Source organism: Stenella coeruleoalba (genome assembly GCF_951394435.1).
Source record: "Stenella coeruleoalba genome assembly, contig: scaffold_64, whole genome shotgun sequence".
NCBI classification, from domain to species: Eukaryota; Metazoa; Chordata; class Mammalia; order Artiodactyla; family Delphinidae; genus Stenella; species Stenella coeruleoalba.
The window spans coordinates 976160-1918964 of record NW_027646265.1 but is presented as its reverse complement, the minus strand read 5'-3'; the positions used below and the strand labels follow the sequence as shown (position 1 = coordinate 1918964).

At 43.9% G+C, this 942805-nt stretch overlaps 3 long non-coding RNA genes across 5 annotated transcripts; all 3 read right to left on the bottom strand.

Annotated features, from left to right (window-relative positions):
- Positions 1–21111: 21111 nt before the first annotated feature.
- Positions 21112–547931, bottom strand: LOC307181231. The gene is made up of 3 exons (XR_013826185.1): positions 547631–547931; positions 55868–55949; positions 21112–21199 (listed from the first exon to the last, which is right to left on the bottom strand). It is a non-coding gene; the product is annotated as an uncharacterized lncRNA (long non-coding RNA).
- On the bottom strand, positions 354559–444119 carry LOC307181228. Of its 3 annotated transcripts, XR_013826181.1 has the most exons (4): positions 444052–444119; positions 363502–363587; positions 358124–358234; positions 354559–354827 (listed from the first exon to the last, which is right to left on the bottom strand). It is a non-coding gene; the product is annotated as an uncharacterized lncRNA (long non-coding RNA). The 3 variants fall into 3 exon arrangements; XR_013826180.1 differs by lacking the exon at positions 363502–363587 and having other exon boundaries at positions 444048–444119; XR_013826182.1 differs by lacking the exons at positions 363502–363587; positions 444052–444119 and adding an exon at positions 362554–362654.
- On the bottom strand, positions 470897–479743 carry LOC307181229. Its single transcript, XR_013826183.1, has 3 exons — positions 479698–479743; positions 474326–474436; positions 470897–471036 (listed from the first exon to the last, which is right to left on the bottom strand). It is a non-coding gene; the product is annotated as an uncharacterized lncRNA (long non-coding RNA).
- Positions 547932–942805: the final 394874 nt, after the last annotated feature.

Below are 942805 nucleotides of genomic sequence, written 5' to 3'. Positions count from 1 at the left end.
ACTGAAGTAAGGCTGCCAAGAGGACTTGAAAGCGGGGCAGAATTGCAGGAAACCGATTTCAGGAGGTAGACTGGAATTGCATTGAAAGCATAGGAAAAGAGGCAGAACGTCCACAATGATGCACTTGGCCAAAAAGGGCGTATGCGTTTTTTCCTGAATATATTCAGGAAAAAACGCATACGCCCTTTTTGGCCAACCAAGCAAACTTGCAATGGAAATCTGCAGTACAATGAAGTCTCACTTCCCCCCGGTCAAAAGGGCCATCTGAAAAAAGTGTAAAATCCAGAAAGGCAGGACAGGCCATGGAGAACTGGGAGCCTTGTTATGTTGATGGGCGGGATGTAAATTGCCAACAGACACTCGGGAGAAGTGTATGGTGTTTCCTGAAACATCTAAAAAACAAAGCAACAGAGCCAAGGTCACTTCCACTTATGGTCCTATAGCTTAGGGAAATTAAAATCAAAAAGACACAGCCACCCCAAAGTTTGGGACGCCTCTGTTTACAAGAACCTCGTTTACCGCACAAGTTCAATATCACAGAAAGTGAAAAATGGATAAAGAACTTGTGGTACTTACGTACAATGCAGTATCACTCAGCAATGAAATCTATGTCATCAGGCCCGTAGCAGCATAATGAGTGGATTCAGGTACGATGATTATAACTGAAATAAGTCACACAGAAAAAGAAACATCATAAGATATCACTAATACACGGAATGTAAACTTGGCTACACAGGAACTGAATTCCAAAACAGAACAGGGTCTCAAATTTAGAAAACCAACTTATGCTTGCTTAAGGGGAAAGGTGAGTTGGGGTGCTGCATAAAACCAGAGATTGAAATGAGCAAAGATAAAGTTCCGTAAGCCAAATATGGAATAGACAAGAGCTACTCCTTGCTCAACGAAATGGACTCAACACCGCATATTAAACGCCTAAGAATGTACCTGACTAGTAAGTATCTTAAAACCTATGGATTGCTATGTCTCCGAAAGAGAATCAAGCATGTGTACAGGGGCATAAACGCAGCACTGATAGGATTGGAGAGGTTCGGTGAGCAAATGAAGACCCTTTGAAGTCATATTGCATGGTACCCATTCCACGGGTTTCAACTCTCCAGGTTTAAGGTATTCTTCCTTCAGCTAAAACATGCATGTGGAACCTAGAGTATGATCAACCATGTGATCGGGAGACGTGTTCAAATATGTCTCAGTTTTCCTCCCCTGGTACTCGGGTGCAACATTCCAGACGCTTTACTAACACTCTCCCCACTTGGAGAGTCAGCGCCTTTAACCTCCTGTTTGGCCCAGTTTGAAATTTCAGCGGAAGATGAACAGGAATAGGGAGAACCAATGAGAGACTAGCTGGAGGTGTCTGGACGGGCAAATTTAACTCTCATTTCCCACCAGGAAGAGGAAATAACCAAAGGCTCAGCGTGCCGTGCAGGAAACAGATTACGGCCTGAAGCCATCCTGCGGTGTTGCGGCCAGCTCACAAGAAAGCGAGTTGAAGAAAGGAGCTCAGGGTCACTTTAATTCACAAACCTGCAGAGTTATAAATGACAGCTATCGTCCAAAAATATACTGAAGTAAGGCTGCCAAGAGGACTTGAAAGTGGGGCAGAATTGCAGGAACCCGATTTCAGGAGGTAGACTGGAATTGCATTGAAAGCATAGGAAAAGAGGCAGAACGTCCACAAATGATGCACTTGGCCAAAAAGGGCGTATGCGTTTTTTCCTGAATATATTCAGGAAAAAACGCATACGCCCTTTTTGGCCAACCAAGCAAGCTTGCAAAGGAAATCTGCACTACAATGAAGTCTCACTTCCCCCCGGTCAAAAGGGCCATCTGAAAAAAGTGTATAATCCAGAAAGGCAGGACAGGCCATGGAGAACTGGGAGCCTTGTTATGCTGATGGGCGGGATGTAAATTGCCAAGAACCACTTGGGAGAAGTGTATGGTGTTTCCTGAAACATCTAAAAAACAAAGCAACAGAGCCTAGGGCACTTCCGCTTATGGTCCTATAGTTTAGAGAAATTAAAATCAAAAAGACACAGCCACCCCAATGTTTGGGACGCCTCTGTTTACAAGAACCTCGTTTACAGTACAAGTTCAACATCGCAGAAAATGAAAAATGGATAAAGAAGTTGTGGTATTTACTTACAAAGCAATATCACTCAGCAATGAAATCTATGTCATCAGGCCCTTAGCAGACAGTGAGTGGATTCAGGTATGATGATTCTAACTGAAATAAGTCACACAGAAAAAGAAACATCATAAGATATCAGTAATACACGGAATGTAAACTTGGCTACACAGGAACTGAATTACAGAACAGAACAGGGTCTCAAATTTAGAAAACCAACTTATGCTTGCTTAAGGGGAAAGGTGATTTGGCGTGCTGCATAAAACCAGAGATTGAAATGAGCACAGATAAAGTTCCTTAAGCCAAATATGGAAAAGACAAGAGCTACTCCTTGCTCAACGAAATGGACTCAACACCGCATATTAAACGCCTAAGAATGTACCTGACTAGTAAGTACCTTAAAACCTATGGATTGCTATGTCTCCGAAAGAGAATCAAGCATATGTACAGGGGCATAAACGCAGCAGTGATAAGATTGGAGAGGTTCGGTGATCAAATGAAGACCCTTTGAAGTCATATTGCATGGTACCTATTCCACGGGTCTCAACTCTCCAGGTTTAAGGTATTCTTCCTTCAGCTAAAACATGCATGTGGAACCTAGAGTATGATCAACCATGTGATCGGGACACGTGTTCAAATATGTCTCAGTTTTCGTACCCTGGTACTCGGGTGCAACATTCCAGACGCTTTACTAACACTCTCCCCACTTGGAGAGTCAGTGCCTTTAAACTCCTGTTTGGCCCAGTTTGCAATTTCTGCGGAAGATGAACAGGAATAGGGAGAACCAATGAGAGACTAGCTGGAGGTGTCTGGACGGGCAAATTTAACTCTCATTTCCCACCAGGAAGAGGAATTGAGCAAAGGCTCAGCGTGCCGTGCCAGAACCAGATTAGGGCCTGAAGCCATCCTGCGGTGTTGCGGCCAGCTCAAATGATAGTGAGTTGAAGAAAGGAGCTCAGGGGCACTGTAATTCACAAACCTGCAGAGTTATAAATGACAGCTATCGTCCAAAAATATACTGAAGTAAGGCTGCCAAGAGGACTTGAAAGCGGGGCAGAATTGCAGGAAACCGATTTCAGGAGGTAGACTGGAATTGCATTGAAAGCATAGGAAAAGAGGCAGAACATCCACAATGATGCACTTGGCCAAAAAGGGCGTATGCGTTTTTTCCTGAATATATTCAGGAAAAACCGCGTACGCCCTTTTTGGCCAACCAAGCAAGCTTGCAAAGGAAATCTGCACTACAAAGAAGTCTCACTTCCCCCCCCGGTCAAAAGGGCCATCTGAAAAAAGTGTAAAATCCAGAAAGGCAGGACAGGCCATGGAGAACTGGGAGCCTTGTTATGCTGATGGGCGGGATGTAAATTGCCGACAGACACTCCGGAGGAGTGTATGGTGTTTCCTGAAACATCTAAAAAACAAAGCAACAGAGCCTAGGGCACTTCCACTTATGGTCCTATAGCTTAGGGAAATTAAAATAAAAAAGACACAGCCACCCCAAAGTTTGGGACGCCTCTGTTTACAAGAACCTCGTTTACCGTACAAGTACAATATCACAGAAAGTGAAAAATGGATAAAGAACTTGTGGTACTTACGTACAATGCAGTATCACTCAGCAATGAAATCTATGTCATCAGGCCCGTAGCAGCATAATGAGTGGATTCAGGTACGATGATTCTAACTGAAATAAGTCATACAGAAAAAGAAACATCATAAGATATCAGTAATACACGGAATGTAAACTTGGCTACACAGGAACTGAATTCCAAAACAGAACAGGGTCTCAAATTTAGAAAACCAACTTATGCTTGCTTAAGGGGAAAGGTGAGTTGGGGTGCTGCATAAAACCAGAGATTGAAATGAGCACAGATAAAGTTCCTTAAGCCAAATATGGAATAGACAAGAGCTACTCCTTGCTCAACGAAATGGACTCAACACCGCATATTAAACGCCTAAGAATGTACCTGACTAGTAAGTATCTTAAAACCTATGGATTGCTATGTCTCCGAAAGAGAATCAAGCATGTGTACAGGGGCATAAACGCAGCAGTGATAGGATTGGAGATGTTCGGTGAGCAAATGAAGACCCTTTGAAGTCATATTGCATGGTACCCATTCCACGGGTTTCAACTCTCCAGGTTTAAGGTATTCTTCCTTCAGCTAAAACATGCATGTGGAACCTAAAGCATGATCAACCATGTGATCGGGAGACGTGTTCAAATATGTCTCAGTTTTCGTACCCTGGTACTCGGGTGCAACATTCCAGGCGCTTTACTAACACTCTCCCTACTTGGAGAGTCAGTCCCTTTAACCTCCTGTTTGGCCCAGTTTGCAATTGCTGCGGAAGATGAACAGGAATAGCGAGAACCAATGAGAGACTAGCTGGAGGTGTCTGGACGGGCAAATTTAACTCTCATTTCCCACCAGGAAGAGAAATTAACCAAAGGCTCAGCATGCCGTGCCGGAACCAGATTAGGGCCTGAAGCCATCCTGCGGTGTTGCGGCCAGCTCACAAGAAAGCGAGTTGAAGAAAGGAGCTCAGGGGCACTGTAATTCACAAACCTGCAGAGTTATAAATGACAGCTATCGTCCAAAAATAGACTGAAGTAAGGCTGCCAAGAGGACTTGAAAGCGGGGCAGAATTGCAGGAAACCGATTTCAGGAGGTAGACTGGAATTGCATTGAAAGCATAGGAAAAGAGGCAGAACGTCCACAATGATGCACTTGGCCAAAACGGGCGTATGCGTTTTTTCCTGAATATATTCAGGAAAAAACGCATGCGTCCTTTTTGGCCAACCAAGCAAGCTTGCAAAGGAAATCTGCACTACAATGAAGTCTCACTTCCCCCCGGTCAAAAGGACCATCTGAAAAAAGTGTAAAATCCAGAAAGGCAGGACAGTCCATGGAGAACTGGGAGCCTTGTTATGCTGATGGGCGGGATGTAAATTGCACACAGACACTCAGGAGAAGTGTATGGTGTTTCCTGAAACATCTAAAATACAAAGCAACAGAGCCTAGGGCACTTCCACTTATGGTCCTATAGCTTAGGGAAATTAAAATAAAAAAGACACAGCCACCCCAAAGTTTGGGAGGCCTCTGTTTACAAGAACCTCGTTTACCGTACAAGTTCAATATCACAGAAAGTGAAAAATGGATAAAGAAATTGTGGTACTTACGTACAATGCAGTATCACTCAGCAATGAAATCTATGTCATCAGGCCCTTAGCAGCACAATGAGTGGATTCAGGTACGATGATTCTAACTGAAATAAGTCACACAGAAAAAGAAACATCATAAGATATCAGTAATACATGGAATGTAAACTTGGCTACACAGGAACTGAATTACAGAACAGAACAGGGTCTCAAATTTAGAAAACCAACTTATGCTTGCTTAAGGGGAAAGGTGAGTTGGGGAGCTGCATAAAACCAGAGATTGAAATGAGCACAGATAAATTTCCTTAAGCCAAATATGGAATAGACAAGAGCTACTCCTTGCTCAACGAAATGGACTCAACACCCCATATTAAACGCCTAAGAATGTACCTGACTAGTAAGTATCTTAAAACCTATGGATTGCTATGTCTCCAAAAGAGAATCAAGCATGTGTACAGGGGCATAAACGCAGCATTGATAGGATTGGAGAGGTTCGGTGAGCAAATGAAGACCCTTTGAAGTCATATTGCATGGTACCCATTCCACGGGTCTCAACTCTCCAGGTTTAAGGTATTCTTCCTTCAGCTAAATCATGCATGTGGAACCTAGAGTATGATCAACCATGTGATCGGGAGACGTGTTCAAATATGTCTCAGTTTTCGTACCCTGATACTCGGGTGCAACATTCCAGACGCTTTACTAACACTCTCCCCACTTGGAGAGTCAGTCCCTTTAACCTCCTGTTTGGCCCAGTTTGCAATTTCTGCGGAAGATGAACAGGAATAGCGAGAAACAATGAGAGACTAGCTGGAGGTGTCTGGACGTGTAAATTTAACTCTCATTTCCCACCAGGAAGAGGAATTAACCAAAGGCTCAGCGTGCCGTGCCGGGATCAGATTACGGCCTGAAGCCATCCTGCGGTGTTGCGGCCAGCTCACAAGAAAGCGAGTTGAAGAAAGGAGCTCAGGGGCACTGTAATTCACAAACCTGCAGAGTTATAAATGACAGCTATCGTCCAAAAATATACTGAAGTAAGGCTGCCAAGAGGACTTGAAAGCGGGGCAGAATTGCAGGAAACCGATTTCAGGAGGTAGACTGGAATTGCATTGAAAGCATAGGAAAAGAGGCAGAACGTCCACAATGATGCACTTGGCCAAAAAGGGCGTATGCGTTTTTTCCTGAATATATTCAGGAAAAAACGCATACGCCCTTTTTGGCCAACCAAGCAAACTTGCAAAGGAAATCTGCAGTACAATGAAGTCTCACTTCCCCCCGGTCAAAAGGGCCATCTGAAAAAAGTGTAAAATCCAGAAAGGCAGGACAGGCCATGGAGAACTGGGAGCCTTGTTATGTTGATGGGCGGGATGTAAATTGCCAACAGACACTCGGGAGAAGTGTATGGTGTTTCCTGAAACATCTAAAAAACAAAGCAACAGAGCCAAGGTCACTTCCACTTATGGTCCTATAGCTTAGGGAAATTAAAATCAAAAAGACACAGCCACCCCAAAGTTTGGGACGCCTCTGTTTACAAGAACCTCGTTTACCGCACAAGTTCAATATCACAGAAAGTGAAAAATGGATAAAGAACTTGTGGTACTTACGTACAATGCAGTATCACTCAGCAATGAAATCTATGTCATCAGGCCCGTAGCAGCATAATGAGTGGATTCAGGTACGATGATTATAACTGAAATAAGTCACACAGAAAAAGAAACATCATAAGATATCACTAATACACGGAATGTAAACTTGGCTACACAGGAACTGAATTCCAAAACAGAACAGGGTCTCAAATTTAGAAAACCAACTTATGCTTGCTTAAGGGGAAAGGTGAGTTGGGGTGCTGCATAAAACCAGAGATTGAAATGAGCAAAGATAAAGTTCCGTAAGCCAAATATGGAATAGACAAGAGCTACTCCTTGCTCAACGAAATGGACTCAACACCGCATATTAAACGCCTAAGAATGTACCTGACTAGTAAGTATCTTAAAACCTATGGATTGCTATGTCTCCGAAAGAGAATCAAGCATGTGTACAGGGGCATAAACGCAGCACTGATAGGATTGGAGAGGTTCGGTGAGCAAATGAAGACCCTTTGAAGTCATATTGCATGGTACCCATTCCACGGGTTTCAACTCTCCAGGTTTAAGGTATTCTTCCTTCAGCTAAAACATGCATGTGGAACCTAGAGTATGATCAACCATGTGATCGGGAGACGTGTTCAAATATGTCTCAGTTTTCCTCCCCTGGTACTCGGGTGCAACATTCCAGACGCTTTACTAACACTCTCCCCACTTGGAGAGTCAGCGCCTTTAACCTCCTGTTTGGCCCAGTTTGAAATTTCAGCGGAAGATGAACAGGAATAGGGAGAACCAATGAGAGACTAGCTGGAGGTGTCTGGACGGGCAAATTTAACTCTCATTTCCCACCAGGAAGAGGAAATAACCAAAGGCTCAGCGTGCCGTGCAGGAAACAGATTACGGCCTGAAGCCATCCTGCGGTGTTGCGGCCAGCTCACAAGAAAGCGAGTTGAAGAAAGGAGCTCAGGGTCACTTTAATTCACAAACCTGCAGAGTTATAAATGACAGCTATCGTCCAAAAATATACTGAAGTAAGGCTGCCAAGAGGACTTGAAAGTGGGGCAGAATTGCAGGAACCCGATTTCAGGAGGTAGACTGGAATTGCATTGAAAGCATAGGAAAAGAGGCAGAACGTCCACAAATGATGCACTTGGCCAAAAAGGGCGTATGCGTTTTTTCCTGAATATATTCAGGAAAAAACGCATACGCCCTTTTTGGCCAACCAAGCAAGCTTGCAAAGGAAATCTGCACTACAATGAAGTCTCACTTCCCCCCGGTCAAAAGGGCCATCTGAAAAAAGTGTATAATCCAGAAAGGCAGGACAGGCCATGGAGAACTGGGAGCCTTGTTATGCTGATGGGCGGGATGTAAATTGCCAAGAACCACTTGGGAGAAGTGTATGGTGTTTCCTGAAACATCTAAAAAACAAAGCAACAGAGCCTAGGGCACTTCCGCTTATGGTCCTATAGTTTAGAGAAATTAAAATCAAAAAGACACAGCCACCCCAATGTTTGGGACGCCTCTGTTTACAAGAACCTCGTTTACAGTACAAGTTCAACATCGCAGAAAATGAAAAATGGATAAAGAAGTTGTGGTATTTACTTACAAAGCAATATCACTCAGCAATGAAATCTATGTCATCAGGCCCTTAGCAGACAGTGAGTGGATTCAGGTATGATGATTCTAACTGAAATAAGTCACACAGAAAAAGAAACATCATAAGATATCAGTAATACACGGAATGTAAACTTGGCTACACAGGAACTGAATTACAGAACAGAACAGGGTCTCAAATTTAGAAAACCAACTTATGCTTGCTTAAGGGGAAAGGTGATTTGGCGTGCTGCATAAAACCAGAGATTGAAATGAGCACAGATAAAGTTCCTTAAGCCAAATATGGAAAAGACAAGAGCTACTCCTTGCTCAACGAAATGGACTCAACACCGCATATTAAACGCCTAAGAATGTACCTGACTAGTAAGTACCTTAAAACCTATGGATTGCTATGTCTCCGAAAGAGAATCAAGCATATGTACAGGGGCATAAACGCAGCAGTGATAAGATTGGAGAGGTTCGGTGATCAAATGAAGACCCTTTGAAGTCATATTGCATGGTACCTATTCCACGGGTCTCAACTCTCCAGGTTTAAGGTATTCTTCCTTCAGCTAAAACATGCATGTGGAACCTAGAGTATGATCAACCATGTGATCGGGACACGTGTTCAAATATGTCTCAGTTTTCGTACCCTGGTACTCGGGTGCAACATTCCAGACGCTTTACTAACACTCTCCCCACTTGGAGAGTCAGTGCCTTTAAACTCCTGTTTGGCCCAGTTTGCAATTTCTGCGGAAGATGAACAGGAATAGGGAGAACCAATGAGAGACTAGCTGGAGGTGTCTGGACGGGCAAATTTAACTCTCATTTCCCACCAGGAAGAGGAATTGAGCAAAGGCTCAGCGTGCCGTGCCAGAACCAGATTAGGGCCTGAAGCCATCCTGCGGTGTTGCGGCCAGCTCAAATGATAGTGAGTTGAAGAAAGGAGCTCAGGGGCACTGTAATTCACAAACCTGCAGAGTTATAAATGACAGCTATCGTCCAAAAATATACTGAAGTAAGGCTGCCAAGAGGACTTGAAAGCGGGGCAGAATTGCAGGAAACCGATTTCAGGAGGTAGACTGGAATTGCATTGAAAGCATAGGAAAAGAGGCAGAACATCCACAATGATGCACTTGGCCAAAAAGGGCGTATGCGTTTTTTCCTGAATATATTCAGGAAAAACCGCGTACGCCCTTTTTGGCCAACCAAGCAAGCTTGCAAAGGAAATCTGCACTACAAAGAAGTCTCACTTCCCCCCCCGGTCAAAAGGGCCATCTGAAAAAAGTGTAAAATCCAGAAAGGCAGGACAGGCCATGGAGAACTGGGAGCCTTGTTATGCTGATGGGCGGGATGTAAATTGCCGACAGACACTCCGGAGGAGTGTATGGTGTTTCCTGAAACATCTAAAAAACAAAGCAACAGAGCCTAGGGCACTTCCACTTATGGTCCTATAGCTTAGGGAAATTAAAATAAAAAAGACACAGCCACCCCAAAGTTTGGGACGCCTCTGTTTACAAGAACCTCGTTTACCGTACAAGTACAATATCACAGAAAGTGAAAAATGGATAAAGAACTTGTGGTACTTACGTACAATGCAGTATCACTCAGCAATGAAATCTATGTCATCAGGCCCGTAGCAGCATAATGAGTGGATTCAGGTACGATGATTCTAACTGAAATAAGTCATACAGAAAAAGAAACATCATAAGATATCAGTAATACACGGAATGTAAACTTGGCTACACAGGAACTGAATTCCAAAACAGAACAGGGTCTCAAATTTAGAAAACCAACTTATGCTTGCTTAAGGGGAAAGGTGAGTTGGGGTGCTGCATAAAACCAGAGATTGAAATGAGCACAGATAAAGTTCCTTAAGCCAAATATGGAATAGACAAGAGCTACTCCTTGCTCAACGAAATGGACTCAACACCGCATATTAAACGCCTAAGAATGTACCTGACTAGTAAGTATCTTAAAACCTATGGATTGCTATGTCTCCGAAAGAGAATCAAGCATGTGTACAGGGGCATAAACGCAGCAGTGATAGGATTGGAGATGTTCGGTGAGCAAATGAAGACCCTTTGAAGTCATATTGCATGGTACCCATTCCACGGGTTTCAACTCTCCAGGTTTAAGGTATTCTTCCTTCAGCTAAAACATGCATGTGGAACCTAAAGCATGATCAACCATGTGATCGGGAGACGTGTTCAAATATGTCTCAGTTTTCGTACCCTGGTACTCGGGTGCAACATTCCAGGCGCTTTACTAACACTCTCCCTACTTGGAGAGTCAGTCCCTTTAACCTCCTGTTTGGCCCAGTTTGCAATTGCTGCGGAAGATGAACAGGAATAGCGAGAACCAATGAGAGACTAGCTGGAGGTGTCTGGACGGGCAAATTTAACTCTCATTTCCCACCAGGAAGAGAAATTAACCAAAGGCTCAGCATGCCGTGCCGGAACCAGATTAGGGCCTGAAGCCATCCTGCGGTGTTGCGGCCAGCTCACAAGAAAGCGAGTTGAAGAAAGGAGCTCAGGGGCACTGTAATTCACAAACCTGCAGAGTTATAAATGACAGCTATCGTCCAAAAATAGACTGAAGTAAGGCTGCCAAGAGGACTTGAAAGCGGGGCAGAATTGCAGGAAACCGATTTCAGGAGGTAGACTGGAATTGCATTGAAAGCATAGGAAAAGAGGCAGAACGTCCACAATGATGCACTTGGCCAAAACGGGCGTATGCGTTTTTTCCTGAATATATTCAGGAAAAAACGCATGCGCCCTTTTTGGCCAACCAAGCAAGCTTGCAAAGGAAATCTGCACTACAATGAAGTCTCACTTCCCCCCGGTCAAAAGGACCATCTGAAAAAAGTGTAAAATCCAGAAAGGCAGGACAGTCCATGGAGAACTGGGAGCCTTGTTATGCTGATGGGCGGGATGTAAATTGCACACAGACACTCAGGAGAAGTGTATGGTGTTTCCTGAAACATCTAAAATACAAAGCAACAGAGCCTAGGGCACTTCCACTTATGGTCCTATAGCTTAGGGAAATTAAAATAAAAAAGACACAGCCACCCCAAAGTTTGGGAGGCCTCTGTTTACAAGAACCTCGTTTACCGTACAAGTTCAATATCACAGAAAGTGAAAAATGGATAAAGAAATTGTGGTACTTACGTACAATGCAGTATCACTCAGCAATGAAATCTATGTCATCAGGCCCGTAGCAGCATAATGAGTGGATTCAGGTACGATGATTCTAACTGAAATAAGTCACACAGAAAAAGAAACATCATAAGATATCACTAATACACGGAATGTAAACTTGGCTACACAGGAACTGGATTCCAAAACAGAACAGGGTCTCAAATTTAGAAAACCAACTTATGCTTGCTTAAGGGGAAAGGTGAGTTGGGGTGCTGCATAAAACCAGAGATTGAAATGAGCAAAGATAAAGTTCCTTAAGCCAAATATGGAATAGACAAGAGCTACTCCTTGCTCAACGAAATGGACTCAACACCGCATATTAAACGCCTAAGAATGTACCTGACTAGTAAGTATCTTAAAACCTATGGATTGCTATGTCTCCGAAAGAGAATCAAGCATGTGTACAGGGGCATAAACGCAGCAGTGATAGGATTGGAGAGGTTCGGTGAGCAAATGAAAACCCTTTGAAGTCACATTGCATGGTACCAATTCCCGGGTTTTAACTCTGCAGGTTTAAGGTATTCTTCCTTCAGCTAAAACATGCATGTGGAACCTAAAGCATGATCAACCATGTGATCGGGAGACGTGTTCAAATATGTCTCAGTTTTCATACCCTGGTACTCGTGTGCAACATTCCAGACGCTTTACTAACACTCTCCCCACTTGGAGAGTCAGCGCCTTTAACCTCCTGTTTGGCCCAGTTTGCAATTTCTGCGGAAGATGAACAGGAATAGCGAGAACCAATGAGAGGCTAGCTGGAGGTGTCTGGACGGGCAAATTTAACTCTCATTTCCCACCAGGAAGAGGAATTAACCAAAGGCTCAGCGTGCCGTGCTGGAACCAGATTAGGGCCTGAAGCCATCCTGCGGTGTTGCGGCCAGCTCACAAGAAAGCGAGTTGAAGAAAGGAGCTCAGGGGCACTGTAATGCACAAACCTGCAGAGTTATAAATGACAGCTATCGTCCAAAAATAGACTGAAGTAAGGCTGCCAAGAGGACGTGAAAGCGGGGCAGAATTGCAGGAAACCGATTTCAGGAGGTAGGCTGGAATTGCATTGAAAGCATAGGAAAAGAGGCAGAACGTCCACAATGATGCAATTGGCCAAAAAGGGCATATGCGTTTTTTCCTGAATATATTCAGGAAAAAACGCATACGCCCTTTTTGGCCAACCAAGCAAGCTTGCAAAGGAAATCTGCACTACATTGAAGTCTCACTTCCCCCCCGGTCAAAAGGGCCATCTGAAAAAAGTGTAAAATCCAGAAAGGCAGGACAGGCCATGGAGAACTGGGAGCCTTGTTATGCTGATGGGCGGGATGTAAATTGCCAACAGACACTGGGGAGAAGTGTATGGTGTTTCCTGAAACATCTAAAAAACAAAGCAACAGAGCCTAGGGCACTGCCACTTATGGTCCTATAGCTTAGGGAAATTAAAATCAAAAAGACACAGCCACCCCAAAGTTTGGGACGCCTCTGTTTACAAGAACCTCGTTTACCGTACAAGTTCAATATCACAGAAAGTGAAAAATGGATAAAGAACTTGTGGTACTTACGTACAATGCAGTATCACTCAGCAATGAAATCTATGTCATCAGGCCCGTAGCAGCATAATGAGTGGATTCAGGTACGATGATTCTAACTGAAATAAGTCACACAGAAAAAGAAACATCATAAGATATCACTAATACACGGAATGTAAACTTGGCTACACAGGAACTGAATTCCAAAACAGAACAGGGTCTCAAATTTAGAAAACCAACTTATGCTTGCTTAAGGGGAAAGGTGAGTTGGGGTGCTGCATAAAACCAGAGATTGAAATGAGCACAGATAAAGTTCCTTAAGCCAAATATGGAATAGACAAGAGCTACTCCTTGCTCAACGAAATGGACTCAACATCCCATATTAAACGCCTAAGAATGTACCTGACTAGTAAGTATCTTAAAACCTATGGATTGCTATGTCTCCAAAAGAGAATCAAGCGTGTGTACAGGGGCATAAACGCAGCAGTGATAGGATTGGAGAGGATCGGTGAGCAAATGAAGACCTTTGAAGTCATATTGCATGGTACCCATTCCACGGGTTTCAACTCTCCAGGTTTAAGGTATTCTTCCTTCAGCTAAAACATGCATGTGGAACCCAGAGTATGAACAACCGTGTGAACGGGAGACGTGTTCAAATATGTCTCAGTTTTCCTCCCCTGGTACTCGGGTGCAACATTCCAGACGCTTTACTAACACTCTCCCCACTTGGAGAGTCAGCGCCTTTAACCTCCTGTTTGGCCCAGTTTGCAATTTCTGTGGAAGATGAACAGGAATAGCGAGAACCAATGAGAGACTAGCTGGAGGTGTCTGGACGGGCAAATTTCACTCTCATTTCCCACCAGGAAGAGGAAATAACCAAAGGCTCAGCGTGCCGTGCCGGAACCAGATTAGGGCCTGAAGCCATCCTGCGGTGTTGCGGCCAGCTCACAAGAAAGCGAGTTGAAGAAAGGAGCTCAGGGGCACTGTAATTCACAAACCTGCAGAGTTATAAATGACAGCTATCGTCCAAAAATAGACTGAAGTAAGGCTGCCAAGAGGACTTGAAAGCGGGGCAGAATTGCAGGAAACCGATTTCAGGAGGTAGATTGGAATTGCATTGAAAGCATAGGAAAGGGGGCAGAGCGTCCACAATGATGCACTTGGCCAAAAAGGGCGTATGCGTTTTTTCCTGAATATATTCAGGAAAAAACGTATAAGCCCTTTTTGGCCAACCAAGCAAGCTTGCAAAGGAAATCTGCACTACAATGAAGTCTCACTTCCCCCCGGTCAAAAGGGCCATCTGAAAAAAGTGTAAAATCCAGAAAGGCTGGACAGGCCATGGAGAACTGGGAGCCTTGTTATGCTGATGGGCGGGATGTAAATTGCCAACAGACACTAGGGAGAAGTGTATGGTGTTTCCTGAAACATCTAAAAAACAAAGCAACAGAGCCTAGGGCACTTCCACTTATGGTCCTATTGCTTAGGGAAATTAAAATCAAAAAGACACAGCCACCCCAAAGTTTGGGACGCCTCTGTTTACAAGAACCTCGTTTACCGTACAAGTTCAATATCACAGAAAGTGAAAAATGGATAAAGAACTTGTGGTACTTACGTACAATGAAGTATCACTCAGCAATGAAATCTATGTCATCAGGCCCGTAGCAGCATAATGAGTGGATTCAGGTACGATGATTCTAACTGAAATAAGTCACACAGAAAAAGAAACATCATAAGATATCACTAATATACGGAATGTAAACTTGGCTACACAGGAACTGAATTACAGAACAGAACAGGGTCTCAAATTTAGAAAACCAACTTATGCTTAATTAAGGGTAAAGGTGAGTTGGGGTGCTGCATAAAACCAGAGATTGAAATGAGCACAGATAAAGTTCCTTAAGCCAAATATGGAATAGACAAGAGCTATTCCTTGCTCAACAAAATGGACTCAACACCCCATATTAAACGCCTAAGAATGTACCTGACTAGTAAGTATCTTAAAACCTATGGATTACTATGTCTCCAAAAGAGAATCAAGCATGTGTACAGGGGCATAAACGCAGCAGTGATAGGATTGGAGAGGTTCGGTGAGCAAATGAAGACCTTTGAAGTCATATTGCATGGTACCCATTCCACAGGTCTCAACTCTCCAGGTTTAAGGTATTCTTCCTTCACCTAAAACATGCATGTGGAATCCAGAGTACGATGAACCATGGGAACGGGAGACGTGTTCAAATATGTTTCAGTTTTCCTCCCCTGGTACTCGGGTGCAACATTCCAGACGCTTTCCTTACACTCTCCCCCTTGGAGAGTCAGCGCCTTTAACCTCCTGATGGCCCAGTTTGCAATTTCTGTGGAAGATGAACAGGAATAGGGAGAACCAATGAGAGACTAGCTGGAGGTGTCTGGACGGGCAAATTTAACTCTCATTTCCCACCAGGAAGAGGAAATAACCAAAGACTCAGCATGCCATGCCGGAACCAGATTAGGGCCTGAAGCCATCCTGCGGTGTTGCGGCCAGCTCAAAAGAAAGCGAGTTGAAGAAAGGAGCTCAGGGGCACTGTAATTCACAAACCTGCAGAGTTATAAATGACAGCTATCGTCCAAAAATATACTGAAGTAAGGCTGTCAAGAGGACTTGAAAGCGGGGCAGAATTGCAGGAAACCGATTTCAGGAGGTAGACTGGAATTGCATTGAAAGCATAGGAAAAGAGGCAGAACGTCCACAATGATGCACTTGGCCAAAAAGGGCGTATGCGTTTTTTCCTGAATATATTCAGGAAAAAACGCATACGCCCTTTTTGGCCAACCAAGCAAGCTTGCAAAGGAAAGCTGCACTACAATGAAGTCTCACTTCCACCCGGTCAAAAGGGCCATCTGAAAAAAGTATAAAATCCAGAAAGGCACGACAGGCCATGGAGAACTGGGAGCCTTGTTATGCTGATGGGCGGGATGTAAATTGCCAACAGACACTCGGGAGAAGTGTATGGTGTTTCCTGAAACATCTAAAAAACAAAGCAACAGAGCCTAGGGCACTTCCACTTATGGTCCTATAGCTTAGGGAAATTAAAATCAAAAAGACACAGCCACCCCAAAGGTTGGGACAGCTCTGTTTACAAGAACATCATTTACCGTACAAGTTCAATATCACAGAAAGTGAAAAACGGATAAAGAACTTGTGGTACTTACGTACAATGCAGTATCACTCAGCATGAAATCTATGTCATCAGGCTCGTAGCAGCATAATGAGTGGATTCAGGTACGATGATTCTAACTGAAATAAGTCACACAGAAAAAGAAACATCATAAGATATCACTAATACACGGAATGTAAACTTGGCTACACAGGAACTGAATTCCAAAACAGAACAGGGTCTCAAATTTAGAAAACCAACTTATGCTTGCTTAAGGGGAAAGGTGAGTTGGGGTGCTGCATAAAACCAGAGATTGAAATGAGCACAGATAAAGTTCCTTAAGCCAAATATGGAATAGACAAGAGCTACTCCTTGCTCAACGAAATGGACTCAACACCCCATATTAAACGCCTAAGAATGTACCTGACTAGTAAGTATCTTAAAACCTATGGATTGCTATGTCTCCAAAAGAGAATCAAGCGTGTGTACAGGGGCATAAACGCAGCAGTGATAGGATTGGAGAAGATCGGTGAGCAAATGAAGACCCTTTGAAGTCATATTGCATGGTACCCATTCCACAGGTTTCAACTACCCAGGTTAAAGGTACTCTTCCTTCAGCTAAAACATGCATGTGGAACCCAGAGTATGATCAACCGTGTGAACGGGAGACGTGTTCAAATATGTCTCAGTTTTTCTCCCCTGGTACTCAGGTGCAACATTCCAGACGCTTTACTAACACTCTCCCAACTTGGAGAGTCAACGCCTTTAACCTCCTGTTTGGCCCAGTTTGCAATTTCTGGGGAAGATGAACAGGCATAGCGAGAACCAATGAGAGACTAGCTGGAGGTGTCTGGACGGGCAAATTTAACTCTCATTTCCCACCAGGAAGAGGAATTGACCAAAGGCTCAGCGTGCCGTGCCGGAACCAGCTTAGGGCCTGAAGCCATCCTGCGGTGTTGCGGCCAGCTCAAAAGAAAGCGAGTTGAAGAAAGGAGCTCAGGGGCACTGTTATTCACAAACCTGCAGAGTTATAAATGACAGCTATCATCCAAAAATATACTGAAGTAAGGCTGCCAAGAGGACTTGAAAGCGGGGCAGAATTGCAGGAAACCGATTTCAGGAGGTAGACTGGAATTGCATTGAAAGCATAGGAAAAGAGGCAGAACGTCCACAATGATGCACTTGGCCAAAAAGGGCGTATGCGTTTTTTCCTAAATATATTCAGGAAAAAACGCATACGCCCTTTTTGGCCAACCAAGCAAGCTTGCAAGGGAAATCTGCACTACAATGAAGTCTCACTTCCCCCCAGTCAAAAGGGCCATCTGAAAAAAGTGTAAAATCCAGAAAGGCAGGACAGGCCATGGAGAACTGGGAGCCTTGTTATGCTGATGGGCGGGATGTAAATTGCCAACAGACACTCGGGAGAAGTGTATGGTGTTTCCTGAAACATCTAAAAAACAAAGCAACAGAGCCTAGGGCACTTCCACTTATGGTCCTATAGCTTAGGGAAATTAAAATCAAAATGACACAGCCACCCCAAAGTTTGGGACGCCTCTGTTTACAAGAACCTCGTTTACAGTACAAGTTCAACATCGCAGAAAGTGAAAAATGGATAAAGAAGTTGTGGTATTTACTTACAAAGCAATATCACTCAGCAATGAAATCTATGTCATCAGGCCCTTAGCAGCACAATGAGTGGATTCAGGTACGATGATTCTAACTGAAATAAGTCACACAGAAAAAGAAACATCATAAGATATCAGTAATACACGGAATGTAAACTTGGCTACACAGGTACTGAATTACAGAACAGAACAGGGTCTCAAATTTAGAAAACCAACTTATGCTTGCTTAAGGGAAAAGGTGAGTTGGGTTGCTGCATAAAACCAGAGATTGAAATGAGCACAGATAAAGTTCCTTAAGCCAAATATGGAATAGACAAGAGCTACTCCTTGCTCAACGAAATGGACTCAACACCCCATATTAAATGCCTAAGAATGTACCTGACTAGTAAGTATCTTAAAACCTATGGATTGCTATGTCTCCAAAAGAGAATCAAGCATGTGTACAGGGGCATAAACGCAGCAGTGATAGGATTGGAGAGGTTCGGTGAGCAAATGAAGACCCTTTGAAGTCATATTGCATGGTACCCATTCCACGGGTCTCAACTCTCCAGGTTTAAGGTATTCTTCCTTCTGCTAAAACATGCATGTGGAACCCAGAGTATGATCAACCATGTGATTGGGAGACGTGTTCAAATATGTCTCAGTTTTCCTCCCCTGGTACTCGGGTGCAACATTCCAGACGCTTTACTAACACTCTCCCCACTAGGAGAGTCAGCGCCTTTAACTTCCTGTTTGGCCCAGTTTGCAATTGCTGCGGAAGATGAACAGGAATAGGGAGAACAAATGAGAGACTAGCTGGAGGTGTCTGGACAGGCAAATTTAACTCTCATTTCCCACCAGGAAGAGGAAATAACCAAAGGCTCAGCGTGCCATGCCGGAACCAGATTAGGGCCTGAAGCCATCCTGCGGTGTTGCGGCCAGCTCACAAGAAAGCGAGTTGAAGAAAGGAGCTCAGGGCACTGTAATTCACAAACCTGCAGAGTTATAAATGACAGCTATCGTCCAAAAATATACTGAAGTAAGGCTGCCAACAGGACTTGAAAACGGGGTAGAATTGCAGGAAACCGATTTCAGGAGGTAGACTGGAATTGCATTGAAAGCATAGGAAAAGAGGCAGAGCGTCCACAATGATGCACTTGGCCAAAAAGGGCGTATGCGTTTTTTCCTGAATATATTCAGGAAAAAACGCATACGCCCTTTTTGGCTAACCAAGCAAGCTTGCAAAGGAAATCTGCACTACAATGAAGTCTCACTTCCCCCCGGTCAAACGGGCCATCTGAAAAAAGCGTAAAATCCAGAAAGTCAGGACAGGCCATGGAGAACTGGGAGCCTTGTTATGCTGATGGGCGGGATGTAAATTGCCAACAGACACTCGGGAGAAGTGTATGGTGTTTCCTGAAACATCTAAAAAACAAAGCAACAGAGCCTAGGGCACTTCCACTTATGGTCCTTTAGCTTAGGGAAATTAAAATCAAAAAGACACAGGCACCCCAAAGTTTGGGACGCCTCTGTTTACAAGAACTTCGGTTACCGTACAAGTTCAATATCACTGAAAGTGAAAAATGGATAAAGAACTTGTGGTACTTACGTACAATGCAGTATCACTCAGCAATGAAATCTATGTCATCAGGCCCGTAGCAGCATAATGAGTGGATTCAGGTATGATGATTCTAACTGAAATAAGTCACACAGAAAAAGAAACATCATAAGATATCACTAATACACGGAATGTAAACTTGGCTACACAGGAACTGAATTACAGAACAGAACAGGGTCTCAAATTTAGAAAACCAACTTATGCTTGCTTAAGGGGAAAGGTGAGTTGGGGTGCTGCATAAAACCAGAGATCGAAATGAGCACAGATAAAGTTCCTTAAGCCAAATATGGAATAGACAAGAGCTACTCCTTGCTCAACGAAATGGACTCAACACCGCATATTAAACGCCTAAGAATGTACCTGACTAGTAAGTATCTTAAAACCTATGGATTGCTATGTCTCCGAAAGAGAATCAAGCATGTGTACAGGGGCATAAACGCAGCAGTGATAGGATTGGAGAGGTTCGGTGAGCAAATGAAGACCCTTTGAAGTCATATTGCATGGTACCCATTACACGGGTCTCAACTCTCCAGGTTTAAGGTATTCTTCCTTCAGCTAAAATATGCATGTGGAACCCAGAGTATGATCAACCGTGTGAATCGGAGACGTGTTCAAATATGTCTCAGTTTTCCTCTCCTGGTACTCTTGTGCAACATTCCAGATGCTTTACTAACACTCTCCCCACTTGGAGAGTCAGCGCCTTTAACCACCTGTTTGGCCCAGTTTGCAATTTCTGCGGAAGATGAACAGGATTAGGGAGAACCAATGAGACACTAGCTGGAGGTGTCTGGACATGCAAATTTAACTCTCATTTCCCACCAGGAAGAGGAAATAACCAAAGGCTCAGCGTGCCGTGCCGGAACAAGATTAGGGCCTGAAGCCATCCTGCGGTGTTGCGGCCAGCTCACAAGAAAGCGAGTTGAAGAAAGGAACTCAGGGACACTGTAATTCACAAACCTGCAGAGTTATAAATGACAGCTATCGTCCAAAAATATACTGAAGTAAGGCTGCCAAGAGGACCTGAAAGCGGGGCAGAATTGCAGGAAACCGATTTCAGGAGGTAGACTGGAATTGCATTGAAAGCATAGGAAAAGAGGCAGAGCGTCCACAATGATGCACTTGGCCAAAAAGGACGTATGCGTTTGTTCCTGAATATATTCAGGAAAAAACGCATACGCCCTTTTTGGCCAACCAAGCAAGCTTGCAAAGGAAATCTGCACTACAATGAAGTCTCACTTCCCTCCGGTTAAACGGGCCATCTGTAAAAAGCGTAAAATCCAGAAAGGCACGACAGGCCATGGAGAACTGAGAGCCTTGTTATGCTGATGGGCGGGATGTAAATTGCCAACAGACACTCGGGAGAAGTGTATGGTGTTTCCTGAAACATCTAAGAAACAAAGCAACAGAGCCTAGGGCACTTCCACTTATGGTCCTATAGCTTAGGGAAATTAAAATCAAAAAGACACAGCCACCCCAAAGTTTGGGACGCCTCTGTTTACAAGAACCTCGTTTACCGTACAAGTTCACTATCACAGAAAGTGAAAAACGGATAAAGAACTTGTGGTACTTACGTACAATGCAGTATCACTCAGCATGAAATCTATGTCATCAGGCTCGTAGCAGCATAATGAGTGGATTCAGGTACGATGATTCTAACTGAAATAAGTCACACAGAAAAAGAAACATCATAAGATATCACTAATACACGGAATGTAAACTTGGCTACACAGGAACTGAATTCCAAAACAGAACAGGGTCTCAAATTTAGAAAACCAACTTATGCTTGCTTAAGGGGAAAGGTGAGTTGGGGTGCTGCATAAAACCAGAGATTGAAATGAGCACAGATAAAGTTCCTTAAGCCAAATATGGAATAGACAAGAGCTACTCCTTGCTCAACGAAATGGACTCAACACCCCATATTAAACGCCTAAGAATGTACCTGACTAGTAAGTATCTTAAAACCTATGGATTGCTATGTCTCCAAAAGAGAATCAAGCGTGTGTACAGGGGCATGAACGCAGCAGTGATAGGATTGGAGAAGATCGGTGAGCAAATGAAGACCCTTTGAAGTCATATTGCATGGTACCCATTCCACGGGTTTCAACTACCCAGGTTTAAGGTATTCTTCCTTCAGCTAAAACATGCATGTGGAACCCAGAGTATGATCAACCGTGTGAACGGGAGACGTGTTCAAATATGTCTCAGTTTTTCTCCCCTGGTACTCGGGTGCAACATTCCAGACGCTTTACTAACACTCTCCCAACTTGGAGAGTCAACGCCTTTAACCTCCTGTTTGGCCCAGTTTGCAATTTCTGGGGAAGATGAACAGGAATGGCGAGAACCAATGAGAGACTAGCTGGAGGTGTCTGGACGGGCAAATTTAACTCTCATTTCCCACCAGGAAGAGGAATTAACCAAAGGCTCAGTGTGCCGTGCCTGAACCAGATTAGGGCCTGAAACCATCCTGCGGTGTTGCGGCCAGCTCACAAGAAAGCGAGTTGAAGAAAGGAGCTCAGGGACACTGTAATGCACAAACCTGCAGAGTTATAAATGACAGCTATCGTCCAAAAATATACTGAAGTAAGGCTGCCAAGATGACTTGAAAGCAGGGCAGAATTGCAGGAAACCGATTTCAGGAGGTAGACTGGAATTGCATTGAAAGCATAGGAAAAGAGGCAGAACGTCCACAATGATGCACTTGGCCAAAAAGGGCGTATGCGTTTTTTCCTGAATATATTCAGGAAAAAACGCATACGCCCTTTTTGGCCAACCAAGCAAGCTTGCAAAGGAAATCTGCACTACAATGAAGTCTCACTTCCCCCCGGTCAAAATGGCCATCTGAAAAAAGTGTAAAATCCAGAAAGGCAGTACAGGCCATGGAGAACTGGGAGCCTTGTTATGCTGATGGGCGGGATGTAAATAGCCAACAGATATTCTGGAGAAGTGTATGGTGTTTCCTGAAACATCTAAAAAACAAAGCAACAGAGCCTAGGGCACTTCCACTTAAGGTCCTATAGCTTAGGAAAATTAAAATCAAAAAGACACAGCCACCCCAAAGTTTGGGACGCCTCTGTTTACAAGAACCTCGTTTACCGTAAAGTTCAATATCGCAGAAAGTGAAAAATGGTTAAAGAACTTGTGGTACTTACGTACAATGCAGTATCACTCAGCAATGAATTCTATGTAATCAGGCCCGTAGCACCATAATGAGTGGATTCAGGTACGATGATTCTAACTAAAATAAGTCACACAGAAAAAGAAACATCATAAGATATCACTAATACACGGAATGTAAACTTGGCTACCCAGGAACTGAATTCCAAAACAGAACAGGGTCTCAAATTTAGAAAACCAACTTATGCTTGCTTAAGGGGAAAGGTGAGTTGGGGTGCTGCATAAAACCAGAGATTGAAATGAGCACAGATAAAGTTCCTTAAGCCAAATATGGAATAGACAAGAGCTATTCCTTGCTCAACGAAATGGACTCAACACCCCATATTAAACGCCTAAGAATGTACCTGACTAGTAAGTATCTTAAAACCTATGGATTGCTATGTCTCCAAAAGAGAATCAAGCGTGTGTACAGGGACATAAACGCAGCAGTGATAGGATTGGAGAGGTTCACTGAGCAAATGAAGACCTTTGAAGTCATGTTGCATGGTACCCATTCCACGGGTCTCAACTCTCCAGGTTTAAGGTATTCTTCCTTCAGCTAAAACATGCATGTGGAACCCAGAATATGATCAACCATGTGAACGGGAGACGTGTTCAAATATGTCTCAGTTTTCATACCCTGGTACTCGGGTGCAACATTCCAGACGCTTTACTAACACTCTCCCGACTTGGAGAGTCAGTCCCTTTAACCTCCTGTTTGGCCCAGTTTGCAATTTCTGCGGAAGATGAACAGGAATAGGGAGAACCAATGAGAGACTAGCTGGAGGTGTCTGGATGGGCAAATTTAACTCTCATTTCCCAACAGGAAGAGGAATTAACCAAACGCTCAGCGTGCCGTGCCGGAACCAGATTAGGGCCTGAAGCCATCTTGCGGTGTTGCGGCCAGGTCACAAGAAAGCGAGTGGAAGAAAGGAGCTCAGGGGCACTGTAATTCACAAACCTGCAGAGTTATAAATGACAGCTATCGTCCAAAAATATACTGAAGTAAGGCTGCCAAGAGGACTTGAAAGCGGGGCAGAATTGCAGGAAACCGATTTCAGGAGGTAGACTGGAATTGCATTGAAAGCATAGGAAAAGAGGCAGAACGTCCACAATGATGCACTTGGCCAAAAAGGGCGTATGCGTTTTTTCCTGAATATATTCAGGAAAAAACGCATACGCCCTTTTTGGCCAACCAAGCAAGCTTGCAAAGGAAATCTGCACTACAATGAAGTCTCACTTCTCCCCGGTCAAAAGGGCCATCTGAAAAAAGTGTAAAATCCAGAAAGGCAGGACAGGCCATGGAGAACTGGGAGCCTTGTTATGCTGATGGGCGGGATGTAAATTGCCAACAGACACTCGGGAGAAGTGTATGGTGTTTCCTGAAACATCTAAAAAACAAAGCAACAGAGCCTAGGGCACTGCAACTTATGGTCCTATAGCTTAGGGAAATTAAAATCAAAAAGACACAGCCACCCCAAAATTTGGAACGGCTCTGTTTACAAGAACCTCATTTACAGTACAAGTTCAACATCGCAGAAAGTGAAAAATGGATAAAGAAGTTGTGGTATTTACTTACAAAGCAATATCACTCAGCAATGAAATCTGTGTCATCAGGCCCTTAGCAGCACAATGAGTGGATTCAGGTATGATGATTCTAACTGAAGTAAGTCACACAGAAAGAGAAACATCATAAGATATCAGTAATACATGGAATGTAAACTTGGCTACACAGGAACTGAATTACAGAACAGAACAGGGTCTCAAATTTAGAAAACCAACTTATGCTTGCTTAAGGGTAAAGGTGAGTTGGGGTGCTGCATAAAACCAGAGATTGAAATGAGCACAGATAAAGTTCCTTAAGCCAAATATGGAATAGACAAGAGCTACTCCTTGCTCAACGAAATGGACTCAACACCGCATATTAAACGCCTAAGAATGTACCTGACTAGTAAGTATCTTAAAACCTATGGATTGCTATGTCTCCGAAAGAGAATCAAGCATGTGTACAGGGGCATGAACGCAGCAGTGATAGGATTGGAGAGGTTCGGTGAGCAAATGAAGTCCCTTTGAAGTCATATTGCATGGTACCCATTCCACGGGTTTCAACTACCCAGGTTTTAGGTATTCTTCCTTCAGCTAAAACATGCATGTGGAACCCAAGTATGATCAACCATGTGAACGGGAGACGTGTTCAAATATGTCTCAGTTTTCCTCCCCTGGTACTCGGGTGCAACATTCCAGACGCTTTACTAACACTCTCCCAACTTGGAGAGTCAGCGCCTTTAACCTTCTGTTTGGCCCAGTTTGCAATTTCTGCGGAAGATGAACAGGAATAGCGAGAACCAATGAGAGGCTAGCTGGAGGTGTCTGGACGGGCAAATTTAACTCTCATTTCCCAACAGGAAGAGGAAATAACCAAAGGCTCAGCGTGCCGTACCGGAACCAGATTAGGGCCTGAAGCCATCCTGCGGTGTTGCGGCCACCTCAAAAGAAACCGAGTTGAAGAAAGGAGCTCAGGGGCACTATAATTCACAAACCTGCAGAGTTATAAATGACAGCTATCGTCCAAAAATAGACTGAAGTAAGGCTGCCAAGAGGACTTGAAAGCGGGGCAGAATTGCAGGAAACCGATTTCAGGAGGTAGACTGGAATTGCATTGAAAGCATAGGAAAAGAGGCAGAACGTCCACAATGATGCACTTGGCCAAAAAGGGCGTATGCGTTTTTTCCTGAATATATTCAGGAAAAAACGCATACGCCCTTTTTGGCCAACCAAGCAAGCTTGCAAAGGAAATCTGCACTACAATGAAGTCTCACTTCTCCCCGGTCAAAAGGGCCATCTGAAAAAAGTGTAAAATCCAGAAAGGCAGGACAGGCCATGGAGAACTGGGAGCCTTGTTATGCTGATGGGCGGGATGTAAATTGCCAACAGACACTCGGGAGAAGTGTATGGTGTTTCCTGAAACATCTAAAAAACAAAGCAACAGAGCCTAGGGCACTGCAACTTATGGTCCTATAGCTTAGGGAAATTAAAATCAAAAAGACACAGCCACCCCAAAATTTGGAACGGCTCTGTTTACAAGAACCTCGTTTACAGTACAAGTTCAACATCGCAGAAAGTGAAAAATGGATAAAGAAGTTGTGGTATTTACTTACAAAGCAATATCACTCAGCAATGAAATCTGTGTCATCAGGCCCTTAGCAGCACAATGAGTGGATTCAGGTATGATGATTCTAACTGAAGTAAGTCACACAGAAAGAGAAACATCATAAGATATCAGTAATACACGGAATGTAAACTTGGCTACACAGGAACTGAATTACAGAACAGAACAGGGTCTCAAATTTAGAAAACCAACTTATGCTTGCTTAAGGGTAAAGGTGAGTTGGGGTGCTGCATAAAACCAGAGATTGAAATGAGCACAGATAAAGTTCCTTAAGCCAAATATGGAATAGACAAGAGCTACTCCTTGCTCAACGAAATGGACTCAACACCGCATATTAAACGCCTAAGAATGTACCTGACTAGTAAGTATCTTAAAACCTATGGATTGCTATGTCTCCGAAAGAGAATCAAGCATGTGTACAGGGGCATGAACGCAGCAGTGATAGGATTGGAGAGGTTCGGTGAGCAAATGAAGTCCCTTTGAAGTCATATTGCATGGTACCCATTCCACGGGTTTCAACTACCCAGGTTTTAGGTATTCTTCCTTCAGCTAAAACATGCATGTGGAACCCAAGTATGATGAACCATGTGAACGGGAGACGTGTTCAAATATGTCTCAGTTTTCCTCCCCTGGTACTCGGGTGCAACATTCCAGACGCTTTACTAACACTCTCCCCACTTGGAGAGTCAGCGCCTTTAACCTTCTGTTTGGCCCAGTTTGCAATTTCTGCGGAAGATGAACAGGAATAGCGAGAACCAATGAGAGGCTAGCTGGAGGTGTCTGGACGGGCAAATTTAATTCTCATTTCCCAACAGGAAGAGGAAATAACCAAAGGCTCAGCGTGCCGTACCGGAACCAGATTAGGGCCTGAAGCCATCCTGCGGTGTTGCGGCCACCTCAAAAGAAACCGAGTTGAAGAAAGGAGCTCAGGGGCACTATAATTCACAAACCTGCAGAGTTATAAATGACAGCTATCGTCCAAAAATAGACTGAAGTAAGGCTGCCAAGAGGACTTGAAAGCGGGGCAGAATTGCAGGAAACCGATTTCAGGAGGTAGACTGGAATTGCATTGAAAGCATAGGAAAAGAGGCAGAACGTCCACAATGATGCACTTGGCCAAAAAGGGCGTATGCGTTTTTTCCTGAATATATTCAGGAAAAAACGCATACGCCCTTTTTGGCCAACCAAGCAAGCTTGCAAAGGAAATCTGCACTACAATGAAGTCTCACTTCCCCCCGGTCAAAAGGGCCATCTGAAAAAAGTGTAAAATCCAGAAAGGCAGGACAGGCCATGGAGAACTGGGAGCCTTGTTATGCTGATGGGCGGGATGTAAATTGCCAACAACCACTCGGGAGAAGTGTATGGTGTTTCCTGAAACATCTAAAAAACAAAGCAACAGAACCTAGGGCACTTCCACTTATGGTCCTATAGCTTAGGGAAATTAAAATCAAAAAGACACAGCCACCCCAAAGTTTGGAACGGCTCTGTTTACAAGAACCTCGTTTACAGTACAAGTTCAACATCGCAGAAAGTGAAAAATGGATAAAGAAGTTGTGGTATTTACTTACAAAGCAATATCACTCAGCAATGAAATCTGTGTCATCAGGCCCTTAGCAGCACAATGAGTGGATTCAGGTATGATGATTCTAACTGAAATAAGTCACACAGAAAAAGAAACATCATAAGATATCAGTAATACACGGAATGTAAACTTGGCTACACAGGAACTGAATTACAGAACAGAACAGGGTCTCAAATTTAGAAAACCAACTTATTCTTGCTTAAGGGTAAAGGTGAGTTGGGGTGCTGCATAAAACCAGAGATTGAAATGAGCACAGATAAAGTTCCTTAAGCCAAATATGGAATAGACAAGAGCTACTCCTTGCTCAACGAAATGGACTCAACACCCCATATTAAACGCCTAAGAATGTACCTGACTAGTAAGTATCTTAAAACCTATGGATTGCTATGTCTCCGAAAGAGAATCAAGCATGTGTACAGGGGCATAAACGCAGCAGTGATAGGATTGGAGAGGTTCGGTGAGCAAATGAAGACCCTTTGAAGTCATATTGCATGGTACCCATTCCACGGGTTTCAACTACCCAGGTTTTAGGTATTCTTCCTTCAGCTAAAATATGCATGTGGAACCCAGAGTATGATCAACCATGTGAACGGGAGACGTGTTCAAATATGTCTCAGTTTTCCTCCCCTGGTACTCGGGTGCAACATTCCAGACGCTTTACTAACACTCTCCCCACTTGGAGAGTCAGTCCCTTTAACCTCCTGTTTGGCCCAGTTTGCAATTTCTGCGGAAGATGAACAGGAATAGCGAGAACCAATGAGAGGCTAGCTGGAGGTGTCTGGACGGGCAAATTTAACTCTCATTTCCCAACAGGAAGAGGAAATAACCAAAGGCTCAGTGTGCCGTACCGGAACCAGATTAGGGCCTGAAGCCATCCTGCGGTGTTGCGGCCAGGTCACAAGAAAGCAAGTTGAAGAAAGGAGCTCAGGGGCACTGTAATTCACAAACCTGCAGAGTTATAAATGACAGCTATCGTCCAAAAATATGCTGAAGTAAGGCTGCCAAGAGGACTTGAAAGCGGGGCAGAATTGCAGGAAACCGATTTCAGGAGGTAGACTGGAATTGCATTGAAAGCATAGGAAAAGAGGCAGAACGTCCACAATGATGCACTTGGCCAAAAAGGGTGTATGCGTTTTTTCCTGAATATATTCAGGAAAAAACGCATACGCCCTTTTTGGCCAACCAAGCAAGCTTGCAAAGGAAATCTGCACTACAATGAAGTCTCACTTCTCCCCGGTCAAAAGGGCCATCTGAAAAAAGTGTAAAATCCAGAAAGGCAGGACAGGCCATGGAGACCTGGGAGCCTTGTTATGCTGATGGGCGGGATGTAAATTGCCAACAGACACTCGGGAGAAGTGTATGGTGTTTCCTGAAACATCTAAAAAACAAAGCAACAGAGCCTAGGGCACTGCCACTTATGGTCCTATAGCTTAGGGAAATTAAAATCAAAAAGACACAGCTACCCCAAAGTTTGGGACGGCTCTGTTTACAAGAACCTCGTTTACAGTACAAGTTCAACATCGCAGAAAGTGAAAAATGGATAAAGAAGTTGTGGTATTTACTTACAAAGCAATATCACTCAGCAATGAAATCTGTGTCATCAGGCCCTTAGCAGCACAATGAGTGGATTCAGGTATGATGATTCTAACTGAAGTAAGTCACACAGAAAAAGAAACATCATAAGATATCAGTAATACACGGAATGTAAACTTGGCTACACAGGAACTGAATTACAGAACAGAACAGGGTCTCAAATTTAGAAAACCAACTTATGCTTGCTTAAGGGTAAAGGTGAGTTGGGGTGCTGCATAAAACCAGAGATTGAAATGAGCACAGATAAAGTTCCTTAAGTCAAATATGGAATAGACAAGAGCTACTCCTTGCTCAACGAAATGGACTCAACACCGCATATTAAACGCCTAAGAATGTACCTGACTAGTAAGTATCTTAAAACCTATGGATTGCTATGTCTCCGAAAGAGAATCAAGCATGTGAACAGGGGCATAAACGCAGCAGTGATAGGATTGGAGAGGTTCGGTGAGCAAATGAAGACCCTTTGAAGTCATATTGCATGGTACCCATTACACGGGTCTTAACTCTCCAGGTTTAAGGTATTCTTCCTTCAGCTAAAACATGCATGTGGAACCCAAGTATGATCAACCATGTGAACGGGAGACGTGTTCAAATATGTCTCAGTTTTCCTCCCCTGGTACTCGGGTGCAACATTCCAGACGCTTTACTAACACTCTCCCCACTTGGAGAGTCAGCGCCTTTAACCTCCTGTTTGGCCCAGTTTGCAATTTCTGCGGAAGATGAACAGGAATAGCGAGAACCAATGAGAGGCTAGCTGGAGGTGTCTGGACGGGCAAATTTAACTCTCATTTCCCAACAGGAAGAGGAAATAACCAAAGGCTCAGCGTGCCGTACCGGAACCAGATTAGGGCCTGAAGCCATCCTGCGGTGTTGCGGCCACCTCAAAAGAAACCGAGTTGAAGAAAGGAGCTCAGGGGCACTATAATTCACAAACCTGCAGAGTTATAAATGACAGCTATCGTCCAAAAATAGACTGAAGTAAGGCTGCCAAGAGGACTTGAAAGCGGGGCAGAATTGCAGGAAACCGATTTCAGGAGGTAGACTGGAATTGCATTGAAAGCATAGGAAAAGAGGCAGAACGTCCACAATGATGCACTTGGCCAAAAAGGGCGTATGCGTTTTTTCCTGAATATATTCAGGAAAAAACGCATACGCCCTTTTTGGCCAACCAAGCAAGCTTGCAAAGGAAATCTGCACTACAATGAAGTCTCACTTCCCCCCGGTCAAAAGGGCCATCTGAAAAAAGTGTAAAATCCAGAAAGGCAGGACAGGCCATGGAGAACTGGGAGCCTTGTTATGCTGATGGGCGGGATGTAAATTGCCAACAACCACTCGGGAGAAGTGTATGGTGTTTCCTGAAACATCTAAAAAACAAAGCAACAGAACCTAGGGCACTTCCACTTATGGTCCTATAGCTTAGGGAAATTAAAATCAAAAAGACACAGCCACCCCAAAGTTTGGAACGGCTCTGTTTACAAGAACCTCGTTTACAGTACAAGTTCAACATTGCAGAAAGTGAAAAATGGATAAAGAAGTTGTGGTATTTACTTACAAAGCAATATCACTCAGCAATGAAATCTGTGTCATCAGGCCCTTAGCAGCACAATGAGTGGATTCAGGTATGATGATTCTAACTGAAATAAGTCACACAGAAAAAGAAACATCATAAGATATCAGTAATACACGGAATGTAAACTTGGCTACACAGGAACTGAATTACAGAACAGAACAGGGTCTCAAATTTAGAAAACCAACTTATTCTTGCTTAAGGGTAAAGGTGAGTTGGGGTGCTGCATAAAACCAGAGATTGAAATGAGCACAGATAAAGTTCCTTAAGCCAAATATGGAATAGACAAGAGCTACTCCTTGCTCAACGAAATGGACTCAACACCCCATATTAAACGCCTAAGAATGTACCTGACTAGTAAGTATCTTAAAACCTATGGATTGCTATGTCTCCGAAAGAGAATCAAGCATGTGTACAGGGGCATAAACGCAGCAGTGATAGGACTGGAGAGGTTCGTGAGCAAATGAAGACCCTTTGAAGTCATATTGCATGGTACCCATTCCACGGGTTTCAACTACCCAGGTTTAAGGTATTCTTCCTTCAGCTAAAACATGCATGTGGAACCCAGAGTATGATCAACCATGTGATCGGGAGACGTGTTCAAATATGTCTCAGTTTTCGTACCCTGGTACTCGGGTGCAACATTCCAGACGCTTTACTAACACTCTCCCGACTTGGAGAGTCAGTCCCTTTAACCTCCTGTTTGGCCCAGTTTGCAATTTCTACGGATGATGAACAGGAATAGCGAGAAGCAATGAGAGACTAGCTGGAGGTGTCTGGACGGGCAAATTTAACTCTCATTTCCCACCAGGAAGAGGAATTAACCAAAGGCTCAGCGTGCCGTGCCAGAACCAGATTAGGGCCTGAAGCCATCCTGCGGTGTTGTGGCCACCTCAAAAGAAACCGAGTTGAAGAAAGGAGCTCAGGGGCACTGTAATTCACAAACCTGCAGAGTTATAAATGACAGCTATCGTCCAAAAATAGACTGAAGTAAGGCTGCCAAGAGGACTTGAAAGCGGGGCAGAATTGCAGGAAACCGATTTCAGGAGGTAGACTGGAATTGCATTGAAAGCATAGGAAAAGAGGCAGAACGTCCACAATGATGCACTTGGCCAAAAAGGGCGTATGCGTTTTTTCCTGAATATATTCAGGAAAAAAACGCATACGCCCTTTTTGGCCAACCAAGCAAGCTTGCAAAGGAAATCTGCACTACAATGAAGTCTCACTTCCCCCCGGTCAAAAGGGCCATCTGAAAAAAGTGTAAAATCCAGAAAGGCAGGACAGGCCATGGAGAACTGGGAGCCTTGTTATGCTGATGGGCGGGATGTAAATTGCCAACAACCACTCGGGAGAAGTGTATGGTGTTTCCTGAAACATCTAAAAAACAAAGCAACAGAGCCTAGGGCACTTCCACTTATGGTCCTATAGCTTAGGGAATTTAAAATCAAAAAGACACAGCCACCCCAAAGTTTGGAACGGCTCTGTTTACAAGAACCTCGTTTACAGTACAAGTTCAACATCGCAGAAAGTGAAAAATGGATAAAGAAGTTGTGGTATTTACTTACAAAGCAATATCACTCAGCAATGAAATCTGTGTCATCAGGCCCTTAGCAGCACAATGAGTGGATTCAGGTATGATGATTCTAACTGAAATAAGTCACACAGAAAAAGAAATATCATAAGATATCAGTAATACACGGAATGTAAACTTGGCTACACAGGAACTGAATTACAGAACAGAACAGGGTCTCAAATTTAGAAAACCAACTTATTCTTGCTTAAGGGTAAAGGTGAGTTGGGGTGCTGCATAAAACCAGAGATTGAAATGAGCACAGATAAAGTTCCTTAAGCCAAATATGGAATAGACAAGAGCTACTCCTTGCTCAACGAAATGGACTCAACACCGCATATTAAACACCTAAGAATGTACCTGACTAGTAAGTATCTTAAAACCTATGGATTGCTATGTCTCCGAAAGAGAATCAAGCATGTGTACAGGGGCGTAAACGCAGCAGTGATAAGATTGGAAAGGTTCGGTGAGCAAATGAAGACCCTTTGAAGTCATATTGCATGGTACCCATTCCACGGGTTTCAACTACCCAGGTTTTACGTATTCTTCCTTCAGCTAAAACATGCATGTGGAACCCAGAGTATGATCAACCATGTGATCGTGAGACGTGTTCAAATATGTCTCAGTTTTCGTACCCTGGTACTCGGGTGCAACATTCCAGATGCTTTACTAACACTCTCCCGACTTGGAGAGTCAGTCCCTTTAACCTCCTGTTTGGCCCAGTTTCCAATTTCTGCGGAAGATGAACAGGAATAGCGAGAACCAATGAGAGACTAGCTGGAGGTGTCTGGACGGGCAAATTTAACTCTCATTTCCCACCAGGAAGAGGAATTAACCAAAGGCTCAGCGTGCCGTGCCGGAACCAGATTAGGGCCTGAAGCCATCCTGCGGTGTTGCGGCCAGGTCACAAGAAAGCGAGTTGAAGAAAGGAGCTCAGGGGCACTGTAATTCACAAACCTGCAGAGTTATAAATGACAGCTATCGTCCAAAAATATACTGAAGTAAGGCTGCCAAGAGGACTTGAAAGCGGGGCAGAATTGCAGGAAACCGATTTCAGGAGGTAGACTGGAATTGCATTGAAAGCATAGGAAAAGAGGCAGAACGTCCACAATGATGCACTTGGTCAAAAAGGGCGTATGCGTTTTTTCCTGAATATATTCAGGAAAAAACGCATACGCCCTTTTTGGCCAACCAAGCAAGCTTGCAAAGGAAATCTGCAGTACAGTGAAGTCTCATTGCTCCCCGGTCAAAAGGGCCATCTGAAAAAAGTGTAAAATCCAGAAAGGCAGGACAGGCCATGGAGAACTGGGAGCCTTGTTATGCTGATGGGCGGGATGTAAATTGCTAACAGACACTGGGGAGAAGTGTATGGTGTTTCCTGAAACATCTAAAAAACAAAGCAACAGAGCCTAGGGCACTTCCACTTATGGTCCTATAGCTTAGGGAAATTAAAATCAAAAAGACACAGCCACCCCAAAGTTTGGGACGCCTCTGTTTACAAGAACCTCGTTTACCGTACAAGTTCAATATCACAGAAAGTGAAAAATGGATAAAGAACTTGTGGTACTTACGTACAATGCAGTATCACTGAGCAATGAAATCTATGTCATCAGGCCTGTAGCAGCATAATGAGTGGATTCAGGTACGATGATTCTAACTGAAATAAGTCACACAGAAAAAGAAACATCATAAGATATCAGTAATACACAGAATGTAAACTTGGCTACACAGGAACTGAATTACAGAACAGAACAGGTTCTCAAATTTAGAAAACAAACTTATGCTTACTTAAGGGGAAAGGTGAGTTGGGGTGCTGCATAAAACCAGAGATTGAAATGAGCACAGATAAAGTTCCTTAAGCCAAATATGGAATAGACAAGAGCTACTCCTTGCTCAACGAAATGGACTCAACACCCCATATTAAACGCCTAAGAATGTACCTGACTAGTAAGTATCTTAAAACCTATGGATTGCTATGTCTCCAAAAGAGAATCAAGCGTCTGTACAGGGGCATAAACGCAGCAGTGATAGGATTGGAGAGGTTCGGTGAGCAAATGAAGACCCTTTGAAGTCATATTGCATGGTACCCATTCCACGGGTCTCAACTCTCCAGGTTTAAGGTATTCTTCCTTCAGCTAAAACATGCATGTGGAACCCAGAGTATTATCAACCGTGTGATCGGGAGACGTGTTCAAATATGTCTCAGATTTCGTACCCTGGTACTCGGGTGCAACATTCCAGACGCTTTACTAACACTCTCCCCACTTGGAGAGTCAGTCCCTTTAACCTCCTGTTTGGCCCAATTTGCAATTTGTGCGGAAGATGAACAGGAATAGCGAGAACCAATGAGAGACTAGCTGGAGGTGTCTGGACGGGCAAATTTAACTCTCATTTCCCACCAGGAAGAGGAATTAACCAAAGGCTCAGCGTGCCGTGCCGGGACCAGATTAGGGCCTGAAGCCATCCTGCGGTGTTGCGGCCAGCTCACAAGAAAGCGAGTTGAAGAAAGGAGCTCAGGGGCACTGTAATTCACAAACCTGCAGAGTTATAAATGACAGCTATCATCCAAAAATATACTGAAGTAAGGCTGCCAAGAGGACTTGAAAGCGGGGAAGAATTGCAGGAAACAGATTTCAGAAGGTAGACTGGAATTGTATTGAAAGCATAGGAAAAGAGGCAGAACGTCCACAATGATGCACTTGGCCAAAAAGGGCGTATGTGTTTTTTCCTGAATATATTCAGGAAAAAACGCATACGCCCTTTTTGGCCAACCAAGCAAGCTTGCAAAGGAAATCTGCACTACAATGAAGTCTCACTTCCCCCCGGTCAAAAGGGCCATCTGAAAAAAGTGTAAAATCCAGAAAGGCAGGACAGGCCATGGAGAACTGGGAGCCTTATTATGCTGATGGGCGGGATGTGAATTGCCAACAGACACTCTGGAGAAGTGTATGGTGTTTCCTGAAACATCTAAAAAACTAAGCAACATAGCCTAGGGCACTTCCACTTATGATCCTATAGATTAGGGAAATTAAAATCAAAAAGACACAGCCACCCCAAAGTTTGGAATGGCTCTGTTTACAAGAACCTCGTTTACCTTACAAGTTCAACATCGCAGAAAGTGAAAAATGGATAAAGAAGTTGTGGTATTTACTTACAAAGCAATATCACTCAGCAATGAAATCTATGTCATCAGGCCCTTAACAGCACAATGAGTGGATTCAGGTATGATGATTCTAACTGAAAGAAGTCACACAGAAAAAGAAACATCATAAGATATCAGTAATACACGGAATGTAAACTTGGCTACACAGGAACTGAATTACAGAACAAAACAGGGTCTCAAATTTAGAAAACCAACTTATGCTTGCTTAAGGGGAAAGGTGAGTTGGGGTGCTGCATAAAACCAGAGATTGAAATGAGCACACATAAAGTTCCTTAAGCCAAATATGGAATAGACAAGAGCTACTCCTTGCTCAACGAAATGGACTCAACACCCCATATTAAACGCCTAAGAATGTACCTGACTAGTAAGTATCTTAAAACCTATGGATTGCTATGTCTCCGAAAGAGAATCAAGCATGTGTACAGGGGCATAATCGCAGCATTGATAGGATTGGAGAGGTTCGGTGAGCAAATGAAGACCCTTTGAAGTCATATTGCATGGTACCCATTCCACGGGTTTCAACTACCCAGGTTTAAGTTATTCTTCCTTCAGCTAAAACATGCATGTGGAACCCAGAGTATGATCAACCATGTGATCGGGAGACATGTTCAAATATGTCTCAGTTTTCGTACCCTGGTACTCGGGTGCAACATTCCAGACGCTTTACTAACACTCTCCCGACGTGGAGAGTCAGTCCCTTTAACCTCCTGTTTGGCCCAGTTTGCAATTTCTGCGGAAGATGAACAGGAATAGGGAGAACCAATGAGAGACTAGCTGGAGGTGTCTGGATGGGCAAATTTAACTCTCATTTCCCAACAGGAAGAGGAATTAACCAAAGGCTCAGCGTGCCGTGCCGGAACCAGATTAGGGCCTGAAGCCATCCTGCGGTGTTGCGGCCAGGTCACAAGAAAGCGAGTGGAAGAAAGGAGCTCAGGGGCACTGTTATTCACAAACCTGCAGAGTTATAAATGACAGCTATCGTCCAAAAATATACTGAAGTAAGGCTGCCAAGAGGACTTGAAAGCGGGGCAGAATTGCAGGAAACCGATTTCAGGAGGTAGACTGGAATTGCATTGAAAGCATAGGAAAAGAGGCAGAACATCCACAATGATGCACTTGGCCAAAAAGGGCGTATGCGTTTTTTCCTGAATATATTCAGGAAAAAACGCATACGCGCTTTTTGCCCAACCAAGCAAACTTGCAAAGGAAATCTTCACTACAATGAAGTCTCACTTCCCCCCGGTCAAAAGGGCCATCTGAAAAAAGTGTAAAATCCAGAAAGGCAGGACAGGCCATGGAGAACTGGGAGCCTTGTCATGCTGATGGGCGGGATGTAAATTGCCAACAGACACTCGGGAGAAGTGTATGGTGTTTCCTGAAACATCTAAAAAACAAAGCAACAGAGCCTAGGGCACTTCCACTTATGGTCCTATAGCTCAGGGAATTTAAAATCAAAAAGACACAGCTGCCCCAAAGTTTGGGACGCCTCTGTTTACAAGAACCTCGTTTACAGTACAAGTTCAACATCGCAGAAAGTGAAAAATGGATAAAGAAGTTGTGGTATTTACTTACAAAGCAATATCACTCAGCAATGAATTCTATGTAATCAGGCCCGTAGCACCATAATGAGTGGATTCAGGTACGATGATTCTAACTAAAATAAGTCACACAGAAAAAGAAACATCATAAGATATCACTAATACACGGAATGTAAACTTGGCTACCCAGGAACTGAATTCCAAAACAGAACAGGGTCTCAAATTTAGAAAACCAACTTATGCTTGCTTAAGGGGAAAGGTGAGTTGGGGTGCTGCATAAAACCAGAGATTGAAATGAGCACAGATAAAGTTCCTTAAGCCAAATATGGAATAGACAAGAGCTATTCCTTGCTCAACGAAATGGACTCAACACCCCATATTAAACGCCTAAGAATGTACCTGACTAGTAAGTATCTTAAAACCTATGGATTGCTATGTCTCCAAAAGAGAATCAAGCGTGTGTACAGGGACATAAACGCAGCAGTGATAGGATTGGAGAGGTTCACTGAGCAAATGAAGACCTTTGAAGTCATGTTGCATGGTACCCATTCCACGGGTCTCAACTCTCCAGGTTTAAGGTATTCTTCCTTCAGCTAAAACATGCATGTGGAACCCAGAATATGATCAACCATGTGAACGGGAGACGTGTTCAAATATGTCTCAGTTTTCATACCCTGGTACTCGGGTGCAACATTCCAGACGCTTTACTAACACTCTCCCGACTTGGAGAGTCAGTCCCTTTAACCTCCTGTTTGGCCCAGTTTGCAATTTCTGCGGAAGATGAACAGGAATAGGGAGAACCAATGAGAGACTAGCTGGAGGTGTCTGGATGGGCAAATTTAACTCTCATTTCCCAACAGGAAGAGGAATTAACCAAACGCTCAGCGTGCCGTGCCGGAACCAGATTAGGGCCTGAAGCCATCTTGCGGTGTTGCGGCCAGGTCACAAGAAAGCGAGTGGAAGAAAGGAGCTCAGGGGCACTGTAATTCACAAACCTGCAGAGTTATAAATGACAGCTATCGTCCAAAAATATACTGAAGTAAGGCTGCCAAGAGGACTTGAAAGCGGGGCAGAATTGCAGGAAACCGATTTCAGGAGGTAGACTGGAATTGCATTGAAAGCATAGGAAAAGAGGCAGAACGTCCACAATGATGCACTTGGCCAAAAAGGGCGTATGCGTTTTTTCCTGAATATATTCAGGAAAAAACGCATACGCCCTTTTTGGCCAACCAAGCAAGCTTGCAAAGGAAATCTGCACTACAATGAAGTCTCACTTCTCCCCGGTCAAAAGGGCCATCTGAAAAAAGTGTAAAATCCAGAAAGGCAGGACAGGCCATGGAGAACTGGGAGCCTTGTTATGCTGATGGGCGGGATGTAAATTGCCAACAGACACTCGGGAGAAGTGTATGGTGTTTCCTGAAACATCTAAAAAACAAAGCAACAGAGCCTAGGGCACTGCAACTTATGGTCCTATAGCTTAGGGAAATTAAAATCAAAAAGACACAGCCACCCCAAAATTTGGAACGGCTCTGTTTACAAGAACCTCATTTACAGTACAAGTTCAACATCGCAGAAAGTGAAAAATGGATAAAGAAGTTGTGGTATTTACTTACAAAGCAATATCACTCAGCAATGAAATCTGTGTCATCAGGCCCTTAGCAGCACAATGAGTGGATTCAGGTATGATGATTCTAACTGAAGTAAGTCACACAGAAAGAGAAACATCATAAGATATCAGTAATACATGGAATGTAAACTTGGCTACACAGGAACTGAATTACAGAACAGAACAGGGTCTCAAATTTAGAAAACCAACTTATGCTTGCTTAAGGGTAAAGGTGAGTTGGGGTGCTGCATAAAACCAGAGATTGAAATGAGCACAGATAAAGTTCCTTAAGCCAAATATGGAATAGACAAGAGCTACTCCTTGCTCAACGAAATGGACTCAACACCGCATATTAAACGCCTAAGAATGTACCTGACTAGTAAGTATCTTAAAACCTATGGATTGCTATGTCTCCGAAAGAGAATCAAGCATGTGTACAGGGGCATGAACGCAGCAGTGATAGGATTGGAGAGGTTCGGTGAGCAAATGAAGTCCCTTTGAAGTCATATTGCATGGTACCCATTCCACGGGTTTCAACTACCCAGGTTTTAGGTATTCTTCCTTCAGCTAAAACATGCATGTGGAACCCAAGTATGATCAACCATGTGAACGGGAGACGTGTTCAAATATGTCTCAGTTTTCCTCCCCTGGTACTCGGGTGCAACATTCCAGACGCTTTACTAACACTCTCCCAACTTGGAGAGTCAGCGCCTTTAACCTTCTGTTTGGCCCAGTTTGCAATTTCTGCGGAAGATGAACAGGAATAGCGAGAACCAATGAGAGGCTAGCTGGAGGTGTCTGGACGGGCAAATTTAACTCTCATTTCCCAACAGGAAGAGGAAATAACCAAAGGCTCAGCGTGCCGTACCGGAACCAGATTAGGGCCTGAAGCCATCCTGCGGTGTTGCGGCCACCTCAAAAGAAACCGAGTTGAAGAAAGGAGCTCAGGGGCACTATAATTCACAAACCTGCAGAGTTATAAATGACAGCTATCGTCCAAAAATAGACTGAAGTAAGGCTGCCAAGAGGACTTGAAAGCGGGGCAGAATTGCAGGAAACCGATTTCAGGAGGTAGACTGGAATTGCATTGAAAGCATAGGAAAAGAGGCAGAACGTCCACAATGATGCACTTGGCCAAAAAGGGCGTATGCGTTTTTTCCTGAATATATTCAGGAAAAAACGCATACGCCCTTTTTGGCCAACCAAGCAAGCTTGCAAAGGAAATCTGCACTACAATGAAGTCTCACTTCTCCCCGGTCAAAAGGGCCATCTGAAAAAAGTGTAAAATCCAGAAAGGCAGGACAGGCCATGGAGAACTGGGAGCCTTGTTATGCTGATGGGCGGGATGTAAATTGCCAACAGACACTCGGGAGAAGTGTATGGTGTTTCCTGAAACATCTAAAAAACAAAGCAACAGAGCCTAGGGCACTGCAACTTATGGTCCTATAGCTTAGGGAAATTAAAATCAAAAAGACACAGCCACCCCAAAATTTGGAACGGCTCTGTTTACAAGAACCTCGTTTACAGTACAAGTTCAACATCGCAGAAAGTGAAAAATGGATAAAGAAGTTGTGGTATTTACTTACAAAGCAATATCACTCAGCAATGAAATCTGTGTCATCAGGCCCTTAGCAGCACAATGAGTGGATTCAGGTATGATGATTCTAACTGAAGTAAGTCACACAGAAAGAGAAACATCATAAGATATCAGTAATACACGGAATGTAAACTTGGCTACACAGGAACTGAATTACAGAACAGAACAGGGTCTCAAATTTAGAAAACCAACTTATGCTTGCTTAAGGGTAAAGGTGAGTTGGGGTGCTGCATAAAACCAGAGATTGAAATGAGCACAGATAAAGTTCCTTAAGCCAAATATGGAATAGACAAGAGCTACTCCTTGCTCAACGAAATGGACTCAACACCGCATATTAAACGCCTAAGAATGTACCTGACTAGTAAGTATCTTAAAACCTATGGATTGCTATGTCTCCGAAAGAGAATCAAGCATGTGTACAGGGGCATGAACGCAGCAGTGATAGGATTGGAGAGGTTCGGTGAGCAAATGAAGTCCCTTTGAAGTCATATTGCATGGTACCCATTCCACGGGTTTCAACTACCCAGGTTTTAGGTATTCTTCCTTCAGCTAAAACATGCATGTGGAACCCAAGTATGATGAACCATGTGAACGGGAGACGTGTTCAAATATGTCTCAGTTTTCCTCCCCTGGTACTCGGGTGCAACATTCCAGACGCTTTACTAACACTCTCCCCACTTGGAGAGTCAGCGCCTTTAACCTTCTGTTTGGCCCAGTTTGCAATTTCTGCGGAAGATGAACAGGAATAGCGAGAACCAATGAGAGGCTAGCTGGAGGTGTCTGGACGGGCAAATTTAATTCTCATTTCCCAACAGGAAGAGGAAATAACCAAAGGCTCAGCGTGCCGTACCGGAACCAGATTAGGGCCTGAAGCCATCCTGCGGTGTTGCGGCCACCTCAAAAGAAACCGAGTTGAAGAAAGGAGCTCAGGGGCACTATAATTCACAAACCTGCAGAGTTATAAATGACAGCTATCGTCCAAAAATAGACTGAAGTAAGGCTGCCAAGAGGACTTGAAAGCGGGGCAGAATTGCAGGAAACCGATTTCAGGAGGTAGACTGGAATTGCATTGAAAGCATAGGAAAAGAGGCAGAACGTCCACAATGATGCACTTGGCCAAAAAGGGCGTATGCGTTTTTTCCTGAATATATTCAGGAAAAAACGCATACGCCCTTTTTGGCCAACCAAGCAAGCTTGCAAAGGAAATCTGCACTACAATGAAGTCTCACTTCCCCCCGGTCAAAAGGGCCATCTGAAAAAAGTGTAAAATCCAGAAAGGCAGGACAGGCCATGGAGAACTGGGAGCCTTGTTATGCTGATGGGCGGGATGTAAATTGCCAACAACCACTCGGGAGAAGTGTATGGTGTTTCCTGAAACATCTAAAAAACAAAGCAACAGAACCTAGGGCACTTCCACTTATGGTCCTATAGCTTAGGGAAATTAAAATCAAAAAGACACAGCCACCCCAAAGTTTGGAACGGCTCTGTTTACAAGAACCTCGTTTACAGTACAAGTTCAACATCGCAGAAAGTGAAAAATGGATAAAGAAGTTGTGGTATTTACTTACAAAGCAATATCACTCAGCAATGAAATCTGTGTCATCAGGCCCTTAGCAGCACAATGAGTGGATTCAGGTATGATGATTCTAACTGAAATAAGTCACACAGAAAAAGAAACATCATAAGATATCAGTAATACACGGAATGTAAACTTGGCTACACAGGAACTGAATTACAGAACAGAACAGGGTCTCAAATTTAGAAAACCAACTTATTCTTGCTTAAGGGTAAAGGTGAGTTGGGGTGCTGCATAAAACCAGAGATTGAAATGAGCACAGATAAAGTTCCTTAAGCCAAATATGGAATAGACAAGAGCTACTCCTTGCTCAACGAAATGGACTCAACACCCCATATTAAACGCCTAAGAATGTACCTGACTAGTAAGTATCTTAAAACCTATGGATTGCTATGTCTCCGAAAGAGAATCAAGCATGTGTACAGGGGCATAAACGCAGCAGTGATAGGATTGGAGAGGTTCGGTGAGCAAATGAAGACCCTTTGAAGTCATATTGCATGGTACCCATTCCACGGGTTTCAACTACCCAGGTTTTAGGTATTCTTCCTTCAGCTAAAATATGCATGTGGAACCCAGAGTATGATCAACCATGTGAACGGGAGACGTGTTCAAATATGTCTCAGTTTTCCTCCCCTGGTACTCGGGTGCAACATTCCAGACGCTTTACTAACACTCTCCCCACTTGGAGAGTCAGTCCCTTTAACCTCCTGTTTGGCCCAGTTTGCAATTTCTGCGGAAGATGAACAGGAATAGCGAGAACCAATGAGAGGCTAGCTGGAGGTGTCTGGACGGGCAAATTTAACTCTCATTTCCCAACAGGAAGAGGAAATAACCAAAGGCTCAGTGTGCCGTACCGGAACCAGATTAGGGCCTGAAGCCATCCTGCGGTGTTGCGGCCAGGTCACAAGAAAGCGAGTTGAAGAAAGGAGCTCAGGGGCACTGTAATTCACAAACCTGCAGAGTTATAAATGACAGCTATCGTCCAAAAATATGCTGAAGTAAGGCTGCCAAGAGGACTTGAAAGCGGGGCAGAATTGCAGGAAACCGATTTCAGGAGGTAGACTGGAATTGCATTGAAAGCATAGGAAAAGAGGCAGAACGTCCACAATGATGCACTTGGCCAAAAAGGGTGTATGCGTTTTTTCCTGAATATATTCAGGAAAAAACGCATACGCCCTTTTTGGCCAACCAAGCAAGCTTGCAAAGGAAATCTGCACTACAATGAAGTCTCACTTCTCCCCGGTCAAAAGGGCCATCTGAAAAAAGTGTAAAATCCAGAAAGGCAGGACAGGCCATGGAGACCTGGGAGCCTTGTTATGCTGATGGGCGGGATGTAAATTGCCAACAGACACTCGGGAGAAGTGTATGGTGTTTCCTGAAACATCTAAAAAACAAAGCAACAGAGCCTAGGGCACTGCCACTTATGGTCCTATAGCTTAGGGAAATTAAAATCAAAAAGACACAGCTACCCCAAAGTTTGGGACGGCTCTGTTTACAAGAACCTCGTTTACAGTACAAGTTCAACATCGCAGAAAGTGAAAAATGGATAAAGAAGTTGTGGTATTTACTTACAAAGCAATATCACTCAGCAATGAAATCTGTGTCATCAGGCCCTTAGCAGCACAATGAGTGGATTCAGGTATGATGATTCTAACTGAAGTAAGTCACACAGAAAAAGAAACATCATAAGATATCAGTAATACACGGAATGTAAACTTGGCTACACAGGAACTGAATTACAGAACAGAACAGGGTCTCAAATTTAGAAAACCAACTTATGCTTGCTTAAGGGTAAAGGTGAGTTGGGGTGCTGCATAAAACCAGAGATTGAAATGAGCACAGATAAAGTTCCTTAAGTCAAATATGGAATAGACAAGAGCTACTCCTTGCTCAACGAAATGGACTCAACACCGCATATTAAACGCCTAAGAATGTACCTGACTAGTAAGTATCTTAAAACCTATGGATTGCTATGTCTCCGAAAGAGAATCAAGCATGTGAACAGGGGCATAAACGCAGCAGTGATAGGATTGGAGAGGTTCGGTGAGCAAATGAAGACCCTTTGAAGTCATATTGCATGGTACCCATTACACGGGTCTTAACTCTCCAGGTTTAAGGTATTCTTCCTTCAGCTAAAACATGCATGTGGAACCCAAGTATGATCAACCATGTGAACGGGAGACGTGTTCAAATATGTCTCAGTTTTCCTCCCCTGGTACTCGGGTGCAACATTCCAGACGCTTTACTAACACTCTCCCCACTTGGAGAGTCAGCGCCTTTAACCTCCTGTTTGGCCCAGTTTGCAATTTCTGCGGAAGATGAACAGGAATAGCGAGAACCAATGAGAGGCTAGCTGGAGGTGTCTGGACGGGCAAATTTAACTCTCATTTCCCAACAGGAAGAGGAAATAACCAAAGGCTCAGCGTGCCGTACCGGAACCAGATTAGGGCCTGAAGCCATCCTGCGGTGTTGCGGCCACCTCAAAAGAAACCGAGTTGAAGAAAGGAGCTCAGGGGCACTATAATTCACAAACCTGCAGAGTTATAAATGACAGCTATCGTCCAAAAATAGACTGAAGTAAGGCTGCCAAGAGGACTTGAAAGCGGGGCAGAATTGCAGGAAACCGATTTCAGGAGGTAGACTGGAATTGCATTGAAAGCATAGGAAAAGAGGCAGAACGTCCACAATGATGCACTTGGCCAAAAAGGGCGTATGCGTTTTTTCCTGAATATATTCAGGAAAAAACGCATACGCCCTTTTTGGCCAACCAAGCAAGCTTGCAAAGGAAATCTGCACTACAATGAAGTCTCACTTCCCCCCGGTCAAAAGGGCCATCTGAAAAAAGTGTAAAATCCAGAAAGGCAGGACAGGCCATGGAGAACTGGGAGCCTTGTTATGCTGATGGGCGGGATGTAAATTGCCAACAACCACTCGGGAGAAGTGTATGGTGTTTCCTGAAACATCTAAAAAACAAAGCAACAGAACCTAGGGCACTTCCACTTATGGTCCTATAGCTTAGGGAAATTAAAATCAAAAAGACACAGCCACCCCAAAGTTTGGAACGGCTCTGTTTACAAGAACCTCGTTTACAGTACAAGTTCAACATTGCAGAAAGTGAAAAATGGATAAAGAAGTTGTGGTATTTACTTACAAAGCAATATCACTCAGCAATGAAATCTGTGTCATCAGGCCCTTAGCAGCACAATGAGTGGATTCAGGTATGATGATTCTAACTGAAATAAGTCACACAGAAAAAGAAACATCATAAGATATCAGTAATACACGGAATGTAAACTTGGCTACACAGGAACTGAATTACAGAACAGAACAGGGTCTCAAATTTAGAAAACCAACTTATTCTTGCTTAAGGGTAAAGGTGAGTTGGGGTGCTGCATAAAACCAGAGATTGAAATGAGCACAGATAAAGTTCCTTAAGCCAAATATGGAATAGACAAGAGCTACTCCTTGCTCAACGAAATGGACTCAACACCCCATATTAAACGCCTAAGAATGTACCTGACTAGTAAGTATCTTAAAACCTATGGATTGCTATGTCTCCGAAAGAGAATCAAGCATGTGTACAGGGGCATAAACGCAGCAGTGATAGGACTGGAGAGGTTCGTGAGCAAATGAAGACCCTTTGAAGTCATATTGCATGGTACCCATTCCACGGGTTTCAACTACCCAGGTTTAAGGTATTCTTCCTTCAGCTAAAACATGCATGTGGAACCCAGAGTATGATCAACCATGTGATCGGGAGACGTGTTCAAATATGTCTCAGTTTTCGTACCCTGGTACTCGGGTGCAACATTCCAGACGCTTTACTAACACTCTCCCGACTTGGAGAGTCAGTCCCTTTAACCTCCTGTTTGGCCCAGTTTGCAATTTCTACGGATGATGAACAGGAATAGCGAGAAGCAATGAGAGACTAGCTGGAGGTGTCTGGACGGGCAAATTTAACTCTCATTTCCCACCAGGAAGAGGAATTAACCAAAGGCTCAGCGTGCCGTGCCAGAACCAGATTAGGGCCTGAAGCCATCCTGCGGTGTTGTGGCCACCTCAAAAGAAACCGAGTTGAAGAAAGGAGCTCAGGGGCACTGTAATTCACAAACCTGCAGAGTTATAAATGACAGCTATCGTCCAAAAATAGACTGAAGTAAGGCTGCCAAGAGGACTTGAAAGCGGGGCAGAATTGCAGGAAACCGATTTCAGGAGGTAGACTGGAATTGCATTGAAAGCATAGGAAAAGAGGCAGAACGTCCACAATGATGCACTTGGCCAAAAAGGGCGTATGCGTTTTTTCCTGAATATATTCAGGAAAAAAACGCATACGCCCTTTTTGGCCAACCAAGCAAGCTTGCAAAGGAAATCTGCACTACAATGAAGTCTCACTTCCCCCCGGTCAAAAGGGCCATCTGAAAAAAGTGTAAAATCCAGAAAGGCAGGACAGGCCATGGAGAACTGGGAGCCTTGTTATGCTGATGGGCGGGATGTAAATTGCCAACAACCACTCGGGAGAAGTGTATGGTGTTTCCTGAAACATCTAAAAAACAAAGCAACAGAGCCTAGGGCACTTCCACTTATGGTCCTATAGCTTAGGGAATTTAAAATCAAAAAGACACAGCCACCCCAAAGTTTGGAACGGCTCTGTTTACAAGAACCTCGTTTACAGTACAAGTTCAACATCGCAGAAAGTGAAAAATGGATAAAGAAGTTGTGGTATTTACTTACAAAGCAATATCACTCAGCAATGAAATCTGTGTCATCAGGCCCTTAGCAGCACAATGAGTGGATTCAGGTATGATGATTCTAACTGAAATAAGTCACACAGAAAAAGAAACATCATAAGATATCAGTAATACACGGAATGTAAACTTGGCTACACAGGAACTGAATTACAGAACAGAACAGGGTCTCAAATTTAGAAAACCAACTTATTCTTGCTTAAGGGTAAAGGTGAGTTGGGGTGCTGCATAAAACCAGAGATTGAAATGAGCACAGATAAAGTTCCTTAAGCCAAATATGGAATAGACAAGAGCTACTCCTTGCTCAACGAAATGGACTCAACACCCCATATTAAACGCCTAAGAATGTACCTGACTAGTAAGTATCTTAAAACCTATGGATTGCTATGTCTCCGAAAGAGAATCAAGCATGTGTACAGGGGCATAAACGCAGCAGTGATAGGATTGGAGAGGTTCGGTGAGCAAATGAAGACCCTTTGAAGTCATATTGCATGGTACCCATTCCACGGGTTTCAACTACCCAGGTTTTAGGTATTCTTCCTTCAGCTAAAATATGCATGTGGAACCCAGAGTATGATCAACCATGTGAACGGGAGACGTGTTCAAATATGTCTCAGTTTTCCTCCCCTGGTACTCGGGTGCAACATTCCAGACGCTTTACTAACACTCTCCCCACTTGGAGAGTCAGTCCCTTTAACCTCCTGTTTGGCCCAGTTTGCAATTTCTGCGGAAGATGAACAGGAATAGCGAGAACCAATGAGAGGCTAGCTGGAGGTGTCTGGACGGGCAAATTTAACTCTCATTTCCCAACAGGAAGAGGAAATAACCAAAGGCTCAGTGTGCCGTACCGGAACCAGATTAGGGCCTGAAGCCATCCTGCGGTGTTGCGGCCAGGTCACAAGAAAGCGAGTTGAAGAAAGGAGCTCAGGGGCACTGTAATTCACAAACCTGCAGAGTTATAAATGACAGCTATCGTCCAAAAATATGCTGAAGTAAGGCTGCCAAGAGGACTTGAAAGCGGGGCAGAATTGCAGGAAACCGATTTCAGGAGGTAGACTGGAATTGCATTGAAAGCATAGGAAAAGAGGCAGAACGTCCACAATGATGCACTTGGCCAAAAAGGGTGTATGCGTTTTTTCCTGAATATATTCAGGAAAAAACGCATACGCCCTTTTTGGCCAACCAAGCAAGCTTGCAAAGGAAATCTGCACTACAATGAAGTCTCACTTCTCCCCGGTCAAAAGGGCCATCTGAAAAAAGTGTAAAATCCAGAAAGGCAGGACAGGCCATGGAGACCTGGGAGCCTTGTTATGCTGATGGGCGGGATGTAAATTGCCAACAGACACTCGGGAGAAGTGTATGGTGTTTCCTGAAACATCTAAAAAACAAAGCAACAGAGCCTAGGGCACTGCCACTTATGGTCCTATAGCTTAGGGAAATTAAAATCAAAAAGACACAGCTACCCCAAAGTTTGGGACGGCTCTGTTTACAAGAACCTCGTTTACAGTACAAGTTCAACATCGCAGAAAGTGAAAAATGGATAAAGAAGTTGTGGTATTTACTTACAAAGCAATATCACTCAGCAATGAAATCTGTGTCATCAGGCCCTTAGCAGCACAATGAGTGGATTCAGGTATGATGATTCTAACTGAAGTAAGTCACACAGAAAAAGAAACATCATAAGATATCAGTAATACACGGAATGTAAACTTGGCTACACAGGAACTGAATTACAGAACAGAACAGGGTCTCAAATTTAGAAAACCAACTTATGCTTGCTTAAGGGTAAAGGTGAGTTGGGGTGCTGCATAAAACCAGAGATTGAAATGAGCACAGATAAAGTTCCTTAAGTCAAATATGGAATAGACAAGAGCTACTCCTTGCTCAACGAAATGGACTCAACACCGCATATTAAACGCCTAAGAATGTACCTGACTAGTAAGTATCTTAAAACCTATGGATTGCTATGTCTCCGAAAGAGAATCAAGCATGTGAACAGGGGCATAAACGCAGCAGTGATAGGATTGGAGAGGTTCGGTGAGCAAATGAAGACCCTTTGAAGTCATATTGCATGGTACCCATTACACGGGTCTTAACTCTCCAGGTTTAAGGTATTCTTCCTTCAGCTAAAACATGCATGTGGAACCCAAGTATGATCAACCATGTGAACGGGAGACGTGTTCAAATATGTCTCAGTTTTCCTCCCCTGGTACTCGGGTGCAACATTCCAGACGCTTTACTAACACTCTCCCCACTTGGAGAGTCAGCGCCTTTAACCTCCTGTTTGGCCCAGTTTGCAATTTCTGCGGAAGATGAACAGGAATAGCGAGAACCAATGAGAGGCTAGCTGGAGGTGTCTGGACGGGCAAATTTAACTCTCATTTCCCAACAGGAAGAGGAAATAACCAAAGGCTCAGCGTGCCGTACCGGAACCAGATTAGGGCCTGAAGCCATCCTGCGGTGTTGCGGCCACCTCAAAAGAAACCGAGTTGAAGAAAGGAGCTCAGGGGCACTATAATTCACAAACCTGCAGAGTTATAAATGACAGCTATCGTCCAAAAATAGACTGAAGTAAGGCTGCCAAGAGGACTTGAAAGCGGGGCAGAATTGCAGGAAACCGATTTCAGGAGGTAGACTGGAATTGCATTGAAAGCATAGGAAAAGAGGCAGAACGTCCACAATGATGCACTTGGCCAAAAAGGGCGTATGCGTTTTTTCCTGAATATATTCAGGAAAAAACGCATACGCCCTTTTTGGCCAACCAAGCAAGCTTGCAAAGGAAATCTGCACTACAATGAAGTCTCACTTCCCCCCGGTCAAAAGGGCCATCTGAAAAAAGTGTAAAATCCAGAAAGGCAGGACAGGCCATGGAGAACTGGGAGCCTTGTTATGCTGATGGGCGGGATGTAAATTGCCAACAACCACTCGGGAGAAGTGTATGGTGTTTCCTGAAACATCTAAAAAACAAAGCAACAGAACCTAGGGCACTTCCACTTATGGTCCTATAGCTTAGGGAAATTAAAATCAAAAAGACACAGCCACCCCAAAGTTTGGAACGGCTCTGTTTACAAGAACCTCGTTTACAGTACAAGTTCAACATTGCAGAAAGTGAAAAATGGATAAAGAAGTTGTGGTATTTACTTACAAAGCAATATCACTCAGCAATGAAATCTGTGTCATCAGGCCCTTAGCAGCACAATGAGTGGATTCAGGTATGATGATTCTAACTGAAATAAGTCACACAGAAAAAGAAACATCATAAGATATCAGTAATACACGGAATGTAAACTTGGCTACACAGGAACTGAATTACAGAACAGAACAGGGTCTCAAATTTAGAAAACCAACTTATTCTTGCTTAAGGGTAAAGGTGAGTTGGGGTGCTGCATAAAACCAGAGATTGAAATGAGCACAGATAAAGTTCCTTAAGCCAAATATGGAATAGACAAGAGCTACTCCTTGCTCAACGAAATGGACTCAACACCCCATATTAAACGCCTAAGAATGTACCTGACTAGTAAGTATCTTAAAACCTATGGATTGCTATGTCTCCGAAAGAGAATCAAGCATGTGTACAGGGGCATAAACGCAGCAGTGATAGGACTGGAGAGGTTCGTGAGCAAATGAAGACCCTTTGAAGTCATATTGCATGGTACCCATTCCACGGGTTTCAACTACCCAGGTTTAAGGTATTCTTCCTTCAGCTAAAACATGCATGTGGAACCCAGAGTATGATCAACCATGTGATCGGGAGACGTGTTCAAATATGTCTCAGTTTTCGTACCCTGGTACTCGGGTGCAACATTCCAGACGCTTTACTAACACTCTCCCGACTTGGAGAGTCAGTCCCTTTAACCTCCTGTTTGGCCCAGTTTGCAATTTCTACGGATGATGAACAGGAATAGCGAGAAGCAATGAGAGACTAGCTGGAGGTGTCTGGACGGGCAAATTTAACTCTCATTTCCCACCAGGAAGAGGAATTAACCAAAGGCTCAGCGTGCCGTGCCAGAACCAGATTAGGGCCTGAAGCCATCCTGCGGTGTTGTGGCCACCTCAAAAGAAACCGAGTTGAAGAAAGGAGCTCAGGGGCACTGTAATTCACAAACCTGCAGAGTTATAAATGACAGCTATCGTCCAAAAATAGACTGAAGTAAGGCTGCCAAGAGGACTTGAAAGCGGGGCAGAATTGCAGGAAACCGATTTCAGGAGGTAGACTGGAATTGCATTGAAAGCATAGGAAAAGAGGCAGAACGTCCACAATGATGCACTTGGCCAAAAAGGGCGTATGCGTTTTTTCCTGAATATATTCAGGAAAAAAACGCATACGCCCTTTTTGGCCAACCAAGCAAGCTTGCAAAGGAAATCTGCACTACAATGAAGTCTCACTTCCCCCCGGTCAAAAGGGCCATCTGAAAAAAGTGTAAAATCCAGAAAGGCAGGACAGGCCATGGAGAACTGGGAGCCTTGTTATGCTGATGGGCGGGATGTAAATTGCCAACAACCACTCGGGAGAAGTGTATGGTGTTTCCTGAAACATCTAAAAAACAAAGCAACAGAGCCTAGGGCACTTCCACTTATGGTCCTATAGCTTAGGGAATTTAAAATCAAAAAGACACAGCCACCCCAAAGTTTGGAACGGCTCTGTTTACAAGAACCTCGTTTACAGTACAAGTTCAACATCGCAGAAAGTGAAAAATGGATAAAGAAGTTGTGGTATTTACTTACAAAGCAATATCACTCAGCAATGAAATCTGTGTCATCAGGCCCTTAGCAGCACAATGAGTGGATTCAGGTATGATGATTCTAACTGAAATAAGTCACACAGAAAAAGAAATATCATAAGATATCAGTAATACACGGAATGTAAACTTGGCTACACAGGAACTGAATTACAGAACAGAACAGGGTCTCAAATTTAGAAAACCAACTTATTCTTGCTTAAGGGTAAAGGTGAGTTGGGGTGCTGCATAAAACCAGAGATTGAAATGAGCACAGATAAAGTTCCTTAAGCCAAATATGGAATAGACAAGAGCTACTCCTTGCTCAACGAAATGGACTCAACACCGCATATTAAACACCTAAGAATGTACCTGACTAGTAAGTATCTTAAAACCTATGGATTGCTATGTCTCCGAAAGAGAATCAAGCATGTGTACAGGGGCGTAAACGCAGCAGTGATAAGATTGGAAAGGTTCGGTGAGCAAATGAAGACCCTTTGAAGTCATATTGCATGGTACCCATTCCACGGGTTTCAACTACCCAGGTTTTACGTATTCTTCCTTCAGCTAAAACATGCATGTGGAACCCAGAGTATGATCAACCATGTGATCGTGAGACGTGTTCAAATATGTCTCAGTTTTCGTACCCTGGTACTCGGGTGCAACATTCCAGATGCTTTACTAACACTCTCCCGACTTGGAGAGTCAGTCCCTTTAACCTCCTGTTTGGCCCAGTTTCCAATTTCTGCGGAAGATGAACAGGAATAGCGAGAACCAATGAGAGACTAGCTGGAGGTGTCTGGACGGGCAAATTTAACTCTCATTTCCCACCAGGAAGAGGAATTAACCAAAGGCTCAGCGTGCCGTGCCGGAACCAGATTAGGGCCTGAAGCCATCCTGCGGTGTTGCGGCCAGGTCACAAGAAAGCGAGTTGAAGAAAGGAGCTCAGGGGCACTGTAATTCACAAACCTGCAGAGTTATAAATGACAGCTATCGTCCAAAAATATACTGAAGTAAGGCTGCCAAGAGGACTTGAAAGCGGGGCAGAATTGCAGGAAACCGATTTCAGGAGGTAGACTGGAATTGCATTGAAAGCATAGGAAAAGAGGCAGAACGTCCACAATGATGCACTTGGTCAAAAAGGGCGTATGCGTTTTTTCCTGAATATATTCAGGAAAAAACGCATACGCCCTTTTTGGCCAACCAAGCAAGCTTGCAAAGGAAATCTGCAGTACAGTGAAGTCTCATTGCTCCCCGGTCAAAAGGGCCATCTGAAAAAAGTGTAAAATCCAGAAAGGCAGGACAGGCCATGGAGAACTGGGAGCCTTGTTATGCTGATGGGCGGGATGTAAATTGCTAACAGACACTGGGGAGAAGTGTATGGTGTTTCCTGAAACATCTAAAAAACAAAGCAACAGAGCCTAGGGCACTTCCACTTATGGTCCTATAGCTTAGGGAAATTAAAATCAAAAAGACACAGCCACCCCAAAGTTTGGGACGCCTCTGTTTACAAGAACCTCGTTTACCGTACAAGTTCAATATCACAGAAAGTGAAAAATGGATAAAGAACTTGTGGTACTTACGTACAATGCAGTATCACTGAGCAATGAAATCTATGTCATCAGGCCTGTAGCAGCATAATGAGTGGATTCAGGTACGATGATTCTAACTGAAATAAGTCACACAGAAAAAGAAACATCATAAGATATCAGTAATACACAGAATGTAAACTTGGCTACACAGGAACTGAATTACAGAACAGAACAGGTTCTCAAATTTAGAAAACAAACTTATGCTTACTTAAGGGGAAAGGTGAGTTGGGGTGCTGCATAAAACCAGAGATTGAAATGAGCACAGATAAAGTTCCTTAAGCCAAATATGGAATAGACAAGAGCTACTCCTTGCTCAACGAAATGGACTCAACACCCCATATTAAACGCCTAAGAATGTACCTGACTAGTAAGTATCTTAAAACCTATGGATTGCTATGTCTCCAAAAGAGAATCAAGCGTCTGTACAGGGGCATAAACGCAGCAGTGATAGGATTGGAGAGGTTCGGTGAGCAAATGAAGACCCTTTGAAGTCATATTGCATGGTACCCATTCCACGGGTCTCAACTCTCCAGGTTTAAGGTATTCTTCCTTCAGCTAAAACATGCATGTGGAACCCAGAGTATTATCAACCGTGTGATCGGGAGACGTGTTCAAATATGTCTCAGATTTCGTACCCTGGTACTCGGGTGCAACATTCCAGACGCTTTACTAACACTCTCCCCACTTGGAGAGTCAGTCCCTTTAACCTCCTGTTTGGCCCAATTTGCAATTTGTGCGGAAGATGAACAGGAATAGCGAGAACCAATGAGAGACTAGCTGGAGGTGTCTGGACGGGCAAATTTAACTCTCATTTCCCACCAGGAAGAGGAATTAACCAAAGGCTCAGCGTGCCGTGCCGGGACCAGATTAGGGCCTGAAGCCATCCTGCGGTGTTGCGGCCAGCTCACAAGAAAGCGAGTTGAAGAAAGGAGCTCAGGGGCACTGTAATTCACAAACCTGCAGAGTTATAAATGACAGCTATCATCCAAAAATATACTGAAGTAAGGCTGCCAAGAGGACTTGAAAGCGGGGAAGAATTGCAGGAAACAGATTTCAGAAGGTAGACTGGAATTGTATTGAAAGCATAGGAAAAGAGGCAGAACGTCCACAATGATGCACTTGGCCAAAAAGGGCGTATGTGTTTTTTCCTGAATATATTCAGGAAAAAACGCATACGCCCTTTTTGGCCAACCAAGCAAGCTTGCAAAGGAAATCTGCACTACAATGAAGTCTCACTTCCCCCCGGTCAAAAGGGCCATCTGAAAAAAGTGTAAAATCCAGAAAGGCAGGACAGGCCATGGAGAACTGGGAGCCTTATTATGCTGATGGGCGGGATGTGAATTGCCAACAGACACTCTGGAGAAGTGTATGGTGTTTCCTGAAACATCTAAAAAACTAAGCAACATAGCCTAGGGCACTTCCACTTATGATCCTATAGATTAGGGAAATTAAAATCAAAAAGACACAGCCACCCCAAAGTTTGGAATGGCTCTGTTTACAAGAACCTCGTTTACCTTACAAGTTCAACATCGCAGAAAGTGAAAAATGGATAAAGAAGTTGTGGTATTTACTTACAAAGCAATATCACTCAGCAATGAAATCTATGTCATCAGGCCCTTAACAGCACAATGAGTGGATTCAGGTATGATGATTCTAACTGAAAGAAGTCACACAGAAAAAGAAACATCATAAGATATCAGTAATACACGGAATGTAAACTTGGCTACACAGGAACTGAATTACAGAACAAAACAGGGTCTCAAATTTAGAAAACCAACTTATGCTTGCTTAAGGGGAAAGGTGAGTTGGGGTGCTGCATAAAACCAGAGATTGAAATGAGCACACATAAAGTTCCTTAAGCCAAATATGGAATAGACAAGAGCTACTCCTTGCTCAACGAAATGGACTCAACACCCCATATTAAACGCCTAAGAATGTACCTGACTAGTAAGTATCTTAAAACCTATGGATTGCTATGTCTCCGAAAGAGAATCAAGCATGTGTACAGGGGCATAATCGCAGCATTGATAGGATTGGAGAGGTTCGGTGAGCAAATGAAGACCCTTTGAAGTCATATTGCATGGTACCCATTCCACGGGTTTCAACTACCCAGGTTTAAGTTATTCTTCCTTCAGCTAAAACATGCATGTGGAACCCAGAGTATGATCAACCATGTGATCGGGAGACATGTTCAAATATGTCTCAGTTTTCGTACCCTGGTACTCGGGTGCAACATTCCAGACGCTTTACTAACACTCTCCCGACGTGGAGAGTCAGTCCCTTTAACCTCCTGTTTGGCCCAGTTTGCAATTTCTGCGGAAGATGAACAGGAATAGGGAGAACCAATGAGAGACTAGCTGGAGGTGTCTGGATGGGCAAATTTAACTCTCATTTCCCAACAGGAAGAGGAATTAACCAAAGGCTCAGCGTGCCGTGCCGGAACCAGATTAGGGCCTGAAGCCATCCTGCGGTGTTGCGGCCAGGTCACAAGAAAGCGAGTGGAAGAAAGGAGCTCAGGGGCACTGTTATTCACAAACCTGCAGAGTTATAAATGACAGCTATCGTCCAAAAATATACTGAAGTAAGGCTGCCAAGAGGACTTGAAAGCGGGGCAGAATTGCAGGAAACCGATTTCAGGAGGTAGACTGGAATTGCATTGAAAGCATAGGAAAAGAGGCAGAACATCCACAATGATGCACTTGGCCAAAAAGGGCGTATGCGTTTTTTCCTGAATATATTCAGGAAAAAACGCATACGCGCTTTTTGCCCAACCAAGCAAACTTGCAAAGGAAATCTTCACTACAATGAAGTCTCACTTCCCCCCGGTCAAAAGGGCCATCTGAAAAAAGTGTAAAATCCAGAAAGGCAGGACAGGCCATGGAGAACTGGGAGCCTTGTCATGCTGATGGGCGGGATGTAAATTGCCAACAGACACTCGGGAGAAGTGTATGGTGTTTCCTGAAACATCTAAAAAACAAAGCAACAGAGCCTAGGGCACTTCCACTTATGGTCCTATAGCTCAGGGAATTTAAAATCAAAAAGACACAGCTGCCCCAAAGTTTGGGACGCCTCTGTTTACAAGAACCTCGTTTACAGTACAAGTTCAACATCGCAGAAAGTGAAAAATGGATAAAGAAGTTGTGGTATTTACTTACAAAGCAATATCACTCAGCAATGAAATCTATGTCATCAGGCCCTTAGCAGCATAATGAGTGGATTCAGGTATGATGATTCTAACTGAAATAAGTCACACAGAAAAAGAAACATCATAAGTTATCAGTAATACACGGAATGTAAACTTGGCTACACAGGAACTGAATTACAGAACAGAACAGGGTCTCAAATTTAGAAAACCAACTTATGCTTGCTTAAAGGTAAAGGTGAGTTGGGGTGCTGTATAAAACCAGAGATTGAAATGAGCACAGATAAAGTTCCTTAAGCCAAATATGGAATACACAAGAGCTACTCCTTTCTCAACGAAATGGACTCAACACCCCATATTAAACGCCTAAGAATGTACCTGACTAGTAAGTATCTTAAAACCTATGGATTGCTATGTCTCTGAAAGAGAATCAAGCATGTGTACAGGGGCATAAACGCAGCAGTGATAGGATTGGAGAGGTTCGGTGAGCAAATGAAGACCCTTTGAAGTCATATTGCATGATACTCATTCCACGGGTTTCAACAACCCAGGTTTAAGGTATTCTTCCTTCAGCTAAAACATGCATGTGGAACCTAGAGTATGATCAACCATGTGATCGGGAGACGTGTTCAAATATGTCTCAGTTTTCGTACCCTGGTACTCGGGTGCAACATTCCAGACGCTTTACTAACACTCTCCCCACTTGGAGAGTCAGCGTCTTTAACCTCCTGTTTGGCCCAGTTTGCAATTTCTGCGGAAGATGAACAGGAATAGGGACAACCAATGAGAGACTAGCTGGAGGTGTCTGGACGGGCAAATTTAACTCTCATTTCCCACCAGGAAGAGGAATTAACGAAAGGCTCAGCGTGCCGTGCCGGGACCAGATTAGGGCCTGAAGCCATCCTGCGGTGTTGCGGCCAGCTCACAAGAAAGCGAGTTGAAGAAAGGAGCTCAGGGGCACTGTAATTCACAAACCTGCAGAGTTATAAATGACAGCTATCGTCCAAAAATATACTGAAGTAAGGCTGCCAAGAGGACTTGAAAGCGGGGAAGAATTGCAGGAAACAGATTTCAGGAGGTAGACTGGAATTGTATTGAAAGCATAGGAAAAGAGGCAGAACGTCCACAATGATGAACTTGGCCAAAAAGGGCGTATGCGTTTTTTCCTGAATATATTCAGGAAAAAACGCATACGCCCTTTTTGGCCAACCAAGCAAGCTTGCAAAGGAAATCTGCACTACAATGAAGTCTCACTTCCCCCCGGTCAAAAGGGCCATCTGAAAAAAGTGTAAAATCCAGAAAGGCAGGACAGGCCATGGAGAACTGGCAGCGTTGTTATGCTGATGGGCGGGATGTAAATTGCCAACAGACACTCCGGAGAAGTGTATGGTGTTTCCTGAAACATCTAAAAAACTAAGCAACATAGCCTAGGGCACTTCCACTTATGATCCTATAGATTAGGGAAATTAACATCAAAAAGTCACAGCCACCCCAAAGTTTGGAATGGCTCTGTTTACAAGAACCTCGTTTACCGTACAAGTTCAACATCGCAGAAAGTGAAAAATGGATAAAGAAGTTGTGGTATTTACTTACAAAGCAATATCACTCAGCAATGAAATCTATGTCATCAGGCCCTTAACAGCACAATGAGTGGATTCAGGTATGATGATTCTAACTGAAATAAGTCACACAGAAAAAGAAATATCATAAAATATCAGTAATACACGGAATGTAAACTTGGCTACACAGGAACTGAATTACAGAACAGAACAGGGTCTCAAATTTAGAAAACCAACTTATGCTTGCTTAAGGGGAAAGGTGAGTTGGGGTGCTGCATAAAACCAGAGATTGAAATGAGCACACATAAAGTTCCTTAAGCCAAATATGGAATAGACAAGAGCTACTCCTTGCTCAACGAAATGGACTCAACACCGCATATTAAACGTCTAATAATGTACCTGACTAGTAAGTATCTTAAAACCTATGGATTGCTATGTCTCCGAAAGAGAATCAAGCATGTGTACAGGGGCATAATCGCAGCAGTGATAGGATTGGAGAGGTTCGGTGAGCAAATGAAGACCCTTTGAAGTCATATTGCATGGTACCCATTCCACGGGTTTCAACTACCCAGGTTTAAGTTATTCTTCCTTCAGCTAAAACATGCATGTGGAACCCAGAGTATGATCAACCATGTGATCAGGAGACATGTTCAAATATGTCTCAGTTTTCGTACCCTGGTACTCGGGTGCAGCATTCCAGACGCTTTACTAACACTCTCCCGACTTGGAGAGTCAGTCCCTTTAACCTCCTGTTTGGCCCAGTTTGCAATTTCTGCGGAAGATGAACAGGAATAGGGAGAACCAATGAGAAACTAGCTGGAGGTGTTTGGACGGGCAAATTTAACTTTCATTTCCCACCAGGAAGAGGAAATAACCAAAGGCTCAGTGTGCCGTGCCGGAACCAGATTAGGGCCTGAAGCCATCCTGCGGTGTTGCGGCCAGGTCACAAGAAAGCGAGTTGAAGAAAGGAGCTCAGGGGCACTGTAATTCACAAACCTGCAGAGTTATAAATGACAGCTATCGTCCAAAAATATACTGAAGTAAGGCTGCCAAGAGGACTTGAAAGCGGGGCAGAATTGCAGGAAACCGATTTCAGGAGGTAGACTGGAATTGCATTGAAAGCATAGGAAAAGAGGCAGAACGTCCACAATGATGCACTTGGCCAAAAAGGGCGTATGCGTTTTTTCCTGAATATATTCAGGAAAAAACGCATACGCCCTTTTTGGCCAACCAAGCAAGCTTGCAAAGGAAATCTGCACTACAATGAAGTCTAACTTCCACCCTGTCAAAAGGGCCATCTGAAAAAAGTGTAAAATCCAGAAAGGCAGGACAGGCCATGGAGAACTGGGAGCCTTGTTATGCTGATGGGCGGGATGTAAATTGCCAACAGACACTCGGGAGAAGTGTATGGTGTTTCCTGAAACATCTATAAAACAAAGCAACAGAGCCTAGGGCACTTCCACTTATGGTCCTATAGCTTAGGAAAGTAAAATCAAAAAGACACAGCCACCCCAAAGTTTGGAACGGCTCTGTTTACAAGAACCTCGTTTACAGTACAAGTTCAACATCGCAGAATGTGAAAAATGGATAAAGAAGTTGTGGTATTTACTTACAAAGCAATATCACTCAGCAATGAAATCTATGTCATCATGCCCTTAGCAGCACAATGACTGGATTCAGGTATGATGATTCTAACTGAAATAAGTCACACAGAAAAGGAAACATCATAAGATATCAGTAATACACGGAATGTAAACTTGGCTACACAGGAACTGAATTACAGAACAGAACAGGGTCTCAAATTTAGAAAACCAACTTATGCTTGCTTAAGGGGAAAGGTGAGTTGGGGTGCTGCATAAAACCAGAGATTGAAATGAGCACAGATAAAGTTCCTTAAGCCAAATATGGAATAGACAAGAGCTACTCCTTGCTCAACGAAATGGACTCAACACCGCATATTAAACGCCTAAGAATGTACCTGACTAGTAAGTATCTTAAAACCTATGGATTGCTATGTCTCCGAAAGAGAATCAAGCGTGTGTACAGGGGCATAAACGCAGCAGTGATAGGATTGGAGAGGTTCGGTGAGCAAATGAAGACCCTTTGAAGTCATATTGCATGGTACCCATTCCACGGGTTTCAACTACCCAGGTTTAAGGTATTCTTCCTTCAGCTAAAACATGCATGTGGAACCTAGAGTATGATCAACCATGTGATCGGGAGACGTGTTCAAATATGTCTCAGTTTTCGTACCCTGGTACTCAGGTGCAACATTCCAGACGCTTTACTAACACTCTCCCGACTTGGAGAGTCAGTCCCTTTAACCTCCTGTTTGGCCCAGTTTGCAATTTCTGCGGAAGATGAACAGGAATAGGGAGAAACAATGAGAGGCTAGCTGGAGGTGTCTGGATGCCAAATTTAACTCTCATTTCCCACCAGGAAGAGGAAATAACCAAAGGCTCAGCGTGATGTGCCAGAACCAGATTAGGGCCTGAAGCCATCCTGCGGTGTTGCGGCCAAGTCACAAGAAAGCGAGTTGAAGAAAGGAGCTCAGGGGCACTGTAATTCACAAACCTGCAGAGTTATAAATGACAGCTATAGTCCAAAAATATACTGATGTAAGGCTGCCAAGAGAACTTGAAAGCGGGGCAGAATTGCAGGAAACCGATTTCAGGAGGTAGACTGGAATTGCATTGAAAGCATAGGAAAAGAGGCAGAACGTCCACAATGATGCACTTGGCCAAAAAGGGCGTATGCGTTTTTTCCTGAATATATTCAGGAAAAAACGCATACGCCCTTTTTGGCCAACCAAGCAAGCTTGCAAAGGAAATCTGCACTACAATGAAGTCTAACTTCCACCCTGTCAAAAGGGCCATCTGAAAAAAGTGTAAAATCCAGAAAGGCAGGACAGGCCATGGAGAACTGGGAGCCTTGTTATGCTGATGGGCGGGATGTAAATTGCCAACAGACACTCGGGAGAAGTGTATGGTGTTTCCTGAAACATCTATAAAACAAAGCAACAGAGCCTAGGGCACTTCCACTTATGGTCCTATAGCTTAGGAAAGTAAAATCAAAAAGACACAGCCACCCCAAAGTTTGGAACGGCTCTGTTTACAAGAACCTCGTTTACAGTACAAGTTCAACATCGCAGAATGTGAAAAATGGATAAAGAAGTTGTGGTATTTACTTACAAAGCAATATCACTCAGCAATGAAATCTATGTCATCATGCCCTTAGCAGCACAATGACTGGATTCAGGTATGATGATTCTAACTGAAATAAGTCACACAGAAAAGGAAACATCATAAGATATCAGTAATACACGGAATGTAAACTTGGCTACACAGGAACTGAATTACAGAACAGAACAGGGTCTCAAATTTAGAAAACCAACTTATGCTTGCTTAAGGGGAAAGGTGAGTTGGGGTGCTGCATAAAACCAGAGATTGAAATGAGCACAGATAAAGTTCCTTAAGCCAAATATGGAATAGACAAGAGCTACTCCTTGCTCAACGAAATGGACTCAACACCGCATATTAAACGCCTAAGAATGTACCTGACTAGTAAGTATCTTAAAACCTATGGATTGCTATGTCTCCGAAAGAGAATCAAGCGTGTGTACAGGGGCATAAACGCAGCAGTGATAGGATTGGAGAGGTTCGGTGAGCAAATGAAGACCCTTTGAAGTCATATTGCATGGTACCCATTCCACGGGTTTCAACTACCCAGGTTTAAGGTATTCTTCCTTCAGCTAAAACATGCATGTGGAACCTAGAGTATGATCAACCATGTGATCGGGAGACGTGTTCAAATATGTCTCAGTTTTCGTACCCTGGTACTCAGGTGCAACATTCCAGACGCTTTACTAACACTCTCCCGACTTGGAGAGTCAGTCCCTTTAACCTCCTGTTTGGCCCAGTTTGCAATTTCTGCGGAAGATGAACAGGAATAGGGAGAAACAATGAGAGGCTAGCTGGAGGTGTCTGGATGCCAAATTTAACTCTCATTTCCCACCAGGAAGAGGAAATAACCAAAGGCTCAGCGTGATGTGCCAGAACCAGATTAGGGCCTGAAGCCATCCTGCGGTGTTGCGGCCAAGTCACAAGAAAGCGAGTTGAAGAAAGGAGCTCAGGGGCACTGTAATTCACAAACCTGCAGAGTTATAAATGACAGCTATAGTCCAAAAATATACTGATGTAAGGCTGCCAAGAGAACTTGAAAGCGGGGCAGAATTGCAGGAAACCGATTTCAGGAGGTAGACTGGAATTGCATTGAAAGCATAGGAAAAGAGGCAGAACGTCCACAATGATGCACTTGGCCAAAAAGTGCTTATGCGTTTTTTCCTGAATATATTCAGGAAAAAACGCATACGCCCTTTTTGGCCAACCAAGCAAGCTTGCAAAGGAAATCTGCACTACAATGAAGTCTCACTTCCCCCCGGTCAAAAGGGCCATCTGAAAAAAGTGTAAAATCCAGAAAGGCAGGACAGGCCATGGAGAACTGGGAGCCTTGTTATGCTGATGGGCGGGATGTAAATTGCCAACAGACACTCAGGAGAAGTGTATGGTGTTTCCTGAAACATCTAAAAAACAAAGCAACAGAGCCTAGGGCACTTCCACTTATGGTCCTATAGCTTAGGGAAATTAAAATCAAAAAGACACAGCCACCCCAAAGTTTGGGACGCCTCTGTTTACAAGAACCTTGTTTACCGTACAAGTTCAATATTACAGAAAGTGAAAAATGGATAAAGAACTTGTGGTACTTACGTACAATGCAGTATCACTCAGCAATGAAATCTATGTCATCAGGCCCATAGCAGCATAATGAGTGGATTCAGGTACGATGATTCTAACTGAAATAAGTCACACAGAAAAAGAAACATCATAAGATATCACTAATACACGGAATGTAAACTTGGCTACAGAGGAACTGAATTCCAAAACAGAACAGGATCTCAAATTTAGAAAACCAACTTATGCTTGCTTAAGGGTAAAGGTGAGTTGGGGTGCTGCATAAAACCAGAGATTGAAATGAGCACAGATAAAGTTCCTTAAGCCAAATATGGAATAGACAAGAGCTACTCCTTGCTCCACGAAATGGACTCAACACCCCATATTAAACGCCTAAGAATGTACCTGACTAGTAAGTATCTTAAAACCTATGGATTGCTATGTCTCCGAAAAAGAATCAAGCGTGTGTACAGGGGCATAAACGCAGCAGTGATAGGATTGGAGAGGTTTGGTGAGCAAATGAAGACCCTTTGAAATCATATTGCATGGTATCCATTCCACGGGTCTCAACTCTCCAGGTTTAAGGTATTCTTCCTTCAGCTAAAACATGCATGTGGAACCCAGAGTATGATCAACCGTGTGATCGGGAGACGTGTTCAAATATGTCTCAGTTTTCCTCCCCTTGTACTCGGGTGCAACATTCCAGACGCTTTACTAACACTCTCCCCACTTGGAGAGTCAGCGCCTTTAACCTCCTGTTTGGCCCAGTTTGCAATTTCTGCGGAAGATGAACAGGAAGAGCGAGAACCAATGAGAGACTAGCTGGAGGTGTCTGGACGGGCAAATTTAACTCTCATTTCCCACCAGGAAGAGGAAATAACCAAAGGCTCAGCGTGCTGTGCCAGAACCAGATTAGGGCCTGAAGCCATCCTGCGGTGTTGCGGCCAGCTCAAAAGAAAGCGAGTTGAAGAAAGGAGCTCAGGGGCACTGTAATTCACAAACCTGCAGAGTTAGAAATGACAGCTATCGTCCAAAAATACACTGAAGTAAGGCTGCCAAAAGGACTTGAAAGCGGGGCAGAATTGCAGGAAACCGATTTCAGGAGGTAGACTGGAATTGCATTGAAAGCATAGGAAAAGAGGCAGAACGTCCACAATGATGCACTTGGCCAAAAAGGGCGTATGCGTTTTTTCCTGAATATATTCAGGAAAAAACGCATACGCCCTTTTTGGCCAACCAAGCAAGCTTGCAAAGGAAATCTGTACTACAATGAAGTCTCACTTCCCCCCGGTCAAAAGGGCCATCTTAAAAAAGTGTAAAATCCAGAAAGGCAGGAGAGGCCATGGAGAACTGGGAGCCTTGTTATGCTGATGGGCGGGATGTAAGTTGCCAACAGACACTGGGGAGAAGTGTATGGCCTTTCCTGAAACATCTAAAAAACAAAGCAACAGAGCCTAGGGCAATTCCACTTATGGTCCTATAGCTTAGGGAAATTAAAATCAAAAAGACACAGCCACCCCAAAGTTTGGGACGCCTCTGTTTACAAGAACCTCGTTTACCGTACAAGTTCAATATCACAGAAAGTGAAAAATGGATAAAGAACTTGTGGTACTTACGTACAATGCAGTATCACTCAGCAATGAAATCTATGTCATCAGGCCCGTAGCAGCATAATGAGTGGATTCAGGTACGATGATTCTAACTGAAATAAGTCACACAGAAAAAGAAACATCATAAGATATCACTAATACACGGAATGTAAACTTGGCTACACAGGAACTGAATTCGAAAACAGAAAAGGGTCTCAAATTTAGAAAACCAACTTATGCTTGCTTAAGGGGAAAGGTGAGTTGGGGTGCTGCATGAAACCAGAGATTGAAATGAGCACAGATAAAGTTCCTTAAGCCAAATATGGAATAGACAAGAGCTACTCCTTGTTCAATGAAATGGACTCAACACCCCATATTAAACGCCTAAGAATGTACCTGACTAGTAAGTATCTTAAAACCTATGGATTGCTATGTCTCCAAAAGAGAATCAAGCGTGTGTACAGGGACATAAACGCAGCAGTGATAGGATTGGAGAGGTTCGGTGAGCAAATGAAGACCCTTTTAAGTCATATTGCATGGTACCCATTCCACGGGTTTCAACTACCCAGGTTTAAGGTATTCTTCCTTCAGCTAATACATGCATGTGGAACCTAGAGTATGATCAACCATGTGATCGGGAGATGTGTTCAAATATGTCTCAGTTTTCATACCCTGGTACTCGGGTGCAACATTCCAGACGCTTTACTAACACTCTCCCGACTTGGAGAGTCAGTCCCTTTAACCTCCTGTTTGGCCCAGTTTGCAATTTCTGCGGAAGATGAACAGGAATAGCGAGAACCAATGAGAGACTAGCTGGAGGTGTCTGGACGGGCAAATTTAACTCTCATTTCCCACCAGGAAGAGGACTTAACCAAAGGCTCAGCATGCCGTTCCGGAACCAGATTAGGGCCTGAAGCCATCCTGCGGTGTTGCGGCCAGCTCACAAGAAAGCGAGTTGAAGAAAGGAGCTCAGGGGCACTGTAATTCACAAACCTGCAGAGTTATAAATGACAGCTATCGTCCAAAAATATACTGAAGTAAGGCTGCCAAGGGGACTTGAAAGCGGGGAAGAATTGCAGGAAACAGATTTCAGGAGGTAGACTGGAATTGCATTGAAAGCATAGGAAAAGAGGCAGAACGTCCACAATGATGCACTTGGCCAAAAAGGGCGTATGCGTTTTTTCCTGAATATATTCAGGAAAAAACGCATACGCCCTTTTTGGCCAACCAAGCAAGCTTGCAAAGGAAATCTGCACTACAATGAAGTCTCACTTCCCCCCGGTCAAAAGGGCCATCTTAAAAAAGTGTAAAATCCAGAAAGGCAGGACAGGCCATGGAGAACTGGGAGCCTTGTTATGCTGATGGGCGGGATGTAAGTTGCCAACAGACACTGGGGAGAAGTGTATGGCCTTTCCTGAAACATCTAAAAAACAAAGCAACAGAGCCTAGGGCAATTCCACTTATGGTCCTATAGCTTAGGGAAATTAAAATCAAAAAGACACAGCCACCCCAAAGTTTGGGACGCCTCTGTTTACAAGAACCTCGTTTACCGTACAAGTTCAATATCACAGAAAGTGAAAAATGGATAAAGAACTTGTGGTACTTACGTACAATGCAGTATCACTCAGCAATGAAATCTATGTCATCAGGCCCGTAGCAGCATAATGAGTGGATTCAGGTACGATGATTCTAACTGAAATAAGTCACACAGAAAAAGAAACATCATAAGATATCACTAATACACGGAATGTAAACTTGGCTACACAGGAACTGAATTCCAAAACAGAACAGGGTCTCAAATTTAGAAAACCAACTTATGCTTGCTTAAGGGGAAAGGTGAGTTCGGGTGGTGCATAAAACCAGAGATTGAAATGAGCACAGATAAAGTTCCTTAAGCCAAATATGGAATAGACAAGAGCTACTCCTTGCTCAATGAAATGGACTCAACACCGCATATTAAACGCCTAAGAATGTACCTGACTAGTAAGTATCTTAAAACCTATGGATTGCTATGTCTCCAAAAGAGAATCAAGCGTGTGTACAGGGGCATAAACGCAGCAGTGATAGGATTGGAGAGGTTCGGTGAGCAAATGAAGACCCTTTGAAGTCATATTGCATGGTACCCATTCCACGGGTTTCAACTACCCAGGTTTAAGGTACTCTTCCTTCAGCTAAAACATGCATGTGGAACCTAGAGTATGATCAACCATGTGATCGGGAGACGTGTTCAAATATGTCTCAGTTTTCGTACCCTGGTACTCGGTTGCAACATTCCAGACGCTTTACTAACACTCTCCCAACTTGGAGAGTCAGTCCCTTTAACCTCCTGTTTGGCCCAGTTTGCAATTTCTGCGGAAGATGAACAGGAATAGCGAGAACCAATGAGAGACTAGCTGGAGGTGTCTGGACGGGCAAATTTAACTCCCATTTCCCACCAGGAAGAGGAATTAACCAAAGGCTCAGCCTGCCGTGCCGGAACCAGAGTAGGGCCTGATGCCATCCTGCGGTGTTGCGGCCAGCTCACAAGAAAGCGAGTTGAAGAAAGGAGCTCAGGGGCACTGTAATTCACAAACCTGCAGAGTTATAAATGACAGCTATCGTCCAAAAATATACTGAAGTAAGGCTGCCAAGAGGACTTGAAAGCGGGGCAGAATTGCAGGAAACCGATTTCAGGAGGTAGACTGGAATTGCATTGAAAGCATAGGAAAAGAGGCAGAACGTCCACAATGATGCACTTGGCCAAAAAGGGCGTATGCGTTTTTTCCTGAATATATTCAGGAAAAAACGCATACGCCCTTTTTGGCCAACCAAGCAAGCTTGCAAAGGAAATCTGCACTACAATGAAGTCTCACTTCCCCCCGGTCAAAAGGGCCATCTGAAAAAAGTGTAAAATCCAGAAAGGCAGGACAGGCCATGGAGAACTGGGAGCCTTGTTATGCTGATGGGCGGGATGTAAATTGCCAACAGACACTGGGGAGAAGTGTATGGTGTTTCCTGAAACAACTAAAAAACAAAGCAACAGAGCCTAGGGCACTTCCACTTATGGTCCTATAGCTTAGGGAAATTAAAATCAAAAAGACACAGCCACCCCAAAGTTTGGGACGCCTCTGTTTACAAGAACCTCGTTTACAGTACAAGTTCAACATCGCAGAAAGTGAAAAATGGGTAAAGAAGTTGTGGTATTTACTTGCAAAGCAATATCACTCAGCAATGAAATCTATGTCATCAGGCCCTTAGCAGCACAATGAGTGGATTCAGGTATGATGATTCTAACTGAAATAAGTCACACAGAAAAAGAAACATCATAAGATATCAGTAATACACGGAATGTAAACTTGGCTACACAGGAACTGAATTACAGAACAGAAGAGGGTCTCAAATTTAGAAAACCAACTTATGCTTGCTTAAGGGTAAAGGTGAGTTGGGGTGCTGCATAAAACCAGAGATTGAAATGAGCACAGATAAAGTTCCTTAAGCCAAATATGGAATAGACAAGAGCTACTCCTTGCTCAACGAAGTGGACTCAACACCGCATATTAAACGCCTAAGAATGTACCTGACTAGTAAGTATCTTAAAACCTATGGATTGCTATGTCTCCGAAAGAGAATTAAGCATGTGTACAGGGGTATAAACGCAGCAGTGATAGGATTGGAGAGGTTCGGTGAGCAAATGAAGACCCTTTGAAGTCATATTAAACGGTACCCATTACACGGGTCTCAACTCTCCAGGTTTAAGGTATTCTTCCTTCAGCTAAAACATGCATGTGGAACCCAGAGTATGATCAACCGTGTGAACGGGAGACGTGTTAAAATACGTCTCAGTTTTCCTCCCCTGGTACTCGGGTGCAACATTCCAGACGCTTTACTAACACCCTCCCCACTTGGAGAGTCTGCGCCTTTAACCTCCTGTTTGGCCCAGTTTGCAATTCCTGCGGAAGATGAACAGGAATAGGGAGAACCAATGAGAGACTAGCTGGAGGTGTCTGGACGGGCAAATTTAACTCTCATTTCCCACCAGGAAGAGGAAATAACCAAAGGCTCAGCGTGCTGTGCCGGAACCATATTAGGGCCTGAAGCCATCCTGCGGTGTTGCGGCCAGCTCAAAAGAAAGCGAGTTGAAGACAGGGGCTCAGGGGCACTGTAATTCACAAACCTGCAGAGTTATAAATGACAGCTATCGTCCAAAAATAGACTGAAGTAAGGCTGCCAAGAGGACTTGAAAGCGGGGCAGAATTGCAGGAAACCGATTTCAGGAGGTAGACTGGAATTGCATTGAAAGCATAGGAAAAGAGGCAGAACGTCCACAATGATGCACTTGGCCAAAAAGAGCGTATGCATTTTTCCTGAATATATTCAGGAAAAAACGCATACGCCCTTTTTGGCCAACCAAGCAAGCTTGCAAAGGAAATCTGCACTACAATGAAGTCTCACTTCCCCCCGGTCAAAAGGGCCATCTGAAAAAAGTGTAAAATCCAGAAAGGCAGGACAGGCCATGGAGAACTGGGAGCCTTGTTATGCTGATGGGCGGGATGTAAATTGCCAACAGACACTGGGGAGAAGTGTATGGTGTTTCCTGAAACAACTAAAAAACAAAGCAACAGAGCCTAGGGCACTTCCACTTATGGTCCTATAGCTTAGGGAAATTAAAATCAAAAAGACACAGCCACCCCAAAGTTTGGGACGCCTCTGTTTACAAGAACCTCGTTTACAGTACAAGTTCAACATCGCAGAAAGTGAAAAATGGGTAAAGAAGTTGTGGTATTTACTTGCAAAGCAATATCACTCAGCAATGAAATCTATGTCATCAGGCCCTTAGCAGCACAATGAGTGGATTCAGGTATGATGATTCTAACTGAAATAAGTCACACAGAAAAAGAAACATCATAAGATATCAGTAATACACGGAATGTAAACTTGGCTACACAGGAACTGAATTACAGAACAGAAGAGGGTCTCAAATTTAGAAAACCAACTTATGCTTGCTTAAGGGTAAAGGTGAGTTGGGGTGCTGCATAAAACCAGAGATTGAAATGAGCACAGATAAAGTTCCTTAAGCCAAATATGGAATAGACAAGAGCTACTCCTTGCTCAACGAAGTGGACTCAACACCGCATATTAAACGCCTAAGAATGTACCTGACTAGTAAGTATCTTAAAACCTATGGATTGCTATGTCTCCGAAAGAGAATTAAGCATGTGTACAGGGGTATAAACGCAGCAGTGATAGGATTGGAGAGGTTCGGTGAGCAAATGAAGACCCTTTGAAGTCATATTAAACGGTACCCATTACACGGGTCTCAACTCTCCAGGTTTAAGGTATTCTTCCTTCAGCTAAAACATGCATGTGGAACCCAGAGTATGATCAACCGTGTGAACGGGAGACGTGTTAAAATACGTCTCAGTTTTCCTCCCCTGGTACTCGGGTGCAACATTCCAGACGCTTTACTAACACCCTCCCCACTTGGAGAGTCTGCGCCTTTAACCTCCTGTTTGGCCCAGTTTGCAATTCCTGCGGAAGATGAACAGGAATAGGGAGAACCAATGAGAGACTAGCTGGAGGTGTCTGGACGGGCAAATTTAACTCTCATTTCCCACCAGGAAGAGGAAATAACCAAAGGCTCAGCGTGCTGTGCCGGAACCATATTAGGGCCTGAAGCCATCCTGCGGTGTTGCGGCCAGCTCAAAAGAAAGCGAGTTGAAGACAGGGGCTCAGGGGCACTGTAATTCACAAACCTGCAGAGTTATAAATGACAGCTATCGTCCAAAAATAGACTGAAGTAAGGCTGCCAAGAGGACTTGAAAGCGGGGCAGAATTGCAGGAAACCGATTTCAGGAGGTAGACTGGAATTGCATTGAAAGCATAGGAAAAGAGGCAGAACGTCCACAATGATGCACTTGGCCAAAAAGAGCGTATGCATTTTTCCTGAATATATTCAGGAAAAAACGCATACGCCCTTTTTGGCCAACCAAGCAAGCTTGCAAAGGAAATCTGCACTACAATGAAGTCTCACTTCCCCCCGGTAAAAAGAGCCATCTGAAAAAAGTGTAAAATCCAGAAAGGCAGGACAGGCCATGGAGAACTGGGAGCCTTGTTATGCTGATGGGCGGGATGTAAATTGCCAACAGACACTCGGGAGAAGTGTATGGTGTTTCCTGAAACATCTAAGAAACAAAGCAACAGAGCCTAGGGCACTTCCACTTATGGTCCTATAGCTTAGGGAAATTAAAATCAAAAAGACACAGCCACCCGAAAGTTTGGGACGCCTCTGTTTACAAGAACCTCGTTTACCGTACAAGTTCAATATCACAGAAAGTGAAAAATGGATAAAGAACTTGTGGTACTTACGTACAATGCAGTATCACTCAGCAATGAAATCTATGTCATCAGGCCCGTAGCAGCATAATGAGTGGATTCAGGTACGATGATTCTAACTGAAATAAGTCACACAGAAAAAGAAACATCATAAGATATCAGTAATACACGGAATGTAAACTTGGCTACACAGGAACTGAATTACAGTACAGAACAGGGTCTCAAATTTAGAAAACCAACTTATGCTTGCTTAAGGGGAAAGGTGAGTTGGGGTGCTGCATAAAACCAGAGATTGAAATGAGCACAGATAAAGTTCCTTAAGCCAAATATGGAATAGACAAGAGCTACTCCTTGCTCAACGAAATGGACTCAACACCGCATATTAAACGCCTAAGAATGTACCTGACTAGTAAGTATCTTAAAACCTATGGATTGCTATGTCTCCGAAAGAGAATCTAGCATGTGTACAGGGGCATAAACGCAGCAGTGATAGGATTGGAGAGGTTCGGTGAACAAATGAAGACCCTTTGAAGTCATATTGCATGGTACCCATTCCACGGGTTTCCACTACCCAGGTTTAAGGTATTCTTCCTTCAGCTAAAACATGCATGTGGAACCTAGAGTATGATCAACCATGTGATCGGGAGACGTGTTCAAATATGTCTCAGTTTTCATACCCTGGTACTCGGGTGCAACATTCCAGATGCTTTACTAACACTGTACCCACTTGGAGAGTCAGTCCCTTTAACCTCCTGTTTGGCCCAGTTTGCAATTTCTGCGGAAGATGAACAGGAATAGCGAGAACCAATGAGAGACTAGCTGGAGGTGTGTGGACGGGCAAATTTAACTCACATTTCCCACCAGGAAGAGGAATTAACCAAAGGCTCAGCGTGCCGTGCCAGAACCAGATTAGGGCCTGAAGCCATCCTGCAGTGTTGCGGCCAGCTCAAAAGAAAGCGAGTTGAAGAAAGGAGCTCAGGGGCACTGTAATTCACTAACCTGCAGAGTTATAAATGACAGCTATCGTCCAAAAATATACTGAAGTAAGGCTGCCAATAGGACTTGAAAGCGGGGCAGAATTGCAGGAAACTGATTTCAGGAGGTAGACTGGAATTGCATTGAAAGCATAGGAAAAGAGGCAGAACGTCCACAATGATGCGCTTGGCCAAAAAGTGCGTATGCGTTTTTTCCTGAATATATTCAGGAAAAAACGCATACACCCTTTTTGGCCAACCAAGCAAGCTTGCAAAGGAAATCTGCACTACAATGAAGTCTCAATTCCCCTCGGTCAAAAGGGCCATCTGAAAAAAGTGTAAAATCCAGAATGCCAGGACAGGCCATGGAGAACAGGGAGCCTTGTTATGCTGATGGGCGGGATGTAAATTGCCAACAGATACTCGGGAGAAGTGTATGGTGTTTCCTGAAACATCTAAAAAACAAAACAACAGAGCCTAGGGCACTTCCACTTATGGTCCTATAGCTTAGGGAAATTAAAATCAAAAAGACACAGCCACCCCAAAGTTTGGGACGCCTCTGTTTACAAGAACCTCGTTTACCGTACAAGTTCAACATCGCAGAAAGTGAAAAATGGATAAAGAAGTTGTGGTATTTACTTACAAAGCAATATCACTCAGCAATGAAATCTATGTCATCAGGCCCTTAGCAGCACAATGAGTGGATTCAGGTATGATGATTCTAACTGAAATAAGTCACGCAGAAAAAGAAACATCATAAGATATCTGTAATACACGGAATGTAAACTTGGCTACACAGGAACTGAATTACAGAACAGAACAGGGTCTCAAATTTAAAAAACCAACTTATGCTTGCTTAAGGGGAAAGGTGAGTTGGGGTGCTGCATAATACCAGAGATTGAAATGAGCACAGATAAAGTTCCTTAAGCCAAATAGACAAGAGCTACTCCTTGCTCAACGAAATGGACTCAACACCCCATATTAAACGCCTAAGAATGTACCTGACTAGTAAGTATCTTAAAACCTATGGATTGCTATGTCACCGAAAGAGAATCAAGCATGTGTACAGGGGCATAAACGTAGCAGTGATAGATTTGGAGAGGTTCGGTGAGCAAATGAATACCCTTTGAAGACATATTGCATGGTACCCATTCCACGGGTCTCAACTCTCCAGGTTTAAGGTATTCTTCCTTCAGCTAAAACATGCATGTGGAACCCGGAGTATGATCAATCATGTGAACGGGAGACGTGTTCAAATATGTCTCAGTTTTCCTCCCCTGGTACTCGGGTGCAACATTCCAGACGCTTTACTAACACTCTCCCCACTTGGAGAGTCAGCGCCTTTAACCTCCTGTTTGGCCCAGTTTGCAATTTCTGCGGAAGATGAACAGGAATAGGGAGAACCAATGAGAGACTAGCTGGAGGTGTCTGGACGGGCAAATTTAACTCTCATTTCCCACCAGGAAGAGGAATTAACCAAAGGCTCAGCATGCCGTGCCGGAACCAGATTAGGGCCTGAAGCCATCCTGCGGTGTTGCGGCCAGCTCACAAGAAAGCGAGTTGAAGAAAGGAGCTCAGGGGCACTGTAATTCACAAACCTGCAGAGTTATAAATGACAGCTATCGTCCAAAAATATACTGAAGTAAGGCTGCCAAGAGGACTTGAAAGCGGGGCAGAATTGCAGGAAACCGATTTCAGGAGGTAGACTGGAATTGCATTGAAAGCATAGGAAAACAGGCAGAGCGTCCACAATGATGCACTTGGCCAAAAAGGGCGTATGCGTTTTTTCCTGAATATATTCAGGAAAAAACGCATACGCCCTTTTTGGCCAACCAAGCAAGCTTGCAAAGGAAATCTGCACTACAATGAAGTCTCACTTCCCCCCGGTCAAAAGGGCAATCTGAAAAAAGTGTAAAATCCAGAAAGGCAGGACAGGCCATGGAGAACTGGGAGCCTTGTTATGCTGATGGGCGGGATGTAAATTGCCAACAGACACTCGGGAGAAGTGTATGGTGTTTCCTGAAACATCTAAGAAACAAAGCAACAGAGCCTAGGGCACTTCCACTTATGGTCCTATAGCTTAGGGAAATTAAAATCAAAAAGACACAGCCACCCCAAAGTTTGGGACGCCTCTGTTTACAAGAACCTCGTTTACCGTACAAGTTCAATATCACAGAAAGTGAAAAATGGATAAAGAACTTGTGGTACTTACGTACAATGCAGTATCACTCAGCAATGAAATCTATGTCATCAGGCCCGTAGCAGCATAATGAGTGGATTCAGGTACGATGATTCTAACTGAAATAAGTCACACAGAAAAAGAAACATCATAAGATATCAGTAATACACGGAATGTAAACTTGGCTACACAGGAACTGAATAACAGAACAGAACAGGGTCTCAAATTTAGAAAACCAACTTATGCTTGCTTAAGGGGAAAGGTGAGTTGGGGTGCTGCATAAAACCAGAGATTGAAATGAGCACAGATAAAGTTCCTTAAGCCAAATATGGAATAGACAAGAGCTACTCCTTGCTCAACGAAATGGACTCAACACCGCATATTAAACGCCTAAGAATGTACCTGACTAGTAAGTATCTTAAAACCTATGGATTGCTATGTCTCCGAAAGAGAATCTAGCATGTGTACAGGGGCATAAACGCAGCAGTGATAGGATTGGAGAGGTTCGGTGAACAAATGAAGACCCTTTGAAGTCATATTGCATGGTACCCATTCCACGGGTTTCCACTACCCAGGTTTAAGGTATTCTTCCTTCAGCTAAAACATGCATGTGGAACCTAGAGTATGATCAACCATGTGATCGGGAGACGTGTTCAAATATGTCTCAGTTTTCATACCCTGGTATTCGGGTGCAACATTCCAGATGCTTTACTAACACTCTCCCCACTTAAAGAGTCAGCGCCTTTAACCTCCGGTTTGGCCCAATTTGCAATTTCTGCGGAAGATGAACAGGAATAGGGAGAACCAATGAGAGACTAGCTGGAGGTGTCTGGACGGGCAAATTTAACTCTCATTTCCCACCAGGAAGAGGAAATAACCAAAGGCTCAGCGTGCTGTGCCGGAACGATATTAGGGCCTGAAGCCATCCTGCAGTGTTGCGGCCAGATCAAAAGAAAGCGAGTTGAAGACAGGGGCTCAGGGGCACTGTAATTCACAAACCTGCAGAGTTATAAATGACAGCTATCGTCCAAAAATATACTGAAGTAAGGCTGCCAAGAGGACTTGAAAGCGGGGCAGAATTGCAGGAAACCGATTTCAGGAGGTAGACTGGAATTGCATTGAAAGCATAGGAAAAGAGGCAGAACGTCCACAATGATGCACTTGGCCAAAAAGGGCGTATGCGTTTTTTCCTGAATATATTCAGGAAAAAACGCATACGCCCTTTTTGGCCAACCATGCAAGCTTGCAAAGGAAATCTGCACTACAATGAAGTCTAACTTCCACCCAGTCAAAAGGACCATCTGAAAAAAGTGTAAAATCCAGAAAGGCAGGACAGGCCATGGAGAACTGGGAGCCTTGTTATGCTGATGGGTGGGATGTAAATTGCCAACAAACACTCGTGAGAAGTGTACGGTGTTTCCTGAAACATCTAAGAAACAAAGCAACAGAGCCTAGGGCACTTCCACTTATGGTCCTATAGCTTAGGGAAATTAAAATCAAAAAGACACAGCCACCCCAAAGTTTGGGACGCCTCTGTTTACAAGAACCTCGTTTACCGTACAAGTTCAATATCACAGAAAGTGAAAAATGGATAAAGAACTTGTGGTACTTACGTACAATGCAGTATCACTCAGCAATGAAATCTGTGTCATCAGGCCCGTAGCAGCATAATGAGTGGATTCAGGTACGATGATGCTAACTGAAATAAGTCACACAGAAAAAGAAACATCATAAGATATCAGTAATACACGGAATGTAAACTTGGCTACACAGGAACTGAATTCCAAAACAGAACAGGGTCTCAAATTTAGAAAACCAACTTATGCTTGCTTAAGGGGAAAGGTGAGTTGGGGTGCTGCATAAAACCAGAGATTGAAATGAGCACAGATAAAGTTCCTTAAGCCAAATAGACAAGAGCTACTCCTTGCTCGACGACATAAACTCAACACCACATATTAAACGCCTAAGAATGTACCTGACTAGTAAGTATCTTAAAACCTATGGATTGCTATGTCTCCGAAAGAGAATCAAGCATGTGTACAGAGGCATAAACGCAACACTGATAGGATTGGAGAGGTTTGGTGAGCAAATGAAGACCCTTTTAAGTCATATTGCATGGTACCCATTCCACGGGTTTCAACTACCCAGGTTTAAGGTATTCTTCCTTCAGCTAAAACATGCATGTGGAACCTGGAGTATGATCAACTGTGTGAACGGGAGACGTGTTCAAATATGTCTCAGTTTTCCTCCCCTGGTACTCGGGTGCAACATTCCAGACGCTTTACTAACACTCTCCCCACTTGGAGAGTCAGCGCCTTTAACCTCCTGTTTGGCCCAGTTTGCAATTTCTGCGGAAGATGAACAGGAATAGGGAGAACCAATGAGAGACTAGCTGGAGGTGTCGGGACAGGCAAATTTAACTCTCATTTCCCACCAGGAAGAGGAAATAACCAAAGGCTCAGCGTGCCGTGCCGGAACCAGATTAGGGCCTGAAGCCATCCTGCGGTGTTGCGGCCAGCTCAAAAGAAAGCGAGTTGAAGAAAGGAGCTCAGGGGCACTGCAATTCACAAACCTGCAGAGTTATAAATGACAGCTATGGTCCAAAAATATACTGAAGTAAGGCTGCCAAGAGGACTTGAAAGCGGGGCAGAATTGCAGGAAACCGATTTCAGGAGGTAGACTGGAATTGCATTGAAAGCATAGGAAAAGAGGCAGAACGTCCACAATGATGCACTTGGCCAAAAAGGGCGTATGCGTTTTTTCCTGAATATATTCAGGAAAAAACGCATACGCCCTTTTTGGCCAACCAAGCAAGCTTGCAAAGGAAATCTGCACTACAATGAAGTCTCACTTCCCCCCGGTCAAAAGGGCCATCTGAAAAAAGTGTAAAATCCAGAAAGGCAGGACAGGCCATGGAGAACTGGGAGCCTTGTTATGCTGATGGGCGGGATGTAAATTGCCAACAACCACTCGGGAGAAGTGTATGGTGTTTCCTGAAACATCTAAAAAACAAAGCAACAGAACCTAGGGCACTTCCACTTATGGTCCTATAGATTAGGGAAATTAAAATCAAAAAGACACAGCCACCCCAAAGTTTGGGACGCCTCTGTTTACAAGAACCTCGTTTACAGTACAAGTTCAACATCGCAGAAAGTGAAAAATGGATAAAGAAGTTGTGGTATTTACTTACAAAGCAATATCACTCAGCAATGAAATCTATGTCATCAGGCCCTTAGCAGCACAATGAGTGGATTCAGGTATGATGATTCTAACTGAAATAAGTCACACAGAAAAAGAAACATCATAAGATATCAGTAATACACGGAATATAAACTTGGCTACACAGGAACTGAAATACAGAACAAAACAGGGTCTCAAATTTAGAAAACCAACATATGTTTGCTTAAGGGTAAAGGTGAGTTGGGGTGCTGCATAAAACCAGAGATTGAAATGAGCACAGATAAAGTTCCTTAAGCCAAATATGGAATAGACAGGAGCTACTCCTTGCTCAACGAAATGGACTCAACACCCCATATTAAACGCCTAAGAATGTACCTGACTAGTAAGTATCTTAAAACCTATGGATTGCTATGTCTCCGAAAGAGAATCAAGCATGTGTACAGGGGCATAAACGCAGCAGTGATAGGATTGGAGAGGTTCGGTGAGCAAATGAAGACCCTTTGAAGTCATATTGCATGGTACCCATTCCACGGGTCTCAACTCTCCAGGTTTAAGGTATTCTTCCTTCAGCTAAAACATGCATGTGGAACCTAGAGTATGATCAACCATGTGATTGGGAGACGTGTTCAAATATGTCTCAGTTTTCGTACCCTGGTACTCGGGTGCAACATTCCAGACGCTTTACTAACACTCTCCCGACTTGGAGAGTCAGTCCCTTTAACCTCTTGTTTGGCCCAGTTTGCAATTTCTGCGGAAGATGAACAGGAATAGGGAGAACCAATGAGAGACTAGCTGGAGGTGTCTGGACGGGCAAATTTAACTCTCATTTCCCACCAGGAAGAGGAAATAACCAAAGGCTCAGCGTGCCGTGCCGGAACCAGATTAGGGCCTGAAGCCATCCTGCGGTGTTGCGGCCAGGTCACAAGAAAGCGAGTTGAAGAAAGGAGCTCAGGGGCATTGTAATTCACAAACCTGCAGAGTTATAAATGACCGCTATCGTCCAAAAATAGACTGAAGTAAGGCTGCCAAGAGGACTTGAAAGCGGGGCAGAATTGCAGGAAACCGATTTCAGGAGGTAGACTGGAATTGCATTGAAAGCATAGGAAAACAGGCAGAACGTCCACAATGATGTACTTGGCCAAAAAGGGCGTATGCGTTTTTTCCTGAATATATTCAGGAAAAAACGCATACGCACTTTTTGGCCAACCAAGCAAGCTTGCAAAGGAAATCTGCACTACAATGAAGTCTCACTTCTCCCTGGTCAAAAGGGCCATCTGAAAAAAGTGTAAAATCCAGAAAGGCAGGACAGGCCATGGAGAACTGGGAGCCTTGTTATGCTGATGGGCGGGATGTAAATTGCCAACAGACACTCAGGAGAAGCGTATGGTGTTTCCTGAAACATCTAAAAAACAAAGCAACAGAGCGTAGGGCACTTCCACTTATGGCCCTATAGCTTAGGGAAATTAAAATCAAAAAGACACAGCCACCCCAAAGTTTGGGACGCCTCTGTTTACAAGAACCTCGTTTACAGTACAAGTTCAACATCGCAGAAAGTGAAAAATGGATAAAGAAGTTGTGGTATTTACTTACAAAGCAATATCACTCAGCAATGAAATCTATGTCATCAGGCCCTTAGCTGCACAATGAGTGGATTCAGGTATGATGATTCTAACTGAAATAAGTCACACAGAAAAAGAAACATCATAAGATATCAGTAATACACGGAATGTAAACTTGGCTACACAGGAACTGAATTACAGAACAGAACAGGGTCTCAAATTTAGAAAACCAACTTATGCTTGCTTAAGGGTAAAGGTGAGTTGGGGTGCTGCATTAAACCAGAGATTGAAATGAGCACAGATAAAGTTCCTTAAGCCAAATATGGAATAGACCAGAGCTACTCCCTGCTCAACGAAATGGACTCAACACCCCATATTAAACGCCTAAGAATGTACTTGCCTTGTAAGTATCTTAAAACCTACGGATTGCTATGTCTCCAAAAGAGAATCAAGCGTGTGTACAGGGACATAAAGGCAGCAGTGAAAGGATTGGAGAGGTTCGGTGAGCAAATGAAGACCCTTTGAAGTCATATTGCATGGTACCCATTACACGGGTCTCAACTCTCCAGGTTTAAGGTATTCTTCCTTCAGCTAAAACATGCATGTGGAACCCAGAGTATGATCAACCGTGTGAACGGGATACGTGTTGAAATATGTCTCACTTTTCCTCCCCTGGTACTCGGGTGCAACATTCCAGACGCTTTAGTAACACTCTCCCCACTTGGAGAGTCAGCGCCTTTAACCTCCTGTTTGGCCCAGTTTGCAATTTCTGCGGAAGATGAACAGGAATAGGGAGAACCAATGAGAGACTAGCTGGAGGTGTCTGGACGGGCATATTTAACTCTCATTTCCCACCAGGAAGAGGAAATAACCAAAGGCTCAGCGTGCCGTGCCGGAACCAGATTAGGGCCTGAAGCCATCATGCGGTGTTGCGGCCAGCTCAAAAGAGAGCGAGTTGAAGAAAGGAGCTCAGGGGCACTGTAATTCACAAACCTGCAGAGTTATAAATGACAGCTATCGTCCAAAAATATACTGAAGTAAGGCTGCCAAGAGGACTTGAAAGCGGGGCAGAATTGCAGGAAACCGATTTCAGGAGGTAGACTGGAATTGCATTGAAAGCATAGGAAAACAGGCAGAACGTCCACAATGATGCACTTGGCCAAAAAGGGCGTATGCGTTTTTTCCTGAATATATTCAGGAAAAAACGCATACGCCCTTTTTGGCCAACCAAGCAAGCTTGCAAAGGAAATCTGCACTACAATGAAGTCTCACTTCCCCCCGGTCAAAAGGGCCATCTGAAAAATGTGTAAAATCCAGAAATGCAGGACAGGCCATGGAGAACTGGGAGCCTTGTTGTACTGATGGGCGGGATGTAAATTGCCAACAGACACTCGGGAGAAGTGTATGGTGTTTCCTGAAACATCTAAAAAACAAAGCAACAGAGCCTAGGGCACTTCCACTTATGGTCCTATAGCTCAGGGAAATTGAAATCAAAAAGACACAGCCACCCCAAAGTTTGGGACGCCTCTGTTTACAAGAACCTCATTTACCGTACAAGTTCAACATCACAGAAAGTGAAAAATGGATAAAGAACTTGTGGTACTTACGTACAATGCAGTATCACTCAGCAATGAAATCTATGTCATCAGGCCCATAGCAGCATAATGAGTGGATTCAGGTACGATGATTCTAACTGAAATAAGTCACACAGAAAAAGAAACATCATAAGATATCACTAATACACGGAATGTAAACTTGGCTACACAGGAACTGAATTCCAAAACAGAACAGGGTCTCAAATTTAGAAAACCAACCTATGCTTGCTTAAGGAGAAAGGTGAGTTGGGTTGCTGCATAAAACCAGAGATTGAAATGAGCACAGATAAAGTTCCTTAAGCCAAATATGGAATAGACAAGAGCTACTCCTTGCTCAACGAGATGGACTCAACACCCCATATTAAACGCCTAAGAATGTACCTGTCTAGTAAGTATCTTAAAACCTATGGATTGCTATGTCTCCAAAAGAGAATCAAGCATGTGTACAGGGGCATAAATGCAGCAGTGATAGGATTGGAAAGGTTCGGTGAGCAAATGAAGACCCTTTGAAGTCATATTGCATGGTACCCATTCCACGGGTTTCAATTACCCAGGTTTAAGGTATTCTTCCTTCAGCTAAATCATGCATGTGGAACCCAGAGTATGATCAACCGTGTGAACGGGAGACGTGTTCAAATATGTCTCAGTTTTCCTCCCCTGGTACTCGGGTGCAACATTCCAGACGCTTTACAAACTCTCTCCCGACTTGGAGAGTCAGTCCCTTTAACCTCCTCTTTGGCCCAGTTTGCAATTTCTGCGGAAGATGAACAGGAATAGCGAGAACCAATGAGAGACTAGCTGGAGGTGTCTGGACGGGCATATTTAACTCTCATTTCCCACCAGGAAGAGGAAATAACCAAAGGCTCAGCGTGCCGTGCCGGAACCAGATTAGGGCCTGAAGCCATCCTGCGGTGTTGCGGCCAGCTCACAAGAAAGCGAGTTGAAGAAAGGAGCTCGGGTCACTGTAATTCACAAACCTGCAGAGTTATAAATGACAGCTATCGTCCAAAAATACACTGAAGTAAGGCTGCCAAGAAGACTTGAAAGCGGGGCAGAATTGCAGGAAACCGATTTCAGGAGGTAGACTGGAATTGCATTGAAAGCATAGGAAAAGAGGCAGAACGTCCACAATGATGCCCTTGGCCAAAAAGGGCGTATGCGTTTTTTCCTGAATATATTCAGGAAAAAACGCATACGCCCTTTTTGGCCAACCAAGCAAGCTTGCAAAGGAAATCTGCACTACAATGAAGTCTCACTTCCCCCCGGTCAAAAGGGCCATCTGAAAAAAGTGTAAAATCCAGAAAGGCAGGACAGGCCATGGAGAACTGGGAGCCTTGTTATGCTGATGGGCGGGATGTAAATTGCCAACAGACACTCGGGAGAAGTGTATGGTGTTTCCTGAAACATCTAAAAAACAAAGCAACAGAGCCTAGGGCACTTCCACTTATGGTCCTATAGCTTAGGGAAATTAAAATCAAAAAGACACAGCCACCCCAAACTTTGGGACGCCTCTGTTTACAAGACCTCGTTTACCGTACAAGTTCAACATCGCAGAAAGTGAAAAATGGATAAAGAAGTTGTGGTATTTACTTACAAAGCAATATCACTCAGCAATGAAATCTATGTCATCAGGCCCTTAGCAGCACAATGAGTGGATTCAGGTATGATGATTCTAACTGAAATAAGTCACACAGAAAAAGAAACATCATAAGATATCAGTAATACACGGAATGTAAACTTGGCTACACAGGAACTGAATTACAGAACAGAACAGGGTCTCAAATTTAGAAAACCAACTTATGCTTGCTTAAGGGGAAAGGTGGGTTGGGGTGCTGCATAAAACCAGAGATTGAAATGAGCACAGATAAAGTTTCTTAAGCCAACTATGGAATAGACAAGAGCTACTCCTTGCTCAACGAAATGGACTCAACACCGCATATTAAACGCCTAAGAATGTACCTGACTAGTAAGTATCTTAAAACCTATGGATTGCTATGTCTCCGAAAGAGAATCAAGCATGTGTACAGGGGCATAAACGCAGCAGTGATAGGATTGGAGAGGTTCGGTGAGCAAATGAAGACCCTTTGAAGTCATATTGCATGGTACCCATTCCACGGGTCTCAACTCTCCAGGTTTAAGGTATTCTTCCTTCAGCCAAAACATGCATGTGGAACCTAGATTACGATCAACCATGTGATCGGGAGACGTGTTCAAATATGTCTCAGTTTTCCTCCCCTGGTACTCGGGTGCAACATTCCAGACGCTTTACTAACACTCTGCCGACTTGGAGAGTCAGTCCCTTTAACCTCCTGCTTGGCCCAGTTTGCAATTTCTGCGGAAGATGAACAGGAATAGGGAGAACCAATGAGAGACTAGCTGGAGGTGTCTGGACGGGCAAATTTAACTCTCATTTCCCACCAGGAAGAGGAAATAACCAAAGGCTCAGCGTGCCGTGCCGGAACCAGATTAGGGCCTGAAGCCATCCTGCGGTGTTGCGGCCAGGTGACAAGAAAGCGAGTTGAAGAAAGGAGCTCAGGGGCACTGTAATTCACAAACCTGCAGAGTTATAAATGACAGCTATCGTCCAAAAATAGACTGAAGTAAGGCTGCCAAGAGGACTTGAAAGCGGGGCAGAATTGCAGGAAATCGATTTCAGGAGGTAGACTGGAATTGCATTGAAAGCATAGGAAAAGAGGCAGAACGTCCACAATGATGCACTTGGCCAAAAAGGGCGTATGCCTTTTTTCCTAAATATATTCAGGAAAAAACGCATACGCACTTTTTGGCCAACCAAGCAAGCTTGCAAAGGAAATCTGCACTACAATGAAGTCTCACTTCCCCCCGGTCAAAAGGGCCATCTGAAAAAAGTGTAAAATCCAGAAAGGCAGGACAGGCCATGGAGAACTGGGAGCCTTGTTATGCTGATGGGCGGGATGTAAATTGCCAACAGACACTCGGGAGAAGTGTATGGTGTTTCCTGAAACATCTAAATAACAAAGCAACAGAGCCTAGGGCACTTCCACTTATGGTCCTATAGCTTAGAGAAATTAAAATAAAAAAGACACAGCCACCCCAAAGTTTGGGACGCCTCTGTTTACAAGAACCTCGTTTACAGTGCAAGTTCAACATCGCAGAAAGTGAAAAATGGATAAAGAAGTTGTGGTATTTACTTACAAAGCAATATCACTCAGCAATGAAATCTATGTCATCAGGCCCTTAGCAGCACAATGAGTGGATTCAGGTATGATGATTCTAACTGAGATAAGTCACACAGAAATAGAAACATCATAAGATATCAGTAATACACGGAATGTAAACTTGGCTACACAGGAACTGAATTACAGAACAGAACAGGGTCTCAAATTTAGAAAACCAACTTATGCTTGCTTAAGGGGAAAGGTGAGTTGGGGTGCTGCATAAAACCAGAGATTGAAATGAGCACAGATAAAGTTCCTTAAGCCAAATATGGAATAGACAAGAGCTACTCCTTGCTCAACGAAATGGACTCAACACCGCCTATTAAATGCCTAAGAATGTACCTGACTAGTAAGTATCTTAAAACCTATGGATTGCTATGTCTCCGAAAGAGAATCAAGCATGTGTACAGGGGCATAAATGCAGCAGTGATAGGATTGGAGAGGTTCGGTGAGCAAATGAAGACCCTTTGAAGTCATATTGCATGGTACCCATTCCACGGGTTTCAACTACCCAGGTTTAAGGTATTCTTCCTTCAGCTAAAACATGCATGTGGAACCTAGAGTACGATCAACCATGTGATCGGGAGACGTGTTCAAATATGTCTCAGTTTTCGTACCCTGGTACTCGGGTGCAACATTCCAGACGCTTTACTAACACTCTCCCGACTTGGAGAGTCAGTCCCTTTAACCTCCTGCTTGTCCCAGTTTGCTATTTCTGCGGAAGATGAACAGGAATAGGGAGAACCAATGAGAGACTAGCTGGAGGTGTCTGGACGGGCAAATTTAACTCTCATTTCCCACCAGGAAGAGGAAATAACCAAAGGCTCAGCGTGCCGTGCCGGAACCAGAGTAGGGCCTGAAGCCATCCTGCGGTGTTGCGTCCAGCTCAAAAGAAAGCGAGTTGAAGAAAGGAGCTCAGGGGCACTGTAATTCACAAACCTGCAGAGTTATAAATGACAGCTATCGTCCAAAAATAGACTGAAGTAAGGCTGCCAAGAGGACTTGAAAGCGGGCAGAATTGCAGGAAATCGATTTCAGGAGGTAGACTGCAATTGCATTGAAAGCATAGGAAAAGAGGCAGAACGTCCACAATGATGCACTTGGCCAAAAAGGGCGTATGCCTTTTTTCCTAAATATATTCAGGAAAAAACGCATACGCCCTTTTTGGCCAACCAAGCAAGCTTGCAAAGGAAATCTGCACTACAATGAAGTCTCACTTCCCCCCGGTCTAAAGGGCCATCTGAAAAAAGTGTAAAATCCAGAAAGGCAGGACAGGCCATGGAGAACTGGGAGCCTTGTTATGCTGATGGGCGGGATGTAAATTGCCAACAGACACTCGGGAGAAGTGTATGGTGTTTCCTGAAACATCTAAAAAACAAAGCAACAGAGCCAAGGGCACTTCCACTTATGGTCCTATAGCTTAGGGAAATTAAAATCAAAAAGACACAGCCACCCCAAAGTTTGGGACGCCTCTGTTTACAAGAACCTCGTTTACAGTACAAGTTCAACATCGCAGAAAGTGAAAAATGGATAAAGAAGTTGTGGTATTTACTTACAAAGCAATATCACTCAGCAATGAAATCTATGTCATCAGGCCCTTAGCAGCACAATGAGTGGATTCAAGTATGATGATTCTAACTGAGATAAGTCACACAGAAATAGAAACATCATAAGGTATCAGTAATACACGGAATGTAAACTTGGCTACACAGGAACTGAATTGCAGAACAGAACAGGGTCTCAAATTTAGAAAACCAACTTATGCTTGCTTAAGGGGAAAGGTGAGTTGGGGTGCTGCATAAAACCAGAGATTGAAATGAGCACAGATAAAGTTCCTTAAGCCAAATATGGAATAGACAAGAGCTACTCCTTGCTCAACGAAATGGACTCAACACCGCCTATTAAACGCCTAAGAATGTACCTGACTAGTAAGTATCTTAAAACCTATGGATTGCTATGTCTCCGAAAGAGAATCAAGCATGTGTACAGGGGCATAAACGCAGCAGTGATAGGATTGGAGAGGTTCGGTGAGCAAATGAAGACCCTTTGAAGTCATATTGCGTGGTACCCATTCAACGGGTCTGAACTCTCCAGGTTTAAGGTATTCTTCCTGAAGCTAAAACATGCATGTGGAACCCAGAGTATGATCAACCGTGTGAACGGGAGACGTGTTCAAATATGTCTCAGTTTTCCTCCCCTGGTACTCGGGTGCAACATTCCAGACGCTTTACTAACACTCTCCACACTTGGAGAGTCAGTCCCTTTAACCTCCTGTTTGGCCCAGTTTGCAATTACTGCGGAAGATGAACAGGAATAGCGAGAACCAATGAGAGACTAGCTGGAGGTGTCTGGACGGGCAAATTTAACTCTCATTTCCCACCAGGAAGAGGAATTAACCAAAGGCTCAGCATGCCGGGCCGGAACCAGATTAGGGCCTGAAGCCATCCTGCGGTGTTGCGTCCAGCTCAAAACAAAGCGAGTTGAAGAAAGGAGCTCAGGGGCACTGTAATTCACAAACCTGCAGAGTTATAAATGACAGCTATCGTCCAAAAATAGACTGAAGTAAGGCTGCCAAGAGGACTTGAAAGCGGGGCAGAATTGCAGGAAACCGATTTCAGGAGGTAGACTGGAATTGCATTGAAAGCATAGGAAAAGAGGCAGAACGTCCACAATGATGCACTTGGCCAAAAAGGGCGTATGCGTTTTTTCCTGAATATATTCAGGAAAAAACGCATACGCCCTTTTTGGCCAAACAAGCAAGCTTGCAAAGGAAATCTGCACTACAATGAAGTCTCACTTCCCCCCGGTCAAAAGGGACATCTGAAAAAAGTGTAAAATCCAGAAAGGCAGGACAGGCCATGGAGAACTGGGAGCCTTGTTATGCTGATGGGCGGGATGTAAATTGCCAACAGACACTCGGGAGAAGTGTATGGTGTTTCCTGAAACATCTAAAAAACAAAGCAACAGAGCCTAGGGCACTTCCACTTATGGTCCTATAGCTTAGGGAAATTAAAATCAAAAAGACACAGCCACCCCAAAGTTTGGGACGCCTCTGTTTACAAGAACCTCGTTTACCGTACAAGTTCAATATCACAGAAAGTGAAAAATGGATAAAGAACTTGTGGTACTTACGTACAATGCAGTATCACTCAGCAATGAAATCTATGTCATCAGGCCCATAGCAGCATAATGAGTGGATTCAGGTACGATGATTCTAACTGAAATAAGTCACACAGAAAAAGAAACATCATAAGATATCACTAATACACGGAATGTAAACTTGGCTACACAGGAACTGGATTCCAAAACAGAACAGGGTCTCAAATTTAGAACACCAACTTATGCTTGCTTAAGGGGAAAGGTGAGTTGGGGTGCTGCATAAAACCAGAGATTGAAATGAGCACAGATAAAGTTCCTTAAGCCAAATATGGAATAGACAAGAGCTACTCCTTGCTCAACGAAATGGACTCAACACCCCATATTAAACGCCTAAGAATGTATCTGACTAGTAAGTATCTTAAAACCTATGGATTGCTATGTCTCCAAAAGAGAATCTAGCGTGTGTACAGGGCCATAAACGCAGCAGTGATAGGATTGGAGAGGTTCGGTGAGCAAATGAAGACCCTTTGAAGTCATATTGCATGGTACCCATTCCACGGGTTTCAACTACCCAGCTTTAAGGTATTCTTCCTTCAGCTAAAACATGCATGTGGAACCCAGAGTATGATCAACCATGTGAACGGGAGACGTGTTCAAATATGTCTCAGTTTTCCTCCCCTGGTACTCGGGTGCAACATTCCAGACGCTTTACTAACACTCTCCCCACTTGGAGAGTCAGCGCCTTTAACCTCCTGTTTGGCCCAGTTTGCAATTTCTGTGGAAGATGAACAGGAATAGCGAGAACCAATGAGAGACTAGCTGGAGGTGTCTGGACGGGCAAATTTAACTCTCATTTCCCACCAGGAAGAGGAAATAACCAAAGGCTCAGCGTGCCGTACCGGAACCACATTAGGGCCTGAAGCCATTCTGCGGTGTTGCGGCCAGCTCAAAATAAAGGGAGTTAAAGAAAGGAGCTCAGGGGCACTGTAATTCACAAACCTGCAGAGTTATAAATGACAGCTATCGTCCAAAAATAGACTGAAGTAAGGCTGCCAAGAGGACTTGAAAGCCGGGCAGAATTGCAGGAAACCGATTTCAGGAGGTAGACTGGAATTGCATTGAAAGCATAGGAAAAGAGGCAGAACGTCTACAATGATGCAGTTGGCCAAAAAGGGCGTATGCGTTTTTTCCTGAATATATTCAGGAAAAAACGCATACGCCCTTTTTGGCCAACCAAGCAAGCTTGCAAAGGAAATCTGCACTACAATGAAGTCTCACTTCCCCCCGGTCTAAAGGGCCATCTGAAAAAAGTGTAAAATCCAGAAAGGCAGGACAGGCCATGGAGAACTGGGAGCCTTGTTATGCTGATGGGCGGGATGTAAATTGCCAACAGACACTCGGGAGAAGTGTATGGTGTTTCCTGAAACATCTAAAAAAGAAAGCAACAGAGCCAAGGGCACTTCCACTTATGGTCCTATAGCTTAGGGAAATTAAAATCAAAAAGACACAGCCACCCCAAAGTTTGGGACGCCTCTGTTTACAAGAACCTCGTTTACAGTACAAGTTCAACATCGCAGAAAGTGAAAAATGGATAAAGAAGTTGTGGTATTTACTTACAAAGCAATATCACTCAGCAATGAAATCTATGTCATCAGGCCCTTAGCAGCACAATGAGTGGATTCAGGTATGATGATTCTAACTGAGATAAGTCACACAGAAATAGAAACATCATAAGGTATCAGTAATACACGGAATGTAAACTTGGCTACACAGGAACTGAATTACAGAACAGAACAGGGTCTCAAATTTAGAAAACCAACTTATGCTTGCTTAAGGGGAAAGGTGAGTTGGGGTGCTGCATAAAACCAGAGATTGAAATGAGCACAGATAAAGTTCCTTAAGCCAAATATGGAATAGACAAGAGCTACTCCTTGCTCAACGAAATGGACTCAACACCGCCTATTAAACACCTAAGAATGTACCTGACTAGTAAGTATCTTAAAACCTATGGATTGCTATGTCTCCGAAAGAGAATCAAGCATGTGTACAGGGGCATAAACGCAGCAGTGATAGGATTGGAGAGGTTCGGTGAGCAAATGAAGACCCTTTGAAGTCATATTGCGTGGTACCCATTCAACGGGTCTGAACTCTCCAGGTTTAAGGTATTCTTCCTGAAGCTAAAACATGCATGTGGAACCCAGAGTATGATCAACCGTGTGAACGGGAGACGTGTTCAAATATGTCTCAGTTTTCCTCCCCTGGTACTCGGGTGCAACATTCCAGACGCTTTACTAACACTCTCCACACTTGGAGAGTCAGTCCCTTTAACCTCCTGTTTGGCCCAGTTTGCAATTTCTGCGGAAGATGAACAGGAATAGCGAGAACCAATGAGAGACTAGCTGGAGGTGTCTGGACGGGCAAATTTAACTCTCATTTCCCACCAGGAAGAGGAATTAACCAAAGGCTCAGCATGCCGTGCCGGAACCAGATTAGGGCCTGAAGCCATCCTGCGGTGTTGCGTCCAGCTCAAAACAAAGCGAGTTGAAGAAAGGAGCTCAGGGGCACTGTAATTCACAAACCTGCAGAGTTATAAATGACAGCTATCGTCCAAAAATAGACTGAAGTAAGGCTGCCAAGAGGACTTGAAAGCGGGGCAGAATTGCAGGAAACCGATTTCAGGAGGTAGACTGGAATTGCATTGAAAGCATAGGAAAAGAGGCAGAACGTCCACAATGATGCACTTGGCCAAAAAGGGCGTATGCGTTTTTTCCTGAATATATTCAGGAAAATATATTTTTGGCCAACCAAGCAAGCTTGCAAAGGAAATCTGCACTACAATGAAGTCTCACTTCCCCCCGGTCAAAAGGGACATCTGAAAAAAGTGTAAAATCCAGAAAGGCAGGACAGGCCATGGAGAACTGGGAGCCTTGTTATGCTGATGGGCGGGATGTAAATTGCCAACAGACACTCGGGAGAAGTGTATGGTGTTTCCTGAAACATCTGAAAAACAAAGCAACAGAGCCTAGGGCACTTCCACTTATGGTCCTATAGCTTAGGGAAATTAAAATCAAAAAGACACAGCCACCCCAAAGTTTGGGACGCCTCTGTTTACAAGAACCTCGTTTACAGTACAAGTTCAATATCACAGAAAGTGAAAAATGGATAAAGAACTTGTGGTACTTACGTACAATGCAGTATCACTCAGCAATGAAATCTATGTCATCAGGCCCGTAGCAGCATAATGAGTGGATTCAGGTACGATGATTCTAACTGAAATAAGTCACACAGAAAAAGAAACATCATAAGATATCACTAATACACGGAATGTAAACTTGGCTACACAGGAACTGCATTCCAAAACAGAACAGGGTCTCAAATTTAGAACACCAACTTATGCTTGCTTAAGGGGAAAGGTGAGTTGGGGTGCTGCATAAAACCAGAGATTGAAATGAGCACAGATAAAGTTCCTTAAGCCAAATATGGAATAGACAAGAGCTACTCCTTGCTCAACGAAATGGACTCAACACCCCATATTAAACGCCTAAGAATGTATCTGACTAGTAAGTATCTTAAAACCTATGGATTGCTATGTCTCCAAAAGAGAATCAAGCGTGTGTACAGGGGCATAAACGCAGCAGTGATAGGATTGGAGAGGTTCGGTGAGCAAATGAAGACCCTTTGAAGTCATATTGCATGGTACCCATTCCACGGGTTTCAACTACCCAGCTTTAAGGTATTCTTCCTTCAGCTAAAACATGCATGTGGAACCCAGAGTATGATCAACCATGTGAACGGGAGACGTGTTCAAATATGTCTCAGTTTTCCTCCCCTGGTACTCGGGTGCAACATTCCAGACGCTTTACTAACACTCTCCCCACTTGGAGAGTCAGCGCCTTTAACCTCCTGTTTGGCCCAGTTTGCAATTTCTGTGGAAGATGAACAGGAATAGCGAGAACCAATGAGAGACTAGCTGGAGGTGTCTGGACGGGCAAATTTAACTCTCATTTCCCACCAGGAAGAGGAAATAACCAAAGGCTTAGCGTGCCGTGACGGAACCAGATTAGGGCCTGAAGCCATTCTGCGGTGTTGCGGCCAGCTCAAAATAAAGGGAGTTAAAGAAAGGAGCTCAGGGGCACTGTAATTCACAAACCTGCAGAGTTATAAATGACAGCTATCGTCCAAAAATAGACTGAAGTAAGGCTGCCAAGAGGACTTGAAAGCCGGGCAGAATTGCAGGAAACCGATTTCAGGAGGTAGACTGGAATTGCATTGAAAGCATAGGAAAAGAGGCAGAACGTCTACAATGATGCAGGTGGCCAAAAAGGGCGTATGCGTTTTTTCCTGAATATATTCAGGAAAAAACGCATACGCCCTTTTTGGCCAACCAAGCAAGCTTGCAAAGGAAATCTGCACTACAATGAAGTCTCACTTCCCCCCTGTCAAAAGGGCCATCTGAAAAAAGTGTAAAATCCAGAAAGGCAGGACAGGCCATGGAGAACTGGGAGCCTTGTTATGCTGATGGGCGGGATGTAAATTGCCAACAGACACTTGGGAGAAGTGTATGGTGTTTCCTGAAACATCTAAAAAACAAAGCAACAGAGCCTAGGGCACTTCCACTTATGGTCCTATAGCTTAGGGAAATTAAAATCAAAAAGACACAGCCACCCCAAAGTTTGGGACGCCTCTGTTTACAAGAACCTTATTTACCGTACATGTTCAATATCACAGAAAGTGAAAAATGGATAAAGAACTTGTGGTACTTACGTACAATGCAGTATCACTCAGCAATGAAATCTATGTCATCAGGCCCGTAGCAGCATAATGAGTGGATTCAGGTACGATGATTCTAACTGAAATAAGTCACACAGAAAAAGAAACATCATAAGATATCACTAATACACGGAATGTAAACTTGGCTACACAGGAACTGAATTCCAAAACAGAACAGGATCTCAAATTTAGAAAACCAACTTATGCTTGCTTAAGGGGAAAGGTGAGTTGGGGTGCTGCATAAAACCAGAGATTGAAATGAGCACAGATAAAGTTCCTTAAGCCAAATATGGAATAGACAAGAGCTACTCCTTGCTCAACGAAATGGACTCAACACCCCATATTAAACACCTAAGAATGTACCAGACTAGTAAGTATCTTAAAACCTATGGATTGCTATGTCTCCAAAAGAGAATCAAGTGTGTGTACAGGGGCAAAAAAGCAGCAGTGATAGGATTGGAGTGGTTCGTTGAGCAAATGAAGACCCTTTGAAGTCATATTGCATGGTACCCATTCCACGGGTCTCAAATCTCCAGGTTTAAGGTATTCTTCCTTCAGCTAAAACATGCATGTGGAACCCAGAGTATGATCAACCGTGTGAACGGGATACGTGTTCAAATATGTCTCACTTTTCCTCCCCTGGTACTCGGGTGCAACATTCCAGACGCTTTAGTAACACTCTCCCGACTTGGAGAGTCAGCGCCTTTAACCTCCTGTTTGGCCCAGTTTGCAATTTCTGCGGAAGATGAACAGGAATAGGGAGAACCAATGAGAGACTAGCTGGAGGTGTCTGGACGGGCATATTTAACTCTCATTTCCCACCAGGAAGAGGAAATAACCAAAGGCTCAGCGTGCCGTGACGGAACCACATTAGGGCCTGAAGCCATTCTGCGGTGTTGCGGCCAGCTCAAAATAAAGTGAGTTGAAGAAAGGAGCTCAGGGGCACTGTAATTCACAAACCTGCAGAGTTATAAATGACAGCTATCGTCCAAAAATAGACTGAAGTAAGGCTGCCAAGAGGACTTGAAAGCGGGGCAGAATTGCAGGAAACCGATTTCAGGAGGTAGACTGGAATTGCATTGAAAGCATAGGAAAAGAGGCAGAACGTCCACAATGATGCACTTGGCCAAAAAGGGCGTATGCGTTTTTTCCTGAATATATTCAGGAAAAAACGCATACGCACTTTTTGGCCAACCAAGCAAGCTTGCAAAGGAAATCTGCACTACAATGAAGTCTCACTTCCCCCCGGTCAAAAGGGCCATCTGAAAAAAGTGTAAAATCCAGACAGGCAGGACAGGCCATGGAGAACTGGGAGCCTTGTTATGCTGATGGGCGGGATGTAAATTGCCAACAGACACTCGGGAGAAGTGTATGGTGTTTCCTGAAACATCTAAAAAACAAAGCAACAGAGCCTAGGGCACTTCCACTTATGGTCCTAGAGCTTAGGGAAATTAAAATCAAAAAGACACAGCCACCCCAAAGTTTGGGACGCCTCTGTTTACAAGAACGTCGTTTACAGTACAAGTTCAACATCGCAGAAAGTGAAAAATGGATAAAGAAGTTGTGGTATTTACTTACAAAGCAATATCACTCAGCAATGAAATCTATGTCATCAGGCCCTTAACAGCACAATGAGTGGATTCAGGTATGATGATTCTAACTGAAGTAAGTCACACAGAAAAAGAAACATCATAAGATATCAGTAATACACGGAATGTAAACTTGGCTACACAGGAACTGAATGACAGAACAGAACAGTGTCTCAAATTTAGAAAACCAACTTATGCTTGCTACGGGTAAAGGTGAGTTGGGGTGCTGCATAAAACCAGAGATTGAAATGAGCACAGATAAAGTTCCTTAAGCCAAATATGGAATAGACAAGAGCTACTCCTTGCTCAACGAAATGGACTCAACACCCCATATTAAACGCCTAAGAATGTACCTGACTAGTAAGTATCTTAAAACCTATGGATTGCTATGTCTCCGAAAGAGAATCAAGCATGTGTACAGGGGCATAAACGCAGCAGTGATAGGATTGGAGAGGTTCGGTGAGCAAATGAAGACCCTTTGAAGTCATATTGCATGGTACCCATTCCACGGGTTTCAACTACCCAGGTTTAAGGTATTCTTCCTTCAGCTAAAACATGCATGTGGAACCTAGAGTATGATCAACCATGTGATCGGGAGACGTGTTCAAATATGTCTCAGTTTTCGTACCCTGGTACTCGGGTGCAACATTCCAGACGCTTTACTAACACTCTCCCGACTTGGAGAGTCAATCCCTTTAACCTCCTGTTTGGCCCAGTTTGCAATTTCTGCGGAAGATGAACAGGAACAGCGAGAACCAATGAGAGGCTAGCTGGAGGTGTCTGGACGGGCAAATTTAACTCTAATTTCCCACCAGGAAGAGGAATTAACCAAAGGCTCAGCGTGCCGTGCCAGAACCAGAGTAGGGCCTGAAGCCATCCTGCAGTGTTGCGGCCAGGTCACAAGAAAGAGAGTTGAAGAAAGGAGCTCAGGGGCACTGTAATTCACAAACCTGCAGACTTATAAATGACAGCTATCGTCCAAAAATAGACTGAAGTAAGGCTGCCAAGAGGACTTGAAAGCGGGGCAGAATTGCAGGAAACCGATTTCAGGAGGTAGACTGGAATTGCATTGAAAGCATAGGAAAAGAGGCAGAACGTCCACAATGATGCACTTGGCCAAAAAGGGCGTATGCGTTTTTTCCTGAATATATTCAGGAAAAAACGCATACGCACTTTTTGGGCAAACAAGCAAGCTTGCAAAGGAAATCTGCACTACAATGAAGTCTCACTTCCCCCCGGTCAAAAGGGCCATCTGAAAAAAGTGTAAAATACAGAAAGGCAGGACAGGCCATGGAGAACTGGGAGCCTTGTTATGCTGATGGGCGGGATGTAAATTGCCAACAGACACTCGGGAGAAGTGTATGGTGTTTCCTGAAACATCTAAAAAACAAAGCAACAGAGCCTAGGGCACTTCCACTTATGGTCCTATAGCTTAGGGAAATTAAAATCAAAAAGACACAGCCACCCCAAAGTTTGGGACGCCTCTGTTTACAAGAACCTCGTTTACCGTACAAGTTCAATATCACAGAAAGTGAAAAATGGATAAAGAACTTGTGGTACTTACGTACAATGCAGTATCACTCAGCAATGAAATCTATGTCATCAGGCCCATAGCAGCATAATGAGTGGATTCAGGTACGATGATTCTAACTGAAATAAGTCACACAGAAAAAGAAACATCATAAGATATCACTAATACACGGAATGTAAACTTGGCTACACAGGAACTGGATTCCAAAACAGAACAGGGTCTCAAATTTAGAACACCAGCTTATGCTTGCTTAAGGGGAAAGGTGAGTTGGGGTGCTGCATAAAACCAGAGATTGAAATGAGCACAGATAAAGTTCCTTAAGCCAAATATGGAATAGACAAGAGCTACTCCTTGCTCAACGAAATGGACTCAACACCCCATATTAAACGCCTAAGAATGTATCTGACTAGTAAGTATCTTAAAACCTATGGATTGCTATGTCTCCAAAAGAGAATCAAGCGTGTGTACAGGGGCATAAACGCAGCAGTGATAGGATTGGAGAGGTTCGGTGAGCAAATGAAGACCCTTTGAAGTCATATTGCATGGTACCCATTCCACGGGTTTCAACTACCCAGCTTTAAGGTATTCTTCCTTCAGCTAAAACATGCATGTGGAACCCAGAGTATGATCAACCGTGTGAACGGGAGACGTGTTCAAATATGTCTCAGTTTTCCTCCCCTGGTACTCGGGTGCAACATTCCAGACGCTTTACTAACACTCTCCCCACTTGGAGAGTCAGCGCCTTTAACCTCCTGTTTGGCCCAGTTTGCAATTTCTGTGGAAGATGAACAGGAATAGCGAGAACCAATGAGAGACTAGCTGGAGGTGTCTGGACGGGCAAATTTAACTCTCATTTCCCACCAGGAAGAGGAAATAACCAAAGGCTCAGCGTGCCGTGACGGAACCAGATTAGGGCCTGAAGCCATTCTGCGGTGTTGTGGCCAGCTCAAAATAAAGGGAGTTAAAGAAAGGAGCTCAGGGGCACTGTAATTCACAAACCTGCAGAGTTATAAATGACAGCTATCGTCCAAAAATAGACTGAAGTAAGGCTGCCAAGAGGACTTGAAAGCCGGGCAGAATTGCAGGAAACCGATTTCAGGAGGTAGACTGGAATTGCATTGAAAGCATAGGAAAAGAGGCAGAACGTCTACAATGATGCAGGTGGCCAAAAAGGGCGTATGCGTTTTTTCCTGAATATATTCAGGAAAAAACGCATACGCCCTTTTTGGCCAACCAAGCAAGCTTGCAAAGGAAATCTGCACTACAATGAAGTCTCACTTCCCCCCTGTCAAAAGGGCCATCTGAAAAAAGTGTAAAATCCAGAAAGGCAGGACAGGCCATGGAGAACTGGGAGCCTTGTTATGCTGATGGGCGGGATGTAAATTGCCAACAGACACTCGGGAGAAGTGTATGGTGTTTCCTGAAACATCTAAAAAACAAAGCAACAGAGCCTAGGGCACTTCCACTTATGGTCCTATAGCTTAGGGAAATTAAAATCAAAAAGACACAGCCACCCCAAAGTTTGGGACGCCTCTGTTTACAAGAACCTTATTTACCGTACATGTTCAATATCACAGAAAGTGAAAAATGGATAAAGAACTTGTGGTACTTACGTACAATGCAGTATCACTCAGCAATGAAATCTATGTCATCAGGCCCGTAGCAGCATAATGAGTGGATTCAGGTACGATGATTCTAACTGAAATAAGTCACACAGAAAAAGAAACATCATAAGATATCACTAATACACGGAATGTAAACTTGGCTACACAGGAACTGAATTCCAAAACAGAACAGGATCTCAAATTTAGAAAACCAACTTATGCTTGCTTAAGGGGAAAGGTGAGTTGGGGTGCTGCATAAAACCAGAGATTGAAATGAGCACAGATAAAGTTCCTTAAGCCAAATATGGAATAGACAAGAGCTACTCCTTGCTCAACGAAATGGACTCAACACCCCATATTAAACACCTAAGAATGTACCTGACTAGTATGTATCTTAAAACCTATGGATTGCTATGTCTCCAAAAGAGAATCAAGTGTGTGTACAGGGGCAAAAAAGCAGCAGTGATAGGATTGGAGTGGTTCGTTGAGCAAATGAAGACCCTTTGAAGTCATATTGCATGGTACCCATTCCACGGGTCTCAAATCTCCAGGTTTAAGGTATTCTTCCTTCAGCTAAAACATGCATGTGGAACCCAGAGTATGATCAACCGTGTGAACGGGATACGTGTTCAAATATGTCTCACTTTTCCTCCCCTGGTACTCGGGTGCAACATTCCAGACGCTTTAGTAACACTCTCCCCACATGGAGAGTCAGCGCCTTTAACCTCCTGTTTGGCCCAGTTTGCAATTTCTGCGGAAGATGAACAGGAATAGGGAGAACCAATGAGAGACTAGCTGGAGGTGTCTGGACGGGCATATTTAACTCTCATTTCCCACCAGGAAGAGGAAATAACCAAAGGCTCAGCGTGCCGTGACGGAACCACATTAGGGCCTGAAGCCATTCTGCGGTGTTGCGGCCAGCTCAAAATAAAGTGAGTTGAAGAAAGGAGCTCAGGGGCACTGTAATTCACAAACCTGCAGAGTTATAAATGACAGCTATCGTCCAAAAATATACTGAAGTAAGGCTGCCAAGAGGACTTGAAAGCGGGGCAGAATTGCAGGAAACCGATTTCAGGAGGTAGACTGGAATTGCATTGAAAGCATAGGAAAAGAGGCAGAACGTCCACAATGATGCACTTGGCCAAAAAGGGCGTATGCGTTTTTTCCTGAATATATTCAGGAAAAAACGCATACGCACTTTTTGGCCAACCAAGCAAGCTTGCAAAGGAAATCTGCACTACAATGAAGTCTCACTTCCCCCCGGTCAAAAGGGCCATCTGAAAAAAGTGTAAAATCCAGACAGGCAGGACAGGCCATGGAGAACTGGGAGCCTTGTTATGCTGATGGGCGGGATGTAAATTGCCAACAGACACTCGGGAGAAGTGTATGGTGTTTCCTGAAACATCTAAAAAACAAAGCAACAGAGCCTAGGGCACTTCCACTTATGGTCCTAGAGCTTAGGGAAATTAAAATCAAAAAGACACAGCCACCCCAAAGTTTGGGACGCCTCTGTTTACAAGAACGTCGTTTACAGTACAAGTTCAACATCGCAGAAAGTGAAAAATGGATAAAGAAGTTGTGGTATTTACTTACAAAGCAATATCACTCAGCAATGAAATCTATGTCATCAGGCCCTTAACAGCACAATGAGTGGATTCAGGTATGATGATTCTAACTGAAATAAGTCACACAGAAAAAGAAACATCATAAGATATCAGTAATACACGGAATGTAAACTTGGCTACACAGGAACTGAATGACAGAACAGAACAGTGTCTCAAATTTAGAAAACCAACTTATGCTTGCTACGGGTAAAGGTGAGTTGGGGTGCTGCATAAAACCAGAGATTGAAATGAGCACAGATAAAGTTCCTTAAGCCAAATATGGAATAGACAAGAGCTACTCCTTGCTCAACGAAATGGCCTCAACACCCCATATTAAACGCCTAAGAATGTACCTGACTAGTAAGTATCTTAAAACCTATGCATTGCTATGTCTCCGAAAGAGAATCAAGCATGTGTACAGGGGCATAAATGCAGCAGTGATAGGATTGGAGAGGTTCGGTGAGCAAATGAAGACCCTTTGAAGTCATATTGCATGGTACCCATTACAAGGGTTTCAACTACCCAGGTTTAAGGTATTCTTCCTTCAGCTAAAACATGCATGTGGAACCTAGAGTATGATCAACCATGTGATCGGGAGACGTGTTCAAATATGTCTCAGTTTTCGTACCCTGGTACTCGGGTGCAACATTCCAGATGCTTTACTAACACTCTCCCGACTTGGAGAGTCAATCCCTTTAACCTCCTGTTTGGCTCAGTTTGCAATTTCTGCGGAAGATGAACAGGAACAGCGAGAACCAATGAGAGGCTAGCTGGAGGTGTCTGGACGGGCAAATTTAACTCTAATTTCCCACCAGGAAGAGGAATTAACCAAAGGCTCAGCGTGCCGTGCCAGAACCAGAGTAGGGCCTGAAGCCATCCTGCAGTGTTGCGGCCAGGTCACAAGAAAGAGAGTTGAAGAAAGGAGCTCAGGGGCACTGTAATTCACAAACCTGCAGAGTTATAAATGACAGCTATCGTCCAAAAATATACTGAAGTAAGGCTGCCAAGAGGACTTGAAAGCGGGGCAGAATTGCAGGAAACCGATTTCAGGAGGTAGACTGGAATTGCATTGAAAGCATAGGAAAAGAGGCAGAACGTCCACAATGATGCACTTGGCCAAAAAGGGCGTATGCGTTTTTTCCTGAATATATTCAGGAAAAAACGCATACGCACTTTTTGGGCAAACAAGCAAGCTTGCAAAGGAAATCTGCACTACAATGAAGTCTCACTTCCCCCCGGTCAAAAGGGCCATCTGAAAAAAGTGTAAAATCCAGAAAGGCAGGACAGGCCATGGAGAACTGGGAGCCTTGTTATGCTGATGGGCGGGATGTAAATTGCCAGCAGACACTCGGGAGAAGTGTATGGTGTTTCCTGAAACATCTAAAAAACAAAGCAACAGAGCCTAGGGCACTTCCACTTATGGTCCTATAGCTTAGGGAAATTAAAATCAAAAAGACACAGCCACCCCAAAGTTTGGGACGCCTCTGTTTACAAGAACCTCGTTTACCGTACAAGTTCAATATCACAGAAAGTGAAAAATGGATAAAGAACTTGTGGTACTTACGTACAATGCAGTATCACTCAGCAATGAAATCTATGTCATCAGGCCCATAGCAGCATAATGAGTGGATTCAGGTACGATGATTCTAACTGAAATAAGTCACACAGAAAAAGAAACATCATAAGATATCACTAATACACGGAATGTAAACTTGGCTACACAGGAACTGGATTCCAAAACAGAACAGGGTCTCAAATTTAGAACACCAACTTATGCTTGCTTAAGGGGAAAGGTGAGTTGGGGTGCTGCATAAAACCAGAGATTGAAATGAGCACAGATAAAGTTCCTTAAGCCAAATATGGAATAGACAAGAGCTACTCCTTGCTCAACGAAATGGACTCAACACCCCATATTAAACGCCTAAGAATGTACCTGACTAGTAAGTATCTTAAAACCTATGGATTGCTATGTCTCCAAAAGAGAATCAAGCGTGTGTACAGGGACATAAACGCAGCAGTGATAGGATTGGAGAGGTTCGGTGAGCAAATGAAGACCCTTTGAAGTCATATTGCATGGTACCCATTCCACGGGTTTCAACTACCCAGGTTTAAGGTATTCTTCCTTCAGCTAAAACATGCATGTGGAACCCAGAGTATGATCAACCGTGTGAACGGGAGACGTGTTCAAATATGTCTCAGTTTTCCTCCCCTGGTACTCGGGTGCAACATTCCAGATGCTTTACTAACACTCTCCCCACTTGGAGAGTCAGCGCCTTTAACCTCCTCTTTGGCCCTGTTTGCAATTTCTGCGGAAGATGAACAGGAATAGCGAGAACCAATGAGAGACTAGCTGGAGGTGTCTGGACGGGCAAATTTAACTCTCATTTCCCACCAGGAAGAGGAAATAACCAAAGGCTCAGTGAGCCGTGACGGAACCAGATTAGGGCCTGAAGCCATTGTGCGGTGTTGCGGTCAGCTCAAAATAAAGGGAGTTGAAGAAAGGAGCTCAGGGGCACTGTAATTCACAAACCTGCAGAGTTATAAATGACAGCTATCGTCCAAAAATAGACTGAAGTAAGGCTGCCAAGAGGACTTGAAAGCCGGGCAGAATTGCAGGAAACCGATTTCAGGAGGTAGACTGGAATTGCATTGAAAGCATAGGAAAAGAGGCAGAACGTCCACAATGATGCAGTTGGCCAAAAAGGGCGTATGCGTTTTTTCCTGAATATATTCAGGAAATAACGCATACGCCCTTTTTGGCCAACCAAGCAAGCTTGCAAAGGAAATCTGCACTACAATGAAGTCTCACTTCCCCCCGGTCAAAAGGGCCATCTGAAAAAACTGTAAAATCCAGAAAGGCAGGACAGGCCATGGAGAACTGGGAGCCTTGTTATGCTGATGGGCGGGATGTAAATTGCCAACAACCACTCGGGAGAAGTGTATGGTGTTTCCTGAAACATCTAAAAAACAAAGCAACAGAGCCTAGGGCACTTCCACTTATGTTCCTATAGCTTAGGGAAATTAAAATCAAAAAGACACAGCCACCCCAAAGTTTGGGACGCCTCTGTTTACAAGAACCTTATTTACCGTACATGTTCAATATCACAGAAAGTGAAAAATGGATAAAGAACTTGTGGTACTTACGTACAATGCAGTATCACTCAGCAATGAAATCTATGTCATCAGGCCCGTAGCAGCATAATGAGTGGATTCAGGTACGATGATTCTAACTGAAATAAGTCACACAGAAAAAGAAACATCATAAGATATCACTAATACACGGAATGTAAACTTGGCTACACAGGAACTGGATTCCAAAACAGAACAGGATCTCAAATTTAGAAAACCAACTTATGCTTGCTTAAGGGGAAAGGTGAGTTGGGGTGCTGCATAAAACCAGAGATTGAAATGAGCACAGATAAAGTTCCTTAAGCCAAATATGGAATAGACAAGAGCTACTCCTTGTTCAACGAAATGGACTCAACACCCCATATTTAACACCTAAGAATGTACCTGACTAGTAAGTATCTTAAAACCTATGGATTGCTATGTCTCCAAAAGAGAATCAAGCGTGTGTACAGGGGCAAAAAAGCAGCAGTGATAGGATTGGAGTGGTTCGTTGATCAAATGAAGAACCTTTGAAGTCATATTGCATGGTACCCATTCCACGGGTCTCAAATCTCCAGGTTTAAACTATTCTTCCTTCAGCTAAAACATGCATGTGGAACCCAGAGTATGATCAACCGTGTGAACGGGAGACATGTTCAAATATGTCTCAGTTTTCCTCGCCTGGTACTCGGGTGCAACATTCCAGATGCTTTACTAACACTCTCCCCACTTGGAGAGTCAGCACCTTTAACCTCCTGTTTGGCCCAGTTTGCAATTTCTGCGGAAGATGAACAGGAATAGCGAGAACCAATCAGAGACTAGCTGGAGGTGTCCGGACGGGCAAATTTAACTCTCATTTCCCACCAGGAAGAGGAAATAACCAAAGGCTCAGTGTGCCGGGCCGGAACCAGATTAGGGCCTGAAGCCATCCTGCGATGTTGCGGCCAGCTCAAAAGAAAGCGAGTTGAAGAAAGGAGCTCAGGGGCACTGTAATTCACAAACCTGCAGAGTTATAAATGACAGCTTTTATCCAAAAATATACTGAAGTAAGGCTGCCAAGAGGACTTGAAAGCGGGGCAGAATTGCAGAAAACCGATTTCAGGAGGTAGACTGGAATTGCATTGAAAGCATAGGAAAAGAGGCAGAACATCCACAATGATGCACTTGGCCAAAAAGGGCGTATGCGTTTTTTCCTGAATATATTCAGGAAAAAACGCATACGCCCTTTTTGGCCAACCAAGCAAGCTTGCAAAGGAAATCTGCACTACAATGAAGTCTCACTTCCACGCGGTCAAAAGGGCCATCTGAAAAAAAGTATAAAATCCAGAAAGGCAGGACAGGCCATGGAGAACTGGGAGCCTTGTTATGCTGATGGGCGGGATGTAAATTGCCAACAGACACTCTGGAGAAGTGTATGGTGTTTCCTGAAACATCTATAAAAAAAGCAACAGAGCCTAGGGCACTTCCACTTATGGACCTATAGCTTAGGGAAGTAAAATCAAAAAGACACAGCCACCCAAAAGTTTGGAACGGCTCTGTTTACAAGAACCTCGTTTACAGTACAAGTTCAACATCGCAGAAAGTGAAAAATGGATAAAGAAGTTGTGGTACTTACTTAGAAAGCAATATCACTCAGCAATGAAATCTATGTCATCAGGCCCTTAGCAGCACAATGACTGGATTCAGGTATGATGATTCTAACTGAAATAAGTCACACAGAAAAAGAAACATCATAAGATATCAGTAATACACTGAATGTAAACTTGGCTACACAGGAAGTGAATTACAGAACAGAACAGGGTCTCAAATTTAGAAAACAAACGTATGCTTGCTACGGGTAAAGGTTAGTTGGGGTGTTGCATAAAACCAGAGATTGAAATGAGCACAGATAAAGTTCCTTAAGCCAAATATGGAATAGACAAGAGCTACTCCTTGCTCAACGAAACTGACTCAACACCGCATATTAAACGCCTAAGAATGTACCTGACTAGTAAGTATCTTAAAACCTATGGATTGCTATGTCTCCAAAAGAGAATCAAGCGTGTGTACAGGTGCATAAACGCAGCAGTGATAGGACTGGAGAGGTTCGGTGAGCAAATGAAGACCCTTTGAAGTCATATTGCATGGTACCCATTCCACGGGTCTCAACTCTCCAGGTTTAAGGTATTCTTCCTGAAGCTAAAACATGCATGTGGAACCCAGAGTATGATCAACCGTGTGAACGGGAGACGTGTTCAAATATGTCTCAGTTTTCCTCCCCTGGTACTCGGATGCAACATTCCAGACACTTTACTAACACTCTCCACACTTGGAGAGTAAGTGCCTTTAACCACCTGTTTGGCCCAGTTTGCAATTTCTGCGGAAGATGAACAGGAATAGGGAGAACCAATGAGAGACTAGCTGGAGGTGTCTGGACGGGCAAATTTAACTCCCATTTCCCACCAGGAAGAGGAAATAACCAAAGGCTCAGCATGCTGTGCCGGAACCAGATTAGGGCCTGAAGCCATCCTGCGGTGCTGCGGCCAGCTCACAAGAAAGAGAGTTTAGGAAAGGAGCTCAGGGGCACTGTAATTCACAAACCTGCAGAGTTATAAATGACAGCTATCGTCCAAAAATATACTGAAGTAAGGCTGCCAAGAGGACTTGAAAGCGGGGCAGAATTGCAGGAAACCGATTTCAGAAGGTAGACTGGAATTGCATTGAAAGCACAGGAAAAGAGGCAGAACGTCCACAATGATGCACTTGGCCAAAAAGGGCGTATGCGTTTTTCCCTGAATATATTCAGGAAAAAACGCATACGCACTTTTTGGCCAACCAAGCAAGCTTGCAAAGGAAATCTGCCCTACAATGAAGTCTCACTTCCCCCTGGTCAAAAGGGCCATCTGAAAAAAGTGTAAAATCCAGAAAGGCAGGACAGGCCATGGAGAACTGGGAACCTTGTTATGCTGATGGGCGGGATGTAAATTGCCAACAGACACTCGGGAGAAGTGTATGGTGTTTCCTGAAACATCTAAAAACCAAAGCAACAGAGCCTAGGGCACTTCCACTTATGGTCCTATAGCTTAGGGAAATTAAAATCAAAAAGACAGAGCTACCCCAAAGTTAGGGACGCCTCTGTTTACAAGAACCTCGTTTACCATACAAGTTCAATATCACAGAAATTGAAAAATGGATAAAGTACTTATGGTACTTACGTACAATGCAGTATCACTCAGCAATGAAATCTATGTCATCAGTCCCTTAGCAGCATAATGAGTGGATTCAGGTACGATGATTCTAACTGAAATAAGTCACACAGAAAAAGAAACATCATAAGCTATCACTAATACACGGAATGTAAACTTGGCTACACAGGAAGTGAATTCCAAAACAGAACAGGGTCTCAAATTTAGAAAAGCAACTTATGCTTGCTTAAGGGGAAAGGTGAGTTGGGGTGCTGCATAAAACCAGAGATTGAAATGAGCACAGATAAAGTTCCTTACGCTAAATATGGAACAGACAATAGCTACTACTTGTTCAACGAAATGGACTCAACACCCGATATTAAACGCCTAAGAATGTACCTGACTAGTAAGTATCTTGAAACCTATGGATTGCTATGTCTCCAAAAGAGAATCAAGCGTGTGTACAGCGGCATAAATGCAACAGTGATAGGACTGGAGAGCTTTGTGAGCAAATGAAGACCCTTTGAAGTCATACTGCATGGTACCCATTCCACGGGTCTCAACTCTCCAGGTTTAAGGTATTCTTCCTGAAGCTAAAACATGCATGTGGAACATAGAGTATGATCAACCATGTGATCAGGAGACGTGTTCAAATATGTCTCAGTTTTCGTACCCAGGTACTCGGGTGCAACATTCCAGACGCTTTACTAACACTCTCCCGACTTGGAGAGTCAGTCCCTTTAACCTCCTGTTTGGCCCAGTTTGCAATTTCTGCGGAAGATGAACAGGAATAGCGAGAACCAATGAGAGACTAGCTGGAGGTGTCTGGACGGGCAAATTTAACTCTCAATTCCCACCAGGAAGAGGAAATAACCAAAGGCTCAGTGTGCCGTGCCAAAAGCAGATTAGGGCCTGAAGCCATCCTGCGGTGTTGCGGCCAGCCCAAAAGAAAGCGAGTTGAAGAAAGGAGCTCAGGGGCACTGTAATTCACAAACCTGCAGAGTTATAAATGACAGCTTTTATCCAAAAATATACTGAAGTAAGGCTGCCAAGAGGACTTGAAAGCGGGGCAGAATTGCAGAAAACCGATTTCAGGAGGTAGACTGGAATTGCATTGAAAGCATAGGAAAAGAGGCAGAACATCCACAATGATGCACTTGGCCAAAAAGGGCGTATGCGTTTTTTCCTGAATATATTCAGGAAAAAACGCATACGCCCTTTTTGGCCAACCAAGCAAGCTTGCAAAGGAAATCTGCACTACAATGAAGTCTCACTTCCACGCGGTCAAAAGGGCCATCTGAAAAAAAGTATAAAATCCAGAAAGGCAGGACAGGCCATGGAGAACTGGGAGCTTTGTTATGCTGATGGGCGGGATGTAAATTGCCAACAGACACTCGGGAGAAGTGTATGGTGTTTCCTGAAACATCTAAAAAACAAAGCAACAGAGCCTAGGGCACTTCCACTTATGGTCCTATAGCTTAGGGAAATTAAAATCAAAAAGACACAGCCACCCCAAAGTTTGGGACGCCTCTGTTTACAAGAACCTCGTTTACCGTACAAGTTCAATATCACAGAAAGTGAAAAATGGATAAAGAACTTGTGGTACTTACGTACACTGCAGTATCACTCAGCAATGAAATCTATGTCATCAGGCCCATAGCAGCATAATGAGTGGATTCAGGTACGATGATTCTAACTGAAATAAGTCACACAGAAAAAGAAACATCATAAGGTATCACTAATACACGGAATGTAAACTTGGCTACACAGGAACTGCATTCCAAAACAGAACAGGGTCTCAAATTTAGAACACCAACTTATGCTTGCTTAAGGGGAAAGGTGAGTTGGGGTGCTGCATAAAACCAGAGATTGAAATGAGCACAGATAAAGTTCCTTAAGCCAAATATGGAATAGACAAGAGCTACTCCTTGCTCAACGAAATGGACTCAACACCCCATATTAAACGCCTAAGAATGTACCTGACTAGTAAGTATCTTAAAACCTATGGATTGCTATGTCTCCGAAAGAGAATCAAGCATGTGTACAGAGGCATAAACGGAGCAGTGATGGGATTGGAGAGGTTCGGTGAGCAAATGAAGACCCTTTGAAGTCATATTGCATGGTACCCATTACAAGGGTTTCAACTACCCAGGTTTAAGGTATTCTTCCTTCAGCTAAAACATGCATGTGGAACCCAGAGTATGATCAACCGTGTGAACGGGAGACGTGTTCAAATATGTCTCAGTTTTCCTCCCCTGGTACTCGGGTGCAACATTCCAGATGCTTTACTAACACTCTCCCCACTTGGAGAGTCAGCGCCTTTAACCTCCTCTTTGGCCCAGTTTGCAATTTCTGCGGAAGATGAACAGGAATAGCGAGAACCAATGAGAGACTAGCTGGAGGTGTCTGGTCGGGCAAATTTAACTCTCATTTCCCACCAGGAAGAGGAAATAACCAAAGGCTCAGTGAGCCGTGACGGAACCAGATTAGGGCCTGAAGCCATTCTGCGGTGTTGCGGTCAGCTCAAAATAAAGGGAGTTGAAGAAAGGAGCTCAGGGGCACTGTAATTCACAAACCTGCAGAGTTATAAATGACAGCTATCGTCCAAAAATAGACTGAAGTAAGGCTGCCAAGAGGACTTGAAAGCCGGGCAGAATTGCAGGAAACCGATTTCAGGAGGTAGACTGGAATTGCATTGAAAGCATAGGAAAAGAGGCAGAACGTCCACAATGATGCAGTTGGCCAAAAAGGGCGTATGCGTTTTTTCCTGAATATATTCAGGAAATAACGCATACGCCCTTTTTGGCCAACCAAGCAAGCTTGCAAAGGAAATCTGCACTACAATGAAGTCTCACTTCCCCCCGGTCAAAAGGGCCATCTGAAAAAAGTGTAAAATCCAGAAAGGCAGGACAGGCCATGGAGAACTGGGAGCCTTGTTATGCTGATGGGCGGGATGTAAATTGCCAACAGACACTCGGGAGAAGTGTATGGTGTTTCCTGAAACATCTAAAAAACAAAGCAACAGAGCCTAGGGCACTTCCACTTATGGTCCTATAGCTTAGGGAAATTAAAATCAAAAAGACACAGCCACCCCAAAGTTTGGGACGCCTCTGTTTACAAGAACCTCATTTACCGTACAAGTTCAATATCACAGAAAGTGAAAAATGGATAAAGAACTTGTGGTACTTACGTACAATGCAGTATCACTCAGCAATGAAATCTATGTCATCAGGCCCATAGCAGCATAATGAGTGGATTCAGGTACGATGATTCTAACTGAAATAAGTCACACAGAAAAAGAAACATCATAAGATATCACTAATACACGGAATGTAAACTTGGCTACACAGGAACTGGATTCCAAAACAGAACAGGGTCTCAAATTTAGAACACCAGCTTATGCTTGCTTAAGGGGAAAGGTGAGTTGGGGTGCTGCATAAAACCAGAGATTGAAATGAGCACAGATAAAGTTCCTTAAGCCAAATATGGAATAGACAAGAGCTACTCCTTGCTCAACGAAATGGACTCAACACCCCATATTAAACGCCTAAGAATGTACCTGACTAGTAAGTATCTTAAAACCTATGGATTGCTATGTCTCCAAAAGAGAATCAAGCGTGTGTACAGGGGCATAAACGCAGCAGTGATAGGATTGGAGAGGTTCGGTGAGCAAATGAAGACCCTTTGAAGTCATATTGCATGGTACCCATTCCACGGGTTTCAACTACCCAGCTTTAAGGTATTCTTCCTTCAGCTAAAACATGCATGTGGAACCCAGAGTATGATCAACCATGTGAACGGGAGACGTGTTCAAATATGTCTCAGTTTTCCTCCCCTGGTACTCGGGTGCAACATTCCAGACGCTTTACTAACACTCTCCCCACATGGAGAGTCAGCGCCTTTAACCTCCTGTTTGGCCCAGTTTGCAATTTCTGCGGAAGATGAACAGGAATAGGGAGAACCAATGAGAGACTAGCTGGAGGTGTCTGGACGGGCATATTTAACTCTCATTTCCCACCAGGAAGAGGAAATAACCAAAGGCTCAGCGTGCCGTGACGGAACCACATTAGGGCCTGAAGCCATTCTGCGGTGTTGCGGCCAGCTCAAAATAAAGTGAGTTGAAGAAAGGAGCTCAGGGGCACTGTAATTCACAAACCTGCAGAGTTATAAATGACAGCTATCGTCCAAAAATATACTGAAGTAAGGCTGCCAAGAGGACTTGAAAGCGGGGCAGAATTGCAGGAAACCGATTTCAGGAGGTAGACTGGAATTGCATTGAAAGCATAGGAAAAGAGGCAGAACGTCCACAATGATGCACTTGGCCAAAAAGGGCGTATGTGTTTTTTCCTGAATATATTCAGGAAAAAACGCATACGCACTTTTTGGCCAACCAAGCAAGCTTGCAAAGGAAATCTGCACTACAATGAAGTCTCACTTCCCCCCGGTCAAAAGGGCCATCTGAAAAAAGTGTAAAATCCAGACAGGCAGGACAGGCCATGGAGAACTGGGAGCCTTGTTATGCTGATGGGCGGGATGTAAATTGCCAACAGACACTCGGGAGAAGTGTATGGTGTTTCCTGAAACATCTAAAAAACAAAGCAACAGAGCCTAGGGCACTTCCACTTATGGTCCTAGAGCTTAGGGAAATTAAAATCAAAAAGACACAGCCACCCCAAAGTTTGGGACGCCTCTGTTTACAAGAACGTCGTTTACAGTACAAGTTCAACATCGCAGAAAGTGAAAAATGGATAAAGAAGTTGTGGTATTTACTTACAAAGCAATATCACTCAGCAATGAAATCTATGTCATCAGGCCCTTAACAGCACAATGAGTGGATTCAGGTATGATGATTCTAACTGAAATAAGTCATACAGAAAAAGAAACATCATAAGATATCAGTAATACACGGAATGTAAACTTGGCTACACAGGAACTGAATGACAGAACAGAACAGGGTCTCAAATTTAGAAAACCAACTTATGCTTGCTACGGGTAAAGGTGAGTTGGGGTGCTGCACAAAACCAGAGATTGAAATGAGCACAGATAAAGTTCCTTAAGCCAAATATGGAATAGACAAGAGCTACTCCTTGCTCAACGAAATGGCCTCAACACCCCATATTAAACGCCTAAGAATGTACCTGACTAGTAAGTATCTTAAAACCTATGCATTGCTATGTCTCCGAAAGAGAATCAAGCATGTGTACAGGGGCATAAACGCAGCAGTGATAGGATTGGAGAGGTTCGGTGAGCAAATGAAGACCCTTTGAAGTCATATTGCATGGTACCCATTCCACGGGTTTCAACTACCCAGGTTTAAGGTAGTCTTCCTTCAGCTAAAACATGCATGTGGAACCTAGAGTATGATCAACCATGTGATCGGGAGACGTGTTCAAATATGTCTCAGTTTTCGTACCCTGGTACTCGGGTGCAACATTCCAGATGCTTTACTAACACTCTCCCGACTTGGAGAGTCAATCCCTTTAACCTCCTGTTTGGCCCAGTTTGCAATTTCTGCGGAAGATGAACAGGAACAGCAAGAACCAATGAGAGGCTAGCTGGAGGTGTCTGGACGGGCAAATTTAACTCTCATTTCCCACCAGGAAGAGGAATTAACCAAAGGCTCAGCGTGCCGTGCCAGAACCAGAGTAGGGCCTGAAGCCATCCTGCAGTGTTGCGGCCAGGTCACAAGAAAGAGAGTTGAAGAAAGGAGCTCAGGGGCACTGTAATTCACAAACCTGCAGAGTTATAAATGACAGCTATCGTCCAAAAATATACTGAAGTAAGGCTGCCAAGAGGACTTGAAAGCGGGGCAGAATTGCAGGAAACCGATTTCAGGAGGTAGACTGGAATTGCATTGAAAGCATAGGAAAAGAGGCAGAACGTCCACAATGATGCACTTGGCCAAAAAGGGCGTATGCGTTTTTTCCTGAATATATTCAGGAAAAAACGCATACGCACTTTTTGGGCAAACAAGCAAGCTTGCAAAGGAAATCTGCACTACAATGAAGTCTCACTTCCCCCCGGTCAAAAGGGCCATCTGAAAAAAGTGTAAAATCCAGAAAGGCAGGACAGGCCATGGAGAACTGGGAGCCTTGTTATGCTGATGGGCGGGATGTAAATTGCCAACAGACACTCGGGAGAAGTGTATGGTGTTTCCTGAAACATCTAAAAAACAAAGCAACAGAGCCTAGGGCACTTCCACTTATGGTCCTATAGCTTAGGGAAATTAAAATCAAAAAGACACAGCCACCCCAAAGTTTGGGACGCCTCTGTTTACAAGAACCTCGTTTACCGTACAAGTTCAATATCACAGAAAGTGAAAAATGGATAAAGAACTTGTGGTACTTACGTACAATGCAGTATCACTCAGCAATGAAATCTATGTCATCAGGCCCATAGCAGCATAATGAGTGGATTCAGGTACGATGATTCTAACTGAAATAAGTCACACAGAAAAAGAAACATCATAAGATATCACTAATACACGGAATGTAAACTTGGCTACACAGGAACTGGATTCCAAAACAGAACAGGGTCTCAAATTTAGAACACCAACTTATGCTTGCTTAAGGGGAAAGGTGAGTTGGGGTGCTGCATAAAACCAGAGATTGAAATGAGCACAGATAAAGTTCCTTAAGCCAAATATGGAATAGACAAGAGCTACTCCTTGCTCAACGAAATGGACTCAACACCCCATATTAAACGCCTAAGAATGTACCTGACTAGTAAGTATCTTAAAACCTATGGATTGCTATGTCTCCAAAAGAGAATCAAGCGTGTGTACAGGGACATAAACGCAGCAGTGATAGGATTGGAGAGGTTCGGTGAGCAAATGAAGACCCTTTGAAGTCATATTGCATGGTACCCATTACAAGGGTTTCAACTACCCAGGTTTAAGGTATTCTTCCTTCAGCTAAAACATGCATGTGGAACCCAGAGTATGATCAACCGTGTGAACGGGAGACGTGTTCAAATATGTCTCAGTTTTCCTCCCCTGGTACTCGGGTGCAACATTCCAGATGCTTTACTAACACTCTCCCCACTTGGAGAGTCAGCGCCTTTAACCTCCTCTTTGGCCCTGTTTGCAATTTCTGCGGAAGATGAACAGGAATAGCGAGAACCAATGAGAGACTAGCTGGAGGTGTCTGGACGGGCAAATTTAACTCTCATTTCCCACCAGGAAGAGGAAATAACCAAAGGCTCAGTGAGCCGTGACGGAACCAGATTAGGGCCTGAAACCATTGTGCGGTGTTGCGGTCAGCTCAAAATAAAGGGAGTTGAAGAAAGGAGCTCAGGGGCACTGTAATTCACAAACCTGCAGAGTTATAAATGACAGCTATCGTCCAAAAATAGACTGAAGTAAGGCTGCCAAGAGGACTTGAAAGCGGTGCAGAATTGCAGGAAACCGATTTCAGGAGGTAGACTGGAATTGCATTGAAAGCATAGGAAAAGAGGCAGAACGTCCACAATGATGCACTTGGCCAAAAAGGGCGTATGCGTTTTTTCCTGAATATATTCAGGAAAAAACGCATACGCCCTTTTTGGCCAACCAAGCAAGCTTGCAAAGGAAATCTGCACTACAATGAAGTCTCACTTCCCCCCGGTCAAAAGGGCCATCTGAAAAAAGTGTAAAATCCAGAAAGGCAGGACAGGCCATGGAGAACTGGGAGCCTTGTTATGCTGATGGGCGGGATGTAAATTGCCAACAGACACTCGGGAGAAGTGTATGGTGTTTCCTGAAACATCTAAAAAACAAAGCAACAGAGCCTAGGGCACTTCCACTTATGGTCCTATAGCTTAGGGAAATTAAAATCAAAAAGACACAGCCACCCCAAAGTTTGGGACGCCTCTGTTTACAAGAACCTTATTTACCGTACATGTTCAATATCACAGAAAGTGAAAAATGGATAAAGAACTTGTGGTACTTACGTACAATGCAGTATCACTCAGCAATGAAATCTATGTCATCAGGCCCGTAGCAGCATAATGAGTGGATTCAGGTGCGATGATTCTAACTGAAATAAGTCACACAGAAAAAGAAACATCATAAGATATCACTAATACACGGAATGTAAACTTGGCTACACAGGAACTGGATTCCAAAACAGAACAGGATCTCAAATTTAGAAAACCAACTTATGCTTGCTTAAGGGGAAAGGTGAGTTGGGGTGCTGCATAAAACCAGAGATTGAAATGAGCACAGATAAAGTTCCTTAAGCCAAATATGGAATAGACAAGAGCTACTCCTTGTTCAACGAAATGGACTCAACACCCCATATTTAACACCTAAGAATGTACCTGACTAGTAAGTATCTTAAAACCTATGGATTGCTATGTCTCCAAAAGAGAATCAAGCGTGTGTACAGGGGCAAAAAAGCAGCAGTGATAGGATTGGAGTGGTTCGTTGATCAAATGAAGACCCTTTGAAGTCATATTGCATGGTACCCATTCCACGGGTCTCAAATCTCCAGGTTTAAACTATTCTTCCTTCAGCTAAAACATGCATGTGGAACCCAGAGTATGATCAACCGTGTGAACGGGAGACATGTTCAAATATGTCTCAGTTTTCCTCGCCTGGTACTCGGGTGCAACATTCCAGATGCTTTACTAACACTCTCCCCACTTGGAGAGTCAGCACCTTTAACCTCCTGTTTGGCCCAGTTTGCAATTTCTGCGGAAGATGAACAGGAATAGCGAGAACCAATCAGAGACTAGCTGGAGGTGTCCGGACGGGCAAATTTAACTCTCATTTCCCACCAGGAAGAGGAAATAACCAAAGGCTCAGTGTGCCGGGCCGGAACCAGATTAGGGCCTGAAGCCATCCTGCGATGTTGCGGCCAGCTCAAAAGAAAGCGAGTTGAAGAAAGGAGCTCAGGGGCACTGTAATTCACAAACCTGCAGAGTTATAAATGACAGCTTTTATCCAAAAATATACTGAAGTAAGGCTGCCAAGAGGACTTGAAAGCGGGGCAGAATTGCAGAAAACCGATTTCAGGAGGTAGACTGGAATTGCATTGAAAGCATAGGAAAAGAGGCAGAACATCCACAATGATGCACTTGGCCAAAAAGGGCGTATGCGTTTTTTCCTGAATATATTCAGGAAAAAACGCATACGCCCTTTTTGGCCAACCAAGCAAGCTTGCAAAGGAAATCTGCACTACAATGAAGTCTCACTTCCACGCGGTCAAAAGGGCCATCTGAAAAAAAGTATAAAATCCAGAAAGGCAGGACAGGCCATGGAGAACTGGGAGCCTTGTTATGCTGATGGGCGGGATGTAAATTGCCAACAGACACTCTGGAGAAGTGTATGGTGTTTCCTGAAACATCTATAAAAAAAGCAACAGAGCCTAGGGCACTTCCACTTATGGACCTATAGCTTAGGGAAGTAAAATCAAAAAGACACAGCCACCCAAAAGTTTGGAACGGCTCTGTTTACAAGAACCTCGTTTACAGTACAAGTTCAACATCGCAGAAAGTGAAAAATGGATAAAGAAGTTGTGGTACTTACTTAGAAAGCAATATCACTCAGCAATGAAATCTATGTCATCAGGCCCTTAGCAGCACAATGACTGGATTCAGGTATGATGATTCTAACTGAAATAAGTCACACAGAAAAAGAAACATCATAAGATATCAGTAATACACTGAATGTAAACTTGGCTACACAGGAAGTGAATTACAGAACAGAACAGGGTCTCAAATTTAGAAAACAAACGTATGCTTGCTACGGGTAAAGGTTAGTTGGGGTGTTGCATAAAACCAGAGATTGAAATGAGCACAGATAAAGTTCCTTAAGCCAAATATGGAATAGACAAGAGCTACTCCTTGCTCAACGAAACTGACTCAACACCGCATATTAAACGCCTAAGAATGTACCTGACTAGTAAGTATCTTAAAACCTATGGATTGCTATGTCTCCAAAAGAGAATCAAGCGTGTGTACAGGTGCATAAACGCAGCAGTGATAGGACTGGAGAGGTTCGGTGAGCAAATGAAGACCCTTTGAAGTCATATTGCATGGTACCCATTCCACGGGTCTCAACTCTCCAGGTTTAAGGTATTCTTCCTGAAGCTAAAACATGCATGTGGAAGCCAGAGTATGATCAACCGTGTGAACGGGAGACGTGTTCAAATATGTCTCAGTTTTCCTCCCCTGGTACTCGGATGCAACATTCCAGACACTTTACTAACACTCTCCACACTTGGAGAGTAAGTGCCTTTAACCACCTGTTTGGCCCAGTTTGCAATTTCTGCGGAAGATGAACAGGAATAGGGAGAACCAATGAGAGACTAGCTGGAGGTGTCTGGACGGGCAAATTTAACTCCCATTTCCCACCAGGAAGAGGAAATAACCAAAGGCTCAGCATGCTGTGCCGGAACCAGATTAGGGCCTGAAGCCATCCTGCGGTGCTGCGGCCAGCTCACAAGAAAGAGAGTTTAGGAAAGGAGCTCAGGGGCACTGTAATTCACAAACCTGCAGAGTTATAAATGACAGCTATCGTCCAAAAATATACTGAAGTAAGGCTGCCAAGAGGACTTGAAAGCGGGGCAGAATTGCAGGAAACCGATTTCAGAAGGTAGACTGGAATTGCATTGAAAGCATAGGAAAAGAGGCAGAACGTCCACAATGATGCACTTGGCCAAAAAGGGCGTATGCGTTTTTCCCTGAATATATTCAGGAAAAAACGCATACGCCCTTTTTGGCCAACCAAGCAAGCTTGCAAAGGAAATCTGCCCTACAATGAAGTCTCACTTCCCCCTGGTCAAAAGGGCCATCTGAAAAAAGTGTAAAATCCAGAAAGGCAGGACAGGCCATGGAGAACTGGGAGCCTTGTTATGCTGATGGGCGGGATGTAAATTGCCAACAGACACTCGGGAGAAGTGTATGGTGTTTCCTGAAACATCTAAAAACCAAAGCAACAGAGCCTAGGGCACTTCCACTTATGGTCCTATAGCTTAGGGAAATTAAAATCAAAAAGACAGAGCTACCCCAAAGTTAGGGACGCCTCTGTTTACAAGAACCTCGTTTACCATACAAGTTCAATATCACAGAAATTGAAAAATGGATAAAGTACTTATGGTACTTACGTACAATGCAGTGTCACTCAGCAATGAAATCTATGTCATCAGTCCCTTAGCAGCATAATGAGTGGATTCAGGTACGATGATTCTAACTGAAATAAGTCACACAGAAAAAGAAACATCATAAGCTATCACTAATACACGGAATGTAAACTTGGCTACACAGGAAGTGAATTCCAAAACAGAACAGGGTCTCAAATTTAGAAAAGCAACTTATGCTTGCTTAAGGGGAAAGGTGATTTGGGGTGCTGCATAAAACCAGAGATTGAAATGAGCACAGATAAAGTTCCTTACGCTAAATATGGAACAGACAATAGCTACTACTTGTTCAACGAAATGGACTCAACACCCGATATTAAACGCCTAAGAATGTACCTGACTATTAAGTATCTTGAAACCTATGGATTGCTATGTCTCCAAAAGAGAATCAAGCGTGTGTACAGCGGCATAAATGCAACAGTGATAGGACTGGAGAGCTTTGTGAGCAAATGAAGACCCTTTGAAGTCATACTACATGGTACCCATTCCACGGGTCTCAACTCTCCAGGTTTAAGGTATTCTTCCTGAAGCTAAAACATGCATGTGGAACCTAGAGTATGATCAACCATGTGATCAGGAGACGTGTTCAAATATGTCTCAGTTTTCGTACCCAGGTACTCGGGTGCAACATTCCAGACGCTTTACTAACACTCTCCCGACTTGGAGAGTCAGTCCCTTTAACCTCCTGTTTGGCCCAGTTTGCAATTTCTGCGGAAGATGAACAGGAATAGCGAGAACCAATGAGAGACTAGCTGGAGGTGTCTGGACGGGCAAATTTAACTCTCAATTCCCACCAGGAAGAGGAAATAACCAAAGGCTCAGTGTGCCGTGCCAAAAGCAGATTAGGGCCTGAAGCCATCCTGCGGTGTTGCGGCCAGCCCAAAAGAAAGCGAGTTGAAGAAAGGAGCTCAGGGGCACTGTAATTCACAAACCTGCAGAGTTATAAATGACAGCTTTTATCCAAAAATATACTGAAGTAAGGCTGCCAAGAGGACTTGAAAGCGGGGCAGAATTGCAGAAAACCGATTTCAGGAGGTAGACTGGAATTGCATTGAAAGCATAGGAAAAGAGGCAGAACATCCACAATGATGCACTTGGCCAAAAAGGGCGTATGCGTTTTTTCCTGAATATATTCAGGAAAAAACGCATACGCCCTTTTTGGCCAACCAAGCAAGCTTGCAAAGGAAATCTGCACTACAATGAAGTCTCACTTCCACGCGGTCAAAAGGGCCATCTGAAAAAAAGTATAAAATCCAGAAAGGCAGGACAGGCCATGGAGAACTGGGAGCTTTGTTATGCTGATGGGCGGGATGTAAATTGCCAACAGACACTCTGGAGAAGTGTATGGTGTTTCCTGAAACATCTATAAAACAAAGCAACGGAGCCTAGGGCACTTCCACTTATGGACCTATAGCCTAGGGAAGTAAAATCAAAAAGACGCAGCCACCCCAAAGTTTGGGACGCCTCTGTTTACAAGAACCTCGTTTACAGTACAAGTTCAACATCGCAGAAAGTGAAAAATGAATAAAGAAGTTGTGGTATTTACTTACAAAGCAATATCACTCAGCAATGAAATCTATGTCATCAGGCCCTTAGCAGCACAATGAGTGGATTCAGGTATGATGATTCTAACTGAAATAAGTCACACAGAAAAAGAAACATCATAAGATATCAGTAATACACGGAATGTAAACTTGGCTACACAGGAACTGAATTACAGAACAGAACAGGGTCTCAAATTTAGAAAACCAACTTATGCTTGCTTAAGGGTAAAGGTGAGTTGGGGTGCTGCATAAAACCAGAGATTGAAATGAGCACAGATAAAGTTCCTTAAGCCAAATATGGAATAGACAAGAGCTACTCCTTGCTCAACGAAATGGACTCAACACCGCATATTAAACGCCTAAGAATGTACCTGACTAGTAAGTATCTTAAAACCTATGGAATGCTATGTCTCCAAAAGTGAATCAAGCGTGTGTAGAGGGGCATAAACGCAGCAGTGATAGGATTGGAGAGGTTCGGTGAGCAAATGAAGACCCTTTGAAGTCATATTGCATGGTACCCATTCCAGGCGTCTCAACTCTCCAGGTTTAAGGTATTCTTCCTTCAGCTAAAACATGCATGTGGAACCCAGAGTATGATCAACCATGTGAACGGGAGACATGTTCAAATATGTCTCAGTTTTCCTCCCCTGGTACTTGGGTGCAACATTCCAGACGCTTTACTAACACTCTCCTCACTTGGAGAGTCAGCGCCTTTAACCTCCTGTTTGGCCCAGTTTGCAATTTCTGCGGAAGATGAACAGGAATAGGGAGAACCAATGAGAGACTAGCTGGAGGTGTCTGGACGGGCAAATTTAACTCTCATTTCCCACCAGGAAGAGGAAATAACGAAAGGCTCAGCGTGCTGTGCCGGAACCAGATTAGGGCCTGAAGCCATCCTGCGGTGTTGCGGCCAGCTCAAAAGAAAGTGAGTTGAAGAAAGGAGCTCAGGGGCACTGTAATTCACAAACCTGCAGAGTTATAAATGACAGCTATCGTCCAAAAATATACTGAAGTAAGGCTGCCAAGAGGACTTGAAAGCGGGGCAGAATTGCAGGAAACCGATTTCAGGAGGTAGACTGGAATTGCATAGAAAGCATAGGAAAAGAGGCAGAACGTCCACAATGATGCACTTGGCCAAAAAGGGCGTATGCGTTTTTTCCTGAATATATTCAGGAAAAAACGCATACGCCCTTTTTGGCCAACCAAGCAAGCTTGCAAAGGAAATCTGCACTACAATGAAGTCTCACTTCCCCCCGGTCAAAAGGGCCATCTGAAAAAAGTGTAAAATCCAGAAAGGCAGGACAGGCCATGGAGAACTGGGAGCCTTGTTATGCTGATGGGCGGGATGTAAATTGCCAACAGACACTCGGGAGAAGTGTATGGTGTTTCCGGAAACATCTAAAAAACAAAGCAACAGAGCCTAGGGCACTTCCACTTATGGTCCTATAGCTTAGGGAAATTAAAATCAAAAAGACACAGCCACCCCAAAGTTTGGGACGCCTCTGTTTACAAGAACCTCGTTTACAGTACAAGTTCAATATCACAGAAAGTGAAAAATGGATAAAGAACTTGTGGTACTTACATACAATGCAGTATCACTCAGCAATGAAATCTATGTCATCAGGCCCATAGCAGCATAATGAGTGGATTCAGGTACGATGATTCTAACTGAAATAAGTCACACAGAAAAAGAAACATCATAAGATATCACTAATACACGGAATGTAAACTTGGCTACACAGGAACTGAATTCCAAAACAGAACAGGGTCTCAAATTTAGAAAACCAACTTATGCTTGCTTAAGGGGAAAGGTGAGTTGGGGTGCTGCATAAAACCAGAGATTGAAATGAGCACAGATAAAGTTCCTTAAGCCAAATATGGAATAGACAAGAGCTACTCCTTGCTCAACGAAATGGACTCAACACCCCATATTAAACGCCTAAGAATGTACCTGGCTAGTAAGTATCTTAAAACCTATGGATTGCTATGTCTCCAAAAGAGAATCAAGCATGTGTACAGGGGCATAAATGCAACAGTGATAGGATTGGAGAGGTTCGGTGAGCAAATGAAGACCCTTTGAAGTCATATTGCATCTTACCCATTACACGGGTCTCAACTCTCCAGGTTTAAGGTATTCTTCCTTCAGCTAAAACATGCATGTGGAACCCAGAGTATGATCAACTGTGTGAATGGGAGACGTGTTCAAATATGTCTCAGTTTTCCTCCCCTGGTACTCGGGTGCAACATTCCAGATGCTTTACTAACACTCTCCCCACTTGGAGAGTCCGCAAGTTTAACCTCCTGTTTGGCCCAGTTTGCAATTTCTGCGGAAGATGAACAGGAATAGCGAGAACCAATGAGAGGCTAGCTGGAGGTGTCTGGACGGGCAAATTTAACTCTCATTTCCCACCAGGAAGAGGAAATAACCAAAGGCTCAGCGTGCCGTGCCGGAACCAGATTAGGGCCTGAAGCCATCCTGCGGTGTTGTGGCCAGCTGAAAGGAAAGCGAGTTGAAGAAAGGAGCTCAGGGGCACTGTAATTCACAAACCTGCAGAGTTATTAATGACAGCTATCGTCCAAAAATATACTGAAGTAAGGCTGCCAAGAGGACTTGAAAGCGGGGCAGAATTGCAGGAAACCGATTTCAGGAGGTAGACTGGAATTGCATTTAAAGCATAGGAAAAGAGGCAGAACGTCCACAATGATGCACTTGGCCAAAAAGGGCGTATGCGTTTTTTCCTGAATATATTCAGGAAAAAACGCATACGCCCTTTTTGGCCAACCAAGCAAGCTTGCAAAGGAAATCTGCACTACAATGAAGTCTCACTTCCACAAGGTCAAAAGGGCCACCTGAAAAAAGTGTAAAATCCAGAAAGGCAGGACAGGCCATGGAGAACTGGGAGCCTTGTTATGCTGATGGGCGGGATGTAAATTGCCAACAGCCACTCGGGAGAAGTGTATGGTGTTTCCTGAAACATCTAAAAAACAAAGCAACAGAGCCTAGGGCACTTCCACTTATGGTCCTATAGCTTAGGGAAATGAAAATCAAAAAGACACAGCCACCCCAAAGTTTGGGACTGCTCTGTTTACAAGAACCTCGTTTACAGTACAAGTTCAATATCGCAGAAAGTGAAAAATGGATAAAGAACTTGTGGTACTTACGTACAATGCAATATCACTCAGCAATGACATCTATATCATCAGGCCCGTAGCAGCATAATGAGTGGATTCAGGTATGATGATTCTAACTGAAATAAATCACACAGAATAAAAACATCATAAGATATCACTAATACACGGAATGTGAACTTGGCTACACATTAACTGAGTTACAAAACAGAACAGGGTCTCAAGTTTAGAAAACCAACTTATGTTTGCTTAAGGGGGAAGGTGAGTTGGGGTGCTGCATAAAACCAGAGTTTGAAATTAGCACAGATACCGTTCCATAAGCCAAATATGTAATAGACAAGACCTACCCCTTACTCAACAAAATGGACTCAACAATGAGGTATCACCTCACACCTGATAGAATGGGCATCATCAGAAAATCTACAAACAAAAATGCTGGAAAGGGTGTGGAGAAAAGGAACCCTCTTCCACTATTGTTGGGAATATAAATTGATACAGTCACTATGGAGAACAATATGGAGTTTCTTAAGAAACTAACAATAGAATTACCATATGATACAGCAATCCCAGTTCTGGACATATACCCAGACAAAACCATAAATCAAAAAGAGACATTCACCACAATGTTCATTGCATCACTATTTACAATATCGAGGTAATGGAAGCAATCTAAATGCCCACAGACAGACGAATGCATAAAGCTGTGGTACATATATAAAATGGAATATTACTAAGCCACGAAAAGGAATGAAATTGGGTCATTTGTAGAGACGTCGATGGATCTAGAGACTGTCATACAGAGTGAAGTAAGTCAGAAAGAGAAAAACAAATCTTGTATATTCATGCATATATGTGGAACCTAGAAAAACTGTACAGATTAACCATTTTGCAAGGCATAAATAGAGCAACAGATGTAGACAACAAACGTATGGACAACAAGGGGGGAAAGCTGTTGGGGGGGTGGTGGTGGGAGGAGTTGAGAGACTGGGATTGGCATGTATACATTTATATGTATAAAATAGATAACCAATAAGAACCTGCTGTATAAAAATATAAAATAAAATTCAAAATTAAAAAGAAGTAAAATTTAAAAAATAAAACAGAAAAAACAATTATTCCCTGCACATACATGTATTTATATGAATAAATTATTTCCATGCTTATATCTGTAAATACAAAAAAGAGGAATAAAATCTACCTTGAACCAAAAACGAAAAAGAGAAAAAAAACACAGAACCCACCAGTTCCACAGAGGAAAACCGTATCAGGGCACTTGCTCCAGTTGTAAACAATTCTGAAGTTGGTCAGTGGTGGGGAATCGTCTCCCATTCAGCCAGCAGCCCCCACGCAACAAGCGTCCTCATTGCAAAGCTGGGGCACCGTGCCGAGGCATCTGTGAGTAAACGTGAGCTGAGCCCCAGGCCAGTTGCTGCTGAACTATTCCCACCCGTCCCAGGTAAAACACCTGAATATATACAAGGACTTGAAAGCCTAGAGGAAGGGCCATAGAGCCACACGAGTGACAGCATGCCGGCCGACTTGGTGCCTGCAGGCCAGCCAGGATGGTCCTGGCCCTGGGTGCTCTTCTGGAAGATTTCCATTTCCCTGCCTGAGATACCCGTCCTGTCCCTGCCCCCACTGCTTTTTTCCTTCCTCACCTCTGCCCAGGGAGAAATTCCAGCAGCAGGTATGGGTGACACATCCTCTTCTTTAGCAGGTGGCAGCCTGGCAACTGCTGCAGAAAGTCCAGCAGAGCCCCACTCACACTGGGCCACCCACAAAGCCGTGGCCTCTCACTCCCTCCCACCAGCCCAGCCCCGAGACTGCTGACAGGGCAGAGAAAATGGCGTCAGGCACGGCTGCAGGGGCTCTTGCTGCCTGGAGTGGTATTTATATTGATCTCAACCCAGGCACACCTGGGGAGGGCTGGCCGGCACGGTAAGGCTGCCCAGGTCAGCCAATCATCACCCCTCAGGGGCTCACAGTTGCAGAAAATGGAACTTGCTGAACCGGCCAGGTCCAAGGAACAGGTGTGGGCTCCTGAGAGTCAGGATAGACAAGGGGCTGCAGCTTTGGCTTGTTTTCTAATCATTTTATCTGGCCCATGAGTGGGAGACAACTTCAAGAAAACCCTCTCCTAATGAGAGGAACCCAGGAGTCAGGGAGAGGAGGGGTGGGTGGTGGTTGGAGACAGAGGCCTGGTGCCCCGGGTGCAGTGGAAGTCTCTGGAAGACCAGGTGGAGGGAGGCCTCACGGAGTGATGCCCAGGGTCACAGACCTGTCGCAGCTGCTGTTTGTTAGTTCAAGTCCTGCTCTGAGGTGCTCTGTGTCAGCTCTGAGCGACAGGTGAGCTGGGGGTGCTCTGCAATGAGGGCTATGTGCACGGTTCCTGTGTGCCCAGCCCTGCCACGGTACCTGCAAGGGTAGCTCTGTATCCTGGGAGGGGCCTGACCACGAGAGCCCCGTGGGCTGGGGTGGGGGTGGGGTACCTGCCCAGGTGAGCTCCATATTCTGGGATTGGTCTGACCACGAGAGCCCCATGGGCTGCTGGGGACCTGGTAAAGGATGTCAGGACAGTCAGTGAAGCCACCGAGGATATACCTCCAGTTGCTCCTAATTCCTACACCCTGCTGGTCATTCTACCAACCACCAGGACATGGTATTCTGTATTAGTCTTCAATGATGCCTTCTTTTGCATTCCATTAGTCCCAGAGTCACAAGAAATTTTGGCTTGTGAGTGGCAGGACTCAACATACAACTAAAACAATACTTCCGGGCCGTCTTGCCCCAAGGGTGCAAAAATTCCCACACCATCTTTGGGGACAGCTTAGCTAAAGACCTAAAAGTTCTACCTCTGGAAAAGGAAATCCTCCTTCAGTACGCAGACGACATTCTGATCGCCAGCCCTACTAAGGAGGCCTCTGAACTACCAAGCCAATAAAGGATAGAAGTTGTCCAAGAAAAAGCTCAAATATCACAGACTGTGGTGACCTGCCTGGGCTTCATTCTCACAGAAGGTCGGAGAAGCCCATCCCAGGAAAGGGAAGAAACCATTTTCAGCCTTACCCCTTTCTAAAACTAGAAGACAGCTTAGGGGTTCCTGGGGAGGCCAGGGTTTGCTGCTTCTGGATCCCTAACTACAGTCTACTAGCTGGGCCTCTATATGAAACACTGAAAGGAAAAGATGATGATCCTTTTGAATAGAATCCAGAAGTGACCTTTCAAGAATGGAAAGAGCAGTCAATTCAGACCCTTGCCATGGAACTCCCTAATTTAGCTAAACCCTTTGACCTTTACATTCCCGGTGAAAGGTGAATCGCCATTGGAGAATTAGTGCAAAAACTGGGACCACTTGAAATGGAACAATGCAAGAATGCCATCCAGGTAGGATAAACTACGGTCACCAAGGGGCTTGGCCCACTGCCACATCTGGCCAAGATACTGGCGGTATCTAAAAACCTGGAAATCAGCAGCCCAAAAGGCCACCTCCCTCCTAAGGGAAAAGGACCCCACGTGGTGATCCTAACCACCAACCATGCCCTGAAGTTGCAGGGTTCGCTCCGTGGGCACACCAACCTCGAGTGAGGAGGCCCTCCAACTCCATCATCCAGAGAGATAACCAGGGGCAACAGGGCACCATGACGACTCGTGTGAACATCACTTGACCTGGAGTTTCTCTCATAAAACAACAAGAGTGTGTCCCAAAAGAGTAGACTACTGCTTGCAGGACTTACTGCACCCAGAAGGGAGCTAATAATCTTGGCGGGGGAACCGTATATCACACTGTCACCATAGAAAAGCCTACAGACACTGTGCTGATGGTGGCCAATAAGACCGGCTGGACTCCTGTTTACTTCAAAAGGCTGTTGACTCAGTGGCCATCATGGTCCTTGATCACCACTGACCCTGGACTGTCTGGGAGTGGAGCGGGCAGGGCTCTGACACCTGGTGCTGTTTGTACATTAATTCAGGGGCCTAATTGAAGAAAGCGCAGACTACTGGTCAGAGCATCTAGGCTGGCAGAAACGGTCAGCCTAAGGTGGCCAAACAAATGTGGGGCGGGGTGAAACCGGCCCCCACAGCGTCTCTGCACATCTCTTTCCTGGACCCTTAAAGGTCATTAGAATCTATAACACTTCCAATGCTGGTGCTCAGGTGGACGAGCAGGGAGGCAGGGGTCCTGGGGACAATCAACGTCACCTGGAGGCTGCTGGGGAGAAGCTCTGACCCTCACCCCCGGGTATGAGGGCTCCCAACTCAGCACTCAGCAGTTACAGAAGAAGGGTCTGCACCCTCAGCACTCCAAGAATGAGGAACGGGACAAAAGGCAGAGGAGGGGTTTGTCCCCAGCAAAGCCCATTAAAAATCCCTGGGAGATAAAAATAGAATCTGGGCAATAAAGTCAAGTCTAACCTTTTTTATCCTTTGTGCTTTGTCTAATTTCATGTGCTCCTAGGGTCCCGCATGCAGAGGTTCCACACCCGGCACTTCAGACCAGATTTCCTAGTGCAGAATGGCTGGGTCGACACCTCAGCTCCTGGGGCCCAGTGCAGACTCCGCGATATAGAGCCTGAGCTGCAGCCAACCCCGCCCTCGAGAGCTCCGCCCCCTCCCTCCCACTGACTCTGACAGGATCTCTACACAGCAGCCCAGCCCACAGCCCACGGGGTAGTGCATGCTCTCACCTCTCCATTCTCTGATCAAAATATAAAGTTTCCTTTGCTTGTGAACCAAACTCAGTCTCGATCTGTTGGCCCCAATGACACTGGGCAGGGGGACACTTGTTGGGGTCCACTCTGGAGGATCAGTAACAGAAATTGAGACTATTGTAACCTCAATGAACAGATGTGTGAGCCAAACTGTAGTTAACATAGAACAGTGTATAAGGCTCCGGTAAAATAAGATGTTTCTAACACTTCCATTTGATATTTCCATCACTTTATTATAAGCAAGTTCAGTGAAAAGGTTTGTCTTATTTGTCAGGTCAATATTAGAGAAACGAAGTGATTTCTTTCCAAGGATGTACAGCTAATAATCTTGGTTAAACCTTCAATCTTGTTTTAAATGCTTTTCCATTGAAAATGATACCTCTCTTTCAGCTCCCCCATTTCTGAGAAGTATAAAATCTTATAATTTATTATTACCAAAGGGGAAAGGTGGGAGGAGGGATAAATTAACAGTTTGGGATTAACACATACACACTGCTATGTATAAAATAGATCATCAACAAGGAACTACTGTATAGCACAGGGAACTACACTCAACATTTTGCAATAACCTATAAGGGGAAATAATCTGAAAAAGAATAGATATTTTTATTGACATCATCTATCAATGACAGTTAAAGTGTAACCTAAGGGAAGCTGGTGGTGAGTGCTTCTGACCCTGAAGACTTCAATCATCTAAAGTTTGGACTCTGCCTACTTCCCAAGGCCCTTAATGAACATATGTGTAGCCGTAGCTTAAAAAATTCCCCAGTTTGGGTTTCGGGGAGACACTGATTTTGAAAAAGCCCTGGTGTTCTCCTTACATGAATGGGACTCTTCCTACTGCTAAAACATGTCTGTCACACCCAGAGGATGGTATACCGTCTGATCGGGAAGAGTTTGGAAAAGGCATCTCATCTCCTCATCTCCTGGTGCTCGGGTTCACCCCTCCAGCGTCTTTACTAACAGTCTCCCCACTTGGAGATGTCAGCACTGTCAACATCCTGTTGCGTACAGTTTGGAATTTGTCCAGAGGATGAAGCGGAAGGATGAGGAACAATGAGAGACAAGTCCTAGGTGTTCAGACAGGCACATGTCACTCTAATTTCCAATCAGGAAGACGAATTGACCAAAGGCTAGGGTTGCCCATGGAAACAGTATAGGGCTTGAGGAAATCCTGCTGCTTTGTGGCCAGTTCCCATAAACACAAGTTGAACAATGGAACTCAGGGGCAGTAAAATTCACGAAACTGCAGAGTTGAAAATATCCATCACTGAAAAATGTCTTGAGGAAAGTCAGAGAAAAGGACTTGTAAGCAAGGGAGAATGGCAGGAAAGGGATTTGAGGAGGTAGAAAGGACTCGCCATTAAGCACAAGAAAAGGAGCTGAACATTGCCAACATTGCAGTTGGCCAAAAAGGGTGTATGCGTTTTTTTCTGTATATATTCAAGAAAAGGGCATACACTTTTTTAGCCAACCAAACAGGTGGGCACTGGAAGTCAATACTACAAAACATATCACTTCGCATCAGTCAGAAGAGCCATCCTAATAAAGCGTAAACAACAGAAATGCAGGACAGGGCAACGAGAAGAGGGAGCCCTGTGAGACTTATAGTGGAAATGTATATTGCCAACGGCCATTCTGGAGAAGTGTATTGTGTTTACTAAAGCATCTAAAAAATGAGCTACAGAGCATAGGGCACTTGCACTCATGGGTGTATATCTTGGGAAAAACAAAAATCGAGAGGACACAGGCACCCCAATGTTTACCCCCTCTCTGTTTAAAAGATCCTCAACTAGGATATAACTTAAATGTCTCTGGAGGGAAAAAATGGATAGAGATGTGGTACTTAGGTAGAGTGGAATATTATTCAGCCTGGAAATCAATGAAATATGGCCAGTTGTAACAACTCCGGAGGAGTTACGTATGATCATTCTAAGTGACAGAATTCAAAAAGAAAAAGACACATATCATAAGATATCACTTAAAGGTGGAATCCAAAATGGCTACACATGAAATAAATTACAAAACAAAAACATAGTCAAATATGTAGAAAACACGCATAAGGCTGCTAAACGGGAAAGGTGGGGAGGGGTGAGGCATCATCCAGGAGGTTGAAATTAGCAAAGATACCATTCCAAATACCAAACTGATAATCAACAAGGCCTACACGGTAGCTAAAAGAACTGCACTCAGCACACTCAAGTCACCGGAAAAGAATATATACGACTGGTAAGAATCTGAAAAAGAATTTATTGATGTCTCTCTGTACGTGAATCAAGTGGATGTACAGCAGCAAGAAACAGAGCTCTGAAAATCAGCTGTAACCAATATAGTAATAAATTGAAAAAAATAAATGACAGAGAGACAGAGAAAACCTCTTACAACTTTTCCTCAGGGACGGTGATGCAACATGGATTGAACACATCTAGACCCACAGCAGGATGAGACATAAGGCTGGAAACTGCGCTAAGAGAAATGTGAGGTTGGGTGAGGAAATGCACACCCTTTAAAGTAATACTACCTGGTGCCCATTCAATGGGTCCCAAATCTGCAGGTTCAAGGGATCTTCCTACAGCTAAAACATGCATGGAAAACCCAGAGGACTGTACACCATGTGATCGGGAGATGTGTCTAAAATGCACCTCATTTATCCTCTCCTGGTGCTCCTGTTCACCATTCCAGCGACGTTACTTAGAATCTCCCCACTTGGAGAATCAGCACATTTCAACTTCTGTTTCACACATTTTGCAAATTGTGAGGAGGATGAACGGGAAGAGGGGGAACCAATGAGAGAATAGTTGTAGGGGGTTGGACGGGCACATATCAATCTAATTTCCCATTAAGAATAAGAATTGAAAAAGGGCTCAGATCGCCTCGCCGGAGCCAAAATAGGGCCTGAAGCAATCCTGCGGGTTTGAGGCCAGCTCACAAAAGAGCAACTTAAAAAATGGAGCTCAGGGTCACTGCAATTCACAAACCTGCAGAGTTATAAATGAAAACTAACGTCCAAAAATATGTTGAGGTAAGGCAAAGAAGAGGATCTGAATGCAAGACAGAATTGCAAGAAACAGATTTCAAGAGATAGATTGGACTCATCTTTAAAGCACATGAAAAGCGGCAGAATTTCGACAATGATGCAGTTGGCCCAAAAGGGCATATGCGTTTTTCCTGATTATATCCAGGAAAAAACGCATACGCACTTTATAGGAAGGAAGCCCATATGGGCAAGCAAGCAATGCAAATGTGCACAACAAAGAAGTCTCATTTCCCTCCGGTCAAAAGAGCCATCCTAAAAAATTGTAAAAACCAGAAATGCAGGACAGGCCATGGAGAACAGGGAGCCTTTATACGCTGATGGGCAGTGTGTGAACTGCCGAGAGCCACTCTGGAGAAGTGTATGGTGGTTCCTAAATCATCTAAAAAACAGAGCTACAGAGCATAGGACACTTCCAATCATGGGAGTATATCTAGGGAAGTCTAAAAATCAACAAGAAACAAGCACACCACAGTTTAGGGCTACTCTGTTTACAAGAACCTCAACTTCAGTACACCTTAAATATCCCAGGAAAGAGAACAATGGATAAAGAAGATGTGGTACTTATGTACAACGGAATATCTCTTCACCATGAAATCAATATAATAAGGCTAGTAGAAGGATAAAGAGTGGATTTAGGTCCGATAATACTACTTGAAATAAGTCAAACAGAAAAAGAAACATATCATAAGATATCACCTATAGAGGGAGGGTAAATATGGCTGCACAAGAAATGAATTACAGAACAGAACAGTGTCTCACATTTAGAAAACACACTTATGTCAGCTTAAGGAGAAAGGAGAGGTGGGGTGATGCATAAAACCAGAGTTTGAAATTAGCACAGATACCGTTCAATAAACCAAATAGGTATTAGACAAGATCTACACCTTGCTCAATGAACTGGCCTCAACACACCCTATACACCACAGAGAAATATATCTGAGTAATAAGAGTCTTAAAACCCATGTATTGATATATCTCCATAAGGGAATCAAGTGTGTGCAGAGCAGCACAAACACAGCAGTGAAAATGAGCTAAACCCCATTATAGAAATAAATTTTAAAAACAAAACGCAGAAACAATGAAAGAGAGAAAAATTCTTACAAAATTCGCTCAGGGGCTGTGATGCAACCTGGATTGACCACATATAAACCCACAGCTGGATAAGACATAAGGCTGGACACTTGGGGCTGAGAGGATTGGTGAGCTTTGGTGAGCAACTGCCGAAAGTTTAATGCAATACTTCATGCTGCTCATTCCAAGGGTCCCAACACTCCAGGTTGAAGGGAATCTTCCTACAGCTAAACCATGCTTGGGAAACCCAGCGACTGGTATACCATATGATCGGGAAAGGTTTCTAAAACGCACCTCATTTTTCCTCTCCTGGGGCTCCGGATCGACATTCCAGCCGCTTTACTAACAACATCCCCACAAGGAGAGTCAATGCCTTTAAGTTCTGGTATCGCACAGTCTGCAGTTAGTGCGGAGGATGAATGGGAATAGAGGGAACCAGCGAGAAACTAGCTGTAGCGGTTTCAATGGGCACATGTCACTCTAATTTCACATCAGTAAGAAGAATTAACCAAAGGCAGAGCAAGGTGCCCCAGAAGAATAGGGCCTGAAGGAATCCTGTGGTTATGAGGCAAGATCACAAAAATAAGAGCTGAAAAATGGAGCTAAGGACCACTGCAATTCAAAAACCTGCAGAGTTATAAAGGCCAACTACTTTCAAAAAATATACTGAGGTAACGCTATGAAGAGTCAATGAAAGCAAGGCAGAATTGCAGGAAACCGATTTCAGGAGGTAGACTGGAATTGCATTGAAAACATATGAAGAAAGTCAGAACCTCGACAATGATGCACTTGGCCAAAAAAGGCGTATGCGTTTTTTCCTGAATATATTCAGGAAAAAACGCATACGCCCTTTTTGGCCAACCAAGCAAGCTTGCAAAGGAAATCTGCACTACAATGAAGTCTCACTTCCCCCCGGTCAAAAGGGCCATCTGAAAAAAGTGTAAAATCCAGAAAGGCAGGACAGGCCATGGAGAACTAGGAGCCTTGTTATGCTGATGGGCGGGATGTAAGTTGCCAACAGCACTTGGGAGAAATGTATGGTGTTTCCTGAAATATCTAAAAAACAAAGCAACAGAGCCTAGGGCACTTCCACTTATGGTCCTATAGCTTAGGGAAATTAAAATCAAAAAGACACAGCCACCCCAAAGTTTGGGACGCCTCTGTTTACAAGAACCTCGTTTACGGGACAAGTTCAATATCGCAGAAAGTGAAAACTGGATGAAGAAGTTGTGGTACTTACGTACAATGCAATATCACTCAGCAATGAAATCTATGTCATCAGGCCCATAGCAGCACAATGAGTGGATTCAGGTATGATGATTCTAACTGAAATAAGTCACACAGAAAAAGAACCATCATAAGATATCACTAATACACGGAACGTAAACTTGGCTACACAGGAACTGAATTACAAAACAGTACAGGGTCTCAAATTTAGAAAACTAACCTATGCTTGCTTAAGGGGAAAGGTGAGTTGGGGTGCTGCATAAAACCAGAGATTGAAATGAGCACAGATAAAATTCCTTAAGCCAAATATGGAATAGACAAGAGCTACTCCTTGCTCAATGAAATGGACTCAACACCCCATATTAAACGCCTAAGAATGTACCTGACTAGTAAGTATCTTAAAACCTATGGATTGCTATGTCTCCGAAAGAGAATCAAGCGTGTGTACAGGGGCATAAACGCAGCAGTGATAGGATTGGAGAGGTTCGGTGAGCAAATGAAGACCCTTTGAAGTCATATTGCATGGTACCCATTCCACGGGTCTCAACTCTCCAGGTTTAAGGGATTCTTCCTTCAGCTAAAACATGCATGTGGAACCCAGAGTATGATCAACCGTGTGATCGGGAGACGTTTTCAAATATGTCTCAGTTTTCATACCCTGGTACTCGGGTGCAACATTCCAGACGCTTTACTAACACTCTCCCGACTTGGAGAGTCAGTGCCTTTAACCTCCTGTTTGGCCCAGTTTGCAATTTCTGCGGAAGATGAACAGGAATAGGGAGAACCAATGAGAGACTAGTTGGAGGTGTCTGGACGGGCAAATTTAACTCTCTTTTCCCACCAGGCAGAGGAATTAACCAAAGGCTCAGCGTGCCGTGCCGGAACCAGATTAGGGCCTGAAGCCATCCTGCGGTGTTGCGGCCAGCTCACAAGAAAGCGAGTTGAAGAAAGGAGCTCAGGGGCACTGTAATTCACAAACCTGCAGAGTTATAAATGACAGCTATCGTCCAAAAATATACTGAAGTAAGGCTGCCAAGAGGACTTGAAAGCGGGGCAGAATTGCAGGAAACCGATTTCAGGAGGTAGACTGGAATTGCATTGAAAGCATAGGAAAAGAGGCAGAACGTCCACAATGATGCACTTGGCCAAAAAGGGCGTATGCGTTTTTTCCTGAATATATTCAGGAAAAAACGCATACGCCCTTTTTGGCCAACCAAGCAAGCTTGCAAAGGAAATCTGCACTACAATGAAGTCTCACTTCCCCCCAGTCAAAACGGTCATCTGAAAATAGTGTAAAATCCAGAAAGGCAGGACAGGCCATGGAGAACTGGGAGCCTTGTTATGCTGATGGGCGGGATGTAAATTGCCAAGAGACACTCGGGAGAAGTGTATGGTGTTTCCTGAAACATCTATAAAACAAAGCAACAGAGCCTTTGGCACTTCCACTTATGGTCCTATAGCTTAGGAAAGTAAAATCAAAAAGACACAGCCACCCCAAAGTTTGGAACGGCTCTGTTTACAAGAACCTCGTTTACAGTACAAGTTCAACATCGCAGAAAGTGAAAAATGGATAAAGAAGTTGTGGTACTTACTTACAAAGCAATATCACTCAGCAATGAAATCTATGTCTTCAGGCCCGTAGCAGCATAATGAGTGGATTCAGGTACAATGATTCTAACTGAAATAAGTCACACAGAAAAAGAAACATCATAAGATATCACTAATACACGGAATGTAAACTTGGCTACACAGGAACTGAATTCCAAAACAGAACAGGGTCTCTAATTTAGAAAACCAACTTATGCTTGCTTAAGGGGAAAGGTGAGTTGTGGAGCTGCATAAAACCAGAGATTGAAATGAGCACAGATAAAGTTCCTTAAGCCAAATATGGAATAGACAAGAGCTACTCCTTGCTCAATGAAATGGACTCAACACCCCATATTAAACGCCTAAGAATGTACCTGACTAGTAAGTATCTTAAAACCTATGGATTGCTATGTCTCCGAAAGAGAATCAAGCGTGTGTACAGGGGCATAAACGCAGCAGTGATAGGATTGGAGAGGTTCGGTGAGCAAATGAAGACCCTTTGAAGTCATATTGCATGGTACCCATTCCACGGGTCTCAACTCTCCAGGTTTAAGGGATTCTTCCTTCAGCTAAAACATGCATGTGGAACCCAGAGTATGATCAACCGTGTGATCGGGAGACGTTTTCAAATATGTCTCAGTTTTCATACCCTGGTACTCGGGTGCAACATTCCAGACGCTTTACTAACACTCTCCCGACTTGGAGAGTCAGTGCCTTTAACCTCCTGTTTGGCCCAGTTTGCAATTTCTGCGGAAGATGAACAGGAATAGGGAGAACCAATGAGAGACTAGTTGGAGGTGTCTGGACGGGCAAATTTAACTCTCTTTTCCCACCAGGCAGAGGAATTAACCAAAGGCTCAGCGTGCCGTGCCGGAACCAGATTAGGGCCTGAAGCCATCCTGCGGTGTTGAGGCCAGCTCACAAGAAAGCGAGTTGAAGAAAGGAGCTCAGGGGCACTGTAATTCACAAACCTGCAGAGTTATAAATGACAGCTATCGTCCAAAAATATACTGAAGTAAGGCTGCCAAGAGGACTTGAAAGCGGGGCAGAATTGCAGGAAACCGATTTCAGGAGGTAGACTGGAATTGCATTGAAAGCATAGGAAAAGAGGCAGAACGTCCACAATGATGCACTTGGCCAAAAAGGGCGTATGCGTTTTTTCCTGAATATATTCAGGAAAAAACGCATACGCCCTTTTTGGCCAACCAAGCAAGCTTGCAAAGGAAATCTGCACTACAATGAAGTCTCACTTCCCCCCAGTCAAAACGGTCATCTGAAAATAGTGTAAAATCCAGAAAGGCAGGACAGGCCATGGAGAACTGGGAGCCTTGTTATGCTGATGGGCGGGATGTAAATTGCCAAGAGACACTCGGGAGAAGTGTATGGTGTTTCCTGAAACATCTATAAAACAAAGCAACAGAGCCTTTGGCACTTCCACTTATGGTCCTATAGCTTAGGAAAGTAAAATCAAAAAGACACAGCCACCCCAAAGTTTGGAACGGCTCTGTTTACAAGAACCTCGTTTACAGTACAAGTTCAACATCGCAGAAAGTGAAAAATGGATAAAGAAGTTGTGGTACTTACTTACAAAGCAATATCACTCAGCAATGAAATCTATGTCTTCAGGCCCGTAGCAGCATAATGAGTGGATTCAGGTACGATGATTCTAACTGAAATAAGTCACACAGAAAAAGAAACATCATAAGATATCACTAATACACGGAATGTAAACTTGGCTACACAGGAACTGAATTCCAAAACAGAACAGGGTCTCTAATTTAGAAAACCAACTTATGCTTGCTTAAGGGGAAAGGTGAGTTGTGGAGCTGCATAAAACCAGAGATTGAAATGAGCACAGATAAAGTTCCTTAAGCCAAATATGGAATAGACAAGAGCTACTCCTTGCTCAAGGAAATGGACTCAACAACCCATATTAAACGCCTAAGAATGTACCTGACTAGTAAGTATCTTAAAACCTAAGGATTGCTATGTCTCCAAAAGAGAATCAAGCATGTGTACAGGGGCATAAACGCAGCAGTGATAGGATTGGAGAGGTTCGGTGAGCAAATGAAGACCCTTTGAAGTCATATTGCATGGTACCCATTCCACAGGTCTCAACTCTCCAGGTTTAAGGTATTCTTCCTTCAGCTAAATCATGCATGTGGAACCTAGAGTATGATCAACCATGTGATCGGGAGACGTGTTCAAATATGTCTCAGTTTTCGTACCCTGGTACTCGGGTGCAACATTCCAGACGCTTTACTAACACTCTCCAGACTTGGAGAGTCAGTCCCTTTAACCTTCTGTTTGGCCCAGTTTGCAATTTATGCGGAAGATGAACAGGAATAGCGAGAAACAATGAGATACTATCTGGAGGTGTCTGGACGTGTAAATTTAACTCTCATTTCCCACCAGGAAGAGGAATTAACCAAAGGCTCAGCGTGCGGTGCCGGGACCAGATTAGGGCCTGAAGCCATCCTGCGGTGTTGCGGCCAGGTCACAAGAAAGCGAGTTGAAGAAAGGAGCTCAGGGGCACTGTAATTCACAAACCTGCAGAGTTATAAATGACAGCTATCGTCCAAAAATATACTGAAGTAAGGCTGCCAAGAGGACTTGAAAGCGGGGCAGAATTGCAGGAAACCGATTTCAGGAGGTAGACTGGAATTGCATTGAAAGCATAGGAAAAGAGGCAGAACGTCCACAGTGATGCACTTGGCCAAAAAGGGCGTATGCGCTTTTTCCTGAATATATTCAGGAAAAAACGCATACGCGCTTTTTGGCCAACCAAGCAAGCTTGCAAAGGAAATCTGCACTACAAAAAGTCTCAATTCCCCCGGTCAAAAGGGCCTTCTGAAAAAAGTGTAAAATCCAGAAAGGCAGGACAGGCCATGGAGAACTGGGAGCCTTGTTATGCTGATGGGCGGGATGTAAATTGTGAACAGACACTCGGGAGAAGTGTATGGTGTTTCCTGAAACATCTAAGAAACAAAGCAACAGAGCCTAGGGCACTTCCACTTATGGTCCTATAGCTTAGGGAAATTAAAATAAAAAAGACACAGCCACCCCAAATTTTGGGACGCCTCTGTTTACAAAAACCTCATTTACCGTACAAGTTCAATATCACAGAAAGTGAAAAATGGATAAAGAAGTTGTGGTATTTACTTACAAAGCAATATCACTCAGCAATGAAATCTATGTCATCAGGCCCTTAGCAGCACAATGAGTGGATTCAGGTATGATGATTCTAACTGAAATAAGTCACACAGAAAAAGAAACATCATAAGATATCAGTAATACACGGAATGTAAACTTGGCTACACAGGAACTGAATTCCAAAACAGAACAGGGTCTCAAATTTAGAAAACCAACTTATGCTTGCTTAAGGGTAAAGGTGAGTTGGGGTGCTGCATAAAACCAGAGATTGAAATGAGCACAGATAAAGTTCCTTAAGCCAAATATGGAATAGAAAAGAGCTACTCCTTGCTCAACAAAATGGACTCAACACCCCATATTAAACGCCTAAGAATGTACCTGACTAGTAAGTATCTTAAAACCTATGGATTGCTATGTCTCCGAAAGAGAATCAAGCATGTGTACAGGGGCATAAACGCAGCAGTGATAGGATTGGAAAGGTTCAGTGAGCAAATGAAGACCCTTTGAAGTCATATTGCATGGTACCCATTCCCGGGTTTCAACTCTCCAGGTTTAAGGTATTCTTCCTTCAGCTAAAACATGCATGTGAAACCCAGGGTATGATCAACCGTGTGATCGGGAGACGTGTTCAAATATGTCTCACTTTTCCTACGCTGGTACTCGGGTGCAACATTCCAGACGCTTTACTAACACTCTCCCGACTTGGAGAGTCAGTGCCTTTAACCTCCTGTTTGGCCCAGTTTGCAATTTCTGCGGAAGATGAACAGGAATAGGGAGAACCAATGAGAGACTAGCTGGAGGTGTCTGGACGGGCAAATTTAACTCTCATTTCCCAGCAGGAAGAGGAATTAACCAAAGGCTCAGCGTGCCGTGCTGGAACCAGATTACGGCCTGAAGCCATCCTGCGGTGTTGCGGCCAGCTCACAAGAAAGCGAGTTGAAGAAAGGAGCTCAGGGGCACTGTAATTCACAAACCTGCAGAGTTATAAATGACAGCTATCGTCCAAAAATATACTGAAGTAAGGCTGCCAAGAGGACTTGAAAGCGGGGCAGAATTGCAGGAAACCGATTTCAGGAGGTAGACTGGAATTGCATTGAAAGCATAGGAAAAGAGGCAGAACGTCCACAATGATGCACTTGGCCAAAAAGGGCGTATGCGTTTTTTCCTGAATATATTCAGGAAAAACGCATACGCACTTTTTGGCCAACCAAGCAAGCTTGCAAAGGAAATCTGCACTACAATGAAGTCTCACTTCCCCCTGGTCAAAAGGGCCATCTGAAAAAAGTGTAAAGTCCAGAAAGGCAGGACAGGCCATGGAGAACTGGGAGCCTTGTTATGCTGATGGGCGGGATGTAAATTGCCAACAGACACTCGGGAGAAGTGTATGGTGTTTCCTGAAACATCTAAAAAACAAAGCAACAGAGCCGAGGGCACTTCCACTTATGGTCCTATAGCTTAGGGAAATTAAAATCAAAAAGACACAGCCACCCCAAAGTTTGGGACGCCTCTGTTTACAAGAACCTCATTTACCCTACAAGTTCAACATCGCAGAAAGTGAAAAATGGATAAAGAAGTTGTGGTATTTACTTACAAAGCAATATCACTCAGCAATGAAATCTATGTCATCAGGCCCTTAGCAGCACAATGAGTGGATTCAGGTATGATGATTCTAACTGAAATAAGTCACACAGAAAAAGAAACATCATAAGATATCACTAATACACGGAATGTAAACTTGGCTACACAGGAACTGAATTCCAAAACAGAACAGGGTCTCAAATTTAGAAAACCAACTTATGCTTGCTTAAGGGGAAAGGTGAGTTGGGGTGCTGCATAAAACCAGAGATTGAAATGAGCACAGATAAAGTTCCTTAAGCCAAATATGGAATAAACAAGAGCTATTCCTTGCTCAACGAAATGGACTCAACACCCCATATTAAACGCCTAAGAATGTACCTGACTAGTAAGTATCTTAAAACCTATGGATTGCTATGTCTCCAAAAGAGAATCAAGCGTGTGTACAGGGACATAAACGCAGCAGTGATAGGATTGGAGAGGTTCGGTGAGCAAATGAAGACCTTTGAAGTCATATTGCATGGTACCCATTACACGGGTCTCAACTCTCCAGGTTTAAGGTATTCTTCCTTCAGCTAAAACATGCATGTGGAACCCAGAGTACGATGAACCGTGGGAATGGGAGAGGTTTTCAAGTATGTCTCAGTTTTCCTCCCCTGGTACTCGGGTGCAACATTCCAGACGCTTTACTAACACTCTCCCCACTTGGAGAGTCAGCGCCTTTAACCTCCTGTTTGGCCCAGTTTGCAATTTCTGCGGAAGATTAACAGGAATAGCGAGAATCAATGAGAGACTAGCTGGAGGTGTCTGGACGGGCAAATTTAACTCTCATTTCCCACCAGGAAGAGGAATTAACCAAAGGCTCAGCATGCCGTGCCGGAACCAGATTAGGGCCTGAAGCCATCCTGCGGTGTTGCGGCCAGCTCACAAGAAAGCGAGTTGAAGAAAGGAGCTCAGGGACACTGTAATGCACAAACCTGCAGAGTTATAAATGACAGCTATCGTCCAAAAATATACTGAAGTAAGGCTGCCAAGAGGACTTGAAAGCGGGGCAGAATTGCAGGAAACCGATTTCAGGAGGTAGACTGGAATTGCATTGAAAGCATAGGAAAAGAGGCAGAACGTCCACAATGATGCACTTGGCCAAAAAGGGCATATGCGTTTTTTCCTGAATATATTCAGGAAAAAACGCATACGCCCTTTTTGGCCAACCAAGCAAGCTTGCAAAGGAAATCTGCACTACAATGAAGTCTCACTTCCCCCCGGTCAAAAGGGCCATCTGAAAAAAGTGTAAAATCCAGAAAGGCAGGACAGGCCATGGAGAACTGGGAGCCTTGTTATGCTGATGGGCGGGATGTAAATTGCCAACAGACACTCGGGAGAAGTGTATGGTGTTTACTGAAACATCTAGAAACAAAGCATCAGAGCCTAGGGCACTTCCACTTATGGTCCTATAGCTTAGGAAAATTAAAATCAAAAAGACACAGCCACCCCAATGTTTGGAACGGCTCTGTTTACAAGAACCTCGTTTACAGTAGAAGTTCAACATCCCAGAAAGTGAAAAATGGATAAAGAAGATGTGGTATTTACTTACAAAGCAATATCACTCAGCAATGAAATCTATGTCATCAGGCCCTTAGCAGCACAATGAGTGGATTCAGGTATGACGATTCTAACTGAAATAAGTCACACAGAAAAAGAAACATCATAAGATATCAGTAATACACGGAATGTAAACTTGGCTACACAGGAACTGAATTCCAAAACAGAACAGGGTCTCAAATTTAGAAAACCAACTTATGCTTGCTTAAGGTTAAAGGTGAGTTGGGGTGCTGCATAAAACCAGAGATTGAAATGAGCACAGATAAAGTTCCTTAAGCCAAATATGGAATAGACAAGAGCTACTCCTTGCTCAACGAAATGGACTCAACACCCCATATTAAACGCCTAAGAATGTACCTGACTAGTAAGTATCTTAAAACCTATGGATTGCTATGTCTCCGAAAGAGAATCAAGCATGTGTACAGGGGCATAAACGCAGCAGTGATAGGATTGGAAAGGTTCGGTGAGCAAATGAAGACCCTTTGAAGTCATATTGCATGGTACCCATTCCCGGGTTTCAACTCTCCAGGTTTAAGGTATTCTTCCTTCAGCTAAAACATGCATGTGGAACCTAGAGTATGATCAACCATGTGATCGAGAGACGTGTTCAAATATGTCTCAGTTTTCATACCCTGGTACTCGGGTGCAACATTCCAGATGCTTTACTAACACTCTCCCGACTTGGAGAGTCAGCGCCTTTAACCTCCTGTTTGGCCCAGTTTGCAATTTCTGCGCAAGATGAACAGGAATAGCGAGAACCAATGAGAGACTAGCTGGAGGTGTCTGGACGGGCAAATTAAACTCTCATTTCCCACCAGGAAGAGGAATTAACCAAAGGCTCAGCGAGCCGTGCCGGAACCAGATTAGGGCCTGAAGCCATCCTGCGGTGTTGCGGCCAGCTCACAAGAAAGCGAGTTGAAGAAAGGAGCTCAGGGGCACTGTAATTCACAAACCTGCAGAGTTATAAATGACAGCTATCGTCCAAAAATAGACTGAAGGAAGGCTGCCAAGAGGACTTGAAAGCGGGGCAGAATTGCAGGAAACCGATTTCAGGAGGTAGACTGGAATTGCATTGAAAGCATAGGAAAAGAGGCAGAACGTCCACAATGATGCACTTGGCCAAAAAGGGCGTATGCGTTTTTTCCTGAATATATTCAAGAAAAAACGCATACGCCCTTTTTGGCCAACCAAGCAAGCTTGCAAAGGAAATCTGCACTACAATGAAGTCTCACTTCCCCCCGGTCAAAAGGGCCATCTGAAAAAAGTGTAAAATCCAGAAAGGCAGGACAGGCCATGGAGAACTGGGAGCCTTGTTATGATGAGGGGCGGGATGTAAATTGCCAACAGCCACTCGGGAGAAGTGTATGGTGTTTCCTGAAACATCTAAAAAACAAAGCAACAGAGCCTACGGCACTTCCACTTATGGTCCTATAGCTTAGGGAAATTAAAATCAAAAAGACACAGCCACCCCAAAGTTTGAAATGGCTCTGTTTACAAGAACCTCGTTTACAGTAGAAGTTCAGCATCCCAGAAAGTGAAAAATGGATAAAGAACTTGTGGTATTTACTTACAAATCAATATCACTCAGCAATGAAATCTATGTCATCAGGCCCTTAGCAGCACAATGAGTGGATTCAGGTATGATGATTCTAACTGAAATAAGTCACACATAAAAAGAAAAATCATAAGATATCACTAATACACGGAATGTAAACTTGGCTACACAGGAACTGAATTCCAAAACAGAACAGGGTCTCAAATTTAGAAAACCAACTTATGCTTGCTTAAGGGTAAAGGTGAGTTGGGGTGCTGCATAAAACCAGAGATTGAAATGAGCACAGATAAAGTTCCTTAAGCCAAATATGGAATAGACAAGAGCTACTCCTTGCTCAACGAATAGGACTCAACACCGCATATTAAACGCCTAAGAATGTACCTGACTAGTAAGTATCTTAAAACCTATGGATTGCTATGTCTCCGAAAGAGAATCAAGCGTGTGTACAGGGGCATAAATGCAGCAGTGATACGATTGGAGAGGTTCGGTGAGCAAATGAAGACCCTTTGAAGTCATATTCCATGGTACCCATTCCACGGGTTTCAACTACTCAGGTTTAAGGTATTCTTCCTTCAGCTAATACATGCATGTGGAACCTAGAGTATGATCAACCATGTGATCGGGAGACGTGTTCAAATATGTCTCAGTTTTCGTACCCTGGTACTCGGGTGCAACATTCCAGACGCTTTACTAACACTCTCCCGACTTGGAGAGTCAGTCCCTTTAACCTCCTGTTCGGCCCAGTTTGCAATTTCTGCGGAAGATGAACAGGAATAGCGAGAACCAATGAGAGACTAGCTGGAGGTGTCTGGACGGGTAAATTTAACTCTCATTTCCCACCAGGAAGAGGAACTAACCAAAGGCTCAGCGTGCCGTGCCAGAACCAGATTAGGGCCTGAAGCCATCCTGCGGTGTTGCGGCCAGCTCACAAGAAAGCGAGTTGAAGAAAGGAGCTCAGGGGCACTGTAATTCACAAACCTGCAGAGTTATAAATGACAGCTATCGTCCAAAAATATACTGAAGTAAGGCTGCCAAGAGGACTTGAAAGCGGGGCAGAATTGCAGGAAACCGATTTCAGGAGGTAGACTGGAATTGCATTGAAAGCATAGGAAAAGAGGCAGAACGTCCACAATGATGCACTTGGCCAAAAAGGGCGTATGCGTTTTTTCCTGAATATATTCAGGAAAAAACGCATACGCCCTTTTTGGCCAACCAAGCAAGCTTGCAAAGGAAATCTGCACTACAATGAAGTCTCACTTCCCCCCGGTCAAAAGGGCCATCTGAACAAAGTGTAAAATCCAGAAAGGCAGGACAGGCCATGGAGAACTGGGAGCCTTGTTATGCTGATGGGCGGGATGTAAATTGCCAACAGACACTCAGGAGAAATGTATGGTGTTTCCTGAAACATCTAAAAAACAAAGCAACAGAGCCTAGGGCACTTCCACTTATGGTCCTATAGCTTAGGGAAATTAAAATCAAAAAGACACAGCCACCCCAAAGTTTGGGACGCCTCTGTTTACAAGAACCTCATTTACCGTACAAGTTCAATATCACAGAAAGTGAAAAATGGTTAAAGAAGTTGTGGTACTTACGTACAATGCAGTATCATTCAGCAATGAAATCTATGTCATCAGGCCCTTAGCAGCACAATGAGTGGACTCAGGTATGATGATTCTAACTGAAATAAGTCACACAGAAAAAGAAACATCATAAGATATCAGTAATACACGGAATGTAAACTTGGCTACACAGGAACTGAATTACAGAACAGAACAAGGTCTCAAATTTAGAAAACCAACTTATGCTTGCTTAAGGGGAAAGGTGAGTTGGGGTGCTGCATAAAACCAGAGATTGAAATGAGCACAGATAAAGTTCCTTAAGCCAAATATGGAATAGACAAGAGCTACTCCTTGCTCAACGAAATGGACTCAACACCCCATATTAAACGCCTAAGAATGTACCTGACTAGTAAGTATCTTAAAACCTATGGATTGCTATGTCTCCGAAAGAGAATCAAGCATGTGTACAGGGGCATAAACGCAGCAGTGATAGATTTGGAGAGGTTCGGTGAGCAAATGAATACCCTTTGAAGACATATTGCATGGTACCCATTCCACGGGTCTCAACTCTCCAGGTTTAAGGTATTCTTCCTTCAGCTAAAACATGCATGTGGAATCTGGAGTATGATCAACAGTGTGAACGGGAGACGTGTTCAAATATGTCTCAGTTTTCCTCCCCTGGTACTCGGGTGCAATATTCCAGACGCTTTACTAACACTCTCCCCACTTGGAGAGTCAGCGCCTTTAACCTCCTGTTTGGCCCAGTTTGCAATTTCTGCGGAAGATGAACAGGAATAGGGAGAACCAATGAGAGACTAGCTGGAGGTGTCTGGACGGGCAAATTTAACTCTCATTTCCCACCATGAAGAGGAATTAACCAAAGGCTCAGCATGCCATGCCGGAACCAGATTAGGGCCTGAAGCCATCTTGCGGTGTTGCGGCCAGGTCACAAGAAAGCGAGTTGAAGAAAGGAGCTCAGGGGCACTGTAATTCACAAACCTGCAGAGTTATAAATGACAGCTATCGTCCAAAAATAGACTGAAGTAAGGCTGCCAAGAGGACTTGAAAGCGGGGCAGAATTGCAGGAAACCGATTTCAGGAGGTAGACTGGAATTGCATTGAAAGCATAGGAAAACAGGCAGAACGTCCACAATGATGCACTTGGCCAAAAAGGGCGTATGCGTTTTCTCCTGAATATAATCAGGAAAAAACGCATACGCCCTTTTTGGCCAACCAAGCAAGCTTGCAAAGGAAATCTGCACTACAATGAAGTCTCACTTCCCCCCGGTCAAAAGGGCCATCTGAAAAAAGTGTAAAATCCAGAAAGGCAGGACAGGCCATGGAGAACTGGGAGCCTTGTTATGCTGATGGGCGGGATGTAAATTGCCAACAGACACTCGGGAGAAGTGTATGGTGTTTCCTGAAACAACTAAAAAACAAAGCAACAGAGCCTAGGGCACTTCCACTTATGGTCCTAGAGCTCAGGGAAATTAAAATCAAAAAGACACAGCCACCCCAAAATTTGGGACGCCTCTGTGTACAAGAACCTCGTTTACCGTACAAGTTCAATATCACAGAAAGTGAAAAATGGATAAAGAACTTGTGGTACTTACGTACAATGCAGTATCACTCAGCAATGAAATCTATGTCATCAGGCCCATAGCAGCATAATGAGTGGATTCAGGTACGATGATTCTAACTGAAATAAGTCACACAGAAAAAGAAACATCATAAGATATCACTAATACACGGAATGTAAACTTGGCTACACAGGAACTGAATTCCAAAACAGAACAGGGTCTCAAATTTAGAAAACCAACTTATGCTTGCTTAAGGGGAAAGGTGAGTTCGGGTGGTGCATAAAACCAGAGATTGAAATGAGCACAGATAAAGTTCCTTAAGCCAAATATGGAATAGACAAGAGCTACTCCTTGCTCAACGAAATGGACTCAACACCGCATATTAAACGCCTAAGAATGTACCTGACTAGTAAGTATCTTAAAACCTATGGATTGCTATGTCTCCGAAAGAGAATCAAGCGTGTGTACAGGGGCATAAACGCAGCAGTGATAGGATTGGAGAAGTTCGGTGAGCAAATGAAGACCCTTTGAAGTCATATTGCATGGTACCCATTTCACGAGTTTCAACTACCCAGGTTTAAGGTAGTCTTCCTTCAGCTAAAACATGCATGTGGAACCTAGAGTATGATCAACCATGTGATCGGGAGACGTGTTCAAATATGTCTCAGTTTTCGTACCGTGGTACTCGGGTGCAACATTCCAGACACTTTACTAACACTCTCCCAACTTGGAGAGTCAGTCCCTTTAACCTCCTGTTTGGCCCAGTTTACAATTTCTGTGGAAGATGAACAGGAATAGCGAGAACCAATGAGAGACTAGCTGGAGGTGTCTGGACGGGCAAATTTAACTCCCATTTCCCACCAGGAAGAGGAATTAACCAAAGGCTCAGCCTGCCGTGCTGGAACCAGATTAGGGCCTGAAGCCATCCTGCGGTGTTGCGGCCAGCTCACAAGAAAGCGAGTTGAAGAAAGGAGCTCAGGGGCACTGTAATTCACAAACCTGCAGAGTTATAAATGACAGCTATCGTCCAAAAATATACTGAAGTAAGGCTGCCAAGAGGACTTGAAAGCAGGGCAGGATTGCAGGAAACCGATTTCAGGAAGTAGACTGGAATTGCATTGAAAGCATAGGAAAAGAGGCAGAACGTCCACAATGATGCACTTGGCCAAAAAGGGCGTATGCGTTTTTTCCTGAATATATTCAGGAAAAAACGCATACGCCCTTTTTGGCCAACCAATCAAACTTGCAAAGGAAATCTGCACTACAATGAAGTCTCACTTCCCCCCGGTCAAAAGGGCCATCTGAAAAAAGTGTAAAATCCAGAAAGGCAGGACAGGCCATGGAGAACTGGGAGCCTTGTTATGCTGATGGGCGGGATGTAAATTGCCAACAGACACTCGGGTGAAGTGTATGGTGTTTCCTGAAAAAACTAAAAAACAAAGCAACAGAGCCTAGGGCACTTCCACTTATGGTCCTATAGCTTAGGGAAATTAAAATCAAAAAGACACAGCCACCCCAAAGTTTGGGACGCCTCTGTTTACAAGAACCTCGTTTACCGTACAAGTTCAATATCACAGAAAGTGAAAAATGGATAAAGAACTTGTGGTACTTACGTACAATGCAGTATCACTCAGCAATGAAATCTATGTCATCAGGCCCGTAGCAGCATAATGAGTGGATTCAGGTACGATGATTCTAACTGAAATAAGTCACACAGAAAAAGAAACATCATAAGATATCACTAATACACGGAATGTAAACTTGGCTACACAGGAACTGAATTCCAAAACAGAACAGGGTCTCAAATTTAGAAAACCAACTTATGCTTGCTTAAGGGGAAAGGTGAGTTGGGGTGCTGCATAAAACAAGAGATTGAAATGAGCACAGATAAAGTTCCTTAAGCCAAATATGAAATAGACAAGAGCTACTCCTTGCTCAATGAAATGGACTCAACACCCCATATTAAACGCCTAAGAATGTACCTGACTAGTAAGTATCTTAAAACCTATGGATTGCTATGTCTCCAAAAGAGAATCAAGCATGTGTACAGGGGCATAAACGCAGCAGTGATAGATTTGGAGAGGTTCGGTGAGCAAATGAATACCCTTTGAAGACATATTGCATGGTACCCATTCCACGGGTCTCAACTCTCCAGGTTTAAGGTATTCTTCCTTCAGCTAAAACATGCATGTGGAACCTGGAGTATGATCAACAGTGTGAACGGGAGACGTGTTCAAATATGTCTCAGTTTTCCTCCCCTGGTACTCGGGTGCAATATTCCAGACGCTTTACTAACACTCTCCCCACTTGGAGAGTCAGCGCCTTTAACCTCCTGTTTGGCCCAGTTTGCAATTTCTGCGGAAGATGAACAGGAATAGGGAGAACCAATGAGAGACTAGCTGGAGGTGTCTGGACGGGCAAATTTAACTCTCATTTCCCACCATGAAGAGGAATTAACCAAAGGCTCAGCATGCCGTGCCGGAACCAGATTGGGGCCTGAAGCCATCCTGCGGTGTTGCGGCCAGCTCACAAGAAAGCGAGTTGAAGAAAGGTGCTCAGGGGCACTGTAATTCACAAACCTGCAGAGTTATAAATGACAGCTATCGTCCAAAAATATACTGAAGTAAGGCTGCCAAGAGGACTTGAAAGCGGGGCAGAATTGCAGGAAACCGATTTCAGGAGGTAGACTGGAATTGCATTGAAAGCATAGGAAAAGAGGCAGAACGTCCACAATGATGCACTTGGCCAAAAAGGGCGTATGCGTTTTTTCCTGAATATATTCAGGAAAAAACGCATACGCCCTTTTTGGCCAACCAAGCAAGCTTGCAAAGGAAATCTGCACTACAATGAAGTCTCACTTCCCCCCGGTCAAAAGGGCCATCTGAAAAAAGTGTAAAATCCAGAAAGGCAGGACAGGCCATGGAGAACTGGGAGCCTTGTTATGCTGATGGGCGGGATGTAAATTGCCAACAGACACTCGGGAGAAGTGTATGGTGTTTCCTGAAACATCTAAAAAACAAAGCAACAGAGCCTAGGGCACTTCCACTTATGGTCCTATAGCTTAGGGAAATTAAAATCAAAAAGACACAGCCACCCCAAAGTTTGGGACGCCTCTGTTTACAAGAACCTCGTTTACAGTACAAGTTCAACATCGCAGAGAGTGAAAAATGGATAAAGAAGTTGTGGTATTTACTTACAAAGCAATATCACTCAGCAGTGAAATCTATGTCATCAGGCCCTTAGCAGCACAATGAGTGGATTCAGGTACGATGATTCTAACTGAAATAAGTCACACAGAAAAAGAAACATCATAAGATATCAGTAATACACGGAATGTAAACCTGGCTACACAGGAACTGAATTACAGAACAGAACAGGGTCTCAAATTTAGAAAACCAACTTATGCTTGCTTAAGGGGAAAGGTGAATTGGGGTGCTGCATAAAACCAGAGATTGAAATGAGCACAGATAAAGTTCCTTAAGCCAAATATGGAATAGACAAGAGCTACTCCTTGCTCAACGAAATGGACTCAACACCGCATATTAAACGCCTAAGAATGTACATGACTAGTAAGTATCTTAAAACCTATGGATTGCTATGTCTCCGAAAGAGAATCAAGCATGTGTACAGAGGCATAAACGGAGCAGTGATGGGATTGGAGAGGTTTGGTGAGCAAATGAAGACCCTTTGAAGTCATATTGCATGGTACCCATTACACGGGTCTCAACTCTCCAGGTTTAAGGTATTCTTCCTTCAGCTAAAACATGCATGTGGAACCCAAGTATGATCAACCATGTGAACGGGAGACGTGTTCAAATATGTCTCAGTTTTCCTCCCCTGGTACTCGGGTGCAACATTCCAGACGCTTTACTAACACTCTCCCCACTTGGAGAGTCAGCGCCTTTAACCTCCTGTTTGGCCCAGTTTGCAATTTCTGCGGAAGATGAACAGGAATAGCGAGAACCAATGAGAGGCTAGCTGGAGGTGTCTGAACGGGCAAATTTAACTCTCATTTCCCACCAGGAAGAGGAAATAACCAAAGGCTCAGCGTGCCGTACTGGAACCAGATTAGGGCCTGAAGAAATCCTGCGGTGTTGCGGCCAGGTCACAAGAAAGCGAGTTGAAGAAAGGAGCTCAGGGGCACTGTAATTCACAAACCTGCAGAGTTATAAATGAGAGCTATCGTCCAAAATTAGACTGAAGTAAGGCTGCCAAGAGGACTTGAAAGCGGGGCAGAATTGCAGGAAACCGATTTCAGGAGGTAGACTGGAATTGCATTGAAAGCATAGGAAAAGAGGCAGAACGTCCACAATGATGCACTTGGCCAAAAAGGGCGTATGCGTTTTTTCCTGAATATATTCAGGAAAAAACGCATACGCCCTTTTTGGCCAACCAAGCAAGCTTGCAAAGGAAATCTGCACTACAATGAAGTCTCACTTCCCCCCGGTCAAAAGGGCCATCTGAAAAAAGTGTAAAATCCAGAAAGGCAGGACAGGCCATGGACAACTGGGAGCCTTGTTATGCTGATGGGCGGGATGTAAATTGCCAACAGACACTCGGGAGAAGTGTATGGTGTTTCCTGAAACATCTAAAAAACAAAGCAACAGAGCCTAGGGCACTGCCACTTATGGTCCTATAGCTTAGGGAAATTAAAATCAAAAAGACACAGCCACCCCAAAGTTTGGAATGGCTCTGTTTACAAGAACCTCGTTTACAGTACAAGTTCAACATCGCAGAAAGTGAAAAATGGATAAAGAAGTTGTGGTATTTACTTACAAAGCAATATCACTCAGCAATGAAATCTATGTCATCAGGCCCTTAGCATCACAATGAGTGGATTCAGGTATGATGATTGTAACTGAAATAAGTCACACAGAAAAAGAAACATCATAAGATATCTGTAATACACGGAATGTAAACTTGGCTACACAGGAACTGAATTACAGAACAGAACAGGGTCTCAAATTTAGAAAACCAACTTATGCTTGCTTAAGGGTAAAGGTGAGTTGGGGTGTGCATAAAACCAGAGATTGAAATGAGCACAGATAATGTTCCTTAAGTCAAATATGGAATAGACAAGAGCTACTCCTTGCTCAACGAAATGGACTCAACACCGCATATTAAACGCCTAAGAATGTACCTGACTAGTAATTATCGTAAAACCTATGGATTGCTATGTCTCCAAAAGAGAATCAAGCATGTGTACAGAGGCATAAACGGAGCAGTGATAGGATTGGAGAGGTTCGGTGAGCAAATGAAGACCCTTTGAAGTCATATTGCATGGTACCCATTCCACGGGTTTCAACTACCCAGGTTTAAGGTATTCTTCCTTCAGCTAAAACATGCATGTGGAACCTAGAGTATGATCAACCATGTGATCGGGAGACATGTTCAAATATGTCTCAGTTTTCCTCCCCTGGTACTCGGGTGCAACATTCCAGACGCTTTACTAACACTCTCCCCACTTGGAGAGTCAGTCCCTTTAACCTCCTGTTTGGCCCAGTTTGCAATTTCTGCGGAAGATGAACAGGAATAGCGAGAAACAATGAGAGGCTAGCTGGAGGTGTCTGGACGGGCAAATTTAACTCTCATTTCCCACCAGGAAGAGGAATTAACCAAAGGCTCAGCGTGCCGTGCCGGAACCAGATTAGGGCCTGAAGCCATCCTGCGGTGTTGCGGCCAGCTCACAAGAAAGCGAGTTGAAGAAAGGAGCTCAGGGGCACTGTAATTCACAAACCTGCAGAGTTATAAATGACAGCTATCGTCCAAAAATAGACTGAAGTAAGGCTGCCAAGAGGACTTGAAAGCGGGGCAGAATTGCAGGAATCCGATTTCAGGAGGTAGACTGGAATTGCATTGAAAGCATAGGAAAAGAGGCAGAACGTCCACAATGATGCACTTGGCCAAAAAGGGCGTATGCGTTTTTTCCTGAATATATTCAGGAAAAAACGCATACGCCCTTTTTGACCAACCAAGCAAGCTTGCAAAGGAAATCTGCACTACAATGAAGTCTCTCTTCCCCCCGGTCAAAAGGGCCATCTGAAAAAAGTGTAAAATCCAGAAATGCAGGACAGGCCATGGAGATCTGGGAGCCTTGTTATGCTGATGGACGGGATGTAAATTGCCAACAGACACTCGGGAGAAGTGTATGGTGTTTCCTGAAACATCTAAAAAACAAACCAACAGAGCCTAGGGCAATGCCACTTATGGTCCTATAGCTTAGGGAAATTAAAATCAAAAAGACACAGCCACCCCAAAGTTTGGGACGCCTGTGTTTACAAGAACCTCGTTTACAGTACAAGTTCAACATCGCAGAAAGTGAAAAATGGATAAAGAATTTGTGGTATTTACTTACAAACCAATATCACTCAGCAATGAAATCTATGTCATCAGGCCCTTAGCATCACAATGAGTGGATTCAGGTATGATGATTCTAACTGAAATAAGTCACACAGAAAAAGAAACATCATAAGATATCAGTAATACACGGAATGTAAACTTGGCTACACAGGAACTGAATTACAGAACAGAACAGGTTCTCAAATTTAGAAAACCAACTTATGCTTGCTTAAGGGTAAAGGTGAGTTGGGGTGCTGCATAAAACCAGAGATTGAAATGAGCACAGATAAAGTTCCTTAAGTCAAATATGGAATAGACAAGAGCTACTCCTTGCTCAACGAAATGGACTCAACACCGCATATTAAACGCCTAAGAATGTACCTGACTAGTAAGTATCGTAAAACCTATGGATTGCTATGTCTCCGAAAGAGAATCAAGCATGTGTACAGGGGCATAAACGCAGCAGTGATAGGATTGGAGAGGTTCGGTGAGCAAATGAAGACCCTTTGAAGTCATATTGCATGGTACCCATTCCACGGGTCTCAACTCTCCAGGTTTAAGGTATTCTTCCTTCAGCTAAAACATGCATGTGGAACCCAAGTATGATCAACCATGTGAACGGGAGACGTGTTCAAATATGTCTCAGTTTTCCTCCCCTGGTACTCGGGTGCAACATTCCAGACGCTTTACTAACACTCTCCCCACTTGGAGAGTCAGCGCCTTTAACCTCCTGTTTGGCCCAGTTTGCAATTTCTGCGGAAGATGAACAGGAATAGCGAGAACCAATGAGAGGCTAGCTGAAGGTGTCTGGACGGGCAAATTTAACTCTCATTTCCCACCAGGAAGAGGAAATAACCAAAGGCTCAGCGTGCCGTGCCGGAACCAGATTAGGGCCTGAAGCCATCCTGCGGTGTTGCGGCCAGGTCACAAGAAAGCGAGTTGAAGAAAGGAGCTCAGGGGCACTGTAATTCACAAACCTGCAGAGTTATAAATGACAGCTATCGTCCAAAAATAGACTGAAGTAAGGCTGCCAAGAGGACTTGAAAGCGGGGCAGAATTGCAGGAAACCGATTTCCGGAGGTAGACTGGAATTGCATTGAAAGCATAGGAAAAGAGGCAGAACGTCCACAATGATGCACTTGGCCAAAAAGGGTGTATGCGTTTTTTCCTGAATATATTCAGGAAAAAACGCATACGCCCTTTTTGGCCAACCAAGCAAGCTTGCAAAGGAAATCTGCACTACAATGAAGTCTCACTTCCCCCCGGTCAAAAGGGCCATCTGAAAAAAGTGTAAAATCCAGAAAGGCAGGACAGGCCATGGAGAACTGGGAGCCTTGTTATGCTGATGGGCGGGATGTAAATTGCCAACAACCACTCGGGAGAAGTGTATGGTGTTTCCTGAAACATCTAAAAAACAAAGCAACAGAACCTAGGGCACTTCCACTTATGGTCCTATAGCTTAGGGAAATTAAAATCAAAAAGACACAGCCACCCCAAAGTTTGGAACGGCTCTGTTTACAAGAACCTCGTTTACAGTACAAGTTCAACATCGCAGAAAGTGAAAAATGTATAAAGAAGTTGTGGTATTTACTTACAAAGCAATATCACTCAGCAATGAAATCTGTGTCATCAGGCCCTTAGCAGCACAATGAGTGGATTCAGGTATGATGATTCTAACTGAAATAAGTCACACAGAAAAAGAAACATCATAGGATATCAGTAATACACGGAATGTAAACTTGGCTACATAGGAACTGAATTACAGAACAGAACAGGGTCTCAAATTTAGAAAACCAACTTATTCTTGCTTAAGGGTAAAGCTGAGTTGGGGTACTGCATAAAACCAGAGATTGAAATGAGCACAGATAAAGTTCCTTAAGCCAAATATGGAATAGACAAGAGCTACTCCTTGCTCAACGAAATGGACTCAACACCCCATATTAAACGCCTAAGAATGTACCTGACTAGTAAGTATCTTAAAACCTATGGATTGCTATGTCTCCAAAAGAGAATCAAGCATGTGTACAGGGGCATAAACGCAGCAGTGATAGGATTGGAGAGGTTCGGTGAGCAAATGAAGACCCTTTGAAGTCATATTGCATGGTACCCATTCCACGGGTTTCAACTACCCTGGTTTAAGGTATTCTTCCTTCAGCTAAAACATGCATGTGGAACCTAGAGTATGATCAACCATGTGATCGGGAGACGTGTTCAAATATGTCTGTTTTCCTCCCCTGGTACTCGGGTGCAACATTCCAGACGCTTTACTAACACTTTCCCCACTTGGAGAGTCAGTCCCTTTAACCTCCTGTTCGGCCCAGTTTGAAATTTCTGCGGAAGATGAACAGGAATAGCGAGAACCAATGAGAGGCTAGCTGGAGGTGTCTGGACGGGCAAATTTAACTCTCATTTCCCACCAGGAAGAGGAATTAACCAAAGGCTCAGCGTGCCGGGCCGGAATCAGATTAGGGCCTGAAGCCATCCTGCGGTGTTGCGGCCAGGTCACAAGAAATCGAGTTGAAGAAAGGAGCTCAGGGGCACTGTAATTCACAAACCTGCAGAGTTATAAATGACAGCTATCGTCCAAAAATAGACTGAAGTAAGGCTGCCAAGAGGACTTGAAAGCGGGGCAGAATTGCAGGAAACCGATTTCAGGAGGTAGACTGGAATTGCATTGAAAGCATAGGAAAAGAGGCAGAACGTCCACAATGATGCACTTGGCCAAAAAGGGCGTATGCGTTTTTTCCTGAATATATTCAGGAAAAAACGCATACGCCCTTTTTGGCCAACCAAGCAAGCTTGCAAAGGAAATCTGCACTACAATGAAGTCTCACTTCCCCCCGGTCAAAAGGGCCATCTGAAAAAAGTGTAAAATCCAGAAAGGCAGGACAGGCCATGGACAACTGGGAGCCTTGTTATGCTGATGGGCGGGATGTAAATTGCCAACAGACACTCGGGAGTAGTGTATGGTGTTTCCTGAAACATCTAAAAAACAAAGCAACAGAGCCTAGGGCAATGCCACTTATGGTCCTATAGCTTAGGGAAATTAAAATCAAAAAGACACAGCCACCCCAAAGTTTGGGACGCCTGTGTTTACAAGAACCTCGTTTACAGTACAAGTTCAACATCACAGAAAGTGAAAAATGGATAAAGAATTTGTGGTATTTACTTACAAACCAATATCACTCAACAATGAAATCTATGTCATCAGGCCCTTAGCATCACAATGAGTGGATTCAGGTATGATGATTCTAACTGAAATAAGTCACACAGAAAAAGAAACATCATAAGATATCAGTAATACACGGAATGTAAACTTGGCTACACAGGAACTGAATTACAGAACAGAACAGGTTCTCAAATTTAGAAAACCAACTTATGCTTGCTTAAGGGTAAAGGTGAGTTGGGGTGCTGCATAAAACCAGAGATTGAAATGAGCACAGATAAAGTTCCTTAAGTCAAATATGGAATAGACAAGAGCTACTCCTTGCTCAACGAAATGGACTCAACACCGCATATTAAACGCCTAAGAATGTACCTGACTAGTAAGTATCTTAAAATCTATGGATTGCTATGTCTCCGAAAGAGAATCAAGCATGTGTACAGGGGCATAAACGCAGCAGTGATAGGATTGGAGAGGTTCGGTGAGCAAATGAAGACCCTTTGAAGTCATATTGCATGGTACCCATTCCACGGGTTTCAACTACCCTGGTTTAAGGTATTCTTCCTTCAGCTAAAACATGCATGTGGAACCTAGAGTATGATCAACCATGTGATCGGGAGACGTGTTCAAATATGTCTGTTTTCCTCCCCTGGTACTCGGGTGCAACATTCCAGACGCTTTACTAACACTCTCCCCACTTGGAGAGTCAGTCCCTTTAACCTCCTGTTCGGCCCAGTTTGAAATTTCTGCGGAAGATGAACAGGAATAGCGAGAACCAATGAGAGGCTAGCTGGAGGTGTCTGGACGGGCAAATTTAACTCTCATTTCCCACCAGGAAGAGGAATTAACCAAAGGCTCAGCGTGCCGGGCCGGAATCAGATTAGGGCCTGAAGCCATCCTGCGGTGTTGCGGCCAGGTCACAAGAAATCGAGTTGAAGAAAGGAGCTCAGGGGCACTGTAATTCACAAACCTGCAGAGTTATAAATGACAGCTATCGTCCAAAAATAGACTGAAGTAAGGCTGCCAAGAGGACTTGAAAGCGGGGCAGAATTGCAGGAAACCGATTTCAGGAGGTAGACTGGAATTGCATTGAAAGCATAGGAAAAGAGGCAGAACGTCCACAATGATGCACTTGGCCAAAAAGGGCGTATGCGTTTTTTCCTGAATATATTCAGGAAAAAACGCATACGCCCTTTTTGGCCAACCAAGCAAGCTTGCAAAGGAAATCTGCACTACAATGAAGTCTCACTTCCCCCCGGTCAAAAGGGCCATCTGAAAAAAGTGTAAAATCCAGAAAGGCAGGACAGGCCATGGACAACTGGGAGCCTTGTTATGCTGATGGGCGGGATGTAAATTGCCAACAGACACTCGGGAGTAGTGTATGGTGTTTCCTGAAACTTCTAAAAAACAAAGCAACAGAGCCTAGGGCAATGCCACTTATGGTCCTATAGCTTAGGGAAATTAAAATCAAAAAGACACAGCCACCCCAAAGTTTGGGACGCCTGTGTTTACAAGAACCTCGTTTACAGTACAAGTTCAACATCACAGAAAGTGAAAAATGGATAAAGAATTTGTGGTATTTACTTACAAACCAATATCACTCAACAATGAAATCTATGTCATCAGGCCCTTAGCATCACAATGAGTGGATTCAGGTATGATGATTCTAACTGAAATAAGTCACACAGAAAAAGAAACATCATAAGATATCAGTAATACACGGAATGTAAACTTGGCTACACAGGAACTGAATTACAGAACAGAACAGGTTCTCAAATTTAGAAAACCAACTTATGCTTGCTTAAGGGTAAAGGTGAGTTGGGGTGCTGCATAAAACCAGAGATTGAAATGAGCACAGATAAAGTTCCTTAAGTCAAATATGGAATAGACAAGAGCTACTCCTTGCTCAACGAAATGGACTCAACACCGCATATTAAACGCCTAAGAATGTACCTGACTAGTAAGTATCTTAAAATCTATGGATTGCTATGTCTCCGAAAGAGAATCAAGCATGTGTACAGGGGCATAAACGCAGCAGTGATAGGATTGGAGAGGTTCGGTGAGCAAATGAAGACCCTTTGAAGTCATATTGCATGGTACCCATTCCACGGGTCTCAACTCTCCAGGTTTAAGGTATTCTTCCTTCAGCTAAAACATGCATGTGGAACCCAAGTATGATCAACCATGTGAACGGGAGACGTGTTCAAATATGTCTCAGTTTTCCTCCCCTGGTACTCGGGTGCAACATTCCAGACGCTTTACTAACACTCTCCCCACTTGGAGAGTCAGCGCCTTTAACCTCCTGTTTGGCCCAGTTTGCAATTTCTGCGGAAGATGAACAGGAATAGCGAGAACCAATGAGAGGCTAGCTGAAGGTGTCTGGACGGGCAAATTTAACTCTCATTTCCCACCAGGAAGAGGAAATAACCAAAGGCTCAGCGTGCCGTGCCGGAACCAGATTAGGGCCTGAAGCCATCCTGCGGTGTTGCGGCCAGGTCACAAGAAAGCAAGTTGAAGAAAGGAGCTCAGGGGCACTGTAATTCACAAACCTGCAGAGTTATAAATGACAGCTATCGTCCAAAAATAGACTGAAGTAAGGCTGCCAAGAGGACTTGAAAGCGGGGCAGAATTGCAGGAAACCGATTTCAGGAGGTAGACTGGAATTGCATTGAAAGCATAGGAAAAGAGGCAGAACGTCCACAATGATGCACTTGGCCAAAAAGGGCGTATGCGTTTTTTCCTGAATATATTCAGGAAAAAACGCATACGCCCTTTTTGGCCAACCAAGCAAGCTTGCAAAGGAAATCTGCACTACAATGAAGTCTCACTTCCCCCCGGTCAAAAGGGCCATCTGAAAAAAGTGTAAAATCCAGAAAGGCAGGACAGGCCATGGAGAACTGGGAGCCTTGTTATGCTGACGGGCGGCATGTAAATTGCCAACAACCACTCGGGAGAAGTGTATGGTGTTTCCTGAAACATCTAAAAAACAAAGCAACAGAACCTAGGGCACTTCCACTTATGGTCCTATAGCTTAGGGAAATTAAAATCAAAAAGACACAGCCACACCAAAGTTTGGAACGGCTCTGTTTACAAGAACCTCGTTTACCGTACAAGTTCAACATCGCAGAAAGTGAAAAATGGATAAAGAAGTTGTGGTATTTACTTACAAAGCAATATCACTCAGCAATGAAATCTGTGTCATCAGGCCCTTAGCAGCACAATGAGTGGATTCAGGTATGATGATTCTAACTGAAATAAGTCACACAGAAAAAGAAACATCATAAGATATCAGTAATACACGGAATGGAAACTTGGCTACACAGGAACTGAATTACAGAACAGAACAGGGTCTCAAATTTAGAAAACCAACTTATTCTTGCTTAAGGGTAAAGGTGAGTTGGGGTGCTGCATAAAACCAGAGATTGAAATGAGCACAGATAAAGTTCCTTAAGCCAAATATGGAATAGACAAGAGCTACTCCTTGCTCAACGAAATGGACTCAACACCCCATATTAAACGCCTAAGAATGTACCTGACTAGTAAGTATCTTAAAACCTATGGATTGCTATGTCTCCGAAAGAGAATCAAGCATGTGTACAGGGGCATAAACGCAGCAGTGATAGGATTGGAGAGGTTCGGTGAGCAAATGAAGACCCTTTGAAGTCATATTGCATGGTACCCATTCCACGGGTTTCAACTACCCAGGTTTAAGGTATTCTTCCTTCAGCTAAAACATGCATGTGGAACCTAGAGTATGATCAACCATGTGATCGGGAGACGTGTTCAAATATGTCTCAGTTTTCCTCCCCTGGTACTCGGGTGCAACATTCCAGACGCTTTACTAACACTCTCCCCACTTGCAGAGTCAGTCCCTTTAACCTCCTGTTTGGCCCAGTTTGCAATTTCTGCGGAAGATGAACAGGAATAGCGAGAACCAATGAGAGGCTAGCTGGAGGTGTCTGGACGGGCAAATTTAACTCTCATTTCCCACCAGGAAGAGGAATTAACCAAAGGTTCAGCGTGCCGGGCCGGAACCAGATTAGGGCCTGAAGCCATCCTGCGGTGTTGCGGCCAGGTCACAAGAAAGCGAGTTGAAGAAAGGAGCTCAGGGGCACTGTAATTCACAAACCTGCAGAGTTATAAATGACAGCTATCGTCCAAAAATAGACTGAAGTAAGGCTGCCAAGAGGACTTGAAAGCGGGGCAGAATTGCAGGAAACCGATTTCAGGAGGTAGACTGGAATTGCATTGAAAGCATAGGAAAAGAGGCAGAACGTCCACAATGATGCACTTGGCCAAAAAGGGCGTATGCGTTTTTTCCTGAATATATTCAGGAAAAAACGCATACGCCCTTTTTGGCCAACCAAGCAAGCTTGCAAAGAAAATCTGCACTACAATGAAGTCTCACTTCCCCCCGGTCAAAAGGGCCATCTGAAAAAAGTGCGAAATCCAGAAAGGCAGGACAGGCCATGGACAACTGGGAGCCTTGTTATGCTGATGGGCGGGATGTAAATTGCCAAGAGACACTCGGGAGAAGTGTATGGTGTTTCCTGAAACATCTAAAAAACAAAGCAACAGAGCCTAGGGCACTGCCACTTATGGTCCTATAGCTTAGGGAAATTAAAATCAAAAAGACACAGCCACCCCAAAGTTTGGGACGCCTCTGTTTACAAGAACCTCGTTTACAGTACAAGTTCAACATCGCAGAAAGTGAAAAATGGATAAAGAAGTTGTGGTATTTACTTACAAAGCAATATCACTCAGCAATGAAATCTATGTCATCAGGCCCTTAGCAGCACAATGAGTGGATTCAGGTATGATGACTCTAACTGAAATAAGTCACACAGAAAAAGAAACATCATAAGATATCAGTAATACACGGAATGTAAACTTGGCTACACAGGAACTGAATTACAGAACAGAACAGGGTCTCAAATTTAGAAAACCAACTTATGCTTGCTTAAGGGTAAAGGTGAGTTGGGGTGCTGCATAAAACCAGAGATTGAAATGAGCACAGATAAAGTTCCTTAAGCCAAATATGGAATAGACAAGAGCTACTCCTTGCTCAACGAAATGGACTCAACACCGCATATTAAACGCCTAAGAATGTACCTGACTAGTAAGTATCGTAAAACCTATGGATTGCTATGTCTCCGAAAGAGAATCAAGCATGTGTACAGGGGCATAAACGCAGCAGTGATAGGATTGGAGAGGTTCGGTGAGCAAATGAAGACCCTTTGAAGTCATATTGCATGGTACCCATTACACGGGTCTCAACTCTCCAGGTTTAAGGTATTCTTCCTTCAGCTAAAACATGCATGTGGAACCCAAGTATGATCAACCATGTGAACGGGAGACGTGTTCAAATATGTCTCAGTTTTCCTCCCCTGGTACTCGGGTGCAACATTCCAGACGCTTTACTAACACTCTCCCCACTTGGAGAGTCAGCGCCTTTAACCTCCTGTTTGGCCCAGTTTGCAATTTCTGCGGAAGATGAACAGGAATAGTGAGAACCAATGAGAGGCTAGCTGGAGGTGTCTGGACGGGCAAATTTAACTCTCATTTCCCACCAGGAAGAGGAATTAACCAAAGGCTCAGCATGCCGTGCCGGAACCAGATTAGGGCCTGAAGCCATCCTGCGGTGTTGCGGCCAGGTCACAAGAAAGCGTGTTGAAGAAAGGAGCTCAGGGGCACTGTAATTCACAAACCTGCAGAGTTATAAATGACAGCTATCGTCCAAAAATAGACTGAAGTAAGGCTGCCAAGAGGACTTGAAAGCGGGGCAGAATTGCAGGAAACCAATTTCAGGAGGTAGACTGGAATTGCATTGAAAGCATAGGAAAAGAGGCAGAACGTCCACAATGATGCACTTGGCCAAAAAGTGCGTATGCGTTTTTTCCTGAATATATTCAGGAAAAAACGCATACGCCCTTTTTGGCCAACCAAGCAAGCTTGCAAAGGAAATCTGCACTACAATGAAGTCTCACTTCCCCCCGGTCAAAAGGGCCATCTGAAAAAAGTGTAAAATCCAGAAAGGCAGGACAGGCCAAGGAGAACTGGGAGCCTTGTTATGCTGATGGGCGGGATGTAAATTGCCAACAACCACTCGGGAGAAGTGTATGGTGTTTCCTGAAACATCTAAAAAACAAAGCAACAGAACCTAGGGCACTTCCACTTATGGTCCTATAGCTTAGGGAAATTAAAATCAAAAAGACACAGCCACCCCAAAGTTTGGGACGCCTCTGTTTACAAGAACCTCGTTTACAGTACAAGTTCAACATCGCAGAAAGTGAAAAATGGATAAAGAAGTTGTGGTATTTACTTACAAAGCAATATCACTCAGCAATGAAATCTGTGTCATCACGCCCTTAGCAGCACAATGAGTGGATTCAGGTATGATGATTCTAACTGAAATAAGTCACACAGAAAAAGAAACATCATAAGATATCAGTAATACATGGAATGTAAACTTGACTACACAGGAAATGAATTACAGAACAGAACAGGGTCTCAAATTTAGAAAAACAACTTATGCTTGCTTAAGGTTAAAGGTGAGTTGGGGTGCTGCATAAAACCAGAGATTGAAATGAGCACAGATAAAGTTCCTTAAGTCAAATATGGAATAGACAAGAGCTACTCCTTGTTCAACGAAATGGACTCAACACCGCATATTAAACGCCTAAGAATGTACCTGACTAGTAAGTATCTTAAAACCTATGGATTGCTATGTCTCCGAAAGAGAATCAAGCATGTGTACAGGGGCATAAACGCAGCAGTGATAGGATTGGAGAGGTTCGGTGAGCAAATGAAGACCCTTTGAAGTCATATTGCATGGTACCCCTTCCACGGGTTTCAACTACCCAGGTTTTAGGTATTCTTCCTTCAGCTAAAACATGCATGTGGAACCCAGAGTATGATCAACCATGTGATCGGGAGACGTGTTCAAATATGTCTCAGTTTTCCTCCCGTGGTACTCGGGTGCAACATTCCAGACGCTTTACTAACACTCTCCCCACTTGGAGAGTCAGCGCCTTTAACCTCCTGTTTGGCACAGTTTGCAATTTCTGCGGAAGATAAACAGGAAGAGCGAGAACCAATGAGAGGCTAGCTGGAGGTGTCTGGACGGGCAAATTTAACTCTCATTTCGCAACAGGAAGAGGAAATAACCAAAGGCTCAGCGTTCCGTACCGGAACCAGATTAGGGCCTGAAGCCATCCTGCGGTGTTGCGGCCAGCTCAAAAGAAACCGAGTTGAAGAAAGGAGCTCAGGGGCACTGTAATTCACAAACCTGCAGTTATAAATGACAGCTATCGTCCAAAAATATACTGAAGTAAGGCTGCCAAGAGGACTTGAAAGCGGGGCAGAATTGCAGGAAACCGATTTCAGGAGGTAGACTGGAATTGCATTGAAAGCATAGGAAAAGAGGTAGAACGTCCACAATGACGCACTTGGCCAAAAAGGGCGTATGCGTTTTTTCCTGAATATATTCAGGAAAAACCGCATACGCCCTTTTTGGCCAACCAAGCAAGCTTGCAAAGGAAATCTGCACTACAATGAAGTCTCACTTCCCCCCGGTCAAAAGGGCCATCTGAAAAAAGTGTAAAATCCAGAAAGGCAGGACAGGCCATGGAGAACTGGGAGCCTTGTTATGCTGATGGGCGGGATGTAAATTGCGAACAACCACTCGGGAGAAGTGTATGGTGTTTCCTGAAACATCTAAAAAACAAAGCAACAGAACCTAGGGCACTTCCACTTATGGTCCTATAGCTTAGGGAAATTAAAATCAAAAAGACACAGCCACCCCAAAGTTTGGAACGGCTCTGTTTACAAGAACCTCGTTTACAGTACAAGTTCAACATCGCAGAAAGTGAAAAATGGATAAAGAAGTTTGGTATTTACTTACAAAGCAATATCACTCAGCAATGAAATCTGTGTCATCAGGCCCTTAGCAGCACAATGAGTGGATTCAGGTATGATGATTCTAACTGAAATAAGTCACACAGAAAAAGAAACATCATAAGATATCAGTAATACAGGGAATGTAAACTTGGCTACACAGGAACTGAATTACAGAACAGAACAGGGTCTCAAATTTAGAAAAACAACTTATGCTTGCTTAAGGGTAAAGGTGAGTTGGGGTGCTGCATAAAACCAGAGATTGCAATGAGCACAGATAAAGTTCCTTAAGCCAAATATGGAATAGACAAGAGCTACTCCTTGCTCAACGAAATGGACTCAACACCCCATATTAAACGCCTAAGAATGTTCCTGACTAGTAAGTATCTTAAAACCTATGGATTGCTATGTCTCCGAAAGAGAATCAAGCATGTGTACAGGGGCATAAACGCAGCAGTGATAGGATTGGAGAGGTTCGGTGAGCAAATGAAGACCCTTTGAAGTCATATTGCATGGTACCCATTCCACGGGTTTCAACTACCCAGGTTTAAGGTATTCTTCCTTCAACTAAAACATGCATGTGGAACCTAGAGTATGATCAACCATGTGATCGGGAGACGTGTTCAAATATGTCTCAGTTTTCGTACCCTGGTACTCGGGTGCAACATTCCAGACGCTTTACTAACACTCTCCCGACTTGGAGAGTCAGTCCCTTTAACCTCCTGTTTGGCCCAGTTTGCAATTTCTGCGGAAGATGAACAGGAATAGCGAGAACCAATGAGAGGCTAGCTGGAGGTGTCTGGACGGGCAAATTTAACTCTCATTTCCCACCAGGAAGAGGAAATAACCAAAGGCTCAGTGTGCCGTGCCGGAACCAGATTAGGGCCTGAAGCCATCCTGCGGTGTTGCGGGCAGGTCACAAGAAAGCGAGTTGAAGAAAGGAGCTCAGGGGCACTGTAATTCACAAACCTGCAGAGTTATAAATGACAGCTATCGTCCAAAAATAGACTGAAGTAAGGCTGCCAAGAGGACTTGAAAGCGGGGCAGAATTGCAGGAAACCGATTTCAGGAGGTAGACTGGAATTGCATTGAAAGCATAGGAAAAGAGGCAGAACGTCCACAATGATGCACTTGGCCAAAAAGGGCGTATGCGTTTTTTCCTGAATATATTCAGGAAAAAACGCATACGCCCTTTTTGGCCAACCAAGCAAGCTTGCAAAGGAAATCTGCACTACAATGAAGTCTCACTTCCCCCCGGTCAAAAGGGCCATCTGAAAAAAGTGTAAAATCCAGAAAAGCAACAGGCCATTGAGAACTGGGAGCCTTGTTATGCTGATGGACGGGATGTAAATTGCCAACAGACACTTGGGAGAAGTGTATGGTGTTTCCTGAAACATCTAAAAAACAAAGCAACAGAGCCTAGGGCACTTCCACTTATGGTCCTATAGCTTAGGGAAATTAAAATCAAAAAGACACAGCCACCCCAAAGTTTGGAACGGCTCTGTTTACAAGAACCTCGTTTACAGTACAAGTTCAACATCCCAGAAAGTGAAAAATGGATAAAGAACTTGTGGTACTTACGTACAATGCAGTGTCACTCAGCAATGAAATCTATGTCATCAGGCCCGTAGCAGCATAATGAGTAGATTCAGGTACGATGATTCTAACTGAAATAAGTCACACAGAAAAAGAAACATCATAAGATATCACTAATACACGGAATGTAAACTTGGCTACACAGGAACTGAATTCCAAAACAGAACAGGTTCTCAAATTTAGAAAACCAACTTATGCTTGCTTAAGGGGAAAGGTGAGTTGGGTTGCTGCATAAAACCAGAGATTGAAATGAGCACAGATAAAGTTCCTTAAGCCAAATATGGAATAGACAAGAGCTACTCCTTGCTCAACGAAATGGACTCAACACCGCATATTAAACGCCTAAGAATGTACCTGACTAGTAAGTATCTTAAAATCTATGGATTGCTATGTCTCCGAAAGAGAATCAAGCATGTGTACAGGGGCATAAACGCAGCAGTGATAGGATTGGAGAGGTTCGGTGAGCAAATGAAGACCCTTTGAAGTCATATTGCATGGTACCCATTACACGGGTCTCAACTCTCCAGGTTTAAGGTATTCTTCCTTCAGCTAAAACATGCATGTGGAACCCAAGTATGATCAACCATGTGAACGGGAGACGTGTTCAAATATGTCTCAGTTTTCCTCCCCTGGTACTCTGGTGCAACATTCCAGACGCTTTACTAACACTCTCCCCACTTGGAGAATCAGCGCCTTTAACCTCCTGTTTGGCTCAGTTTGCAATTTTTGCGGAAGATGAACAGGAATAGCGAGAACCAATGAGAGACTAGCTGGAGGTGTCTGGACGGGCAAATTTAACTCTCATTTCCCACCAGGAAAAGGAAATAACCAAAGGCTCAGCGTGCCGTGCCGGAACCAGATTAGGGCCTGAAGCCATCCTGCGGTGTTGCGGCCAGGTCACAAGAAAGCAAGATGAAGAAAGGAGCTCAGGGGCACTGTAATTCACAAACCTGCAGAGTTATAAATGACAGCTATCGTCCAAAAATAGACTGAAGTAAGGCTGCCAAGAGGACTTGAAAGCGGGGCAGAATTGCAGGAAACCGATTTCAGGAGGTAGACTGGAATTGCATTGAAAGCATAGGAAAAGAGGCAGAACGTCCACAATGATGCACTTGGCCAAAAAGGGCGTATGCGTTTTTTCCTGAATATATTCAGGAAAAAACGCATACGCCCTTTTTGGCCAACCAAGCAAGCTTGCAAAGGAAATCTGCACTACAATGAAGTCTCACTTCCCCCCGGACAAAAGGGCCATCTGAAAAAAGTGTAAAATCCAGAAAGGCAGGACAGGCCATGGAGAAATGGGAGCCTTGTTATGCTGATGGGCGGGATGTAAATTGCCAACAACCACTCGGGAGAAGTGTATGGTGTTTCCTGAAACATCTAAAAAACAAAGCAACAGAGCCTAGGGCACTTCCACTTATGGTCCTATAGCTTAGGGAAATTAAAATCAAAAAGACACAGCCACCCCAAAGTTTGGAACGGCTCTGTTTACAAGAACCTCGTTTACAGTACAAGTTCAACATCGCAGAAAGTGAAAAATGTATAAAGAAGTTGTGGTATTTACTTACAAAGCAATATCACTCAGCAATGAAATCTGTGTCATCAGGCCCTTAGCAGCACAATGAGTGGATTCAGGTATGATGATTCTAACTGAAATAAGTCACACAGAAAAAGAAACATCATAGGATATCAGTAATACACGGAATGGAAACTTGGCTACACAGGAACTGAATTACAGAACAGAACAGGGTCTCAAATTTAGAAAACCAACTTATTCTTGCTTAAGGGTAAAGGTGAGTTGGGGTGCTGCATAAAACCAGAGATTGAAATGAGCACAGATAAAGTTCCTTAAGCCAAATATGGAATAGACAAGAGCTACTCCTTGCTCAACGAAATGGACTCAACACCCCATATTAAACGCCTAAGAATGTACCTGACTAGTAAGTATCTTAAAACCTATGGATTGCTATGTCTCCGAAAGAGAATCAAGCATGTGTACAGGGGCATAAACGCAGCAGTGATAGGATTGGAGAGGTTCGGTGAGCAAATGAAGACCCTTTGAAGTCATATTGCATGGTACCCATTCCACGGGTTTCAACTACCCAGGTTTAAGGTATTCTTCCTTCAGCTAAAACATGCATGTGGAACCTAGAGTATGATCAACCATGTGATCGGGAGACGTGTTCAAATATGTCTGTTTTCCTCCCCTGGTACTCGGGTGCAACATTCCAGACGCTTTACTAACACTCTCCCCACTTGGAGAGTCAGTCCCTTTAACCTCCTGTTCGGCCCAGTTTGCAATTTCTGCGGAAGATGAACAGGAATAGCGAGAACCAATGAGAGGCTAGCTGGAGGTGTCTGGACGGGCAAATTTAACTCTCATTTCCCACCAGGAAGAGGAATTAACCAAAGGCTCAGCGTGCCGGGCCGGAACCAGATTAGGGCCTGAAGCCATCCTGCGGTGTTGCGGCCAGGTCACAAGAAAGCGAGTTGAAGAAAGGAGCTCAGGGGCACTGTAATTCACAAACCTGCAGAGTTATAAATGACAGCTATCGTCCAAAAATAGACTGAAGTAAGGCTGCCAAGAGGACTTGAAAGCGGGGCAGAATTGCAGGAAACCGATTTCAGGAGGTAGACTGGAATTGCATTGAAAGCATAGGAAAAGAGGCAGAACGTCCACAATGATGCACTTGGCCAAAAAGGGCGTATGCGTTTTTTCCTGAATATATTCAGGAAAAAACGCATACGCCCTTTTTGGCCAACCAAGCAAGCTTGCAAAGAAAATCTGCACTACAATGAAGTCTCACTTCCCCCCGGTCAAAAGGGCCATCTGAAAAAAGTGTAAAATCCAGAAAGGCAGGACAGGCCATGGACAACTGGGAGCCTTGTTATGCTGATGGGCGGGATGTAAATTGCCAACAGACACTCGGGAGAAGTGTATGGTGTTTCCTGAAACATCTAAAAAACAAAGCAACAGAGCCTAGGGCACTGCCACTTATGGTCCTATAGCTTAGGGAAATTAAAATCAAAAAGACACAGCCACCCCAAAGTTTGGGACGCCTCTGTTTACAAGAACCTCGTTTACAGTACAAGTTCAACATCGCAGAAAGTGAAAAATGGATAAAGAAGTTGTGGTATTTACTTACAAAGCAATATCACTCAGCAATGAAATCTATGTCATCAGGCCCTTAGCAGCACAATGAGTGGATTCAGGTATGATGACTCTAACTGAAATAAGTCACACAGAAAAAGAAACATCATAAGATATCAGTAATACACGGAATGTAAACTTGGCTACACAGGAACTGAATTACAGAACAGAACAGGGTCTCAAATTTAGAAAACCAACTTATGCTTGCTTAAGGGTAAAGGTGAGTTGGGGTGCTGCATAAAACCAGAGATTGAAATGAGCACAGATAAAGTTCCTTAAGTCAAATAAAGAATAGACAAGAGCTACTCCTTGCTCAACGAAATGGACTCAACACCGCATATTAAACGCCTAAGAATGTACCTGACTAGTAAGTATCGTAAAACCTATGGATTGCTATGTCTCCGAAAGAGAATCAAGCATGTGTACAGGGGCATAAACGCAGCAGTGATAGGATTGGAGAGGTTCGGTGAGCAAATGAAGACCCTTTGAAGTCATATTGCATGGTACCCATTACACGGGTCTCAACTCTCCAGGTTTAAGGTATTCTTCCTTCAGCTAAAACATGCATGTGGAACCCAAGTATGATCAACCATGTGAACGGGAGACGTGTTCAAATATGTCTCAGTTTTCCTCCCCTGGTACTCGGGTGCAACATTCCAGACGCTTTACTAACACTCTCCCCACTTGGAGAGTCAGCGCCTTTAACCTCCTGTTCGGCCCAGTTTGCAATTTCTGCGGAAGATGAACAGGAATAGCGAGAACCAATGAGAGGCTAGCTGGAGGTGTCTGGACGGGCAAATTTAACTCTCATTTCCCACCAGGAAGAGGAATTAACCAAAGGCTCAGCATGCCGGGCCGGAACCAGATTAGGGCCTGAAGCCATCCTGCGGTGTTGCGGCCAGGTCACAAGAAAGCGAGTTGAAGAAAGGAGCTCAGGGGCACTGTAATTCACAAACCTGCAGAGTTATAAATGACAGCTATCGTCCAAAAATAGACTGAAGTAAGGCTGCCAAGAGGACTTGAAAGCGGGGCAGAATTGCAGGAAACCGATTTCAGAAGGTAGACTGGAATGGCATTGAAAGCATAGGAAAAGAGGCAGAACGTCCACAATGATGCACTTGGCCAAAAAGGGCGTATGCGTTTTTTCCTGAATATATTCAGGAAAAAACGCATACGCCCTTTTTGGCCAACCAAGCAAGCTTGCAAAGGAAATCTGCACTACAATGAAGTCTCACTTCCCCCCGGTCAAAAGGGCAATCTGAAAAAAGTGTAAAATCCAGAAAGGCAGGACAGGCCATGGAGAACTGGGAGCCTTGTTATGCTGATGGGCGGGATGTAAATTGCCAACAGACACTCGGGAGAAGTGTATGGTGTTTCCTGAAACATCTAAAAAACAAAGCAACAGAGCCTAGGGCACTGCCACTTATGGTCCTATAGCTTAGGGAAATTAAAATCAAAAAGACACAGCCACCCCAAAGTTTGGGACGCCTCTGTTTACAAGAACCTCGTTTACAGTACAAGTTCAACATCGCAGAAAGTGAAAAATGTATAAAGAAGTTGTGGTATTTACTTACAAAGCAATATCACTCAGCAATGAAATCTGTGTCATCAGGCCCTTAGCAGCACAATGAGTGGATTCAGGTATGATGATTCTAACTGAAATAAGTCACACAGAAAAAGAAACATCATAGGATATCAGTAATACACGGAATGGAAACTTGGCTACACAGGAACTGAATTACAGAACAGAACAGGGTCTCAAATTTAGAAAACCAACTTATGCTTGCTTAAGGGTAAAGGTGAGTTGGGGTGCTGCATAAAACCAGAGATTGAAATGAGCACAGATAAAGTTCCTTAAGTCAAATAAAGAATAGACAAGAGCTACTCCTTGCTCAACGAAATGGACTCAACACCGCATATTAAACGCCTAAGAATGTACCTGACTAGTAAGTATCATAAAACCTATGGATTGCTATGTCTCCGAAAGAGAATCAAGCATGTGTACAGGGGCATAAACGCAGCAGTGATAGGATTGGAGAGGTTCGGTGAGCAAATGAAGACCCTTTGAAGTCATATTGCATGGTACCCATTACACGGGTCTCAACTCTCCAGGTTTAAGGTATTCTTCCTTCAGCTAAAACATGCATGTGGAACCCAAGTATGATCAACCATGTGAACGGGAGACGTGTTCAAATATGTCTCAGTTTTCCTCCCCTGGTACTCGGGTGCAACATTCCAGACGCTTTACTAACACTCTCCCCACTTGGAGAGTCAGCGCCTTTAACCTCCTGTTTGGCCCAGTTTGCAATTTCTGCGGAAGATGAACAGGAATAGCGAGAACCAATGAGAGGCTAGCTGGAGGTGTCTGGACGGGCAAATTTAACTCTCATTTCCCACCAGGAAGAGGAATTAACCAAAGGCTCAGCGTGCCGGGCCGGAACCAGATTAGGGCCTGAAGCCATCCTGCGGTGTTGCGGCCAGGTCACAAGAAAGCGAGTTGAAGAAAGGAGCTCAGGGGCACTGTAATTCACAAACCTGCAGAGTTATAAATGACAGCTATCGTCCAAAAATAGACTGAAGTAAGGCTGCCAAGAGGACTTGAAAGCGGGGCAGAATTGCAGGAAACCGATTTCAGAAGGTAGACTGGAATGGCATTGAAAGCATAGGAAAAGAGGCAGAACGTCCACAATGATGCACTTGGCCAAAAAGGGCGTATGCGTTTTTTCCTGAATATATTCAGGAAAAAACGCATACGCCCTTTTTGGCCAACCAAGCAAGCTTGCAAAGGAAATCTGCACTACAATGAAGTCTCACTTCCCCCTGGTCAAAAGGGCCATCTGAAAAAAGTGTAAAATCCAGAAAGGCAGGACAGGCCATGGAGAACTGGGAGCCTTGTTATGCTGATGGGCGGGATGTAAATTGCCAACAGACACTCGGGAGAAGTGTATGGTGTTTCCTGAAACATCTAAAAAACAAAGCAACAGAGCCTAGGGCACTGCCACTTATGGTCCTATAGCTTAGGGAAATTAAAATCAAAAAGACACAGCCACCCCAAAGTTTGGGACGCCTCTGTTTACAAGAACCTCGTTTACAGTACAAGTTCAACATCGCAGAAAGTGAAAAATGGATAAAGAAGTTGTGGTATTTACTTACAAAGCAATATCACTCAGCAATGAAATCTATGTCATCAGGCCCTTTGCATCACAATGAGTGGATTCAGGTATGATGATTCTAACTGAAATAAGTCACACAGAAAAAGAAACATCATAAGATATCAGTAATACACGGAATGTAAACTTGGCTACACAGGAACTGAATTACAGAACAGAACAGGGTCTCAAATTTAGAAAACCAACTTATGCTTGCTTAAGGGTAAAGGTGAGTTGGGGTGCTGCATAAAACCAGAGATTGAAATGAGCACAGATAAAGTTCCTTAAGTCAAATATGAAATAGACAAGAGCTACTCCTTGCTCAACGAAATGGACTCAACACCGCATATTAAACGCCTAAGAATGTACCTGACTAGTAAGTATCGTAAAACCTATGGATTGCTATGTCTCCAAAAGAGAATCAAGCATGTGTACAGGGGCATAAACGCAGCAGTGATAGGATTGGAGAGGTTCGGTGAGCAAATGAAGACCCTTTGAAGTCATATTGCATGGTACCCATTACACGGGTCTCAACTCTCCAGGTTTAAGGTATTCTTCCTTCAGCTAAAACATGCATGTGGAACCCAAGTATGATCAACCATGTGAACGGGAGACGTGTTCAAATATGTCTCAGTTTTCCTCCCCTGGTACTCGGGTGCAACATTCCAGACGCTTTACTAACACTCTCCCCACTTGGAGAGTCAGCGCCTTTAACCTCCTGTTTGGCCCAGTTTGCAATTTCTGCGGAAGATGAACAGGAATAGCGAGAACCAATGAGAGGCTAGCTGGAGGTGTCTGGACGGGCAAATTTAACTCTCATTTCCCACCAGGAAGAGGAATTAACCAAAGGCTCAGCATGCCGGGCCGGAACCAGATTAGGGCCTGAAGCCATCCTGCGGTGTTGCGGCCAGGTCACAAGAAAGCGAGTTGAAGAAAGGAGCTCAGGGGCACTGTAATTCACAAACCTGCAGAGTTATAAATGACAGCTATCGTCCAAAAATAGACTGAAGTAAGGCTGCCAAGAGGACTTGAAAGCGGGGCAGAATTGCAGGAAACCGATTTCAGGAGGTAGACTGGAATTGCATTGAAAACATAGGAAAAGAGGCAGAACGTCCACAATGATGCACTTGGCCAAAAAGGGCGTATGCGTTTTTTCCTGAATATATTCAGGAAAAAACGCATACGCCCTTTTTGGCCAACCAAGCAAGCTTGCAAAGGAAATCTGCACTACAATGAAGTCTCACTTCCCCCCGGTCAAAAGGGCCATCTGAAAAAAGTGTAAAATCCAGAAAGGCAACAGGCCATTGAGAACTGGGAACCTTGTTATGCTGATGGGCGGGATGTAAATTGCCAACAGACACTTGGGAGAAGTGTATGGTGTTTCCTGAAACATCTAAAAAACAAAGCAACAGAGCCTAGGGCACTTCCACTTATGGTCTTATAGCTTAGGGAAATTAAAATCAAAAAGACACAGCCACCCCAAAGTTTGGAACGGCTCTGTTTACAAGAACCTCGTTTACAGTACAAGTTCAACATCGCAGAAAGTGAAAAATGGATAAAGAAGTTGTGGTATTCACTTACAAAGCAATATCACTCAGCAATGAAATCTATGTCATCAGGCCCTTAGCAGCACAATGAGTGGATTCAGGTATGATGATTCTAACTGAAATAAGTCACACAGAAAAAGAAACATCATAAGATATCAGTAATACACGGAATGGAAACTTGGCTACACAGGAACTGAATTACAGAACAGAACAGGGTCTCAAATTTAGAAAAACAACTTATGCTTGCTTAAGGGTAAAGGTGAGTTGGGGTGCTGCATAAAACCAGAGATTGGAATGAGCACAGATAAAGTTCCTTAAGCCAAATATGGAATAGACAAGAGCTACTCCTTGCTCAACGAAATGGACTCAACACCGCATATTAAACGCCTAAGAATGTACCTGACTTGTAAGTATCTTAAAACCTATGGATTGCTATGTCTCCAAAAGAGAATCAAGCATGTGTACAGGGGCATAAACGCAGCAGTGATAGGATTGGAGAGGTTCGGTGAGCAAATGAAGACCCTTTGAAGTCATATTGCATGGTACCCATTCCACGGGTTTCAAATACCCAGGTTTAAGGTATTCTTCCTTCAGCTAAAACATGCATGTGGAACCTAGAGTATGATCAACCATGTGATCGGGAGACGTGTTCAAATATGTCTCAGTTTTCCTCCCCTGGTACTCGGGTGCAACATTCCAGACGCTTTACTAACACTCTCCCCACTTGGAGAGTCAGTCCCTTTAACCTCCTGTTTGGCCCAGTTTGCAATTTCTGCGGAAGATGAACAGGAATAGTGAGAACCAATGAGAGGCTAGCTGGAGGTGTCTGGACGGGCAAATTTAACTCTCATTTCCCACCAGGAAGAGGAATTAACCAAAGGCTCAGCATGCCGGGCCGGAACCAGATTAGGGCCTGAAGCCATCCTGCGGTGTTGCGGCCAGGTCACAAGAAAGCGAGTTGAAGAAAGGAGCTCAGGGGCACTGTAATTCACAAACCTGCAGAGTTATAAATGACAGCTATCGTCCAAAAATAGACTGAAGTAAGGCTGCCAAGAGGACTTGAAAGCGGGGCAGAATTGCAGGAAACCGATTTCAGGAGGTAGACTGGAATTGCATTGAAAGCATAGGAAAAGAGGCAGAACGTCCACAATGATGCACTTGGCCAAAAAGGGCGTATGCGTTTTTTCCTGAATATATTCAGGAAAAAACGCATACGCCCTTTTTGGCCAACCAAGCAAGCTTGCAAAGGAAATCTGCACTACAATGAAGTCTCACTTCCCCCCGGTCAAAAGGGCCATCTGAAAAAAGTGTAAAATCCAGAAAGGCAGGACAGGCCATGGAGAACTGGGAGCCTTGTTATGCTGATGGGCGGGATGTAAATTGCCAACAGACACTTGGGAGAAGTGTATGGTGTTTCCTGAAACATCTAAAAAACAAAGCAACAGAGCCTAGGGCACTGCCACTTATGGTCCTATAGCTTAGGGAAATTAAAATCAAAAAGACACAGCCACCCCAAAGTTTGGGACGCCTCTGTTTACAAGAACCTCGTTTACAGTACAAGTTCAACATCGCAGAAAGTGAAAAATGGATAAAGAAGTTGTGGTATTTACTTACAAAGCAATATCACTCAGCAATGAAATCTATGTCATCAGGCCCTTAGCATCACAATGAGTGGATTCAGGTATGATGATTCTAACTGAAATAAGTCACACAGAAAAAAAACATCATAAGATATCAGTAATACACGGAATGTAAACTTGGCTACACAGGAACTGAATTACAGAACAGAACAGGGTCTCAAATTTAGAAAACCAACTTATGCTTGCTTAAGGGTAAAGGTGAGTTGGGGTGCTGCATAAAACCAGAGATTGAAATGAGCACAGATAAAGTTCCTTAAGTCAAATATGGAATAGACAAGAGCTACTCCTTGCTCAACGAAATGGACTCAACACCGCATATTAAACGCCTAAGAATGTACCTGACTAGTAAGTATCGTAAAACCTATGGATTGCTATGTCTCCAAAAGAGAATCAAGCATGTGTACAGGGGCATAAACGCAGCAGTGATAGGATTGGAGAGGTTCGGTGAGCAAATGAAGACCCTTTGAAGTCATATTGCATGGTACCCATTACACGGGTCTCAACTCTCCAGGTTTAAGGTATTCTTCCTTCAGCTAAAACATGCATGTGGAACCCAAGTATGATCAACCATGTGAACGGGAGACGTGTTCAAATATGTCTCAGTTTTCCTCCCCTGGTACTCGGGTGCAACATTCCAGACGCTTTACTAACACTCTCCCCACTTGGAGAGTCAGCGCCTTTAACCTCCTGTTTGGCCCAGTTTGCAATTTTTGCGGAAGATGAACAGGAATAGCGAGAACCAATGAGAGGCTAGCTGGAGGTGTCTGGACAGGCAGATTATTCCTGAATATATTTAGGAAAAAACGCATACGCACTTTTTGGCCAACCAAGCAATCTTGCAAAGGAAATCTGCACTACAATGAAGTCTCACTTCCCCCCGGTCAAAAGGGCCATCTGAAAAAAGTGTAAAATCCAGAAAGGCAACAGGCCATTGAGAACTGGGAGCCTTGTTATGCTGATGGACGGGATGTAAATTGCCAACAGACACTTGGGAGAAGTGTATGGTGTTTCCTGAAACATCTAAAAAACAAAGCAACAGAGCCTAGGGCACTTCCACTTATGGTCCTATAGCTTAGGGAAATTAAAATCAAAAAGACACAGCCACCCCAAAGTTTGGAACGGCTCTGTTTACAAGAACCTCGTTTACAGTACAAGTTCAACATCCCAGAAAGTGAAAAATGGATAAAGAACTTGTGGTACTTACGTACAATGCAGTGTCACTCAGCAATGAAATCTATGTCATCAGGCCCGTAGCAGCATAATGAGTAGATTCAGGTACGATGATTCTAACTGAAATAAGTCACACAGAAAAAGAAACATCATAAGATATCACTAATACACAGAATGTAAACTTGGCTACACAGGAACTGAATTCCAAAACAGAACAGGTTCTCAAATTTAGAAAACCAACTTATGCTTGCTTAAGGGGAAAGGTGAGTTGGGGTGCTGCATAAAACCAGAGATTGAAATGAGCACAGATAAAGTTCCTTAAGCCAAATATGGAATAGACAAGAGCTACTCCTTGCTCAACGAAATGGACTCAACACCGCATATTAAACGCCTAAGAATGTACCTGACTAGTAAGTATCTTAAAATCTATGTATTGCTATGTCTCCGAAAGAGAATCAAGCATGTGTACAGGGGCATAAACGCAGCAGTGATAGGATTGGAGAGGTTCGGTGAGCAAATGAAGACCCTTTGAAGTCATATTGCATGGTACCCATTCCACGGGTCTCAACTCTCCAGGTTTAAGGTATTCTTCCTTCAGCTAAAACATGCATGTGGAACCCAAGTATGATCAACCATGTGAACGGGAGACGTGTTCAAATATGTCTCAGTTTTCCTCCCCTGGTACTCTGGTGCAACATTCCAGACGCTTTACTAACACTCTCCCCATTTGGAGAGTCAGCGCCTTTAACCTCCTGTTTGGCCCAGTTTGCAATTTTTGCGGAAGATGAACAGGAATAGCGAGAACCAATGAGAGACTAGCTGGAGGTGTCTGGACGGGCAAATTTAACTCTCATTTCCCACCAGGAAAAGGAAATAACCAAAGGCTCAGCGTGCCGTGCCGGAACCAGATTAGGGCCTGAAGCCATCCTGCGGTGTTGCGGCCAGGTCACAAGAAAGCAAGTTGAAGAAAGGAGCTCAGGGGCACTGTAATTCACAAACCTGCAGAGTTATAAATGACAGCTATCGTCCAAAAATATACTGAAGTAAGGCTGCCAAGAGGACTTGAAAGCGGGGCAGAATTGCAGGAAACCGATTTCAGGAGGTAGACTGGAATTGCATTGAAAGCATAGGAAAAGAGGCAGAACGTCCACAATGATGCACTTGGCCAAAAAGGGCGTATGCGTTTTTTCCTGAATATATTCAGGAAAAAACGCATACGCCCTTTTTGGCCAACCAAGCAAGCTTGCAAAGGAAATCTGCACTACAATGAAGTCTCACTTCCCCCCGGTCAAAAGGGCCATCTGAAAAAAGTGTAAAATCAAGAAAGGCAGGACAGGCCATGGAGAACTGGGAGCCTTGTTATGCTGATGGGCGGAATGTAAATTGCCAACAACCACTCGGGAGAAGTGTATGGTGTTTCCTGAAACATCTAAAAAACAAAGCAACAGAACCTAGGGCACTTCCACTTATGGTTCTATAGCTTAGGGAAATTAAAATCAAAAAGACACAGCCACCCCAAAGTTTGGAACGGCTCTGTTTACAAGAACCTCGTTTACAGTACAAGTTCAACATCGCAGAAAGTGAAAAATGGATAAAGAAGTTGTGGTATTTACTTACAAAGCAATATCACTCAGCAATGAAATCTGTGTCATCAGGCCCTTAGCAGCACAATGAGTGGATTCAGGTATGATGATTCTAACTGAAGTAAGTCACACAGAAAAAGAAACATCATAAGATATCAGTAATACACGGAATGTAAACTTGGCTACACAGGAACTGAATTACAGAACAGAACAGGGTCTCAAATTTAGAAAAACAACTTATGCTTGCTTAAGGGGAAAGGTGAGTTGGGGTGCTGCATAAAACCAGAGATTGAAATGAGCACAGATAAAGTTCCTTAAGTCAAATATGGAATAGACAAGAGCTACTCCTTGCTCAACGAAATGGACTCAACACCGCATATTAAACGCATAAGAATGTACCTGACTAGTAAGTATCTTAAAACCTATGGATTGCTATGTCTCCGAAAGAGAATCAAGCATGTGTACAGGGGCATAAACGCAGCAGTGATAGGATTGGAGAGGTTCGGTGAGCAAATGAAGACCCTTTGAAGTCATATTGCATGGTACCCATTACACGGGTCTGAACTCTCCAGGTTTAAGGTCTTCTTCCTTCAGCTAAAACATGCATGTGGAACCCAAGTATGATCAACCATGTGAACGGGAGACGTGTTCAAATATGTCTCAGTTTTCCTCCCCTGGTACTCGGGTGCAACATTCCAGACGCTTTACTAACACTCTCCCCACTTGGAGAGTCAGCGCCTTTAACCTCCTGTTTGGCCCAGTTTGCAATTTCTGCGGAAGATGAACAGGAATAGCGAGAACCAATGAGAGGCTAGCTGGAGGTGTCTGGACGGGCAAATTTAACTCTCATTTCCCACCAGGAAGAGGAATTAACCAAAGGCTCAGCATGCCGGTCCGGAACCAGATTAGGGCCTGAAGCCATCCTGCGGTGTTGCGGCCAGGTCACAAGAAAGCGAGTTGAAGAAAGGAGCTCAGGGGCACTGTAATTCACAAACCTGCAGAGTTATAAATGACAGCTATCGTCCAAAAATAGACTGAAGTAAGGCTGCCAAGAGGACTTGAAAGCGGGGCAGAATTGCAGGAAACCGATTTCAGGAGGTAGACTGGAATTGCATTGAAAGCATAGGAAAAGAGGCAGAACGTCCACAATGATGCACTTGGCCAAAAAGGGCGTATGCGTTTTTTCCTGAATATATTCAGGAAAAAACGCATACGCCCTTTTTGGCCAACCAAGCAAGCTTGCAAAGGAAATCTGCACTACAATGAAGTCTCACTTCCCCCCGGTCAAAAGGGCCATCTGAAAAAAGTGTAAAATCCAGAAAGGCAGGACAGGCCATGGACAACTGGGAGCCTTGTTATGCTGATGGGCGGGATGTAAATTGCCAACAACCACTCGGGAGAAGTGTATGGTGTTTCCTGAAACATCTAAAAAACAAAGCAACAGAGCCTAGGGCACTTCCACTTATGGTCCTATAGCTTAGGGAAATTAAAATCAAAAAGACACAGCCACCCCAAAGTTTGGAACGGCTTTGTTTACAAGAACCTCGTTTACAGTACAAGTTCAACATCGCAGAAAGTGAAAAATGGATAAAGAAGTTGTGGTATTTACTTACAAAGCAATATCACTCAGCAATGAAATCTGTGTCATCAGGCCCTTAGCAGCACAATGAGTGGATTCAGGTATGATGATTCTAACTGAAATAAGTCACACAGAAAAAGAAACATCATAAGATATCAGTAATACACGGAATGTAAACTTGGCTACACAGGAACTGAATTACAGAACAGAACAGGGTCTCAAATTTAGAAAACCAACTTATGCTTGCTTAAGGGTAAAGGTGAGTTGGGGTGCTGCATAAAACCAGAGATTGAAATGAGCACAGATAAAGTTCCTTAAGCCAAATATGGAATAGACAAGAGCTACTCCTTGCTCAAGGAAATGGACTCAACAACCCATATTAAACGCCTAAGAATGTACCACACTAGTAAGTATCTTAAAACCTATGGATTGCTATGTCTCTGAAAGAGAATCAAGCATGTGTACAGGGGCATAAACGCAGCAGTGATAGGATTGGAGAGGTTCGGTGAGCAAATGAAGACCCTTTGAAGTCATATTGCATGGTACCCATTCCACGGGTTTCAACTACCCAGGTTTAAGGTATTCTTCCTTCAGCTAAAACATTCATGTGGAACCTAGAGTATGATCAACCATGTGATCGGGAGACGTGTTCAAATATGTCTCAGTTTTCCTCCCCTGGTACTCGGGTGCAACATTCCAGACGCTTTACTAACACTCTCCCCACTTGGAGAGTCAGTCCCTTTAACCTCCTGTTTGGCCCAGTTTGCAATTTCTGCGGAAGATGAACAGGAATAGCGAGAACCAATGAGAGGCTAGCTGGAGGTGTCTGGACGGGCAAATTTAACTCTCATTTCCCACCAGGAAGAGGAATTAACCAAAGGCTCAGCATGCCGGGCCGGAACCAGATTAGGGCCTGAAGCCATCCTGTGGTGTTGCGGCCAGGTCACAAGAAAGCGAGTTGAAGATAGGAGTTCAGGGGCTCTGTAATTCACAAACCTGCAGAGTTATAAATGACAGCTATCGTCCAAAAATAGACTGAAGTAAGGCTGCCAAGAGGACTTGAAAGCGGGGCAGAATTGCAGGAAACCGATTTCAGGAGGTAGACTGGAATTGCATTGAAAGCATAGGAAAAGAGGCAGAACGTCCACAATGATGCACTTGGCCAAAAAGGGCGTATGCGTTTTTTCCTGAATATATTCAGGAAAAAACGCATACGCCCTTTTTGGCCAACCAAGCAAGCTTGCAAAGGAAATCTGCACTACAATGAAGTCTCACTTCCCCCCGGTCAAAAGGGCCATCTGAAAAAAGTGTAAAATCCAGAAAGGCAGGACAGGCCATGGAGAACTGGGAGCCTTGTTATGCTGATGGGCGGGATGTAAATTGCCAACAGACACTCGGGAGAAGTGTATGGTGTTTCCTGAAACATCTAAAAAACAAAGCAACAGAGCCTAGGGCACTGCCACTTATGGTCCTATAGCTTAGGGAAATTAAAATAAAAAAGACACAGCCACCCCAAAGTTTGGGATGCCTCTGTTTACAAGAACCTCGTTTACAGTACAAGTTCAACATCGCAGAAAGTGAAAAATGGATAAAGAAGTTGTGGTATTTACTTACAAAGCAATATCACTCAGCAATGAAATCTGTGTCATCAGGCCCTTAGCAGCACAATGAGTGGATTCAGGTATGATGATTCTAACTGAAATAAGTCACACAGAAAAAGAAACATCATAAGATATCAGTAATACACGGAATGGAAACTTGGCTACACAGGAACTGAATTACAGAACAGAACAGGATCTCAAATTTAGAAAAACAACTTATTCTTGCTTAAGGGTAAAGGTGAGTTGGGGTGCTGCATAAAACCAGAGATTGAAATGAGCACAGATAAAGTTCCTTAAGCCAAATATGGAATAGACAAGAGCTACTCCTTGCTCAACGAAATGGACTCAACACCCCATATTATACGCCTAAGAATGTACCTGACTAGTAAGTATCTTAAAACCTATGGATTGCTATGTCTCCGAAAGAGAATCAAGCATGTGTACAGGGGCATAAACGCAGCAGTGATAGGATTGGAGAGGTTCGGTGAGCAAATGAAGACCCTTTGAAGTCATATTGCATGGTACCCATTACACGGGTCTCAACTCTCCAGGTTTAAGGTATTCTTCCTTCAGCTAAAACATGCATGTGGAACCTAGAGTATGATCAACCATGTGATCGGGAGACGTGTTCAAATATGTCTCAGTTTTCCTCCCCTGGTACTCGGGTGCAACATTCCAGACGCTTTACTAACACTCTCCCCACTTGGAGAGTCAGTCCCTTTAACCTCCTGTTTGGCCCAGTTTGCAATTTCTGCGGAAGATGAACAGGAATAGCGAGAACCAATGAGAGGCTAGCTGGAGGTGTCTGGACGGGCAAATTTAACTCTCATTTCCCACCAGGAAGAGGAATTAACCAAAGGCTCAGCATGCCGGTCCGGAACCAGATTAGGGCCTGAAGCCATCCTGCGGTGTTGCGGCCAGGTCACAAGAAAGCGAGTTGAAGAAAGGAGCTCAGGGGCACTGTAATTCACAAACCTGCAGACTTATAAATCACAGCTATCGTCCAAAAATAGACTGAAGTAAGGCTGCCAAGAGGACTTGAAAGCGGGGCAGAATTGCAGGAAACCGATTTCAGGAGGTAGACTGGAATTGCATTGAAAGCATAGGAAAAGAGGCAGAACGTCCACAATGATGCACTTGGCCAAAAAGGGTGTATGCGTTTTTTCCTGAATATATTCAGGAAAAAACGCATACACCCTTTTTGGCCAACCAAGCAAGCTTGCAAAGGAAATCTGCACTACAATGAAGTCTCACTTCCCCCCGGCCAAAAGGGCCATCTGAAAAAAGTGTAAAATCCAGAAAGGCAACAGGCCATTGAGAACTGGGAGCCTTGTTATGCTGATGGGCGGGATGTAAATTGCCAACAGACACCTAGGAGAAGTGTATGGTGTTTCCTGAAACATCTAAAAAACAAAGCAACAGAGCCTAGGGCACTTCCACTTATGGTCCTATAGCTTAGGGAAATTAAAATCAAAAAGACACAGCCACCCCAAAGTTTGGAACGGCTCTGTTTACAAGAACCTCGTTTACAGTACAAGTTCAACATCGCAGAAAGTGAAAAATGGATAAAGAAGTTGTGGTATTCACTTACAAAGCAATATCACGCAGCAATGAAATCTATGTCATCAGGCCCTTAGCAGCACAATGAGTGGATTCAGGTATGATGATTCTAACTGAAATAAGTCACATAGAAAAAGAAACATCATAAGATATCAGTAATACACGGAATGTAAACTTGGCTACACAGGAACTGAATTACAGAACAGAACACGGTCTCAAATTTAGAAAACCAACTTATGCTTGCTTAAGAGTAATGGTGAGTTGGGGTGCTGCATAAAACCAGAGATTGAAATGAGCACAGATAAAGTTCCTTAAGCCAAATATGGAATAGACAAGAGCTACTCCTTGCTCAAAGAAATGGACTCAACACCGCATATTAAACACCTAAGAATGTACCTGACTTGTAAGTATCTTAAAACCTATGGATTGCTATGTCTCCGAAAGAGAATCAAGCATGTGTACAGGGGCATAAACGCAGCAGTGATAGGATTGGAGAGGTGCGGTGAGCAAATGAAGACCCTTTGAAGTCATATTGCATGGTACCCATTACACGGGTTTCAACTACCCAGGTTTAAGGTATTCTTCCTTCAGCTAAAACATGCATGTGGAACCTAGAGTATGATCAACCATGTGATCGGGAGACGTGTTCAAATATGTCTCAGTTTTCCTCCCCTGGTACTCGGGTGCAACATTCCAGACGCTTTACTAACACTCTCCCCACTTGGAGAGTCAGTCCCTTTAACCTCCTGTTTGGCCCAGTTTGCAATTTCTGCGGAAGATGAACAGGAATAGCGAGAACCAATGAGAGGCTAGCTGGAGGTGTCTGGACGGGCAAATTTAACTCTCATTTCCCACCAGGAAGAGGAATTAACCAAAGGCTCAGCATGCCGGGCCGGAACCAGATTAGGGCCTGAAGCCATCCTGCGGTGTTGCGGCCAGGTCACAAGAAAGCGAGTTGAAGAAAGGAGCTCAGGGGCACTGTAATTCACAAACCTGCAGAGTTATAAATGACAGCTATCGTCCAAAAATAGACTGAAGTAAGGCTGCCAAGAGGACTTGAAAGCGGGGCAGAATTGCAGGAAACCGATTTCAGGAGGTAGACTGGAATTGCATTGAAAGCATAGGAAAAGAGGCAGAACGTCCACAATGATGCACTTGGCCAAAAAGGGCGTATGCGTTTTTTCCTGAATATATTCAGGAAAAAACGCATACGCCCTTTTTGGCCAACCAAGCAAGCTTGCAAAGGAAATCTGCACTACAATGAAGTCTCACTTCCCCCGGCCAAAAGGGCCATCTGTAAAAAGTGTAAAATCCAGAAAGGCAACAGGCCATTGAGAACTGGGAGCCTTGTTATGCTGATGGGCGGGATGTAAATTGCCAACAGACACTTGGGAGAAGTGTATGGTGTTTCCTGAAACATCTAAAAAACAAAGCAACAGAGCCTAGGGCACTTCCACTTATGGTCCTATAGCTTAGGGAAATTAAAATCAAAAAGACACAGCCACCCCAAAGTTTGGAATGGCTCTGTTTACAGGAACCTCGTTTACAGTACAAGTTCAACATCGCAGAAAGTGAAAAATGGATAAAGAAGTTGTGGTATTTACTTACAAAGCAATATCACTCAGCAATGAAATCTGTGTCATCAGGCCCTTAGCAGCACAATGAGTGGATTCAGGTATGATGATTCTAACTGAAATAAGTCACACAGAAAAAGAAACATCATAAGATATCAGTAATACACGGAATGTAAACTTGGCTACACAGGAACTGAATTACAGAACAGAACAGGGTCTCAAATTTAGAAAACCAACTTATTCTTGCTTAAGGGTAAAGGTGAGTTGGGGTGCTGCATAAAACCAGAGACTGAAATGAGCACAGATAAAGTTCCTTAAGCCAAATATGGAATAGACAAGAGCTACTCCTTGCTCAACGAAATGGACTCAACACCCCATATTAAACGCCTAAGAATGTACCTGACTAGTAAGTATCTTAAAACCTATGGATTGCTATGTCTCCGAAAGAGAATCAAGCATGTGTACAGGGGCATAAACGCAGCAGTGATAGGATTGGAGAGGTGCGGTGAGCAAATGAAGACCCTTTGAAGTCATATTGCATGGTACCCATTCCACGGGTTTCAACTACCCAGTTTTAAGGTATTCTTCCTTCAGCTAAAACATGCATGTGGAACCTAGAGTATGATCAACCATGTGATCGGGAGACGTGTTTAAATATGTCTCAGTTTTCCTCCCCTGGTACTCGGGTGCAACATTCCAGACGCTTTACTAACACTCTCCCCACTTGGAGAGTCAGTCCCTTTAACCTCCTGTTTGGCCCAGTTTGCAATTTCTGCGGAAGATGAACAGGAATAGCGAGAACCAATGAGAGGCTAGCTGGAGGTGTCTGGACGGGCAAATTTAACTCTCATTTCCCACCAGGAAGAGGAATTAACCAAAGGCTCAGCATGCCGGGCCGGAACCAGATTAGGGACTGAAGCCATCCTGCGGTGTTGCGGCCAGGTCACAAGAAAGCGAGTTGAAGAAAGGAGCTCAGGGGCACTGTAATTCACAAACCTGCAGAGTTATAAATGACAGCTATCATCCAAAAATAGACTGAAGTAAGGCTGCCAAGAGGACTTGAAAGCGGGGCAGAATTGCAGGACACCGATTTCAAGAGGTAGACTGGAATTGCATTGAAAGCATAGGAAAAGAGGCAGAACGTCCACAATGATGCACTTGGCCAAAAAGGGCGTATGCGTTTTCTCCTGAATATATTCAGGAAAAAACGCATACGCCCTTTTTGGCCAACCAAGCAAGCTTGCAAAGGAAATCTGCACTACAATGAAGTCTCACTTCCCCCCGGCCAAAAGGGCCATCTGAAAAAAGTGTAAAATCCAGAAAGGCAACAGGCCATTGAGAACTGGGAGCCTTGTTATGCTGATGGGCGGGATGTAAATTGCCAACAGACACTTGGGAGAAGTGTATGGTGTTTCCTGAAACATCTAAAAAACAAAGCAACAGAGCCTAGGGCACTTCCACTTATGGTCCTATAGCTTAGGGAAATTAAAATAAAAAAGACACAGCCACCCCAAAGTTTGGAACGGCTCTGTTTACAAGAACCTCGTTTACAGTACAAGTTCAACATCGCAGAAAGTGAAAAATGGATAAAGAAGTTGTGGTATTTACTTACAAAGCAATATCACTCAGCAATGAAATCTGTGTCATCAGGCCCGTAGCAGCACAATGAGTGGATTCAGGTATGATGATTCTAACTGAAATAAGTCACACAGAAAAAGATACATCATAAGATATCAGTAATACATGGAATGGAAACTTGGCTACACAGGAACTGAATTACAGAACAGAACAGGGTCTCAAATTTAGAAAACCAACTTATGCTTGCTTAAGGGTAAAGGTGAGTTGGGGTGCTGCATAAAACCAGAGATTGAAATGAGCACAGATAAAGTTCCTTAAGCCAAATATGGAATAGACAAGAGCTACTCCTTGCTCAACGAAATGGACTCAACACCCCATATTAAACGCCTAAGAATGTACCTGACTAGTAAGTATCTTAAAACCTATGGATTGCTATGTCTCCGAAAGAGAATCAAGCATGTGTACAGGGGCATAAACGCAGCAGTGATAGGATTGGAGAGGTGCGGTGAGCAAATGAAGACCCTTTGAAGTCATATTGCATGGTACCCATTCCACGGGTTTCAACTACCCAGTTTTAAGGTATTCTTCCTTCAGCTAAAACATGCATGTGGAACCTAGAGTATGATCAACCATGTGATCGGGAGACGTGTTTAAATATGTCTCAGTTTTCCTCCCCTGGTACTCGGGTGCGACATTCCAGACGCTTTACTAACACTCTCCCCACTTGGAGAGTCAGTCCCTTTAACCTCCTGTTTGGCCCAGTTTGCAATTTCTGCGGAAGATGAACAGGAATAGCGAGAACCAATGAGAGGCTAGCTGGAGGTGTCTGGACGGGCAAATTTAACTCTCATTTCCCACCAGGAAGAGGAAATAACCAAAGGCTCAGCGAGCCGGGCCGGAACCAGATTAGGGCCTGAAGCCATCCTGCGGTGTTGCGGCCAGGTCACAAGAAAGCGAGTTGAAGAAAGGATCTCAGGGACACTGTAATTCACAAACCTGCAGAGTTATAAATGACAGCTATCGTCCAAAAATAGACTGAAGTAAGGCTGCCAAGAGGACTTGAAAGCGGGGCAGAATTGCAGGAAACCGATTTCAGGAGGTAGACTGGAATTGCATTGAAAGCATAGGAAAAGAGGCAGAACGTCCACAGTGATGCACTTGGCCAAAAAGGGCGTATGCGTTTTTTCCTGAATATATTCAGGAAAAAACGCATACGCCCTTTTTGGCCAACCAAGCAAGCTTGCAAAGGAAATCTGCACTACAATGAAGTCTCACTTCCCCCCGGTCAAAAGGGCCATCTGAAAAAAGTGTAAAATCCAGAAAGGCAGGACAGGCCATGGAGAACTGGGAGCCTTGTTATGCTGATGGGCGGGATGTAAATTGCCAACAACCACTCGGGAGAAGTGTATGGTGTTTCCTGAAACATCTAAAAAACAAAGCAACAGAACCTAGGGCACTTCCACTTATGGTCCTATAGCTTAGGGAAATTAAAATCAAAAAGACACAGCCACCCCAAAGTTTGGAACGGCTCTGTTTACAAGAACCTCGTTTACAGTACAAGTTCAACATCGCAGAAAGTGAAAAATGGATAAAGAAGTTGTGGTATTTACTTACAAAGCAATATCACTCAGCAATGAAATCTGTGTCATCACGCCCTTAGCAGCACAATGAGTGGATTCAGGTATGATGATTCTAACTGAAATAAGTCACACAGAAAAAGAAACATCATAAGATATCAGTAATACATGGAATGTAAACTTGACTACACAGGAAATGAATTACAGAACAGAACAGGGTCTCAAATTTAGAAAACCAACTTATGCTTGCTTAAGGGTAAAGGTGAGTTGGGGTGCTGCATAAAACCAGAGATTGAAATGAGCACAGATAAAGTTCCTTAAGTCAAATATGGAATAGACAAGAGCTACTCCTTGCTCAACGAAATGGACTCAACACCGCATATTAAACGCCTAAGAATGTACCTGACTAGTAAGTATCTTAAAACCTATGGATTGCTATGTCTCCGAAAGAGAATCAAGCGTGTGTACAGGGGCATAAACGCAGCAGTAATAGGTTTGGAGAGGTTCGGTGAGCAAATGAAGACCCTTTGAAGTCATATTGCATGGTACCCATTACACGGGTCTTAACTCTCCAGGTTTAAGGTATTCTTCCTTCAGCTAAAACATGCATGTGGAACCCAAGTATGATCAACCATGTGAACGGGAGACGTGTTCAAATATGTCTCAGTTTTCCTCCCCTGGTACTCGGGTGCAACATTCCAGACGCTTTACTAACACTCTCCCCACTTGGAGAGTCAGCGCCTTCAACCTCCTGTTTGGCCCAGTTTGCAATTTCTGCGGAAGATGAACAGGAATAGCGAGAACCAATGAGAGGCTCGTTGGAGGTGTCTGGACGGGCAAATTTAACTCTCATTTCCCACCAGGAAGAGGAATTAACCAAAGGCTCAGCATGCCGGGCCGGAAACAGATTAGGGCCTGAAGCCATCCTGCGGTGTTGCGGCCAGGTCACAAGAAAGCGAGTTGAAGAAAGGAGCTCAGGGGCACTGTAATTCACGAACCTGCAGAGTTATAAATGACAGGTATCGTCCAAAAATAGACTGAAGTAAGGCTGCCAAGAGGACTTGAAAGCGGGGCAGAATTGCAGGAAACCGATTTCAGGAGGTAGACTGGAATTGCATTGAAAGCATAGGAAAAGAGGCAGAACGTCCACAATGATGCACTTGGCCAAAAAGGGCGTATGCGTTTTTTCCTGAATATATTCAGGAAAAAACGCATACGCCCTTTTTGGCCAACCAAGCAAGCTTGCAAAGGAAATCTGCACTACAATGAAGTCTCACTTCCCCCCGGCCAAAAGGGCCATCTGAAAAAAGTGTAAAATCCAGAAAGGCAACAGGCCATTGAGAACTGGCAGCCTTGTTATGCTGATGGGCGGGATGTAAATTGCCAACAGACACTTGGGAGAGGTGTATGGTGTTTCCTGAAACATCTAAAAAACAAAGCAACAGAGCCTAGGGCACTTCCACTTATGGTCCTATAGCTTAGGGAAATTAAAATCAAAAAGACACAGCCACCCCAAAGTTTGGAACGGCTCTGTTTACAAGAACCTCGTTTACAGTACAAGTTCAACATCGCAGAAAGTGAAAAATGGATAAAGAAGTTGTGGTATTTACTTACAAAGCAATATCACTCAGCAATGAAATCTGTGTCATCAGGCCCTTAGCAGCACAATGAGTGGATTCAGGTATGATGATTCTAACTGAAATAAGTCACACAGAAAAAGAAACATGATAAGATATCAGTAATACACGGAATGTAAACTTGACTACACAGGAAATGAATTACAGAACAGAACAGGGTCTCAAATTTAGAAAACCAACTTATGCTTGCTTAAGGGTAAAGGTGAGTTGGGGTGCTGCATAAAACCAGAGATTGAAATGAGCACAGATAAAGTTCCTTAAGTCAAATATGGAATAGACAAGAGCTACTCCTTGCTCAACGAAATGGACTCAACAGCGCATATTAAACGCCTAAGAATGTACCTGACTAGTAAGTATCTTAAAACCTATGGATTGCTATGTCTCCGAAAGAGAATCAAGCGTGTGTACAGGGGCATAAACGCAGCAGTAATAGGTTTGGAGAGGTTCGGTGAGCAAATGAAGACCCTTTGAAGTCATATTGCATGGTACCCATTACACGGGTCTTAACTCTCCAGGTTTAAGGTATTCTTCCTTCAGCTAAAACATGCATGTGGAACCCAAGTATGATCAACCATGTGAACGGGAGACGTGTTCAAATATGTCTCAGTTTTCCTCCCCTGGTACTCGGGTGCAACATTCCAGACGCTTTACTAACACTCTCCCCACTTGGAGAGTCAGCGCCTTCAACCTCCTGTTTGACCCAGTTTGCAATTTCTGCGGAAGATGAACAGGAATAGCGAGAACCAATGAGAGGCTCGTTGGAGGTGTCTGGACGGGCAAATTTAACTCTCATTTCCCACCATGAAGAGGAATTAACCAAAGGCTCAGCATGCCGGGCCGGAAACAGATTAGGGCCTGAAGCCATCCTGCGGTGTTGCGGCCAGGTCACAAGAAAGCGAGTTGAAGAAAGGAGCTCAGGGGCACTGTAATTCACAAACCTGCAGAGTTATAAATGACAGGTATCGTCCAAAAATAGACTGAAGTAAGGCTGCCAAGAGGACTTGAAAGCGGGGCAGAATTGCAGGAAACCGATTTCAGGAGGTAGACTGGAATTGCATTGAAAGCATAGGAAAAGAGGCAGAACGTCCACAATGATGCACTTGGCCAAAAAGGGCGTATGCGTTTTTTCCTGAATATATTCAGGAAAAAACGCATACGCCCTTTTTGGCCAACCAAGCAAGCTTGCAAAGGAAATCTGCACTACAATGAAGTCTCACTTCCCCCCGGCCAAAAGGGCCATCTGAAAAAAGTGTAAAATCCAGAAAGGCAACAGGCCATTGAGAACTGGCAGCCTTGTTATGCTGATGGGCGGGATGTAAATTGCCAACAGACACTTGGGAGAGGTGTATGGTGTTTCCTGAAACATCTAAAAAACAAAGCAACAGAGCCTAGGGCACTTCCACTTATGGTCCTATAGCTTAGGGAAATTAAAATCAAAAAGACACAGCCACCCCAAAGTTTGGAACGGCTCTGTTTACAAGAACCTCGTTTACAGTACAAGTTCAACATCGCAGAAAGTGAAAAATGGATAAAGAAGTTGTGGTATTTACTTACAAAGCAATATCACTCAGCAATGAAATCTGTGTCATCAGGCCCTTAGCAGCACAATGAGTGGATTCAGGTATGATGATTCTAACTGAAATAAGTCACACAGAAAAAGAAACATGATAAGATATCAGTAATACACGGAATGTAAACTTGGCTACACAGGAACTGAATTACAGAACAGAACAGGGTCTCAAATTTAGAAAACCAACTTATTCTTGCTTAAGGGTAAAGGTGAGTTGGGGTGCTGCATAAAACCAGAGATTGAAATGAGCACAGATAAAGTTCCTTAAGCCAAATATGGAATAGACAAGAGCTACTCCTTGCTCAACGAAATGGACTCAACACCCCATATTAAACGCCTAAGAATGTACCTGACTAGTAAGTATCTTAAAACCTATGGATTGCTATGTCTCCGAAAGAGAATCAAGCATGTGTACAGGGGCATAAACGCAGCAGTGATAGGATTGGAGAGGTTCGGTGAGCAAATGAAGACCCTTTGAAGTCATATTGCATGGTACCCATTCCACGGGTTTCAACTACCCAGGTTTAAGGTATTCTTCCTTCAGCTAACACATGCATGTGGAACCTAGAGTATGATCAACCATGTGATCGGGAGACGTGTTCAAATATGTCTCAGTTTTCCTCCCCTGGTACTCGGGTGCAACATTCCAGACGCTTTACTAACACTCTCCCCACTTGGAGAGTCAGTCCCTTTAACCTCCTGTTTGGCCCAGTTTGCAATTTCTGCGGAAGATGAACAGGAATAGCGAGAACCAATGAGAGGCTAGCTGGAGGTGTCTGGACGAGCAAATTTAACTCTCATTTCCCACCAGGAAGAGGAATTAACCAAAGGCTCAGCATGCCGGTCCGGAACCAGATTAGGGCCTGAAGCCATCCTGCGGTGTTGCGGCCAGGTCACAAGAAAGCGAGTTGAAGAAAGGAGCTCAGGGGCACTGTAATTCACAAACCTGCAGAGTTATAAATGACAGCTATCGTCCAAAAATAGACTGAAGTAAGGCTGCCAAGAGGACTTGAAAGCGGGGCAGAATTGCAGGAAACCGATTTCAGGAGGTAGACTGGAATTGCATTGAAAGCATAGGAAAAGAGGCAGAACGTCCACAATGATGCACTTGGCCAAAAAGGGCGTATGCGTTTTTTCCTGAATATATTCAGGAAAAAACACATACGCCCTTTTTGGCCAACCAAGCAAGCTTGCAAAGGAAATCTGCACTACAATGAAGTCTCACTTCCCCCCGGTCAAAAGGGCCATCTGAAAAAAGTGTAAAATCCAGAAAGGCAGGACAGGCCATGGAGAACTGGGAGCCTTGTTATGCTGATGGGCGGGATGTAAATTGTCAACAACCACTCGGGAGAAGTGTATGGTGTTTCCTGAAACATCTAAAAAACAAAGCAACAGAACCTAGGGCACTTCCACTTATGGTCCCATAGCTTAGGGAAATTAAAATCAAAAAGACACAGCCACCCCAAAGTTTGGAACGGCTCTGTTTACAAGAACCTCGTTTACAGTACAAGTTCAACATCGCAGAAAGTGAAAAATGGATAAAGAAGTTGTGGTATTCACTTACAAAGCAATATCACTAAGCAATGAAATCTGTGTCATCAGGCCCTTAGCAGCACAATGAGTGGATTCAGGTATGATGATTCTAACTGAAATAAGTCACACAGAAAAAGAAACATCATAAGATATCAGTAATACACGGAATGTAAACTTGGCTACACAGGAACTGAATTACAGAACAGAACAGGGTCTCAAATTTAGAAAACCAACTTATGCTGGCTTAAGGGTAAAGGTGAGTTGGGGTGCTGCATAAAACCAGAGATTGAAATGAGCACAGATAAAGTTCCTTAAGCCAAATATGGAATAGACAAGAGCTACTCCTTGCTCAACGAAATGGACTCAACACCGCATATTAAACGCCTAAGAATGTACCTGACTAGTAAGTATCGTAAAACCTATGGATTGCTATGTCTCCAAAAGAGAATCAAGCATGTGTACAGGGGCATAAACGCAGCAGTGATAGGATTGGAGAGGTTCGGTGAGCAAATGAAGACCCTTTGAAGTCATATTGCATGGTACCCATTCCACGGGTCTCAACTCTCCAGGTTTAAGGTATTCTTCCTTCAGCTAAAACATGCATGTGGAACCCAAGTATGATCAACCATGTGAACGGGAGACGTGTTCAAATATGTCTCAGTTTTCCTCCCCTGGTACTCGGGTGCAACATTCCAGACGCTTTACTAACACTCTCCCCACTTGGAGAGTCAGCGCCTTTAACCTCCTGTTTGGCCCAGTTTGCAATTTCTGCGGAAGATGAACAGGAATAGCGAGAACCAATGAGAGGCTAGCTGGAGGTGTCTGGACGGGCAAATTTAACTCTCATTTCCCACCAGGAAGAGGAAATAACCAAAGGCTCAGCGTGCCGGGCCGGAACCAGATTAGGGCCTGAAGCCATCCTGCAGTGTTGCGGCCAGGTCACAAGAAAGCGAGTTGAAGAAAGGAGCTCAGGGGCACTGTAATTCACAAACCTGCAGAGTTATAAATGACAGCTATCTTCCAAAAATAGACTGAAGTAAGGCTGCCAAGAGGACTTGAAAGCGGGGCAGAATTGCAGGAAACCGATTTCAGGAGGTAGACTGGAATTGCATTGAAAGCATAGGAAAAGAGGCAGAACGTCCACAATGATGCACTTGGCCAAAAAGGGCGTATGCGTTTTTTCCTGAATATATTCAGGAAAAAACGCATACGCCCTTTTTGGCCAACCAAGCAAGCTTGCAAAGGAAATCTGCACTACAATGAAGTCTCACTTCCCCCCGGTCAAAAGGGCCATCTGAAAAAAGTGTAAAATCCAGAAAGGCAGGACAGGCCATGTAGAACTGGGAGCCTTGTTATGCTGATGGGCGGGATGTAAATTGCCAACAGACACTCCGGAGAAGTGTATGGTGTTTCCTGAAACATCTAAAAAACAAAGCAACAGAGCCTAGGGCACTGCCACTTATGGTCCTATAGCTTAGGGAAATTAAAATCAAAAAGACACAGCCACCCCAAAGTTTGGGACGCCTCTGTTTACAAGAACCTCGTTTACAGTACAAGTTCAACATCGCAGAAAGTGAAAAATGGATAAAGAAGTTGTGGTATTTACTTACAAAGCAATATCACTCAGCAATGAAATCTATGTCATCAGGCCCTTAGCATCACAATGAGTGGATTCAGGTATGATGATTCTAACTGAAATAAGTCACACAGAAAAAGAAACATCATAAGATATCAGTAATACACGGAATGTAAACTTGGCTACACAGGAACTGAATTACAGAACAGAACAGGGTCTCAAATTTAGAAAACCAACTTATGCTTGCTTAAGGGTAAAGGTGAGTTGGGGTGCTGCATAAAACCAGAGATTGAAATGAGCACAGATAAAGTTCCTTAAGTCAAATATGGAATAGACAAGAGCTACTCCTTGCTCAATGAAATGGACTCAACACCGCATATTAAACGCCTAAGAATGTACCTGACTAGTAAGTATCGTAAAACCTATGGATTGCTATGTCTCCGAAAGAGAATCAAGCATGTGCACAGGGGCATAAACGCAGCAGTGATAGGATTGGAGAGGTGCGGTGAGCAAATGAAGACCCTTTGAAGTCATATTGCTTGGTACCCATTCCACGGGTTTCAACTACCCAGGTTTAAGGTATTCTTCCTTCAGGTAAAACATGCATGTGGAACCTAGAGTATGATCAACCATGTGATCGGGAGACGTGTTCAAATATGTCTCAGTTTTCCTCCCCTGGTACTCGGGTGCAACATTCCAGACGCTTTACTAACACTCTCCCCACTTGGAGAGTCAGTCCCTTTAACCTCCTGTTTGGCCCAGTTTGCAATTTCTGCGGAAGATGAACAGGAATAGCGAAAACCAATGAGAGGCTAGCTGGAGGTGTCTGGACGGGCAAATTTAACTCTCATTTCCCACCAGGAAGAGGAAATAACCAAAGGCTCAGTGTGCCGTACCGGAACCAGATTAGGGCCTGAAGCCATCCTGCGGTGTTGCGGCCAGGTCACAAGAAAGCGAGTTGAAGAAAGGAGCTCAGGGGCACTGTAATTCACAAACCTGCAGAGTTATAAATGACAGCTATCGTCCAAAAATAGACTGAAGTAAGGCTGCCAAGAGGACTTGAAAGCAGGGCAGAATTGCAGGAAACCGATTTCAGGAGGTAGACTGGAATTGCATTGAAAGCATAGGAAAAGAGGCAGAACGTCCACAATGATGCACTTGGCCAAAAAGGGCGTATGCGTTTTTTCCTGAATATATTCAGGAAAAAACGCATACGCCCTTTTTGGCCAACCAAGCAAGCTTGCAAAGGAAATCTGCACTACAATGAAGTCTCACTACCCCCCGGTCAAAAGGGCCATCTGAAAAAAGTGTAAAATCCAGAAAGGCAACAGGCCATGGAGAACTGGGAGCCTTGTTATGCTGATGGGCGGGTTGTAAATTGCCAACAGACACTCCGGAGAAGTGTATGGTGTTTCCTGAAACATCTAAAAAACAAAGCAACAGAGCCTAGGGCACTGCCACTTATGGTCCTATAGCTTAGGGAAATTAAAATCAAAAAGACACAGCCACCCCAAAGTTTGGGACGCCTCTGTTTACAAGAACCTCGTTTACAGTACAAGTTCAACATCGCAGAAAGTGAAAAATGGATAAAGAAGTTGTGGTATTTACTTACAAAGCAATATCACTCAGCAATGAAATCTATGTCATCAGGCCCTTAGCATCACAATGAGTGGATTCAGGTATGATGATTGTAACTGAAATAAGTCACACAGAAAAAGAAACATCATAAGATATCAGTAATACACGGAATGTAAACTTGGCTACACAGGAACTGAATTACAGAACAGAACAGGGTCTCAAATTTAGAAAACCAACTTATGCTTGCTTAAGGGTAAAGGTGAGTTGGGGTGCTGCATAAAACCAGAGATTGAAATGAGCACAGATAAAGTTCCTTAAGTCAAATATGGAATAGACAAGAGCTACTCCTTGCTCAATGAAATGGACTCAACACCGCATATTAAACGCCTAAGAATGTACCTGACTAGTAAGTATCGTAAAACCTATGGATTGCTATGTCTCCGAAAGAGAATCAAGCATGTGCACAGGGGCATAAACGCAGCAGTGATAGGATTGGAGAGGTGCGGTGAGCAAATGAAGACCCTTTGAAGTCATATTGCATGGTACCCATTCCACGGGTTTCAACTACCCAGGTTTAAGGTATTCTTCCTTCAGCTAAAACATGCATGTGGAACCTAGAGTATGATCAACCATGTGATCGCGAGACGTGTTCAAATATGTCTCAGTTTTCCTCCCCTGGTACTCGGGTGCAACATTCCAGACGCTTTACTAACACTCTCCCCACTTGGAGAGTCAGTCCCTTTAACCTCCTGTTTGGCCCAGTTTGCAATTTCTGCGGAAGATGAACAGGAATAGCGAGAACCAATGAGAGGCTAGCTGGAGGTGTCTGGACGGGCAAATTTAACTCTCATTTCCCACCAGGAAGAGGAAATAACCAAAGGCTCAGCGTGCCATGCCGGAACCAGATTAGGGCCTGAAGCCATCCTGCGGTGTTGCGGCCAGCTCAAAAGAAAGCGAGTTGAAGAAAGGAGCTCAGGGGCACTGTAATTCACAAACCTGCAGAGTTATAAATGACAGCTATCGTCCAAAAATAGACTGAAGTAAGGCTGCCAAGAGGACTTGAAAGCGGGGCAGAATTGCAGGAAGCCGATTTCAGGAGGTAGACTGGAATTGCATTGAAAGCATAGGAAAAGAGGCAGAACGTCCACAATGATGCACTTGGCCAAAAAGGGCGTATGCGTTTTTTCCTGAATATATTCAGGAAAAAACGCATACGCCCTTTTTGGCCAACCAAGCAAGCTTGCAAAGGAAATCTGCACTACAATGAAGTCTCAATTCCCCCCGGTCAAAAGGGCCATCTGAAAAAATGTAAAATCCAGAAAGGCAGGACAGGCCATGGAGAACTGGGAGCCTTGTTATGCTGATGGACGGGATGTAAATTGCCAACAACCACTCGGGAGAAGTGTATGGTGTTTCCTGAAACATCTAAAAAACAAAGCAACAGAACCTAGGGCACTTCCACTTATGGTCCTATAGCTTAGGGAAATTAAAATCAAAAAGACACAGCCACCCCAAAGTTTCAAACGGCTCTGTTTACAAGAACCTCGTTTACAGTACAAGTTCAACATCGCAGAAAGTGAAAAATGGATAAAGAAGTTGTGGTATTTACTTACAAAGCAATATCACTCAGCAATGAAATCTGTGTCATCAGGCCCTTAGCAGCACAATGAGTGGATTCAGGTATGATGATTCTAACTGAAATAAGTCACACAGAAAAAGAAACATCATAAGATATCAGTAATACACGGAATGTAAACTTGCCTACAAAGGAACTGAATTACAGAACAGAACAGGGTCTCAAATTTAGAAAACCAACTTATTCTTGCTTAAGGGTAAAGGTGAGTTGGGGTGCTGCATAAAACCAGAGATTGAAATGAGCACAGATAAAGTTCCTTAAGCCAAATATGGAATAGACAAGAGCTACTCCTTGCTCAACGAAATGGACTCAACACCCCATATTAAACGCCTAAGAATGTACCTGACTAGTAAGTATCTTAAAACCTATGGATTGCTATGTCTCCGAAAGAGAATCAAGCAAGTGTACAGGGGCATAAATGCAGCAGTGATAAGATTGGAGAGGTGCGGTGAGCAAATGAAGACCCTTTGAAGTCATATTGCATGGTACCCATTCCACGGGTTTCAACTACCCAGGTTTAAGGTATTCTTCCTTCAGCTAAAACATGCATGTGGAACCTAGAGTATGATCAACCATGTGATCGGGAGACGTGTTCAAATATGTCTCAGTTTTCCTCCCCTGGTACTCGGGTGCAACATTCCAGACGCTTTACTAACACTCTCCCCACTTGGAGAGTCAGTCCCTTTAACCTCCTGTTTGGCCCAGTTTGCAATTTCTGCGGAAGATGAACAGGAATAGTGAGAACCAATGAGAGGCTAGCTGGAGGTGTCTGGACGGGCAAATTTAACTCTCATTTCCCACCAGGAAGAGGAATTAACCAAAGGCTCAGCATGCCGGGCCGGAACGAGATTAGGGCCTGAAGCCATCCTGCGGTGTTGCGGCCAGGTCACAAGAAAGTGAGTTGAAGAAAGGAGCTCAGGGGCACTGTAATTCACAAACCTGCAGAGTTATAAATGACAGCTATCGTCCAAAAATAGACTGAAGTAAGGCTGCCAAGAGGACTTGAAAGCGGGGCAGAATTGCAGGAAACCGATTTCAGGAGGTAGACTGGAATTGCATTGAAAGCATAGGAAAAGAGGCAGAACGTCCACAATGATGCACTTGGCCAAAAAGGGCGTATGCGTTTTTTCCTGAATATATTCAGGAAAAAACGCATACGCCCTTTTTGGCCAACCAAGCAAGCTTGCAAAGGAAATCTGCACTACAATGAAGTCTCACTTCCCCCCGGTCAAAAGGGCCATCTGAAAAAAGTGTAAAATCCAGAAAGGCAGGACAGGCCATGGAGAACTGGGAGCCTTGTTATGCTGATGGGCGGGATGTAAATTGCCAACAGACACTTGGGAGAAGTGTATGGTGTTTCCTGAAACATCTAAAAAACAAAGCAACAGAGCCTAGGGCACTTCCACTTATGGTCCTATAGCTTAGGGAAATTAAAATCAAAAAGACACAGCCACCCCAAAGTTTGGAACGGCTCTGTTTACAAGAACCTCGTTTACAGTACAAGTTCAACATCGCAGAAAGTGAAAAATGGATAAAGAAGTTGTGGTATTGACTTACAAAGCAATATCACTCAGCAATGAAATCTATGTCATCAGGCCCTTAGCAGCACAATGAGTGGATTCAGGTATGATGATTCTAACTGAAATAAGTCACACAGAAAAAGAAACATCATAAGATATCAGTAATACACGGAATGTAAACTTGGCTACACAGGAACTGAATTACAGAACAGAACAGGGTCTCAAATTTAGAAAACCAACTTATGCTTGCTTAAGGGTAAAGGTGAGTTGGGGTGCTGCATAAAACCAGAGATTGAAATGAGCACAGATAAAGTTCCTTAAGCCAAATATGGAATAGACAAGAGCTACTCCTTGCTCAACGAAATGGACTCAACACCGCATATTAAACGCCTAAGAATGTACCTGACTAGTAAGTATCGTAAAACCTATGGATTGCTATGTCTCCAAAAGAGAATCAAGCATGTGTACAGGGGCATAAACGCAGCAGTGATAGGATTGGAGAGGTTCGGTGAGCAAATGAAGACCCTTTGAAGTCATATTGCATGGTACCCATTACACGGGTCTCAACTCTCCAGGTTTAAGGTATTCTTCCTTCAGCTAAAACATGCATGTGGAACCCAAGTATGATCAACCATGTGAACGGGAGACGTGTTCAAATATGTCTCAGTTTTCCTCCCCTTGTACTCGGGTGCAACATTCCAGACGCTTTACTAACACTCTCCCCACTTGGAGAGTCAGTCCCTTTAACCTCCTGTTTGGCCCAGTTTGCAATTTCTGCGGAAGATGAACAGGAATAGCGAGAACCAATGAGAGGCTAGCTGGAGGTGTCTGGACGGGCAAATTTAACTCTCATTTCCCACCAGGAAGAGGAAATAACCAAAGGCTCAGCGTGCCGGGTCGGAAATAGATTAGGGCCTGAAGCCATCCTGCAGTGTTGCGGCCAGGTCACAAGAAAGCGAGTTGAAGAAAGGAGCTCAGGGGCACTGTAATTCACAAACCTGCAGAGTTATAAATGACAGCTATCGTCCAAAAATAGACTGAAGTAAGGCTGCCAAGAAGACTTGAAAGCGGGGCAGAATTGCAGGAAACCGATTTCAGGAGGTAGACTGGAATTGCATTGAAAGCATAGGAAAAGAGGCAGAACGTCCACAATGATGCACTTGGCCAAAAAGGGCGTATGCGTTTTCTCCTGAATATATTCAGGAAAAAACGCATACGCCCTTTTTGGCCAACCAAGCAAGCTTGCAAAGGAAATCTGCACTACAATGAAGTCTCACTTCCCCCCGGCCAAAAGGGCCATCTGAAAAAAGTGTAAAATCCAGAAAGGCAACAGGCCATTGAGAACTGGCAGCCTTGTTATGCTGATGGGCGGCATGTAAATTGCCAACAGACACTTGGGAGAAGTGTATGGTGTTTCCTGAAACATCTAAAAAACAAAGCAACAGAGCCTAGGGCACTTCCACTTATGGTCCTATAGCTTAGGGAAATTAAAATCAAAAAGACACAGCCACCCCAAAGTTTGGAACGGCTCTGTTTACAAGAACCTCGTTTACAGTACAAGTTCAACATCGCAGAAAGTGAAAAATGGATAAAGAAGTTGTGGTATTTACTTACAAAGCAATATCACTCAGCAATGAAATCTGTGTCATCAGGCCCTTAGCAGCACAATGAGTGGATTCAGGTATGATGATTCTAACTGAAATAAGTCACACAGAAAAAGAAACATCATAAGATATCACTAATACACGGAATGTAAACTTGCCTACACAGGAACTGAATTACAGAACAGAAGAGGGTCTCAAATTTAGAAAACCAACTTATTCTTGCTTAAGGGTAAAGGTGAGTTGGGGTGCTGCATAAAACCAGAGATTGAAATGAGCACAGATAAAGTTCCTTAAGCCAAATATGGAATAGACAAGAGCTACTCCTTGCTCAACGAAATGGACTCAACACCCCATATTAAACGCCTAAGAATGTACCTGACTAGTAAGTATCTTAAAACCTATGGATTGCTATGTCTCCGAAAGAGAATCAAGCATGTGTACAGGGGCATAAACGCAGCAGTGATAGGATTGGAGAGGTTCGGTGAGCAAATGAAGACCCTTTGAAGTCATATTGCATGGTACCCATTCCACGGGTTTCAACTACCCAGGTTTAAGGTATTCTTCCTTCAGCTAAAACATGCATGTGGAACCTAGAGTATGATCAACCATGTGATCGGGAGACGTGTTCAAATATGTCTCAGTTTTCCTCCCCTGGTACTCGGGTGCAACATTCCAGACGCTTTACTAACACTCTCCCCACTTGGAGAGTCAGTCCCTTTAACCTCCTGTTTGGCCCAGTTTGCAATTTCTGTGGAAGATGAACAGGAATAGCGAGAACCAATGAGAGGCTAGCTGGAGGTGTCTGGACGGGCAAATTTAACTCTCATTTCCCACCAGGAAGAGGAATTAACCAAAGGCTCAGCATGCCGGGCCGGAACCAGATTAGGGCCTGAAGCCATCCTGCGGTGTTGCGGCCAGCTCACAAGAAAGCGAGTTGAAGAAAGGAGCTCAGGGGCACTGTAATTCACAAACCTGCAGAGTTATAAATGACAGCTATCGTCCAAAAATAGACTGAAGTAAGGCTGCCAAGAGGACTTGAAAGCGGGGCAGAATTGCAGGAAACCGATTTCAGGAGGTAGACTGGAATTGCATTGAAAGCATAGGAAAAGAGGCAGAACGTCCACAATGATGCACTTGGCCAAAAAGGGCGTATGCGTTTTTTCCTGAATATATTCAGGAAAAAACGCATACGCCCTTTTTGGCCAACCAAGCAAGCTTGCAAAGGAAATCTGCACTACAATGAAGTCTCACTACCCCCCGGTCAAAAGGGCCATCTGAAAAAAGTGTAAAATCCAGAAAGGCAACAGGCCATGGAGAACTGGGAGCCTTGTTATGCTGATGGGCGGGATGTAAATTGCCAACAGACACTCCGGAGAAGTGTATGGTGTTTCCTGAAACATCTAAAAAACAAAGCAACAGAGCCTAGGGCACTGCCACTTATGGTCCTATAGCTTAGGGAAATTAAAATCAAAAAGACACAGCCACCCCAAAGTTTGGGACGCCTCTGTTTACAAGAACCTCGTTTACAGTACAAGTTCAACATCGCAGAAAGTGAAAAATGGATAAAGAAGTTGTGGTATTTACTTACAAAGCAATATCACTCAGCAATGAAATCTATGTCATCAGGCCCGTAGTAGCATAATGAGTGGATTCAGGTACGATGATTCTAACTGAAATAAGTCACACAGAAAAAGAAACATCATAAGATATCAGTAATACATGGAATGTAAACTTGACTACACAGGAAATGAATTACAGAACAGAACAGGGTCTCAAATTTAGAAAACCAACTTATGCTTGCTTAAGGGTAAAGGTGAGTTGGGGTGCTGCATAAAACCAGAGATTGAAATGAGCACAGATAAAGTTCCTTAAGTCAAATATGGAATAGACAAGAGCTACTCCTTGCTCAACGAAATGGACTCAACACCGCATATTAAACGCCTAAGAATGTACCTGACTAGTAAGTATCGTAAAACCTATGGATTGCTATGTCTCCAAAAGAGAATCAAGCATGTGTACAGGGGCATAAACGCAGCAGTGATAGGATTGGAGAGGTTCGGTGAGCAAATGAAGACCCTTTGAAGTCATATTGCATGGTACCCATTACACGAGTCTCAACTCTCCAGGTTTAACGTATTCTTCCTTCAGCTAAAACATGCATGTGGAACCTAAGTATGATCAACCATGTGAACGGGAGACGTGTTCAAATATGTCTCAGTTTTCCTCCCCTGGTACTCGGGTGCAACATTCCAGACGCTTTACTAACACTCTCCCCACTTGGAGAGTCAGCGCCTTTAACCTCCTGTTTGGCCCAGTTTGCAATTTCTGCGGAAGATGAATAGGAATAGCGAGAACCAATGAGAGGCTAGCTGGAGGTGTCTGGACGGGCAAATTTAACTCTCATTTCCCACCAGGAAGAGGAAATAACCAAAGGCTCAGCGTGCCGTACCGGAACCAGATTAGGGACTGAAGCCATCCTGCGGTGTTGCGGCCAGCTCAAAAGAAAGCGAGTTGAAGAAAGGAGCTCAGGGGCACTGTAATTCACAAACCTGCAGAGTTATAAATGACAGCTATCGTCCAAAAATAGACTGAAGTAAGGCTGCCAAGAGGACTTGAAAGCGGGGCAGAATTGCAGGAAACCGATTTCAGGAGGTAGACTGGAATTGCATTGAAAGCATAGGAAAAGAGGCAGAACGTCCACAATGATGCACTTGGCCAAAAAGGGCGTATGTGTTTTTTCCTGAATATATTCAGGAAAAAACGCATACGCCCTTTTTGGCCAACCAAGCAAGCTTGCAAAGGAAATCTGCACTACAATGAAGTCTCACTTCCCCCCGGTCAAAAGGGCCATCTGAAAAAAGTGTAAAATCCAGAAAGGCAGGACAGGCCATGGAGAACTGGCAGCCTTGTTATGCTGATGGGCGGGATGTAAATTGCCAACAACCACTCGGGAGAAGTGTATGGTGTTTCCTGAAACATCTAAAAAACAAAGCAACAGAACCTAGGGCACTTCCACTTATGGTCCTATAGCTTAGGGAAATTAAAATCAAAAAGACACAGCCACCCCAAAGTTTGGAACGGCTCTGTTTACAAGAACCTCGTTTACAGTACAAGTTCAACATCGCAGAAAGTGAAAAATGGATAAAGAAGTTGTGGTATTTACTTACAAAGCAATATCACTCAGCAATGAAATCTGTGTCATCAGGCCCTTAGCAGCACAATGAGTGGATTCAGGTATGATGATTCTAACTGAAATAAGTCACACAGAAAAAGAAACATGATAAGATATCAGTAATACACGGAATGTAAACTTGGCTACACAGGAACTGAATTACAGAACAGAACAGGGTCTCAAATTTAGAAAACCAACTTATTCTTGCTTAAGGGTAAAGGTGAGTTGGGGTGCTGCATAAAACCAGAGATTGAAATGAGCACAGATAAAGTTCCTTAAGCCAAATATGGAATAGACAAGAGCTACTCCTTGCTCAACGAAATGGACTCAACACCCCATATTAAACGCCTAAGAATGTACCTGACTAGTAAGTATCTTAAAACCTATGGATTGCTATGTCTCCGAAAGAGAATCAAGCATGTGTACAGGGGCATAAATGCAGCAGTGATAGGATTGGAGAGGTGCGGTGAGCAAATGAAGACCCTTTGAAGTCATATTGCATGGTACCCATTCCACGGGTTTCAACTACCCAGGTTTAAGGTATTCTTCCTTCAGCTAAAACATGCATGTGGAACCTAGAGTATGATCAACCATGTGATCGGGAGACGTGTTCAAATATGTCTCAGTTTTCCTCCCCTGGTACTCGGGTGCAACATTCCAGACGCTTTACTAACACTCTCCCCACTTGGAGAGTCAGTCCCTTTAACCTCCTGTTTGGCCCAGTTTGCAATTTCTGCGGAAGATGAACAGGAATAGCGAGAACCAATGAGAGGCTAGCTGGAGGTGTCTGGACGGGCAAATTTAACTCTCATTTCCCACCAGGAAGAGGAATTAACCAAAGGCTCAGCATGCCGGGCCGGAACGAGATTAGGGCCTGAAGCCATCCTGCGGTGTTGCGGCCAGGTCACAAGAAAGTGAGTTGAAGAAAGGAGCTCAGGGGCACTGTAATTCACAAACCTGCAGAGTTATAAATGACAGCTATCGTCCAAAAATAGACTGAAGTAAGGCTGCCAAGAGGACTTGAAAGCGGGGCAGAATTGCAGGAAACCGATTTCAGGAGGTAGACTGGAATTGCATTGAAAGCATAGGAAAAGAGGCAGAACGTCCACAATGATGCACTTGGCCAAAAAGGGCGTATGCGTTTTTTCCTGAATATATTCAGGAAAAAACGCATACGCCCTTTTTGGCCAACCAAGCAAGCTTGCAAAGGAAATCTGCACTACAATGAAGTCTCACTTCCCCCCGGTCAAAAGGGCCATCTGAAAAAAGTGTAAAATCCAGAAAGGCAGGACAGGCCATGGAGAACTGGGAGCCTTGTTATGCTAATGGGCGGGATGTAAATTGCCAACAGACACTTGGGAGAAGTGTATGGTGTTTCCTGAAACATCTAAAAAACAAAGCAACAGAGCCTAGGGCACTTCCACTTATGGTCCTATAGCTTAGGGAAATTAAAATCAAAAAGACACAGCCACCCCAAAGTTTGGAACGGCTCTGTTTACAAGAACCTCGTTTACAGTACAAGTTCAACATCACAGAAAGTGAAAAATGGATAAAGAAGTTGTGGTATTGACTTACAAAGCAATATCACTCAGCAATGAAATCTATGTCATCAGGCCCTTAGCAGCACAATGAGTGGATTCAGGTATGATGATTCTAACTGAAATAAGTCACACAGAAAAAGAAACATCATAAGATATCAGTAATACACGGAATGGAAACTTGGCTACACAGGAACTGAATTACAGAACAGAACAGGGCCTCAAATTTAGAAAAACAACTTATGCTTGCTTAAGGGGAAAGGTGAGTTGGGGTGCTGCATAAAACCAGAGATTGAAATGAGCACAGATAAAGTTCCTTAAGCCAAATATGGAATAGACAAGAGCTACTCCTTGCTCAACGAAATGGACTCAACACCGCATATTAAACTCCTAAGAATGTACCTGACTTGTAAGTATCTTAAAACCTATGGATTGCTATGTCTCCGAAAGAGAATCAAGCATGTGTACAGGGGCATAAACGCAGCAGTGATAGGATTGGAGAGGTTCGGTGAGCAAATGAAGACCCTTTGAAGTCATATTGCATGGTACCCATTCCACGGGTTTCAACTACCCAGGTTTAAGGTATTCTTCCTTCAGCTAAAACATGTATGTGGAACCTAGAGTATGATCAACCATGTGATCGGGAGATGTGTTCAAATATGTCTCAGTTTTCCTCCCCTGGTACTCGGGTGCAACATTCCAGACGCTTTACTAACACTCTCCCCACTTGGAGAGTCAGCGCCTTTAACCTCCTGTTTGGCCCAGTTTGCAATTTCTGCGGAAGATGAATAGGAATAGCGAGAACCAATGAGAGGCTAGCTGGAGGTGTCTGGACGGGCAAATTTAACTCTCATTTCCCACCAGGAAGAGGAAATAACCAAAGGCTCAGCGTGCCGTACCGGAACCAGATTAGGGACTGAAGCCATCCTGCGGTGTTGCGGCCAGCTCAAAAGAAAGCGAGTTGAAGAAAGGAGCTCAGGGGCACTGTAATTCACAAACCTGCAGAGTTATAAATGACAGCTATCGTCCAAAAATAGACTGAAGTAAGGCTGCCAAGAGGACTTGAAAGCGGGGCAGAATTGCAGGAAACCGATTTCAGGAGGTAGACTGGAATTGCATTGAAAGCATAGGAAAAGAGGCAGAACGTCCACAATGATGCACTTGGCCAAAAAGGGCGTATGTGTTTTTTCCTGAATATATTCAGGAAAAAACGCATACGCCCTTTTTGGCCAACCAAGCAAGCTTGCAAAGGAAATCTGCACTACAATGAAGTCTCACTTCCCCCCGGTCAAAAGGGCCATCTGAAAAAAGTGTAAAATCCAGAAAGGCAGGACAGGCCATGGAGAACTGGCAGCCTTGTTATGCTGATGGGCGGGATGTAAATTGCCAACAACCACTCGGGAGAAGTGTATGGTGTTTCCTGAAACATCTAAAAAACAAAGCAACAGAACCTAGGGCACTTCCACTTATGGTCCTATAGCTTAGGGAAATTAAAATCAAAAAGACACAGCCACCCCAAAGTTTGGAACGGCTCTGTTTACAAGAACCTCGTTTACAGTACAAGTTCAACATCGCAGAAAGTGAAAAATGGATAAAGAAGTTGTGGTATTTACTTACAAAGCAATATCACTCAGCAATGAAATCTGTGTCATCAGGCCCTTAGCAGCACAATGAGTGGATTCAGGTATGATGATTCTAACTGAAATAAGTCACACAGAAAAAGAAACATGATAAGATATCAGTAATACACGGAATGTAAACTTGGCTACACAGGAACTGAATTACAGAACAGAACAGGGTCTCAAATTTAGAAAACCAACTTATTCTTGCTTAAGGGTAAAGGTGAGTTGGGGTGCTGCATAAAACCAGAGATTGAAATGAGCACAGATAAAGTTCCTTAAGCCAAATATGGAATAGACAAGAGCTACTCCTTGCTCAACGAAATGGACTCAACACCCCATATTAAACGTCTAAGAATGTACCTGACTAGTAAGTATCTTAAAACCTATGGATTGCTATGTCTCCGAAAGAGAATCAAGCATGTGTACAGGGGCATAAATGCAGCAGTGATAGGATTGGAGAGGTGCGGTGAGCAAATGAAGACCCTTTGAAGTCATATTGCATGGTACCCATTCCACGGGTTTCAACTACCCAGGTTTAAGGTATTCTTCCTTCAGCTAAAACATGCATGTGGAACCTAGAGTATGATCAACCATGTGATCGGGAGACGTGTTCAAATATGTCTCAGTTTTCCTCCCCTGGTACTCGGGTGCAACATTCCAGACGCTTTACTAACACTCTCCCCACTTGGAGAGTCAGTCCCTTTAACCTCCTGTTTGGCCCAGTTTGCAATTTCTGCGGAAGATGAACAGGAATAGCGAGAACCAATGAGAGGCTAGCTGGAGGTGTCTGGACGGGCAAATTTAACTCTCATTTCCCACCAGGAAGAGGAATTAACCAAAGGCTCAGCATGCCGGGCCGGAACGAGATTAGGGCCTGAAGCCATCCTGCGGTGTTGCGGCCAGGTCACAAGAAAGTGAGTTGAAGAAAGGAGCTCAGGGGCACTGTAATTCACAAACCTGCAGAGTTATAAATGACAGCTATCGTCCAAAAATAGACTGAAGTAAGGCTGCCAAGAGGACTTGAAAGCGGGGCAGAATTGCAGGAAACCGATTTCAGGAGGTAGACTGGAATTGCATTGAAAGCATAGGAAAAGAGGCAGAACGTCCACAATGATGCACTTGGCCAAAAAGGGCGTATGCGTTTTTTCCTGAATATATTCAGGAAAAAACGCATACGCCCTTTTTGGCCAACCAAGCAAGCTTGCAAAGGAAATCTGCACTACAATGAAGTCTCACTTCCCCCCGGTCAAAAGGGCCATCTGAAAAAAGTGTAAAATCCAGAAAGGCAGGACAGGCCATGGAGAACTGGGAGCCTTGTTATGCTGATGGGCGGGATGTAAATTGCCAACAGACACTTGGGAGAAGTGTATGGTGTTTCCTGAAACATCTAAAAAACAAAGCAACAGAGCCTAGGGCACTTCCACTTATGGTCCTATAGCTTAGGGAAATTAAAATCAAAAAGACACAGCCACCCCAAAGTTTGGAACGGCTCTGTTTACAAGAACCTCGTTTACAGTACAAGTTCAACATCGCAGAAAGTGAAAAATGGATAAAGAAGTTGTGGTATTTACTTACAAAGCAATATCACTCAGCAATGAAATCTGTGTCATCAGGCCCTTAGCAGCACAATGAGTGGATTCAGGTATGATGATTCTAACTGAAATAAGTCACACAGAAAAAGAAACATCATAAGATATCAGTAATACACGGAATGTAAACTTGGCTACACAGGAACTGAATTACAGAACAGAACAGGGTCTCAAATTTAGAAAACCAACTTATTCTTGCTTAAGGGTAAAGGTGAGTTGGGGTGCTGCATAAAACCAGAGATTGAAATGAGCACAGATAAAGTTCCTTAAGCCAAATATGGAATAGACAAGAGCTACTCCTTGCTCAACGAAATGGACTCAACACCCCATATTAAACGCCTAAGAATGTACCTGACTAGTAAGTATCTTAAAACCTATGGATTGCTATGTCTCCGAAAGAGAATCAAGCATGTGTACAGGGGCATAAATGCAGCAGTGATAGGATTGGAGAGGTGCGGTGAGCAAATGAAGACCCTTTGAAGTCATATTGCATGGTACCCATTCCACGGGTTTCAACTACCCAGGTTTAAGGTATTCTTCCTTCAGCTAAAACATGCATGTGGAACCTAGAGTATGATCAACCATGTGATCGGGAGACGTGTTCAAATATGTCTCAGTTTTCCTCCCCTGGTACTCGGGTGCAACATTCCAGACGCTTTACTAACACTCTCCCCACTTGGAGAGTCAGTCCCTTTAACCTCCTGTTTGGCCCAGTTTGCAATTTCTGCGGAAGATGAACAGGAATAGCGAGAACCAATGAGAGGCTAGCTGGAGGTGTCTGGACGGGCAAATTTAACTCTCATTTCCCACCAGGAAGAGGAATTAACCAAAGGCTCAGCATGCCGGGCCGGAACGAGATTAGGGCCTGAAGCCATCCTGCGGTGTTGCGGCCAGGTCACAAGAAAGTGAGTTGAAGAAAGGAGCTCAGGGGCACTGTAATTCACAAACCTGCAGAGTTATAAATGACAGCTATCGTCCAAAAATAGACTGAAGTAAGGCTGCCAAGAGGACTTGAAAGCGGGGCAGAATTGCAGGAAACCGATTTCAGGAGGTAGACTGGAATTGCATTGAAAGCATAGGAAAAGAGGCAGAACGTCCACAATGATGCACTTGGCCAAAAAGGGCGTATGCGTTTTTTCCTGAATATATTCAGGAAAAAACGCATACGCCCTTTTTGGCCAACCAAGCAAGCTTGCAAAGGAAATCTGCACTACAATGAAGTCTCACTTCCCCCCGGTCAAAAGGGCCATCTGAAAAAAGTGTAAAATCCAGAAAGGCAGGACAGGCCATGGAGAACTGGGAGCCTTGTTATGCTGATGGGCGGGATGTAAATTGCCAACAGACACTCGGGAGAAGTGTATGGTGTTTCCTGAAACATCTAAAAAACAAAGCAACAGAGCCTAGGGCACTTCCACTTATGGTCCTATAGCTTAGGGAAATTAAAATCAAAAAGACACAGCCACCCCAAAGTTTGGAACGGCTCTGTTTACAAGAACCTCGTTTACAGTACAAGTTCAACATCCCAGAAAGTGAAAAATGGATAAAGAAGTTGTGGTATTTACTTACAAAGCAATATCACTCAGCAATGAAATCTATGTCATCAGGCCCTTAGCAGCACAATGAGTGGATTCAGGTATGATGATTCTAACTGAAATAAGTCACACAGAAAAAGAAACATCATAAGATATCAGTAATACACGGAATGGAAACTTGGCTACACAGGAACTGAATTACAGAACAGAACAGGGCCTCAAATTTAGAAAACCAACTTATGCTTGCTTAAGGGTAAAGGTGAGTTGGGGTGCTGCATAAAACCAGAGATTGAAATGAGCACAGATAAAGTTCCTTAAGCCAAATATGGAATAGACAAGAGCTACTCCTTGCTCAACGAAATGGACTCAACACCGCATATTAAACGCCTAAGAATGTACCTGACTTGTAAGTATCTTAAAACCTATGGATTGCTATGTCTCCGAAAGAGAATCAAGCATGTGTACAGGGGCATAAACGCAGCAGTGGTAGGATTGGAGAGGTTCGGTGAGCAAATGAAGACCCTTTGAAGTCATATTGCATGGTACCCATTCCACGGGTTTCAACTACCCAGGTTTAAGGTATTCTTCCTTCAGCTAAAACATGTATGTGGAACCTAGAGTATGATCAACCATGTGATCGGGAGATGTGTTCAAATATGTCTCAGTTTTCCTCCCCTGGTACTCGGGTGCAACATTCCAGACGCTTTACTAACACTCTCCCCACTTGGAGAGTCAGCGCCTTTAACCTCCTGTTTGGCCCAGTTTGCAATTTCTGCGGAAGATGAATAGGAATAGCGAGAACCAATGAGAGGCTAGCTGGAGGTGCCTGGACGGGCAAATTTAACTCTCATTTCCCACCAGGAAGAGGAAATAACCAAAGGCTCAGCGTGCCGTACCGGAACCAGATTAGGGACTGAAGCCATCCTGCGGTGTTGCGGCCAGCTCAAAAGAAAGCGAGTTGAAGAAAGGAGCTCAGGGGCACTGTAATTCACAAACCTGCAGAGTTATAAATGACAGCTATCGTCCAAAAATAGACTGAAGTAAGGCTGCCAAGAGGACTTGAAAGCGGGGCAGAATTGCATGAAACCGATTTCAGGAGGTAGACTGGAATTGCATTGAAAGCATAGGAAAAGAGGCAGAACGTCCACAATGATGCACTTGGCCAAAAAGGGCGTATGCGTTTTTTCCTGAATATATTCAGAAAAAAACGCATACGCCCTTTTTGGCCAACCAAGCAAGCTTGCAAAGGAAATCTGCACTACAATGAAGTCTCACTTCTCCCCGGTCAAAAGGGCCATCTGAAAAAAGTGTAAAATCCAGAAAGGCAGGACAGGCCATGGAGAACTGGGAGCCTTGTTATGCTGATGGGCGGGATGTAAATTGCCAACAGACACTCGGGAGAAGTGTATGGTGTTTCCTGAAACATCTAAAAAACAAAGCAACAGAGCCTAGAGCACTGCCACTTATGGTCCTATAGCTTAGGGAAATTAAAATCAAAAAGACACAGCCACCCCAAAGTTTGGGACGCCTCTGTTTAGAAGAACCTCATTTACAGTACAAGTTCAACATCGCAGAAAGTGAAAAATGGATAAAGAAGTTGTGGTATTTACTTACAAAGCAATATCACTCAGCAATGAAATCTGTGTCATCAGGCCCTTAGCAGCACAATGAGTGGATTCAGGTATGATGATTCTAACTGAAGTAAGTCACACAGAAAAAGAAACATCATAAGATATCAGTAATACACGGAATGTAAACTTGGCTACACAGGAACTGAATTACAGAACAGAACAGGGTCTCAAATTTAGAAAACCAACTCATGCTTGCTTAAGGGTAAAGGTGAGTTGGGGTGCTGCATAAAACCAGAGATTGAAATGAGCACAGATAAAGTTCCTTAAGTCAAATATGGAATAGACAAGAGCTACTCCTTGCTCAACAAATTGGACTCAACACCCCATATTAAACGCCTAAGAATGTACCTGACTAGTAAGTATCTTAAAACCTATGGATTGCTATGTCACCGAAAGAGAATCAAGCATGTGTACAGGGGCATAAACGCAGCAGTGATAGGATTGGAGAGGTTCGGTGAGCAAATGAAGACCCTTTGAAGTCATATTGCATGGTACCCATTCCACGGGTTTCAACTACCCAGATTTAAGGTATTCTTCCTTCAGCTAAAACATGCATGTGGAACCTAGAGTATGATCAACCATGTGATCGGGATACGTGTTCAAATATGTCTCAGTTTTCCTACCCTGGTACTCGGGTGCAACATTCCAGACGCTTTACTAACACTCTCCCCACTTGGAGAGTCAGTTCCTTTAACCTCCTGTTTGGCCCAGTTTGCAATTTCTGCAGAAGATGAACAGGAATAGCGAGAACCAATGAGAGGCTAGCTGGAGGTGTCTGGACGGGCAAATTTAACTCTCATTTCCCACCAGGAAGAGGAATTAACCAAAGGCTCAGCATGCCGGGCCGGAACCAGATTAGGGCCTGAAGCCATCCTGCGGTGTTGCGGCCAGGTCACAAGAAAGTGAGTTGAAGAAAGGAGCTCAGGGGCACTGTAATTCACAAACCTGCAGAGTTATAAATGACAGCTATCATCCAAAAATAGACTGAAGTAAGGCTGCCAAGAGGACTTGAAAGCGGGGCAGAATTGCAGGAAACCGATTTCAGGAGGTAGACTGGAATTGCATTGAAAGCATAGGAAAAGAGGCAGAACGTCCACAATGATGCACTTGGCCAAAAAGGGCGTATGCGTTTTTTCCTGAATATATTCAGGAAAAAACGCATACGCCCTTTTTGGCCAACCAAGCAAGCTTGCAAAGGAAATCTGCACTACAATGAAGTCTCACTTCCCCCCGGTCAAAAGGGCCATCTGAAAAAAGTGTAAAATCCAGAAAGGCAACAGGCCATTGAGAACTGGGAGCCTTGTTATGCTGATGGGCGGGATGTAAATTGCCAACAGACACTCGGGAGAAGTGTATGGTGTTTCCTGAAACATCTAAAAAACAAAGCAACAGAGCCTAGGGCACTTCCACTTATGGTCCTATAGCTTAGGGAAATTAAAATCAAAAAGACACAGCCACCCCAAAGTTTGGGACGCCTCTGTTTACAAGAACCTCGTTTACAGTACAAGTTCAACATCGCAGAAAGTGAAAAATGGATAAAGAAGTTGTGGTATTTACTTACAAAGCAATATCACTCAGCAATGAAATCTATGTCATCAGGCCCTTAGCATCACAATGAGTGGATTCAGGTATGATGATTCTAACTGAAATAAGTCACACAGAAAAAGAAACATCATAAGATATCAGTAATACACGGAATGTAAACTTGGCTACACAGGAACTGAATTACAGAACAGAACAGGGTCTCAAATTTAGAAAACCAACTTATGCTTGCTTAAGGGTAAAGGTGAGTTGGGGTGCTGCATAAAACCAGAGATTGAAATGAGCACAGATAAAGTTCCTTAAGTCAAATATGGAATAGACAAGAGTTACTCCTTGCTCAACGAAATGGACTCAACACCACATATTAAACGCCTAAGAATGTACCTGACTAGTAAGTATCGTAAAACCTATGGATTGCTATGTCTCCAAAAGAGAATCAAGCATGTGTACAGGGGCATAAACGCAGCAGTGATAGGATTGGAGAGGTTCGGTGAGCAAATGAAGACCCTTTGAAGTCATATTGCATGGTACCCATTACACGAGTCTCAACTCTCCAGGTTTAACGTATTCTTCCTTCAGCTAAAACATGCATGTGGAACCTAAGTATGATCAACCATGTGAACGGGAGACGTGTTCAAATATGTCTCAGTTTTCCTCCCCTGGTACTCGGGTGCAACATTCCAGACGCTTTACTAACACTCTCCCCACTTGGAGAGTCAGCGCCTTTAACCTCCTGTTTGGCCCAGTTTGCAATTTCTGCGGAAGATGAACAGGAATAGTGAGAACCAATGAGAGGCTAGCTGGAGGTGTCTGGACGGGCAAATTTAACTCTCATTTCCCACCAGGAAGAGGAAATAACCAAAGGCTCAGCGTGCCGTACCGGAACCAGATTAGGGCCTGAAGCCATCCTGCGGTGTTGCGGCCAGCTCAAAAGAAAGCGAGTTGAAGAAAGGAGCTCAGGGGCACTGTAATTCACAAACCTGCAGAGTTATAAATGACAGCTATCGTCCAAAAATAGACTGAAGTAAGGCTGCCAAGAGGACTTGAAAGCGGGGCAGAATTGCAGGAAACCGATTTCAGGAGGTAGACTGGAATTGCATTGAAAGCATAGGAAAAGAGGCAGAACGTCCACAATGATGCACTTGGCCAAAAAGGGCATATCTGTTTTTTCCTGAATATATTCAGGAAAAAACGCATACGCCCTTTTTGGCCAACCAAGCAAGCTTGCAAAGGAAATCTGCACTACAATGAAGTCTCACTTCCCCCCGGTCAAAAGGGCCATCTGAAAAAAGTGTAAAATCCAGAAAGGCAGGACAGGCCGTGGAGAACTGGCAGCCTTGTTATGCTGATGGGCGGGATGTAAATTGCCAACAACCACTCAGGAGAAGTGTATGGTGTTTCCTGAAACATCTAAAAAACAAAGCAACAGAACCTAGGGCACTTCCACTTATGGTCCTATAGCTTAGGGAAATTAAAATCAAAAAGACACAGCCACCCCAAAGTTTGGAACGGCTCTGTTTACAAGAACCTCGTTTACAGTACAAGTTCAACATCGCAGAAAGTGAAAAATGGATAAAGAAGTTGTGGTATTTACTTACAAAGCAATATCACTCAGCAATGAAATCTGTGTCATCAGGCCCTTAGCAGCACAATGAGTGGATTCAGGTATGATGATTCTAACTGAAATAAGTCACACAGAAAAAGAAACATGATAAGATATCAGTAATACACGGAATGTAAACTTGGCTACACAGGAACTGAATTACAGAACAGAACAGGGTCTCAAATTTAGAAAACCAACTTATTCTTGCTTAAGGGTAAAGGTGAGTTGGGGTGCTGCATAAAACCAGAGATTGAAATGAGCACAGATAAAGTTCCTTAAGCCAAATATGGAATAGACAAGAGCTACTCCTTGCTCAACGAAATGGACTCAACACCCCATATTAAACGCCTAAGAATGTACCTGACTAGTAAGTATCTTAAAACCTATGGATTGCTATGTCTCCGAAAGAGAATCAAGCATGTGTACAGGGGCATAAATGCAGCAGTGATAGGATTGGAGAGGTGCGGTGAGCAAATGAAGACCCTTTGAAGTCATATTGCATGGTACCCATTCCACGGGTTTCAACTACCCAGGTTTAAGGTATTCTTCCTTCAGCTAAAACATGCATGTGGAACCTAGAGTATGATCAACCATGTGATCGGGAGACGTGTTCAAATATGTCTCAGTTTTCCTCCCCTGGTACTCGGGTGCAACATTCCAGACGCTTTACTAACACTCTCCCCACTTGGAGAGTCAGTCCCTTTAACCTCCTGTTTGGCCCAGTTTGCAATTTCTGCGGAAGATGAACAGGAATAGCGAGAACCAATGGAGACTAGCTGGAGGTGTCTGCACGGGCAAATGTAACTCTCATTTCCTACCAGGAAGAGGAATTAACCAAAGGCTCAGCGTGCCAGGCCAGAATCAGATTAGGGCCTGAAGCCATCCTGCGGTGTTGCGGCCAGGTCACAAGAAAGTGAGTTGAAGAAAGGAGCTCAGGGGCACTGTAATTCACAAACCTGCAGAGTTATAAATGACAGCTATCGTCCAAAAATAGACTGAAGTAAGGCTGCCAAGAGGACTTGAAAGCGGGGCAGAATTGCAGGAAACCGATTTCAGGAGGTAGACTGGAATTGCATTGAAAGCATAGGAAAAGAGGCAGAACGTCCACAATGATGCACTTGGCCAAAAAGGGCGTATGCGTTTTTTCCTGAATATATTCAGGAAAAAACGCATACGCCCTTTTTGGCCAACCAAGCAAGCTTGCAAAGGAAATCTGCACTACAATGAAGTCTCACTTCCCCCCGGTCAAAAGGGCCATCTGAAAAAAGTGTAAAATCCAGAAAGGCAGGACAGGCCATGGAGAACTGGGAGCCTTGTTATGCTGATGGGCGGGATGTAAATTGCCAACAGACACTCGGGAGAAGTGTATGGTGTTTCCTGAAACATCTAAAAAACAAAGCAACAGAGCCTAGGGCACTTCCACTTATGGTCCTATAGCTTAGGGAAATTAAAATCAAAAAGACACAGCCACCCCAAAGTTTGGAACGGCTCTGTTTACAAGAACCTCGTTTACAGTACAAGTTCAACATCCCAGAAAGTGAAAAATGGATAAAGAAGTTGTGGTATTTACTTACAAAGCAATATCACTCAGCAATGAAATCTATGTCATCAGGCCCTTAGCAGCACAATGAGTGGATTCAGGTATGATGATTCTAACTGAAATAAGTCACACAGAAAAAGAAACATCATAAGATATCAGTAATACACGGAATGGAAACTTGGCTACACAGGAACTGAATTACAGAACAGAACAGGGCCTCAAATTTAGAAAAACAACTTATGCTTGCTTAAGGGTAAAGGTGAGTTGGGGTGCTGCATAAAACCAGAGATTGAAATGAGCACAGATAAAGTTCCTTAAGCCAAATATGGAATAGACAAGAGCTACTCCTTGCTCAACGAAATGGACTCAACACCGCATATTAAACGCCTAAGAATGTACCTGACTTGTAAGTATCTTAAAACCTATGGATTGCTATGTCTCCGAAAGAGAATCAAGCATGTGTACAGGGGCATAAACGCAGCAGTGGTAGGATTGGAGAGGTTCGGTGAGCAAATGAAGACCCTTTGAAGTCATATTGCATGGTACCCATTCCACGGGTTTCAACTACCCAGGTTTAAGGTATTCTTCCTTCAGCTAAAACATGTATGTGGAACCTAGAGTATGATCAACCATGTGATCGGGAGATGTGTTCAAATATGTCTCAGTTTTCCTCCCCTGGTACTCGGGTGCAACATTCCAGACGCTTTACTAACACTCTCCCCACTTGGAGAGTCAGCGCCTTTAACCTCCTGTTTGGCCCAGTTTGCAATTTCTGCGGAAGATGAATAGGAATAGCGAGAACCAATGAGAGGCTAGCTGGAGGTGTCTGGACGGGCAAATTTAACTCTCATTTCCCACCAGGAAGAGGAAATAACCAAAGGCTCAGCGTGCCGTACCGGAACCAGATTAGGGACTGAAGCCATCCTGCGGTGTTGCGGCCAGCTCAAAAGAAAGCGAGTTGAAGAAAGGAGCTCAGGGGCACTGTAATTCACAAACCTGCAGAGTTATAAATGACAGCTATCGTCCAAAAATAGACTGAAGTAAGGCTGCCAAGAGGACTTGAAAGCGGGGCAGAATTGCATGAAACCGATTTCAGGAGGTAGACTGGAATTGCATTGAAAGCATAGGAAAAGAGGCAGAACGTCCACAATGATGCACTTGGCCAAAAAGGGCGTATGCGTTTTTTCCTGAATATATTCAGAAAAAAACGCATACGCCCTTTTTGGCCAACCAAGCAAGCTTGCAAAGGAAATCTGCACTACAATGAAGTCTCACTTCTCCCCGGTCAAAAGGGCCATCTGAAAAAAGTGTAAAATCCAGAAAGGCAGGACAGGCCATGGAGAACTGGGAGCCTTGTTATGCTGATGGGCGGGATGTAAATTGCCAACAGACACTCGGGAGAAGTGTATGGTGTTTCCTGAAACATCTAAAAAACAAAGCAACAGAGCCTAGAGCACTGCCACTTATGGTCCTATAGCTTAGGGAAATTAAAATCAAAAAGACACAGCCACCCCAAAGTTTGGGACGCCTCTGTTTAGAAGAACCTCATTTACAGTACAAGTTCAACATCGCAGAAAGTGAAAAATGGATAAAGAAGTTGTGGTATTTACTTACAAAGCAATATCACTCAGCAATGAAATCTGTGTCATCAGGCCCTTAGCAGCACAATGAGTGGATTCAGGTATGATGATTCTAACTGAAGTAAGTCACACAGAAAAAGAAACATCATAAGATATCAGTAATACACGGAATGTAAACTTGGCTACACAGGAACTGAATTACAGAACAGAACAGGGTCTCAAATTTAGAAAACCAACTCATACTTGCTTAAGGGTAAAGGTGAGTTGGGGTGCTGCATAAAACCAGAGATTGAAATGAGCACAGATAAAGTTCCTTAAGTCAAATATGGAATAGACAAGAGCTACTCCTTGCTCAACGAAATGGACTCAACACCGCATATTAAACGCCTAAGAATGTACCTGACTTGTAAGTATCTTAAAACCTATGGATTGCTATGTCTCCGAAAGAGAATCAAGCATGTGTACAGGGGCATAAACGCAGCAGTGGTAGGATTGGAGAGGTTCGGTGAGCAAATGAAGACCCTTTGAAGTCATATTGCATGGTACCCATTCCACGGGTTTCAACTACCCAGGTTTAAGGTATTCTTCCTTCAGCTAAAACATGTATGTGGAACCTAGAGTATGATCAACCATGTGATCGGGAGATGTGTTCAAATATGTCTCAGTTTTCCTCCCCTGGTACTCGGGTGCAACATTCCAGACGCTTTACTAACACTCTCCCCACTTGGAGAGTCAGCGCCTTTAACCTCCTGTTTGGCCCAGTTTGCAATTTCTGCGGAAGATGAATAGGAATAGCGAGAACCAATGAGAGGCTAGCTGGAGGTGTCTGGACGGGCAAATTTAACTCTCATTTCCCACCAGGAAGAGGAAATAACCAAAGGCTCAGCGTGCCGTACCGGAACCAGATTAGGGACTGAAGCCATCCTGCGGTGTTGCGGCCAGCTCAAAAGAAAGCGAGTTGAAGAAAGGAGCTCAGGGGCACTGTAATTCACAAACCTGCAGAGTTATAAATGACAGCTATCGTCCAAAAATAGACTGAAGTAAGGCTGCCAAGAGGACTTGAAAGCGGGGCAGAATTGCATGAAACCGATTTCAGGAGGTAGACTGGAATTGCATTGAAAGCATAGGAAAAGAGGCAGAACGTCCACAATGATGCACTTGGCCAAAAAGGGCGTATGCGTTTTTTCCTGAATATATTCAGAAAAAAACGCATACGCCCTTTTTGGCCAACCAAGCAAGCTTGCAAAGGAAATCTGCACTACAATGAAGTCTCACTTCTCCCCGGTCAAAAGGGCCATCTGAAAAAAGTGTAAAATCCAGAAAGGCAGGACAGGCCATGGAGAACTGGGAGCCTTGTTATGCTGATGGGCGGGATGTAAATTGCCAACAGACACTCGGGAGAAGTGTATGGTGTTTCCTGAAACATCTAAAAAACAAAGCAACAGAGCCTAGAGCACTGCCACTTATGGTCCTATAGCTTAGGGAAATTAAAATCAAAAAGACACAGCCACCCCAAAGTTTGGGACGCCTCTGTTTAGAAGAACCTCATTTACAGTACAAGTTCAACATCGCAGAAAGTGAAAAATGGATAAAGAAGTTGTGGTATTTACTTACAAAGCAATATCACTCAGCAATGAAATCTGTGTCATCAGGCCCTTAGCAGCACAATGAGTGGATTCAGGTATGATGATTCTAACTGAAGTAAGTCACACAGAAAAAGAAACATCATAAGATATCAGTAATACACGGAATGTAAACTTGGCTACACAGGAACTGAATTACAGAACAGAACAGGGTCTCAAATTTAGAAAACCAACTCATGCTTGCTTAAGGGTAAAGGTGAGTTGGGGTGCTGCATAAAACCAGAGATTGAAATGAGCACAGATAAAGTTCCTTAAGTCAAATATGGAATAGACAAGAGCTACTCCTTGCTCAACAAATTGGACTCAACACCCCATATTAAACGCCTAAGAATGTACCTGACTAGTAAGTATCTTAAAACCTATGGATTGCTATGTCACCGAAAGAGAATCAAGCATGTGTACAGGGGCATAAACGCAGCAGTGATAGGATTGGAGAGGTTCGGTGAGCAAATGAAGACCCTTTGAAGTCATATTGCATGGTACCCATTCCACGGGTTTCAACTACCCAGATTTAAGGTATTCTTCCTTCAGCTAAAACATGCATGTGGAACCTAGAGTATGATCAACCATGTGATCGGGATACGTGTTCAAATATGTCTCAGTTTTCCTACCCTGGTACTCGGGTGCAACATTCCAGACGCTTTACTAACACTCTCCCCACTTGGAGAGTCAGTTCCTTTAACCTCCTGTTTGTCCCAGTTTGCAATTTCTGCAGAAGATGAACAGGAATAGCGAGAACCAATGAGAGGCTAGCTGGAGGTGTCTGGACGGGCAAATTTAACTCTCATTTCCCACCAGGAAGAGGAATTAACCAAAGGCTCAGCATGCCGGGCCGGAACCAGATTAGGGCCTGAAGCCATCCTGCGGTGTTGCGGCCAGGTCACAAGAAAGTGAGTTGAAGAAAGGAGCTCAGGGGCACTGTAATTCACAAACCTGCAGAGTTATAAATGACAGCTATCGTCCAAAAATAGACTGAAGTAAGGCTGCCAAGAGGACTTGAAAGCGGGGCAGAATTGCAGGAAACCGATTTCAGGAGGTAGACTGGAATTGCATTGAAAGCATAGGAAAAGAGGCAGAACGTCCACAATGATGCACTTGGCCAAAAAGGGCGTATGCGTTTTTTCCTGAATATATTCAGGAAAAAACGCATACGCCCTTTTTGGCCAACCAAGCAAGCTTGCAAAGGAAATCTGCACTACAATGAAGTCTCACTTCCCCCCGGTCAAAAGGGCCATCTGAAAAAAGTGTAAAATCCAGAAAGGCAACAGGCCATTGAGAACTGGGAGCCTTGTTATGCTGATGGGCGGGATGTAAATTGCCAACAGACACTCGGGAGAAGTGTATGGTGTTTCCTGAAACATCTAAAAAACAAAGCAACAGAGCCTAGGGCACTTCCACTTATGGTCCTATAGCTTAGGGAAATTAAAATCAAAAAGACACAGCCACCCCAAAGTTTGGGACGCCTCTGTTTACAAGAACCTCGTTTACAGTACAAGTTCAACATCGCAGAAAGTGAAAAATGGATAAAGAAGTTGTGGTATTTACTTACAAAGCAATATCACTCAGCAATGAAATCTATGTCATCAGGCCCTTAGCATCACAATGAGTGGATTCAGGTATGATGATTCTAACTGAAATAAGTCACACAGAAAAAGAAACATCATAAGATATCAGTAATACACGGAATGTAAACTTGGCTACACAGGAACTGAATTACAGAACAGAACAGGGTCTCAAATTTAGAAAACCAACTTATGCTTGCTTAAGGGTAAAGGTGAGTTGGGGTGCTGCATAAAACCAGAGATTGAAATGAGCACAGATAAAGTTCCTTAAGTCAAATATGGAATAGACAAGAGTTACTCCTTGCTCAACGAAATGGACTCAACACCACATATTAAACGCCTAAGAATGTACCTGACTAGTAAGTATCGTAAAACCTATGGATTGCTATGTCTCCAAAAGAGAATCAAGCATGTGTACAGGGGCATAAACGCAGCAGTGATAGGATTGGAGAGGTTCGGTGAGCAAATGAAGACCCTTTGAAGTCATATTGCATGGTACCCATTACACGAGTCTCAACTCTCCAGGTTTAACGTATTCTTCCTTCAGCTAAAACATGCATGTGGAACCTAAGTATGATCAACCATGTGAACGGGAGACGTGTTCAAATATGTCTCAGTTTTCCTCCCCTGGTACTCGGGTGCAACATTCCAGACGCTTTACTAACACTCTCCCCACTTGGAGAGTCAGCGCCTTTAACCTCCTGTTTGGCCCAGTTTGCAATTTCTGCGGAAGATGAACAGGAATAGTGAGAACCAATGAGAGGCTAGCTGGAGGTGTCTGGACGGGCAAATTTAACTCTCATTTCCCACCAGGAAGAGGAAATAACCAAAGGCTCAGTGTGCCGTACCGGAACCAGATTAGGGCCTGAAGCCATCCTGCGGTGTTGCGGCCAGCTCAAAAGAAAGCGAGTTGAAGAAAGGAGCTCAGGGGCACTGTAATTCACAAACCTGCAGAGTTATAAATGACAGCTATCGTCCAAAAATAGACTGAAGTAAGGCTGCCAAGAGGACTTGAAAGCGGGGCAGAATTGCAGGAAACCGATTTCAGGAGGTAGACTGGAATTGCATTGAAAGCATAGGAAAAGAGGCAGAACGTCCACAATGATGCACTTGGCCAAAAAGGGCATATGTGTTTTTTCCTGAATATATTCAGGAAAAAACGCATACGCCCTTTTTGGCCAACCAAGCAAGCTTGCAAAGGAAATCTGCACTACAATGAAGTCTCACTTCCCCCCAGTCAAAAGGGCCATCTGAAAAAAGTGTAAAATCCAGAAAGGCAGGACAGGCCGTGGAGAACTGGCAGCCTTGTTATGCTGATGGGCGGGATGTAAATTGCCAACAACCACTCGGGAGAAGTGTATGGTGTTTCCTGAAACATCTAAAAAACAAAGCAACAGAACCTAGGGCACTTCCACTTATGGTCCTATAGCTTAGGGAAATTAAAATCAAAAAGACACAGCCACCCCAAAGTTTGGAACGGCTCTGTTTACAAGAACCTCATTTACAGTACAAGTTCAACATCGCAGAAAGTGAAAAATGGATAAAGAAGTTGTGGTATTTACTTACAAAGCAATATCACTCAGCAATGAAATCTGTGTCATCAGGCCCTTAGCAGCACAATGAGTGGATTCAGGTATGATGATTCTAACTGAAATAAGTCACACAGAAAAAGAAACATGATAAGATATCAGTAATACACGGAATGTAAACTTGGCTACACAGGAACTGAATTACAGAACAGAACAGGGTCTCAAATTTAGAAAACCAACTTATTCTTGCTTAAGGGTAAAGGTGAGTTGGGGTGCTGCATAAAACCAGAGATTGAAATGAGCACAGATAAAGTTCCTTAAGCCAAATATGGAATAGACAAGAGCTACTCCTTGCTCAACGAAATGGACTCAACACCGCATATTAAACGCCTAAGAATGTACCTGACTTGTAAGTATCTTAAAACCTATGGATTGCTATGTCTCCGAAAGAGAATCAAGCATGTGTACAGGGGCATAAACGCAGCAGTGATAGGATTGGAGAGGTTCGGTGAGCAAATGAAGACCCTTTGAAGTCATATTGCATGGTACCCATTCCACGGGTTTCAACTACACAGGTTTAAGGTATTCTTCCTTCAGCTAAAACATGTATGTGGAACCTAGAGTATGATCAACCATGTGATCGGGAGATGTGTTCAAATATGTCTCAGTTTTCCTCCCCTGGTACTCGGGTGCAACATTCCAGACGCTTTACTAACACTCTCCCCACTTGGAGAGTCAGCGCCTTTAACCTCCTGTTTGGCCCAGTTTGCAATTTCTGCGGAAGATGAATAGGAATAGCGAGAACCAATGAGAGGCTAGCTGGAGGTGTCTGGACGGGCAAATTTAACTCTCATTTCCCACCAGGAAGAGGAAATAACCAAAGGCTCAGCGTGCCGTACCGGAACCAGATTAGGGACTGAAGCCATCATGCGGTGTTGCGGCCAGCTCAAAAGAAAGCGAGTTGAAGAAAGGAGCTCAGGGGCACTGTAATTCACAAACCTGCAGAGTTATAAATGACAGCTATCGTCCAAAAATAGACTGAAGTAAGGCTGCCAAGAGGACTTGAAAGCGGGGCAGAATTGCAGGAAACCGATTTCAGGAGGTAGACTGGAATTGCATTGAAAGCATAGGAAAAGAGGCAGAACGTCCACAATGATGCACTTGGCCAAAAAGGGCGTATGCGTTTTTTCCTGAATATATTCAGAAAAAAACGCATACGCCCTTTTTGGCCAACCAAGCAAGCTTGCAAAGGAAATCTGCACTACAATGAAGTCTCACTTCTCCCCGGTCAAAAGGGCCATCTGAAAAAAGTGTAAAATCCAGAAAGGCAGGACAGGCCATGGAGAACTGGGAGCCTTGTTATGCTGATGGGCGGGATGTAAATTGCCAACAGACACTCGGGAGAAGTGTATGGTGTTTCCTGAAACATCTAAAAAACAAAGCAACAGAGCCTAGAGCACTGCCACTTATGGTCCTATAGCTTAGGGAAATTAAAATCAAAAAGACACAGCCACCCCAAAGTTTGGGACGCCTCTGTTTACAAGAACCTCATTTACAGTACAAGTTCAACATCGCAGAAAGTGAAAAATGGATAAAGAAGTTGTGGTATTTACTTACAAAGCAATATCACTCAGCAATGAAATCTGTGTCATCAGGCCCTTAGCAGCACAATGAGTGGATTCAGGTATGATGATTCTAACTGAAGTAAGTCACACAGAAAAAGAAACATCATAAGATATCAGTAATACACGGAATGTAAACTTGGCTACACAGGAACTGAATTACAGAACAGAACAGGGTCTCAAATTTAGAAAACCAACTCATGCTTGCTTAAGGGTAAAGGTGAGTTGGGGTGCTGCATAAAACCAGAGATTGAAATGAGCACAGATAAAGTTCCTTAAGTCAAATATGGAATAGACAAGAGCTACTCCTTGCTCAACAAATTGGACTCAACACCCCATATTAAACGCCTAAGAATGTACCTGACTAGTAAGTATCTAAAAACCTATGGATTGCTATGTCACCGAAAGAGAATCAAGCATGTGTACAGGGGCATAAACGCAGCAGTGATAGGATTGGAGAGGTGCGGTGAGCAAATGAAGACCCTTTGAAGTCATATTGCATGGTACCCATTCCACGGGTTTCAACTACCCAGGTTTAAGGTATTCTTCCTTCAGCTAAAACATGCATGTGGAACCTAGAGTATGATCAACCATGTGATCGGGAGACGTGTTCAAATATGTCTCAGTTTTCCTCCCCTGGTACTCGGGTGCAACATTCCAGACGCTTTACTAACACTCTCCCCACTTGGAGAGTCAGTTCCTTTAACCTCCTGTTTGGCCCAGTTTGCAATTTCTGCAGAAGATGAACAGGAATAGCGAGAACCAATGAGAGGCTAGCTGGAGGTGTCTGGACGGGCAAATTTAACTCTCATTTCCCACCAGGAAGAGGAATTAACCAAAGGCTCAGCATGCCGGGCCGGAACCAGATTAGGGCCTGAAGCCATCCTGCGGTGTTGCGGCCAGGTCACAAGAAAGCGAGTTGAAGAAAGGAGCTCAGGGGCACTGTAATTCACAAACCTGCAGAGTTATAAATGACAGCTATCGTCCAAAAATAGACTGAAGTAAGGCTGCCAAGAGGACTTGAAAGCGGGGCAGAATTGCAGGAAACCGATTTCAGGAGGTAGACTGGAATTGCATTGAAAGCATAGGAAAAGAGGCAGAACGTCCACAATGATGCACTTGGCCAAAAAGGGCGTATGCGTTTTTTCCTGAATATATTCAGGAAAAAACGCATACGCCCTTTTTGGCCAACCAAGCAAGCTTGCAAAGGAAATCTGCACTACAATGAAGTCTCACTTCCCCCCGGTCAAAAGGGCCATCTGAAAAAAGTGTAAAATCCAGAAAGGCAACAGGCCATTGAGAACTGGGAGCCTTGTTATGCTGATGGGCGGGATGTAAATTGCCAACAGACACTCGGGAGAAGTGTATGGTGTTTCCTGAAACATCTAAAAAACAAAGCAACAGAGCCTAGGGCACTTCCACTTATGGTCCTATAGCTTAGGGAAATTAAAATCAAAAAGACACAGCCACCCCAAAGTTTGGAACGGCTCTGTTTACAAGAACCTCGTTTACAGTACAAGTTCAACATCGCAGAAAGTGAAAAATGGATAAAGAACTTGTGGTACTTACGTACAATGCAGTATCACTCAGCAATGAAATCTATGTCATCAGGCCCGTAGCAGCATAATGAGTAGATTCAGGTACGATGATTCTAACTGAAATAAGTCACACAGAAAAAGAAACATCATAAGATATCACTAATACACGGAATGTAAACTTGGCTACACAGGAACTGAATTCCAAAACAGAACAGGTTCTCAAATTTAGAAAACCAACTTATGCTTGCTTAAGGGTAAAGGTGAGTTGGGGTGCTGCATAAAACCAGAGATTGAAATGAGCACAGATAAAGTTCCTTAAGTCAAATATGGAATAGACAAGAGCTACTCCTTGCTCAACGAAATGGACTCAACACCGCATATTAAACGCCTAAGAATGTACCTGACTAGTAAGTATCTTAAAACCTATGGATTGCTATGTCTCCGAAAGAGAATCAAGCATGTGTACAGGGGCATAAACGCAGCAGTGATAGGATTGGAGAGGTTCGGTGAGCAAATGAAGACCCTTTGAAGTCATATTGCATGGTACCCATTACACGGGTCTCAACTCTCCAGGTTTAAGGTATTCTTCCTTCAGCTAAAACATGCATGTGGAACCCAGAGTATGATCAACCATATGATCGGGAGACGTGTTCAAATATGTCTCAGTTTTCCTCCCCTGGTACTCGGGTGCAACATTCCAGACGCTTTACTAACACTCTCCCCACTTGGAGAGTCAGTCCCTTTAACCTCCTGTTTGGCCCAGTTTGCAATTTCTGCGGAAGATGAACAGGAATAGCGAGAACCAATGAGAGACTAGCTGGAGATGTCTGGACGGGCAAATTTAACTCTCATTTCCCACCAGGAAGAGGAATTAACCAAAGGCTCAGCATGTCGGGCCGGAAGCAGATTAGGGCCTGAAGCCATCCTGCGGTGTTGCGGCCAGGTCACAAGAAAACGAGTTGAAGAAAGGAGCTCAGGGGCACTGTAATTCACAAACCTGCAGAGTTATAAATGACAGCTATCGTCCAAAAATAGACTGAAGTAAGGCTGCCAAGAGGACTTGAAAGCGGGGCAGAATTGCAGGAAACCGATTTCAGGAGGTAGACTGGAATTTCATTGAAAGCATAGGAAAAGAGGCAGAACGTCCACAATGATGCACTTGGCCAAAAAGGGCGTATGCGTTTTTTCCTGAATATATTCAGGAAAAAACGCATACGCCCTTTTTGGCCAACCAAGAAAGCTTGCAAAGGAAATCTGCACTACAATGAAGTCTCAGTTCCCCCCGGTCAAAAGGGACATCTGTAAAAAGTGTAAAATCCAGAAAGGCAACAGGCCATTGAGAACTGGGAGCCTTGTTATGCTGATGGGCGGGATGTAAATTGCCAACAGACACTTGGGAGAAGTGTATGGTGTTTCCTGAAACATCTAAAAAACAAAGCAACAGAGCCTAGGGCACTTCCACTTATGGTCCTATAGGTTAAGGAAATTAAAATCAAAAAGACACAGCCACCCCAAAGTTTGGAATGGCTCTGTTTACAAGAACCTCGTTTACAGTACAAGTTCAACATCGCAGAAAGTAAAAAATGGATAAAGAAGTTGTGGTATTTACTTACAAAGCAATATCACTCAGCCATGAAATATGTGTCATCAGGCCCTTAGCAGCACAATGAGTGGATTCAGGTATGATGATTCTAACTGAAGTAAGTCACACAGAAAAAGAAACATCATAAGATATCAGTAATACACGGAATGTAAACTTGGCTACACAGGAACTGAATTACAGAACAGAACAGGGTCTCAAATTTAGAAAAGCAACTTATGCTTGCTTAAGGGTAAAGGTGAGTTGGGGTGCTGCATAAAATCAGAGATTAAAATGAGCACAGATAAAGTTCCTTAAGTCAAATATGGAATAGACAAGAGCTACTCCTTGCTCAACGAAATGGACTCAACACCGCATATTAAACGCCTAAGAATGTACCTGACTAGTAAGTATCTTAAAACCTATGGATTGCTATGTCTCCGAAAGAGAATCAAGCATGTGTACAGGGGCATAAACGCAGCAGTGATAGGATTGGAGAGGTTCGGTGAGCAAATGAAGACCCTTTGAAGTCATATTGCATGGTACCCATTACACGGGTCTTAACTCTCCAGGTTTAAGGTATTCTTCCTTCAGCTAAAACATGCATGTGGAACCCAGAGTATGATCAACCATGTGAACGGGAGACGTGTTCAAATATGTCTCAGTTTTCCTCCCCTGGTACTCGGGTGCAACATTCCAGACGCTTTACTAACACTCTCCCCACTTGGAGAGTCAGCGCCTTTAACCTCCTGTTTGGCCCAGTTTGCAATTTCTGCGGAAGATGAACAGGAATAGCGAGAACCAATGAGAGGCTAGCTGGAGGTGTCTGGACGGGCAAATTTAACTCTCATTTCCCACCAGGAAGAGGAAATAACCAAAGGCTCAGCGTGCCGTACCGGAACCAGATTAGGGCCTGAAGCCATCCTGCAGTGTTGCGGCCAGCTCAAAAGAAAGCGAGTTGAAGAAAGGAGCTCAGGGGCACTGTAATTCACAAACCTGCAGAGTTATAAATGACAGCTATCGTGCAAAAATATACTGAAGTAAGGCTGCCAAGAGGACTTGAAAGCGGGGCAGAATTGCAGGAAACCGATTTCAGGAGGCAGACTGAAATTGCATTGAAAGCATAGGAAAAGAGGCAGAACGTCCACAATGATGCACTTGGCCAAAAAGGGCGTATGCGTTTTTTCTTGAATATATTCAGGAAAAAACGCATACGCCCTTTTTGGCCAACCAAGCAAGCTTGCAAAGGAAATCTGCACTACAATGAAGTCTCACTTCCCACCGGTCAAAAGGGCCATCTGAAAAAAGTGTAAAATCCAGAAAGGCAACAGGCCATTGAGAACTGGGAGCCTTGTTATGCTGATGGGCGGGATGTAAATTGCCAACAGACACTCGGGAGAAGTGTATGGTGTTTCCTGAAACATCTAAAAAACAAAGCAACAGAACCTAGGGCACTTCCACTTATGGTCCTATAGCTTAGGGAAATTAAAATCAAAAAGACACAGCCACCCCAAAGTTTGGAACGGCTCTGTTTACAAGAACCTCGTTTACAGTACAAGTTCAACATCGCAGAAAGTGAAAAATGGATAAAGAAGTTGTGGTATTTACTTACAAAGTAATATCACTCAGCAATGAAATCTGTGTCATCAGGCCCGTAGCAGCACAATGAGTGGATTCAGGTATGATGATTCTAACTGAAGTAAGTCACACAGAAAAAGAAACATCATAAGATATCAGTAATACACGGAATGTAAACTTGGCTACACAGGAACTGAATTACAGAACAGAACAGGGTCTCAAATTTAGAAAACCAACTCATGCTTGCTTAAGGGTAAAGGTGAGTTGGGGTGCTGCATAAAACCAGAGATTGAAATGAGCACAGATAAAGTTCCTTAAGTCAAATATGGAATAGACAAGAGCTACTCCTTGCTCAACGAAATGGACTCAACACCGCATATTAAACGCCTAAGAATGTACCTGACTTGTAAGTATCTTAAAACCTATGGATTGCTATGTCTCCGAAAGAGAATCAAGCATGTGTACAGGGGCATAAACGCAGCAGTGGTAGGATTGGAGAGGTTCGGTGAGCAAATGAAGACCCTTTGAAGTCATATTGCATGGTACCCATTCCACGGGTTTCAACTACCCAGGTTTAAGGTATTCTTCCTTCAGCTAAAACATGTATGTGGAACCTAGAGTATGATCAACCATGTGATCGGGAGATGTGTTCAAATATGTCTCAGTTTTCCTCCCCTGGTACTCGGGTGCAACATTCCAGACGCTTTACTAACACTCTCCCCACTTGGAGAGTCAGCGCCTTTAACCTCCTGTTTGGCCCAGTTTGCAATTTCTGCGGAAGATGAATAGGAATAGCGAGAACCAATGAGAGGCTAGCTGGAGGTGTCTGGACGGGCAAATTTAACTCTCATTTCCCACCAGGAAGAGGAAATAACCAAAGGCTCAGCGTGCCGTACCGGAACCAGATTAGGGACTGAAGCCATCCTGCGGTGTTGCGGCCAGCTCAAAAGAAAGCGAGTTGAAGAAGGGAGCTCAGGGGCACTGTAATTCACAAACCTGCAGAGTTATAAATGACAGCTATCGTCCAAAAATAGACTGAAGTAAGGCTGCCAAGAGGACTTGAAAGCGGGGCAGAATTGCATGAAACCGATTTCAGGAGGTAGACTGGAATTGCATTGAAAGCATAGGAAAAGAGGCAGAACGTCCACAATGATGCACTTGGCCAAAAAGGGCGTATGCGTTTTTTCCTGAATATATTCAGAAAAAAACGCATACGCCCTTTTTGGCCAACCAAGCAAGCTTGCAAAGGAAATCTGCACTACAATGAAGTCTCACTTCTCCCCGGTCAAAAGGGCCATCTGAAAAAAGTGTAAAATCCAGAAAGGCAGGACAGGCCATGGAGAACTGGGAGCCTTGTTATGCTGATGGGCGGGATGTAAATTGCCAACAGACACTCGGGAGAAGTGTATGGTGTTTCCTGAAACATCTAAAAAACAAAGCAACAGAGCCTAGAGCACTGCCACTTATGGTCCTATAGCTTAGGGAAATTAAAATCAAAAAGACACAGCCACCCCAAAGTTTGGGACGCCTCTGTTTAGAAGAACCTCATTTACAGTACAAGTTCAACATCGCAGAAAGTGAAAAATGGATAAAGAAGTTGTGGTATTTACTTACAAAGCAATATCACTCAGCAATGAAATCTGTGTCATCAGGCCCTTAGCAGCACAATGAGTGGATTCAGGTATGATGATTCTAACTGAAGTAAGTCACACAGAAAAAGAAACATCATAAGATATCAGTAATACACGGAATGTAAACTTGGCTACACAGGAACTGAATTACAGAACAGAACAGGGTCTCAAATTTAGAAAACCAACTCATGCTTGCTTAAGGGTAAAGGTGAGTTGGGGTGCTGCATAAAACCAGAGATTGAAATGAGCACAGATAAAGTTCCTTAAGTCAAATATGGAATAGACAAGAGCTACTCCTTGCTCAACAAATTGGACTCAACACCCCATATTAAACGCCTAAGAATGTACCTGACTAGTAAGTATCTTAAAACCTATGGATTGCTATGTCACCGAAAGAGAATCAAGCATGTGTACAGGGGCATAAACGCAGCAGTGATAGGATTGGAGAGGTTCGGTGAGCAAATGAAGACCCTTTGAAGTCATATTGCATGGTACCCATTCCACGGGTTTCAACTACCCAGATTTAAGGTATTCTTCCTTCAGCTAAAACATGCATGTGGAACCTAGAGTATGATCAACCATGTGATCGGGATACGTGTTCAAATATGTCTCAGTTTTCCTACCCTGGTACTCGGGTGCAACATTCCAGACGCTTTACTAACACTCTCCCCACTTGGAGAGTCAGTTCCTTTAACCTCCTGTTTGGCCCAGTTTGCAATTTCTGCAGAAGATGAACAGGAATAGCGAGAACCAATGAGAGGCTAGCTGGAGGTGTCTGGACGGGCAAATTTAACTCTCATTTCCCACCAGGAAGAGGAATTAACCAAAGGCTCAGCATGCCGGGCCGGAACCAGATTAGGGCCTGAAGCCATCCTGCGGTGTTGCGGCCAGGTCACAAGAAAGTGAGTTGAAGAAAGGAGCTCAGGGGCACTGTAATTCACAAACCTGCAGAGTTATAAATGACAGCTATCGTCCAAAAATAGACTGAAGTAAGGCTGCCAAGAGGACTTGAAAGCGGGGCAGAATTGCAGGAAACCGATTTCAGGAGGTAGACTGGAATTGCATTGAAAGCATAGGAAAAGAGGCAGAACGTCCACAATGATGCACTTGGCCAAAAAGGGCGTATGCGTTTTTTCCTGAATATATTCAGGAAAAAACGCATACGCCCTTTTTGGCCAACCAAGCAAGCTTGCAAAGGAAATCTGCACTACAATGAAGTCTCACTTCCCCCCGGTCAAAAGGGCCATCTGAAAAAAGTGTAAAATCCAGAAAGGCAACAGGCCATTGAGAACTGGGAGCCTTGTTATGCTGATGGGCGGGATGTAAATTGCCAACAGACACTCGGGAGAAGTGTATGGTGTTTCCTGAAACATCTAAAAAACAAAGCAACAGAGCCTAGGGCACTTCCACTTATGGTCCTATAGCTTAGGGAAATTAAAATCAAAAAGACACAGCCACCCCAAAGTTTGGGACGCCTCTGTTTACAAGAACCTCGTTTACAGTACAAGTTCAACATCGCAGAAAGTGAAAAATGGATAAAGAAGTTGTGGTATTTACTTACAAAGCAATATCACTCAGCAATGAAATCTATGTCATCAGGCCCTTAGCATCACAATGAGTGGATTCAGGTATGATGATTCTAACTGAAATAAGTCACACAGAAAAAGAAACATCATAAGATATCAGTAATACACGGAATGTAAACTTGGCTACACAGGAACTGAATTACAGAACAGAACAGGGTCTCAAATTTAGAAAACCAACTTATGCTTGCTTAAGGGTAAAGGTGAGTTGGGGTGCTGCATAAAACCAGAGATTGAAATGAGCACAGATAAAGTTCCTTAAGTCAAATATGGAATAGACAAGAGTTACTCCTTGCTCAACGAAATGGACTCAACACCACATATTAAACGCCTAAGAATGTACCTGACTAGTAAGTATCGTAAAACCTATGGATTGCTATGTCTCCAAAAGAGAATCAAGCATGTGTACAGGGGCATAAACGCAGCAGTGATAGGATTGGAGAGGTTCGGTGAGCAAATGAAGACCCTTTGAAGTCATATTGCATGGTACCCATTACACGAGTCTCAACTCTCCAGGTTTAACGTATTCTTCCTTCAGCTAAAACATGCATGTGGAACCTAAGTATGATCAACCATGTGAACGGGAGACGTGTTCAAATATGTCTCAGTTTTCCTCCCCTGGTACTCGGGTGCAACATTCCAGACGCTTTACTAACACTCTCCCCACTTGGAGAGTCAGCGCCTTTAACCTCCTGTTTGGCCCAGTTTGCAATTTCTGCGGAAGATGAACAGGAATAGTGAGAACCAATGAGAGGCTAGCTGGAGGTGTCTGGACGGGCAAATTTAACTCTCATTTCCCACCAGGAAGAGGAAATAACCAAAGGCTCAGTGTGCCGTACCGGAACCAGATTAGGGCCTGAAGCCATCCTGCGGTGTTGCGGCCAGCTCAAAAGAAAGCGAGTTGAAGAAAGGAGCTCAGGGGCACTGTAATTCACAAACCTGCAGAGTTATAAATGACAGCTATCGTCCAAAAATAGACTGAAGTAAGGCTGCCAAGAGGACTTGAAAGCGGGGCAGAATTGCAGGAAACCGATTTCAGGAGGTAGACTGGAATTGCATTGAAAGCATAGGAAAAGAGGCAGAACGTCCACAATGATGCACTTGGCCAAAAAGGGCATATGTGTTTTTTCCTGAATATATTCAGGAAAAAACGCATACGCCCTTTTTGGCCAACCAAGCAAGCTTGCAAAGGAAATCTGCACTACAATGAAGTCTCACTTCCCCCCGGTCAAAAGGGCCATCTGAAAAAAGTGTAAAATCCAGAAAGGCAGGACAGGCCGTGGAGAACTGGCAGCCTTGTTATGCTGATGGGCGGGATGTAAATTGCCAACAACCACTCGGGAGAAGTGTATGGTGTTTCCTGAAACATCTAAAAAACAAAGCAACAGAACCTAGGGCACTTCCACTTATGGTCCTATAGCTTAGGGAAATTAAAATCAAAAAGACACAGCCACCCCAAAGTTTGGAACGGCTCTGTTTACAAGAACCTCGTTTACAGTACAAGTTCAACATCGCAGAAAGTGAAAAATGGATAAAGAAGTTGTGGTATTTACTTACAAAGCAATATCACTCAGCAATGAAATCTGTGTCATCAGGCCCTTAGCAGCACAATGAGTGGATTCAGGTATGATGATTCTAACTGAAATAAGTCACACAGAAAAAGAAACATGATAAGATATCAGTAATACACGGAATGTAAACTTGGCTACACAGGAACTGAATTACAGAACAGAACAGGGTCTCAAATTTAGAAAACCAACTTATTCTTGCTTAAGGGTAAAGGTGAGTTGGGGTGCTGCATAAAACCAGAGATTGAAATGAGCACAGATAAAGTTCCTTAAGCCAAATATGGAATAGACAAGAGCTACTCCTTGCTCAACGAAATGGACTCAACACCCCATATTAAACGCCTAAGAATGTACCTGACTAGTAAGTATCTTAAAACCTATGGATTGCTATGTCTCCGAAAGAGAATCAAGCATGTGTACAGGGGCATAAATGCAGCAGTGATAGGATTGGAGAGGTGCGGTGAGCAAATGAAGACCCTTTGAAGTCATATTGCATGGTACCCATTCCACGGGTTTCAACTACCCAGGTTTAAGGTATTCTTCCTTCAGCTAAAACATGCATGTGGAACCTAGAGTATGATCAACCATGTGATCGGGAGCCGTGTTCAAATATGTCTCAGTTTTCCTCCCCTGGTACTCGGGTGCAACATTCCAGACGCTTTACTAACACTCTCCCCACTTGGAGAGTCAGTCCCTTTAACCTCCTGTTTGGCCCAGTTTGCAATTTCTGCGGAAGATGAACAGGAATAGCGAGAACCAATGAGAGGCTAGCTGGAGGTGTCTGGACGGGCAAATTTAACTCTCATTTCCCACCAGGAAGAGGAATTAACCAAAGGCTCAGCATGCCGGGCCGGAACGAGATTAGGGCCTGAAGCCATCCTGCGGTGTTGCGGCCAGGTCACAAGAAAGTGAGTTGAAGAAAGGAGCTCAGGGGCACTGTAATTCACAAACCTGCAGAGTTATAAATGACAGCTATCGTCCAAAAATAGACTGAAGTAAGGCTGCCAAGAGGACTTGAAAGCGGGGCAGAATTGCAGGAAACCGATTTCAGGAGGTAGACTGGAATTGCATTGAAAGCATAGGAAAAGAGGCAGAACGTCCACAATGATGCACTTGGCCAAAAAGGGCGTATGCGTTTTTTCCTGAATATATTCAGGAAAAAACGCATACGCCCTTTTTGGCCAACCAAGCAAGCTTGCAAAGGAAATCTGCACTACAATGAAGTCTCACTTCCCCCCGGTCAAAAGGGCCATCTGAAAAAAGTGTAAAATCCAGAAAGGCAGGACAGGCCATGGAGAACTGGGAGCCTTGTTATGCTGATGGGCGGGATGTAAATTGCCAACAGACACTTGGGAGAAGTGTATGGTGTTTCCTGAAACATCTAAAAAACAAAGCAACAGAGCCTAGGGCACTTCCACTTATGGTCCTATAGCTTAGGGAAATTAAAATCAAAAAGACACAGCCACCCCAAAGTTTGGAACGGCTCTGTTTACAAGAACCTCGTTTACAGTACAAGTTCAACATCGCAGAAAGTGAAAAATGGATAAAGAAGTTGTGGTATTGACTTACAAAGCAATATCACTCAGCAATGAAATCTATGTCATCAGGCCCTTAGCAGCACAATGAGTGGATTCAGGTATGATGATTCTAACTGAAATAAGTCACACAGAAAAAGAAACATCATAAGATATCAGTAATACACGGAATGGAATCTTGGCTACACAGGAACTGAATTACAGAACAGAACAGGGCCTCAAATTTAGAAAACCAACTTATGCTTGCTTAAGGGTAAAGGTGAGTTGGGGTGCTGCATAAAACCAGAGATTGAAATGAGCACAGATAAAGTTCCTTAAGCCAAATATGGAATAGACAAGAGCTACTCCTTGCTCAACGAAATGGACTCAACACCGCATATTAAACGCCTAAGAATGTACCTGACTTGTAAGTATCTTAAAACCTATGGATTGCTATGTCTCCGAAAGAGAATCAAGCATGTGTACAGGGGCATAAACGCAGCAGTGATAGGATTGGAGAGGTTCGGTGAGCAAATGAAGACCCTTTGAAGTCATATTGCATGGTACCCATTCCACGGGTTTCAACTACACAGGTTTAAGGTATTCTTCCTTCAGCTAAAACATGTATGTGGAACCTAGAGTATGATCAACCATGTGATCGGGAGATGTGTTCAAATATGTCTCAGTTTTCCTCCCCTGGTACTCGGGTGCAACATTCCAGACGCTTTACTAACACTCTCCCCACTTGGAGAGTCAGCGCCTTTAACCTCCTGTTTGGCCCAGTTTGCAATTTCTGCGGAAGATGAATAGGAATAGCGAGAACCAATGAGAGGCTAGCTGGAGGTGTCTGGACGGGCAAATTTAACTCTCATTTCCCACCAGGAAGAGGAAATAACCAAAGGCTCAGCGTGCCGTACCGGAACCAGATTAGGGACTGAAGCCATCATGCGGTGTTGCGGCCAGCTCAAAAGAAAGCGAGTTGAAGAAAGGAGCTCAGGGGCACTGTAATTCACAAACCTGCAGAGTTATAAATGACAGCTATCGTCCAAAAATAGACTGAAGTAAGGCTGCCAAGAGGACTTGAAAGCGGGGCAGAATTGCAGGAAACCGATTTCAGGAGGTAGACTGGAATTGCATTGAAAGCATAGGAAAAGAGGCAGAACGTCCACAATGATGCACTTGGCCAAAAAGGGCGTATGCGTTTTTTCCTGAATATATTCAGAAAAAAACGCATACGCCCTTTTTGGCCAACCAAGCAAGCTTGCAAAGGAAATCTGCACTACAATGAAGTCTCACTTCTCCCCGGTCAAAAGGGCCATCTGAAAAAAGTGTAAAATCCAGAAAGGCAGGACAGGCCATGGAGAACTGGGAGCCTTGTTATGCTGATGGGCGGGATGTAAATTGCCAACAGACACTCGGGAGAAGTGTATGGTGTTTCCTGAAACATCTAAAAAACAAAGCAACAGAGCCTAGAGCACTGCCACTTATGGTCCTATAGCTTAGGGAAATTAAAATCAAAAAGACACAGCCACCCCAAAGTTTGGGACGCCTCTGTTTACAAGAACCTCATTTACAGTACAAGTTCAACATCGCAGAAAGTGAAAAATGGATAAAGAAGTTGTGGTATTTACTTACAAAGCAATATCACTCAGCAATGAAATCTGTGTCATCAGGCCCTTAGCAGCACAATGAGTGGATTCAGGTATGATGATTCTAACTGAAGTAAGTCACACAGAAAAAGAAACATCATAAGATATCAGTAATACACGGAATGTAAACTTGGCTACACAGGAACTGAATTACAGAACAGAACAGGGTCTCAAATTTAGAAAACCAACTCATGCTTGCTTAAGGGTAAAGGTGAGTTGGGGTGCTGCATAAAACCAGAGATTGAAATGAGCACAGATAAAGTTCCTTAAGTCAAATATGGAATAGACAAGAGCTACTCCTTGCTCAACAAATTGGACTCAACACCCCATATTAAACGCCTAAGAATGTACCTGACTAGTAAGTATCTAAAAACCTATGGATTGCTATGTCACCGAAAGAGAATCAAGCATGTGTACAGGGGCATAAACGCAGCAGTGATAGGATTGGAGAGGTTCGGTGAGCAAATGAAGACCCTTTGAAGTCATATTGCATGGTACCCATTCCACGGGTTTCAACTACCCAGGTTTAAGGTATTCTTCCTTCAGCTAAAACATGCATGTGGAACCTAGAGTATGATCAACCATGTGATCGGGAGACGTGTTCAAATATGTCTCAGTTTTCCTCCCCTGGTACTCGGGTGCAACATTCCAGACGCTTTACTAACACTCTCCCCACTTGGAGAGTCAGTTCCTTTAACCTCCTGTTTGGCCCAGTTTGCAATTTCTGCAGAAGATGAACAGGAATAGCGAGAACCAATGAGAGGCTAGCTGGAGGTGTCTGGACGGGCAAATTTAACTCTCATTTCCCACCAGGAAGAGGAATTAACCAAAGGCTCAGCATGCCGGGCCGGAACCAGATTAGGGCCTGAAGCCATCCTGCGGTGTTGCGGCCAGGTCACAAGAAAGCGAGTTGAAGAAAGGAGCTCAGGGGCACTGTAATTCACAAACCTGCAGAGTTATAAATGACAGCTATCGTCCAAAAATAGACTGAAGTAAGGCTGCCAAGAGGACTTGAAAGCGGGGCAGAATTGCAGGAAACCGATTTCAGGAGGTAGACTGGAATTGCATTGAAAGCATAGGAAAAGAGGCAGAACGTCCACAATGATGCACTTGGCCAAAAAGGGCGTATGCGTTTTTTCCTGAATATATTCAGGAAAAAACGCATACGCCCTTTTTGGCCAACCAAGCAAGCTTGCAAAGGAAATCTGCACTACAATGAAGTCTCACTTCCCCCCGGTCAAAAGGGCCATCTGAAAAAAGTGTAAAATCCAGAAAGGCAACAGGCCATTGAGAACTGGGAGCCTTGTTATGCTGATGGGCGGGATGTAAATTGCCAACAGACACTCGGGAGAAGTGTATGGTGTTTCCTGAAACATCTAAAAAACAAAGCAACAGAGCCTAGGGCACTTCCACTTATGGTCCTATAGCTTAGGGAAATTAAAATCAAAAAGACACAGCCACCCCAAAGTTTGGAACGGCTCTGTTTACAAGAACCTCGTTTACAGTACAAGTTCAACATCGCAGAAAGTGAAAAATGGATAAAGAACTTGTGGTACTTACGTACAATGCAGTATCACTCAGCAATGAAATCTATGTCATCAGGCCCGTAGCAGCATAATGAGTAGATTCAGGTACGATGATTCTAACTGAAATAAGTCACACAGAAAAAGAAACATCATAAGATATCACTAATACACGGAATGTAAACTTGGCTACACAGGAACTGAATTCCAAAACAGAACAGGTTCTCAAATTTAGAAAACCAACTTATGCTTGCTTAAGGGTAAAGGTGAGTTGGGGTGCTGCATAAAACCAGAGATTGAAATGAGCACAGATAAAGTTCCTTAAGTCAAATATGGAATAGACAAGAGCTACTCCTTGCTCAACGAAATGGACTCAACACCGCATATTAAACGCCTAAGAATGTACCTGACTAGTAAGTATCTTAAAACCTATGGATTGCTATGTCTCCGAAAGAGAATCAAGCATGTGTACAGGGGCATAAACGCAGCAGTGATAGGATTGGAGAGGTTCGGTGAGCAAATGAAGACCCTTTGAAGTCATATTGCATGGTACCCATTACACGGGTCTCAACTCTCCAGGTTTAAGGTATTCTTCCTTCAGCTAAAACATGCATGTGGAACCCAGAGTATGATCAACCATATGATCGGGAGACGTGTTCAAATATGTCTCAGTTTTCCTCCCCTGGTACTCGGGTGCAACATTCCAGACGCTTTACTAACACTCTCCCCACTTGGAGAGTCAGTCCCTTTAACCTCCTGTTTGGCCCAGTTTGCAATTTCTGCGGAAGATGAACAGGAATAGCGAGAACCAATGAGAGACTAGCTGGAGATGTCTGGACGGGCAAATTTAACTCTCATTTCCCACCAGGAAGAGGAATTAACCAAAGGCTCAGCATGTCGGGCCGGAAGCAGATTAGGGCCTGAAGCCATCCTGCGGTGTTGCGGCCAGGTCACAAGAAAACGAGTTGAAGAAAGGAGCTCAGGGGCACTGTAATTCACAAACCTGCAGAGTTATAAATGACAGCTATCGTCCAAAAATAGACTGAAGTAAGGCTGCCAAGAGGACTTGAAAGCGGGGCAGAATTGCAGGAAACCGATTTCAGGAGGTAGACTGGAATTTCATTGAAAGCATAGGAAAAGAGGCAGAACGTCCACAATGATGCACTTGGCCAAAAAGGGCGTATGCGTTTTTTCCTGAATATATTCAGGAAAAAACGCATACGCCCTTTTTGGCCAACCAAGAAAGCTTGCAAAGGAAATCTGCACTACAATGAAGTCTCAGTTCCCCCCGGTCAAAAGGGACATCTGTAAAAAGTGTAAAATCCAGAAAGGCAACAGGCCATTGAGAACTGGGAGCCTTGTTATGCTGATGGGCGGGATGTAAATTGCCAACAGACACTTGGGAGAAGTGTATGGTGTTTCCTGAAACATCTAAAAAACAAAGCAACAGAGCCTAGGGCACTTCCACTTATGGTCCTATAGCTTAAGGAAATTAAAATCAAAAAGACACAGCCACCCCAAAGTTTGGAATGGCTCTGTTTACAAGAACCTCGTTTACAGTACAAGTTCAACATCGCAGAAAGTAAAAAATGGATAAAGAAGTTGTGGTATTTACTTACAAAGCAATATCACTCAGCCATGAAATATGTGTCATCAGGCCCTTAGCAGCACAATGAGTGGATTCAGGTATGATGATTCTAACTGAAGTAAGTCACACAGAAAAAGAAACATCATAAGATATCAGTAATACACGGAATGTAAACTTGGCTACACAGGAACTGAATTACAGAACAGAACAGGGTCTCAAATTTAGAAAAGCAACTTATGCTTGCTTAAGGGTAAAGGTGAGTTGGGGTGCTGCATAAAATCAGAGATTAAAATGAGCACAGATAAAGTTCCTTAAGTCAAATATGGAATAGACAAGAGCTACTCCTTGCTCAACGAAATGGACTCAACACCGCATATTAAACGCCTAAGAATGTACCTGACTAGTAAGTATCTTAAAACCTATGGATTGCTATGTCTCCGAAAGAGAATCAAGCATGTGTACAGGGGCATAAACGCAGCAGTGATAGGATTGGAGAGGTTCGGTGAGCAAATGAAGACCCTTTGAAGTCATATTGCATGGTACCCATTACACGGGTCTTAACTCTCCAGGTTTAAGGTATTCTTCCTTCAGCTAAAACATGCATGTGGAACCCAGAGTATGATCAACCATGTGAACGGGAGACGTGTTCAAATATGTCTCAGTTTTCCTCCCCTGGTACTCGGGTGCAACATTCCAGACGCTTTACTAACACTCTCCCCACTTGGAGAGTCAGCGCCTTTAACCTCCTGTTTGGCCCAGTTTGCAATTTCTGCGGAAGATGAACAGGAATAGCGAGAACCAATGAGAGGCTAGCTGGAGGTGTCTGGACGGGCAAATTTAACTCTCATTTCCCACCAGGAAGAGGAAATAACCAAAGGCTCAGCGTGCCGTACCGGAACCAGATTAGGGCCTGAAGCCATCCTGCAGTGTTGCGGCCAGCTCAAAAGAAAGCGAGTTGAAGAAAGGAGCTCAGGGGCACTGTAATTCACAAACCTGCAGAGTTATAAATGACAGCTATCGTGCAAAAATATACTGAAGTAAGGCTGCCAAGAGGACTTGAAAGCGGGGCAGAATTGCAGGAAACCGATTTCAGGAGGCAGACTGAAATTGCATTGAAAGCATAGGAAAAGAGGCAGAACGTCCACAATGATGCACTTGGCCAAAAAGGGCGTATGCGTTTTTTCTTGAATATATTCAGGAAAAAACGCATACGCCCTTTTTGGCCAACCAAGCAAGCTTGCAAAGGAAATCTGCACTACAATGAAGTCTCACTTCCCACCGGTCAAAAGGGCCATCTGAAAAAAGTGTAAAATCCAGAAAGGCAACAGGCCATTGAGAACTGGGAGCCTTGTTATGCTGATGGGCGGGATGTAAATTGCCAACAGACACTCGGGAGAAGTGTATGGTGTTTCCTGAAACATCTAAAAAACAAAGCAACAGAACCTAGGGCACTTCCACTTATGGTCCTATAGCTTAGGGAAATTAAAATCAAAAAGACACAGCCACCCCAAAGTTTGGAACGGCTCTGTTTACTAGAACCTCGTTTACAGTACAAGTTCAACATCGCAGAAAGTGAAAAATGGATAAAGAAGTTGTGGTATTTACTTACAAAGTAATATCACTCAGCAATGAAATCTGTGTCATCAGGCCCGTAGCAGCACAATGAGTGGATTCAGGTATGATGATTCTAACTGAAGTAAGTCACACAGAAAAAGAAACATCATAAGATATCAGTAATACACGGAATGTAAACTTGGTTACACAGGAACTGAATTACAGAACAGAACAGGGACTCAAATTTAGAAAAACAACTTATGCTTGCTTAAGGGTAAAGGTGAGTTGGGGTGCTGCATAAAACCAGAGATTGAAATGAGCACAGATAAAGTTCCTTAAGTCAAATATGGAATAGACAAGAGCTACTCCTTGCTCAACGAAATGGACTCAACACCGCATATTAAACGCCTAAGAATGTACCTGACTAGTAAGTATCTTAAAACCTATGGATTGCTATGTCTCCGAAAGAGAATCAAGCATGTGTACAGGGGCATAAACGCAGCAGTGATAGGATTGGAGAGGTTCGGTGAGCAAATGAAGACCCTTTGAAGTCATATTGCATGGTACCCATTCCACGGGTTTCAACTCTCCAGGTTTAAGGTATTCTTCCTTCAGCTAAAACATGCATGTGGAACCCAAGTATGATCAACCATGTGATCGGGAGACGTGTTCAAATATGTCTCAGTTTTCCTCCCCTGGTACTCGGGTGCAACATTCCAGACGCTTTACTAACACTCTCCCCACTTGGAGAGTCAGTCCCTTTAACCTCCTGTTTGGCCCAGTTTGCAATTTCTGCGGAAGATGAACAGGAATAGCGAGAACCAATGAGAGGCTAGCTGGAGGTGTCTGGACGGGCAAATTTAACTCTCATTTCCCACCAGGAAGAGGAATTAACCAAAGGCTCAGCGTGCCGTGCCGGAACCAGATTAGGGCCTGAAGCCATCCTGCGGTGTTGCGGCCAGCTCAAAAGAAAGCGAGTTGAAGAAAGGAGCTCAGGGGCACTGTAATTCACAAACCTGCAGAGTTATAAATGACAGCTATCGTCCAAAAATAGACTGAAGTAAGGCTGCCAAGAGGACTTGAAAGCGGGGCAGAATTGCAGGAAACCGATTTCAGGAGGTAGACTGGAATTGCATTGAAAGCATAGGAAAAGAGGCAGAACGTCCACAATGATGCACTTGGCCAAAAAGGGCGTATGCGTTTTTTCCTGAATATATTCAGGAAAAAACGCATACGCCCTTTTTGGCCAACCAAGCAAGCTTGCAAAGGAAATCTGCACTACAATGAAGTCTCACTTCCCCCCGGTCAAAAGGGCCATCTGAAAAAAGTGTAAAATCCAGAAAGTCAGGACAGGCCATGGAGAACTGGGAGCCTTGTTATGCTGATGGGCGGGATGTAAATTGCCAACAGACACTCGGGAGAAGTGTATGGTGTTTCCTGAAACATCTAAAAAACAAAGCAACAGAGCCTAGGGCACTGCCAATTATGGTCCTATAGCTTAGGGAAATTAAAATCAAAAAGACACAGCCACCCCAAAGTTTGGGACGGCTCGGATTACAAGAACCTCATTTACAGTACAAGTTCAACATCGCAGAAAGTGAAAAATGGATAAAGAAGTTGTGGTATTTACTTACAAAGCAATATCACTCAGCAATGAAATCTATGTCATCAGGCCCTTAGCATCACAATGAGTGGATTCAGGTATGATGATTCTAACTGAAATAAGACACACAGAAAAGAAACATCATAAGATATCAGTAATACACGGAATGTAAACTTGGCTACACAGGAACTGAATTACAGAACAGAACAGGGTCTCAAATTTAGAAAACCAACTTATTCTTGCTTAAGGGTAAAGGTGAGTTGGGGTGCTGCATAAAACCAGAGATTGAAATGAGCACAGATAAAGTTCCTTAAGCCAAATATGGAATAGACAAGAGCTACTCCTTGCTCAACGAAATGGACTCAACACCCCATATTAAACGCCTAAGAATGTACCTGACTAGTAAGTATCTTAAAACCTATGGATTGCTATGTCTCCGAAAGAGAATCAAGCATGTGTACAGGGGCATAAATGCAGCAGTGATAGGATTGGAGAGGTTCGGTGAGCAAATGAAGACCCTTTGAAGTCATATTGCATGGTACCCATTCCACGGGTTTCAACTCTCCAGGTTTAAGGTATTCTTCCTTCAGCTAAAACATGCATGTGGAACCCAAGTATGATCAACCATGTGAACGGGAGACGTGTTCAAATATGTCTCAGTTTTCCTCCCCTGGTACTCGGGTGCAACATTCCAGACGCTTTACTAACACTCTCCCCACTTGGAGAGTCAGCGCCTTTAACCTCCTGTTTGGCCCAGTTTGCAATTTCTGCGGAAGATGAACAGGAATAGCGAGAACCAATGAGAGGCTAGCTGGAGGTGTCTGGACGGGCAAATTTAACTCTCATTTCCCACCAGGAAGAGGAATTAACCAAAGGCTCAGCATGTCGGGCCGGAACCAATTTAGGGCCTGAAGCCATCCTGCGGTGTTGCGGCCAGGTCACAAGAAAGCGAGTTGAAGAAAGGAGCTCAGGGGCACTGTAATTCACAAACCTGCAGAGTTATAAATGACAGCTATCGTCCAAAAATATACTGAAGTAAGGCTGCCAAGAGGACTTGAAAGCGGGGCAGAATTGCAGGAAACCGATTTCAGGAGGTAGACTGGAATTTCATTGAAAGCATAGGAAAAGAGGCAGAACGTCCACAATGATGCACTTGGACAAAAAGGGTGTATGCGTTTTTTCCTGAATATATTCAGGAAAAAACGCATACGCCCTTTTTGGCCAACCAAGAAAGCTTGCAAAGGAAATCTGCACTACAATGAAGTCTCAGTTCCCCCGGTCAAAAGGGACATCTGTAAAAAGTGTAAAATCCAGAAAGGCAACAGGCCATTGAGAACTGGGAGCCTTGTTATGCTGATGGGCGGGATGTAAATTGCCAACAGACACTAGGGAGAAGTGTATGGTGTTTCCTGAAACATCTAAAAAACAAAGCAACAGAGCCTAGGGCACTGCCACTTATGGTCCTATAGCTTAGGGAAATTAAAATCAAAAAGACACAGCCACCCCAAAGTTTGGAACGGCTCTGTTTACAAGAACCTCGTTTACAATACAAGTTCAACATCGCAGAAAGTAAAAAATGGATAAAGAAGTTGTGGTATTTACTTACAAAGCAATATCACTCAGCAATGAAATATGTGTCATCAGGCCCTTAGCAGCACAATGAGTGGATTCAGGTATGATGATTCTAACTGAAGTAAGTCACACAGAAAAAGAAACATCATAAGATATCAGTAATACACGGAATGTAAACTTGGCTACACAGAAACTGAATTACAGAACAGAACAGGGTCTCAAATTTAGAAAAACAACTTATTCTTGCTTAAGGGGAAAGGTGAGTTGGGGTGCTGCAAAAAACCAGAGATTGAAAAGAGCACAGATAAAGTTCCTTAAGCCAAATATGGAATAGACAAGAGCTACTCCTTGCTCAACGAAATGGACTCAACACCCCATATTAAACGCCTAAGAATGTACCTGACTAGTAAGTATCTTGAAACCTATGGATTGCTATGTCTCCAAAAGAGAATCAAGCGTGTGTACAGGGGCATAAACGCAGCAGTGATAGGATTGGAGAGGTTCGGTGAGCAAATGAAGACCCTTTGAAGTCATATTGCATGGTACCCATTCCACGGGTCTCAACTCTCCAGATTTAAGGTATTCTTCCTTCAGCTAAAACATGCATGTGGAACCCAGAGTATGATCAACCATGTGAACGGGAGACGTGTTCAAATATGTCTCAGTTTTCCTCCCCTGGTACTCGGGTGCAACATTCCAGACGCTTTACTAACACTCTCCCGACTTGGAGAGTCAGTCCCTTTAACCTCCTGTTTGGCCCAGTTTGCAATTTCTGCGGAAGATGAACAGGAATAGCGAGAACCAATGAGAGGCTAGCTGAAGGTGTCTGGACGGGCAAATTTAACTCTCATTTCCCACCAGGAAGAGGAAATAACCAAAGGCTCAGCGTGCCGTACCGGAACCAGATTAGGGCCTGAAGCCATCCTGCGGTGTTGCGGCCAGCTCAAAAGAAAGCGAGTTGAAGAAAGGAGCTCAGGGGCACTGTAATTCACAAACCTGCAGAGTTATAAATGACAGCTATCGTCCAAAAATAGACTGAAGTAAGGCTGCCAAGAGGACTTGAAAGCGGGGCAGAATTGCAGGAAACCGATTTCAGGAGGTAGACTGCAATTGCATTGAAAGCATAGGAAAACAGGCAGAACGTCCACAATGATGCACTTGGCCAAAAAGGACGTATGCGTTTTTTCCTGAATATATTCAGGAAAAAATGCATACGCCCTTTTTGGCCAACCAAGCAAGCTTGCAAAGGAAATCTGCACTACAATGAAGTCTCAATTCCCCCCGGTCAAAAGGGCCATCTCAAAAAAGTGTAAAATCCAGAAAGGCAGGACAGGCCATGGAGAACTGGGAGCCTTGTTATGCTGATGGGCGGGATGTAAATTGCCAAGAACCACTCGGGAGAAGTGTATGGTGTTTCCTGAAACATCTAAAAAACAAAGCAACAGAACCTAGGGCACTTCCACTTATGGTCCTATAGCTTAGGGAAATTAAAATCAAAAAGACACAGCCACCCCAAAGTTTGGAACGGCTCTGTTTACAAGAACCTCGTTTACAGTACAAGTTCAACATCGCAGAAAGTGAAAAATGGATAAAGAAGTTGTGGTATTTACTTACAAAGCAATATCACTCAGCAATGAAATCTGTGTCATCAGGCCCTTAGCAGCACAATGAGTGGATTCAGGTATGATGATTCTAACTGAAGTAAGTCACACAGAAAAAGAAACATCATAAGATATCAGTAATACACGGAATGTAAACTTGGCTACACAGGAACTGAATTACAGAACAGAACAGGGACTCAAATTTAGAAAAACAACTTATGCTTGCTTAAGGGTAAAGGTGAGTTGGGGTGCTGCATAAAACCAGAGATTGAAATGAGCACAGATAAAGTTCCTTAAGTCAAATATGGAATAGACAAGAGCTACTCCTTGCTCAACGGAATGGACTCAACACCGCATATTAAACGCCTAAGAATGTACCTGACTAGTAAGTATCTTAAAACCTATGGATTGCTATGTCTCCGAAAGAGAATCAAGCATGTGTTCAGGGGCATAAACGCAGCAGTGATAGGATTGGAGAGGTTCGGTGAGCAAATGAAGACCCTTTGAAGTCATATTGCATGGTACCCATTACACGGGTCTCAACTCTCCAGGTTTAAGGTATTCTTCCTTCAGCTAAGACATGCATGTGCAACCCAAGTATGATCAACCATGTGATCGGGAGACGTGTTCAAATATGTCTCAGTTTTCCTCCCCTGGTACTCGGGTGCAACATTCCAGACGCTTTACTAAAACTCTCCCGACTTGGAGAGTCAGTCCCTTTAACCTCCTGTTTGGCCCAGTTTGCAATTTCTGCGGAAGATGAACAGGAATAGCGAGAACCAATGAGAGGCTAGCTGGAGGTGTCTGGACGGGCAAATTTAACTCTCATTTCCCACCAGGAAGAGGAAATAACCAAAGGCTCAGCGTGCCGTACCGGAACCAGATTAGGGCCTGAAGCCATCCTGCGGTGTTGCGGCCAGGTCACAAGAAAGCGAGTTGAAGAAAGGAGCTCAGGGGCACTGTAATTCACAAACCTGCAGAGTTATAAATGACAGCTATCGTCCAAAAATAGACTGAAGTAAGGCTGCCAAGAGGACTTGAAAGCGGGGCAGAATTGCAGGAAACCGATTTCAGGAGGTAGACTGCAATTGCATTGAAAGCATAGGAAAAGAGGCAGAACGTCCACAATGATGCACTTGGCCAAAAAGGGCGTATGCGTTTTATCCTGAATATATTCAGGAAAAAACGCATACGTCCTTTTTGGCCAACCAAGCAAGCTTGCAAAGGAAATCTGCACTACAATGAAGTCTCACTTCCCCCCGGTCAAAAGGGCCATCTGAAAAAAGTGTAAAATCCAGAAAGGCAACAGGCCATGGAGAACTGGGAGCCTTGTTATGCTGATGGGCAGGATGTAAATTGCCAACAGACACTTGGGAGAAGTGTATGGTGTTTCCTGAAACATCTAAAAAACAAAGCAACAGAGCCTAGGGCACTGCCACTTATGGTCCTATAGCTTAGGGAAATTAAATTCAAAAAGACACAGCCACCCCAAAGTTTGGAACTGCTCTGTTTACAAGAACCTCGTTTGCCGTACAAGTTCAGTATCACAGAAAGTGAAAAATGGATAAAGAATTTGTGGTACTTACGTACAATGCAGTATCACTCAGCAATGAAATCTATGTCATCAGGCCCGTAGCAGCATAATGAGTGGATTCAGGTACGATGATTCTAACTGAAATAAGTCACACAGAAAAAGAAACATCATAAGATATCACTAATACACGGAATGTAAACTTGGCTACACAGGAACTGCATTCCAAAACAGAACAGGGTCTCAAATTTAGAAAACCAACTTATGCTTGCTTAAGGGTAAAGGTGAGTTGGGGTGCTGCATAAAACCAGAGATTGAAATGAGCTTACATAAAGTTCCTTAAGCCAAATATGGAATAGACAAGAGCTACTCCTTGCTCAACGAAATGGACTCAACACCCCATATTAAACGCCTAAGAATGTACCTGACTAGTAAGTATCTTAAAACCTATGGATTGCTATGTCTCCAAAAGAGAACCAAGCGTGTGTACAGGGGCATAAACGCAGCAGTGATAGGATTGGAGAGGTTCGGTGAGCAAATGAAGACCCTTTGAAGTCATATTGCATGGTACCCATTCCACGGGTCTCAACTCTCCAGGTTTAAGGTATTCTTCCTTCAGCTAAAACATGCATGTGGAACCCAAGTATGATCAACCATGTGAACGGGAGACGTGTTCAAATATGTCTCAGTTTTCCTACCCTGGTACTCGGGTGCAACATTCCAGACGCTTTACTAACACACTCCCCACTTGGAGAGTCAGCGCCTTTAACCTCCTGTTTGGCCCAGTTTGCAATTTCTGCGGAAGATGAACAGGAATAGCGAGAACCAATGAGAGGCTAGCTGGAGGTGTCTGGACGGGCAAATTTAACTCTCATTTCCCACCAGGAAGAGGAAATAACCAAAGGCTCAGCGTGCCGTACCGGAACCAGATTAGGGCCTGAAGCCATCCTGCGGTGTTGCGGCCAGGTCACAAGAAAGCGAGTTGAAGAAAGGAGCTCAGGGGCACTGTAATTCACAAACCTGCAGAGTTATAAATGACAGCTATCGTCCAAAAATAGACTGAAGTAAGGCTGCCAAGAGGACTTGAAAGCGGGGCAGAATTGCAGGAAACCGATTTCAGAAGGTAGACTGGAACTGCATTGAAAGCATAGGAAAAGAGGCAGAACGTCCACAATGATGCACTTGGCCAAAAAGGGCGTATGCGTTTTTTCCTGAATATATTCAGGAAAAAACGCATACGCCCTTTTTGGCCAACCAAGCAAGCTTGCAAAGGAAATCTGCACTACAATGAAGTCTCACTTCCCCCCGGTCAAAAGGGCCATCTGAAAAAAGTGTAAAATCCAGAAAGGCAGGACAGGCCATGGAGAACTGGGAGCCTTGTTATGCTGATGGGCGGCATGTAAATTGCCAACAACCACTCGGGAGAAGTGTATGGTGTTTCCTGAAACATCTAAAAAACAAAGCAACAGAACCTAGGGCACTTCCACTTATGGTCCTATAGCTTAGGGAAATTAAAATCAAAAAGACACAGCCACCCCAAAGTTTGGGACGCCTCTGTTTACAAGAACCTCATTTACAGTACAAGTTCAACATCGCAGAAAGTGAAAAATGGATAAAGAAGTTTTGGTATTTACTTACAAAGCAATATCACTCAGCAATGAAATCTGTGTCATCAGGCCCTTAGCAGCACAATGAGTGGATTCAGGTATGATGATTCTAACTGAAGTAAGTCACACAGAAAAAGAAACATCATAAGATATCAGTAATACACGGAATGTAAACTTGGCTACACAGGAACTGAATTACAGAACAGAACAGGGTCTCAAATTTAGAAAACCAACTTATGCTTGCTTAAGGGTAAAGGTGAGTTGGGGTGCTGCATAAAACCAGAGATTGAAATGAGCACAGATAAAGTTCCTTAAGTCAAATATGGAATAGACAAGAGCTACTCCTTGCTCAACGAAATGGACTCAACACCGCATATTAAACGCCTAAGAATGCCCTGACTAGTAAGTATCTTAAAACCTATAGATTGCTATGTCTCCGAAAGAGAATCAAGCATGTGTACAGGGGCATAAATGCAGCAGTGATAGGATTGGAGGGGTTCGGTGAGCAAATGAAGACCCTTTGAAGTCATATTGCATGGTACCCATTCCACGGGTTTCAACTACCCAGGTTTAAGGTATTCTTCCTTCAGCTAAAACATGCATATGGAACCTAGAGTATGATCAACCATGTGATCGGGAGACGTGTTCAAATATGTCTCAGTTTTCCTCCCCTGGTACTCGGGTGCAACATTCCAGACGCTTTACTAACACTCTCCCCACTTGGAGAGTCAGTCCCTTTAACCTCCTGTTTGGCCCAGTTTGCAATTTCTGCGGAAGATGAACAGGAATAGCGAGAACCAATGAGAGGCTAGCTGGAGGTGTCTGGACGGGCAAATTTAACTCTCATTTCCCACCAGGAAGAGGAATTAACCAAAGGCTCAGCGTGCCGGGCCGGAACCAGATTAGGGCCTGAAGCCATCCTGCGGTGTTGCGGCCAGGTCACAAGAAAGCGAGTTGAAGAAAGGAGCTCAGGGGCACTGTAATTCACAAACCTGCAGAGTTATAAATGACAGCTATCGTCCAAAAATAGACTGAAGTAAGGCTGCCAAGAGGACTTGAAAGCGGGGCAGAATTGCAGGAAACCGATTTCAGGAGGTAGACTGGAATTGCATTGCAAGCATAGGAAAAGAGGCAGAACGTCCACAATGATGCACTTGGCCAAAAAGGACGTATGCGTTTTTTCCTGAATATATTCAGGAAAAAACGCATACGCCCTTTTTGGCCAACCAAGCAAGCTTGCAAAGGAAATCTGCACTACAATGAAGTCTCACTTCCCCCCGGTCAAAAGGGCCATCTGAAAAAAGTGTAAAATCCAGAAAGGCAGGACAGGCCATGGAGAACTGGGAGCCTTGTTATGCTGATGGGCGGGATGTAAATTGCCAAGAACCACTCGGGAGAATTGTATGGTGTTTCCTGAAACATGTAAAAAACAAAGCAACAGAACCTAGGGCACTTCCACTTATGGTCCTATAGCTTAGGGAAATTAAAATCAAAAAGACACAGCCACCCCAAAGTTTGGAACGGCTCTGTTTACAAGAACCTCGTTTACAGTACAAGTTCAACATCGCAGAAAGTGAAAAATGGATAAAGAAGTTGTGGTATTTACTTACAAAGCAATATCACTCAGCAATGAAATCTATGTCATCAGGCCCTTAGCAGCACAATGAGTGGATTCAGGTACGATGATTCTAACTGAAATAAGTCACACAGAAAAAGAAACATCATAAGATATCACTAATACACGGAATGTAATCTTGGCTACACAGGAACTGAATTCCAAAACAGAACAGGGTCTAAAATTTAGAAAACCAACTTATGCTTGCTTAAGGGTAAAGGTGAGTTGGGGTGCTGCATAAAACCAGAGATTGAAATGAGCACAGATAAAGTTCCTTAAGTCAAATATGGAATAGACAAGAGCTACTCCTTGCTCAACGAAATGGACTCAACACCGCATATTAAACGCCTAAGAATGTACCTGACTAGTAAGTATCGTAAAACCTATGGATTGCTATGTCTCCAAAAGAGAATCAAGCATGTGTACAGGGGCATAAACGCAGCAGTGATAGGATTGGAGAGGTTCGGTGAGCAAATGAAGACCCTTTGAAGTCATATTGCATGGTACCCATTACATGGGTCTCAATTCTCCAGGTTTAAGGTATTCTTCCTTCAGCTAAAACATGCATGTGGATCCCAAGTATGATCAACCATGTGAACGGGAGACGTGTTCAAATATGTCTCAGTTTTCCTCCCCTGGTACTCGGGTGCAACATTCCAGACGCTTTACTAACACTCTCCCCACTTGGAGAGTCAGCGCCTTTAACCTCCTGTTTGGCCCAGTTTGCAATTTCTGCGGAAGATGAACAGGAATAGCGAGAACCAATGAGAGGCTAGCTGGAGGTGTCTGGACGGGCAAATTTAACTCTCATTTCCCACCAGGAAGAGGAAATAACCAAAGGCTCAGCGTGCCGTACCGGAACCAGATTAGGGCCTGAAGCCACCATGCGGTGTTGCGGCCAGCTCAAAAGAAAGCGAGTTGAAGAAAGGAGCTCAGGGGCACTGTAATTCACAAACCTGCAGAGTTATAAATGACAGCTATCGTCCAAAAATAGACTGAAGTAAGGCTGCCAAGAGGACTTGAAAGCGGGGCAGAATTGCAGGAAACCGATTTCAGGAGGTAGACTGGAATTGCATTGAAAGCATAGGAAAAGAGGCAGAACGTCCACAATGATGCACTTGGCCAAAAAGGGCGTATGCGTTTTTTCCTGAATATATTCAGGAAAAAACGCATACGCCCTTTTTGGCCAACCAAGCAAGCTTGCAAAGGAAATCTGCACTACAATGAAGTCTCACTTCCCCCCGGTCAAAAGGGCAATCTGAAAAAAGTGTAAAATCCAGAAAAGCAGGACAGGCCATGGAGAACTGGGAGCCTTGTTATGCTGATGGGTGGGATGTAAATTGCCAACAACCACTCGGGAGAAGTGTATGGTGTTTCCTGAAACATGTAAAAAACAAAGCAACAGAACCTAGGGCACTTCCACTTATGGTCCTATAGCTTAGGGAAATTAAAATCAAAAAGACACAGCCACCCCAAAGTTTGGAACGGCTCTGTTTACAAGAACCTCGTTTACAGTACAAGTTCAACATCGCAGAAAGTGAAAAATGGATAAAGAAGTTGTGGTATTTACTTACAAAGCAATATCACTCAGCAATGAAATCTGTGTCATCAGGCCCGTAGCAGCACAATGAGTGGATTCAGGTATGATGATTCTAACTGAAATAAGTCACACAGAAAAGAAACATCATAAGATATCAGTAATACACAGAATGTAAACTTGGCTACACAGGAACTGAATTATAGAAAAGAACAGGGTCTCAAATTTAGAAAACCAACTTATGCTTGCTTAAGGGTAAAGGTGAGTTGGGGTGCTGCATAAAACCAGAGATTGAAATGAGCACAGATAAAGTTCCTTAAGCCAAATATGGAATAGACAAGAGCTACTCCTTGCTCAACGAAATGGACTCAACACCCCATATTAAACGCCTAAGAATGTACCTGACTAGTAAGTATCTTAAAACCTATGGATTGCTATGTCTCCAAAAGAGAATCAAGCGTGTGTACAGGGGCATAAACGCAGCAGTGATAGGATTGGAGAGGTTCGGTGAGCAAATGAAGACCCTTTGAAGTCATATTGCATGGTACCCATTACACGGGTCTCAACTCTCCAGGTTTAAGGTATTCTTCCTTCAGCTAAAACATGCATGTGGATCCCAAGTATGATCAACCATGTGAACGGGAGACGTGTTCAAATATGTCTCAGTTTTCCTCCCCTGGTACTCGGGTGCAACATTCCAGACGCTTTACTAACACTCTCCCCACTTGGAGAGTCAGCGCCTTTAACCTCCTGTTTGGCCCAGTTTGCAATTTCTGCGGAAGATGAACAGGAATAGCGAGAACCAATGAGAGGCTAGCTGGAGGTGTCTGGACGGGCAAATTTAACTCTCATTTCCCACCAGGAAGAGGAAATAACCAAAGGCTCAGCGTGCCGTACCGGAACCAGATTAGGGCCTGAAGCCATCCTGCGGTATTGCGGCCAGCTCACAAGAAAGCGAGTTGAAGAAAGGAGCTCAGGGGCACTGTAATTCACAAACCTGCAGAGTTATAAATGACAGCTATCGTCCAAAAATAGACTGAAGTAAGGCTGCCAAGAGGACTTGAAAGCGGGGCAGAATTGCAGGAAACCGATTTCAGGAGGTAGACTGGAATTGCATTGAAAGCATAGGAAAAGAGGCAGAACGTCCACAATGATGCACTTGGCCAAAAAGGGCGTATGCGTTTTTTCCTGAATATATTCAGGAAAAAACGCATACGCCCTTTTTGGCCAACCAAGCAAGCTTGCAAAGGAAATCTGCACTACAATGAAGTCTCACTTCCCCCCGGTCAAAAGGGCCATCTGAAAAAAGTGTAAAATCCAGAAAGGCAACAGGCCATTGAGAACTGGGAGCCTTGTTATGCTGATGGGCGGGATGTAAATTGCCAACAGACACTTGGGGGAAGTGTATGGTGTTTCCTGAAACATCTAAAAAACAAAGCAACAGAGCCTAGGGCACTTCCACTTATGGTCCTATAGCTTAGGGAAATTAAAATCAAAAAGACACAGCCACCCCAAAGTTTGGAACGGCTCTGTTTACAAGAACCTCGTTTACAGTACAAGTTCAACATCGCAGAAAGTGAAAAATGGATAAAGAAGTTGTGGTATTTACATACAAAGCAATATCACTCAGCAATGAATTCTATGTCATCAGGCCCTTAGCATCACAATGAGTGGATTCAGGTATGATGATTCTAACTGAAATAAGTCACACAGAAAAAGAAACATCATAAGATATCAGTAATACACGGAATGTAAACTTGGCTACACAGGAACTGAATTACAGAACAGAACAGGGTCTCAAATTTAGAAAACCAACTTATGCTTGCTTAAGGGGAAAGGTGAGTTGGGGTGCTGCATAAAACCAGAGATTGAAATGAGCACAGATAAAGTTCCTTAAGCCAAATATGGAATAGACAAGAGCTACTCCTTGCTCAGCGAAATGGACTCAAAACCCCATATTAAACCCCTAAGAATGTACCTGAATAGTAAGTATCTTAAAACCTATGGATTGCTATGTCTCCAAAAGAGAATCAAGCGTGTGTACAGGGGAATAAACACAGCAGTGATAGGATTGGAGAGGTTCGGTGAGCAAATGAAGACCCTTTGAAGTTATATTGCATGGTACCCATTACACGGGTCTCAACTCTCCAGGTTTAAGGTATTCTTCCTTCAGCTAAAACATGCATGTGGAACCCAGAGTATGATCAACCATGTGAACGGGAGACGTGTTCAAATATGTCTCAGTTTTCCTCCCCTGGTACTCGGGTGCAACATTCCAGACGCTTTACTAACACTCTCCCGACTTGGAGAGTCAGTCCCTTTAACCTCCTGTTTGGCCCAGTTTGCAATTTCTGCGGAAGATGAACAGGAATAGCGAGAACCAATGAGAGGCTAGCTGGAGGTGTCTGGACGGGCAAATTTAACTCTCATTTCCCACCAGGAAGAGGAAATAACCAAAGGCTCAGCGTGCCGTACCGGAACAAGATTAGGGCCTGAAGCCATCCTGCGGTGTTGCGGCCAGCTCACAAGAAAGCGAGTTGAAGAAAGGAGCTCAGGGGCACTGTAATTCACAAACCTGCAGAGTTATAAATGACAGCTATCGTCCAAAAATAGACTGAAGTAAGGCTGCCAAGAGGACTTGAAAGCGGGGCAGAATTGCAGGAAACCGATTTCAGGAGGTAGACTGGAATTGCATTGAAAGCATAGGAAAAGAGGCAGAACGTCCACAATGATGCACTTGGCCAAAAAGGGCGTATGCGTTTTTTCCTGAATATATTCAGGAAAAAACGCATACGCCCTTTTTGGCCAACCAAGCAAGCTTGCAAAGGAAATCTGCACTACAATGAAGTCTCACTTCCCCCCGGTCAAAAGGGCCATCTGAAAAAAGTGTAAAATCCAGAAAGGCAACAGGCCATTGAGAACTGGGAGCCTTGTTATGCTGATGGGCGGGATGTAAATTGCCAACAGACACTTGGGGGAAGTGTATGGTGTTTCCTGAAACATCTAAAAAACAAAGCAACAGAGCCTAGGGCACTTCCACTTATGGTCCTATAGCTTAGGGAAATTAAAATCAAAAAGACACAGCCACCCCAAAGTTTGGAACGGCTCTGTTTACAAGAACCTCGTTTACAGTACAAGTTCAACATCGCAGAAAGTGAAAAATGGATAAAGAAGTTGTGGTATTCACTTACAAAGCAATATCACTCAGCAATGAAATCTATGTCATCAGGCCCTTAGCATCGCAATGAGTGGATTCAGGTATGATGATTCTAACTGAAATAAGTCACACAGAAAAAGAAACATCATAAGATATCACTAATACACGGAATGTAAACTTGCCTACACAGGAACTGAATTACAGAACAGAACAGGGTCTCAAATTTAGAAAACCAACTTATGCTTGCTTAAGGGTAAAGGTGAGTTGCGGTGCTGCATAAAACCAGAGATTGAAATGAGCACAGATAAAGTTCCTTAAGCCAAATATGGAATAGACAAGAGCTACTCCTTGCTCAAGGAAATGGACTCAACACCCCATATTAAACGCGTAAGAATGTTCCTGACTAGTAAGTATCTTAAAACCTATGGATTGCTATGTCTCCAAAAGAGAATCAAGCATGTGTACAGGGGCATAAACGCAGCAGTGATAGGATTGGAGAGGTTCGGTGAGCAAATGAAGACCCTTTGAAGTCATATTGCATGGTACCCATTCCACGGGTTTCAACTACCCAGGTTTAAGGTATTCTTCCTTCAGCTAAAACATGCATGTGGAACCTAGAGTATGATCAACCATGTGATCGGGAGACGTGTTCAAATATGTCTCAGTTTTCGTACCCTGGTACTCGGGTGCAACATTCCAGACGCTTTACTAACACTCTCCCCACTTGGAGAGTCAGTCCCTTTAACCTCCTGTTTGGCCCAGTTTGCAATTTCTGCGGAAGATGAACAGGAATAGCGAGAACCAATGAGAGGCTAGCTGGAGGTGTCTGGACGGGCAAATTTAACTCTCATTTCCCACCAGGAAGAGGAATTAACCAAAGGCTCAGCATGCCGGGCCGGAACCAGATTAGGGCCTGAAGCCATTCTGCGGTGTTGCGGCCAGGTCACAAGAAAGCGAGTTGAAGAAAGGAGCTCAGGGGCACTGTAATTCACAAACCTGCAGAGTTATAAATGACAGCTATCGTCCAAAAATAGACTGAAGTAAGGCTGCCAAGAGGACTTGAAAGCGGGGCAGAATTGCAGGAAACCGATTTCAGGAGGTAGACTGGAATTGCATTGAAAGCATAGGAAAAGAGGCAGAACGTCCACAATGATGCACTTGGCCAAAAAGGGCGTATGCGTTTTTTCCTGAATATATTCAGGAAAAAACGCATACGCCCTTTTTGGCCAACCAAGCAAGCTTGCAAAGGAAATCTGCACTACAATGAAGTCTCACTTCCCCCCGGTCAAAAGGGCCATCTGAAAAAAGTGTAAAATCCAGAAAGGCAGGACAGGCCATGGAGAACTGGGAGCCTTGTTATGCTGATGGGCGGGATGTAAATTGCCAACAACCACTCGGGAGAAGTGTATGGTGTTTCCTGAAACATCTAAAAAACAAAGCAACAGAGCCTAGGGCACTTCCACTTATGGTCCTATAGCTTAGGGAAATTAAAATCAAAAAGACACAGCCACCCCAAAGTTTGGAACGGCTCTGTTTACAAGAACCTCGTTTACAGTACAAGTTCAACATCGCAGAAAGTGAAAAATGGATAAAGAACTTGTGGTACTTACATACAATGCAGTATCACTCAGCAATGAAATCTATGTCATCAGGCCCATAGCAGCATAATGAGTAGATTCAGGTACGATGATTCTAACTGAAATAAGTCACACAGAAAAAGAAACATCATAAGATATCAGTAATACACGGAATGTAAACTTGGCTACACAGGAACTGAATTCCAAAACAGAACAGGGTCTCAAATTTAGAAAACCAACTTATGCTTGCTTAAGGGTAAAGGTGAGTTGGGTTGCTGCATAAAACCAGAGATTGAAATGAGCACAGATAAAGTTCCTTAAGCCAAATATGGAATAGACAAGAGCTACTCCTTGCTCAACGAAATGGACTCAACACCGCATATTAAACGCCTAAGAATGTACCTGACTAGTAAGTATCTTAAAACCTATGGATTGTTATGTCTCCAAAAGAGAATCAAGCATGTGTACAGTGGCATAAACGCAGCAGTGATAGGATTGGAGAGGTTCGGTGAGCAAATGAAGACCCTTTGAAGTCATATTGTATGGTACCCATTCCACGGGTTTCAACTACCCAGGTTTTAGGTATTCTTCCTTCAGCTAAAACATGCATGTGGAACCCAAGTATGATCAACCATGTGAACGGGAGACGTGTTCAAATATGTCTCAGTTTTCCTCCCCTGGTACTCGGGTGCAACATTCCAGACGCTTTACTAACACTCTCCCCACTTGGAGAGTCAGCGCCTTTAACCTCCTGTTTGGCCCAGTTTGCAATTTCTGCGGAAGATGAACAGGAATAGCGAGAACCAATGAGAGGCTAGCTGGAGGTGTCTGGACGGGCAAATTTAACTCTCATTTCCCACCAGGAAGAGGAAATAACCAAAGGCTCAGCGTGCCGTACCGGAACAAGATTAGGGCCTGAAGCCATCCTGCGGTGTTGCGGCCAGCTCAAAAGAAAGCGAGTTGAACAAAGGAGCTCAGGGGCACTGTAATTCACAAACCTGCAGAGTTATAAATGACAGCTATCGTCCAAAAATATACTGAAGTAAGGCTGCCAAGAGGACTTGAAAGCGGGGCAGAATTGCAGGAAACCGATTTCAGGAGGTAGACTGGAATTGCATTGAAAGCATAGGAAAAGAGGCAGAAAGTCCACAATGATGCACTTGGCCAAAAAGGGCGTATGCGTTTTTTCCTGAATATATTCAGGAAAAAACGCATACGCCCTTTTTGGCCAACCAAGCAAGCTTGCAAAGGAAATCTGCACTACAATGAAGTCTCACTTCCCCCCGGTCAAAAGGGCCATCTGAAAAAAGTGTAAAATCCAGAAAGGCAGGACAGGCCATGGAGAACTGGGAGCCTTGTTATGCTGATGGGCGGGATGTAAATTGCCAACAACCACTCGGGAGAAGTGTATGGTGTTTCCTGAAACATCTAAAAAACAAAGCAACAGAACCTAGGGCACTTCCACTTATGGTCCTATAGCTTAGGGAAATTAAAATCAAAAAGACACAGCCACCCCAAAGTTTGGAACGGCTCTGTTTACAAGAACCTCGTTTACAGCACAAGTTCAACATCGCAGAAAGTGAAAAATGGATAAAGAAGTTGTGGTATTTACTTACAAAGCAATATCACTCAGCAATGAAATCTGTGTCATCAGGCCCTTAGCAGCACAATGAGTGGATTCAGGTATGATGATTCTAACTGAAGTAAGTCACACAGAAAAAGCAACATCATAAGATATCAGTAATACACGGAATGTAAACTTGGCTGCACAGGAACTGAATTACAGAACAGAACAGGGTCTCAAATTTAGAAAACCAACTTATGCTTGCTTAAGGGTAAAGGTGAGTTGGGGTGCTGCATAAAACCAGAGATTGAAATGAGCACAGATAAAGTTCCTTAAGCCAAATATGGAATAGACAAGAGCTACTCCTTGCTCAACGAAATGGACTCAACACCCCATATTAAACGCCTAAGAATGTACCTGACTAGTAAGTATCTTAAAACCTATGGATTGCTATGTCTCCAAAAGAGAATCAAGCGTGTGTACAGGGGCATAAACGCAGCAGTGATAGGACTGGAGAGGTTCGGTGAGCAAATGAAGACCCTTTGAAGTCATATTGCATGGTACCCATTACACGGATCTTAACTCTCCAGGTTTAAGGTATTCTTCCTTCAGCTAAAACATGCATGTGGAACCCAAGTATGATCAACCATGTGAACGGGAGACGTGTTCAAATATGTCTCAGTTTTCCTCCCCTGGTACTCGGGTGCAACATTCCAGATGCTTTACTAACACTCTCCCCACGTGGAGAGTCAGTCCCTTTAACCTCCTGTTTGGCCCAGTTTGCAATTTCTGCGGAAGATGAACAGGAATAGCGAGAACCAATGAGAGGCTAGCTGGAGGTGTCTGGACGGGCAAATTTAACTCTCATTTCCCACCAGGAAGAGGAAATAACCAAAGGCTCAGTGTGCCGTACCGGAACCAGATTAGGTCCTGAAGCCATCCTGCGGTGTTGCGGCCAGCTCAAAAGAAAGCGAGTTGAAGAAAGGAGCTCAGGGGCACTGTAATTCACAAACCTGCAGAGTTATAAATGACAGCTATCGTCCAAAAATAGACTGAAGTAAGGCTGCCAAGAGGACTTGAAAGCGGGGCAGAATTGCAGGAAACCGATTTCAGGAGGTAGACTGGAATTGCATTGAAAGCATAGGAAAAGAGGCAGAACGTCCACAATGATGCACTTGGCCAAAAAGGGCGTATGCGTTTTTTCCTGAATATATTCAGGAAAAAACGCATACGCCCTTTTTGGCCAACCCAGCAAGCTTGCAAAGGAAATCTGCACTACAATGAAGTCTCACTTCCCCCCGGTCAAAAGGGCCATCTGAAAAAAGTGTAAAATCCAGAAAGACAGGACAGGCCATGGAGAACTGGGAGCCTTGTTATGCTGATGGGCGGGATGTAAATTGCCAACAACCACTCGGGAGAAGTGTATGGTGTTTCCTGAAACATCTAAAAAACAAAGCAACAGAGCCTAGGGCACTGCCACTTATGGTCCTATAGCTTAGGGAAATTAAAATCAAAAAGACACAGCCACCCAAAAGTTTGGGACGCCTCTGTTTACAAGAACCTCGTTTACAGTACAAGTTCAACATCGCAGAAAGTGAAAAATGGATAAAGAAGTTGTGGTATTTACTTACAAAGCAATATCACTCAGCAATGAATTCTATGTCATCAGGCCCTTAGCATCACAATGAGTGGATTCAGGTATGATGATTCTAACTGAAATAAGTCACACAGAAAAAGAAACATCATAAGATATCAGTAATACACGGAATGTAAACTTGGCTACACAGGAACTGAATTACAGAACAGAACAGGGTCTCAAATTTAGAAAACCAACTTATGCTTGCTTAAGGGGAAAGGTGAGTTGGGGTGCTGCATAAAACCAGAGATTGAAATGAGCACAGATAAAGTTCCTTAAGCCAAATATGGAATAGACAAGAGCTACTCCTTGCTCAACGAAATGGACTCAAAACCCCATATTAAACCCCTAAGAATGTACCTGACTAGTAAGTATCTTAAAACCTATGGATTGCTATGTCTCCAAAAGAGAATCAAGCGTGTGTACAGGGGAATAAACACAGCAGTGATAGGATTGGAGAGGTTCGGTGAGCAAATGAAGACCCTTTGAAGTTATATTGCATGGTACCCATTACACGGGTCTCAACTATCCAGGTTTAAGGTATTCTTCCTTCAGCTAAAACATGCATGTGGAACCCAGAGTATGATCAACCATGTGAACGGGAGACGTGTTCAAATATGTCTCAGTTTTCCTCCCCTGGTACTCGGGTGCAACATTCTAGACGCTTTACTAACACTCTCCCGACTTGGAGAGTCAGTCCCTTTAACCTCCTGTTTGGCCCAGTTTGCAATTTCTGCGGAAGATGAACAGGAATAGCGAGAACCAATGAGAGGCTAGCTGGAGGTGTCTGGACGGGCAAATTTAACTCTCATTTCCCACCAGGAAGAGGAATTAACCAAAGGCTCAGCATGCCGTGCCGGAACCAGATTAGGGCCTGAAGCCATCCTGCGGTGTTGCGGCCAGGTCACAAGAAAGCGAGTTGAAGAAAGGAGCTCAGGGGCACTGTAATTCACAAACCTGCAGAGTTATAAATGACAGCTATCGTCCAAAAATAGACTGAAGTAAGGCTGCCAAGAGGACTTGAAAGCGGGGCAGAATTGCAGGAAACCGATTTCAGGAGGTAGACTGGAATTGCATTGAAAGCATAGGAAAAGAGGCAGAACGTCCACAATGATGCACTTGGCCAAAAAGGGCGTATGCGTTTTTTCCTGAATATATTCAGGAAAAAACGCATACGCCCTTTTTGGCCAACCAAGCAAGCTTGCAAAGGAAATCTGCACTACAATGAAGTCTCACTTCCCCCCGGTCAAAAGGGCCATCTGAAAAAAGTGTAAAATCCAGAAAGACAGGACAGGCCATGGAGAACTGGGAGCCTTGTTATGCTGATGGGCGGGATGTAAATTGCCAACAACCACTCGGGAGAAGTGTATGGTGTTTCCTGAAACATCTAAAAAACAAAGCAACAGAGCCTAGGGCACTTCCACTTATGGTCCTATAGCTTAGGGAATTTAAAATCAAAAAGACACAGCCACCCCAAAGTTTGGAAAAGCTCTGTTTACAAGAACCTCGTTTACAGTACAAGTTCAACATAACAGAAAGTGAAAAATGGATAAAGAAGTTGTGGTATTTACTTACAAAGCAATATCACTCAGCAATGAAATCTGTGTCATCAGGCCCTTAACAGCACAATGAGTGGATTCAGGTATGATGATTCTAACTGAAATAAGTCACACAGAAAAAGAAACATCATAAGATATCACTAATACACGGAATGTAAACTTGGCTACACAGGAACTGAATTACAGAACAGAACAGGGTCTCAAATTTAGAAAACCAACTTATTCTTGCTTAAGGGTAAAGGAGAGTTGGGGTGCTGCATAAAACCAGAGATTGAAATGAGCACAGATAAAGTTCCTTAAGCCAAATATGGAATAGACAAGAGCTACTCCTTGCTCAACGAAATGGACTCAACACCCCATATTAAACGACTAAGAATGTACCTGACTAGTAATTATCTTAAAACCTATGGATTGCTATGTCTCCGAAAGAGAATCAAGCATGTGTACAGGGGCATAAACGCAGCAGTGATAGGATTGGAGAGGTTCGGTGAGCAAATGAAGACCCTTTGAAGTCATATTGCATGGTACCCATTCCACGGGTTTCAACTACCGAGGTTTAAGTTATTCTTCCTTCAGCTAAAACATGCATGTGGAACCTAGAGTATGATCAACCATGTGATCGGGAGACGTGTTCAAATATGTCTCAGTTTTCCTCCCCTGGTACTCGGGTGCAACATTCCAGACGCTTTACTAACACTCTCCCCACTTGGAGAGTCAGTCCCTTTAACCTCCTGTTTGGCCGAGTTTACAATTTCTGCGGAAGATGAACAGGAATAGCGAGAACTAATGAGAGGCTAGCTGGAGGTGTCTGAACGGGCAAATTTAATTCTCATTTCCCACCAGGAAGAGGAATTAACCAAAGGCTCAGCATGCCGGTCCGGAACCAGATTAGGGCCTGAAGCCATCCTGCGGTGTTGCGGCCAGGTCACAAGAAAGCGAGTTGAAGAAAGGAGCTCAGGGGCACTGTAATTCACAAACCTGCAGAGTTATAAATGACAGCTATCGTCCAAAAATAGACTGAAGTAAGGCTGCCAAGAGGACTTGAAAGCGGGGCAGAATTGCAGGAAACCGATTTCAGGAGGTAGACTGGAATTGCATTGAAAGCATAGGAAAAGAGGCAGAACGTCCACAATGATGCACTTGGCCAAAAAGGGCGTATGCGTTTTTTCCTGAATATATTCAGGAAAAAACGCATACGCCCTTTTTGGCCAACCAAGCAAACTTGCAAAGGAAATCTGCACTACAATGAAGTCTCACTTCCCCCCGGTCAAAAGGGCCATCTGAAAAAAGTGTAAAATCCAGAAAGGCAGGGCAGGCCATGGAGAACTGGGAGCCTTGTTATGCTGATGGGCGGGATGTAAATTGCCAACAACCACTCGGGAGAAGTGTATGGTGTTTCCTGAAACATCTAAAAAACAAACCAACAGAACCTAGGGCACTTCCACTTATGGTCATATAGCTTAGGGAAATTAAAATCAAAAAGACACAGCCACCCCAAAGTTTGGAACGGCTCTGTTTACAAGAACCTCGTTTACAGTACAAGTTCAACATCGCAGAAAGTGAAAAATGGATAAAGAAGTTGTGGTATTTACTTACAAAGCAATATCACTCAGCAATGAAATCTGTGTCATCAGGCCCTTAGCAGCACAATGAGTGGATTCAGGTATGATGATTCTAACTGAAATAAGTCACACAGAAAAAGAAACATCATAAGATATCAGTAATACACGGAATGTAAACTTGGCTACACAGGAACTGAATTACAGAACAGAACAGGGTCTCAAATTTAGAAAACCAACTTATGCTTGCTTAAGGGTAAAGGTGAGTTGGGGTGCTGCATAAAACCAGAGATTGAAATGAGCACAGATAAAGTTCCTTAAGCCAAATATGGAGTAGACAAGAGCTACTCCTTGCTCAATGTAATGGACTCAACACCCCATATTAAACGCCTAAGAATGTACCTGACTAGTAAGTATCTTAAAACCTATGGATTGCTATGTCTCCGAAAGAGAATCAAGCATGTGTACAGGGGCATAAACGCAGCAGTGATAGGATTGGAGAGGTTCGGTGAGCAAATGAAGACCCTTTGAAGTCATATTGCATGGTACCCATTCCACGGGTTTCAACTACCCAGGTTTAAGGTATTCTTCCTTCAGCTAAAATATGCATGTGGAACCCAGAGTATGATCAACCATGTGATCGGGAGACGTGTTCAAATATGTCTCAGTTTTCCTCCCCTGGTACTCGGGTGCAACATTCCAGACGCTTTACTAACACTCTCCCCACTTGGAGAGTCAGTCCCTTTAACCTCCTGTTTGGCCCAGTTTGCAATTTCTGCGGAAGATGAACAGGAATAGCGAGAACCAATGAGAGGCTAGCTGGAGGTGTCTGGACGGGCAAATTTAACTCTCATTTCCCAACAGGAAGAGGAAATAACCAAAGGCTCAGCGTGCCGTACCGGAACGAGATTAGGGCCTGAAGCCATCCTGCGGTGTTGCGGCCACCTCAAAAGAAACCTAGTTGAAGAAAGGAGCTCAGGGGCACTATAATTCACAAACCTGCAGAGTTATAAATGACAGCTATCGTCCGAAAATATACTGAAGTAAGGCTGCCAAGAGGACTTGAAAGCGGGGCAGAATTGCAGGAAACCAATTTCAGGATGTAGACTGGAATTGCATTGAAAGCATAGGAAAAGAGGCAGAACGTCCACAATGATGCACTTGGCCAAAAAGGGCGTATGCGTTTTTTCCTGAATATATTCAGGAAAAAACGCATACGCCCTTTTTGGCCAACCAAGCAAGCTTGCAAAGGAAATCTGCACTACAATGAAGTCTCACTTCCCCCCGGTCAAAAGGGCCATCTGAAAAAAGTGTAAAATCCAGAAAGGCAGGACAGGCCATGGAGAACTGGGAGCCTTGTTATGCTGATGGGCGGGATGTAAATTGCCAACAACCACTCGGGAGAAGTGTATGGTGTTTCCTGAAACATCTAAAAAACAAAGCAACAGAGCCTAGGGCACTGCCACTTATGGTCCTATAGCTTAGGGAAATTAAAATCAAAAAGACACAGCCACCCCAAAGTTTGGGACGGCTCTGTTTACAAGAACCTCGTTTACAGTACAAGTTCAACATCGCAGAAAGTGAAAAATGGATAAAGAAGTTGTGGTATTTACTTACAACGCAATATCACTCAGCAATGAAATCTGTGTCATCAGGCTCTTAGCAGCACAATGAGTGGATTCAGGTATGATGATTCTAACTGAAATAAGTCACACAGAAAAAGAAACATCATAAGATATCAGTAATACACGGAATGTAAACTTGGCTACACAGGAACTGAATTACAGAACAGAACAGGGTCTCAAATTTAGAAAACCAACTTATGCTTGCTTAAGGGTAAAGGTGAGTTGGGGTGCTGCATAAAACCAGAGATTGAAATGAGCACAGATAAAGTTCCTTAAGTCAAATATGGAATAGACAAGAGCTACTCCTTGCTCAACGAAATGGACTCAACACCGCATATTAAACGCCTAAGAATGTACCTGACTAGTAAGTATCTTAAAACCTATGGATTGCTATGTCTCCGAAAGAGAATCAAGCATGTGTACAGGGGCATAAACGCAGCAGTGATAGGATTGGAGAGGTTCGGTGAGCAAATGAAGACCCTTTGAAGTCATATTGCATGGTACCCATTACACGGGTCTTAACTCTCCAGGTTTAAGGTATTCTTCCTTCAGCTAAAACATGCATGTGGAACCCAAGTATGATCAACCATGTGAACGGGAGACGTGTTCAAATATGTCTCAGTTTTCCTCCCCTGGTACTCGGGTGCAACATTCCAGACGCTTTACTAACACTCTCCCCACTTGGAGAGTCAGCGCCTTTAACATCCTGTTTGGCCCAATTTGCAATTTCTGCGGAAGATGAACAGGAATAGCGAGAACCAATGAGAGACTAGCTGGAGGTGTCTGGACGGGCAAATTTAACTCTCATTTCCCACCAGGAAGAGGAATTAACCAAAGGCTCAGCGTGCCGTGCCGGAACCAGATTAGCGCCTGAAGCCATCCTGCGGTGTTGCGGCCAGGGCACAAGAAAGCAAGTTGAAGAAAGGAGCTCAGGGGCACTGTAATTCACAAACCTGCAGAGTTATAAATGACAGCTATCATCCAAAAATAGACTGAAGTAAGGCTGCCAAGAGGACTTGAAAGCGGGGCAGAATTGCAGGAAACCGATTTCAGGAGGTAGACTGGAATTGCATTGAAAGCATAGGAAAAGAGGCAGAACGTCCACAATGATGCACTTGGCCAAAAAGGGCGTATGCGTTTTTTCCTGAATATATTCAGGAAAAAACGCATACGCCCTTTTTGGCCAACCAAGCAAACTTGCAAAGGAAATCTGCACTACAATGAAGTCTCACTTCCCTCTGGTCAAAAGGGCCATCTGAAAAAAGTGTAAAATCCAGAAAGGCAGGACAGGCCATGGAGAACTGGGAGCCTTGTTATGCTGATGGGCGGGATGTAAATTGCCAACAGACACTCGGGAGAAGTGTATGGTGTTTCCTGAAACATCTAAAAAACAAAGCAACAGAGCCTAGGGCACTTCCACTTATGGTCCTATAGCTTAGGGAAATTAAAATCAAAAAGACACAGCCACCCCAAAATTTGGAACGGCTCTGTTTACAACAACCTCGTTTACAGTACAAGTTCAACATCGCAGAAAGTGAAAAATGGATAACGAAGTTGTGGTATTTACTTACAAAGCAATATCACTCAGCAATGAAATCTGTGTCATCAGGCCCTTAGCAGCACAATGAGTGGATTCAGGTATGATGATTCTAACTGAAATAAGTCACACAGAAAAAGAAACATCATAAGATATCAGTAATACACGGAATGTAAACTTGGCTACACAGGAACTGAATTACAGAACAGAACAGGGTCTCTAATTTAGAAAACCAACTTATGCTTGCTTAAGGGTAAAGGTGAGTTGGGGTGCTGCATAAAACCAGAGATTGAAATGAGCACAGATAAAGTTCCTTAAGTCAAATATGGAATAGACAAGAGCTACTCCTTGCTCAACGAAATGGACTCAACACCGCATATTAAACGCCTAAGAATGTACCTGACTAGTAAGTATCTTAAAACCTATGGATTGCTATGTCTCCGAAAGAGAATCAAGCATGTGTACAGGGGCATAAACGCAGCAGTGATAGGATTGGAGAGGTTCGGTGAGCAAATGAAGACACTTTGAAGTCATATTGCATGGTACCCATTACACGGGTCTTAACTCTCCAGGTTTAAGGTATTCTTCCTTCAGCTAAAACATGCATGTGGAACCCAAGTATGATCAACCATGTGAACGGGAGACGTGTTCAAATATGTCTCAGTTTTCCTCCCCTGGTACTCGGGTGCAACATTCCAGACGCTTTACTAACACTCTCCCCGCTTGGAGAGTCAGCGCCTTTAACCTCCTGTTTGGCCCAGTTTGCAATTTCTGCGGAAGATGAACAGGAATAGCGAGAACCAATGAGAGGCTAGCTGGAGGTGTCTGGACTGGCAAATTTAACTCTCATTTCCCACCAGGAAGAGGAAATATCCAAAGGCTCAGCGTGCCGTACCGGAACCAGATTAGGGCCTGAAGCCATCCTGCGGTGTTGCGGCCAGCTCACAAGAAAGCAAGTTGAAGAAAGGAGCTCAGGGGCACTGTAATTCACAAACCTGCAGAGTTATAAATGACAGCTATCGTCCAAAAATATACTGAAGTAAGGCTGCCAAGAGGACTTGAAAGCGGGGCAGAATTGCAGGAAACCGATTTCAGGAGGTAGACTGGAATTGTATGGAAAGCATAGGAAAAGAGGCAGAACGTCCACAATGATGCACTTGGCCAAAAAGGGCGTATGCGTTTTTTCCTGAATATATTCAGGAAAAAACGCATACGCACTTTTTGGCCAACCAAGCAAGCTTGCAAAGGAAATCTGCACTACAATGAAGTCTCACTTCCCCCCGGTCAAAAGGGCCATCTGAAAAAAGTGTAAAATCCAGAAAGGCAGGACAGGCCATGGAGAACTGGGAGCCTTGTTATGCTGATGGGCGGGATGTAAATTGCCAACAACCACTCGGGAGAAGTGTATGGTGTTTCCTGAAACATCTAAAAAACAAAGCAACAGAACCTAGGGCACTTCCACTTATGGTCCTATAGCTTAGGGAAATTAAAATCAAAAAGACACAGCCACCCCAAAGTTTGGAACGGCTCTGTTTACAAGAACCTCGTTTACAGTACAAGTTCAACATCGCAGAAAGTGAAAAATGGATAAAGAAGTTGTGGTATTTACTTACAAAGCAATATCACTCAGCAATGAAATCTGTGTCATCAGGCCCTTAGCAGCACAATGAGTGGATTCAGGTATGATGATTCTAACTGAAATAAGTCACACAGAAAAAGAAACATCATAAGATATCAGTAATACACGGAATGTAAACTTGGCTACACAGGAACTGAATTACAGAACAGAACAGGGTCTCAAATTTAGAAAACCAACTTATTCTTGCTTAAGGGTAAAGGTGAGTTGGGGTGCTGCATAAAACCAGAGATTGAAATGAGCACAGATAAAGTTCCTTAAGCCAAATATGGAATAGACAAGAGCTACTCCTTGCTCAACGAAAAGGACTCAACACCCCATATTAAACGCCTAAGAATGTACCTGACTAGTAAGTATCTTAAAACCTATGGATTGCTATGTCTCCGAAAGAGAATCAAGCATGTGTACAGGGGCATAAATGCAGCAGTGATAGGATTGGAGAGGTTCGGTGAGCAAATGAAGACCCTTTGAAGTCATATTGCATGGTACCCATTCCACGGGTTTCAACTACCCAGGTTTAAGGTATTCTTCCTTCAGCTAAAACATGCATGTGGAACCTAGAGTATGATCAACCATGTGATCGGGAGATGTGTTCAAATATGTCTCAGTTTTCCTCCCCTGGTACTCGGGTGCAACATTCCAGACGCTTTACTAACACTCTCCCCACTTGGAGAGTCAGTCCCTTTAACCTCCTGTTTGGCCCAGTTTGCAATTTCTGCGGAACATGAACAGGAATAGCGAGAACCAATGAGAGGCTAGCTGGAGGTGTCCGGACGGGCAAATTTAACTCTCATTTCCCACCAGGAAGAGGAAATAACCAAAGGCTCAGCGTGCCGTACCGGAACCAGATTAAGGCCTGAAGACATCCTGCGGTGTTGCGGCCAGCTCACAAGAAAGCGAGTTGAAGAAAGGAGCTCAGGGGCACTGTAATTCACAAACCTGCAGAGTTATAAATGACAGCTATTGTCCAAAAATATACTGAAGTAAGGCTGCCAAGAGGACTTGAAAGCGGGGCAGAATTGCAGGAAACCGATTTCAGGAGGTACTGGAATTACATTGAAAGCATAGGAAAAGAGGCAGAACGTCCACAATGATGCACTTGGCCAAAAAGGGCGTATGCGTTTTTTCCTGAATATATTCAGGAAAAAACGCATACGTCCTTTTTGGCCAACCAAGCACTTGCAAAGGAAATCTGCACTACAATGAAGTCTCACTTCCCCCCGGTCAAAAGGGCCATCTGAAAAAAGTGTAAAATCCAGAAAGGCAGGACAGGCCATGGAGAACTGGGAGCCTTGTTATGCTGATGGGCGGGATGTAAATTGCCAACAACCACTCGGGAGAAGTGTATGGTGTTTCCTGAAACATCTAAAAAACAAAGCAACAGAACCTAGGGCACTTCCACTTATGGTCCTATAGCTTAGGGAAATTAAAATCAAAAAGACACAGCCACCCCAAAGTTTGGAATGGCTCTGTTTACAAGAACCTCGTTTACAGTACAAGTTCAACATCGCAGAAAGTGAAAAATGGATAAAGAAGTTGTGGTATTTACTTACAAAGCAATATCACTCAGCAATGAAATCTGTGTCATCAGGCCCTTAGCAGCACAATGAGTGGATTCAGGTATGATGATTCTAACTGAAGTAAGTCACACAGAAAAAGAAACATCATAAGATATCAGTAATACACGGAATGTAAACTTGGCTACACAGGAACTGAATTACAGAACAGAACAGGGACTCAAATTTAGAAAACCAACTTATGCTTGCTTAAGGGTAAAGGTGAGTTGGGGTGCTGCATAAAACCAGAGATTGAAATGAGCACAGATAAAGTTCCTTAAGCCAAATATGGAATAGACAAGAGCTACTCCTTGCTCAACGAAATGGACTCAACAACGCATATTAAACGCCTAAGAATGTACCTGACTTGTAAGTATCTTAAAACCTATGGATTGCTATGTCTCCAAAAGAGAATCAAGCATGTGTACAGGGGCATAAACGCAGCAGTGATAGGATTGGAGAGGTTGGGTGAGCAAATGAAGACCCTTTGAACTCATATTGCATGGTACCCATTCCACGTGTTTCAACTACCTAGGTTTAAGGTATTCTTCCTTCATCTAAAACATGCATGTGGAACCTAGAGTATGATCAACCATGTGATCGGGAGACGTGTTCAAATATGTCTCAGTTTTCGTACCCTGGTACTCGGGTGCAACATTCCAGACGCTTTACTAACACTCTCCCGACTTGGAGAGTTAGTCCCTTTAACCTCCTGTTTGGCCCAGTTTGCAATTTCTGCGGAAGATGAACAGGAATAGCGAGAACCAATGGAGACTAGCTGGAGGTGTCTGCACGGGCAAATGTAACTCTCATTTCCTACCAGGAAGAGGAATTAACCAAAGGCTCAGCGTGCCAGGCCAGAATCAGATTAGGGCCTGAAGCCATCCTGCGGTGTTGCGGCCAGGTCACAAGAAAGCGAGTTGAAGAAAGGAGCTCAGGGGCACTGTAATTCACAAACCTGCAGAGTTATAAATGACAGCTATCGTCCAAAAATATACTGAAGTAAGGCTGCCAAGAGGACTTGAAAGCGGGGCAGAATTGCAGGAAACCGATTTCAGGAGGTAGACTGGAATTGCATTGAAAGCATAGGAAAAGAGGCAGAACGTCCACAATGATGCACTTGGCCAAAAAGGGCGTATGCGTTTTTTCCTGAATATATTCAGGAAAAAACGCATACGCCCTTTTTGGCCAACCAAGCAAGCTTGCAAAGGAAATCTGCACTACAATGAAGTCTCACTTCCCCCCAGTCAAAAGGGCCATCTGAGAAAAGTGTAAAATCCAGAAAGGCAGGACAGGCCATGGAGAACTGGGAGCCTTGTTATGCTGATGGGCGGGATGTAAATTGCCAACAGACACTCGGGAGAAGTGTATGGTGTTTCCTGAAACATCTAAAAAACAAAGCAACAGAGCCTAGGGCACTGCCACTTATGGTCCTATAGCTTAGGGAAATTAAAATCAAAAAGACACAGCCACCCCAAAGTTTGGGACGCCTCTGTTTACAAGAACCTCGTTTACAGTACAAGTTCAACATCGCAGAAAGTGAAAAATGGATAAAGAAGTTGTGGTATTTACTTACAAAGCAATATCACTCAGCAATGAAATCTGTGTCATCAGGCCCTTAGCAGCACAATGAGTGGATTCAGGTATGATGATTCTAACTGAAGTAAGTCACACAGAAAAAGAAACATCATAAGATATCAGTAATACACGGAATGTAAACTTGGCTACACAGGAACTGAATTACAGAACAGAACAGGGACTCAAATTTAGAAAACCAACTTATGCTTGCTTAAGGGTAAAGGTGAGTTGGGGTGCTGCATAAAACCAGAGATTGAAATGAGCACAGATAAAGTTCCTTAAGCCAAATATGGAATAGACAAGAGCTACTCCTTGCTCAACGAAATGGACTCAACAACGCATATTAAACGCCTAAGAATGTACCTGACTTGTAAGTATCTTAAAACCTATGGATTGCTATGTCTCCAAAAGAGAATCAAGCATGTGTACAGGGGCATAAACGCAGCAGTGATAGGATTGGAGAGGTTGGGTGAGCAAATGAAGACCCTTTGAACTCATATTGCATGGTACCCATTCCACGTGTTTCAACTACCTAGGTTTAAGGTATTCTTCCTTCATCTAAAACATGCATGTGGAACCTAGAGTATGATCAACCATGTGATCGGGAGACGTGTTCAAATATGTCTCAGTTTTCGTACCCTGGTACTCGGGTGCAACATTCCAGACGCTTTACTAACACTCTCCCGACTTGGAGAGTCAGTCCCTTTAACCTCCTGTTTGGCCCAGTTTGCAATTTCTGCGGAAGATGAACAGGAATAGCGAGAACCAATGGAGACTAGCTGGAGGTGTCTGGACGGGCAAATTTAACTCTCATTTCCTACCAGGAAGAGGAATTAACCAAAGGCTCAGCGTGCCATGCCAGAATCAGATTAGGGCCTGAAGCCATCCTGCGGTGTTGCGGCCAGGTCACAAGAAAGCGAGTTGAAGAAAGGAGCTCAGGGGCACTGTAATTCACAAACCTGCAGAGTTATAAATGACAGCTATCGTCCAAAAATAGACTGAAGTAAGGCTGCCAAGAGGACTTGAAAGCGGGGCAGAATTGCAGGAAACCGATTTCAGGAGGTAGACTGGAATTGCATTGAAAGCATAGGAAAAGAGGCAGAACGTCCACAATGATGCACTTGGCCAAAAAGGGCGTATGCGTTTTTTCCTGAATATATTCAGGAAAAAACGCATACGCCCTTTTTGGCCAACCAAGCAAGCTTGCAAAGGAAATCTGCACTACAATGAAGTCTCACTTCCCCCCAGTCAAAAGGGCCATCTGAAAAAAGTGTAAAATCCAGAAAGGCACGACAGACCATGGAGAACTGGGAGCCTTGTTATGCTGATGGGCGGGATGTAAATTGCCAACAGACACTCGGGAGAAGTGTATGGTGTTTCCTGAAACATCTAAAAAACAAAGCAACAGAGCCTAGGGCACTGCCACTTATGGTCCTATAGCTTAGGGAAATTAAAATCAAAAAGACACAGCCACCCCAAAGTTTGGGACGCCTCTGTTTACAACAACCTCGTTTACAGTACAAGTTCAACATCGCAGAAAGTGAAAAATGGATAAAGAAGTTGTGGTATTTACTTACAAAGCAATATCACTCAGCAATGAAATCTGTGTCATCAGGCCCTTAGCATCACAATGAGTGGATGCAGGTATGATGATTCTAACTGAAATAAGTCACACAGAAAATGAAACATCATAAGATATCAGTAATACACGGAATGTAAACTTGGCTACACAGGAACTGAATTACAGAACAGAACAGGGTCTCTAATTTAGAAAACCAACTTATGCTTGCTTAAGGGTAAAGGTGAGTTGGGGTGCTGCATAAAACCAGAGATTGAAATGAGCACAGATAAAGTTCCTTAAGTCAAATATGGAATAGACAAGAGCTACTCCTTGCTCAACGAAATGGACTCAACACCGCATATTAAACGCCTAAGAATGTACCTGACTAGTAAGTATCTTAAAACCTATGGATTGCTATGTCTCCGAAAGAGAATCAAGCATGTGTACAGGGGCATAAACGCAGCAGTGATAGGATTGGAGAGGTTCGGTGAGCAAATGAAGACCCTTTGAAGTCATATTGCATGGTACCCATTCCACGGGTCTCAACTCTCCAGGTTTTAGGTATTCTTCCTTCAGCTAAAACATGCATGTGGAACCCAAGTATGATCAACCATGTGAACGGGAGACGTGTTCAAATATGTCTCAGTTTTCCTCCCCTGGTACTCGGGTGCAACATTCCAGACGCTTTACTAACACTCTCCCCACTTGGAGAGTCAGCGCCTTTAACCTCCTGTTTGGCCCAGTTTGCAATTTCTGCGGAAGATGAACAGGAATAGCGAGAACCAATGAGAGGCTAGCTGGAGGTGTCTGGACGGGCAAATTTAACTCTCATTTCCCACCAGGAAGAGGAAATAACCAAAGGCTCAGCGTGCCGTACCGGAACCAGATTAGGGCCTGAAGCCATCCTGCGGTGTTGCGGCCAGCTCAAAAGAAAGCGAGTTGAAGAAAGGAGCTCAGGGGCACTGTAATTCACAAACCTGCAGAGTTATAAATGACAGCTATCGTCCAAAAATATACTGAAGTAAGGCTGCCAAGAGGACTTGAAAGCGGGGCAGAATTGCAGGAAACCGATTTCAGGAGGTAGACTGGAATTGCATTGAAAGCATAGGAAAAGAGGCAGAACGTCCACAATGATGCACTTGGCCAAAAAGGGCGTATGCGTTTTTTCCTGAATATATTCAGGAAAAAACGCATACGCCCTTTTTGGCCAACCAAGCAAGCTTGCAAAGGAAATCTGCACTACAATGAAGTCTCACTTCCCCCCAGTCAAAAGGGCCATCTGAAAAAAGTGTAAAATCCAGAAAGGCAGGACAGGCCATGGAGAACTGGGAGCCTTGTTATGCTGATGGGCGGGATGTAAATTGCCAACAACCACTCGGGAGAAGTGTATGGTGTTTCCTGAAACATCTAAAAAACAAAGCAACAGAGCCTAGGGCACTGCCACTTATGGTCCTATAGCTTAGGGAAATTAAAATCAAAAAGACACAGCCACCCCAAAGTTTGGAATGGCTCTGTTTACAAGAACCTCGTTTACAGTACAAGTTCAACATCACAGAAAGTGAAAAATGGAGAAAGAAGTTGTGGTATTTACTTACAAAGCAATATCACTCAGCAATGAAATCTGTGTCATCAGGCCCTTAGCAGCACAATGAGTGGATTCAGGTATGATGATTCTAACTGAAGTAAGTCACACAGAAAAAGAAACATCATAAGATATCAGTAATACACGGAATGTAAACTTGGCTACACAGGAACTGAATTACAGAACAGAACAGGGACTCAAATTTAGAAAAACAACTTATGCTTGCTTAAGGGTAAAGGTGAGTTGGGGTGCTGCATAAAACCAGAGATTGAAATGAGCACAGATAAAGTTCCTTAAGCCAAATATGGAATAGACAAGAGCTACTCCTTGCTCAACGAAATGGACTCAACACTGCATATTAAACACCTAAGAATGTAACTGACTTGTAAGTATCTTAAAACCTATGGATTGCTATGTCTCCAAAAGAGAATCAAGCATGTGTACAGGGGCATAAATGCAGCAGTGATAGGATTGGAGAGGTTCGGTGAGCAAATGAAGACCCTTTGAAATCATATTGCATGGTACCCATTCCACGGGTTTCAACTACCCAGGTTTAAGGTATTCTTCCTTCAGCTAAAACATGCATGTGGTACCTAGAGTATGATCAACCATGTGATCGGAAGACGTGTTCAAATATGTCTCAGTTTTCGTACCCTGGTACTCAGGTGCAACATTCCAGACGCTTTACTAACACTCTCCCGACTTGGAGAGTCAGTCCCTTTAACCTCCTGTTTGGCCCAGTTTGCAATTTCTGCGGAAGATGAACAGGAATAGCGAGAACCAATGGAGACTAGCTGGAGGTGTCTGGACGGGCAAATTTAACTCTCATTTCCTACCAGGAAGAGGAATTAACCAAAGGCTCAGCGTGCCATGCCAGAATCAGATTAGGGCCTGAAGCCATCCTGCGGTGTTGCGGCCAGGTCACAAGAAAGCGAGTTGAAGAAAGGAGCTCAGGGGCACTGTAATTCACAAACCTGCAGAGTTATAAATGACAGCTATCGTCCAAAAATAGACTGAAGTAAGGCTGCCAAGAGGACTTGAAAGCGGAGCAGAATTGCAGGAAACCGATTTCAGGAGGTAGACTGGAATTGCATTGAAAGCATAGGAAAAGAGGCAGAACGTCCACAATGATGCACTTGGCCAAAAAGGGCGTATGCGTTTTTTCCTGAATATATTCAGGAAAAAACGCATACGCCCTTTTTGGCCAACCAAGCAAGCTTGCAAAGGAAATCTGCACTACAATGAAGTCTCACTTCCCCCCGGTCAAAAGGGCCATCTGAAAAAAGTGTAAAATCCAGAAAGGCAGGACAGGCCATGGAGAACTGGGAGCCTTGTTATGCTGATGGGCGGGATGTAAATTGCCAACAGACACTCGGGAGAAGTGTATGGTGTTTCCTGGAACATCTAAAAAACAAAGCAACAGAGCCTAGGGCACTTCCACTTATGGTCCTATAGCTTAGGGAAATTAAAATCAAAAAGACACAGCCACCCCAAAGTTTGGAACGGCTCTGTTTACAAGAACCTCGTTTACAGTACAAGTTCAACATCGCAGAAAGTGAAAAATGGATAAAGAAGTTGTGGTATTTACTTACAAAGCAATATCACTCAGCAATGAAATCTGTGTCATCAGGCCCTTAGCAGCACAATGAGTGGATTCAGGTATGATGATTCTAACTGAAATAAGTCACACAGAAAAAGAAACATCATAAGATATCAGTAATACACGGAATGTAAACTTGGCTACACAGGAACTGAATTACAGAACAGAACAGGGTCTCAAATTTAGAAAACCAACTTATTCTTGCTTAAGGGTAAAGGTGAGTTGGGGTGCTGCATAAAACCAGAGATTGAAATGAGCACAGATAAAGTTCCTTAAGTCAAATATGGAATAGTCAAGAGCTACTCCTTGCTCAACGAAATGGACTCAACACCGCATATTAAACGCCTAAGAATGTACCTGACTAGTAAGTATCGTAAAACCTATGGATTGCTATGTCTCCAAAAGAGAATCAAGCATGTGTACAGGGGCATAAACGCAGCAGTGCTAGGATTGGAGAGGTTCGGTGAGCAAATGAAGACCCTTTGAAGTCATATTGCATGGTACCCATTCCACAGGTTTCAACTACCCAGGTTTAAGGTATTCTTCCTTCAGCTAAAACATGCATGTGGAACCTAGAGTATGATCAACCATGTGATCGGGAGACGTGTTCAAATATGTCTCAGTTTTCCTCCCCTGGTACTCGGGTGCAACATTCCAGACGCTTTACTAACACTCTCCCCACTTGGAGAGTCAGTCCCTTTAACCTCCTGTTTGGCCCAGTTTGCAATTTCTGCGGAAGATGAACAGGAATAGCGAGAACCAATGAGAGGCTAGCTGGAGGTGTCTGGACGGGCAAATTTAACTCTCATTTCCCACCAGGAAGAGGAATTAACCAAAGGCTCAGCATGCCGGGCCGGAACCAGATTAGGGCCTGAAGCCATCCTGCGGTGTTGCGGCCAGGTCACAAGAAAGCGAGTTGAAGAAAGGAGCTCAGGGGCACTGTAATTCACAAACCTGCAGAGTTATAAATGACAGCTATCGTCCAAAAATAGACTGAAGTAAGGCTGCCAAGAGGACTTGAAAGCGGGGCAGAATTGCAGGAAACCGATTTCAGGAGGTAGACTGGAATTGCATTGAAAGCATAGGAAAAGAGGCAGAACGTCCACAATGATGCACTTGGCCAAAAAGGGCGTATGCGTTTTTTCCTGAATATAATCAGGAAAAAACGCATACGCCCTTTTTGGCCAACCAAGCAAGCTTGCAAAGGAAATCTGCACTACAATGAAGTCTCACTTCCCCCCGGTCAAAAGGGCCATCTGAAAAAAGTGTAAAATCCAGAAAGGCAGGACAGGCCATGGAGAACTGGGAGCCTTGTTATGCTGATGGGCGGGATGTAAATTGCCAACAGACACTCGGGAGAAGTGTATGGTGTTTCCTGAAACATCTAAAAAACAAAGCAACAGAGCCTAGGGCACTTCCACTTATGGTCCTATAGCTTAGGGAAATTAAAATCAAAAAGACACAGCCACCCCAAAGTTTGGAACGGCTCTGTTTACAAGAACCTCGTTTACAGTACAAGTTCAACATCGCAGAAAGTGAAAAATGGATAAAGAAGTTGTGGTATTTACTTACAAAGCAATATCACTCAGCAATGAAATCTGTGTCATCAGGCCCTTAGCAGCACAATGAGTGGATTCAGGTATGATGATTCTAACTGAAATAAGTCACACAGAAAAAGAAACATCATAAGATATCAGTAATACACGGAATGTAAACTTGGCTACACAGGAACTGAATTACAGAACAGAACAGGGTCTCAAATTTAGAAAACCAACTTATTCTTGCTTAAGGGTAAAGGTGAGTTGGGGTGCTGCATAAAACCAGAGATTGAAATGAGCACAGATAAAGTTCCTTAAGTCAAATATGGAATAGTCAAGAGCTACTCCTTGCTCAACGAAATGGACTCAACACCGCATATTAAACGCCTAAGAATGTACCTGACTAGTAAGTATCGTAAAACCTATGGATTGCTATGTCTCCAAAAGAGAATCAAGCATGTGTACAGGGGCATAAACGCAGCAGTGCTAGGATTGGAGAGGTTCGGTGAGCAAATGAAGACCCTTTGAAGTCATATTGCATGGTACCCATTCCACAGGTTTCAACTACCCAGGTTTAAGGTATTCTTCCTTCAGCTAAAACATGCATGTGGAACCTAGAGTATGATCAACCATGTGATCGGGAGACGTGTTCAAATATGTCTCAGTTTTCCTCCCCTGGTACTCGGGTGCAACATTCCAGACGCTTTACTAACACTCTCCCCACTTGGAGAGTCAGTCCCTTTAACCTCCTGTTTGGCCCAGTTTGCAATTTCTGCGGAAGATGAACAGGAATAGCGAGAACCAATGAGAGGCTAGCTGGAGGTGTCTGGACGGGCAAATTTAACTCTCATTTCCCACCAGGAAGAGGAATTAACCAAAGGCTCAGCATGCCGGGCCGGAACCAGATTAGGGCCTGAAGCCATCCTGCGGTGTTGCGGCCAGGTCACAAGAAAGCGAGTTGAAGAAAGGAGCTCAGGGGCACTGTAATTCACAAACCTGCAGAGTTATAAATGACAGCTATCGTCCAAAAATAGACTGAAGTAAGGCTGCCAAGAGGACTTGAAAGCGGGGCAGAATTGCAGGAAACCGATTTCAGGAGGTAGACTGGAATTGCATTGAAAGCATAGGAAAAGAGGCAGAACGTCCACAATGATGCACTTGGCCAGAAAGGGCGTATGCGTTTTCTCCTGAATATAATCAGGAAAAAACGCATACGCCCTTTTTGGCCAACCAAGCAAGCTTGCAAAGGAAATCTGCACTACAATGAAGTCTCACTTCCCCCCGGTCAAAAGGGCCATCTGAAAAAAGTGTAAAATCCAGAAAGGCAGGACAGGCCATGGAGAACTGGGAGCCTTGTTATGCTGATGGGCGCGATGTAAATTGCCAACAGACACTCGGGAGAAGTGTATGGTGTTTCCTGAAACATCTAAAAAACAAAGCAACAGAGCCTAGGGCACTTCCACTTATGGTCCTATAGCTTAGGGAAATTAAAATCAAAAAGACACAGCCACCCCAAAGTTTGGAACGGCTCTGTTTACAAGAACCTCGTTTACAGTACAAGTTCAACATCGCAGAAAGTGAAAAATGGATAAAGAACTTGTGGTACTTACGTACAATGCATTATCACTCAGCAATGAAATCTATGTCATCAGGCCCGTAGCAGCATAATGAGTAGATTCAGGTACGATGATTCTAACTGAAATAAGTCACACAGAAAAAGAAACATCATAAGATATCACTAATACACGGAATGTAAACTTGGCTACACAGGAACTGAATTCCAAAACAGAAGAGGTTCTCAAATTTAGAAAACCAACTTATGCTTGCTTAAGGGGAAAGGTGAGTTGGGGTGCTGCATAAAACCAGAGATTGAAATGAGCACAGATAAAGTTCCTTAAGCCAAATATGGAATAGACAAGAGCTACTCCTTGCTCAACGAAATGGACTCAACACCGCATATTAAACGCCTAAGAATGTACCTGACTAGTAAGTATCTTAAAACCTATGGATTGCTATGTCTCCGAAAGAGAATCAAGCATGTGTACAGGGGCATAAACGCAGCAGTGATAGGATTGGAGAGGTTCGGTGAGCAAATGAAGACCCTTTGAAGTCATATTGCATGGTACCCATTCCACGGGTTTCAACTACCCAGGTTTTAGTTATTCTTCCTTCAGCTAAAACATGCATGTGGAACCCAGAGTATGATCAACCATGTGATCGGGAGACGTGTTCAAATATGTCTCAGTTTTCCTCCCCTGGTACTCGGGTGCAACATTCCAGACGCTTTACTAACACTCTCCCCACTTGGAGAGTCAGCGCCTTTAACCTCCTGTTTGGCCCAGTTTGCAATTTCTGCGGAAGATGAACAGGAATAGCGAGAACCAATGAGAGGCTAGCTGGAGGTGTCTGGACGGGCAAATTTAACTCTCATTTCCCAACAGGAAGAGGAAATAACCAAAGGCTCAGCGTGCCATACCGGAACCAGATTAGGGCCTGAAGTCATCCTGCGGTGTTGCGGCCAGCTCAAAAGAAACCGAGTTGAAGAAAGGAGCGCAGGGGCACTGTAATTCACAAACCTGCAGAGTTATAAATGACAGCTATCGTCCAAAAATAGACTGAAGTAAGGCTGCCAAGAGAACTTGAAAGCGGGGCAGAATTGCAGGAAACCGATTTCAGGAGGTAGACTGGAATTGCATTGAAAGCATAGGAAAAGAGGCAGAACGTCCACAATGATGCACTTGGCCAAAAAGGGCGTATGCATTTTTTCCTGAATATAATCAGGAAAAAACGCATACGCCCTTTTTGGCCAACCAAGCAAGCTTGCAAAGGAAATCTGCACTACAATGAAGTCTCACTTCCCCCCGGTCAAAAGGGCCATCTGAAAAAAGTGTAAAATCCAGAAAGGCAACAGGCCATTGAGAACTGGGAGCCTTGTTATGCTGATGGGCGGGATGTAAATTGCCAACAGACACTCGGGAGAAGTGTATGGTGTTTCCTGAAACATCTAAAAAACAAAGCAACAGAGCCTAGGGCACTTCCACTTATGGTCCTATAGCTTAGGGAAATTAAAATCAAAAAGACACAGCCACCCCAAAGTTTGGAACGGCTCTGTTTACAAGAACCTCGTTTACAGTACAAGTTCAACATCGCAGAAAGTGAAAAATGGATAAAGAAGTTGTGGTATTTACTTACAAAGCAATATCACTCAGCAATGAAATCTGTGTCATCAGGTCCTTAGCAGCACAATGAGTGGATTCAGGTATGATGATTCTAACTGAAATAAGTCACACAGAAAAAGAAACATCATAAGATATCAGTAATACGCGGAATGTAAACTTGGCTACACAGGAACTGAATTACAGAACAGAACAGGGTCTCAAATTTAGAAAACCAACTTATGCTTGCTTAAGGGGAAAGGTGAGTTGGGGTGCTGCATAAAACCAGAGATTGAAATGAGCACAGATAAAGTTCCTTAAGCCAAATATGGAATAGACAAGAGCTACTCCTTGCTCAACGAAATGGACTCAACACCCCATATTAAACGCCTAAGAATGTACCTGACTAGTAAGTATCTTAAAACCTATGGATTGCTATGTCTCCGAAAGAGAATCAAGCATGTGTACAGGGGCATAAACGCAGCAGTGCTAGGATTGGAGAGGTTCGGTGAGCAAATGAAGACCCTTTGAAGTCATATTGCATGGTACCCATTCCACGGGTTTCACCTACCCAGGTTTAAGGTATTCTTCCTTCAGCTAAAACATGCATGTGGAACCTAGAGTATGATCAACCATGTGATCGGGAGACGTGTTCAAATATGTCTCAGTTTTCCTCCCCTGGTACTCGGGTGCAACATTCCAGACGCTTTACTAACACTCTCCCGACTTGGAGAGTCAGTCCCTTTAACCTCCTGTTTGGCCCAGTTTGCAATTTCTGCGGAAGATGAACAGGAATAGCGAGAACCAATGAGAGGCTAGCTGGAGGTGTCTGGACGGGCAAATTTAACTCTCATTTCCCACCAGGAAGAGGAATTAACCAAAGGCTCAGCGTGCCGTGCCGGAACCAGATTAGGGCCTGAAGCCATCCTGCGGTGCTGCGGCCAGGTCACAAGAAAGCGAGTTGAAGAAAGGAGCTCAGGGGCACTGTAATTCACAAACCTGCAGAGTTATAAATGACAGCTATCGTCCAAAAATAGACTGAAGTAAGGCTGCCAAGAGGACTTGAAAGCGGGGCAGAATTGCAGGAAACCGATTTCAGGAGGTAGACTGGAATTGCATTGAAAGCATAGGAAAAGAGGCAGAACGTCCACAATGATGCACTTGGCCAAAAAGGGCGTACGCGTTTTTTCCTGAATATAATCAGGAAAAAACGCATACGCCCTTTTTGGCCAACCAAGCAAGCTTGCAAAGGAAATCTGCACTACAATGAAGTCTCACTTCCCCCGGTCAAAAGGGCCATCTGATAAAAGTGTAAAATCCAGAAAGGCAACAGGCCATTGAGAACTGGGAGCCTTGTTATGCTGATGGGCGGGATGTAAATTGCCAACTGACACTCGGGAGAAGTGTATGGTGTTTCCTGAAACATCTAAAAAACAAAGCAACAGAGCCTAGGGCACTTCCACTTATGGTCCTATAGCTTAGGGAAATTAAAATCAAAAAGACACAGCCACCCCAAAGTTTGGAATGGCTCTGTTTACAAGAACCTCGTTTACAGTACAAGTTCAACATCGCAGAAAGTGAAAAATGGATAAAGAACTTGTGGTACTTACGTACAATGCAGTATCACTCAGCAATGAAATCTATGTCATCAGGCCCGTAGCAGCATAATGAGTAGATTCAGGTACGATGATTCTAACTGAAATAAGTCACACAGAAAAAAAACATCATAAGATATCACTAATACACGGAATGTAAACTTGCCTACACAGGAACTGAATTCCAAAACAGAACAGGTTATCAAATTTAGAAAACCAACTTATGCTTGCTTAAGGGGAAAGGTGAGTTGGGTTGCTACATAAAACCAGAGATTGAAATGAGCACAGATAAAGTTCCTTAAGCCAAATATGGAATAGACAAGAGCTACTCCTTGCTCAACGAAATGGACTCAACACCGCATATTAAACGCCTAAGAATGTACCTGACTAGTAAGTATCTTAAAACCTATGGATTGCTATGTCTCCGAAAGAGAATCAAGCATGTGTACAGGGGCATAAACGCAGCAGTGATAGGATTGGAGAGGTTCGGTGAGCAAATGAAGACCCTTTGAAGTCATATTGCATGGTATCCATTCCACGGGTTTCAACTACCCAGGTTTTAGGTATTCTTCCTTCAGGTAAAACATGCATGTGGATCCCAGAGTATGATCAACCATGTGATCAGGAGACGTGTTCAAATATGTCTCAGTTTTCCTCCCCTGGTACTCGGGTGCAACATTCCAGACGCTTTACTAACACTCTCCCCACTTGGAGAGTCAGTGTCTTTAACCTCCTGTTTGGCCCAGTTTGCAATTTCTGCGGAAGATGAACAGGAATAGCGAGAACAAATGAGAGGCTAGCTGGAGGTGTCTGGACGGGCAAATTTAACTCTCATTTCCCACCAGGAAGAGGAATTAACCAAAGGCTCAGCGTGCCGTGCCGGAACCAGATTAGGGCCTGAAGCCATCCTGCGGTGTTGCGGCCAGCTCAAAAGAAAGCGAGTTGAAGAAAGGAGCTCAGGGGCACTGTAATTCACAAACCTGCAGAGTTATAAATGACAGCTATCGTCCAAAAATAGACTGAAGTAAGGCTGCCAAGAGGACTTGAAAGCGGGGCAGAATTGCAGGAAACCGATTTCAGGAGGTAGACTGGAATTGCATTGAAAGCATAGGAAAAGAGGCAGAACGTCCACAATGATGCACTTGGCCAAAAAGGGCGTATGCGTTTTTTCCTGAATATATTCAGGAAAAAACGCATACGCCCTTTTTGGCCAACCAAGCAAGCTTGCAAAGGAAATCTGCACTACAATGAAGTCTCACTTCCCCCCGGTCAAAAGGGCCATCTGAAAAAAGTGTAAAATCCAGAAAGGCAGGACAGGCCATGGAGAACTGGGAGCCTTGTTATGCTGATGGGCGGGATGTAAATTGCCAACAACCACTCTGGAGAAGTGTATGGTGTTTCCTGAAACATCTAAAAAACAAAGCAACAGAACCTAGGGCACTTCCACTTATGGTCCTATAGCTTAGGGAAATTAAAATCAAAAAGACACAGCCACCCCAAAGTTTGGAACGGCTCTGTTTACAAGAACCTCGTTTACAGTACAAGTTCAACATCGCAGAAAGTGAAAAATGGATAAAGAAGTTGTGGTATTTACTTACAAAGCAATATCACTCAGCAATGAAATCTGTGTCATCAGGCCCTTAGCAGCACAATGAGTGGATTCAGGTATGATGATTCTAACTGAAGTAAGTCACACAGAAAAAGAAACATCATAAGATATCAGTAATACACGGAATGTAAACTTGGCTACACAGGAACTGAATTACAGAATAGAACAGGGTCTCAAATTTAGAAAACCAACTTATGCTTGCTTAAGGGTAAAGATGAGTTGGGGTGCTGCATAAAACCAGAGATTGAAATGAGCACAGATAAAGTTCCTTAAGTCAAATATGGAATAGACAAGAGCTACTCCTTGCTCAACGAAATGGACTCAACACCGCATATTAAACGCCTAAGAATGTACCTGACTAGTAAGTATCTTAAAACCTATGGATTGCTATGTCTCCGAAAGAGAATCAAGCATGTGTACAGGGGCATAAACGCAGCAGTGATAGGATTGGAGAGGTTCGGTGAGCAAATGAAGACCCTTTGAAGTCATATTGCATGGTACCCATTCCACGGGTTTCAACTACCCAGGTTTTAGGTATTCTTCCTTCAGCTAAAACATGCATGTGGAACCCAGAGTATGATCAACCATGTGATCGGGAGACGTGTTCAAATATGTCTCAGTTTTTGTACCCTGGTACTCGGGTGCAACATTCCAGACGCTTTACTAACACTCTCCCGACTTGGAGAGTCAGTGTCTTTAACCTCCTGTTTGGCCCAGTTTGCAATTTCTGTGGAAGATGAACAGGAATAGCGAGAACCAATGAGAGACTAGCTGGAGGTGTCTGGACGGGCAAATTTTACTCTCATTTCCCACCAGGAAGAGGAATTAACCAAAGGCTCAGCGTGCCGTGCCGGAACCAGATTAGGGCCTGAAGCCATCCTGCGGTGTTGCGGCCAGCTCACAAGAAAGCGAGTTGAAGAAAGGAGCTCAGGGGCACTGTAATTCACAAACCTGCAGAGTTATAAATGACAGCTATCGTCCAAAAATAGACTGAAGTAAGGCTGCCCAGAGGACTTGAAAGCGGGGCAGAATTGCAGGAAACCGATTTCAGGAGGTAGACTGGAATTGCATTGAAAGCATAGGAAAAGAGGCAGAACGTCCACAATGATGCACTTGGCCAAAAAGGGCGTATGCGTTTTTTCCTGAATATATTCAGGAAAAAACGCATACGCCCTTTTTGGCCAACCAAGCAAGCTTGCAAAGGAAATCTGCACTACAATGAAGTCTCACTTCCCCCCGGTCAAAAGGGCCATCTGAAAAAAGTGTAAAATACAGAAAGGCAGGACAGGCCATGGAGAACTGGGAGCCTTGTTATGGTGATGGGTGGGATGTAAATTGCCAACAACCACTCGGGAGAAGTGTATGGTGTTTCCTGAAACATCTAAAAAACAAAGCAACAGAGCCTAGGGCACTTCCACTTATGGTCCTATAGCTTAGGGAAATTAAAATCAAAAAGACACAGCCACCCCAAAGTTTGGGACGCCTCTGTTTACAGGAACCTCGTTTACAGTACAAGTTCAACATCGCAGAAAGTGAAAAATGGATAAAGAAGTTGTGGTATTTACTTACAAAGCAATATCACTCAGCAATGAAATCTGTGTCATCAGGTCCTTAGCAGCACAATGAGTGGATTCAGGTATGATGATTCTAACTGAAATAAGTCACACAGAAATAGAAATATCATAAGATATCAGTAATACACGGAATGTAAACTTGGCTACACAGGAACTGAATTACAGAACAGAACAGGGTCTCAAATTTAGAAAACCAACTTATGCTTGCTTAAGGGGAAAGGTGAGTTGGGGTGCTGCATAAAACCAGAGATTGAAATGAGCACAGATAAAGTTCCTTATGCCAAATATGCAATAGACAAGAGCTACTCCTTGCTCAACGAAATGGACACAACACCGCATATTAAACGCCTAAGAATGTACCTGACTAGTAAGTATCTTAAAACCTATGGATTGCTATGTCTCCGAAAGAGAATCAAGCATGTGTACAGGGGCATAAACGCAGCACTGATAGGATTGGAGAGGTTCGGTGAGCAAATGAAGACCCTTTGAAGTCATATTGCATGGTACCCATTCCACGGGTTTCAACTACCCAGGTTTTAGGTATTCTTCCTTCAGCTAAAACATGCATGTGGAACCCAGAGTATGATCAACCATGTGAACGGGAGACGTGTTCAAATATGTCTCAGTTTTCCTCCCCTGGTACTCGGGTGCAACATTCCAGACGCTTTACTAACACTCTCCCCACTTGGAGAGTCAGTCCCTTTAACCTCCTGTTTGGCCCAGTTTGCAATTTCTGCAGAAGATGAACAGGATTAGCGAGAACCAATGAGAGACTAGCTGGAGGTGTCTGGACGGGCAAATTTAACTCTCATTTCCCACCAGGAAGAGGAAATAACCAAAGGCTCAGCGTGCCGTGCTGGAACCAGATTAGGGCCTGAAGCCATCCTGCGGTGTTGCGGCCAGGTCACAAGAAAGCGAGTTGAAGAAAGGAGCTCAGGGGCTCTGTAATTCACAAACCTGCAGAGTTATAAATGACAGCTATCGTCCAAAAATAGACTGAAGTAAGGCTGCCAAGAGGACTTGAAAGCGGGGCAGAATTGCAGGAAACCAATTTCAGGAGGTAGACTGGAATTGCTTTGAATGCATAGAAAAAGAGGCAGAACGTCCACAATGATGCACTTGGCCAAAAAGGGCGTATGCGTTTTTTCCTGAATATATTCAGGAAAAAACGCATACGCCCTTTTTGGCCAACCAAGCAAGCTTGCAAAGGAAATCTGCACTACAATGAAGTCTCACTTCCCCCCGGTCAAAAGGGCCATCTGAAAAAAGTGTAAAATCCAGAAAGGCAGGACAGGCCATGGAGAACTGGGAGCCTTGTTATGCTGATGGGCGGGATGTAAATTGCCAACAACCACTCGGGAGAAGTGTATGGTGTTTCCTGAAACATCTAAAAAACAAAGCAACAGAGCCTAGGGCACTTCCACTTATGGTCCTATAGCTTAGGGAATTCAAAATCAAAAAGACACAGCCACCCCAAAGTTTGGAACGGCTCTGTTTACAAGAACCTCGTTTACAGTACAAGTTCAACATCGCAGAAAGTGAAAAATGGATAAAGAAGTTGTGGTATTTACTTACAAAGCAATATCACTCAGCAATGAAATCTGTGTCATCAGGCCCTTAGCAGCACAATGAGTGGATTCAGGTATGATGATTCTAACTGAAATAAGTCACACAGAAAAAGAAACATCATAAGATATCAGTAATACACGGAATGTAAACTTGACTACACAGGAACTGAATTACAGAACAGAACAGGGTCTCAAATTTAGAAAACCAACTTATGCTTGCTTAAGGGTAAAGGTGAGTTGGGGTGCTGCATAAAACCAGAGATTGAAATGAGCACAGATAAAGTTCCTTAAGCCAAATATGGAATAGACAAGAGCTACTCCTTGCTCAACGAAATGGACTCAACACCGCATATTAAACGCCTAAGAATGTACCTGACTAGTAAGTATCTTAAAACCTATGGATTGCTATGTCTCCGAAAGAGAATCAAGCATGTGTACAGGGGCATAAACGCAGCAGTGATAGGATTGGAGAGGTTCGGTGAGCAAATGAAGACCCTTTGAAGTCATATTGCATGGTACCCATTCCACGGGTTTCAAATACACAGGTTTTAGGTATTCTTCCTTCAGCTAAAACATGCATGTGGAACCCAAGTATGATCAACCATGTGAACGGGAGACGTGTTCAAATATGTCTCAGTTTTCCTCCCCTGGTACTCGGGTGCAACATTCCAGACGCTTTACGAACACTCTCCCCACTTGGAGAGTCAGTGTCTTTAACCTCCTGTTTGGCCCAGTTTGCAATTTCTGCGGAAGATGAACAGGAATAGCGAGAACCAATGAGAGGCTAGCTGGAGGTGTCTGGACGGGCAAATTTAACTCTCATTTCCCACCAGGAAGAGGAATTAACCAAAGGCTCAGCGTGCCGTGCCGGAACCAGATTAGGGCCTGAAGCCATCCTGCGGTGTTGCGGCCAGCTCACAAGAAAGCGAGTTGAAGAAAGGAGCTCAGGGGCACTGTAATTCACAAACCTGCAGAGTTATAAATGACAGCTATCGTCCAAAAATAGACTGAAGTAAGGCTGCCAAGAGGACTTGAAAGCGGGGCAGAATTGCAGGAAACCGATTTCAGGAGGTAGACTGGAATTGCATTGAAAGCATAGGAAAAGAGGCAGAACGTCCACAATGATGCACTTGGCCAAAAAGGGCGTATGCGTTTTTTCCTGAATATATTCAGGAAAAAACGCATACGCCCTTTTTGGCCAACCAAGCAAGCTTGCAAAGGAAATCTGCACTACAATGAAGTCTCACTTCCCCCCGGTCAAAAGGGCCATCTGAAAAAAGTGTAAAATACAGAAAGGCAGGACAGGCCATGGAGAACTGGGAGCCTTGTTATGCTGATGGGCGGGATGTAAATTGCCAACAACCACTCGGGAGAAGTGTATGGTGTTTCCTGAAACATCTAAAAAACAAAGCAACAGAGCCTAGGGCACTTCCACTTATGGTCCTATAGCTTAGGGAAATTAAAATCAAAAAGACACAGCCACCCCAAAGTTTGGGACGCCTCTGTTTACAGGAACCTCGTTTACAGTACAAGTTCAACATCGCAGAAAGTGAAAAATGGATAAAGAAGTTGTGGTATTTACTTACAAAGCAATATCACTCAGCAATGAAATCTGTGTCATCAGGCCCTTAGCAGCACAATGAGTGGATTCAGGTATGATGATTCTAACTGAAATAAGTCACACAGAAAAAGAAACATCATAAGATATCAGTAATACACGGAATGTAAACTTGGCTACACAGGAACTGAATTACAGAACAGAACAGGGTCTCAAATTTAGAAAACCAACTTATGCTTGCTTAAGGGGAAAGGTGAGTTGGGGTGCTGCATAAAACCAGAGATTGAAATGAGCACAGATAAAGTTCCTTAAGCCAAATATGGAATAGACAAGAGCTACTCCTTGCTCAACGAAATGGACTCAACACCGCATATTAAACGCCTAAGAATGTACCTGACTAGTAAGTATCTTAAAACCTATGGATTGCTATGTCTCCGAAAGAGAATCAAGCATGTGTACAGGGGCATAAACGCAGCAGTGATAGGATTGGAGAGGTTCAGTGAGCAAATGAAGACCCTTTGAAGTCATATTGCATGGTACCCATTCCACGGGTTTCAACTACCCAGGTTTTAGGTATTCTTCCTTCAGCTAAAACATGCATGTGGAACCCAGAGTATGATCAACCATGTGAACGGGAGACGTGTTCAAATATGTCTCAGTTTTCCTCCCCTGGTACTCAGGTGCAACATTCCAGACGCTTTACTAACACTCTCCCCACTTGGAGAGTCAGTCCCTTTAACCTCCTGTTTGGCCCAGTTTGCAATTTCTGCGGAAGATGAACAGGAATAGCGAGAACCAATGAGAGGCTAGCTGGAGGTGTCTGGACGGGCAAATTTAACTCTCATTTCCCACCAGGAAGAGGAATTAACCAAAGGCTCAGCATGCCGGGCCGGAACCAGATTAGGGCCTGAAGCCATCCTGCGGTGTTGCGGCCAGGTCACAAGAAAGCCAGTTGAAGAAAGGAGCTCAGGGGCACTGTAATTCACAAACCTGCAGAGTTATAAATGACAGCTATCGTCCAAAAATATACTGAAGTAAGGCTGCCAAGAGGACTTGAAAGCGGGGCAGAATTGCAGGAAACCGATTTCAGGAGGTAGACTGGAATTGCATTGAAAGCATAGGAAAAGAGGCAGAACGTCCACAATGATGCACTTGGCCAAAAAGGGCGTATGCGTTTTTTCCTGAATATATTCAGGAAAAAACGCATACGCCCTTTTTGGCCAACCAAGCAAGCTTGCAAAGGAAATCTGCACGACATTGAAGTCTCACTTCCCCCCGGTCAAAAGGGCCATCTGAAAAAAGTGTAAAATCCAGAAAGGCAGGACAGGCCATGGAGAACTGGGAGCCTTGTTATGCTGATGGGCGGGATGTAAATTGCCAACAACCACTCGGGAGAAGTGTATCGTGTTTCCTGAAACATCTAAAAAACAAAGCAACAGAACCTAGGGCACTTCCACTTATGGTCCTATAGCTTAGGGAAATTAAAATCAAAAAGACACAGCCACCCCAAAGTTTGGAACGGCTCTGTTTACAAGAACCTCGTTTACAGTACAAGTTCAACATCGCAGAAAGTGAAAAATGGATAAAGAAGTTGTGGTATTTACTTACAAAGCAATATCACTCAGCAATGAAATCTGTGTCATCAGGCCCTTAGCAGCACAATGAGTGGATTCAGGTATGATGATTCTAACTGAAGTAAGTCACACAGAAAAAGAAACATCATAAGATATCAGTAATACACGGAATGGAAACTTGGCTACACAGGAACTGAATTACAGAACAGAACAGGGTCTCAAATTTAGAAAACCAACTTATTCTTGCTTAAGGGTAAAGGTGAGTTGGGGTGCTGCATAAAACCAGAGATTGAAATGAGCACAGATAAAGTTCCTTAAGTCAAATATGGAATAGACAAGAGCTACTCCTTGCTCAACGAAATGGACTCAACACCGCATATTAAACGCCTAAGAATGTACCTGACTAGTAAGTATCTTAAAACCTATGGATTGCTATGTCTCCGAAAGAGAATCAAGCATGTGTACAGGGGCATAAACGCAGCAGTGATAGGATTGGAGAGGTTCGGTGAGCAAATGAAGACCCTTTGAAGTCATATTGCATGGTACCCATTCCACGGGTTTCAACTACCCAGGTTTTAGGTATTCTTCCTTCAGCTAAAACATGCATGTGGAACCCAGAGTATGATCAACCATGTGATCGGGAGACGTGTTCAAATATGTCTCAGTTTTTGTACCCTGGTACTCGGGTGCAACATTCCAGACGCTTTACTAACACTCTCCCGACTTGGAGAGTCAGTGTCTTTAACCTCCTGTTTGGCCCAGTTTGCAATTTCTGCGGAAGATGAACAGGAATAGCGAGAACCAATGAGAGACTAGCTGGAGGTGTCTGGACGGGCAAATTTAACTCTCATTTCCCACCAGGAAGAGGAATTAACCAAAGGCTCAGCGTGCCGTGCCGGAACCAGATTAGGGCCTGAAGCCATCCTGCGGTGTTGCGGCCAGCTCACAAGAAAGCGAGTTGAAGAAAGGAGCTCAGGGGCACTGTAATTCACAAACCTGCAGAGTTATAAATGACAGCTATCGTCCAAAAATAGACTGAAGTAAGGCTGCCCAGAGGACTTGAAAGCGGGGCAGAATTGCAGGAAACCGATTTCAGGAGGTAGACTGGAATTGCATTGAAAGCATAGGAAAAGAGGCAGAATGTCCACAATGATGCACTTGGCCAAAAAGGGCGTATGCGTTTTTTCCTGAATATATTCAGGAAAAAACGCATACGCCCTTTTTGGCCAACCAAGCAAGCTTGCAAAGGAAATCTGCACTACAATGAAGTCTCACTTCCCCCCGGTCAAAAGGGCCATCTGAAAAAAGTGTAAAATACAGAAAGGCAGGACAGGCCATGGAGAACTGGGAGCCTTGTTATGGTGATGGGTGGGATGTAAATTGCCAACAACCACTCGGGAGAAGTGTATGGTGTTTCCTGAAACATCTAAAAAACAAAGCAACAGAGCCTAGGGCACTTCCACTTATGGTCCTATAGCTTAGGGAAATTAAAATCAAAAAGACACAGCCACCCCAAAGTTTGGGACGCCTCTGTTTACAGGAACCTCGTTTACAGTACAAGTTCAACATCGCAGAAAGTGAAAAATGGATAAAGAAGTTGTGGTATTTACTTACAAAGCAATATCACTCAGCAATGAAATCTGTGTCATCAGGCCCTTAGCAGCACAATGAGTGGATTCAGGTATGATGATTCTAACTGAAATAAGTCACACAGAAAAAGAAACATCATAAGATATCAGTAATACACGGAATGTAAACTTGGCTACACAGGAACTGAATTACAGAACAGAACAGGGTCTCAAATTTAGAAAACCAACTTATTCTTGCTTAAGGGTAAAGGTGAGTTGGGGTGCTGCATAAAACCAGAGATTGAAATGAGCACAGATAAAGTTCCTTAAGTCAAATATGGAATAGACAAGAGCTACTCCTTGCTCAACGAAATGGACTCAACACCGCATATTAAACGCCTAAGAATGTACCTGACTAGTAAGTATCTTAAAACCTATGGATTGCTATGTCTCCGAAAGAGAATCAAGCATGTGTACAGGGGCATAAACGCAGCAGTGATAGGATTGGAGAGGTTCGGTGAGCAAATGAAGACCCTTTGAAGTCATATTGCATGGTACCCATTCCACGGGTTTCAACTACCCAGGTTTTAGGTATTCTTCCTTCAGCTAAAACATGCATGTGGAACCCAGAGTATGATCAACCATGTGATCGGGAGACGTGTTCAAATATGTCTCAGTTTTTGTACCCTGGTACTCGGGTGCAACATTCCAGACGCTTTACTAACACTCTCCCGACTTGGAGAGTCAGTGTCTTTAACCTCCTGTTTGGCCCAGTTTGCAATTTCTGCGGAAGATGAACAGGAATAGCGAGAACCAATGAGAGACTAGCTGGAGGTGTCTGGACGGGCAAATTTAACTCTCATTTCCCACCAGGAAGAGGAATTAACCAAAGGCTCAGCGTGCCGTGCCGGAACCAGATTAGGGCCTGAAGCCATCCTGCGGTGTTGCGGCCAGCTCACAAGAAAGCGAGTTGAAGAAAGGAGCTCAGGGGCACTGTAATTCACAAACCTGCAGAGTTATAAATGACAGCTATCGTCCAAAAATAGACTGAAGTAAGGCTGCCCAGAGGACTTGAAAGCGGGGCAGAATTGCAGGAAACCGATTTCAGGAGGTAGACTGGAATTGCATTGAAAGCATAGGAAAAGAGGCAGAATGTCCACAATGATGCACTTGGCCAAAAAGGGCGTATGCGTTTTTTCCTGAATATATTCAGGAAAAAACGCATACGCCCTTTTTGGCCAACCAAGCAAGCTTGCAAAGGAAATCTGCACTACAATGAAGTCTCACTTCCCCCCGGTCAAAAGGGCCATCTGAAAAAAGTGTAAAATACAGAAAGGCAGGACAGGCCATGGAGAACTGGGAGCCTTGTTATGGTGATGGGTGGGATGTAAATTGCCAACAACCACTCGGGAGAAGTGTATGGTGTTTCCTGAAACATCTAAAAAACAAAGCAACAGAGCCTAGGGCACTTCCACTTATGGTCCTATAGCTTAGGGAAATTAAAATCAAAAAGACACAGCCACCCCAAAGTTTGGGACGCCTCTGTTTACAGGAACCTCGTTTACAGTACAAGTTCAACATCGCAGAAAGTGAAAAATGGATAAAGAAGTTGTGGTATTTACTTACAAAGCAATATCACTCAGCAATGAAATCTGTGTCATCAGGCCCTTAGCAGCACAATGAGTGGATTCAGGTATGATGATTCTAACTGAAATAAGTCACACAGAAAAAGAAACATCATAAGATATCAGTAATACACGGAATGTAAACTTGGCTACACAGGAACTGAATTACAGAACAGAACAGGGTCTCAAATTTAGAAAACCAACTTATGCTTGCTTAAGGGGAAAGGTGAGTTGGGGTGCTGCATAAAACCAGAGATTGAAATGAGCACAGATAAAGTTCCTTAAGCCAAATATGGAATAGACAAGAGCTACTCCTTGCTCAACGAAATGGACTCAACACCGCATATTAAACGCCTAAGAATGTACCTGACTAATAAGTATCTTAAAACCTATGGATTGCTATGTCTCCGAAAGAGAATCAAGCATGTGTACAGGGGCATAAACGCAGCAGTGATAGGATTGGAGAGGTTCGGTGAGCAAATGAAGACCCTTTGAAGTCATATTGCATGGTACCCATTCCACGGGTTTCAACTACCCAGGTTTTAGGTATTCTTCCTTCAGCTAAAACATGCATGTGGAACCCAGAGTATGATCAACCATGTGAACGGGAGACGTGTTCAAATATGTCTCAGTTTTCCTCCCCTGGTACTCGGGTGCAACATTCCAGACGCTTTACTAACACTCTCCCCACTTGGAGAGTCAGTCCCTTTAACCTCCTGTTTGGCCCAGTTTGCAATTTCTGCGGAAGATGAACAGGAATAGCGAGAACCAATGAGAGGCTAGCTGGAGGTGTCTGGACGGGCAAATTTAACTCTCATTTCCCACCAGGAAGAGGAATTAACCAAAGGCTCAGCATGCCGGGCCGGAACCAGATTAGGGCCTGAAGCCATCCTGCGGTGTTGCGGCCAGGTCACAAGAAAGAGAGTTGAAGAAATGAGCTCAGGGGCACTGTAATTCACAAACCTGCAGAGTTATAAATGACAGCTATCGTCCAAAAATAGACTGAAGTAAGGCTGCCCAGAGGACTTGAAAGCGGGGCAGAATTGCAGGAAACCGATTTCAGGAGGTAGACTGGAATTGCATTGAAAGCATAGGAAAAGAGGCAGAATGTCCACAATGATGCACTTGGCCAAAAAGGGCGTATGCGTTTTTTCCTGAATATATTCAGGAAAAAACGCATACGCCCTTTTTGGCCAACCAAGCAAGCTTGCAAAGGAAATCTGCACTACAATGAAGTCTCACTTCCCCCCGGTCAAAAGGGCCATCTGAAAAAAGTGTAAAATACAGAAAGGCAGGACAGGCCATGGAGAACTGGGAGCCTTGTTATGGTGATGGGTGGGATGTAAATTGCCAACAACCACTCGGGAGAAGTGTATGGTGTTTCCTGAAACATCTAAAAAACAAAGCAACAGAGCCTAGGGCACTTCCACTTATGGTCCTATAGCTTAGGGAAATTAAAATCAAAAAGACACAGCCACCCCAAAGTTTGGGACGCCTCTGTTTACAGGAACCTCGTTTACAGTACAAGTTCAACATCGCAGAAAGTGAAAAATGGATAAAGAAGTTGTGGTATTTACTTACAAAGCAATATCACTCAGCAATGAAATCTGTGTCATCAGGCCCTTAGCAGCACAATGAGTGGATTCAGGTATGATGATTCTAACTGAAATAAGTCACACAGAAAAAGAAACATCATAAGATATCAGTAATACACGGAATGTAAACTTGGCTACACAGGAACTGAATTACAGAACAGAACAGGGTCTCAAATTTAGAAAACCAACTTATTCTTGCTTAAGGGTAAAGGTGAGTTGGGGTGCTGCATAAAACCAGAGATTGAAATGAGCACAGATAAAGTTCCTTAAGTCAAATATGGAATAGACAAGAGCTACTCCTTGCTCAACGAAATGGACTCAACACCGCATATTAAACGCCTAAGAATGTACCTGACTAGTAAGTATCTTAAAACCTATGGATTGCTATGTCTCCGAAAGAGAATCAAGCATGTGTACAGGGGCATAAACGCAGCAGTGATAGGATTGGAGAGGTTCGGTGAGCAAATGAAGACCCTTTGAAGTCATATTGCATGGTACCCATTCCACGGGTTTCAACTACCCAGGTTTTAGGTATTCTTCCTTCAGCTAAAACATGCATGTGGAACCCAGAGTATGATCAACCATGTGATCGGGAGACGTGTTCAAATATGTCTCAGTTTTTGTACCCTGGTACTCGGGTGCAACATTCCAGACGCTTTACTAACACTCTCCCGACTTGGAGAGTCAGTGTCTTTAACCTCCTGTTTGGCCCAGTTTGCAATTTCTGCGGAAGATGAACAGGAATAGCGAGAACCAATGAGAGACTAGCTGGAGGTGTCTGGACGGGCAAATTTAACTCTCATTTCCCACCAGGAAGAGGAATTAACCAAAGGCTCAGCGTGCCGTGCCGGAACCAGATTAGGGCCTGAAGCCATCCTGCGGTGTTGCGGCCAGCTCACAAGAAAGCGAGTTGAAGAAAGGAGCTCAGGGGCACTGTAATTCACAAACCTGCAGAGTTATAAATGACAGCTATCGTCCAAAAATAGACTGAAGTAAGGCTGCCCAGAGGACTTGAAAGCGGGGCAGAATTGCAGGAAACCGATTTCAGGAGGTAGACTGGAATTGCATTGAAAGCATAGGAAAAGAGGCAGAATGTCCACAATGATGCACTTGGCCAAAAAGGGCGTATGCGTTTTTTCCTGAATATATTCAGGAAAAAACGCATACGCCCTTTTTGGCCAACCAAGCAAGCTTGCAAAGGAAATCTGCACTACAATGAAGTCTCACTTCCCCCCGGTCAAAAGGGCCATCTGAAAAAAGTGTAAAATACAGAAAGGCAGGACAGGCCATGGAGAACTGGGAGCCTTGTTATGGTGATGGGTGGGATGTAAATTGCCAACAACCACTCGGGAGAAGTGTATGGTGTTTCCTGAAACATCTAAAAAACAAAGCAACAGAGCCTAGGGCACTTCCACTTATGGTCCTATAGCTTAGGGAAATTAAAATCAAAAAGACACAGCCACCCCAAAGTTTGGGACGCCTCTGTTTACAGGAACCTCGTTTACAGTACAAGTTCAACATCGCAGAAAGTGAAAAATGGATAAAGAAGTTGTGGTATTTACTTACAAAGCAATATCACTCAGCAATGAAATCTGTGTCATCAGGCCCTTAGCAGCACAATGAGTGGATTCAGGTATGATGATTCTAACTGAAATAAGTCACACAGAAAAAGAAACATCATAAGATATCAGTAATACACGGAATGTAAACTTGGCTACACAGGAACTGAATTACAGAACAGAACAGGGTCTCAAATTTAGAAAACCAACTTATGCTTGCTTAAGGGGAAAGGTGAGTTGGGGTGCTGCATAAAACCAGAGATTGAAATGAGCACAGATAAAGTTCCTTAAGCCAAATATGGAATAGACAAGAGCTACTCCTTGCTCAACGAAATGGACTCAACACCGCATATTAAACGCCTAAGAATGTACCTGACTAATAAGTATCTTAAAACCTATGGATTGCTATGTCTCCGAAAGAGAATCAAGCATGTGTACAGGGGCATAAACGCAGCAGTGATAGGATTGGAGAGGTTCGGTGAGCAAATGAAGACCCTTTGAAGTCATATTGCATGGTACCCATTCCACGGGTTTCAACTACCCAGGTTTTAGGTATTCTTCCTTCAGCTAAAACATGCATGTGGAACCCAGAGTATGATCAACCATGTGAACGGGAGACGTGTTCAAATATGTCTCAGTTTTCCTCCCCTGGTACTCGGGTGCAACATTCCAGACGCTTTACTAACACTCTCCCCACTTGGAGAGTCAGTCCCTTTAACCTCCTGTTTGGCCCAGTTTGCAATTTCTGCGGAAGATGAACAGGAATAGCGAGAACCAATGAGAGGCTAGCTGGAGGTGTCTGGACGGGCAAATTTAACTCTCATTTCCCACCAGGAAGAGGAATTAACCAAAGGCTCAGCATGCCGGGCCGGAACCAGATTAGGGCCTGAAGCCATCCTGCGGTGTTGCGGCCAGGTCACAAGAAAGAGAGTTGAAGAAATGAGCTCAGGGGCACTGTAATTCACAAACCTGCAGAGTTATAAATGACAGCTATCGTCCAAAAATATACTGAAGTAAGGCTGCCAAGAGGACTTGAAAGCGGGGCAGAATTGCAGGAAACCGATTTCAGGAGGTAGACTGGAATTGCATTGAAAGCATAGGAAAAGAGGCAGAACGTCCACAATGATGCACTTGGCCAAAAAGGGCGTATGCGTTTTTTCCTGAATATAATCAGGAAAAAACGCATACGCCCTTTTTGGCCAACCAAGCAAGCTTGCAAAGGAAATCTGCACGACATTGAAGTCTCACTTCCCCCCGGTCAAAAGGGCCATCTGAAAAAAGTGTAAAATCCAGAAAGGCAGGACAGGCCATGGAGAACTGGGAGCCTTGTTATGCTGATGGGTGGGATGTAAATTGCCAACAACCACTCGGGAGAAGTGTATCGTGTTTCCTGAAACATCTGAAAAACAAAGCAACAGAACCTAGGGCACTTCCACTTATGGTCCTATAGCTTAGGGAAATTAAAATCAAAAAGACACAGCCACCCCAAAGTTTGGAACGGCTCTGTTTACAAGAACCTCGTTTACAGTACAAGTTCAACATCGCAGAAAGTGAAAAATGGATAAAGAAGTTGTGGTATTTACTTACAAAGCAATATCACTCAGCAATGAAATCTGTGTCATCAGGCCCTTAGCAGCACAATGAGTGGATTCAGGTATGATGATTCTAACTGAAGTAAGTCACACAGAAAAAGAAACATCATAAGATATCAGTAATACACGGAATGGAAACTTGGCTACACAGGAACTGAATTACAGAACAGAACAGGGTCTCAAATTTAGAAAACCAACTTATGCTTGCTTAAGGGTAAAGATGAGTTGGGGTGCTGCATAAAACCAGAGATTGAAATGAGCACAGATAAAGTTCCTTAAGTCAAATATGGAATAGACAAGAGCTACTCCTTGCTCAACGAAATGGACTCAACACCGCATATTAAACGCCTAAGAATGTACCTGACTAGTAAGTATCTTAAAACCTATGGATTGCTATGTCTCCGAAAGAGAATCAAGCATGTGTACAGGGGCATAAACGCAGCAGTGATAGGATTGGAGAGGTTCGGTGAGCAAATGAAGACCCTTTGAAGTCATATTGCATGGTACCCATTCCACGGGTTTCAACTACCCAGGTTTTAGGTATTCTTCCTTCAGCTAAAACATGCATGTGGAACCCAGAGTATGATCAACCATGTGATCGGGAGACGTGTTCAAATATGTCTCAGTTTTTGTACCCTGGTACTCGGGTGCAACATTCCAGACGCTTTACTAACACTCTCCCCACTTGGAGAGTCAGCGCCTTTAACCTCCTGTTTGGCCCAGTTTGCAATTTCTGCGAAAGATGAACAGGAATAGCGAGAACCAATGAGAGGCTAGCTGGAGGTGTCTGGACGGGCAAATTTAACTCTCATTTCCCACCAGGAAGAGAAAATAACCAAAGGCTCAGTGTGCCGTGCCGGAACCAGATTAGGGCCTGAAGCCATCCTGCGGTGTTGCGGCCAGGTCACAAGAAAGCGAGTTGAAGAAAGGAGCTCAGGGGCACTGTAATTCACAAACCTGCAGAGTTATAAATGACAGCTATCGTCCAAAAATAGACTGAAGTAAGGCTGCCAAGAGGACTTGAAAGCGGGGCAGAATTGCAGGAAACCGATTTCAGGAGGTAGACTGGAATTGCATTGAAAGCATAGGAAAAGAGGCAGAACGTACACAATGATGCACTTGGCCAAAAAGGGCGTATGCGTTTTTTCCTGAATATATTCAGGAAAAAACGCATACGCCCTTTTTGGCCAACCAAGCAAGCTTGCAAAGGAAATCTGCACTACAATGAAGTCTCACTTCCCCCCGGTCAAAAGGGCCATCTGAAAAAAGTGTAAAATCCAGAAAGGCAGGACAGGCCATGGAGAACTGGGAGCCTTGTTATGCTGATGGGCGGGATGTAAATTGCCAACAACCACTCGGGAGAAGTGTATGGTGTTTCCTGAAACATCTAAAAAACAAAGCAACAGAACCTAGGGCACTTCCACTTATGGTCCTATAGCTTAGGGAAATTAAAATCAAAAAGATACAGCCACCCCAAAGTTTGGAACGGCTCTGTTTACAAGAACCTCGTTTACAGTACAAGTTCAACATCGCAGAAAGTGAAAAATGGATAAAGAAGTTGTGGTATTTACTTACAAAGCAATATCACTCAGCAATGAAATCTGTGTCATCAGGCCCTTAGCAGCACAATGAGTGGATTCAGGTATGATGATTCTAACTGAAATAAGTCACACAGAAAAAGAAACATCATAAGATATCAGTAATACACGGAATGTAAACTTGGCTACACAGGAACTGAATTACAGAACAGAACAGGGTCTCAAATTTAGAAAACCAACTTATGCTTGCTTAAGGGGAAAGGTGAGTTGGGGTGCTGCATAAAACCAGAGATTGAAATGAGCACAGATAAAGTTCCTTAAGCCAAATATGGAATAGACAAGAGCTACTCCTTGCTCACCGAAATGGACTCAACACCGCATATTAAACGCCTAAGAATGTACCTGACTAGTAAGTATCTTAAAACCTATGGATTGCTATGTCTCCGAAAGAGAATCAAGCATGTGTACAGGGGCATAAACGCAGCAGTGATAGGATTGGAGAGGTTCGGTGAGCAAATGAAGACCCTTTGAAGTCATATTGCATGGTACCCATTCCACGGGTTTCAACTACCCAGGTTTTAGGTATTCTTCCTTCAGCTAAAACATGCATGTGGAACCCAGAGTATGATCAACCATGTGAACGGGAGACGTGTTCAAATATGTCTCAGTTTTCCTCCCCTGGTACTCGGGTGCAACATTCCAGACGCTTTACTAACACTCTCCCCACTTGGAGAGTCAGTCCCTTTAACCTCCTGTTTGGCCCAGTTTGCAATTTCTGCGGAAGATGAACAGGAATAGTGAGAGCCAATGAGAGGCTAGCTGGAGGTGTCTGGACGGGCAAATTTAACTCTCATTTCCCACCAGGAAGAGGAATTAACCAAAGGCTCAGCGTGCCGTGCCGGAACCAGATTAGGGCCTGAAGCCATCCTGCGGTGTTGCGGCCAGCTCACAAGAAAGCGAGTTGAAGAAAGGAGCTCAGGGGCACTGTAATTCACAAACCTGCAGAGTTATAAATGACAGCTATCGTCCAAAAATAGACTGAAGTAAGGCTGCCCAGAGGACTTGAAAGCGGGGCAGAATTGCAGGAAACCGATTTCAGGAGGTAGACTGGAATTGCATTGAAAGCATAGGAAAAGAGGCAGAACGTCCACAATGATGCACTTGGCCAAAAAGGGCGTATGCGTTTTTTCCTGAATATATTCAGGAAAAAACGCAGACGCACTTTTTGGCCAACCAAGCAAGCTTGCAAAGGAAATCTGCACTACAATGAAGTCTCACTTCCCCCCGGTCAAAAGGGCCATCTGAAAAAAGTGTAAAATCCAGAAAGGCAGGACAGGCCATGGAGAACTGGGAGCCTTGTTATGCTGATGGGCGGGATGTAAATTGCCAACAACCACTCGGGAGAAGTGTATGGTGTTTCCTGAAACATCTAAAAAACAAAGCAACAGAGCCTAGGGCACTTCCACTTATGGTCCTATAGCTTAGGGAATTTAAAATCAAAAAGACACAGCCACCCCAAAGTTTGGAACGGCTCTGTTTACAAGAACCTCGTTTACAGTACAAGTTCAACATCGCAGAAAGTGAAAAATGGATAAAGAAGTTGTGGTATTTACTTACAAAGCAATATCACTCAGCAATGAAATCTGTGTCATCAGGCCCTTAGCAGCACAATGAGTGGATTCAGGTATGATGATTCTAACTGAAATAAGTCACACAGAAAAAGAAACATCATAAGATATCAGTAATACACGGAATGTAAACTTGGCTACACAGGAACTCAGTTACAGAACAGAACAGGGTCTCAAATTTAGAAAACCAACTTATGCTTGCTTAAGGGGAAAGGTGAGTTGGGGTGCTGCATAAAACCAGAGATTGAAATGAGCACAGATAAAGTTCCTTAAGCCAAATATGGAATAGACAAGAGCTACTCCTTGCTCAACGAAATGGACTCAAAACCCCATATTAAACCCCTAAGAATGTACCTGACTAGTAAGTATCTTAAAACCTATGGATTGCTATGTCTCCAAAAGAGAATCAAGCATGTGTACAGGGGCATAAACGCAGCAGTGATAGGATTGGAGAGGTTCGGTGAGCAAATGAAGACCCTTTGAAGTCATATTGCATGGTACCCATTCCACGGGTTTCAACTACCCAGGTTTAAGGTATTCTTCCTTCAGCTAAAACATGCATGTGGAACCTAGAGTATGATCAACCATGTGATCGGGAGACGTGTTCAAATATGTCTCAGTTTTCCTCCCCTGGTACTCGGGTGCAACATTCCAGACGCTTTACTAACACTCTCCCCACTTGGAGAGTCAGTCCCTTTAACCTCCTGTTTGGCCCAGTTTGCAATTTCTGCGGAAGATGAACAGGAATAGCGAGAACCAATGAGAGGCTAGCTGGAGGTGTCTGGACGGGCAAATTTAACTCTCATTTCCCACCAGGAAGAGGAATTAACCAAAGGCTCACCATGCCGGGCCGGAACCAGATTAGGGCCTGAAGCCATCCTGCGGTGTTGCGGCCAGGGCACAAGAAAGCGAGTTGAAGAAAGGAGCTCAGGGGCACTGTAATTCACAAACCTGCAGAGTTATAAATGACAGCTATCGTCCAAAAATAGACTGAAGTAAGGCTGCCAAGAGGACTTGAAAGCGGGGCAGAATTGCAGGAAACCGATTTCAGGAGGTTGACTGGAATTGCATTGAAAGCATAGGAAAAGAGGCAGAACGTCCACAATGATGCACTTGGCCAAAAAGCGCGTATGCGTTTTTTCCTGAATATATTCAGGAAAAAACGCATACGCCCTTTTTGGCCAACCAAGCAAGCTTGCAAAGGAAATCTGCACTACAATGAAGTCTCACTTCCCCCCAGTCAAAAGGGCCATCTGAAAAAAGTGTAAAATCCAGAAAGGCAGGACAGGCCATGGAGAACTGGGAGCTTTGTTATGCTGATGGGCGGAATGTAAATTGCCAACAGACACTCGGGAGAAGTTTATGGTGTTTCCTGAAACATCTAAAAAACAAAGCAACAGAGCCTAGGGCACTGCCACTTATGGTCCTATAGCTTAGGGAAATTAAAATCAAAAAGACACAGCCACCCCAAAGTTTGGGACGCCGCTGTTTACAAGAACCTCGTTTACAGTACAAGTTCAACATCGCAGAAAGTGAAAAATGGATAAAGAAGTTGTGGTATTTACTTACAAAGCAATATCACTCAGCAATGAAATCTATGTCATCAGGCCCTTAGCATCACAATGAGTGGATTCAGGTATGATGATTCTAACTGAAATAAGTCACACAGAAAAAGAAACATCATAAGATATCAGTAATACACGGAAGGTAAACTTGGCTACACAGGAACTGAATTACAGAACAGAACAGGGTCTCAAATTTAGAAAACCAACTTATGCTTGCTTAAGGGGAAAGGTGAGTTGGGGTGCTGCATAAAACCAGAGATTGAAATGAGCACAGATAAAGTTCCTTAAGCCAAATATGGAATAGACAAGAGCTACTCCTTGCTCAACGAAATGGACTCAACACCGCATATTAAACGCCTAAGAATGTACCTGACTAGTAAGTATCTTAAAACCTATAGATTGCTATGTCTCCGAAAGAGAATCAAGCATGTGTACAGGGGCATAAACGCAGCAGTGATAGGATTGGAGAGGTTCAGTGAGCAAATGAAGACCCTTTGAAGTCATATTGCATGGTACCCATTCCACGGGTTTCAACTACCCAGATTTTAGGTATTTTTCCTTCAGCTAAAACATGCATGTGGAACCCAGAGTATGATCAACCATGTGAACGGGAGACGTGTTCAAATATGTCTCAGGTTTCCTCCCCTGGTACTCGGGTGCAACATTCCAGACGCTTTACTAACACTCTCCCCACTTGGAGAGTCAGCGCCTTTAACCTCCTGTTTGGCCCAGTTTGCAATTTCTGCGGAAGATGAACAGGAATAGCGAGAACCAATGAGAGACTAGCTGGAGGTGTCTGGACGGGCAAATTTAACTCTCATTTCCCACCAGGAAGAGGAAATAACCAAAGGCTCAGCGTGCCGTGCCGGAACCAGATTAGGGCCTGAAGCCATCCTGCGGTGTTGCGGCCAGGTCACAAGAAAGCGAGTTGAAGAAAGGAGCTCAGGGGCACTGTAATTCACAAACCTGCAGAGTTATAAATGACAGCTATCGTCCAAAAATAGACTGAAGTAAGGCTGCCAAGAGGAGTTGAAAGTGGGGCAGAATTGCAGGAAACCGATTTCAGGAGGTAGACTGGAATTGCATTGAATGCATAGGAAAAGAGGCAGAACGTCCACAATGATGCACTTGGCCAAAAAGGGCGTATGCGTTTTTTCCTGAATATATTCAGGAAAAAACGCATACGCCCTTTTTGGCCAACCAAGCAAGCTTGCAAAGGAAATCTGCACTACAATGAAGTCTCACTTCCCCCGGCCAAAAGGGCCATCTGAAAAAAGTGTAAAATCCAGAAAGGCAGGACAGGCCATGGAGAACTGGGAGCCTTGTTATGCTGATGGGCGGGATGTAAATTGCCAACAACCACTCGGGAGAAGTGTATGGTGTTTCCTGAAACATCTAAAAAACAAAGCAACAGAGCCTAGGGCACTTCCACTTATGGTCCTATAGCTTAGGGAATTCAAAATCAAAAAGACACAGCCACCCCAAAGTTTGGAACGGCTCTGTTTACAAGAACCTCGTTTACAGTACAAGTTCAACATCGCAGAAAGTGAAAAATGGATAAAGAAGTTGTGGTATTTACTTACAAAGCAATATCACTCAGCAATGAAATCTGTGTCATCAGGCCCTTAGCAGCACAATGAGTGGATTCAGGTATGATGATTCTAACTGAAATAAGTCACACAGAAAAAGAAACATCATAAGATATCAGTAATACACGGAATGTAAACTTGGCTACACAGGAACTGAATTACAGAACAGAACAGGGTCTCAAATTTAGAAAACCAACTTATGCTTGCTTAAGGGGAAAGGTGAGTTGGGGTGCTGCATAAAACCAGAGATTGAAATGAGCACAGATAAAGTTCCTTAAGCCAAATATGAAATAGACAAGAGCTACTCCTTGCTCCACGAAATGGACTCAACACCGCATATTAAACGCCTAAGAATGTACCTGACTAGTAAGTATCTTAAAACCTATGGATTGCTATGTCTCCGAAAGAGAATCAAGCATGTGTACAGGGGCATAAACGCAGCAGTGATAGGATTGGAGAGGTTCGGTGAGCAAATGAAGACCCTTTGAAGTCATATTGCATGGTACCCATTCCACGGGTTTCAACTACCCAGGTTTTAGGTATTCTTCCTTCAGCTAAAACATGCATATGGAACCCAAGTATGATCAACCACGTGAACGGGAGACGTGTTCAAATATGTCTCAGTTTTCCTCCCCTGGTACTCGGGTGCAACATTCCATACGCTTTACTAACACTCTCCCCACTTGGAGAGTCAGTCCCTTTAACCTCCTGTTTGGCCCAGTTTGCAATTTCTGCGGAAGATGAACAGGAATAGCGAGAACCAATGAGAGGCTAGCTGGAGGTGTCTGGACGGGCAAATTTAACTCTCATTTCCCACCAGGAAGAGGAAATAACCAAAGGCTCAGTGTGCCGTGCCGGAACCAGATTAGGGCCTGAAGCCATCCTGCGGTGTTGCGGCCAGGTCACAAGAAAGCGAGTTGAAGAAAGGAGCTCAGGGGCACTGTAATTCACAAACCTGCAGAGTTATAAATGACAGCTATCGTCCAAAAATAGACTGAAGTAAGGCTGCCAAGAGGACTTGAAAGCGGGGCAGAATTGCAGGAAACCGATTTCAGGTGGTAGACTGGAATTGCATTGAAAGCATAGGAAAAGAGGCAGAACGTACACAATGATGCACTTGGCCAAAAAGGGCGTATGCGTTTTTTCCTGAATATATTCAGGAAAAAACGCATACGCCCTTTTTGGCCAACCAAGCAAGCTTGCAAAGGAAATCTGCACTACAATGAAGTCTCACTTCCCCCCGGTCAAAAGGGCCATCTGAAAAAAGTGTAAAATCCAGAAAGGCAGGACAGGCCATGGAGAACTGGGAGCCTTGTTATGCTGATGGGCGGGATGTAAATTGTCAACAGACACTCGGGAGAAGTGTATGGTGTTTCCTGAAACATCTAAAAAACAAAGCAACAGAACCTAGGGCACTTCCACTTATGGTCCTATAGCTTAGGGAAATTAAAATCAAAAAGACACAGCCACCCCAAAGTTTGGAACGGCTCTGTTTACAAGAACCTCGTTTACAGTACAAGTTCAACATCGCAGAAAGTGAAAAATGGATAAAGAAGTTGTGGTATTTACTTACAAAGCAATATCACTCAGCAATGAAATCTGTGTCATCAGGCCCTTAGCAGCACAATGAGTGGATTCAGGTATGATGATTCTAACTGAAATAAGTCACACAGAAAAAGAAACATCATAAGATATCAGTAATACACGGAATGTAAACTTGGCTACACAGGAACTGAATTACAGAACAGAACAGGGTCTCAAATTTAGAAAACCAACTTATGCTTGCTTAAGGGGAAAGGTGAGTTGGGGTGCTGCATAAAACCAGAGATTGAAATGAGCACAGATAAAGTTCCTTAAGCCAAATATGGAATAGACAAGAGCTACTCCTTGCTCAACGAAATGGACTCAACACCGCATATTAAATGCCTAAGAATGTACCTGACTAGTAAGTATCTTAAAACCTATGGATTGCTATGTCTCCGAAAGAGAATCAAGCATGTGTACAGGCGCATAAACGCAGCAGTGATAGGATTGGAGAGGTTCGGTGAGCAAATGAAGACCCTTTGAAGTCATATTGCATGGTACCCATTCCACGGGTTTCAACTACCCAGGTTTTAGGTATTCTTCCTTCAGCTAAAACATGCATGTGGAACCCAGAGTATGATCAACCATGTGATCGGGAGACGTGTTCAAATATGTCTCAGTTTTCCTCCCCTCGTACTCGGGTGCAACATTCCAGACGCTTTACTAACACTCTCCCCACTTGGAGAGTCAGCGCCTTTAACCTCCTGTTTGGCCCAGTTTGCAATTTCTGCGGAAGATGAACAGGAATAGCGAGAACCAATGAGAGACTAGCTGGAGTTGTCTGGACGGGCAAATATAACTCTCATTTCCCACCAGAATAGGAAATAACCAGAGGCTCAGCGTGCCGTGCCGGAACCAGATTAGGGCCTGAAGCCATCCTGCGGTGTTGCGGCCAGGTCACAAGAAAGCCAGTTGAAGAAAGGAGCTCAGGGGCACTGTAATTCACAAACCTGCAGAGTTATAAATGACAGCTATCGTCCAAAAATAGACTGAAGTAAGGCTGCCAAGAGGACTTGAAAGCGGGGCAGAATTGCAGGAAACCGATTTCAGGAGGTAGACTGGAATTGCATTGAAAGCATAGGAAAAGAGGCCGAACGTCCACAATGATGCACTTGGCCAAAAAGGGCATATGCGTTTTTTCCTGAATATATTCAGGAAAAAACGCATACGCCCTTTTTGGCCAACCAAGCAAGCTTGCAAAGGAAATCTGCACTACAATGAAGTCTCACTTCCCCCCGGTCAAAAGGGCCATCTGAAAAAAGTGTAAAATCCAGAAAGGCAGGACAGGCCATGGACAACTGGGAGCCTTGTTATGCTGATGGGCGGGATGTAAATTACCAACAGACACTCAGGAGAAGTGTATGGTGTTTCCTGAAACATCTAAAAAACAAAGCAACAGAACCTAGGGCACTGCCACTTATGGTCCTATAGCTTAGGGAAATTAAAATCAAAAAGACACAGCCACCCCAAAGTTTGGAATGGCTCTGTTTACAAGAACCTCGTTTACAGTACAAGTTCAACATCGCAGAAAGTGAAAAATGGATAAAGAAGTTGTGGTATTTACTTACAAAGCAATATCACTCAGCAATGAAATCTGTGTCATCACGCCCTTAGCAGCACAATGAGTGGATTCAGGTATGATGATTCTAACTGAAATAAGTCACACAGAAAAAGAAACATCATAAGATATCAGTAATACATGGAATGTAAACTTGACTACACAGGAAATGAATTACAGAACAGAACAGGGTCTCAAATTTAGAAAACCAACTTATGCTTGCTTAAGGGGAAAGGTGAGTTGGGGTGCTGCATAAAACCAGAGATTGAAATGAGCACAGATAAAGTTCCTTAAGCCAAATATGGAATAGACAAGAGCTACTCCTTGCTCAACGAAATGGACTCAACACCGCATATTAAACGCCTAAGAATGTACCTGACTAGTAAGTATCTTAAAACCTATGGATTGCTATGTCTCCGAAAGAGAATCAAGCATGTGTACAAGGGCATAAACGCAGCAGTGATAGGATTGGAGAGGTTCGTGAGCAAATGAAGACCCTTTGAAGTCATATTGCATGGTACCCATTACACGGGTCTTAACTCTCCAGGTTTAAGGTATTCTTCCTTCAGCTAAAACATGCATGTGGAACCCAAGTATGATCAACCATGTGAACGGGAGACGTGTTCAAATATGTCTCAGTTTTCCTCCCCTGGTACTCGGGTGCAACATTCCAGACGCTTTACTAACACTCTCCCCACTTGGAGAGTCAGTCCCTTTAACCTCCTGTTTGGCCCAGTTTGCAATTTCTGCGGAAGATGAACAGGCATAACGAGAACCAATGAGAGGCTAGCTGCAGGTGTCTGGACGGGCAAATTTAACTCTCATTTCCCACCAGGAAGAGGAATTAACCAAAGGCTCAGCATGCCGGGCCGGAACCAGATTAGGGCCTGAAGCCATCCTGCGGTGTTGCGGCCAGGTCACAAGAAAGCGAGTTGAAGAAAGGAGCTCAGGGGCACTGTAATTCACAAACCTGCAGAGTTATAAATGACAGCTATCGTCCAAAAATAGACTGAAGTAAGGCTGCCAAGAGGACTTGAAAGCGGGGCAGAATTGCAGGAAACCGATTTCAGGAGGTAGACTGGAATTGCATTGAAAGCATAGGAAAAGAGGCAGAACGTCCACAATGATGCACTTGGCCAAAAAGGGCGTATGCGTTTTTTCCTGAATATATTCAGGAAAAAACGCATACGCCCTTTTTGGCCAACCAAGCAAGCTTGCAAAGGAAATCTGCACTACAATGAAGTCTCACTTCCCCCCGGTCAAAAGGGCCATCTGAAAAAAGTGTAAAATCCAGAAAGGCAGGACAGGCCATGGAGAACTGGGAGCCTTGTTATGCTGATGGGCGGGATGTAAATTGCCAACAACCACTCGGGAGAAGTGTATGGTGTTTCCTGAAACATCTAAAAAACAAAGCAACAGAGCCTAGGGCACTGCCACTTATGGTCCTATAGCTTAGGGAAATTAAAATCAAAAAGACACAGCCACCCCAAAGTTTGGAATGGCTCTGTTTACAAGAACCTCGTTTACAGTACAAGTTCAACATCGCACAAAGTGAAAAATGGATAAAGAAGTTGTGGTATTCACTAACAAAGCAATATCACTCAGCAATGAAATCTATGTACATCAGGCCCTTAGCAGCACAATGAGTGGATTCAGGTATGATGATTCTAACTGAAATAAGTCACACAGAAAAAGAAACATCATAAGATATCAGTAATACACGGAATGTAAAGTTGGCTACACAGGAACTGAATTACAGAACAGAACAGGGTCTCAAATTTAGAAAACCAACTTATGCTTGCTTAAGGGGAAAGGTGAGTTGGGGTGCTGCATAAAACCAGAGATTGAAATGAGCACAGATAAAGTTCCTTAAGCCAAATATGGAATAGACAAGAGCTACTCCTTGCTCAACGAAATGGACTCAACACCGCATATTAAACGCCTAAGAATGTACCTGACTAGTAAGTATCTTAAAACCTATGGATTGCTATGTCTCCGAAAGAGAATCAAGCATGTGTACAGGGGCATAAACGCAGCAGTGATAGGATTGGAGAGGTTCGTGAGGAAATGAAGACCCTTTGAAGTCATATTGCATGGTACCCATTACACGGGTCTTAACTCTCCAGGTTTAAGGTATTCTTCCTTCAGCTAAAACATGCATGTGGAACCCAAGTATGATCAACCATGTGAACGGGAGACGTGTTCGAATATGTCTCAGTTTTCCTCCCCTGGTACTCTGGTGCAACATTCCAGACGCTTTACTATCACTCTCCCCACTTGGAGAGTCAACGCCTTTAACCTCCTGTTTGGCACAGTTTGCAATTCCTGCGGAAGATGAACAGGAATAGCGAGAACCAATGAGAGACTAGCTGGAGGTGTCTGGACGGGCAAATTTAACTCTCATTTCCCACCAGGAAGAGGAAATAACCAAAGGCTCAGCGTGCCGTGCCGGAACCAGATTAGGGCCTGTAGCCATCCTGCGGTGTTGCAGCCAGGTCACAAGAAAGCGAGTTGAAGAAAGGAGCTCAGGGGCACTGTAATTCACAAACCTGCAGAGTTATAAATGACAGCTATCGTCCAAAAATAGACTGAAGTAAGGCTGCCAAGAGGACTTGAAAGCGGGGCAGAATTGCAGGAAACCGATTTCAGGAGGTAGACTGGAATTGCATTGAAAGCATAGGAAAAGAGGCAGAACGTCCACAATGATGCACTTGGCCAAAAAGGGCGTATGCGTTTTTTCCTGAATATATTCAGGAAAAAACGCATACGCCCTTTTTGGCCAACCAAGCAAACTTGCAAAGGAAATCTGCACTACAATGAAGTCTCACTTCCCCCCGGTCAAAAGGGCCATCTGAAAAAAGTGTAAAATCCAGAAAGGCAGGACAGGCCATGGAGAACTGGGAGCCTTGTTATGCTGATGGGCGGGATGTAAATTGCCAACAACCACTCGGGAGAAGTGTATGGTGTTTCCTGAAACATCTAAAAAACAAAACAACAGAGCCTAGGGCACTTCCACTTATGGTCCTATAGCTGAGGGAAATTAAAATCAAAAAGACACAGCCACCCCAAAGTTTGGGATGCCTCTGTTTACAAGAACCTCGTTTACCGTACAAGTTCAATATCACACAAAGTGAAAAATGGATAAAGAACTTGTGGTACTTACGTACAATGCAGTATCACTCAGCAATGAAATCTATGTCATCAGGCCCGTAGCAGCATCATGAGTGGATTCAGGTACGATGATTCTAACTGAAATAAGTCACACAGAAAAAGAAACATCATAAGATATCAGTAATACACGGAATGTAAACTTGGCTACACAGGAACTGAATTACAGAACAGAACAGTTTCTCAAATTTAGAAAACCAACTTATGCTTGCTTAAGGGGAAAGGTGAGTTGGGGTGCTGCATAAAACCAGAGATTGAAATGAGCACAGATAAAGTTCCTTAAGCCAAATATGGAATAGACAAAAGCTACTCCTTGCTCAACGAAATGGACTCAACACCCCATATTAAACGCCTAAGAATGTACCTGACTAGTAAGTATCTTAAAACCTATGGATTGCTATGTCTCCGAAAGAGAATCAAGCATGTGTACAGGGGCATAAACGCAGCAGTGATAGGATTGGAGAGGTTCGGTGAGCAAATGAAGACCCTTTGAAGTCATATTGCATGGTACCCATTACACGGGTCTTAACTCTCCAGGTTTAAGGTATTCTTCCTTCAGCTAAAACATGCATGTGGAACCCAAGTATGATCAACCATGTGAACGGGAGACGTGTTCAAATATGTCTCAGTTTTCCTCCCCTGGTACTCGGGTGCAACATTCCAGACGCTTTACTAACACTCTCCCCACTTGGAGAGTCAACGCCTTTAACCTCCTGTTTGGCACAGTTTGCAATTCCTGCGGAAGATGAACAGGAATAGCGAGAACCAATGAGAGACTAGCTGGAGGTGTCTGGACGGGCAAATTTAACTCTCATTTCCCACCAGGAAGAGGAAATAACCAAAGGCTCAGGGTGCCGTGCCGGAACCAGATTAGGGCCTGAAGCCATCCTGCGGTGTTGCGGCCAGCTCACAAGAAAGCGAGTTGAAGAAAGGAGCTCAGGGGCACTGTAATTCACAAACCTGCAGAGTTATAAATGACAACTATCGTCCAAAAATAGACTGAAGTAAGGCTGCCAAGAGGACTTGAAAGCAGGGCACAATTGCAGGAAACTGATTTCAGGAGGTAGACTGGAATTGCATTGAAAGCATAGGAAAGAGGCCTAAGGTCCACAATGATGCACTTGGCCAAAAAGGGCGTATGCGTTCTTTCCTGAATATATTCAGGAAAAAACGCATACGCCCTTTTTGGCCAACCAAGCAAGCTTGCAAAGGAAATCTGCACTACAATGAAGTCTCACTTCCCCGTGGTCAAAAGGGCCATCTGAAAAAAGTGTAAAATCCAGAAAGTCAGGACAGGCCATGGAGAACTGGGAGCCTTGTTATGCTGATGGGCGGGATGTAAATTGCCAACAACCACTCGGTAGAAGTGTATGGTGTTTCCTGAAACATCTAAAAAACAAAGCAACAGAACCTAGGGCACTTCCACTTATGGTCCTATAGCTTAGGGAAATTAAAATCAAAAAGACACAGCCACCCCAAAGTTTGGAACGGCTCTGTTTACAAGAACCTCGTTTACAGTACAAGTTCAACATCGCAGAAAGTGAAAAATGGATAAAGAAGTTGTGGTATTTACTTACAAAGCAATATCACTCAGCAATGAAATCTATGTCATCAGGCCCGTAGCAGCATAATGAGTGGATTCAGGTACGATGATTCTAACTGAAATAAGTCACACAGAAAAAGAAACATCATAAGATATCACTAATACACGGAATGCAAACTTGGCTACACAGGAACTGCATTCCAAAACAGAACAGTGTCTCAAATTTAGAAAACCAACTTATGCTTGCTTAAGGGTAAAGGTGAGTTGGGGTGCTGCATAAAACCAGAGATTGAAATGAGCACAGATAAAGTTCCTTAAGCCAAATATGGAATAGACAAGAGCTACTCCTTGATCAATGAAATGGACTCAACACCCCATATTAAACGCCTAAGAATGTACCTGACTAGTAAGTATCTTAAAACCTATGGATTGCTATGTCTCCAAAAGAGAATCAAGCGTGTGTACAGGGGCATAAACGCAGCAGTGACAGGGTTGGAGAGGTTCGGTGAGCAAATGAAGACCCTTTGAAGTCATATTGCATGGTACCCATTCCACGGGTTTCAACTACCCAGGTTTTAGGTATTCTTCCTTCAGCTAACACATGCATGTGGAACCCAAGTATGATCAACCATGTGATCGGGAGACGTGTTGAAATATGTCTCAGTTTTCCTCCCCTGGTACTCGGGTGCAACATTCCAGACGCTTTACTAACACTCTCCCCACTTGGAGAGTCAGCGCCTTTAACCTCCTGTTTGGCCCAGTTTGCAATTTCTGCGGAAGATGAACAGGAATAGCGAGAACCAATGAGAGGCTAGCTGCAGGTGTCTGGACGGGCAAATTTAACTCTCATTTCCCACCAGGAAGAGGAAATAACCAAAGGCTCAGCGTGCCGTGCCGGAACCAGATTAGGGCCTGAAGCCATCCTGCGGTGTTGCGGCCAGCTCACAAGAAAGCGAGTTGAAGAAAGGAGCTCAGGGGCACTGTAATTCACAAACCTGCAGAGTTATAAATGACAGCTATCGTCCAAAAATAGACTGAAGTAAGGCTGCCAAGAGGACTTGAAAGCGGGGCAGAATTGCAGGAAACCGATTTCAGGAGGTAGACTGGAATTGCATTGAAAGCATAGGAAAAGAGGCAGAACGTACACAATGATGCACTTGGCCAAAAAGGGCGTATGCGTTTTTTCCTGAATATATTCAGGAAAAAACGCATACGCCCTTTTTGGCCAACCAAGCAAGCTTGCAAAGGAAATCTGCACTACAATGAAGTCTCACTTCCCCCCGATCAAAAGGGCCCTCTGAAAAAAGTGTAAAATCCAGAAAGGCAGGACAGGCCATGGACAACTGGGAGCCTTGTTATGCTGATGGGCGGGATGTAAATTGCCAACAACCACTCGGGAGAAGTGTATGGTGTTTCCTGAAACATCTAAAAAACAAAGCAACAGAGCCTAGGTCACTTACACTTATGGTCCTATAGCTTAGGGAATTTAAAATCAAAAAGACACAGCCACCACAAAGTTTGGAACGGCTCTGTTTACAAGAACCTCATTTACAGTACAAGTTCAACATCGCAGAAAGTGAAAAATGGATAAAGAAGTTGTGGTATTTACTTACAAAACAATATCACTCAGCAATGAAATCTGTGTCATCAGGCCCAGAGCAGCGCAATGAGTGGATTCAGGTATGATGATTCTAACTGAAATAAGTCACACAGAAAAAGAAACATCATAAGATATCAGTAATACACGGAATGTAAACTTGGCTACACAGGAACTGAATTACAGAACAGAACAGGGTCTCAAATTTAAAAAACCAACTTATGCTTGCTTAAGGGTAAAGGTGAGTTGGGGTGCTGCATAAAACCAGAGATTGAAATGAGCACAGATAAAGTTCCTTAAGCCAAATATGGAATAGACAAGAGCTACTCCTTGCTCAACGAAATGGACTCAACACCGCATATTAAACGCCTAAGAATGTACCTGACTAGTAAGTATCTTAAAACCTATGGATTGCTATGTCTCTGAAAGAGAATCAAGCATGTGTACAGGGGCATAAACGCAGCAGTGATAGGATTGGAGAGGTTCGGTAAGCAAATGAAGAGCCTTTGAAGTCATATTGCATGGTACCCATTCCACTGGTCTTAACTCTCCAGGTTTAAGGTATTCTTCCTTCAGCTAAAACATGCATGTGGAACCCAAGTATGATCAACCATGTGAACGGCAGACGTGTTCAAATATGTCTCAGTTTTCCTCCCCTGGTACTCGGGTGCAACATTCCAGACGCTTTACTAACACTCTCCCCACTTGGAGAGTCAGCGCCTTTAACCTCCTGTTTGGCCCAGTTTGCAATTTCTGCGGAAGATGAACAGGAATAGCGAGAACCAATGAGAGGCTAGCTGGAGGTGTCTGGACGGCCAAATTTAACTCTCATTTCCCACCAGGAAGAGGAAATAACCAAAGGCTCAGCGTGCCGTGCCGGAACCAGATTAGGGCCTGAAGCCATCCTGCGGTGTTGCGGCCAGGTCACAAGAAAGCGAGTTGAAGAAAGGAGCTCAGGGGCACTGTAATTCACAAACCTGCAGAGTTATAAATGACAGCTATCGTCCAAAAATAGACTGAAGTAAGGCTGCCAAGAGGACTTGAAAGCAGGGCAGAATTGCAGGAAACCGATTTCAGGAGGTAGACTGGAATTGCATTGAAAGCATAGGAAAAGAGGCCGAACGTCCACAATGATGCACTTAGCCAAAAAGGGCGTATGCGTTTTTTCCTGAATATATTCAGGAAAAAACGCATACGCCCTTTTTGGCCAACCAAGCAAGCTTGCAAAGGAAATCTGCACTACAATGAAGTCTCACTTCCCCCCGGTAAAAAGGGCCATCTGAAAAAAGTGTAAAATCCAGAAAGGCAGGACAGGCCATGGAGAACTGGGAGCCTTGTTATGCTGATGGGCGGGATGTAAATTGCCAACAACCACTCGGGAGAAGTGTATGGTGTTTCCTGAAACATCTAAAAAACAAAGCAACAGAGCCTAGGGCACTTCCACTTATGGTCCTATAGCTTAGGGAAATTAAAATCAAAAAGACACAGCCACCCCAAAGTTTGGGACGCCTCCATTTACAAGAACCTCGGTTACTGTACAAGTTCAATATCACAGAAAGTGAAAAATGGATAAAGAACTTTTGGTACTTACGTACAATGCAGTATCACTCAGCAATGCAATCTATGTCATCAGGCCCGTAGCAGCATAATGAGTGGATTCAGGTACGATGATTCTAACTGAAATAAGTCACACAGAAAAAGAAACATCATAAGATATCAGTAATACACGGAATGTAAACTTGGCTACACAGGAACTGCATTCCAAAACAGAACAGGGTCTCAAATTTAGAAAACCAACTTATGCTTGCTTAAGGGGAAAGGTGAGTTGGGGTGCTGCATAAAACCAGAGATTGAAATGAGCACAGATAAAGTTCCTTAAGCCAAATATGGAATAGACAAGAGCTACTCCTGCTCAACGAAATGGACTCAACACCCCATATTAAACGCCTAAGAATGTACCTGACTAGTAAGTATCTTAAAACCTATGGATTGCTATGTCTCCAAAAGAGAATCAAGCGTGTGTACAGGGGCATAAACGCAGCAGTGATAGGATTGGAGAGGTTCGGTGAGCAAATGAAGACCCTTTGAAGTCATATTGCATGGTACCCATTCCACGGCTTTCAAATACACAGGTTTAAGGTATTCTTCCTTCAGCTAAAACATGCATGTGGAACCCAAGTATGATCAACCATGTGAACGGGAGACGTGTTCAAATATGTCTCAGTTTTCCTCCCCTGGTACTCAGGTGCAACATTCCAGACGCTTTACTAACACTCTCCCGACTTGGAGAGTCACTCCCTTTAACCTCCTGTTTGGCCCAGTTTGCAATTTCTGTGGAAGATGAACAGGAATAGCGACAACCAATTAGAGACTAGCTGGAGGTGTCTGGACGGGCAAATTTAACTCTCATTTCCCACCAGGAAGAGGAATTAACCAAAGGCTCAGCGTGCCGTGCCGGAACCAGATTAGGGCCTGAAGCCATCCTGCGGTGTTGCGGCCAGCTCAAAAGAAAGCGAGTTGAAGAAAGGAGCTCAGGGGCACTGTAATTCACAAACCTGCAGAGTTATAAATGACAGCTATCGTCCAAAAATAGACTGAAGTAAGGCTGCCAAGAGGACTTGAAAGCGGGGCAGAATTGCAGGAAACCGATTTCAGGAGGTAGACTGGAATTGCATTGAAAGCATAGGAAAAGAGGCAGAACGTCCACAATTATGCACTTGGCCAAAAAGGGCGTATGCATTTTTTCCTGAATATATTCAGGAAAAAACGCATACGCCCTTTTTGGCCAACCAAGCAAGCTTGCAAAGGAAATCTGCACTACAATGAAGTCTCACTTCCCCCCCGGTCAAAAGGGCCATCTGAAAAAAGTGTAAAATCCAGAAAGGCAGGACAGGCCATGGAGAACTGGGAGCCTTGTTATGCTGATGGGCGGGATGTAAATTGCCAACAGCCACTCGGGAGAAGTGTATGGTGTTTCCTGAAACATCTAAAAAACAAAGCAACAGAGCCTAGGGCACTTCCACTTATGGTCCTATAGCTTAGGGAAATTAAAATCAAAAAGACACAGCCACCCCAAAGTTTGGAACGGCTCTGTTTACAAGAACCTCGTTTACAGTACAAGTTCAACATCGCAGAAAGTGAAAAATGGATAAAGAACTTGTGGTACTTACGTACAATGCAGTATCACTCAGCAATGAAATCTATGTCATCAGGCCCGTAGCAGCATAATGAGTGGATTCAGGTACGATGATTCTAACTGAAATAAGTCACACAGAAAAAGAAACATCATAAGATATCACTAATACACGGAATGTAAACTTGGCTACACAGGAACTGCATTCCAAAACAGAAGAGGGTCTCAAATTTAGAAAACCAACTTATGCTTGCTTAAGGGGAAAGGTGAGTTGGGGTGCTGCATAAAACCAGAGATTGAAATGAGTACAGATAAAGTTCCTTAAGCCAAATATGGAATAGACAAGAGCTACTCCTTGCTCAACGAAATGGACTCAACACCCCATATTAAACGCCTAAGAATGTACCTGACTAGTAAGTATCTTAAAACCTATGGATTGCTATGTCTCCAAAAGAGAATCAAGCGTGTGTACAGGGGTATAAACGCAGCAGTGATAGGATTGGAGAGGTTCGGTGAGCAAATGAAGACCCTTTGAAGTCATATTGCATGGTACCCATTACACGGGTCTCAACTCTCCAGGTTTAAGGTATTCTTCCTTCAGCTAAAACATGCATGTGGAACCCAGAGTATGATCAACCATGTGAACGGGAGACGTGTTCAAATATGTCTCAGTTTTCCTCCCCTGGTACTCGGGTGCAACATTCCAGACGCTTTACTAACACTCTCCCCACTTGGAGAGTCAGCGCCTTTAACCTCCTGTTTGGCCCAGTTTGCAATTTCTGCGGAAGATGAACAGGAATAGCGAGAACCAATGAGAGGCTAGCTGGAGGTGTCTGGACGGGCAAATTTAACTCTCATTTCCCACCAGGAAGAGGAAATAACCAAAGGCTCAGCGTGCCGTACCGGAACCAGATTAGGGCCTGAAGCCATCCTGCGGTGTTGCGGCCAGGTCACAAGAAAGCGAGTTGAAGAAAGGAGCTCAGGGGCACTGTAATTCACAAACCTGCAGAGTTATAAATGACAGCTATCGTCCAAAAATAGACTGAAGTAAGGCTGCCAAGAGGACTTGAAAGCGGGGCAGAATTGCAGGAAACCGATTTCAGGAGGTAGACTGGAATTGCATTGAAAGCATAGGAAAAGAGGCAGAACGTCCACAATGATGCACTTGGCCAAAAAGGGTGTATGCGTTTTTTCCTGAATATATTCAGGAAAAAACGCATACGCCCTTTTTGGCCAACCAAGCAAGCTTGCAAAGGAAATCTGCACTACAATGAAGTCTCACTTCCCCCCGGTCAAAAGGGCCATCTGAAAAAAGTGTAAAATCCAGAAAGGCAGGACAGGCCATGGAGAACTGGGAGCCTTGTTATGCTGATGGGCGGGATGTAAATTGCCAACAGACACTCGGGAGAAGTGTATGGTGTTTCCTGAAACATCTAAAAAACAAAGCAACAGAGCCTAGGGCACTTCCACTTATGGTCCTATAGCTTAGGGAAATTAAAATCAAAAAGACACAGCCACCCCAAAGTTTGGGACGCCTCCATTTACAAGAACCTCGGTTACTGTACAAGTTCAATATCACAGAAAGTGAAAAATGGATAAAGAACTTTTGGTACTTACGTACAATGCAGTATCACTCAGCAATGCAATCTATGTCATCAGGCCCGTAGCAGCATAATGAGTGGATTCAGGTACGATGATTCTAACTGAAATAAGTCACACAGAAAAAGAAACATCATAAGATATCACTAATACACGGAATGTAAACTTGGCTACACAGGAACTGCATTCCAAAACAGAACAGGGTCTCAAATTTAGAAAACCAACTTATGCTTGCTTAAGGGGAAAGGTGAGTTGGGGTGCTGCATAAAACCAGAGATTGAAATGAGCACAGATAAAGTTCCTTAAGCCAAATATGGAATAGACAAGAGCTACTCCTGCTCAACGAAATGGACTCAACACCCCATATTAAACGCCTAAGAATGTACCTGACTAGTAAGTATCTTAAAACCTATGGATTGCTATGTCTCCAAAAGAGAATCAAGCGTGTGTACAGGGGCATAAACGCAGCAGTGATAGGATTGGAGAGGTTCGGTGAGCAAATGAAGACCCTTTGAAGTCATATTGCATGGTACCCATTCCACGGCTTTCAAATACACAGGTTTAAGGTATTCTTCCTTCAGCTAAAACATGCATGTGGAACCCAAGTATGATCAACCATGTGAACGGGAGACGTGTTCAAATATGTCTCAGTTTTCCTCCCCTGGTACTCAGGTGCAACATTCCAGACGCTTTACTAACACTCTCCCGACTTGGAGAGTCACTCCCTTTAACCTCCTGTTTGGCCCGGTTTGCAATTTCTGTGGAAGATGAACAGGAATAGCGACAACCAATGAGAGACTAGCTGGAGGTGTCTGGACGGGCAAATTTAACTCTCATTTCCCACCAGGAAGAGGAATTAACCAAAGGCTCAGCGTGCCGTGCCGGAACCAGATTAGGGCCTGAAGCCATCCTGCGGTGTTGCGGCCAGCTCAAAAGAAAGCGAGTTGAAGAAAGGAGCTCAGGGGCACTGTAATTCACAAACCTGCAGAGTTATAAATGACAGCTATCGTCCAAAAATAGACTGAAGTAAGGCTGCCAAGAGGACTTGAAAGCGGGGCAGAATTGCAGGAAACCGATTTCAGGAGGTAGACTGGAATTGCATTGAAAGCATAGGAAAAGAGGCAGAACGTCCACAATGATGCACTTGGCCAAAAAGGGCGTATGCGTTTTTTCCTGAATATATTCAGGAAAAAACGCATACGCCCTTTTTGGCCAACCAAGCAAGCTTGCAAAGGAAATCTGCACTACAATGAAGTCTCACTTCCCCCCGGTAAAAAGGGCCATCTGAAAAAAGTGTAAAATCCAGAAAGGCAGGACAGGCCATGGAGAACTGGGAGCCTTGTTATGCTGATGGGTGGGATGTAAATTGCCAACAACCACTCGGGAGAAGTGTATGGTGTTTCCTGAAACATCTAAAAAACAAAGCAACAGAGCCTAGGGCACTTCCACTTATGGTCCTATAGCTTAGGGAAATTAAAATCAAAAAGACACAGCCACCCCAAAGTTTGGGACGCCTCCATTTACAAGAACCTCGGTTACTGTACAAGTTCAATATCACAGAAAGTGAAAAATGGATAAAGAACTTTTGGTACTTACGTACAATGCAGTATCACTCAGCAATGCAATCTATGTCATCAGGCCCGTAGCAGCATAATGAGTGGATTCAGGTACGATGATTCTAACTGAAATAAGTCACACAGAAAAAGAAACATCATAAGATATCAGTAATACACGGAATGTAAACTTGGCTACACAGGAACTGCATTCCAAAACAGAACAGGGTCTCAAATTTAGGAAACCAACTTATGCTTGCTTAAGGGGAAAGGTGAGTTGGGGTGCTGCATAAAACCAGAGATTGAAATGAGCACAGATAAAGTTCCTTAAGCCAAATATGGAATAGACAAGAGCTACTCCTTGCTCAACGAAATGGACTCAACACCCCATATTAAACGCCTAAGAATGTACCTGACTAGTAAGTATCTTAAAACCTATGGATTGCTATGTCTCCAAAAGAGAATCAAGCGTGTGTACAGGGGCATAAACGCAGCAGTGATAGGATTGGAGAGGTTCGGTGAGCAAATGAAGACCCTTTGAAGTCATATTGCATGGTACCCATTCCACGGCTTTCAAATACACAGGTTTAAGGTATTCTTCCTTCAGCTAAAACATGCATGTGGAACCCAAGTATGATCAACCATGTGAACGGGAGACGTGTTCAAATATGTCTCAGTTTTCCTCCCCTGGTACTCAGGTGAAACATTCCAGACGCTTTACTAACACTCTCCCGACTTGGAGAGTCACTCCCTTTAACCTCCTGTTTGGCCCAGTTTGCAATTTCTGTGGAAGATGAACAGGAATAGCGAGAACCAATGAGAGACTAGCTGGAGGTGTCTGGACGGGCAAATTTAACTCTCATTTCCCACCAGGAAGAGGAATTAACCAAAGGCTCAGCGTGCCGTGCCGGAACCAGATTAGGGCCTGAAGCCATCCTGCGGTGTTGCGGCCAGCTCAAAAGAAAGCGAGTTGAAGAAAGGAGCTCAGGGGCACTGTAATTCACAAACCTGCAGAGTTATAAATGACAGCTATCGTCCAAAAATAGACTGAAGTAAGGCTGCCAAGAGGACTTGAAAGCGGGGCAGAATTGCAGGAAACCGATTTCAGGAGGTAGACTGGAATTGCATTGAAAGCATAGGAAAAGAGGCAGAACGTCCACAATGATGCACTTGGCCAAAAAGGGCGTATGCGTTTTTTCCTGAATATATTCAGGAAAAAACGCATACGCCCTTTTTGGCCAACCAAGCAAGCTTGCAAAGGAAATCTGCACTACAATGAAGTCTCACTTCCCCCCGGTCAAAAGGGCCATCTGAAAAAAGTGTAAAATCCAGAAAGGCAGGACAGGCCATGGAGAACTGGGAGCCTTTTTATGCTGATGGGCGGGATGTAAATTACCAACAGACACTCAGGAGAAGTGTATGGTGTTTCCTGAAACATCTAAAAAACAAAGCAACAGAACCTAGGGCACTTCCACTTATGGTCCTATAGCTTAGGGAAATTAAAATCAAAAAGACACAGCCACCCCAAAGTTTGGAACGGCTCTGTTTACAAGAACCTCGTTTACAGTACAAGTTCAACATCGCAGAAAGTGAAAAATGGATAAAGAACTTGTGGTACTTACGTACAATGCAGTATCACTCAGCAATGAAATCTATGTCATCAGGCCCGTAGCAGCATAATGAGTGGATTCAGGTACGATGATTCTAACTGAAATAAGTCACACAGAAAAAGAAACATCATAAGATATCACTAATACACAGAATGTAAACTTGGCTACACAGGAACTGCATTCCAAAGCAGAACAGGGTCTCAAATTTAGAAAACCAACTTATGCTTGCTTAAGGGGAAAGGTGAGTTGGGGTGCTGCATAAAACCAGAGATTGAAATGAGTACAGATAAAGTTCCTTAAGCCAAATATGGAATAGACCAGAGCTACTCCTTGCTCAACGAAATGGACTCAACACCCCATATTAAACGCCTAAGAATGTACCTGACTAGTAAGTATCTTAAAACCTATGGATTGCTATGTCTCCAAAAGAGAATCAAGCATGTGTACAGGGGTATAAACGCAGCAGTGATAGGATTGGAGAGGTTCGGTGAGCAAATGAAGACCCTTTGAAGTCATATTGCATGGTACCCATTACACGGGTCTCAACTCTCCAGGTTTAAGGTATTCTTCCTTCAGCTAAAACATGCATGTGGAACCCAGAGTATGATCAACCATGTGAACGGGAGACGTGTTCAAATATGTCTCAGTTTTCCTCCCCTGGTACTCGGGTGCAACATTCCAGACGCTTTACTAACACTCTCCCCACTTGGAGAGTCAGCGCCTTTAACCTCCTGTTTGGCCCAGTTTGCAATTTCTGCGGAAGATGAACAGGAATAGCGAGAACCAATGAGAGGCTAGCTGGAGGTGTCTGGACGGGCAAATTTAACTCTCATTTCCCACCAGGAAGAGGAAATAACCAAAGGCTCAGCGTGCCGTACCGGAACCAGATTAGGGCCTGAAGCCATCCTGCGGTGTTGCGGCCAGGTCACAAGAAAGCGAGTTGAAGAAAGGAGCTCAGGGGCACTGTAATTCACAAACCTGCAGAGTTATAAATGACAGCTATCGTCCAAAAATAGACTGAAGTAAGGCTGCCAAGAGGACTTGAAAGCGGGGCAGAATTGCAGGAAACCGATTTCAGGAGGTAGACTGGAATTGCATTGAAAGCATAGGAAAAGAGGCAGAACGTCCACAATGATGCACTTGGCCAAAAAGGGCGTATGCGTTTTTTCCTGAATATATTCAGGAAAAAACGCATACGCCCTTTTTGGCCAACCAAGCAAGCTTGCAAAGGAAATCTGCACTACAATGAAGTCTCACTTCCCCCGGTCAAAAGGGCCATCTGAAAAAAGTGTAAAATGCAGAAAGGCAGGACAGGCCATGGAGAACTGGGAGCCTTGTTATGCTGATGGGCGGGATGTAAATTGCCAACAAACACTCGGGAGAAGTGTATGGTATTTCCTGAAACATCTAAAAAACAAAGCAACAGAGCCTAGGGCACTTCCACTTATGGTCCTATAGCTTAGGGAATTTAAAATCAAAAAGACACAGCCACCCCAAAGTTTCGAACGGCTCTGTTTACAAGAACCTCGTTTACAGTACAAGTTCAACATCGCAGAAAGTGAAAAATGGATAAAAAAGTTGTGGTATTTACTTACAAAGCAATATCACTCAGCAATGAAATCTGTGTCATCAGGCCCTTAGCAGCACAATGAGTGGATTCAGGTATGATGATTCTAACTGAAATAAGTCACACAGAAAAAGAAACATCATAAGATATCAGTAATACACGGAATGTAAACTTGGCTACACAGGAAATCAGTTACAAAACAGAACAGGGTCTCAAATTTAGAAAACCAACTTATGCTTGCTTAAGGGGAAAGGTGAGTTGGGGTGCTGCATAAAACCAGAGATTGAAATGAGCACAGATAAAGTTCCTTAAGCCAAATATGGAATAGACAAGAGCTACTCCTTGCTCAACGAAATGGACACAACACCCCATATTAAACGCCTAAGAATGTACCTGACTAGTAAGTATGTTAAAACCTATGGATTGCTATGTCTCCGAAAGAGAATCAAGCATGTGTACAGGGGCATAAACGCAGCAGTGATAGGATTGGAGAGGTTCGGTAAGCAAATGAAGACCCTTTGAAGTCATATTGCATGGTACCCATTCCACGGCTTTCAAATACACAGGTTTAAGGTATTCTTCCTTCACCTAAAACATGCATGTGGAACCCAAGTATGATCAACCATGTGAACGGGAGACGTGTTCAAATATGTCTCAGTTTTCCTCCCCTGGTACTCAGGTGCAACATTCCAGACGCTTTACTAACACTCTCCCGACTTGGAGAGTCAGTCCCTTTAACCTCCTGTTTGGCCCAGTTTGCAATTTCTGTGGAAGATGAACAGGAATAGCGACAACCAATGAGAGACTAGCTGGAGGTGTCTGGACGGGCAAATTTAACTCTCATTTCCCACCAGGAAGTGGAAATAACCAAAGGCTCAGCATGCCGTGCCGGAACAAGATTAGGGCCTGAAGCCATCCTGCGGTGTTGCGGCCAGGTCACAAGAAAGCGAGTTGAAGAAAGGAGCTCAGGGGCACTGTAATTCACAAACCTGCAGAGTTATAAATGACAGCTATCGTCCAAAAATAGACTGAAGTAAGGCTGCCAAGAGGACTTGAAAGCGGGGCAGAATTGCAGGAAACCGATTTCAGGAGGTAGACTGGAATTGCATTGAAAGCATAGGAAAAGAGGCAGAACGTCCACAATGATGCACTTGGCCAAAAAGGGTGTATGCGTTTTTTCCTGAATATATTCAGGAAAAAACGCATACGCCCTTTTTGGCCAACCAAGCAAGCTTGCAAAGGAAATCTGCACTACAATGAAGTCTCACTTCCCCCCGGTAAAAAGGGCCATCTGAAAAAAGTGTAAAATCCAGAAAGGCAGGACAGGCCATGGAGAACTGGGAGCCTTGTTATGCTGATGGGCGGGATGGAAATTGCCAACAACCACTCGGGAGAAGTGTATGGTGTTTCCTGAAACATCTAAAAAACAAAGCAACAGAGCCTAGGGCACTTCCACTTATGGTCCTATAGCTTAGGGAAATTAAAATCAAAAAGACACAGCCACCCCAAAGTTTGGAACGGCTCTGTTTACAAGAACCTCGTTTACAGTACAAGTTCAACATCGCAGAAAGTGAAAAATGGATAAAGAACTTGTGGTACTTACGTACAATGCAGTATCACTCAGCAATGAAATCTATGTCATCAGGCCCGTAGCAGCATAATGAGTGGATTCAGGTACGATGATTCTAACTGAAATAAGTCACACAGAAAAAGAAACATCATAAGATATCACTAATACACGGAATGTAACCTTGGCTACACAGGAATTGCATTCCAAAACAGAACAGGGTCTCAAATTTAGAAAACCAACTTATGCTTGCTTAAGGGGAAAGGTGAGTTGGGGTGCTGCATAAAACCAGAGATTGAAATGAGCACAGATAAAGTTCCTTAAGCCAAATATGGAATAGACAAGAGCTACTCCTTGCTCAACGAAATGGACTCAAAACCCCATATTAAACGCCTAAGAATGTACCTGACTAGTAAGTATCTTAAAACCTATGGATTGCTATGCCTCCAAAAGAGAATCAAGCATGTGTACAGGGGCATAAACGCAGCAGTGATAGGATTGGAGAGGTTCGGTGAGCAAATGAAGACCCTTTGAAGTCATATTGCATGGTACCCATTACACGGGTCTCAACTCTCCAGGTTTAAGGTATTCTTCCTTCAGCTAAAACATGCATGTAGAACCCAGAGTATGATCAACCATGTGAATGGGAGACGTGTTCAAATATGTCTCAGTTTTCCTCCCCTGGTACTCGGGTGCAACATTCCAGACGCATTACTAACACTCTCCCGACTTGGAGAGTCAGTCCCTTTAACCTCCTGTTTGGCCCAGTTTGCAATTTCTGCGGAAGATGAACAGGAATAGCGAGAACCAATGAGAGGCTAGCTGGAGGTGTCTGGACGGGCAAATTTAACTCTCATTTCCCACCAGGAAGAGGAATTAACCAAAGGCTCAGCATGCCGGGCCGGAACAAGATTAGGGCCTGAAGCCATCCTGCGGTGTTGCGGCCAGCTCACAAGAAAGCGAGTTGAAGAAAGGAGCTCAGGGGCACTGCAATTCACAAACCTGCAGAGTTATAAATGACAGCTATCGTCCAAAAATAGACTGAAGTAAGGCTGCCAAGAGGACTTGAAAGCGGGGCAGAATTGCAGGAAACCGATTTCAGGAGGTAGACTGGAATTGCATTGAAAGCATAGGAAAAGAGGCAGAACGTCCACAATGATGCACTTGGCCAAAAAGGGCGTATGCGTTTTTTCCTGAATATATTCAGGAAAAAACGCATACGCCCTTTTTGGCCAACCAAGCAAGCTTGCAAAGGAAATCTGCACTACAATGAAGTCTCACTTCCCCCCGGTCAAAAGGGCCATCTGAAAAAAGTGTAAAATCCAGAAAGGCAACAGGCCATTGAGAACTGGGAGCCTTGTTATGCTGATGGGCGGGATGTAAATTGCAAACAGACACTCAGGAGAAGTGTATGGTGTTTCCTGAAACATCTAAAAAACAAAGCAACAGAACCTAGGGCACTTCCACTTATGGTCCTATAGCTTAGGGAATTTAAAATCAAAAAGACACAGCCACCCCAAAGTTTGGGACGCCTCCGTTTACAAGATCCTCGTTTACCGTACAAGTTCAATATCACAGAAAGTGAAAAATGGATAAAGAACTTGTGGTACTTACGTACAATGCAGTATCACTCAGCAATGAAATCTATGTCATCAGGCCCGTAGCAGCATAATGAGTGGATTCAGGTACGATGATTCTAACTGAAATAAGTCACACAGAAAAAGAAACATCATAAGATATCACTAATACACGGAATGCAAACTTGGCTACACAGGAACTGCATTCCAAAACAGAACAGGGTCTCAAATTTAGAAAACCAACTTATGCTTGCTTAAGGGGAAAGGTGAGTTGGGGTGCTGCATAAAACCAGAGATTGAAATGAGCACAGATAAAGTTCCTTAAGCCAAATATGGAATAGACAAGAGCTACTCCTTGCTCAACGAAATGGACTCAACACCCCATATTAAACGCCTAAGAATGTACCTGACTAGTAAGTATCTTAAAACCTATGGATTGCTATGTCTCCAAAAGAGAATCAAGCGTGTGTACAGGGGCATAAACGCAGCAGTGATAGGATTGGAGAGGTTCGGTGAGCAAATGAAGACCCTTTGAAGTCATATTGCATGGTACCCATTCCACGGGTTTCAACTACCCAGGTTTAAGGTATTCTTCCTTCAGCTAAAACATGCATGTGGAACCTAGAGTATGATCAACCATGTGATCGGGAGACGTGTTCATATATGTCTCAGTTTTCGTACCCTGGTACTCGGGTGCAACATTCCAGACGCTTTACTAACACTCTCCCCACTTGGAGAGTCAGTCCCTTTAACCTCCTGTTTGGCCCAGTTTGCAATTTCTGTGGAAGATGAACAGGAATAGCGAGAACCAATGAGAGACTAGCTGGAGGTGTCTGGATGGGCAAATTTAACTCTCATTTCCCACCAGGAAGAGGAATTAACCAAAGGCTCAGCGTGCCGTACCGGAACCAGATTAGGTCCTGAAGCCATCCTGCGGTGTTGCGGCCAGCTCAAAAGAAAGCGAGTTGAAGAAAGGAGCTCAGGGGCACTGTAATTCACAAACCTGCAGAGTTATAAATGACAGCTATCGTCCAAAAATAGACTGAAGTAAGGCTGCCAAGAGGACTTGAAAGCGGGGCAGAATTGCAGGAAACCGATTTCAGGAGGTAGACTGGAATTGCATTGAAAGCATAGGAAAAGAGGCAGAACGTCCACAATGATGCACTTGGCCAAAAAGGGCGTATGCGTTTTTTCCTGAATATATTCAGGAAAAAACGCATACGCCCTTTTTGGCCAACCAAGCAAGCTTGCAAAGGAAATCTGCACTACAATGAAGTCTCACTTCCCCCCGGTCAAAAGGGCCATCTGAAAAAAGTGTAAAATCCAGAAAGGCAGGACAGGCCATGGAGAACTGGGAGCCTTGTTATGCTGAAGGGCGGGATGTAAATTGCCAACAAACACTTGGGAGAAGTGTATGGTGTTTCCTGAAACATCTAAAAAACAAAGCAACAGAGCCTAGGGCACTTCCACTTATGGTCCTATAGCTTAGGGAATTTAAAATCAAAAAGACACAGCCACCCCAAAGTTTCGAACGGCTCTGTTTACAAGAACCTCGTTTACAGTACAAGTTCAACATCGCAGAAAGTGAAAAATGGATAAAAAAGTTGTGGTATTTACTTACAAAGCAATATCACTCAGCAATGAAATCTGTGTCATCAGGCCCTTAGCAGCACAATGAGTGGATTCAGGTATGATGATTCTAACTGAAATAAGTCACACAGAAAAAGAAACATCATAAGATATCAGTAATACACGGAATGTAAACTTGGCTACACAGGAACTGAATTACAGAACAGAACAGGGTCTCAAATTTAGAAAACCAACTTATGCTTGCTTAAGGGGAAAGGTGAGTTGGGGTGCTGCATAAAACCAGAGATTGAAATGAGCACAGATAAAGTTCCTTAAGCCAAATATGGAATAGACAAGAGCTACTCCTTGCTCACCGAAATGGACTCAACACCGCATATTAAACGCCTAAGAATGTACCTGACTAGTAAGTATCTTAAAACCTATGGATTGCTATGTCTCCGAAAGAGAATCAAGCATGTGTACAGGGGCATAAACGCAGCAGTGATAGGATTGGAGAGGTTCGGTGAGCAAATGAAGACCCTTTGAAGTCATATTGCATGGTACCCATTCCACGGGTTTCAAATACCCAGGTTTAAGGTATTCTTCCTTCAGCTAAAAGATGCATGTGGAAACCAAGTATGATCAACCAGGTGAACGGGAGACGTGTTCAAATATTTCTCAGTTTTCCTCCCCTGGTACTCGGGTGCAACATTCCAGACGCTTTACTAACACTCTCCCCACTTGGAGAGTCAGCGCCTTTAACCTCCTGTTTGGCCCAGTTTGCAATTTCTTGGAAGATGAACAGGAATAGCGAGAACCAATGAGAGACTAGCTGGAGGTGTCTGGACGGGCAAATTTAACTCTCATTTCCCACCAGGAAGAGGAAATAACCAAAGGCTCAGCGTGCCGTGCCGGAACCAGATTAGGGCCTGAAGCCATCCTGCGGTGTTGCGGCCAGGTCACAAGAAAGCGAGTTGAAGAAAGGAGCTCAGGGGCACTGTAATTCACAAACCTGCAGAGTTATAAATGACAGCTATCGTCCAAAAATAGACTGAAGTAAGGCTGCCAAGAGGACTTGAAAGCGGGGCAGAATTGCAGGAAACCGATTTCAGGAGGTAGACTGGAATTGCATTGAAAGCATAGGAAAAGAGGCAGAACGTCCACAATGATGCACTTGGCCAAAAAGGGCGTATGCGTTTTTTCCTGAATATATTCAGGAAAAAACGCATACGCCCTTTTTGGCCAACCAAGCAAGCTTGCAAAGGAAATCTGCACTACAATGAAGTCTCACTTCCCCCCGGTCAAAAGGGCCATCTGAAAAAAGTGTAAAATCCAGAAAGGCAGGACAGGCCATGGAGAACTGGGAGCCTTGTTATGCTGAAGGGCGGGATGTAAATTGCCAACAAACACTTGGGAGAAGTGTATGGTGTTTCCTGAAACATCTAAAAAACAAAGCAACAGAGCCTAGGGCACTTCCACTTATGGTCCTATAGCTTAGGGAATTTAAAATCAAAAAGACACAGCCACCCCAAAGTTTCGAACGGCTCTGTTTACAAGAACCTCGTTTACAGTACAAGTTCAACATCGCAGAAAGTGAAAAATGGATAAAGAAGTTGTGGTATTTACTTACAAAGCAATATCACTCAGCAATGAAATCTGTGTCATCAGGCCCTTAGCAGCACAATGAGTGGATTCAGGTATGATGATTCTAACTGAAATAAGTCACACAGAAAAAGAAACATCATAAGATATCAGTAATACACGGAATGTAAACTTGGCTACACAGGAACTGAATTACAGAACAGAACAGGGTCTCAAATTTAGAAAACCAACTTATGCTTGCTTAAGGGGAAAGGTGAGTTGGGGTGCTGCATAAAACCAGAGATTAAAATGAGCACAGATAAAGTTCCTTAAGCCAAATATGGAATAGACAAGAGCTACTCCTTGCTCACCGAAATGGACTCAACACCGCATATTAAACGCCTAAGAATGTACCTGACTAGTAAGTATCTTAAAACCTATGGATTGCTATGTCTCCGAAAGAGAATCAAGCATGTGTACAGGGGCATAAACGCAGCAGTGATAGGATTGGAGAGGTTCGGTGAGCAAATGAAGACCCTTTGAAGTCATATTGCATGGTACCCATTCCACGGGTTTCAAATACCCAGGTTTAAGGTATTCTTCCTTCAGCTAAAAGATGCATGTGGAAACCAAGTATGATCAACCAGGTGAACGGGAGACGTGTTCAAATATTTCTCAGTTTTCCTCCCCTGGTACTCGGGTGCAACATTCCAGACGCTTTACTAACACTCTCCCCACTTGGAGAGTCAGCGCCTTTAACCTCCTGTTTGGCCCAGTTTGCAATTTCTTGGAAGATGAACAGGAATAGCGAGAACCAATGAGAGACTAGCTGGAGGTGTCTGGACGGGCAAATTTAACTCTCATTTCCCACCAGGAAGAGGAAATAACCAAAGGCTCAGCGTGCCGTGCCGGAACCAGATTAGGGCCTGAAGCCATCCTGCGGTGTTGCGGCCAGGTCACAAGAAAGCGAGTTGAAGAAAGGAGCTCAGGGGCACTGTAATTCACAAACCTGCAGAGTTATAAATGACAGCTATCGTCCAAAAATAGACTGAAGTAAGGCTGCCAAGAGGACTTGAAAGCGGGGCAGAATTGCAGGAAACCGATTTCAGGAGGTAGACTGGAATTGCATTGAAAGCATAGGAAAAGAGGCAGAACGTCCACAATGATGCACTTGGCCAAAAAGGGTGTATGCGTTTTTTCCTGAATATATTCAGGAAAAAACGCATACGCCCTTTTTGGCCAACCAAGCAAGCTTGCAAAGGAAATCTGCACGACAATGAAGTCTCACTTCCCCCCGGTCAAAAGGGCCATCTGAAAAAAGTGTAAAATCCAGAAAGGCAGGACAGGCCATGGAGAACTGGGAGCCTTGTTATGCTGATGGGCGGGATGTAAATTGCCAACAACCACTCGGGAGAAGTGTATGGTGTTTCCTGAAACATCTAAAAAACAAAGCAACAGAGCCTAGGGCACTTCCACTTATGGTCGTATAGCTTAGGGAAATTAAAATCAAAAAGACACAGCCACCCCAATGTTTGGAACGGCTCTGTTTACAAGAACCTCGTTTACAGTACAAGTTCAACATCGCAGAAAGTGAAAAATGGATAAAGAAGTTGTGGTATTTACTTACAAAGCAATATCACTCAGCAATGAAATCTGTGTCATCAGGCCCTTAGCAGCACAATGAGTGGATTCAGGTATGATGATTCTAACTGAAATAAGTCACACAGAAAAAGAAACATCATAAGATATCAGTAATACACGGAATGGAAACTTGGATACACAGGAACTGAATTACAGAACAGAACAGGGTCTCAAATTTAGAAAACCAACTTATGCTTGCTTAAGGGGAAAGGTGAGTTGGGGTGCTGCATAAAACCAGAGATTGAAATGAGCACAGATAAAGTTCCTTAAGCCAAATATGGAATAGACAAGAGCTACTCCTTGCTCAACGAAATGGACTCAACACCCCATATTAAACGCCTAAGAATGTACCTGACTAGTAAGTATCTTAAAACCTATGGATTGCTATGTCTCCGAAAGAGAATCAAGCATGTGTACAGGGGCATAAACACAGCAGTGATAGGATTGGAGAGGTTCGGTGAGCAAATGAAGACCCTTTGAAGTCATATTGCATGGTACCCATTCCACGGGTTTCAACTACCCAGGTTTTAGGTATTCTTCCTTCAGCTAAAACATGCATGTGGAACCTAGAGTATGATCAACCATGAGATCGGGAGACGTGTTCAAATATGTCCCAGTTTTCGTACCCTGGTACTCGGGTGCAACATTCCAGACGCTTTACTAACACTCTCCCGACTTGGAGAGTCAGTCCCTTTAACCTCCTGTTTGGCCCAGTTTGCAATTTCTGCGGAAGATGAACAGGAATAGCGAGAACCAATGAGAGGCTAGCTGGAGGTGTCTGGACGGGCAAATTTAACTCTCATTTCCCACCAGGAAGAGGAATTAACCAAAGGCTCAGCGTGCCGTGCCGGAACCAGATTAGGGCCTGAAGCCATCCTGCGGTGTTGCGGCCAGCTCAAAAGAAAGCGAGTTGAAGAAAGGAGCTCAGGGGCACTGTAATTCACAAACCTGCAGAGTTACAAATGACAGCTATCGTCCAAAAAGAGACTGAAGTAAGGCTGCCAAGAGGACTTGAAAGCGGGGCAGAATTGCAGGAAACCGATTTCAGGAGGTAGACTGGAATTGCATTGAAAGCATAGGAAAAGAGGCAGAACGTCCACAATGATGCACTTGGCCAAAAAGGGCGTATGCGTTTTTTCTTGAATATATTCAGGAAAAAACGCATACGCCCTTTTTGGCCAACCAAGCAAGCTTGCAAAGGAAATCTGCACTACAATGAAGTCTCACTTCCCCCAGGTCAAAAGGGCCATCTGAAAAAAGTGTAAAATCCAGAAAGGCAGGACAGGCCATGTAGAACTGGGAGCCTTGTTATGCTGAAGGGCGGGATGTAAATTGCCAACAACCAGTCGGGAGAAGTGTATGGTGTTTCCTGAAACATCTAAAAGACAAAGCAACAGAGCCTAGGGCACTTCCACTTATGGTCCTATAGCTTAGGGAATTTAAAATCAAAAAGGCACAGCCACCCCAAAGTTTGGAACGGCTCGGTTTACAAGAACCTCGTTTACAGTACAAGTTCAACATCGCAGAAAGTGAAAAATGGATAAAGAACTTGTGGTACTTACGTACAATGCAGTATCACTCAGCAATGAAATCTATGTCATCAGGCCCGTAGCAGCATAATGAGTGGATTCAGGTACGATGATTCTAACTGAAATAAGTCACACAGAAAAAGAAACATCATAAGATATCACTAATACACGGAATGTAAACTTGGCTACACAGGAACTGAATTACAGAACAGAACAGGGTCTCAAATTTAGAAAACCAACTTATGCTTGCTTAAGGGGAAAGGTGAGTTGGGGTGCTGCATAAAACCAGAGATTGAAATGAGCACAGATAAAGTTCCTTAAGCCAAATATGGAATAGACAAGAGCTACTCCTTGCTCAACGAAATGGACTCAAAGCCCCATATTAAATGCCTAAGAATGTACCTGACTAGTAAGTATCTTAAAACCTATGGATTGCTATGCCTCCAAAAGAGAATAAAGCATGTGTACAGGGGCATAAACGCAGCAGTGATAGGATTGGAGAGGTTCGGTGAGCAAATGAAGACCCTTTGAAGTCATATTGCATGGTACCCATTCCACGGGTCTCAACTCTCCAGGTTTAAGGTATTCTTCCTTCAGCTAAAACATGCATGTGGAACCCAGAGTATGATCAACCATGTGAACGGGAGACGTGTTCAAATATGTCTCAGTTTTCCTCCCCTGGTACTCGGGTGCAACATTCCAGACGCTTTACTAACACTCTCCCCACTTGGAGAGTCAGCGCCTTTAACCTCCTGTTTGGCCCAGTTTGCAATTTCTGCGGAAGATGAACAGGAATAGCGAGAACCAATGAGAGGCTAGCTGGAGGTGTCTGGACGGGCAAATTTAACTCTCATTTCCCACCAGGAAGAGGAAATAACCAAAGGCTCAGCCTGCCGTACTGGAACCAGATTAGGGCCTGAAGCCACCCTGCGGTGTTGCGGCCAGCTCAAAAGAAAGCGAGTTGAAGAAAGGAGCTCAGGGGCACTGTAATTCACAAACCTGCAGAGTTATAAATGACAGCTATCGTCCCAAAATATACTGAAGTAAGGCTGCCAAGAGGACTTGAAAGCGGAGCAGAATTGTAGGAAACCGATTTCAGGAGGTAGACTGGAATTGCATTGAAAGCATAGGAAAAGAGGCAGAACGTCCACAATGATGCACTTGGCCAAAAAGGACGTATGCGTTTTTTCCTGAATATATTCAGGAAAAAACGCATACGCCCTTTTTGGCCAACCAAGCAAGCTTGCAAAGGAAATCTGCACTACAATGAAGTCTCACTTCCCCCCGGTCAAAAGGGCCATCTGAAAAAAGTGTAAAATCCAGAAAGGCAGGACAGGCCATGGAGAACTGGGAGCCTTGTTATGCTGATGGGCGGGATGTAAATTGCCAACAACCACTCGGGAGAAGTGTATGGTGTTTCCTGAAACATCTAAAAAACAAAGCAACAGAACCTAGGGCACTTCCACTTATGGTCCTATAGCTTAGGGAAATTAAAATCAAAAAGACACAGCCACCCCAAAGTTTGGGACGCCTCTGTTTACAAGAACCTCGTTTACAGTACAAGTTCAACATCGCAGAAAGTGAAAAATGGATAAAGAAGTTGTGGTATTTACTTACAAAGCAATATCACGCAGCAATGAAATCTGTGTCATCAGGCCCTTAGCAGCACAATGAGTGGATTCAGGTATGATGATTCTAACTGAAATAAGTCACACAGAAAAAGAAACATCATAAGATATCAGTAATACACGGAATGGAAACTTGGCTACACAGGAACTGAATTACAGAACAGAACAGGGTCTCAAATTTAGAAAACCAACTTATGCTTGCTTAAGGGTAAAGGTGAGTTGGGGTGCTGCATAAAACCAGAGATTGAAATGAGCACAGATAAAGTTCCTTAAGCCAAATATGGAATAGACAAGAGCTACTCCTTGCTCAACGAAATGGACTCAACACCCCATATTAAACGCCTAAGAATGTACCTGACTAGTAAGTATCTTAAAACCTATGGATTGCTATGTCTCCGAAAGAGAATCAAGCATGTGTACAGGGGCATAAACACAGCAGTGATAGGATTGGAGAGGTTCGTGAGCAAATGAAGACCCTTTGAAGTCATATTGCATGGTACCCATTCCACGGGTCTCAACTCTCCAGGTTTAAGGTATTCTTCCTTCAGCTAAAACATGCATGTGGAACCCAGAGTATGATCAACCATGTGATCGGGAGACGTGTTCAAATATGTCTCAGTTTTCGTACCCTGGTACTCGGGTGCAACATTCCAGACGCTTTACTAACACTCTCCCCACTTGGAGAGTCAGTCCCTTTAACCACCTGTTTGGCCCAGTTTGCAATTTCTGTGGAAGATGAACAGGAATAGCGAGAACCAAAGAAAGACTAGCTGGAGGTGTCTGGATGGGCAAATTTAACTCTCATTTCCCACCAGGAAGAGGAATTAACCAAAGGCTCAGCGTGCCATGCCGGAACCACATTATGGCCTGAAGCCATCCTGCGGTGTTGCGCCCAGGTCACAAGAAAGCGAGTTGAAGAAAGGAGCTCAGGGGCACTGTAATTCACAAACCTGCAGAGTTATAAATGACAGCTATCGTCCAAAAATAGACTGAAGTAAGGCTGCCAAGAGGACTTGAAAGCCGGGCAGAATTGCAGGAAACCGATTTCAGGAGGTAGACTGGAATTGCATTGAAAGCATAGGAAAAGAGGCAGAACGTCCACAATGATGCACTTGGCCAAAAAGGGCGTATGCGTTTTTTCCTGAATATATTCAGGAAAAAACGCATACGCCCTTTTTGGCCAACCAAGCAAGCTTGCAAAGGAAATCTGCACTACAATGAAGTCTCACTTCCCCCCGGTCAAAAGGGCCATCTGAAAAAAGTGTAAAATCCAGAAAGGCAGGACAGGCCATGGAGAACTGGGAGCCTTTTTATGCTGATGGGCGGGATGTAAATTACCAACAGACACTCAGGAGAAGTGTATGGTGTTTCCTGAAACATCTAAAAAACAAAGCAACAGAACCTAGGGCACTTCCACTTATGGTCCTATAGCTTAGGGAAATTAAAATCAAAAAGACACAGCCACCCCAAAGTTTGGGACGCCTCTGTTTACAAGAACCTCGTTTACAGTACAAGTTCAACATCGCAGAAAGTGAAAAATGGATAAAGAAGTTGTGGTATTTACTTACAAAGCAATATCACTCAGCAATGAAATCTGTGTCATCAGGCCCTTAGCAGCACAATGAGTGGATTCAGGTATGATGATTCTAACTGAAATAAGTCACACAGAAAAAGAAACATCATAAGATATCAGTAATACACGGAATGGAAACTTGGCTACACAGGAACTGAATTACAGAACAGAACAGGGTCTCAAATTTAGAAAACCAACTTATGCTTGCTTAAGGGTAAAGGTGAGTTGGGGTGCTGCATAAAACCAGAGATTGAAATGAGCACAGATAAAGTTCCTTAAGCCAAATATGGAATAGACAAGAGCTACTCCTTGCTCAAAGAAATGGACTCAACAGCCCATATTAAACGCCTAAGAATGTACCTGACTAGTAAGTATCTTAAAACCTATGGATTGCTATGTCTCCGAAAGAGAATCAAGCATATGTACAGGGGCATAAACGCAGCAGTGATAGGATTGGAGAGGTTCGGTGAGCAAATGAAGACGCTTTGAAGTCATATTGCATGGTACCCATTCCACGGGTTTCAACTACCGAGGTTTTAGGTATTCTTCCTTCAGCTAAAACATGCATGTGGAACCCAAGTATGATCAACCATGTGAATGGGAGACGTGTTCAAATATGTCTCAGTTTTCCTCCCCTGGTACTCGGGTGCAACATTCCAGACGCTTTACTAACACTCTCCCCACTTGGAGAGTCAGCGCCTTTAACCTCCTGTTTGGCCCAGTTTGCAATTTCTGCGGAAGATGAACAGGAATAGCGAGAACCAATGAAAGACTACCTGGAGGTGTCTGGATGGGCAAATTTAACTCTCATTTCCCACCAGGAAGAGGAATTAACCAAAGGCTCAGCGTGCCATGCCGGAACCACATTAGGGCCTGAAGCCATCCTGCGGTGTTGCGGCCAGGTCACAAGAAAGCGAGTTGAAGAAAGGAGCTCAGGGGTACTGTAATTCACAAACCTGCAGAGTTATAAATGACAGCTATCGTCCAAAAATAGACTGAAGTAAGGCTGCCAAGAGGACTTGAAAGCGGGGCAGAATTGCAGGAAACCGATTTCAGGAGGTAGACTGGAATTGCATTGAAAGCATAGGAAAAGAGGCAGAACGTCCACAATGATGCACTTGGCCAAAAAGGGCGTATGCGTTTTTTCCTGAATATAATCAGGAAAAAACGCATACGCCCTTTTTGGCCAACCAAGCAAGCTTGCAAAGGAAATCTGCACTACAATGAAGTCTCACTTCCCCCCGGTCAAAAGGGCCATCTGAAAAAAGTGTAAAATCCAGAAAGGCAGGACAGGCCATGGAGAACTGGGAGCCTTGTTATGCTGATGGGCGGGATGTAAATTACCAACAGACACTCAGGAGAAGTGTATGGTGTTTCCTGACACATCTAAAAAACAAAGCAACAGAACCTAGGGCACTTCCACTTATGGTCCTATAGCTTAGGGAAATTAAAATCAAAAAGACACAGCCACCCCAAAGTTTGGGACACCTCTGTTTACAAGAACCTCGTTTACAGTACAAGTTCAACATCGCAGAAAGTGAAAAATGGATAAAGAAGTTGTGGTATTCACTTACAAAGCAATATCACTCAGCAATGAAATCTATGTCATCAGGCCCTTAGCAGCACAATGAGTGGATTCAGGTATGATGATTCTAACTGAAATAAGTCACACAGAAAAAGAAACATCATAAGATATCAGTAATACACGGAATGGAAACTTGGCTACACAGGAACTGAATTACAGAACAGAACAGGGTCTCAAATTTAGAAAACCAACTTATGCTTGCTTAAGGGTAAAGGTGAGTTGGGGTGCTGCATAAAACCAGAGATTGAAATGAGCACAGATAAAGTTCCTTAAGCCAAATATGGAATAGACAAGAGCTACTCCTTGCTCAACGAAATGGACTCAACACCGCATATTAAACGCCTAAGAATGTACCTGACTAGTAAGTATCTTAAAACCTATGGATTGCTATGTCTCCGAAGGAGAATCAAGCATGTGTACAGGGGCATAAACGCAGCAGTGATAGGATTGGAGAGGTTCGGTGAGCAAATGAAGACCCTTTGAAGTCATATTGCATGGTACCCATTACACGGGTTTCAACTACCCAGGTTTTAGGTATTCTTCCTTCAGCTAAAACATGCATGTGGAACCTAGAGTATGATCAACCATGTGATTGGGAGACGTGTTCAAATATGTCTCAGTTTTCCTCCCCTGGTACTCGGGTGCAACATTCCAGACGCTTTACTAACACTCTCCCCACTTGGAGAGTCAGCGCCTTTAACCTCCTGTTTGGCACAGTTTGCAATTTCTGCGGAAGATGAACAGGAATAGCGAGAACCAATGAGAGGCTAGCTGGAGGTGTCTGGACGGGCAAATTTAACTCTCATTTCCCACCAGGAAGAGGAAATAACCAAAGGCTCAGCGTGCCGTACCGGAACCAGATTAGGGCCTGAAGCCATCCTGCGGTGTTGCGGCCAGCTCAAAAGAAAGCGAGTTGAAGAAAGGAGCTCAGGGGCACTGTAATTCACAAACCTGCAGAGTTATAAATGACAGCTATCGTCCAAAAATAGACTGAAGTAAGGCTGCCAAGAGGACTTGAAAGCGGAGCAGAATTGCAGGAAACCGATTTCAGGAGGTAGACTGGAATTGCATTGAAAGCATAGGAAAAGAGGCAGAACGTCCACAATGATGCACTTGGCCAAAAAGGGCGTATGCGTTTTTTCCTGAATATATTCAGGAAAAAACGCATACGCCCTTTTTGGCCAACCAAGCAAGCTTGCAAAGGAAATCTGCACTACAATGAAGTCTCACTTCCCCCCAGTCAAAAGGGCCATCTGAAAAAAGTGTAAAATCCAGAAAGGCAGGACAGGCCATGGAGAACTGGGAGCCTTGTTATGCTGATGGGCGGGATGTAAATTGCCAACAACCACTCGGGAGAAGTGTATGGTGTTTCCTGAAACATCTAAAAAACAAAGCAACAGAACCTAGGGCACTTCCACTTATGGTCCTATAGCTTAGGGAAATTAAAATCAAAAAGACACTGCCACCCCAAAGTTTGGAATGGCTCTGTTTACAAGAACCTCGTTTACAGTACAAGTTCAACATCCCAGAAAGTGAAAAATGGATAAAGAAGTTGTGGTATTTACTTACAAAGCAATATCACTCAGCAATGAAATCTGTGTCATCAGGCCCTTAGCAGCACAATGAGTGGATTCAGGTATGATGATTCTAACTGAAATAAGTCACACAGAAAAAGAAACATCATAAGATATCAGTAATACACGGAATGTAAACTTGGCTACACAGGAACTGAATTACAGAACAGAACAGGGTCTCAAATTTAGAAAACCAACTTATGCTTGCTTAAGGGGAAAGGTGAGTTGGGGTGCTGCATAAAACCAGAGATTGAAATGAGCACAGATAAAGTTCCTTAAGCCAAATATGGAATAGACAAGAGCTACTCCTTGCTCAACGAAATGGACTCAACACCCCATATTAAACGCCTAAGAATGTACCTGACTAGTAAGTATCTTAAAACCTATGGATTGCTATGTCTCCGAAAGAGAATCAAGCATGTGTACAGGGGCATAAACGCAGCAGTGATAGGATTGGAGAGGTTCGTGAGCAAATGAAGACCCTTTGAAGTCATATTGCATGGTACCCATTCCACGGGTTTCAACTACCCAGGTTTAAGGTATTCTTCCTTCAGCTAAAAGATGCATGTGGAACCCAAGTATGATCAACCATGTGAACGGGAGACGTGTTCAAATATGTCTCAGATTTCCTCCCCTGGTACTCGGGTGCAACATTCCAGAAGCTTTACTAACACTCTCCCCACTTGGAGAGTCAGCGCCTTTAACCTCCTGTTTGGCCCAGTTTGCAATTTCTTGGAAGATGAACAGGAATAGTGAGAACCAATGAGAGACTAGCTGGAGGTGTCTGGACGGGCAAATTTAACTCTCATTTCCCACCAGGAAGAGGAAATAACCAAAGGCTCAGCGTGCCGTGCCGGAACCAGATTAGGGCCTGAAGCCATCCTGCGGTGTTGCGGCCAGGTCACAAGAAAGCGAGTTGAAGAAAGGAGCTCAGGGGCACTGTAATTCACAAACCTGCAGAGTTATAAATGACAGCTATCGTCCAAAAATAGACTGAAGTAAGGCTGCCAAGAGGACTTGAAAGCGGGGCAGAATTGCAGGAAACCGATTTCAGGAGGTAGACTGGAATTGCATTGAAAGCATAGGAAAAGAGGCAGAACGTCCACAATGATGCACTTGGCCAAACAGGGCGTATGCGTTTTTTTCTGAATATATTCAGGAAAAAACGCATACGCCCTTTTTGGCCAACCAAGCAAGCTTGCAAAGGAAATCTGCACTACAATGAAGTCTCACTTCCCCCCGGTCAAAAGGGCCATCTGAAGAAAGTGTAAAATCCAGAAAGGCAGGACAGGCCATGGAGAACTGGGAGCCTTGTTATGCTGATGGGCGGGATGTAAATTGCCAACAGCCACTCGGGAGAAGTGTATGGTGTTTCCTGAAACATCTAAAAAACAAAGCAACAGAACCTAGGGCACTTCCACTTATGGTCCTATAGCTTAGGGAAATTAAAATCAAAAAGACACAGCCACCCCAAAGTTTGGAACGGCTCTGTTTACAAGAACCTCGTTTACAGTACAAGTTCAACATCGCGGAAAGTGAAAAATGGATAAAGAAGTTGTGGTACTTACTTACAAAGCAATATCACTCAGCAATGAAATCTGTGTCATCAGGCCCTTAGCAGCACAATGAGTGGATTCAGGTATGATGATTCTAACTGAAATAAGTCACACAGAAAAAGAAACATCATAAGATATCAGTAATACACGGAATGTAAACTTGGCTACACAGGAACTGAATTACAGAACAGAACAGGGTCTCAAATTTAGAAAACCAACTTATGCTTGCTTAAGGGTAAAGGTGAGTTGGGGTGCTGCATAAAACCAGAGATTGAAATGAGCACAGATAAAGTTCCTTAAGCCAAATATGGAATAGACAAGAGCTACTCCTTGCTCAACGAAATGGACTCAACACTCCATATTAAACGCCTAAGAATGTACCTGACTAGTAAGTATCTTAAAACCTATGGATTGCTATGTCTCCGAAAGAGAATCAAGCATGTGTATAAGGGCATAAACGCAGCAGTGATAGGATTGGAGAGGTTCGTGAGCAAATGAAGACCCTTTGAAGTCATATTGCATGGTACCCATTCCACAGGTTTCAACTACCCAGGTTTAAGGTATTCTTCCTTCATCTAAAACATGCATGTGGAACCTAGAGTATGATCAACCATGTGATCGGGAGACGTGTTCAAATATGTCTCAGTTTTCGAACCCTGGTACTCGGGTGCAACATTCCAGACGCTTTACTAACACTCTCCCCACTTGGAGAGTCAGTCCCTTTAACCACCTGTTTGGCCCAGTTTGCAATTTCTGTGGAAGATGAACAGGAATAGCGAGAGCCAATGAAAGACTAGCTGGAGGTGTCTGGATGGGCAAATTTAACTCTCATTTCCCACCAGGAAGAGGAATTAACCAAAGGCTCAGCGTGCCATGCCGGAACCACATTAGGGCCTGAAGCCATCCTGCGGTGTTGCGGCCAGCTCACAAGAAAGCGAGTTGAAGAAAGGAGCTCAGGGGCACTGTAATTCACAAACCTGCAGAGTTATAAATGACAGCTATCGTCCAAAAATAGACTGAAGTAAGGCTGCCAAGAGGACTTGAAAGCGGGGCAGAATTGCAGGAAACCGATTTCAGGAGGTAGACTGGAATTGCATTGAAAGCGTAGGAAAAGAGGCAGAACGTCCCCAATGATGCACTTTGCCAAAAGGGCATATGCGTTTTTTCCTGAATATATTCAGGAAAAAACGCATATGCCCTTTTTGGCCAACCAAGCAAGCTTGCAAAGGAAATCGGCACTACAATGAAGTCTCACTTCCCCCCGGTCAAAAGGGCCATCAGAATAAAGTGTAAAATCCAGAAAGGCAGGACAGGCCATGGAGAACTGGGAGCCTTGTTATGCTGATGGGCGGGATGTAAATTGCCAACAGACACTCGGGAGAAGTGTATGGTGTTTCCTGAAACATCTAAAAAACAAAGCAACAGAGCCTAGGGCACTTCCACTTATGGTCCTATAGCTTAGGGAAATTAATATCAAAAAGACACAGCAACCCCAAAATTTGGGACGGCTCTTTTTACAGGAATCTCTTCTACGGCACAAGTTAAATATCCCAGAGAGCATATAATGGATAAAGAAGTTGCGGTACTTCTGTACAACAGAATACCACTCAGCAATGAAATCTATGTCACCAGGCCTGTACCAGCATAATGAGTGGATTGAGGCACGATGATTCTAAGTGAAATAAGTCACACAGAAAAAGAAACATCATAAGGTATCACTAATACATGGAATGTGAACTTGGCTACACATGAACTGAATTACAAAACAGAACAGGGTCTCAAGTTTAGAAAACCAACTTATGCCTGCTTAAGGGGGAAGGTGAGTTGGGGTGCTGCATAAAAGCAGAGTTTGAAATTAGCACAGATACCATTCCATAAGCCAAATATGTAATAGACAAGAGCTACCCCTTGCTCAACGAAATGGATTCAACAATGATGTATCACGTCACACCTGGTAGAATAGGCATCATTGAAAATCTACAAACAAAAAATGCTGGAAAGGGTCTGGAGAAAAGGAACCCTCTTCCACTATTGTTGGGAATATAAATTGATACAGTCATTATGGAGAACAATATGGAATTTCTTAAGAAACTAACAATAGAATTACCATATGATACAGCAATCCCAGTACTGGACATATACCCAGACAAAACCATAAATCAAAAAGAGTCATTCACCGCAATGTTCATTGCATCACTATTTACAATATCGAGGTAATGGAAGCAACCTAAATGCCCACAGACAGACGAATGCATAAAGCTGTGGTACATATATAAAATGGAATATTACTAAGCCATGAAAAGGAATGAAATTGGGTCATTTGTAGAGACGTCGATGGATCTAGAGACTGTCATACAGAGTGAAGTAAGTCAGAAAGAGAAAAACAAATCTTGTATATTCATGCATATATGTGGAACCTAGAAAAACTGTACAGATTAACCATTTTGCAAGGCATAAATAGAGCAACAGATGTAGACAACAAACGTATGGACAACAAGGGGGGAAAGCTGTTGGGGGGTGGTGGTGGGAGGAGTTGAGAGACTGGGATTGGCATGTATACATTTATATGTATAAAATAGATAACCAATAAGAACCTGCTGTATAAAAATATAAAATAAAATTCAAAATTAAAAAGAAATAAAATTTAAAAAATAAAACAGAAAAAACAATTATTCCCTGCACATACATGTATTTATATGAATAAATTATTTCCATGCTTATATCTGTAAATACAAAAAAGAGGAATAAAATCTACCTTGAACCAAAAACGAAAAAGAGAAAAAAACACAGAACCCACCAGTTCCACAGAGGAAAACCGTATCAGGGCACTTGCTCCAGTTGTAAACAATTCTGAAGTTGGTCAGTGGTGGGGAATCGTCTCCCATTCAGCCAGCAGCCCCCACGCAACAAGCGTCCTCATTGCAAAGCTGGGGCACCGTGCCGAGGCATCTGTGAGTAAACGTGAGCTGAGCCCCAGGCCAGTTGCTGCTGAACTATTCCCACCCGTCCCAGGTAAAACACCTGAATATATACAAGGACTTGAAAGCCTAGAGGAAGGGCCATAGAGCCACACGAGTGACAGCATGCCGGCCGACTTGGTGCCTGCAGGCCAGCCAGGATGGTCCTGGCCCTGGGTGCTCTTCTGGAAGATTTCCATTTCCCTGCCTGAGATACCCGTCCTGTCCCTGCCCCCACTGCTTTTTTCCTTCCTCACCTCTGCCCAGGGAGAAATTCCAGCAGCAGGTATGGGTGACACATCCTCTTCTTTAGCAGGTGGCAGCCTGGCAACTGCTGCAGAAAGTCCAGCAGAGCCCCACTCACAGTGGGCCACCCACAAAGCCGTGGCCTCTCACTCCCTCCCACCAGCCCAGCCCCGAGACTGCTGACAGGGCAGAGAAAATGGTGTCAGGCACGGCTGCAGGGGCTCTTGCTGCCTGGAGTGGTATTTATATTGATCTCAACCCAGGCACACCTGGGGAGGGCTGGCCGGCACGGTAAGGCTGCCCAGGTCAGCCAATCATCACCCCTCAGGGGCTCACAGTTGCAGAAAATGGAACTTGCTGAACCGGCCAGGTCCAAGGAACAGGTGTGGGCTCCTGAGAGTCAGGATAGACAAGGGGCTGCAGCTTTGGCTTGTTTTCTAATCATTTTATCTGGCCCATGAGTGGGAGACAACTTCAAGAAAACCCTCTCCTAATGAGAGGAACCCAGGAGTCAGGCAGAGGAGGGGTGGGTGGTGGTTGGAGACAGAGGCCTGGTGCCCTGGGTGCAGTGGAAGTCTCTGGAAGACCAGGTGGAGGGAGGCCTCATGGAGTGATGCCCAGGGTCACAGACCTGTCGCAGCTGCTGTTTGTTAGTTCAAGTCCTGCTCTGAGGTGCTCTGTGTCAGCTCTGAGCGACAGGTGAGCTGGGGGTGCTCTGCAATGAGGGCTATGTGCACGGTTCCTGTGTGCCCAGCCCTGCCACGGTACCTGCAAGGGTAGCTCTGTATCCTGGGAGGGGCCTGACCACGAGAGCCCCGTGGGCTGGGGTGGGGGTGGGGTACCTGCCCAGGTGAGCTCCATATTCTGGGATTGGTCTGACCACGAGAGCCCCATGGGCTGCTGGGGACCTGGTAAAGGATGTCAGGACAGTCAGTGAAGCCACCGAGGATATACCTCCAGTTGCTCCTAATTCCTACACCCTGCTGGTCATTCTACCAACCACCAGGACATGGTATTCTGTATTAGTCTTCAATGATGCCTTCTTTTGTATTCCATTAGTCCCAGAGTCACAAGAAATTTTGGCTTGTGAGTGGCAGGACTCAACATACAACTAAAACAATACTTCCGGGCCGTCTGGCCCCAAGGGTGCAAAAATTCCCACACCATCTTTGGGGAAAGCTTAGCTAAAGACCTAAAAGTTCTACCTCTGGAAAAGGAAACCCTCCTTCAATATGCAGACGACATTCTGATCACCAGCCCTACTAAGGAGGCCTCTGAACTACCAAGCCAATAAAGGATAGAAGTTGTCCAAGAAAAAGCTCAAATATCACAGACTGCGGTGACCTGCCTGGGCTTCATTCTCACAGAAGGTCAGAGAAGCCCATCCCAGGAAAGGGAAGAAACCATTTTCAGCCTTACCCCTTTCTAAAACTAGAAGACAGCTTAGGGGTTCCTGGGGAGGCCAGGGTTTGCTGCTTCTGGATCCCTAACTACAGTCTACTAGCTGGGCCTCTATATGAAACACTGAAAGGAAAAGATGATGATCCTTTTGAATAGAATCCAGAAGTGGCCTTTCAAGAATGGAAAGAGCAGTCAATTCAGACCCTTGCCCTGGAACTCCCTAATTTAGCTAAACCCTTTGATCTTTACAATCCCGGTGAAAGGTGAATCGCCATTGGAGAATTAGTGCAAAAACTGGGACCACTTGAAATGGAACAATGCAAGAATGCCATCCAGGTAGGATAAACTACGGTCACTAAGGGGCTTGGCCCACTGCCACATCTGGCCAAGATACTGGCGGTATCTAAAAACCTGGAAATCAGCAGCCCAAAAGGCCACCTCCCTCCTAAGGGAAAAGGACCCCACGTGGTGATCCTAACCACCAACCATGCCCTGAAGTTGCAGGGTTCTCTCCGTGGGCACACCGACCTCGAGTGAGGAGGCCCTCCAACTCCAACATCCAGAGAGATAACCGGGGGCAACAGGGCACCATGACGACTCGTGTGAACATCACTTGACCTGGAGTTTCTCTCATAAAACAACAAGAGTGTGTCCCAAAAGAGTAGACTACTGCTTGCAGGACTTACTGCACCCAGAGGGGAGCTAATAATCTTGGCGGGGGAACAGTATACCACACTGTCACCATAGAAAAGCCTACAGACACCGTGATGATGGTGGCCAATAAGACCGGCTGGACTCCTGTTTACTTCAAAAGGCTGTTGACTCAGTAGCCATCATGGTCCTTGGTCACCACTGACCCTGGACTGTCTGGGAGTTGAGCGGGCAGGGCTCTGACACCTGGTGCTGTTTGTACGTTAATTCAGGGGCCTAACTGAAGAAAGCGCAGACTACTGGTCAGAGCATCTAGGCTGGCAGAGACGGTCAGCCTAAGGTGGCCGAACAAATGTGGGGCGGGGTGAAACCGGCCCCCACAGCGTCTCTGCACATCTCTTTCCTGGACCCTTAAAGGTCATTAGAATCTATAACACTTCCAATGCTGGTGCTCAGGTGGACGAGCAGGGAGGCAGGGGTCCTGGGGACAATCAACGTCACCGGGAGGCTGCTGGGGAGAAGCTCTGACCCTCGCCCCAGGGTATGAGGGCTCCCAACTCAGCACTCAGCAGTTACAGAAGAAGGGTCTGCACCCTCAGCACTCCAAGAATGAGGAACGGGACAAAAGGCAGAGGAGGGGTTTGTCCCCAGCAAAGCCCATTAAAAATCCCTGGGAGATAAAAATAGAATCTGGGCAATAAAGTCAAGTCTAACCTTTTTTATCCTTTGTGCTTTGTCTAATTTCACGTGCTCCTAGGGTCCCGCATGCAGAGGTTCCACACCCGGCACTTCAGACCAGATTTCCTAGTGCAGAATGGCTGGGTCGACACCTCAGCTCCTGGGGCCCAGTGCAGACTCCACGATATAGAGCCTGAGCTACAGCCAACCCGGCCCTCGAGAGCTCCGCCGCCTCCCTCCCTCCCACTGACTCTGACAGGATCTCTACACAGCAGCCCAGCCCACAGCCCACGGGGTAGTGCATGCTCTCACCTCTCCATTCTCTGATCAAAATATAAAGTTTCCTTTGCTTGTGAACCAAACTCAGTCTCGATCTGTTGGCCCCAATGACACTGGGCAGGGGGACACTTGTTGGGGTCCACTCTGGAGGATCAGTAACAGAAATTGAGACTATTGTAACCTCAATGAACAGATGTGTGAGCCAAACTGTAGTTAACATAGAACAGTGTATAAGGCTCGGGTAAAATAAGATGTTTTTAACACTTCCATTTGATATTTCCATCACTTTTTATAAGCAAGTTCAGTGAAAAGGTTTGTCTTATTTGTCAGGTCAATATTAGAGAAACGAAGTGATTTCTTTCCAAGGATGTACAGCTAATAATCTTGGTTAAACCTTCAATCTTGTTTTAAATGCTTTTCCATTGAAAATGATACCTCTCTTTCAGCTCCCCCATTTCTGAGAAGTATAAAATCTTATAATTTATTATTACCAAAGGGGAAAGGTGGGAGGAGGGATAAATTAACAGTTTGGAATGAACACATACACACTGCTATGTATAAAATAGATCATCAACAAGGAACTACTGTATAGCACAGGGAACTACACTCAACATTTTGCAATAACCTATAAGGGGAAATAATCTGAAAAAGAATAGATATTTTTATTGACATCATCTATCAATGACAGTTAAAGTGTAGCCTAAGGGAAGCTGGTGGTGAGTGCTTCTGACCCTGAAGACTTCAATCATCTAAAGTTTGGACTCTGCCTACTTCCCAAGGCCCTTAATGAACATATGTGTAGCTGTAGCTTAAAAAATTCCCCAGTTTGGGTTTCGGGGAGACACTGATTTTGAAAAAGCCCTGGTGTTCTCCTTACATGAATGGGACTCTTCCTACTGCTAAAACATGTCTGTCACACCCAGAGGATGGTATACCGTCTGATCGGGAAGAGTTTGGAAAAGGCATCTCATCTCCTCATCTCCTGGTGCTCGGGTTCACCCCTCCAGCGTCTTTACTAACAGTCTCCCCACTTGGAGATGTCAGCACTGTCAACATCCTGTTGCGTACAGTTTGGAATTTGTCCAGAGGATGAAGCGGAAGGATGAGGAACAATGAGAGACAAGTCCTAGGTGTTCAGACAGGCACATGTCACTCTAATTTCCAATCAGGAAGACGAATTGACCAAAGGCTAGGGTTGCCCATGGAAACAGTATAGGGCTTGAGGAAATCCCGCTGCTTTGTGGCCAGTTCCCATAAACACGAGTTGAACAATGGAACTCAGGGGCAGTAAAATTCACAAAACTGCAGAGTTGAAAATATCCATCACTGAAAAATGTCTTGAGGAAAGTCAGAGAAAAGGACTTGTAAGCAAGGGAGAATGGCAGGAAAGGGATTTGAGGAGGTAGAAAGGACTCGCCATTAAGCACAAGAAAAGGAGCTGAACATTGCCAACATTGCCAACATTGCAGTTGGCCAAAAAGGGTGTATGCGTTCTTTTCTGTATATATTCAAGAAAAGGGCATACACTTTTTTAGCCAACCAAACAGGTGGGCACTGGAAGTCAATACTACAAAAGATATCACTTCGCATCAGTCAGAAGAGCCATCCTCATAAAGCGTAAACAACAGAAACGCAGGACAGGGCAACGAGAAGAGGGAGCCCTGTGAGACTTATAGTGGAAATGTATATTGCCAACGGCCATTCTGGAGAAGTGTATTGTGTTTACTAAAGCATCTAAAAAATGAGCTACAGAGCATAGGGCACTTGCACTCATGGGCGTATATCTTGGGAAAAACAAAAATCGAGAGGACACAGGCACCCCAATGTTTACCCCCTCTCTGTTTAAAAGATCCTCGACTAGGATATAACTTAAATGTCTCTGGAGGGAAAAAATGGATAGAGATGTGGTACTTAGGTAGAGTGGAGTATTATTCAGCCTGGAAATCAATGAAATATGGCCAGTTGTAACGACTCCGGAGGAGTTACGTATGATCATTCTAAGTGACAGAATTCAAAAAGAAAAAGACACATATCATAAGATATCACTTAAAGGTGGAATCCAAAATGGCTACACATGAAATAAATTACAAAACAAAAACATAGTCAAATATGTAGAAAACACGCATAAGGCTGCTAAACGGGAAAGGTGGGGAGGGGTGAGGCATCATCCAGGAGGTTGAAATTAGCAAAGATACCATTCCAAATACCAAACTGATAATCAACAAGGCCTACACGGTAGCTAAAAGAACTGCACTCAGCACACTCAAGTCACCGGAAAAGAATATATACGACTGGTAAGAATCTGAAAAAGAATTTATTGATGTCTCTCTGTACGTGAATCAAGTGGATGTACAGCAGCAAGAAACAGAGCTTTGAAAATCAGCTGTAACCAATATAGTAATAAATTGAAAAAAATAAACGACAGAGAGACAGAGAAAACCTCTTACAACTTTTCCTCAGGGATGGTGATGCAACATGGATTGAACACATCTAGACCCACAGCAGGATGAGACATAAGGCTGGAAACTGTTTGCGCTAAGAGAAATGTGAGGTTGGGTGAGGAAATGCACACCCTTTAAAGTAATACTACCTGGTACCCATTCAATGGGTCCCAAATCTGCAGGTTCAAGGGATCTTCCTACAGCTAAAACATGCATGGAAAACCCAGAGGACTGTACACCATGTGATCGGGAGATGTGTCTAAAATGCACCTCATTTATCCTCTCCTGGTGCTCCTGTTCACCATTCCAGCCACGCTACTTAGAATCTCCCCACTTGGAGAATCAGCACATTTAAACTTCTGTTTCACACATTTTGCAAATTGTGAGGAGGATGAACGGGAAGAGGGGGAACCAATGAGAGAAGAGTTGTAGGGGTTTGGACGGGCACATATCACTCTAATTTCCCATTAAGAATAAGAATTAAAGAAAGGCTCAGCCTGCCTCGCCGGAGCCAAAATAGGGCCTGAAGCAATCCTGCGGGTTTGAGGCCAGCTCACAAAAGAACAACTTAAAAAATGGAGCTCAGGGTCACTGCAATTCACAAACCTGCAGAGTTATAAATGAAAACTAACGTCCAAAAATATGTTGAGGTAAGGCAAAGAAGAGGATCTGAATGCAAGACAGAATTGCAAGAAACAGATTTCAAGAGATAGATTGGACTCGTCTTTAACGCACATGAAAAGCGGCAGAATTTCGACAATGATGCAGTTGGCCCAAAAGGGCGTATGCGTTTTTTCCTGATTATATCCAGGAAAAAACGCATACGCACTTTATGGGCAACGAAGCAAGCAAGCAATGCAAATGTGCACAACAAAGAAGTCTCACTTCCCACCGGTCAAAAGGGCCATCCTAAAAAATTGTAAAAACCAGAAATGCAGGACAGGCCATGGAGAACAGGGAGCCTTTATACGCTGATGGGCAGTGTGTGAACTGCCGAGAGCCACTCTGGAGAAGTGTATGGTGGTTCCTAAATCATCTAAAAAACAGAGCTACAGAGCATAGGACACTTCCAATCATGGGAGTATATCTAGGGAAGTCTAAAAATCAACAAGACACAAGCACACCACAGTTTAGGGCTACTCTGTTTACAAGAACCTCAACTTCAGTACACCTTAAATATCCCAGGAAAGAGAACAATGGATAAAGAAGATGTGGTACTTATGTACAATGGAATATCTCTTCACCATGAAATCAATGTAATAAGGCTAGTAGAAGGATAAAGAGTGGATTTAGGTCCGATAATACTACTTGAAATAAGTCAAACAGAAAAAGAAACATATCATAAGATATCACTTATAGAGGGAGGGTAAATATGGCTGCACAAGAAATGAATTACAGAACAGAACAGTGTCTCACATTTAGAAAACACACTTATGTCAGCTTAAGGGGAAAGGAGAGGTGGGGTGATGCATAAAACCAGAGTTTGAAATTAGCACAGATACCGTTCAATAAACCAAATAGGTATTAGACAAGATCTACACCTTGCTCAATGAACAGGCCTCAACACACCCTATACACCGCAGAGAAATATATCTGAGGAATAAGAATCTTAAAACCCATGTATTGATATATCTCCATAAGGGAATCAAGTGTGTGCAGAGCGGCACAAACACAGCAGTGAAAAGGAGCTAAACCCCATTATAGAAATAAATTTTAAAAACAAAACGCTGAAACAATGAAAGAGAGAAAAATTCTTACAAAATTCGCTCAGGGGCTGTGATGCAACCTGGATTGACCACATATAAACCCACAGCTGGATAAGACATAAGGCTGGACACTTGGGGCTGACAGGATTGGTGAGCTTTGGTGAGCAACTGCCGAAAGTTTAATGCAATACTTCATGCTAATCAGTCCAAGGGTCCCAACACTCCAGGTTGAAGGGAATCTTCCTACAGCTAAACCATGCTTGGGAAACCCAGCGACTGGTATACCATATGATCGGGAAAGGTTTCTAAAACGCACCTCATTTTTCCTCTCCTGGGGCTCCGGATCGACATTCCAGCCGCTTTACTAACAACATCCCCACATGGAGTCAATGCCTTTAAGTTCTGGTATCGCACAGTCTGCAGTTAGTGCAGAGGATGAATGGGAATAGGGGGAACCAGTGAGAAACTAGCTGTAGCGGTTTCAATGGGCACATGTCACTCTAATATCACATCAGTAAGAAGAATTAACCAAAGGCACAGCAAGGTGCCCCAGAAGAAAAATAGGGCTTCAAGGAATCCTGTGGTTATGGGGCAAGACCACAAAAATAAGAGCTAAAAAATGGAGCTAAGGGCCACTGCAATTCAAAAACCTGCAGAGTTATAAAGGCCAACTATTTTTAAAAAATATATTGAGGTAAGGCTATGAAGAGGCATTGAAAGCAAGGCAGAATTGCAGGAAACCGATTTCAGGAGGTAGACTGGAATTGCATTGAAAGCATATGAAGAGAGTCAGAAACTCGACAATGATGCACTTGGCCAAAAAGAGCGTATGCGTTTTTTCCTGAATATATTCAGGAAAAAACGCATACGCACTTTTTGGCCAACCAAGCAAGCTTGCAAAGGAAATCTGCACTACAATGAAGTCTCACTTCCACCCGGTCAAAAGGGCCATCTGAAAAAAGTGTAAAATCCAGAAAGGCACAACAGGCCATGGAGAACTGGGAGCCTTCTTATGCTGATGGGCGGGATGTAAATTGCCAACAGCCACTCTGGAGAAGTGTATGGTGTTTCCTGAAACATCTAAAAAACAAAGCAACAGAGCCTAGGGCACTTCCACTTATGGTCCTATAGCTTAGGGAAATTAAAATCAAAAAGACACAGCCACCCCAAAGTTTGGGACGGCTCTGTTTACAAGAACCTCGTTTACGGTACAAGTTCAATATCACAGAAAGTGAAAAATGGATAAAGAACTTGTGGTACTTACGTACAATGCAATATCACTCAGCAATGAAATCTATGTCATCAGGCCCGTAGCAGCATAATGAGTGGATTCAGGTATGATGATTCGAACTGAAATAAGTCACACAGAAAAGAAACATCATAAGGTATCACTAATACACAGAATGTGAACTTGGCTACACATGAACTGAATTACAAAACAGAACAGTGTCTCAAGTTTAGAAAACCAACTTACGCTTGCTTAAGGGGGAAGGTGAGTTGGGGTGCTGCATAAAACCAGAGATTGAAATGAGCACAGATAAAGTTCCTTAAGCCAAATATGGAATAGACAAGAGCTACTCCTTGCTCAACGAAATGGACTCAACACCCCATATTAAACGCCTAAGAATGTACCTGACTAGTAAGTATCTTAAAACCTATGGATTGCTATGTCTCCAAAAGAAAATCAAGCGTGTGTACAGGGGCATAAACGCAGCAGTGATAGGATTGGAGAGGTTCGGTGAGCAAATGAAGACCCTTTGAAGTCATATTGCATGGTACCCATTCCACGGGTTTCAACTCTCCAGGTTTAAGGTATTCATCCTTCAGCTAAAACATGCATGTGGAACCCAGAGTATGATCAACCGTGTGAACGGGAGACGTGTTCAAATATGTCTCAGTTTTCCTCCCCTGGTACTCGGGTGCAACATTCCAGACGCTTTACTAACACTCTCCCGACTTGGAGAGTCAGTCCCTTTAACCTCCTGTTTGGCCCAGTTTGCAATTTCAGCGGAAGATGTACAGGAATAGGGAGAACCAATGAGAGGCTAGCTGCAGGTGTCTGGACGGGCAAATTTAACTCTAATTTCCCACCAGGAAGAGGAATTAACCAAAGGCTCAGCATGCCGGGCCGGAACCAGATTAGGGCCTGAAGCCATCCTGCGGTGTTGCGGCCAGCTCAAAAGAAAGCGAGTTGAAGAAAGGAGCTCAGGGGCACTGTAATTCACAAACCTGCAGAGTTATAAATGACAGCTATCGTCCAAAAATAGACTGAAGTAAGGCTGCCAAGAGGACTTGAAAGCGGGGCAGAATTGCAGGAAACCGATTTCAGGAGGTAGACTGGAATTGCATTGAAAGCATAGGAAAAGAGGCAGAACGTCCACAATGATGCACTTGGCCAAAAAGGGCGTATGCGTTTTTTCCTGAATATATTCAGGAAAAAACGCATACGCCCTTTTTGGCCAACCAAGCAAGCTTGCAAAGGAAATCTGCACTACAATGAAGTCTCACTTCCCCCCGGTCAAAAGGGCCATCTGAAAAAAGCGTAAAATCCAGAAAGGCAGGACAGGCCATGGAGAACTGGGAGACTTGTTATGCTGATCGGCGGGATGAAAATTGCCAACAGACACTAGGGAGAAGTGTATGGTGTTTCCTGAAACATCTAAAAAACAAAGCAACAGAGTCTAGGACACTTCCACTTATGGTCCTATAGCTTAGGGAAATTAAAATCAAAAAGACACAGCCACCCCAAAGTTTGGAACGGCTCTGTTTACAAGAACCTCGTTTACAGTACAAGTTCAACATCGCAGAAAGTGAAAAATGGATAAAGAAGTTGTGGTATTTACTTACAAAGCAATATCACTCAGCAATGAAATCTGTGTCATCAGGCCCTTAGCATCACAATGAGTGGATTCAGTTATGATGATTCTAACTGAAATAAGTCACACAGAAAAAGAAACATCATAAGATATCAGTAATACACGGAATGTAAACTTGGCTACACAGGAACTGAATTACAGAACAGAACAGGGTCTCAAATTTAGAAAACCAACTTATGCTTGCTTAAGGGGAAAGGTGATTTGGGGTGCTGCATAAAAGCAGAGATTGAAATGAGCACAGATAAAGTTCCTTAAGCCAAATATGGAATAGACAGGAGCTACTCCTTGCTCAACAAAATGGACTCAACACCCCATATTAAACGCCTAAGAATATACCTGACTAGTAAGTATCTTAAAACCTATGGATTGCTATGTCTCCAAAAGAGAATCAAGCATGTGTACAGGGGCATAAACGCAGCAGTGATAGGATTGGAGAGGTTCATGTGCAAATGAAGACCCTTTGAAGTCATATTGCATGGTACCCATTACACGGGTCTCAACTCTCCAGGTTTAAGGTATTCTTCCTTCAGCTAAAACATGCATGTGGAACCTAGAGTATGATCAACCATGTGAACGGGAGACGTGTTCAAATATGTCTCAGTTTTCCTCCCCTGGTACTCGGGTGCAACATTCCAGACGCTTTACTAACCCTCTCCCGACTTGGAGAGTCAGTCCGTTTAACCTCCTGTTTGGCCCAGTTTGCAATTTCTGCGGAAGATGAACAGGAATAGCGAGAACCAATGAGAGGCTAGCTGGAGGTGTCTGGACGGGCAAATTTAACTCTCATTTCCCACCAGGAAGAGGAATTAACCAAAGGCTCAGCATGCCGGGCCGGAACATGATTAGGGCCTGAAGCCATCCTGTGGTGTTGCGGCCAGGTCACAAGAAAGCGAGTTGAAGAAAGGAGCTCAGGGGCACTGTAACTCACAAACCTGCAGAGTTATAAATGACAGCTATCGTTCAAAAATAGACTGAAGTAAGGCTGCCAAGAGGACTTGAAAGCGGGGCAGAATTGCAGGAAACCGATTTCAGGAGGTAGACTGGAATTGCATTGAAAGCATAGGAAAAGAGGCAGAACGTCCACAATGATGCACTTGGTCAAAAAGGTCGTATGCGTTTTTTCCTGAATATATTCAGGAAAAAACGCATACGCCCTTTTTGGCCAAACAAGCAAGCTTGCAAAGGAAATCTGCACTACAATGAAGTCTCACTTCCCCCCGGTCAAAAGGGCCATCTGAAAAAAGTGTAAAATCCAGAAAGGCAGGACAGGCCATGGAGAACTGGGAGCCTTGTTATGCTGATGGGCGGGATGTAAATTACCAACAGACACTCAGGAGAAGTGTATGGTGTTTCCTGAAACATCTAAAAAACAAAGCAACAGAGCCTAGGGCACTGCCACTTATGGTCCTATAGCTTAGGGAAATTAAAATCAAAAAGACACAGCCACCCCAAAGTTTGGGACGCCTCTGTTTATAAGAACCTCATTCACAGTACATGTTCAACATCGCAGAAAGTGAAAAATGGATAAAGAAGTTGTGGTATTTACTTACAAAGCAATATCACTGAGCAATGAAATCTATGTCATCAGGCCCTTAGCAGCACAATGAGTGGGTTCAGGTATGATGATTCTAACTGAAATAAGTCACACAGAAAAAGAAACATCATAAGATATCAGTAATACACGGAATGTAAACTTGGCTACACAGGAACTGAATTACAGAACAGAACAGGGTCTCAAATTTAGAAAACCAACTTATGCTTGCTTAAGGGGAAAGGTGAGTTGGGGTGCTGCATAAAACCAGAGATTGAAATGAGCACAGATAAAGTTACTTAAGTCAAATATGGAATAGACAAGAGCTACTCCTTGCTCAACGAAATGGACTCAACACCGCATATTAAACGCGTAAGAATGTACCTGACTAGTAAGTATCTTAAAACCTATGGATTGCTATGTCTCCAAAAGAGAATCAAGCATGTGTACAGGGGCATAAACGCAGCAGTGATAGGATTGGAGAGGTTCGGTGAGCAAATGAAGACCCTTTGAAGTCATATTGCATGGTACCCATTACACGGGTCTCAACTCTCCAGGTTTAAGGTATTCTTCCTTCAGCTAAAACATGCATGTGGATCTCAAGTATGATCAACCATGTGAACGGGAGACGTGTTCAAATATGTCTCAGTTTTCGTACCCTGGTACTCGGGTGCAACATTCCAGATGCATAACTAACACTCTCCCCACTTGGAGAGTCAGCGCCTTTAACCTCCTGTTTGGCCCAGTTTGCAATTTCTGCGGAAGATGAACAGGAATAGCGAGAACCAATGAGAGGCTAGCTGGAGGTGTCTGGACGGGCAAATTTAACTCTCATTTCCCACCAGGAAGTGGAAATATACAAAGGCTCTGTGTGCCATGCCGGAACCAGATTAGGGCCTGAAGCCATCCTGCGGTGTTGCGGCCAGCTCAAAAGAAAGCGAGTTGAAGAAAGGAGCTCAGGGGCACTGTAATTCACAAACCTGCAGAGTTATAAATGACAGCTATCGTCCAAAAATAGACTGAAGTAAGGCTGCCAAGAGGACTTGAAAGCGGGGCAGAATTGCAGGAAACCAATTTCAGGAGGTAGACTGGAATTGCATTGAAAGCATAGGAAAAGAGGCAGAACGTCCACAATGATGCACTTGGCCAAAAAGGGCGTATGCGTTTTTTCCTGAATATATTCAGGAAAAAAAGCATACGCCCTTTTTGGCCAACCAAGCAAGCTTGCAAAGGAAATCTGCACTACAATGAAGTCTCACTTCCCCCCGGTCAAAAGGGCCATCTGAAAAAAGTGTAAAATCCAGAAAGGCAGGACAGGCCATGGAGAACTGGGAGCCTTGTTATGCTGATGGGTGGGATGTAAATTGCCAACAGACACTCGGGAGAAGTGTATGGTGTTTCCTGAAACATCTAAAAAACAAAGCAACAGAGCCTAGGGCACTTCCACTTATGGTCCTATAGCTTAGGGAAATTAAAATCAAAAAGACACAGCCACCCCAAAGTTTGGGACGCCTCTGTTTATAAGAACCTCGTTCACAGTACAAGTTCAACATCGCAGAAAGTGAAAAATGGATAAAGAAGTTGTGGTATTTACTTACAAAGCAATATCACTCAGCAATGAAATCTATGTCATCAGGCCCTTAGCAGCACAATGAGTGGGTTCAGGTATGATGATTCTAACTGAAATAAGTCACACAGAAAAAGAAACATCATAAGATATCAGTAATACACGGAATGTAAACTTGGCTACACAGGAACTGAATTACAGAACAGAACAGGGTCTCAAATTTAGAAAACCAACTTATGCTTGCTTAAGGGTAAAGGTGAGTTGGGGTGCTGCATAAAACCAGAGATTGAAATGAGCACAGATAAAGTTCCTTAAGTCAAATATGGAATAGACAAGAGCTACTCCTTGCTGAACGAAATGGACTCAACACCGCATATTAAACGCCTAAGAATGTACCTGACTAGTAAGTATCGTAAAACCTATGGATTGCTATGTCTCCAAAAGAGAATCAAGCATGTGTACAGGGGCATAAACGCAGCAGTGATAGGATTGGAGAGGTTCGGTGAGCAAATGAAGACCCTTTGAAGTCATATTGCATGGTACCCATTACACGGGTCTCAACTCTCCAGGTTTAAGGTATTCTTCCTTCAGCTAAAACATGCATGTGGAACCCAAGTATGATCAACCATGTGAACGGGAGACGTGTTCAAATATGTCTCAGTTTTCCTCCCCTGGTACTCGGGTGCAACATTCCAGATGCTTTACTAACACTCTCCCCACTTGGAGAGTCAGCGCCTTTAACCTCCTGTTTGGCCCAGTTTGCAATTTCTGCGGAAGATGAACAGGAATAGCGAGAACCAATGAGAGGCTAGCTGGAGGTGTCTGGACGGGCAAATTTAACTCTCATTTCCCACCAGGAAGTGGAAATATCCAAAGGCTCAGTGTGCCGTGCCGGAACCAGATTAGGGCCTGAAGCCATCCTGCGGTGTTGCGGCCAGCTCAAAAGAAAGCGAGTTGAAGAAAGGAGCTCAGGGGCACTGTAATTCACAAACCTGCAGAGTTATAAATGACAGCTATCATCCAAAAATAGACTGAAGTAAGGCTGCCAAGAGGCCTTGAAAGCGGGGCAGAATTACAGGAAACCGATTTCAGGAGGTAGACTGGAATTGCATTGAAAGCATAGGAAAAGAGGCAGAACGTCCACAATGATGCACTTGGCCAAAAAGGGCGTATGCGTTTTTTCCTGAATATATTCAGGAAAAAACGCATACGCCCTTTTTGGCCAACCAAGCAAGCTTGCAAAGGAAATCTGCACTACAATGAAGTCTCACTTCCCCCCGGTCAAAAGGGCCATCTGAAAAAAGTGTAAAATCCAGAAAGGCAGGACAGGCCATGGAGAACTGGGAGCCTTGTTATGCTGATGGGCGGGATGTAAATTGCCAACAGACACTCGGGAGAAGTGTATGGTGTTTCCTGAAACATCTAAAAAACAAAGCAACAGAGCCTAGGGCACTTCCACTTATGGTCCTATAGCTTAGGGAAATTAATATCAAAAAGACACAGCAACCCCAAAATTTGGGACGGCTCTTTTTACAGGAATCTCTTCTACGGCACAAGTTAAATATCCCAGAGAGCAAATAATGGATAAAGAAGTTGCGGTACTTCTGTACAACAGAATACCACTCAGCAATGAAATCTATGTCACCAGGCCCGTACCAGCATAATGAGTGGATTGAGGCACGATGATTCTAAGTGAAATAAGTCACACAGAAAAAGAAACATCATAAGGTATCACTAATACACGGAATGTGAACTTGGCTACACATGAACTGAATTACAAAACAGAACAGGGTCTCAAGTTTAGAAAACCAACTTATGCCTGCTTAAGGGGGAAGGTGAGTTGGGGTGCTGCATAAAAGCAGAGTTTGAAATTAGCACAGATACCGTTCCATAAGCCAAATATGTAATAGACAAGAGCTACCCCTTGCTCAACGAAATGGATTCAACAATGAGGTATCACCTCACACCTGGTAGAATAGGCATCATTGAAAATCTACAGACAAAAAATGCTGGAAAGGGTGTGGAGAAAAGGAACCCTCTTCCACTATTGTTGGGAATATAAATTGATACAGTCATTATGGAGAACAATATGGAATTTCTTAAGAAACTAACAATAGAATTACCATATGATACAGCAATCCCAGTACTGGACATATACCCAGACAAAACCATAAATCAAAAAGAGTCATTCACCGCAATGTTCATTGCATCACTATTTACAATATCGAGGTAATGGAAGCAACCTAAATGCCCACAGACAGACGAATGCATAAAGCTGTGGTACATATATAAAATGGAATATTACTAAGCCATGAAAAGGAATGAAATTGGGTCATTTGTAGAGACGTCGATGGATCTAGAGACTGTCATACAGAGTGAAGTAAGTCAGAAGGAGAAAAACAAATCTTGTATATTCATGCATATATGTGGAACCTAGAAAAACTGTACAGATTAACCATTTTGCAAGGCATAAATAGAGCAACAGATGTAGACAACAAACGTATGGACAACAAGGGGGGAAAGCTGTTGGGGGGGTGGTGGTGGGAGGAGTTGAGAGACTGGGATTGGCATGTATACATTTATATGTATAAAATAGATAACCAATAAGAACCTGCTGTATAAAAATATAAAATAAAATTCAAAATTAAAAAGAAGTAAAATTTAAAAAATAAAACAGAAAAAACAATTATTCCCTGCACATACATGTATTTATATGAATAAATTATTTCCATGCTTATATCTGTAAATACAAAAAAGAGGAATAAAATCTACCTTGAACCAAAAACGAAAAAGAGAAAAAAAACACAGAACCCACCAGTTCCACAGAGGAAAACCGTATCAGGGCACTTGCTCCAGTTGTAAACAATTCTGAAGTTGGTCAGTGGTGGGGAATCGTCTCCCATTCAGCCAGCAGCCCCCACGCAACAAGCGTCCTCATTGCAAAGCTGGGGCACCGTGCCGAGGCATCTGTGAGTAAACGTGAGCTGAGCCCCAGGCCAGTTGCTGCTGAACTATTCCCACCCGTCCCAGGTAAAACACCTGAATATATACAAGGACTTGAAAGCCTAGAGGAAGGGCCATAGAGCCACACGAGTGACAGCATGCCAGCCGACTTGGTGCCTGCAGGCCAGCCAGGATGGTCCTGGCCCTGGGTGCTCTTCTGGAAGATTTCCATTTCCCTGCCTGAGATACCCGTCCTGTCCCTGCCCCCACTGCTTTTTTCCTTCCTCACCTCTGCCCAGGGAGAAATTCCAGCAGCAGGTATGGGTGACACATCCTCTTCTTTAGCAGGTGGCAGCCTGGCAACTGCTGCAGAAAGTCCAGCAGAGCCCCACTCACACTGGGCCACCCACAAAGCCGTGGCCTCTCACTCCCTCCCACCAGCCCAGCCCCGAGACTGCTGACAGGGCAGAGAAAATGGCGTCAGGCACGGCTGCAGGGGCTCTTGCTGCCTGGAGTGGTATTTATATTGATCTCAACCCAGGCACACCTGGGGAGGGCTGGCCGGCACGGTAAGGCTGCCCAGGTCAGCCAATCATCACCCCTCAGGGGCTCACAGTTGCAGAAAATGGAACTTGCTGAACCGGCCAGGTCCAAGGAACAGGTGTGGGCTCCTGAGAGTCAGGATAGACAAGGGGCTGCAGCTTTGGCTTGTTTTCTAATCATTTTATCTGGCCCATGAGTGGGAGACAACTTCAAGAAAACCCTCTCCTAATGAGAGGAACCCAGGAGTCAGGCAGAGGAGGGGTGGGTGGTGGTTGGAGACAGAGGCCTGGTGCCCCGGGTGCAGTGGAAGTCTCTGGAAGACCAGGTGGAGGGAGGCCTCACGGAGTGATGCCCAGGGTCACAGACCTGTCGCAGCTGCTGTTTGTTAGTTCAAGTCCTGCTCTGAGGTGCTCTGTGTCAGCTCTGAGCGACAGGTGAGCTGGGGGTGCTCTGCAATGAGGGCTATGTGCACGGTTCCTGTGTGCCCAGCCCTGCCACGGTACCTGCAAGGGTAGCTCTGTATCCTGGGAGGGGCCTGACCACGAGAGCCCCGTGGGCTGGGGTGGGGGTGGGGTACCTGCCCAGGTGAGCTCCATATTCTGGGATTGGTCTGACCACGAGAGCCCCATGGGCTGCTGGGGACCTGGTAAAGGATGTCAGGACAGTCAGTGAAGCCACCGAGGATATACCTCCAGTTGCTCCTAATTCCTACACCCTGCTGGTCATTCTACCAACCACCAGGACATGGTATTCTGTATTAGTCTTCAATGATGCCTTCTTTTGTATTCCATTAGTCCCAGAGTCACAAGAAATTTTGGCTTGTGAGTGGCAGGACTCTACATACAACTAAAACAATACTTCCGGGCCGTCTGGCCCCAAGGGTGCAAAAATTCCCACACCATCTTTGGGGAAAGCTTAGCTAAAGACCTAAAAGTTCTACCTCTGGAAAAGGAAACCCTCCTTCAATATGCAGACGACATTCTGATCACCAGCCCTACTAAGGAGGCCTCTGAACTACCAAGCCAATAAAGGATAGAAGTTGTCCAAGAAAAAGCTCAAATATCACAGACTGCGGTGACCTGCCTGGGCTTCATTCTCACAGAAGGTCAGAGAAGCCCATCCCAGGAAAGGGAAGAAACCATTTTCAGCCTTACCCCTTTCTAAAACTAGAAGACAGCTTAGGGGTTCCTGGGGAGGCCAGGGTTTGCTGCTTCTGGATCCCTAACTACAGTCTACTAGCTGGGCCTCTATATGAAACACTGAAAGGAAAAGATGATGATCCTTTTGAATAGAATCCAGAAGTGGCCTTTCAAGAATGGAAAGAGCAGTCAATTCAGACCCTTGCCCTGGAACTCCCTAATTTAGCTAAACCCTTTGATCTTTACAATCCCGGTGAAAGGTGAATCGCCATTGGAGAATTAGTGCAAAAACTGGGACCACTTGAAATGGAACAATGCAAGAATGCCATCCAGGTAGGATAAACTACGGTCACTAAGGGGCTTGGCCCACTGCCACATCTGGCCAAGATACTGGCGGTATCTAAAAACCTGGAAATCAGCAGCCCAAAAGGCCACCTCCCTCCTAAGGGAAAAGAACCCCACGTGGTGATCCTAACCACCAACCATGCCCTGAAGTTGCAGGGTTCGCTCCGTGGGCACACCAACCTCGAGTGAGGAGGCCCTCCAACTCCAACATCCAGAGAGATAACCGGGGGCAACAGGGCACCATGACGACTCGTGTGAACATCACTTGACCTGGAGTTTCTCTCATAAAACAACAAGAGTGTGTCCCAAAAGAGTAGACTACTGCTTGCAGGACTTACTGCACCCAGAGGGGAGCTAATAATCTTGGCGGGGGAACAGTATACCACACTGTCACCATAGAAAAGCCTACAGACACCGTGATGATGGTGGCCAATAAGACCGGCTGGACTCCTGTTTACTTCAAAAGGCTGTTGACTCAGTAGCCATCATGGTCCTTGGTCACCACTGACCCTGGACTGTCTGGGAGTTGAGCGGGCAGGGCTCTGACACCTGGTGCTGTTTGTACGTTAATTCAGGGGCCTAACTGAAGAAAGCGCAGACTACTGGTCAGAGCATCTAGGCTGGCAGAGACGGTCAGCCTAAGGTGGCCGAACAAATGTGGGGCGGGGTGAAACCGGCCCCCACAGCGTCTCTGCACATCTCTTTCCTGGACCCTTAAAGGTCATTAGAATCTATAACACTTCCAATGCTGGTGCTCAGGTGGACGAGCAGGGAGGCAGGGGTCCTGGGGACAATCAACGTCACCGGGAGGCTGCTGGGGAGAAGCTCTGACCCTCGCCCCAGGGTATGAGGGCTCCCAACTCAGCACTCAGCAGTTACAGAAGAAGGGTCTGCACCCTCAGCACTCCAAGAATGAGGAACGGGACAAAAGGCAGAGGAGGGGTTTGTCCCCAGCAAAGCCCATTAAAAATCCCTGGGAGATAAAAATAGAATCTGGGCAATAAAGTCAAGTCTAACCTTTTTTATCCTTTGTGCTTTGTCTAATTTCACGTGCTCCTAGGGTCCCACATGCAGAGGTTCCACACCCGGCACTTCAGACCAGATTTCCTAGTGCAGAATGGCTGGGTCGACACCTCAGCTCCTGGGGCCCAGTGCAGACTCCACGATATAGAGCCTGAGCTACAGCCAACCCGGCCCTCGAGAGCTCCGCCGCCTCCCTCCCTCCCACTGACTCTGACAGGATCTCTACACAGCAGCCCAGCCCACAGCCCACGGGGTAGTGCATGCTCTCACCTCTCCATTCTCTGATCAAAATATAAAGTTTCCTTTGCTTGTGAACCAAACTCAGTCTCGATCTGTTGGCCCCAATGACACTGGGCAGGGGGACACTTGTTGGGGTCCACTCTGGAGGATCAGTAACAGAAATTGAGACTATTGTAACCTCAATGAACAGATGTGTGAGCCAAACTGTAGTTAACATAGAACAGTGTATAAGGCTCGGGTAAAATAAGATGTTTTTAACACTTCCATTTGATATTTCCATCACTTTTTATAAGCAAGTTCAGTGAAAAGGTTTGTCTTATTTGTCAGGTCAATATTAGAGAAACGAAGTGATTTCTTTCCAAGGATGTACAGCTAATAATCTTGGTTAAACCTTCAATCTTGTTTTAAATGCTTTTCCATTGAAAATGATACCTCTCTTTCAGCTCCCCCATTTCTGAGAAGTATAAAATCTTATAATTTATTATTACCAAAGGGGAAAGGTGGGAGGAGGGATAAATTAACAGTTTGGAATGAACACATACACACTGCTATGTATAAAATAGATCATCAACAAGGAACTACTGTATAGCACAGGGAACTACACTCAACATTTTGCAATAACCTATAAGGGGAAATAATCTGAAAAAGAATAGATATTTTTATTGACATCATCTATCAATGACAGTTAAAGTGTAGCCTAAGGGAAGCTGGTGGTGAGTGCTTCTGACCCTGAAGACTTCAATCATCTAAAGTTTGGACTCTGCCTACTTCCCAAGGCCCTTAATGAACATATGTGTAGCCGTAGCTTAAAAACTTCCCCAGTTTGGGTTTCGGGGAGACACTGATTTTGAAAAAGCCCTGGTGTTCTCCTTACATGAATGGGACTCTTCCTACTGCTAAAACATGTCTGTCACACCCAGAGGATGGTATACCGTCTGATCGGGAAGAGTTTGGAAAAGGCATCTCATCTCCTCATCTCCTGGTGCTCGGGTTCACCCCTCCAGCGTCTTTACTAACAGTCTCCCCACTTGGAGATGTCAGCACTGTCAACATCCTGTTGCGTACAGTTTGGAATTTGTCCAGAGGATGAAGTGGAAGGATGAGGAACAATGAGAGACAAGTCCTAGGTGTTCAGACAGGCACATGTCACTCTAATTTCCAATCAGGAAGACGAATTGACCAAAGGCTAGGGTTGCCCATGGAAACAGTATAGGGCTTGAGGAAATCCCGCTGCTTTGTGGCCAGTTCCCATAAACACGAGTTGAACAATGGAACTCAGGGGCAGTAAAATTCACAAAACTGCAGAGTTGAAAATATCCATCACTGAAAAATGTCTTGAGGAAAGTCAGAGAAAAGGACTTGTAAGCAAGGGAGAATGGCAGGAAAGGGATTTGAGGAGGTAGAAAGGACTCGCCATTAAGCACAAGAAAAGGAGCTGAACATTGCCAACATTGCCAACATTGCAGTTGGCCAAAAAGGGTGTATGCGTTCTTTTCTGTATATATTCAAGAAAAGGGCATACACTTTTTTAGCCAACCAAACAGGTGGGCACTGGAAGTCAATACTACAAAAGATATCACTTCGCATCAGTCAGAAGAGCCATCCTCATAAAGCGTAAACAACAGAAACGCAGGACAGGGCAACGAGAAGAGGGAGCCCTGTGAGACTTATAGTGGAAATGTATATTGCCAACGGCCATTCTGGAGAAGTGTATTGTGTTTACTAAAGCATCTAAAAAATGAGCTACAGAGCATAGGGCACTTGCACTCATGGGCGTATATCTTGGGAAAAACAAAAATCGAGAGGACACAGGCACCCCAATGTTTACCCCCTCTCTGTTTAAAAGATCCTCGACTAGGATATAACTTAAATGTCTCTGGAGGGAAAAAATGGATAGAGATGTGGTACTTAGGTAGAGTGGAGTATTATTCAGCCTGGAAATCAATGAAATATGGCCAGTTGTAACGACTCCGGAGGAGTTACGTATGATCATTCTAAGTGACAGAATTCAAAAAGAAAAAGACACATATCATAAGATATCACTTAAAGGTGGAATCCAAAATGGCTACACATGAAATAAATTACAAAACAAAAACATAGTCAAATATGTAGAAAACACGCATAAGGCTGCTAAACGGGAAAGGTGGGGAGGGGTGAGGCATCATCCAGGAGGTTGAAATTAGCAAAGATACCATTCCAAATACCAAACTGATAATCAACAAGGCCTACACGGTAGCTAAAAGAACTGCACTCAGCACACTCAAGTCACCGGAAAAGAATATATACGACTGGTAAGAATCTGAAAAAGAATTTATTGATGTCTCTCTGTACGTGAATCAAGTGGATGTACAGCAGCAAGAAACAGAGCTTTGAAAATCAGCTGTAACCAATATAGTAATAAATTGAAAAAAATAAACGACAGAGAGACAGAGAAAACCTCTTACAACTTTTCCTCAGGGATGGTGATGCAACATGGATTGAACACATCTAGACCCACAGCAGGATGAGACATAAGGCTGGAAACTGTTTGCGCTAAGAGAAATGTGAGGTTGGGTGAGGAAATGCACACCCTTTAAAGTAATACTACCTGGTACCCATTCAATGGGTCCCAAATCTGCAGGTTCAAGGGATCTTCCTACAGCTAAAACATGCATGGAAAACCCAGAGGACTGTACACCATGTGATCGGGAGATGTGTCTAAAATGCACCTCATTTATCCTCTCCTGGTGCTCCTGTTCACCATTCCAGCCACGCTACTTAGAATCTCCCCACTTGGAGAATCAGCACATTTAAACTTCTGTTTCACACATTTTGCAAATTGTGAGGAGGATGAACGGGAAGAGGGGGAACCAATGAGAGAAGAGTTGTAGGGGTTTGGACGGGCACATATCACTCTAATTTCCCATTAAGAATAAGAATTAAAGAAAGGCTCAGCCTGCCTCGCCGGAGCCAAAATAGGGCCTGAAGCAATCCTGCGGGTTTGAGGCCAGCTCACAAAAGAGCAACTTAAAAAATGGAGCTCAGGGTCACTGCAATTCACAAACCTGCAGAGTTATAAATGAAAACTAACGTCCAAAAATATGTTGAGGTAAGGCAAAGAAGAGGATCTGAATGCAAGACAGAATTGCAAGAAACAGATTTCAAGAGATAGATTGGACTCGTCTTTAACGCACATGAAAAGCGGCAGAATTTCGACAATGATGCAGTTGGCCCAAAAGGGCGTATGCGTTTTTTCCTGATTATATCCAGGAAAAAACGCATACGCACTTTATGGGCAACGAAGCAAGCAAGCAATGCAAATGTGCACAACAAAGAAGTCTCACTTCCCACCGGTCAAAAGGGCCATCCTAAAAAATTGTAAAAACCAGAAATGCAGGACAGGCCATGGAGAACAGGGAGCCTTTATACGCTGATGGGCAGTGTGTGAACTGCCGAGAGCCACTCTGGAGAAGTGTATGGTGGTTCCTAAATCATCTAAAAAACAGAGCTACAGAGCATAGGACACTTCCAATCATGGGAGTATATCTAGGGAAGTCTAAAAATCAACAAGACACAAGCACACCACAGTTTAGGGCTACTCTGTTTACAAGAACCTCAACTTCAGTACACCTTAAATATCCCAGGAAAGAGAACAATGGATAAAGAAGATGTGGTACTTATGTACAATGGAATATCTCTTCACCATGAAATCAATGTAATAAGGCTAGTAGAAGGATAAAGAGTGGATTTAGGTCCGATAATACTACTTGAAATAAGTCAAACAGAAAAAGAAACATATCATAAGATATCACTTATAGAGGGAGGGTAAATATGGCTGCACAAGAAATGAATTACAGAACAGAACAGTGTCTCACATTTAGAAAACACACTTATGTCAGCTTAAGGGGAAAGGAGAGGTGGGGTGATGCATAAAACCAGAGTTTGAAATTAGCACAGATACCGTTCAATAAACCAAATAGGTATTAGACAAGATCTACACCTTGCTCAATGAACAGGCCTCAACACACCCTATACACCGCAGAGAAATATATCTGAGGAATAAGAATCTTAAAACCCATGTATTGATATATCTCCATAAGGGAATCAAGTGTGTGCAGAGCGGCACAAACACAGCAGTGAAAATGAGCTAAACCCCATTATAGAAATAAATTTTAAAAACAAAACGCTGAAACAATGAAAGAGAGAAAAATTCTTACAAAATTCGCTCAGGGGCTGTGATGCAACCTGGATTGACCACATATAAACCCACAGCTGGATAAGACATAAGGCTGGACACTTGGGGCTGACAGGATTGGTGAGCTTTGGTGAGCAACTGCCGAAAGTTTAATGCAATACTTCATGCTACTCAGTCCAAGGGTCCCAACACTCCAGGTTGAAGGGAATCTTCCTACAGCTAAACCATGCTTGGGAAACCCAGCGACTGGTATACCATATGATCGGGAAAGGTTTCTAAAACGCACCTCATTTTTCCTCTCCTGGGGCTCCGGATCGACATTCCAGCCGCTTTACTAACAACATCCCCACATGGAGTCAATGCCTTTAAGTTCTGGTATCGCACAGTCTGCAGTTAGTGCAGAGGATGAATGGGAATAGGGGGAACCAGTGAGAAACTAGCTGTAGCGGTTTCAATGGGCACATGTCACTCTAATATCACATCAGTAAGAAGAATTAACCAAAGGCACAGCAAGGTGCCCCAGAAGAAAAATAGGGCTTCAAGGAATCCTGTGGTTATGGGGCAAGACCACAAAAATAAGAGCTAAAAAATGGAGCTAAGGGCCACTGCAATTCAAAAACCTGCAGAGTTATAAAGGCCAACTATTTTTAAAAAATATATTGAGGTAAGGCTATGAAGAGGCATTGAAAGCAAGGCAGAATTGCAGGAAACCGATTTCAGGAGGTAGACAGGAATTGCATTGAAAGCATATGAAGAGAGTCAGAAACTCGACAATGATGCACTTGGCCAAAAAGGGCGTATGCGTTTTTTCCTGAATATATTCAGGAAAAAACGCATACGCACTATTTGGCCAACCAAGCAAGCTTGCAAAGGAAATCTGCACTACAATGAAGTCTCACTTCCCCCCGGTCAAAAGGGCCATCTGAAAAAAGTGTAAAATCCATAAAGGCACGACAGGCCATGGAGAACTGGGAGCCTTCTTATGCTGATGGGCGGGATGTAAATTGCCAACAACCACTCTGGAGAAGTGTATGGTGTTTCCTGAAACATCAAAAAAACAAAGCAACAGAGCCTAGGGCACTTCCACTTATGGTCCTATAGCTTAGGGAAATTAAAATCAAAAAGACACAGCCACCCCAAAGTTTGGGACGGCTCTGTTTACAAGAACCTCGTTTACGGTACAAGTTCAATATCGCAGAAAGTGAAAAATGGATAAAGAACTTGTGGTACTTACGTACAATGCAATATCACTCAGCAATGAAATCTATGTCATCAGGCCCGTAGCAGCATAATGAGTGGATTCAGGTATGATGATTCGAACTGAAATAAGTCACACAGAAAAGAAACATCATAAGGTATCATTAATACACAGAATGTCGACTTGGCTACACATGAACTGAATTACAAAACAGAACAGTGTCTCAAGTTTAGATAACCAACTTATGCTTGCTTAAGGGGGAAGGTGAGTTGGGGTGCTGCATAAAACCAGAGATTGAAATGAGCACAGATAAAGTTCCTTAAGCCAAATATGGAATAGACAAGAGCTACTCCTTGCTCAACGAAATGGACTCAACACCCCATATTAAACGCCTAAGAATGTACCTGACTAGTAAGTATCTTAAAACCTATGGATTGCTATGTCTCCAAAAGAGAATCAAGCGTGTGTACAGGGGCATAAACGCAGCAGTGATAGGATTGGAGAGGTTCGGTGAGCAAATGAAGACCCTTTGAAGTCATATTGCATGGTACCCATTCCACGGGTCTCAACTCTCCAGGTTTAAGGTATTCTTCTTTCAGCTAAAACATGCATGTGGAACCCAGAGTATGATCAACCGTGTGAACGGGAGACGTTTTCAAATATGTCTCAGTTTTCCTCCCCTGGTACTCGGGTGCAACATTCCAGACGCTTTACTAACACTCCCGACTTGGAGAGTCAGTCCCTTTAACCTCCTGTTTGGCCCAGTTTGCAATTTCTGCGGAAGATGAACAGGAATAGCGAGAATCAATGGGAGGCTAGCTGGAGGTGTCTGAACGGGCAAATTTAACTCTCATTTCCCACCAGGAAGAGGAATTAACCAAAGGCTCAGCATGCCGGGCCGGAACCAGATTAGGGCCTGAAGCCATCCTGCGGTGTTGCGGCTACCTCACAAGAAAGCGAGTTGAAGAAAGGAGCTCAGGGGCACTTTAATTCACAAACCTGCAGAGTTATAAATGACAGCTATTGTCCAAAAATATACTGAAGTAAGGCTGCCAAGAGGACTTGAAAGCGGGGCAGAATTGCAGGAAACCGATTTCAGGAGGTAGACTGGAATTGCATTGAAAGCATAGGAAAAGAGGCAGAACGTCCACAATGATGCACTTGGCCAAAAAGGGCGTATGCGTTTTTTCCTGAATATATTCAGGAAAAAACGCATACGCCCTTTTTGGCCAACCAAGCAAGCTTGCAAAGGAAATCTGCACTACAATGAAGTCTCACTTCCCCCCGGTCAAAAGGGCCATCTGAAAAAAGTGTAAAATCCAGAAAGGCAGGACAGGCCATGGAGAACTGGGAGCCTTGTTATGCTGATGGGCGGGATGTAAATTGCCAACAGACACTTGGGAGAAGTGTATGGTGTTTCTTGAAACATCTAAAAAACAAAGCAACAGAGCCTAGGGCACTTCCACTTATGGTCCTATAGCTTAGGGAAATTAAAATCAAAAAGACACAGCCACCCCAAAGTTTGGAACGGCTCTGTTTACAAGAACCTCATTTACAGTACAAGTTCAACATCGCAGAAAGTGAAAAATGGATAAAGAAGTTGTGGTATTCACTTACAAAGCAATATCACTCAGCAATGAAATCTATGTCATCAGGTCCTTAGCAGCACAATGAGTGGATTCAGGTATGATGATTCTAACTGAAATAAGTCACACAGAAAAAGAAACATCATAAGATATCAGTAATACACGGAATTTAAACTTGGCTACACAGGAACTGCATTACAGAACAGAACAGGGTCTCAAATTTAGAAAACCAACTTATGCTTGCTTAAGGGGAAAGGTGAGTTGGGGTGCTGCATAAAACCAGAGATTGAAATGAGCACAGATAAAGTTCCTTAAGCCAAATATGGAATAGACAAGAGCTACTCCTTGCTCAACGAAATGGACTCAACACCGCATATTAAACGCCTAAGAATGTACCTGACTAGTAAGTATCTTAAAACCTATGGATTGCTATGTCTCCGAAAGAGAATCAAGCATGTGTACAGGGGCATAAACGCAGCAGTGATAGGATTGGAGAGGTTCGGTGAGCAAATGAAGACACTTTGAAGTCATATTGCATGGTACCCATTCCACGGGTTTTAACTACCCAGGTTTTAGGTATTCTTCCTTCAGCTAAAACATGCATGTGGAACCCAAGTATGATCAACCATGTGAACGGGAGACGTGTTCAAATATGTCTCAGTTTTCCTCCCCTGGTACTCGGGTGCAACATTCCAGATGCTTTACTAACACTCTCCCCACTTGGAGAGTCAGCGCCTTTAACCTCCTGTTTGGCCCAGTTTGCAATTTCTGCGGAAGATGAACAGGAATAGCGAGAACCAATGAGAGGCTAGCTGGAGGTGTCTGGATGGGCAAATTTAACTCTCATTTCCCACCAGGAAGAGGAAATAACCAAAGGCTCAGCGGGCCGTACCGGAACCAGATTAGGGCCTGAAGCCATCCTGCGGTGTTGCGGCCAGCTCAAAAGAAAGCGAGTTGAAGAAAGGAGCTCAGGGGCACTGTAATTCACAAACCTGCAGAGTTATAAATGACAGCTATCGTCCAAAAATAGACTGAAGTAAGGCTGCCAAGAGGACTTGAAAGCGGGGCAGAATTGCAGGAAACCGATTTCAGGAGGTAGACTGGAATTGCATTGAAAGCATAGGAAAAGAGGCAGAACGTCCACAATGATGCACTTGGCCAAAAAGGGCGTATGTGTTTTTTCCTGAATATATTCAGGAAAAAACGCATATGCACTTTTTGGCCAACCAAGCAAGCTTGCAAAGGAAATCTGCACTACAATGAAGTCTCACTTCCCCCCGGTCAAAAGGGCCATCTGAAAAAAGTGTAAAATCCAGAAAGGCAGGACAGGCCATGGAGAACTGGGAGCCTTGTTATGCTGATGGGCGGGATGTAAATTGCCAACAGACACTTGGGAGAAGTGTATGGTGTTTCTTGAAACATCTAAAAAACAAAGCAACAGAGCCTAGGGCACTTCCACTTATGGTCCTATAGCTTAGGGAAATTAAAATCAAAAAGACACAGCCACCCCAAAGTTTGGAACGGCTCTGTTTACAAGAACCTCATTTACAGTACAAGTTCAACATCGCAGAAAGTGAAAAATGGATAAAGAAGTTGTGGTATTCACTTACAAAGCAATATCACTCAGCAATGAAATCTATGTCATCAGGTCCTTAGCAGCACAATGAGTGGATTCAGGTATGATGATTCTAACTGAAATAAGTCACACAGAAAAAGAAACATCATAAGATATCAGTAATGCACGGAATTTAAACTTGGCTACACAGGAACTGCATTACAGAACAGAACAGGGTCTCAAATTTAGAAAACCAACTTATGCTTGCTTAAGGGGAAAGGTGAGTTGGGGTGCTGCATAAAACCAGAGATTGAAATGAGCACAGATAAAGTTCCTTAAGCCAAATATGGAATAGACAAGAGCTACTCCTTGCTCAACGAAATGGACTCAACACCGCATATTAAACGCCTAAGAATGTACCTGACTAGTAAGTATCTTAAAACCTATGGATTGCTATGTCTCCGAAAGAGAATCAAGCATGTGTACAGGGGCATAAACGCAGCAGTGATAGGATTGGAGAGGTTCGGTGAGCAAATGAAGACACTTTGAAGTCATATTGCATGGTACCCATTCCACGGGTTTTAACTACCCAGGTTTTAGGTATTCTTCCTTCAGCTAAAACATGCATGTGGAACCCAAGTATGATCAACCATGTGAACGGGAGACGTGTTCAAATATGTCTCAGTTTTCCTCCCCTGGTACTCGGGTGCAACATTCCAGATGCTTTACTAACACTCTCCCCACTTGTAGAGTCAGCGCCTTTAACCTCCTGTTTGGCCCAGTTTGCAATTTCTGCGGAAGATGAACAGGAATAGCGAGAACCAATGAGAGGCTAGCTGGAGGTGTCTGGATGGGCAAATTTAACTCTCATTTCCCACCAGGAAGAGGAAATAACCAAAGGCTCAGCGGGCCGTACCGGAACCAGATTAGGGCCTGAAGCCATCCTGCGGTGTTGCGGCCAGCTCAAAAGAAAGCGAGTTGAAGAAAGGAGCTCAGGGGCACTGTAATTCACAAACCTGCAGAGTTATAAATGACAGCTATCGTCCAAAAATAGACTGAAGTAAGGCTGCCAAGAGGACTTGAAAGCGGGGCAGAATTGCAGGAAACCGATTTCAGGAGGTAGACTGGAATTGCATTGAAAGCATAGGAAAAGAGGCAGAACGTCCACAATGATGCACTTGGCCAAAAAGGGCGTATGTGTTTTTTCCTGAATATATTCAGGAAAAAACGCATATGCACTTTTTGGCCAACCAAGCAAGCTTGCAAAGGAAATCTGCACTACAATGAAGTCTCACTTCCCCCCGGTCAAAAGGGCCATCTGAAAAAAGTGTAAAATCCAGAAAGGCAGGACAGGCCATGGAGAACTGGGAGCCTTGTTATGCTGATGGGCGGGATGTAAATTGCCAACAGACACTCGGGAGAAGTGTATGGTGTTTCCTGAAACATCTAAAAAACAAAGCAACAGAGCCTAGGGCACTGCCACTTATGGTCCTATAGCTTAGGGAAATTAAAATCAAAAAGACACAGCCACCCCAAAGTTTGGGACGCCTCTGTTTACAAGAACCTCGTTTACAGCACAAGTTCAACATCGCAGAAAGTGAAAAATGGATAAAGAAGTTGTGGTATTTACTTACAAAGCAATATCACTCAGCAATGAAATCTGTGTCATCAGGCCCTTAGCAGCACAATGAGTGGATTCAGGTATGATGATTCTAACTGAAATAAGTCACACAGAAAAAGAAACATCATAAGATATCAGTAATACACGGAATGTAAACTTGGCTACACAGGAACTGAATTACAGAACAGAACAGGGTCTCAAATTTAGAAAACCAACTTATGCTTGCTTAAGGGTAAAGGTGAGTTGGGGTGCTGCATAAAACCAGAGATTGAAATGAGCACAGATAAAGTTCCTTAAGTCAAATATGGAATAGACAAGAGCTACTCCTTGCTCAACGAAATGGACTCAACACCGCATATTAAACGCCTAAGAATGTACCTGACTAGTAAGTATCTTAAAACCTATGGATTGCTATGTCTCCGAAAGAGAATCAAGCATGTGTACAGGGGCATAAACGCAGCAGTGATAGGATTGGAGATGTTCGGTGAGCAAATGAAGACCCTTTGAAGTCATATTGCATGGTACCCATTCCACGGGTTTCAACTACCCAGGTTTAAGGTATTCTTCCTTCAGCTAAAACATGCATGTGCAACCTAGAGTATGATCAACCATGTGATCGGGAGAAGTGTTCAAATATGTCTCAGTTTTCGTACCCTGGTACTCGGGTGCAACATTCCAGACTCTTTACTAACACTCTCCCGACTTGGAGAGTCAGTCCCTTTAACCTCCTGTTTGGCCCAGTTTGCAATTTCTGCGGAAGATGAACAGGAATAGCGAGAACCAATGAGAGACTAGCTGGAGGTGTCTGGACGGGCAAATTTAACTCTCATTTCCCACCAGGAAGAGGAATTAACCAAAGGCTCAGCGTGCCGTGCCGGAACCAGATTAGGGCCTGAAGCCATCCTGCGGTGTTGCGGCCAGCTCACAAGAAAGCGAGTTGAAGATAGGAGCTCAGGGACACTGTAATTCACAAACCTGCAGAGTTATAAATGACAGCTATCGTCCAAAAATATACTGAAGTAAGGCTGCCAAGAGGACTTGAAAGCGGGGCAGAATTGCAGGAAACCGATTTCAGGAGGTAGACTGGAATTGCATTGAAAGCATAGGAAAAGAGGCAGAACGTCCACAATGATGCACTTGGCCAAAAAGGGCGTATGCGTTTTTTCCTGAATATATTCAGGAAAAAACGCATACGCCCTTTTTGGCCAACCAAGCAAGCTTGCAAAGGAAATCTGCACTACAATGAAGTCTCATTCCCCCCGGTCAAAAGGGCCATCTGAAAAAAGTGTAAAATCCAGAAAGGCAGGACAGGCCATGGAGAACTGGGAGCCTTGTTATGCTGATGGGCGGGATGTAAATTGCCAACAACCACTCCGGAGAAGTGTATGGTGTTTCCTGAAACATCTAAAAAACAAAGCAACAGAACCTAGGGCACTTCCACTTATGGTCCTATAGCTTAGGGAAATTAAAATCAAAAAGACACAGCCACCCCAAAGTTTGGGACGCCTCTGTTTACAAGAACCTCGTTTACAGTACAAGTTCAACATCGCAGAAAGTGAAAAATGGATAAAGAAGTTGTGGTATTTACCTACAAAGCAATATCACTCAGAAATGAAATCTATGTCATCAGGCCCTTAGCAGCACAATGAGTGGATTCAGGTACGATGATTCTAACTGAAATAAGTCACACAGAAAAAGAAACATCATAAGATATCACTAATACACGGAATGTAAACTTGGCTATACAGGAACTGCATTCCAAAACAGAACAGGGTCTCAAATTTAGAAAACCAACTTATGCTTGCTTAAGGGTAAAGGTGAGTTGGGGTGCTGCATAAAACCAGAGATTGAAATGAGCACAGATAAAGTTCCTTAAGCCAAATATGGAATAGACAAGAGCTACTCCTTGCTCAACAAAATGGACTCAAAACCCCATATTAAACGCCTAAGAATGTACCTGACTAGTAAGTATCTTAAAACCTATGGATTGCTATGTCTCCAAAAGAGAATCAAGCGTGTGTACAGGGGCATAAATGCAGCAGTGATAGGATTGGAGAGGTTCGGTGAGCAAATGAAGACCCTTTGAAGTCATATTGCACGGTACCCATTCCACGGGTCTCAACTCTCCAGGTTTAAGGTATTCTTCCTTCAGCTAAAACATGCATGTGGAACCCAGAGTATGATCAACCATGTGATCGGGAGACGTGTTCAAATATGTCTCAGTTTTCGTACCCTGGTACTCGGGTGCAACATTCCAGATGCTTTACTAACACTCTCCCGACTTGGAGAGTCAGTCCCTTTAACCTCCTGTTTGGCCCAGTTTGCAATTTCTGTGGAAGATGAACAGGAATAGCGAGAACCAATGAGAGACTAGCTGGAGGTGTCTGGATGGGCAAATTTAACTCTCATTTCCCACCAGGAAGAGGAATTAAACAAAGGCTCAGCGTGCCGTGCCAGAACCAGATTAGGGCCTGAAGCCATCCTGCGGTGTTGCGGCCAGGTCACAAGAAAGCGAGTTGAAGAAAGGAGCTCAGGGGCACTGTAATTCACAAACCTGCAGAGTTATAAATGACAGCTATCGTCCAAAAATAGACTGAAGTAAGGCTGCCAAGAGGACTTGAAAGCGGGGCAGAATTGCAGGAAACCGATTTCAGGAGGTAGACTGGAATTGCATTGAAAGCATAGGAAAAGAGGCAGAACGTCCACAATGATGCACTTGGCCAAAAAGGGCGTATGCGTTTTTTCCTGAATATATTCAGGAAAAAACGCATACGCACTTTTTGGCCAATCAAGCAAGCTTGCAAAGGAAATCTGCACTACAATGAAGTCTCACTTCCCCCCGGTCAAAAGGGCCATCTGAAAAAAGTGTAAAATCCAGAAAGGCAGGACAGGCCATGGAGAACTGGGAGCCTTGTTATGCTGATGGGCGGGATGTAAATTGCCAACAACCACTCGGGAGAAGTGTATGGTGTTTCCTGAAACATCTAAAAAACAAAGCAACAGAGCCTAGGGCACTTCCACTTATGGTCCTATAGCTTAGGGAAATTAAAATCAAAAAGACACAGCCACCCCAAAGTTTGGGACGCCTCCGTTTACAAGAACCTCGTTTACCGTACAAGTTCAATATCACAGAAAGTGAAAAATGGATAAAGAACTTGTGGTACTTACGTACAATGCAGTATCACTCAGCAATGAAATCTATGTCATCAGGCCCGTAGCAGCATAATGAGTGGATTCAGGTACGATGATTCTAACTGAAATAAGTCACACAGAAAAAGAAACATCATAAGATATCACTAATACACGGAATGTAAACTTGGCTACACAGGAACTGCATTCCAAAACAGAACAGGGTCTCAAATTTAGAAAACCAACTTATGCTTGCTTAAGGGGAAAGGTGAGTTGGGGTGCTGCATAAAACCAGAGATTGAAATGAGCACAGATAAAGTTCCTTAAGCCAAATATGGAATAGACAAGAGCTACTCCTTGCTCAACGAAATGGACTCAAAACCCCATATTAAACGCCTAAGAATGTACCTGACTAGTAAGTATCTTAAAACCTATGGATTGCTATGTCTCCAAAAGAGAATCAAGCGTGTGTACAGGGGCATAAATGCAGCAGTGATAGGATTGGAGAGGTTCGGTGAGCAAATGAAGACCCTTTGAAGTCATATTGCACGGTACCCATTCCACGGGTCTCAACTCTCCAGGTTTAAGGTATTCTTCCTTCAGCTAAAACATGCATGTGGAACCCAGAGTATGATCAACCATGTGAACGGGAGACGTGTTCAAATATGTCTCAGTTTTCCTACCCTGGTACTCGGGTGCAACACTCCAGACTCTTTACTAACACTCTCCCGACTTGGAGAGTCAGTCCCTTTAACCTCCTGTTTGGCCCAGTTTGCAATTTCTGCGGAAGATGAACAGGAATAGCGAGAACCAATGAGAGGCTAGCTGCAGGTGTCTGGACGGGCAAATTTAACTCTCATTTCCCACCAGGAAGAGGAATTAACCAAAGGCTCAGCATGCCGGGCCGGAACCAGATTAGGGCCTGAAGCCATCCTGCGGTGTTGCGGCCAGCTCACAAGAAAGCGAGTTGAAGAAAGGAGCTCAGGGGCACTGTAATTCACAAACCTGCAGAGTTATAAATGACAGCTATCGTCCAAAATATACTGAAGTAAGGCTGCCAAGAGGACTTGAAAGCGGGGCAGAATTGCAGGAAACCGATTTCAGGAGGTAGACTGGAATTGCATTGAAAGCATAGGAAAAGAGGCAGAACGTCCACAATGATGCACTTGGCCAAAAAGGGCATATGCGTTTTTTCCTGAATATATTCAGGAAAAAACGCATACGCCCTTTTTGGCCAACCAAGCAAGCTTGCAAAGGAAATCTGCACTACAATGAAGTCTCACTTCCCCCCCGGTCAAAAGGGCCATCTGAAAAAAGTGTAAAATCCAGAAAGGCAGGACAGGCCATGGAGAACTGGGAGCCTTGTTATGCTGATGGGCGGGATGTAAATTGCCAACAACCACTCCGGAGAAGTGTATGGTGTTTCCTGAAACATCTAAAAAACAAAGCAACAGAACCTAGGGCACTTCCACTTATGGTCCTATAGCTTAGGGAAATTAAAATCAAAAAGACACAGCCACCCCAAAGTTTGGGACGCCTCTGTTTACAAGAACCTCGTTTACAGTACAAGTTCAACATCGCAGAAAGTGAAAAATGGATAAAGAAGTTGTGGTATTTACCTACAAAGCAATATCACTCAGAAATGAAATCTATGTCATCAGGCCCTTAGCAGCACAATGAGTGGATTCAGGTACGATGATTCTAACTGAAATAAGTCACACAGAAAAAGAAACATCATAAGATATCACTAATACACGGAATGTAAACTTGGCTATACAGGAACTGCATTCCAAAACAGAACAGGGTCTCAAATTTAGAAAACCAACTTATGCTTGCTTAAGGGTAAAGGTGAGTTGGGGTGCTGCATAAAACCAGAGATTGAAATGAGCACAGATAAAGTTCCTTAAGCCAAATATGGAATAGACAAGAGCTACTCCTTGCTCAACAAAATGGACTCAAAACCCCATATTAAACGCCTAAGAATGTACCTGACTAGTAAGTATCTTAAAACCTATGGATTGCTATGTCTCCAAAAGAGAATCAAGCGTGTGTACAGGGGCATAAATGCAGCAGTGATAGGATTGGAGAGGTTCGGTGAGCAAATGAAGACCCTTTGAAGTCATATTGCACGGTACCCATTCCACGGGTCTCAACTCTCCAGGTTTAAGGTATTCTTCCTTCAGCTAAAACATGCATGTGGAACCCAGAGTATGATCAACCATGTGATCGGGAGACGTGTTCAAATATGTCTCAGTTTTCGTACCCTGGTACTCGGGTGCAACATTCCAGATGCTTTACTAACACTCTCCCGACTTGGAGAGTCAGTCCCTTTAACCTCCTGTTTGGCCCAGTTTGCAATTTCTGTGGAAGATGAACAGGAATAGCGAGAACCAATGAGAGACTAGCTGGAGGTGTCTGGATGGGCAAATTTAACTCTCATTTCCCACCAGGAAGAGGAATTAAACAAAGGCTCAGCGTGCCGTGCCAGAACCAGATTAGGGCCTGAAGCCATCCTGCGGTGTTGCGGCCAGGTCACAAGAAAGCGAGTTGAAGAAAGGAGCTCAGGGGCACTGTAATTCACAAACCTGCAGAGTTATAAATGACAGCTATCGTCCAAAAATAGACTGAAGTAAGGCTGCCAAGAGGACTTGAAAGCGGGGCAGAATTGCAGGAAACCGATTTCAGGAGGTAGACTGGAATTGCATTGAAAGCATAGGAAAAGAGGCAGAACGTCCACAATGATGCACTTGGCCAAAAAGGGCGTATGCGTTTTTTCCTGAATATATTCAGGAAAAAACGCATACGCACTTTTTGGCCAATCAAGCAAGCTTGCAAAGGAAATCTGCACTACAATGAAGTCTCACTTCCCCCCGGTCAAAAGGGCCATCTGAAAAAAGTGTAAAATCCAGAAAGGCAGGACAGGCCATGGAGAACTGGGAGCCTTGTTATGCTGATGGGCGGGATGTAAATTGCCAACAACCACTCGGGAGAAGTGTATGGTGTTTCCTGAAACATCTAAAAAACAAAGCAACAGAGCCTAGGGCACTTCCACTTATGGTCCTATAGCTTAGGGAAATTAAAATCAAAAAGACACAGCCACCCCAAAGTTTGGGACGCCTCCGTTTACAAGAACCTCGTTTACCGTACAAGTTCAATATCACAGAAAGTGAAAAATGGATAAAGAACTTGTGGTACTTACGTACAATGCAGTATCACTCAGCAATGAAATCTATGTCATCAGGCCCGTAGCAGCATAATGAGTGGATTCAGGTACGATGATTCTAACTGAAATAAGTCACACAGAAAAAGAAACATCATAAGATATCACTAATACACGGAATGTAAACTTGGCTACACAGGAACTGCATTCCAAAACAGAACAGGGTCTCAAATTTAGAAAACCAACTTATGCTTGCTTAAGGGGAAAGGTGAGTTGGGGTGCTGCATAAAACCAGAGATTGAAATGAGCACAGATAAAGTTCCTTAAGCCAAATATAGAATAGACAAGAGCTACTCCTTGCTCAATGAAATGGACTCAAAACGCCATATTAAACGCCTAAGAATGTACCTGACTAGTAAGTATCTTAAAACCTATGGATTGCTATGTCTCCAAAAGAGAATCAAGCGTGTGTACAGGGGCATAAATGCAGCAGTGATAGGATTGGAGAGGTTCGGTGAGCAAATGAAGACCCTTTGAAGTCATATTGCACGGTACCCATTCCACGGGTCTCAACTCTCCAGGTTTAAGGTATTCTTCCTTCAGCTAAAACATGCATGTGGAACCCAGAGTATGATCAACCATGTGAACGGGAGACGTGTTCAAATATGTCTCAGTTTTCCTACCCTGGTACTCGGGTGCAACACTCCAGACTCTTTACTAACACTCTCCCGACTTGGAGAGTCAGTCCCTTTAACCTCCTGTTTGGCCCAGTTTGCAATTTCTGCGGAAGATGAACAGGAATAGCGAGAACCAATGAGAGGCTAGCTGGAGGTGTCTGGACGGGCAAATTTAACTCTCATTTCCCACCAGGAAGAGGAATTAACCAAAGGCTCAGCATGCCGGGCCGGAACCAGATTAGGGCCTGAAGCCATCCTGCGGTGTTGCGGCCAGCTCACAAGAAAGCGAGTTGAAGAAAGGAGCTCAGGGGCACTGTAATTCACAAACCTGCAGAGTTATAAATGACAGCTATCGTCCAAAATATACTGAAGTAAGGCTGCCAAGAGGACTTGAAAGCGGGGCAGAATTGCAGGAAACCGATTTCAGGAGGTAGACTGGAATTGCATTGAAAGCATAGGAAAAGAGGCAGAACGTCCACAATGATGCACTTGGCCAAAAAGGGCGTATGCGTTTTTTCCTGAATATATTCAGGAAAAAACGCATACGCCCTTTTTGGCCAACCAAGCAAGCTTGCAAAGGAAATCTGCACTACAATGAAGTCTCACTTCCCCCCGGTCAAAAGGGCCATCTGAAAAAAGTGTAAAATCCAGAAAGGCAGGACAGGCCATGGAGAACTGGGAGCCTTGTTATGCTGATGGGCGGGATGTAAATTGCCAACAGACACTCGGGAGAAGTGTATGGTGTTTCCTGAAACATCTAAAAAACAAAGCAACAGAGCCTAGGGCACTGCCACTTATGGTCCTATAGCTTAGGGAAATTAAAATCAAAAAGACACAGTCACCCCAAAGTTTGGGACGCCTCTGTTTACAAGAACCTCGTTTACAGTACAAGTTCAACATCGCAGAAAGTGAAAAATGGATAAAGAAGTTGTGGTATTTACTTACAAAGCAATATCACTCAGCAATGAAATCTATGTCATCAGGCCCTTAGCAGCACAATGAGTGGATTCAGGTATGATGATTCTAACTGAAATAAGTCACACAGAAAAAGAAACATCATAAGATATCAGTAATACACGGAATGTATACTTGGCTACACAGGTACTGAATTACAGAACAGAACAGGGTCTCAAATTTAGAAAATCAACTTATGCTTGCTTAAGGGGAAAGGTGAGTTGGGGTGCTGCATAAAACCAGAGATTGAAATGAGCACAGATAAAGTTCCTTAAGCCAAATATGGAATAGACAAGAGCTACCCCTTCCTCAAAGAAATGGACTCAACACCGCATATTAAACGCCTAAGAATGTACCTGACTAGTAATTATCTTAAAACCTATGGATTGCTATGTCTCCGAAAGAGAATCAAGCATGTGTACAGGGGCATAAACGCAGCAGTGATAGGATTGGAGATGTTCGGTGAGCAAATGAAGACCCTTTGAAGTCATATTGCATGGTACCCATTCCACGGGTCTCAACTCTCCAGGTTTAAGGTATTCTTCCTTCAGCTAAAACATGCATGTGGAACCCAGAGTATGATCAACCATGTGATCGGGAGACGTGTTCAAATATTTCTCAGTTTTCGTACCCTGGTACTCGGGTGCAACATTCCAGATGCTTTACTAACACTCTCCCGACTTGGAGAGTCAGTCCCTTTAACCTCCTGTTTGGCCCAGTTTGCAATTTCTGTGGAAGATGAACAGGAATAGCGAGAACCAATGAGAGACTAGCTGGAGGTGTCTGGATGGGCAAATTTAACTCTCATTTCCCACCAGGAAGAGGAATTAACCAAAGGCTCAGCGTGCCGTGCCAGAACCAGATTAGGGCCTGAAGACATCCTGCGGTGTTGCGGCCAGGTCACAAGAAAGCGAGTTGAAGAAAGGAGCTCAGGGGCACTGTAATTCACAAACCTGCAGAGTTATAAATGACAGCTATCCTCCAAAAATATACTGAAGTAAGGCTGCCAAGAGGACTTGAAAGCGGGGCAGAATTACGGGAAACTGATTTCAGAAGGTAGACTGGAATTGCATTGAAAGCATAGGAAAAGAGGCAGAACGTCCACAATGATGCACTTGGCCAAAAAGGGTGTATGTGTTTTTTCCTGAATATATTCAGGAAAAAACGCATACGCCCTTTTTGGCCAACCAAGCAAGCTTGCAAAGGAAATCTGCACTACAATGAAGTCTCACTTCCCCCCGGTCAAAAGGGCCATCTGAAAAAAGTGTAAAATCCAGAAAGGCAGGACAGGCCATGGAGAACTGGGAGCCTTGTTATGCTGATGGGCGGGATGTAAATTGCCAACAGACACTCAGGAGAAGTGTATGGTGTTTCCTGAAACATCTAAAAAACAAAGCAACAGAGCGTAGGGCACTTCCACTTATGGTCCTATAGCTTAGGGAAATTAAAATCAAAAAGACACAGCCACCCCAAAGTTTGGGACGCCTCCGCTTACAATAACCTCGTTTACCGTACAAGTTCAATATCACAGAAAGTGAAAAATGGATAAAGAACTTGTGGTACTTACGTACAATGCAGTATCACTCAGCAATGAAATCTATGTCATCAGGCCCGTAGCAGCATAATGAGTGGATTCAGGTACGATGATTCTAACTGAAATAAGTCACACAGAAAAAGAAACATCATAAGATATCACTAATACACGGAATGTAAACTTGGCTACACAGGAACTGCATTCCAAAACAGAACAGGGTCTCAAATTTAGAAAACCAACTTATGTTTGCTTAAGGGTAAAGGTGAGTTGGGGTGCTGCATAAAACCAGAGATTGAAATGAGCACAGATAAAGTTCCTTAAGCCAAATATGGAATAGACAAGAGCTACTCCTTGCTCAACGAAATGGACTCAACACCGCATATTAAACGCCTAAGAATGTACCTGACTAGTAAGTATCTTAAAACCTATGGATTGCTATGTCTCCGAAAGAGAATCAAGCATGTGTACAGGGGCATAAACGCAGCAGTGATAGGATTGGAGAGGTTCGGTGAGCAAATGAAGACCCTTTGAAGTCATATTGCATGATACCCATTACACGGGTCTCAACTCTCCAGGTTTAAGGTATTCTTCCTTCAGCTAAAACATGCACGTGGAACCCAAGTATGATCAACCATGTGAACGAGAGACGTGTTCAAATATGTCTCAGTTTTCCTCCCCTGGTACTCGGGTGCAACATTCCAGATGCTTTACTAACACTCTCCCCACTTGGAGAGTCAGCGCCTTTAACCTCCTGTTTGGCCCAGTTTGCAATTTCTGCGGAAGATGAACAGGAATAGCGAGAACCAATGAGAGGCTAGCTGGAGGTGTCTGGACGGGCAAATTTAACTCTCATTTCCCACCAGGAAGAGGAAATAACCAAAGGCTCAGCGTGCCGTGCCGGAACCAGATTAGGGCCTGAAGCCATCCTGCGGTGTTGCGGCCAGCTCAAAAGAAAGCGAGTTGAAGAAAGGAGCTCAGGGGCACTGTAATTCACAAACCTGCAGAGTTATAAATGACAGCTATCGTCCAAAAATAGACTGAAGTAAGGCTGCCAAGAGGACTTGAAAGCGGGGCAGAATTGCAGGAAACCGATTTCAGGAGGTAGACTGGAATTGCATTGAAAGCATAGGAAAAGAGGCAGAACGTCCACAATGATGCACTTGGCCAAAAAGGGCGTATGCGTTTTTTCCTGAATATATTCAGGAAAAAACGCATACGCCCTTTTTGGCCAACCAAGCAAGCTTGCAAAGGAAATCTGCACTACAATGAAGTCTCACTTCCCCCCGGTCAAAAGGGCCATCTGAAAAAAGTGTAAAATCCAGAAAGGCAGGACAGGCCATGGAGAACTGGGAGCCTTGTTATGCTGAAGGGCGGGATGTAAATTGCCAACAACCACTCGGGAGAAGTGTATGGTGTTTCCTGAAACATCTAAAAAACAAAGCAACAGAGCCTAGGGCACTTCCACTTATGGTCCTATAGCTTAGGGAATTTAAAATCAAAAAGACACAGCCACCCCAAAGTTTGGAACGGCTCTGTTTACAAGAACCTCGTTTACAGTACAAGTTCAACATCGCAGAAAGTGAAAAATGGATAAAAAAGTTGTGGTATTTACTTACAAAGCAATATCACTCAGCAATGAAATCTGTGTCATCAGGCCCTTAGTAGCACAATGAGTGGATTCAGGTATGATGATTCTAACTGAAATAAGTCACACAGAAAAAGAAACATCATAAGATATCAGTAATACACGGAATGTAAACTTGGCTACACAGGAACTGAATTACAGAACAGAACAGGGTCTCAAATTTAGAAAACCAACTTATGCTTGCTTAAGGGTAGAGGTGAGTTGGGGTACTGCATAAAACCAGAGATTGAAATGAGCACAGATAAAGTTCCTTAAGCCAAATATGGAATAGACAAGAGCTACTCCTTGCTCAAAGAAATTGACTCAACACCGCACATTAAACGCCTAAGAATGTACCTGACTAGTAAGTATCTTAAAATCTAGGGATTGCTATGTCTCCGAAAGAGAATCAAGCATGTGTACAGGGGCATAAACGCAGCAGTGATAGGATTGGAGAGGTTCGGTGAGCAAATGAAGACCCTTTGAAGTCATATTGCACGGTACCCATTCCACGGGTCTCAACTCTCCAGGTTTAAGGTATTCTTCCTTCAGCTAAAACATGCATGTGGATCCCAGAGTATGATCAACCATGTGAACGGGAGACGTGTTCAAATATGTCTCAGTTTTCCTACCCTGGTACTCGGGTGCAACACTCCAGACGCTTTACTAACACTCTCCCGACTTGGAGAGTCAGTCCCTTTAACCTCCTGTTTGGCCCAGTTTGCAATTTCTGCGGAAGATGAACAGGAATAGCGAGAACCAATGAGAGGCTAGCTGCAGGTGTCTGGACGGGCAAATTTAACTCTCATTTCCCACCAGGAAGAGGAATTAACCAAAGGCTCAGCATGCCGGGCCGGAACCAGATTAGGGCCTGAAGCCATCCTGCGGTGTTGCGGCCAGCTCACAAGAAAGCGAGTTGAAGAAAGGAGCTCAGGGGCACTGTAATTCACAAACCTGCAGAGTTATAAATGACAGCTATCGTCCAAAAATAGACTGAAGTAAGGCTGCCAAGAGGACTTGAAAGCGGGACAGAATTGCAGGAAACCGATTTCAGGAGGTAGACTGGAATTGCATTGAAAGCATAGGAAAAGAGGCAGAACGTCCACAATGATGCACTTGGCCAAAAAGGGCGTATGCGTTTTTTCCTGAATATATTCAGGAAAAAACGCATACGCCCTTTTTGGCCAACCAAGCAAGCTTGCAAAGGAAATCTGCACTACAATGAAGTCTCACTTCCCCCCGGTCAAAAGGGCCATCTGAAAAAAGTGTAAAATCCAGAAAGGCAGGAAAGGCCATGGAGAACTGGGAGCCTTGTTATGCTGATGGGTGGGATGTAAATTGCCAACAGACACTTGGGAGAAGTGTATGGTGTTTACTGAAACATCTAAAAAACAAAGCAACAGAGCCTAGGGCACTGCCACTTATGGTCCTATAGCTTAGGGAAATTAAAATCAAAAAGACACAGCCACCCCAAAGTTTGGGACGCCTCTGATTACAAGAACCTCGTTTAGAGTACAAGTTCAACATCGCAGAAAGTGAAAAATGGATAAAGAAGTTGTGGTATTTACTTACAAAGCAATATCACTCAGCAATGAAATCTATGTCATCAGGCCCTTAGCAGCACAATGAGTGGATTCAGGTATGATGATTCTAACTGAAATAAGTCACACAGAAAAAGAAATATCATAAGATATCAGTAATACACGGAATGTAAACTTGGCTACACAGGAACTGAATTACAGAACAGAACAGGGTCTCAAATTTAGAAAACCAACTTATGCTTGCTTAAGGGGAAAGGTGAGTTGGGGTGCTGCATAAAACCAGAGATTGAAATGAGCACAGATAAAGTTCCTTAAGCCAAATATGGAATAGACAAGAGCTACTCCTTGCTCAACGAAATGGACTCAACACCGCATATTAAACGCCTAAGAATGTACCTGACTAGTAAGTATCTTAAAACCTATGGATTGCTATGTCTCCGAAAGAGAATCAAGCGTGTGTACAGGGGCATAAACGCAGCAGTGATAGGACTGGAGAGGTTCGGTGAGCAAATGAAGACCCTTTGAAGTCATATTGCATGATACCCATTACACGGGTCTCAACTCTCCAGGTTTAAGGTATTCTTCCTTCAGCTAAAACTTGCACGTGGAACCCAAGTATGATCAACCATGTGAACGAGAGACGTGTTCAAATATGTCTCAGTTTTCCTCCCCTGGTACTCGGGTGCAACATTCCAGATGCTTTACTAACACTCTCCCCACTTGGAGAGTCAGCGCCTTTAACCTCCTGTTTGGCCCAGTTTGCAATTTCTGCGGAAGATGAACAGGAATAGCGAGAACCAATGAGAGGCTAGCTGGAGGTGTCTGGACGGGCAAATTTAACTCTCATTTCCCACCAGGAAGAGGAAATAACCAAAGGCTCAGCGTGCCATGCCGGAACCAGATTAGGGCCTGAAGCCATCCTGCGGTGTTGCGGCCAGCTCAAAAGAAAGCGAGTTGAAGAAAGGAGCTCAGGGGCACTGTAATTCACAAACCTGCAGAGTTATAAATGACAGCTATCGTCCAAAAATAGACTGAAGTAAGGCTGCCAAGAGGACTTGAAAGCGGGGCAGAATTGCAGGAAACCGATTTCAGGAGGTAGACTGGAATTGCATTGAAAGCATAGGAAAAGAGGCAGAACGTCCACAATGATGCACTTGGCCAAAAAGGGCGTATGCGTTTTTTCCTGAATATATTCAGGAAAAAACGCATACGCACTTTTTGGCCAACCAAGCAAGCTTGCAAAGGAAATCTGCACTACAATGAAGTCTCACTTCCCCCCGGTCAAAAGGGCCATCTGAAAAAAGTGTAAAATCCAGAAAGGCAGGACAGGCCATGGAGAACTGGGAGCCTTGTTATGCTGAAGGGCGGGATGTAATTTGCCAACAACCACTCGGGAGAAGTGTATGGTGTTTCCTGAAACATCTAAAAAACAAAGCAACAGAGCCTAGGGCACTTCCACTTATGGTCCTATAGCTTAGGGAATTTAAAATAAAAAAGACACAGCCACCCCAAAGTTTGGAACGGCTCTGTTTACAAGAACCTCGTTTACAGTACAAGTTCAACATCGCAGAAAGTGAAAAATGGATAAAAAAGTTGTGGTATTTACTTACAAAGCAATATCACTCAGCAATGAAATCTGTGTCATCAGGCCCTTAGTAGCACAATGAGTGGATTCAGGTATGATGATTCTAACTGAAATAAGTCACACAGAAAAAGAAACATCATAAGATATCAGTAATACACGGAATGTAAACTTGGCTACACAGGAACTGAATTACAGAACAGAACAGGGTCTCAAATTTAGAAAACCAACTTATGCTTGCTTAAGGGTAGAGGTGAGTTGGGGTACTGCATAAAACCAGAGATTGAAATGAGCACAGATAAAGTTCCTTAAGCCAAATATGGAATAGACAAGAGCTACTCCTTGCTCAAAGAAATGGACTCAACACCGCATATTAAACGCCTAAGAATGTACCTGACTAGTAAGTATCTTAAAATCTAGGGATTGCTATGTCTCCGAAAGAGAATCAAGCATGTGTACAGGGGCATAAACGCAGCAGTGATAGGATTGGAGAGGTTCGGTGAGCAAATGAAGACCCTTTGAAGTCATATTGCATGGTACCCATTCCACGGGTTTCAACTACCCAGGTTTTAGGTATTCTTCCTTCAGCTAAAACATGCATGTGGAACCCAGAGTATGATCAACCATGTGATCGGGAGACGTGTTCAAATATGTCTCAGTTTTCCTCCCCTGGTACTCGGGTGCAACATTCCAGACGCTTTACTAACACTCTCCCCACTTGGAGAGTCAGCGCCTTACCCTCCTGTTTGGCACAGTTTGCAATTTCTGCGGAGGATGAACAGGAATAGCGAGAACCAATGAGAGGCTAGCTGGAGGTGTCTGGACGGGCAAATTTAACTCTCATTTCCCACCAGGAAGAGGAAATAACCAAAGGCTCAGCGTGCCGTGCCGGAACCAGATTAGGGCCTGAAGCCATCCTGCGGTGTTGCGGCCAGCTCAAAAGAAAGCGAGTTGAAGAAAGGAGCTCAGGGGCACTGTAATTCACAAACCTGCAGAGTTATAAATGACAGCTATCGTCCAAAAATAGACTGAAGTAAGGCTGCCAAGAGGACTTGAAAGCGGGGCAGAATTGCAGGAAACCGATTTCAGGAGGTAGACTGGAATTGCATTGAAAGCATAGGAAAAGAGGCAGAACGTCCACAATGATGCACTTGGCCAAAAAGGGCGTATGCGTTTTTTCCTGAATATATTCAGGAAAAAACGCATACGCCCTTTTTGGCCAACCAAGCAAGCTTGCAAAGGAAATCTGCACTACAATGAAGTCTCACTTCCCCCCGGTCAAAAGGGCCATCTGAAAAAAGTGTAAAATCCAGAAAGGCAGGACAGGCCATGGAGAACTGGGAGCCTTGTTATGCTGAAGGGCGGGATGTAAATTGCCAACAACCACTTGGGAGAAGTGTATGGTGTTTCCTGAAACATCTAAAAAACAAAGCAACAGAGCCTAGGGCACTTCCACTTATGGTCCTATAGCTTAGGGAAATTAAAATCAAAAAGACACAGCCACCCCAAAATTTGGAACGGCTCTGTTTACAAGAACCTCGTTTACAGTACAAGTTCAACATCGCAGAAAGTGAAAAATGGATAAAAAAGTTGTGGTATTTACTTACAAAGCAATATCACTCAGCAATGAAATCTGTGTCATCAGGCCCTTAGTAGCACAATGAGTGGATTCAGGTATGATGATTCTAACTGAAATAAGTCACACAGAAAAAGAAACATCATAAGATATCAGTAATACACGGAATGTAAACTTGGCTACACAGGAACTGAATTACAGAACAGAACAGGGTCTCAAATTTAGAAAACCAACTTATGCTTGCTTAAGGGTAGAGGTGAGTTGGGGTACTGCATAAAACCAGAGATTGAAATGAGCATAGATAAAGTTCCTTAAGCCAAATATGGAATAGACAAGAGCTACTCCTTGCTCAAAGAAATTGACTCAACACCGCATATTAAACGCCTAAGAATGTACCTGACTAGTAAGTATCTTAAAATCTAGGGATTGCTATGTCTCCGAAAGAGAATCAAGCATGTGTACAGGGGCATAAACGCAGCAGTGATAGGATTGGAGAGGTTCGGTGAGCAAATGAAGACCCTTTGAAGTCATATTGCATGGTACCCATTCCACGGGTTTCAACTACCCAGGTTTTAGGTATTCTTCCTTCAGCTAAAACATGCATGTGGAACCCAGAGTATGATCAACCATGTGATCGGGAGACGTGTTCAAATATGTCTCAGTTTTCCTCCCCTGGTACTCGGGTGCAACATTCCAGACGCTTTACTAACACTCTCCCCACTTGGAGAGTCAGCGCCTTTAACCTCCTGTTTGGCACAGTTTGCAATTTCTGCGGAGGATGAACAGGAATAGCGAGAACCAATAAGAGACTAGCTGGAGGTGTCTGGACGGGCAAATTTAACTCTCATTTCCCACCAGGAAGAGGAAATAACCAAAGGCTCAGCGTGCTGTGCCGGAACCAGATTAGGGCCTGAAGCCATCCTGCGGTGTTGCGGCCAGCTCAAAAGAAAGCGAGTTGAAGAAAGGAGCTCAGGGGCACTGTAATTCACAAACCTGCAGAGTTATAAATGACAGCTATCGTCCAAAAATAGACTGAAGTAAGGCTGCCAAGAGGACTTGAAAGTGGGGCAGAATTGCAGGAAACCGATTTCAGGAGGTAGACTGGAATTGCATTGAAAGCATAGGAAAAGAGGCAGAACGTCCACAATGATGCACTTGGCCAAAAAGGGCGTATGCGTTTTTTCCTGAATATATTCAGGAAAAAACGCATACGCCCTTTTTGGCCAACCAAGCAAGCTTGCAAAGGAAATCTGCACTACAATGAAGTCTCACTTCCCCCCGGTCAAAAGGGCCATCTGAAAAAAGTGTAAAATCCAGAAAGGCAGGACAGGCCATGGAGAACTGGGAGCCTTGTTATGCTGATGGGCGGGATGTAAATTGCCAACAGACACTCGGGAGAAGTGTATGGTGTTTCCTGAAACATCTAAAAAACAAAGCAACAGAGCCTAGGGCACTTCCACTTATGGTCCTATAGCTTAGGGAAATTAAAATCAAAAAGACACAGCCACCCCAAAGTTTGGGACGCCTCTGTTTACAAGAACCTCGTTTACCGTACAAGTTCAATATCACAGAAAGTGAAAAATGGATAAAGAACTTGTGGTACTTACGTACAATGCAGTATCACTCAGCAATGAAATCTATGTCATCAGGCCCGTAGCAGCATAATGAGTGGATTCAGGTACGATGATTCTAACTGAAATAAGTCACACAGAAAAAGAAACATCATAAGATATCACTAATACACGGAATGTAAACTTGGCTACACAGGAACTGCATTCCAAAACAGAACAGGGTCTCAAATTTAGAAAACCAACTTATGCTTGCTTAAGGGGAAAGGTGAGTTGGGGTGCTGCATAAAACCAGAGATTGAAATGAGCACAGATAAAGTTCCTTAAGCCAAATATGGAATAGACAAGAGCTACTCCTTGCTCAACGAAATGGACTCAAAACCCCATATTAAACGTCTAAGAATGTACCTGACTAGTAAGTATCTTAAAACCTATGGATTGCTATGTCTCCAAAAGAGAATCAAGCGTGTGTACAGGGGCATAAATGCAGCAGTGATAGGATTGGCGAGGTTCGGTGAGCAAATGAAGACCCTTTGAAGTCATATTGCACGGTACCCATTCCACGGGTCTCAACTCTCCAGGTTTAAGGTATTCTTCCTTATGCTAAAACATGCATGTGGAACCCAGAGTATGATCAACCATGTGAACGGGAGACGTGTTCAAATATGTCTCAGTTTTCCTACCCTGGTACTCGGGTGCAACACTCCAGACGCTTTACTAACACTCTCCCGACTTGGAGAGTCAGTCCCTTTAACCTCCTGTTTGGCCCAGTTTGCAATTTCTGCGGAAGATGAACAGGAATAGCGAGAACCAATGAGAGGCTAGCTGCAGGTGTCTGGACGGGCAAATTTAACTCTCATTTCCCACCAGGAAGAGGAATTAACCAAAGGCTCAGCATGCCGGGCCGGAACCAGATTAGGGCCTGAAGCCATCCTGCGGTGTTGCGGCCAGCTCACAAGAAAGCGAGTTGAAGAAAGGAGCTCAGGGGCACTGTAATTCACAAACCTGCAGAGTTATAAATGACAGCTATCGTCCAAAAATAGACTGAAGTAAGGCTGCCAAGAGGACTTGAAAGCGGGGCAGAATTGCAGGAAACCGATTTCAGGAGGTAGACTGGAATTGCATTGAAAGCATAGGAAAAGAGGCAGAACGTCCACAATGATGCACTTGGCCAAAAAGGGCGTATGCGTTTTTTCCTGAATATATTCAGGAAAAAACGCATACGCCCTTTTTGGCCAACCAAGCAAGCTTGCAAACGAAATCTGCACTACAATGAAGTCTCACTTCCCCCCGGTCAAAAGGGCCATCTGAAAAAAGTGTAAAATCCAGAAAGGCAGGACAGGCCATGGAGAACTGGGAGCCTTGTTATGCTGATGGGTGGGATGTAAATTGCCAACAGACACTTGGGAGAAGTGTATGGTGTTTCCTGAAACATCTAAAAAACAAAGCAACAGAGTCTAGGACACTTCCACTTATGGTCCTATAGCTTAGGGAAATTAAAATCAAAAAGACACAGCCACCCCAAAGTTTGGGACGCCTCTGATTACAAGAACCTCGTTTAGAGTACAAGTTCAACATCGCAGAAAGTGAAAAATGGATAAAGAAGTTGTGGTATTTACTTACAAAGCAATATCACTCAGCAATGAAATCTATGTCATCAGGCCCTTAGCAGCACAATGAGTGGATTCAGGTATGATGATTCTAACTGAAATAAGTCACACAGAAAAAGAAACATCATAAGATATCAGTAATACACGGAATGTAAACTTGGCTACACAGGAACTGAATTACAGAACAGAACAGGGTCTCAAATTTAGAAAACCAACTTATGCTTGCTTAAGGGGAAAGGTGAGTTGGGGTGCTGCATAAAACCAGAGATTGAAATGAGCACAGATAAAGTTCCTTAAGCCAAATATGGAATAGACAAGAGCTACTCCTTGCTCAACGAAATGGACTCAACACCGCATATTAAACGCCTAAGAATGTACCTGACTAGTAAGTATCTTAAAACCTATGGATTGCTATGTCTCCGAAAGAGAATCAAGCATGTGTACAGGGGCATAAACGCAGCAGTGATAGGATTGGAGAGGTTCGGTGAGCAAATGAAGACCCTTTGAAGTCATATTGCATGGTACCCATTCCACGGGTTTCAACTACCCAGGTTTAAGGTATTCTTCCTTCAGCTAAAACATGCATGTGGAACCTAGAGTATGATCAACCATGTGATCGGGAGACGTGTTCAAATATGTCTCAGTTTTCCTCCCCTGGTACTCGGGTGCAACATTCCAGACGCTTTACTAACACTCTCCCGACTTGGAGAGTCAGTCCCTTTAACCTCCTGTTTGGCCCAGTTTGCAATTTCTGCGGAAGCTGAACAGGAATAGCGAGAACCAATGAGAGGCTAGCTGCAGGTGTCTGGACGGGCAAATTTAACTCTCATTTCCCACCAGGAAGAGGAATTAACCAAAGGCTCAGCATGCCGGGCCGGAACCAGATTAGGGCCTGAAGCCATCCTGCGGTGTTGCGGCCAGGTCACAAGAAAGCGAGTTGAAGAAAGGAGCTCAGGGGCACTGTAATTCACAAACCTGCAGAGTTATAAATGACAGCTATCGTCCAAAAATAGACTGAAGTAAGGCTGCCAAGAGGACTTGAAAGCGGGGCAGAATTGCAGGAAACCGATTTCAGGAGGTAGACTGGAATTGCATTGAAAGCATAGGAAAAGAGGCAGAACGTCCACAATGATGCACTTGGCCAAAAAGGGCGTATGCGTTTTTTCCTGAATATATTCAGGAAAAAACGCATACGCCCTTTTTGGCCAACCAAGCAAGCTTGCAAAGGAAATCTGCACTACAATGAAGTCTCACTTCCCCCCGGTCAAAAGGGCCATCTGAAAAAAGTGTAAAATCCAGAAAGGCAGGACAGGCCATGGAGAACTGGGAGCCTTGTTATGCTGAAGGGCGGGATGTAAATTGCCAATAAACACTCGGGAGAAGTGTATGGTGTTTCCTGAAACATCTAAAAAACAAAGCAACAGAGCCTAGGGCACTGCCACTTATGGTCCTATAGCTTAGGGAAATTAAAATCAAAAAGACACAGCCACCCCAAAGTTTGGGACGCCTCTGTTTACAAGAACCTCGTTTACAGTACAAGTTCAACATCGCAGAAAGTGAAAAATGGATAAAGAAGTTGTGGTATTTACTTACAAAGCAATATCACTCAGCAATGAAATCTGTGTCATCAGGCCCTTAGCAGCACAATGAGTGGATTCAGGTATGATGATTTTAACTGAAATAAGTCACACAGAAAAAGAAACATCATAAGATATCAGTAATACACGGAATGTAAACTTGGCTACACAGGAACTGAATTACAGAACAGAACAGGGTCTCAAATTTAGAAAACCAACTTATGCTTGCTTAAGGGTAAAGGTGAGTTGGGGTGCTGCATAAAACCAGAGATTGAAATGAGCACAGATAAAGTTCCTTAAGTCAAATATGGAATAGACAAGAGCTACTCCTTGCTCAACGAAATGGACCCAACACCGCATATTAAACGCCTAAGAATGTACCTGACTAGTAAGTATATTAAAACCTATGGATTGCTATGTCTCCGAAAGAGAATCAAGCATGTGTACAGGGGCATAAACGCAGCAGTGATAGGATTGGAGATGTTCGGTGAGCAAATGAAGACCCTTTGAAGTCATATTGCATGGTACCCATTCCACGGGTTTCAACTACCCAGGTTTAAGGTATTCTTCCTTCAGCTAAAACATGCATGTGGAACCTAGAGTATGATCAACCATGTGATCGGGAGAAGTGTTCAAATATGTCTCAGTTTTCGTACCCTGGTACTCGGGTGCAACATTCCAGACACTTTACTAACACTCTCCCGACTTGGAGAGTCAGTCCCTTTAACCTCCTGTTTGGCCCAGTTGCAATTTCTGCGGAAGATGAACAGGAATAGTGAGAACCAATGAGAGACTAGCTGCAGGTGTCTGGACGGGCAAATTTAACTCTCATTTCCCACCAGGAAGAGGAAATAACCAAAGGCTCAGCGTGCCGTGCCGGAACCAGATTAGGGCCTGAAGCCATCCTGCGGTGTTGCGGCCAGCTCACAAGAAAGCGAGTTGAAGAAAGGAGCTCAGGGGCACTGTAATTCACAAACCTGCAGAGTTATAAATGACAGCTATCGTCCAAAAATAGACTGAAGTAAGGCTGCCAAGAGGACTTGAAAGCGGGGCAGAATTGCAGGAAACCGATTTCAGGAGGTAGACTGGAATTGCATTGAAAGCATAGGAAAAGAGGCAGAACGTCCACAATGATGCACTTGGCCAAAAAGGGCGTATGCGTTTTTTCCTGAATATATTCAGGAAAAAACGCATACGCCCTTTTTGGCCAACCAAGCAAGCTTGCAAAGGAAATCTGCACTACAATGAAGTCTCATTCCCCCCGGTCAAAAGGGCCATCTGAAAAAAGTGTAAAATCCAGAAAGGCAGGACAGGCCATGGAGAACTGGGAGCCTTGTTATGCTGAGGGGCGGGATGTAAATTGCCAACAACCACTTGGGAGAAGTGTATGGTGTTTCCTGAAACATCTAAAAAACAAAGCAACAGAACCTAGGGCACTTCCACTTATGGTCCTATAGCTTAGGGAAATTAAAATCAAAAAGACACAGCCACCCCAAAGTTTGGGACGCCTCTGTTTACAAGAACCTCGTTTACAGTACAAGTTCAACATCGCAGAAAGTGAAAAATGGATAAAGAAGTTGTGGTATTTACTTACAAAGCAATATCACTCAGCAATGAAATCTGTGTCATCAGGCCCTTAGCAGCACAATGAGTGGATTCAGGTATGATGATTCTAACTGAAATAAGTCACACCGAAAAAGAAACATCATAAGATATCAGTAATACATGGAATGTAAACTTGGCTACACAGGAACTGAATTACAGAACAGAACAGGGTCTCAAATTTAGAAAACCAACTTATGCTTGCTTAAGGGTAAAGGTGAGTTGGGGTGCTGCATAAAACCAGAGATTGAAATGAGCACAGATAAAGTTCCTTAAGTCAAATATGGAATAGACAAGAGCTACTCCTTGCTCAACGAAATGGACTCTACACCGCATATTAAACGCCTAAGAATGTACCTGACTAGTAAGTATCTTAAAACCTATGTATTGCTATGTCTCCGAAAGAGAATCAAGCATGTGTACAGGGGCATAAACGCAGCAGTGATAGGATTGGAGATGTTCGGTGAGCAAATGAAGACCCTTTGAAGTCATATTGCATGGTACCCATTCCACGGGTTTCAACTACCCAGGTTTAAGGTATTCTTCCTTCAGCTAAAACATGCATATGGAACCTAGAGTATGATCAACCATGTGATCGGGAGAAGTGTTCAAATATGTCTCAGTTTTCGTACCCTGGTACTCGGGTGCAACATTCCAGACACTTTACTAACACTCTCCCGACTTGGAGAGTCAGTCCCTTTAACCTCCTGTTTGGCCCAGTTTGCAATTTCTGCGGAAGATGAACAGGAATAGCGAGAACAAATGAGAGACTAGCTGGAGGTGTCTGGACGGGCAAATTTAACTCTCATTTCCCACCAGGAAGAGGAAATAACCAAAGGCTCAGCGTGCCGTGCCGGAACCAGATTAGGGCCTGAAGCCATCCTGCGGTGTTGCGGCCAGCTCAAAAGAAAGCGAGTTGAAGAAAGGAGCTCAGGGGCACTGTAATTCACAAACCTGCAGAGTTATAAATGACAGCTATCGTCCAAAAATAGACTGAAGTAAGGCTGCCAAGAGGACTTGAAAGCGGGGCAGAATTGCAGGAAACTGATTTCAGGAGGTAGACTGGAATTGCATTGAAAGCATAGGAAAAGAGGCAGAACGTCCACAATGATGCACTTGGCCAAAAAGGGCGTATGCGTTTTTTCCTGAATATATTCAGGAAAAAACGCATACGCCCTTTTTGGCCAACCAAGCAAGCTTGCAAAGGAAATCTGCACTACAATGAAGTCTCATTCCCCCCGGTCAAAAGGGCCATCTGAAAAAAGTGTAAAATCCAGAAAGGCAGGACAGGCCATGGAGAACTGGGAGCCTTGTTATGCTGATGGGCGGGATGTAAATTGCCAACAACCACTCCGGAGAAGTGTATGGTGTTTCCTGAAACATCTAAAAAACAAAGCAACAGAACCTAGGGCACTTCCACTTATGGTCCTATAGCTTAGGGAAATTAAAATCAAAAAGACACAGCCACCCCAAAGTTTGGAACGGCTCTGTTTACAACAACCTCGTTTACAGTACAAGTTCAACATCGCAGAAAGTGAAAAATGGATAAAGAAGTTGTGGTATTTACTTACAAAGCAATATCACTCAACAATGAAATCTGTGTCATCAGGTCCTTAGCAGCACAATGAGTGGATTCAGGTATGATGATTCTAACTGAAATAAGTCACACAGAAAAAGAAACATCATAAGATATCACTAATACACGGAATGTAAACTTGGCTACACAGGAACTGCATTCCAAAACAGAACAGGGTCTCAAATTTAGAAAACCAACTTATGCTTGCTTAAGGGTAAAGGTGAGTTGGGGTGCTGCATAAAACCAGAGATTGAAATGAGCACAGATAAAGTTCCTTAAGCCAAATATGGAATAGACAAGAGCTACTCCTTGCTCAACCAAATGGACTCAACACCCCATATTAAACGCCTAAGAATGTACCTGACTAGTAAGTATCTTAAAACCTATGGATTGCTATGTCTCCGAAAGAGAATCAAGCATGTGTACAGGGGCATAAACGCAGCAGTGATAGGATTGGAGAGGTTCGGTGAGCAAATGAAGACCCTTTGAAGTCATATTGCATGGTACCCATTCCACGGGTTTCAACTACCCAGGTTTAAGGTATTCTTCCTTCAGCTAAAACATGCATGTGGAACCTAGAGTATGATCAACCATGTGATCGGGAGACGTGTTCAAATATGTCTCAGTTTTCCTCCCCTGGTACTCGGGTGCAACATTCCAGACGCTTTACTAACACTCTCCCGACTTGGAGAGTCAGTCCCTTTAACCTCCTGTTTGGCCCAGTTTGCAATTTCTGCGGAAGATGAACAGGAATAGCGAGAACCAATGAGAGGCTAGCTGCAGGTGTCTGGACGGGCAAATTTAACTCTCATTTCCCACCAGGAATAGGAATTAACCAAAGGCTCTGCATGCCAGGCCGGAACCAGATTAGGGCCTGAAGCCATCCTGCGGTGTTGCGGCCAGGTCACAAGAAAGCGAGTTGAAGAAAGGAGCTCAGGGGCACTGTAATTCACAAACCTGCAGAGTTATAAATGACAGCTATCGTCCAAAAATAGACTGAAGTAAGGCTGCCAAGAGGACTTGAAAGCGGGGCAGAATTGCAGGAAACCGATTTCAGGAGGTAGACTGGAATTGCATTGAAAGCATAGGAAAAGAGGCAGAACGTCCACAATGATGCACTTGGCCAAAAAGGGCGTATGCGTTTTTTCCTGAATATATTCAGGAAAAAACGCATACGCCCTTTTTGGCCAACCAAGCAAGCTTGCAAAGGAAATCTGCACTACAATGAAGTCTCACTTCCCCCCGGTCAAAAGGGCCATCTGAAAAAAGTGTAAAATCCAGAAAGGCAGGACAGGCCATGGAGAACTGGGAGCCTTGTTATGCTGATGGGCGGGATGTAAATTGCCAACAACCACTCGGGAGAAGTGTATGGTGTTTCCTGAAACATCTAAAAAACAAAGCAACAGAGCCTAGGGCACTTCCACTTATGGTCCTATAGCTTAGGGAAATTAAAATCAAAAAGACACAGCCACCCCAAAGTTTGGGACGCCTCCGTTTACAAGAACCTCGTTCACCGTACAAGTTCAATATCACAGAAAGTGAAAAATGGATAAAGAACTTGTGGTACTTACGTACAATGCAGTATCACTCAGCAATGAAATCTATGTCATCAGGCCCGTAGCAGCATAATGAGTGGATTCAGGTACGATGATTCTAACTGAAATAAGTCACACAGAAAAAGAAACATCATAAGATATCACTAATACACGGAATGTAAACTTGGCTACACAGGAACTGCATTCCAAAACAGAACAGGGTCTCAAATTTAGAAAACCAACTTATGCTTGCTTAAGGGGAAAGGTAGGTTGGGGTGCTGCATAAAACCAGAGATTGAAATGAGCACAGATAAAGTTCCTTAAGCCAAATATGGAATAGAAAAGAGCTACTCCTTGCTCAACGAAATGGACTCAAAACCCCATATTAAACGCCTAAGAATGTACCTGACTAGTAAGTATCTTAAAACCTATGGATTGCTATGTCTCCAAAAGAGAATCAAGCGTGTGTACAGGGGCATAAATGCAGCAGTGATAGGATTGGAGAGGTTCGGTGAGCAAATGAAGACCCTTTGAAGTCATATTGCACGGTACCCATTCCACGGGTCTCAACTCTCCAGGTTTAAGGTATTCTTCCTTCAGCTAAAACATGCATGTGGAACCCAGAGTATGATCAACCATGTGAACGGGAGACGTGTTCAAATATGTCTCAGTTTTCCTACCCTGGTACTCGGGTGCAACACTCCAGACTCTTTACTAACACTCTCCCGACTTGGAGAGTCAGTCCCTTTAACCTCCTGTTTGGCCCAGTTTGCAATTTCTGCGGAAGATGAACAGGAATAGCGAGAACCAATGAGAGGCTAGCTGCAGGTGTCTGGACGGGCAAATTTAACTCTCATTTCCCAACAGGAAGAGGAATTAACCAAAGGCTCAGCATGCCGGGCCGGAACCAGATTAGGGCCTGAAGCCATCCTGCGGTGTTGCGGCCAGCTCACAAGAAAGCGAGTTGAAGAAAGGAGCTCAGGGGCACTGTAATTCACAAACCTGCAGAGTTATAAATGACAGCTATCGTCCAAAATATACTGAAGTAAGGCTGCCAAGAGGACTTGAAAGCGGGGCAGAATTGCAGGAAACCGATTTCAGGAGGTAGACTGGAATTGCATTGAAAGCATAGGAAAAGAGGCAGAACGTCCACAATGATGCACTTGGCCAAAAAGGGCGTATGCGTTTTTTCCTGAATATATTCAGGAAAAAACGCATACGCCCTTTTTGGCCAACCAAGCAAGCTTGCAAAGGAAATCTGCACTACAATGAAGTCTCACTTCCCCCCGGTCAAAAGGGCCATCTGAAAAAAGTGTAAAATCCAGAAAGGCAGGACAGGCCATGGAGAACTGGGAGCCTTGTTATGCTGATGGGCGGGATGTAAATTGCCAACAGACACTCGGGAGAAGTGTATGGTGTTTCCTGAAACATCTAAAAAACAAAGCAACAGAGCCTAGGGCACTGCCACTTATGGTCCTATAGCTTAGGGAAATTAAAATCAAAAAGACACAGCCACCCCAAAGTTTGGGACGCCTCTGTTTACAAGAACCTCGTTTACAGTACAAGTTCAACATCGCAGAAAGTGAAAAATGGATAAAGAAGTTGTGGTATTTACTTACAAAGCAATATCACTCAGCAATGAAATCTATGTCATCAGGCCCTTAGCAGCACAATGAGTGGATTCAGGTATGATGATTCTAACTGAAATAAGTCACACAGAAAAAGAAACATCATAAGATATCAGTAATACACGGAATGTAAACTTGGCTACACAGGAACTGAATTACAGAACAGAACAGGGTCTCAAATTTAGAAAATCAACTTATGCTTGCTTAAGGGGAAAGGTGAGTTGGGGTGCTGCATAAAACCAGAGATTGAAATGAGCACAGATAAAGTTCCTTAAGCCAAATATGGAATAGACAAGAGCTACTCCTTGCTCAAAGAAATGGACTCAACACCGCATATTAAACGCCTAAGAATGTACCTGACTAGTAATTATCTTAAAACCTATGGATTGCTATGTCTCCGAAAGAGAATCAAGCATGTGTACAGGGGCATAAACGCAGCAGTGATAGGATTGGAGATGTTCGGTGAGCAAATGAAGACCCTTTGAAGTCATATTGCATGGTACCCATTCCACGGGTCTCAACTCTCCAGGTTTAAGGTATTCTTCCTTCAGCTAAAACATGCATGTGGAACCCAGAGTATGATCAACCATGTGATCGGGAGACGTGTTCAAATATGTCTCAGTTTTCGTACCCTGGTACTCGGGTGCAACATTCCAGATGCTTTACTAACACTCTCCCGACTTGGAGAGTCAGTCCCTTTAACCTCCTGTTTGGCCCAGTTTGCAATTTCTGTGGAAGATGAACAGGAATAGCGACAACCAATGAGAGACTAGCTGGAGGTGTCTGGATGGGCAAATTTAACTCTCATTTCCCACCAGGAAAGGGAATTAACCAAAGGCTCAGCGTGCCGTGCCAGAACCAGATTAGGGCCTGAAGACATCCTGCGGTGTTGCGGCCAGGTCACAAGAAAGCGAGTTGAAGAAAGGAGCTCAGGGGCACTGTAATTCACAAACCTGCAGAGTTATAAATGACAGCTATCGTCCAAAAATATACTGAAGTAAGGCTGCCAAGAGGACTTGAAAGCGGGGCAGAATTACGGGAAACTGATTTCAGGAGGTAGACTGGAATTGCATTGAAAGCATAGGAAAAGAGGCAGAACGTCCACAATGATGCACTTGGCCAAAAAGGACCTATGCGTTTTTTCCTGAATATATTCAGGAAAAAACGCATACGCCCTTTTTGGCCAACCAAGCAAACTTGCAAAGGAAATCTGCACTACAATGAAGTCTCACTTCCCCCCGGTCAAAAGGGCCATCTGAAAAAAGTGTAAAATCCAGAAAGGCAGGACAGGCCATGGAGAACTGGGAGCCTTGTTATGCTGATGGGCGGGATGTAAATTGCCAACAGACACTCAGGAGAAGTGTATGGTGTTTCCTGAAACATCTAAAAAACAAAGCAACAGAGCCTAGGGCACTTCCACTTATGGTCCTATAGCTTAGGGAAATTAAAATCAAAAAGACACAGCCACCCCAAAGTTTGGGACGCCTCCGCTTACAAGAACCTCGTTTACCGTACAAGTTCAATACCACAGAAAGTGAAAAATAGATAAAGAACTTGTGGTACTTACGTACAATGCAGTATCACTCAGCAATGCAATCTATGTCATCAGGCCCGTAGCAGCATAATGAGTGGATTCAGGTACGATGATTCTAACTGAAATAAGTCACACAGAAAAAGAAACATCATAAGATATCACTAATACACGGAATGTAAACTTGGCTACACAGGAACTGCATTCCAAAACAGAACAGGTTCTCAAATTTAGAAAACCAACTTATGCTTGCTTAAGGGGAAAGGTGAGTTGGGGTGCTGCATAAAACCAGAGATTGAAATGAGCACAGATAAAGTTCCTTAAGCCAAATATGGAATAGACAAGAGCTACTCCTTGCTCAACGAAATGGACTCAAAACCCCATATTAAACGCCTAAGAATGTACCTGACTAGTAAGTATTTTAAAACCTATGGATTGCTATGTCTCCAAAAGAGAATCAAGCGTGTGTACAGGGGCATAAATGCAGCAGTGATAGGATTGGAGAGGTTCGGTGAGCAAATGAAGACCCTTTGAAGTCATATTGCACGGTATCCATTCCACGGGTCTCAACTCTCCAGGTTTAAGGTATTCTTCCTTCAGCTAAAACATGCATGTGGAACCCAGAGTATGATCAACCATGTGAACGGGAGACGTGTTCAAATATGTCTCAGTTTTCCTACCCTGGTACTCGGGTGCAACACTCCAGACGCTTTACTAACACTCTCCCGACTTGGAGAGTCAGTCCCTTTAACCTCCTGTTTGGCCCAGTTTGCAATTTCTGCGGAAGATGAACAGGAATAGCGAGAACCAATGAGAGGCTAGCTGCAGGTGTCTGGACGGGCAAATTTAACTCTCATTTCCCACCAGGAAGAGGAATTAACCAAAGGCTCAGCATGCCGGGCCGGAACCAGATTAGGGCCTGAAGCCATCCTGCGGTGTTGCGGCCAGGTCACAAGAAAGCGAGTTGAAGAAAGGAGCTCAGGGGCACTGTAATTCACAAACCTGCAGAGTTATAAATGACAGCTATCGTCCAAAATATACTGAAGTAAGGCTGCCAAGAGGATTTGAAAGCGGGGCAGAATTGCAGGAAACCGATTTCAGGAGGTAGACTGGAATTGCATTGAAAGCATAGGAAAAGAGGCAGAACGTCCACAATGATGCACTTGGCCAAAAAGGGCGTATGCGTTTTTTCCTGAATATATTCAGGAAAAAACGCATACGCCCTTTTTGGCCAACCAAGCAAGCTTGCAAAGGAAATCTGCACTACAATGAAGTCTCACTTCCCCCCGGTCAAAAGGGCCATCTGAAAAAAGTGTAAAATCCAGAAAGGCAGGACAGGCCATGGAGAACTGGGAGCCTTGTTATGCTGATGGGCGGGATGTAAATTACCAACAGACACTCAGGAGAAGTGTATGGTGTTTCCTGAAACATCTAAAAAACAAAGCAACAGAGCCTAGGGCACTGCCACTTATGGTCCTATAGCTTAGGGAAATTAAAATCAAAAAGACACAGCCACCCCAAAGTTTGGGACGCCTCTGTTTACAAGAACCTCGTTTACAGTACAAGTTCAACATCGCAGAAAGTGAAAAATGGATAAAGAAGTTGTGGTATTTACTTACAAAGCAATATCACTCAGCAATGAAATCTATGTCATCAGCCCTTAGCAGCACAATGAGTGGATTCAGGTATGATGATTCTAACTGAAATAAGTCACACAGAAAAAGAAACATCATAAGATATCAGTAATACACGGAATGTATACTTGGCTACACAGGAACTGAATTACAGAACAGAACAGGGTCTCAAATTTAGAAAATCAACTTATGCTTGCTTAAGGGGAAAGGTGAGTTGGGGTGCTGCATAAAACCAGAGATTGAAATGAGCACAGATAAAGTTCCTTAAGCCAAATATGGAATAGACAAGAGCTACTCCTTGCTCAAAGAAATGGACTCAACACCGCATATTAAACGCCTAAGAATGTACCTGACTAGTAAGTATCTTAAAACCTATGGATTGCTATGTCTCCGAAAGAGAATCAAGCATGTGTACAGGGGCATAAACGCAGCAGTGATAGGATTGGAGATGTTCGGTGAGCAAATGAAGACCCTTTGAAGTCATATTGCATGGTACCCATTCCACGGGTCTCAACTCTCCAGGTTTAAGGTATTCTTCCTTCAGCTAAAACATGCATGTGGAACCCAGAGTATGATCAACCATGTGATCGGGAGACGTGTTCAAATATGTCTCAGTTTTCGTACCCTGGTACTCGGGTGCAACATTCCAGATGCTTTACTAACACTCTCCCGACTTGGAGAGTCAGTCCCTTTAACCTCCTGTTTGGCCCAGTTTGCAATTTCTGTGGAAGATGAACAGGAATAGCGACAACCAATGAGAGACTAGCTGGAGGTGTCTGGATGGGCAAATTTAACTCTCATTTCCCACCAGGAAGAGGAATTAACCAAAGGCTCAGCGTGCCGTGCCAGAACCAGATTAGGGCCTGAAGACATCCTGCGGTGTTGCGGCCAGGTCACAAGAAAGCGAGTTGAAGAAAGAAGCTCAGGGGCACTGTAATTCACAAACCTGCAGAGTTATAAATGACAGCTATCGTCCAAAAACATACTGAAGTAAGGCTGCCAAGAGGACTTGAAAGCGGGGCAGAATTACGGGAAACTGATTTCAGGAGGTAGACTGGAATTGCATTGAAAGCATAGGAAAAGAGGCAGAACGTCCACAATGATGCACTTGGCCAAAAAGGGCGTATGCGTTTTTTCCTGAATATATTCAGGAAAAAACGCATACGCCCTTTTTGGCCAACCAAGCAAACTTGCAAAGGAAATCTGCACTACAATGAAGTCTCACTTCCCCCCGGTCAAAAGGGCCATCTGAAAAAAGTGTAAAATCCAGAAAGGCAGGACAGGCCATGGAGAACTGGGAGCCTTGTTATGCTGATGGGCGGGATGTAAATTGCCAACAGACACTCAAGAGAAGTGTATGGTGTTTCCTGAAACATCTAAAAAACAAAGCAACAGAGCCTAGGGCACTTCCACTTATGGTCCTATAGCTTAGGGAAATTAAAATCAAAAAGACACAGCCACCCCAAAGTTTGGGACGCCTCCGCTTACAAGAACCTCGTTTACCGTACAAGTTCAATATCACAGAAAGTGAAAAATAGATAAAGAACTTGTGGTACTTACGTACAATGCAGTATCACTCAGCAATGAAATCTATGTCATCAGGCCCGTAGCAGCATAATGAGTGGATTCAGGTACGATGATTCTAACTGAAATAAGTCACACAGAAAAAGAAACATCATAAGATATCACTAATACACGGAATGTAAACTTGGCTACACAGGAACTGCATTCCAAAACAGAACAGGGTCTCAAATTTAGAAAACCAACTTATGCTTGCTTAAGGGGAAAGGTGAGTTGGGGTGCTGCATAAAACCAGAGATTGAAATGAGCACAGATAAAGTTCCTTAAGCCAAATATGGAATAGACAAGAGCTACTCCTTGCTCAACGAAATGGACTCAAAACCCCATATTAAACGCCTAAGAATGTACCTGACTAGTAAGTATCTTAAAACCTATGGATTGCTATGTCTCCAAAAGAGAATCAAGCGTGTGTACAGGGGCATAAATGCAGCAGTGATAGAATTGGAGAGGTTCGGTGAGCAAATGAAGACCCTTTGAAGTCATATTGCACGGTACCCATTCCACGGGTCTCAACTCTCCAGGTTTAAGGTATTCTTCCTTCAGCTAAAACATGCATGTGGAACCCAGAGTATGATCAACCATGTGAACGGGAGACGTGTTCAAATATGTCTCAGTTTTCCTACCCTGGTACTCGGGTGCAACACTCCAGACGCTTTACTAACACTCTCCCGACTTGGAGAGTCAGTCCCTTTAACCTCCTGTTAGGCCCAGTTTGCAATTTCTGCGGAAGATGAACAGGAATAGCGAGAACCAATGAGAGGCTAGCTGCAGGTGTCTGGACGGGCAAATTTAACTCTCATTTCCCACCAGGAAGAGGAATTAACCAAAGGCTCAGCATGCCGGGCCGGAACCAGATTAGGGCCTGAAGACATCCTGCGGTGTTGCGGCCAGCTCACAAGAAAGCGAGTTGAAGAAAGGAGCTCAGGGGCACTGTAATTCACAAACCTGCAGAGTTATAAATGACAGCTATCGTCCAAAAATAGACTGAAGTAAGGCTGCCAAGAGGACTTGAAAGCGGGGCAGAATTGCAGGAAACCGATTTCAGGAGGTAGACTGGAATTGCATTGAAAGCATAGGAAAAGAGGCAGAACGTCCACAATGATGCACTTGGCCAAAAAGGGCGTATGCGTTTTTTCCTGAATATATTCAGGAAAAAACGCATACGCCCTTTTTGGCCAACCAAGCAAGCTTGCAAAGGAAATCTGCACTACAATGAAGTCTCACTTCCCCGCGGTCAAAAGGGCCATCTGAAAAAAGTGTAAAATCCAGAAAGGCAGGACAGGCCATGGAGAACTGGGAGCCTTGTTATGCTGATGGGCAGGATGTAAATTGCCAACAGACACTTGGGAGAAGTGTATGGTGTTTCCTGAAACATCTAAAAAACAAAGCAACAGAGCCTAGGGCACTTCCACTTATGGTCCTATAGCTTAGGGAAATTAAAATCAAAAAGACACAGCCACCCCAAAGTTTGGGACGCCTCTGATTACAAGAACCTCGTTTAGAGTACAAGTTCAACATCGCAGAAAGTGAAAAATGGATAAAGAAGTTGTGGTATTTACTTACAAAGCAATATCACTCAGCAATGAAATCTATGTCATCAGGCCCTTAGCAGCACAATGAGTGGATTCAGGTATGATGATTCTAACTGAAATAAGTCACACAGAAAAAGAAACATCATAAGATATCAGTAATACACGGAATGTAAACTTGGCTACACAGGAACTGAATTACAGAACAGAACAGGGTCTCAAATTTAGAAAACCAACTTATGCTTGCTTAAGGGTAAAGGTGAGTTGGGGTGCTGCATAAAACCAGAGATTGAAATGAGCACAGATAAAGTTCCTTAAGCCAAATATGGAATAGACAAGAGCTACTCCTTGCTCAATGAAATGGACTCAACACCGCATATTAAACGCCTAAGAATGTACCTGACTAGTAAGTATCTTAAAACCTATGGATTGCTATGTCTCCGAAAGAGAATCAAGCGTGTGTACAGGGGCATAAACGCAGCAGTGATAGGATTGGAGAGGTTCGGTGAGCAAATGAAGACCCTTTGAAGTCATATTGCATGATACCCATTACACGGGTCTCAACTCTCCAGGTTTAAGGTATTCTTCCTTCAGCTAAAACATGCACGTGGAACCCAGGTATGATCAACCATGTGAACGAGAGACGTGTTCAAATATGTCTCAGTTTTCCTCCCCTGGTACTCGGGTGCAACATTCCAGATGCTTTACTAACACTCTCCCCACTTGGAGAGTCAGCGCCTTTAACCTCCTGTTTGGCCCAGTTTGCAATTTCTGCGGAAGATGAACAGGAGTAGCGAGAACCAATGAGAGGCTAGCTGGAGGTGTCTGGACGGGCAAATTTAACTCTCATTTCCCACCAGGAAGAGGAAATAACCAAAGGCTCAGCGTGCCGTGCCGGAACCAGATTAGGGCCTGAAGCCATCCTGCGGTGTTGCGGCCAGCTCAAAAGAAAGCGAGTTGAAGAAAGGAGCTCAGGGGCACTGTAATTCACAAACCTGCAGAGTTATAAATGACAGCTATCGTCCAAAAATAGACTGAAGTAAGGCTGCCAAGAGGACTTGAAAGCGGGGCAGAATTGCAGGAAACCGATTTCAGGAGGTAGACTGGAATTGCATTGAAAGCATAGGAAAAGAGGCAGAACGTCCACAATGATGCACTTGGCCAAAAAGGGCGTATGCGTTTTTTCCTGAATATATTCAGGAAAAAACGCATACGCCCTTTTTGGCCAACCAAGCAAGCTTGCAAAGGAAATCTGCACTACAATGAAGTCTCACTTCCCCCCGGCCAAAAGGGCCATCTGAAAAAAGTGTAAAATCCAGAAAGGCAACAGGCCATTGAGAACTGGGAGCCTTGTTATGCTGATGGGCGGGATGTAAATTGCCAACAGACACTTGGGAGAAGTGTATGGTGTTTCCTGAAACATCTAAAAAACAAAGCAACAGAGCCTAGGGCACTTCCACTTATGGTCCTATAGCTTAGGGAAATTAAAATAAAAAAGACACAGCCACCCCAAAATTTGGAACGGCTCTGTTTACAAGAACCTCGTTTACAGTACAAGTTCAACATCGCAGAAAGTGAAAAATGGATAAAGAAGTTGTGGTATTTACTTACAAAGCAATATCACTCAGCAATGAAATCTGTGTCATCAGGCCCGGAGCAGCACAATGAGTGGATTCAGGTATGATGATTCTAACTGAAATAAGTCACACAGAAAAAGAAACATCATAAGATATCAGTAATACACGGAATGGAAACTTGGCTACACAGGAACTGAATTACAGAACAGAACAGGGTCTCAAATTTAGAAAACCAACTTATGCTTGCTTAAGGGTAAAGGTGAGTTGGGGTGCTGCATAAAACCAGAGATTGAAATGAGCACAGATAAAGTTCCTTAAGCCAAATATGGAATAGACAAGAGCTACTCCTTGCTCAATGAAATGGACTCAACACCCCATATTAAACGCCTAAGAATGTACCTGACTAGTAAGTATCTTAAAACCTATGGATTGCTATGTCTCCGAAAGAGAATCAAGCATGTGTACAGGGGCATAAACGCAGCAGTGATAGGATTGGAGAGGTGCGGTGAGCAAATGAAGACCCTTTGAAGTTATATTGCATGGTACCCATTCCACGGGTTTCAACTACCCAGGTTTAAGGTATTCTTCCTTCAGCTAAAACATGCATGTGGAACCTAGAGTATGATCAACCATGTGATCGGGAGACGTGTTCAAATATGTCTCAGTTTTCCTCCTCTGGTACTCGGGTGCAACATTCCAGACGCTTTACTAACACTCTCCCCACTTGGAGAGTCAGTCCCTTTAACCTCCTGTTTGGCCCAGTTTGCAATTTCTGTGGAAGATGAACAGGAATAGCGAGAACCAATGAGAGGCTAGCTGGAGGTGTCTGGACGGGCAAATTTAACTCTCATTTCCCACCAGGAAGAGGAATTAACCAAAGGCTCAGCATGACGGGCCGGAACCATATTAGGGCCTGAAGCCATCCTGCGGTGTTGCGGCCAGGTCACAAGAAAGAGAGTTGAAGAAAGGAGCTCAGGGGCACTGTAATTCACAAACCTGCAGAGTTATAAATGACAGCTATCGTCCAAAAATAGACTGAAGTAAGGCTGCCAAGAGGACTTGAAAGCGGGGCAGAATTGCAGGAAACCGATTTCAGGAGGTAGACTGGAATTGCATTGAAAGCATAGGAAAAGAGGCAGAACGTCCACAATGATGCACTTGGCCAAAAAGGGCGTATGCGTTTTTTCCTGAATATATTCAGGAAAAAACGCATACGCCCTTTTTGGCCAACCAAGCAAGCTTGCAAAGGAAATCTGCACTACAATGAAGTCTCACTTCCCCCCGGCCAAAAGGGCCATCTGAAAAAAGTGTAAAATCCAGAAAGGCAACAGGCCATTGAGAACTGGGAGCCTTGTTATGCTGATGGGCGGGATGTAAATTGCCAACAGACACTCGGGAGAAGTGTATGGTGTTTCCTGAAACATCTAAAAAACAAAGCAACAGAGCCTAGGGCACTGCCACTTATGGTCCTATAGCTTAGGGAAATTAAAATCAAAAAGACACAGCCACCCCAAAGTTTGGAACGGCTCTGTTTACAAGAACCTCGTTTACAGTACAAGTTCAACATCGCAGAAAGTGAAAAATGGATAAAGAAGTTGTGGTATTTACTTACAAAGCAATATCACTCAGCAATGAAATCTGTGTCATCAGGCCCTTAGCAGCACAATGAGTGGATTCAGGTATGATGATTCTAACTGAAGTAAGTCACACAGAAAAAGAAACATCATAAGATATCAGTAATACACGGAATGGAAACTTGGCTACACAGGAACTGAATTACAGAACAGAACAGGGTCTCAAATTTAGAAAACCAACTTATGCTTGCTTAAGGGTAAAGGTGAGTTGGGGTGCTCCATAAAACCAGAGATTGAAATGAGCACAGATAAAGTTCCTTAAGCCAAATATGGAATAGACAAGAGCTACTCCTTGCTCAACGAAATGGACTCAACACCGCATATTAAACGCCTAAGAATGTACCTGACTAGTAAGTATCTTAAAACCTATGGATTGCTATGTCTCCGAAAGAGAATCAAGCATGTGTACAGGGGCATAAACGCAGCAGTGATAGGATTGGAGAGGTTCGGTGAGCAAATTAAGACCCTTTGAAGTCATATTGCATGGTACCCATTACACGGGTCTTAACTCTCCAGGTTTAAGGTATTCTTCCTTCAGCTAAAACATGCATGTGGAACCCAAGTATGATCAACCATGTGAACGGGAGACGTGTTCAAATATGTCTCAGTTTTCCTCCCCTGGTACTCGGGTGCAACATTCCAGACGCTTTACTAACACTCTCCCCACTTGGAGAGTCAGCGCCTTTAACCTCCTGTTTGGCCCAGTTTGCAATTTCTGCGGAAGATGAACAGGAATAGCGAGAACCAATGAGAGACTAGCTGGAGGTGTCTGGACGGGCAAATTTAACTCTCATTTCCCACCAGGAAGAGGAAATAACCAAAGGCTCAGCGTGCCGTGCCGGAACCAGATTAGGGCCTGAAGCCATCCTGCGGTGTTGCGGCCAGGTCACAAGAAAGCGAGTTGAAGAAAGGAGCTCAGGGGCACTGTAATTCACAAACCTGCAGAGTTATAAATGACAGCTATCGTCCAAAAATAGACTGAAGTAAGGCTGCCAAGAGGACTTGAAAGCGGGGCAGAATTGCAGGAAACCGATTTCAGGAGGTAGACTGGAATTGCATTGAAAGCATAGGAAAAGAGGCAGAACGTCCACAATGATGCACTTGGCCAAAAAGGGCGTATGCGTTTTTTCCTGAATATATTCAGGAAAAAACGCATACGCCCTTTTTGGCCAACCAAGCAAGCTTGCAAAGGAAATCTGCACTACAATGAAGTCTCACTTCCCCCCGGTCAAAAGGGCCATCTGAAAAAAGTGTAAAATCCAGAAAGGCAGGACAGGCCATGGAGAACTGGGAGCCTTGTTATGCTGATGGGTGGGATGTAAATTGCCAACAGACACTCGGGAGAAGTGTATGGTGTTTCCTGAAACATCTAAAAAACAAAGCAACAGAGCCTAGGGCACTTCCACTTATGGTCCTATAGCTTAGGGAAATTAAAATCAAAAAGACACAGCCACCCCAAAGTTTGGGACGCCTCTGTTTACAAGAACCTCGTTTACAGTACAAGTTCAACATCGCAGAAAGTGAAAAATGGATAAAGAAGTTGTGGTATTTACTTACAAAGCAATATCACTCAGCAATGAAATCTATGTCATCAGGCCCTTAGCATCACAATGAGTGGATTCAGGTATGATGATTCTAACTGAAATAAGTCACACAGAAAAAGAAACATCATAAGATATCAGTAATACACGGAATGTAAACTTGGCTACACAGGAACTGAATTACAGAACAGAACAGGGTCTCAAATTTAGAAAACCAACTTATGCTTGCTTAAGGGTAAAGGTGAGTTGGGGTGCTGCATAAAACCAGAGATTGAAATGAGCACAGATAAAGTTCCTTAAGCCAAATATGGAATAGACAAGAGCTACTCCTTGCTCAACGAAATGGACTCAACACCGCATATTAAACGCCTAAGAATGTACCTGACTAGTAAGTATCTTAAAACCTATGGATTGCTATGTCTCCGAAAGAGAATCAAGCATGTGTACAGGGGCATAAACGCAGCAGTGATAGGATTGGAGAGGTTCGGTGAGCAAATGAAGACCCTTTGAAGTCATATTGCATGGTACCCATTACACGGGTTTCAACTACCCAGGTTTAAGGTATTCTTCCTTCAGCTAAAACATGCATGTGGAACCTAGAGTATGATCAACCATGTGATCGGGAGACGTGTTCAAATATGTCTCACTTTTCCTCCCCTGGTACTCGGGTGCAACATTCCAGACGCTTTACTAACACTCTCCCGACTTGGAGAGTCAGTCCCTTTAACCTCCTGTTTGGCCCAGTTTGCAATTTCTGCGGAAGATGAACAGGAATAGCGAGAACCAATGAGAGACTAGCTGGAGGTGTCTGGACGGGCAAATTTAACTCTCATTTCCCACCAGGAAGAGGAAATAACCAAAGGCTCAGCGTGCCGTGCCGGAACCAGATTAGGGCCTGAAGCCATCATGCGGTGTTGCGGCCAGGTCACAAGAAAGCGAGTTGAAGAAAGGAGCTCAGGGGCACTGTAATTCACAAACCTGCAGAGTTATAAATGACAGCTATCGTCCAAAAATAGACTGAAGTAAGGCTGCCAAGAGGACTTGAAAGCGGGGCAGAATTGCAGGAAACCGATTTCAGGAGGTAGACTGGAATTGCATTGAAAGCATAGGAAAAGAGGCAGAACGTCCACAATGATGCACTTGGCCAAAAAGGGCGTATGCGTTTTTTCCTGAATATATTCAGGAAAAAACGCATACGCCCTTTTTGGCCAACCAAGCAAGCTTGCAAAGGAAATCTGCACTACAATGAAGTCTCACTTCCCCCCGGTCAAAAGGGCAATCTGAAAAAAGTGTAAAATCCAGAAAGGCAGGACAGGTCATGGAGAACTGGGAGCCTTGTTATGCTGATGGGCGGGATGTAAATTGCCAACAAACACTTGGGAGAAGTGTATGGTGTTTCCTGAAACATCTAAAAAACAAAGCAACAGAACCTAGGGCACTTCCACTTATGGTCCTATAGCTTAGGGAAATTAAAATCAAAAAGACACAGCCACCCCAAACTTTGGAACGGCTCTGTTTACAAGAACCTCGTTTACAGTACAAGTTCAACATCGCAGAAAGTGAAAAATGGATAAAGAAGTTGTGGTATTTACTTACAAAGCAATATCACTCAGCAATGAAATCTGTGTCATCAGGCCCTTAGCAGCACAATGAGTGGATTCAGGTATGATGATTCTAACTGAAATAAGTCACACAGAAAAAGAAACATCATAAGATATTAGTAATACACGGAATGTAAACTTGGCTACACAGGAACTGAATTACAGAACAGAACAGGGTCTCAAATTTAGAAAACCAACTTATGCTTGCTTAAGGGTAAAGGTGAGTTGGGGTGCTGCATAAAACCAGAGATTGAAATGAGCACAGATAAAGTTCCTTAAGCCAAATATGGAATAGACAAGAGCTACTCCTTGCTCAACGAAATGGACTCAACACCGCATATTAAACGCCTAAGAATGTACCTGACTAGTAAGTATCTTAAAACCTATGGATTGCTATGTCTCCGAAAGAGAATCAAGCATGTGTACAGGGGCATAAACGCAGCAGTGATAGGATTGGAGAGGTTCGGTGAGCAAATGAAGACCCTTTGAAGTCATATTGCATGGTACCCATTACACGGGTCTTAACTCTCCAGGTTTAAGGTATTCTTCCTTCAGCTAAAACATGCATGTGGAACCCAAGTATGATCAACCATGTGAACGGGAGACATGTTCAAATATGTCTCAGTTTTCCTCCCCTGGTACTCGGGTGCAACATTCCAGACGCTTTACTAACACTCTCCCCACTTGGAGAGTCAGCGCCTTTAACCTCCTGTTTGGCCCAGTTTGCAATTTCTGCGGAAGATGAACAGGAATAGCGAGAACCAATGAGAGACTAGCTGGAGGTGTCTGGACGGGCAAATTTAACTCTCATTTCCCACCAGGAAGAGGAAATAACCAAAGGCTCAGCGTGCCGTGCCGGAACCAGATTAGGGCCTGAAGCCATCCTGCGGTGTTGCGGCCAGGTCACAAGAAAGCGAGTTGAAGAAAGGAGCTCAGGGGCACTGTAATTCACAAACCTGCAGAGGTATAAATGACAGCTATCGTCCAAAAATAGACTGAAGTAAGGCTGCCAAGAGGACTTGAAAGCGGGGCAGAATTGCAGGAAACCGATTTCAGGAGGTAGACTGGAATTGCATTGAAAGCATAGGAGAAGAGGCAGAACGTCCACAATGATGCACTTGGCCAAAAAGGGCGTATGCGTTTTTTCCTGAATATATTCAGGAAAAAACGCATACGCCCTTTTTGGCCAACCAAGCAAGCTTGCAAAGGAAATCTGCACTACAATGAAGTCTCACTTCACCCCGGTCAAAAGGGCCATCTGAAAAAAGTGTAAAATCCAGAAAGGCAACAGGCAATTGAGAACTGGGAGCCTTGTTATGCTGATGGGCGGGATGTAAATTGCCAACAGACACTTGGGAGAAGTGTATGGTGTTTCCTGAAACATCTAAAAAACAAAGCAACAGAGCCTAGGGCACTGCCACTTATGGTCCTATAGATTAGGGAAATTAAAATCAAAAAGACACAGCCACCCCAAAGTTTGGGACGCCTCTGTTTACAAGAACCTCGTTTACAGTACAAGTTCAACATCGCAGAAAGTGAAAAATGGATAAAGAAGTTGTGGTAATCACTTACAAAGCAATATCACTCAGCAATGAAATCTATGTCATCAGGCCCTTAGCAGCACAATGAGTGGATTCAGGTATGATGATTCTAACTGAAATAAGTCACACAGAAAAAGAAACATCATAAGATATCAGTAATACACGGAATGCAAACTTGGTTACACAGGAACTGAATTACAGAACAGAACAGGGTCTCAAATTTAGAAAAACATCTTATGCTTGCTTAAGGGTAAAGGTGAGTTGGGGTGCTGCATAAAACCAGAGATTGAAATGAGCACAGATAAAGTTCCTTAAGCCAACTATGGAATAGACAAGAGCTACTCCTTGCTCAACGAAATGGACTCAACACCGCATATTAAACGCCTAAGAATGTACCTGACTTGTAAGTATCTTAAAACCTATGGATTGCTATGTCTCCGAAAGAGAATCAAGCATGTGTACAGGGGCATTAACGCAGCAGTGATAGGATTGGAGAGGTGCGGTGAGCAAATGAAGACCCTTTGAAGTCATATTGCATGGTACCCATTCCACGGGTTTCAACTACCCAGGTTTAAGGTATTCTTCCTTCAGCTAAAACATGCATGTGGAACCTAGAGTATGATCAACCATGTGATCGGGAGACGTGTTCAAATATGTCTCAGTTTTCCTCCCCTGGTACTCGGGTGCAACATTCCAGACGCTTTCCTAACACTCTCCCCACTTGGAGAGTCAGTCCCTTTAACCTCCTGTTTGGCCCAGTTTGCAATTTCTGCGGAAGATGAACAGGAATAGCGAAAACCAATGAGAGGCTAGCTGGAGGTGTCTGGACAGGCAAATTTAACTCTCATTTCCCACCAGGAAGAGGAATTAACCAAAGGCTCAGCATGCCGGGCCGGAACCAGATTAGGGCCTGAAGCCATCCTGCGGTGTTGCGGCCAGGTCACAAGAAAGCGAGTTGAAGAAAGGAGCTCAGGGGCACTGTAATTCACAAACCTGCAGAGTTATAAATGACAGCTATCGTCCAAAAATAGACTGAAGTAAGGCTGCCAAGAGGACTTGAAAGCGGGGCAGAATTGCAGGAAACCGATTTCAGGAGGTAGACTGGAATTGCATTGAAAGCATAGGAAAAGAGGCAGAACGTCCACAATGATGCACTTGGCCAAAAAGGGCGTATGCGTTTTTTCCTGAATATATTCAGGAAAAAACGCATACGCCCTTTTTGGCCAACCAAGCAAGCTTGCAAAGGAAATCTGCACTACAATGAAGTCTCACTTCCCCCCGGTCAAAAGGGCCATCTGAAAAAAGTGTAAAATCCAGAAAGGCAGGACAGGCCATGGAGAACTGGGAGCCTTGTTATGCTGATGGGCGGGATGTAAATTGCCAACAGACACTCGGGAGAAGTGTATGGTGTTTCCTGAAACATCTAAAAAACAAAGCAACAGAGCCTAGGGCACTGCCACTTATGGTCCTATAGCTTAGGGAAATTAAAATCAAAAAGACACAGCCACCCCAAAGTTTGGGACGGCTCTGTTTACAAGAACCTCGTTTACAGTACAAGTTCAACATCGCAGAAAGTGAAAAATGGATAAAGAAGTTGTGGTATTTACTTACAAAGCAATATCACTCAGCAATGAAATCTATGTCATCAGGCCCTTAGCATCACAATGAGTGGATTCAGGTATGATGATTCTAACTGAAATAAGTCACACAGAAAAAGAAACATCATAAGATATCAGTAATACACGGAATGTAAACTTGGCTACACAGGAACTGAATTACAGAACAGAACAGGGTCTCAAATTTAGAAAACCAACTTATGCTTGCTTAAGGGTAAAGGTGAGTTGGGGTGCTGCATAAAACCAGAGATTGAAATGAGCACAGATAAAGTTCCTTAAGTCAAATATGGAATAGACAAGAGCTACTCCTTGCTCAATGAAATGGACTCAACACCGCATATTAAACGCCTAAGAATGTACCTGACTAGTAAGTATCGTAAAACCTATGGATTGCTATGTCTCCGAAAGAGAATCAAGCATGTGTACAGGGGCATAAACGCAGCAGTGATAGGATTGGAGAGGTGCGGTGAGCAAATGAAGACCCTTTGAAGTCATATTGCATGGTACCCATTCCACGGGTTTCAACTACCCAGGTTTAAGGTATTCTTCCTTCAGCTAAAACATGCATGTGGAACCTAGAGTATGATCAACCATGTGATCGGGAGACGTGTTCAAATATGTCTCAGTTTTCCTCCCCTGGTACTCGGGTGCAACATTCCAGACGCTTTCCTAACACTCTCCCCACTTGGAGAGTCAGTCCCTTTAACCTCCTGTTTGGCCCAGTTTGCAATTTCTGCGGAAGATGAACAGGAATAGCGAAAACCAATGAGAGGCTAGCTGGAGGTGTCTGGACAGGCAAATTTAACTCTCATTTCCCACCAGGAAGAGGAATTAACCAAAGGCTCAGCATGCCGGGCCGGAACCAGATTAGGGCCTGAAGCCATCCTGCGGTGTTGCGGCCAGGTCACAAGAAAGTGAGTTGAAGAAAGGAGCTCAGGGGCACTGTAATTCACAAACCTGCAGAGTTATAAATGACAGCTATCGTCCAAAAATAGACTGAAGTAAGGCTGCCAAGAGGACTTGAAAGCGGGGCAGAATTGCAGGAAACCGATTTCAGGAGGTAGATTGGAATTGCATTGAAAGCATAGGAAAAGAGGCAGAACGTCCACAATGAAGCACTTGGCCAAAAAGGGCGTATGCGTTTTTTCCTGAATATATTCAGGAAAAAACGCATACGCCCTTTTTGGCCAACCAAGCAAGCTTGCAAAGGAAATCTGCACTACAATGAAGTCTCACTTCCCCCCGGTCAAAAGGGCCATCTGAAAAAAGTGTAAAATCCAGAAAGGCAGGACAGGCCATGGAGAACTGGGAGCCTTGTTATGCTGATGGGCGGGATGTAAATTGCCAACAGACACTCGGGAGAAGTGTATGGTGTTTCCTGAAACATCTAAAAAACAAAGCAACAGAGCCTAGGGCACTGCCACTTATGGTCCTATAGCTTAGGGAAATTAAAATCAAAAAGACACAGCCACCCCAAAGTTTGGGACGCCTCTGTTTACAAGAACCTCGTTTACAGTACAAGTTCAACATCGCAGAAAGTGAAAAATGGATAAAGAAGTTGTGGTATTTACTTACAAAGCAATATCACTCAGCAATGAAATCTATGTCATCAGGCCCTTAGCATCACAATGAGTGGATTCAGGTATGATGATTCTAACTGAAATAAGTCACACAGAAAAAGAAACATCATAAGATATCAGTAATACACGGAATGTAAACTTGGCTACACAGGAACTGAATTACAGAACAGAACAGGGTCTCAAATTTAGAAAACCAACTTATGCTTGCTTAAGGGTAAAGGTGAGTTGGGGTGCTGCATAAAACCAGAGATTGAAATGAGGACAGATAAAGTTCCTTAAGCCAAATATGGAATAGACAAGAGCTACTCCTTGCTCAACGAAATGGACTCAACACTGCATATTAAACGCCTAAGAATGTACCTGACTAGTAAGTATCTTAAAACCTATGGATTGCTATGTCTCCGAAAGAGAATCAAGTATGTGTACAGGGGCATAAACGCAGCAGTGATAGGATTGGAGAGGTTCGGTGAGCAAATGAAGACCCTTTGAAGTCATATTGCATGGTACCCATTCCACGGGTTTCAACTACCCAGGTTTAAGGTATTCTTCCTTCAGCTAAAACATGCATGTGGAACCTAGAGTATGATCAACCATGTGATCGGGAGACGTGTTCAAATATGTCTCAGTTTTCCTCCCCTGGTACTCGGGTGCAACATTCCAGACGCTTTACTAACACTCTCCCCACTTGGAGAGTCAGTCCCTTTAACGTCCTGTTTGGCCCAGTTTGCAATTTCTGCGGAAGATGAACAGGAATAGCGAGAACCAATGAGAGGCTAGCTGGAGGTGTCTGGACGGGCAAATTTAACTCTCATTTCCCACCAGGAAGAGGAATTAACCAAAGGCTCAGCGTGCCGTGCCGGAACCTGATTAGGGCCTGAAGCCATCCTGCGGTGTTGCGGCCAGGTCACAAGAAAGCGAGTTGAAGAAAGGAGCTCAGGGGCACTGTAATTCACAAACCTGCAGAGTTATAAATGACAGCTATCATCCAAAAATAGACTGAAGTAAGGCTGCCAAGAGGACTTGAAAGCGGGGCAGAATTGCAGGAAACCGATTTCAGGAGGTAGACTGGAATTGCATTGAAAGCATAGGAAAAGAGGCAGAACGTCCACAATGATGCACATAGCTAAAAAGGGCGTATGCGTTTTTTCCTGAATATATTCAGGAAAAAACGCATACGCCCTTTTTGGCCAACCAAGCAAGCTTGCAAAGGAAATCTGCACTACAATGAAGTCTCACTTCCCCCCGGTCAAAAGGGCCATCTGAAAAAAGTGTAAAATCCAGAAAGGCAGGACAGGCCATGGAGAACTGGGAGCCTTGTTATGCTGATGGGCGGGATGTAAATTGCCAACAGACACTCGGGAGAAGTGTATGGTGTTTCCTGAAACATCTAAAAAACAAAGCAACAGAGCCTAGGGCACTGCCACTTATGGTCCTATAGCTTAGGGAAATTAAAATCAAAAAGACACAGCCACCCCAAAGTTTGGGACGGCTCTGTTTACAAGAACCTCGTTTACAGTACAAGTTCAACATCGCAGAAAGTGAAAAATGGATAAAGAAGTTGTGGTATTTACTTACAAAGCAATATCACTCAGCAATGAAATCTATGTCATCAGGCCCTTAGCATCACAATGAGTGGATTCAGGTATGATGATTCTAACTGAAATAAGTCACACAGAAAAAGAAACATCATAAGATATCAGTAATACACGGAATGTAAACTTGGCTACACAGGAACTGAATTACAGAACAGAACAGGGTCTCAAATTTAGAAAACCAACTTATGCTTGCTTAAGGGTAAAGGTGAGTTGGGGTGCTGCATAAAACCAGAGATTGAAATGAGCACAGATAAAGTTCCTTAAGTCAAATATGGAATAGACAAGAGCTACTCCTTGCTCAATGAAATGGACTCAACACCGCATATTAAACGCCTAAGAATGTACCTGACTAGTAAGTATCGTAAAACCTATGGATTGCTATGTCTCCGAAAGAGAATCAAGCATGTGTACAGGGGCATAAACGCAGCAGTGATAGGATTGGAGAGGTGCGGTGAGCAAATGAAGACCCTTTGAAGTCATATTGCATGGTACCCATTCCACGGGTTTCAACTACCCAGGTTTAAGGTATTCTTCCTTCAGCTAAAACATGCATGTGGAACCTAGAGTATGATCAACCATGTGATCGGGAGACGTGTTCAAATATGTCTCAGTTTTCCTCCCCTGGTACTCGGGTGCAACATTCCAGACGCTTTCCTAACACTCTCCCCACTTGGAGAGTCAGTCCCTTTAACCTCCTGTTTGGCCCAGTTTGCAATTTCTGCGGAAGATGAACAGGAATAGCGAAAACCAATGAGAGGCTAGCTGGAGGTGTCTGGACAGGCAAATTTAACTCTCATTTCCCACCAGGAAGAGGAATTAACCAAAGGCTCAGCATGCCGGGCCGGAACCAGATTAGGGCCTGAAGCCATCCTGCGGTGTTGCGGCCAGGTCACAAGAAAGTGAGTTGAAGAAAGGAGCTCAGGGGCACTGTAATTCACAAACCTGCAGAGTTATAAATGACAGCTATCGTCCAAAAATAGACTGAAGTAAGGCTGCCAAGAGGACTTGAAAGCGGGGCAGAATTGCAGGAAACCGATTTCAGGAGGTAGACTGGAATTGCATTGAAAGCATAGGAAAAGAGGCAGAACGTCCACAATGATGCACTTGGCCAAAAAGGGCGTATGCGTTTTTTCCTGAATATATTCAGGAAAAAACGCATACGCACTTTTTGGCCAACCAAGCAAGCTTGCAAAGGAAAGCTGCACTACAATGAAGTCTCACTTCCCCCCGGTCAAAAGGGCCATCTGAAAAAAGTGTAAAATCCAGAAAGGCAGGACAGGCCATGGAGAACTGGGAGCCTTGTTATGCTGATGGGCGGGATGTAAATTGCCAACAGACACTCGGGAGAAGTGTATGGTGTTTCCTGAAACATCTAAAAAACAAAGCAACAGAGCCTAGGGCACTGCCACTTATGGTCCTATAGCTTAGGGAAATTAAAATCAAAAAGACACAGCCACCCCAAAGTTTGGGACGCCTCTGTTTACAAGAACCTCGTTTACAGTACAAGTTCAACATCGCAGAAAGTGAAAAATGGATAAAGAAGTTGTGGTATTTACTTACAAAGCAATATCACTCAGCAATGAAATCTATGTCATCAGGCCCTTAGCATCACAATGAGTGGATTCAGGTATGATGATTCTAACTGAAATAAGTCACACAGAAAAAGAAACATCATAAGATATCAGTAATACACGGAATGTAAACTTGGCTACACAGGAACTGAATTACAGAACAGAACAGGGTCTCAAATTTAGAAAACCAACTTATGCTTGCTTAAGGGTAAAGGTGAGTTGGGGTGCTGCATAAAACCAGAGATTGAAATGAGGACAGATAAAGTTCCTTAAGCCAAATATGGAATAGACAAGAGCTACTCCTTGCTCAACGAAATGGACTCAACACTGCATATTAAACGCCTAAGAATGTACCTGACTAGTAAGTATCTTAAAACCTATGGATTGCTATGTCTCCGAAAGAGAATCAAGCATGTGTACAGGGGCATAAACGCAGCAGTGATAGGATTGGAGAGGTTCGGTGAGCAAATGAAGACCCTTTGAAGTCATATTGCATGGTACCCATTCCACGGGTTTCAACTACCCAGGTTTAAGGTATTCTTCCTTCAGCTAAAACATGCATGTGGAACCTAGAGTATGATCAACCATGTGATCGGGAGACGTGTTCAAATATGTCTCAGTTTTCCTCCCCTGGTACTCGGGTGCAACATTCCAGACGCTTTACTAACACTCTCCCCACTTGGAGAGTCAGTCCCTTTAACCTCCTGTTTGGCCCAGTTTGCAATTTCTGCGGAAGATGAACAGGAATAGCGAGAACCAATGAGAGGCTAGCTGGAGGTGTCTGGACGGGCAAATTTAACTCTCATTTCCCACCAGGAAGAGGAATTAACCAAAGGCTCAGCATGCCGGGCCGGAACCTGATTAGGGCCTGAAGCCATCCTGCGGTGTTGCGGCCAGGTCACAAGAAAGCGAGTTGAAGAAAGGAGCTCAGGGGCACTGTAATTCACAAACCTGCAGAGTTATAAATGACAGCTATCATCCAAAAATAGACTGAAGTAAGGTTGCCAAGAGGACTTGAAAGCGGGGCAGAATTGCAGGAAACCGATTTCAGGAGGTAGACTGGAATTGCATTGAAAGCATAGGAAAAGAGGCAGAACGTCCACAATGATGCACATAGCTAAAAAGGGCGTATGCGTTTTTTCCTGAATATATTCAGAAAAAAACGCATACGCCCTTTTTGGCCAACCAAGCAAGCTTGCAAAGGAAATCTGCACTACAATGAAGTCTCACTTCCCCCCGGTCAAAAGGGCCATCTGAAAAAAGTGTAAAATCCAGAAAGGCAGGACAGGCCATGGAGAACTGGGAGCCTTGTTATGCTGATGGGCGGGATGTAAATTGCCAACAGACACTCGGGAGAAGTGTATGGTGTTTCCTGAAACATCTAAAAAACAAAGCAACAGAGCCTAGGGCACTTCCACTTATGGTCCTATAGCTTAGGGAAATTAAAATCAAAAAGACACAGCCACCCCAAATTTTGGAACGGCTCTGTTTACAAGAACCTCGTTTACAGTACAAGTTCAACATCGCAGAAAGTGAAAAATGGATAAAGAAGTTGTGGTATTTACTTACAAAGCAATATCACTCAGCAATGAAATCTATGTCATCAGGCCCTTAGCATCACAATGAGTGGATTCAGGTATGATGATTCTAACTGAAATAAGTCACACAGAAAAAGAAACATCATAAGATATCAGTAATACACGGAATGTAAACTTGGCTACACAGGAACTGAATTACAGAACAGAACAGGGTCTCAAATTTAGAAAACCAACTTATGCTTGCTTAAGGGTAAAGGTGAGTTGGGGTGCTGCATAAAACCAGAGATTGAAATGAGCACAGATAAAGTTCCTTAAGTCAAATATGGAATAGACAAGAGCTACTCCTTGCTCAATGAAATGGACTCAACACCGCATATTAAACGCCTAAGAATGTACCTGACTAGTAAGTATCGTAAAACCTATGGATTGCTATGTCTCCGAAAGAGAATCAAGCATGTGTACAGGGGCATAAATGCAGCAGTGATAGGATTGGAGAGGTGCGGTGAGCAAATTAAGACCCTTTGAAGTCATATTGCATGGTACCCATTCCACGGGTTTCAACTACCCAGGTTTAAGGTATTCTTCCTTCAGCTAAAACATGCATGTGGAACCTAGAGTATGATCAACCATGTGATCGGGAGACGTGTTCAAATATGTCTCAGTTTTCCTCCCCTGGTACTCGGGTGCAACATTCCAGACGCTTTCCTAACACTCTCCCGACTTGGAGAGTCAGTCCCTTTAACCTCCTGTTTGGCCCAGTTTGCAATTTCTGCGGAAGATGAACAGGAATAGCGAAAACCAATGAGAGGCTAGCTGGAGGTGTCTGGACAGGCAAATTTAACTCTCATTTCCCACCAGGAAGAGGAATTAACCAAAGGCTCAGCATGCCGGGCTGGAACCAGATTAGGGCCTGAAGCCATCCTGCGGTGTTGCGGCCAGCTCACAAGAAAGCGAGTTGAAGAAAGGAGCTCAGGGGCACTGTAATTCACAAACCTGCAGAGTTATAAATGACAGCTATCGTCCAAAAATAGACTGAAGTAAGGCTGCCAAGAGGACTTGAAAGCGGGGCAGAATTGCAGGAAACCGATTTCAGGAGGTAGACTGGAATTGCATTGAAAGCATAGGAAAAGAGGCAGAACGTCCACAATGATGCACTTGGCCAAAAAGGGCGTATGCGTTTTTCCTTGAATATATTCAGGAAAAAACGCATACGCCCTTTTTGGCCAACCAAGCAAGCTTGCAAAGGAAATCTGCACTACAATGAAGTCTCACTTCCCCCCGGTCAAAAGGGCCATCTGAAAAAAGTGTAAAATCCAGAAAGGCAGGACAGGCCATGGAGAACTGGGAGCCTTGTTATGCTGATGGGCGGGATGTAAATGGCCAACAGACACTCGGGAGAAGTGTATGGTGTTTCCTGAAACATCTAAAAAACAAAGCAACAGAGCCTAGGGCACTGCCACTTATGGTCCTATAGCTTAGGGAAATTAAAATCAAAAAGACACAGCCACCCCAAAGTTTGGGACGCCTCTGTTTACAAGAACCTCGTTTACAGTACAAGTTCAACATCGCAGAAAGTGAAAAATGGATAAAGAAGTTGTGGTATTTACTTACAAAGCAATATCACTCAGCAATGAAATCTGTGTCATCAGGCCCTTAGCAGCACAATGAGTGGATTCAGGTATGATGATTCTAACTGAAGTAAGTCACACAGAAAAAGCAACATCATAAGATATCAGTAATACACGGAATGTAAACTTGGCTGCACAGGAACTGAATTACAGAACAGAACAGGGTCTCAAATTTAGAAAACCAACTTATGCTTGCTTAAGGGTAAAGGTGAGTTGGGGTGCTGCATAAAACCAGAGATTGAAATGAGCACAGATAAAGTTCCTTAAGCCAAATATGGAATAGACAAGAGCTACTCCTTGCTCAACGAAATGGACTCAACACCGCATATTAAACGCCTAAGAATGTACCTGACTAGTAAGTATCTTAAAACCTATGGATTGCTATGTCTCCGAAAGAGAATCAAGCATGTGTACAGGGGCATAAACGCAGCAGCGATAGGATTGGAGAGGTTCGCTGAGCAAATGAAGACCCTTTGAAGTCATATTGCATGGTACCCATTCCACGGGTTTCAACTACCCAGGTTTAAGGTATTCTTCCTTCAGCTAAAACATGCATGTGGAACCTAGAGTATGATCAACCATGTGATCGGGAGACGTGTTCAAATATGTCTCAGTTTTCCTCCCCTGGTACTCGGGTGCAACATTCCAGACGCTTTACTAACACTCTCCCCACTTGGAGAGTCAGTCCCTTTAACCTCCTGTTTGGCCCAGTTTGCAATTTCTGCGGAAGATGAACAGGAATAGCGAGAACCAATGAGAGACTAGCTGGAGGTGTCTGGACGGGCAAATTTAACTCTCATTTCCCACCAGGAAGAGGAAATAACCAAAGGCTCAGCGTGCCGTGCCGGAACCAGATTAGGGCCTGAAGCCATCCTGCGGTGTTGCGGCCAGGTCACAAGAAAGCGAGTTGAAGAAAGGAGCTCAGGGGCACTGTAATTCACAAACCTGCAGAGTTATAAATGACAGCTATCGTCCAAAAATAGACTGAAGTAAGGCTGCCAAGAGGACTTGAAAGCGGGGCAGAATTGCAGGAAACCGATTTCAGGAGGTAGACTGGAATTGCATTGAAAGCATAGGAAAAGAGGCAGAACGTCCACAATGATGCACTTGGCCAAAAAGGGCGTATGCGTTTTTTCCTGAATATATTCAGGAAAAAACGCATACGCCCTTTTTGGCCAACCAAGCAAGCTTGCAAAGGAAATCTGCACTACAATGAAGTCTCACTTCCCCCCGGTCAAAAGGGCCATCTGAAAAAAGTGTAAAATCCAGAAAGGCAGGACAGGGACAGGTCATGGAGAACTGGGAGCCTTGTTATGCTGATGGGCGGGATGTAAATTGCCAACAGACACTTGGGAGAAGTGTATGGTGTTTCCTGAAACATCTAAAAAACAAAGCAACAGAACCTAGGGCACTTCCACTTATGGTCCTATAGCTTAGGGAAATTAAAATCAAAAAGACACAGCCACCCCAAAGTTTGGAACGGCTCTGTTTACAAGAACCTCGTTTACAGTACAAGTTCAACATCGCAGAAAGTGAAAAATGGATAAAGAAGTTGTGGTATTTACTTACAAAGCAATATCACTCAGCAATGAAATCTGTGTCATCAGGCCCTTAGCAGCACAATGAGTGGATTCAGGTATGATGATTCTAACTGAAGTAAGTCACACAGAAAAAGAAACATCATAAGATATCAGTAATACACGGAATGTAAACTTGGCTACACAGGAACTGAATTACAGAACAGAACAGGGTCTCAAATTTAGAAAACCAACTTATGCTTGCTTAAGGGTAAAGGTGAGTTGGGGTGCTGCATAAAACCAGAGATTGAAATGAGCACAGATAAAGTTCCTTAAGCCAAATATGGAATAGACAAGAGCTACTCCTTGCTCAACGAAATGGACTCAACACCGCATATTAAACGCCTAAGAATGTACCTGACTAGTAAGTATCTTAAAACCTATGGATTGCTATGTCTCCGAAAGAGAATCAAGCATGTGTACAGGGGCATAAACGCAGCAGTGATAGGATTGGAGAGGTTCGGTGAGCAAATGAAGACCCTTTGAAGTCATATTGCATGGTACCCATTACACGGGTCTTAACTCTCCAGGTTTAAGGTATTCTTCCTTCAGCTAAAACATGCATGTGGAACCCAAGTATGATCAACCATGTGAACGGGAGACGTGTTCAAATATGTCTCAGTTTTCCTCCCCTGGTACTCGGGTGCAACATTCCAGACGCTTTACTAACACTCTCCCCACTTGGAGATTCAGCACCTTTAACCTCCTGTTTGGCCCAGTTTGCAATTTCTGTGGAAGATGAACAGGAATAGCGAGAACCAATGAGAGACTAGCTGGAGGTGTCTGGACGGGCAAATTTAACTCTCATTTCCCACCAGGAAGAGGAAATAACCAAAGGCTCAGCGTGCCGTGCCGGAACCAGATTAGGGCCTGAAGCCATCCTGCGGTGTTGCGGCCAGGTCACAAGAAAGCGAGTTGAAGAAAGGAGCTCAGGGGCACTGTAATTCACAAACCTGCAGAGTTATAAATGACAGCTATCGTCCAAAAATAGACTGAAGTAAGGCTGCCAAGAGGACTTGAAAGCGGGGCAGAATTGCAGGAAACCGATTTCAGGAGGTAGACTGGAATTGCATTGAAAGCATAGGAAAAGAGGCAGAACGTCCACAATGATGCACTTGGCCAAAAAGGGCGTATGCGTTTTCTCCTGAATATACTCAGGAAAAAACGCATACGCCCTTTTTGGCCAACCAAGCAAGCTTGCAAAGGAAATCTGCACTACAATGAAGTCTCACTTCCCCCCGGCCAAAAGGGCCATCTGAAAAAAGTGTAAAATCCAGAAAGGCAACAGGCCATTGAGAACTGGGAGCCTTGTTATGCTGATGGGCGGGATGTAAATTGCCAACAGACACTTGGGAGAAGTGTATGGTGTTTCCTGAAACATCTAAAAAACAAAGCAACAGAGCCTAGGGCACTTCCACTTATGGTCCTATAGCTTAGGGAAATTAAAATCAAAAAGACACAGCCACCCCAAAGTTTGGAACGGCTCTGTTTACAAGAACCTCGTTTACAGTACAAGTTCAACATCGCAGAAAGTGAAAAATGGATAAAGAAGTTGTGGTATTTACTTACAAAGCAATATCACTCAGCAATGAAATCTGTGTCATCAGGCCCGGAGCAGCACAATGAGTGGATTCAGGTATGATGATTCTAACTGAAATAAGTCACACAGAAAAAGAAACATCATAAGATATCAGTAATACACGGAATGGAAACTTGGCTACACAGGAACTGAATTACAGAACAGAACAGGGTCTCAAATTTAGAAAACCAACTTATGCTTGCTTAAGGGTAAAGGTGAGTTGGGGTGCTGCATAAAACCAGAGATTGAAATGAGCACAGATAAAGTTCCTTAAGCCAAATATGGAATAGACAAGAGCTACTCCTTGCTCAACGAAATGGACTCAACACCCCATATTAAACGCCTAAGAATGTACCTGACTAGTAAGTATCTTAAAACCTATGGATTGCTATGTCTCCGAAAGAGAATCAAGCATGTGTACAGGGGCATAAACGCAGCAGTGATAGGATTGGAGAGGTGCGGTGAGCAAATGAAGACCCTTTGAAGTCATATTGCATGGTACCCATTCCACGGGTTTCAACTACCCAGGTTTAAGATATTCTTCCTCAGCTAAAAGATGCATGTGGAACCTAGAGTATGATCAACCATGTGATCGGGAGACATGTTCAAATATGTCTCAGTTTTCCTCCCCTGGTACTCGGGTGCAACATTCCAGACGCTTTCCTAACACTCTCCCCACTTGGAGAGTCAGTCCCTTTAACCTCCTGTTTGGCCCAGTTTGCAATTTCTGCGGAAGATGAACAGGAATAGCGAAAACCAATGAGAGGCTAGCTGGAGGTGTCTGGACAGGCAAATTTAACTCTCATTTCCCACCAGGGAGAGGAATTAACCAAAGGCTCAGCATGCCGGGCCGGAACCAGATTAGGGCCTGAAGCCATCCTGCGGTGTTGCGGCCAGGTCACAAGAAAGCGAGTTGAAGAAAGGAGCTCAGGGGCACTGTAATTCACAAACCTGCAGAGTTATAAATGACAGCTATCGTCCAAAAATAGACTGAAGTAAGGCTGCCAAGAGGACTTGAAAGCGGGGCAGAATTGCAGGAAACCGATTTCAGGAGGTAGACTGGAATTGCATTGAAAGCATAGGAAAAGAGGCAGAACGTCCACAATGATGCACTTGGCCAAAAAGGGCGTATGCGTTTTTTCCTGAATATATTCAGGAAAAAACGCATACGCCCTTTTTGGCCAACCAAGCAAGCTTGCAAAGGAAATCTGCACTACAATGAAGTCTCACTTCCCCCCGGTCAAAAGGGCCATCTGAAAAAAGTGTAAAATCCAGAAAGGCAGGACAGGCCATGGAGAACTGGGAGCCTTGTTATGCTGATGGGCGGGATGTAAATTGCCAACAGACACTTGGGAGAAGTGTATGGTGTTTCCTGAAACATCTAAAAAACAAAGCAACAGAGCCTAGGGCACTTCCACTTATGGTCCTATAGCTTAGGGAAATTAAAATCAAAAAGACACAGCCACCCCAAAGTTTGGGACGCCTCTGTTTACAAGAACCTCGTTTACAGTACAAGTTCAACATCGCAGAAAGTGAAAAATGGATAAAGAAGTTGTGGTATTTACTTACAAAGCAATATCACTCAGCAATGAAATCTATGTCATCAGGCCCTTAGCATCACAATGAGTGGATTCAGGTATGATGATTCTAACTGAAATAAGTCACACAGAAAAAGAAACATCATAAGATATCAGTAATACACGGAATGTAAACTTGGCTACACAGGAACTGAATTACAGAACAGAACAGGGTCTCAAATTTAGAAAACCAACTTATGCTTGCTTAAGGGTAAAGGTGAGTTGGGGTGCTGCATAAAACCAGAGATTGAAATGAGCACAGATAAAGTTCCTTAAGCCAAATATGGAATAGACAAGAGCTCCACCTTGCTCAACGAAATGGACTCAACACCGCATATTAAACGCCTAAGAATGTACCTGACTAGTAAGTATCTTAAAACCTATGGATTGCTATGTCTCCGAAAGAGAATCAAGCATGTGTACAGGGGCATAAACGCAGCAGTGATAGGATTGGAGAGGTTCGGTGAGCAAATGAAGACCCTTTGAAGTCATATTGCATGGTACCCATTCCACGGGTTTCAACTACCCAGGTTTAAGGTATTCTTCCTTCAGCTAAAACATGCATGTGGAACCTAGAGTATGATCAACCATGTGATCGGGAGACGTGTTCAAATATGTCTCAGTTTTCCTCCCCTGGTACTCGGGTGCAACATTCCAGACGCTTTACTAACACTCTCCCGACTTGGAGAGTCAGTCCCTTTAACCTCCTGTTTGGCCCAGTTTGCAATTTCTGCGGAAGATGAACAGGAATAGCGAGAACCAATGAGAGACTAGCTGGAGGTGTCTGGACGGGCAAATTTAACTCTCATTTCCCACCAGGAAGAGGAAATAACCAAAGGCTCAGCGTGCCGTGCCGGAACCAGATTAGGGCCTGAAGCCATCATGCGGTGTTGCGGCCAGGTCACAAGAAAGCGAGTTGAAGAAAGGAGCTCAGGGGCACTGTAATTCACAAACCTGCAGAGTTATAAATGACAGCTATCGTCCAAAAATATACTGAAGTAAGGCTGCCAAGAGGACTTGAAAGCGGGGCAGAATTGCAGGAAACCGATTTCAGGAGGTAGACTGGAATTGCATTGAAAGCATAGGAAAAGAGGCAGAACGTCCACAATGATGCACTTGGCCAAAAAGGGCGTATGCGTTTTTTCCTGAATATATTCAGGAAAAAACGCATACGCCCTTTTTGGCCAACCAAGCAAGCTTGCAAAGGAAATCTGCACTACAATGAAGTCTCACTTCCCCCCGGTCAAAAGGGCAATCTGAAAAAAGTGTAAAATCCAGAAAGGCAGGACAGGTCATGGAGAACTGGGAGCCTTGTTATGCTGATGGGCGGGATGTAAATTGCCAACAACCACTTGGGAGAAGTGTATGGTGTTTCCTGAAACATCTAAAAAACAAAGCAACAGAACCTAGGGCACTTCCACTTATGGTCCTATAGCTTAGGGAAATTAAAATCAAAAAGACACAGCCACCCCAAAGTTTGGAACGGCTCTGTTTACAAGAACCTCGTTTACAGTACAAGTTCAACATCACAGAAAGTGAAAAATGGATAAAGAAGTTGTGGTATTTACTTACAAAGCAATATCACTCAGCAATGAAATCTGTGTCATCAGGCCCTTAGCAGCACAATGAGTGGATTCAGGTATGATGATTCTAACTGAAATAAGTCACACAGAAAAAGAAACATCATAAGATATCAGTAATACACGGAATGTAAACTTGGCTACACAGGAACTGAATTACAGAACAGAACAGGGTCTCAAATTTAGAAAACCAACTTATGCTTGCTTAAGGGTAAAGGTGAGTTGGGGTGCTGCATAAAACCAGAGATTGAAATGAGCACAGATAAAGTTCCTTAAGCCAAATATGGAATAGACAAGAGCTACTCCTTGCTCAACGAAATGGACTCAACACCGCATATTAAACGCCTAAGAATGTACCTGACTAGTAAGTATCTTAAAACCTATGGATTGCTATGTCTCCGAAAGAGAATCAAGCATGTGTACAGGGGCATAAACGCAGCAGTGATAGGATTGGAGAGGTGCGGTGAGCAAATGAAGACCCTTTGATGTCATATTGCATGGTACCCATTCCACGGGTTTCAACTACCCAGGTTTAAGGTATTCTTCCTTCAGCTAAAACATGCATGTGGAACCTAGAGTATGATCAACCATGTGATCGGGAGACGTGTTCAAATATGTCTCAGTTTTCCTCCCCTGGTACTCGGGTGCAACATTCCAGACACTTTCCTAACACTCTCCCCACTTGGAGAGTCAGTCCCTTTAACCTCCTGTTTGGCCCAGTTTGCAATTTCTGCGGAAGATGAACAGGAATAGCGAAAACCAATGAGAGGCTAGCTGGAGGTGTCTGGACAGGCAAATTTAACTCTCATTTCCCACCAGGAAGAGGAATTAACCAAAGGCTCAGCATGGCGGGCCGGAACCAGATTAGGGCCTGAAGCCATCCTGCGGTGTTGCGGCCAAGTCACAAGAAAGCGAGTTGAAGAAAGGAGCTCAGGGGCACTGTAATTCACAAACCTGCAGAGTTATAAATGACAGCTATCGTCCAAAAATAGACTGAAGTAAGGCTGCCAAGAGGACTTGAAAGCGGGGCAGAATTGCAGGAAACCGATTTCAGGAGGTAGACTGGAATTGCATTGAAAGCATAGGAAAAGAGGCAGAACGTCCACAATGATGCACTTGGCCAAAAAGGGCGTATGCGTTTTTTCCTGAATATATTCAGGAAAAAACGCATACGCCCTTTTTGGCCAACCAAGCAAGCTTGCAAAGGAAATCTGCACTACAATGAAGTCTCACTTCCCCCCGGTCAAAAGGGCCATCTGAAAAAAGTGTAAAATCCAGAAAGGCAGGACAGGCCATGGAGAACTGGGAGCCTTGTTATGCTGATGGGCGGGATGTAAATTGCCAACAGACACTCGGGAGAAGTGTATGGTGTTTCCTGAAACATCTAAAAAACAAAGCAACAGAGCCTAGGGCACTGCCACTTATGGTCCTATAGCTTAGGGAAATTAAAATCAAAAAGACACAGCCACCCCAAAGTTTGGAACGGCTCTGTTTACAAGAACCTCGTTTACAGTACAAGTTCAACATCGCAGAAAGTGAAAAATGGATAAAGAAGTTGTGGTATTTACTTACAAAGCAATATCACTCAGCAATGAAATCTGTGTCATCAGGCCCTTAGCATCACAATGAGTGGATTCAGGTATGATGATTCTAACTGAAGTAAGTCACACAGAAAAAGAAACATCATAAGATATCAGTAATACACGGAATGTAAACTTGGCTACACAGGAACTGAATTACAGAACAGAACAGGGTCTCAAATTTAGAAAACCAACTTATGCTTGCTTAAGGGTAAAGGTGAGTTGGGGTGCTGCATAAAACCAGAGATTGAAATGAGCACAGATAAAGTTCCTTAAGTCAAATATGGAATAGACAAGAGCTACTCCTTGCTCAATGAAATGGACTCAACACCGCATATTAAACGCCTAAGAATGTACCTGACTAGTAAGTATCGTAAAACCTATGGATTGCTCTGTCTCCGAAAGAGAATCAAGCATGTGTACAGGGGCATAAACGCAGCAGTGATAGGATTGGAGAGGTTCGGTGAGCAAATGAAGACCCTTTGAAGTCATATTGCATGGTACCCATTCCACGGGTTTCAACTACCCAGGTTTAAGGTATTCTTCCTTCAGCTAAAACATGCATGTGGAACCTAGAGTATGATCAACCATGTGATCGGGAGACGTGTTCAAATATGTCTCAGTTTTCCTCCCCTGGTACTCGGGTGCAACATTCCAGACGCTTTCCTAACACTCTCCCCACTTGGAGAGTCAGTCCCTTTAACCTCCTGTTTGGCCCAGTTTGCAATTTCTGCGGAAGATGAACAGGAATAGCGAAAACCAATGAGAGGCTAGCTGCAGGTGTCTGGACAGGCAAATTTAACTCTCATTTCCCACCAGGAAGAGGAATTAACCAAAGGCTCAGCATGCCGGGCCGGAACCAGATTAGGGCCTGAAGCCATCCTGCGGTGTTGCGGCCAGGTCACAAGAAAGCGAGTTGAAGAAAGGAGCTCAGGGGCACTGTAATTCACAAACCTGCAGAGTTATAAATGACAGCTATCGTCCAAAAATAGACTGAAGTAAGGCTGCCAAGAGGACTTGAAAGCGGGGCAGAATTGCAGGAAACCGATTTCAGGAGGTAGACTGGAATTGCATTGAAAGCATAGGAAAAGAGGCAGAACGTCCACAATGATGCACTTGGCCAAAAAGGGCGTATGCGTTTTTTCCTGAATATATTCAGGAAAAAACGCATACGCCCTTTTTGGCCAACCAAGCAAGCTTGCAAAGGAAATCTGCACTACAATGAAGTCTCACTTCCCCCCGGTCAAAAGGGCCATCTGAAAAAAGTGTAAAATCCAGAAAGGCAGGACAGGCCATGGAGAACTGGGAGCCTTGTTATGCTGATGGGCGGGATGTAAATTGCCAACAGACACTCGGGAGAAGTGTATGGTGTTTCCTGAAACATCTAAAACACAAAGCAACAGAGCCTAGGGCACTGCCACTTATGGTCCAATAGTTTAGGGAAATTAAAATCAAAAAGACACAGCCACCCCAAAGTTTGGGACGCCTCTGTTTACAAGAACCTCGTTTACAGTACAAGTTCAACATCGCAGAAAGTGAAAAATGGATAAAGAAGTTGTGGTATTTACTTACAAAGCAATATCACTCAGCAATGAAATCTATGTCATCAGGCCCTTAGTATCACAATGAGTGGATTCAGGTATGATGATTCTAACTGAAATAAGTCACACAGAAAAAGAAACATCATAAGATATCAGTAATACACGGAATGTAAACTTGGCTACACAGGAACTGAATTACAGAACAGAACAGGGTCTCAAATTTAGAAAACCAACTTATGCTTGCTTAAGGGTAAAGGTGAGTTGGGGTGCTGCATAAAACCAGAGATTGAAATGAGCACAGATAAAGTTCCTTAAGCCAAATATGGAATAGACAAGAGCTACTCCTTGCTCAACGAAATAGACTCAACACCGCATATTAAATGCCTAAGAATGTACCTGACTAGTAAGTATCTTAAAACCTATGGATTGCTATGTCTCCGAAAGAGAATCAAGCATGTGTACAGGGGCATAAACGCAGCAGTGATAGGATTGGAGAGGTTCGGTGAGCAAATGAAGACCCTTTGAAGTCATATTGCATGGTACCCATTCCACGGGTTTCAACTACCCAGGTTTAAGGTATTCTTCCTTCAGCTAAAACATGCATGTGGAACCTAGAGTATGATCAACCATGTGATCGGGAGACGTGTTCAAATATGTCTCAGTTTTCCTCCCCTGGTACTCGGGTGCAACATTCCAGACGCTTTACTAACACTCTCCCCACTTGGAGAGTCAGTCCCTTTAACCTCCTGTTTGGCCCAGTTTGCAATTTCTGCGGAAGATGAACAGGAATAGCGAAAACCAATGAGAGGCTAGCTAGAGGTGTCTGGATGGGCAAATTTAACTCTCATTTCCCACCAGGAAGAGGAATTAACCAAAGGCTCAGCATGCCGGGCCGGAACCTGATTAGGGCCTGAAGCCATCCTGCGGTGTTGCGGCCAGGTCACAAGAAAGCGAGTTGAAGAAAGGAGCTCAGGGGCACTGTAATTCACAAACCTGCAGAGTTATAAATGACAGCTATCGTCCAAAAATAGACTGAAGTAAGGCTGCCAAGAGGACTTGAAAGCGGGGCAGAATTGCAGGAAACCGATTTCAGGAGGTAGACTGGAATTGCATTGAAAGCATAGGAAAAGAGGCAGAACGTCCACAATGATGCACTTGGCCAAAAAGTGCGTATGCGTTTTTTCCTGAATATATTCAGGAAAAAACGCATACGCCCTTTTTGGCCAACCAAGCAAGCTTGCAAAGGAAATCTGCACTACAATGAAGTCTCACTTCCCCCCGGTCAAAAGGGCCATCTGAAAAAAGTGTAAAATCCAGAAAGGCAGGACAGGCCATGGAGAACTGGGAGCCTTGTTATGCTGATGGGCGGGATGTAAATTGCCAACAGACACTCGGGAGAAGTGTATGGTGTTTCCTGAAACATCTAAAAAACAAAGCAACAGAGCCTAGGGCACTGCCACTTATGGTCCTATAGCTTAGGGAAATTAAAATCAAAAAGACACAGCCACCCCAAAGTTTGGGACGCCTCTGTTTACAAGAACCTCGTTTACAGTACAAGTTCAACATCGCAGAAAGTGAAAAATGGATAAAGAAGTTGTGGTATTTACTTACAAAGCAATATCACTCAGCAATGAAATCTATGTCATCAGGCCCTTAGCATCACAATGAGTGGATTCAGGTATGATGATTCTAACTGAAATAAGTCACACGGAAAAAGAAACATCATAAGATATCAGTAATACACGGAATGTAAACTTGGCTACACAGGAACTGAATTACAGAACAGAACAGGGTCTCAAATTTAGAAAACCAACTTATGCTTGCTTAAGGGTAAAGGTGAGTTGGGGTGCTGCATAAAACCAGAGATTGAAATGAGCACAGATAAAGTTCCTTAAGTCAAATATGGAATAGACAAGAGCTACTCCTTGCTCAACGAAATGGACTCAACACCGCATATTAAACGCCTAAGAATGTACCTGACTAGTAATTATCGTAAAACCTATGGATTGCTATGTCTCCAAAAGAGAATCAAGCATGTGTACAGGGGCATAAACGCAGCAGTGATAGGATTGGAGTGGTTCGGTGAGCAAATGAAGACCCTTTGAAGTCATATTGCATGGTACCCATTACACGAGTCTCAACTCTCCAGGTTTAAGGTATTCTTCCTTCAGCTAAAACATGCATGTGGAACCTAAGTATGATCAACCATGTGAACGGGAGACGTGTTCAAATATGTCTCAGTTTTCCTCCCCTGGTACTCGGGTGCAACATTCCAGACGCTTTACTAACACTCTCCCCACTTGGAGAGTCAGCGCCTTTAACCTCCTGTTTGGCCCAGTTTGCAATTTCTGCGGAAGATGAACAGGAATAGCGAGAACCAATGAGAGGCTAGCTGGAGGTGTCTGGACGGGCAAATTTAACTCTCATTTCCCACCAGGAAGAGGAAATAACCAAAGGCTCAGCGTGCCGTACCGGAACCAGATTAGGGCCTGAAGCCATCCTGCGGTGTTGCGGCCAGCTCAAAAGAAAGCGAGTTGAAGAAAGGAGCTCAGGGGCACTGTAATTCACAAACCTGCAGAGTTATAAATGACAGCTATCGTCCAAAAATAGACTGAAGTAAGGCTGCCAAGAGGACTTGAAAGCGGGGCAGAATTGCAGGAAACCGATTTCAGGAGGTAGACTGGAATTGCATTGAAAGCATAGGAAAAGAGGCAGAACGTCCACAATGATGCACTTGGCCAAAAAGGGCGTATGCGTTTTTTCCTGAATATATTCAGGAAAAAACGCATACGCCCTTTTTGGCCAACCAAGCAAGCTTGCAAAGGAAATCTGCACTACAATGAAGTCTCACTTCCCCCCGGTCAAAAGGGCCATCTGAAAAAAGTGTAAAATCCAGAAAGGCAGGACAGGCCATGGAGAACTGGCAGCCTTGTTATGCTGATGGGCGGGATGTAAATTGCCAACAACCACTCGGGAGAAGTGTATGGTGTTTCCTGAAACATCTAAAAAACAAAGCAACAGAACCTAGGGCACTTCCACTTATGGTCCTATAGCATAGGGAAATTAAAATCAAAAAGACACAGCCACCCCAAAGTTTGGAACGGCTCTGTTTACAAGAACCTCGTTTACAGTACAAGTTCAACATCGCAGAAAGTGAAAAATGGATAAATAAGTTGTGGTATTTACTTACAAAGCAATATCACTCAGCAATGAAATCTGTGTCATCAGGCCCTTAGCAGCACAATGAGTGGATTCAGGTATGATGATTCTAACTGAAATAAGTCACACAGAAAAAGAAACATCATAAGATATCAGTAATACACGGAATGTAAACTTGGCTACACAGGAACTGAATTACAGAACAGAACAGGGTCTCAAATTTAGAAAACCAACTTATTCTTGCTTAAGGGTAAAGGTGAGTTGGGGTGCTGCATAAAACCAGAGATTGAAATGAGCACAGATAAAGTTCCTTAAGCCAAATATGGAATAGACAAGAGCTACTCCTTGCTCAACGAAATGGACTCAACACCCCATATTAAACGCCTAAGAATGTACCTGACTAGTAAGTATCTTAAAACCTATGGATTGCTATGTCTCCGAAAGAGAATCAAGCATGTGTACAGGGGCATAAATGCAGCAGTGATAGGATTGGAGAGGTGCGGTGAGCAAATGAAGACCCTTTGAAGTCATATTGCATGGTAACCATTCCACGGGTTTCAACTACCCAGGTTTAAGGTATTCTTCCTTCAGCTAAAACATGCATGTGGAACCTAGAGTATGATCAACCATGTGATCGGGAGACGTGTTCAAATATGTCTCAGTTTTCCTCCCCTGGTACTCGGGTGCAACATTTCAGACGCTTTACTAACACTCTCCCCACTTGGAGAGTCAGTCCCTTTAACCTCCTGTTTGGCCCAGTTTGCAATTTCTGCGGAAGATGAACAGGAATAGCGAGAACCAATGAGAGGCTAGCTGGAGGTGTCTGGACGGGCAAATTTAACTCTCATTTCCCACCAGGAAGAGGAATTAACCAAAGGCTCAGCATGCCGGGCCGGAACCAGATTAGGGCCTGAAGCCATCCTGCGGTGTTGCGGCCAGGTCACAAGAAAGCGAGTTGAAGAAAGGAGCTCAGGGGCACTGTAATTCACAAACCTGCAGAGTTATAAATGACAGCTATCGTCCAAAAATAGACTGAAGTAAGGCTGCCAAGAGGACTTGAAAGCGGGGCAGAATTGCAGGAAACCGATTTCAGGAGGTAGACTGGAATTGCATTGAAAGCATAGGAAAAGAGGCAGAACGTCCACAATGATGCACTTGGCCAAAAAGGGCGTATGCGTTTTTTCCTGAATATATTCAGGAAAAAACGCATACGCCCTTTTTGGCCAACCAAGCAAGCTTGCAAAGGAAATCTGCACTACAATGAAGTCTCACTTCCCCCCGGGCAAAAGGGCCATCTGAAAAAAGTGTAAAATCCAGAAAGGCAACAGGCCATGGAGAACTGGGAGCCTTGTTATGCTGATGGGCGGGATGTAAATTGTCAACAGACACTCAGGAGAAGTGTATGGTGTTTCCTGAAACATCTAAAAAACAAAGCAACAGAGCCTAGGGCACTTCCACTTATGGTCCTATAGCTTAGGGAAATTAAAATAAAAAAGACACAGCCACCCCAAAGTTTGGAACGGCTCTGTTTACAAGAACCTCGTTTACAGTACAAGTTCAACATCGCAGAAAGTGAAAAATGGATAAAGAAGTTGTGGTATTTACTTACAAAGCAATATCACTCAGCAATGAAATCTGTGTCATCAGACCCTTAGCAGCACAATGAGTGGATTCAGGTATGATGATTCTAACTGAAGTAAGTCACACAGAAAAAGAAACATCATAAGATATCAGTAATACACGGAATGTAAACTTGGCTACACAGGAACTGAATTACAGAACAGAACAGGGTCTCAAATTTAGAAAACCAACTTATTCTTGCTTAAAGGTAAAGGTGAGTTGGGGTGCTGCATAAAACCAGAGATTGAAATGAGCACAGATAAAGTTCCTTAAGCCAAATATGGAATAGACAAGAGCTACTCCTTGCTCAACGATATGGACTCAACACCCCATATTAAACGCCTAAGAATGTACCTGACTAGTAAGTATCTTAAAACCTATGGATTGCTATGTCTCCGAAAGAGAATCAAGCATGTGTACAGGGGCATAAACACAGCAGTGATAGGATTGGAGAGGTTCGGTGAGCAAATGAAGACCCTTTGAAGTCATATTGCATGGTACCCATTACACGGGTCTTAACTTTCCAGGTTTAAGATATTCTTCCTTCAGCTAAAACATGCATGTGGAACCCAAGTATGATCAACCATGTGAACGGGAGACGTGTTCAAATATGTCTCAGTTTTCCTCCCCTGGTACTCGGGTGCAACATTCCAGACGCTTTACTAACACTCTCCCCACTTGGAGAGTCAGCGCCTTTAACCTCCTGTTTGGCCCAGTTTGCAATTTCTGCGGAAGATGAACAGGAATAGCGAGAACCAATGAGAGACTAGCTGGAGGTGTCTGGACGGGCAAATTTAACTCTCATTTCCCACCAGGAAGAGGAAATAACCAAAGGCTCAGCGTGCCGTGCCGCAACCAGATTAGAGCCTGAAGCCATCCTGCGGTGTTGCGGCCAGGTCACAAGAAAGCGAGTTGAAGAAAGGAGCTCAGGGGCACTGTAATTCACAAACCTGCAGAGTTATAAATGACAGCTATCGTCCAAAAATAGACTGAAGTAAGGCTGCCAAGAGGACTTGAAAGCGGGGCAGAATTGCAGGAAACCGATTTCAGGAGGTAGACTGGAATTGCATTGAAAGCATAGGAAAAGAGGCAGAACGTCCACAATGATGCACTTGGCCAAAAAGGGCGTATGCGTTTTTTCCTGAATATATTCAGGAAAAAAAGCATACGCCCTTTTTGGCCAACCAAGCAAGCTTGCAAAGGAAATCTGCACTACAATGAAGTCTCACTTCCCCCCGGTCAAAAGGGCCATCTGAAAAAAGTGTAAAATCCAGAAAGGCAGGACAGGCCATGGAGAACTGGGAGCCTTGTTATGCTGATGGGCGGGATGTAAATTGCCAACAGACACTCGGGAGAAGTGTATGGTGTTTCCTGAAACATCTAAAAAACAAAGCAACAGAGCCTAGGGCACTGCCACTTATGGTCCTATAGCTTAGGGAAATTAAAATCAAAAAGACACAGCCACCCCAAAGTTTGGGACGCCTCTGTTTACAAGAACCTCGTTTACAGTACAAGTTCAACATCGCAGAAAGTGAAAAATGGATAAAGAAGTTGTGGTATTTACTTACAAAGCAATATCACTCAGCAATGAAATCTATGTCATCAGGCCCTTAGCATCACAATGAGTGGATTCAGGTATGATGATTCTAACTGAAATAAGTCACACGGAAAAAGAAACATCATAAGATATCAGTAATACACGGAATGGAAACTTGGCTACACAGGAACTGAATTACAGAACAGAACAGGGTCTCAAATTTAGAAAACCAACTTATGCTTGCTTAAGGGTAAAGGTGAGTTGGGGTGCTGCATAAAACCAGAGATTGAAATGAGCACAGATAAAGTTCCTTAAGTCAAATATGGAATAGACAAGAGCTACTCCTTGCTCAACGAAATGGACTCAACACCGCATATTAAAAGCCTAAGAATGTACCTGACTAGTAATTATCGTAAAACCTATGGATTGCTATGTCTCCAAAAGAGAATCAAGCATGTGTACAGGGGCATAAACGCAGCAGTGATAGGATTGGAGAGGTTCGGTGAGCAAATGAAGACCCTTTGAAGTCATATTGCATGGTACCCATTACACGGGTCTCAACTCTCCAGGTTTAAGGTATTCTTCCTTCAGCTAAAACATGCATGTGGAACCCAAGTATGATCAACCATGTGAACGGGAGACGTGTTCAAATATGTCTCAGTTTTCCTCCCCTGGTACTCGGGTGCAACATTCCAGACGCTTTACTAACACTCTCCCCACTTGGAGAGTCAGCGCCTTTAACCTCCTGTTTGGCCCAGTTTGCAATTTCTGCGGAAGATGAACAGGAATAGCGAGAACCAATGAGAGGCTAGCTGGAGGTGTCTGGACGGGCAAATTTAACTCTCATTTCCCACCAGGAAGAGGAAACAACCAAAGGCTCAGCGTGCCGTACCGGAACCAGATTAGGGCCTGAAGCCATCCTGCGGTGTTGCGGCCAGCTCAAAAGAAAGCGAGTTGAAGAAAGGAGCTCAGGGGCACTGTAATTCACAAACCTGCAGAGTTATAAATGACAGCTATCGTCCAAAAATAGACTGAAGTAAGGCTGCCAAGAGGACTTGAAAGCGGGGCAGAATTGCAGGAAACCGATTTCAGGAGGTAGACTGGAATTGCATTGAAAGCATAGGAAAAGAGGCAGAACGTCCACAATGATGCACTTGGCCAAAAAGGGCGTATGCGTTTTTTCCTGAATATATTCAGGAAAAAACGCATACGCCCTTTTTGGCCAACCAAGCAAGCTTGCAAAGGAAATCTGCACTACAATGAAGTCTCACTTCCCCCCGGTCAAAAGGGCCATCTGAAAAAAGTGTAAAATCCAGAAAGGCAACAGGCAATTGAGAACTGGGAGCCTTGTTATGCTGATGGGCGGGATGTAAATTGCCAACAGACACTTGGGAGAAGTGTATGGTGTTTCCTGAAACATCTAAAAAACAAAGCAACAGAGCCTAGGGCACTTCCACTTATGGTCCTATAGCTTAGGGAAATTAAAATCAAAAAGACACAGCCACCCCAATGTTTGGGACGGCTCTGTTTACAAGAACCTCGTTTACAGTACAAGTTCAACATCGCAGAAAGTGAAAAATGGATAAAGAAGTTGTGGTATTTACTTACAAAGCAATATCACTCAGCAATGAAATCTGTGTCATCAGGCCCTTAGCAGCACAATGAGTGGATTCAGGTATGATGATTCTAACTGAAATAAGTCACACAGAAAAAGAAACATCATAAGATATCAGTAATACACGGAATGTAAACTTGGCTACACAGGAACTGAATTACAGAACAGAACAGGGTCTCAAATTTAGAAAACCAACTTATGCTTGCTTAAGGGTAAAGGTGAGTTGGGGTGCTGCATAAAACCAGAGATTGAAATGAGCACAGATAAATTTCCTTAAGTCAAATATGGAACAGACAAGAGCTACTCCTTGCTCAACGAAATGGACTCAACACCGCATATTAAATACCTAAGAATGTACCTGACTAGAAAGTATCGTAAAACCTATGGATTGCTATGTCTCCAAAAGAGAATCAAGCATGTGTACAGGGGCATAAACGTAGCAGTGATAGGATTGGAGAGGTTCGGTGAGCAAATGAAGACCCTTTGAAGTCATATTGCATGGTACCCATTACACGGGTCTCAACTCTCCAGGTTTAAGGTATTCTTCCTTCAGCTAAAACATGCATGTGGAACCCAAGTATGATCAACCATGTGAACGGGAGACGTGTTCAAATATGTCTCAGTTTTCCTCCCCTGGTACTCGGGTGCAACATTCCAGACGCTTTACTAACACTCTCCCCACTTGGAGAGTCAGCGCCTTTAACCTCCTGTTTGGCCCAGTTTGCAATTTCTGCGGAAGATGAACAGGAATAGCGAGAACCAATGAGAGGCTAGCTGGAGGTGTCTGGACGGGCAAATTTAACTCTCATTTCCCACCACGAAGAGGAAATAACCAAAGGCTCAGCGTGCCGTACCGGAACCAGATTAGGGCCTGAAGCCATCCTGCGGTGTTGCGGCCAGCTCAAAAGAAACCGAGTTGAAGAAAAGAGCTCAGGGGCACTGTAATGCACAAACCTGCAGAGTTATAAATGACAGCTATCGTCCAAAAATAGACTGAAGTAAGGCTGCCAAGAGGACTTGAAAGCGGGGCAGAATTGCAGGAAACCGATTTCAGGAGGTAGACTGGAATTGCATTGAAAGCATAGGAAAAGAGGCAGAACGTCCACAATGATGCACTTGGCCGAAAAGTGCGTATGCGTTTTTTCCTGAATATATTCAGGAAAAAACGCATACGCCCTTTTTGGCCAACCAAGCAAGCTTGCAAAGGAAATCTGCACTACAATGAAGTCTCACTTCCCCCCGGTCAAAAGGGCCATCTGAAAAAAGTGTAAAATCCAGAAAGGCAGGACAGGCCATGGAGAACTGGGAGCCTTGTTATGCTGATGGGCGGGATATAAATTGCCAACAACCACTCGGGAGAAGTGTATGGTGTTTCCTGAAACATCTAAAAAACAAAGCAACAGAACCTAGGGCACTTCCACTTATGGTCCTATAGCTTAGGGAAATTAAAATCAAAAAGACACAGCCACCCCAAAGTTTGGAACGGCTCTGTTTACAAGAACCTCGTTTACAGTACAAGTTCAACATCGCAGAAAGTGAAAAATGGATAAAGAAGTTGTGGTATTTACTTACAAAGCAATATCACTCAGCAATGAAATCTGTGTCATCAGGCCCTTAGCAGCACAATGAGTGGATTCAGGTATGATGATTCTAACTGAAGTAAGTCACACAGAAAAAGAAACATCATAAGATATCAGTAATACACGGAATGTAAACTTGGCTACACAGGAACTGAATTACAGAACAGAACAGGGTCTCAAATTTAGAAAACCAACTTATTCTTGCTTAAAGGTAAAGGTGAGTTGGGGTCCTGCATAAAACCAGAGATTGAAATGAGCACAGATAAAGTTCCTTAAGCCAAATATGGAATAGAAAAGAGCTACTCCTTGCTCAACGAAATGGACTCAACACCCCATATTAAACGCCTAAGAATGTACCTGACTAGTAAGTATCTTAAAACCTATGGATTGCTATGTCTCTGAAAGAGAATCAAGCATGTGTACAGGGGCGTAAACGGAGCAGTGATAGGATTGGAGAGGTTCGGTGAGCAAATGAAGACCCTTTGAAGTCATATTGCATGGTACCCATTCCACGGGTTTCAACTACCCAGGTTTAAGGTATTCTTCCTTCAGCTAAAACATGCATGTGGAACCTAGAGTATGATCAACCATGTGATCGGGAGACGTGTTCAAATATGTCTCAGTTTTCCTCCCCTGGTACTCGGGTGCAACATTCCAGACGCTTTACTAACACTCTCCCCACTTGGAGAGTCAGTCCCTTTAAACTCCTGTTTGACCCAGTTTGCAATTTCTGCGGAAGATGAACAGGAATAGCGAGAACCAATGAGAGGCTAGCTGGAGGTGTCTGGACGGGCAAATTTAACTCTCATTTCCCACCAGGAAGAGGAATTAACCAAAGGCTCAGCATGCCGGGCCGGAACCAGATTAGGGCCTGAAGCAATCCTGCGGTGTTGCGGCCAGGTCACAAGAAAGCGAGTTGAAGAAAGGAGCTCAGGGGCACTGTAATTCACAAACCTGCAGAGTTATAAATGACAGCTATCGTCCAAAAATAGACTGAAGTAAGGCTGCCAAGAGGACTTGAAAGCGGGGCAGAATTGCAGGAAACTGATTTCAGGAGGTAGACTGGAATTGCATTGAAAGCATAGGAAAAGAGGCAGAACGTCCACAATGATGCACTTGGCCAAAAAGGGCGTATGCGTTTTTTCCTGAATATATTCAGGAAAAAACGCATACGCCCTTTTTGGCCAACCAAGCAAGCTTGCAACGGAAATCTGCACTACAATGAAGTCTCACTTCCCCCCCGGTCAAAAGGGCCATCTGAAAAAAGTGTAAAATCAGGAAAGACAGGACAGGCCATGGAGAACTGGGAGCCTTGTTATGCTGATGGGCGGGATGTAAATTGCCAACAGACACTTGGGAGAAGTGTATGGTGTTTCCTGAAACATCTAAAAAACAAAGCAACAGAGCCTAGGGCACTGCCACTTATGGTCGTATAGCTTAGGGAAATTAAAATCAAAAAGACACAGCCACCCCAATGTTTGGAACGGCTCTGTTTACAAGAACCTCGTTTACAGTACAAGTTCAACATCGCAGAAAGTGAAAAATGGATAAAGAATTTGTGGTATTTACTTACAAAGCAATATCACTCAGCAATGAAATTTGTGTCATCAGGCCCTTAGCAGCACAATGAGTGGATTCAGGTGTGATGATTCTAACTGAAATAAGTCACACAGAAAAATAAACATCATAAGATATCAGTAATACACGGAATGTAAACTTGGCTACACAGGAACTGAATTACAGAACAGAACAGGGTCTCAAATTTAGAAAACCAACTTATTCTTGCTTAAAGGTAAAGGTGAGTTGGGGTGCTGCATAAAACCAGAGATTGAAATGAGCACAGATAAAGTTCCTTAAGTCAAATATGGAATAGACAAGAGCTACTCCTTGCTCAACGAAATGGACTCAACACCCCATATTAAACGCCTAAGAATGTACCTGACTAGTAAGTATCTTAAAACCTATGGATTGCTATGTCTCCGAAAGAGAATCAAGCATGTGTACAGGGGCGTAAACGCAGCAGTGATAGGATTGGAGAGGTTCGGTGAGCAAATGAAGACCCTTTGAAGTCATATTGCATGGTACCCATTCCACGGGTTTCAACTACCCAGGTTTAAGGTATTCTTCCTTCAGCTAAATCATGCATGTGGAACCTAGAGTATGATCAACCATGTGATCGGGAGACGTGTTCAAATATGTCTCAGTTTTCCTCCCCTGGTACTCGGGTGCAACATTCCAGACGCTTTACTAACACTCTCCCCACTTGGAGAGTCAGTCCCTTTAACCTCCTGTTTGGCCCAGTTTGCAATTTCTGCGGAAGATGAACAGGAATAGCGAGAACCAATGAGAGGCTAGCTGGAGGTGTCTGGACGGGCAAATTTAACTCTCATTTCCCACCAGGAAGAGGAATTAACCAAAGGCTCAGCATGCCGTGCCGGAACCAGATTAGGGCCTGAAGCCATCCTGCGGTGTTGCGGCCAGGTCACAAGAAAGCGAGTTGAAGAAAGGAGCTCAGGGGCACTGTAATTCACAAACCTGCAGAGTTATAAATGACAGCTATCGTCCAAAAATAGACTGAAGTAAGGCTGCCAAGAGGACTTGAAAGCGGGGCAGAATTGCAGGAAACCGATTTCAGGAGGTAGACTGGAATTGCATTGAAAGCATAGGAAAAGAGGCAGAACGTCCACAATGATGCACTTGGCCAAAAAGGGCGTATGCGTTTTTTCCTGAATATATTCAGGAAAAAACGCATACGCCCTTTTTGGCCAACCAAGCAAGCTTGCAAAGGAAATCTGCACTACAATGAAGTCTCACTTCCCCCCGGTCAAAAGGGCCATCTGAAAAAAGTGTAAAATCCAGAAAGGCAGGACAGGCCATGGAGAACTGGGAGCCTTGTTATGCTGATGGGCGGGATGTAAATTGCCAACAGACACTCGGGAGAAGTGTATGGTGTTTCCTGAAACATCTAAAAAACAAAGCAACAGAGCCTAGGGCACTTCCACTTATGGTCCTATAGCTTAGGGAAATTAAAATCAAAAAGACACAGCCACCCCAATGTTTGGAACGGCTCTGTTTACAAGAACCTCGTTTACAGTACAAGTTCAACATCGCAGAAAGTGAAAAATGGATAAAGAAGTTGTGGTATTTACTTACAAAGCAATATCACTCAGCAATGAAATTTGTGTCATCAGGCCCTTAGCAGCACAATGAGTGGATTCAGGTGTGATGATTCTAACTGAAATAAGTCACACAGAAAAAGAAACATCATAAGATATCAGTAATACACGGAATGTAAACTTGGCTACACAGGAACTGAATTACAGAACAGAACAGGGTCTCAAATTTAGAAAACCAACTTATGCTTGCTTAAGGGTAAAGGTGAGTTGGGGTGCTGCATAAAACCAGAGATTGAAATGAGCACAGATAAAGTTCCTTAAGTCAAATATGGAATAGACAAGAGCTACTCCTTCCTCAACGAAATGGACTCAACACCGCATATTAAACGCCTAAGAATGTACCTGACTAGTAAGTATCGTAAAACCTATGGATTGCTATGTCTCCAAAAGAGAATCAAGCATGTGTACAGGGGCATAAACGCAGCAGTGATAGGATTGGAGAGGTTCGGTGAGCAAATGAAGACCCTTTGAAGTCATATTGCATGGTACCCATTACACGGGTCTCAACTCTCCAGGTTTAAGGTATTCTTCCTTCAGCTAAAACATGCATGTGGAACCCAAGTATGATGAACCATGTGAACGGGAGACGTGTTCAAATATGTCTCAGTTTTCCTCCCCTGGTACTCGGGTGCAACATTCCAGACGCTTTACTAACACTCTCCCCACTTGGAGAGTCAGCGCCTTTAACCTCCTGTTTGGCCCAGTTTGCAATTTCTGCGGAAGATGAACAGGAATAGTGAGAACCAATGAGAGGCTAGCTGGAGGTGTCTGGGCGGGCAAATTTAACTCTCATTTCCCACCAGGAAGAGGAAATAACCAAAGGCTCAGCGTGCCGTACCGGAACCAGATTAGGGCCTGAAGCCATCCTGCGGTGTTGCGGCCAGGTCACAAGAAAGCGAGTTGAAGAAAGGAGCTCAGGGGCACTGTAATTCACAAACCTGCAGAGTTATAAATGACAGCTATCGTCCAAAAATAGACTGAAGTAAGGCTGCCAAGAGGACTTGAAAGCGGGGAAGAATTGCAGGAAACCGATTTCAGGAGGTAGACTGGAATTTCATTGAAAGCATAGGAAAAGAGGCAGAACGTCCACAATGATGCACTTGGACAAAAAGGGCGTATGCGTTTTTTCCTGAATATATTCAGGAAAAAACGCATACGCCCTTTTTGGCCAACCAAGCAAGCTTGCAAAGGAAATCTGCACTACAATGAAGTCTCAGTTCCCCCCGGTCAAAAGGGCCATCTGTAAAAAGTGTAAAATCCAGAAAGGCAACAGGCCATGGAGAACTGGGAGCCTTGTTATGCTGATGGGCGGGATGTAAATTGCCAAGAACCACTTGGGAGAAGTGTATGGTGTTTCTTGAAACAACTAAAAAACAAAGCAACAGAACCTAGGGCACTTCCACTTATGGTCCTATAGCTTAGGGAAATTAAAATCAAAAAGACACAGCCACCCCAAAGTTTGGAATGGCTCTGTTTACAAGAACCTCGTTTACAGTACAAGTTCAACATCGCAGAAAGTGAAAAATGGATAAAGAAGTTGTGGTATTTACTTACAAAGCAATATCACTCAGCAATGAAATCTGTGTCATCAGGCCCTTAGCAGCACAATGAGTGGATTCAGGTATGATGATTCTAACTGAAATAAGTCACACAGAAAAGAAACATCATAAGATATCAGTAATACACGGAATGGAAACTTGGCTACACAGGAACTGAATTATAGAACAGAACAGGGTCTCAAATTTAGAAAACTAACTTATGCCTGCTTAAGGGGAAAGGTGAGTTGGGGTGCTGCATAAAACCAGAGATTGAAATGAGCACAGATAAAGTTCCTTAAGCCAAATATGGAATAGACAAGAGCTACTCCTTGCTCAACGAAATGGACTCAACACCGCATATTAAACGCCTAAGAATGTACCTGACTAGTAAGTATCTTAAAACCTATGGATTGCTATGTCTCCGAAAGAGAATCAAGCATGTGTACAGGGGCATAAACGCAGCAGTGATAGGATTGGAGAGGTTCGTGAGCAAATGAAGACCCTTTGAAGTCACATTGCATGGTACCCATTCCACGGGTTTCAACTACCCAGGTTTAAGGTATTCTTCCTTCAGCTAAAACATGCATGTGGAACCTAGAGTATGATCAACCATGTGATCGGGAGACGTGTTCAAATATGTCTCAGTTTTTGTACCCTGGTACTCGGGTGCAACATTCCAGACGCTTTACTAACACTCTCCCCACTTGGAGAGTCAGTCCCTTTAACCTCCTGTTTGGCCCAGTTTGCAATTTCTGTGGAAGATGATCAGGAATGGCGAGAACAAATGAGAGGCTAGCTGGAGGTGTCTGGATGGGCAAATTTAACTCTCATTTCCCACCAGGAAGAGGAATTAACCAAAGGCTCAGCGTGCCGTGCCAGAACCAGATTAGGGCCTGAAGACATCCTGCGGTGTTGCGGCCAGGTCACAAGAAAGCGAGTTGAAGAAAGGAGCTCAGGGGCGCTGTAATTCACAAACCTGCAGAGTTATAAATGACAGCTATCGTCCAAAAATAGACTGAAGTAAGGCTGCCAAGAGGACTTGAAAGCGGGGCAGAATTGCAGGAAACCGATTTCAGGAGGTAGACTGGAATTGCATTGAAAGCATAGGAAAAGAGGCAGAACGTCCACAATGATGCACTTGGCCAAAAAGGGCGTATGCGTTTTTTCCTGAATATATTCAGGAAAAAATGCATACGCCCTTTTTGTCCAACGAAGCAAACTTGCAAAGGAAATCTTCACTACAATGAAGTCTCACCTTCTCCCCGGTCAAAAGGGCCATCTGAAAAAAGTGTAAAATCCAGAAAAGCAGGACAGACCATGGAGAACTGGGAGCCTTGTTATGCTGATGGGCGGGATGTAAATTGCCAACAGACACTCAGGAGAAGTGTATGGTGTTTCCTGAAACATCTAAAAAACAAAGCAACAGAGCCTAGGGCACTTCCACTTATGGTCCTATAGCTTAGGGAAATTAAAATCAAAAAGACACAGCCACCCCAAAGTTTGGGACGCCTCCGTTTACAAGAACCTCGTTTACCGTACAAGTTCAATATCACAGAAAATGAAAAATGGATAAAGAACTTGTGGTACTTACGTACAATGCAGTATCACACAGCAATGAAATCTATGTCATCAGGCCCGTAGCAGCATAATGAGTGGATTCAGGTATGATGATTCTAACTGAAATAAGTCACACAGAAAAAGAAACATCATAAGATATCACTAATACACGGAATGTAAACTTGGCTACTCAGGAACTGCATTCCAAAACAGAACAGGGTCTCAAATTTAGAAAACCAACTTATGCTTGCTTAAGGGGAAAGGTGAGTTGGGGTGCTGCATAAAACCAGAGATTGAAATGAGCACAGATAAAGTTCCTTAAGCCAAATATGGAATAAACAAGAGCTACTCCTTGCTCAACGAAATGGACTCAAAACCCCATATTAAACGCCTAAGAATGTACCTGACTAGTAAGTATCTTAAAACCTATGGATTGCTAGGTCTCCAAAAGAGAATCAAGCGTGTGTACAGGGGCATAAACGCAGCAGTGATAGGATTGGAGAGGTTCGGTGAGCAAATGAAGACCCTTTGAAGTCATATTGCATGGTACCCATTACACGGGTCTCAACTCTCCAGGTTTAAGGTATTCTTCCTTCAGCTAAAACATGCATGTGGAACCCAGAGTATGATCAACCATGTGAACGGGAGACGTGTTCAAATATGTCTCAGTTTTCCTCCCCTGGTACTCGGGTGCAACATTCCAGACGCTTTACTAACACTCTCCCCACTTGGAGAGTCAGTCCCTTTAACCTCCTGTTTGGCCCAGTTTGCAATTTCTGCGGAAGATGAACAGGAATAGCGAGAACCAATGAGAGGCTAGCTGGAGGTGTCTGGACGGGCAAATTTAACTCTCATTTCCCACCAGGAAGAGGAATTAACCAAAGGCTCAGCATGCCGGGCCAGAACCAGATTAGGGCCTGAAGCCATCCTGCGGTGTTGCGGCCAGGTCACAAGAAAGCGAGTTGAAGAAAGGAGCTCAGGGGCACTGCAATTCACAAACCAGCAGAGTTATAAATGACAGCTATCGTCCAAAAATAGACTGAAGTAAGGCTGCCAAGAGGACTTGAAAGCGGGGCAGAATTGCAGGAAACCGATTGGCACAATGATACCATCCTGCGGTGTTGCGGCCAGCTCAAAAGAAAGCGAGTTGAAGAAAGGAGCTCAGGGGCACTGTAATTCACAAACCTGCAGAGTTATAAATGACAGCTATCGTCCAAAAATAGACTGAAGTAAGGCTGCCAAGAGGACTTGAAAGCGGGGCAGAATTGCAGGAAACCGATTTCAGGAGGTAGACTGGAATTTCATTGAAAGCATAGGAAAAGAGGCAGAACGTCCACAATGATGCACTTGGACAAAAAGGGCGTATGCGTTTTTTCCTGAATATATTCAGGAAAAAACGCATACGCCCTTTTTGGCCAACCAAGCAAGCTTGCAAAGGAAATCTGCACTACAATGAAGTCTCAGTTCCCCCCGGTCAAAAGGGCCATCTGTAAAAAGTGTAAAATCCAGAAAGGCAACAGGCCATGGAGAACTGGGAGCCTTGTTATGCTGATGGGCGGGATGTAAATTGCCAAGAACCACTTGGGAGAAGTGTATGGTGTTTCTTGAAACAACTAAAAAACAAAGCAACAGAACCTAGGGCACTTCCACTTATGGTCCTATAGCTTAGGGAAATTAAAATCAAAAAGACACAGCCACGCCAAAGTTTGGAACGGCTCTGTTTACAAGAACCTCGTTTACAGTACAAGTTCAACATCGCAGAAAGTGAAAAATGGATAAAGAAGTTGTGGTATTTACTTACAAAGCAATATCACTCAGCAATGAAATCTGTGTCATCAGGCCCTTAGCAGCACAATGAGTGGATTCAGGTATGATGATTCTAACTGAAATAAGTCACACAGAAAAAGAAACATCATAAGATATCAGTAATACACGGAATGGAAACTTGGCTACACAGGAACTGAATTACAGAACAGAACAGGGTCTCAAATTTAGAAAACTAACATATGCCTGCTTAAGGGGAAAGGTGAGTTGGGGTGCTGCATAAAACCAGAGATTGAAATGAGCACAGATAAAGTTCCTTAAGCCAAATATGGAATAGACAAGAGCTACTCCTTGCTCAACGAAATGGACTCAACACCGCATATTAAACGCCTAAGAATGTACCTGACTAGTAAGTATCTTAAAACCTATGGATTGCTATGTCTCCGAAAGAGAATCAAGCATGTGTACAGGGGCATAAACGCAGCAGTGATAGGATTGGAGAGGTTCGTGAGCAAATGAAGACCCTTTGAAGTCACATTGCATGGTACCCATTCCACGGGTTTCAACTACCCAGGTTTAAGGTATTCTTCCTTCAGCTAAAACATGCATGTGGAACCTAGAGTATGATCAACCATGTGATCGGGAGACGTGTTCAAATATGTCTCAGTTTTTGTACCCTGGTACTCGGGTGCAACATTCCAGACGCTTTACTAACACTCTCCCCACTTGGAGAGTCAGTCCCTTTAACCTCCTGTTTGGCCCAGTTTGCAATTTCTGTGGAAGATGATCAGGAATGGCGAGAACAAATGAGAGGCTAGCTGGAGGTGTCTGGATGGGCAAATTTAACTCTCATTTCCCACCAGGAAGAGGAATTAACCAAAGGCTCAGCGTGCCGTGCCAGAACCAGATTAGGGCCTGAAGACATCCTGCGGTGTTGCGGCCAGGTCACAAGAAAGCGAGTTGAAGAAAGGAGCTCAGGGGCGCTGTAATTCACAAACCTGCAGAGTTATAAATGACAGCTATCGTCCAAAAATAGACTGAAGTAAGGCTGCCAAGAGGACTTGAAAGCGGGGCAGAATTGCAGGAAACCGATTTCAGGAGGTAGACTGGAATTGCATTGAAAGCATAGGAAAAGAGGCAGAACGTCCACAATGATGCACTTGGCCAAAAAGGGCGTATGCGTTTTTTCCTGAATATATTCAGGAAAAAACGCATACGCCCTTTTTGTCCAACGAAGCAAACTTGCAAAGGAAATCTTCACTACAATGAAGTCTCACCTTCTCCCCGGTCAAAAGGGCCATCTGAAAAAAGTGTAAAATCCAGAAAAGCAGGACAGGCCATGGAGAACTGGGAGCCTTGTTATGCTGATGGGCGGGATGTAAATTGCCAACAGACACTCGGGAGAAGTGTATGGTGTTTCCTGAAACATCTAAAAAACAAAGCAACAGAGCCTAGGGCACTTCCACTTATGGTCCTATAGCTTAGGGAAATTAAAATCAAAAAGACACAGCCACCCCAAAGTTTGGGACGCCTCCGTTTACAAGAACCTCGTTTACCGTACAAGTTCAATATCACAGAAAATGAAAAATGGATAAAGAACTTGTGGTACTTACGTACAATGCAGTATCACTCAGCAATGAAATCTATGTCATCAGGCCCGTAGCAGCATAATGAGTGGATTCAGGTATGATGATTCTAACTGAAATAAGTCACACAGAAAAAGAAACATCATAAGATATCACTAATACACGGAATGTAAACTTGGCTACTCAGGAACTGCATTCCAAAACAGAACAGGGTCTCAAATTTAGAAAACCAACTTATGCTTGCTTAAGGGGAAAGGTGAGTTGGGGTGCTGCATAAAACCAGAGATTGAAATGAGCACAGATAAAGTTCCTTAAGCCAAATATGGAATAAACAAGAGCTACTCCTTGCTCAACGAAATGGACTCAAAACCCCATATTAAACGCCTAAGAATGTACCTGACTAGTAAGTATCTTAAAACCTATGGATTGCTAGGTCTCCAAAAGAGAATCAAGCGTGTGTACAGGGGCATAAACGCAGCAGTGATAGGATTGGAGAGGTTCGGTGAGCAAATGAAGACCCTTTGAAGTCATATTGCATGGTACCCATTACACGGGTCTCAACTCTCCAGGTTTAAGGTATTCTTCCTTCAGCTAAAACATGCATGTGGAACCCAGAGTATGATCAACCATGTGAACGGGAGACGTGTTCAAATATGTCTCAGTTTTCCTCCCCTGGTACTCGGGTGCAACATTCCAGACGCTTTACTAACACTCTCCCCACTTGGAGAGTCAGTCCCTTTAACCTCCTGTTTGGCCCAGTTTGCAATTTCTGCGGAAGATGAACAGGAATAGCGAGAACCAATGAGAGGCTAGCTGGAGGTGTCTGGACGGGCAAATTTAACTCTCATTTCCCACCAGGAAGAGGAATTAACCAAAGGCTCAGCATGCCGGGCCAGAACCAGATTAGGGCCTGAAGCCATCCTGCGGTGTTGCGGCCAGGTCACAAGAAAGCGAGTTGAAGAAAGGAGCTCAGGGGCACTGCAATTCACAAACCAGCAGAGTTATAAATGACAGCTATCGTCCAAAAATAGACTGAAGTAAGGCTGCCAAGAGGACTTGAAAGCGGGGCAGAATTGCAGGAAACCGATTGGCACAATGATACCATCCTGCGGTGTTGCGGCCAGCTCAAAAGAAAGCGAGTTGAAGAAAGGAGCTCAGGGGCACTGTAATTCACAAACCTGCAGAGTTATAAATGACAGCTATCGTCCAAAAATATACTGAAGTAAGGCTGCCAAGAGGACTTGAAAGCGGAGCAGAATTGCAGGAAACCGATTTCAGGAGGTAGACTGGAATTGCATTGAAAGCATAGGAAAAGAGGCAGAACGTCCACAATGATGCACTTGGCCAAAAAGGACGTATGCGTTTTTTCCTGAATATATTCAGGAAAAAACGCATACGCCCTTTTTGGCCAACCAAGCAAGCTTGCAAAGGAAATCTGCACTACAATGAAGTCTCACTTCCCCCCGGTCAAAAGGGCCATCTGAAAAAAGTGTAAAATCCAGAAAGGCAACAGGCCATTGAGAACTGGGAGCCTTGTTATGCTGATGGGCGGGATGTAAATTGCCAACAGACACTTGGGAGAAATGTATGGTGTTTCCTGAAACATCTAAAAATCAGAGCAACAGAACCTAGGGCACTTCCACTTATGGACCTAGAGCTTAGGGAAATTAAAATCAAAAAGACACAGCCACCCCAAAGTTTGGAACGGCTCTGTTTACAAGAACCTCGTTTACAGTACAAGTTCAACATCGCAGAAAGTGAATAATGGATAAAGAAGTTGTGGTATTCACTTACAAAGCAATATCACTCAGCAATGAAATCTATGTCATCAGGCACTTAGCAGCACAATGAGTGGATTCAGGTATGATGATTCTAACTGAAATAAGTCACACAGAAAAAGAAACATCATAAGATATCAGTAATACACGGAATGGAAACTTGGCTACACAGGAACTGAATTACAGAACAGAACAGGTTCTCAAATTTAGAAAATTAACTTATGCCTGCTTAAGGGGAAAGGTGAGTTGGGGTGCTGCATAAAACCAGAGATTGAAATGAGCACAGATAAAGTTCCTTAAGCCAAATATGGAATAGAAAAGAGCTACTCCTTGCTCAACGAAATGGACTCATCATCGCATATTAAACGCCTAAGAATGTACCTGACTAGTAAGTATCTTAAAACCTATGGATTGCTATGTCTCCGAAGGAGAATCAAGCATGTGTACAGGGGCATAAACGCAGCAGTGATAGGATTGGAGAGGTTCGGTGAGCAAATGAAGACCCTTTGAAGTCATATTGCATGGTACCCATTCCACGGGTTTCAACTACCCAGGTTTTAGGTATTCTTCCTTCAGCTAAAACATGCATGTGGAACCTAGAGTATGATCAACCATGTGATCGGGAGAAGTGTTCAATATGTCTCAGTTTTCCTCCCCTGGTACTCGGGTGCAACATTCCAGACGCTTTACTAACACTCTCCCCACTTGGAGAGTCAGCGCCTTTAACCTCCTGTTTGGCACAGTTTGCAATTTCTGCGGAAGATGAACAGGAATAGTGAGAACCAATGAGAGGCTAGCTGGAGGTGTCTGGACGGGCAAATTTAACTCTCATTTCCCACCAGGAAGAGGAAATAACCAAAGGCTCAGCGTGCCGTACCGGAACCAGATTAGGGCCTGAAGCCTGCCTGCGGTGTTGCGGTCAGCTCAAAAGAAAGCGAGTTGAAGAAAGGAGCTCAGGGGCACTGTAATTCACAAACCTGCAGAGTTATAAATGACAGCTATCGTCCGAAAATATACTGAAGTAAGGCTGCCAAGAGGACTTGAAAGCGGAGCAGAATTGCAGGAAACCGATTTCAGGAGGTAGACTGGAATTGCATTGAAAGCATAGGAAAAGAGGCAGAACGTCCACAATGATGCACTTGGCCAAAAAGGGCGTATGCGTTTTTTCCTGAATATATTCAGGAAAAAACGCATACGCCCTTTTTGGCCAACCAAGCAAGCTTGCAAAGGAAATCTGCACTACAATGAAGTCTCACTTCCCCCCGGTCAAAAGGGCCATCTGAAAAAAGTGTAAAATCCAGAAAGGCAGGACAGGCCATGGAGAACTGGGAGCCTTGTTATGCTGATGGGCGGGATGTAAATTACCAACAGACACTCGGGAGAAGTGTATGTTGTTTCCTGAAACATCTAAAAAACAAAGCAACAGAGCCTAGGGCACTTCCACTTATGGTCCTATAGCTTAGGGAAATTAAAATCAAAAAGACACAGCCACCTGAAAGTTTGGCATGGCTGTGTTTACAAGAACCTTGTTTACAGTACAAGTTCAACATCGCAGAAAGTGAAAAATGGATAAAGAAGTTGTGGTATTTACTTACAAAGCAATATCACTCAGCAATGAAATCTATGTCATCAGGCCCTTAGCAGCACAATGAGTGGATTCAGGTACGATGATTCTAACTGAAATAAGTAACACAGAAAAAGAAACATCATAAGATATCACTAATACACGGAATGTAAACTTGGCTACACAGGAACTGAATTACAAAACATAACAGGGTCTCAAATTTAGAAAACCAACTTATGCTTGCTTAAGGGGAAAGGTGAGTTGGGGTGCTGCATAAAACCAGAGATTGAAATGAGCACAGATAAAGTTCCTTAAGCCAAATATGGAATAGACAAGAGCTACTCCTTGCTCAACGAAATGGACTCAACACCCCATATTAAACGCCTAAGAATGTACCTGACTAGTAAGTATCTTAAAACCTATGGATTGCTATGTCTCCGAAGGAGAATCAAGCCTGTGTACAGGGGCATAAACGCAGCAGTGATAGGATTGGAGAGGTTCGGTGAGCAAATGAAGACCCTTTGAAGTCATATTGCATGGTACCCATTCCACGGGTTTCAACTACCCAGGTTTTAGGTATTCTTCCTTCAGCTAAAACATGCATGTGGAACCCAGAGTATGATCAACCATGTGATCGGGAGACGTGTTCAAATATGTCTCAGTTTTTATACCCTGGTACTCGGGTGCAACATTCCAGACGCTTTACTAACACTCTCCCCACTTGGAGAGTCAGCGCCTTTAACCTCCTGTTTGGCACAGTTTGCAATTTCTGCGGAAGATGAACAGGAATAGCGAGAACCAATGAGAGGCTAGCTGGAGGTGTCTGGACGGGCAAATTTAACTCTCTTTTCCCACCAGGAAGAGGAAATAACCAAAGGCTCAGCGTGCCGTACCGGAACCAGATTAGGGCCTGAAGCCATCCTGCAGTGTTGCGGCCAGCTCAAAAGAAAGCGAGTTGAAGAAAGGAGCTCAGGGGCACTGTAATTCACAAACCTGCAGAGTTATAAATGACAGCTATCGTCCAAAAATACACTGAAGTAAGGCTGCCAACAGGACTTGAAAGCGGGGCAGAATTGCAGGAAACCGATTTCAGGAGGTAGACTGGAATTGCATTGAAAGCATAGGAAAAGAGGCAGAACGTCCACAATGATGCACTTGGCCAAAAAGGGCGTATGCGTTTTTTCCTGAATATATTCAGGAAAAAACGCATACGCCCTTTTTGGCCAACCAAGCAAGCTTGCAAAGGAAATCTGCACTACAATGAAGTCTCACTTCCCCCCGGTCAAAAGGGCCATCTGAAAAAAGTGTAAAATGCAGAAAGGCAACAGGCCATTGAGAACTGGGAGCCTTGTTATGCTGATGGGCGGGATGTAAATTGCCAACAGACACTCAGGAGAAGTGTATGGTGTTTCCTGAAACATCTAAAAAACAAAGCAACAGAGCCTTGGGCACTTCCACTTATGGTCCTATAGCTTAGGGAAATTAAAATCAAAAAGACACAGCCACCCCAAAGTTTGGGACGCCTCCGTTTACAAGAACCTCGTTTACCGTACAAGTTCAATATCACAGAAAGTGAAAAATGGATAAAGAACTTGTGGTACTTACGTACAATGCAGTATTACTCGGCAATGAAATCTATGTCATCAGGCCCGTAGCAGCATAATGAGTGGATTCAGGTACGATGATTCTAACTGAAATAAGTCACACAGAAAAAGAAACATCATAAGATATCACTAATACACGGAATGTAAACTTGGCTACACAGGAACTGCATTCCAAAACAGAACAGGGTCTCAAATTTAGAAAACCAACTTATGTTTGCTTAAGGGGAAAGGTGAGTTGGGGTGCTGCATAAAACCAGAGATTGAAATGAGCACAGATAAAGTTCCTTAAGCCAAATATGGAATAGACAAGAGCTACTCCTTGCTCAACGAAATGGACTCAACACCCCATATTAAACGCATAAGAATGTACCTGACTAGTAAGTATCTTAAAACCTATGGATTGCTATGTCTCCAAAAGAGAATCAAGCGTGTGTATAGGGGCATAAACGCAGCAGTGATAGGATTGGAGAGGTTCGGTGAGCAAATGAAGACCCTTTGAAGTCATATTGCATGGTACCCATTACACGGGTCTCAACTCTCCAGGTTAAGGTATTCTTCCTTCAGCGAAAATATGCATGTGGAACCCAGAGTATGATCAACCATGTGAACGGGAGACGTGTTCAAATATGTTTCAGTTTTCCTCCCCTGGTACTCGGGTGCAACATTCCAGACGCTTTACTAACACTCTCCCCACTTGGAGAGTCAGTCCCTTTAACCTCCTGTTTGGCCCAGTTTGCAATTTCTGCGGAAGATGAACAGGAATAGCGAGAACCAATGAGAGGCTAGCTGGAGGTGTCTGGACGGGCAAATTTAACTCTCATTTCCCACCAGGAAGAGGAATTAACCAAAGGCTCAGCATGCCGGGCCGGAACCAGATTAGGGCCTGAAGCCATCCTGCGGTGTTGCGGCCAGGTCACAAGAAAGCGAGTTGAAGAAAGGAGCTCAGGGGCACTGTAATTCACAAACCTGCAGAGTTATAAATGACAGCTATCGTCCAAAAATATACTGAAGTAAGGCTGCCAAGAGGACTTGAAAGCGGGGCAGAATTGCAGGAAACCGATTTCAGGAGGTAGACTGGAATTGCATTGAAAGCATAGGAAAAGAGGCAGAACGTCCACAATGATGCACTTGGCCAAAAAGGGCGTATGTGTCTTTTCCTGAATATATTCAGGAAAAAACGCATACGCCCTTTTTGGCCAACCAAGCAAGCTTGCAAAGGAAATCTGCACTACAATGAAGTCTCACTTCCCCCTGGTCAAAAGGGCCATCTGAAAAAAGTGTAAAATCCAGAAAGGCAGGACAGGCCATGGAGAACTGGGAGCCTTGTTATGCTGATGGGCGGGATGTAAATTGCCAACAGACACTCGGGAGAAGTGTATGGTGTTTCCTGAAACATCTAAAAAACAAAGCAACAGAGCCTAGGGCACTACCACTTATGGTCCTATAGCTTAGGGAAATTAAAATCAAAAAGACACAGCCACCCCAAAGTTTGGGACGCCTCTGTTTACAAGAACCTCGTTTACAGTACAAGTTCAATATCACAGAAAGTGAAAAATGGATAAAGAACTTGTGCTACTTACGTACAATGCAGTATCACTCAGCAAAGAAATCTATGTCATCAGACCTGTAGCAGCATAATGAGTGGATTCAGGTACGATGATTCTAACTGAAATAAGTCACACAGAAAAAGAAACATCATAAGATATCCGTAATACACGGAATGTAAACTTGGCTACACAGGAACTGAATTACAGAACAGAACAGGGTCTCTAATTTAGAAAACCAACTTATGCTTGCTTAAGGGGAAAGGTGAGTTGGGGTGCTACATAAAACCAGAGATTGAAATGAGCACAGATAAAGTTCCTTAAGCCAACTATGGAATAGACAAGAGCTACTCCTTGCTCAACGAAATGGACTCAACACCGCATATTAAACGCCTAAGAATGTACCTGACTAGTAAGTATCTTAAAACCTATGGATTACTATGTCTCCAAAAGACAATCTAGCATGTGTACAGGGGCATAAACGCAGCAGTGATAGGATTGGAGAGGTTCGTGAGCAAATGAAGACCCTTTGAAGTCATATTGCATGGTACCCATTCCACGGGTTTCAACTACCCAGGTTTAAGGTATTCTTCCTTCAGCTAAAACATGCATGTGGAACCTAGAGTATGATCAACCATCTAATCGGGAGACGTGTTCAAATATGTCTCAGTTTTCGTACCCTGGTACTCGGGTACAACATTCCAGACGCTTTACTAACACTCTCCCGACTTGGAGAGTCAGTCCCTTTAACCTCCTGTTTGGCCCAGTTTGCAATTTCTGCGGAAGATGAACAGGAATAGCGAGAACCAATGAGAGGCTAGCTGGAGGTGTCTGGACGGGCAAATTTTACTCTCATTTCCCACCAGGAAGAGGAAATAACCAAAGGCTCAGCGTGCCGTACCGGAACCAGATTAGGGCCTGAAGCCATCCTGCGGTGTTGCGGCCAGGTCACAAGAAAGCGAGTTGAAGAAAGGAGCTCAGGGGCACTGTAATTCACAAACCTGCAGAGTTATAAATGACAGCTATCATCCAAAAATAGACTGAAGTAAGGCTGCCAAGAGGACTTGAAAGCGGGGCAGAATTGCAGGAAACCGATTTCAGGAGGTAGACTGGAATTGCATTGAAAGCATAGGAAAAGAGGCAGAGCGTCCACAATGATGCACTTGGCCAAAAAGGGCGTATGCGTTTTTTCCTGAATATATTCAGGAAAAAACGCATACGCCCTTTTTGGCCAACCAAGCAAGCTTGCAAAGGAAATCTGCACTACAATGAAGTCTCACTTCCCCCCGGTCAAAAGGGCCATCTGAAAAAAGTGTAAAATGCAGAAAGGCAACAGGCCATTGAGAACTGGGAGCCTTGTTATGCTGATGGGCGGGATGTAAATTGCCAACAGACACTCAGGAGAAGTGTATGGTGTTTCCTGAAACATCTAAAAAACAAAGCAACAGAGCCTTGGGCACTTCCACTTATGGTCCTATAGCTTAGGGAAATTAAAATCAAAAAGACACAGCCACCCCAAAGTTTGGGACGCCTCCGTTTACAAGAACCTCGTTTACCGTACAAGTTCAATATCACAGAAAGTGAAAAATGGATAAAGAACTTGTGGTACTTACGTACAATGCAGTATTACTCGGCAATGAAATCTATGTCATCAGGCCCATAGCAGCATAATGAGTGGATTCAGGTACGATGATTCTAACTGAAATAAGTCACACAGAAAAAGAAACATCATAAGATATCACTAATACACGGAATGTAAACTTGGCTACACAGGAACTGCATTCCAAAACAGAACAGGGTCTCAAATTTAGAAAACCAACTTATGTTTGCTTAAGGGGAAAGGTGAGTTGGGGTGCTGCATAAAACCAGAGATTGAAATGAGCACAGATAAAGTTCCTTAAGCCAAATATGGAATAGACAAGAGCTACTCCTTGCTCAACGAAATGGACTCAACACCCCATATTAAACGCCTAAGAATGTACCTGACTAGTAAGTATCTTAAAACCTATGGATTGCTATGTCTCCAAAAGAGAATCAAGCGTGTGTATAGGGGCATAAACGCAGCAGTGATAGGATTGGAGAGGTGCGGTGAACAAATGAAGACCCTTTGAAGTCATATTGCATGGTACCCATTACACGGGTCTCAACTCTCCAGGTTAAGGTATTCTTCCTTCAGCTAAAATATGCATGTGGAACCCAGAGTATGATCAACCATGTGAACGGGAGACGTGTTCAAATATGTTTCAGTTTTCCTCCCCTGGTACTCGGGTGCAACATTCCAGACGCTTTACTAACACTCTCCCCACTTGGAGAGTCAGTCCCTTTAACCTCCTGTTTGGCCCAGTTTGCAATTTCTGCGGAAGATGAACAGGAATAGCGAGAACCAATAAGAGGCTAGCTGGAGGTGTCTGGACGGGCAAATTTAACTCTCATTTCCCACCAGGAAGAGGAATTAACCAAAGGCTCAGCATGCCGGGCCGGAACCAGATTAGGGCCTGAAGCCATCCTGCGGTGTTGCGGCCAGGTCACAAGAAAGCGAGTTGAAGAAAGGAGCTCAGGGGCACTGTAATTCACAAACCTGCAGAGTTATAAATGACAGCTATCGTCCAAAAATATACTGAAGTAAGGCTGCCAAGAGGACTTGAAAGCGGGGCAGAATTGCAGGAAACCGATTTCAGGAGGTAGACTGGAATTGCATTGAAAGCATAGGAAAAGAGGCAGAACGTCCACAATGATGCACTTGGCCAAAAAGGGCGTATGTGTCTTTTCCTGAATATATTCAGGAAAAAACGCATACGCCCTTTTTGGCCAACCAAGCAAGCTTGCAAAGGAAATCTGCACTACAATGAAGTCTCACTTCCCCCCGGTCAAAAGGGCCATGTGAAAAAAGTGTAAAATCCAGAAAGGCAGGACAGGCCATGGAGAACTGGGAGCCTTGTTATGCTGATGGGCGGGATGTAAATTGCCAACAGACACTGGGGAGAAGTGTATGGTGTTTCCTGAAACATCTAAAAAACAAAGCAACAGAGCCTAGGGAACTTCCACTTATGGTCCTATAGCTTAGGCAAATTAAAATCAAAAAGACACAGCCACCCCAAAGTTTGGAACGGCTCTGTTTACAAGAACCTCGCTTACAGTACAAGTTCAATATCACAGAAAGTGAAAAATGGATAAAGAACTTGTGATACTTACGTACAATGCAGTATCACTCAACAATGAAATCTATATCATCAGGCCCGTAGCAGCATAATGAGTGGATTCAGGTATGATGATTCTAACTGAAATAAGTCACACAGAAAAAGAAACATCATAAGATATCACTAATACACGGAATGTAAACATGGCTACACAGGAACTGAATTCCAAAACAGAACAGGGTCTCAAATTTAGAAAACCAACTTATGCTTGCTTAAGGGGAAAGGTGAGTTGGGGTGCTGCATAAAACCAAAGATTGAAATAAGCACAGATGAAGTTCCTTAAGCCAAATATGGAATAGACAAGAGCTACTCCTTGCTCAACGAAATGGACTCAACACCCCATATAAAACGCCTAAGAATGTACCTGACTAGTAAGTATCTTAAAACCTATGGATTGCTATGTCTCCAAAAGAGAATCAAGTGTGTGTACAGGGGCATAAACGCAGCAGTGATAGGATTGGAGAGGTTCGGTGAGCAAATGAAGACCCTTTGAAGTCATATTGCATGGTACCCACTCCACGAGTTTCCACTACCCAGGTTTAAGGTATTCTTCCTTCAGCTAAAACATGCATGTGGAACCTAGAGTATGATCAACCATGTGATCGGGAGACGTGTTCAAATATGTCTCAGTTTTCGTACGCTGGTACTCGGATGCAACATTCCAGACGCTTTACTAACACTCTCCCAACTAGGAGAGTCAGCGCCTTTAACCTCCTGTTTGGCCCAGTTTGCAATTTCTGCGGAAGATGAACAGGAATAGCGAGAACCAATGAGAGACTAGCTGGAGGTGTCTGGACGGGCAAATTTAACTCTCATTTCCCACCAGGAAGAGGAATTAACCAAAGGCTCAGCGTGCCGTGCCGGAACGAGATTAGGGCCTGCAGCCATCCTGCGGTGTTGCGGCCAGCTCACAAGAAAGCGAGTTGAAGAAAGGAGCTCAGGGGCACTGTAATTCACAAACCTGCAGAGTTATAAATGGCAGCTATCGTCCAAAAATATACTGAAGTAAGGCTGCCAAGAAGACTTGAATGCGGGTCAGAATTGCAGGAAACCGATTTCAGGAGGTAGACTGGAATTGCATTGAAAGCATAGGAAAAGAGGCAGAACGTCCACAATGATGCACTTGGCCAAAAAGGGCGTATGCGTTTTTTCCTGAATATATTCAGGAAAAAACTTATACGCCCTTTTTGGCCAACCAAGCAAGCTTGCAAAGGAAATCTGCACTACAATGAAGTCTCACTTCCCCCTGGTCAAAAGGGTCATCTGAAAAAAGTGTAAAATCCAGAAAGGTAGGACAGGCCATGGAGAACTGGGAGCCTTGTTATGCTGATGGGCGGGATGTAAATTGCCAACAGACACTGGGGAGAAGTGTATGGTGTTTCCTGAAACATCTAAAAAACAAAGCAACAGAGCTTAGGGCACTTCCACTTATGGTCCTATAGCTTAGGGAAATTAAAATCAAAAAGACACAGCCACCCCAAAGTTTGGGACGCCTCTGTTGACAAGAACCTCGTTTACAGTACAAGTTCAACATCACAGAAAGTGAAAAATGGATAAAGAAGTTGTGGTATTTACTTACAAAGCAATATCACTCAGCAATGAAATCTATGTCATCAGGCCCTTAGCAGCAGAATGACTGGATTCAGGTATGATGATTCTAACGGAAATAAGTCACACAGAAAAAGAAACATCATAAGATATCAGTAATACATGGAATGTAAACTTGGCTACACAGGAACTGAAATACAGAACAGAAGAGGGTCTGAAATTTAGAAAACCAACTTATGCTTGCTTAAGGGGAAAGGTGAGTTGGGGTGCTGCATAAAACCAGAGATTGAAATGAGCACAGATAAAGTTCCTTAAGCCTAATATGGAATAGACAAGAGCAACTCCTTGCTCAACGAAATGGACTCAACACCGCATATTAAACGCCTAAGAATGTACCTGACTAGTAAGTATCTTAAAACCTATGGATTGCTATGTCTCCGAAAGAGAATCAAGCATGTGTACAGGGGCATAAACGCAGCAGTGATAGGATTGGAGAGGTTCGGTGAGCAAATGAAGACCCTTTGAAGTCATATTGCATGGTACCCATTCCACGGGTTTCAACTACCCAGGTTTAAGGTATTCTTCCTTCAGCTAAAACATGCATGTGGAACCTAGAGTATGATCAACCGTGTGATCGGGAGACGTGTTCAAATATGTCTCAGTTTTCGTACCCTGGTACTCGGGTGCAACATTCCAGAAGCTTTACTAACACTCTCCCCACTTGGAGAGTCAGCGCCTTTAACCTCCTGTTTGGCCCAGTTTGCAATTTCTGCGGAAGATGAACAGGAATAGTGAGAACCAATGAGAGACTAGCTGGAGGTGTCTGGACGGGCAAATTTAACTCTCATTTCCCACCAGGAAGAGGAAATAACCAAAGGCTCAGCGTGCCGTGCCAGAACCAGATTAGGGCCTGAAGCTATCCTGCGGTGTTGCGGCCAGCTCACAAGAAACGAGTTGAAGAAAGGAGCTCAGGGGCACTGTAATTCACAAACCTGCAGAGTTATAAATGACAGCTATCGTCCAAAAATATACTGAAGTAAGGCTGCCAAGAGGACTTGAAAGCGGGGCAGAATTGCAGGAAACTGATTTCAGGAGGTAGACTGGAATTGCATTGAAAGCATAGGAAAAGAGGCAGAACGTCCACAATGATGCACTTGGCCAAAAAGGGCGTATGCGTTTTTTCCTGAATATATTCAGGAAAAAACGCATACGCCCTTTTTGGCCAACCAAGCAAGCTTGCAAAGGAAATCTGCACTACAATGAAGTCTCACTTCCCCCCGGTCAAAAGGGCCATCTGAAAAAAGTGTAAAATCCAGAAAGGCAGGACAGGCCATGGAGAACTGAGAGCCTTGTTATGCTAATGGGCAGGATGTAAATTGCCAACAGACACTCGGGAGAAGTGTATGGTGTTTCCTGAAACATCTAAAAAACAAAGCAACAGAGCCTAGGGCACTTCCACTTATAGTCCTATAGCTTAGGGAAATTAAAATCAAAAAGACACAGCCACGCCAAAGTTTGGGACGCCTCTGTTTACAAGAACCTCGTTTACCGTACAAGTTCAATATCACAGAAAGTGAAAAATGGATAAAGAACTTGTGGTACTTACGTACAATGCAGTATCACTCAGCAATGAAATCTATGTCATCAGGCCCGTAGCAGCATAATGAGTGGATTAAGGTACGATGATTCTAACTGAAATAAGTCACACAGAAAAAGAAACATCATAAGGTATCACTAATACACGGAATGTAAACTTGGCTACACAGGAACTGAATTCCAAAACAGAACAGGGTCTCAAATTTAGAAGACCAACTTATGCTTGCTTAAGGGGAAAGGTGAGTTGGGGTGCTGCATAAAACCAGAGATTGAAATGAGCACTTATAAAGTTCCTTAAGCCAAATATGGAATAGACTAGAGCTACTCCTTGCTCAACGAAATTGACTCAACACCGCATATTAAACGCCTAAGAATGTACCTGACTAGTAAGTATCTTAAAACCTATGGATTGCTATGTCTCCAAAAGAGAATCAAGCGTGTGTACAGGGACATAAACGCAGCAGTGATAGGATTGGAGAGGTTCAGTGAGCAAATGAAGACCCTTTGAAGTCATATTGCATGGTACCCATTCCACGGGTCTCAACTCTCCAGGTTTAAGGTATTCTTCCTTAAGCTAAAACATACATGTGGAACCCAGAGTATGATCAACCGTTTGAATGGGAGACGTGTTCAAATATGTCTCAGTTTTCCTCCCCTGGTACCCGGGTGCAACATTCCAGATGCTTTACTAACACTCTCCCCACTTGGAGAGTCAGCGCCTTTAACCTCCTGTTTGGCCCAGTTTGCAATTTCTGCGGAAGATGAACAGGAATAGGGAGAACCAATGAGAGAGTAGCTGGAGGTGTCTGGACGGGCAAATTTAACTCTCATTTCCCACCAGGAAGAGGAAATAACCAAAGGCTCAGTGTGCCCTGCCGGAACCAGATTAGGGCCTGAAGCCATCCTGCGCTGTTGCGGCCAGCTCACAAGAAAGCGAGTTGAAGAAAGGAGCTCAGGGGCACTGTAATTCACAAACCTGCAGAGTTATAAATGACAGCTATCGTCCAAAAATATACTGAAGTAAGGCTGCCAAGAGGACTTGAAAGCGGGGCAGAATTGCAGGAAACCGATTTCAGGAGGTAGACTGGAATTACATTGAAAGCATAGGAAAGGAGGCAGAACGTCCACAATGATGCACTTGGCCAAAAAGGGCGTATGCGTTTTTTCCTGAATATATTCAGGAAAAAACGCATACGCCCTTTTTGGCCAACCAAGCAAGCTTGCAAAGGAAATCTGCACTACAATGAAGTCTCACTTCCCCCTGGTCAAAAGGGCCATCTGAAAAAAGTATAAAATCCAGAAAGGTAGGACAGGCCATGGACAACTGGGAGCCTTGTTATGCTGATGGCGGGATGTAAATTGCCAACAGACACTCGGGAGAAGTGTATGGTGTTTCCTGAAACATCTAAAAAACAAAGCAACAGAGCTTAGGGCACTTCCACTTATGGTCCTATAGCTTAGGGAAATTAAAATCAAAAAGACACAGCCACCCCAAAGTTTGGGACGCCTCTGTTGACAAGAACCTCGTTTACAGTACAAGTTCAACATCACAGAAAGTGAAAAATGGATAAAGAAGTTGTGGTATTTACTTACAAAGCAATATCACTCAGCAATGAAATCTATGTCATCAGGCCCTTAGCAGCACAATGAGTGGATTCAGGTATGATGATTCTAACTGAAATAAGTCACACAGAAAAAGAAACATCATAGGATATCAGTAATACACGGAATGGAAACTTGGCTACACAGGAACTGAAATACAGAACAGAAGAGGGTCTCAAATTTAGAAAACCAACTTATGCTTGCTTAAGGGGAAAGGTGAGTTGGGGTGCTGCATAAAACCAGAGATTGAAATGAGCACAGATAAAGTTCCTTAAGCCTAATATGGAATAGACAAGAGCTACTCCTTGCTCAACGAAATGGACTCAAGACCGCATATTAAACGCCTAAGAATGTACCTGACTAGTAAGTATCTTAAAACCTATGGATTGCTATGTCTCCGAAAGAGAATCAAGCATGTGTACAGGGGCATAAACGCAGCAGTGATAGGATTGGAGAGGTTCGGTGAGCAAATGAAGACCCTTTGAAGTCATATTGCATGGTACCCATTCCACGGGTTTCAACTACCCAGGTTTAAGGTATTCTTCCTTCAGCTAAAACATGCATGTGGCACCTAGAGTATGATCAACCATGTGATCGGGAGACGTGTTCAAATATGTCTCAGTTCTCGTACCCTGGTACTCGGGTGCAACATTCCAGACGCTTTACTAACACTCTCCCGACTTGGAGACTCAGTCTCTTTAACCTGCTGTTTGGCCCAGTTTGCAATTTCTGCGGAAGATGAACAAGAATAGCGAGAACCAATGAGAGACTAGCTGGAGGTGTCTGGACGGGCAAATTTAACTCTCATTTCCCACCAGGAAGACGAATTAACCAAAGGCTCAGCGTGCCGTGCCGGAACCAGATTAGGGCCTGAAGCCATCCTGCGCTCTTGCGGCCAGGTCTCAAGAAAGCGAGTTGAAGAAAGGAGTTCAGGGGCACTGTAATACACAAACCTGCAGAGTTATAAATGACAGCTATCGTCCAAAAATATACTGAAGTAAGGCTGCCAAGAGGACTTGAAAGCGGGGCAGAATTGCAGGAAACCGATTTCAGGAGGTAGACTGGAATTGCATTGAAAGCATAGGAAAAGAGGCAGAACGTCCACAATGATGCACTTGGCCAAAAAGGGCGTATGCGTTTTTTCCTGAATATATTCAGGAAAAAACGCATACGCCCTTTTTGGCCAACCAAGGAAACTTGCAAAGGAAATCTGCACTACAATGAAGTCTCACTTCCCCCCGGTCAAAAGGGCCATCTGAAAAAAGTGTAAAATCCAGAAAGGCAGGACAGGCCATGGAGAACTGGGAGCCTTGTTATGCTGATGGGCGGGATGTAAATTGCCAACAGACACTGGGGAGAAGTGTATGGTGTTTCCTGAAACATCTAAAAAACAAAGCAACAGAGCCTAGGGCACTTCCACTTATGGTCCTATAGCTTAGGGAAATTAAAATCAAAAAGACACAGCCACCCCAAAGTTTGGGACACCTCTGTTTACAAGAACCTCGTTTACAGTACAAGTTCAACATCGCAGAAAGTGAAAAATGGATAAAGAAGTTGTGGTACTTACTTACAAAGCAATATCACTCAGCAATGAAATCTATGTCATCAGGCCCTTAGCAGCACAATGACTGGATTCAGGTATGATGATTCTAACTGAAATAAGTCACACAGAAAAAGAAACATCATAAGATATCAGAAATACACGGAATGTAAACTTGGCTACAAAGGAACTGAATTAAAGAACAGAACAGGGTCTCAAATTTAGAAAACCAACTTATGTTTGCTTAAGGGTAAAGGTGAGTTGAGGTGCTGCATAAAACCAGAGATTGAAATGAGCACAGATAAAGTTCCTTAAGCCAAATATGGAATAGACAAGAGCTACTCCTTGCTCAATGAAATGGACTCAACACCGCATATTAAACGCCTAAGAATATACTTGACTAGTAAGTATCTTAAAACCTATGGATTGCTATGTCGCTGAAAGAGAATGAAGCATGTGTACAGGGGCATGAACGCAGCAGTGATAGGATTGGAGAGGATCGGTGAACAAATGAAGACCCTTTGAAGTCATATTGCATGGTACCCATTACACGGGTCTCAACTCTCCAGGTTTAAGGAATTCTTCAGCTAAAACATGCATGTGGAACCCAGAGTATGATCAACCGTGTGAACGGGAGACGTGTTCAAATATGTCTCAGTTTTCCTCCCCTGGTACTCGGGTGCAACATTCCAGACGCTTTACTAACACTCTCCCCACTTGGAGAGTCAGCGCCTTTAACCTCCTGTTTGGCCCAGTTTGCAATTAATGCAGAAGATGAACAGGAATAGCGAGAACAAATGAGAGACTAGCTGGAGGTGTCTGGACGGGCAACTCTAACTCTCATTTCCCACCAGGAAGAGGAAATAACCAAAGGCTCATCGTGCCATGCCTGAACAAGATTAGGGCCTGAAGCCATCCTGCGGTGTTGCAGCCAGGTCACAAGAAAGCGAGTTGAAGAAAGGAGCTCAGGGGCACTGTAATTCACAAACCTGCAGAGTTATAAATGACAGCTATCGTCCAAAAATAGACTGAAGGAAGGCTGCCAAGAGGACTTGAAAGCGGGGCAGAATTGCAGGAAACCGATTTCAGGAGGTAGACTGGAATTGCATTGAAAGCATAGGAAAAGAGGCAGAACGTCCACAATGATGCACTTGGCCAAAAAGGGCGTATGCGTTTTTTCCTGAATATATTCAGGAAAAAACGCATACGCCCTTTTTGGCCAACCAAGCAAGCTTGCAAAGGAAATCTGCACTACAATGAAGTCTCACTTCCCCCCGGTCAAAAGGGCCATCTGAAAAAAGTGTAAAATCCAGAAAGGCAGGACAGGCCATGGAGAACTGGGAGCCTTGTTATGCTGATGGGCGGGATGTAAATTGCCAACAGACACTCGGGAGAAGTGTATGGTGTTTCCTGAAACATCTAAAAAACAAAGCAACAGAGCCTAGGGCACTTCCACTTATGGTCCTATAGCTTAGGGAAATTAAAATCAAAAAGACACAGCCACCCCAAAGTTTGGGACACCTCTGTTTACAAGAACCTCGTTTACAGTACAAGTTCAACATCGCAGAAAGTGAAAAATGGATAAAGAAGTTGTGGTACTTACTTACAAAGCAATATCACTCAGCAATGAAATCTATGTCATCAGGCCCTTAGCAGCACAATGACTGGATTCAGGTATGATGATTCTAACTGAAATAAGTCACACAGAAAAAGAAACATCATAAGATATCAGTAATACACGGAATGTAAACTTGGCTACACAGGAACTGAATTAAAGAACAGAACAGGGTCTCAAATTTAGAAAACCAACTTATGTTTGCTTAAGGGTAAAGGTGAGTTGAGGTGCTGCATAAAACCAGAGATTGAAATGAGCACAGATAAAGTTCCTTAAGCCAAATATGGAATAGACAAGAGCTACTCCTTGCTCAATGAAATGGACTCAACACCGCATATTAAACGCCTAAGAATATACTTGACTAGTAAGTATCTTAAAACCTATGGATTGCTATGTCGCTGAAAGAGAATGAAGCATGTGTACAGGGGCATGAACGCAGCAGTGATAGGATTGGAGAGGTTCGGTGAACAAATGAAGACCCTTTGAAGTCATATTGCATGGTACCCATTACACGGGTTTCAACTACCCGGGTTTAAGGTATTCTTCCTTCAGCTAAAACATGCATGTGGAACCTAGAGTATGATCAACCATGTGATCGGGAGACGTGTTCAAATATGTCTCAGTTTTCGTACGCTGGTACTCGGGTGCAACATTCCAGACGCTTTACTAACACTCTCCCGACTTGGAGAGTCAGTCCCTTTAACCTCCTGTTTGGCCCAGTTTGCAATTTCTGTGGAAGATGAACAGGAATAGCGAGAACCAATGAGAGACTAGCTGGAGGTGTCTGGACGGGCAAATTTAACTCTCATTTCCCACCAGGAAGAGGAATTAACCAAAGGCTCAGCGTGCCATGCCAGAACCAGATTAGGGCCTGAAGCCATCCTGCGGTGTTGCGGCCAGCTCACAAGAAAGCGAGTTGAAGAAAGGAGCTCAGGGGCACTGTAATTCACAAACCTGCAGAGTTATAAATGACAGTTATCGTCCAAAAATATACTGAAGTAAGGCTGTCAAGAGGACTTGAAAGCGGGGCAGAATTGCAGGAAACCGATTTCAGGAGGTAGACTGGAATTGCATTGAAAGCATAGGAAAAGAGGCAGAACGTCCACAATGATGCACTTGGCCAAAAAGGGCATATGCGTTTTTTCCTGAATATATTCAGGAAAAAACGCATATGCCCTTTTTGGCCAACCAAGCAAGCTTGCAAAGGAAATCTGCACTAGAATGAAGTCTCACTTCCCCCCGGTCAAAAGGGCCATCTGAAAAAAGTGTAAAATCCAGAAAGGCAGGACAGGCCATGGAGAACTGGGAGCCTTGTTATGCTGATGGGCGGGATGTAAATTGTCAACAGACTCTCCGGAGAAGTGTATGGTGTTTCCTGAAACATCTAAAAAACAAAATAACAGAGCCTAGGGCACTTCCACTTATGGTCCTATAGCTTAGGGAAATTAAAATCAAAAAGACACAGCCACCCCAAAGTTTGGGACGCCTCTGTTTACAAGAACCTCGTTTACTGTACAAGTTCAACATCACAGAAAGTGAAAAATGGATAAAGAACTTGTGGTACTTACGTACAATGCAGTATCACTCAGCAAAGAAATCTATGTCATCAGGCCTGTAGCAGCATAATGAGTGGATTCAGGTACGATGATTCTAACTGAAATAAGTCACACAGAAAAAGAAACATCATAAGATATGAGTAATACACGGAATGTAAACATGGCTACACAGGAACTGAATTCCAAAACAGAACAGGGTCTCAAATTTAGAAAACCAACTTATGCTTGCTTAAGGGGAAAGGTGAGTTGGGGTGCTGCATAAAACCAGAGATTGAAATGAGCACAGATAAAGTTCCTTAAGCCAAATATGGAATAGACAAGAGCTACTCCTTGCTCAACGAAATGGACTCAACACCCCATATTAAACGCCTAAGAATGTACCTGACTAGTAAGTATCTTAAAACCTATGGATTGCTATGTCTCCAAAAGAGAATCAAGCGTGTGTACAGGGGCATAAATGCAGCAGTGATAGGATTGGAGAGGTTCGGTGAGCAAATGAAGACCCTTTGAAGTCATATTACATTGTACCCATTACACGGGACTCAACTCTCCAGGTTTAAGGTATTCTTCCTTCAGCTAAAACATGCATGTGGAACCCAGAGTATGATCAACCGTGTGAACGGGAGACGTGTTCAAATATATCTCAGTTTTCCTCCCCTGGTACTCGGGTGCAACATTCCAGACGCTTTACTAACACTCTCCCCACTTGGAGAGTCAGCGCCTTTAACCTCCTGTTTGGCCCAGTTTGCAATTAATGCGGAAGATGAACAGGAATAGCGAGAACCAATGAGAGACTAGCTGGAGGTGTCTGGACGGGCAAATTTAACTCTCATTTCCCACCAGGAAGAGGAAATAACCAAAGGCTCAGCGTGCCATGCCGGAACCAGATTAGGGCCTGAAGCCATCCTGCGGTGTTGCGGCCAGCTCACAAGAAAGCGAGTTGAAGAAAGGAGCTCAGGGGCACTGTAATTCACAAACCTGCAGAGTTATAAATGACAGCTATTGTCCAAAAATATACTGAAGGAAGGCTGCCAAGAGGACTTGAAAGCGGGGCAGAATTGCAGGAAACTGATTTCAGGAGGTAGACTGGATTTGCATTGAAAGCATAGGAAAAGAGGCAGAACGTCCACAATGATGCACTTGGCCAAAAAGGGCGTATGCGTTTTTTCCTGAATATATTCAGGAAAAAATGCATACGCCCTTTTTGGCCAACCAAGCAAGCTTGCAAAGGAAATCTGCACTACAATGAAGTCTCACTTCCCCCCGGTCAAAAGGGCCATCTGAAAAAAGTGTAAAATCCAGAAAGGCAGGACAGGCCATGGAGAACTGGGAGCCTTGTTATGCTGATGGGCGGGATGTAAATTGCCAAAAGACACTTGGGAGAAGTGTATGGTGTTTCCTAAAACATCTAAAAAACAAAGCAACAGAGCCTAGGGCACTTCCACTTATGGTCCTATAGCTTAGGGAAATTAAATTCAAAAAGACACAGCCACCCCAAAATGGAACGGCTCTGTTTACAAGAACCTCGTTTACAGTACAAGTTCAACATCGAAGAAAGTGAAAACTGGATAAAGAAATTGTGGTATTTACTTACAAAGCAATATCACTCAGCAATGAAATCTATGTCATCAGGCCCTTAGCAGCACAATGAGTGGATTCAGGTATGATGATTCTAACTGAAATAAGTCACACAGAAAAAGAAACATCATAAGATATCACTAACACACGGAATGTAAACTTGGCTACACAGGAACTGAATTACAGAACAGAACAGGGTCTCAAATTTAGAAAACCAACTTATGCTTGCTTAAGGGGAAAGGTGAGTTGGGGTGCTGCATAAAACCAGAGATTGAAATGAGCACAGATAAAGTTCCTTAAGCCAAATATGGAATAGACAAGAGCTACTCCTTGCTCAACGAAATGGACTCAACACCGCATATTAAACGCCTAAGAATGTACCTGACTAGTAAGTATCTTAAAACCTATGGATTGCTATGTCTCCAAAAGAGAATCAAGCGTGTGTACAGGGGCATAAACGCAGCAGTGATAGGATTGGAGAGGTTCGGTGAGCAAATGAAGACCCTTTGAAGTCATATTGCATGGTACCCATTCCACGGGTTTCAACTACCCGGGTTTAAGGTATTCTTCCTTCAGCTAAAACATGCATGTGGAACCCAGAGTATGATCAACCGTGTGAACGGGAGACGTGTTCAAATATGTCTCAGTTTTCCTCCCCTGGTACTCGGGTGCAACATTCCAGATGCTTTACTAACACTCTCCCCACTTGGAGAGTCAGCGCCTTTAACCTCCTGTTTGGCCCAGTTTGCAATTTCTGCGGAAGATGAACAGGAATAGGGAGAACCAATGAGAGACTAGCTGGAGGTGTCTGGATGGGCAAATTTAACTCTCATTTCCCACCAGGAAGAGGAAATAACCAAAGGCTCAGCGTGCCGTGCCGGAACCAGATTAGGGCCTGAAGCCATCCTGCGGTGTTGCGGCCAGCTCACAAGAAAGCGAGTTGAAGAAAGGAGCTCAGGGGCACTGTAATTCACAAACCTGCAGAGTTATAAATGACAGCTATCGTCCAAAAATATACTGAAGTAAGGCTGCCAAGAGGACTTGAAAGTGGGGCAGAATTGCAGGAAACCGATTTCAGGAGGTAGACTGGAATTGCATTGATAGAATAGGAAAAGAGGCAGAACGTCCACAATGATGCACTTGGCCAAAAAGGGCGTATGCGTTTTTTCCTGAATATATTCAGGAAAAAACGCATACGCCCTTTTTGGCCAAATAAGCAAGCTTCCAAAGGTAATCTGCACTACAATGAAGTCTCACTTCCCCCCGGTCAAAAGGGCCATCTGAAAAAAGTGTAAAATCCAGAAAGGCAGGACAGGCCATGGAGAACTGGGAGCCTTGTTACGCTGATGGGCGGGATGTAAATTGCCAACAGACACTCGGGAGAAGTGTATGGTGTTTCCTGAAACATCTAAAAAACAAACCAACAGAGCCTAGGGCACTTCCACTTATGGTCCTATAGCTTAGGGAAATTAAAATCAAAAAGACACAGCCACCCCAAAGTATGGAACGGCTCTGTTTACAAGAACCTCGTTTACAGTACAAGTTCAACATCGCAGAAAGTGAAAAATGGATAAAGAAGTTGTGGTACTTACGTACAATGCAATATCACTCAGCAATGACATCTATGTCATCAGGCCCGTAGCAGCATAATGAGTGGATTCAGGAATGATGATTCTAACTGAAATAAGTCACACAGAAAAAAAAATCATAAGATATCACTAATAAACGGAATGTGAACTTGGCTACACAGTAACTGAGTTACAAAACAGAACAGGGTCTCAAGTTTAGAAAACCAACTTATGTTTGCTTAAGGGGGAAGGTGAGTTGGGGTGCTGCATAAAACCAGAGTTTGAAATTAGCACAGATACCGTTCCATAAGCCAAATATGTAATAGACAAGACCTACCCCTTGCTCAACAAAATGGACTCAACAATGAGGTATCACCTCACACCTGATAGAATGGGCATCATCAGAAAATCTACAAACAAAAATGCTGGAAAGGGTGTGGAGAAAAGGAACACTCTTCCACTATTGTTGGGAATATAAATTGATACAGTCACTATGGAGAACAATATGGAGTTTCTTAAGAAACTAACAATAGAATTACCATATGATACAGCAATCCCTGTACTGGACATATACCCAGACAAAACCATAAATCAAAAAGAGACATTCACCACAATGTTCATTGCATCACTATTTACAATATCGAGGTAATGGAAGCAATCTAAATGCCCACAGACAGACGAATGCATAAAGCTGTGGTACATATATAAAATGGAATATTACTAAGCCATGAAAAGGAATGAAATTGGGTCATTTGTAGAGACGTCGATGGATCTAGAGACTGTCATACAGAGTGAAGTAAGTCAGAAAGAGAAAAACAAATCTTGTATATTCATGCATATATGTGGAACCTAGAAAAACTGTACAGATTAACCATTTTGCAAGGCATAAATAGAGCAACAGATGTAGACAACAAACGTATGGACAACAAGGGGGGAAAGCTGTTGGGGGGGTGGTGGTGGGAGGAGTTGAGAGACTGGGATTGGCATGTATACATTTATATGTATAAAATAGATAACCAATAAGAACCTGCTGTATAAAAATATAAAATAAAATTCAAAATTAAAAAGAAATAAAATTTAAAAAATAAAACAGAAAAAACAATTATTCTCTTCACATACATGTATTTATATGAATAAATTATTTCCATGCTTATATCTGTAAATACAAAAAAGAGGAATAAAACCTACCTTGAATCAAAAACGAAAAAGAGAAAAAAAACACAGAACCCACCAGTTCCACAGAGGAAAACCGTATCAGGGCACTTGCTCCAGTTGTAAACAATTCTGAAGTTGGTCAGTGGTGGGGAATCGTCTCCCATTCAGCCAGCAGCCCCCACGCAACAAGCGTCCTCATTGCAAAGCTGGGGCACCGTGCCGAGGCATCTGTGAGTAAACGTGAGCTGAGCCCCAGGCCAGTTGCTGCTGAACTGTTCCCACCCGTCCCAGGTAAAACACCTGAATATATACAAGGACTTGAAAGCCTAGAGGAAGGGCCATAGAGCCACACGAGTGACAGCATGCCGGCCGACTTGGTACCTGCAGGCCAGCCAGGATGGTTCTGGCCCTGGGTGCTCTTCTGGAAGATTTCCATTTCCCTGCCTGAGATACCCGTCCTGTCCCTGCCCCCACTGCTTTTTTCCTTCCTCACCTCTGCCCAGGGAGAAATTCCAGCAGCAGGTATGGGTGACACATCCTCTTCTTTAGCAGGTGGCAGCATGGCAACTGCTGCAGAAAGTCCAGCAGAGCCCCACTCACACTGGGCCACCCACAAAGCTGTGGCCTCTCACTCCCTCCCACCAGCCCAGCCCCGAGACTGCTGACAGGGCAGAGAAAATGGCGTCAGGCACTGCAGGGGCTCTTGCTGCCTGGAGTGGTATTTATATTGATCTCAACCCAGGCACACCTGGGGAGGGCTGGCCGGCATGGTAAGGCTGCCCAGCTCAGCCAATCATCACCCCTCAGGGGCTCACAGTTGCAGAAAATTGAACTTGCTAAACCGGCCAGGTCCAAGGAACAGGTGTGGGCTCCTGAGAGTCAGGATAGACAAGGGGCTGCAGCTTTGGCTTGTTTTCTAATCATTTTATCTGGCCCATGAGTGGGAGACAACTTCAAGAAAACCCTCTCCTAATGAGAGGAAACCAGGAGTCAGGGAGAGGAGGGGTGGGTGGTGGTTGGAGACAGAGGCCTGGTGCCCCGGGTGCAGTGGAAGTCTCTGGAAGACCAGGTGGAAGGAGGCCACACAGAGTGATGCCCAGGGTCACAGACCTGTCGCAGCTGCTGTTTGTTAGTTCAAGTCCTGCTCTGAGGTGCTCTGTGTCAGCTCTGAGCGACAGGTGAGCTGGGGGTGCTCTGCAATGAGGGCTATGTGCACAGTTCCTGTGTGCCCAGCCCTGCCACGGTACCTGCAAGGGTAGCTCTGTATCCTGGGAGGGGCCTGACCACGAGAGCCCCATGGGCTGGGGTGGGGGTGGGGTACCTGCCCAGGTGAGCTCCATATTCTGGGATTGGTCTGACCACGAGAGCCCCATGGGCTGCTGGGGACCTGGTAAAGGATGTCAGGACAGTCAGTGAAGCCACCGAGGATATACCTCCAGTTGCTCCTAATTCCTACACCCTGCTGGTCATTCTACCAACCACCAGGACATGGTATTCTGTATTAGTCTTCAATGATGCCTTCTTTTGCATTCCATTAGTCCCAGAGTCACAAGAAATTTTGGCTTGTGAGTGGCAGGACTCAACATACAACTAAAACAATACTTCCGGGCCGTCTTGCCCCAAGGGTGCAAAAATTCCCACACCATCTTTGGGGACAGCTTAGCTAAAGACCTAAAAGTTCTACCTCTGGAAAAGGAAATCCTCCTTCAGTACGCAGACGACATTCTGATCGCCAGCCCTACTAAGGAGGCCTCTGAACTACCAAGCCAATAAAGGATAGAAGTTGTCCAAGAAAAAGCTCAAATATCACAGACTGCGGTGACCTGCCTGGGCTTCATTCTCACAGAAGGTCGGAGAAGCCCATCCCAGGAAAGGGAAGAAACCATTTTCAGCCTTACCCCTTTCTAAAACTAGAAGACAGCTTAGGGGTTCCTGGGGAGGCCAGGGTTTGCTGCTTCTGGATCCCTAACTATAGTCTACTAGCTGGGTCTCTATATGAAACACTGAAAGGAAAAGATGATGATCCTTTTGAATAGAATCCAGAAGTGACCTTTCAAGAATGGAAAGAGCAGTCAATTCAGACCCTTGCCATGGAACTCCCTAATTTAGCTAAACCCTTTGACCTTTACATTCCCGGTGAAAGGTGAATCGCCATTGGAGAATTAGTGCAAAAACTGGGACCACTTGAAATGGAACAATGCAAGAATGCCATCCAGGTAGGATAAACTACGGTCACCAAGGGGCTTGGCCCACTGCCACATCTGGCCAAGATACTGGCGGTATCTAAAAACCTGGAAATCAGCAGCCCAAAAGGCCACCTCCCTCCTAAGGGAAAAGGACCCCACGTGGTGATCCTAACCACCAACCATGCCCTGAAGTTGCAGGGTTCGCTCCGTGGGCACACCGACCTCGAGTGAGGAGGCCCTCCAACTCCAACATCCAGAGAGATAACCAGGGGCAACAGGGCACCATGACGACTCGTGTGAACATCACTTGACCTGGAGTTTCTCTCATAAAACAACAAGAGTGTGTCCCAAAAGAGTAGACTACTGCTTGCAGGACTTACTGCACCCAGAGGGGAGCTAATAATCTTGGCGGGGGAACCGTATATCACACTGTCACCATAGAAAAGCCTACAGACACTGTGCTGATGGTGGCCAATAAGACCGGCTGGACTTCTGTTTACTTCAAAAGGCTGTTGACTCAGTAGCCATCATGGTCCTTGATCACCACTGACCCTGGACTGTCTGGGAGTGGAGCGGGCAGGGCTCTGACACCTGGTGCTGTTTGTACATTAATTCAGGGGCCTAATTGAAGAAAGCGCAGACTACTGGTCAGAGCATCTAGGCTGGCAGAAACGGTCAGCCTAAGGTGGCCAAACAAATGTGGGGCGGGGTGAAACCGGCCCCCACAGCGTCTCTGCACATCTCTTTCCTGGACCCTTAAAGGTCATTAGAATCTATAACACTTCCAATGCTGGTGCTCAGGTGGACGAGCAGGGAGGCAGGGGTCCTGGGGACAATCAACGTCACCTGGAGGCTGCTGGGGAGAAGCTCTGACCCTCGCCCCCGGGTATGAGGGCTCCCAACTCAGCACTCAGCAGTTACAGAAGAAGGGTCTGCACCCTCAGCACTCCAAGAATGAGGAACGGGACAAAAGGCAGAGGAGGGGTTTGTCCCCAGCAAAGCCCATTAAAAATCCCTGGGAGATAAAAATAGAATCTGGGCAATAAAGTCAAGTCTAACCTTTTTTATCCTTTGTGCTTTGTCTAATTTCATGTGCTCCTAGGGTCCCGCATGCAGAGGTTCCACACCCGGCACTTCAGACCAGATTTCCTAGTGCAGAATGGCTGGGTCGACACCTCAGCTCCTGGGGCCCAGTGCAGACTCCGCAATATAGAGCCTGAGCTGCAGCCAACCCCGCCCTCGAGAGCTCCGCCCCCTCCCTCCCACTGACTCTGACAGGATCTCTACACAGCAGCCCAGCCCACAGCCCACGGGGTAGTGCATGCTCTCACCTCTCCATTCTCTGATCAAAATATAAAGTTTCCTTTGCTTGTGAACCAAACTCAGTCTCGATCTGTTGGCCCCAATGACACTGGGCAGGGGGACACTTGTTGGGGTCCACTCTGGAGGATCAGTAACAGAAATTGAGACTATTGTAACCTCAATGAACAGATGTGTGAGCCAAACTGTAGTTAACATAGAACAGTGTATAAGGCTCCGGTAAAATAAGATGTTTCTAACACTTCCATTTGATATTTCCATCACTTTATTATAAGCAAGTTCAGTGAAAAGGTTTGTCTTATTTGTCAGGTCAATATTAGAGAAACGAAGTGATTTCTTTCCAAGGATGTACAGCTAATAATCTTGGTTAAACCTTCAATCTTGTTTTAAATGCTTTTCCATTGAAAATGATACCTCTCTTTCAGCTCCCCCATTTCTGAGAAGTATAAAATCTTATAATTTATTATTACCAAAGGGGAAAGGTGGGAGGAGGGATAAATTAACAGTTTGGGATTAACACATACACACTGCTATGTATAAAATAGATCATCAACAAGGAACTACTGTATAGCACAGGGAACTACACTCAACATTTTGCAATAACCTATAAGGGGAAATAATCTGAAAAAGAATAGATATTTTTATTGACATCATCTATCAATGACAGTTAAAGTGTAACCTAAGGGAAGCTGGTGGTGAGTGCTTCTGACCCTGAAGACTTCAATCATCTAAAGTTTGGACTCTGCCTACTTCCCAAGGCCCTTAATGAACATATGTGTAGCCGTAGCTTAAAAAATTCCCCAGTTTGGGTTTCGGGGAGACACTGATTTTGAAAAAGCCCTGGTGTTCTCCTTACATGAATGGGACTCTTCCTACTGCTAAAACATGTCTGTCACACCCAGAGGATGGTATACCATCTGATCGGGAAGAGTTTGGAAAAGGCATCTCATCTCCTCATCTCCTGGTGCTCGGGTTCACCCCTCCAGCGTCTTTACTAACAGTCTCCCCACTTGGAGATGTCAGCACTGTCAACATCCTGTTGCGTACAGTTTGGAATTTGTCCAGAGGATGAAGCGGAAGGATGAGGAACAATGAGAGACAAGTCCTAGGTGTTCAGACAGGCACATGTCACTCTAATTTCCAATCAGGAAGACGAATTGACCAAAGGCTAGGGTTGCCCATGGAAACAGTATAGGGCTTGAGGAAATCCTGCTGCTTTGTGGCCAGTTCCCATAAACACAAGTTGAACAATGGAACTCAGGGGCAGTAAAATTCACGAAACTGCAGAGTTGAAAATACCCATCACTGAAAAATGTCTTGAGGAAAGTCAGAGAAAAGGACTTGTAAGCAAGGGAGAATGGCAGGAAAGGGATTTGAGGAGGTAGAAAGGACTCACCATTAAGCACAAGAAAAGGAGCTGAACATTGCCAACATTGCAGTTGGCCAAAAAGGGTGTATGCGTTTTTTTCTGTATATATTCAAGAAAAGGGCATACACTTTTTTAGCCAACCAAACAGGTGGGCACTGGAAGTCAATACTACAAAAGATATCACTTCGCATCAGTCAGAAGAGCCATCCTCATAAAGCGTAAACAACAGAAATGCAGGACAGGGCAACGAGAAGAGGGAGCCCTGTGAGACTTATAGTGGAAATGTATATTGCCAATGGCCATTCTGGAGAAGTGTATTGTGTTTACTAAAGCATCTAAAAAATGAGCTACAGAGCATAGGGCACTTGCACTCATGGGCGTATATCTTGGGAAAAACAAAAATCGAGAGGACACAGGCACCCCAATGTTTACCCCCTCTCTGTTTAAAAGATCCTCGACTAGGATATAACTTAAATGTCTCTGGAGGGAAAAAATGGATAGAGATGTGTTACTTAGGTAGAATGGAATATTATTCAGCCTGGAAATCAATGAAATATGGCCAGTTGTAACAACTCCGGAGGAGTTACGTATGATCATTCTAAGTGACATAATTCAAAAAGAAAAAGACACATATCATAAGATATCACTTAAAGGTGGAATCCAAAATGGCTACACATGAAATAAATTACAAAACAAAAACATAGTCAAATATGTAGAAAACACGCATAAGGCTGCTAAACGGGAAAGGTGGGGAGGGGTGAGGCATCATCCAGGAGGTTGAAATTAGCAAAGATACCATTCCAAATACCAAACTGATAATCAACAAGGCCTACACGGTAGCTAAAAGAACTGCACTCAGCACACTCAAGTCACCGGAAAAGAATATATACGACTGGTAAGAATCTGAAAAAGAATTTATTGATGTCTCTCTGTACGTGAATCAAGTGGATGTACAGCAGCAAGAAACAGAGCTCTGAAAATCAGCTGTAACCAATATAGTAATAAATTGAAAAAAATAAATGACAGAGAGACAGAGAAAACCTCTTACAACTTTTCCTCAGGGATGGTGATGCAACATGGATTGAACACATCTAGACCCACAGCAGGATGAGACATAAGGCTGGAAACTGCGCTAAGAGAAATGTGAGGTTGGGTGAGGAAATGCACACCCTTTAAAGTAATACTACCTGGTGCCCATTCAATGGGTCCCAAATCTGCAGGTTCAAGGGATCTTCCTACAGCTAAAACATGCATGGAAAACCCAGAGGACTGTACACCATGTGATCGGGAGATGTGTCTAAAATGCAGCTCATTTATCCTCTCCTGGTGCTCCTGTTCACCATTCCAGCCACGTTACTTAGAATCTCCCCACTTGGAGAATCAGCACATTTCAACTTCTGTTTCACACATTTTGCAAATTGTGAGGAGGATGAACGGGAAGAGGGGGAACCAATGAGAGAATAGTTGTAGGGGGTTGGACGGGCACATATCAATCTAATTTCCCATTAAGAATAAGAATTGAAAAAAGGCTCAGCCTGCCTCGCCGGAGCCAAAATAGGGCCTGAAGCAATCCTGTGGGTTTGAGGCCAGCTCACAAAAGAGCAACTTAAAAAATGGAGCTCAGGGTCACTGCAATTCACAAACCTGCAGAGTTATAAATGAAAACTAACGTCCAAAAATATGTTGAGGTAAGGCAAAGAAGAGGATCTGAATGCAAGACAGAATTGCAAGAAACAGATTTCAAGAGATAGATTGGACTCATCTTTAAAGCACATGAAAAGCGGCAGAATTTCGACAATGATGCAGTTGGCCCAAAAGGGCATATGCGTTTTTCCTGATTATATCCAGGAAAAAACGCATACGCACTTTATGGGAAGGAAGCCCATATGGGCAAGCAAGCAATGCAAATGTGCACAACAAAGAAGTCTCATTTCCCACCGGTCAAAAGAGCCATCCTAAAAAATTGTAAAAACCAGAAATGCAGGACAGGCCATGGAGAACAGGGAGCCTTTATACGCTGATGGGCAGTGTGTGAACTGCCGAGAGCCACTCTGGAGAAGTGTATGGTGGTTCCTAAATCATCTAAAAAACAGAGCTACAGAGCATAGGACACTTCCAATCATGGGAGTATATCTAGGGAAGTCTAAAAATCAACAAGAAACAAGCACACCACAGTTTAGGGCTACTCTGTTTACAAGAACCTCAACTTCAGTACACCTTAAATATCCCAGGAAAGAGAACAATGGATAAAGAAGATGTGGTACTTATGTACAACGGAATATCTCTTCACCATGAAATCAATGTAATAAGGCTAGTAGAAGGATAAAGAGTGGATTCAGGTCCGATAATACTACTTGAAATAAGTCAAACAGAAAAAGAAACATATCATAAGATATCACCTATAGAGGGAGGGTAAATATGGCTGCACAAGAAATGAATTACAGAACAGAACAGTGTCTCACATTTAGAAAACACACTTATGTCAGCTTAAGGGGAAAGGAGAGGTGGGGTGATGCATAAAACCAGAGTTTGAAATTAGCACAGATACTGTTCAATAAACCAAATAGGTATTAGACAAGATCTACACCTTGCTCAATGAACTGGCCTCAACACACCCTATACACCACAGAGAAATATATCTGAGTAATAAGAGTCTTAAAACCCATGTATTGATATATCTCCATAAGGGAATCAAGTGTGTGCAGAGCAGCACAAACACAGCAGTGAAAATGAGCTAAACCCCATTATAGAAATAAATTTTAAAAACAAAATGCAGAAACAATGAAAGAGAGAAAAATTCTTACAAAATTCGCTCAGGGGCTGTGATGCAACCTGGATTGACCACATATAAACCCACAGCTGGATAAGACATAAGGCTGGACACTTGGGGCTGAGAGGATTGGTGAGCTTTGGTGAGCAACTGCTGAAAGTTTAATGCAATACTTCATGCTGCTCATTCCAAGGGTCCCAACACTCCAGGTTGAAGGGAATCTTCCTACAGCTAAACCATGCTTGGGAAACCCAGCGACTGGTATACCATATGATCGGGAAAGGTTTCTAAAACGCACCTCATTTTTCCTCTCCTGGGGCTCCGGATCGACATTCCAGCCGCTTTACTAACAACATCCCCACAAGGAGAGTCAATGCCTTTAAGATCTGGTATCGCACAGTCTGCAGTTAGTGCGGAGGATGAATGGGAATAGGGGGAACCAGCGAGAAACTAGCTGTAGCGGTTTCAATGGGCACATGTCACTCTAATTTCACATCAGTAAGAAGAATTAACCAAAGGCACAGCAAGGTGCCCCAGAAGAATAGGGCCTGAAGGAATCGTGTGGTTATGAGGCAAAATCACAAAAATAAGAGCTGAAAAATGGAGCTAAGGGACACTGCAATTCAAAAACCTGCAGAGTTATAAAGGCCAACTACTTTCAAAAAATATACTGAGGTAAGGCTATGAAGAGTCAATGAAAGCAAGGCAGAAATGCAGGAAACCGATTTGAGGAGGTAGACTGGAATTGCATTGAAAACATATGAAGAAAGTCAGAACCTCGACAATGATGCACTTGGCCAAAAAAGGCGTATGCGTTTTTTCCTGAATATATTCAGGAAAAAACGCATATGCCCTTTTTGGCCAAACAAGCAAGCTTGCAAAGGAAATCTGCACTACAATGAAGTCTCACTTCCCCAAGGTCAAAAGGGCCATCTGAAAAAAGTGTAAAATCCAGAAAGGCAGGACAGGCCATGGAGAACTGGGAGCCCTGTTATGCTGATGGGCGGGATGTAAGTTGCCAACACCACTTGGGAGAAGTGTATGGTGTTTCCTGAAATATCTAAAAAACAAAGCAACAGAGCCTAGGGCACTTCCACTTATGGTCCTATAGCTTAGGGAAATGAAAATCAAAAAGACACAGCCACCCCAAAGTTTGGGACGGCTCTGTTTACAAGAACCTCGTTTACGGGACAAGTTCAATATCGCAGAAAGTGAAAAATGGATGAAGAAGTTGTGGTACTTACGTACAATGCAATATCACTCAGCAATGAAATCTATGTCATCAGGCCCATAGCAGCATAATGAGTGGATTCAGGTATGATGATTCTAACTGAAATAAGTCACACAGAAAAAGAAACATCATAAGATATCACTAATACACGGAATGTAAACTTGGCTACACAGGAACTGAATTACAAAACAGAACAGGGTCTCAAATTTAGAAAACTAACCTATGCTTGCTTAAGGGGAAAGGTGAGTTGGGGTGCTGCATAAAACCAGAGATTGAAATGAGCACAGATAAAGTTCCTTAAGCCAAATATGGAATAGACAAGAGCTACTCCTTGCTCAACGAAATGGACTCAACACCCCATATTAAACGCCTAAGAATGTACCTGACTAGTAAGTATCTTAAAACCTATGGATTGCTATGTCTCCGAAAGAGAATCAAGCGTGTGTACAGGGGCATAAACGCAGCAGTGATAGGATTGGAGAGGTTCGGTGAGCAAATGAAGACCCTTTGAAGTCATATTGCATGGTACCCATTCCACGGGTCTAAACTCTCCAGGTTTAAGGGATTCTTCCTTCAGCTAAAACATGCATGTGGAACCTAGAGTATGATCAACCGTGTGATCGGGAGACGTGTTCAAATATGTCTCAGTTTTCATACCCTGGTACTAGGGTGCAACATTCCAGACGCTTTACTAACACTCTCCCGACTTGGAGAGTCAGTGCCTTTAACCTCCTGTTTGGCCCAGTTTGCAATTTCTGCGGAAGATGAACAGGAAGAGGGAGAACCAATGAGAGACTAGTTGGAGGTGTCTGGACGGGCAAATTTAACTCTCTTTTCCCACCAGGCAGAGGAATTAACCAAAGGCTCAGCGTGCCGTGCCGGAACCAGAATAGGGCCTGAAGCAATCCTGCGGTGTTGCGGCCAGCTCACAAGAAAGCGAGTTGAAGAAAGGAGCTCAGGGGCACTGTAATTCACAAACCTGCAGAGTTATGAATGACAGCTATCGTCCAAAAATATACTGAAGTAAGGCTGCCAAGAGGACTTGAAAGCGGGGCAGAATTGCAGGAAACCGATTTCAGGAGGTAGACTGGAATTGCATTGAAAGCATAGGAAAAGAGGCAGAACGTCCACAATGATGCACTTGGCCAAAAAGGGCGTATGCGTTTTTTCCTGAATATATTCAGGAAAAAACGCATACGCCCTTTTTGGCCAACCAAGCAAGCTTGCAAAGGAAATCTGCACTACAATGAAGTCTCACTTCCCCCCGGTCAAAAGGGCCATCTGAAAAAAGTGTAAAATCCAGAAAGGCAGTACAGGCCATGGAGAACTGGGAGCCTTGTTATGCTGATGGGCGGGATGTAAATTGCCAACAGACACTCGGGAGAAGTGTATGGTGTTTCCTGAAACATCTAAAAAACAAAGCAACAGAGCCTAGGGCACTTCCACTTATGGTCCTATAGCTTAGGGAAATGAAAATCAAAAAGACACCACCACCCCAAAGTTTGGGACGGCTCTGTTTACAAGAACCTCGTTTACGGTACAAGTTCAATATCGCAGAAAGTGAAAAATGGATGAAGAGGTTGTGGTACTTACGTACAATGCAATATCACTCAGCAATGACATCTATGTCATCAGGCCCGTAGCAGCATAGTGAGTGGATTCAGGTATGATGATTCTAACTGAAATAAGTCACACAGAAAAAGAAACATCATAAGATATCACTAATACATGGAATGTAAACATGGCTAAACAGGAACTGGATTACAAAACAGAACAGGGTCTCAAATTTAGAAAACCAACTTATGCTTGCTTAAGGGGAAAGGTGAGTTGGGGTGCTGCATAAAACCAGAGATTGAAATGAGCACAGATAATGTTCCTTTAGCCAAATATGGAATAGACAAGAGCTACTCCTTGCTCAACGAAATGGACTCAACACCCCATATTAAACGCCTAAGAATGTACCGACTAATAAGTATCTTAAAACCTATGGATTGCTATGTCTCCGAAAGAGAATCAGGCGTGTGTACAGGGGCATAAACGCAGCAGTGATAGGATTGGAGAGGTTCGGTGAGCAAATGAAGACCCTTTGAAGTCATATTGCATGGTACCCATTCCACGGGTCTCAACTCTCCAGGTTTAAGGGATTCTTCCTTCAGCTAAAACATACATGTGAAACCCAGAGTATGATCAACCGTGTGATCGGGAGACGTGTTCAAATATGTCTCCATTCTCGTCCCCTGGTACTCGGGTGCAACATTCCAGACGCTTTACTAACACTCACCCGACTTGGAGAGTCAGTGCCATTAACCTCCTGTTTGGCCCAGTTTGCAATTTCTGCGGAAGATGAACAGGAATAGGGAGATCCAATGAGAGACTAGCTGGAGGTGTCTGGACGGGCAAATTTAACTCTCATTTCCCAGCAGGAAGAGGAATTAACCAAAGGCTCAGCGTGCCGTGCCGGAACCAGATTAGGGCCTGAAGCCATCCTGCGGTGTTGCGGCCAGCTCACAAGAAAGCGAGTTGAAGAAAGGAGCTCAGGGGCACTGTAATTCACAAACCTGCAGAGTTATAAATGACAGCTATCATCCAAAAATATACTGAAATAAGGCTGCCAAGAGGACTTGAAAGCGGGGCAGAATTGCAGGAAACCGATTTCAGGAGGTAGACTGGAATTGCATTGAAAGCATAGGAAAAGAGGCAGAACGTCCACAATGATGCACTTGGCCAAAAAGGGCGTATGCGTTTTTTCCTGAATATATTCAGGAAAAAACGCATACGTCCTTTTTGGCCAACCAAGCAAGCTTGCAAAGGAAATCTGCACTACAATGAAGTCTCACTTCCCCCCGGTCAAAAGGGCCATCTGAAAAAAGTGTAAAGTCCAGAAAGTCAGGACAGGCCATGGAGAACTGGGAGCCTTGTTATGCTGATGGGCGGGATGTAAATTGCCCACAGCCACTCGGGAGAAGTGTATGGTGTTTCCTGAAACATCTAGAAAACAAAGCAACAGAGCCTAGGGCACTTCCACTTATGGTCCTATAGCTTAGGGAAATTAAAATCAAAAAGACACAGCCACCCCAAAGTTTGGGACGCCTCTGTTTACAAGAACCTCGTTTACCGTACAAGTTCAATATCGCAGAAAGTGAAAAATGGATGAAGAAGTTGTGGTACTTACGTACAATGCAATATCACTCAGCAATGAAATCTATGTCATCAGGCCCGTAGCAGCATAATGAGTGGATGCAGGTACAATGATTCTGACTGAAATAAGTCACACAGAAAAAGAAACATCATAAGATATCAGTAATACACGGAATGAAAACTTGGCTACACAGGAACTGAATTCCAAAACAGAACAGGGTCTCAAATTTAGAAAACCAACTTATGCTTGCTTAAGGGTAAAGGTGAGTTGGGGTGCTGCATAAAACCAGAGATTGAAATGAGCACAGATAAAGTTCCTTAAGCCAAATATGGAATAGACAAGAGCTACTCCTTGCTCAACGAAATGGACTCAACTCCCCATATTAAACGCCTAAGAATGTACCTGACTAGTAAGTATCTTAAAACCTATGGATTGCTATGTCTCCAAAAGAGAATCAAGCGTGTGTACAGGGGCATAAACGCAGCAGTGATAGGATTGGAGAGGTTCGGTGAGCAAATGAAGACCCTTTGAAGTCATATTTCATGGTACCCATTCCTCGGGTCTCAACTCTCCAGGTTTAAGGTATTCTTCCTTCAGCTAAAACATGCATGTGGAACCCAGAGTATGATCAACCGTGTGAACGGGAGACGTGTTCAAATATGTCTCAGTTTTCCTCCCCTGGTACTCGGGTGCAACATTCCAGACGCTTTACTAACACTCTCCCCACTTGGAGAGTCAGTCCCTTTAACCTCCTGTTTGGCCCAGTTTCCAATTTCTGCGGAAGATGAACAGCGATAGGGAGAACCAATGAGAGACTAGCTGGAGGTGTCTAAACGGGCAAATTTAACTCTCATTTCCCACCAGGAAGAGGAAATAACCAAAGGCTCAGCGTACCGTGCCGGAACCAGATTAGGGCCTGAAGCCATCCTGCGGTGTTGCGGCCAGGTCACAAGAAAGCGAGTTGAAGAAAGGAGCTCAGGGGCACTGTAATTCACAAACCTGCAGAGTTATAAATGACAGCTATCGTCCAAAAATATACTGAAGTAAGGCTGCCAAGAGGACTTGAAAGCGGGGCAGAATTGCAGGAAACCGATTTCAGGAGGTAGACTGGAATTGCATTGAAAGCATAGGAAAAGAGGCAGAACGTCCACAATGATGCACTTGGCCAAAAAGGGCGTATGCGTTTTTTCCTGAATATATTCAGGAAAAAACGCATACGCCCTATTTGGTCAACCAAGCAAACTTGCAAAGGAAATCTGCACTACAATGAAGTCTCACTTCCTCACGGTAAATAGGGCCATCTGAAAAAAGTGTAAAGTCCAGAAAGGGAGGACAGGCCATGGAGAATTGGGAGCCTTGTTATGCTGATGGGCGGGATGTAACTTGACAACTGACACTCTGGAGAAGTGTATGGTGTTTCCTGAAACATCTAAAAAACAAAGTAACAGAGCCTTAGGCACTTCCACTTATGGTCCTATAGCTTAGGGAAATTAAAATCAAAAAGTCACAGCCACCCCAAAGTTTGGGACGCCTCTGTTTACAAGAACCTCGTTTATAGTACAAGTTCAACATCGCAGAAAGTGAAAAATGGATAAAGAAGTTGTGGTATTTACTTACAAAGCAATATCGCTCAGCAATGAAATCTATGTCATCAGGCCCTTAGCAGCACAATGAGTGGATTCAGGTATGATGACTCTAACTGAAATAAGTCACACAGAAAAAGAAACATCATAAGATATCAGTAATACACGGAATGTAAACTTGGCTACACAGGAACTGAATTACAGAACAGAACAGGGTCTCAAATTTAGAAAACCAACTTATGCTTGCTTAAGGGGAAAGGTGAGTTGGGGTGCTGCATAAAACCAGAGATTGAAATGAGCACAGATAAAGTTCCTTAAGCCAAATATGGAATAGACAAGAGTTACTCCTTGCTCAACGAAATGGACACAACACCGCATATTAAACGCCTAAGAATTTACCTGAGTAGTAAGTATCTTAAAACCTATGGATTGCTATGTCTCCGAAAGAGAATCAAGCATGTGTACAGGGGCATAAACGCAGCAGTGATAGGATTGGAGAGGTTCGGTGAGCAAATGAAGACCCTTTGAAGTCATATTGCATGGTACCCATTCCACGGGTTTCAACTACCCAGGTTTTAGGTATTCTTCCTTCAGCTAAAACATGCATGTGGAACCCAGAGTATGATCAACCATGAGATCGGGAGACGTGTTCAAATATGTCTCAGTTTTCGTACCCTGGTACTCGGGTGCAACATTCCAGACGCTTTACTAACACTCTCCCCACTTGGAGAGTCAGTCCCTTTAACCTCCTGTTTGGCCCAGTTTGCAATTTCTGTGGAAGATGAACAGGAATAGCGAGAACCAATGAGAGACTAGCTAGAGGTGTCTGGACGGGCAAATTTAACTCTCATTTCCCACCAGGAAGAGGAATTAACCAAAGGCTCAGCGTGCCGTGCCGGAACCAGATTAGGGCCTGAAGCCATCCTGCGGTGTTGCGGCCAGCTCACAAGAAAGCGAGTTGAAGAAAGGAGCTCAGGGGCACTGTAATTCACAAACCTGCAGAGTTATAAATGACACCTATCGTCCAAAAATAGACTGAAGTAAGGTTGCCAAGAGGACTTGAAAGCGGGGCAGAATTGCAGGAAACCGATTTCAGGAGGTAGACTGGAATTGCATTGAAAGCATAGGAAAAGAGGCAGAACGTCCACAATGATGCACTTGGCCAAAAAGGGCGTATGCGTTTTTTCCTGAATATATTCAGGAAAAAACGCATACGCCCTTTTTGGCCAACCAAGGAAACTTGCAAAGGAAATCTGCACTACAATGAAGTCTCACTTCCCCCCGGTCAAAAGGGTCATCTGAAAATAGTGTAAAATCCAGAAAGGCAGGACAGGCCATGGAGAACTGGAAGCCTTGTGATGCTGATGGGCGGGATGTAAATTGCCAACAGACATTCGGGAGAAGTGTATGGTGTTTCCTGAAACATCTAAAAAACAAAGCAACAGAGCCTAGGGCACTTCCACTTATGGTCCTATAGCTTAGGGAAATTAAAATCAAAAAGACACAGCCACCCCAAAGTTTGGGACGCCTCTGTTTACAAGAATCTCGTTTACCATACAAGTTCAATATCACAGAAAGTGAAAAATGGAAAAAGAACTTGTGGTACTTACGTACAATGCAGTATCACTCAGCAATGAAATCTATGTCATCAGGCCCTTAGCAGCATAATGAGTGGATTCAGGTACAATGATTCTAACTGAAATAAGTCACACAGAAAAAGAAACATCATAAGTTATCACTAATACACGCAATATAAACTTGGCTACACAGGAACTGAATTCCAAAACAGAACAGGGTCTCAAATTTAGAAAACCAACTTATGCTTGCTTAAGGGGAAAGGTGAGTTGGGGAGCTGCATAAAACCAGAGATTGAAATGAGCACAGATAAAGTTCCTTAAGCCAAATATGGAATAGACAAGAGCTACTCCTTGCTCAACGAAATGGACTCAACAACCCATATTAAACGCCTAAGAATGTACCTGACTAGTAAGTATCTTAAAACCTATGGATTGCTGTGTCTCCAAAAGAGAATCAAGCATGTGTACAGGGGCATGAACGCAGCAGTGATAGGATTGGAGAGGTTCGGTGAGCAAATGAAGACCCTTTGAAGTCATATTGCATGGTACCCATTCCACGGGTCTCAACTCTCCAGGTTTAATGTATTCTTCCTTCAGCTAAATCATGCATGTGGAACCTAGAGTATGATCAACCATGTGATCGGGAGACGTGTTCAAATATGTCTCAGTTTTCGTACCCTGGTACTCGGGTGCAACATTCCAGACGCTTTACTAACACTCTCCCGATTTGGAGAGTCAGTCCGTTTAACCTCCTGTTTGGCGCAGTTTGCAATTTCTGCGAAAGATGAACAGGAATAGCGAGAAACAATGAGAGACTAGCTGGAGGTGTCTGGACGTGTAAATTTAACTCTCATTTCCCACCAGGAAGAGGAATTAACCAAAGGCTCAGCGTGCCGTGCCGGGACCAGATTAGGGCCTGAAGCCATCCTGCGGTGTTGCAGCCAGGTCACAAGAAAGCGAGTTGAAGAAAGGAGCTCAGGGGCACTGTAATTCACAAACCTGCAGAGTTATAAATGACAGCTATCGTCCAAAAATATACTGAAGTAAGGCTGCCAAGAGGACTTGAAAGCGGGGCAGAATTGCAGGAAACCGATTTCAGGAGGTAGACTGGAATTGCATTGAAAGCATAGGAAAAGAGGCAGAACGTCCACAATGATGCACTTGGCCAAAAAGGGCGTATGCGTTTTTTCCTGAATATATTCAGGAAAAAACGCATACGCCCTTTTTGGCCAACCAAGCAAGCTTGCAAAGGAAATCTGCACTACAATGAAGTCTCACTTCCCCCCCGGTCAAAAGGGCCATCTGAAAAAAGTGTAAAATCCAGAAAGGCAGGACAGGCCATGGAGAACTGGGAGCCTTGTTATGCTGATGGGCGGGATGGAAATTGCCAACAGACACTCCGGAGAAGTGTATGGTGTTTCCTGAAACATCTAAAAAACAAAGCAACAGAGCCTAGGGCACTTCCACTTATGGTCCTATAGCTTAGGGAAATTAAAATCAAAAAGACACAGCCACCCCAAAGTTTGGGACGCCTCTGTTTACAAGAACCTCGTTTACCGTACAAGTTCAATATCACAGAAAGTGAAAAATGGATAAAGAACTTGTGGTACTTACGTACAATGCAGTATCACTCAGCAATGAAATCTATGTCATCAGGCCCGTAGCAGCATAATGAGTGGATTCAGGTACGATGATTCTAACTGAAATAAGTCACACAGAAAAAGAAACATCATAAGATATCACTAATACACGGAATGTAAACTTGCCTACACAGGAACTGAATTCCAAAACAGAACAGGGTCTCAAATTTAGAAAACCAACTTATGCTTGCTTAAGGGGAAAGGTGAGTTGGGGTGCTGCATAAAACCAGAGATTGAAATGAGCACAGATAAAGTTCCTTAAGCCAAATATGGAATAGACAAGAGCTACTCCTTGCTCAACGAAATGGACTCAACACCGCATATTAAACGCCTAAGAATGTACCTGACTAGTAAGTATCTTAAAACCTATGGATTGCTATGTCTCCGAAAGAGAATCAAGCATGTGTACAGGGGCATAAACGCAGCAGTGATAGGATTGGAGATGTTCGGTGAGCAAATGAAGACCCTTTGAAGTCATATTGCATGGTACCCATTCCACGGGTTTCAACTCTCCAGGTTTAAGGTATTCTTCCTTCAGCTAAAACATGCATGTGGAACCTAGAGTATGATCAACCATGTGATCGGGAGACGTGTTCAAATATGTCTCAGTTTTCGTACCCTGGTACTCGGGTGCAACATTCCAGACGCTTTACTAACACTCTCCCTACTTGGAGAGTCAGTCCCTTTAACCTCCTGTTTGGCCCAGTGTGCAATTTCTGCGGAAGATGAACAGGGATAGCGAGAACCAATGAGAGACTAGCTGGAGGTGTCTGGACAGGCAAATTTAACTCTCATTTCCCACCAGGAAGAGGAATTAACCAAAGGCTCAGCGTGCCGTGCGGGAACCAGATTAGGGCTTGAAGCCATCCTGCTGTGTTGCGGCCAGGTCACAAAAGAGCGAGTTGAAAAAAGGAGCTCAGGGGCACTGTAATTCACAAACCTGCAGAGTTATAAATGACAGCTATCGTCCAAAAATATACTGAAGTAAGGCTGCCAAGAGGACTTGAAAGCCGGGCAGAATTGCAGGAAACCGATTTCAGGAGGTAGACTGGAATTGCATTGAAAGCATAGGAAAAGAGGCAGAACGTCCACAATGATGCACTTGGCCAAAAAGGGCGTATGCGTTTTTTCCTGAATATATTCAGGAAAAAACGCATACGCCCTTTTTGGCCAACCAAGCAAGCTTGCAAAGGAAATCTGCACTACAATGAAGTCTCACTTCCCCCCAGTCAAAAGGGCCATCTGAAAAAAGTGTAAAATCCAGAAAGGCAGGACAGTCCATGGAGAACTGGGAGCCTTGTTATGCTGATGGGCGGGATGTAAATTGCCAACAGACACTTGGGAGAAGTGTATGGTGTTTCCTGAAACATCTAAAAAACAAAGCAACAGAGCCTAGGGCACTTCCACTTATGGTCCTATAGCTTAGGGAAATTAAAATCAAAAAGACACAGCCACCCCAAAGTTTGGAACGGCTCTGTTTACAAGAACCTCGTTTACAGTAGAAGTTCAACATCCCAGAAAGTGAAAAATGGATAAAGAAATTGTGGTATTTACTTACAAAGCAATATCACTCAGCAATGAAATCTATGTCATCAGGCCCGTAGCAGCATAATGAGTGGATTCAGGTACGATGATTCTAACTGAAATAAGTCACACAGAAAAAGAAACATCATAAGATATCAGTAATACACGGAATGTAAACTTGGCTACACAGGAACTGAATTCCAAAACAGAACAGGGTGTCAAATTTAGAAAACCAACTTATGCTTGCTTAAGGGGAAAGTTGAGTTGGGGTGCTGCATAAAACCAGAGATTGAAATGAGCACAGATAAAGTTCCTTAAGCCAAATATGGAATAGACAAGAGCTACTCCTTGCTCAACGAAATGGACTCAACACCCCATATTAAACGCCTAAGAATGTACCTGACTAGTAAGTATCTTAAAACCTATGGATTGCTATGTCTCCAAAAGAGAATCAAGCGTGTGTACAGGGGCATAAACGCAGCAGTGATAGGATTGGAGAGGATCGGTGAGCAAATGAAGACCTTTGAAGTCATATTGCATGGTACCCATTCCACGGGTCTCAACTCTCCAGGTTTAAGGTATTCTTCCTTCAGCTAAAACATGCATGTGGAACCCAGAGTATGATCAACCGTGTGAACGGGAGACGTGTTCAAATATGTCTCAGTTTTCCTCCCCTGGTACTCGGGTGCAACATTCCAGACGCTTTACTAACACTCTCCCCACTTGGAGAATCAGCGCCTTTAACCTCGTGTTTGGCCCAGTTTGCAATTTCTGCGGAAGATGAACAGGAATAGCGAGAACCAATGAGAGACTAGCTGGAGGTGTCTGGACGGGCAAATTTAACTCTCATTTCCCACCAGGAAGAGGAAATAACCAAAGGCTCAGCGTGCCGTGCCGGAACCAGATTAGGGCCTGAAGCCATCCTGCGGTGTTGCGGCCAGCTCAAAAGAATGCGAGGTGAAGAAAAGAGCTCAGGGGCACTGTAATTCACAAACCTGCAGAGTTATAAATGACACCTATCGTCCAAAAATATACTGAAGTAAGGCTGCCAAGAGGACTTGAAAGCGGGGCAGAATTGCAGGAAACCGATTTCAGGAGGTAGACTGGAATTGCATTGAAAGCATAGGAAAAGAGGCAGAACGTCCACAATGATGCACTTGGCCAAAAAGGGCGTATGCGTTTTTTCCTGAATATATTCAGGAAAAAACGCATACGCCCTTTTTGGCCAACCAAGCAAGCTTGCAAAGGAAATCTGCACTACAATGAAGTCTCACTTCCCCCCGGTCAAAAGGGCCATCTGAAAAAAGTGTAAAATCCAGAAAGGCAGGACAGGCCATGGAGAACTGGGAGCCTTGTTATGCTGATGGGCGGGATGTAAATTGCCAACAGACACTCGGGAGAAGTGTATGGTGTTTCCTGAAACATCTAAAAAACAAAGCAACAGAGCCTAGGGCACTTCCACTTATGGTCCTATAGCTTAGGGAAATTAAAATCAAAAAGACACAGCCACCCCAAAGTTTGGAACGGCTCTGTTTACAAGAACCTCGTTTACAGTAGAAGTTCAACATCCCAGAAAGTGAAAAATGGATAAAGAAGTTGTGGTATTTACTTACAAAGCAATATCACTCAGCAATGAAATCTATGTCATCAGGCCCTTAGCAGCACAATGAGTGGATTCAGGTACGATGATTCTAACTGAAATAAGTCACACAGAAAAAGAAACATCATAAGATATCACTAATACACGGAATGTAAACTTGGCTACACAGGAACTGAATTCCAAAACAGAACAGGGTCTCAAATTTAGAAAACCAACTTATGCTTGCTTAAGGGGAAAGGTGAGTTGGGGTGCTGCATAAAACCAGAGATTGAAATGAGCACAGATAAAGTTCCTTAAGCCAAATATGGAATAGACAAGAGCTATTCCTTGCTCAACGAAATGGACTCAACACCCCATATTAAACGCCTAAGAATGTACCTGACTAGTAAGTATCTTAAAACCTATGGATTGCTATGTCTCCAAAAGAAAATCAAGCGTGTGTACAGGGACATAAACGCAGCAGTGATAGGATTGGAGAGGTTCGGTGAGCAAATGAAGACCTTTGAAGTCATATTGCATGGTACCCATTCCACGAGTCTCAACTCTCCAGGTTTAAGGTATTCTTCCTTCAGCTAAAACATGCAAGTGGAACCCAGAGTATGATCAACCGTGTGAACGGGAGACGTGTTTAAATATGTCTCAGTTTTCCTCCCCTGGTACTCGGGTGCAACATTCCAGACGCTTTACTAACACTCTCCCGACTTGGAGAGTCAGTCCCTTTAACCTCCTGTTTGGCCCAGTTTGCAATTTCTGCGGAAGATGAACAGGAATAGCGAGAACCAATGAGAGACTAGCTGGAGGTGTCTGGACGGGCAAATTTAACTCTCATTTCCCACCAGGAAGAGGAAATAACCAAAGGCTCAGCGTGCCGTGCCGGAACCAGATTAGGGCCTGAAGCCATCCTGCGGTGTTGCGGCCAGCTCAAAAGAATGCGAGGTGAAGAAAAGAGCTCAGGGGCACTGTAATTCACAAACCTGCAGAGTTATAAATGACACCTATCGTCCAAAAATATACTGAAGTAAGGCTGCCAAGAGGACTTGAAAGCGGGGCAGAATTGCAGGAAACCGATTTCAGGAGGTAGACTGGAATTGCATTGAAAGCATAGGAAAAGAGGGAGAACGTCCACAATGATGCACTTGGCCAAAAAGGGCGTATGCGTTTTTTCCTGAATATATTCAGGAAAAAACGCATACGCCCTTTTTGGCCAACCAAGCAAGCTTGCAAAGGAAATCTGCACTACAATGAAGTCTCACTTCCCCCCGGTCAAAAGGGCCATCTGAAAAAAGTGTAAAATCCAGAAAGGCAGGACAGGCCATGGAGAACTGGGAGCCTTGTTATGCTGATGGGCGGGATGTAAATTGCCAACAGACACTCGGGAGAAGTGTATGGTGTTTCCTGAAACATCTAAAAAACAAAGCAACAGAGCCTAGGGCACTTCCACTTATGGTCCTATAGCTTAGGGAAATTAAAATCAAAAAGACACAGCCACCCCAAAGTTTGGAACGGCTCTGTTTACAAGAACCTCGTTTACAGTAGAAGTTCAACATCCCAGAAAGTGAAAAATGGATAAAGAACTTGTGGTACTTACGTACAATGCAGTATCACTCAGCAATGAAATCTATGTCATCAGGACCTTAGCAGCACAATGAGTGGATTCAGGTATGATGATTCTAACTGAAATAAGTCACACAGAAAAAGAAACATCATAAGATATCAGTAATACACGGAATGTAAACTTGGCTACAGAGGAACTGAATTACAGAACAGAACAGGGTCTCAAATTTAGAAAACCAACTTATGCTTGCTTAAGGGGAAAGGTGAGTTGGGGTGCTGCATAAAACCAGAGATTGAAATGAGCACAGATAAATTTCCTTAAGCCAAATATGGAATAGACAAGAGCTACTCCTTGCTCAACGAAATGGACTCAACACCCCATATTAAACACCTAAGAATGTACCTGACTAGTAAGTATCTTAAAACCTATGGATTGCTATGTCTCCGAAAGAGAATCAAGCATGTGTACAGGGGCATAAACGCAGCAGTGATAGGATTGGAGAGGTTCGGTGAGCAAATGAAGACCCTTTGAAGTCATATTGCATGGTACCCATTCCACGGGTTTCAACTCTCCAGGTTTAAGGTATTCTTCCTTCAGCTAAAACATGCATGTGGAACCTAGAGTATGATCAACCATGTGATCGGGAGACGTGTTCAAATATGTCTCAGTTTTCATACCCTGGTACTCGGGTGCAACATTCCAGACGCTTTACTAACACTCTCCCGACTTGGAGAGTCAGTCCCTTTAACCTCCTGTTTGGCCCAGTTTGCAATTTCTGCGGATGATGAACAGGAATAGCGAGAACCAATGAGAGACTAGCTGGAGGTGTCTAAACGGGCAAATTTAACTCTCATTTCCTACCAGAAAGAGGAAATAACCAAAGGCTCAGCGTGCCGTGCCGGAACCAGATTAGGGCCTGAAGCCATCCAGCGGTGTTGCGGCCAGCTCAAAAGAAAGAGAGTTGAAGAAAGGAGCTCAGGGGCACTGTAATTCACAAACCTGCAGAGTTATAAATGACAGCTATCGTCCAAAAATAGACTGAAGTAAGGCTGCCAAGAGGACTTGAAAGCGGGGCAGAATTGCAGCAAACCGATTTCAGGAGGTAGACAGGAATTGAATTGAAAGCATAGGAAAAGAGGCAGAACGTCCACAATGATGCACTTGGCCAAAAAGGGCGTATGGGTTTTTTCCTGAATATATTCAGGAAAAAACACATACGCCCTTTTTGGCCACCCAAGCAAACTTGCAAAGGAAATCTGCAGTACAATGAAGTCTCACTTCCCCCCGGTCAAAAGGGCCATCTTATAAAAGTGTAAAATCCAGAAAGGCAGGACAGGCCATGGAGAACTGGGAGCCTTGTTATGCTGATGGGCGGGATGTAAATTGCCAACAGACACTCGGGAGAAGTGTATGGTGTTTCCTGAAACATCTAAAAAACAAAGCAACAGAGCCTAGGGCACTTCCACTTATGGTCCTATAGCTTAGGGAAATTAAAATCAAAAAGACACAGCCACCCCAATGTTTGGGACACCTCTGTTTACAAGAACCTCGTTTACCGTACAAGTTCAATATCACAGAAAGTGAAAAATGGAAAAAGAACTTGTGGTACTTACGTACAATGCAGTATCACTCAGCAATGAAATCTATGTCATCAGGCCCTTAGCAGCATAATGAGTGGATTCAGGTACAATGATTCTAACTGAAATAAGTCACACAGAAAAAGAAACAGCATAAGATATCACTAATACACGGAATGGAAACTTGGCTACACAGGAACTGAATTACAGAACAGAACAGGGTCTCAAATTTAGAAAACCAACTTATGCTTGCTTAAGGGGAAAGGTGAGTTGGGGAGCTGCATAAAACCAGAGATTGAAATGAGCACAGATAAAGTTCCTTAAGCCAAATATGGAATAGACAAGAGCTACTCCTTGCTCAAGGAATTGGACTCAACAACCCATATTAAACGCCTAAGAATGTACCTGACTAGTAAGTATCTTAAAACCTATGGATTGCTATGTCTCCAAAAGAGAATCAAGCATGTGTACAGGGGCATAAACGCAGCAGTGATAGGATTGGAGAGGTTCGGTGAGCAAATGAAGACCCTTTGAAGTCATATTTCATGGTACCCATTCCACGGGTCTCAACTCTCCAGGTTTAAGGTATTCTTCCTTCAGCTAAAACATGTATATGGAACCCAGAGTATGATCAACCATGTGATCGTGAGACGTGTTCAAATATGTCTCAATTTTCGTACCCTGGTACTCTTGTGCAACATTCCAGACGCTTTACTAACACTCTCCCGACTTGGAGAGTTAGTCCCTTTAACCTCCTGTTTGACGCAGTTTGCAATTTCTGCGGAAGATGAACAGGAATAGCGAGAAACAATGATAGACTAGCTGGAGGTGTCTGGACGTGTAAATTTAACTCTCATTTCCCACCAGGAAGAGGAATTAACCAAAGGCTCAGCATGCCATGCCGGGAACAGATTAGGGCCTGAAGCCATCCTGCGGTGTTGCGGCCAGGTCACAAGAAAGCGAGTTGAAGAAAGGAGCTCAGGGGCACTGTAATTCACAAACCTGCAGAGTTATAAATGACAGCTATCGTCCAAAAATATACTGAAATAAGGCTGCCAAGAGGACTTGAAAGCGGGGCAGAATTGCAGGAAACCGATTTCAGGAGGTAGACTGGAATTGCATTGAAAGCATAGGAAAAGAGGCAGAACGTCCACAATGATGCACTTGGCCAAAAAGGGCGTATGCGTTTTTTCCTGAATATATTCAGGAAAAAACGCATACGCCCTTTTTGGTCAACCAAGCAAACTTGCAAAGGAAATCTGCACTACAATGAAGTCTCACTTCCCCCGGTCAAAAGGGCCATCTGAAAAAAGTGTAAAATCCAGAAAGGCAGGACAGGCCATGGAGAACTGGGAGCCTTGTTATGCTGATGGGCGGGATGTAAATTGCCAACAACCACTTGGGAGAAGTGTATGGTGTTTCCTGAAACATCTGAAAAACAAAGCAACAGAGCCTAGGGCACTTCCAATTATGGTCCTATAGCTTAGGGAAATTAAAATCAAAAAGACACAGCCACCCCAAAGTTTGGGACGCCTCTGTTTACAAGAACCTCGTTTACAGTACAAGTTCAACATCGCAGAAAGTGAAAAATGGATAAAGAAGTTGTGGTATTTACTTACAAAGCAATATCGCTCAGCAATGAAATCTATGTCATCAGGCCCTTAGCAGCACAATGAGTGGATTCATGTATGATGATTCTAACTGAAATAAGTCACACAGAAAATGAAACATCGTAAGATATCAGTAATACACGGAATGTAAACTTGGCTACACAGGAACTGAATTACAGAACAGAACAGGGTCTCAAATTTAGAAAACCAACTTATGCTTGCTTAAGGGGAAAGGTGAGTTGGGGTGCTCCATAAAACCAGAGATTGAAATGAGCACAGATAAAGTTCCTTAAGCCAAATATGGAATAGACAAGAGTTACTCCTTGCTCAACGAAATGGACACAACACCGCATATTAAACGCCTAAGAATGTACCTGACTAGTAAGTATCTTAAAACCTATGGATTGCTGTGTCTCCAAAAGAGAATCAAGCATGTGTACAGGGGCATGAACGCAGCAGTGATAGGATTGGAGAGGTTCGGTGAGCAAATGAAGACCCTTTGAAGTCATATTGCATGGTACCCATTCCACGGGTCTCAACTCTCCAGGTTTAATGTATTCTTCCTTCAGCTAAATCATGCATGTGGAACCTAGAGTATGATCAACCATGTGATCGGGAGACGTGTTCAAATATGTCTCAGTTTTCGTACCCTGGTACTCGGGTGCAACATTCCAGACGCTTTACTAACACTCTCCCGATTTGGAGAGTCAGTCCCTTTAACCTCCTGTTTGGCGCAGTTTGCAATTTCTGCGGAAGATGAACAGGAATAGGGAGAACCAATGAGAGACTAGCTGGAGGTGTCTGGACAGGCAAATTTAACTCTCATTTCCCACCAGGAAGAGGAATTAACCAAAGGCTCAGCGTGCCGTGCGGGAACCAGATTAGGGCTTGAAGCCATCCTGCTGTGTTGCGGCCAGGTCACAAAAGAGCGAGTTGAAAAAAGGAGCTCAGGGGCACTGTAATTCACAAACCTGCAGAGTTATAAATGACACCTATCGTCCAAAAATATACTGAAGTAAGGCTGCCAAGAGGACTTGAAAGCGGGGCAGAATTGCAGGAAACCGATTTCAGGAGGTAGACTGGAATTGCATTGAAAGCATAGGAAAAGAGGGAGAACGTCCACAATGATGCACTTGGCCAAAAAGGGCGTATGCGTTTTTTCCTGAATATATTCAGGAAAAAACGCATACGCCCTTTTTGGCCAACCAAGCAAGCTTGCAAAGGAAATCTGCACTACAATGAAGTCTCACTTCCCCCCGGTCAAAAGGGCCATCTGAAAAAAGTGTAAAATCCAGAAAGGCAGGACAGGCCATGGAGAACTGGGAGCCTTGTTATGCTGATGGGCGGGATGTAAATTGCCAACAGACACTCGGGAGAAGTGTATGGTGTTTCCTGAAACATCTAAAAAACAAAGCAACAGAGCCTAGGGCACTTCCACTTATGGTCCTATAGCTTAGGGAAATTAAAATCAAAAAGACACAGCCACCCCAAAGTTTGGAACGGCTCTGTTTACAAGAACCTCGTTTACAGTAGAAGTTCAACATCCCAGAAAGTGAAAAATGGATAAAGAAGTTGTGGTATTTACTTACAAAGCAATATCACTCAGCAATGAAATCTATGTCATCAGGCCCTTAGCAGCACAATGAGTGGATTCAGGTACGATGATTCTAACTGAAATAAGTCACACAGAAAAAGAAACATCATAAGATATCACTAATACACGGAATGTAAACTTGGCTACACAGGAACTGAATTCCAAAACAGAACAGGGTCTCAAATTTAGAAAACCAACTTATGCTTGCTTAAGGGGAAAGGTGAGTTGGGGTGCTGCATAAAACCAGAGATTGAAATGAGCACAGATAAAGTTCCTTAAGCCAAATATGGAATAGACAAGAGCTACTCCTTGCTCAACGAAATGGACTCAACACCCCATATTAAACGCCTAAGAATGTACCTGACTAGTAAGTATCTTAAAACCTATGGATTGCTATGTCTCCGAAAGAGAATCAAGCATGTGTACAGGGGCATAAACGCAGCAGTGATAGGATTGGAGAGGTTCGGTGAGCAAATGAAGACCCTTTGAAGTCATATTGCATGGTACCCATTCCACGGGTTTCAACTCTCCAGGTTTAAGGTATTCTTCCTTCAGCTAAAACATGCATGTGGAACCTAGAGTATGATCAACCATGTGATCGGGAGACGTGTTCAAATATGTCTCAGTTTTCATACCCTGGTACTCGGGTGCAACATTCCAGACGCTTTACTAACACTCTCCCGACTTGGAGAGTCAGTCCCTTTAACCTCCTGTTTGGCCCAGTTTGCAATTTCTGCGGATGATGAACAGGAATAGCGAGAACCAATGAGAGACTAGCTGGAGGTGTCTGGACGGGCAAATTTAACTCTCATTTCCTACCAGAAAGAGGAATTAACCAAAGGCTCAGCGTGCCGTGCCGGAACCAGATTAGGGCCTGAAGCCATCCAGCGGTGTTGCGGCCAGCTCAAAAGAAAGCGAGTTGAAGAAAGGAGCTCAGGGGCACTGTAATTCACAAACCTGCAGAGTTATAAATGACAGCTATCGTCCAAAAATAGACTGAAGTAAGGCTGCCAAGAGGACTTGAAAGCGGGGCAGAATTGCAGCAAACCGATTTCAGGAGGTAGACAGGAATTGAATTGAAAGCATAGGAAAAGAGGCAGAACGTCCACAATGATGCACTTGGCCAAAAAGGGCGTATGGGTTTTTTCCTGAATATATTCAGGAAAAAACACATACGCCCTTTTTGGCCACCCAAGCAAACTTGCAAAGGAAATCTGCAGTACAATGAAGTCTCACTTCCCCCCGGTCAAAAGGGCCATCTTATAAAAGTGTAAAATCCAGAAAGGCAGGACAGGCCATGGAGAACTGGGAGCCTTGTTATGCTGATGGGCGGGATGTAAATTGCCAACAGACACTCGGGAGAAGTGTATGGTGTTTCCTGAAACATCTAAAAAACAAAGCAACAGAGCCTAGGGCACTTCCACTTATGGTCCTATAGCTTAGGGAAATTAAAATCAAAAAGACACAGCCACCCCAATGTTTGGGACACCTCTGTTTACAAGAACCTCGTTTACCGTACAAGTTCAATATCACAGAAAGTGAAAAATGGATAAAGAACTTGTGGTACTTACGTACAATGCAGTATCACTCAGCAATGAAATCTATGTCATCAGGCCCTTAGCAGCATAATGAGTGGATTCAGGTACAATGATTCTAACTGAAATAAGTCACACAGAAAAAGAAACAGCATAAGATATCACTAATACACGGAATGGAAACTTGGCTACACAGGAACTGAATTACAGAACAGAACAGGGTCTCAAATTTAGAAAACCAACTTATGCTTGCTTAAGGGGAAAGGTGAGTTGGGGAGCTGCATAAAACCAGAGATTGAAATGAGCACAGATAAAGTTCCTTAAGCCAAATATGGAATAGACAAGAGCTACTCCTTGCTCAAGGAATTGGACTCAACAACCCATATTAAACGCCTAAGAATGTACCTGACTAGTAAGTATCTTAAAACCTATGGATTGCTATGTCTCCAAAAGAGAATCAAGCATGTGTACAGGGGCATAAACGCAGCAGTGATAGGATTGGAGAGGTTCGGTGAGCAAATGAAGACCCTTTGAAGTCATATTTCATGGTACCCATTCCACGGGTCTCAACTCTCCAGGTTTAAGGTATTCTTCCTTCAGCTAAAACATGTATATGGAACCCAGAGTATGATCAACCATGTGATCGTGAGACGTGTTCAAATATGTCTCAATTTTCGTACCCTGGTACTCTTGTGCAACATTCCAGACGCTTTACTAACACTCTCCCGACTTGGAGAGTTAGTCCCTTTAACCTCCTGTTTGACGCAGTTTGCAATTTCTGCGGAAGATGAACAGGAATAGCGAGAAACAATGATAGACTAGCTGGAGGTGTCTGGACGTGTAAATTTAACTCTCATTTCCCACCAGGAAGAGGAATTAACCAAAGGCTCAGCATGCCATGCCGGGAACAGATTAGGGCCTGAAGCCATCCTGCGGTGTTGCGGCCAGGTCACAAGAAAGCGAGTTGAAGAAAGGAGCTCAGGGGCACTGTAATTCACAAACCTGCAGAGTTATAAATGACAGCTATCGTCCAAAAATATACTGAAATAAGGCTGCCAAGAGGACTTGAAAGCGGGGCAGAATTGCAGGAAACCGATTTCAGGAGGTAGACTGGAATTGCATTGAAAGCATAGGAAAAGAGGCAGAACGTCCACAATGATGCACTTGGCCAAAAAGGGCGTATGCGTTTTTTCCTGAATATATTCAGGAAAAAACGCATACGCCCTTTTTGGTCAACCAAGCAAACTTGCAAAGGAAATCTGCACTACAATGAAGTCTCACTTCCCCCGGTCAAAAGGGCCATCTGAAAAAAGTGTAAAATCCAGAAAGGCAGGACAGGCCATGGAGAACTGGGAGCCTTGTTATGCTGATGGGCGGGATGTAAATTGCCAACAACCACTTGGGAGAAGTGTATGGTGTTTCCTGAAACATCTGAAAAACAAAGCAACAGAGCCTAGGGCACTTCCAATTATGGTCCTATAGCTTAGGGAAATTAAAATCAAAAAGACACAGCCACCCCAAAGTTTGGGACGCCTCTGTTTACAAGAACCTCGTTTACAGTACAAGTTCAACATCGCAGAAAGTGAAAAATGGATAAAGAAGTTGTGGTATTTACTTACAAAGCAATATCGTTCAGCAATGAAATCTATGTCATCAGGCCCTTAGCAGCACAATGAGTGGATTCATGTATGATGATTCTAACTGAAATAAGTCACACAGAAAATGAAACATCGTAAGATATCAGTAATACACGGAATGTAAACTTGGCTACACAGGAACTGAATTACAGAACAGAACAGGGTCTCAAATTTAGAAAACCAACTTATGCTTGCTTAAGGGGAAAGGTGAGTTGGGGTGCTCCATAAAACCAGAGATTGAAATGAGGACAGGTAAAGTTCCTTAAGCCAAATATGGAATAGACAAGAGTTACTCCTTGCTCAACGAAATGGACACAACACCGCATATTAAACGCCTAAGAATGTACCTGACTAGTAAGTATCTTAAAACCTATGGATTGCTGTGTCTCCAAAAGAGAATCAAGCATGTGTACAGGGGCATGAACGCAGCAGTGATAGGATTGGAGAGGTTCGGTGAGCAAATGAAGACCCTTTGAAGTCATATTGCATGGTACCCATTCCACGGGTCTCAACTCTCCAGGTTTAATGTATTCTTCCTTCAGCTAAATCATGCATGTGGAACCTAGAGTATGATCAACCATGTGATCGGGAGACGTGTTCAAATATGTCTCAGTTTTCGTACCCTGGTACTCGGGTGCAACATTCCAGACGCTTTACTAACACTCTCCCGATTTGGAGAGTCAGTCCCTTTAACCTCCTGTTTGGCGCAGTTTGCAATTTCTGCGGAAGATGAACAGGAATAGGGAGAACCAATGAGAGACTAGCTGGAGGTGTCTGGACAGGCAAATTTAACTCTCATTTCCCACCAGGAAGAGGAATTAACCAAAGGCTCAGCGTGCCGTGCGGGAACCAGATTAGGGCTTGAAGCCATCCTGCTGTGTTGCGGCCAGGTCACAAAAGAGCGAGTTGAAAAAAGGAGCTCAGGGGCACTGTAATTCACAAACCTGCAGAGTTATAAATGACACCTATCGTCCAAAAATATACTGAAGTAAGGCTGCCAAGAGGACTTGAAAGCGGGGCAGAATTGCAGGAAACCGATTTCAGGAGGTAGACTGGAATTGCATTGAAAGCATAGGAAAAGAGGGAGAACGTCCACAATGATGCACTTGGCCAAAAAGGGCGTATGCGTTTTTTCCTGAATATATTCAGGAAAAAACGCATACGCCCTTTTTGGCCAACCAAGCAAGCTTGCAAAGGAAATCTGCACTACAATGAAGTCTCACTTCCCCCCGGTCAAAAGGGCCATCTGAAAAAAGTGTAAAATCCAGAAAGGCAGGACAGGCCATGGAGAACTGGGAGCCTTGTTATGCTGATGGGCGGGATGTAAATTGCCAACAGACACTCGGGAGAAGTGTATGGTGTTTCCTGAAACATCTAAAAAACAAAGCAACAGAGCCTAGGGCACTTCCACTTATGGTCCTATAGCTTAGGGAAATTAAAATCAAAAAGACACAGCCACCCCAAAGTTTGGAACGGCTCTGTTTACAAGAACCTCGTTTACAGTAGAAGTTCAACATCCCAGAAAGTGAAAAATGGATAAAGAAGTTGTGGTATTTACTTACAAAGCAATATCACTCAGCAATGAAATCTATGTCATCAGGCCCTTAGCAGCACAATGAGTGGATTCAGGTACGATGATTCTAACTGAAATAAGTCACACAGAAAAAGAAACATCATAAGATATCACTAATACACGGAATGTAAACTTGGCTACACAGGAACTGAATTCCAAAACAGAACAGGGTCTCAAATTTAGAAAACCAACTTATGCTTGCTTAAGGGGAAAGGTGAGTTGGGGTGCTGCATAAAACCAGAGATTGAAATGAGCACAGATAAAGTTCCTTAAGCCAAATATGGAATAGACAAGAGCTATTCCTTGCTCAACGAAATGGACTCAACACCCCATATTAAACGCCTAAGAATGTACCTGACTAGTAAGTATCTTAAAACCTATGGATTGCTATGTCTCCAAAAGAAAATCAAGCGTGTGTACAGGGACATAAACGCAGCAGTGATAGGATTGGAGAGGTTCGGTGAGCAAATGAAGACCTTTGAAGTCATATTGCATGGTACCCATTCCACGAGTCTCAACTCTCCAGGTTTAAGGTATTCTTCCTTCAGCTAAAACATGCATGTGGAACCCAGAGTATGATCAACCGTGTGAACGGGAGACGTGTTTAAATATGTCTCAGTTTTCCTCCCCTGGTACTCGGGTGCAACATTCCAGACGCTTTACTAACACTCTCCCGACTTGGAGAGTCAGTCCCTTTAACCTCCTGTTTGGCCCAGTTTGCAATTTCTGCGGAAGATGAACAGGAATAGCGAGAACGAATGAGAGACTAGCTGGAGGTGTCTGGACGGGCAAATTTAACTCTCATTTCCCACCAGGAAGAGGAATTAACCAAAGGCTCAGCGTGCCGTGCCGGAACCAGATTAGGGCCTGAAGCCATCCTGCGGTGTTGCGGCCAGGTCACAAGAAAGCGAGTTGAAGAAAGGAGCTCAGGGGCACTGTAATTCACAAACCTGCAGAGTTATAAATGACAGCTATCATCCAAAAATATACTGAAGTAAGGCTGCCAAGAGGACTTGAAAGCGGGGCAGAATTGCAGGAAACCGATTTCAGGAGGTAGACTGGAATTGCATTGAAAGCATAGGAAAAGAGGCAGAACGTCCACAATGATGCACTTGGCCAAAAAGGGCGTATGCGTTTTTTCCTGAATATATTCAGGAAAAAACGCATACGCCCTTTTTGGCCAACCAAGCAAGCTTGCAAAGGAAATCTGCACTACAATGAAGTCTCACATCCCCCCGGTCAAAAGGGCCATCTGAAAAAAGTGTAAAATCCAGAAAGGCAGGACAGGCCATGGAGAACTGGGAGCCTTGTTATGCTGATGGGCGGGATGTAAATTGCCAACAGACACTCGGGAGAAGTGTATGGTGTTTCCTGAAACATCTAAAAAACAAAGCAACAGAGCCTAGGGCACTTCCACTTACGGTCCTATAGCTTAGGGAAATTAAAATCAAAAAGACACAGCCACCCCAAAGTTTGGGACGCCTCTGTTTACAAGAACCTCGTTTACAGTAGAAGTTCAACATCGCAGAAAGTGAAAAATGGATAAAGAACTTGTGGTACTTACGTACAATGCAGTATCACTCAGCAATGAAATCTATGTCATCAGGACCTTAGCAGCACAATGAGTGGATTCAGGTATGATGATTCTAACTGAAATAAGTCACACAGAAAAAGAAACATCATAAGATATCAGTAATACACGGAATGTAAACTTGGCTACAGAGGAACTGAATTACAGAACAGAACAGGGTCTCAAATTTAGAAAACCAACTTATGCTTGCTTAAGGGGAAAGGTGAGTTGGGGTGCTGCATAAAACCAGAGATTGAAATGAGCACAGATAAACTTCCTTAAGCCAAATATGGAATAGACAAGAGCTACTCCTTGCTCAACGAAATGGACTCAACACCCCATATTAAACGCCTAAGAATGTACCTGACTAGTAAGTATCTTAAAACCTATGGATTGCTATGTCTCCGAAAGAGAATCAAGCATGTGTACAGGGGCATAAACGCAGCAGTGATAGGATTGGAGAGGTTCGGTGAGCAAATGAAGACCCTTTGAAGTCATATTGCATGGTACCCATTCCACGGGTTTCAACTCTCCAGGTTTAAGGTATTCTTCCTTCAGCTAAAACATGCATGTGGAACCTAGAGTATGATCAACCATGTGATCGGGAGACGTGTTCAAATATGTCTCAGTTTTCGTACCCTGGTACTCGGGTGCAACATTCCAGACGCTTTACTAACACTCTCCCGACTTGGAGAGTCAGTCCCTTTAACCTCCTGTTTGGCCCAGTTTGCAATTTCTGCGGAAGATGAACAGGAATAGCGAGAACCAATGAGAGACTAGCTGGAGGTGTCTGGACGGGCAAATTTAACTCTCATTTCCCACCAGGAAGAGGAATTAACCAAAGGCTCAGCGTGCCGTGCCGGAACCAGATTAGGGCCTGAAGCAATCCTGCGGTGTTGCGGCCAGGTCACAAGAAAGCGAGTTGAAGAAAGGATCTCAGGGACACTGTAATTCACAAACCTGCAGAGTTATAAATGACAGCTGTCGTCCAAAAATATACTGAAGTAAGGCTGCCAAGAGGACTTGAAAGCGGGGCAGAATTGCAGGAAACCGATTTCAGGAGGTAGACTGGAATTGCATTGAAAGCATAGGAAAAGGGGCAGAGGGTCCACAATGATGCACTTGGCCAAAAAGGGCGTATGCGTTTTTTCCTGAATATATTCAGGAAAAAACTCATACGCCCTTTTTGGCCAACCAAGCAAGCTTGCAAAGGAAATCTGCACTACAATGAAGTCTCACTTCCCCCCGGTCAAAAGGGCCATCTGAAAAAAGTGTAAAATCCAGAAAGGCAGGACAGGCCATGGAGAACTGGGAGCCTTGTTATGCTGATGGGCGGGATGTAAATTACCAACAGACACTCGGGAGAAGTGTATGTTGTTTCCAGAAACATCTAAAAAACAAAGCAACAGAGCCTAGGGCACTTCCACTTATGGTCCTATAACTTAGGGAAATTAAAATCAAAAAGACACAGCCACCCCAAAGTTTGGGACACCTCTGTTTAAAAGAACCTCGTTTACCATACAAGTTCAATATCACAGAAAGTGAAAAATGGATAAAGAACTTGTGGTACTTACGTACAATGCAGTATCACTCAGCAATGAAATCTATGTCATCAGGCCCTTAGGAGCACAATGAGTGGATTCAGGTACGATGATTCTAACTGAAATAAGTAACACAGAAAAAGAAACATCATAAGATATCACTAATACACGGAATGTAAACTTGGCTACACAGGAACTGAATTTCAAAACATAACAGGGTCTCAAATTTAGAAAACCAACTTATGCTTGCTTAAAGGAAAAGGTGAGTTGGGGTGCTGCATAAAACCAGAGATTGAAATGAGCACAGATAAAGTTCCTTAAGCCAAATATGGAATAGATAAGACCTACTCCTTGCTCGACGAAATGGACTCAACACCGCATATTAAACGCCTAAGAATGTACCTGACTAGTAAGTATCTTAAAACCTATGGATTGCTATGTCTCCGAAAGGGAATCAAGCATGTGTACAGGGACATAAACGCAGCAGTGATAGGATTGGAGAGGTTCGGTGAGCAAATGAAGACCCTTTGAAGTCATATTGCATGGTACCCATTCCACGGGTTTCAACTACCCAGTTTTAAGGTATTCTTCCTTCAGCTAAAACATGCATGTGGAACCTAGAGTATGATCAACCATGTGATCGGGAGACATGTTCAAATATGTCTCAGTTTTCGTACCCTGGTACTCGGGTGCAACATTCCAGACGCTTTACTAACACTCTCCCGACTTGGAGAGTCAGTCCCTTTAACCTCCTGTTTGGCCCAGTTTGCAATTTCTGCGGAAGATGAACAGGAATAGGGAGAACCAATGAGAGACTAGCTGGAGGTGTCTGGACGGGCAAATTTAACTCTCATTTCCCACCAGGAAGAGGAAATAACCAAAGGCTCAGCGTGCCGTGCCGGAACCAGATTAGGGCCTGAAGCCATCCTACGGTGTTGCGGCCAGCTCAAAAGAAAGCGAGTTGAAGAAAAGAGCTCAGGGGCACTGTAATTCACAAACCTGCAGAGTTATAAATGACAGCTGTCGTCCAAAAATAGACTGAAGTAAAGCTGTCAAGAGGACTTGAAAGCGGGGCAGAATTGCAGGAAACCGATTTCAGGAGGTAGACTGGAATTGCATTGAAAGCATAGGAAAAGAGGCAGAACGTCCACAATGATGCACTTGGCCAAAAAGTGCGTATGCGTTTTTTCCTGAATATATTCAGGAAAAAACGCATACGCCCTTTTTGGCCAACCAAGCAAGCTTGCAAAGGAAACCTGCACTACAATGAAGTCTCACTTCCACCCGGTCAAAAGGGTCATCTGAAAAAAGTGTAAAATCCAGAAAGGCAGGACAGGCCATGGAGAACTGGGAGCCTTGTTATGCTGATGGGCGGGATGTAAATTGCCAACAGACACTCGGGAGAAGTGTATGGTGTTTCCTGAAACATCTAAAAAACAAAGCAACAGAGCCTAGGGCACTTCCACTTATGGTCCCATAGCTTAGGGAAATTAAAATCAAAAAGACACAGCCACCCCAAAATTTGGGACACCTCTGTTTACAAGAACCTCGTTTACAGTACAAGTTCAACATCGCAGAAAGTGAAAAATGGATAAAGAACTTGTGGTACTTACGTACAAAGCAATATCACTCAGCAATGAAATCCATGTCATCAGGCCCTTAGCAGCACAATGAGTGGATTCAGGTACGATGATTCTAACTGAAATAAGTCACACAGAAAAAGAAACATCATAAGATATCAGTAATACACGGAATGTAAACTTGGCTACACAGGAACTGAATGACAGAACAGAACAGGGTCTCAAATTTAGAAAACCTACTTATGCTTGCTTAAGGGGAAAGGTGAGTTGGGGAGCTGCATAAAACCAGAGATTGAAATGAGCACAGATAAAGTTCCTTAAGCCAAATATGGAATAGACAAGAGCTACTCCTTGCTCAACGAAATGGACTCAACACCGCATATTAAACGCCTAAGAATGTACCTGACTAGTAAGTATCTTAAAACCTATGGATTGCTATGTCTCCAAAAGAGAATCAAGCCTGTGTACAGGGGCATAAACGCAGCAGTGATAGGATTGGAGAGGTTCGGTGAGCAAATGAAGACCCTTTGAAGTCATATTGCATGGTACCCATTCCACGGGTTTCACCTACCCAGGTTTAAGGTATTCTTCCTTCAGCTATAACATGCATGTGGAACCCAGAGTATGATCAACCATGTGATCGGGAGACGTGTTCAAATATGTCTCAGATTTCGTACCCTGGTACTCGGGTGCAACATTCCAGACGCTTTACTAACACTCTCCCGACTTGGAGAGTCAGTCCCTTTAACCTCCTGTTTGGCCCAGTTTGCAATTTCTGCGGAAGATGAACAGGAATAGCGAGAACCAATGAGAGACTAGCTGGAGGTGTCTGGACGGGCAAATTTAACTCTCATTTCCCACCAGGAAGAGGAATTAACCAAAGGCTCAGCGTGCCGTGCTGGAACCAGATTAGGACCTGAAGCCATCCTGCGGTGTTGCGGCCAGCTCAAAAGAAAGCGAGTTGAAGAAAGGAGCTCAGGGGCACTGTTATTCACAAACCTGCAGAGTTATAAATGACAGCTATCATCCAAAAATATACTGAAGTAAGGCTGCCAAGAGGACTTGAAAGCGGGGCAGAATTGCAGGAAACCGATTTCAGGAGGTAGACTGGAATTGCATTGAAAGCATAGGAAAAGAGGCAGAACGTCCACAATGATGCACTTGGCCAAAAAGGGCGTATGCGTTTTTTCCTAAATATATTCAGGAAAAAACGCATATGCCCTTTTTGGCCAACCAAGCAAGCTTGCAAAGGAAATCTGCACTACAATGAAGTCTCACTTCCCCCCGGTCAAAAGGGCCATCTGAAAAAAGTGTAAAATCCAGAAAGGCAGGACAGGCCATGGAGAACTGGGAGCCTTGTTATGCTGATGGGCGGGATGTAAATTGCCAACAGACACTCGGGAGAAGTGTATGGTGTTTCCTGAAACATCTAAAAAACAAAGCAACAGAGCCTAGGGCACTTCCACTTATGGTCCTATAGCTTAGGGAAATTAAAATCAAAAAGACACAGCCACCCCAAAGATTGGAACGCCTCTGTTTAAAAGAACCTCGTTTACAGTAGAAGTTCAACATCGCAGAAAGTGAAAAATGGATAAAGAACTTGTGGTACTTACGTACAATGCAGTATCACTCAGCAATGAAATCTATGTCATCAGGACCTTAGCAGCACAATGAGTGGATTCAGGTATGATGATTCTAACTGAAATAAGTCACACAGAAAAAGAAACATCATAAGATATCAGTAATACACGGAATGTAAACTTGGCTACAGAGGAACTGAATTACAGAACAGAACAGGGTCTCAAATTTAGAAAACCAACTTATGCTTGCTTAAGGGGAAAGGTGAGTTGGGGTGCTGCATAAAACCAGAGATTGAAATGAGCACAGATAAAGTTCCTTAAGCCAAATATGGAATAGACAAGAGCTACTCCTTGCTCAACGAAATGGACTCAACACCCCATATTAAACGCCTAAGAATGTACCTGACTAGTAAGTATCTTAAAACCTATGGATTGCTATGTCTCCGAAAGAGAATCAAGCATGTGTACAGGGGCATAAACGCAGCAGTGATAGGATTGGAGAGGTTCGGTGAGCAAATGAAGACCCTTTGAAGTCATATTGCATGGTACCCATTCCACGGGTTTCAACTCTCCAGGTTTAAGGTATTCTTCCTTCAGCTAAAACATGCATGTGGAACCTAGAGTATGATCAACCATGTGATCGGGAGACGTGTTCAAATACGTCTCAGTTTTCGTACCCTGGTACTCGGGTGCAACATTCCAGACGCTTTACCAACACTCTCCCGACTTGGAGAGTCAGTCCCTTTAACCTCCTGTTTGGCCCAGTTTGCAATTTCTGCGGAAGATGAACAGGAATAGCGAGAACCAATGAGAGACTAGCTGGAGGTGTCTGGACGGGCAAATTTAACTCTCATTTCCCACCAGGAAGAGGAATTAACCAAAGGCTCAGCGTGCCGTGCCGGAACCAGATTAGGGCCTGAAGCAATCCTGCGGTGTTGCGGCCAGGTCACAAGAAAGCGAGTTGAAGAAAGGATCTCAGGGACACTGTAATTCACAAACCTGCAGAGTTATAAATGACAGCTATCGTCCAAAAATATACTGAAGTAAGGCTGCCAAGAGGACTTGAAAGCGGGGCAGAATTGCAGGAAACCGATTTCAGGAGGTAGACTGGAATTGCATTGAAAGCATAGGAAAAGGGGCAGAGCGTCCACAATGATGCACTTGGCCAAAAAGGGCGTATGCGTTTTTTCCTGAATATATTCAGGAAAAAACGCATACGCACTTTTTGGCCAACCAAGCAAGCTTGCAAAGGAAATCTGCACTACAATGAAGTCTCACTTCCCCCCGGTCAAAAGGGCCATCTGAAAAAAGTGTAAAATCCAGAAAGGCAGGACAGGCCATGGAGAACTGGGAGCCTTGTTATGCTGATGGGCGGGATGTAAATTACCAACAGACACTCGGGAGAAGTGTATGTTGTTTCCTGAAACATCTAAAAAACAAAGCAACAGAGCCTAGGGCACTTCCACTTATGGTCCTATAGCTTAGGGAAATTAAAATCAAAAAGACACAGCCACCTGAAAGTTTGGCATGGCTGTGTTTACAAGAACCTTGTTTACAGTACAAGTTCAACATCGCAGAAAGTGAAAAATGGATAAAGAAGTTGTGGTATTTACTTACAAAGCAATATCACTCAGCAATGAAATCTATGTCATCAGGCCCTTAGCAGCACAATGAGTGGATTCAGGTACGATGATTCTAACTGAAATAAGTAACACAGAAAAAGAAACATCATAAGATATCACTAATACACGGAATGTAAACTTGGCTACACAGGAACTGAATTACAAAACATAACAGGGTCTCAAATTTAGAAAACCAACTTATGCTTGCTTAAGGGGAAAGGTGAGTTGGGGTGCTGCATAAAACCAGAGATTGAAATGAGCACAGATAAAGTTCCTTAAGCCAAATATGGAATAGACAAGAGCTACTCCTTGCTCGACGAAATGGACTCAACACCGCATATTAAACGCCTAAGAATGTACCTGACTAGTAAGTATCTTAAAACCTATGGATTGCTATGTCCCCGAAAGAGAACCAAGCATGTGTACTGGGGCATAAACGCAGCAGTGATAGGATTGGAGAGGTTCGGTGAGCAAATGAAGACCCTTTGAAGTCATATTGCATGGTACCCATTCCACGGGTTTCAACTACCCAGGTTTAAGGTATTCTTCCTTCAGCTAAAACATGCATGTGGAACCTAGAGTATGATCAACCATGTGATCGGGAGACGTGTTCAAATATGTCTCAGTTTTCGTACCCTGGTACTCGGGTGCAGCATTCCAGACGCTTTACTAACACTCTCACCACTTGGAGAGTCAGTCCCTTTAACCTCCTGTTTGGCCCAGTTTGCAATTTCTGCGGAAGATGAACAGGAATAGCGAGAACCAATGAGAGACTAGCTGGAGGTGTCTGGACGGGCAAATTTAACTCTCATTTCCCACCAGGAAGAGGAATTAACCAAAGGCTCAGCGTGCCGTGCCGGAACCATATTAGGGCCTGAAGCCATCCTTTCGGTGTTGCGGCCAGCTCAAAAGAAAGCGAGTTGAAGAAAGGAGCTCAGGGGCACTGTAATTCACAAACCTGCAGAGTTATAAATGACAGCTATCGTCCAAAAATATACTGAAGTAAGGCTGCCAAGAGGACTTGAAAGCGGGGCAGAATTGCAGGAAACCGATTTCAGGAGGTAGACTGGAATTGCATTGAAAGCATAGGAAAAGAGGCAGAACGTCCACAATGATGCACTTGGCCAAAAAGGGCGTATGCGTTTTTTCCTGAATATATTCAGGAAAAAACGCATACGACCTTTTTGGCCAACCAAGTAAGCTTGCGAAGGAAATCTGCACTACAATGAAGTCTCACATCCCCCCGGTCAAAAGGGCCATCTGAAAAAAGTGTAAAATCCAGAAAGGCAGGACAGGCCATGGAGAACTGACAGCCTTGTTATGCTGATGGGCGGGATGTAAATTGCCAACAAACACTGGGGAGAAGTGTATGGTGTTTCCTGAAACATCTAAGAAACAAAGCAACAGAGCCTAGGGCACTTCCACTTATGGTCCTATAGCTTAGGGAAATTAAAATCAAAAAGACACAGCCACCCCAAAGTTTGGAATGGCTCTGTTTACAAGAACCTCGTTTACAGTACAAGTTCAACATCGCAGAAAGTGAAAAATGGATAAAGAAGTTGTGGTATTTACGTATAAAGCAATATCACTCAGCAAAGAAATCTATGTCATCAGGCACTTAGCAGCACAATGAGTGGATTCAGGTACGATGATTCTAACTGAAATAAGTCACACAGAAAAAGAAACATCATAAGATATCACTAATACACGGAATGTAAACTTGGCTACACAGGAACTGAATTACAGAACAGAACAGGGTCTCAAATTTAGAAAACCAACTTATGCTTGCTTAAGGGTAAAGGTGAGTTGGGTTGCTGCATAAAACCAGAGATCGAAATGAGCACAGATAAAGTTCCTTAAGCCAAATATGGAATAGACAAGAGCTACTCCTTGCTCAACGAAATGGACTCCACACCGCATATTAAACGCCTAAGAATGTACCTGACTAGTAAGTATCTTAAAACCTATGGATTGCTATGTCTCCGAAAGAGAATCAAGCATGTGTACAGGGGCATAAACGCAGCAGTGATAGGATTGGAGAGGTTCGGTGAGGAAATGAAGACCCTTTGAAGTCATATTGCATGGTACCCATTCCACGGGTTTCAACTACCCAGGTTTAAGGTATTCTTCCTTCACCTAAAACATGCATGTGGAACGTAGAGTATGATCAACCATGTGATCGGGAGACGTGTTCAAATATGTCTCAGTTTTCGTACCCTGGTACTCGGGTGCAACATTCCAGACGCTTTACTAACACTCTCCCAACTTGGAGAGTTAGTCCCTTTAACCTCCTGTTTGGCCCAGTTTGCAATTTCTGCGGAAGATGAACAGGAATAGCGAGAAGCAATGAGAGACTAGCTGGAGGTGTCTGGACGGGCAAATTTAACTCTCATTTCCCACCAGGAAGAGGAATTAACCAAAGGCTCAGCCTGCCGTGCTGGAACCAGATTAGGGCCTGAAGCCATCCTGCCGTGTTGCGGCCAGGTCACAAGAAAGCGAGTTGAAGAAAGGAGCTCAGGGGCACTGTAATTCACAAACCTGCAGAGTTATAAATGACAGCTATCGTCCAAAAATATACTGAAGTAGGGCTGCGAAGAGGACTTGAAAGCGGGGCAGAATTGCAGGAAACCGATTTCAGCAGGTAGACTGGAATTGCATTGAAAGCATAGGAAAAGAGGCAGAACGTCCAAAATGATGCACTTGGCCAAAAAGGGCGTATGCGTTTTTTCCTGAATATATTCAGGAAAAAACGCATACGCACTTTTTGGCCAACCAAGCAAGCTTGCAAAGGAAATCTGCACTACAATGAAGTCTCACTTCCCCCCGGTCAAAAGGGCCATCTGAAAAAAGTGTAAAATCCAGAAAGGCAGGACAGGCCATGGAGAACTGGGAGCCCTGTTATGCTGATGGGCGGGATGTAAATTGCCAACAGACACTCGGGAGAAGTGTATGGTGTTTCCTTAAATATCTAAAAAACAAAGCAACAGAGCCTAGGGCACTTCCACTTATGGTCCTATAGCTTAGGGAAATTAAAATCAAAAAGACACAGCCACCCCAAAGTTTGGGACGCCTCTGTTTACGAGAACCACGTTTACCGTACAAGTTAAATATCACAGAAAGTGAAAAATGGATAAAGAACTTGTGGTACTTACGTAAAATACAGTATCACTCAGCAATGAAATCTATGTCATCAGGCCCATAGCAGCATAATGAGTGGATACAGGTACGATGATTCTAACTGAAATAAGTCACACAGAAAAAGAAACATCATAAGATATCACTAATACACGGAATGTAAACTTGGCTACACAGGAACTGAATTCCAAAACAGAACAGGGTCTCAAATTTAGAAAACCAACTTATGCTTGCTTAAGGGGAAAGGTGAGTTCGGGTGGTGCATAAAACCAGAGATTGAAATGAGCACAGATAAAGTTCCTTAAGCCAAATATGGAATAGACAAGAGCTACTCCTTGCTCAACGAAATGGACTCAACACCCCATATTAAATGCCTAAGAATGTACCTGACTAGTATGTATCTTAAAACCTATGGATTGCTATGTCTCCAAAAGAGAATCAAGCGTGTGTACAGGGGCATAAACGCAGCAGTGATAGGATTGGAGAGGTTCGGTGAGCAAATGAAGACCCTTTGAAGTCATATTGCATGGTACCCATTCCACGGGTCTCAACTCTCCAGGTTTAAGGTATTCTTCCTTCAGCTAAAACATGCATGTGGAACCCAGAGTATGATCAACCGTGTGAACGGGAGACATGTTCAAATATGTCTCAGTTTTCCTCCCCTGGTACTTGGGTGCAACATTCCAGATGCTTTACTAACACTCTCCCGACTTGGAGAGTCAGCGCCTTTAACCTCCTGTTTGGCCCAGTTTGCAATTTCTGCGGAAGATGAACAGGAATAGGGAGAACCAATGAGAGACTAGCTGGAGGTTTCTGGATGGGCAAATTTAACTCTCATTTCCCACCAGGAAGAGGAAATAACCAAAGGCTCAGCGTGCCGTGCCGGAACCAGATTAGAGCCTGAAGCCATCCTGCGGTGTTGCGGCCAGCTCAAAAGAAAGCGAGTTGAAGAAAGGAGCTCAGGGGCACTGTAATTCACAAACCTGCAGAGTTATAAATGACAGCTATCGTCCAAAAATAGACTGAAGTAAGGCTGCCAAGAGGACTTGAAAGCGGGGCAGAATTGCAGGAAACCGATTTCAGGAGGTAGACTGGAATTGCATTGAAAGCATAGGAAAAGAGGCAGAACGTCCACAATGATGCACTTGGCCAAAAAGGGCGTATGCGTTTTTTCCTGAATATATTCAGGAAAAAACGCATATGCCCCTTTTTGGTCAACCAAGCAAGCTTGCAAAGGAAATCTGCACTACAATGAAGTCTCACATCCCCCCGGTCAAAAGGGCAATCTGAAAAAAGTGTAAAATCCAGAAAGGCAGGACAGGCCATGGAGAACTGGGAGCCTTGTTATGCTGATGGGCGGGATGTAAATTGCCAACAGACACTTGGGAGAAGTGTATGGTGTTTCCTGAAACATCTAAAAAACAAAGCAACAGAGCCTAGGGCACTTCCACTTATGGTCCTATAGCTTAGGGAAATTAAAATCAAAAAGACACAGCCACCCCAAAGTTTGGAATGGCTCTGTTTACAAGAACCTCGTTTACAGTATAAGTTCAACATCGCAGAAAGTGAAAAATGGATAAAGAAGTTGTGGTATTTACGTATAAAGCAATATCACTCAGCAAAGAAATCTATGTCATCAGGCCCTTAGCAGCACAATGAGTGGATTCAGGTACGATGATTCTAACTGAAATAAGCCACACAGAAAAATAAACATCATAAGATATCAGTAATACACGGAATGTAAACTTGGCTACACAGGAACTGAATTACAGAACAGAAGAGGGTCTCAAATTTAGAAAACCAACTTATGCTTGCTTAAGGGTAAAGGTGAGTTGGGTTGCTACATAAAACCAGAAATTGAAATGAGCACAGATAAAGTTCCTTAAGCCAAATATGGAATAGACAAGAGCTACTCCTTGCTCAACGAAATGGACTCAACACCGCATACTAAACGCCTAAGAATGTACCTGACTAGTAAGTATCTTAAAACCTATGGATTGCTATGTCTCCGAAAGAGAATCAAGCATGTGTACAGGGGCATAAACGCAGCAGTGATAGGATTGGAGAGGGTCGGTGAGGAAATGAAGACCCTTTGAAGTCATATTGCATGGTACCCATTACACGGGTTTCAACTACCCAGGTTTAAGATATTCTTCCTTCAGCTAAAACATGCATGTGGAACCTAGAGTATGATCAACCATGTGATCGGGAGACGTGTTCAAATATGTCTCAGTTTTCATACCCTGGTACTCGGGTGCAACATTCCAGACGCTTTACTTACACTCTCCCGACTTGGAGAGTCAGTCCGTTTAACCTCCTGTTTGGCCCAGTTTGCAATTTCTGCGGAAGATGAACAGGAATAGGGAGAATCAATGAGAGACTAGCTGGAGGTGTCTGGACGGGCAAATTTAACTCTCATTTCCCTCCAGGAAGAGGAATTAACCAAAGGCTCAGCGTTCCGTGCCGGAACCAGATTAGGGCCTGAAGCCATACTGCCGTGTTGCCGCCAGGTCACAAGAAAGCGAGTTGAAGAAAGGAGCTCAGGGGCACTGTAATTCACAAACCTGCAGAGTTATAAATGACAGCTATCGTCCAAAAATATACTGAAGTAAGGCTGCCAAGAGGACTTGAAAGCGGGGCAGAATTGCAAGAAACCGATTTCAGGAGATAGACTGGAATTGCATTGAAAGCATAGGAAAAGAGGCAGAACGTCCACAATAATGCACTTGGCCAAAAAGTGCGTATGCGTTTTTTCCTGAATATATTCAGGAAAAAACGCATACGCCACATTTTGGCCAACCAAGCCAGCTTGCAAAGGAAATCTGCACTACAATGAAGTCTCACATCTCCCCGGTCAAAAGGGCCATCTGAAAAAAGTGTAAAATCCAGAAAGGCAGGACAGGCCATGGAGAACTGGGAGCTTTGTTATGCTGATGGGCGGGATGTAAATTGCCAACAGACACTTGGGAGAAGTGTATGGTGTTTCCTGAAACATCTAAAAAACAAAGCAACAGAGCCTAGGGCACTTCCACTTATGGTCCTATAGCTTAGGGAAATTAAAATCAAAAAGACACAGCCACCCCAAAGTTTGGAATGGCTCTGTTTACAAGAACCTCGTTTACAGTACAAGTTCAACATCGCAGAAAGTGAAAAATGGATAAAGAAGTTGTGGTATTTACGTATAAAGCAATATCACTCAGCAAAGAAATCTATGTCATCAGGCCCTTAGCAGCACAATGAGTGGATTCAGGTACGATGATTCTAACTGAAATAAGCCACACAGAAAAATAAACATCATAAGATATCAGTAATACACGGAATGTAAACTTGGCTACACAGGAACTGAATTACAGAACAGAAGAGGGTCTCAAATTTAGAAAACCAACTTATGCTTGCTTAAGGGTAAAGGTGAGTTGGGTTGCTACATAAAACCAGAAATTGAAATGAGCACAGATAAAGTCCCTTAAGCCAAATATGGAATAGACAAGAGCTACTCCTTGCTCAACGAAATGGACTCAACACCGCATACTAAACGCCTAAGAATGTTCCTGACTAGTAAGTATCTTAAAACCTATGGATTGCTATGTCTCCGAAAGAGAATCAAGCATGTGTACAGGGGCATAAACGCAGCAGTGATAGGATTGGAGAGGGTCGGTGAGGAAATGAAGACCCTTTGAAGTCATATTGCATGGTACCCATTACACGGGTTTCAACTACCCAGGTTTAAGATATTCTTCCTTCAGCTAAAACATGCATGTGGAACCTAGAGTATGATCAACCATGTGATCGGGAGACGTGTTCAAATATGTCTCAGTTTTCATACCCTGGTACTCGGGTGCAACATTCCAGACGCTTTACTTACACTCTCCCGACTTGGAGAGTCAGTCCGTTTAACCTCCTGTTTGGCCCAGTTTGCAATTTCTGCGGAAGATGAACAGGAATAGGGAGAACCAATGAGAGACTAGCTGGAGGTGTCTGGACGGGCAAATTTAACTCTCATTTCCCTCCAGGAAGAGGAATTAACCAAAGGCTCAGCGTGCCGTGCCGGAACCAGATTAGGGCCTGAAGCCATACTGCCGTGTTGCCGCCAGGTCACAAGAAAGCGAGTTGAAGAAAGGAGCTCAGGGGCACTGTAATTCACAAACCTGCAGAGTTATAAATGACAGCTATCGTCCAAAAATATACTGAAGTAAGGCTTCCAAGAGGACTTGAAAGCGGGGCAGAATTGCAAGAAACCGATTTCAGGAGATAGACTGGAATTGCATTGAAAGCATAGGAAAAGAGGCAGAACGTCCACAATAATGCACTTGGCCAAAAAGTGCGTATGCGTTTTTTCCTGAATATATTCAGGAAAAAACGCATACGCCACTTTTTGGCCAACCAAGCCAGCTTGCAAAGGAAATCTGCACTACAATGAAGTCTCACATCTCCCCGGTCAAAAGGGCCATCTGAAAAAAGTGTAAAATCCAGAAAGGCAGGACAGGCCATGGAGAACTGGGAGCTTTGTTATGCTGATGGGCGGGATGTAAATTGCCAACAGACACTCGGGAGAAGTGTATGGTGTTTCCTGAAACATCTAAAAAACAAAGCAACAGAGCCTAGGGCACTTCCACTTATGGTCCTATAGCTTAGGGAAATTAAAATCAAAAAGACACAGCCACCCCAAAGTTTGGAATGGCTCTGTTTACAAGAACCTCGTTTACAGTACAAGTTCAACATCGCAGAAAGTGAAAAATGGATAAAGAAGTTGTGGTATTTACGTATAAAGCAATATCACTCAGCAAAGAAATCTATGTCATCAGGCCCTTAGCAGCACAATGAGTGGATTCAGGTACGATGATTCTACCTGAAATAAGTCACACAGAAAAAGAAACATCATAAGATATCACTAATACACGGAATGTAAACTTGGCTACACAGGAACTGAATTACAGAACAGAAGAGTGTCTCAAATTTAGAAAACCAACTTATGCTTGCTTAAGGGTAAAGGTGAGTTGGGTTGCTGCATAAAACCAGAGATCGAAATGAGCACAGATAAAGTTCCTTAAGCCAAATATGGAATAGACAAGAGCTACTCCTTGCTCAACGAAATGGACTCAACACCGCATATTAAACACCTAAGAATGTACCTGACTAGTAAGTATCTTAAAACCTATGGATTGCTATGTCTCCGAAAGAGAATCAAGCGTGTGTACAGGGGCATAATCGCAGCAGTGATAGGATTGGAGAGGTTCGGTGAGCAAATGAAGACCCTTTGAAGTCATATTGCATGGTACCCATTACACGGGTCTCAACTCTCCAGGTTTAAGGTATTCTTCCTTCTGCTAAAACATGCATGTGGAACCCAGAGTATGATCAACCATGTGAACGGGAGATGTGTTCAAATATGTCTCAGTTTTCCTCCCCTGGTACTCGGGTGCAACATTCAAGACGCTTTACTAACATTCTCCCCACTTGGAGAGTCAGCGCCTTTAACCTCCTGTTTGGCCCAGTTTGCAATTTCTGCGGAAGATGAACAAGAATAGGGAGAACCAATGAGAGACTAGCTGGAGGTGTCTGGACAGGCAAATTTAACTCTCATTTCCCACCAGGAAGAGGAAATAACCAAAGGCTCAGCGTGCCATGCCTTTACTAGTTTAGGGCCTGAAGCCATCCTGCGGTGTTGCGGCCAGCTCACAAGAAAGCGAGTTGAAGAAAGGAGCTCAGGGGCACTGTAATTCACAAACCTGCAGAGTTATAAATGACAGCTATCGTCCAAAAATATACTGAAGTAAGGCTGCCAAGAGGACTTGAAAGCGGGGCAGAATTGCAGGAAACCGATTTCAGGAGGTAGACTGGAATTGCATTGAAAGCATAGGAAAAGAGGCAGAATGTCCACAATGATGCACTTGGCCAAAAAGGGCGTATGCGTTTTTTCCTGAATATATTCAGGAAAAAACGCATACGCACTTTTTGGCCAACCAAGCAAGCTTGCAAAGGAAATCTGCACTACAATGAAGTCTCACTTCCCCCCGGTCAAATGGGCCATCTGAAAAAAGCGTAAAATCCAGAAAGGCAGGAGAGGCCATGGAGAACTGGGAGCCTTGTTATGCTGATGGGCGGGATGGAAATTGCCAACAGACACTCGGGAGAAGTGTATGTTGTTTCCTGAAACATCTAAAAAACAAAGCAACAGAGCCTAGGGCACTTCCACTTATGGTCCTATAGCTTAGGGAAATTAAAATCAAAAAGACACAGCCACCCCAAAGTTTGGGACGCCTCTGTTTACAAGAACCTCGTTTACCGTACAAGTTCAATATCACAGAAAGTGAAAAATGGATAAAGAACTTGTGGTACTTACGTACAATGCAGTATCACTCAGCAATGAAATCTATGTCATCAGGCCCGTAGCAGCATAATGACTGGATTCAGGTACGATGATTCTAACTGAAATAAGTCACACAGAAAAAGAAACATCATAAGATATCACTAATACACTGAATGTAAACTTGGCTACACAGGAACTGAATTCCAAAACAGAACAGGGTCTCAAATTTAGAAAACCAACTTATGCTTCCTTAAGGGGAAAGGTGAGTTGGGGTGCTGCATAAAACCAGAGATTGAAATGAGCACAGATAAAGTTCCTTAAGCCAAATATGGAATAGACAAGAACTACTCTTTGCTCAATGAAATGGACTCAACACCCCATATTAAACGCCTAAGAATGTACCTGACTAGTAAGTATCTTAAAACCTATGGATTGCTATGTCTCCAAAAGAGAATCAAGCGTGTGTACAGGGGCATAAACGCAGCAGTGATAGGATTGGAGAGGTTCGGTGAGCAAATGAAGACCCTTTGAAGTCATATTGCATGGTACCCATTCCACGGGTCTCAACTCTCCAGGTTTGAGGTATTCTTCCTTCAGCTAAAACATGCATGTGGAACCTAGAGTATGATCAACCATGTGATCGGGAGACGTGTTCAAATATGTCTCAGTTTTCCTCCCCTGGTACTCGGGTGCAACATTCCAGACACTTTACTAACACTCTCCCCACTTGGAGAGTCAGTCCCTTTAACCTCCTGTTTAGCCCAGTTTGCAATTTCTGCCGAAGATGAACAGGAATAGCGAGAACCAATGAGAGACTAGCTGGAGGTGTCTGGACGGGCAAATTTAACTCTCATTTCCCACCAGGAAGAGGAAATAACCAAAGGCTCAGCGTGCCATGCCGGACAAGATTAGGTCCTGAAGCCATTCTGCCGTGTTGCGGCCAGCTCACAAGAAAGCGAGTTGAAGAAAGGAGCTCAGGGGCACTGTAATTCACAAACCTGCAGAGTTATAAATGGCAGCTATCGTCCAAAAATACACTGAAGTAAGTCTGCCAAGAGGACATGAAAGCGGGGCAGAATTGCAGGAAACCGATTTCTGGAGGTAGACTGGAATTGCATTGAAAGCATAGGAAAGGAGGCAGAGCGTCCACAATGATGCACTTGGCCAAAAAGGGCGTATGCGTTTTTTCCTGAATATATTCAGTTAAAAACGAATACACCCTTTTTGGCCAACCAAGCAAGCTTGCAAAGGAAATCTGCACTACAATGAAGTCTCACTTCCCCCCGGACAAACGGTCCACCTGAAAAAAGCGTAAAATCCAGAAAGTCAGGACAGGCCATGGAGAACTGGGAGCCTTGTTATGCTGATGGGCGGGATGTAAATTGCCAACAGACACACAGGAGAACTGTATGGTGTTTCCTGAAACATCTAAAAAACAAAGCAACAGAGCCTAGGGCACTTCCACTTATGGTCCTATAGCTTAGGGAAATTAAAATCAAAAAGACACAGCCACCCCAAAGTTTGGGACGCCTCTGTTTACAAGAACCTCATTTACCGTACAAGTTCAATATCACAGAAAGTGAAAAATGGATAAAGAACTTTTGGTACTTACGTACAATGCAGTATCACTCAGCAATGAAATCTATGTAATCAGGCCCGTAGCAGCATAATGAGTGGATTCAGGTACGATGATTCTAACTGAAATAAGTCACACAGAAAAAGAAACATCATAAGATATCAGTAATACACGGAATGTAAACTTGGCTACACAGGAACTGAATTACAGAACAGAACAGGGTCTCAAATTTAGAAAACCAACTTATGCTTCCTTAAGGGGAAAGGTGAGTTGGAGTGCTGCATAAAACCAGAGATTGAAATGAGCACAGATAAAGTTCCTTAAGCCAAATATGGAATAGACAAGAGCTACTCCTTGCTCAACGAAATGGACTCAACACCCCATATTAAACGCCTAAGAATGTACCTGACTAGTAAGTATCTTAAAACCTATGGATTGCTATGTCTCCAAAAGAGAATCAAGTGTGTGTACAGGGGCATAATCGCAGCAGTGATAGGATTGGAGAGGTTCGGTGAGCAAATGAAGACCCTTTGAAATCATATTGCATGGTACCCATTACACGGGTCTCAACTCTCCAGGTTTAAGGTATTCTTCCTTCTGCAAAAACATGCATGTGGAACCCACAGTATGATCAACCACGTGAACGGGAGATGTGTTCATTATGTCTCAGTTGTCCTCCCCTGGTACTCGGGTGCAACATTCCAGACGCTTTACTAACACTCTCCCCACTTGGAGAGTCAGCGCCTTTAACTTCCTGTTTGGCCCAGTTTGCAATTGCTGCGGAAGATGAACAGGAATAGGGAGAACAAATGAGAGACTAGCTGGAGGTGTCTGGACGGGCAAATTTAACTCTGATTTCCCACCAGGAAGAGGAAATAACCAAAGGCTCAGCGTGCCGTGCCGGAACCAGATTAGGGCCTGAAGCCATCCTGCGGTGTTGCGGCCAGCTCACAAGAAAGCGAGTTGAAGAAAGGAGCTCAGGGGCACTGTAATTCACAAACCTGCAGAGTTATAAATGACAGCTATCGTCCAAAAATAGACTGAAGTAAGGCTGCCAAGAGGACTTGAAAACGGGGTAGAACTGCAGGAATCCGATTTCAGGAGGTAGACTGGAATTGCATTGAAAGCATAGGAAAAGAGGCAGAGCGTCCACAATGATGCACTTGGCCAAAAAGGGCGTATGCGTTTTTTCCTGAATATATTCAGGAAAAAACGCATACGCCCTTTTTGGCCAACCAAGCAAGCTTGCAAAGGAAATCTGCACTACAATGAAGTCTCACTTCCCCCCGGTCAAAAGGGCCATCTGAAAAAAGCGTAAAATCCAGAAAGGCAGGACAGGCCATGGAGAACTGGGAGCCTTGTTATGCTGATGGGCGGGATGCAAATTGCCAACAGACACTCGGGAGAAGTGTATGGTGTTTCCTGAAACATCTAAGAAACAAAGCAACAGAGCCTAGGGCACTTCCACTTATGGTCCTATAGCTTAGGGAAATTAAAATCAAAAAGACACAGCCACCCCAAAGTTTGGGACGCCTCTGTTTACAAGAACCTCGTTTACCGTACAAGTTCAATATCACAGAAAGTGAAAAATGGATAAAGAACTTGTGGTACTTACGTACAATGCAGTATCACTCAGCAATGAAATCTATGTCATCAGGCCCGTAGCAGCATAATGAGTGGATTCAGGTACGATGATTCTAACTGAAATAAGTCACACAGAAAAAGAAACATCATAAGATATCACTAATACACGGAATGTAAACTTGGCTACACAGGAACTGAATTCCAAAACAGAACAGGGTCTCAAATTTAGAAAACCAACTTATGCTTGCTTAAGGGGAAAGGTGAGTTGGGGTGCTGCATAAAACCAGAGATCGAAATGAGCACAGATAAAGTTCCTTAAGCCAAATATGGAATAGACAAGAGCTACTCCTTGCTCAACGAAATGGACTCAACACCCCATATTAAACGCCTAAGAATGTACCTGACTAGTAAGTATCTTAAAACCTATGGATTGCTATGTCTCCGAAAGAGAATCAAGCATGTGTACAGGGGCATAAACGCAGCAGTGATAGGATTGGAGTGGTTCGGTGAGCAAATGAAGACCCTTTGAAGTCATATTGTATGGTACCCATTCCACGGGTCTCAACTCTCCATGTTTAAGGTATTCTTCCTTCAGCTAAAATATGCATGTGGAACCCAGAGTATGATCAACCGTGTGAATCGGAGACGTGTTCAAATATGTCTCAGTTTTCCTCCCCTGGTACTCTTGTGCAACATTCCAGACGTTTTACTAACACTCTCCCCACTTGGAGAGTCAGCCCCTTTAACCACCTGTTTGGCCCAGTTTGCAATTTCTGCGGAAGATGAAGAGGAATAGGGAGAACCAATGAGAGACTAGTTGGAGGTGTCTGGACACGCAAATTTAACTCTCATTACCCACCAGGAAGAGGAAATAACCAAAGGCTCAGCGTGCCGTGCCGGAACCAGATTAGTGCCTGAAGCCATCCTGCGGTGTTGCGGCCAGCTCACAAGAAAGCGAGTTGAAGAAAGGAGCTCAGGGGCACTGTAATTCACAAACCTGCAGAGTTATAAATGACAGCTATCGTCCAAAAATATACTGAAGTAAGGCTGCCAAGAGGACTTGAAAGCGGGGCAGAATTGCAGGAAACCGATTTCAGGAGGTAGACTGGAATTGCATTGAAAGCATAGGAAAAGAGGCAGAGCGTCCACAATGATGCACTTGGCCAAAAAGGGCATATGCCTTTTTTCCTGAATATATTCACGAAAAAACGCATACGCCCTTTTTGGCCAACCAAGCAAGCTTGCAAAGGAAATCTGCACTACAATGAAGTCTCACTTCCCCCTGGTGAAACAGGCCATCTGAAAAAAGCGTAAAATCCAGAAAGGCACGACAGGCCATGGAGAACTGGGAGCATTGTTATGCTGATGGGCGGGATGGAAATTGCCAACAGACACTCGGAAGAAGTGTATGGTGTTTCCTGAAACATCTAAAAAACAAAGCAACAGAGCCTAGGGCACTTCCACTTATCGTCCTATAGCTTAGGGAAATTAAAATCAAAAAGACACAGCGTCCCCAAAGTTTGGGACGCCTCTGTTTACAAGAACCTCGTTTACCGTACAAGTTCAATATCACAGAAAGTGAAAAATGGATAAAGAACTTGTGGAACTTACGTACAATGCAGTATCACTCAGCAATGAAATCTATGTCATCAGGCCCATAGCAGCATAATGAGTGGATTCAGGTACTATGATTCTAACTGAAATAAGTCACACAGAAAAAGAAACATCATAAGATATCACTAATACACGGAATGTAAACTTGGCTACACAGGAACTGAATTCCAAAACAGAACAGGGTCTCAAATTTAGAAAACCAACTTATGCTTGCTTAAGGGGAAAGGTGAGTTGGGGTGCTGCATAAAACCAGAGATTGAAATGAGCACAGATAAAGTTCCTTAAGCCAAATATGGAATAGACAAGAGCTACTCCTTGCTCAACGAAATGGACTCAACACCCCATATTAAACGCCTAAGAATGTAACTGACTAGTAAGTATCTTAAAACCTATGGATTGCTATGTCTCCAAAAGAGAATCAAGCGTGTGTACAGGGGCATAAACGCAGCAGTGATAGGATTGGAGAGGTTCGGTGAGCAAATGAAGACCCTTTGAAGACATATTGCATGGTACCCATTACACGGGTCTCAACTCTCCAGGTTTAAGGTATTCTTCCTTCAGCTAAAACATGCATGTGGAGCCCAGAGTATGATCAACCGTGTGAATCGGAGACGTGTTCAAATATGTCTCAGTTTTCCTCCCCTGGTACTCGGGTGCAACATTCCAGACGCTTTACTAACACTCTCCCCACTTGGAGAGTCAGCACCTTTAACCTCCTGTTTGGCCCAGTTTGCAATTTCTGTGGAAGATGAACAGGAATAGGGAGAAGAAATGAGAGACTAGCTGGAGGTGTCTGGACGGGCGAATTTAACTCTCATTTCCCACCAGGAAGAGGAAATAACCAAAGGCTCAGCGTGCCGTGCCGGAAAAAGATTAGGGCCTGAAGCCATCCTGCGGTGTTGCGGCCAGCTCACAAGAAAGCAAGTTGAAGAAAGGAGCTCAGGGGCACTGTAATTCACAAACCTGCAGAGTTATAAATGACAGCTATCGTCCAAAAATAGACTGAAGTAAGGCTGCCAAGAGGACTTGAAAGCGGGGCAGAATTGCAGGAAACCAATTTCAGGAGGTAGACTGGAATTGCATTGAAAGCATAGGAAAAGAGGCAGAGCGTCCACAATGATGCACTTGGCCAAAAAGGGCGTATGCGTTTTTTCCTGAATATATTCAGGAAAAAACGCATACACACTTTTTGGCCAACCAAGCAAGCTTGCAAAGGAAATCTGCACTACAGTGAAGTCTCACTTCCCCCTGGTCAAAAGGGCCATCTGAAAAAAGTGTAAAATCCAGAAAAGCTGGAGAGGCCATGGAGAACTGGGAGCCTTGTTATGCTGATGGGCGGGATGGAAATTGCCAACAGACACTCGGAAGAAGTGTATGGTGTTTCCTGAAACATCTAAAAAACAAAGCAACAGAGCCTAGGGCACTTCCACTTATCGTCCTATAGCTTAAGGAAATTAAAATCAAAAAGACACAGCGTCCCCAAAGTTTGGGACGCCTCTGTTTACAAGAACCTCGTTTACAGTACAAGTTCAACATCGTAGAAAGTGAAAAATGGATAAAGAACTTGTGGTATTTACTTACAAAGCAATATCACTCAGCAATGAAATCTATGTCATCAGGCCCTTAGCAGCACAATGAGTGGATTCAGGTACGATGATTCTAACTGAAATAAGTCACACAGAAAAAGAAACATCATAAGATATCAGTAATACACGGAATGTAAACTTGGCTACCCAGGAACTGAATTCCAAAACAGAACAGGGTCTTAAATTTAGAAAACCAACTTATGCTTGCTTAAGGGGAAAGGTGAGTTGGTGTGCTGCATAAAACCAGAGATTGAAATGAGCACAGATAAAGTTCCTTAAGCCAAATATGGAATAGAAAAGAGCTACTCCTTGCTCAACGAAATGGACTCAACACCCCATATTAAACGCCTAAGAATGTACCTGACTAGTAAGTATCTTAAAACCTATGGATTGCTATGTCTCCAAAAGAGAATCAAGCGTGTGTACAGGGGAATAAACGCAGCAGTGATAGGATTGGAGAGGTTCGGTGAGCAAATGAAGACCCTTTGAAGTCATATTGCATGGTACCCATTCCACGGGTCTCAACACTCCAGGTTTAAGGTATTCTTCCTTCAGCTAAAACATGCATGTGGAACCTAGAGTATGATCAACCATGTGATCGTGAGACGTGTTCAAATATGTCTTAGTTTTCGTACCCTCGTACTCGGGTGCAACATTCCAGACGCTTTACTAACACTCTCCCCACTTGGAGAGTCAGCGCCTTTAACCTCCTGTTTGGCCCAGTTTGCAATTTTTGTGGAAGATGAACAGGAATAGCGAGAACCAATGAGAGACTAGCTGGAGGTGTCTGGACGGGCAAATTTAACTCTCATTTCCCACCAGGAAGAACAATTAACCAAAGGCTCAGCGTGCCGTGCCGGAACCAGATTAGGGCCTGAAGCCATCCTGCGGTGTTGCGGCCAGCTCAAAAGAAAGCGAGTTGAAGAAAGGAGCTCAGGGGAACTGTAATTCACAAACCTGCAGAGTTATAAATGACAGCTATCGTCCAAAAATATACTGAAGTAAGGCTGCCAAGAGGACTTGAAAGCGGGGCAGAATTGCAGGAAACCGATTTCAGGAGGTAGACTGGAATTGCATTGAAAGCATAGGAAAAGAGGCAGAGCGTCCACAATGATGCACTTGGCCAAAAAGGGCGTATGAGTTTTTTCCTGAATATATTCAGGAAAAAACGCATACGCCCTTTTTGGCCAACCAAGCAAGCTTGCAAAGGAAATCTGCACTACAATGAAGTCTCACTTCCCCCAGGTCAAAAGGGCCATCTGAAAAAAGTGTAAAATCATGAAAGGCAGGACAGGCCATGGAGAACTGGGAGCCTTGTTATGCTGATGGGTGGGCTGTAAATTGCCAACAGACATTCGGGAGAAGTGTATGGTGTTTTTGAAACATCTAAAAAACAAAGCAACAGAGCCTAGGGCACTTCCACTTATGGTCCTATAGCTTAGGGAAATTAAAATCAAAAAGACACAGCCACCCCAAAGTTTGGGACGCCTCTGTTTACAAGAACCTCGTTTACTGTACAAGTTCAATATCACAGAAAGTGAAAAATGGATAAAGAACTTGTGGTACATACGTACAATGCAGTATCACTCAGCAATGAAATCTATGTCATCAGGCCCGTAGTAGCATAATGAGTGGATTCAGGTATGATGATTGTAATTGAAATAAGTCACAGAGAAAAAGAAACATCATAAGATATCACTAATACACGGAATTAAACTTGGCTACACAGTAACTGAATTACAGAACAGAACAGGGTCTCAAATTTAGAAAACCAACTTATGCTTGCTTAAGGGGAAAGGTGAGTTGGGGTGCTGCATAAAACCAGAGATTGAAATGAGCACAGATAAAGTACCTTAAGCCAAATATGGAATAGAGAAGAGCTACTCCTTGCTCAACGAAATGGACTCAACACCGCATATTAAACGCCTAAGAATGTACCTGACTAGTAAGTATCTTAAAACCTATGGATTGCTATGTCTCCGAAAGAGAATCAAGCATGTGTACAGGGGCATAAACGCAGCAGTGATAGGTTTGGAGAGGTTCGCTGAGCAAATGAAGACCCATTGAAGTCATATTGCATGGTACCCATTCCACGGGTTTCAACTACCCAGGTTTAAGGTATTCTTCCTTCAGCTAAAACATGCATGTGGAACCTAGAGTATGATCAACCATGTGATCGGGAGACGTGTTCAAATATGTCTCAGTTTTCCTCCCCTGGTACTTCGGTGCAACATTCCAGACGCTTTACTAACACTCTCCCCACTTGGAGAGTCAGTCCCTTTAACCTCCTGTTTGGCCCAGTTTGCAATTTCTGCGGAAGATGAACAGGAATAGGGAGAACCAATGAGAGACTAGCTGGAGGTGTCTGGACGGGCAAATTTAACTCACATTTCCCACCAGGAAGAGCAAATAACCAAAGGCTCAGCGTGCCGTGCCGGAACCAGATTAGGGCCTGAAGCCATCCTGCGGTGTTGAGGTCAGCTCAAAAGAAAGCGAGTTGAAGAAAGGAGCTCAGGGGCACTGTAATTCACAAACCTGCAGAGTTATAAATGACAGCTATCGTCCAAAAATATACTGAAGTAAGGCTGCCAAGAGGACTTGAAAGCGGGGCAGAATTGCAGGAAACCGATTTCAGGAGGTAGACAGGAATTGCATTGAAAGCATAGGAAAAGAGGCAGAAAGTCCACAATGATGCACTTGGCCAAAAAGGGCGTATGCGTTTTTTCCTGAATATATTCCAGAAAAAAACGCATACGCCCTTTTTGGCCAACCAAGCAAGTTTGCAAAGGAAATCTGCACTACAATGAAGTCTCACTTCCCCCCGGTCAAAAGAGCCATCTGAAAAAAGTGTAAAATCCAGAAAGGCAGGACAGGCCATGGAGAACTGGGAGCCTTGTTATGCTGATGCGCGGGATGTAAATTGCCAACACACACACAGGAGAAGTGTATGGTGTTTCCTGAAACATCTAAAAAACAAAGCAACAGAGCCTAGGGCACTTCCACTTATGGTCCTATAGCTTAGGGAAATTAAAATCAAAAAGACACAGCCACCCCAAAGTTTGGAACGGCTCTGTTTACAAGAACCTCATTTACAGAACAAGTTCAACATCGCAGAAAGTGAAAAATGGATAAAGAAGTTGTGGTATTTACTTACAAAGCAATATCACTCAGCAATGAAATCTATGTCATCAGGCCCTTAGCAGCACAATGAGTGGATTCAGGTATGATGATTCTAATTGAAATAAGTCACAGAGAAAAAGAAACATCATAAGTTATCAGTAATACACGGAATGTAAACTTGGCTACACAGGAACTGAATTACAGAACAGAACAGGGTCTCAAATTTAGAAAAGCAACTTATGCTTGCTTAAGGGTAAAGGTGAGTTGGGGTGCTGCATAAAACCAGAGATTGAAATAAGCACAGATAAAGTTCTTTAAGCCAAATATGGAATAGAAAAGAGCTACTCCTTGCTCAACAAAATGGACTCAACACCGCATATTAAACGCCTAAGAATGTACCTGACTAGTAAGTATCTTAAAACCTATGGATTGCTATGTCTCCAAAAGAGAATCAAGCGTGTGTACAGGGGCATAAACGCAGCAGTGATAGGATTGGAGAGGTTCGGTGAGCAAATGAAGACCCTTTGAAGTCATATTGCATGGTACCCATTCCACGGGTCTCAACTCTCCAGGTTTAAGGTATTCTTCCTTCAGCTAAAACATGCATGTGGAACCCAGAGTATGATCAACCATGTGATCGGGAGACGTGTTCAAATATGTCTCAGTTTTCCTCCCCTGGTACTCGGGTGCAACATTCCAGACGCTTTACTAATACTCTCCCCACTTGGAGAGTCAGCGCCTTTAACCTCCTGTTTGGCCCAGTTTGCAATTTCTGCGGAAGATGAACAGGAATAGCGAGAACCAATGAGAGATTGGTTGGAGGTGTCTGGACGGGCAAATTTAACTCTCATTTCCCAACAGGAAGAGGAATTAACCAAAGGCTCAGCGTGCCGTGCCGGAACCAGATTAGGGCCTGAAGCCATCCTGCGGTGTTGTGGCTAGCTCACAAGAAAGCGAGTTGAAGAAAGGAGCTCAGGGGCACTGTAATTCACAAACCTGCAGAGATATAAATGACAGCTATCGTCCAAAAATATACTGAAGTAAGGCTGCCAAGAGGACTTGAAAGTGGGGCAGAATTGCAGGAAAACGATTTCAGGAGGTAGACTGGAATTGCATTGAAAGCATAGGAAAAGAGGCAGAACGTCCACAATGCTGTACTTGGCCAAAAAGGGCGTATGCGTTTTTTCCTGAATATATTCAGGAAAAAACGCATACGCCCTTTTTGGCCAACCAAGCAAGCTTGCAAAGGAAATCTGCACTACAATGAAGTCTCACTTTCCCCCAGTCAAAAGGGCCATCTGAAAAAAGTGTAAAATCCAGAAAGGCAGGACAGGCCATGGAGAACTGGGAGCCTTGTTATGCTGATGGGCGGGATGTAAATTGCCAACACACACTCAGGAGAAGTGTATGGTGTTTCCTGAAACATCTAAAAAACAAAGCAACAGAGCATAGGGTACTTCCACTTATGGTCCTATAGCTTAGGGAAATTAAAATCAAAAAGACACAGCCACCCCAAAGTTTGGGACGCCTCTGTTTACAAGAACCTCGTTTACCGTACAAGTTCAACATCGCAGAAAGTGAAAAATGGATAAAGAACTTGTGGTACTTACGTACAATGCAGTATCACTCAGCAATGAAATCTATGTCATCAGGCCCGTAGCAGCATAATGAGTGGATTCAGGTACGATGATTCTAACTGAAATAAGTCACAGAGAAAAAGAAACATCATAAGATATCACTAATACACGGAATGTAAACTTGGCTACACAGGAACTGAATTCCAAAACAGAACAGGGTCTCAAATTTAGAAAACCAACTTATGCTTGCTTAAGGGGAAAGGTGAGTTGGGGTGCTGCATAAAACCAGAGATTGAAATGAGCACAGATAAAGTTCCTTAAGCCAAATATGGAATAGACAAGAGCTACTCCTTGCTCAACGAAATGGACTCAACACGCCATATTAAACGCCTAAGAATGTACCTGTCTAGTAAGTATCTTAAAACCTATGGATTGCTATGTCTCCGAAAGAGAATCAAGCATGTGTACAGGGATATAAACGCAGCAGTGATAGGATTGGAGAGGTTCGGTGATCAAATGAAGACCCTTTGAAGTCATATTGCATGGTACCGATTCCACGGGTTTCAACTACCCAGGTTTAAGGTATTCTTCCTTCAGCTAAAACATGCATGTGGAACCCAGAGTATGATCAACCATGTGATCGGGAGACGTGTTCAAATATGTCTCAGTTTTCCTCCCCTGGTACTCGGGTGCAACATTCCAGACGCTTTACTAACACTCTCCCCACATGGAGAGTCAGTCCCTTTAACCTCCTGTTTGGCCCAGTTTGCAATTTCTGCGGAAGATGAACAGGAATAGCGAGAACCAATGACAGACTAGCTGGAGGTGTCTGGACGGGCAAATTTAACTCTCATTTCCCACCAAAAAGAGGAATTAACCAAAGGCTCAGCGTGCCGTTCCGGAACCAGATTAGGGCCTGAAGCCATCCTGCGGTGTTGCGGCCAGCTCACAAGAAAGCGAGTTGAAGAAAGGAGCTCAGGGGCACTGTAATTCACAAACCTGCAGAGTTATAAATGACAGCTATCGTCCAAAAATATACTGAAGTAAGGCTGCCAAGAGGACTTGAAAGCGGGGCAGAATTGCAGGAAACCGATTTCAGGAGGTAGACTGGAATTGCATTGAAAGCATAGGAAAAGAGGCAGAACGTCCACAATGATGCACTTGGCCAAAAAGGGCGTATGCGTTTTTTCCTGAATATATTCAGGAAAAAACGCATACGCCCTTTTTGGCCAACCAAGCAAGCTTGCAAAGGAAATCTGCACTACAATGAAGTCTCACTTCCCCCCGGTCAAAAGGGCCATCTGAAAAAAGTGTAAAATCCAGAAAGGCAGGACAGGCCATGGAGAACTGGGAGCCTTGTTATGCTGATGGGCGGGATGTAAATTGCCAACAGACACTCGGGAGAAGTGTATGGTGTTTCCTGAAATATCTAAAAAACGAAGCAACAGAGCCTAGGGCACTTCCACTTATGGTCCTATAGCTCAGGGAAATTAAAATCAAAAAGACACAGCCACCCCAAAGTTAGGGATGCCTCTGTTTACAAGAACCTCGTTTACCGTACAAGTTCAATATCACAGAAAGTGAAAAATGGATAAAGAACTTGTGGTACTTATGTACAATGCAGTATCACTCAGCAATGAAATCTATGTCATCAGGCCCTTAGCAGCATAATGAGTGGATTCAGGTACAATGATTCTAACTGAAATAAGTCACACAGAAAAAGAAACATCATAAGATATCACTAATACACGGAATGTAAACTTGGCTACACAGGAACTGAATTCCAAAACAGAACAGGGTCTCAAATTTAGAAAACCAACTTATGCTTGCTTAAGGGGAAAGGTGAGTTGGGGAGCTGCATAAAACCAGAGATTGAAATGAGCACAGATAAAGTTCCTTAAGCCAAATATGGAATAGACAAGAGCTACTCCTTGCTCAACGAAATGGACTCAACACCCCATATTAAACGCCTAAGAATGTACCTGACTAGTAAGTATCTTAAAACCTATGGATTGCTATGTCTCCAAAAGAGAATCAAGCATGTGTACAGGGGCATAAACGCAGCAGTGATAGGATTGGAGAGGTTCGGTGAGCAAATGAAGACCCTTTGAAGTCATATTGCATGGTACCCATTCCACGGGTCTCAACTCTCCAGGTTTAAGGTATTCTTCCTTCAGCTAAATCATGCATGTGGAACCTAGAGTATGACCAACCATGTGATCGGGAGACGTGTTCAAATATGTCTCAGTTTTCGTACCCTGATACTCGGGTGCAACATTCCAGACGCTTTACTAACACTCTCCCCACTTGGAGAGTCAGTCCCTTTAACCTCCTGTTTGGCCCAGTTTGCAATTTCTGCGGAAGATGAACAGGAATAGCGAGAAACAATGAGAGACTAGCTGGAGGTGTCTGGACGTGTAAATTTAACTCTCATTTCCCACCAGGAAGAGGAATTAACCAAAGGCTCAGCGTGCCGTGCCGGGATCAGATTAGGGCCTGAAGCCATCCTGCGGTGTTGCGGCCAGCTCACAAGAAAGCGAGTTGAAGAAAGGAGCTCAGGGGCACTGTAATTCACAAACCTGCAGAGTTATAAATGACAGCTATCGTCCAAAAATATACTGAAGTAAGGCTGCCAAGAGGACTTGAAAGCGGGGCAGAATTGCAGGAAACCGATTTCAGGAGGTAGACTGGAATTGCACTGAAAGCATAGGAAAAGAGGCAGAACGTCCACAATGATGCACTTGGCCAAAAAGGGCGTATGCGTTTTTTCCTGAATATATTCAGGAAAAAACGCATACGCCCTTTTTGGCCAACCAAGCAAACTTGCAAAGGAAATCTGCAGTACAATGAAGTCTCACTTCCCCCCGGTCAAAAGGGCCATCTGAAAAAAGTGTAAAATCCAGAAAGGCAGGACAGGCCATGGAGAACTGGGAGCCTCGTTATGTTGATGGGCGGGATGTAAATTGCCAACAGACACTCGGGAGAAGTGTATGGTGTTTCCTGAAACATCTAAAAAACAAAGCAACAGAGCCAAGGTCACTTCCACTTATGGTCCTATAGCTTAGGGAAATTAAAATCAAAAAGACACAGCCACCCCAAAGTTTGGGACGCCTCTGTTTACAAGAACCTCGTTTACCACACAAGTTCAATATCACAGAAAGTGAAAAATGGATAAAGAACTTGTGGTACTTACGTACAATGCAGTATCACTCAGCAATGAAATCTATGTCATCAGGCCCGTAGCAGCATAATGAGTGGATTCAGGTACGATGATTCTAACTGAAATAAGTCACACAGAAAAAGAAACATCATAAGATATCACTAATACACGGAATGTAAACTTGGCTACACAGGAACTGAATTCCAAAACAGAACAGGGTCTCAAATTTAGAAAACCAACTTATGCTTGCTTAAGGGGAAAGGTGAGTTGGGGAGCTGCATAAAACCAGAGATTGAAATGAGCACAGATAAAGTTCCTTAAGCCAAATATGGAATAGACAAGAGCTACTCCTTGCTCAACGAAATGGACTCAACACCCCATATTAAACGCCTAAGAATGTACCTGACTAGTAACTATCTTAAAACCTATGGATTGCTATGTATCCAAAAGAGAATCAAGCATGTGTACAGGGGCATAAACGCAGCAGTGATAGGATTGGAGAGGTTCCGTGCTCAAATGAAGACCCTTTGAAGTCATATTGCATGGTACCCATTACACGGGTCTCAACTCTCCAGGTTTAAGGTATTCTTCCTTCAGCTAAAACATGCATGTGGAACCCAGAGTATGATCAACCGTGTGAACGGGAGACGTGTTCAAATATGTCTCAGTTTTCCTCCCCTGGTACTCGGGTGCAACATTCCAGACTCTTTACTAACACTGTCCCCACTTTGAGAGTCAGCGCCTTTAAACTCTTGTTTGAACCAGTTTGCAATTTCTGCGGAAGATGAACAGGAATAGGGAGAACCAATGAGAGACTAGCTGGAGGTGTCTGGACGGGCAAATTTAACTCTCATTTCCCACCAGGAAGAGGAAATAACCAAAGGCTCAACGTGCCATGCTGGAACCAGATTAGGGCCGGAAGCCATCCTGCGGTGTTGCGGCCAGCTCAAAAGAAAGCGAGTTGAAGAAAGGAGCTCAGGGGCACTGTAATTCACAAACCTGCAGAGTTATAAATGACAGCTATCGTCCAAAAATATACTGAAGTAAGGCTGCCAAGAGGACTTGAAAGCGGCGCAGAATTGCAGGAAACCGATTTCAGGAGGTAGACTGGAATTGCATTGAAAGCATAGGAAAAGAGGCAGAACGTCCACAATGATGCACTTGGCCAAAAAGGGCGTATGCGTTTTTTCCTGAATATATTCAGGAAAAAACGCATACGCCCTTTTTGGCCAACCAAGCAAGCTTGCAAAGGAAATCTGCACTACAATGAAGTCTCACTTCCCCCCGGTCAAAAGAGCCATCTGAAAAAAGTGTAAAATCCAGAAAGGCAGGACAGGCCATGGAGAACTGGGAGCCTTGTTATGCTGATGGGCGGGATGTAAATTGCCAACAGACACTCGGGAGAAGTGTATGGTGTTTCCTGAAACATGTAAAAAACAAAGCAACAGAGCCTAGGGCACTTCCACTTATGGTCCTATAGCTTAGGGAAATTAAAATCAAAAAGACACAGCCACCCCAAAGTTTGGGACGCCTCTGTTTACAAGAACCTCGTTTACAGTACAAGTTCAACATCGCAGAAAGTGAAAAATGGATAAAGAAGTTGTGGTACTTCCTTACAAAGCAATATCACTCAGCAATGAAATCTATGTCATCAGGACCTTAGCAGCACAATGAGTGGATTCAGGTATGATGATTCTAACTGAAATAAGTCACACAGAAAAAGAAACATCATAAGATATCAGTAATACACGGAATGTAAACTTGGCTACAAAGGAACTGAATTACAGAACAGAACAGGGTCTCAAATTTAGAAAACCAACTTATGCTTGCTTAAGGGGAAAGGTGAGTTGGGGTGCTGCATAAAACCAGAGATTGAAATGAGCACAGATAAAGTTCCTTAAGCCAAATATGGAATAGACAAGAGCTACTCCTTGCTCAACGAAATGGACTCAACACCGCATATTAAACGCCTAAGAATGTACCTGACTAGTAAGTATCTTAAAACCTATGGATTGCTACATCTCCAAAAGAGAATCAAGCGTGTGTACAGGGGCATAAACACAGCACTGATAGGATTGGAGAGGTTCGGTGAGCAAATGAAGACCCTTTGAAGTCATATTGCATGGTACCCATTCCACGGGTCTCAACTCTCCAGGTTTAAGGTATTCTTCCTTCAGCTAAAACATGCATGTGGAACCCAGAGTATGATCAACCATGGGAACGGGAGACGTGTTCAAATATGTGTCAGTTTTCCTCCCCTGGTACTCGGGTGCAACATTCCAGACGCTTTACTAACACTCTCCCCACTTGGAGAGTCAGCGCCTTTAACCTCCTGTTTGGCCCAGTTTGAAATTTCAGCGGAAGATGAACAGGAATAGCGAGAACCAATGAGAGACTAGCTGGAGGTGTCTGGACGGGCAAATTTAACTCTCATTTCCCACCAGGAAGAGGAAATAACCAAAGGCTCAACGTGCCATGCTGGAACCAGATTAGGGCCGGAAGCCATCCTGCGGTGTTGCGGCCAGCTCAAAAGAAAGCGAGTTGAAGAAAGGAGCTCAGGGGCACTGTAATTCACAAACCTGCAGAGTTATAAATGACAGCTATCATCCAAAAATATACTGAAGTAAGGCTGCCAAGAGGACTTGAAAGCGGCGCAGAATTGCAGGAAACCGATTTCAGGAGGTAGACTGGAATTGCATTGAAAGCATAGGAAAAGAGGCAGAACGTCCACAATGATGCACTTGGCCAAAAAGGGCGTATGCGTTTTTTCCTGAATATATTCAGGAAAAAACGCATACGCCCTTTTTGGCCAACCAAGCAAGCTTGCAAAGGAAATCTGCACTACAATGAAGTCTCACTTCCCCCCGGTCAAAAGAGCCATCTGAAAAAAGTGTAAAATCCAGAAAGGCAGGACAGGCCATGGAGAACTGGGAGCCTTGTTATGCTGATGGGCGGGATGTAAATTGCCAACAGACACTCGGGAGAAGTGTATGGTGTTTCCTGAAACATGTAAAAAACAAAGCAACAGAGCCTAGGGCACTTCCACTTATGGTCCTATAGCTTAGGGAAATTAAAATCAAAAAGACACAGCCACCCCAAAGTTTGGGACGCCTCTGTTTACAAGAACCTCGTTTACAGTACAAGTTCAACATCGCAGAAAGTGAAAAATGGATAAAGAAGTTGTGGTACTTCCTTACAAAGCAATATCACTCAGCAATGAAATCTATGTCATCAGGACCTTAGCAGCACAATGAGTGGATTCAGGTATGATGATTCTAACTGAAATAAGTCACACAGAAAAAGAAACATCATAAGATATCAGTAATACACGGAATGTAAACTTGGCTACACAGGAACTGAATTACAGAACAGAACAGGGTCTCAAATTTAGAAAACCAACTTATGCTTGCTTAAGGGGAAAGGTGAGTTGGGGTGCAGCATAAAACCAGAGATTGAAATGAGCACAGATAAAGTTCCTTAAGCCAAATATGGAATAGACAAGAGCTACTCCTTGCTCAACGAAATGGACTCAACACCGCATATTAAACGCCTAAGAATGTACCTGACTAGTAAGTATCTTAAAACCTATGGATTGCTATATCTCCAAAAGAGAATCAAGCGTGTGTACAGGGGCATAAACACAGCACTGATAGGATTGGAGAGGTTCGGTGAGCAAATGAAGACCCTTTGAAGTCATATTGCATGGTACCCATTCCACGGGTCTCAACTCTCCAGGTTTAAGGTATTCTTCCTTCAGCTAAAACATGCATGTGGAACCCAGAGTATGATCAACCATGTGAACGGGAGACGTGTTCAAATATGTGTCAGTTTTCCTCCCCTGGTACTCGGGTGCAACATTCCAGACGCTTTACTAACACTCTCCCTACTTGGAGAGTCAGCGCCTTTAACCTCCTGTTTGGCCCAGTTTGAAATTTCAGCGGAAGATGAACAGGAATAGCGAGAACCAATGAGAGACTAGCTGGAGGTGTCTGGACGGGCAAATTTAACTCTCATTTCCCACCAGGAAGAGGAATTAACCAAAGGCTCAGCCTGCCGTGCCGGAACCAGATTAGGGCCTGAAGCCATCCTGCGGTGTTGCGGCCAGCTCAAAAGAAAGCGAGTTGAAGAAAGGAGCTCAGGGGCACTGTAATTCACAATCCTGCAGAGTTATAAATGACAGCTATCGTCCAAAAATATACTGAAGTAAGGCTGCCAAGAGGACTTGAAAGCGGGGCAGAATTGCAGGAAACCGATTTCAGGAGGTAGACTGGAATTGCATTGAAAGCATAGGAAAAGAGGCAGAACGTCCACAATGATGCACTTGGCCAAAAAGGGCGTATGCGTTTTTTCCTGAATATATTCAGGAAAAAACGCATACGCCCTTTTTGGCCAACCAAGCAAGCTTGCAAAGGAAAGCTGCACTACAATGAAGTCTCACTTCCACCCGGTCAAAAGGGCCATCTGAAAAAAGTGTAAAATCCAGAAAGGCAGGACAGGCCATGGAGAACTGGGAGCCTTGTTATGCTGATGGGCGGGATGTAAATTGCCAACACACACTCAGGAGAAGTGTATGGTGTTTCCTGAAACATCTAAAAAACAAAGCAACAGAGCATAGGGTACTTCCACTTATGGTCCTATAGCTTAGGGAAATTAAAATCAAAAAGACACAGCCACCCCAAAGTTTGGGACGCCTCTGTTTACAAGAACCTCGTTTACCGTACAAGTTCAACAGCGCAGAAAGTGAAAAATGGATAAAGAACTTGTGGTACTTACGTACAATGCAGTATCACTCAGCAATGAAATCTATGTCATCAGGCCCGTAGCAGCATAATGAGTGGATTCAGGTACGATGATTCTAACTGAAATAAGTCACAGAGAAAAAGAAACATCATAAGATATCACTAATACACGGAATGTAAACTTGGCTACACAGGAACTGAATTCCAAAACAGAACAGGGTCTCAAATTTAGAAAACCAACTTATGCTTGCTTAAGGGGAAAGGTGAGTTGGGGTGCTGCATAAAACCAGAGATTGAAATGAGCACAGATAAAGTTCCTTAAGCCAAATATGGAATAGACAAGAGCTACTCCTTGCTCAACGAAATGGACTCAACACGCCATATTAAACGCCTAAGAATGTACCTGTCTAGTAAGTATCTTAAAACCTATGGATTGCTATGTCTCCGAAAGAGAATCAAGCATGTGTACAGGGATATAAACGCAGCAGTGATAGGATTGGAGAGGTTCGGTGATCAAATGAAGACCCTTTGAAGTCATATTGCATGGTACCGATTCCACGGGTTTCAACTACCCAGGTTTAAGGTATTCTTCCTTCAGCTAAAACATGCATGTGGAACCCAGAGTATGATCAACCATGTGATCGGGAGACGTGTTCAAATATGTCTCAGTTTTCCTCCCCTGGTACTCGGGTGCAACATTCCAGACGCTTTACTAACACTCTCCCCACATGGAGAGTCAGTCCCTTTAACCTCCTGTTTGGCCCAGTTTGCAATTTCTGCGGAAGATGAACAGGAATAGCGAGAACCAATGACAGACTAGCTGGAGGTGTCTGGACGGGCAAATTTAACTCTCATTTCCCACCAAAAAGAGGAATTAACCAAAGGCTCAGCGTGCCGTTCCGGAACCAGATTAGGGCCTGAAGCCATCCTGCGGTGTTGCGGCCAGCTCACAAGAAAGCGAGTTGAAGAAAGGAGCTCAGGGGCACTGTAATTCACAAACCTGCAGAGTTATAAATGACAGCTATCGTCCAAAAATATACTGAAGTAAGGCTGCCAAGAGGACTTGAAAGCGGGGCAGAATTGCAGGAAACCGATTTCAGGAGGTAGACTGGAATTGCATTGAAAGCATAGGAAAAGAGGCAGAACGTCCACAATGATGCACTTGGCCAAAAAGGGCGTATGCGTTTTTTCCTGAATATATTCAGGAAAAAACGCATACGCCCTTTTTGGCCAATCAAGCAAGCTTGCAAAGGAAATCTGCACTACAATGAAGTCTCACTTCCCCCCGGTCAAAAGGGCCATCTGAAAAAAGTGTAAAATCCAGAAAGGCAGGACAGGCCATGGAGAACTGGGAGCCTTGTTATGCTGATGGGCGGGATGTAAATTGCCAACAGACACTCGGGAGAAGTGTATGGTGTTTCCTGAAATATCTAAAAAACGAAGCAACAGAGCCTAGGGCACTTCCACTTATGGTCCTATAACTCAGGGAAATTAAAATCAAAAAGACACAGCCACCCCAAAGTTAGGGATGCCTCTGTTTACAAGAACCTCGTTTACCGTACAAGTTCAATATCACAGAAAGTGAAAAATGGATAAAGAACTTGTGGTACTTATGTACAATGCAGTATCACTCAGCAATGAAATCTATGTCATCAGGCCCTTAGCAGCATAATGAGTGGATTCAGGTACAATGATTCTAACTGAAATAAGTCACACAGAAAAAGAAACATCATAAGATATCACTAATACACGGAATGTAAACTTGGCTACACAGGAACTGAATTCCAAAACAGAACAGGGTCTCAAATTTAGAAAACCAACTTATGCTTGCTTAAGGGGAAAGGTGAGTTGGGGAGCTGCATAAAACCAGAGATTGAAATGAGCACAGATAAAGTTCCTTAAGCCAAATATGGAATAGACAAGAGCTACTCCTTGCTCAACGAAATGGACTCAACACCCCATATTAAACGCCTAAGAATGTACCTGACTAGTAAGTATCTTAAAACCTATGGATTGCTATGTCTCCAAAAGAGAATCAAGCATGTGTACAGGGGCATAAACGCAGCAGTGATAGGATTGGAGAGGTTCGGTGAGCAAATGAAGACCCTTTGAAGTCATATTGCATGGTACCCATTCCACGGGTCTCAACTCTCCAGGTTTAAGGTATTCTTCCTTCAGCTAAATCATGCATGTGGAACCTAGAGTATGACCAACCATGTGATCGGGAGACGTGTTCAAATATGTCTCAGTTTTCCTCCCCTGGTACTCGGGTGCAACATTCCAGACTCTTTACTAACACTGTCCCCACTTTGAGAGTCAGCGCCTTTAAACTCTTGTTTGAACCAGTTTGCAATTTCTGCGGAAGATGAACAGGAATAGGGAGAACCAATGAGAGACTAGCTGGAGGTGTCTGGACGGGCAAATTTAACTCTCATTTCCCACCAGGAAGAGGAAATAACCAAAGGCTCAACGTGCCATGCTGGAACCAGATTAGGGCCGGAAGCCATCCTGCGGTGTTGCGGCCAGCTCAAAAGAAAGCGAGTTGAAGAAAGGAGCTCAGGGGCACTGTAATTCACAAACCTGCAGAGTTATAAATGACAGCTATCGTCCAAAAATATACTGAAGTAAGGCTGCCAAGAGGACTTGAAAGCGGCGCAGAATTGCAGGAAACCGAATTCAGGAGGTAGACTGGAATTGCATTGAAAGCATAGGAAAAGAGGCAGAACGTCCACAATGATGCACTTGGCCAAAAAGGGCGTATGCGTTTTTTCCTGAATATATTCAGGAAAAAACGCATACGCCCTTTTTGGCCAACCAAGCAAGCTTGCAAAGGAAATCTGCACTACAATGAAGTCTCACTTCCCCCTGGTCAAAAGAGCCATCTGAAAAAAGTGTAAAATCCAGAAAGGCAGGACAGGCCATGGAGAACTGGGAGCCTTGTTATGCTGATGGGCGGGATGTAAATTGCCAACAGACACTCGGGAGAAGTGTATGGTGTTTCCTGAAACATGTAAAAAACAAAGCAACAGAGCCTAGGGCACTTCCACTTATGGTCCTATAGCTTAGGGAAATTAAAATCAAAAAGACACAGCCACCCCAAAGTTTGGGACGCCTCTGTTTACAAGAACCTCGTTTACAGTACAAGTTCAACATCGCAGAAAGTGAAAAATGGATAAAGAAGTTGTGGTACTTCCTTACAAAGCAATATCACTCAGCAATGAAATCTATGTCATCAGGACCTTAGCAGCACAATGAGTGGATTCAGGTATGATGATTCTAACTGAAATAAGTCACACAGAAAAAGAAACATCATAAGATATCAGTAATACACGGAATGTAAACTTGGCTACACAGGAACTGAATTACAGAACAGAACAGGGTCTCAAATTTAGAAAACCAACTTATGCTTGCTTAAGGGGAAAGGTGAGTTGGGGTGCTGCATAAAACCAGAGATTGAAATGAGCACAGATAAAGTTCCTTAAGCCAAATATGGAATAGACAAGAGCTACTCCTTGCTCAACGAAATGGACTCAACACCGCATATTAAACGCCTAAGAATGTACCTGACTAGTAAGTATCTTAAAACCTATGGATTGCTACATCTCCAAAAGAGAATCAAGCGTGTGTACAGGGGCATAAACACAGCACTGATAGGATTGGAGAGGTTCGGTGAGCAAATGAAGACCCTTTGAAGTCATATTGCATGGTACCCATTCCACGGGTCTCAACTCTCCAGGTTTAAGGTATTCTTCCTTCAGCTAAAACATGCATGTGGAACCCAGAGTATGATCAACCATGGGAACGGGAGACGTGTTCAAATATGTGTCAGTTTTCGTCCCCTGGTACTCGGGTGCAACATTCCAGACGCTTTACTAACACTCTCCCCACTTGGAGAGTCAACGCCTTTAACCTCCTGTTTGGCCCAGTTTGAAATTTCAGCGGAAGATGAACAGGAATAGCGAGAACCAATGAGAGACTAGCTGGAGGTGTCTGGACGGGCAAATTTAACTCTCATTTCCCACCAGGAAGAGGAAATAACCAAAGGCTCAACGTGCCATGCTGGAACCAGATTAGGGCCGGAAGCCATCCTGCGGTGTTGCGGCCAGCTCAAAAGAAAGCGAGTTGAAGAAAGGAGCTCAGGGGCACTGTAATTCACAAACCTGCAGAGTTATAAATGACAGCTATCATCCAAAAATATACTGAAGTAAGGCTGCCAAGAGGACTTGAAAGCGGCGCAGAATTGCAGGAAACCGATTTCAGGAGGTAGACTGGAATTGCATTGAAAGCATAGGAAAAGAGGCAGAACGTCCACAATGATGCACTTGGCCAAAAAGGGCGTATGCGTTTTTTCCTGAATATATTCAGGAAAAAACGCATACGCCCTTTTTGGCCAACCAAGCAAGCTTGCAAAGGAAATCTGCACTACAATGAAGTCTCACTTCCCCCCGGTCAAAAGAGCCATCTGAAAAAAGTGTAAAATCCAGAAAGGCAGGACAGGCCATGGAGAACTGGGAGCCTTGTTATGCTGATGGGCGGGATGTAAATTGCCAACAGACACTCGGGAGAAGTGTATGGTGTTTCCTGAAACATGTAAAAAACAAAGCAACAGAGCCTAGGGCACTTCCACTTATGGTCCTATAGCTTAGGGAAATTAAAATCAAAAAGACACAGCCACCCCAAAGTTTGGGACGCCTCTGTTTACAAGAACCTCGTTTACAGTACAAGTTCAACATCGCAGAAAGTGAAAAATGGATAAAGAAGTTGTGGTACTTCCTTACAAAGCAATATCACTCAGCAATGAAATCTATGTCATCAGGACCTTAGCAGCACAATGAGTGGATTCAGGTATGATGATTCTAACTGAAATAAGTCACACAGAAAAAGAAACATCATAAGATATCAGTAATACACGGAATGTAAACTTGGCTACACAGGAACTGAATTACAGAACAGAACAGGGTCTCAAATTTAGAAAACCAACTTATGCTTGCTTAAGGGGAAAGGTGAGTTGGGGTGCTGCATAAAACCAGAGATTGAAATGAGCACAGATAAAGTTCCTTAAGCCAAATATGGAATAGACAAGATCTACTCCTTGCTCAACGAAATGGACTCAACACCGCATATTAAACGCCTAAGAATGTACCTGACTAGTAAGTATCTTAAAACCTATGGATTGCTATATCTCCAAAAGAGAATCAAGCGTGTGTACAGGGGCATAAACACAGCACTGATAGGATTGGAGAGGTTCGGTGAGCAAATGAAGACCCTTTGAAGTCATATTGCATGGTACCCATTCCACGGGTCTCAACTCTCCAGGTTTAAGGTATTCTTCCTTCAGCTAAAACATGCATGTGGAACCCAGAGTATGATCAACCATGTGAACGGGAGACGTGTTCAAATATGTGTCAGTTTTCCTCCCCTGGTACTCGGGTGCAACATTCCAGACGCTTTACTAACACTCTCCCCACTTGGAGAGTCAGCGCCTTTAACCTCCTGTTTGGCCCAGTTTGAAATTTCAGCGGAAGATGAACAGGAATAGCGAGAACCAATGAGAGACTAGCTGGAGGTGTCTGGACGGGCAAATTTAACTCTCATTTCCCACCAGGAAGAGGAATTAACCAAAGGCTCAGCCTGCCGTGCCGGAACCAGATTAGGGCCTGAAGCCATCCTGCGGTGTTGCGGCCAGCTCAAAAGAAAGCGAGTTGAAGAAAGGAGCTCAGGGGCACTGTAATTCACAATCCTGCAGAGTTATAAATGACAGCTATCGTCCAAAAATATACTGAAGTAAGGCTGCCAAGAGGACTTGAAAGCGGGGCAGAATTGCAGGAAACCGATTTCAGGAGGTAGACTGGAATTGCATTGAAAGCATAGGAAAAGAGGCAGAACGTCCACAATGATGCACTTGGCCAAAAAGGGCGTATGCGTTTTTTCCTGAATATATTCAGGAAAAAACGCATACGCCCTTTTTGGCCAACCAAGCAAGCTTGCAAAGGAAAGCTGCACTACAATGAAGTCTCACTTCCACCCGGTCAAAAGGGCCATCTGAAAAAAGTGTAAAATCCAGAAAGGCAGGACAGGCCATGGAGAACTGGGAGCCTTGTTATGCTGATGGGCGGGATGTAAATTGCCAACAGACACTCGGGAGAAGTGTATGGTGTTTCCTGAAACATCTAAAAAACAAAGCAACAGAGCCTAGGGCACTTCCACTTATGGTCCTATAGCTTAGGGAAATTAAAATCAAAAAGACACAGCCACCCCAAAGTTTGGGACAGCTCTGTTTACAAGAACGTCGTTTACCGTACAAGTTCAATATCACAGAAAGTGAAAAACGGATAAAGAACTTGTGGTACTTACGTACAATGCAGTATCACTCAGCATGAAATCTATGTCATCAGGCTCGTAGCAGCATAATGAGTGGATTCAGGTACGATGATTCTAACTGAAATAAGTCACACAGAAAAAGAAACATCATAAGATATCACTAATACACGGAATGTAAACTTGGCTACACAGGAACTGAATTCCAAAACAGAACAGGGTCTCAAATTTAGAAAACCAACTTATGCTTGCTTAAGGGGAAAGGTGAGTTGGGGTGCTGCATAAAACCAGAGATTGAAATGAGCACAGATAAAGTTCCTTAAGCCAAATATGGAATAGACAAGAGCTACTCCTTGCTCAACGAAATGGACTCAACACCCCATATTAAACGCCTAAGAATGTACCTGACTAGTAAGTATCTTAAAACCTATGGATTGCTATGTCTCCAAAAGAGAATCAAGCGTGTGTACAGGGACATAAACGCAGCAGTGATAGGATTGGAGAAGATCGGTGAGCAAATGAAGACACTTTGAAGTCATATTGCATGGTACCCATTCCACGGGTTTCAACTACCCAGGTTTAAGGTATTCTTCCTTCAGCTAAAACATGCATGTGGAACCCAGAGTATGATCAACCGTGTGAACGGGAGACGTGTTCAAATATGTCTCAGTTTTTCTCCCCTGGTACTCGGGTGCAACATTCCAGACGCTTTACTAACACTCTCCCAACTTGGAGAGTCAACGCCTTTAGCCTCCTGTTTGGCGCAGTTTGCAATTTCTGGGGAAGATGAACAGGAATAGCGAGAACCAATGAGAGACTAGCTGGAGGTGTCTGGACGGGCAAATTTAACTCTCATTTCCCACCAGGAAGAGGAATTAACCAAAGGCTCAGTGTGCCGTGCCGGAACCAGATTAGGGCCTGAAACCATCCTGTGGTGTTGCGGCCAGCTCACAAGAAAGCGAGTTGAAGAAAGGAGCTCAGGGACACTGTAATGCACAAACCGGCAGAGTTATAAATGACAGCTATCGTCCAAAAATATACTGAAGTAAGTCTGCCAAGATGACTTCAAAGCAGGGCAGAATTGCAGGAAACCGATTTCAGGAGGTAGACTGGAATTGCATTGAAAGCATAGGAAAAGAGGCAGAACGTCCACAATGATGCACTTGGCCAAAAAGGGCATATGCGTTTTTTCCTGAATATATTCAGGAAAAAACGCATAAGCACTTTTTGGCCAACCAAGCAAGCTTCCAAAGGAAATCTGCACTACAATGAAGTCTCACTTCCCCCAGGTCAAAAGGGCCATCTGAAAAAAGTGTAAAATCCAGAAAGGCAGGACAGGCCATGGAGAACTGGGAGCCTTGTTATGCTGATGGACGGGATGTAAATTGCCAACAGACACTCGGGAGAAGTGTATGGTGTTTCCTGAAACATCTAAAAAACAAAGCAACAGAGCCTAGGGCACTTCCACTTATGGTCCTATAGCTTAGGGAAATTAAAATCAAAAAGACACAGCCACCCCAAAGTTTGGAACGGCTCTGTTTACAAGAACCTCCTTTACAGTAGAAGTTCAACATCCCAGAAAGTGAAAAATGGATAAAGAAGTTGTGGTATTTACTTACAAAGCAATATCACTCAGCAATGAAATCTATGTCATCAGGCCCTTAGCAGCACAATGAGTGGATTCAGGTATGATGATTCTAACTGAAATAAGTCACACAGAAAAAGAAACATCATAAGATATCACTAATACACGGAATGTAAACTTGGTTACACAGGAACTGAATTCCAAAACAGAACAGGGTCTCAAATTTAGAAAACCAACTTATGCTTGCTTAAGGGTAAAGGTGAGTTGGGGTGCTGCATAAAACCAGAGATTGAAATGAGCACAGATAAAGTTCCTTAAGCCAAATATGGAATAGACAAGAGCTACTCCTTGCTCAACGAAATGGACTCAACACCGCATATTAAACGCCTAAGTATGTACCTGACTAGTAAGTATCTTAAAACCTATGGATTGCTATGTCTCCGAAAGAGAATCAAGCGTGTGTACAGGGGCATAAATGCAGCAGTGATACGATTGGAGAGGTTCGGTGAGCAAATGAAGACCCTTTGAAGTCATATTGCATGGTACCCATTCCAAGGGTTTCAACTACTCAGGTTTAAGGTATTCTTCCTTCAGCTAAAACATGCATGCGGAACCTAGAGTATGATCAACCATGTGATCGGGAGATGTGTTCAAATATGTCTCAGTTTTCGTACCCTGGTACTCGGGTGCAACATTCCAGACACTTTACTAACACTCTCCCGACTTGGAGACTCAGTCCCTTTAACCTCCTGTTTGGCCCAGTTTTCAATTTCTGCGGAAGATGAACAGGAATAGCGAGAACCAATGAGAGACTAGCTGGAGGTGTCTGGACGGGTAAATTTAACTCTCATTTCCCACCAGGTAGAGGAATTAACCAAAGGCTCAGCATGCCGTGCCGGAACCAGATTAGGGCCTGAAGCCATCCTGCGGTGTTGCGGCCAGCTCAAAAGAAAGCGAGTTGAAGAAAGGAGCTCAGGGGCACTGTAATTCACAAACCTGCAGAGTTATAAATGACAGCTATCGTCCAAAATATACTGAAGTAAGGCTGCCAAGAGGACTTGAAAGCGGGGCAGAATTGCAGGAAACCGATTTCAGGAGGTAGACTGGAATTGCATTGAAAGCATAGGAAAAGAGGCAGAACGTCCACAATGATGCACTTGGCCAAAAAGGGCGTATGCATTTTTTCCTGAATATATTCAGGAAAAAACGCATACGCCCTTTTTGGCCAACCAAGCAAGCTTGCAAAGGAAATCTGCAGTACAATGAAGTCTCACTTCCCTCCGGTCAAAAGGGCCATCTGAAAAATGTGTAAAATCCAGAAAGGCAGTACAGGCCATGGAGAACTGGGAGCCTTGTTATGCTGATGGGCGGGATGTAAATAGCCAACAGACATTCTGGAGAAGTGTATGGTGTTTCCTGAAACATCTAAAAAACAAAGCAACAGAGCCTAGGGCACTTCCACTTAAGGTCCTATAGCTTAGGAAAATTAAAATCAAAAAGACACAGCCACCCCAAAGTTTGGGACGCCTCTGTTTACAAGAACCTCGTTTACCGTAAAGTTCAATATCGCAGAAAGTGAAAAATGGTTAAAGAACTTGTGGTACTTACGTACAATGCAGTATCACTCAGCAATGAATTCTATGTCATCAGGCCCGTAGCAGCATAATGAGTGGATTCAGGTACGATGATTCTAACTAAAATAAGTCACACAGAAAAAGAAACATCATAAGATATCACTAATACACGGAATGTAAACTTGGCTACCCAGGAACTGAATTCCAAAACAGAACAGGGTCTCAAATTTAGAAAACCAACTTATGCTTGCTTAAGGGGAAAGGTGAGTTGGGGTGCTGCATAAAACCAGAGATTGAAATGAGCACAGATAAAGTTCCTTAAGCCAAATATGGAATAGACAAGAGCTATTCCTTGCTCAACGAAATGGACTCAACACCCCATATTAAACGCCTAAGAATGTACCTGACTAGTAAGTATCTTAAAACCTATGGATTGCTATGTCTCCAAAAGAGAATCAAGCGTGTGTACAGGGACATAAACGCAGCAGTGATAGGATTGGAGAGGTTCAGTGAGCAAATGAAGACCTTTGAAGTCATATTGCATGGTACCCATTCCACGGGTCTCAACTCTCCAGGTTTAAGGTATTCTTCCTTCAGCTAAAACATGCATGTGGAACCCAGAGTATGATCAACCATGTGAACGGGAGACGTGTTCAAATATGTCTCAGTTTTCCTCCCCTGGTACTCGGGTGCAACATTCCAGACGCTTTACTAACACTCTCCCCCTTGGAGAGTCAGCGCCTTTAACCTCCTGTTTGGCCCAGTTTGCAATTTCTGTGGAAGATGAACAGGAATAGGGAGAACCAATGAGAGACTAGCTGGAGGTGTCTGGACGGGCAAATTTAACTCTCATTTCCCACCAGGAAGAGGAAATAACCAAAGACTCAGCATGCCGTGCCGGAACCAGATTAGGGCCTGAAGCCATCCTGTGGTGTTGCGGCCAGCTCACAAGAAAGCGAGTTGAAGAAAGGAGCTCAGGGGCACTGTAATTCACAAACCTGCAGAGTTATAAATGACAGCTATCGTCCAAAAATAGACTGAAGTAAGGCTGTCAAGAGGACTTGAAAGCGGGGCAGAATTGCAGGAAACCGATTTCAGGAGGTAGACTGGAATTGCATTGAAAGCATAGGAAAAGAGGCAGAACGTCCACAATGATGCACTTGGCCAAAAAGGGCGTATGCGTTTTTTCCTGAATATATTCAGGAAAAAACGCATACGCCCTTTTTGGCCAACCAAGCAAGCTTGCAAAGGAAACCTGCACTACAATGAAGTCTCACTTCCACCCGGTCAAAAGGGCCATCTGAAAAAAGTGTAAAATCCAGAAAGGCAGGACAGGCCATGGAGAACTGGGAGCCTTGTTATGCTGATGGGCGGGATGTAAATTGCCAACAGACACTCGGGAGAAGTGTATGGTGTTTCCTGAAACATCTAAAAAACAAAGCAACAGAGCCTAGGGCACTTCCACTTATGGTCCCATAGCTTAGGGAAATTTAAATCAAAAAGACACAGCCACCCCAAAATTTGGGACGCCTCTCTTTACAAGAACCTTGTTTACAGTACAAGTTCAACATCGCAGAAAGTGAAAAATGGATAAAGAACTTGTGGTACTTACGTACAATGCAGTATCACTCAGCAATGAAATCTATGTCATCAGGCCCTTAGCAGCACAATGAGTGGATTCAGGTACGATGATTCTAACTGAAATAAGTCACACAGAAAAAGAAACATCATAAGATATCAGTAATACACGGAATGTAAACTTGGCTACACAGGAACTGAATTACAGAACAGAACAGGGTCTCAAATTTAGAAAACCAACTTATGCTTGCTTAAGGGGAAAGGTGAGTTGGGGAGCTGCATAAAACCAGAGATTGAAATGAGCACAGATAAAGTTCCTTAAGCCAAATATGGAATAGACAAGAGCTACTCCTTGCTCAACGAAATGGACTCAACACCGCATATTAAACGCCTAAGAATGTACCTGACTAGTAAGTATCTTAAAACCTATGGATTGCTATGTCTCCAAAAGAGAATCAAGCGTGTGTACAGGGGCATAAACGCAGCAGTGATAGGATTGGAGAGGTTCGGTGAGCAAATGAAGACCCTTTGAAGTCATATTGCATGGTACCCATTCCACGGGTTTCACCTACCCAGGTTTAAGGTATTCTTCCTTCAGCTAAAACATGCATGTGGAACCTAGAGTATGATCAACCATGTGATCGGGAGACGTGTTCAAATATGTCTCAGATTTCGTACCCTGGTACTCGGGTGCAACATTCCAGACGCTTTACTAACACTCTCCCGACTTGGAGAGTCAGTCCCTTTAACCTCCTGTTTGGCCCAGTTTCCAATTTCTGCGGAAGATGAACAGGAATAGCGAGAACCAATGAGAGACTAGCTGGAGGTGTCTGGACGGGCAAATTTAACTCTCATTTCCCACCAGGAAGAGGAATTAACCAAAGGCTCAGCGTGCCGTGCTGGAACCAGATTAGGGCCTGAAGCCATCCTGCGGTGTTGCGGCCAGCTCAAAAGAAAGCGAGTTGAAGAAAGGAGCTCAGGGGCACTGTTATTCACAAACCTGCAGAGTTATAAATGACAGCTATCATCCAAAAATATACTGAAGTAAGGCTGCCAAGAGGACTTGAAAGCGGGGCAGAATTGCAGGAAACCGATTTCAGGAGGTAGACTGGAATTGCATTGAAAGCATAGGAAAAGAGGCAGAACGTCCACAATGATGCACTTGGCCAAAAAGGGCGTATGCGTTTTTTCCTGAATATATTCAGGAAAAAACGCATACGCCCTTTTTGGCCAACCAAGCAAGCTTGCAAAGGAAATCTGCACTACAATGAAGTCTCACTTCCCCCCGGTCAAAAGGGCCATCTGAAAAAAGTGTAAAATCCAGAAAGGCAGGACAGGCCATGGAGAACTGGGAGCCTTGTTATGCTGATGGGCGGGATGTAAATTGCCAACAGACACTCTGCAGAAGTGTATGGTGTTTCCTGAAACATCTATAAAACAAAGCAACAGAGCCTAGGGCACTTCCACTTATGGTCCTATAGCTTAGGGAAATTAAAATCAAAAAGACACAGCCACCCCAAAGTTTGGGACGCCTCTGTTTACAAGAACCTCGTTTACAGTACAAGTTCAACATCGCAGAAAGTGAAAAATGGATAAAGAAGTTGTGGTATTTACTTACAAAGCAATATCACTCAGCAATGAAATCTATGTCATCAGGCCCTTAGCAGCACAATGAGTGGATTCAGGTATGATGATTCTAACTGAAAAAAGTCACACAGAAAAAGAAACATCATAAGATATCGGTAATACACGCAATAAACTTGGCTACACAGGAAATGAATTACAGAACAGAACAGGGTCTCAAATTTAGAAAACCAACTTATGCTTAATTAAGGGTAAAGGTGAGTTGGGGTGCTGCATAAAACCAGAGATCGAAATGAGCACAGATAAAGTTCCTTAAGCCAAATATGGAATAGACAAGAGCTACTCCTTGCTCAACGAAATGGACTCAACACCGCATATTAAACGCCTAAGAATGTACCTGACTAGTAAGTATCTTAAAACCTATGGATTGCTATGTCTCCGAAAGAGAATCAAGCATGTGTACAGGGGCATAAACGCAGCAGTGATAGGATTGGAGAGGTTCGGTGAGCAAATGAAGACCCTTTGAAGTCATATTGCATGGTACCCATTCCACGGTTTTCTACTACCCAGGTTTAAGGTATTCTTCCTTCAGCTAAAACATGCATGTGGAACCTAGAATATGATCAACCATGTGATCGGGAGACATGTTCAAACATGTCTCAGTTTTCATACCCTGGTACTCGGGTGCAACATTCCAGACGCTTTACTAACACTCTACCGACTTGGAGAGTCAGTCCCTTTAACCTCCTGTTTGGCCCAGTTTGCAATTTCTGCGGAAGATGAACAGGAATAGCGAGAACCAATGAGAGACTAGCTGGAGGTGTCTGGACGGGCAAATTTAACTCTCATTTCCCACCACGAAGAGGAATTAACCAAAGGCTCAGCGTGCCGTGCCGGAACCAGATTAGGGCCTGAAGCCATCCTGCGGTGTTGCGGCCAGGTCACAAGAAAGCGAGTTGAAGAAAGGAGCTCAGGGGCACTGTAATTCACAAACCTGCAGAGTTATAAATGACAGCTATCGTCCAAAAATATACTGAAGTAAGGCTGCCAAGAGGACTTGAAAGCGGGGCAGAATTGCAGGAAACCAATTTCAGGAGGTAGACTGGAATTGCATTGAAAGCATAGGAAAAGAGGCAGAACGTCCACAATGATGCAATTGGCCAAAAAGGGCATATGCGTTTTTTCCTGAATATATTCAGGAAAAAATGCATACGCCCTTTTTGGCCAACCAAGCAAGCTTGTAGAGGAAACCTGCACTACAATGAAGTCTCACTTCCCCCCGGTCAAAAGGACCATCTGAAAAAAGTGTAAAATGCAGAAAGGCAGGACAGGCCATGGAGAACTGGGAGCCTTGTTATGCTGATGGGCGGGATGTAAATTGCCAACAGACACACAGGAGAAGTGTATGGTGTTTCCTGAAACATCTAAAAAACAAAGCAACAGAGCCTAGGGCACTTCCACTTATGGTCCTATAGCTTAGGGAAATTAAAATAAACAAGACACAGCCACCCCAAAGTTTGGGACGCCTCTGTTTACAAGAACCTCGTTTACAGTACAAGTTCAACATCGCAGAAAGTGAAAAATGGATAAAGAACTTGTGGTACTTACGTACAAAGCAATATCACTCAGCAATGAAATCTATGTCATCAGGCCCTTAGCAGCACAATGAGTGGATTCAGGTACGATTATTCTAACTGAAATAAGTCACACAGAAAAAGAAACATCATAAGATATCAGTAATACACGGAATGTAAACTTGGCTACACAGGAACTGAATTCCAAAACAGAACAGGGTCTCACATTTAGAAAACCAACTTATGCTTGCTTAAGGGGAAAGGTGAGTTGGGGTGCTGCATAAAACCAGAGATTGAAATGAGCACAGATAAAGTTCCTTAAGCCAAATATGGAATAGACAAGAGCTATTCCTTGCTCAACGAAATGGACTCAACACCCCATATTAAACGCCTAAGAATGTACCTGACTAGTAAGTATCTTAAAACCTATGGATTGCTATGTCTCCAAAAGAGAATCAAGCGTGTGCACAGGGACATAAATGCAGCAGTGATAGGATTGGAGAGGTTCAGTGAGCAAATGAAGACCTTTGAATTCATATTGCATGGTACCCATTCCACGAGTCTCAACTCTCCAGGTTTAAGGTATTCTTCCTTCAGCTAAAACATGCATGTGGAACCCAGAGTACGATGAACCATGGGAACGGGAGACGTGTTCAAATATGTCTCAGTTTTCCTCCCCTGGTACTCGGGTGCAACATTCCAGATGCTTTACTAACACTCTCCCCCTTGGAGACTCAGCGCCTTTAACCTCCTGTTTGGCCCAGTTTGCAATTTCTGTGGAAGATGAACAGGAATAGGGAGAACCAATGAGAGACTAGCTGGAGGTGTCTGGACGGGCAAATTTAACTCTCATTTCCCACCAGGAAGAGGAAATAACCAAAGACTCAGCATGCCGTGCCGGAACCAGATTAGGGCCTGAAGCCATCCTGCGGTGTTGCGGCCAGCTCACAAGAAAGCGAGTTGAAGAAAGGAGCTCAGGGGCACTGTAATTCACAAACCTGCAGAGTTATAAATGACAGCTATCGTCCCAAAATATACTGAAGTAAGGCTGTCAAGAGGACTTGAAAGCGGGGCAGAATTGCAGGAAACCGATTTCAGGAGGTAGACTGGAATTGCATTGAAAGCATAGGAAAAGAGGCAGAACGTCCACAATGATGCACTTGGCCAAAAAGGGCGTATGCGTTTTTTCCTGAATATATTCAGGAAAAAACGCATACGCCCTTTTTGGCCAACCAAGCAAGCTTGCAAAGGAAACCTGCACTACAATGAAGTCTCACTTCCACCCGGTCAAAAGGGCCATCTGAAAAAAGTGTAAAATCCAGAAAGGCAGGACAGGCCATGGAGAACTGGGAGCCTTGTTATGCTGATGGGCGGGATGTAAATTGCCAACAGACACTCGGGAGAAGTGTATGGTGTTTCCTGAAACATCTAAAAAACAAAGCAACAGAGCCTAGGGCACTTCCACTTATGGTCCCATAGCTTAGGGAAATTTAAATCAAAAAGACACAGCCACCCCAAAATTTGGGACGCCTCTGTTTACAAGAACCTCGTTTACAGTACAAGTTCAACATCGCAGAAAGTGAAAAATGGATAAAGAACTTGTGGTACTTACGTACAATGCAGTATCACTCAGCAATGAAATCTATGTCATCAGGCCCTTAGCAGCACAATGAGTGGATTCAGGTACGATGATTCTAACTGAAATAAGTCACACAGAAAAAGAAACATCATAAGATATCAGTAATACACGGAATGTAAACTTGGCTACACAGGAACTGAATTACAGAACAGAACAGGGTCTCAAATTTAGAAAACCAACTTATGCTTGCTTAAGGGGAAAGGTGAGTTGGGGAGCTGCATAAAACCAGAGATTGAAATGAGCACAGATAAAGTTCCTTAAGCCAAATATGGAATAGACAAGAGCTACTCCTTGCTCAACGAAATGGACTCAACACCGCATATTAAACGCCTAAGAATGTACCTGACTAGTAAGTATCTTAAAACCTATGGATTGCTATGTCTCCAAAAGAGAATCAAGCGTGTGTACAGGGACATAAACGCAGCAGTGATAGGATTGGAGAAGATCGGTGAGCAAATGAAGACCCTTTGAAGTCATATTGCATGGTACCCATTCCACGGGTTTCAACTACCCAGGTTTAAGGTATTCTTCCTTCAGCTAAAACATGCATGTGGAACCCAGAGTATGATCAACCGTGTGAACGGGAGACGTGTTCAAATATGTCTCAGTTTTTCTCCCCTGGTACTCGGGTGCAACATTCCAGACGCTTTACTAACACTCTCCCAACTTGGAGAGTCAACGCCTTTAGCCTCCTGTTTGGCCCAGTTTGCAATTTCTGGGGAAGATGAACAGGAATAGCGAGAACCAATGAGAGACTAGCTGGAGGTGTCTGGACGGGCAAATTTAACTCTCATTTCCCACCAGGAAGAGGAATTAACCAAAGGCTCAGTGTGCCGTGCCTGAACCAGATTAGGGCCTGAAACCATCCTGCGGTGTTGCGGCCAGCTCACAAGAAAGCGAGTTGAAGAAAGGAGCTCAGGGACACTGTAATTCACAAACCTGCAGAGTTATAAATGACAGCTATCGTCCAAAAATATACTGAAGTAAGGCTGCCAAGATGACTTCAAAGCAGGGCAGAATTGCAAGAAACCGATTTCAGGAGGTAGACTGGAATTGCATTGAAAGCATAGGAAAAGAGGCAGAACGTCCACAATGATGCACTTGGCCAAAAAGGGCATATGCGTTTTTTCCTGAATATATTCAGGAAAAAACGCATACGCACTTTTTGGCCAACCAAGCAAGCTTCCAAAGGAAATCTGCACTACAATGAAGTCTCACTTCCCCCAGGTCAAAAGGGCCATCTGAAAAAAGTGTAAAATCCAGAAAGGCAGGACAGGCCATGGAGAACTGGGAGCCTTGTTATGCTGATGGACGGGATGTAAATTGCCAACAGACACTCGGGAGAAGTGTATGGTGTTTCCTGAAACATCTAAAAAACAAAGCAACAGAGCCTAGGGCACTTCCACTTATGGTCCTATAGCTTAGGGAAATTAAAATCAAAAAGACACAGCCACCCCATAGTTTGGAACGGCTCTGTTTACAAGAACCTCCTTTACAGTAGAAGTTCAACATCCCAGAAAGTGAAAAATGGATAAAGAAGTTGTGGTATTTACTTACAAAGCAATATCACTCAGCAATGAAATCTATGTCATCAGGCCCTTAGCAGCACAATGAGTGGATTCAGGTATGATGATTCTAACTGAAATAAGTCACACAGAAAAAGAAACATCATAAGATATCACTAATACACGGAATGTAAACTTGGTTACACAGGAACTGAATTCCAAAACAGAACAGGGTCTCAAATTTAGAAAACCAACTTATGCTTGCTTAAGGGTAAAGGTGAGTTGGGGTGCTGCATAAAACCAGAGATTGAAATGAGCACAGATAAAGTTCCTTAAGCCAAATATGGAATAGACAAGAGCTACTCCTTGCTCAACGAAATGGACTCAACACCGCATATTAAACGCCTAAGTATGTACCTGACTAGTAAGTATCTTAAAACCTATGGATTGCTATGTCTCCGAAAGAGAATCAAGCGTGTGTACAGGGGCATAAATGCAGCAGTGATACGATTGGAGAGGTTCGGTGAGCAAATGAAGACCCTTTGAAGTCATATTGCATGGTACCCATTCCAAGGGTTTCAACTACTCAGGTTTAAGGTATTCTTCCTTCAGCTAAAACATGCATGCGGAACCTAGAGTATGATCAACCATGTGATCGGGAGATGTGTTCAAATATGTCTCAGTTTTCGTACCCTGGTACTCGGGTGCAACATTCCAGACACTTTACTAACACTCTCCCGACTTGGAGACTCAGTCCCTTTAACCTCCTGTTTGGCCCAGTTTTCAATTTCTGCGGAAGATGAACAGGAATAGCGAGAACCAATGAGAGACTAGCTGGAGGTGTCTGGACGGGTAAATTTAACTCTCATTTCCCACCAGGTAGAGGAATTAACCAAAGGCTCAGCATGCCGTGCCGGAACCAGATTAGGGCCTGAAGCCATCCTGCGGTGTTGCGGCCAGCTCAAAAGAAAGCGAGTTGAAGAAAGGAGCTCAGGGGCACTGTAATTCACAAACCTGCAGAGTTATAAATGACAGCTATCGTCCAAAATATACTGAAGTAAGGCTGCCAAGAGGACTTGAAAGCGGGGCAGAATTGCAGGAAACCGATTTCAGGAGGTAGACTGGAATTGCATTGAAAGCATAGGAAAAGAGGCAGAACGTCCACAATGATGCACTTGGCCAAAAAGGGCGTATGCATTTTTTCCTGAATATATTCAGGAAAAAACGCATACGCCCTTTTTGGCCAACCAAGCAAGCTTGCAAAGGAAATCTGCAGTACAATGAAGTCTTACTTCCCTCCGGTCAAAAGGGCCATCTGAAAAAAGTGTAAAATCCAGAAAGGCAGTACAGGCCATGGAGAACTGGGAGCCTTGTTATGCTGATGGGCGGGATGTAAATAGCCAACAGACATTCTGGAGAAGTGTATGGTGTTTCCTGAAACATCTAAAAAACAAAGCAACAGAGCCTAGGGCACTTCCACTTAAGGTCCTATAGCTTAGGAAAATTAAAATCAAAAAGACACAGCCACCCCAAAGTTTGGGACGCCTCTGTTTACAAGAACCTCGTTTACCGTAAAGTTCAATATCGCAGAAAGTGAAAAATGGTTAAAGAACTTGTGGTACTTACGTACAATGCAGTATCACTCAGCAATGAATTCTATGTCATCAGGCCCGTAGCAGCATAATGAGTGGATTCAGGTACGATGATTCTAACTAAAATAAGTCACACAGAAAAAGAAACATCATAAGATATCACTAATACACGGAATGTAAACTTGGCTACCCAGGAACTGAATTCCAAAACAGAACAGGGTCTCAAATTTAGAAAACCAACTTATGCTTGCTTAAGGGGAAAGGTGAGTTGGGGTGCTGCATAAAACCAGAGATTGAAATGAGCACAGATAAAGTTCCTTAAGCCAAATATGGAATAGACAAGAGCTATTCCTTGCTCAACGAAATGGACTCAACACCCCATATTAAACGCCTAAGAATGTACCTGACTAGTAAGTATCTTAAAACCTATGGATTGCTATGTCTCCAAAAGAGAATCAAGCGTGTGTACAGGGACATAAACGCAGCAGTGATAGGATTGGAGAGGTTCAGTGAGCAAATGAAGACCTTTGAAGTCATATTGCATGGTACCCATTCCACGGGTCTCAACTCTCCAGGTTTAAGGTATTCTTCCTTCAGCTAAAACATGCATGTGGAACCCAGAGTATGATCAACCATGTGATCGGGAGACGTGTTCAAATATGTCTCAGATTTCGTACCCTGGTACTCGGGTGCAACATTCCAGACGCTTTACTAACACTCTCCCGACTTGGAGAGTCAGTCCCTTTAACCTCCTGTTTGGCCCAGTTTCCAATTTCTGCGGAAGATGAACAGGAATAGCGAGAACCAATGAGAGACTAGCTGGAGGTGTCTGGACGGGCAAATTTAACTCTCATTTCCCACCAGGAAGAGGAATTAACCAAAGGCTCAGCGTGCCGTGCTGGAACCAGATTAGGGCCTGAAGCCATCCTGCGGTGTTGCGGCCAGCTCAAAAGAAAGCGAGTTGAAGAAAGGAGCTCAGGGGCACTGTTATTCACAAACCTGCAGAGTTATAAATGACAGCTATCATCCAAAAATATACTGAAGTAAGGCTGCCAAGAGGACTTGAAAGCGGGGCAGAATTGCAGGAAACCGATTTCAGGAGGTAGACTGGAATTGCATTGAAAGCATAGGAAAAGAGGCAGAACGTCCACAATGATGCACTTGGCCAAAAAGGGCGTATGCGTTTTTTCCTGAATATATTCAGGAAAAAACACATACGCCCTTTTTGGCCAACCAAGCAAGCTTGCAAAGGAAATCTGCACTACAATGAAGTCTCACTTCCCCCCGGTCAAAAGGGCCATCTGAAAAAAGTGTAAAATCCAGAAAGGCAGGACAGGCCATGGAGAACTGGGAGCCTTGTTATGCTGATGGGCGGGATGTAAATTGCCAACAGACACTCTGCAGAAGTGTATGGTGTTTCCTGAAACATCTAAAAAACAAAGCAACAGAGCCTAGGGCACTTCCACTTATGGTCCTATAGCTTAGGGAAATTAAAATCAAAAAGACACAGCCACCCCAAAGTTTGGGACGCCTCTGTTTACAAGAACCTCGTTTACAGTACAAGTTCAACATCGCAGAAAGTGAAAAATGGATAAAGAAGTTGTGGTATTTACTTACAAAGCAATATCACTCAGCAATGAAATCTATGTCATCAGGCCCTTAGCAGCACAATGAGTGGATTCAGGTATGATGATTCTAACTGAAAAAAGTCACACAGAAAAAGAAACATCATAAGATATCGGTAATACACGCAATAAACTTGGCTACACAGGAAATGAATTACAGAACAGAACAGGGTCTCAAATTTAGAAAACCAACTTATGCTTAATTAAGGGTAAAGGTGAGTTGGGGTGCTGCATAAAACCAGAGATCGAAATGAGCACAGATAAAGTTCCTTAAGCCAAATATGGAATAGACAAGAGCTACTCCTTGCTCAACGAAATGGACTCAACACCGCATATTAAACGCCTAAGAATGTACCTGACTAGTAAGTATCTTAAAACCTATGGATTGCTATGTCTCCGAAAGAGAATCAAGCATGTGTACAGGGGCATAAACGCAGCAGTGATAGGATTGGAGAGGTTCGGTGAGCAAATGAAGACCCTTTGAAGTCATATTGCATGGTACCCATTCCACGGTTTTCTACTACCCAGGTTTAAGGTATTCTTCCTTCAGCTAAAACATGCATGTGGAACCTAGAATATGATCAACCATGTGATCGGGAGACATGTTCAAACATGTCTCAGTTTTCGTACCCTGGTACTCGGGTGCAACATTCCAGACGCTTTACTAACACTCTACCGACTTGGAGAGTCAGTCCCTTTAACCTCCTGTTTGGCCCAGTTTGCAATTTCTGCGGAAGATGAACAGGAATAGCGAGAACCAATGAGAGACTAGCTGGAGGTGTCTGGACGGGCAAATTTAACTCTCATTTCCCACCAGGAAGAGGAATTAACCAAAGGCTCAGCGTGCCGTGCCGGAACCAGATTAGGGCCTGAAGCCATCCTGCGGTGTTGCGGCCAGGTCACAAGAAAGCGAGTTGAAGAAAGGAGCTCAGGGGCACTGTAATTCACAAACCTGCAGAGTTATAAATGACAGCTATCGTCCAAAAATATACTGAAGTAAGGCTGCCAAGAGGACTTGAAAGCGGGGCAGAATTGCAGGAAACCAATTTCAGGAGGTAGACTGGAATTGCATTGAAAGCATAGGAAAAGAGGCAGAACGTCCACAATGATGCAATTGGCCAAAAAGGGCATATGCGTTTTTTCCTGAATATATTCAGGAAAAAATGCATACGCCCTTTTTGGCCAACCAAGCAAGCTTGTAGAGGAAACCTGCACTACAATGAAGTCTCACTTCCCCCCGGTCAAAAGGACCATCTGAAAAAAGTGTAAAATGCAGAAAGGCAGGACAGGCCATGGAGAACTGGGAGCCTTGTTATGCTGATGGGCGGGATGTAAATTGCCAACAGACACACAGGAGAAGTGTATGGTGTTTCCTGAAACATCTAAAAAACAAAGCAACAGAGCCTAGGGCACTTCCACTTATGGTCCTATAGCTTAGGGAAATTAAAATAAACAAGACACAGCCACCCCAAAGTTTGGGACGCCTCTGTTTACAAGAACCTCGTTTACAGTACAAGTTCAACATCGCAGAAAGTGAAAAATGGATAAAGAACTTGTGGTACTTACGTACAAAGCAATATCACTCAGCAATGAAATCTATGTCATCAGGCCCTTAGCAGCACAATGAGTGGATTCAGGTACGATTATTCTAACTGAAATAAGTCACACAGAAAAAGAAACATCATAAGATATCAGTAATACACGGAATGTAAACTTGGCTACACAGGAACTGAATTCCAAAACAGAACAGGGTCTCAAATTTAGAAAACCAACTTATGCTTGCTTAAGGGGAAAGGTGAGTTGGGGTGCTGCATAAAACCAGAGATTGAAATGAGCACAGATAAAGTTCCTTAAGCCAAATATGGAATAGACAAGAGCTATTCCTTGCTCAACGAAATGGACTCAACACCCCATATTAAACGCCTAAGAATGTACCTGACTAGTAAGTATCTTAAAACCTATGGATTGCTATGTCTCCAAAAGAGAATCAAGCGTGTGCACAGGGACATAAATGCAGCAGTGATAGGATTGGAGAGGTTCAGTGAGCAAATGAAGACCTTTGAATTCATATTGCATGGTACCCATTCCACGAGTCTCAACTCTCCAGGTTTAAGGTATTCTTCCTTCAGCTAAAACATGCATGTGGAACCCAGAGTACGATGAACCATGGGAACGGGAGACGTGTTCAAATATGTCTCAGTTTTCCTCCCCTGGTACTCGGGTGCAACATTCCAGATGCTTTACTAACACTCTCCCCCTTGGAGACTCAGCGCCTTTAACCTCCTGTTTGGCCCAGTTTGCAATTTCTGTGGAAGATGAACAGGAATAGGGAGAACCAATGAGAGACTAGCTGGAGGTGTCTGGACGGGCAAATTTAACTCTCATTTCCCACCAGGAAGAGGAAATAACCAAAGACTCAGCATGCCGTGCCGGAACCAGATTAGGGCCTGAAGCCATCCTGCGGTGTTGCGGCCAGCTCACAAGAAAGCGAGTTGAAGAAAGGAGCTCAGGGGCACTGTAATTCACAAACCTGCAGAGTTATAAATGACAGCTATCGTCCCAAAATATACTGAAGTAAGGCTGTCAAGAGGACTTGAAAGCGGGGCAGAATTGCAGGAAACCGATTTCAGGAGGTAGACTGGAATTGCATTGAAAGCATAGGAAAAGAGGCAGAACGTCCACAATGATGCACTTGGCCAAAAAGGGCGTATGCGTTTTTTCCTGAATATATTCAGGAAAAAACGCATACGCCCTTTTTGGCCAACCAAGCAAGCTTGCAAAGGAAACCTGCACTACAATGAAGTCTCACTTCCACCCGGTCAAAAGGGCCATCTGAAAAAAGTGTAAAATCCAGAAAGGCAGGACAGGCCATGGAGAACTGGGAGCCTTGTTATGCTGATGGGCGGGATGTAAATTGCCAACAGACACTCGGGAGAAGTGTATGGTGTTTCCTGAAACATCTAAAAAACAAAGCAACAGAGCCTAGGGCACTTCCACTTATGGTCCCATAGCTTAGGGAAATTTAAATCAAAAAGACACAGCCACCCCAAAATTTGGGACGCCTCTGTTTACAAGAACCTCGTTTACAGTACAAGTTCAACATCGCAGAAAGTGAAAAATGGATAAAGAACTTGTGGTACTTACGTACAATGCAGTATCACTCAGCAATGAAATCTATGTCATCAGGCCCTTAGCAGCACAATGAGTGGATTCAGGTACGATGATTCTAACTGAAATAAGTCACACAGAAAAAGAAACATCATAAGATATCAGTAATACACGGAATGTAAACTTGGCTACACAGGAACTGAATTACAGAACAGAACAGGGTCTCAAATTTAGAAAACCAACTTATGCTTGCTTAAGGGGAAAGGTGAGTTGGGGAGCTGCATAAAACCAGAGATTGAAATGAGCACAGATAAAGTTCCTTAAGCCAAATATGGAATAGACAAGAGCTACTCCTTGCTCAACGAAATGGACTCAACACCGCATATTAAACGCCTAAGAATGTACCTGACTAGTAAGTATCTTAAAACCTATGGATTGCTATGTCTCCAAAAGAGAATCAAGCGTGTGTACAGGGGCATAAACGCAGCAGTGATAGGATTGGAGAGGTTCGGTGAGCAAATGAAGACCCTTTGAAGTCATATTGCATGGTACCCATTCCACGGGTTTCACCTACCCAGGTTTAAGGTATTCTTCCTTCAGCTAAAACATGCATGTGGAACCTAGAGTATGATCAACCATGTGATCGGGAGACGTGTTCAAATATGTCTCAGATTTCGTACCCTGGTACTCGGGTGCAACATTCCAGACGCTTTACTAACACTCTCCCGACTTGGAGAGTCAGTCCGTTTAACCTCCTGTTTGGCCCAGTTTGCAATTTCTGCGGAAGATGAACAGGAATAGCGAGAACCAATGAGAGACTAGCTGGAGGTGTCTGGACGGGCAAATTTAACTTTCATTTCCCACCAGGAAGAGGAATTAACCAAAGGCTCAGCGTGCCGTGCCGGAACCAGATTAGGGCCTGAAGCAATCCTGCGGTGTTGCGGCCAGCTCAAAAGAAAGCGAGTTGAAGAAAGGAGCTCAGGGGCACTGTAATTCACAAACCTGCAGAGTTATAAATGACAGCTATCGTCCAAAATATACTGAAGTAAGGCTGCCAAGAGGACTTGAAAGCGGGGCAGAATTGCAGGAAACCGATTTCAGGAGGTAGACTGGAATTGCATTGAAAGCATAGGAAAAGAGGCAGAACGTCCACAATGATGCACTTGGCCAAAAAGGGCGTATGCGTTTTTTCCTGAATATATTCAGGAAAAAACGCATACGCCCTTTTTGGCCAACCAAGCAAGCTTGCAAAGGAAATCTGCAGTACAATGAAGTCTTACTTCCCTCCGGTCAAAAGGGCCATCTGAAAAAAGTGTAAAATCCAGAAAGGCAGTACAGGCCATGGAGAACTGGGAGCCTTGTTATGCTGATGGGCGGGATGTAAATAGCCAACAGACATTCTGGAGAAGTGTATGGTGTTTCCTGAAACATCTAAAAAACAAAGCAACAGAGCCTAGGGCACTTCCACTTAAGGTCCTATAGCTTAGGAAAATTAAAATCAAAAAGACACAGCCACCCCAAAGTTTGGGACGCCTCTGTTTACAAGAACCTCGTTTACCGTAAAGTTCAATATCGCAGAAAGTGAAAAATGGTTAAAGAACTTGTGGTACTTACGTACAATGCAGTATCACTCAGCAATGAATTCTATGTCATCAGGCCCGTAGCAGCATAATGAGTGGATTCAGGTACGATGATTCTAACTAAAATAGTCACACAGAAAAAGAAACATCATAAGATATCACTAATACACGGAATGTAAACTTGGCTACCCAGGAACTGAATTCCAAAACAGAACAGGGTCTCAAATTTAGAAAACCAACTTATGCTTGCTTAAGGGGAAAGGTGAGTTGGGGTGCTGCATAAAACCAGAGATTGAAATGAGCACAGATAAAGTTCCTTAAGCCAAATATGGAATAGACAAGAGCTATTCCTTGCTCAACGAAATGGACTCAACACCCCATATTAAACGCCTAAGAATGTACCTGACTAGTAAGTATCTTAAAACCTATGGATTGCTATGTCTCCAAAAGAGAATCAAGCGTGTGTACAGGGACATAAACGCAGCAGTGATAGGATTGGAGAGGTTCAGTGAGCAAATGAAGACCTTTGAAGTCATACTGCATGGTACCCATTCCACGGGTCTCAACTCTCCAGGTTTAAGGTATTCTTCCTTCAGCTAAAACATGCATGTGGAACCCAGAGTATGATCAACCATGTGATCGGGAGACGTGTTCAAATATGTCTCAGATTTCGTACCCTGGTACTCGGGTGCAACATTCCAGACGCTTTACTAACACTCTCCCGACTTGGAGAGTCAGTCCCTTTAACCTCCTGTTTGGCCCAGTTTCCAATTTCTGCGGAAGATGAACAGGAATAGCGAGAACCAATGAGAGACTAGCTGGAGGTGTCTGGACGGGCAAATTTAACTCTCATTTCCCACCAGGAAGAGGAATTAACCAAAGGCTCAGCGTGCCGTGCTGGAACCAGATTAGGGCCTGAAGCCATCCTGCGGTGTTGCGGCCAGCTCAAAAGAAAGCGAGTTGAAGAAAGGAGCTCAGGGGCACTGTTATTCACAAACCTGCAGAGTTATAAATGACAGCTATCATCCAAAAATATACTGAAGTAAGGCTGCCAAGAGGACTTGAAAGCGGGGCAGAATTGCAGGAAACCGATTTCAGGAGGTAGACTGGAATTGCATTGAAAGCATAGGAAAAGAGGCAGAACGTCCACAATGATGCACTTGGCCAAAAAGGGCGTATGCGTTTTTTCCTGAATATATTCAGGAAAAAACGCATACGCCCTTTTTGGCCAACCAAGCAAGCTTGCAAAGGAAATCTGCACTACAATGAAGTCTCACTTCCCCCCGGTCAAAAGGGCCATCTGAAAAAAGTGTAAAATCCAGAAAGGCAGGACAGGCCATGGAGAACTGGGAGCCTTGTTATGCTGATGGGCGGGATGTAAATTGCCAACAGACACTCTGCAGAAGTGTATGGTGTTTCCTGAAACATCTAAAAAACAAAGCAACAGAGCCTAGGGCACTTCCACTTATGGTCCTATAGCTTAGGGAAATTAAAATCAAAAAGACACAGCCACCCCAAAGTTTGGGACGCCTCTGTTTACAAGAACCTCGTTTACAGTACAAGTTCAACATCGCAGAAAGTGAAAAATGGATAAAGAAGTTGTGGTATTTACTTACAAAGCAATATCACTCAGCAATGAAATCTATGTCATCAGGCCCTTAGCAGCACAATGAGTGGATTCAGGTATGATGATTCTAACTGAAAAAAGTCACACAGAAAAAGAAACATCATAAGATATCGGTAATACACGCAATAAACTTGGCTACACAGGAAATGAATTACAGAACAGAACAGGGTCTCAAATTTAGAAAACCAACTTATGCTTAATTAAGGGTAAAGGTGAGTTGGGGTGCTGCATAAAACCAGAGATCGAAATGAGCACAGATAAAGTTCCTTAAGCCAAATATGGAATAGACAAGAGCTACTCCTTGCTCAACGAAATGGACTCAACACCGCATATTAAACGCCTAAGAATGTACCTGACTAGTAAGTATCTTAAAACCTATGGATTGCTATGTCTCCGAAAGAGAATCAAGCATGTGTACAGGGGCATAAACGCAGCAGTGATAGGATTGGAGAGGTTCGGTGAGCAAATGAAGACCCTTTGAAGTCATATTGCATGGTACCCATTCCACGGTTTTCTACTACCCAGGTTTAAGGTATTCTTCCTTCAGCTAAAACATGCATGTGGAACCTAGAATATGATCAACCATGTGATCGGGAGACATGTTCAAACATGTCTCAGTTTTCGTACCCTGGTACTCGGGTGCAACATTCCAGACGCTTTACTAACACTCTACCGACTTGGAGAGTCAGTCCCTTTAACCTCCTGTTTGGCCCAGTTTGCAATTTCTGCGGAAGATGAACAGGAATAGCGAGAACCAATGAGAGACTAGCTGGAGGTGTCTGGACGGGCAAATTTAACTCTCATTTCCCACCAGGAAGAGGAATTAACCAAAGGCTCAGCGTGCCGTGCCGGAACCAGATTAGGGCCTGAAGCCATCCTGCGGTGTTGCGGCCAGGTCACAAGAAAGCGAGTTGAAGAAAGGAGCTCAGGGGCACTGTAATTCACAAACCTGCAGAGTTATAAATGACAGCTATCGTCCAAAAATATACTGAAGTAAGGCTGCCAAGAGGACTTGAAAGCGGGGCAGAATTGCAGGAAACCAATTTCAGGAGGTAGACTGGAATTGCATTGAAAGCATAGGAAAAGAGGCAGAACGTCCACAATGATGCAATTGGCCAAAAAGGGCATATGCGTTTTTTCCTGAATATATTCAGGAAAAAATGCATACGCCCTTTTTGGCCAACCAAGCAAGCTTGTAGAGGAAACCTGTACTACAATGAAGTCTCACTTCCCCCCGGTCAAAAGGACCATCTGAAAAAAGTGTAAAATGCAGAAAGGCAGGACAGGCCATGGAGAACTGGGAGCCTTGTTATGCTGATGGGCGGGATGTAAATTGCCAACAGACACACAGGAGAAGTGTATGGTGTTTCCTGAAACATCTAAAAAACAAAGCAACAGAGCCTAGGGCACTTCCACTTATGGTCCTATAGCTTAGGGAAATTAAAATAAACAAGACACAGCCACCCCAAAGTTTGGGACGCCTCTGTTTACAAGAACCTCGTTTACAGTACAAGTTCAACATCGCAGAAAGTGAAAAATGGATAAAGAACTTGTGGTACTTACGTACAAAGCAATATCACTCAGCAATGAAATCTATGTCATCAGGCCCTTAGCAGCACAATGAGTGGATTCAGGTACGATTATTCTAACTGAAATAAGTCACACAGAAAAAGAAACATCATAAGATATCAGTAATACACGGAATGTAAACTTGGCTACACAGGAACTGAATTCCAAAACAGAACAGGGTCTCAAATTTAGAAAACCAACTTATGCTTGCTTAAGGGGAAAGGTGAGTTGGGGTGCTGCATAAAACCAGAGATTGAAATGAGCACAGATAAAGTTCCTTAAGCCAAATATGGAATAGACAAGAGCTATTCCTTGCTCAACGAAATGGACTCAACACCCCATATTAAACGCCTAAGAATGTACCTGACTAGTAAGTATCTTAAAACCTATGGATTGCTATGTCTCCAAAAGAGAATCAAGCGTGTGCACAGGGACATAAATGCAGCAGTGATAGGATTGGAGAGGTTCAGTGAGCAAATGAAGACCTTTGAATTCATATTGCATGGTACCCATTCCACGAGTCTCAACTCTCCAGGTTTAAGGTATTCTTCCTTCAGCTAAAACATGCATGTGGAACCCAGAGTACGATGAACCATGGGAACGGGAGACGTGTTCAAATATGTCTCAGTTTTCCTCCCCTGGTACTCGGGTGCAACATTCCAGATGCTTTACTAACACTCTCCCCCTTGGAGACTCAGCGCCTTTAACCTCCTGTTTGGCCCAGTTTGCAATTTCTGTGGAAGATGAACAGGAATAGGGAGAACCAATGAGAGACTAGCTGGAGGTGTCTGGACGGGCAAATTTAACTCTCATTTCCCACCAGGAAGAGGAAATAACCAAAGACTCAGCATGCCGTGCCGGAACCAGATTAGGGCCTGAAGCCATCCTGCGGTGTTGCGGCCAGCTCACAAGAAAGCGAGTTGAAGAAAGGAGCTCAGGGGCACTGTAATTCACAAACCTGCAGAGTTATAAATGACAGCTATCGTCCCAAAATATACTGAAGTAAGGCTGTCAAGAGGACTTGAAAGCGGGGCAGAATTGCAGGAAACCGATTTCAGGAGGTAGACTGGAATTGCATTGAAAGCATAGGAAAAGAGGCAGAACGTCCACAATGATGCACTTGGCCAAAAAGGGCGTATGCGTTTTTTCCTGAATATATTCAGGAAAAAACGCATACGCCCTTTTTGGCCAACCAAGCAAGCTTGCAAAGGAAACCTGCACTACAATGAAGTCTCACTTCCACCCGGTCAAAAGGGCCATCTGAAAAAAGTGTAAAATCCAGAAAGGCAGGACAGGCCATGGAGAACTGGGAGCCTTGTTATGCTGATGGGTGGGATGTAAATTGCCAACAGACACTCGGGAGAAGTGTATGGTGTTTCCTGAAACATCTAAAAAACAAAGCAACAGAGCCTAGGGCACTTCCACTTATGGTCCCATAGCTTAGGGAAATTTAAATCAAAAAGACACAGCCACCCCAAAATTTGGGACGCCTCTGTTTACAAGAACCTCGTTTACAGTACAAGTTCAACATCGCAGAAAGTGAAAAATGGATAAAGAACTTGTGGTACTTACGTACAATGCAGTATCACTCAGCAATGAAATCTATGTCATCAGGCCCTTAGCAGCACAATGAGTGGATTCAGGTACGATGATTCTAACTGAAATAAGTCACACAGAAAAAGAAACATCATAAGATATCAGTAATACACGGAATGTAAACTTGGCTACACAGGAACTGAATTACAGAACAGAACAGGGTCTCAAATTTAGAAAACCAACTTATGCTTGCTTAAGGGGAAAGGTGAGTTGGGGAGCTGCATAAAACCAGAGATTGAAATGAGCACAGATAAAGTTCCTTAAGCCAAATATGGAATAGACAAGAGCTACTCCTTGCTCAACGAAATGGACTCAACACCGCATATTAAACGCCTAAGAATGTACCTGACTAGTAAGTATCTTAAAACCTATGGATTGCTATGTCTCCAAAAGAGAATCAAGCGTGTGTACAGGGACATAAACGCAGCAGTGATAGGATTGGAGAAGATCGGTGAGCAAATGAAGACCCTTTGAAGTCATATTGCATGGTACCCATTCCACGGGTTTCAACTACCCAGGTTTAAGGTATTCTTCCTTCAGCTAAAACATGCATGTGGAACCCAGAGTATGATCAACCGTGTGAACGGGAGACGTGTTCAAATATGTCTCAGTTTTTCTCCCCTGGTACTCGGGTGCAACATTCCAGACGCTTTACTAACACTCTCCCAACTTGGAGAGTCAACGCCTTTAGCCTCCTGTTTGGCCCAGTTTGCAATTTCTGGGGAAGATGAACAGGAATAGCGAGAACCAATGAGAGACTAGCTGGAGGTGTCTGGACGGGCAAATTTAACTCTCATTTCCCACCAGGAAGAGGAATTAACCAAAGGCTCAGTGTGCCGTGCCTGAACCAGATTAGGGCCTGAAACCATCCTGCGGTGTTGCGGCCAGCTCACAAGAAAGCGAGTTGAAGAAAGGAGCTCAGGGACACTGTAATGCACAAACCTGCAGAGTTATAAATGACAGCTATCGTCCAAAAATATACTGAAGTAAGGCTGCCAAGATGACTTCAAAGCAGGGCAGAATTGCAGGAAACCGATTTCAGGAGGTAGACTGGAATTGCATTGAAAGCATAGGAAAAGAGGCAGAACGTCCACAATGATGCACTTGGCCAAAAAGGGCATATGCGTTTTTTCCTGAATATATTCAGGAAAAAACGCATACGCACTTTTTGGCCAACCAAGCAAGCTTCCAAAGGAAATCTGCACTACAATGAAGTCTCACTTCCCCCAGGTCAAAAGGGCCATCTGAAAAAAGTGTAAAATCCAGAAAGGCAGGACAGGCCATGGAGAACTGGGAGCCTTGTTATGCTGATGGACGGGATGTAAATTGCCAACAGACACTCGGGAGAAGTGTATGGTGTTTCCTGAAACATCTAAAAAACAAAGCAACAGAGCCACGGCACTTCCACTTATGGTCCTATAGCTTAGGGAAATTAAAATCAAAAAGACACAGCCACCCCAAAGTTTGGAACGGCTCTGTTTACAAGAACCTCCTTTACAGTAGAAGTTCAACATCCCAGAAAGTGAAAAATGGATAAAGAAGTTGTGGTATTTACTTACAAAGCAATATCACTCAGCAATGAAATCTATGTCATCAGGCCCTTAGCAGCACAATGAGTGGATTCAGGTATGATGATTCTAACTGAAATAAGTCACACAGAAAAACAAACATCATAAGATATCACTAATACACGGAATGTAAACTTGGTTACACAGGAACTGAATTCCAAAACAGAACAGGGTCTCAAATTTAGAAAACCAACTTATGCTTGCTTAAGGGTAAAGGTGAGTTGGGGTGCTGCATAAAACCAGAGATTGAAATGAGCACAGATAAAGTTCCTTAAGCCAAATATGGAATAGACAAGAGCTACTCCTTGCTCAACGAAATGGACTCAACACCGCATATTAAACGCCTAAGTATGTACCTGACTAGTAAGTATCTTAAAACCTATGGATTGCTATGTCTCCGAAAGAGAATCAAGCGTGTGTACAGGGGCATAAATGCAGCAGTGATACGATTGGAGAGGTTCGGTGAGCAAATGAAGACCCTTTGAAGTCATATTGCATGGTACCCATTCCAAGGGTTTCAACTACTCAGGTTTAAGGTATTCTTCCTTCAGCTAAAACATGCATGCGGAACCTAGAGTATGATCAACCATGTGATCGGGAGATGTGTTCAAATATGTCTCAGTTTTCGTACCCTGGTACTCGGGTGCAACATTCCAGACACTTTACTAACACTCTCCCGACTTGGAGACTCAGTCCCTTTAACCTCCTGTTTGGCCCAGTTTTCAATTTCTGCGGAAGATGAACAGGAATAGCGAGAACCAATGAGAGACTAGCTGGAGGTGTCTGGACGGGTAAATTTAACTCTCATTTCCCACCAGGTAGAGGAATTAACCAAAGGCTCAGCATGCCGTGCCGGAACCAGATTAGGGCCTGAAGCCATCCTGCGGTGTTGCGGCCAGCTCAAAAGAAAGCGAGTTGAAGAAAGGAGCTCAGGGGCACTGTAATTCACAAACCTGCAGAGTTATAAATGACAGCTATCGTCCAAAATATACTGAAGTAAGGCTGCCAAGAGGACTTGAAAGCGGGGCAGAATTGCAGGAAACCGATTTCAGGAGGTAGACTGGAATTGCATTGAAAGCATAGGAAAAGAGGCAGAACGTCCACAATGATGCACTTGGCCAAAAAGGGCGTATGCATTTTTTCCTGAATATATTCAGGAAAAAACGCATACGCCCTTTTTGGCCAACCAAGCAAGCTTGCAAAGGAAATCTGCAGTACAATGAAGTCTCACTTCCCTCCGGTCAAAAGGGCCATCTGAAAAAAGTGTAAAATCCAGAAAGGCAGTACAGGCCATGGAGAACTGGGAGCCTTGTTATGCTGATGGGCGGGATGTAAATAGCCAACAGGCATTCTGGAGAAGTGTATGGTGTTTCCTGAAACATCTAAAAAACAAAGCAACAGAGCCTAGGGCACTTCCACTTAAGGTCCTATAGCTTAGGAAAATTAAAATCAAAAAGACACAGCCACCCCAAAGTTTGGGACGCCTCTGTTTACAAGAACCTCGTTTACCGTAAAGTTCAATATCGCAGAAAGTGAAAAATGGTTAAAGAACTTGTGGTACTTACGTACAATGCAGTATCACTCAGCAATGAATTCTATGTCATCAGGCCCGTAGCAGCATAATGAGTGGATTCAGGTACGATGATTCTAACTAAAATAAGTCACACAGAAAAAGAAACATCATAAGATATCACTAATACACGGAATGTAAACTTGGCTACCCAGGAACTGAATTCCAAAACAGAACAGGGTCTCAAATTTAGAAAACCAACTTATGCTTGCTTAAGGGGAAAGGTGAGTTGGGGTGCTGCATAAAACCAGAGATTGAAATGAGCACAGATAAAGTTCCTTAAGCCAAATATGGAATAGACAAGAGCTACTCCTTGCTCAACGAAATGGACTCAACACCCCATATTAAACGCCTAAGAATGTACCTGACTAGTAAGTATCTTAAAACCTATGGATTGCTATGTCTCCAAAAGAGAATCAAGCGTGTGTACAGGGACATAAACGCAGCACTGATAGGATTGGAGAGGTTCGGTGAGCAAATGAATACCTTTGAAGTCATATTGCATGGTACCCATTCCACGGGTCTCAACTCTCCAGGTTTAAGGTATTCTTCCTTCAGCTAAAACATGCATGTGGAACCCAGAGTATGATCAACCACGTGAACGGGAGACGTGTTCAAATATGTCTCAGTTTTCCTCCCCTGGTACTCGGGTGCAACATTCCAGACGCTTTACTAACACTCTCCCCCTTGGAGAGTCAGCGCCTTTAACCTCCTGTTGGCCCAGTTTGCAATTTCTGTGGAAGATGAACAGGAATAGGGAGAACCAATGAGAGACTAGCTGGAGGTGTCTGGACGGGCAAATTTAACTCTCATTTCCCACCAGGAAGAGGAAATAACCAAAGACTCAGCATGCCGTGCCGGAACCAGATTAGGGCCTGAAGCCATCCTGCGGTGTTGCGGCCAGCTCACAAGAAAGCGAGTTGAAGAAAGGAGCTCAGGGGCACTGTAATGCACAAACCTGCAGAGTTATAAATGACAGCTATCGTCCAAAAATAGACTGAAGTAAGGCTGTCAAGAGGACTTGAAAGCGGGGCAGAATTGCAGGAAACCGATTTCAGGAGGTAGACTGGAATTGCATTGAAAGCATAGGAAAAGAGGCAGAACGTCCACAATGATGCACTTGGCCAAAAAGGGCGTATGCGTTTTTTCCTGAATATATTCAGGAAAAAACGCATACGCCCTTTTTGGCCAACCAAGCAAGCTTGCAAAGGAAACCTGCACTACAATGAAGTCTCACTTCCACCCGGTCAAAAGGGCCATCTGAAAAAAGTGTAAAATCCAGAAAGGCAGGACAGGCCATGGAGAACTGGGAGCCTTGTTATGCTGATGGGCGGGATGTAAATTGCCAACAGACACTCGGGAGAAGTGTATGGTGTTTCATGAAACATCTAAAAAACAAAGCAACAGAGCCTAGGGCACTTCCACTTATGGTCCCATAGCTTAGGGAAATTTAAATCAAAAAGACACAGCCACCCCAAAATTTGGGACGCCTCTCTTTACAAGAACCTTGTTTACAGTACAAGTTCAACATCGCAGAAAGTGAAAAATGGATAAAGAACTTGTGGTACTTACGTACAATGCAGTATCACTCAGCAATGAAACCTATGTCATCAGGCCCTTAGCAGCACAATGAGTGGATTCAGGTACGATGATTCTAACTGAAATAAGTCACACAGAAAAAGAAACATCATAAGATATCAGTAATACACGGAATGTAAACTTGGCTACACAGGAACTGAATTACAGAACAGAACAGGGTCTCAAATTTAGAAAACCAACTTATGCTTGCTTAAGGGGAAAGGTGAGTTGGGGAGCTGCATAAAACCAGAGATTGAAATGAGCACAGATAAAGTTCCTTAAGCCAAATATGGAATAGACAAGAGCTACTCCTTGCTCAACGAAATGGACTCAACACCGCATATTAAACGCCTAAGAATGTACCTGACTAGTAAGTATCTTAAAACCTATGGATTGCTATGTCTCCAAAAGAGAATCAAGCGTGTGTACAGGGGCATAAACGCAGCAGTGATAGGATTGGAGAGGTTCGGTGAGCAAATGAAGACCCTTTGAAGTCATATTGCATGGTACCCATTCCACGGGTTTCACCTACCCAGGTTTAAGGTATTCTTCCTTCAGCTAAAACATGCATGTGGAACCTAGAGTATGATCAACCATGTGATCGGGAGACGTGTTCAAATATGTCTCAGATTTCGTACCCTGGTACTCGGGTGCAACATTCCAGACGCTTTACTAACACTCTCCCGACTTGGAGAGTCAGTCCCTTTAACCTCCTGTTTGGCCCAGTTTCCAATTTCTGCGGAAGATGAACAGGAATAGCGAGAACCAATGAGAGACTAGCTGGAGGTGTCTGGACGGGCAAATTTAACTCTCATTTCCCACCAGGAAGAGGAATTAACCAAAGGCTCAGCGTGCCGTGCTGGAACCAGATTAGGGCCTGAAGCCATCCTGCGGTGTTGCGGCCAGCTCAAAAGAAAGCGAGTTGAAGAAAGGAGCTCAGGGGCACTGTTATTCACAAACCTGCAGAGTTATAAATGACAGCTATCATCCAAAAATATACTGAAGTAAGGCTGCCAAGAGGACTTGAAAGCGGGGCAGAATTGCAGGAAACCGATTTCAGGAGGTAGACTGGAATTGCATTGAAAGCATAGGAAAAGAGGCAGAACGTCCACAATGATGCACTTGGCCAAAAAGTGCGTATGCGTTTTTTCCTGAATATATTCAGGAAAAAAACGCATACGCCCTTTTTGGCCAACCAAGCAAGCTTGCAAAGGAAATCTGCACTACAATGAAGTCTCACTTCCCCCCGGTCAAAAGGGCCATCTGAAAAAAGTGTAAAATCCAGAAAGGCAGGACAGGCCATGGAGAACTGGGAGCCTTGTTATGCTGATGGGCGGGATGTAAATTGCCAACAGACACTCTGCAGAAGTGTATGGTGTTTCCTGAAACATCTAAAAAACAAAGCAACAGAGCCTAGGGCACTTCCACTTATGGTCCTATAGCTTAGGGAAATTAAAATCAAAAAGACACAGCCACCCCAAAGTTTGGGACGCCTCTGTTTACAAGAACCTCGTTTACAGTACAAGTTCAACATCGCAGAAAGTGAAAAATGGATAAAGAAGTTGTGGTATTTACTTACAAAGCAATATCACTCAGCAATGAAATCTATGTCATCAGGCCCTTAGCAGCACAATGAGTGGATTCAGGTATGATGATTCTAACTGAAAAAAGTCACACAGAAAAAGAAACATCATAAGATATCGGTAATACACGCAATAAACTTGGCTACACAGGAAATGAATTACAGAACAGAACAGGGTCTCAAATTTAGAAAACCAACTTATGCTTAATTAAGGGGAAAGGTGAGTTGGGGTGCTGCATAAAACCAGAGATCGAAATGAGCACAGATAAAGTTCCTTAAGCCAAATATGGAATAGACAAGAGCTACTCCTTGCTCAACGAAATGGACTCAACACCGCATATTAAACGCCTAAGAATGTACCTGACTAGTAAGTATCTTAAAACCTATGGATTGCTATGTCTCCGAAAGAGAATCAAGCATGTGTACAGGGGCATAAACGCAGCAGTGATAGGATTGGAGAGGTTCGGTGAGCAAATGAAGACCCTTTGAAGTCATATTGCATGGTACCCATTCCACGGTTTTCTACTACCCAGGTTTAAGGTATTCTTCCTTCAGCTAAAACATGCATGTGGAACCTAGAGTATGATCAACCATGTAATCGGGAGACATGTTCAAACATGTCTCAGTTTTCGTACCCTGGTACTCGGGTGCAACATTCCAGACGCTTTACTAACACTCTCCCGACTTGGAGAGTCAGTCCCTTTAACCTCCTGTTTGGCCCAGTTTGCAATTTCTGCGGAAGATGAACAGGAATAGCGAGAACCAATGAGAGACTAGCTGGAGGTGTCTGGACGGGCAAATTTAACTCTCATTTCCCACCAGGAAGAGGAATTAACCAAAGGCTCAGCGTGCCGTGCCGGAACCAGATTAGGGCCTGAAGCCATCCTGCGGTGTTGCGGCCAGGTCACAAGAAAGCGAGTTGAAGAAAGGAGCTCAGGGGCACTGTAATTCACAAACCTGCAGAGTTATAAATGACAGCTATCGTCCAAAAATAGACTGAAGTAAGGCTGCCAAGAGGACTTGAAAGCGGGGCAGAATTGCAGGAAACCAATTTCAGGAGGTAGACTGGAATTGCATTGAAAGCATAGGAAAAGAGGCAGAACGTCCACAATGATGCAATTGGCCAAAAAGGGCGTATGCGTTTTTTCCTGAATATATTCAGGAAAAAACGCATACGCCCTTTTTGGCCAACCAAGCAAGCTTGTAGAGGAAACCTGCACTACAATGAAGTCTCACTTCCCCCCGGTCAAAAGGACCATCTGAAAAAAGTGTAAAATGCAGAAAGGCAGGACAGGCCATGGAGAACTGGGAGCCTTGTTATGCTGATGGGCGGGATGTAAATTGCCAACAGACACACAGGAGAAGTGTATGGTGTTTCCTGAAACATCTAAAAAACAAAGCAACAGAGCCTAGGGCACTTCCACTTATGGTCCTATAGCTTAGGGAAATTAAAATAAACAAGACACAGCCACCCCAAAGTTTGGGACGCCTCTGTTTACAAGAACCTCGTTTACAGTACAAGTTCAACATCGCAGAAAGTGAAAAATGGATAAAGAACTTGTGGTACTTACGTACAAAGCAATATCACTCAGCAATGAAATCTATGTCATCAGGCCCTTAGCAGCACAATGAGTGGATTCAGGTACGATTATTCTAACTGAAATAAGTCACACAGAAAAAGAAACATCATAAGATATCAGTAATACACGGAATGTAAACTTGGCTACACAGGAACTGAATTCCAAAACAGAACAGGGTCTCAAATTTAGAAAACCAACTTATGCTTGCTTAAGGGGAAAGGTGAGTTGGGGTGCTGCATAAAACCAGAGATTGAAATGAGCACAGATAAAGTTCCTTAAGCCAAATATGGAATAGACAAGAGCTATTCCTTGCTCAACGAAATGGACTCAACACCCCATATTAAACGCCTAAGAATGTACCTGACTAGTAAGTATCTTAAAACCTATGGATTGCTATGTCTCCAAAAGAGAATCAAGCGTGTGCACAGGGACATAAATGCAGCAGTGATAGGATTGGAGAGGTTCAGTGAGCAAATGAAGACCTTTGAATTCATATTGCATGGTACCCATTCCACGAGTCTCAACTCTCCAGGTTTAAGGTATTCTTCCTTCAGCTAAAACATGCATGTGGAACCCAGAGTACGATGAACCATGGGAACGGGAGACGTGTTCAAATATGTCTCAGTTTTCCTCCCCTGGTACTCGGGTGCAACATTCCAGATGCTTTACTAACACTCTCCCCCTTGGAGACTCAGCGCCTTTAACCTCCTGTTTGGCCCAGTTTGCAATTTCTGTGGAAGATGAACAGGAATAGGGAGAACCAATGAGAGACTAGCTGGAGGTGTCTGGACGGGCAAATTTAACTCTCATTTCCCACCAGGAAGAGGAAATAACCAAAGACTCAGCATGCCGTGCCGGAACCAGATTAGGGCCTGAAGCCATCCTGCGGTGTTGCGGCCAGCTCACAAGAAAGCGAGTTGAAGAAAGGAGCTCAGGGACACTGTAATGCACAAACCTGCAGAGTTATAAATGACAGCTATCGTCCCAAAATATACTGAAGTAAGGCTGTCAAGAGGACTTGAAAGCGGGGCAGAATTGCAGGAAACCGATTTCAGGAGGTAGACTGGAATTGCATTGAAAGCATAGGAAAAGAGGCAGAACGTCCACAATGATGCACTTGGCCAAAAAGGGCGTATGCGTTTTTTCCTGAATATATTCAGGAAAAAACGCATACGCCCTTTTTGGCCAACCAAGCAAGCTTGCAAAGGAAACCTGCACTACAATGAAGTCTCACTTCCACCCGGTCAAAAGGGCCATCTGAAAAAAGTGTAAAATCCAGAAAGGCAGGACAGGCCATGGAGAACTGGGAGCCTTGTTATGCTGATGGGCGGGATGTAAATTGCCAACAGACACTCGGGAGAAGTGTATGGTGTTTCCTGAAACATCTAAAAAACAAAGCAACAGAGCCTAGGGCACTTCCACTTATGGTCCCATAGCTTAGGGAAATTTAAATCAAAAAGACACAGCCACCCCAAAATTTGGGACGCCTCTGTTTACAAGAACCTCGTTTACAGTACAAGTTCAACATCGCAGAAAGTGAAAAATGGATAAAGAACTTGTGGTACTTACGTACAATGCAGTATCACTCAGCAATGAAATCTATGTCATCAGGCCCTTAGCAGCACAATGAGTGGATTCAGGTACGATGATTCTAACTGAAATAAGTCACACAGAAAAAGAAACATCATAAGATATCAGTAATACACGGAATGTAAACTTGGCTACACAGGAACTGAATTACAGAACAGAACAGGGTCTCAAATTTAGAAAACCAACTTATGCTTGCTTAAGGGGAAAGGTGAGTTGGGGAGCTGCATAAAACCAGAGATTGAAATGAGCACAGATAAAGTTCCTTAAGCCAAATATGGAATAGACAAGAGCTACTCCTTGCTCAACGAAATGGACTCAACACCGCATATTAAACGCCTAAGAATGTACCTGACTAGTAAGTATCTTAAAACCTATGGATTGCTATGTCTCCAAAAGAGAATCAAGCGTGTGTACAGGGGCATAAACGCAGCAGTGATAGGATTGGAGAGGTTCGGTGAGCAAATGAAGACCCTTTGAAGTCATATTGCATGGTACCCATTCCACGGGTTTCACCTACCCAGGTTTAAGGTATTCTTCCTTCAGCTAAAACATGCATGTGGAACCTAGAGTATGATCAACCATGTGATCGGGAGACGTGTTCAAATATGTCTCAGATTTCGTACCCTGGTACTCGGGTGCAACATTCCAGACGCTTTACTAACACTCTCCCGACTTGGAGAGTCAGTCCGTTTAACCTCCTGTTTGGCCCAGTTTGCAATTTCTGCGGAAGATGAACAGGAATAGCGAGAACCAATGAGAGACTAGCTGGAGGTGTCTGGACGGGCAAATTTAACTTTCATTTCCCACCAGGAAGAGGAATTAACCAAAGGCTCAGCGTGCCGTGCCGGAACCAGATTAGGGCCTGAAGCCATCCTGCGGTGTTGCGGCCAGCTCAAAAGAAAGCGAGTTGAAGAAAGGAGCTCAGGGGCACTGTTATTCACAAACCTGCAGAGTTATATATGACAGCTATCATCCAAAAATATACTGAAGTAAGGCTGCCAAGAGGACTTGAAAGCGGGGCAGAATTGCAGGAAACCGATTTCAGGAGGTAGACTGGAATTGCATTGAAAGCATAGGAAAAGAGGCAGAACGTCCACAATGATGCACTTGGCCAAAAAGGGCGTATGCGTTTTTTCCTAAATATAATCAGGAAAAAACGCATACGCCCTTTTTGGCCAACCAAGCAAGCTTGCAAAGGAAATCTGCACTACAATTAAGTCTCACTTCCCCCCGGTCAAAAGGGCCATCTGAAAAAAGTGTAAAATCCAGAAAGGCAGGACAGGCCATGGAGAACTGGGAGCCTTGTTATGCTGATGGGCGGGATGTAAATTGCCAACAGACACTCGGGAGAAGTGTATGGTGTTTCCTGAAACATCTAAGAAACAAAGCAACAGAGCCTAGGGCACTGCCACTTATGGTCCTATAGCTTAGGGAAATTAAAATCAAAATGACACAGCCACCCCAAAGTTTGGGACGCCTCTGTTTACAAGAACCTCGTTTACAGTACAAGTTCAACATCGCAGAAAGTGAAAAATGGATAAAGAAGTTGTGGTATTTACTTACAAAGCAATATCACTCAGCAATGAAATCTATGTCATCAGGCCCTTAGCAGCACAATGAGTGGATTCAGGTATGATGATTCTAACTGAAAAAAGTCACACAGAAAAAGAAACATCATAAGATATCAGTAATACACGCAATAAACTTGGCTACACAGGAAATGAATTACAGAACAGAACAGGGTCTCAAATTTAGAAAACCAACTTATGCTTAATTAAGTGTAAAGGTGAGTTGGGGTGCTCCATAAAACCAGAGATCGAAATGAGCACAGATAAAGTTCCTTAAGCCAAATATGGAATAGACAAGAGCTACTCCTTGTTCAACGAAATGGACTCAACACCGCATATTAAACGCCTAAGAATGTACCTGACTAGTAAGTATCTTAAAACCTATGGATTGCTATGTCTCCGAAAGAGAATCAAGCATGTGTACAGGGGCATAAACGCAGCAGTGATAGGATTGGAGAGGTTCGGTGAGCAAATGAAGACCCTTTGAAGTCATATTGCATGGTACCCATTCCACGGGTTTCTACTACCCAGGTTTAAGGTATTCTTCCTTCAGCTAAAACATGCATGTGGACCTAGAGTATGATCAACCATGTGATTGGGAGACATGTTCAAACATGTCTCAGTTTTCGTACCCTGGTACTCGGGTGCAACATTCCAGACGCTTTACTAACACTCTCCCGACTTGGAGAGTCAGTCCCTTTAACCTCCTGTTTGGCCCAGTTTGCAATTTCTGCGGAAGATGAACAGGAATAGCGAGAACCAATGAGAGACTAGCTGGAGGTGTCTGGACGGGCAAATTTAACTCTCATTTCCCACCAGGAAGAGGAATTTACCAAAGGCTCAGCGTGCCGTGCCGGAACCAGATTAGGGCCTGAAGCCATCCTGCGGTGTTGCGGCCAGCTCAAAAGAAAGCGAGTTGAAGAAAGGAGCTCAGGGGCACTGTAATTCACAAACCTGCAGAGTTATAAATGACAGCTATCGTCCAAAAATATACTGAAGTAAGGCTGCCAAGAGGACTTGAAAGCGGGGCAGAATTGCAGGAAACCGATTTCAGTAGGTAGACTGGAATTGCATTGAAAGCATAGGAAAAGAGGCAGAACGTCCACAATGATGCACTTGGCCAAAAAGGGCGTATGCGTTTTTTCCTGAATATATTCAGGAAAAAACGCATACGCCCTTTTTGGCCAACCAAGCAAGCTTGCAAAGGAAATCTGCACTACAATGAAGTCTCACATCCCCCCGGTCAAAAGGGCCATCTGAAAAAAGTGTAAAATCCAGAAAGGCAGGACAGGCCATGGAGAACTGGAAGCCTTGTTATGCTGATGGGCGGGATGTAAATTGCCAACAGACACTCAGGAGAAGTGTATGGTGTTTCCTGAAACATCTAAAAAACAAAGCAACAGAGCCTAGGGCACTTCCACTTATGGTCCTATAGCTTAGGGAAATTAAATTAAACAAGACACAGCCACCCCAAAGTTTGGGACGCCTCTGTTTACAAGAACCTCGTTTACAGTACAAGTTCAACATCGCAGAAAGTGAAAAATGGATAAAGAACTTGTGGTACTTACGTACAAAGCAATATCACTCAGCAATGAAATCTATGTCATCAGGCCCTTAGCAGCACAATGAGTGGATTCAGGTACGATTATTCTAACTGAAATAAGTCACACAGAAAAAGAAACATCATAAGATATCAGTAATACACGGAATGTAAACTTGGCTACACAGGAACTGAATTCCAAAACAGAACAGGGTCTCAAATTTAGAAAACCAACTTATGCTTGCTTAAGGGGAAAGGTGAGTTGGGGTGCTGCATAAAACCAGAGATTGAAATGAGCACAGATAAAGTTCCTTAAGCCAAATATGGAATAGACAAGAGCTATTCCTTGCTCAACGAAATGGACTCAACACCCCATATTAAACGCCTAAGAATGTACCTGACTAGTAAGTATCTTAAAACCTATGGATTGCTATGTCTCCAAAAGAGAATCAAGCGTGTGCACAGGGACATAAATGCAGCAGTGATAGGATTGGAGAGGTTCAGTGAGCAAATGAAGACCTTTGAAGTCATATTGCATGGTACCCATTCCACGAGTCTCAACTCTCCAGGTTTAAGGTATTCTTCCTTCAGCTAAAACATGCATGTGGAACCCAGAGTACGATGAACCATGGGAACGGGAGACGTGTTCAAATATGTCTCAGTTTTCCTCCCCTGGTACTCGGGTGCAACATTCCAGATGCTTTACTAACACTCTCCCCCTTGGAGACTCAGCGCCTTTAACCTCCTGTTTGGCCCAGTTTGCAATTTCTGTGGAAGATGAACAGGAATAGGGAGAACCAATGAGAGACTAGCTGGAGGTGTCTGGACGGGCAAATTTAACTCTCATTTCCCACCAGGAAGAGGAAATAACCAAAGACTCAGCATGCCGTGCCGGAACCAGATTAGGGCCTGAAGCCATCCTGCGGTGTTGCGGCCAGCTCACAAGAAAGCGAGTTGAAGAAAGGAGCTCAGGGGCACTGTAATTCACAAACCTGCAGAGTTATAAATGACAGCTATCGTCCAAAAATAGACTGAAGTAAGGCTGTCAAGAGGACTTGAAAGCGGGGCAGAATTGCAGGAAACCGATTTCAGGAGGTAGACTGGAATTGCATTGAAAGCATAGGAAAAGAGGCAGAACGTCCACAATGATGCACTTGGCCAAAAAGGGCGTATGCGTTTTTTCCTGAATATATTCAGGAAAAAACGCATACGCCCTTTTTGGCCAACCAAGCAAGCTTGCAAAGGAAACCTGCACTACAATGAAGTCTCACTTCCACCCGGTCAAAAGGGCCATCTGAAAAAAGTGTAAAATCCAGAAAGGCAGGACAGGCCATGGAGAACTGGGAGCCTTGTTATGCTGATGGGCGGGATGTAAATTGCCAACAGACACTCGGGAGAAGTGTATGGTGTTTCCTGAAACATCTAAAAAACAAAGCAACAGAGCCTAGGGCACTTCCACTTATGGTCCCATAGCTTAGGGAAATTTAAATCAAAAAGACACAGCCACCCCAAAATTTGGGACGCCTCTGTTTACAAGAACCTCGTTTACAGTACAAGTTCAACATCGCAGAAAGTGAAAAATGGATAAAGAACTTGTGGTACTTACGTACAATGCAGTATCACTCAGCAATGAAATCTATGTCATCAGGCCCTTAGCAGCACAATGAGTGGATTCAGGTACGATGATTCTAACTGAAATAAGTCACACAGAAAAAGAAACATCATAAGATATCAGTAATACACGGAATGTAAACTTGGCTACACAGGAACTGAATTACAGAACAGAACAGGGTCTCAAATTTAGAAAACCAACTTATGCTTGCTTAAGGGGAAAGGTGAGTTGGGGAGCTGCATAAAACCAGAGATTGAAATGAGCACAGATAAAGTTCCTTAAGCCAAATATGGAATAGACAAGAGCTACTCCTTGCTCAACGAAATGGACTCAACACCGCATATTAAACACCTAAGAATGTACCTGACTAGTAAGTATCTTAAAACCTATGGATTGCTATGTCTCCAAAAGAGAATCAAGCGTGTGTACAGGGGCATAAACGCAGCAGTGATAGGATTGGAGAGGTTCGGTGAGCAAATGAAGACCCTTTGAAGTCATATTGCATGGTACCCATTCCACGGGTTTCACCTACCCAGGTTTAAGGTATTCTTCCTTCAGCTAAAACATGCATGTGGAACCTAGAGTATGATCAACCATGTGATCGGGAGACGTGTTCAAATATGTCTCAGATTTCGTACCCTGGTACTCGGGTGCAACATTCCAGACGCTTTACTAACACTCTCCCGACTTGGAGAGTCAGTCCCTTTAACCTCCTGTTTGGCCCAGTTTGCAATTTCTGCGGAAGATGAACAGGAATAGCGAGAACCAATGAGAGACTAGCTGGAGGTGTCTGGACGGGCAAATTTAACTTTCATTTCCCACCAGGAAGAGGAATTAACCAAAGGCTCAGCGTGCCGTGCCGGAACCAGATTAGGGCCTGAAGCCATCCTGCGGTGTTGCGGCCAGCTCAAAAGAAAGCGAGTTGAAGAAAGGAGCTCAGGGGCACTGTTATTCACAAACCTGCAGAGTTATATATGACAGCTATCATCCAAAAATATACTGAAGTAAGGCTGCCAAGAGGACTTGAAAGCGGGGCAGAATTGCAGGAAACCGATTTCAGGAGGTAGACTGGAATTGCATTGAAAGCATAGGAAAAGAGGCAGAACGTCCACAATGATGCACTTGGCCAAAAAGGGCGTATGCGTTTTTTCCTAAATATAATCAGGAAAAAACGCATACGCCCTTTTTGGCCAACCAAGCAAGCTTGCAAAGGAAATCTGCACTACAATTAAGTCTCACTTCCCCCCGGTCAAAAGGGCCATCTGAAAAAAGTGTAAAATCCAGAAAGGCAGGACAGGCCATGGAGAACTGGGAGCCTTGTTATGCTGATGGGCGGGATGTAAATTGCCAACAGACACTCGGGAGAAGTGTATGGTGTTTCCTGAAACATCTAAGAAACAAAGCAACAGAGCCTAGGGCACTTCCACTTATGGTCCTATAGCTTAGGGAAATTAAAATCAAAATGACACAGCCACCCCAAAGTTTGGGACGCCTCTGTTTACAAGAACCTCGTTTACAGTACAAGTTCAACATCGCAGAAAGTGAAAAATGGATAAAGAAGTTGTGGTATTTACTTACAAAGCAATATCACTCAGCAATGAAATCTATGTCATCAGGCCCTTAGCAGCACAATGAGTGGATTCAGGTATGATGATTCTAACTGAAAAAAGTCACACAGAAAAAGAAACATCATAAGATATCAGTAATACACGCAATAAACTTGGCTACACAGGAAATGAATTACAGAACAGAACAGGGTCTCAAATTTAGAAAACCAACTTAGGCTTAATTAAGTGTAAAGGTGAGTTGGGGTGCTCCATAAAACCAGAGATCGAAATGAGCACAGATAAAGTTCCTTAAGCCAAATATGGAATAGACAAGAGCTACTCCTTGCTCAACGAAATGGACTCAACACCGCATATTAAACGCCTAAGAATGTACCTGACTAGTAAGTATCTTAAAACCTATGGATTGCTATGTCTCCGAAAGAGAATCAAGCATGTGTACAGGGGCATAAACGCAGCAGTGATAGGATTGGAGAGGTTCGGTGAGCAAATGAAGACCCTTTGAAGTCATATTGCATGGTACCCATTCCACGGGTTTCTACTACCCAGGTTTAAGGTATTCTTCCTTCAGCTAAAACATGCATGTGGACCTAGAGTATGATCAACCATGTGATCGGGAGACATGTTCAAACATGTCTCAGTTTTCGTACCCTGGTACTCGGGTGCAACATTCCAGACGCTTTACTAACACTCTCCCGACTTGGAGAGTCAGTCCCTTTAACCTCCTGTTTGGCCCAGTTTGCAATTTCTGCGGAAGATGAACAGGAATAGCGAGAACCAATGAGAGACTAGCTGGAGGTGTCTGGACGGGCAAATTTAACTCTCATTTCCCACCAGGAAGAGGAATTTACCAAAGGCTCAGCGTGCCGTGCCGGAACCAGATTAGGGCCTGAAGCCATCCTGCGGTGTTGCGGCCAGGTCACAAGAAAGCGAGTTGAAGAAAGGAGCTCAGGGGTACTGTAATTCACAAACCTGCAGAGTTATAAATGACAGCTATCGTCCAAAAATATACTGAAGTAAGGCTGCCAAGAGGACTTGAAAGCGGGGCAGAATTGCAGGAAACCGATTTCAGTAGGTAGACTGGAATTGCATTGAAAGCATAGGAAAAGAGGCAGAACGTCCACAATGATGCACTTGGCCAAAAAGGGCGTATGCGTTTTTTCCTGAATATATTCAGGAAAAAACGCATACGCACTTTTTGGCCAACCAAGCAAGCTTGCAAAGGAAATCTGCACTACAATGAAGTCTCACATCCCCCTGGTCAAAAGGGCAATCTGAAAAAAGTGTAAAATCCAGAAAGGCAGGACAGGCCATGGAGAACTGGAAGCCTTGTTATGCTGATGGGCGGGATGTAAATTGCCAACAGACACTCAGGAGAAGTGTATGGTGTTTCCTGAAACATCTAAAAAACAAAGCAACAGAGCCTAGGGCACTTCCACTTATGGTCCTATAGCTTAGGGAAATTAAAATAAACAAGACACAGCCACCCCAAAGTTTGGGACGGCTCTGTTTACAAGAACCTCGTTTACAGTACAAGTTCAATATCACAGAAATTGAAAAATGGATAAAGAACATGTGGTACTTACGTACAATGCAGTATCACTCAGCAATGAAATCTATGTCATCAGGCCCGTAGCAGCATAATGAGTGGATTCAGATACGATGATTCTAACTGAAATAAGTCACACAGAAAAAGAAACATCATAAGATATCACTAATACACGGAATGTAAACTTGGCTACACAGGAACTGAATTCCAAAACAGAACAGGATCTCAAATTTAGAAAACCAACTTTTGCTTGTTTAAGGGGAAAGGTGAGTTGGGGTGCTGCATAAAACCAGAGATTGAAATGAGCACAGATAAAGTTCCTTAAGGCAAATATGGAATAGACAAGAGCTACTCCTTACTCAACGTAATGGACTCAACACCCCATATTAAACGCGTAAGAATGTACCTGACTAGTAAGTATCTTAAAACCTATGGATTGCTATGTCTCCGAAAGGGAATCAAGCATGTGTACAGGGACATAAACGCAGCAGTGATAGGATTGGAGAGGTTCGGTGAGCAAATGAAGACCCTTTGAAGTCATATTGCATGGTACCCATTCCACGGGTTTCAACTACCCAGGTTTAAGGTATTCTTCCTTCAGCTAAAACATGCATGTGGAACCTAGAGTATGATCAACCATGTGATCGGGAGACATGTTCAAATATGTCTCAGTTTTCGTACCCTGGTACTCGGGTGCAACATCCCAAACGCTTTACTAACACTCTCCCGACTTGGAGAGTCAGTCCCTTTAACCTCCTGTTTGGCCCAGTTTGCAATTTCTGCGGAAGATGAACAGGAATAGGGAGAACCAATGAGAGACTAGCTGGAGGTGTCTGGACGGGCAAATTTAACTCTCATTTCCCACCAGGAAGAGGAAATAACCAAAGGCTCAGCGTGCCGTGCCGGAACCAGATTAGGGCCTGAAGCCATCCTGCGGTGTTGCGGCCAGCTCACAAGAAAGCGAGTTGAAGAAAGGAGCTCAGGGGCACTGTAATTCACAAACCTGCAGAGTTATAAATGACAGCTATCGTCCAAAAATGTACTGAAGTAAGGCTGCCAAGAGGACTTGAAAGTGGGGCAGAATTGCAGGAAACCGATTTCAGGAGGTAGACTGGAATTGCATTGAAAGCATAGGAAAAGAGGCAGAACGTCCACAATGATGCACTTGGCCAAAAAGGGCGTATGCGTTTTTTCCTGAATATATTCAGGAAAAAACGCATACGCCCTTTTTGGCCAACCAAGCAAGCTTGCAAAGCAAATCTGCACTACAATGAAGTCTCACATCCCCCCGGTCAAAAGGGTCATCTGAAAAAAGTGTAAAATCCAGAAAGGCAGGACAGGCCATGGAGAACTGGGAGTCTTGTTATGCTGATGGGCGGGATGGAAATTGCCAACAGACACTCGGGAGAAGTGTATGGTGTTTCCTGAAACATCTAAAAAACAAAGCAACAGAGCCTAGGGCACTTCCACTTATGGTCCTATAGTTTAGGGAAATTAAAATCAAAAAGACACAGCCACCTGAAAGTTTGGCACGGCTCTGTTTACAAGAACCTCGTTTACAGTACAAGTTCAACATCGCAGAAAGTGAAAAATGGATAAAGAAGTTGTGGTATTTACTTACAAAGCAATATCACTCAGCAATGAAATCTATGTCATCAGGCCCTTAGGAGCACAATGAGTGGATTCAGGTACGATGATTCTAACTGAAATAAGTAACATAGAAAAAGAAACATCATAAGATATCAGTAATACACGGAATGTAAACTTGGCTACACAGGAACTGAATTACAAAACAAAACAGGGTCTCAAATTTAGAAAACCAACTTATGCTTGCTTAAGGGGAAAGGTGAGTTGGGGTGCTACATAAAACCAGAGATTAAAATGAGCACAGATAAAGTTCCTTAAGCCAAATATGGAATAGACAAGAGCTACTCCTTGCTCGACGAAATGGACTCAACACCGCATATTAAACGCCTAAGAATGTACCTGACTAGTAAGTATCTTAAAACCTATGGATTGCTATGTCTCCGAAAGAGAATCAAGCATGTGTACAGGGGCATAAACGCAGCAGTGATAGGATTGGAGAGGTTCGGTGAGCAAATGAAGACCCTTTGAAGTCATATTGCATGGTACCCATTCCACGGGTTTCAACTACCCAGGTTTAAGGTATTCTTCCTTCAGCTAAAACATGCATGTGGAACCTAGAGTATGATCAACCATGTGATCGGGAGACGTGTTCAAATATGTCTCAGTTTTCGTACCCTGGTACTCGGGTGCATCATTCCAGACACTTTACTAACACTCTCACAACTTGGAGAGTCAGTGCCTTTAACCTCCTGTTTGGCCCAGTTTGCAATTTCTGCGGAAGATGAACAGGAATAGCGAGAACCAATGAGAGACTAGCTGGAGGTGTCTGGACGGGCAAATTTAACTCTCATTTCCCACCAGGAAGAGGAATTAACCAAAGGCTCAGCGTGCCGTGCCGTAACCATATTAGGGCCTGAAGCCATCCTGCGGTGTTGCGGCCAGCTCACAAGAAAGCGAGTTGAAGAAAGGAGCTCAGGGGCACTGTAATTCACAAACTTGCAGAGTTATAAATGACAGCTATCGTCCAAAAATATACTGAAGTAAGGCTGCCAAGAGGACTTGTAAGCGGCGCAGAATTGCAGGAAACCGATTTCAGGAGGTAGACTGGAATTGCACTGAAAGCATAGGAAAAGAGGCAGAACGTCCACAATGATGCACTTGGCCAAAAAGGGCGTATGCGTTTTTTCCTGAATATATTCAGGAAGAAACGCATACGCCCTTTTTGGCCAACCAAGCAAGCTTGCAAAGGAAATCTGCACTACAATGAAGTCTCACATCCCCCCGGTCAAAAGGGCCATCTGAAAAAAGTGTAAAATCCAGAAAGGCAGGACAGGCCATGGAGAACTGGGAGCCTTGTTATGCTGATGGGCGGGATGTAAATTGCCAACAGACACTCGGGAGAAGTGTATGGTGTTTCCTGAAACATCTAAAAAACAAAGCAACAGAGCCTAGGGCACTTCCACTTATGGTCCTATAGCTTAGGGAAATTAAAATCAAAAAGACACAGCCACCCCAAAGTTTGGAATGGCTCTGTTTACAAGAACCTCGTTTACAGTACAAGTTCAACATCACAGAAAGTGAAAAATGGATAAAGAAGTTGTGGTATTTACGTATAAAGCAATATCACTCAGCAAAGAAATCTATGTCATCAGGCCCTTAGCAGCACAATGAGTGGATTCAGGTACGATGATTCTAACTGAAATAAGTCACACAGAAAAAGAAACATCATAAGATATCACTAATACACGGAATGTAAACTTGGCTACACAGGAACTGAATTACAGAACAGAACAGGGTCTCAAATTTAGAAAACCAACTTATGCTTGCTTAAGGGGAAAGGTGAGTTGGGTTGCTGCATAAAACCAGAGATCGAAATGAGCACAGATAAAGTTCCTTAAGCCAAATATGGAATAGACAAGAGCTACTCCTTGCTCAACGAAATGGACTCAACACCCCATATTAAACGCCTAAGAATGTACCTGACTAGTAAGTATCTTAAAACCTATGGATTGCTATGTCTCCGAAAGAGAATCAAGCATGTGTACAGGGGCATAAACACAGCAGTGATAGGATTGGAGAGGTTCGGTGAGGAAATGAAGACCCTTTGAAGTCATATTGCATGGTACCCATTCCACGGGTTTCAACTACCCAGGTTTAAGGTATTCTTCCTTCACCTAAAACATGCATGTGGAACGTAGAGTATGATCAACCATGTGATCGGGAGACGTGTTCAAATATGTCTCAGTTTTCGTACCCTGGTACTCGGGTGCAACATTCCAGACGCTTTACTAACACTCTCCCGACTTGGAGAGTTAGTCCCTTTAACCTCCTGTTTGGCCCAGTTTGCAAATTCTGCGGAAGATGAACAGGAATAGCGAGAAGCAATGAGAGACTAGCTGGAGGTATCTGGACGGGCAACTTTAACTCTCATTTCCCACCAGGAAGAGGAATTAACCAAAGGCTCAGTGTGCCGTGCCGGAACCAGATTAGGGCCTGAAGCCATCCTGCGGTGTTGCGGCCAGCTCACAAGAAAGCCAGTTGAAGAAAGGAGCTCGGGGGCACTGTAATTCACAAACATGCAGAGTTATAAATGACAGCTATCGTCCAAAAATATACTGAAGTAAGGCTGCCAAGAGGACTTGAAAGCGGGGCAGAATTGCAGGAAACCGATTTCAGGAGGTAGACTGGAATTGCATTGAAAGCATAGGAAAAGAGGCAGAATGTCCACAATGATGCACTTGGCCAAAAAGGGCGTATGCGTTTTTTCCTGAATATATTCAGGAAAAAACGCATACGCCCTTTTTGGCCAACCAAGCAAGCTTGCAAAGGAAATCTGCACTACAATGAAGTCTCACTTCCCCCCAGTCAAACGGGACATCTGAAAACAGTGTAAAATCCAGAAAGTCAGGACAGGCCATGGAGAACTGGGAGCCCTGTTATGCTGATGGGCGGGATGTAAATTGCCAACAGACACTCGGGAGAAGTGTATGGTGTTTCCTGAAACATCTAAAAAACAAAGCAACAGAGGCTAGGGCACTTCCACTTATGGTCCTATAGCTTAGGGAAATTAAAATCAAAAAGACACAGCCACCCCAAAGTTTGGGACGCCTCTGTTTACGAGAACCGCGTTTACCGTACAAGTTAAATATCACAGAAAGTGAAAAATGGATAAAGAACTTGTGGTACTTACGTACAATGCAGTATCACTCAGCAATGAAATCTATGTCATCAGGCCCATAGCAGCATAATGAGTGGATTCAGGTACGATTATTCTAACTGAAATAAGTCACACAGAAAAAGAAACATCATAAGATATCACTAATACACGGAATGTAAACTTGGCTACACAGGTACTGAATTACAGAACAGAACAGGGTCTCAAATTTAGAAAACCAACTTATGCTTGCTTAAGGGGAAAGGTGAGTTGGGTTGCTGCATAAAACCAGAGATTGAAATGAGCACAGATAAAGTTCCTTAAGCCAAATATGGAATACACAAGAGCTACTCCTTGCTCAACGAAATGGACTCAACACCCCATATTAAATGCCTAAGAATGTACCTGACTAGTATGTACCTTAAAACCTATGGATTGCTATGTCTCCAAAAGAGAATCAAGCGTGTGTACAGGGGCATAAACGCAGCAGTGATAGGATTGGAGAGGTTCGGTGAGCAAATGAAGACCCTTTGAAGTCATATTGCATGGTACCCATTCCACGGGTCTCAACTCTCCAGGTTTAAGGTATTCTTCCTTCAGCTGAAACATGCATGTGGAACCCAGAGTATGATCAACCGTGTGAACGGGAGACATGTTCAAATATGTCTCAGTTTTCCTCCCCTGGTACTTGGGTGCAACTTTCCAGACGCTTTACTAACACTCTCCCGACTTGGAGAGTCAGTCCCTTTAACCTCCTGTTTGGCCCAGTTTGCAATTTCTGCGGAAGATGAACAGGAATAGCGAGAACCAATTAGAGACTAGCTGGAGGTGTCTGGACGGGCAAATTTAACTCTCATTTCCCACCAGGAAGAGGAAATAACCAAAGGCTCAGCGTGCCGTACCGGACAAGATTAGGGCCTGAAGCCATTCTGCGGTGTTGCGGCCAGCTCAAAAGAAAGCGAATTGAAGAAAGGAGCTCAGGGGCACTGTAATTCACAAACCTGCAGAGTTATAAATGGCAGCTATCGTCCAAAAATATACTGAAGTAAGGCTGCCAAGAGGACTTGAAAGCTGGGCAGAATTGCAGGAAACCGATTTCTGGAGGTAGACTGGAATTGCATTGAAAGCATAGGAAAAGAGGCAGAGCGTCCACAATGATGCACTTGGCCAAAAAGGGCATATGCGTTTTTTCCTGAATATATTCAGTAAAAAACGCATACACCCTTTTTGGCCAACCAAGCAAGCTTGCAAAGAAATCTGCACTACAATGAAGTCTCACTTCCCCCCGGTCAAACGGTCCACCTGAAAAAAGCGTAAAATCCAGAAAGGCAGGACAGGCCATGGAGAACTGGGAGCCTTGTTATGCTGATGGGCGAGATGGAAATTGCCAACAGACACTCGGGAGAAGTGTATGGTGTTTCCTGAAATATCTAAAATACAAAGCTACAGAGCCGAGGGCACTTCCACTTATGGTCCTATAGCTTAGGGAAATTAAAATCAAAAAGACACAGCCACCCCATAATTTGGGACGCCTCTGTTTACAAGAACCTCATTTACCGTACAAGTTCAATATCACAGAAAGTGAAAAATGGATAAAGAACTTGTGGTACTTACGTACAATGCAGTATCACTCAGCAATGAAATCTATGTCATCAGGCCCGTAGCAGCATAATGAGTGGATTCAGGTACGATGATTCTAACTGAAATAAGTCACACAGAAAAAGAAACATCATAAGATATCACTAATACACGGAATGTAAACTTGGCTACACAGGAACTGAATTCCAAAACAGAACAGGGTCTCAAATTTAGAAAACCAACTTATGCTTCCTTAAGGGGAAAGGTGAGTTGGGGTGCTGCATAAAACCAGAGATTGAAATGAGCACAGATAAAGTTCCTTAAGCCAAATATGGAATAGACAAGAGCTACTCCTTGCTCAACGAAATGGACTCAACACCCCATATTAAACGCCTAAGAATGTACCTGACTAGTAAGTATCTTAAAACCTATGGATTGCTATGTCTCCAAAAGAGAATCAAGTGTGTGTACAGGGGCATAATCGCAGCAGTGATAGGATTGGAGAGGTTCGGTGAGCAAATGAAGACCCTTTGAAATCATATTGCATGGTACCCATTACACGGGTCTCAACTCTCCAGGTTTAAGGTATTCTTCCTTCTGCTAAAACATGCATGTGGAACCCAGAGTATGATCAACCATGTGAACGGGAGATGTGTTCAAATATGTCTCAGTTTTCCTCCCCTGGTACTCGGGTGCAACATTCCAGACGCTTTACTAACACTCTCCCGACTTGGAGAGTCAGCGCCTTTAACTTCCTGTTTGGCCCAGTTTGCAATTGCTGCGGAAGATGAACAGGAATAGGGAGAACAAATGAGAGACTAGCTGGAGGTGTCTGGACAGGCAAATTTAACTCTCATTTCCCACCAGGAAGAGGAAATAACCAAAGGCTCAGCGTGCCATGCCGGAACCAGATTAGGGCCTGAAGCCATCCTGCGGTGTTGCGGCCAGCTCACAAGAAAGCGAGTGGAAGAAAGGAGCTCAGGGGCACTGTAATTCACAAACCTGCAGAGTTATAAATGACAGCTATCGTCCAAAAATATACTGAAGTAAGGCTGCCAAGAGGACTTGAAAACGGGGTAGAATTGCAGGAAACCGATTTCAGGAGGTAGACTGGAATTGCATTGAAAGCATAGGAAAAGAGGCAGAGCGTCCACAATGATGCACTTGGCCAAAAAGGGCGTATGCGTTTTTTCCTGAATATATTCAGGAAAAAACGCATACGCGCTTTTTGGCCAACCAACCAAGCTTGCAAAGGAAATCTGCACTACAATGAAGTCTCACTTCCCCCCGGTCAAACGGGCCATCTGACAAAATCGTAAAATCCAGAAAGGCAGGACAGGCCATGGAGAACTGGGAGCCTTGTTATGCTGATGGGCGGGATGTAAATTGCCAACAGACACTCGGGAGAAGTGTATGGTGTTTCCTGAAACATCTAAAAAACAAAGCAACAAAGCCTAGGGCACTTCCACTTATGGTCCTTTAGCTTAGGGAAATTAAAATCAAAAAGACACAGCCACCCCAAAGTTTGGGACGCCTCTGTTTACAAGAACTTCGGTTACCGTACAAGTTCAATATCACTGAAAGTGAAAAATGGATAAAGAACTTGTGGTACTTACGTACAATGCAGTATCACTCAGCAATGAAATCTATGTCATCAGGCCCGTAGCAGCATAATGAGTGGATTCAGGTACGATGATTCTAACTGAAATAAGTCACACAGAAAAAGAAACATCATAAGATATCACTAATACACGGAATGTAAACTTGGCTACACAGGAACTGAATTACAGAACAGAACAGGGTCTCAAATTTAGAAAACCAACTTATGCTTGCTTAAGGGGAAAGGTGAGTTGGGGTGCTGCATAAAACCAGAGATCGAAATGAGCACAGATAAAGTTCCTTAAGCCAAATATGGAATAGACAAGAGCTACTCCTTGCTCAACGAAATGGACTCAACACCGCATATTAAACGCCTAAGAATGTACCTGACTAGTAAGTATCTTAAAACCTATGGATTGCTATGTCTCCGAAAGAGAATCAAGCATGTGTACAGGGGCATAAACGCAGCAGTGATAGGATTGGAGAGGTTCGGTGAGCAAATGAAGACCCTTTGAAGTCATATTGCATGGTACCCATTACACGGGTCTCAACTCTCCAGGTTTAAGGTATTCTTCCTTCATCTAAAATATGCATGTGGAACCCAGAGTATGATCAACCGTGTGAATCGGAGACGTGTTCAAATATGTCTCAGTTTTCCTCTCCTGGTACTCTTGTGCAACATTCCAGATGCTTTAATAACACTCTCCCCACTTGGAGAGTCAGCGCCTTTAACCACCTGTTTGGCCCAGTTTGCAATTTCTGCGGAAGATGAACAGGAATAGGGAGAACCAATGAGACACTAGCTGGAGGTGTCTGGACACGCAAATTTAACTCTCATTTCCCACCAGGAAGAGGAAATAACCAAAGGCTCAGCGTGCCGTGCCGGAACCAGATTAGGGCCTGAAGCCATCCTGCGGTGTTGCGGCCAGCTCACAAGAAAGCGAGTTGAAGAAAGGAGCTCAGGGACACTGTAATTCACAAACCTGCAGAGTTATAAATGACAGCTATCGTCCAAAAATATACTGAAGTAAGGCTGCCAAGAGGACTTGAAAGCGGGGCAGAATTGCAGGAAACCGATTTCAGGAGGTAGACTGGAATTGCATTGAAAGCATAGGAAAAGAGGCAGAGCGTCCACAATGATGCACTTGGCCAAAAAGGACGTATGCGTTTGTTCCTGAATATATTCAGGAAAAAACGCATACGCCCTTTTTGGCCAACCAAGCAAGCTTGCAAAGGAAATCTGCACTACAATGAAGTCTCACTTCCCCCCGGTTAAACGGGCCATCTGAAAAAAGTGTAAAATCCAGAAAGGCAGGACAGGCCATGGAGAACTGGGAGCCTTGTTATGCTGATGGGCGGGATGTAAATTGCCAACAGACACTCCGCAGAAGTGTATGGTGTTTCCTGAAACATCTAAAAAACAAAGCAACAGAGCCTAGGGCACTTCCACTTATGGTCCTATAGCTTAGGGAAATTAAAATCAAAAAGACACAGCCACCCCAAAGTTTGGGACGCCTCTGTTTACAAGAACCTCGTTTACAGTACAAGTTCAACATCGCAGAAAGTGAAAAATGGATAAAGAAGTTGTGGTATTTACTTACAAAGCAATATCACTCAGCAATGAAATCTATGTCATCAGGCCCTTAGCAGCACAATGAGTGGATTCAGGTATGATGATTCTAACTGAAAAAAGTCACACAGAAAAAGAAACATCATAAGATATCGGTAATACACGCAATAAACTTGGCTACACAGGAAATGAATTACAGAACAGAACAGGGTCTCAAATTTAGAAAACCAACTTATGCTTAATTAAGGGTAAAGGTGAGTTGGGGTGCTGCATAAAACCAGAGATCGAAATGAGCACAGATAAAGTTCCTTAAGCCAAATATGGAATAGACAAGAGCTACTCCTTGCTCAACGAAATGGACTCAACACCGCATATTAAACGCCTAAGAATGTACCTGACTAGTAAGTATCTTAAAACCTATGGATTGCTATGTCTCCGAAAGAGAATCAAGCATGTGTACAGGGGCATAAACGCAGCAGTGATAGGATTGGAGAGGTTCGGTGAGCAAATGAAGACCCTTTGAAGTCATATTGCATGGTACCCATTCCACGGTTTTCTACTACCCAGGTTTAAGGTATTCTTCCTTCAGCTAAAACATGCATGTGGAACCTAGAGTATGATCAACCATGTGATCGGGAGACATGTTCAAACATGTCTCAGTTTTCGTACCCTGGTACTCGGGTGCAACATTCCAGACGCTTTACTAACACTCTCCCGACTTGGAGAGTCAGTCCCTTTAACCTCCTGTTTGGCCCAGTTTGCAATTTCTGCGGAAGATGAACAGGAATAGCAAGAACCAATGAGAGAGTAGCTGGAGGTGTCTGGACGGGCAAATTTAACTCTCATTTCCCACCAGGAAGAGGAATTAACCAAAGGCTCAGCGTGCCGTGCCGGGACCAGATTAGGGCCGGAAGCCATCCTGCGGTGTTGCGGCCAGGTCACAAGAAAGCGAGTTGAAGAAAGGAGCTCAGGGGCACTGTAATTCACAAACCTGCAGAGTTATAAATGACAGCTATCGTCCAAAAATAGACTGAAGTAAGGCTGCCAAGAGGACTTGAAAGCGGGGCAGAATTGCAGGAAACCAATTTCAGGAGGTAGACTGGAATTGCATTGAAAGCATAGGAAAAGAGGCAGAACGTCCACAATGATGCAATTGGCCAAAAAGGGCATATGCGTTTTTTCCTGAATATATTCAGGAAAAAACGCATACGCCCTTTTTGGCCAACCAAGCAAGCTTGTAGAGGAAACCTGCACTACAATGAAGTCTCACTTCCCCCCGGTCAAAAGGACCATCTGAAAAAAGTGTAAAATGCAGAAAGGCAGGACAGGCCATGGAGAACTGGGAGCCTTGTTATGCTGATGGGCGGGATGTAAATTGCCAACAGACACTCAGGAGAAGTGTATGGTGTTTCCTGAAACATCTAAAAAACAAAGCAACAGAGCCTAGGGCACTTCCACTTATGGTCCTATAGCTTAGGGAAATTAAAATCAAAAAGACACAGCCACCCCAAAGTTTGGGACGCCTCTGTTTACAAGAACCTCGTTTACAGTACAAGTTCAACATCGCAGAAAGTGAAAAATGGATAAAGAACTTGTGGTACTTACGTACAAAGCAATATCACTCAGCAATGAAATCTATGTCATCAGGCCCTTAGCAGCACAATGAGTGGATTCAGGTATGATGATTCTAACTGAAATAAGTCACACAGAAAAAGAAACATCATAAGATATCAGTAATACACGGAATGTAAACTTGGCTACACAGGAACTGAATTCCAAAACAGAACAGGGTCTCAAATTTAGAAAACCAACTTATGCTTGCTTAAGGGGAAAGGTGAGTTGGGGTGCTGCATAAAACCAGAGATTGAAATGAGCACAGATAAAGTTCCTTAAGCCAAATATGGAATAGACAAGAGCTATTCCTTGCTCAACGAAATGGACTCAACACCCCATATTAAACGCCTAAGAATGTACCTGACTAGTAAGTATCTTAAAACCTATGGATTGCTATGTCTCCAAAAGAGAATCAAGCGTGTGCACAGGGACATAAACGCAGCAGTGATAGGATTGGAGAGGTTCAGTGAGCAAATGAAGACCTTTGAATTCATATTGCATGGTACCCATTCCACGAGTCTCAACTCTCCAGGTTTAAGGTATTCTTCCTTCAGCTAAAACATGCATGTGGAACACAGAGTACGATGAACCATGGGAACGGGAGACGTGTTCAAATATGTCTCAGTTTTCATACCCTGGTACTCGGGTGCAACATTCCAGACGCTTTACTAACACTCTCCCCCTTGGAGAGTCAGCGCCTTTAACCTCCTGTTTGGCCCAGTTTGCAATTTCTGTGGAAGATGAACAGGTATAGGGAGAACCAATGAGAGACTAGCTGGAGGTGTCTGGACGGGCAAATTTAACTCTCATTTCCCACCAGGAAGAGGAAATAACCAAAGACTCAGCATGCCGTGCCGGAACCAGATTAGGGCCTGAAGCCACCCTGCGGTGTTGCGGCCAGCTCACAAGAAAGCGAGTGGAAGAAAGGAGCTCAGGGGCACTGTAATTCACAAACCTGCAGAGTTATAAATGACAGCTATCGTCCAAAAATATACTGAAGTAAGGCTGTCAAGAGGACTTGAAAGCGGGGCAGAATTGCAGGAAACCGATTTCAGGAGGTAGACTGGAATTGCATTGAAAGCATAGGAAAAGAGGCAGAACATCCACAATGATGCACTTGGCCAAAAAGGGCGTATGCGTTTTTTCCTGAATATATTCAGGAAAAAACGCATACGCCCTTTTTGGCCAACCAAGCAAGCTTGCAAAGGAAACCTGCACTACAATTAAGTCTCACTTCCCCCCGGTCAAAAGGGCCATCTGAAAAAAGTGTAAAATCCAGAAAGGCAGGACAGGCCATGGAGAACTGGGAGCCTTGTTATGCTGATGGGCGGGATGTAAATTGCCAACAGACACTCGGGAGAAGTGTATGGTGTTTCCTGAAACATCTAAAAAACAAAGCAACAGAGCCTAGGGCACTTCCACTTATGGTCCCATAGCTTAGGGAAATTAAAATCAAAAAGACACAGCCACCCCAAAATTTGGGACGCCTCTGTTTACAAGAACCTCGTTTACAGTACAAGTTCAACATCGCAGAAAGTGAAAAATGGATAAAGAACTTGTGGTACTTACGTACAATGCAGTATCACTCAGCAATGAAATCTATGTCATCAGGCCCTTAGCAGCACAATGAGTGGATTCAGGTACGATGATTCTAACTGAAATAAGTCACACAGAAAAAGAAACATCATAAGATATCAGTAATACACGGAATGTAAACTTGGCTACACAGGAACTGAATTACAGAACAGAACAGGGTCTCAAATTTAGAAAACCAACTTATGCTTGCTTAAGGGGAAAGGTGAGTTGGGGAGCTGCAAAAAACCAGAGATTGAAATGAGCACAGATAAAGTTCCTTAAGCCAAATATGGAATAGACAAGAGCTACTCCTTGCTCAACGAAATGGACTCAACACCGCATATTAAACGCCTAAGAATGTACCTGACTAGTAAGTATCTTAAAACCTATGGATTGCTATGTCTCCAAAAGAGAATCAAGCGTGTGTACAGGGACATAAACGCAGCAGTGATAGGATTGGAGAGGTTCGGTGAGCAAATGAAGACCCTTTGAAGTCATATTGCATGGTACCCATTCCACGGGTTTCACCTACCCAGGTTTAAGGTATTCTTCCTTCAGCTAAAACATGCATGTGGAACCTAGAGTATGATCAACCATGTGATCGGGAGACGTGTTCAAATATGTCTCAGATTTCGTACCCTGGTACTCGGGTGAAACATTCCAGACGCTTTACTAACACTCTCCCGACTTGGAGAGTCAGTCCCTTTAACCTCCTGTTTGGCCCAGTTTCAAATTTCTGCGGAAGATGAACAGGAATAGCGAGAACCAATGACAGACTAGCTGGAGGTGTCTGGACGGGCAAATTTAACTCTCATTTCCCACCAGGAAGAGGAATTAACCAAAGGCTCAGCGTGCCGTGCCGGAACCAGATTAGGGCCTGAAGCCATCCTGCGGTGTTGCGGCCAGCTCAAAAGAAAGCGAGTTGAAGAAAGGAGCTCAGGGGCACTGTTATTCACAAACCTGCAGAGTTATATATGACAGCTATCATCCAAAAATATACTGAAGTAAGGCTGCCAAGAGGACTTGAAAGCGGGGCAGAATTGCAGGAAACCGATTTCAGGAGGTAGACTGGAATTGCATTGAAAGCATAGGAAAAGAGGCAGAACGTCCACAATGATGCACTTGGCCAAAAAGGGCGTATGCGTTTTTTCCTAAATATATTCAGGAAAAAACGCATACGCCCTTTTTGGCCAACCAAGCAAGCTTGCAAAGGAAATCTGCACTACAATGAAGTCTCACTTCCCCCCGGTCAAAAGGGCCATCTGAAAAAAGTGTAAAATCCAGAAAGGCAGGACAGGCCATGGAGAACTGGGAGCCTTGTTATGCTGATGGGCGGGATGGAAATTGCCAACAGACACTCGGCAGAAGTGTATGGTGTTTCCTGAAACATCTAAGAAACAAAGCAACAGAGCCTAGGGCACTTCCACTTATGGTCCTATAGCTTAGGGAAATTAAAATCAAAATGACACAGCCACCCCAAAGTTTGGGACGCCTCTGTTTACAAGAACCTCGTTTACAGTACAAGTTCAACATCGCAGAAAGTGAAAAATGGATAAAGAAGTTGTGGTATTTACTTACAAAGCAATATCACTCAGCAATGAAATCTATGTCATCAGGCCCTTAGCAGCACAATGAGTGGATTCAGGTATGATGATTCTAACTGAAAAAAGTCACACAGAAAAAGAAACATCATAAGATATCAGTAATACACGCAATAAACTTGGCTACACAGGAAATGAATTACAGAACAGAACAGGGTCTCAAATTTAGAAAACCAACTTATGCTAAATTAAGGGTAAAGGTGAGTTGGGGTGCTCCATAAAACCAGAGATCGAAATGAGCACAGATAAAGTTCCTTAAGCCAAATATGGAATAGACAAGAGCTACTCCTTGCTCAACGAAATGGACTCAACACCGCATATTAAACGCCTAAGAATGTACCTGACTAGTAAGTATCTTAAAACCTATGGATTGCTATGTCTCCGAAAGAGAATCAAGCATGTGTACAGGGGCATAAACGCAGCAGTGATAGGATTGGAGAGGTTCGGTGAGCAAATGAAGACCCTTTGAAGTCATATTGCATGGTACCCATTCCACGGGTTTCTACTACCCAGTTTTAAGGTATTCTTCCTTCAGCTAAAACATGCATGTGGAACCTAGAGTATGATCAACCATGTGATCGGGAGACATGTTCAAACATGTCTCAGTTTTCGTACCCTGGTACTCGGGTGCAACATTCCAGACGCTTTACTAACACTCTCCCGACTTGGAGAGTCAGTCCCTTTAACCTCCTGTTTGGCCCAGTTTGCAATTTCTGCGGAAGATGAACAGGAATAGCGAGAACCAATGAGAGACTAGCTGGAGGTGTCTGGACGGGCAAATTTAACTCTCACTTCCCACCAGGAAGAGGAATTAACCAAAGGCTCAGCGTGCCGTGCCGGAACCAGATTAGGGCCTGAAGCCATCCTGCGGTGTTGCGGCCAGGTCACAAGAAAGCGAGTTGAAGAAAGGAGCTCAGGGGCACTGTAATTCACAAACCTGCAGAGTTATAAATGACAGCTATCGTCCAAAAATATACTGAAGTAGGGCTGCCAAGAGGACTTGAAAGCGGGGCAGAATTGCAGGAAACCGATTTCAGGAGGTAGACTGGAATTGCATTGAAAGCATAGGAAAAGAGGCAGAACGTCCACAATGATGCACTTGGCCAAAAAGGGCGTATGCGTTTTTTCCTGAATATATTCAGGAAAAAACGCATACGCCCTTTTTGGCCAACCAAGCAAGCTTGCAAAGGAAATCTGCACTACAATGAAGTCTCACTTCTCCCCGGTCAAAAGGGCCATCTGAAAAAAGTGTAAAATCCAGAAAGGCAGGACAGGCCATGGAGAACTGGGAGCCTTGTTATGCTGATGGGCGGGATGTAAATTGCCAACAGACACTCGGGAGAAGTGTATGGTGTTTCCTGAAACATCTAAAAAACAAAGCAACAGAGCCTAGGGCACTTCCACTTATGGTCCTATAGCTTAGGGAAATTAAATTCAAAAAGACACAGCCACCCCAAAGTTTGGGACGGCTCTGTTTACAAGAACCTCGTTTACAGTACAAGTTCAATATCACAGAAAGTGAAAAATGGATAAAGAACTTGTGGTACTTACGTACAATGCAGTATCACTCAGCAATGAAATATATGTCATCAGGCCCGTAGCAGCATAATGAGTGGATTCAGATACGATGATTCTAACTGAAATAAGTCACACAGAAAAAGAAACATCATAAGATATCACTAATACACGGAATGTAAACTTGGCTACACAGGAACTGAATTCCAAAACAGAACAGGATCTCAAATTTAGAAAACCAACTTATGCTTGTTTAAGGGGAAAGGTGAGTTGGGGTGCTGCATAAAACCAGAGATTGAAATGAGCACAGATAAAGTTCCTTAAGCCAAATATGGAATAGACAAGAGCTACTCCTTGCTCAACGAAATGGACTCAACACCGCATATTAAACGCCTAAGAATGTACCTGACTAGTAAGTATCTTAAAACCTATGGATTGCTATGTCTCCGAAAGAGAATCAAGCATGTGTACAGGGGCATAAACGCAGCAGTGATAGGATTGGAGAGGTTCGGTGAGCAGATGAAGACCCTTTGAAGTCATATTGCATGGTACCCATTCCACGGGTTTCAACTACCCAGGTTTTAGGTATTCTTCCTTCAGCTAAAACATGCATGTGGAACCCAAGTATGATCAACCATGTGAACGGGAGACGTGTTCAAATATGTCTCAGTTTTCCTCCCCTGGTACTCGGGTGCAACATTGCAGACGCTTTACTAACACTCTCCCGACTTGGAGAGTCAGTCCCTTTAACCTCCTGTTTGGCCCAGTTTGCAATTTCTACGGAAGATGAACAGGAATAGGGAGAACCAATGAGACACTAGCTGGAGGTGTCTGGACACGCAAATTTAACTCTCATTTCCGACCAGGAAGAGGAAATAACCAAAGGCTCAGCGTGCCGTGCCGGAACAAGATTAGGGCCTGAAGCCATCCTGCGGTGTTGCGGCCAGCTCACAAGAAAGCGAGTTGAAGAAAGGAGCTCAGGGCACTGTAATTCACAAACCTGCAGAGTTATAAATGACAGCTATCGTCCAAAAATATACTGAAGTAAGGCTGCCAAGAGGACTTGAAAGCGGGGCAGAATTGCAGGAAACCGATTTCAGGAGGTAGACTGGAATTGCATTGAAAGCATAGGAAAAGAGGCAGAGCGTCCACAATGATGCACTTGGCCAAAAAGGACGTATGCGTTTGTTCCTGAATATATTCAGGAAAAAACGCATACGCCCTTTTTGGCCAACCAAGCAAGCTTGCAAAGGAAATCTGCACTACAATGAAGTCTCACTTCCCCCCGGTTAAACGGGCCATCTGAAAAAAGCGTAAAATCCAGAAAGGCACGACAGGCCATGGAGAACTGAGAGCCTTGTTATGCTGATGGGCGGGATGTAAATTGCCAACAGACACTGGGGAGAAGTGTATGGTGTTTCCTGAAACATCTAAGAAACAAAGCAACAGAGCCTAGGGCACTTCCACTTATGGTCCTATAGCTTAGGGAAATTAAAATCAAAAAACACAGCCACCCCAAAGTTTGGGACGTCTCTGTTTACAAGAACCTCGTTTACCGTACAAGTTCAATATCACAGAAAGTGAAAAGTGGATAAAGAACTTGTGGTACTTACGTACAATGCAGTATCACTCAGCAATGAAATCTATGTCATCAGGCCCGTAGCAGCATAATGAGTGGATTCAGGTACGATGATTCTAACTGAAATAAGTCACACAGAAAAAGAAACATCATAAGATATCACTAATACACGGAATGTAAACTTGGCTACACAGGAACTGAATTCCAAAACAGAACAGGGTCTCAAATTTAGAAAACCAACTTATGCTTGCTTAAGGGGAAAGGTGAGTTGGGGTGCTGCATAAAACCAGAGATTGAAATGAGCACAGATAAATTTCCTTAAGCCAAATATGGAATAGAAAAGAGCTACTCCTTGCTCAACGAAATGGACTCAACACCCCATATTAAACGCCTAAGAATGTACCTGACTAGTAAGTATCTTAAAACCTATGGATTGCTATGTCTCCAAAAGAGAATCAAGTGTGTGTACAGGGGCATAATCGCAGCAGTGATAGGATTGGAGACGTTCCGTGAGCAAATGAAGACCCTTTGAAGTCATATTGCATGGTACCCATTCCACGGGTCTCAACACTCCAGGTTTAAGGTATTCTTCCTTCAGCTAAAACATGCATGTGGAACCCAGAGTATGATCAACCGTGTGAACGGGAGACGTGTTCAAATATGTCTCAGTTTTCCTCCCCTGGTACTTGAGTGCAACATTCAAGACGCTTTACTAACATTCTCCCCACTTGGAGAGTCAGCGCCTTTAACCTCCTGTTTGGCCCAGTTTGCAATTTCTGCGGAAGATGAACAGGAATAGGGAGAACCAATGAGAGAATAGCTGGAGGTGTCTGGACGGGCAAATTTAACTCTCATTTCCCACCAGGAAGAGGAAATAACCAAAGGCTCAGCGTGCCATGCCGGAAACAGATTAGGGCCTGAAGCCATCCTGCGGTGTTGCGGCCAGCTCAAAAGAAAGCGAGTTGAAGAAAGGAGCTCAGGGGCAGTGTAATTCACAAACCTGCAGAGTTATAAATGACAGCTATCGTCCAAAAATATACTGAAGGAAGGCTGCCAAGAGGACTTGAAAGCAGGGCAGAATTGCAGGAAACCGATTTCAGGAGGTAGACTGGAATTGCATTGAAAGCCTAGGAAAAGAGGCAGAACGTCCACAATGATGCACTTGGCCAAAAAGGGCGTATGCGTTTTTTCCTGAATATATTCAGGAAAAAACGCATACGCCCTTTTTGGCCAACCAACCAAGCTTGCAAAGGAAATCTGCACTACAATGAAGTCTCACTTCCCCCCGGTCAAAAGGGCCATCTGAAAAAGGTGTAAAATCCAGAAAGGCAGGACAGGCCATGGAGAACTGGGAGCCTTGTTATGCTGATGGGCGGGATGGAAATTGCCAACAGACACTCGGGAGAAGTGTATGGTGTTTCCTGAAACATCTAAAAAACAAAGCAACAGAGCCTAGGGCACTTCCACTTATGGTCCTATAGCTTAGGGAAATTAAAATAAAAAAGACACAGCCACCCCAAAGTTTGGGACGCCTCTGTTTACAAGAACCTCGTTTACCGTACAAGTTCAATATCACAGAAAGTGAAAATTGGATAAATAACTTGTGGTATTTGCTTACAAAACAATATCACTCAGCAATGAAATCTATGTCATCAGGCCCGTAGCAGCATAATGAGTGGATACAGGTACGATGATTCTAACTGAAATAAGTAACACAGAAAAAGAAACATCATAAGATATCACTAATACACGGAATGTAAACTTGGCTACACAGGAACTGAATTCCAAAACAGAATAGGGTCTCAAATTTAGAAAACCAACTTATGCTTGCTTAAGGGGAAAGGTGAGTTGGGGTGCTGCATAAAACCAGAGATTGAAATGAGCACAGATAAAGTTCCTTAAGCCAAATATGGAATAGACAAGAGCTACTCCTTGCTCAACGAAATGGACTCAACACGCCATATTAAACGCCTAAGAATGTACCTGACTAGTAAGTATCTTAAAACCTATGGATTGCTATGTCTCTAAAAGAGAATCAAGCGTGTGTACAGGGGCATAAATGCAGCAGTGATAGGATTGGAGAGGTTCGGTGAGCAAATGAAGACCCTTTGAAGTCATATTGCATGGTACCCATTCCACGGGTCTCAACTCTCCAGGTTTAAGGTATTCTTCCTTCAGCTAAAACATGCATGTGGAACCCAGAGTATGATCAACCGTGTGAACGGGAGACGTGTTCAAATATGTCTCAGTTTTCCTCCCCTTGTACTCGGGTGCAACATTCCAGACGCTTTACTAACACTCTCCCCACTTGGAAAGTCAGCGCCTTTAACCTCCTGTTTGGCCCAGTTTGCAATTTCTGCGGAAGATGAACAGGAATAGGGAGAACCAATGAGAGACTAGCTGGAGGTGTCTGGACGGGCAAATTTAACTCTCATTTCCCACCAGGAAGAGGAAATAACCAAAGGCTCAGCGTGCCGTGCCGGAACCAGATTAGGGCCTGAAGCCATCCTGCGGTGTTGCGGCCAGCTCACAAGAAAGCGAGTTGAAGAAAGGAGCTCAGGGGCACTGTAATTCACAAACCTGCAGAGTTATAAATGACAGCTATCGTCCAAAAATATAGTGAAGTAAGGCTGCCAAGAGGACTTGAAAGCGGGGCAGAATTGCAGGAAACCGATTTCAGGAGGTAGACTGGAATTGCATTGAAAGCATAGGAAAAGAGGCAGAGCGTCCACAATGATGCACTTGGCCAAAAAGAGCGTATGCGTTTTTTCCTGAATATATTCAGGAAAAAACGCATACGCACTTTTTGACCAACCAAGCAAGCTTGCAAAGGAAATCTGCACTACAATGAAGTCTCACTTCCACCCGGTCAAAAGGGCCATCTGAAAAAAGTGTAAAATCCAGAAAAGCAGGAGAGGCCATGGAGAACTGGGAGCCTTGTTATGCTGATGGGCGGGATAGAAATTGCCAACAGACACTCGGGAGAAGTGTATGGTGTTTCCTGAAACATCTAAAAAACAAAGCAACAGAGCCTAGGGCACTTCCACTTATGGTCCTATAGCTTAAGGAAATTAAAATCAAAAAGACACAGCGTCCCCAAAGCTTGGGACGCCTCTGTTTACAAGAACCTCGTTTACAGTACAAGTTCAACATCGCAGAAAGTGAAAAATGGATAAAGAACTTGTGGTATTTGCTTACAAAACAATATCACTCAGCAATGAAATCTATGTCATCAGGCCCGTAGCAGCATAATGAGTGGATTCAGGTACGATGATTCTAACTGAAATAAGTCACACAGAAAAAGAAACATCATAAGATATCAGTAATACACGGAATGTAAACTTGGCTACACAGGAACTGAATTCCAAAACAGAACAGGGTCTCAAATTTAGAAAACCAACTTAGGCTTGCTTAAGGGGAAAGGTGAGTTGGGGTGCTGCATAAAACCAGAGATTGAAATGAGCACAGATAAAGTTCCTTAAGTCAAATATGGAATAGACAAGAGCTACTCCTTGCTCAACGAAATGGACTCAACACCCCATATTAAACGCCTAAGAATGTACCTGACTAGTAAGTATCTTAAAACCTATGGATTGCTATGTCTCCAAAAGAGAGTCAAGCGTGTGTACAGGGGCATAAACGCAGCAGTGATAGGATTGGAGAGGTTCGGTGAGCAAATGAAGACCCTTTGAAGTCATATTGCATGGTACCCATTACACGGGTCTCAACACTCCAGGTTTAAGGTATTCTTCCTTCAGCTAAAACATGCATGTGGAACCTAGAGTATGATCAACCATGTGATCGGGAGACGTGTTCAAATATGTCTCAGTTTTCGTACCCTGGTACTCGGGTGCAACATTCCAGACGCTTTACTAACACTCTCCCCACTTGGAGAGTCAGCGCCTTTAACCTCCTGTTTGGCCCAGTTTGCAATTTCTGCGGAAGATGAACAGGAATAGCGAGAACCAATGAGAGACTAGCTGGAGGTGTCTGGACGGGCAAATTTAACTCTCATTTCCCTCCAGGAAGAGCAATTAACCAAAGGCTCAGCGTGCCGTGCCGGAACCAGATTAGGGCTTGAAGCCATCCTGCGGTGTTGCGGCCAGCTCAAAAGAAAGCGAGTTGAAGAAAGGAGCTCAGGGGCACTGTAATTCACAAACCTGCAGAGTTATAAATGACAGCTATCGTCCAAAAATATACTGAAGTAAGGCTGCCAAGAGGACTTGAAAGCGGGGCAGAATTGCAGGAAACCGATTTCAGGAGGTAGACTGGAATTGCATTGAAAGCATAGGAAAAGAGGCAGAACGTCCACAATGATGCACTTGGCCAAAAAGGGCGTATGCCTTTTTTCCTCAGGAAAAAACGCATACGCCCTTTTTGGCCAACCAAGCAAGCTTGCAAAGGAAATCGGCACTAAAATGAAGTCTCACTTCCCCCCGGTCAAAAGGGCCATCTAAAAAAAGTGTAAAATCCAGAAAGGCAGGACAGGCCATGGAGAACTGGGAGCCTTGTTATGCTGATGGGCGGGATGTAAATTGACAACAGACACTCGGGAGAAATGTATGGTGTTTTTGAAACATCTAAAAAACAAAGCAACAGAGCCTAGGGCACTTCCACTTATGGTCCTATAGCTTAGGGAAATTAAAATCAAAAAGACACAGCCACCCCAAAGTTTGGGACGCCTCTGTTTACAAGAACCTCGTTTACTGTACAAGTTCAATATCACAGAAAGTGAAAAATGGATAAAGAACTTCTGGTACATACGTACAATGCAGTATCACTCAGCAATGAAATCTATGTCATCAGGCCCGTAGCAGCATAATGAGTGGATTCAGGTACGATGATTCTAACTGAAATAAGTCACACAGAAAAAGAAACATCATAAGATATCAGTAATACACGGAATGTAAACTTGGCTACACAGGAACTGAATTCCAAAACAGAACAGGGTCTCAAATTTAGAAAACCAACTTATGCTTGCTTAAGGGGAAAGGTGAGTTGGGGTGCTGCATAAAACCAGAGATTGAAATGAGCACAGATAAAGTTCCTTAAGCCAAATATGGAATAGACAAGAGCTACTCCTTGCTCAACGAAATGGACTCAACACGCCATATTAAACGCCTAAGAATGTACCTGACTAGTAAGTATCTTAAAACCTATGGATTGCTATGTCTCCAAAAGAGAATCAAGCGTGTGTACAGGGGCATAAACGCAGCAGTGATAGGATTGGAGAGGTTCGGTGAGCAAATGAAGACCCTTTGAAGTCATATTGCATGGTACCCATTCCACGGGTCTCAACTCTCCAGGTTTAAGGTATTCTTCCTTCAGCTAAAACATGCATGTGGAACCCAGAGTATGATCAACCGTGTGAACGGGAGACGTGTTCAAATATGTCTCAGTTTTCCTCCCCTTGTACTCGGGTGCAACATTCCAGACGCTTTACTAACACTCTCCCCACTTGGAAAGTCAGCGCCTTTAACCTCCTGTTTGGCCCAGTTTGCAATTTCTGCGGAAGATGAACAGGAATAGGGAGAACCAATGAGAGACTAGCTGGAGGTGTCTGGACGGACAAATTTAACTCTCATTTCCCACCAGGAAGAGGAAATAACCAAAGGCTCAGCGTGCCGTGCCGGAACCAGATTAGGGCCTGAAGCCATCCTGCGGTGTTGCGGCCAGCTCACAAGAAAGCGAGTTGAAGAAAGGAGCTCAGGGGCACTGTAATTCACAAACCTGCAGAGTTATAAGTGACAGCTATCGTCCAAAAATATACTGAAGTAAGGCTGCCAAGAGGACTTGAAAGCGGGGCAGAATTGCAGGAAACCGATTTCAGGAGGTAGACTGGAATTGCATTGAAAGCATAGGAAAAGAGGCAGAGCGTCCACAATGATGCACTTGGCCAAAAAGAGCGTATGCGTTTTTTCCTGAATATATTCAGGAAAAAACGCATACGCACTTTTTGGCCAACCAACCAAGCTTGCAAAGGAAATCTGCACTACAATGAAGTCTCACTTCCCCCCGGTCAAAAGGGCCATCTGAAAAAAGTGTAAAATCCAGAAAAGCAGGAGAGGCCATGGAGAACTGGGAGCCTTGTTATGCTGATGGGCGGGATGGAAATTGCCAACAGACACTCGGGAGAAGTGTATGGTGTTTCCTGAAACATCTAAAAAACAAAGCAACAGAGCCTAGGGCACTTCCACTTATGGTCCTATAGCTTAGGGAAATTAAAATCAAAAAGACACAGCGTCCCCAAAGCTTGGGACGCCTCTGTTTACAAGAACGTCGTTTACAGTACAAGTTCAACATCGCAGAAAGTGAAAAATGGATAAAGAACTTGTGGTACATACGTACAATGCAGTATCACTCAGCAATGAAATCTATGTCATCAGGCCCGTAGCAGCATAATGAGTGGATTCAGGTACGATGATTCTAACTGAAATAAGTCACACAGAAAAAGAAACATCATAAGATATCAGTAATACACGGAATGTAAACTTGGCTACACAGGAACTGAATTCCAAAACAGAACAGGGTCTCAAATTTAGAAAACCAACTTATGCTTGCTTAAGGGTAAAGGTGAGTTGGGGTGCTGCATAAAACCAGAGATTGAAATGAGCACAGATAAAGTTCCTTAAGCCAAATATGGAATAGACAAGAGCTACTCCTTGCTCAACGAAATGGACTCAACACGCCATATTAAACGCCTAAGAATGTACCTGACTAGTAAGTATCTTAAAACCTATGGATTGCTATGTCTCCAAAAGAGAATCAAGCATGTGTACAGGGGCATAAACGCAGCAGTGATAGGATTGGAGAGGTTCGGTGAGCAAATGAAGACCCTTTGAAGTCATATTGCATGGTACCCATTCCACGGGTCTCAACTCTCCAGGTTTAAGGTATTCTTCCTTCAGCTAAAACATGCATGTGGAACCCAGAGTATGATCAACCGTGTGAACGGGAGACGTGTTCAAATATGTCTCAGTTTTCCTCCCCTTGTACTCGGGTGCAACATTCCAGACGCTTTACTAACACTCTCCCCACTTGGAAAGTCAGCGCCTTTAACCTCCTGTTTGGCCCAGTTTGCAATTTCTGCGGAAGATGAACAGGAATAGGGAGAACCAATGAGAGACTAGCTGGAGGTGTCTGGACGGGCAAATTTAACTCTCATTTCCCACCAGGAAGAGGAAATAACCAAAGGCTCAGCGTGCCGTGCCGGAACCAGATTAGGGCCTGAAGCCATCCTGCGGTGTTGCGGCCAGCTCACAAGAAAGCGAGTTGAAGAAAGGAGCTCAGGGGCACTGTAATTCACAAACCTGCAGAGTTATAAGTGACAGCTATCGTCCAAAAATATACTGAAGTAAGGCTGCCAAGAGGACTTGAAAGCGGGGCAGAATTGCAGGAAACCGATTTCAGGAGGTAGACTGGAATTGCATTGAAAGCATAGGAAAAGAGGCAGAGCGTCCACAATGATGCACTTGGCCAAAAAGAGCGTATGCGTTTTTTCCTGAATATATTCAGGAAAAAACGCATACGCACTTTTTGGCCAACCAACCAAGCTTGCAAAGGAAATCTGCACTACAATGAAGTCTCACTTCCCCCCGGTCAAAAGGGCCATCTGAAAAAAGTGTAAAATCCAGAAAAGCAGGAGAGGCCATGGAGAACTGGGAGCCTTGTTATGCTGATGGGCGGGATGGAAATTGCCAACAGACACTCGGGAGAAGTGTATGGTGTTTCCTGAAACATCTAAAAAACAAAGCAACAGAGCCTAGGGCACTTCCACTTATGGTCCTATAGCTTAGGGAAATTAAAATCAAAAAGACACAGCGTCCCCAAAGCTTGGGACGCCTCTGTTTACAAGAACGTCGTTTACAGTACAAGTTCAACATCGCAGAAAGTGAAAAATGGATAAAGAACTTGTGGTATTTGCTTACAAAACAATATCACTCAGCAATGAAATCTATGTCATCAGGCCCGTAGCAGCATAATGAGTGGATTCAGGTACGATGATTCTAACTGAAATAAGTCACACAGAAAAAGAAACATCATAAGACATAACTAATACACGGAATGTAAACTTGGCTACAGAGGAACTGAATTACAGAACAGAACAGGGTCTCAAATTTAGAAAACCAACTTATGCTTGCTTAAGGGGAAAGGTGAGTTGGGGTGCTGCATAAAACCAGAGATTGAAATGAGCACAGATAAAGTTCCTTAAGCCAAATATGGAATAGACAAGAGCTACTCCTTGCTCAACGAAATGGACTCAACACCCCATATTAAACGCCTAAGAATGTACCTGACTAGTAAGTATCTTAAAACCTATGGATTGCTATGTCTCCAAAAGAGAATCAAGCGTGTGTACACGGGCATAAACGCAGCAGTGATAGGATTGGAGAGGTTCGGTGAGCAAATGAAGACCCTTTGAAGTCATATTGCATGGTACCCATTCCACGGGTCTCAACACTCCAGGTTTAAGGTATTCTTCCTTCAGCTAAAACATGCATGTGGAACCTAGAGTATGATCAACCATGTGATCGGGAGACGTGTTCAAATATGTCTCAGTTTTCATACCCTGGTACTCGGGTGCAACATTCCAGACGCTTTACTAACACTCTCCCCACTTGGAGAGTCAGCGCCTTTAACCTCCTGTTTGGCCCAGTTTGCAATTTCTGCGGAAGATGAACAGGAATAGCGAGAACCAATGAGAGACTAGCTGGAGGTGTCTGGACGGGCAAATTTAACTCTCATTTCCCACCAAGAAGAGCAATTAACCAAAGGCTCAGCGTGCAGTGCCGGAACCAGATTAGGGCTTGAAGCCATCCTGCGGTGTTGCGGCCAGCTCAAAAGAAAGCGAGTTGAAGAAAGGAGCTCAGGGGCACTGTAATTCACAAACCTGCAGAGTTATAAATGACAGCTATCGTCCAAAAATATACTGAAGTAAGGCTGCCAAGAGGACTTGAAAGCGGGGCAGAATTGCAGGAAACCGATTTCAGGAGGTAGACTGGAATTGCATTGAAAGCATAGGAAAAGAGGCAGAACGTCCACAATGATGCACTTGTCCAAAAAGGGCGTATGCCTTTTTTCCTCAGGAAAAAACGCATACGCCCTTTTTGGCCAACCAAGCAAGCTTGCAAAGGAAATTGGCACTAAAATGAAGTCTCACTTCCCCCCGGTCAAAAGGGCCATCTGAAAAAAGTGTAAAATAATGAAAGGCAGGACAGGCCATGGAGAACTGGGAGCCTTGTTATGCTGATGGGCGGGATGTAAATTGCCAACAGACACTCGGGAGAAGTGTATGGTGTTTTTGAAACATCTAAAAAACAAAGCAACAGAGCCTAGGGCACTTCCACTTATGGTCCTATAGCTTAGGGAAATTAAAATCAAAAAGACACAGCCACCCCAAAGTTTGGGACGCCTCTGTTTACAAGAACCTCGTTTACTGTACAAGTTCAATATCACAGAAAGTGAAAAATGGATAAAGAACTTGTGGTACATACGTACAATGCAGTATCACTCAGCAATGAAATCTATGTCATCAGGCCCGTAGCAGCATAATGAGTGGATTCAGGTATGATGATTCTAACTGAAATAAGTCACACAGAAAAAGAAACATCATAAGACATAACTAATACACGGAATGTAAACTTGGCTACACAGGAACTGAATTACAGAACAGAACAGGGTCTCAAATTTAGAAAACCAACTTATGCTTGCTTAAGGGGAAAGGTGAGTTGGGTTGCTGCATAAAACCAGAGATCGAAATGAGCACAGATAAAGTTCCTTAAGCCAAATATGGAATAGACAAGAGCTACTCCTTGCTCAACGAAATGGACTCAACACCCCATATTAAACGCCTAAGAATGTACCTGACTAGTAAGTATCTTAAAACCTATGGATTGCTATGTCTCCAAAAGAGAATCAAGCATGTGTACAGGGGCATAAACACAGCAGTGATAGGATTGGAGAGGTTCGGTGAGGAAATGAAGACCCTTTGAAGTCATATTGCATGGTACCCATTCCACGGGTTTCAACTACCCAGGTTTAAGGTATTCTTCCTTCACCTAAAACATGTATGTGGAACGTAGAGTATGATCAACCATGTGATCGGGAGACGTGTTCAAATATGTCTCAGTTTTCGTACCCTGGTACTCGGGTGCAACATTCCAGACGCTTTACTAACACTCTCCCGACTTGGAGAGTTAGTCCCTTTAACCTCCTGTTTGGCCCAGTTTGCAAATTCTGCGGAAGATGAACAGGAATAGCGAGAAGCAATGAGAGACTAGCTGGAGGTATCTGGACGGGCAAATTTAACTCTCATTTCCCACCAGGAAGAGGAATTAACCAAAGGCTCAGTGTGCCGTGCCGGAACCAGATTAGGGCCTGAAGCCATCCTGCGGTGTTGCGGCCAGCTCACAAGAAAGCCAGTTGAAGAAAGGAGCTCGGGGGCACTGTTATTCACAAACCTGCAGAGTTATAAATGACAGCTATCGTCCAAAAATATACTGAAGTAAGGCTGCCAAGAGGACTTGAAAGCGGGGCAGAATTGCAGGAAACCGATTTCAGGAGGTAGACTGGAATTGCATTGAAAGCATAGGAAAAGAGGCAGAATGTCCACAATGATGCACTTGGCCAAAAAGGGCGTATGCGTTTTTTCCTGAATATATTCAGGAAAAAACGCATACGCCCTTTTTGGCCAACCAAGCAAGCTTGCAAAGGAAATCTGCACTACAATGAAGTCTCACTTCCCCCCGGTCAAACGGGCCATCTGAAAACAGTGTAAAATCCAGAAAGGCAGGACAGGCCATGGAGAACTGGGAGCCTTGTTATGCTGATGGGCGGGATGTAAATTGCCAACAGACACTCGGGAGAAGTGTATGGTGTTTCCTGAAACATCTAAAAAACAAAGCAACAGAGGCTAGGGCACTTCCACTTATGGTCCTATAGCTTAGGGAAATTAAAATCAAAAAGACACAGCCACCCCAAAGTTTGGGACGCCTCTGTTTACGAAAACCGCGTTTACCGTACAAGTTCAATATCACAGAAAGTGAAAAATGGATAAAGAACTTGTGGTACTTACGTACAATGCAGTATCACTCAGCAATGAAATCTATGTCATCAGGCCCATAGCAGCATAATGAGTGGATTCAGGTACGATTATTCTAACTGAAATAAGTCACACAGAAAAAGAAACATCATAAGATATCACTAATACACGGAATGTAAACTTGGCTACACAGGTACTGAATTACAGAACAGAACAGGGTCTCAAATTTAGAAAACCAACTTATGCTTGCTTAAGGGGAAAGGTGAGTTGGGTTGCTGCATAAAACCAGAGATTGAAATGAGCACAGATAAAGTTCCTTAAGCCAAATATGGAATAGACAAGAGCTACTCCTTGCTCAACGAAATGGACTCAACACCCCATATTAAATGCCTAAGAATGTACCTGACTAGTATGTACCTTAAAACCTATGGATTGCTATGTCTCCAAAAGAGAATCTAGCGTGTGTACAGGGGCATAAACGCAGCAGTGATAGGATTGGAGAGGTTCGGTGAGCAAATGAAGACCCTTTGAAGTCATATTGCATGGTACCCATTCCACGGGTCTCAACTCTCCAGGTTTAAGGTATTCTTCCTTCAGCTGAAACATGCATGTGGAACCCAGAGTATGATCAACCGTGTGAACGGGAGACATGTTCAAATATGTCTCAGTTTTCCTCCCCTGGTACTTGGGTGCAACTTTCCAGACGCTTTACTAACACTCTCCCGACTTGGAGAGTCAGTCCCTTTAACCTCCTGTTTGGCCCAGTTTGCAATTTCTGCGGAAGATGAACAGGAATAGCGAGAACCAATTAGAGACTAGCTGGAGGTGTCTGGACGGGCAAATTTAACTCTCATTTCCCACCAGGAAGAGGAAATAACCAAAGGCTCAGCGTGCCGTACCGGACAAGATTAGGGCCTGAAGCCATTCTGCGGTGTTGCGGCCAGCTCAAAAGAAAGCGAATTGAAGAAAGGAGCTCAGGGGCACTGTAATTCACAAACCTGCAGAGTTATAAATGGCAGCTATCGTCCAAAAATATACTGAAGTAAGGCTGCCAAGAGGACTTGAAAGCGGGGCAGAATTGCAGGAAACCGATTTCAGGAGGTAGACTGGAATTGCATTGAAAGCATAGGAAAAGAGGCAGAGCGTCCACAATGATGCACTTGGCCAAAAAGGGCGTATGCGTTTTTTCCTGAATATATTCAGTAAAAAACGCATACACCCTTTTTGGCCAACCAAGCAAGCTTGCAAAGAAATCTGCACTACAATGAAGTCTCACTTCCCCCCGGTCAAACGGTCCACCTGAAAAAAGCGTAAAATCCAGAAAGGCAGGACAGGCCATGGAGAACTGGGAGCCTTGTTATGCTGATGGGCGAGATGGAAATTGCCAACAGACACTCGGGAGAAGTGTATGGTGTTTCCTGAAATATCTAAAAAACAAAGCTACAGAGCCGAGGGCACTTCCACTTATGGTCCTATAGCTTAGGGAAATTAAAATCAAAAAGACACAGCCACCCCATAATTTGGGACGCCTCTGTTTACAAGAACCTCATTTACCGTACAAGTTCAATATCACAGAAAGTGAAAAATGGATAAAGAACTTGTGGTACTTACGTACAATGCAGTATCACTCAGCAATGAAATCTATGTCATCAGGCCCGTAGCAGCATAATGAGTGGATTCAGGTACGATGATTCTAACTGAAATAAGTCACACAGAAAAAGAAACATCATAAGATATCACTAATACACGGAATGTAAACTTGGCTACACAGGAACTGAATTCCAAAACAGAACAGGGTCTCAAATTTAGAAAACCAACTTATGCTTCCTTAAGGGGAAAGGTGAGTTGGGGTGCTGCATAAAACCAGAGATTGAAATGAGCACAGATAAAGTTCCTTAAGCCAAATATGGAATAGACAAGAGCTACTCCTTGCTAAACGAAATGGACTCAACACCCCATATTAAACGCCTAAGAATGTACCTGACTAGTAAGTATCTTAAAACCTATGGATTGCTATGTCTCCAAAAGAGAATCAAGTGTGTGTACAGGGGCATAATCGCAGCAGTGATAGGATTGGAGAGGTTCGGTGAGCAAATGAAGACCCTTTGAAATCATATTGCATGGTACCCATTACACGGGTCTCAACTCTCCAGGTTTAAGGTATTCTTCCTTCTGCTAAAACATGCATGTGGAACCCAGAGTATGATCAACCATGTGAACGGGAGATGTGTTCAAATATGTCTCAATTTTCCTCCCCTGGTACTCGGGTGCAACATTCCAGACGCTTTACTAACACTCTCCCCACTTGGAGAGTCAGCGCCTTTAACTTCCTGTTTGGCCCAGTTTGCAATTGCTGCGGAAGATGAACAGGAATAGGGAGAACAAATGAGAGACTAGCTGGAGGTGTCTGGACAGGCAAATTTAACTCTCATTTCCCACCAGGAAGAGGAAATAACCAAAGGCTCAGCGTGCCATGCCGGAACCAGATTAGGGCCAGAAGCCATCCTGCGGTGTTGCGGCCAGCTCACAAGAAAGCGAGTTGAAGAAAGGAGCTCAGGGCACTGTAATTCACAAACCTGCAGAGTTATAAATGACAGCTATCGTCCAAAAATATACTGAAGTAAGGCTGCCAAGAGGACTTGAAAACGGGGTAGAATTGCAGGAAACCGATTTCAGGAGGTAGACTGGAATTGCATTGAAAGCATAGGAAAAGAGGCAGAGCGTCCACAATGATGCACTTGGCCAAAAAGGGCGTATGCGTTTTTTCCTGAATATATTCAGGAAAAAACGCATACGTGCTTTTTGGCCAACCAACCAAGCTTGCAAAGGAAATCTGCACTACAATGAAGTCTCACTTCCCCCCGGTCAAACGGGCCATCTGACAAAAGCGTAAAATCCAGAAAGGCAGGACAGGCCATGGAGAACTGGGAGCCTTGTTATGCTGATGGGCGGGATGTAAATTGCCAACAGACACTCGGGAGAAGTGTATGGTGTTTCCTGAAACATCTAAAAAACAAAGCAACAGAGCCTAGGGCACTTCCACTTATGGTCCTTTAGCTTAGGGAAATTAAAATCAAAAAGACACAGCCACCCCAAAGTTTGGGACGCCTCTGTTTACAAGAACTTCGGTTACCGTACAAGTTCAATATCACTGAAAGTGAAAAATGGATAAAGAACTTGTGGTACTTACGTACAATGCAGTATCACTCAGCAATGAAATCTATGTCATCAGGCCCGTAGCAGCATAATGAGTGGATTCAGGTACGATGATTCTAACTGAAATAAGTCACACAGAAAAAGAAACATCATAAGATATCACTAATACACGGAATGTAAACTTGGCTACACAGGAACTGAATTACAGAACAGAACAGGGTCTCAAATTTAGAAAACCAACTTATGCTTGCTTAAGGGGAAAGGTGAGTTGGGGTGCTGCATAAAACCAGAGATCGAAATGAGCACAGATAAAGTTCCTTAAGCCAAATATGGAATAGACAAGAGCTACTCCTTGCTCAACGAAATGGACTCAACACCGCATATTAAACGCCTAAGAATGTACCTGACTAGTAAGTATCTTAAAACCTATGGATTGCTATGTCTCCGAAAGAGAATCAAGCATGTGTACAGGGGCAAAAACGCAGCAGTGATAGGATTGGAGAGGTTCGGTGAGCAAATGAAGACCCTTTGAAGTCATATTGCATGGTACCCATTACACGGGTCTCAACTCTCCAGGTTTAAGGTATTCTTCCTTCAGCTAAAACATGCATGTGGAACACAGAGTACGATGAACCATGGGAACGGGAGACGTGTTCAAATATGTGTCAGTTTTCCTCCCCTGGTACTCGGGTGCAACATTCCAGACGCTTTACTAACACTCTCCCCCTTGGAGAGTCAGCGCCTTTAACCTCCTGTTTGGCCCAGTTTGCAATTTCTGTGGAAGATGAACAGGAATAGGGAGAACCAATGAGAGACTAGCTGGAGGTGTCTGGACGGGCAAATTTAACTCTCATTTCCCACCAGGAAGAGGAAATAACCAAAGACTCAGCATGCCGTGCCGGAACCAGATTAGGGCCTGAAGCCATCCTGCGGTGTTGCGGCCAGCTCACAAGAAAGCGAGTGGAAGAAAGGAGCTCAGGGGCACTGTAATTCACAAACCTGCAGAGTTATAAATGACAGCTATCGTCCAAAAATATACTGAAGTAAGGCTGTCAAGAGGACTTGAAAGCGGGGCAGAATTGCAGGAAACCGATTTCAGGAGGTAGACTGGAATTGCATTGAAAGCATAGGAAAAGAGGCAGAACATCCACAATGATGCACTTGGCCAAAAAGGGCGTATGCGTTTTTTCCTGAATATATTCAGGAAAAAACGCATACGCCCTTTTTGGCCAACCAAGCAAGCTTGCAAAGGAAACCTGCACTACAATGAAGTCTCACTTCCACCCAGTCAAAAGGGCCATCTGAAAAAAGTGTAAAATCCAGAAAGGCAGGACAGGCCATGGAGAAGTGGGAGCCTTGTTATGCTGATGGGCGGGATGTAAATTGCCAACAGACACTCGGGAGAAGTGTATGGTGTTTCCTGAAACATCTAAAAAACAAAGCAACAGAGCCTAGGGCACTTCCACTTATGGTCCCATAGCTTAGGGAAATTTAAATCAAAAAGACACAGCCACCCCAAAATTTGGGACGCCTCTGTTTACAAGAACCTCGTTTACAGTACAAGTTCAACATCGCAGAAAGTGAAAAATGGATAAAGAACTTGTGGTACTTACGTACAATGCAGTATCACTCAGCAATGAAATCTATGTCATCAGGCCCTTAGCAGCACAATGAGTGGATTCAGGTACGATGATTCTAACTGAAATAAGTCACACAGAAAAAGAAACATCATAAGATATCAGTAATACACGGAATGTAAACTTGGCTACACAGGAACTGAATTACAGAACAGAACAGGGTCTCAAATTTAGAAAACCAACTTATGCTTGCTTAAGGGGAAAGGTGAGTTGGGGAGCTGTAAAACCAGAGATTGAAATGAGCACAGATAAAGTTCCTTAAGCCAAATATGGAATAGACAAGAGCTACTCCTTGCTCAACGAAATGGACTCAACACCGCATATTAAACGCCTAAGAATGTACCTGACTAGTAAGTATCTTAAAACCTATGGATTGCTATGTCTCCAAAAGAGAATCAAGCGTGTGTACAGGGACATAAACGCAGCAGTGATAGGATTGGAGAGGTTCGGTGAGCAAATGAAGACCCTTTGAAGTCATATTGCATGGTACCCATTCCACGGGTTTCACCTACCCAGGTTTAAGGTATTCTTCCTTCAGCTAAAACATGCATGTGGAACCTAGAGTATGATCAACCATGTGATCGGGAGACGTGTTCAAATATGTCTCAGATTTCGTACCCTGGTACTCGGGTGCAACATTCCAGACGCTTTACTAACACTCTCCCGACTTGGAGAGTCAGTCCCTTTAACCTCCTGTTTGGCCCAGTTTCAAATTTCTGCGGAAGATGAACAGGAATAGCGAGAACCAATGACAGACTAGCTGGAGGTGTCTGGACGGGCAAATTTAACTCTCATTTCCCACCAGGAAGAGGAATTAACCAAAGGCTCAGCGTGCCGTGCCGGAACCAGATTAGGGCCTGAAGCCATCCTGCGGTGTTGCGGCCAGCTCAAAAGAAAGCGAGTTGAAGAAAGGAGTTCAGGGGCACTGTTATTCACAAACGTGCAGAGTTATATATGACAGCTATCATCCAAAAATATACTGAAGTAAGGCTGCCAAGAGGACTTGAAAGCGGGGCAGAATTGCAGGAAACCGATTTCAGGAGGTAGACTGGAATTGCATTGAAAGCATAGGAAAAGAGGCAGAGCGTCCACAATGATGCACTTGGCCAAAAAGGGCGTATGCGTTTTTTCCTAAATATATTCAGGAAAAAACGCATACGCCCTTTTTGGCCAACCAAGCAAGCTTGCAAAGGAAATCTGCACTACAATGAAGTCTCACTTCCCCCCGGTCAAAAGGGCCATCTGAAAAAAGTGTAAAATCCAGAAAGGCAGGACAGGCCATGGAGAACTGGGAGCCTTGTTATGCTGATGGGCGGGATGGAAATTGCCAACAGACACTCGGGAGAAGTGTATGGTGTTTCCTGAAACATCTAAGAAACAAAGCAACAGAGCCTAGGGCACTTCCACTTATGGTCCTATAGCTTAGGGAAATTAAAATCAAAATGACACAGCCACCCCAAAGTTTGGGATGCCTCTGTTTACAAGAACCTCGTTTACAGTACAAGTTCAACATCGCAGAAAGTGAAAAATGGATAAAGAAGTTGTGGTATTTACTTACAAAGCAATATCACTCAGCAATGAAATCTATGTCATCAGGCCCTTAGCAGCACAATGAGTGGATTCAGGTATGATGATTCTAACTGAAAAAAGTCACACAGAAAAAGAAACATCATAAGATATCAGTAATACACGCAATAAACTTGGCTACACAGGAAATGAATTACAGAACAGAACAGGGTCTCAAATTTAGAAAACCAACTTATGCTAAATTAAGGGTAAAGGTGAGTTGGGGTGCTCCATAAAACCAGAGATCGAAATGAGCACAGATAAAGTTCCTTAAGCCAAATATGGAATAGACAAGAGCTACTCCTTGCTCAACGAAATGGACTCAACACCGCATATTAAACGCCTAAGAATGTACCTGACTAGTAAGTATCTTAAAACCTATGGATTGCTATGTCTCCGAAAGAGAATCAAGCATGTGTACAGGGGCATAAACGCAGCAGTGATAGGATTGGAGAGGTTCGGTGAGCAAATGAAGACCCTTTGAAGTCATATTGCATGGTACCCATTCCACGGGTTTCTACTACCCAGTTTTAAGGTATTCTTCCTTCAGCTAAAACATGCATGTGGAACCTAGAGTATGATCAACCATGTGATCGGGAGACATGTTCAAACATGTCTCAGTTTTCGTACCCTGGTACTCGGGTCCAACATTCCAGACGCTTTACTAACACTCTCCCGACTTGGAGAGTCAGTCCCCTTAACCTCCTGTTTGGCCCAGTTTGCAATTTCTGCGGAAGATGAACAGGAATAGCGAGAACCAATGAGAGACTAGCTGGAGGTGTCTGGACGGGCAAATTTAACTCTCACTTCCCACCAGGAAGAGGAATTAACCAAAGGCTCAGCGTGCTGTGCCGGAACCAGATTAGGGCCTGAAGCCATCCTGCGGTGTTGCGGCCAGGTCACAAGAAAGCGAGTTGAAGAAAGGAGCTCAGGGGCACTGTAATTCACAAACCTGCAGAGTTATAAATGACAGCTATCGTCCAAAAATATACTGAAGTAAGGCTGCCAAGAGGACTTGAAAGCGGGGCAGAATTGCAGGAAACCGATTTCAGGAGGTAGACTGGAATTGCATTGAAAGCATAGGAAAAGAGGCAGAACGTCCACAATGATGCACTTGGCCAAAAAGGGCGTATGCGTTTTTTCCTGAATATATTCAGGAAAAAACGCATACGCCCTTTTTGGCCAACCAAGCAAGCTTGCAAAGGAAATCTGCACTACAATGAAGTCTCACTTCTCCCCGGTCAAAAGGGCCATCTGAAAAAAGTGTAAAATCCAGAAAGGCAGGACAGGCCATGGAGAACTGGGAGCCTTGTTATGCTGATGGGCGGGATGTAAATTGCCAACAGACACTCGGGAGAAGTGTATGGTGTTTCCTGAAACATCTAAAAAACAAAGCAACAGAGCCTAGGGCACTTCCACTTATGGTCCTATAGCTTAGGGAAATTAAATTCAAAAAGACACAGCCACCCCAAAGTTTGGGACGGCTCTGTTTACAAGAACCTCGTTTACAGTACAAGTTCAATATCACAGAAAGTGAAAAATGGATAAAGAACTTGTGGTACTTACGTACAATGCAGTATCACTCAGCAATGAAATCTATGTCATCAGGCCCGTAGCAGCATAATGAGTGGATTCAGATACGATGATTCTAACTGAAATAAGTCACACAGAAAAAGAAACATCATAAGATATCACTAATACACGGAATGTAAACTTGGCTACACAGGAACTGAATTCCAAAACAGAACAGGATCTCAAATTTAGAAAACCAACTTATGCTTGTTTAAGGGGAAAGGTGAGTTGGGGTGCTGCATAAAACCAGAGATTGAAATGAGCACAGATAAAGTTCCTTAAGCCAAATATGGAATAGACAAGAGCTACTCCTTGCTCAACGAAATGGACTCAACACCGCATATTAAACGCCTAAGAATGTACCTGACTAGTAAGTATCTTAAAACCTATGGATTGCTATGTCTCCGAAAGAGAATCAAGCATGTGTACAGGGGCATAAACGCAGCAGTGATAGGATTGGAGAGGTTCGGTGAGCAGATGAAGACCCTTTGAAGTCATATTGCATGGTACCCATTCCACGGGTTTCAACTACCCAGGTTTTAGGTATTCTTCCTTCAGCTAAAACATGCATGTGGAACCCAAGTATGATCAACCATGTGAACGGGAGACGTGTTCAAATATGTCTCAGTTTTCCTCCCCTGGTACTCGGGTGCAACATTGCAGATGCTTTACTAACACTCTCCCGACTTGGAGAGTCAGTCCCTTTAACCTCCTGTTTGGCCCAGTTTGCAATTTCTGCGGAAGATGAACAGGAATAGGGAGAACCAATGAGACACTAGCTGGAGGTGTCTGGACACGCAAATTTAACTCTCATTTCCGACCAGGAAGAGGAAATAACCAAAGGCTCAGCGTGCCGTGCCGGAACCAGATTAGGGCCTGAAGCCATCCTGCGGTGTTGCGGCCAGCTCACAAGAAAGCGAGTTGAAGAAAGGAGCTCAGGGACACTGTAATTCACAAACCTGCAGCGTTATAAATGACAGCTATCGTCCAAAAATATACTGAAGTAAGGCTGCCAAGAGGACTTGAAAGCGGGGCAGAATTGCAGGAAACCGATTTCAGGAGGTAGACTGGAATTGCATTGAAAGCATAGGAAAAGAGGCAGAGCGTCCACAATGATGCACTTGGCCAAAAAGGACGTATGCGTTTGTTCCTGAATATATTCAGGAAAAAACGCATACGCCCTTTTTGGCCAACCAAGCAAGCTTGCAAAGGAAATCTGCACTACAATGAAGTCTCACTTCCCCCCGGTTAAACGGGCCATCTGAAAAAAGCGTAAAATCCAGAAAGTCACGACAGGCCATGGAGAACTGAGAGCCTTGTTATGCTGATGGGCGGGATGTAAATTGCCAACAGACACTGGGGAGAAGTGTATGGTGTTTCCTGAAACATCTAAGAAACAAAGCAACAGAGCCTAGGGCACTTCCACTTATGGTCCTATAGCTTAGGGAAATTAAAATCAAAAAACACAGCCACCCCAAAGTTTGGGACGTCTCTGTTTACAAGAACCTCGTTTACCGTACAAGTTCAATATCACAGAAAGTGAAAAATGGATAAAGAACTTGTGGTACTTACGTACAATGCAGTATCACTCAGCAATGAAATCTATGTCATCAGGCCCGTAGCAGCATAATGAGTGGATTCAGGTACGATGATTCTAACTGAAATAAGTCACACAGAAAAAGAAACATCATAAGATATCACTAATACACGGAATGTAAACTTGGCTACACAGGAACTGAATTCCAAAACAGAACAGGGTCTCAAATTTAGAAAACCAACTTATGCTTGCTTAAGGGGAAAGGTGAGTTGGGGTGCTGCATAAAACCAGAGATTGAAATGAGCACAGATAAATTTCCTTAAGCCAAATATGGAATAGAAAAGAGCTACTCCTTGCTCAACGAAATGGACTCAACACCCCATATTAAACGCCTAAGAATGTACCTGACTAGTAAGTATCTTAAAACCTATGGATTGCTATGTCTCCAAAAGAGAATCAAGTGTGTGTACAGGGGCATAATCGCAGCAGTGATAGGATTGGAGACGTTCCGTGAGCAAATGAAGACCCTTTGAAGTCATATTGCATGGTACCCATTCCACGGGTCTCAACACTCCAGGTTTAAGGTATTCTTCCTTCAGCTAAAACATGCATGTGGAACCCAGAGTATGATCAACCGTGTGAACGGGAGACGTGTTCAAATATGTCTCAGTTTTCCTCCCCTGGTACTTGAGTGCAACATTCAAGACGCTTTACTAACATTCTCCCCACTTGGAGAGTCAGCGCCTTTAACCTCCTGTTTGGCCCAGTTTGCAATTTCTGCGGAAGATGAACAGGAATAGGGAGAACCAATGAGAGAATAGCTGGAGGTGTCTGGACGGGCAAATTTAACTCTCATTTCCCACCAGGAAGAGGAAATAACCAAAGGCTCAGCGTGCCATGCCGGAAACAGATTAGGGCCTGAAGCCATCCTGCGGTGTTGCGGCCAGCTCAAAAGAAAGCGAGTTGAAGAAAGGAGCTCAGGGGCAGTGTAATTCACAAACCTGCAGAGTTATAAATGACAGCTATCGTCCAAAAATATACTGAAGGAAGGCTGCCAAGAGGACTTGAAAGCAGGGCAGAATTGCAGGAAACCGATTTCAGGAGGTAGACTGGAATTGCATTGAAAGCCTAGGAAAAGAGGCAGAACGTCCACAATGATGCACTTGGCCAAAAAGGGCGTATGCGTTTTTTCCTGAATATATTCAGGAAAAAACGCATACGCCCTTTTTGGCCAACCAACCAAGCTTGCAAAGGAAATCTGCACTACAATGAAGTCTCACTTCCCCCCGGTCAAAAGGGCCATCTGAAAAAGGTGTAAAATCCAGAAAGGCAGGACAGGCCATGGAGAACTGGGAGCCTTGTTATGCTGATGGGCGGGATGGAAATTGCCAACAGACACTCGGGAGAAGTGTATGGTGTTTCCTGAAACATCTAAAAAACAAAGCAACAGAGCCTAGGGCACTTCCACTTATGGTCCTATAGCTTAGGGAAATTAAAATCAAAAAGACACAGCCACCCCAAAGTTTGGGACGCCTCTGTTTACAAGAACCTCGTTTACCGTACAAGTTCAATATCACAGAAAGTGAAAAATGGATAAAGAACTTGTGGTATTTGCTTACAAAACAATATCATTCAGCAATGAAATCTATGTCATCAGGCCCGTAGCAGCATAATGAGTGGATTCAGGTACGATGATTCTAACTGAAATAAGTCACACAGAAAAAGAAACATCATAAGATATCAGTAATACACGGAATGTAAACTTGGCTACACAGGAACTGAATTCCAAAACAGAATAGGGTCTCAAATTTAGAAAACCAACTTATGCTTGCTTAAGGGGAAAGGTGAGTTGGGGTGCTGCATAAAACCAGAGATTGAAATGAGCACAGATAAAGTTCCTTAAGCCAAATATGGAATAGACAAGAGCTACTCCTTGCTCAACGAAATGGACTCAACACGCCATATTAAACGCCTAAGAATGTACCTGACTAGTAAGTATCTTAAAACCTATGGATTGCTATGTCTCTAAAAGAGAATCAAGCGTGTGTACAGGGGCATAAATGCAGCAGTGATAGGATTGGAGAGGTTCGGTGAGCAAATGAAGACCCTTTGAAGTCATATTGCATGGTACCCATTCCACGGGTCTCAACTCTCCAGGTTTAAGGTATTCTTCCTTCAGCTAAAACATGCATGTGGAACCCAGAGTATGATCAACCGTGTGAACGGGAGACGTGTTCAAATATGTCTCAGTTTTCCTCCCCTTGTACTCGGGTGCAACATTCCAGACGCTTTACTAACACTCTCCCCACTTGGAAAGTCAGCGCCTTTAACCTCCTGTTTGGCCCAGTTTGCAATTTCTGCGGAAGATGAACAGGAATAGGGTGAACCAATGAGAGACTAGCTGGAGGTGTCTGGACGGGCAAATTTAACTCTCATTTCCCACCAGGAAGAGGAAATAACCAAAGGCTCAGCGTGCCGTGCCGGAACCAGATTAGGGCCTGAAGCCATCCTGCGGTGTTGCGGCCAGCTCACAAGAAAGCGAGTTGAAGAAAGGAGCTCAGGGGCACTGTAATTCACAAACCTGCAGAGTTATAAATGACAGCTATCGTCCAAAAATATACTGAAGTAAGGCTGCCAAGAGGACTTGAAAGCGGGGCAGAATTGCAGGAAACCGATTTCAGGAGGTAGACTGGAATTGCATTGAAAGCATAGGAAAAGAGGCAGAGCATCCACAATGATGCACTTGGCCAAAAAGAGCGTATGCGTTTTTTCCTGAATATATTCAGGAAAAAACGCATACGCACTTTTTGACCAACCAAGCAACCTTGCAAAGGAAATCTGCACTACAATGAAGTCTCACTTCCACCCGGTCAAAAGGGCCATCTGAAAAAAGTGTAAAATCCAGAAAAGCAGGAGAGGCCATGGAGAACTGGGAGCCTTGTTATGCTGATGGGCGGGATGGAAATTGCCAACAGACACTCGGGAGAAGTGTATGGTGTTTCCTGAAACATCTAAAAAACAAAGCAACAGAGCCTAGGGCACTTCCACTTATGGTCCTATAGCTTAAGGAAATTAAAATAAAAAAGACACAGCGTCCCCAAAGCTTGGGACGCCTCTGTTTACAAGAACCTCGTTTACAGTACAAGTTCAACATCGCAGAAAGTGAAAAATGGATAAAGAACTTGTGGTATTTGCTTACAAAACAATATCACTCAGCAATGAAATCTATGTCATCAGGCCCGTAGCAGCATAATGAGTGGATTCAGGTACGATGATTCTAACTGAAATAAGTCACACAGAAAAAGAAACATCATAAGATATCAGTAATACACGGAATGTAAACTTGGCTACACAGGAACTGAATTCCAAAACAGAACAGGGTCTCAAATTTAGAAAACCAACTTATGCTTGCTTAAGGGGAAAGGTGAGTTGGGGTGCTGCATAAAACCAGAGATTGAAATGAGCACAGATAAAGTTCCTTAAGCCAAATATGGAATAGACAAGAGCTACTCCTTGCTCAACGAAATGGACTCAACACCCCATATTAAACGCCTAAGAATGTATCTGACTAGTAAGTATCTTAAAACCTATGGATTGCTATGTCTCCAAAAGAGAGTCAAGCGTGTGTACAGGGGCATAAACGCAGCAGTGATAGGATTGGAGAGGTTCGGTGAGCAAATGAAGACCCTTTGAAGTCATATTGCATGGTACCCATTCCACGGGTCTCAACACTCCAGGTTTAAGGTATTCTTCCTTCAGCTAAAACATGCATGTGGAACCTAGAGTATGATCAACCATGTGATCGGGAGACGTGTTCAAATATGTCTCAGTTTTCGTACCCTGGTACTCGGGTGCAACATTCCAGACGCTTTACTAACACTCTCCCCACTTGGAGAGTCAGCGCCTTTAACCTCCTGTTTGGTCCAGTTTGCAATTTCTGCGGAAGATGAACAGGAATAGCGAGAACCAATGAGAGACTAGCTGGAGGTGTCTGGACGGGCAAATTTAACTCTCATTTCCCTCCAGGAAGAGCAATTAACCAAAGGCTCAGCGTGCCGTGCCGGAACCAGATTAGGGCTTGAAGCCATCCTGCGGTGTTGCGGCCAGCTCAAAAGAAAGCGAGTTGAAGAAAGGAGCTCAGGGGCACTGTAATTCACAAACCTGCAGAGTTATAAATGACAGCTATCGTCCAAAAATATACTGAAGTAAGGCTGCCAAGAGGACTTGAAAGCGGGGCAGAATTGCAGGAAACCGATTTCAGGAGGTAGACTGGAATTGCATTGAAAGCATAGGAAAAGAGGCAGAACGTCCACAATGATGCACTTGGCCAAAAAGGGCGTATGCCTTTTTTCCTCAGGAAAAAACGCATACGCCCTTTTTGGCCAACCAAGCAAGCTTGCAAAGGAAATCGGCACTAAAATGAAGTCTCACTTCCCCCCGGTCAAAAGGGCCATCTAAAAAAAGTGTAAAATCCAGAAAGGCAGGACAGGCCATGGAGAACTGGGAGCCTTGTTATGCTGATGGGCGGGATGTAAATTGACAACAGACACTCGGGAGAAATGTATGGTGTTTTTGAAACATCTAAAAAACAAAGCAACAGAGCCTAGGGCACTTCCACTTATGGTCCTATAGCTTAGGGAAATTAAAATCAAAAAGACACAGCCACCCCAAAGTTTGGGACGCCTCTGTTTACAAGAACCTCGTTTACTGTACAAGTTCAATATCACAGAAAGTGAAAAATGGATAAAGAACTTCTGGTACATACGTACAATGCAGTATCACTCAGCAATGAAATCTATGTCATCAGGCCCGTAGCAGCATAATGAGTGGATTCAGGTACGATGATTCTAACTGAAATAAGTCACACAGAAAAAGAAACATCATAAGATATCAGTAATACACGGAATGTAAACTTGGCTACACAGGAACTGAATTCCAAAACAGAACAGGGTCTCAAATTTAGAAAACCAACTTATGCTTGCTTAAGGGGAAAGGTGAGTTGGGGTGCTGCATAAAACCAGAGATTGAAATGAGCACAGATAAAGTTCCTTAAGCCAAATATGGAATAGACAAGAGCTACTCCTTGCTCAACGAAATGGACTCAACACGCCATATTAAACGCCTAAGAATGTACCTGACTAGTAAGTATCTTAAAACCTATGGATTGCTATGTCTCCAAAAGAGAATCAAGCGTGTGTACAGGGGCATAAACGCAGCAGTGATAGGATTGGAGAGGTTCGGTGAGCAAATGAAGACCCTTTGAAGTCATATTGCATGGTACCCATTCCACGGGTCTCAACTCTCCAGGTTTAAGGTATTCTTCCTTCAGCTAAAACATGCATGTGGAACCCAGAGTATGATCAACCGTGTGAACGGGAGACGTGTTCAAATATGTCTCAGTTTTCCTCCCCTTGTACTCGGGTGCAACATTCCAGACGCTTTACTAACACTCTCCCCACTTGGAAAGTCAGCGCCTTTAACCTCCTGTTTGGCCCAGTTTGCAATTTCTGCGGAAGATGAACAGGAATAGGGAGAACCAATGAGAGACTAGCAGGAGGTGTCTGGACGGGCAAATTTAACTCTCATTTCCCACCAGGAAGAGGAAATAACCAAAGGCTCAGCGTGCCGTGCCGGAACCAGATTAGGGCCTGAAGCCATCCTGCGGTGTTGCGGCCAGCTCACAAGAAAGCGAGTTGAAGAAAGGAGCTCAGGGGCACTGTAATTCACAAACCTGCAGAGTTATAAATGACAGCTATCGTCCAAAAATATACTGAAGTAAGGCTGCCAAGAGGACTTGAAAGCGGGGCAGAATTGCAGGAAACCGATTTCAGGAGGTAGACTGGAATTGCATTGAAAGCATAGGAAAAGAGGCAGAGCGTCCACAATGATGCACTTGGCCAAAAAGAGCGTATGCGTTTTTTCCTGAATATATTCAGGAAAAAACGCATACGCACTTTTTGGCCAACCAAGCAAGCTTGCAAAGGAAATCTGCACTACAATGAAGTCTCACTTCCCCCCGGTCAAAAGGGCCATCTGAAAAAAGTGTAAAATCCAGAAAAGCAGGAGAGGCCATGGAGAACTGGGAGCCTTGTTATGCTGATGGGCGGGATGGAAATTGCCAACAGACACTCGGGAGAAGTGTATGGTGTTTCCTGAAACATCTAAAAAACAAAGCAACAGAGCCTAGGGCACTTCCACTTATGGTCCTATAGCTTAGGGAAATTAAAATCAAAAAGACACAGCGTCCCCAAAGCTTGGGACGCCTCTGTTTACAAGAACGTCGTTTACAGTACAAGTTCAACATCGCAGAAAGTGAAAAATGGATAAAGAACTTGTGGTATTTGCTTACAAAACAATATCACTCAGCAATGAAATCTATGTCATCAGGCCCGTAGCAGCATAATGAGTGGATTCAGGTACGATGATTCTAACTGAAATAAGTCACACAGAAAAAGAAACATCATAAGATATCAGTAATACACGGAATGTAAACTTGGCTACACAGGAACTGAATTCCAAAACAGAACAGGGTCTCAAATTTAGAAAACCAACTTATGCTTGCTTAAGGGGAAAGGTGAGTTGGGGTGCTGCATAAAACCAGAGATTGAAATGAGCACAGATAAAGTTCCTTAAGCCAAATATGGAATAGACAAGAGCTACTCCTTGCTCAACGAAATGGACTCAACACCCCATATTAAACGCCTAAGAATGTACCTGACTAGTAAGTATCTTAAAACCTATGGATTGCTATGTCTCCAAAAGAGAATCAAGCGTGTGTACAGGGGCATAAACACAGCAGTGATAGGATTGGAGAGGTTCGGTGAGCAAATGAAGACCCTTTGAAGTCATATTGCATGGTACCCATTCCACGGGTCTCAACACTCCAGGTTTAAGGTATTCTTCCTTCAGCTAAAACATGCATGTGGAACCTAGAGTATGATCAACCATGTGATCGGGAGACGTGTTCAAATATGTCTCAGTTTTCATACCCTGGTACTCGGGTGCAACATTCCAGACGCTTTACTAACACTCTCCCCACTTGGAGAGTCAGCGCCTTTAACCTCCTGTTTGGCCCAGTTTGCAATTTCTGCGGAAGATGAACAGGAATAGCGAGAACCAATGAGAGACTAGCTGGAGGTGTCTGGACGGGCAAATTTAACTCTCATTTCCCACCAGGAAGAGCAATTAACCAAAGGCTCAGCGTGCCGTGCCGGAACCAGATTAGGGCTTGAAGCCATCCTGCGGTGTTGCGGCCAGCTCAAAAGAAAGCGAGTTGAAGAAAGGAGCTCAGGGGCACTGTAATTCACAAACCTGCAGAGTTATAAATGACAGCTATCGTCCAAAAATATACTGAAGTAAGGCTGCCAAGAGGACTTGAAAGCGGGGCAGAATTGCAGGAAACCGATTTCAGGAGGTAGACTGGAATTGCATTGAAAGCATAGGAAAAGAGGCAGAACGTCCACAATGATGCACTTGGCCAAAAGGGCGTATGCCTTTTTTCCTCAGGAAAAAACGCATACGCCCTTTTTGGCCAACCAAGCAAGCTTGCAAAGGAAATCGGCACTAAAATGAAGTCTCACTTCTCCCCGGTCAAAAGGGCCATCTAAAAAAAGTGTAAAATCCAGAAAGGCAGGACAGGCCATGGAGAACTGGGAGCCTTGTTATGCTGATGGGCGGGATGTAAATTGCCGACAGACACTTGGGAGAAGTGTATGGTGTTTTTGAAACATCTAAAAAACAAAGCAACAGAGCCTAGGGCACTTCCACTTTTGGTCCTATAGCTTAGGGAAATTAAAATCAAAAAGACACAGCCACCCCAAAGTTTGGGACGCCTCTGTTTACAAGAACCTCGTTTACTGTACAAGTTCAATATCACAGAAAGTGAAAAATGGATAAAGAACTTGTGGTACATACGTACAATGCAGTATCACTCAGCAATGAAATCTATGTCATCAGGCCCGTAGCAGCATAATGAGTGGATTCAGGTATGATGATTCTAACTGAAATAAGTCACACAGAAAAAGAAACATCATAAGACATAACTAATACACGGAATGTAAACTTGGCTACACAGGAACTGAATTAGAGAACAGAACAGGGTCTCAAATTTAGAAAACCAACTTATGCTTGCTTAAGCGGAAAGGTGAGTTGGGGTGCTGCATAAAACCAGAGATTGAAATGAGCACAGATAAAGTTCCTTAAGCCAAATATGGAATAGACAAGAGCTACTCCTTGCTCAACGAAATGGACTCAACACCCCATATTAAACGCCTAAGAATGTACCTGACTAGTAAGTATCTTAAAACCTATGGATTGCTATGTCTCCAAAAGAGAATCAAGCGTGTGTACACGGGCATAAACGCAGCAGTGATAGGATTGGAGAGGTTTGGTGAGCAAATGAAGACCCTTTGAAGTCATATTGCATGGTACCCATTCCACGGGTCTCAACTCTCCAGGTTTAAGGTATTCTTCCTTCAGCTAAAACATGCATGTGGAACCCAGAGTATGATCAACCGTGTGAACGGGAGACGTGTTCAAATATGTCTCACTTTTCCTCCCCTTGTACTCGTGTGCAACATTCCAGACGGTTTACTAACACTCTTCCCTCTTGGAAAGTCAGCGTCTTTAACCTCCTGTTTGGCCCAGTTTGCAATTTCTGCGGAAGATGAACAGGAATAGGGAGAACCAATGAGAGACTAGCTGGAGGTGTCTGGACGGGCAAATTTAACTCTCATTTCCCACCAGGAAGAGGAAATAACCAAAGGCTCAGCGTGCCGTGCCGGAACCAGATTAGGGCCTGAAGCCATCCTGCGGTGTTGCGGCCAGCTCAAAAGAAAGCGAGTTGAAGAAAGGAGCTCAGGGGCACTGTAATTCACAAACCTGCAGAGTTATAAATGACAGCTATCGTCCAAAAATATACTGAAGTAAGGCTGCCAAGAGGACTTGAAAGCGGGGCAGAATTGCAGGAAACCGATTTCAGGAGGTAGACTGGAATTGCATTGAAAGCATAGGAAAAGAGGCAGAGCGTCCACAATGATGCACTTGGCCAAAAAGGGCGTATGCGTTTTTTCCTGAATATATTCAGGAAAAAACGCATACGCCCTTTTTGGCCAACCAAGCAAGCTTGCAAAGGAAATCTGCACTACAATGAAGTCTCACTTCCCCCCGGTCAAAAGGGCCATCTGAAAAAAGTGTAAAATCCAGAAAAGCAGGAGAGGCCATGGAGAACTGGGAGCCTTGTTATGCTGATGGGCGGGATGGAAATTGCCAACAGACACTCGGGAGAAGTGTATGGTGTTTCCTGAAACATCTAAAAAACAAAGCAACAGAGCCTAGGGCACTTCCACTTATGGTCCTATAGCTTAGGGAAATTAAAATCAAAATGACACAGCGTCCCCAAAGCTTGGGACGCCTCTGTTTACAAGAACCTCGTTTACAGTACAAGTTCAACATCGCAGAAAGTGAAAACTGGATAAAGAACTTGTGGTATTTGCTTACAAAACAATATCACTCAGCAATGAAATCTATGTCATCAAGCCCGTAGCAGCATAATGAGTGGATTCAGGTACGATGATTCTAACTGAAATAAGTCACACAGAAAAAGAAACATCATAAGATATCAGTAATACACGGAATGTAAACTTGGCTACACAGGAACTGAATTCCAAAACAGAACAGGGTCTCAAATTTAGAAAACCAACTTATGCTTGCTTAAGGGGAAAGGTGAGTTGGGGTGCTGCATAAAACCAGAGATTGAAATGAGCACAGATAAACTTCCTTAAGCCAAATATGGAATAGACAAGAGCTACTCCTTGCTCAACGAAATGGACTCAACACGCCATATTAAACGCCTAAGAATGTACCTGACTTGTAGGTATCTTAAAACCTATGGATTGCTATGTCTCCAAAAGAGAATCAAGCGTGTGTACAGGGGCATAAACGCAGCAGTGATAGGATTGGAGAGGTTTGGTGAGCAAATGAAGACCCTTTGAAGTCATATTGCATGGTACCCATTCCACGGGTCTCAACTCTCCAGGTTTAAGGTATTCTTCCTTCAGCTAAAACATGCATGTGGAACCCAGAGTATGATCAACCGTGTGAACGGGAGACGTGTTCAAATATGTCTCAGTTTTCCTCCCCTTGTACTCGGGTGCAACATTCCAGACGCTTTACTAACACTCTCCCCACTTGGAAAGTCAGCGCCTTTAACCTCCTGTTTGGCCCAGTTTGCAAATTTCTGCGGAAGATGAACAGGAATAGGGAGAACCAATGAGAGACTAGCTGGAGGTGTCTGGACGGGCAAATTTAACTCTCATTTCCCACCAGGAAGAGGAAATAACCAAAGGCTCAGCGTGCCGTGCCGGAACCAGATTAGGGCCTGAAGCCATCCTGCGGTGTTGCGGCCAGCTCACAAGAAAGCGAGTTGAAGAAAGGAGCTCAGGGGCACTGTAATTCACAAACCTGCAGAGTTATAAATGACAGCTATCGTCCAAAAATATACTGAAGTAAGGCTGCCAAGAGGACTTGAAAGCGGGGCAGAATTGCAGGAAACCGATTTCAGGAGGTAGACTGGAATTGCATTGAAAGCATAGGAAAAGAGGCAGAGCGTCCACAATGATGCACTTGGCCAAAAAGAGCGTATGCGCTTTTTCCTGAATATATTCAGGAAAAAACGCATACGCACTTTTTGGCCAACCAAGCAAGCTTGCAAAGGAAATCTGCACTACAATGAAGTCTCACTTCCACCCGGTCAAAAGGGCCATCTGAAAAAAGTGTAAAATCCAGAAAAGCAGGAGAGGCCATGGAGAACTGGGAGCCTTGTTATGCTGATGGGCGGGATGGAAATTGCCAACAGACACTCGGGAGAAGTGTATGGTGTTTTTGAAACATCTAAAAAACAAAGCAACAGAGCCTAGGGCACTTCCACTTATGGTCCTATAGCTTAGGGAAATTAAAATCAAAAAGACACAGCCACCCCAAAGTTTGGGACGCCTCTGTTTACAAGAACCTCGTTTACTGTACAAGTTCAATATCACAGAAAGTGAAAAATGGATAAAGAACTTGTGGTACATACGTACAATGCAGTATCACTCAGCAATGAAATCTATGTCATCAGGCCCGTAGCAGCATAATGAGTGGATTCAGGTATGATGATTCTAACTGAAATAAGTCACACAGAAAAAGAAACATCATAAGACATAACTAATACACGGAATGTAAACTTGGCTACACAGGAACTGAATTAGAGAACAGAACAGGGTCTCAAATTTAGAAAACCAACTTATGCTTGCTTAAGGGGAAAGGTGAGTTGGGGTGCTGCATAAAACCAGAGATTGAAATGAGCACAGATAAAGTTCCTTAAGCCAAATATGGAATAGACAAGAGCTACTCCTTGCTCAACGAAATGGACTCAACACCCCATATTAAACGCCTAAGAATGTACCTGACTAGTAAGTATCTTAAAACCTATGGATTGCTATGTCTCCAAAAGAGAATCAAGCGTGTGTACACGGGCATAAACGCAGCAGTGATAGGATTGGAGAGGTTCGGTGAGCAAATGAAGACCCTTTGAAGTCATATTGCATGGTACCCATTCCACGGGTCTCAACACTCCAGGTTTAAGGTATTCTTCCTTCAGCTAAAACATGCATGTGGAACCTAGAGTATGATCAACCATGTGATCGGGAGACGTGTTCAAATATGTCTCAGTTTTCATACCCTGGTACTCGGGTGCAACATTCCAGACGCTTTACTAACACTCTCCCCACTTGGAGAGTCAGCGCCTTTAACCTCCTGTTTGGCCCAGTTTGCAATTTCTGCGGAAGATGAACAGGAATAGCGAGAACCAATGAGAGACTAGCTGGAGGTGTCTGGACGGGCAAATTTAACTCTCATTTCCCACCAGGGAAGAGCAATTAACCAAAGGCTCAGCGTGCAGTGCCGGAACCAGATTAGGGCTTGAAGCCATCCTGCGGTGTTGCGGCCAGCTCAAAAGAAAGCGAGTTGAAGAAAGGAGCTCAGGGGCACTGTAATTCACAAACCTGCAGAGTTATAAATGACAGCTATCGTCCAAAAATATACTGAAGTAAGGCTGCCAAGAGGACTTGAAAGCGGGGCAGAATTGCAGGAAACCGATTTCAGGAGGTAGACTGGAATTGCATTGAAAGCATAGGAAAAGAGGCAGAACGTCCACAATGATGCACTTGTCCAAAAAGGGCGTATGCCTTTTTTCCTCAGGAAAAAACGCATACGCCCTTTTTGGCCAACCAAGCAAGCTTGCAAAGGAAATCGGCACTAAAATGAAGTCTCACTTCCACCCGGTCAAAAGGGCCATCTGAAAAAAGTGTAAAATAATGAAAGGCAGGACAGGCCATGGAGAACTGGGAGCCTTGTTATGCTGATGGGCGGGATGTAAATTGCCAACAGACACTCGGGAGAAGTGTATGGTGTTTTTGAAACATCTAAAAAACAAAGCAACAGAGCCTAGGGCACTTCCACTTATGGTCCTATAGCTTAGGGAAATTAAAATCAAAAAGACACAGCCACCCCAAAGTTTGGGACGCCTCTGTTTACAAGAACCTCGTTTACTGTACAAGTTCAATATCACAGAAAGTGAAAAATGGATAAAGAACTTGTGGTACATACGTACAATGCAGTATCACTCAGCAATGAAATCTATGTCATCAGGCCCGTAGCAGCATAATGAGTGGATTCAGGTATGATGATTCTAACTGAAATAAGTCACACAGAAAAAGAAACATCATAAGACATAACTAATACACGGAATGTAAACTTGGCTACACAGGAACTGAATTAGAGAACAGAACAGGGTCTCAAATTTAGAAAACCAACTTATGCTTGCTTAAGGGGAAAGGTGAGTTGGGGTGCTGCATAAAACCAGAGATTGAAATGAGCACAGATAAAGTTCCTTAAGCCAAATATGGAATAGACAAGAGCTACTCCTTGCTCAACGAAATGGACTCAACATGCCATATTAAACGCCTAAGAATGTACCTGACTAGTAAGTATCTTAAAACCTATGGATTGCTATGTCTCCAAAAGAGAATCAAGCGTGTGTACACGGGCATAAACGCAGCAGTGATAGGATTGGAGAGGTTCGGTGAGCAAATGAAGACCCTTTGAAGTCATATTGCATGGTACCCATTCCACGGGTCTCAACTCTCCAGGTTTAAGGTATTCTTCCTTCAGCTAAAACATGCATGTGGAACCCAGAGTATGATCAACCATGTGATCGGGAGACGTGTTCAAATATGTCTCAGTTTTCCTCCCCTGGTACTCGGGTGCAACATTCCAGACGCTTTACTAATACTCTCCCCACTTGGAGAGTCAGCGCCTTTAACCTCCTGTTTGGCCCAGTTTGCAATTTCTGCGGAAGATGAACAGGAATAGCGAGAACCAATGAGAGATTGGCTGGAGGTGTCTGGACGGGCAAATTTAACTCTCATTTCCCAACAGGAAGAGGAATTAACCAAAGGCTCAGCGTGCCGTGCCGGAACCAGATTAGGGCCTAAAGCCATCCTGCGGTGTTACGGCTAGCTCACAAGAAAGCGAGTTGAAGAAAGGAGCTCAGGGGCACTGTAATTCACAAACCTGCAGAGTTATAAATGACAGCTATCGTCCATAAATATACTGAAGTAAGGCTGCCAAGAGGACTTGAAAGCGGGGCAGAATTGCAGGAAACCGATTTCAGGAGGTAGACTGGAATTGCATTGAAAGCATAGGAAAAGAGGCAGAACGTCCACAATGATGCACTTGGCCAAAAAGGGCGTATGCGTTTTTTCCTGAATATATTCAGGAAAAAACGCATACGCCCTTTTTGGCCAACCAAGCAAGCTTGCAAAGGAAATCTGCACTACAATGAAGTCTCACTTCCCCCCGGTCAAAAGGGCATCTGAAAAAAGTGTAAAATCCAGAAAGGCAGGACAGGCCATGGAGAACTGGGAGCCTTGTTATGCTGATGGGCGGGATGTAAATTGCCAACAGACACTCGCGAGAAGTGTATGGTATTTCCTGAAATATATAAAAAACAAAGCAACAGAGCCTAGGGCACTTCCACTTATGGTCCTATAGCTCAGGGAAATTAAAATCAAAAAGACACAGCCACCCCAAAGTTTGGGACGCCATGTTTACAAGAACCTCGTTTACCGTACAAGTTCAATATCACAGAAAGTGAAAAATGGATAAAGAACTTGTGGTACTTACGTACAATGCAGTATCACTCAGCAATGAAATCTATGTCATCAGGCCCTTTGCAGCACAATGAATGGATTCAGGTATGATGATTCTAACTGAAATAAGTCACACAGAAAAAGAAACATCCTAAGATATCAGTAATACACGGAATATAAACTTGGCTACACAGGAACTGAATTACAGAACAGAACAGGGTCTCAAATTTAGAAAACCAACTTATGCTTGCTTAAGGGGAAAGGTGAGTTGGGGTGCTGCATAAAACCAGAGATTGAAATGAGCACAGATAAAGTTCCTTAAGCCAAATATGGAATAGACAAGAGCTACTCCTTGCTCAACGAAATGTACTCAACACCCCATATTAAACGCCTAAGAATGTACCTGACTAGTAACTATCTTAAAACCTATGGATTGCTATGTCTCCAAAAGAGAATCAAACGTGTGTACAGGGGCATAAACGCAGCAGTGTTAGGATTGGAGAGGTTCGGTGAGCAAATGAAGACCCTTTGAAGTCATATTGCATGGTACCCATTCCACGGATTTCAACTACCCAGGTTTAAGGTATTCTTCCTTCAGCGAAAACATGCATGTGGAACCCAGAGTATGATCAACCGTGTGAACGGGAGACGTGTTCAAATATGTCTCAGTTTTCCTCCCCTGGTACTCGGGTGCAACATTCCAGACGCTTTACTAACACTCTCCCCACTTGGAGAGTCAGCGCCTTTAAACTCTTGTTTGAACCAGTTTGCAATTTCTGCGGAAGATGAACAGGAATAGGGAGAACCAATGAGAGACTAGCTGGAGGTGTCTGGACGGGCAAATTTAACTCACATTTCCCACCCGGAAGAGGAAATAACCAAAGGCTCAGCGTGCCATGCCGGAACCAGATTAGGGCCGGAAGCCATCCTGCGGTGTTGCGGCCAGCTCAAAACAAAGCGAGTTGAAGAAAGGAGCTCAGGGGCACTGTAATTCACAAACCTGCAGAGTTATAAATGACAGCTATCGTCCAAAAATATACTGAAGTAAGGCTGCCAAGAGGACTTGAAAGCGGGGCAGAATTGCAGGAAACCGATTTCAGGAGGTAGACTGGAATTGCATTGAAAGCATAGGAAAAGAGGCAGAACGTCCACAATGATGCACTTGGCCAAAAAGGGCGTATGCGTTTTTTCCTTAATATATTCAGGAAAAAACGCATACGCTCTTTTTGGCCAACCAAGCAAGCTTGCAAAGGAAATCTGCAGTACAATGAAGTCTCACTTCCCCCCGGTCAAAAGGGCCATCTGAAAAAAGTGTAAAATCCAGAAAGGCAGGACAGGCCATGGAGAACTGGGAGCCTTGTTATGCTGATGGGCGGGATGTAAATTGCCAACAGACACTCCGGAGAAGTGTATGGTGTTTCCAGAAACATCTAAAAAACAAAGCAACAGAGCCTAGGGCACTTCCACTTATGGTCCTATAGCTTAGGGAAATTAAAATCAAAAAGACACAGCCACCCCAAAGTTTGGGACGCCTCTGTTTACAAGAACCTCGTTTACAGTACAAGTTCAACATCGCAGAAAGTGAAAAATGGATAAAGAAGTTGTGGTATTTACTTACAAAGCAATATCACTCAGCCATGAACGCTATGTCATCAGGCCCTTAGCAGCACAATGAGTGGATTCAGGTATGATGATTCTAACTGAAATAAGTCACACAGAAAAAGAATCATCATAAGATATCAGTAATACACGGAATGTAAACTTGGCTACACAGGAACTGAATTACAGAACAGAACAGGGTCTCAAATTTAGAAAACCAACTTATGCTTGCTTAAGGGGAAAGGTGAGTTGGGGTGCTGCATAAAACCAGAGATTGAAATGAGCACAGATAAAGTTCCTTAAGCCAAATATGGAATAGACAAGAGCTACTCCTTGCTCAACGAAATGGAATCAACACCGCATATTAAACGCCTAAGAATGTACCTGACTAGTAAGTATCTTAAAACCTATGGATTGCTATGTCTCCGAAAGAGAATCAAACATGTGTATAGGGACATAAACGCAGCAGTGATAGGATTGGAGAGGTTCGGTGATCAAATGAAGACCCTTTGAAGTCATATTGCATGGTACCCATTCCACGGGTTTCAACTACCCAGGTTTAAGGTATTCTTCCTTCAGCTAAAACATGCATGTGGAACCTAGAGTATGATCAACCATGTGATCGGGAGACGTGTTCAAATATGTCTCAGTTTTCCTCCCCTGGTACTCGGGTGCAACATTCCAGACGCTTTACTAACACTCTCCCCACTTGGAGAGTCAGTCCCTTTAACCTCCTGTTTGGCCCAGTTTGCAATTTCTGCGGAAGATGAACAGGAATAGCGAGAACCAATGAGAGACAAGCTGGAGGTGTCTGGACGTGTAAATTTAACTCTCATTTCCCACCAGGAAGAGCAATTAACCAAAGGCTCAGCGTGCCGTGCCGTGACCAGATTAGGGCCTGAAGCCATCCTGCGGTGTTGCGGCCAGCTCACAAGAAAGCGAGTTGAAGAAAGGAGCTCAGGGGCACTGTAATTCACAAACCTGCAGAGTTATAAATGACAGCTATCATCCAAAAATATACTGAAATAAGGCTGCCAAGAGGACTTGAAAGCGGGGCAGAATTGCAGGAAACCGATTTCAGGAGGTAGACTGGAATTGCATTGAAAGCATAGGAAAAGAGGCAGAACGTCCACAATGATGCACTTGGCCAAAAAGGGCGTATGCGTTTTTTCCTGAATATATTCAGGAAAAAACGCATACGCCCTTTTTGGTCAACCAAGCAAACTTGCAAAGGAAATCTGCACTACAATGAAGTCTCACTTCCCCCCGGTCAAAAGGGCCATCTGAAAAAAGTGTAAAATCCAGAAAAGCAGGAGAGGCCATGGAGAACTGGGAGCCTTGTTATGTTGATGGGCGGGATGGAAATTGCCAACAGACACTCGGGAGAAGTGTATGGTGTTTCCTGAAACATCTAAAAAACAAAGCAACAGAACCTAGGGCACTTCCACTTATGGTCCTATAGCTTAGGGAAATTAAAATCAAAAAGACACAGCATCCCCAAAGCTTGGGACGCCTCTGTTTACAAGAGCCTCGTTTACAGTACAAGTTCAACATCGCAGAAAGTGAAAAATGGATAAAGAAGTTGTGGTATTTACTTACAAAGCAATATCACTCAGCAATGAAATCTATGTCATCAGGCCCTTAGCAGCACAATGAGTGGATTCAGGTATGATGATTCTAACTGAAATAAGTCACACAGAAAAAGAAACATCATAAGATATCAGTAATACATGGAATGTAAACTTGGCTACACAGGAACTGAATTCCAAAACAGAACAGGGTCTCAAATTTAGAAAACCAACTTATGCTTGCTTAAGGGTAAAGGTGAGTTGGGTTGCTGCATAAAACCAGAGATTGAAATGAGCACAGATAAAGTTCCTTAAGTCAAATATGGAATAGACAAGAGCTACTCCTTGCTCAACGAAATGGACTCAAAACCGCATATTAAACGCCTAAGAATGTACCTGACTAGTAAGTATCTTAAAACCTATGGATTGCTATGTCTCCGAAAGAGAATCAAGCATGTGTGCAGGGACATAAACGCAGCAGTGATAGGATTGGAGAGGTTCGGTGAGCAAATGAAGACCCTTTGAAGTCATATTGCATGGTATCCATTACACGGGTCTCAACTCTCCAGGTTTAAGGTATTCTTCCTTCAGCTAAAACATGCATGTGGAACCCAGAGTACGATCAACCGTGTGAATGAGAGACGTGTTCAAATATGTCTCAGTTTTCCTCCCCTGGTACTCGGGTGCAACATTCCAGATGCTTAACTAACACTCTCCCCACTTGGAGAGTCAGCGCCTTTAACCTCCTGTTTGGCCCAGTTGCAATTTCTGCGGAAGATGAACAGGAATAGCGAGAATAATGAGAGACTAGCTGGAGGTGTCTGGACGGGCAAATTTAACTCTCATTTCCCACCAGGAAGAGGAAATAACCAAAGGCTCAGCGTGCCGTGCCGGAACCAGATTAGGGCATGAAGCCATCCTGCGGTGTTGCGGCCAGCTCAAAAGAAAGCGAGTTGAAGAAAGGAGCTCAGGGGCACTGTAATTCACAAACCTGCAGAGTTATACATGACAGCTATCATCCAAAAATATACTGAAGTAAGGCTGCCAAGAGGACTTGAAAGCGGGGCAGAATTGCAGGAAACCGATTTCAGGAGGTAGACTGGAATTGCATTGAAAGCATAGGAAAAGAGGCAGAACGTCCACAAATGATGCACTTGGCCAAAAAGGGCGTATGCGTTTTTTCCTGAATATATTCAGGAAAAAACGCATACGCCCTTTTTGGCCAACCAAGCAAGCTTGCAAAGGAAATCTGTAGTACAATGAAGTCTCACTTCCCCCCGGTCAAAAGGGCCATCTGAAAAAAGTGTAAAATCCAGAAAGGCAGGACAGGCCATGGAGAACTGGGAGCCTTGTTATGCTGATGGGCGGGATGTAAATTGCCAACAGACACTTGGGAGAAGTGTATGGTGTTTCCTGAAACATCTAAAAAACAAAGCAACAGAGCCTAGGGCACTTCCACTTATGGTCCTATAGCTTAGGGAAATTAAAATCAAAAACACACAGCCACCCCAAAGTTTGGGACGCCTCTGTTTACAAGAACCTCGTTTACAGTACAAGTTCAACATCGCAGAAAGTGAAAAATGGATAAAGAACTTGTGGTACTTACGTACAATGCAGTATCACTCAGCAATGAAATCTATGTCATCAGGCCCTTAGCAGCACAATAAGTGGATTCAGGTACGATGATTCTAACTGAAATAAGTCACACAGAAAAAGAAACATCATAAGATATCAGTAATACACAGAATGTAAACTTGGCTACACAGGAACTGAATTACAGAACAGAACAGGGTCTCAAATTTAGAAAACCAACTTATGCTTGCTTAAGGGTAAAGGTGAGTTGGGGTGCTGCATAAAACCAGAGATTGAAATGAGCACAGATAAAGTTCCTTAAGCCAAATATGGAATAGACAAGAGCTACTCCTTGCTCAACGAAATGGACTCAACACCGCATATTAAACGCCTAAGAATGTACCTGACTAGTAAGTATCTTAAAACCTATGGATTGCTATGTCTCCGAAAGAGAATCAAGCATGTGTACAGGGGCATAAACGCAGCAGTGATAGGATTGGAGAGGTTCGGTGAGCAAATGAAGACCCTTTGAAGTCATATTGCATGGTACCCATTCCATGGGTTTCAAGTCTCCAGGTTTAAGGTATTCTTCCTTCAGCTAAAACATGCATGTGGAACCTAGAGTATGATCAACCATGTGATCGGGAGACGTGTTCAAATATGTCTCAGTTTTCCTCCCCTGGTACTCGCGTGCAACATTCCAGACGCTTTACTAACACTCTCCCCACTTGGAGAGTCAGCGCCTTTAACCTCCTGTTTGGCCCAGTTTGAAATTTCAGCGGAAGATGAACAGGAATAGGGAGAACCAATGAGAGACTAGCTGGAGGTGTCTGGACGTGTAAATTTAACTCTCATTTCCCACCAGGAAGAGGAAATAACCAAAGGCTCAGCGTGCCGTGCAGGAACCAGATTACGGCCTGAAGCCATCCTGCGGTGTTGCGGCCAGCTCAAAAGAAAGCGAGTTGAAGAAAGCAGCTCAGGGGCACTGTAATTCACAAACCTGCAGAGTTATAAATGACAGCTATCGTCCAAAAATATACTGAAGTAAGGCTGCCAAGAGGACTTGAAAGTGGGGCAGAATTGCAGGAACCCGATTTCAGGAGGTAGACTGGAATTGCATTGAAAGCATAGGAAAAGAGGCAGAACGTCCACAATGATGCACTTGGCCAAAAAGGGCGTATGCGTTTTTTCCTGAATATATTCAGGAAAAAACGCATAAGCACTTTTTGGCCAACCAAGCAAGCTTGCAAAGGAAATCTGCACTACAATGAAGTCTCACTTCCACGCGGTCAAAAGGGCCATCTGAGAAAATGTATAAAATCCAGAAAGGCAGGACAGGCCATGGAGAACTGGGAGCCTTCTTATGCTGATGGGCGGGATGTAAATTGCCAACAGACACTCTGGAGAAGTGTATGGTGTTTCCTGAAACATCTATAAAACAAAGCAACAGAGCCTAGGGCACTTCCACTTATGGACCTATAGCTTAGGGAAGTAAAATAAAAAAGACACAGCCACCCCAAAGTTTGGAACGGCTCTGTTTACAAGGTCCTCGTTTACAGTACAAGTTCAACATCGCAGAAAGTGAAAAATGGATAAAGAACTTGTGGTACTTACGTACAATGCAGTATCACTCAGCAATGAAATCTATGTCATCAGGCCCGTAGCAGCATAATGAGTGGATTCAGGTACGATGATTCTAACTGAAATAAGTCACACAGAAAAAGAAACATCATAAGATATCACTAATACACGGAATGTAAACTTGGCTACACAGGAACTGAATTACAGAACAGAACAGGGTCTCAAATTTAGAAAACCAACTTATGCTTGCTTAAGGGGAAAGGTGAGTTGGGGTGCTGCATAAAACCAGAGATTGAAATGAGCACAGATAAAGTTCCTTAAGCCAAATATGAAATAGACAAGAGCTACTCCTTGCTCAATGAAATGGACTCAACACCCCATATTAAACGCCTAAGAATGTATCTGACTAGTAAGTATCTTAAAACCTATGGATTGCTATGTCTCCAAAAGAGAATCAAGCGTGTGTACAGGGGCATAAACGCAGCAGTGATAGGATTGGAGAGGTTCGGTGAACAAATGAAGACCCTTTTAAGTCATATTGCATGGTACCCATTCCACGGGTTTCAACTACCCAGGTTTAAGGTATTCTTCCTTCAGCTAATACATGCATGTGGAACCTAGAGTATGATCAACCATGTGATCGGGAGATGTCTTCAAATATGTCTCAGTTTTCATACCCTGGTACTCGGGTGCAACATTCCAGACGCTTTACTAACACTCTCCCGACTTGGAGAGTCAGTCCCTTTAACCTCCTGTTTGGCCCAGTTTGCAATTTCTGCGGAAGATGAACAGGAATAGTGAGAACCAATGAGAGACTAGCTGGAGGTGTCTGGACGGGCAAATTTAACTCTCATTTCCCACCAGGAAGAGGAAATAACCAAAGGCTCAGCGTGCCGTGCCGGAACCAGATTAGGGCCTGAAGCCATCCTGCGGTGTTGCGGCCAGGTCACAAGAAAGCGAGTTGAAGAAAGGAGCTCAGGGGCACTGTAATTCACAAACCTGCAGAGTTATAAATGACAGCTATCGTCCAAAAATATACTGAAGTAAGGCTGCCAAGAGGACTTGAAAGCGGGGAAGAATTGCAGGAAACCGATTTCAGGAGGTAGACTGGAATTGCATTGAAAGCATAGGAAAAGAGGCAGAACGTCCACAATGATGCACTTGGCCAAAAAGGGCGTATGCGTTTTTTCCTGAATATATTCAGGAAAAAACGCATACGCCCTTTTTGGCCAACCAAGCAAGCTTGCAAAGGAAATCTGCACTACAATGAAGTCTCACTTCCCACCGGTCAAAAGGGCCATCTGAAAAAAGTATAAAATCCAGAAAGGCAGGACAGGCCATGGAGAACTGGGAGCCTTGTTATGCTGATGGGCGGGATGTAAATTGCCAACAACCACTCGGGAGAAGTGTATGGTGTTTCCTGAAACATCTAAAAAACAAAGCAACAGAACCTAGGGAACTTCCACTTATGGTCCTATAGCTTAGGGAAATTAAAATCAAAAAGACACAGCCACCCCAAACTTTGGGACGCCTCTGTTTACAAGACCTCGTTTACCGTACAAGTTCAACATCGCAGAAATTGAAAAATGGATAAAGAAGTTGTGGTATTTACTTACAAAGCAATATCACTCAGCAATGAAATCTATGTCATCAGGCCCTTAGCAGCACAATGAGTGGATTCAGGTATGATGATTCTAACTGAAATAAGTCACACAGAAAAAGAAACATCATAAGATATCAGTAATACACGGAATGTAAACTTGGCTACACAGGAACTGAATTACAGAACAGAACAGGGTCTCAAATTTAGAAAACCAACTTATGCTTGCTTAAGGGGAAAGGTGAGTTGGGGTGCTGCATAAAACCAGAGATTGAAATGAGCACAGATAAAGTTCCTTAAGCCAACTATGGAATAGACAAGAGCTACTCCTTGCTCAACGAAATGGACTCAACACCGCATATTAAACGCCTAAGAATGTACCTGACTAGTAAGTATCTTAAAACCTATGGATTGCTATGTCTCCGAAAGAGAATCAAGCATGTGTACAGGGGCATAAACGCAGCAGTGATAGGATTGGAGAGGTTCGGTGAGCAAATGAAGACCCTTTGAAGTCATATTGCATGGTACCCATTCCACGGGTCTCAACTCTCCAGGTATAAGGTATTCTTCCTTCAGCTAAAACATGCATGGGGAACCCAGAGTATGATCAACCGTGTGAACGGGAGACGTGTTCAAATATGTCTCAGTTTTCCTCCCCTGGTACTCGGGTGCAACATTCCAGACGCTTTACTAACACTCTCCACACTTGGAGAGTCAGTGCCTTTAACCACCTGTTTGGCCCAGTTTGCAATTTCTGCGGAAGATGAACAGGAATAGGGAGAACCAATGAGAGACTAGCTGGAGGTGTCTGGACGGGCAAATTTAACTCTCATTTCCCACCAGGAAGAGGAAATAACCAAAGGCTCAGCGTGCTGTGCCGGAACCAGATTAGGGTCTGAAGCCATCCTGCGTTGCTGCGGCCAGCTCACAAGAAAGAGAGTTGAGGAAAGGAGCTCAGGGGCACTGTAATTCACAAACCTGCAGAGTTATAAATGACAGCTATCGTCCAAAAATATACTGAAGTAAGACTGCCAAGAGGACTTGAAAGCGGGGCAGAATTGCAGGAAACCGATTTCAGAAGGTAGACTGGAATTGCATTGAAAGCATAGGAAAAGAGGCAGAACGTCCACAATGATGCACTTGGCCAAAAAGGGCGTATGCGTTTTTCCCTGAATATATTCAGGAAAAAACGCATACGCACTTTTTGGCCAACCAAGCAAGCTTGCAAAGGAAATCTGCACTACAATGAAGTCTCACTTCCCCCCGGTCAAAAGGGCCATCTGAAAAAAGTGTAAAATCCAGAAAGGCAGGACAGGCCATGGAGAACTGGGAGCCTTGTTATGCTGATGGGCGGGATGTAAATTGCCAACAGACACTCAGGAGAAGTGTATGGTGTTTCCTGAAACATCTAAGAAACAAAGCAACAGAGCCTAGGGCACTTCCACTTATGGTCCTATAGCTTAGGGAAATTAAAATCAAAATGACACAGCCACCCCAAAGTTTGGGACGCCTCTGTTTACAAGAACCTCGTTTACTGTACAATTTCAACATCACAGAAAGTGAAAAATGGATAAAGTACTTATGGTAGTTACGTACAATGCAGTATCACTCAGCAATGAAACCTATGTCATCAGTCCCATAGCAGCATAATGAATGGATTCAGGTACGATGATTCTAACTGAAATAAGTCACACAGAAAAAGAAACATCATAAGCTATCACTAATACACGGAATGTAAACTTGGCTACACAGGAAGTGAATTCCAAAACAGAACAGGGTCTCAAATTTAGAAAAGCAACTTATGCTTGCTTAAGGGGAAAGGTGAGTTGGGGTGCTGCATAAAACCAGAGATTGAAATGAGCACAGATAAAGTTCCTTACGCCAAATATGGAACAGACAATAGCTACTCCTTGTTCAACGAAATGGACTCAACACCCGATATTAAACGCCTAAGAATGTACCTGACTATTAAGTATCTTAAAACCTATGGATTGCTATGTCTCCAAAAGAGAATCAAGCCTGTGTACAGTGGCATAAATGCAACAGTGATAGGACTGGAGAGGTTTGTGAGCAAATGAAGACCCTTTGAAGTCATACTGCATGGTACCCATTCCACGGGTCTCAACTCTCCAGGTTTAAGGTATTCTTCCTTCAGCTAAAACATGCATGTGGAACCTAGAGTATGATCAACCATGTGATCAGGAGACGTGTTCAAATATGTCTCAGTTTTCGTACCCAGGTACTCGGGTGCAACATTCCAGACGCTTTACTAACACTCTCCACACTTGGAGAGTCAGTTCCTTTAACCTCCTGTTTGGCCCAGTTTGCAATTTCTGCGGAAGATGAACAGGAATAGCGAGAACCAATGAGAGACTAGCTGGAGGTGTCTGGACGGGCAAATTTAACTCTCAATTCCCACCAGGAAGAGGAAATAACCAAAGGCTCAGTGTGCCGTGCCGAAAGCAGATTAGGGCCTGAAGCCTTCCTGCGGTGTTGCGGCCAGCCCAAAAGAAAGCGAGTTGAAGAAAGGAGCTCAGGGGCACTGTAATTCACAAACCTGCAGAGTTATAAATGACAGCTTTTATCCAAAAATATACTGAAGTAAGGCTGCCAAGAGGACTTGAAAGTGGGGCAGAATTGCAGGAAACCGATTTCAGGAGGTAGACTGGAATTGCATTGAAAGCATAGGAAAAGAGGCAGAACATCCACAATGATGCACTTGGCCAAAAAGGGCGTATGCGTTTTTTCCTGAATATATTCAGGAAAAAACGCATACGCACTTTTTGGCCAACCAAGCAAGCTTGCAAAGGAAATCTGCACTACAATGAAGTCTCACTTCCACGCGGTCAAAAGGTCCATCTGAAAAAATGTATAAAATCCAGAAAGGCAGGACAGGCCATGGAGAACTGGGAGCCTTGTTATGCTGATGGGCGGGATGTAAATTGCCAACAGACACTCTGGAGAAGTGTATGGTGTTTCCTGAAACATCTATAAAACAAAGCAACAGAGCCTAGGGCACTTCCACTTATGGACCTATAGCTTAGGGAAGTAAAATAAAAAAGACACAGCCACCCCAAAGTTTGGAACGGCTCTGTTTACAAGGACCTCGTTTACAGTACAAGTTCAACATCGCAGAAAGTGAAAAATGGATAAAGAACTTGTGGTACTTACGTACAATGCAGTATCACTCAGCAATGAAATCTATGTCATCAGGCCCGTAGCAGCATAATGAGTGGATTCAGGTACGATGATTCTAACTGAAATAAGTCACACAGAAAAAGAAACATCATAAGATATCACTAATACACGGAATGTAAACTTGGCTACACAGGAACTGAATTACAGAACAGAACAGGGTCTCAAATTTAGAAAACCAACTTATGCTTGCTTAAGGGGAAAGGTGAGTTGGGGTGCTGCATAAAACCAGAGATTGAAATGAGCACAGATAAAGTTCCTTAAGCCAAATATGAAATAGACAAGAGCTACTCCTTGCTCAATGAAATGGACTCAACACCCCATATTAAACGCCTAAGAATGTATCTGACTAGTAAGTATCTTAAAACCTATGGATTGCTATGTCTCCAAAAGAGAATCAAGCGTGTGTACAGGGGCATAAACGCAGCAGTGATAGGATTGGAGAGGTTCGGTGAACAAATGAAGACCCTTTTAAGTCATATTGCATGGTACCCATTCCACGGGTTTCAACTACCCAGGTTTAAGGTATTCTTCCTTCAGCTAATACATGCATGTGGAACCTAGAGTATGATCAACCATGTGATCGGGAGATGTGTTCAAATATGTCTCAGTTTTCCTCCCCTGGTACTCGGGTGCAACATTCCAGACGCTTTACTAACACTCTCCTGACTTGGAGAGTCAGTCCCTTTAACCTCCTGTTTGGCCCAGTTTGCAATTTCTGCGGAAGATGAACAGGAATAGCGAGAACCAATGAGAGACTAGCTGGAGGTGTCTGGACGGGCAAATTTAACTCTCATTTCCCACCAGGAAGAGGACTTAACCAAAGGCTCAGCGTGCCGTGCCGGAACCAGATTAGGGCCTGAAGCCATCCTGCGGTGTTGCGGCCAGCTCACAAGATAGCGAGTTGAATAAAGGAGCTCAGGGGCACTGTAATATACAAACCTGCAGAGTTATAAATGACAGCTATCATCCAAAAATAGACTGAAGTAAGGCTGCCAAGAGGACTTGAAAGCGGGGCAGAATTGTAGGAAACTGATTTCAGGAGATAGACTGGAATTGCATTGAAAGCATAGGAAAAGAGGCAGAACGTCCACAATGATGCACTTGGCCAAAAAGGGCGTATGCGTTTTTTCCTGAATATATTCAGGGAAAAACGCATACGCCCTTTTTGGCCAACCAAGCAAGCTTGCAAAGGAAATCTGCACTACAATGAAGTCTCACTTCCCCCCGGTCAAAAGGGCCATCTGAAAAAAGTGTAAAATCCAGAAAGGCAGGACAGGCCATGGAGAACTGGGAGCCTTGTTATGCTGATGGGCGGGATGTAAATTGCCAACAGACACTCGGGAGAAGTGTATGGTGTTTCCTGAAACATCTAAAAAAATAAGCAACAGAGCCTAGGGCACTTCCACTTATGGTCCTATAGCTTAGGGAAATTAAAATCAAAAAGACACAGCCACCCCAAAGTATGGAACGGCTCTATTTACAAGAACCTCGTTTACAGTACAAGTTCAACATCGCAGAAAGTGAAAAATGGATAAAGAAGTTGTGGTATTTACTTACAAAGCAATATCACTCAGCAATGAAATCTATGTCATCAGGCCCTTAGCAGCACAATGAGTGGATTCAGGTATGATGATTCTAACTGAAATAAGTCACACAGAAAAAGAAACATCATAAGATATCACTAATACACGGAATGTAAACTTGGCTACAGAGGAACTGAATTACAGAACAGAACAGGGTCTCAAATTTAGAAAACCCACTTATGCTTGCTTAAGGGGAAAGGTGAGCTGGGGTGCTGCATAAAACCAGAGATTGAAATGAGCACAGATAAAGTTCCTTAAGCCAACTATGGAATAGACAAGAGCTACTCCTTGCTCAACGAAATGGACTCAACACCGCATATTAAACGCCTAAGAATGTACCTGACTAGTAAGTATCTTAAAACCTATGGATTGCTATGTCTCCGAAAGAGAATCAAGCATGTGTACAGGGGCATAAACGCAGCAGTGATAGGATTGGAGAGGTTCGGTGAGCAAATGAAGACCCTTTGAAGTCATATTGCATGGTACCCATTCCACGGGTCTCAACTCTCCAGGTATAAGGTATTCTTCCTTCAGCTAAAACATGCATGGGGAACCCAGAGTATGATCAACCGTGTGAACGGGAGACGTGTTCAAATATGTCTCAGTTTTCCTCCCCTGGTACTCGGGTGCAACATTCCAGACGCTTTACTAACACTCTCCACACTTGGAGAGTCAGTGCCTTTAACCACCTGTTTGGCCCAGTTTGCAATTTCTGCGGAAGATGAACAGGAATAGGGAGAACCAATGAGAGACTAGCTGGAGGTGTCTGGACGGGCAAATTTAACTCTCATTTCCCACCAGGAAGAGGAAATAACCAAAGGCTCAGCGTGCTGTGCCGGAACCAGATTAGGGTCTGAAGCCATCCTGCGTTGCTGCGGCCAGCTCACAAGAAAGAGAGTTGAGGAAAGGAGCTCAGGGGCACTGTAATTCACAAACCTGCAGAGTTATAAATGACAGCTATCGTCCAAAAATATACTGAAGTAAGACTGCCAAGAGGACTTGAAAGCGGGGCAGAATTGCAGGAAACCGATTTCAGAAGGTAGACTGGAATTGCATTGAAAGCATAGGAAAAGAGGCAGAACGTCCACAATGATGCACTTGGCCAAAAAGGGCGTATGCGTTTTTCCCTGAATATATTTAGGAAAAAACGCATACGCACTTTTTGGCCAACCAAGCAAGCTTGCAAAGGAAATCTGCACTACAATGAAGTCTCACTTCCCCCCGGTCAAAAGGGCCATCTGAAAAAAGTGTAAAATCCAGAAAGGCAGGACAGGCCATGGAGAACTGGGAGCCTTGTTATGCTGATGGGCGGGATGTAAATTGCCAACAGACACTCGGGAGAAGTGTATGGTGTTTCCTGAAACATCTATAAAACAAAGCAACAGAGCCTAGGGCACTGCCACTTATGGACCTATAGCTTAGGGAAGTAAAATCAAAAAGACACAGCCACCCCAAAGTTTGGGACGCCTCTGTTTACAAGAACCTCGTTTACAGTACAAGTTCAACATCGCAGAAAGTGAAAAATGGATAAAGAACTTGTGGTACTTACGTACAATGCAGTATCACTCAGCAATGAAATCTATGTCATCAGGCCCGTAGCAGCATAATGAGTGGATTCAGGTACGATGATTCTAACTGAAATAAGTCACACAGAAAAAGAAACATCATAAGATATCACTAATACACGGAATGTAAACTTGGCTACACAGGAACTGAATTACAGAACAGAACAGGGTCTCAAATTTAGAAAACCAACTTATGCTTGCTTAAGGGGAAAGGTGAGTTGGGGTGCTGCATAAAACCAGAGATTGAAATGAGCACAGATAAAGTTCCTTAAGCCAAATATGAAATAGACAAGAGCTACTCCTTGCTCAATGAAATGGACTCAACACCCCATATTAAACGCCTAAGAATGTATCTGACTAGTAAGTATCTTAAAACCTATGGATTGCTATGTCTCCAAAAGAGAATCAAGCGTGTGTACAGGGGCATAAACGCAGCAGTGATAGGATTGGAGAGGTTCGGTGAACAAATGAAGACCCTTTTAAGTCATATTGCATGGTACCCATTCCACGGGTTTCAACTACCCAGGTTTAAGGTATTCTTCCTTCAGCGAATACATGCATGTGGAACCTAGAGTATGATCAACCATGTGATCGGGAGATGTGTTCAAATATGTCTCAGTTTTCATACCCTGGTACTCGGGTGCAACATTCCAGACGCTTTACTAACACTCTCCTGACTTGGAGAGTCAGTCCCTTTAACCTCCTGTTTGGCCCAGTTTGCAATTTCTGCGGAAGATGAACAGGAATAGCGAGAACCAATGAGAGACTAGCTGGAGGTGTCTGGACGGGCAAATTTAACTCTCATTTCCCACCAGGAAGAGGACTTAACCAAAGGCTCAGCGTGCCGTGCCGGAACCAGATTAGGGCCTGAAGCCATCCTGCGGTGTTGCGGCCAGCTCACAAGATAGCGAGTTGAATAAAGGAGCTCAGGGGCACTGTAATATACAAACCTGCAGAGTTATAAATGACAGCTATCGTCCAAAAATATACTGAAGTAAGGCTGCCAAGAGGACTTGAAAGCGGGGCAGAATTGTAGGAAACTGATTTCAGGAGATAGACTGGAATTGCATTGAAAGCATAGGAAAAGAGGCAGAACGTCCACAATGATGCACTTGGCCAAAAAGGGCGTATGCGTTTTTTCCTGAATATATTCAGGAAAAAACGCATACGCCCTTTTTGGCCAACCAAGCAAGCTTGCAAAGGAAATCTACACTACAATGAAGTCTCACTTCCCCCCGGTCAAAAGGGCCATCTGAAAAAAGTGTAAAATCCAGAAAGGCAGGACAGGCCATGGAGAACTGGGAGCCTTGTTATGCTGATGGGCGGGATGTAAATTGCCAACAGACACTCGGGAGAAGTGTATGGTGTTTCCTGAAACATCTAAAAAAATAAGCAACAGAGCCTAGGGCACTTCCACTTATGGTTCTATAGCTTAGGGAAATTAAAATCAAAAAGACACAGCCACCCCAAAGTATGGAACGGCTCTATTTACAAGAACCTCGTTTACAGTACAAGTTCAACATCGCAGAAAGTGAAAAATGGATAAAGAAGTTGTGGTATTTACTTACAAAGCAATATCACTCAGCAATGAAATCTATGTCATCAGGCCCTTAGCAGCACAATGAGTGGATTCAGGTATGATGATTCTAACTGAAATAAGTCACACAGAAAAAGAAACATCATAAGATATCACTAATACACGGAATGTAAATTTGGCTACACAGGAACTGAATTACAGAACAGAACAGGGTCTCAAATTTAGAAAACCAACTTATGCTTGCTTAAGGGTAAAGGAGAGTTGGGGTGCTGCATAAAACCAGAGATTGAAATGAGCACAGATAAAGTTCCTTAAGCCAAATATGGAATAGACAAGAGCTACTCCTTGCTCAACGAAATGGACTCAACACCGCATATTAAACGCCTAAGAATGTACCTGACTAGTAAGTATCTTAAAACCTATGGATTGCTATGTCTCCAAAAGTGAATCAAGCGTGTGTAGAGGGGCATAAACGCAGCAGTGATAGGATTGGAGAGGTTCGGTGAGCAAATGAAGACCCTTTGAAGTCATATTGCATGGTACCCATTCCACGGGTCTCAACTCCCCAGGTTTAAGGTATTCTTCCTTCAGCTAAAACATGCATGTGGAACCCAGAGTATGATCAACCGTGTGAACGGGAGACGTGTTCAAATATGTCTCAGTTTTCCTCCCCTGGTACTAGGGTGCAACATTCCAGACGCTTTACTAACACTCTCCCCACTAGGAGAGTCAGCGCCTTTAACCTCCTGTTTGGCCCAGTTTGTAACTTCTGCGGAAGATGAACAGGAATAGGGAGAACCAATGAGAGACTAGCTGGAGGTGTCTGGACGGGCAAATTTAACTCTCATTTCCCACCAAGAAGAGGAATTAACTAAAGGCTCAGCGTGCCATGCCGGAAGCACATTAGGGCTTGAAGCCATCCAGCGGTGTTGCGGCCAGCTCACAAGAAAGCGAGTTGAAGAGAGGAGCTCAGGGGCACTGTAATTCACAAACCTGCAGAGTTATAAATGACAGCTATCGTCCAAAAATATACTGAAGTAAGGCTGCCAAGAGGACTTGAAAGCGGGGCAGAATTGCAGGAAACCGATTTCAGGAGGTAGACTGGAATTGCATTGAAAGCATAGGAAAAGAGGCAGAACGTCCACAATGATGCACTTGGCCAAAAAGGGCGTATGCGTTTTTTCCTGAATATATTCAGGAAAAAACGCATACGCCCTTTTTGGCCAACCAAGCAAGCTTGCAAAGGAAATCTGCACTACAATGAAGTCTCACTTCCCCCCTGTCAAAGGGACCATCTGAAAAAAGTGTAAAATCCAGAAAGGCAGGACAGGCCATGGAGATCTGGGAGCCTTGTTATGCTGATGGGCGGGATGTAAATTGCCAACAGACACTTGGGAGAAGTGTATGGTGTTTCCTGAAACATCTAAAAAAATAAGCAACAGAGCCTAGGGCACTTCCACTTATGGTCCTATAGCTTAGGGAAATTAAAATCAAAAAGACACAGCCACCCCAAAGTATGGAACTGCTCTGTTTACAAGAACCTCGTTTACCGTACAAGTTCAATATCACAGAAAGTGAAAAATGGATAAAGAACTTGTGGTACATACGTACAACGCAGTATCACTCAGCAAAGAAATCTATGTCATCAGGCCTGTAGCAGCATAATGAGTGGATTCAGGTACGATGATTCTAACTGAAATAAGTCACACAGAAAAAGAAACATCATAAGATATCAGTAATACACGGAATGTAAACTTGGCTACACAGGAACTGAATTCCAAAACAGAACAGGGTCTCAAATTTAGAAAACCAACTTATGCTTGCTTAAGGGTAAAGGTGAGTTGGGGTGCTGCATAAAACCAGAGATTGAAATGAGCACAGATAAAGTTCCTTAAGCCAAATATGGAATAGACAAGAGCTACTCCTTGCTCAACGAAATGGACTTTACACCCCATATTAAACGCCTAAAAATGTACCTGACTAGTAAGTATTTTAAAACCTATGGATTGCTATGTCTCCAAAAGAGAATCAAGCATGTGTACAGGGGCATAAACGCAGCAGTGATAGGAATGGAGAGGTTCGGTGAGCAAATGAAGACCCTTTGAAGTCATATTGCATGGTACACATTACACGGGTCTCAACTCTCCAGATTTAAGGTATTCTTCCTTCAGTTAAAACATGCATGTGGAACCCAGAGTATGATCAACCGTGTGAACGGGAGATGTGTTAAAATATGTCTCAGTTTTCCTCCCCTGGTACATGGGTGCAACATTCCAGACGCTTTACTAACACTCTCCCCACTTGGAGAGTCAGCGCCTTTAACCTCCTGTTTGGCCCAGTTTGCAATTTCTGCGGAAGATGAACAGGAATAGGGAGAACCAATGAGAGACTAGCTGGAGGTGTCTGGACGGGCAAATTTAACTCTCATTTCCCACCAGGAAGAGGAAATAACCAAACGCTCAGCGTGCCCTGCCGGAACCAGATTAGGGCCTGAAGCCATCCTGCGGTGTTGCGGCCAGCTCACAAGAAAGCGAGTTGAAGAAAGGAGCTAAGGGGCACTGTAATTCACAAACCTGCAGAGTTATAAATGACAGCTATCGTCCAAAAATATACTGAAGTAAGGCTGCCAAGAGGACTTGAAAGCGGGGCAGAATTGCAGGAAACCAATTTCAGAAGGTAGACTGGAATTGCATTGAAAGCATAGGAAAAGAGGCAGAACGTCCACAATGATGCACTTGGCCAAAAAGGGCGTATGCGTTTTTTCCTGAATATATTCAGGAAAAAACGCATACGCCCTTTTTGGCCAACCAAGCAAGCTTGCAAAGGAAATCTGCACTACAATGAAGTCTCACTTCTCCCCGGTCAAAAGGGCCATCTGAAAAAAGTGTAAAATCCAGAAAGGCAGGACAGGCCATGGAGAACTGGGAGCCTTGTTATGCTGATGGGCGGGATGTAAATTGCCAACACACACTCCGGAGAAGTGTATGGTGTTTCCTGAAACATCTAAAAAACAAAGCAACAGAGCCTAGGGCACTTCCACTTATGGTCCTATAGCTTAGGGAAATTAAAATTAAAAAGACACAGCCACCCCAAAGTTTGGGACGCCTCTGTTTACAAGAACCTCGTTTACAGTACAAGTTCAACATCGCAGAAAGTGCAAAATGGATAAAGAAATTGTGGTATTTACTTACAAAGCAATATCACTCAGCAATGAAATCTATGTCATCAGGCCCTTAGCAGCACAATGAGTGGATTCAGGTATGATGATTCTAACTGAAATAAGTCACACAGAAAAAGAAACATCATAAGATATCAGTAATACACGGAATGTAAACTTGGCTACACAGGAACTGAATTACAGAACAGAACAGGGTCTCAAATTTAGAAAACCAACTTATGCTTGCTTAAGGGGAAAGGTGAGTTGGGGTGCTGCATAAAACCAGAGATTGAAATGAGCACAGATAAAGTTCCTTAAGCCAAATATGGAATAGACTAGAGGTACTCCTTGCTCAACGAAATTGACTCAACACCGCATATTAAACGCCTAAGAATGTACCTGACTAGTAAGTACCTTAAAACCTATGGATTGCTATGTCTCCGAAAGAGAATCAAGCGTGTGTACAGGGGCATAAACGCAGCAGTGATAGGATTGGAGAGGTTCGGTGAGCAAAAGAAGACCCTTTGAAGTCATATTGCATGGTACCCATTCCACGGGTTTCAACTACCCAGGTTTAAGGTATTCTTCCTTCAGCTAAAACATGCATGTGGAACCCAGAGTATGATCAACCATGTGAACGGGAGACGTGTTCAAATATGTCTCAGTTTTCCTCGCCTGGTACTCGGGTGCAACATTCCAGATGCTTTACTAACACTCTCCCCACTTGGAGAGTCAGCACCTTTAACCTCCTGTTTGGCCCAGTTTGCAATTTCTGCGGAAGATGAACAGGAATAGGGAGACAAATGAGAGACTAGCTGGAGGTGTCTGGACGGGCAAATTTAACTCTCATTTCCCACCAGGAAGAGGAAATAACCAAAGGCTCAGCGTGCCATGCCGGAACCAGATTAGGGCCTGAAGCCATCCTGCGGTGTTGTGGCCAGCTCACAAGAAAGCGAGTTGAAGAAAGGAGCTCAGGGGCAGTGTAATTCACAAACCTGCAGAGTTATAAATGACAGCTATCGTCCAAAAATATACTGAAGGAAGGCTGCCAAGAGGACTTGAAAGCAGGGCAGAATTGCAGGAAACCGATTTCATGAGGTAGACTGGAATTGCATTGAAAGCATAGGAAAAGAGGCAGAACGTCCACAATGATGCACTTGGCCAAAAAGGGCATATGCGTTTTTTCCTGAATATATTCAGGAAAAAACGCATACGCCCTTTTTGGCCAACCAAGCAAGCTTGCAAAGGAAATCTGCACTACAATGAAGTCTCACTTCCCCCCGGTCAAAAGGGCCATCTGAAAAAAGTGTAAAATCCAGAAAGGCAGGACAGGCCATGGAGAACTGGGAGCCTTGTTATGCTGATGGGCGGGATGTAAATTGCCAAGAGACACTCGGGAGAAGTGTATGGTGTTTCCTGAAACATGTAAAAAACAAAGCAACAGAGACTAGGGCACTTCCAGTTATGGTCCTATAGCTTAGGGAAATTAAAATCAAAAAGACACAGCCACCCCAAAGATTGGGACGCCTCTGTTTACAAGAGCCGCGTTTATCGTACAAATTCAGTATCACAGAAAGTGAAAAATGGATAAAGAACATGTTGTACTTACGTACAATGCAGTATCACTCAGCAATGAAATCTATGTCATCAGGTCCGTAGCAGCATAATGAGTGGATTTAGGTACAATGATTCTAACTGAAATAAGTCACACAGAAAAAGAAACATCATAAGATATCACTAATACACGGAATGTAAACTTGGCTACACAGGAACTGAATTCCAAAACAGAACAGGGTCTCAAATTTAGAAAACCAACTTATGCTTGCTTAAGGGGAAAGGTGAGTTGGGGTGCTGCATAAAACCAGAGATTGAAATGAGCACAGATAAAGTTCCTTAAGCCAAATATGGAATAGACAAGAGCTACTCCTTGCTCAACGAAATGGACTCAACACCCCATATTAAACGCCTAAGAATGTACCTGACTAGTAAGTATCTTAAAACCTATGGATTGCTATGTCTCCGAAAGAGAATCAAGCATGTGTACAGGGGCATAAACGCAGCAGTGATAGGATTGGAGAGGTTCGGTGAGCAAATGAAGACCCTTTGAAGTCATATTGCATGGTACCCATTCCAAAGGTCTCAACTCTCCAGATTTAAGGTATTCTTCCTTCAGCTAAAACATGCATGTGGAACCCAGAGTATGATCAACCGTGTGAACGGGAGATGTGTTAAAATATGTCTCAGTTTTCCTCCCCTGGTACATGGGTGCAACATTCCAGACGCTTTACTAACACTCTCCCCACTTGGAGAGTCAGCGCCTTTAACCTCCTGTTTGGCCCAGTTTGCAATTTCTGCGGAAGATGAACAGGAATAGGGAGAACCAATGAGAGACTAGCTGGAGGTGTCTGGACGGGCAAATTTAACTCTCATTTCCCACCAGGAAGAGGAAATAACCAAAGGCTCAGCGTGCCCTCCCGGAACCAGATTAGGGCCTGAAGCCTTCCTGCGGTGTTGCGGCCAGCTCACAAGAAAGCGAGTTGAAGAAAGGAGCTAAGGGGCACTGTAATTCACAAACCTGCAGAGTTATAAATGACAGCTATCGTCCAAAAATATACTGAAGTAAGGCTGCCAAGAGGACTTGAAAGCAGGGCAGAATTGCAGGAAACCGATTTCATGAGGTAGACTGGAATTGCATTGAAAGCATAGGAAAAGAGGCAGAACGTCCACAATGATGCACTTGGCCAAAAAGGGCGTATGCGTTTTTTCCTGAATATATTCAGGAAAAAACGCATACGCCCTTTTTGGCCAACCAAGCAAGCTTGCAAAGGAAATCTGCACTACAATGAAGTCTCACTTCCCCCCGGTCAAAAGGGCCATCTGAAAAAAGTGTAAAATCCAGAAAGGCAGGACAGGCCATGGAGAACTGGGAGCCTTGTTATGCTGATGGGCGGGATGTAAATTGCCAAGAGACACTCGGGAGAAGTGTATGGTGTTTCCTGAAACATGTAAAAAACAAAGCAACAGAGACTAGGGCACTTCCAGTTATGGTCCTATAGCTTAGAGAAATTAAAATCAAAAAGACACAGCCACCCCAAAGATTGGGACGCCTCTGTTTACAAGAGCCGCGTTTACCGTACAAATTCAGTATCACAGAAAGTGAAAAATGGATAAAGAACATGTTGTACTTACGTACAATGCAGTATCACTCAGCAATGAAATCTATGTCATCAGGTCCGTAGCAGCATAATGAGTGGATTTAGGTACAATGATTCTAACTGAAATAAGTCACACAGAAAAAGAAACATCATAAGATATCACTAATACACGGAATGTAAACTTGGCTACACAGGAACTGAATTCCAAAACAGAACAGGGTCTCAAATTTAGAAAACCAACTTATGCTTGCTTAAGGGTAAAGGTGAGTTGGGGTGCTGCATAAAACCAGAGATTGAAATGAGCACAGATAAAGTTCCTTAAGCCAAATATGGAATAGACAAGAGCTACTCCTTGCTCAACGAAATGGACTCAACACCCCATATTAAACGCCTAAGAATGTACCTGACTAGTAAGTATCTTAAAACCTATGGATTGCTATGTCTCCGAAAGAGAATCAAGCATGTGTACAGGGGCATAAACGCAGCAGTGATAGGATTGGAGAGGTTCGGTGAGCAAATGAAGACCCTTTGAAGTCATATTGCATGGTACCCATTCCAAAGGTCTCAACTCTCCAGATTTAAGGTATTCTTCCTTCAGCTAAAACATGCATGTGGAACCCAGAGTATGATCAACCGTGTGAACGGGAGATGTGTTCAAATATGTCTCAGTTTTCCTCCCCTGGTACTCGGGTGCAACATTCCAGACGCTTTACTAACACTCTCCCCACTTGGAGAGTCAGCGCCTTTAACCTCCTGTTTGGCCCAGTTTGCAATTTCTGCGGAAGATGAACAGGAATAGGGAGAACCAATGAGAGACTAGCTGGAGGTGTCTGGACGGGCAAATTTAACTCTCATTTCCCACCAGGAAGAGGAAATAACCAAAGGCTCAGCGTGCCCTGCCGGAACCAGATTAGGGCCTGAAGCCATCCTGCGGTGTTGCGGCCAGCTCAAAAGAAAGCGAGTTGAAGAAAGGAGCTCAGGGGCACTGTAATTCACAAACCTGCAGAGTTATAAATGACAGCTATCGTCCAAAAATATACTGAAGTAAGGCTGCCAAGAGGACTTGAAAGCAAGGCAGAATTGCAGGAAACCGATTTCAGGAGGTAGACTGGAATTGCATTGAAAGCATAGGAAAAGAGGCAGAACGTCCACAATGATGCACTTGGCCAAAAAGGGCGTATGCGTTTTTTCCTGACTATATTCAGGAAAAAACGCATACGCCCTTTTTGGCCAACCAAGCGAGCTTGCAAAGGAAATCTGCACTACAATGAAGTCTCACTTCTCCCCGGTCAAAAGGGCCATCTGAAAAAAGTGTAAAATCCAGAAAGGCAGGACAGGCCATGGAGAACTGGGAGCCTTGTTATGCTGATGGGCGGGATGTAAATTGCCAACAGACACTCCGGAGAAGTGTATGGTGTTTCCTGAAACATCTAAAAAACAAAGCAACAGAGCCTAGGGCACTTCCACTTATGGTCCTATAGCTTAGGGAAATTAAAATTAAAAAGACACAGCCACCCCAAAGTTTGGGACGCCTCTGTTTACAAGAACCTCGTTTACAGTACAAGTTCAACATCGCAGAAAGTGCAAAATGGATAAAGAAATTGTGGTATTTACTTACAAAGCAATATCACTCAGCAATGAAATCTATGTCATCAGGCCCTTAGCAGCACAATGAGTGGATTCAGGTATGATGATTCTAACTGAAATAAGTCACACAGAAATAGAAACATCATAAGATATCAGTAATACACGGAATGTAAACTTGGCTACACAAGAACTGAATTACAGAACAGAACAGGGTCTCAAATTTAGAAAACCAACTTATGCTTGCTTAAGGGGAAAGGTTAGTTGGGGTGCTGCATAAAACCAGAGATTGAAATGAGCACAGATAAAGTACCTTAAGCCAAATATGGAATAGACTAGAGGTACTCCTTGCTCAACGAAATGGACACAACACCGCATATTAAACGCCTAAGAATGTACCTGACTAGTAAGTACCTTAAAACCTATGGATTGCTATGTCTCCGAAAGAGAATCAAGCGTGTGTACAGGGGCATAAACGCAGCAGTGATAGGATTGGAGAGGTTCGGTGAGCAAATGAAGACCCTTTGAAGTCATATTGCATGGTACCCATTCCACGGGTTTCAACTACCCAGGTTTAAGGTATTCTTCCTTCAGCTAAAACATGCGTGTGGAACCTAGAGCATGATCAACCATGTGATCGGGAGACGTGTTCAAATATGTCTCAGTTTTCGTACCCTGGTACTCGGGTGCAACATTCCAGACGCTTTACTAACACTCTCCCGACTTGGAGAGTCAGTCCCTTTAACCTCCTGTTTGGCCCAGTTTGCAATTTCTGCGGAAGATGAACAGGAATAGCGAGAACCAATGAGAGACTAGCTGGAGGTGTCTGGACGGGCAAATTTCACTCTCATTTCCCACCAGGAAGAGGAAATAACCAAAGGCTCAGCGTGCCGTGCCGGAAACAGATTAGGGCCTGAAGCCATCCTGCGGTGTTGCGGCCAGCTCACAAGAAAGCGAGTTTAAGAAAGGAGCTCAGGGGCACTGTAATTCACAAACCTGCAGAGTTATAAATGACAGCTATCGTCCAAAAATATACTGAAGTAAGGCTGCCAAGAGGACTTGAAAGCGGGGCAGAATTGCAGGAAACCGATTTCAGGAGGTAGACTGGAATTGCATTGAAAGCATAGGAAAAGAGGCAGAACGTCCACAATGATGCACTTGGCCAAAAAGGGCGTATGCGTTTTTTCCTGAATATATTCAGGAAAAAACGCATACGCCCTTTCTGGCCAACCAAGCAAGCTTGCAAAGGAAATCTGCACTACAATGAAGTCTCACTTCCCCCCGGTCAAAAGGGCCATCTGAAAAAAGTGTAAAATCCAGAAAGGCAGGACAGGCCATGGAGAACTGGGAGCCTTGTTTTGCTGACGGGCGGGATGTAAATTGCCAACAGACACTCGGGAGAAGTGTATGGTGTTTCCTGAAACATCTAAGAAACAAAGCAACAGAGCAGAGGGCACTTCCACTTATGGTCCTATAGCTTAGGGAAATTAAAATCAAAAAGACACAGCCACCTCAAAGTTTGGGACGCCTCTGTTTACAAGAACCTCGTTTACCGTACAAGTTCAACATCGCAGAAAGTGCAAAATGGATAAAGAAATTGTGGTATTTACTTACAAAGCAATATCACTCAGCAATGAAATCTATGTCATCAGGCCCTTAGCAGCACAATGAGTGGATTCAGGTATGATGATTCTAACTGAAATAAGTCACACAGAAAAAGAAACATCATAAGATATCAGTAATACACGGAATGTAAACTTGGCTACACAGGAACTGAATTACAGAACAGAACAGGGTCTCAAATTTAGAAAACCAACTTATGCTTGCTTAAGGGGAAAGGTGAGTTGGGGTGCTGCATAAAACCAGAGATTGAAATGAGCACAGATAAAGTTCCTTAAGCCAAATATGGAATAGACTAGAGGTACTCCTTGCTCAACGAAATGGACTCAACACCGCATATTAAACGCCTAAGAATGTACCTGACTAGTAAGTACCTTAAAACCTATGGATTGCTATGTCTCCGAAAGAGAATCAAGCGTGTGTACAGGGGCATAAACGCAGCAGTGATAGGATTGGAGAGGTTCGGTGAGCAAAAGAAGACCCTTTGAAGTCATATTGCATGGTACCCATTCCACGGGTTTCAACTACCCAGGTTTAAGGTATTCTTCCTTCAGCTAAAACATGCATGTGGAACCCAGAGTATGATCAACCATGTGAACGGGAGACGTGTTCAAATATGTCTCAGTTTTCCTCGCCTGGTACTCGGGTGCAACATTCCAGATGCTTTACTAACACTCTCCCCACTTGGAGAGTCAGCACCTTTAACCTCCTGTTTGGCCCAGTTTGCAATTTCTGCGGAAGATGAACAGGAATAGGGAGACAAATGAGAGACTAGCTGGAGGTGTCTGGACGGGCAAATTTAACTCTCATTTCCCACCAGGAAGAGGAAATAACCAAAGGCTCAGCGTGCCATGCCGGAACCAGATTAGGGCCTGAAGCCATCCTGCGGTGTTGCGGCCAGCTCACAAGAAAGCGAGTTGAAGAAAGGAGCTCAGGGGCAGTGTAATTCACAAACCTGCAGAGTTATAAATGACAGCTATCGTCCAAAAATATACTGAAGGAAGGCTGCCAAGAGGACTTGAAAGCAGGGCAGAATTGCAGGAAACCGATTTCATGAGGTAGACTGGAATTGCATTGAAAGCATAGGAAAAGAGGCAGAACGTCCACAATGATGCACTTGGCCAAAAAGGGCATATGCGTTTTTTCCTGAATATATTCAGGAAAAAACGCATACGCCCTTTTTGGCCAACCAAGCAAGCTTGCAAAGGAAATCTGCACTACAATGAAGTCTCACTTCCCCCCGGTCAAAAGGGCCATCTGAAAAAAGTGTAAAATCCAGAAAGGCAGGACAGGCCATGGAGAACTGGGAGCCTTGTTATGCTGATGGGCGGGATGTAAATTGCCAAGAGACACTCGGGAGAAGTGTATGGTGTTTCCTGAAACATGTAAAAAACAAAGCAACAGAGACTAGGGCACTTCCAGTTATGGTCCTATAGCTTAGGGAAATTAAAATCAAAAAGACACAGCCACCCCAAAGATTGGGACGCCTCTGTTTACAAGAGCCGCGTTTATCGTACAAATTCAGTATCACAGAAAGTGAAAAATGGATAAAGAACATGTTGTACTTACGTACAATGCAGTATCACTCAGCAATGAAATCTATGTCATCAGGTCCGTAGCAGCATAATGAGTGGATTTAGGTACAATGATTCTAACTGAAATAAGTCACACAGAAAAAGAAACATCATAAGATATCACTAATACACGGAATGTAAACTTGGCTACACAGGAACTGAATTCCAAAACAGAACAGGGTCTCAAATTTAGAAAACCAACTTATGCTTGCTTAAGGGTAAAGGTGAGTTGGGGTGCTGCATAAAACCAGAGATTGAAATGAGCACAGATAAAGTTCCTTAAGCCAAATATGGAATAGACAAGAGCTACTCCTTGCTCAACGAAATGGACTCAACACCCCATATTAAACGCCTAAGAATGTACCTGACTAGTAAGTATCTTAAAACCTATGGATTGCTATGTCTCCGAAAGAGAATCAAGCATGTGTACAGGGGCATAAACGCAGCAGTGATAGGATTGGAGAGGTTCGGTGAGCAAATGAAGACCCTTTGAAGTCATATTGCATGGTACCCATTCCAAAGGTCTCAACTCTCCAGATTTAAGGTATTCTTCCTTCAGCTAAAACATGCATGTGGAACCCAGAGTATGATCAACCGTGTGAACGGGAGATGTGTTAAAATATGTCTCAGTTTTCCTCCCCTGGTACATGGGTGCAACATTCCAGACGCTTTACTAACACTCTCCCCACTTGGAGAGTCAGCGCCTTTAACCTCCTGTTTGGCCCAGTTTGCAATTTCTGCGGAAGATGAACAGGAATAGGGAGAACCAATGAGAGACTAGCTGGAGGTGTCTGGACGGGCAAATTTAACTCTCATTTCCCACCAGGAAGAGGAAATAACCAAAGGCTCAGCGTGCCCTGCCGGAACCAGATTAGGGCCTGAAGCCTTCCTGCGGTGTTGCGGCCAGCTCACAAGAAAGCGAGTTGAAGAAAGGAGCTAAGGGGCACTGTAATTCACAAACCTGCAGAGTTATAAATGACAGCTATCGTCCAAAAATATACTGAAGTAAGGCTGCCAAGAGGACTTGAAAGCGGGGCAGAATTGCAGGAAACCAATTTCAGAAGGTAGACTGGAATTGCATTGAAAGCATAGGAAAAGAGGCAGAACGTCCACAATGATGCACTTGGCCAAAAAGGGCGTATGCGTTTTTTCCTGAATATATTCAGGAAAAAACGCATACGCCCTTTTTGGCCAACCAAGCAAGCTTGCAAAGGAAATCTGCACTACAATGAAGTCTCACTTCTCCCCGGTCAAAAGGGCCATCTGAAAAAAGTGTAAAATCCAGAAAGGCAGGACAGGCCATGGAGAACTGGGAGCCTTGTTATGCTGATGGGCGGGATGTAAATTGCCAACAGACACTCCAGAGAAGTGTATGGTGTTTCCTGAAACATCTAAAAAACAAAGCAACAGAGCCTAGGGCACTTCCACTTATGGTCCTATAGCTTAGGGAAATTAAAATTAAAAAGACACAGCCACCCCAAAGTTTGGGACGCCTCTGTTTACAAGAACCTCGTTTACAGTACAAGTTCAACATCGCAGAAAGTGCAAAATGGATAAAGAAATTGTGGTATTTACTTACAAAGCAATATCACTCAGCAATGAAATCTATGTCATCAGGCCCTTAGCAGCACAATGAGTGGATTCAGGTATGATGATTCTAACTGAAATAAGTCACACAGAAAAAGAAACATCATAAGATATCAGTAATACACGGAATGTAAACTTGGCTACACAGGAACTGAATTACAGAACAGAACAGGGTCTCAAATTTAGAAAACCAACTTATGCTTGCTTAAGGGGAAAGGTGAGTTGGGGTGCTGCATAAAACCAGAGATTGAAATGAGCACAGATAAAGTTCCTTAAGCCAAATATGGAATAGACTAGAGGTACTCCTTGCTCAACGAAATGGACTCAACACCGCATATTAAACGCCTAAGAATGTACCTGACTAGTAAGTACCTTAAAACCTATGGATTGCTATGTCTCCGAAAGAGAATCAAGCGTGTGTACAGGGGCATAAACGCAGCAGTGATAGGATTGGAGAGGTTCGGTGAGCAAAAGAAGACCCTTTGAAGTCATATTGCATGGTACCCATTCCACGGGTTTCAACTACCCAGGTTTAAGGTATTCTTCCTTCAGCTAAAACATGCATGTGGAACCCAGAGTATGATCAACCATGTGAACGGGAGACGTGTTCAAATATGTCTCAGTTTTCCTCGCCTGGTACTCGGGTGCAACATTCCAGATGCTTTACTAACACTCTCCCCACTTGGAGAGTCAGCACCTTTAACCTCCTGTTTGGCCCAGTTTGCAATTTCTGCGGAAGATGAACAGGAATAGGGAGACAAATGAGAGACTAGCTGGAGGTGTCTGGACGGGCAAATTTAACTCTCATTTCCCACCAGGAAGAGGAAATAACCAAAGGCTCAGCGTGCCATGCCGGAACCAGATTAGGGCCTGAAGCCATCCTGCGGTGTTGCGGCCAGCTCACAAGAAAGCGAGTTGAAGAAAGGAGCTCAGGGGCAGTGTAATTCACAAACCTGCAGAGTTATAAATGACAGCTATCGTCCAAAAATATACTGAAGGAAGGCTGCCAAGAGGACTTGAAAGCAGGGCAGAATTGCAGGAAACCGATTTCATGAGGTAGACTGGAATTGCATTGAAAGCATAGGAAAAGAGGCAGAACGTCCACAATGATGCACTTGGCCAAAAAGGGCGTATGCGTTTTTTCCTGAATATATTCAGGAAAAAACGCATACGCCCTTTTTGGCCAACCAAGCAAGCTTGCAAAGGAAATCTGCACTACAATGAAGTCTCACTTCCCCCCGGTCAAAAGGGCCATCTGAAAAAAGTGTAAAATCCAGAAAGGCAGGACAGGCCATGGAGAACTGGGAGCCTTGTTATGCTGATGGGCGGGATGTAAATTGCCAAGAGACACTCGGGAGAAGTGTATGGTGTTTCCTGAAACATGTAAAAAACAAAGCAACAGAGACTAGGGCACTTCCAGTTATGGTCCTATAGCTTAGAGAAATTAAAATCAAAAAGACACAGCCACCCCAAAGATTGGGACGCCTCTGTTTACAAGAGCCGCGTTTACCGTACAAATTCAGTATCACAGAAAGTGAAAAATGGATAAAGAACATGTTGTACTTACGTACAATGCAGTATCACTCAGCAATGAAATCTATGTCATCAGGTCCGTAGCAGCATAATGAGTGGATTTAGGTACAATGATTCTAACTGAAATAAGTCACACAGAAAAAGAAACATCATAAGATATCACTAATACACGGAATGTAAACTTGGCTACACAGGAACTGAATTCCAAAACAGAACAGGGTCTCAAATTTAGAAAACCAACTTATGCTTGCTTAAGGGTAAAGGTGAGTTGGGGTGCTGCATAAAACCAGAGATTGAAATGAGCACAGATAAAGTTCCTTAAGCCAAATATGGAATAGACAAGAGCTACTCCTTGCTCAACGAAATGGACTCAACACCCCATATTAAACGCCTAAGAATGTACCTGACTAGTAAGTATCTTAAAACCTATGGATTGCTATGTCTCCGAAAGAGAATCAAGCATGTGTACAGGGGCATAAACGCAGCAGTGATAGGATTGGAGAGGTTCGGTGAGCAAATGAAGACCCTTTGAAGTCATATTGCATGGTACCCATTCCAAAGGTCTCAACTCTCCAGATTTAAGGTATTCTTCCTTCAGCTAAAACATGCATGTGGAACCCAGAGTATGATCAACCGTGTGAACGGGAGATGTGTTCAAATATGTCTCAGTTTTCCTCCCCTGGTACTCGGGTGCAACATTCCAGACGCTTTACTAACACTCTCCCCACTTGGAGAGTCAGCGCCTTTAACCTCCTGTTTGGCCCAGTTTGCAATTTCTGCGGAAGATGAACAGGAATAGGGAGAACCAATGAGAGACTAGCTGGAGGTGTCTGGACGGGCAAATTTAACTCTCATTTCCCACCAGGAAGAGGAAATAACCAAAGGCTCAGCGTGCCCTGCCGGAACCAGATTAGGGCCTGAAGCCATCCTGCGGTGTTGCGGCCAGCTCAAAAGAAAGCGAGTTGAAGAAAGGAGCTCAGGGGCACTGTAATTCACAAACCTGCAGAGTTATAAATGACAGCTATCGTCCAAAAATATACTGAAGTAAGGCTGCCAAGAGGACTTGAAAGCAAGGCAGAATTGCAGGAAACCGATTTCAGGAGGTAGACTGGAATTGCATTGAAAGCATAGGAAAAGAGGCAGAACGTCCACAATGATGCACTTGGCCAAAAAGGGCGTATGCGTTTTTTCCTGACTATATTCAGGAAAAAACGCATACGCCCTTTTTGGCCAACCAAGCGAGCTTGCAAAGGAAATCTGCACTACAATGAAGTCTCACTTCTCCCCGGTCAAAAGGGCCATCTGAAAAAAGTGTAAAATCCAGAAAGGCAGGACAGGCCATGGAGAACTGGGAGCCTTGTTATGCTGATGGGCGGGATGTAAATTGCCAACAGACACTCCGGAGAAGTGTATGGTGTTTCCTGAAACATCTAAAAAACAAAGCAACAGAGCCTAGGGCACTTCCACTTATGGTCCTATAGCTTAGGGAAATTAAAATTAAAAAGACACAGCCACCCCAAAGTTTGGGACGCCTCTGTTTACAAGAACCTCGTTTACAGTACAAGTTCAACATCGCAGAAAGTGCAAAATGGATAAAGAAATTGTGGTATTTACTTACAAAGCAATATCACTCAGCAATGAAATCTATGTCATCAGGCCCTTAGCAGCACAATGAGTGGATTCAGGTATGATGATTCTAACTGAAATAAGTCACACAGAAATAGAAACATCATAAGATATCAGTAATACACGGAATGTAAACTTGGCTACACAAGAACTGAATTACAGAACAGAACAGGGTCTCAAATTTAGAAAACCAACTTATGCTTGCTTAAGGGGAAAGGTTAGTTGGGGTGCTGCATAAAACCAGAGATTGAAATGAGCACAGATAAAGTACCTTAAGCCAAATATGGAATAGACTAGAGGTACTCCTTGCTCAACGAAATGGACACAACACCGCATATTAAACGCCTAAGAATGTACCTGACTAGTAAGTACCTTAAAACCTATGGATTGCTATGTCTCCGAAAGAGAATCAAGCGTGTGTACAGGGGCATAAACGCAGCAGTGATAGGATTGGAGAGGTTCGGTGAGCAAATGAAGACCCTTTGAAGTCATATTGCATGGTACCCATTCCACGGGTTTCAACTACCCAGGTTTAAGGTATTCTTCCTTCAGCTAAAACATGCGTGTGGAACCTAGAGCATGATCAACCATGTGATCGGGAGACGTGTTCAAATATGTCTCAGTTTTCGTACCCTGGTACTCGGGTGCAACATTCCAGACGCTTTACTAACACTCTCCCGACTTGGAGAGTCAGTCCCTTTAACCTCCTGTTTGGCCCAGTTTGCAATTTCTGCGGAAGATGAACAGGAATAGCGAGAACCAATGAGAGACTAGCTGGAGGTGTCTGGACGGGCAAATTTCACTCTCATTTCCCACCAGGAAGAGGAAATAACCAAAGGCTCAGCGTGCCGTGCCGGAAACAGATTAGGGCCTGAAGCCATCCTGCGGTGTTGCGGCCAGCTCACAAGAAAGCGAGTTTAAGAAAGGAGCTCAGGGGCACTGTAATTCACAAACCTGCAGAGTTATAAATGACAGCTATCGTCCAAAAATATACTGAAGTAAGGCTGCCAAGAGGACTTGAAAGCGGGGCAGAATTGCAGGAAACCGATTTCAGGAGGTAGACTGGAATTGCATTGAAAGCATAGGAAAAGAGGCAGAACGTCCACAATGATGCACTTGGCCAAAAAGGGCGTATGCGTTTTTTCCTGAATATATTCAGGAAAAAACGCATACGCCCTTTCTGGCCAACCAAGCAAGCTTGCAAAGGAAATCTGCACTACAATGAAGTCTCACTTCCCCCCGGTCAAAAGGGCCATCTGAAAAAAGTGTAAAATCCAGAAAGGCAGGACAGGCCATGGAGAACTGGGAGCCTTGTTTTGCTGACGGGCGGGATGTAAATTGCCAACAGACACTCGGGAGAAGTGTATGGTGTTTCCTGAAACATCTAAGAAACAAAGCAACAGAGCAGAGGGCACTTCCACTTATGGTCCTATAGCTTAGGGAAATTAAAATCAAAAAGACACAGCCACCTCAAAGTTTGGGACGCCTCTGTTTACAAGAACCTCGTTTACCGTACAAGTTCAACATCGCAGAAAGTGCAAAATGGATAAAGAAATTGTGGTATTTACTTACAAAGCAATATCACTCAGCAATGAAATCTATGTCATCAGGCCCTTAGCAGCACAATGAGTGGATTCAGGTATGATGATTCTAACTGAAATAAGTCACACAGAAAAAGAAACATCATAAGATATCAGTAATACACGGAATGTAAACTTGGCTACACAGGAACTGAATTACAGAACAGAACAGGGTCTCAAATTTAGAAAACCAACTTATGCTTGCTTAAGGGGAAAGGTGAGTTGGGGTGCTGCATAAAACCAGAGATTGAAATGAGCACAGATAAAGTTCCTTAAGCCAAATATGGAATAGACTAGAGGTACTCCTTGCTCAACGAAATGGACTCAACACCGCATATTAAACGCCTAAGAATGTACCTGACTAGTAAGTACCTTAAAACCTATGGATTGCTATGTCTCCGAAAGAGAATCAAGCGTGTGTACAGGGGCATAAACGCAGCAGTGATAGGATTGGAGAGGTTCGGTGAGCAAAAGAAGACCCTTTGAAGTCATATTGCATGGTACCCATTCCACGGGTTTCAACTACCCAGGTTTAAGGTATTCTTCCTTCAGCTAAAACATGCATGTGGAACCCAGAGTATGATCAACCATGTGAACGGGAGACGTGTTCAAATATGTCTCAGTTTTCCTCGCCTGGTACTCGGGTGCAACATTCCAGATGCTTTACTAACACTCTCCCCACTTGGAGAGTCAGCACCTTTAACCTCCTGTTTGGCCCAGTTTGCAATTTCTGCGGAAGATGAACAGGAATAGGGAGACAAATGAGAGACTAGCTGGAGGTGTCTGGACGGGCAAATTTAACTCTCATTTCCCACCAGGAAGAGGAAATAACCAAAGGCTCAGCGTGCCATGCCGGAACCAGATTAGGGCCTGAAGCCATCCTGCGGTGTTGCGGCCAGCTCACAAGAAAGCGAGTTGAAGAAAGGAGCTCAGGGGCAGTGTAATTCACAAACCTGCAGAGTTATAAATGACAGCTATCGTCCAAAAATATACTGAAGGAAGGCTGCCAAGAGGACTTGAAAGCAGGGCAGAATTGCAGGAAACCGATTTCATGAGGTAGACTGGAATTGCATTGAAAGCATAGGAAAAGAGGCAGAACGTCCACAATGATGCACTTGGCCAAAAAGGGCATATGCGTTTTTTCCTGAATATATTCAGGAAAAAACGCATACGCCCTTTTTGGCCAACCAAGCAAGCTTGCAAAGGAAATCTGCACTACAATGAAGTCTCACTTCCCCCCGGTCAAAAGGGCCATCTGAAAAAAGTGTAAAATCCAGAAAGGCAGGACAGGCCATGGAGAACTGGGAGCCTTGTTATGCTGATGGGCGGGATGTAAATTGCCAAGAGACACTCGGGAGAAGTGTATGGTGTTTCCTGAAACATGTAAAAAACAAAGCAACAGAGACTAGGGCACTTCCAGTTATGGTCCTATAGCTTAGGGAAATTAAAATCAAAAAGACACAGCCACCCCAAAGATTGGGACGCCTCTGTTTACAAGAGCCGCGTTTATCGTACAAATTCAGTATCACAGAAAGTGAAAAATGGATAAAGATCATGTTGTACTTACGTACAATGCAGTATCACTCAGCAATGAAATCTATGTCATCAGGTCCGTAGCAGCATAATGAGTGGATTTAGGTACAATGATTCTAACTGAAATAAGTCACACAGAAAAAGAAACATCATAAGATATCACTAATACACGGAATGTAAACTTGGCTACACAGGAACTGAATTCCAAAACAGAACAGGGTCTCAAATTTAGAAAACCAACTTATGCTTGCTTAAGGGTAAAGGTGAGTTGGGGTGCTGCATAAAACCAGAGATTGAAATGAGCACAGATAAAGTTCCTTAAGCCAAATATGGAATAGACAAGAGCTACTCCTTGCTCAACGAAATGGACTCAACACCCCATATTAAACGCCTAAGAATGTACCTGACTAGTAAGTATCTTAAAACCTATGGATTGCTATGTCTCCGAAAGAGAATCAAGCATGTGTACAGGGGCATAAACGCAGCAGTGATAGGATTGGAGAGGTTCGGTGAGCAAATGAAGACCCTTTGAAGTCATATTGCATGGTACCCATTCCAAAGGTCTCAACTCTCCAGATTTAAGGTATTCTTCCTTCAGCTAAAACATGCATGTGGAACCCAGAGTATGATCAACCGTGTGAACGGGAGATGTGTTAAAATATGTCTCAGTTTTCCTCCCCTGGTACATGGGTGCAACATTCCAGACGCTTTACTAACACTCTCCCCACTTGGAGAGTCAGCGCCTTTAACCTCCTGTTTGGCCCAGTTTGCAATTTCTGCGGAAGATGAACAGGAATAGGGAGAACCAATGAGAGACTAGCTGGAGGTGTCTGGACGGGCAAATTTAACTCTCATTTCCCACCAGGAAGAGGAAATAACCAAAGGCTCAGCGTGCCCTGCCGGAACCAGATTAGGGCCTGAAGCCTTCCTGCGGTGTTGCGGCCAGCTCACAAGAAAGCGAGTTGAAGATAGGAGCTAAGGGGCACTGTAATTCACAAACCTGCAGAGTTATAAATGACAGCTATCGTCCAAAAATATACTGAAGTAAGGCTGCCAAGAGGACTTGAAAGCGGGGCAGAATTGCAGGAAACCAATTTCAGAAGGTAGACTGGAATTGCATTGAAAGCATAGGAAAAGAGGCAGAACGTCCACAATGATGCACTTGGCCAAAAAGGGCGTATGCGTTTTTTCCTGAATATATTCAGGAAAAAACGCATACGCCCTTTTTGGCCAACCAAGCAAGCTTGCAAAGGAAATCTGCACTACAATGAAGTCTCACTTCTCCCCGGTCAAAAGGGCCATCTGAAAAAAGTGTAAAATCCAGAAAGGCAGGACAGGCCATGGAGAACTGGGAGCCTTGTTATGCTGATGGGCGGGATGTAAATTGCCAACAGACACTCCAGAGAAGTGTATGGTGTTTCCTGAAACATCTAAAAAACAAAGCAACAGAGCCTAGGGCACTTCCACTTATGGTCCTATAGCTTAGGGAAATTAAAATTAAAAAGACACAGCCACCCCAAAGTTTGGGACGCCTCTGTTTACAAGAACCTCGTTTACAGTACAAGTTCAACATCGCAGAAAGTGCAAAATGGATAAAGAAATTGTGGTATTTACTTACAAAGCAATATCACTCAGCAATGAAATCTATGTCATCAGGCCCTTAGCAGCACAATGAGTGGATTCAGGTATGATGATTCTAACTGAAATAAGTCACACAGAAAAAGAAACATCATAAGATATCAGTAATACACGGAATGTAAACTTGGCTACACAGGAACTGAATTACAGAACAGAACAGGGTCTCAAATTTAGAAAACCAACTTATGCTTGCTTAAGGGGAAAGGTGAGTTGGGGTGCTGCATAAAACCAGAGATTGAAATGAGCACAGATAAAGTTCCTTAAGCCAAATATGGAATAGACTAGAGGTACTCCTTGCTCAACGAAATGGACTCAACACCGCATATTAAACGCCTAAGAATGTACCTGACTAGTAAGTACCTTAAAACCTATGGATTGCTATGTCTCCGAAAGAGAATCAAGCGTGTGTACAGGGGCATAAACGCAGCAGTGATAGGATTGGAGAGGTTCGGTGAGCAAAAGAAGACCCTTTGAAGTCATATTGCATGGTACCCATTCCACGGGTTTCAACTACCCAGGTTTAAGGTATTCTTCCTTCAGCTAAAACATGCATGTGGAACCCAGAGTATGATCAACCATGTGAACGGGAGACGTGTTCAAATATGTCTCAGTTTTCCTCGCCTGGTACTCGGGTGCAACATTCCAGATGCTTTACTAACACTCTCCCCACTTGGAGAGTCAGCACCTTTAACCTCCTGTTTGGCCCAGTTTGCAATTTCTGCGGAAGATGAACAGGAATAGGGAGACAAATGAGAGACTAGCTGGAGGTGTCTGGACGGGCAAATTTAACTCTCATTTCCCACCAGGAAGAGGAAATAACCAAAGGCTCAGCGTGCCATGCCGGAACCAGATTAGGGCCTGAAGCCATCCTGCGGTGTTGCGGCCAGCTCACAAGAAAGCGAGTTGAAGAAAGGAGCTCAGGGGCAGTGTAATTCACAAACCTGCAGAGTTATAAATGACAGCTATCGTCCAAAAATATACTGAAGGAAGGCTGCCAAGAGGACTTGAAAGCAGGGCAGAATTGCAGGAAACCGATTTCATGAGGTAGACTGGAATTGCATTGAAAGCATAGGAAAAGAGGCAGAACGTCCACAATGATGCACTTGGCCAAAAAGGGCGTATGCGTTTTTTCCTGAATATATTCAGGAAAAAACGCATACGCCCTTTTTGGCCAACCAAGCAAGCTTGCAAAGGAAATCTGCACTACAATGAAGTCTCACTTCCCCCCGGTCAAAAGGGCCATCTGAAAAAAGTGTAAAATCCAGAAAGGCAGGACAGGCCATGGAGAACTGGGAGCCTTGTTATGCTGATGGGCGGGATGTAAATTGCCAAGAGACACTCGGGAGAAGTGTATGGTGTTTCCTGAAACATGTAAAAAACAAAGCAACAGAGACTAGGGCACTTCCAGTTATGGTCCTATAGCTTAGAGAAATTAAAATCAAAAAGACACAGCCACCCCAAAGATTGGGACGCCTCTGTTTACAAGAGCCGCGTTTACCGTACAAATTCAGTATCACAGAAAGTGAAAAATGGATAAAGAACATGTTGTACTTACGTACAATGCAGTATCACTCAGCAATGAAATCTATGTCATCAGGTCCGTAGCAGCATAATGAGTGGATTTAGGTACAATGATTCTAACTGAAATAAGTCACACAGAAAAAGAAACATCATAAGATATCACTAATACACGGAATGTAAACTTGGCTACACAGGAACTGAATTCCAAAACAGAACAGGGTCTCAAATTTAGAAAACCAACTTATGCTTGCTTAAGGGTAAAGGTGAGTTGGGGTGCTGCATAAAACCAGAGATTGAAATGAGCACAGATAAAGTTCCTTAAGCCAAATATGGAATAGACAAGAGCTACTCCTTGCTCAACGAAATGGACTCAACACCCCATATTAAACGCCTAAGAATGTACCTGACTAGTAAGTATCTTAAAACCTATGGATTGCTATGTCTCCGAAAGAGAATCAAGCATGTGTACAGGGGCATAAACGCAGCAGTGATAGGATTGGAGAGGTTCGGTGAGCAAATGAAGACCCTTTGAAGTCATATTGCATGGTACCCATTCCAAAGGTCTCAACTCTCCAGATTTAAGGTATTCTTCCTTCAGCTAAAACATGCATGTGGAACCCAGAGTATGATCAACCGTGTGAACGGGAGATGTGTTCAAATATGTCTCAGTTTTCCTCCCCTGGTACTCGGGTGCAACATTCCAGACGCTTTACTAACACTCTCCCCACTTGGAGAGTCAGCGCCTTTAACCTCCTGTTTGGCCCAGTTTGCAATTTCTGCGGAAGATGAACAGGAATAGGGAGAACCAATGAGAGACTAGCTGGAGGTGTCTGGACGGGCAAATTTAACTCTCATTTCCCACCAGGAAGAGGAAATAACCAAAGGCTCAGCGTGCCCTGCCGGAACCAGATTAGGGCCTGAAGCCATCCTGCGGTGTTGCGGCCAGCTCAAAAGAAAGCGAGTTGAAGAAAGGAGCTCAGGGGCACTGTAATTCACAAACCTGCAGAGTTATAAATGACAGCTATCGTCCAAAAATATACTGAAGTAAGGCTGCCAAGAGGACTTGAAAGCAAGGCAGAATTGCAGGAAACCGATTTCAGGAGGTAGACTGGAATTGCATTGAAAGCATAGGAAAAGAGGCAGAACGTCCACAATGATGCACTTGGCCAAAAAGGGCGTATGCGTTTTTTCCTGACTATATTCAGGAAAAAACGCATACGCCCTTTTTGGCCAACCAAGCGAGCTTGCAAAGGAAATCTGCACTACAATGAAGTCTCACTTCTCCCCGGTCAAAAGGGCCATCTGAAAAAAGTGTAAAATCCAGAAAGGCAGGACAGGCCATGGAGAACTGGGAGCCTTGTTATGCTGATGGGCGGGATGTAAATTGCCAACAGACACTCCGGAGAAGTGTATGGTGTTTCCTGAAACATCTAAAAAACAAAGCAACAGAGCCTAGGGCACTTCCACTTATGGTCCTATAGCTTAGGGAAATTAAAATTAAAAAGACACAGCCACCCCAAAGTTTGGGACGCCTCTGTTTACAAGAACCTCGTTTACAGTACAAGTTCAACATCGCAGAAAGTGCAAAATGGATAAAGAAATTGTGGTATTTACTTACAAAGCAATATCACTCAGCAATGAAATCTATGTCATCAGGCCCTTAGCAGCACAATGAGTGGATTCAGGTATGATGATTCTAACTGAAATAAGTCACACAGAAATAGAAACATCATAAGATATCAGTAATACACGGAATGTAAACTTGGCTACACAAGAACTGAATTACAGAACAGAACAGGGTCTCAAATTTAGAAAACCAACTTATGCTTGCTTAAGGGGAAAGGTTAGTTGGGGTGCTGCATAAAACCAGAGATTGAAATGAGCACAGATAAAGTACCTTAAGCCAAATATGGAATAGACTAGAGGTACTCCTTGCTCAACGAAATGGACACAACACCGCATATTAAACGCCTAAGAATGTACCTGACTAGTAAGTACCTTAAAACCTATGGATTGCTATGTCTCCGAAAGAGAATCAAGCGTGTGTACAGGGGCATAAACGCAGCAGTGATAGGATTGGAGAGGTTCGGTGAGCAAATGAAGACCCTTTGAAGTCATATTGCATGGTACCCATTCCACGGGTTTCAACTACCCAGGTTTAAGGTATTCTTCCTTCAGCTAAAACATGCGTGTGGAACCTAGAGCATGATCAACCATGTGATCGGGAGACGTGTTCAAATATGTCTCAGTTTTCGTACCCTGGTACTCGGGTGCAACATTCCAGACGCTTTACTAACACTCTCCCGACTTGGAGAGTCAGTCCCTTTAACCTCCTGTTTGGCCCAGTTTGCAATTTCTGCGGAAGATGAACAGGAATAGCGAGAACCAATGAGAGACTAGCTGGAGGTGTCTGGACGGGCAAATTTCACTCTCATTTCCCACCAGGAAGAGGAAATAACCAAAGGCTCAGCGTGCCGTGCCGGAAACAGATTAGGGCCTGAAGCCATCCTGCGGTGTTGCGGCCAGCTCACAAGAAAGCGAGTTTAAGAAAGGAGCTCAGGGGCACTGTAATTCACAAACCTGCAGAGTTATAAATGACAGCTATCGTCCAAAAATATACTGAAGTAAGGCTGCCAAGAGGACTTGAAAGCGGGGCAGAATTGCAGGAAACCGATTTCAGGAGGTAGACTGGAATTGCATTGAAAGCATAGGAAAAGAGGCAGAACGTCCACAATGATGCACTTGGCCAAAAAGGGCGTATGCGTTTTTTCCTGAATATATTCAGGAAAAAACGCATACGCCCTTTCTGGCCAACCAAGCAAGCTTGCAAAGGAAATCTGCACTACAATGAAGTCTCACTTCCCCCCGGTCAAAAGGGCCATCTGAAAAAAGTGTAAAATCCAGAAAGGCAGGACAGGCCATGGAGAACTGGGAGCCTTGTTTTGCTGACGGGCGGGATGTAAATTGCCAACAGACACTCGGGAGAAGTGTATGGTGTTTCCTGAAACATCTAAGAAACAAAGCAACAGAGCAGAGGGCACTTCCACTTATGGTCCTATAGCTTAGGGAAATTAAAATCAAAAAGACACAGCCACCTCAAAGTTTGGGACGCCTCTGTTTACAAGAACCTCGTTTACCGTACAAGTTCAGTATCACAGAAAGTGAAAAATGGATAAAGAACATGTGGTACTTACGTACAATGCAGTATCACTCAGCAATGAAATCTATGTCATCAGGACCTTAGCAGCACAATGAGTGGATTCAGGTATGATGATTCTAACTGAAATAAGTCACACAGAAAAAGAAACATCATAAGATATCAGTAATATACGGAATGTAAACTTGGCTACAGAGGAACTGAATTACAGAACAGAACAGGGTCTCAAATTTAGAAAACCAACTTATGCTTCCTTAAGGGGAAAGGTGAGTTGGGGTGCTGCATGAAACCAGAGATTGAAATGAGCACAGATAAAGTTCCTTAAGCCAAATATGGAATAGACAAGAGCTACTCCTTGCTCAACGAAATGGACTCAACACCCCATATTAAATGCCTAAGAATGTACCTGACTAGTAAGTATCTTAAAACCTATGGATTGCTATGTCTCCAAAAGAGAATCAAGTTGTGTACAGGGGCACAAATGCAGCAGTGATAGGGTTGGAGAGGTTTGGTGAGCAAATGAAGACCCTTTGAAGTCATATTGCATGGTACCCATTCCACGGGTCTCAACTCTCCAGGTTTAAGGTATTCTTCCTTCAGCTAAAACATGCATGTGGAACCGAGAGTATGATCAACCGTGTGAATGGGAGACGTGTTCAAATATGTCTCAGTTTTCCTCCCCTGGTACTCGGGTGCAACATTCCAGACGCTTTACTAACACTCTCCCCACTTGGAGAGTCAGCGCCTTTAACCTCCTGTTTGGCCCAGTTTGCAATTTCTGCGGAAGATGCACAGGAATAGGGAGAACCAATGAGAGACTAGCTGGAGGTGTCTGGACGGGCAAATTTAACTCTCATTTCCCACCAGGAAGAGGAAATAACCAAAGGCTCAGCGTGCCGTGCCGGAACCAGATTAGGGCCTGAAGCCATCCTGCGGTGTTTAGGCCAGCTGACAAGAAAGTGTGTTGAAGAAAGGAGCTCAGGGGCACTGTAATTCACAAACCTGCAGAGTTATAAATGACAGCTATCGTCCAAAAATATACTGAAGTAAGGCTGCCTAGAGGACTTCAAAGCAAGGCAGAATTGCAGGAAACCGATTTCAGGAGGTAGACTGGAATTGCACTGAAAGCATAGGAAAAGAGGCAGAACGTCCACAATGATGCACTTGGCCAAAAAGGGCGTATGTGTTTTTTCCTGAATATATTCAGGAAAAAACGCATACGCCCTTTTTGGCCAACCAAGCAAGCTTGCAAAGGAAATCTGCACTACAATGAAGTCTCACTTCTCCCCGGTCAAAAGGGCCATCTGAAAAAAGTGTAAAATCCAGAAAGGCAGGACAGGCCATGGAGAACTGGGAGCCTTGTTATGCTGATGGGCGGGATGTAAATTGCCAACAGACACTCGGGAGAAGTGTATGGTGTTTCCTGAAACATCTAAAAAACAAAGCAACAGAGCCTAGGGCACTTCCACTTATGGTCCTATAGCTTAGGGAAATTAAAATCAAAAAGACACAGCCACCCCAATGTTTGGGACGCCTCTGTTTACAAGAACGTCGTTTACAGTACAAGTTCAACATCGCAGAAAATGAAAAATGGATAAAGAAGTTGTGGTATTTACTTACAAAGCAATATCACTCAGCAAAGAAATCTATGTCATCAGGCCCTTAGCAGCACAATGAGTGGATTCAAGTATGATGATTCTAACTGAAATAAGTCACACAGAAAAACAAACATCATAAGATATCAGTAATACACAGAATGTAAACTTGGCTACACAGGAACTGAATTACAGAACAGAACAGGGTCTCAAATTTAGAAAACCAACTTATGCTTGCTTAAGGGGAAAGGTGAGTTGGGGTGCTGCATAAAACCAGAGATTGAAATGAGCACAGATAAAGTTCCTTAAGCCAAATATGGAATAGACAACAGCTACTCCTTGCTCAACGAAATGGACGCAACACCGCATATTAAACGCCTAAGAATGTACCTGACTAATAAGTATCTTAAAATCTATGGATTGCTATGTCTCCAAAAGAGAATCAAGCATGTGTACAGGGGCATAAACGCAGCAGTGATAGGATTGGAGAGGTTCGGTGAGCAAATGAAGACCCTTTGAAGTCATATTGCATGCTACCCATTCCAAGGGTTTCAACTATCCAGGTTTAAGGTATTCTTCCTTCAGCTAAAACATGCATGTGGAACCTAGAGTATGATCAACCATGTGATCGGGAGACGTGTTCAAATATGTCTCAGTTTTCCTCCACTGGTACTCGGGTGCAACATTCCAGACGCTTTACTAACACTCTCCCGACTTGGAGAGTCAGTCCCCTTAACCTCCTGTTTGGCCCAGTTTGCAATTTCTGCGGAAGATGAACAGCAATAGCGAGAACCAATGAGAGACTAGCTGGAGGTGTCTGGACGGGCAAATTTAACTCTCATTTCCCACCAGGAAGAGGAATTAACCAAAGGCTCAGTGTGCCGTGCCGGAAAGAGATTAGGGCCTGAAGCCATCCTGCGGTGTTGCGGCCAACTCACAAGAAAGCGAGTTGAAGAAAGGAGCTCAGGGGCACTGTAATTCACAAACATGCAGAGTTATAAATGACAGCTATCGTCCAAAAATATACTGAAGTAAGGCTGCCAAGAGGACTTGAAAGCGGGGCAGAGTTGCAGGAAACTGATTTCAGGAGGTAGACTGGAATTGCATTGAAAGCATAGGAAAAGAGGCAGAACGTCCACAATGATGCACTTGGCCAAAAAGGGCGTATGCGTTTTTTCCTGAATATATTCAGGAAAAAACGCATACGCCCTTTTTGGCCAACCAAGCAAGCTTGCAAAGGAAATCTGCACTACAATGAAGTCTCACTTCCCCCCGGTCAAAAGGGCCATCTGAAAAAAGTGTAAAATCCAGAAAGGCAGGACAGGCCATGGAGATCTGGGAGCCTTGTTATGCTGATGGGCGGGATGTAAATTGCCAACAGACACTCGGGAGAAGTGTATGGTGTTTCCTGAAACATCTAAAAAAATAAGCAACAGAGCCTAGGGCACTTCCACTTATGGTCCTATAGCTTAGGGAAATTAAAATCAAAAAGACACAGCCACCCCAAAGTATGGAACGGCTCTGTTTACAGGAACCTCGTTTACAGTACAAGTTCAACATCGCAGAAAGTGAAAAATGGATAAAGAAGTTGTGGTATTTACTTACAAAGCAATATCACTCAGCAATGAAATCTATGTCATCAGGACCTTAGCCGCACAATGAGTGGATTCAGGTATGATGATTCTAACTGAAATAAGTCACACAGAAAAAGAAACATCATAAGATATCAGTAATACACGGAATGTAAACTTGGCTACAGAGGAACTGAATTACAGAACAGAACACGGTCTCAAATTTAGAAAACCAACTTTTGCTTCCTTAAGGGTAAAAGAGAGTTGGGGTGCTGCATAAAACCAAAGATTGAAATGAGCACAGATAAAGTTCCTTAAGCCAAATATGGAATAGACAAGAGCTACTCCTTGCTCAACGAAATGGACTCAACACCGCATATTAGAAGCCTAAGAATGTACCTGACTAGTAAGTATCTTAAAACCTACGGATTGCTATTTCTCCAAAAGTGAATCAAGCGTGTGTAGAGGGGCATAAACGCAGCAGTGATAGGATTGGAGAGGTTCGGTGAGCAAATGAAGACCCTTTGAAGTCATATTGCATGGTACCCATTCCACGGGTTTCAACTACCCAGGTTTAAGGTATTCTTCCTTCAGCTAAAACATGCATGTGGAACCCAGAGTATGATCAACCGTGTGAACGGAAGACGTGTTCAAATATGTCTCAGTTTTCCTCCCCTGGAACTCGGGTGCAACATTCAAGATGCTTTATTAACACTCTCCCCACTTGGAGTGTCAGCGCCTTTAACCTCCTGTTTGGCCCAGTTTGCAATTTCTGCGGAAGATGAACAGGAATAGCGAGAACCAATGAGAGACTAGCTGGAGGTGTCTGGACGGGCAAATTTAACTCTCAATTCCCACTAGGAAGAGGAAATAACCAAAGGCTCAGCGTGCCGTGCCGGAACCAGATTAGGGCCTGAAGCCATCCTGCGGTGTTGCGGCCAGCTCACAAGAAAGCGAGTTGAAGAAAGGAGCTCAGGGACACGGTAATTCACAAACCTGCAGAGTTATAAATGACAGCTATCGTCCAAAAATATACTGAAGTAAGGCTGCCAAGAGGACTTGAAAGCGGGGCAGAATTGCAGGAAACCGATTTCAGGAGGTAGACTGGAATTGCATTGAAAGCATAGGAAAAGAGGCAGAACGTCCACAATGATGCACTTGGCCAAAAAGGGCGTATGCGTTTTTTTCCTGAATATATTCAGGAAAAAACGCATACGCCCTTTTTGGCCAACCAAGCAAGCTTGCAAAGGAAATCTGCACTACAATGAAGTCTCACTTCCCCCCGGTCAAAAGGGCCATCTGATAAATGTGTAAAATCCAGAAAGGCAGGACAGGCCATGGAGAACTGGGAGCCTTGTTATGCTGATGGGAGGGATGTAAATTGCCAACAGACACTCGGGAGAAGTGTATGGTGTTTCCTGAAACATCTAAAAAACAAAGCAACAGAGCCTAGGGCACTTCCACTTATGGTCCTATAGCTTAGGGAAATGAAAATCAAAAAGACACAGCCACCCCAAAGTATGGAATGGCTCTGTATACAAGAACCTCGTTTACAGTACAAGTTCAACATCGCAGAAAGTGAAAAATGGATAAAGAAGTTGTGGTATTTACTTACAAAGCAATATCACTCAGCAATGAAATCTATGTCATCAGGCCCTTAGGAGCACAATGAGTGGATTCAGGTATGATGATTCTAACTGAAATAAGTCACACAGAAAAGAAACATCATACGATATCATTAATACACGGAATGTAAACTTGGCTACACAGGAAATGAATTACAGAACAGAACAGGGTCTCAAATTTAGAAAAGCAACTTATGCTTCCTTAAGGGGAAAGGTGAGTTGGGGTGCTTCATAAAACCAGAGATTGAAATGAGCACAGATAAAGTTCCTTAAGCCAAATATGGAATAGACAAGAGCTACTCCTTGCTCAGCGAAATGGACTCAACACCCCATATTAAACGCCTAAGAATGTACCTGACTAGTAAGTATCTTAAAACCTATGGATTGCTATGTCACCGAAAGAGAATCAAGCATGTGTACAGGGGCATAAACGTAGCAGTGATAGATTTGGAGAGGTTCGGTGAGCAAATGAATACCCTTTGAAGACATATTGCATGGTACCCATTCCACGGGTCTCAACTCTCCAGGTTTAAGGTATTCTTCCTTCAGCTAAAACATGCATGTGGAACCCGGAGTATGATCAATCATGTGAACGGGAGACGTGTTCAAATATGTCTCAGTTTTCCTCCCCTGGTACTCGGGTGCAACATTCCAGACGCTTTACTAACACTCTCCCCACTTGGAGAGTCAGCGCCTTTAACCTCCTGTTTGGCCCAGTTTGCAATTTCTGCAGAAGATGAACAGGAATAGGGAGAACCAATGAGAGACTAGCTGGAGGTGTCTGGACGGGCAAATTTAACTCTCATTTCCCACCGGGAAGAGGAATTAACCAAAGGCTCAGCATGCCGTGCCGGAACCAGATTAGGGCCTGAAGCCATCCTGCGGTGTTGCGGCCAGCTCACAAGAAAGCGAGTTGAAGAAAGGAGCTCAGGGGCACTGTAATTCACAAACCTGCAGAGTTATAAATGACAGCTATCGTCCAAAAATAGACTGAAGTAAGGCTGCCAAGAGGACTTGAAAGCGGGGCAGAATTGCAGGAAACCGATTTCAGGAGGTAGACTGGAATTGCATTGAAAGCATAGGAAAACAGGCAGAACGTCCACAATGATGCACTTGGCCAAAAAGGGCGTATGCGTTTTTTCCTGAATATATTCAGGAAAAAACGCATACGCCCTTTTTGGCAAACCAAGCAAGCTTGCAAAGGAAATCTGCACTACAATGAAGTCTCACTTCCCCCCGGTCAAAAGGGCAATCTGAAAATAGTGTAAAATCCAGAAAGGCAGGACAGGCCATGGAGAACTGGGAGCCTTGTTATGCTGATGGGCGGGATGTAAATTGCCAAAAGACACTCGGGAGAAGTGTATGGTGTTTCCTGAAACATCTAAAAAACAAAGCAACAGAGCCTAGGGCACTTCCACTTATGGTCCTATAGCTTAGGGAAATTAAAATAAAAAAGACACAGCCACCCCAAAGTTTGGAACGTCTCTGTTTACAAGAACCTCGTTTACAGTACAAGTACAACATCACAGAAAGTGAAAAATGGATAAAGAAGTTGTGGTATTTACTTACAAAGCAATATCACTCAGCAGTGAAATCTGTATCATCAGGCCCTTAGCAGCACAATAAGTGGATTCAGGTATGATGATTCTAACTGAAATAAGTCACACAGAAAAAGAAACATCATAAGATATCAGTAATACACGGAATGTAAACTTGGCTACACAGGAACTGAATTACAGAACAGAACAGGGTCTCAAATTTAGAAAACCAACTTATGCTTGCTTAAGGGTAAAGGTGAATTGGGGTGCTGCATAAAACCAGAGATTGAAATGAGCACAGATAAAGTTCCTTAAGCCAAATATGGAATAGACAAGAGCTACTCCTTGCTGAACGAAATGGACTCAACACCGCATATTAAACGCCTAAGAATGTACCTGACTAGTAAGTATCTTAAAACCTATGGATTGCTATGTCTCCGAAAGAGAATCAAGCATGTGTACAGAGGCATAAACGCAGCAGTGATAGGATTGGAGAGGTTTGGTGAGCAAATGAAGACCCTTTGAAATCATATTGCATGGTACCCATTACACGGGTCTCAACTCTCTAGTTTTAAGGTATTCTTCCTTCAGCTAAAACATGCATGTGGATCCCAGAGTATGATCAACCGTGTGAACGGGAGATGTGTTCAAATATTTCTCAGTTTTCCTATCCTGGTACTCGGGTGCAACATTCCAGATGCTTTACTAACACTCTCCCCACTTAAAGAGTCAGCGCCTTTAACCTCCGGTTTGGCCCAATTTGCAATTTCTGCGGAAGATGAACAGGAATAGGGAGAACCAATGAGAGACTAGCTGGAGGTGTCTGGATGGGCAAATTTAACTCTAATTTCCCACCAGGAAGAGGAAATAACCAAAGGCACAGCGTGCTGTGCCGGAACGATATTAGGGCCTGAAGCCATCCTGCAGTGTTGCGGACAGATCAAAAGAAAGCGAGTTGAAGACAGGGGCTCAGGGGCACTGTAATTCACAAACCTGCAGAGTTATAAATGACAGCTATCGTCCAAAAATATACTGAAGTAAGGCTGCCAAGAGGACCTGAAAGCGGGGCAGAATTGCAGGAAACCGATTTCAGGAGGTAGACTGGAATTGCATTGAAAGCATAGGAAAAGAGGCAGAACGTCCACAATGATGCACTTGGCCAAAAGGGCGTATGCGATTTTTCCTAAATATATACAGGAAATAACGCATACGCACTTTTTGGCAAACCAAGCAAGCTTGCAATGGAAATCTGCACTACAATGAAGTCTCACTTCCCCCCGGTCAAAAGGGCTATGTGAGAAAAGTGTAAAATCCAGAAAGGCAGGACAGGCCATGGAGAACTGGGAGCCTTGTTATGCTGATGGGCGGGATGTAAATTGCCAACAGACACTCGGGAGAAGTGTATGGTGTTTCCTGAAACATCTAAAAAACAAAGCAACAGAGCCTAGGGCACTTCCACTTATGGTCCTATAGCTTAGGGAAATTAAAATAAAAAAGACACAGCCACCCCAAAGTTTGGGACGCCTCTGTTTACAAGAACCTCGTTTACCGTACAAGTTCAACATCGCAGAAAGTGAAAAATGGATAAAGAAGTTGTGGTATTTACTTACAAAGCAATATCACTCAGCAATGAAATCTATGTCATCAGGCCCTTAGCAGCACAATGAGTGGATTCAGGTATGATGATTCTAACTGAAATAAGTCACACAGAAAAAGAAACATCATAAGATATCTGTAATACATGGAATGTAAACTTGGCTACACAGGAACTGAATTACAGAACAGAACAGTGTCTCAAATTGAAAAAACCAACTTATGCTTGCTTAAGGGGAAAGGTGAGTTGGGGTGCTGCATAAAACCAGAGATTGAAATGAGCCCAGATAAAGTTCCTTAAGCCAAATATGGAATAGACAAGAGCTACTCCTTGCTCAACGAAATGGACTCAACACCCCATATTAAACGCCTAAGAATGTACCTGACTAGTAAGTATCTTAAAACCTATGGAATGCTATGTCTCCAAAAGAGAATCAAGCGTGTGTACAGGGGCAGAAACGCAGCAGTGATAGGATTGGAGAGGTTCCGTGAGCAAATGAAGACCCTTTGAAGTCATATTGCATGGTACCCATTCCACGGGTCTCAACTCTCAAGGTTTAAGGTATTCTTCCTTCAGCTAAAACATGCATGTGGAACCCGGAGTATGATCAACTGTGTGAACGGGAGACGTGTTCAAATATGTCTCAGTTTTCGTACCCTGGTTCTCGGGTGCAACATTCCAGACGCTTTACTAACACTCTCCCGACTTGGAGAGTCAGTCCCTTTAACCTCTTGTTTGGCCCAGTTTGCAATTTCTGCGGAAGATGAACAGGCATAGGGAGAACCAATGAGAGACTAGCTGGAGGTGTCTGGACGGGCAAATTTAACTCTCATTTCCCACAAGGAAGAGGAAATAACCAAAGGCTCAGCGTGCCGTGCCGGAACCAGATTAGGGCCTGAAGCCATCCTGCGGTGTTGCGGCCAGGTCACAAGAAAGCGAGTTGAAGAAAGGAGCTCAGGGGCACTGTAATTCACAAACCTGCAGAGTTATAAATGACCGCTATCGTCCAAAAATACACTGAAGTAAGGCTGCCAAGAGGACTTGAATGCGGGGCAGAATTGCAGGAAACCGATTTCAGGAGGTAGACTGAAATTGCATTGAAAGCATAGGAAAACAGGCAGAACGTCCACAATGATGTACTTGGCCAAAAAGGGCGTATGCGTTTATTCCTGAATATATTCAGGAAAAAACACATACGCCCTTTTTGGCCAACCAAGCAAGCTTGCAAAGGAAATGTGCACTACAATGAAGTCTCACTTCTCCCTGGTCAAAAGGGCCATCTGAAAAAAGTGTAAAATCCAGAAAGGCAGGACAGGCCATGGAGAACTGGGAGCCTTGTTATGCTGATGGGCGGGATGTAAATTGCCAACAGACACTCGGGAGAAGTGTATGGTGTTTCCTGAAACATCTAAAAAACAAAGCAACAGAGCCTAGGGCACTTCCACTTATGGTCCTATAGCTCAGGGAAATTAAAATCAAAAAGACACAGCCACCCCAAAGTTTGGGACACCTCTGTTTACAAGAACCTCATTTACCGTACAAGTTCAACATCACAGAAAGTGAAAAATGGATAAAGAACTTGTGGTACTTACGTACAATGCAGTATCACTCAGCAATGAAATCTATGTCATCAGGCCCATAGCAGCATAATGAGTGGATTCAGGTACGATGATTCTAACTGAAATAAGTCACACAGAAAAAGAAACATCATAAGATATCACTAATACACGGAATGTAAACTTGGCTACACAGGAACTGAATTCCAAAACAGAACAGGGTCTCAAATTTAGAAAACCAACTTATGCTTGCTTAAGGAGAAAGGTGAGTTGGGGTGCTGCATAAAACCAGACATTGAAATGAGCACAGATAAAGTTCCTTAAGCCAAATATGGAATAGACAAGAGCTACTACTTGCTCAACGAGATGGACTCAACACATCATATTAAACGCCTAAGAATGTACCTGTCTAGTAAGTATCTTAAAACCTATGGATTGCTATGTCTCCAAAAGAGAATCAAGCGTGTGTACAGGGGCATAAATGCAGCAGTGATAGGATTGGAAAGGTTCGGTGAGCAAATGAAGACCCTTTGAAGTCATATTGCATGGTACCCATTCCACGGGTTTCAATTACCCAGGTTTAAGGTATTCTTCCTTCAGCTAAAACATGCATGTGGAACCCAGAGTATGATCAACCGTGTGAACGGGAGACGTGTTCAAATATGTCTCAGTTTTCGTACCCTGGTACTCGGGTGCAACATTCCAGACGCTATACTAACTCTCTCCCGACTTGGAGAGTCAGTCCCTTTAACCTCCTGTTTGGCCCAGTTTGCAATTTCTGCGGAAGATGAACAGGAATAGCGAGAACCAATGAGAGACTAGCTGGAGGTGTCTGGACGGGCATATTTAACTCTCATTTCCCACCAGGAAGAGGAAATAACCAAAGGCTCAGCGTGCCGTGCCGGAACCAGATTAGGGCCTGAAGCCATCCTGCGGTGTTGCGGCCAGCTCAAAAGAAAGCGAGTTGAAGAAAGGAGCTCGGGGCACTGTAATTCACAAACCTGCAGAGTTATAAATGACAGCTATCGTCCAAAAATATACTGAAGTAAGGCTGCCAAGAGGACTTGAAAGTGGGGCAGAATTGCAGGAAACCGATTTCAGGAGGTAGACTGGAATTGCATTGAAAGCATAGGAAAAGAGGCAGAACGTCCACAATGATGCCCTTGGCCAAAAAGGGCGTATGCGTTTTTTCCTGAATATATTCAGGAAAAAACGCATACGCCCTTTTTGGCCAACCAAGCAAGCTTGCAAAGGAAATCTGCACTACAATGAAGTCTCACTTCCCCCCGGTCAAAAGGGCCATCTGAAAAAAGTGTAAAATCCAGAAAGGCAGGACAGGCCATGGAGAACTGGGAGCCTTGTTATGCTGATGGGCGGGATGTAAATTGCCAACAGACACTCTGGAGAAGTGTATGGTGTTTCCTGAAACATCTAAAAAACAAAGCAACAGAGCCTAGGGCACTTCCACTTATGGTCCTATAGCTTAGGGAAATTAAAATCAAAAAGACACAGCCACCCCAAACTTTGGGACGCCTCTTTTTACAAGACCTCGTTTACCGTACAAGTTCAACATCGCAGAAAGTGAAAAATGGATAAAGAAGTTGTGGTATTTACTTACAAAGCAATATCACTCAGCAATGAAATCTATGTCATCAGGCCCTTAGCAGCACAATGAGTGGATTCAGGTATGATGATTCTAACTGAAATAAGTCACACAGAAAAAGAAACATCATAAGATATCAGTAATACACGGAATGTAAACTTGGCTACACAGGAACTGAATTACAGAACAGAACAGGGTCTCAAATTGAAAAAACCAACTTATGCTTGCTTAAGGGGAAAGGTGAGTTGGGGTGCTGCATAAAACCAGAGATTGAAATGAGCACAGATAAAGTTCCTTAAGCCAACTATGGAATAGACAAGAGCTACTCCTTGCTCAACGAAATGGACTCAACACCGCATATTAAACGCCTAAGAATGTACCTGACTAGTAAGTATCTTAAAACCTATGGATTGCTATGTCTCCGAAAGAGAATCAAGCATGTGTACAGGGGCATAAACGCAGCAGTGATAGGATTGTAGAGGTTCGGTGAGCAAATGAAGACCCTTTGAAGTCATATTGCATGGTACCCATTCCACGGGTCTCAACTCTCAAGGTTTAAGGTATTCTTCCTTCAGCTAAAACATGCATGTGGAACCCGGAGTATGATCAACTGTGTGAACGGGAGACGTGTTCAAATATGTCTCAGTTTTCGTACCCTGGTTCTCGGGTGCAACATTCCAGACGCTTTACTAACACTCTCCCGACTTGGAGAGTCAGTCCCTTTAACCTCTTGTTTGGCCCAGTTTGCAATTTCTGCGGAAGATGAACAGGCATAGGGAGAACCAATGAGAGACTAGCTGGAGGTGTCTGGACGGGCAAATTTAACTCTCATTTCCCACAAGGAAGAGGAAATAACCAAAGGCTCAGCGTGCCGTGCCGGAACCAGATTAGGGCCTGAAGCCATCCTGCGGTGTTGCGGCCAGGTCACAAGAAAGCGAGTTGAAGAAAGGAGCTCAGGGGCACTGTAATTCACAAACCTGCAGAGTTATAAATGACCGCTATCGTCCAAAAATATACTGAAGTAAGGCTGCCAAGAGGACTTGAATGCGGGGCAGAATTGCAGGAAACCGATTTCAGGAGGTAGACTGGAATTGCATTGAAAGCATAGGAAAACAGGCAGAACGTCCACAATGATGTACTTGGCCAAAAAGGGCGTATGCGTTTATTCCTGAATATATTCAGGAAAAAACACATACGCCCTTTTTGGCCAACCAAGCAAGCTTGCAAACGAAATGTGCACTACAATGAAGTCTCACTTCTCCCTGGTCAAAAGGGCCATCTGAAAAAAGTGTAAAATCCAGAAAGGCAGGACAGGCCATGGAGAACTGGGAGCCTTGTTATGCTGATGGGCGGGATGTAAATTGCCAACAGACACTCGGGAGAAGTGTATGGTGTTTCCTGAAACATCTAAAAAACAAAGCAACAGAGCCTAGGGCACTTCCACTTATGGTCCTATAGCTCAGGGAAATTAAAATCAAAAAGACACAGCCACCCCAAAGTTTGGGACGCCTCTGTTTACAAGAACCTCATTTACCGTACAAGTTCAACATCACAGAAAGTGAAAAATGGATAAAGAACTTGTGGTACTTACGTACAATGCAGTATCACTCAGCAATGAAATCTATGTCATCAGGCCCATAGCAGCATAATGAGTGGATTCAGGTACGATGATTCTAACTGAAATAAGTCACACAGAAAAAGAAACATCATAAGATATCACTAATACACGGAATGTAAACTTGGCTACACAGGAACTGAATTCCAAAACAGAACAGGGTCTCAAATTTAGAAAACCAACTTATGCTTGCTTAAGGAGAAAGGTGAGTTGGGGTGCTGCATAAAACCAGACATTGAAATGAGCACAGATAAAGTTCCTTAAGCCAAATATGGAATAGACAAGAGCTACTACTTGCTCAACGAGATGGACTCAACACATCATATTAAACGCCTAAGAATGTACCTGTCTAGTAAGTATCTTAAAACCTATGGATTGCTATGTCTCCAAAAGAGAATCAAGCGTGTGTACAGGGGCATAAATGCAGCAGTGATAGGATTGGAAAGGTTCGGTGAGCAAATGAAGACCCTTTGAAGTCATATTGCATGGTACCCATTCCACGGGTTTCAATTACCCAGGTTTAAGGTATTCTTCCTTCAGCTAAAACATGCATGTGGAACCCAGAGTATGATCAACCGTGTGAACGGGAGACGTGTTCAAATATGTCTCAGTTTTCGTACCCTGGTACTCGGGTGCAACATTCCAGACGCTATACTAACTCTCTCCCGACTTGGAGAGTCAGTCCCTTTAACCTCCTGTTTGGCCCAGTTTGCAATTTCTGCGGAAGATGAACAGGAATAGCGAGAACCAATGAGAGACTAGCTGGAGGTGTCTGGACGGGCATATTTAACTCTCATTTCCCACCAGGAAGAGGAAATAACCAAAGGCTCAGCGTGCCGTGCCGGAACCAGATTAGGGCCTGAAGCCATCCTGCGGTGTTGCGGCCAGCTCAAAAGAAAGCGAGTTGAAGAAAGGAGCTCGGGGCACTGTAATTCACAAACCTGCAGAGTTATAAATGACAGCTATCGTCCAAAAATATACTGAAGTAAGGCTGCCAAGAGGACTTGAAAGTGGGGCAGAATTGCAGGAAACCGATTTCAGGAGGTAGACTGGAATTGCATTGAAAGCATAGGAAAAGAGGCAGAACGTCCACAATGATGCCCTTGGCCAAAAAGGGCGTATGCGTTTTTTCCTGAATATATTCAGGAAAAAACGCATACGCCCTTTTTGGCCAACCAAGCAAGCTTGCAAAGGAAATCTGCACTACAATGAAGTCTCACTTCCCCCCGGTCAAAAGGGCCATCTGAAAAAAGTGTAAAATCCAGAAAGGCAGGACAGGCCATGGAGAACTGGGAGCCTTGTTATGCTGATGGGCGGGATGTAAATTGCCAACAGACACTCTGGAGAAGTGTATGGTGTTTCCTGAAACATCTAAAAAACAAAGCAACAGAGCCTAGGGCACTTCCACTTATGGTCCTATAGCTTAGGGAAATTAAAATCAAAAAGACACAGCCACCCCAAACTTTGGGACGCCTCTTTTTACAAGACCTCGTTTACCGTACAAGTTCAACATCGCAGAAAGTGAAAAATGGATAAAGAAGTTGTGGTATTTACTTACAAAGCAATATCACTCAGCAATGAAATCTATGTCATCAGGCCCTTAGCAGCACAATGAGTGGATTCAGGTATGATGATTCTAACTGAAATAAGTCACACAGAAAAAGAAACATCATAAGATATCAGTAATACACGGAATGTAAACTTGGCTACACAGGAACTGAATTACAGAACAGAACAGGGTCTCAAATTTCGAAAACCAACTTATGCTTGCTTAAGGGGAAAGGTGAGTTGGGGTGCTGCATAAAACCAGAGATTGAAATGAGTACAGATAAAGTTCCTTAAGCCAACTATGGAATAGACAAGAGCTACTCCTTGCTCAACGAAATGGACTCAACACCGCATATTAAACGCCTAAAAATGTACCTGACTAGTAATTATCTTAAAACCTATGGATTGCTATGTCTCCGAAAGAGAATCAAGCATGTGTACAGGGGCATAAACGCAGCAGTGATAGGATTGTAGAGGTTCGGTGAGCAAATGAAGACCCTTTGAAGTCATATTGCATGGTACCCATTCCACGGGTCTCAACTCTCCAGGTTTAAGGTATTCTTCCTTCAGCCAAAACATGCATGTGGAACCTAGAGTGCGATCAACCATGTGATCGGGAGACGTGTTCAAATATGTCTCAGTTTTCGTACCCTGGTACTCGGGTGCAACATTCCAGACGCTTTACTAACACTCTGCCGACTTGGAGAGTCAGTCCCTTTAACCTCCTGCTTGGCCCAGTTTGCAATTTCTGCGGAAGATGAACAGGAATAGGGAGAACCAATGAGAGACTAGCTGGAGGTGTCTGGACGGGCAAATTTAACTCTCATTTCCCACCAGGAAGAGGAAATAACCAAAGGCTCAGCGTGCCGTGCCGGAACCAGATTAGGGCCTGAAGCCATCCTGCGGTGTTGCGGCCAGCTCACAAGAAAGCGAGTTGAAGAAAGGAGCTCAGGGGCACTGTAATTCACAAACCTGCAGAGTTATAAATGACAGCTATCGTCGAAAAATAGACTGAAGTAAGGCTGCCAAGAGGACTTGAAAGCGGGGCAGAATTGCAGGAAATCGATTTCAGGAGGTAGACTGGAATTGCATTGAAAGCATAGGAAAAGAGGCAGAACGTCCACAATGATGCACTTGGCCAAAAAGGGCGTATGCCTTTTTTCCTAAATATATTCAGGAAAAAACGCATACGCACTTTTTGGCCAACCAAGCAAGCTTGCAAAGGAAATCTACACTACAATGAAGTCTCACTTCCCCCCGGTCAAAAGGGCCATCTGAAAAAAGTGTAAAATCCAGAAAGGCAGGACAGGCCATGGAGAACTGGGAGCCTTGTTATGCTGATGGGCGGGATGTAAATTGCCAACAGACACTCGGGAGAAGTGTATGGTGTTTCCTGAAACATCTAAAAAACAAAGCAACAGAGCCTAGGGCACTTCCACTTATGGTCCTATAGCTTAGAGAAATTAAAATAAAAAAGACACAGCCACCCCAAAGTTTGGGACGCCTCTGTTTACAAGAACCTCGTTTACAGTGCAAGTTCAACATCGCAGAAAGTGAAAAATGGATAAAGAAGTTGTGGTATTTACTTACAAAGCAATATCACTCAGCAATGAAATCTATGTCATCAGGCCCTTAGCAGCACAATGAGTGGATTCAGGTATGATGATTCTAACTGAGATAAGTCACACAGAAATAGAAACATCATAAGATATCAGTAATACACGGAATGTAAACTTGGCTACACAGGAACTGAATTACAGAACAGAACAGGGTCTCAAATTTAGAAAACCAACTTATGCTTGCTTAAGGGGAAAGGTGAGTTGGGGTGCTGCATAAAACCAGAGATTGAAATGAGCACAGATAAAGTTCCTTAAGCCAAATATGGAATAGACAAGAGCTACTCCTTGCTCAACGAAATGGACTCAACACCGCCTATTAAACGCCTAAGAATGTACCTGACTAGTAAGTATCTTAAAACCTATGGATTGCTATGTCTCCGAAAGAGAATCAAGCATGTGTACAGGGGCATAAACGCAGCAGTGATAGGATTGGAGAGGTTCGGTGAGCAAATGAAGACCCTTTGAAGTCATATTGCGTGGTACCCATTCAACGGGTCTCAACTCTCCAGGTTTAAGGTATTCTTCCTGAAGCTAAAACATGCATGTGGAACCCAGAGTATGATCAACCGTGTGAACGGGAGACGTGTTCAAATATGTCTCAGTTTTCCACCCCTGGTACCCGGGTGCAACATTCCAGACGCTTTACTAACACTCTCCCGACTTGGAGAGTCATTCCCTTTAACCTCCTGTTTGGCCCAGTTTGCAATTTCTGCGGAAGATGAACAGGAACAGCGAGAACCAATGAGAGGCTAGCTGGAGGTGTCTGGACGGGAAAATTTAACTCTAATTTCCCACCAGGAAGAGGAATTAACCAAAGGCTCAGCGTGCCGTGCCAGAACCAGAGTAGGGCCTGAAGCCATCTTGCAGTGTTGCGGCCAGGTCACAAGAAAGAGAGTTGAAGAAAGGAGCTCAGGGGCACTGTAATTCACAAACCTGCAGAGTTATAAATGACAGCTATCGTCCAAAAATATACTGAAGTAAGGCTGCCAAGAGGACTTGAAAGCGGGGCAGAATTGCAGGAAACCGATTTCAGGAGGCAGACTGGAATTGCTTTGAAAGCATAGGAAAAGAGGCAGAACGTCCACAATGATGCACTTGGCCAAAAAGGGCGTATGCGTTTTTTCCTGAATATATTCAGGAAAAAACGCATACGCCCTTTTTGGCCAACCAAGCAAGCTTGCAAAGGAAATCTGCACTACAATGAAGTCTCACTTCCCCCCGGTCAAAAGGGCCATCTGAAAAAAGTGTAAAATCCAGACAGGCAGGACAGGCCATGGAGAACTGGGAGCCTTGTTATGCTGATGGGCGGGATGTAAATTGCCAACAGACACTCCGGAGAAGTGTATGGTGTTTCCTGAAACATCTAAAAAACAAAGCAACAGAGCCTAGGGCACTTCCACTTATGGTCCTAGAGCTTAGGGAAATTAAAATCAAAAAGACACAGCCACCCCAAAGTTTGGGACGCCTCTGTTTACAAGAACGTCGTTTACAGTACAAGTTCAACATCGCAGAAAGTGAAAAATGGATAAAGAAGTTGTGGTATTTACTTACAAAGCAATATCACTCAGCAATGAAATCTATGTCATCAGGCCCTTAACAGCACAATGAGTGGATTCAGGTATGATGATTCTAACTGAAATAAGTCACACAGAAAAAGAAACATCATAAGATATCTGTAATACACGGAATGTAAACTTGGCTACACAGGAACTGAATTACAGAACAGAACAGGGTCTCAAATTTAGAAAACCAACTTATGCTTGCTACGGGTAAAGGTGAGTTGGGGTGCTGCATAAAACCAGAGATTGAAATGAGCACAGATAAAGTTCCTTAAGCCAAATATGGAATAGACAAGAGCTACTCCTTGCTCAACGAAATTGACTCAACACCGCATATTAAATGCCTAAGAATGTACCTGACTAGTAAGTATCTTAAAACCTATGGATTGCTATGTCTCCAAAAGAGAATCAAGCGTGTGTACAGGTGCATAAACGCAGCAGTGATAGGACTGGAGAGGTTCGGTGAGCAAATGAAGACCCTTTGAAGTCATATTGCATGGTACCCATTCCACGGGTCTCAACTCTCCAGGTTTAAGGTATTCTTCCTGAAGCTAAAACATGCATGTGGAACCCAGAGTATGATCAACCGTGTGAACGGGAGACGTGTTCAAATATGTCTCAGTTTTCCTCCCCTGGTACTCGGGTGCAACATTCCAGACGCTTTACTAACACTCTCCACACTTGGAGAGTAAGTGCCTTTAACCACCTGTTTGGCCCAGTTTGCAATTTCTGCGGAAGATGAACAGGAATAGCGAGAACCAATGAGAGACTAGCTGGAGGTGTCTGGACGGGCAAATTTAACTCTCATTTCCCACCAGGAAGAGGAAATAACCAAAGGCTCAGCGTGCTGTGCCGGAACCAGATTAGGGCCTGAAGCCATCCTGCGGTGTTGCGTCCAGCTCAAAAGAAAGCGAGTTGAAGAAAGGAGCTCAGGGACACTGTAATTCACAATCCTGCAGAGTTATAAATGACAGCTATCGTCCAAAAATATACTGAAGTAAGGCTGCCAAGAGGACTTGAAAGCGGGGCAGAAATGCAGGAAACCGATTTCAGGAGGTAGACTGGAATTGCATTGAAAGCATAGGAAAAGAGGCAGAACGTCCACAATGATGCACTTGGCCAAAAAGGGCGTATGCGTTTTTTCCTGAATATATTCAGGAAAAAACGCATACGCCCTTTTTGGCCAACCAAGCAAGCTTGCAAAGGAAATCTGCACTACAATGAAGTCTCACTTCCCCCCGGTCAAAAGGGCCATCTGAAAAAAGTGTAAAATCCAGAAAGGCAGGACAGGCCATGGAGAACTGGGAGCCTTGTTATGCTGATGGGCGGGATGTAAATTGCCAACAGACACTCGGGAGAAGTGTATGGTGTTTCCTGAAACATCTAAAAAACAAAGCAACAGAGCCGAGGGCACTTCCACTTATGGTCCTATAGCTTAGGGAAATTAAAATCAAAAAGACACAGCCACCCCAAAGTTTGGGACGCCTCTGTTTACAAGAACCTCGTTTACAGTACAAGTTCAACATCGCAGAAAGTGAAAAATGGATAAAGAAGTTGTGGTATTTACTTACAAAGCAATATCACTCAGCAATGAAATCTATGTCATCAGGCCCTTAGCAGCACAATGAGTGGATTCAGGTATGATGATTCTAACTGAAATAAGTCACACAGAAAAAGAAACATCATAAGATATCAGTAATACATGGAATGCAAACCTGGCTACACAGGAACTGAATTACAGAACAGAACAGTGTCTCAAAGTTAGAAAAGCAACTTATGCTTGTTTAAGGGGAAAGGTGAGTTGGGGTGCTGCATAAAACCAGAGATTGAAATGAGCACAGATAAAGTTCCTTAAGCCAAATATGGAATAGACAAGAGCTACTCCTTGCTCAACGAAATGGACTCAACACCCCATAATAAACGCCTAAGAATGTACCTGACTAGTAAGTATCTTAAAACCTATGGATTGCTATGTCTCTGAAAGAGAATCAAGCATGTGTACAGGGGCATAAACGCAGCACTGATAGGATTGGAGAGGTTCGGTGAGCAAATGAAGACCCTTTGAAGTCATATTGCATGGTACCCATTACACGGGTCTCAACTCTCCAGGTTTAAGGTATTCTCCCTTCAGCTAAAACATGCATGTGGAACCCAGAGTATGATCAACCGTGTGGACGGGAGATGTGTTCTAATATGTCTCAGTTTTCCTCCCCTGGTACTTGGGTGCAACATTCCAGACGCTTTACTAACACTCTCCCCACTTGGAGAGTCAGCGCCTTTAACCTCCTGTTTGGCCCAGTTTGCAATTTCTGCGGAAGATGAACAGGAATAGGGAGAACCAATGAGAGACTAGCTGGAGGTGTCTGGACGGGCAAATTTAACTCTCATTTCCCACCATGAAGAGGAATTAACCAAAGGCTCAGCATGCCGTGCCGGAAACAGATTAGGGCCTGAAGCCATCCTGCGGTGTTGCGGCCAGGTCACAAGAAAGCGAGTTGAAGAAAGGAGCTCAGGGGCACTGTAATTCACAAACCTGCAGAGTTATAAATGACAGCTATCGTCCAAAAATAGACTGAAGTAAGGCTGCCAAGAGGACTTGAAAGCGGGGCAGAATTGCAGGAAACCGATTTCAGGAGGTAGACTGGAATTGCATTGAAAGCATAGGAAAACAGGCAGAACGTCCACAATGATGCACTTGGCCAAAAAGGGCGTATGCGTTTTTTCCTGAATATATTCAGGAAAAAACGCATACGCCCTTTTTGGCCAACCAAGCAAGCTTGCAAAGGAAATCTGCACTACAATGAAGTCTCACTTCCCCCCGGTCAAAAGGGCCATCTGAAAAAAGTGTAAAATCCAGAAAGGCAGGACAGGCCATGGAGAACTGGGAGCCTTGTTATGCTGATGGGCGGGATGTAAATTGCCAACAGACACTCGGGAGAAGTGTATGGTGTTTCCTGAAACATCTAAAAAACAAAGCAACAGAGCCTAGGGCTCTTCCACTTATGGTCCTAGAGCTCAGGGAAATTAAAATCAAAAAGACACAGCCACCCCAAAGTTTGGGACGCCTCTGTTTACAAGAACCTCATTTACCGTACAAGTTCAATATCACAGAAAGTGAAAAATGGATAAAGAACTTGTGGTACTTACGTACAATGCAGTATCACTCAGCAATGAAATCTATGTCATCAGGCCCGTAGCAGCATAATGAGTGGATTCAGGTACGATGATTCTAACTGAAATAAGTCACACAGAAAAAGAAACATCATAAGATATCACTAATACACGGAATGTAAACTTGGCTACACAGGAACTGAATTCCAAAACAGAACAGGGTCTCAAATTTAGAAAACCAACTTATGCTTGCTTAAGGGGAAAGGTGAGTTCGGGTGGTGCATAAAACCAGAGATTGAAATGAGCACAGATAAAGTTCCTTAAGCCAAATATGGAATAGACAAGAGCTACTCCTTGCTCAACGAAATGGACTCAAAACCGCATATTAAACGCCTAAGAATGTACCTGACTAGTAAGTATCTTAAAACCTAAGGATTGCTATGTCTCCAAAAGAGAATCAAGCGTGTGTACAGGGGCATAAACGCAGCAGTGATAGGATTGGAGAGGTTCGGTGAGCAAATGAAGACCCTTTGAAGTCATATTGCTTGGTACCCATTTCACGAGTTTCAACTACCCAGGTTTAAGGTAGTCTTCCTTCAGCTAAAACATGCATGTGGAACCTAGAGTATGATCAACCATGTGATCGGGAGACGTGGTCAAATATGTCTCAGTTTTCGTACCCTGGTACTCGGGTGCAACATTCCAGACACTTTACTAACACTCTCCCATCTTGGAGAGTCAGTCCCTTTAACCTCCTGTTTGTCCCAGTTTACAATTTCTGTGGAAGATGAACAGGAATAGCGAGAACCAATGAGAGACTAGCTGGAGGTGTCTGGACGGGCAAATTTAACTCCCATTTCCCACCAGGAAGAGGAATTAACCAAAGGCTCAGCCTGCCGTGCTGGAACCAGATTAGGGCCTGAAGCCATCCTGCGGTGTTGCGGCCAGCTCACAAGAAAGCGAGTTGAAGAAAGGAGCTCAGGGGCACTGTAATTCACAAACCTGCAGAGTTATAAATGACAGCTATCGTCCAAAAATATACTGAAGTAAGGCTGCCAAGAGGACTTGAAAGCAGGGCAGGATTGCAGGAACCCGATTTCAGGAAGTAGACTGGAATTGCATTGAAAGCATAGGAAAAGAGGCAGAACGTCCACAATGATGCACTTGGCCAAAAAGGGCGTATGCGTTTTTTCCTGAATATATTCAGGAAAAAACGCATACGCCCTTTTTGGCCAACCAAGCAAGCTTGCAAAGGAAATCTGCACTACAATGAAGTCTCACTTCCCCCCGGTCAAAAGGGCCATCTGAAAAAAGTGTAAAATCCAGAAAGGCAGGACAGGCCATGGAGAACTGGGAGCCTTGTTATGCTGATGGGCGGGATGTAAATTGCCAACAACCACTCGGGAGAAGTGTATGGTGTTTCCTGAAACATCTAAAAAACAAAGCAACAGAGCCTAGGGCACTTCCACTTATGGTCCTAGAGTTAGGGAAATTAAAATCAAAAAGACACAGCCACCCCAAAGTTTGGGATGCCTCTGTTTACAAGAACGTCGTTTACAGTACAAGTTCAACATCGCAGAAAGTGAAAAATGGATAAAGAAGTTGTGGTATTTACTTACAAAGCAATATCACTCAGCAATGAAATCTATGTCATCAGGCCCTTAACAGCACAATGAGTGGATTCAGGTATGATGATTCTAACTGAAATAAGTCACACAGAAAAAGAAACATCATAAGATATCAGTAATACACGGAATGTAAACTTGGCTACACAGGAACTGAATTACAGAACAGAACAGTGTCTCAAATTTAGAAAACCAACTTATGCTTGCTTAAGGGTAAAGGTGAGTTGGGGTGCTGCATAAAACCAGAGATTGAAATGAGCACAGATAAAGTTCCTTAAGCCAAATATGGAATAGACAAGAGCTACTCCTTGCTCAACGAAATTGACTCAACACCGCATATTAAATGCCTAAGAATGTACCTGACTAGTAAGTATCTTAAAACCTATGGATTGCTATGTCTCCAAAAGAGAATCAAGCGTGTGTACAGGTGCATAAACGCAGCAGTGATAGGACTGGAGAGGTTCGGTGAGCAAATGAATACCCTTTGAAGACATATTGCATGGTACCCATTCCACGGGTCTCAACTCTCCAGGTTTAAGGTATTCTTCCTTCAGCTAAAACATGCATGTGGAACCTGGAGTATGATCAACAGTGTGAACGGGAGACGTGTTCAAATATGTCTCAGTTTTCCTCCCCTGGTACTCGGGTGCAATATTCCAGACGCTTTACTAACACTCTCCCCACTTGGAGAGTCAGCGCCTTTAAGCTCCTGTTTGGCCCAGTTTGCAATTTCTGCGGAAGATGAACAGGAATAGGGAGAACCAATGAGAGACTAGCTGGAGGTGTCTGGACGGGCAAATTTAACTCTCATTTCCCACCATGAAGAGGAATTAACCAAAGGCTCAGCATGCCGTGCCGGAACCAGATTAGGGCCTGAAGCCATCCTGCGGTGTTGCGGCCAGCTCACAAGAAAGCGAGTTGAAGAAAGGAGCTCAGGGGCACTGTAATTCACAAACCTGCAGAGTTATAAATGACAGCTATCGTCCAAAAATAGACTGAAGTAAGGCTGCCAAAAGGACTTGAAAGCGGGGCAGAATTGCAGGAAACCGATTTCAGGAGGTAGACTGGAATTGCATTGAAAGCATAGGAAAAGAGGCAGAACGTCCACAATGATGCACTTGGCCAAAAAGGGCGTATGCGTTTTTTCATGAATATATTCAGGAAAAAACGTATACGCCCTTTTTGGCCAACCAAGCAAGCTTGCAAAGGAAATCTGCACTACAATGAAGTCTCACTTCCCCCCGGTCAAAAGGGCCATCTGAAAAAAGTGTAAAATCCAGAAAGGCAGGACAGGCCATGGAGAACTGGGAGCCTTGTTATGCTGATGGGCGGGATGTAAGTTGCCAACAGACACTGGGGAGAAGTGTATGGCGTTTCCTGAAACATCTAAAAAACAAAGCAACAGAGCCTAGGGCACTTCCACTTATGGTCCTATAGCTTAGGGAAATTAAAATCAAAAAGACACAGCCACCCCAAAGTTTGGGACGCCTCTGTTTACAAGAACCTCGTTACAGTACAAGTTCAACATCGCAGAAAGTGAAAAATGGATAAAGAAGTTGTGGTATTTACTTACAAAGCAATATCACTCAGCAATGAAATCTATGACATCAGGCCCGTAGCAGCATAATGAGTGGATTCAGGTACGATGATTCTAACTGAAATAAGTCACACAGAAAAAGAAACATCATAAGATATCACTAATACACGGAATGAAAACTTGGCTACACAGGAACAGAATTCCATAACAGAACAGGGTCTCAAATTTAGAAAACCAACTTATGCTTGCTTAAGGGGAAAGGTGAGTTGGGGTGCTGCATAAAACCAGAGATTGAAATGAGCACAGATAAAGTTCCTTAAGCCAAATATGGAATAGACAAGAGCTACTCCTTGCTCAACGAAATGGACTCAACACCCCATATTAAACGCCTAAGAATGTACCTGACTAGTAAGTATCTTAAAACCTACGGATTGCTATGTCTCCGAAAGAGAATCAAGCATGTGTACAGGGGCATAAACGCAGCAGTGATAGATTTGGAGAGGTTCGGTGAGCAAATGAATACCCTTTGAAGACATATTGCATGGTACCCATTCCACGGGTCTCAACTCTCCAGGTTTAAGGTATTCTTCCTTCAGCTAAAACATGCATGTGGAACCTGGAGTATGATCAACAGTGTGAACGGGAGACGTGTTCAAATATGTCTCAGTTTTCCTCCCCTGGTACTCGGGTGCAATATTCCAGACGCTTTACTAACACTCTCCCCACTTGGAGAGTCAGCGCCTTTAACCTCCTGTTTGGCCCAGTTTGCAATTTCTGCGGAAGATGAACAGGAATAGGGAGAACCAATGAGAGACTAGCTGGAGGTGTCTGGACGGGCAAATTTAACTCTCATTTCCCACCATGAAGAGGAATTAACCAAAGGCTCAGCATGCCGTGCCGGAAACAGATTAGGGCCTGAAGCCATCCTGCGGTGTTGCGGCCAGCTCACAAGAAAGCGAGTTGAAGAAAGGAGCTCAGGGGCACTGTAATTCACAAACCTGCAGAGTTATAAATGACAGCTATCGTCCAAAAATATACTGAAGTAAGGCTGCCAAGAGGACTTGAAAGCGGGGCAGAATTGCAGGAAACCGATTTCAGGAGGTAGACTGGAATTGCATTGAAAGCATAGGAAAACAGGCAGAACGTCCACAATGATGCACTTGGCCAAAAAGGGCGTATGCGTTTTTTCCTGAATATATTCAGGAAAAAACGCATACGCCCTTTTTGGCCAACCAAGCAAGCTTGCAAAGGAAATCTGCACTACAATGAAGTCTCACTTCCCCCCGGTCAAAAGGGCCATCTGAAAAAAGTGTAAAATCCAGAAAGGCAGGACAGGCCATGGAGAACTGGGAGCCTTGTTATGCTGATGGGCGGGATGTAAATTGCCAACAGACACTCGGGAGAAGTGTATGGTGTTTCCTGAAACAACTAAAAAACAAAGCAACAGAGCCTAGGGCACTTCCACTTATGGTCCTAGAGCTCAGGGAAATTAAAATCAAAAAGACACAGCCACCCCAAAGTTTGGGACGCCTCTGTTTCCAAGAACGTCATTTACCGTACAAGTTCAATATCACAGAAAGTGAAAAATGGATAAAGAACTTGTGGTACTTACGTACAATGCAGTATCACTCAGCAATGAAATCTATGTCATCAGGCCCGTAGCAGCATAATGAGTGGATTCAGGTACGATGATTCTAACTGAAATAAGTCACACAGAAAAAGAAACATCATAAGTTATCACTAATACACGGAATGTAAACTTGGCTACACAGGAACTGAATTCCAAAACAGAACAGGGTCTCAAATTTAGAAAACCAACTTATGCTTGCTTAAGGGGAAAGGTGAGTTCGGGTGGTGCATAAAACCAGAGATTGAAATGAGCACAGATAAAGTTCCTTAAGCCAAATATGGAATAGACAAGAGCTACTCCTTGCTCAACGAAATGGACTCAAAACCGCATATTAAACGCCTAAGAATGTACCTGACTAGTAAGTATCTTAAAACCTAAGGATTGCTATGTCTCCAAAAGAGAATCAAGCGTGTGTACAGGGGCATAAACGCAGCAGTGATAGGATTGGAGAGGTTCGGTGAGCAAATGAAGACCCTTTGATGTCATATTGCATGGTACCCATTTCACGAGTTTCAACTACCCAGGTTTAAGGTAGTCTTCCTTCAGCTAAAACATGCATGTGGAACCTAGAGTATGATCAACCATGTGATCGGGAGACGTGGTCAAATATGTCTCAGTTTTCGTACCCTGGTACTCGGGTGCAACATTCCAGACACTTTACTAACACTCTCCCATCTTGGAGAGTCAGTCCCTTTAACCTCCTGTTTGTCCCAGTTTACAATTTCTGTGGAAGATGAACAGGAATAGCGAGAACCAATGAGAGACTAGCTGGAGGTGTCTGGACGGGCAAATTTAACTCCCATTTCCCACCAGGAAGAGGAATTAACCAAAGGCTCAGCCTGCCGTGCTGGAACCAGATTAGGGCCTGAAGCCATCCTGCGGTGTTGCGGCCAGCTCACAAGAAAGCGAGTTGAAGAAAGGAGCTCAGGGGCACTGTAATTCACAAACCTGCAGACTTATAAATGACAGCTATCGTCCAAAAATAGACTGAAGTAAGGCTGCCAAGAGGACTTGAAAGCAGGGCAGGATTGCAGGAACCCGATTTCAGGAAGTAGACTGGAATTGCATTGAAAGCATAGGAAAACAGGCAGAACGTCCACAATGATGCACTTGGCCAAAAAGGGCGTATGCGTTTTTTCCTGAATATATTCAGGAAAAAACGCATACGCCATTTTTGGCCAACCAAGCAAACTTGCAAAGGAAATCTGCACTACAATGAAGTCTCACTTCCCCCCGGTCAAAAGGGCCATCTGAAAAAAGTGTAAAATCCAGAAAGGCAGGACAGGCCATGGAGAACTGGGAGCCTTGTTATGCTGATGGGCGGGATGTAAATTGCCAACAGACACTCGCGTGAAGTGTATGGTGTTTCCTGAAACAACTAAAAAACAAAGCAACAGAGACTAGGGCACTTCCACTTATGGTCCTATAGCTTAGGGAAATTAAAATCAAAAAGACACAGCCACCCCAAAGTTTGGGACACCTCTGTTTACAAGAACCTCATTTACCGTACAAGTTCAATATCACAGAAAGTGAAAAATGGATAAAGAACTTGTGGTACTTACGTACAATGCAGTATCACTCAGCAATGAAATCTATGTCATCAGGCCCGTAGAAGCATAATGAGTGGATTCAGGTACGATGATTCTAACTGAAATAAGTCACACAGAAAAAGAAACATCATAAGATATCAGTAATACACGGAATGTAATCTTGGCTACACAGGAACTGAATTCCAAAACAGAACAGGGTCTCAAATTTAGAAAACCAACTTATGCTTGCTTAAGGGGAAAGGTGAGTTGGGGTGCTGCATAAAACCAGAGATTGAAATGAGCACAGATAAAGTTCCTTAAGCCAAATATGAAATAGACAAGAGCTACTCCTTGCTCAATGAAATGGACTCAACACCCCATATTAAACGCCTAAGAATGTACCTGACTAGTAAGTATCTTAAAACCTATGGATTGCTATGTCTCCAAAAGAGAATCAAGCGTGTGTACAGGGGCATAAACGCAGCAGTGATAGGATTGGAGAGGTTCGGTGAGCAAATGAAGACCCTTTTAAGTCATATTGCATGGTACCCATTCCACGGGTTTCAACTACCCAGGTTTAAGGTATTCTTCCTTCAGCTAAAACATGCATGTGGAACCTAGAGTATGATCAACCATGTGATCGGGAGACGTGTTCAAATATGTCTCAGTTTTCGTACCCTGGTACTCGGGTGCAACATTCCAGACGCTTTACTAACACTCTCCCCACTTGGAGAGTCAATCCCTTTAACCTCCTGTTTGGCCCAGTTTGCAATTTCTGCGGAAGATGAACAGGAATAGCGAGAACCAATGAGAGACTAGCTGGAGGTGTCTGGACGGGCAAATTTAACTCTCATTTCCCACCAGGAAGAGGAATTAACCAAAGGCTGAGCGTGCCGTGCCGGAACCAGATTAGGGCCTGAAGCCATCCTGCAGTGTTGCGGCCAGCTCAAAAGAAAGCGAGTTGAAGACAGGGGCTCAGGGGCACTGTAATTCACAAACCTGCAGAGTTATAAATGACAGCTATCATCCAAAAATATACTGAAGTAACGCTGCCAAGAGGACTTGAAAGCGGGGCAGGATTGCAGGAAACCGATTTCAGGAGGTAGACTGGAATTGCATTGAAAGCATAGGAAAAGAGGCAGAACGTCCACAATGATGCACTTGGCCAAAAAGGGCGTATGCGTTTTTTCCTGAATATATTCAGGAAAAAACGCATACGCCCTTTTTGGCCAACCAAGCAAGCTTGCAAAGGAAATCTGCACTACAATGAAGTCTCACTTCCCCCCGGTCAAAAGGGCCATCTGAAAAAAGTGTAAAATCCAGAAAGGCAGTACAGGCCATGGAGAACTGGGAGCCTTGTTATGCTGATGGGCGGGATGTAAATTGCCAACAGACACTCGGGAGAAGTGTATGGTGTTTCCTGAAACGCCTAAGAAACAAAGCAACAGAGCCTAGGGCACTTCCACTTATGGTCCTATAGCTTAGGGAAATTAAAATCAAAAAGACACAGCCACCCCAAAGTTTGGGACGCCTCTGTTTACAAGAACCTCGTTTACAGTACAAGTTCAACATCGCAGAAAGTGAAAAATGGATAAAGAATTTGTGGTATTTACTTACAAAGCAATATCACTCAGCAATGAAATCTATGTCATCAGGCCCTTAGCAGCACAATGAGTGGATTCAGGTATGATGATTCTAACTGAAATAAGTCACACAGAAAAAGAAACATCATAAGATATCAGTAATACACGGAATGTAAACTTGGCTACACAGGAACTGAATTACAGAACAGAACAAGGTCTCAAATTTAGAAAACCAACTTATGCTTGCTTAAGGGGAAAGGTGAGTTGGGGTGCTGCATAAAACCAGAGATTGAAATGAGCACAGGTAAAGTTCCTTAAGCCAAATATGGAATAGACAAGAGCTACTCCTTGCTCAACGAAATGGACTCAACACCCCATATTAAACGCCTAAGAATGTACCTGACTAGTAAGTATCTTAAAACCTACGGATTGCTATGTCTCCGAAAGAGAATCAAGCATGTGTACAGGGTCATAAACGCAGCAGTGATAGATTTGGAGAGGTTCGGTGAGCAAATGAATACCCTTTGAAGACATATTGCATGGTACCCATTCCACGGGTCTCAACTCTCCAGGTTTAAGGTATTCTTCCTTCAGCTAAAACATGCATGTGGAACCTGGAGTATGATCAACAGTGTGAACGAGAGACGTGTTCAAATATGTCTCAGTTTTCCTCCCCTGGTACTCGGGTGCAATATTCCAGACGCTTTACTAACACTCTCCCCACTTGGAGAGTCAGCGCCTTTAACCTCCTGTTTGGCCCAGTTTGCAATTTCTGCGGAAGATGAACAGGAATAGGGAGAACCAATGAGAGACTAGCTGGAGGTGTCTGGACGGGCAAATTTAACTCTCATTTCCCACCATGAAGAGGAATTAACCAAAGGCTCAGCATGCCGTGCCGGAACCAGATTAGGGCCTGAAGCCATCCTGCGGTGTTGCGGCCAGCTCACAAGAAAGCGAGTTGAAGAAAGGAGCTCAGGGGCACTGTAATTCACAAACCTGCAGAGTTATAAATGACAGCTATCGTCCAAAAATAGACTGAAGTAAGGCTGCCAAGAGGACTTGAAAGCGGGGCAGAATTGCAGGAAACCGATTTCAGGAGGTAGACTGGAATTGCATTGAAAGCATAGGAAAACAGGCAGAACGTCCACAATGATGCACTTGGCCAAAAAGGGCGTATGCGTTTTTTCCTGAATATATTCAGGAAAAAACGCATACGCCCTTTTTGGCCAACCAAGCAAGCTTGCAAAGGAAATCTGCACTACAATGAAGTCTCACTTCCCCCCGGTCAAAAGGGCCATCTGAAAAAGTTTAAAATCCAGAAAGGCAGGACAGGCCATGGAGAACTGGGAGCCTTGTTATGCTGATGGGCGGGATGTAAATTGCCAACAGACACTCCGGAGAAGTGTATGGTGTTTCCTGAAACATCTAAAAAACAAAGCAACAGAGCCTAGGGCACTTCCACTTATGGTCCTATAGCTTAGGGAAATTAAAATCAAAAAGACACAGCCACCCCAAAGTTTGGGACGCCTCTGTTTACAAGAACCTCGTTTACAGTACAAGTTCAACATCGCAGAAAGTGAAAAATGGATAAAGAAGTTGTGGTATTTACTTACAAAGCAATATCACTCAGCAGTGAAATCTATGTCATCAGGCCCTTAGCAGCACAATGAGTGGATTCAGGTATGATGATTCTAACTGAAATAAGTCACACAGAAAAAGAAACATCATAAGATATCAGTAATACACGGAATGTAAACCTGGCTACACAGGAACTGAATTACAGAACAGAACAGGGTCTCAAATTTAGAAAACCAACTTATGCTTGCGTAAGGGGAAAGGTGAATTGGGGTGCTGCATAAAACCAGAGATTGAAATGAGCACAGATAAAGTTCCTTAAGCCAAATATGGAATAGACAAGAGCTACTCCTTGCTCAACGAAATGGACTCAACACCGCATATTAAACGCCTAAGAATGTACCTGACTAGTAAGTATCTTAAAACCTATGGATTGCTATGTCTCTGAAAGAGAATCAAGCATGTGTACAGAGGCATAAACGGAGCAGTGATAGGATTGGAGAGGTTTGGTGAGCAAATGAAGAACCTTTGAAGTCATATTGCATGGTACCCATTACACGGGTCTCAACTCTCCAGGTTTAAGGTATTCTTCCTTCAGCTAAAACATGCATGTGGAACCCAAGTATGATCAACCATGTGAACGGAAGACGTGTTCAAATATGTCTCAGTTTTCCTCCCCTGGTACTCGGGTGCAACATTCCAGACGCTTTACTAACACTCTCCCCACTTGGAGAGTCAGCGCCTTTAACCTCCTGTTTGGCCCAGTTTGCAATTTCTGCGGAAGATGAACAGGAATAGGGAGAACCAATGAGAGACTAGCTGGAGGTGTCTGGACGGGCAAATTTAACTCTCATTTCCCACCATGAAGAGGAATTAACCAAAGGCTCAGCATGCCGTGCCGGAAACAGATTAGGGCCTGAAGCCATCCTGCGGTGTTGCGGCCAGCTCACAAGAAAGCGAGTTGAAGAAAGGAGCTCAGGGGCACTGTAATTCACAAACCTGCAGAGTTATAAATGACAGCTATCGTCCAAAAATATACTGAAGTAAGGCTGCCAAGAGGACTTGAAAGCGGGGCAGAATTGCAGGAAACCGATTTCAGGAGGTAGACTGGAATTGCATTGAAAGCATAGGAAAACAGGCAGAACGTCCACAATGATGCACTTGGCCAAAAAGGGCGTATGCGTTTTTTCCTGAATATATTCAGGAAAAAACGCATACGCCCTTTTTGGCCAACCAAGCAAGCTTGCAAAGGAAATCTGCACTACAATGAAGTCTCACTTCCCCCCGGTCAAAAGGGCCATCTGAAAAAAGTGTAAAATCCAGAAAGGCAGGACAGGCCATGGAGAACTGGGAGCCTTGTTATGCTGATGGGCGGGATGTAAATTGCCAACAGACACTCGGGAGAAGTGTATGGTGTTTCCTGAAACAACTAAAAAACAAAGCAACAGAGCCTAGGGCACTTCCACTTATGGTCCTAGAGCTCAGGGAAATTAAAATCAAAAAGACACAGCCACCCCAAAGTTTGGGACGCCTCTGTTTCCAAGAACGTCATTTACCGTACAAGTTCAATATCACAGAAAGTGAAAAATGGATAAAGAACTTGTGGTACTTACGTACAATGCAGTATCACTCAGCAATGAAATCTATGTCATCAGGCCCGTAGCAGCATAATGAGTGGATTCAGGTACGATGATTCTAACTGAAATAAGTCACACAGAAAAAGAAACATCATAAGATATCACTAATACACGGAATGTAAACTTGGCTACACAGGAACTGAATTCCAAAACAGAACAGGGTCTCAAATTTAGAAAACCAACTTATGCTTGCTTAAGGGGAAAGGTGAGTTCGGGTGGTGCATAAAACCAGAGATTGAAATGAGCACAGATAAAGTTCCTTAAGCCAAATATGGAATAGACAAGAGCTACTCCTTGCTCAACGAAATGGACTCAAAACCGCATATTAAACGCCTAAGAATGTACCTGACTAGTAAGTATCTTAAAACCTAAGGATTGCTATGTCTCCAAAAGAGAATCAAGCGTGTGTACAGGGGCATAAACGCAGCAGTGATAGGATTGGAGAGGTTCGGTGAGCAAATGAAGACCCTTTGATGTCATATTGCATGGTACCCATTTCACGAGTTTCAACTACCCAGGTTTAAGGTAGTCTTCCTTCAGCTAAAACATGCATGTGGAACCTAGAGTATGATCAACCATGTGATCGGGAGACGTGGTCAAATATGTCTCAGTTTTCGTACCCTGGTACTCGGGTGCAACATTCCAGACACTTTACTAACACTCTCCCATCTTGGAGAGTCAGTCCCTTTAACCTCCTGTTTGTCCCAGTTTACAATTTCTGTGGAAGATGAACAGGAATAGCGAGAACCAATGAGAGACTAGCTGGAGGTGTCTGGACGGGCAAATTTAACTCCCATTTCCCACCAGGAAGAGGAATTAACCAAAGGCTCAGCCTGCCGTGCTGGAACCAGATTAGGGCCTGAAGCCATCCTGCGGTGTTGCGGCCAGCTCACAAGAAAGCGAGTTGAAGAAAGGAGCTCAGGGGCACTGTAATTCACAAACCTGCAGACTTATAAATGACAGCTATCGTCCAAAAATAGACTGAAGTAAGGCTGCCAAGAGGACTTGAAAGCAGGGCAGGATTGCAGGAACCCGATTTCAGGAAGTAGACTGGAATTGCATTGAAAGCATAGGAAAACAGGCAGAACGTCCACAATGATGCACTTGGCCAAAAAGGGCGTATGCGTTTTTTCCTGAATATATTCAGGAAAAAACGCATACGCCATTTTTGGCCAACCAAGCAAACTTGCAAAGGAAATCTGCACTACAATGAAGTCTCACTTCCCCCCGGTCAAAAGGGCCATCTGAAAAAAGTGTAAAATCCAGAAAGGCAGGACAGGCCATGGAGAACTGGGAGCCTTGTTATGCTGATGGGCGGGATGTAAATTGCCAACAGACACTCGCGTGAAGTGTATGGTGTTTCCTGAAACAACTAAAAAACAAAGCAACAGAGACTAGGGCACTTCCACTTATGGTCCTATAGCTTAGGGAAATTAAAATCAAAAAGACACAGCCACCCCAAAGTTTGGGACGCCTCTGTTTACAAGAACCTCATTTACCGTACAAGTTCAATATCACAGAAAGTGAAAAATGGATAAAGAACTTGTGGTACTTACGTACAATGCAGTATCACTCAGCAATGAAATCTATGTCATCAGGCCCGTAGAAGCATAATGAGTGGATTCAGGTACGATGATTCTAACTGAAATAAGTCACACAGAAAAAGAAACATCATAAGATATCAGTAATACACGGAATGTAATCTTGGCTACACAGGAACTGAATTCCAAAACAGAACAGGGTCTCAAATTTAGAAAACCAACTTATGCTTGCTTAAGGGGAAAGGTGAGTTGGGGTGCTGCATAAAACCAGAGATTGAAATGAGCACAGATAAAGTTCCTTAAGCCAAATATGAAATAGACAAGAGCTACTCCTTGCTCAATGAAATGGACTCAACACCCCATATTAAACGCCTAAGAATGTACCTGACTAGTAAGTATCTTAAAACCTATGGATTGCTATGTCTCCAAAAGAGAATCAAGCGTGTGTACAGGGGCATAAACGCAGCAGTGATAGGATTGGAGAGGTTCGGTGAGCAAATGAAGACCCTTTTAAGTCATATTGCATGGTACCCATTCCACGGGTTTCAACTACCCAGGTTTAAGGTATTCTTCCTTCAGCTAAAACATGCATGTGGAACCTAGAGTATGATCAACCATGTGATCGGGAGACGTGTTCAAATATGTCTCAGTTTTCGTACCCTGGTACTCGGGTGCAACATTCCAGACGCTTTACTAACACTCTCCCCACTTGGAGAGTCAATCCCTTTAACCTCCTGTTTGGCCCAGTTTGCAATTTCTGCGGAAGATGAACAGGAATAGGGAGAACCAATGAGAGACTAGCTGGAGGTGTCTGGACGGGCAAATTTAACTCTCATTTCCCACCATGAAGAGGAATTAACCAAAGGCTCAGCATGCCGTGCCGGAACCAGATTAGGGCCTGAAGCCATCCTGCGGTGTTGCGGCCAGCTCACAAGAAAGCGAGTTGAAGAAAGGAGCTCAGGGGCACTGTAATTCACAAACCTGCAGAGTTATAAATGACAGCTATCGTCCAAAAATATACTGAAGTAAGGCTGCCAAGAGGACTTGAAAGCGGGGCAGAATTGCAGGAAACCGATTTCAGGAGGTAGACTGGAATTGCATTGAAAGCATAGGAAAACAGGCAGAACGTCCACAATGATGCACTTGGCCAAAAAGGGCGTATGCGTTTTTTCCTGAATATATTCAGGAAAAAACGCATACGCCCTTTTTGGCCAACCAAGCAAGCTTGCAAAGGAAATCTGCACTACAATGAAGTCTCACTTCCCCCCGGTCAAAAGGGCCATCTGAAAAAAGTGTAAAATCCAGAAAGGCAGTACAGGCCATGGAGAACTGGGAGCCTTGTTATGCTGATGGGCGGGATGTAAATTGCCAACAGACACTCGGGAGAAGTGTATGGTGTTTCCTGAAACGCCTAAGAAACAAAGCAACAGAGCCTAGGGCACTTCCACTTATGGTCCTATAGCTTAGGGAAATTAAAATCAAAAAGACACAGCCACCCCAAAGTTTGGGACGCCTCTGTTTACAAGAACCTCGTTTACAGTACAAGTTCAACATCGCAGAAAGTGAAAAATGGATAAAGAATTTGTGGTATTTACTTACAAAGCAATATCACTCAGCAATGAAATCTATGTCATCAGGCCCTTAGCAGCACAATGAGTGGATTCAGGTATGATGATTCTAACTGAAATAAGTCACACAGAAAAAGAAACATCATAAGATATCAGTAATACACGGAATGTAAACTTGGCTACACAGGAACTGAATTACAGAACAGAACAAGGTCTCAAATTTAGAAAACCAACTTATGCTTGCTTAAGGGGAAAGGTGAGTTGGGGTGCTGCATAAAACCAGAGATTGAAATGAGCACAGGTAAAGTTCCTTAAGCCAAATATGGAATAGACAAGAGCTACTCCTTGCTCAACGAAATGGACTCAACACCCCATATTAAACGCCTAAGAATGTACCTGACTAGTAAGTATCTTAAAACCTACGGATTGCTATGTCTCCGAAAGAGAATCAAGCATGTGTACAGGGGCATAAACGCAGCAGTGATAGATTTGGAGAGGTTCGGTGAGCAAATGAATACCCTTTGAAGACATATTGCATGGTACCCATTCCACGGGTCTCAACTCTCCAGGTTTAAGGTATTCTTCCTTCAGCTAAAACATGCATGTGGAACCTGGAGTATGATCAACAGTGTGAACGAGAGACGTGTTCAAATATGTCTCAGTTTTCCTCCCCTGGTACTCGGGTGCAATATTCCAGACGCTTTACTAACACTCTCCCCACTTGGAGAGTCAGCGCCTTTAACCTCCTGTTTGGCCCAGTTTGCAATTTCTGCGGAAGATGAACAGGAATAGGGAGAACCAATGAGAGACTAGCTGGAGGTGTCTGGACGGGCAAATTTAACTCTCATTTCCCACCATGAAGAGGAATTAACCAAAGGCTCAGCATGCCGTGCCGGAACCAGATTAGGGCCTGAAGCCATCCTGCGGTGTTGCGGCCAGCTCACAAGAAAGCGAGTTGAAGAAAGGAGCTCAGGGGCACTGTAATTCACAAACCTGCAGAGTTATAAATGACAGCTATCGTCCAAAAATAGACTGAAGTAAGGCTGCCAAGAGGACTTGAAAGCGGGGCAGAATTGCAGGAAACCGATTTCAGGAGGTAGACTGGAATTGCATTGAAAGCATAGGAAAACAGGCAGAACGTCCACAATGATGCACTTGGCCAAAAAGGGCGTATGCGTTTTTTCCTGAATATATTCAGGAAAAAACGCATACGCCCTTTTTGGCCAACCAAGCAAGCTTGCAAAGGAAATCTGCACTACAATGAAGTCTCACTTCCCCCCGGTCAAAAGGGCCATCTGAAAAAGTTTAAAATCCAGAAAGGCAGGACAGGCCATGGAGAACTGGGAGCCTTGTTATGCTGATGGGCGGGATGTAAATTGCCAACAGACACTCCGGAGAAGTGTATGGTGTTTCCTGAAACATCTAAAAAACAAAGCAACAGAGCCTAGGGCACTTCCACTTATGGTCCTATAGCTTAGGGAAATTAAAATCAAAAAGACACAGCCACCCCAAAGTTTGGGACGCCTCTGTTTACAAGAACCTCGTTTACAGTACAAGTTCAACATCGCAGAAAGTGAAAAATGGATAAAGAAGTTGTGGTATTTACTTACAAAGCAATATCACTCAGCAGTGAAATCTATGTCATCAGGCCCTTAGCAGCACAATGAGTGGATTCAGGTATGATGATTCTAACTGAAATAAGTCACACAGAAAAAGAAACATCATAAGATATCAGTAATACACGGAATGTAAACCTGGCTACACAGGAACTGAATTACAGAACAGAACAGGGTCTCAAATTTAGAAAACCAACTTATGCTTGCGTAAGGGGAAAGGTGAATTGGGGTGCTGCATAAAACCAGAGATTGAAATGAGCACAGATAAAGTTCCTTAAGCCAAATATGGAATAGACAAGAGCTACTCCTTGCTCAACGAAATGGACTCAACACCGCATATTAAACGCCTAAGAATGTACCTGACTAGTAAGTATCTTAAAACCTATGGATTGCTATGTCTCTGAAAGAGAATCAAGCATGTGTACAGAGGCATAAACGGAGCAGTGATAGGATTGGAGAGGTTTGGTGAGCAAATGAAGAACCTTTGAAGTCATATTGCATGGTACCCATTACACGGGTCTCAACTCTCCAGGTTTAAGGTATTCTTCCTTCAGCTAAAACATGCATGTGGAACCCAAGTATGATCAACCATGTGAACGGAAGACGTGTTCAAATATGTCTCAGTTTTCCTCCCCTGGTACTCGGGTGCAACATTCCAGACGCTTTACTAACACTCTCCCCACTTGGAGAGTCAGCGCCTTTAACCTCCTGTTTGGCCCAGTTTGCAATTTCTGCGGAAGATGAACAGGAATAGCGAGAACCAATGAGAGGCTAGCTGGAGGTGTCTGGACGGGCAAATTTAACTCTCATTTCCCACCAGGAAGAGGAAATAACCAAAGGCTCAGCGTGCCGTACTGGAACCAGATTAGGGCCTGAAGACATCCTGCGGTGTTGCGGCCAGGTCACAAGAAAGCGAGTTGAAGAAAGGAGCTCAGGGGCACTGTAATTCACAAACCTGCTTAGTTATAAATGAGAGCTATCGTCCAAAAATAGACTGAAGTAAGGCTGCCAAGAGGACTTGAAAGTGGGGCAGAATTGCAGGAACCCGATTTCAGGAGGTAGACTGGAATTGCATTGAAAGCATAGGAAAAGAGGCAGAACGTCCACAATGATGCACTTGGCCAAAAAGGGCGTATGCGTTTTTTCCTGAATATATTCAGGAAAAAACGCATACGCCCTTTTTGGCCAACCAAGCAAGCTTGCAAAGGAAATCTGCACTACAATGAAGTCTCACTTCCCCCCGGTCAAAAGGGCCATCTGAAAAAAGTATAAAATCCAGAAAGACAAGACAGGCCATGGAGAACTGGGAGCCTTGTTATGCTGATGGGCGGGATGTAAATGGCCAACAACCACTCGGGAGAAGTGTATGGTGTTTCCTGAAACATGTAAAAAACAAAGCAACGGAACCTAGGGCACTTCCACTTATGGTCCTATAGCTTAGGGAAATTAAAATCAAAAAGACACAGCCACCCCAAAGTTTGGAACGGATCTGTTTACAAGAACCTCGTTTACAGTACAAGTTCAACATCGCAGAAAGTGAAAAATGGATAAAGAAGTTGTGGTATTTACTTACAAAGCAATATCACTCAGCAATGAAATCTGTGTCATCAGGCCCTTAGCAGCACAATGAGTGGATTCAGGTACGATGATTCTAACTGAAATAAGTCACACAGAAAAAGAAACATCATAAGATATCACTAATACACGGAATGTAAACTTGGCTACACAGGAACTGAATTCCAAAACAGAACAGGGTCTCAAATTTAGAAAACCAACTTATGCTTGCTTAAGGGTAAAGGTGAGTTGGGGTGCTGCATAAAACCAGAGATTGAAATGAGCACAGATAAAGTTCCTTAAGTCAAATATGGAATAGACAAGAGCTACTCCTTGCTCAACGAAATGGACTCAACACCGCATATTAAACGCCTAAGAATGTACCTGACTAGTAAGTATCGGAAAACCTATGGATTGCTATGTCTCCAAAAGAGAATCAAGCATGTGTACAGGGGCATAAACGCAGCAGTGATAGGATTGGAGAGGTTCGGTGAGCAAATGAAGACCCTTTGAAGTCATATTGCATGGTACGCATTACACGGGTCTCAACTCTCCAGGTTTAAGGTATTCTTCCTTCAGCTAAAACATGCATGTGGAACCTAGAGTATGATCAACCATGTGATCGGGAGACGTGTTCAAATATGTCTCAGTTTTCCTCCACTGGTACTCGGGTGCAACATTCCAGATGCTTTACTAACACTCTCCCGACTTGGAGAGTCAGTCCCTTTAACCTCCTGTTTGGCCCAGTTTGCAAATTCTGCGGAAGATGAACAGGAATAGTGAGAACCAATGAGAGACTAGCTGGAGGTGTCTGGACGGGCAAATTTAACTCTCATTTCCCACCAGGAAGAGGAAATAACCAAAGGCTCAGCGTGCCGTGCCGGAACCAGATTAGGTCCTGAAACCATCCTGCAGTGTTGCGGCCAGCTCACAAGAAATCGAGTTGAAGAAAGGAGCTCAGGGGCACTGTAATTCACAAACCTGCAGAGTTATAAATGACAGCTATCGTCCAAAAATACACTGAAGTAAGGCTGCCAAGAGGACTTGAAAGCGGGGCAGAATTGCAGGAAACCGATTTCAGGAGGTAGACTGGAATTGCATTGAAAGCATAGGAAAAGAGGCAGAACGTCCACAATGATGCACTTGGCCAAAAAGGGCGTATGCGTTTTTTCCTGAATATATTCAGGAAAAAACGCATACGCCCTTTTTGGCCAACCAAGCAAGCTTGCAAAGGAAATCTGCACTACAATGAAGTCTCACTTCCCCCCGGTCAAAAGGGCCATCTGAAAAAAGTGTAAAATCCAGAAAGGCAGGACAGGCCATGGACAACTGGGAGCCTTGTTATGCTGATGGGCGGGATGTACATTGCCAACAGACACTCGGGAGAAGTGTATGGTGTTTCCTGAAACATCTAAAAAACAAAGCAACAGAGCCTAGGGCACTGCCACTTATGGTCCTATAGCTTAGGGAAATTAAAATCAAAAAGACACAGCCACCCCAAAGTTTGGAATGGCTCTGTTTACAAGAACCTCGTTTACAGTACAAGTTCAACATCGCAGAAAGTGAAAAATGGATAAAGAAGTTGTGGTATTTACTTACAAAGCAATATCACTCAGCAATGAAATCTATGTCATCAGGCCCTTAGCATCACAATGAGTGGATTCAGGTATGATGATTCTAACTGAAATAAGTCACACAGAAAAAGAAACATCATAAGATATCAGTAATACACGGAATGTAAACTTGGCTACACAGGAACTGAATTACAGAACAGAACAGGGTCTCAAATTTAGAAAACCAACTTATGCTTGCTTAAGGGTAAAGGTGAGTTGGGGTGCTGCATAAAACCAGAGATTGAAATGAGCACAGATAAAGTTCCTTAAGTCAAATATGGAATAGACAAGAGCTACTCCTTGCTCAACGAAATGGACTCAACACCGCATATTAAACGCCTAAGAATGTACCTGACTAGTAAGTATCGTAAAACCTATGGATTGCTATGTCTCCAAAAGAGAATCAAGCATGTGTACAGGGGCATAAACGCAGCAGTGATAGGATTGGAGAGGTTCGGTGAGCAAATGAAGACCCTTTGAAGTCATATTGCATGGTACCCATTACACGGGTCTCAACTCTCCAGGTTTAAGGTATTCTTCCTTCAGCTAAAACATGCATGTGGAACCCAAGTATGATCAACCATGTGAACGGGAGACGTGTTCAAATATGTCTCAGTTTTCCTCCCCTGGTACTCGGGTGCAACATTCCAGACGCTTTACTAACACTCTCCCCACTTGGAGAGTCAGCGCCTTTAACCTCCTGTTTGGCCCAGTTTGCAATTTCTGCGGAAGATGAACAGGAATAGCGAGAACCAATGAGAGACTAGCTGGAGGTGTCTGGACGGGCAAATTTAACTCTCATTTCCCACCAGGAAGAGGAAATAACCAAAGGCTCAGCGTGCCGTGCCGGAACCAGAGTAGGGCCTGAAGCCATCCTGCGGTGTTGCGGCCAGCTCAAAAGAAAGCGAGTTGAAGAAAGGAGCTCAGGGGCACTGTAATTCACAAACCTGCAGAGTTATAAATGACAGCTATCGTCCAAAAATACACTGAAGTAAGGCTGCCAAGAGGACTTGAAAGCGGGGCAGAATTGCAGGAAACCGATTTCAGGAGGTAGACTGGAATTGCATTGAAAGCATAGGAAAAGAGGCAGAACGTCCACAATGATGCACTTGGCCAAAAAGGGCGTATGCGTTTTTTCCTGAATATATTCAGGAAAAAACGCATACGCCCTTTTTGGCCAACCAAGCAAGCTTGCAAAGGAAATCTGCACTACAATGAAGTCTCACTTCCCCCCGGTCAAAAGGGCCATCTGAAAAAAGTGTAAAATCCAGAAAGGCAGGACAGGCCATGGACAACTGGGAGCCTTGTTATGCTGATGGGCGGGATGTAAATTGCCAACAGACACTCGGGAGAAGTGTATGGTGTTTCCTGAAACATCTAAAAAACAAAGCAACAGAGCCTAGGGCACTGCCACTTATGGTCCTATAGCTTATTGAAATTAAAATCAAAAAGACACAGCCGCCCCAAAATTTGGAACGGCTCTGTTTACAAGAACCTCGTTTACAGTACAAGTTCAACATCCCAGAAAGTGAAAAATGGATAAAGAAGTTGTGGTATTTACTTACAAAGCAATATCACTCAGCAATGAAATCTATGTCATCAGGCCCTTAGCATCACAATGAGTGGATTCAGGTATGATGATTCTAACTGAAATAAGTCACACAGAAAAAGAAACATCATAAGATATCAGTAATACACGGAATGTAAACTTGGCTACACAGGAACTGAATTACAGAACAGAACAGGGTCTCAAATTTAGAAAACCAACTTATGCTTGCTTAAGGGGAAAGGTGAGTTGGGGTGCTGCATAAAACCAGAGATTGAAATGAGCACAGATAAAGTTCCTTAAGTCAAATATGGAATAGACAAGAGCTACTCCTTGCTCAACGAAATGGACTCAACACCGCATATTAAACGCCTAAGAATGTACCTGACTAGTAAGTATCGTAAAACCTATGGATTGCTAGGTCTCCAAAAGAGAATCAAGCATGTGTACAGGGGCATAAACGCAGCAGTGATAGGATTGGAGAGTTTCGGTGAGCAAATGAAGACCCTTTGAAGTCATATTGCATGGTACCCATTACACGGGTCTCAACTCTCCAGGTTTAAGGTATTCTTCCTTCAGCTAAAACATGCATGTGGAACCCAAGTATGATCAACCATGTGAACGGGAGACGTGTTCAAATATGTCTCAGTTTTCCTCCCCTGGTACTCGGGTGCAACATTCCAGACGCTTTACTAACACTCTCCCCACTTGGAGAGTCAGCGCCTTTAACCTCCTGTTTGGCCCAGTTTGCAATTTCTGCGGAAGATGAACAGGAATAGCGAGAACCAATGAGAGACTAGCTGGAGGTGTCTGGACGGGCAAATTTAACTCTCATTTCCCACCAGGAAGAGGAAATAACCAAAGGCTCAGCGTGCCGTGCCGGAACCAGATTAGGGCCTGAAGCCATCCTGCGGTGTTGCGGCTAGGTCACAAGAAAGCTAGTTGAAGAAAGGAGATCAGGGGCACTGTAATTCACAAACCTGCAGACTTATAAATGACAGCTATCGTCCAAAAATAGACTGAAGTAAGGCTGCCAAGAGGACTTGAAAGCGGGGCAGAATTGCAGGAAACCGATTTCAGGAGGTAGACTGGAATTGCATTGAAAGCATAGGAAAAGAGGCAGAACGTCCACAATGATGCACTTGGCCAAAAAGGGCGTATGCGTTTTTTCCTGAATATATTCAGGAAAAAACGCATACGCCCTTTTTGGCCAACCAAGCAAGCTTGCAAAGGAAATCTGCACTACAATGAAGTCTCACTTCCCCCCGGCAAAAAGGGCCATCTGAAAAAAGTGTAAAATCCAGAAAGGCAACAGGCCATTGAGAACTGGGAGCCTTGTTATGCTGATGGGCGGGATGTAAATTGCCAACAGACACCTGGGAGAAGTGTATGGTGTTTCCTGAAACATCTAAAAAACAAAGCAACAGAGCCTAGGGCACTTCCACTTATGGTCCTATAGCTTAGGGAAATTAAAATCAAAAAGACACAGCCACCCCAAAGTTTGGAACGGCTCTGTTTACAAGAACCTCGTTTACAGTACATGTTCAACATCACAGAAAGTGAAAAATGGATAAAGAAGTTGTGGTATTTACTTACAAAGCAATATCACTCAGCAATGAAATCTATGTCATCAGGCCCTTAGCATCACAATGAGTGGATTCAGGTATGATGATTCTAACTGAAATAAGTCACACAGAAAAAGAAACATCATAAGATATCAGTAATACACGGAATGTAAACTTGGCTACACAGGAACTGAATTACAGAACAGAACAGGGTCTCAAATTTAGAAAACCAACGTATGCTTGCTTAAGGGTAAAGGTGAGTTGGGGTGCTGCATAAAACCAGAGATTGAAATGAGCACAGATAAAGTTCCTTAAGTCAAATAAGGAATAGACAAGAGCTACTCCTTGCTCAACGAAATGGACTCAACACCGCATATTAAACGCCTAAGAATGTACCTGACTAGTAAGTATCGTAAAACCTATGGATTGCTATGTCTCCAAAAGAGAATCAAGCATGTGTACAGGGGCATAAACGCAGCAGTGATAGGATTGGAGAGGTTTGGTGAGCAAATGAAGACCCTTTGAAGTCATATTGCATGGTACCCATTACACGGGTCTCAACTCTCCAGGTTTAAGGTATTCTTCCTTCAGCTAAAACATGCATGTGGAACCCAAGTATGATCAACCATGTGAACGGGAGACGTGTTCAAATATGTCTCAGTTTTCCTCCCCTGGTACTCGGGTGCAACATTCCAGACGCTTTACTAACACTCTCCCCACTTGGAGAGTCAGCGCCTTTAACCTCCTGTTTGGCCCAGTTTGCAATTTCTGCGGAAGATGAACAGGAATAGCGAGAACCAATGAGAGACTAGCTGGAGGTGTCTGGACGGGAAAATTTAACTCTCATTTCCCACCAGGAAGAGGAAATAACCAAAGGCTCAGCGTGCCGTGCCGGAACCAGATTAGGTCCTGAAGCCATCCTGCGGTGTTGCGGCCAGGTCACAAGAAAGCGAGTTGAAGAAAGGAGCTCAGGGGCACTGTAATTCACAAACCTGCAGAGTTATAAATGACAGCTATCGTCCAAAAATACACTGAAGTAAGGCTGCCAAGAGGACTTGAAAGCGGGGCAGAATTGCAGGAAACCAATTTCAGGAGGTAGACTGGAATTGCATTGAAAGCATAGGAAAAGAGGCAGAACGTCCACAATGATGCACTTGGCCAAAAAGGGCGTATGCGTTTTTTCCTGAATATATTCAGGAAAAAACGCATACGCCCTTTTTGGCCAACCAAGCAAGCTTGCAAAGGAAATCTGCACTACAATGAAGTCTCACTTCCCCCCGGTCAAAAGGGCCATCTGAAAAAAGTGTAAAATCCAGAAAGGCAGGACAGGCCATGGACAACTGGGAGCCTTGTTATGCTGATGGGCGGGATGTAAATTGCCAACAGACACTCGGGAGAAGTGTATGGTGTTTCCTGAAACATCTAAAAAACAAAGCAACAGAGCCTAGGGCACTTCCACTTATGGTCCTATAGCTTAGGGAAATTAAAATCAAAAAGACACAGCCACCCCAAAGTTTGGAATGGCTCTGTTTACAAGAACCTCGTTTACAGTACAAGTTCAACATCGCAGAAAGTGAAAAATGGATAAAGAAGTTGTGGTATTTACTTACAAAGCAATATCACTCAGCAATGAAATCTATGTCATCAGGCCCTTAGCATCACAATGAGTGGATTCAGGTATGATGATTCTAACTGAAATAAGTCACACAGAAAAAGAAACATCATAAGATATCAGTAATACACGGAATGTAAACTTGGCTACACAGGAACTGAATTACAGAACAGAACAGGGTCTCAAATGTAGAAAACCAACTTATGCTTGCTTAAGGGGAAAGGTGAGTTGGGGTGCTGCATAAAACCAGAGATTGAAATGAGCACAGATAAAGTTCCTTAAGTCAAATATGGAATAGACAAGAGCTACTCCTTGCTCAACGAAATGGACTCAACACCGCATATTAAACGCCTAAGAATGTACCTGACTAGTAAGTATCGTAAAACCTATGGATTGCTAGGTCTCCAAAAGAGAATCAAGCATGTGTACAGGGGCATAAACGCAGCAGTGATAGGATTGGAGAGGTTCGGTGAGCAAATGAAGACCCTTTGAAGTCATATTGCATGGTACCCATTACACGGGTCTCAACTCTCCAGGTTTAAGGTATTCTTCCTTCAGCTAAAACATGCATGTGGAACCCAAGTATGATCAACCATGTGAACGGGAGACGTGTTCAAATATGTCTCAGTTTTCCTCCCCTGGTACTCGGGTGCAACATTCCAGACGCTTTACTAACACTCTCCCCACTTGGAGAGTCAGCGCCTTTAACCTCCTGTTTGGCCCAGTTTGCAATTTCTGCGGAAGATGAACAGGAATAGCGAGAACCAATGAGAGACTAGCTGGAGGTGTCTGGACGGGCAAATTTAACTCTCATTTCCCACCAGGAAGAGGAAATAACCAAAGGATCAGCGTGCCGTGCCGGAACCAGATTAGGGCCTGAAGCCATCCTGCGGTGTTGCGGCCAGGTCACAAGAAAGCGAGTTGAAGAAAGGAGCTCAGGGACACTGTAATTCACAAACCTGCAGAGTTATAAATGACAGCTATCGTCCAAAAATAGACTGAAGTAAGGCTGCCAAGAGGACTTGAAAGCGGGGCAGAATTGCAGGAAACCGATTTCAGGAGGTAGACTGGAATTGCATTGAAAGCATAGGAAAAGAGGCAGAACGTCCACAATGATGCACTTGGCCAAAAAGGGCGTATGCGTTTTTTCCTGAATATATTCAGGAAAAAACGCATACGCCCTTTTTGGCCAACCAAGCAAGCTTGCAAAGGAAATCTGCACTACAATGAAGTCTCACTTCCCCCCGGTCAAAAGGGCCATCTGAAAAAAGTGTAAAATCCAGAAAAGCAGGACAGGCCATGGACAACTGGGAGCCTTGTTATGCTGATGGGCGGGATGTAAATTGCCAACAGACACTCGCGAGAAGTGTATGGTGTTTCCTGAAACATCTAAAAAACAAAGCAACAGAGCCTAGGGCACTGCCACTTATGGTCCTATAGCTTAGGGAAATTAAAATCAAAAAGACACAGCCACCCCAAACTTTCGAACGGCTCTGTTTACAAGAACCTCGTTTACAGTACAAGTTCAACATCGCAGAAAGTGAAAAATGGATAAAGAAGTTGTGGTATTTACTTACAAAGCAATATCACTCAGCAATGAAATCTGTGTCATCAGGCCCGTAGCAGCACAATGAGTGGATTCAGGTATGATGATTCTAACTGAAATAAGACACACAGAAAAGAAACATCATAAGATATCAGTAATACACGGAATGTAAACTTGGCTATACAGGAACTGAATTACAGAACAGAACAGGGTCTCAAATTTAGAAAACCAACTTATGCTTTCTTAAGGGTAAAGGTGAGTTGGGGTGCTGCATAAAACCAGAGATTGAAATGAGCACAGATAAAGTTCCTTAAGTCAAATATGGAATAGACAAGAGCTACTCCTTGCTCAATGAAATGGACTCAACACCGCATATTAAACGCCTAAGAATGTACCTGACTAGTAAGTTTCGGAAAACCTATGGATTTCTATGTCTCCAAAAGAGAATCAAGCATGTGTACAGGGGCATAAACGCAGCAGTGATAGGATTGGAGAGGTTCGGTGAGCAAATGAAGACCCTTTGAAGTCATATTGCATGGTTCGCATTACACGGGTCTCAACTCTCCAGGTTTAAGGTATTCTTCCTTCAGCTAAAACATGCATGTGGAACCTAGAGTATGATCAACCATGTGATCGGGAGACGTGTTCAAATATGTCTCAGTTTTCCTCCCCTGGTACTCGGGTGCAACATTCCAGACGCTTTACTAACACTCTCCCGACTTGGAGAGTCAGTCCCTTTAACCTCCTGTTTGGCCCAGTTTGCAATTTCTGCGGAAGATGAACAGGAATAGCGAGAACCAATGAGAGACTAGCTGTAGGTGTCTGGACGGGCAAATTTAACTCTCATTTCCCACCAGGAAGAGGAATTAACCAAAGGCTCAGCGTGTCGTGCCAGAACCAGATTAGGGCCTGAAGCCATCCTGCGGTGTTGCGGCCAGGTCACAAGAAAGCGAGTTGAAGAAAGGAGCTCAGGGGCACTGTAATTCACAAACCTGCAGACTTATAAATGACAGCTATCGTCCAAAAATATACTGAAGTAAGGCTGCCAAGAGGACTTGAAAGCGGGGCAGAATTGCAGGAAACCGATTTCAGGAGGTAGACTGGAATTGCATTGAAAGCATAGGAAAAGAGGCAGAACGTCCACAATGATGCACTTGGCCAAAAAGGGCGTATGCGTTTTTTCCTGAATATATTCAGGAAAAAACGCATACGCCCTTTTTGGCCAACCAAGCAAGCTTGCAAAGGAAATCTGCACTACAATGAAGTCTCACTTCCCCCCGGTCAAAAGGGCCATCTGAAAAAAGTGTAAAATCCAGAAAGACAAGACAGGCCATGGAGAACTGGGAGCCTTGTTATGGTGATGGGCGGGATGTAAATTGCCAACAACCACTCGGGAGAAGTGTATGGTGTTTCCTGAAACATGTAAAAAACAAAGCAATAGAACCTAGGGCACTTCCACTTATGGTCCTATAGCTTAGGGAAATTAAAATCAAAAAGACACAGCCACCCCAAAGTTTGGAACGGCTCTGTTTACAAGAACCTCGTTTACAGTACAAGTTCAACATCACAGAAAGTGAAAAATGGATAAAGAAGTTGTGATATTTACTTACAAAGCAATATCACTCAGCAATGATATCTGTGTCATCAGGGCCTTAGCAGCACAATGAGTGGATTCAGGTACGATGATTCTAACTGAAATAAGTCACACAGAAAAAGAAACATCATAAGATATCACTAATACACGGAATGTAAACTTGGCTACACAGGAACTGAATTCCAAAACAGAACAGTGTCTCAAATTAAGAAAATCAACTTATGCTAGCTTAAGGGTAAAGGTGAGTTGGGGTGCTGCATAAAACCAGAGATTGAAATGAGCACAGATAAAGTTCCTTAAGCCAAATATTGAATAGACAAGAGCTACTCCTTGCTCAACGAAATGGACTCAACACCCCATATTAAACGCCTAAGTATGTACCTGACTAGTAAGTAGCTTAAAACCTATGGATTGCTATGTCTCCAAAAGAGAATCAAGCGTGTGTACAGGGGCATAAACGCAGCAGTGATAGGATTGGCGAGGTTCGGTGAGCAAATGAAGACCCTTTGAAGTCATATTGCATGGTACCCATTACACGGGTCTCAACTCTCCAGGTTTAAGGTATTCTTCCTTCAGCTAAAACATTCATGTGGAACCCAAGTATGATCAACCATGTGAATGGGAGACGTGTTCAAATATGTCTCAGTTTTCCTCCCCTGGTACTCGGGTGCAACATTCCAGACGCTTTACTAACACTCTCCCCACTTGGAGAGTCAGCGCCTTTAACCTCCTGTTTGGCCCAGTTTGCAATTTCTGCGGAAGATGAACAGAAATAGCGAGAACCAATGAGAGGCTAGCTGGAGGTGTCTGGACGGGCAAATTTAACTCTCATTTCCCACCAGGAAAAGGAAATAACCAAAGGCTCAGCGTGCCGTACCGGAACCAGATTAGGGCCTGAAGCCATCCTGCGGTGTTGCGGCCAGGTCACAAGAAAGCGAGTTGAAGAAAGGAGCTCAGGGGCACTGTAATTCACAAACCTGCAGAGTTATAAATGACAGCTATCGTCCAAAAATACACTGAAGTAAGGCTGCCAAGAGGACTTGAAAGCGGGGCAGAATTGCAGGAAACCAATTTCAGGAGGTAGACTGGAATTGCATTGAAAGCATAGGAAAAGAGGCAGAACGTCCACAATGATGCACTTGGCCAAAAAGGGCGTATGCGTTTTTTCCTGAATATATTCAGGAAAAAACGCATACGCCCTTTTTGGCCAACCAAGCAAGCTTGCAAAGGAAATCTGCACTACAATGAAGTCTCACTTCCCCCCGGTCAAAAGGGCCATCTGAAAAAAGTGTAAAATCCAGAAAAGCAGGACAGGCCATGGACAACTGGGAGCCTTGTTATGCTGATGGGCGGGATGTAAATTGCCAACAGACACTCGGGAGAAGTGTATGGTGTTTCCTGAAACATCTAAAAAACAAAGCAACAGAGCTTAGGGCACTGCCACTTATGGTCCTATAGCTTAGGGAAATTAAAATCAAAAAGACACAGCCACCCCAAAGTTTGGAACGGCTCTGTTTACAAGAACCTCGTTTACAGTACAAGTTCAACATCGCAGAAAGTGAAAAATGGATAAAGAAGTTGTGGTATTTACTTACAAAGCAATATCACTCAGCAATGAAATCTGTGTCATCAGGCCCGTAGCAGCACAATGAGTGGATTCAGGTATGATGATTCTAACTGAAATAAGACACACAGAAAAGAAACATCATAAGATATCAGTAATACACGGAATGTAAACTTGGCTATACAGGAACTGAATTACAGAACAGAACAGGGTCTCAAATTTAGAAAACCAACTTATGCTTGCTTAAGGGTAAAGGTGAGTTGGGGTGCTGCATAAAACCAGAGATTGAAATGAGCACAGATAAAGTTCCTTAAGTCAAATATGGAATAGACAAGAGCTACTCCTTGCTCAATGAAATGGACTCAACACCGCATATTAAACGCCTAACAATGTACCTGACTAGTAAGGTTCGGAAAACCTATGGATTGCTATGTCTCCAAAAGAGAATCAAGCATGTGTACAGGGGCATAAACGCAGCAGTGATAGGATTGGAGAGGTTCGGTGAGCAAATGAAGACCCTTTGAAGTCATATTGCATGGTACGCATTACACGGGTCTCAACTCTCCAGGTTTAAGGTATTCTTCCTTCAGCTAAAACATGCATGTGGAACCTAGAGTATGATCAACCATGTGATCGGGAGACGTGTTCAAATATGTCTCAGTTTTCCTCCCCTGGTACTCGGGTGCAACATTCCAGACGCTTTACTAACACTCTCCCGACTTGGAGAGTCAGTCCCTTTAACCTCCTGTTTGGCCCAGTTTGCAATTTCTGCGGAAGATGAACAGGAATAGCGAGAACCAATGAGAGACTAGCTGTAGGTGTCTGGACGGGCAAATTTAACTCTCATTTCCCACCAGGAAGAGGAATTAACCAAAGGCTCAGCGTGTCGTGCCAGAACCAGATTAGGGCCTGAAGCCATCCTGCGGTGTTGCGGCCAGGTCACAAGAAAGCGAGTTGAAGAAAGGAGCTCAGGGGCACTGTAATTCACAAACCTGCAGACTTATAAATGACAGCTATCGTCCAAAAATAGACTGAAGTAAGGCTGCCAAGAGGACTTGAAAGCGGGGCAGAATTGCAGGAAACCGATTTCAGGAGGTAGACTGGAATTGCATTGAAAGCATAGGAAAAGAGGCAGAACGTCCACAATGATGCACTTGGCCAAAAAGGGCGTATGCGTTTTTTCCTGAATATATTCAGGAAAAAACGCATACGCCCTTTTTGGCCAACCAAGCAAGCTTGCAAAGGAAATCTGCACTACAATGAAGTCTCACTTCCCCCCGGTCAAAAGGGCCATCTGAAAAAAGTGTAAAATACAGAAAGACAAGACAGGCCACGGAGAACTGGGAGCCTTGTTATGGTGATGGGCGGGATGTAAATTGCCAACAACCACTCGGGAGAAGTGTATGGTGTTTCCTGAAACATGTAAAAAACAAAGCAATAGAACCTAGGGCACTTCCACTTATGGTCCTATAGCTTAGGGAAATTAAAATCAAAAAGACACAGCCACCCCAAAGTTTGGAACGGCTCTGTTTACAAGAACCTCGTTTACAGTACAAGTTCAACATCGCAGAAAGTGAAAAATGGATAAAGAAGTTGTGGTATTTACTTACAAAGCAATATCACTCAGCAATGATATCTGTGTCATCAGGCCCTTAGCAGCACAATGAGTGGATTCAGGTACGATGATTCTAACTGAAATAAGTCACACAGAAAAAGAAACATCATAAGATATCACTAATACACGGAATGTAAACTTGGCTACAAAGGAACTGAATTCCAAAACAGAACAGTGTCTCAAATTTAGAAAACCAACTTATGCTTGCTTAAGGGTAAAGGTGAGTTGGGGTGCTGCATAAAACCAGAGATTGAAATGAGCACAGATAAAGTTCCTTAAGCCAAATATTGAACAGACAAGAGCTACTCCTTGCTCAACGAAATGGACTCAACACCCCATATTAAACGCCTAAGTATGTACCTGACTAGTAAGTAGCTTAAAACCTATGGATTGCTATGTCTCCAAAAGAGAATCAAGCGTGTGTACAGGGGCATAAACGCAGCAGTGATAGGATTGGCGAGGTTCGGTGAGCAAATGAAGACCCTTTGAAGTCATATTGCATGGTACCCATTACACGGGTCTCAACTCTCCAGGTTTAAGGTATTCTTCCTTCAGCTAAAACATTCATGTGGAACCCAAGTATGATCAACCATGTGAACGGGAGACGTGTTCAAATATGTCTCAGTTTTCCTCCCCTGGTACTCGGGTGCAACATTCCAGACGCTTTACTAACACTCTCCCCACTTGGAGAGTCAGCGCCTTTAACCTCCTGTTTGGCCCAGTTTGCAATTTCTGCGGATGATGAACAGAAATAGCGAGAACCAATGAGAGGCTAGCTGGAGGTGTCTGGACGGGCAAATTTAACTCTCATTTCCCACCAGGAAAAGGAAATAACCAAAGGCTCAGCGTGCCGTACCGGAACCAGATTAGGGCCTGAAGCCATCCTGCGGTGTTGCGGCCAGGTCACAAGAAAGCGAGTTGAAGAAAGGAGCTCAGGGACACTGTAATTCACAAACATGCAGAGTTATAAATGACAGCTATCGTCCAAAAATACACTGATGTAAGGCTGCCAAGAGGACTTGAAAGCGGGGCAGAATTGCAGGAAACCGATTTCAGGAGGTAGACTGGAATTGCATTGAAAGCATAGGAAAAGAGGCAGAACGTCCACAATGATGCACTTGGCCAAAAAGGGCGTATGCGTTTTTTCCTGAATATATTCAGGAAAAAACGCATACGCCCTTTTTGGCCAACCAAGCAAGCTTGCAAAGGAAATCTGCACTACAATGAAGTCTCACTTCCCCCCGGTCAAAAGGGCCATCTGAAAAAAGTGTAAAATCCAGAAAGGCAGGACAGGCCATGGAGAACTGGGAGTCTTGTTATGCTGATGGGCGGGATGTAAAAACGCATACGCCCTTTTTGGCCAACCAATCAAGCTTGCAAAGGAAATCTGCACTACAATGAAGTCTCACTTCCCCCAGGTCAAAAGGGCCATCTGAAAAAAGTGTAAAATCCAGAAAGGCAGGACAGGCCATGGACAACTGGGAGCCTTGTTATGCTGATGGGCGGGATGTAAATTGCCAACAACCACTCGGGAGAAGTGTATGGTGTTTCCTGAAACATCTAAAAAACAAAGCAACAGAACCTAGGGCACTTCCACTTATGGTCCTATAGCTTAGGGAAATTAAAATCAAAAAGACACAGCCACCCCAAAGTTTGGAACGGCTCTGTTTACAAGAACCTCGTTTACAGTAATAGTTCAACATCGCAGAAAGTGAAAAATGTATAAAGAAGTTGTGGTATTTACTTACAAAGCAATATCACTCAGCAATGAAATCTGTGTCATCAGGCCCTTAGCAGCACAATGAGTGGATTCAGGTATGATGATTCTAACTGAAATAAGTCACACAGAAAAAGAAACATCATAAGATATCAGTAATACACGGAATGTAAACTTGGCTACACAGGAACTGAATTACAGAACAGAACAGGGTCTCAAATTTAGAAAACCAACTTATGCTTGCTTAAGGGGAAAGGTGAGTTGGGGTGCTGCATAAAACCAGAGATTGAAATGAGCACAGATAAAGTTCCTTAGGCCAAATATGGAATAGAGAAGAGCTACTCCTTGCTCAACGAAATGGACTCAACACCGCATATTAAACGCCTAAGATTGTACCTGACTAGTAAGTATCTTAAAACCTATAGATTACTATGTCTCCGAAAGAGCATCAAGCATGTGTACAGGGGCATAAATGCAGCAGTGATAGGATTGGAGAGGTTTGGTGAGCAAATGAAGACCCTTTGAAGTCATATTGCATGGTACCCATTCCACGGGTTTCAACTACCCAGGTTTTAGGTATTCTTCCTTCAGCTAAAACATGCATGTGGAACCCAGAGTATGATCAACCATGTGATCGGGAGACGTGTTCAAATATGTCTCAGTTTTCCTCCCCTGGTACTCGGGTGCAACATTCCAGACGCTTTACTAACACTCTCCCCACTTGGAGAGTCAGCGCCTTTAACCTCCTGTTTGGCACAGTTTGCAATTTCTGCGGAAGATGAACAGGAATAGTGAGAACCAATGAGAGGCTAGCTGGAGGTGTCTGGACGGGCAAATTTAACTCTCATTTCCCACCATGAGGAGGAAATAACCAAAGGCTCAGCGTGCCGTGCCAGAACCAGATTAGGGCCTGAAGCCATCCTGCGGTGTTGCGGCCAGGTCACAAGAAAGCGAGTTGAAGAAAGGAGCTCAGGGGCACTGTAATTCACAAACCTGCAGAGTTATAAATGACAGCTATCGTCCAAAAATAGACTGAAGTAAGGCTGCCAAGAGGACTTGAAAGCGGGGCAGAATTGCAGGAATCCGATTTCAGGAGGTAGACTGGAATTGCCTTGAAAGCATAGGAAAAGAGGCAGAACGTCCACAATGATGCACTTGGCCAAAAAGGGCGTATGCGTTTTTTCCTGAATATATTCAGGAAAAAACGCATACGCCCTTTTTGGCCAACCAAGCAAGCTTGCAAAGGAAATCTGCACTACAATGAAGTCTCACTTCCCCCCGGTCAAAAGGGCCATCTGAAAAATGTGTAAAATCCAGAAATGCAGGACAGGCCCTGGAGATCTGGGAGCCTTGTTATGCTGATGGGCGGGATGTAAATTGCCAACAGACACTCGGGAGAAGTGTATGGTGTTTCCTGAAACATCTAAAAAACAAAGCAACAGAGCCTAGGGCAATGCCACTTATGGTCCTATAGCTTAGGGAAATTAAAATCAAAAAGACACAGCCACCCCAAAGTTTGGGACGCCTGTGTTTACAAGAACCTCGTTTACAGTACAAGTTCAACATCGCAGAAAGTGAAAAATGGATAAAGAATTTGTGGTATTTACTTACAAAGCAATATCACTCAGCAATGAAATCTGTGTCATCAGGCCCTTAGCAGCACAATGAGTGGATTCAGGTATGATGATTCTAACTGAAATAAGTCACACAGAAAAAGAAACATCATAAGATATCAGTAATACACGGAATGGAAACTTGGCTACACAGGAACTGAATTACAGAACAGAACAGTGTCTCAAATTTAGAAAACCAACTTATTCTTGCTTAAGGGTAAAGGTGAGTTGGGGTGCTGCATAAAACCAGAGATTGAAATGAGCACAGATAAAGTTCCTTAAGCCAAATATGGAATAGACAAGAGCTACTCCTTGCTCAACGAAATGGACTCAACACCGCATATTAAACGCCTAAGAATGTACCTGACTAGTAAGTATCGTAAAACCTATGGATTGCTATGTCTCCAAAAGAGAATCAAGCATGTGTACAGGGGCATAAACGCAGCAGTGATAGGATTGGAGAGGTTCGGTGAGCAAATGAAGACCCTTTGAAGTCATATTGCATGGTACCCATTACACGGGTCTCAACTCTCCAGGTTTAAGGTATTCTTCCTTCAGCTAAAACATGCATGTGGAACCCAAGTATGATCAACCATGTGAACGGGAGACGTGTTCAAATATGTCTCAGTTTTCCTCCCCTGGTACTCGGGTGCAACATTCCAGACGCTTTACTAACACTCTCCCCACTTGGAGAGTCAGTGCCTTTAACCTCCTGTTTGGCCCAGTTTGCAATTTCTGCGGATGATGAACAGGAATAGCGAGAACCAATGAGAGGCTAGCTGGAGGTGTCTGGACGGGCAAATTTAACTCTCATTTCCCACCTGGAAGAGGAAATAAACAAAGGCTCAGCGTGCCGTACCGGAACCAGATTAGGGCCTGAAGCCATCCTGCGGTGTTGCGGCCAGCTCAAAAGAAAGCGAGTTGAAGAAAGGAGCTCAGGGGCACTGTAATTCACAAACCTGCAGAGTTATAAATGACAGCTATCGTCCAAAAATTAACTGAAGTAAGGCTGCCAAGAGGATTTGAAAGCGGGGCAGAATTGCAGGAAACCGATTTCAGGAGGTAGACTGGAATTGCATTGAAAGCATAGGAAAAGAGGCAGAACGTCCACAATGATGCACTTGGCCAAAAAGGGCGTATGCGTTTTTTCCTGAATATATTCAGGAAAAAACGCATACGCCCTTTTTGGCCAACCAAGCAAGCTTGCAAAGGAAATCTGCACTACAATGAAGTCTCACTTCCCCCCGGTCAAAAGGGCCATCTGAAAAAAGTGTAAAATCCAGAAAGGCAGGACAGGCCATGGAGAACTGGGAGCCTTGTTATGCTGATGGGCGGGACGTAAATTGCCAACAACCACTCGGGAGAAGTGTATGGTGTTTCCTGAAACATCTAAAAAACAAAGCAACAGAACCTAGGGCACTTCCACATATGGTCCTATAGTTTAGGGAAATTAAAATCAAAAAGACACAGCCACCCCAAAGTTTGGAACGGCTCTGTTTACAAGAACCTCGTTTACAGTACAAGTTCAACATCGCAGAAAGTGAAAAATGTATAAAGAAGCTGTGGTATTTACTTACAAAGCAATATCACACAGCAATGAAATCTGTGTCATCAGGCCCTTAGCAGCACAATGAGTGGATTCAGGTATGATGATTCTAACTGAAATAAGTCACACAGAAAAAGAAACATCATAGGATATCAGTAATACACGGAATGGAAACTTGGCTACACAGGAACTGAATTACAGAACAGAACAGGGTCTCAAATTTAGAAAACCAACTTATTCTTGCTTAAGGGTAAAGGTGAGTTGGGGTGCTGCATAAAACCAGAGATTGAAATGAGCACAGATAAAGTTCCTTAAGCCAAATATGGAATAGACAAGAGCTACTCCTTGCTCAACGAAATGGACTCAACACCCCATATTAAACGCCTAAGAATGTACCTGACTAGTAAGTATCTTAAAACCTATGGATTGCTATGTCTCCAAAAGAGAATCAAGCATGTGTACAGGGGCATAAACGCAGCAGTGATAGGATTGGAGAGGTTCGGTGAGCAAATGAAGACCCTTTGAAGTCATATTGCATGGTACCCATTCCACGGGTTTCATCTACCCAGGTTTAAGGTATTCTTCCTTCAGCTAAAACATGCATGTGGAACCTAGAGTATGATCAACCATGTGATCGGGAGACGTGTTCAAATATGTCTCAGTTTTCCTCCCCTGGTACTCGGGTGCAACATTCCAGACGCTTTACTAACACTCTCCCCACTTGGAGAGTCAGTCCCTTTAACCTCCTGTTCGGCCCAGTTTGCAATTTCTGCGGAAGATGAACAGGAATAGCGAGAACCAATGAGAGGCTAGCTGGAGGTGTCTGGACGGGCAAATTTAACTCTCATTTCCCACCAGGAAGAGGAATTAACCAAAGGCTCAGCGTGCCGGGCCGGAACCAGATTAGGGCCTGAAGCCATCCTGCGGTGTTGCGGCCAGGTCACAAGAAATCGAGTTGAAGAAAGGAGCTCAGGGGCACTGTAATTCACAAACCTGCAGAGTTATAAATGACAGCTATCGTCCAAAAATAGACTGAAGTAAGGCTGCCAAGAGGACTTGAAAGCGGGGCAGAATTGCAGGAAACCAATTTCAGAAGGTAGACTGGAATTGCATTGAAAGCATAGGAAAAGAGGCAGAACGTCCACAATGATGCACTTGGCCAAAAAGGGCGTATGCGTTTTTTCCTGAATATATTCAGGAAAAAACGCATACGCCCTTTTTGGCCAACCAAGCAAGCTTGCAAAGGAAATCTGCACTACAATGAAGTCTCACTTCCCCCCGGTCAAAAGGGCCATCTGAAAAAAGTGTAAAATCCAGAAAGGCATGACAGGCCATGGACAACTGGGAGCCTTGTTATGCTGATGGGCGGGATGTAAATTGCCAACAGACACTCGGGAGAAGTGTATGGTGTTTCCTGAAACATCTAAAAAACAAAGCAACAGAGCCTAGGGCACTTCCACTTATGGTCCTATAGCTTAGGGAAATTAAAATCAAAAAGACACAGCCACCCCAAAGTTTGGGACGCCTCTGTTTACAAGAACCTCGTTTACAGTACAAGTTCAACATCGCAGAAAGTGAAAAATGGATAAAGAAGTTGTGGTATTTACTTACAAAGCAATATCACTCAGCAATGAAATCTATGTCATCAGGCCCTTAGCAGCACAATGAGTGGATTCAGGTATGATGATTCTAACTGAAATAAGTCACACAGAAAAAGAAACATCATAAGATATCAGTAATACACGGAATGGAAACTTGGCTACACAGGAACTGAATTACAGAACAGAACAGGGTCTCAAATTTAGAAAACCAACTTATGCTTGCTTAAGGGTAAAGGTGAGTTGGGGTGCTGCATAAAACCAGAGATTGAAATGAGCACAGATAAAGTTCCTTAAGTCAAATATGGAATAGACAAGAGCTACTCCTTGCTCAACGAAATGGACTCAACACCGCATATTAAACGCCTAAGAATGTACCTAACTAGTAAGTATCGTAAAACCTATGGATTGCTATGTCTCCAAAAGAGAATCAAGCATGTGTACAGGAGCATAAACGCAGCAGTGATAGGATTGGAGAGGTTCGGTGAGCAAATGAAGACCCTTTGAAGTCATATTGCATGGTACCCATTACACGGGTCTCAACTCTCCAGGTTTAAGGTATTCTTCCTTCAGCTAAAACATGCATGTGGAACCCAAGTATGATCAACCATGTGAACGGGAGACGTGTTCAAATATGTCTCAGTTTTCCTCCCCTGGTACTCGGGTGCAACATTCCAGACGCTTCACTAACACTCTCCCCACTTGGAGAGTCAGTGCCTTTAACCTCCTGTTTGGCCCAGTTTGCAATTTCTGCGGAATATGAACAGGAATAGCGAGAACCAATGAGAGGCTAGCTGGAGGTGTCTGGACGGGCAAATTTAACTCTCATTTCCCACCAGGAAGAGGAAATAAACAAAGGCTCAGCGTGCGGTACCGGAACCAGATTAGGGCCTGAAGCCATCCTGCAGTGTTGCGGCCAGCTCAAAAGAAAGCGAGTTGAAGAAAGGAGCTCAGGGGCACTGTAATTCACAAACCTGCAGAGTTATAAATGACAGCTATCGTCCAAAAATAAACTGAAGTAAGGCTGCCAAGAGGACTTGAAAGCGGGGCAGAATTGCAGGAAACCGATTTCAGGAGGTAGACTGGAATTGCATTGAAAGCATAGGAAAAGAGGCAGAACGTCCACAATGATGCACTTGGCCAAAAAGGGCGTATGCGTTTTTTCCTGAATATATTCAGGAAAAAACGCATACGCCCTTTTTGGACAACCAAGCAAGCTTGCAAAGGAAATCTGCACTACAATGAAGTCTCACTTCCCCCCGGTCAAAAGGGCCATCTGAAAAAAGTGTAAAATCCAGAAAGGCAGGACAGGCCATGGACAACTGGGAGCCTTGTTATGCTGATGGGCGGGATGTAAATTGCCAACAACCACTCGGGAGAAGTGTATGGTGTTTCCTGAAACATCTAAAAAACAAAGCAACAGAACCTAGGGCACTTCCACTTATGGTCCTATAGTTTAGGGAAATTAAAATCAAAAAGACACAGCCACCCCAAAGTTTGGAACGGCTCTGTTTACAAGAACCTCGTTTACAGTACAAGTTCAACATCGCAGAAAGTGAAAAATGGATAAAGAAGTTGTGGTATTTACTTACAAAGCAATATCACTCAGCAATGAAATCTGTGTCATCAGGCCCTTAGCAGCACAATGAGTGGATTCAGGTATGATGATTCTAACTGAAATAAGTCACACAGAAAAAGAAACATCATAGGATATCAGTAATACACGGAATGTAAACTTGGCTACACAGGAACTGAATTACAGAACAGAACAGGGTCTCAAATTTAGAAAACCAACTTATTCTTGCTTAAGGGGAAAGGTGAGTTGGGGTGCTGCATAAAACCAGAGATTGAAATGAGCACAGATAAAGTTCCTTAAGCCAAATATGGAATAGACAAGAGCTACTCCTTGCTCAACGAAATGGACTCAACACCCCATATTAAACGCCTAAGAATGTACCTGACTAGTAAGTATCTTAAAACCTATGGATTGCTATGTCTCCGAAAGAGAATCAAGCATGTGTACAGGGGCATAAACGCAGCAGTGATAGGATTGGAGAGGTTCGGTGAGCAAATGAAGACCCTTTGAAGTCATATTGCATGGTACCCATTCCACGGGTTTCAACTACCCAGGTTTAAGGTATTCTTCCTTCAGCTAAAACATGCATGTGGAACCTAGAGTATGATCAACCATGTGATCGGGAGACGTGTTCAAATATGTCTCAGTTTTCCTCCCCTGGTACTCGGGTGCAACATTCCAGACGCTTTACTAACACTCTCCCCACTTGGAGAGTCAGTCCCTTTAACCTCCTGTTCGGCCCAGTTTGCAATTTCTGCGGAAGATGAACAGGAATAGCGAGAACCAATGAGAGGCTAGCTGGAGGTGTCTGGACGGGCAAATTTAACTCTCATTTCCCACCAGGAAGAGGAATTAACCAAAGGCTCAGCGTGCCGGGCCGGAACCAGATTAGGGCCTGAAGCCATCCTGCGGTGTTGCGGCCAGGTCACAAGAAATCGAGTTGAAGAAAGGAGCTCAGGGGCACTGTAATTCACAAACCTGCAGAGTTATAAATGACAGCTATCGTCCAAAAATAGACTGAAGTAAGGCTGCCAAGAGGACTTGAAAGCGGGGCAGAATTGCAGGAAACCAATTTCAGAAGGTAGACTGGAATTGCATTGAAAGCATAGGAAAAGAGGCAGAACGTCCACAATGATGCACTTGGCCAAAAAGGGCGTATGCGTTTTTTCCTGAATATATTCAGGAAAAAACGCATACGCCCTTTTTGGCCAACCAAGCAAGCTTGCAAAGGAAATCTGCACTACAATGAAGTCTCACTTCCCCCCGGTCAAAAGGGCCATCTGAAAAAAGTGTAAAATCCAGAAAGGCAGGACAGGCCATGGAGAACTGGGAGCCTTGTTATGCTGATGAGCAGGATGTAAATTGCCAACAGACACTGGGGAGAAGTGTATGGTGTTTCCTGAAACATCTAAAAAACAAAGCAACAGAGCCTAGGGCACTTCCACTTATGGTCCTATAGCTCAGGGAATTTAAAATCAAAAAGACACAGCTGCCCCAAAGTTTGGGACGCCTCTGTTTACAAGAACCTCGTTTACAGTACAAGTTCAACATCGCAGAAAGTGAAAAATGGATAAAGAAGTTGTGGTATTTACTTACAAAGCAATATCACTCAGCAATGAAATCTATGTCATCAGGCCCTTAGCAGCACAATCAGTGGATTCAGGTATGATGATTCTAACTGAAATAAGTCACACAGAAAAAGAAACATCATAAGATATCAGTAATACACGGAATGTAAACTTGGCTACACAGGAACTGAATTACAGAACAGAACAGGGTCTCAGATTTAGAAAACCAACTTATGCTTGCTTAAGGGTAAAGGTGAGTTGGGGTGCTGCATAAAACCAGAGATTGAAATGAGCACAGATAAAGTTCCTTAAGCCAAATATGGAATGGACAAGAGCTACTCCTTGCTCAACGAAATGGACTCAACACCGCATATTAAACGCCTAAGAATGTACCTGACTAGTAAGTATCTTAAAACCTATGGATTGCTATGTCTCCGAAAGAGAATCAAGCATGTGTACAGGGGCATAAACGCAGCAGTGATAGGATTGGAGAGGTTCGGTGAGCAAATGAAGACCCTTTGAAGTCATATTGCATGGTACCCATTCCACGGGTTTCAACTACCCAGGTTTAAGGTATTCTTCCTTCAGCTAAAACATGCATGTGGAACCTAGAGTATGATCAACCATGTGATCGGGAGACGTGTTCAAATATGTCTCAGTTTTCCTCCCCTGGTACTCGGGTGCAACATTCCAGACGCTTTACTAACACTCTCCCCACTTGGAGAGTCAGTCCCTTTAACCTCCTGTTCGGCCCAGTTTGCAATTTCTGCGGAAGATGAACAGGAATAGCGAGAACCAATGAGAGGCTAGCTGGAGGTGTCTGGACGGGCAAATTTAACTCTCATTTCCCACCAGGAAGTGGAATTAACCAAAGGCTCAGCGTGCCGGGCCGGAACCAGATTAGGGCCTGAAGCCATCCTGCGGTGTTGCGGCCAGGTCACAAGAAATCGAGTTGAAGAAAGGAGCTCAGGGGCACTGTAATTCACAAACCTGCAGAGTTATAAATGACAGCTATCGTCCAAAAATAGACTGAAGTAAGGCTGCCAAGAGGACTTGAAAGCGGGGCAGAATTGCAGGAAACCAATTTCAGAAGGTAGACTGGAATTGCATTGAAAGCATAGGAAAAGAGGCAGAACGTCCACAATGATGCACTTGGCCAAAAAGGGCGTATGCGTTTTTTCCTGAATATATTCAGGAAAAAACGCATACGCCCTTTTTGGCCAACCAAGCAAGCTTGCAAAGGAAATCTGCACTACAATGAAGTCTCACTTCCCCCCGGTCAAAAGGGCCATCTGAAAAAAGTGTAAAATCCAGAAAGGCAGGACAGGCCATGGACAACTGGGAGCCTTGTTATGCTGATGGGCGGGATGTAAATTGCCAACAGACACTCGGGAGAAGTGTATGGTGTTTCCTGAAACATCTAAAAAACAAAGCAACAGAGCCTAGGGCAATGCCACTTATGGTCCTATAGCTTAGGGAAATTAAAATCAAAAAGACACAGCCACCCCAAAGTTTGGGACGCCTGTGTTTACAAGAACCTCGTTTACAGTACAAGTTCAACATCGCAGAAAGTGAAAAATGGATAAAGAAGTTGTGGTATTTACTTACAAACCAATATCACTCAGCAATGAAATCTATGTCATCAGGCCCTTAGCATCACAATGAGTGGATTCAGGTATGATGATTCTAACTGAAATAAGTCACACAGAAAAAGAAACATCATAAGATATCAGTAATACACGGAATGTAAACTTGGCTACACAGGAACTGAATTACAGAACAGAACAGGTTCTCAAATTTAGAAAACCAACTTATGCTTGCTTAAGGGTAAAGGTGAGTTGGGGTGCTGCATAAAACCAGAGATTGAAATGAGCACAGATAAAGTTCCTTAAGTCAAATATGGAATAGACAAGAGCTACTCCTTGCTCAACGAAATGGACTCAACACCGCATATTAAACGCCTAAGAATGTACCTGACTAGTAAGTATCGTAAAACCTATGGATTGCTATGTCTCCGAAAGAGAATCAAGCATGTGTACAGGGGCATAAACGCAGCAGTGATAGGATTGGAGAGGTTCGGTGAGCAAATGAAGACCCTTTGAAGTCATATTGCATGGTACCCATTACACGGGTCTCAACTCTCCAGGTTTAAGGTATTCTTCCTTCAGCTAAAACATGCATGTGGAACCCAAGTATGATCAACCATGTGAACGGGAGACGTGTTCAAATATGTCTCAGTTTTCCTCCCCTGGTACTCGGGTGCAACATTCCAGACGCTTTACTAACACTCTCCCCACTTGGAGAGTCAGCGCCTTTAACCTCCTGTTTGGCCCAGTTTGCAATTTCTGCGGAAGATGAACAGGAATAGCGAGAACCAATGAGAGGCTAGCTGAAGGTGTCTGGACGGGCAAATTTAACTCTCATTTCCCACCAGGAAGAGGAAATAACCAAAGGCTCAGCGTGCCGTGCCGGAACCAGATTAGGGCCTGAAGCCATCCTGCGGTGTTGCGGCCAGGTCACAAGAAAGCAAGTTGAAGAAAGGAGCTCAGGGGCACTGTAATTCACAAACCTGCAGAGTTATAAATGACAGCTATCGTCCAAAAATAGACTGAAGTAAGGCTGCCAAGAGGACTTGAAAGCGGGGCAGAATTGCAGGAAACCGATTTCAGGAGGTAGACTGGAATTGCATTGAAAGCATAGGAAAAGAGGTAGAACGTCCACAATGATGCACTTGGCCAAAAAGGGCGTATGCGTTTTTTCCTGAATATATTCAGGAAAAAACGCATACGCCCTTTTTGGCCAACCAAGCAAGCTTGCAAAGGAAATCTGCACTACAATGATTCTCACTTCCCCCCGGTCAAAAGGGCCATCTGAAAAAAGTGTAAAATCCAGAAAGGCAGGACAGGCCATGGAGAACTGGGAGCCTTGTTATGCTGATGGGCGGGATGTAAATTGCCAACAGACACTCGGGAGAAGTGTATGGTGTTTCCTGAAACATCTAAAAAACAAAGCAACAGAGCCTAGGGCACTTCCACATATGTTCCTATAGCTTAGGGAAATTAAAATCAAAAAGACACAGCCACCCCAAAGTTTGGGACGCCTCTGTTTACAAGAACCTTATTTACCGTACATGTTCAATATCACAGAAAGTGAAAAATGGATAAAGAACTTGTGGTACTTACGTACAATGCAGTATCACTCAGCAATGAAATCTATGTCATCAGGCCCATAGCAGCATAATGAGTGGATTCAGGTACAATGATTCTAACTGAAATAAGTCACACAGAAAAAGAAACATCATAAGATATCACTAATACACGGAATGTAAACTTGGCTACACAGGAACTGGATTCCAAAACAGAACAGGATCTCAAATTTAGAAAACCAACTTATGCTTGCTTAAGGGGAAAGGTGAGTTGGGGTGCTGCATAAAACCAGAGATTGAAATGAGCACAGATAAAGTTCCTTAAGCCAAATATGGAATAGACAAGAGCTACTCCTTGCTCAACGAAATGGACTCAACACCCCATATTAAACGCCTAAGAATGTACCTGACTAGTAAGTATCTTAAAACCTATGGATTGCTATGTCTCCAAAAGAGAATCAAGCATGTGTACAGGGGCATAAATGCAACAGTGATAGGATTGGAGAGGTTCGGTGAGCAAATGAAGACCCTTTGAAGTCATATTGCATCTTACCCATTACACGGGTCTCAACTCTCCAGGTTTAAGGTATTCTTCCTTCAGCTAAAACATGCATGTGGAACCCAGAGTATGATCAACCGTGTGAATGGGAGACGTGTTCAAATATGTCTCAGTTTTCCTCCCCTGGTACTCGGGTGCAACATTCCAGATGCTTTACTAACACTCTCCCCACTTGGAGAGTCCGCAAGTTTAACCTCCTGTTTGGCCCAGTTTGCAATTTCTGCGGAAGATGAACAGGAATAGCGAGAACCAATGAGAGACTAGCTGGAGGTGTCTGGACGGGCAAATTTAACTCTCATTTCCCACCAGGAAGAGGAAATAACCAAAGGCTCAGCGTGCCGTGCCGGAACCAGATTAGGGCCTGAAGCCATCCTTCGGTGTTGCGGCCAGCTCAAAAGAAAGCGAGTTGAAGAAAGGAGCTCAGGGGCACTGTAATTCACAAACCTGCAGAGTTATAAATGACAGCTATCGTGCAAAAATATACTGAAGTAAGGCTGCCAAGAGGACTTGAAAGCGGGGCAGAATTGCAGGAAACCGATTTCAGGAGGTAGACTGGAATTGCATTGAAAGCATGGGAAAAGAGGCAGAGCGTCCACAATGATGCACTTGGCCTAAAAGGGCATATGCGTTTTTTCCTGATATATTCAGGAAAAGACGCATAAGCACTTTTTGGCCAACCAAGCAAGCTTGCAAAGGAAATCTGCACTACAATGAAGTCTCACTTCCCCCCGGTCAAAAGGGCCATCTGAAAAAAGTGTAAAATCCAGAAAGGCAGGACAGGCCATGGAGAACTGGGAGCCTTGTTATGCTGATGAGCAGGATGTAAATTGCCAACAGACACTGGGGAGAAGTGTATGGTGTTTCCTGAAACATCTAAAAAACAAAGCAACAGAGCCTAGGGCACTTCCACTTATGGTCCTATAGCTCAGGGAATTTAAAATCAAAAAGACACAGCTGCCCCAAAGTTTGGGACGCCTCTGTTTACAAGAACCTCGTTTACAGTACAAGTTCAACATCGCAGAAAGTGAAAAATGGATAAAGAAGTTGTGGTATTTACTTACAAAGCAATATCACTCAGCAATGAAATCTATGTCATCAGGCCCTTAGCAGCACAATCAGTGGATTCAGGTATGATGATTCTAACTGAAATAAGTCACACAGAAAAAGAAACATCATAAGATATCAGTAATACACGGAATGTAAACTTGGCTACACAGGAACTGAATTACAGAACAGAACAGGGTCTCAGATTTAGAAAACCAACTTATGCTTGCTTAAGGGTAAAGGTGAGTTGGGGTGCTGCATAAAACCAGAGATTGAAATGAGCACAGATAAAGTTCCTTAAGCCAAATATGGAATGGACAAGAGCTACTCCTTGCTCAACGAAATGGACTCAACACCGCATATTAAACGCCTAAGAATGTACCTGACTAGTAAGTATCTTAAAACCTATGGATTGCTATGTCTCCAAAAGAGCATCAAGCCAGTGTACAGGGGCATAAACGCAGCAGTGATAGGATTGGAGAGGTTCGGTGAGCAAATGAAGACCCTTTGAAGTCATATTTCATGGTACCCATTCCACGGGTCTCAACTCTCCAGGTTTAAGGTATTCTTCCTTCAGCTAAAACATGCATGTAGAACCCAGAGTATGATCAACCGTGTGAACGGGAGACGTGTTCAAATATGTCTCAGTTTTCATACCCTGGTACTCGGGTGCAACATTCCAGACGCTTTACTAACACTCTCCCCACTTGGAGAGTCAGCGCCTTTAACCTCCTGTTTGGCCCAGTTTGCAATTTCTGCGGAACATGAACAGGAATAGGGAGAACCAATGAGAGACTAGCTGGAGGTGTCTGGACGGGCAAATTTAACTCTCATTTCCCACCAGGAAGAGGAAATAACCAAAGGCTCAGCGTGCCGTGCCGGAACCAGATTAGGGCCTGAAGCCATCCTGCGGTGTTGTGGCCAGCTCAAAAGAAAGCGAGTTGAAGAAAGGAGCTCAGGGGCACTGTAATTCACAAACCTGCAGAGTTATAAATGACAGCTATCGTCCAAAAATATACTGAAGTAAGGCTGCCAAGAGGACTTGAAACCGGGGCAGAATTGCAGGAAACCGATTTCAGGAGGTAGACTGGAATTGCATTGAAAGCATAGGAAAACAGGCAGAACGTCCACAATGATGCACTTGGCCAAAAAGGGCGTATGCGTTTTTTCCTGAATATATTCAGGAAAAAACGCATACGCCCTTTTTGGCCAACCAAGCAAGCTTGCAAAGGAAATCTGCACTACAATGAAGTCTCACTTCCCCCCGGTCAAAAGGGCCATCTGAAAAAAGTGTAAAATCCAGAAAGGCAGGACAGGCCATGGACAACTGGGAGCCTTGTTATGCTGATGGGCGGGATGTAAATTGCCAACAACCACTCGGGAGAAGTGTATGGTGTTTCCTGAAACATCTAAAAAACAAAGCAACAGAACCTAGGGCACTTCCACTTATGGTCCTATAGTTTAGGGAAATTAAAATCAAAAAGACACAGCCACCCCAAAGTTTGGAACGGCTCTGTTTACAAGAACCTCGTTTACAGTACAAGTTCAACATCGCAGAAAGTGAAAAATGGATAAAGAAGTTGTGGTATTTACTTACAAAGCAATATCACTCAGCAATGAAATCTGTGTCATCAGGCCCTTAGCAGCACAATGAGTGGATTCAGGTATGATGATTCTAACTGAAATAAGTCACACAGAAAAAGAAACATCATAGGATATCAGTAATACACGGAATGTAAACTTGGCTACACAGGAACTGAATTACAGAACAGAACAGGGTCTCAAATTTAGAAAACCAACTTATTCTTGCTTAAGGGTAAAGGTGAGTTGGGGTGCTGCATAAAACCAGAGATTGAAATGAGCACAGATAAAGTTCCTTAAGCCAAATATGGAATAGACAAGAGCTACTCCTTGCTCAACGAAATGGACTCAACACCCCATATTAAACGCCTAAGAATGTACCTGACTAGTAAGTATCTTAAAACCTATGGATTGCTATGTCTCCGAAAGAGAATCAAGCATGTGTACAGGGGCATAAACGCAGCAGTGATAGGATTGGAGAGGTTCGGTGAGCAAATGAAGACCCTTTGAAGTCATATTGCATGGTACCCATTCCACGGGTTTCAACTACCCAGGTTTAAGGTATTCTTCCTTCAGCTAAAACATGCATGTGGAACCTAGAGTATGATCAACCATGTGATCGGGAGACGTGTTCAAATATGTCTCAGTTTTCCTCCCCTGGTACTCGGGTGCAACATTCCAGACGCTTTACTAACACTCTCCCCACTTGGAGAGTCAGTCCCTTTAACCTCCTGTTCGGCCCAGTTTGCAATTTCTGCGGAAGATGAACAGGAATAGCGAGAACCAATGAGAGGCTAGCTGGAGGTGTCTGGACGGGCAAATTTAACTCTCATTTCCCACCAGGAAGAGGAATTAACCAAAGGCTCAGCGTGCCGGGCCGGAACCAGATTAGGGCCTGAAGCCATCCTGCGGTGTTGCGGCCAGGTCACAAGAAATCGAGTTGAAGAAAGGAGCTCAGGGGCACTGTAATTCCCAAACCTGCAGAGTTATAAATGACAGCTATCGTCCAAAAATAGACTGAAGTAAGGCTGCCAAGAGGACTTGAAAGCGGGGCAGAATTGCAGGAAACCAATTTCAGAAGGTAGACTGGAATTCCATTGAAAGCATAGGAAAAGAGGCAGAACGTCCACAATGATGCACTTGGCCAAAAAGGGCGTATGCGTTTTTTCCTGAATATATTCAGGAAAAAACGCATACGCCCTTTTTGGCCAACCAAGCAAGCTTGCAAAGGAAATCTGCACTACAATGAAGTCTCACTTCCCCCCGGTCAAAAGGGCCATCTGAAAAAAGTGTAAAATCCAGAAAGGCAGGACAGGCCATGGACAACTGGGAGCCTTGTTATGCTGATGGGCGGGATGTAAATTGCCAACAGACACTCGGGAGAAGTGTATGGTGTTTCCTGAAACATCTAAAAAACAAAGCAACAGAGCCTAGGGCAATTCCACTTATGGTCCTATAGCTTAGGGAAATTAAAATCAAAAAGACACAGCCACCCCAAAGTTTGGGACGCCTGTGTTTACAAGAACCTCGTTTACAGTACAAGTTCAACATCGCAGAAAGTGAAAAATGGATAAAGAAGTTGTGGTATTTACTTACAAACCAATATCACTCAGCAATGAAATCTATGTCATCAGGCCCTTAGCATCACAATGAGTGGATTCAGGTATGATGATTCTAACTGAAATAAGTCACACAGAAAAAGAAACATCATAAGATATCAGTAATACACGGAATGTAAACTTGGCTACACAGGAACTGAATTACAGAACAGAACAGGTTCTCAAATTTAGAAAACCAACTTATGCTTGCTTAAGGGTAAAGGTGAGTTGGGGTGCTGCATAAAACCAGAGATTGAAATGAGCACAGATAAAGTTCCTTAAGTCAAATATGGAATAGACAAGAGCTACTCCTTGCTCAACGAAATGGACTCAACACCGCATATTAAACGCCTAAGAATGTACCTGACTAGTAAGTATCGTAAAACCTATGGATTGCTATGTCTCCGAAAGAGAATCAAGCATGTGTACAGGGGCATAAACGCAGCAGTGATAGGATTGGAGAGGTTCGGTGAGCAAATGAAGACCCTTTGAAGTCATATTGCATGGTACCCATTACACGGGTCTCAACTCTCCAGGTTTAAGGTATTCTTCCTTCAGCTAAAACATGCATGTGGAACCCAAGTATGATCAACCATGTGAACGGGAGACGTGTTCAAATATGTCTCAGTTTTCCTCCCCTGGTACTCGGGTGCAACATTCCAGACGCTTTACTAACACTCTCCCCACTTGGAGAGTCAGCGCCTTTAACCTCCTGTTTGGCCCAGTTTGCAATTTCTGCGGAAGATGAACAGGAATAGCGAGAACCAATGAGAGGCTAGCTGAAGGTGTCTGGACGGGCAAATTTAACTCTCATTTCCCACCAGGAAGAGGAAATAACCAAAGGCTCAGCGTGCCGTGCCGGAACCAGATTAGGGCCTGAAGCCATCCTGCGGTGTTGCGGCCAGGTCACAAGAAAGCAAGTTGAAGAAAGGAGCTCAGGGGCACTGTAATTCACAAACCTGCAGAGTTATAAATGACAGCTATCGTCCAAAAATAGACTGAAGTAAGGCTGCCAAGAGGACTTGAAAGCGGGGCAGAATTGCAGGAAACCGATTTCAGGAGGTAGACTGGAATTGCATTGAAAGCATAGGAAAAGAGGCAGAACGTCCACAATGATGCACTTGGCCAAAAAGGGCGTATGCGTTTTTTCCTGAATATATTCAGGAAAAAACGCATACGCCCTTTTTGGCCAACCAAGCAAGCTTGCAAAGGAAATCTGCACTACAATGATTCTCACTTCCCCCCGGTCAAAAGGGCCATCTGAAAAAAGTGTAAAATCCAGAAAGGCAGGACAGGCCATGGAGAACTGGGAGCCTTGTTATGCTGATGGGCGGGATGTAAATTGCCAACAGACACTCGGGAGAAGTGTATGGTGTTTCCTGAAACATCTAAAAAACAAAGCAACAGAGCCTAGGGCACTTCCACTTATGTTCCTATAGCTTAGGGAAATTAAAATCAAAAAGACACAGCCACCCCAAAGTTTGGGACGCCTCTGTTTACAAGAACCTTATTTACCGTACATGTTCAATATCACAGAAAGTGAAAAATGGATAAAGAACTTGTGGTACTTACGTACAATGCAGTAACACTCAGCAATGAAATCTATGTCATCAGGCCCATAGCAGCATAATGAGTGGATTCAGGTACAATGATTCTAACTGAAATAAGTCACACAGAAAAAGAAACATCATAAGATATCACTAATACACGGAATGTAAACTTGGCTACACAGGAACTGGATTCCAAAACAGAACAGGATCTCAAATTTAGAAAACCAACTTATGCTTGCTTAAGGGGAAAGGTGAGTTGGGGTGCTGCATAAAACCAGAGATTGAAATGAGCACAGATAAAGTTCCTTAAGCCAAATATGGAATAGACAAGAGCTACTCCTTGCTCAACGAAATGGACTCAACACCCCATATTAAACGCCTAAGAATGTACCTGACTAGTAAGTATCTTAAAACCTATGGATTGCTATGTCTCCAAAAGAGAATCAAGCATGTGTACAGGGGCATAAATGCAACAGTGATAGGATTGGAGAGGTTCGGTGAGCAAATGAAGACCCTTTGAAGTCATATTGCATCTTACCCATTACACGGGTCTCAACTCTCCAGGTTTAAGGTATTCTTCCTTCAGCTAAAACATGCATGTGGAACCCAGAGTATGATCAACCGTGTGAATGGGAGACGTGTTCAAATATGTCTCAGTTTTCCTCCCCTGGTACTCGGGTGCAACATTCCAGATGCTTTACTAACACTCTCCCCACTTGGAGAGTCCGCAAGTTTAACCTCCTGTTTGGCCCAGTTTGCAATTTCTGCGGAAGATGAACAGGAATAGCGAGAACCAATGAGAGACTAGCTGGAGGTGTCTGGACGGGCAAATTTAACTCTCATTTCCCACCAGGAAGAGGAAATAACCAAAGGCTCAGCGTGCCGTGCCGGAACCAGATTAGGGCCTGAAGCCATCCTTCGGTGTTGCGGCCAGCTCAAAAGAAAGCGAGTTGAAGAAAGGAGCTCAGGGGCACTGTAATTCACAAACCTGCAGAGTTATAAATGACAGCTATCGTGCAAAAATATACTGAAGTAAGGCTGCCAAGAGGACTTGAAAGCGGGGCAGAATTGCAGGAAACCGATTTCAGGAGGTTGACTGGAATTGCATTGAAAGCATGGGAAAAGAGGCAGAGCGTCCACAATGATGCACTTGGCCTAAAAGGGCATATGCGTTTTTTCCTGATATATTCAGGAAAAAACGCATAAGCACTTTTTGACCAACCAAGCAAGCTTGCAAAGGAAATCTGCACTACAATGAAGTCTCACTTCCCCCCGGTCAAAAGGGCCATCTGAAAAAAGTGTAAAATCCAGAAAGGCAGGACAGGCCATGGAGAACTGGGAGCCTTGTTATGCTGATGAGCAGGATGTAAATTGCCAACAGACACTGGGGAGAAGTGTATGGTGTTTCCTGAAACATCTAAAAAACAAAGCAACAGAGCCTAGGGCACTTCCACTTATGGTCCTATAGCTCAGGGAATTTAAAATCAAAAAGACACAGCTGCCCCAAAGTTTGGGACGCCTCTGTTTACAAGAACCTCGTTTACAGTACAAGTTCAACATCGCAGAAAGTGAAAAATGGATAAAGAAGTTGTGGTATTTACTTACAAAGCAATATCACTCAGCAATGAAATCTATGTCATCAGGCCCTTAGCAGCACAATCAGTGGATTCAGGTATGATGATTCTAACTGAAATAAGTCACACAGAAAAAGAAACATCATAAGATATCAGTAATACACGGAATGTAAACTTGGCTACACAGGAACTGAATTACAGAACAGAACAGGGTCTCAGATTTAGAAAACCAACTTATGCTTGCTTAAGGGTAAAGGTGAGTTGGGGTGCTGCATAAAACCAGAGATTGAAATGAGCACAGATAAAGTTCCTTAAGCCAAATATGGAATGGACAAGAGCTACTCCTTGCTCAACGAAATGGACTCAACACCGCATATTAAACGCCTAAGAATGTACCTGACTAGTAAGTATCTTAAAACCTATGGATTGCTATGTCTCCAAAAGAGCATCAAGCCAGTGTACAGGGGCATAAACGCAGCAGTGATAGGATTGGAGAGGTTCGGTGAGCAAATGAAGACCCTTTGAAGTCATATTGCATGGTACCCATTCCACGGGTCTCAACTCTCCAGGTTTAAGGTATTCTTCCTTCAGCTAAAACATGCATGTGGAACCCAGAGTATGATCAACCGTGTGATCGGGAGACGTGTTCAAATATGTCTCAGTTTTCCTCCCCTGGTACTCGGGGGCAACATTCCAGACGCTTTACTAACACTCTCCCCACTTGGAGAGTCAGTCCCTTTAACCTCCTGATTGGCCCAGTTTGCAATTTCTGCGGAAGATGAACAGGAATAGGGAGAACCAATGAGAGACTAGCTGGAGGTGTCTGGATGGGCAAATTTAACTCTCATTTCCCAACAAGAAGAGGAATTAACCAAAGGCTCAGCGTGCCGTGCCGGAACAAGATTAGGGCCTGAAGCCATCCTGCGGTGTTGCGGCCAGGTCACAAGAAAGCGAGTGGAAGAAAGGAGCTCAGGGGCACTGTAATTCACAAACCTGCAGAGTTATAAGTGACAGCTATCGTCCAAAAATATACTGAAGTAAGGCTGCCAAGAGGACTTGAAAGCGGGGCAGAATTGCAGGAAACCGATTTCAGGAGGTAGACTGGAATTGCATTGAAAGCATAGGAAAAGAGGCAGAACGTCCACAATGATGCACTTGGCCAAAAAGGGCGTATGCGTTTTTTCCTGAATATATTCAGGAAAAAACGCATACGCCCTTTTTGGCCAACCAAGCAAGCTTGCAAAGGAAATCTGCACTACAATGAAGTCTCACTTCCCCCCGGTCAAAAGGGCCATCTTAAAAAAGTGTAAAATCCAGAAAGGCAGGACAGGCCATGGAGAACTGGGAGCCTTGTTATGCTGATGGGTGGGATGTAAGTTGCCAACAGACACTGGGGAGAAGTGTATGGCGTTTCCTGAAACATCTAAAAAACAAAGCAACAGAGCCTAGGGCACTTCCACTTATGGTCCTATAGCTTAGGGAAATTAAAATCAAAAAGACACAGCCACCCCAAAGTTTGGGACGCCTCTGTTTACAAGAACCTCGTTACAGTACAAGTTCAACATCGCAGAAAGTGAAAAATGGATAAAGAAGTTGTGGTATTTACTTACAAAGCAATATCACTCAGCAATGAAATCTATGACATCAGGCCCGTAGCAGCATAATGAGTGGATTCAGGTACGATGATTCTAACTGAAATAAGTCACACAGAAAAAGAAACATCATAAGATATCACTAATACACGGAATGAAAACTTGGCTACACAGGAACTGAATTCCATAACAGAACAGGGTCTCAAATTTAGAAAACCAACTTATGCTTGCTTAAGGGGAAAGGTGAGTTGGGGTGCTGCATAAAACCAGAGATTGAAATGAGCACAGATAAAGTTCCTTAAGCCAAATATGGAATAGACAAGAGCTACTCCTTGCTCAACGAAATGGACCCAACACCCCATATTAAACGCCTAAGAATGTACCTGACTAGTAAGTATCTTAAAACCTATGGATTGCTATGTCTCCGAAAGAGAATCAAGCATGTGTACAGGGGCATAAACGCAGCTGTGATAGGATTGGAGAGGTTCGGTGAGCAAATGAAGACCCTTTGAAGTCATATTGCATGGTACCCATTCCACGGGTTTCAACAACCCAGGTTTAAGGTATTCTTCCTTCAGCTAAAACATGCATGTGGAACCCAGAGTATGATCAACCGTGTGAATGGGAGATGTGTTCAAATATGTCTCAGTTTTCGTACGCTGGTACTCGGGTGCAACATTCCAGACGCTTTACTAACACTCTCCCCACTTGGAGAGTCACCGCCTTTAACGTTCTGTTTGGCCCAGTTTGCAATTTCTGCGGAAGATGAACAGGAATAGCGAGAACCAATGAGAGACTAGCTGGAGGTGTCTGGACGGGCAAATTTAACTCTCATTTCCCACCAGGAAAAGGAAATAACCAAAGGCTCAGCGTGCCGTGCCGGAACCAGATTAGGGCCTGAAGCCATCCTGCGGTGTTGCGGCCAGCTCAAAAGAAAGTGAGTTGAAGAAAGGAGCTCAGGGGCACTGTAATTCACAAACCTGCAGAGTTATAAATGACAGCTATCGTCCAAAAATAGACTGAAGTAAGGCTGCCAAGAGGACTTGAAAGCGGGGCAGAATTGCAGGAAACCGATTTCAGGAGGTAGACTGGAATTGCATTGAAAGCATAGGAAAAGAGGCAGAACGTCCACAATGATGCACTTGGCCAAAAAGGGCGTATGCGTTTTTTCCTGAATATATTCAGGAAAAAACGCATACGCCCTTTTTGGCCAACCAAGCAAGCTTGCAAAGGAAATCTGCAGTACAGTGAAGTCTCAGTGCTCCCCGGTCAAAAGGGCCATCTGAAAAAAGTGTAAAATCCAGAAAGGCAGGACAGGCCATGGAGAACTGGGAGCCTTGTTATGCTGATGGGCGGGATGTAAATTGCCAACAGACACTCGGGAGAAGTGTATGGTGTTTCCTGAAACATCTAAAAAACAAAGCAACAGAGCCTAGGGCACTTCCACTTATGGTCCTATAGCTCAGCGAATTTAAAATCAAAAAGACACAGCCGCCCCAAAGTTTGGGACGCCTCTGTTTACAAGAACCTCGTTTACAGTACAAGTTCAACATCGCAGAAAGTGAAAAATGGATAAAGAAGTTGTGGTATTTACTTACAAAGCAATATCACTCAGCAATGAAATCTATGTCATCAGGCCCTTAGCAGCACAATGAGTGGATTCAGGTATGATGATTCTAACTGAAATAAGTCACACAGAAAAAGAAACATCATAAGATATCAGTAATACACGGAATGTAAACTTGGCTACACAGGAACTGAATTACAGAACAGAACAAGGTCTCAAATTTAGAAAACCAACTTATGCTTGCTTAAGGGGAAAGGTGAGTTGGGGTGCTGCATAAAACCAGAGATTGAAATGAGCACAGATAAAGTTCCTTAAGCCAAATATGGAATACACAAGAGCTACTCCTTTCTCAACGAAATAGACTCAACACCCCATATTAAACGCCTAAGAATGTACCTGACTAGTAAGTATCTTAAAACCTATGGATTGCTATGTCTCCGAAAGAGAATCAAGCGTGTGTACAGGGACATAAACGCAGCAGTGATAGGATTAGAGAGGTTCGGTGAGCAAATGAAGACCCTTTGAAGTCATATTGCATGGTACCCATTACACGGGTTTCAACTACCCAGGTTTAAGGTATTCTTCCTTCAGCTAAAACATGCATGTGGAACCTAGAGTATGATCAACCATGTGATCGGGAGACGTGTTCAAATATGTCTCAGTTTTCGTACCCTGGTACTCGGGTGCAACATTCCAGACGCTTTACTAACACTCTCCCGACTTGGAGAGTCAATCCCTTTAACCTCCTGTTTGGCCCAGTTTGCAATTTCTGCGGAAGATGAACAGGAATAGCGAGAACCAATGAGAGACTAGCTGGAGGTGTCTGGACGGGCAAATTTAACTCTCATTTCCCACCAGGAAGAGGAATTAACCAAAGGCTCAGCGTGCCGTGCCGGAACCAGATTAGGGCCTGAAGCCATCCTGCAGTGTTGCGGCCAGCTCAAAAGAAAGCGAGTTGAAGACAGGGGCTCAGGGGCACTGTAATTCACAAACCTGCAGAGTTATAAATGACAGCTATCGTCCAAAAATATACTGAAGTAAGGCTGCCAAGAGGACTTGAAAGCGGGGCAGAATTGCAGGAAACCGATTTCAGGAGGTAGACTGGAATTGCATTGAAAGCATAGGAAAAGAGGCAGAACGTCCACAATGATGCACTTGGCCAAAAAGGGCGTATGCGTTTTTTCCTGAATATATTCAGGAAAAAACGCATACGCCCTTTTTGGCCAACCAAGCAAGCTTGCAAAGGAAATCTGCACTACAATGAAGTCTCACTTCCCCCCGGTCAAAAGGGCCATCTGAAAAAAGTGTAAAATCCAGAAAGGCAGGACAGGCCATGGACAACTGGGAGCCTTGTTATGCTGATGGGCGGGATGTAAATTGCCAACAGACACTCGGGAGAAGTGTATGGTGTTTCCTGAAACGCCTAAGAAACAAAGCAACAGAGCCTAGGGCACTTCCACTTATGGTCCTATAGCTTAGGGAAATTAAAATCAAAAAGACACAGCCACCCCAAAGTTTGGGACGCCTCTGTTTACAAGAACCTCGTTTACAGTACAAGTTCAACATCGCAGAAAGTGAAAAATGGATAAAGAAGTTGTGGTATTTACTTACAAAGCAATATCACTCAGCAATGAAATCTATGTCATCAGGCCCTTAGCAGCACAATGAGTGGATTCAGGTATGATGATTCTAACTGAAATAAGTCACACAGAAAAAGAAACATCATAAGATATCAGTAATACACGGAATGTAAACTTGGCTACACAGGAACTGAATTACAGAACAGAACAAGGTCTCAAATTTAGAAAACCAACTTATGCTTGCTTAAGGGGAAAGGTGAGTTGGGGTGCTGCATAAAACCAGAGATTGAAATGAGCACAGATAAAGTTCCTTAAGCCAAATATGGAATAGACAAGAGCTACTCCTTTCTCAACGAAATAGACTCAACACCCCATATTAAACGCCTAAGAATGTACCTGACTAGTAAGTATCTTAAAACCTATGGATTGCTATGTCTCCGAAAGAGAATCAAGCGTGTGTACAGGGGCATAAACGCAGCAGTGATAGGATTAGAGAGGTTCGGTGAGCAAATGAAGACCCTTTGAAGTCATATTGCATGGTACCCATTACACGGGTTTCAACTACCCAGGTTTAAGGTATTCTTCCTTCAGCTAAAACATGCATGTGGAACCTGGAGTATGATCAACAGTGTGAACGGGAGACGTGTTCAAATATGTCTCAGTTTTCCTCCCCTGGTACTCGGGTGCAATATTCCAGACGCTTTACTAACACTCTCCCCACTTGGAGAGTCAGCGCCTTTAACCTCCTGTTTGGCCCAGTTTGCAATTTCTGCGGAAGATGAACAGGAATAGGGAGAACCAATGAGAGACTAGCTGGAGGTGTCTGGACGGGCAAATTTAACTCTCATTTCCCACCATGAAGAGGAATTAACCAAAGGCTCAGCATGCCGTGCCGGAACCAGATTAGGGCCTGAAGCCATCCTGCGGTGTTGCGGCCAGCTCACAAGAAAGCGAGTTGAAGAAAGGAGCTCAGGGGCACTGTAATTCACAAACCTGCAGAGTTATAAATGACAGCTATCGTCCAAAAATATACTGAAGTAAGGCTGCCAAGAGGACTTGAAAGCGGGGCAGAATTGCAGGAAACCGATTTCAGGAGGTAGACTGGAATTGCATTGAAAGCATAGGAAAACAGGCAGAACGTCCACAATGATGCACTTGGCCAAAAAGGGCGTATGCGTTTTTTCCTGAATATATTCAGGAAAAAACGCATACGCCCTTTTTGGCCAACCAAGCAAGCTTGCAAAGGAAATCTGCACTACAATGAAGTCTCACTTCCCCCCGGTCAAAAGGGCCATCTGAAAAAAGTGTAAAATCCAGAAAGGCAGGACAGGCCATGGAGAACTGGGAGCCTTGTTATGCTGATGGGCGGGATGTAAATTGCCAACAGACACTCGGGAGAAGTGTATGGTGTTTCCTGAAACATCTAAAAAACAAAGCAACAGAGCCTAGGGCACTTCCACTTATGGTCCAATAGCTTAGGGAAATTAAAATCAAAAAGACACAGCCACCCCAAAGTTTGGGACGCCTCTGTTTACAAGAACCTCGTTTACAGTACAAGTTCAACATCGCAGAAAGTGAAAAATGGATAAAGAAGTTGTGGTATTTACTTACAAAGCAATATCACTCAGCAGTGAAATCTATGTCATCAGGCCCTTAGCAGCACAATGAGTGGATTCAGGTATGATGATTCTAACTGAAATAAGTCACACAGAAAAAGAAACATCATAAGATATCAGTAATACACGGAATGTAAACCTGGCTACACAGGAACTGAATTACAGAACAGAACAGGGTCTCAAATTTAGAAAACCAACTTATGCTTGCTTAAGGGGAAAGGTGAATTGGGGTGCTGCATAAAACCAGAGATTGAAATGAGCACAGATAAAGTTCCTTAAGCCAAATATGGAATAGACAAGAGCTACTCCTTGCTCAACGAAATGGACTCAACACCGCATATTAAACGCCTAAGAATGTACCTGACTAGTAAGTATCTTAAAACCTATGGATTGCTATGTCTCCGAAAGAGAATCAAGCATGTGTACAGAGGCATAAACGGAGCAGTGATAGGATTGGAGAGGTTTGGTGAGCAAATGAAGAACCTTTGAAGTCATATTGCATGGTACCCATTACACGGGTCTCAACTCTCCAGGTTTAAGGTATTCTTCCTTCAGCTAAAACATGCATGTGGAACCCAAGTATGATCAACCATGTGAACGGGAGACGTGTTCAAATATGTCTCAGTTTTCCTCCCCTGGTACTCGGGTGCAATATTCCAGACGCTTTACTAACACTCTCCCCACTTGGAGAGTCAGCGCCTTTAAGCTCCTGTTTGGCCCAGTTTGCAATTTCTGCGGAAGATGAACAGGAATAGGGAGAACCAATGAGAGACTAGCTGGAGGTGTCTGGACGGGCAAATTTAACTCTCATTTCCCACCATGAAGAGGAATTAACCAAAGGCTCAGCATGCCGTGCCGGAACCAGATTAGGGCCTGAAGCCATCCTGCGGTGTTGCGGCCAGCTCACAAGAAAGCGAGTTGAAGAAAGGAGCTCAGGGGCACTGTAATTCACAAACCTGCAGAGTTATAAATGACAGCTATCGTCCAAAAATAGACTGAAGTAAGGCTGCCAAGAGGACTTGAAAGCGGGGCAGAATTGCAGGAAACCGATTTCAGGAGGTAGACTGGAATTGCATTGAAAGCATAGGAAAAGAGGCAGAACGTCCACAATGATGCACTTGGCCAAAAAGGGCGTATGCGTTTTTTCCTGAATATATTCAGGAAAAAACGCATACGCCCTTTTTGGCCAACCAAGCAAGCTTGCAAAGGAAATCTGCAGTACAGTGAAGTCTCAGTGCTCCCCGGTCAAAAGGGCCATCTGAAAAAAGTGTAAAATCCAGAAAGGCAGGACAGGCCATGGAGAACTGGGAGCCTTGTTATGCTGATGGGCGGGATGTAAATTGCCAACAGACACTCGGGAGAAGTGTATGGTGTTTCCTGAAACATCTAAAAAACAAAGCAACAGAGCCTAGGGCACTTCCACTTATGGTCCTATAGCTCAGCGAATTTAAAATCAAAAAGACACAGCCGCCCCAAAGTTTGGGACGCCTCTGTTTACAAGAACCTCGTTTACAGTACAAGTTCAACATCGCAGAAAGTGAAAAATGGATAAAGAAGTTGTGGTATTTACTTACAAAGCAATATCACTCAGCAATGAAATCTATGTCATCAGGCCCTTAGCAGCACAATGAGTGGATTCAGGTATGATGATTCTAACTGAAATAAGTCACACAGAAAAAGAAACATCATAAGATATCAGTAATACACGGAATGTAAACTTGGCTACACAGGAACTGAATTACAGAACAGAACAAGGTCTCAAATTTAGAAAACCAACTTATGCTTGCTTAAGGGGAAAGGTGAGTTGGGGTGCTGCATAAAACCAGAGATTGAAATGAGCACAGATAAAGTTCCTTAAGCCAAATATGGAATACACAAGAGCTACTCCTTTCTCAACGAAATAGACTCAACACCCCATATTAAACGCCTAAGAATGTACCTGACTAGTAAGTATCTTAAAACCTATGGATTGCTATGTCTCCGAAAGAGAATCAAGCGTGTGTACAGGGACATAAACGCAGCAGTGATAGGATTAGAGAGGTTCGGTGAGCAAATGAAGACCCTTTGAAGTCATATTGCATGGTACCCATTACACGGGTTTCAACTACCCAGGTTTAAGGTATTCTTCCTTCAGCTAAAACATGCATGTGGAACCTAGAGTATGATCAACCATGTGATCGGGAGACGTGTTCAAATATGTCTCAGTTTTCGTACCCTGGTACTCGGGTGCAACATTCCAGACGCTTTACTAACACTCTCCCGACTTGGAGAGTCAATCCCTTTAACCTCCTGTTTGGCCCAGTTTGCAATTTCTGCGGAAGATGAACAGGAATAGCGAGAACCAATGAGAGACTAGCTGGAGGTGTCTGGACGGGCAAATTTAACTCTCATTTCCCACCAGGAAGAGGAATTAACCAAAGGCTCAGCGTGCCGTGCCGGAACCAGATTAGGGCCTGAAGCCATCCTGCAGTGTTGCGGCCAGCTCAAAAGAAAGCGAGTTGAAGACAGGGGCTCAGGGGCACTGTAATTCACAAACCTGCAGAGTTATAAATGACAGCTATCGTCCAAAAATATACTGAAGTAAGGCTGCCAAGAGGACTTGAAAGCGGGGCAGAATTGCAGGAAACCGATTTCAGGAGGTAGACTGGAATTGCATTGAAAGCATAGGAAAAGAGGCAGAACGTCCACAATGATGCACTTGGCCAAAAAGGGCGTATGCGTTTTTTCCTGAATATATTCAGGAAAAAACGCATACGCCCTTTTTGGCCAACCAAGCAAGCTTGCAAAGGAAATCTGCACTACAATGAAGTCTCACTTCCCCCCGGTCAAAAGGGCCATCTGAAAAAAGTGTAAAATCCAGAAAGGCAGGACAGGCCATGGACAACTGGGAGCCTTGTTATGCTGATGGGCGGGATGTAAATTGCCAACAGACACTCGGGAGAAGTGTATGGTGTTTCCTGAAACGCCTAAGAAACAAAGCAACAGAGCCTAGGGCACTTCCACTTATGGTCCTATAGCTTAGGGAAATTAAAATCAAAAAGACACAGCCACCCCAAAGTTTGGGACGCCTCTGTTTACAAGAACCTCGTTTACAGTACAAGTTCAACATCGCAGAAAGTGAAAAATGGATAAAGAAGTTGTGGTATTTACTTACAAAGCAATATCACTCAGCAATGAAATCTATGTCATCAGGCCCTTAGCAGCACAATGAGTGGATTCAGGTATGATGATTCTAACTGAAATAAGTCACACAGAAAAAGAAACATCATAAGATATCAGTAATACACGGAATGTAAACTTGGCTACACAGGAACTGAATTACAGAACAGAACAAGGTCTCAAATTTAGAAAACCAACTTATGCTTGCTTAAGGGGAAAGGTGAGTTGGGGTGCTGCATAAAACCAGAGATTGAAATGAGCACAGATAAAGTTCCTTAAGCCAAATATGGAATAGACAAGAGCTACTCCTTTCTCAACGAAATAGACTCAACACCCCATATTAAACGCCTAAGAATGTACCTGACTAGTAAGTATCTTAAAACCTATGGATTGCTATGTCTCCGAAAGAGAATCAAGCGTGTGTACAGGGGCATAAACGCAGCAGTGATAGGATTAGAGAGGTTCGGTGAGCAAATGAAGACCCTTTGAAGTCATATTGCATGGTACCCATTACACGGGTTTCAACTACCCAGGTTTAAGGTATTCTTCCTTCAGCTAAAACATGCATGTGGAACCTGGAGTATGATCAACAGTGTGAACGGGAGACGTGTTCAAATATGTCTCAGTTTTCCTCCCCTGGTACTCGGGTGCAATATTCCAGACGCTTTACTAACACTCTCCCCACTTGGAGAGTCAGCGCCTTTAACCTCCTGTTTGGCCCAGTTTGCAATTTCTGCGGAAGATGAACAGGAATAGGGAGAACCAATGAGAGACTAGCTGGAGGTGTCTGGACGGGCAAATTTAACTCTCATTTCCCACCATGAAGAGGAATTAACCAAAGGCTCAGCATGCCGTGCCGGAACCAGATTAGGGCCTGAAGCCATCCTGCGGTGTTGCGGCCAGCTCACAAGAAAGCGAGTTGAAGAAAGGAGCTCAGGGGCACTGTAATTCACAAACCTGCAGAGTTATAAATGACAGCTATCGTCCAAAAATATACTGAAGTAAGGCTGCCAAGAGGACTTGAAAGCGGGGCAGAATTGCAGGAAACCGATTTCAGGAGGTAGACTGGAATTGCATTGAAAGCATAGGAAAACAGGCAGAACGTCCACAATGATGCACTTGGCCAAAAAGGGCGTATGCGTTTTTTCCTGAATATATTCAGGAAAAAACGCATACGCCCTTTTTGGCCAACCAAGCAAGCTTGCAAAGGAAATCTGCACTACAATGAAGTCTCACTTCCCCCCGGTCAAAAGGGCCATCTGAAAAAAGTGTAAAATCCAGAAAGGCAGGACAGGCCATGGAGAACTGGGAGCCTTGTTATGCTGATGGGCGGGATGTAAATTGCCAACAGACACTCGGGAGAAGTGTATGGTGTTTCCTGAAACATCTAAAAAACAAAGCAACAGAGCCTAGGGCACTTCCACTTATGGTCCAATAGCATAGGGAAATTAAAATCAAAAAGACACAGCCACCCCAAAGTTTGGGACGCCTCTGTTTACAAGAACCTCGTTTACAGTACAAGTTCAACATCGCAGAAAGTGAAAAATGGATAAAGAAGTTGTGGTATTTACTTACAAAGCAATATCACTCAGCAGTGAAATCTATGTCATCAGGCCCTTAGCAGCACAATGAGTGGATTCAGGTATGATGATTCTAACTGAAATAAGTCACACAGAAAAAGAAACATCATAAGATATCAGTAATACACGGAATGTAAACCTGGCTACACAGGAACTGAATTACAGAACAGAACAGGGTCTCAAATTTAGAAAACCAACTTATGCTTGCTTAAGGGGAAAGGTGAATTGGGGTGCTGCATAAAACCAGAGATTGAAATGAGCACAGATAAAGTTCCTTAAGCCAAATATGGAATAGACAAGAGCTACTCCTTGCTCAACGAAATGGACTCAACACCGCATATTAAACGCCTAAGAATGTACCTGACTAGTAAGTATCTTAAAACCTATGGATTGCTATGTCTCCGAAAGAGAATCAAGCATGTGTACAGAGGCATAAACGGAGCAGTGATAGGATTGGAGAGGTTTGGTGAGCAAATGAAGAACCTTTGAAGTCATATTGCATGGTACCCATTACACGGGTCTCAACTCTCCAGGTTTAAGGTATTCTTCCTTCAGCTAAAACATGCATGTGGAACCCAAGTATGATCAACCATGTGAACGGGAGACGTGTTCAAATATGTCTCAGTTTTCCTCCCCTGGTACTCGGGTGCAATATTCCAGACGCTTTACTAACACTCTCCCCACTTGGAGAGTCAGCGCCTTTAAGCTCCTGTTTGGCCCAGTTTGCAATTTCTGCGGAAGATGAACAGGAATAGGGAGAACCAATGAGAGACTAGCTGGAGGTGTCTGGACGGGCAAATTTAACTCTCATTTCCCACCATGAAGAGGAATTAACCAAAGGCTCAGCATGCCGTGCCGGAACCAGATTAGGGCCTGAAGCCATCCTGCGGTGTTGCGGCCAGCTCACAAGAAAGCGAGTTGAAGAAAGGAGCTCAGGGGCACTGTAATTCACAAACCTGCAGAGTTATAAATGACAGCTATCGTCCAAAAATAGACTGAAGTAAGGCTGCCAAGAGGACTTGAAAGCGGGGCAGAATTGCAGGAAACCGATTTCAGGAGGTAGACTGGAATTGCATTGAAAGCATAGGAAAACAGGCAGAACGTCCACAATGATGCACTTGGCCAAAAAGGGCGTATGCGTTTTTTCCTGAATATATTCAGGAAAAAACGCATACGCCCTTTTTGGCCAACCAAGCAAGCTTGCAAAGGAAATCTGCACTACAATGAAGTCTCACTTCCCCCCGGTCAAAAGGGCCATCTGAAAAAAGTGTAAAATCCAGAAAGGCAGGACAGGCCATGGAGAACTGGGAGCCTTGTTATGCTGATGGGCGGGATGTAAATTGCCAACAGACACTCGGGAGAAGTGTATGGTGTTTCCGGAAACATCTAAAAAACAAAGCAACAGAGCCTAGGGCACTTCCACTTATGGTCCTATAGCTTAGGGAAATTAAAATCAAAAAGACACAGCCACCCCAAAGTTTGGGACGCCTCTGTTTACAAGAACCTCGTTTACAGTACAAGTTCAACATCGCAGAAAGTGAAAAATGGATAAAGAAGTTGTGGTATTTACTTACAAAGCAATATCACTCAGCAGTGAAATCTATGTCATCAGGCCCTTAGCAGCACAATGAGTGGATTCAGGTATGATGATTCTAACTGAAATAAGTCACACAGAAAAAGAAACATCATAAGATATCAGTAATACACGGAATGTAAACCTGGCTACACAGGAACTGAATTACAGAACAGAACAGGGTCTCAAATTTAGAAAACCAACTTATGCTTGCTTAAGGGGAAAGGTGAATTGGGGTGCTGCATAAAACCAGAGATTGAAATGAGCACAGATAAAGTTCCTTAAGCCAAATATGGAATAGACAAGAGCTACTCCTTGCTCAACGAAATGGACTCAACACCGCATATTAAACGCCTAAGAATGTACCTGACTAGTAAGTATCTTAAAACCTATGGATTGCTATGTCTCCGAAAGAGAATCAAGCATGTGTACAGAGGCATAAACGGAGCAGTGATAGGATTGGAGAGGTTTGGTGAGCAAATGAAGAACCTTTGAAGTCATATTGCATGGTACCCATTACACGGGTCTCAACTCTCCAGGTTTAAGGTATTCTTCCTTCAGCTAAAACATGCATGTGGAACCCAAGTATGATCAACCATGTGAACGGGAGACGTGTTCAAATATGTCTCAGTTTTCCTCCCCTGGTACTCGGGTGCAACATTCCAGACGCTTTACTAACACTCTCCCCACTTGCAGAGTCAGCGCCTTTAACCTCCTGTTTGGCCCAGTTTGCAATTTCTGCGGAAGATGAACAGGAATAGCGAGAACCAATGAGAGACTAGCTGGAGGTGTCTGGACGGGCAAATTTAACTCTCATTTCCCACCAGGAAGAGGAAATAACCAAAGGCTCAGCGTGCCGTGCCGGAACCAGAGTAGGACCTGAAGCCATCCTGCGGTGTTGCGGCTAGGTCACAAGAAAGCGAGTTGAAGAAAGGAGCTCAGGGGCACTGTAATTCACAAACCTGCAGAGTTATAAATGACAGCTATCGTCCAAAAATAGACTGAAGTAAGGCTGCCAAGAGGACTTGAAAGCGGGGCAGAATTGCAGGAAACCGATTTCAGGAGGTAGACTGGAATTGCATTGAAAGCATAGGAAAAGAGGCAGAACGTCCACAATGATGCACTTGGCCAAAAAGGGCGTATGCGTTTTTTCCTGAATATATTCAGGAAAAAACGCATACGCCCTTTTTGGCCAACCAAGCAAGCTTGCAAAGGAAATCTGCACTACAATGAAGTCTCACTTCCCCCCGGTCAAAAGGGCCATCTGAAAAAAGTGTAAAATCCAGAAAGGCAGGACAGGCCATGGACAACTGGGAGCCTTGTTATGCTGATGGGCGGGATGTAAATTGCCAACAGACACTCGGGAGAAGTGTATGGTGTTTCCTGAAACATCTAAAAAACAAAGCAACAGAGCCTAGGGCAATGCCACCTATGGTCCTATAGCTTAGGGAAATTAAAATCAAAAAGACACAGCCACCTCAAAGTTTGGAACGGCTCTGTTTACAAGAACCTCGTTTACAGTACAAGTTCAACATCCCAGAAAGTGAAAAATGGATAAAGAAGTTGTGGTATTTACTTACAAAGCAATATCACTCAGCAATGAAATCTATGTCATCAGGCCCTTAGCATCACAATGAGTGGATTCAGGTATGATGATTCTAACTGAAATAAGTCACACAGAAAAAGAAACATCATAAGATATCAGTAATACACGGAATGTAAACTTGGCTACACAGGAACTGAATTACAGAACAGAACAGGGTCTCAAATTTAGAAAACCAACTTATGCTTGCTTAAGGGTAAAGGTGAGTTGGGGTGCTGCATAAAACCAGAGATTGAAATGAGCACAGATAAAGTTCCTTAAGTCAAATATGGAATAGACAAGAGCTACTCCTTGCTCAACGAAATGGACTCAACACCGCATATTAAACGCCTAAAAATGTACCTGACTAGTAAGTATCGTAAAACCTATGGATTGCTATGTCTCCAAAAGAGAATCAAGCATGTGTACAGGGGCATAAACGCAGCAGTGATAGGATTGGAGAGGTTCGGTGAGCAAATGAAGACCCTTTGAAGTCATATTGCATGGTACCCATTACACGGGTCTCAACTCTCCAGGTTTAAGGTATTCTTCCTTCAGCTAAAACATGCACGTGGAACCCAAGTATGATCAACCATGTGAACGGGAGACGTGTTCAAATATGTCTCAGTTTTCCTCCCCTGGTACTCGGGTGCAACATTCCAGACGCTTTACTAACACTCTCCCCACTTGGAGAGTCAGCGCCTTTAACCTCCTGTTTGGCCCAGTTTGCAATTTCTGCGGAAGATGAACAGGAATAGCGAGAACCAATGAGAGACTAGCAGGAGGTGTCTGGACGGGCAAATTTAACTCTCATTTCCCACCAGGAAGAGGAAATAACCAAAGGCTCAGCGTGCCGTGCCGGAACCAGATTAGGGCCTGAAGCCATCCTGCGGTGTTGCGGCCAGGTCACAAGAAAGCGAGTTGAAGAAAGGAGCTCAGGGGCACTGTAATTCACAAACCTGCAGAGTTATAAATGACAGCTATCGTCCAAAAATAGACTGAAGTAAGGCTGCCAAGAGGATTTGAAAGCGGGGCAGAATTGCAGGAAACCGATTTCAGGAGGTAGACTGGAATTGCATTGAAAGCATAGGAAAACAGGCAGAACGTCCACAATGATGCACTTGGCCAAAAAGGGCGTATGCGTTTTTTCCTGAATATATTCAGGAAAAAACGCATACGCCCTTTTTGGCCAACCAAGCAAGCTTGCAAAGGAAATCTGCACTACAATGAAGTCTCACTTCCCCCCGGTCAAAAGGGCCATCTGAAAAAAGTGTAAAATCCAGAAAGGCAGGACAGGCCATGGACAACTGGGAGCCTTGTTATGCTGATGGGCGGGATGTAAATTGCCAACAGACACTCGGGAGAAGTGTATGGTGTTTCCTGAAACATCTAAAAAACAAAGCAACAGAGCCTAGGGCACTGCCACTTATGGTCCTATAGCTTAGGGAAATTAAAATCAAAAAGACACAGCCACCCCAAAGTTTGGGACGCCTCTGTTTACAAGAACCTCATTTACCGTACACGTTCAACATCGCAGAAAGTGAAAAATGGATAAAGAAGTTGTGGTATTTACTTACAAAGCAATATCACTCAGCAATGAATTCTATGTCATCAGGCCCTTAGCATCACAATGAGTGTATTCAGGTATGATGATTCTAACTGAAATAAGTCACACAGAAAAAGAAACATCATAAGATATCAGTAATACACGGAATGTAAACTTGGCTACACAGGAACTGAATTACAGAACAGAACAGGGTCTCAAATTTAGAAAACCAACTTATGCTTGCTTAAGGGGAAAGGTGAGTTGGGGTGCTGCATAAAACCAGAGATTGAAATGAGCACAGATAAAGTTCCTTAAGCCAAATATGGAATAGACAAGAGCTACTCCTTGCTCAACGAAATGGACTCAACACCGCATATTAAACGCCTAAGAATGTACCTGACTAGTAAGTATCTTAAAACCTATGGATTGCTATGTCTCCGAAGGAGAATCAAGCATGTGTACAGGGGCATAAACGCAGCAGTGATAGGATTGGAGAGGTTCGGTGAGCAAATGAAGACCCTTTGAAGTCATATTGCATGGTACCCATTCCACGGGTTTCAACTACCCAGGTTTTAGGTATTCTTCCTTCAGCTAAAACATGCATGTGGAACCCAAGTATGATCAACCATGTGAACGGGAGACGTGTTCAAATATGTCTCAGTTTTCCTCCCCTGGTACTCGGGTGCAACATTCCAGACGCTTTACTAACACTCTCCGCAGTTGGACAGTCAGCACCTTTAACCTTCTGTTTGGCCCAGTTTGCAATTTCTGCGGAAGATGAACAGGAATAGCGAGAACCAATGAGAGACTAGCTGGAGGTGTCTGGACGGGCAAATTTAACTCTCATTTCCCACCAGGAAGAGGAAATAACCAAAGGCTCAGCGTGCCGTACCGGAACCAGATTAGGGCCTGAAGCCATCCTGCGGTGTTGCGGCCAGGTCACAAGAAAGCGAGTTGAAGAAAGGAGCTCAGGGGCACTGTAATTCACAAACCTGCAGAGTTATAAATGACAGCTATCGTCCAAAAATAGACTGAAGTAAGGCTGCCAAGAGGACTTGAAAGCGGGGCAGAATTGCAGGAAACCGATTTCAGGAGGTAGACTGGAATTGCATTGAAAGCATAGGAAAAGAGGCAGAATGTCCACAATGATGCACTTGGCCAAAAAGGGCGTATGCGTTTTTTCCTGAATATATTCAGGAAAAAACGCATACGCCCTTTTTGGCCAACCAAGCAAGCTTGCAAAGGAAATCTGCACTACAATGAAGTCTCACTTCCCCCTGGTCAAAAGAGCCATCTGAAAAAAGTGTAAAATCCAGAAAGGCAGGACAGGCCATGGAGAACTGGGAGCCTTGTTATGCTGATGGGCGGGATGTAAATTGCCAACAACCACTGGGGAGAAGTGTATGGTGTTTCCTGAAACATCTAAAAAACAAAGCAACAGAACCTAGGGCACTTCCACTTATGGTCCTATAGCTTAGGGAAATTAAAATAAAAAAGACACAGCCACCCCAAAGCTTGGAACGGATCTGTTTACAAGAACCTCATTTACAGTACAAGTTCAACATCGCAGAAAGTGAAAAATGGATAAAGAAGTTGTGGTATTTACTTAGAAAGCAATATCACTCAGCAATGAAATCTGTGTCATCAGGCCCGTAGCAGAACAATGAGTGGATTCAGGTATGATGATTCTAACTGAAGTAAGTCACACAGAAAAAGAAACATCATAAGATATCACTAATACACGGAATGTAAACTTGGCTACACAGGAACTGAATTCCAAAACAGAACAGGGTCTCAAATTTAGAAAACCAACTTATGCTTGCTTAAGGGTAAAGGTGAGTTGGGGTGCTGCATAAAACCAGAGATTGAAATGAGCACAGATAAAGTTCCTTAAGCCAAATATGGAATAGACAAGAGCTACTCCTTGCTCAACGAAATGGACTCAACACCGCATATTAAACGCCTAAGAATGTACCTGACTAGTAAGTATCTTAAAACCTATGGATTGCTATGTCTCCGAAAGAGAATCAAGCATGTGTACAGGGGCATAAACGCAGCAGTGATAGGATTGGAGAGGTTCGGTGAGCAAATGAAGACCCTTTGAAGTCATATTGCATGGTACCCATTCCACGGGTTTCAACTACGCAGGTTTTAGGTATTCTTCCTTCAGCTAAAACATGCATGTGGAACCCAAGTATGATCAACCATGTGAACGGGAGACGTGTTCAAATATGTCTCAGTTTTCCTCCCCTGGTACTCGGGTGCAACATTCCAGACGCTTTACTAACACTCTCCCTACTTGGAGAGTCAGCGCCTTTAACCTCCTGTTTGGCCCAGTTTGCAATTTCTGCGGAAGATGATCAGGAATAGCGAGAACCAATGAGAGGCTAGCTGGAGGTGTCTGGACGGGCAAATTTAACTCTCATTTCCCACCAGGAAGAGGAATTAACCAAAGGCTCAGCAGGCCGGGCCGGAACCAGATTAGGGCCTGAAGCCATCCTGCGGTGTTGCGGCCAGCTCAAAAGAAAGCGAGTTGAACAAAGGAGCTCAGGGGCACTGTAATTCACAAACCTGCAGAGTTATAAATGACAGCTATCGTCCAAAAATAGACTGAAGTAAGGCTGCCAAGAGGACTTGAAAGCGGGGCAGAATTGCAGGAAACCGATTTCAGGAGGTAGACTGGAATTGCATTGAAAGCATAGGAAAAGAGGCAGAACGTCCACAATGATGCACTTGGCCAAAAAGGGCATATGCGTTTTTTCCTGAATATATTCAGGAAAAAACGCATACGCCCTTTTTGGCCAACCAAGCAAGCTTGCAAAGGAAATCTGCACTACAATGAAGTCTCACTTCCCCCCGGTCAAAAGGGCCATCTGAAAAAAGTGTAAAATCCAGAAAGGCAGGACAGGCCATGGAGAACTGGGAGCCTTGTTATGCTGATGGGCGGGATGTAAATTGCCAACAACCACTCGGGAGAAGTGTATGGAGTTTCCTGAAACATCTAAAAAACAAAGCAACAGAACCTAGGGCACTTCCACTTATGGTCCTATAGCTTAGGGAAATTAAAATCAAAAAGACACAGCCACCCCAAAGTTTGGAACGGCTCTGTTTACAAGAACCTCGTTTACAGTACAAGTTCAACATCGCAGAAAGTGAAAAATGGATAAAGAAGTTGTGGTATTTACTTACAAAGCAATATCACTCAGCAATGAAATCTGTGTCATCAGGCCCTTAGAAGCACAATGAGTGGATTCAGGTATGATGATTCTAACAGAAGTAAGTCACACAGAAAAAGAAACATCATAAGATATCAGTAATACACGGAATGTAAACTTGGCTACACAGGAACTGAATTACAGAACAGGACAGGGTCTCAAATTTAGAAAACCAACTTATGCTTGCTTAAGGGTAAAGGTGAGTTGGGGTGCTGCATAAAACCAGAGATTGAAATGAGCACAGATAAAGTTCCTTAAGTCAAATATGGAATAGACAAGAGCTACTCCTTGCTCAACGAAATGGACTCAACACCGCATATTAAACGCCTAAGAATGTACCTGACTAGTAAGTATCTTAAAAACCTATGGATTGCTATGTCTCCGAAAGAGAATCAAGCATGTGTACAGGGGCATAAACGCAGCAGTGATAGGATTGGAGAGGTTCGGTGAGCAAATGAAGACCCTTTGAAGTCATATTGCATGGTACCCATTACACGGGTCTTAACTCTCCAGGTTTATGGTATTCTTCCTTCAACTAAAACATGCATGTGGAACCCAAGTATGATCAACCATGTGAACGGGAGACGTGTTCAAATATGTCTCAGTTTTCCTCCCCTGGTACTCGGGTGCAACATTCCAGATGCTTTACTAACACTCTCCCCACTTGGAGAGTCAGCGCCTTTAACCTCCTGTTTGGCCCAGTTTGCAATTTCTGCGGAAGATGAACAGGAATAGCGAGAACCAATGAGAGACTAGCTGAAGGTGTCTGGACGGGCAAATTTAACTCTCATTTCCCACCAGGAAAAGGAAATAACCAAAGGCTCAGCTTGCCATGCCGGAACCAGATTAGGGCGTGAAGCCATCCTGCGGTGTTGCTGCCAGGTCACAAGAAAGCAAGTTGAAGAAAGGAGCTCAGGGGCACTGTAATGCACAAACCTGCAGAGTTATAAATGACAGCTATCCTCCAAAAATAGACTGAAGGAAGGCTGCCAAGAGGACTTGAAAGCAGGGCAGAATTGCAGGAAACCGATTTCAGGAGGTAGAATGGAATTGCATTGAAAGCATAGGAAAAGAGGCAGAACGTCCACAATGATGCACTTGGCCAAAAAGGGCGTATGCGTTTTTTCCTGAATATATTCAGGAAAAAACGCATACGCCCTTTTTGGCCAACCAAGCAAGCTTGCAAATGAAATCTGCACTACAATGAAGTCTCACTTCCCCCCGGTCAAAAGGGCCATCTGAAAAAAGTGTAAAATCCAGAAAGGCAGGACAGGCCATGGAGAACTGGGAGTCTTGTTATGCTGATGGGCGGGATGTAAAAACGCATACGCACTTTTTGGCCAACCAAGCAAGCTTGCAAAGGAAATCTGCACTACAATGAAGTCTCACTTCCCCCAGGTCAAAAGGGCCATCTGAAAAAAGTGTAAAATCCAGAAAGGCAGGACAGGCCATGGACAACTGGGAGCCTTGTTATGCTGATGGGCGGGATGTAAATTGCCAACAACCACTCGGGAGAAGTGTATGGTGTTTCCTGAAACATCTAAAAAACAAAGCAACAGAACCTAGGGCACTTCCACTTATGGTCCTATAGCTTAGGGAAATTAAAATCAAAAAGACACAGCCACCCCAAATTTTGGAACGGCTCTGTTTACAAGAACCTCGTTTACAGTACAAGTTCAACATCGCAGAAAGTGAAAAATGGATAAAGAAGTTGTGGTATTTACTTACAAAGCAATATCACTCAGCAATGAAATCTGTGTCATCAGGCCCTTAGCAGCACAATGAGTGGATTCAGGTATGATGATTCTAACTGAAATAAGTCACACAGAAAAAGAAACATCATAAGATATCAGTAATACACGGAATGTAAACTTGGCTACACAGGAACTGAATTACAGAACAGAACAGGGTCTCAAATTTAGAAAACCAACTTATGCTTGCTTAAGGGGAAAGGTGAGTTGGGGTGCTGCATAAAACCAGAGATTGAAATGAGCACAGATAACGTTCCTTAGGCCAAATATGGAATAGAGAAGAGCTACTCCTTGCTCAACGAAATGGACTCAACACCGCATATTAAACGCCTAAGAATGTACCTGACTAGTAAGTATCTTAAAACCTATAGATTACTATGTCTCCGAAAGAGAATCAAGCATGTGTACAGGGGCATAAACGCAGCAGTGATAGGATTCGAGAGGTTCGGTGAGCAAATGAAGACCCTTTGAAGTCATATTGCATGGTACCCATTCCACGGGTTTCAACTACCCAGGTTTTAGGTATTCTTCCTTCAGCTAAAACATGCATGTGGAACCCAGAGTATGATCAACCATGTGATCGGGAGACGTGTTCAAATATGTCTCAGTTTTCCTCCCCTGGTACTCGGGTGCAACATTCCAGACGCTTTACTAACACTCTCCCCACTTGGAGAGTCAGCGCCTTTAACCTCCTGTTTGGCACAGTTTGCAATTTCTGCGGAAGATGAACAGGAATAGTGAGAACCAATGAGAGGCTAGCTGGAGGTGTCTGGACGGGCAAATTTAACTCTCATTTCCCACCATGAGGAGGAAATAACCAAAGGCTCAGCGTGCCGTGCCAGAACCAGATTAGGGCCTGAAGCCATCCTGCGGTGTTGCGGCCAGGTCACAAGAAAGCGAGTTGAAGAAAGGAGCTCAGGGGCACTGTAATTCACAAACCTGCAGAGTTATAAATGACAGCTATCGTCCAAAAATAGACTGAAGTAAGGCTGCCAAGAGGACTTGAAAGCGGGGCAGAATTGCAGGAAACCGATTTCAGGAGGTAGACTGGAATTGCATTGAAAGCATAGGAAAAGAGGCAGAACGTCCACAATGATGCACTTGGCCAAAAAGGGCGTATGTGTTTTTTCCTGAATATATTCAGGAAAAAACGCATACGCCCTTTTTGGCCAACCAAGCAAGCTTGCAAAGGAAATCTGCACTACAATGAAGTCTCACTTCCCCCCGGTCAAAAGGGCCATCTGAAAAAAGTGTAAAATCCAGAAAGGCAGGACAGGCCATGGAGAACTGGGAGCCTTGTTATGCTGATGGGCGGGATGTAAATTGCCAACAGACACTCGGGAGAAGTGTATGGTGTTTCCTGAAACATCTAAAAAACAAAGCAACAGAGCCTAGGGCACTGCCACTTATGGTCCTATAGTTTAGGGAAATTAAAATAAAAAAGACACAGCCACCCCAAAGTTTGGGACGTCTCTGTTTACAAGAACCTCGTTTACAGTATAAGTTCAACATCGCAGAAAGTGAAAAATGGATAAAGAAGTTGTGGTATTTACTTACAAAGCAATATCACTCAGCAATGAAATCTATGTCATCAGGCCCTTAGCATCACAATGAGTGGATTCAGGTATGATGATTCTAACTGAAATATGTCACACAGAAAAAGAAACATCATAAGATATCAGTAATACACGGAATGTAAACTTGGCTACACAGGAACTGAATTACAGAACAGAACAGGGTCTCAAATTTAGAAAACTAACTTATGCTTGCTTAAGGGTAAAGGTGAGTTGGGGTGCTGCATAAAACCAGAGATTGAAATGAGCACAGATAAAGTTCCTTAAGTCAAATATGGAATAGACAAGAGCTACTCCTTGCTCAACGAAATGGACTCAACACCGCATATTAAACGCCTAAGAATGTACCTGACTAGTAAGTATCGTAAAACCTATGTATTTCTATGTCTCCAAAAGAGAATCAAGCATGTGTACAGGGGCATAAACGCAGCAGTGATAGGATTGGAGAGGTTCGGTGAGCAAATGAAGACCCTTTGAAGTCATATTGCATGGTACCCATTACACGGGTCTCAACTCTCCAGGTTTAAGGTATTCTTCCTTCAGCTAAAACATGCATGTGGAACCCAAGTATGATCAACCATGTGAACGGGAGACGTGTTCAAATATGTCTCAGTTTTCCTCCCCTGGTACTCGGGTGCAACATTCCAGACGCTTTACTAACACTCTCCCCACTTGGAGAGTCAGCGCCTTTAACCTCCTGTTTGGCCCAGTTTGCAATTTCTGCGGAAGATGAACAGGAATAGCGAGAACCAATGAGAGGCTAGCTGGAGGTGTCTGGACGGGCAAATTTAACTCTCATTTCCCACCAGGAAGAGGAAATAACCAAAGGCTCAGCATGCCGTACCGGAACCAGATTAGGGCCTGAAGCCATCCTGCGGTGTTGCGGCCAGCTCAAAAGAAACCGAGTTGAAGAAAGGAGCTCAGGGGCACTGTAATTCACAAACCTGCAGAGTTATAAATGACAACTATCGTCCAAAAATAAACTGAAGTAAGGCTGCCAAGAGGACTTGAAAGCGGGGCAGAATTGCAGGAAACCGATTTCAGGAGGTAGACTGGAATTGCATTGAAAGCATAGGAAAAGAGGCAGAACGTCCACAATGATGCACTTGGCCAAAAAGGGCGTATGCGTTTTTTCCTGAATATATTCAGGAAAAAACGCATACGCCCTTTTTGGCCAACCAAGCAAGCTTGCAAAGGAAATCTGCACTACAATGAAGTCTCACTTCCCCCCGGTCAAAAGGGCCATCTGAAAAAAGTGTAAAATCCAGAAAGTCAGGACAGGCCATGGAGAACTGGGAGCCTTGTTATGCTGATGGGCGGGATGTAAATTGCCAACAACCACTCGGGAGAAGTGTATGGTGTTTCCTGAAACATCTAAAAAACAAAGCAACAGAACCTACGGCACTTCCACTTATGGTCCTATAGCTTAGGGAAATTAAAATCAAAAAGACACAGCCACCCCAAAGTTTGGAACGGCTCTGTTTACAAGAACCTCGTCTACAGTACAAGTTCAACATCGCAGAAAGTGAAAAACGGATAAAGAAGTTGTGGTATTTACTTACAAAGCAATATCACTCAGCAATGAAATCTGTGTCATCAGGCCCTTAGCAGCACAATGAGTGGATTCAGGTATGATGATTCTAACTGAAGTAATTCACACAGAAAATGAAACATCATAAGATATCAGTAATACATGGAATGTAAACTTGGCTACACAGGAACTGAATTACAGAACAGAACAGGGTCTCAAATTTAGAAAACCAACTTATGCTTGCTTAAGGGTAAAGGTGAGTTGGGGTGCTGCATAAAACCAGAGATTGAAATGAGCACAGATAAAGTTCCTTAAGTCAAATATGGAATAGAAAAGAGCTACTCCTTGCTCAACGAAATGGACTCAACACCGCATATTAAACGCCTAAGAATGTACCTGACTAGTAAGTATCTTAAAACCTACGGATTGCTATGTCTCCGAAAGAGAATCAAGCATGTGTACAGGGGCATAAACGCAGCAGTGATAGGATTGGAGAGGTTCGGTGAGCAAATGAAGACCCTTTGAAGTCATATTGCATGGTACCCATTACACGGGTCTCAACTCTCCAGGTTTAAGGTATTCTTCCTTCAGCTAAAACATGCATGTGGAACCCAAGTATGATCAACCATGTGAATGGGAGACGTGTTCAAATATGTCTCAGTTTTCCCCCCCTGGTACTCGGGTGCAACATTCCAGACGCTTTACTAACACTCTCCCCACTTTGAGAGTCAGCGCCTTTAACCTCCTGTTTGGCCCAGTTTGCAATTTCTGTGGAAGATGAACAGGAATAGCGAGAACCAATGAGAGACTAGCTGGAGGTGTCTGGACGCGCAAATTTAACTCTCATTTCCCACCAGGAAGAGGAAATAACCAAAGGCTCAGCGTGCCGTGCCGGAACCAGATTAGGGCGTGAAGCCATCCTGCGGTGTTTCGGCCAGGTCACAAGAAAGCAAGTTTAAGAAAGGAGCTCAGGGGCACTGTAATTCACAAACCTGCAGAGTTATAAATGACAGCTATCGTCCAAAAATAGACTGAAGTAAGGCTGCCAAGAGGACTTGAAAGCGGGGCAGAATTGCAGGAAACCGATTTCAGGAGGTAGACTGGAATTGCATTGAAAGCATAGGAAAAGAGGCAGAACGTCCACAATGATGCACTTGGCCAAAAAGGGCGTATGCGTTTTTTCCTGAATATATTCAGGAAAAAACGCATACGCCCTTTTTGGCCAACCAAGCAAGCTTGCAAAGGAAATCTGCACTACAATGAAGTCTCACTTCCCCCCGGTCAAAAGGGCCATCTGAAAAAAGTGTAAAATCCAGAAAGGCAGGACAGGCCATGGAGAACTGGGAGCCTTGTTATGCTGATGGGCGGGATGTAAATTGCCAACAACCACTCGGGAGAAGTGTATGGTGTTTCCTGAAACATCTAAAAAACAAAGCAACAGAACCTAGGGCACTTCCACTTATGGTCCTATAGCTTAGGGAAATTAAAATCAAAAAGACACAGCCACCCCAAAGTTTGGAACGGCTCTGTTTACAAGAACCTCGTTTACAGTACAAGTTCAACATCGCAGAAAGTGAAAAATGTATAAAGAAGTTGTGGTATTTACTTACAAAGCAATATCACTCAGCAATGAAATCTGTGTCATCAGGCCCTTAGCAGCACAATGAGTGGATTCAGGTATGATGATTCTAACAGAAGTAAGTCACACAGAAAAAGAAACATCATAGGATATCAGTAATACACGGAATGGAAACTTGGCTACACAGGAACTGAATTACAGAACAGAACAGGGTCTCAAATTTAGAAAACCAACTTATTCTTGCTTAAGGGTAAAGGTGAGTTGGGGTGCTGCATAAAACCAGAGATTGAAATGAGCACAGATAAAGTTCCTTAAGCCAAATATGGAATAGACAAGAGCTACTCCTTGCTCAACGAAATGGACTCAACACCCCATATTAAACGCCTAAGAATGTACCTGACTAGTAAGTATCTTAAAACCTATGGATTGCTATGTCTCCGAAAGAGAATCAAGCATGTGTACAGGGGCATAAACGCAGCAGTGATAGGATTGGAGAGGTTCGGTGAGCAAATGAAGACCCTTTGAAGTCATATTGCATGGTACCCATTCCACGGGTTTCAACTACCCAGGTTTAAGGTATTCTTCCTTCAGCTAAAACATGCATGTGGAACCTAGAGTATGATCAACCATGTGATCGGGAGACGTGTTCAAATATGTCTCAGTTTTCATACCCTGGTACTCGGGTGCAACATTCCAGACGCTTTACTAACACTCTCCCCACTTGCAGAGTCAGTCCCTTTAACCTCCTGTTTGGCCCAGTTTGCAATTTCTGCGGAAGATGAACAGGAATAGCGAGAACCAATGAGAGGCTAGCTGGAGGTGTCTGGACGGGCAAATTTATCTCTCATTTCCCACCAGGAAGAGGAATTAACCAAAGGCTCAGCGTGCAGGGCCGGAACCAGATTAGGGCCTGAAGCCATCCTGCGGTGTTGCGGCCAGGTCACAAGAAAGCGAGTTGAAGAAAGGAGCTCAGGGGCACTGTAATTCACAAACCTGCAGAGTTATAAATGACAGCTATCGTCCAAAAATATACTGAAGTAAGGCTGCCAAGAGGACTTGAAAGCGGGGCAGAATTGCAGGAAACCGATTTCAGGAGGTAGACTGGAATTGCATTGAAAGCATAGGAAAACAGGCAGAACGTCCACAATGATGCACTTGGCCAATAAGGGCGTATGCGTTTTTTCCTGAATATATTCAGGAAAAAACGCATACGCCCTTTTTGGCCAACCAAGCAAGCTTGCAAAGGAAATCTGCACTACAATGAAGTCTCACTTCCCCCCGGTCAAAAGGGCCATCTGAAAAAAGTGTAAAATCCAGAAAGGCAGGACAGGCCATGGACAACTGGGAGCCTTGTTATGCTGATGGGCGGGATGTAAATTGCCAACAGACACTGGGGAGAAGTGTATGGTGTTTCCTGAAACATCTAAAAAACAAAGCAACAGAGCCTAGGGCACTGCCACTTATGGTCCTATAGCTTAGGGAAATTAAAATCAAAAAGACACAGCCACCCCAAAATTTGGGACGCCTCTGTTTACAAGAACCTCGTTTACAGTACAAGTTCAACATCGCAGAAAGTGAAAAATGGATAAAGAAGTTGTGGTATTTACTTACAAAGCAATATCACTCAGCAATGAAATCTATGTCATCAGGCCCTTAGCATCACAATGAGTGGATTCAGGTATGATGACTCTAACTGAAATAAGTCACACAGAAAAAGAAACATCATAAGATATCAGTAATACACGGAATGGAAACTTGGCTACACAGGAACTGAATTACAGAACAGAACAGGGTCTCAAATTTAGAAAACCAACTTATGCTTGCTTAAGGGTAAAGGTGAGTTGAGGTGCTGCATAAAACCAGAGATTGAAATGAGCACAGATAAAGTTCCTTAAGTCAAATAAAGAATAGACAAGAGCTACTCCTTGCTCAACGAAATGGACTCAACACCGCATATTAAACGCCTAAGAATGTACCTGACTAGTAAGTATCGTAAAACCTATGGATTGCTATGTCTCCGAAAGAGAATCAAGCATGTGTACAGGGGCATAAACGCAGCAGTGATAGGATTGGAGAGGTTCGGTGAGCAAATGAAGACCCTTTGAAGTCATATTGCATGGTACCCATTACACGGGTCTTAACTCTCCAGGTTTAAGGTATTCTTCCTTCAGCTAAAACATGCATGTGGAACCCAAGTATGATCAACCATGTGAACGGGAGACGTGTTCAAATATGTCTCAGTTTTCCTCCCCTGGTACTCGGGTGCAACATTCCAGACGCTTTACTAACACTCTCCCCACTTGGAGAGTCAGCGCCTTTAACCTCCTGTTTGGCCCAGTTTGCAATTTCTGCGGAAGATGAACAGGAATAGCGAGAACCAATGAGAGGCTAGCTGGAGGTGTCTGGACGGGCAAATTTAACTCTCATTTCCCACCAGGAAGAGGAATTAACCAAAGGCTCAGCATGCCGGGCCGGAACCAGATTAGGGCCTGAAGCCATCCTGCGGTGTTGCGGCCATGTCACAAGAAAGCGAGTTGAAGAAAGGAGCTCAGGGGCACTGTAATTCACAAACCTGCAGAGTTATAAATGACAGCTATCGTCCAAAAATAGACTGAAGTAAGGCTGCCAAGAGGACTTGAAAGCGGGGCAGAATTGCAGGAAACCGATTTCAGGAGGTAGACTGGAATTGCATTGAAAGCATAGGAAAAGAGGCAGAACGTCCACAATGATGCACTTGGCCAAAAAGGGCGTATGCGTTTTTTCCTGAATATATTCAGGAAAAAACGCATACGCCCTTTTTGGCCAACCAAGCAAGCTTGCAAAGGAAATCTGCACTACAATGAAGTCTCACTTCCCCCGGTCAAAAGGGTCATCTGAAAAAAGTGTAAAATCCAGAAAGGCAGGACAGGCCATGGAGAACTGGGAGCCTTGTTATGCTGATGGGCGGGATGTAAATTGCCAACAGACACTTGGGAGAAGTGTATGGTGTTTCCTGAAACATCTAAAAAACAAAGCAACAGAGCCTAGGGCACTTCCACTTATGGTCCTATAGCTTAGGGAAATTAAAATCAAAAAGACACAGCCACCCCAAAGTTTGGAACGGCTCTGTTTACAAGAACCTCGTTTACAGTACAAGTTCAACATCGCAGAAAGTGAAAAATGGATAAAGAAGTTGTGGTATTCACTTACAAAGCAATATCACTCAGCAATGAAATCTATGTCATCAGGCCCTTAGCAGCACAATGAGTGGATTCAGGTATGATGATTCTAACTGAAATAAGTCACACAGAAAAAGAAACATCATAAGATATCAGTAATACACGGAATGGAAACTTGGCTACACAGGAACTGAATTACAGAACAGAACAGGGTCACAAATTTAGAAAACCAACTTATGCTTGCTTAAGGGTAAAGGTGAGTTGGGGTGCTGCATAAAACCAGAGATTGGAATGAGCACAGATAAAGTTCCCTAAGCCAAATATGGAATAGACAAGAGCTACTCCTTGCTCAACGAAATGGACTCAACACCGCATATTAAACGCCTAAGAATGTACCTGACTAGTAAGTATCTTAAAACCTATAGATTACTATGTCTCCGAAAGAGAATCAAGCATGTGTACAGGGGCATAAACGCAGCAGTGATAGGATTCGAGAGGTTCGGTGAGCAAATGAAGACCCTTTGAAGTCATATTGCATGGTACCCATTCCACGGGTTTCAACTACCCAGGTTTTAGGTATTCTTCCTTCAGCTAAAACATGCATGTGGAACCCAGAGTATGATCAACCATGTGATCGGGAGACGTGTTCAAATATGTCTCAGTTTTCCTCCCCTGGTACTCGGGTGCAACATTCCAGACGCTTTACTAACACTCTCCCCACTTGGAGAGTCAGCGCCTTTAACCTCCTGTTTGGCACAGTTTGCAATTTCTGCGGAAGATGAACAGGAATAGTGAGAACCAATGAGAGGCTAGCTGGAGGTGTCTGGACGGGCAAATTTAACTCTCATTTCCCACCATGAGGAGGAAATAACCAAAGGCTCAGCGTGCCGTGCCAGAACCAGATTAGGGCCTGAAGCCATCCTGCGGTGTTGCGGCCAGGTCACAAGAAAGCGAGTTGAAGAAAGGAGCTCAGGGGCACTGTAATTCACAAACCTGCAGAGTTATAAATGACAGCTATCGTCCAAAAATAGACTGAAGTAAGGCTGCCAAGAGGACTTGAAAGCGGGGCAGAATTGCAGGAAACCGATTTCAGGAGGTAGACTGGAATTGCATTGAAAGCATAGGAAAAGAGGCAGAACGTCCACAATGATGCACTTGGCCAAAAAGGGCGTATGCGTTTTTTCCTGAATATATTCAGGAAAAAACGCATACGCCCTTTTTGGCCAACCAAGCAAGCTTGCAAAGGAAATCTGCACTACAATGAAGTCTCACTTCCCCCCGGTCAAAAGGGCCATCTGAAAAAAGTGTAAAATCCAGAAAGGCAGGACAGGCCATGGAGAACTGGGAGCCTTGTTATGCTGATGGGCGGGATGTAAATTGCCAACAGACACTCGGGAGAAGTGTATGGTGTTTCCTGAAACATCTAAAAAACAAAGCAACAGAGCCTAGGGCACTGCCACTTATGGTCCTATAGTTTAGGGAAATTAAAATAAAAAAGACACAGCCACCCCAAAGTTTGGGACGTCTCTGTTTACAAGAACCTCGTTTACAGTATAAGTTCAACATCGCAGAAAGTGAAAAATGGATAAAGAAGTTGTGGTATTTACTTACAAAGCAATATCACTCAGCAATGAAATCTATGTCATCAGGCCCTTAGCATCACAATGAGTGGATTCAGGTATGATGATTCTAACTGAAATATGTCACACAGAAAAAGAAACATCATAAGATATCAGTAATACACGGAATGTAAACTTGGCTACACAGGAACTGAATTACAGAACAGAACAGGGTCTCAAATTTAGAAAACTAACTTATGCTTGCTTAAGGGTAAAGGTGAGTTGGGGTGCTGCATAAAACCAGAGATTGAAATGAGCACAGATAAAGTTCCTTAAGTCAAATATGGAATAGACAAGAGCTACTCCTTGCTCAACGAAATGGACTCAACACCGCATATTAAACGCCTAAGAATGTACCTGACTAGTAAGTATCGTAAAACCTATGTATTTCTATGTCTCCAAAAGAGAATCAAGCATGTGTACAGGGGCATAAACGCAGCAGTGATAGGATTGGAGAGGTTCGGTGAGCAAATGAAGACCCTTTGAAGTCATATTGCATGGTACCCATTACACGGGTCTGAACTCTCCAGGTTTAAGGTATTCTTCCTTCAGCTAAAACATGCATGTGGAACCCAAGTATGATCAACCATGTGAACGGGAGACGTGTTCAAATATGTCTCAGTTTTCCTCCCCTGGTACTCGGGTGCAACATTCCAGACGCTTTACTAACACTCTCCCCACTTGGAGAGTCAGCGCCTTTAACCTCCTGTTTGGCCCAGTTTGCAATTTCTGCGGAAGATGAACAGGAATAGCGAGAACCAATGAGAGGCTAGCTGGAGGTGTCTGGACGGGCAAATTTAACTCTCATTTCCCACCAGGAAGAGGAAATAACCAAAGGCTCAGCATGCCGTACCGGAACCAGATTAGGGCCTGAAGCCATCCTGCGGTGTTGCGGCCAGCTCAAAAGAAACCGAGTTGAAGAAAGGAGCTCAGGGGCACTGTAATTCACAAACCTGCAGAGTTATAAATGACAACTATCGTCCAAAAATAAACTGAAGTAAGGCTGCCAAGAGGACTTGAAAGCGGGGCAGAATTGCAGGAAACCGATTTCAGGAGGTAGACTGGAATTGCATTGAAAGCATAGGAAAAGAGGCAGAACGTCCACAATGATGCACTTGGCCAAAAAGGGCGTATGCGTTTTTTCCTGAATATATTCAGGAAAAAACGCATACGCCCTTTTTGGCCAACCAAGCAAGCTTGCAAAGGAAATCTGCACTACAATGAAGTCTCACTTCCCCCCGGTCAAAAGGGCCATCTGAAAAAAGTGTAAAATCCAGAAAGTCAGGACAGGCCATGGAGAACTGGGAGCCTTGTTATGCTGATGGGCGGGATGTAAATTGCCAACAACCGCTCGGGAGAAGTGTATGGTGTTTCCTGAAACATCTAAAAAACAAAGCAACAGAACCTACGGCACTTCCACTTATGGTCCTATAGCTTAGGGAAATTAAAATAAAAAAGACACAGCCACCCCAAAGTTTGGAACGGCTCTGTTTACAAGAACCTCGTCTACAGTACAAGTTCAACATCGCAGAAAGTGAAAAATGGATAAAGAAGTTGTGGTATTTACTTACAAAGCAATATCACTCAGCAATGAAATCTGTGTCATCAGGCCCTTAGCAGCACAATGAGTGGATTCAGGTATGATGATTCTAACTGAAGTAATTCACACAGAAAATGAAACATCATAAGATATCAGTAATACATGGAATGTAAACTTGGCTACACAGGAACTGAATTACAGAACAGAACAGGGTCTCAAATTTAGAAAACCAACTTATGCTTGCTTAAGGGTAAAGGTGAGTTGGGGTGCTGCATAAAACCAGAGATTGAAATGAGCACAGATAAAGTTCCTTAAGTCAAATATGGAATAGAAAAGAGCTACTCCTTGCTCAACGAAATGGACTCAACACCGCATATTAAACGCCTAAGAATGTACCTGACTAGTAAGTATCTTAAAACCTACGGATTGCTATGTCTCCGAAAGAGAATCAAGCATGTGTACAGGGGCATAAACGCAGCAGTGATAGGATTGGAGAGGTTCGGTGAGCAAATGAAGACCCTTTGAAGTCATATTGCATGGTACCCATTACACGGGTCTCAACTCTCCAGGTTTAAGGTATTCTTCCTTCAGCTAAAACATGCATGTGGAACCCAAGTATGATCAACCATGTGAATGGGAGACGTGTTCAAATATGTCTCAGTTTTCCCCCCCTGGTACTCGGGTGCAACATTCCAGACGCTTTACTAACACTCTCCCCACTTTGAGAGTCAGCGCCTTTAACCTCCTGTTTGGCCCAGTTTGCAATTTCTGTGGAAGATGAACAGGAATAGCGAGAACCAATGAGAGACTAGCTGGAGGTGTCTGGACGCGCAAATTTAACTCTCATTTCCCACCAGGAAGAGGAAATAACCAAAGGCTCAGCGTGCCGTGCCGGAACCAGATTAGGGCGTGAAGCCATCCTGCGGTGTTTCGGCCAGGTCACAAGAAAGCAAGTTTAAGAAAGGAGCTCAGGGGCACTGTAATTCACAAACCTGCAGAGTTATAAATGACAGCTATCGTCCAAAAATAGACTGAAGTAAGGCTGCCAAGAGGACTTGAAAGCGGGGCAGAATTGCAGGAAACCGATTTCAGGAGGTAGACTGGAATTGCATTGAAAGCATAGGAAAAGAGGCAGAACGTCCACAATGATGCACTTGGCCAAAAAGGGCGTATGCGTTTTTTCCTGAATATATTCAGGAAAAAACGCATACGCCCTTTTTGGCCAACCAAGCAAGCTTGCAAAGGAAATCTGCACTACAATGAAGTCTCACTTCCCCCCGGTCAAAAGGGCCATCTGAAAAAAGTGTAAAATCCAGAAAGGCAGGACAGGCCATGGAGAACTGGGAGCCTTGTTATGCTGATGGGCGGGATGTAAATTGCCAACAACCACTCGGGAGAAGTGTATGGTGTTTCCTGAAACATCTAAAAAACAAAGCAACAGAACCTAGGGCACTTCCACTTATGGTCCTATAGCTTAGGGAAATTAAAATCAAAAAGACACAGCCACCCCAAAGTTTGGAACGGCTCTGTTTACAAGAACCTCGTTTACAGTACAAGTTCAACATCGCAGAAAGTGAAAAATGTATAAAGAAGTTGTGGTATTTACTTACAAAGCAATATCACTCAGCAATGAAATCTGTGTCATCAGGCCCTTAGCAGCACAATGAGTGGATTCAGGTATGATGATTCTAACAGAAGTAAGTCACACAGAAAAAGAAACATCATAGGATATCAGTAATACACGGAATGGAAACTTGGCTACACAGGAACTGAATTACAGAACAGAACAGGGTCTCAAATTTAGAAAACCAACTTATTCTTGCTTAAGGGTAAAGGTGAGTTGGGGTGCTGCATAAAACCAGAGATTGAAATGAGCACAGATAAAGTTCCTTAAGCCAAATATGGAATAGACAAGAGCTACTCCTTGCTCAACGAAATGGACTCAACACCCCATATTAAACGCCTAAGAATGTACCTGACTAGTAAGTATCTTAAAACCTATGGATTGCTATGTCTCCGAAAGAGAATCAAGCATGTGTACAGGGGCATAAACGCAGCAGTGATAGGATTGGAGAGGTTCGGTGAGCAAATGAAGACCCTTTGAAGTCATATTGCATGGTACCCATTCCACGGGTTTCAACTACCCAGGTTTAAGGTATTCTTCCTTCAGCTAAAACATGCATGTGGAACCTAGAGTATGATCAACCATGTGATCGGGAGACGTGTTCAAATATGTCTCAGTTTTCATACCCTGGTACTCGGGTGCAACATTCCAGACGCTTTACTAACACTCTCCCCACTTGCAGAGTCAGTCCCTTTAACCTCCTGTTTGGCCCAGTTTGCAATTTCTGCGGAAGATGAACAGGAATAGCGAGAACCAATGAGAGGCTAGCTGGAGGTGTCTGGACGGGCAAATTTATCTCTCATTTCCCACCAGGAAGAGGAATTAACCAAAGGCTCAGCGTGCAGGGCCGGAACCAGATTAGGGCCTGAAGCCATCCTGCGGTGTTGCGGCCAGGTCACAAGAAAGCGAGTTGAAGAAAGGAGCTCAGGGGCACTGTAATTCACAAACCTGCAGAGTTATAAATGACAGCTATCGTCCAAAAATATACTGAAGTAAGGCTGCCAAGAGGACTTGAAAGCGGGGCAGAATTGCAGGAAACCGATTTCAGGAGGTAGACTGGAATTGCATTGAAAGCATAGGAAAACAGGCAGAACGTCCACAATGATGCACTTGGCCAATAAGGGCGTATGCGTTTTTTCCTGAATATATTCAGGAAAAAACGCATACGCCCTTTTTGGCCAACCAAGCAAGCTTGCAAAGGAAATCTGCACTACAATGAAGTCTCACTTCCCCCCGGTCAAAAGGGCCATCTGAAAAAAGTGTAAAATCCAGAAAGGCAGGACAGGCCATGGACAACTGGGAGCCTTGTTATGCTGATGGGCGGGATGTAAATTGCCAACAGACACTCGGGAGAAGTGTATGGTGTTTCCTGAAACATCTAAAAAACAAAGCAACAGAGCCTAGGGCACTGCCACTTATGGTCCTATAGCTTAGGGAAATTAAAATCAAAAAGACACAGCCACCCCAAAATTTGGGACGCCTCTGTTTACAAGAACCTCGTTTACAGTACAAGTTCAACATCGCAGAAAGTGAAAAATGGATAAAGAAGTTGTGGTATTTACTTACAAAGCAATATCACTCAGCAATGAAATCTATGTCATCAGGCCCTTAGCATCACAATGAGTGGATTCAGGTATGATGACTCTAACTGAAATAAGTCACACAGAAAAAGAAACATCATAAGATATCAGTAATACACGGAATGGAAACTTGGCTACACAGGAACTGAATTACAGAACAGAACAGGGTCTCAAATTTAGAAAACCAACTTATGCTTGCTTAAGGGTAAAGGTGAGTTGAGGTGCTGCATAAAACCAGAGATTGAAATGAGCACAGATAAAGTTCCTTAAGTCAAATAAAGAATAGACAAGAGCTACTCCTTGCTCAACGAAATGGACTCAACACCGCATATTAAACGCCTAAGAATGTACCTGACTAGTAAGTATCGTAAAACCTATGGATTGCTATGTCTCCAAAAGAGAATCAAGCATGTGTACAGGGGCATAAACGCAGCAGTGATAGGATTGGAGAGGTTCGGTGAGCAAATGAAGACCCTTTGAAGTCATATTGCATGGTACCCATTACACGGGTCTTAACTCTCCAGGTTTAAGGTATTCTTCCTTCAGCTAAAACATGCATGTGGAACCCAAGTATGATCAACCATGTGAACGGGAGACGTGTTCAAATATGTCTCAGTTTTCCTCCCCTGGTACTCGGGTGCAACATTCCAGACGCTTTACTAACACTCTCCCCACTTGGAGAGTCAGCGCCTTTAACCTCCTGTTTGGCCCAGTTTGCAATATCTGCGGAAGATGAACAGGAATAGCGAGAACCAATGAGAGGCTAGCTGGAGGTGTCTGGACGGGCAAATTTAACTCTCATTTCCCACCAGGAAGAGGAATTAACCAAAGGCTCAGCATGCCGGGCCGGAACCTGATTAGGGCCTGAAGCCATCCTGCGGTGTTGCGGCCAGGTCACAAGAAAGCGAGTTGAAGAAAGGAGCTCAGGGGCACTGTAATTCACAAACCTGCAGAGTTATAAATGACAGCTATCGTCCAAAAATAGGCTGAAGTAAGGCTGCCAAGAGGACTTGAAAGCGGGGCAGAATTGCAGGAAACCGATTTCAGAAGGTAGACTGGAATTGCATTGAAAGCATAGGAAAAGAGGCAGAACGTCCACAATGATGCACTTGGCCAAAAAGGGCGTATGCGTTTTTTCCTGAATATATTCAGGAAAAAACGCATACGCCCTTTTTGGCCAACCAAGCAAGCTTGCAAAGGAAATCTGCACTACAATGAAGTCTCACTTCCCCCCGGTCAAAAGGGCCATCTGAAAAAAGTGTAAAATCCAGAAAGGCAGGACAGGCCATGGAGAACTGGGAGCCTTGTTATGCTGATGGGCGGGATGTAAATTGCCAACAGACACTCGGGAGAAGTGTATGGTGTTTCCTGAAACATCTAAAAAACAAAGCAACAGAGCCTAGGGCACTGCCACTTATGGTCCTATAGCTTAGGGAAATTAAAATCAAAAAGACACAGCCACCCCAAAGTTTGGGACGCCTCTGTTTACAAGAACCTTGTTTACAGTACAAGTTCAACATCGCAGAAAGTGAAAAATGGATAAAGAAGTTGTGGTATTTACTTACAAAGCAATATCACTCAGCAATGAAATCTATGTCATCAGGCCCTTTGCATCACAATGAGTGGATTCAGGTATGATGATTCTAACTGAAATAAGTCACACAGAAAAAGAAACATCATAAGATATCAGTAATACACGGAATGTAAACTTGGCTACACAGGAACTGAATTACAGAACAGAACAGGGTCTCAAATTTAGAAAAGCAACTTATGCTTGCTTAAGGGTAAAGGTGAGTTGGGGTGCTGCATAAAACCAGAGATTGAAATGAGCACAGATAAAGTTCCTTAAGTCAAATATGAAATAGACAAGAGCTACTCCTTGCTCAACGAAATGGACTCAACACCGCATATTAAACGCCTAAGAATGTACCTGACTAGTAAGTATCGTAAAACCTATGGATTGCTATGTCTCCAAAAGAGAATCAAGCATGTGTACAGGGGCATAAACGCAGCAGTGATAGGATTGGAGAGGTTCGGTGAGCAAATGAAGACCCTTTGAAGTCATATTGCATGGTACCCATTACACGGGTCTCAACTCTCCAGGTTTAAGGTATTCTTCCTTCAGCTAAAACATGCATGTGGAACCCAAGTATGATCAACCATGTGAACGGGAGACGTGTTCAAATATGTCTCAGTTTTCCTCCCCTGGTACTCGGGTGCAACATTCCAGACGCTTTACTAACACTCTCCCCACTTGGAGAGTCAGCGCCTTTAACCTCCTGTTTGGCCCAGTTTGCAATTTCTGCGGAAGATGAACAGGAATAGCGAGAACCAATGAGAGGCTAGCTGGAGGTGTCTGGACGGGCAAATTTAACTCTCATTTCCCACCAGGAAGAGGAATTAACCAAAGGCTCAGCATGCCGGGCCGGAACCAGATTAGGGCCTGAAGCCATCCTGCGGTGTTGCGGCCATGTCACAAGAAAGCGAGTTGAAGAAAGGAGCTCAGGGGCACTGTAATTCACAAACCTGCAGAGTTATAAATGACAGCTATCGTCCAAAAATAGACTGAAGTAAGGCTGCCAAGAGGACTTGAAAGCGGGGCAGAATTGCAGGAAACCGATTTCAGGAGGTAGACTGGAATTGCATTGAAAGCATAGGAAAAGAGGCAGAACGTCCACAATGATGCACTTGGCCAAAAAGGGCGTATGCGTTTTTTCCTGAATATATTCAGGAAAAAACGCATACGCCCTTTTTGGCCAACCAAGCAAGCTTGCAAAGGAAATCTGCACTACAATGAAGTCTCACTTCCCCCCGGTCAAAAGGGCCATCTGAAAAAAGTGTAAAATCCAGAAAGGCAGGACAGGCCATGGAGAACTGGGAGCCTTGTTATGCTGATGGGCGGGATGTAAATTGCCAACAGACACTTGGGAGAAGTGTATGGTGTTTCCTGAAACATCTAAAAAACAAAGCAACAGAGCCTAGGGCACTTCCACTTATGGTCCTATAGCTTAGGGAAATTAAAATCAAAAAGACACAGCCACCCCAAAGTTTGGAACGGCTCTGTTTACAAGAACCTCGTTTACAGTACAAGTTCAACATCGCAGAAAGTGAAAAATGGATAAAGAAGTTGTGGTATTCACTTACAAAGCAATATCACTCAGCAATGAAATCTATGTCATCAGGCCCTTAGCAGCACAATGAGTGGATTCAGGTATGATGATTCTAACTGAAATAAGTCACACAGAAAAAGAAACATCATAAGATATCAGTAATACACGGAATGGAAACTTGGCTACACAGGAACTGAATTACAGAACAGAACAGGGTCACAAATTTAGAAAAACAACTTATGCTTGCTTAAGGGTAAAGGTGAGTTGGGGTGCTGCATAAAACCAGAGATTGGAATGAGCACAGATAAAGTTCCCTAAGCCAAATATGGAATAGACAAGAGCTACTCCTTGCTCAACGAAATGGACTCAACACCGCATATTAAACGCCTAAGAATGTACCTGACTTGTAAGTATCTTAAAACCTATGGATTGCTATGTCTCCAAAAGAGAATCAAGCATGTGTACAGGGGCATAAACGCAGCAGTGATAGGATTGGAGAGGTTCGGTGAGCAAATGAAGACCCTTTGAAGTCATATTGCATGGTACCCATTCCACGGGTTTCAACTACCCAGGTTTAAGGTATTCTTCCTTCAGCTAAAACATGCATGTGGAACCTAGAGTATGATCAACCATGTGATCGGGAGACGTGTTCAAATATGTCTCAGTTTTCCTCCCCTGGTACTCGGGTGCAACATTCCAGACGCTTTACTAACACTCTCCCCACTTGGAGAGTCAGTCCCTTTAACCTCCTGTTTGGCCCAGTTTGCAATTTCTGCGGAAGATGAACAGGAATAGTGAGAACCAATGAGAGGCTAGCTGGAGGTGTCTGGACTGGCAAATTTAACTCTCATTTCCCACCAGGAAGAGGAAATAACCAAAGGCTCAGCGAGCCGTGCCGGAACCAGATTAGGGCCTGAAGCCATCCTGCGGTGTTGCGGCCAGGTTACAAGAAAGCGAGTTGAAGAAAGGAGCTCAGGGTCACTGTAATTCACAAACCTGCAGAGTTATAAATGACAGCTATCGTCCAAAAATAGACTGAAGTAAGGCTGCCAAGAGGACTTGAAAGCGGGGCAGAATTGCAGGAAACCGATTTCAGGAGGTAGACTGGAATTGCATTGAAAGCATAGGAAAAGAGGCAGAACGTCCACAATGATGCACTTGGCCAAAAAGGGCGTATGCGTTTTTTCCTGAATATATTCAGGAAAAAACGCATACGCCCTTTTTGGCCAACAAAGCAAGCTTGCAAAGGAAATCTGCACTACAATGAAGTCTCACTTCCCCCCGGTCAAAAGGGCCATCTGAAAAAAGTGTAAAATCCAGAAAGGTAGGACAGGCCATGGAGAACTGGGAGCCTTGTTATGCTGATGGGCGGGATGTAAATTGCCAACAGACACTCGGGAGAAGTGTATGGTGTTTCCTGAAACATCTAAAAAACAAAGCAACAGAGCCTAGGGCACTGCCACTTATGGTCCTATAGCTTAGGGAAATTAAAATCAAAAAGACACAGCCACCCCAAAGTTTGGGACGCCTCTGTTTACAAGAACCTCGTTTACAGTACAAGTTCAACATCGCAGAAAGTGAAAAATGGATAAAGAAGTTGTGGTATTTACTTACAAAGCAATATCACTCAGCAATGAAATCTATGTCATCAGGCCCTTAGCATCACAAAGAGTGGATTCAGGTATGATGATTCTAACTGAAATAAGTCACACAGAAAAAGAAACATCATAAGATATCAGTAATACACGGAATGTAAACTTGGCTACACAGGAACTGAATTACAGAACAGAACAGGGTCTCAAATTTAGAAAACCAACTTATGCTTGCTTAAGGGTAAAGGTGAGTTGGGGTGCTGCATAAAACCAGAGATTGAAATGAGCACAGATAAAGTTCCTTAAGTCAAATATGGAATAGACAAGAGCTACTCCTTGCTCAACGAAATGGACTCAACACCGCATATTAAACGCCTAAGAATGTACCTGACTAGTAAGTATCGTAAAACCTATGGATTGCTAGGTCTCCAAAAGAGAATCAAGCATGTGTACAGGGGCATAAACGCAGCAGTGATAGGATTGGAGAGGTTCGGTGAGCAAATGAAGACCCTTTGAAGTCATATTGCATGGTACCCATTACACGGGTCTGAACTCTCCAGGTTTAAGGTATTCTTCCTTCAGCTAAAACATGCATGTGGAACCCAAGTATGATCAACCATGTGAACGGGAGACGTGTTCAAATATGTCTCAGTTTTCCTCCCCTGGTACTCGGGTGCAACATTCCAGACGCTTTACTAACACTCTCCCCACTTGGAGAGTCAGCGCCTTTAACCTCCTGTTTGGCCCAGTTTGCAATTTCTGCGGAAGATGAACAGGAATAGCGAGAACCAATGAGAGGCTAGCTGGAGGTGTCTGGATGGGCAGATTATTCCTGAATATATTCAGGAAAAAACGCATACGCCCTTTTTGGCCAACCAAGCAAGCTTGCAAAGGAAATCTGCACTACAATGAAGTCTCACTTCCCCCCGGTCAAAAGGGCCATCTGAAAAAAGTGTAAAATCCAGAAAGGGAGGACAGGCCATGGAGAACTGGGAGCCTTGTTATGCTGATGGGCGGGATGTAAATTGCCAACAGACACTCGGGAGAAGTGTATGGTGTTTCCTGAAACATCTAAAAAACAAAGCAACAGAGCCTAGGGCACTGCCACTTATGGTCCTATAGCTTAGGGAAATTAAAATCAAAAAGACACAGCCACCCCAAAGTTTGGGACGCCTCTGTTTACAAGAACCTCGTTTACAGTACAAGTTCAACATCGCAGAAAGTGAAAAATGGATAAAGAAGTTGTGGTATTTACTTACAAAGCAATATCACTCAGCAATGAAATCTATGTCATCAGGCCCTTACCATCACAAAGAGTGGATTCAGGTATGATGATTCTAACTGAAATAAGTCACACAGAAAAAGAAACATCATAAGATATCAGTAATACACGGAATGTAAACTTGGCTACACAGGAACTGAATTACAGAACAGAACAGGGTCTCAAATTTAGAAAACCAACTTATGCTTGCTTAAGGGTAAAGGTGAGTTGGGGTGCTGCATAAAACCAGAGATTGAAATGAGCACAGATAAAGTTCCTTAAGTCAAATATGGAATAGACAAGAGCTACTCCTTGCTCAACGAAATGGACTCAACACCGCATATTAAACGCCTAATAATGTACCTGACTAGTAAGTATTGTAAAACCTATGGATTGCTATGTCTCCAAAAGAGAATCAAGCATGTGTACAGGGGCATAAACGCAGCAGTGATAGGATTGGAGAGGTTCGGTGAGCAAATGAAGACCCTTTGAAGTCATATTGCATGGTACCCATTCCACGGGTTTCAACTACCCAGGTTTAAGGTATTCTTCCTTCAGCTAAAACATGCATGTGGAACCTAGAGTATGATCAACCATGTGATCGGGAGACGTGTTCAAATATGTCTCAGTTTTCCTCCCCTGGAACTCGGGTGCAACATTCCAGACGCTTTACTAACACTCTCCCCACTTGGAGAGTCAGCACCTTTAACCTCCTGTTTGGCCCAGTTTGCAATTTCTGCGGAAGATGAACAGGAATAGCGAGAACCAATGAGAGGCTAGCTGGAGGTGTCTGGACGGGCAAATTTAACTCTCATTTCCCACCAGGAAGAGGAAATAACCAAAGGCTCAGCGTGCCGTACCGGAACCAGATTAGGGCCTGAAGCCATCTTGCGGTGTGGCGGCCAGCTCAAAAGAAAGCGAGTTGAAGAAAGGAGCTCAGGGGCACTGTAATTCACAAACCTGCAGAGTTATAAATGACAGCTATCGTCCAAAAAGAGACTGAAGTAAGGCTGCCAAGAGGACTTGAAAGCGGGGCAGAATTGCAGGAAACCGATTTCAGGAGGTAGACTGGAATTGCATTGAAAGCATAGGAAAACAGGCAGAACGTCCACAATGATGAACTTGGCCAAAAAGGGCGTATGCGTTTTTTCCTGAATATATTCAGGAAAAAACGCATACGCCCTTTTTGGCCAACCAAGCAAGCTTGCAAAGGAAATCTGCACTACAATGAAGTCTCACTTCCCCCCGGTCAAAAGGGCCATCTGAAAAAAGTGTAAAATCCAGAAAGGCAGGACAGGCCATGGAGAACTGGGAGCCTTGTTATGCTGATGGGCGGGATGTAAATTGCCAACAATCATGCGGGAGAAGTGTATGGTGTTTCCTGAAACATCTAAAAAACAAAGCAACAGAACCTAGGGCACTTCCACTTATGGTCCTATAGCTTAGGGAAATTAAAATCAAAAAGACACAGCCACCCCAAAGTTTGGAACGGGTCTGTTTACAAGAACCTCGTTTACAGTACAAGTTCAACATCGCAGAAAGTGAAAAATGGATAAAGAAGTTGTGGTATTTACTTACAAAGCAATATCACTCAGCAATGAAATCTGTGTCATCAGGCCCTTAGCAGCACAATTAGTGGATTCAGGTATGATGATTCTAACTGAAGTAAGTCACACAGAAAAAGAAACATCATAAGATATCTGCAATACACGGAATGTAAACTTGGCTACACAGGAACTGAATTACAGAACAGAACAGGGTCTCAAATTTAGAAAACCAACTTATGCTTGCTTAAGGGGAAAGGTGAGTTGGGGTGCTGCATAAAACCAGAGATTGAAATGAGCACAGATAAAGTTCCTTAAGTCAAATATGGAATAGACAAGAGCTACTCCTTGCTCAAAGAAATGGACTCAACACCGCATATTAAACGCCTAAGAATGTACCTGACTAGTAAGTATCTTAAAACCTATGGATTGCTATGTCTCTGAAAGAGAATCAAGCATGTGTACAGGGGCATAAACGCAGCAGTGATAGGATTGGAGAGGTTCGGTGAGCAAATGAAGACCCTTTGAAGTCATATTGCATGGTACCCATTACACGGGTCTTAACTCTCCAGGTTTAAGGTATTCTTCCTTCAGCTAAAACATGCATGTGGAACCCAAGTATGATCAACCATGTGAACGGGAGACGTGTTCAAATATGTCTCAGTTTTCCTCCCCTGGTACTCGGGTGCAACATTCCAGACGCTTTACTAACACTCTCCCCACTTGGAGAGTCAGCGCCTTTAACCTCCTGTTTGGCCCAGTTTGCAATTTCTGCGGGAGATGAACAGGAATAGCGAGAACCAATGAGAGACTAGCTGGAGGTGTCTGGACGGGCAAATTTAACTCTCATTTCCCACCAGGAAGAGGAAATAACGAAAGGCTCAGCGTGCCGTGCCGGAACCAGATTAGGGCCTGAAGCCATCCTGCGGTGTTGCGGCCAGGTCACAAGAAAGCGAGTAGAAGAAAGGAGCTCAGGGGCACTGTAATTCACAAACCTGCAGAGTTATAAATGACAGCTATCGTCCAAAAATAGACGGAAGTAAGGCTGACAAGAGGACTTGAAAGCAGGGCAGAATTGCAGGAAACCGATTTCAGGAGGTAGACTGGAATTGCATTGAAAGCATAGGAAAAGAGGCAGAACGTCCACAACGATGCACTTGGCCAAAAAGGGCATATGCGTTTTTTCCTGAATATATTCAGGAAAAAACGCATACGCCCTTTTGGCCAACCAAGCAAGCTTGCAAAGGAAATCTGCACTACAATGAAGTCTCACTTCCCCCCGGTCAAAAGGGCCATCTGAAAAAAGTGTAAAATCCAAAAAGGCAGGACAGGCCATGGAGAACTGGGAGCCTTGTTATGCTGATGGGCGGGATGTAAATTGCCAACAACCACTCGGGAGAAGTGTATGGTGTTTCCTGAAACATCTAAAAAACAAAGCAACAGAACCTAGGGCACTTCCACTTATGGTCCTATAGCTTAGGGAAATTAAAATCAAAAAGACACAGCCACCCCAAAGTTCGGAACGGCTCTGTTTACAAGAACCTCGTTTACAGTACAAGTTCAACATCGCAGAAAGTGAAAAATGGATAAAGAAGTTGTGGTATTTACTTACAAAGCAATATCACTCAGCAATGAAATCTGTGTCATCACGCCCTTAGCAGCACAATGAGTGGATTCAGGTATGATGATTCTAACTGAAATAAGTCACACAGAAAAAGAAACGTCATAAGATATCAGTAATACATGGAATGTAAACTTGACTACACAGGAAATGAATTACAGAACAGAACAGGGTCTCAAATTTAGAAAACCAACTTATGCTTGCTTAAGGGTAAAGGTGAGTTGGGGTGCTGCATAAAACCAGAGATTGAAATGAGCACAGATAAAGTTCCTTAAGCCAAATATGGAATAGACAAGAGCTACTCATTGCTCAACGAAATGGACTCAACACCGCATATTAAACGCCTAAGAATGTACCTGACTAGTAAGTATCTTAAAACCTATGGATTGCTATGTCTCCGAAAGAGAATCAAGCATGTGTACAGGGGCATAAACGCAGCAGTGATAGGATTGGAGAGGTTCGGTGAGCAAATGAAGACCCTTTGAAGTCATATTGCATGGTACCCATTCCACGGGTATCAACTACCCAGGTTTTAGGTATTCTTCCTTCAGCTAAAACATGCATGTGGAACCCAGAGTATGATCAACCATGTGATCGGGAGACGTGTTCAAATATGTCTCAGTTTTCCTCCCGTGGTACTCGGGTGCAACATTCCAGACGCTTTACTAACACTCTCCCCACTTGGAGAGTCAGCGCCTTTAACCTCCTGTTTGGCACAGTTTGCAATTTCTGCGGAAGATGAACAGGAATAGCGAGAACCAATGAGAGGCTAGCTGGAGGTGTCTGGACGGGCAAATTTAACTCTCATTTCCCACCAGGAAGAGGAAATAACCAAAGGCTCAGCGTTCCGTACCGGAACCAGATTAGGGCCTGAAGCCATCCTGCGGTGTTGCGGCCAGCTCAAAAGAAAGCGAGTTGAACAAAGGAGCTCAGGGGCACTGTAATTCACAAACCTGCAGAGTTATAAATGACAGCTATCGTCCAAAAATAGACTGAAGTAAGGCTGCCAAGAGGACTTGAAAGCGGGGCAGAATTGCAGGAAACCGATTTCAGGAGGTAGACTGGAATTGCATTGAAAGCATAGGAAAAGAGGCAGAACGTCCACAATGATGCACTTGGCCAAAAAGGGCGTATGCGTTTTTTCCTGAATATATTCAGGAAAAAACGCATACGCCCTTTTTGGCCAACCAAGCAAGCTTGCAAAGGAAATCTGCACTACAATGAAGTCTCACTTCCCCCCGGTCAAAAGGGCCATCTGAAAAAAGTGTAAAATCCAGAAAGGCAGGACAGGCCATGGAGAACTGGGAGCCTTGTTATGCTGATGGGCGGGATGTAAATTGCCAACAACCACTCGGGAGAAGTGTATGGTGTTTCCTGAAACATCTAAAAAACAAAGCAACAGAACCTAGGGCACTTCCACTTATGGTCCTATAGCTTAGGGAAATTAAAATCAAAAAGACACAGCCACCCCAAAGTTTGGAACGGCTCTGTTTACAAGAACCTCGTTTACAGTACAAGTTCAACATCGCAGAAAGTGAAAAATGGATAAAGAAGTTGTGGTATTTACTTACAAAGCAATATCACTCAGCAATGAAATCTGTGTCATCAGGCCCTTAGAAGCACAATGAGTGGATTCAGGTATGATGATTCTAACAGAAGTAAGTCACACAGAAAAAGAAACATCATAAGATATCAGTAATACACGGAATGTAAACTTGGCTACACAGGAACTGAATTACAGAACAGGACAGGGTCTCAAATTTAGAAAACCAACTTATGCTTGCTTAAGGGTAAAGGTGAGTTGGGGTGCTGCATAAAACCAGAGATTGAAATGAGCACAGATAAAGTTCCTTAAGTCAAATATGGAATAGACAAGAGCTACTCCTTGCTCAACGAAATGGACTCAACACCGCATATTAAACGCCTAAGAATGTACCTGACTAGTAAGTATCTTAAAAACCTATGGATTGCTATGTCTCCGAAAGAGAATGAAGCATGTGTACAGGGGCATAAACGCAGCAGTGATAGGATTGGAGAGGTTCGGTGAGCAAATGAAGACCCTTTGAAGTCATATTGCATGGTACCCATTACACGGGTCTTAACTCTCCAGGTTTAAGGTATTCTTCCTTCAACTAAAACATGCATGTGGAACCCAAGTATGATCAACCATGTGAACGGGAGACGTGTTCAAATATGTCTCAGTTTTCCTCCCCTGGTACTCGGGTGCAACATTCCAGATGCTTTACTAACACTCTCCCCACTTGGAGAGTCAGCGCCTTTAACCTCCTGTTTGGTCCAGTTTGCAATTTCTGCGGAAGATGAACAGGAATAGCGAGAACCAATGAGAGACTAGCTGAAGGTGTCTGGACGGGCAAATTTAACTCTCATTTCCCACCAGGAAAAGGAAATAACCAAAGGCTCAGCTTGCCATGCCGGAACCAGATTAGGGCGTGAAGCCATCCTGCGGTGTTGCTGCCAGGTCACAAGAAAGCAAGTTGAAGAAAGGAGCTCAGGGGCACTGTAATGCACAAACCTGCAGAGTTATAAATGACAGCTATCCTCCAAAAATAGACTGAAGGAAGGCTGCCAAGAGGACTTGAAAGCAGGGCAGAATTGCAGGAAACCGATTTCAGGAGGTAGACTGGAATTGCATTGAAAGCATAGGAAAAGAGGCAGAACGTCCACAATGATGCACTTGGCCAAAAAGGGCGTATGCGTTTTTTCCTGAATATATTCAGGAAAAAACGCATACGCCCTTTTTGGCCAACCAAGCAAGCTTGCAAAGGAAATCTGCACTACAATGAAGTCTCACTTCCCCCCGGTCAAAAGGGCCATCTGAAAAAAGTGTAAAATCCAGAAAGGCAGGACAGGCCATGGAGAACTGGGAGTCTTGTTATGCTGATGGGCGGGATGTAAAAACGCATACGCACTTTTTGGCCAACCAAGCAAGCTTGCAAAGGAAATCTGCACTACAATGAAGTCTCACTTCCCCCAGGTCAAAAGGGCCATCTGAAAAAAGTGTAAAATCCAGAAAGGCAGGACAGGCCATGGACAACTGGGAGCCTTGTTATGCTGATGGGCGGGATGTAAATTGCCAACAACCACTCGGGAGAAGTGTATGGTGTTTCCTGAAACATCTAAAAAACAAAGCAACAGAACCTAGGGCACTTCCACTTATGGTCCTATAGCTTAGGGAAATTAAAATCAAAAAGACACAGCCACCCCAAATTTTGGAACGGCTCTGTTTACAAGAACCTCGTTTACAGTACAAGTTCAACATCGCAGAAAGTGAAAAATGGATAAAGAAGTTGTGGTATTTACTTACAAAGCAATATCACTCAGCAATGAAATCTGTGTCATCAGGCCCTTAGCAGCACAATGAGTGGATTCAGGTATGATGATTCTAACTGAAATAAGTCACACAGAAAAAGAAACATCATAAGATATCAGTAATACACGGAATGTAAACTTGGCTACACAGGAACTGAATTACAGAACAGAACAGGGTCTCAAATTTAGAAAACCAACTTATGCTTGCTTAAGGGGAAAGGTGAGTTGGGGTGCTGCATAAAACCAGAGATTGAAATGAGCACAGATAAAGTTCCTTAGGCCAAATATGGAATAGAGAAGAGCTACTCCTTGCTCAACGAAATGGACTCAACACCGCATATTAAACGCCTAAGAATGTACCTGACTAGTAAGTATCTTAAAACCTATAGATTACTATGTCTCCGAAAGAGAATCAAGCATGTGTACAGGGGCATAAACGCAGCAGTGATAGGATTCGAGAGGTTCGGTGAGCAAATGAAGACCCTTTGAAGTCATATTGCATGGTACCCATTCCACGGGTTTCAACTACCCAGGTTTTAGGTATTCTTCCTTCAGCTAAAACATGCATGTGGAACCCAGAGTATGATCAACCATGTGATCGGGAGACGTGTTCAAATATGTCTCAGTTTTCCTCCCCTGGTACTCGGGTGCAACATTCCAGACGCTTTACTAACACTCTCCCCACTTGGAGAGTCAGCGCCTTTAACCTCCTGTTTGGCACAGTTTGCAATTTCTGCGGAAGATGAACAGGAATAGTGAGAACCAATGAGAGGCTAGCTGGAGGTGTCTGGACGGGCAAATTTAACTCTCATTTCCCACCATGAGGAGGAAATAACCAAAGGCTCAGCGTGCCGTGCCAGAACCAGATTAGGGCCTGAAGCCATCCTGCGGTGTTGCGGCCAGGTCACAAGAAAGCGAGTTGAAGAAAGGAGCTCAGGGGCACTGTAATTCACAAACCTGCAGAGTTATAAATGACAGCTATCGTCCAAAAATAGACTGAAGTAAGGCTGCCAAGAGGACTTGAAAGCGGGGCAGAATTGCAGGAAACCGATTTCAGGAGGTAGACTGGAATTGCATTGAAAGCATAGGAAAAGAGGCAGAACGTCCACAATGATGCACTTGGCCAAAAAGGGCGTATGTGTTTTTTCCTGAATATATTCAGGAAAAAACGCATACGCCCTTTTTGGCCAACCAAGCAAGCTTGCAAAGGAAATCTGCACTACAATGAAGTCTCACTTCCCCCCGGTCAAAAGGGCCATCTGAAAAAAGTGTAAAATCCAGAAAGGCAGGACAGGCCATGGAGAACTGGGAGCCTTGTTATGCTGATGGGCGGGATGTAAATTGCCAACAGACACTCGGGAGAAGTGTATGGTGTTTCCTGAAACATCTAAAAAACAAAGCAACAGAGCCTAGGGCACTGCCACTTATGGTCCTATAGTTTAGGGAAATTAAAATAAAAAAGACACAGCCACCCCAAAGTTTGGGACGTCTCTGTTTACAAGAACCTCGTTTACAGTATAAGTTCAACATCGCAGAAAGTGAAAAATGGATAAAGAAGTTGTGGTATTTACTTACAAAGCAATATCACTCAGCAATGAAATCTATGTCATCAGGCCCTTAGCATCACAATGAGTGGATTCAGGTATGATGATTCTAACTGAAATATGTCACACAGAAAAAGAAACATCATAAGATATCAGTAATACACGGAATGTAAACTTGGCTACACAGGAACTGAATTACAGAACAGAACAGGGTCTCAAATTTAGAAAACCAACTTATGCTTGCTTAAGGGTAAAGGTGAGTTGGGGTGCTGCATAAAACCAGAGATTGAAATGAGCACAGATAAAGTTCCTTAAGTCAAATATGGAATAGACAAGAGCTACTCCTTGCTCAACGAAATGGACTCAACACCGCATATTAAACGCCTAAGAATGTACCTGACTAGTAAGTATCGTAAAACCTATGTATTTCTATGTCTCCAAAAGAGAATCAAGCATGTGTACAGGGGCATAAACGCAGCAGTGATAGGATTGGAGAGGTTCGGTGAGCAAATGAAGACCCTTTGAAGTCATATTGCATGGTACCCATTACACGGGTCTGAACTCTCCAGGTTTAAGGTATTCTTCCTTCAGCTAAAACATGCATGTGGAACCCAAGTATGATCAACCATGTGAACGGGAGACGTGTTCAAATATGTCTCAGTTTTCCTCCCCTGGTACTCGGGTGCAACATTCCAGACGCTTTACTAACACTCTCCCCACTTGGAGAGTCAGCGCCTTTAACCTCCTGTTTGGCCCAGTTTGCAATTTCTGCGGAAGATGAACAGGAATAGCGAGAACCAATGAGAGGCTAGCTGGAGGTGTCTGGACGGGCAAATTTAACTCTCATTTCCCACCAGGAAGAGGAAATAACCAAAGGCTCAGCATGCCGTACCGGAACCAGATTAGGGCCTGAAGCCATCCTGCGGTGTTGCGGCCAGCTCAAAAGAAACCGAGTTGAAGAAAGGAGCTCAGGGGCACTGTAATTCACAAACCTGCAGAGTTATAAATGACAGCTATCGTCCAAAAATAAACTGAAGTAAGGCTGCCAAGAGGACTTGAAAGCGGGGCAGAATTGCAGGAAACCGATTTCAGGAGGTAGACTGGAATTGCATTGAAAGCATAGGAAAAGAGGCAGAACGTCCACAATGATGCACTTGGCCAAAAAGGGCGTATGCGTTTTTTCCTGAATATATTCAGGAAAAAACGCATACGCCCTTTTTGGCCAACCAAGCAAGCTTGCAAAGGAAATCTGCACTACAATGAAGTCTCACTTCCCCCCGGTCAAAAGGGCCATCTGAAAAAAGTGTAAAATCCAGAAAGTCAGGACAGGCCATGGAGAACTGGGAGCCTTGTTATGCTGATGGGCGGGATGTAAATTGCCAACAACCACTCGGGAGAAGTGTATGGTGTTTCCTGAAACATCTAAAAAACAAAGCAACAGAACCTACGGCACTTCCACTTATGGTCCTATAGCTTAGGGAAATTAAAATCAAAAAGACACAGCCACCCCAAAGTTTGGAACGGCTCTGTTTACAAGAACCTCGTCTACAGTACAAGTTCAACATCGCAGAAAGTGAAAAATGGATAAAGAAGTTGTGGTATTTACTTACAAAGCAATATCACTCAGCAATGAAATCTGTGTCATCAGGCCCTTAGCAGCACAATGAGTGGATTCAGGTATGATGATTCTAACTGAAGTAATTCACACAGAAAATGAAACATCATAAGATATCAGTAATACATGGAATGTAAACTTGGCTACACAGGAACTGAATTACAGAACAGAACAGGGTCTCAAATTTAGAAAACCAACTTATGCTTGCTTAAGGGTAAAGGTGAGTTGGGGTGCTGCATAAAACCAGAGATTGAAATGAGCACAGATAAAGTTCCTTAAGTCAAATATGGAATAGAAAAGAGCTACTCCTTGCTCAACGAAATGGACTCAACACCGCATATTAAACGCCTAAGAATGTACCTGACTAGTAAGTATCTTAAAACCTACGGATTGCTATGTCTCCGAAAGAGAATCAAGCATGTGTACAGGGGCATAAACGCAGCAGTGATAGGATTGGAGAGGTTCGGTGAGCAAATGAAGACCCTTTGAAGTCATATTGCATGGTACCCATTACACGGGTCTCAACTCTCCAGGTTTAAGGTATTCTTCCTTCAGCTAAAACATGCATGTGGAACCCAAGTATGATCAACCATGTGAATGGGAGACGTGTTCAAATATGTCTCAGTTTTCATACCCTGGTACTCGGGTGCAACATTCCAGACGCTTTACTAACACTCTCCCCACTTTGAGAGTCAGCGCCTTTAACATCCTGTTTGGCCCAGTTTGCAATTTCTGTGGAAGATGAACAGGAATAGCGAGAACCAATGAGAGACTAGCTGGAGGTGTCTGGACGCGCAAATTTAACTCTCATTTCCCACCAGGAAGAGGAAATAACCAAAGGCTCAGCGTGCCGTGCCGGAACCAGATTAGGGCGTGAAGCCATCCTGCGGTGTTTCGGCCAGGTCACAAGAAAGCAAGTTTAAGAAAGGAGCTCAGGGGCACTGTAATTCACAAACCTGCAGAGTTATAAATGACAGCTATCGTCCAAAAATAGACTGAAGTAAGGCTGCCAAGAGGACTTGAAAGCGGGGCAGAATTGCAGGAAACCGATTTCAGGAGGTAGACTGGAATTGCATTGAAAGCATAGGAAAAGAGGCAGAACGTCCACAATGATGCACTTGGCCAAAAAGGGCGTATGCGTTTTTTCCTGAATATATTCAGGAAAAAACGCATACGCCCTTTTTGGCCAACCAAGCAAGCTTGCAAAGGAAATCTGCACTACAATGAAGTCTCACTTCCCCCCGGTCAAAAGGGCCATCTGAAAAAAGTGTAAAATCCAGAAAGGCAGGACAGGCCATGGAGAACTGGGAGCCTTGTTATGCTGATGGGCGGGATGTAAATTGCCAACAACCACTCGGGAGAAGTGTATGGTGTTTCCTGAAACATCTAAAAAACAAAGCAACAGAACCTAGGGCACTTCCACTTATGGTCCTATAGCTTAGGGAAATTAAAATCAAAAAGACACAGCCACCCCAAAGTTTGGAACGGCTCTGTTTACAAGAACCTCGTTTACAGTACAAGTTCAACATCGCAGAAAGTGAAAAATGTATAAAGAAGTTGTGGTATTTACTTACAAAGCAATATCACTCAGCAATGAAATCTGTGTCATCAGGCCCTTAGCAGCACAATGAGTGGATTCAGGTATGATGATTCTAACTGAAATAAGTCACACAGAAAAAGAAACATCATAGGATATCAGTAATACACGGAATGGAAACTTGGCTACACAGGAACTGAATTACAGAACAGAACAGGGTCTCAAATTTAGAAAACCAACTTATTCTTGCTTAAGGGTAAAGGTGAGTTGGGGTGCTGCATAAAACCAGAGATTGAAATGAGCACAGATAAAGTTCCTTAAGCCAAATATGGAATAGACAAGAGCTACTCCTTGCTCAACGAAATGGACTCAACACCCCATATTAAACGCCTAAGAATGTACCTGACTAGTAAGTATCTTAAAACCTATGGATTGCTATGTCTCCGAAAGAGAATCAAGCATGTGTACAGGGGCATAAACGCAGCAGTGATAGGATTGGAGAGGTTCGGTGAGCAAATGAAGACCCTTTGAAGTCATATTGCATGGTACCCATTCCACGGGTTTCAACTACCCAGGTTTAAGGTATTCTTCCTTCAGCTAAAACATGCATGTGGAACCTAGAGTATGATCAACCATGTGATCGGGAGACGTGTTCAAATATGTCTCAGTTTTCATACCCTGGTACTCGGGTGCAACATTCCAGACGCTTTACTAACACTCTCCCCACTTGCAGAGTCAGTCCCTTTAACCTCCTGTTTGGCCCAGTTTGCAATTGCTGCGGAAGATGAACAGGAATAGCGAGAACCAATGAGAGGCTAGCTGGAGGTGTCTGGACGGGCAAATTTATCTCTCATTTCCCACCAGGAAGAGGAATTAACCAAAGGCTCAGCGTGCCGGGCCGGAACCAGATTAGGGCCTGAAGCCATCCTGCGGTGTTGCGGCCAGGTCACAAGAAAGCGAGTTGAAGAAAGGAGCTCAGGGGCACTGTAATTCACAAACCTGCAGAGTTATAAATGACAGCTATCGTCCAAAAATATACTGAAGTAAGGCTGCCAAGAGGACTTGAAAGCGGGGCAGAATTGCAGGAAACCGATTTCAGGAGGTAGACTGGAATTGCATTGAAAGCATAGGAAAACAGGCAGAACGTCCACAATGATGCACTTGGCCAATAAGGGCGTATGCGTTTTTTCCTGAATATATTCAGGAAAAAACGCATACGCCCTTTTTGGCCAACCAAGCAAGCTTGCAAAGGAAATCTGCACTACAATGAAGTCTCACTTCCCCCCGGTCAAAAGGGCCATCTGAAAAAAGTGTAAAATCCAGAAAGGCAGGACAGGCCATGGACAACTGGGAGCCTTGTTATGCTGATGGGCGGGATGTAAATTGCCAACAGACACTCGGGAGAAGTGTATGGTGTTTCCTGAAACATCTAAAAAACAAAGCAACAGAGCCTAGGGCACTGCCACTTATGGTCCTATAGCTTAGGGAAATTAAAATCAAAAAGACACAGCCACCCCAAAATTTGGGACGCCTCTGTTTACAAGAACCTCGTTTACAGTACAAGTTCAACATCGCAGAAAGTGAAAAATGGATAAAGAAGTTGTGGTATTTACTTACAAAGCAATATCACTCAGCAATGAAATCTATGTCATCAGGCCCTTAGCATCACAATGAGTGGATTCAGGTATGATGACTCTAACTGAAATAAGTCACACAGAAACAGAAACATCATAAGATATCAGTAATACACGGAATGGAAACTTGGCTACACAGGAACTGAATTACAGAACAGAACAGGGTCTCAAATTTAGAAAACCAACTTATGCTTGCTTAAGGGTAAAGGTGAGTTGAGGTGCTGCATAAAACCAGAGATTGAAATGAGCACAGATAAAGTTCCTTAAGTCAAATAAAGAATAGACAAGAGCTACTCCTTGCTCAACGAAATGGACTCAACACCGCATATTAAACGCCTAAGAATGTACCTGACTAGTAAGTATCGTAAAACCTATGGATTGCTATGTCTCCGAAAGAGAATCAAGCATGTGTACAGGGGCATAAACGCAGCAGTGATAGGATTGGAGAGGTTCGGTGAGCAAATGAAGACCCTTTGAAGTCATATTGCATGGTACCCATTACACGGGTCTTAACTCTCCAGGTTTAAGGTATTCTTCCTTCAGCTAAAACATGCATGTGGAACCCAAGTATGATCAACCATGTGAACGGGAGACGTGTTCAAATATGTCTCAGTTTTCCTCCCCTGGTACTCGGGTGCAACATTCCAGACGCTTTACTAACACTCTCCCCACTTGGAGAGTCAGCGCCTTTAACCTCCTGTTTGGCCCAGTTTGCAATTTCTGCGGAAGATGAACAGGAATAGTGAGAACCAATGAGAGGCTAGCTGGAGGTGTCTGGACGGGCAAATTTAACTCTCATTTCCCACCAGGAAGAGGAATTAACCAAAGGCTCAGCATGCCGGGCCGGAACCTGATTAGGGCCTGAAGCCATCCTGCGGTGTTGCGGCCAGGTCACAAGAAAGCGAGTTGAAGAAAGGAGCTCAGGGGCACTGTAATTCACAAACCTGCAGAGTTATAAATGACAGCTATCGTCCAAAAATAGACTGAAGTAAGGCTGCCAAGAGGACTTGAAAGCGGGGCAGAATTGCAGGAAACCGATTTCAGAAGGTAGACTGGAATTGCATTGAAAGCATAGGAAAAGAGGCAGAACGTCCACAATGATGCACTTGGCCAAAAAGGGCGTATGCGTTTTTTCCTGAATATATTGAGGAAAAAACGCATACGCCCTTTTTGGCCAACCAAGCAAGCTTGCAAAGGAAATCTGCACTACAATGAAGTCTCACTTCCCCCCGGTCAAAAGGGCCATCTGAAAAAAGTGTAAAATCCAGAAAGGCAGGACAGGCCATGGAGAACTGGGAGCCTTGTTATGCTGATGGGCGGGATGTAAATTGCCAACAGACACTCGGGAGAAGTGTATGGTGTTTCCTGAAACATCTAAAAAACAAAGCAACAGAGCCTAGGGCACTGCCACTTATGGTCCTATAGCTTAGGGAAATTAAAATCAAAAAGACACAGCCACCCCAAAGTTTGGGACGCCTCTGTTTACAAGAACCTTGTTTACAGTACAAGTTCAACATCGCAGAAAGTGAAAAATGGATAAAGAAGTTGTGGTATTTACTTACAAAGCAATATCACTCAGCAATGAAATCTATGTCATCAGGCCCTTTGCATCACAATGAGTGGATTCAGGTATGATGATTCTAACTGAAATAAGTCACACAGAAAAAGAAACATCATAAGATATCAGTAATACACGGAATGTAAACTTGGCTACACAGGAACTGAATTACAGAACAGAACAGGGTCTCAAATTTAGAAAAGCAACTTATGCTTGCTTAAGGGTAAAGGTGAGTTGGGGTGCTGCATAAAACCAGAGATTGAAATGAGCACAGATAAAGTTCCTTAAGTCAAATATGAAATAGACAAGAGCTACTCCTTGCTCAACGAAATGGACTCAACACCGCATATTAAACGCCTAAGAATGTACCTGACTAGTAAGTATCGTAAAACCTATGGATTGCTATGTCTCCAAAAGAGAATCAAGCATGTGTACAGGGGCATAAACGCAGCAGTGATAGGATTGGAGAGGTTCGGTGAGCAAATGAAGACCCTTTGAAGTCATATTGCATGGTACCCATTACACGGGTCTCAACTCTCCAGGTTTAAGGTATTCTTCCTTCAGCTAAAACATGCATGTGGAACCCAAGTATGATAAACCATGTGAACGGGAGACGTGTTCAAATATGTCTCAGTTTTCCTCCCCTGGTACTCGGGTGCAACATTCCAGACGCTTTACTAACACTCTCCCCACTTGGAGAGTCAGCGCCTTTAACCTCCTGTTTGGCACAGTTTGCAATTTCTGCGGAAGATGAACAGGAATAGCGAGAACCAATGAGAGGCTAGCTGGAGGTGTCTGGACGGGCAAATTTAACTCTCATTTCCCACCAGGAAGAGGAAATAACCAAAGGCTCAGCGTTCCGTACCGGAACCAGATTAGGGCCTGAAGCCATCCTGCGGTGTTGCGGCCAGCTCAAAAGAAACCGAGTTAAAGAAAGGAGCTCAGGGGCACTGTAATTCACAAACCTGCAGTTATAAATGACAGCTATCGTCCAAAAATATACTGAAGTAAGGCTGCCAAGAGGACTTGAAAGCGGGGCAAAATTGCAGGAAACCGATTTCAGGAGGTAGACTGGAATTGCATTGAAAGCATAGGAAAAGAGGTAGAACGTCCACAATGATGCACTTGGCCAAAAAGGGCGTATGCGTTTTTTCCTGAATATATTCAGGAAAAAACGCATACGCCCTTTTTGGCCAACCAAGCAAGCTTGCAAAGGAAATCTGCACTACAATGAAGTCTCACTTCCCCCCGGTCAAAAAGGCCATCTGAAAAAAGTGTAAAATCCAGAAAGGCAGGACAGGCCATGGAGAACTGGGAACCTTGTTATGCTGATGGGCGGGATGTAAATTGCCAACAACCACTCGGGAGAAGTGTATGGTGTTTCCTGAAACATCTAAAAAACAAAGCAACAGAACCTAGGGCACTTCCACTTATGGCCCTATAGCTTAGGGAAATTAAAATCAAAAAGACACAGCCACCCCAAAGTTTGGAACGGCTCTGTTTACAAGAACCTCGTTTACAGTACAAGTTCAACATCGCAGAAAGTGAAAAATGGATAAAGAAGTTGTGGTATTTACTTACAAAGCAATATCACTCAGCAATGAAATCTGTGTCATCAGGCCCTTAGCAGCACAATGAGTGGATTCAGGTATGATGATTCTAACTGAAATAAGTCACACAGAAAAAGAAACATCATAAGATATCAGTAATACAGGGAATGGAAACTTGGCTACACAGGAACTGAATTACAGAACAGAACAGGGTCTCAAATTTAGAAAAACAACTTATGCTTGCTTAAGGGTAAAGGTGAGTTGGGGTGCTGCATAAAACCAGAGATTGCAATGAGCACAGATAAAGTTCCTTAAGCCAAATATGGAATAGACAAGAGCTACTCCTTGCTCAACGAAATGGACTCAACACCCCATATTAAACGCCTAAGAATGTTCCTGACTAGTAAGTATCTTAAAACCTATGGATTGCTATGTCTCCGAAAGAGAATCAAGCATGTGTACAGGGGCATAAACGCAGCAGTGATAGGATTGGAGAGGTTCGGTGAGCAAATGAAGACCCTTTGAAGTCATATTGCATGGTACCCATTCCACGGGTTTCAACTACCCAGGTTTAAGGTATTCTTCCTTCAGCTAAAACATGCATGTGGAACCTAGAGTATGATCAACCATGTGATCGGGATACGTGTTCAAATATGTCTCAGTTTTCGTACCCTGGTACTCGGGTGCAACATTCCAGACGCTTTACTAACACTCTTCCGACTTGGAGAGTCAGTCCCTTTAACCTCCTGTTTGGCCCAGTTTGCAATTTCTGCGGAAGATGAACAGGAATAGCGAGAACCAATGAGAGACTAGCTGGAGGTGTCTGGACGGGCAAATTTAACTCTCATTTCCCACCAGGAAGAGGAATTAACCAAAGGCTCAGCGTGCCGGGCCGGAACCAGATTAGGGCCTGAAGCCATCCTGCGGTGTTGCGGCCAGGTCACAAGAAAGCGAGTTGAAGAAAGGAGCTCAGGGGCACTGTAATTCACAAACCTGCAGAGTTATAAATGACAGCTATCGTCCAAAAATAGACTGAAGTAAGGCTGCCAAGAGGACTTGAAAGCGGGGCAGAATTGCAGGAAACCGATTTCAGGAGGTAGACTGGAATTGCATTGAAAGCATAGGAAAAGAGGCAGAACGTCCACAATGATGCACTTGGCCAAAAAGGGCGTATGCGTTTTTTCCTGAATATATTCAGGAAAAAACGCATACGCCCTTTTTGGCCAACCAAGCAAGCTTGCAAAGGAAATCTGCACTACAATGAAGTCTCACTTCCCCCCGGTCAAAAGGGCCATCTGAAAAAAGTGTAAAATCCAGAAAGGCAACAGGCCATTGAGAACTGGGAGCCTTGTTATGCTGATGGGCGGGATGTAAATTGCCAACAGACACTTGGGAGAAGTGTATGGTGTTTCCTGAAACATCTAAAAAACAAAGCAACAGAGCCTAGGGCACTTCCACTTATGGTCCTATAGCTTAGGGAAATTAAAATCAAAAAGACACAGCCACCCCAAAGTTTGGAACGGCTCTGTTTACAAGAACCTCGTTTACAGTACAAGTTCAACATCCCAGAAAGTGAAAAATGGATACAGAACTTGTGGTACTTACGTACAATGCAGTGTCACTCAGCAATGAAATCTATGTCATCAGGCCCGTAGCAGCATAATGAGTAGATTCAGGTACGATGATTCTAACTGAAATAAGTCACACAGAAAAAGAAACATCATAAGATATCACTAATACACGGAATGTAAACTTGGCTACACAGGAACTGAATTCCAAAACAGAACAGGTTCTCAAATTTAGAAAACCAACTTATGCTTGCTTAAGGGGAAAGGTGAGTTGGGTTGCTGCATAAAACCAGAGATTGAAATGAGCACAGATAAAGTTCCTTAAGCCAAATATGGAATAGACAAGAGCTACTCCTTGCTCAACGAAATGGACTCAACACCGCATATTAAACGCCTAAGAATGTACCTGACTAGTAAGTATCTTAAAATCTATGGATTGCTATGTCTCCGAAAGAGAATCAAGCATGTGTACAGGGGCATAAACGCAGCAGTGATAGGATTGGAGAGGTTCGGTGAGCAAATGAAGACCCTTTGAAGTCATATTGCATGGTACCCATTACACGGGTCTCAACTCTCCAGGTTTAAGGTATTCTTCCTTCAGCTAAAACATGCATGTGGAACCCAAGTATGATCAACCATGTGAACGGGAGACGTGTTCAAATATGTCTCAGTTTTCCTCCCCTGGTACTCGGGTGCAACATTCCAGACGCTGTACTAACACTCTCCCCACTTGAAGAGTCAGCGCCTTTAACCTCCTGTTTGGCCCAGTTTGCAATTTTTGCGGAAGATGAACAGGAATAGCGAGAACCAATGAGAGACTAGCTGGAGGTGTCTGGACGGGCAAATTTAACTCTCATTTCCCACCAGGAAAAGGAAATAACCAAAGGCTCAGCGTGCCGTGCCGGAACCAGATTAGGGCCTGAAGCCATCCTGCGGTGTTGCGGCCAGGTCACAAGAAAGCGAGTTGAAGAAAGGAGCTCAGGGGCACTGTAATTCACAAACCTGCAGAGTTATAAATGACAGCTATCATCCAAAATAGACTGAAGTAAGGCTGCCAAGAGGACTTGAAAGTGGGGCAGAATTGCAGGAAACCGATTTCAGGAGGTAGACTGGAATTGCATTGAAAGCATAGGAAAAGAGGCAGAACGTCCACAATGATGCACTTGGCCAAAAAGGGCGTATGCGTTTCTTCCTGAATATATTCAGGAAAAAACGCATACGCCCTTTTTGGCCAACCAAGCAAGCTTGCAAAGGAAATCTGCACTACAATGAAGTCTCACTTCCCCCCGGTCAAAAGGGCCATCTGAAAAAAGTGTAAAATCCAGAAAGGCAGGACAGGCCATGGAGAACTGGGAGCCTTGTTATGCTGATGGGCGGGATGTAAATTGCCAACAACCACTCGGGAGAAGTGTATGGTATTTCCTGAAACATCTAAAAAACAAAGCAACAGAACCTAGGGCACTTCCACTTATGGTCCTATAGCTTAGGGAAATTAAAATCAAAAAGACACAGCCACCCCAAAGTTTGGAACGGCTCTGTTTACAAGAACCTCGTTTACAGTACAAGTTCAACATCACAGAAAGTGAAAAATGGATAAAGAAGTTGTGGTATTTACTTAGAAAGCAATATCACTCAGCAATGAAATCTGTGTCATCAGGCCCTTAGCAGCACAATGAGTGGATTCAGGTATGATGATTCTAACTGAAATAAGTCACACAGAAAAAGAAACATCATAAGATATCAGTAATACATGGAATGTAAACTTGACTACACAGGAAATGAATTACAGAACAGAACAGGGTCTCAAATTTAGAAAACCAACTTATGCTTGCTTAAGGGGAAAGGTGAGTTGGGGTGCTGCATAAAACCAGAGATTGAAATGAGCACAGATAAAGTTCCTTAAGTCAAATATGGAATAGACAAGAGCTACCCCTTGCTCAAAGAAATGGACTCAACACCGCATATTAAACGCCTAAGAATGTACCTGACTAGTAAGTATCTTAAAACCTATGGATTGCTATGTCTCCGAAAGAGAATCAAGCATGTGTACAGGGGCATAAACGCAGCAGTGATAGGATTGGAGAGGTTCGGTGAGCAAATGAAGACCCTTTGAAGTCATATTGCATGGTACCCATTCCACGGGTATCAACTACCGAGGTTTTAGGTATTCTTCCTTCAGCTAAAACATGCATGTGGAACCCAGAGTATGATCAACCATGTGATCGGGAGACGTGTTCAAATATGTCTCAGTTTTCCTCCCGTGGTACTCGGGTGCAACATTCCAGACGCTTTACTAACACTCTCCCCACTTGGAGAGTCAGCGCCTTTAACCTCCTGTTTGGCACAGTTTGCAATTTCTGCGGAAGATGAACAGGAATAGCGAGAACCAATGAGAGGTTAGCTGGAGGTGTCTGGACGGGCAAATTTAACTCTCATTTCACAACAGGAAGAGGAAATAACCAAAGGCTCAGCGTTCCGAACCGGAACCAGATTAGGGCCTGAAGCCATCCTGCGGTGTTGCGGCCAGCTCAAAAGAAACCGAGTTGAAGAAAGGAGCTCAGGGGCACTGTAATTCACAAACCTGCAGTTATAAATGACAGCTATCGTCCAAAAATATACTGAAGTAAGGCTGCCAAGAGGACTTGAAAGCGGGGCAAAATTGCAGGAAACCGATTTCAGGAGGTAAACTGGAATTGCATTGAAAGCATAGGAAAAGAGGTAGAACGTCCACAATGATGCACTTGGCCAAAAAGGGCGTATGCGTTTTTTCCTGAATATATTCAGGAAAAAACGCATACGCCCTTTTTGGCCAACCAAGCAAGCTTGCAAAGGAAATCTGCACTACAATGAAGTCTCACTTCCCCCCGGTCAAAAGGGCCATCTGAAAAAAGTGTAAAATCCAGAAAGGCAGGACAGGCCATGGAGAACTGGGAGCCTTGTTATGCTGATGGGCGGGATGTAAATTGCCAACAACCACTCGGGAGAAGTGTATGGTGTTTCCTGAAACATCTAAAAAACAAAGCAACAGAACCTAGGGCACTTCCACTTATGGTCCTATAGCTTAGGGAAATTAAAATCAAAAAGACACAGCCACCCCAAAGTTTGGAACGGCTCTGTTTACAAGAACCTCGTTTACAGTACAAGTTCAACATCGCAGAAAGTGAAAAATGGATAAAGAAGTTGTGGTATTTACTTACAAAGCAATATCACTCAGCAATGAAATCTGTGTCATCAGGCCCTTAGCAGCACAATGAGTGGATTCAGGTATGATGATTCTAACTGAAATAAGTCACACAGAAAAAGAAACATCATAAGATATCAGTAATACAGGGAATGGAAACTTGGCTACACAGGAACTGAATTACAGAACAGAACAGGGTCTCAAATTTAGAAAAACAACTTATGCTTGCTTAAGGGTAAAGGTGAGTTGGGGTGCTGCATAAAACCAGAGATTGCAATGAGCACAGATAAAGTTCCTTAAGCCAAATATGGAATAGACAAGAGCTACTCCTTGCTCAACGAAATGGACTCAACACCCCATATTAAACGCCTAAGAATGTTCCTGACTAGTAAGTATCTTAAAACCTATGGATTGCTATGTCTCCGAAAGAGAATCAAGCATGTGTACAGGGGCATAAACGCAGCAGTGATAGGATTGGAGAGGTTCGGTGAACAAATGAAGACCCTTTGAAGTCATATTGCATGGTACCCATTCCACGGGTTTCAACTACCCAGGTTTAAGGTATTCTTCCTTCAGCTAAAACATGCATGTGGAACCTAGAGTATGATCAACCATGTGATCGGGAGACGTGTTCAAATATGTCTCAGTTTTCGTACCCTGGTACTCGGGTGCAACATTCCAGACGCTTTACTAACACTCTCCCGACTTGGAGAGTCAGTCCCTTTAACCTCCTGTTTGGCCCAGTTTGCAATTTCTGCGGAAGATGAACAGGAATAGCGAGAACCAATGAGAGACTAGCTGGAGGTGTCTGGACGGGCAAATTTAACTCTCATTTCCCACCAGGAAGAGGAATTAACCAAAGGCTCAGCGTGCCGGGCCAGAACCAGATTAGGGCCTGAAGCCATCCTGCGGTGTTGCGGCCAGGTCACAAGAAAGCGAGTTGAAGAAAGGAGCTCAGGGGCACTGTAATTCACAAACCTGCAGAGTTATAAATGACAGCTATCGTCCAAAAATAGACTGAAGTAAGGCTGCCAAGAGGACTTGAAAGCGGGGCAGAATTGCAGGAAACCGATTTCAGGAGGTAGACTGGAATTGCATTGAAAGCATAGGAAAAGAGGCAGAACGTCCACAATGATGCACTTGGCCAAAAAGGGCATATGCGTTTTTTCCTGAATATATTCAGGAAAAAACGCATACGCCCTTTTTGGCCAACCAAGCAAGCTTGCAAAGGAAATCTGCACTACAATGAAGTCTCACTTCCCCCCGGTCTAAAGGGCCATCTGAAAAAAGTGTAAAATCCAGAAAGGCAACAGGCCATTGAGAACTGGGAGCCTTGTTATGCTGATGGGCGGGATGTAAATTGCCAACAGACACTTGGGAGAAGTGTATGGTGTTTCCTGAAACATCTAAAAAACAAAGCAACAGAGCCTAGGGCACTTCCACTTATGGTCCTATAGCTTAGGGAAATTAAAATAAAAAAGACACAGCCACCCCAAAGTTTGGAACGGCTCTGTTTACAAGAACCTCGTTTACAGTACAAGTTCAACATCCCAGAAAGTGAAAAATGGATAAAGAACTTGTGGTACTTACGTACAATGCAGTGTCACTCAGCAATGAAATCTATGTCATCAGGCCCGTAGCAGCATAATGAGTAGATTCAGGTACGATGATTCTAACTGAAATAAGTCACACAGAAAAAGAAACATCATAAGATATCACTAATACACGGAATGTAAACTTGGCTACACAGGAACTGAATTCCAAAACAGAACAGGTTCTCAAATTTAGAAAACCAACTTATGCTTGCTTAAGGGGAAAGGTGAGTTGGGTTGCTGCATAAAACCAGAGATTGAAATGAGCACAGATAAAGTTCCTTAAGCCAAATATGGAATAGACAAGAGCTACTCCTTGCTCAACGAAATGGACTCAACACCGCATATTAAACGCCTAAGAATGTACCTGACTAGTAAGTATCTTAAAATCTATGGATTGCTATGTCTCCGAAAGAGAATCAAGCATGTGTACAGGGGCATAAACGCAGCAGTGATAGGATTGGAGAGGTTCGGTGAGCAAATGAAGACCCTTTGAAGTCATATTGCATGGTACCCATTACACGGGTCTCAACTCTCCAGGTTTAAGGTATTCTTCCTTCAGCTAAAACATGCATGTGGAACCCAAGTATGATCAACCATGTGAAAGGGAGACGTGTTCAAATATGTCTCAGTTTTCCTCCCCTGGTACTCGGGTGCAACATTCCAGACGCTTTACTAACACTCTCCCCACTTGGAGAGTCAGCGCCTTTAACCTCCTGTTTGGCCCAGTTTGCAATTTTTGCGGAAGATGAACAGGAATAGCGAGAACCAATGAGAGACTAGCTGGAGGTGTCTGGACGGGCAAATTTAACTCTCATTTCCCACCAGGAAAAGGAAATAACCAAAGGCTCAGCGTGCCGTGCCGGAACCAGATTAGGGCCTGAAGCCATCCTGCGGTGTTGCGGCCAGGTCACAAGAAAGCAAGTTGAAGAAAGGAGCTCAGGGGCACTGTAATTCACAAACCTGCAGAGTTATAAATGACAGCTATCATCCAAAATAGACTGAAGTAAGGCTGCCAAGAGGACTTGAAAGCGGGGCAGAATTGCAGGAAACCGATTTCAGGAGGTAGACTGGAATTGCATTGAAAGCATAGGAAAAGAGGCAGAACGTCCACAATGATGCACTTGGCCAAAAAGGGCGTATGCGTTTTTTCCTGAATATATTCAGGAAAAAACGCATACGCCCTTTTTGGCCAACCAAGCAAGCTTGCAAAGGAAATCTGCACTACAATGAAGTCTCACTTCCCCCCGGTCAAAAGGGCCATCTGAAAAAAGTGTAAAATCCAGAAAGGCAGGACAGGCCATGGAGAACTGGGAGCCTTGTTATGCTGATGGGCGGGATGTAAATTGCCAACAACCACTCGGGAGAAGTGTATGGTGTTTCCTGAAACATCTAAAAAACAAAGCAACAGAACCTAGGGCACTTCCACTTATGGTCCTATAGATTAGGGAAATTAAAATCAAAAAGACACAGCCACCCTAAAGTTTGGAACGGCTCTGTTTACAAGAACCTCGTTTACAGTACAAGTTCAACATCGCAGAAAGTGAAAAATGGATAAAGAAGTTGTGGTATTTACTTACAAAGCAATATCACTCAGCAATGAAATCTGTGTCATCAGGCCCTTAGCAGCACAATGAGTGGATTCAGGTATGATGATTCTAACTGAAGTAAGTCACACAGAAAAAGAAACATCATAAGATATCAGTAATACACGGAATGTAAACTTGGCTACACAGGAACTGAATTACAGAACAGAACAGGGTCTCAAATTTAGAAAACCAACTTATGCCTGCTTAAGGGGAAAGGTGAGTTGGGGTGCTGCATAAAACCAGAGATTGAAATGAGCACAGATAAAGTTCCTTAAGTCAAATATGGAATAGACAAGAGCTACTCCTTGCTCAACGAAATGGACTCAACACCGCATATTAAACGCCTAAGAATGTACCTGACTAGTAAGTATCTTAAAACCTATGGATTGCTATGTCTCCAAAAGAGAATCAAGCATGTGTACAGGGGCATAAACGCAGCAGTGATAGGATTGGAGAGGTTCGGTGAGCAAATGAAGACCCTTTGAAGTCATATTGCATGGTACCCATTCCACGGGTCTCAACTACCCAGGTTTAAGGTATTCTTCCTTCAGCTAAAACATGCATGTGGAACCCAGGTATGATCAACCATGTGAACGGGAGACGTGTTCAAATATGTCTCAGTTTTCCTCCCCTGGTACTCGGGTGCAACATTCCAGACGCTTTACTAACACTCTCCCCACTTGGAGAGTCAGCGCCTTTAACCTCCTGTTTGGCCCAGTTTGCAATTTCTGCGGAAGATGAACAGGAATAGCGAGAACCAATGAGAGACTAGCTGGAGGTGTCTGGACGGGCAAATTTAACTCTCATTTCCCACCAGGAAAAGGAAATAACCAAAGGCTCAGTGTGCCGTGCCGGAACCAGATTAGGGCCTGAAGCCATCCTGCGGTGTTGCGGCCAGGTCACAAGAAAGCAAGTTGAAGAAAGGAGCTCAGGGGCACTGTAATTCACAAATCTGCAGAGTTATAAATGACAGCTATCATCCAAAATAGACTGAAGTAAGGCTGTCAAGAGGACTTGAAAGCGGGGCAGAATTGCAGGAAACCGATTTCAGGAGGTAGACTGGAATTGCATTGAAAGCATAGGAAAAGAGGCAGAACGTCCACAATGATGCACTTGGCCAAAAAGAGCGTATGAGTTTTTTCCTGAATATATTCAGGAAAAAACGCATACGCCCTTTTTGGCCAACCAAGCAAGCTTGCAAAGGAAATCTGCACTACAATGAAGTCTCACATCCCCCCGGTCAAAAGGGCCATCTGAAAAAAGTGTAAAATCCAGAAAGGCAGGACAGGCCATGGAGAACTGGGAGCCTTGTTATGCTGATGGGCGGGATGTAAATTGCAAACAACCACTCCGGAGAAGTGTATGGTGTTTCCTGAAACATCTAAAAAACAAAGCAACAGAGCCTAGGGCACTTCCACTTATGGTCCTATAGCTTAGGGAAATTAAAATCAAAAAGACACAGCCACCCCAAAGTTTGGAACGGCTCTGTTTACAAGAACCTCGTTTACAGTACAAGTTCAACATCGCAGAAAGTGAAAAATGGATAAAGAAGTTGTGGTATTTACTTACAAAGCAATATCACTCAGCAATGAAATCTGTGTCATCAGGCCCTTAGCAGCACAATGAGTGGATTCAGGTATGATGATTCTAACTGAAATAAGTCACACAGAAAAAGAAACATCATAAGATATCAGTAATACACGGAATGTAAACTTGGCTACACAGGAACTGAATTACAGAACAGAACAGGGTCTCAAATTTAGAAAACCAACTTATTCTTGCTTAAGGGTAAAGGTGAGTTGGGGTGCTGCATAAAACCAGAGATTGCAATGAGCACAGATAAATTTCCTTAAGCCAAATATGGAATAGACAAGAGCTACTCCTTGCTCAACGAAATGGACTCAACACCCCATATTAAACGCCTAAGAATGTTCCTGACTAGTAAGTATCTTAAAACCTATGGATTGCTATGTCTCCGAAAGAGAATCAAGCATGTGTACAGGGGCATAAACGCAGCAGGGATAGGATTGGAGAGGTTCGGTGAGCAAATGAAGACCCTTTGAAGTCATATTGCATGGTACCCATTCCACGGGTTTCAACTACCCAGGTTTAAGGTATTCTTCCTTCAGCTAAAACATGCATGTGGAACCTAGAGTATGATCAACCATGTGATTGGGAGACGTGTTCAAATATGTCTCAGTTTTCCTCCCCTAGTACTCGGGTGCAACATTCCAGACGCTTTACTAACACTCTCCCGACTTGGAGAGTCAGTCCCTTTAACCTCCTGTTTGGCCCAGTTTGCAATTTCTGCGGAAGATGAACAGGAATAGCGAGAACCAATGAGAGACTACCTGGAGGTGTCTGGACGGGCAAATTTAACTCTCATTTCCCACCAGGAAGAGGCATTAACCAAAGGCTCAGCGTGCCGTGCCGGAACCAGATTAGGGCCTGAAGCCATCCTGCGGTGTTGCGGCCAGGTCACAAGAAAGCGAGTTGAAGAAAGGAGCTCAGGGGCACTGTAATTCACAAACCTGCAGAGTTATAAATGACAGCTATCGTCCAAAAATAGACTGAAGTAAGGCTGCCAAGAGGACTTGAAAGCGGGGCAGAATTGCAGGAAACCGATTTCAGGAGGTAGACTGGAATTGCATTGAAAGCATAGGAAAAGAGGCAGAACGTCCACAATGATGCACTTGGCCAAAAAGGGCGTATGCGTTTTTTCCTGAATATATTCAGGAAAAAACGCATACGCCCTTTTTGGCCAACCAAGCAAGCTTGCAAAGGAAATCTGCACTACAATGAAGTCTCACTTCCCCCCGGTCAAAAGGGCCATCTGAAAAAAGTGTAAAATCCAGAAAGGCAACAGGCCATGGAGAACTGGGAGCCTTGTTATGCTGATGGGCGGGATGTAAATTGCCAACAACCACTCGGGAGAAGTGTATGGTGTTTCCTGAAACATCTAAAAAACAAAGCAACAGAACCTAGGGCAATTCCACTTATGGTCCTATAGCTTAGGGAAATTAAAATCAAAAAGACACAGCCACCCCAAAGTTTGGAACGGCTCTGTTTACAAGAACCTCGTTTACAATACAAGTTCAACATCGCAGAAAGTGAAAAATGGATAAAGAAGTTGTGGTATTTACTTACAAAGCAATATCACTCAGCAATGAAATCTGTGTCATCAGGCCCTTAGCAGCACAATGAGTGGATTCAGGTATGATGATTCTAACTGAAATAAGTCACACAGAAAAAGAAACATCATAAGATATCAGTAATACACGGAATGGAAACTTGGCTACACAGGAACTGAATTACAGAACAGAACAGGGTCTCAAATTTAGAAAACCAACTTATGCTTGCTTAAGGGTAAAGGTGAGTTGGGGTGCTGCATAAAACCAGAGATTGAAATGAGCACAGATAAAGTTCCTTAAGCCAAATATGGAATAGACAAGAGCTACTCCTTGCTCAACGAAATGGACTCAACACCGCATATTAAACGCCTAAGAATGTACCTGACTAGTAAGTATCTTAAAACCTATGGATTGCTATGTCTCCGAAAGAGAATCAAGCATGTGTACAGGGGCATAAACGCAGCAGTGATAGGATTGGAGAGGTTCGGTGAGCAAATGAAGACCCTTTGAAGTCATATTGCATGGTACCCATTACACGGGTCTTAACTCTCCAGGTTTAAGGTATTCTTCCTTCAGCTAAAACATGCATGTGGAACCCAAGTATGATCAACCATGTGAACGGGAGACGTGTTCAAATATGTCTCAGTTTTCCTCCCCTAGTACTCGGGTGCAACATTCCAGACGCTTTACTAACACTCTCCCGACTTGGAGAGTCAGTCCCTTTAACCTCCTATTTGGCCCAGTTTGCAATTTCTGCGGAAGATGAACAGGAATAGCGAGAACCAATGAGAGGCTAGCTGGAGGTGTCTGGACGGGCAAATTTAACTCTCATTTCCCACCAGGAAGAGGAATTAACCAAAGGCTCAGCATGCCGGGCCGGAACCAGATTAGGGCCTGAAGCCATCCTGCGGTGTTGCGGCCAGGTCACAAGAAAGCGAGTTGAAGAAAGGAGCTCAGGGGCACTGTAATTCACAAACCTGCAGAGTTATAAATGACAGCTATCGTCCAAAAATAGACTGAAGTAAGGCTGCCAAGAGGACTTGAAAGCGGGGCAGAATTGCAGGAAACCGATTTCAGGAGGTAGACTGGAATTGCATTGAAAGCATAGGAAAAGAGGCAGAACGTCCACAATGATGCACTTGGCCAAAAAGAGCGTATGAGTTTTTTCCTGAATATATTCAGGAAAAAACGCATACGCCCTTTTTGGCCAACCAAGCAAGCTTGCAAAGGAAATCTGCACTACAATGAAGTCTCACATCCCCCCGGTCAAAAGGGCCATCTGAAAAAAGTGTAAAATCCAGAAAGGCAGGACAGGCCATGGAGAACTGGGAGCCTTGTTATGCTGATGGGCGGGATGTAAATTGCAAACAACCACTCCGGAGAAGTGTATGGTGTTTCCGGAAACATCTAAAAAACAAAGCAACAGAGCCTAGGGCACTTCCACTTATGGTCCTATAGCTTAGGGAAATTAAAATCAAAAAGACACAGCCACCCCAAAGTTTGGAACGGCTCTGTTTACAAGAACCTCGTTTACAGTACAAGTTCAACATCGCAGAAAGTGAAAAATGGATAAAGAAGTTGTGGTATTTACTTACAAAGCAATATCACTCAGCAATGAAATCTGTGTCATCAGGCCCTTAGCAGCACAATGAGTGGATTCAGGTATGATGATTCTAACTGAAATAAGTCACACAGAAAAAGAAACATCATAAGATATCAGTAATACACGGAATGTAAACTTGGCTACACAGGAACTGAATTACAGAACAGAACAGGGTCTCAAATTTAGAAAACCAACTTATTCTTGCTTAAGGGTAAAGGTGAGTTGGGGTGCTGCATAAAACCAGAGATTGCAATGAGCACAGATAAAGTTCCTTAAGCCAAATATGGAATAGACAAGAGCTACTCCTTGCTCAACGAAATGGACTCAACACCCCATATTAAACGCCTAAGAATGTTCCTGACTAGTAAGTATCTTAAAACCTATGGATTGCTATGTCTCCGAAAGAGAATCAAGCATGTGTACAGGGGCATAAACGCAGCAGGGATAGGATTGGAGAGGTTCGGTGAGCAAATGAAGACCCTTTGAAGTCATATTGCATGGTACCCATTCCACGGGTTTCAACTACCCAGGTTTAAGGTATTCTTCCTTCAGCTAAAACATGCATGTGGAACCTAGAGTATGATCAACCATGTGATTGGGAGACGTGTTCAAATATGTCTCAGTTTTCCTCCCCTAGTACTCGGGTGCAACATTCCAGACGCTTTACTAACACTCTCCCGACTTGGAGAGTCAGTCCCTTTAACCTCCTGTTTGGCCCAGTTTGCAATTTCTGCGGAAGATGAACAGGAATAGCGAGAACCAATGAGAGGCTAGCTGGAGGTGTCTGGACGGGCAAATTTAACTCTCATTTCCCACCAGGAAGAGGAATTAACCAAAGGCTCAGCATGCCGGGCCGGAACCAGATTAGGGCCTGAAGCCATCCTGCGGTGTTGCGGCAGGTCACAAGAAAGCGAGTTGAAGAAAGGAGCTCAGGGGCACTGTAATTCACAAACCTGCAGAGTTATAAATGACAGCTATCGTCCAAAAATAGACTGAAGTAAGGCTGCCAAGAGGACTTGAAAGCGGGGCAGAATTGCAGGAAACCGATTTCAGGAGGTAGACTGGAATTGCATTGAAAGCATAGGAAAAGAGGCAGAACGTCCACAATGATGCACTTGGCCAAAAAGGGCGTATGCGTTTTATCCTGAATATATTCAGGAAAAAACGCATACGCCCTTTTTGGCCAACCAAGCAAGCTTGCAAAGGAAATCTGCACTACAATGAAGTCTCACTTCCCCCCGGTCAAAAGGGCCATCTGAAAAAAGTGTAAAATCCAGAAAGGCAACAGGCCATGGAGAACTGGGAGCCTTGTTATGCTGATGGGCGGGATGTAAATTGCCAACAGACACTTGGGAGAAGTGTATGGTGTTTCCTGAAACATCTAAAAAACAAAGCAACAGAGCCTAGGGCACTGCCACTTATGGTCCTATAGCTTAGGGAAATTAAATTCAAAAAGACACAGCCACCCCAAAGTTTGGAACGGCTCTGTTTACAAGAACCTCGTTTACAGTACAAGTTCAACATCGCAGAAAGTGAAAAATGGATAAAGAAGTTGTGGTATTCACTTACAAAGCAATATCACTCAGCAATGAAATCTATGTCATCAGGCCCTTAGCAGCACAATGAGTGGATTCAGGTATGATGATTCTAACTGAAATAAGTCACACAGAAAAAGAAACATCATAAGATATCAGTAATACACGGAATGTAAACTTGGCTACACAGGAACTGAATTACAGAACAGAACAGGGTCTCAAATTTAGAAAAACAACTTATGCTTGCTTAAGGGGAAAGGTGAGTTGGGGTGCTGCATAAAACCAGAGATTGAAATGAGCACTGTCGGGAGCCATATAGGAAGTGCCTTTGAGTCACAGCACAGACGAGACCCATAGTATCAAGCAAAGTTGGTGCTATCGGGTATAAATATGGAGAAGCAAAGCTCTCCTCTGCAAAGCTGGTGCTGTCAGACATAAATATGGAAAAACAAAGCTTTTTTCCAAATCATGCCCCACACATGGAGTTGCTTTGAGCCAAGAGCCTGGTATCCCTGGGCAGAGAAAGCCCTTCCTCCCTGGGACTTCCTGCTGATGAAAGTTCTTCCTTTCTCTGTCCTGCAACGGCCCCTCTTGCCCTTTTGCCAAGAGGCGCTCTCTTCTCACAGTCTCCTAGCCCAGGGCTGATGCCTGGGCTTTTCTGCCCACACTGAGGTTAAGGCCTCCTGGTGGCTGGTGCCGTGCAATTGGCCTCTCTTGCCCAGTGCTGTAAGCTGGGCCCTCTCTGGAGGAGAAACCTGGGTTCCCAAAGACATGTGATCAGAGCCGGGGCCCCGCCAGTTGGTGAGGGAATCCCAGGGCAGGTGCTGGGCGTGGAGGCCACGGGGGCATAGGCTACCAAGGTGACAGACAACTGACCTTCTCTGGGGGCGCTGCACCTCGCTCACTCGCACACCTCACATCTCCCTGCTTGGCCCCGGAGGATGGCTGGTTAGCCAGAGACGGGTAAGATTCCTCAGGGAAGGAACAACCTAAGACAGGCACAGTCGCAGAGGGGCCATCAGGAGAGAACTTGGGGGCCAACAGAGGTGGGGCATAGACCCTCACCCCCCCAACTTTGCAGGAGCCTGAACCCTCACCCCTTTTGAGAGAGGTCTCTTGTCCCCATGGCTGCTTCGCTTCCCACGCCCAGCTCAGATGAGAACCCAGGTAGCAGACCAGAGACCTGGCCAATGGCAACTGCTCTTCCACCGCAGCAGGGCTCTGTTTCCCATTTCCTCCGTGAACCATAGCTTTTCTCTGTGTTTTTCCCTGCCTTTGCCTAAGGTGATTTTTATAGGATTGCTTTTGGTGTTGGGAAAAATGTATAGTTTTAATGCAGGGGTTTAGGAAAGACCCCAATTTAGGGTAAAAATCAAGAGAAGGATTATAGCTACTTTGGCTCCTTTAATGATTATATTTGTTGGGGAAATATAATGGTGGGAACATTTCTGCAGCAGCTTTGTACTTTAAAAGAAAAATTGCAAGAGTTATGGCCTCCCAGTGGAGTTATAAACATGCTGGGAAATACCTGGGTATGGTGACAAGGTTTTATGCAACAGTGGGTTTAATCAATGAGTTTACGGTACAATGTCCGCTCCCATGGTTTTTTAGAAGTATAAAAAATGATGTGTATTGTTTTGATTGTTTTGATTACTATTGTAGGTTAGGAAATTTTTGGGTATGGTGGTGGGAAGGTTTTATGCTACAGTGGGTACATAATAAATTAGATAGAGTAGGCTACTTGGTAGCCTTTTATAAGTAGAATTGTTTTTTGTATAATTTAGTGCCTTGTTTTGATTATGAAGGTAGAAGAAAATAGTCTATAAATATTTACAATTGTTAAAAGAATAATGTGCTTGAGTTTGTGCTTTGAATAGTTGGCTGATTGAACAAGAACATATAGGTACAAGAACATCTAATTTTCTAAAGAAGACGATGAAACCACAGACTGTGTTCCTGACGTAGATGTGACCAACATGTGATTAACCACAGGAGAAGAAAGAGACTCTGGGCGATGGGAAAATTACCTAACCTGTTTTAATCAATCTGCTGATGTAAATTACCTTTGTTTTGTGACCTATGTGGGGGAGTTTTTGGCGTGGAAATGAGGATGTTGAATTTGAAAATGAGATCACTTTATAATATAAAAGCTTTTGGAATCTTGAAAATAAATTTGTCAGATCCTTGCACCCAAGAAGAGGTGTCTTGAGTTCTGTCCACGCCGACTCCGTCTTCCCCTTTGGGTGAATCCTGTTCAGCTGGGGCTGGTCCCCGGCAGAGCACAGATAAAGTTCCTTAAGCCAAATATGGAATAGACAAGAGCTACTCCTTGCTCAACGAAATGGACTCAACACCGCATATTAAACGCCTAAGAATGTAGCTGACTAGTAAGTATCTTAAAACATATGGATTGCTATGTCTCCGAAAGAGAATCAAGCATGTGTACAGGGGCATAAATGCAGCAGTGATAGGATTGGAGAGGTTCGGTGAGCAAATGAAGACCCTTTGAAGTCATATTGCATGGTACCCATTCCACGGGTTTCAACTACACAGGTTTAAGGTATTCTTCCTTCAGCTAAAACATGCATGTGGAACCTAGAGTATGATCAACCATGTGATCGGGAGACGTGTTCAAATATGTCTCAGTTTTCCTCCCCTGGAACTGGGTGCAACATTCCAGACGCTTTACTAACACTCTCCCCACTTGGAGAGTCAGCGCCTTTAACCTCCTGTTTGGCCCAGTTTGCAATTTCTGCGGAAGATGAACAGGAATAGCGAGAACCAATGAGAGACTAGCTGGAGGTGTCTGGACGGGCAAATTTAACTCTCATTTCCCACCAGGAAGAGGAAATAACCAAAGGCTCAGCGTGCCGTACCGGAACCAGATTAGGGCCTGAAGCCATCCTGCGGTGTTGCGGCCAGCTCAAAAGAAAGCGAGTTGAAGAAAGGAGCTCAGGGGCACTGTAATGCACAAACCTGCAGAGTTATAAATGACAGCTATCGTCCAAAAATAGACTGAAGTAAGGCTGCCAAGAGGACTTGAAAGCGGGGCAGAATTGCAGGAAACCGATTTCAGGAGGTAGACTGGAATTGCATTGAAAGCATAGGAAAAGAGGCAGAACGTCCACAATGATGCACTTGGCCAAAAAGGGCGTATGCGTTTTTTCCTGAATATATTCAGGAAAAAACGCATACGCCCTTTTTGGCCAACCAAGCAAGCTTGCAAAGGAAATCTGCACTACAATGAAGTCTCACTTCCCCCCGGTCAAAAGGGCCATCTGAAAAAACTGTAAAATCCAGAAAGGCAGGACAGGCCATGGAGAACTGGGAGCCTTGTTATGCTGATGGGCGGGATGTAAATTGCCAACAACCACTTGGGAGAAGTGTATGGTGTTTCCTGAAACATCTAAAAAACAAAGCAACAGAGCCTAGGGCACTTCCACTTATGGTCCTATAGCTTAGGGAAATTAAAATCAAAAAGACACAGCCACCCCAAAGTTTGGAACGGCTTTGTTTACAAGAACCTCGTTTACAGTACAAGTTCAACATCGCAGAAAGTGAAAAATGGATAAAGAAGTTGTGGTATTTACTTACAAAGCAATATCACTCAGCAATGAAATCTGTGTCATCAGGCCCTTAGCAGCACAATGAGTGGATTCAGGTATGATGATTCTAACTGAAATAAGTCACACAGAAAAAGAAACATCATAAGATATCAGTAATACACGGAATGTAAACTTGGCTACACAGGAACTGAATTACAGAACAGAACAGGGTCTCAAATTTAGAAAAACAACTTATGCTTGCTTAAGGGTAAAGGTGAGTTGGGGTGCTGCATAAAACCAGAGATTGAAATGAGCACAGATAAAGTTCCTTAAGCCAAATATGGAATAGACAAGAGCTACTCCTTGCTCAACGAAATGGACTCAACACCCCATATTAAACGCCTAAGAATGTACCAGACTAGTAAGTATCTTAAAACCTATGGATTGCTATGTCTCCGAAAGAGAATCAAGCATGTGTACAGGGGCATAAACGCAGCAGTGATAGGATTGGAGAGGTTCGGTGAGCAAATGAAGACCCTTTGAAATCATATTGCATGGTACCCATTCCACGGGTTTCAAATACACAGGTTTAAGGTATTCTTCCTTCAGCTAAAACATGCATGTGGAACCTAGAGTATGATCAACCATGTGATCGGGAGACGTGTTCAAATATGTCTCAGTTTTCCTCCCCTGGTACTCGGGTGCAACATTCCAGACGCTTTACTAACACTCTCCCCACTTGGAGAGTCAGTCCCTTTAACCTCCTGTTTGGCCCAGTTTGCAATTTCTGCGGAAGATGAACAGGAATAGCGAGAACCAATGAGAGGCTAGCTGGAGGTGTCTGGACGGGCAAATTTAACTCTCATTTCCCACCAGGAAGAGGAATTAACCAAAGGCTCAGCATGCCGGGCCGGAACCAGATTAGGGCCTGAAGCCATCCTGCGGTGCTGCGGCCAGCTCACAAGAAAGAGAGTTGAGGAAAGGAGCTCAGGGGCACTGTAATTCACAAACCTGCAGAGTTATAAATGACAGCTATCGTCCAAAAATAGACTGAAGTAAGGCTGCCAAGAGGACTTGAAAGCGGGGCAGAATTGCAGGAAACCGATTTCAGGAGGTAGACTGGAATTGCATTGAAAGCATAGGAAAAGAGGCAGAACGTCCACAATGATGCACTTGGCCAAAAAGGGCGTATGCGTTTTTTCCTGAATATATTCAGGAAAAAACGCATACGCCCTTTTTGGCCAACCAAGCAAGCTTGCAAAGGAAATCTGCACTACAATGAAGTCTCACTTCCCCCCGGCCAAAAGGGCCATCTGAAAAAAGTGTAAAATCCAGAAAGGCAACAGGCCATTGAGAACTGGGAGCCTTGTTATGCTGATGGGCGGGATGTAAATTGCCAACAGACACTTGGGAGAAGTGTATGGTGTTTCCTGAAACATCTAAAAAACAAAGCAACAGAGCCTAGGGCACTTCCACTTATGGTCCTATAGCTTAGGGAAATTAAAATCAAAAAGACACAGCCACCCCAAAGTTTGGGACGCCTCTGTTTACAAGAACCTCGTTTACAGTACAAGTTCAACATCGCAGAAAGTGAAAAATGGATAAAGAAGTTGTGGTATTTACTTACAAAGCAATATCACTCAGCAATGAAATCTGTGTCATCAGGCCCTTAGCAGCACAATGAGTGGATTCAGGTACGATGATTCTAACTGAAATAAGTCACACAGAAAAAGAAACATCATAAGATATCAGTAATACACGGAATGTAAACTTGGCTACACAGGAACTGAATTACAGAACAGAACAGGGTCTCAAATTTAGAAAACCAACTTATTCTTGCTTAAGGGTAAAGGTGAGTTGGGGTGCTGCATAAAACCAGAGATTGAAATGAGCACAGATAAAGTTCCTTAAGCCAAATATGGAATAGACAAGAGCTACTCCTTGCTCAACGAAATGGACTCAACACCCCATATTAAACGCCTAAGAATGTACCTGACTAGTAAGTATCTTAAAACCTATGGATTGCTATGTCTCCGAAAGAGAATCAAGCATGTGTACAGGGGCATAAACGTAGCAGTGATAGGATTGGAGAGGTGCGGTGAGCAAATGAAGACCCTTTGAAGTCATATTGCATGGTACCCATTCCACGGGTTTCAACTACCCAGGTTTAAGGTATTCTTCCTTCAGCTAAAACATGCATGTGGAACCTAGAGTATGATCAACCATGTGATCGGGAGACGTGTTTAAATATGTCTCAGTTTTCCTCCCCTGGTACTCGGGTGCAACATTCCAGACGCTTTACTAACACTCTCCCCACTTGGAGAGTCAGTCCCTTTAACCTCCTGTTTGGCCCAGTTTGCAATTTCTGCGGAAGATGAACAGGAATAGCGAGAACCAATGAGAGGCTAGCTGGAGGTGTCTGGACGGGCAAATTTAACTCTCATTTCCCACCAGGAAGAGGAATTAACCAAAGGCTCAGCATGCCGGGCCGGAACCAGATTAGGGCCTGAAGCCATCCTGCGGTGTTGCGGCCAGGTCACAAGAAAGCGAGTTGAAGAAAGGAGCTCAGGGGCACTGTAATTCACAAACCTGCAGAGTTATAAATGACAGCTATCGTCCAAAAATAGACTGAAGTAAGGCTGCCAAGAGGACTTGAAAGCGGGGCAGAATTGCAGGACACCGATTTCAAGAGGTAGACTGGAATTGCATTGAAAGCATAGGAAAAGAGGCAGAACGTCCACACTGATGCACTTGGCCAAAAAGGGCGTATGCGTTTTTTCCTGAATATATTCAGGAAAAAACGCATACGCCCTTTTTGGCCAACCAAGCAAGCTTGCAAAGGAAATCTGCACTACAATGAAGTCTCACTTCCCCCCGGTCAAAAGGGCCATCTGAAAAAAGTGTAAAATCCAGAAAGGCAGGACAGGCCATGGAGAACTGGGAGCCTTGTTATGCTGATGGGCGGGATGTAAATTGCCAACAGACACTCGGGAGGAGTGTATGGTGTTTCCTGAAACATCTAAAAAACAAAGCAACAGAGCCTAGGGCACTGCCACTTATGGTCCTATAGCTTAGGGAAATTAAAATCAAAAAGACACAGCCACCCCAAAGTTTGGAACGGCTCTGTTTACAAGAACCTCGTTTACAGTACAAGTTCAACATCGCAGAAAGTGAAAAATGGATAAAGAAGTTGTGGTATTTACTTACAAAGCAATATCACTCAGCAATGAAATCTGTGTCATCAGGCCCTTAGCAGCACAATGAGTGGATTCAGGTATGATGATTCTAACTGAAATAAGTCACACAGAAAAAGAAACATCATAAGATATCAGTAATACACGGAATGTAAACTTGGCTACACAGGAACTGAATTACAGAACAGAACAGGGTCTCAAATTTAGAAAACCAACTTATTCTTGCTTAAGGGTAAAGGTGAGTTGGGGTGCTGCATAAAACCAGAGATTGAAATGAGCACAGATAAAGTTCCTTAAGCCAAATATGGAATAGACAAGAGCTACTCCTTGCTCAACGAAATGGAATCAACACCCCATATTAAACGCCTAAGAATGTACCAGACTAGTAAGTATCTTAAAACCTATGGATTGCTATGTCTCCGAAAGAGAATCAAGCATGTGTACAGGGGCATAAACGCAGCAGTGATAGGATTGGAGAGGTTTGGTGAGCAAATGAAGACCCTTTGAAGTCATATTGCATGGTACCCATTCCACGGGTTTCAACTACCCAGGTTTAAGATATTCTTCCTTCAGCTAAAACATGCATGTGGAACCTAGAGTATGATCAACCATGTGATCGGGAGATGTTCAAATATGTCTCAATTTTCCTCCCCTGGTACTCGGGTGCAACATTCCAGACGCTTTACTAACACTCTCCCCACTTGGAGAGTCAGTCCCTTTAACCTCCTGTTTGGCCCAGTTTGCAATTTCTGCGGAAGATGAACAGGAATAGCGAGAACCAATGAGAGACTAGCTGGAGGTGTCTGGACGGGCAAATTTAACTCTCATTTCCCACCAGGAAGAGGAATTAACCAAAGGCTCAGCGTGCCGTGCCGGAACCAGATTAGGGCCTGAAGCCATCCTGCGGTGTTGCGGCCAGCTCAAAAGAAAGCGAGTTGAAGAAAGGAGCTCAGGGGCACTGTAATGCACAAACCTGCAGAGTTACAAATGACAGCTATCGTCCAAAAATAGACTGAAGTAAGGCTGCCAAGAGGACTTGAAAGCGGGGCAGAATTGCAGGAAACCGATTTCAGGAGGTAGACTGGAATTGCATTGAAAGCATAGGAAAAGAGGCAGAACGTCCACAATGATGCACTTGGCCAAAAAGGGCGTATGCGTTTTTTCCTGAATATATTCAGGAAAAAACGCATACGCCCTTTTTGGCCAACCAAGCAAGCTTGCAAAGGAAATCTGCACTACAATGAAGTCTCACTTCCCCCCGGTCAAAAGGGCCATCTGAAAAAACTGTAAAATCCAGAAAGGCAGGACAGGCCATGGAGAACTGGGAGCCTTGTTATGCTGATGGGCGGGATGTAAATTGCCAACAACCACTCGGGAGAAGTGTATGGTGTTTCCTGAAACATCTAAAAAACAAAGCAACAGAGCCTAGGGCACTTCCACTTATGGTCCTATAGCTTAGGGAAATTAAAATCAAAAAGACACAGCCACCCCAAAGTTTGGAACGGCTCTGTTTACAGGAACCTCGTTTACAGTACAAGTTCAACATCGCAGAAAGTGAAAAATGGATAAAGAAGTTGTGGTATTTACTTACAAAGCAATATCACTCAGCAATGAAATCTGTGTCATCAGGCCCTTAGCAGCACAATGAGTGGATTCAGGTATGATGATTCTAACTGAAATAAGTCACACAGAAAAAGAAACATCATAAGATATCAGTAATACACGGAATGTAAACTTGGCTACACAGGAACTGAATTACAGAACAGAACAGGGTCTCAAATTTAGAAAACCAACTTATTCTTGCTTAAGGGTAAAGGTGAGTTGGGGTGCTGCATAAAAACAGAGATTGAAATGAGCACAGATAAAGTTCCTTAAGCCAAATATGGAATAGACAAGAGCTACTCCTTGCTCAACGAAATGGACTCAACACCGCATATTAAACGCCTAAGAATGTACCTGACTAGTAAGTATCTTAAAACCTATGGATTGCTATGTCTCCGAAAGAGAATCAAGCATGTGTACAGGGGCATAAATGCAGCAGTGATAGGATTGGAGAGGTTCGGTGAGCAAATGAAGACCCTTTGAAGTCATATTGCATGGTACCCATTACACGGGTCTTAACTCTCCAGGTTTAAGGTATTCTTCCTTCAGCTAAAACATGCATGTGGAACCCAAGTATGATCAACCATGTGAACGGGAGACGTGTTCAAATATGTCTCAGTTTTCCTCCCCTAGTACTCGGGTGCAACATTCCAGACGCTTTACTAACACTCTCCCCACTTGGAGAGTCAGTCCCTTTAACCTCCTGTTTGGCCCAGTTTGCAATTTCTGCGGAAGATGAACAGGAATAGCGAGAACCAATGAGAGGCTAGCTGGAGGTGTCTGGACGGGCAAATTTAACTCTCATTTCCCACCAGGAAGAGGAATTAACCAAAGGCTCAGCATGCCGGGCCGGAACCAGATTAGGGCCTGAAGCCATCCTGCGGTGTTGCGGCAGGTCACAAGAAAGCGAGTTGAAGAAAGGAGCTCAGGGGCACTGTAATTCACAAACCTGCAGAGTTATAAATGACAGCTATCGTCCAAAAATAGACTGAAGTAAGGCTGCCAAGAGGACTTGAAAGCGGGGCAGAATTGCAGGAAACCGATTTCAGGAGGTAGACTGGAATTGCATTGAAAGCATAGGAAAAGAGGCAGAACGTCCACAATGATGCACTTGGCCAAAAAGGGCGTATGCGTTTTATCCTGAATATATTCAGGAAAAAACGCATACGCCCTTTTTGGCCAACCAAGCAAGCTTGCAAAGGAAATCTGCACTACAATGAAGTCTCACTTCCCCCCGGTCAAAAGGGCCATCTGAAAAAAGTGTAAAATCCAGAAAGGCAACAGGCCATGGAGAACTGGGAGCCTTGTTATGCTGATGGGCGGGATGTAAATTGCCAACAGACACTTGGGAGAAGTGTATGGTGTTTCCTGAAACATCTAAAAAACAAAGCAACAGAGCCTAGGGCACTGCCACTTATGGTCCTATAGCTTAGGGAAATTAAATTCAAAAAGACACAGCCACCCCAAAGTTTGGAACGGCTCTGTTTACAAGAACCTCGTTTACAGTACAAGTTCAACATCGCAGAAAGTGAAAAATGGATAAAGAAGTTGTGGTATTCACTTACAAAGCAATATCACTCAGCAATGAAATCTATGTCATCAGGCCCTTAGCAGCACAATGAGTGGATTCAGGTATGATGATTCTAACTGAAATAAGTCACACAGAAAAAGAAACATCATAAGATATCAGTAATACACGGAATGTAAACTTGGCTACACAGGAACTGAATTACAGAACAGAACAGGGTCTCAAATTTAGAAAAACAACTTATGCTTGCTTAAGGGGAAAGGTGAGTTGGGGTGCTGCATAAAAGCAGAGATTGAAATGAGCACAGATAAAGTTCCTTAAGCCAAATATGGAATAGACAAGAGCTACTCCTTGCTCAACGAAATGGACTCAACACCGCATATTAAACGCCTAAGAATGTACCTGACTAGTAAGTATCTTAAAACCTATGGATTGCTATGTCTCCGAAAGAGAATCAAGCATGTGTACAGGGGCATAAACGCAGCAGTGATAGGATTGGAGAGGTTCGGTGAGCAAATGAAGACCCTTTGAAGTCATATTGCATGGTACCCATTACACGGGTCTTAACTCTCCAGGTTTAAGGTATTCTTCCTTCAGCTAAAACATGCATGTGGAACCCAAGTATGATCAACCATGTGAACGGGAGACGTGTTCAAATATGTCTCAGTTTTCCTCCCCTAGTACTCGGGTGCAACATTCCAGACGCTTTACTAACACTCTCCCCACTTGGAGAGTCAGTCCCTTTAACCTCCTGTTTGGCCCAGTTTGCAATTTCTGCGGAAGATGAACAGGAATAGCGAGAACCAATGAGAGGCTAGCTGGAGGTGTCTGGACGGGCAAATTTAACTCTCATTTCCCACCGGAAGAGGAATTAACCAAAGGCTCAGCATGCCGGGCCGGAACCAGATTAGGGCCTGAAGCCATCCTGCGGTGTTGCGGCCAGGTCACAAGAAAGCGAGTTGAAGAAAGGAGCTCAGGGGCACTGTAATTCACAAACCTGCAGAGTTATAAATGACAGCTATCGTCCAAAAATAGACTGAAGTAAGGCTGCCAAGAGGACTTGAAAGCGGGGCAGAATTGCAGGAAACCGATTTCAGGAGGTAGACTGGAATTGCATTGAAAGCATAGGAAAAGAGGCAGAACGTCCACAATGATGCACTTGGCCAAAAAGGGCGTATGCGTTTTATCCTGAATATATTCAGGAAAAAACGCATACGCCCTTTTTGGCCAACCAAGCAAGCTTGCAAAGGAAATCTGCACTACAATGAAGTCTCACTTCCCCCCGGTCAAAAGGGCCATCTGAAAAAAGTGTAAAATCCAGAAAGGCAACAGGCCATGGAGAACTGGGAGCCTTGTTATGCTGATGGGCGGGATGTAAATTGCCAACAGACACTTGGGAGAAGTGTATGGTGTTTCCTGAAACATCTAAAAAACAAAGCAACAGAGCCTAGGGCACTGCCACTTATGGTCCTATAGCTTAGGGAAATTAAATTCAAAAAGACACAGCCACCCCAAAGTTTGGAACGGCTCTGTTTACAAGAACCTCGTTTACAGTACAAGTTCAACATCGCAGAAAGTGAAAAATGGATAAAGAAGTTGTGGTATTTACTTACAAAGCAATATCACTCAGCAATGAAATCTATGTCATCAGGCCCTTAGCAGCACAATGAGTGGATTCAGGTATGATGATTCTAACTGAAATAAGTCACACAGAAAAAGAAACATCATAAGATATCAGTAATACACGGAATGTAAACTTGGCTACACAGGAACTGAATTACAGAACAGAACAGGGTCTCAAATTTAGAAAAACAACTTATGCTTGCTTAAGGGGAAATGTGAGTTGGGGTGCTGCATAAAACCAGAGATTGAAATGAGCACTGTCGGGAGCCATATAGGAAGTGCCTTTGAGTCACAGCACAGACGAGACCCATAGTATCAAGCAAAGTTGGTGCTATCGGGTATAAATATGGAGAAGCAAAGCTCTCCTCTGCAAAGCTGGTGCTGTCAGACATAAATATGGAAAAACAAAGCTTTTTTCCAAATCATGCCCCACACATGGAGTTGCTTTGAGCCAAGAGCCTGGTATCCCTGGGCAGAGAAAGCCCTTCCTCCCTGGGACTTCCTGCTGATGAAAGTTCTTCCTTTCTCTGTCCTGCAACGGCCCCTCTTGCCCTTTTGCCAAGAGGCACTCTCTTCTCACAGTCTCCTAGCCCAGGGCTGATGCCTGGGCTTTTCTGCCCACACTGAGGTTAAGGCCTCCTGGTGGCTGGTGCCGTGCAATTGGCCTCTCTTGCCCAGTGCTGTAAGCTGGGCCCTCTCTGGAGGAGAAACCTGGGTTCCCGAAGACATGTGATCAGAGCCGGGGCCCCGCCAGTTGGTGAGGGAATCCCAGGGCAGGTGCTGGGCGTGGAGGCCACGGGGGCATAGGCTACCAAGGTGACAGACAACTGACCTTCTCTGGGGGCGCTGCACCTCGCTCACTCGCACACCTCACATCTCCCTGCTTGGCCCCGGAGGATGGCTGGTTAGCCAGAGACGGGTAAGATTCCTCAGGGAAGGAACAACCTAAGACAGGCACAGTCGCAGAGGGGCCATCAGGAGAGAACTTGGGGGCCAACAGAGGTGGGGCATAGACCCTCACCCCCCCAACTTTGCAGGAGCCTGAACCCTCACCCCTTTTGAGAGAGGTCTCTTGTCCCCATGGCTGCTTCGCTTCCCACGCCCAGCTCAGATGAGAACCCAGGTAGCAGACCAGAGACCTGGCCAATGGCAACTGCTCTTCCACCGCAGCAGGGCTCTGTTTCCCATTTCCTCCGTGAACCATAGCTTTTCTCTGTGTTTTTCCCTGCCTTTGCCTAAGGTGATTTTTATAGGATTGCTTTTGGTGTTGGGAAAAATGTATAGTTTTAATGCAGGGGTTTAGGAAAGACCCCAATTTAGGGTAAAAATCAAGAGAAGGATTATAGCTACTTTGGCTCCTTTAATGATTATATTTGTTGGGGAAATATAATGGTGGGAACATTTCTGCAGCAGCTTTGTACTTTAAAAGAAAAATTGCAAGAGTTATGGCCTCCCAGTGGAGTTATAAACATGCTGGGAAATACCTGGGTATGGTGACAAGGTTTTATGCAACAGTGGGTTTAATCAATGAGTTTACGGTACAATGTCCGCTCCCATGGTTTTTTAGAAGTATAAAAAATGATGTGTATTGTTTTGATTGTTTTGATTACTATTGTAGGTTAGGAAATTTTTGGGTATGGTGGTGGGAAGGTTTTATGCTACAGTGGGTACATAATAAATTAGATAGAGTAGGCTACTTGGTAGCCTTTTATAAGTAGAATTGTTTTTTGTATAATTTAGTGCCTTGTTTTGATTATGAAGGTAGAAGAAAATAGTCTATAAATATTTACAATTGTTAAAAGAATAATGTGCTTGAGTTTGTGCTTTGAATAGTTGGCTGATTGAACAAGAACATATAGGTACAAGAACATCTAATTTTCTAAAGAAGACGATGAAACCACAGACTGTGTTCCTGACGTAGATGTGACCAACATGTGATTAACCACAGGAGAAGAAAGAGACTCTGGGCGATGGGAAAATTACCTAACCTGTTTTAATCAATCTGCTGATGTAAATTACCTTTGTTTTGTGACCTATGTGGGGGAGTTTTTGGCGTGGAAATGAGGATGTTGAATTTGAAAATGAGATCACTTTATAATATAAAAGCTTTTGGAATCTTGAAAATAAATTTGTCAGATCCTTGCACCCAAGAAGAGGTGTCTTGAGTTCTGTCCACGCCGACTCCGTCTTCCCCTTTGGGTGAATCCTGTTCAGCTGGGGCTGGTCCCCGGCAGAGCACAGATAAAGTTCCTTAAGCCAAATATGGAATAGACAAGAGCTACTCCTTGCTCAACGAAATGGACTCAACACCGCATATTAAACGCCTAAGAATGTACCTGACTAGTAAGTATCTTAAAACATATGGATTGCTATGTCTCCGAAAGAGAATCAAGCATGTGTACAGGGGCATAAATGCAGCAGTGATAGGATTGGAGAGGTTCGGTGAGCAAATGAAGACCCTTTGAAGTCATATTGCATGGTACCCATTCCACGGGTTTCAACTACACAGGTTTAAGGTATTCTTCCTTCAGCTAAAACATGCATGTGGAACCTAGAGTATGATCAACCATGTGATCGGGAGACGTGTTCAAATATGTCTCAGTTTTCCTCCCCTGGAACTCGGGTGCAACATTCCAGACGCTTTACTAACACTCTCCCCACTTGGAGAGTCAGCGCCTTTAACCTCCTGTTTGGCCCAGTTTGCAATTTCTGCGGAAGATGAACAGGAATAGCGAGAACCAATGAGAGACTAGCTGGAGGTGTCTGGACGGGCAAATTTAACTCTCATTTCCCACCAGGAAGAGGAAATAACCAAAGGCTCAGCGTGCCGTACCGGAACCAGATTAGGGCCTGAAGCCATCCTGCGGTGTTGCGGCCAGCTCAAAAGAAAGCGAGTTGAAGAAAGGAGCTCAGGGGCACTGTAATGCACAAACCTGCAGAGTTATAAATGACAGCTATCGTCCAAAAATAGACTGAAGTAAGGCTGCCAAGAGGACTTGAAAGCGGGGCAGAATTGCAGGAAACCGATTTCAGGAGGTAGACTGGAATTGCATTGAAAGCATAGGAAAAGAGGCAGAACGTCCACAATGATGCACTTGGCCAAAAAGGGCGTATGCGTTTTTTCCTGAATATATTCAGGAAAAAACGCATACGCCCTTTTTGGCCAACCAAGCAAGCTTGCAAAGGAAATCTGCACTACAATGAAGTCTCACTTCCCCCCGGTCAAAAGGGCCATCTGAAAAAACTGTAAAATCCAGAAAGGCAGGACAGGCCATGGAGAACTGGGAGCCGTGTTATGCTGATGGGCGGGATGTAAATTGCCAACAACCACTCGGGAGAAGTGTATGGTGTTTCCTGAAACATCTAAAAAACAAAGCAACAGAGCCTAGGGCACTTCCACTTATGGTCCTATAGCTTAGGGAAATTAAAATCAAAAAGACACAGCCACCCCAAAGTTTGGAACGGCTTTGTTTACAAGAACCTCGTTTACAGTACAAGTTCAACATCGCAGAAAGTGAAAAATGGATAAAGAAGTTGTGGTATTTACTTACAAAGCAATATCACTCAGCAATGAAATCTGTGTCATCAGGCCCTTAGCAGCACAATGAGTGGATTCAGGTATGATGATTCTAACTGAAATAAGTCACACAGAAAAAGAAACATCATAAGATATCAGTAATACACGGAATGTAAACTTGGCTACACAGGAACTGAATTACAGAACAGAACAGGGTCTCAAATTTAGAAAACCAACTTATGCTTGCTTAAGGGTAAAGGTGAGTTGGGGTGCTGCATAAAACCAGAGATTGCAATGAGCACAGATAAAGTTCCTTAAGCCAAATATGGAATAGACAAGAGCTACTCCTTGCTCAACGAAATGGACTCAACACCCCATATTAAACGCCTAAGAATGTACCAGACTAGTAAGTATCTTAAAACCTATGGATTGCTATGTCTCCGAAAGAGAATCAAGCATGTGTACAGGGTCATAAACGCAGCAGTGATAGGATTGGAGAGGTTCGGTGAGCAAATGAAGACCCTTTGAAGTCATATTGCATGGTACCCATTCCACGGGTTTCAACTACCCAGGTTTAAGGTATTCTTCCTTCAGCTAAAACATGCATGTGGAACCCAGAGTATGATCAACCATGTGATTGGGAGACGTGTTCAAATATGTCTCAGTTTTCCTCCCCTGGTACTCGGGTGCAACATTCCAGACGCTTTACTAACACTCTCCCCACTTGGAGAGTCAGTCCCTTTAACCTCCTGTTTGGCCCAGTTTGCAATTTCTGCGGAAGATGAACAGGAATAGCGAGAACCAATGAGAGGCTAGCTGGAGGTGTCTGGACGGGCAAATTTAACTCTCATTTCCCACCAGGAAGAGGAATTAACCAAAGGCTCAGCATGCCGGGCCGGAACCAGATTAGGGCCTGAAGCCATCCTGCGGTGCTGCGGCCAGCTCACAAGAAAGAGAGTTGAGGAAAGGAGCTCAGGGGCACTGTAATTCACAAACCTGCAGAGTTATAAATGACAGCTATCGTCCAAAAATAGACTGAAGTAAGGCTGCCAAGAGGACTTGAAAGCGGGGCAGAATTGCAGGAAACCGATTTCAGGAGGTAGACTGGAATTGCATTGAAAGCATAGGAAAAGAGGCAGAACGTCCACAATGATGCACTTGGCCAAAAAGGGCGTATGCGTTTTTTCCTGAATATATTAAGGAAAAAACGCATACGCCCTTTTTGGCCAACCAAGCAAGCTTGCAAAGGAAATCTGCACTACAATGAAGTCTCACTTCCCCCCGGCCAAAAGGGCCATCTGAAAAAAGTGTAAAATCCAGAAAGGCAACAGGCCATTGAGAACTGGGAGCCTTGTTATGCTGATGGGCGGGATGTAAATTGCCAACAGACACTTGGGAGAAGTGTATGGTGTTTCCTGAAACATCTAAAAAACAAAGCAACAGAGCCTAGGGCACTTCCACTTATGGTCCTATAGCTTAGGGAAATTAAAATCAAAAAGACACAGCCACCCCAAAGTTTGGAACGGCTCTGTTTACAGGAACCTCGTTTACAGTACAAGTTCAACATCGCAGAAAGTGAAAAATGGATAAAGAAGTTGTGGTATTTACTTACAAAGCAATATCACTCAGCAATGAAATCTGTGTCATCAGGCCCTTAGCAGCACAATGAGTGGATTCAGGTACGATGATTCTAACTGAAATAAGTCACACAGAAAAAGAAACATCATAAGATATCAGTAATACACGGAATGTAAACTTGGCTACACAGGAACTGAATTACAGAACAGAACAGGGTCTCAAATTTAGAAAACCAACTTATTCTTGCTTAAGGGTAAAGGTGAGTTGGGGTGCTGCATAAAACCAGAGATTGAAATGAGCACAGATAAAGTTCCTTAAGCCAAATATGGAATAGACAAGAGCTACTCCTTGCTCAACGAAATGGACTCAACACCGCATATTAAACACCTAAGAATGTACCTGACTAGTAAATATCGTAAAACCTATGGATTGCTATGTCTCCGAAAGAGAATCAAGCATGTGTACAGGGGCATAAACGCAGCAGTGATAGGATTGGAGAGGTTCGGTGAGCAAATGAAGACCCTTTGAAGTCATATTGCATGGTACCCATTACACGGGTCTTAACTCTCCAGGTTTAAGGTATTCTTCCTTCAGCTAAAACATGCATGTGGAACCCAAGTATGATCAACCATGTGAACGGGAGACGTGTTCAAATATGTCTCAGTTTTCCTCCCCTAGTACTCGGGTGCAACATTCCAGACGCTTTACTAACACTCTCCCCACTTGGAGAGTCAGTCCCTTTAACCTCCTGTTTGGCCCAGTTTGCAATTTCTGCGGAAGATGAACAGGAATAGCGAGAACCAATGAGAGGCTAGCTGGAGGTGTCTGGACGGGCAAATTTAACTCTCATTTCCCACCAGGAAGAGGAATTAACCAAAGGCTCAGCATGCCGGGCCGGAACCAGATTAGGGCCTGAAGCCATCCTGCGGTGTTGCGGCCAGGTCACAAGAAAGCGAGTTGAAGAAAGGAGCTCAGGGGCACTGTAATTCACAAACCTGCAGAGTTATAAATGACAGCTATCGTCCAAAAATAGACTGAAGTAAGGCTGCCAAGAGGACTTGAAAGCGGGGCAGAATTGCAGGAAACCAATTTCAGGAGGTAGACTGGAATTGCATTGAAAGCATAGGAAAAGAGGCAGAACGTCCACAATGATGCACTTGGCCAAAAACGGCGTATGCGTTTTATCCTGAATATATTCAGGAAAAAACGCATACGCCCTTTTTGGCCAACCAAGCAAGCTTGCATAGGAAATCTGCACTACAATGAAGTCTCACTTCCCCCCGGTCAAAAGGGCCATCTGAAAAAAGTGTAAAATCCAGAAAGGCAACAGGCCATGGAGAACTGGGAGCCTTGTTATGCTGATGGGCGGGATGTAAATTGCCAACAGACACTTGGGAGAAGTGTATGGTGTTTCCTGAAACATCTAAAAAACAAAGCAACAGAGCCTAGGGCACTTCCACTTATGGTCCTATAGCTTAGGGAAATTAAAATCAAAAAGACACAGCCACCCCAAAGTTTGGAACGGCTCTGTTTACAGGAACCTCGTTTACAGTACAAGTTCAACATCGCAGAAAGTGAAAAATGGATAAAGAAGTTGTGGTATTTACTTACAAAGCAATATCACTCAGCAATGAAATCTGTGTCATCAGGCCCTTAGCAGCACAATGAGTGGATTCAGGTACGATGATTCTAACTGAAATAAGTCACACAGAAAAAGAAACATCATAAGATATCAGTAATACACGGAATGTAAACTTGGCTACACAGGAACTGAATTACAGAACAGAACAGGGTCTCAAATTTAGAAAACCAACTTATTCTTGCTTAAGGGTAAAGGTGAGTTGGGGTGCTGCATAAAACCAGAGATTGAAATGAGCACAGATAAAGTTCCTTAAGCCAAATATGGAATAGACAAGAGCTACTCCTTGCTCAACGAAATGGACTCAACACCGCATATTAAACACCTAAGAATGTACCTGACTAGTAAGTATCTTAAAACCTATGGATTGCTATGTCTCCGAAAGAGAATCAAGCATGTGTACAGGGGCATAAACGCAGCAGTGATAGGATTGGAGAGGTTCGGTGAGCAAATGAAGACCCTTTGAAGTCATATTGCATGGTACCCATTACACGGGTCTTAACTCTCCAGGTTTAAGGTATTCTTCCTTCAGCTAAAACATGCATGTGGAACCCAAGTATGATCAACCATGTGAACGGGAGACGTGTTCAAATATGTCTCAGTTTTCCTCCCCTAGTACTCGGGTGCAACATTCCAGACGCTTTACTAACACTCTCCCCACTTGGAGAGTCAGTCCCTTTAACCTCCTGTTTGGCCCAGTTTGCAATTTCTGCGGAAGATGAACAGGAATAGCGAGAACCAATGAGAGGCTAGCTGGAGGTGTCTGGACGGGCAAATTTAACTCTCATTTCCCACCAGGAAGAGGAATTAACCAAAGGCTCAGCATGCCGGGCCGGAACCAGATTAGGGCCTGAAGCCATCCTGCGGTGTTGCGGCCAGGTCACAAGAAAGCGAGTTGAAGAAAGGAGCTCAGGGGCACTGTAATTCACAAACCTGCAGAGTTATAAATGACAGCTATCGTCCAAAAATAGACTGAAGTAAGGCTGCCAAGAGGACTTGAAAGCGGGGCAGAATTGCAGGAAACCGATTTCAGGAGGTAGACTGGAATTGCATTGAAAGCATAGGAAAAGAGGCAGAACGTCCACAATGATGCACTTGGCCAAAAAGGGCGTATGCGTTTTTTCCTGAATATATTCAGGAAAAAACGCATACGCCCTTTTTGGCCAACCAAGCAAGCTTGCAAAGGAAATCTGCACTACAATGAAGTCTCACTTCCCCCCGGTCAAAAGGGCCATCTGAAAAAAGTGTAAAATCCAGAAAGGCAACAGGCCATGGAGAACTGGGAGCCTTGTTATGCTGATGGGCGGGATGTAAATTGCCAACAGACACTTGGGAGAAGTGTATGGTGTTTCCTGAAACATCTAAAAAACAAAGCAACAGAGCCTAGGGCACTGCCACTTATGGTCCTATAGCTTAGGGAAATTAAATTCAAAAAGACACAGCCACCCCAAAGTTTGGAACGGCTCTGTTTACAAGAACCTCGTTTACAGTACAAGTTCAACATCGCAGAAAGTGAAAAATGGATAAAGAAGTTGTGGTATTTACTTACAAAGCAATATCACTCAGCAATGAAATCTATGTCATCAGGCCCTTAGCAGCACAATGAGTGGATTCAGGTATGATGATTCTAACTGAAATAAGTCACACAGAAAAAGAAACATCATAAGATATCAGTAATACACGGAATGTAAACTTGGCTACACAGGAACTGAATTACAGAACAGAACAGGGTCTCAAATTTAGAAAACCAACTTATGCTTGCTTAAGGGGAAAGGTGAGTTGGGGTGCTGCATAAAAGCAGAGATTGAAATGAGCACAGATAAAGTTCCTTAAGCCAAATATGGAATAGACAAGAGCTACTCCTTGCTCAACGAAATGGACTCAACACCCCATATTAAACGCCTAAGAATGTACCAGACTAGTAAGTATCTTAAAACCTATGGATTGCTATGTCTCCGAAAGAGAATCAAGCATGTGTACAGGGGCATAAACGCAGCAGTGATAGGATTGGAGAGGTGCGGTGAGCAAATGAAGACCCTTTGAAGTCATATTGCATGGTACCCATTCCACGGGTTTCAACTACCCAGGTTTAAGGTATTCTTCCTTCAGCTAAAACATGCATGTGGAACCTAGAGTATGATCAACCATGTGATCGGGAGACGTGTTCAAATATGTCTCAGTTTTCCTCCCCTGGTACTCGGGTGCAACATTCCAGACGCTTTACTAACACTCTCCCCACTTGGAGAGTCAGTCCCTTTAACCTCCTGTTTGGCCCAGTTTGCAATTTCTGCGGAAGATGAACAGGAATAGCGAGAACCAATGAGAGGCTAGCTGGAGGTGTCTGGACGGGCAAATTTAACTCTCATTTCCCACCAGGAAGAGGAATTAACCAAAGGCTCAGCATGCCGGGCCGGAACCAGATTAGGGCCTGAAGCCATCCTGCGGTGTTGCGGCAGGTCACAAGAAAGCGAGTTGAAGAAAGGAGCTCAGGGGCACTGTAATTCACAAACCTGCAGAGTTATAAATGACAGCTATCGTCCAAAAATAGACTGAAGTAAGGCTGCCAAGAGGACTTGAAAGCGGGGCAGAATTGCAGGAAACCGATTTCAGGAGGTAGACTGGAATTGCATTGAAAGCATAGGAAAAGAGGCAGAACGTCCACAATGATGCACTTGGCCAAAAAGGGCGTATGCGTTTTTTCCTGAATATATTCAGGAAAAAACGCATACGCCCTTTTTGGCCAACCAAGCAAGCTTGCAAAGGAAATCTGCACTACAATGAAGTCTCACTTCCCCCCGGCCAAAAGGGCCATCTGAAAAAAGTGTAAAATCCAGAAAGGCAACAGGCCATTGAGAACTGGGAGCCTTGTTATGCTGATGGGCGGGATGTAAATTGCCAACAGACACTTGGGAGAAGTGTATGGTGTTTCCTGAAACATCTAAAAAACAAAGCAACAGAGCCTAGGGCACTTCCACTTATGGTCCTATAGCTTAGGGAAATTAAAATCAAAAAGACACAGCCACCCCAAAGTTTGGAACGGCTCTGTTTACAGGAACCTCGTTTACAGTACAAGTTCAACATCGCAGAAAGTGAAAAATGGATAAAGAAGTTGTGGTATTTACTTACAAAGCAATATCACTCAGCAATGAAATCTGTGTCATCAGACCCTTAGCAGCACAATGAGTGGATTCAGGTACGATGATTCTAACTGAAATAAGTCACACAGAAAAAGAAACATCATAAGATATCAGTAATACACGGAATGTAAACTTGGCTACACAGGAACTGAATTACAGAACAGAACAGGGTCTCAAATTTAGAAAACCAACTTATTCTTGCTTAAGGGTAAAGGTGAGTTGGGGTGCTGCATAAAACCAGAGATTGAAATGAGCACAGATAAAGTTCCTTAAGCCAAATATGGAATAGACAAGAGCTACTCCTTGCTCAACGAAATGGACTCAACACCCCATATTAAACGCCTAAGAATGTACCTGACTAGTAAGTATCTTAAAACCTATGGATTGCTATGTCTCCGAAAGAGAATCAAGCATGTGTACAGGGGCATAAACGCAGCAGTGATAGGATTGGAGAGGTGCGGTGAGCAAATGAAGACCCTTTGAAGTCATACTGCATGGTACCCATTCCACGGGTTTCAACTACCCAGGTTTAAGGTATTCTTCCTTCAGCTAAAACATGCATGTGGAACCTAGAGTATGATCAACCATGTGATCGGGAGACGTGTTTAAATATGTCTCAGTTTTCCTCCCCTGGTACTCGGGTGCAACATTCCAGACGCTTTACTAACACTCTCCCGACTTGGAGAGTCAGTCCCTTTAACCTCCTGTTTGGCCCAGTTTGCAATTTCTGCGGAAGATGAACAGGAATAGCGAGAACCAATGAGAGGCTAGCTGGAGGTGTCTGGACGGGCAAATTTAACTCTCATTTCCCACCAGGAAGAGGAATTAACCAAAGGCTCAGCATGCCGGGCCAGAACCAGATTAGGGCCTGAAGCCATCCTGCGGTGTTGCGGCCAGGTCACAAGAAAGCGAGTTGAAGAAAGGAGCTCAGGGGCACTGTAATTCACAAACCTGCAGAGTTATAAATGACAGCTATCGTCCAAAAATACACTGAAGTAAGGCTGCCAAGAGGACTTGAAAGCGGGGCAGAATTGCAGGAAACCGATTTCAAGAGGTAGACTGGAATTGCATTGAAAGCATAGGAAAAGAGGCAGAACGTCCACAATGATGCACTTGGCCAAAAAGGGCGTATGCGTTTTTTCCTGAATATATTCAGGAAAAAACGCATACGCCCTTTTTGGCCAACCAAGCAAGCTTGCAAAGGAAATCTGCACTACAATGAAGTCTCACTTCCCCCCGGTCAAAAGGGCCATCTGAAAAAAGTGTAAAATCCAGAAAGGCAACAGGCCATTGAGAACTGGGAGCCTTGTTATGCTGATGGGCGGGATGTAAATTGCCAACAGACACTTGGGAGAAGTGTATGGTGTTTCCTGAAACATCTAAAAAACAAAGCAACAGAGCCTAGGGCACTTCCACTTATGGTCCTATACCTTAGGGAAATTAAAATCAAAAAGACACAGCCACCCCAAAGTTTGGAACGGCTCTGTTTACAAGAACCTCGTTTACAGTACAAGTTCAAAATCGCAGAAAGTGAAAAATGGATAAAGAAGTTGTGGTATTTACTTACAAAGCAATATCACTCAGCAATGAAATCTGTGTCATCAGGCCCTTAGCAGCACAATGAGTGGATTCAGGTATGATGATTCTAACTGAAATAAGTCACACAGAAAAAGAAACATCATAAGATATCAGTAATACACGGAATGTAAACTTGGCTACACAGGAACTGAATTACAGAACAGAACAGGGTCTCAAATTTAGAAAACCAACTTATGCTTGCTTAAGGGTAAAGGTGAGTTGGGGTGCTGCATAAAAACAGAGATTGAAATGAGCACAGATAAAGTTCCTTAAGCCAAATATGGAATAGACAAGAGCTACTCCTTGCTCAACGAAATGGACTCAACACCCCATATTAAACGCCTAAGAATGTACAAGACTAGTAAGTATCTTAAAACCTATGGATTGCTATGTCTCCGAAAGAGAATCAAGCATGTGTACAGGGGCATAAACGCAGCAGTGATAGGATTGGAGAGGTTCGGTGAGCAAATGAAGACCCTTTGAAGTCATATAGCATGGTACCCATTCCACGGGTTTCAACTACCCAGGTTTAAGATATTCTTCCTTCAGCTAAAACATGCATGTGGAACCTAGAGTATGATCAACCATGTGATCGGGAGACGTTCAAATATGTCTCAGTTTTCGTACCCTGGTACTCGGGTGCAACATTCCAGACGCTTTACTAACACTCTCCCCACTTGGAGAGTCAGTCCCTTTAACCTCCTGTTTGGCCCAGTTTGCAATTTCTGCGGAAGATGAACAGGAATAGCGAGAACCAATGAGAGGCTAGCTGGAGGTGTCTGGACGGGCAAATTTAACTCTCATTTCCCACCAGGAAGAGGAATTAACCAAAGGCTCAGCATGCCGGGCCGGAACCAGATTAGGGCCTGAAGCCATCCTGCGGTGTTGCGGCCAGGTCACAAGAAAGCGAGTTGAAGAAAGGAGCTCAGGGGCACTGTAATTCACAAACCTGCAGAGTTATAAATGACAGCTATCGTCCAAAAATAGACTGAAGTAAGGCTGCCAAGAGGACTTGAAAGCGGGGCAGAATTGCAGGAAACCGATTTCAGGAGGTAGACTGGAATTGCATTGAAAGCATAGGAAAAGAGGCAGAACGTCCACAATGATGCACTTGGCCAAAAAGGGCGTATGCGTTTTTTCCTGAATATATTCAGGAAAAAACGCATACGCCCTTTTTGGCCAACCAAGCAAGCTTGCAAAGGAAATCTGCACTACAATGAAGTCTCACTTCCCCCCGGCCAAAAGGGCCATCTGAAAAAAGTGTAAAATCCAGAAAGGCAACAGGCCATGGAGAACTGGGAGCCTTGTTATGCTGATGGGCGGGATGTAAATTGCCAACAGACACTTGGGAGAAGTGTATGGTGTTTCCTGAAACATCTAAAAAACAAAGCAACAGAGCCTAGGGCACTTCCACTTATGGTCCTATAGCTTAGGGAAATTAAAATCAAAAAGACACAGCCACCCCAAAGTTTGGAACGGCTCTGTTTACAGGAACCTCGTTTACAGTACAAGTTCAACATCGCAGAAAGTGAAAAATGGATAAAGAAGTTGTGGTATTTACTTACAAAGCAATATCACTCAGCAATGAAATCTGTGTCATCAGGCCCTTAGCAGCACAATGAGTGGATTCAGGTATGATGATTCTAACTGAAATAAGTCACACAGAAAAAGAAACATCATAAGATATCAGTAATACACGGAATGTAAACTTGGCTACACAGGAACTGAATTACAGAACAGAACAGGGTCTCAAATTTAGAAAACCAACTTATTCTTGCTTAAGGGTAAAGGTGAGTTGGGGTGCTGCATAAAACCAGAGATTGAAATGAGCACAGATAAAGTTCCTTAAGCCAAATATGGAATAGACAAGAGCTACTCCTTGCTCAACGAAATGGACTCAACACCCAATATTAAACGCCTAAGAATGTACCTGACTAGTAAGTATCTTAAAACCTATGGATTGCTATGTCTCCGAAAGAGAATCAAGCATGTGTACAGGGGCATAAACGCAGCAGTGATAGGATTGGAGAGGTTCGGTGAGCAAATGAAGACCCTTTGAAATCATATTGCATGGTACCCATTCCACGGGTTTCAACTACCCAGGTTTAAGGTATTCTTCCTTCAGCTAAAACATGCATGTGGAACCTAGAGTATGATCAACCATGTGATCGGGAGACGTGTTTAAATATGTCTCAGTTTTCCTCCCCTGGTACTCGGGTGCAACATTCCAGACGCTTTACTAACACTCTCCCCACTTGGAGAGTCAGTCCCTTTAACCTCCTGTTTGGCCCAGTTTGCAATTTCTGCGGAAGATGAACAGGAATAGCGAGAACCAATGAGAGGCTAGCTGGAGGTGTCTGGACGGGCAAATTTAACTCTCATTTCCCACCAGGAAGAGGAATTAACCAAAGGCTCAGCATGCCTGGCCGGAACCAGATTAGGGCCTGAAGCCATCCTGCGGTGTTGCGGCCAGGTCACAAGAAAGCGAGTTGAAGAAAGGAGCTCAGGGGCACTGTAATTCACAAACCTGCAGAGTTATAAATGACAGCTATCGTCCAAAAATAGACTGAAGTAAGGCTGCCAAGAGGACTTGAAAGCGGGGCAGAATTGCAGGACACCGATTTCAAGAGGTAGACTGGAATTGCATTGAAAGCATAGGAAAAGAGGCAGAACGTCCACAATGATGCACTTGGCCAAAAAGGGCGTATGCGTTTTTTCCTGAATATATTCAGGAAAAAACGCATACGCACTTTTTGGCCAACCAAGCAAGCTTGCAAAGGAAATCTGCACTACAATGAAGTCTCACTTCCCCCCGGTCAAAAGGGCCATCTGAAAAAAGTGTAAAATCCAGAAATGCAGGACAGGCCATGGAGAACTGGGAGCCTTGTTATGCTGATGGGCGGGATGTAAATTGCCAACAGACACTCGGGAGGAGTGTATGGTGTTTCCTGAAACATCTAAAAAACAAAGCAACAGAGCCTAGGGCACTTCCACTTATGGTCCTATAGCTTAGGGAAATTAAAATCAAAAAGACACAGCCACCCCAAAGTTTGGAACGGCTCTGTTTACAAGAACCTCGTTTACAGTACAAGTTCAACATCGCAGAAAGTGAAAAATGGATAAAGAAGTTGTGGTATTTACTTACAAAGCAATATCACTCAGCAATGAAATCTGTGTCATCAGGCCCTTAGCAGCACAATGAGTGGATTCAGGTTTGATGATTCTAACTGAAATAAGTCACACAGAAAAAGAAACATCATAAGATATCAGTAATACACGGAATGTAAACTTGGCTACACAGGAACTGAATTAAAGAACAGAACAGGGTCTCAAATTTAGAAAACCAACTTATTCTTGCTTAAGGTTAAAGGTGAGTTGGGGTGCTGCATAAAACCAGAGATTGAAATGAGCACAGATAAAGTTCCTTAAGCCAAATATGGAATAGACAAGAGCTACTCCTTGCTCAACGAAATGGACTCAACACCGCATATTAAACGCCTAAGAATGTACCTGACTAGTAAGTATCTTAAAACCTATGGATTGCTATGTCTCCGAAAGAGAATCAAGCATGTGTACAGGGGCATAAACGCAGCAGTGATAGGATTGGAGAGGTTCGGTGAGCAAATGAAGACCCTTTGAAGTCATATTGCATGGTACCCATTCCACGGGTTTCAACTACCCAGGTTTAAGGTATTCTTCCTTCAGCTAAAACATGCATGTGGAACCCAGAGTATGATCATCCGTGTGAACGGGAGACGTGTTCAAATATGTCTCAGTTTTCCTCCCGTGGTACTCAGATGCAACATTCCAGACGCTTTACTAACACTCTCCCGACTTGGAGAGTCAGCGTCTTTAACCTCCTGTTTGGTCCAGTTTGCAATTTCTGCGGAAGATGAACAGGAATAGCGAGAACCAATGAGAGACTAGCTGGAGGTGTCTGGACGGGCAAATTTAACTCTCATTTCCCAATAGGAAGAGGAAATAACCAAAGGCTCAGCGTGCCGTGCCGGAACCAGATTAGGGCCTGAAGCCATCCTGCGGTGTTGCGGCCAGGTCACAAGAAAGCGAGTTGAAGAAAGGAGCTCAGGGGCACTGTAATTCACAAACCTGCAGAGTTATAAATGACAGCTATCGTCCAAAAATAGACTGAAGTAAGGCTGCCAAGAGGACTTGAAAGAGGAGCAGAATTGCAGGAAACCGATTTCAGGAGGTAGACTGGAATTGCATTGAAAGCATAGGAAAAGAGGCAGAACGTCCACAATGATGCACTTGGCCAAAAAGGGCGTATGCGTTTTCTCCTGAATATATTCAGGAAAAAACGCATACACCCTTTTTGGCCAACCAAGCAAGCTTGCAAAGGAAATCTGCACTACAATGAAGTCTCACTTCACCCCGGCCAAAAGGGCCATCTGAAAAAAGTGTAAAATCCAGAAAGGCAACAGGCCATTGAGAACTGGGAGCCTTGTTATGCTGATGGGCGGGATGTAAATTGCCAACAGACACTTGGGAGAAGTGTATGGTGTTTCCTGAAACATCTAAAAAACAAAGCAACAGAGCCTAGGGCACTTCCACTTATGGTCCTATAGCTTAGGGAAATTAAGATAAAAAAGACACAGCCACCCCAAAGTTTGGAACAGCTCTGTTTACAAGAACCTCGTTTACAGTACAAGTTCAACATCGCAGAAAGTGAAAAATGGATAAAGAAGTTGTGGTATTTACTTACAAAGCAATATCACTCAGCAATGAAATCTGTGTCATCAGGCCCGTAGCAGCACAATGAGTGGATTCAGGTATGATGATTCTAACTGAAATAAGTCACACAGAAAAAGAAACATCATAAGATATCAGTAATACACGGAATGGAAACTTGGCTACACAGGAACTGAATTACAGAACAGAACAGGGTCTCAAATTTAGAAAACCAACTTATGCTTGCTTAAGGGTAAAGGTGAGTTGGGGTGCTGCATAAAACCAGAGATTGAAATGAGCACAGATAAAGTTCCTTAAGCCAAATATGGAATAGACAAGAGCTACTCCTTGCTCAACGAAATGGACTCAACACCGCATATTAAACGCCTAAGAATGTACCTGACTAGTAAGTATCTTAAAACCTATGGATTGCTATGTCTCCGAAAGAGAATCAAGCATGTGTACAGGGGCATAAACGCAGCAGTGATAGGATTGGAGAGGTGCGGTGAGCAAATGAAGACCCTTTGAAGTCATATTGCATGGTACCCATTCCACGGGTTTCAACTACCCAGGTTTAAGGTATTCTTCCTTCAGCTAAAACATGCATGGGGAACCTAGAGTATGATCAACCATGTGATCGGGAGACGTGTTCAAATATGTCTCAGTTTTCCTCCCCTGGTACTCGGGTGCAACATTCCAGACGCTTTACTAACACTCTCCCCACTTGGAGAGTCAGTCCCTTTAACCTCCTGTTTGGCCCAGTTTGCAATTTCTGTGGAAGATGAACAGGAATAGCGAGAACCAATGAGAGGCTAGCTGGAGGTGTCTAGACGGGCAAATTTAACTCTCATTTCCCACCAGGAAGAGGAATTAACCAAAGGCTCAGCATGCCGGGCCGGAACCAGATTAGGGCCTGAAGCCATCCTGCGGTGTTGCGGCCAGGTCACAAGAAAGCGAGTTGAAGAAAGGAGCTCAGGGGCACTGTAATTCACAAACCTGCAGAGTTATAAATGACAGCTATCGTCCAAAAATAGACTGAAGTAAGGCTGCCAAGAGGACTTGAAAGCGGGGCAGAATTGCAGGAAACCGATTTCAGGAGGTAGACTGGAATTGCATTGAAAGCATAGGAAAAGAGGCAGAACGTCCACAATGATGCACTTGGCCAAAAAGGGCGTATGCGTTTTTTCCTGAATATATTCAGGAAAAAACGCATACGCCCTTTTTGGCCAACCAAGCAAGCTTGCAAAGGAAATCTGCACTACAATGAAGTCTCACTTCCCCCCGGTCAAAAGGGCCATCTGAAAAAAGTGTAAAATCCAGAAAGGCAACAGGCCATGGAGAACTGGGAGCCTTGTTATGCTGATGGGCGGGATGTAAATTGCCAACAGACACTCCGGAGAAGTGTATGGTGTTTCCTGAAACATCTAAAAAACAAAGCAACAGAGCCTAGGGCACTGCCACTTATGGTCCTATAGCTTAGGGAAATTAAAATCAAAAAGACACAGCCACCCCAAAGTTTGGGACGCCTCTGTTTACAAGAACCTCGTTTACAGTACAAGTTCAACATCGCAGAAAGTGAAAAATGGATAAAGAAGTTGTGGTATTTACTTACAAAACAATATCACTCAGCAATGAAATCTATGTCATCAGGCCCTTAGCATCACAATGAGTGGATTCAGGTATGATGATTCTAACTGAAATAAGTCACACAGAAAAAGAAACATCATAAGATATCAGTAATACACGGAATGTAAACTTGGCTACACAGGAACTGAATTACAGAACAGAACAGGGTCTCAAATTTAGAAAACCAACTTATGCTTGCTTAAGGGTAAAGGTGAGTTGGGGTGCTGCATAAAACCAGAGATTGAAATGAGCACAGATAAAGTTCCTTAAGTCAAATATGGAATAGACAAGAGCTACTCCTTGCTCAATGAAATGGACTCAACACCGCATATTAAACGCCTAAGAATGTACCTGACTAGTAAGTATCTTAAAACCTATGGATTGCTATGTCTCCGAAAGAGAATCAAGCATGTGTACAGGGGCATAAACGCAGCAGTGATAGGATTGGAGAGGTGCGGTGAGCAAATGAAGACCCTTTGAAGTCATATTGCATGGTACCCATTCCACGGGTTTCAACTACCCAGGTTTAAGGTATTCTTCCTTCAGCTAAAACATGCATGTGGAACCTAGAGTATGATCAACCATGTGATCGGGAGACGTGTTCAAATATGTCTCAGTTTTCCTCCCCTGGTACTCGGGTGCAACATTCCAGACGCTTTACTAACACTCTCCCCACTTGGAGAGTCAGTCCCTTTAACCTCCTGTTTGGCCCAATTTGCAATTTCTGCGGAAGATGAACAGGAATAGCGAAAACCAATGAGAGGCTAGCTGGAGGTGTCTGGATGGGCAAATTTAACTCTCATTTCCCACCAGGAAGAGGAATTAACCAAAGGCTCAGCATGCCGGGCCGGAACCTGATTAGGGCCTGAAGCCATCCTGCGGTGTTGCGGCCAGGTCACAAGAAAGCGAGTTGAAGAAAGGAGCTCAGGGGCACTGTAATTCACAAACCTGCAGAGTTATAAATGACAGCTATCGTCCAAAAATAGACTGAAGTAAGGCTGCCAAGAGGACTTGAAAGCGGGGCAGAATTGCAGGAAACCGATTTCAGGAGGTAGACTGGAATTGCATTGAAAGCATAGGAAAAGAGGCAGAACGTCCACAATGATGCACTTGGCCAAAAAGGGCGTATGCGTTTTTTCCTGAATATATTCAGGAAAAAACGCTTCTGCCCTTTTTGGCCAACCAAGCAAGCTTGCAAAGGAAATCTGCACTACAATGAAGTCTCACTTCCCCCCGGTCAAAAGGGCCATCTGAAAAAAGTGTAAAATCCAGAAAGGCAGGACAGGCCATGGAGAACTGGGAGCCTTGTTATGCTGATGGGCGGGATGTAAATTGCCAACAGACACTCGGGAGAAGTGTATGGTGTTTCCTGAAACATCTAAAAAACAAAGCAAGAGAGCCTAGGGCACTGACACTTATGGTCCTATAGCTTAGGGAAATTAAAATCAAAAAGACACAGCCACCCCAAAGTTTGGGACGCCTCTGTTTACAAGAACCTCGTTTACAGTACAAGTTCAACATTGCAGAAAGTGAAAAATGGATAAAGAAGTTGTGGTATTTACTTACAAAGCAATATCACTCAGCAATGAAATCTATGTCATCAGCCCTTAGCATCACAATGAGTGGATTCAGGTATGATGATTCTAACTGAAATAAGTCACACAGAAAAAGAAACATCATAAGATATCAGTAATACACGGAATGTAAACTTGGCTACACAGGAACTGAATTACAGAACAGAACAGGGTCTCAAATTTAGAAAACCAACTTATGCTTGCTTAAGGGTAAAGGTGAGTTGGGGTGCTGCATAAAACCAGAGATTGAAATGAGCACAGATAAAGTTCCTTAAGCCAAATATGGAATAGACAAGAGCTACTCCTTGCTCAACGAAATGGACTCAACACCGCATATTAAACGCCTAAGAATGTACCTGACTAGTAAGTATCGTAAAACCTATGGATTGCTATGTCTCCAAAAGAGAATCAAGCATGTGTACAGGGGCATAAACGCAGCAGTGATAGGATTGGAGAGGTTCGGTGAGCAAATGAAGACCCTTTGAAGTCATATTGCATGGTACCCATTACACGAGTCTCAACTCTCCAGGTTTAAGGTATTCTTCCTTCAGCTAAAACATGCATGTGGAACCTAAGTATGATCAACCATGTGAACGGGAGACGTGTTCAAATATGTCTCAGTTTTCCTCCCCTGGTACTCGGGTGCAACATTCCAGACGCTTTACTAACACTCTCCCCACTTGGAGAGTCAGCGCCTTTAACCTCCTGTTTGGCCCAGTTTGCAATTTCTGCGGAAGATGAACAGGAATAGCGAGAACCAATGAGAGGCTAGCTGGAGGTGTCTGGACGGGCAAATTTAACTCTCATTTCCCACCAGGAAGAGGAAATAACCAAAGGCTCAGTGTGCCGTACCGGAACCAGATTAGGGCCTGAAGCCATCCTGCGGTGTTGCGGCCAGCTCAAAAGAAAGCGAGTTGAAGAAAGGAGCTCAGGGGCACTGTAATTCACAAACCTGCAGAGTTATAAATGACAGCTATCGTCCAAAAATAGACTGAAGTAAGGCTGCCAAGAGGACTTGAAAGCGGGGCAGAATTGCAGGAAACCGATTTCAGGAGGTAGACTGGAATTGCATTGAAAGCATAGGAAAAGAGGCAGAACGTCCACAATGATGCACTTGGCCAAAAAGGGCGTATGCGTTTTTTCCTGAATATATTCAGGAAAAAACGCATACGCCCTTTTTGGCCAACCAAGCAAGCTTGCAAAGGAAATCTGCACTACAATGAAGTCTCACTTCCCCCCGGTCAAAAGGGCCATCTGAAAAAAGTGTAAAATCCAGAAAGGCAACAGGCCATGGAGAACTGGGAGCCTTGTTATGCTGATGGGCGGGATGTAAATTGCCAACAGACACTCCGGAGAAGTGTATGGTGTTTCCTGAAACATCTAAAAAACAAAGCAACAGAGCCTAGGGCACTGCCACTTATAGTCCTATAGCTTAGGGAAATTAAAATCAAAAAGACACAGCCACCCCAAAGTTTGGGACGCCTCTGTTTACAAGAACCTCGTTTACAGTACAAGTTCAACATCGCAGAAAGTGAAAAATGGATAAAGAAGTTGTGGTATTTACTTACAAAGCAATATCACTCAGCAATGAAATCTATGTCATCAGGCCCTTAGCATCACAATGAGTGGATTCAGGTATGATGATTCTAACTGAAATAAGTCACACAGAAAAAGAAACATCATAAGATATCAGTAATACATGGAATGTAAACTTGGCTACACAGGAACTGAATTACAGAACAGAACAGGGTCTCAAATTTAGAAAACCAACTTATGCTTGCTTAAGGGTAAAGGTGAGTTGGGGTGCTGCATAAAACCAGAGATTGAAATGAGCACAGATAAAGTTCCTTAAGTCAAATATGGAATAGACAAGAGCTACTCCTTGCTCAATGAAATGGACTCAACACCGCATATTAAACGCCTAAGAATGTACCTGACTAGTAAGTATCGTAAAACCTATGGATTGCTATGTCTCCGAAAGAGAATCAAGCATGTGTACAGGGGCGTAAACGCAGCAGTGATAGGATTGGAGAGGTTCGGTGAGCAAATGAAGACCCTTTGAAGTCATATTGCATGGTACCCATTCCACGGGTTTCAACTACCCAGGTTTAAGGTATTCTTCCTTCAGCTAAAACATGCATGTGGAACCTAGAGTATGATCAACCATGTGATCGGGAGACGTGTTCAAATATGTCTCAGTTTTCCTCCCCTGGTACTCGGGTGCAACATTCCAGACGCTTTACTAACACTCTCCCCACTTGGAGAGTCAGTCCCTTTAACCTCCTGTTTGGCCCAGTTTGCAATTTCTGCGGAAGATGAACAGGAATAGCGAGAACCAATGAGAGGCTAGCTGGAGGTGTCTGGACGGGCAAATTTAACTCTCATTTCCCACCAGGAAGAGGAATTAACCAAAGGCTCAGCATGCCGGGCCGGAACCAGATTAGGGCCTGAAGCCATCCTGCGGTGTTGCGGCCAGGTCACAAGAAAGCGAGTTGAAGAAAGGAGCTCAGGGACACTGTAATTCACAAACCTGCAGAGTTATAAATGACAGCTATCGTCCAAAAATAGACTGAAGTAAGGCTGCCAAGAGGACTTGAAAGCGGGGCAGAATTGCAGGAAACCGATTTCAGGAGGTAGACTGGAATTGCATTGAAAGCATAGGAAAAGAGGCAGAACGTCCACAATGATGCACTTGGCCAAAAAGGGCGTATGCGTTTTTTCCTGAATATATTCAGGAAAAAACGCATACGCCCTTTTTGGCCAACCAAGCAAGCTTGCAAAGGAAATCTGCACTACAATGAAGTCTCACTTCCCCCCGGCCAAAAGGGCCATCTGAAAAAAGTGTAAAATCCAGAAAGGCAACAGGCCATGGAGAACTGGGAGCCTTGTTATGCTGATGGGCGGGATGTAAATTGCCAACAGACACTCGGGAGAAGTGTATGGTGTTTCCTGAAACATCTAAAAAACAAAGCAACAGAGCCTAGAGCACTGCCACTTATGGTCCTATAGCTTAGGGAAATTAAAATCAAAAAGACACAGCCACCCCAAAGTTTGGGACGCCTCTGTTTACAAGAACCTCGTTTACAGTACAAGTTCAACATCGCAGAAAGTGAAAAATGGATAAAGAAGTTGTGGTATTTACTTACAAAGCAATATCACTCAGCAATGAAATCTGTGTCATCAGGCCCTTAGCAGCACAATGAGTGGATTCAGGTATGATGATTCTAACTGAAGTAAGTCACACAGAAAAAGAAACATCATAAGATATCAGTAATACACGGAATGTAAACTTGGCTACACAGGAACTGAATTACAGAACAGAACAGGGTCTCAAATTTAGAAAAACAACTTATTCTTGCTTAAGGGTAAAGGTGAGTTGGGGTGCTGCATAAAACCAGAGATTGAAATGAGCACAGATAAAGTTCCTTAAGCCAAATATGGAATAGACAAGAGCTACTCCTTGCTCAACGAAATGGACTCAACACCGCATATTAAACGCCTAAGAATGTACCTGAATAGTAAGTATCGTAAAACCTATGGATTGCTATGTCTCCAAAAGAGAATCAAGCGTCTGTACAGGGGCATAAACGCAGCAGTGATAGGATTGGAGAGGTTCGGTGAGCAAAGGAAGACCCTTTGAAGTCATATTGCATGGTACCCATTCCACGGGTCTCAACTCTCCAGGTTTAAGGTATTCTTCCTTCAGCTAAAACATGCATGTGGAACCCAGAGTATGATCAACCATATGATCGGGAGACGTGTTCAAATATTTCTCAGTTTTCCTCCCCTGGTACTCGGGTGCAACATTCCAGACGCTTTACTAACACTCTCCCCACTTGGAGAGTCAGTCCCTTTAACCTCCTGTTTGGCCCAGTTTGCAATTTCTGCGGAAGATGAACAGGAATAGCGAGAACCAATGAGAGGCTAGCTGGAGGTGTCTGGATGGGCAAATTTAACTCTCATTTCCCACCAGGAAGAGGAAATAACCAAAGGCTCAGCGTGCCGTGCCGGAACAAGATTAGGGCCTGAAGCCATCCTGCGGTGTTGCGGCCAGGTCACAAGAAAGCGAGTTGAAGAAAGGAGCTCAGGGGCACTGTAATTCACAAACCTGCAGAGTTATAAATGACAGCTATCGTCCAAAAATAGACTAAAGTAAGGCTGCCAAGAGGACTTGAAAGCGGGGCAGAATTGCAGGAAACCGATTTCAGGAGGTAGACTGGAATTGCATTGAAAGCATAGGAAAAGAGGCAGAACGTCCACAATGATGCACTTGGCCAAAAAGGGCGTATGCGTTTTTTCCTGAATATATTCAGGAAAAAACGCATACGCCCTTTTTGGCCAACCAAGCAAGCTTGCAAAGGAAATCTGCACTACAATGAAGTCTCACTTCCCCCCGGTCAAAAGGGCCATCTGAATAAAGTGTAAAATCCAGAAAGGCAGGACAGGCCATGGAGAACTGGGAGCCTTGTTATGCTGATGGGCGGGATGTAAATTGCCAACAGACACTCGGGAGAAGTGTATGGTGTTTCCTGAAACATCTAAAAAACAAAGCAACAGAGCCTAGAGCACTGCCACTTATGGTCCTATAGCTTAGGGAAATTAAAATCAAAAAGACACAGCCACCCCAAAGTTTGGGACGCCTCTGTTTACAAGAACCTCGTTTACAGTACAAGTTCAACATCCCAGAAAGTGAAAAATGGATAAAGAAGTTGTGGTATTTACTTACAAAGCAATATCACTCAGCAATGAAATCTGTGTCATCAGGCCCTTAGCAGCACAATGAGTGGATTCAGGTATGATGATTCTAACTGAAGTAAGTCACACAGAAAAAGAAACATCATAAGATATCAGTAATACACGGAATGTAAACTTGGCTACACAGGAACTGAATTACAGAACAGAACAGGGTCTCAAATTTAGAAAACCAACTCATGCTTGCTTAAGAGTAAAGGTGAGTTGGGGTGCTGCATAAAACCAGAGATTGAAATGAGCACAGATAAAGTTCCTTAAGTCAAATATGGAATAGACAAGAGCTACTCCTTGCTCAACAAATTGGACTCAACACCCCATATTAAACGCCTAAGAATGTACCTGACTAGTAAGTATTTTAAAACCTATGGATTGCTATGTCACCGAAAGAGAATCAAGCATGTGTACAGGGGCATAAACGCAGCAGTGATAGGATTGGAGAGGTTCGGTGAGCAAATGAAGACCCTTTGAAGTCATATTGCATGGTACCCATTACACGGGTCTTAACTCTCCAGGTTTAAGGTATTCTTCCTTCAGCTAAAACATGCATGTGGAACCCAAGTATGATCAACCATGTGAACGGGAGACGTGTTCAAATATGTCTCAGTTTTCCTCCCCTGGTACTCGGGTGCAACATTCCAGATGCTTTACTAACACTCTCCCCACTTGGAGAGTCAGTCCCTTTAACCTCCTGTTTGGCCCAGTTTGCAATTTCTGCGGAAGATGAACAGGAATAGCGAGAACCAATGAGAGGCTAGCTGGAGGTGTCTGGACGGGCAAATTTAACTCTCATTTCCCACCAGGAAGAGGAATTAACCAAAGGCTCAGCATGCCGGGCCGGAACCAGATTAGGGCCTGAAGCCATCCTGCGGTGTTGCGGCCAGGTCACAAGAAAGCGAGTTGAAGAAAGGAGCTCAGGGGCACTGTAATTCACAAACCTGCAGAGTTATAAATGACAGCTATCGTCCAAAAATAGACTGAAGTAAGGCTGCCAAGAGGACTTGAAAGCGGGGCAGAATTGCAGGAAACCGATTTCAGGAGGTAGACTGGAATTGCATTGAAAGCATAGGAAAAGAGGCAGAACGTCCACAATGATGCACTTGGCCAAAAAGGGCGTATGCGTTTTTTCCTCAATATATTCAGGAAAAAACGCATACGCCCTTTTTGGCCAACCAAGCAAGCTTGCAAAGGAAATCTGCACTACAATGAAGTCTCACTTCCCCCCGGTCAAAAGGGCCATCTGAAAAAAGTGTAAAATCCAGAAAGGCAGGACAGGCCATGGAGAACTGGGAGCCTTGTTATGCTGATGGGCGGGATGTAAATTGCCAACAACCACTCGGGAGAAGTGTATGGTGTTTCCTGAAACATCTAAAAAACAAAGCAACAGAACCTAGGGCACTTCCACTTATGGTCCTATAGCTTAGGGAAATTAAAATCAAAAAGACACAGCCACCCCAAAGTTTGGAACGGCTCTGTTTACAAGAACCTCGTTTACAGTACAAGTTCAACATCGCAGAAAGTGAAAAATGGATAAAGAAGTTGTGGTATTTACTTACAAAGCAATATCACTCAGCAATGAAATCTGTGTCATCAGGCCCTTAGCAGCACAATGAGTGGATTCAGGTATGATGATTCTAACTGAAATAAGTCACACAGAAAAAGAAACATCATAAGATATCAGTAATACACGGAATGTAAACTTGGCTACACAGGAACTGAATTACAGAACAGAACAGGGTCTCAAATTTAGAAAACCAACTTATTCTTGCTTAAAGGTAAAGGTGAGTAGGGGTCCTGCATAAAACCAGGGATTGAAATGAGCACAGATAAAGTTCCTTAAGCCAAATATGGAATAGACAAGAGCTACTCCTTGCTCAACGAAATGGACTCAACACCCCATATTAAACGCCTAAGAATGTACCTGACTAGTAAGTATCTTAAAACCTATGGATTGCTATGTCTCCGAAAGAGAATCAAGCATGTGCACAGGGGCGTAAACGCAGCAGTGATAGGATTGGAGAGGTTCGGTGAGCAAATGAAGACCCTTTGAAGTCATATTGCATGGTACCCATTCCACGGGTTTCAACTACCCAGGTTTAAGGTATTCTTCCTTCAGCTAAAACATGCATGTGGAACCTAGAGTATGATCAACCATGTGATCGGGAGACGTGTTCAAATATGTCTCAGTTTTCCTCCCCTGGTACTCGGGTGCAACATTCCAGACGCTTTACTAACACTCTACCCACTTGGAGAGTCAGTCCCTTTAACCTCCTGTTTGGCCCAGTTTGCAATTTCTGCGGAAGATGAACAGGAATAGCGAGAACCAATGAGAGGCTAGCTGGAGGTGTCTGGACGGGCAAATTTAACTCTCATTTCCCACCAGGAAGAGGAATTAACCAAAGGCTCAGCATGCCGGGCCGGAACCAGATTAGGGCCTGAAGCCATCCTGCGGTGTTGCGGCCAGGTCACAAGAAAGCGAGTTGAAGAAAGGAGCTCAGGGGCACTGTAATTCACAAACCTGCAGAGTTATAAATGACAGCTATCGTCCAAAAATAGACTGAAGTAAGGCTGCCAAGAGGACTTGAAAGCGGGGCAGAATTGCAGGAAACCGATTTCAGGAAGTAGACTGGAATTGCATTGAAAGCATAGGAAAAGAGGCAGAACGTCCACAATGATGCACTTGGCCAAAAAGGGCGTATGCGTTTTTTCCTGAATATATTCAGGAAAAAACGCATACGCCCTTTTTGGCCAACCAAGCAAGCTTGCAAAGGAAATCTGCACTACAATGAAGTCTCACTTCCCCCCGGTCAAAAGGGCCATCTGAAAAAAGTGTAAAATCCAGAAAGGCAGGACAGGCCATGGAGAACTGGGAGCCTTGTTATGCTGATGGGCGGGATGTAAATTGCCAACAGACACTCGGGAGAAGTGTATGGTGTTTCCTGAAACATCTAAAAAACAAAGCAACAGAGCCTAGGGCACTGCCACTTATGGTCGTATAGCTTAGGGAAATTAAAATCAAATGACACAGCCACCCCAAAGTTTGGAACGGCTCTGTTTACAAGAACCTCGTTTACAGTACAAGTTCAACATCGCAGAAAGTGAAAAATGGATAAAGAAGTTGTGGTATTTACTTACAAAGCAATATCACTCAGCAATGAAATTTGTGTCATCAGGCCCTTAGCAGCACAATGAGTGGATTCAGGTGTGATGATTCTAACTGAAATAAGTCACACAGAAAAAGAAACATCATAAGATATCAGTAATACACGGAATGTAAACTTGGCTACACAGGAACTGAATTACAGAACAGAACAGGGTCTCAAATTTAGAAAACCAACTTATTCTTGCTTAAAGGTAAAGGTGAGTTGGGGTGCTGCATAAAACCAGAGATTGAAATGAGCACAGATAAAGTTCCTTAAGTCAAATATGGAATAGACAAGAGCTACTCCTTGCTCAACGAAATGGACTCAACACCCCATATTAAACGCCTAAGAATGTACCTGACTAGTAAGTATCTTAAAACCTATGGATTGCTATGTCTCCGAAAGAGAATCAAGCATGTGTACAGGGGCGTAAACGCAGCAGTGATAGGATTGGAGAGGTTCGGTGAGCAAATGAAGACCCTTTGAAGTCATATTGCATGGTACCCATTCCACGGGTTTCAACTACCCAGGTTTAAGGTATTCTTCCTTCAGCTAAAACATGCATGTGGAACCTAGAGTATGATCAACCATGTGATCGGGAGACGTGTTCAAATATGTCTCAGTTTTCCTCCCCTGGTACTCGGGTGCAACATTCCAGACGCTTTACTAACACTCTCCCCACTTGGAGAGTCAGTCCCTTTAACCTCCTGTTTGGCCCAGTTTGCAATTTCTGCGGAAGATGAACAGGAATAGCGAGAACCAATGAGAGGCTAGCTGGAGGTGTCTGGACGGGCAAATTTAACTCTCATTTCCCACCAGGAAGAGGAATTAACCAAAGGCTCAGCATGCCGGGCCGGAACCAGATTAGGGCCTGAAGCCATCCTGCGGTGTTGCGGCCAGGTCACAAGAAAGCGAGTTGAAGAAAGGAGCTCAGGGACACTGTAATTCACAAACCTGCAGAGTTATAAATGACAGCTATCGTCCAAAAATAGACTGAAGTAAGGCTGCCAAGAGGACTTGAAAGCGGGGCAGAATTGCAGGAAACCGATTTCAGGAGGTAGACTGGAATTGCATTGAAAGCATAGGAAAAGAGGCAGAACGTCCACAATGATGCACTTGGCCAAAAAGGGCGTATGCGTTTTTTCCTGAATATATTCAGGAAAAAACGCATACGCCCTTTTTGGCCAACCAAGCAAGCTTGCAAAGGAAATCTGCACTACAATGAAGTCTCACTTCCCCCCGGTCAAAAGGGCCATCTGAAAAAAGTGTAAAATCCAGAAAGGCAGGACAGGCCATGGAGAACTGGGAGCCTTGTTATGCTGATGGGCGGGATGTAAATTGCCAACAGACACTCGGGAGAAGTGTATGGTGTTTCCTGAAACATCTAAAAAACAAAGCAACAGAGCCTAGGGCACTGCCAATTATGGTCCTATAGCTTAGGGAAATTAAAATCAAAAAGACACAGCCACCCCAAAGTTTGGGACGGCTCTGTTTGCAAGAACCTCGTTTACAGTACAAGTTCAACATCGCAGAAAGTGAAAAATGGATAAAGAAGTTGTGGTATTTACTTACAAAGCAATATCACTCAGCAATGAAATCTATGTCATCAGGCCCTTAGCATCACAATGAGTGGATTCAGGTATGATGATTCTAACTGAAATAAGTCACACAGAAAAAGAAACATCATAAGATATCAGTAATACACGGAATGTAAACTTGGCTACACAGGAACTGAATTACAGAACAGAACAGGGTCTCAAATTTAGAAAACCAACTTATGCTTGCTTAAGGGTAAAGGTGAGTTGGGGTGCTGCATAAAACCAGAGATTGAAATGAGCACAGATAAAGTTCCTTAAGTCAAATATGGAATAGACAAGAGCTACTCCTTGCTCAACGAAATGGACTCAACACCGCATATTAAACGCCTAAGAATGTACCTGACTAGTAAGTATCGTAAAACCTATGGATTGCTATGTCTCCAAAAGAGAATCAAGCGTCTGTACAGGGGCATAAACGCAGCAGTGATAGGATTGGAGAGGTTCGGTGAGCAAAGGAAGACCCTTTGAAGTCATATTGCATGGTACCCATTCCACGGGTCTCAACTCTCCAGGTTTAAGGTATTCTTCCTTCAGCTAAAACATGCATGTGGAACCCAAGTATGATCAACCATGTGAACGGGAGACGTGTTCAAATATGTCTCAGTTTTCCTCCCCTGGTACTCGGGTGCAACATTCCAGACGCTTTACTAACACTCTCCCCACTTGGAGAGTCAGTCCCTTTAACCTCCTGTTTGGCCCAGTTTGCAATTTCTGCGGAAGATGAACAGGAATAGCGAGAACCAATGAGAGACTAGCTGGAGGTGTCTGAACGGGCATATTTAACTCTCATTTCCCACCAGGAAGAGGAATTAACCAAAGGCTCAGCATGCCGGGCCAGAACCAGATTAGGGCCTGAAGCCATCCTGCGGTGTTGCGGCCAGGTCACAAGAAAGCGAGTTGAAGAAAGGAGCTCAGGGGCACTGTAATTCACAAACCTGCAGAGTTATAAATGACAGCTATCGTCCAAAAATAGACTGAAGTAAGGCTGCCAAGAGGACTTGAAAGCGGGGCAGAATTGCAGGAAACCGATTTCAGGAGGCAGACTGGAATTGCATTGAAAGCATAGGAAAAGAGGCAGAACGTCCACAATGATGCACTTGGCCAAAAAGGGCGTATGCGTTTTTTCCTGAATATATTCAGGAAAAAACGCATACGCCCTTTTTGGCCAACTAAGCAAGCTTGCAAAGGAAATCTGCACTACAATGAAGTCTCACTTCCCCCCGGTCAAAAGGGCCATCTGAAAAAAGTGTAAAATCCAGAAAGGCAACAGGCCATTGAGAACTGGGAGCCTTGTTATGCTGATGGGCGGGGTGGAAATTGCCAACAGACACTCGGGAGAATTGTATGGTGTTTCCTGAAACATCTAAAAAACAAAGCAACAGAGCCTAGGGCACTTCCACTTATGGTCCTATAGCTTAGGGAAATTAAAATCAAAAAGACACAGCCACCCCAAAGTTTGGAACGGCTCTGTTTACAAGAACCTCGTTTACAGTACAAGTTCAACATCGCAGAAAGTGAAAAATGGATAAAGAACTTGTGGTACTTACGTACAATGCAGTATAACTCAGCAATGAAATCTATGTCATCAGGCCCGTAGCAGCATAATGAGTAGATTCAGGTACGATGATTCTAACTGAAATAAGTCACACAGAAAAAGAAACATCATAAGATATCTGTAATACACGGAATGTAAACTTGGCTACACAGGAACTGAATTACAGAACAGAACAGGGTCTCAAATTTAGAAAAACAACTTATTCTTGCTTAAGGGTAAAGGTGAGTTGGGGTGCTGCATAAAACCAGAGATTGAAATGAGCACAGATAAAGTTCCTTAAGCCAAATATGGAATAGACAAGAGCTACTCCTTGCTCAACGAAATGGACTCAACACCCCATATTAAACGCCTAAGAATGTACCTGACTAGTAAGTATCTTGAAACCTATGGATTGCTATGTCTCCGAAAGAGAATCAAGCATGTGTACAGGGGCATAAACGCAGCAGTGATAGGATTGGAGAGGTTCGGTGAGCAAATGAAGACCCTTTGAAGTCATATTGCATGGTACCCATTCCACGGGTCTCAACTCTCCAGGTTTAAGGTATTCTTCCTTCAGCTAAGACATGCATGTGCAACCCAAGTATGATCAACCATGTGAACGGGAGACGTGTTCAAATATGTCTCAGTTTTCCTCCCCTGGTACTCGGGTGCAACATTCCAGACGCTTTACTAACACTCTCCCCACTTGGAGAGTCAGCGCCTTTAACCTCCTGTTTGGCCCAGTTTGCAATTTCTGCGGAAGATGAACAGGAATAGCGAGAACCAATGAGAGGCTAGCTGGAGGTGTCTGGACGGGCAAATTTAACTCTCATTTCCCACCAGGAAGAGGAAATAACCAAAGGCTCAGCGTGCCGTGCCAGAACCAGATTAGGGCCTGAAGCCATCCTGCGGTGTTGCGGCCAGGTCACAAGAAAGCGAGTTGAAGAAAGGAGCTCAGGGGCACTGTAATTCACAAACCTGCAGAGTTATAAATGACAGCTATCGTCCAAAAATAGACTGAAGTAAGAATGCCAAGAGGACTTGAAAGCGGGGCAGAATTGCAGGAAACCGATTTCAGGAGGTAGACTGCAATTGCATTGAAAGCATAGGAAAAGAGGCAGAACGTACACAATGATGCACTTGGCCAAAAAGGGCGTATGCGTTTTTTCCTGAATATATTCAGGAAAAAACGCATACGCCCTTTTTGGCCAACCAAGCAAGCTTGCAAAGGAAATCTGCACTACAATGAAGTCTCACTTCTCCCCGGTCAAAAGGGCCATCTGAAAAAAGTGTAAAATCCAGAAAGGCAGGACAGGCCATGGAGGACTGGGAGCCTTGTTATGCTGATGGGCGGGATGTAAATTGCCAACAACCACTCGGGAGAAGTGTATGGTGTTTCCTGAAACATCTAAAAAACAAAGCTACAGAACCTAGGGCACTTCCACTTATGGTCCTATAGCTTAGGGAAATTAAAATCAAAAAGACACAGCCACCCCAAAGTTTGGGACGCCTCTGTTTACAAGAACCTCGTTTACAGTACAAGTTCAACATCGCAGAAAGTGAAAAATGGATAAAGAAGTTGTGGTATTTACTTACAAAGCAATATCACTCAGCAATGAAATCTGTGTCATCAGGCCCTTAGCAGCACAATGAGTGGATTCAGGTATGATGATTTTAACTGAAATAAGTCACACAGAAAAAGAAACATCATAAGATATCAATAATACACGGAATGTAAACTTGGCTACACAGGAACTGAATTACAGAACAGAACAGGGTCTCAAATTTAGAAAAACAACTTATTCTTGCTTAAGGGTAAAGGTGAGTTGGGGTGCTGCATAAAACCAGAGATTGAAATGAGCACAGATAAAGTTCCTTAAGCCAAATATGGAATAGACAAGAGCTACTCCTTGCTCAACGAAATGGACTCAACACCCCATATTAAACGCCTAAGAATGTACCTGACTAGTAAGTATCTTAAAACCTATGGATTGCTATGTCTCCGAAAGAGAATCAAGCATGTGTACAGGGGCATAAACGCAGCAGTGATAGGATTGGAGAGGTTCGGTGAGCAAATGAAGACCCTTTGAAGTCATATTGCATGGTACCCATTCCACGGGTTTCAACTACCCAGGTTTAAGGTATTCTTCCTTCAGCTAAAACATGCATATGGAACCTAGAGTATGATCAACCATGTGATCGGGAGACGTGTTCAAATATGTCTCAGTTTTCCTCCCCTGGTACTCGGGTGCAACATTCCAGACGCTTTACTAACACTCTCCCCACTTGGAGAGTCAGTCCCTTTAACCTCCTGTTTGGCCCAGTTTGCAATTTCTGCGGAAGATGAACAGGAATAGCGAGAACCAATGAGAGGCTAGCTGGAGGTGTCTGGACGGGCAAATTTAACTCTCATTTCCCACCAGGAAGAGGAATTAACCAAAGTCTCAGCGTGCCGGGCCGGAACCAGATTAGGGCCTGAAGCCATCCTGCGGTGTTGCGGCCAGGTCACAAGAAAGCGAGTTGAAGAAAGGAGCTCAGGGGCACTGTAATTCACAAACCTGCAGAGTTATAAATGACAGCTATCGTCCAAAAATAGACTGAAGTAAGGCTGCCAAGAGGACTTGAAAGCGGGGCAGAATTGCAGGAAACCGATTTCAGGAGGTAGACTGGAATTGCATTGCAAGCATAGGAAAAGAGGCAGAACGTCCACAATGATGCACTTGGCCAAAAAGGACGTATGCGTTTTTTCCTGAATATATTCAGGAAAAAACGCATACGCCCTTTTTGGCCAACCAAGCAAGCTTGCAAAGGAAATCTGCACTACAATGAAGTCTCACTTCCCCCCGGTCAAAAGGGCCATCTGAAAAAAGTGTAAAATCCAGAAAGTCAGGACAGGCCATGGAGAACTGGGAGCCTTGTTATGCTGATGGGCAGGATGTAAATTGCCAACAGACACTTGGGAGAAGTGTATGGTGTTTCCTGAAACATCTAAAAAACAAAGCAACAGAGCCTAGGGCACTGCCACTTATGGTCCTATAGCTTAGGGAAATTAAAATCAAAAAGACACAGCCACCCCAAAGTTTGGGATGCCTCTGTTTACAAGAACCTCGTTTACAGTACAAGTTCAACATCGCAGAAAGTGAAAAATGGATAAAGAAGTTGTGGTATTTACTTACAAAGCAATATCACTCAGCAATGAAATCTGTGTCATCAGGCCCTTAGCAGCACAATGAGTGGATTCAGGTATGATGATTCTAACTGAAGTAAGTCTCACAGAAAAAGAAACATCATAAGATATCAGTAATACATGGAATGTAAACTTGGCTACACAGGAACTGAATTACAGAACAGAACAGGGTCTCAAATTTAGAAAACCAACTTATGCTTGCTTAAGGGTAAAGGTGAGTTGGGGTGCTGCATAAAACCAGAGATTGAAATGAGCACAGATAAAGTTCCTTAAGCCAAATATGGAATAGACAAGAGCTACTCCTTGCTCAACGAAATGGACTCAACACCGCATATTAAACGCCTAAGAATGTACCTGACTAGTAAGTATCTTAAAACCTATGGATTGCTATGTTTCCGAAAGAGAATCAAGCATGTGTACAGGGGCATAAACGCAGCAGTGATAGGATTGGAGAGGTTCGGTGAGCAAATGAAGACCCTTTGAAGTCATATTGCATGGTACCCATTCCACGGGTTTCAACTACCCAGGTTTAAGGTATTCTTCCTTCAGCTAAAACATGCATGTGGAACCTAGAGTATGATCAACCATGTGATCGGGAGACGTGTTCAAATATGTCTCAGTTTTCCTCCCCTGGTACTCGGGTGCAACATTCCAGACGCTTTACTAACACTCTCCCCACTTGGAGAGTCAGCGCCTTTAACCTCCTGTTTGGCCCAGTTTGCAATTTCTGCAGAAGATGAACAGGAATAGCGAGAACCAATGAGAGGCTAGCTGGAGGTGTCTGGACGGGCAAATTTAACTCTCATTTCCCACCAGGAAGAGGAATTAACCAAAGGCTGAGCGTGCCGTACCGGAACAAGAATAGGGCCTGAAGCCATCCTGCGGTGTTGCGGCCAGGTCACAAGAAAGCGAGTTGAAGAAAGGAGCTCAGCGGCACTGTAATTCACAAACCTGCAGAGCTATAAATGACAGCTATTGTCCAAAAATATACTGAAGTAAGGCTGCCAAGAGGACTTAAAAGCGGGGCAGAATTGCAGGAAACCGATTTCAGGAGGTAGACTGGAATTGCATTGCAAGCATAGGAAAAGAGGCAGAACGTCCACAATGATGCACTTGGCCAAAAAGGGCGTATGCGTTTTTTCCTGAATATATTCAGGAAAAAACGCATACGCCCTTTTTGGCCAACCAAGCAAGCTTGCAAAGGAAATCTGCACTACAATGAAGTCTCACTTCTCCCCGGTCAAAAGGGCCATCTGAAAAAAGTGTAAAATCCAGAAAGGCAGGACAGGCCATGGAGAACTGGGAGCCTTGTTATGCTGATGGGCGGGATGTAAATTGCCAACAACCACTCGGGAGAAGTGTATGGTGTTTCCTGAAACATCTAAAAAACAAAGCAAAAGAACCTAGGGCACTTCCACTTATGGTCCTATAGCTTAGGGAAATTAAAATCAAAAAGACACAGCCACCCCAAAGTTTGGAACGGCTCTGTTTACAAGAACCTCGTTTACAGTACAAGTTCAACATCGCAGAAAGTGAAAAATGGATAAAGAACTTGTGGTACTTACGTACAATGCAGTATAACTCAGCAATGAAATCTATGTCATCAGGCCCGTAGCAGCATAATGAGTAGATTCAGGTACGATGATTCTAACTGAAATAAGTCACACAGAAAAAGAAACATCATAAGATATCAGTAATACACGGAATGTAAACTTGGCTACACAGGAACTGAATTACAGAACAGAACAGGGTCTCAAATTTAGAAAAACAACTTATTCTTGCTTAAGGGTAAAGGTGAGTTGGGGTGCTGCATAAAACCAGAGATTGAAATGAGCACAGATAAAGTTCCTTAAGCCAAATATGGAATAGACAAGAGCTACTCCTTGCTCAACGAAATGGACTCAACACCCCATATTAAACGCCTAAGAATGTACCTGACTAGTAAGTATCTTGAAACCTATGGATTGCTATGTCTCCGAAAGAGAATCAAGCATGTGTACAGGGGCATAAACGCAGCAGTGATAGGATTGGAGAGGTTCGGTGAGCAAATGAAGACCCTTTGAAGTCATATTGCATGGTACCCATTCCACGGGTTTCAACTACCCAGGTTTAAGGTATTCTTCCTTCAGCTAAAACATGCATGTGGAACCTAGAGTATGATCAACCATGTGATCGGGAGACGTGTTCAAATATGTCTCAGTTTTCCTCCCCTGGTACTCGGGTGCAACATTCCAGACGCTTTACTAACACTCTCCCCACTTGGAGAGTCAGCGCCTTTAACCTCCTGTTTGGCCCAGTTTGCAATTTCTGCAGAAGATGAACAGGAATAGCGAGAACCAATGAGAGGCTAGCTGGAGGTGTCTGGACGGGCAAATTTAACTCTCATTTCCCACCAGGAAGAGGAATTAACCAAAGGCTGAGCGTGCCGTACCGGAACAAGAATAGGGCCTGAAGCCATCCTGCGGTGTTGCGGCCAGGTCACAAGAAAGCGAGTTGAAGAAAGGAGCTCAGCGGCACTGTAATTCACAAACCTGCAGAGCTATAAATGACAGCTATCGTCCAAAAATATACTGAAGTAAGGCTGCCAAGAGGACTTAAAAGCGGGGCAGAATTGCAGGAAACCGATTTCAGGAGGTAGACTGGAATTGCATTGCAAGCATAGGAAAAGAGGCAGAACGTCCACAATGATGCACTTGGCCAAAAAGGGCGTATGCGTTTTTTCCTGAATATATTCAGGAAAAAACGCATACGCCCTTTTTGGCCAACCAAGCAAGCTTGCAAAGGAAATCTGCACTACAATGAAGTCTCACTTCTCCCCGGTCAAAAGGGCCATCTGAAAAAAGTGTAAAATCCAGAAAGGCAGGACAGGCCATGGAGAACTGGGAGCCTTGTTATGCTGATGGGCTGGATGTAAATTGCCAACAACCACTCGGGAGAAGTGTATGGTGTTTCCTGAAACATCTAAAAAACAAAGCAAAAGAACCTAGGGCACTTCCACTTATGGTCCTATAGCTTAGGGAAATTAAAATCAAAAAGACACAGCCACCGCAAAGTTTGGAACGGCTCTGTTTACAAGAACCTCGTTTACAGTACAAGTTCAACATCGCAGAAAGTGAAAAATGGATAAAGAACTTGTGGTACTTACGTACAATGCAGTATAACTCAGCAATGAAATCTATGTCATCAGGCCCATAGCAGCATAATGAGTAGATTCAGGTACGATGATTCTAACTGAAATAAGTCACACAGAAAAAGAAACATCATAAGATATCAGTAATACATGGAATGTAAACTTGGCTACACAGGAACTGAATTACAGAACAGAACAGGGTCTCAAATTTAGAAAAACAACTTATTCTTGCTTAAGGGTAAAGGTGAGTTGGGGTGCTGCATAAAACCAGAGATTGAAATGAGCACAGATAAAGTTCCTTAAGCCAAATATGGAATAGACAAGAGCTACTCCTTGCTCAATGAAATGGACTCAACACCCCATATTAAACGCCTAAGAATGTACCTGACTAGTAAGTATCTTGAAACCTATGGATTGCTATGTCTCCGAAAGAGAATCAAGCATGTGTACAGGGGCATAAACGCAGCAGTGATAGGATTGGAGAGGTTCGGTGAGCAAATGAAGACCCTTTGAAGTCATATTGCATGGTACCCATTCCACGGGTCTCAACTCTCCAGGTTTAAGGAATTCTTCCTTCAGCTAAGACATGCATGTGCAACCCAAGTATGATCAACCATGTGAACGGGAGACGTGTTCAAATATGTCTCAGTTTTCCTCCCCTGGTACTCGGGTGCAACATTCCAGACGCTTTACTAACACTCTCCCCACTTGGAGAGTCAGCGCCTTTAACCTCCTGTTTGGCCCAGTTTGCAATTTCTGCGGAAGATGAACAGGAATAGCGAGAACCAATGAGAGGCTAGCTGGAGGTGTCTGGACGGGCAAATTTAACTCTCATTTCCCACCAGGAAGAGGAAATAACCAAAGGCTCAGCGTGCCGTGCCAGAACCAGATTAGGGCCTGAAGCCATCCTGCGGTGTTGCGGCCAGGTCACAAGAAAGCGAGTTGAAGAAAGGAGCTCAGGGCACTGTAATTCACAAACCTGCAGAGTTATAAATGACAGCTATCGTCCAAAAATAGACTGAAGTAAGAATGCCAAGAGGACTTGAAAGCGGGGCAGAATTGCAGGAAACCGATTTCAGGAGGTAGACTGCAATTGCATTGAAAGCATAGGAAAAGAGGCAGAACGTACACAATGATGCACTTGGCCAAAAAGGGCGTATGCGTTTTTTCCTGAATATATTCAGGAAAAAACGCATACGCCCTTTTTGGCCAACCAAGCAAGCTTGCAAAGGAAATCTGCACTACAATGAAGTCTCACTTCTCCCCGGTCAAAAGGGCCATCTGAAAAAAGTGTAAAATCCAGAAAGGCAGGACAGGCCATGGAGGACTGGGAGCCTTGTTATGCTGATGGGCGGGATGTAAATTGCCAACAACCACTCGGGAGAAGTGTATGGTGTTTCCTGAAACATCTAAAAAACAAAGCTACAGAACCTAGGGCACTTCCACTTATGGTCCTATAGCTTAGGGAAATTAAAATCAAAAAGACACAGCCACCCCAAAGTTTGGGACGCCTCTGTTTACAAGAACCTCGTTTACAGTACAAGTTCAACATCGCAGAAAGTGAAAAATGGATAAAGAAGTTGTGGTATTTACTTACAAAGCAATATCACTCAGCAATGAAATCTGTGTCATCAGGCCCTTAGCAGCACAATGAGTGGATTCAGGTATGATGATTTTAACTGAAATAAGTCACACAGAAAAAGAAACATCATAAGATATCAGTAATACACGGAATGTAAACTTGGCTACACAGGAACTGAATTACAGAACAGAACAGGGTCTCAAATTTAGAAAAACAACTTATTCTTGCTTAAGGGTAAAGGTGAGTTGGGGTGCTGCATAAAACCAGAGATTGAAATGAGCACAGATAAAGTTCCTTAAGCCAAATATGGAATAGACAAGAGCTACTCCTTGCTCAACGAAATGGACTCAACACCCCATATTAAACGCCTAAGAATGTACCTGACTAGTAAGTATCTTAAAACCTATGGATTGCTATGTCTCCGAAAGAGAATCAAGCATGTGTACAGGGGTATAAACGCAGCAGTGATAGGATTGGAGAGGTTCGGTGAGCAAATGAAGACCCTTTGAAGTCATATTGCATGGTACCCATTCCACGGGTTTCAACTACCCAGGTTTAAGGTATTCTTCCTTCAGCTAAAACATGCATATGGAACCTAGAGTATGATCAACCATGTGATCGGGAGACGTGTTCAAATATGTCTCAGTTTTCCTCCCCTGGTACTCGGGTGCAACATTCCAGACGCTTTACTAACACTCTCCCCACTTGGAGAGTCAGTCCCTTTAACCTCCTGTTTGGCCCAGTTTGCAATTTCTGCGGAAGATGAACAGGAATAGCGAGAACCAATGAGAGGCTAGCTGGAGGTGTCTGGACGGGCAAATTTAACTCTCATTTCCCACCAGGAAGAGGAATTAACCAAAGGCTCAGCGTGCCGGGCCGGAACCAGATTAGGGCCTGAAGCCATCCTGCGGTGTTGCGGCCAGGTCACAAGAAAGCGAGTTGAAGAAAGGAGCTCAGGGGCACTGTAATTCACAAACCTGCAGTTATAAATGACAGCTATCGTCCAAAAATAGACTGAAGTAAGGCTGCCAAGAGGACTTGAAAGCGGGGCAGAATTGCAGGAAACCGATTTCAGGAGGTAGACTGGAATTGCATTGCAAGCATAGGAAAAGAGGCAGAACGTCCACAATGATGCACTTGGCCAAAAAGGACGTATGCGTTTTTTCCTGAATATATTCAGGAAAAAACGCATACGCCCTTTTTGGCCAACCAAGCAAGCTTGCAAAGGAAATCTGCACTACAATGAAGTCTCACTTCCCCCCGGTCAAAAGGGCCATCTGAAAAAAGTGTAAAATCCAGAAAGTCAGGACAGGCCATGGACAACTGGGAGCCTTGTTATGCTGATGGGCAGGATGTAAATTGCCAACAGACACTTGGGAGAAGTGTATGGTGTTTCCTGAAACATCTAAAAAACAAAGCAACAGAGCCTAGGGCACTGCCACTTATGGTCCTATAGCTTAGGGAAATTAAAATCAAAAAGACACAGCCACCCCAAAGTTTGGGACGCCTCTGTTTACAAGAACCTCGTTTACAGTACAAATTCAACATCGCAGAAAGTGAAAAATGGATAAAGAAGTTGTGGTATTTACTTACAAAGCAATATCACTCAGCAATGAAATCTGTGTCATCAGGCCCTTAGCAGCACAATGAGTGGATTCAGGTATGATGATTCTAACTGAAGTAAGTCACACAGAAAAAGAAACATCATAAGATATCAGTAATACACGGAATGTAAACTTGGCTACACAGGAACTGAATTACAGAACAGAACAGGGTCTCAAATTTAGAAAACCAACTTATGCTTGCTTAAGGGTAAAGGTGAGTTGGGGTGCTGCATAAAACCAGAGATTGAAATGAGCACAGATAAAGTTCCTTAAGCCAAATATGGAATAGACAAGAGCTACTCCTTGCTCAACGAAATGGACTCAACACCGCATATTAAACGCCTAAGAATGTACCTGACTAGTAAGTATCTTAAAACCTATGGATTGCTATGTTTCCGAAAGAGAATCAAGCATGTGTACAGGGGCATAAACGCAGCAGTGATAGGATTGGAGAGGTTCGGTGAGCAAATGAAGACCCTTTGAAGTCATATTGCATGGTACCCATTCCACGGGTTTCAACTACCCAGGTTTAAGGTATTCTTCCTTCAGCTAAAACATGCATGTGGAACCTAGAGTATGATCAACCATGTGATCGGGAGACGTGTTCAAATATGTCTCAGTTTTCCTCCCCTGGTACTCGGGTGCAACATTCCAGACGCTTTACTAACACTCTCCCCACTTGGAGAGTCAGCGCCTTTAACCTCCTGTTTGGCCCAGTTTGCAATTTCTGCAGAAGATGAACAGGAATAGCGAGAACCAATGAGAGGCTAGCTGGAGGTGTCTGGACGGGCAAATTTAACTCTCATTTCCCACCAGGAAGAGGAATTAACCAAAGGCTGAGCGTGCCGTACCGGAACAAGAATAGGGCCTGAAGCCATCCTGCGGTGTTGCGGCCAGGTCACAAGAAAGCGAGTTGAAGAAAGGAGCTCAGCGGCACTGTAATTCACAAACCTGCAGAGCTATAAATGACAGCTATCGTCCAAAAATATACTGAAGTAAGGCTGCCAAGAGGACTTAAAAGCGGGGCAGAATTGCAGGAAACCGATTTCAGGAGGTAGACTGGAATTGCATTGCAAGCATAGGAAAAGAGGCAGAACGTCCACAATGATGCACTTGGCCAAAAAGGGCGTATGCGTTTTTTCCTGAATATATTCAGGAAAAAACGCATACGCCCTTTTTGGCCAACCAAGCAAGCTTGCAAAGGAAATCTGCACTACAATGAAGTCTCACTTCTCCCCGGTCAAAAGGGCCATCTGAAAAAAGTGTAAAATCCAGAAAGGCAGGACAGGCCATGGAGAACTGGGAGCCTTGTTATGCTGATGGGCGGGATGTAAATTGCCAACAACCACTCGGGAGAAGTGTATGGTGTTTCCTGAAACATCTAAAAAACAAAGCAAAAGAACCTAGGGCACTTCCACTTATGGTCCTATAGCTTAGGGAAATTAAAATCAAAAAGACACAGCCACCCCAAAGTTTGGAACGGCTCTGTTTACAAGAACCTCGTTTACAGTACAAGTTCAACATCGCAGAAAGTGAAAAATGGATTAAGAACTTGTGGTACTTACGTACAATGCAGTATAACTCAGCAATGAAATCTATGTCATCAGGCCCGTAGCAGCATAATGAGTAGATTCAGGTACGATGATTCTAACTGAAATAAGTCACACAGAAAAAGAAACATCATAAGATATCAGTAATACACGGAATGTAAACTTGGCTACACAGGAACTGAATTACAGAACAGAACAGGGTCTCAAATTTAGAAAACCAACTTATTCTTGCTTAAGGGTAAAGGTGAGTTGGGGTGCTGCATAAAACCAGAGATTGAAATGAGCACAGATAAAGTTCCTTAAGCCAAATATGGAATAGACAAGAGCTACTCCTTGCTCAACGAAATGGACTCAACACCCCATATTAAACGCCTAAGAATGTACCTGACTAGTAAGTATCTTGAAACCTATGGATTGCTATGTCTCCGAAAGAGAATCAAGCATGTGTACAGGGGCATAAACGCAGCAGTGATAGGATTGGAGAGGTTCGGTGAGCAAATGAAGACCCTTTGAAGTCATATTGCATGGTACCCATTCCACGGGTTTCAACTACCCAGGTTTAAGGTATTCTTCCTTCAGCTAAAACATGCATGTGGAACCTAGAGTATGATCAACCATGTGATCGGGAGACGTGTTCAAATATGTCTCAGTTTTCCTCCCCTGGTACTCGGGTGCAACATTCCAGACGCTTTACTAACACTCTCCCCACTTGGAGAGTCAGCGCCTTTAACCTCCTGTTTGGCCCAGTTTGCAATTTCTGCAGAAGATGAACAGGAATAGCGAGAACCAATGAGAGGCTAGCTGGAGGTGTCTGGACGGGCAAATTTAACTCTCATTTCCCACCAGGAAGAGGAATTAACCAAAGGCTGAGCGTGCCGTACCGGAACAAGAATAGGGCCTGAAGCCATCCTGCGGTGTTGCGGCCAGGTCACAAGAAAGCGAGTTGAAGAAAGGAGCTCAGCGGCACTGTAATTCACAAACCTGCAGAGCTATAAATGACAGCTATCGTCCAAAAATATACTGAAGTAAGGCTGCCAAGAGGACTTAAAAGCGGGGCAGAATTGCAGGAAACCGATTTCAGGAGGTAGACTGGAATTGCATTGCAAGCATAGGAAAAGAGGCAGAACGTCCACAATGATGCACTTGGCCAAAAAGGGCGTATGCGTTTTTTCCTGAATATATTCAGGAAAAAACGCATACGCCCTTTTTGGCCAACCAAGCAAGCTTGCAAAGGAAATCTGCACTACAATGAAGTCTCACTTCTCCCCGGTCAAAAGGGCCATCTGAAAAAAGTGTAAAATCCAGAAAGGCAGGACAGGCCATGGAGAACTGGGAGCCTTGTTATGCTGATGGGCGGGATGTAAATTGCCAACAACCACTCGGGAGAAGTGTATGGTGTTTCCTGAAACATCTAAAAAACAAAGCAAAAGAACCTAGGGCACTTCCACTTATGGTCCTATAGCTTAGGGAAATTAAAATCAAAAAGACACAGCCACCGCAAAGTTTGGAACGGCTCTGTTTACAAGAACCTCGTTTACAGTACAAGTTCAACATCGCAGAAAGTGAAAAATGGATAAAGAACTTGTGGTACTTACGTACAATGCAGTATAACTCAGCAATGAAATCTATGTCATCAGGCCCGTAGCAGCATAATGAGTAGATTCAGGTACGATGATTCTAACTGAAATAAGTCACACAGAAAAAGAAACATCATAAGATATCAGTAATACACGGAATGTAAACTTGGCTACACAGGAACTGAATTACAGAACAGAACAGGGTCTCAAATTTAGAAAAACAACTTATTCTTGCTTAAGGGTAAAGGTGAGTTGGGGTGCTGCATAAAACCAGAGATTGAAATGAGCACAGATAAAGTTCCTTAAGCCAAATATGGAATAGACAAGAGCTACTCCTTGCTCAACGAAATGGACTCAACACCCCATATTAAACGCCTAAGAATGTACCTGACTAGTAAGTATCTTGAAACCTATGGATTGCTATGTCTCCGAAAGAGAATCAAGCATGTGTACAGGGGCATAAACGCAGCAGTGATAGGATTGGAGAGGTTCGGTGAGCAAATGAAGACCCTTTGAAGTCATATTGCATGGTACCCATTCCACGGGTCTCAACTCTCCAGGTTTAAGGTATTCTTCCTTCAGCTAAGACATGCATGTGCAACCCAAGTATGATCAACCATGTGAACGGGAGACGTGTTCAAATATGTCTCAGTTTTCCTCCCCTGGTACTCGGGTGCAACATTCCAGACGCTTTACTAACACTCTCCCCACTTGGAGAGTCAGCGCCTTTAACCTCCTGTTTGGCCCAGTTTGCAATTTCTGCGGAAGATGAACAGGAATAGCGAGAACCAATGAGAGGCTAGCTGGAGGTGTCTGGACGGGCAAATTTAACTCTCATTTCCCACCAGGAAGAGGAATTAACCAAAGGCTCAGCGTGCCGGGCCGGAACCAGATTAGGGCCTGAAGCCATCCTGCGGTGTTGCGGCCAGGTCACAAGAAAGCGAGTTGAAGAAAGGAGCTCAGGGGCACTGTAATTCACAAACCTGCAGAGTTATAAATGACAGCTATCGTCCAAAAATAGACTGAAGTAAGGCTGCCAAGAGGACTTGAAAGCGGGGCAGAATTGCAGGAAACCGATTTCAGGAGGTAGACTGGAATTGCATTGCAAGCATAGGAAAAGAGGCAGAACGTCCACAATGATGCACTTGGCCAAAAAGGACGTATGCGTTTTTTCCTGAATATATTCAGGAAAAAACGCATACGCCCTTTTTGGCCAACCAAGCAAGCTTGCAAAGGAAATCTGCACTACAATGAAGTCTCACTTCCCCCCGGTCAAAAGGGCCATCTGAAAAAAGTGTAAAATCCAGAAAGTCAGGACAGGCCATGGAGAACTGGGAGCCTTGTTATGCTGATGGGCAGGATGTAAATTGCCAACAGACACTTGGGAGAAGTGTATGGTGTTTCCTGAAACATCTAAAAAACAAAGCAACAGAGCCTAGGGCACTGCCACTTATGGTCCTATAGCTTAGGGAAATTAAAATCAAAAAGACACAGCCACCCCAAAGTTTGGGACGCCTCTGTTTACAAGAACCTCGTTTACAGTACAAGTTCAACATCGCAGAAAGTGAAAAATGGATAAAGAAGTTGTGGTATTTACTTACAAAGCAATATCACTCAGCAATGAAATCTGTGTCATCAGGCCCTTAGCAGCACAATGAGTGGATTCAGGTATGATGATTCTAACTGAAGTAAGTCACACAGAAAAAGAAACATCATAAGATATCAGTAATACACGGAATGTAAACTTGGCTACACAGGAACTGAATTACAGAACAGAACAGGGTCTCAAATTTAGAAAACCAACTTATGCTTGCTTAAGTGTAAAGGTGAGTTGGGGTGCTGCATAAAACCAGAGATTGAAATGAGCACAGATAAAGTTCCTTAAGCCAAATATGGAATAGACAAGAGCTACTCCTTGCTCAACGAAATGGACTCAACACCGCATATTAAACGCCTAAGAATGTACCTGACTAGTAAGTATCTTAAAACCTATGGATTGCTATGTTTCCGAAAGAGAATCAAGCATGTGTACAGGGGCATAAACGCAGCAGTGATAGGATTGGAGAGGTTCGGTGAGCAAATGAAGACCCTTTGAAGTCATATTGCATGGTACCCATTCCACGGGTTTCAACTACCCAGGTTTAAGGTATTCTTCCTTCAGCTAAAACATGCATGTGGAACCTAGAGTATGATCAACCATGTGATCGGGAGACGTGTTCAAATATGTCTCAGTTTTCCTCCCCTGGTACTCGGGTGCAACATTCCAGACGCTTTACTAACACTCTCCCCACTTGGAGAGTCAGCGCCTTTAACCTCCTGTTTGGCCCAGTTTGCAATTTCTGCAGAAGATGAACAGGAATAGCGAGAACCAATGAGAGGCTAGCTGGAGGTGTCTGGACGGGCAAATTTAACTCTCATTTCCCACCAGGAAGAGGAATTAACCAAAGGCTGAGCGTGCCGTACCGGAACAAGAATAGGGCCTGAAGCCATCCTGCGGTGTTGCGGCCAGGTCACAAGAAAGCGAGTTGAAGAAAGGAGCTCAGCGGCACTGTAATTCACAAACCTGCAGAGCTATAAATGACAGCTATCGTCCAAAAATATACTGAAGTAAGGCTGCCAAGAGGACTTAAAAGCGGGGCAGAATTGCAGGAAACCGATTTCAGGAGGTAGACTGGAATTGCATTGCAAGCATAGGAAAAGAGGCCGAACGTCCACAATGATGCACTTGGCCAAAAAGGGCGTATGCGTTTTTTCCTGAATATATTCAGGAAAAAACGCATACGCCCTTTTTGGCCAACCAAGCAAGCTTGCAAAGGAAATCTGCACTACAATGAAGTCTCACTTCCCCCCGGTCAAAAGGGCCATCTGAAAAAAGTGTAAAATCCAGAAAGGCAACAGGCCATTGAGAACTGGGAGCCTTGTTATGCTGATGGGCGGGGTGTAAATTGCCAACAGACACTCGGGAGAAGTGTATGGTGTTTCCTGAAACATCTAAAAAACAAAGCAACAGAGCCTAGGGCACTTCCACTTATGGTCCTATAGCTTAGGGAAATTAAAATCAAAAAGACACAGCCACCCCAAAGTTTGGAATGGCTCTGTTTACAAGAACCTCGTTTACAGTACAAGTTCAACATCGCAGAAAGTGAAAAATGGATAAAGAACTTGTGGTACTTACGTACAATGCAGTATAACTCAGCAATGAAATCTATGTCATCAGGCCCTTAGCAGCACAATGAAGGGATTCAGGTATGATGATTCTAACTGAAGTAAGTCACACAGAAAAAGAAACATCATAAGATATCAGTAATACACGGAATGTAAACTTGGCTACACAGGAACTGAATTACAGAACAGAACAGGGACTCAAATTTAGAAAACCAACTTATGCTTGCTTAAGGGTAAAGGTGAGTTGGGGTGCTGCATAAAACCAGAGATTGAAATGAGCACAGATAAAGTTCCTTAAGCCAAATATGGAATAGACAAGAGCTACTCCTTGCTCAACGAAATGGACTCAACACCGCATATTAAACGCCTAAGAATGTACCTGACTAGTAAGTATCTTAAAACCTATGGATTGCTATGTTTCCGAAAGAGAATCAAGCATGTGTACAGGGGCATAAACGCAGCAGTGATAGGATTGGAGAGGTTCGGTGAGCAAATGAAGACCCTTTGAAGTCATATTGCATGGTACCCATTCCACGGGTTTCAACTACCCAGGTTTAAGGTATTCTTCCTTCAGCTAAAACATGCATGTGGAACCTAGAGTATGATCAACCATGTGATCGGGAGACGTGTTCAAATATGTCTCAGTTTTCGTACCCTGGTACTCGGGTGCAACATTCCAGACGCTTTACTAACACTCTCCCGACTTGGAGAGTCAGTCCCTTTAACCTCCTGTTTGGCCCAGTTTGCAATTTCTGCGGAAGATGAACAGGAATAGCGAGAACCAATGAGAGGCTAGCTGGAGGTGTCTGGACGGGCAAATTTAACTCTCATTTCCCACCAGGAAGAGGAAATAACCAAAGGCTCAGCGTGCCGTGCCGGAACCAGATTAGGGCCTGAAGCCATCCTGCGGTGTTGCGGCCAGGTCACAAGAAAGCGAGTTGAAGAAAGGAGCTCAGGGGCACTGTAATTCACAAACCTGCAGAGTTATAAATGACAGCTATCGTCCAAAAATAGACTGAAGTAAGGCTGCCAAGAGGACTTGAAAGCAGGGCAGAATTGCAGGAAACCGATTTCAGGAGGTAGACTGGAATTGCATTGAAAGCATAGGAAAAGAAGCAGAACGTCCACAATGACGCACTTGGCCAAAAAGGGCGTATGCGTTTTTTCCTGAATATATTCAGGAAAAAACGCATACGCCCTTTTTGGCCAACCAAGCAAGCTTGCAAAGGAAATCTGCACTACAATGAAGTCTCACTTCCCCCCGGTCAAAAGGGCCATCTGAAAAAAGTGTAAAATCCAGAAAGGCAGGACAGGCCATGGAGAACTGGGAGCCTTGTTATGCTGATGGGCGGGATGTAAATTGCCAAGAACCACTCGGGAGAAGTGTATGGTGTTTCCTGAAACATGTAAAAAACAAAGCAACAGAACCTAGGGCACTTCCACTTATGGGCCTATAGCTTAGGGAAATTAAAATCAAAAAGACACAGCCACCCCAAAGTTTGGAACGGCTCTGTTTACAAGAACCTCGTTTACAGTACAAGTTCAACATCGCAGAAAGTGAAAAATGGATAAAGAAGTTGTGGTATTTACTTACAAAGGAATATCACTCAGCAATGAAATCTATGTCATCAGGCCCTTAGCAGCACAATGAGTGGATTCAGGTACGATGATTCTAACTGAAATAAGTCACACAGAAAAAGAAACATCATAAGATATCACTAATACACGGAATGTAATCTAGGCTACACAGGAACTGAATTCCAAAACAGAACAGGGTCTAAAATTTAGAAAACCAACTTATGCTTGCTTAAGGGTAAAGGTGAGTTGGGGTGCTGCATAAAACCAGAGATTGAAATGAGCACAGATAAAGTTCCTTAAGTCAAATATGGAATAGACAAGAGCTACTCCTTGCTCAACGAAATGGACTCAACACCGCATATTAAACGCCTAAGAATGTACCTGACTAGTAAGTATCGTAAAACCTATGGATTGCTATGTCTCCAAAAGAGAATCAAGCATGTGTACAGGGGCATAAACGCAGCAGTGATAGGATTGGAGAGGTTCGGTGAGCAAATGAAGACCCTTTGAAGTCATATTGCATGGTACCCATTACACGGGTCTCAACTCTCCAGGTTTAAGGTATTCGTCCTTCAGCTAAAACATGCATGTGGATCCCAAGTATGATCAACCATGTGAACGGGAGACGTGTTCAAATATGTCTCAGTTTTCCTCCCCTGGTACTCGGGTGCAACATTCCAGACGCTTTACTAACACTCTCCCCACTTGGAGAGTCAGCGCCTTTAACCTCCTGTTTGGCCCAGTTTGCAATTTCTGCGGAAGATGAACAGGAATAGCGAGAACCAATGAGAGGCTAGCTGGAGGTGTCTGGACGGGCAAATTTAACTCTCATTTCCCACCAGGAAGAGGAAATAACCAAAGGCTCAGCGTGCCGTACCGGAACCAGATTAGGGCCTGAAGCCACCCTGCGGTGTTGCGGCCAGCTCAAAAGAAAGCGAGTTGAAGAAAGGAGCTCAGGGGCACTGTAATTCACAAACCTGCAGAGTTATAAATGACAGCTATCGTCCAAAAATAGACTGAAGTAAGGCTGCCAAGAGGACTTGAAAGCGGGGCAGAATTGCAGGAAACCGATTTCAGGAGGTAGACTGGAATTGCATTGAAAGCATAGGAAAAGAGGCAGAACGTCCACAATGATGCACTTGGCCAAAAAGGGCGTATGCGTTTTTTCCTGAATATATTCAGGAAAAAACGCATACGCCCTTTTTGGCCAACCAAGCAAGCTTGCAAAGGAAATCTGCACTACAATGAAGTCTCACTTCCCCCCGGTCAAAAGGGCCATCTGAAAAAAGTGTAAAATCCAGAAAGGCAGGACAGGCCATGGAGAACTGGGAGCCTTGTTACGCTGATGGGTGGGATGTAAATTGCCAACAACCACTCGGGAGAAGTGTATGGTGTTTCCTGAAACATCTAAAAAACAAAGCAACAGAACCTAGGGCATTTCCACTTATGGTCCTATAGCTTAGGGAAATTAAAATCAAAAAGACACAGCCACCCCAAAGTTTGGAATGGCTCTGTTTACAAGAACCTCGTTTACAGTACAAGTTCAACATCGCAGAAAGTGAAAAATGGATAAAGAAGTTGTGGTATTTACTTACAAAGCAATATCACTCAGCAATGAAATCTGTGTCATCAGGCCCTTAGCAGCACAATGAGTGGATTCACGTATGATGATTCTAACTGAAATAAGTCACACAGAAAAAGAAACATCATAAGATATCAGTAATACACGGAATGTAAACTTGGCTACACAGGAACTGAATTACAGAACAGAACAGGGTCTCAAATTTAGAAAACCAACTTATGCTTGCTTAAGGGTAAAGGTGAGTTGCGGTGCTGCATAAAACCAGAGATTGAAATGAGCACAGATAAAGTTCCTTAAGCCAAATATGGAATAGACAAGAGCTACTCCTTGCTCAACGAAATGGACTCAACACCCCATATTAAACGCGTAAGAATGTTCCTGACTAGTAAGTATCTTAAAACCTATGGATTGCTATGTCTCCAAAAGAGAATCAAGCATGTGTACAGGGGCATAAACGCAGCAGTGATAGGATTGGAGAGGTTCGGTGAGCAAATGAAGACCCTTTGAAGTCATATTGCATGGTACCCATTCCACGGGTTTCAACTACCCAGGTTTAAGGTATTCTTCCTTCAGCTAAAACATGCATGTGGAACCTAAGTATGATCAACCATGTGATCGGGAGACGTGTTCAAATATGTCTCAGTTTTCGTACCCTGGTACTCGGGTGCAACATTCCAGACGCTTTACTAACACTCTCTCGACTTGGAGAGTCAGTCCCTTTAACCTCCTGTTTGGCCCAGTTTGCAATTTCTGCGGAAGATGAACAGGAATAGCGAGAACCAATGAGAGGCTAGCTGGAGGTGTCTGGACGGGCAAATTTAACTCTCATTTCCCACCAGGAAGAGGAATTAACCAAAGGCTCAGCGTGCCGTGCCGGAACCAGATTAGGGCCTGAAGCCATCCTGCGGTGTTGCGGCCAGCTCAAAAGAAAGCGAGTTGAAGAAAGGAGCTCAGGGGCACTGTAATTCACAAACCTGCAGAGTTATAAATGACAGCTATCGTCCAAAAATAGACTGAAGTAAGGCTGCCAAGAGGACTTGAAAGCGGGGCAGAATTGCAGGAAACCGATTTCAGGAGGTAGACTGGAATTGCATTGAAAGCATAGGAAAAGAGGCAGAACGTCCACAATGATGCACTTGGCCAAAAAGGGCGTATGCATTTCTTCCTGAATATATTCAGGAAAAAACGCATACGCCCTTTTTGGCCAACCAAGCAAGCTTGCAAAGGAAATCTGCACTACAATGAAGTCTCACTTCCCCCCGGTCAAAAGGGCCATCTGAAAAAAGTGTAAAATCCAGAAAGGCAGGACAGGCCATGGAGAACTGGGAGCCTTGTTATGCTGATGGGCGGGATGTAAATTGCCAACAACCACTCGGGAGAAGTGTATGGTGTTTCATGAAACATCTAAAAAACAAAGCAACAGAACCTAGGGCATTTCCACTTATGGTCCTATAGCTTAGGGAAATTAAAATCAAAAAGACACAGCCACCCCAAAGTTTGGAATGGCTCTGTTTACAAGAACCTCGTTTACAGTACAAGTTCAACATCGCAGAAAGTGAAAAATGGATAAAGAAGTTGTGGTATTTACTTACAAAGCAATATCACTCAGCAATGAAATCTGTGTCATCAGGCCCTTAGCAGCACAATGAGTGGATTCAGGTATGATGATTCTAACTGAAATAAGTCACACAGAAAAAGAAACATCATAAGATATCAGTAATACACGGAATGTAAACTTGGCTACACAGGAACTGAATTACAGAACAGAACAGGGTCTCAAATTTAGAAAACCAACTTATGCTTGCTTAAGGGTAAAGGTGAGTTGGGGTGCTGCATAAAACCAGAGATTGAAATGAGCACAGATAAAGTTCCTTAAGCCAAATATGGAATAGACAAGAGCTACTCCTTGCTCAACGAAATGGACTCAAAACCCCATATTAAACCCCTAAGAATGTACCTGACTAGTAAGTATCTTAAAACCTATGGATTGCTATGTCTCCAAAAGAGAATCAAGCGTGTGTACAGGGGAATAAACGCAGCAGTGATAGGATTGGAGAGGTTCGGTGAGCAAATGAAGACCCTTTGAAGTCATATTGCATGGTACCCATTCCACGGGTTTCAACTACCCAGGTTTAAGGTATTCTTCCTTCAGCTAAAACATGCATGTGGAGCCCAGAGTATGATCAACCATGTGAACGGGTGACGTCTTCAAATATGTCTCAGTTTTCCTCCCCTGGTACTCGGGTGCAACATTCCAGACGCTTTACTAACACTCTCCCGACTTGGAGAGTCAGTCCCTTTAACCTCCTGTTTGGCCCAGTTTGCAATTTCTGCGGAAGATGAACAGGAATAGCGAGAACCAATGAGAGGCTAGCTGGAGGTGTCTGGACGGGCAAATTTAACTCTCATTTCCCACCAGGAAGAGGAATTAACCAAAGGCTCAGCATGCCGGGCCGGAACCAGATTAGGGCCTGAAGTCATTCTGCGGTATTGCGGCCAGGTCACAAGAAAGCGAGTTGAAGAAAGGAGCTCAGGGGCACTGTAATTCACAAACCTGCAGAGTTATAAATGACAGCTATCGTCCAAAAATAGACTGAAGTAAGGCTGCCAAGAGGACTTGAAAGCGGGGCAGAATTGCAGGAAACCGATTTCAGGAGGTAGACTGGAATTGCATTGAAAGCATAGGAAAAGAGGCAGAACGTCCACAATGATGCACTTGGCCAAAAAGGGCGTATGCGTTTTTTCCTGAATATATTCAGGAAAAAACGCATACGCCCTTTTTGGCCAACCAAGCAAGCTTGCAAAGGAAATCTGCACTACAATGAAGTCTCACTTCCCCCCGGTCAAAAGGGCCATCTGAAAAAAGTGTAAAATCCAGAAAGGCAGCAGGCCATTGAGAACTGGGAGCCTTGTTATGCTGATTGGCGGGATGTAAATTGCCAACAGACACTTGGGAGAAGTGTATGGTGTTTCCTGAAACATCTAAAAAACAAAGCAACAGAGCCTAGGGCACTTCCACTTATGGTCCTATAGCTTAGGGAAATTAAAATCAAAAAGACACAGCCACCCCAAAGTTTGGAACGGCTCTGTTTACAAGAACCTCGTTTACAGTACAAGTTCAACATCGCAGAAAGTGAAAAATGGATAAAGAACTTGTGGTACTTACATACAATGCAGTATCACTCAGCAATGAAATCTATGTCATCAGGCCCGTAGCAGCATAATGAGTAGATTCAGGTACGATGATTCTAACTGAAATAAGTCACACAGAAAAAGAAACATCATAAGATATCAGTAATACACGGAATGTAAACTTGGCTACACAGGAACTGAATTCCAAAACAGAACAGGGTCTCAAATTTAGAAAAGCAACTTATGCTTGCTTAAGGGTAAAGGTGAGTTGGGTTGCTGCATAAAACCAGAGATTGAAATGAGCACAGATAAAGTTCCTTAAGCCAAATATGGAATAGACAAGAGCTACTCCTTGCTCAACGAAATGGTCTCAACACCGCATATTAAACGCCTAAGAATGTACCTGACTAGTAAGTATCTTAAAACCTATGGATTGTTATGTCTCCAAAAGAGAATCAAGCATGTGTACAGTGGCATAAACGCAGCAGTGATAGGATTGGAGAGGTTCGGTGAGCAAATGAAGACCCTTTGAAGTCATATTGCATGGTACCCATTCCACGGGTTTCAACTACCCAGGTTTTAGGTATTCTTCCTTCAGCTAAAACATGCATGTGGAACCCAAGTATGATCAACCATGTGAACGGGAGACGTGTTCAAATATGTCTCAGTTTTCCTCCCCTGGTACTCGGGTGCAACATTCCAGACGCTTTACTAACACTCTCCCCACTTGGAGAGTCAGCGCCTTTAACCTCCTGTTTGGCCCAGTTTGCAATTTCTGCGGAAGATGAACAGGAATAGCGAGAACCAATGAGAGACTAGCTGGAGGTGTCTGGACGGGCAAATTTAACTCTCATTTCCCACCAGGAAGAGGAAATAACCAAAGGCTCAGCGTGCCGTACCGGAAACAGATTAGGGCCTGAAGCCATCCTGCGGTGTTGCGGCCAGCTCAAAAGAAAGTGAGTTGAACAAAGGAGCTCAGGGGCACTGTAATTCACAAACCTGCAGAGTTATAAATGACAGCTATCGTCCAAAAATATACTGAAGTAAGGCTGCCAAGAGGACTTGAAAGCGGGGCAGAATTGCAGGAAACCTATTTCAGGAGGTAGACTGGAATTGCATTGAAAGCATAGGAAAAGAGGCAGAACGTCCACAATGATGCACTTGGCCAAAAAGGGCGTATGCGTTTTTTCCTGAATATATTCAGGAAAAAACGCATACGCCCTTTTTGGCCAACCAAGCAAGCTTGCAAAGGAAATCTGCACTACAATGAAGTCTCACTTCCCCCCGGTCAAAAGGGCCATTTGAAAAAAGTGTAAAATCCAGAAAGGCAGGACAGGCCATGGAGAACTGGGAGCCTTGTTATGCAGATGGGCGGGATGTAAATTGCCAACAACCACTCGGGAGAAGTGTATGGTGTTTCCTGAAACATCTAAAAAACAAAGCAACAGAACCTAGGGCACTTCCACTTATGGTCCTATAGCTTAGGGAAATTAAAATCAAAAAGACACAGCCACCCCAAAGTTTGGAATGGCTCTGTTTACAAGAACCTCGTTTACAGCACAAGTTCAACATCGCAGGAAGTGAAAAATGGATAAAGAAGTTGTGGTATTTACTTACAAAGCAATATCACTCAGCAATGAAATCTGTGTCATCAGGCCCTTAGCAGCACAATGAGTGGATTCAGGTATGATGATTCTAACTGAAGTAAGTCACACAGAAAAAGAAACATCATAAGATATCAGTAATACACGGAATGTAAACTTGGCTACACAGGAACTGAATTACAGAACAGAACAGGGTCTCAAATTTAGAAAACCAACTTATGCTTGCTTAAGGGTAAAGGTGAGTTGGGGTGCTGCATAAAACCAGAGATTGAAATGAGCACAGATAAAGTTCCTTAAGCCAAATATGGAATAGACAAGAGCTACTCCTTGCTCAACGAAATGGACTCAACACCCCATATTAAACGCCTAAGAATGTACCTGACTAGTAAGTATCTTAAAACCTATGGATTGCTATGTCTCCAAAAGAGAATCAAGCGTGTGTACAGGGGCAAAAACGCAGCAGTGATAGGATTGGAGAGGTTCGGTGAGCAAATGAAGACCCTTTGAAGTCATATTGCATGGTACCCATTACACGGGTCTTAACTCTCCAGGTTTAAGGTATTCTTCCTTCAGCTAAAACATGCATGTGGAACCCAAGTATGATCAACCATGTGAACGGGAGACGTGTTCAAATATGTCTCAGTTTTCCTCCCCTGGTACTCGGGTGCAACATTCCAGACGCTTTACTAACACTCTCCCCACTTGGAGAGTCAGCGCCTTTAACCTCCTGTTTGGCCCAGTTTGCAATTTCTGCGGAAGATGAACAGGAATAGCGAGAACCAATGAGAGGCTAGCTGGAGGTGTCTGGACGGGCAAATTTAACTCTCATTTCCCACCAGGAAGAGGAAATAACCAAAGGCTCAGCGTGCCGTACCGGAACCAGATTAGGGCCTGAAGCCATCCTGCGGTGTTGCGGCCAGCTCAAAAGAAAGCGAGTTGAACAAAGGAGCTCAGGGGCACTGTAATTCACAAACCTGCAGAGTTATAAATGACAGCTATCGTCCAAAAATAGACTGAAGTAAGGCTGCCAAGAGGACTTGAAAGCGGGGCAGAATTGCAGGAAACCGATTTCAGGAGGTAGACTGGAATTGCATTGAAAGCATAGGAAAAGAGGCAGAACGTCCACAATGATGCACTTGGCCAAAAAGGGCGTATGCGTTTTTTCCTGAATATATTCAGGAAAAAACGCATACGCCCTTTTTGGCCAACCAAGCAAGCTTGCAAAGGAAATCTGCACTACAATGAAGTCTCACTTCCCCCCGGTCAAAAGGGCCATCTGAAAAAAGTGTAAAATCCAGAAAGGCAGGACAGGCCATGGAGAACTGGGAGCCTTGTTATGCTGATGGGCGGGATGTAAATTGCCAGCAACCACTCGGGAGATGTGTATGGTGTTTCCTGAAACATCTAAAAAACAAAGCAACAGAGCCTAGGGCACTTCCACTTATGGTCCTATAGCTTAGGGAAATTAAAATCAAAAAGACACAGCCACCCCAAAGTTTGGAACGGCTCTGTTTACAAGAACCTCGTTTACAGTACAAGTTCAACATCGCAGAAAGTGAAAAATGGATAAAGAACTTGTGGTACTTACGTACAATGCAGTATCACTCAGCAATGAAATCTATGTCATCAGGCCCATAGCAGCATAATGAGTAGATTCAGGTACGATGATTCTAACTGAAATAAGTCACACAGAAAAAGAAACATCATAAGATATCAGTAATACACGGAATGTAAACTTGGCTACACAGGAACTGAATTCCAAAACAGAACAGGGTCTCAAATTTAGAAAACCAACTTATGCTTGCTTAAGGGTAAAGCTGAGTTGGGTTGCTGCATAAAATCAGAGATTGAAATGAGCACAGATAAAGTTCCTTAAGCCAAATATGGAATAGACAAGAGCTACTCCTTGCTCAACGAAATGGACTCAACACCGCATATTAAACGCCTAAGAATGTACCTGACTAGTAAGTATCTTAAAACCTATGGATTGCTATGTCTCCAAAAGAGAATCAAGCATGTGTACAGGGGCATAAACGCAGCAGTGATAGGATTGGAGAGGTTCGGTGAGCAAATGAAGACCCTTTGAAGTCATATTGCATGGTACCCATTCCACGGGTTTCAACTACCCAGGTTTTAGGTATTCTTCCTTCAGCTAAAACATGCATGTGGAACCCAAGTATGATCAACCATGTGAACGGGAGACGTGTTCAAATATGTCTCAGTTTTCCTCCCCTGGTACTCGGGTGCAACATTCCAGACGCTTTACTAACACTCTCCCCACTTGGAGAGTCAGCGCCTTTAACCTCCTGTTTGGCCCAGTTTGCAATTTCTGCGGAAGATGAACAGGAATAGCGAGAACCAATGAGAGGCTAGCTGGAGGTGTCTGGACGGGCAAATTTAACTCTCATTTCCCACCAGGAAGAGGAAATAACCAAAGGCTCAGCGTGCCGTACCGGAACCAGATTAGGGCCTGAAGCCATCCTGCGGTGTTGCGGCCAGCTCAAAAGAAAGCGAGTTGAACAAAGGAGCTCAGGGGCACTGTAATTCACAAACCTGCAGAGTTATAAATGACAGCTATCGTCCAAAAATAGACTGAAGTAAGGCTGCCAAGAGGACTTGAAAGCGGGGCAGCATTGCAGGAAACCGATTTCAGGAGGTAGACTGGAATTGCATTGAAAGCATAGGAAAAGAGGCAGAACGTCCACAATGATGCACTTGGCCAAAAAGGGCGTATGCGTTTTTTCCTGAATATATTCAGGAAAAAACGCATAAGCCCTTTTTGGCCAACCAAGCAAGCTTGCAAAGGAAATCTGCACTACAATGAAGTCTCACTTCCCCCCGGTCAAAAGGGCCATCTGAAAAAAGTGTAAAATCCAGAAAGGCAACAGGCCATTGAGAACTGGGAGCCTTGTTATGCTGATGGGCGGGATGTAAATTGCCAACAGACACTTGGTAGAAGTGTATGGTGTTTCCTGAAACATCTAAAAAACAAAGCAACAGAGCCTAGGGCACTTCCACTTATGGTCCTATAGCTTAGGGAAATTAAAATCAAAAAGACACAGCCACCCCAAAGTTTGGAACGGCTCTGTTTACAAGAACCTCGTTTACAGTACAAGTTCAACATCGCAGAAAGTGAAAAATGGATAAAGAAGTTGTGGTATTTACTTACAAAGCAATATCACTCAGCAATGAAATCTGTGTCATCAGGCCCGTAGCAGCACAATGAGTGGATTCAGGTATGATGATTCTAACTGAAATAAGTCACACAGAAAAAGAAACATCATAAGATATCAGTAATACACGGAATGTAAACTTGGCTACACAGGAACTGAATTACAGAATAGAACAGGGTCTCAAATTTAGAAAACCAACTTATGCTTGCTTAAGGGGAAAGGTGAGTTGGGGTGCTGCATAAAACCAGAGATTGAAATGAGCACAGATAAAGTTCCTTAAGCCAAATATGGAATAGACAAGAGCTACTCCTTGCTCAACGAAATGGACTCAACACCCCATATTAAACGCCTAAGAATGTTCCTGTCTAGTAAGTATCTTAAAACATATGGATTGCTTTGTCTCCAAAAGAGAATCAAGCATGTGTACAGGGGCATAAACGCAGCAGTGATAGGATTGGAGAGGTTCGGTGAGCAAATGAAGACCCTTTGAAGTCATATTGCATGGTACCCATTCCACGGGTTTCAACTACCCAGGTTTAAGGTATTCTTCCTTCAGCTAAAACATGCATGTGGAACCTAGAGTATGATCAACCTAGTGATTGGGAGACGTGTTCAAATATGTCTCAGTTTTCGTACCCTGGTACTCGGGTGCAACATTCCAGACGCTTTACTAACACTCTCCCGACTTGGAGAGTCAGTCCCTTTAACCTCCTGTTTGGCCCAGTTTGCAATTTCTGCGGAAGATGAACAGGAATAGCGAGAACCAATGAGAGACTAGCTGGAGGTGTCTGGACGGGCAAATTTAACTCTCATTTCCCACCAGGAAGAGGAATTAACCAAAGGCTCAGCGTGCCGTGCCGGAACCAGATTAGGTCCTGAAGCCATCCTGCGGTGTTGCGGCCAGGTCACAAGAAAGCGAGTTGAAGAAAGGAGCTCAGGGGCACTGTAATTCACAAACCTGCAGAGTTATAAATGACAGCTATCGTCCAAAAATAGACTGAAGTAAGGCTGCCAAGAGGACTTGAAAGCGGGGCAGAATTGCAGGAAACCGATTTCAGGAGGTAGACTGGAATTGCATTGAAAGCATAGGAAAAGAGGCAGAACGTCCACAATGATGCACTTGGCCAAAAAGGGCGTATGCGTTTTTTCCTGAATATATTCAGGAAAAAACGCATACGCCCTTTTTGGCCAACCAAGCAAGCTTGCAAAGGAAATCTGCACTACAATGAAGTCTCACGTCCCCCCGGTCAAAAGGGCCATCTGAAAAAAGTGTAAAATCCAGAAAGGCAGGACAGGCCATGGAGAACTGGGAGCCTTGTTATGCTGATGGGCGGGATGTAAATTGCCAACAACCACTCGGGAGAAGTGTATGGTGTTTCCTGAAACATCTAAAAAACAAAGCAACAGAGCCTAGGGCACTTCCACTTATGGGCCTATAGCTTAGGGAAATTAAAATCAAAAAGACACAGCCACCCCAAAGTTTGGAACGGCTCCGTTTACAAGAACCTCGTTTACAGTACAAGTTCAACATCGCAGAAAGTGAAAAATGGATAAAGAAGTTGTGGTATTTACTTACAAAGCAATATCACTCAGCAATGAAATCTGTGTCATCAGGCCCTTAGCAGCACAATGAGTGGATTCAGGTATGATGATTCTAACTGAAGTAAGTCACACAGAAAAAGAAACATCATAAGATATCAGTAATACACGGAATGTAAACTTGGCTACACAGGAACTGAATTACAGAACAGAACAGGGTCTCAAATTTAGAAAACCAACTTATGCTTGCTTAAGGGGAAAGGTGAGTTGGGGTGCTGCATAAAACCAGAGATTGAAATGAGCACAGATAAAGTTCCTTAAGTCAAATATGGAATAGACAAGAGCTAATCCTTGCTCTACGAAATGGACTCAACACCGCATATTAAACGCCTAAGAATGTACCTGACTAGTAAGTATCTTAAAACCTACGGATTGCTATGTCTCCGAAAGAGAATCAAGCATGTGTACAGGGGCATAAACGCAGCAGTGATAGGATTGGAGAGGTTCGGTGAGCAAATGAAGACCCTTTGAATTCATATTGCATGGTACCCATTCCACGGGTCTCAACTCTCCAGGTTTAAGGTATTCTTCCTTCAGCTAAAACATGCATGTGGAACCCAAGTATGATCAACCATGTGAACGGGAGACGTGTTCAAATATGTCTCAGTTTTCCTCCCCTGGTACTCGGGTGCAACATTCCAGACGCTTTACTAACACTCTCCCGACTTGGAGAGTCAGCGCCTTTAACATCCTGTTTGGCCCAGTTTGCAATTTCTGCGGAAGATGAACAGGAATAGCGAGAACCAATGAGAGGCTAGCTGGAGGTGTCTGGACGGGCAAATTTAACTCTCATTTCCCACCAGGAACAGGAAATAACCAAAGGCTCAGCGTGCCGTACCAGAACCAGATTAGGGCCTGAAGCCACCCTGCGGTGTTGCGGCCAGCTCAAAAGAAAGCGAGTTGAAGAAAGGAGCTCAGGGGCACTGTAATTCACAAACCTGCAGAGTTATAAATGACAGCTATCGTCCAAAAATAGACTGAAGTAAGGCTGCCCAGAGGACTTGAAAGCGGGGCAGAATTGCAGGAAACCGATTTCAGGAGGTAGACTGGAATTGCATCGAAAGCATAGGAAAAGAGGCAGAACGTCCACAATGATGCACTTGGCCAAAAAGGGCGTATGCGTTTTTTCCTGAATATATTCAGGAAAAAACGCATATGCCCTTTTTGGCCAACCAAGCAAGCTTGCAAAGGAAATCTGCACTACAATGAAGTCTCACTTCCCCCCGGTCAAAAGGGCCATCTGAAAAAAGTGTAAAATCCATAAAGGCAAGACAGGCCATGGAGAACTGGGAGCCTTGTTATGCTGATGGGCGGGATGTAAATTGCCAACAACCACTCGGGAGAAGTGTATGGTGTTTCCTGAAACATGTAAAAAACAAAGCAACAGAACCTAGGGCACTTCCACTTATGGTCCTATAGCTTAGGGAAATTAAAATCAAAAAGACACAGCCATCCCAAAGTTTGGAACGGCTCTGTTTACAAGAACCTCGTTTACAGTACAAGTTCAACATCGCAGAAAGTGAAAAATGGATAAAGAACTTGTGGTATTTATTTACAAAGCAATATCACTCAGCAAAGAAATCTGTGTCATCAGGCCCTTAGCAGCACAATGAGTGGATTCAGGTACGATGATTCTAACTGAAATAAGTCACACAGAAAAAGAAACATCATAAGATATCACTAATACACGGAATGTAAACTTGGCTACACAGGAACTGAATTCCAAAACAGAACAGGGTCTAAAATTTAGAAAACCAACTTATGCTTGCTTAAGGGGAAAGGTGAGTTGGGGTGCTGCATAAAACCAGAGATTGAAATGAGCACAGATAAAGTTCCTTAAGCCAAATATGGAATAGACAAGAGCTACTCCTTGCTCAACGAAATGGACTCAACACCCTATATTAAACGCCTAAGAATGTACCTGACTAGTAAGTATCTTAAAACCTATGGATTTCTATGTGTCCAAAAGAGAATCAAGCGTGTGTAACGGGGAATAAACGCAGCAGTGATAGGATTGGAGAGGTTCGGTGAGCAAATGAAGACCCTTTGAAGTCATATTGCATGGTACCCATTTCACGGGTCTCAACTCTCCAGGTTTAAGGTATTCTTCCTTCAGCTAAAACATGCATGTGGAACCCAAGTATGCTCAACCATGTGAACGGGAGACGTGTTCAAATATGTCTCAGTTTTCCTCCCCTGGTACTCGGGTGCAACATTCCAGACGCTTTACTAACACTCTCCCCACTTGGAGAGTCAGCGCCTTTAACCTCTTGTTTGGCCCAGTTTGCAATTTCTGCGGAAGATGAACAGGAATAGCGAGAACCAATGAGAGGCTAGCTGGAGGTGTCTGGACGGGCAAATTTAACTCTCATTTCCCACCAGGAAGAGGAAATAACCAAAGGCTCAGCGTGCCGTACCGGAACCAGATTAGGGCCTGAAGATATCCTGCAGTGTTGCGGCCAGGTCACAAGAAAGTGAGTTGAAGAAAGGAGCTCAGGGGCACTGTAATTCACAAACCTGCAGAGTTATAAATGACAGCTATCGTCCAAAAATAGACTGAAGTAAGGCTGCCAAGAGGACTTGAAAGCGGGGCAGAATTGCAGGAAACCGATTTCAGGAGGTAGACTGGAATTGCATTGAAAGCATAGGAAAAGAGGCAGAACGTCCACAATGATGCACTTGGCCAAAAAGGGCGTATGCGTTTTTTCCTGAATATATTCAGGAAAAAACGCATATGCCCTTTTTGGCCAACCAAGCAAGCTTGCAAAGGAAATCTGCACTACAATGAAGTCTCACTTCCCCCCAGTGAAAAGGGCCATCTGAAAAAAGTGTAAAATCCAGAAAGGCAGGACAGGCCATGGAGAACTGGGAGCCTTGTTATGCTGATGGGTGGGATGTAAATTGCCAACAACCACTCGGGAGAAGTGTATGGTGTTTCCTGAAACATCTAAAAAACAAAGCAACAGAAACTAGGGCACTTCCACTTATGGTCCTATAGCTTAGGGAAATTAAAATCAAAAAGACACAGCCACCCCAAAGTTTGGAACGGCTCTGTTTACAAGAACCTCGTTTACAGTACAAGTTCAACATCACAGAAAGTGAAAAATGGATAAAGAACTTGTGGTATTTACTTACAAAGCAATATCACTCAGCAATGAAATCTGTGTCATCAGGCCCGTAGCAGCACAATGAGTGGATTCAGGTATGATGATTCTAACTGAAGTAAGTCACACAGAAAAAGAAACATCATAAGATATCAGTAATACACGGAATGTAAACTTGGCTACACAGGAACTGAATTACAGAACAGAACAGGGTCTCAAATTTAGAAAACCAACTTATGCTTGCTTAAGGGTAAAGGTGAGTTGGGGTGCTGCATAAAACCAGAGATTGAAATGAGCACAGATAAAGTTCCTTAAGTCAAATATGGAATAGACAAGAGCTACTCCTTGCTCAACGAAATGGACTCAACACCGCATATTAAACGCCTAAGAATGTACCTGACTAGTAAGTATCTTAAAACCTACGGATTGCTATGTCTCCGAAAGAGAATCAAGCATGTGTACAGGGGCATAAACGCAGCAGTGATAGGATTGGAGAGGTTCGGTGAGCAAATGAAGACCCTTTGAAGTCATATTGCATGGTACCCATTACACGGGTCTTAACTCTCCAGGTTTAAGGTATTCTTCCTTCAGCTAAAACATGCATGTGGAACCCAAGTATGATCAACCATGTGAACGGGAGACGTGTTCAAATATGTCTCAGTTTTCCTCCCCTGGTACTCGGGTGCAACATTCCAGACGCTTTACTAACACTCTCCCCACTTGGAGAGTCAGCGCCTTTAACCTCCTGTTTGGCCCAGTTTGCAATTTCTGCGGAAGATGAACAGGAATAGCGAGAACCAATGAGAGGCTAGCTGGAGGTGTCTGGACGGGCAAATTTAACTCTCATTTCCCACCAGGAAGAGGAATTAACCAAAGGCTCAGCGTGCCGTGCCGGAACCAGATTAGGGCCTGAAGCCATCCTGCGGTGTTGCGGCCAGCTCAAAAGAAAGCGAGTTGAAGAAAGGAGCTCAGGGGCACTGTAATTCACAAACCTGCAGAGTTATAAATGACAGCTATCGTCCAAAAATAGACTGAAGTAAGGCTGCCAAGAGGACTTGAAAGCGGGGCAGAATTGCAGGAAACCGATTTCAGGAGGTAGACTGGAATTGCATTGAAAGCATAGGAAAAGAGGCAGAACGTCCACAATGATGCACTTGGCCAAAAAGGGCGTATGCGTTTTTTCCTGAATATATTGAGGAAAAAACGCATACGCCCTTTTTGGCCAACCAAGCAAGCTTGCAAAGGAAATCTGCACTACAATGAAGTCTCACTTCCCCCCGGTCAAAAGGGCCATCTGAAAAAAGTGTAAAATCCAGAAAGGCAGGACAGGCCATGGAGAACTGGGAGCCTTGTTATGCTGATGGGTGGGATGTAAATTGCCAACAGACACTCGGGAGAAGTGTATGGTGTTTCCTGAAACATCTAAGAAACAAAGCAACAGAGCCTAGGGCACTGCCACTTATGGTCCTATAGCTTAGGGAAATTAAAATCAAAAAGACACAGCCACCCCAAAGTTTGGGACGCCTCTGTTTACAAGAACCTCGTTTACAGTACAAGTTCAACATCGCAGAAAGTGAAAAATGGATAAAGAAGTTGTGGTATTTACTTACAAAGCAATATCACTCAGCAATGAAATCTATGTCATCAGGCCCTTAGCATCACAATGAGTGGATTCAGGTATGATGATTCTAACTGAAATAAGTCACACAGAAAAAGAAACATCATAAGATATCAGTAATACACGGAATGTAAAGTTGGCTACACAGGAACTGAATTACAGAACAGAACAGGGTCTCAAATTTAGAAAACCAACTTATGCTTGCTTAAGGGTAAAGGTGAGTTGGGGTGCTGCATAAAACCAGAGATTGAAATGAGCACAGATAAAGTTCCTTAAGTCAAATATGGAATAGACAAGAGCTACTCCTTGCTCAACGAAATGGACTCAACACCGCATATTAAACGCCTAAGAATGTACCTGACTAGTAAGTATCGGAAAACCTATGGATTGCTATGTCTCCAAAAGAGAATCAAGCATGTGTACAGGGGCATAAACGCAGCAGTGATAGGATTGGAGAGGTTCGGTGAGCAAATGAAGACCCTTTGAAGTCATATTGCATGGTACCCATTACACGGGTCTTAACTCTCCAGGTTTAAGGTATTCTTCCTTCAGCTAAAACATGCATGTGGAACCCAAGTATGATCAACCATGTGAACGGGAGATGTGTTCAAATATGTCTCAGTTTTCCTCCCCTGGTACTCGGGTGCAACATTCCAGACGCTTTACTAACACTCTCCCCACTTGGAGAGTCAGCGCCTTTAACCTCCTGTTTGGCCCAGTTTGCAATTTCTGCGGAAGATGAACAGGAATAGCGAGAACCAATGAGCGACTAGCTGGAGGTGTCTGGACGGGCAAATTTAACTCTCATTTCCCACCAGGAAGAGGAAATAACCAAAGGCTCAGCGTGCCGTGCCGGAACCAGATTAGGGCCTGAAGCCATCCTGCGGTGTTGCGGCCAGGTCACAAGAAAGCGAGTTGAAGAAAGGAGCTCAGGGGCACTGTAATTCACAAACCTGCAGAGTTATAAATGACAGCTATCGTCCAAAAATAGACTGAAGTAAGGCTGCCAAGAGGACTTGAAAGCGGGGCAGAATTGCAGGAAACCGATTTCAGGAGGTAGACTGGAATTGCATTGAAAGCATAGGAAAAGAGGCAGAACGTCCACAATGATGCACTTGGCCAAAAAGGGCGTATGCGTTTTTTCCTCAATATATTCAGGAAAAAACGCATACGCCCTTTTTGGCCAACCAAGCAAGCTTGCAAAGGAAATCTGCACTACAATGAAGTCTCACTTCCCCCCGGTCAAAAGGGCCATCTGAAAAAAGTGTAAAATCCAGAAAGGCAGGACAGGCCATGGAGAACTGGGAGCCTTGTTATGCTGATGGGCGGGATGTAAATTGCCAACAACCACTCGGGAGAAGTGTATGGTGTTTCCTGAAACATCTAAAGAACAAAGCAACAGAACCTAGGGCACTTCCACTTATGGTCCTATAGCTTAGGGAAATTAAAATCAAAAAGACACAGCCACCCCAAAGTTTGGAACGGCTCTCTTTACAAGAACCTCGTTTACAGTACAAGTTCAACATCGCAGAAAGTGAAAAATGGATAAAGAAGTTGTGGTATTTACTTACAAAGCAATATCACTCAGCAATGAAATCTGTGTCATCAGGCCCTTAGCAGCACAATGAGTGGATTCAGGTATGATGATTCTAACTGAAGTAAGTCACACAGAAAAAGAAACATCATAAGATATCAGTAATACACGGAATGTAAACTTGGCTACACAGGAACTGAATTACAGAACAGAACAGGGTCTCAAATTTAGAAAACCAACTTATGCTTGCTTAAGGGTAAAGGTGAGTTGGGGTGCTGCATAAAACCAGAGATTGAAATGAGCACAGATAAAGTTCCTTAAGTCAAATATGGAATAGACAAGAGCTACTCCTTGCTCAACGAAATGGACTCAACACCGCATATTAAACGCCTAAGAATGTACCTGACTAGTAAGTATCTTAAAACCTACGGATTGCTATGTCTCCGAAAGAGAATCAAGCATGTGTACAGGGGCATAAACGCAGCAGTGATAGGATTGGAGAGGTTCGGTGAGCAAATGAAGACCCTTTGAAGTCATATTGCATGGTACCCATTACACGGGTCTTAACTCTCCAGGTTTAAGGTATTCTTCCTTCAGCTAAAACATGCATGTGGAACCCAAGTATGATCAACCATGTGAACGGGAGACGTGTTCAAATATGTCTCAGTTTTCCTCCCCTGGTACTCGGGTGCAACATTCCAGACGCTTTACTAACACTCTCCCCACTTGGAGAGTCAGCGCCTTTAACCTCCTGTTTGGCCCAGTTTGCAATTTCTGCGGAAGATGAACAGGAATAGCGAGAACCAATGAGAGGCTAGCTGGAGGTGTCTGGACGGGCAAATTTAACTCTCATTTCCCACCAGGAAGAGGAATTAACCAAAGGCTCAGCGTGCCGTGCCGGAACCAGATTAGGGCCTGAAGCCATCCTGCGGTGTTGCGGCCAGCTCAAAAGAAAGCGAGTTGAAGAAAGGAGCTCAGGGGCACTGTAATTCACAAACCTGCAGAGTTATAAATGACAGCTATCGTCCAAAAATAGACTGAAGTAAGGCTGCCAAGAGGACTTGAAAGCGGGGCAGAATTGCAGGAAACCGATTTCAGGAGGTAGACTGGAATTGCATTGAAAGCATAGGAAAAGAGGCAGAACGTCCACAATGATGCACTTGGCCAAAAAGGGCGTATGCGTTTTTTCCTGAATATATTGAGGAAAAAACGCATACGCCCTTTTTGGCCAACCAAGCAAGCTTGCAAAGGAAATCTGCACTACAATGAAGTCTCACTTCCCCCCGGTCAAAAGGGCCATCTGAAAAAAGTGTAAAATCCAGAAAGGCAGGACAGGCCATGGAGAACTGGGAGCCTTGTTATGCTGATGGGTGGGATGTAAATTGCCAACAGACACTCGGGAGAAGTGTATGGTGTTTCCTGAAACATCTAAGAAACAAAGCAACAGAGCCTAGGGCACTGCCACTTATGGTCCTATAGCTTAGGGAAATTAAAATCAAAAAGACACAGCCACCCCAAAGTTTGGGACGCCTCTGTTTACAAGAACCTCGTTTACAGTACAAGTTCAACATCGCAGAAAGTGAAAAATGGATAAAGAAGTTGTGGTATTTACTTACAAAGCAATATCACTCAGCAATGAAATCTATGTCATCAGGCCCTTAGCATCACAATGAGTGGATTCAGGTATGATGATTCTAACTGAAATAAGTCACACAGAAAAAGAAACATCATAAGATATCAGTAATACACGGAATGTAAACTTGGCTACACAGGAACTGAATTACAGAACAGAACAGGGTCTCAAATTTAGAAAACCAACTTATGCTTGCTTAAGGGTAAAGGTGAGTTGGGGTGCTGCATAAAACCAGAGATTGAAATGAGCACAGATAAAGTTCCTTAAGTTAAATATGGAATAGACAAGAGCTACTCCTTGCTCAACGAAATGGACTCAACACCGCATATTAAACGCCTAAGAATGTACCTGACTAGTAAGTATCGGAAAACCTATGGATTGCTATGTCTCCAAAAGAGAATCAAGCATGTGTACAGGGGCATAAACGCAGCAGTGATAGGATTGGAGAGGTTCGGTGAGCAAATGAAGACCCTTTGAAGTCATATTGCATGGTACCCATTACACGGGTCTTAACTCTCCAGGTTTAAGGTATTCTTCCTTCAGCTAAAACATGCATGTGGAACCCAAGTATGATCAACCATGTGAACGGGAGACGTGTTCAAATATGTCTCAGTTTTCCTCCCCTGGTACTCGGGTGCAACATTCCAGACGCTTTACTAACACTCTCCCCACTTGGAGAGTCAGCGCCTTTAACCTCCTGTTTGGCCCAGTTTGCAATTTCTGCGGAAGATGAACAGGAATAGCGAGAACCAATGAGAGACTAGCTGGAGGTGTCTGGACGGGCAAATTTAACTCTCATTTCCCACCAGGAAGAGGAAATAACCAAAGGCTCAGCGTGCCGTGCCGGAACCAGATTAGGGCCTGAAGCCATCCTGCGGTGTTGCGGCCAGGTCACAAGAAAGCGAGTTGAAGAAAGGAGCTCAGGGGCACTGTAATTCACAAACCTGCAGAGTTATAAATGACAGCTATCGTCCAAAAATAGACTGAAGTAAGGCTGCCAAGAGGACTTGAAAGCGGGGCAGAATTGAATGAAACCGATTTCAGGAGGTAGACTGGAATTGCATTGAAAGCATAGGAAAAGAGGCAGAACGTCCACAATGATGCACTTGGCCAAAAAGGGCGTATGCGTTTTTTCCTGAATATATTCAGGAAAAAACGCATACGCCCTTTTTGGCCAACCAAGCAAGCTTGCAAAGGAAATCTGCACTACAATGAAGTCTCACTTCCCCCCGGTCAAAAGGGCCATCTGAAAAAAGTGTAAAATCCAGAAAGGCAGGACAGGCCATGGAGAACTGGGAGCCTTGTTATGCTGATGGGCGGGATGTAAATTGCCAACAACCACTCGGGAGAAGTGTATGGTGTTTCCTGAAACATCTAAAAAACAAAGCAACAGAACCTAGGGCATTTCCACTTATGGTCCTATAGCTTAGGGAAATTAAAATCAAAAAGACACAGCCACCCCAATGTTTGGAACGGCTCTGTTTACAAGAACCTCGTTTACAGTACAAGTTCAACATCGCAGAAAGTGAAAAATGGATAAAGAAGTTGTGGTATTTACTTACAAAGCAATATCACTCAGCAATGAAATCTGTGTCATCAGGCCCTTAGCAGCACAATGAAGGGATTCAGGTATGATGATTCTAACTGAAGTAAGTCACACAGAAAAAGAAACATCATAAGATATCAGTAATACACGGAATGTAAACTTGGCTACACAGGAACTGAATTACAGAACAGAACAGGGACTCAAATTTAGAAAACCAATTTATGCTTGCTTAAGGGTAAAGGTGAGTTGGGGTGCTGCATAAAACCAGAGATTGAAATGAGCACAGATAAAGTTCCTTAAGCCAAATATGGAATAGACAAGAGCTACTCCTTGCTCAACGAAATGGACTCAACACCCCATATTAAACGCCTAAGAATGTACCTGACTAGTAAGTATCGTAAAACCTATGGATTGCTATGTCTCCAAAAGAGAATCAAGCGTCTGTACAGGGGCATAAACGCAGCAGTGATAGGATTGGAGAGGTTCGGTGAGCAAAGGAAGACCCTTTGAAGTCATATTGCATGGTTCCCATTCCATGGGTCTCAACTCTCCAGGTTTAAGGTATTCTTCCTTCAGCTAAAACATGCATGTGGAACCCAAGTATGATCAACCATGTGAACGGGAGACGTGTTCAAATATGTCTCAGTTTTCCTCCCCTGGTACTCGGGTGCAACATTCCAGACGCTTTACTAACACTCTCCCGACTTGGAGAGTCAGTCCCTTTAACCTCCTGTTTGGCCCAGTTTGCAATTTCTGCGGAAGATGAACAGGAATAGCGAGAACCAATGAGAGACTAGCTGGAGGTGTCTGGACGGGCAAATTTAACTCTCATTTCCCACCAGGAAGAGGAATTAACCAAAGGCTCAGCGTGCCGTGCCGGAACCAGATTAGGGCCTGAAGCCATCCTGCGGTGTTGCGGCCAGGTCACAAGAAAGCGAGTTGAAGAAAGGAGCTCAGGGGCACTGTAATTCACAAACCTGCAGAGTTATAAATGACAGCTATCGTCCAAAAATAGACTGAAGTAAGGCTGCCAAGAGGACTTGAAAGCGGGGCAGAATTGCAGGAAACCAATTTCAGGAGGTAGACTGGAATTGCATTGAAAGCATAGGAAAAGAGGCAGAACGTCCACAATGATGCACTTGGCCAAAAAGGGCGTATGCGTTTTTTCCTGAATATATTCAGGAAAAAACGCATACGCCCTTTTTGGCCAACCAAGCAAGCTTGCAAAGGAAATCTGCACTACAATGAAGTCTCACTTCCCCCCGGTCAAAAGGGCCATCTGAAAAAAGTGTAAAATCCAGAAAGGCAGGACAGGCCATGGAGAACTGGGAGCCTTGTTATGCTGATGGGCGGGATGTAAATTGCCAACAGACACTTGGGAGAAGTGTATGGTGTTTCCTGAAACATCTAAAAAACAAAGCAACAGAGCCTAGGGCACTGCCACTTATGGTCCTATAGCTTAGGGAAATTAAAATCAAAAAGACACAGCCACCCCAAAGTTTGGAACGGCTCTGTTTACAAGAACCTCGTTTACAGTACAAGTTCAACATCGCAGAAAGTGAAAAATGGATAAAGAAGTTGTGGTATTTACTTACAAAGCAATATCACTCAGCAATGAAATCTGTGTCATCAGGCCCGTAGCAGCACAATGAGTGGATTCAGGTATGATGATTCTAACTGAAATAAGTCACACAGAAAAGAAACATCATAAGATATCAGTAATACACGGAATGTAAACTTGGCTACACAGGAACTGAATTACAGAACAGAACAGGGTCTCAAATTTAGAAAATCAACTTATGCTTGCTTAAGGGGAAAGGTGAGTTGGGGTGCTGCATAAAAGCAGAGATTGAAATGAGCACAGATAAAGTTCCTTAAGCCAAATATGGAATAGACAAGAGCTACTCCTTGCTCAACGAAATGGACTCAACACCCCATATTAAACGCCTAAGAATGTACCTGACTAGTAAGTATCTTAAAACCTATGGATTGCTATGTTTCCAAAAGAGAATCAAGCGTGTGTACAGGGGCATAAACGCAGCAGTGATAGGATTGGAGAGGTTCGGTGAGCAAATGAAGACCCTTTGAAGTCATATTGCATGGTACCCATTACACGGGTCTGAACTCTCCAGGTTTAAGGTATTCTTCCTTCAGCTAAAACATGCATGTGGAACCCAAGTATGATCAACCATGTGAATGGGAGACGTGTTCAAATATGTCTCAGTTTTCCTCCCCTGGTACTCGGGTGCAACATTCCAGACGCTTTACTAACACTCTCCCGACTTGGAGAGTCAGTGCCTTTAACCTCCTGTTTGGCCCAGTTTGCAATTTCTGTGGAAGATGAACAGGAATAGCGAGAACCAATGAGAGACTAGCTGGAGGTGTCTGGACGGGCAAATTTAACTCTCATTTCCCACCAGGAAGAGGAAATAACCAAAGGCTCAGCGTGCCGTACCGGAACCAGATTAGGGCCTGAAGCCATCCTGCGGTGTTGCGGCCAGCTCAAAAGAAAGCGAGTTGAAGAAAGGAGCTCAGGGGCACTGTAATTCACAAACCTGCAGAGTTATAAATGACAGCTATCGTCCAAAAATAGACTGAAGTAAGGCTGCCAAGAGGACTTGAAAGCGGGGCAGAATTGCAGGAAACCGATTTCAGGAGGTAGACTGGAATTGCATTGAAAGCATAGGAAAAGAGGCAGAACGTCCACAATGATGCACTTGGCCAAAAAGGGCGTATGCATTTTTTCCTGAATATATTCAGGAAAAAACGCATACGCCCTTTTTGGCCAACCAAGCAAGCTTGCAAAGGAAATCTGCACTACAATGAAGTCTCACTTCCCCCCGGTCAAAAGGGCCATCTGAAAAAAGTGTAAAATCCAGAAAGGCAACAGGCCATTGAGAACTGGGAGCCTTGTTATGCTGATGGGCGGGATGTAAATTGCCAACAGACACTTGGGAGAAGTGTATGGTGTTTCCTGAAACATCTAAAAAACAAAGCAACAGAGCCTAGGGCACTTCCACTTATGGTCCTATAGCTTAGGGAAATTAAAATCAAAAACACACAGCCACCCCAAAGTTTGGAACGGCTCTGTTTACAAGAACCTCGTTTACAGTACAAGTTCAACATCGCAGAAAGTGAAAAATGGAGAAAGAAGTTGTGGTATTTACTTACAAAGCAATATCACTCAGCAATGAAATCTGTGTCATCAGGCCCTTAGCAGCACAATGAGTGGATTCAGGTATGATGATTCTAACTGAAGTAAGTCACACAGAAAAAGAAACATCATAAGATATCAGTAGTACACGGAATGTAAACTTGGCTACACAGGAACTGAATTACAGAACAGAACAGGGACTCAAATTTAGAAAACCAACTTATGCTTGCTTAAGGGGAAAGGTGAGTTGGGGTGCTGCATAAAACCAGAGATTGAAATGAGCACAGATAAAGTTCCTTAAGTCAAATATGGAATAGACAAGAACTACTCCTTGCTCAACGAAATGGACTCAACACCGCATATTAAACGCCTAAGAATGTACCTGACTAGTAAGTATCTTAAAACCTATGGATTGCTGTGTCTCCGAAAGAGAATCAAACATGTGTACAGGGGCATAAACGCAGCAGTGATAGGATTGGAGAGGTTCGGTGAGCAAATGAAGACCCTTTGAAGTCATATTGCATGGTACCCATTCAACGGGTTTCAACTACCCAGGTTTAAGGTATTCTTCCTTCAGCTAAAACATGCATGTGGAACCTAGAGTATGATCAACCATGTGATCGGGAGACGTGTTCAAATATGTCTCAGTTTTCGTACCCTGGTACTCGGGTGCAACATTCCAGATGCTTTACTAACACTCTCCCTACTTGGAGAGTCAGTCCCTTTAACCTCCTGTTTGGCCCAGTTTGCAATTTCTGCGGAAGATGAACAGGAATAGCGAGAACCAATGAGAGGCTAGCTGGAGGTGTCTGGACGGGCAAATTTAACTCTCATTTCCCACCAGGAAGAGGAAATAACCAAAGGCTCAGCGTGCCGTACCAGAACCAGATTAGGGCCTGAAGCCATCCTGCGGTGTTGCGGCCAGCTCAAAAGAAAGCGAGTTGAAGAAAGGAGCTCAGGGGCACTGTAATTCACAAACCTGCAGAGTTATAAATGACAGCTATCGTCCAAAAATAGACTGAAGTAAGGCTGCCAAGAGGACTTGAAAGCGGGGCAGAATTGCAGGAAACCGATTTCAGGAGGTAGACTGGAATTGCATTGAAAGCATAGGAAAAGAGGCAGAACGTCCACAATGATGCACTTGGCCAAAAAGGGCGTATGCGTTTTTTCCTGAATATATTCAGGAAAAAACGCATACGCCCTTTTTGGCCAACCAAGCAAGCTTGCAAAGGAAATCTGCACTACAATGAAGTCTCACTTCCCCCCGGTCAAAAGGGCCATCTGAAAAAAGTGTAAAATCCAGAAAGGCAGGACAGGCCATGGAGAACTGGGAGCCTTGTTATGCTGATGGGCGGGATGTAAATTGCCAACAACCACTCGGGAGAAGTGTATGGTGTTTCCTGAAACATCTAAAAAACAAAGCAACAGAGCCTAGGGCACTGCCACTTATGGCCCTATAGCTTAGGGAAATTAAAATCAGAAGGAAACAGCCACCCCAAAGTTTGGGACGGCTCTGTTTACAAGAACCTCGTTTACAGTACAAGTTCAACATCGCAGAAAGTGAAAAATGGATAAAGAAGTTGTGGTATTTACTTACAAAGCAATATCACTCAGCAATGAAATCTATGTCATCAGGCCCTTAGCATCACAATGAGTGGATTCAGGTATGATGATTCTAACTGAAATAAGTCACACAGAAAAAGAAACATCATAAGATATCAGTAATACACGGAATGGAAACTTGGCTACACAGGAACTGAATTACAGAACAGAACAGGGTCTCAAATTTAGAAAACCAACTTATGCTTGCTTAAGGGTAAAGGTGAGTTGGGGTGCTGCATAAAACCAGAGATTGAAATGAGCACAGATAAAGTTCCTTAAGTCAAATATGGAATAGACAAGAGCTACTCCTTGCTCAACGAAATGGACTCAACACCCCATATTAAACGCCTAAGAATGTACCTGACTAGTAAGTATCGGAAAACCTATGGATTGCTATGTCTCCGAAAGAGAATCAAGCATGTGTACAGGGGCATAAACGCAGCAGTGATAGGATTGGAGAGGTTCGGTGAGCAAATGAAGACCCTTTGAAGTCATATTGCATGGTACCCATTACACGGGTCTGAACTCTCCAGGTTTAAGGTATTCTTCCTTCAGCTAAAACATGCATGTGGAACCCAAGTATGATCAACCATGTGAACGGGAGACGTGTTCAAATATGTCTCAGTTTTCCTTCCCTGGTACTCGGGTGCAACATTCCAGACGCTTTACTAACACTCTCCCCACTTGGAGAGTCAGCGCCTTTAACCTCCTGTTTGGCCCAGTTTGCAATTTCTGCGGAAGATGAACAGGAATAGCGAGAAACAATGAGAGACTAGCTGGAGGTGTCTGGACGGGCAAATTTAACTCTCATTTCCCACCAGGAAGAGGAATTAACCAAAGGCTCAGCGTGCCGTGCCGGAACAAGATTAGGGCCTGAAGCCATCCTGCGGTGTTGCGGCCAGGTCACAAGAAAGCGAGTTGAAGAAAGGAGCTCAGGGGCACTGTAATTCACAAACCTGCAGAGTTATAAATGACAGCTATCGTCCAAAAATAGACTGAAGTAAGGCTGCCAAGAGGACTTGAAAGCGGGGCAGAATTGCAGGAAACCGATTTCAGGAGGTAGACTGGAATTGCATTGAAAGCATAGGAAAAGAGGCAGAACATCCACAATGATGCACTTGGCCAAAAAGGGCGTATGCGTTTTTTCCTGAATATATTCAGGAAAAAACGCATACGCCCTTTTTGGCCAACCAAGCAAGCTTGCAAAGGAAATCTGCACTACAATGAAGTCTCACTTCCCCCCGGTCAAAAGGGCCATCTGAAAAAAGTGTAAAATCCAGAAAGGCAGGACAGGCCATGGACAACTGGGAGCCTTGTTATGCTGATGGGCGGGATGTAAATTGCCAACAACCACTCGGGAGAAGTGTATGGTGTTTCCTGAAACATCTAAAAAACAAAGCAACAGAGCCTAGGGCACTGCCACTTATGGTCCTATAGCTTAGGGAAATTAAAATCAAAAAGACACAGGCACCCCAAAGTTTGGGACGCCTCTGTTTACAAGAACCTCGTTTACAGTACAAGTTCAACATCGCAGAAAGTGAAAAATGGATAAAGAAGTTGTGGTATTTACTTACAAAGCAATATCACTCAGCAATGAAATCTATGTCATCAGGCCCTTAGCATCACAATGAGTGGATTCAGGTATGATGATTCTAACTGAAATAAGTCACACAGAAAAAGAAACATCATAAGATATCAGTAATACACGGAATGTAAACTTGGCTACACAGGAACTGAATTACAGAACAGAACAGGGACTCAAATTTAGAAAACCAACTTATGCTTGCTTAAGGGGAAAGGTGAGTTGGGGTGCTGCATAAAACCAGAGATTGAAATGAGCACAGATAAAGTTCCTTAAGTCAAATATGGAATAGACAAGAACTACTCCTTGCTCAACGAAATGGACTCAACACCGCATATTAAACGCCTAAGAATGTACCTGACTAGTAAGTATCTTAAAACCTATGGATTGCTATGTCTCCGAAAGAGAATCAAACATGTGTACAGGGGCATAAACGCAGCAGTGATAGGATTGGAGAGGTTCGGTGAGCAAATGAAGACCCTTTGAAGTCATATTGCATGTTACCCATTCAACGGGTTTCAACTACCCAGGTTTAAGGTATTCTTCCTTCAGCTAAAACATGCATGTGGAACCTAGAGTATGATCAACCATGTGATCGGGAGACGTGTTCAAATATGTCTCAGTTTTCGTACCCTGGTACTCGGGTGCAACATTCCAGATGCTTTACTAACACTCTCCCTACTTGGAGAGTCAGTCCCTTTAACCTCCTGTTTGGCCCAGTTTGCAATTTCTGCGGAAGATGAACAGGAATAGCGAGAACCAATGAGAGGCTAGCTGGAGGTGTCTGGACGGGCAAATTTAACTCTCATTTCCCACCAGGAAGAGGAAATAACCAAAGGCTCAGCATGCCGTGCCGGAACCAGATTAGGGCCTGAAGCCATCATGCGGTGTTGCGGCCAGGTCACAAGAAAGTGAGTTGAAGAAAGGAGCTCAGGGGCACTGTAATTCACAAACCTGCAGAGTTATAAATGACAGCTATCGTCCAAAAATAGACTGAAGTAAGGCTGCCAAGAGGACTTGAAAGCGGGGCAGAATTGCAGGAAACCGATTTCAGGAGGTAGACTGGAATTGCATTGAAAGCATAGGAAAAGAGGCAGAACGTCCACAATGATGCACTTGGCCAAAAAGGGCGTATGCGTTTTTTCCTGAATATATTCAGGAAAAAACGCATACGCCCTTTTTGGCCAACCAAGCAAGCTTGCAAAGGAAATCTGCACTACAATGAAGTCTCACTTCCCCCCGGTCAAAAGGGCCATCTGAAAAAAGTGTAAAATCCAGAAAGGCAGGACAGGCCATGGAGAACTGGGAGCCTTGTTATGCTGATGGGCGGGATGTAAATTGCCAACAACCACTCGGGAGAAGTGTATGGTGTTTCCTGAAACATCTAAAAAACAAAGCAACAGAGCCTAGGGCACTGCCACTTATGGTCCTATAGCTTAGGGAAATTAAAATCAAAAAGACACAGGCACCCCAAAGTTTGGGACGCCTCTGTTTACAAGAACCTCGTTTACAGTACAAGTTCAACATCGCAGAAAGTGAAAAATGGATAAAGAAGTTGTGGTATTTACTTACAAAGCAATATCACTCAGCAATGAAATCTATGTCATCAGGCCCTTAGCATCACAATGAGTGGATTCAGGTATGATGATTCTAACTGAAATAAGTCACACAGAAAAAGAAACATCATAAGATATCAGTAATACACGGAATGTAAACTTGGCTACACAGGAACTGAATTACAGAACAGAACAGGGTCTCAAATTTAGAAAACCAACTTATGCTTGCTTAAGGGGAAAGGTGAGTTGGGGTGCTGCATAAAACCAGAGATTGAAATGAGCACAGATAAAGTTCCTTAAGCCAAATATGGAATAGACAAGAGCTACTCCTTGCTCAACGAAATGGACTCAAAACCCCATATTAAACCCCTAAGAATGTACCTGACTAGTAAGTGTCTTAAAACCTATGGATTGCTATGTCTCCAAAAGAGAATCAAGCGTGTGTACAGGGGAATAAACGCAGCAGTGATAGGATTGGAGAGGTTCGGTGAGCAAATGAAGACCCTTTGAAGTCATATTGCATGGTACCCATTACACGGGTCTCAACTCTCCAGGTTTAAGGTATTCTTCCTTCAGCTAAAACATGCATGTGGAACCCAGAGTATGATCAACCATGTGATCGGGAGACGTGTTCAAATATGTCTCAGTTTTCCTCCCCTGGTACTCGGGTGCAACATTCCAGACGCTTTACTAACACTCTCCCGACTTGGAGAGTCAGTCCCTTTAACCTCCTGTTTGGCCCAGTTTGCAATTTCTGCGGAAGATGAACAGGAATAGCGAGAACCAATGAGAGGCTAGCTGGAGGTGTCTGGACGGGCAAATTTAACTCTCATTTCCCACCAGGAAGAGGAATTAACCAAAGGCTCAGCATGCCGGGCCGGAACCAGATTAGGGCCTGAAGCCATCCTGCGGTGTTGCGGCCAGGTCACAAGAAAGCGAGTTGAAGAAAGGAGCTCAGGGGCACTGTAATTCACAAACCTGCAGAGTTATAAATGACAGCTATCGTCCAAAAATAGACTGAAGTAAGGCTGCCAAGAGGACTTGAAAGTGGGGCAGAATTGCAGGAAACCGATTTCAGGAGGTAGACTGGAATTGCATTGAAAGCATAGGAAAAGAGGCAGAACGTCCACAATGATGCACTTGGCCAAAAAGGGCGTATGCGTTTTTTCCTGAATATATTCAGGAAAAAACGCATACGCCCTTTTTGGCCAACCAAGCAAGCTTACAAAGGAAATCTGCACTACAATGAACTCTCACTTCCCCCCGGTCAAAAGGGCCATCTGAAAAAAGTGTAAAATCCAGAAAGGCAACAGGCCATTGAGAACTGGGAGCCTTGTTATGCTGATGGGCGGGATGTAAATTGCCAACAGACACTTGGGAGAAGTGTATAGTGTTTCCTGAAACATCTAAAAAACAAAGCAACAGAGCCTAGGGCACTTCCACTTATGGTCCTATAGCTTAGGGAAATTAAAATCAAAAAGACACAGCCACCCCAATGTTTGGAACGGCTCTGTTTACAAGAACCTCGTTTACAGTACAAGTTCAACATCGCAGAAAGTGAAAAATGGATAAAGAAGTTGTAGTATTCACTTACAAAGCAATATCACTCAGCAATGAAATCTGTGTCATCAGGCCCTTAGCATCACAATGAGTGGATTCAGGTATGATGATTCTAACTGAAATAAGTCACACAGAAAAAGAAACATCATAAGATATCACTAATACACGGAATGTAAACTTGGCTACACAGGAACTGAATTCCAAAACAGAACAGGGTCTCAAATTTAGAAAACCAACTTATGCTTGCTTAAGGGTAAAGGTGAGTTGGGGTGCTGCATAAAACCAGAGATTGAAATGAGCACAGATAAAGTTCCTTAAGCCAAATATGGAATAGACAAGAGCTACTCCTTGCTCAACGAAATGGACTCAACACCGCATATTAAACGCCTAAGAATGTACCTGACTAGTAAGTATCTTAAAACCTATGGATTGCTATGTCTCCGAAAGAGAATCAAGCATGTGTACAGGGGCATAAACGCAGCAGTGATAGGATTGGAGAGGTTCGGTGAGCAAATGAAGACCCTTTGAAGTCATATTGCATGGTACCCATTCCACGGGTTTCAACTACCCAGGTTTTAGGTATTTTTCCTTCAGATAAAACATGCATGTGGAACCCAGAGTATGATCAACCATGTGATCGGGAGACGTGTTCAAATATGTCTCAGTTTTCCTCCCCTGGTACTCGGGTGCAACATTCCAGACGCTTTACTAACACTCTCCCCACTTGGAGAGTCAGCGCCTTTAACCTCCTGTTTGGCACAGTTTGCAATTTCTGCGGAAGATGAACAGGAATAGCGAGAACCAATGAGAGACTAGCTGGAGGTGTCTGGACGGGCAAATTTAACTCTCATTTCCCACCAGGAAGAGGAATTAACCAAAGGCTCAGCATGCCGGGCCGGAACCAGATTAGGGCCTGAAGCCATCCTGCGGTGTTGCGGCCAGGTCACAAGAAAGCGAGTTGAAGAAAGGAGCTCAGGGGCACTGTAATTCACAAACCTGCAGAGTTATAAATGACAGCTATCGTCCAAAAATAGACTGAAGTAAGGCTGCCAAGAGGACTTGAAAGCGGGGCAGAATTGCAGGAAACCGATTTCAGGAGGTAGACTGGAATTGCATTGAAAGCATAGGAAAAGAGGCAGAACGTCCACAATGATGCACTTGGCCAAAAAGGGCGTATGCGTTTTTTCCTGAATATATTGAGGAAAAAACGCATACGCCCTTTTTGGCCAACCAAGCAAGCTTGGAAAGGAAATCTGCACTACAATGAAGTCTCACTTCCCCCCGGTCAAAAGGGCCATCTGAAAAAAGTGTAAAATCCAGAAAGGCAGGACAGGCCATGGAGAACTGGGAGCCTTGTTATGCTGATGGGCGGGATGTAAATTGCCAACAACCACTCGGGAGAAGTGTATAGTGTTTCCTGAAACATCTAAAAAACAAAGCAACAGAGCCTAGGGCACTTCCACTTATGGTCCTATAGCTTAGGGAAATTAAAATCAAAAAGACACAGCCACCCCAATGTTTGGAACGGCTCTGTTTACAAGAACCTCGTTTACAGTACAAGTTCAACATCACAGAAAGTGAAAAATGGATAAAGAAGTTGTAGTATTCACTTACAAAGCAATATCACTCAGCAATGAAATCTGTGTCATCAGGCCCTTAGCATCACAATGAGTGGATTCAGGTATGATGATTCTAACTGAAATAAGTCACACAGAAAAAGAAACATCATAAGATATCACTAATACACGGAATGTAAACTTGGCTACACAGGAACTGAATTCCAAAACAGAACAGGGTCTCAAATTTAGAAAACCAACTTATGCTTGCTTAAGGGTAAAGGTGAGTTGGGGTGCTGCATAAAACCAGAGATTGAAATGAGCACAGATAAAGTTCCTTAAGCCAAATATGGAATAGACAAGAGCTACTCCTTGCTCAACGAAATGGACTCAACACCGCATATTAAACGCCTAAGAATGTACCTGACTAGTAAGTATCTTAAAACCTATGGATTGCTATGTCTCCGAAAGAGAATCAAGCATGTGTACAGGGGCATAAACGCAGCAGTGATAGGATTGGAGAGGTTCGGTGAGCAAATGAAGACCCTTTGAAGTCATATTGCATGGTACCCATTCCACGGGTTTCAACTACCCAGGTTTTAGGTATTTTTCCTTCAGATAAAACATGCATGTGGAACCCAGAGTATGATCAACCATGTGATCGGGAGACGTGTTCAAATATGTCTCAGTTTTCCTCCCCTGGTACTCGGGTGCAACATTCCAGACGCTTTACTAACACTCTCCCCACTTGGAGAGTCAGCGCCTTTAACCTCCTGTTTGGCACAGTTTGCAATTTCTGCGGAAGATGAACAGGAATAGCGAGAACCAATGAGAGACTAGCTGGAGGTGTCTGGACGGGCAAATTTAACTCTCATTTCCCACCAGGAAGAGGAAATAACCAAAGGCTCAGCATGCCATACCGGAACCAGATTAGGGCCTGAAGCCATCCTGCGGTGTTGCGGCCATCTCAAAAGAAAGCGAGTTGAAGAAAGGAGCTCAGGGGCACTGTAATTCACAAACCTGCAGAGTTATAAATGACAGCTATCGTCCAAAAATAGACTGAAGTAAGGCTGCCAAGAGGACTTGAAAGCGGGGCAGAATTGCAGGAAACCGATTTCAGGAGGTAGACTGGAATTGCATTGAAAGCATAGGAAAAGAGGCAGAACGTCCACAATGATGCACTTGGCCAAAAAGGGCGTATGCGTTTTTTCCTGAATATATTCAGGAAAAAACGCATACGCCCTTTTTGGCCAACCAAGCAAGCTTGCAAAGGAAATCTGCACTACAATGAAGTCTCACTTCCCCCCGGTCAAAAGGGCCATCTGAAAAAAGTGTAAAATCCAGAAAGGCAGGACAGGCCATGGAGAACTGGGAGCCTTGTTATGCTGATGGGCGGGATGTAAATTGCCAACAACCACTCGGGAGAAGTGTATGGTGTTTCCTGAAACATCTAAAAAACAAAGCAACAGAGCCTAGGGCACTGCCACTTATGGCCCTATAGCTTAGGGAAATTAAAATGAGAAGGAAACAGCCACCCCAAAGTTTGGGACGGCTCTGTTTACAAGAACCTCGTTTACAGTACAAGTTCAACATCGCAGAAAGTGAAAAATGGATAAAGAAGTTGTGGTATTTACTTACAAAGCAATATCACTCAGCAATGAAATCTATGTCATCAGGCCCTTAGCATCACAATGAGTGGATTCAGGTATGATGATTCTAACTGAAATAAGTCACACAGAAAAAGAAACATCATAAGATATCAGTAATACACGGAATGTAAACTTGGCTACACAGGAACTGAATTACAGAACAGAACAGTGCCTCAAATTTAGAAAACCAACTTATGCTTGCTTAAGGGTAAAGGTGAGTTGGGGTGCTGCATAAAACCAGAGATTGAAATGAGCACAGATAAAGTTCCTTAAGTCAAATATGGAATAGACAAGAGCTACTCCTTGCTCAACGAAATGGACTCAACACCCCATATTAAACGCCTAAGAATGTACCTGACTAGTAAGTATCGGAAAACCTATGGATTGCTATGTCTCTGAAAGAGAATCAAGCATGTGTACAGGGGCATAAACGCAGCAGTGATAGGATTGGAGAGGTTCGGTGAGCAAATGAAGACCCTTTGAAGTCATATTGCATGGTACCCATTACACGGGTCTCAACTCTCCAGGTTTAAGGTATTCTTCCTTCAGCTAAAACATGCATGTGGAACCCAAGTATGATCAACCATGTGAACGGGAGACGTGTTCAAATATGTCTCAGTTTTCCTTCCCTGGTACTCGGGTGCAACATTCCAGACGCTTTACTAACACTCTCCCCACTTGGAGAGTCAGTCCCTTTAAACTCCTGTTTGGCCCAGTTTGTAATTTCTGCGGAAGATTGAACAGGAATAGCGAGAACCAATGAGAGGCTAGCTGGAGGTGTCTGGACGGGCAAATTTAACTCTCATTTCCCACCAGGAAGAGGAATTAACCAAAGGCTCAGCATGCCGGGCCAGAACCAGATTAGGGCCTGAAGCCATCCTGCGGTGTTGCGGCCAGGTCACAAGAAAGCGAGTTGAAGAAAGGAGCTCAGGGGCACTGTAATTCACAAACCTGCAGAGTTATAAATGACAGCTATCGTCCAAAAATAGACTGAAGTAAGGCTGCCAAGAGGACTTGAAAGCGGGGCAGAATTGCAGGAAACCAATTTCAGGAGATAGACTGGAATTGCATTGAAAGCATAGGAAAAGAGGCAGAACGTCCACAATGATGCACTTGGCCAAAAAGGGCGTATGCGTTTTTTCCTGAATATATTCAGGAAAAAACGCATACGCCCTTTTTGGCCAACCAAGCAAGCTTGCAAAGGAAATCTGCACTACAATGAAGTCTCACTTCCCCCCGGTCAAAAGGGCCATCTGAAAAAAGTGTAAAATCCAGAAAGGCAGGACAGGCCACGGAGAACTGGGAGCCTTGTTATGCTGATGGGCGGGATGTAAATTGCCAACAGACACTCGGAGAAGTGTATGGTGTTTCCTGAAACATCTAAAAAACAAAGCAACAGAGCCTAGGGCACCGCCACTTATGGTCCTATAGCTTAGGGAAATTAAAATCAAAAAGACACAGCCACCCCAAAGTTTGGGACGCCTCTGTTTACAAGAACCTCGTTTACAGTACAAGTTCAACATCGCAGAAAGTGAAAAATGGATAAAGAAGTTGTGGTATTTACTTACAAAGCAATATCACTCAGCAATGAAATCTATGTCATCAGGCCCTTAGCATCACAATAAGTGGATTCAGGTATGATGATTCTAACTGAAATAAGTCACACAGAAAAAGAAACATCATAAGATATCAGTAATACACGGAATGGAAATTTGGCTACACAGGAACTGAATTACAGAACAGAACAGGGTCTCAAATTTAGAAACCAACTTATGCTTGCTTAAGGGGAAAGGTGAGTTGGGGTGCTGCATAAAACCAGAGATTGAAATGAGCACAGATAAAGTTCCTTAAGCCAAATATGGAATAGACAAGAGCTACTCCTTGCTCAACGAAATGGACTCAACACCCCATATTAAACGCCTAAGAATGTACCTGACTAGTAAGTATCTTAAAACCTATGGATTGCTATGTCTCCAAAAGAGAATCAAGCATGTGTACAGGGGAATAAACGCAGCAGTGATAGGATTGGAGAGGTTCGGTGAGCAAATGAAGACCCTTTGAAGTCATATTGCATGGTACCCATTCCAAGAGTCTCAACTCTCCAGGTTTAAGGTATTCTTCCTTCAGCTAAAACATGCATGTGAAACCCAGAGTATGATCAACCATGTGAATGGGAGACGTGTTCAAATATGTCTCAGTTTTCCTCCCCTGGTACTCGGGTGCAACATTCCAGAAGCTTTACTAACACTCTTCCGACTTGGAGAGTCAGTCCCTTTAACCTCCTGTTTGGCCCAGTTTGCAATTTCTGCGGAAGATGAACAGGAATAGCGAGAACCAATGAGAGACTAGCTGGAGGTGTCTGGACGGGCAAATTTAACTCTCATTTCCCACCAGGAAGAGGAATTAACCAAAGGCTCAGCGTGCCGTGCCGGAACCAGATTAGGGCCTGAAGCCATCCTGCGGTGTTGCGGCCAGGTCACAAGAAAGCGAGTTGAAGAAAGGAGCTCAGGGGCACTGTAATTCACAAACCTGCAGAGTTATAAATGACAGCTATCGTCCAAAAATAGACTGAAGTAAGGCTGCCAAGAGGACTTGAAAGCGGGGCAGAATTGCAGGAAACCGATTTCAGGAGGTAGACTGGAATTGCATTGAAAGCGTAGGAAAAGAGGCAGAACGTCCACAATGATGCACTTGGCCAAAAAGGGCGTATGCGTTTTTTCCTGAATATATTCAGGAAAAAACGCATACGCCCTTTTTGGCCAACCAAGCAAGCTTACAAAGGAAATCTGCACTACAATGAAGTCTCACTTCCCCCCGGTCAAAAGGGCCATCTGAAAAAAGTGTAAAATCCAGAAAGGCAGGACAGGCCATGGAGAACTGGGAGCCTTGTTATGCTGATGGGCGGGATGTAAATTGCCAACAACCACTCGGGAGAAGTGTATGGTGTTTCCTGAAACATCTAAAAAACAAAGCAACAGAACCTAGGGCACTTCCACTTATGGTCCTATAGCTTAGGGAAATTAAAATCAAAAAGACACAGCCACCCCAAAGTTTGGAACGGCTCTGTTTACAAGAACCTCGTTTACACTACAAGTTCAACATCACAGAAAGTGAAAAATGGATAAAGAAGTTGTGGTATTTACTTACAAATCAATATCACTCAGCAATGAAATCTGTGTCATCAGGCCCTTAGCAGCACAATGAGTGGATTCAGGTATGATGATTCTAACTGAAATAAGTCACACAGAAAAAGAAACATCATAAGATATCAGTAATACACGGAATGGAAACTTGGCTACACAGGAACTGAATTACAGAACAGAACAGGGTCTCAAATTTAGAAAAACAACTTATTCTTGCTTAAGGGTAAAGGTGAGTTGGGGTGCTGCATAAAACCAGAGATTGAAATGAGCACAGATAAAGTTCCTTAAGCCAAATATGGAATAGACAAGAGCTACTCCTTGCTCAACGAAATGGACTCAACACCCCATATTAAATGCCTAAGAATGTACCTGACTAGTAAGTATCTTAAAACCTATGGATTGCTATGTCTCCAAAAGAGAATCAAGCATGTGTACAGGGTCATAAACGCAGCAGTGATAGGATTGGAGAGGTTCGGTGAGCAAATGAAGACCCTTTGAAGTCATATTGCATGGTACCCATTCCACGGGTTTCAACTACCCAGGTTTAAGGTATTCTTCCTTCAGCTAAAACATGCATGTGGAACCTAGAGTATGATCAACCATGTGATCGGGAGACGTGTTCAAATATGTCTCAGTTTTCCTTCCCTGGTACTCGGGTGCAACATTCCAGACGCTTTACTAACACTCTCCCCACTTGGAGAGTCAGTCCCTTTAACCTCCTGTTTGGCCCAGTTTGTAATTTCTGCGGAAGATGAACAGGAATAGCGAGAACCAATGAGAGGCTAGCTGGAGGTGTCTGGACGGGCAAATTTAACTCTCATTTCCCACCAGGAAGAGGAATTAACCAAAGGCTCAGCATGCCGGGCCGGAACCAGATTAGGGCCTGAAGCCATCCTGCGGTGTTGCGGCCAGCTCAAAGGAAAGCGAGTTGAAGAAAGGAGCTCAGGGGCACTGTAATTCACAAACCTGCAGAGTTATAAATGACAGCTATCGTCCAAAAATAGACTGAAGTAAGGCTGCCAAGAGGACTTGAAAGCGGGGCAGAATTGCAGGAAACCGATTTCAGGAGGTAGACTGGAATTGCATTGAAAGCATAGGAAAAGAGGCAGAACGTCCACAATGATGCACTTGGCCAAAAAGGGCGTATGCGTTTTTTCCTGAATATATTCAGGAAAAAACGCATACGCCCTTTTTGGCCAACCAAGCAAGCTTGCAAAGGAAATCTGCACTACAATGAAGTCTCACTTCCCCCCGGTCAAAAGGGCCATCTGAAAAAAGTGTAAAATCCAGAAAGGCAGGACAGGCCATGGAGAACTGGGAGCCTTGTTATGCTGATGGGCGGGATGTAAATTGCCAACAGACACTCGGGAGAAGTGTATGGTGTTTCCTGAAACATCTAAAAAACAAAGCAACAGAGCCTAGGGCACTGCCACTTATGGTCCTATAGCTTAGGGAAATTAAAATCAAAAAGACACAGCCACCCCAAAGTTTGGGACGCCTCTGTTTACAAGAACCTCGTTTACAGTACAAGTTCAACATCGCAGAAAGTGAAAAATGGATAAAGAAGTTGTGGTATTTACTTACAAAGCAATATCACTCAGCAATGAAATCTATGTCATCAGGCCCTTAGCATCACAATGAGTGGATTCAGGTATGATGATTCTAACTGAAATAAGTCACACAGAAAAAGAAACATCATAAGATATCAGTAATACACGGAATGGAAATTTGGCTACACAGGAACTGAATTACAGAACAGAACAGGGTCTCAAATTTAGAAAACCAACTTATGCTTGCTTAAGGGGAAAGGTGAGTTGGGGTGCTGCATAAAACCAGAGATTGAAATGAGCACAGATAAAGTTCCTTAAGCCAAATATGGAATAGACAAGAGCTACTCCTTGCTCAACGAAATGGACTCAACACCCCATATTAAACGCCTAAGAATGTACCTGACTAGTAAGTATCTTAAAACCTATGGATTGCTATGTCTCCAAAAGAGAATCAAGCGTGTGTACAGGGGAATAAACGCAGCAGTGATAGGATTGGAGAGGTTCGGTGAGCAAATGAAGACCCTTTGAAGTCATATTGCGTGGTACCCATTCCACGGGTCTCAACTACCCAGGTTTAAGGTATTCTTCCTTCAGCTAAAACATGCATGTGGAACCCAGAGTATGACCAACCATGTGAACGGGAGACGTGTTCAAATATGTCTCAGTTTTCCTCCCCTGGTACTCGGGTGCAACATTCCAGACGCTTTACTAACACTCTTCCGACTTGGAGAGTCAGTCCCTTTAACCTCCTGTTTGGCCCAGTTTGCAATTTCTGCGGAAGATGAACAGGAATAGCGAGAACCAATGAGAGACTAGCTGGAGGTGTCTGGACGGGCAAATTTAACTCTCATTTCCCACCAGGAAGAGGAATTAACCAAAGGCTCAGCGTGCCGTGCCGGAACCAGATTAGGGCGTGAAGCCATCCTGCGGTGTTGCGGCCAGGTCACAAGAAAGCGAGTTGAAGAAAGGAGCTCAGGGGCACTGTAATTCACAAACCTGCAGAGTTATAAATGACAGCTATCGTCCAAAAATAGACTGAAGTAAGGCTGCCAAGAGGACTTGAAAGCGGGGCAGAATTGCAGGAAACCGATTTCAGGAGGTAGACTGGAATTGCTTTGAAAGCATAGGAAAAGAGGCAGAACGTCCACAATGATGCACTTGGCCAAAAAGGGCGTATGCGTTTTTTCCTGAATATATTCAGGAAAAAACGCATACGCCCTTTTTGGCCAACCAAGCAAGCTTGCAAAGGAAATCTGCACTACAATGAAGTCTCACTTCCCCCCGGTCAAAAGGGCCATCTGAAAAAAGTGTAAAATCCAGAAAGGCAGGACAGGCCATGGAGAACTGGGAGCCTTGTTATGCTGATGGGCGGGATGTAAATTGCCAACAACCACTCAGGAGAAGTGTATGGTGTTTCCTGAAACATCTAAAAAACAAAGCAACAGAGCCTAGGGCACTGCCACTTATGGTCCTATAGCTTAGGGAAATTAAAATCAAAAAGACACAGCCACCCCAAAGTTTGGGACGCCTCTGTTTACAAGAACCTCGTTTACAGTACAAGTTCAACATCGCAGAAAGTGAAAAATGGATAAAGAACTTGTGGTACTTACGTAAAATGCAGTATCACTCAGCAATGAAATCTATGTCATCAGGCCCGTAGCAGCATAATGAGTGGATTCAGGTACGATGATTCTAACTGAAATAAGTCACACAGAAAAAGAAACATCATAAGATATCACTAATACACGGAATGTAAACTTGGATACACAGGAACTGCATTCCAGAACAGAACAGGGTCTCAAATTTAGAAAACCAACTTATGCTTGCTTAAGGGTAAAGGTGAGTTGGGGTGCTGCATAAAACCAGAGATTGAAATGAGCACAGATAAAGTTCCTTAAGCCAAATATGGAATAGACAAGAGCTACTCCTTGCTCAACGAAATGGACTCAAAACCCCATATTAAACGCCTAAGAATGTACCTGACTAGTAAGTATCTTAAAACCTATGGATTGCTATGTCTCCAAAAGAGAATCAAGCGTGTGTACAGGGGCATAAACGCAGCAGTGATAGGATTGGAGAGGTTCGGTGAGCAAATGAAGACCCTTTGAAGTCATATTGCATGGTACCCATTACACGGGTCTCAACTCTCCAGGTTTAAGGTATTCTTCCTTCAGCTAAAACATGCATGTGGAACCCAGAGTATGATCAACCATGTGAACGGGAGACGTGTTCAAATATGTCTCAGTTTTCCTCCCCTGGTACTCGGGTGCAACATTCCAGATGCTTTACTAACACTCTCCCGACTTGGAGAGTCAGTCCCTTTAACCTCCTGTTTGGCCCAGTTTGCAATTTCTGCGGAAGATGAACAGGAATAGCGAGAACCAATGAGAGGCTAGCTGGAGGTGTCTGGACGGGCAAATTTAACTCTCATTTCCCACCAGGAAGAGGAATTAACCAAAGGCTCAGCATGCCGGGCCGGAACAAGATTAGGGCCTGAAGCCATCCTGCGGTGTTACGGCCAGGTCACAAGAAAGCGAGTTGAAGAAAGGAGCTCAGGGGCACTGTAATTCACAAACCTGCAGAGTTATAAATGACAGCTATCGTCCAAAAATAGACTGAAGTAAGGCTGCCAAGAGGACTTGAAAGCGGGGCAGAATTGCAGGAAACCGATTTCAGGAGGTAGACTGGAATTGCATTGAAAGCATAGGAAAAGAGACAGAACGTCCACAATGATGCACTTGGCCAAAAAGGGCGTATGCATTTTTTCCTGAATATATTCAGGAAAAAACGCATACGCCCTTTTTGGCCAACCAAGCAAGCTTGCAAAGGAAATCTGCACTACAATGAAGTCTCACTTCCCCCCGGTCAAAAGGGCCATCTGAAAAAAGTGTAAAATCCAGAAAGGCAACAGGCCATTGAGAACTGGGAGCCTTGTTATGCTGATGGGAGGGATGTAAATTGCCAACAGACACTAGGGAGAAGTGTATGGTGTTTCCTGAAACATCTAAAAAACAAAGCAACAGAGCCTAGGGCACTTCCACTTATGGTCCTATAGCTTAGGGAAATTAAAATCAAAAAGACACAGCCACCCCAAAGTTTGGAACGGCTCTGTTTACAAGAACCTCGTTTACAGTACAAGTTCAACATCGCAGAAAGTGAAAAATGGATAAAAAAGTTGTGGTATTCAGTTACAAAACAATATCACTCAGCAATGAAATCTATGTCATCAGGCCCGTAGCAGCACAATGAGTGGATTCAGGTATGATGATTCTAACTGAAGTAAGTCACACAGAAAAAGAAACATCATAAGATATCAGTAATACACGGAATGGAAACTTGGCTACACAGGAACTGAATTACAGAACAGAACAGGGTCTCAAATTTAGAAAACCAACTTATGCTTGCTTAAGGGGAAAGGTGAGTTGGGGTGCTGCATAAAACCAGAGATTGAAATGAGCACAGATAAAGTTCCTTAAGCCAAATATGGAATAGACAAGAGCTACTCCTTTCTCAACGAAATGGACTCAACACCGCATATTAAACGCCTAAGAATGTACCTGACTAGTAAGTATCTTAAAACCTATGGATTGCTATGTCTCCGAAGGGGAATCAAGCATGTGTACAGGGGCATAAACGCAGCAGTGATAGGATTGGAGAGGTTCGGTGAGCAAATGAAGACCCTTTGAAGTCATATTGCATGGTACCCATTCCACGGGTTTCAACTACCCAGGTTTTAGGTATTCTTCCTTCAGCTAAAACATGCATGGGGAACCCAAGTATGATCAACCATGTGAACGGGAGACGTGTTCAAATATGTCTCAGTTTTCGTACCCTGGTACTCGGGTGCAACATTCCAGACGCTTTACTAACACTCTCCCCACTTGGAGAGTCAGCACCTTTAACCTCCTGTTTGGCCCAGTTTGCAATTTCTGCGGAAGATGAACAGGAATAGCGAGAACCAATGAGAGACTAGCTGGAGGTGTCTGGACGGGCAAATTTAACTCTCATTTCCCACCAGGAAGAGGAATTAACCAAAGGCTCAGCGTGCCGTGCCGGAACCAGATTAGGGCCTGAAGCCATCCTGCGGTGTTGCGCCCAGCTCACAAGAAAGCGAGTTGAAGAAAGGAGCTCAGGGGCACTGTAATTCACAAACCTGCAGAGTTATAAATGACAGCTATCGTCCAAAAATAGACTGAAGTAAGGCTGCCAAGAGGACTTGAAAGCGGGGCAGAATTGCAGGAAACCGATTTCAGGAGGTAGACTGGAATTGCATTGAAAGCATAGGAAAAGAGGCAGAACGTCCACAATGATGCACTTGGCCAAAAAGGGCGTATGCGTTTTATCCTGAATATATTCAGGAGAAAACGCATACGCCCTTTTTGGCCAACCAAGCAAGCTTGCAAAGGAAATCTGCACTACAATGAAGTTTCACTTCCCCCTGGTCAAAAGGGTCATCTGAAAAAAGTGTAAAATCCAGAAAGGCAGGACAGGCCATGGAGAACTGGGAGCCTTGTTATGCTGATGGGCGGGATGTAAATTGCCAACAGACACTCAGGAGAAGTGTATGGTGTTTCCTGAAACATCTAAAAAACAAAGCAACAGAGCCTAGGGCACTTCCACTTATGGTCCTATAGCTTAGGGAAATTAAAATCAAAAAGACACAGCCACCCCAAAGTTTGGGACGCCTCCGTTTACAAGAACCTCGTTTACCGTACAAGTTCAATATCACAGAAAGTGAAAAATGGATAAAGAACTTGTGGTACTTACGTACAATGCAGTATCACTCAGCAATGAAATCTATGTCATCAGGCCCGTAGCAGCATAATGAGTGGATTCAGGTACGATGATTCTAACTGAAATAAGTCACACAGAAAAAGAAACATCATAAGATATCACTAATACACGGAATGTAAACTTGGCTACACAGGAACTGCATTCCAAAACAGAACAGGGTCTCAAATTTAGAAAACCAACTTATGCTTGCTTAAGGGGAAAGGTGAGTTGGGGTGCTGCATAAAACCAGAGATTGAAATGAGCACAGATAAAGTTCCTTAAGCCAAATATGGAATAGACAAGAGCTACTCCTTGCTCAACGAAATGGACTCAACACCGCATATTAAACGCCTAAGAATGTACCTGACTAGTAAGTATCTTAAAACCTATGGATTGCTATGTCTCCGAAGGGGAATCAAGCATGTGTACAGGGGCGTAAACGCAGCAGTGATAGGATTGGAGAGGTTCGGTGAGCAAATGAAGACCCTTTGAAGTCATATTGCATGGTACCCATTCCACGGGTTTCAACTACCCAGGTTTTAGGTATTCTTCCTTCAGCTAAAACATGCATGTGGAACCCAGAGTATGATCAACCATGTGATCGGGAGACGTGTTCAAATATGTCTCAGTTTTCGTACCCTGGTACTCGGGTGCAACATTCCAGACGGTTTACTAACACTCTCCCCACTTGGAGAGTCAGCACCTTTAACCTCCTGTTTGGCCCAGTTTGCAATTTCTGCGGAAGATGAACAGGAATAGCGAGAACCAATGAGAGACTAGCTGGAGGTGTCTGGACGGGCAAATTTAACTCTCATTTCCCACCAGGAAGAGGAATTAACCAAAGGCTCAGCGTGCCGTGCCAGAACCAGATTAGGGCCTGAAGCCATCCTGCGGTGTTGCGGCCAGCTCACAAGAAAGCGAGTTGAAGAAAGGAGCTCAGGGGCACTGTAATTCACAAACCTGCAGAGTTATAAATGACAGCTATCGTCCAAAAATAGACTGAAGTAAGGCTGCCAAGAGGACTTGAAAGCGGGGCAGAATTGCAGGAAACCGATTTCAGGAGGTAGACTGGAATTGCATTGAAAGCATAGGAAAAGAGGCAGAACGTCCACAATGATGCACTTGGCCAAAAAGGGCGTATGCGTTTTTTCCTGAATATATTCAGGAAAAAACGCATACGCCCTTTTTGGCCAACCAAGCAAGCTTGCAAAGGAAATCTGCACTACAATGAAGTTTCACTTCCCCCCGGTCAAAAGGGCCATCTGAAAACAGTGTAAAATCCAGAAAGGCAGGACAGGCCATGGAGAACTGGGAGCCTTGTTATGCTGATGGGCGGGATGTAAATTGCCAACAACCACTCGGGAGAAGTGTATGGTGTTTCCTGAAACATCTAAAAAACAAAGCAACAGAACCTAGGGCACTTCCACTTATGGTCCTATAGCTTAGGGAAATTAAAATCAAAAAGACACAGCCACCCCAAAGTTTGGAACGGCTCTGTTTACAAGAACCTCGTTTACAGTACAAGTTCAACATCGCAGAAAGTGAAAAATGGAGAAAGAAGTTGTGGTATTTACTTACAAAGCAATATCACTCAGCAATGAAATCTGTGTCATCAGGCACTTAGCAGCACAATGAGTGGATTCAGGTATGATGATTCTAACTGAAATAAGTCACACAGAAAAAGAAACATCATAAGATATCAGTAATACACGGAATGTAAACTTGGCTACACAGGAACTGAATTACAGAACAGAACAGGGTCTCAAATTTAGAAAACCAACTTATGCTTGCTTAAGGGGAAAGGTGAGTTGGGGTGCTACATAAAACCAGAGATTGAAATGAGCACAGATAAAGTTCCTTAAGCCAAATATGGAATAGACAAGAGCTACTCCTTGCTCAACGAAATGGACTCAACACCGCATATTAAACGCCTAAGAATGTACCTGACTAGTAAGTATCTTAAAACCTATGGATTGCTATGTCTCCGAAAGAGAATCAAGCATGTGTACAGGGGCATAAACGCAGCAGTGATAGGATTGGAGAGGTTCGGTGAGCAAATGAAGACCCTTTGAAGTCATATTGCATGGTACCCATTCCACGGGTTTCAACTACCCAGGTTTTAGGTATTCTTCCTTCAGCTAAAACATGCATGTGGAACCCAGAGTATGATCAACCATGTGATCGGGAGACGTGTTCAAATATGTCTCAGTTTTCGTACCCTGGTACTCGGGTGCAACATTCCAGACGCTTTACTAACACTCTCCCCACTTGGAGAGTCAGCACCTTTAACCTCCTGTTTGGCCCAGTTTGCAATTTCTGCGGAAGATGAACAGGAATAGCGAGAACCAATGAGAGACTAGCTGGAGGTGTCTGGACGGGCAAATTTAACTCTCATTTCCCACCAGGAAGAGGAATTAACCAAAGGCTCAGCGTGCCGTGCCGGAACCAGATTAGGGCCTGAAGCCATCCTGCGGTGTTGCGGCCAGCTCACAAGAAAGCGAGTTGAAGAAAGGAGCTCAGGGTCACTGTAATTCACAAACCTGCAGACTTATAAATGACAGCTATCGTCCAAAAATAGACTGAAGTAAGGCTGCCAAGAGGACTTGAAAGCGGGGCAGAATTGCAGGAAACCGATTTCAGGAGGTAGACTGGAATTGCATTGAAAGCATAGGAAAAGAGGCAGAACGTCCACAATGATGCACTTGGCCAAAAAGGGCGTATGCGTTTTTTCCTGAATATATTCAGGAAAAAACGCATACGCCCTTTTTGGCCAACCAAGCAAGCTTGCAAAGGAAATCTGCACTACAATGAAGTCTCACTTCCCCCCGGTCAAAAGGGCCATCTGAAAAAAGTGTAAAATCCAGAAAGGCAGGACAGGCCATGGAGAACTGGGAGCCTTGTTATGCTGATGGGCGGGATGTAAATTGCCAACAGACACTCGGGAGAAGTGTATGGTGTTTCCTGAAACATCTAAAAAACAAAGCAACAGAGCCTAGGGCACTTCCACTTATGGTCCTATAGCTTAGGGAAATTAAAATCAAAAAGACACAGCCACCCCAAAGTTTGGGACGCCTCCGTTTACAAGAACCCCGTTTCCCGTACAAGTTCAATATCACAGAAAGTGAAAAATAGATAAAGAACTTGTGGTACTTACGTACAATGCAGTATCACTCAGCAATGAAATCTATGTCATCAGGCCCGTAGCAGCATAATGAGTGGATTCAGGTACGATGATTCTAACTGAAATAAGTCACACAGAAAAAGAAACATCATAAGATATCAGTAATACACGGAATGTAAACTTGGCTACACAGGATCTGCATTCCAAAACAGAACAGGGTCTCAAATTTAGAAAACCAACTTATGCTTGCTGAAGGGGAAAGGTGAGTTGGGGTGCTGCATAAAACCAGAGATTGAAATGAGCACAGATAAAGTTCCTTAAGCCAAATATGGAATAGACAAGAGCTACTCCTTGCTCAACGAAATGGACTCAAAACCCCATATTAAACGCCTAAGAATGTACCTTACTAGTAAGTATCTTAACACCTATGGATTGCTATGTCTCCAAAAGAGAATCAAGCATGTGTACAGGGGCATAAACGCAGCAGTGATAGGATTGGAGAGGTTCGGTGAGCAAATGAAGACCCTTTGAAGTCATATTGCATGGTACCCATTACACGGGTCTCAACTCTCCAGGTTTAAGGTATTCTTCCTTCAGCTAAAACATGCATGTGGAACCTAGAGTATGATCAACCATGTGAACGGGAGACGTGTTCAAATATGTCTCAGTTTTCCTCCCCTGGTACTCGGGTGCAACATTCCAGACGCTTTACTAACACTCTCCCGACTTGGAGAGTCAGTCCCTTTAACCTCCTGTTTGGCCCAGTTTGCAATTTCTGCGGAAGATGAACAGGAATAGCGAGAACCAATGAGAGGCTAGCTGGAGGTGTCTGGACGGGCAAATTTAACTCTCATTTCCCACCAGGAAGAGGAATTAACCAAAGGCTCAGCATGCCGGGCCGGAACAAGATTAGGGCCTGAAGCTATCCTGTGGTGTTGCGGCCAGGTCACAAGAAAGCGAGTTGAAGAAAGGAGCTCAGGGGCACTGTAACTCACAAACCTGCAGAGTTATAAATGACAGCTATCGTCCAAAAATATACTGAAGTAAGGCTGCCAAGAGGACTTGAAAGCGGGGCAGAATTGCAGGAAACCGATTTCAGGAGGTAGACTGGAATTGCATTGAAAGCATAGGAAAAGAGGCAGAACGTCCACAATGATGCACTTGGCCAAAAAGGGCGTATGCGTTTTTTCCTGAATATATTCAGGAAAAAACGCATACGCACTTTTTGGCCAACCAAGCAAGCTTGCAAAGGAAATCTGCACTACAATGAAGTCTCACTTCCCCCCGGTCAAAAGGGCCATCTGAAAAAAGTGTAAAATCCAGAAAGGCAACAGGCCATTGAGAACTGGGAGCCTTGTTATGCTGATGGGCGGGATGTAAATTGCCAACAACCACTGGGGAGAAGTGTATGGTGTTTCCTGAAACATCTAAAAAACAAAGCAACAGAACCTAGGGCACTTCCACTTATGGTCCTATAGCTTAGGGAAATTAAAATCAAAAAGACACAGCCACCCCAAAGTTTGGAACGGCTCTGTTTACACGAACCTCGTTTACAGTACAAGTTCAACATCGCAGAAAGTGAAAAATGGATAAAGAAGTTGTGGTATTTACCTACCAAGCAATATCACTCAGCAATGAAATCTGTGTCATCAGGCCCTTAGCAGCACAATGAGTGGATTCAGGTATGATGATTCTAACTGAAATAAGTCACACAGAAAAAGTAACATCATAAGATATCAGTAATACACGGAATGTAAAAATGGCTACACAGGAACTGAATTACAGAACAGAACAGGGTCTCAAATTTAGAAAACCAACTTATGCTTGCTTAAGGGTAAAGGTGAGTTGGGGTGCTGCATAAAACCAGAGATTGAAATGAGCACAGATAAAGTTCCTTAAGTCAAATATGGAATAGACTAGAACTACTCCTTGCTCAACAAAATGGACTCAACACCGCATATTAAACGCCTAAGAATGTACCTGACTAGTAAGTATCTTAAAACCTATGGATTGCTATGTCTCCGAAAGAGAATCAAGCATGTGTACAGGGGCATAAACGCAGCAGTGATAGGATTGGAGAGGTTCGGTGAGCAAATGAAGACCCTTTGAAGTCATATTGCATGGTACCCATTACACGGGTCTTAACTCTCCAGGTTTAAGGTATTCTTCCTTCAGCTAAAACATGCATGTGGAACCTAGAGTATGATCAACCATGCGATCGGGAGACGTGTTCAAATATGTCTCAGTTTTCCTCCCCTGGTACTCGGGTGCAACATTCCAGACGCTTTACTAACACTCTCCCGACTTGGAGAGTCAGTCCCTTTAACCTCCTGTTTGGCCCAGTTTGCAATTTCTGCGGAAGATGAACAGGAATAGCGAGAACCAATGAGAGACTAGCTGGAGGTGTCTGGACAGGCAAATTTAACTCTCATTTCCCACCAGGAAGAGGAATTAACCAAAGGCTCAGCGTGCCGTGCCGGAACCAGATTAGGGCCTGAAGCCATCCTGCGGTGTTGCGGCCAGCTCACAAGAAAGCGAGTTGAAGAAAGGAGCTCAGGGGCACTGTAATTCACAAACCTGCAGAGTTATAAATGACAGCTATCGTCCAAAAATAGACTGAAGTAAGGCTGCCAAGAGGACTTGAAAGCGGGGCAGAATTGCAGGAAACCGATTTCAGGAGGTAGACTGGAATTGCATTGAAAGCATAGGAAAAGAGGCAGAACGTCCACAATGATGCACTTGGCCAAAAAGGGCGTATGCGTTTTTTCCTGAATATATTCAGGAAAAAACGCATACGCCCTTTTTGGCCAACCAAGCAAGCTTGCAAAGGAAATCTGCACTACAATGAAGTCTCACTTCCCCCCGGTCAAAAGGGCCATCTGAAAAAAGTGTAAAATCCAGAAAGGCAACAGGCCATTGAGAACTGGGAGCCTTGTTATGCTGATGGGCAGGATGTAAATTGCCAACAACCACTCGGGAGAAGTGTATGGTGTTTCCTGAAACATCTAAAAAACAAAGCAACAGAACCTAGGGCACTTCCACTTATGGTCCTATAGCTTAGGGAAATTAAAATCAAAAAGACACAGCCACCCCAAAGTTTGGAACGGCTCTGTTTACACGAACCTCGTTTACAGTACAAGTTCAACATCGCAGAAAGTGAAAAATGGATAAAGAAGTTGTGGTATTCACTTACAAAGCAATATCACTCAGCAATGAAATCTATGTCATCAGGCCCGTAGCAGCACAATGAGTGGATTCAGGTATGATGATTCTAACAGAAGTAAGTCACACAGAAAAAGAAACATCATAAGATATCAGTAATACACGGAATGGAAACTTGGCTACAGAGGAACTGAATTACAGAACAGAACAGGGTCTCAAATTTAGAAAACCAACTTATGCTTGCTTAAGGGTAAAGGTGAGTTGGGTGCTGCATAAAACCAGAGATTGAAATGAGCACAGATAAAGTTCCTTAAGCCAAATATGGAATAGACAAGAGCTACTCCTTTCTCAACGAAATGGACTCAACACCGCATATTAAACGCCTAAGAATGTACCTGACTAGTAAGTATCTTAAAACCTATGGATTGCTATGTCTCCGAAGGGGAATCAAGCATGTGTACAGGGGCATAAACGCAGCAGTGATAGGATTGGAGAGGTTCGGTGAGCAAATGAAGACCCTTTGAAGTCATATTGCATGGTACCCATTCCACGGGTTTCAACTACCCAGGTTTTAGGTATTCTTCCTTCAGCTAAAACATGCATGTGGAACCCAGAGTATGATCAACCATGTGATCGGGAGACGTGTTCAAATATGTCTCAGTTTTCGTACCCTGGTACTCGGGTGCAAATTTCCAGACGCTTTACTAACACTCTCCCCACTTGGAGAGTCAGCACCTTTAACCTCCTGTTTGGCCCAGTTTGCAATTTCTGCGGAAGATGAACAGGAATAGCGAGAACCAATGAGAGGCTAGCTGGAGGTGTCTGGACGGGCAAATTTAACTCTCATTTCCCACCAGGAAGAGGAAATAACCAAAGGCTCAGCGTGCCGTGCCGGAACCAGATTAGGGCCTGAAGCCATCCTGCGGTGTTGCGGCCAGCTCACAAGAAAGCGAGTTGAAGAAAGGAGCTCAGGGGCACTGTAATTCACAAACCTGCAGAGTTATAAATGACAGCTATCGTCCAAAAATAGACTGAAGTAAGGCTGCCAAGAGGACTTGAAAGCGGGGCAGAATTGCAGGAAACCGATTTCAGGAGGTAGACTGGAATTGCATTGAAAGCATAGGAAAAGAGGCAGAACGTCCACAATGATGCACTTGGCCAAAAAGGGCGTATGCGTTTTTTCCTGAATATATTCAGGAAAAAACGCATACGCCCTTTTTGGCCAACCAAGCAAGCTTGCAAAGGAAATCTGCACTACAATGAAGTCTCACTTCCCCCCGGTCAAAAGGGCCATCTGAAAAAAGTGTAAAATCCAGAAAGGCAGGACAGGCCATGGAGAACTGGGAGCCTTGTTATGCTGATGGGCGGGATGTAAATTGCCAACAACCACTCGGGAGAAGTGTATGGTGTTTCCTGAAACATCTAAAAAACAAAGCAACAGAACCTAGGGCACTTCCACTTATGGTCCTATAGCTTAGGGAAATTAAAATCAAAAAGACTCAGCCACCCCAAAGTTTGGAACGGCTCCGTTTACAAGAACCTCGTTTACAGTACAAGTTCAACATCGCAGAAAGTGAAAAATGGAGAAAGAAGTTGTGGTATTTACTTACAAAGCAATATCACTCAGCAATGAAATCTGTGTCATCAGGCCCTTAGCATCACAATGAGTGGATTCAGGTATGATGATTCTAACTGAAATAAGTCACACAGAAAAAGAAACATCATAAGATATCAGTAATACACGGAATGTAAACTTGGCTACACAGGAACTGAAATACAGAACAGAACAGGGTCTCAAATTTAGAAAACCAACTTATGCTTGCTTAAGGGGAAAGGTGAGTTGGGGTGCTGCATAAAACCAGAGATTGAAATGAGCACAGATAAAGTTCCTTAAGCCAAATATGGAATAGACAAGAGCTACTCCTTGCTCAACGAAATGGACTCAAAACCCCATATTAAACGCCTAAGAATGTACCTGACTAGTAAGTATCTTAAAACCTATGGATTGCTATGTCTCCAAAAGAGAATCAAGCGTGTGTACAGGGGCATAAACGCAGCAGTGATAGGATTGGAGAGGTTCGGTGAGCAAATGAAGACCCTTTGAAGTCATATTGCATGGTACCCATTACACGGGTCTCAACTCTCCAGGTTTAAGGTATTCTTCCTTCAGCTAAAACATGCATGTGGAACCCAGAGTATGATCAACCATGTGAACGGGAGACGTGTTCAAATATGTCTCAGTTTTCCTCCCCTGGTACTCGGGTGCAACATTCCAGACGCTTTACTAACACTCTCCCGACTTGGAGAGTAAGCACCTTTAACCTCCTGTTTGGCCCAGTTTGCAATTTCTGCGGAAGATGAACAGGAATAGCGAGAACCAATGAGAGACTAGCTGGAGGTGTCTGGACGGGCAAATTTAACTCTCATTTCGCACCAGGAAGAGGAATTAACCAAAGGCTAAGCATGCCGGGCCGGAACAAGATTAGGGCCTGAAGCCATCCTGCGGTGTTGTGGCCAGGTCACAAGAAAGCGAGTTGAAGAAAGGAGCTCAGGGGCACTGTAATTCACAAACCTGCAGAGTTATAAATGACAGCTATCGTCCAAAAATAGACTGAAGTAAGGCTGCCAAGAGGACTTGAAAGCGGGGCAGAATTGCAGGAAACCGATTTCAGGAGGTAGACTGGAATTGCATTGAAAGCATAGGAAAAGAGGCAGAACGTCCACAATGATGCACTTGGCCAAAAAGGGCGTATGCGTTTTTTCCTGAATATATTCAGGAAAAAACGCATACGCCCTTTTTGGCCAACCAAGCAAGCTTGCAAAGGAAATCTGCACTACAATGAAGTCTCACTTCCCCCCGGCCAAAAGGGCCATCTGAAAAAAGTGTAAAATCCAGAAAGGCAACAGGCCATTGAGAACTGGGAGCCTTGTTATGCTGATGGGCGGGATGTAAATTGCCAACAGACACTCGGGAGAAGTGTATGGTGTTTCCTGAAACATCTAAAAAACAAAGCAACAGAGCCTAGGGCACTTCCACTTATGGTCCTATAGCTTAGGGAAATTAAAATCAAAAAGACACAGCCACCCCAAAGTTTGGAACGGCTCTGTTTACAAGAACCTCGTTTACAGTACAAGTTCAACATCGCAGAAAGTGAAAAATTGATAAAGAAATTGTGGTATTCACTTAGAAAGCAATATCACTCAGCAATGAAATCTATGTCATCAGGCCCGTAGCAGCACAATGAGTGGATTCAGGTATGATGATTCTAACTGAAATAAGTCACACAGAAAAGGAAACATCATAAGATATCAATAATACACGGAATGGAAACTTGGCTACACAGGAACTGAATTACAGAACACAACAGGGTCTCAAATTTAGAAAACCAACTTATGCTTGCTTAAGGGTAAAGGTGAGTTGGGGTGCTGCATAAAACCAGAGATTGAAATGAGCACAGATAAAGTTCCTTAAGCCAAATATGGAATAGACAAGAGCTACTCCTTGCTCAACGAAATGGACTCAACACCGCATATTAAACGCCTAAGAATGTACCTGACTAGTAAGTATCTTAAAACCTATGGATTGCTATGTCTCCGAAGGGGAATCAAGCATGTGTACAGGGGCATAAACGCAGCAGTGATAGGATTGGAGAGGTTCGGTGAGCAAATGAAGACCCTTTGAAGTCATATTGCATGGTACCCATTCCACGGGTTTCAACTACCCAGGTTTAAGGTATTCTTCCTTCAGCTAAAACATGCATGTGGAACCCAGAGTATGATCAACCATGTGATCGGGAGACGTGTTCAAATATGTCTCAGTTTTCGTACCCTGGTACTCGGGTGCAACATTCCAGACGCTTTACTAACACTCTCCCCACTTGGAGAGTCAGCACCTTTAACCTCCTGTTTGGCCCAGTTTGCAATTTCTGCAGAAGATGAACAGGAATAGCGAGAACCAATGAGAGACTAGCTGGAGGTGTCTGGACGGGCAAATTTAACTCTCATTTCCCACCAGGAAGAGGAATTAACCAAAGGCTCAGCGTGCCGTGCCGGAACCAGATTAGGGCCTGAAGCCATCCTGCGGTGTTGCGGCCAGCTCAAAAGAAAGCGAGTTGAAGAAAGGAGCTCAGGGGCACTGTAATTCACAAACCTGCAGACTTATAAATGATAGCTATCGTCCAAAAATAGACTGAAGTAAGGCTGCCAAGAGGACTTGAAAGCGGGGCAGAATTGCAGGAAACCGATTTCAGGAGGTAGACTGGAATTGCATTGAAAGCATAGGAAAAGAGGCAGAACGTCCACAATGATGCACTTGGCCAAAAAGGGCGTATGCGTTTTTTCCTGAATATATTCAGGAAAAAACGCATACGCCCTTTTTGGCCAACCAAGCAAGCTTGCAAAGGAAATCTGCACTACAATGAAGTTTCACTTCCCCCCGGTCAAAAGGGCCATCTGAAAAAAGTGTAAAATCCAGAAAGGCAGGACAGGCCATGGAGAACTGGGAGCCTTGTTATGCTGATGGGCGGGATGTAAATTGCCAACAGACACTCGGGAGAAGTGTATGGTGTTTCCTGAAACATCTAAAAAACAAAGCAACAGAGCCTAGGGCACTTCCACTTATGGTCCTATAGCTTAGGGAAATTAAAATCAAAAAGACACAGCCACCCCAATGTTTGGGACGCCTCCGTTTACAAGAACCCCGTTTACCGTACAAGTTCAATATCACATAAAGTGAAAAATGGATAAAGAACTTGTGGTACTTACGTACAATGCAGTATCACTCAGCAATGAAATCTATGTCATCAGGCCCGTAGCAGCATAATGAGTGGATTCAGGTACGATGATTCTAACTGAAATAAGTCACACAGAAAAAGAAACATCATAAGATAACAGTAATACACGGAATGTAAACTTGGCTACACAGGAACTGCATTCCACAACAGAACAGGGTCTCAAATTTAGAAAACCAACTTATGCTTGCTTAAGGGGAAAGGTGAGTTGGGGTGCTGCATAAAACCAGAGATTGAAATGAGCACAGATAAAGTTCCTTAAGCCAAATATGGAATAGACAAGAGCTACTCCTTGCTCAACGAAATGGACTCAAAACCCCATATTAAACGCCTAAGAATGTACCTGACTAGTAAGTATCTTAAAACCTATGGATTGCTATGTCTCCAAAAGAGAATCAAGCGTGTGTACAGGGGCATAAACGCAGCAGTGATAGGATTGGAGAGGTTCGGTGAGCAAATGAAGACCCTTTGAAGTCATATTGCATGGTACCCATTACACGGGTCTCAACTCTCCAGGTTTAAGGTATTCTTCCTTCAGTTAAAACATGCATGTGGAACCCAGAGTATGATCAACCATGTGAACGGGAGACGTGTTCAAATATGTCTCAGTTTTCCTCCCCTGGTACTCGGGTGCAACATTCCAGACGCTTTACTAACACTCTCCCGACTTGGAGAGTCAGTCCCTTTAACCTCCTGTTTGGCCCAGTTTGCAATTTCTGCGGAAGATGAACAGGAATAGCGAGAACCAATGAGAGGCTAGCTGGAGGTGTCTGGACGGGCAAATTTAACTCTCATTTCCCACCAGGAAGAGGAATTAACCAAAGGCTCAGCATGCCGGGCCGGAACAAGATTAGGGCCTGAAGCCATCCTGCGGTGTTACGGCCAGGTCACAAGAAAGCGAGTTGAAGAAAGGAGCTCAGGGGCACTGTAATTCACAAACCTGCAGAGTTATAAATGACAGCTATCGTCCAAAAATAGACTGAAGTAAGGCTGCCAAGAGGACTTGAAAGCGGGGCAGAATTGCAGGAAACCGATTTCAGGAGGTAGACTGGAATTGCATTGAAAGCATAGGAAAAGAGACAGAACGTCCACAATGATGCACTTGGCCAAAAAGGGCGTATGCATTTTTTCCTGAATATATTCAGGAAAAAACGCATACACCCTTTTTGGCCAACCAAGCAAGCTTGCAAAGGAAATCTGCACTACAATGAAGTCTCACTTCCCCCCGGTCAAAAGGGCCATCTGAAAAAAGTGTAAAATCCAGAAAGGCAACAGGCCATTGAGAACTGGGAGCCTTGTTATGCTGATGGGAGGGATGTAAATTGCCAACAGACACTAGGGAGAAGTGTATGGTGTTTCCTGAAACATCTAAAAAACAAAGCAACAGAGCCTAGGGCACTTCCACTTATGGTCCTATAGCTTAGGGAAATTAAAATCAAAAAGACACAGCCACCCCAAAGTTTGGAACGGCTCTGTTTACAAGAACCTCGTTTACAGTACAAGTTCAACATCGCAGAAAGTGAAAAATGGATAAAAAAGTTGTGGTATTCAGTTACAAAACAATATCACTCAGCAATGAAATCTATGTCATCAGGCCCGTAGCAGCACAATGAGTGGATTCAGGTATGATGATTCTAACTGAAGTAAGTCACACAGAAAAAGAAACATCATAAGATATCAGTAATACACGGAATGGAAACTTGGCTACACAGGAACTGAATTACAGAACAGAACAGGGTCTCAAATTTAGAAAACCAACTTATGCTTGCTTAAGGGGAAAGGTGAGTTGGGGTGCTGCATAAAACCAGAGATTGAAATGAGCACAGATAAAGTTCCTTAAGCCAAATATGGAATAGACAAGAGCTACTCCTTTCTCAACGAAATGGACTCAACACCGCATATTAAACGCCTAAGAATGTACCTGACTAGTAAGTATCTTAAAACCTATGGATTGCTATGTCTCCGAAGGGGAATCAAGCATGTGTACAGGGGCATAAACGCAGCAGTGATAGGATTGGAGAGGTTCGGTGAGCAAATGAAGACCCTTTGAAGTCATATTGCATGGTACCCATTCCACGGGTTTCAACTACCCAGGTTTTAGGTATTCTTCCTTCAGCTAAAACATGCATGGGGAACCCAAGTATGATCAACCATGTGAACGGGAGACGTGTTCAAATATGTCTCAGTTTTCGTACCCTGGTACTCGGGTGCAACATTCCAGACGCTTTACTAACACTCTCCCCACTTGGAGAGTCAGCACCTTTAACCTCCTGTTTGGCCCAGTTTGCAATTTCTGCGGAAGATGAACAGGAATAGCGAGAACCAATGAGAGACTAGCTGGAGGTGTCTGGACGGGCAAATTTAACTCTCATTTCCCACCAGGAAGAGGAATTAACCAAAGGCTCAGCGTGCCGTGCCGGAACCAGATTAGGGCCTGAAGCCATCCTGCGGTGTTGCGCCCAGCTCACAAGAAAGCGAGTTGAAGAAAGGAGCTCAGGGGCACTGTAATTCACAAACCTGCAGAGTTATAAATGACAGATATCGTCCAAAAATAGACTGAAGTAAGGCTGCCAAGAGGACTTGAAAGCGGGGCAGAATTGCAGGAAACCGATTTCAGGAGGTAGACTGGAATTGCATTGAAAGCATAGGAAAAGAGGCAGAACGTCCACAATGATGCACTTGGCCAAAAAGGGCGTATGCGTTTTATCCTGAATATATTCAGGAGAAAACGCATACGCCCTTTTTGGCCAACCAAGCAAGCTTGCAAAGGAAATCTGCACTACAATGAAGTTTCACTTCCCCCCGGTCAAAAGGGTCATCTGAAAAAAGTGTAAAATCCAGAAAGGCAGGACAGGCCATGGAGAACTGGGAGCCTTGTTATGCTGATGGGCGGGATGTAAATTGCCAACAGACACTCAGGAGAAGTGTATGGTGTTTCCTGAAACATCTAAAAAACAAAGCAACAGAGCCTAGGGCACTTCCACTTATGGTCCTATAGCTTAGGGAAATTAAAATCAAAAAGACACAGCCACCCCAAAGTTTGGGACGCCTCCGTTTACAAGAACCTCGTTTACCGTACAAGTTCAATATCACAGAAAGTGAAAAATGGATAAAGAACTTGTGGTACTTACGTACAATGCAGTATCACTCAGCAATGAAATCTATGTCATCAGGCCCGTAGCAGCATAATGAGTGGATTCAGGTACGATGATTCTAACTGAAATAAGTCACACAGAAAAAGAAACATCATAAGATATCACTAATACACGGAATGTAAACTTGGCTACACAGGAACTGCATTCCAAAACAGAACAGGGTCTCAAATTTAGAAAACCAACTTATGCTTGCTTAAGGGGAAAGGTGAGTTGGGGTGCTGCATAAAACCAGAGATTGAAATGAGCACAGATAAAGTTCCTTAAGCCAAATATGGAATAGACAAGAGCTACTCCTTGCTCAACGAAATGGACTCAACACCGCATATTAAACGCCTAAGAATGTACCTGACTAGTAAGTATCTTAAAACCTATGGATTGCTATGTCTCCGAAGGGGAATCAAGCATGTGTACAGGGGCATAAACGCAGCAGTGATAGGATTGGAGAGGTTCGGTGAGCAAATGAAGACCCTTTGAAGTCATATTGCATGGTACCCATTCCACGGGTTTCAACTACCCAGGTTTTAGGTATTCTTCCTTCAGCTAAAACATGCATGTGGAACCCAGAGTATGATCAACCATGTGATCGGGAGACGTGTTCAAATATGTCTCAGTTTTCGTACCCTGGTACTCGGGTGCAACATTCCAGACGCTTTACTAACACTCTCCCCACTTGGAGAGTCAGCACCTTTAACCTCCTGTTTGGCCCAGTTTGCAATTTCTGCGGAAGATGAACAGGAATAGCGAGAACCAATGAGAGACTAGCTGGAGGTGTCTGGACGGGCAAATTTAACTCTCATTTCCCACCAGGAAGAGGAATTAACCAAAGGCTCAGCGTGCCGTGCCAGAACCAGATTAGGGCCTGAAGCCATCCTGCGGTGTTGCGGCCAGCTCACAAGAAAGCGAGTTGAAGAAAGGAGCTCAGGGGCACTGTAATTCACAAACCTGCAGAGTTATAAATGACAGCTATCGTCCAAAAATAGACTGAAGTAAGGCTGCCAAGAGGACTTGAAAGCGGGGCAGAATTGCAGGAAACCGATTTCAGGAGGTAGACTGGAATTGCATTGAAAGCATAGGAAAAGAGGCAGAACGTCCACAATGATGCACTTGGCCAAAAAGGGCATATGCGTTTTTTCCTGAATATATTCAGGAAAAAACGCATACGCCCTTTTTGGCCAACCAAGCAAGCTTGCAAAGGAAATCTGCACTACAATGAAGTCTCACTTCCCCCCGGTCAAAAGGGCCATCTGAAAAAAGTGTAAAATCCAGAAAGGCAGGACAGGCCATGGAGAACTGGGAGCCTTGTTATGCTGATGGGCGGGATGTAAATTGCCAACAACCACTCGGGAGAAGTGTATGGTGTTTCCTGAAACATCTAAAAAACAAAGCAACAGAACCTAGGGCACTTCCACTTATGGTCCTATAGCTTAGGGAAATTAAAATCAAAAAGACACAGCCACCCCAAAGTTTGGATCGGCTCTGTTTACAAGAACCTCGTTTACAGTACAAGTTCAACATCGCAGAAAGTGAAAAATGGATAAAGAAGTTGTGGTATTTACTTACAAAGCAATATCACTCAGCAATGAAATCTGTGTAATCAGGCACTTAGCAGCACAATGAGTGGATTCAGGTATGATGATTCTAACTGAAATAAGTCACACAGAAAAAGAAACATCATAAGATATCAGTAATACACGGAATGTAAACTTGGCTACACAGGAACTGAATTACAGAACAGAACAGGGTCTCAAATTTAGAAAACCAACTTATGCTTGCTTAAGGGTAAAGGTGAGTTGGGGTGCTACATAAAACCAGAGATTGAAATGAGCACAGATAAAGTTCCTTAAGCCAAATATGGAATAGACAAGAGCTACTCCTTGCTCAACGAAATGGACTCAACACCACATATTAAACGCCTAAGAATGTACCTGACTAGTAAGTATCTTAAAACCTATGGATTGCTATGTCTCCGAAAGAGAATCAAGCATGTGTACAGGGGCATAAACGCAGCAGTGATAGGATTGGAGAGGTTCGGTGAGCAAATGAAGACCCTTTGAAGTCATATTGCATGGTACCCATTACACGGGTCTCAACTCTCCAGGTTTAAGGTATTCTTCCTTCAGCTAAAACATGCATGTGGAACCTAGAGTATGATCAACCATGTGAACGGGAGACGTGTTCAAATATGTCTCAGTTTTCCTCCCCTGGTACTCGGGTGCAACATTCCAGACGCTTTACTAACACTCTCCCGACTTGGAGAGTCAGTCCCTTTCACCTCCTGTTTGGCCCAGTTTGCAATTTCTGCGGAAGATGAACAGGAATAGCGAGAACCAATGAGAGGCTAGCTGGAGGTGTCTGGACGGGCAAATTTAACTCTCATTTCCCACCAGGAAGAGGAATTAACCAAAGGCTCAGCATGCCGGGCCGGAACAAGATTAGGGCCTGAAGCTATCCTGTGGTGTTGCGGCCAGGTCACAAGAAAGCGAGTTGAAGAAAGGAGCTCAGGGGCACTGTAACTCACAAACCTGCAGAGTTATAAATGACAGCTATCGTCCAAAAATATACTGAAGTAAGGCTGCCAAGAGGACTTGAAAGCGGGGCAGAATTGCAGGAAACCGATTTCAGGAGGTAGACTGGAATTGCATTGAAAGCATAGGAAAAGAGGCAGAACGTCCACAATGATGCACTTGGCCAAAAAGGGCGTATGCGTTTTTTCCTGAATATATTCAGGAAAAAACGCATACGCACTTTTTGGCCAACCAAGCAAGCTTGCAAAGGAAATCTGCACTACAATGAAGTCTCACTTCCCCCCGGTCAAAAGGGCCATCTGAAAAAAGTGTAAAATCCAGAAAGGCAACAGGCCATTGAGAACTGGGAGCCTTGTTATGCTGATGGGCGGGATGTAAATTGCCAACAACCACTGGGGAGAAGTGTATGGTGTTTCCTGAAACATCTAAAAAACAAAGCAACAGAACCTAGGGCACTTCCACTTATGGTCCTATAGCTTAGGGAAATTAAAATCAAAAAGACACAGCCACCCCAAAGTTTGGAACGGCTCTGTTTACACGAACCTCGTTTACAGTACAAGTTCAACATCGCAGAAAGTGAAAAATGGATAAAGAAGTTGTGGTATTTACCTACCAAGCAATATCACTCAGCCTTGAAATCTGTGTCATCAGGCCCTTAGCAGCACAATGAGTGGATTCAGGTATGATGATTCTAACTGAAATAAGTCACACAGAAAAAGTAACATCATAAGATATCAGTAATACACGGAATGTAAAAATGGCTACACAGGAACTGAATTACAGAACAGAACAGGGTCTCAAATTTAGAAAACCAACTTATGCTTGCTTAAGGGTAAAGGTGAGTTGGGGTGCTGCATAAAACCAGAGATTGAAATGAGCACAGATAAAGTTCCTTAAGTCAAATATGGAATAGACTAGAACTACTCCTTGCTCAACAAAATGGACTCAACACCGCATATTAAACGCCTAAGAATGTACCTGACTAGTAAGTATCTTAAAACCTATGGATTGCTATGTCTCCGAAAGAGAATCAAGCATGTGTACAGGGGCATAAACGCAGCAGTGATAGGATTGGAGAGGTTCGGTGAGCAAATGAAGACCCTTTGAAGTCATATTGCATGGTACCCATTACACGGGTCTTAACTCTCCAGGTTTAAGGTATTCTTCCTTCAGCTAAAACATGCATGTGGAACCTAGAGTATGATCAACCATGCGATCGGGAGACGTGTTCAAATATGTCTCAGTTTTCGTACCCTGGTACTCGGGTGCAACATTCCAGACGCTTTACTAACACTCTCCCGACTTGGAGAGTCAGTCCCTTTAACCTCCTGTTTGGCCCAGTTTGCAATTTCTGCGGAAGATGAACAGGAATAGCGAGAACCAATGAGAGACTAGCTGGAGGTGTCTGGACAGGCAAATTTAACTCTCATTTCCCACCAGGAAGAGGAATTAACCAAAGGCTCAGCGTGCCGTGCCGGAACCAGATTAGGGCCTGAAGCCATCCTGCGGTGTTGCGGCCAGCTCACAAGAAAGCGAGTTGAAGAAAGGAGCTCAGGGGCACTGTAATTCACAAACCTGCAGAGTTATAAATGACAGCTATCGTCCAAAAATAGACTGAAGTAAGGCTGCCAAGAGGACTTGAAAGCGGGGCAGAATTGCAGGAAACCGATTTCAGGAGGTAGACTGGAATTGCATTGAAAGCATAGGAAAAGAGGCAGAACGTCCACAATGATGCACTTGGCCAAAAAGGGCGTATGCGTTTTTTCCTGAATATATTCAGGAAAAAACGCATACACCCTTTTTGGCCAACCAAGCAAGCTTGCAAAGGAAATCTGCACTACAATGAAGTCTCACTTCCCCCCGGTCAAAAGGGCCATCTGAAAAAAGTGTAAAATCCAGAAAGGCAACAGGCCATTGAGAACTGGGAGCCTTGTTATGCTGATGGGCGGGATGTAAATTGCCAACAACCACTGGGGAGAAGTGTATGGTGTTTCCTGAAACATCTAAAAAACAAAGCAACAGAACCTAGGGCACTTCCACTTATGGTCCTATAGCTTAGGGAAATTAAAATCAAAAAGACACAGCCACCCCAAAGTTTGGAACGGCTCTGTTTACACGAACCTCGTTTACAGTACAAGTTCAACATCGCAGAAAGTGAAAAATGGATAAAGAAGTTGTGGTATTTACCTACCAAGCAATATCACTCAGCCTTGAAATCTGTGTCATCAGGCCCTTAGCAGCACAATGAGTGGATTCAGGTATGATGATTCTAACTGAAATAAGTCACACAGAAAAAGTAACATCATAAGATATCAGTAATACACGGAATGTAAAAATGGCTACACAGGAACTGAATTACAGAACAGAACAGGGTCTCAAATTTAGAAAACCAACTTATGCTTGCTTAAGGGTAAAGGTGAGTTGGGGTGCTGCATAAAACCAGAGATTGAAATGAGCACAGATAAAGTTCCTTAAGTCAAATATGGAATAGACTAGAACTACTCCTTGCTCAACAAAATGGACTCAACACCGCATATTAAACGCCTAAGAATGTACCTGACTAGTAAGTATCTTAAAACCTATGGATTGCTATGTCTCCGAAAGAGAATCAAGCATGTGTACAGGGGCATAAACGCAGCAGTGATAGGATTGGAGAGGTTCGGTGAGCAAATGAAGACCCTTTGAAGTCATATTGCATGGTACCCATTACACGGGTCTTAACTCTCCAGGTTTAAGGTATTCTTCCTTCAGCTAAAACATGCATGTGGAACCTAGAGTATGATAAACCATGCGATCGGGAGACGTGTTCAAATATGTCTCAGTTTTCGTACCCTGGTACTCGGGTGCAACATTCCAGACGCTTTACTAACACTCTCCCGACTTGGAGAGTCAGTCCCTTTAACCTCCTGTTTGGCCCAGTTTGCAATTTCTGCGGAAGATGAACAGGAATAGCGAGAACCAATGAGAGACTAGCTGGAGGTGTCTGGACAGGCAAATTTAACTCTCATTTCCCACCAGGAAGAGGAATTAACCAAAGGCTCAGCGTGCCGTGCCGGAACCAGATTAGGGCCTGAAGCCATCCTGCGGTGTTGCGGCCAGCTCACAAGAAAGCGAGTTGAAGAAAGGAGCTCAGGGGCACTGTAATTCACAAACCTGCAGAGTTATAAATGACAGCTATCGTCCAAAAATAGACTGAAGTAAGGCTGCCAAGAGGACTTGAAAGCGGGGCAGAATTGCAGGAAACCGAT